This window comes from Myxocyprinus asiaticus, chromosome 17 (assembly GCF_019703515.2).
Source record: "Myxocyprinus asiaticus isolate MX2 ecotype Aquarium Trade chromosome 17, UBuf_Myxa_2, whole genome shotgun sequence".
Classification (NCBI taxonomy): domain Eukaryota; kingdom Metazoa; phylum Chordata; class Actinopteri; order Cypriniformes; family Catostomidae; genus Myxocyprinus; species Myxocyprinus asiaticus.
The window spans coordinates 35,623,442-36,776,874 of record NC_059360.1 but is presented as its reverse complement, the minus strand read 5'-3'; the positions used below and the strand labels follow the sequence as shown (position 1 = coordinate 36,776,874).

The following is a 1,153,433-nucleotide window of genomic DNA, read 5'->3' as shown; positions in this document are numbered from 1 at the left end:
CCCTGGGCGCTTCGGCAGAAAAAAGAGAGTATATTTTCTGAAAGAGCATATTTCTCTAAAAGAGTATATTTCTCTAAAAGAGTGGCACACACGGAACGTCTTTTTAAAGATGTGTCTTTTTAAAGATGCCTTTCCGATTGTGTGTGATTCCTGGTTGCGGTCGTTACCTCTCAACTTCAGACGGTCATGATCACTGTCTTTCGTGTCTGGGCGCGACCCACACGGAGGCAGCGTTCGTGGATGGTTCATGTTCTCACTGCGAGAACATGACCATGGCAACGTTGCGGTCACGGCTTGCTTTCGTAAGAAGCTGATGAGCTCTTGAGCGCAGCATCGGAGAGCGGGCTTGTCCAGTCGGATGCAGAAGCCTCAGCTGGGCTCTCCCTTCAGGGTCGATTGCCCAGTCACAGGTTGATGCAGAGATGACGGACATGCTTTCCCGGGCAGCCGCGAGCGTCGGGCTAGAGTGGAACCCTCTGCTCTCCCCTGAACCCTCGTGGCTCGATGATTGGTTCCTGGGCTCGCGGCACCGCTCAAAGCAGCCACGCCCCACTCCAGTGCCTTTCTTCCCAGAAGTGTACGATGAGCTGACGAAATAGTGGGAGGCACCTTTTACTGCCCGGTCCAGATTCTTCAGTTCCCTGCCCACACTACCCTCGATGGCGGGTTGGCCAGGGGCTATACGGCGATTCCCCCAGTGGATAAGGCGCTCGCGGTGCACCTATGCCTGCAGAGCGCCACCACCTGGCGTGGACGCCCAAAGCTCCTGTCCAAGCCCTGTAGGTTCACGACGTCCCTGATGGCTAAAGCCCTGCATGCCATGGCTCTCCTGCAGGTCCACCAAGCCAAGGCGCTAAAAGAACTGCACGAGGGTAGTTCCGCCCCCAGATCTGATGCAGAAACTGTGCTCGGTGACCGATGTCCACATTAGTGGTCCAGGAGATGGGGAGCTCAGAAGATTCATCCGCTTCCAAAAGCAGAAGCCCACCCTCTGATGCTGCAACTGATAACTCATCCTCGTCGTGAGCCCCGAACGAGACATTAAATCCGCCCTGAGGTGGACCGCCTACCTCGCTTGTGAACTCTACCGAGCAGAACGAGCGTGCTAGGGGCTGGGAGGTTCGCGGAGATTGAGCCGGTGGGAACGCTCCCATATCCACATCCAGATCGCCTGCGGTGCTCGCCGATGCAGCTGCCTGAGTTTCAACGCAGGACGGACCGGGTCGGGAAGCAGCCAAAGAAGGAAGAGAGCCATGACCGCAACGTTCTCATGGGCATGTTCTCGCAGTGAGAACATGACCCTTCCACAAAAGCTGCTTCGTTGTGCTGGCGACCCAAGCACTCGAGACAGATCTCATGGCCATCCGGTGGGGAGAGATAACGGCCGATAATGGCTTTGTGACCCAGCAGCACAAAGGCGAAACAACATCTTTAAAAAGAAGCCAAACGTTTGTGTGAGCTCTTTTAGAGAAAATATACTCTTTTGGAATATACTCTTTTAACACCTGTGGACTCACAACACAACACTCGACCGTGTGAGGGCGACCGCTGACATGCGTCATAAATTCCAGCAGCAAGGAATAAAGTGACAGAACAAACACACACACACACATGCGCTCGGCTCCGAAGAACAAGTCTGAATGAGTGGTGCACGCCATCTCCTTTTATACCTGTATGTTCAGGGCGGAAAGTGGCATGCAAATTCCACTTGCCAGTTTTCATTGGCCTTTTCTGAATAAAGCAAAGGTGATTGGGGCTCTCAAGAGCAAACCCCTAGTTTCACTACGTCGACACAACTTCGAATAAGTGACAGACAGGGAACTAAATCGTAAATCATAGAGTAAATCGTTTTCTTAAGTGCATGTAAACATGGTCATTGAAGACAGGAAAACTTTCAAATTGATTTCCAATTAAAACAATATTTCAAAGAAAACATATTTTGTTAGGGAGTGGTGGTGGCGTAGTGGACTAAAGCACTGTACTGGTAAGTAGAAGGTTGTTGGTTCAATCCCCACAGCCACCACCATTGTGTCCTTGAGCAAGGCACTTAACTCCAGGGGGACTGTCCCTGTAATAAGGGCACTGTAAGTTGCTTTGGATAAAAGTGTCTGCCAAATGTGTAAATGTTTGAAACATTTCAATTAGAGAAAGGAAAAAAATAAAAAACATCTGGAATATTTCTTAATAAATAGCCAGTTTTTAATTTGAAAGGTTAGTGCATAGCACCCAGTTAAATTAGTAACAATTCACCCCTACTGTATGTATAACTGAATATTATAATGTTATCTAATATACTAAGACATGTATGATGGGAACATGAAAATATACAGCATAGTAGGAATGGAGCTTCCTGACTCTTTTATTTATAGTAAATGTGAATTAAAAAAAAACATTATCTTTTAAATGTAAAAAACACCAGCAAGATAAAGTAGCATCAGTACCAAGAGCCCGTTCCTCTTTGATTCCATCTAAATGAGACAAGATGTCCTTTCATGTTGGGAGTACATCAGTTCTGGTGGTCAAAACAACCCAATTAAGCCCTTGATTAAAAATAGTATGGACACTTCTTTTTTAAAGAAAAACCTTCATCCTATTTTCTGCATTTTTTCCTATGTTGAGACTCTAATGAGCGGAGCTTGCCTTGCATACCCATGAGTACTAATTGGCCTAAGAACTGAAAGACACACCTGTTGGTCATAGGAGGTCAAAGCCATCAGGAGCCAGACTCTCGGCACACTCACTTTCCCAGACACAAACTCAGCAACAGGTCTCATTTGTGATTGTGCACTATTTCCCTTTTCAGTATAGGTTTTGCAGAGAATGTTATCACAATATAAAGGTGCTACCTGACTTTTTAGCATTTTATAAATGGTATTGTTGTCAGAATGCATCCAGTGCTTTTATCTCAGTACTTGATATTTCCCTCTTTCTTAAGAACTCTCGGCTCAACAAACAATGTGTGAGTATGCTGGCAAATAAATTTGAATTTCGAGCTCAGAAATGTATTCAGATTCAATCTCAGACTTCTCTGAGATCACATTTCAGAAAACTTTAAAGTCTTGCCAATGATGCATCCTTATTGGATGTCTTTACAGAGGAGCCAACACTACTGTGGTCTGTGTTATGCTTTGATGTTCTTGTCGCATGGGATATGTAGAACAGGGTGAAAATGAAAGCACTGTGCATCACTGAATTTGCCTCTCCTTCAGTTTTAATCCCAATTGCTTCCAAACAATATAGCATCTGTTGAAGTTTAAAGAGAAAATTATTTTACCCAGCATGAAATACCACTTGAATGCAAAACGTCTAAAAAGTCTAATTCTTTATATACATAATTATTTTATTTTTTAAATAAACCTGTGTAGTGTAGATTTTGTATTTATCATCTTATTATATAAGCTACAAAAGTGTATATACCCAAACATCACACTCATATGTGCTTTTTTTAACATTTAATTTCAAAAACATGGTCTTGAAATGGCAGTTGGTCCTTCCTTTGCCACCATTACAGCTTCCACTCTTCTGGGATTGCCTTCTAATGCTAGAATAGAAAAGGGCATGGGTTAAATTGGGCCGGTACAATCTGGAATGGTGTTCTGGCACCTTCGATTCCCCCTCCAAAAATAATGCTTGTTTTCAATCCATCCCATTTATTGTATTCTCCGATGCATTTTTCCTTTGACCCCCTTGACACATTCCATCTCTATTTAGCAAGTGTACTTTTTCAGAAATATTTCAAGCTCATTATGCTTCACTCTAGTCAGTTGTGGATGCTATTAGAGGCAGAATACGAGAGCAGCACCAGACCGTGCGCCCCCGCATATATGCGCTTTCCGCTTCTGTACCGCACCGTGGTCCGATCTCTGATTCATAGAAATTGCGTAATATGGAATCAACTGCTCACCCGTTTCTTAGATCCACTGATATGCAGTAGCGATTTGCTTAGTTTTGTTAAAAAGTTGAATACCCGAAGGGGGATTTGAATCAGGAATGAATCACATCCAAAGCGACATCAGATCAAAATATCATAGGCCTACAACTTGAGAACGAAAGACCACTCTACCAAAACACTGTAAAAGGTTTCACTGTTATTGTATATTGATGTGTACTCCATTTCTGTTGATTCAGCAATTATTTTTATTTTGTGTTTTTATTTTTTTTTTTGGAAAAATATTTCTAGCAAATATTCAGTTCACTATAGTGAAAATGCTTCTTCACGCGGCAGTGAAGAATTTTAAACTCTTATAATTTAATGCAAATGTTTTCATTACCAACTATATTATCAGAATAACAATTTGAGTAAAAGGTAGTTGTGCAGAAGGTGTTTGTTTCCCCCATTAAGAACAATGTGCATTTACTTTTAAATTGTAACATTAGATATAAATTTAGCCGGTGTTATAAGATAACTCCCAATGGGCAAGAAGATAACTTGTCCTAGCTGTTATCTGATTTTTATCAAATGTATAAAATACATGTGTTCTCATTCTTAATTTTTTTGTCATCTACTAAACGTCTTCGTTACTGTTGTACAAACTAGACGTTGTGTTGATGTAGTGACACTAGGGGTCGAACTTGGGAGCCCCAAACACCTCTGATATTTGAGAAAAGGCCGATGAGAATTGGCGAGTGGAATTTGCATGCCACTCCCCAGGACATACAGGTATAAAAGGAGCTGGCTTGCAACCACTCATTCAGGTTTGTGCTGAGGAGCCGAGACATAGTCCCGGCCATTTCAGCGGGTAGTTCAGTGTTGTGGCAGGAGGGACACAACGTCTCATTCCCTCCATCAGGGAATGGAGGTTACAACAGTAACCAAGATGTTCCCCATCTGTCACTCACTCGGCATTGTGTCGATGTAGTGACACTAGGGGTCCCTATACAAAATGGCGCAACCAGCTAAACTGTGTTACGCGGATCGGCGGTGCAGATGCAGGCAGGCTACCACGTACCTAGTAACAAGTGCAAACAGCCCCGTCGTAACCTTCCCAACACCCCAGATAAGTCGCATAGTCCCTCATACCCCAAGGGGAGGACAAGATGTACTTACAATGGGAATAGGTCACACCAGCCGTTTTGACCTTTTCTCTCTTTTCCTCTTTGAAAATGGAAAATTCACATCTGCGACCAAGATATATTCATGCTGGGGAAGGTGTTCTTTTTCCCCCATGGAGAAAAGACACTGCAGAGACCACTTCCTGCCTGAAGGGGAGGTTAACATGTGGAGAATACATCACATGGACTTACCAACTGGGAAGTACCACACATAGATAGGAGTCCCTACGGTAGGTCCTAACTAGAAGGGAGGAGCTCTACAAGTGCATCGACTAGTGACAGAGCAGAACTCTGCCCAAGGGAAGACACTGGTTTACTGTCAGGAAAACCGTAACGTGGAAAATACCTCATATGGGATTACCGACAGGGAACCACCACACATGGAGCACCTATCCCAAGTACAGGGGCTGACCTGACAGGGCATATTTCACGAGTACTGGGCCTGGCATCGAATTCCTCCGCCAAATTCGCCTGCCGCAGGGTGCTGGGTGAGGAAAGGCATCCAGGGTTCACCGGTCCCGGGAAGTCACATGGATGAAAAAAGTGCACGTTATCCCCTCAGGGAGGGGAAAGGCGCTAAGTGCAAGCGGTACACCTGGCCAGCTGTCTGCACACTTACCTGTTCGTACCTGCTAACACAGGGGACGAAACTGGCTCAACCCGGAGATTGTAAAATCCCGCAAAGGTATCGGATGTCACCCAGCCCGCTGCTCTACAGGTGTCTGTTACAGAGGTGCCATTCGCCAGATCTCAGGAGGATGCCACACTCCCAGTGGAGTGTGCTTGTACTCCCAGGGGGCACAGCGCGCCCTGGCCTGGTATGCCAAAGCAATGGCATCCACAATGCAGTGGGCACTCCTCTGTTTGGAGACAGCCTTCCTCTTCTACTGTCCCCCAAAACAGACAAAGAGCTGCTCAGAGCATCTAAAGCTCTCTGTGTGGTCCAAGTAAATATGTAAGATACACATTGGACACAGCAACAACAAGGCTGGGTCTGCCTCTTCCCAGGGCAGCACTTGCAAGTTCACCACTGATCCTTAAAGGGGTAATGGGAACTTTGGGCTCATAGCCTGGCCGGGGTCTCAGGATCATGTGAGAGTATGCCAGACCGAACTCTAGGCATGTATCGCTGACAGAGAACGCCTGCAGGTCCCGAACCCTCTTGATGGAAGTGAGCATAGTCAGGAGGCTGACTTCAGTGAGAGGTCTTCTAGCTCGACTGACTCCAGGGGCTCAAAAGGGGCTGTTTGCCGGGCAGGGGCTGTTGTGAGGAGTGTGAGCTCCAAGTACCAAGTCTGGGTGGGCTAGTATGGTGCCTCCAACATGACTTGTTCTTCATTCTCCACGAGTCTGTGCAAGCAGGCTCACTGGGGAAAACGTATATCTGTGCAGGCCCCGGGGCCAGCTGTGTGCCAACGCGTCCGTGCCGGGCCTCGGCCAGGAAGTACCATAGCGGGCAGTGGGATGATTCCTGGGAAGCAAACAGGTCCACCTGCGCTTCATGAATTGACTCCAAACCAGCTGAACCACCTGGGGGTGGAGTCTCCACTCTCCTCGAGCATCACCTGTCATGACAGCGTGTCCGGCACGTGATAGGGTTCACCTGGGAAGAACTTGAGAGTCAGGTACTGGCAGTAAAAGGTGCCCACCATGACTTCGTGAGCTCCTCATGCACCTCTGGGAAGAAAGGAACTGGGGCAGAGCGGGGCTGTGTGCAGCGCTCTGAGCCCAGGGACCAATCGTCCAGCCGCGAATGCTCAGGGCGGGGTTGAGGGTTCCACTACAGCCCGACGCTCGTGGCGGCCCAGACAAGCATGGCCATCAGCCACATCGGCCACTGACTGGCGCTCTCCAATGCTGTGATCGATACCTCATCCTCATCGCAAGCCCCAAATGAGACATTAAGCCCACCCTAGGGTGAGCCGCCTGACCCATCCATGAACTCGACCAGTGGAAACGAGCATGCTGGGGAATGGGAGGTCCGTGGGGATTCACCCGGCGGAAATGTTCCCATTAAAGTCCCCAAATCGCCCCCAGCGCTAACCGCCATGTCCTTGTGCATGTAAGCAGAAGGACCTGGACGGGGAACGGCTGGATTGCAGCGTTGCCATGGTCGCGCTCTCGCAGTGACGAACGCTGTCTCAGCGTGACCAGGGCCGATGCATGCGAGACAGCGATCGTGGCCATCAGAGGGAGAGAGATAACGACCGCACCCAGGAACTGCACATAAACGGAAAGACATCTTTAAAAAGATGCTCTCCGTCAATGCTCACTCTTTTAGAGAAAATATACTCTTATTTCTCTCAAGTGTGGCTGCTGAAGCGCCTAGGGGTGTTCTCTGCACTTATCTGTGCGAGAAAGGGAGAACCTGCTGTAATGCGCCATATTTCCAAAAGCTGTTTCTACACTTTTGCTTTCACTTTCAGAGGTGAATGTAATGCTGGTGGATTTCTCTACACCGCTCGGCTCCGAATTAAAAATCTGAATGAGTGGTTGCAAGCCGGCTCCTTTTATACCCGTATGTCCGGGGGAGCGGCATGCAAATTCCACTCGCCAATTCTCATTGGCCTTTTCACAAATATCAGAGGTGTTTGGGGCTCCCAAGTTCAACGTCTGGTGTCACTACATCGACACAACGTTGAGTAAGTGACAGATAGGGAACCAAATTTTCCATGTAATTATGTATTTTCACAATTAAGTGGAATAATGACATACATAAATAATGATAGACAAATCATTAAATCCCAGTCAAATCGATTAATCTGAATGAAAAAAAAAACTTCTATGAATTACACACCAAACAGGCCTATTAATAAATCCATATTTAGACATCCATGTATTTTATTAAAACTATTACACTATAAAAAGTTGAATAAACTTAAAAGGCAACCAGCTGCCAAGCATTTTTGAGTTTACTCAGCTTCAGACAAATTTGTTTTACCAACTTAATTCAAGTTGGATCTTAAGTTCCATGAACTTAATACAAAATGTTCAGCAAACTCAAAAATATCATTGATCATTAAGTTCAATAAACTTGAATTTTTAAGAATAGCCGTCCATAATTAGTAATATTCTTGAAAATAAAATAATACAAAAAAAATTTATGCAGATCTATATTTTGACATAAGATCATGTTTGAGCCCCACCAAGAGACCAGATAGTTGGTCTAACTTAAATGGTGGTCTAGGTCATAACTACTTAAACATGAACTTCATAAATAAAGAAATGTCATCAAAGTGAACACTAATTACCCTGATGGTGACTTTAAACAAAACACAATTTTTTACAGCAAAACATAACTATAAACACATAAAAAGCAAAAATATCCATTAATTCAAAACAGATTATTTACAAATTATTTATGTCCTCATAAGTAGGCACGTTTTGACCAAACACACTTAAATAAATTCAAGAGCAGGGGATTGTGGGTAATGTCTTTAGCCACAATGCTTCTCCAGGGGGCATGCTTAGTAGCAGGTGCAACAATGTGAATTTCATAGTGCTCAGCCTTACAAGGTTCCCCAGATTTTGACCCATGAATTTTCAAGAACTATCCATGACTTTAACAAATGGATAACATCATTAAAGATATGAGTCAAAATCAAAGATTTACATTTCTTCATATTTCCTGATTTTCCATGGTAAAGCCTAGCTGGCTTACAACAGTAACATTTATACTTCCATTTCACAGAGGTGCACAGAGTTTCAAATAGGGGGTGTTGGAGGGTCAGTGATCAATCTGAGCATGCTCAAAAGCCTGTATGTTCTACATTCACCACCAAACTTGATATTGTATGTGCTCACTGTTTAAAAATGTAAGTTGGTCTGACTTAAATGCCATAAAATTTGGCTTAATTGACTGTTTTAATTAGATGGATCAATCAACTTTTAAAATTGAGCTTATCTGACAAAATTGTGTTGCAACATAACCCGATTTTAGAGTTCCCCCACTTACGAAATCCCAATTTAACCCTTGGAAAAGGGTCCTATTCTACCAAACATGTTTGTCTTAGGAGACTGCATGGCTGTAGACCCATTAATTAGAAGGGTTGTCAACAAACATTTAACCAGAAAGTGCATGTATTACACAATTAAGTATGTTAATATACACCAATCAGCCACAACATTAAAACCACCTGCCTAATATTGTGTAGGTCCCCCTTGTACCGCCAAAACAGTGCCAACCCGCATCTCAGAATAGCATTCTGAGATGCTATTCTTCTCACCACAGTTGTACAGAGTGGTTATCTGAGTTACCGTAGACTTTGTCAGTTCAAACCAGTCTGGCCACTCTCTGTTGACCTCTCTCATCAATTTCCATCCACAGAACTGCTGCTCACTGGATGTTTTTTTTTTTTTTTTTTTTTGGTGTCTTTGGCACCATTCGGAGTAAATTCTAGAGACTATTGTGTGTGTGAAAATCCCAGGAGATCAGCAGTTACAGAAATACTCAAACCAGCCCGTCTTGCACCAACAATCATCCATGCGATTATCTAATCAGCCAATCGTGTGGCAGAAATGCAGTGCATACAATCATACAGATATGGGTCATACCTGTTATAGCCTATAAGATTTAAATATTCCTTTATGCTTTGTGTGAACCACTGAGAAATTTACATCGAGTCCACTATGAAGCCAGATATTATACTAATTACATTTCAGACATGACAACTCTCGGAAAGATTTAGCATGTTAATGTGGGTATGACATATTGATATGATATTGGTTTTGGCGGACTAGATCTGCTATGCTGCTGCTGCTGCTGCTGCAGAGCAAGTACAAAGACTTGTATGTGGACATGGTGCTGCTGCTGCACAATTAGAAAAGCAAAAGACATGCTGCATCAAGCATGTATGACATGGTGCTGCACAATTAGACATAAATACAATCCTGCAACAAAACAGGGAAGCTGCACAATTGAAAAACACAAAACACGACCCCCCAAACATGCAGATCTACCACCAAGATTTGTGTACTGCTGCTCCGAAGAGCCATGTGCAATGAGTGTACGCTAGCTAGGTGTGAATTAGCCTGCTTGGCAAATGGCATAAAGCTAATTAACTAAATTTCTATGTGTTCCTGGGCCTGCTTAGCCGAAAGGCTTAAACGGCCAGTAACCTGATTCGTAATGTGTATCTGGTCCAGGAAAGCCCAGATCTTATTTAGATAGTGACTAAGCCTAGCTATGTGTGTATTTGTTTAACCCTCTGGGGTCTGAAGGTGTTTTGGGCCCTGGAGAAGTTTTGACATGCCTTGACATTTGTGCTTTTTTCAGTTGCTTAAAAACATATTAATGGCTAAAGTCTGATAACACTGTATTCAGCACAAATTGGGCTACAATAATATGTGAACAACATGTATATGTTTGTATTTTTGAGAAAATAATGTTTATGCGTGTGTTTTTTTTTAAATCACTGAAATAAGGCCATATAACACATACTAAACATTTGTTCACAAGACTTTTGAGAACTGGATCTTGTAGCCTAGAGTTTTTGCTACAAAAATGATGTGAAAACCATCCTGACCACTCATTCATACAAAACAATATAGTCATTTAACTTTTGTAAGACACTTTTAGTGTTAGAAAGGCCATATGTGAGGAGGTGTGGATGATCATGAATATTGATGTGATTCACACCTGAGGAGACAAAGACCCCTCCCCTGAGAGAGAATGAATTTGAGGAGACTTAATGATTGAGTGTATTGTTTGTAGCTTATTCACAAAATCAAGTTTAAGTTAAAAGAAGTAATCTGACTATACATTTTCTTTACATAAAGACTTGACTTAAATTTAGACCTACACTACCGTTTAAAAGTTTTTAGATCTGTAATACTTTTTAATATTTTTAAAAGAAGTCTCTTCTGCTCACCAAGGCTGCATTTATTTGATCCAAAATACAGCAAAAACAGTGTTATTGTGAAATATTTTTACAATTTAAAATAACTGTTTTCTATTTGAATATATTGTAAAATGCAATTTATTCCTGTGATCAAAGCTGAATTTTCAGCATCATTACTGCAGTCTTCAGTGTCACATGATCCATCAGAAATCATTCTAATATGCTGATTTTTTAATATGGGCATATTTACAGCACATTTTACACATTTACACCCGAACAGATATTTGCAAGCACAAGCTTCGTTGATGATGAGGCAGCATAAACACTGGTTAAAATATAGTCTATACATTCATATTATTTTTATATCATATTACATATCATATTTATAGCATACAGCATACAATTTAAAAACCCGCTCTTCTTCTGAGGAAAATGTGAACTCTTCCTCACCTGTGTAGCATGCCATCTTCCAAACACGCAGAAAAGTGAATGAACTTGATGTTTTTTAAGGTACTGTTGGGGGCGTTTACCATTTGCATTGATCGCCTCAGCACATTACTGTATGAATAGTGCACTCTGCTGGTGGGTGTGATCATATTAGGGATAATTAGCTGAGCCAGGAGAAACTGTACATCACTCTGTTTAATACAGATTACATTGCAGGAGAATATTTGTTTTCAATTTGAATTGTTTTATTTAAAAGTAGACATTTTAAGCTTTCTTTAGACAAATGTTTCATGTTTGTCTGATAAGTATTCGCGGAGTTTCAGTTCATTTTTGTGACGTGTTTCAGAAAGATGCTCGCAGAGACAGAGACAGCTGAAAGCGCACCCTGTTTATTTTCTTTATTTTACAAAAGCATGAGGTTTTGTTGTTATTGTGAGTGTACACAAATAAAAGTAGACCCTTTATAGTCTCTAATGACGTCTTACACTTATCTGTATGACCAAAAATGGAGTATTTTAAGTTGTTTCCGCTGTTATGAGGAAAAAATCCAGTAGGACGCGCCGGTGCGTCGACCCCAGAGGGTTAAACGAATGACCTAAGATAGTGATGTGTGCCAGTGCCTGATTTGGCTTACCTTGATAAAGGCATGCTTTTATATGTATTTATTTATATATATATATATATATATATATTTAAACATTAGGCAAAGAGAGAGTACTCAAGTTGATTGGCTACCTGATAACGCATTAAAGGATCTATCAGCTTACACTATGTGAGCCGATTAGCTTGATGTATCACATGTGAGTGAGCTGATTAAATAACAGATAACAAGTTCAAAGAACCTATCAGCTTGTACAATTCAGAGCTACATGCTATTTAAAAGTTAACTCAAGTTATTTCAACTGACTTAAAATGCTAAATATTTCACATAGGCCTACTGTATAACCAGTTCTACAGGAAAGGCGGGAGACTTGAACAAATCATATTAAAATGTATAAATATAAACTTAGTTACATATGCAGTTTATTTCTGTAATGCGCCTCAGAGTGCGCCCCCTCACAGATTTGCCTTCACAGACACACACTGCACTCTTCCATCGCCCTTCACAGGATGGCGCCCACACTTCGTTCCATACATAACACTCATTTAAACTTTTTCTGAGCAGCTTTTGAGCACCTCCTTCCTGATATCTCCTCAGAATGACAACTGAGAATTACATGAATGAAGGAATGTTACATTTATATAGTGCTTTTTCTGACACTACACTCAAAGCGCTTTACTCAGTGAACAGGGGATTCTCCTCAACCACCACCAGTGTGCAGCATCCACCTGGATGATGTGACGGCAGCCATAGTGCGCCAGTATGCTTACCACACACCAGCTATTGGTGGAGAGGAGAGAGTAGAGCTATAGAGCCAATTAATGGATGGGGATTATTAGGAGACAATGATTGAGAAGGGCCAGTGAGGGGAATTTTGCCAGGGCACCGGGGTTACACCCCTACTTTTTAAGAGAAGTGCCCTGGAATTTTTAATGACCACAGAGAGTCAGGACCTCGGTTTAACATCTTATCCGTAGGACGGAGAGCAAATGAGCAAATGTCCCCTCTCAGCTAATTGGAATATCTGGCAAAATACAACAAAACTGGTTACATTAGTGAGCCTGTAGTCCTGTATTACATTCTTGAATTAAAAATATGGACAACCTGTTCACATTCAACATCTGTTCAACATGTTCTTTTATTTGTCCCTCCAGAATATATGTTGTGAAATGTGGGGATGCAGTGTCTGAACACAATTTTCCCCTTTTTGCTGAAATCACAAAATTACATGCTTGAGTACCTTCTAATATTGCTAAAAAATAAAAAATAAAATAATAATAATAATTGTTCTTTCTGTTTTACCTGGGTAAATAAACATTTGACAGTGTAAAATGCTTGAGAAAAAACATACATCAGTTCAAAGCAACAGCCAGCGTTATCTGAAGTTGTGAAGCGTGTCTTACATTTTCAGGCAACATTGAAAAGCATTGGTAACTATTACATTACCTTACGTTCCCATATAAAACTAACTATGTCCGAATAGAGAATAATTAGCTAATTATCCTCTATAAGATAAAATAGTGCTATTCAACTTGCTATCATTGTTTAGTTGGGGACTTGGTGTTTACAAAACATTTAAATTGAAGTCAACTGGTTCTCTTTTCTTTCTTTATTTGCATACAAAGCCTCGAGGAAACTGAATGAAGTCAGATGATGTTACTTTAATGTTGTAATATTTGGATTAGTTTACTGATTTAGGGTTCCAATAGTCTTTGAAAACCTGGAAATACCAGGTCATTTTAAAATTGTGTTTTCCAGGCCTGGAAAAGTCATGGAAATTAATAAAAATCTTTAAGACATCATGGAATTTTTATAGTGAAATATGGAATATACTGTTTAGTTATGCTCAGCTCTAAAATATTTTATTAGCACATCGCACTTTGTTGTTTTTCAAGTAGCCTATGTGTACATAAACTAATGCATTTTCTTTCAAGTTACTTTGGTGCAATAAACAATCTTAAGTAGTTTGTCTTTCATTTTCTTGCCTAAGACATATTAGGGGAAGTATTTAAAGAATCATATGAATGCATTTTAAAAATATACAGAATCAAATCATTAATTAAATTGTTAACTGAATCATTTATTGAGTCGAATTGAGAAAAATAATTTTTTTGCTAGCAGTTTAGAATAATATGAGCAATCCAGTTATATATATATATATATATATATATATATATATATATATATATATATATATATATATATATATATATATATATGAGAGATCAGTGATTTCAATATGTATTGAATCAAATCATTCTGAATTAAAAAAAAAAAAAAAAAAAAAACGATGAATCTAGAATCTAATCGATTAGCTTTCAACCCAATGATTCACACCCCTAGATGCCTGGATTTATTCCTGGCAGGCAGCAGGTACCCTAACCCTGCCCCCATCCCTAATCCTAACCATATGGAGCCTGTAAATCTGGCTCTATTGTTGTGTCTCGTTTGGAAGGCTGCATGCTAGGTAGGATGCGTCCTTTGAAGGCTGCAGTATACCGAGCGTCCTCCTTTAAACAAGCCTCATTTAAACGAGACGGCCTTCGTAGGACAAACCGAAACGGAACGTAACATGGTTGTTATGACAGCACACCGCTCTATAACAAGTGCAAGCGCTTTGAGTGAGAAGGGAACAAAGTCCCTCTGGAAGGGAATGTATGAGGTACATTTTAGGAGAGTTATAATGATGTAAAGAGAAAAGAAAATAGATTTTACAGTTGTACTTTTATTATATTAATATAATTATACATATTATATACTCTGCACCCATCTACTGAGGTACTTCAACTTGGGAATTAACATTCCTTGCATTTGAACATCATATTTACATTTTTTTTTAGACATTACCGTTGAAGCAAAGAATTCTGGGTTGTGAGTGCCCACGAAGGATACACCTCATGCATCCTCCGAATTCCCGTGAAGGAAGGTCGCATTCGAAGCGTCCTACTCGCTTTTCTGAAACGAGACAGCCTCGATGACATACGCGGCCGACAAATGCGACCTCCGGTGGACGCATCCTTCCAAATGAGACACTACTAGCTGATTTTTCCAATGACTTTCAGGTGTTAGCTTAATTAACATAATCACCGGCCAGGTAGAGGGAGACAGAGCATCCATTAGCACCTCTCAGCAGGAGGTGTTAATCACTTGACCGTCGGGACTCCCTGCTGAGTTAATGGCTTCAAGCACTGAAGAAACACATATGTTTTGTTTGAAAAAAAAAAAAAAAAAAATTCTGGCACTGAGAAGAACTGACAGATGGCAAGCTGATCTGAACTTTTTTTTATCACACTCAGGTGCATATCATCACAATCGCTGATTAAAATCCATAGTGATTCTGTCATTCTGCAGAAATGATGCAAAAGCAACTAATGGTGGATAAAAATAACCTTGAAGGACATTTTACAGTTTTGGTGCATTTTAAAATATAACCTTTGTTAAAGCCAACTGAACCATTAAGAAAATGCAACATTGTTACTATTTAAGCCCCTGTTTTGGAACAATCAAGCAAGCTACAGATCTGAAAACGCCCAAATCACTCTATTGCAATTGCAATTTTACTCATGTTGTTATTTTGTCAGAGAGCGATGGTTGTGGTGTGTCATCCCTCCACCATTTTTAATCAGCAAGTGTGCCATAACTCTGACTGAAGAGAGCGAGATCTCTGCAAAACAGTCTGCATGTGTGACACCATCAGCCAAAATGAGTTGTTTTGAGTCTGCTAGTGTAGAGCCAGCTTAATGCTGAGTAGCCTGGCAGGCACCTTTCTCCTATCTGGAGATTGAACAAAATATTTGTTAACCAATCAGACATCACTATCACTGAGCCGCTTGCAGTTTAAATTTGCTGTGTTTATTTTTGCACTGTTCAGTCGCAAAAGTAACGAAAGGTTCTGGAGAAATGTATCGGAGTAAAAGTATTCATTTTGTCTTCAAAATGTAATGAAGTTAAATTAAAAGTTTTAGAAAAAAATAAAATAAATATTTATACTTAAGTAGAAATATTCCGAAATTGTGCTTTAGTAATCGAATTAACTATTTGTACTTCTATATTCATATGGATGTGCAAGACTTATAGATATAGCTACAGTATTTTTCCCCTGCAAATTTACAAGTGACCATAATTCTTACCCAATCATACTGTTTCATGTAAAACTATTTTACAAATTCAGATTGTAGCTATATCAATAGGTATCAGTTGTTGCATTCTTTTATTTCTTCAATCCTGCCTGCATATCCCTTTTTGTGAATGCCTTGAAAAGGTCTGAATATGGAAACTTGTGATTTGTTTCTATTATGTTCGCCTGCTGAGGGCGAACAAAGGATATCTGAATAAGCAGCAATGCAAGCCTAGCCCCAACCAAGCAGTTTAATTGGAATTAAGTAACAAAGCTACCTTTGCTGAAGGTGAATGCTGAATCTTAATTAAATCTCTTGGCTGCAGCTGGGTTTTAATTTATCATAATATAAGGAGATCACATCCACTGGACAAGGCTATTGCCTATGAAATCATAATGCAATGCATTACATTGTGGGCATTTGAAATATGATATTATTTATATATTTGTTTTTCATCACCGTATGTAATTTAAAGAATTCAACACAGCAGGTTAATTGTTTACAAAGTATGTGCAGGGAAGGTCAAAACAGACTATGTATTTTCGCAAAATCTAATTTATATGCTCTATTGAATATCTTCAACATATCCATGCAAATTAGCAGGCTTTGCAAAATGAGACCCAGTAAATCTGTTCTCTTGCTGATCTCATGTTGTTTCCTATTAAGCATATCTTGAGGGACAGATCAAATAAATATTTGGGCCATTAATTATCAGTATTAGTAAGTGATTTTAGGCCTTTCATTACACTCTGTCAAGTGCAAGTCTTAACAACACACTTAAGACACCACTCAACAATATTCCAAAAGTCATTTGTGAGCTAAATTGTGGACCATCAGTGCACTCATCTGTATTCTGTTAGCCATGTTGCCCTTGTGATTGTTTTTCACTTGCTGCAGGTAGAACTGCATCTCCAAGTCCCTTGACAAGAGCCCAGACAAGCATCAATGATTTGTACCGAGCCCCTGTGGAATACAAGGAGACTATTTCTCTAAATCTCTTTTTGGTTCATTTGGAGAGTTTGCTTCACTCGTCTGTGGAGGTCTTCATGCAACTCTGTAGTGCGATGATCCCCATTAAGAGAAATTGCCCAGGAGGCACTTAAGGGTAAGAGGGTTCTTCAGAATTTTATGCCTCTTCTCTTAGGTGAGTGACCACACTGTCAAGACTCAGAATTTAAATGAGACTGAAGTCTTGATAGTACAGCTCAATTTTGGCTCAGGCAGACACAGCATCCCCAAAAGCAGACAGGTAAGTTGTTTGATAAGATTTACTCTGTGAAGTGTAATGAAATTGTCGTGTCAAGGCTTTGATGCATCAAGTTGTCCAATCACAAAGTCCATTTCTGATGGCAAGACAAGGATCGTTAGCTGGCATCCTCAGTGCAGTATTTACCACCCTGTCAACTGCACTGTGGGGTTCCACAATAACCACATTTACAACATCACCATTTAATCATTGGCTGTTGTCTGGCAGACAAGTACAAAACACCCCTATGTACATGTAGAAAATGGATGTGTTTTTACCTTCATCTCCTGATGAATACATCTTCTTCTAGCGCTTCTTTGTAACAGCAATGGCTCAAATTGCCACTAATTAGTGCAAATTACTCCAGAATTCTGTGCGTTCAAAGACACACGGTTAGAAAAAATCGGACTGCGCGCGTTCAGTGCTCGAGCACTTTGCTGATGACAACATTTGCATCAGGCGCCGCGTCTGACCAAAGTATACTTTGGGCTTAATGTGCAGAAATTCCACACTTCGGGCTCTATTTTCGTGAGTGCGCAAAGTGCAGCGCTACGTGCTACGACCGTGCGCAACGTCTTATCCAATTTCCTTGAGAGCGCTAATTCTAAGCGCAAAGCACAAGTGGCCGTGAGTGTTTCTGCTACTATGTGTGTAGGTACTCAAACTGTGGGTATATTGTATAGTAATGAAGTGGAGCAAAGCGCAATTTGCTATTTCCCTGAGAAATATGTTATTGTGTTAAGATGTTGCAATAACTCCTCTTAACTTAAAAGTGCAAATTCAGTTTCTGCATTTTCAGTTTGGAGATTTCATTAGCAAGTTGTATTAAAGTTCATGTCCAAATTATGAAAGTACAGAACATCAAATAATGTCCTTGACGATTGCTGTTGAAGGCATTTATTGAAACAAAAATTATGAGATTTGTGTTACATTTTCTAGAGGTCATGTTTTTATTTTTATTTTTTTTCAATTATTATTATTATGATGATTTTTATTTTTTTATCGTTATGTTTAAGTCACTGCAAAAGGGGCTGGTGGAAGAAGGTGAGAGCAAAATGTTTGAATTTGATATGATTTTTTTTTTTTACCATTTCGTTATTGTGATTATATTTTATTTGTTTGAAGTGTAATTTGAATTTAGAAATATTTTTGGGTTCATTTTTTCTTGTTTCAATAAATGAATTACATTTTTCTAAATCAGCGTCGACTGGAAGAAGTGAAGTGTGTGCCGATACAATCACTGTTAATACTAGCCATGATGTGTGTGTCAGTAGATAAAAATGATTAATAATATGTACATTCTCTGTAATTTAACAGAGCCTACATCCATATCCTGAACCACGTTTTCCATGCGTATATAAGGAACGTGTCCCCTTTAACAAGGACACACAACATAATGTAAATCCATATCTTTATTTTTCCAATTCATTGCATAAAGTCCATTTACACTACCAACTTCTTATGAATGTAATGTTTTTGCTTATATTGCTGGTGCTTGACAGGGAATGGATAGGACGGAGGTGGTGCCAGAGAAGAACCTCCATTGACCTGTTTAGCACCTTGCTCACGATTCTGCCAAACCCACTTGTGCCTAGACTTAGAGCATGCTTGCATGAAAATACCAGCATTGCATGGCAATGAAATTTGCATGAGTTAAGGCATTGCGCTGCGCTTAACACTTGCATGCTTAAAATAGGGCCCTTCATCTTTAATTACCCATATGTTTATAGAATATTTCATAAATTTATTTAAGTAGCATTGTCATAATTATCAACAACTCTCATTACTGGACCATTAATGTCAAGGTATTTGATGAAATAATGTTATAAGTATATTTAAATAATTATATTTATTTTAAGGTGTCTGTCAGTCTTTTCCTTGCTCACACTTAGCTAAATCACTACCAGATCCAAGGGTTGTGCATTAAACACACATCTAGCTTCTCAAGCTCCAGCGTTTATGAAAGTCTCAGAGTGCAAGGCCTATATGATGTCTATGTTCTCCATAGGCATGACGAACCTGTGGAACAGCTGACTTTAATGGACTGTGAATACGAGGACAGACACACAATGGAAGAGGGATATGGGTTAATCTAAGCTCTGAGCTGGCAATCACCTGCCATTTACTCTGGCGAGACACATCCAGCCCCTTTCTCAACATTTACAACAAATCAATTTTAGTTGTCAAAGCAGAACCTCTCTGGCAGTGGTCTGTACCCCATTACTGCAGTATGCTTTGGCCACTCCTAACAGAAAGGCATAGAATTCCTCAACAATATCTTCCACTCCAAACAGAGGTATTTTTCAGATGTAACATGGGTTATGTGATGTCAGTGTATAGTCAATGTCTCAGCCTCATGTCATCCTCAATCCTTATGACTTTCTTTCCTCTGTGGAACACACAAAAAAAGATGTTCTGAAGAATGGACTGGTCACTCTTTTCCATGCACTTACAATGAATGGGGACAGGTGCTTTCAAGCTTCAAAAAGGACACCAAAGCACCAGCTGCATCTCTATATTAGGGGCTAGTGGGATTAAGCCCCACCAGAGGTGGTGCTGTTGTGCAAATTGCATAGCATCATCATACATTTATTTTAAGAAATAATATATTTTCCGCAACTTAAATGTGTTTTATGTCCATTATGCAAGAAAAAAGTTAATATTCCTTTGATAAATTCTATTATTATTAAGGTATGTTGCATAAAAGCCATATAATTGCTCTCATTTGCTATGCGTAGGGCTAGCCCTTCATCCTCTGAGCTAAAATATGGAGATCTGGAGAACGTCATGCACATGTGCAACCAGCGTTCAATGATGGCCTGAGTGGTTAGCTTGCCTTTGCCCCTGAGCCAACCAAAACCTTTGATCATATTTATGTCAGCTGATGACATGAGCATCGGAAGTTACCACTCTTGACTGCAGACCTGCGTAGTGAACTTCATTGGTAAGTTTTAAAAGCATTTTTTTTCCTAATGTGCTGTTGGTTGGATTAGTTAAGCACCGTTCATCATTTAATTGAATTGTATACCATTGCGTTGAGGTGTTGTGTTGTTTATGCATTGGTTTATATTAGATATTAATGACTGCTAAATATTGGGAGTCTGTTGTTTTGATTAGTTTTGTTATGCTGTTCATTAGAGTTAGTGAGATAATATACACACCCTTTGACAATTTGCCTTTTTGTGGTTTACCTTGATGGTCACTTGAGCTTTTTGATGTGGATGTGCATGTCTTAGTGGTGTTTTGTGCTGAGATTAAATTATTATGGATGCTGGTGTGGCATCATGTTCAGAGGTTGCCCAAACAATTTCTTTATTTGTCACTCTCTGTAAAATTTCTGTCATGGTCTACTTTTATCAGTCATGCTTGTTTTCATTTGATCAGTACTGAGGGCATTGAGGGGTGTAGCATCTGTTATAATGGCACATACATGATATTTTTTACTTTTTTACCCTTGTTTGAGTCCGGTGAAACCGATGAGTTCTAGTGTGAAACTTCTACCTGTCAATCAACCGCTGCGCTAAAATTCTGTTTTTAAACTTTGACGATTAAAGTGCATACATACATGCAGAAGTTCACAGAACTTCTTAGTCCCTGATAAAGTGTAACATGAGAAGCACATCTGTGAAGCTCATTACTAAAATAATAGACAATTCTGCTCTAAATGTGTTGTTTGTGCTTATTATATGCATGCATAATTGGCTAATATGATGCGCTGCTTTTTTTGTGTTTTCTTTTTGTTATTATACAGTTTGTGCTTTATTATCATACATTAACACACTGAAGTAATGATTGATGTATGCAGTCATGAAATTAGATACCCTCTACGCAAAATCTAAACACAAAAGGAACGCCCAATACCAGGTGTAAATGATGATGGTGCCAGTTAATACGCATATTAATACCAGGGGATAAATAGGGCACATGCACAGCGGGAATGTGAGGGACAAAAAGTGAAGTAAAAACTGATGCACTAGGTTAAAATATTTTTCTTGTTTCTTTTTTATCTGTCAAAATGACAGACATCATTTTTAATTATTCGTCAATGTTTCAAAGATCATTCAAATAATTGATTGTTAAGTGATTGTTTGTGCCCCACACTAAATATTGACCCTGAGACCCCACTGCAGAGCACCATAAAATATCAAGATAGTAGTCCATACACCTCGTGCACATTCTAGCCTTCTAAAGTTCTGTAAACAATGTGTGTTAACATGATTTTAGTGTGATGAAATTGCTTACTAACCTTTTCTGTGTAAAGATGTATCAAATTTTACAACTTTGTTGCTATGACAATACACTTCCTTAAACCCTAAACTCTAAAATGACCATAAAAATAGCATTTTAATCTACTTTACAGCTCAAATAATAAACTAGTTTTAACAGAAGACTAATTGTAAGTGATTTTATAAAATTATAAGCTTTACATTTCTGCCTTTAAACCCTCATTTTTAAACTTAATTGTGTGTCCTTATAATTTTTAACAGTTGCTGTCTCACCCTTCCCTGTTTGAGACCAGGAACATAACCTCAATGTTTGCTATTTTTTTTATTTATTTTTTAAAGAAAGGGAGGGACGAGTAGAATATACTCTACTTTTTGTGGTAACCAACATTATGCCACAAATGCTGCCAATTGAGCTTAACTTGTATTATACACTGAATATTCCTTTAAGATTGAAAGCTTGAGTCCCTATCATTGTAATTGCATGGAAAATTATCATATGGTGTTCTATGGATCAAAAAAGTAATAAGGGTTTGGAGTAAATAATGAGAGAATTTTCATTTTGTGGGGAAATATTTATTTAGATTCATATTGAACATTGCTGTATTTTCATTGATGATGTGGTTTCAATTTTCACCTTCCAAAATTAACATATTTGGCAAATCGTCAAATGACCACCACCTGTGCCTAAAAAAAAAAAAACTTTTAATCTGAATGAGTTTTGAGAAATATGCCCTGCCATTCTAGTATCAAGGCTAGGTGTCTAAAAATGAATGAGCTTCTCACCCTGCCTCCACAAGGTATGTTATGATATATCAGCATTTCTGAGTTATCAAGGTAGGGCTAGCCCCTACGTCTTGTTTATTGATTCTCTGGCTGCTGAATTAAGTGCACTATAAATCTAAGGGGCTCTCTCCTACAGATTCATCTAAGGGGAATCTAAAGAAAGAGCCAGTGCTTTCATCATTACAACTCACCCTAAAAATTCTTCCTTTGTGATTATATTATATTCATTTTCTAATTTGAACAGTGAAACACCCAAGAGAAAAAGAAGGAAATGTGCCTTTAATGATCGGTAATGGCCAGCAGCATTAAAAAAATAGCATTTTTACCCATGAGAATGTTAGTGTTCAAGGTAAAAAACAGGTGTTGGTGATCGTCTCTTGCCTGAATAGCCTCTGGACAACATACAGTCTGACCCTTAATTACATACACATCTTGTTACAATTATCTTTTCGATTAGCATTTGGCTGCCCTTGCTGTTTTCATGTTTGAATTCATAGTCTTGGCTTGGATAAGTCTTAAATAAATAACCTGATTCCAAGATTGATTATAAATATAAGGTGACGCCTGCTGAAAAAAAAAAAAAATAGCTGGTTTGCTGGTCTTAGCTGATCACCCAGCCTGGTCAGCATGGTCTAATTTGCTGGTTTTAGAGGATGTTGGGACACTTATTAGCTGGTCAGGCTGGGAGTCCTGGTCAACCAGCTAAACAAGCTGAACACCAGCTTGGCCAGGTTTGAAAACAGCTAGACCAGCGCAGCTAAGAACATCCAACTTGTTTAGGCAAGTTTAAGCTGTTTTTGTGCCCCATTAGGAATGTGATAACATCCCCAGATTGTAGTCTTATCCAGTCACTCCAGTATCTCCAACAGGTATCAACATTTTTTACAGATCAGTCAAACTAAAGTCATGGTCTGTGCAATACTTCTGTAAGAGGATCAGTGTATTGCTCAAGGCAGTGTTGACTCTCCGGGCATCTGAATGGGCAATACTCTGTTTGGTTACAAGACCATGACTTTAATTGTTGAGCAATGTGGCACTTTTAAAACTATTTAAAATTTTACGTCTGATTGCAAACAATAAGATGCGATTTTATTCCTCTGCTACATGTGATTTAATTGGAATTTCTTGCTTTGACAGCTTCTAGATATAAAACAGTGTGTGATTTTCCAAATAACATGTCTTTACTGTGGATTTGATGGAAACCCACATCAATACACCAACATAATGTATGCAGTTAAAGTTAATTAAGCAATGTAAACAGCAAACTTATGAAGGCTGCTCTCAAAGATAACAGTTTACAGCAGATTTGTTTATTTTCAGCTGTCCAGTCAAGATTAGGGCAGTTTATCTGTTCTGCCAAATCAATAAACCCCAGAGCTCAGCTCAAATGAGCTTTCTTCTAAATGTGGCTCTGTAAAACAGTCTGTTGGATGCCAAAGTACAGCAAGTGGTAAAATTGGTTGGTCATGTGACATGCGAGAACCAGTGTCGTTTGGCATCAATGACATCAAACCTCGTGCGGCCCTCCATGTGTGCCATATTTGAATTTAACAGAACTGTGAATTATATTTGAGAGCAATGACAGAGGGGAAGATTATCAGTGCTAAACAACTTAAATTTTGTGTTTCACAGAGGAAAACAATATGAGGTTGAATAAGTGATATCAATTTTTGTGTGTGTGTGTGTGAACTATTCCTTTAAGGATGTCATTGCAGAAAGACTCTTGTTTTCAAGGGTATTAGATGGCATATATTACATCAAATATACTAACTTAGGTTCTTAAAAGTTAGTACGTTAATTTTTCAAGAAATTAATTTTTCTGACAAAGTAGTGTATAGCTATTTTGTATTGTTTTGTTTTGCTTTTTTACTGTGGTATGTTTTTGCAAGGGTTCTGAATGCTTGCTGTGGGCACTCAACAGCCTCCCATATTCAATTAGACTGAAAAGTTTGTGGACAAACTTTAGGTTGGCTTGACAAAGCCTAGTCTGAAAGTTTACAGACAGACAGACAGACAGATAGATAGATAGATAGATAGATGTGTTTTTTTACTTGATTGCTAGGGTTAGCTCATTTGGTTGCAAGGCAGTTATCAGGGTGATACAAAAAAGGCTCCTTGCAACCCTGAGTCAAATGAGCCAACCTGGAATTCTCAATGATATACTGATGCAGAGATATGTGTTTTTCTAATTGGTTGCTAGGGTAGCCCCATCTGGTTGCTATGCAGTTACCAGTGTGATACTCAAAAGGCTCCTTGCTAGCCTGAGTCAGATAACCCAACCTGGATATCTCTACGATGTTTTTGTGCAGAGATATGTGTTTTGCTAATTGGTTGCTAGGTTTACCCCATCTGGTTGCGAGGCAGTTAACAGGGTGATACTCAAAAGGCTCCTTGCTAGCCTGAATCAAATTACCAAACCCAGAATTCTCTACAATGTTCTGGTGCAGAGATATGTGTTTTGCTAATAGGTTGCCAGGGTAAACCCATCTGGTTGCTAGGCAGTTACCAGGGCGATACTCAAAGGCTCCTTGCAGCCTGAGTCAAATGAGCCAACCCAGAAATTTCCATTATGTTCTGTTGCACAGATGTGTGTTTTGGTACTTGGTTGCTAGGGTGAGCTAATTTGGTTACTAGGGTGAGCTAATTTGGTTACTAGGCAGTTACCAGGGTGATACTCAAAAAGCTCCTTGCCAGCCTGAGTCAAATGAGCCAACCCGGAAATGTCTACAATGTTCTGATGCAGAGATATGTATTTTGTTACTTGGTTGCTAAGGTAACACCATCTGGTTGCTAGGCAGTTACCAGGGTGATACTCAAAAGGCTCCTTGCCAGCCTGAGTCAAATGAGCCAACCCGGAAATGTCTACAATGTTCTGGTGCAGAGATACGTGTTTTGTTACTTGGTTGCTAGTTTTACCCCATCTGGTTGCTAGGCAGTTACCAGGGTGATACTTAAAAGGCTCCTTGCTAGACTGAGTCAAAAGAAACAAACATGAAGTTTCCACTTCTAAATGGTTGCTAGGGCATGGCTAAGTAGTTTCCATGATGATACTGGAAGGCTGATTTTTTTACTTGGTTGAGCAATCAGTCTTCAAGTATTATCATTCAAACTACTTAGCCACGCCCTAGCAACCATTTAGAGCACCCTAACAACCAAACCCCATTGACTTCCATTCAAAATCGCTTAGACGGATATCTCCAGATCAGAATGTCGTTGAGACTTCATTGTTGGCTTGTATGACTCAGGACAGCAAGCAGCCTTCTTAGTATCACCCTGGCAACTGCCTAGCAACCACATGTGCTTATACTAGCAACCGTATTGCAAAGCCCATATCTCTGCACCACAACATTTTTGAATGGAAGTCGTCACGGTTACTTGTGTAACCTCCGTTCCCTGATGGAGGGAACGAGACGTTGTGTCGATGTAGTGACGCTAGGGGTCACTCTTGGGAGCCTGAGACACCTCTGGTCTTTGATAAAAGGCCAATGAAAATTGGCGAGTGGTATTTGCATGCCACTCCCCCGGACATCCAGTATAAAAGGAGCTGCCGTGCAACCACTCATTCAGGTTTTATGCTGAGGAGCCAAGACAAGGTCCGGCCATTTCAGCGGGTAGTTCAGTGTTGTGGCAGGAGGGACACAAAGTCTCGTTCCCTCTATCAGGGAACGGAGGTTACACAAGTAACCATGATGTTCCCTATCTGTCACTCACTCGACGTTGTGTTGACGTAGTGACACTAGGAGTCCCTATACAAAACGCTGCAACTGGCTGAACTGTGTTACGTGAACTGGCGATGTGTGACGGGCAGACAACTGTGTGCCTTGTAGCCAGTGCACCAGGCCGACACATAACCTCCCCCAGCATAGTTATGAGAGTCGAACGGCCCTTTGGGGATAAGTCAACTACCCAAAAGATAGAGACAGGCTAGCCCAGTCGTGGCCTCTTTTCCCCTTCTTTTTTTCCCACTCCCTAAAAAAAGTGGGAATATCCAACTGGACCGACCAGGTCTAGTTGGGGGGTGTCCCTCCCAAGGGGAGGGCACCATGGAGACCACACTTCGCCCAGAGAGAGAGGGGATATTTAAGTGGAAAATACATCACATGGCCTTGCCGAACTATGTCGGAAGTATGTCATGTGGAGAAGTCTCATGGTAGGTCCTACCCAATGGTGGAGGAGTTACTACATACAGGGAAACGAATTAGCAGAAGATACACATCACATGGGGTTGCCTACAGGGAACCGCCACATGCGGAGCACCTACCTCAGAACAGGGCTTTTAGTTAGCACGTGTACTGGCCCGGCAGCGAGTCTCTTCAAAAACTCGACTGCCACAGGGCTCGGAGGAAGTCAACCAGGGAACATAGTTTGTGAACACTACTGGGAGTTACTGGCACATGTCTTCAGCTCAGAGGAGGTGAAAGGCACTACGTGCAAGCAATACACCCGGCCGGCTATCCCGGGCTTATCCGCTTGTATTGCGTGCCACTACCCGGGACGAAACCGGTTCCACCCGGAGGTTGTAGAACCTCGCAAAGGTGTTGGGTGTTGCAAATGCCTGTTGGAGAGGCACCCCTGGCCAGTGCCCAGGAGGCCGCTACACCCCTGGTAGAATGGGCTTGTAGCCCTACCGGGGGCACCACGTCCTGGGCGTGATATGCCATAGCTGTGGTGTCAATGAGCCAGTGGGCGATCCTCTACTTGGAGACAGCGCTTCCTTTCTGCTGTGCACCAAAGCAGACAAAGAGCTGCTCAGAGATCCTAAAGCTCTGCGTGCGATCCAAATAGATGCGTAAAGTGTGCACCGGACACAGCAACGACAGGGCTGGGTCTGCCTCCTCCTGGGGCAGTGCTTGCAGGTTCACCACCTGGTCCCTAAAATGGGTTGTGGGAATCTTGGGCACATAGCCCGGTCGGGGTCTCAAGATCACGTGAGAGTAGCCCGGACCGAACTCCAGGCATGTTTCTCTGACAGAGAACGCTTGCAGGTCTCCTACCCTCTTGATGGAGTTGAGCGCAGTCAGGAAGGCAGTCTTCAAGAAGAGTGCCTTAAGCTTAGCTGACTGCAAAGGCACAAAGGGGGCTCTCTGTAGACCCTGAAGAACTACAGAGAGGTCCCATGAGGGAACGAGGCACGGTCTGGAGGGGTTCAGCCTCCTGGTGCCTCTCAGGAACCTGATGATCAGGAAGGAAAGCACCGATCCAATTGTGCATCTCTGGGGGTCTTCCCATCGGGAAGAACACCACTTATCGAACAGGCACCACTTAAAGGCATACAGGCACCTCGTAGAGGGGCTGGTGGTAGACCGCTTAGGTCTTCCACGTCCCATCCAGGGGCCAGACATGGAGATTCCAGAGGTCTGGTCGCAGGTGCCAGATGGTGCCCTGTCCCTGAGAAAGAAGGTCCTTCCTCAGGGGAATTCGCCAGGGGGGGCTGTCATGAGGAGCGTGAGGTCCGAGAACCACATCTGGGTGGGCCAGTAGGGTGCTACCAGGACGACCTGCTCCTCGTCCTCCCTGACCTTGCACAGAGTCTGTGCAAGTAGGCTCACTGGGGGAAATGCATATTTGCGCAGGCCAGGGGGCCAGCTGTGTGCCAGCGTGTCTATACCGAGAGGTGCCTCGGTCAGGGCGTACCAGAGCGGGCAGTGGGAGGATTCTTGGGAGGTGAACAGGTCTACCTGTGCCTGTCCGAATCGACTCCAGATCAGCTGGACCACCTGAGGGTGGAGTCTCCACTCTCCCCTGAGGGTAACCTGCCGTGACAGTGCGTCTGCTGCAGCGTTGAGGTCGCCTGGGATGTGAGTGGCTCGCAGTGACTTGAAGTGCTGCTGACTCTAGAGGAGGAGATGGCGGGCGAGTTGTGATATACAACGAGAGCTCAGACCGCCTTGGCGGTTGACATATGCTACCGTTGCCATGTTGTCTGTCCAAACTAACACGTGCTTGCCCTGGATCAATGGCCGGAACCTCCACAGGGTGAGCAGAATTGCCAGCAACTCGAGGCAGTTGATGTGCCAATGCAGCCGCGGGCCCATCCATAAGCCGGCAGCTGCGTGCCCATTGTAAACAGTGTCCCAGCCCATTTTGGAGGCGTCTGTCGTAACCACGACGTGCCCGGAGACTTGCTCTAGGGGAACGCCTGCCTGTAGAAATGTGAGGTCGGGCCAAGGGCTGAAGAAGCGGTGACAGACCGGCGTGATGACCACGCGATGTGTCCCGCGGCATCATGCCCATCTCGGGACTTGAGTCTGAAGCCAAAGCGGTCTCATATGCATTAACCCGAGCGGGGTGGCCACTGCTGAGGATGCCGTATGCCCCAGGAGCCTCTGAAAGAGTTTCAGTGGAACCGCTGTTTTCTGTTTGAACGCCTTCGAACAGGCCAGCACCGACTGTGTTTGCTCGTTCGTGAGGCGCGCTGTCAATGAGACTGAGTCCAACTCCAAACCAAGAAAAGAGATGCTCTGAACCGGGAGGAGCTTGCTCTTTTCCCAGTTGACCCGAAGCCCTAATCGGCTGAGGTGCGAGAGCACCAAGTCCCTGTGTGCACACAACATGTCCTGAAAGTGAGCTAGGATTAGCCAATCGTTGAGATAGTTGAGAATGCGAATGCCCACCTCCCATAACGGGGCAAGAGCTGCCTCTGTGACCTTCGTGAAGATGCAAGGGTACAAGGACAGACCGAAAGGGAGGACCTTGTACTGATACGCCCGACCCTCGAATGCAAACCACAGGAAGGGTCTGTGTCGAGGTAGAATCGAGATGTGAAAGTATGCGTCTTTCAGGTCTACCGCCGCAAACCAATCTTGATACTGGACGCTCGCCAGAATGCGTTTTTGTGTCAGTATCTTGAACGTGAGTCTGTGTAAAGCCCAGTTCACCTCGGGGACACCGCCGCTGGAGTGCCAATCCTGCAAGGATAAATGATGACGGCCGTGCACACTGGGTATGTGACCCAGGGAACGAGGAAACAACTCTTTTGCTGATCTGTTGGGTACCGCAGCCACTTGGCCATGCGGCGAAATCAAATGAAAAGGCAACAAATGATTCTCCACCCGGCCCTCCACCGGGGAATGGAGTGGTCTTCCTACCAGCTCCAAAGCAGTGGGTTTCATCGACCCTGGGTCACCCGTCTCAGGGGCGCTTTGAAGCCTTTCATGGGTTCTTGGCGGCTGGCCATGAGACGGGTGGCTTCTGCTTCCTGTGGTGGGCTCCACGCTGGGGCCGGGCCGAAGGGGCGGGCTGCAGTGGAGCCGGTGCAGTCACCGCATGGGGACGCCCTTGGCGACGAGCAGGTTGGTTGCGAGCCGCACCGGGGCAGGATATGCCGGATAGCCTCCGTCTGCTGCTTCACCATTGAGAAATGCTAGGCAAAGTCCTCGACGGTGTCGCAGAATAGGCCAGCCTGGGAGATAGGGGCAGCAAGGAACCGTATCTTGTCAGTCTCACTAATCTCAAATAGATTGAGCCAAAGGTTGCGCTCCTGGACCTCTAATGTAGACATCGCCCTCCCGAGAGACCGCGCCGTGACCTTCGTCGCCCGGAGAGCGAGGTTGGTCACCGAGCGCAGTTCCTGCATCAGATCTGGGGCGGAACTACCCTCGTGCAGTTCTTTTAGCGCCTTGGCTTGGTGGACATGCAGGAGAGCCATGTCGTGCAGGGCAGAGGCGGCTTGTCTAGCAGCACTGTAGCAGCACGTGAACCTACAGGGCTTGGACGGGATCTTTGGGCATCCGCGCCAGGTGGCAGCACTCTGCGGGCATAAGTGCACCGCGAGCGCCTTATCCACCAGGGGAATCACCGTATAGCCCCTGGCCAACCCACCATCGAGGGTAGTGAGGGCAGGGAAACTGAGAAATCGGGACCGGGCAGTAAAAGGTGCCTCCCACGATTTTGTCAGCTCCTCGTGCATTTCAGTGAAGAAAGGCACTTAAGCGGGGCGTGGCTGCTTTGAGTGGCGCCGCGAGCCCAGGAACCAATCATCGAGCCGCGAGGGTTTGGGGGAGGGTTCCACTCTAGCCCGACGCTCGCGGCCACCTGGGAAAGCATGTCTGTCATTTCCGCATCAGCCTGTGACTAGGCAATCGTCCCCGAAGAGGGGAGTCCAGCTGAGGCTTCTGCATCAGACTGGACAAGCCTGCTCTCCGATGCTGCGCTCGAGAGCTCATCAGCTTCGCGGACTCCGAACAAGAGGTCAAACTCGCCATTAGACGAGCCGGCGGACTCATCCGGAAGCCCAATCGGGGCAGACGAGCATGCTGGGGAATGGGAGGTCCGTGGGGGGATACCTGGCGAAGGCGGTCCCATTGGGGTCCCCAAATCTCCCCCAGTACTAGCCACGCTGGTCTCATACCCGTAGGTAGAAGGACCGAGGCGAGGAGCCACTGGGGTGGCTTGCTTTTCTTACGACCACAATGTTGCCATGGTCATGTTCTCGCAGTGAGTTCATGAACCATCAACGAATGCTGTCTCCACATGGGTCGTGCCCAGACATGAAAGACAGCGATCATGACCTTCTGAAGTTGAGAGGTAACGACCGCAACCAGGAATAACACACAAACGGAAAGGCATCTTTAAAAAGACATTCCGTGTGTGCTGCTCTTTTAGAGAAATATACTCTTTTAGGAAAATATACTCTCTTTTTTCTGCCGAAGCACCCAGGGGCATTCTCTGCAGTGCACCAGTGCAGAGGAGGGAGAAGCCGCTGAAATGCGCCGTCAGATCCTGCAGAGGTGAATGAACAGTCAGCTCAGTAAACATCGACCGTTCGGCTCCGAAGAGAAAATCTGAATGAGTGGTTGCACACCAGCTCCTTTTATACCCGTATGTCCGGGGGAGTGGCATGCAAATACCACCCGCAAATTTTCATTGGCCTTTTATCAAAGACCAGAGGTGTCTTGGGCTCCCAAGAGTGACTCCTAGTGTCACTACATTGACACAATGTTGAGAGAGTGACAGATAGGGAACAATGGGATTTGGTTGCTAGGGCATGGATAAGTAGTTTCCAAGTGGATACTTGAAGACTGATTGCTTACCCTGGTAAAACAAGCCAACTCTCATGTCTCTAGGACATTCTGATCCGAAGATATCCCTCTAAGCCATTTTTAATGGAAGCCAATATGGCTGGTTGGTAGGGTGCTTTACATGGTTGCTAGGGCATGGATAGCCAGTAACCAGAAAGATTCTTATTGGCTGATTAATAATCTGACTGAAAAAAGTCAATCATCAAGTCTCTACGGCATTCTGTTCTGAAGGTATCCTTCTGAGCCATTTTGAATGGAAGTCTATGGGGGTGGTTGATACGGTGCTGTAAATGGTTGCTAGGGCGTGGCTACGCCATTTCCAAGATGATACTTAAAGACTGATTGGTAGCCCGAGTGAAATAAGTCTGTCCCCATGTCTCTATGACATTCTGATTGGGAGATGTGATCCAACAAATGTCTTGCATTGACTTGTCATAGTAGGAAAAAAATACCTTCCCATAGTACCCTATAGGACTTTTTGAGACAATTTTTTGCCCCCCAGGGATGCCCCATACCCCCCATCCCTTAGAAAAGTCATAGCACAGGTGTCCTCAATAGGCCGGTCATTTTGACACCTCATGTCGCTTCTCTAATAATAATAATAATATGTTTAGTGTATCAGTAGATTGGCTTTTTCAAGCCAACATAATAATAATATCTTTAAATAGTATATCAGTAGGTTGGCTTTTTCAAGCCAACCTAATTAAGAGATACTCATCAAGGCATGGTAGACTGATGAAATGGAAAACATAATGTTATCTTTCATTCTGTTATAGCTTAAGTTTTTGATAATTGTTGACTCAACAACCAAGGAAGCTTTTTAAGAGAGTGGAATAATGCAGCTCTGTTGTACTCAAGTAGAGCTGAACACATTTTGTGTTATAATGTAAATCCACTACATTAATTTCCATTAAGAGCAGTTATAGACTGTTAAATTCTATTTAAAACTGCAAATATTCAATAGGTGGTACATCATTCTGCACTGTCATACCTACCCACTGCAATTTAAGGTTACGATCCATAAATTATCGCTCCTCAGGGCTATGAATTTTCTTCCTTTTCCTTGGCTTCTGCAGTTTAATTAATCTTCTCACAAAGATGGGATTGAACTTAAATCAGTCCTATCTCTGGTTCTTAGTTAAACTCATAATATCTATTCAGGCAAGGATTATTCAAATTTAAAAATTGTTAGACATTCAATCTGCATTGTATTGCCAGTCAAAGAACATATGTTTGCAGCTGGCTGGCAGAGTGCAAAAGAAGAGTTTCTGAAAATTTCTCCTTTACAGATTAAATTATGCAAATGAATGAGCTTTTCATGTTCAATTTGGCAATGTAATATAAAACTTCAAAGGATCTGATTACACTTTTCATAGCAAAACACCTGTGACTGCTGTTAATTCCAAAATGGATGTTCATTCACATCAAAGGCATCTCATTATCCATGCACATCAATGCCTTCAAAAGCTCCATTTATTGTACTTAGTCAATTAAATTGAGTTGTGCATTCATGGCTATGGGCAAAATGAAAATGTATCAGCTATAATACAATTCTCAGTGGAAGGTTTCAATTCAAAGAGGTGTTTTAAACTGTGTGTCTAGAGATGACCGAGTCCGTTTAAATTGATGAGCAAATTTATAATGTGTTCCCAAGCATGAAATGCCTTTTAGTGGTTAACAATCACTGATTGCATATATTTTTAATTCTTTCACATCCTGTTATTAGATTTTTTTTTTTTTTTTTTTGTATATTCCAATAAACAGTATATTCCTGTAAATAAAATATTAAGTCTATATTCTTTTGACTAATCATGCCTTTGACCATCAATATTTCAGACTCATTTAAATTTGTCACATCATCTGAATGCAGGATCTTTGTTGTGGCATTTTAATAAAAGACATGCTTGTACAGCATGACATTAAAACTGCAATGACATTTTAGATATTAATGCTGTGCATGCTGTTTTGCATCATAATATGAAACTGAAATGTTTTGCTTTGATTTCATAACAAAATTTCACAGCTGTTCTGCGGGGAGCCACAGGCTTTTACAAAGCAGGGATTTAGTCCTGTATTGAATCGATCATCATTGTACAACATCAACGAACACTGTTTATTACACATGTCAATGAGTTACTGAACTTTCTGATTAATAGATTATTTGTTTCTCAATTTATTTTCAGCATGGTGACAAAGGAAATCCTTTCTCCTGTAGATTTTCCTGTAAGATCAGTCTGTTTATTTAAAAACATTACGTCTGAACTGTGAACTCTGAAAGGGCACTAATATTCAATTTGGCAATTTATTCATATATGTATGCTCCCTTAGCACTTTATTTGCAATACAATGGTCCTAACAAAGTGTCCTACTTGGTCTTCTGCTGTTTTAGCCCATCTGCCTCAAAGTTCGACGTGTTGTGCATTCTAAGATGTTATTCTGCTCACTGCAATTGTACAGAGGTGTTATCTGAGTTACCGTAGCCTTTCTGTCAGCTCGAACCAGTCTGGCCATTCTTCGCTGAACTCTCTCATCAACAAGGCGTTTCCGTTTGCAGAACATCCACTCACTGGATGTTTTTTTTGTTTTTGGCACCATTCTGAGTAAACTCTAGAGCATGAAAATGTGCATGAAAATCCCAGGAGATCAGCAGTTACAGAAATACTCAAACCAGCCCGTTTGCCACCTACAATCATGCCACGGTCGAAATCACAGAGATCACATTTTTTACCCTTTCTGGTGGTATGCTGATCCATATCTGCATGATTTTATGTATTGCACTACTGCCACATGATTGGCTGATTAGATAATCACATGAATAAGTAGGTGTACAGGTGTTCCTAATAAATTGCTGTGAGTGTACATGTATGTGTATGTTAGCCTCTGGGACTGGAATTTATTTTCACTATATTGAAACCATAGGGGTTCTACAATATAAAACTGAATCAATCTAATGGCAAAACTGCCCAGTTTTCTAATATGATCAATGTGAACCCATGTACTTTCATATCTCAAATTAAGCAAGACCCATTCTCAGACCATTGTGCCAAATTAATTTGGTGCCAAGAGGCTGAGTGGATTGACTGAACATAAGCAGGGCCAGAACCTTGCGGGACTGTTAGGTCATGATTTGGAATGATCGGTGTGTGATGAGCAATTGGAAGTGGTTAGAATTGGGCTACAGGGAGCCTCTGGGTTCATTACACCAGTTCATCTTTTGTTGTGTGCTCATGTCAGCTCTTCCCCCAGAAATCCACTCTGCTGTCCGCCCCGTTCAGGCTCCAGCCTCTCTAATCATTTTGCGGGATGTAATGGGCCTTTAAACCACCTTGCATCGGGCTCCATATCTGACAGCTCAGGCTATATGTGGTTCAGACCAGACGCTCTGAGAGTAGCTGACCATCCCAGCCAATATTAGTTTGAATCATTTGTGAAATGGCTCGGTTACTGGTTAGGGAATGACTGACTCTCCATTTCCTTTGGAGTGAGATTAGTTCTCAAATGTGATTTTGTGAAGGTTTTTCACCTATGATGTTGGCCTTTGTCGATTGGGTTCAGCTAAGGTAGCAGGTAATCAATCAACTGTGAATCTTTGTCTTTTTGAGAAGAAGCCAGAGTTGCTAAAGTTTATTTTCAGGGATTACCCACTCAATGTACACAAACAGTTACAATTCAGTCCTGTTTTCCTGGGTGTTAGTGTCAGTTCTGTGTGCACAGAACTGGAGAAACTGACTATTCTTGAAGCTGAAATGTGTAATTTGTGCAGCACTAGTCTCATCAAATGGAATCTGTTTCTCTCCTTGTAACAGTATAAAGGACGGGCAAGGAGGAGGCGTGAACCGGCAGAACAGTCAACGTAAACTTGAATGAGAAACTCAACTTAAAACAAACGTAAACAAACACAGACACATATGCAACACACAGTGAACATAAACACCACACGTTGTCCCCCTGGGGAATGCTGGGGCCACTGTGGCGAGCCTGCTTCTTCCCCCTTCTATGCTAGGGAAGATGGTTTAACTGGCATCCTCTGCTGTAAATACATTCTGACTGACCGTTTTTTATAATTGAATTTTGATTGAATTCGGCCTCTGTCTCCATGACCAAGGGTTTCGAGACATGCATAACAGAATTCGATATACATCGGGCACGAGTGTACACAAGTGACATATTCTGTCAGCGTCCCCACTGTAGATACATTTCAGTGTGCCCATCATTTATGCCTAAATACAATAAAGGCAAAAACATTATCAAATTCCCTTCAACCAGCCACAGTATTGGAGGAGCGAAGGTTTCCCTACGCTGTGTTTCTGTTTCTGGGGCAGTTGCCAAAAGTAAGCCAAGTGCACCATCTAGTGGTTACAGGTTGCACTGCAGGCAAGAGCCATGCATTAATCCCTCTGTCTGCCCATCTGTCGGCTTGGCAGCAGCTGTAGGGCATTTCGAACTGGGTACTTCGAACGATAAAGCATGGTTATGTAAGTCAATTCAGGCAGGCTCCACTGGTTCAATGGGGTTGTTCCGACAGATGTTTCTGTTCGGGAAGCCCTGTTTTTGATTCAGGAAATTCACTCTCTCCTTTGTGTCGTACATCAATCGCCAGGAAGGAGTGCATTCTTATGCCATGCTGAGACTGGCACGTCACATTCTTCTGTGGGCATGGGACATTGTGCAATCTCAACGAGCCATGCATGTCCGGGGCCGGTTGAATTTGGGGGCGGATTTCCTGTCCAGACAGGGCTTGATGCCTGGAGAGTGGACATTACATCCTCAGATTATGGAACAAATCTGGAGAAGGTTTGGCAGAGTTGAAGTGGACCTGTTCGCTTCGAGTGAGACATCACACTGTCCCTTCTGGTTTTCCCTCTCGCCTCCGGCACCGCTGGGCATTGATGTGTTGACACATCAGAGGCAAGCAACGCATCTTTATGCATTCCCGCCGATCAGTCTGCTGCAAGCAGTTCTGCAGAGAGTTCAGGAGGATCGGGATTGCCTTCTGTTAGTGGCACCGTTTTGGCCATCTCAAGTATGGTTTTCGACTGTGGTCTCTCTCCAGGAGGAAATGACTTTGGAGATTCCAGTCAGAACAGACATTTTGTCTCAGGCTTGAGGCAACATTTGGCACCCCTGGCCAGATTTGTGGAAGTTATGGGTATGGCCCCTCATCCCCCGCTGTGGTTTATACCATTCTGAATGCTAGAGCTCCATCAACTAGGAAGCTTTATATGTTCAAGTGGCATATTTTTGCTTCTTGGTGTACAGCGCGAGGTGAAAATTCAGTTAACTTCCCTGTCGGTACAGTGCTGGATTTTTTGCAAGAGCGTTTTGGGGCCGGGGTTGCCCCATCAACGCTTGAAGTCTATTTTACTGCTATAGCGGCTGAGCATGTGCTTATTAATGGAGTCTCTGTCGGTAGACATTCTCTTGTCTCTCGTTTCATACGCGGGGTACACTGGCTTAGACCTTTTCGTCCCATTCGCGTTCTCTTATGGGAATTATCTGTTGTTTTAGAGGCGCTCTTGGGTGCTCATTTGAGCCCTTGGCAACAGTCACTGATAAGTTTCTGACTTTTAAAACAGCCTTGCTAGTAGCATTGGCATCATTTAAAAGGGTTGGTGATTTGCATGCCCTGTCGATCAATCCCTTATGTATGGATTTTGCACCAGGGTGTTAAAGAGTGGTGTTAAGACCTCATTTGGCCTATTTGCCCAATGTCATTTCTATATCATTTTGCTTGCAGACTATTAATTTTCAGGCTTTCTATCCTCCCTCATTTGAGTCAGAGGAGCGTGAAATATTGCATATGCTTTGCACAGTCCGGGTGCTGCGAGTTTGCACCTCAACAGGGGTGTTTTGGTGTCAAAGAAAAGACTGTCTCAATGGCTTACTGATGCAATTTCAAGTGCTCACAAAGTGTACGGTTTACTTTCACCTTCGGGTATTCGAGCCCATTCTATGAGGAGCATGGCATCCTCATGGGCTTTGGATAGAGGCGCATCCTTGGAGGACATTTGTATGATGGCAGGGTGGTCCTCTCCATATACATTTGTTAGATTATAATCTGGATGAGGGTTAGACTCCTGATTCCCAGGTTCTCTCTGTTGGAACAGGAGTAAACTCATAATTTTCTCTGTTTAATTCAGATGCTTTAGCTCGCTTGTGCGGCGCTATGTGTTTGCCACATGGGCATAGACAGTTGGCAGCTACTGTTCGCATGATGTGAATGTATATCATTCCCAATGCGATTATGCAGCTCGAGTTCCTACGAAAGCGAACATCTCAGTTACATGAAACGTAACCCTGGTTCCCTGAGTGGGAATGAGACGCATCATAAGCTGGCCATACTCTCTAGCAGCTATATAGGCTTGTTCCTTCCTGCAGAAAATCTGACTTGATGGCACCAAAGCGAGCACGTTTATGGAGCCCCTGATATAGCTCCATAAGCGCCACCAGCCAATAAATTGGCTTTATTGTACAAGGGCTTCAGACCACTTGACACTCAGGGTGTGTCCCAATGCGATTACACAGCGTCTCGTTCCCACTCAGGGAACCAGGTTTACATTACATGTAACTGAGATATTTCCTCTGGTGTAAGCCTCGTCCTAGGGTTTGGCTCTCAGATTCTCGGTTGAACCGTTAGATTCTGCCGGAAGATGATGACGGCAGAGGAGAGGAACTTACTGCTACAGTAGGGCGGGAACTAAACTAGTGATATTGGGGTGGTGGAGGGTGAAAACAAACTGCAGTATAACTGGTGATGAAAGACAGCCGTGCTGTGCTTCTAAATCTTAGGCTGGATTATAATTGGATAAGATGCCTAAATTGAATCATTTATATAATATATATATCGTGCTGTGAAAAAGTATTTGCCCTGTCCTGATTTCTTCTGTTTTTGTGTATTTTTCATACAAAATTGTTTGAGATATTCAAACGAGATATAACATAAAACAAAGGCAACCTGAGTAAACATAAAACACAGTTTTCATATATATATTAATAACAACAAATACAGACTCAATTCAGCACCCACACGCATCTTGTTGGCGTCTTTCACACACACACAAAGAGCACTCAAGGTTGCGGGTGTGTGTGAATGGTCAAAATGCCTGTGTTGAGATTTTGGAAACTGCATTGAGTTTATCCACCCAGATGCAGTAAGTACCAAATATTTAGATAAAAAACCCTAAAAAAAAGAGTAATATATACCGATGTGTTCACAAAATTAAGTCACGAGTTTTTGCAAAACTAATTTATTAAGAAATGCTGCAATAAACCCTGCAAACTTTTGCAATAGCAGCATTTTTCCCCCCTCTTAAGCACCTATTTTAGCCTATTTACAGTCTGAATTAATAATAGGCTATAATACTGTCAATTGTAAACAATGTGCATTGAACTACGGAAAGCCAAAAGAGACAATATCGTTGTTTTTTTAATCGTGTTTTAAAGTACATAGTGTTAAAAGCATGCAACTCTGATATTTGAGCGTATCTAAAGCTGAGACAAAAGTAAATGGGAATTTTCAGTTTTAGGTTCAGTAATATTTAAACATATACTTTATAAATGCCACATGTAATATTTACTCTTTTTTTATAAAGTGTATTGTATTCTGTTATTTCATCATACATTTACACAGAGGTCCTGGGCTAAGGCCTGAATATCCACTGACCCTAGAACCACTCCTGCCTTTGACACCATGTGGCATTTCTAGTCCAGAGTGTGACCCCCTATATAATGTTCTCATTATTTACTCACCTATAAATAATGTTTATTTAATATAACAGATTCAGGCTCTTTCTGTATATAACAGATTTGTATTTGTATATTGTACATACATACATATATATATATATATATATATATATATATATATATATATACAGTAGTGGCCAAAAATATTGGCACCCTTTGTAAATATGAGCAAAGAAGGTTGTGAAAAAAAAATATGCATTGTTTATCCTTTTGATCTTTATTCAAAACAATTCACAAATATATAACCTTTAACTGAAGTTAAACAATTGAAAGAGGGGAAATATCTAATTATTAAATAAATATATTTCTCCAAAACACGTCCATTAACGTGTCTTCAATGACCACGGAAGCAATTGCACCTCGATCCACATAATTTGTGAAAACAAATCATTGCAAACAAACATCTGATAAATAAAGCAGTGATTGTCTAATGGTAATAGATCATTGATTCTTCTGAACATGATCACAAAACTAAATTTAATTATGAAGTTAGTTAGATTGTGTATTTAAGAAAATAAATGTAAACATTTCCCAGTGAGGTAAGTTATGAGTAATGCACAAATATAATGAAGTTACAATGATGAGCGACCATACACTTTTACATTTTGGCACTTTAAATATGGACAGCAACTCTCTTAAGTAGCACTTAAAGTGCATCCTCACGCATCTGTGTTAAGTGCAGCTTATGGAAACATGTTTGTAAAATCGCTTGTAGAAAATGCTCTTAACAACTAAGATCAGTCATTATTGGGAAATTGGGCCCAGTTTTATAACCCCTGTGTGAAAAATTTTCCATGGCTCGGCTTCTCTTTGTTGAAGGCCACAGGTGATTAAAATAAATATTTATTAATATATTTTGATACAAATCAAAACTAATGACCTACCCTCTCTGGAAATTAAAGCAGTGGGATGTGGGTGTACATTAAAGGTCTGGGGCTGAGTGCTTACTGGTATTACTCAAATAGCAGCAGGTCTGGTGCAGGCTAGCAAGGTCTGTGAATAAAGGCTTGCTGACATGCTTTCCATCACTCCTAATAGAGATATTGTCATAGGTTACCATTTCCAGCCCAGCAGCCCCTCGAGTGAATGGATGAGGCCGGGCCAATGCCACTATCTATCCTCATTCCGGGTCATGACGCAAACGCTGTACTGAATATCCACTACAATGCCCCAACTCCGGCCCCATCATTTGTCATCACACAGATTATATATATATATATAATATATATATATATATATATATGTATACACACACATACACACACACAATATTAATATAATATTAATGAATATTATACAGGATATTATTAATGAGATTTATTTATAATTAATTATATTAATTCTATTATTATTACAATATATTAATATTATAATATAAAATTAATTTACTTGAGTATGTGAGAATTAAAATTGTATAATATGAGAAATCTTGTTTTCAGAGCATATACAGAATATTGAATTTAAATTATATTAAGTTTATTTTCTTACCCCATTGGCATTTTTTTTCTTTCTTTTTTTTTTCTTGTTTTAAGAATCAACCTTGCTGAACTTTTTTATTTTTTTTTTATTTTTAATCATTGCTTTATGGTTAAAACAAACAAACAAAAAATCACTATTTTCCAGTGGGGTAAGAAAACTAAACTTAATTAAGTAGCATGCATATTGAAAACAAGAAGCAATTTAAAGAATGCTTAGATATTTTTACTGGAAAACAAAACTTCCAGGTTACTTGCGTAACCTCCGTTCCCTGATGGAGGGAACGAAACGTTGTGTCGATGTAGTGACACTAGGGGTCACTCTTGGGAGCCCGAAACACCTCTGGTCTTTGATAAAAGGCCAATGAAAATTGCCGAGTGGTATTTGCAAGCCACTTCCCCGGACATACGGGTATAAAAGGAGCTGGTATGCAACCACTCATTTAGGTTTTATGCAAAGGTCCGGCCATTTCAGTGGGTACTTCAGCGTTGTGGCAGGAGGGACACAACGTCTCATTTCCTCCATCAGGGAATGGAGGTTACGCAAGTAACCAGGACGTTCCCTATCTGTCACTCACTCAACATTGTGTCGATGTAGTGACACTAGGGGTCTCTATTCCAAACGTCGCAACTGGCTGAACTGTGTTACGTGAACTGGCGGTGTGTGACGGGCAGACCACTGTGTGCCTCGTAGCCAGCGCACCAGGCCGACAAGTAACCTCCCCCAACATTGTTATGAGTGTCGAATGGCCCTTTGGGGACAAGTTGACTATCCAAAAGATAGAGACAGTCTAACCCAGTCATGGCCTCTTTTCCCCTTCTTTTTTTCCACTCCCTAAAAAACAAGGGGGATTATCCGACTGGGCCGCCAGGTCTAGTTGGGGGGTGTCCCTCTCAAGGGGAGGACACTGTGGAGACCACACCTCTCCCAAAGAGAGGGGGGATATTTAAGTGGAAAAATACGTCACATGGTCTTGCCGACCATGTGGAGAGTCTCATGGTAGATCCTACCCAACGGGGGAGGAGTTGCTACAAACATGGAGACTGTGGCAGAGGGGGCTCTGCCCAAGGAAGACGCAGTTTGCCAACAGGGAAATGAATTAGCGGAAGATATACATCGCTGTTAGAGAGGCACCCCTGTCCAGGGCCCAGGAGGCTGCTACACCCCTGGTAGAATGGGCTCATAGCCCTACCGGGGGCGGCACGTCCTGGGCGTGATATGCCATAGCTATGGCGTCAATGAGCCAGTGGGCGATCCTCTGCTTGGAGACAGCGCTTCCTTTCTGCTGTGCAACAAAGCAGACAAAGAGCTGCTCAGAGATCCTAAAGCTCTGCGTGCGATCCAAATAGATGCGTAAAGTGTGCACCGGACACAGCAACAACAGGGCTGCATCTGCCTCCTCCTGGGTTAGTGCTCGCAGGTTCATCACCTGGTCCCTAAAAGGGGTCGTGGGAACTTTGGGCACATAGCCCCGTCAGGGTCTCAGGATAACTTGAGAGTAGCCCGGACCAAACTCCAGGCACGTTTCGCTGACAGAGAACGCTTGCAGGTCTCCTACCTTCTTGATGGAAGTGAGCGCAGTCAGCAGGGCAGTCTTCAAGGAGAGTGCCTTAAGCTCAGCTGACTGCAAAAGCTCAAAGGGGGCTCTCTGTAGACCCTGAATAACTACAGAGAGGTCCCATGAGGGAACGAGGTGCGGTTTGGAGGGGTTCTGCCTCCTGGTGCCTCTCAGGAACCTGATGGTCAGGTCCTGCTTCTCTTAGGACTTACTGTCCACTGTGTCGTGGTGTGCTGCTATAGCAGCAATGTACACCTTCAAGGTGGAAGTGGACAGCCGCCCTTCCAACCTCTCCTGCAGGAAGGAAAGCACCAACCCTACTGTGCATCTCTGGGGGTCTTCCCGTCGGGAAGAACACCACTTAGCGAACAGATGCCACTTAAAGGCATACAGGCGCCTCGTAGAGGGGGCCCTAGCCTGAGTGATCGTGTCTACCACCGTGGGTGGTAGACGGCTTAGGTCTTCCACGTCCTGTCCAGGGGCCAGACATGGAGATTCCAGAGGTCTGGTCATGGGTGCCAGATGTTGCCCCGTCCCTGAGAAAGAATGTCCTTCCACGGGGTAATTCGCCGGGGGGGGGGGGGGCTGTCGCAAGGAGCGTGAGGTCCGAGAACCACATCTGGGTGGGCCAGTAGGGTGTTACCAGGACAACCTGCTCCTCGTCCTCCCAGACCTTGCACAGAGTCTGCGCAAGTAGGCTCACTGGGGGAAACGCATATTTGCGTGGGCCAGGAGGTCAGCTGTGTGCCAGCGCGTCTATGCCGAAGGGTGCCTCGGTCAGGGTGTACCAGAGCGGGCAGTGGGAGGATTCTTGGGAGGCGAACAGGTCTACCTGTGCCTGTCTGAATCGACTCCAAATCAGCTGGACCACCTGAGGGTGGAGTCTCCACTCTCCCCTGAGTGTAACCTGCCGTGACAGCGTGTCCGCTGTAGTGTTGAGGTCGCCCGGGATTTGAGTGGCTTGCAGTGACTTGAAGTGCTGCTGACTCCAGAGGAGGAGACAGCGGGCGAGTTGTGACATACAACGAGAGCGCAGACCACCTTGGCGGTTGACATATGCTACCGTTGCCGTGTTGTCTGTCCGAACTAACATGTGCTTGCCCTAGATCAACGGCCGAAACCTCCGCAGCATGAGCAGAATTGCCAACAACTCGAGGCAGTTGATGTGCCAATGCAGTCGCGGGCCTGTCCATAAGCCGGTGGCTGCGTGCCCATTGCAAACAGCCCCCCAGCCCATTTTGGAGGCGTCTGTCAAGCCAGTGCTGAAGCGGTCTCGTATGCATCAACCTGAGCAGGGTGGCCACTGCTGAGGATGCCATATGCCCAAGGAGCCTCTGAAAGAGTTTCAGTGGAACCACTGTTTTCTGTTTGAATGCCTTCACTGACTGTGCACGCTCGTTCGTGAAGCGTGCTGTCAAAGAGACTGAGTCCAACTCTGAACCGAGGAAAGAAACGCTCTGAACTGGGAGGAGCTTGCTCTTTTCCCAGTTGACCCGAAGCCCTAGTTGATTGAGGTGTGAGAGCACCAAGTCCCTGTGTGCACATAACGTGTCCCGAGAGTGAGCTAGGATTAGCCAATCATCGAGATTGAGAATGCGAATGCCCACTTCCCTTAACGGGGCAAGGGCTGCATCTGCGACCTTCGTGAAGACGCAAGAGGACAAGGACAGGCCGAAAGGGAGGACCTTGTACTGATATGCCTGACCCTCGAATGCAAACCACAGGAAGGGTCTGTGTCGAGGTAGAATCGAGAAGTGGAAGTACGCATCCTTCAGGTCTACCGCCGCCAACCATTCTTGATGCCGGACGCTCGCCAGAATGCGTTTTTGCATCAGCATCTTGAACGGGAGTCTGTGTAAAGCCTGGTTCAGTACTCGCAGGTCAAGATTGGGTGCAACCCACCACCTTTTTTTTGGTACGATGAAGTAGGGGCTGTAAAACCCTTTCTTCATCTTGGCCGGAGGGACAGGTTCTATTGCACCCTTCCGTAGGAGGGTGGCGATCTCCGCGTGCAAGGTAGCAGCGTTTTCGTCCTTCACCAAGATGAAGTGGATACCGCTGAACCTGGGTAGACACCTGGTGAATTGAATCGTGTAGCCGAGTCGGATGGTCCTGACCAGCCATCGCGACGGATTGGAAAGCGCAAGCCACGCATCCAAGTTCCGTGCAAGGGGGACCAAAGGGACAACGTCATCGGACGTACCAGCAGGTGGGGCCTCACTGCGGGGCAGAGCTCGAGGTGCCACACCATGTCGTGGCCGTGCTGAGTCTAGGGACATTGAAGCACTTACCTGGCTCCTTGTGACCAGGAAGGGGAAGAGGCCTGTCCTCTCAACCCGTGGAGACTGTCACATCAGGGGTGGATGTGTGCCACACCTGGGTGCGCAAGGATGGGGAGACCGCCGCTGGAGTGCCAATCCTGCAAGGAAAAACCTGTGGATGGTGGTCGTGATGACGACTGTGCACACTGGGTATGTGACCCAGGGAAAGAGGAAACTGTTCTTTTGCTGAACTGTTGGGTACCGCAGCCACTTGGGCATGCGGCGATATCAAATAAAAAGGCAACAAAAGATTCTCCACCCGGCCCTCCACCGGGAGATGGAGTGGTCTTACTACCAGATCCAGTGCAGTGGGTTTCGTCAACCCTGGGTCGCCCATCTCAGGGGTGCTTTGACAACCTTCATGGGTTCTTAGTGGCCGACAGTGAGACAGGTGGCGTCTGCTTCCTGCGGTGGGTTCCACGCCAGGGCCGGGCCAAAGGGGCGGGCTGCGGCGGAGCCGGTGCAGTCACCACAGGGGGACGCCCTTGGTGACGAGCAGATGGGGTGCGGGATCTTGAGCCGCGCCGGGGCAGGATATGCTGGATAGCCTCCATCTGCTGCTTCACCATCGAGAACTGCAGGGACGACGTGAACCTACAGGGCTTGGATGGGAGCTTTGGGAGTCCGCGCCAGGTGGCGGCTCTCTGCGGGCATAGGTGCACCGCGAGCACCTTATCCACTGGGGGAATCGCCGTATAGCCCCTGGCTGCCCCACCATCGAGGGTAGTGAGGGCGGGGGAACTGAGAAATCGGGACCGGGCAGTAAAAGGTGCTTCCCACTATTTCGTCAGCTCCTCGTGCACTTCTGGGAAGAAAGGCACTGGAGTGGGGCGTGGCTGCTTTGAGTGGTGCCGCGAGCCCAGGAACCAATCATCGAGCCACGAGGGTTCAGGGGAGAGTGGAGGGTTCCACTCTAGCCTGACACTCGTGGCCGCCCGGGAAAGCATGTCCGTCTTCTCTGCATCAGCCTGTGACTGGGCAATCGACCCCGAAGGGGGGAACCCAGCTGAGGATTCTGCGTCCGACTGGACAAGACTGCTCTCCGATGCTGCGCTCGAGAGCTCATCAGCTTCGCAGGCTCCGAACAAGAGGACGGACTCGCCATGAGACGAGCCGGCAGACTCATCTGGAAGCCCAATCGGGGCAGACGAGCGTGCTGGGGAATGGGAGGTCTGCGGGGGGTACCCCACAGAGGCGATTCTATTGGAGTCCCCAAATCGCCCCCAGTGCTAGCCGCGCTGGCCTCAAACCCATAGGTAGAAGGACCGAGGTGGGGTGCTGCAGGGGTGGCTTACTTTCTTATGAAAGTAAGCCGCAACCGCAACGTTGCCATGGTCATGTTCTCGCAGTGAGAACATGAACCATCCACGAACGCTGCCTCCGTGTGGGTCGCACCCATACACGAATGACAGTGATCATGACCGTCTGAAGTTGAGAGGTAACGACCGCCACCAGGAATAACACACAATCGGAAAGCCATCTTTAAAAAGATGCATCTTTAAAAAGACATTCCGTGTGTGCCGCTCTTTTAGAGAAATATACTCTTTCAGACAATATACTCTCTTTTTTCTGCCAAAGCACCCAGGGGCGTTCTCTGCAGGGTACCAGTGCAGAGGAGGGAGAAGCCGCTGAAATGCGCCGTCAGATCCAGCAGAGGTGAATGAACAGTCATGAGAATTCAGCTCAATGAGCATGACCGTTCGGCTCCAAAGAGAAAATCTGAATGAGTGGTTGCATACCAGCTCCTTTTATACCCGTATATCCGGGGGAGAGGCATGCGAATACCACTCGCCAATTTTCATTGGCCTTTTATCAAAGACCAGAGATGTTTCGGGCTCCCAAGAGTGACCCCTAGTGTCACTACATCGACACAACGTCGAGTGAGTGACAGATAGGGAAAAAAAAATACTAATTATTCCTAGTATAAACTAATTATCGCTTCCACACAAGCTACGTTAGTGGCCTTTTGTCCGATAGTATAGTATAGTATAGTATAGTATAGTATCCTCAAACATATCTGGTGTTGTGTAGCCGATGAGCTTTAATTGAAATGGTTGGCCATTTGCTGTGTTTCATTTTGTACTTTCTACTGAGAAAATCCATCCCAACATGAGTTTGCAGTGAGACCTTGGTGCTGTGTCCTATGAATTCTGCCCAGAATTGATCTGTTTTATTGAGGCAATATTCTCTCTAAATAATAATCAGACTTCGTTCATGCTTGGAGCGGGGGGACTTTCTTGCTTCAATGGTTTATTGTGCCCCAGTTGCTCTTTTCAACTCTGTTCTCTGGTCTGAAAAAAAAAGCATTTATTTGAGCTCATATTTATGGTTATTTACCATTTCATCAATTGAAGCAACAAGACACTACCTGCCAGACTCCCCTCTGTTGTGTTTAAAAGCACTAATAATGAGGTACACACTAAAAAGTTATGATGTGATGAACATGCTAACTGAGCGCTTTTGTGAAAGTCATTGCTTTGAAATATAGCTTCTATTCTGGGAACCCACCAAACAGTGTGCGAACTCCATCTCTGTTTGTATGCAGTTAACAGACCTGGCTCTGTGTGACGTGATGGCATAATGAGTTGCTACATTTCTGGGGAGGTCCAGCTGGGTTCAAGGGCGTGCGCATTGGTCAGCTATGGCTGGGACTGCATCTTTGACAGAGCTGGTTCCATCTCATTATCTGAAATGACAAGAACCAGCTGTAAGAAATGCGAGGAGATGACGAGCGAGGTTAGGCTGCTTTTAAAGGGATTTTGGGCATTTTTCAGTTGGACATGCTGGGAGGCCAGATTGTTTTTTTGGTTTTTTTTCAGTAGAGTCTGCAAATATACAAACACACACACACACACACACACACACACACACACACACACACACACATAGAGAAACGTGTTTTTTTTTTTTTATATCATTGTGGGGACTCTCCATAGAATTCCATGCATTTTATGGATTTTATACTGATCTAACGATAATTTCTATCCCCTAACCCTAAACCTAACCCTCACAGAAAACATTTTGCATTTTTAAATTTTCAAAAAAACATAATTTAGTATGTTTAATAAGCCATTTCCCTCATGGGGACCGCTGGCTGGGCCCCACATGGTAGGTGATTTCAAGTTTTACTATCCTTGTGGGGATATTTGGTCCCCACAATGTAGGATAAACGTACACACACACACACACACACACACTGTATTGCAGCTGCAAGGAGTTTTGTGACAAGTTCCACAATTGATTTATACGTCTTGATTTTGCAAAGCTCCCCTTTTAGGTTATCTAGGAAACAGTGCCATTTATATTCACTTTCTCTGTCACTAGGTGGTTTATTACCTTACTTATTTGCATAAATTTACACCATATTTACCCAAACATTTCCAATATAGCTAACAAATAGTGGCTGGCTAGCAAGGTTGTCATTCCACTGCTGTTCTGCTCTCAACAGCCATCATACAATTCTGCCACTGTGTGCAGAACTGTCACAGTAAACGTTCTATTGTCTCCCTCTTTTTTGTCTCTCCTATGTCCTCTATGCACAAGGCATGCATATTTAAAAGAAATCGAGACGGATTTGTTAATTAACATTCAGTCAGCATGAATTTGTGCAGTTGGGAAAAGGGAGGTGGCCATGATTACCAATGTGAGCCTGATAGTCCAGCAAGAATTGCATAGGTCCGCTTTTATCATGTTTCCAAAAATTCATTGTCAAAAGCAATTATTTCCCAAAGAGAAGCTCCTAGTATAGTCAGGACATTGAATGAAAATGTGTTAGTTGTGGGAAGGTTAAACATTTTGCATTTTGTTAAAAATAAATAGGTGATAACTGGATCTTGTACAATAGCATGTATGGATGTTTTTGTAAGGTACACTAAATGGTACAAAACTAACTTTTGTTTCTTATGTGTTGCAGAGATACAGTATATGACATTAAAAATAGTTAATGACAGTTCCCTTTCAAGTTGGTTACTTCAATGCTGTGTCAGTAACTGATGTTATGGGAGCTCTTTAAAATCATGGCAATCTATTGGCAGATGCTGCTTGATGCTCTGCCCCTGAATTGCAGGCATAGAAAACCAAAGCACAGAGTCACAAATACATCTCTTGTGCTTTGGACCCTTAAATCTTCACTTCATTGTTGTTTTTGCACACCTTAACAGTGAGTGGATTATTTTTATCTTCATGCCTGTGCTCCAATGAATAGCTTATCCTTAATCTCTCATGCATTTAAAAAGTTTTTGATATTGTGATTGTTGTTGTGTTTTATTACAGGTAAAGCAAATAAAAGAGCCTTTTGCTTAATGTAAAATGTTTTTCCCCTTGTGAGCAGTATATACCTCTGTCTGACAGGCACAAGCACTGCATTATATGCCTGGGTCAAGCAGGCATGGATACAGTGCTCATTGAGACTGACTGCATTCATTGTGAATGCATGAGTCTCAAGACACTTCACTCATGGCTCGCCCTCTTTCTGAAGGATGACGCCAGTCCCCCATCCACCATACTTCTTCCGAAGGGACCACATGAGGGAGGCATGCGAGGATGGAATATCCAGCGCAGAGAGTTTAAGGAGGAATTATTGCAGACACAATCTTTGCATGCCTCCATTACAGCCATCTTCGCCCATTGAATTCAGCAGTAACGATCTGCACCCCAAAATTGGCGCACATGGTGCGATCACGTTTTGCAGTTTTGATGAAAATGGAGATGCTATATTGCTTGCAGCATCTGAAAGTGAGACCTGATCTCACTCACCCAATGAGTTTGTTGGTATTTTCCCCCACGGGAATTCACACTAAAATCTCTGATGCTGATGCAGGCTCTCTGGAGGTCAAGAAGCTTTAGCTTGATTGGCCCATTTATGCCCCTCCATTGGGATGGAAATCCCACCCATTTTACCTGTCTAAGCTATGTCATCTTACATCATCGCTCGTAGGCAATGCTTCTTTGATGATGCCTGAGTGCCTTCAAGGAGCAGTTCCAAACAGTTAAAAAGCAGTCGCAAGCATACAAACACCTCTTGTGGATGTGAGGTGCTTTTGTGTCGCAGCCGGCTCACTCGTGCTCTTCCTTGTGGCAGTGTCCTGCCAAGCTCAGCGACCCTGTCGCGGCAGCACCCTAGAAAGTGAAGAGTGAGCCAGCACCTAGGCCCCATTGTCCATGGCCAAAGTGTACAATTGTGCTCTCTGTCCCTCACCCCAGTGACAAACCTCCTTCTGGGCATGGCAAGTGTTCCTGATGGTTCGAGGACCATGAAGCTGGGACCGTAGCCTAGTGAACTGTCTACTCTGGGGCAAAAGAAGGCCTGGACCACTCCTCTGTGTTCTAACAGAATTTCCCTCACTCTCCCAACTGTCAACTGCTGGGATTGTGAAAATGTTGTTGGCTCCGTGAAAAATGCTTGTCACGTTCCTATAAAGTTTTCAGACCTCGTAGCGGATGGTCGAGGCTGAAGTATATGTGCATTGAAATTATTTATTTTCTACTTCAAAATGTTAACTCTGTTGTGTTGCACAACTGCTCCCCGATGGTGAAAATTATTTATTTTCCAGTTCCAAATGTTACACAAATGCTCCACAATGGTGGGCAGCATTGAGACCCAGATGAGCACAGGCGAGCCCCTGTGTCCTCTAGCTCACTTCACGGAGGCGTAACGTGGCCTTCCAGGCATTGCCAGTTGGGTTCTTTTCACAATGTCAAACACAGCTACATGCTTCAGTTTGCGAGGCAGTAGCCTCACTTCTGTGGAGTTCTGTCCTCCACCGTTATGATACAGGATGTGCTGGTATTGCACTCAGAGGTACAAAGCCTCCTTGCCAAGAACGCGATAGAAATAGTACTGACGTGTGACATACAGAAATGCTTTTACAGCCATTATTTTCTGGTCGCCAAGAAGGATGGCGGGCTGCCCATTTTGTACTTAAGACACTTGAGTAGGACACTCGTGACGTCTCCATTCAAGATGATCACTCAGAGACAGATCTTGTGTCATATCCATCCTCTGGACTGGTTAGGGTCAATTGACCTGAAAGTTGCATACTTTCACAGATGCATACTTCTTGAGATTTGCCTTCATGGGGACTGCACACCAGTTCAAAGTCCTAGCCTTTGGCTTGTCCCTAGCTCCCTGCACATTCACAAAATGTGTTGATTTGGCACTTGTTACGTTGAAATCAAGCAGCGTCTGTGTTTTGATTTACCTCAACGACGGTTGCCACGCTAGCGATTTGGAAAATGCCTGCATTCTATTAAAAGGGCATTGCACTTGGCCAGGTGGTCAGATGCAAAACTGTAATGACAGATGCATCCGATACGGCTGGGGAGCCCTGTGTGAGGGTCATCCGTCCTTTGGCTCCTGAACAGGTTTGTGAGTAGCGTAGCACATCACCTGGAACTGCTTGATGTCTTCCTAGCTCTCAGAGCTTTTTGGTTAGACATGCAGGGCTTTCACATACTGATCCAGACAGACAATACTGCAGTGGTGGTGTGCATAAACCACCAGAGAGGAGTGCAGTCATACCCAATGTTTTTTTTTTTTTTTGTTCTTTTTTTTTTTTTTTTTTTTTTGACAGTTTTTATTGATTCCATAAATAAATCATACAAACATAACATAAAATACAGAATCAATTATATACATTAAACCCCTCCCCCTGAACATTCCCTAACACCCCCCACCCGACACAAACACGCACTAAAGTTGACACCAACAATTAGAACATAAAAAATAAATTATTAAATAATTACAAAAATATATATATAAAATAAAACATAAAAAAAATATATACTTTCAAACAACATCATCTATTCAAGAATAAATCTTATGGACTGATGAAAAGAATGTATAGTCCCTCCCAGATGGGTTCAAAAGTCTCCAAATATCTGTAAGACCAAGATTTTTACACATCCTGTGAAGCGTCAATGTTGCTCTAGGGGGCTTACAACTTTTGCTTCACTATGATGGACTGAGTCCATCAACAGATTAAAGTCTCCTCCCAATATTATATCATGACAGATGCCAGCAACTTGCAACATACCTTCAAGATCTATAAAAAATCCCTGATCATCAACGTTAGGTGCGTAAATATTAGCCAAAATAAGACTTTTCCCCTGAATTTCTGCTAAAACAATAATGACTCTTCCTAATTTATCTTTAATCTGTTTGAGATATTTGAATTGTAGATGTTTACTTATCAATGTAATGACTCTCCTGCTCTTACTTGAGCCAGCACTAAAGAAAACATGTCCACCCCATATCTTCCCAGATTTTTCAGCTTCCTGCGAGGAAAGATGTGTTTCTTGAAGAAACACTGTATCATATTTCTTACGTTTAAGAAAAGAAATAACCTTCCTTCTTTTTATGGTGTGCCCCAACCCATTCACATTCCATGCGGAGAGAGACAGCCCGTTCATATTAACATTTAACATTTTGACATATTAGAAAAAATAGATTGTATAACAAAAATAAAATTATAATGACCACATTCCAACATTTGATCAACAATTAAACTCCAAACTTCCCCCCGCCAGAAAAAAGAAAAACATGCGTATTAACCCCATGCATGACAGCACCAACTGGCATCCATTCCTCTAAACTCAAACAGTCCATGTACACCTACGAGAGCCCCCATGACAACTTTGCCATCGGATTGCTCAGATGCGGTGTTTCTATCCAAATTTTGTGAGACAGAATTACAAACAGAAAATACTCTATAAAACAAACTCCAGCCAATAAGTGAAAAAAAAAAAAAAAATGTTCCGTTCAGTTCCTCGGGTAGTCAAACGAATGTTCAGTGAGCCGGTCCATTCAGTTGTTACACGAGTGCAACACATGCCCTAATCACTCCAATGTCCTGCAAGAAATATTCCACAAAACAAACTCCAGCCAACAGGCCTAAGCACCAACAAGCAGATTCATCCACAAGCTGTCCCTAAGAAATGATTCTACACAAAACAAACTCCAGCCGCTAGGCGGAACCAGCACAAAATTGAATTTTTGCGAGAACAAAAAAAGGAGCTTATGTTCAGTGAGACAGGTCCACTAGGCGGCAACATGAAAATCACCAAATGGCTTACTCACTCCAATGTCTTTATGAAAGACATCGCTTGCTGTGGGCATGTAAATTCTCTACAGGCATCCTTAGTATCTATTCTCGGTCACACCCAATGTTGAGTTTGCCATGCGGCTTCTCCTCTGGTGCGAGAAGCATCTCCTTTCGATATGTGCAGTGCATGTCCCCAGTTACCTGAACCAAGCGGATTTGCTTTCCCATTAGGGAATCATCCAAGGGGGGTGGAGACTTCACCCTCGGATGGTTTTGAGGATTTGGGAGGTATTTTGGGAAGCCGAGGGGGACCTGTTTGCCTCCCCTGAGACCATGCACTGTCACCTCTGTTACAGTGGGCAGAGCATCAAGTGCAATCTGCCAATAGATTAGTGTGATATTAAAGGGCTTTAGAGATCATCACTCCTGAGATGAGTTCCCATGCCATCAGATACTAATGCAGCATCTTGTTCCGTTCTTTCAGGGAACCAAGATTACAGTCGTAACCAAAAGGTTCTGGCAAAAAGTATTAGGATAGGTGTACAGCATCTAATTATTATCTAATTAAAGATTACAGTTGAAAAATGTATTATTTGAAGTCTGTATAATTGTCTAATATACAGAGTAAAAAGTTTGATTTTTTTCATATTGGTCTAAAAATTATGAATGAATTACGGCCCCTAACCACATCCTGCACAGTTTTAATAGAGTTAATATGCATTATTAATACATGTTATATATCCTTTCTTATATGCTAAAATGAGAACTTTTCCTGACCCATGACTTATTAAAAATACATCTTTTATATGTTAAAAATATATTTATTTTTATTTTTTCAATTATTTGTCATCTTTATGTTATTTATGTATAAATTTTGGTTGGTTTATACGTATTTTTTATTTTTGTTATAATTTTTTTATATTTTATTTGTTTATTTTTTTCCCTCACCTGTACTTGTCTTTATGTCTCAGTGATTGTATTCATACATTGTTTGATCTTACTGAACATTTATATAGAAAATACACCAAAGTTTTAGCACTATTTGTGAACTTTTCAGATGGTCCCTTACCACACCCTCCACGGTATTAGCACATTTTAGCACAATGTGTGGACTTTTCAGACAGTCCTTACCCACCGTAGGCAAATTAGTGATCTGGAACAATTTCACTGTGGCGCCATCTGACCAGCTTAAATACGGGACAAATCGCATCCCTAATTGATTGGATATGGTACACATCATTTTATCTTTATCCCGTATCCCATATTTTATGGGACGGGTGGCAATCCTAGTTCAACACTCCACAGTGCAACATTCAACTGAAACAAATATCAAGAATAATTGAATGATTCACTTTCGTGTGTCTTCAAATTCATCCACAGCATTCCCTGTCTCGTTGAATTCACCTAATGCCAAGTGATTTCGCAGACAGAGTACATGTGTATGTGATATATCCACAAAGACATCAAAAAGAGGCAGAAACTCAGGCAGAACCCATTCAAACCACTGGCCAAACACGCTTTCCATTCTGAAGTCTGGAGATGTATCCCTCTTTATGCATGCCTCACTGCTTTTCAGTGAGAAGGCATCTGTCTGTAGCCACACAGAGCTGTGCTGGCATGGCTGACTGCTATCACATTATCTCAGTGGGTCTGGGTAGGCTGGGCGTGTAGACAGCACGGACATGGCACAGCTCTGTGCCAGGTGCTTGATAAGGATGGTTGAAGAAACGGGCACAGTGTGGAATCATCACTTGCCAGACCTGGTGTTTCCAGGCAGTGGATCTTGACAGAATGCCACAGAGCAGAGCTCAAGCAATCTATTCATATTCAAGCAGCAAAATGTCAGGGAAATCTACATGTAATCGCACTGCAAAATATTCAGTCTCTTTGAATGGTATATATTAAAGCAATACATTTACATTTGGCAGACACTTTTATCCAAAGCGACTTATACAGAGCATTTAATGTATACATTTTATCAGCTTGTGTGTTGCCTGGAAATTTAACCCATGATGTTGGTGTTGCTAGCACCAAGCTCTACCAGTTAAGCTACAGGAACCCTAAAATCACAATAAACCTTTAAGCTACAGGAACCCTAAAACCATGATAAACCATTTAAGGTCATGAATCCATAAACTAACATCTTGTGCAGTTTTGTGTACCTTGCCACAGTCCCCTTCGGCTTGATCACTGGGGGCCTAAAGACAATAATTTTTAAGGCATGATTTTCAGTCACATTATTTATTTAAACTACACAATGAGGATTTTAAGACATTAGAGCATAATTTTCTGCAACAGCATCATTTTCTTTAAAACGTCTTTGGAACAGTGTGTGTTGTAAAAAGCATTATACAAATAAAAATCTGAACTATTTGCAATTACTTTTGTATTTAAACATGTATAGACAGACGTCTTTGACCGCTTGATACATATCTCAGGCCTGTTTTTAAAGACACCGTGTCATGTTACAACTCTGAAGAGGAGAAGCTATCCTCTGTCATTCAGCTGCTGTCTCTTGCTGTTTTGAACGCAAATGCACCATGGATGTGTTCTTTTGCCCATCTGCGCTATTTTTAATTGTTGGTGTATGAAAACATGAACAAGATGGACAACTTTGACCATTTAGATACGTTTCCAGGGATGTGCATTTCTGTGCATGATGATACTGAAAACTGGATGTGAGTTCATCTAGTTTGCACCGTGCTTTGGACTATGTATGTGCGTCATGTGAATGTGTCTTCAGTGTATTTCAGCATGGATTGCATGTTTTTTTGGCTATCAGCATGGATTGCTTGTGAACCAGTCATAAAACAATTCAAGCTTTGCAAAGCAACTGTTATTGAAGGATTGGGCAGTTAAAAACATTTGGACCCGAAGCAAAATCGTATGTAAACAGTACCTTCCATGAATATTTCAAATGTCATGACTGTTTGATAGTTTATGGTGCTGACACCCAGTTGACACCAGGTGCGTCTGTTGACACAAAGCAATGGCTTGAGGCACTGGGCGTGTCGGCATGAACTTTCTAAAACATTTATTTGTGTTGTTGGCAATAGTAGCATCAGCGTGTGCAGCACAAAGTGGAACGGGACATCTGTTTACTGTCACTGCAACGTGATGCACCACAATGGATGCTTCCATGGTAGACAGCATCACTGATTATAATGGGTTCTATGCTTTTGACGCTATGCGACTCTCGCATCCGGTGTAGACAGGGTGTGAGTGTTAACAGTTGTGCTTGAGATGAACAGTTTAATATATTCAGATGCAATGTGTTGGGTGTACTTTATGTGTAACCCTTGAAATTTTGTGGTGCTTGTTTATTCTCTTCAAACTGAAATATGGCTGAATTTGAGGGGCTGCTCGATGTAAGCCAACCAGAACAGTAGGCCTTTACATTTAAGTTTTAAGGAGGCGCTTATGCCAAAACCGAGCGTTTCAGACAGAGGGCCAGAGACAGTGTGGAAAAAATCATATATTACTAAATTATTATGAATTATGTTTTAATGCAAAAAAATAAATAAATAAATAAATAAATAAATAAACATTACTAACAGTATCAGTGGACATTAAGGAGATAATAAAACTATAAAAAAAGAGCATTTCATGACCCCTTTAATGTTAATTTATGAAAATGCAGTTATTCATTGTTAGTTCAAGTTAGTTCATAATGCATTAACTTACTGTTACCTGTTACATTTATTATCATAATACATTTCTATAAATTTGGGAATAAATTCTTACACATAGTAATATAGTTCAATACCCTATATGTAGGTTGTTTGCTGTTGCCAAGCAACACAGCAACTTGGCACATTAATATTCCATATACAGTACCTTCAGTGTGTTGTGCTGTGGGATGTGACAAAAACCAGCAATTTTTTTATTTTTTTATACTGCTGTTTACTTACCAAAATATTCTTTTTCTTTCAAAAAAACGTACATCTTTTGAGTTACACAGCTTCTTTTCGCCAAAGTCAAGCAGCGATTAAGGGGGAGAGCAGAGATAAACACTTGTTGGTTTTTGCTAATTTATTTAGACATTTCAGTTATCTTTACACATGTCAATTATATTTATAACATAATCAAGTCGGACACAATTAAACTGGAAATGCACATAGGACAACATTAAATTCATAACACCCATAATGTATAAAGGTATATCATGCTTGTAACACATTAAAATAAATAAAAAGCACTATAATGTCAATATATAATCCTATATATTAAATTTTTATATACAAATGTTAGTCAGTAAACGACACTTCATAAGATTATAAAGCACAGACTTTATTCACACCACCAGACTACAATGTAAACATATTAATCATATACACTTCATATTAATCATATACACATATGCCTCAGTTGCTTTCTGTGTGTTCTTCATGAGTTAAAAGCAACACTTACATTCATCCAGAATGGATCATTACAGATGTTTTGTAATACTGTGACTAAATCAGATCAGAAAACAACACTATTTTTTTATTTTTTTTACTTCAGAATGAGAGGTGTTCTCAGTGATGTATTGGTAGGCGTGTATATTTGCCAGTCATCCATCAGACTTGCTGGCATATGAAGATGAATTAAAAATATATTTAAATATCTGCAAAAGTCAAATGTGGCAATATTTTTCTGACTTCAGACCTGTATACACTTTACCTGGGACTTGGCATGGATCAAAATCAATTTTTTGATGTTTTTCTTACTATCGTTTTACTGGTGTTTTTCCATTCATGGCTATTGCTTCCTCCCACTGATGGTCACAATTATGGCCGCTGCAAGGAAAATGGGACGTCATTGAAACAGGTCAATAGAATGTATGATCACAGGTGAGTACGTAGTCTTTGTACAAAAGCTTCGAACACAGCTCATCCAATCACAATGTAGAGTCTGAACTATCCATTTTCTAAGTGTTTCTTATTCAGGTCATGTCTATAGATGCCGCAAATGTCAGTGTAAAGCTAATCATTTTAAACGATCTGTCTTTTGTGTACATCTGTGTTTTGGATTTGATGGCTTGTATTTTGACAGATTATTATAATTCACTTATAAGATCTCATCTCCCCCTTTTGTCCTTTGCCACTGACAAGAACATTTAAAATAGCTATATTTTCCACACACACACAAAAAAAAAAAAACAATTGTTTCATATTGAAATTTTCCAGCAAGAATATTTTCGCTGACCTGGAGTCCTGGACACTGTGAATCTCTTTAGGAATAGAATCACATTTGCTGCTTTGCACTGCCTGATCATTCCATGTATACAAAAAAGAAGACAAAAGCACAGCAATAAATTACACAGTGACAAGGAATCAGCAAATAAATCACCTTGGGGTGGCCTGCACACAGAAAGTGTGATTCATTTTACTCTCTAGAGGCAAGAACATTTAAGCAGGAACCTTCAGCACAGCAGGATGAATTGTCTGTTAAAACATTCTAGGTGTGAGATTAAAATTTAATGTCTGTATTAAAAATCACTGCATGAAAAGAGCTGTGTCCGGACCAGTAGACTCCTTTATAAACCGCTGAATTTCAGACAGATTTAGAAATCTACTGTCCCGAAGTCTAAAATTCCACAGGCCTGTATACATCAGAATATATATCATTTCGGATTATAGTGACTGATGATTCCTTCCGTGGTATGGCCATTTGTTGCCATTGTAAGTAGTTCTCTTAAATTGTCTGTCAGGAGACCTTTTCACACCTGTGTCACATTTGCATTTATCACCTTCTATATAAAATGGTCACCCCTATTGGTCATTAATCTCAAACTGGATTGGCTGCCCTTAAATTTAACCTACCCTTAAATCTTGACAACCATTGGGTCACTGCATATTCTGGCTTTCATTTTATTTGTTTCAGTTTATTTATCACATCCCTAAATCTTGACAGCTATTGGGCCACTGCATGCGTTGGCTTTAATTTTATTGGTTAAACTTAAAATTGACCCCACCCAATCCCAAACAGCATTTAGCTTATGCTTCTTATTACAGGCCTTTAATCAATGTTGACACAGCATAAATGCTGAGACAATAATTGGGTTAAAATATCTTTATTTAAAAGGAAAATGTGAAATATACAAAATATAACAATAATAAAATATACAAACATCTTAAACACATTGTGAAGCTTCAGTTAGAGTTCAGTAAATGAACTGGCATCTGACTCTGTTACTTGCCATCACACAAAAGTGATTAGTTCCAAGTCTCTTCTGTAGTCCTGGAACAGAGCTTCTCAAAGATGCTGGTTTTACAGTATGCACTGACCTAGACAACACCATCTTCTTCATCAGACATCATGTTCACAGATTACTTCTGTGTCTGTTTCTGTTGACCTGGTCTCCAGCAACTGCAAAACATAACAGTCATTTAACAACTGGAAACACCCACTTAAAGAACTCCTAACAACATATGAATAAAAAAAATAAAAAAAATGCATCAACTGTATTATCGATTTTAAACATACTCTTCTCTACAATCTTGATTGAGTCTCTCAGCTCTGCCTTTTCCAAGATGAAAGTAGGAAAACGTCTTCCTCATTGTCTCATAAGTCTTGCAGAATCCTTAAAATACATAATATATTGTTAGTAACAGAAGACTGGATAGGTAAACCAACATAAAAATTTATTTTAAAAGATTGCAACAACAGTTTGAATGTTACCTTATATCAGAGCCACGGCACACTTTTTACGACTTAAAAATTCTATGGCACACCACTATCCCACATAGGCTAACCATCGTCAATATTTTTCCTTTTCAAGAACTTGTCCATGTTTTCTGTCCATCTTAGTAGCGTGTTTATTTGTAATGTTTGAAATTCGGCTATGCAAGTCACATAGGTAGGCTACGCTGTGTGAGGTCACAGGTGGCAAGAGCGCTAAATGGGTAATGATAAAACAACAAATTGCTTCTTTTCTAATTTGTAGATTTGTTTTTGCAATGCAACAAAAAAATTACAGGGATGCAAACTCATGAGGGGCAAAAAAGGTAAGACAATCATTGGTACACGAGAATGTTTTCTGGGGATATGTTTTTTTAAAGAATAAGCTAAAAGCACAAATTCCAGCTATTTTAGTGATTCAGGTTTATTCAAGTTTATTGTGCAGAATTAGCTGCAAAATAAAGAGTATTTTGGTGAGGCTTGCTTCTATTTCACAAATTTGTTCAATTTTATGAACTGATTATTTCAGTGACCCCTTCTGGAAATGTCACTAGGTGGCGACAAATGAGCGTCTTATGTGCTATGAGTGAGTCAGTGAATCATTTTGAGTCATTCATGACCGAAATCTACCAAGAGACTTTATAGTCTTTAAGCATTAAAAGAACAAACCAGATCTATAGTCTTCCTTCAGTCTGAGCATTATTTTCCATCCAAATAGACAACAATAATAATTCAATAATAGTGGGTTTCAATTACGTCCTTACCTTCTCCTTTATTAAAACTTGCATGGCTACAAATCTACTGACTTCAGTATAAGAATTATAAACACAAAGCAGATCTACGGTATCATTTTCCTACAGTAGCCTATTTAAACTGCTGAGCATAGCATGGCTTTTATCAGAAAAGACCACAATAATAGACAAATAATAATAAATTTGAGTTTCAATAATGTTCTTTCATCATTGTAAAGCACATTTCACATGAGTTGTGTTGAGGCGTCAACTCTCCGTTCAATGTCAGTGTCAAGCGGCGTATTGCCCTCCACATGACAAGAGTTGCAGAAAGCGTCACAGAGGGGCGATTTTACGAGTTTGCCATGTAAAAAAGCAGGAGGTGTGCACAATAAACATTGAAAAAATGTATTTGGAAGAGAGGGAAAAAGCTTGCAGTTGCTTTGATAGCAGAAAGTAATAAAAGGACTCGTTTATGTTTAGGTCTAAGCGTTTTTTTGGTGAATTTAAATTAGTTCAACAACTGGGGTCTCTGATATTCGTAAACTATAAGGTAATATTTAATTAAAAGAAATTATAAGACATTCAATGTCTCTTCAAAAATTTGGACAGTTTTTAAATATTTCTTGTTGCTTAGTACTCTCAAAGACATTATTGCTGAAGCAAAAACCTGTGTGTGAAACACTTTGGTGTAAAGTGGCGTCACTTCATAGATTTCAATGTATTCTGCAGCTCTGACGCGAGTCATGTGAAAGACCCATAACACGTATAAATAGGAGTGAGGAGTTTGGATCCCTGAATTTTTTTTTTTTTTATTTTTTTTTATGCATTTATTTATTTTGTGGAATTTGATCAGTTTCCAACAGTGGTTGGGAAACACTGCCTTATATAATCTCTGAAGATGAGTTGAGTCTGGTCTTGTGAAAAAAAAAGAAAGAAAAAAAAGAAATATATATATATATATATATATATATATATATATATATATATATATATATTCTATGGAAAACAGGAGCCATTATGTGTGAGATTAAAATAATTAAAATCACATGATGCTAAATACAGTATTGGTATTTAATACAGTGTAAATCATCTGTTTTACCTGGTTAGTGGATTATTTTAATGAAGATTCTTCTTTAAATGTTGCAGTCTAACAGTCTGTCTGTAGCATCTGTACCTGTGTTTGAAATGACTAAAGTCTAACCAGAGATCAGAACAACATAAGTCTGTGCAGGACGGGGTGGGTTGTGAGGTGGAGGTGTGTATGTGGGGATGGGGGGTTGGGAGGAGGGACAATCCTGAATAGTCAACAATGGGGGAGACCGGGACTAGTTGTTGCACTTGTTTCTTAAGTAAATATTTCTCAGAGTAGGTTTATTTTTTTAAAGTCTTTTCTGTATAGACACACACCTTACAACCTTTCCATCTGAAATAACCAGCATTGCTGGTCACCAGCTTATGTTGTATTTGAGGTGCTGGTCAGTCAGCACGGGATGTTAGTGTGCTGGTGTCTGCACCAGGCTTTTAAACTTGCTGAACCAGCTTCATCAGAATGACCATGCTGGTCAGGCAGCATTACCAGCTAGTTTCTGATGGTGAAAATCATGTCTATGCTGGTCCACCAGCTAGACCAGCACCAAACCAGCATAACCAGCCTAGACCAGCATGGAAATTGCATGCTGTTTAAGCTGGTCTTTTTAGCAGGTTTGGTTGCAAAAAAAGCTGTTAAACACCTACACGGTATTGCTCAGAAAAAAGATACATGTTGCAGCACACATTGACCTAACAGCATGTTGTTGTAAAGGTAACATGTTTGCACCCTAATCCAGACAGACATTTTTTGGGAGCCATCTGGAGGTATGGAGTTTGCAAGGCACACAGACCGAATCTACAGCAATGTTTCTACCTGTGGAACATATTGCAGGCAGATGTGTACTCAGTACTTCAGACAAAAGAGAAGGTATTAGTAGTAATACCATTGAGATTTAGGCTTATATGATTCCTAAAGTTTTCATATTGTTGTTTTTTAATTTTACATTAGTTTTTGTTATTTTGTATTATTTTATTAACTTCTTAATTTTGTTTTCCTACTGTACAGTACATTTTTTGAATTGGACAGATTAAATTGTTTGTTTTCAGTTTATTTAGTACCCTTTGTAAAAATATAAAATAAATAGATAAATAAATAAATAAATAAATAAAAATAAAAAATAAGTATAATTATAAACTGTTATGCGATTTTCAGCAATACAGTTTGGTTGATATTTCTTGACCAAGTGATCTTGGCTATTGACCAAATGCTTTAGGCAGTTGTTATGAATGATCCATTAGTCATTTAAATTAACTATTATGTCAGCACATGGTAACAGTGTATGTGTTGAAAATTTGCATAACAGAAAAATAAATAAATACAGATAAACTTCTTAATTTTTAAATCTTTTTTTTTTTTTTTTTTTTTGTAATGTCTGTCAAAAATGTCAAGTAAAATAAAATGTATTTATTATTGAGTTAAATATTTAATTTAACAATTAACAATTATAAAAAATAAAAAATTTCAGGATGTTTATTTTAGAATGTTTGTCTGAACAGTAATGTCGTCTGCTGTAGCCTACAGTATGCCAAACTTTCAGTTATTTGCCTTCCCCTTTCACTCATAATTGCCAATCATTAACATATAAAAGGCCCTCACAGCAGGACTGCCATCAGTTGTCACAACCAGCTGAATTTCAACTGCAAATTTCTGTCAAACTTCACAGTTCCCTTTACATGTCCCCTGAATTGAGGTATGTGGCTTTTGTGGACATTAACGGTTACATGTTACTTAGGTCAGTTTTTTTCCCTAATACATCAGACAAACTTGAATTTAAGTGGGAGTTTACTATTCGCACATTTTTCCAGATTTAACTCTTTTCATGCAGTGAATAAAGCACCATCTTTTTGTAACTCTGAGGAGGGTTTGTGTAATAGGTTACAGATGGCTTATCTTTCTCAAGGCTTGAGCATGAAAACATTTATAAACTAGAAATGCATGTAAGCACCTTTAGAAACATTCATAAATAACTTATAATGCTTATACATGTGCACTCGCCTTTGCATACTGATGTATGGAAAACAATTAGAGGTCTGGTCTCTGTCTAGAGTTCAAGCACATGAGCCAATAAAAATAGATTTGTTACACATTTGTGGAATGCGACAATGATAAATATGTTTGGCTGTGTTCAGAATGGAATACTTGTGTACAGTACAGGGTTCCCATACCTTTTGAACAATGAATTTCCATGACTTTCCCATTCATTTTTTGATTACTGGATAAGGATCTTGAAAAATATATATAGATATTGCACTCATGAAGAGCAATACTAAAAAAAGGTATAATGACTATTGACATTTATATGAGTTTTCTATGACCTTTTAAGATTGTATTAATTTAAAGCCATTCCCAGGCCTGGAAATTTAAAATCACATTTATACAGTATTTCCAGGTTTCCCTGTATGTACAGTATACTGCCTACTTTTTTTTTTTTTTTTTTTTTTTTTTAGTATTTAAAACAGTATGCAGTATATAATAATCTGTGGTAATAATCCAAGTAAGCATACTTGGCAATAAAGCTGATTCTGATTCTGATAATAATAAGCATCTCAAAGAACAGTATGCTACTTTGTGGTCCCATGACCTCACTACACTGCACGTTTCTATTTGCCAGTGATATCCAATTATCATTAAAAAATAACTATGGTTGTTTTGCATTTTGAATGTTATGTAAAAATACCTGATAACACTGTACAATAAGGTTGTTTTTGTTAATATTAGTTAACACACTACCACCCCTGGAGTTGCGAGTTTGAATCCAGGGCGTGCTGAGTGAATCCAGCCAGGTCTCCTAAGCAACCAAATTGGCCCGGTTGCTAGAGAGGGTAGAGTCACATGGGGTAACCTCCTAGTGATCATGATTAGTGGTTCTCGCTCTCAATGGGGTGCGTGGTAAGTTGTGTGTGGATCCCGGAGAATAGCATGAGCTTCCACATGCAGAGTCTCCGCGGTGTCATGCACAACGAGCCACGTGATAAGATGCGCAAATTGGCGGTCACAGAAACGGAGGAAACTGAGACTTGTCCTCCACCACCCGGATAAGGTGAGTAACCGTGCCATCATGAGGACCTACTAAGTAGTGGGAACTGGGCATTCCAAATTGGGAGGAAAAGGGAATACAATTTTTTTAAATATATTTATTAGTTAACACAATAGGTAACATGAACTAACAATGAACAATGTATTTTACATAACAAATTGTACATATTATCATTAGTAAATTCAGTATGAACTAACAAAAACAAACAATTAACAATACTATTTTGATAAATTAACATTAACCAAGATTAAGAAATTCTGGAGAAAATAATAATAATAATAATAATTGTCCAAGTCCATAATATGTAATTCATTAACTAATGTTAATGAATAGAACCTTATTGTAAAATGTTACCAAATATCTTTGGGCAATCCACTCAAGAAAGAGATGTTAAAATTGTTGTTGATATTGTTTCTAGTTCATTTGTCACACTGGAAATGGAAGACCAAAAGGAATGCATTGCATTGTTAAATTCAATATTTCATGCAGGTTTTGTGGTTCTATACTGCACATTTCAGCACATTTAGCAGGTCATCCAGATATTCCATGCTTATAGAAAATTATTTAAAAAATGGCAAGTATGTCACCCAAAACATATTGTTTGAATTCACAGTTTCCATTTGTTGTACCACCATTTGGAAAAAAATGTTTCACACATACAGTATGTTCATGTTTACAGTACAGAGTTTATGCCAAGACTCTGGGGTACATTTACTCTCTCGTTTCTGGAACTTTCTTCCTTGTCAAACCATCAGGAAAATGTATTAAATACCACTTTCCACCTGAGTCTCTCTGTGATGTACAGATATCTAATAGCATCTGAATGCAGTTTCCCTGTGCACTTGGCCGAGGAAGAAGCCCATGGACATAGCTCAGTCTGAGACAAAGAACACCACAGGCTGGAGAGGTGGATGTAAACATGAAACATGGCACCCTGTGATCTCTCAGATGTCTCAAACACTTCAAAATTGCTTTGTCCACTTCAGTCGGAATCAGCTTTCATATATCCCTCCTAGAGTGCACCAGGCTGTGGATTCTTCAGGCGGATACGTTGCTGATTGGTTTATTTCACTCCCACAAACCATGTTTAGAAGAACACGGCTAATGTCTAATTGGGGGAAAGGAATGCAATTGTAGACACCTTCTTTGTTTAATTGAAGAAGTTAATGTGCAAACATTGTCAGGGCAACAATAAGGAACCTAAACATATGTATGTTTCCTATATATTATGCATATAATACATCTACACGTTCATATACCTTCATATAAACAAAACTACAGATTAAAAGGAGAAAAAACAAAACAATAAAAGACGGGTAAAAAGGAACAAAAAGACAAAAAAAATACATTAAGGCGTAAAGCCGATTAAGTAGGGTACAACAGGGACAAAGGCACCCCAGGGTAAAAGGTACTTTTTAATGTTCTCCCAAAACACTAAATAGCAGCAACATTTTTTAAAACAAATAAAAAATAAATAAATACTACAGCACTTTCTTAAACACCTGTTTGTCTTAAAAACAGTGGCTCGGTGACCAATAATATTACGGCCACATCTCCTGACTTTGGTCAAGTTGAATCCTGCCTCATCAACATACACAAAAATGTGTGGGGATTCATCAGCCTCCAGCTCCATCACTCTCTATAAAAGATAGTACAGCAATTTAGCAATTTAGGAAATAATTAACAGTAGATATTGTAAATCATACAGTTACACATATCCCACATTGTGTAACATATTCTACATATACAGGTTGTACCTGTCAATACTGAAAGACAAGGAGATTACAGCACTGTGTAGTGTACAATGATGAATTCTTACCTGTACATACATTGCTCTAAATTGTGAGGAAATTGAATTGTTCCCCATCAAGCCTAAGTCTATCCATCTGACAACTAGTACAACATAACTATTATGTATCTAATATATTTGTGACAGGTTATTATGATTGCTGGTTGTTCTATTTAGCATGTAGGGATTTACACAATGAACATGTGTATAATTGCATTTTAGAGTAATATCATTCAATAGCAAATGAATGCAAACTTTTTTGATCTGCTAGGCTTACTCAATGCATTTTGTGCCAAAGCAATTATAAATAACTATAGTCATGTGAGCAAATGACCTAATGTTCATATAGTTAGTCATATATTTTGACGAAGTTTAATAGTCATTCGACGATTGTGCCAAAGCAATTGAGAAAAACTGTAATCTTTAAAAAAGCCTTTTCTTATTATTAGTGGCCTATAATAAAGAGATTTAAGAAGTGAATCTGTTTCAGTTGAAAATGGGGAAGAGAAGCAGTTTGTGTGTTAAACATTTACCATATGCAATGAAGAAATTAACAATGTATTCCAGTTCGATCAGATGTATTGGTATAAAAACATTATTTCTTTAAGATGAAAGGACTGTATAATATAAGGCTTTTTAAGATATATCAGACTTTTTTAATTTTTTCAGACACCCCCCAACAGTTTGGTTATGTAGTGATGATGTTTGTTGTTTATGATCTAGCTGGATTTAATCAGGCTTAATTAGTTGGCTTGCCCAGTTGAATAAAGAGGAATAATTATGAGCTGGTTGGTAAAGAGCAATGAGACCAGACGCTAAACAAATTGCTCTGCTCTGTCATTAACTTTACCCACATGCGTTTGTTTTGCTCGTCATACACTTATGTCTCCAAATGTGTTCTTGCGTCTCTGTTTTTTAATTCAAAATAAAACTCTTGAATACAACTCTTGATTTTGTAATAGGCTTTTGTTTGTGATGATTCCAAGGCACTGATTAGTCAACACTACTCTTTGTGAGTGTTTTTGTAATACTGCATCAATCATAACTTTATGAATAATACAACATATTAAACTTGTTAAGAATAAAAGCATGAGACATCTCAAAATCAAGTTAAATCTGCTTACAGTTTTTCTCAGTCACTTTGGTACATTTCTCAGATCACAATTGAAATTCTCAAAACTGCTTGTTCAACCTCCACATCATAAAAGTAATTTCTCATTCTTTGGAACAAATTTCCAATGCTTTGGTACATTCATGCAATTGATTATGTACAATTGTCTGCTGTTTCCTACATTATCAAATGCTTATGTCATGTTGATCAAAATATATTATACTGGTTCTCTGTTGAATAGTCTTAACCCCTCCCCCCCCCCCCCAACCCCCAAACATCTAGGCATTAGTTCATTGCATAAGTCTTTAAACGCAAAATGGTTGAACCAGTTGTCATAATCTGTCAAGCATATTTTCTATACATTTCTGTTAGACTTTTTTTGTAAATGTGTCCTGAATTGATGAATTTCTCTCATGTGAATCTTGACTTTCACTAATGAAGGGGAATGTGTGAAACATTAGATCAACCAGTGATCAACCAGTTCTCTAAAATAGCTCAGAGGTGCATCTCATGAATGAATCGCATTTTTTGTTTCTGTATCGCAATGACAATATACTGTAATTTTTTGACAGACCAACAGTAAAAGCGTAAATGTGAATCCTGTCCAGTGTCTTGCAATCAATATCCCACATACAGTAATGTGTAACTTTGTACTGTTGAAATTGATATATGCCATTGTAAAAAAGAGAAGGGATATATTTATGGATAATTTTCTATCCGTTCCGGAGCGGAACTTCAATAAATTGCCCTTGAAGGTCTCTGCGTTGTTCTGTCTTTTCTGAGTGCTGAAGTAAATCAATTATTGTTAATTCACACATTTAATTCCGTTATTCATTTTATCTGACTCCAATTTTATATTAGTCTGACTCCAATTTTATATTAGTCTGACTCCAATTTTAAGTTGACCTCTAATTTATATTTAAGCTCAAATTAATTTCTGATCATTCTTTTAATTTAAAATTTTTAGGTTATTGATTACTCTAAATCCTCTTCTATTCATTGTCCTTTTGATCTTTGGAGACTTACGCCGGCTGTTATTAAATTATGTAAACCTCCCGAAAATGGATAGCCAGTTCCGTTCTTAGTCAGCGGTTGTAGGGTTAACTAATATCGTCTGGTTTGGCTTTTCTCATAACCAGACGATATTGCCGCTTAGTCACGTACATACAACTTGCAAAGACGGGCGGTGAGCAGTGACTGAGAGTCTTTAAATGGCTTTCTCCTTCCTGGTTGTCCTGAGTGGTTTCTCCTATATTAAAGCTCCAGTATGGTCTACCCTGGTCTATTAAAATTCAAATCCTACCCGGCTGTCCTAGGTGGTTGTCCTACCTGGTTTTCCTAGGTGGTTGTCCTACCTGGTTGTCCTAGGTGGTTGTCCTACCTGATTGTCCTGAGTGGTTTAAGTTCAAACTGAGAGTCTTTAAATGGCTTCCTCCTATATTAAAGCTCCAGTAATGATTTCAGAGGAATTCAGAATAAATCAAATAATAACAATTTATTTGTCAGGTAGGATATAAAACATTGTTGCAGAAATTCAAATCAAAGCCAATTTCACATGATCAGAATAAACAAGCATTACTATAAATAAAAGACAAGTCAGATTAACATACCTGACAAAACTACATGCAGCGGTACAGCATGGGAGATCTGCATACAGATCCCCAGAGCTTCGTGCCAACTTTCCTTAAATATCTAGACAGAATAAACATTGTGTACCAAATGGTATTATCCTATGGACAATGAGGATTTGGGGGTGAATGGGTTCTTTACTTCCTGGGGTTTAACCTTGTTAACATACAGGAGATCATTTCAATTGTAGGTCAAGGAGGGGGAGACACCTCCAGAATTATGCAGTATTTGGCAAAGACCTTATAACTTTGTTACCATTAGTTTTATCAACATGGGAAAGAGACCACTATACCAGTCGCACAGAGACCTCTTAAATGATATCAATCACATACAGTTGCATTCTTTGTTTTCATGGTATTTCTTATATTTTTTACATATAAATCTTATGTCTTTGTGTTGGTCCAGAGCTGTTGAAGGAGAGAAGGGGGAGAGAGAAGGGGAGGGGGGCAGCAAGGTGATTTGCAATTTATCACACTGTGGTGATATTCAGATGTAGATTTCAGCTTTTGTGAGAGAGTTCTTTGACATTGATTCTCGCAGAGTTCTTTGACTTTTACCGGAAATGGCGCCTTTTGGTTGTAGACATTCTAGTGCCAGCCTTACACCATACAGAAAAAGTGCAGCCTTGTGCATTTTCAATCATTGTCATCAAAACCGTAGCCATAGTTTACATCAGGTAATAATGAAAGAGTATACTGTTATATTATCAACATGGCTAAGCATTTTGACTATCTTGCTTGTGAACAATGACACAAGGTCTTGTCATTCGGATGGCACTGATATGTTCATTGACATAAATATTTACTTTTGACAGATGAACAAAGGATTTTGAGCAAGTTACAGGCTTTTGCAGGTAATCCATTGTGTGGTGTTGTTTGTACGAATTACTGGTTTGCAAATGTTAAAGATGATTCGAGAAATGTACCAAAGTGACTAAGAAAAACTGCAATAGTGTATCATTCAGGGAAAATCACAAGTTCATGGGTCACATAAATGTTTCTTGTCTACTTTAGAGTTACAGCAACTCTATTCATAGTTAAAAAAAAAAATCTTAACTCAGCATCCCGGACACATTTTCCAACCCCAATGTTCAATGCCAACAGCAACCCTAATATATACACAGTCACACAAAAGCAGAGAGAACATACAGAATAAATAACTATAAAAAATAAACAGCCTATCTCTCCTGGTTCAGCTGTATGCTGCCTGGGGCCAGATGATAAATGGAAGCACACGGCTAAAGCATCATTTGGAACCAGTAGTGTCAGTTATAAACCAGTCGGGCTGGAGCCACAACAAGATATCTGGAACACCTACCTTGCATGACACCAGTACAACATCTTGGAGGCAGGTTGCTGGTGTGTGCATGGTGTGTGTAAGATAAAAAGAAACTAAAAGAAAACATTTATTGAAACTGATTTATGCAGAAACATAACAATTAAGTAAAAGGCAAAACAAAGACATGGAGCATTTTCATGTAGCCATTCATTATTCTATAAGATGAGGATTTCCTTTGACATGTAAAACTTAGAAGAGCAAAGACCTGTAATCTTACAGCATGTTTCCTGTTAATTGTTTCCCTTCTCAAATCTGAATATTTTAAGGGTGCATTATTATATGAATAATGCATGCCTAATTTACAGAGCTAAGGACAGTCATGTGCTGGAAGGAAAATGAGCTCACCAGATCTTAAGCTTAGAAATCATGTATCTGTGCTGCATATCTTGCAAGAAAATCCTTCACACAAAAATACAATTGTAAATGTATCATAAATCATTGTATACTGTATTTGCATACTCCCACCCTCACACTCTCTTATTGCGAGTGAAGTGTTCAATATACATCAATGTTTGAAGTTTTTTGATTCATCAAACCATGTCTGCCCATCATCAGATCCTTCAGAACCCATGTTTTACCTCAGTGTTATACAAGAAGCTACAATGAACATACAATATGGTGTTATAGAAATCAAGAGCATGATTCACGTTAATGAAAATATCACAATGATTACCGACTATAAAAATGATGCCCTGTAGATATTAAAATAGCTACTAAATCTAATATTAGAAAGCACAGTTTATTCATTGGAATCTCATTTTGAGTGCACCTCAACATTAATTATTAAAGCCATGTGTATCATATTTGATACATGATTTTCTAAAGCCTCTACATCATCAACATGCTGATTAATTTGCTGAATTACCTGTTGTATGCAATGTACTAGATGTCTACTGCCTCCTTGTGAAAGTTCCTTCTGGAGGCAGAAGACCTTGCAATACAATTTCCAAAGTGGCCGCCTTCATGATGCACATGTCTTTTTGCTGTGAAATCTTTGCTGATTTAGATAAAGTAACAATAACATTTAAATTGTTACAAATATTTCAAAATGAATATTTTCTGAATTGAAGCAACTTCTGCTTGGTTAAAATTTTATAAATTTTTTTATAGAAAAATCGAATTGAAAGACATGTACAACAGGCTTTTGAGATCATCATTACATAATCAATCATCATTACATTACATTCGTCTCCACCACAATATAAAATACAGAGTTTTGAAAATATTGAAATATAATTTTTATAAAATATATTTCAGATGAAACTGATATTAGTATGTATTTTTATACATGCAGCCTGCTCTGTCATTACAAAGATATCATTGTTTTCAGTGGCGATTTCTTCTTCTCTGCTGGTGCAACATGCCTAATAAATAAATATTTTTTCATCCTTTCTCATTGATCTTTTTGCCTATGCATTTTCAATCGCTTTCCACTCCTAATTCATCTACAAACGAATAGCAAAAAACAAAAAGTTTATCCAATCAGAATTTATTCCTCGATGCTTACAAGCAAAGTGTGACAACTTTTTCACAAATCGCATGCCTGAAGCAGCGCTTGAGTCTGAGCTCCATCCCGTCAGGCCTTCAGAATTTCCACAGAATCCCTCAACACTGCAGTGAACAGGCATCTAAAGTCATACTGTCAGATTCATCAGCCAGTCAGATTGATTTATTTGTTCTTGGTGGGTGTGGTCTTTAGGATATGTCCCAGTCCAGGCCTTCTAGCTGGCGTTGAGTGACGCAATCACGCTTTAAGTGATGTATGTAATTTGAAAGCGAAGAGCATGAGATCTTGCTGACGAGTCGGCTGTCACTGCTGTTATTGCCGTTGAGAAAGAGATCCTTATGGATTTAAAAACCTGAGATGTTCTACATGATTGTGCAATTGATTAATTAAACAGGAAATGTGGGCTGATTTTCACTTCAAGCAAATTGGCAAGTGATTTTTGCATTGTTATAGCAACATCAGGAGTTTTGTAAATTAAGCTGCTTGAGTATTCAGTGACGGATCAACTTTTGAAAAGTAACCGTGTACCCTGACAAAACAAAATTAATTGCAAGCAAAATTTAAATCCAAATATTATTAGAGAGCTTTTTCTTGGTCTTGTACCTCCTTGGTTCTGTCTTTCATGTGTGGATGTGTTTTTAAAATGTCAGTTAGTATTATTAGTTGACTGCCACGTATGATAGGCATACACTGTCTTATTCATTGTGAAATTGTGTTTTCTTAATGACATGAATCGCACTGAAGGCCTAGACTTAAAATGCACGGGCCGTGGCTGATTGTTTTTTTTTTACATTAGAGGTTATTATGATGTCATCTTACATAAACTTACAATAACTTTCTTAAACCTGAAAAAAGAAAATTATATATATATATATATATATATATATATATATATATACATATATATATATATATATATGTATATATATATATATAATGATGTGCTGAATTGTAATGTCATACAATTCTATAAACCAAGGAGAGGTTGTAAATTTGGTATCTCTGAAAAATCCAGGGAGTCCTCTTAAAGGAGTCATGACATACTCTTTATATATATATATATATATATATATATATATATATATATATATATATATATATATATATATATATATGGAAAAAAAATATGGACCTCAGGAAGGGTAGCAAAAAGTATATATATAATTTTTGCTACCCTTCCTGAGGTCCAAACTTTTTATTTATTTTTTTGCACCAAAACAGTCATAATTTAGTAATATATGATCATTTTCCACTCTGTCTCTGGCCCTCTGTCTGAAACGCTTGGTTTTAGCCTAAGCGCCTCCTTTAAACTTCAACGTAAACACCCACTGTTATGATTGGCTAACATTGTGCAGCCTTTCAAGTACAGCCTAATTGGAAACTCAATCATAAGAGAATGAACCAGCTCCACAACATTATAAAACTAAATTTCAGGGTTTACACATATCACACATCCAACACATAGCATCAGAATATATTAAACTGTTATATTAAACCATAAAATATGAAAATCAAACAGTGATGACATTTGAAGTATTCATGAATGAAACTGCTTACGGTTTTGCGATCAGGTACAATAGTGTTATTAACTGCCCCATCCTTCAATAACAGTTCCTTTGCAAAGCTTGAAACATATTGTGACTGGTTCACAAGCAATCCAAGCTAATATGAGCCGAATACATATACAATTCACAATGAAATGTTCAAATGTAATACACACAAACATAATACAATCCATGGTGAAACACACATTTACTAATCCTGCACTGACACGGTCAGGAGCCTTCAGTTGCTCTTTTCCTGATGTTTTGGCACTTCAACAGGCCAAAGCAGAGACACTGATCTTCACAGACATGACATCTCACATCTCCGGTGTCTGTTTACATACAGGACGGCATGCAGTTCTCTCAGCCAGTGGATGAGTAGTTGAATAGAGCAGAGCAGATGTGTATTGAAAATTTGCACTTGCCTTGTACCGCTGTAAAAACCCAGCGTGCATTGCCGGAAACTCATCAAAACGATCAAAGATGTCCAACCAGTGCATGTTTACATAGACCAACAATTAAAAATAGTGCAGAGAGGAGCAAAAATGTGTCCTGGATGCATTTATACTCAAAACAGTAGGGCACAGAACTCTCATTTTAAGAGTTGTAACCAGTGCTGGGTAGTAACGGATTACATATAATGTGTATTATGTAATCAGATTATAAAAATAAAGTACTTGTACTTGGATTAAATTACATTTTTAAATACTCGTAATGGGACTACAGTTACTTTTTTATATATTACATGATTACATATTAACAAGGCAACGGCAGTAAATTGTTAATGTATTGATCATTTTCATATCAATCATCATATTCTTACCCCAAAGCACAATAGTCTCACATTTTGAGCATGTGATCCTTTTACGTTACAACAGTAAGACATGCACCTCAGCTAAGGAATAGGTGATGGGCTATTACTAAGTAGTAAAGGTTAAAAGTAAGTGTGTCAGAGTTTTGAGCTGTTAGTTTTGACCTAGCAATGTCATTGCTGTTGATTTCAGGTTCATTACTGTTTGTTCATGTAATGTTTCTATTGTTTTATGCACTTAAAATGAACTAGATATGTTTTTAAAAATATATATATTATTTATTACTACCTCACCAATGGTGTGCAGCTCATACATTGAACTTAATTGCTTCAGAGGATCTAGTGGATTACGTCTCTAAGGGTCCTGCCCGCAGGGTACACAAAAGTTAAACTGCAAAATATGCAGCAATATGGAACAAAGCTCATCACTCTACTGTTGCTGCTGATGCAGTTGATTCCACTGCATGAAACTTGATATAAAACTTGATACAATTGTTTCTTGTGCGATTAAATGGAAATACGCTGTTTTAAAATATTCTGCTCTTTTAGAATATTCTTGCTTTTCAAAAGATAATATCTTTTACCTCAGCTTTGGCGATAGATGGATAATTTCATCCATGTAATGTTTATTGCACTTTTTAATAAATGTCATAAGGAGCTCTTTTTGTGAGGCTCTTTTTGTTAGTAACGAAGAATGGAATACATTTTCTTCCTCATTGTACTTTTATGTTAAAATGTTTATCCTGCTCAAATGTATGTGACATAAAATAAAATAGAATTAGGTTAAAAGTAATCCAAAAGTAATCAGATTAGATTACCCAAAATGTAATCTATTAGATTAAGTTACTGATTGCATTTTTTGTCATGTAATTTGTAATCAGTACCTGATTATAAGTAATCCGCCCAGCATTGGTAATAACTTGGCATCACGTCTTTTAAAAGCCAGACATAATGCATGATAGCTATCAAAGTAGTTTGTCTAGTACATGTTTATTTAGAAAAAAAACATTTAGGAAGGTGTCCTGTTTAAGTTCCCTGGTGTATGAATCTCCCATTACAGATAAGGCCCATCTCTCTCCTCTTCAACTGTTTGACTGAATGCCAGTGGGCGAGGCCAAGGGTGAGACGTTGTAAAAGTGGGCATTAATGTCTTGCTGTAGAGGCGGTCTTTTGCTGACATGGTGGTCCTTGTGACTGTAACGAATGAGGCTGGTATCCCTTCAGCCGACCGCCAGAGGGAGCCCTCTCCCGAATACTGACACTGAACCATTTCGTCTATGGTGACTTCCTGTTTGTATCATATATATATAGCCATGCCTTGCCATTGTGACCTTGCGAAGTATTGCCAGTTTTACTGCCTTACCAAGCGTTATTCTCATTGTCTGTTTCATTGCCTACTTGTTATGACCATTGTGCCTGCTTTACTGGATTACCGATTTTGGATTACTGTTTTGCTCTGTTTGCCTGGTTGGACTGATTACCTGTTAACAACTACTTTGCCTGCTTCATGACTACGTCTTTGCCTTGTGTCTTGGATTTGTATGCTGACTGTAAATAAACTTCCTGCATTTGGATTCTACCTTTGCCTCCATGTCGAATCCCTCACAGTGACATCACAAAATTCTCAAATTCCAAACGAGCCATTTTTGCAGCTAGGATTAAATAAATGCTCTTTTTCTATTGAGGAGGAGGTTTTGAGTTCTCAAACTTATAGTATGTTTTTATAGTAGAATGACCTCTTATTTGTCAAAAGATCAAGTAAAATTTGATTCCTCATATCATGACCCCTTTCAAATACCCCAAGATTTACTTCTGTAGCATGTATGGGCTTAGAGAATCTTAAATAACGAAAGTCCTATACCAAAATAAATTGCTGGGACTCAGGAGGATAACTTTAAAGCATGATGTATCAAATTATTAAAAAAATAAATAAATAAATACATATAAATAAAACTTTTTTTTGTTTTTTTATAAGTAAAAAAAGCAGCTCAATTTAAGCATTAACTTTGCTTCATGGTTAAGGCTCTGGGTTACTGATCAGAAGGTTGGGGGTTCAAGCCTCAGCACTGCCAAGATGCCACTGTTGGGCCCTTGAGCAAGGCCCTTGACCCTATCTGCTCCAGGGGCACCATATCATGGCTGACCCTGCACTCTGACCCCAGCTTAGCTGGGATATGTGAAAGAAAAAAAAGAATTTCACTGTATATGTGCAAACATATAATGTGTGATAAATAAATAAAATTATAATTAATTATTAATGCCTGTCTTGATATATATTTTTTAAATGATACCAGTCGTTAAATCACACTTGTGTACAGTATCAAATGTAAGTTGAAAATCTGTTTACTCTTTTACTATGAAACATGGATATTGCTAGACCCTATATGGGGTCTTCAGCCCCTCTGAAAAAGAAGTGATTAAGCTCACCTTTAAAAATCTGTGATTATGTGATCTCTCTTCAAAGAAGACATAGTTTACTGACCCCCTTAACCAAAGCCTTGTCAAATACTTTAAGGTTCATTGCATTAAGTGTTATTTTTTGGTCTAGTGTCCTTAGCAAACCACGGCATAGGCGACATAGGATGTTGGTATGGAGTACTGCCCCAGGACAGATGCAATTGCTCCACATGTCTGTCACTTTTCGCTCTCTATATTCGCTCCCATTTTCAAAGAATGTTGCAAATTCTGATCTTGTATCTCTGTAGGAATATACATGTGTGCCCAATGGATATTCAATTAGTGTCAAGCAATTTGGTTTATGCTGTTTATCGAGGATAAACACTCTTGTTTCAATGCACATCATATCAGATTTTGCCCTTTTAAGGATCTATGAGTCACATGTCATGTCAATAGTCTTTCAGAAATGCTTGCAATCCATCACACAAAGAGGTTAAATAATGCACATTTGAATGAGATCAAGTAAGGCTGATGTTTACAATGGTCATCTTCTATTTACAATCTCCCTATACAACAAGGACAGATGTAAACTTTTGTAAAGTTTACAAGAAGTGAAATCTACTTTAGATGCTAAACATTATGACATTATTTTTCATACAGTGAGCTATATGACTTCATAAATCCTTGTTCTGATTTTGCATATCCTGATGTAAAATAAAATAATTATATCCAGGCAGGAAATAAACTTTATATATGGTCAAAATCCTCAGCAAAGGATTAGATCACAAAAATGAAGTCACTGTAATGACTTTACTTGGCATGATGGATTTTGTGCACTTCGAAAAGTGACCTTTTCATAAGAGAATTAGGTTACTCTTCTGCAGTAATGGGGGAAAAAAGGAAATGTGACTTTGTCAAAAGATGGACTGACACTATATAAAAAAAAGGCATGAAAGCTGTTTCTATCTCTCTTTCCTCTTTTGTCAGATCCCCAGTGTGAGGGATCGAGGGGAACTGAAGGGAACCAAAGAAAATAAAAATGTGTGATTCTTGGCCCTGTCAGTCTTGCGAGATTATCTGGGCTATGGTTGAGGTCTGCGTTTGCTTGCTACAGAGTACTTTGTCATGGATTTTCTGTCTTTATCTAAGGGGTGACTGATAAACTGAGTCCTTTTCTCACACCCTGTGATGCATTGCCACATCACCAATCAGAGCTCTTTGAGAGCAGTGAAAATACTGACAGATAAAGTCACAATGAAAGACGAGAGTACTCAATCTGACATGCTGCGTTGTTGCCATTACACTGGATAAAGGTGCATGAGAATGTGCAATGAGTGCACTAAATGTGATCCCAAATCAGAAGTAAGGTTTTTTTGTTGTTGTTGTTTGTTTGCTCTTGGTAACTTTTAAAAGAGAGAGAGAGAGAGAGAGAGAGAGAGAGAGAGAGAGAGCGCACAGCTTAAAACAAAACTGGCTTTTTCCATTGCTTAGGTAAATTTCATCCCATACAGCAAATAAATAAAGGCAACGGCTATATAACTATAGACTAAGTGCAAATATCAATATCACTAAGTGTAAATAGCAACAAAAGGCATCTTCTTTGCACTAAGTGCAAATAGTGTTAGATGCTATAAGCACCCCTAACAAAATTCTAACATACAGTATAGGGGCATCACTGCAGCATGTTTATTGTGTTTATTTATAGTCCCACAGACACCCTACACAAACACCTACACTTAAACTTAACCCTAACCTTCCCTTACAAAAATTAACAATGGTTACTATATTGATACGATATTACTGTAGTAACACAATGGTGAATTGCTTTAAAACTATGGCCTCTGCCAAAAACATGGTTTTTACAATATTACTGTAGTAAAACCATGGTTAATTTTACCCAGATCAAACCTTTCTCTCAACTCCCCAACCTGCTGTGACCAAATCACTGCAAGGAAATCAACCTTTATATTCATTTTTATTTATTATTATTATGTAAGTTGTATTAAAGGAAATATTAACCTTTTCATGAATAGGGTCTAAATTCCCCTGCAGTGCTCCCTGGAGTGAGTTATTTTTGCACATGACACTGCACAGCTGGTAAAGGGGTACAGAGTGTAGACAAGTATTTTATTAAAATTTTTGATATCTTGTCATAAAAAAACAAAAACAAAATACTGTATATAATATAGTAAACGTGAACAAATGGCTTATGTCTGCTGTACTGTATTTGTTTTATTTATTTCATTTTTATAGCTGCAAAAAACAAATTAACAAATAATATCAGCAGTCCAGTTTGCCTATATGCACTGTTTGACTTCTCAGACATTGTGTGTGTGTTTGTGTGGGTTTGGGTGGTTTATGAGGAAATTTGTTTAGGTTACAAACTGGTAATTACAAGGGTATTATGCTATAAATATGGTTTATGAGGAAAGTTCTAGTGTCCCCATAATTCAAATAACTTAAAAAAACATACTAAACTATGTTTTTTTTTTTGAAAATGTAGGGTGGGTAGAGTCACGTTGGATTAAGAGTGGAAAAGGTGGATAAGAACCCGGGTCATCCACAAAAAAAAAAAAAAAAAAAAAAAATTCCACACCATTATTACACCTTACGCCACCGCAGTGACAGTAGGGGTGCAGTTTGTCTTCAATTTCTGTTTTTCCACCAGACTATTTGAGTGCAAATAGCTGTGCTGTGTGGCAGGTGGTATTTACACGTAGTGCAAATGTATTTTGTAAAAGTATTTAAAACTAGACACACACAAAAAAGCCCTTAAATATTTCAGGAAAAGTTACTACTATATATAATTTATAAAAATATAAATATAAAATTATGTATTGCAAAATGTATTTATATACAGTAAATGTGTTTTTAATATATTAAAAGATATTGTATATAATATATATATATATATATATATATATATATCTTTACCAATAAATGAGTGGTACATTGTACAATCCCTTATGTGAACTGGCAGCATATTCCAGGTCTGTCTTGCAACACATTTTGAAATTTGAAGGTTTAAACAAGAGATGCACTGATACCAATTTTATGAAGACTGATACAATTACAAAGTACTTAGTTTTAGGCATTGGCCAATACAAAGAACCAAGTAGTTTTGTGTTTGTATTCGTTTGCCATTCTATTTGTATTTGATATCTTGATATATAATATTTGCGTTTTCATTTTACCAGGGTGTAGCTTACCTTTAAAAGTAAACCAGCTAACACATATAACACATTATTCATGCTTTAACTGTGTTATTTTGTGCATATTGTTCTGGGTATTTGCAGATTGGGCAATGCGACCTTATTGTGCAGAGCCTGACCCGCTGAAGCGTTGATCTTACCCAACAATATGGATGTGAGCCTAAATGGCTTGGATGGATGCACCAATTTAGATTTCCACTCCAGTGCAGAAGTGGAGGGGCAAAGATGGGCCACAACTGCCTCTTCGACTTTGTAAAGTTGTGTATAGCCTCTAAACTCGGCACAATCCAGAGATGTGAAAGCTGCTGTATCAGAGACAGGAGTTCTCGCTGAGTACACCGAGCACCATGTCTTCACCAGTTGGTCATGCAGCTCGGGAAGAACGGTACCAGATGACGTAAGGCTCGATTACACTCGGTAAGAACCGTTCATCCAGTCTAGAGTGCTCAGGCACATCATGCTTGAACCACTCTGACCAAGAACCATGACCAACTCAGTCTCTGAGCAGATATAGTGTTGATTTCTAAAGCTTGAGGGGAAATACAAACAGCCTGCTCATCAACGAGTGTAACCAGGTCTCAGCATCAGAGGCCTCCAGTGATATAGCATCTTCCTCATCGTCCTCTCCGCAAATGAGAACCATATGCATTGATAGTAGGGCACAGGTCATCACGGGCTAAACCACTAAACCACTGAAGGAGCTATGGAAGGGCAAAGGTGCGAAAGGCTTGAGCCGGCAACAAATCCTCCTCATATTCTTCATATTCTATATCCCGTCCTTGCACACCTCTTTCATGTGGTCCCTCGGGAGGCACTGAATGAGCGAAGTGGGAGGGAAGGGGAATGGCTTCAACTTTCTCAATGGAAGCAAGCCGCGAGTACAGCATCCTGAACTTCATGCATTCACAGTGAACACAATCTGACCCCATGAACGCTACTTCAGTGTGAGCTTGACCCAAGCATTAAATACAGCACTAGTGTCCATAGAACCGTGGATATATTTTACCCACAAGGTGGAAAACACTTGCGAAATATTTCCATCTTTAAAAAAACATTCTGATGAAAATTCTGATGGTGTGGCACTGGGCTCCAGCTTACATGCCTGCAATGACACAAGCATAAAGAGGAGTGCCAAGCATCACCAGCCAATCAAACTGGCATGATGATATTATGTTTTAAGGTTACTGCTCATAGAAGGAGCTCCCACAGTGTAAGCTTCTGACGCAGTGTTGAAGTGATCGAATTGATATTCTAGATTTAAATGGTTTTAAACACCAAAATGTTTGATGCATTCCTAGTTTAAACCATTTGAAAAGCACTCTTTCCATTATGCTGTTTACACCATAGCCTAAATCTACAATGTTTCAAATATATTTTGGTCAGAATATATATATATATATATATATATATATATATATATATATATATATATATATATATATATATATATATATATATTGCCGCATGGGATATTTTTTATTTCTGAAAGATAAATGTTCTAGCCTTAAATAGGGGTAGATCTTTTTGTTTTTCAGTTTGATATGTAATTATTCTCCATATGAATATTTCATTATGACAGATATATGCCTTCAAATGTTAAAATACATATGTGAATTTAACTCATGTGTGCTAATTGCTAATTGTGCACAGCTGATGAAGGGCTTAATATTCCTCCGATATGTTTATTATAGCACTCATGAATCAAAGGACAGTATCAGGCTGACAAGTGACCTTCATTCACGAAGATCAGGATATTAGACCTTTTCAATAGAAAACACAATATCGTTTAGCTAGGGATTCTACTGTAAGTCATTGTAAGCAGCAAAACTAGATCATTACAAAACTGGTGGCTGGGCAAGGTAATATATAAGGACTGTTATTTTAGGCATGTGCAGTGACTTGTGCTGTTCAAGCAAATGTATAAGGTGAATCACGCTTTGCCTCATGGGTTCTTGTCTTTTTTGGAGTACAAGGTAATGATGGGGCGATAAATAAGACTCAATAATTGCTTCCATAAATGTCTTGCTATCTTTATTTTGACAATATTTCAACTAGCAAAATTACACTGGACCTGTAAGGCTGCCCTACAACTCTCTTTTATTATTTACACCTCTTGAACTTATACCTAACTATTGTACACAATACAGAAACCTTTATTAAACTCTCAGCATTACACACAAGCATTTACAGCAAAACAATTTCAGGTCAGGAATAGGTTCAGCTGTGTTAAACCTGAATTCCAGCCAGGATTGTTGAGGTATAAATGACCTGCCTGAAATGATATCAAATTTGAAGCAGCTCACTCATGAGCAATAACAACTGCTGTGTAATTTGAATGTCAATAGTTTAATTCACAAGCCCCCACCCCACACACACTGAAGTGATGGCAGATTGTCCAATCATGGGTGTCAGCATCCCAGCCAAAACCTCTAATTGCTCAGCTCTCCTGGCTTTGTGGGCTATTGTTGTTGATGTACTAAAATTGTATTAACCTCCTTGACTGTGGCCTTTATTATAAGAATGGAAGGACATGTGGTATTTGAAGAAATGAAACGGTGGAAGAAGGGATCAAATCCAAACCTTTTTGTTCTTTGAGGTTTTCCTGTAACATCAGTGTATTTCAGCCTAATGAAAGTGGAGTAATCACGCAATTACTTCCTTGGCATTTAAATCTATGCCTAATTGTTCCGTTAGTTGTACATGTATTGTACCATTACCCTTTGCCGTATGTACCCTCATCCTATTCATCTTCACTTTACTTCACATTTTCAGTCTACATATCCCTTGTATCTGTTTAATTTGGAAACATGTCTCTGTTAAAAGTAGACTCTAATGGCCTAACACTGCAAAGATAGCACAGAAACTGCATTTGAAACAGAATATAAACCACGGAATGACACAGAAAGTGATATTATTGCATTTACACAAGAATTACATGTGCAGAAATAATGTTATGAAATTAATGCTTTAAATATGACATTACGATAAATACAGAAGCATGATTAATGGAAAATTACATTTTAAATACAAGTATGAAATTATGCATTTAAAATGTTATATTATTATAACAAATATTATACAGTTATTTAATTTTTAATTATATTTTTCCCCAGTATTACTATAAAACTGTATGTATTTTAAATACCAATATATATATATATATATATATATATATATATATATATATATATATATATATATATATACATACACCGATCAGCCACAACATAAAAACCACCTGCCTAATATTGTGTAGGTCCCCCCAGTGCCGCCAAAACAGTGCCAACTCAGTGTGTGTGTGTGTGTGTGTGTGTGTGTGTGTGTGTTCTGAACTTTGATACCATTATAAAACCAAACACAATCTACTGTATACAATATATATACACTGGCAGCCAAAGGTTTGGAATAATGTACAGATTTTGCTCTTATGGAAAGAAATTGGTACTTTTATTCACCAAAGTGGCATTAAAGTGGAATTAAAGTACCAATTTCCTTCCGAAACAGCAAAATCTGTACATTATTGTAAAGAACCAACTCAGATGAGTGATTCATTTGTGAATCAGACATCTTTAGTTCCGATTCAAAACTGGCGATAGTAAACACCGGGTAGATGAGCACATATGCATGATGTAGAGAGGTCAACAGAGAATGGCCAGACTGGTTCTAACTGACAAAGTCTACCGTAACTCAGATAACCACTCTGTACAATTGTGGTGAGAAGAATTTCATCTCAGAATGCTATTCTGAGATGCTGGTTGGAGCTGTTTTAGCAGCACGAGGGGAACCTACACAATATTAGGCAGGTGGTTTTACTGTTGTGGATAATCAGTGTATATATATATATATATATATATATATATATATATATATATATATATATATATATATATATATTCTCTTTGCTGTTTTGAAAGGGAATTGGTACTTTAATTCAACTTTAATGCCACTTTGGTGAAAAAAAGTACCAATTTCTTTCCATAAGAGCAAAATCTGTGTCCGCCAGTGTATACTGGATATATTGTATACAGTAGACTGTATTTGGTTTTTATAATGGTTTCAAAGTTCAGAACACACACACACACACACACACACACACACACACACACACATGTTGGTGCGGCTATCTTTATGAGGACTCCCCACAGACATAATGATTTTTATACTGTACGAACTATAGTTTCTATACCCTAAACCTAACCCTACCCCTAAACCTAACCCTCACAAAAAACTTTCTGCATTTTTACATTTTCTAAAAAAAAAAAAAAAAAAAAAAACTTTTAGTATGTTTTTATTTTTAAGCAATTTGAATTATGGGGATACTAGAAATGTCCTCATAAACCACATTTATAGCATAATACCCTTGTAATTACCAGTTTGTAACCTAAAAAACAATGTCCTCATATACCACCCAAACCCGCTCACACACACACACAAACTAGTATAAGTAGCACACAAATACAAACAGCCTGCTGTTTGAGTGTAATTCACTTCTGCACTGTTGGCCTGCTTTATCCTGCCTCACATTATTTATTCCCACTAAATAAAATGAGTAAGTTTTGGAGGTTTTCCAAACATCCATTCACAAGCCGCTCTCAGTGGGAGTCAAGCTAAGTGCATCATCTCCTCTGATGCACCATCTCAGTCCATCAGCACTAGCTGGCCAGTACAATTGGTCTGATTGACACACACTGCATGGAGCTTTAATCTTGAAGGCTGACTGCCTCAGTGTCAGTGGCATCTCTGTCTCTGATCCAGCCCACTTAATTTCTTTAACCTGCCTGACAGACATGAAGAGGGCAAAGAGAAAGAATGCTCAATCTGTCTTCAGTGCTGGGTTTACCTTAAGTTTATTAGTCCAGGTCTGTAGAAAGCCGAAAGATTGCTTTGTGTCAGTTTCCTGGACTATTTTTGAGATAAAATCAATTACATTGTTGATTTAAGGAGACTTCCTTTAAAAGAGTAGTTAATGGTGTATGTCATCAATGAGCTCGTTTACATGGACACCAGAAAGCCGTTTACTGCATAAGACACAGATTCGGACTCAGAAGAACGGCACTTATGCATTTACATGACCACATAAGCCACATTTTCTGGGAAAAACCTGGGTGTGTTAAACGACTTTCTCTTAATCCCTTAAACTGTGTAAATGAAATGGCATTTTCGTTTACATGAGGTTTCAGAACACAGCTTTCTGCAAAAACTTAGGAATATCAAAAAATCTAAACAAGCCACAAATTTGCCGCTCGTTATTTTCACATGCAAATGAGCTTTTGATTCACCGCAAATGTTTTGCCAGAAGTTTGCTGCTTTTTGCCGGTAGTGTGGACAATGGACAATTTGCAGCATATTTGCCATCAACTCTCAATTTTCGTAAGGGCAATTTTCTTAAATGCATGTAAACGTGGCCAATTGTTCCAACAGTATTTTAATGGGGAAACTGAAATTTTTCAAGGAGAAGATGAAATCCAGTGAAGAACACTGGTGAGCTGAAATGCTGTATACATAGGTAAATGCCTTCTTAGGCAGTATCCTAGCAAAAAAGTAATGATTTCAAAGCAAGTCGGGCCACTAGCGGCCATCTTGGGAACGCTCCAGGGCAGCTATTTTCAATGAATGCAAGCTGCATACAAATACAGCTCCTATCTACTTGAATGGGAAAAGACCACTAATATACTGTATTTATAGAACTGGATCGCTGTCACAATGGTAAACTGTTGTTTCACCATCTCTAAACTCCGGATACAACTGTCACAATAGTTATTATTTATAGCTTGTTTAAGTTGCCTTGTTTGGGTGGGCCGAACAGTGATGGGCAGTAGCTTCGCTACAAATAGGTAGCTTCATTAGATTTTAAATCAAGTAGCTTTTCAGTTGCAAAGCTATATTTTTGATTAGGTAGCGCTACATCATGCATATGTGCATATCTACCCGGTGTTTACTATCGCCAGTTTTGAATCGGAACTAAAGATGTCTGATTCACAAATGAATCACTCATCTGAGTTGGTTCTTTACAATGAATTGGTCACACGTGATAGCAAATTGTTCTGAATCGGTTCGTGATTCAATCTTAATGACTCAGAAAGCTCACACTCGCGATGCTCTGCTGAATCATTTGGTGAATCATTTTATTCGGAAAATAAAGATAACGCTGGTTGCAGTGGATCTACAATCAATCAAAACCAAACCTGCAAATGCATCCTATCCTTTGCCAGTGATGAAGAAGGTATTTATTAATTTCAACGTGTGTAGCTTGTGAACAACTGCAGGTCATCTTCCAACTGAAAGAGTATAAAAACACTAATAGTCTACACGAAAAACATCAAAATAGTGCCATGGCATTGCCATACTTTTATTGGACATGTACCATTACCTGTGAGCACCATGTTAATACAATGGTATATGAATATGGTAATCATATACCAAAGTACCGTGGTATTCTTTGAATTACCGTAAAGCACCATGTAAATACAATAGTATATGAATATGGTAATTATATATATATATATATATATATATATATATATATATATATATATATATATATATATATAGATACACACACACACTACCGGTCAAAAGTTTTGAAACACTTGACTAAAATGTTTCTCATGATCTTAAAAATCTTTTGATCTGAAGGCATATGCTTAAATGTTTGAAATTAGTTTTGTAGACAAAAATATAATTGTGCCAACATATTAATTTATTTCATTGTAAAACTAAAATTTAATAAAAAAAAAAATAAAATAAAAAAAAAAAATGTTTTTGAAATTGATGACTTGGACCAAATAATAAAGAAAAGCAGCCAATAAGTGCCCAACATAGATGGGAACTCCTTCAATACTGTTTAAAAAGCATCCCAGGGTGATACCTCATGAAGTTGGTTGAGAAAATGTCAAGAGTACATGTCTGCAAATTCTAGGAAAAGGGTGACTACTTTGAAGATGCTAAAATATAACACAGTTTTGATTTATTTTAGATTTTGTTTAGTCACAACATAATTCCTATAGTTCCATTTATGTTATTCCATAGTTTTGATGACTTTACTATTATCTAAAATGTGAAAAAATTATAAAAAGAATAAGTGTTTCAAAACTTTTGACCGGTAGTGTATATATATATATACCATGGTATTACCATCTGATACCATCAGATACCTCATTGTTATTGCCCAGATGAGCTTAAACATACAAGAAATTTGGCCTCCGATCAAAAGCTTCCAAGAACATACAGAAATACAACAGCTAGACACAGATTTACAGGATAAGATGAGTAGTAAATTTATATGTACACAGAGTTTTATACAGGAATGTAAAAAGGAAATTATATTTAAGTGGGAATGGGTTTGTAGAGGTGGTTGTATAAATAAATATATGAACACATGTTTGTATAGGTAGCATGTATAAATATGAATTTACATTTTTTACATGCACATACATTTATATTACATCATACGGTATACTTGTATACTGTATTGCACTATACTGCACTATAATATACCATGGCTTTGTTAAACATCATGTAAATAAGTGCTTTGTCTTTGTCTGTGACAGTATGCTGCATGCATCTGGATGGAGAAAACAAAATTAAGTACCTTAAATGTAGCAGCCACTTTTGGCGAGTAGCTTGTAGTGTAACTTGCTACTTTCTCTGAAGTGTAGCTTCTATTTATTTATTTATTTATTTATTTATGTATTTATTTTGTAGAGTAGTTTTTAGCTTAGCTTGCTACATTTTTGGAATAGCTTGCCCAACACTGGTGCCAACTTAAATCTTTCATGTTGGCTCTACCAGCTTATCCTTAAATACTGTCAGAGCAATAATGAAGATTTCAGTACAAGTTTCAGTCTCTCTTGTTTTTATTTTGTATTATTGTTTATCCTTCTGATGCCTCTTAAAGATAGTGTGGGTTCTCTCTAAGGACCTAACCATGCAAATCTCTTGTTCTTACTGGAATACTCAAACACCACAACTTCCTAAAATTAGACAGATCATTAATTCACACTGAGATCGCTACACCTTAGTTAATTTTTCTTCTTTTCTGTCTATGCTGGACAAAAGGCACACTGTTTGGTGTTAATATTTCAACAACACATCCTCTTAAATCCAGTGCACCCAACCTCAAATGAACTTGCACTACACCAAATTATGCATCTCTTCACAGGCTTGAAAGCACAACAGGCAATTTGCTTGTCTTTGCAGGAATAAGAAAGAGGAGAAGGGGGTTATCACACTCAAACCTGCATCAAGACACCTTCATTGATTCCTGTTTGAACACCTCTCTAAAGAATAATTACAATTCTGCCCAACTGAGTCTTTTTCAGAGAACTCAATCCAAAGTGAATTTTACCCTATCGCAAGTACCTGAGCAACATTCAGATAACTATAATTTCAATGAAATGCTAGCAGAATCATAAGAAGCCTCCTTCAAATCTTTCCCCCAGATATGGAATTAGTAACAGAGGCCTATGGTTCATGATTGATTGCTCTTATCTACTGTGTTACAGTGAGTTTAAACTGATCTTTTCATTTGGCGGTAAATATAACGAAGAAGGAGATTCTTAGTGGCTGTGTATGGTTATTGATCTAATCCCCTCAAATCAATTCATTTATCTCTGCGGCTCATTTTTAAATTATGCCACACCAAGAGGAAATGGACAATCTTTGCTGAGTAGACCTCTGTCGGATTTTCTCAATCTTATTACCAGCATGCACCTAAAAAAATAAATAAACTAAAATAAAAAAACTCCTGCAAAGTAGTCCTGCCAAATCAGATTTTAATAACCGAGAGCTGCCCAGGCATTAAACTGCCTTGATTAAAATCTCTCAGTCTTAAGAATGTTTGGAGTAAAAATCAGCTTGTCAAGATTTATAATGAGTTTCGTCTTTTGCTTTTCTTCTGGTCCAGTTGTTTACCGACTGACAAAGGTTAGTGATGCGGGATGCATATGTTCCTGGCTTTTGAAATGGGCCAGCATATAGACTTGTCAGGGCAGCTGTAGATCAAATTGAAGTAAGTTATGGTTTGATGCTTTTAGGAAATACGAATATGCATTTGGCACAGTGCACAGCGAGTATTGTGTATGTGTGTGCGTTAGGGCTGCATATCTCTCAAGTCTCCCAATTTTCAACTTTTTCCTGAGTGAAATAAATATAAGCGGAAAGACTGTTACAGTCCCAGAGATAAAGTCTCATTTTGGTGAAGGCAACATGGACATCTCAGAAAGTGTCAATCCTGAGGGTATTGCCCAGCCCCTGGGATTCGTCTTAAACCTCTGCACCCCCAACCAATTCATCAGCTCGTCTTCCATTCTAAGATGTCATGTAAGATTTCAGGGCCAACACAAACCTCAATATAGGACTCAAAAGACCCAATATTCATTTGCTATAGACTCCACCGTACAAAAATCTACTCTCCAGAAGTAACACAGCTCTCATAGGGCTCTATTAGTTATTCACTGAGAAGACAAGATGGCTTCTAAAGGGAGTAACTTGGTACAGAATGTGTCTATTCCATAGGGGTTTGCTGGGACAATCTGGGTGAATCATTTCATTTACAAATGTTGAGGCCATGTCCCAAATGAGCTGTCTGATTTCCTAATACAAAAATCCAAGTTTCTCATGCTTTTTGAATTGTTGTGAACATCCTTTACATCAAAACAGCTGTACATTTGACATGTATATAACTAATATAAATAGTTTGCATGCATTAGTATCCAGACGGTCATTTTAACAAGGAAAAGTGCTGGTCCTTTTCTCACAGTTTTATCCTTCGACTGTCATGATAAATCAGAAAGAGGATATGTGATCAGGATGAAAGAGTGCCTAACCCCTAATGTCCCCATCCAAAACATTTCTCATCTTCACTTTTATTGAGAAATTTCTGTGATATAAAATGCCTCCACTTTGTATAATTTGTGTCATAATATTTAAAACATTGCACCTTCAAACTATAATTTCTGAGCATACTAAACACATATTCAAATGATCTTTGCATATACTTTGCAAGAGCACACAACTTAAATTGCTGTGTATTAAATTAAGCCCTAAGTAAACTTTAAAAATAACTCTGAAGTTTGGATGTGACACTTCTAGCAGTATTGTGCAAATTAAGTTCCTAATATTCTGTGCGAGCTGTTTCAAAAATTAGCTTTTACTGTCTATGTTCATTTAAATACTGATTCAGCCATACTGTCCTTTGACATTACAATATGCCTTAACTCTGCAAAACTAATTATAAAGAATAATTACAAGACAATCACCCCATTTAATCACACTGGACAATTTTAATTTGTTATGCTGGCGACTGACAGTATGAAGTGAACAATTTCATTAACTCATTGTTTTGTTTGAGATGGAACATGCAAATTGTTTCATTTTGTACGCATCAACAGGCTTCACACACCTCTTAGGGTGCTGATTGACAAAACCTTGCACCGTGAGTATTCTCCTGATATTACTATCATTACATTAAAAGTCTTTAAAATCATCCTCTCACTGGAGAGCATGAAATGACAACCTAGATGATCCTTGCATGTATGTACTTGTCTCAAGGTGTGAGAGTAATTTCAGACCTGCTAAATACAGCTGAATGCATTGGGTGAAACCATTGGTGGCGTGATTAACTGCTTAGGATATCTGATGACAGACATATTTGTGCAATACCTGTGGGTCCGGAGTGTTGTTCTATAATTAGCACAAAATCTCTGTGATTCTGACTGTTATTAGTTCCCACAATGAAGTCTGGCTACTATCATATCAACCTGGCCTAGAAATCTAATTGTCTCAAATAACATTAAATACTCTAAGTTGCACCTAACTCTAACTCACATTGAATGATTAATGTCACAGTGTATTGTTCATTTCTTAGATGTGCAGCAAGAATTATTATTTTTTTTATTTTTTTTTTTTATGTTTGTGAGGGTTATCTTTGAGGAAAATTGTTTTTTATGTAGTACTATCCCAAATACACAAAGGTAAGTTCAAATGTGTGTACATCTGAATGTAAAAGTAATATTTAAAACACAGTTTTTCTTATTCTTTTCTAAGTTTAGGCTTAGAACTGAGGCTGCAAACTCATTATCTGAATCACATTCCATAGTCTGGCAGGTCCTGACAGTTCTTGTACAAAATGTCCTTTGATGCTTTGTGTCTTTAAAAATACAGTTCAGAATTCTGAAATCATACTGCATATTGAATGGGAATATAATCTTGAACTAATTTTCAAAAAACATTAGGTCGAGTTCATCCTCTGTTACATGTCAACCTTACAAGCTCATTCAATATGGCACACACAAATTAATATTACATAAGACTATTAAACATTCACTTTAGGTGTTCTATTTTATCTCCACATATTCTTCCAAAGAGAGCAAATTGAGCCAACTGCAATTCTGAAGGCAAATAAAAAATGAAACTGTAATTAAGTCCGGGATGGAAGTAGCAAAGGTGTCACGAGAAAGAAATTGAGGAAGTGAAGGAATCAAGTTTCCTAGCTTTTTAAACAAATTCTCCAGCTAGCACACAAGAGCTCTCTGGGCACAGGGAGCCATTGTCTGGCCCATGACAGATCTCAGTAAAGCACCACTAATTTATTTCTAGAGGGCCATTATTCCCCTGCCCTCGCAGGTGTTGCTCCATTAAAATGTAATGCATTACTCCGTTCTCAAGAAATTTCCACCGTTTCTTATTGCCTGGCTAAATTGAAGACACCCGTTTAAATGACACCGCTGTTAGGAATTGAACTGTAAAAAAAGAAAAAAGAGGGGAAAAGGCACAGCTGGTGCCTCTTCGAAATGATAATGCATAAGCCCCTTTTTTTACCTTTTTGTGTGTTTGCACAGAGAATCATTTGCAGAGGTGCTCTCTCTCTCTCTCTCTCTCTCTCTCTCTCTCTCTCTCTCTCTCTCTCTCTCAGGAAATATGCTTTCAACAGACATATATTGGTTATGCATTTAAACATCTTCCCTTTTGTTCTGGAAGGCCATTTTTAATCCATTCTCTCTCAGACACTCACATTTTCTATTCTGGCCCTTGTGTGAACCCACTCGAGCAAAGCGGGAACTGTGGAACAACAAGTCCCTTTGGGAGAGTAGTTAACTAAACATTTAAATCAGCCTGGTTTTATTCCCCTGTTTAACTCATGCCATCTGTATATTCTCCAAATAACACAGTGTCCAGAAGTGTTTTTATTCATACAGTTTATGTTTGGTACTGCATAGAAAAGCATAAAGGTCAAAGAAAGGTTTCATCTTTGTTGGAAAAGAAGATACAGATACCACGCCAACTCTCATGAGGCATTTAGTCATCTTAAAGGTGCACAACGTGATTTTTCTCCCCCACCTAAATAGTTTTGCACTTAAAGAAATGAATAATATTTGTAAATAATGTACTGTACATGTACTTTCACATGAGATGACTCCAGTGATATCAGTGGCTAAGAAAAAGCGATTTTTTTTTCTACATAATGGTGGCTGCCATGTTGCGATCACATGACTTGCCATGCCATGTATTTTGACAAAGTGATCTCATAAGTATTCGTAGGTATTGCTACATAAATTGTAGAAATTTGCTTACGTTTGCATAGACACTGAAACGTGCAATATTTATCTACTGATCATCTAAAATGTAAATAATTCTAGGTATGAACAACTTTAGAGATGTACTGTACAAATGTTTACAAATCCTTATATTGAATTCATGGAATTAGTTGGTTGATTTTGTTGTATTTATAATCAATGAGATGAATTAAATGTTCAATGACATCACATTTTTCTAACACACTTAATGCATTTACCTCTTCTTCTTCTTTCGGCTGCTCCCGTTAGGGGTCGCCACAGCGGACCATCCGTGATCCGCATATTTCAGGGTTCTCGCGGATACTTAAAAAGTCATAAAATGTCTTAAATTCAATTTTCCAAAATTTGGGGTCGGAAAGACAGGAATCGTGATATAACCAAATGTGATTATCAAACTTCAAAAGCATACGATTTAATTAAATAAATGCATGCGCTGCGTGCTTCAAAGTGAAAACGTGGCACTGTTGTATTTTCTCCAAGCACATGGGGGCTTGTGATTGTTTCCAGCTGTTGCAGAGCAGTTCACAATCATTAAGCCATATCAGAAATTTATGACAAGCTCTCACTAAAGATCAACTGTTGATGATGATGTAGTGTTGATGAAATATGACAATGATTACTTTTAATTGTTTATATTTTAATATGTTGTAGATTATTGTAGGAGTGCACATTTTATATCCCTTATTTGTTTGAATGAGCAATTGACGCTAACATTTCAAAATAAGAGTCCCCGGTGTATTTCAAAGTTAAAATGCCTTTAAAGTTAAAAGTTCCATGCTATGAATCAAATGAATGTGTGCCCCTGTCTGTATAAGTAAGAGTCTGTGATACATGATTTATTTTGGTTTGTTTTTGTATGGCGATACGGTATTAATTTGATTTGTTCAGGTCTTGAAAAAGGTCTTAAAAAGTCTTACATTTGATTTTAAAAACTATGCAGCAACCTTGTATTTGACCTGGCACAGGTTTTACACCAGATGACTTGATGCATTTACCTAATTTTATATTATAATGGTTTCATTTTGTTCTGTGTGATTTCTGGTAAAATATTCAACTTGTATCAAAGTATTCTATCACTTTAACAAAGACTAAACATTAAGATGTTAAAATGAATAAAAATTGCATCATTACTTAATCATTCATTTTATTTTATTTATTTTTTTATTTTGGAGTGGAACACAAAAGTCCCTAAATAACTACAACTATAACAATAACTTAAATACATTTTTCTGCCTGTTACATTTTTTATATTGTTGTGAAGTGGTTAGGTTTAGGTTTGGGGTTGGGTTTGGGGATATAAAATATCTAAAAAATAGAAGAAGTGTAACTAAACAAATATATTTATAATATAATGGATGTGTAATATTGTTATTTCTGGAGCAAATAGTTCTAATATACTGCTAGTCAAGTGCTTGGAACTGTGTGCATTCCCATTGTGTAATTAGCCATTCAACATTGTCAGTACATCATTTTCCTCCAGTTCCAGTTTAATCAGTCATGAGGCATTTATGGCTCAGGTGATTGATTAAAAAGTTATCTCTGTATTGGAATGTCCACGAAACAAAGATTGCAGCATCCAGTTCGCGTACTTCCGGGGTTGCATGCGCCACCCAAGCAACTGCCATTGGGATCAATGGGAATGCTAAGGGATCACTCTCTTCGGGTAACATCACATAACTGACTTGACTGCTCCAGAGCTGGTGGGGAGAGCAGAGAGGCTAATGCTGTCGCAATGGTTGTTTAGAAAGAGCCAGCAAAACGTATATGTTATCCCTGTGTTCCAAGTGGGATAAATCAGTTCTCTTTCGTAGGAACTCAAGCTGCATATGAACACTGAGTGTCACGTTGTCTGAAGCCCGTATACAATCACACCAATTTATTGGCTGATGGCGCTTAACCGACGCCCATAGGGAGCTACATCATGGGCTCCATAAAGGAGCTCGCTTTTGCGCCATCGAGTCAGATTTTCTGTTCTTCATTGCACTATTTTGTCTAAGCCTGTGTTTGTTTCTATCAACTCACACAACAGCGAGGATTATTAATTCTCCCTTTTGAGTGGCAAACACATAAGAAAGTTGTTTATACAGCGTAAATTTCAGAGCAGTTTTAATTGGGTTTTTCCAAACATTACAAGGGTCCGACGGGGACAGTAGGGCATTTCGAGGCTAGCAATTTCGCAACACGATGCATTATCCCCACTTGTTCAATTTCCATGGCCTCCAGATTTGGAGCTGTGTGTGCGGGAGCAGTTTGAGATTTTGGCTTTGTGTCTGAGAGTATTGGAGTGCGAACGGACATCAGATTCTTAGTCGTGTTTTTCGACCTCCCCCTGAACGAAAGTGCAAGTCTCGTCAGACATGCTCTAAGGCCTAGTTCGGCGGGCATTTTCTGGTGAACAAAGCGTGCGAAAGAGATACCATGCGCATCTTGAGCCGTCACCATTAAAAAACGATGTATGAGAGAATTCATCATTGGAAGGGAACAAATTGGACACTTGGTCCCTATTGTCTTTTTCTTTGTCATTCTGGGAGAATACACATTAATGAGGTCAAGGTCAATTTATTTATAAAGCACATTTAAAAACAACAAGTGTATACAAAAGTGCTGTACATGGGCAAATAAAACAATGAATTAAAGGGAAATAAAAAACAAGATTGACATTAAAAACAATAAACAATACAATATACATTCATACAAAAGCCAAAGAATATAGATACATCTTCAGACGTGAATTAAAAATGTGAAGCGTAGGAGTGGATCTAATGTCCAGAGGTATGTCATTCCATAGTCTAGAGCTGACTACGGAGAAGGCACGATCCCCTTTAAACTTCAAGCATGAGCGTGGTGTATGTAGGAGAAGTTTATCAGAGGATCTGAGAGTTCTGGAGGATTGTTGATGACTAAGGAGTTCTGAGAGATAAGATGGGGCTAAACCATTAATAGCTTTAAAAACAAATAATAAAATCTTAAAATGAATCCTGTATTAGACTGGTAACCAGTGATGAGATGCTAGAACAGGTGAAATACCTCTTCCTTGTTCCAGTCAGCAACCTAGCAGCTGCATTTTGGACTAACTGCAAGTGATAAAGAGATGAATGACTAAGACCCATGTACAATGCATTACAATAGTCAAGCCTGGATGAGATGAAGGGATGAATAACTATCTCCAAATCCTTAAATAAGAGCAATGGTTTTAATTTAGCAATCAACCTGAGTTGGAAAAAGCTGCCCTTCACCACAGCACTTATTTGTTTTTCAAAATGTAGAGCCGTGTCAAAGATCACTACCAAGTTTTTAGCAATGGGGTGAACATTTAATGACAGGGTGGTTAGATTGCTAGTGATATCAGAGACAGCACTAGGGAGGCCAAACACAACAATTTCAGTATTGCTTTTAGCTGGAGAAAGTTTCTTGCTGTCCAGCATTTAATATCCTCAAAGCATTTACAATTGTCGGAATATGAATCATCAGAACAAAGTGAAACATACAGCTGTGTATCATCGGCATAACAATGATATGAAATGTTATGATTCCTAAAAATTTAACCCAGGGAAAGCATATATAAAGAAAATAAAATCGGGCCTAAAATGGAACCTTGAGGTACCCCACAATTGAAAGGTGCAGAATGAGAGGAATAATTCCCAATCCTAACACTCTGAGTTCTATCTGAAAGGTAAGATGAAAACCAATCTAAGGATGTGCCTTTAATACCAACTTCACACCTAAGACGGTCTAGGAGGATAGTATGATCAACTGTATCAAAAGCAGCACTAAGATCAAGCAACATTAAAAATTGCAGGTCTACCTGAATCCAAAGTGAGCAGTAAATCATTCGTCACATTGAGTAGTGCATACTCTATGCTGTGATGAGCTCTAAAACCAGACTGGAATTTATCTAAAATGATGTTTTCAGATAGGAATGAAGAGAGCTGAGAAAAAACTCTTTTCTCCAGAATTTTTGATAAAAATGGCAGTTTAGAAATGGGCCGGAAATTGTTGAGGTTGGTAGGATCTAAATTTGGCTTCTTAAGAAGTAGCTGGATCACTGCTTGCTTAAAGCAGGATGGAACAATGCCATTATATAAGGAGCTATTCACAATAGTCAACACGCTAGAACCAACAGTGTCCAGCAACCCTCTGAGGAGCCGAGCAGGAATTTCATCAACAGAAGAGGTGGTAGGCTTTATCTGTTGGACTATATCTATCAACTCAGTGAGAGATATAGGTTTAAACCAATCAAACAAAACAGAACAAGTGACTGGTTCAGAGGGGTCATGACTACTAGTGGTAATGCAAGATTGTAAAGCATCAACCTTACCAATAAAGAAATCTAAAAATGCTACACAAGTCTCAGGTGTAGCATCAAGACAAGAGGTGGCAGCGGGAGTGAGCACAGTATTTATCATGTTAAACAGAATTTTTGGATTATGAGGATTGTTTGAGATTATATCAGAAAGATATTTGTTTTTTGCATCTTTTACAGAGTGTTGGTATGCAGATAGACAATTCTTAAAGATTTCATAAGACGCTTGCAGTCTGTCTTTTTTCCATTTACGCTCTGCTTTCCTATATTCCTGTCTGAGAGCACATGTGTTATTGTTTAACCAAGGCTGGATCCTTAGTTTAGGTTTTCTAGTTTTAAAAGGAGCAACAGTGTCTAAAATGCAAGTACAGGTATTGTTAAAAAGAGAGATCATCTCCTTTGTGCTTTGACTTGGATGAAGTAGCTTCACAGTGCACAATACAGGAGAAGCAGAGAAGGCCTCAGAGAAATGTCTGGCTATAGAAGAGGTTACAGAATGTGAATATGACCCAGAGAAATGTGATTTTGGAATCGGGCATGGTAATGCAACATTAAAAACAACAGGATTATGATCAGACAGACAAAACTCAGTAATTTCAACATTGTTGATGGGAAGACCAAAAGATAAAACAAGATCAAGAGTATGACCATGATCATGTGTAGAGCCAGTAACATGCTGTGTGAGATTAAATGAGTCAATAAGCTGAGCAAACGCCCTAACCAGAGGTTTGGAAGGGCAGCAAACATGAATATTAAAATCACCAAGAATGATAAGTAGTAGTAGTAGTCCGCAGTACAATGCTAGATAAAAAATCAGCAAATTCCTGAACAAAGTCCTTATTATATCTTAGGAGGCCTGTAAATGAGAGCACAGAGTACTGGACTGTACAGCTGAGCCTTTAGTAACTGTATTTCAAAACTATTGTAATGTTCTGAGGGCAATAATCGGCACTTAACATTTTTTTTTAAAAACCAACCCCCCACCTCGCCCCACAGTCCTAGGGGAGCTAAAAAAGTCACAGTCACTTGGAGAGAGTTCAGATAAAGGATCCAACTCACAAGTCATTTAAGATGAATGTTTTATTGGAAATAGATCTTGCGTTTACCAAAGCCATCTTAGCAAGATAGGAATTTCCAACTTGTAGCGAAGCAGCATCCGATGATGCTTTTGAAGGCTTTGAGTGTTCTAGTGACCAGAGATTGGCGCCTCTTCTGATGATTCGCGGTCGCACTGGAGCACACACAGATGATGCCGAATCTGGTAGGATGGGCAGTAGACAGGTGTATCGGGGTTCCAAAGTACACAGAGTGATGATGTATTTGTGCCAGCCATCGTCTCCACAAAGATCGGCAAACGCAGAACCGACAATCACAGTAGAAATGTGCAGAAATCTCTTAATCCTAACCAAGAGACCGCCTCATTTTCCTCGCTTTCTGTGGCGTCTCTTATGTTGAAGCGAGCAGCTGGAAATATGGCACACACCCATGGGAAAAGGTGAAGAAAAGCGGTTATAGAAAAATCGCTCTCCACCAGTATTTCGAACACATAAGTCCATGACAGAGGATTGTATATTAAGAAAGACTTGGCGATCATAGGACAGTAAGGTACTAATTTCTTGTGCATACACACACACACAAATAATATGAACAGACTCAGGACAGGTAACACAGGACAGGGGCAATGGCATGCCAATGGAGGAGCGGCCTTCTCTCTCTTCCCTCCCCGTTCGAAGCAAACTGCTCTCGGCAGAGGGGATCATGCATGGACCGGTGAGCACAGTTGCAGAATGAGGGGGCTGGAATAAGAGAATATTCCCCAATGGAGTGGTGTCGAACCAATGCGTGGAGTGCTTAGTCTGTGCCATTATTCTTTTGGATTCTATCAGGAGATGCAAGGTATTTTAACTAATTTTTTTTTCGCCCATTCGTGGACCACGCGGGCGTTCTGGCGAGACAAGAGACGTGCACTGCTATCTCTGCTCGATTATTCAGTGTCGGCATGCATGTCACTCTTTTCAGTCAGCTGTTGGATCTACACACGATGGTTTTGCAGTCCAACTAAGCACATTGCATTAAGGAATGACTTTGAGTTAATATTGGCTCTGTTTGGATTTTCCCTCGGTTACCCCCCTGAGGCTTGCAATGGGGAACGAGTTTGTCAGGGCGATGCTTTTGTTTGCAAGGGTGTTTCACACTATCCAGGTACTACACGTTCCCCCATTATATGCCGGGACCGGTTTAGTGTCTAACTAGTTTTTCAGTATACCAGTTTAGCTCAGTTTCCCCCGTAATTTACGCTGGCGAACAAGCACTGAATAATTTAAGCTTGAGTTTTGCTTCTGCTTCCATGACCAAGGGTCTCGGGGCATGCGTATTGTAACTCAATGTACAATAAAAATAAGTCTACACATGAGCCTTGCGGGCTTGCTGTGTAACGAAGGATGAGCCCCCATTCAGTGAATTAAATTGGACTGTATAAATGTATCCGTTTCTCTCCTGTTTGCCCTTCAGTCAGTATCGTCATGAGTTCACTGGTGTACACGTCTCGAACATCCGACAACCAAAATATGCTTCAGTTTTCCCCCATAGCTTGCTGGGGAGTGAAAAAAAATGCTTCCCAAATTCAGCCTCTGTCTCTATGACCAAGGATCTCGAGACATGCATAACAGAATTCAGTGTTCATCAAACACAAGTGTACACAAAACCCACAGTGAACATAAGCACCACACGTTGTCCCTCCATAAAGAATGCTGAGGCCATTGTGGCGAACCTGCTTGCTCTCAATTCCCTCCATGTTCGCACATTTTTCCCCATTCTATGCTAGGGAAGATGGTTTATCTGGCGTTCTCTGCTGTAAATACATTCAGAGTGACCTCTTTTTATAATTGCCTGATCGAATTTGGCCTCTTTCTCCATGAACAAAGGTTTCAAGACATGCATAACAGAATTCAATGTTCATCAAGTACAAGTGTACACACAACACAGTGAACATAAGCACCACACGTTGTCCCCCCCATACAGAATTCTGGGGCCATTTTGGCAAACTAGTTTTCTCAAATAAACATTCCCCCCAATGTTCATACACTTTTACCTGTTCAAAATACTAGGAAAAAGGTTTCTTTTGTCAGCGACCCTGCTGTAGATACATTTTAGAGTGCTCATCATTTATGCCTAAATACAATAAAGGCAAAACATTATCAAATTCCCTTCAACCAGCCACGGTATTGGAGGAGCGAAGGCTTCCCCCCACTGTGCAGCTGGTTCTGAGGCAGTCGGCAAAAGTATATCAAGCACGCCATCTAGTAGTTTCAGGTCACGCTGCAGGCAAGAGCCATGCATTAATTCCTCTGTCTGCCCGTCTGTCGGCTTGGCAGCAGCTGAAGGCTGTTTCGAACTGGGTACTTAGAACGATAAAGCATAGTTATGTCATTCAATTCAGCCAGCTTGTGTCTCATTCTGGATTTGGGACGTTTGAATTTCACTCTAATGAAATGTAAATTCAGAATGCTAATGCAGAAACAAGGCACATGCGCGCATGTCTCCAGCTCGTGTTTCTGTCTTTACGCCAGTGTCTAGCGATATTCAGAGTGAGACACATTCTCCCTACGAGAACATTTCACAGGCTTTTGGGGCTCATGATCGCGGCTTCCACTGTCATTTCCCTGGGCAATTTAGACCTTTTCAGTGCTGGATGAACTCCACAAAGGGACTTCAACCACTGACACATGCATTCCATCTCTTCAAGCATGGGTGCTACCAAACTCTGTTACCATGGAAATGGACCCACCTTCTGATGTTGGGCGTTCCGTTGGGACAGGTGTGTTGCTGCAAGGTGAAAATGACAGATGCCTCCTCCACGGGGATGTCCAGCCTATGGGGTTTGGACGGGCCAACGGCAATATTGGCACATAAACTGTCTGGAGATGTTCACGATGCTGGTGGTGTTAAAGATTTTACTCCCGGAGATTCAGGTCAGCCATGTATTCATTCGGTCAGACAACATGACAGTAGTGTCCAACATCAATCGCCAGGGAGGAGTGCACTCTCATGCCATGCTGAGGCTGGCACATCGCATTATTCTGTGGGCATGGGACAATGTGCTGTCTCTACAAGCCTTATATGTTCCAGGCCAGTTGAAATTAGGAGCGAATCTCCTGTCCAGACAGGGCTTGGTGCCTGGAGAGTGGACATTACATCCATAGATTATGGAACAAATCTGTAGGAGGTTTGGCAGAGCGGAAGTGGACCTGCTCACTTCGAGCGAGACATTGCACTGTCCCCTCTGGTTTTCCTTCTCTCCCCCGGCACCATTGGGCATCGACGCGTTGGCGCATCAGTGGCCGACAGCACATCTTTACGTGTTTCTACTGATCAGTCTGCTGCCCGGGGCAGCATTTGGCACCCCCGGTCGGACTTGTGGAAGTTATGGGTATGGCCCCTCAACGGGGCGATCTTTTGAATGATGGGTTATCCCCCACTGTGGTTGACACCATTCTAAATGCTAGAGCTCCATCAACTAAGAGGCTTTATACACTACCGGTCAAAAGTTTTGAAACACTTGACTGAAATGTTTCTCATGATTTTAAAAATCTTTTGATCTGAAGGCGTATGCTTAAATGTTTGAAATTAGTTTTGTAGACAAAAATATAATTGTGCCACCATATTAATTTATTTCATTATAAAACTAAAATTCAATTAAAAAAAAACATTTTTGAAATTGATGACTTGGACCAAATAATAAAGAAAAGCAGCCAATAAGTGCCCAACAAAGATGGGAACTCCTTCAATACTGTTTAAAAAGCATCCCAGGGTGATACCTCAAGAATTTGGTTGAGAAAATGTCAAGAGTACATGTCTGCAAATTCTAGGCAAAGGGTGACTACTTTGAAGATGCTAAAATATAACACAGTTTTGATTTATTTTGGATTTTGTTTAGTCACAACATAATTCCCATAGTTCCATTTATGTTATTCCATAGTTTTGATGACATTACTATTATTCTAAATGTGAAAAAAATAATAATAATTATAATAAAGAATGAGTAAGTGTTTCAAACTTTTGACCGGTAGTGTATCTGCAGCTGGCGTATTTTTGCTTCTTGGTGGAGAGCACAAGGTGAAAATCCAGTTCATTGCCCTGTCAGTACAGTACTGGAATTTTTTCAGGAGCGTATCGGGGCCAGGGTTGCCCCGGCAACACTTAAAGTCTATGTTGCCACTATATCAGCTGAGCATGTGCTTATCAATGGAGTCTTTGTCAGTAGAAATTATCTAGTCTTTTGATTTATGCGCGGGGCATGCAGGCTTAGAGCTTTTCTTTCCATCCGTGTTCCTTTATGGGATTTATCTGTTGTTTTAGAGGTGCTCTCGGGTGCTCCATATGAGCCCTTGGCAACAGTCACTGATAAGTTTTGACTTTTAAAACAGTCCTGCTAGTGGCATTGGCATCGTTTAGAAGAATTGGTGATTTGCATGCCCTGTCGATCGGGTGTTCAAGGGGTTAAGACCTCATTTGGGCTATTTGCCCAAAGTTATTTTACATAATTTCACTCGCTGGCTACTAATTTTCAGGCTTTCTATCCTCCCACATTTGAGTCGGAGGGGCATTAAAGGTTGCATATGCTTTGCCCAGTTTGGGCGCTGCCAGTTTATGTTGACCATACTAGCCAGTGGCATAAGTCAGAACAGTTGTTTGTGTGCTTTGGTGGCCGCAACAGGGGTGTTACAGTGTCCAAGCAAAGACTATCTCATAGGCTTATTGATGCAATTTCAAGTGCTTACGAAGCGCACGGTTTACCTTCACCTTCGGGTATTCGAGCCCATTCTATGAGGAGCATGGCATCCACATGTGCTTTGGCTAGAGGTGTGTCCTTGGAGGACATTTGTATGGCGGCAGGGTGGTCCTGTCCGTATACATTTGTTATATTTTTAATCTGGACGAGAGTTTGACTCCTGCTTCCCAGGTTTTCTCTGTTGGAACAGGAGTAACCTCATAAATCCTTCTTTTTATTTAGACACTTTAGCTCACTTGTGTGCCGCTATATGCTTGCCACATTGGCTTAGACTGCTGGCAGCTATTGTTTGCATGGCGTGAATGTATATCATTCCCATAGCGTTCATACGCAGCTCGAGTTCCTACGAAAGGGAACGTAACCCTGGTTCTCTGAGTGGGAACGAGACGCTGCATAGCTGGCCATACTCTCTAGCTGCTGCATAGGCTTGTGCCTTCCTGCAGAAAATCTGACTCGATGGTGCGAAAGAGTTTATGGAGTCCGTGACGTAGCTCCCTATGGGCGTCGCTTAAGCGCCATCAGCCAATAAATTGGCATTATTGTATAAGGGCTTCAGACCACGTGACACTCAGATGGCATCCCATTGCGTTCATATGCAGCATCTCGTTCCCACTCAGGGAACCAGGGTTACATTCCACATAACCAAGACATTTTCCAAGGGCACTTCAAAGGAAGAACAATCATGATCGCTATGCTGTAAGATCGCATCAAACAGAATTTCCCCAAAATTACATAAAATGTGAGTTCCGAATAAACTTTATTTTTGAGCCCCACACCTTTCAGCCCTCCAAAGCTCTCACAGTGGATGGTAAAGTCTTCGAAGAGAATAGCATAGGGATGATCACTTCTGAATGGAATGCACACATACTGTACTTAGTGCACCTTTTAGGCAGGTGGCATTTCAAACCATCTTTCATCTGAAAACATTATTAAATATTATTATAGCCAATAATGCCTGCAAATACCCCATTACTTCAGAATATGACAGCAAAGATTTTGCATTTCTGAAAATCAGCACCTGCATCAAGTATAAGGCTCAGATTTTTGTGATAAATCATTGTCTACCTACAGGCTCTAACTACTGGCTACTTCAGAGGTTATATTTCAGTTTGATGAACTCATATGTACACACAGTGTGTGCAGACAGAGACAAGCCACCCCACACTGTAATTTTTTTTTTTATTCAAATCTTGCTCTAGATCAGCTGATAGGCATTTGTCTGCAGGGTTGCTCACAATGGCTGAAATATGGAGATGAATTGGAAGGACTGACTCTGTGGCATGTAGTGGTGGCTTATTTGTGAGTGCTCAGTAACCCAGCAAGGGGCGCAGACCGGCGCGGCTGTGTGATTTCTGAGCGCTGACAGTGCTCTGGAGGAAATTGCACGGGTGGATGGTCCTGTGATTGCACAGGCCCTTCTGCACGTCTTACTCTGTCACAACAGCGTGACAGTCTTACTGTCAATTTTTCCAACAACTCTGGCATGGCTTTCTGCACTCAGCTCCTCCTGCACTCTCGCTGTAATAATGGAAGAATGAAATTAGATCATTTGGGAAAAGTCATTTGTTTCCACTGTCAGTGTGCTTTGTGTATTTGTTCATGGATTGAATTATAGCTAGGAGATGTGCAATAATGAATATATGAGCGGTGCTTCTTGTGATCCATCATAAAAATGTCGTCCTGGAAAAAAGTGTTATTGATATGAAACAGATTGTTTTGTTTTTTTCTCTTTTTTCATTGAAAAAGTGGGGTAATTGAATATAACTGTACTACTAATATGCAATGTTCACAGTAAGACTTCCAATCTTTTGTGGTTTGGTACATGTAATAAGAATCTTCTTACACTAAACAAATCCCTTACAGAACACAAAACATGGTGGACAGAAAATTGGAGCATTTTGATATTCAATGTAAAAGCTACTGACCAAGACTTTATTTAAAGCCTCCACATGCGTGTATGTTGTATGTTGTATTACTATTCACAACTCTATATAGACTGTCATTTAAGGGTTAAACTTCTGATGCACCGAGTCATGTGACAAAACAGCATTGCATTGATTTCACTGAAGTGCTTCTACGGGACAGAACCAAAAGTGCCTCTGGTAAGAAACCTCTAAGTTTTTTCATTGAAACCTGTTTGGGTGTAAAGCATAGTGTCTTTAGTTTAGTTTGATATGTCGCTTGAAAAAATTCATACATTTTTCATGCTGGAATTTTGATTATTAACATGATGTACACACACGTGTACTATGGGACATTATTCCCACAAAAGTTGAAAAAACATGTTAACAAATCTGTGGGTTGTCACTTCATTTTAATATAAATTTTGTTTTTTAAAAATAAACATTGAGAATCAATGGATTCATCCAAAAGCTGAAAAATTTGCTTTCAGAGGGTTTAAATGGAGTTAGGGTGAAAATAAGTTGGATAAGTTAAACTCTTATCTATGCATTTGGAAGCGTGTTTAGGCTTATTTAAGTTCAGGCATTCACTAAAGTCCTTCATAAAAGCACGCCGTGCTGGTCTTACACAGACTCCGTGATGAGTGTCTGTGTGCACACGCTGGCTGCTGTCAGTCAAACACACTGCACTCTGTTTATTAGCTCTTTTCGCAAATAATGAAACTAACTTTTTTTAATCCAGGTAACGCGTAACGAGAGGGTCTGTATTAGAGTAAAAAGTATTTATTTGTCTAAAAAATGTAGCGAAGTAAAAGTTGCAACAAATTTAAATACTCAAGAAAAAAGCTACTTAAGTACAGTAATTAAGTATTTGTACTTCGTTACTTTACATCACTGGAAGAGGAGAGAGAAAGCTTCCCATAGCTTTTGTTGATGTCAAAGTCAACGCATCCAGTCAAAATCAATGATATCTTCTCTAATTCATATGTCACTTGGTAGAAGCTAGCCAAATTAGGCAAATGCCAACATGGACAGGTTGTGAAACATGCTTTCATCCTCTAAATCCATGAACAAAATGATGCATGATGAAAGAAAATACAACCCAAACTACATTAAATACACGTCTAAGGGTAAATCACACTTCTGTTGTTTATGCATGTACAACATTTTCTGTTAATCTACATTGGACATCATTTGGCAATACAACAAAGAACCAACAATCTTTATCGTTTAGAAATAAACATATTTGTGTATGATAAAGAATGTTGGTTCTGATTTTGGTTGCCATTTGATGTCCGATGTAAAAACTGGGTGCTTATTATTTGTTTTTCCTCTGGCTGCTTAGTGAAGGAAGTCAGATTGTTTGATAGAGCACCATGATGGCAATATCAGTTGCTGTTGAAATTGTATTTGTCTTTCTCCTAAACATATCTGCTTTACTTTTTAATAAAAGGATAGTATTACTCTCACCATTTTGAGTTCTCACAGTCAATCAGGAAAGATAATCCATTCTGTACAGCCCAACCACAGACCTATCCACACTGAAGATTGCTTCCCTTTGTAGAGGACCCCATCTGCTGTCAGCCTGTCTTAGAAGTGATGATGAGCCGGAAGGAAAAAAGAGAACTGAAAAATAAAATAAAATATTGACTAAGTGTGAAGAAGAAGAAGAAGAAGAGAGCACAGCTGGTTATGAAATGTGGCAAGCACTGAGGAGGAGAAGGGAATATCTGTTTTCAGTTAATGCGGGTAGTAAGGGTTCGAAATTAACTATTCAAATGCGAGTAAAATTTGGCTTACCAGTGGTAAGTAACTTATAAGGAACTGCAATATCACATGGTTTAAACAGAACTGTAAGTACAATAGCATTTTAAGCACAAATGTCTGCTAAAAACAAAATGCGACTTTGCCTGTCTTCTAGCACTTTCTTGAAAATGTTACCATTAAGGGTATTTAGAATGCTTAAAGCAGTGGTTCCCAAACTTTTTGACTTTAAGGCCTCACATTGTCCAGGACAATGTGGCAGATACTATTTACACCCTTAATTACATACAAAAATACAGTATAGGGGCATCACTGCAGTGAGTCCCACAGGCACCCTACACCAACCTCTAACCCTAACCTTCCCTTACAAAAATTAACCATGGTTTTACTACAGTAACCATAGCATCACCATGGTATTTTGTGGTAAAATCATAGTAACCACAAAAGTAAACATGGTTACTGTATTAACACCATATTACTGTAGTAATACCATGGTTAATTGTATTAAAACTATGGCTATCGCAAAATCAAACCTTTCTCTCAACTCCCTAACCTTCACCATGACCAAATTACTATAGGAAATCAACCTTTCTATTCATTTTTATATACAATTTTATAAGTAGTAGGACAAGAAATAGGATGGGAAAAAGTGGGAGAAAAGCCGGAATTTTAACCCGGGTACACCATCGCTACACCCCACACCACTTCAGCTGCACCGGGGGTGCAGTTTGTCTTCAATGTGTGTGTTTCTACTAGATTATTGGAGTGCAAATAGCCGCGCTGTGTGGTAGGTGCTATTAAGTGCAAATAGTCACTCTGAGAAACAAAACTGTCATGTCAGTGCTACCTTTTCACCAGAGTGGGAAATATGATATCAGTTTACATATTGCAGGCCTACATCTTTATTTTTTGTGGTTTTAAGCATTTTAATTAAGTTACATTATAATAATCTAACTTATTTTAAATAATTGTATTTATTTATATAATTTTATTAGTCTCAATAAGCAAGTAAAAAACAGCTAAATAATCCCATTGTCATAAGAATTAAAATGTTTTTTTTTTAATAATGCAAAAATTCAATTTCATTTACTCCCAACTGGCAGGTGTGGCAAAAATGTAAATGGATAGTTCACACAAAAATGAAAATTCTGTCATCATTTACACACCTCTTACTCTCTATTGTATGGAAAAAAAAAAAAAAAAACAATATCTGGGTTTAGAACAATATGAATCTGAATTTAAATTTTTGGGTTCTCTATTTTTCTTTTTTTTTTATTTTTTTTTTTTTGGACCCTGCAGGCAGTGATTAAGGCATCAATGTGAAACCCACTGCTAAAATCCCCTTTCTTCATTGTCACTGCATCTTTCGGCTTGTGGCACATCAAATCTGCATTTTGGAAGACACAGCTAATCAATGTGCATTCAACAGCCAAAACTTTGAAAAAATAAAATTTCAGCTCAGGAAATTTTTTGAAAAGTCGCTGCTGACATTTTCATTTTCCAATGAATTAGACTCATCTTCTGATTTCAAGGCTGTGGACATCATATCTGTTGATACGCTTCGAGTTTTTCTTGGACTTTAAATAAAAAGTCTATGTGAATAATAATGACATCCATCATTTTACTGAAGAAGCACAATAGGATGAAGAGTATTGTATAGACGGATCGTCTCATGTGTAAGCTTGTTTGATTAAGGCGCAGAATCAGTTTTCAACACGTCCCTCATGCAAATAAATGGATCCAGGAGACTTAATGTGGTCCTTTAGGGTTCTCATCAGGAGATTGCTAGATGGAGAGATGAAATAAAATGACTGTTTATTAAATCAGGCTGCTCCCCGACAGACACTGTAATAGAAAAATAGTCTGACATCAGGAGAGAAGGAAATGTATGGCAATGTAATTCACTGTGGACCTCTGCAAATACTCGCCGCTTGCACATCTGCCAAAAACTAATTCTACTCTCTTTGAACGTCCTTTTAATTTCATTATGTAGTCTTAGTTTTATTTGGTTATTTGAATTCAACTATCAGTATATGTTCGAGATGCCATTAAAAATGTAATTACACAGTATAATCCTCACTGGCTATGTTTACATGCTCTCATTTTTGTCAATCCAAATAAATTCAATAAGATTGCAGATTCTGAATGTACTGTTTATATTTCACCTAAACTTTGCAATCCGATACAAATATCCATTTGCATGTGCATTACATGTATTCTGAACCAAATTTCTGCTCATGCGAAGAGCGTCAGTCGTTGTGTTCTGAAGAAGCGGAGAAAGAATGACACCAAAGTCCATAATTGGTGTTTTTGCTTTGTTGAGATACCTAAAAAATATGCCAGAAAAGATTTCTTCTTATGTAACTCACTCTACTCGGCAAATGAAGAATAGAAGCAGCATCTAATACCCTGTCTGACTTTACCATGTATTTGACTCATGCCCATTCCTTCTCCAATCTAACCGCAGGCATATCTGGATGCAAGTACGAAGTAAAGACGTGGGTGACAGGGACAGTTCTAGACCCCTTATTCAGTTCATTCCTGGACAAGCTATCAGCTTCTGCAATGGATTACCATAACAAATAAAATAATTATGTTAGTTTCTTTCCAGAACTATTGAATATTACAATATCAGCTCTTCACTGGCTGAGAAACACCTTAACAACATATAAGAAACAAATATTGATGTTATCTACTTTGTTAGCAGGATTTAGTGTAAAGGTGAAATGAGTAATTTCTGTGGCATAAGCAGCTACAAATGGAACTGCAAAAATAATGACTGCTTTCTAACAGGTTTCCTAAACATTTATTTGTCATTGGTCAGTCAAACATGTAGCCCCACCCCAAACTCGTGCTACCGCTGCGTAATGGCTAGTAATACCATGTTTTTCTACTGTTGGGTTTCTAATACATCATAACGCTGCCTCAGAGACATAGTTTGCTTGGATCATTATATTACATGATGTTACATACAATAATAAATGTTTGAAAAATCAAAGCATCATACATGATAGGTATTGCCAGAGGGCAAATGTGCTGTAGTCACTGGAAACGTTCACACTTATCATGTCAGTCCAGTCAAGTTAATGACAAAATAAATAAGAAATCTGCACAGCTGCAATGAAGAGATGTTTTCTTCTCAAATAAAAATAAAAAATAAAATGAAATCATGGAGCCATTCAGCTCCCCTTAGGACCCTGTTAACGCAGCTTTGAAGATGGATTTGTTGTAATTGAACACTTTATTTTCTGAGACTAAAAAGATTTCAGGGAGTTTTTTTTTTTTTTTTTTTTTGCTGTCAAATAAATGCTGTTCTATTCATGATTGCTAATATGCTGTATCAAAACAATTAGCAACTGTTCACTATACAGCATACAAGCTCTTTGTTAACTAAACTGCCTTGTGGGTAATTAGAGCAAAGTTATGCAGTTTCTTTATGTGGAACTGCTTACATCACTGATGTCTGTTGAGTGTGCATTATCGTCTCATTAGCCGTGATCACTCGGAAGCCAATATTAAACGCAAAGCAAAGATCAATTAAGAAATCACGGATAATGCTGAAATAACATTTACATTAATAGAACTTGATAGAGGAAAGGTTTATTTATCCCGGAGTACTCTAGTGAACTCAGTTCTTGTTTTGCATTTGGCAATTGATGGTAAACTGTCACGGCCCTGTCTCTCTGTCAGTCTGGGTTTTGGTCTGACAGGGCCATGGCATTATCCACCCATGTCTGTCATCGTGTGAGCGTGTGGTCTCTGTTCCATTCCCGGCCGCGTGCTCTTCTGTCTGTCTTGTGTGAGCGCGCGGGCTGTTTTATTCCCAGCCACGCGCTCTTCTGTCTATTGTGTTTCATATCTGGAGTGTGGTGTCTGGGCTCTGACTTCCTGTCTAGTTCGGTTCCAGTCTGTGTCGGAGCCCAGACATTCATACTCCTTGTCTGTTTCTCGCGTCCGCGGACTCGCGTTGCGCTCGCTTCGCACCACGTGCCGGGGTCACAAGCTGTCTTCTTGTTTGTGCTGAGCTTGTTTTGCTTATGAGAGCACGCGGCTTTGTTCTGCATGCTTCTCAGTCTTACGTCACGCCCCGCCTCCTTGTTTGCTCATTACTATTTCATTAGTTACACCTGCCCTGGATTAACCCTCTTGATTTCTCCACTATTTTAGTCTCCACGTGTTTGCTGTCCAGTGCCAGTTCATCTTGTAATGTTCTCTACCCAGACCTGTGTTTTGTTCCTCTGTGTTCCAGGGCTCCTTGTCTACTTCCTGTTCCAGTGTGGTTCGGTGGTCCTGTTCCCCGGTTTCCCTCAGTCCAGTCCTTCGTTTACTTGTGTCCCCTTCGGGGTTGTTTACGTTTTCCCCTCTTGTGGGAGTTTGTTTTAGTATTTTGAGTTTTTGAACTCTGTGTTTGGGTCCTTACCTCTCTCCAAACCGTGACCGTATTCCAAATCATCATTGCCTCCACTGCATGGTCAATGCATTTAACTTTCATTATCAATGTATACTACATGGCCAAAACTATGTGGACATGGGCTTCTAATTTACTGGTTTGGATATTTAAGGAACTAACATGATCTCAGAATAACTTGACATGTTGCTATACTCGGTGTTCTGGTATCCTGACATCCACCCCATTCTGCCTAATTAGTCACGCCTTGCATGAGGAACCTAAAAGATATGGGTTCTGATCCCATATAAACCAGGAAGTAATCACGTTCACATAACCAATGCTGATCATGATTCAGAGATGCATTTTTCCTCTAAGATTACATTTTTACTAGTTAGGTTTAGGGTTTGGGTTAGGGCAGTGGTTAATATAAGATTCATGTTGACTGTATTACATCATTTACAACTAAAAACATCTGGCTTTACAACTTGCAACCAGAGCTTGTATATCTTATTGTTCAACGATACTTCAAGCTTTCGGCACTAGTGTCAGTGGTTCGAATTTTGGTAAGCACAGACCTATTTCAGCTGAAGAACTTTCAACCTACTGTCGCAGAATTCACAGTGAGATCATACACTGACCAAGAAGTACATAAAAGACTTGGATATTTTTACATGTAGATTTGAAGCTGTCTCCCCGAGAAGAGGTGCGCTCTGCGTTTTAAAGACAGCGGTGATGAAGCATTATTCCCATCAGGTGTGCTTCATTCACCGCTGACAAAACGAGGCTTATTAATTATACACCTCCTCTTGCTCTCCTGCCCAACTCCGGTCCGAGCCTGGTTGAAGGCGGGGCGACGATGACAAGCCGGAGGGGTGGATCATTCCGCCACAGTCGGGTTTGGTAGAATTTTATTGGCCTGCACAAAGCTTAGACCTGAACCGCACTGAACACCTTTGTGGTGAATTGTGTCTGAATGGGAGAAAATCACAACAGCCATGTTCCAATATCTACTAGAAAACCTTCTCAGATGATTAAAAGCTGTTATCTAGAATTTTCCTGAGCAAATACTGGGCAGTGCCATGATGATACTAATCGCCTGTTTTCTATTTCTGATCTCCAGACGCCAAGTAAATACTGCCACAACGAGCGATCCAGAGGAGAACAAAAACCATTTAAGTGTTACCTGGAGTAAAAATGAATTTCAGGCTCAACTTGTGCCATTGTTGGTTGTCATAACAACTCAGAATAATTAACGATACCAACGTAACTACCTCGGACCATTGCTTCTTGACATCTACACACTCAGGTGAGGCACTGTCTATAAAAAACGGTCATCTCGACTCTGTGAAGTATCAGCATGTTTTTTTTTTTTTTGGCCAATTTTTACAAATGTACTGTAATACCTGAAACATTACATGACCCGCAAAACGTATACACCGATGCATGTGAAAACCGGAAATTGCAAACAGTCGAATAGTGGAACACTTCCGCGTTCAGGAAAAAGGTGGATAGCAGCAAAGGGAGGACCAGCTGCCTATTAATGGCCATGGTTTTGAAATAAAATGTTACAAATGTGTATTCAGGTGTACACATACTTTTTGCCATGTAGTGTATATTAAGAATAACATAAATGAGTGTAAATTGCATGTGCAGTTTAATTTTGTCTAATCTGCTGACTTAAACTCCTTCAAAGTTTCAAGGACTTTCCAATTCTACCATATGGCAGACGTACACTTTCCACATCTGACCTTCATTTTTTCAAATCCACAATATCCACACCTAGCAAAAACAGATTACCTAATGACCATAGCCAGCATGTTTGTAGCAGGTAACAGTTGCCTCCCTCCGTCTCATTGCCTTGTGAAAGCGCAATGTTCACTTGTAAGCAAGCTCAGCATTTGCTACAGATGCACATGCCCATCATCATTAACTCTGGCCAACAAGCAGCTGCTTCATGACATTAGAAACCCCATCTGTTACCCTCCCATCGCATCAGCACAGCTTCTCTCCTCGCCAGCAGCAGAAACAATGACAAACGCCCGACGGTCGGCAGACGCAGGAAATCGAAGCTCGTCGACCATCCCCCAATAGCTCCTTATTTGTGCTGATAGGGGTGCAAACACAAGCATTTGGCTCAATTGCAGGAAATTGATATAGCTGTCCTACAGGCAAGACACACTATTGCTCTGTCGAGCATATCTCCTCAGCTGTTTAGGTAAGGGCATCATGCATCACATCAAGACATCAAATGAGCACATTAAACTATAAAGGTGTGACAATTGATCTTCGAGCCAGACTGCTTTACTATAAATCAATTATTTTTCTGTGCTGCTGTGGTTTCCTTGAGTGAACTTAAGTCTGGCCACTTGTTAAGAAACAGAACTGCTCTCTTGTTAGAGAGAAAAACCTATTTGATTATATGACAGTGTTTTAATCATGTTCATGTTGCAGAGTGTCACTCTAAAACGCCTGCATTCAGACAAAGCAGCATGTTTCATATGGCAAGACACATCTCCTAAGAGTCATTTGAAGATCAGGTGGGTTAAATCGCATTTTCCAGAATGGCACTTTTCTCTCTATTTCTCTCTCCCTCTTCTTTGATGAAATCTCCATTTTAGAAAATGTTGAAAAGGAAGATCTGCCTTACAGGTAAAACAGTCTTTAGATCAATCAACTGGAGAACGTGCATGCGCATTAGCTGGACCAAACTAAAAAATCTCATTTTTTGTGCAATCTGAGCTCAAGAAGCACAATATATAATACCATTGTTGTCAGATTTTACTCTTGAATTGATGTGTTCTTTGATCGTAATCTTGACCAACCGTTTTAAAGATTTTGGTCTTTCCCCATTCAAGTAAATAGAACCGGTACTTTATGCCGATTGTATCCTTAAAAAAATTGCTGCCCGAGAGCGTTCCTAAGATGGCTGCCAAGTGGACTGACTTGCCTTAAAAGGTACCTTGTTGTTACCCTCGTTCCATGGTGAGTGTAACACATATTTCGTGTATAATTATAACATTATGTTGTGTTATATTACGCTGGCATTAATTGAAAAAAGTATTTACAAATGCTGCGATGGGGTTTCAAATACAGCAGCTAAGGGAATGACAGTAATTTTGCCATCTTTCTCTATTCTGACTGCAGTAATTCACCACACCAATTTTTTTTTTTTGTTTGTTTTTGTTTTTTTTTTTGTCTTGTTCTGTAATAGTCTTTTTTTTTTCTTCTTCTTCTTCTTTTGGAGCAAATAGGAACGCAATAATAATATTTGCTGTAGTCTCCCATTCACCACTTGAGAAATTTACCCTGCTATAGTTTACTTCTGCATTTTAAATCAGGAAATGTGAAAAGACTCCAAATGTTGATTGTACATTTCAATGTCTATCCCAACATATGGAAATGTATACATTCTAGAACCACACTTAACGTGTAAATACCTACGAATACTGATGAAATCGCGTTGCACGTTCACTTGCTGCTGAAGAGTCATTTGCAAGTACATTTACATTTATTTATTTAGCAGACGTTTTTATCAAGAGCAACTTACAAATGAGAAATACATAAAAAGCGATTCATCATAAGGAGACAATAACATGAGAAGTGCTGCAATACAATGTTTCAAATTGCTCAGTTGAGAGGAAGGTGAGAGACATTTGTGAAAGAATGAAGTGAGATTTTTGTTTAGTTTTTTTTGGAAGAAGACAGTTAGTTCATTAGTAGGATTGGGTCAAGCACTCAAGAAAGAGATGCATCTTTAGATGTATTGTGAATATTGTTAGACAATCAGCTACTCGGGTGGAGCTCAAAAAGTCGTTCCACCAATGAAGAATGATGGAAGTGTAAGTCCAAGAAAGCGATTTTGTGCCTCTGTAAGATGGCACCACGAGGCATGTTCACCCGCCGATTGCAAGCTTCTGGAGGGCACATAGACTCGAAATAGTGAGTGTAAATAGAGGGGCATGGAACCAGTTGCTGTTCTGTAAGTGAGCATTAATGCCTTAAACTTGACACAAGCAACCACTGGCAGCCAGTCTAGTTTGTTAAAGAGAGGCATGACATGTGCTCTCTTGGGCTTGTTGAAAACCAAATGCTCCATCACATTCTGGATAAATTGCAGAGGTTTGACTTTACATGCAGAAAGTCCTGCAAGAAAAGCATTGCAGTAGTCCAGTCTAGATATGATTAGAGCTTGGACAATAAGTTGTGCAGCATGCTCAGATAGGAAGGTCTGATCTTCCTAATGTTGTACAGTGCAAATCTGTATAATCGGGCTGTCTTTGCGATAGTGGTGTTTTTTCATCCAGCACACAATGTCTACCAGGCAGCTACCATAATAAGATCGTCTGGCTGAAATGAGAGGTAGAATTTTGTGTCACCTGCATAGCAATGTTAGGAAAAGCCATGTACCTGAATGACAGATACCATTGATTTCAAGTATATGGAGAAGAGGAGGGGCCCCAAGCACTGAACCCTGAGGTACCCCAGTAGCTAGTCTGTGTAACTTGGACACCACTCCCCTCCAAGGCACCTTGAAGGAAATACCTGTGAGGTTAGATTAAAACCAGTGGAGTGTGAGTATTAGAAGTGCTGTTGATTTTGTTTTTATAGTATGCTGTTTTAGAGGTGGAGACGTATACTTTTGTATACTATTGTTGTATCTGTCATGGTCTTTATTGCTAACTATTGTTAATTTGCTAAGCATCACCCTCAGCTACTAAACATAAATGACTTCCATTCTCTCAGATCACTAGGTTTGGTCTCTGGTGCAGACACAGGGACAAATTGTAGGGTAATACTGTGCAATGCTGTAGGTAGTGATAATGTATATAGTGATATTGGAGTAGTTTACACTGTCTATTGCTGCAGGTAATTTTTTTTAACAGCATTTTTCTCCATTTGGGTTTTGTATAAAAAGGAACATGCTTTAATTGTGCAGCTTAAATTCAAATACTAGCTTGTAAACTGAACAAGTATATAGTTTAAGCAAATTTAACCTAATTGTTGACCGAACTCTTTCAAGTAAATTATGCCTTTGGGAAAGCAATGCCCATATAATCAACATCTGCACTAAATGGATGGCTATTATTCAGTAAGTGGCCTTTCTGGTTTGGGGCTAAGAGCTTTTTATTTTAATTCTAGCAAATTATTAGTTGCTTGCTCCATTGAGTTGTACTTTTCTACCCCAGAGAAGTGCACTCCCTGCCTCTAAAAGCAGTGGCAAGAATCCAAAGTTTTTCAATGACATGACAAATTTGATCTCAAAGTGCATCTCTTTGTTTTCTCTCTTTGTCTCATTGTGTATCTCTTTGGATATTGTTTCACAGTTTGAGTGATACACTTTCTGTAATGTTATGCTGATAAAGGCCCCAATGACTATAATTGATGAATATGAGTAGATCATTTAAACATAATTTTCATTGACTTCAGCTGAAATACAATCATGTGCAATTATAATATCCCAGCCGTTAACAGAATCTTTTCTTACGCTTTGCTATTGCTGACAAGTCCTTACAGCACCTCTAAAATGCATAGGCATTGCAGGTAATGAGCAGGATTTTCATTGGATTTACACATTCTGCCATCAGACCTATTTCAGCATAATTCAATGTCTGTCTATTTCAACCTTTAACCAACAAATTTAAAGAGATAGTTCACCCAAAAATGTATTCACATTCATATGGTTCCAAACCTGTATGACCTTCTGTTTTTAATAAATATATCAGTTCATCTTTTCTTAATACAATGACAACTGATAAGGTCTCATTTTAATGCAAAATAAAAAATGACCTAAAAGTATGATACACATGATACTTTTATGATACTTTTGGGTTCTTTTTTAAGCTTTAAAGCAAAACTCTTTTAACTGCCATTGAATTGAAAAGGCAAATTGGAATATCCGTTAAAAATTCTCTATTTGTGTGCTGCATAAGAAAGTCATACATGTTTGGAACAAAATGAGGGTGAGTAAATTAGGACATAATGTTCATGTTTGGATTAACTGCCTTTTCCTTTTAAGTAATTTTATTTTCTTCAAATAAATAAATTAAAAAATAAATAAATAAATAAATATTCCCCTCATAAATCACAACCAAAATCTGAAATAATATTGTACTTTATAATATCCTGTAAATATGCATAAATAAATAAATAAATAAATAAAATGCTATCATGTCAGTTTTCCCCTCATTTACTAATAAGGTCCATAGTTCAATTACATTTGTGTCTCTTCTGCTCTTGCTTGCATTTTTTATACTTCATGTTGTCTATCTTCATGACAAGCTGATTTCTACAAAGAGCTCACTACAATGCAACAAATATTCTTCATTCATCCCCATCTGTTCTGGCTGTGAAAAAAATTAAACGCGTTCTTAGTAGATGAAGTCAATTATGAACTCCATCCATCAAACTGCCATTTTCTCCTGAGCACCTGTGATACAGAGGTGAACAGTTGATTGAAGCATCTACATAAATATCCATACTTAATAATGTTATCTTTTGTATACATAAATCTAAATTAACTGTAATTTGATTAAGTTGAAACTTGCTGATGCACAATTTTTGAACAGACAAAAAAACTGGAACCCAACAAATGGCAAAAAGACAAAAGACCTGGAACCCAACAATTGTGTGTAGGAGTATGCTTGTCAAAACAAGGGTAGTGGCATGAATGTTAGATAATTAAATTAAAAATCTATTCAGCTATGAAATGAAAGTTAAACTGTGCTAAAATGTGAAGTGTGCTGCGTCACTAGCATCACCAAACATAATTCTTGGGGCTGTCACCCCTCCCCGTACCCCTTCACACGCACTCCAAGAAAGTGAATGCGGGAGACAGGAGACGAAACTGTGGCTGTCTGAGAGATGTCAGCCAAATCTTCTGTTATACAATTTGGCTACCTAAAACAAAGTTTCCCAACCACTGTGCCCACTAGTGTGCCGTGAAATATTGTCAGGTGTGCCATGGAAAATTATCAAATTCCTCAAAATAAATAAATACAGTTTGTTTGTTTTTTGTTTGTTTTTTTTTTTTCAGTATTTTAGTGAAGGCATAGAGATGGTAGAAGAGTTTTAAAGTTGCCAATTCAGTATATTTTCCATTACAAAGTATTTTATGCAACCAGTTTAAATATTTTGTCCATAACATTATTGTTCTAACAAACTCTAGTCCACTGTCAAACGCAACTCCTCACATGCCCACAAAATGATGCTTCATCATCACACTTGTAGTAAAAACAATTTGACTTCACACTTGTCAATGAACAGAATGAATGAATAGAATACAACAGGTGTATTGTTTTACTCAGAGACTAAAAGCTGTTTATTTGTGCACATCATAGAGTTACAGATGCTATGAACAGATGTGGCTTACTTGTAGCGTTTCTGTCATGGGGGGGTCGGAGATGTTCCTCTCTATCTACAATGTGACCCGGTACGACTTATAGTCAGGTGCAAATTTATTTCCGGAAAATACAGTAAATAAATAATAACAAATTTATTTGCAAGAATTAATTTGCAAGAACAAATCTACAAATTGGAAAAGGTAAGCTAAGGTAGCTAACGTTAGCATATATATATATATATATATATATATATATATATATATATATATATATATATATATATATATATATATGTGGCAATAAAAGAGGTGAATGAAGAGGAATCTTAATTTGTTTTCTGTGGGTGTTTTTATGGGAATGTGGATCTTTCAGATCAATTTGAGGAGTGCCTATTGTTTGCATGTTCCACATTTTATTGTAAGTGTGTCATGCTGTGTGGGACTCGTACTGGTCTGGTCTTGGTCTTGACTCGGCCTCGCCCTGCCTTGGTCTTGGTCTTGACTTGGTTTCAACTCCTCAAAGTCTTGGTTTTGTCTCGGTCTCAATACACTCTGGTCTTAGCCTTTACTTGGTCTAGGTTTAGGTGGTCTCATGCTGTAGATTCAAAAGAACCAGCTCAAAAGAGTCTTTTGATTGGGAAACGGTCTCCTCTGGTAGAGCCAGTGTTGGGGAGTAACGAAATACATGTAACGGGGTTACGTATTTAAAATACAAAATATAAGTAACTGTATTCCACTACAGTTACAATTTAAATCATTGGTAATTAGAATACAGTTACATTTCAAAAGTATTTTGATTACTGAAGAGATTACTTTGCATTTTATTGTCATTAGTTTAATTTAATATTTAGTCCTTTCAGATGGAAAACATTTATCCATATAAATGATGCAATCCAAAGTGCATTTGAACAGTGGTGAAACAATTTCTTATGATGTGTTACATTCATACGAGCAGACAGAGAAGTCAGTTTGAAGTAAGTTTGGAGCAGAAGAAATAGAAATAAACCTTGTGTAAATTGTCAGCTTTACGCTAAGCTAAAATGCTATTTCTAGCCATTTTACATGCATATGTCACCAGGCATTATCATATTTCTTTATCAAGAAAATTTACGTTGGATCATAATTTCTTTCTTTCTAGTAAGACCTTTGATATTAGGGCAAAAATCATATTCTTGATGATAATTTTTATACCATTTTCCTGTAAAAATATCTAAAAATTCTTAAAACAAAATGTGGCAAGGCAGAGGGTGGGGCCGGGTCGTGATTCTACACACCTGGCTCCTAATCAGGCTGATTAGCCCGAGAGGGATAAGGGCCGACTGGAGACGGCAGTGCAATGGAGAGAGTTACGGACCTCTGTTTGACACCTGTGTGTGTGTTTGTCTTTTGGTTCAGTTTATAATTAAACTATTATTTATATTATCAAGCCGGTTCTCGCCTCCTCCTTTCCACTGATGTGTTACACTGGTGCCAAAACCCGGGAAGGAGGAGGGATGCGCCGTAGTAGAGTCCTCGCTACTACCATCCACCCCAGTGGAGCAGCCGCTGCCATCCGCCAGGGGAAGGAGGAGCCCAGCCGCCTGGAAGCGGAGGAACGGCCGCCGACCACGAGGGGAGGAGGGGCTCCTAACCGACCGCCTGGAGCGGGAGAACCGCTGCCAGGGCCGTCCACCGAAAACGTGGCGGGGCTGGAGGACTGCCTCCGATCCACCCGGGGAGGCGTGGCTGTCGTGCACCAGAGTGTGGAGGAGTGGCCGAGGACCAGGCTACGGCGTATCGGAGAACCGGCAAGTGAATTTTTTTGTTCTCTCTCTTCTCTCTCTCCCGCTGCCACTCTGTGTTGGCCTTTTCCCTCTCTTTTTAAATGTTTGTTTAATTTGGCACGATCACCGTTACGGCGTGTAGGTGCCACATTTTTTTTAGTTTCTCTCCACTTGTCCCCTCTCCTGATCCAGGTAGACGGGGATGACCTGCCGGCAGACGGGCGGAAGGCACGGCCCTCCCAGGGAAAGTGGGGGGGGGGGTGTACATCATGCCGGGGGCTCCCCGGCCTGAGAGAACGGGGGAGGAATGTGGCAGGGCGGAGGGCGGGGCCGGGTCGTGATTCTACACACCCGGCTCCTAATCAGGCTGGTTAGCCCAAGAGGCATAAGGGCCGACTGGAGAGAGTTATGGACAGCTGTCCGACACCTGTGTGTGTTTGTGTCTTTTGGTTTAAAGTCTATTATTTATATTATCAAGCCAGTTCTTGCTGCCTCCTTTCCATGAATGTGTTACACAAGATCAATTAGATTTATCTTGTTTTAGAAACAACACTGCATAAGATATTTAGGTTTTTCAGAGATTGTATTTTTAACGTGTATTTTGTCTTACTGTACTGGCAGAGTTTTTATAGTCAAAACAAGTGAAAAAATCTAAAATCCTAAGTATTTAGAATACGTTACTGACCTTGAGTAATCTAACGGAATACGTTACAAATTACATTTTACAGCATGTATTCTGTAATCTGTAGTGGAATACATTTCAAAAGTAACCCTCCCAACCCTGGGTAGAACTTTATGTCACACGCTGTAGGTACAGAAGCAGTGAGGGTTGCTGCTGCGCTTAATGGTAGTATATGAAACACTGAGTATTTTATTCCGGTTTTCTGTCCACATCGCCGGAAGAATGCACGTTCAAGAACCGTTAACGAAACTGAACGTCATGAAAATAATTTGGTTCCTGCATTATAATGCAGTTATTACCAGAGAATTCGTATGTGTGGTGGTGGGTTATTAAAACTTAATTGCTTGATGGCGCAAATGCTCCTGAACATTGCCATTATGTTGCTTCTAGATTTACAGCTAACTGAGACTATCGCCGTTCTATGTAAACACTTGCAACCTTACTGGCCGTAGGCCTACAGAGCCCCTTTGAGGACAAAACTGTAATTTTACATTGTTTTACAAGCTGATACAAATTGATAAAAAGAAAAATGCACCCACCAGAATGGCGTGTGACACTGAAATTCACTAGTCAAATAAAAACATTTACAAGCATTTGGCGCTTGGTGGGTGTTAATTTCGGACCCTGCGTAAAAACCTTTAAAGAAAATCTACTGTGAGCTCTGTGATTATTAATCGATGGTATATGCTTCTGTTAAAACCATCTGTCTGCATTATTTCATCTACATTTTTAATCAATTGTGTTTAATGGCAAAATTTCTGGTTAAAAACTACACTACACATATTATGCAGGGAAAGTTCCACCATCAAAGTATGCGAAAATATGCAAAAATATGCAAAAATATGCAAAACTATGCGAAAACTGCTCAGCAGCGACCATTTACTCCCATGAAGCACTGCAAATGATGCAGTCGAGTCGGTTTCCCTACACTCTCAAACTATTTATATATGAGTAAATATCGGAATATTTTGCAATAAACCTAGAATGTATTGTTTATATACAGTACTTACAGTGCATCCGAAAAGTATTCACAGCGCTTCACTTTTTCCACATTTTGTTATGTTACAGCCTTATTCCAAAATGGATTAAATTCATTATTTTCCTCAAAATTCTACAAACAATACCCCATAATGACACCGTGAAAGAAGTTTGTTTGAAATCTTTGCAAATTTATTAAAAATAAAAAACAAAAAAAATCACATGTACATAAGTATTCACAGCCTTTGCCATGACACTCAAAATTTAGCTCAGGTGCATCCTGTTTCCACTGATCATCCTTGAGATGTTTCTACAACTTGATTGGAGTTCACCTGTGGTAAATTCAGTTGATTGGACATGATTTGGAAAGGCACACACCTGTCTATATAAGGTCCCACAGTTAACAGTGCATGTCAGAGCACAAACCAAGGCATGAAGTCCAAGGAATTGTCTGTAAACCTCTGAGACAGGATTGTATCGAGGCACAGATCTGGGGAAGGGTACAGAAACATTTCTGCAGCATTGAAGGTCCCAATGAGCACAGTGGCCTCCATCCATAAATGGAAGAAGTTTGGAACCACCAGGACTCTTCCTAGAGCTGGCCGCCTGGCCGAACTGAGCGATTGGGGGAGAAGGGCCTTAGTCAGGGAGGTGACCAAGAACCCGATGGTCACTCTGACAGAGCTCCAGCATTTCTCTGTGGAAAGAGGAGAACCTTCCAGAAGAACAACCATCTCTGCAGCACTCCACCAATCAGGCATGTATGGTAAAGTGGCCAGACGGAAGCCACTCCTCAGTAAAAGGCACGACAGCCCGCCTGGAGTTTGCCAAAAGGCACCTGAAGGACTCTCAGATCATGAGAAACAAATATTGAACACTTTGGCCTGAATGGCAAGCGTCATGTCTGGAGGAAACCAGGCACCGCTCATCACCTGGCCAATACCATCCCTACAGTGAAGCATGGTGGTGGCAGCATCATGCTGTGGGGATGTTTTTCAGCGGCAGGAACTGGGAGACTAGTCAGGATCGAGGGAAAGATGAATGCAGCAATGTACAGAGACATCCTTGATGAAAACCTGCTCCAGAGTGCTCTGGACCTCAGACTGGGGCGAAGGTTCATCTTCCAACAGGACAACGACCCTAAGCACACAGCCAAGATAACAAAGGAGTGGCTCCGGGACAACTCTGTGAATGTCCTTGAGTGGCCCAGCCAGAGCCCAGACTTGAACCCGATTGAACATCTCTGGAGAGATCTGAAAATGGCTGTGCACCGACACTCCCCATCCAACCTGATGGAGCTTGAGAGGTCTTGCAAAGAAGAATGGGAGAAACTGCCCAAAAATAGGTGTGCCAAGCTTGTAGCATCATACACAAAAAGACTTGAGGCTGTAATTGGTGCCAAAGGTGCTTCAACAAAGTATTGAGCAAAGGCTGTGAATACTTATGTATATGTGATTTATTTATTTATTATTATTTTTTTTTTTCGTTTTGTATTTTTAATAAATTTGCAAAGATTTCAAACAAACTTCTTTCACGTTGTTTTGTTTGTAGAATTTTGAGGAAAATAATGAATTTAATCCATTTTGGAATAAGGCTGTAACATAACAAAATGTGGAAAAAGTGAAGCGCTGTGAATACTTTCCGGATGCACTGTATAATCAACAACTTTAAATCAGTAGCTTTAATTTTTTTCCATAGTTTTTAATTTGATTATGTCATTAGGAATGCTTCATGGGATTGTATTTTATTCCCTCATGAAAGATGTTAAGTACAGTCATGTACCTTTGTCTTTTTGACTTTTTTTCTTCAACTCAAAGTTTGTAATGTTGTGATTCACCTTGGAGCTGGTTGGTTTGGTGCATAACTTAGAAATCTATTATTAAAAAAAGTTCTGAAATCCCTTTAGAAAAACTGAATGGGAAAAATACTTCCGGAACCTACGTGGAAGAGAAGTGGGTGGGCATTGTTGCACTCGATTGGCTGAGCCAAAGTTGTTTGTTGAGCTGGGGTGTGTTTCCTGTACAACGATGTAACTTTCTGCTAACCACCATAGTACGATGCATCGTTGTAGAAATTAACTAGCTAGTCACAACTTTTTCCCGAAACCGTAGTAAATATGTCGCACATCCATCGTTGGAGCCATGTTGGTTGAGCTTTCATTGATGTTACTCAATCAAATCAAATCACTTTTTTATTGTCACACAACCATATGCACAAGGGCAACAGTGGGTGAAAGTCTTGGGTGCAGTTCCAAGCAACATAGCAGTCATGACAATGATGAGACATATACCAGTTTACAATAAACATTAGATTTACACAACACAATTTACAGTTTACATACTCAGGGGGTGCAGTAATAACTTCTGCAAATATAAAATTAAAATAGGTCATTTACAATTGCACCAGAAAGCTTTTTAATTCTAGTATGCTGCAGAAGACACGAAAGCGGCAAGCATTTTGCAATGTGACAGATAGGCTACATTGCGCTGCAATAGATGGGTTTCCCTCTATATTAGACTTTGGTGTTCCCCTGATGCACTTGAGCATATGCACATGCGCACTCTTCAAAAACATATTAACACCACACTTATTCATTAACATAAACACAAAAGCTGTGACCTCCTAAAGAAATTAAGTGTGATAAAGTGCTTTCTCTAAAGAGTCTTTAATCCCTTAAATGGCTGCACTCGGGTTTACGTGACGTTTCACAATGGCACTTTCTGCAAAACCCCAGAAAAAATAGTTTTCTTAAATGCATGTATACGTGGTCAATGTCTTGACAGAATGAAAAAAAAAAAAATATATATATATATATATAGAGAGAGAGAGAGAGAGAGTAAAAGATATAGAAGCCACAGCAATGTCAAATGATCTCCACACAGCAATTTAATAAGGAGCTATGCTTCTAACTACAGGTGGAGAACTGTAGTTCCAACCACACAACTTTGCAATGCTGTTTGCGAATGTTCATTGGAACTACGGTTTTGGGAAACACCAAATCATTGAACTATGTTGGTAACGATGGAAATTGCGACCATGGTTGGCTAACGATGCTTTTGGGAAATGCACCCCTGGTCGGGATGCTCAAACAAACAGAGCAACTAAGTAACTGCCTCTGCATATTAAGCTGGGATAGGAAAAGTATTGTATTAAAATACTACACACTTCTAATTTTCTCACATATCATGAAAAGATGCAAAATGAACACTATTTTGCTTACAGCGCATGATCTGATCACATGATGTCGGTGCTCTATTTTGTTCTGCTGTGGTATGACTTGAGTTAACAGCAGTCATTAGCTTATCTGGGATGGAGGCAGACATGATCTCACAGAAAACAGGCTTCTCACAATCTCCAGGGTCGTGGACAGAGGCTTTGTGTAAACAAGAATGAAAAAGTAGTCCCGAGTACACTTCTGATACCAAGTCAACAGACCTTTGAAGTCTTACTGATAAAAGCAGGATTTAAAAAAAAAGGCACACATACACACACACACACACACACACACACACACACACACACACACACATATATATATATATAAAATGCTACTGTTCATACAGGAGTTTTATCTAGCATTCATTAAGGAAATGGAAAAAAATCTATGTTTCCACTCCAGAATTAGAACAAGGTCAGTATAATCATTTGGCATCTCTGATTGCCTCTGTTTTCAACATTTGGGCACTGATTATAATTACCTGTGCTTAGTCACACGGAAGTTGACAGATCACATGTGTTGGATTCCACCAACACACAGAGTTGTGAATACAGGACACTGAGAAACGGCTCTACACAAGTGCAAAGGAAGTTTCTGAAGCATTTTCACCTTTAAAATGCATCATCTTCAGCCCATGCACCTTCAAACTCTGAAATATATAAAAACCAAGGCATATCTGCCTGATGAGCAAGCACACACAGTTGGAATCCAGCCAGAACCAACCTGATTTTAGCACTAGTACCATCAAAAACATTACAGGCGAAGACAACTGTAACCGAAGAAGAGCTGAAAATGCTTAAATATGCATAAATGAAGGGAAAAAACTTCTGCAGTATAGTGATACACATTTGCAGTATCTGTGGTCTCTGCAGAGGGTTATGTAAGCATGGCTGTTGTGAAAAGGCATTTTCATTTGTTGTGCTACAAACGGCCTGTCAGTTGTAGCAATTATGGATTGCCCTTTAAAGAGGGCCAGAGGACACCAAAGCTGTTTCTTAGTGTCTGCATTTCTACGCACCATGTGCTCTGCGCAGCAAGATCCTAAATTAGTTCTCTATTTAGCAGCGTCAGAGGCACCACATGGTGGTAAATTCCATCTTCCATATTGGACAGTCTGAAGAGAATTGAGCAGTAATACTTTACAGTAAGGTATTACACATAATCAGGGTTGGGAGGGTTACTTTTGAAATGTTTTCCACTACAGATTACAGAATATATGCTGTAAAATGTAATTTGTAACATATTCCGTTAGATTACTCATGGTCAGTAACGTATTCTAAATACTTTGGCTTACTACTTCAGCACTGGTAGATTTTTTTCGCTTTTATTTACTATAAAAACTCTGCCAGTAAGACAAAATAAACGTTAAAAATACATTCTCTGAAAAACCTAAATATCTTATGCAGTATTGTTTCTAAAACAAGATCGATTAAATTGATCTTGTTTTAAGGATTTTTAGATATTTTTACAGGAAAACAATACACAAATTATTATCAAGAATAAGATTTTTGCCCTAATATCAAAGGTCTTACTAGAAAGAAGAAATTATGATCCAACATGAATTTTCTTGATAAAAAAAAATATGAAATGGCTAGAAATAGCATGAAATGTTTATATGAAATGTAAAATGGCTAGAAATAGCATTTTACCTTAGCATAAAGCTGACAATTTACACAAGGTTTATTTCTATTTCTGCTGCTCCAAACTTACTTCAAACTTAATTCTCTGTCTGCTTGTATGAATGTAGCACTTTGTAAGACAGTGTTTCACCGCTGTTCAAATGCACTTTGGATCGCATCATTTATATGGATAAATGTTTTAGATCTGAAAGGACTAAATATTAAATTAAACAAATGACAATAAAATGCAACGTAATCTCTCCAGTAATCAAAATACTTTTTGAATGTAACTGTATTCTAATTACCAATGATTTAAATTGTAACTTTAGTGGAATACAGTTACTTATATTTTGTATCTTAAATATGTAATCCCGTTACATGTATTTCGTTACTCCCCAACCCTGCACATAATGTAATTATAATAGCAATAATACTGAAAAAGTGCACTTTTAAGAAGCTCCACAAAACAATTACTGTTCATATCAAATATACGATTGTGATTTGTGTTACGTGGTACTTACTGCAATAACTATGTTTAATTAATTAGATTAAATAATTATAAATGATAATATCTGCTAATTCCATTAACCAGAATCCTAAAAAAAAAAGTGCCCTTAAATAAATAGAGCCCGATCACATGAAAATTAAGTGACTTTGCGTCATTTTTGCAAAATGATATTACATGGTACTTTACACATAGACGTTTCTAGATGAAATGTCCACCTTAAACCTAACTGAAAGTGACATAAAAATAAAATAAAATACTTTTTATCCATGTTTCGAGGGAAATAACACCGCCCTCGTGGAAAGAGCTCTCGCGGCCAAAGCAACAGAGGTTAATTCACTCTCCGTCTCTGTAGCGGATTTAACCCGATCCTTCCGATGGGTGAATATCCGTAAAGCCGCGGGTCCAGACGGCATTCCAGGCTGCATCATCAGAGCGTGCACGAACCAACTGGCTGGTGTTTTTATGGACATTTTCAACCTTTCCCTCTCTTTGTCTGTTGTCCCCACATGCTTTAAAACATCCACCATTGTGCCTGTACCAAAGCAATCCAAAATCACTTGCTTTAATGACTGGCGTCCTGTTGCTCTGACCCCCATCATCAGCAAATACTTTGGGAGACTAATCAGAGATTACATCTGCTCTGTGCTGCCTCCATCACTGGACCCATTGCAGTTTGCTTACCGCAACAACCGCTCCACTAATGATGCCATTGCATCTACAATACACACTGCTCTCTCCCAGCTGGAAAAAAGGAACACTTATGTGAGAATGCTGTTTGTAGACTACAGCTCAGCATTCAACACCATAGTGCCCTCCAAGCTTGATGAGAAACTCCAGGCTCTGGGCTTAAACAGCTCGCTGTGCTGCTGGATCCTGGACTTCCTGTCAAGCAGACGCCAAGTGGTTAGTATGGGCAGTAACATCTCCTCATCACTGACCCTCAACACTGGAGCCCCACAGGGCTGTGTTCTCTGCCCACTCCTGTACTCCCTGTACACACATGACTGTGTGGCAACACACAGCTCCAATGCCATCATTAAGTTTGCTGATGATACGACGGTGGTAGGTCTGATCACTGACAATGATGAAACAGCCTACAGAGAGGAGGTGCACACTCTGACACGCTGGTGTCAGGAGCACAACCTCTCCCTCAACATCAGTAAGACAAAGGAGCTTGTGGTGGACTTCAGGAGAAGAGAAAGAGAACACAGCCCCATCACCATCAATGGAGCACCAGTGGAGAGAGTCAGCAGCTTCAAGTTCCTGGGTGTCCACATCACAGAGGAACTCACATGGTCTGTCCACACTGAGGCCGTTGTGAAGAAGGCTCATCAGCACCTCTTCTTCCTGAGACGGCTGAGGAAGTTTGGAATGAACCTCCACATCCTCACACGGTTCTACACCAGCACTATAGAGAGCATCCTGACTGGCTGCATCTCCGCCTGGTACGGCAATAGCACCATCCACAACCGCAAAGCCCTGCAAAGGGTGGTGCAATCTGCCAGACACATCATCGGAGATGAGCTTCCCTCCCTCCAGGACATATATACCAGGCGGTGTGTGAAAAAAGCTTGGAGGATCATCAGAGACTCCAGCCACCCGAGCCATGGGCTGCTCTCACTGCTACCATCAGGCAGGCGGTATCGCGGCATCAGGACCCGCACCAGCCGACTTCATGACAGCTTCTTCCCCCAAGCAATCAGACTTTTGAACTCTTGATCTCTCACAATCAGTATACATCAGCACTGCACTTTATCAATCTTATTATCTCACACTGGACTGTCATAATTGTGTTGTGTAAATCTGATGTTTATTGTAAACTGGTATATGTCTCATCATTGTCATGACTGCTATGTTGCTCGGAACTGCACCCAAGAATATCACACACTATTGCACTTGTGTATATGGTTGTGTGACAATAAAAGTGATTTTGATTTTGATTTTTTGAAAATTAAGTGACTTTGGCATCATTTTTACAAAATGATATTATGTGGTACTTTACACATAGAAGTTTCTAGATGAAATGTCCACCTTAAACCTAACCGAAAGTGTCATAAAAATCAAATGTAACATGAAAAAAACAACTGCGTAAGCAACCATGCCTATGACACGTTTGGCTCACATGTTGACTTGCATGCCTTTCAGGGTACATAACCCAGTCCTTTGCACTGCTGGTGCAACGCTCTATTAGTTGAGCTACTGCGCAATTTGTGTGCACCTGAGCAAGTTTGTATATGTAGGTGGTTATATGATGTAAACGTTAAAATATATCACCTTACAAGTCATGCACCAGTAAAAGTATGAGATAAGCATTGCTTATTCCTCTCCTGTGAGCTGTTTCCTGTACCGGTTGCTGCAGACACACTGCACAAGTCTATTTGTTTGTAGCTTGCAAGCCTGCTTAGCATTGCTTATTCCTTTACGCTCATCGTTTTATCCTTTGACACTTTACTGCGTGCTTTTTTTTTCCGCTTGTCAGCTGTTTCAACTGCATGTATATTAACACGCGTACCGTTTTCTTTTCTTTTTTTCCACTTGTCTACATCTCGCATTTCGACTGCTTGCATTTGTTTTCTCCTCTGTGTTTTACATGGGTTATTGCATCAATCTCAAACATCTGCTGAGGCATTCACATCGATCTCAAGCCCTCGCCGCTCGAACAACCACAACAAACAATTGCGGTAAGTCATGGCATCCGGTCATGTTATTGCTTCCTGCATTGCATGCCACATGTTTACTATAGCATCTTCCATCCACAGTGAGGGATTTACATGTGAAAAATGTAAGGAATTAGTCAGGCTGATGGAGAAGGTTAATGAGAGGCACACATCCGAACGCTTGTGGAGGTCAGTGAGAAAGAGAAGCCGGTACTGTAGATACTGTTTCGGATGCGGGTAGAACACCGAGCAACATACACACTTTGGTTCCGGCTGTAGAGCCCCCGCAGTAGGGCGTTTGGGTGACATCTTGGCGGCATACTTGCTCAGCAAAGTGACACCGCTCTCCCGTTCTTGTTAGGTTTCCAATTGATTCTCCCCACTCAGTGATGCACCCACTTAGAATCATGTTGAAAGAGCCCTGGTTATAGAAGATTCTATTATAAGAAACATGGAAATAGAGACTCCAGCCACTATTGTTAAATGCATTTCGGGGGCTCGGGCGTCTGACATCAGATCAAATTTACAAGTGCTGTCTAATGCTAAATGTAGATTTTCTAAAATTGTTATTCATGTCAGCACTAACGATGTCCGGCTTCGCCAGTCGGAGATCATTAGAGATAAAGTTGAAAGAGGTGTGTGAACTTGCAAAAACAATGTCAGACATTGTAACATGCTCTGGCCACCTCCCTGCTTGTCATGGTGACGAGGTTTATAGTAGATTAGTGTCACTGAATGGCTGGATGTCTGAGTGGTGTCCGGAGAATAGCATAGGATTTATAGACAATTGGAAGAGTTTTTGGGGTAGACCTAACCTGCTAAAGAGAGAATGACTACATCCCTCCAGGGAAGGTGCCGCTCTCCTCTCTAGTAATTTGGCTCATAGTCTTAATAGTAATAGCATTTGACTAACTGGGGCCCAGGTCAGGAAGCAGACAAACTGGCTAATCTGAACATCTGCAAGCTGCCTTGAGACATCACACAGGTCATATAAACTACAACACATAGAGACTGTATCACCTAGATATCACATAGAGACTGTATCTGTTCCCTGAAATACCAAACACAAAACCCTCAACTAAATTATTTAGAAAATGTTTTATTAAGGTCAAACTTGAAAATATATATAAAAATAAAAAAAAGATGAAGATAAGCATCATATAAAGGTAGGTCTACTAAACATTAGATGTCTTTCAACCAAAGCACTAATTGCAAATGAAATTATTACAGATCATAGTTTGGATGTGCTCTGTTTGACTGAAACCTGGCTTAAACCGGATTAATATATTAGTTTAAATGAATCTACTCCCCCAGGTTATTGTTATAAACATGATCCTCGTCTAAAGGTTCGAGGAGGAGGTGTTGCTGCAATTTACAGTGAAGTTTTTGGTGTTACTCAGAGGATAGGATATAAGTTTCAATCTTTTGAACTAATAATGCTTAATGCCGAAGATACCCAACTTTATGTTTCTTCTAAACCTGATAAAATTTCAAAATTCACCAAATTAGCATAGTGTATCAATGAAATCAAAGATTGGATGGCCAGAAATTTCCTTCTACTCAATTCTGACAAAACAGAGTTACTAATTATTGGACCAAAAACCTCTAAAAATAAGCCGCTAAAATATAATTTGACTCTCAATGGATGTACTGTTACATCGTCTTCTACAGCGAAGAATTTATGCTGTTATATTTGATACCAAACTGTCCTTTGAAAATCTAATTTCCAATGTTTGTAGAACAGCATTCTTCCACCTCAGAAATATTGCTAAATTATGACACATACTCTCTGTTGCTGATGCCGAGAAATAATTCATGGGTTTATGACCTCAGGACTAGATTATTGTAATACATTGCTGGGAGGATGTCCAGCAAGTTCAATAAATAAACCTCAATTGGTTCAAAATGCAGCAACCAGAGTGCTGCCTAGAACCAAGAAATATGATCATATTAGCCCCGTTTTATCATCGTTACATTGGCTACCTGTTAAATTTCTTATTAATTTAAAAAATGTGTTAACTACGTACAAAGCTTTGAATAGTCTAGCACTGCAGCACTTAAGTGACCTTCTACCACGCTATATTCCATCACGTTCATTACGATCGCAAAATTCTGGCCTGTTAATAGATCCTAGAGTATCAAAATCCACAAAAGGAGGTAGATCCTTTTCCTATTTGGCTCCTAAACTATGGAATAGTCTCCCTAACACTGTTCGGAATGCAGACACACTCACTCAGTTTAAGTCTAGACTAAGGACTCATCTTTTTATCCAGGCATACACCTAATTTATCCATCAACTCACAATTAGGCTGCTTTAGTTAGGTCTGTCACAACCAGAAACATTTATCATAATTTTTTTTAGGGCATCTACGCTAATATTATTATATTTGTTTCCCTGTCTCAACCAGGAAAGAGTCGGCCAGATCCAGCTCCGTTCCTGCTTGGTGTCAGACTCCACTACTATGTGTCTCTGAGTGATAGCGACTAAATACAGCCGGTGCCAGCCAGACATCACTTCAGTCTATAACGATGGACTTCAGGGGATGAACTGATGCCAACTACAACCATTAGACATGGGATACTTCATATGCCACTGCCTGAACCTTGGACTTAGGATAGACCTCACCAAAATAACCTCCCGGTTGAACTGCAATGCACCTCATTGATCTCTGCCTGCATCACCTTGGTCGGACCTGGATGGACTACACTCTTAAAATGGAACACATAGACTATCAATTAACTGCCAACAAAAGCCTTCATCAGCCAACTAACAAAGGACAATGGATCTATGTGAAATCCTGCAGTTAATCCAGTATGAACTTCAAAGACATTAGTCATTAATCTTCATACAAAATCTTTGTTTAAACACTGGCCCTTAACACTTACTTAGTTTACTTATTTTAAACCATGACTTGCCTTGCACACAAATAACTAATATTGGCATTATAATCATGCTGTTTAGCCAGAGGGGAACTGACCCCCACAGAGAGCCTGGTTTCTCCCAAGGTTATTTTTCTCCATTAACCAATATCTTATGGAGCTTTGTGTTCCTTGCCACAGTCGCCTTTGGCTTACTCAATGGGGTTCTAAATACAATTATTATTTAACGATTTAATTATTTATTTTTATACACAATTTACAATCATATTTAATCAAACTACACAATGATGACTCTAAGACTTTATAGACAGTACAGTTTCATCTTCTGTTAATGCATGATTTACTGTAATGCTGCTTTGAAACGATGTGTGTTGTGAGAAACGCTATACAAATAAAAATTACTTGACTAGATAGCATTTGTCAATAGATATAAGTCTTAGAAATTAGTCATATTGTGAGAGAAACAGAATAAAAAGTAAGTGTTTATGAAGCGATATGAAAATAATGACATAGCATTCAAATGTGTAGGAAATACAGCTGAGCCTTTAGTGGATTTCCGAACTGTAAACCATGCCCACAACTCACCGTTTGCTCATCATCAAGGTCAGAAGAACATTGTGTAACAGTGCTTTTGAATCTGAGTGATATTAGAAAATTGTTTATGAGATGTCCTCAGATAATATTGGAAATTAACAAGTACCCTCAAACCAACTGAATTCCCAGATGCCTAACAATTCAATGCCAAACAAGCCCCATTCCTGGATTTTCATTCTTAGTTGCAATTTAGGGGCCTATTGTTGCCTTGTCTGTAGGAGCATGATTATAGTTTATTGTCAGAAGCTGTGTTTGTTTCCAAAACAATCGGTGTGTTTATGACAAAACAATCTGTAACTTTCTGGGCAGCTTGCTCATTTAACTTAGTTATATATTCAAAGAAAATATTTCATTTAAGTGCTATTTTAATTGGTTATTTTCACATTGAAATGACTGATGATTCCTGGGCTATAGTAAAAGTAATATCATGTTTTAAAGGAGATGTGTGTATTTTTTTCCCCTATTGCAGCTTAATATTACACAGAAATTACATACATTACCTTTGAATTCCAATAAATAATCACTTTGGGATGCTTCATTTCTGAAATTTGACAGAATACCAGACTTGGTCAGAGTTGAATTCCATAACGGATATGAAGCTGTGGTCATGGTTGGGGAGTAACGGAATACATGTAACGGGATTACGTATTTAAAATATAAAATATTAGTAACTGTTTTCCACTACAGTTACAATTTAGAAAACAGTTACATTCAAAAAGTATTTTGATTACTAAAGAGATTACATTTACAGATTCGCATTTTATTGTCTTTTTTTTTTTTTTTTTCTGTTTAATATTTAGTCTATTCAGTTGGAAAACATTTATCCATATAAATGATGCAATCCAAAGAGCATTTGAACAGCAGTGAAACACTTTCTTAATATGTGTACATTCATATGAGCCGACAGAGAAGTAAGTTTGGAGCAGCAGAAATATAAATAAATCTTGTGTAAATTGTCATGTGAACATTTAGCTTTACGCTAAGCTAAAATGCTTTTTCTAGCCATTTTGCATGCACCTGTTACCAGACACAAGAACATCCATGTTAGATTCAATTTAGTAAATAGTAAGACCTTTGATAGGTCACAAATCTTAGATTTAAATTTCCTTTATCTTGTTTTAGAAGCAACATTGCATAAGATATTTAGGTTTTTCAGAGAATATATTTTTAACATGTGTATTTTGTCTTACTGTATTGGCAGATTTCTTATAGTCAAAACAAATTTAAAAAAATCTAGCAGAGCTGAAGTAGTAATCCAAAGTATTTAGATTATGTTACTGACCTTGAGTAATCTAACAGAATACGTTACAAATTACAGTTTACAGCATTTTACATTTTATCTGTTGTGGAATACATTTTAAAAATAACCCTCCGAACACTGGCTGTGGTTCATTCTATAGTTAATCTAAATACAAAGTTATTTTTAATTTTTTTTTTATTATTATTTATTTATTTATTTTTTCTTTTTTAAGAGGACTCAAGTGTGAGTACCTTTTCTTCAACATTATTTCTATTGGCAGTAGAGCATGTTTTCCCATGACTTAATTTTGGTGAAAAGAAATCAATTAGTAGTTTGTTTGTTTGTTTGTTTGTTTTTTTTTTTTTGTCATATCACACTTCTACGTAGCCCCTTAGAGGATAGGGCGTTGAGTTTTGCATGCCCTCACAATAGTTTTGCATCCCCTTGCTTAAAATGTACCATGGTTTTACTATAGTAACCATATTTTAACCTTGATATTTGTAGTAAAACCATAGTAATAATACAGGAAAAGGAAAACTATGGTAATAAAAATCATACATTTGTGATTATAATGGTTTTAATACAAATACCATGGTATTTGTAGTAAAATCATACTAACAACAAGAATTACCATGGTTAATCTGTAGTAAAACCATGGTTATTATATGGATACAGTATGTTGTATTACCATGTCAAAAACAAAACATGGTTAGCCTACAACAGCCATGGTTACTACAATATTACTGGAAAAAAAAATCTGCCAAAAACGTCCTGGTTACTTTCGTAACCTCCATTCCCTGATGGAGGGAACGAGATGTTGTGTCGATGTAGTGACACTAGGGGTCACTCTTGGGAGCCCCAAACACCTCTGATTTTGAAAAAAGGCCAATGGGAATTGGCGAGTGGAATTTGCATGCCACTCCCCCGGACATACGGGTATAAAAGGAGTCCCTCAGCTCCGCGTCGGCCTGAGACTGGGCGACCATAACCGAGGGAGGAAGCCCAGCCAAAGCCTCCGTGTCAGACTGGACGAGCCCGCTCTCTGATGCTGCGATCGAGAGCTCATCTTCTTTCCAAGCTCCGAATAAGAGGTCGAACTCACCCTGAGACGAGCCAGCGGTCTCATCTGAGAGCCTGATCGGGGCAAGCGAGCGTGCTGAGGAATGGGAGGTCTGTGGCAGGTTACCCGGTGGAGGTGCTCCCACTGAAGTCCCCAAATCGCCCCCAGTGCTAACCGCCGTGGCCTCATAACCATAGGTAGAAGGATCGAGGCAGGGAGCCGCTGGGGTGGCTTTCCCTCTTACGAAGGAAAGCCGAGACCGCAACGTTGCCATAGTCATGTTCTTGCAATGAGGACATGACCCATTCACGAACGATGTCTCCACGTGGGCAGTGCCCAGACACATAAGACAGCGATCGTGGCCATCAGAAGCAGAGAGGTAACGACCACAACCAGTAATAATACACAAACGGAAAGGCATTTTTAAAAAGACGTTCTCGTAAGTGGCACCCTTTTAGGAGAAGAAAATATATTCTTTTAGGAGAATATACTCTTTTAGTTTGCCCAAGCACCCAGGGGCATTCTCTGCACTCCACAGGTGCAGAGGAGGAGAAGCCGCTGAAATGCGCCATAAATCCAGCAGATTGAGGTGAGTACAGGCAGCGGAGGAATTCAGCTTACTGAGCACAACCGCTCAGCTCCAAAGAGAAAATCTGAATGAGTGGTTGTGAGACAGCTCCATTTATAGGTGTTTGGGGCTCCCAAGAGTGACCCCTAGTGTCACTACATCGACACAACCTCGAGTGAGTGACAGATAGGGAACTATGGTTACTACAGTCTATAATATTATTATAGTAAAAACATAAACTATGGTAGTTGTATAGTAAAACCATAATAACCACAAAATTATTGTTTTAAAACCATAGTTTTCGTTTACCTGTATTTTCACTGTGGTTTCACTCTGAATATCATGGTTAAAATATGGTTACTGTAGTAAAACCCTGGTAAATTTATTGCGATGGAACGCAAAACTATTGCAATGGAACGCAAAAATGATTGCGAGGGCACGCAAAGCTATTTCAGGAAAAAAAAAATCCCGCCCTGTCCTCTAAAGGACAATCGCAATTAGATTTTTTTGTCCAAATCATTCAGCCATACCTATAACCATTCAGATAATAAATGAGAGTGCAAGAATACTACAGATGCTGTAGTATACCTGTCAATTATGAATAATGCTTATGGGCACCAACAACATATATACAGGCCCTGAAATGAAAAAGCTGGAAAAATGGAAATTCTAGAAAGTTTAATGTGTTTTTTTTTTTGTTTGTTTTTTTTTTTTTTTAATGGAGGACCTAACAACTTTAAATAGGTTTTGCATTATGTTTGAGTTCAGAGGGAACTGTAGCCATAAGGCCTCTAATTAAATAATTTAAAATATTTTAATTATGTATTTGGAGCAATTCTGCACTTAAGAAAATCTAACTCAAGTGGTCTTCTCTGCCATTTTATTCCTTAAAGGAATAGTTCACCCCAATGAAAATTCTGTCAATTTACTCACCCTCATGACATTTCAAACCTGTATGATTTTTTTATTTATTTATTTTTTATGCAGAACACTTAAGGAAGAAATTTAAAGAAAATCCTGGTCAGTCAGTCACTCAATACAATGGCAAATGATAGTGACTTATTTAAAGCTTAAAAAAGCACCCATATGTATCATAAAAGTTGTCCATGCTGCTTGTGTGTCAAATGCTAGCGATGCTTGTCCTAGCACAATGTTTTCTGAAGGCATACGATATTGGTTTGGGTGAGAAATAACCCAAATTTTAAGTACTTTTCAGCAAAAAATCTTGATGTTTGCTGCGTATTCATGAGCGCCACTTGAGAACTTGCATTTTTCTTATTTTTTTTTTTTTTTTTTTTTTTTTTATTGCTCTAAAAGTTTTTTAACAACATGAGGGTGATTAAATTATGACACAATTTACATTATGGGGTGAATTATTCCTTTAAGGAGTCATTGACATAATTCTGAATTCCTAAAACTAGCAGAACAAGATTTGTATCAAGTGATGCTTGTTATTTGAGAATATTGACATCTAAGTGAACTAAAATCAAAACCGGACCTTCAGATAAAAAAAGGCAATAGGACTGATAAAAAGTTGCAGCCTTTTGTCTATTTCCTCAGTTCTTTGCCAGATTCCCATTTATTTTTCCTTTGAACTTTTCTGTGTCTCTTTTTATGTCTTATTGGCATACGACTCCCTGCTGTCCTTTCTCACATCAGAGCTGTCTGAGCCCTGTTGGTTGCCTCCTGCGGAAAGAGTTTCTCTGATCTGGGTTAAGCAGGAGGTTGTGGGCTTGTGGACACTGACATAGCCTTGACCACCTGGTGGGGTTCCAAATCTCCCTCATTAATGAGATCTTCATCAGTTCAATGGGCAAGGCAGCAGTTTCAGAAAGTAAAGGCAGACACTCAAGGGTATCTGCTTGCTTGCACTGTAATAATTTAGACTATCTGGCTAACTTTAATTAGCAGAGAAAGGAAGAGCTTGTTAGAGTTTGTTAAAATGTTCATTTGCAGAAAGTTGGAACATGATTTACATCTCAGAAATCTTATTTGATAATAATGTTGGTTAGATTTCTTGGTAGAAGAGGTTTAAATCAAACACAACTAACATCTTCATTTGGACACTATGCAGATTAGCTATTTGCATTAGCACTTTTATTGTTAATTAACTATTATGTAAATTTCATTTTTCAAACTCCATTCTGCCACATTACTGTCAAGCGTCATCTCCCATCAGACATTTTTGTATGAGTTCTAGCATTTTCACCATGTTCCCGACCGATAGTGTGCTGTATAAGTAGCGACGGAGACATGGGATCTCATTCCACATAGAAAACAGGAAGTAATTATGTTGGCATAATTAGTGAGGAGCATAATTTGGAGGTTCTATTTTCCTTTTAAGATTAAATTTTTCCTCCACTGATTGTTGGCGCCCTTCTGTGGATATTTCACCCAGAAACTGGAGCTCACACTTATCCATATGTTCCAAAAATATAATAAAAAATTGTAATAAACAGCAGCAATTAACAAAACATTTTGCTTCAAAAAAGCGGCGTTCTGAAACGTCATGTAAAGGAGAACGCAGATATCCTTATGTCGTTTAAGGGATTAAGAGAAAGTGGTTAATACACCCAGGTTTCTCCTGGAGAATGCAGATAATGTGGTTATGTAATCACATAAGCAGCATTCTGATGGGTGTTTGAAGAGTGTGGATGTGCGTGAACAGACCGGCAACAAACGTCATAGGATGGAGCCCAACAGCAAGTCAACACAGCGTAAAGAATTCAAAATTCTCAAGAGTACAGTAGGATAAGCACATACACTATAGGTTATACTCATTTACACACACCAATGAAAAATATCGACTGTCCCTCATGTTCGCATAAATGCGCTCATACATTGGGGAAATCCCGGAGTTTTACATAAGAAGGGAAACATGTGTATGTATGAATATTTAAGTTAAATATTTAAGAGAGGAGAGATAGCCAGAGGAACCATGCTGAGCCTTAAGAAGAAGAAGCTGTCTGTCACATTGTTAAACCAATCAGGTCAGAGTAAACTGGTCAAGGAAAACCTCGTTTGATTGGTTACTAGAAGCAGGTAGACCCGCCTTCCCCCTTGCTTGCAAAACTCTTTTCAGTGAGAAATTCGTGCCAAAAGTGTGAACGCAACAAAAGGGAAAACAGAACAGTATATATTGGATTATTTCTGGAAAATATTTATGCCACAAACACAAGTCATTTACACATTTGCAGTAGTTTATTTTACACATACAGACTGATGATATGTGGTGAATCCGTTTTGCTGTTCTTTAAACCCCTTCTATACTTGCATATCTCTGATTGTAGGTTTTCATTTATAATGATATAAATTTCATACCATAAATGGGGAAGGAAATGCATTCCACATGTCTGTTAGACTTCAGGAATTGATGTAAACATAAGTTGTTTATTTACACGTAAACTCTACAGGGTAAGCTACCTTTTAATTTGAAGTTCAAGAAGAATACTCAATTTAGGATTTAATCCAACATAAGGTGTGTGACCTCTTTTTGCCAAAATGTTTTCATCTTCAGTGGACATTTGACTCTCCTTATTGTCATTAATATTTAAGTCTCCTTCAGTGTTCTTCTTTCTGGTTTTGGCTCAACGAGTATCAGCTTCGTAACCCGTACATGACATGGTCTACTTAAAGAATTTCTTGCCTGTGTCAAAAACTTAGCGAATGTAACAGTGCTATGAATCATGATTTTTTTTTTATAAATAGTATATAAAACAGCAATGGTGTTGATGTTGGTGTTGCTGTTATGTTCAGTCGACAGCTGCATTGCATTGTCTTGTTTGGTACATAACGATACCAAATTGGCCGGCTAGCTAGCTAGCTAGCAGCTACCATGCCTCATTACTGGTTTACATGACAGCAGGGCTTAGTAGCCACAAGCAAGCTTATACTTCCTAACCAGCTGATTTCATGACAGTGGTTCAGTTAGCTAGTTTTTCGTATATATCTTTACCGAATTGCTTGCATTTTTAGCGATATGCACCTGATCGTCTAGATGTAGAAAATAGGCTAAACATAAGCTATTTACAGTATGTCACAATACTCACCGGTCACAAACAATGTAACTGAATCAATAGAGCTCCTTTCTATCTTGCATTGGTACCAATGGAATGGTGGTTTTTAGACTTAGAAATCTGAATTGGCAATTCTGTGTTATGCTGAGTAAAGCCATTCACGGGTCTTTGCAGAATGTTAATAAGGTTAGCTAATGGGGGCCTGGGTAGTTCAGCAAGTAAAGATGCTGACTACCACCCCTGGAGTCACGAGTTCAAATCCAGGGCATGCTGAGTGACTCCAGTCAGGTCTCCTAAGCAACCAAATAACCTCCTCGTGGTCGCTATAATGTGGTTCTCGCTCTCAGTGGGGCAAGTGGTGAGTTGTGTGAAGCCTCCACACACGCTATGTCTCCACAGTAACACGCTCAACAAGCCAAGTGATAAGATGCGTGGATTGACTCTCTCAGACACGGAGGCAACTGGGATTCATCCTCCACCACCCGGATTGAAGTGAGTCACTACGCCACCACAAGGACTTAGAGCACATTGGGAATTGGGTATTCCAAATTGGAGAGAAAAGCAAATTTTTCTATTTAAAAGATATTATTGCTTCTGTAAATACATTCAGGATTCTGTAAATTCATTTTAAACACACACACACTCATTTCCATTAAAGTATGTCCCTTGTATAAAATGAAGTGGCATCAACACTGTGTCGTCAAATTTGCAAATAAACAACAACAATATAATTACTGGGACTTGACAAAACAATCACGAACAGGGTACAGACAGGGTTGAGTGGCATTGCATTTACAATTTATTCACTATCAAATTAGCCTCTCACCATGTCCTCCATTACTAATGTTGTAAAATGAGGAAGGACTTCGATGTTTTTTTTGTTTTTTTTTTTGAGGGGGTTCAAGAGAGTTTATTTATTATCTCACTGAATCAAATAGAGCACAAGTTTGACTATGATACATTTCTTGATACTTGTGTAATGAGCGAGTCTGTAACAACTTTTGCATTCGAACTTTGATCATGATATTTCTCATACTCTTGAGAAAAGTGTATTTTTCTGTTTAATTATTCATTGATTGAAATGACTTAAAGTCCTAATGAAGTAGAAATTGTGCATATGATTTCTATATACATTCCTATATGTTGTGCAACTGGTGCATACACTGTTTATCTTGGAAGCACAATTTCATCATTCACTAGGACTTTTACAAATCTTTATTTAAAAAAAAACAAAAATGACCCAACATATAAGTCAAAGACTATAAGGCATTTAGACAATCCAAAGTAAAATAAATTGCATGTAGACATTTCAAGAAATAGCATATGCTAATATTAAAAGCAAGTTTGTCACATAGGCTACATGTAAAAGGGTAGACAAGAAATTCTAATGACATATTAAGTTGAATGTCATATGTTATGTGTAAAGATATAGTTCACCCAAAAATGAGATTCTCTCATAATTTACTCATTCTCATGTTGTTCCAAATGCCTGACTTTTTTCGACTTCTGTGGAATGTGGAAAGGAGATGTTAAGCAGTGTATTAGTCTCATCACCATTAACTTTTAATGCATCTTTTTTCCATACAATAAAAATGAATGGTGACTGAGGCTGTCATTTTGCCTAACATCTCATGTTCTGTAGAAGAAAGTAAGAAAGTCAACTTAAGGGTGAGACAATGACTGAATTTGTATTTGTGGGTGAACTATCCCTTTAAGGAAATCCATTTTCTAAATTGCAACTAGGTTCTCCTCCAATGGCTAGGAATTTATAGCTTACATTATAAAACATTTTAAACAGTTCCAGAGAGGCAAAAACAGACTCTTATCCCTTATATGAGTAAATGAATGCCTTAAAAACACTTCCATGTTCTCAATTCTATGATCTATTGCTCAAGCAACCCTTTTCAGCCAGTAGATATTGCTGTGGAATAATGGATTGCATTACATGATTATTCCACATGCTTGTCAGAGGAACTGATAATGAATCTGAGGGATTGGCAGGCTGGCATGACAGCATATTGAGATGAAATGAGGCCAAAACTTAAAGGGGTGCACAGAATCTTCCTCCATTTGCAGTGTGTTTTAGCTCAGGGATGCTGTCTTACCTCTCACATTCTCTGTACAGAGACTTCCTCTATAATGCATGCTGCCTCGGTGGACACTTGGCTCGGCTCCCAAGTCTTTGTCACTGAGCTCTTTTATTGTCTGATGAATGCAAGGGCTATCTTTATATATCCAAGGATACATGTGTGTGTGTAGTGTGTGTGTCTGAAAGTGAATATGGTAAAAATGGGGAGAAAAACAGATTTTAGAGAATGGGAGGGCAACGCCAGTAGAGGCAGTCAAGTGACATCTAACAGAAAACAAGAACAGTCAAACTTGCTTCCCATATAACCCAAGAAAATAACACCTTTTCTCTCTCATATGAGTCGCTTCTGCTCTAGCCTAATATTATTAATATATCTCAGTTTGAACAGCTATTACTTTTTATCACTATGGCAAAAACTCAACAAACTTGAAGCATGAAGAGTCTGTGGCTAAGAGAGCTGTTCAGGTTGTAGTCCAAACACCCAGAAGAGAATTAGCATTTTGAGCCATGGGCTCCCTCTTGATTTTCCTAAGGGTTTTAATAATGGCAATTTTGGATTCATGAGTAATATAAGATCTGTGGTAAACATTACTTTAAGATACTTGGACATTTTGTTCTACAACATAAATTACACACAGTCATAACATGAATTTTTAAGCTGCCATGTTTTAAAAAAAAAAAGTATGTTACTAACAAGTTGCTAAATAAGAACTACTATGGCTTTCTATTTCGTCAGGCACTTTTACTTATACTACAAGGACTACAAAGTATTTGATAAGAAATGTAAATAGAGTTCTCATGGACCTGCACATTAGATATGAGTTTGAGACTGTGTAAGGCAGGCACGAGGCCACATAACGGCCAGAGTGGCATTAGTTCACCCAGACTGACGGCTGGTCCACCCAATCAAAACTGCAGGAATATAAGAACAGTTTGCAAATAAAAATAAACTGCATTTTGTCGCATGCAAAATAGCTCACATGCAAGATAATCATCATATTCCTGTTATAAATATAGTTAGAAAAATGTGTTTTTATTTTGAATAAAAAGTTTGATATGTTTATGGTGAACTGAAATGGGTTGCGGCGGGCTTCTTACCGAGTTGCTCACATTCTCTGCACTGCGCAGCTCTCTACAGTCATGCCTGTAAACAGATCCGCTTACTGCGCTTAGCACCAAGATAATGTATCCACGCTATGTCTCACTTAATGTATTATTATTATTATTATTATTATTATTATTTTTAATTTACCTGGGAGTGTGGTATATGTTTCTGTAGATGACATGGCAGGGTATGAAATTAGCGGGTAATCATCTACCCGCAACTGTGAGGCAATCAACCTTTAAGACTTCCCGGAGTGACAAATGACAAGAAATGCTGTTAGACACAAATACGCCTGTCTGAAGAAGCACACTAGATCATATTTTGGAAACCAGACTGTAAGGGGGTTCAGTGGAAAGGAGGAGGCGAGAACCAGCTTAAGAATATAAATAAAAGTTTAATAATAAACTTAACCAAAAACACATAACCATAAACACACAGTACAGCTGCCTGCAATTCTCTCTCTCTCAAACTGTCATCCCCGGCTGCCTTTATCCCTCGCGCGCCCCATCAGGCTGATTGGGGACCGGGCGTGCGTCATTCCAGCCCGGCCCCGGCCTCCTCGGCTTTACACTCCTCCCAGCGTTGCCTCAGGCCGGGGAGCCCCCAGCATGACATTCATCCCCACTTCCTCTCCAGGGGGCGTGCCTTGCGCCCCGACTGCTGGCGGGTCATCCCCGCCTTCCTCGACCTGGGAGGAGACAGGATTACAGATGTAATCTATACATGCCAGAGGAAATTGAGTCATTTGATATCTGCTATCTGGGTACACAGCTGCTTAAGTATATAATGTGCCTTGCTTTTTGCATCCATCAGAAGCAGATTCGTAGGCTACTAGCATTGGCATCATTAGCATATGCTAAATGCACTGGCTAGTACTGACCACCTGTTGAAGTTGAACTATAAACTTTAAGTCAAAGTTATCACTTAATTTACTCAGATTAACCCTCTTAAAAATGGTAATCTAATTTGATGGATTACCTAAATAACTGACAGGACATATCTGTAAAAATATGTTATTCCCATATTTAACAATCTACATGCATTTTTATGTGCTCTCTTCCTTTTTAAAATATTAACATTTTCCGGTGACAAATAATTTTATCAAACATGATTACAATTTTTTTTTTATAAATAAACTCTTAAAAAAACAAATACATTATTTAATCAGATTAGTTCCATTAAAGAAATATAAATGTTTTCCCTATTAGAATATACAGTTGTGGCCAAAAATATTGGCACCCTTGGTAAATATGAGCAAAGAAGGCTGTGAAAATATGTCTTTATTGTTTATCCTTTTGATATTTCATTCAAAATATTCACAAAAATCTATCCTCTAATGGATATTAAACAATTGCAAACACAATGCAAGTTTTATCAAAGAACAAATATTTTTGTCAAATATACTGTATATGTGGCACAATTATTGGCACCCTTTAATTCAATACTTTTTGCAACCTCCCTTTGCCAAGATGACAGCTCTGAGTCTTCTCCTGTAATGCCTAATGAGGTTTGAGAACACATGGCAAGGGATCTGAGACCATTCCTCCATACAGAATCTCTCCAGATCCTTCGAATTCCGAGGTCCACGCTGCTGGATTCTCCTCTTCAGTTCACCCCACAGCTTTTCTATGGGGTTCAGGTCAGGGGACTGGGATGGCCATGGCAGAACCTTGATTTTGTGGTCAGAGAATCATTTTTTGTGTTGATTTTGATGTTTGTTTTGGATCATTTTCCTGCTGGAAGATCCAACCATGGCCCATTTTAAGCTTTCTGGCAGAGGCAGTCAGGTTTAGATTTTTTTTATCTTTTGGTATTTGATAGAGTCCATGATGCCATTTATCCGAACAAGATGTCCAGGACCTCTGGCATAAAAAAACAGCCCCACAACATTACAAATCCACCACCATATTTAACCATGGACATGGGGTACTTTTCCATATGGCTACCTCTCTGTGTGCGCCAAACCCATCTCTGGTGTTTGCTGCCAAAAAGCCCTATTTTTGTTTTATCTGACCATAGAATCCAGTCCCATTTGAAGTTCCAGTTGTTGGGCCTCATGTATTCAGATAGAAGACAAAGGCAGGCCTAACACAATAGTAAAACCTAACTCAGGCCCACATAACAAGACATAAATCTTACTTATAAAAATCGCGCCAAAATCAAACAAAGGGAGTCCAAAACAAACTACAAATCCCATGAAGCCTTGCTCACTAAAGGATCGAACTCTCAACTCCTATTGGATGAGGCACATGACAGAACGCACCTCAACCATGACATCATCAGGAGTAGAAATACCTCTGAAATGCTTCCGGGATTTGCTTCCAGCAACTTTGCTCACCGTGTGTAGATGCAGCTCATCGCTGCTCTCAGGTGTAGCCTCGTGGCACAAGGAAGTAACATCTGATTCAAGTAAGAGGTTTACGTCTAGGCAGAGATAGAATATTATAGTGTGTTATTCTTGTGTATCAAGGTTATTGCTTGTACAGTTTACGGACCACCGAGTCCGCTCATTGTGATTAGCACTCAGGGTATTAATTATCACGAATGAGATTTTCTGTATTGTAGTCCAACCACATTGGACTGTTGTGCATTTCCGCCATCGCGGGTGAGACCGGCACACTGAGTTTATCCATTAAAGAATCAAAGACCGCGGGACAGTTTACGAACCGTCCACCGCGTCTCTGAGTGATAAACTGACAGCTACTTTCTCTCCCACGATCGCTAAACCGGCTTTAGGGCCGTCACTTAATTCTCTCTCTCTCTCGTACTAACCACACACACACACGCAACCCCTCACAAACATTCTTGCACACATTTTTGGCTAGTAGATAGCTTCGTGATAAAGCACAGCTTTGTCCCTAAGCTATCGTACAAGCGGATACACGTGGTAACTGGTAGACGCCATTGACTGTTTTCTCTCCGCCCACATTTGTGGCCATATTCTCTGGCCGGAAGTCTCGCGTGACATACTCTCCACGAGAGTCACGTCCGCCATTTTGTGCGCGTCCCTCCTTACACATACACACACACACACACACACACACACACACACACACACCCTCATATGTTATAGGATTATTTTGATTTCCATATCTAATCATATCACTGTTTAGTTTGTAGTTGTAAGTCGGAAGTTTATTGACTGCATTGTATTAATTATTAATTGATATTACTGCATAAATAAACTTTGTTTTTATTACAAAGAGAAGTGTTTTGGTTTGTTTTGCATACACCTGTGTCATGCTGACGGGATGTCAGTGCTCGGATTCAAGCCTTCATTCTTTGTTTTTTTTCCCGAAAATCGATATTCTTCAGATGTCGATTTTCCTAAGAAAACAATCTAATATTGAGACTGTTATACTATCTGGTTATTAGTCCCTGATTCCAGGGTGGTGCCCTGTCAATATTAATCCTTATTAATATTCTATTGATTTTTGATAATTGATCATTATCTTTGATGATTGTTGATTTTGAAGGATCGATAAGCTAGTGTTAATTTTAATTAATGTTTCATAGATATTAATGATTGGTGATTATCTTTGATAATTGTTGATTTAAAGGATTAAAAAAGCTAACATTGATTCTCATCAATGTTCTATTGATTTTAATAATTAATAATTATCTTTGATAATTATTAATTATTGCTAATAACCAAACCTGCTCCTAAACGTAGCACACTACATTTACTGGAGCCCCATATGAGGTTTTAATGAGTTAGATTCAATTAATTAATTTAAATATTAATTAATAACTAAAGAAATAATTACCAATGATTTCTGATAGTAGCACTGATCTAAACAACCAGTAAAGCCCTACACAGTAGTGTCTGGAAAACTGAAGTTTGAGTTTGTTGTTGGATGAGAGCAGAGGCTTTTTTTTCTTGAAACTCTCCCAAATAACTTGTTGTGATGTAGGTGACATCTTATTGTAGTTTTGGAGACTTTCTGACCCCGAGATCCAACGAATTCCACTCTAACCATCCTCCTCACCGTGCGTGAAGACAATATAGACACACATCCTCTTCCAGGCCGATTTGTAACATCTCCAGATGATTGGAACTCCTTAATTATTGCCCTGGTGGTGGAAATGGGCATTTTCAATGCTTTAGCTATTTTCTTATAGCCAATTCCCATTTTTTGAAGATCAACAACATTGTGCCGCACATAATAACTACTGTATATTCTTTGATCTTGCCCATTGTGATGCATGACTAAGGGAATTTGAGTATTACCTCATATTTATACCCATGTGAAAAAGGAAGTCATAGCTGAACAATTTCATGTTCCTAGTCACCCAGGTGTATTAAAACAATATTAATTAATATGAATAAGAATATACTTCAGATATATTTTACTCATAAGAAATTCCAGGGGTGCCAATAATTGTGGCAAATGTGTTTAGGAGAAAACTTTTTATTTAATTATGAGATTTTTACCCCCTTTCAATTATATTACTTAAATTACCTGCAATGTATGATGGTTGCATTATCCATTAAAAGACTGTTAAAGAAGGTACCGGCTAAATTTGGAATTCTATGGCATATGGCAGACATAGCAAGAGTAGCATGGTAGTATGTCATTTCAAACTCAGCCACACTGAATTTTTCAGAAAGAGATAAATGCCGTTTTTTACTCTCATGGATTGCTAAATCTGGCAATTTCTCTAGGAGCAAAGGACAAGGAATGTGAACTGACAGGTGTCAACGTTTATAGCTGCAATATTATAGACTAAAGTCTACCACACAAAATACTAAAATTATAAGAGGTATAAAATAGTCTACTGATAAATTGTTCTATACAGAGAGATGTCAGAGAAAACAAAGCAATTTTACTATTTAGAACAGAAAACACAAAGTCCATTTCGTTGATACATTCTGGTAGGCCGTGGCTTCCTAAACTTGCTAAATTCTGCTAATTGCTGCTTGCAGCTGTATATATTCTTAAAACTGAAAGCTCATTCTGTAAATAGTATCTCCACAAATTTAAAATGTCTAAGATTCAGACAGTGAACCAATCACAAAACTAATTAGAACCCAACAAAAGCCAAAACTAAAGGCTAAACTTCACTCTAGCTTCTTCAACGTTTGTCTTAAAGTTACTCCCTCACTGCCCTCTGCTGATGAATAAATATAGATGAACACAGATCAATCCCAATTCAAACGAGGAAGTATTCACATTTGTATAAACAATCACGAACGTGATAAGTAGGTTGCATTTTGATCCCTAACATTGCATTTTGTCTCTACTAATGGTTAGGGTTAGATTTGAGTTTGGTTGGGTGGTAGATTAAATAAAATAAGCATTTCTCTTCACTGTTTTACACCCTGTTCAGCTGAAAACAATTATTTTTACAACTGGCTTCTGGCGAACTCTCCTGGATATAAATGGATGTCACACTTGTTTGTATGCTCTGAAACATTTACCGCTTTAGACTCTGGGGGCAGTGTTTTCAAATTTGGTAAACGTATCCGATTTCAGCTAAAGAAAAATTGGCACACACTTGCCGATTTTTATGTGAGATCAGGTTGCACAGAATTAGAGAATTAGATAAAATCAGTTTTGAGAGAAGGCCATATCAATATCTATAATACCACATTGTGATATATTGAATTCACATTTAATATGTGCTTGTCTGGGGTGTTGTAAAGACTTCAGTAATGCTCTTATAGAGAGAAAAGAGAGCATGTAGCATTTAAGCTACTATCTTTCACTAACAAGCATTCATTTTTGTAACATACAGTATAGGTTCAAAAGCTGGCAATGCCATCACACAAATACTCTTTTAATGAAAAATGAATGATATAACCCATAGTAGAAGTTGCTTATCTAAACTAGCTGTGATGTAAAAACTCTCTACTTTATGAGTCCCTCTCTTTCTGTACATATGTACACCATGAGAGTCGCATAATTTAGAGGAAAACTAAATGACAGTCCAATTTTATCTAAATAAATGTGAAGGAAACATATGAGAATCCATAAAATTGCTTCAATGCACACATATTAAAACTACAAATCTTTTTTCCTCTTCCAACTCCCAGACTGGTACATTGGACGTCCTCTTCATAATTCCTGCATCCTGCTCTTACTTGAATTAGTAGCTAAAGGGATGGGGGCCCCTCTAGGGGGGTATCACAGAGTTTTGAACATTCAAAACATGCAGCCTGATTTCATGAAAATTTTGTGACTGTCGCAACATTTAAAATTATGATCTTACTTGAATTTGTAGCTAAATGGATGGGGGCCCCTCTAGGTGGGTTTTTCAAAAATTTCATTCTAGTAAGCTAAGCATTGCCAATCATTGGTTTCAAGTGTCGTTGCAGTGAACTACTGTTATTGCTGCCTGCGGGGGCCCCCAGATTGGGGCCCCAGGCAATTGCTTGGCTTGCCTGTCCTGTAGGTCCACCTCTGCTCTCATTTTATGACAAACTGCAAACAAACTACCTGGGGGCTGTGTAAAACGCACACAGTGTACTGATGTTGATGAAACCTCATTTATTAGTGTACCTCTCCATGCGTTTAATGAGTAGTATGCTGGTGATTGTGTTCATGGTCCTCATATCTGAACCCTCCTTTTCTGTTGGTTCATTAAAATGAGCTTTATTAGATAGAGATGCATTGACAGCTAGCGAGATGTTGCTGGCAACAATTAATTGGACATCACTAATGAGTCTCTAAACCTGAGAGGATTATTTGGCGGACTGTTGGGTTGCTTTGGTGGACTGTTTAATTATACGTGTATTAACAGCTCGCTTGTTTTCTCTCCCATGTGTGAATTCAGACCTCTCGTTTCCCCTGCTCATAACTCTTCGGCTAATATTGATGGGCATTTTCAAATAACAATGCAATGGCGTGCACGTTTCTGCATGAATAAACAGGGCAGTACACGTGATTAACATCATTTGCTAGAGATTTGGTAAAGGTCATTCTTAGATGGAGTGCACCAGTCCAGTCCAGTATGCATGGATTTTCTGCACTCTCTGGCTTTGACCTGCTCTTTGGAAGGTTAGGTGTCTTACACAGAGGAAATTCAACAAATCTTTAGCATGCACATTCGATCAATTACTTTCTTATAGACATGACATACAGTAAGCTTAATTTTTAATAAAGGTAGAAAAATACAGAAGAATTGTGATTTAAAAAAATAATCTGATTTCTCAGTCTTTGTGAAGTGTAGTTAAAAATAACACAAAGTCTGATAGAAATGATGTCAAATTGATAGGTTGTGGCATATGGTGGGCACGCAATCAAAAGCATAATGTGTAATACCAATCGTTTATTGTATGTAACCATAGGATTCATTGTAACATACTGTATTTTAAAGCAACTTAGCTAATTCATTTTCTTGCTTGTTAGCTTGCTAAAGGTAAAAAAGACCAGGGCTAGTTGTCACACTTTTTACTCTAAGTATTTCTCAAGTTAGGTTAATTTCTGAAAGTCATAAAAGAAAAGTGAAAGTTTCTCTATAGGCACTTGGCTACTAAAAAGCTATTGTACACTGAAAACACTTTAACCAATATAGTGGGGCATGTTGTCACACTATATGGGGTAAGATGTCATAATTGGAACCTGCCATAGGTTTACCAGCACAATGTAAACTGTATAAAAAAATTCAAAAAATGTCATTAAACAGGAAACCCTCATATACTAACTGAGATATAGCACTTGTGTGACTATGGAAGCTGTGGAGTGCTGATTACAAACGAATAAATAAATAAATGATCAATCTATTAATATGAAAATAAAAACATGAATAAACCAATTTATAAATGGACAAATAAATAGACACATGTAAATGTGTTTATTTAATTCACATTTAAAAATGTAAATATATTTAACAATACAATTTTGCATTAATAAATCATGTATTTAATTCATATTTAAAATGCAATTAAATGTAACAATAAAATAGCACATCAATAAGTAATTGTTTAACGCACTTTTTAAAGCATTTGGCAATTGCTTTTCTTCATTCATTTGCCAGTTGCTTTTCTTCATCTATTTGCCAGTGGCTTTTTTTTTGGTTTTACTTTGGCTTTTCTTTATCCATTTGAGAATCGAGTTTAAAAATACCATTGGACAGTTGACATGTGGGAGCAACTGTCTTGAACCTAACTGAAGCAAACGCTTCTCGGTGTGCTGCCTAATCTTCCTACAGCTGCTCCTGTCAAGCAGTGAAACCACGTCCACTGTCAGTTATATCACATTCCTTTTAAGACAATTTATGTCCACCTTTTAAATATGTTATGGTAATTTTTATTAAAATAATTGCATGAGTATGATCGGGAAAATGCGGACCAACGGGATACATAAAAGGCACTCTTTTGTGAAAAAAATGGTAAAGCTTAAACTACTGTTGTGTTTACTTGTTGTCAAGCATTTAAAAAATGTCTTTTTGGAATGATAATTTAAAAATAATATATTTTTAAATCAACCTGCTTTGTACATTAATGTTTAATGTCGCAAATAAAGTCAGCCTCTCAATCTTGTGTTGTGCACCTCTTCATAAAGATACTAACAGTAGCTTTACACACATTAAGTACAAACTGTACATTGGCATTGAAGTGCTTTATAAATTATTGCTACTTTTATTACATACATCTTGCAACCATAGTCTTGGTGTTATGGGTTCAACTCTTTAATGAATTTAGTTTAATATTATCAGACTCGATTGTTTTTTATTTAATTGACAAAAATAATGGCAACTAACATTTCATAAATGTATGAGGTAAAATGACAAAGCTTTAAGCTAAACCTTTTCCGAAAATAAATAGCTAAAATCAACAAGTGTTTTACCCCTGCTCGTTTACGGCTTGAAATGTGTCAAATAAAGCCATGTCACTTAAAAGATATAACTTTTACTGAAAGAAAAAATAAATAAATTGTTTGTCAAAGCTAACAGCATTATCACTTTGTTAATCTATATAAACAGAAACAGTTTCGCAAAGTGTTATCGTTATGAATCACAGTGGTTGTGGATGATCCAGCACAGCACACTGAAGGAACAGTATATGGGGTTTGTTCACAAATATGACAGAAAGAGCGAAAATACAGTAAAGTCATATGAAACATGAATAACTGGAAGATTAGGTAGCACAGAGAAGCATTTGCTTCAGTTAGGTTCAAGATCTGGTGGCCGCTGCAGCACAGAGGTTCAGCGGATTTCTCCAGCAACTGGTACCTTAACGGCTCCCTTCCATTGTGCACACTCGAAGAGGGCCACGCTCTGCATTTAACAGCAGTGGTGACGAGACAATTAACTTCTGATAAACTTTGCATCCGCTTCTTTTGCGCGAGTTTCATAGAGCACAAACTGCTCATACTTCTGTGAAAATCGTCCAGTGACAGGCCGTCTTACATCTCCTTCAAGTGTTACGTGGGTGAGGGGGTGTGTCTTTAAACTGAGTCGAAAGTTCATTGGTTGCTTTCACATGTCATCTGTCCAATGACATTTTTAAACTCGATGGTCCAGTGGATAAAGAAAACAACTGGCAAATGAATGAAGAAATGCAATTGCCAAATGCTTTTTTTTTTATTTTTTATTTATTTATTTTTTTTTATGCAATTTAAATGGTGCATTTAAAAATGACTTATTAATGTGCTATTTTATCGTTACATTTAATTGCATTTTAAACATAAATTAAATACATGATTTATTAATGCAAATTTTATTGTTAAATATAATTACATTTTTAAACATGAATTAAATAAACATTTAAATGTGTCTATTTATTTGTCCACTTATAAATTGGTTTATTTATGTTTTTATTTTCAAATAATTTATTTCTTAATTCTTTTTAATCGGCACCCCACGGCTTCCATATGTGACAACTTCCATGTGTGAAAACTATCCTCTGTCTCCCTTATCTGGTTGTTAAATGGGTCATCAAATGCTCTTTTTTCATAGTTTTATTATCTTCCGTGAGTTATAATGTAGTTATAACACTTATAATGTTAGTAAAGTTTTTTTTTTTTTTTTTTTTTTTGCATTAAAACAGTCATATATTTTGTAATATATGATCATTTTGCACGCTGTCTCTGGCCCTCTGTCTGAAATGTTTGGTTTTGGCATAAGTGCCTCCTTAAACTTCAATGTAAATACCCACTGTTCTGACTGGCTAACATCATGCAGCCCCTCTAATAGAGCCATTTTTGAAACTCAACAAGAAGAAACTGAATAAGCACCAAAACATTATCAAACTAAATGTCAGGGTTTACACGCACATCCAACACATTGCATCTGAATATATTAAACTGTTCATCTCAAGCACAACTGTTAACACTCACACCCTGTCTACACAAAAGCATCAAAAGCAATAGAACCCATTATAATATATTATGTTGTCTACCATGGAAGCATCTGTTGCGGTGCATATTGTTGCGCTGACAGTAAACAGATGTCCCATTCCATTTTGCGCTGCATGCACTGGCGCTACTACTGCCAACAACACAAATAAACGGTTTAGAAAGTTCATTTCGATGTGCCCGGTGAGAGAGCCTCAAACCGTTGACACAGTGTGTCAGCACATCAGTTATGATGACATGAAATATTCATGAATGAAACTGAAACTGTAAACAGGGTGTCAGCATGTCAGTTATGATGACATGAAATATTCATGAATGAAACTGTTTTGTTTTGTGCTCAAAACAACAGGACAGCAGCTGAATGACAGAGAGCTTCTCCTCTTCAGAGTTGCAACTTGACAACGCATCTTTTAAAAGTGGCCCGAGATATGTATCAAGTGGTCAATGACTGTCTGTGCATGTTTATGTAGAAAAACATTTAAATCCAGACAGGTGCATGAAGGTGTCCTGTGTAAGTCCACTTAGGATGAATCTCCCATGACAGGCCCAGTCTCTCTTCTCTTCACCCTGTGACTGACTGAGAACCAGTGGGCAGGGCCAAGGGTGCAATGACGGAAAAATAGGCGTTGCATATGCAGATGTATTAAGTCCTTATTACGTCACAATTCCACAAATTCCAAACGAGCCGTTTTTGCAGCTTGGTTTAAATAAATACTCTTTTTCAATTAAGGAGGAAGTTTTCAGTTCTGAAACTTACAGTATGTTTTTATAGTATAATGACCTCTTATATGTCAAAAGATAAAGGAAAATGTATTCCTCATGTCATTACCCTTTGAACTACAGATGATGAGTTGTGTTAAAAAATACAGGTTCAAATCTGGCCAGCATCTAATCCTGACTCCATTCCCCTTTTCTGTGTCCCTCGACTTTCTTTTAAGTTAAAAACTTATAAAAAGTTTTTTTTTTTAAAAAAAGGACACATATTTTATGAGAACAGGGTAGCTTTTAACTTGCCTGTCAGTGAAAAACAAAAGACTCTACAATTAATGATGTAATATTGGATGAGAAATGTAAGAGTTTTATCATTGCTGAGAAATTTCATTACTACAGAATGAGAATTATCTAGCAGCAGATGAGAGTATCTGGCCACTTTAATAGGATAGTGCAGAGGCAATTATCTCAGGTTCTGCACTATTGCAATCAGTTGAACCAATAGACTTAGCTGCCTACAATGTCAGAGCTACTGTACTGCTCCTCATGTAGTGGAGTGGTACTACAGCCCACGCACTGTCCAACATCTAAACTATTTTGTGACAAACCGCCACATTAGAGTATATTCAGATCCATTTCTGTATTTCTAGTGCATAAAGATAGACATAGAGTAGTGCTTTTTTGGCACCCTAAGAGAGGCACACATCCACATTTTCCCAAGGATGTTTCTACAGATATTTAAAAGGATAGTTCACCCAAAAATGAAAATTCTCTCATCATTTACTCACCCTCATGCCATCCCAGATGTGTATGACTTTCTTTCTTCTGCTGAACACAGATGCAGATTTTTAGAAGAGTATCTCAGCTCTGTAGGTCCATACAACAAGTGAATGGTGACCAGAACTCAGAAGGTCCAAAAATGACATAAAGGAGGCATAAAAGTAATCCATATGACTCCAGTGGTTAAATCCACATCTTCTGAAGCGATGTGATAGGTGTTGGTGAGAAACAGGTCAATATTCAAGTCATTTTTTTACATTCAAATCTCCACCTTTGCCCAGCCCCAACCAGTAGGTGGCTGAATGTGAAAGTGAAAGTCATTTACAGGAAAGTAGATTTACAGGAAAACAAAATACTTAAATATTGATCTATTTCTCTCCCACACCTATCATATCACTTCAGAAGATATGAATGTACCCACTGGAGTCTTATGAATTACTTTTATACTGTCTTTTGGGCCTTCAAAGTTCTGGTCACCATTCACTTGCATTGTGAGGACCAACAAAGCTGAAATAATCTTTTAAAAATCTTTGTTTGTGTTCTGTAGAAGAAAGAAAGTCATACACATCTGGGATGGCATGAGGGTGAGAGAGAATTGATGAGAGAATTTTCATTTTTGGGTTAACTATCCCTTTAAAGAGAGTTTTTTTTTTTTTCCCAAAAATGAACATTCTGCCAACATTTACTCACCTTTACGTTGTTCCAATTTTCAATGGTGATGATGCTCTTTTCCATTCAATGAAAATGAACAGGGGTGTCAAGCTCCAAAAAAAAAAGAAAAAAAAAATGACCCATAAAAGCAGTACATATGACCTATGTGATATATTTCTGGTCTTCTAAAGCTATACTAAAGCATAGCTCTGTCATGAACAGACTGACATCATTCACTGACGCTATTCACTGAAAACCTTTCCCTCCACCGCAGCTCTCAAATCTCATTCGTACTTGTGGACATAGAAATATGGCAGGTGAAGCCCTGTTGCACCAGGTATTATAAATCTTTCCACAGTTTTTCCATTGTAGCATCAGGCCAAAAGAAGAAAAAAATGTTTTGAGGGTTTGACATTACACATCTGATATCATGCTAAACAACACCACGGCTTCTACAAGACAGACAACATTCCATTTCTCCTAGAAAACCACCCATGGCTAATGAGGTGGAAAATGAACTCACTCATTAAACATCTCGAACATCTGCCAAGTACTCTGTCCAGCTCAAATTCTTTGAAGTATAATATTAAGCATTTTGCTACCGTGAGCATGAGTTTGCGTGATGACAATTAAATGGCACGATGAGACTCAAGTTAAGTGCAAGTGAATATTAATTAATGAAAGAGTATGTCGGTGTGCTCTTCCTCATTTTATTTTAAGCATATGCGTGATTGTATTTTCAAGCAGACCCTGAGTAACTATGCAATTAAAATTCAATTAGCCCACTGTAATTAAACTAACTCTTAAAACCACAGAGCCAGTCGGTAGAGTAGAAATGTGTGGGTGCGCATAGGAGCATCACCCGAAGACCAGGGCAACTGGGTTGGTCGGCTTCCTATTTTCCCAGTCCATAGCCTGCTTGGTGCTGATATCAAAGGCAGTATTGAGCACCTTCACTTCTACACACAATGAACAGTACCACAAAGCAGAGGAATTACGGTTAAGAGGTCCTTTCATTGACACGGAATTACTTTTTTGTGTGTTTTTTGTGCATTGGTGTAATGACCCCAGACACATCACAAAGGTTCCGCACTATTTCAACCAGTGTTTAGAACTCGCACAGAGTTAAATAAAATGTCAGAATCAAATTTCAAATTGGTAAATGCGTTAATTGTGTAAAATAATAAAAATAAATAAATAAATAAAATAATAATACTTAAAACATTTAAAATGAATCCCATGTGTTAACGGAATAATTTTGACAGATTTACTGTATATATTAGTGCTGTTTTTTCCACAGTTAATCATGATTAATTGCAGAAGTGCTGAAATTGGACTCTATATTTAATTATTTTCTTGTCAAAATGCATTTATTTCCTTTTTATGAAAGAAAGCAAAACAATATGTAACAATATAATGCTTAATTAACATTTTCCAGACAAAACCTTCCACAGTATAAATGTATAAATGCACTAAAATTTCACCAATTCAAGTAACATTAAACATTTCCCAAAGTCTAAGTGGGAGTTTGACTCATTGCAAAAACTAGTTCCCACATAGGTTGCATATTCCTTGCGATGGGCATTAAATCTCTTTAACTCTCATCATCCACAATATTAATCTGCCGGTAGACTGTGGCTATCCACTTTTTTACAGCAGTAGTGAAGCTGCGTTTATGATTCGGGTCAGAGCGCCGATTTGAACACCACGAAAAGCGCTTGCAAACAAACACGCCTCATTCTGCATTTTGGTGAAAGTTAAGATTTTATGTGCTTCTGTGGTAATTAAAATGCCCTTTACATAGGCTGAAAAATACTTGATTTCTATCACAAGTCCCATCTGGGCTTGTTTTTAAGTGTTTAGAGCTACTTTCTACATCTTTTTATCACTGACAGGAAAGCGGTGTCAGAGATTCTTTTATTTAAAGAGAAAACAACCTACATGGCTCTTATCAAAGGAGAGAGCGTAACAGTCAACTAGCATGTTAAAACAGTACTGCCCATAGAATGTCTATCCGGTTGTTAAGTCTGATGTCACGCGTGACGTAATAGCCATTTCCAGGTCCAAACGTTCCTTCAGATCCCAAAAGCAAACAACAATGCCGGAACCTGTGAACCTTTTCACGATCACTTCCTTCTTTAGTGAGGCACCATTGAGGGTTAAAAAGGGTTTAAATTCTTTAAACTCCAATTGAGTGATTAGTGTAGCTGTTCTCCCAGGTGGTATAATCAAGGGTAGAGTCCAGGCATCCATGAAAAAGAGGATTTATGAGGTTGAGGTTAGTTAGAAGTTAGCAGTAAACTAGCAAGCTAGTTAGCATCTAAAGATGATATGCCATGTTCTGGCTGAGGTATTTCTAAACAAACAAAATGTACAGGACTGCTATAACTTTGGACGTAAACGAAGATGAAAAACTAAATATGTACCAGCCAGGTTTTGGAGGGTTAGTGAAGTTAGGGTAGTTGACATATAATGATCTGCCACTGGCTAGCTACAGAAGTATCATTGGGGTAATATAAACAAAGCACTGGCAATGTCTTTTAGAAGTGTTAGGGTGAGGGTTAAATTGTTTTCAATATAGGTGCACGTTGAGGGTCAGTCAGTGAGGTACAGCACCTGTGAGTGCCCAATCGGCAGAGACAAGTGCCATCATATGGCAGCCTTATTGATTTGGGTGGAGAAAAATGTGTCCCGCACTGACGTGGAATACATTTGGAAGAGGGCAAAGACACCGAAAACGGACAAAATTGCAGGCAATTAATTTGCAATTGATGCTGATGTTGTTGTATGGTTTTAATTATTTGCTTAACGTTGTGTGGTTTAAAGCCATTGTATTATGTGAAGATGAATCAGATTTATCAAACATTGCTAACATACACTCACAGTGTGCTGTAGTACTACCAAAAAATCATGATCCTTAGCTTTATCTCCATACTGAAATCTTAGTTGGCCAGACAGTGATTCATCTTTTCTAAAGCATTAAAATATCGTGAGCCCAGAGGCTGTAGTGTACACCATGAGTTTTTAAAGGCTTAGCTTAAAGGTGTGCTATAAATGAATAGTGCTAATAAAAGGCTGTTAAATTGAGATAGTATTCTCACTTGAAACAATCTCAATTACTATTACTCATTTTATTACCCAATTTATACTATTATTTCAACTGGAATCAAAAGACCTGTCACCCAGGAGGACAAGGAATGGGCACTGGCATCCTTGTCACAGCTTGGGCATTTTACTGGGATGGAGTGGATTTTGAGTCCAGACACACCACAGGTACGACTTCTGTCTCTTGTACTTTGATGTGCCCTCCAAGTTACCAGAAACATCACAATTACACTACAACAAATCAGTGACAATTCAGATAGGGTAAAGTCATCCCACAGTCAGTAATTTTATACAATGTCAAAAGTTTCATAATTTCTCATAATTTGAACCAGGGGTGTCAAACTGGTGTAATGTATAGTTAAATACAAACATTACATAGTTTAGGCCCATGACAAATTCGGTTTGACACGTGATGTAAACTACACAGTAATGTATGTAAACCCTAGCAAATCACAGACATCAGAGTGTCTGCTTTAATTTAAAGGTATTTTGTTTAAACTATGTGGCCAAAAGTATGTGGACACCTCACTGAAACCTCACTGACTTACAAGAATATATATATATATATATATATATATATATAAAATATATATTTTTTTTTTTGGTAAATATCTGACACTATGTGCTTAAATGTAAATCTAGACTCTCCCTATTTAGACATCTGATGGGCTGGTGACCAGCCCAGGTTATGCTCAAGCTGAGGACAAGGCTCTTTATGTGTTGTCATCGCTTGCTGTCACCAATCAGCAGAAGCAGCAGATTGTGGGCATGTGAGCTCATCACACTGCAACTTAAGAAAACACATACAAATAGACAAAACACGAGCAAATAAAGAAAACATCTTCATCAATTTGACAAAACATGCACAGCATTTAGAAAACGCGTTACAAATTCAGACCATTTTGTAATGTGTTGTGTTGTCTGTATCATGTTGTGTTGTCTTTATTGTGTTGTGTTGTGTTGTGTTGTGTTGTCTGAATTTGCAGCGTGTTTTCTAAATGCTGCACATGTGTTGTCAAATTGATGATGTTTTCTTAATTTGCTAGTGTTTTGTCTATTTGCATGTTTTTTCTTAAGTTGCAGTGCCTTGAGCTCTCAGGGCCACCGTACAAAACAAGATACAAGCCGAAACAGTAACTGAAACTGCTCAACATTTCAGAAACTTTGTACAGAAACTTTGAGAAATTGTAGCAACTGCTGGCTGCAGAGGGTCAGATTGTTTATACATGTAACTCTAATGCCAGTTGTTAAGCAAGAACTGTCTAGGTGAACTATCTCTCTTATTTTGGGTTTCTTTATAACAGGTCAGCATATCGTAAGAAACGGATCACAGCAAGCAACTTTGGTTTGGTCTTGTCTTGGCAGCAGTCGAGCAGAAGTCTTACCCTCCTTCCTTATTCAAAACCCTGCTTGGCCAGTACAACCTCAAAGAAGGATCTAAAGTAAGTTGTGGGTAATAAGTGATTATTTAAACTGAAGGCATCTGTGTTTCTAAGAACACACTTATTAAGATTATGTGGTATGTTTTTTTTTTTTTTTGTGCTTTCCCCCCCCCCCCCCCCCCCCCCCAAGGCATGTGATTGGGGAATCCTCCATGAGCCAAGGGCAAAGCAGCAATACACGGAGCGCACTGGTGTAGTTATCCAGGAGAGGGGACTGTTCTTGTCTGACAGCAGCCTGCTCGGTGGATCTCCAGATGGGACAGTATCTGGTGATTTTATTGTTGTGCTGAAGTGTCTGTGGTCAGCCAGAACCAAGACTATCCTGCAGTCAGCAGAGAGTAGGGACTTTTTTCTGGATTTGGATGAAGTGACTGGTTCCCTGACACAAAACAAACTCACAACTACTGGCATCAGATCCAGGGCAACCTACACCTGCCTGGAGCTAACCTACTTGTCACCTACTTGTATGGACTCCTCTTGATCTTGTCATCCTGCCAGTGCTCAAAGACCCAAAATGGGCTGTTAACATTGACACTCTGGAAACACTTTATAAAGATTGTTTCATTCCAGACATACTGTCACAGTTGTAAGTAAGTTGTAAGTTCATATCTGCACTTGAAATTACCCTGCATTCATGATCTTTACTACTGTCCTTTTAATTAATTTTTGGCACTTCACACAATTACAAAACAATTCTGGATATAAAGAAGAGTAACACATTTTTGATCTGGTATTTCTTTTTAAATAAAAGTTTTCTGCAAAACAAACAGGCATAAATCAGTCAAAAGAAAAGGAAGATGCCACAAGAGGGCAAAGCACACCTGTCTCTCCCTTAACAGGAATGTTAATCAGTGTTATTCAACAGTGTTCAACACAGTGACAATCAGTTAATTCATTCAGTTTCACAGTAACTGTTTGTAAATTTGTAAGACACACACACTTTCAGCATCTTGATGATGTTTTTTCTGAACTGGTATGGGATGTGGTCCAAAACGCAAAACTATTTCAGCCTCTGAATGGAATGCTCCATGTGCATCTTAGCAATGAAGATTAGTCTGTTGTTGTTCACTTCCTCCTGTGTGAACTGTCCATTCACAAGGAAAGATGGGATGTTCAACAAAACTCCCTCTTGCAAAATGTCCCGAATTGGGAAGCACTTGTCTGCCATAACCATATCTCCTGGTTTGAGAAGTCCACAGTCAGCTGTTATTGCTGTATCTGGGGCACTCCCACCATACAGGTCACTGGCCAAGGTAATTACTCCATTGGGAGCCACACCAATTAGAGCCTTCAGTTTGGTCCATCCTTTGTACTAGCTGTATAAATGACTCTGTGTGTCAAGCCTTTTTGTGTTTTAGACAGCAACTTCAGTGCATTCAAGCTCTATCCTACAGTTAGGAAAAGACCGGAAGCAGTCTGTCAGCGACGTTTGATTCTTGGCTGTGGAGGGGATGTTGTTCTCAAGCAGACCAACATACAAAATGTCATACAGCGCACTAGTGATGGTGGTAAAGATGTTGGTTACTGTGGCTGTGCTACAATTAAACCTCGTTGCAAGGTCTACATGGCCGCAATTACGTTTAAGCTTCATTAAGATCAGGAGCAATTGATCGACTAGGGACATAATTTGGACAGTCCAATCAGAATGTATTTGTAGCTCGAATTTAGAAAGAAGCGCTTCCAAAAACAGGACGGTGGCAGCATCGGGCAATCCGGTGAAATATTGGACTCTGTCAGGATTGGAGGAAATTTGACTGAAGGAAAAAGTTTGCTTTTGTTTCTCCAATTGTTTTTTCAATTTCTCATTCTCTTCTCTCAGCATGTCATTCTCTACCTCAAGCACCACAAGACTTTCTGTGCAGTTGCAATGTCAGCATCATGTAGTTCCATCATCCTCACCACTGGTAGGGACCATTTGTTTCCCCCTTTTAGGGGTATGGCTGAGGCAGAGGTGGGTAGCAACATGCTACATTTACTCCATTACATATACTTGAGTAATTCTTTTGAAGAAATATACTTTTATGAATATGTTTTATGGTGGGAACTTTTCACTCTTAAGTAAATTTCTGATGAAAACAATTATTTTTACTTTTACACTGAGCAGCGTTCCTGTCGTTACATTACTGGTTTTAATTTAATAAGTATTAATAAATGCTTAATTTATTGAGATTTTTGAATGGGACTCTTACAACAGCGGAACTTCACAGCTGCATGCTGTCACTTGAGTCGCGTTCAACACTACAGCAGCAAGCGCACAAAACAAACATTTCTTCACTCCACACAATGCCTTCATTTTACACCAAGGCAAGAACATATTTCAAGATTAAAACTGCAGCTCCAACTAAAGAAAACACTGTGAGGTAAATTTTTAGAGATTGTGGGCTTGTCTGTGTCATAGTGATACTCATTCATTTTCAGCGTGAATTTGTAACTGTGGGCTCTTATGACCTCAGTTTCTAAGTTCGAATTTTTATATCAGCACTTCAACATATCAGTGCCTACTGTATAAATTCTTATAAACATCCACACAGGGTTGGGAGGGTTACTTTTGAAATGTATTCCACTACAGATTACAGAATACATGCTGTAAAATGTAATTTGTAACGTATTTCATTAGATTGCTCAAGGTCAGTAATGTATTCTAAATACTTTGGATTACTTCTTCAGCACTGGTAGATTTTTTCACTTGTTTTGACTATAAAAACTCTGCCAGTACAGTAAGACAAAATACACATGTTAAAAATACATTCTCTAAAAAAAAAACAAAAAAAAAAAAAAAAAAAAAAATATCTTATGCAGTATTGTTTCTAAAACAAGATTAATAAAATTGATCTTGTTTTAAGGATTTTTAAATATTTTTACAGGAAAACAATACAAAAATTATCAAGAATAAGATTTTTGCCCTAATATCAAAGGTCTTACTAGAAAAAAAGAAATTATGATCCAATGTGAATTTTCTTGATCAAAAAATATGATAGTGCCTGGTAAAATGTGCATGTAAAATGGCTAGAAATAGCATTTTAGCTTAGTGTAAAGCTGACAATTTACACAAGGTTTATTTATATTTCTTCTGCTCCAAACTTACTTCAAACTTACTTCTCTGTCTGCTCTTATGAATGTAATGCATCATAAGAAAGTGTTTCACCGCTGTTCAAATGCACTTTGGATCACATCATTTATATGTATAAATGTTTCCATCTGAAAGGACTAAATATTAAATGAAACAAATGACAATAAAATGCAAAGTAATCTCTTCAGTAATCAAAATACTTTTTGAATGTAACTGTATTCTAATTACCAATGATTTCAACTATAACTGTAGTGGAATACAGTTACTTATATTTTGTATTTTAAATATGTATTCCCATTACATGTGTTCCGTTACTACCCAAACCTGCATCTGCGTTAAGTGCAAATGTTTTGCCTTGCCGATCGTGATTGTGAGCATTTCTGCAGGTGCAAGGTTGGCACATGCTCAGCATTTGACAGATGCGGGCGGCTTTGTCTTATGGAAAACAAGCTTCCAAACACAGAGATAAGGTGCAATTTACCCTTAGTGTACAGAACTAATTATTTAAATTATTTTGACACTGACAGTGCTGGAACTACATTGAACTAAATTCACACAGGACATAAAAAGCTGTGAAATAAGGACAGAATGCATGAATAAAGAATGATCTTACTGCAGTGTATCATTAAACATTATATATAACTTGGGACTATGCGACATTATTCACATTTTTCACTGTAATAATTACTAGAAAAAGGTTTCCAAACTTCTCTTCTAATTGATAGATTCGTCCAAATCTGAGAAGCATACTTTAAGTGATAGTTCAGCCTTTAATTAATATTATATCATCATTTCCCCACCCTCATGTTCTTCCAACCCCGTGCAAATTTCCATATTCTATGGAACCCAAAAGATGTTAGACAAAATGTTAGGGACTGACAGTCTCAATCACCATTCCTTTTCAAAACATGGAGGGGGAAAAAACATGCAGTGAAAATAAATGATGATTAAGGTTAGCATTCTGTCCTAATACATATCCAAAATTGAAAATTCTTGCATAATTTACTCACCCTCATGCCATCCCAGATGAGTTTTTTTCTTCTTCTTCTTCTTCTTCTTCTGCTCAATACAAAGATTTTTAGAAGAATATCTCAGCTCTGTTAGTTTATACTAGAATGCAAGTGAATGGGTACCAAAACTTTGAAGCTCAGAAAGCACATAAAGGCATCATTAAAGGAATTCAAAAGACAATGGTTCAATCTATGTCTTTAGAAGAGATATGATAAGTGTGGGTGAGAAACAGATCAATATTTAAATCCTTTTTTACTAATAAATCTCCACTTTCACATTCTTCTTCTTGTGTTTTTGGTGATTCAATTATTTGTGCATATCGCCACCTACTGGGCAGGGAGGATAAATTAATAGTTAAAAAAGGACTTTATATATTATAAAATTATAGATATTTATCTGTTTCTCACCCATACCTATCATATTGCTTCTGGAGATCACTGGAGTCTTAAGAATTACTTTTATGCTGCCACTATGAGCTTTTTGGAGCTTCAAAGTTCTGGTCACCATTCACTTGCATTGTATGGACCAACAGAGCTGAGATATTCTTCTAAAAATCTTCATTTGTGTTATGCAGAAGATAGAGTCATACACATCTGAGATGGCATGAGGGTGAGAAAATGAGAGCCTTTTGGTGAACTATCCCTTTAATTTGATGCATGGAAGAAAGAAGTCATATGGGTTTGGAACAACATGGTTTTTGGGTGCTTCATTCAAGAGTGGGTTTCGTTATTAGCAATAATTAATAATGATCAAAGATAATAATTAATTATTGAAATAAATAGGACATTGATTCGAATCAACATTAGCTTTTTAATCCTTTAAATCAACAATCATCAAAGATAACCATCAATTATCAAATTCAATAGAATATGAATTATTATCAAAGCTAATTATTAATTAATAAAGTCAATAGAACTTTAATTAGAATTAACATTAGCTTATTGATCCTTCAAATCAACAATCATCAAAGATAATTATCAATTATCAAAATCAGTAGAATATTAATAAGGATTAATATCGCCGGGGCACCACCCTGAAATCATGGACTAATAACCAGACAGTATAGCAGTCTCACTATAGGATTGTGACAGTGAAGGCATGAATCTGAGCACTGACATCCCCTGCCAGCCCTTGACACAGGTGCATGCAGAACAATACCAAAACACTTCTCTTTAAAGTATAACAAAGTTTATTGATGCAGTAATATCAATTAATAATCAATACAATGCAGTCAATAAACTTCCAACTTCCAACTACAAACTAAACAGTAACATGATTAGATATGGTAACAAATAAGCCTATAATATATGAGAGGAAGATATGTGTGTGTGTGTGGGGGGGAGGGGGGTGTGGAGTGCACAAAATGGCGGACGTGGCTCTCATTGAGTGTACGTCATGCGAGGTTTCTGGCCAGAGAGGGTGGCCGCGAATGTGGGCAGAGAGACTGGTTAATGGCGTCTGCCCGTTTAATGTGTGTCTCCGCTGGTACGGTAACTTAGGGACAAAGCTGGACTCTATCGCCAAGTTATCTGTTCACCAAATGTGTGTGCGGGTATGTCTGTGAGGGTCGTGTGTGTGTGTGCGGTTAGTATGAGAGAGAGAGAGAGAGAGCGCACCGAAGCTGTTTTTAGCAATCGTGGAAGAGAAGGCAACTGTTAATTTATTACTCAGAGATGCAGTGAATGGCTCGTAATCCGTCCGCCGTGGTCGTTGGTTCTTTAATGGATAAACTCAGTGTGCCAATCTCACCTGTGATGGCGGATATGCACAAACAATCCAGCGTGGTTGGACAACAACACAGCAAATCTCATTCGTGGTAACAATATGTTACAGTAATACCTTGAGTATTATTAGCAGCAATGAGTGGACTTGGCAGTCCGTAAACTGTACAAGCAATAACCTTGATACACAAGAATAACACACTATAATAATCTATCTCTGCCCAGACGTAAACCTCTTACTTGAGTCTCGTGAGGACATGGGTAGAATGTGTGCTCGTCCATCGTTTGACTCCGACTCAGTTCCTCGAATCTCAGGTGATGACAGGAGGCCGTTTCCTCCCTCTGTCGGCGGGCGGTACGGCAGCTGATTCTCGGCAGGTCGGCGGAGAAAACCAGTGAAGTCGACTCGGTTGAAGAAGGAAGAGAAATCTTCTTTCTTCACTTCTGCAGGCAAAAGGGTGAAGGCGCGGATTGCTCGGCGGTTTCTTTCGGATCCGTTAGTGTGCTCGGTGGAACATGGAGAAATCTCAACTCATCCAGCGAGATGGAGATTGTATGGCCAAAGTTTCAGGTACGTACGTTACTTCCTTGGACAACGAGGCTACACCTGGGAGCAGCAAAGCTGCATCTAGATGAGGCACATACTGTCGCTGGCAGCAACGCCCAGAAAGATGGTTTTTATACTCCCGATGATGTCATGGTTGTGGGACGCTTTCTGTCGTGTGTTTCATCCAATAGGAGTTAAAAGTTCGATCCTTCAGAATTTCACACATAGGTGTAAAGTGAGCAAGGCTTCATGGGATCTGTAGTCTGTTTTGGACTCTCTTTGTTTGATTTTGGTGCGGTTGTTGTTATCAGGCTTTATGACTGTGTGTAGGGCTCAGTCAGGCTTTATGACTGTATGTAGGCCTGCCTTTGTCTCATGTCTGAGTACATGAGGCCCAACATGGTGGTAAATGATAACAATTTCCATTATTTACAAAAATATTATTATTATTATTATTATTATTATTAGTAGTATTATTATTAATCATTCTGTAATGCATGTTAAATGTGTATCATGTACTGGAATATAGGAGATTAAACATCCATTATGTTATATGCGAAAGTAACTTGTTACTCACTACTTGAGTATTCGTTTTATTAGATACTTTCTTACTCTTACTCGAGTAATTTTTAACATTATTACTTTTACTTCTACTTGAGTAATTATTTTTTAAAGTAATTGTACTTTAACTTGAGTAAAGTTTTTGGCTACTCTACCCACCTCTGGGCTGAGGTGGTCGGGGAATTGGATAGTCTTCCCCTCGTTCCATGAGAATCGTGATGGCCCAGCAGCTTTGCCATTGGGGAAATGCCAACTGCACACCCTCGAGTGCAGTTTGAGGTGAAGTTTTCATGCCTTTTTTTTTTTTTGGGCAATTAACAAACAAACACACACTGGGTAGCCACACCCTGCCGTGACCTCAGGTTTGCGCTCAATCAGGCCATGTGTCTGCGCAGTGCGCACAGTAGGCCTGACATTTCATCAAGCATTAGCATCAAGATGGCAGAGAAAAAGTAGGAGCAGCATTTCAGAGACAGCTGGTTAAAAGAACCTGTATTTAAAGATTGGCTTCAGCCTGTTATGGGAAATGCAACAAAAGCATTTAGCAAATATTGTAAAGTCATACTTTGTGCTAAGTCAGATCTAAATAAACATGCATTGACCACCAAGCACATTGCAAATGCAAGGCCTTTATCCAATCAGTGGCAGTTGCGTATGGATTAGTTTGCATCATCTTGAAATCTGTCTGTTGCTGAAACTGAATGTACCTTAGCCCTTTACATTGCTGAACATGGATCAATCAACAGTATTGACCACTTAGCAGATTTATGTAAAGCTTGTTTTAAAGATGCTGCTGCCATCAAATTACACAGGACCAAATGCACTGCCATGATAAAAAAAAAAAAAATATTGCCCCCCACTTTATCAGTGAACTTGTCACAGACTTAGGAGAAGGACACTTCAGTCTTTTAATAGACGAGTCAAACGACATTTCTGTATCAAAAATTCTGGGCATTGTGATCCGCTATTTCAGTCTGTCTCAAAACTGCGTTATTAGCCATTTCTTGGCAGCAGTGGAGCTAGAAAACTTCACAGCAGATGGAATTGTTAACTCACTGAAATCTTGCCGGTCCTCTCTGGGCCTTGATATCAAGAGGATGTCAGGTCTAGGAACTGATAATGCATCAGTAATGACTGGAATAAATAACGGTGTGTATGCAATATTGCAGCAAGAAATTCCCCATTTAGTGTTAGTGTGATGTGTGTGTCACAAATTACATTTCCATCCAATAATTTTTTGCGAAAAAAGTTTTAGCGCATCAAAATAAAGCTGATGGAAACGCAAATTATCGCTAAAATTTCACAAGTGTCGACATAATATTTTTCCGTTTAACTCTAGCGCATAAACTCTATGTCGATACTTCAAATGTCGCGAAAAACTGGGTTGGAAACATTTTTGTCGAGAAAACTGGCATTAACGCAAAAATATAGTGTCACATGACCCCAATCGTTAGCCTGTGTTAATCATGATGACAGTATGCATCCTTGAAAGCCAATTTATTCTACATGATTATGGATTGATCTTAAAGGCATATAGATCCGATGCCGCAAACATGACACTTCCAGGAATACCAACACAAATATCTCATATCATGCACATCGACAAGTGCATGGAGAATAAATGAATGGCCACTGTTTGTGATTAATTTAATTGCGGTAGCCATCTGTTTATTTATTAAAGTTGCTTTTCCACACCATTCAAAATAATAGACGGCCGTCATGGAATTAGCCCACAATACAAAAAACATATAATTTCTATGCACAAAGATGTTTTAAATTAAAAATAAATACACAATACAAGGAAAAAAGCTTCAGTGTGCTTTTTTGGAACACTAACATACAGCCCAATTCTATAAATTTATTGTTTAGCTTACTTTAGAAAAAATGCCGGCAAAATTCCCTGTATTAAATTAAATAAATTACCAAACGAATAAAGCATTAAATAAAAAATAAAAATTACCAAACGAAAAAAATTATATTGTTAGGCCTATATAGGCTACTTGCCTTTTCTTTACACAAACTTAAATAAGCCTCACCCTGTTCTGTAGACGAAAAAAGTCGGCTGAATGACATTCTCAGAATGTTCTACACTTATTTCAAGACTATAAACTATCAGAACTACTTGTCCAGTGCTGAGTTAACTTTCAGAAAACTAGCTTTCGAACATTTTAAAACTTTTAAATATTTTAAATCTAACCCTCTTTACCTCAGATCGCATTTGCTGAGCTTCTTCAGAAAAATGTAAACTGCATTATGACGCTAAAATAAATGTTAGATGACAAATAAAATTAAAATAAAATAGCCAATTGAATATCAGGAATGTATCATATTTAAACCCTGATATTACACCGCATCATTTTATCTTTTATAGCTGCGCACACTGCATATACACATCAATAGATGTTCCTTATACTAACACTGAAAGTTTCCTCCACTACTTGGTGCAGGTTGTCAGCTTGAAAAGGGCCATGACGATTCACCTTCGGGTCGGAACCGGTGGCAACATCAGGACCAGTATTACAGTCCTATAAGAAGGGCAACTGCTCCTTTTTGATTGCAATTCCTCCTCTTCTGATTGCTTTTATTTGTGAAATTAAAATGACAGTAAGCTGGCTAATTTCAATGAATTGTTTCAGTACTCTCCCCATTTTACCGAAACTTCTGAGGACAAAACATTAGGGACATTTGTGAGGCGAAATAGCGATAAACACATGTCTGTATGGAAACGGCTTAAGGGCAGATTTCTTTTGCGATAAACTAAAACTTATGCGACAAAGTGTTTTTTTAGGCATGACGTCATCACGCACACCATTTTTATCGATAAAAGGCCATTTGAATGGAAACAGGCAGAAGATGGCAAATTTCGCAAAATAATTTTTACGCATTTTCACTTTGTCGATAACAAAATTGCGCAAAAGTGGATGAAAACTAGGCTACAGTCTAGTTCTAGCTGTCTCGCGCTTACGAGAAATCATTGCCGAAATTTTTGGACTTCTTAGACAGAGAGACATCTAACTGGTTTGCTCATAGTGCCTCAAGGCAAATTACGAACAAAGCTGTGTATGGTGCCATTAATGATGGTGAAGAGCCACTGAAAATTGTAAAGGCGTGTGTAACAAGATGGATATCTGTGAAACCAGCTGTTCGGAGAATACTACAACAATGGCTGGAATTGAAAACTCACTTTGGAGTAGTACGGGATAGTGATGGGAAGATCGGATCATTTTACTGACTTGAATCTTTGAGTCTCGTTCAGCAAAATGAACGAATCTTTATTCGAGTCATTTTGTTCATTTCGTTAATTTGAGCAGAATTAAATTAAAATGTTACATTTTCAATAGCCAAATCCCTCCAACACGTCTACTTACGCGAACTTTGATTATAGTCCCAATAAGGACAAATTTATAATGCAGCCAAGAACAAATTATGAGAAACAGAATGATTAGTTCACCTCTGGAATCTTCTTTTCCGGGTCGTTCGTTCTTTTGTCACTGCATAGCGTATATGGCTGTTACGTGACAAAAGAACGAACGACTCAGACCAGAAGACTGGAGAGGTGAACTAATAATTTCTGTTTCCTGTGTGAGCAATGCATAGCGTATACAGATGTCACGTGACAACGGAACGAACGACTCGGACCAAAAGATTCGAGAGGTTAACTAATCATTTCTGTTTCCTGTACAGTGCCTATGCGGTTTTCACGTAACAAACGAACGGAGGTTGAGCAAAGCACATGCGCGGCCAACACAAAATGAACGAATCACTCTCTGAGACTACTCGTTCTTCTGAGCCACATAAAAGAATCGTTCATGAACGACCCATCACTAGTACGGGAAACGGAACGCTGTTTTATGGCAGAGGAACTCTACCGTCTCTACTGTGACCCCCCAGAGCAGGCCATTCCTGCTGTTGGTCAGGAATATGCTGTCAGAGCAGTCCCGGTTCTACGGGGTAAAAGAAACTTAGAGCACCCTCAATTGCAGACCAGGGCAAACTACTGCCCGCTGGTCGATTTTTCATGAACGTTTTTAGTAGATATTTCATTTATCTGGCTTCTGGACCTATCGCGCATCCACAAGCTTTTAATATGCTCAGGGTTGCCAGATAATATATGCAACACCCCAATCAGAGATTTATACTTGCACACCCCTGCTCAACTGAATATGTAAGGCTAATACTGTAAATTGGCAAGCAGATTTTCTTGAATACCAGCAAACACACAAAAATCCTTGCATTTTGTGAATGCACAAAATGCTGCATCAAAACTTATAAACGTGTATGATTTTGCAAATCAGTATGTCCTAATCTGCAGGCATGAAATTTTGCTGACATTTTCAGCGACAGATCATGGGGGAACAAAAACCCCAAAGCAATAAATGTTTTGTACATTAAAAAAACAAACTTTTCTTTACATTGTTTAAGTAGCATTTAAACATGATTTAATCTATTAAAAAAATGTGTAATTATGATACATCTCCACTTTATACAGAGCACCCCCACTATTTTCAGAAGCACCCTCAGTGATATTCATCTGGAACCGGGCCTGTGTCAGAGGTACAAGCAGTGAACAAAACATTCCAGGCTAAAGCAGCTGATCCGACCCTTTTGACTGATAGACTTGAACGTCTTGTTGTTTCACTTGGGCAAAGAGTGACATTTTCCAACACAAATGTGGACTTTTTAACAGAGGACATTACACCATACCTGGATTCTTAACCTTGACTCGGATACGAGGTGGAAAGAGCAATCAGAGAAGAGATGGTGCCAGAAGCTGCTGAAACTGCAATCAGAGAGCACTGCAAAAAATTCACAGTACTCCTTCTTGAAGAAATAAAACACCGCTTACCAGAGAATTTTGCAATATTAAATAAAGTTAACACACTATCTGCTCGTCATGCTCTGAATTGTTGAGTTGGCCGAAGCATTTGTGACCTCTCCAGAGGAAATCTGGAAAATTGAGAGACAATGGCAAAACCTTCCCTACATACGTTGGCAAAATGTGGACAATACAGAGAAATTGTGGGCTGAAGTAAATTTGTACAGAGATGCAGCAGATGAGAATCCTTTTAAAGAGCTCTGTAACCTAGCTGTTATGATGCTGACACTTCCATACAGTAATGCAGACATGTAGAGAGTTTACAGTCAGTTAAATATTGTAAAAAACAAACTCAGGAATCGTCTAACTCTTGGGACTGTGAACTCCATCCTTCATGTAAGATATGGACTTTTGGCTTGGGGCAAAACCTGTTGGGATGGGCAGATCAATCCTAAAATGACGATACTTGCGATACTGATGTTGTATCAAAAATATTGATCCTCACACAAAAATATCGATTCTAACATTATTATTTTTTAAACTAGGGATATTATAATTTGGTTACCATGAACATGAACAATAATCATAAGCTTCAAAGTGAAATAAAAAGAAATAGCCTGTATTAGCATATACTTGTGCAGGAGGGGAATATTTTTCTTCTTCTGCTCATCATAACATGCATGCTGAAAGACAGAAGCAGACAAGCGCTTGCGCCGTCACAAGGCTCGTTCAAACAAGAGGGATCAGTGCCTTGTAGAGGTAATGAGAGAAAATCAGAGAAACAGCTTCTGGAGTAAATTCACGCTAAAATAACAACATATCTAAAGGTGACATTTCTTATGAGTTTGTGTGTAATTGTTGTTAGTTAGTAGTAAAAAAAATAGTTAACCATGGTTTTACTAAAGTAATATTGCAGTGGTAACCATGGTTAATTGTGTGGTAACTATGGTTTAACCATCCCATGGTTAAACTGTAGTTACTGTAGTGAAAACATGGTTAATTTTTGTAAGGGTAAACAAAACAGAAGTCTAATAGTTTTCTCACAAATGTAAAAAAAAAAAAAAAAACAAAATAATGACTGAATCATTATTATTATTATTTTTGTTTTGTTTTTACAATACACACACACACACACACACACACACACACACACACACATATATATATATATAGTCGTGCTTTTTTTAAATATACACATATGTAGATCTGTATATAGTGTGTTTTCGTATTTGCCGACTTTTTGTGAAAAATGTAGACTTTTGAGGGTGGTTCTGGAGATTTTCAGAGGGAGGAGTTTGGCAACACTGATCAGGGGTATCCGCAAAGGGCTGGTTTGGCTTTTGCCAGTGAGAGCTAACGTTAGCTAGGTTCTTCATTCGTTTAAGAACTGTAACTTACCTTATCAACTGCAGCCATTTCCTCTTCTCTTCCTTATCATAAGGAAAGCGGTAGAATGACAACTGAATTGTTTTTTTGGACTCAGATCTATTCAAACAACAAGGGACACAGCACTGTGGCATGTTGAAAAGACGAGAGCCTCAACCAACACAGTAGAGGTTTGGACCCGGAAATGTAAGCGCAGCGTAGTTCTAGCAGGAAGACTAGCAGCTGTACATCATCGCACCATTAGCTAGGTAACTCCTAGCAAATCACATGTAAGCCATTGCTTTATAAGTCTGCTCACATTCTATCGCATTGCTGTTTCAGTTGTGCTAACACAGCAACATAATTCTATAGCACTGTCTGACGTCGAGTCCATTTCGCTCTCCACTAGCTAACATCCAGCTATTGACACTGACTTTTTCACTGCTCCTTACCTTTATCCAGGATCAGCAGCTCCTCGCCGCAACACACATCTGCAAATTTCCGGATTCTCAGTGGGATCGCGCCCTCTCTGAATCATAATAGACATGTTCCGACCTCTCAAGGCCACAGGAGAATTAGTGCACAGAACATCTCTGGAAGCCCACCTTCCCTTCCCAATGATGCCGTCTCTTCATCTCAACTTCTGCCCGATTGATTAAACAATCAGCAAACCCGGATCTTCATCCATATCTCATTCACTTAGGAGATCTCCCTCAATCGAGCCACCGCATCCACCTCAATCGGAATGCACGACCCGGCGTGGAAGGAGTGCGCTCCTCGCTAAGTCTGTCAAAATCATCGGTTCAGGCAGCTGCCGATTTCCAACAGAATTAAGCTAAGTTCTCATCATACCCATCAAATGCATTCAGATTTAGTCATGGGTCTAGGCCTTCTGTTGCCCATGCCGTCCGTTCATCATAACACATCCGCATCAGTATCAAAAGGCAATATTTCATGTCAACAGCGCATTCGCTCTCATAGTAAAAGCAGGCAACCACGCGTTCACAGCGTGATCACAAGAGGGTAACTCGGTCAATGTTCACTTGCATGTCATTCACCATGTTGCATGCCCAAGCATTCCCCATCGGGGAATTTAGATAATTATTCAGGCATATCATGATGTACAGTGCTCATTGTACGGGGTCCCATCACTCCATTCAGTAAGATATCCCTGTTTTGTTGGTCGCTCTTCGCTCTAAATCACGTAGCGGGCGCTTTCCAATACAAGGTATCATCCCTATGCCCTTCTCACTAGGAAAGACAGAGCTCATGATGTGGGCACTCCGAGGAAGCATGGCATCACAGTTTAATATAGTCTTCACCAAAGTCTCGTGAAAGGGTCCTTAGTGAAATAATTAACTTATTTTGTTCGGTTCAACATTTCAAGCGACATTCCCTACCCGAGCGCCTTCAAGGGCGCATTAATGCTGCTTCAGAAAATGCAGTGTGTCCTTACTCTATACATACTTCCACGTTTTCTGACACCTAGCTGTAGGCTCCGCACTGTATGCCTTATTCATCATATAATTTCATTACCAGCGCAATGCATATCGCCAATATGATCAGGTCATACAAGGGGTAATTCCTTTTTCACGGCATATTTATGTTTTATAACTCATTCAGGCATTATTAAGTGCAGTAATTTGTATCTTTATGTCTTAATAAATAATTCACTTTCATCTTTGGTCGGACCATGTTTCAATCTATGGGGATCTTCAAGCATTGGGGATTCATCAATGTTCAAAATTTCAAAGCTCATGAGTTTAACAGTCATGTCAGTCTAACTACATTAATTTAAGTATCAACGCATTTCAGTATGATGCTGTTCACTTTTAATGCACGTGGTCAGGGACGTTACATTTAGTAGCAAGTAAATAGGTTTCGCAATCACTGGATAAAACCTGTGCCGAATCAAGCTCACTAATTTCATCTTGCTACTGTTAATTTCTGTTCCTGCTGGTAAGTCATAGCTCCCTCCAAATGCTTTTGTTATTTCTTCAACTATGTTGCCAAATCCCTTATTGATTTTAAAGTTATCAATGTTTTCGTTTTGCTCCACTCAATGTACATATGTGTGTGTATATATATATTCAGGGCAGCTCTCGTCAACAGCAGGCAGTAGGATTCGTTCCTCTGGACATCACAGTGCTGGTTAGGTGTTCTCACACCAGATATCGAAATTCAGTCCACTGGAGCTGCATGTCATGGACCATGCATGGTCTGCTGGTTTTATTTATATATATATAAATAAAAAGGCATTTATCAAAGACGCTTACAAAATCATGCCCTTTCACCACGCTGACTGGCCCCTCTAAATTTCCATGGCAGTCAAATTTTACTTTGCTGTCTGACTCCCTTTCGGGTGCAGAAGTAGCCCTCACATGGTAATTCTCTATCGAAAGGCCTATACTGGATCCTTCTCAATCACATTAAGCTCCCCTTCGTACTACAACTGCTCAGTGATTTCCTGCTCATCAATCACCCCGATGCCCACCCCTTTTTTGGACGTTCTATCGAGCTTTTTCACAAGTTGGGTGTTCCCCTCTCAAGTGGAGAAAAAAAAAACGGGCCCTGCCACGTCTCTCGAATTTCTCGGCATCACGCTCGATTCTTTAAACATGCAAGCTTCCCTGCCTAAAGATAAACTTGACAGGATCAGGTCTATTTGCACGTCGTCCTCCAGTCAGTTTGGGTTTCATCATGCAATCTCCTGTCCCTAATAGGCCACCTCAATTTTGCCATGCGCATCATTCCTCAAGGCCGCTCCTTAGTTTCCCGCCTCCTCACACTAGCCCATTCCGTAGACAACCTCTCCTACATCATATCAATCGATGACGGCTGCCGATCGGACCTCCTCTTCTGGACACAGCTATTACATCACTGGAATGGCATTTCCTTTTCACACACACAAAAAAACAAAAATGACATGTCATCTCTGGATGACATGTCCCTTTTCATGGATGTTGCTCCCTCCGTAGGATTCAGGGGATATTTTATAGGATCATGGTTCACAGGGAAATAGCCAGATTAATTTTTCAATAGCTTCCTACGCTCCCTCTTCCACTTTCTTGAAATGTATCCCATCATCATGGGCAGCGTTATATGGGGTTCCCTTTGGACACGCAAAAGCGTCGTAGTTTTACGACAATTCCGCAGTCATCACTATAATCAATTAAGGCTGGTCCTCCTCTAGCCTCATCTCCCTTATGAGATGTCTGACATGGCTTAGCATTTCCTGCAACTTCATTATCTCAGCCAGACACATTCCTGGGTTTTTCAATGTAAAAAAAAAACAAAACAAAAAACATTCCCTGCCTTCCCCTCTCAGACCTCCTGCTGGATTAAGCCCCTCCTTACTACTCCATTTCAATTCTGCACCAACTCTTATGCAGAAAGGACTTGCCCGGTCCATACTCACTTCCTACAACTCCGCCTGGGCTCACTATTCCTCCTTCTGCCAATCACACAGTACTCCTCTATTTTCCATTCTGATCTCCCAGTGTGCATGTTCATGTCCTTTTTGCTTTCACACTAGACATATCAAATTTCCTCCCCTATTCAACACTCCATCCCTAGCCCCCATGTCGCACTACTGGTTCAGAAACCACCTCACCGCTACCCTAAAACTTTGTGGTCTCTCCCCTCATGTCTTCTCGGGGCACTCTTTTCACATCTGAGCAGCTACTACTGCCACTCGTCGAGGTATACCGGAGTCCAATGTCAAGATGCTCGGCCGCTGGTCTTCCTTACCCTACCTGAAATATAGTCGACCTAACCCAAATCATCAAACAAGCTCAACTCTTCATCAGCCATAAGTTTTCATACCTATCTAGTGGTGGTTGGTGGCTCTCTCTCATCACATCTTTCCCTACACAATGATTCAATTCAAGCATGTCCATTGTTTCACAAGGATAACGCATAACTATGTCTACCCTCCTCGCCAGGTCTTCCATAATATCAAGCATGGTTTTCTTTGCATAGGTATTGCACAAGCCAGCTCACCTTCGCTGGAAAGCTCACACTATCATGGGATATCTTTCAACAGGGTATTGCACGACAACATCGGCATTATCATATGGCTTTATGTATGCTGTTCACCTTGGCAAAGATAACCATTAAACAATGGCCGCCCTCGTTGGAGGGCTCGAGCCTCTTGGGATATCTTTCAGCAAAGGATATTGCACGCAACGTCGCCATTATCGCATGGCTTTATGCATGTTGTTCACCTTTCAGCAAAGATAACCATCAAACAATGTCCACCCTTGCCAGAGGGTTCATAATCAAATGTTGTTTTCTTTCAACGAAGGGATTGCACGCAACATCGGCATTATTGTATGGCTTTACGCTACGTTGTTCACCTTTCGGCAAAGATATCCTAACAACTCTTCCCTCGTTGGAGGGTTTTCATAATCAAATGTTTATCTTTCAACAAAGATACTGCATAACAACACTGGCCTAACGTAGGGCGTTAGGCATACCACGTTGTTCGTCTTTGGCAAAGATTCTGCACAACCAGGAGCTCTTCAACGGAGAGCCCAAAATCGCACTCAAGGACAAGGATAAAATTTTTTTAAAAAAAAACACAGGACAAGGACAAAATCAAGGAGGAAGAAAAAAAAACACGGCTTTTCCTATTGCAACGTTACTGCACAACAATGCCAGAGATATCATGCACCATGTCAAATCTAGGTGTTCACATCTCTCTCTTTTTTCCCCTCTTCTCCAGAATGAACGCCTAATACAAGACCTGGTTTGTACCTGACTGGATCTTCTCTTTTGGGGGTAGTATACTACTTTCTCTCTTTGGGGTAGGCTCCTCGCCCCTGCCTCCTAACTCCGGCAGGATATGACGGTTCCGAATACAACTTCTTCGGACCACCAGACGGGGCGTATGCCAAAGAGAGACATTACATTTTCTGTTTTATTTTCATCAAATAAATGTCATCATGAACTCAAGTCTGCAAGTCTTCCTGATAGAAACAGTATTATCGGAAGGTTGATACGTTACATCTTAACAAGAGGATAAGACCACCGCATTATGCTGTTTTATGCTAAGCTTGTTAGAAGGGCTCTGGTGCTGTGGCATGTGCGTCAGTGTAATGACTCCGGGCGGACACATTACAATGGTTTCGCCCTTCACACCAGTGTTTATGTTGTATTAATGAGAAATGCATTAATCGCGATTAGAAAAAAAGAATGCATAAAGCTTTTTAAATTAATCGCATACATTAACGCGTTAATTCTGACAGTCCTATTTTGAACATAATGTTTTATATGCAACAATAACCTGCTCTGTCTGCATTAAGGGCAATTTAGACCTTACAAATAAACTGATTTTAATGTATTTTTTTCATACATTACAATTCAAAATGGTGATCAGTGTACTGAAAATATCTTTTTTATGTTTTCATCTCTGTAATCACGTCTCCCTGTTATTATTATTTTATTTGTATTTTTATTTATTGGCCTACTACAGCAAAACATTCAAAAAAGCCAAACGCAGATACTGCGTTACCCACCGGGAGCTTGTTGCCATGCTTTTTGCAGTAAGGCTCTTCAAGTATTACTTTTGCGGGCTGCCTTTCACTGTACGCACTGATCATTCGGCTCTCCGATGGCTCATGTCTTTCAAAGAGCCAGAGGGCCAAGTGGCACACTGGATTGAGGAGCTCCAGTCGTATGACATAAGAGTAGTGCACAGAGCAGGGACACGCCATGCAGATGCTCTCTCTCGGCGGCCATGTGCAGTCGTTATTGTAATGAGAGAGGCCTGGGACAGAGAGCTGGAGGACTCTGATGTCAGTGGTGCTCCCATGGCTCATGTAGGCATGCCGGGGCGTTTAGCGATGGAGACAGTTGTCGTAGCAGACTGGAGGCAGCTGCAGGGAGAAGATGCAGACTTGCAGCCTGTTATTCAGTGGGTTCAAACACAGCAGTGACCTCCTTGGGAGGAAGTGGCCCTGCTTTCGCTCCCCACGAAGAGCTTATGGGCCAAATTTAGGGCATTGTGCCTGTGGGATGGAGTGTTAGAGCTGGTGTGGAAGGACCCTGCTACTGGGGACGGGTGATGGCAAGTAGTTGTGCCCAGTTCTTTGCATGAGGGGGTCATAAGTGCTGCTCATGGGATGGTGGGGTCTGGTCACTTTGGGGTTACAAAAACACTGCGTGTCAGACAGGGTTTTTACTGGGGACTTGTGAGGAGAGATGTTGAGGATTTTTGCCGGTAGTGCGATGATTGTACTGCCCGCAAGGGCCCACCAGTCCAGTCCCTTGCTCCTCTGCAGCAGTTCCCAGTGGGGTGCCCAATGGAAAGAGTGGGGGTGGATGTAATGGGTCTCTTTCCGTGCTCAGACAGTGGTAACCAGTTTGTGCTAACGGCCATGGATTATTTTACTAAATGACCAGAAGCGTACGCACGGTAGTGGACGCTCTCGTGGATGGCATGTTCAGCCGGTTTGAGGTCACGGAGTCCATCCACAGCAACCAAGGGTGAAATTGAGTCCTGTGTCTTTGCTGTCATGTGCGAAAAGCTTGGTATCCACAAGACGAGGACTACCCCTTTACACCCACAAAGCGATGGCCTCGTAGAGAGGTTTAATAGGACCCTGGCAGAACAGCTGGCTATCGTGACCAGACGAAAGTGACGCAGGTGAAAGTCATTCGCCACTTATCTTCCTGGCCTCGCTCTGCCCAGACGCCGCTCGGTTCCGCCCTGCTCACCACACACATGAAATGAATGCTAGATAATGTTCAAGTTAATGCAAAAAGACCCATTCATTAGTGTAACGTAACTTGGTTATACAGAAAATATATACATTCTATTATTATAAAACAATAGCGCATCGATACATCAAAATGACAGTTGTGATGGATTCACATCAATACTGAATTTTGGCAACATATTTATAATGTACAGTCTATTTTATAAACAGCTACTGTCATCATCCACCAAATTAAGCTAACAGCTATTGATAAAGTTGGCTAGCTAGCTAACGCCGACATAGGCTTTCGTATAAATGCAGTCAATGTGTCATGCAAAGAAAAGTGATTACTTCAAACTACAGTCTCACATAGCCAGACTCATATCACACTTTGTTTTAGCCCTGTTCCAGCACTGGAGAGTCAAATATAATATAAAGTCTCAAAGTTTGTAGTAAAACAATCATAACTGTGTAATTTTAATTATGCTACCTCATCTGTCAGCATGATGCTGGTGAATCACGTTCAGTCTCTTTGTACGTTACGTCATTGTTTTGGCCGATGCTCGCTCGTGTCCCTATGGAGTGTGTGCATGAGTGCGAGCAGGAGCAAGGGGTAGCTGGCTGCAGTTCACTTAACAGCCACAGGTGTCATTAATAACATTAATAACAACCTTACAACCTGCACTTTTAAGCACTTTTAATTTTTAAAATTTTATTTAAAATGGTAATTACATTTTCTATCTGCTACGGACTCTTCCCTTCGTAGGAGCGTGTGGGAAATGATGGAATCCTGCAACAACAAAAGGTACTGTTTCTAATCCCTAATACATAGTAATAGTTAATAGTTGGCTTTTCAATCGTTATAGTGAGATTTAATGTAATGTTGGAACACAGGTTTGTTCAATATTTGCAAGGATGATCAATTAGCATGATATTTTTTTTTTGACATTTTCAAATAGGTATTTCGAAAAGGAGAGAGAGAGACTTAACCCAGTTTAACTTTTTTTCGTTATGTGAACAGAGTGCTTTTTAATGTTTTTGGCCACATGTCTTTTAAAATTACAATGAATCTTTGCTTGTGGTAATTACCTCATCACACTTGCGTAAATCCTTCACATCTGTAATTTTCAGTGAGCATTTTTGGCCAGTCTCTGTCTTACAATATTTGACTATCCATCTTTCTTTCTGACCGTTAAATTAGTTGACATATGTTATAGAGCAATATCAGAGCGGCCTTCGACCGAGAGATGCTTTGACTTTCAGAGAAAAAGCTCCTCCATCCAGGCAAAATCACACTCCCACTCTGCCATGCTTCCACTCCGAACTTCTTACATACGCAGATTGTGGGCCCCCTACAACTCAGGGCCCTTGTCCTCAGATGTTACTGCTCTTGAGTGCAGATCTTTGTTGAGAACTTAATTGGTAGTTGAAGCTAATTTTATTCGAATTTGCATGCTCTAACTAAGCCAACCAGCAACAACGCTCATCATTTCAATTAATTGTATGCCTTTGCTTTGAGGTGTTGTTAATGCATTGGTTTGTACTATATTACAATAACTGCAAAACAATGAGCTTTTTGACGTGTATGTGTACATTTTAGTGGAATTTTGTGCTGAGATTAAATTATTAGGGATGTTTGTATGTGGCATCATGTTCAGAGGTTACGCTAGAAAAAAATCTGACTGAGTGAGTTTTTTTTTTTTTATCCATCATACATGTTTTTAATTTTAAGTATAAGGCTACATTTACGGGTGTAGTATCTATTATAATGAAATATAAATTACTAGGGGTGGGGGGAAAAATTGTTTCATCGATGCATCGCGATTCATACTCAAACGATTCTGAATCGATTCTCAAAAGAATCAGAATCGATTCTGAGTTCAGTTTAAATCACGGCAGAGCAGTGGCGCGCCCCAAAGACGGATATAGAAGTGCACAAACATGACTGTTTGCAGACCAGCTGTATCAAACACATGCCCATTTTTGCCTGAACGATCCCGAAATTCTTTCACAAACCCACGCACATAGCAACGGGAAAGTTTATTCATGATAACAAGCCAACAAACAACATGAAAGACGAGCTCGCACCCATTATTGCACTGATTTGCACACAACGGGGGAAAACACAGAAGAAAATAATGACGAGGCAGCGGTTCGGGAGATGTTGGTGATGTTTTCATTTAATTTTTTTTCTTTCTTTTTTTTTCTCGATGCCTTTCTCTACTCTTGCGTGCTCTCCATTTAATTGGCTTTTGCTTTATTGCCCGTCATTGCCGGTCACTCGCTTGTCAGGACAGTGCGCACACCTGATGATAAAGGTTTGAAATCCATCGTAGCTTTTGCGACAGGGTCGTGCGATCTTCTGCTCACAGAGCAAACAGATGGAACAGTGCATACGAGACGCTTGATAAATTACTGAAGCAACAACTGCACTATTTAAACCGCTTTACTATCACCTGTGCAGGTGAGGAGAGGAGAAGCTGACAGCTGCACTCTCATAGAAGCAGATATACAGTATCTCTCATCCTGGACCAGCAACTTCCAGTTGTGGTTAAAAATTAAAATGAATAGCATGGCATAGATTAATTTTAAATAATAATTAAATACTATTAAATGATTTACAATGCTTAAACAAAAATAATAATTGAAGTAATAGTATTCAGTGTGTTTTGATGGAGAACCAATATTTTTTTTCTTGTGCTTTTAAGATAATTTTTTATAAGGTTCTAAAGAAAGAAACTGAAAAACTTAGATACTCTTTTAAACTGTAGAACCATTTATTTAATCTTGTGGATGTTCCATGTTTTGTTCACAGCTCATACTGAATGTAAAAGGCCAGTATATATTATGTGACTCATTCTGATTTTTTAAAACAGCTGTTAAATAAAAAGCTGAAAGTGAAAAAATAGAGAGTAAAAAATAAATTTTGAAGAAACTGAAAAAGAAAGACATGATGCATCGTGATGCATCGAGAATCGTTTTATAATCGAATCGTTATCCTTTGAATTATAATCAAATCGAATCATGAGGCCAGTGAGGATTTCCACCTCTATAAATTACAGTGCATAGCTTAAATTATATATTTTTTGACTTTCCAAGCACGAGTCTGTTGAAACCAAGGAGTTCTAGGGTGAAAGTTCTAGCTGTCAATCAACCGCTGCATCAAAACGAGAGATTAAAATGCCAGTTACTTGCGGCTTTAAAAGGAAATAACCACCTGATCTGAAAATTTGAAAAAGCGCATAGGCCTACATACATGCCGGGGCTCCTGATTAAAAAAAATAATGGCTCCTAAACTGAAACATTAAGGAGCCAAATGGCTGTTTTTAGTCGCCAAATCACAGAATTGCTCGATTTAAACTGCTGTTCACAAACAAGACAGAAAGCCGAAGAAAATGAAGTCAGCTGATAACTCATTCATCGAAGGTTTAGTAAACAATATATATAGTTGAGAAGATAAGTTTGCAATCCCTTTTGTCTCATAAATGTTCACACCCCTTTCATAATTTATACAAATATAAGAGATAAAAGATTTTTATTATTTAGTACTGCTCTTCAGAATCTACATTACAGATATTTACATAAATTATAAAGTTCATACACTCAGTTTTCGGGTGATTCATGAAAAAGATCCAGTTCAAAAGAGTCATTTGGTCATGACTCTCTCACGCAAGATTTGTTGTTGCATGCGGTACAGCGAGCTTGTCAGAAACAGAACGGGTGAAAAGTGGCACAAGACAGACTGGTTGTTCGCAGATGATATCTGATGAAACCGCATATGAACGCACACAACCTGACTCACCAATGGCAACAAGATAAATTATTGTCGCAATCAATTATTTTTGGTCGCATTTGCAAACATTTTAGTCGCAGTCTGGAGCCCTGCATGCACAATGTGCCTGATATGAACATTAAGTGTCACAGATGAGAAGCACAAACATCTCTGAAGCTCAGTTAATACAGGTACTTCACTAAAATAACTGACAATTCTGCTCTCACGTTTGCGCTTAGATTAAATACAAGTATAATTGGCAGAAATTATGTGCTGCTTTTTTCAAGCTTTTTTGACATTTATAATCATGCAGTAACACACTGATGTAATGATTGATTTATGCAGTCATGAAATCAGAAACCCTCTCCTCGAAATCTGAACACAGTTGTTCGATTTGTGGTCAACAGAGGTCAAAAGTGTTTGTGGTCAAAAGAGACACATATTACCAGGTGTAAATGGCGATGCCGCCTGTTATTACGCATCTCAATGCATCTTAATACCTGGGAATTAATAGGACACGCACACACAGCGGGAGTGTGTATGTGAGAAAGAGTGAAGTCAAAACTAATGCACTAGGTTAAAATCATTTTCTTATTTCTTTTTTATCTGTCTAAAAGACTGACAGCACTTGGAATTATCTGTCAATATTTCAAAAATCGATAAATGACAGCATTTTTGGTTAATGCAACCCCTGCTGGGTTAAGTGATTGTTTGTGTCCCACCAGAAATAATGAGCTTGAGATGCCACTGTTTGGTCCCCTTAAAATCTGATTTATTATGCAGTGTTGAGGCTCTACATTTGCGCAACTACAAAACCTAATAAGGAAACAATTCCATACAACTGGCCTCTTCCTGTGATGTATATAGCCTATATTTTCAAATATGACTCACAACTAATAGTTGCCAGTGGAGAACACATATTATTGAAGGAGGACCTTTTCATGCTTGAAATAGATTCAATATGCTGTAGCATAGCTGTTCTCACCTATAGGATGTGCAGAAGATGTAAAATTGTATGATTTATTTGGAGACTTGCAGCTCTGACAAAAAAGTTATTAGCCAGTGGGTTAATTGTTAAGATGTTCTGTGGAGGGCCTCTTTAAAAGATCAGTCATTTATAGATGCAATAATGACTTTGTAATGGTTCACTGGGCGTGCCACTTTGCCCTTCAGAGAGAGCCTTAATTCACCCATCATGAGTGGCCACAGAATGTTTTTCTGTCCTTTCTGCAAGATGGAGGACACATTCAATTTCCACATGGAAATCTTTATGATTAATCAGTATTTAAAATGGCAATTTAACACTGCCTGTGTTGTTACAAATTTGTAATTACTGAACACTCTCAAACATAAAATTTTAGACAGCATTATTTTCACATTACTCTGATTTATGTTTCAGGGAGATGGCTCGTGGTGATTATTTTGCCTTGGTGGAAAATGCATGGTGTGATATGAGTGGGATGAGGGGCTGTAAAATGAGCGAACAGTGAGGAATTAGCCTAGCATAACCTAAGCAGATGAAAGGATATCAGCCAGTCACAGAAAACTGATTATACCTACACAGTGTACTTTTAATGATTTTCCACAGACCCAATCTCTCTGAGGGTCCTGCTTTTGGCCTTTATTAAAAGGAATTTAGCCCCTACAAAAGCTGTTGAGTTATGATGTGGAGTTCCTCTGTGAATCACACTGCCTCATTTGGCTAATGATTGCTCTAAAACTGTGTCCTAACCTGCTTAACCAGCCTACGCTGGTTTGCTGGTCTTAGAAGTAGAAACCAAGAGAATAACAAAATGCCCTTTCACTTGTTGCAGTTGCGGTGAGTTGGGACAGAATCTTTAATTAACATAGCTTTAATCGCTTATCGTGCCTGGTTCGAAAACAGTATAATTTAGTATAACTATTTTTTCATTTGAAACAAATTGTTCTTTCTCACATTTGGGAGCGCTTTAGCTACATCCCAAACCACATACTTGTGCGCTATTCTAGGGCATTTTGTATTGTAGGTAGAGTGAGTAGTTTGTTCACACTGAAAATGTAACGAAGAGTACCATGAGCACCTGGATAATGTACTTATTCAACCAGAAAAAAAAACTGAGTGTGGAATGTTGGACACTGCATGCACACTAGGGCCCCATTGCTACGGGTGCACCGATCTACCAAACCAATTTCAGCATGTGTCCAATCTGTGTCAAACAAAATGCACCCTGTGTGTTCCGGTAACTTACCGTTAATGAATGCCTTACTATCATACTACTTTTACTGTTTCTGTTATGTCTGTGTTTGGCAAAAACAGTGAGAGTACAGTAATATGGATAGTATGCCATTGTGAACATGGCCATAGTCTCACAAATTGGAATGATGACGATGCTTGAAATAATCACCCTTTTGACTGATTTGGTTCTTCTCAATGAATTTGTCTGTGCGGGCTGAGTCATTTGGAGCATTTTATCATACAGTATAACAGTAACGGGATGCTTTAGAAGACAGAACAAAATGCAGCTGCAGGTTAAGTTGTTTGCCAGTGATGAAGAAGGTCACGTGTGTGTGCGTGTGCAGCCCGTGAGTGATTGTCTACTTCAGGTAAAGACATTTTCTAAATAAAAGTATATCAAAATACTAACATTACATGAAAGCACTTAAAATTACCAAAAATTACCTACCAATACCCAACCTGTTCTCATTCCTGAGGCGTCGAATACTGCCGTTTGTGCAAGAGCCCAGTGTGTCAACAGGTGGATGCCAATGACGTCAGTTTCCTCTGGCAAGTGCATTGCTTTCAGTGAGAAACGTTCGGGGACAAAGACTGACGCAAAGGCATTAGATTTTTCTCTTTTATTTGTTGGGGTACAATTTTGTCATTCTGAAATGATATTTTGTGGTATGCATTTCATTATGTTTGAAATCAGCCACGTTTATTCTCAATGGTAATTTTTAATCAGCAACATTTATTAGTTTGCAGTGGTTAATGTTTAATCCCTCGTTCCCTATCTGTCACTCACTCGATGTTGTGTCGATGTAGTGACACTAGGGGTCACTCTTGGGAGCCCCAAACACCTCATTTGCATGCCACTCCCCCGGACATACGGGTATAAAAGGAGCTGGTGTGCAACCAGTCGTTCAGATATTTTCTTCGGAGCCGAGCGGTGTTGATGTATTCCACTGCCAGTCCATTCATTGCTGGATTTTATGGCACATCACAACGGTTTCTCCCACTCTCGCACAGATAATGCACACATGCCTTTCCGGTTATGTGCACTTCCTGATTACGGTCGTTATCTCTCCACTTCTGACAGTCACAATCGCTGCCTTACGTGTCTGGGCTCTAGACATGCTGAGACAGCGTTCGTGGATGGTTCATGCCCGCACTGCGAGAGCATGACCATGGCCACATTGCGATCACGGCTTTTCTTCCTTAGAGGGAAAGCCACTCCAGCCGCTCCCCACCCCGGTTCTTCTGCCCGCAGGCAAAAGACCATGACGGTTAGCACTGGGGACTTCAATGGAAGTAACTCCACCGGGTGAATCCCCATGGACCTCCCATTCCCCAGCACACTCGTGTGCCGTGGTTGAGTTCTGGGATGAGTCAGACAGCCCGCCTCAGAGTGGGTTGAACCTCTCATTCGGCGCTCAAGAGGAGGATGAGATCTCAAAAGCAGCATCGGAGAGCAGGCTGCTTCAGTCCGATGCGGAGGACTCGGCTGGGCTTCCACCTTTGGGTGTGGTCACCCAGTCTGAGGCTGACGCTGAGCTGATGGCCATGCTTGACCGGGCTGCCGCGAGCGTCGGGCTAGAGTGGAACCCTCCACCCTGCCCTGAACCCTCGCGGCTTGATGATTGGTTCCTGGGGTCGGAGCACCGCTCACGGCCTTTCTTCCCAGAGGTGCATGAAGAACTCGCGAAGTCGTGGTGGGTACCTTTCACTGCCCAGACCGGGCTTTCGAGTTCTGCTGCTCTCACCACCCTCGACGGTGGGGCGGCCAGGGGCTACATGGACGTTCCCCAGGTAGAGCAGGCGATTGCGGTGCACTTGTGCCCACAAAGCACCGGCACCTGGCGGAACCGTCCTAGGCTCCCATCCAAGGCCTGTAAGACTACGTCGTCTCTGACGGTTCGCTTCCTTGACACCCCCATTTCCAGGCTGGCCTTTTCATCAAAAACTGCTGCGTGAAGTCACTGGTAAAGCAGCAGACCGAGGTCATTCAGCACATCTTGCCCCGGCTTGGTTCAAGATTGCGCACCCCATCTACCCGTCACCACGGCAACCTTCCAGCAGCGGCAGCATCGGCTCCACCGCAGCCTGAGCCAACAGCTCGGCCCCGGCGTAGAGCTCCCCTCAGGAAGTTGACGCCCCCGTCTCACGGTCTGTGGCCAAGAACCCTAGGAAGGCTTATAAGCACTCCTGTGATGGGCGGAGGTGAGGAGACACACGCCACATTTGGTGGTGGTAGACAAACCACTCCATACATGTTGGAGGGCCGGAGGGAGAATCCTTGGTTTCCGTTTTTTGTTGAGTTCACTGCACGCCCGAGGGGCTGCGGTACCCACATTTTCAAAAAAAGAGCGCTTTCCTCACTCTCTGGGTCATACATTCGATGCCTTGTGCACCGAGGGCACTGCAGGTGTGGGTTTCCTGCCTCCAAGCACCTGGCCGTGACACACACACCCACGCACAGGTGGTTGTGGCTGGCTGCGAGGATGCTCAGCCTCCTCCCCGTCACTGACCAGTCCTACATTGGGTACACGGAGCAAGGTATGTGCCTTAATGTCTCTCCCTATACAGCGAGATCGGGACACTAGTCCCCCCGACATAGCACTTTCCACCCCGCTCCACCGCGAGACACGTTCCGCGGGTTTGGAGGCGTGGTTAACACTCTCCAACCCATTGCGATGGCTGGACAGGGCGATCCAACTCAGCTACGCGATTCAGTTCTCCAGACGCACCTCGGGTTGATGCATATGAGACAGATTCAGCACTGGCTTCAGACTCGAGTTCTGAGATGGGCATGGCACTGCGGCACATATCACATGGCTATCAAGCCGATCTGCCGCCGCTTGTTCAGCCCTTGGTCGGACCTGGCATTTCTATGAGCAGGGGTTCCCCTAGAGCAGGTCTCCAGGCGAGTTGTCGTCACGGGCTGGGGTGCTGTTTGCAATGGGCATGCAGCCGCAGGTTCCTGGACAGGCCCTCGTCTGTGTTGGCACATCAACTGCCTCGAGTTGCTCACGGTACTGCTTGCCCTGCGGAGGCTTCGGCCATTGATCCATGACAAGCATGTGTTGATCTGGACAGACAACATGGCGATGGTAGCGTACACAAACTGCCAAGGCGGTCTGCGCTCGCCCCGCATGTCGCAACTAGCCCGCTATCTCCTCCTTTGGAGCCAGCGGAAGCTCAAGTCGCTGCGGGCCATTTATATCCCCGGCGAACTCAATCGCACAGTGGACGCACTGTCACGGCAGGTGACGCTCAGGGGAGAGCGGAGTCTCCACCCCCAGGTGGTCCAGCTGATTTGGAGTCGATTCGGCGAGGCACAGGTTGACCTGTTTGCCTCCCGTGAATCCTCCCATTGCCCGCTGTGGTATTCCCTGTCCGAGGCCCCCTTGGTATGGACGCACTGGTGCACAGCTGGCCCCAGGGTCTGTGCAAGTATGCATTTCCCCCAGTGAGCCTACTTGCACAGATGTTGTGCAAGGTCAGGGAGGACGAGGAACAGGTTTGTTGTTAGCGCCCTACTGACCCACCCAGACTTTGTTCTCGGAACTCATGCTCCTTGCGACAGCCCCTCCCTGGCAAATTCCCCTGAGGAAGGACCTTCTTTCTCAGGGACGAGGCACGATCTGGCACCCACGACCAGACCTCTGGAACCTCCATGTCTGGCCCTTGGATGGGACATGGAAGATCTGAGTGGTTTACCACCCACAGTGGTAGACACTATCACTCAGGCCAGGGCCCCTTCTACCAGGCGACTGTACGCTTTGAAGTGGTGCCTATTCGTGAATTGGTGTTCTTCCTGAGGCGAAGACCCACAGAGTTGTGCAGTCGGGTTGGTGCTTTCCTTCCTGCAGGAGAGGTTGGATGTAGTGTATGTAGCCACTATAGCGGCACACTACGATGCAGTGGACGGTAAGTATTTGGGGAAGCAGGTTCTGTGCAGGTTCTGTTTGGGGCTCCCAAGAGTGACCCCTAGTGTCACTACATTGACACAATGTCTCGTTCCCTCCATCAGAAAATGGGGGTTATGACAGTAACCTAGACGTTTCTGTACACATTCTGCTCTGCTGAAGTGATCTGTTCGGTTCCACGTGTATTCCATGTCTTCCGATCGCTTTGTGTGAAGAACACATAAACAAATTTATGCATCGAGAAGGCGTCAGCGATGTCAAACACCAGTGCTTTTCTCAAAGCATTGGAAACTGACGCCATAGCCTGCTTTTGGCACCCACCTGTTGACACCCTGGGCCTCGGGAGAGAGAACGGATTGCAATACCATGTTTATTGGACATGTTCCTTGGATTAGCCTAACGTTTGATGTATTATACCAAGGTTTTATTATATTGTACCATCAATGTACTAGGGATGTAACAGTTTCAAGATTTCACTAAATACCTCGGTTTTAAAACTGTCGGTTATCATACCGTTGAAATCTTCTCATTAACGGTATTGCATAAATGTAAAAACAGATTTTTTTTTTCAGAACTTTTCTAAAATCCAAATAAGTTTAATAAAGAGACATTTACACAGCATCATACAAAATCGGTGAGATAAAATCAATCTTTAAATTACGCCTTCCTCATGTTACATTTGACTGTCACTCAATTTTAAAGGTGACATGCATGTGTCACGAGTGCAGCGCATCACGAGAAGTGCAGCACGAGCAAAGAGCAGCATGAGTGCAGCACGAGGGCATCATACAGACATGTCTGAGCCTGAACCTTTATTTCCGCCAACAAAGCGGTTGAAGTCCGCTGTCTGGGATTACTTTGGTATGTTAAAGACCCACAGGGAATCATCTGTCATGGTTCTGTAAGCCCGCAGGTTTGTTTTGTCATTTTCTCTCCCATTTTCCCTCCCTCCTGTTTCACATCTGCCAAGGTCATTAGCCCGGTGGTGGTTCATCTCAAACTACCTCCTAACCTCAAGCGTATCCATCCGGTTTTTCACATTTCTAAAATCAAACCCGTTTTATGTTCTGTGTTACATCCCGCCACTCCCATCCCTCCTCCTCTGCATCTTATTAATGGCTCTTCGGCGTACACAGTCAGGAGACTGATTGATGTTAGGCAGAGGGGCAGAGGGTTCTAGACCTGGTCGACTTGGAGGGCTGTAGACCTGAGAAGAGGTGTTGTGTCCCGGCTCAGAACATCCTGGGCCGTGCCCTCATAGATGAGTTTAACCTCTGGCAAGGTAATTCTGCCTCGTGTTTCGCAGGCATGCTCAACTGGCATGATCAGTGTTTCCATGGAAACGTTCATTGTTCTCAGGGCAGCGCCGATCATGCCACTGATTGCTTGCCAGGCAACACCTATTCCATCCTGATTGCACTCCCTACAAATGCCCTTATGTTTCTCTGTTTCTTTGCCAGATAATTATGCTAAGTTGAGTACTAACCTCACTCTCCTTGTATAGTTAGTCCTGTCTAGTCTCTCTGTTGGTTTGCCTGCATTGTGGTTTGCCTTCCAGTCTTTGCTGAGTTCAACCTGGTAATCCAAAAAGGAATTCCGCTCTATGCCCATGTGTCGGGGATCTACATTTCTGCTGTTGCTCGCACTGTCCGCTGGACATCTCTCTCATCACCAAGCTTCTAAGGAGGATCCTGCCAAGCTCCTTCTGACTTCCAAGACACACACACTCCATTGACGAACACACTACTCTTTACTCTGCACTGTGGCGCATTACTGACTTTATTAATAAATATTTTTGGAAATGTAACCTCTGCTCCTGGGTCTTTCTGTCCAGTACCTACATGTTACACCATCAATGTTGATGGATACCCAGCCTGTAAAGTTTGTTGCAAAAAAGTAACGGCTCAAGCGGGAAACACTTGTACCATCTCTGTGAGCAACATCCCATGGAATTTGCGGAGATGAATGTAAGTGGAAATACAGTATATACAGGATAATAAATTATAGCCCCTGTTTCATAAAAACACCAGATGTAGTTTTACATGATTTGTAATGACTAGGTAGGCTAGAGTTATGTTTATGCTTTCTGTAACATTCACAAATGCAGCAAGCGTATTTAAGCACTCGTTCAACATTACGAAGTGCCAACTGTTTTTTGATTTGCCTAAGTGCAGCACAACAGTAGGCCAACAATGTGTTTGATACTCCTGTAAAGACAGCATCTTTGAAATGTGAGTTGAATGTTTTACCATTAATCCACGCTGTGAATATGTACGTTATTTGAGATATAAATGTTGATGAAAGATGAAGATGGCTAATCTGTTAAAGCTAGCGGCAACACATTGCATACATTTGAAACGTCATTTCCAACAGCTGAAAAACTGTGAATGCTTCTGTGTTGTAAAAAAAACAAAAAAAACATTAGTGTTCCATTTGAGATGATACTACACTTTGAAAATTCATACACTAGATGGTTGAGTGCATAATTTTAGTGCACAGTGTGTAGTATGTTATTTGGGACAAAGCACGTATTTGCTCTAGAAAATTGAAACATCAAAGTTTTTTGAAAGCAGGTTTGAACTAAAGGTCTCACCAAAAACTCCTGAAACCTCTCGAGCTCCATAACTGTTCTATAGTAGACAGCTCTTCCTTACACTTCCTTCCTTCCTTACCCTTAGCTCATCTTTTTCATCTAGTGTATGGTGTTGACTTGGCAACCCTTAGTCCTGTATCCAGAGCTTAGAAACAGTGAAAGACCAGACTCAGGTTGAATTTGGACTCTGTCTGGGCTCTAACTGCACAGAGCTTTCTTTCACTCCCATCTGTGCTGACCAGCCCGCAGTGTAGAAAGTTATTACAAGCCTCTCTGCATGGCTGCGTGCTTCCAAAAGACTGGCGGGAAAATAGATGCCATGCACCATCAGAGAGAAAGTGCTTCACATTAGAGTCAACCTATGAGTTACCCTCCACGCTTTGTAACAGCACATTGGGGGACTTTGGGCGAAAGCCTCTTCATGATTGCCATCTCTATAATATCACTTATAGGTTTGGAGCCAGGGGAGGCATATTTTTAAACTGCTTTTTCCTCTCCCAAACGAGTGTACGATTGTTGGAAAGCCTGGTTAAAATGCATCTGAGAGTTCTCAACCAGGAGCTGTTTAGAGCGACACAAAGAACACATTATGAGCACACGTTTTCATTTCTGGTTTTTTTTTTTTTTTACATATCTCTTTAAAGCCTACAAAGAAACACTATAACTCTCCCTCTTGTATGTCTTTTTCGTTTATGATTAATTGCAACAGTGTAATTCCTTTGATAACAACCCATTTCACAGTTGTGACGTGTGCTTGGGCTGCGAGGCTTTGTACATATACGGCCCAGGGCTCCAAGGCTTCTGTCCCAGATGTGACAGTCACATTGCCCCTGTCACTGCCTTGATGCTCATTCTCAAGGGTCATTACTCATTTCACACACACACAAATACAAAGAAACACCCACATTCAGTTGTAGTGACACTATCATGACAACTCTGGATCCATGATATTATACATACAGAATAGGATTCCTGCTTACTTAAATCAACTGGAGAAAAGTCTAGAAAAGTTTGTTTGACACCTCATCATAAATCAGGGGAACTAGGCCAGATTATGCCCCTCGGCCTTCTTCTAAATGAAGTGAGACTGCATTTTAGTTAAGAAAAGCATTGTCTGGTAACACAAGGAACTTAAAATATTACTCTCTTTTGGTTTCCTCCAAAGCTTGATGATCTGTATCCTATTGATTCGAGAAGTTTTCACCACAAGACTGAGGTGCACTGTCCAAGTGTCTTTGAAGCTCTGAGGAACTTGTGGTTTCGTTCTTTGCTGCCATTTCTATTGGCATATTTAACGCACATCGTTTTACTCACTAAGCCTTAAACTAAAAAGTTAATTTAGAGGAATTTCACACAAAATATTGTTAGACTTTACAGAATGTACCCCTTCCATCCTTAATCAGATAATGCTGCAATGTTAAACTAGCACAAATATTAACTGAAAACACGTTGTGTAGATGACATATATATAACTCAGCAAAAAAAGAAACATCCCTTTTTCAGGACACTGTATTTTAAAGATAATTTTGTAAAAATCCAAATAACTTTACAGATCTTTATTGTAAAGGGTTTAAACAATGTTTTCCATGCTTGTTCAATGAACCATAAACAATTAATGAACATGCACCTGTGGAACGGTTATTATTAAGACACTAACAGCTTACAGACAGTAGGCAATTAAGATCACAGTTATAAAAACTTAGGACACTAAAGAGACCTTTCTACTGACTCTGAAAAACACCAAAAGAAAGATGCCCAAGGTCCCTGCTCATCTGCGTGAATGTGCCTCAGGCATGCTGCATGGAGGCATGAGGACTGCAGATGTGGCCAGGGCAATAAATTGCAATGTCTGTACTGTGAGACGCTAAGGGAGACAGGGAGACAGGAAGGACAGCTGATCATCCTTGCAGTGGCAGACCATGTGTAACAACACCTGCACAGGATTGGTACATCCGACTATCATACCTGTGGGACAGGTACAGGATGGCAACAACAACTTCCCGAGTTACACCAGGAATGCACAATCCCTCCATCAGTGCTCTGACTGTCTGCGATAGTCTGAGAGAGGCTGGACTGAGGGATTGTAGGCCTGTTGTAAGGCAGGTCCTTACCAGACATCACCGGCAACAATGTCACCTATGGGCACAAACCCACCTTCGCTGGACCAGAGAGAACTGGCAAAAAGTGCTCTTCACTGACGAGTCATGGTTTTGTCTCACCAGGGGTGATGGTCGGACTTGTGTTTATCGTCGAAGGAATGAGCATTACACCGAGGCCTGTACTCCGCAGTGGGATCGATTTGGAGGTGGAGGGTCCATCATGGTCTGGGGCGGTGTGTCACAGCATCATCGGACTGAGCTGTCAGTGCTCTGCCATGGCCAGAGAAGAGTCGGGATCTCAATACCACTGACCACGTCTGGGACCTGTTGGATCGGAGGGTGAGGGCTAGGGCCATTCCCCCCAGAAATGTCCAGGAACTTGCAAGTGCCTTGGTGGAAGAGTGGGAAAACATCTCACAGCAAGACCTGGCAAATCTGGTGCAGTCCATAAGGAGGAGATGCACTGCAGTACTTAATGCATCTGGTGGCCACACCAGATACTGACTGATACTGATTTTGACACTCCCTTTGTTCAGGGACACATTATTCCATTTCTGTTAGTCACATGTCTATGAAACTTGTTCAGTTTATGTCTTAGTTGTTGAATCTTTTTATGTTCATACAAATATTTACACATGTTAAGTTTGCTGAAAATATAAGCAGTTGAATGTGAGAGGATGTTTTTTATTTTATTTTTATTTTTTGCTGAGTTATATATATATATATATGTATATATATATATATATATATATACAGGTGCATCTCAATAAATTAGAATGTAGTGGAAAAGTTCATTTATTTCAGTAATTCAACTCAAATTGTGAAACTTGTGTATTAAATAAATTCAATGCACACAGACTGAAGTAGTTTAAGTCTTTGGTTCTTTTAATTGTGATGATTTTGGCTCACATTTAACAAAAACCCACCAATTCACTATCTCAAAAAATTAGAATACATCATAAGACCAATAAAAAAAACATTTTTAGTGAATTGTTGGCCTTCTGGAAAGTATGTTCATTTACTGTATATGTACTCAATACTTGGTAGGGGCTCCTTTTGCTTTAATTACTGCCTCAATTCGGCGTGGCATGGAGGTGATCAGTTTGTGGCACTGCTGAGGCGGTATGGAAGCCCAGGTTTCTTTGACAGTGGCCTTCAGCTCATTTGTATTTTTTGGTTTCTTGTTTCTCATTTTCCTCTTGACAATACCCCATAGATTCTCTATGGGGTTCAGGTCTGGTGAGTTTGCTGGCCAGTCAAGCACACCAACACCATGGTCATTTAACCAGCTTTTGGTGCTTTTGGCAGTGTGGGCAGGTGCCAAATCCTGCTGGAAAATGAAATCAGCATCTTTAAAAAGCTGGTCAGCAGAAGGAAGCATGAAGTGCTCCAAAATGTCTTGGTAAACGGGTGCAGTGACTTTGGTTTTCAAAAAACACAATGGACCAACACCAGCAGATGACATTGCACCCCAAATCATCACAGACTGTGGAAACTTAACACTGGACTTCAAGCAACTTGGGCTATGAGCTTCTCCACCCTTCCTCCAGACTCTAGGACTTTGGTTTCCAAATGAAATACAAAACTTGCTCTCATCTGAAAAGAGGACTTTGGACCACTGGGCAACAGTCCAGTTCTTCTTCTCCTTAGCCCAGGTAAGACACCTCTGATGTTGTCTGTGGTTCAGGAGTGGCTTAACAAGAGGAATACGACAACTGTAGCCAAATTCCTTGGCACGTCTGTGTGTGGTGGCTCTTGATGCCTTGACCCCAGCCTCAGTCCATTCCTTGTGAAGTTCACCCAAATTCTTGAATCGATTTTGCTTGACAATCCTCATAAGGCTGCGGTTCTCTCGGTTGGTTGTGCATCTTTTTCTTCCACACTTTTTCCTTCCACTCAACTTTCTGTTAACATGCTTGGATACAGCACTCTGTGAACAGCCAGCTTCTTTGGCAATGAATGTTTGTGGCTTACCCTCCTTGTGAAGGGTGTCAATGATTGTCTTCTGGACAACTGTCTGATCAGCAGTCTTCCCCATGATTGTGTAGCCTAGTGAACCAAACTGAGAGACCATTTTGAAGGCTCAGGAAACCTTTGCAGGTGTTTTGAGTTGATTAGCTGATTGGCATGTCACCATATTCTAATTTTTTGAGATAGTGAATTGGTGGGTTTTTGTTAAATGTGAGCCAAAATCATCACAATTAAAAGAACAAAAGACTTAAACTACTTCAGTCTGTGTGCATTGAATTTATTTAATACACGAGTTTCACAATTTGAGTTGAATTACTGAAATAAATGAACTTTTCCACGACATTCTAATTTATTGAGATGCACCTGTATATATATATTATTACATTTTTATTATTATTAAAAAGAATTTCATATATTTTTTGTCTTGTGTATTTCTATACATAATTCATTTTCTACTGGCTTTATTATTATTATCTCTGTCTTGTTGCTGTATAGTTTGTGCACTGGAAGCTTCTGTCACCAAGAAAAATTCCTTGTAGATGTAAGAATACTTGGCAATAAAGCTAATTCTGATTCTGATTTCTTAATGATGTGTTTAAGTTTCTGACTCAACATGTATCACTCTGTTCCTGTTTTAGAATAATATAAAATGCTGCCATTTCACAAGCTCATTTGGAGCAGTAGGTGCTGGCTGTTTGGTGAGTAATTATGTCCTATGGGGAGCTGTGTTTCAATGAAAGAGAATATGAAATGAAGACAGAAAAGTTTGAGCCTGTAAGTCTTTTTATTAGACCTCACAATCTTATTAAATGCAGTACTACAATAATGCATGTTTTATTTGATTAAAAAAAGAGAATGACATTTTGTTCTTGCAGTGAATACACTAATTATTGAAAATAATTGTATCGATAGTGTGCCGTTTTAGTGATTTCACTACAGTAAATATACAGGACTGCAGGACAGGAGTGTAGGCGTATTCTATGGACAATCTCATGTTTCATTAATACAGAACTGCAGTGAGACAGATCACTCACATGGGAGCATATTAATAATAGATATTCTCAATGTTTCGAAAACAATGAGAGATAGGCATTCAAACAGCATATCAATAATTCAAAGTACTGTACTTTCTATAAGGAAATTCTACTCCGTGCTGTGAGAAAGAGTTAACGCTCTGTGCATGTGTGTGATTGTGTGTGTTAAGCTATCCTTGGAAATTAGAGAGAAAAACATTGTCCTGAGGTCACCCTTCAAGCAACATATTCTGTAACACCTCAGGCATTAAACATAAATATTTTATATTCTTGGTAAAGCAAATTAGTGAGTATTTTCTCCTGCAACAGGGTCATATTTTTCTGTATTTAGTTTATAGGGTCTGGTTTCATTATACCGTTTTTAGCTTCTATTTTATTCAGTTTCTATTCATTCTTTTGTTGTCCAGTTTGTTTATTGGTTTTTATCTATGACTTAACCATAATCATATCTGAGCATCTTGATCATTTATCAAGCCAGAGTGAGTGGTGCTTGCCAATTTAAAATTTTATTTTCCCTGCTGTCCGCAACCCTGTCAAAACCCACATTCAGTATACCAACATACCAGTTGGGAACCACTGGCCTAGATTGTATGTTGTGTGAGTGCTAGTGTGAATCACAAAGGAAATAATCTAGAGATGTGGATTAAACAGCACCATGCTCATTATTTCTCCTCCGCTTTCCATCTCGTCTCTTCCGTTCTCTCTGGCTGAGGCTGTTCAACCCTCGTCACCCTGATTACCTGCTACCTGCTTGAATGGCCCATCTTCCCCACAGTATGGCAGGCAGTCTGTCATCAACAGTGAGACATCACCGCTCCAGGAATGGGTGCTGACACCATGCCAGACAGAGACTGGAGTATTCTTGACAGTGTGCTGTCCACTCTCCAAGCCCTGCATGGGCATCTTATCCATAGAGCTGACAATGCACGTCCACAAGTTTTAATGGTCATTCCCTTTTCATGTCAGGTAACACGTTCTCAAACTGTATATATGTATATATGTGTGCCTGCCTGCCTGTGTGCGTGTTTGTGTATATATCGCCACTATGCAACCCTGTCTCTGTGTGTATGAGCTTGTCAAGTGTTTGTGCTAGAGGGTGAAATTGCGAGCCTATTGAACACTGCTAACACCCACCTTCCTCACTGTGCATATAACACACAGACACAATCAGCCATTTGTCTGGCTGGTTATCAACCACCACCAGCAGTCTGCCCCATGGCGTTATATTAGTCTCCGAGCACACAGTCCAGGGATGCAGTGTGTGACAAGCTCTCCGTTTGAATGCAGGGGTATTTTCAAAGGTGCTATTCCCAACCAAGTTCCCGCACAACCCCACTGAACCACAGACAAGTGAAACTGAGATAATGTCACATGCTTCTCATAAAACACAGGTCAGTGTCAGTGCCCAGGTCTGTTTTCCTGAGATTTGCACTGGGCCCCCAGTATAATGCTGTCTTTCTGTATTGCCTTTATGACACCACAATGTCATAATTTTGACTTAATCTATTGAACTGACATTTAGTTGCATTTTTAACCTTAATTTTAAATATTCATTCATTTTAATTACCAAAAATGTAATATTTTGCACTCAACCCTGTCACTGCATGATATACCCCAATTATAATGAAAATGCGAGATTATCCGAGATTTGTGTGCTTTACTGGAGAAAAGCAAATGTTTCAGTCAAAGGTGACCTTCCTTTTACACAATAATAATGTGCAGGCTTTTGGTAAATTTGCTCCCATTATAAAAATTAAAAAACAAAAATTAAAATTGCTTAAAATTGTGATTTTATTGGAAACATAAGTTCATTAATATCTACATTCCAAAATTTGGTCTCAAATTAGCAAGAACATTTAGGTTAAATTTGCAATTCTGTTACATGCTTCTCTGTTCTCTTTGTTTATTTGGTAAATGTTGTTTATTTTGTACATTTTCATGTTTATTTAATGTTTATTGCTAGAAAATGACTATTAAGACCAAAATGTTAGTAACAAGGTTGCAAAAAATTGTACCCCTCATATAAAATGATATGAAAAATAAAAATAGACAACCTGAGGTTGACAGCAGGCTACGGGGGTGCTTGAGGGTGCTAAGCACCCTCAAACGAGCCTTAGAGCACCCTCAATTGCAGACCAGGGCAAACTGCTGCCCGCTGGTTGATTTATCGTGAATGTTTTCTATTAGATCTTTAATTTATCTGCCTTTGGGACCTATCACACATCCACAAGCTTTTAATATGCTCAGGGTTGCCAGATAATAGATGCAACAACCCAATAAGAGATTTATACTTGCAAAAATAGGAAATATTTCACCTTATGTCATATTAATTTATGCAGTCTGGCAACCATGCATGTGAGTGCATGCTTTCTCTCTCCTCTTCGGAAAAAAAAGTGCTCAATAGTGCAATATTATGCTCAAAGAAAAGTGTGATGCAGCCACTCCGTGTCCATTCGTGATGCTGCGTGTGCTGTTTAGTGCCAAGTCTGCAAGCAAACCTTTTCAGTGATGAATTTTAGTAAAATCCCAAAAGATCTTCATATCATTCGCACACGGAGGGGACACGTGAGCAAAACCAAGTGAGAGAGGAATATGTTTATTCTTTGTGTTATTTGTAAAAGGCTGAAGCCCCTTACACCTATATGTGAATGTTACTCTGGCAGTAATCATTTATCAGTGTCATGCAGCCTGTTTTATTCAGTTGTGTGCTGAATGGGATGCCAAACAAACCATTGACGAGACTCACATCATGACCCATGAGTGTGTAAATGGGCTGATGATGTTCTGAGAATAAAACAAATGTGTCCACTTTGCAGCCAACATTAAAATAAGCCTTTAGAATCTATAATTTCTGAATATTTTATTTTATTTATTAAACCAGATTCCTGATGTAGTGTTAAATTGAATACTTAATTACCACTGCATTGAAATATGGTAAAGTAAACAATGAATAATTATACTCAGTCTTAATTCGGTTTTACTAACACATGATAGAAATGTAGCAGCAAAACTTCAAGCAATCACAGAATGGTCCCATCAGTAAACACTTCAGAAAACTGTGCATCATTCATTGAGTGCATGAGTGTACTGCTACTTCTGGGCTTAAAAGGTACAACTATGCAGAACTTTTTATCCTCTCTCTTCCATGTACTACTTAACGGCTGATGTGGCCCCTGTACCAAAACAATTGCACACCTCTGCTCAGTTGAATATGTAAGTCTAATACTGTAAATTGGCAAGCAGATTTCCTTGAATCCTATCAAACACACAAAAACATTTGCAGTTTGTGAACACACAATTGCTGCATCAAAACTTAAAAACATGTATGACTGTGCAAATCAGTATATCCTAAGTCTCAGGAACTTATGGTAAGATGACATAATAATATCTTGTAATGAAAAATAATGAGATCTTTATAATGACAGAGCAGGCGGCATATATGAAAGTACACCGAAATATTAGCTCACACTTAAAATATATCTTATAAAATGTCAGAATTTTCAAAGATCTGTGATTTTTTTTTCCTTTTTTTCTTTTTTTTTTTTTTTTGTGGTGGGCATGAATGGAATGGAATGGTGATTGAAAGATATACCTCAAAAGCCTAGTGTACATTGATACATGGATTTCAAAGGGGGGTTTTCAGTAAAATAATGTTCAAAATTTTAACCAAGCACAAGTTTCTTATATTCAACAAATACTCATTTTAAAATATCAGTAACAATATAATCATAACTGTTATTTTTACTTTTTTTTTTTTTTTTTTAAATAAACTCATCCCAACATAATAGTCACTTTTTGCGCAAGTCTGCCACCATTTTAAATTGATCGATATAAACATGGAACCACATTTTTCACAAATAACCACTAGATGGTACCATAAACATGTGAAACTTAGATACCATAGGTTGTTTGTCTCATCAGCTTGAACAGAGAGTGAAACAGGAGCCATCAAACGTTGTGTATCATATTTGATACATACGGTGTTATAGAGTTACGGCCACATAAAAGTAATCCATAAGACTCCAATGGTTTAATATATGTCTTCTGAAACAATATGATAAGTGTGGGTGAGAAACAGATAAATATTTAAGTCCTTTTTTACTATAAATTTAAAAGTAATAATCTGTTTCTCACCCAAAGTTATTGTATTGCTTCAGAAGACATTAAGATAGCCACTGGAGTCTTGTGAATTACTTTTATGTGGCCTTAATGTGATTTTTGGAGCTTCAAATGTCTGGACACCATTTACTTGCATTGTAAGGACCAACAGAGCTGAGATATTCTTCTAAAATTCTTCGTTTGTGTTCTGCAGAAGAAAGAAAGTCATACACATCTGGGATGGCATAAGGGTGTGTAAATGATGAGATCATTTTCATTTTTGGATGAACTATACCTTTAAGAGCATCCTTACACTTACCATTCGTAAAAAAAAAAATAATAATAAATAATAAAATTATTAATTAATAAACATTTATTAAATTTGTTTTGCCTATTATGAAAATTATATTTTAGGCTGTGTTTGACTAATATTTGATCTCTTTAAGAGTAAATCAAGCCTTGAATAAGAATAGTGCCCTGACATACTTAGATTTAGTACATGACAGTGTAACATTGTTTTTTTTTTTCTCTTTAAGTCCTATCAATGACCCTATTAGAAAATAAAAAGGCTGTTAATTGTAGAGATAAGCAATATTACTCAATGTTTACTGGATTGTACAGTCTAATGTGAGATTTTGAGCTTAGTCATCCATTTTCAGACTGGGTTTTTTTCCCCCAGTCCATTATGCTTTTAGCAGTACCTAACAAAGTGGAATAGTGAATCATTATGCAGAGGCGTGATTTGATCAGAGGCCTGAGTAAGGGATATTTTTGAGGGGGCATCTATACTTTAGATCCCTGCATCCTCTGGAAAGGGGGATGAAAACAATAAAAAAACGTATTGATCTTTTGGTAAAGCAAGGGAATCTTAACCAGCATAGGGGCCATGAACATAATTGGATCTGCAAGAAACATTCGGCTTGATTGCATTCAATTTGAACCAATAAGGACTGGGTAAGTACTGGTCATTCATCAAAGTCAGATTGGAGGGACTTAGTAAATGGGAACTAATCTTTTTCTGCCTGTGCCATCAGAGAGGTGGGCAGCTGAAATATTTGGACTAGCAAGTATACAACAGAGAGACCCGGCAAATCTTAGTGATATTAAAGTAAAGGAAGAGAGAAAGGACTCTCATTTAATAGCATTGCTGCGTACTGCATTTTGTTGTTTTGAAGTAACCAGTACTCAGTTACTTTGATTTCTTGTGTGTATGTGTTGACCATAACAGCTATATAACAGTTCCCTATCTGTCACTCACTCGACATTGTGTCGATGTAGTGACACTAGGGGTCACCCTTGGGAGCCCTAGACACCTCTGGTCTTTGATAAAAGGCCGAAGAAAAATGGCAAGTGGTATTTGCACTCATTCAGGTTTTATGCTGAGGAGGGTATTTCTGCGTTGTGGCAGGAGCGACACAAGACTCGACGTTGTGTCGATGTAATGACACTAGGGGTCCCTATACAAAATGCTGCAACTGGCTGAACTGTGTTACGTGAACTGGTGGTGTGTGACAGGCAGACAACTGTGTGCCTCATAGCCAGCGCACCAGGCCGACACTTAACCTCCCCCAACATAGTTATGAGTGTCGAACAGCCCTTTGGGGACAAGTTGACTACCCAAAAGATAGAGACAGGCAAACAGTCATGGCCACTTTTCCCCTTCTTTTTTCCACTCCCTAAAAAACAAAGGTGATTATCCGACTGGGCCGCCAGGTCTAGTCGGGGGGTGTCCCTCCCAAGGGGAGGACACCGTAGAGACCACACCTCGCTCAAAGAGAGGGGGGGATATTTAAGTGGAAAATACGTCACATGGTCTTGCCGACCATGTGGAGAATTCTCATGGTAGATCCTACCCAACGGGGGAGGAGTTATTACAAACATGGAGACTGTGGCAGAGGGGGCTCTGCCCAAGGAAGATGCAGTTTGCCAACAAGGAAACGAATTAGCGGAAGATATACATCGCATGGGGTTAGCCTTACAGGGAACCGCCACATGCGGAGCACCTACCCCAGAACAGGGCTCTTAGTTAGCACGTGTACTGGGCTGGCAGCGAGTCTCTCCGAAAACTTGACTGCCACAGGGCTCGGAGGAAGTCAACCAGGGAAAATAGTTTGTGAACACTACTGGGAATTAATGGCACACATCTTCAGCTCAGAGGAGGTGAAAGGCAATATGTGCAAGCGATACACCCGGCCGGCTATCCCGGGCTTATCAGCTTGTATTGCGTGCCACTACCTGGGACGAAACCGGTTCCACCCGGAGGTTGTAGAACCTTGCAAATGTGTTGGGTGTTGCCCAGCCCACTGCTCTGCAAATGTCTGTTAGAGAGGCACCCCTGGCCAGGGCCCAGGAGGCCGCTACACCCCTGGTAGAATGGGCTCGTAGCCCTACCGGGGGCGGCATGGGCGTGATATGCCATAGCTATGGCTTCAATGAGCCAGTGGGTGATCCTCTGCTTGGAGACAGTGCTTCCTTTCCACTGTGCACCAAAGCAGACAAAGAGCTGTTCAGAGATCCTAAAGCTCTGCGTGCGATCCAAGTAGATGCGTTAAGCGCACACCAGACACAGCAACAACAGGGCTGGGTCTGCCTCCTCCTGGGGCAGCGCTCACAGGTTCACCACCTGGTCCCTAAAAGGGGTCATGGGAACCTTGGGCACATAGCCCGGTCAGGGTATCAAGATCATGTGAGAGTAGCCCGGACCGAACTCCAGGCAGGTTTTGCTGACAGAGAATGCTTGCAGGTCTCCTACCCTCTTGATGGAAGTGAGGGCAGTCAGGAGGGCAGCCTTCAAGGAGAGTGCCTTAAACTCAGCTGACTGCAAAGCCTCAAAGGGGGCTCTTTGTAGACCCTGAAGAACTACAGAGAGGTCCCATGAGGGAACGAGGCACGGTCTGGAGGGGTTCAGCCTCCTGGCACCTCTCAGGAACCTGATGATCAGGTCGTGCTTCCCTAAGGACTTACCGTCCACTGTGTCGTGGTGTGCTGCTATAGCAGGTGGAAGGGGACAGCCACGCTTACAACCTTTCCTGCAGGAAGGAAAGCACCGATCCAACTGCACATCTCTGGGGGTCTTCCTTTCAGGAAGAACACCACTTAGCGAACAGATGCCACTTAAAGGCATACAGGCGCCTCGTAGAGGGGGCCCTAGCTTAAGTGATCGTGTCTACCACCGCGGGTGGTAGACCGTTTAGGTTTGCCAGCAACTCGAGGCAGTTGATGTGCCAACGAAGCCACGGGCCCGTCCATAAGCCGGAGGCTGCGTGCCCGTTGCAAACAGCGCCCCAGCCCGTTTTGGAGGTGTCTGTCATGACCACGACGTGCCTGGAGACCTGCTCTAGGGGAACACCTGCCCGTAGAAACGAGAGGTTGGTCCAAGGGCTGAAGAGATGGTGACAGACCGGCGTGATGGCCACGCAATGTGTCCCACGGCGCCATGCCCATCTCGGGACTCGATTCTGAAGCCAGTGCTGAAGCGGTCTCATATGCATCAACCCAAGCAGGGTGGCCACCGCTGAGGATGCCATATGCCCCAGGAGCCTCTGAAAGAGTTGCAGTGGAATCGCTGTTTTCTGTTTGAACGCCTTCAAACAGGTCAGCACCGACTGTGCATGGTCGTTCGTGAGGTGTGCTGTCAATAAAACTGAGTCCAACTCCAAACGGAGAAAAGAGATGCTCTGAACCGGGAGGAGCTTGCTCTTTTCCCAGGTGACCCGAAGCCCTAATCGGCTGAGGTGCGAGAGCACCAAGTCCCTGTGTGCACACAACATGTCCCGAGAGTGAGCTAGGATTAGCCAACCGTCGAGATAGTTGAGAATGCAAATGCCCACTTCCCTTAACGGGGCAAGAGCTGCCTCTGCGACCTTCGTGAAGATGCGAGGGGAAAAGGACAGGCCGAAAGAGAGGACCTTGTACTGATACGCCTGACCCTCGAATGCAAACCGCAGGAAGGGTCTGTGTCAAGGTAGAATCGAGACGTGAAAGTACATGTCCTTCAGGTCTACCGCCGCGAACCAATCTTGATGCCGGACGCTCGCCAGAATACATTTTTGCGTCAGCATCTTGAACGGGAGTCTGTGTAAAGCCCGGTTCAGTACTCGCAGGTCAAGATTGGCCGCAACCCACCGCCTTTTTTCGGTACGATGAAGTAGGGGCTGTAAAACCCCTTCTTCATCTCGGCCAGAGGGACAGGTTCTATCGCACCCTTCCGTAGGAGGGTGGCGATCTCCGTGCGCAAGGTAGCAGCGTTTTCGTCCTTCATCAAGGTGAAGTGGATACCGCTGAACCTGTGCGGACGCCTGGTGAACTGAATCGCGTAGCCGAGTCGGACGGTCCGGACCAGCCATCGCGACAGATTGGAAAGTGCAAGCCACGCATCCAAGTTCCATGCAAGGGGGACCAAAGGGACAACGTTGTCAGACGTACCGGCAGGTGGGGCCTCGCGGCAGGGCGGAGCTCGAGGTGCCACACCATGTTGTGGCCATGCTGAGTCTAGGGACATTGAAGCACTTACCTGGCTCCTTGTGACAAGCCCTGGAACAGCCTTGGACGGGGTAGGAAGAGGCCTGTCCTCGCAACCCGTGGAGACTGTCACATCGGGGGCAGATGTGTGCCACAGCTGGGTGCGCAGGTGCGGGGAGGCCAATCCTGCAAGGGAAGAAAGGTGGACGTGGTCATGATGATGACTGAGCACACCGGGTATGTGACACAGGGAAGGAGGAAACCGCTCTTTTGCTGAACTGTTGGGTACCGCAGCCACTTGGGCATGCAGTGAAATCAAATGAAAAGGCAACAAAAGATTCTCCACCCGGCCCTCCACTGGGGGATGGAGTGGTCTTACTACCAGCTCCAGTGCTGTGGGTTCCGTCGACCCTGGGTCGCCCATCTCAGGGGCACTTTGATGATCTTCGTGGGTTCTTGGCGGCCAGCTGTGAGACGGGTGGTGTCTGCTTCCTGTGGTGGGCTCCACACCAGGGCCGGGCCGAAGGGGTGGGCTGTGGCGGAGCTGGTGCAGTCACCGCAGTGGGACGCCCTTGGCAACGAGCAGATGGGGTGCGGGATCTTGAGCCGCGCCGGGGCAGGATATGCTGAATAGCCTCCGTCTGCTGCTTCACCGTCGAGAACTGCTGGGCAAAGTCCTCGACGGTGTCACCGAATAGGCCAGCCTGGGAGATGGGGGAAGCAAGGAACTGTGTCTTGTCGGACTCAACCATCTCGACCAGTTTGAGCCAAAGGTGGCGCTCCTGGACCACTAATGTGGACATCGTCTGCCCGAGAGACCACACCGTGACCTTCGTCACTCGGAGAGTGAGGTCGGTCACCGAGCGCAGTTCCTGCATCAGATCTGGGGCGGAACTACCCTCATGCAGTTCTTTTAGCGCCTTGGCTTTGTGGACCTGCAGGAGAGCCATGGCATGTAGGGCAGAGGCGGCTTGTCCAGCAGCGCTGTAGGCTTTGGCCGTCAGGGACGATGTGAACCTACAGGGCTTGGACGGGAGCTGTGGGCATCCGCGCCAGGTGGCGGCGCTCTGCGGGCATAGGTGCACCGCGAGCGCCTTACCCACCGGGGGAATCACCGTATAGCCCCTGGCCGCCCTGCCATCGAGGGTAGTGAGGGCGGGGGAACTGAAAAATCGGGACCGGGCAGTAAAAGGCACAAGCCCACTCTCCGATGCTGCGCTCGAGAGCTCATCAGCTTCGCGGGCTCCGAACAAGAGGTCGAACTCGCCGTGAGACGAGCCGGCGGACTCATCCGGAAGCCCGGTCGGGGCAGACAAGCATGCTGGGGAATGGGAGGTCCACGGGGGGATACCCGGCGGAGGCAGTCCCATTGGGGTCCCCAAATCGCCCCCAGTGCTAGCCGCACTGGCCTCAAACCCTTTCTGATGAAAGCAAGCTGCGACTGCAACGTTGCCATGGTCATGTTCTCGCAGTGAGAACATGAACCATCCACGAACGCAGCCTTCGTGTGGGTCGTGTGAGAGGTAACGACCACAACCAGGAATAACACACAATCGGAAAGCATCTTTAAAAAGACGTTCCATGTGTGCCGCTCTTTTAGAGAAATATACTCTTTCAGGAAAATATACTCTCTTTTTTCTGCCGAAGTGCCCAGAGGTGTTCTCTGCAGTGCACCAGTGCAGAGGAGGGAGAAGCCGCTGAAATGCCCCGTCAGATCCAGCAGAGGTGAATGAACAGTTTTGGGAATTCAGCTCAGTGAGCATGACCGTTCGGATCCGAAGAGAAAATCTGAATGAGTGGTTGCATACCAGCTCCTTTTATACCCATATGTCCGGGGGAGAGGCATGCAAATACCACTCGCCAATTTTCATTGGCCTTTTATCAAAGACCAGAGGTGTCTCGGGCTCCCAAGAGTGACCCCTAGTGTCACTACATCGACACAACGTCGAGTGAGTGACAGATAGGGAACGTCCTGGTTACTTGCGTAACCTCCGTTCCCTGATGGAGGGAACGAGACGTTGTGTCCCTCCTGCCACAACGCTGAACTACCCACTGAAATGGCACTACATCGACACAACGTCTTGTTCCCTCCATCAGGGAATGGAGGTTACGCAAGTAACCAGGACGTTATGTTATGTCAGACTCTTTTCGATATAACAATTTAGCCCATCTTCAACTGAAACTCACATAAACTGCACATAAAAGTACACCAAACATGACAAAGAGTTTTTTACTACCATTTTTTCTTCCTTTTTTACCTTTTGTTAAAAAAATATCAGTTTGGACATTTTTTATGTCACTGATTGAGACATGGGACAAACATATCCCACAATTTTATCTGCCATTACCATTAAAAATAGCCTTGACTTGCCTAATGTTTCTAATTTTCAGTAGCGCCAGTTAGTAGCTAGCGACATCAGAAAAACAAAATGACTGCATTTATTAAACTGAAATGTAAAAGATGGTTTTGTGAACACCGTCAGATGTTCAATAGATCAGACAGCTGAAAATCAATTTGAAACCATCCTGCATTCTCAATTCATTCTTTTTTTCTCCCCTTTTCTCCACTTCTCTCCCCAATTTGGAATGCCCAATTCCCAACACGCTCTAAGTCCTCATGGTGGCGTAGTGACTCGCCTCAAACCAGGTGGCGGAGGACAAATCTCAGTTGCCTCCGCGTCTGAGACAGTCAATCTGCGCATTTTATCACGTAGCTTGTTGAGCGCGTTACCGCGGAGACATAGCGAGTGTGGAGGCTTCACGCTGTTCTCCACGGCATCCACGCACAACTCACCATGGGCCCCACCGAGAGCGAGAGCCACATTATAGCAACCATGAGAAGGTTACCCCATGTGACTCTACCCTCCCTAGCAACTGGGCCAATTTGGTTGCTTAGGAGACCTGTGTAACACAGACTCTGGTTTATATCTGAGGTTTATATCCATGTGCGGTTTATTAGTAAAAGTGCAAATCATAAACAGACAGGCAGGGTAAATCTCCAGCAATGGAACAGCGTAGACAGATCAGAGATGTGGTCATAAACAGGCGAGGTTCAGGGCAGGCAGCAAACAATCAAAGCAGAAATCCAGGTAAGCAGACGTAATCAAAGGCAGGCAGCAGAAAATCAAACGGTGGGTAAACAGGCAGGAGTCAAACTCAGGCAGGCAGTAACAACAGTATAAATGCTTAGAAATGTCAGCTAGGCAAAACAAGACTTTGCAAAGAGTTGAGTTAGTGTAGTGCTTAAATAGTAATTGGAACTGGAAACAGGTGTGGGAGTAATCAGTCCAGGTAGGCATGCTGGGAAGTGTAGTCCCTGAAGCTCTCAGATCTTGGGTGAGAGAGATGTCTGGTGGTGAGTGGAGGAAGTCCTTGAGTTCGTGACAACCTGGCTGGAGTCATTCAGCACACTCTGGATTTGAACTTGCAACTCCAGAGGTGGTAGTCAGTGTTCATTCTTAATCAAAGTTGAATGCTAGATTTGTCAATATTAATGAAAAATATTTGACATGACAGTACACAATTTTTGTATTTGACGGCGATGACACATTTTGAGTGATAGGCGAGGCAATAAACATTTTGTGGAAGAATCAGATGGTTGCACCACAACGTGAATACCTCTAAAAGGTTTATCAGTTAAATCCAAAATAATTGTCTAGAACATACTTTGTTTTTTTTTGTTTTTTTACTGGTTTTGCACTTCAGTTGCCTGTTTTGCCCCATTATTCCAGAATCATTGATATTCACAAGACTAGTTGATTTGGAAAACAATTGTAGCTCTATTGGAAAAGTAAATTCACGTTTTTTTTGTTGTATTTGCTTATGGATTTAAATACATAGCAACATTCTGTCATGTTTAGAAAGTGGATTTGTGTCTTAGTGTTGTATACTTTTGACTTAGGTGTCGTGCTCTGGTAAGACTCTGGGAGGGATTTGAGACCTTGAATAAACAATTAATAACAATAGATAAGGAACATGCCATGAAGTATTGCAAAATCTGTCAACTTAACTTTGAGAATTCCAGTCAGAAGGAGGCAATGCAAAAATAAATTGCATTGTTGTTTGAGGAAAGATTAATGAGCCTTTATTTAGAAAATTCTCATTAGAGGAGGCATTTATGCCCGAGAAAACCATTCACGAATAAAGCAACAATTTTGCTAGACTCCATCGGAAGATATCATCCATTTGGTATGCACTGTGTTTGCATTCATGCGATGTTCAGCGCTTGAATCCGCTTAAATTCTGAACTCAGACCAGTGACAAGCACACTCTATTGTTTCTCACCAGCCAAGTGTATTAAGTCTATCTAAATCCTAGACTAGCTGCTGAGAGGAGACAGGCGATGTGCCCTTTCTATATTGAATTCTCTGCTTCAGTAGCTTTATCCTGAGCATATGTTGTTTCAAACTTCTGAATTGATAAACAGCATTGTGTGCATGGACAACAATCTTTTAACCTACAATGACTTTGCCAACACAGATCTAGAATAATAGATCTGTATAAACAATTGTTTGACTGTCAGTAAGGCCATGGGCATTTCAAACTAGAGAACAGTTTGACTCCATTATTACACCTTAATTAAATCCAAGCAGCACAAAGAGCACAAGAACTCTATCCCTGCATCCAAATATGCATATTTTCCATACTATGTAGTATGCAAGAAGCATTATGCCAATTGAGTAGGAAGATAGAATACACAGTGTTCATTAAACAGTAAGCAAACAATTGAGCACAACAGTCTGGTTTCGGAAGTAAAACAAATCCAATTTATTTTCTCCATATGCAAATTGGTGGTAGAGGCTTCAGTTGAAGCTATCAGTCTGGCTTCCAGATTCCTGTACAACACTATAATATAGTACAGGATTCATGGGTAGTGTAGTACATACAGTACTACGCTACCCATGAATCTAGCAGAGAAAAGATCAGCCAATAAGAGAGTCGCAGCCAAAAAAAGTGCACCAAACAAGCTCTGCAGCGCAACTGAGTCTCCCTACACCAGGGGTATTCAATTAAAGTACCAAGAGGTACGATCTCTCCATTTCCTTCCTAGCAAAGGTCCAGATAATAAAAACTTAATCGGTGTCAGTAGTCAGTATGGTTATGAAACATATATACACTACCGGTCATAAGTTTTGAAACACTTGACTGAAATGTTTCTCATGATCTTCATGATGTGTGTGTGTGTGTGTGTGTGTTCGTTTTTTAAGCTGAATGACAGCAGTCCAGTTTTTGTGTTTGAATATGTTTTTTATATTCAGAATACATACCTATGTATGGGACATAGGAGGCATTTTGATAGACCAAAAATTACTGTATGGGAGTTCAGGGGTATCCCCTGAATTTTTTTCAATAAAATGTAAGTTTGAATGGATCATTTTTATATATTCCTTAGTGACAATCTACTAACACAAACAAACATTTTACATAGCAGTGCAGCATAAAAATACTGTTTGCTGTATATAGATACAATATATAGGCTGTAGACAGGGGTATGACACTGTAGGGAGAATTTGATGATCTTCACCATATTGATGAACTGGAAGAAGTTATTTAGGATGGATCCAAGATAAATAGGTTGACTATGAAATAATGGAAACAATCTCAACAGCAGAGAACTCTACTAGGATAACTAGTAATTTCAAAGTTTTGGTTGCCTTTATTCACCATGCTTGCCAGAGATGATGACATCTTTGATTCATTTTTACAAAATTAGAACAAAAATCAGTTTGTTTACTATGAAAGGCTTGTAACATGCTGATTAATTAAGCTAAATTTAGACGGGGGAAAAACGCCTTCTCTGAACCATCGGAGTCATATATCAGACAGATTAAGATAGTTTACTTTGCTTCATTCTTGTTTTCTGCAATGTGTTTAGGCAAAAGATGCTAGTATCCATCTATATTGTTGCTCACCGTGTCTCCACTACTGTTGTTAAAATAAGCGCGCCTGCAACTCTACTTATCAGAGTTTATGCGGCACCTTATGTCTATAGCAGGACCGCGGTCCGCTAATTGGTGACCGCTGCCCTACACTCTTAAACCACTTGTATATTTGCACATATCTGAACATTTTGCAATAAAATTTAAATACTATATTGTTTCTACTTAAAATCAACAACTTTAAATCAATAGTTTTAGATTTTTCCATAGGTTTAAACTAAATTGTATCATTCGCAGTGCTTAATGGGATAGTAGTTCATGCTCTCAGTAAAAACGTAAAGTACACAGTCTTTGTCTTTTCCTCAGATTTCTAATATGTACAGTATTTTGCCTCAGGTCAAATCTTAGAACTCTTTTATGAAGAATTCTATAAAGCCCTATGAAAAAAAAAAAGAATGGGAAAAATACTTTTTTCTAGAATCAAGATGGCTTCCAAGACCAAGACCTTCTGCATCTGCTGATGTTCTGAAGTGTGCAGCCAGTGGACATTTAACTATCCTAAGGCCATGTGAGCTGTGGAGTCATCAGATTTAGATTCAATACATTATATTTATTGAAAAAAAATGGGTGGACAACCACAAGTCAGGTGGTTCTTTTAAAGCACTATATACATTCACTGAGCACTTTATTAGGAACATTGTGGTCTTCTAATGTGCCTGACATGGTCTTCTACTGTTAGACCATTCGCCTCAAGGTTCGATGTGTTGTGCATTCTGAGACGCTATTCTGCTCGCTACAATTGTACAGAGTGGTTATCTGAGTGACCGTAGCCTTTCTGTCAGCTCGAACCAGTCTGGCCAATCTCTGTTGACCTCTCTCATCAACAAGGCATTTCTGTCCGCAGAACTACCGCTCACTGGATGTTTTTTGTTTTTGGCACCACTCTGAGTAAACTCTAGAGACTGTTGTGTATGAAAATCCCTGGAGATCAGCAGTTACAGAAATACTCAAACCAGCCCGTCTGGCACCAACAATCATGCCACGGTCCAAATCACTGAGCTCACATTTTTTCCCCATTCTGATGGTTGATGTGAACATTAAATGAAGCTCCTGACCCGTATCTGGATGACTTTATGCATTGCTCTGCTGCCACATGATTGGCTGATTAGATAATCACATGAATAAGTAGGTGTACAGGTGTTCCTAATAAAATGCTTAGTCAGTTTAAGTGCTATAGATACTAAAAAAGTTGTTCCTTGTGGTTAAACTGTAGTTGACTAACAATTATTTTTGTGGTTGTTGTTACCATGACATAGGTCCAAGAACATACGAGTAAAAGTGCAAAAACCAGGTTCCTAGATGTAGTATGTCTGGGAATATATTTATACTACACACTCTGCATACATACGTTTTAACAGTAAAGAAGTGAGTTATTAACTGAAATCAGTATATACTCTGAAAGTATGGGAATTTGGACTCGTATTATCTGTCACTTTTTAAGACCCAGAAGGCATGATGCATTTATATGCCTTTTTGTTTATAAGTCATTTCAGCAGCATAGTGGAGCACTTGCATCCAAGAAGAGATTATCCAAAATCACTTTGTGAACAGCCATATGTTCATACGTTCTCTGTTCTGGGGTTTGTAGATATCACAACCCCATAGACATACTGTACATTGTAGCACATATGCAGTGCCATATGCTTCCAAGATGCACAGAGACTCATGGAATTATAGTCATATCTTGAAACAGTCTAAACCCTGAAGGAGCAATGACAGCAAATGCCTGCATGCTGACATTTCGCCAGGTCATTTCTTTAAAGCTACTGACGCTATATCCACCCTCACACCAATATGAATCAACCCAGAGAGAATCTATTTTTCCTTGTGTAAAGGTTGGAGCATCACAAAAACTTGCAGAATGTGGTTTTCTTTGTCGTTCTATAGCAGAGAAGAGCCTTTGTTAAACTAGGCCAAACCAAATCTCTCATCACACCCACAACATTCTTACATTATCTGTAATTCATTTTTGACATGCATTTTTCAGTTTTCCCCATGCTTCTGGCAGAGGTAATAAGCAAACATTTGATCTAAATTAGACTGTTAGCAAAGCTGTTGCTGGTCTGAATTTGGCATCTCAGATTGTTTTCTTTTTTTCATGCTTTTTTGTCTATCGTGAACACATTTTGGCTCCTGACAACATAAGCAAGCAGATGATGTTTCACTGCCGCAGCCGGTATGATCAGAGCCCTTTTTAAGTCACAAAAGTCTTCTTGTTTACTCACAATATTGCATCATTCCCTGTTTACTTTAGGCTTATACATTTCTGTAGGGTGTAATTAGGGCAGAAACATCAGAACTAAGTCCACCAATTTTCCAGTTTTTTCTTGTGTGGGTTTGGGGTAACCTTGCTTTAAATTGTACCCTTGAATCGTTGATCCTGTGTCCAACAAATGATTATTCAAAATGAAGGAAAGCAGTAATGTGAACATGTCTAAGAACATTTGTATGCCTGTAAGAGCCTGAAATCTCAAAAGCCAGAGGAGAAAGGAGAGAGGCCCTGTGTATAATTAAGTAATTAAATGTCTCCAGGCAAGACACTTTACCGAGTAATCGCTCTTTTTATTTTTCTGCTTTCTTGATGAGTAGTTATTACGTATGTCTCATCTTGGTTTACTTTTTTTTTTTTTACTGGAGAGATGCAGACAGAATGTCACAACCTTTTATGAATGTTTAAAACATCAGATGTTTTTTGTTTTGTTTTGGGGTTTTTTTTTCATCAAAACCACAGCCTAAGGAAAAGGGCTAAACTAGAACTTGTTCTTGTTTCTTCAACAAAAACCGTGCAGAATTTGCCTGTAAAACCTTGGGTAATTTCATGTCCCAGGACCTGATTTTTATTAAAACTAACAGATTTCACTTTTTGTTATATTAAGGTCACATTAACGTCACACTAAAACTTTTGACTGAGCCTTTATCATGTATTTCTGGCACTTTATAAATGGCTTTTATGTAGATTTTACTATTTTAGGCTTGTCCCAGACCCAGACTTTCAAGTCAAGTTTAGTTTATTTTTAAAGCACATTTAAAACAACAGCCATTAAGCCAAAGTGCTGTACAACAGTAATAAATCCAATAATAAAACATAGATAACAATAACAGCAATGAAGTTGGAAATCACAATATTTCAATATTTTCAATATTTCAATTTAATTTTAATATTAAACTATGAAAATCCATGATAAAAATAAAGATTATTACATGTTTAAAATTGTGATAATCTAGGCAAAGAGTGAAATAAACATTTAAATATTTATTGCGTGAAAATTATTTATTTTTCTTAATTATATTTCATTTTTTCAAAAATTACGACTGCTCCACCACACCAAACAATTTTTCCCCTAATAAAGTTTTGTGTTTTCAAGTTAGTGCACTTGTTAACCAAGCCGACAAAAGTGTCAGTGAAGAGCATGCTTGTGATGAAATATGAGACAAAGAATGTTTGAAGATAACAGAAAAAGCAAGGTAAATATTACTTATTATTTATATTTGATATTTAATATAATATATTTGATATTACTTATTTTTGAATATTCAGACGTTTTGCTGCACATTTTAGTTGGAGGCGCGGCTTTGTTGTTCAGGAGACGCAGGCGAGGGAGACGAGCCAGTACGCTGGTCAAACTCCGTCGGTGCGGCTTTCGAACAGCCCTGCCGAGCATTCATCTTGCGAATCTCCACTCTCTTCCTAACAAAACGGATGGACTACATCTCCTCACCTGCAAAAAAGGACATTTCAACCTCTGCTGCCTTGTGCTTCACAGAAGTGAAGCCATTCCGGACAGCGCGTTACATCTGCCGGGCTTTCATCTGTTCAGAGCGGATCACATCGTGGAGTTAATTATTGTTACACAACAATAAAGGATGCATATCGCTCTGTCCCTAGAGCAGCTTTGGGACTCTCTGATCACTGTCTTGTTCATCTTCTTCCAACCTACAGGCAGAAATTAAAATCAACCAAGCCAGTACTAAGGACTGTAAAGAGATGGACCAATGAAGCAGAGTGGGAACTAAAAGCCTGCTTCGCTTGCATGGATTGGAGTGTTTTTGAGGCTGCAGCCACAGACCTGGACGAGCTCACAGATAATATTACGTCATATATCAGTTTCTGTGAGGATATTTGCATTCCTACTAGGACTTATTTAAAGTTCAACAACAACAAACCGTGGTTTACAGCAGAGCTCAGGCAGCTTCGTCAGGTCAAAGAGGATGCTTACAGGGGTGGGGATAAAGTCTTGTACAATCAGGCCAGGAACACACTGAACAAGGAAATCAGAGTGGCTAAAAGAAGATACTCTGAGAAGCTGAAAAACAAGTTTTCAGCTAACGACCCCACCCCCAACCCTGTGGTGGACCAACAACTGGCTGACGACCTGAATGTGTTCTACTGCAGATATGAAAGGCCCAGTCTCACACCCCACACCCACTCTGACCTTCACTTCACACAAACACCAACACCTCCTGTAACCCCCCTCCACTTCACACAAACACCAACACCTCCTGCAACCCCCCTCCTCCCCCCTCCTGCTACTCAACCTGCACTTAAGATCAGTGGCGATGATGTGAGCCACGGCTTTTGGAAACAAAAGACAAGGAAAGCTTCAGGCCCAGATGGCGTCTCACCAGTGCGTCTCACCCTTTGTTCTATGATCAAAAGGAGAGACATTGAACTCAGTTTCCCAGGATCCTTCACAAATTCACAACTGGATGCGAAGTCCCGCCCATGGACTCAGTCTCAAACGCCATTGGTCGAGCGGCCTACGACCGATGACGTCATCTTGTCAACAAAACCAGAGGACAGATGAAGTTCGGCCTCTCTGTGCTAAGCTCTGCCTGGCTGTTAAGGGACATCTGTACTGTGCACGTACTGAAGGAGTTTTCCCTCCGTTTGGACTAAGAACAAAGAGACCACGTTTTTCTAACCTCACCATTTGGCCACGGTAGAGTAAGATTAACTTAGCTTTGTTCAAGTCTTATAGTATACTTATATCAACCGGTTCAGTTTCACTGTAAAGCAACAGTGAATTTATTTTGAAAAACGGAAAGGCGACCAGTTTCCCTTCTCCCTCTTTTTCATTCAATGTTGACTACTTTCTGCATTCTTCTCCATCGCTGGATCCGAAGAATAAAGCAGAGACGCGTCTTTTCGCTGATGAGCGTAAGACAAGGGACCATCCAGACCATTTCTCCTGACCGCTAAATGCAACAGGAATTCCAACGGACAACCCTACTGAAATCACACAGGATTTCCCAAGTAAGGCTTGATATCTGGGCAGATTTAGTTTAGAAACTGTGATTTTTCTTGTGAAACTAAATCGTATTTTTGATTCTAAATGCTGATGTTTTGAGTATATTTGTATGTTAAACTCTGCTCGCTGCTTCGAGTGGGGAGATTTGTTTTAGTTTCTTTTGGGGTTACGTTTGTTTTGTTGAGTGATTTGAACTAGTAATTCAGTCCCGCTGTTACGAGCGGTTACCCTTAACTAAGCTGCATGCACTTTTCCTCTCTCTCTTGCTCTCATTCTCTCTCACTGATATTCATTGAGTGAGCGGCACCGCTGTTTGTGTTCGACTCAGGCTGGTAAACCAAATTCTCCCGCCTGTTTCGTCAGTTCCTTTGTGTGTCCGCTCATTTCCACCCGCACGTGGTATCAGCTCCATTTTGGATTTAACCCTCCATTTTGAACCTGATCCTGCATTTTGATTCCTTTGTTACCACATCTGGACACACACACACACACACACTAGCAAATAGCTCCACTGTTAGTTTAGGATATCCTTGATTTTATTTTTGGATTATATTCGGATAGTATTGGCTGTGTTCACTACTGCTTGATTATAATAAATCTTGTTATATTATAATAAGTACTCCTGTTTGTTTTTGTTTGAATATTGTGTTGAAGCCAACCTCTGCCACGTGAAGAACTCCCAAGTTACCTCAGAGTACTATTATTTTATTGGTGTTAGAAACTAACTGTAACTAGATTACTATTAGATTTGTATACCAATAATTTAACTAGTTTTTCCCCTTTTTGATTATTTTGATTAACAATTAAGATACTCAACCTACAGGGTAGATTTTGTTTTATGAGACTCAATCAGTAACTTGCTATCATTTTTCTCTTTTCAAAGAGTGGTGCCCCGAGAATAGTTTAATGAGTTAAATTCTGTTTAATTACTATTTAATTATTTAATTGTTATTTGATTATTCCATAATTAATGACAATTAATTATTGATTATTTCTGGAGAATAGAGTTTAATGAGTTAAATTCTGTTTAATTATTTAATTGTTATTTGATTATTCCATGATTAATAACAATTAATTATTGATTATTTCTGATAGTAAAACTGATTTAAACAACCAGTAGCACCTACAGAGAGACTGGCATTGGCCCACCTGAAGAACATCACTGGACCCTTTCTAGATCCCCTTCAATTTGCTTATCGAGCAAACAGGTCTGTGGATGATGCAGTCAACATGAGATTGCATCATATCCTGCAACATCTGGACAGACCAGGGACATATGCAAGGATCCTTTTTGTGGACTTCAGTTCGGCTTTCAACACCATCATCCCAGCTATACTCCAGAATAAATTACACCAACTCTCTGTTCCCATGTCTATCTGTCAGTGGATTACCAGCTTTCTGACGGACAGGCAGCAGCTTGTGAGACAGGGGAAACTCACTTCCAGCACCTGTACAATCAGCACTGGTGCCCCCCAGTGATGTGTGCTCTCCCCACTACTATTCACCCTCTACACCAATGACTGCATCGCCAAGGACCCCTCTGTCAAGCTCCTGAAGTTTGCAGAAGACACCACTGTCATCGGCCTCATCCGAGATGACGATGAGTCTGCATACAGAAGGGAGGTTGAACAGCTGGCTGTCTGGTGCAGTCAAAACAACCTTGAGCTGAACACACTCAAAACGGTGGAGATGACTGTGGACTTTAGGAGGAACACTCCAACACTGACCCCCCTCACCATTCTAAACAGCGCTGTGGCAGCAGTGGAGTCATTCAGGTTCCTGGGCACTACCATCTCACAGGACCTGAAGTGGGAGACACACATTGACTCCATTGTTAAAAAGGCCCAGCAGAGGTTGTACTTCCTTCACCAGCTGAGGAAGTTCAACCTGCCACAGGCGCTGCTGATACAGTTCTACTCAGCAGTCATTGAGTCTGTCCTCTGCACTTCAGTAACTGTCTAGTTTGGTTCAGCTAAGAAATCAGACATCAGAAGACTACAAAGGACAGTTTGGACTGCTGAGAGGATTATTGGTCGCCCACTTGGGTGAGACTGTCTGTTTGGCTGACAAAATGCAGATGAATTAAACATGGTTATGATATTAACACCATATTAATGTAGTAATACCATGGTTTATTGCATTAAAATAATGGCTTCCACCAAAAACAATACTACAATATTACTATAGTAAAACTATGGTTAATTTTAACCAAATCAATCCTTTCTCTCCACTCCCAGACCTTCATCTGCAAGGAAATCAACCTTTATATTATTTTTTATTTATTATTATAAGTAGTATTAAAGGAAATATTAAGAGTGGAGACAGGAAACAGGATGGTAAAAAGTTAGGGTGACCATATTCTGGTTTTCCAAAAAGAGGACACCTTTTTTTTTGGCCGGGGGGGGGTGGAATAATAGGGTTCAAAACAGTGTTACGATGAATGCAAACTTTAATAGAGTGAAAAAGACACTTTATTAGCATAACATAAATATATATAAATAAATAAAAAATTCCGACATTCTTTTGAATGTCCATGTACTAAAATAAAATATTTGATGCCATGAGTGTACCTTCACTTACTATTACTATTATTTTGAATGGCCATGGAAAACGTATTAGCAACTGACACATAAGTGCCAGCTTTACATGTCATACATTCTGCTTCCCACGGATCTCGACCTGGACGAAAGCATGGGAATTTTTTGTGCAAATCTTCTGTAAATTTGCACTTTCGTTTGGGCATTGTTTCCACTCAGCTGTAATTTGCTGCTAATGTCAAGCAACTGTTTGATGCCGAACACAACAGCGCTTCGCGCATTCACGGAGAGATTGACAGGCAGGAATTTGGCCAATAGTTGCTGCAAGCCTCTTATAATCGACCAATTTGTGTGCGAGAAGGCGGGACTTACAAAGAGGGGTTAAAGCAATGCAAATATGCGCGCGCACACAATTAAGTATTAGACCAGATGCACATCATAATGCAGCTAAAGCCGAATCCCGGACATTTTCGCAAATTTAGAAATCCCGGCCGGACGCTTTTTTAAGGTCCGGAAAAGAGGACATGTCCGGGAAAACGAGGACGTACGGTCACCCTAAAAAAGTGGGACAAAAGGTGGATTCGAACCCAGGTCGTTCACACGAAAAAGCAAAGTCACACCATTGTTACACTCAACACCACTGCAGCACAGGGTGTGTAGTTTGTCTTTAATTTATTTGTTTCCACCAAACTATAGGTGCTGCTTAAACCTAGTACAAATAGTCTCTCCATTAAAGGAAACTAAACTCTGTTTCACATAGGTTTAAGGTAAAAAATCACAATAAATGTCTGACTAGAATTTGTGATGTTCTGTCATCAGCATGAACCCCATGTTCTTTTCTTTGCATCTATTTCCATAAATTAAGTTGATCGTGGATTCCTCCACTGTCAGTGTCCCATTGCGTTTGTGCGACTGATGTCTCCCAGGCATCTCCATCAAGTCATTGCATTTTCATGCTTACTTATTAGCTAGCTGGCTATTTGTTAGTACTCTTGCCTCCTCCCCATGCTATGAAAGGCAGGCCGCTAATTAAAAGTGTGCTGTGTGGGAAATGAGCATAGCGCACTGCTATGTGTTGCTGTTCCATGACAGGACTAAACAGGAGTGGCTTTCCCATCCCACCCTGAGACAGCACCAAGTAAAAGTGAATGAAAGTGGAATGTGAAGCCTCTATCGGAGGGACGGAGCACTGCTGTGTCATGCTAAAATTCCTGAATGTGGGGGTGGAAAGTACATGTTAGTTGTTTATTAGCTTTTGGGTTGTCTTTATATATTGTCCTTAGGCAGACTTCAGTATTATACTGAACATCAGGTCAAGGCAAATGTTGCATAGAAAGTATGAATGAAACACTACAGCTCTGTGATGATGAGGTTAGTAGGCACTAGAGTAAACAGGTCTGGAATGGATTCAGTCACTTTAAAAACTCCACAGTGCCACCTAGTGTGACATAAAAGAACTCCTAACATTCAAGACAGAGTTCTACTTGTGCTGTAATTTGTGAAAGGTGCAAAAAAAGTAATTGTTTATGCATGTCATCTTAGACACCTAGGGGTGTGGATGCAGCATCATTCAAACACAATAGTTTTAAGTTACCAGTGCCATTGTAGAAATTCACTATACACAGTCAGCCATGATACATTTAATTATTGAGTGATTGTGTCCAATAACAGGGCAGTTACTGTAATTAAGTGAGTAGTTTTTGGCTGGTTATGTGATCCTAACATGGCAGCCCCCATGAGGGGACCCTCTCCATGTAGAATAAAACAGCTTTTATAAGGTTACTAATATGACTGGAGTCTTCATTGTATGTGAGTGGTCATGAATTTTATACATACATTTAAAAAAAAAAAAAAAAAAAAAAAAATGTTTTTAAAAAAAGAGTACAGCTTTTTTAATGAGGAAAAATGTGTTCACCTTTAACCCACCATTTGATTTATTTATTTTTTATTTAGCATCGGAGCTTGTTTTAGGGGGGAAAAAACAGATTGCTATGTGATTCCATTAACATATACACATACATAGTAATATATGTCCTTTTTCCACATATTCAATTAAGTTTCTATATTGATAGTTACTCAGTACAGTTTTTCTTACAGCACACACACTTTTGTCAGGACCTAGACAATTACACCTTTAGGGGAGACTGAGGAAAATTGTTATACTTGGAAGCTGAGTCAGAAACTCAGTAATTGAGTTTTGATTCAAAAGTCCAATCAAATGCTTGATTTCCCTTGCAGTTTGTTATGTTTATGTATGTTTTTGCAAAATTTATTAAAGGAATGTTCCACATTCAATACAAGTTAAGCTCAATCGACAGCATTTGTGTCCTAATGTTGATTACCACAAAATTAATTTCGACTCGTCCCTCTATTTCTTAAAAAAAAAACGTTACAGTGAGGCACTTACAATAAAAGTCAATGGGGAAAATTTTTGGAGGGTTTAAAGGCAGAAATGTGAAGCTTATAATTTTATAAAACAACTTACATTAATTCTTCTGTTCAAACTTGTGTATTATTTGAGCTGTAAAGTTGTTTACATCAATGTTTTTACAATCATTTCGGGGATAATGGCATTACACTGTCATGGCAACAAAGTTGTAAATTGAATATAACTTGACACAAGAAAGGTTAGTAAGCAATTTTATCAAACTAAAATCCTGTTCATATGTATATTATTTACGTCTTGTGACTATTTTTGAAACAAAGAGTATTTAAACATTTATTAACTGTCCCCATTCACATGCCTCACTGTAACCCACATTTTGGAATTTCTTTTTTTTTAAAGAGTAAACCATATACAACACCAGAGCTACAGTATATACTGAGCTCTTTTAATTTGTATCACCAGTGATTAAGAAATTTATACTTATACCAAATATCATGACAATCTTATATCACAAATTTCTTGGAATGGCGCAATACAAATCTGTTTAAACATATGTGTTCTAAACAGTTGTACTCGTTTTTGACTGACAGCTTAAACAATGCATTCCTACACTATGTTTGAAAGCTGTGCAAAGCAAGACCCAAACACATCATCAGATTACACATCATCATGAGCCACAACAGTTCTTAATTAGTGAGAAGCCCATTATACTCAACTGACAGGATTTTTAATTAGATCCACTCTGTTTCATAGAAACAACTGCCACCTGCTCGGACGGGACGCCATAACACAACAGCCCAGAGTCACAGAGGTTTTGCCACAGCAACTCTGAAGCCAATCAGCACTCCACAAACACCACCAGATGTTTCCACTTCCTGCGGCATAAATATTCTGGAGGCTTGGTTCATTGTGCACTTAGTCTGCAGGTTTCCTAGCAACCCAACTACTCCATATTCTTCCATTTTGTGTCCATAACCTCATGTGTCTCCTTTTTTTATATGTGTGGAGAATAGCCACACATGCAACACATCAGTAATGTCAAATGAGAACAACCAGTCCAGAAATGTACTTCTGTGTAAACATGACATTTATTGGCTCATCAGATGACACCACATATATGAAGACTAGAGAGTGGAATGCTGCCTTGCAAACCTATTGCATAACATTATAGTAGTTTGTAGTGTGTATCTCAGATCCAATAATGTGCTATTTCAAGTATTATTAAGTAGTTTACCATCAAAACTGGAGGTTCTTGCAAAGCTTTTTGTAGGCCTAATTGTTGTAATTACTATTTAGCAAAGCGGTTTAACATATGTTGTGATCCTAGCTCAATACAATGTTTTAGAAGCGATACTGTTTCAACAAGTGGTAATTAGTGGCAATCCTACGCCACATAAGAACCTCATTAAAGTAGTGGATCTGACAAACAGTCTGTAGTTCCAACTGTAGATGCATTTTAACTCACTGTTCACTGCTGCCATCTTGTGGTCAAGCCTTGTTATCAATATTTGATGTATTAATGCACTGGTAGAAATAGACGGCAGTAGTATAAGTCTTTCAGCGAATGGCTATGACAAGAGATTGAATGCTGTCTTAAGACTGTTTGTACGCCCGCAGCTACAGCAATTTTTCAGGGGCAGAGTGAGTGTTAGTTAATAACTCTCGGTTGGGCGTAAAGACCATGGATTACCTTTAGTTTACTGAAGGCCTGCTGACAGAGCTTGCTTCAGGGTGTACCTGAACTCGGGAAAACAGACAGATTTGATTATGAATTCATTTGCATTCTGTAGGCCAGCCCCTTCTTACATTTCAGTGGAGAAAATAGCAACGAACCACAAGGGAATCCAGCATTTCTCTGTGTTAGTGGACTATGAAAACCACAGGGCTGCTTGTTTCAAATCGGGGATCCCATCTAATGTTAGGCTAAGTGACTGGGCTGTGTCCCATCCGAAATGAAGCATAGCAGCTAATGAATAAAGACACAAGTTGTGTTTACTTTTTATATCAAGTATAACTGCAAAAATAAAACTGAAAATAAGCCTCAAGACTACAAAGCAGGGTAGTTCAGTGAAGACTCTTGGCCAGCAGTTTGAACTGTTTTTGTTTCTCACCACAAAGTTCAAGATGTATCTGATTTCGAATGTGCTTTCTTTTTTCCCAGTCATTTGTATATGCAAGTTTTCATACTGAATATACATCAGCAGTGTTGAAGCACTGTAGCCACACCTCCTCTTTCTGTTTATTTAAATACCTTTTTATGAGAGCTCAGTCCTTCTGTGTCTCCCAAAGACCGTGACCCTTTGACCTGCATCTGTGCATTGCAGTGCCATTTTTAATATCCTGACTGTTGATCAGTGCTAAAGGCCGGCCTGCCTGCGTGACGTGCGCTGGTTCATGTCATAATTTATTACACGCTATTTTTCTTACACAGCCAAGTTTACTTCAGCTGCCAGAGTGGCAACTGGCAAAGCTTAAGAGTAATATCTAGAGGATTGTTTTGCATATATTACAGGGTTAAGTGCAAACCAATCTGGTTTATACAAACACAGCAATCCAAACAACGAATACATTGAAGCTGATGAGTACCACACCACTCGGGCTGTCTCCCTCACTCACAGATCGTTTGAGGCTGATTAGTTGTATAAAACACAGCACTGACTTTGATTACATTACTTATCGTTATGTGTGGATGATTCGTGCACTGCAGATAGACAGAAAGAGTCCCAGAGAAGTGCTTCAAGACACGGTCAATTCTCTTGGAGGCCTTCTGGAATAGCAACAATATGAATTTTATAGCTTTTGTTCAGTCAAAAATCAAACACTGGTTTGTAGTGTAAACTCAGTAACCTATAGGCATTTCCTTTTTGTTAGTTTCAACCTGTTGTCATAGAATCACGTTACTGTACCTATATTTTTGCAAAATGATTTTTACATGGCGTGTACTTATCGCGGCAGTTTTCTGGTCAAATTAACACTGGAGGCGCTACAGCAACAAGGACTTTTATTCACTTTCACACTAATAAGGAGTAAAAGGCTAGATTACCAGTTTATAAACACTTATTTTTCACAATGCTATGTTATGACATCTAAAGACTTTTTTTTACATTTAAATTATATAATAAACTACATTTACAAGCTTTTTCATGCATGACCAAATGAATGCAAAGGATGGAGGTACAAATCCAAATGAGCACGCAAGTCGACATGTGAGCCGTAAGTGTAATCGAAGTACTACAAAACGAAGTGGTTACTTAAAGTTACACTATGTAACTTTTGGCCCTCTAGCGGTTAAAAATAAAACTGCATGTGTCTTGCGGAAGAACATTGTTTTGGTTGTGATTCGGCTCTTCTCCTCTGCGCGGACGAATGTGGTTCGAGGCACCAGTGTACACATGAATACAGGACATCTTATCAGAGCGAATGGACAAATAAATAGCGAAAGAAAGGAAAAGACGGATATCTGAAAACGTCATCTGAGCAGATAAGTGCCATATCTTATGCTGTTGTTTTTACTTATTGGAAACATTGATGTTTTGAAAAAAATGACGTTACAAAAGTTAGGCAACGTTTGTTAACATTAGACATAATGATTGCTAGTCTGATCAGGTCAAACACTGTAAAGTTTTTATAACGGCAGGATATTCTGGCCAAACAGACCACGGTAGTAACTAATTTATATATTGTCATTGTTACCAACCAGTGGTCAACATAATTTCAAGACTCACATGTCATTGGCAAGCCTAGGACTAAAGTATTTATTATTTATTATAAATTATTGCTGTTATAAAGAAAAATACACTTGTGTGCTAGCAAGTGAAAAGTTCTGCACTGATTACGGTATGATTATTGTATTTCACTACACACACACAGACGTGTGTGTGTGATTACACAGTTATACATAAACCCAGTAACGGCCCATGCATTTTAAGTCTAGGTCTTCAGTGCGATTCATGCCATTAAGAAAACACAGTTTCACAGTGAATAAGATGCCGTATGCCTATCATACATTATGTGGCAGTCAACTAATAATACCAATTGACATTTTAAAAACACATCCACGCACGAAAGCCAGAACCAAGAAGGTTTAATACCAAGAAAAAGTTCTCTAATAATATTTGCGATTGAAATTTTGCTTGCAATAAATTGTTTCGTCAGGGTACACGGTTACTTTTCAAAACTTGAACCGACACTGAATGCTCAAGCAGCCTAATTTACACTTAGAAAATCCTGATGTTGCTATAACAATGCAAAAAGCACTTACTAATTTGCTTGAAGTAAAAATCAGTCCTCTTTTCCTGTTTAATTAATCAACAATCATGCAGAACATCTCAGTTTTTTAAATCCATAAGGATCTCTTTCTCAACAGCAATAACAGTAGTGAAAGCCGACTCGTCAGCAAGATCTCGCGCTCTTCGCTTTCAAATTACATACATCACTTAAAGCGAGATTGCGTTACTCAAGGCCAGCTAGAAGGCATGGACTGGGACATATCCTAAAGACACACCCACCAAGAACAAATAAATCAATCTGACTGGCTGATGAATCTGACAATCTGACTTTAGATGCCTATTCACTGCAATGTTGAGGGATTCTGTGGAAATTCTGAAGGCCTGACGAGGTGGAGCTCAGACTCACGCACTGCTTCAGATAAGGAGCATGGCTTCGGGCATGCAGTTTGTGAAACAGTTGTCGCACTTTTCTTGTAAGTATCGAGGAATAAATTCTGATTGGATAAACATTTTGTTTTTTGCTATTCATTTGTAGATGAATTAGGAGTGGAAAGCGATGGAAAATACCGGTCAAAAGTTTTGAAACACTTGACTGAAATATTTCTCATGATCTTAAAAATCTTTTGATCTGAAGGCGTATGCTTAAATGTTTGAAATTAGTTTTGTAGACAAAAATATAATTCTGCCACCATATTAATTTATTTTATTATAAAACTAAAATTACATTTAAAAAAGTTTTTGAAATTGATGACTTGGACCAAATAATAAAGAAAAGCAGCCAATAAGTGCCCAACATAGATGGGAACTCCTTCAATACTGTTTAAAAAGCATCCCAGGGTGATACCTCAAGAAGTTGGTTGAGAAAATGTCAAGAGTACATGTCTGCAAATTCTAGGCAAAAGGTGACTACTTTGAAGATGCTAAAATATAACACATTTTGATTTATTTTGGATTTTGTCTACTCACAACATAATTCCCATAGTCCCACTTATGTTATTCCATAGTTTTGATGACTTTACTATTATTCTAAAATGTGAGGGGAAAAAAAGTATAATAAAGAATGAGTAAGTGTTTCAAAACTTTTGACCAGTATTGTAGGCAAAAAGGTCAATGAGAATGAAAGGATGAAGCAGAGAAGGCTTTGCTGGACCTGAGAAATTGCCACTGCATAAACCATATCAATAAAATATCTCACCAGTTGAGTAAGAAAAAAAACCATCTCTGGGTTGCTTTTAAATCCTTTCAGATCTCGGGGTTGTCGCCACCTCTGAAAAGCCAAGCCGATGTTGATTCAGGTTTTATTTTGGACTCTGTTGCTTTTACCTTTTGCTTGTAGACTCTGCTCTGTTCGGGGTTTCTTTGTTTTTACAAAGTGATTCCCTGGATGTTTGCCATTATGAATGATCCATGGTCAATTTTTCTTGTTCGTTGTGACAACAAACTTTCAGCTTCAGTTACTCCCACACACACGCTACAGTAGCCGGATCTTATTTTCTATGCGTATGGATATGACGTCTACATGCACGGGTGAATTTCGTATATGTATGCAATTTCCTGCGAAATCCATCCCAACAGTTCTAAAAATATTTATAATATAATATTATTATTCTAGGTTTATCAAAGTGTATTTGGGTAAAGACATGTTTTGGAAGATGGATTTTTGTTGCACTCTCTTATTTATATATATATATATTTTTTTTACAAAATAAAGTTACATAGTGTGGCTTTAAGCAATTGCATTTTCTCACATTTGCTTTTTATGACACTATTGGTTAGTTTTGGGTTTAAGGTTTAGGGTAGGGATGTTGGATTTAAAACTTGATAGACCATTAACATTAAAAATCTCATCTGTTTGGGAGAAAATTTAAATCCCTTTAAGCGTCACACAGTGGACATTTGACATTGGATCTACCGCAATGTAATAGTATCATTTTGCAAAAACGTTGCCACAGTCACGTAATTTTCATTAGATCAGGCTGATTATGAATATCTTCACAGCCTTGGAGTAGTTATGATATCCATCCTAAAACTGGATAATGTAAGTCACATGTTTGGAATTTGTCATGGGTAAAGTAGTTTGAGGGGTTCAAAATACAATCTCAAATGTAAGAATGAAATTGTTTTGGCATTTTAAATGGAACACCTCCGTATGTCACTGAAAATAAACTTCCATATGTTCCTATATCCTCCAGTGGACAATGAAAAGGGAAGTATTTGTGGTTGCATGCCTGCCCTAAGTGAGAGCACCAGATAGCCCTTCGACATGGTCTGCGCTGATTTCCCACAAACCCGTCAGCTAAAGTTACAGATGCAAAAGACAGAATCCACCTCATATTAACTATGTTTTCCGTCTGATTCCCCTTTAGGTCTAAGCAGTCATTGATCCCACAAGCAATAACAATGGTCAACGGGAAATATATGCACTCTTTCCTTCAGTACGTGGGTGTCGCATAACAACCCCCCATTCTTGACTCCCAATGCTCAGACAGGAATTAAGACAACTATTAATTTCTGTTGTGAGATAAATACTGTGGACTGACACTGATTCCGTGCCAATGGTCCACGCTCTGCACGGGAACAGACGGGTCTCTCACGGCAGACATCTGCGCAGCCCGCGCAGCTGAGCGTTTTGTCATGTTGTTGGCGTGGCGCTGTCACTCTGAGAGAAACAGCGTGACCATGTTGATTAGGGTAACCTTTTGGGCAAGAAGTGGAAATATGCTGTCAGCTCATTACAAAAATACATAAGCTCTCACATTCAATTACTCACTTAGCAACAGAAGATTAGTTTGTGGGAGCTGCCAACACTGTTGCCTTCGCAGGGTCAAGAGAGTGAGGCTGTAATCAGAGGAGTTTGAGAAATGCTGGTGTATCGGTTTCTCTTTCACTCCCCCTCTTATCCGTGCATTCATCCTGCAGCCTGCTCTTCTGACCTGCTTGCTCAAGTCAACCCATAACGCTGATAAATATTTATTCTAGTGCAGTTCTTTTTCCCTCCTCTGGTCTTAAGTGAATTTCATAGTTCATAAAACATCACACATGTTCTTTAATGAGAGCTTCCCGCTCCTGCTACGGGGTCCTCACAAGTCTCAGATTATGTGTGTTAAATTCAGGGCAGAGAAGTGTGAAGCCAACCACACTGCATCCCACCTACAAGCTCAGTTTGACCAATATGTAAGCCTACTAGTTTAACACCAAACACAAAAAGCAAACACACACACACATAAACATTTTTTTATTGTATTTATATTAATTTAGACTGAAATTAGCCCATCCCCTAATTAGGGTTACCAGCTGTCCCATATTACCTTGGACATCCTGTATTTTGTCTGTTTCCTTTTTGTGTTTGGTGTTTAACAATTAGTACACGTTGTTCAAAGTGAGCTTGTGGGTGGGATCCAGTGCAAATGGCTTTACGCTTCTCTGCCCTATTATACTGTATTTAAAGGGGTCATGACATGCCTTTTTTTATTATTTTAAAATGTTTTTTGAGATTCACTTACAATATTAGTAAAAACATTTTCCACCCTCATTCTGACCCTCTGTCAGAAATGCTTGGTTTTGGTGCTGCTTCTCCTTTAAGACTTGACAGCAAACACCCACTTTTATGATTGGCTCTTTGCTCTTGACTGACCTGCTGTTTTCTTGCCATCTCACTGCTAACCACTACTGGTTATAAAATTGTAAGCTTCCCATTTTTGCCTTTAAACCCTCCAAAAATGGGCAACGTTCACTTCCACTTTAAGTGCCTTACTGGAACCTTGATTTTTGCTTTTTATAAAGAAAAGGGGGGACAAGTAGATTGTTTTGCTTGTTTGTTTGTTTGTTTTTGTGGTAATCAACATTATGCCACACATGCTGTCGATTGAGCTTAATTTGTATAGAACCCGGAATATTTCTTTAAGCGGCGAAACCCATATTTGCATGGTGAAAAGTTGATAATCCTATCCCTACCCCTCAAGGAAAACTTTTTGTATTTTTGAATCGATAATAAACAAACAAATTATTTACCAATTTTCTAATTCAGAACACCCCTGAATGTCCTAATAGGAAGATTGAATCATGTGTAGCTCACATTTTGGGGACAGTTTTGTACTATATAGTTTAATACTGTAAACACATACAGATTATGAACGGGTTTATTGCAAATGAGTGTAAATGCATGTATATGTATTTATATAATGACGATGCTTTGGCAATGTAAAGTTTTTTACCATGCCAATAAAACTTCTTGAACCTGAGAGAGAGAGAGCAAGCTCTAAATCAGTGGAGAGTAGAAACCCTCCCTGGGCCATGAATCATGCAGAAGCCATGGCATAAAACTCCTGCCGGCCGCCACCCACCACTCTGGTGGTGCTCCCAGCCCTCCTCTTCCAATACGAATCAAATCTGTTAATGCCTGACATTGGCTATAAACCAGCTGTCCATCAGCAGCCATGGGGCAGATTTGTTATGACTGAAGGGATTCTGGGTAAGGCTGCCAAGAGAGGTCAATCCTTCTCTCACGACACTGGTGCTTTGATTGCATGTTTAACCTGAGATACGTTTTGTGGAAAGTAGAGTGCGTGGTGGATATCGTCTGTCAGGGAATTAATTGAGGAAAATAGCAGAACTATGGGGAGGGAGTATGGACACTGTCTCAGCTTCCTGCTGTTTTGTTTCATCTTAGTCGTTCACTGTAAATTTAGTATTTGTAATTTGCATCATTTAGGCACACTTTAATCATCACTGGGCCTCTTTAATCATTGGCTAAAATAAGGGAATATTCCTGTTTCAATACAAGTTAAGCTTAATCAACTGCATTTGAGGCATAATGTTGATAATAAAAATAATTTAAAAAAAAAATTTGACTCATCCCTCTTTTTCTTTAAAAAAGCAAAAATCGAGGTTATAGTGAGGCACTTACAAAGGAAGTGAACAGGGCCCATTTTTGAAGGGTTTAAAGGCAGAAATTGGTAGCTTATAATTTTAAAAAAGCATTTATATTAATTATTCTGTTAAAACTTGTGCATTATTAAAGCTGTAAAGTTGATTAAAATGTCATGTTTTCAGTCATTTTAGGGATTACAGCGTGGTGTCGTCATGGCAATGAAGTTGTAAAATTTTATATATCTTTTCACAGAAAAGGTTAGTCCTAAAATCATGTTAACATGCATCCTGTTTACATCTTTTGTCTTTTCTTTTGAAACAGTGAGTATTTTACCATTTACAGATTGACCCAACTTCTGTTGTAAATGCCTCACTGTAAAGGGGCGGTCACACTAGGCTTTGAGCATGCAAAAAAAATTTCGGACAACACAATGGACCAGGATATAATGTTATGCAGGTGAGCTTCTGGTTTTAGCATGTAACACTTCACAAAAAATATCATAATACATTTTTAAATATACCGTCTACTCACTTTCCAGCAACAACAGAAACACACAGCTTTGAAATGTGTATCCTTTGAATTGAGCCAAGAGGTCAGTGTGTGAAATTTCAATCTTCTATTGGTCACGCAACTTCTAGTCATGCAGATTAGTTAAAAACTTGGAACTTTGGTATGCAGCATTGTACAAAATTTCTTCACATAAGCTTGCGTTTCCGGTCTCCTGAGTTTGAATGCGTTTGAAAGGGAATGAATGGAGCTCGAAGTGTAGTGTGACCTTTTTTTTTTTTTTAAAGAAAAGTCCAAATAAATTTTTGTGGTAATCAACATGTTACAAATGACTTTAAATTAGCTTAACTTGTATTGAACCCGGGATATTCATTTATGGTGTACTGAATACCTGAAGAGTTTGTATTTAAAAAACAAACAGTTTTATATTAGATAAAGTTACAGCTGTGCCGCTAGGATATTACAATTCAATCTTGTAATACAAAGAGAATCCTAAAAATGCAAGACTTTGTGGCCTGAGATAACAGTGTTTTTTAGTGGTGGGGTATTTTGATTCATCCCAGTGACTGAAGTTTTTAAAATCCCTTCAGCCTTGTGTGGATGAGAGAGATGGGTCCTGCTATGCTCTCTCCGTTTTGTCACACTTTGAATGGACAACTACTCAACTGGCCGGCCCACTGGGAAAAGTACCGGTGCTCCCGATGGCCAATCCATCCCTGAATGGAAGGGAACGAGAATGATTCGCTAAATTACCTATGTAAGTCGATTAAAAAATGTTTATTACAACGATGTAATAAAGTTACAAATGTTTTAGGCCTTCATTCAAGTGGAGCAAAAAAGACTGAACAAAACAATTTGAAGTTGAAGAATATGAAATTGTAATTCAACTACATAACGAACCATGTCCACAGTGTGTTGTATGTTCTGAGGTGCTGAGGTTTAAAACCTTTGAAACTAAGACTCTTACAAACCAAACACCCGAAGTAGGTTAAACATACCTTCCAAACTAACAATGACAAGCTAAACCCAAATTAAATATTCAAATGAATATATATTCAAATAAAATTAAAAAAAACAAGTAGACCGCTCGAGTTTATTGACAGTTAAGGCTGATTTACGACCAGCTGTGTCAGGTACTGAACCACGGATTCACATGATGTTCTCTCAGAAACACAATCAACCATTCACAGACGACGGTCGTATTTCTCCTGTGGCAGTTGTGGTGAACTGACATTTCCCTTGCGATGGATTTTATTAAAGAAGCTACCAAAGGTTTGCTACCAAACTTCAGAATTACATTACTGTGTGTGATTTTGTTGAGCAAATTGATAAATTCAGTGAAATTCATGATTAATATTCACTTATTATTTATATTCTCATCATTATTTACAATTAAAAGTTTTTATAGTTATTATTATGATCATTAACAACTAACAACCATAATTTAGCAATTAAGAAGTAGAAATTTGATTTTTAAGTAGGCGTGGTTTGCTTGTGCAGAAATAAATGACACGTAGACATTTAATTTAATTACATTTAATTTACTGTAATTACAAAAACCTTTTGTGATAAATTTGCAACGTAAATTATTTCTGATTTATACATTCATAATCGTCAAATATACAGAAGTAGCAGGCGTTTAGAATGGGTTTAAAATCCGTTTCTCAATTTGTACACATTGTTTTGTATGAATACTACATCACATATGGTCTAGTCGCACAAACTGAAATGTCGAAGCTCACTCAAATCGTATCGGAAAATTCCGCATCCGCAGATTGTCGGAACTCCACGCAGCCTCCGTACAACTCTCTATTCAAATGGCTGACTTCCGGTCTGTCGTCTGTCATTTGTCAGATGAAGTGAAAAGGATGCATCACAGGTAAGCTAAGGGTCTATATTATTATTATTATTATTATTATTATTATTTTTTTTTTTTTTTTTTTTTTTTGTATATTATGATTTTGGGTTGAGCGGGAGCTCACAATAGACAAACGGTTAAAAGGTTGAAAACCCCTGGTGTCAAAGGGATAGTTCACCCTAAAATGAAAATTATCTTATCATTTATTCACTCTTATGCCATCCCAGATGTGTTTGACTTTCTTTCTTCTGCTGAACACAAACAAAGATTTTTAGAAGAATATCTCAGCTCTGTGGGTTCATACAATGCAAGTGAATGGTGACCAGAACACCAAAGTCAGCATAAAAGTAATCCATATAACTCCAATGGTTTAATCAATGTCTTCTGAAGTGATCCAGTTGGTTTTGGGTAAAAACAGACCAAAATGTAACTTTTTCGCTGTACATCTTGTCATTGCAGTCTCTAGGCACGATCATGATTTCAAGTTCTATTACACTTCCTAGTGCTTGACGCATGCAAAGTGCTAGATGGCACTAAAGGAAGAGTAATCGAGCTTGAAATCATGATCACCAAGGTGACTGCTGTTAAGATGTACAGTGTCACATTTAGGTCTGTTCTCACCCAAAGCCAACTGGATCACTTCAGAAGACATTGGTTAAACCACTTGAGTCATATGGATTATTTTTATGCTGACTTTATCTGCTTTTTGGAGCTTTTGGAGCTCTCGGTATTACAACTTTGATCCACTAGATGGCAGCTCGGGACTCCTGCACGTATTGAGCAGTGTGAATCCAGTTTCAATGTGTTCATAATAATACTAAGCCCTCAACACATGATAGTCTTTGAGATGCGTTGGTTGAACGTTTTGATTCTTATCCCACTGAACTTTAAATCCATGCTCTCTTTCACGGAAATTGTGATCCATGATCTGCAAATTATAACTATTATTTTTATGAGATTATACAATGCACGTTTTATTTGGATTGCCGGTCTTGAGGAACTAATCTTTTGGGTTTTAATACCCCATGCATGTCAGATAATAAATTGCTTTTAATAGATAACATAATGCTTCTCTTGGTTTTATTGTAGGACTGTCTCTGGGAAACACACATGGGGCTTGAAAAGTTAGCAAATGCTTACAGAGCAGTTCATTTGTCACAGTAATGTAAATCTGTCATAGTGATTTATTGATAATTCATTTGTTGTGAAAATGCTTTGCTCTAAATCTTTGTTTGCTCTTCATCTATCAGAGTGTCGTACATCATTGTGCCTTTGGGTTTTCTGCTAAATTCATGTTTCCTTGCGTTATTTCAAACAGTTCTTGATATACTTGTTTAAGTTCCATGCGGCTTGAAAACCCAAGTTCGAAAATTATATATTCCTTGTATTCAAGACATACTGTATATTCTCATGTTTTATTATATACAGGAATTGTCCTCTGAAAATGCCATTTATTCCAAATGTAAAATGATACGCACTATGTAATTTTCTGTCCGGAAATAATGACCCTTCAAAGCCTCTAGGAAATAATTTCTTCAATCATTTGTTCTCGGCGCGTTCAATATGTTTATATTCTATCAGGAGAGACCTCTTTAATGATATATCCCAAACAGCATGTTGGATTTTTCCCTTATTTTTTTCATGTCAAAGAAAATTACTCTTTATAATCCGTGCTCAGATTTTTATTTTCAGATATGATTTATCATTCAGAATCTAAGCTTCCTGTGTTGTTGATACAGCAAATAATTTAGATTTATCTCCTGTAAATGCATGCAATTTTCTCTGTCAAGGAGGAGCAGAGCTCTTGAATCATTCTTCCATTAATCCCCACATTGTTTTATTTACTTTCAGCTCTCACCAACTGGAAAGCAAAGGGCACATTATGAGGTCACAAAACAACGACTTCCCTGTTGGGTCTCAGCAACAGCCTGTCATCTGTGGTGTGCTTTGGAGGGAGTAAATTGCTCTAAAGGTTGTGGAATAACACAAATACTAATCTGAGTGTACTTGCATGTGTAGTAAAGGTCTTAAACTCTCTGGAGAGTGTTGTAGGCCCTACATTCCCATGTGTGTGCCTGTTCAAAGTGGTCTTACACTCCTGTGCAATGGAGTCCTACAATCCCCAGAGGCTGCTCTGAACTAGGGCCAAAAGTTCTGCAGCAGGTCAAAAGTGTGCACTCCCCCTCCCACTTGCTCACCCCACACCCGCTTGCCTCCAGAGGCAGACCCTGGCGGAGGACTGAGGTTAGCCCACACTGCTAATCAGCACTAACCAGGGCAGTGCCATATGATGGGCCCTTCCTGATTTCCAAGCAAACGAGCGTGGTTCCCCAGAGCACACCCTCGCAAATGAACGTACAGTGCATAAGCACACACAACACACACATACATACATTCTCCTTAGATACAGCTCATTCATATTGCTTGTGTTTGTTTGGTTTGGCAGGAAGAGTCAGAGTGAAAACGTTAGACCTTCTGTAAAGAGCCAGACCTTAAAGGCCCAGAGAACATAAATTGGTGATCTGAGCCCTGTAAAATTGGGGGAAAGTTGGCTTAGTGTATGATTACCTGATTTACCTGGGAGAGATAAGTGTCTGCTGCTGGTTGCCATTCCTGTGCTGGGGTCCCCTGCTTTTCAGCGACTGTGTGGTTACAGAGCGGAGGTATGCTAACCTAAGCCAGTTGGTAGCTAGCGTGCTGGAATGAATGTGGTGACAGGCATAGTAATTACACACACTAGAGATGAATGAAGGGCCACAATTGCTAAAGCCTATTCAGGTGCTAAGTTCACTATAGAAAAAAAATAAATACATGCTGGTGTGTACTTGTTTCCTTCATCTAAAAAAAAAAAAACATATCTCGATAATGTTGTATTGTAGGGGGGTTATTTTTTCTTTCAATAATTTGTGTACTGCTGAGGGAAAACCACGGGTCATCCTACTGAAATATAGAAGAAAAATATGGTAATGATACAAGCAAGTGCTTATGATGATAAAAACATGTATTATTTGTCTTGTCTTACTTTCATTCAGAGTTCCTTCCTGCGTTAGGAGGCCATTTTATGTTTCTCGAAATGCACCACAGAGATGGCCAACACCCTTTTCTATCTTTAGATGGAGAATCCACCCAAAAACTGTCACTCTTGCAGCCACAACTTTCAAAAAAGTTAAGACAGACCACACTAATACAATTGATTCACAAATCAAAGCAGTAATTTAGAAGTTGATTACATCAGCCAAGGAAACTATCAACTTTTAATCGAGCATAACACATAGAGATTTAGGTTATGTAAGAATATACGGAGAAAAATACTCTTTTGAAAGAGGGCAACATGCAGCATTTCTTAAAAAGCAAGCACTGGATGAAAGATTTATCTACTCCTGGACTTAACTCACTGTCTAATTTTTCTTGGACTCCACCTGTGTTTTTCCAAGTTCTGGGAACTATGCATTAAAGTTTTTTTTGTTGTTTTTTTTAAGTTTGTATTAAATTTTTGAAATACTAAATTACAGCCTAAAACTGAAGGGAAAAAAGCAAAGCTAAGATTAATGGCCTCAGTCCTGCTCTTTGTAGATCTCGCTGGCACTCAGGAGAAGAAACACTTAATAAATCACACTAGACGCGTGAAGGGTTATAAGTGTGACATGCTTTGTTTCTTGGTTTGTGTTGTTGCCAAATCTTTAAGTACCTGCACTGCCCTCCTTTAATCTGTTTTAAAAAGCCACCTAAGAGATTTAGTATTTTTTATTTTTCCTGTGTGATTTTAGCCTGGTGTGTTGTTTTTGAAAAAAAAAAAGAAGAGAGAGAGCGAAAGAAAAAAAACCTAAAATAAACAGAAAAGCAGACTGCAAATTAAAATCACCCCACTAACTATTTACTGTGAAGGAATGACAAATTGTTAAGTATGAAAAAAAAAATGACCAATGTCTTCGTTGATGGGGTGTTTAGTAAATTTTGTGATGGACGGTCTCACTTAACCAGCTTCATACCTGGGTAAACATGCTGCCCTGAGTCAATATACCATATTTATAGACTGGGCATAGGCATTTGTTTTTTATGATAAATAGTCCAAATGCATAAGCACACAAAAACAAATAAATGTTCGGTCCACACTGTTGCATTTCAAACCTTAAGATATGTGTTTCATCAAGAGCAGCCTTCCAATTTGTCAATCTAATCCAAAAAGGGTGTTTTCTTGGAGGCATGACACTGGCAAGTTGCCAGTGTCACAAATCATATATAAGTAACATACCTTTAAAACACACTAATATGTAATCATTCATTTAAATATGTATGCTGTACCCTGTCTGTTCCACACACAGATGAACACGCACACACTGAGATGCTTGTTATGTTAATGGATTTGATTTCTCTATCTTCCTTAAATCAATAAGTCTGGATTTTAGGGGTAGTCTAATAACATCCAGGGCAAATGTATTATTATTATTATTATTATTATTATTATTATTATTATTATTATTATTGGCCTAATAATATCAAATAATAAGCTAATTAGTCTCTGAAGAAAAAAAACGGGAAAAAAACAGTTGGTTTAGAAATACATTGACTAAAAATGATCAGGTAAAAGTTAAGGTAGCCTTAAAGTTTACTGGTTGCGACCACTTACAGTTGTAATGGCGGGTTAAAATAAAATTATTCTGTAATGCCTTCAGTGTATTTGAGTACTGAAAGAAAAACTAATTATAGCGATTGTGAACTAGACATAGAACGCATTATATTGCCAAAATAACACTGAACGCATACTGCGCCTATAAGTGGTAGAAATATGCATTTGGGTGGAATTTCATGTTTAAAACAGCGAGCTAAAGTGTTTTTTTTTTTTTTTTGTTTTTTTTTAAACAAAAAATATTCATAAAAATATAGTTATCTATAGTATTTACTTAAAAAAAAAAATATATATATATATAATTTTTTTTATTTTTTATTTTTTTTTATTTTTTTTATTTTTTTTTATTATTTAAAGAAAATGCAATGCTGGCTTAATCTATTAGTTATATCAGTATATGTTCATTTCAACATTCACCGCAATTTATTGTAATCACTTTATCGTGAAAAAAACAGTAAAAATGACAACAAATAATCTCTGCAACAATATTGTGTGTATATGTTGTTCAGAGATGTGTTATTTGATATCTTTTTCACCATAGTCACAGATAAGATATGGATAGCCGTATTCAAAATCTAAATATTTATATTAAATACCCGTATAAAGACGGGAATACGACCAGAATTAAACTGTCGCAGTTTAAATGTCAGTGGAAAAATAATTGAGAGTTAAACGTTCTTTTCGTGCTTGCACCTCGTACACCAATAACTGCTACTTCATCAAATAATAATTCTGCTGAAGATTATGAGGTCATCACTTCAGAAAGGCCAGGTGTGGCATAACTGACGACATAATGCAGAATCTCGTCGGTCCATGTATCAGCTCGTAAATCAACTTCTTCCCAAATTATGATTTGAGATTCGAAATAAAAGAGATAAAAATGAGACCTCTTGTGATATTGTAATGTTCAGTTCTAAATAAACTTGTTTACTTATTAAAGTGTGGTCAGTACGGTATATCTTTTAAATTACCCCTGTGATAAAAATGAACATTAAGAATTAGCCAAAATTGTCCACCATGTCGCTTCTTGCAAAAGAGAAACATGTCTCCACCTATATTTTTTGCCAAATTTGGTAATAAACACGTAATAAGGCTAAACTTTTATTTATAAAGTATAATATAACCAGCAGCTAAATTCTATAAATGCTGATAATCAATAAGTATCTTAAGAGGATTCTCAGTTTTACCTCGATACAAAAAGAATGTTCTTTGAGATGATATTTCCAACATTTTCAATAAGTAGGGAAAATCAAACAATTTTATTAGATATGATTTTAATATTTGCTTATGTTCTTTTTAGTTTTCAGGCGACATTAAACGTTGATTTAATCAATTTGATCGTCCTGCCATCGTATATATCTTCAGTTACAGCCAATTCCAGAACATCTTATTACGACAAGACTTTAATTAAACTTCAGCTAAAAATGTTTTCAGTATATATAAGGTAACATTACTATGGGCAGAATCCATGTTATTTTCGTCTGTGTAGATTTAAATTAATATAAATAACAATAAAATTGTTAAAGGTAACATTTACTATACATCTGTGCAACGTCATGACAACACATTTCAATCCTACTCACAATATGTACATAAAGTCCGAATCATAATTGTGCAAGATTTTCCGGTCTCATATTCTGTGTATCAGCTGTCTGAGTCCACGTCACTTTTGCCCTCCTCGATTTTCTCTGTGGCTGTTTTCGTGGATTTGTTCCATTTCTGTGCGTTTTCTGATTCCTCTGATGACGACCGTTTCTGTCTTCTCCATTTTGCTCGTCTGTTTTTGAACCAAACCTAAGCGAGAATAGAGGGTAAAATCCTTAATATGATTTGAAGGAACGCAAATTTTATTGATGACACACGAAATGTTGAATTGGTTTTAAGATAAAAAAAAATGTGGCTTATTTGGTTCGTGGCGCACGGATTATATATAAACGTGCGTAACTTTTCTGTGACGTCTCTATTTGTCCTCCTAAAATTACATTTCTTTTAATAAAGAAAAACAAACGGTAACACTATGGACATATTAGCTACATGTTAAGTTAACAATAAGAAGAGCAGTGTGTAATTACAAGCAGCTCAGCAAAATAATTACTCATTAAGTAGGTCTGTACATGCAGTTCATTATACAGTGTTGTTAATATTGTAAATAATATCATTAACACAAAAATGTAAAGTGTGACCCAATAAAATAAACTAAAAAAAGAACCAAGTTACTCACCTCCACTTTTTCTTCACGTAGGTGCACCTTTCGTGCCAGTTGTTCTCTTGTGCCAACGTCAGGGTATTTGGTTTCTTGGAAAAGGTTCTCCAGTGCCTCCAGCTGCTCGTCGGTGAATATGGTTCGGTGTCGTCTCTTGCGTCGACAGTGTAACTGGTTGAGCAACTGCAGCTCGGTTCTGGACAAAGTGCCCACGTTCATGTACGACATCATCTGATGGGGGACTGGAGAAATAAGGACTGATCCGGCGCTGTCGTAGCCTTAAAATGAAATGTACACTTAATTAAAATAATACACTGGAAATGTTAGCCTAAAAAGTTTGCTTCGTTTGGTGAAATTATCTGGTTTTATTCAAGCCAAAAACATTTAACATCACCGAATCAACCTGAATATATTAGAATAGATCAACAAAACTAATTTTAACGGTTAGATTGGGTAGAAATAGCTCTTATACTGTATATGGTAATAAACGCAGGTTACCACTTTTTTGGACGTGAATAGAACAACAAACTCACTCTACAATTACAAAAAAATAAAAAAATATCGAAAATCCACCACACAATTTATTTACAGAATATCGAAACATTCACTTTTTTTTTGGCCAAAAAGTAACATAGCCTACCTGTAGGAATACACGGGCACTGCTGCGAGCCAAGGGTTGGGATTGCGCCACAGCAAGCTGGCCCAGTCGGCCCCTGGACATGAAGTTGTCCATAATAGTAGTTGCTATAGCCTAGCCTGGTTCCATTCACCGATTGTAAGTTAGGAGCTGGAGGTCCTGTGTGCGCATAGAGTCCATTAAAATCGCCAGCTGCTGTGTACAAGGATTCCGTCAAGTTGGAAAACACAACCGGAGCATTCCGATGGAGAAGAACCGAGTCCTTGCAACTGGGTCTCTCTGCTAAGATGCTGTCGATACTGAACATCCCAGCGGGCATTACAGGCGAAAAAAAAAAAAGTTCGAGTTTTGGTGGCAGCTGTACTAAAATGTTCTTGTAGTCCGTTTAAATGTGGCAGGTTTCCCTCATAATCGCAAAAAAAAAAGAAAAAAAAAAAAAGAAAAAAAAGAAAAAGTGAATTGTCAAGAGTGTTTTTCCCCCCCTGTGTAATGCAGCTACAGTGACCGTGCGCAACAGTTTCAGTAATTCGTTTGTGGCTGAGTTGAACTCCTGCTCGGTTTTATACCCAGCTGACGTCACTGAAGGATTTGTGAATGACTTCTCCAATAAGAGATTGGCTGGGTTTAAGGGTTAGCACACAATGGCGTGAAAACCACCGATCTGTGTATTGAGAATTAACTTGATTAAGTTAATCCGAACTATTTGCTAACTTTTGCAACAAATAATGTATTTCTAGACTGCCATTTTAAATAGCTGACTGTATGAATCAATCACATTAATTCTGACAACAAAGACACCTGTGAAGTTTTTTTGTTTGTTTGTTTGTTTGTTTTTGTTTTTTTGTTTAATAATTGCCTTTTTATTTCTTATCGTTTGGGGAAAATTCTTAAGAGTTATATATATATATATATATATATATATAATTGTAAAGTAGTTGCGTATGCGTAAATGCACGTCTGTGTGTTCCTGTCCGAGTGAGAGAAGAGGAGCGACTTCTCAAAAGTAATTCTAAGGACTCATATTCTGAGTCAGAGCAGGTAAGCTTAATTTTTATTTATTTATTTATAAACCACAGGCTCTCAAGTCGCCATGCCCTCCTGTAAAATAATTTCTTTTGATAAGCTATGTAATATACTTTCTAAATAACTTCCTGCAAACCCCCTTGAACTGATGTCCACAGATTCCGCTGCATTATAAAAGAATATATCTTAAATTGCTTAATAGCGCCTGTTATTTGCAAAACGGTCGGTCTGACACGACTGTCGCGCTCTGTCCGCGGGAGATAATGCTGAGCAGATTAACGTGTTTACTCCATCACGAGCGCATTCCCGGTAGGGAGGAAATCGCGCGTGTTAACTTAAAACACCTCCAATATGCACACGCTCAATATGAGCCTCGCTGTGATAAGATAACGACCATTATCGACCCTATTCTCCTGGTCTAAAATATACTTATTGCAATTACATTGGTTGATCAAATGAAATTTGCATGAGTAAAGATTCTGCTCAGTGACATTGGCTATTCAATTTATCACCAATATCGCACATTTGTAATGTTTGAATGTTTACTGGAAAACCAGAGGATATCCAGGCAGTAATCGAGTCCGTGGCATGACATAGTGTTGATTACATCTAAACTGTGAATAGCAGTTATATTGTGCTTGCGCACTGACTGCACTTAATATAAAAAATGCCGAATTAATTTTAACACAAAACTATCCCACAAGTAATTAACTATATTCACATAATGTATACTGTTGCATTAGGCTGTATTAAAACCTGTTACTCTCGCTCATGGAAATGCCACCGAATATTAGCCAATGCTAAAATAATTTGAGAGAAGAAAATGAAAACAATAATGGGCTATTGAAATCTCGACGAATGGTCAAAAGATATCACAAAGCACTTTACGCATGGAAATTTCCCTCATTAAGTGTGATTACTTTTAAATGGGTGTCTTTTGTTTTAATAACTGCACGTTTATCGTGTTAATTAACACGGGAACACGGTGCTTACAAATGTAACTGTGCGGAAATTATTTTAACTCTGCATTCTTAGAAATGGACTTACAAAAGGTGCATATCATTTATTGTTGTTTGGTTCTACATTAAAGATTTACGGGGTGTACTTACTGATGTTTGTTTATTCATCTTTTTTATTGTTTATTTGCTATGGATTGTTGAGGAACATTTTAGTTTAAACTGTAATTTAAAATGTTTATGCTTTTCATTTATTGTGTAGGTTATACATAAGAATTATGGGCAATGGCACAACCTCAAATGCCTTATTCGTCATAGAAAATTAATGTGGGAAGGAATGTATTTATTTATTTATTTGTACTTTATTTTATTATTATGCCTACTTTTTATGTAATAAATGCGTAACGCTTTTTAACTTCCAGTATAATTTTGACACACTGATTGGCTCTTCGCCCTAAGATATGTAAACAATTAGCCTATAATCACTCAATGAAAGGACTGTTGCATTTTCTGCTCTGCTCTCTAGGCACTCTGTAATTCAAAAAAGGCACATTATTATTTCCTCTTTTTGTACATGTATCTCAACTTTCAAGAGGCAGTGAAAGGATGCAATGAAAAGGGTTGGAAAAATGAGATGGCCATTTGAAATTAAAAGCCGCCAAAGAGGTGTGAAGCCACCACTTACATTCTGAATAGCTGACATCAATCACGGAGCGTAAATGGTGGCTCTGCCGACAGGCCTAGACAGCCTCTTCAATAGACAGTCCACACACCGGCATCTTCACGGCACAACATATATTTCAGGTCCTTGATCTCTAAAATCTTTCTTGATGCAACAAATCAAAAAGGACTTTGTAATGTAACCACATTTTAACTAGCATAAACAAACCTGCGACAGGCTCTCAGAGCCTCCAGACAATTCTGCTTCATTTTTTACATGTCACATCTCAGAGAGAATATCTGTGTGTGTGTATGTGTGTGTGTGTGTGTGTGTAAGAATGAATGTCAAGATAGGCATAGGCTAAAAGAATAGGCATAAAGATAGGCATAAAGAATGTAGGTGTGTGTGTGTGTGTGTGTGTTGCTTTTGGAGTGCTAGACAGAGGCAGAGCCCTGAGCAGTGCCAGACGGCAGTGTGTGTGTTTATTTCCTGTGTATTTCAGTTGGGACAGGGAGGAAAAAGGGAACCTAGCACCAGATTAAAAGTTTCTTTACATCAAATCTATCAATGCACACTGGTGCCGGCAAAAAATCCATATTTATTGTTCATGTCATGGCTGTCATATAGTGGGTGCCTGTTTTACAGTATGTCTTTTGTAAGAAATCCCCTTAGCTGAAATCTTTAGTGTTGAAACACAGGCATCTATGACTGGTGCAAGAGTATAACAGCCGCCTTGAACATATGACACTCGACTAGAGCACATATGTACATTGACTCCTGTCACAAAGACTATACATTCACTGTAAGAAAAAAATTCTGGTACACAGACATATGCAAAGACGCTGCTCATTCATTAAATACGTTTTTTTATCATTATCATTCACTCTAAAATTTGGAGCTCATCTTCCCTTGGGATACTCCAGCTTATTATGCTTTTTATTGAACTGTGAATATTCTGTGAGTGCAAGTCACCATATTTCTACTGTATTTATATTGAAGTAGATTTCTGATATTTACAATGTTCTGTTAACAATATAACAGCTTTTAAAAAGGTTTGAACTTTTACTCTATTTTAAACAGATGTTAAAACCCCCTACTGCAATAAAACAGTTTAGAAAACAGAATTTAATTTGTTTTCTCAATTAAGGCCTGCATGAAATTATTAATTGAAAGGATTATTTTCTCCGCAGTCTGTTTGGGAGTAATAATTTCCCGATGATTACAGAGAAATTAAGTTTAAATGAAATTCAGAGATGTCTGTTGTAAGACCTTTTAATTTAGTGCTTGTTACTGGCAAACAGATATTTCAGAAAGACAAAGAGCTCTCAATTTAATTTTTTGATGACTTTAATCATAAAAGTATTGCAAAGCAGCATTTCTGATCTATGTTATTTAGAGAGCAGTTTTGACATCAGAGAGAAGCATCTGAATGATTAATAATATAGGTCTTATTGTTTAGTGTAAATGTCGCACAATCAAACTATTTCAATTAGTTTTATATTCCATTTTTTAAACATTGTTCCTGTCCAGTTTGGGCATTCTCAATCATTTCATACTTAAAGGGTCTTGTTCATTTCTCACATTTGACAATTTCCCAAAGAATATGCTGAGAACCTATCATTATTTCTAGTGTGAAACTTTCAGCCAGTCTCAGTAATTACTGATTAAAAGCAGCTGGTGCTCTAGCTGTATACAGTACCTCTCTGAGACAGGAGTAAATGCAGCGGCTTGTTATCTTACCATGTGTTAAGATGAAAATCAGGGACACATTTATACATCTTAGAATCAAACGTCTCTCTCTGCACTCTCTCTCCTGTCAGAGAGCCATTGTAAAGGGCTACTTTACCCACGCAGGAATCACAAGAATTTCAAATGGGTGCTGAGGGACATGACAGAATAATAATGGAACCTAGAATCAATCCATCAAAACATCAGAACAACGAATGACACAAATGAATTGAATGCAGCATATTAGTGTGTTAACTCAGGCTTCTTAAAGTCCTGTGACACTTTAATTTTTTTTTTTTTTTACATTTGTCCTTTCTTTCCTGACTCAAGGATGTGATAAAGCCTCTAATGGTATTTACTGTTGTGATATAGGTTGTTACGAGTTTGAGTTGTGGTGGCATTTGCAGGTTTTTCTTTTTGTATGTAGTAAGCAACTACACTTTCTTGGGTCTAGTTGACCTTACCATGACTCTAAATTGTTGGACAATACCATGGACAGCAACAATGAGGCGTGTCTGAAATGCTTACCATTAGAGGGCACAGGTGTGCAAAGAACACACTGCAACCACTGATGCTAATTTAAAGAAAAACATAAGTCAGCCATGTTCTTCTCCTGCTCCAATAAAAGAAAGGATATGTGATTGACAGCAAATTTAATGTATTGCAACAAGGAAAATGCTCTGCAATGCTATATATTGTTATTATAAATTACAGAGATATAGAAGTCCATGCAAATTTATTGCATTGGCTCTGTTAGTGTAAACAATAAAATACATATTTAGTTTATAGTAAAATTTCTAAATATACTTCCCAATAATGGCAGAAAAGAAGAGAGGTAGTAAAACATATTGTCTGGATCTGGGAGGTATTACGGCAGAGCACCTGGACCGACTAAGTCAACTTAGAGTAGAAACTCAATCTCAGAGCTTTACCTCAACCCGCTACTGGTGGTGATCTCCATTAATCCATTACAGGTGCCGAAGACCCTGCCCTGTTAATACTACCAGAGAAGATTTATTTGTCATTCCTCCTTATTTTGCCTCCCTTTAAAAAAATCTGTAAATAACTTAAATAACTGTTATGAATACCTGTAGCACACACAAACACACACACACACACACACACACACACACACACACATATATATATATATATATATATATATATATATGTACAGTATGTATAGTATCTATTGATAGTAACCCCCCTGCCACCCTCCCCCTTAATGTTTTTTTGAAATACTCAAACCAGCCCGTCCATGTGATTATCATATCAGCCAATCGTGTGGCAGCAGTGCAGTGCATAAAATCATGCAGATACGGGTCAGGAGCATCAGTTAATGTTCACATCAACCATCAGAAAGGGGAAAAAATGTGATCTCAGTGATTTGGACCGTGGCATGATTGTTGGTGCCAGATGGGCTGGTTTGAGTGTTTCTGTAACTGCTGATCTCTTGGGATTTTCACACACAACAGTCTCTAGAATTTACACAGACTGGTGCCAAAAACAACTAAAAACATCCAGTGAGTGGCAGTTCTGCAGACAGAAACGCCTTGTTGATGAGAGAGGTCAACAGAGAATGGCCAGACTGGTTTGAACTGACAAAGTCTACGGTAACTCAGATAACCATCTGTACAATTGTGGTGAGAAGAACAGTATCTCAGAATGCTATTCTGAGATGAGGGCTGGCACCAGGAGGGGGACCTACACAATATTAGGCAGGTGGTTTTAATGTTGTATATATGTTGTGTGTGTGTGTGTGTGTGTGTGTATATATATATATATATATATATATATATATATATATATATATATATATATATAATATACTACATAGAGTTTATATACTGTATGCTCAAAAACTTAAAATTTCAAAAACTTGCTGTTTTATTTTTATTATTGTGAATATCTATCTCAGCAGCCTTGTAAAATGTTAAAATAATGATAATTTTCTGAGGCCATAGTGAATTACTTAACACGATACCTTGCACAAAATTGGCTCTGTTTCACTTTCCTTTGGAAGTTCAGGACGAATTATACACAGTGCTGCCATTGTGATTTACAAATAGCCAAACGTGCCAGGTAATAATCTTTAATATCCACTGATGACAGAATGGAATTAGTCGCATATTTTCTCCCAAACATTTCATTTTCTTCCTCCTCGTTGTGTAAGCTAGGCTCTAATCCCGTCTTTATGCGATGGGGTATTAACCCTATTGAGGCATCAGTGTATTGGCCTCTGGACCCGGGGGCGCAAAGCTCGCGCACAGCGGGCTCAACGCGCCTTTTGTTAGAGCGCGAGACGCATAGTGCCAGCGCGCGGGTTATTCAGGAGCCTGAGAATCAAATACAGTATTACAGTTAAGCTATGTAATAATTACCCTCATTAACCGTAACTGGAGCGCGCAGCAGGCGGATTTACTAATAAAGCTTCACTAATGCTATGTAGGCGCAGGAAACATATTATAAACATAATTCAATAATAACTGGAAATACATATTAATGTGGCCCTCCGACCCTGAAACTGTCAGCGTTTTGGCACGGAGGAATGTTGTTGAATTTATTTCCCCCGTCTTGCTGCGATCATTTCCCAAATTTAAATTCAATGAACAAAATGTTTATCCACTGCGCAGCTTCAGGGGAAGTTTCAATGCTTCAGTAGGCTACAAAATAATACGTTTTGCTGCTCTGTTTGTTTTTCAGACGAGGCTCAAAAGGTCGTCGGATTCTCCCAGTCACTGACATTGAAATTTAAACGGATCATTATTCAATTGCACTGTGCAGGTTAAAAATGCAGACTAATGTCGGGAACCTTTAGACAACCCCCATACAACATATTGCATTAGAGTCCCTTCAGAAGGTTTCTGTTGGCTCTCCGGTTATTTTTGAAACATTGTTTGAGTCGTTGTGGTCAGGGCACCTTTACTTGTCAATCCAGGAAAGCAGCAAACAAGCGAAAATGTGTCTGAAAGTTGAATATGCCATATGTACTAATTGTGATGTTTAGTGGTGATCTAAAACATTTAAAGGGATATTCCGAGTTCAAAACAAGTTAAGATTAATGGACCGAATTTGTGGCATTATGTTGATTACCACAAACATTAATTTAGACTTGCCCCTCCTTTTCTTTAAAAAAAGCAAAAATCTGGGTTACAGTGAGGCACTTACAATGGAAGTGAATGGGGCCAATCCGTAAACATTAAAATACACATATTTCAAAAGTAGCCACAAGACGTAAAAAAACATGCATGTTAACACAATTTTTGTGTGATAAGTTATATCCAATTTTACAATTTCGTTGCTACGATGACGTATCACCATAAACCCTAAAACAACTTTTAAAGCTCTAATAATACACAAGTTTTAACAGAAGAATTAACAAGCGCTTATATAAAATTATAAGCCTAACATTTTTGTCTTTAAACTCTCCAAATATCGGCCCCATTCACTTACATTGTAATTGCCTTACTGTAACCTCAACTTTAGCTTTTTTAAAGAAAAGGAGGGAGGAGTCAATATGAATTTTTGTGGTTATCAACATATGCTGTTGATTAACCCAGAACACAGAACAAATATTTTCAGTGAAAAGGATTTTATCTGATATAATTTATTGAAAACTAGACAATAATTAATTTGAATAAATTATTATTGTTATTATTATTTTCATGCAATCAATAAATACATTTATAAGTACAGTATATTTGGCAGACACCACAACTGGTAAATAAGTAGATAAAAATTATATATCTTTTTGCTACACTGTAAACCCCAGTGCTCAAATTAATTGTATTGAGTAGGGGAAAATTAAATCATTCAAATTAGTTCAAATAAATTAATCTTGATGAGTATTTAGAACTTTCTCTTTCTTTTGAGTTCACAAAACTGACATATTTTAAGTAACCTGAACTGTTTTATTGTTTTGAGTTTAATTAACTTTTTCTTTGTTTGGTAGACTCAAATTTGGCAGGGGATTTCTTGATCCCAGCATGCTTTGCATGGGACTTGATAGGGAAAGTAAATGTTAAAATTAAGTGATATTTTATGTTTTTGCAAAGGGGGAAACTTTTTAGAATGTTTTGTCATGTTGCCATTTAGAAGAGTTTCTATGTTGGAGTTTTGGGGGTTACCATTATGGTGAAGAGTGGAGTTTGAGCTTAGTTTGAGGACCAATACCAACTGTGTATCTTGCTGTTTTATCCATTATTAAGCAAGTCATTAGTCAGACTTAACTTGGGTGAATGAAGTGATGGAAATAACTGATCAACTGAAAAAAAAAAAACAAATCTGGTGGTTTACTCAATTTAAAGTTAAGTGCCATCAAAATGTATGAGTTAGCTTACTCAATCTTTTAAGTTAAGAGCAATTAGCATGCATAAGCAGTACAAAATCAAAACCTGACAGTTCCACTTACTTAAATTTGGAATTTATTAACTTAAATTTTTTTAGTTCTGCTAACTTATTCGTGTTTACAATGTATTTGCATCAGCATATTACTGCCAACAGAGCCTTAGACTTTTGCACCTGCACTGCTTGTGTATTGGGTTAATCTCAGTGGTCAAATACCTTCCCAATTGCAGTGAACTGGGGATCAGGAAGGAATTTGTGTAACTAATTGAGACGTACCTTGCCAAAGGGAGAATGGACACTGGCAGCCTAGAGCACAATGGTGGAGCTGAGATTTGAACTCCATTTGGTTTAATTTCCTCTCAAGTGAAAGGCAAGAAAGATTAATGAAATAGCCCCAAATCCATCCTGTTTTATTTCTATTAAATCAACAGTGAAATGCAACCACTAGGCCTGTTTGTGGATGGAGAATTTGGATTGTGTTTCTCCATTTAGCTAAAGAGAGTAGAGGCCTCATCTACTTTGTGGCAATGAATGATGCTTGTTTAAAAAAGCAGTTGTTCCCAAAGTCTTCATCTCAGATTGCACGCCATCCTTCAGAAAAGAAAATGACCTCAAGTTATTGAATTTAGTATGAGTTACTGTCACGATATGAAATAATCAGTTATTTCACTTTCTATGGATAACCTCAGGGTTTATCTGCTATTCATTTTACCCATTCCCAATTACATCAGATTTTTAGTCTTGAAAAGTCTTATCAGGTATATTTTGTTTGCATTTTGAATGAAAATTCTGGGTTCAGTACAAATTAAGCTCAGTTGACAGCATTTGTGGTATAATGATGATTACCTTAAAAAATAATAATTTTCTTTAAAAAAGTAAAAAATCGAGGTTACAATGAGGAACTCATAATGGAGGTGAATGGGGAGGGTTTAAAGGCAGAAATGTAAACTTTATAATTTTATAAAAGCACTCACATTCATTCTTCTAAACTTCTGTTTACTTAATGTTACTAAGGTATTTTATCACACTAAAATCATGTTAACACACGTTGTTTACATCTAGTGGCTATACTTTTTTTTTTTTTTTTTTTTTTTTTTAAGAAAAGGAGGATCAGGTCAAAATACATTTTTGTGGTTATCAACATTATGCCACAAATGCTGTCGATTGAGCTCAACTTTTATTGAACCCGGAATATTTTTTAATTCTATTGTCACGTGGACAGCACCAGCCTTGGTTATCAAATTGCAAACTAAACAACTCCAGTTCTTGCAGTGGGTGGACAAGTCATCAGATTTAGCCTGGTCATGGAAAACAATACATTTATGGTGATCTCCTGACTCACTGTCCTTTCAGAAATGTTGCTTTGCACAATGGGCTGTGTTTCTGAATGAAGTCCATCTGAGTCCACTAATCTGTTCTCAGAGAGAGATTTTCTATTCGTCCATACAATAGAATAATCCGGAAGTCAAACATCTTTAACTGTTAAGCTAATTTGGTCTCTTTATTTTTCTTTTCCTCTCTTTTCTGGAGTGTTACAAAGGCAGCGCTCAGCTCTTAGCGTGCAGACGTACTTACTTCACCATGCTGTCTGTCACCATGTCGGCGGGTGCTCGGTTTCAGTGCTTGCATAGGCAAGTCACCAGTGAGCCTGTCTCCCTCACCTGCAGTCTATACACTTGCATTGCCTGCATAAGCATGGCCTGTTCCACAAAAGTGTTTTCAATCTATAAACCGAGACCACTGCTTTTTAAAACGTGTCTTTTAAGACACCATAAATCTTTTCCTTTGGCCCGCCATTCCAAAAGCCTTTCTCTGGAGTGACAGTCAGCATACTCAAGTTTGACGATGATTGTTTTCAATACCCCCTCCTCTTGCACCCCCCTCCAGCTCTGCACTCTATCATTTGGAACAATAATAAACAACCACCGACGTGGGCAAAAAAGCCTCCTGAAATCTATTACTGAGAATAGTGTGGTTATGCGGTGCGCGGAAGGGAATTTTTTCCCCCCTTACAAACATCACTGTAATTTCCAATGCCAAACTGATTCTGGCCAGGCTAACCATGCTCTTATCTGATCCTTGCGGGTGGTCCCTGACCCCTCCTTTTATTCCAGTTGCACAGATCTGGAAATCTTCTTCACACTACACTTGGGTTGAGGATCTCCCCTGCCAAAGAACGACTGGAATCATTTCAAGGGAAAAAGAGAATACAAGTGGTTAGATCAGGGGATTAAGATCACTTACAATATGGGCCGCTTTGTAATGGGCCCTCTGCAGTAATGTTCTCCCTTTCATTTGGCTGCTGAGACATTTGCTAAAGCAAATTTCTCAGTTTTAGAGCAGCAATCAGGTGTTCTTCAGACCCTGGCAATGACCATCCGTGGCCCACCATCTAGATGTTGCCCTAAATTACACTGGGTCTTATAGTTGAAAACAATGGTGCCTCATGTGCTGAGAATATTGTCAATTTCATTTAGCAAAGAAATGTGCTTAAATGTGTGCCAATCCATTGCATATAAATGTATTTTGTGCAAAAGCATTTTCATTTACAGTTATTAATAAAAGCAGACACTTTTATTCAAAGTGACTTAAAAATTAGGAATACAAAATAAGCGATTCATCCAAAGGAGGCAGTACTACGAGTAGTGCTGTAATACAAAGTTGCAAATTGCTCAGAGTATCACAAGTATTGAGAAAGGTGAGAGACAGTGGTAAAAGAATGGATTGAGAATTTTTTAAATTTTTTAGTTATTTTTTAAGAAAAGGAAAGAAGGCAGTTATTGCATTAGTAGGATTAGGTCAAGTGCTCACAAAAAAGATACTTTTTTTCTTGAAAGTGGCTGAATCAGCTGCTCGTGTGGAGTTTGGCAGGTTGTTGCACCAGCGAGGAACAGTTGAAGTAAAAGTCCGGGAAAGTGATTTTGTGCCTCTGTGAGATGGCACCACGAGTTGCTTTAATTGTAAAGCAACTCTTATGATGCCCCAGATCTAATTTACAAACAGATAAAACATACTTTTTTCATTTTAATTTCATTTGAATATACATTTTATTTATTTAATACAACCTTTAGAAATCTGTTTGTATCTGTGTGTACAGTCTAAAAAAGTTCTTTATTTTTGCTATTAGGTGTTAATTAAAGCTTTATCAGTAAAGATGACAAAAGTATCCATCAACTATGAAAGCCCATGATTTTGATGCTGAAATTGATGTCGAAGATTGCAGTAATGTCCCATATTTAATGGCACAGTAAATACATTTTTACTCAGCACTAAGATGTCTGACAAGGAAATAGTCCTACAATATCACAACATTTTAGCACATCCATATGTCAAGACTGGCAATAGAAAAGTTTTAAGCACTACCCGATATTTGCCGAACAATTTTTTCCCCCTTCATGAAAATAAAAGCTAGGCTGAACGTCAGACACACATCATTTTTTAGAGTGCTCAGTGTAATGTTTTCTGCAGTATAGACTCACAAATGCATTTGAGCTCCGAGCTGCTGGCCACATCACAATACAAACATACATGCCTGTACACACAAACACAAATACACACTGTCTCCTTTTCCACTTTCTTTTGGCTGAGTCACATTACAAACATAAGAATCTAATAGTTACACTTCACCGATGAAGAAAGGCTCTCAAAATGCTTCTTTTGCTTTTTTTTTTTAATTGTTGTGCCTCTTGAACAGATTTGTCTGTCCAAATATGCAATTTCTTGTCTTTGCGAATATTATTCTTGGATGGGCGCACCACAGATTAGATTATATTGATAGAGAAGATGTATTTGCAGATAGAAATTAAATGGGGTTCCTCATGTCATAACCCTTCATTTGTTTTTGGTTTTCATTACATATGTTCCTGATTACTTTATTTGCCAATTTGCTATGTCTGTTATTTTTCATTACCACAGATTTGAGCACATCTGAAACTAAACGTGCCCAGGCTTTCATTTACAGTTAATTTAGCAATGTCCTTTTGTTACATTAATATTTATTACTTATTCAGGGTTTATATGTTGTGCATTATAGCAACAACTTATATATAAACACAGTTTTATATATATATATATATATATATATATATATATATATATATACACACACACACACACATATATATATACATACACACACACTCACACACACTGGCGACCAAAAGTTTGGAAAAATGTACAGACTATGCACTTGTGGAAAAAAATTGGTGGCATTCAACTGATCACAATGTATAGTCAGGACATTAATAACATGAAAAATTACTATTACGATTTGAAAAAAAACAACTTCAAAATGTTCATAAAAAAAAAAAAAATCCTCCACGTGCAGCAATGACAGCTTTGCAGATCCTTGGCATTCTAGCTGTCAGTTTGTCCAGCTACTCAGGTGACATTTCACCCCACTGGCTGTCTTGTCAGGCACTTCTCACACACCTTATAGTCTAGCTTATCCCACAAAAGCTCAGTGGGGTTAAGATCCATAACACTCATTCCAATACTCTGTTGTCCAATGTCTGTTTTTTTTGTTTTTTGTTTTTGCCCACTCTAACCTTTTCTTTTTGTTTTTCTGTTTCAAAAGTGGCTTTTTCTTTGCAATACTTCCCATAATGTCTGCACCCATGAGTCTTCTCTTTACTGTTGTGCATGAAACTGGTGTTGAACGGGTAGAATTTAATGAAGCTGTCAGCTGAGAACATGCTTGGCATCTATTTCTCAAATTAGAGACTCTGATTTACTTATCCTCTTGTTTAATTGTATCTGGGCCTTCCACATCTCTTTCCGTCCTTGTTAGAGGCAGTTGTCCTTTGTCTTTGAAGACTGTAGTGTACCCCTTTGTATGAAATCTTCAGTTCTTTTTTTTTTTTTTTTTTTTTTTGGCAATTTCAAGCATTGTATAGCTTTCATTCCTCAAAACAATGATTGATTGGCAAGTTTCTAGAGAAAGCGGTTTCTTTTTTGCCATTTTGACCTAATATTGACCTTAAGACATGTCAGTCTATTGCATACTCAAAAACAAACACAAAGACAATGTTAAGCTTCATTTTACGAACCAAATAGCTTTCAGCAGTGTTTGATATAATGGCAAGTGATTTTTTAGTACTAAATTAGCAATTTTGCATGATAACTCAAGGATAAGGTGTTGGAGTGATGGCCTGTCTAGACTTGATCAAAAATAACTTTTTTCAAATAGTGATGGTGCTGTTTTTTTTTTCTCCCCAATTTGGAATGCCCAATTCCCAATGCGCTCTGAGTCCTCGCGGTGGCATAGTGACTCACCTCAATCCGGGTGGTGGAGGATGAATCTCAGTTGCCTCGACATCTGAGACCGTCAATCCATGCATCTTAACACACGGCTTGTTGAGTGCGTTACCGCGGAAATGTAGCGCGTGGAGGCCCACGCAATTCTCTGTGGCATCCACCCACAGCTCACTACGCGCCCCACCGAGAGCAAGAACCACACATTATAGCAACCACGAGGAGGTTACCCCATGTGACTCTACCCTCCCTAGCAACCAGGCCAATTTGGTTGCTTAGGAGACCTGGCTGGAGTCACTCAGCACGCCCTGGATTCAAACTCGCGACTCCAGGGGTGGTAGTCAGCATCATTACTCGCTGAGCTACCCAGGCCCCTAAAATGCAGTGTTAAGTTGAAAATGGTTTTGAAGACCCTGTGTTCTGTTACATTCAGCTGTGCTCCATCTAGATGTTTGAAAAAAAGATTTAGCCTTGTGTGTGTGTGTGTGTGTGTGTGTGTGTGTGTGTGCTTCTCTTTGCCCCGGACAGAAAGTCACGCTGCGCTCTGTTGGAGTTTGTTGCTGTGATGATTCATGCTTCCTCCCATTTAACTTTGGTTGCTCTGAGACGCCTCTGTTGACAATCAAGTTACCACTGAAAATGACAATGTAATCAATATCAAAATTAAAAATAAGGCCCCTCTTTGATATGTAGTGTATAGTTGTCAAGCATTTTCATTTTCAATCATCGTTTTCATGATCGATCAATGCTGTCACTTCCGAGTACTCAGGTACTCAAGTACTCAAGTACTCGAGCCCATCCTTAGTGTGCTTAGGGTCATTGTCCTGTTGGAAGGTGAACCTTCGGCCAAGTCTGAGGTCCTGAGCGCTCTAGACCAGGTTTTCATTAAGGATATCTCTGTATTTAGCTGCGTTCAGCTTTCCTTCAACCCTGACCTGTCCCCCAGTCCCTGCATCTGAAAAACACCCCCACAGCATGATGCTACTACCACTATGCTTCACCGTTGGGATGGTATTGCGCAGGTGATGAGTGGTGCCTGGTTTCCTCCAGACATGACGCTTTGGACATGACAAACAGTTCAATCTTCGTTTCATCTGAGAGTCCTTTAGGTGCTTTTTTATGTGTCTTGCACTGAGGAGAGGCTTCCATCTGGCCACTCTGTCATAAAGCCCAGATCGGTGGAGTGTTACAGTGATGGTTGTCCTTCTGCTAATTTCTCCAGGGAAATGGTATGCACCTGAGCTAAATTTCAAGTGTCATAGCAAAGGGTCTGAATACTTATGGCAAATCTGATTTTTGCTTTGTTATTATGGGGTATGGGGTATCAATTACTTGAAGCATTTTACCTTAAGGCTGCAACATAAAATGTGAACGCACTGTGCATATATATATATATATATATATGTGTGTGTGTGTGTGTGTGTGCTTTTATTTTACACTCACTGAGCACTTTATTAGGAACACTATGGTCCTAATAAAGTGTCCGATGTGGTCTTCTGCAGTCGTAGCCCATCTGCCTCAAGGTTCAACATGTTGTGTATTCTGAGATGCTATTCTGTTCACTACAATTTTACAGAGTGGTTATCTGAGTTACCGTAGCCTGTCTGTCAGCTCGAACCAGTCTGGCCATTCTCTGTTAACCTCTCTCATCAACAAGGCGTTTCCGTCTGCAGAACTGCAGCTCACTGGATGTTTGTTTGTTTGTTTTTGGCATAATGTCACGGTCCTGTCATGCTGTCAGTCTGGGTTTTTGTGTGGCAGGATCGTGACATCATTGTTCTGTGTCTGTCTAAAGTTCTGTCTTCTGTCTTTGTGAGGGCACGAACTTGGTTGTAGTTTCCCTGCCGTGTGCTCTTCGGTTGGTCTTGTTTCAAGTCCGGAGCATGGTGTCTGGATCCTGACTTCCCTGTCTGGTTCGGTTTCTGTCTGTGTCGGGATCCGGACATTCATGCTCCATGTTCTGTCTGTTATTGGTGTGGGTTCGCTACGCTTATGTCATCTCGGTGGCATGCACTCATGTCAATCATTTATGTGTGTCTCTTGCTATCACGTATGCACTTCGCTTCACGCTCGCACTTCGCGTCGCACTGCGTGCCTGGATCATGATCTGTCTTTATGTTGTGCGGAGGTTAGGTCACTTCGGTCTGAGATGTCGGGTTTTTTTTGTGGCCTAGCGCTCGCACAGGTGTCCTGTCTCGTCTTGTTGCCTTTTGCATGCATTGCGTGGTGTTTGCCTCGTGATGTACGCTAAGGCTTTGTCTGGTGTGAGAATGCACAGCATTGCTTTGTTGGCATTGCCGTGCATTCTCTCGTCATATCTGTTGGTTGGCATGAGCGCATGTTGCCTTATTGTATTGGCGATATGTGCTCGTGCCATTCGGGTGTCTGCGTTTTTGTGAGAGCATGTGGCTTTGTTTTGTTTCTGTTTTGCCTCGTGTCTCTCTGTCTTGCATCATACCCCACCTCCTTGTTTGCTTATTATTAGTTCATTAGTCACACCTGCCCTGTTTGATTTTTCTCCCTATTTTAGTCTCCTCCTGTGTGCTGTCCAGTGCGAGTTTGTGTTGTTTCGTGTCCATGTCTGTGTTGAGTCTTATCCCTGTTTCTGTCAGTTCCGGTTGGTCCTGGTCCCTTTTTGTTTGCCCCAGTCCCGCTTCAGAGAGAGCCTGCATTGGACTATGTTTTTTTTTCCCCTTCGGGGCAGTTTATGTTTTGGTTTTTGCCTTTTTGGTTCAATAAATCCTTTTAGTTTTTTTCACTCTGCATTTGGGTCCTGCCTCAGATTATCTGCCATTCGTGACACACCATTCTATGTAAACTCTAGAGACTGTTGTGCGTGAAAATCTCAGGAGATCAGCAGTAACAGAAACAATCAAACCAGCCTGTCTGACACCAACAATCATGCCACAGTCGAATCATTGAGATAAAAATTTTTTCCCCATTTTTTAATTTTTTTCCCCATTTTTCCCCAAGCTCCTGACCCATATCTGCATGATTTTATGCACTACACTGCTGCCACGACGATTTGCTAATTAGATAATCGCATGAATAAGCAGGTGTACAGGCGTTCCAAATAAAGTGCTCAATGAGTGTATATTATACAGTACATACAGTATACAGTTGAAGTCAGAAGTTTACATACACTTAGTTTGAAGTCATTAAAACTCTTTTTTTTTTTTTTTTTAACCACTCCACAGATTTAATATTAGCAAACTATAGTTTTGGCAAGTCATTTAGGACATCTACTTTGTGCATGACACTAGTAATTTTTCCAACAACTGTTAACAGACAGATTGTTTCACTTTTAATTGACTATATCACATTTCCAGTGGGTCAGAAGTTTACATACACTAAGTTAACTGTGCCTTTAAGTAGTTTGGAAAATTCCATAAAATGATGTCAAGCCTTTAGACAATTAGCTTCTGACAGGTGCTGAATTGGAGGTGTACCTGTGGTTGTATTTTAAGGCCTAGCTTCAAACTTTGCTTGACATCATGGGAAAATCAAAAGAAAATCAGCCAAGACCTCAGAAAAATAATTGTGGACCTCCACATGTTTGGTTCATCCTTGGGAGCAATTTCCAAATGCCTGAAGGTACCACGTTCATCTTTAAAAACAATAGTATGCAAGTATAAACACCGTGGGGCCACGCAGCCATCATACCGCTCAGGAAGGAGACACATTCTGTCTCCTAGAGATGAACGTAGTTTGGTGCGAAAACAGAACAACATCAAAGGACCTTGCTAGAGGAAACAGGTAGACTAGTATCTATATCCACAGTAAAACGAGTCCTATATCGACATAACCTGAAAGGCTGCTCAGCAAGGAAGAAGCCAATGCTCCAAAACCAACATAAAAAAGCCAGAATACAGTTTGCAAGTGCACATGGGGACAAAGATCTTAATTTTAGGAGAAATTTCCTCTGGTCTGATGAAACAAAAATTGAACTTTTTGGCCATAATGACCATCATTATATTTGGAGGAAAAAGGGTGAGGCTTGCAAGCCGAAGAACACCATCCCAACCGTGAAGCATCATGTTGTGGGGGTGCTTTGCTGCTGGAGGGACTGGTGCACGTCACAAAATAGATGGCATCATGAGGAAGGAAAATTATGTGGATATATTGAAGCAACATCTCAAGACATCAGTCATGAAGTTAAAGCTCAGTCGCAAATGGGTCTTCCAAATGGACAATGACCCCAAGCATACCTCCAAAGTTAGGGCAAAATGGCTTGAGGAAATCAAAGTCAAGGTACTGGAGTGGCCATCACAAAGCCCTGACCTCTATCTGATAGAAGATTTGTGGGCAGAACTGAAAAAGCATGTGTGAGCAAGAAGGCCTATAAACTTGACTCAGTTACACCAGTTCTGTCTGGAGGAATGGTCCAAAATTCCAGCAACTTATTGTGTGAAGCTTGTGGAAGGCTACCAAAACGTTTGACACAAGTTAAACCATTTAAAGGAAATGCTACCAAACACAAATTGTTTGTAAACTTCTGACCCACTGGGAATGTGATGAAAGAAATAAAAGCTGAAATATATCATTCTCTCTACTATTATTCTGACATTTCACATTCTTAAAATAAAGTAGTGATCCTATATATATACTGAACAAAACTATAAATGCAACATGCAAAAATTTCAAAGATTTTACTGAGTTACAGTTCATTTAAGGAAATCAGTCAATTGAAATAAATTCATTAGGCCCTAATCTAATCTAATCAGTGCGTATGGAAAATTTCTGGGATCTTTTATTTCAGCTCATGAAACATGGGACCAACACTTTACATGTTGCGTTTATATTTTTGTTCAGTGTGTATATATGTATGTATGTGTGTATATATATATATATATATATATATATATATATATATATATATATATATATATATATATATATATATATATACTGGCAGCCAAAAGTTTGGAATAATGTACAGATTTTTCTGTTTCATAAGGAAATTGGTTCTTTAATTCACCAAAGTGGCATTCAACTGATCACAAAGTATAGTCAGGGCATTACTGATGTAAAAACCAGCACCCTCACTATTTGAAAAAAGTAATTTTTGATCAAATCTAGACAGGCCCCGTTTCCAGCAGCCATCACTCCAACACCTTATCCTTGAGTAATCATGCTAAATTGCTAATTTGGTACTAGAAAATCACTTGCCATTGTATCAAACACAGTTTAAAGCTATTTAGTTCATTAAATGAAGCTTAACATTGTCTTTGTGTTTGTTTTTGAGTTAAGTTGCTTAAGGTCAACATTAGGTCAAAAATGGCAAAAAAAAAAGAAAAAAAAGAAAAAGCTTTCTCTAGAAACTCATCAGTCAATCATTGTTTTTAGGAATGAAGGCTATACAATGCTTGAAATTGCCAAAAAACTGAAGATTTCATACAAAGGTGTACACTACAGTCTTCAAAGACAAAGGACAACTGGCTCTAACAAGGACAGAAAGAGATAAGGCCCAGATACAACTAAACAAGATCAGTCTCTAGTTTGAGAAATAGACGCCTCACATCTCCTCAGCTGACAGCTTCATTGAATTCTACCTGCTCAACACAAGTTTCATGTACAACAGTAAAGAAAAGACTCATGGGTGCAGGCCTTATAGGAAGAACTGCAAAGAAAAAGACACTTTTGAAACAGAAAAACAAAAATAAAAGGTTAAAGTGGGCAAAGAAACACAGACATTGGACAACAGATAATTGGAAAGAGTGTTATGGATCTTAACCCCATTGAGCTTTTGTGGGATCAGCTAGACTGTAAGGTGCGTGAGAAGTGCCCGACAAGACAGCAACATCTATGGCAAGTGCTACAGGAAGCATGGGGTGAAATGTCACCTGAGTATCTGGACAAACTGACAGCTAGAATGCCAAGGATCTGCAAAGCTGTCATTGTTGCACGTGGAGGATTTTTTGATGAGAACTCTTTGAAGTAGTTTAAGAAGTTCAGATTTTTTTTTTTTTTTTTTTTAATTGTTATAGTAATTTTTCACATTATTAATGTCCTGACTATACATTGTGATCAGCTGAATGTCACTTTGGTGAATAAAAGTACCAATTTCTTTCCATAAGAGCAAAATCTGTACATTATTCCAAATCCGCCAGTGAATATATATATATATATATATATATACACACACACACTGTATACACTGATCAGCCACAACATTAAAACCACCTGCTTAATATTGTGTAGGTCCCACTCGTGCCGCCAAAACAGCGCCAACCCACATCTCAGAACAGCATTCTGAGATGCTATACTTCTCACCACAATTGTACAGCGCGGTTATCTGAGTTACCATAGACTTTGTCTATTCAAACCAGTCTGGCCATTCTCTGCTGACCTCTCTCATCAACAAAGCATTTCAGTCCACAGAACTGCCTCTCACTGGATGTTGTTTGCTTTTGGCACCATTCTGAGTAAATTCTAGAGACTGTTGTGTGTGAAAATCCCAGGAGATCAGCAGTTACAGAAATACTCAGAAAACCAGCCCATATGGCACCAATGCATGCTACCTACTTAATAAAGACCTTCTTCATCACTCGCAAATTATAGGATGCATTTGCAGGTTTGGTTTCCATTGATTGTAGATCCACTGCAACCTGCGTTATCTTTATTTTCCATATTTTAAAATAGTCTGTGAGCATTTTGGCAAGTGAGAGCGCGCACCAAATGATTCAGCAACATGCGCATGAGCTTCGTGAGTCATTCAGATTGAATCGCGAACTGATTCAGACAGCTTTGCTATAAAGTGTGACCAATTCATTGAAAAGAACCGACTCAGATGAGAGATAAATTTGTGAGTTAGACATCTTTAGTTCTGATTCAAAATTGGCTGTGGTAAATACCGGTGTGATGTATGATGTAGCGGTGTAGCTTTTGTCAAAGCTACATGCTACCTAATCAAAATATAGCTTTGTTACTAAAAGCTACTTGCTTACTAGCTACTCGCTACTCAGAAATATAGTTAAGCTAATAGCTTATATACCCATCACTGTATATATATATATATATATATATATATATATATATATATATATATATATATATATATATATATATATACATACACACACAGTATAAAGTAAAAAAGCACAGTATGTAGTATAAAGAAAGCACAAAATGAAAACATACATTACAACCTCATAATATTAGGTGAAACCAAATATTAGCCTTTGATATTACACTGTAGGTGATGAAAAATGTCTGATTAGCACAAAACCTGACTATTACATTTTTCAATACAATACTTTTTTGTTAAGGGAACATTTTGAATTAAATGCCTTGGGAAATATAAGTAGCCATAAAATGTCCATGCCAGAAGAAAAAAAAAAACAATATATGTATAATATATGTGAAAGCAAAGGAAGGTGTATCAAATATTACTTGGTCTGGACATGCACATTTAAAATAGTCAAAGATTGGTTACAATGCAATTGCTGCAGGTCCATAATTTCATAGAAAGTACATATACATTTGTTTCATCAGTAGGTAACAAGAGGCCCCATGACAGAATTCGATAAAGCCATATAGTTATAATGATTTCATATGGGTTACTGTCTTCACGCACTCTGAAAGACCATGTCAGACATTACAGTAAACCAAGCCTGAAATTTGGACCTGATTGCGTGGCCCTGCGCCCACACAGAAATTCACCACAGTGTAAGTTGATGGTAGAATGAAAAATGTCCCCCCGCTTCTTTAGACGTTAAAGACATCAGCCATTCTCTTCCAGCAGATTCTCCTTGCATTTAAATTGAAGAAAAGGTTGAATAAGAAGCACCAGATGTATGTTAGTTCTTGATTCTCCATCTCTGCTCCTTTGAAATGTCTTAAATTTCCTGTGATGTCTCTTCCAGGGCAGACAGCTTTAGAATAGTTTCCATCCCACCTACCATGTGGTGCCCCATCTCTACAAGAGTCTCTTCTATGTCTGCATTTATCCTATTACCAAAATCTACCAGGGTCCAATTCATCTTGGCAAACAGTTGGAAAATATGTGATTTGATGGGACCAACAAAATCTCAGCTTGTGGTACACATCATGTCCCTGAATCTAATTCTCCATGATTTGAGCTTCCAGACATCCCGGCCTGGCTTAATACCTTATATCAAATCCCTCTAAAAGCGTATAATTTGCAGTGATTGCTCACACTTGCGGCCTACTTACAAACACACCGACAACTGGGCAGTGGAAAGCCACCAGATTACACATTCTCTGTCTTGTTGTGTTTTCCACCGTTGCCAACATATTTATTTTTCAATTTCAAAGTGGTGGCTGAGAAAAGAGTCGGGGAACAAAGAGTCGTTCTGTAAGCTTGTGTAAAGTTAATATAGTTCCATTTTTTCCACATTGGTGTTGAGTGGAGAAAGTTGCCTTTGAACCTACTCAAATTCCATTTAGACTTTGCTGAGAAAATGCAGCGTTTTACATCACAGAAAAAATAAATAAATAAACAAAACATTCAATAGGTTTGGAGTTATTTAAAATGATAAGGTATGCAATGTAGTTTTATCTGATTTTTTTGTAGTTAATGATCATTTCAATATCTAAATTTTTATCATCATAGCTTGTACGCCACTGCTCTGCCATAGTAAGGCCCCATATAGTTTGTGATAAAGCCTGCAACAAGTTTGCATATAATCTAACAATCTTAAATATAAAGTTCATAATTGTGGGATTTTCAACATGGTGCATATAGAGTACAGAACCGAATTGGTTTCAATCATCTCAGACCAAATCATTCACTGGAAACAGATAATTGTGACTAAGAGAAAACCATAACCATAGCTTTCACCAAGGTATTACAGGCATAAGCAACCAACTCGTCAACCAAAGTTGATTCATGTCTACATTTCCAGGACAATATCCAATGATCCTCTTTGGTGGAATGTCATAACTGAGAGCGATGGCCAAACACAATCCAACTCATGAATCTGTCACCCTAATAATGTTTGGACTATCATTAAATTATTGTTAGTACTGCAGTTAGTATGTGGTTTGTATCACCAGCAATAGTATTCTGCATCATTTGTTGTTACATAATAAACTCAGCTAACAGCATTCATCCAAAGTAGCAAATAATTACAGATCATGACTTTAAATGTTATTTCACATTCCACATTTTGGTGTCTACGATGTCTAATAGTTTAACCAAGTACCACTAAAGAAAAGGAATGTGTTTTTTTTTTCTTCTTTCTTTCTCTAGTGAACCACAGAAATGCCAACACATGGTCACCTCAGGTTTTTATATTTAGATATCATGTGGAACATTTTCAAACACATCAGAGAAATGATTCTCGTCCTGAAATATGGTTGCATTTAAAAAAAAGTTACTGCTTTTACCAGCTGGAAAATACCTTGTCAAACCAAGAAAACAAGGACTCCATTTGGATATCACATAATAAGAAAAAACCAGTCATCAGAATTCCAAAGTGAGACACATAACCTGCCTCTCAGAGGAGTTACCTTGGAAAGAAATGCACTGCATATATTCACTTTTGATACACATGTACATTTTGGGTAAAAAATGGGATGTTACTTATATACTGTATAGGTAAGTATGAAGGACTTTTTGTTTATTGTATAATTTTTGTATTTCCTCTAGTTCTATTTTGTTTTAATATTTTAAAGTGTATAAATTAGCAAATACATTTTGTTAGTTTTACATTTTTTGTAGTCCAAGTCGCTTTAGGGCAATTCAGGTAACTTGGACTGTGGGAAGTTTCTTTCTATGGATATAGCTCATATCTACTTGAATGGGGAAAGTCCAAAATCTCAAAAAACGGTTGGTCAGATTATGAGCAAATTTTGAATCTGCAGTGAATGCATCTTTTACTATATGGTAGGATTTCCGCTGGTAGAGATGTCATATTCAGCATTACGATTTCTCCCATTTATATGCTGCAGTCCATTCAACTCAGAAAGTCTGAATTTCAAATTTTCTTACTTGGAGAAGTGCAATGGAAGACCAATTGAAGTCAGACTTCCAACTTGGAAGCTCGTGCTAAAATCCTCAACACCGATTTCGCCGAGATGCAGTCGTGTGACGTCATGCAAACATGTCGGCATTAGAGGTAACTTCTGATTTTTAATAGTCGACTAGTTGAGCCTATTAGTCAAGTCGAATTCGACTAGTCGTGACGTGAATTCACTAACTAGCGCTAGCGGGTGCCTTTTTAAATTATTATGAATAGCATTAGTATTTCTGTTATATTTAAAGGCCACTTTGCATATATTGGAGGTTAATGTGGCATCTGTGTCGTCCTTATCAAAGTACATTTGAGCCATTTCACTCTTTCAGTGCAGAGTCATTGGCCTCCACAACCGCTGGAAAGTTTCCAAAATGTAGGATGGCAGGGGAGGAGTAATATATATTCATGAGTAAAGCAATAACAAATTAGAATATTTGGTAATATTCATCAGGAAAGTGCTACCTGATTGTTTAGAGAAACTATAACTCTGCCCCTAAACCTAACCCCAACAAATCAGGTAAAGCTTTCCTCATTAATATCAGTGAGTCTTCCCTTGCCATTCTACGTTTTTTGAAATCCACCACCCACTGTATTTCCTTCAGAGGCATTATGTAAATCACATGGGCCGACTTTAAGCTGACAGTGTAGACTACATTAGTTATAGTAGATTAGTTGACTAGTCTATGCAACCCCTAGTCAGCACCCAGGAAAATATAACTTTTATTCAATAATATCCATCAATGAATCAAAGTTTCTACATTACATAATAATAAAACCCATTTAAGCAATTGTTTGAAGAGACAGGTGTTCAAAATATGGTAAATTATATTGTCTTTTGATGATCGAACACCTGTAGAACAAATACTGGCATTGCAACATTGTTTATGAATTTGATAATTGTCGATGTTTGCTCTCTGTTAACAACTGAATACCTGCTAAGCTAATGGGAGCGTTAAAGGATTACTGGAGTTGTATGGATTACGTTTATGCTGACTTTATCTCCTTTTTGGAGCTTCAAAGGCCATTCACTTGCATTGTATGGACCTACAGACCTGAATTATTCTTCTAAAAATCTTTGTTTGTGTTCAGCACAAGAATCTGGGATGGCATGAGGGTGAGTAAATGATGAGAGAATTTTAATTTTTGGGTGAACTATCCCTTTAAGTATACAGTGCTGTTCAAATATAGATTTCAGAAAGTAGCTCGAACATACAGTATTTTAATAACATATTTTTAATAGTTAAATAATATTTGCTAGTTCATAATGTTCACATTCAAAATTAATCTGATGTAAAAAGTTGTTGTGGGTGGACTCTGCTTCACTTTGTAATTACATCATCGCTTTGTCTTACTGGCTGAGGTCAATGATGTCATTAAGTGTGAGCAGCTTCCAACATTTCTGCGTTGGGTTTATTGTATGAGAAAATCTACTGTTTGTTTCACTAATTCCTAATATCATTAGCCACCCATTTTACATGCCCCTGAAATTAAATCAAGCCAAAGTTATCCAATTCTTTCTATCTCTCTCGCTCTTGGCCACAGTTTAACATGCACCACTTTATTATACGCCTGTTGAGTGCTTTTTAGAGCTGCAATTAGGGCACTGTTTTATTCTCTGTTTGCTCTGCTGGCCTTAATTAACAATGCAAAGCCATTTATTACATTACTGCTTGTAAAATTTAAGTACCTCCCTATATTGGATGCAGGATTTTACTAGAAGTGCCTGGAGGAGATCTTGACACTTCACTGAAGCCAACACAAAGCTCCTTGAGTAAGGGTTTGTTTCCTTTTTATTTCATTGTCTCTAGAGATACATCGCAATGTCAGAGATGGAGACATTTTGTTTAAATTATTATTACTTTTTTTTTTTTAAGTAAACACAAGAATTTGGATCTCCAGTCATACCAAGGGAGTTGTCTGAAAACAGATGAATTGGGTTTAAGGACTATGACTCTCTGCTACATTGGATGTGCAAGTGATAAGACACAGTGACTGTAAGTGTTTATGGGAAACACAGTAATAATGCAGGGGCCGGAAAAGCCCCTGATCCTTTCTCATAATAGTATTTTCTTAACTGCCTCTTTATCATAGGCAATTTAAAAAATTTCTTCAGGGATTCTTTATTTTTTTTTTTTTTCAGTCATGGAATCACCATCCCGCAATAAATTCCACCTTTAAAAAAGTGTGGAGCATGTGTTTTATGAAGTCCAAGTTCAGTCAGAGTGCAGGCTGAACCAGGGGCCCGTATGTCTCTGGGTTTCATCTGATTTGCGGTGGCAATAAAGGTAAAAGGGGGGAAAAAATCCCTCCACATGCTGCCCGTTTCAGATGTGTTTTGGATTGTAAATAGGATTAATGTGCTAAAGTGTGATTAGAATGGTTAAACACGATTAATTGGAACAGACTTGTATCGCCAGGGGAGCGGTCCAGGGGGAGGGGGGCTGTTCCTGGATGGACTCCAGCTCACCAAGTGAACAAAGTACACCAACTGTCCAGGATTTTCCATGTCTCCACTGGTGTGCCTTTTCCTTTGCATTTTCTCATAGCCAGCTTGTCTGAAGGCAGATTAAATGCAGCTGAGAATGTTGGTGTAGGCCTGCAGCGTGGAACCCTCTGGGAATAGGCAGGAACCACGAGTTTGGACTTGGCCTGAGCTGCGTTGCTTGAAAACAGCCATGCACCCAAGGCAGAGGTCCAGGTCGATCGACAAGGGAGAAGGGAGTAATTTGGGGTTATTTAAAATGATCTATTAAACCCCTGAACTTTAATCAGGGTTGCTACTATACTGACAGCTGTGATTTACTTACAAATCAAGACGATGGGGATGGGAGGGGATGGATAAGAATTTGCATACTTGATTTTGACAAGAGCAATGGTGGATGGTTGGGTGGAGCCCCAGTATGCTAACTACTCCTGCCTGAGTAAGCAGACTCATTAGCACCTCGGAGGTATCAGAGAGATGGATCTGAGAAGCTGATCGAGTGGTGACTCTGGAGGGTGGGGGTAGAGGTGGGGGGATCACGCAGGGAGCAGACACACTTGTTTGAGTTCTCTCTAAACACACCAGGCACCTGACAGACACCTAAAGTCAAACTGTTTTACCCCAAACTCACTAACTCACAGAGCAGAGCCTGCATTTCAAATGTGATTAGCCCTCATCATTGGAGGGCTGAAGAAGTTAACGGTCATGTAAACACAGAGCCAAGAGAGGTGGGAGACGGCGAAGCCATGAGGCAAAATGTGCAAAGGACATGAAGAGTGACATTTGAAGATCAAGAGGTCTTATTCTAACACAAAAACAGGTTGGCAAACATGTGATCCAACACTCAGTACCTTTACATGCACAGTTATAACCGAGCTACAGTCTTTATCTGTCTATGTATACATGATACAGTGCGTTATTGTATATTTTAAGTATGTACGTTAACTGAGGAAATGTTAAGTACATTTTGCACATCACCTCTGTCTTTCTAATGTAGTCTCATGACAATTTTGTATGAATTTGTACGAAATGGCGAAATCGCAAGATTTCGTACAAGCTGCCTCGCATGAAAAGGTGCAACTTTTAGGCCAATCAATCAACAAACAGAATTTCAAATCGATACAGTACAGGCATCAAATTTTACTTATCCTATACAAAACTTTATTTTAAGAAAGGAAACATCTGTGAACAAATATCATTGCTCATTCCATATTTGTTTATGCAATACAAATGACTGATAAATTATGACAAATTACAAACTACAAATGAAGTCAGTTACCTGTAATATGCTTCCCTCGTCTCAATTCAAACATCGATGTCTTGTACACAAAAGTTATTTTCCTATTAATATCATGGGTTAAATTTAGGTTTGGGGGTTGGGTTAGGTGTGAAATTCAGGAAAAATCTTAAGAACTCTTGTTCGGGGGGGGGGGGTGTCACGTGACACCATGCAAGCAGCAGACGTGTGAGCGATGAGCTCTGCGCACTTTGCTAATTTTTAATTATTTTCATGTTATAATCTGGTGAAATTCAATACACCCAGTTACACATTTGCTCTTTGAGGTAAAACATGGCAAAGAAGTCAAAATTCTTGGGCTCTGGAGACATTAAAAGACACTTACATGTTCAGGATGAAAGCCCCGACAGGCCTACAGACCGGGGACTCAATTTAGATGCCGCGGCAGGAGAGGAGATCCAGCGTCAGTTGTCCAACCTGTTGGTGATGCTGACGAAGGTTCTTGCTGACTTGGAGGATCTCGCTGTAATACGTCGATCGATTACGGCGATGGAAATAAAATTCTCTGAGTTAGTTACAAGGGTGACTGATGTTGAGAGAGGAATCGATTATTTGGAGTCTTCGGAGAGGGAATCATCCGCTAATCCGCCCGTGACCAAAGTTGATTTGGAACAGGTTCTTGAAAAGCTTGAAGATCTTGAGAATAGAAGCCACAGGAATAACGTTCAAATAGTTGGAATTCCTGAGCATGAGGAGGGCAGAGATATGGTGAAATTCCTGAATGAGCTCCTCCCGAGTCTGCTCGACATAACAGGCCACAAGCTGGAAATCGAGCAAGCTCACAGAGACCCTGCTCGCAGATCTGCTGAGGGAGACAGGCCCCGATCAATCCTGGCCAGATTTCTGAGATCATCCAATAAAGATCTTGTGTTGCGCCAGGCAAGGAGCAAAGGAAAGCTTTCTTGGAGGAATCGTAATGTTTTCTTGTTTCCGGACTTTGCGAGTTTGACGAGAGAAACGCGATCGGTTCGGGGAATGCAAGAAACTCTTGCATAAAGGTAAGATCACTTTTGCATTGATGTTTCCAGTCAAGCTGAGAATAGAAGCGAAGGACGGTTGCAAAGTATTTACATGTCCCAATCAGGCAATGTCTTTTATAGAATCAGTGGGTGAGTAAACCATCAGATGTTTCTCATGTGAGTGGGTCAACTCGCTGTACTTACTCTGGCTTTTGAGGAAGCTGGGCATCATTTTGGTTTCTTTCTGCGTTGGCTCCGCCTAGCGGCTGGAGTTTGTTTTGTGAATAACACTTTTCCTTAAAGAAACTTTTGCAATGACAGAAGATCACTTTTACATTGAAGCTCCCGGCACGTTTGAGAGTGGACACTACGGATGACCGCAAAATATCTACATGCTGCTCACACAAAGGATGTCTTTTATAAAGCTGATGGATTGAGTAAGTCATGGTATATACTTTTATGCAGCCTCCGAGTGAATTGACTTGATCATCCGGGGAACCGGGTGCCGGATTTGTTTCTTTTTGCGCTGGTTCCGCTTAGCGGCTGGAGTATGTTCTGTTGAATAACACTCCTTTGGAACAGCTGGGGAATAATTTTACGTTCTTCATGCTTATGCCTCCTGCTGGCTGGAGTTTGTTTTGTTGAATATTTTTACGGGACACTGGAATGATTAGGTCATCTGCTGAACTCATAACAGCTGGCTCACTGATCATCCGTTTGTCTGTCCGAGGAATCTGAACGGTTTTATATCAACTGGAATTTGTTTTGTGGAGGATCACACCTTTGAGACAGTTCTGTGAATGAATCTACATGTTCTTTGTGTTCATTCTGCCTATTGGCTGGGGTTTATTTTACAAAGTATTTTCTGTTATGTAATTTTGCCTCACAAATGTATGTTCTGTTGAATAACACTCCTTTGGAACAGCTGGGGAATAATCTTACGTTCTTCATGCTTATGCCTCCTGCTGGCTGGAGTTTGTTTTGTTGAGTATTTTTACGGGACACTGGAATGATTACGTCATCTGCTGAACTCATAACAGCTGGCTCACTGATCATTCGTTTGTCTGTCCGAGGAATCTGAACGGTTTTATATCAACTGGAATTTGTTTTGTGGAGGATCACACCTTTGAGACAGTTCTGTGAATGAATCTACATGTTCTTTGTGTTCATTCTGCCTATTGGCTGGGGTTTATTTTACAAAGTATTTTCTGTTATGTAATTTTGCCTCACAAATTTGTGAGGTAAAATTGTGCATTCCGATGGCAAAGTTGTTATGGGGGCTCGTGGGCGTTCATGGACCTTTTGAGTTTAGGGGGATCGTCGCCGGTTGGCGCTGTCATGCGTGGGGTTAATGCACACATTTTTCTTTTTTCTGTTTGTTTTGTTCGGGGGGAAGTTCGGGGTTTGATTGTTTCACTAATGGGGAATGTGGTCTATATTATTTTATTTTTGACACACAATTAATTTTTTCTACTATATCAAAATGTCAGTTATTAAAATGAGTGGATTGTCTCTCTCCACATGGAATGTAAATGGGTTGAGGCACCCTATAAAAAGAAGGAAGGTTATTACTTTTCTTAAACGTAAGAAATATGATATAGTGTTTCTTCAAGAAACGCATCTTTCCCTGCAGGAAGCTGAAAAATTTGAGACGATATGGGGTGGACATGTTTTTTTTAGTGCTGGCTCAAGTAAGAGCAAGGGAGTCATTATATTGGTAAATAAGCATCTACAATTCAAATGTCTCAAACAGATAAAAGATAAAGTAGAGAGAGTAATTATTGTTTTAGCTGAAATTCAGGGGCAAAGGTTTATTTTGGCTAATATTTACACACCTAATGCTGATGATCAGGGCTTTTTTTAGATCTTGAAGGGATCTGCTGGCACCCCTCATGATATAATATTGGGAGGAGACTTTAATCTATTGATGGACTCAGTCCTTGATCATAGTGAAGCAAAAGTGTGTAAGTCCCCTAGAGCAACAATAATATATATATACACTTAAGGCGGTTCTTAGGGGTCGGATCATACAGTATGCGTCATTCATTAAAAAATCCAAAGCACGAGAATTCGTGGAGTTGGAAGGAAATATTTAAAGTGCAGAGGCAGAGCTGAAGTGCCGTTTGTCGTCTGATGGCCTCAGAGAATTGACCCGATTGAAATATAGATATAATACTATTTTGTCGCGGAAAGTGGAGTTTTGGTTATTCAGGGCAAGACAGTCATACTTTGAGTCGGGGGACAAAGCAGGAAAACTTATGTCTAGATATATAAGGCAGAGAGAGACTTTTTCTACCATCCCTCAGTGAAATCTGCTGGTGGTGAAATATTTACCTCGGCCATCGATATTAATAATGCTTTTAAAGAATTCTGCCTTCTAATGAAGATATTAGAAACTTTGTGGAACCATTAGAAATCCCTAAATTGACGACTGAGCAAAAAAATTCTTTTGATTCTGAGATAACCTTGGAGGAGCTTGATGAGGTAATTAAGGCCCTGCCTACATGCAAGTCTCCAGGGCCTGACAGCTTTGCCGTTGAGTTTTTCAAATCTTATGCTGCAGAACTGGCTCCACTTTTGTTAGAAGTTTATTCAGAATCATTAAAGAATGGAAAGCTCCCGCCAACCATGACACAAGCCCAGATCAGTCTGATTCTTAAAAAGGACAAAGATCCAAGTGAGTGTAAAAGTTACCGTCCAATTTCCCTGATCCAGTTAGATGTAAAAATGTTATCAAAAATTCTGGCTAACCGATTAAGTAAAGTTATGACATCACTTATACATATAGATCAGGTGGGGTTTATTCGGGGCCATAACTCTTCTGATAACATTAGGCGTTTCATCAATATCATGTGGTCAGTAGTGAATGATCAATCTCCGGTCGCTGCCATCTCACTTGACGCCGAAAAAGCGTTATGGTAGAATGGGATTATCTTTTTAAGATTTTGGAAATGTATGGGTTTGGGAGTACTTTTACTGGTTGGATTAAGTTACTTTATAGACACCCTGTAGCAGTGGTACTAACAAATGGACTAATTTCAGATTATTTTACTCTGGATAGGGGCACCCGGCAGGGTTTCCCTCTTTCCCCATTATTGTTCTGTCTTGCCCTGTAACCATTAGCAGCCACGATAAGAAAGGAGGATGATTTTCCAGGGGTGATTGGGGGAGGTGTGGCGCATAAGCTTCTGCTTTACGCAGATGATATTTTATTATTCGTCTCCAACCCCACTAGATCTATGCCTTGCTTCCACAGAATTATTAATTCCTTTTCCAAGTTCTCAGGATATAAAGTCAATTGGTCTAAATCCAAAGCTTTGGCTTTGACAGCGTACTGTCCAGTAACGGCCTTCCAGCCGGGCGCCTTCCAGTGGCCCAAACAGGGCATTAAGTATTTGGGAATTTTATTCCCAGCAAATTTGTCTGATTTAGTCAGAGTTAATTTTGATCCCTTAATAAAAAGGTTTTCGAATGATGTGGACAGGTGGGCTTCATTACACTTATCGATGATTGGGAAGGTTAATGTAATTAAAATGAACTGTATTCCAAAATTCAACTACTTGTTACAATCTCTCCCTATAGATGCCCCCCTCTCTTATTTCAGACAATTTGATAGAATAGCGAAGTCCTTCATTTGGAATGGTAAGCGTGCCAGGTTAAATTTTAATAAGTTACACAGGCCGATGGACAAAGGTGGGCTAGGCCTACCCAAGATTCTGTTTTATTATTATGCATTTGGTCTCAGACATTTGGCTCATTGGTCACTTCTACCTGAAAGAGCCCCTCCCTGGTTTTGCATTGAACAAGAACTTCTTGCCCCTATTTTGCCAATGCAAAGCCTTTCCATCAAACTAACCAGAGAAATTAAATAACACCCCGTTATTTCACATTTTCACTCAGTATGGACAAAAGTGTCCAGAGTGTTTAATTCAGATATTTATCTAAATGTTGCCTCGAGCCTATGGCTAAACCCCAAACTATCCATTAATAAGTCCCCTTTTTGTTGGTCTGAATGGATTGCAAGGGGGGTTAATACACTCGGTGATCTTTATGAGAGTGGTGTGATGAGATCTTTTGAAATTTGGTTCAATATTTTGGGATCCCCAGATCTCAGTTTTTTATGTATCTTCAGCTATGACACTTGCTCTGTACTATTTTTGGGAATAGCATACACCCCCCTAGAGCAGCAGATACTCTGGGAGAGGTGATTTCTGCTTTTGGAAAAGACCATGAGGCATCAGAGTATTACTCCTTATTAATTCAGAGTCTGGGGGACGGAGTCTCAACCACTCTCAAAAGATTATGGGAGAGGGATTTAGACCTGGAATTGGAGGAGGGAGAATGGGCTAGGATTTTAAAAAACATAAAAAATGCATCTAGAGATGCAAGGGTGCGCCTTATACAATTCAAGATTTTACATCGGTTCTATTGGACCCCCTCTAAATTGTATAGGCTTGGTCTTAAAGACACACCCACTTGCTGGAGATACCAATCAGAGTATGGAGATTTAACCCATACCTTTTGGGGTTGTGTTGAAATTCAAAAGTTTTGGTTAAAGGTGCAGAGTCTGGTATGCGAGGTGTTAGGTATTATTCTGCCCCAGACTCTGTATCTTGGGTGATGGGGCGGTCATTGACATTGTAAGTAGGCACATAAAGAATTGGGTCTTAACCAGTGTCAGGATTGCCAGGCAGATCATTTTGAGGGGCTGGAGTTTGGCTGGAGCACCCTCTTTGCAGGAGTGGTGCTCGGAGATGGGAAGGGTGGCGGCCTTTGAGGAAGTTACATTCAGAGGAACGGGAAGGTATAAAGTGTTCATGGAGAAATGGGGCGGGTATTTGTCATATGTGGATGTGTGATTGTTGTTGTGGGTTTTTTTTTATTTGTTTATTTATTTATTTTTTTATTTTTATGTGTGTGCATATGTGTCTGTGTCATTTAAGACCACTGTTATGTTGCTGGGGTTAGGGTGGGATTGGGAGGGGGAGGAGAAATAGTTGGGGTTAAGTCTGATTCTATGTATATATGTTTTGTTCTATGAGGTACATTTATGTGAATCAATAAAAATTGTTAATCAGAAAAAAGAACGCTTGTTCAAAACCCTGTTTTCTTTTTTTTTTTTTTTTTTTCTTTTTTTTTGTGATACACAATAGTGATTTTCCTATTGAAATCATGGTTATGTGTAGGGTTTAGCTAAGGGGTTAGAGTTTATGGTTAGGTTTAGGTTTGGGGTTAAACTTAGGAAACATTTTCTTAACATTGTTCATTGGTTGATTTATTTTTCTATATGGGACTAAAAGTTGTTCATTTTAGTACGATTTCTCATGATTTCACCTTTTTGTACTATTATAACTTGTCATGAGACTGGGTTGGTCTTTTCAACCATGCACGCAATGTAGAGGCCAATTGTGGTCCTATTAATGCGTTTGCATACTTCTGAGCTACAATCTCATTATCTAGGTGTCTCACTATCTCTGTTAGTCCAACAAAAATCAGACTAGTACTATTCAGTCAGACAAAAGCATTTACATGAGATCTGCTTATTGTTGTATTTCGACTGAAATCAGACATTTAAAGTGCATGTTTCTCCTTTCTTTTCTAGCTTTCTGGCTTTGTTTCTCCTTTCTTCTCCTTGTATAATTGGTCCAAGCACTTTTATCAGAAGTGATAAGATATCAATTAATTGATCTGTCAAATAAAACACAAGAAAAAGTTGTGCAGTGCAACTAAACCAAACAGATATGTGCCGTACAAGATGGCAGCAATAAATAAATACTCTCTAATCACATTGTGTTCTTGTTAAACTGCAATGATTGACAGTGTGTTGACAGGTAAGCCCCGCCCTCCCCGTGTTGCGCTGTTCTTACTATTCTGCTCTGACACTTTGTATTGGAAGATTCTGACAAGCCATAAAAGTACACAGGTTCTGGCAACTGCTGCCCATAAACAGCTGCTGAACCCTATAAAACCATCATGAGGTCAAGTTTAGCAGGAAACAGACATATCGATGTGTTAAATAAGAAGATTGATATAGATAAATGTAACTATGATTGAAACTAACTGTGTCTTAAATCAAATGTGAGGGTTGACTTTTTTTTTTTATTCTTAAGTCTTGTTCATCTTTATCATGTACAAGCATGCATTAATAAAACACAGATTTATTTTATTTGATTCTTTGAAAATAAGCTTTCTGTTGTTTGTGATTATGGATTATGAAAAGCAAAGGGGCAAAAAAATAAGTAAATAGTATGCAAAAGCAGCAACAAAAACACATGGCAGATCTGCTGTGCACTTAAACATGCTGTATTAATTTGTTTTGCTGAAACTGCAAATACACAACTTGCCATAAACTTGCAGTCATGGCTTGTCCTGATTCCAAATTCATCACCTTTCTTGCTAAAGCCTCATGAATATACAGTTTGTGGTATGTGTCAAGGTACACAACATTACAAAACTCCCAATATAATTAAAAGTCAAGAATTTGCTAGTTATAGTTCTTTCTGTAAACCCTGGTTGCTTTGACCTGACAGTGCATTAATATGCATTTGTAGAGGATTTGAGACAGAGTTTGACTTGGAAGGCATTCTGATGCCTGTCTGTAATTGCCGAGGTCAAGGCCGCAGCTTTGGCACAAACGAATGAAGCAGGAATTATATATTATTATATGATGAGGGACTTCAGACCCTCGTAAAGTAAAGCATCAAGGGCACTTCCCTTCACTTTTAGCTTCGGGGCCTGGATTTTGTAAAAATCAAGCCCTGGTTCCTCAGTTATAGGTGTTTTGGTTGGCAGATTAGTTTCCAACAATCTTATTTTAAATTAAATGAAAACATAATAAAAACGAAACAGAGACAGAAAATTATGAAATGCCAGATCGGAACAAAAGTAAAAGTGCTTTTCTTTCCTCAAATAATAATGACAGCCTGAGATAAGATATTATAGAATACTATAATAATATAAGATATTATATAATACTACACCTCATCCGTTACACTGTCAGTGTCAGACAGCAAATACAGTTTTCTCTAAGTAATGCTAGCAGCATTACATTAACAGTATGACATAAGCCATGTTTGGAATAGCATAATATCATACTACTTTTACTATTGCTGCAGTATGTTATGTATACTCTGCACTGTATGCACATTTTCTGTACGTAAAGAATGTCCGGATGGCCTACTGTATGTGCAAAATGTGCAGTATACGTACATTTTAGCTTACTGCGAAGAGAACTGTATCCCACAATAAGCAATGCGCTTGACCTTCCATTTCCAGTGTTATGAATAAAGTAGAATCAGCTGTGATTTTTTGCATCTCTTTCGTAAATCATTATTTGATTGGACTGCCAAAAGTTAAGACATTTTTACACAAAACTGGATCAAAATTACAACATAAATTATTTCCAAGGTTATAACTGGATGCTATAGCTGGACGCTGAATGTGTGTTGTGATAAGGAGTGATAAGGTCATGTGTCGAAATAGGTGAGGTCTTGTTTATCATGGCATAATGCCTACTTACTAGTTTAAAAAAAAAAAAAAAAAAACAGTAGGCAGAATACAATGCATACTCTGCAGTATTCACTAAGTAGTAAGCTAGTATTCCATTCTGAACTTAAGCTTGAAGGGATAGTTCAAACAAAAATTAAAATTCTGTCATCATTTACTCACACTCATGTCATGTTAAATCGTATGACTTTGTTCTGTGGAACACAAAAGAAGTTGTTAGACAGAATAGCCGTTTTTCCACTATCATGCCAGTGCAGGCCAGGGTTGTCAACTGGCCAGCCGGGGCCAATAGCCTCAGACCTCGAGCCGCAATACCAAAATCTTCCTGCGTTCCCACTATCGGACCAATAACTCCACAGCATTGCCTCCATTAAAATGCTGCTGTGGTGCCAACGTCACACAACCTGCCCATGCACAAGCTAGAGGGAAGCTCAAGCTGAGGTATCATGTTATCTAGTTATCTAGAATATCGAGTTTTTATCGAATGTAAACGGCAAGATAAGTTAGATGACTGTAACTGCCATGGTGTCCCAAGTGGTCTCTCCACTAACAGTGGGACGATGTCCCAGCACACCATCTATGAAGGTTCACCGAACAAAGTAAAGTAATTCCTTTGGGCACCGCTTTGTCCATTGGGCATTTTAACGGATATGTACTGTGCCCTCATTTTTGTATTTTTTTTTTTTCCTGAACCTGTACCGTTGTGCTCTGGATACACAACCTGGGAACTTCTGCGAAACTCTGCATTTGACGGCCTTGTTCTGCCCAAGAAAGCCCAGAGGAGGCACCATGAAGCCCCTGAAGTGACAGTGGGAATGCAACTGGCCCTGGCACGCACTAGCATGCCCTCATTTGGCCCGATAGTGGAAACAAGGCTATTGACTTTTTTTTTTTTTAATGCAATGAAAGTAAATGGTAACTGGGGCTGTCAGATTGGGTTTGGAATGACATAAGGGTGAGAAAAATATTACCAGTTTTTTATTTTTGGGTGGACTACTCCTTTAACACAAAAATACTTGCAGACAGAAAGTATTAAGGCAGATTTCACTCTTCTTTGGTGATGACGTGTGGTGTCATTTAGGGAAGTTAGAGATAGTAATGATAGATTTAGTGTCAGTGACAAAAGTTCCCTGCATGTTAAAAGACTACATGCTCTTTTCAGACAAGTTAAAGTCAAATGTGTGTTGGTTCAGCGCTGGCAGAGAATCATCACGTTGGCTTTCTTCTTTCTCATCGTGCGTGCTCTTGCTGAGATGAATAGTAATGCACATGGGGGAAATATTTCATTCACATATGCCAAACATCAGCGGGAGCCGCAGGATGCACAGTGGACATCTCCTTTCTAAGTGTCACTTTTATTACAGGCCTGGCTAGCTAAGAAAAACTGCCTGCACTCAGCCCACTGAGAGTCATTTCTCTTCCATTTTCCACTACACTCTGACATCTGATGGCCTGACACTGGAGTGGTCTGAAAAACCAATTTACCCCCATTTTTTTCCCCTTCTTACTATTTTTCTTTCTCATCCCTCACTTTTCATATCAAAGCCTATGAGTTACATGGAAGGAAAACAAAAGCTACAAAAGAGCTATGTTTCATATCCTACCGTGATTTAGAAAATATACTGGTGAATGTTAACATCCATAGGTCATGGCATGTACTATAACTGTCATGTTCTATGACAAAGACATCTCTAAAAATTATTGATAGCAGATGGGTATAAGTCCCAGGGTGAATAAATATCCCTCTTTTTTTTCTTGTGGTTGAGAGAAACGTATCCAGTGAGATGTTTTCAATGTCATGTGCTTTCCAGTGCACTGAAATGATGTATTATAAGCGAGGGGACAACATTGATAATCTTGAAATAACGTTCTCATATTGTCTTACGTAATTTCCCTTTTGTTACAGATCAGATTATGCGCTTTGTCAGGCCACGGAGTACACTACATCATCTGCGATTCAGATGTACATGAATAGTCTAGTCTGTCCCGGAGTACATAAAAGTATATTTGTCTAATACACTTTGATGCATTGAGGTTTTCTTTTGAAATCCCTGTAGGCAATTTACAGTGAATTTGTGATGTTTGTCCATAAAACATCTTTGAAAAAAAAATCACAAAGTGTTTACTGAAAAGTAATGTTCTTGGACTACCTTCATTTTTCATTTAATTAGCTAGACACACAGAAAATGTTTTGACTGTTACAACCAGACCATAAATGCACTAAATTCATAGCCATCGCTGACAGACATAACACACACTTTTGTGCTGCAATCCTACAAAAAAGTACAGGGAGAAAACACAAATTAGGTTCACCCAAAATGATAATTTTGGCATCATTTTCTCATCTTCATTTTATTCCAAATCCGTATCCGACTTTCTTCGGTGGAACACAAAAGGTGAATTTTTAAAGAACATCTTGGACAGTCTTTGCATATGATGAAACTGAATGAGGACTAGGCCTGTCATCATAATAGTGGTCCATTCAACTAATGTTTTATATTCCAAGTCTTCTGAAGTCTTACGATAAGTTTGTGAAAGGAGCAAACAGAGCAAAATTTAAGTCAAAAATGTAGAAAAGAAAGTCATAAAGGTTTGGAACGACATCAGGGAGAGAATAAATAATTACAGTATTTTCTTTTTGGGTGATCCATTACTTTAGTTCTGAATTTACCAGTCATCAAAAGTGTGCTTTCATTTCCCTGAGCATATTATCTGCTTATGATAAATGTGATTCAATGTGACTGAAAACACTTTACATTAATGTTCCCTTTGTTAAGGGTTTATAAAGGGGTTCATTAATACTAATAATTATTTTACAAATGCATTCATAATCATTGATACTGTATGTTTTAGTAACAACATGCATAAAAAGGGTGACTTTCATGCCAAATAGTGAGACATTTTACCTCTCATGTTGAAAAGTGGACAAATATGAAGCATGTATTAAGGAGCTGCCAACGTTGGAAACATATGTACATAAAGTTCAGTATGGTTTAATGGTCATCTGGCTTTATTATATGATAAAGGGTACAACGGGGCTAAAGACTCTCAGGGTAAAAGGCACATTTGATTTTATTTTCCCCAAAGCACTAAATAGCAGCAAAAACTACCACAGTACTTTCCTAAACACCTGTTTGTCACTGTGCACTGCAGAATTTTCCTGATCCATAAGATCTTTGCGTGTGGTGTCTAAAGTTTGGTTTTGAGGCAATTTGATCTAATTTTTTTTCTATTTTTAAAAATGTAGCTAATGTAAATCCCTGGCATTCACATTTATTTTGAGACAAATAGTTATTTATCATTTTCAGTTTTGTTCAAGGTCATTAAATCAAAAGTTTTTTAATAACTGTACAATAAGTGAAAGGATAGTATTTGGAGTAAAAAGCCCCTCTGTTGCAGGGGCTAAAGGCCCCCCATAAAACACATTGTTTTTCTAAAGTGTGGCAAATAAATTTGTTCTGGAAAATGTTCAAAGTGGGCTCATATTGACTGATCCAATTACAATGGAGATTCATTTGTTTATAGAATAATTGAGATGTTATAAAATGCCAAATGTGTTTGAAATGAAAAGGAAATTGTGCACCCTTTTTTAAGTAGTTAATTTGAGTAATTTTGTTACTCAAAAAACTCATGTTGCGGTCTCCAAATTATTTACATTAGAAGCAAACTTTGCACTATAACTATTGCATGATTTCACAATAAACCCCTGGGGGGGTTTTACCCCTTTTTTAAAAATTGAATTTTAATCAAAATACATTTCCGTTATTGTTTCTTTTCACACAAATTATGTTGCTCAATCAATATTCAAAACAAAGAATTTTATTTTTGTTAGATCTTGATACATTTTGTAACCAGAAAAAAAAAAGAAAAAAAAAAATCCTTAAGGTGTGCACTAAATCCCAATTGTACCCTATGTTGTGAATGAGCACGAAGACCTGAAAAGTGTTTTTCCAGAGGACTTTAGGTAACTAGGACAAGGTAAGTTAGGACATCACTCCATTCTTTTTATATCAACATGACAAGGAAAGTGACAGCACAAGTGATTCAAGACATTACAGGATTGAATAAACACAAAGCAAACAAATCCCTCCTTTCAGTCTCACTTAAGTAGTCTGTTTTATGTTTAAGTATGAATAAGTGTATTTATTAAGCATATAACATTTAACGTTATTTCAACTTAAAATGGTCACTATTTGAAAAGTGTTGCATAAAGTCATGCATTTTTTAATTACTTATTAGTCATTTATGACCCTTTTATAAACCCTTAATAAACATTCTCAACATGAATGTAAAGTGTTGCCATTTGACTGTCTACCAGAGGCTATTTCAAACAATAAACCCTTCCCTGGCCTAATATCTATCTGTGTTTACTCAGTCGCTCTTGTGTTCTGACAGACAGCCAACTGAATACTCATGGAGCTGTTCAAGCAGACTGCCTTTGACTTGACTCTCAATCCAAAAATTAGGCAGAGGGCTCACTGGAAGGGACGGCTTGGGGCCCCAACACCCCCCTGCCGCTAGAAGACATTCCATAACCCAGGACTGAGAGATTCATTTAGATTATCAGATGCGTGAGCCTAGCCCAATCTGATTACTCCACCTTAAGGCTTAAAGGGTAAAGCAAACAGCAATATCGCTGGATCTTATCAATGGACAATTGTAGCTGATGAGAGAGCATGATAAGGAAGGTAACACTCAGAGGAAACGGAGCACCCAGGTCTTTTCCGTGGACCCGGCAGGAGGCTCCTGGGTAAAGCCTGAATAACAAATTAGTTTTGCTGCAGATTTTGCTAATCATCCCAGGCCTCGAAGCCCCCCGGACAATTCTCAACTTATCGCAAGAGTCAGAGCACTTGAACTAGAGACCCCTAGCCCTAATTAACAACACACCACAAATGAAAACCAGCTGGTAATAATTACATAATTAAAGTGCCTATGGGGGGAAAAAAGCATAATTTCTGCAGCCATCGCCATAAATCTTGTGCTGTCCGAGCCCATACTTTCAACGTGAACTTTTTCCCGAGCAGGTTAATGCATTACTCATACAAAAAACAGTATCCCTTTGTATTTTTATCGGACCTGTTTTATAACAAAGTGGTCCACTCTCCACGTTGCCGTGGGTGTCTACGGCTTGCTGAAGGCACAGTCTTTGACACTTCGGCATACCACCATCTGTGAAGGCTTTTTTCCCTTCGATTCTCTCCTTAGCAGAGTGTGAGCCACAGAGGAGGTCATTAGAGACATAAACAAGCTGCCGCTTTACACCTACTTCTGTTACTAAACACGCCCATGTAACTACAAAGAAAAAAGAAAGAAAAAATAGAAATATCTTTGCTTTATTTGTGCAAGATTAAGAAACGGGAGGAGAGGGTTTGTATTAAACATGGAACCCCTGTCAAAGTAATTGATTTTTCTAACAAACTCCAGAAACAGCATTTGGTTTTACTTTTGATAATTCAAAGCCATTGATACTTTGCATACAACCCAACCAGCAATGTGGCAATTAACCAGTTAAAACTATTTCGTAGAGTTAGCCATAAACACCTCTTAGTGTACTGTAGTTGTGGTCACATGCTCAAATGGCTATAATGCGTGATCCCTCACCAACTTCTCTCTAGAATGATTAATAGTTTAATTTCTACGAATTATTCAGACACACCAAATATTTGATAGGACGAAAGCTATTACCAAATCTAGTAATTGACATGTTGTCAGGATGAAAGGTGTAATTTGTTTTCAGAGCACTTAACGGGGTTAGAAAAGCCACCGGTCTTGGCGTCATCAATCATCCGGGTGAAATGTGCTGAGCTGAATGAATGCTGTCAGACAGCTCACTTCCTCTCTTTGAATGTAAACGCGGTGTTTTTACTGTAAAGATAATTACAAGAAGTCCTCTGGTACATTATTGGTCTCATTTAAAAGAATGATCCCTCTGGCGTGGCATGCAATAGTTAGGATTTTTTTCTCAGATTGAGGTAATTGAAAGTTACAAGCACTTTGCAAAAGAGAAAAAAAATGATATTGAGATTTTTTGCATTTAACTCATTGATTGCAATCCATAGAAAGTATTATTATTTATTAGTCATTTGAATTCCTCAAGTTTTTATATATACTATAAATATATTTTATAAATACTTTTTTATATAGGTAATTTAATAAAAATTTTGGCAGACAAACCCAAAGATTTAAAGGAATAGATACCCCAAAAATATTTGTTTTTATCCTTATAATATGCTATTATTTTTTACTTCTGATCATAAAAGGAGAATTTTTAAAGAATGTTCATGCTAATTTCAAAGTCCAAAAAACACTATTCACTTAAAATCTACCCCTCTACTACAGCTCTCAAATCAAATGCGTAATGCGCCATTAGATGTGTGACGTCAGATTTGATGTCAATGAATCTTGGCCGCAAGTCATGCAAGAACCAATAAAATTTGGTGTCACTGATGTCCAACCTGCACCAGATGACTTTTTTAATTTGAGAGCTATGGTGGAGGGAAAATTTTTTGTGAAAAATTACTTTTTTTAAATATCTTTTTGGACTGTTCCTCAAACAATCTGTTCCTTAAATGCCATCGTATGGCTTCGAAAACTTGGAATATTGCACACGAATCATTGGTCCTTTTAGCACATTGAATAACGTGGTCACTATAAACTGTCCTTGAATGGAATAGAGCACTCAAAAAAAGTATTTCTGCTTCTTGTTCAATTTACTTAATTAAAATGATTTAAAGCAACACAATTCTAGACCATTTTGCCACAACTTGATTTCATTGCATTCTATGCATTTAAATTTGTAAAATGGAAGTTTACTTAATCCATTTGTGTTTGGACTCCTTTAATACTTTTTGTAGTATTAATGAAGCACTCGATAGGCAGAGTAAATGTTCAAATTAAGTGTTGTTTTATGTATGTTTGTGCATGATGAATATAAACGGTGATTGTTAGTGTTTAATGCTTTTTGAGATTAGGAATAGTTTTTGTTATGTTGGAGTTTTGGGGGTTACCATTATGGTGAAGAGTGGAGCTTGAGCTAACGTTGAGGACATGAAATGTATTGCTTGCATCATTGAATAAATGCAGTGCTAACCATAGAATAGTTAATAATCTACACTCTGTAGTGCTTCCAACCACCATGTATTTAGCATGCTAATATTCACTTTCACTAGTTGGTACAAAAATAAATAAAGAGAGTTACATTGACATGTCTCATTTTGTTGGGTTTACCCAATTTAACTAGGTTCTTTCTACATAAAGGGTTTGTGTTGAGATTGCAGAGTGAATTTAAGTAAAGAAAAGTCATTTCAAACATATGGAACCACTGTCCACAATTTAATCAAGTTCAGCCAAAAAGCTTTTTTTTTTTTTTTTTGAGTGCATGCAGATCTTCAAAATTCTCCTCAATAGCATACAGGTTTGGAGCAACATGAGAGTAAACAACATAAGAGTAAATAATAACAGAATTTATATTTTCGCATGAACTAAAACATGTTGTAAAACATGTTGTAAAATGTAGTTCTGTGCTTTCTCAATTTTAATACAAATTGAATAATCTCCTTTTTCATGTCCATCTTCCTCTTCATTATCTTCCTCCTTTTGGCAAAGCTAAGCTCACATCTCCTGCTGATATTCTTATTAGTTCACTTCAAAAGGGTGCAGCAGCAAGTACAGAACACACGGCATGTGGCAATGAGACCTTAAAGCCAATCACATTGGGAATGGGAAAATCTGAAGCAGATTTCTTATATTTACATTATAACGTTTTTGTGACTTTCAACAGCATCAGCCAATTACGAGCTCAATTCGCAAAAGCCCGGCCATGACTAGCTAAGGCCTTTGTTTTCCTTCATGTGTACTGTAAGTTTTCTGTACTCAAGCAAGAGCTGTTTTTCTAACCGAGCATGTTGACACATCATTGTACCGCTACACAAGGCCATGATTGGGACCGTAGGTTTTCCAGCACATTTCAACTTCTGACAGACTGAAGGTTAAGATGTTCTGAATTAGATTTGAATTACAACCACTAAATGCCCCTGTCAAAGTTGATTATGCCTGACACTGGCCATATACATACAGCTGACTGGCTTATAGGAAGGCTCATAGCTTAAACAAAGACTCTAAAGTCATATCTCCTAAAATTGTCAAAAGATAATGAGCTAACAGAGGTGCATTTTTGGTCAAAGAATGCTAATCCATCTTTTAGCCATGACTATTGCTTCACAAAAAATGCTATCAGGATATTCATGCACAGCTGTGAAGAGGGAGCATTGGACGAATCATCAGCCAAGAGTTGGGTTTAAGGTTTTGATTATAAAGATCACACAAAACACAAACACACAGCAATTTTGCAAAGCATTTCACATCCAAACATACTCTTGAATTTGCTAATATCTGCAGTTGAGTTTCTAACACATCTGAGTGATTGTGATACAAAAAAGTGCCTTGTCTGATATCATCATTAAGTCCATAGCCAAGATAAAAAAAAAATACATCAGGATTTTATATCAGGGATTACAACCATTTTGGGGTCTCAGATATATATGATTCAGGGAGTTGGAGTGAGAAGCGATACATAAAAATCAAAATGTAAAGCACTCTTTCACTCAGCTGCAGTTGTTTAAGTCTTTTGACACAGTAATTGCCCAGGGCTGTGCACGAGTGAGCGAGGTAGGCTATCCTTAACAACAGACAAAGTCTTTGAAAAAAATGAAAGAATGAAGAAATAAATTAAAATTCCTGTGTGAGATGCTGAAAATAAACAGTGTACTGGGACTGGCATCAACAATTTGCAGGACGGCCTCTGCTCTTTCTCAGGGTGAGACCCGCCCAGCGTGGCTGCAGCTCGGGTCGCACTTCTCACCCGGCCAGGTGTGAAAGGCTCACCTCGGGCAAAAACACTGCTAATCATAAGTGATATTTACAGGGCTTTTGCATGCATCATGAAAACATCCTTGTCATTCCGTTCTATGTTTTATTACACTTACTTTTACATATCTTATTTTAATGACAGTATACTATCATATTGATATTTTAGATCCCATAACCTGACCCCACCCCTAAACCTAACCACTAATCACCATAATTAAACTATAATATAGATATTTTGGAAGACCTAACATCATCCCTATGCCTAAATGTATATAACAATATAAAATACTTTATCTGTAGACTTTTTTATTTTTAACTGTATTTTCACTTGTAGAATTTAACAATTATCTGTCATTCACTCCTGCAATTACAGATATCTATAACTAATTTCTTACTAGTTGAAATTCCAATTTCATATATCTACTATGTGCTTCTTACTAGTAAATATTTAATTTTTTTATATAAATAGCTACATTTTTACTAGTGCAAATGTTCATTTCTTATATCAACAACTGAATTAGAACTAGTATCTGTATATTTCAGCATTAGATTTGGTTTTTCAGATATCAATAAACTTAATAGAAATTAAAGATAAAGGTTTTCTCTCTAGTTACAATAGATGTCTTAAATTAGCCTTGCCACTATAGTGAAAACCAAATTACATATATCAAAAAATGTACATATTTCCTATAGTTTAAATTGTTGAATTTAGGAATGGACATTAGCAACAATGCAATAATTCGTTAAATTCATCATTTTTCTAGTAAGAAGTATAGCTGATATGTGTATTTCGAATTTCACCTAGCAAGAAATCAGTACAGTATATCTATAAGCGATTTGAACAGGAGTGAATGACAGTTACATATATCAATTATTTTTCTTACTAGCAGAAATTCCATTTTTAAAATCAAGAATGGGTATTCCCGTGAGTAAAGTTGTCATTTTTATATCAAGAATTAACGTTTTTTACTAGTACAAACCTACTGATATCAAAAATTAGCATTTTCACTAGTATTAATTTCATTGCTGATATCAAGAATTCACATTTAACTAGTATTTTTAGTATATATATCTATAATTCATGTCCTGAAAATGATAAAATGTCAAAAGGATTTGCAATACTTGACATCGTTGACGTAAGCAATTTTGAACGTTTAAAGGAGCGGGAAAAAGTCGCTAAAGACTTATTCACAGTAGCGGCATCTTCGAGGCTGTTATGGATAGACTTACCATCTCTTCAATGCAGGGGCGGAAAGGCCATAGGGAGAACCGGGACTTTTCCTTGTGGGCCGGCCGCGAAACGGTGCCGAACGGGCAGCGATAAGCTTAAACGGTCTGCCGTGTTATGCCGAATTGGCTGAAGAGGGCCGCAAAACGGTGCCTCGATACGCTAATATGCTGAAGGGGGTAGCGATATGCAGAAAAGTTAATTTGTGTGTCATACTTAATTTTCTATAGCCCACAAGAAAAGCTAGATAAAATTAAAAAAAAAAAAACAGAGGAGATCATGAGGAATAACTTTGGATTTGTCTTAATGCAACTTCATAAGATGTAAAATACCCCATATAATTCAGCCTTGTGGTATTCCTCACATCTTAGCTGTGTAATTTAAACTGAGAGCTAGTCTCTAAGCTCACACAAGAACACCTCATTAAAACTTACAAGTTCCCTCTAAGGTGTACCAATGGATGCCCACTTCATGAGGCAAATGTAAAAAAAAAAAAAAAAAAAAAAAAAAAGGTACTCTGAACCTCAGAGCTGACCTAGAGAATCAGCTCCCTGCTCTATTTATAGGTATACATTACACACCAAGTGAAAATTAGGTTACCCAGTAGTGTACACAGAGCAGTGGCCCGCGGGTCTTAGCCGATCCTATGAGGCATGTTTAACAAAACAGTCACTGAGCTCAATATACTCTGCTTATTATCAAGGGTAGGATTAGGGTAGGATTTGGCAAGCCATATATATATCATAGCTTCATTAAATCTGGACACCGCGGTAACATACACCAGAAAATAGATTATTCAACCTCGCAACACTCAGAAAACCAAAATGCTCTTTTGCAGGGCTTTGGGAACAAGGGACCTGGTCTGAAAGGGCCTTAAATCTGAAACCACTTAATTAGGGCTTCCCAAACTATGCCCTGCTGTTCCAAGCAGGCATTAAACAGTTGACATGGTGAGTTTGTTGTGGTGGGGCCAAACCGGGTAGTATTAGTGTATCATCATCAGCTGTTGTGGTCTTAAATCAAATTTTATCTGAGAGGCAGTTGTTGTTTAAATGAACTGTGATGGCTTTTAGAATAATTGTATAAACAACCAATTGCTAGTTTAAAGGGATTACTTTGTACGAAAAAGCTCTCTCGTTCATTCTGAAAAGTGATACGTTTTGTGAAATACTCCCGATGGCCAAGTAGGACCACGGTCATCTTAAGACCATTTTGACGTTTATGGATAGTGGCAGACGGTACATTTAGCATAGCCATTTGAGTTTTAGAAAAACACATTTAAGCAAAAAAATTGGTTTTAACTTCAGCTTTGTCGGCCAATCCTGCCAGTCTGTATTTCTGACATATATATCATAGTTCTTCTGATTCCATCATCTGATGTAGTAACACACATCCATTTTACTTGCCCCATGACAGATCTGGCTAATTGTCAGCCTGTTGGTTTATTTAAGCTACATACCAACCAAACGGTGCTTTTGCAAGCATTCAAAATCAATCTAAGCCCTGTCCTCAGACATGCCTGTGTGGAGCTCTGTACGTAAGAGAATATGTTCTCTAATAATACTGTAATTTTATATATTAGCTTATTTTTCTTTCCCCAAATAATACATGCGTTGTGTTAAGTTCACCCGTCAAATGAGGAACGCAGGAATTTAAATGCGTATGTGCGCCTAGACAGAAAATAGACAGTCCAAATCTATCGGTGCCTCTCGGTGAAAATTTGGCCTTCTTAAAAGGAAAAATATATAGATGAAGGGCTTGGAGATCAGATTATCATCAAGTAGCACAAGTTCCCCTGTATTTTGTAGCAGATTTTAGTATCAAATCAATACTTCAAAGTACTCATTACAGTAAGTCCTGATTTCATGGTCACAGCTGCATTGTATTAGCAATCACAGCATATATACATAGAGAGCTGTGGTTTCGTTTTTTTAAGGAATGGGCGGAATATTGTGGCTTATCTTACAGATATCAATGTCACTGCAGCCATGCATGATTAAAACATGTCCTTTCAAGGCTCTGTGAATGATGAATTGGCATGTGTAAAATGAAGTTCTGCAATGAAAACAAGCATAAATGGGTGTGTACAGTATCTGATTACCACACTTCTTCAATGTATATAATATATATATATATATATATATATATATATATATATATATATATATAAAGTGACCTCTTTACTAGCTGAACAACTAGGTGGAATGGAAGAGGGGTTTTTACCTTCTCTGTTGGAGTGCAGATATTGTGGCCACTCATGAGTTTCCAATAGAAATAATCGTGCCTGTATTTCCCGCCTGGCACGCCATTCATTGGCTTCCTCACGCTCTTGTCAGTCTTGTGGTGATTCTCAATTTGTGGTGTAAACATGATACGCCAAACAAAATATGTGACGTTATCAATTCCTAATTGAAATGGACACATAAATTGCTGTGGTTTAATTCTTGAAGCATACAACAATTATTTGAATTCATCCCATTTAATAATGCACGCCTGATGTCTGTGTGTTTAGAGGGTTCTCAGTACAATCAAGCCCACTGTTTTGTATCAAGTTACTCATGACTAAAAGTAATAAAATGACTAAAGACCAATGTTTGAAGACTGGACTATAATTACACGATGTGGCGTCAAATCACATGCAAGCCTTGGAGGGATTAAGGTTCTTATCTCAGCTCTTATCATAACAGCCTATTTATGCACTGCGTATCATAGAACATACCACAATATCTTTGTAAAGTAGGCCTACACTTACAAAAAAGTACAGTGGGACTAACATGGTACAGTGATAGTTTTGCTAAAAGATTACCGTATTCATTTAACATGGTATACACTTGGTACTTCAAAGAATGGTTATGCCATCAGTGTTGAGCAAGTTACTCAAAAACAGTAATCGACTACAAAGAACAAAAACAAATCAGATTACTGATTATTTCATGGCGAAAATAATCACATTACCAATTACTTTGACAGAAAATAAAGTTACATTATAAAACAGTTTTCACAGAAAAGTTGTTTTCCACTCTACAAATGCAAACTAATGTCTATATATCCTTGTTTATTGTTTCTGAACCTAGGGCTGTCACAGAAATACAAACAGATGTACATACGTGCTAGGGATGTCAAAAAATATTGATAATACGATTACTGATCGGCACGTTATTTTATTGATATATTTTTGAGGCATCAATATATTAAAATTAGCCGACATTTAAATTAGAAGCCTAATTTGCATGCTTTCCAACTCACTCAGTTACTCTGCCGTTTAAAAGTCTGGCGTAATAGCATTGGGAGACCACAAGAGTGTGATATAACATTACCGAAGCTGGTCACGGGTAGGAATGGCAAAGGTATAACACACAGGAAAAGCTGATGCGGTGCAGCAGACGGTAGTCCGAAGTTACAAAGGTTTTTGTACTTCAAGGACAGTGACATTGATGAGTTTGCAGGTTAGTGTATGAAACTGGTGTAACTGCACAAACTGAACATAAGAAATGGCAATGTCAAACCACAAAACATAATTGTAACTGAAAATACATTGTGTAGGCTATATGAAAGATACATATAATGTAAACACCGCATCCCATGTGCGATCACCTTTAATTTACCCTGCCTCTCACACTTTACCAAAGTTGTGTTGAGAAATATGTTTGAAAAGACAAAGACTGTTGTGCAACAGACAGCCCTACTTATATCTGAAAAAACTCCCAATATATATCGATAATCATCGGGAAAATCTTCTAATTATTGATGCGTGAAAAGGTATCGATCCCAAGCCTAATATGAAAATTAATGATGTTTTAAACTTATATATATATATATATAATTTTAGAAATGTGTAACCCAAGTAATGTACTTAAATTTAATTAACTTTCTTGAAAGTTAGTAACTGTAATCTGATTACTAGAATTTCAATTGCAATTTGCTACACTTTTTGTCTTTAAAAGTAATTAGATTATAGCAAATCATGGTAGCATTGTGGTACTTTTTTTTTGCAGAGTAAACTTTTTTTTCTGTGGGGAGGGACATTGCAGAAATGTTATGTCTTGTACAAGCTATACATTTATAGAATTTATTTAATTAATTATTTATTAAAAAATTAGTAATTTCAAATGCTAATGCTTAAATAAAAGTATAATGCAAAAATATATGTCATGGATTTCTTAAAATATACAGAATGGGTTCTACAAGTCTTAGACCACTGGTGAATTAGCTTCTATTTTTCATTTTAATAACTAATTAATACACTTTATTTTACATTATACAAATTATATTATCAACATAACAATCTGAGGGAAATATTAAATGAATTTCATGAGTTTTGTGGCATGTGCCCATTTTGCTTAAATGACAGCATGGACTCAAAGTTTGTGCAAAACCTTTTGATCCATGTTATCCCAACATGAGAATTTTCCAAATTACATTTAGTGTACTTTCATCTTTTGGATAAAGAAGGGTAATGTTACAAATTACAGTACATTTATTGCTCTTATTTACTTATTTTAATCTTAAACCTTTTTCAGGTTTAATGAAGAAAAGCATATTTTCAATATGGTCTCATATTTTGGACCCCACTGTATGTGTATAGAAAATCTTATCCTAATTTTTTAGCTTAGGCACAGATCAGCTATGTTACTGACATAAGTTGCTCTCTCTGACAGGAAGGATCAAACAGTCTTATGTTATACAAAAAGTAATCTTCCACTCTTGTCTTCTCACCTCTTAGCATCTGGAATAAATAATCTACTCTCCCAAGAATGATAACTACACAGAGCACAGAATACCTTGTGTTTTCATCGAAAATGTGTCTGAGGGCCACTACACTTTTATCTTACACAAATATTAACATGGTTACACTATTTAGCCTAATTAGAAATGAGAGAATAAAAGCCTCCACTTTGTAGTGGGACAATCTGTAACCATTTACCCAGCAATGATGTGGGTGGGAGAAATTCAAAAGAAAGAGAGAAGGACAAGTCCAAAGCTCTCCTGAGAGAAAAGCTTATGGTGCCATTTGACTGGGTGGACTTGTCCATCCACGCAGGTCCTCTGTCAAGGCTGGGACATGCGACTGCTTTGTATCACGTCTCAACAAACACAGTGTTTCTGGTTCTGCTCTAGAGGTTCAGCATATAAGGGTAATTAACTTAACATGAAAGGGAACACGACTGACCACAAGCCTGATGTTAAGCATTACAGGCTGAACCACTTCACTGAATACAACTGTGTGCGCCGTGAAAATAAAATGTCATAATCTGTGTCCACAGTGGTGTAGATTCCAGGGTTGATGTGGGGGAGGTAACCCACCCAATAATCAAAACAAGCAAGTACAACCCCCCCAAAATTTATACCATGATCAATGGAAACATATAAATTATTCAAACTGTAACCCCCCCAGCTTGAGTCGAGAGAAAAAAAGTGTCGATCACAGAGACCAGGCCAAGAGAAATTTATTTCGGAATATTTTATTTATGGCATTTAATTTATCTTTAACCATGGACTTCATATTGCTATTCAAATAAATAGCTAACACAAACAAATTATACAGTAACTTTTTTTTTTTTTTTGGCATATAAACTGTATTTATTTTTTTGGGCATATCAAATTTAGACATAAGATATGTGAATACACAGTCCTCTATTCCTACATGAATTCTGTTTTGGATTGGCACATGCCATTCTGACGAACTCCTGATTGCGTTTCAGGTGAATGACATTTCTCATCTGCGTTAAACGAGAGGAACATGACCGTACAACTAAACTCTCATTACTCTCCTCTGCAAACAGTGGGGGCAATTTACAGACACCACTCAAGACTAAAACACTGTTATTGCAAATGGAAATAGGCCTTGGGACCCAAATTATTCTGTTAATTATTTCTGCATCTCGCCAGCCAGAGTTGTCATGCTGTTCGAAAGCCCCCTGCTCAGACCTCATTTCAATATTCCCCAGATTGCTTTTGTGGTTCATGAGAGCAGAAAATGGGTGTGTGGCCAGGAGTGAGAGGAGAATAGAGGCTGGCTGGTCTGTGCTAACGACAGGTGATGATGAAAAATCAAATAGGCCCAGTAGCTCATCAGAGGAGCTATTACTATCTGATCATGGCTTTCATCCTGGTCTCATTACTGCTAACAGTGGACATTATAACCTGGGCTCTTTGGGGATTTTGTTGGAGAAATATTCATATTCCATTTCTGTTTGGCATTTAAGAATCATAAAATTAGATTACATATATGCCTACCTGCACTGTTGTTTTGTTTGCAAAGTGTTTGACCATGGTGCAGATTAATGGGGAAATCTATTAAAGGTTAAATTGTTTTCATGGGGAGAAATACAGCTATATATATAAAGAAAATTCTTGTATTACATTATTGCACAAAATAAAATAAAAAATACCCATACATTAACATTAAATGCTTGCAGCAGGGCTTCCAGCGGTTTACCAGAATTCAAGAGTAAAAACTGCATTTCATATTCTAGCTGTACAATAATTACACTGTGTAATTCACTGTCAAAAATGCAATTTAAAGGAATATTCCAGGTTCAATACAAGTTAAGCTCAATCGAAAGCATTTGTGGGCATAATGTTGATTACAACAAAAGTTAATTTCAACTTGTCCCTCCTTTTCTTAAAAAATAAATAAATAAATCTGGGTCACAGAGAGGCACATATGCATGGGGCAGATCCGTAAATGTAAAAACAATAACCTCACTTTTACAAGTACAGACACAAGTTAGTAACCTTTTTTATGCAAAATTATATCCAATTTGACAACTGTGTTGTCATGACCACTTAAGGCCATAAACCCTAAAACCCTAAAATGACCGTAAAAACAACGATTTAAACAACTTTACAGCTCAAATAGTACAAAAGTTTTAACAGAAGAATTAAAGTGCCTTTGTAAAATTATAAGCGTCACATTTCTGCCTTTAAACAAAAAATAGGCCACACACGTACTTCCATTTAAGTGTGTTAATGTAACTCGATTTTTTGTTTTTAGAGAAAAGTAGAGATGACTCAAATAATTTTTTGAGATAATCAACATTATGCCACAAATGCTGTCTACTGAGCTTTAAACCAGGAAGTTTTAGTATTTTGAAATAAATAAAACAAAGAAACAATGTGAAATTAATTAGAAATGTTTAAGATTATATAAAATAATAATATAAGTAATAAGCAAATAAGCAAACTGGTAACATCCATGACAGTTTGAGGGAATGCTTTCATTAAAGGAAAGAGGGTACATACCAAATACTGAAGTCTGAAATTCATGTAAATTTTTCAGTTCAGATTGTTGCTGATAATATAATTTGTAATGAAAAAATAAATAAATAGAAAAAAGCATTTACATATGTGGATTCAGATTTTTGAACCCCACTGCAAGTTACAGTAGATACACTGTTCAGCCACAACATTAAAACCACCTGCCTAATATTGTATAGGTCCTCCTCGTGCCACTGAAACAGCATTAACCCGCATTTCAGATTAGCATTCTGAGATGCTATTCTTTTCACCACAGTTGTAGAGAGCAGTTATCTGAGTGACTGTAGACTTTGTCAGTTCGAACCAGTCTGGCCATTCTCTGTTGACCTCTCTCACCAACAAAGCATTTCAGTCCACAGAACTGCCCCTCACTGGATGTTTTTTGTTTCTGGCACCATTCTGAGTAAATTCTAGAGACTGTTGTGTGTGAAAATGCCAGGAGATCAGCAGTTACAGAAATAATTAAACTAGCCCATCTGGCACCAACAATCATGCCACGGTCCAAATAACTAAGATCACATTTTTTCCCCATTCTGATGGTTGATGTGAACATTAACTGAAGCTCCTGACCCGTATCTGCATGATTTTATGCACTGCACTGCTGCCACACGATTGGCTGATTAGATAAACGCATGGATGATTGTTGGTGCCAGACGGGCTAGTTTGAGTATTTCTGTAACTCTGATCTTCTGGGATTTTCACACACAACAGTCTCTAGAATTTACTCAAACTGGTGCGAAAAACAAAAAACATCCAGTGAGGGGCAGTTCTGTGGACAGAAATGCCTTGTTGATGAGAGAGGTTAACAGAGAATGGCCAGACTGGTTCGAACTGACAATGTCTACGATAACTCAAATAACGGCTCTGTACAATAGTGGCGAGAAGAATAGCATCTCAGAATGCTATTCTGAGATGCGGGTTAATGCTGTTTCGGCGGCACGAGGGGGACCTACACAATATTAGGCAGGTGGTTTTAATGTTGTGGCTGATTGTGTGTGTGTGTGTGTGTGTGTATGTGTGTATGTGTGTGTATATATATATATATATATATATATATATATAGCTGTAATTGCTTCATGTGGAGGATTTTTTGATGAGAACTCTTTGAAGTAGTTTAAGAAGTTCTGAACTTTTTTTCCAAATTGTAATAGTAATTTTTCACGTTATTAATGTCCTGACTATACATTGTGATCAGTTGAATGCCACTTTGGTGAATAAAAGTACCAATTTCTTTCCATAAGACAAAATCTGTACATTATTCCAAACTTTCGGCTGCCAGTGTGTGTGTGTGTGTGTGTGTATATATATATATATATATATATATATATATACTGTATATACAGTACTGTGCAAATAAGAGCACATAAGATGTTTCACAAAAACATTTGTTTTAAGATGGTTATTTATATCTGCTTCTTTAGCGTGTCAATAGGAAATATACATTTTATACTCCCAAACATTTATTTTGCAAATAGAATAGAAGAACAGGGAGCCCTGCAACAGATGGCATGGCCCTCACAGAGCCCCCCACTGAACATCGGGTCAGTCTGGGATTACACGAAAAGACAGAAGTAATTGAGACAGCCTAAATAAATAAAAGAACTGTGGCGAATTCTCCAAGCTTAGAACATCCTATCTGCCAACAACCAAGAAAAACTCTGTCCAGGTGTAAGTAGGAGAATTGGTGCTGTTTTGAAGGCAAAAGTGTTCACACCAAATATTGATTTAGCTCTTTTTCTGTTTACTGGACTTTGTATGACGTTAATTGATTAATGAAAACTATATATGTCATTATTTTTTTAAGAAATCCTCACTTTGAAAGTTTTCACAAGTGCCTAAAACTTTTGCACAGTACTGTATGTACTTTGCCTGGCTAAAAAAAAAAAGTTGCCGTTTGGATTTAAAGAAGCAGATACTTAAGAGTCTATGACTGGACCATTATTGCGGTGATTAATATGTTTCAGCTGGCAACAATTCTTTTAACCCTAACTGTTGCAGCGTGTGGCTTCTCTTTTCTTAAACAACCATGTCGGAAGATGTATCCCATGGTCGTGGAAAGATGTTACTGTGTTTCAGAAGGGGCAAATTATTGGCCTGCATCAAGCAAAGAAAACAACTAAGGAGATTGCTGAAATCACTGGAATTGGGTTAAGAACTGTCCAACGCATTATTAAAACCTGGAAGAATAGTGGTGAACCGTCAGCTTCGCGGAAGAAATGTGGTCAGAAAAAAATCTTGAATGATTGTGATCGGAGATCACTAAAACACTTGAAGTCACATGGTAAAAAACTGACAGTACAACTCACGGCTATATTTAATAGTGAAAGTAAGAGCATTTCCACATGTACAATGCAATGAGAATTTACAGGATTGGGACTAAACATCTGCGTGGCCACAAGAAAGCTACTTGTTAGTGAGGCTAATCGGAAAAAAACAGCTTCAATTTGCTAGGGAGCATAAAGATTGGACTGTGGAAAAGGGACATGTGGTCTGATGAGTCCAGATTTACCTTATTCCAAAGTGATTGGCACGTCAGGGTAAGAAGGGAAGCGCATGAAGCAATGCACCTGTTATGCATAGTGCCCACTGTACAAGCCACTGGAGGCAGTGTTATGATCTGGGGTTGCTTCAATTGGTCAGGTCTTGGCTCAGCAACATTATGCGGCAATAAAATGAAGTCAGCTGACTACCTGAATGTACTGAATGACCAGGTTATCCCATCAATGGATTTTTTCTTCCCTGACGGCACGGACATATTCCAGGAGGACAATGCCAAGATTCGTCAGGCTCAAATTGTGAAAGAGTTGTTCAGGGAGCATGTGGAATCATTTTTCACACATGAATTGGCCACCACAGAGTCCTGACCTTAACCACATTGAATGTCTTTGGGATGTGCTGGAGAAGACTTTACGACTCAATACAAGATCTTGGCCAAAAATTAATGCAACTCTGGATGGAAATAAATGTTGTGACATTGCATAAGGTTGTTGAAACAATGCCACGACGAATACACGGCGTAATGAAAGCTAACGGCGGTCCAACAAAATATTAGAGTAGACTTTTTTTGGCCAGGCATTGTTTATGTGTGCGTATATATATATATATATATATATATATATATATATATATATATATATATATATATATATATCGGGGTCTGTGTGGGTGCCTCGTGCCCCCCCCCCTGCAAGATGCCGTCATATCGCCCATGCCTAAATCCGCCACTGACCCCACGCTTCCTGTAGCACTAGCCATAGATGTGGCTGTCTTGTCGGGCACTTCTCATGCACCTTACAGTCTAGTTGATCCCACAAAAGCTCAATGGGGTTAAGATCCATAACACTCTTTTCCAATTATCTGTTTTCCAATGTCTGTGTTTCTTTGCCCACTCTAACCTTTTCTTTTTGTTTTTCTGTTTCAAAAGTGTCTTTTTCTTTGCAATTCTTCCCATAAGGCCTGCATCCCTGAGTCTCTTCTCTTTACAGTTGTACATAAAACTGGTGTTGAGCGGGTAGAATTCAATGAAGCTGTCATACATATATATATATATATATATATATATATATATATATATATATATATATATATATATACATACATACAGTGTGTGTATATATATATATATATATATATATATATATATATATATATATATATATATATATATATATATATATATATATACACACACACACACACACACACACATATACTGTATGTATTGTATATACTTTACTGTCATTACACAGTTAAGTACACTCACTGAGCACTTTATTAGGAACACCTGTACACCTACTTATTCATGCAATTATCTAACCAGCCGATTGTGTTGCAGCAGTGCAATGCACACAATCATGTAGATATAGGTCAGGAGCTTCATTTAATGTTCACATCAATCAGAATGGGGGAAAAATGTGATCTCATTGAATTCAAAGTGATTAATAACTCCACATTTATAAATACATACATTATCATTTTTACATTTAATTGTATATAGTATGCATTTATTGTAAAAACATAGTATAAATGCATTTTCCCCCTTGCATTACACATCCATGATGTCCCCAAACCAAATACAGGCTGTAACACCATTAACAGAGTGCTGGGGATTCTCCCATTCTAAACCTTTTACAAATCTCTCCATGCATAATGAGATGAGACAATTAGCATGAGCCAATTCATCCTAAATAGGGAGACAATAGTTCTAGCCCACTAACAACCGACTTCCTATGTACAAGTAAAAAGATAGTGAGGATTAAGTGTATGTTTATTCTGACACCCCATTAACACCTGAGCCCCCAGGAGTTAATCCCTCACGAGCCAGACCTTTCAGATGTACCACACACACATCCATAAGGTGGTAATGGGGGCTGTTTACTCCACTAATGAAGTACATTTGGATGAAGAGTGCATTTGACTAGTACATTTGTATGCCTCTAAACATTTTGCCTTAGTACTAATTTTTACATGCAGTTCCTTTAATGTTGATTTGATGCACTTATTCTGCATTTAGCATTGTACACTCTTAGAAAAAAAAGGTTATTTGGGGATCTATATAGAACCCTAGGGTTCTTTACTCAGCACCAAATAACCCTTTTCGCCAAAAAGGTTCTATTTACAAAGATTTACAAAAAAATAACCCTTTTTACACAAAAGCGTTCTTTAGACTGACAATTGCTAATGTATGTATGTGTATATATAATTTACATTTTTAAAAGTTTTATTTATAAATAGTTTTGGACAATACACTACATTACGTTTGGATTTGCATTTCACACTGCAGAAAAATAAAACTTACTTCATCTTTGGATTTAATTAAAAAAGGATAAATTACAGTTGTCTTTAAAAAGGACAGGTTTATCTCAGTATCAATATAGTCTACGGTACAGTCTATTCTTAACTCATAATTCAACAACAGATGCATAAAATTGTGTTTATCATAAACAGCAAACAACTTGAGCGTGTAGCGCTGGTTATTTTTTGTCCTATCTACATAGCGCAAAGGCGCATTTAAGGCGCAGATGCGCAACTCGCGCGAGCAATCAAAATGCGCAAGCATCCGATTTCAAATTTCAAGGAAAGTCGGTTGAGCTGAAAGCCTGAGAGGGCGATATTATTAGTGAGAGAAATAAATTAATTTGGTGATTAATTTTGTTATTTTTATTTATATTGACCTATCTCCTTGTCATTTATGACTTACACATTTATTTTAGCAAGCACAAAGAATAAAAGTCGACAAAACTGTTTCGTCCAAGCCTGCAATACTCTCCGCCAGGAAGTTAGTAATTTCAAACTTGAATCACAACTTTTCAAGTGTGCAAGGGGCTTTGATATAACACTTGAATCACTAAAATCTCTTTAGTAATTCTGATGACAGTTTACTGTATGTTATAATGTACATTTATTTTCGCCTAGAAAATATGGGAAACTAAACAAAAACAAAATGTTAAGATTCCATGTTAGGAACCCCTAAAATGTTCTATATACAACCTTTCCATCTGGCTCAAAGAACCCTTTAGGGTCCTATATAGAACCTTTTTGGGGTTCCAAAAATGAAGTGAGCGATAGAACCCTTTTGGGTTCTTTATGGAACCTTTTCTTCTAAGAGTGTAGTTTAGAAACAATTTATTTGGAAATATATATGAAATGTAACCTATGTTCTAGACACTTAAAGATCCGCTCCTAAAAGAACAAGTAGATATACTTTTCAAAATTAAGACTCTGAATGCATCAAAATATGCATACTTCTCATATATAGTATGCCAAAAACAGTATGCCAATGGAGCAGGGTGTCCGAATACTCAGTATTTGAGAACGGAGTACGCAAGAAGCATTAGAATGACCTACTACATCTGGCGAGATTCTGAAGTGCATGTCTGCTGGACACTTTACTATACACTTTATGTCTACTATACACTTTACCCATAATGTTATGGAAGCTGAGGAGACACCATATTCAAAGGGCTGAATTAAAAAAAACAAAAAAAAAAAAAACAGTTGAGAACAAGTCAGGTGGCTAATTTCAACTGTAAGTGCTATATATGCCAAGAAAGTTGTTCCTTGGGTTAAATTGTACTCGTTTAACAAAATCTAAGTAAATTATAAAAAAAATAAAAAAAATGTATTATGTCATATATTCAGGTTACAGCACAATGCCCAAGTTCCCAGATGAAGTATGTCCAGGAATGTACTGCTTACCTGCATAGTGCATATACCTAAAGAATGCCCTTTTCTTTTTTTTTTTTTCTTTTTTTTTAACCGAGAAATAGTTTTTCCATCAAATGCATTTGGACACTTTCCGGTTTTCAAATTTAATGGAACATATCCATAGTTAATATGATGAACTGTGGTTATTCTGCTAGGACACCTGTGTGAACTTGTGTGAACTGGCTTCATACATTAACAAAATATAAAAAAAATAAAATAAAAAAAAAGTCCTAGGGATCATTTAGTTAAAAGTAATCGCAAACAAGGCTAAGAAAAGCAAAGTTTGCTAAAAAAAAAAAAAAAAGCCTAGCATCATTTGTGTGCAGATGCCGCTTTGATATTTGGTTATATGCAAAGATTCATTTTTAAGAGTGGCTTATGTGTCCAAATAGTTTTGGGGTCACTGTATGTGTTCACATATGGGCCATAATTTGTGAAAACCATTGTCAGATCCCTGGAACGAACAAAGTGTGAAAACACCCTCGAACTGATGATGCAAAGCAACTTCATTCCACTCAGGCCTCATGCTATTCCTAGAAAGAGCATTTGTCAACTGCAGACATGCCACACCATTGACAGAACCACAAACCAAAAGAGAAAAAGAGATTTGACTAATAGAGTGATGCTAAATGTGATTGCTGATTCGGGCCTATACAAGCATGTGCAATCCTTATCTCTCCTGATGCTGGGGTTATTCCTCAGTCTGCCCTTAAGACAGGGTGCACGGAGCTGGATCTAATTACACATGAGGAAGCGCAGGCCTGTTCTGAGGCTGAAGGGCAATCAGTAAACCTGTGCATTAATAACCCATTCTAGTTCTGTGCATTGTAAAGGGCTGACTCCAATGTACTGTAATCCTCATGTGAAGGGGAATATATAGAAAGACTGTGCAAAAAGAGGAAAACAAATGACTGCACGAGGATGAAGGGGTATACAGCGCAAAAGCCTGATATGCACAATTTTGATTGTCGCCTCTACTTGAAAGAGAAAAAAACTAGATGCTAAGGTCGAAAGGGCAACTTGTGTAAGCGCGTGCGCTGAGTGACAGACGGTTTAGCACTGGTTTGGGACCTGAGCTCAAAAGGTCAGTAAAAAGTTTTGGCAACCGAGCAAGCGGAAAACAATGAGCCCCCTCTGCATATTTATTCGTCATCTCTTTGTTTTTATAGCTCGGAGAATAAATGGCTCAAATGACATGGCGCAAGCCTGCACAATGTCAACACAGGTAATAAGTCACCATTAGCTGCTCATTCCCACACTCACCATATCAACCATGCCTGATCCCAGCCCAGCGGACCGGCCGCTGTTTGCATTCCACCTACATATATTAACCAGAAAAGCATATGCATGTCTTTTCAACAGCTATAGATATTTATTTTGCTCTTTTATCTACATTTTGATGAAGAATCCCATGCAATCCGTTTGGAGTACAATTGGGGTATGCTATGGTAACATTTTTGTACTGCAAAAAGATACAGAGCAGTCAATACAAGCAAAGATCAATGAACAATGATAATGCTGATTACCACAAAAAATTTTTGACTTTTCTTTAAAAAAAGTACAAATATTGGTCTCATTGAGGCACTTACAATGCAAGTGAATAGTTGTCAATCCGTAAACATTAAAATACTCACGGTTTCAAAAGTATAGCCCCAAGATGTAAACAATATGCATGTTAACATGACCTTAGTGTGATAAAATCGTTTAGTAATCTTTCCTGTGTGACGATATCCAATTTGACAACTTAGTTCCCATGATGACGCAATGCTGTAAACCCTGAAATGACTATTTAAACAAATTTACAGCTCAAATAATACATTCGTTTTAACAGAATAATTAATGTGAGTTCTTTTATAAAATTATAAGCTTTACATTTCTGCCTTTAAACCCTTCAAAAATTTCCCCCATTCACTTCCATTGTAAGTGCCTCACTGTAACCTTTCTTTTTTTTTAAAAAGAAAAATCAACATTGTGCCACATATGCTATCGATTGAGCTTAACTTGTATTGAACCCGGAATATACCTTTAAGACCAGGTAAAGACAAGACCCTCCAAGACCTGTCAGCCTAAAGGCTTAGTCACATTCACCCTTGCACTGACAAATTCCACAATCAAAATACAGTCATCTCAATGGGAATCCGTGCGCTCAGGAATTATGCCTGATGGACTTCCGGTGGCAAAGTCATTTTCCTAAGTGAATTTTACGTGGGGTTTAAGTTTGGTAAACACTGACATGCAAATTTGCAGTGTTGACCAACAGCAAGTTGCTTGGCAGTGACCTCAGTGTGGGTGGTCCTTCACATGCAGGTTTCACTAGCAATTCTTATCTGACCACACCTGCAAAATTTACTGTGCAAGGGTGAATGTGTCCAAGCCTTAAGAACCAAGTTTTCCATTTAAAAGGTGAAGTGTGTAATCTCTGCATTTGTAGTACCAAAAAGAAATGCAAAAACAGCCTTTTTCAAACATTTACTTACCCTTATGCCATCCCAAACTGGTATGACTTCCTTCCTTCTGTGGAACACAAACAAAGATAAAAGTACAGCTTCTATCTACTTGAATGGGAAAAGACTGAAATCACCAAACTGGTGGGTCAAGATTGATCATAGAACATATATCAAATCAGCAGTTAAATCTGACAACAATGGTATCATAGATTGTGCTTTAATGCAATTTCAGGCTGGTCCAGCTAATGCGCATTCTAGAGTTGACTGACAGGCGATGTCTTTATATTTAAAAAAGTGATTGGCTTTTTCACCTTCAAGGGGGAATTCCTTTTCTACATCCACCATATTGGGTGTTTCAATTTCTCCCATTCATTTTAATTCAAGTGGTCCATCTTGGGCTAAACATGCTTCGACTCTTTGAACGGTTGCCAGATACTCATTTCCGCGTTTCAACTATCGGGCCCAAATGAAGGCGTAATACCGCGTGCCAGGGCAAGTTGTGTTCCCACTGTCACTTCCGGGGCTTCATCATGCCTCATCGGGGATTCCTCTGGTCCAACGTCAAGTGCATTTTGCCCACCGATTACCCTTGGGCGAAAGAAGGCCAACTGAAGATTGAGGCGGGGTTTTGCCAAGTCAGGTAAGACTTATGTCTCTGCAGAACAAAAGTGGGCTTTTCCCAATCAGTGGGTGTTTTCAAACCATTGAGATTCTGTACTTTCATTGGATAGTTTAGAAACACCCATCCTGTTTTGGAAACACCCACTGTTTACTACTTTGAGATTCCCAACTTTCATTGGATAGTTTAGAAATGCCCATCCCAGTTTGAAAACGCCCACAGATTGGAAAACACCCATAATTGTTCCAGAGACCTATACTTGAGTCAGGTCTCACTTTCAACCAGTGGCAGCTTCAGTCTCCACCATGTTCATTTTGAGGGCTAGTTAGTCTCCAGAGTCTGATACCTCAGCTTGAGCTTCCCTCTTGCTTGTGAAATGGGTGGGGTGTGACGATGGCACCAGGGCCCAGTATTAAGGGTGGGATTTAGGGCAATGCTGCAGAGCTATTTGGCCTGATGTTGGGAATGTAGATCGATTGTGGTCTCATAGTCCAAGACTACTGGCCCTGGATGACCAGTTGATAGCCCTGGCTCGCACTGGCCCGATAGTGGAAACACAGCTAATTATGTTATTATTGTACTTCAACAAGACATTGCATTTTCATTTTCTAGTGTTTACCATCAACCTTTTGGCGACTGTGGTACATTTGAATAGTCCTTTATGGATTATGTCCTTCAATATGTTCAAAATAGCAAGTGGTCTTAACTGAGAGCAAAAGCTGAGATCCAGATCTAGACCAAAGCTGCATCCGAATTAGCATACTGCATTTGATGAGGATTATACTTATCAATTAATAAACTATGTTCTTTAGGTAGCAGGTGAGCAGTATAAATATATTCTGGACATACTTCGTAGGAGAACATGGGCACTGTCACATAACCCGAAAGTATGATGTAATAACAACATGGAAATAATCTACTTTGGTTTTGTTCACAAGTACAATTTAACCACAAATAAAAAAAATTCTTAATGTATATTATGCTTACATTTGGAAAAAACTATCCGACAGATGGTTCTCCGCTTTTTTTTTTTTTTAATTCAGCATTCAAATTTGGAATATACCTTCTCAGCTCCTGTGGCATAAATGGATAGTAAAGTGTCTAATGGATGCATATGATCTTGCCAGATGTAGTTGTAGATTGATGCACTGCTTTTGGCATACTATATAGTTGGGAAGAACGTATATTCAGATGTGGGGCAAGACTATGTTTTGAGACCAGACTAAAGACCATGTTTATGAGGCCTTATTAGGTACATCGGAGGAACACTGGAGCATCACACAAGGAGTATGGTAATTAACACTGTCCAAATCAACAAATATGACACTAAGAGTCAATTTATAGTTTAAATTTAATTAATTAGACTGTGACATTATGGCCAGAGAATATCAGAAAATGTACTTCACTGCTTGCACAGCTGATGTGAGGTCATTTCTCACCTACCAAGAGTGAGCACTCCAATTTTTTTCACCCCTACTTGGCAAACATCACTGCGGCTATTCAAACTGTGTAAGCACCGAATTGGATACACAAGGCCATAAAAAAAGCCCAGAGAGAGTGAAAAATTATACTTGCAAACACTGTTCATACCTACTTCATCTGTTACATAAGGCTCTGTGCAAATGTGATTAAAACATCGTCATGGTTGCTGAGTCCATCTAAAACCGAACAGACTCAGAGCACTCGTAAACGGGAGGCAAGAGCGCTCCTTGGGTTAGGAAAATACTGAGGTAATCAGTGCACACTTGCACTGCAAAGCCAACACTTACACTGTGGCCTCTGACCGGCTTTTCACAGAGTATTAGCAGCCACAGTCATGCAGTTCATAAAACAACGTAATACATCCTTTCTCCTTCAAGGGTCTGGTAACACATATAGATTACAGTAGCAAAAGACAGACTTTTTTAAAACACCCATTAAAGACCATACCACAGACATATGAATGACCATACCATAACTTTATTGTAGATATATTCGGCTACAATTACTTTAAATGGGGATGTTTAATACAGAATTTTTAAAGGTTTTTGTGATCCATAAGGTGCAGAATGCAAACCACTGCAGCACAGATACAGTATGAATGAGAAAGTCACTTAAATACACATGTCCCTTAAAAATACAGATTCCGCTGCCGTTTGTGGCCCTTAATTCCCCATATAAAATCATAAAAACTGTCTTCCCCATTTTGTTAGTGCTCTATGGTGCTCTGGTGGTCACAACATTCTCAGAAACCACACATACCATTCCTGCTATATTCTGTTTGAACATCTTGCTGCTGCTAGTGCATATGACTTTTATCAGGACATTTCTTTTTCTTAAAAAAAAAAAAAAAAAAAAAAGTATGACACTTTGCTATGAAATAAAGCCCTGTCCGATAAATGTAGGGCTGATTTAATCAGATCTGTACACAGTTTTAGTCTAAAAAGAAAACACGGGTGGGGGAGAAGGGGTCTTCACCGACATGCACTATTACAATTGGACTGATAATCTAACTAATATGGGCCGGAAGGGGGTGTTGGGTGAGGGACAGTGCTGTCCCAAACATATTTGAAAATCATGCCAGTCAAAGAACTAAGGTTACATTACAAATCCATATTCAAAGAATTACATTAAGGCAGGACATGAATATACACATAGGACACATATTTAGCCCCAGATTGTAGAGATTCAAAACTACTTTTCTACAGTGTATTTTCTCTGTTGATATCCTGCAGGCACATTGTATCTCTCTGATCTTTTAAATACATTGGTAGAATACCAGCAATGCAAACAGCAGCAAGGCCAAAACCACAAATTATTCTTTTAAACGTTACAGCATCATATATACATGTTCTGAATTTTTTTCCCGTTCTGACATGAGGTAAAGTATGGCGCCCGAGTGCAATGCTTATTTGTGCTACATGTTAAAAAAAAAAAAAAAAAAAAAAAAAAACGAATATGAAAACATTATTCACCACCATGAAGGAAAACAATCTGCAGTATATGATACGATGGAGGACCACTTTATGTTTACACTCCCAATGCTTTTTCTTTTTACTTGGATATCACTTAGCTTGATATCTGTTCTGTGGGTCTAGCACTGGCATAAATGATTCATTATTTGTTGTGAAAAGTCCATTTTGTTTTGTTAAAAAAAAATGAATCTGTATCCATGTGGTGGCAGCATATGTGTGAGTTCACATTCTCTGAAAGTTGACAAAAAACAAATCCAAGTGAAAACAAAGCTTACAATAAAGAAAGAAATGTGAAAAAAGTGTCTGCCTTTGAGAGGCTTGGAAAAACATGGTAACAAGCTGAAAAAATAAAATAAAAAAATGAACAAACACACAAGAAAAAAAAAATGTTGCAATACTCTGAGGGTTGAGGGTTACAGTGTCATATCGCACAGCCGGCACGCACTGACCCTGATGCACAAAGGGAATATGGAAACCCATTCCTATCCAATGACTTTCGATACTCACTGCACACAATCAACTCTGGGGTTACGACTGAGATAATGTAAATAGGGTAACTCAACTCTTGCTAAAACGGAATGAGATTGCACTCACTGTCAAGATGGGGCAGTGTCATACTTTGATTACAGCTTCAAACTTTCATGAAATCTTGGCTAAATCGAACCAACAAATTGAAAACAAAATCGCCTACGAAGTATCCATAAAGCAAAGAAATGCTACAGTAGCAAAGGTTGTGATTCCACTGAATCAAGTGTCTAGATGTTACATTAATGTTTCATGGTAGAAAGGCACCATTTTAGAGCACACTCTATTAAAAAGATGCAAATTCAATGTCAGTGGGAACGTTTTCTAGTGCAAATAGTCGTGAGTGTATATATATATATATATATATATATATATATATATATATATATATATATATTTGTATATAGACATATTTATCCCCCTGTAAGGTGCTGATGAACATACACAATACTATGCCTTTATAATTGTAAAAAGGCATAACCACAAACCATTGGTTTTATGATAATGTCAAACTATTCGCAGGGGTCTTCTGAGGTAGCAATGCCTGGGATTATGTAACTTCAGGAATAGTTTGTCCATAACATAATAACTGAATTAAGTAAAGGAGATACAGACAAGGAGAGGGAAAAATTTGTAGCCTTCAAGATGTCCAAATGAAATAAAAATTGTTTGCACAAAAATTTCACACCCTTGTTCCTAGGGTAAACATGGATAAGAGTGCCCACATTTTCGTCAACATACTACTAAATAATTGACTGAATGTTACAAAAAAGTCATTACATTTGGCAACCTAGTAAGACTACAGAAAGAGGGAAGTCAAAAGGCGAGATGCATGGCTTATAAGACAGAAACGCTGACCATATCAGAGTGCAATCTATCGATTTTCTCAAGCGTTAAGTAACCCTTCTGATCGGATGCACAATTGAAAGAAAATCCAAGCTCAGAGAGGCATCAAGCTTATGTGCGGAGAACCATTTTCTCAGCTTTTCCCCTTCAAGCATAAAAATAAAAAAAATATATAAACGGGGAAGCAATTTCAAATTTGTAGAGCTTGACTGCTGACCAAACAGAATAACCAACCCAACAGATTTCAAAAAAGTAAAATTAAGAGGTAATACAGTTACAGTGCAAAAGATGAGAAATTCAAGCTTAAACATAGCACCAAAAAAAAAAAAAAAAAAAAAAAAAATGCATGCAATTAACTGAGGTATTCAAGTGAAGAATGCCTATTAATATGAAAACATTTACGTTAGACAAAAGGCTACAACACATTTATGCTAAAATAAAGGTTGGTTACCACGAAAAATTTGAAAATGTTGAGGGATTGACTTAAATGGATAGTTCACCCAAAAATTTTAATTGTGACATTTACTCACCCAACATGAGGGTTAGAAAATGACAACAGAATTTTCCTTCTTTGGTGAACTATCTGTTTAATAGGTGCAACCTCACAATGTTGCATCAGTATCGACTTTGGTAATTGATGCAAGTGAAGTCATTTAGCGAAAATATCTGTTTGTCTTAAAGACGGTACGTAAAGGTGCTTTGTGTCTTATTATCCAATCCTATTTTTCTCTTTCCTTTTTTAAATATAAAATCTGCAGCATATTTTCCCAGGTGATATGTCCTTTTTTCCTTTGTGTCATTATATCAAAACTAAGTCAGTCAGTCTATAGGGACATCTAATGTTCATAAAGACTGTCAACTAAATATCATCAATATCGGTATCAAAAAGACATTACTGAAACCCAAGTATCAATGTATGTCATAAACATTTACTATTGCATTTTCTATATAATGCAGATTGTATGAATGTAGCTCTATGGCGTCTATACAACCCATCCAGTTAGCTTAGATAACAGATAGCTACATAAACATGCTTCCTCAAGTGCCGTTTACAACTACGTTGATTACAGTAATCGGGAATGTCAAATTCCTATACATTTTAAAAATGTGAGGGCTTTTCTCTTTCGGTACAATATAGATCTAAATGATTTTGGTGTTGACAAAACTGACAAAATGTTCACGACACGAAATAAAAACAGACCCTAAAGAAATAAGTGCAATTATGATTGAGAATAGCATCTCAAGATAGAGAAAATCACTTGTCTTATTCCAACACCATCTTTGTGTGCCCTTTTTGTCAAAGCGTTTAAAAACCACCGCAAAACTGGCACTAGTGCACAGACTGAGGAATTTTGTGTTTTTTTAAATTAGTTTTTTCTCTTATTTGTTTGATACATTGGAGTTTAAATATGTACATTCTAATACTACCTATAAGATTTAGCTTCTTAATCACTACCACAAAGCAAAGCATTTATCATTTATTAATGTTAATAAAAAGAGGGAAAAATACCTGACCTTTTTCTTAACACTTGCAATACATAAAAAAGCACTCGTGATCAAACAAAGCTGGGGAGAAAAAGAAAGATTGTGTTTGCGCACGAAAGGATAAAATGAAAAATGATCCCTCTGTGGATTATACTTGAATCTTTTGACGTGGTTAATTTATTGAATTTGACAACCCCGGTGAGAACGCAGTCTGCGAGGATTCTTCATGTGGTGTTGAGAGGGGTTCTGCTGTCTGAAGATCAGTTGTTTTGGACCTGAGGTTGATTGGCTTTGAGACTGCGCAGAGCTCTGCGGGCGGCCGCTGACTTGGCTATCCGGTAGCTGCGGCCCACACCTTTGAACTTGCCTTTGCCCACCACTTCCACTGTAACCCGTACTTTTCCATCATAGGTTCTCTCCGCAGGGCTGTTGGGAGCAATACAAGATATGGCTGGCTAATTAAATATGTGACAATAAAATGGCAGTGCCTTTTTGATACAACAAACAAACTACAACACGTTGCAATGAGAATATTTCATCGCACATTTAGGGTTGCATGGTATACCGGCATGAAAAGTGCCGTGGTACGATATCATATTTTAGCAAATTTCAGTACCTGATCGAGAAAACAACGTATTGCTATTCAGCTCTTTAGTCAGATGCGAAGTGTAGAAGTTAATGCATTGACACATAGTTTAATTAAATATGTTTAACAAGGGCTGGTAAATTTAAGGCATTATTTTTTGCGATTAATAATTGACTGTTTAACACGTACATTTTTTTACAATTAATGCAGTATCCTTTTTTTTTTTTTCACTTTCTGAAACTTTACTAATGCTTTTCCACACTTCCAGTGGCTAGAATTGGCATAAATACATTTTCAAGAGGTACACTTTGGACTCCACTGCACATCCTAGCACAGAAACTGATTGTGTGGAGCAATGCACACTTATTCCTTTCGCATGACGCATTTCCAGGGCATAATAAACATGAGAGCAGATTTACTGTACGGAGCTTTGAGACTTAACCCGCAAGCGGTGAACCATGTTTGGGAGAGATACGGGCAAGCTGCAGTATCTCTTCGCATCGCCCCAAAACACTCACTCCCTGTCATCTGAAGCAGTGTCAAAAAACAAAACTGCGCAATAGAGACCCAGCGTGTGAACGATAGAGACAGCCAGAATGGCAGCCAGAGAAAATAATAGTTTTGAGATTTTAAACTTCTGCATATTTAACTTCAGCATTCGATTTGTTTTATGTCTGTATGTTTAGTGTCTTATAATGCATTGACAATGTACACTTAAGTTTCTTTTGCCATTAAAGCTTAATATGAACTGAATCTGCCCATTTGATCCTACTATTAAAAAAGTCCACTGGAAAATGGCAGACAATTTTGCCTAACTTTTAATTACAGCATGACCACTGATTTTATGGCATGTAAATATACTCACTGGGGGAAATGGCCGAGATTCACTGGGGGAACTCTAGTTGGGGGGCTTTGTTCACCAAGGATGCATTAAATTGATTGAAAATACTTGAAAAATTCAAGGCATTTATAATGTTACAGTTGACTTTTCTTCAAACTTTGTTCATCCAAGAATCCTCTACTTGCAGCAATGCAAGTGTTCAGCATATCTTGTTAATTAAAGCTGCTAGTTTAGGACCTGTGAGGAGTCCGTTTCTCAAATTAGAGACTCTGATGTACTTGTATTTTTGTTGTTGTGCATCTGGGTTGTCCACTTCTCTGTCCTGGTTAGATCAAGTTTATTTTATTCTTTCAAAACAGAAGTGCATGGAATAGCCTTTATCTCTCAAAAGAAAAATAGATTGATGAATCTGAGGAGAAATAGGTTTCTTTTTGGTGATTCATAAAACTGAAATTTGACTTGCAAGTGTAAAATACAAGTGTACTCAAAACCTCAGCTGGAAAAAGACACTATATTGCGATTTCCACACTTCATTAAGTAGCACAACCATTTTAATCGTTCTAATAAAAAGAAATGTTACTTTACTACTAAGTTAACATATTAAATAATTTCTTAAGGATTATGTGACATTATATTCTTAGTAGACTGGAATAATGGCAGCTGAAAATGGAGCTTTGCCATCATGGACAAAAATTTAATTTTATTATAAATAAAAACACAAAACACTTATTTCAGATTATAGCAATTATATCTCTGTCATCTATTACAACATTACACTTGAGAAATGAAAATTCTTGGTCGAGACTGAACATACTGATCACATTTTTTTCTTTTTTGTAAAATAGCCAAATCTACTGGATATTTCCCTTAATTTTAATGAATGGGCATTTGCTGTCAGCCATGCTAAACCACGCCCCCCAGCATTGCGCTTGTGTGTGTTTCAAGACTGCAGAACAGACATTCTCGAAGAAGAATACGAATACAAAGGGCTAAGCATTTATTTGTGCATTAAATTACACATACACGTTTAAACATGTGGATGGTATTGTGAGCAAAGAAACCCGTATATTTGTGCATTCTTCTGGTGCGTGGACTTGTGGCGCGGGTGGATCTGTTGCGTGCATGTGTGGATCGGTTGCCTGTGGATTCCAGTGTGCATCTGTCAATCTGTTGCGTGAATGTGTTCTGGCCACTCACGTAGTCAACACTGAACAACCACAGATGCAGAAGTTCCCACGCATTTATTTGCGGAACCCGCGAAGTTTTTGTAGGCTATTTAGTGGAGAAAATTCCCCTCAATTTAGCCAGTTGGAAATTCACTCCAGGAACTCCGTTCCCCCACTAAATCTACCTATGTCTGGTGTCTTTATGCGCAAATATTCCGCAATGTGTCATCCAAGAGAATTGCTGATCTAAAAACTATTTTTTGGTTTTCATTATTTTTATTATTTACAACATTTTATTTTCTTTCCTCACCCAACACTGAATGCGTTAATGCAGTATTTATTTTTTGATTAAATGGCAAATTATTTACACAGAATAAATGAACAGCCATTGTTTCATTTCATCAGTTGCTCAAGGCTTGTTTATTTGCTGCCTAATGTATCGATTTAGTTTTCCATATTGAGTTACCAGAGGCTGGTATCACACCAAAGGCAAAATTTTGCTATCAATCGAACCTTACTCACATTACAGTTTTATATTGCCTATGGGGTAGAGATTGTAGGGGCTTGAAAATAAAAGTCAGGATTAACATTTTTAAAATCGTCTCATACTTGCTATGAACCACAGTAATATCGTAACTTTTAGGGTGTACACAACTTTCACACTTCTCTACATTCAAACTACCACTTCTATGCTTGTATTTTGCAGAAACGCATGCTAAGAGGATGGTTTATGTAACCTGTAAAAGAGGAAATTATGTTCCCACCTGAACTTCGCCGTCTCTGGCTCCATCTCCAGGAGTTCACGCACCGGGGAACGAGGAACATTAGCAGAGAATTTTTCTAGAAAATGAGATGTAAAAGTGGAACATTTCAATCTCACATTTCATCGTGCATAAAAATGCCAGAATGTTTAAAAATGACTGAACTTATGGTCCTCGCCACATGAGCTGGGAGACAATCAGACGGAATAGAAATGCAGAACTGATTTACTCTTCTGTATGTCTTTGGCCCTTACCTATGAGCGGCCTCATCATTGGATAATACACTTGCCAAACTGTCTCAAGTGACATCCCGCTATCCATGTAAATTGCACCAGCGAGTGATTCAAAGATGTCTCCCATTGCTTTGGGGACCTCAATGTCTTCCTCTTTCTCCTCATCTTCCTCCGATCGGCGAAGCTGAAAGAAAGTAAAAACAATTCCAGTTTCTTTTTCCTTTCCCATATATTGGAAATAAGTGTTTTCTCTATGGACAGAAAACTGTGCTTATCCATGTCAAAATCTCATCCCAAAACTATTCACAGACAACAGACAGCTGAAAATGCTTTACAGAGAAAAATAAATAAATATAATAGCTGCGTTCATAATTTAAAACGTGCACTGACAGAATTGCTATGTTGTTCAATGATGGTATTTCCTCTAAAAAATGAACTGCAGTCAATTACTTTTAGTATTAGACTTAACAAAAGACCTATCCATTAAATATTGGGGACAACATTACCCAGCTATGTAATTAAGAGGAACATTACTTATTTTATTCAATTTGTCTTTCCTCTTTCGGTATCCAGTTTTGTCCCTAAGGCCTAAAATGCTTTCCAGTCAAACAAGACTGCATTTGGAGCCAAAATAACCATTTCAAAATAAATTAAATCCAACTGCATTTTCACAATCCAAAAACCGAAAACAAATACAAACACATACCAGATTCACGTTGACTGCCAATAATAGGATGTCATGGTACTTAATCTTCATGAAATATTATACAGCTATGCTGACAATGGCACAAATTAAACCTTAGAGGATTTGATCATTTGCGAGGCCTAATATCTTTAACAGATAATGTCGGGATGATAACTCACCTCGGAATCCATTCCTTGCATTTCGTTCTTCTCCAGCTGAAATTGCACAAAATCGTCGATCACGTGGAACAGTTCGGGCGAGACTGCTTTGAAGTACTTGTGGTAATCGTACTTGACAGCCAGGGAAGCAAATATGGTGTTGTTGACAAGTGCGGAGCGCAGGTCGGTCAACACACCTGGGGAGTGCTGCCGCGGATCTTCATAAAGGTGCTTTGTTATGAGGTAGTCTAAAATTGCATCACCAAGGAACTCCAACCGCTGATAACAATCTGACGAGGTTCAAAATGGGACAAGAAAAGATTTAAATGTGAGAACATTTATATAACAACACATTTCAAAGATTATTTAGTAGGGGTGGGTAAAATATAGATTTTCCGATGTATTATGATCTTCATTTGAACGATCTCGATATCTAAAATCCCAAGATTGATCTTTTAGTCTATGCGCAACCCTCTACTACAATGAGAGGAAATCACTTCCATTTGCAACCAAATTTCGCTATGCGACTAAAAAGTTATATTATTGGCAACTGGCTGGTAAATGTTCAGATTTCACTCACCAGTAATGGTGTAATATTCTGGTGGATAATATTCAGCAGCAAGATCCTTACTTTGCAAGATCCAACACTTTGTGTTGAGAGTAATGGTGGTTTCACATATCCTCCATGAGCGGGGCGTGAGGGAGGCATGAGCAGCGCGTTTTCATTTTGGCGCCGACGTTAACAGGTTAGACTCTTCACATTGCAAGCGTGAGTACTGAGGTGACGCGTCCCAGAAGTGTCCCAGACGCGGCAGTGAGCGAATAGTTTCGGCGACGAGCCTATTTTTGCCGTGTGGCTCACGCTGAACTCAGGGTGTAGCAGAAAACTTAAATAATCAGGAGATTATAGAAAAGACGCAAAAGCAAATAAACAATATTTAAACCGAACCTAATATACACTACAACAAATAGGTCTGCATACAAGCAAAAACAAAATAACTAAAAGAATAAATAAATAAACTGCAGGACTTTTGCCCACATTGTATATATACAGAGACAGTTTAGAAGAGACGGACCACTGGTATTAAAATGACTGGGAGAAATTGGAACACCCGCCTTATAGGTAAAATCACCTTTTACATAAAGAAATCACCCATCAATCAACTAAAGAACACGAATGCGTATTTGTTAATCCAGCCAGAAAAAAAAAAAAAGCACTTTTTAGCGTAAAGCAGCACAATTTATAATACTACTGTTGTAAGATTTTACTACTGACTTTAAATATGTTCTTTGACCGTAATCAAGACCAACCGTTTTTGGAAATTTCAGTCTTTCCCCATTCAAGTAGATAGGAGCTGTACTTTTAATGCCGCTTGTTTACAAAGAAAAAGCTGCCCAGCCTGCCCGAGAGCATTCCAAAAATGACCGCAGAGTTGACTGACTTGCCTTGAAAGGGGCTTTGATATATTAACCAATCACAACCAAGTATGCTGATAAACAAGTGCAAATGACTGCCCGCCATTGCTGTGGGAACCTAGAAGAGAGATGCGGCCCATGTGAAAGCCCAAACGCGACACGTTGCTCAGGCCTCGCTCACGAGTATTTGTGAATCCGGCATAAAAGTTGTTCAGTGTAATGCGTGTCCAAAAACAACATCCACGCAACCCATTTGTCATTGAATAATGATACCTCTCTTTTAATACCTGTTTTGTTCTATACAGTCAATTGATCAAAAACAACAAAAAAGAAACATTTAATTCTAATCACGCATAGCGTGGATGAGATAAAGCCATTGGAGTCTCTCTCGTTAACATGCGATCATTTACAGACACTCTTTACAGAAATTCTTGTTTTCTTAAGAGGCAGTACCGGTAGGGGGGCCTGGGTAGCTCAGCGAGTAAAGACGCTGACTACCACCCCTGGAGCCGTGAGTTCGAATTCAGGGTGTGCTAAGTGACTCCAGCCAGGCCTCCTAAGCAACCAAATTGGCCCGGTTGCAAGGGAGGGTAGAGTCACATGAGGTAACCTCCTCGTGGTCACGATTAGTGGTTCTCGCTCACAATGGGGTGTGTTGTAAGTTGTGCGTGGATCGCGGAGAGTAGCATGAGTCTCCGCGGTGTCACGCACAACGAGCCAAGTGATAAGATGCATGGATTGACTGTCTCAGAAGTGGAGGCAACTGAGACTTGTACTCCGCCACCCGGATTGAGGCAACCGCGCCACCACGAGGACCTACTAAGTAGTGGGATTTGGGCATTCCAAATTGGGGAGAAAAGGGGATAAATATTTAAAGAAATGCATGTGGTAAACTGTTCAATCACTTATTAAGAAGCGAAAAATTCGGGGATCTCTTGATACCAAGCCAAGGTCAGGTAGACCAAGAAAGATTTCAGCCACAACTGCCAGATGAATTGTTCGGGATACAAAGAAAAACCCACAGGTAACCTCAGGATAAATACAGGCTGATCTGGAAAAAGACGGTGTGGTTGTTTCAATGAGCACAATACTTGTTGACCCCTCTCCAAACATAGCGCTTATGGTTGTGACCATAAAGCTCTATTTTGGTCTCGTCACTCCAAATTACAGTGTGCCAGAAGCTGTGAGGCGTGTCAAGGTGTTGTTGGGCATATTGTAACCGGGCTTTTTTTGTGGCATTGGCTTCTTTCTGGCAACTCGACCATGCAGCTAATTTTTGTTCAAGTATCGTCGTATTTTGCTCCTTGAAACAACCACACCGTCTTTTTCCAGAGCAGCCTGTATTTCTCCTGAGGTTACCTGTGGGTTTTCTTTGTATCCCTAACAATTCTTCTGGCAGTTGTGGCTGAAATCTTTCTTGGTCTACCTGACCTTGGCTTGGTATCAAGAGAGCCCCAAATTTTCCGCTTCTTAATAAGTGACTGAACAGTACTGACTGGCATTTTCAAGGCTTTGGATATCTTTTTATATCCTTTTCCATCTTTATAAAGTTCCATTACCTTGTTACACAGGTCTTTTGACAGTTCTTTTCTGCTCCCCATGGCTCAGTATCTAGCCTGCTCAGTGCATCCACGTGAGAGCTAACAAACTCATTGACTATTTATACACAGACACTAATTGCAATTAAAAAGCCACAGGTGTGGGAAATTAACCTTTAATTGCCATTTAAACCTGTGTGTGTCACCTTGTGTGTCTGTAACAAGGCCAAACATTCAAGAGTATGTAAACTTTTGATCAGGGCCATTTGGGTGATTTCGGTTACCATTATGATTTAAAAAGGAGCCAAACAACAATGTGATAATAAATGGCTTCATATGATCACTATCCTTAAATAAAAGACAGTTTTTTTGCACGATCAGTCATATTTTCAAAATCAATGCCAAAATTTCACAATTTCTGCCATGGAATGCAAACTTTTGAGCACAACTGTATATAAAATTAGTGAAATTTATATTTTCTAAATGTATCTTGTTTATATGTATAATTTACAGCATTAGCTGGGAAAGAATTTCTTTCAGATATAAGTAAAAGGGACATTATAACTCAAATATACCCACATTAATCGATATCGAATTGAAAGATTGTGAATGGGAATTGAATCGGGAAATCTGTATCAATACCCAGCCCTATTATTTAGTGGCATGTGTGATATACTCAGTTAATTAAAATCAATCTAACGACTCACAAACTGCATAGTTTGGAGTTTTGCTGTAAGAAATAGTACTTTAATACCAGGAATAAAACAACAACATTTAAATAGGTTATCCAAAATAGTATCGTTTTGGGCCACATCCACAGTAATACATTTTAATTTGAAAACTCTGTTTTCAGTTACCTAACGTTATTGTTTTCCCAAAGTATGCAGTACTAGAGAGTGTTTAAAATGCCATTTCACTATGGATGAGAGGCGTAAACGTAGCAAAATCAATGCGTTTTCAAACTAAAACATATTATTCATGTGGATGTTGCATTAGTTCCTCAAAAGTAGGGCTGGGTGTTGATAAATATCACTTTTCACAAGCTCTCGATTCAATTTCATTCCAATTCATATGGGTATAATTCAGTATGTAACTTACTTAGGAAAGAAATTCTCTTACAGCTAATGCTGTTAATTACACAATGGACCTTCTAATTTGGTACATTACGAAAATATTTATATTACAAATTTTATTTTATCATTAGTTTTTCATCATTTCGGTCTCATTTTAGCCTTTTAAAAATGTAAAAATTCCATGCATTCATCAATAAATATGATGTCTAGAAATTGCATATAGTCTATTAAATTGCATGTATACGTAAATTTTGTTATATGTTTACTGTTTACTAGCATAATTTATACTATTTATAAGTATTTACATTGATATATAGAATAAGTGTTGAAACGGTACTGTCTCTTTAAGAATAGCAGCAGTTCAGCCAGCATCACACAGAAGTGTTTTGGTAGCACATATTAATGAGAGTGGAGTTGCACTGCTTCTTTTCTGTATCCGTGCAATGTGTGATCAGAATGACAGGTTTCTTTTTTGTTGTTGCTTTTGATCAGAAGTATTAAAAGAGACATTATTCAAAGACAAATGGATTGTGTGGCTCTCGTCTTTGTCAAATCTAATTTTTACTCTCAAAATGCAGTGCAAGGATCTCAATGCTAACTTCTTTGTCACTATACTAATCAATCACTGGCAAGTGAAATCTGTAAATTTAAATTTTTAGTAGCATAGCACAAAATTTGGTTGCATTATATGCGAAATTTGGAACCAGAATCGTTCCAATTCCTTACGATTTCCATCCCTATATTTCAGTGGTTAAAATAATAAAGAAAGTCAAATAAAGTAAAAATGAAACCCACGGACCTGTGATGGTGTTGTAATGATACGAGGCATGGGTAAATGCCTGCAGAAGATATGCCTTGTTTTTAAATGTGTAGCTGATCTTCTTCTCAAAATTCTCGAAGCCGGATATGAGGTGGTTAAGCGTCCATTCAGCATCTGGGTGGTCGAACATGCAGCGTGGGGGGATCTTCAGCCAGCCGTACTGCAACTCAGTTGACCCCAAAGAACTCTGCTTCTCCACTGGTAGCACCTTCAGGCCAAGGGAGCACAGGAACATTTGGGCCGCTCTCTCCCCGCAGCTGGTAAGGTAGCATCCAAGCAGGGCCTCCACGCAGTCGGCTATGCTCTTATCTGCGATACACTGTTCGGTGTGGAGGTCGTAGGAGATGGACTGCTTCCCAATATCTGTGCCACAGTTTTCCTCTGAAGGGTTCCAGAAACCCACCACAAAGTCATCCTCCTCACCTACTTTGCTGGGGTCCAGGTAGCACATGGCATCCCAGGAACTGTAGTCAAACTCGTCACCACCACCGTCTGGGAGAAAGGGGACATTGTGGGGTTTTTTGGGTGCTTTCCATTCATATCCGGGCTCCGCCAGCTGGAGGGAAATCTTCTTCCCGAAGGCGCCGGAGCCGATCAGCATGTTATCGATGAACCTGATGTGATCAGAGTCGTATTCCAGCTCATCATCAACATTCACCTCATCCTTAGATGGCTCGCCTTTCACATCCTCTCCCTCATCATCATCATCATCATCATCATCATCTTCTTCTTCATCATCTTCATCATCACTGGCTTTTCCATTGGGCAAATCTTTATTCTTAGAAACAAAAGCAGATCTGGGTTATTAAAAAAAAAAAAAAAAAAAAAACTTTTAAAAGTTAGTTTATTTCCATTTTATTTTTTAATTTGTACACTCAAGTTTAATTTAACTCTATGAATGTAGGTTTTAGCTTTTTTCAGTTTTCTAGTTTCAGTTTAGCTTTTTATTTTTATTTAGTTTTAATATAAAAGTGCTGCCCCTATCACTATCTAGTGTCATTTTTATGCTTAAAGGGACAGTTCCCCAAAAAATCAAAATTCTCTCTTGATTTACTCATCCTCATGCCAGCCCAGATGTGTGTGACTTTCTTTATTCTTCAGAACCCAAAGATTTTTAGAAGAATATCTGAGCTTTGTAGGTCCACTAAATGGTGGCCAGAACTTTGAAGCTCCAAAAAGCATATAAAGGCAGCATAAAAGCAATCCATATGACTTCAGTGGTTAAACCCATGTCTTCAGAAGCGATATGATAGGTGTGTGAGAAACAGATAAATATTGAAGTCCTTTTTTACTATAAATATCCACTTTTACTTTCACCTTTTATTTTTGGCAATTCACATTCTTTGTGTATTTTGCAAACTACTGGGCAGGGAGGAAAATATATAGTAGAAAATGACTTATATAGATATGTTTCTAGCCCACACCAATCATATCACTTCTGAAGATATGGATTTAACCACTGGAGTCTTATGGATTACTTTTAAGCTGCCTTTTTATGCTTTTTGGATCTTCAAAGTTCTGGCTACCATTCACTTGCGTCATCTGGACCTACAGAGCTGAGATATTCTTCTAAAATCTTCTTTTGTGTTCAGCAGAATAAAGAAAGTCATACACATCTTAAGGGTGAGTAAATGATTAGAGAATTTTCATTTTTGTGTGAACTATCCCTTTAATGAAGGCAGGTTGTAAAGGTTACATTTTATACACTGTGTATCAAAACTACAAGGACATTTTTATTATGTTTTAGATAGTTTTGGAGTCATTAAAAATGTATTTTAGTTTAGTTTCAGTGATTCCAATTATGTAAAGTGTTTACTTTCAAGTAAACGAAAATGCTTCAATTAGTAGTTGTTTTAATTTCCGTAATCTATATTAACAGTAAAGCAGATCTCAATGTTTTAAAGCTTAGAAACAGACCAAACAAAACAAATCATGTTATCACACATTCACAAGCAACTTTGAGTCCAAAGGCCCTGTAAAGCCAAGGCTCAGTATTTACAACAGATTTGCAAAGATTACAATGTAAAATGATTTTAAATTTCTCAGGAGAACTCAAACTGTGCCAAGGATTAGAGTCCAAGTAAATGACTCATCCAAAATTTGATTCAAAAGTGAAATGTATCCTAAAAATATTTTTTTTCATCATTAATATGCCATAATTTCAACCATGTGGGAAAATGTCTGATGCATATTCATTAAAATGTTAATACCACTGACACCTAATACTGTAATAATACAGGGAAGTGACACTTAAAATTACTGAGCTCAAGGCAAATTTAGTACTCTCGTAACACACATTTACAACCCAAACCACACAGAGTGACTACGGTCTCCATGAAACTCATGGTAGAAACAAGAAAGCATACTGAGTTCTGATGCTAAAACACAGATGGAAATCGTGACTTGTGCTTAATAATAAATATTGCAATTTAATTTTAAAGGTGAAACATGTAAAAGTGGGACTAAAGAGATTTGCAAAAATAATGACTGTTGTCAAATATGTTTTCCAAACACTCTCCCCATCTGCCATCGGTCAGGCAAACCAGAAAGCCCTGCCACAAACTCACAGCATTGTTGAGCCAATATTGCTCTGTCGGGATGCTCAAATAAACAAAGGAATGTTTTGAAAGTGCCACAGAGCCTATTTTCAGGGACATCAATCTAATTTATGTTGTGCTGCAAATATGGTAGTCATTTTAAATTAATACTTCTTGAATCCATATATAAACAGAGCTAGAGTTTTTAATTTTGAAACAAATTCAAATAGTTCAAGTTCATTCTCTGAATCTTAAACAGTTTATTAGGTTGCCATTGTTATATTTAATTGAGAATTAGTTGGGATGCAAACAATTCCATCATCCATTTCTCGTATTCAGAGGTTTGAAAGTAATTTCTTGGTGACGACAAGTGAACTGTGGAAGATATTTTGGAATTTGTTATAAACATAGACCAAAGGAGCTCCATGCTGAAAGGACTATTTGTCTAATCTTTTCCATGTAAAACAAATAAATAAATGTATAAATTCAGCCCTCTGTTCTGCAAATATGGTTCTCCCAGAAAGGATGAACCTGCCTTCTAGTGGCCATGACAGGAAACAGCTGCAACCTAATGCTGCAAAAATGTTTGTTCCTCAGCTCAGGGCACAGAGCCATGTAAACAGACTTGTAATTGTGCATGAAGATGCATGTTGATACTGGGTTTAGCTTGACTTGAGCCATGGGGTAAACAAACTGAGACGTTCTGTGAGTCATACCTCATCTGAGTCCCACTTGTCTGTGCTACTTTTGTCCTGATTCACAATGTAGCCTGGAGGCAGCCAGTTTACAGGGGGATCGAAGATGGACACCACCATTCGACTAGGAAGGCCCTTTTTCTTGCCCAGGCGGTAAAGATTACAGTTGCTGACCTGGAGATTATAAAAGAGAGACTTTTTTGCAAACAAGATGTGAAGCAAGTTATTATTATTTAGAAGAATAATTAAAGAAGACATAACAGACAATTAAGCTGCCAATAAAGCTTTTTAAAATAATATGAAATTCTGCATTGTGAACCTGCAAATTTGTTGGCTCAACTCTGATAAATTGCTGGCATTTTTCTCATTTTTAAAGGGCCATTAACAATGAACCTATTTTGCATCCATCAGCACTGTTTTTTAAATAGTTTTTCAATGTAAACATGCACAAGACATATGTTTTTGACAATTGCACCGCATTTCACTGTTTTTTCAGCGTGTCGTGCAGGAGCGGTGCATTTTTTAAAATTTTTAAGTTAAAAAGGATTGGCATTTACTTGAGTAAATATCAGTATTTGGAAGGTGATAAGTGCTAAAGACCAATCACAATTCAGAATGTAAATATTATGAAGATATCATCAATCTGACATTGTGTGTGAGTTTGAATGGCAAATTTAGATTACAGACTATATAATTTATAAATACAAAAATACATCACAGACATAGAAGCTACAAGAGTCCAAAATGAATAAAATCTCAAATGCAGTTTATTGTGCAATCAAAATCCCAATAATGACTAGAAAAAAAAATAAAGATTTGGTGCATAATGTTTTAAATATAAACAAGAACCCAATGTACACTTATTTTGAAATGACGGCGATTTGGCTCCGTTACAATGCTCAAAGCATTAACTAATATATACAGGTGCATCTCAATAAATTAGAATGTCGTGGAAAAGTTCATTTATTTCAGTAATTCAACTCAAATTGTGAAACTCGTGTATTAAATAAATTCAGTGCACACAGACTGAAGTAGTTTAAGTCTTTGGTTCTTTTAATTGTGATGATTTTGGCTCACATTTAACAAAAACCCACCAATTCACTATCTCACAAAATTAGAATACGGTGACATGCCAATCAGCTAATCAACTCAAAACACCTGCAAAGGTTTCCTATATATATATATATATATATATATATATATATATATATATATATATATATACACACACACACACATACAGTTGAAGTCAGAAGTTTACATACACTTAGGATAAAGTCACTAAAACACGTTTTTTTAACCACTCCACAGATTTTATATTTGCAAACTATAGTTTTGGCAAGTCATTTAGGACATCTACTTTGTGCATGATATGAGTAATTTTTCCAACAATTGTTAACAGACAGATTGTTTCATTTTTAATTGACTATATCACAATTCCAGTGGGTCAGAAGTTTACATACACTAAGTTAACTGTGTCTTAAGCAGCTTGGAAAATTCCAGAAAATGATGTCAAGCCTTTAGGTAATTAGCCAGTTAACTTCTGATAGGCGAACTGGCTAACTGGAGTCAACTGGAGGTGTACCTGTGGATGCATTTTAAGGCCTACCTTCAAACTCAGTGCCTCTTTGCTTGACATCATGGGAAAATCAAAAGAAATCAGGCAAGACATATAATTGTGGACCTCCACAATTCTGGTTCATCTTTGGGAGCAATTTCCAAATGCCTGAAGATACCAAGTTCATCTGTACAAACAATAATACACAAGTATAAACACCATTGGAACACGCAGCCATCATACCGCTCAGGAAGATGACGCATTCGGTCTCCTAGAGATGAACGTAGTTTGGTGCGAAAAGTGCAAATCAATCCCAGAACAACAGCAAAGGACCTTGTGAAGATGGTAGAGAAAAAAGGTAGAAAAATATCTATATCCACAGTAAAACGAGTCCTATCTCAACATAACCTGAAAGGCTGCTCAGCAAGGAAGAAGCCACTGCTCCAAAACAGCCATAAAAAAGCCAGACTACAGTTTGCAAGTGCACATGGAGACAAAGATCTTATTGTTATGTTTGGAGGAAAAATTTTGAGGCTTGCAAGCCGAAGAACACCATCCCAACCGTGAAGCATGGGGGTGGCAGCATCATGTTGTGGGGGTGCTTTGCTGCAGGAGGGACTTGTGCACTTCACAAAATAGTTGGCATCATGAAAATTATGTGGATATATTGAAGCAACATCTCAAGACATCAACCAGGAAGTTAAAGCTCGGTCGCAAATGGGTCTTCCAAATGGACAATGACCCCAAGCATACCTCCAAAGTTGTGTCAAAATGGCTTAAGGACAACAAAGTCAAGGTATTGGAGTGGCCTTCACAAAGCCCTAACCTTAATCCGACAGAAAATTTGTGGGCAGAACTGAAAAAGCGTGTGTGAGCGAGGAGGCCTAAAAACCTGACTCCGTTACACCAGTTGGAGGAATGGCCCATGGTAGCTTGTGGAAGGCTACCCAAAATGTTTGACCCAAGATTTAAAGGCAATGCTACCAAATACTAACAAAGTGTATGTAAACATTTGACCCACTGGGAATGTGATGAAAGAAATAAAAGCTGAAATAAATAATTCTCTCTACTATTATTCTGACATTTCACATTGAAGTAGTGATCCTAACTGACCTAAGACAGGAAATATTTTCTATGATTAAATGTCAGGAATTGTGAAAAGCTGAGTTTAAATGTATTTGGCTATGGTGTATGTAAACTTCTGACTTCAACTGTATTATGTAATCTGTGTTTTTTTATGTTAATGCATTTGTTATTTGTTAGGGTTTATTCAATTTCCTTTTCTTATTGTAAATTCTTGTGATATTGTTTATATTGTTTCATTTTGAGTTGTATGTGCAATGTGACTTATTAATAAAAAAACATTTAAATGACAAACAAAAATAAATAAATAAATAAGCCACACAATGAGGCATTGTTTATATCCATAGCACCAACAGTGCTGGTCTATTACATGCCGAAGTTTAATATTTAGGGTTGGGGTTTTGTTTTAAATCCCTAGGCCTAATTATGAGCAATATCAATAGTGTTGCTAACATTTTATACATATATTTTTTGTAATTAAATCCCACCTTTTTGCTTCTCATGTAAGACAGCCTGCCCTCGTGGGCATCAGGATATGTGCAGAACAGGTAGGTGGTGATAGCGTGTTTCAAGAAAGAGTCCCCCAACATTTCTAACCTCTCCAGATTGAAGCCATCACTGGCGTTGGAGAGAGTCAGGGCCTGCAGGATGAGGCCGGGGTTGGGGCCCAAGGTTTTTGGAGAATCCCAAGCTGGGCCTGCACAAGCAGATGTAGATGTCACAACAGAGACCTCTGAAGACACGGCTGAAGGTGCTGTGGTGCTGGTTGCCGTCTCCAGTTTAGGGCAAAAGTATGAGGTAGGTTTTTTCACATGTCTATCACAGAGATCTGAGTTCCTGCTTGGATTACATTCATCACTGGGTTGGGGCTGTGGCTCAATGGTTGGAGAGGGCCGCACAGGAACTGAGGTAGTGGTATGCATTGTCAAGTCGCTCTCCAGTGAGCCCAGCTGAGGGCATTGGCAAATGTCATGTCGGTGTGGAAAGTCACCACCGTCAGCCCGAGTCCCATTAGGGAGGTTTGGGTAACAGACGCAGTTGCTGGGGTCTTTGTTTGGCGTCTGGTGATCAGTCACAGAAAGCATGTGGGTTTCTAGCTTTTCATCTGGTGTGTTGCAGTTGTCACAGGGGAGAGCACCCTCTGGAGGCTGGGAGGCCTCCATACTGCAGCCCTCCTGGGCAGTGTGGTCTGAATCTGAGCTTGTATCGTGTTTACAGTGATCGTCGTCTTCCATGTATTCACTGGGGCAGGAAATGAAAGACTTGCTGTCAATGGATTTCTTCCATCCGAAATCCAAATTAGGATACCTGTGGTCAATATTTAATAAGATTAGGAATCTCACCAAATGAGAACATTTACCAAAAACTCTATCAGTCCTGAGACTGTTTTATAAATGCCATAATTGGGTTAAAAGTTTAAAGTCAACATGAAATGGCATGGATAACCCATTTTACTTTCATACTGCAACTTATTTCACAGAAACATAATATTCAGTGACATATCAGAACAGGAGCCAGGCCTGAAAACGAGTTTACAGTTGATTGCGGAAGTGTTGCCCCTCATGAAACACACAACACCCACTTTAGAGGAGGCTTTTTGACCTGGACGTGGGCCATTTGAATGTAGAAGGCCAAGTTCTCCCTTGAGAGCCTCTCACACTTACATTTACATTTAGTAATTTAACAGACACATTTATCCAAGCGACTTACAAATGAGGAGCGTTACAAGCAATTTGTCATGCAAAAGTCAAAAATATCTGCAGTATCGCAGTGCCTAAGCATCCTAAACAAAAACTGAATATAAAAATATAAACGCTGATATTTGCTAAAGGTAAATTTTGTCAACTTTGTGGTGTACACATATAGGCTAACAGACATGGACTAGAAAGTTAACAGACAAATTAAAAGACACAAAACTTTCTTGGATGAAACTATTTTAAATTCATGGGGTCTTTAAGAAAATAATAGGGTACATTTTGATTTCATGTTGACTTTAAAACTGCAACTAACAACTGCTGAATACAGCTGTGTGATTGCTAGTTTGTTCTTTATAAGAAACGCAGTGAATAAATAGTCACGTTCACACATACAGCCCTTTCCAAAAAATGACCTACAATTTCCAGTTTAGAGGCCATGTGTGAACATGGCCCTTTTGAAAATACTGGTAAATTTTGCTCTGGCATTTGTCCTTAATGCGTTGTATCATTACCTATAGATTTCCTCATTGATGGTATGTGTGAACACATTTGGTACATTTACCAGTAAAGGCAACCCAACAATTTTTCTGTCATTTACCTGGTTGCATGTGTGAACGAGGCTTTAGATTAAAAGGAATATTCTGGGTTCAATACAAGTTAACCTCATTTGACAGCATTTGTGGCACAATGTTGATTTCTCTTAGAGAACTCGATAGTATGGAATAACACGAGTTAGTGATAGATTAGTTTCTCCATGGCGTAAGCCCCATCCTATGGCTCAGGGTCAGGATTCTCGCTCGAACCATCAGATCCTGCCAGAAGATGATGACGGCAGGGGAGAGGAGCTTACCCCTACAGCAGGACAGGACCTAAACTGGTGGAGTTGGGGTTGCGGTAGGTGAAAGCAACGTGGTGTAATCAAGCTGTGAGACACAGCTGTAGTACCGTTTAAGGCAAAGGCTAGACCATGATTGGGTGAGAGGTCAGAATTAGATGAATGAAGTAATGCTTACTACAAGTCCTCTGCAAGAATTATCACTTAGGCTTCCATTACCACAAAAAATAATTGACTCGTTCCTCCTTTAATAAAAAAAAAAAAAACAGTAAGGAACTTAAAATGTAAGTGAATGGAGCCAATTTTTAGTGTTTAAAAAGGCAGAAATGTCAAATCATTTTTATTTGTATAGCGCTTTTCACAACACAATGTTTCAAAGCAGCTTTACAGGAAATCATGCATTAACAAAAACTTAAACTGTAATATCTATAATGTCTTACAGTGATCATTTTGTAGTTTGATTAAATATGATTGTAAAATGTGTATAGAAATTAAATAATTAAATAATAATTGTATTTAGAACCCCTGTGAGAAAGCTGAAGGTGACTGTGGCGAGGAACACTAAACTCCATCAGATGTTGGTTAATGGAGAAAAATAACCTTGGGAGAAACCAGGCTCAATGTGGAGGCCAGTTCCCATATGGCAAAACATGAATATAATGCAAATTTTAGTTATTTGTGTGCAGTGCAAGTCATGGTTTTAAATTTGTAAATTAAGGATTAAGGTCCAGTGTTTTAAAAATAAAAATATAAGATTTTTTTTTTAATGAACTTTAAGATTAATGACTAAAGTCTTTGAAGTCCATCCTGGATTAACTGCAGAAGTTTACATAGATGCATTGTCCTTTGTTAGTTGGCTGATGAAGGCTTTTGTTGGCAATTAAATTATAGTCTATGTATTCCATTTCAAGAGTGTAGTCCATCAACAGACAAAGGTGATGAAGGCAGAGATTAATGAGGTGCATCGCAGTTCAGCCAGCAGGTCATTTCGGTGAGGTTTGGTGGGGTCCATCCTAAGTACAAGGTTCAGGCAGTGCCATATGTAGTATCCGATGTCTTACAATTGGAGTTGGCATCGGTTCATCCTCTGAAGTCAAAAGACTGAAGTGATGTCTGGCTAGCACCGGCTGTAGTTTGTTGTCATCTCTCAGCAACACGTAGCAGTGGAGTCCGACACCAAACAGGAACGGAGCTGGATCTGGCAGGCTCTGGTAACTTCAGGATATGAATCAAATTCCGAAGACATGGAAACAAATTGAATAATATTAGCGTAGATGCAATTCTATTTTATGCAGACTTATAGATGATGGATGTTTTTGGTTCCGGCAGACCTAAGTAGAGCAGCCTAATTTTGAGTTGAAGGATAAATTAGGTGTACGCCTGGCTAAATAGATGAGTCTTTAGACTAGACTTAAACTGAGTGAGTGTGTCTGCATCCCGAACAGTGTGAGGAGTTAATAATATTAAGAAGAGGTTCTGAGATTACTGGGAATACCTCTTTTAAGAGCTCAGTTGGTATTGGATCTAACATACATGCTGTGGCTTTTGATTTTTTTATACATTTTGTTAGCTCTTCATGACCTATGACAGGGAAGGATTGAAGTTGCTCATGAGCAAAATTATGAGACACTGTTTTCTGAGGTGCCGTGACAGTTGATTGCATATTTCCAATTTTATTTCTGATTATTAAAATATTATCAGTAAAGAAATTCATGAAGTCATTACTATTGTGCTGCGATGGAATATATGATTCAGTCGATGCTTTATTCCTAACCAATTTAGCCACAGTACTGAATAAACACCCAGGATTGTTGTGGTTATTTTCTGTGAGTTTGCTAAAATATGCTGACCTGGCAGCTTTTAGTGCCTGTCTGTAGCTAAAGATACTATCCTTCCATGCACAGCGAAATACCTCTAATTTTGTATTCTTCCACTCGCGCTCCATTTTCTTTCATTGAAGGGGGGCGACACAATCAAGAGTGCTAGAGAAGACTGTAATAGTAGACAGAAGACTGTCTAGTCTTTTTGGCTTACCTAGTATGAGACACAATTCTGGAAGATTATTAGTGAAGCTATCTTTAGTGGTCGAAAGAATAGCTCTACATGAACGATAGCGTGGTGTGAATTGAGTGACATTAACTGATCGCAACAAACAAGAGACGAGGTAATGATCTGAGATGTCATCACTCTGCGATAGAATTTCTATAGTATCAATATCAACTACATATGACAGAATTAAATCTAGTGTATGATTATGGCAATGAGTTGGTCCTGTCACATTTTGTCTGACTCCAAGTGAGTTGAGAATATCAATAAATGCTAATCCCACTGTGTCATTTTCATTATCTATTTGAATGTTGAAATCACCAACAATTAAAGCTCTATCTACATTAACTACCAGATCAGATAGAAAATTTGCAAATTCACCAAGGAAACCAGAGTAAGGCTTGGGAGATCTATAAATTGTAGCAAGGGCAAAAGAAGACAGAGATTTTTTATTTATATCTGACGGTGTCATATTAAACATTATTAGTTCAAAAGACTTAAACTTATATCCAGTAAAACCAAAAACTTCACTGTAAATTGTAGCAACACCTCCTCCTCAACCCTTCAGACGAGGCTCATGTTTATAATGATCATTTAAACTAATATATTCATCTGGTTTAAGCCACGTTTCAGTTAAACAGAGCACATCAAAACTATGATATGTAATACTTTCATTTCCAATTATTGCTTTAGTAGAAAGATATCTAATGTTTAGTAGCCCTACCTTTATATGATGTTTATCTTCAATATTTTTTTTTCTTCCAAGTTAGACCGTAATAAAAAATTTTCTAAATGATTTAGTGAGAGTTTTGTGTTTGGTAGTTCGGGGAACAGACACAGTCTCTATGTGATATCTAGGTGATACAGTCTCTATGTGTTGTAGTTTATGTGACCTATGTGATGTCTTTTATTAGGGTTCTTTCAACATGATTCTCAGTAGGTGCATCACTGAGTGGGGAGAATCGATTGGAAACCCTAACAGGAACGGGAGAGTGGTGTCGCTTTGCTGGGAGAGTATGCTGTCGAGACGTCACCCAAACACCCTGCTGCAGGGGCTCCACAGCCGGAACAAAAGTGTGTGTTGCTTGCTGTACTACCCTCATCTGAAACAGTATCTACCGGCTTCTCTTTCTCACTGACCTCCACTAGCGTTAGGATGCGTGCCTCTAACTCATTAACCTTCTCCGTCAGCCTGACTAATTCCTTATTTTTATCACATGTAAATCCCTCACTGCTGATTGAAGAAGCTATAGTAAACATGTGGCATGTAATGCAGGAAGCAATAACATAAGCGGATGCCATGACTTACCGCAATTGTTTGTTGTTGTTGTTATGGTTGTTCTTGAGCGGCAAGGGTTTGGGATCAATGTGGTTCCTAATCAGCAGATGTTTGAGACTGATGCAATAATCTGTGTAAAACACAGTGAAGAAAAACGAATGCACGCAGTCCAGACGCGAGATGTAGACAAGCAGAAAAAAGAAAGAAAAAAGAAGAGAAATGGGTGCGTGTGGTATAATACACAGATGAAACAGAAAAGCGGAAAAACCCAAAGCACGGGGTAAAATGGCAAAGGATAAAACGATGAATTTATAAGAATAAGCAATGCTAAGCAGGCTAGCAAGCTACAAACACTCGTCCAGTGTGCCATCAGCAACAGCTTCTGAAGCTTAGAATTTTATAAAAGCATTAATTATGCATTATATAATATTTTAGAAAATATAAATACATTAATTATTCTGTTTAAACTGTATTATTTGTTTAAATCCTCATGTTTATTGTTGTTTTGCTTTGCGTCATCATATGAGCGCAGTTGTAAAATCAGATATAACTTTACACATGAAAGGTTACCAAACGATTTTATCACACTTAAATAATGTTAACAGACTGTAACGGGTTCACAAGATGGGCAAGGAGGAGGCGGGAACCAGCTGAGCAGTCAACGTAAACTTTAATGGTACAAGGAACTTAAACATAACATAAAACACACAGACACAGCGGCCACGTGCGTCTCTCTCTCTCTGTCTGGAGGGGAGTTGCTGCCCTTCCAGCCGTTTCACCACCCGATGGAGATGAGGGGAGGTAGAGGGGAGAGAGAAAGAGCGAGTGGTAGAAACAGAGGGGAGAGAGGAAAAACTGGCTTGCCAGTCCCCGTACACACTGTCGACTGGTCCTCAGCCAGCTGTGCAGCGGTCGTCCGTGACGCCGAGCAATGGCACTGGACCTCGTCCTCCGGCGGACGGCAGTGGGCTCCCCCCCCGGCGTACGGTAGCGGGCTCCTCCATCTCCTGGCAGACGGCAGCGGGCTCCTCCATCTCCTGGCAGATGGCAGCGGGCTCCTCCATCTCCTGGCGGACCGCTCCAGTACCATCGGACCATACCTCCTCGGTGTCGCGACCCTCTATCAGCGGCGAGGGCTCTCCGACAGTGCATCCCTCCTCTCTCCCGGGTTTCAGGACCAATGTAACGGATCTCTGTTCGTCTGGGAAAGGAGGAAGTGGGAGCCGGATCCACATTCAACAAGAATTTAACACAAACGCTGAACTGAAAGCATAACATCACAACAAACACACACGAACACTGATGCGTGTGTGTCTATAACTGGTGTCTCCAGCTCCCCTTTATCCCTCTACCGCTGATTGGCCAACTCAACGGCAGGTGCGCACCCTCACGGCCCGGCCACACCCTCCTCCTCGTCACACAGACATATCGCTTACGTCTCGTGGCTATACCTTTGAAAAGATGAGTATTTTAACATTTACGGATTAGCCCCATTCACTTCCATTGTAAGTGACTTACTGTAACCCTGATTTTGTTTTATTTTTTTTATTTTTTTTTTTAAGAAAACAAGGGAAAAATCTAAATAGATTTTTGTGGTAATCAATATTATACCACAAATGCTGTTGATTGAGCTTAACTTGTATTGAACCCAGAATAACTGGCAGGTAGGCGTTTAACTGACCTGAAATCAGGAGGCAGGGTCTGAGCCCCTACGCCAGCGTCAATGGCTGTCTGGGACCGCAGCTCTTCCGCTGTCAGAAGGCAGTGAAGTCTGTAGAGAATGCTGGGAAGGCAGACGGCTTTCCTCCACAAAGAGGCGGGGATGGGGTGAATGGCACAGAGCTCTGGAACTAAAATCTAAGCAGATGGAACAGAAATACTTCCTAAAACTGTAATCTGATGCGAGTCAAAAGCTCTGTTCAACTGTTAACACTCAGTGGGAGGAAATACTTGCACACACTACGTGATTAAACATAATTCAGGTATGATGACACATAATTATTATCGCAAACTCATTCCGCCGGTTAATACCTGTTTGTTTTGAAGGCTTTCCCACTTGGCCTTTCTCTTCTCTGCACTGCTGAGAGGAAGGGCTTTCCCCTTTTGATTAAGGTGCCGGGGAGTTAAAAGATTCAATCTACATGAAAAGACCACCACCCACACAAACACAAACACAAACACACACACACACACACACACACACAAACACACATTTAATGAATTACTTGGGTGGGGGTGGGAAGACCACATACCAGAATGTATCTTTTTTTTACCTACCTTGAAGATGTGTGGTCCACATCCAGTAGGGGCTGGTTAACATTGGACAGGTCAAGGTTGTACTTGGTTTTGTAGTACTCAGCGAAAGTCTCATACTCTGGAGAGGGGAATTTACTGAGCGGGGTGAGGTCTGTGTAAACATCAGCCACATAAAACCGATGTGGCTGGTCAAAATTACGATACCTGAGAGAAAGAAAATGGGCAGAAGGTTAGGGTTCAGTAATGGGAATAATGATTATTTCAAAAAAGAAAATTCTGCCATATTTATGTGTCCAAAAATCATGACGTACTGTCACACCTTTGCTTACAAGATATGATAAGAAACAAAGAGGATAGATGTTATTAATCCTGCTGATTCATATGCATCAATCCTGAAATATGATTTTTGAATCAAGATTCTTGAGTGTTGGTTGATAATCGATTTAAACAGCTAAAAATCAAATGAATCACGATTCAGGAACAGTATAAAATATTTTTGAAAATATAAATATTAACTTGGTTACATGTGCAATTTAAAGGAGACATGTATGGCATCATTCTCAAGCATGCCTCGGAGCGCAAGCCCTAACAGCTTTTCCCTCACAGATGGTGCTGCACTCTTCCATCGCACTTCACAGGATCGCGCCTGCTCTCCATTCCGTACGTAACTCTCTCTGAAACTTTTTCTGAGCCGCTTTCTGAGGTTTTCAAGCACCTTATGTCTGGTCTCCCCTCCGGACTGCCACTGACTGACTGTCACAAGAGCAAATGACAGCTCACAATAGCGCTCTTGTCTCGAGTCAAACGCACATATAAACCATTTGATACAGCTGCCAACTTGTTGTGTGGCCACTTATGAAAATAAAATGCTTTAGTTGTGGGGAAACTTAAAGGGTTAGTTCACCCAAAAATTTAAATCCTCTCATGATTTACTTACCTTTAAACCATCCCAGATGTGTATGACTTTCCTTCTTCAGCAGAACCAAAGTGAAGATTTTTATAAACACATTTCATCTCTGTATTTCCATACAATGTGAATGGGTGCCATCAGGCTGCTGGCTGTTTGATGGTCCAAAAGGCATATTTAGTCAGCATAAAAGTAATCCACAAGACTCCAGTCAATAAATGAATGTCTTCAGAAGCAAATCGATAGATTTGTGTAAAAAAAAAAAAAAAAAAAAATCGCTTCCTGCCAGCAGTCAATGCATCACGTGACATAAGCGCAATAGTGAGTTCACGCTAGAAGTCAGAAGCGCGCGTTTTGTTTATAACAGAGGAACGAATGTCACGCGAAACTTTTTAATTATTGATTTGCTTCTTACACCAACCTATATGTTTGCTTCATAAGACATTAATTGATCGACTGGAGTCATGTGGATTACTTTTATGCTGCCTAAATATGCCTTTTGGACCGTCAAATAGCCAGCAGCATGATGGCACCCGTTTACTTGCATTGTATTGACAAACAGAGCTGAAATGTGCTTATAAATCTTCACTTAGGTTCTGCTGAAGAAGTAAAGTCATACACATATGGGATGGCTTAAAGATAAGTACATTTTGGGTGAACTATTCCTTTAAAAGAATATTACAGGTTCAACACAAGTTCAACTCAATGGTCAGCATTTGCGACAAAGTTGATTACCACAAAACAAATTTTGACTCGTTTATCCTTTTCTTTAAAAAAAGAAAAAAAATTTAGGTTACAGTGAGGCACTTACAATGAAAGTGAATGGGGCAAATTTTTGGAGGGTTTTAAGGCAGAAATGTAAGGCTTACAATTTTATAAAAGGACTTACATTAATTTTTATGTTAAAACTAATGTATAAATTGAGCTTTAATGTTTAAACCCTTCATAGGGTTTGTTGACATTACCTCGTCATGGCAAAGAAGTTATAAAATTGGCCATAACTTTACACAGAAAAGGTCAGTAAGCAAGTTTATCACACTAAAATAATATTAACATGCATATTTTTATGTCTTGTGGCTATACTTTTGAACCAGTGAGGATTTTAATATTTACGGATTGGTCCCATTCACTTTCATTGTAAGGGCCTCATTGGAACCCATATTTTTGCTTTTTTAAAGAAAACTAGGGACGAGTGAAATATTATTTTGTGGTAATCAATATAAAAAATAAAAAGCAAAACAGAATCAAACAGTTAACAAATCGGATTTCATTGTGTATCAAATCGAACTGAATAGTTCTGAATTTGCAAAAACATTTTTACAAAAATGAATCATTTAGTTTTCAACCTAAAGATTTACACCCCTACTATTTACTTACATTATGGCGAATAAACCCTGTGAAGTCTTTTTAAAAAGTCACCTTTATATTCCACAGAAGAATAAAAGTCACATGGGTTTGGAGCAACATTAGAGTGAGAATAATTATGGCATTCAAATTGTTTTATGAATTAGTTTTTTTAGAAGAACTATCCATTTAATTGTGCTGCTTCCTAAAATAAATTTTTTTAGGTCAAGTTCTAAGGTAGCATCGCATGTATGGTTCTCCGACAAGTCAATTCCAGAGTGCATTGTCAGTGACAAAATTAATCCAAAACGGTGGATGAAGCGTTAGAAATATCAAATATAAAATTCATTAAATACTGAAAGTATTCCTAAAATATGGTTAAAAATAACTATACTCTAAAATAGTAATTAAAAAAAACCTGTATATTTTAACAAAAATAGGTGTGCGCTAAGTTTATTTATGTTAGAGAAGCAGGTCGTTTCTCCTGCATCAGCTGTATTGAAATAAATTGCAATTGAGTCTTCTGTGCGCTTTGCATTTGGGGCACTATTTGTATGCCAAGTTGCTGCCTATGAAGAGTGTTCCAAATCAGTCACTTATTGAGTTCCATTACGGATATGATGATGCCATAGAAGGCAGCTGTCTGTGTAGGCAGTAGGCAGCTCGGTTAGAGCTAATAGGTCATCAATGAGGACTTAATTACAGGGACAAGAGGAACCTTAAATGTTCCAAGAGTAATCGGTCTTACCTCGGAATGATGACAGCATCTTGGTAGTCTTCCAGTTTGAAAATGAATGGGATTTGCTTGGTGTACTGAGTGTTTGGAATGCCGATTCGTGCTTCAGACTTTTCAATATCCTCCATGAACTTAAAATCCAGGTCCAACGTATTGGAATCCTCAACTGAACAGAAAACAGTACATTAAACAGTGTCTGCATGATATATTAGCAAAATCAGGGGAATAACTGTTCAAACTGTGATATGATGGGTAATAAAAAGAATGAACATCTGACTGTGTCTGTAGCACTCACCGACATTGAGAGGTAGAACGCAGTAGGCAGAATCTGCCTCTGTAGATTTAAATTCTAGTGCTGGCTTCTCCAGGCGGAGTATGTGGGAGAAGATGTACTGGTGCAAGCGAGTGATGAGATCCAGCTGCTCTGCGCTCAGAGTGAAGCCCGACTTCTGAAGCTCAATCGAGATGGTCACCTCACCAGAGCGCGTGTACACAGGAAAGTGAGGGATCTGTCCAAACACATGGTTCATGAGGTTAAAATGTAATCAAAAATCTAATTCTACTCAAAACTACACCAAGGAGCCAATGTGAAACAATAACTCATTGACTTTAAAGGGATAGCTCACCCAAAAATGAAAATTCTCCTCTCGTTCTGAAAATGGTGCTCTATGGTAAAGAACAATGAACTTCGAACTTCAAAATTCCATGCAATATTAATAAAGGAATAGCTCAACCAAAAATGAAAATTCTCTAATTTATTCACCCTCATGCCATCCCAGATGTGTATGACTTTCTATCTTCTGCAGAACACAAACAAAGATTTTTAGAAGAATATCTCAGCTCTGTAGGTCCATACAAAGCAAGTGAATGGTGACCAAAACTTTGAAGCTCCTAAGAACACAAAGGCAACTTAAAAGTAATCCATACAACTCCAGTGGTTTAATCCATGTCTTCTGAAGAGATACAATTGTTTTGGGTGAGAACAGACTAAAATATAACATTTTAACTATTAATCTTGCCATTGCAGTATCTAGACACGATCATGATTTTAAGCTTGATTACATATCCGAATGCTTGCTGCATTCGCAGAGCACAACATGGCGCTAGGAAGTGTAATCGAGCTTGAAATCATGATTGCCAAGGAGAATGTTGATGTCAAGATTTATAGTGAAAAAGGAGTTATATTTTGGTCTGTTCTCACCCCAAATCTATTAGATCGCTTCAGGAGATGAATTAAACCACTGGTGTCTTATAGATTACCTTTATGCAGCCTGTATGTGCTTTTTGGAGGTTCAAAGTTTTGGTCACTATTCACTTACATTGTATGGACCTACAGAGCGGAGATATTTTTCTCAAAATCTTTGTGTTCTGCAGAAAAAAATGTCACATATGGGATGGCATGAGGGTGAGTAAATGATGAGAGAATTTTCATCTTGGGGTGAACTATCCCTTTCACAGTATCGCAAAGTTCATTGTTCTTTAACATAGAGCACAATTTCAGAATGAGAAGATACAGAATAGAACCAAGTATTTACCCGAGGTATTGCTTTAGCTGTCAGAATGCCAAAACATCGGGTAGTGTCCTCTGGCGGGTACAGCTTCCTCCGGCGGAAGTTGAGCTCATCAGGAAGAGGTGTGGTGAGGACCATCCCAATCACATACAGGTAGCAAGGCTGCTCTGGCACAGGGTAACAACCCCGCAGACACTCTGGTATCTAGAAGCACATGCACACTTTGTGCTAAAACTGTAACACAACTAATAGTGTAAAAGGACTATTCACAAGTTCAAAGTTTCTACACGAACAACACAAATTTATGATGCGATTTGAAATATTTGGAGAAAAAAAACATTTTAACCTCTTGTACCAGTTATGACTTCACTCTCTCTCTGTTTTTCTCACTCTTCTGTTGTGCGTGTGTGTCTGGTATTAAGATGTGTTTTAGGCGATCCAAACACAAGTGGACAGGCACCATCGCCATTCTGTACCTGGTAATATGCATCTTTTGACTAGTGTTGGGATTTCGAGTGAAGGATCTCAGATTTCATGACTGCATCAATCATTACATCAGTGAGTTACTGCATGATAATAAAGTGCAATAAAGTATAAGAACAAAAAGAAAGCGCAAAAAAGTAGCATATCGTTTCTAACAACTACACTTGCATTTGTTCTAAGTGCAAACATTTTGTTTAGAGCAGAATTCCCAGTTATATTAGTGGAGAACTGAGCTTCAGATGTGAGTGCTTCTCATCTGTGTCAATTTATGGTGACATCAGGCACACTGAAAAAGTTCTGTGAACCTGTACTTGCATGTATGCAACCTAAAGGCCTGTTCACACCAAACCCGTTTTTTTCGGTATGAAGTTCGTTCTGAATGAGCTTTTGCATGGTAACAATGGAATCAGACGGCGCTATTCATATCAGGTCCGACAAATCGTACTCCGACAATCCAAAGGTTTTTTTTTTTATGGAGGGTGTTCCGATTTATTTATTTATTTTCTTCGGACTGCAATAAAAACTGACTGACCAAAGCATTTTGTCAGTCACACCTGAAAATTATTTACTTAAAAATAAATAGTTGCAGTACATGAACCCTTGGTACTGCAAAAATAAATCTGTTCTGTTTTTGAAAGTCTGCTTTTGGTGTTTTGTCTAATGTGCATTATTTAATATATCACTGTGCCTGTTATATTCTCATGGCATTAACAATAGCAGTGAGGTTCAGTAATTAGTTTGGACTAAGCTCGTAGTAAAATCCCATAAAAAGATTTGTTACATGCAATGTTTTAGACAAACGAATTGCAGAACACATTGCTGTTTTTATAGCAAGGATAATATAACAAAGCAATGCAATAATTCAAATAAAGAAATGGCAGTGAGCCAGTATTTTCTTTTATACTATTTTTTTATATGCATCCTATTTTACACTAAATTGTTATTCTTAATGTACATTATTCCATGTGTATTTATCATTGTAACTTGTGTTATATTATCAAGGCATTATAAAAAGAGAAGCTGGGTTCTGGAGTCCGTCTGGAAGATACTTGTAGATAAATACATGTGCAAATATAAATATGACATAAATTTATGCAACAGAGCTCTTTACTCATCTCACTCGCATTAAAAACACATACTCCTTAAAATGAATCAACACCATGGAAAGAACGTAATGAAACAGTTATGCTGAATAAGTAAATAAATGCTTTAACAGCATTCAATATATTAATCTCTAACAGCTGAAGGTGCGGACAAGAGACTGGTGTAACAACAGCGCCGCCTACTGTACAGGAGTGAAATAGTTTTTATTTCATGTTTTTACGGACTCTTGTGTGAATAGACCTTCCGTCAGAGGTTCGTCTCGCAAAATCTTCACGGATTTGGTGTGAACAGGCCTAAAGTTTAAACATATTTATTTTAGTGCAACGGTTGATTGACAGGTAGAAATTTCACCCTAGAACTCCTTGGTTTCAGCACACTCGCTTAGGGAGTAAAAAATCTATTAATGTATATGCCATTATAATGAATGCTATGCCCCTGAATGTAGCCACAGTACTTATAAAACTAAAACAAATATGATAGATAAAAATAAACAATGAAGGAAATTTTACAACTCAGTCCATCAGAATGAGGGATAAATATATTTTCTAGCAACATATTCGGGTGAACAGGTTTTAAATGCATTATGCATTACTCTTATTTAGGGCTGTCGATTTAACATGTTAAATCAGTGCGTTAAATTATATATAAAAAGAAAGCATAAAAAAAATTAAAACAAATACATTAATCATGCCCCTGGAGCGTAATAAGACATTTTCCTACCATCAGAGCAATTCAAGCTTGAAGTACCACCTTCATTTTTTTCAGTAGGGGGCAGTAATGCAGACAGTTCAAGACAATGACTCACTCTACTGTAAAACACAGCTGGATGGAGAGCAACTCTGAATGCAGGGGTCTAGAGAAGTGGGTTTTTTTCTGTTTCAAACTACGTTTAACTTGGCACAGCGACCTAAAATGCTGTATTTATGATGCGACACAAACAAAGAGACAAAAAAGCATTTGTCTGATGTATGTGCATATAGACGCGTCCTTACAAAAGCCCTAAAAATAAGTCTACCTCAGAAATATTGATGAATTCAAATGCAAAAATAGCTGCAAGCAGCAATACCGGGGTCAAGCCCATTATCGGCAACATGAGCAGCCAAAGAAGCATCATGACACGTTTTAATTCCTTATAATTTACATCGAGCAGTTTTAGGGCTGGGCAATATGACGATGTATGCCAATGTTATAAATGATTATGTTATGTAAAAATTAGCAGACATACCAGTACCCCTTTCAGTGGGCAAGACCGCCTGAATTTAGTAACATCTGAGAGTGATGAAGAAAACTTGAATGACTATGCAAATACAGGGCAGGATGTGGTTGATGATGAAGAGTTATTAAGAAAGCATTAAGCTGCAAAAGAGAGATCAATTTAGTCTTACGTGCTGTCTGATCGAAGGAAGACGTGTGATTTCTGTGAGCGCTTGCTATATGATGAGCATTTGCATATCTTGGTTGCATGCCTGAGCGGTCAAATGTATTTATGAAATTTAAGTATTTATGTAAACACGGTCGATTTTGTCCTAAACGAGTGTAAACAGTTCCCAAAAAAAGATTCATGTAAATACAGTACAAAGAAGCATGATAAGTTTCAAGTCAAGATCCAATGAACGCTGTAGGAGTTATAAAAGTATGCTTTCAATGAAATTCAAAATGGTGGACAGGCAATAGGGCAGACCATGGAAAATATGGCATCACTGTCATCATCATAACCCAAAAAACCAGACAAGACCAGTCTTATGAACATAAGCTAAATTATTTGATAAGAGTGTCAAATAATGCATGATTTTAGGCCATATTATAAGCAATAAAATAAATGTTTCGTATTTTATTATCAGTAAGTGGTAATGTTCCAAAACTGCTCAGGTACCATCAGGGCATCATGGCTATCCATGTAACAAGTTTTGTTTTAATAGGTCAAAGCGTTGCCAAGATACAGATATGATGACACACATAAAGTTTCGTAACGATACGCCAATGCGTTCGTAAAATGCAGAATTTTGGGTATCGTTCGGCTCGGTACGTCACACTGAATCTAAAGAGACCAGGTTTGTGTTTTTAGCCAAAGCGTTCAAGAGTTATAAGCCAAAATAGCATTTTTTTCTATCTATTGGCCAGTAGGGGGCACTGCGCTGAAACGCTGCATGTCACCTCAGAGCATGATAGCCATGACACATACCAACTTTCGTCAAAATCCATCAAAGCATTGCGGAGAAACAGCCTCAAGTCGTTTTCTTCGTCGAATTCGTTGAAGTGCTATTAAAAAAAAACGGTTTGGTCTATCAACTTGAATTCCATAACGTTTTGTAAGCACTGTCTACTGAGCATCTGTGCAAAAGTAGGTGAAAATCGGATGAACGGCCTAGGACGAGTTAGAAAAAGAATGTTTTTCTGAAAATTCAAAATGGCGGAAAATCTAGAAGGGCGGAAATCCATGGCAGAAGTAGAATAATAATAAGAACACTAACAAACACAGGGCTTGACCCTTAAAAATGGATTGCTGTGGATTGTAATGATAATTTTTTTTCAATAATATGTTCAATAATAAAAACAACAATTTTGCCTTCTAAAGCCACTTTTATATTGCCTAATCAATGCTGTACTTGTCTGTCACAATAATGTAATGTATTTTATTGTATATATTATATTTTTAATTATTCAAATAAGATTATTTATAATAATTTAATCATTATATATTGAATAATTGTTTATTTGTGGGCTTTTATTTGCAAATATAGATATACGCAATTAATTAATTGGCATGCCATGTAATGAATTCAATTAAAACATTTAAATCGACTGACAGCCCTACTCTTATTACGACTAAAATGGTTTCCAAACATTAAAGTGCACTCAGTAATTTTTTTTTTAAAATTGTTTTATGCTGGATTATCAATATAAAGTGAGGAATATTCGGCTGGTCACGTGACCTCAACATGTTGGTGCTCATTAATGTGCGGCGGGCACCATATGTAGAACCATATTTTTTTATATTTTTAAAAATACTAATATTTTATTTATGTTTAAAAGTTTAGCAATTAGCAAACAAAAAAAAACAGTGCACCTTCAATGATCCAAGAATTCCGACATTAACCATTTTATGATTAAAACACTCACGGCTTTTGGGTAACACTGTCTCCGTTTTGTGGAGCCTGGTCTTCCTGGCACGTTCGTCTCCTCCTCATCATGCAGGTCCAGCTCCTCCTCATACTTCACAGTTTCCTTCCCTACCGGCATCAAATGATCATCTAGCTCCCCTATAAACAGACATCATGCATCAGCCAGTGACTAAGTCAAAGAATGCACCATAAATCATCTATCATTTGGCTCTTCATGCTCACCAATTTTGTGCAGTTTTTCACAACAGAGAAGAGCGACTGCTTTCTCAGCAAGTCTTGCACAGTTCATTGTTGGCCCCTTCAAAGATAAAGAAACAGATTTAGAAGTCTTAACTCCTATTGTCCTTTTTATTCAATCAGAGATGCATTCTAAAAGCTGCACATATAATTTGCTTAAAGACCCTGTGAAATGGCTTGACAAGTGAAGATCAATAACTGTATTGACATTTTCTATTAAAACAAGAAGCTGCAGTGGATCATATGGATAACTAATAAACTTTGTGCATGTCACTGCCTAGTAAAACCATACATGGGAGCCAGAAATCATATACATATATTTAGAAGAGACTGTACATTTTACATGCGTTTATGTGCCAAATCTTTTTGTGTCAACTTTTCATTTGGGGTTGCAGTTTGTCTTTAATTTGTGTGTTTCCACCAGACTACTTCAGTGCAAATAGCCATAATGTGTGGCAGGTGCTATTTACACCTAGTGCAAATGGTCACTCCATTATTTTTTTATGTTACAAACATTCAAATAAAGTTCACAAAATAAAAGTATAAGGCCATTACCGACGAAACTGACTGGTTTGATTCAGCTATGTTTTTTGACATCAAACAAATAATGTATACATTTGTTCGTTCACTTGAGCCTTCTCCCATTCCGTCCATCACTCATTTTCACCATTTACGGCGCAACGAGTGGAAGGGCTAAGTTTTCAGAACCATCTATGCTTGACGAACTCAGAATCCCATGCTGCATTACGATGTAAACAATATGGCTGTGCGCATAGTCGGCAATCGCATTCACATCTTATCTATCATCATCAATCATTATAAACATCTAAAATATTTTAAATATTGCATTTGATAATATATAGTCTGTCCTACAGTGCATCTGCTGTGAAGTGAAAGGTGACATTGCTTTTAACTACAACACGCATTAAAGGGGTCATGTCATGAAGAATCAAATTTTCCTTGATATTTTGACATATAAGAGGTCATTATACTATAAAAACATACGGTACATTTCAGAACTCAAAACTTAAGCTCCAATGCAATAAAAGCATTTATTGAAACCAAGCTGCAAAAATGCCTCGTTCTCTACTACCGCTACTTCTGTCACTAGGAAGCCCATTAATTCATGACTGCCACTATAGTCAAAAACATCAATGCCTACTTTACGTCATTGCATCCTTGGCCCCGCCCACTGCCGTTCAGTTTGTTCACAGAGAGCAGGGCAAACAGGCCTAGTGTGGCCTAACTATTCCTGAACACCAAAGGGGACCCATCTGGACTATTTAGAATTATTTTTGTATATACACATGCACTACACAGACATCTTTGATCATTGTAATTTATACTGCACCGCTTTTAAAAGACTCAAAAAAAAAAAAAAAAAAAAAAAAAAAAAAAAAAAATAGGAGGTGAGAGGAGATGCCAGAATGGAATTTTACAGGCCCAGCAGCAAACACTGGAATCATAGGTGAGTCTCTCCAGAAACAGTGCGAGGAGGCTTGTGCATCCCGTGACTGCATCATGAGTGCGTGCTCAGCATGTACGAAAGACAGGCATCCGAGTACGAGCAGCTCATCGGCCAGTATGTGGCTCTGAAGGATAGCCAAAGAGCTCTGGAGCAGGAGTGCTGGAGAGCAAATCAGGCACTTTACAATTCAAGCTTCGCAAAGGAACTGTTATTAAAGAATGGGGCAGTTAAATCATTTGGACCCTATCACAATACAGTAAGTAAACTGTTTAATTCGTGAATATTTCAAATGTCATGACAATTTGATAGTTTATGGTGCTGAGTGTTAACAATTGTGCTTGAAATGAACAGTTTAATATATTCAGATGCAATATGTTGGATGTGCGTTATGTGTAAACCCTGAAATTTAGTTTTATAATGTTGAGGGGCGTGTTCATTCTCTTCCGATTGAGTTTCAAATATGGCTGTATTTGAGGGGCTGCACATATTATCCAATCATAACAGTGGCCATTTACGTTTAAGTTTTAAGAAGGCGCTTAGGCCAAAACTGAACATTTCAGACAGAGGGCCAAAAAAGGTAGAAAATGATCATACACTACTAAATTATGTCTGTTTTGGTGCAAAAAAAAAAAAAAAAAAAAAAAAAAACTTTACAAACTTTATCAGTGGACTTCAGTGAAGATAATTAAAAGAACCCACACTAGGGAATTTGTCAGTACAGGAAATACTCACGTGCAAACAGGTGAAGGACAACACTAGCTTAACAATGGCTTCAAAGCTAACTGACAGGGACTAAAAGCAACAAAACTCAGATTCTGATTTCATGGGCTCTTTAACGGAATACTCCAGGTTCAATACCATTTAAGCTCAATCGACAGCATTTTTTTAAATGTTGTATCCCAAATAATTATTTTGAATCATCCATCCTTTTCTTTTAAAAAGGCAAAAATCGAGGTTACAGTGAGATACTTATAATGGAAATGAATGAAGCCAGTTTTTGAAGGGGTTAAAAAGGCAGAAATGTGAAGCTTATAATTGTATAAAATGCACTTACATTATTTTTTTTCTGTTAAAACTTTACATTATTTGAGCTGCAAAGTTGTTGAAATCATAATTTTTACAGTCCTGGTATTAAGATGTGTTTTCGGTGACCCAATCACATGTGGTCAGCCGAGACGCATTCCTGTTTCCGCCTGGTATTACCATGTGTCTCAAATGAGTCTTCTGTTACTACTTGTGTTTTAATTTTGAGGGGAGGGTCTCTGATTTCATGACGGCATACATCAAATCACTATGTCAATGTATTACTGCGTGATAAACCGCACAATGTAATAAAAGAAAGAGAGCGTGATAAAAACCTGTGCACTGTTTCTCCCAGATGCAGCTGAAATTTTATCCAACATTTCAAGCAGAATTCTCAGTTCTCGAGCAGAATTCTCAGTTCTTTTAATATTAACCTGAGATGTCAGATGTGCATACTTATCATCCGTGTCTCTGCATATTGATATCAGACACTCTGAAAAAGTAAAGTTCTTGTGCTTGTACATGTATTTGCTTTTTTGAATCCCGATTGGGTGGTTATTTCCTTTTAAAGCCGCACTTATCCAACAAAGTTTAAACTTTTGTTTTAGCACAGCGGTTGATTGACAGGTGAGGGGTGGAGCTTCAGGACCACAGCTCAACCACACCTGGTCACATGCGTTTTGACTACCTCCATATGTGGTTTAAGTGATCCGATCACAAAATGTTTTGGACCCCATTTCCACCTGTATTTAATGCTGACCACCTTAATGCCAGGTGATAATGGGGTCAATGAGTATTGTAACATTGGCCCTCTTCACTTCCATTGTAAGTGCCTTACTCTAATCCAGTAATAATTTTTTTTTTTGGATAACTTTTTCACCCAATTTGGAATGCCCAATTCCCAGTGCGCTTTTTAAGTCCTCATGGTGGAGTAGTGATTCGCCTCAATCCGGGTGGCGGAGGACGAATCCCAGTTGCCTCCACGTCTAAGACCATCAACCTGCGCATCTTATCATGTGGCTTGTTGAGTGTGTTGCCACGGAGACATAGCGCGTGTGGAGGCTTCACGCCATCCACCACGGCATCCATGCTCAATTCACCACGCACCCCACCGAGAACGAACCACGTTATAGCGACCACGAAGAGGTTACCCCATGTGACTCTACCCTCCCTAGCAAGCAGGCCAATTTGGTTGCTTAGGAGACCTGGCTGGAGTCACTCAGCACGCCCTGGGATTCGAACTAGCGAACTCCAGGGGTGGTAGCCAGCGTCTTTTACTACTGAGCCACCCAGAATTGGCTTTTTTTAAAGAAAAGGTGGGACAATTAGAAATTTATTCTGTAGTAATCAACATTATGCCACACATGCTGTTGATTAAGCTTAACTTGTACTGAACCCGGAATATTCCTTAAACTCCATGCCATCCACACGAGGTGTCAGATTTTCATTAAAAATGTGATGTTTTGGCCAGTACTTACAGTGACAGGAACTCTGAGTGGAGAGTTGATGGGAAGGAAGAGAGTGGACTGGTAACCTCCACTCTTCAGCTCCACAGTTTTACACTTAGGAGCAAGATGAGTGAATGGATCACTGGGCAACCGCGCACAATATCTACACAAGATAAAAAACACATTCAAGAGCCATGGCATGATGGGCCACAAAATGAAGTGTTTGTCCAATTTAAAGGTGAAGTGTGTAATTTATGCATCACCAAATGGTATTGCAAATATAAGATTTTAAAAACATTTAAAAACAATCCCCCCATCATCCATAGGTCCAAACTCACACCGTTTGTTAAACCAATGTTACTATGTCTGACTGGTCGGTACTCTCAAACAAAGCAATGTTATGACAGCTCAACAGAGCCACACTTTTCGGAGAAATTAACCTACAAATGACTTACTTACAGTTGTCTCTATATTAAACTGAAATAGGAGAAAGTCTTTTAACTTTAAAAAAAAAAACGACACACCTACAAAAAAAATGGTTTGACTCAGGAAAGGGAAATTACCTGTTGACATGTCCAATAGCTGTGTTAATCGTGACACGGGGGCCGGCATCCTCTGAGCGCAGGACGTAAGGAGGGAGAACGTTGTCATCATCGGTCACTGGCTCCATTTCAAAATCACTGCATTCTGCTGACTTTGAGCACTTATTTCTGAGAATCTGAGGTAAAATTACTCTTAGTAACGCTTAACTTTAAAACACACCAAACCACTTTCAGTAAGGAGGTCTCATGAAAACTGCCGACCTTCTCTATGGCCTTGTAGGTCTTGAGGTCCTCTTCAAATGTTTTCGTCCATTTGCTATCAGCTAGCATGATATAATTGGAGACAGGAGCACGGGCGCGACCTTTGGATTGCACATACGACCGGTACTCTGTCGGCAAGTCAAACCGCACGACCAAATTGCACTTTGGAATATCAACCCCTTCCTCCACGATGCTGGTTGCGATGAGCAAGTTGGTTTCATGAGCTCTGAACTTCCTCAGGACCTGGAGAACAATGGGAATCAATTAAGCTGATCGGATCAAGTTCAAGAAGTGACACAGAAGACTTCCCATGTCTGCAGAACCCACTCACCTCCTCTTGTTTTCTGAACTCCACCTCCATCTGTTTGTTGCGTGGCTGGTTCTTGCCAATACTGTGACCTGTGATGAAATTGCTACTGATGTAGGCCAGCTCTGGGTCCTGCTTACCCGCCTCTTTGATAAGCCTAATGCACACAGAAAATACAAGCAATGAGAGAGAAGCCTGATCTATAATTTTTTTTGCTAATCATTCAGAAATAACCTATTACATTTTTCTGAACAAATTCAGAGTGAGTGTAAGGCACTGCTATGTGGTTGCTAGGGGATTCTGGTTGGCTGATTGGGTGTTGTAAAGGGGGGTTGTTTACTGGCCCAAGTCATTAAAGCCCACCAAGTCTCTATGATATTCTGGTCCCTCCTTCAATTCAAGTTGAATTTTATTGTCTGCCAGGCAAAAATCTTAAAAAGTAATAATATGGGGGGCCTGGGTAGCTCAGCGAGAATTGACGCTGACTACCACCCCTGAGTCGCAAGTTCGAATCCAGGGCGTGCTGAGTGACTCCAGCCAGGTCTCCTAAGCAACCAAATTGGCCCGGTTGCTAGGGAGGGTAGAGTCACATGGGGTAACCTCCTTGTGGTCACGATTGGTGGTTCTCGCTCTCAATGGGGCACGTGGTAAGTTGTGCGTGGATCGCGGAGAGTAGCATGAGCCTCCACATGCTGGGAGTCTCTGCGGTGTCATGCACAACGAGCCACGTGATAAGATGCGTGGATTGACGGTCTCAGAAGCGGAGGCAACCTGGATTGAGGTGAGTAACTGCACCACCACGAGGACATACTAAGTAGTGGGAATTGGGCATTCCAAATTTGGAGAAAAGGGGATAAACAAAATGTATAAAAAAAGTAATAACATACCTCTCCTCAAAAAGCGACAGAATTTGAGGTATCATTCATGTTTGCAGAACAAATGATGCAGGATAAGTTATCCACCAAAGTGTAATAAATATGATTAGAAGTTTGTTTAAATTGTTTAAAAAAGCGAAATACTAAATAACTCACTACTACACACCCCATGAGCACTGTTCAGCCTAATCATTGTTGCTGCACTTCCACATAAAATTGTGCTTTATGAAATGAGACATTGCAAACAAACCTGTTTAGAACAACCGCTGTATATCGCCTTTCCACAAAGATAATTCCACAGAGGATGTTGGTGAATGGTGAGGGAAAATTAGCCTCAGGTTTCTCCTTTCCCTCTGCCTCTTCATCCTCGTCATCATCCTCAGAATCGCTCCATGAAACATAATTGTCCTGATTGCGATTGTTGTACCACTCCACGCTTTCAAACTGCTGCCGTTCGAAAGGTTTGTACTCGTGAAGAATCTCCAGAAGTCTGATGACCTTGGGAGTTACAAACTTCAGGTCCAGGGAGGCTGGAGAGAAATGCTCCTCACATAAGGCATGGATTTTTCTCAGAATGGTGTCTGTGAAGAGCAGGAATTTGCGGTTCAGCTCCTCCTGTTCGTGTTTGATGTATTTCTGCAGCTCCCGCACCATGATTCCTGCAGCTTTATCGGCGCACCATGGACCAAGCACAGTCAACACGGCCCAACAGTCATTCAGCACCTTTAGAAGTCACAACAAATGAGAAAAACATTTATGAGAAACATCAATACTGGGCTCTACAGTGCAAGCATTTCACTTGCAATATACTGCGTGTGAATGTGGAAAATTATTATACGAGAAAATTGCATTTTTATGTCAAAATGACGGACAGCATTTTAATCCCATGTGTTCAAAGATCAAAATCATCACTTCCGGAGAAGTCATAGCCACTGTGTTTAGAGCACACAGACAAAAACACTGTAAAAGATCTTGTCGCCCGTCTGGGAGTGACAGCACGTCACACAGTTCTGGGAGCACTATGTGTGTGCGTTCCTCCTTCCTTATGTCTTTGCCATGCGGATCTATAATATATTTTTCAAAAGTGTCAAATAACCTGCTCTTCGGCACAGTTCAAGTTTGAATTCGACTTATTTGCTCTGCAAACTATGCAGATTTTCTAGACACCGTTATTTCAGGATGACCAGAACAACATTTCAGATGCAATGATTGGTCCTCTGGTTAGTCCAGTTATGAACGAGTTATTCAGTCACATGACTCTTTTTGATGCGCATCTTGTATTCCTTTTAAATTCAATAGGAGTTTATTCGTTAAATGTGTTTCCATCATAGTTTATGAGCATTTCTTCTTATCAAATGAAAATGTATCCACATCAAGTGAGCGTATAAATAATTGTTTTGCAATTTTTTGAGATTTTGTCCGCATCTTGGCATTTCAATCGAGCAGTTTTTATGCGATATCCCAAAATGCGAATAAAAATACATGGATGGAAACCCAGCTAGAGATAGTTAGACCTAAAATACATTCTAATAGTTGAGAATGTCATGAAAGTTTGATTTAATATATATGAGTGTTGATGAACTACGAATCTGTTAAGAATTACCAATATAATGCTTGTTACTGGCAAATAGAAGTATAAAGTGTCATCAATATATTTTTAGTTTATTAGATGCTCATAAAGGTTATCAGTGAGGACTTCTGTTGTTTGGTGCTGCTTGTAAGGTTATTTTGAAAAGGTTTATCAGAGAACCTTTATGCATCTTTTGTTTCTGAATTCTGTAGCAATACTTTAGCAGTTACAGTGCATCCGGAAAGTATGCACAGCGCTTCACTTTTTACACATTTTGTTATGTTACAGCCTTATTACAAAATGGATTAAATTAATTATTTTCCTCAAAATTCTACAAACAATACCCCATAATGACAACATGAAAGAAGTTTGTTTGAAATCTTTGCAAATGTATAAAAAAAATTAAACAAAAAAAATAAAAATAAATAAAAAAATCACATGTACAGAAGTATTCACAACCTTTGCCATGACACTCAAAATTTAGCTCAGGTGCATCCTGTTTCCACTGATCATCCTTGAGATGTTTCTACAACTTGATTGGAGTCCACCTGTGGTAAATTCAGTTGATTGGACATGATTTGGAAAGGCACACACCTGTCTATATAAGGTCCCACAGTTAACAGTGCATGTCAGAGCACAAACCAGGCCATGAAGTCCAAGGAATTGTCTGTAGACCTCAGAGACAGGATTGTATCGAGGCACAGATCTGGGGAAGGGTACAGAAAAATTTCAGCAGCATTGAAGGTCCCAGTGAGCACAGTGGCCTCCATCATCCATAAATGGAAGAAGTTTGGAACCACCAGGACTCTTCCTAGAGCTGGCCGCCTGGCCAAACTGAGCGATCGGGGGAGAAGGGCCTTAGTCAGGGAGGTGACCAAGAACCCGATGGTCACTCTGACAGAGCTCCAACATTTCTCTGTGGAGAGAGGAGAACCTTCCAGAAGAACAATCATCTCTGCAGCACTCCACCAATCAGGCCTGTATGGTAGAGTGTCCAGACGGAAGCCACTCCTCAGTAAAAGGCACATGACAGCCTGCCTGGAGTTTGCCAAAAGGCACCTGAAGGACTCTCAGACCATGAGAAACAAAGATTGAACTCTTTGACCTGAATGGCAAGCGTCATGTATGGAGGAAACCAGGCACCACTCATCACCTGGCCAATACCATCCCTACAGTGAAGCATGGTGGTGGCAGCATCATGCTGTGGGGATGTTTTTCAGCGGCAGGAACTGAGAGACTAGTCAGGATCGAGGGAAAGATGAATGCAGCAATGTACAGAGACATCCTTGATGAAAACCTGCTCCAGAGCGCTCTGGACCTCAGACTGGGGCGAAGGTTCATCTTCCAACAGGACAACGACCCTAAGCACACAGCCAAGATAACAAAAGAGTGGCTCCGGGACAAATCTGTGAATGTCCTTGAGTGGCCCAGCCAGAGCCCAGACTTGAACCCGATTGAACATCTCTGGAGAGATCTGAAAATGGCTGTGCACTGACGCTCCCCATACAACCTGATGGAGCTTGAGAGGTGCTGCAAAGAAGAATGGGAGAAACTGCCCAAAAATAGGTGTGCCAAGCTTGTAGCATCATACTCAAAAAGACTTGAGGCTGTAATTGGTGCCAAAGGTGCTTCAACAAAGTATTGAGCAAAGGCTGTGAATACTTATGTACATGTGATTTTTATTCGTTTTTTAATTTTAATAAATTTGCAAAGATTTCAAACAAACTTATTTCACATTGTCATTATAGGGTATTGTTTGTAGAATTTTGAGGAAAATAATGAATTTAATCCATTTTGGAATAAGGCTGTAACATAACAAAATGTGGAAAAAGTGAAGCGCTGTGAATACTTTCCGGATGCACTGTACAAGTAACAGTCTTTAATAAACTGACCTATGACTGTGCCCCTAAAATGTTTCACTTAGGGGCACGAGTGCTCCTAAACAAAAATGAGAGCAGAGAGCCCTGCACTAGTTTGAGATCAAACAACCACAGTAGTAAACAAGATGCTGTTAAGAACTTTGATGATTTATAATTTCTGTAAAGAGAACCTGTTTGGAGATGAAAGTGGGATCTCGTTCTTCTCGATGAGCAGATAAGTTGCAGTCATTAAGAAAATTAAGGGCTTCATCCAGCTCGCCCAGAAGCCTCTCAGAGAGTCCACTTTCATCCTGGTATGGTCCACAGTCCAGCACCACCTCACGAGGCTGGGATGCATACCTGGATGAAAACACACCAGTGAGATCTTTAAACAACAAGCAAAGTCTTCAACATCTTAGCAAAAGCTATATTAGAAAATACTTAAAGTGATAGTTCACCTAAAAATTCTGTAATTATTTAAAAGACCCAAAATGATCCTAAAAGTAGTCCAACTGGTTCTGAAGGCATACAATGTGTCAGATTGTCAGAAATGTAAGTCATTTTTCAGTTCAAATCTTTTCAGTTCTAATCTATAAAAGATGCTCGTTCATAGTGGCACACGTGTGTTGCTTTTATCGCTAAACAATGCAAGTTCTCATGAACACGTGAGCCACTGTGAATGAGCTTTTACCATAGCACTCATGAATGTGTAATGCTTGAGTCACTATCACCAGCCTTTGCATTGAAAAGACAAACCAGAACTTTTCATTACATTTTTTTTCCTTTTGTGTTACGAATAAGAAAGAAAGTCATACGGGTTTGGAACGACTTGGGGATTGGTAAATTATGACAGTATTTCCGTTATGAGTGAACTAAGATGCATTTAATTTCAATGCTGTTGCATACATCACAAATTGAGTTTTACAGGAAATACAGCAGAAATGCAGGAAAGCAGAAATGTACCTATCCAGCACCACAAGATCAGTGGCAGTTTCTGCATTGCTCTGCAGAATCTTCTCTAGGTTCTGAATCTTTTCCTCCAGGTCACATGGGTCACATTTGCCATTTAAAATGGAAGCAGTCAGACCAAGAATGCGGGGACAGCCTGGGCAACCCTCACAAATCTGCTAAGACAGCCAAGGACAAAAAGGCTTAATAAACTTTATTTTAAAACAACAAACCAATTTTCTGCGCCACAAACACGGTTTAAAGAAAATCAAATGTATTTCTTTGCACAGGTATCACAGTCACAGGACATAATGTTAAACACACATGAAATGTGATCATTCTAATGCAAACTCACAGAAAGAATGATGCAGATTGATTGAAAACGCTCTGATTCGACATTTAATTTTCACAGAACGAAAGCTGCAGAACGACCTCTGACACTAGCTTATTATACCTTCTTATTATATTTCTACATATTTTATTATGGCTTCATACAGCATCTTGCATTGAGCCACCATGATTTGACAAAGAATTGCACCCCCTACGCTGTTTGTAAAAATAATTGCTTTGGAATAAAAATGTGATTCCCTAAAACAAAACTGAATTCAGGGCCAAACATTCACACTCCTAACTGCCAGGAGTTTTTCTTTTGTAAATTTCTTACTATGAAAGAGCCGAAAAGCATTCTGAAATTCAATTGTGACTCTCTCCTCAGGAAATATCATATATGCAGTGAAGTTAAAACATCTGCACTCACCTAATCTTTGGACATAAAGGGAGAGTTCACACAAATGAAGATTCTGTCATCATTTCTTCACCCTCTTGTCATTCTAATCCTGTATGAATTTGTCTTGAGTGAAAAATTAAAATGATAGACTCAGTCACCGGTCACTGAATCTTTTTTCCATGTAATCAAAGTGAATGGTGACTAGGGCTAACATTCTGCTTTATACCTCCTTTTGCGTTCCACGGAAGAAGAAAAAAGTAATACGGGTTTGAAACAATATGAGTTAAGTAAATGGTGAGTAAATCATGACAGAATTAAAATGTTTGGGTGAATTATGCCTTTAAATGTATATATTTTAAGTTGCCTATACACTAGAAGTTGCGTCATCCAAACATCAGTCACAATTTTTATCCTTTAAAATAAAACCCTCCAGGTAAGAATATGTTTCAGGCCAGCAACATGACTAAATACATGCCCATTAATACCAGACCAATGGATTGACACCTCTTTATCATTTTGTTGGAATGACAGTTAGATGAGGCCTTCATCATCCCTCCCTTTACACTGACAGATGCGATTTCACAGTCGTCATTCAAAGCTGTAACGAACTGCAATTTCACCTTCATTATTTCCCGATAAGGATGGTCCGTGATTGCAAGGTGGCATTCGTCAAAAACCAGCAGGTTGATTTTTGATAGTGGCAAGACTCTATTTTTCAACATATGCAGGAAGATGTGGCACGTCATCACCAGAACCTAACAGAACAGACATTATGGAAAAGAGAGAGGGATGAGAGAATATTAGAGGGGAGATTGCACGATGACACCTAATTGAGACATTCGGCAATAGACATGCTTATTATAACAAATTCAGCAGCACGTTAAAAGCGTGTATAATCACACCTGATTCCCCATCATCTCTCTGTTCCACATCTCCTCGGGCCATGATGTCATCTCCTCTGACATGTAGTCGCCTACCTGGAGATCGGAGTGGGTTCTTATAGTAGATGCTTGCTGAACCACAGATGATGCTTTGATCCAAAAAAGACAAACACACAAATAGATTAATCGACATTTAGCAAGACAATCATGTTTTCAACTGGTTTCTTTACAGCATGCTGAAATTGTGTGGCACTGTAACATTTTCTCACCTGCATTCACCAGGAAAACTGTTCTCTTTTCATCCTCTCCACGGATTTGGTGGGAGAGTTCTTTGATTAGGAGTACTGCGATAAAGGTCTTCCCTGAGTCAGTATTTAAGCAGACTATAGTATTGTGTTCAAGAGCTGCTTCAAGAAGTTCAACCTGGTAGGAAAATAAAATTGGATAAAAATATTCAAATGTAAATGTCTGCTTGAACCTTTTTACTATCTTCATTACAGGCACACGCATTCAAAATTCCTGGTCAAATTTGACCGGATATAGTAATCATGTATTTTTTTTTTCTTTTTTTTTTTTATAAATGTAATAGAACTAACATCACTAAAGTAATAACACTAAACTTATGCATTTCTTTTGGAAATGTATGGTATTTAGACCTAATTTACCTTTAAATCACTGAATTACACCATTTATTTTCATATAAAACACACATTTTATATTACTTTCACTTAATTAAAAACATACACTTCATTGAAAACAAATATATAATTTTATATATATATATATATATATATATATATATATATATATATATATGTATATCAAAAACTATCATGCATTTGGAGCATCTGCTGGGAAAAAACAAATACATACATTTCCATGAAATTACAATTATAATCAGTAGATGGCTGCAGTGATCCACACATGCTGCCTAGTAACTGTAGCCCGACGTTGTAACGAAGTTAATCTCTCGATATTAAGTTATGAATTTGGATATATTTAGATATTATCAAAGACTATTATTTTTTCAGTCAACCTTGACAATAGTGTTACAAAGATAAGACTTTGAGCAAGCATTTTGTTACAAACCATTTATTTTGTAAAAACGAAAATTCAATTTAAATTTAGTCAGTGAAGTAAATGAAGTAAACAAAATTGTAAGATAACGAACAGCAAGATAATGAACAGCAATACACAAATTATTCATAAAAAACAGTAATAAACTAAAGAATAATAAAGGCTTGTGTGTAATGAAGTCTTAAAGTCTTGAAAATCACACAGACTCATAGAATCTAGTCCCCTTTTTTGTGTGAGTTCAGATGACAAATGTAGGAAAAGTCACTAAGCCATGTACAGTTCAGATTAAGGAAACCCTTTTTCTTTTTTTTTTTAAATGATAAAAATCAAATCTGTCAAAAATGAAGGAAGACAGTAGAAGGGGGTTCAACAAAAGTGAAATTCAATCATCAACTTAGTTATCTGCATGCCGTTTCGACCCTGTATAATTTCTCTTCTAAAAATCAAAGTGAGGGGTTCAGTAGAATGTTCGAGCTGCTCTTTTACCTACAATGAAAGTGACTTTGGGCTGTCAAATTCCAAAAGGGATAAAAAAAAAAAAAAATTAAAAAAACATCAAAATCATAAAAAATATTCCATAAAACTTGTGCACTATATTCAAAGTCTTCTGAAACCATGCAATAGCTTTGTGTGAGGAACAGACCAAAATTTAAGTCAGCAACAGCTCTCAAATCTCATTTGTACATTTGCATATTCAAACTTGTCACATTATGAATGTTTACGTGACACGTGAGTACCTTTGGTGTTACTAGTTCACTGACATCAAACCTGGTACAATCAAGTAAAGCTGCGGCAAAGATCTTCAGCGAATAATGACTTGCATTTTGGTTTGTTCTCAAAGCTATCGTATGGCTTTAGAAGCCTTGTTGTTATACAGTGCACAAGTCATTTGGACTACTGTTATGGTACATATATGGTGCTTTTTTATGGTTCATTTTTGGAGCTTCATTATATGGTAACAAGCAGCAATGAACATTCTTAAAACATGTTTTGTGTTTCACAGAAGAAAGCAAGTCAAAGAGGTTTGTAATGGCATGAGGATGAGTAAATTATGACTACTTTCAAGATTTTTGGGTGAACTATGCCTTTAATTAAAGATAAAAAAATAAAAAATAAAAAATAAAATAAATCAAGCTGTTAAAAACAATCAATCGACCAGGAAGAACAACAAAGTAATCTCCTAACCCAAAAACGATTCAAAAGACTTGCCTGATATTTCCTTGGTGTGTATATGCTGTCATGGATAGCTTCCTGCTGCCATGGGAGACCGAAGAAGGGCCCCATGAGTGAGGAGGCAGGGGTCACCAGCTGTAGTCCAGCCATGCTTAGAGACTGATAAGCAGGGGACCTTCAGTCATCCAGTGTTTATCTCATTGCATCATGGCCTTAGAAATCTCACTGTAAGGGGACCATGTTACATCAGTCTGTTTAGTGGGGGTCATATACAACAAGATTTATTTCAAAAATGTAATTTCAGGTTGCTGTTAAGTAAGGTGGAATTTTGCGCTGATAAGCTACAAGATGTAAGTGCACTTGAGCACAGCTATTGTTCAGGTCTGTTTAGGGGTTGGTTTCTGATTATAGATGTGTCTACTCACAGCATGTACGTTCCCCACTTTGCTGTGTGACCAGGCCACATTTATTCTGGGGGTCATTATCAGCGCTCTTGAAATCAGCTCATTCTTTTTCCCCTCAAGTTACCCTGCTAGATGGAAAAACAGACACAACAGAGAACACTCACAACTGGAAAACAAAAATAAAGATTTTTTTTTTTTTTTGAGCAAACAGGTCTACAAATAATCAGATTAATCTGAACATCATGTTGTAATATCTATCTGTCTTTGAAATGATGGAATAACTGCATACATGTAACAGCAAAATAAAAAAAAATAAAAAAATCAACTTAATCACAGAAAAAGAGAATTGGAATTGAAATAAAATAAAAAAATAAAAAATGTAAAAACAGGAAATGTGCAGTATTTGGGAAGTTAAATGTTTTGCTAATCGACCAAGCAATCAGTTTATCCAATTCTGTTATTCCCAAAATGGCCAAATATATAGTAAACTACAACTATCCTATCGCAGTAATCATATTCTCTGCCTTGTAAAAATTAACTACTCAATTCACACTTTATAGTCTAATACTTACTACTTTATGCTGCCTTCATGTGCTATCGAAATTATTGTAAATACCAGTTTCCCACTCGGATGTTACACACGAACGACCCCTCAAGTCAAAGTTACAACTGGAAAACTCTGATATCATTTTGATACCCGAGTTTCCCAGTTAAGAGGAGATGTAAACTTTCAATATGGTGGAGGAGAGTACAGTTTCTGTAGTGAGTGATGGTTTTATACATTTTTCTAAATACAGCTAATTGTTAGCGCTTGCCGATTCAGTCATATTCATTTATGTATATCAGCAACCATTTGATGCATGGCATACATTTTTACACTGTGAAAATAGCTTGTATTTGACCAAAATACTATTATCATGAGCAGGCTAACTGCTAATTGTAATATGTATTATGATGTCAAAAGTACCTCAAAATATATGTATGAATGAACCTGGTGTTGTCCATTTTTCCAGCTCTTTCCAACATCGAAACACTTGAACACGACGTACTTGAAATTACCACTTCAGAAGTGGGAAGTAGGTTAATTCCAGTAGCACATGAAGGCAGAATTAGCATACAGACTAAAACACACGGCTAAGTTAATAAATTAAAAATGAATTTTCAAGATTTTTTTTTGGACCCAATAACACTGGACATTTAAACGGATTCATTTGAAACAATTTGTATTTTACCATTTGAGCATATAGAATAATAGAAATAATCACATTACCTTAAAGCTGCAGATGGAGAAGGGGGCTCGAGTCACAGCCTGAGATGATATTTTTTCAATGCTCTGAAAATTAAGAGAGAAAATATAGCTTGTGATAATGGACACATCTCTGGCAAGTAGAGGATGGCTGAATTTGGATGACAACTGGCTTGTCAACACATTTTTGCCACTCGAGATGGAGCCCACACTTTCCTCCTAACCACTGCCATTCAACACAGCTGCAACAAATCACCACAAGTCATTTCAGCTCAAGTAACACAAGGTTTCATTTTCAGTGAGCGAACACATTTGCTCTTGGTTAAAATCTGCTCTCAGACTCTATGTTCGGGTTCATGCATCTCTAATGCAACCACATAGGTTATTTACTTTCAGATTTTTAAAACGCTCGTTTCGATGAACGAAAAATTCTATGTTGAATGCTTGACTGAAAAACAGCTGGCCAGTTCACGGCTGCCCAGTTCCAGATTATGAGTTTACCAGTGCTGAAAATCAAAGCCAAGAACCACTTGTTATGAACCAATGGGTACTTTTAGTTCATTAGTGAGGGCAACAACCTTGCAAAAATAGTTGCTATGGCAGCCGGTATGACCAAAATCTCATATCACGGTATGCATAATTTTATATTTCGGTATAAATATAAGCAATAATATAGTTATTTTTGCTGGAATTCAAAAAAACTAATTGTATATTAAATTGCTTTGGCTATTTTTTTTTTTCTTTTAATTCAGTGAATTGAATACTTTACAAATGAAAGGGAGTACATCAAATAGATTTATTTTTCAAACTTGAGGACAATTCACGATTAGATTTTTCAACCTTTAAACATACTCAACTAATATGTAACTCCAATATGATTAAAAAACTAGTTCTTTATTAGAATACAAGGCAACCTGGTTAGCGAAATATAAGTTATTTTCAAAATATAGGTGTGCAAGAAAAATGCACAAAAAACAAAGTGCACCACACAGGAAGTTGGCAACACAGTGTAAAATACATTTAAATCCAATTAATTAAAAATAACCCAGATTTTCGGAAATAATAGTGTACAATAAGAAAACTGTTAAATACTTCTTAGCCAATGTAGGTAATTTTATCTAAACCAAGTCAATCTAGAAAGTTATCTGGAAATCAATATATAAAAACCATCAAATTATAGAAAGTACTGAAGCTTACTCATTGTATGTCAAACAATTTCTATGTATAATCATAAACCCTTGCAGATATCAGAGTCCAGATGTCAGAAAATCTTCAGTGTAGACAATTTATTTCATTCACATGCAACGTCAAGGCCAGTTATGGTCTTAAGCTGGTGTATACAGTTGTCCTCAAAAGTTTGCATACCCTTGGAGAATTGGTAATATATGTACCATTTTTAAAGAAAACATGAGTGAGCAGGCAAAACACATTTCTTTTATTTCTTATGGGATTCATAGTCAACTGCAGGTTATAACAGAATGGCACAATCATAAAACAAAACATGGCAAAAAAGAAAAAAATGAAATGACCCCTGTTCAAAAGTCTGCATACCCTTAGTTCTTAATACTGTATATTGCCCCCTTTAGCATCAATGACAGCGTGCAGTCTTTTGTAATAGTTGTCTATGAGGCCCCAAATTCTTGTTGTATAGCTGCCCATTCATCTTGGCAAAATGCCTCCAGGTCATGCAAAGTCTTTGGTCACCTTGCATGAACCGCACATTTGAGATCTCCCCAGAGTGGCTCGATGATATTAAGGTCAGGAGACTGATGGCCACTCCAGAACCTTCACCTTTTTCTGCTTTAACCACTGGAGGGTCAATTTGGCCTTGTACTTAGGGTCATTGTCGTGCTGGAAAGTCCAAGAGCGTCCCATGTGCAGCTTTTGTGCAGAAGAATGCAAATTGTCTGCCAGTATTTTCTGATAACATGCTGCATTCATCTTGCCATCAATTTTCACAAGATTCCCCGTGCCTTTAGAGCTCACACACCCCCAAAACATCAGTGAGCCACCACCATGCTTCACAGTGGGCCTTGTTGACCCCTCTCCAAACAAAGCTATATTTTGTTCTCGTCACTCTAAATTACAGTGTGCCAGAAGCTGTGAGGCATGTCAAGGTGTTGTCGAGCATATTGTAACCGGGCTTTTTTGTGGCATTGGCGCAGTAAAGGCTTCTTTCTGGCAACTCGACCATGCAGCTCATTTTTGTTCAAGTATCGTCGTATTGTGCTCCTTGAAAAAACCACACCTTCTTTTCCCAATCAAGAGATCCCCGAATTTCCCACTTCTTAATAAGTGACTGAACAGTACTGACTGGCATTTTCAAGGCTTTGGATATCTTTTTCCATCTTTATAAAGTTCCATTACCTTGTTACGCAGGTCTTTTGACAGTTCTTTTCTGCTCCCCATGGCTCAGTATCTAGCCTGCTCAGTGCATCCACGTGAGAGCTAACAAACTCATTGCCTATCTATACACAGACACTAACTGCAATTTAAAAAGCCACAGGTGTGGGAAATTAACCTTTAATTGCCATTTAAACCTGTGTGTGTCACCTTGTGTGTCTGTAACAAGGCCAAACATTCAAGGGTATGTAAACTTTTGATCAGGGCCATTTGGGTGATTTCTGTTATCATTATGATTTAAAAAGGAGCCAAACAACTATGTGATAATAAATGGCTTATATGATCACTATCCTTAAATAAAAGACAGTTTTTTTTGCACGATCAGTCATATTTTCAAAATCAATGCCAAAATCTCACAATTTCTGCAAGGGTATGCAAACTTTTGAGCACAACTGTACATGCATGATGAACGAAGTTATGCTACAATCACACTGTACAATCGCACTGGAATTATTACCGGCTTTTATATCAGTCTTTATGTTGTTAACCTTTTATGTTCATTTGAAGCACACACACATATGCAGCTGATCAGATTGGGGCAACATCAAGCAAAGCGAGAAATCCAAGCAGAGAATGGTTTGTATTGTAATCATTCCGTGCCAAACCTTACTCAAGTGGAAATGCTACTGGAACCGTTCCTCGCTGTGCTCAGAACCGTTTGGCCCGATGGTGGAAAAGCGGCTATAGATGTACTTGGAAACTGTGAACAACAAACTTCATCCTCATCTTGACTTGTTTGGGAAATGTCATACTCCGTAATTTCAGATTCCTCCATGCTTTTAAATCCATATAATGTGCAAATAATGTAAAGCAATGCTGCCCACTTATAACCACGCAAATATATCGACCACAATACAAACAGTATAGCAGAATCTCTAGTAGTAGGATGTACGGTATTTGTACCATCACACCACCCATTCCTTACTATGGTATTGTAACTATTATAATATACATAACAATATAAGACGATCTTCTAATAGTGTAAGAATCTTTAGAAAATGACAAATACTGAAATTTTCTGTTTTCGTTTTGTACATAGTGGTTTAATAAAAATTACCATTTATTATAGAAACCAAAACTGTTGTAACTATAGTATTTTGGTGGAAACTATAATTACTCCTGTAAATTTTATAAGGACAGTAGCCTCTCTATTAAATCAAGTTATGATCATCAACTTCTTTCAAGGTTGCTTTAATGCAAAGCAGGCAGGCCTTATTTTATCAGAGCAAAATGACCACTCAAACAAATCGGTGTAGACGTCTAGACTTCCTGCTGACCTCCAGGATCACTGTAGGCATATTAACAGCAGGCCAGACTGACTGCATACCGCAGACACAGTCGAATTTTAGAACATGACCTACATTACCATGTGAATGACTCTGAGTGTACCAGTAGCTATGATACCATGACGACTGATTGTTTACTACTAAGATTCGATCCAAGATAAGACAGTTAATTGCGACTTCTAAGAATGGGCCAACTTTTGCAAAAACACTTGGACATGAAATGAGATTGTTTGTGCACTGTCGAACAACAACCCACGCAAAAATATCACAATAAACAATTAACCAAAAAAAAAAAAAAAAAAAAAAATCATAATTTTCTCACCCAAGTTTTTTTTCCAAACTGATATGACTTTCTTTCATTATATATATATATATATATATATATATATATATATATATATATATATATATATATATATATATATAAAACAAAAAATTCCAGAATTTTTTATTTTGTTTGACTTTTGTGAAACTTTGAAATAGGAGCGGGGGGAAAATAGATTCCGTTACAAATCGTGATTATAGAGATATTTTATTTTCTCCCTGATGAAAAATCTATTTAATTTAAATTAAACAATACAATGTTAGCTTAATATGCTACTTCAATGATAGATATACTGTAGATGTAGGAAGCTACAGTATACGCTGCCTGGCCAAAAAAAAATTCAGTTTGGATTTAAATAAGCAGGTCCTTAAGAGCCCATGACTGGATCATTATTGCAGTGATTAATATGTTTCAGCTGGCAACAATTCTTTTAACCCTAACTGATGCAGTGTGTAGCTTCTCATTTCTTAAACAACGCAGTGACAAAGAGGAGACGCACGCTTACTCTATTTATGTGGAGAGAAAATGATGAAACAAAATCTCAAAGGTTTTGCTTCATGACAAATAAGGGCTCATGGGTTTAATCGGAACATTAAAATAACATGCGAAAGTGAAGAAATTAGGAAAGAAATGTTTTACTATTGCATAATTGGAAAAAAGGATTTTATGCCACAAGAGAGGTGGTGGCATAGTGGACTAAAGCACTGAACTTGTAAGCAGAAGGTTGTTGGTTCGATCCCCACGGCCACCACCATTGTGTCCTTGAGCAAGGCAATTAACTCCAGGTTGCTCCAGGGGGATTGTCCCTGTAATAAGGGTGCTGTAAGTCGCTTTGGATAAAAGTGTCTGCCAAATGCATAAATGTAAAATGTAATTGCCATTAACAATTCCACCCTGATCAAGAACGCACAGCAGCATCTGTACTTCCTTAGGAGCTCATCTAACTTGCCAGATCCTGCTGCACTATTGAACACTACTTTTTTTTTTTTCAATTTGGAAGTTAATAGATTAGTAGTGGTAAAGTAGGGCGTAGTGACCCGCCTCAATCCGGGTGGCGGAGGACGAATCTCATTTGCCTCCATGTCTGAGACCATCAACCCACGCACCTTATCATGTGGCTTGTTGAGCGCTTGACCACGGAGACATGTGTGTGGAGGCTTCACACCATCCACCACGACATCCACGCACAACTCACCGAGAGCGGACCACATTATAGCGACCACGAGGAGGTTACCCCATGTGACTCTACCCTCCCTAGCAACCGGGCCAATTTGGTTGCTTAGGAGACCTGGCTGGAGTCAATCAGCAAGCCCTGGGATTCGAACTCGCGAACTCCAGGGGTGGTAGTCAGCGCCAGTACTCGTTGAGCTACCCAGGCCCCCATTATTGAAAGCATCTTAACTGTGATGCCCACTGATGTAATATTACAACATCAATTTTAGTTCTACTAAAATAAACCTGCACGTTTTTTTTCTCTCTCTAAGACCACATTTACACAACTAATATGTCCTATTGTTAAGCCTTGCAATGCTATTGGATGGTAGATTTTGTAAATAGGCCTGTTCACCTGGTCATGAACTCACACAACCTGCAAACTTGCCTTGAAGCACATCATCTTGTTTTACTGGACTGGATAAATCAACATTCAAGTAAGTAAAATGTCTAAAATAATTTTTTCTATGATTAGTAATATGTCTAGATCATGCAGATATTAAGGTACTGTTGAATGCTTTGATCATATTAGATTTTGAGCTTGTTATGTCAATGTTGTAATTTTACAACACTGGGTGAAAGGGGTAGCAACATTTGCCTTTGCACCTTGCACATTACATGGATGAATTGTACTTCTGTTCCATGTGAAAAAAATACTAATAGAAAAATACTATTTTTGATCATTCACAAGTTTAAAATGTCTTCTTTGTTACCATTTTGAGTTTCAATCAATATTAAATGATTATTAAATGATAAGTTCAAGTTGAATTAAAGAATAAATTATTTCTTTGAGAATTTGAAAGTATTTGTGTAGCAATATTTGAAACTATCTGTATCTTATCATTTATAAAATATACTTAACTGGTCCTGTTTTCTTTTCTGGGCTTTGCTTGTTTGCCCAAATATCTGCTTGCTTCATGAGGGACAGGTGATAATGTTCTGGAATGTGGGGGGTATAAGTGCTATTAGCATGATAAGTAGAGGGCACAATAAGCTAGCCAGACAGTATTGTGTGAATTCTGTGGAATGTGTGAATTCTGTGGAATGGGTTAATTCTTTAAAACGTGTAAGTATGATTGGGATTTATTTGCAGTGAGATTATTTAGCCTGGAAAATAATCAGTGATTTTTTTTTTATATTTCAGAATGCCACCAGCCAGGAAAGACCATCTTATCTACAATGTGTATGATGTCGTTGATGTTGTCCAAAATGGGAACAGTGACTTTGAGAAGAACTCTGATACAAGTGATGAAGAGGAATGTGGAGATGCCTGTGCACTGGAAAAGAGAAATAAAAAACCCAATGACCGCCCATCGGATGATTATGTGGACATCATGCCAACAAAACAACAGACCATGCCCCGTGACAGGTATCGTTGGCTGAAAAAGGATTTTATCAGTACCAACACTGATTTTTCAGGTCAGTGCTATGAACAGAGCTAAACATAGTAAATGCCAAAGTTTTAATTCAGTTCATCAGGTTTTGTCAATACAATCTGAACATGTTTTTTATAATAATCTATTTTTCATAAAAGTATGACTTGTCTGATTATCATTATTGTGTGATTATTAGTGTACAGATATATAGGCTTCTGTTATGGGGCTACAAAAGCAGTACACCCTGCAAATGAACCATTAGATGTTCTCTACACTTGTTCAGATCACTGAAATTCTGCTACCCAACAGGTTCAACGTTGCAATATTACAACTTTTCCCTAAAAACTTACTAAAATGTAAAAACCCATTTATTTCTGCATTAGAGGCCTCCTACAACAACATATAAAAGGTGATTTTTTTTTTTTTTTTTCTCAGTGTTTCTATATTTGGGTCTCACAGGGTTAACTTACTGCATCATAGTGTGGTATGGTAACTGCACTTCTTCAGATCAGAAAGCACACTCCATCGGGTGGTGAAAACTGCCCAATATATCACTGGTGCCCAGTTACCCTCTATCAAAGACATTTACCACAAACGCTGCCTAAAAAAGGGCACCCCAGCCATGGACTGTTTACTCCTCTCCATTCTGGGAGATGCTACAGGAGTCTTTGCTGTCGCACCAACAGACTCAGAAACAGTTTATTCCCTTCAGCGTTCAGCCTACTGTACTCTGGCGCTGAACTCCCCGACCAAAAAAGAAAAACTGTACTGTACAATATTACTGCTGTTTTCACACTACCTGTAATACTTGAATCCTATGCACCTTCTGTCTTGCATTTAACTGTTTAGATCTGTCCCGTGTAATTTGCACTATAATGCTAAATGCCATTTTATACCTCATCCTCAAACTCAATCCTTTTTTTTGCACATTTTGCACTATTTACACATGATGCCATATATACTCTAATGGTCACCCTTCAATCACACATCTCTGTCCAATGCATTATATCTATTTACATTCCTGTCATTTGCACTGAGCTGTGTGTATGTGTGTCTGTGTGTGTGTGTGTATATATATACACACACACAGTGTACATATATACAGTATATTGCTACTTGCACTTCTGGTTAGATAATACATTTGCTCTGTACTTGTACTCTGCACAATGACAATAAAGTTTAATCTAATACAATAAAAATATAATATATATATTATATATATATATATATATTTAAAAAAATAATAAAGTTAAAAAAACAAGTGTAAATGTGAAATTGACCAAAACTAAAGTTTAAAGACATATTTTAAGTATTCAGAAATATTGTGATATTTAAAACATTATTATTCATGCCATTCATTAGTTTTTAAAGCTTTAAAAGGAAATCTTAGTTTATTCCTATTTCATAATTTGATTTATATATTTGAAGTTAAATAAGTAAAAATGACTTCTTAAGCTGTATGAAGCACACATGCAGAAAAAAGTACCCCTTAAAAAAATAAAAAAAATCAGACAATGACAATTAATAGTTAAAGCCCTTAACGAGACAATTAATTATCATAATCGCAATTATTTGTAGAATTAATCTTCAACCAAATTTATTAATCGTGACAGCCCTAATGATCGTGATCGGAGATCACTAAAACGCTTGAAGTCACATCGTAAAAAAAATAGTGAAAGTAAGAGCATTTCCACATGCATAATGTGACGTGAACTTACAGGATTGGGACTAAACAGCAGTGTGGCCACAAGAAAGCTACTTGTTAGTGAGGCTAATTGGAAAAAATTACTTTGTCTCTGCAGGTCTCTAGCGTTCTTTGTTAAATAGGAAGCAGGAGCCGGGTAAACATCCAACCCAAGCCTTCTATTGAACTTTTCAGTTACACACAAGGGTTTGCTTTTCAGCATAACAAAAAACACACAGAACACGCTGCTGCGTGCGTCTCTCTCTCTCCCCTCTGGCAGTCTGGACACCCTTTTCATACCCCTCCAGCTCTCACTTAAACACAGAACAGCTGTTAAGGGATAATTTTCCACATGTGCAAATCCTTACCGTTCTCCTTCTCCTGGCCTCGCGCTCCACAGACGTTGCTCAGCCACGCCCACATCACCACAGACTTCAATTTGCTAGGGAGCATTAAGATTGGACTGTGGAGCAATTGAAAAAGGTAATGGGGGGGGGGGGGGGTTGCACCAATAACGATTAAATTAAGCAGAGTTTAAAGCTAATCCAGCATTTGTTGAACTAAGTTTTATTTTCATTTGAATTGTGCTGCACCACTTAATTTTATATATGGTTTAACACATCAGAGATTAAACTTTTAACCCGTGATTAAAACGTTCACCTGCAATTAATTTTGTCCGCCATGATGGATTCTGAACTTAGCTGTAGATCATTAGTACACAGGGCCGATCAAGGAGGTTAAGAAAATGTTGTAGCAGCATGTACAATGTCACAAGCTTTAAAATATGGCATCATAATCAGGTCTCAGATCATCTGCCTCCCCTCATCAGTGCCAGAAAACAACATCCCAGGCTTCCGACTGAAACGAGTATAAGAATGGAGCAGAGCAATAACGATCACCTTTTGCTTGTAACCGCTCTCGTTAAATGCCGAAATTAGTTCTACTCTCACTTTTTCTCGAGAGACCCGTCTCTGACCCGTATCCCTGCATGTAAAGGATGGGGAAGCGGGTAATCGTGCCGCCACCAAAACAAGCCGCCATACTCGCACACACGGATTTGAATGCAAGCATCGCGGTCAACGGCCCAATATTTCAGACCATAATAAACATAAATAATATGATAAACGTCTTTCAAAGGGCTGACGGCACATCCACTGTTTGTTTACCTAGTCATTCATGTTTAATTGCAAGTCAGGATTAAAGTAAAATCATTTTTACTGTGAAATTTTAATCAGGATCAAATTGATGGTTAAAATGTAACCCTGATTATTTTTTTACATTTGGTGCAACAGATTTATCAGATAAACCTTGATTTAATCTAAATTTAAGATTAATCCTTGTTGGTGCAACCCACCCCATGTGGTCTGATGAGTCCAAATTTATCCAATTTCAAAGCGATGGGTGCGTCAGGGTAAGAAGGGAAGTGCATGAAGCGATGTACAAGCATCTGGAGGCAGCGTTATGATCTGGGGTTGCTTCAATTGGTCAGGTCTAGGCTCAGCAATGTTATTCGCCAATAAAATGAAGTCAGCTGACTACCTGGATGTACTGAATGACCTGGTTATCCTGTCAATGGATTTTTCCAGGATGACAATGCCAAGATTCATTGGACTCAAATTGTGACAAAGTGGTTTAGGGAGCATGAGGAATCATTTTCACACATGAATTGGCCACCACAGAGTCCTGACCTTAACCCCATTGAAAGTCTTTGGGATGTGCTCAAGAATACTTTACGGAGTGGTTCGACTCTCCCGTCATCAATACAAGATCTCGGCCAAACATCAAGACATTAGATAAGTTGTAAAGGCTGAATAAGGAAGAGAAAAATAATTCATCGCGCTTGTCTTAATGCTGTTCCCGATCTGATCAGCTGCACATGTGTGGCATGCTCCAAATGAATGTGACAGGTTAACAAAACGGAGACGGATATAAAAGACACCAGTAATATTCCCAGTACGACTGTACACAGTTAGAATCACTACTTTATTTTAAGAATGTGAAATGTCACTATAATAGTAGAAAGAACGATTTATTTCAGCATTTATTCATTTCATCACATTCCCAGTGGGTCAGAAGTTTACATACACTTTGCTAGAATTGGTAGCATTGCCTTTAAATTGTTTAACTTGGGTCAAATATTTTGGGTAGCCTTCCACAAGCTTCTCACAATAAGTTGCTGGAATTTTGGCCCATTCCTCCAGACAGAACTGGTGTAACGGAGTCAGGCTTGTAGGCCTCCTTGCTCGCACATGCTTTTTCAGTTCTGCCCACAAATTTTCTATCAGATTGAGGTCAGGGCTTTGTGATGGCCACTCCAATACCTTGACTTTGTGTCCTTATGCCATTTTGCCACAACTTTGGTGGTATGCTTGGGGTCATAGTCCATTTGGAAGACCCATTTACGACCGAGCTTTAACTTCCTGGCTGATGTCTTGAGATGTTGCTTCAATATATCCACATGATTTTCCTTCCTCATGATGCCATCTATTTTGTAAAGTGCACCAGTCCCTCCTGAAGCAAAGCAAACCCACAACATGCCGCTGCCACCCCAATGCTTCACGATTGGGATGGCGTTCTTCGGCTTGCAGCCTCACTCTTTTTCCTCCAAACATAACGATGGTCATTATGGCCAAACTGTTAAATTTTTGTTTCATCAGAGGACATTTCACCAAAAAGTAAGATCTTCATCCCCATGTGCACTTGTAAACTATAGTCTGGCTTTTTATGGCAGTTTTGGAGCAGTGGCTTCTTCCTTGCTGAGCAGCCTTTCAGGTTATGTCGATATAGGACTCGTTTTACTGTGACTATAGATACTTGTCTCCCTGTTTCTTCCAGCATCTTCACAAGGTCCTTTGCTTTTGTTCTGGGATTGATTTGCACTTTTCGCACCAAACTACTTTAATCTCTAGGAAACAGTCGAAAACAGAAACAGAAACGAAAAAGTCTTTCAGGAAGTGTCTCAGCTGTTGGCCACACACGGCTACCACCAGACCTACCAACAGTGTAGGTTAAACTTAAGTGACTACAGAACCATCAACAACCACAACAGCCAGAGTGGTTCAAACAGAAGAAAGTGGAAGTGGTTCGACCAAATGGACGCTATGGCAATAGACCGGCGAGCAATGTGAGAGAGAGTGCCCTGGATTCGGCCACGGCGTTGTTGGAGTCCACGATGGAGGATGGTACGTTTTGTTACGTTAACTCTATATTCTGCTTGAAAGCTTCACTTTATCTAGTTGACCAGCTACTGGAAAGCTTGCTTCACAACCAGGCCAATTTAACTGTTACACTTGTGTAAAATCACCATGCAACAACTGCTTTATGCAACACAATGAGCTAGTAGCTAACAGCTAGCGGTCGTATCGTTGTTTATGGTCAGTAATGGTTGTGTCGCTTTTAAGATGATGTCACGGCAGTAGTGGCGGCGCAACTATGACGATCAGCCTATAATCCCACCTACGTTGAGGCAGCACTAAACTGCAGTGGAAAAGCAAGCTCAAAAAAGCAAGCAGAGTCAAGTCAAACCGTAATGTGCAGTGGAAAAGTGCCGTTAGATTTCCGAGTTTTGCCTACAAACTGACGTTGCAGCTGAACAGCTCGTGCTGCCTTCATGTGCTATCAGAATAATCCTACTTCCCACTTCTAAAGTGATAATTACGAGTATGTCGTGTTTAAGTGCTTTGTTGTCAGAAAGAACAGGAAGCATGGACGACGCCAGGTTCATACATGCATATTTTTTGTGGAACTTTTTTGATGCAGCAAAATTTGTATTTTGACAGCATAATACATTACTCTGTTAGCCTGCTGACGATAATGAAATTGTAGTCAAATGTAAGCTATTTTCACAGTGTAAAAATGTACAAAATGCATCAAATGGTTGCTGATATACATAAATGAATATGACCAGAACTGCAAGTGTTAACAATTAGCTGTATTTAGAAAAATGAATAAAACCTGTCATTCAATACAGAAACCATACTCTCTTCCGCCATGTTGAAAGATTATGACTCCTCCCATCTTGACAACTCGGGTATCATCTAGAATTCCGAGTTTCTCACTTGAACTTCCGACTTCGCTGGGTCATTCATGTGCTCGGAACTCATAATTACGATATTTCCGTGTCCACATGAAGGGCACAACAATTCACACTGACGTCACCGTATAGCAGCCCATCAAAGGTTGTTTGCGAGTGCGTACACATACACAACAGAGAAGCAGGAGACCAGACATGCTAGACCTACCTAGTGTTGTCAAAAGTACTGGTACTTCAGTACCAAGTCAATACTAAAATAAAAAAGATGTAACGATACCAGTGTTTCTGCAGTACCGAGCACAGACTCAATCCGGTACCAACGCGCAGTATGACTGACAACACGACTGGTTTAAAATGCTCAATTTGAGCATGTGCTCTGTTACACCTGAACAAAATGAACAATTAATAAAATTACAATTGTGACATGTCCTAGTGTGATTTATTAAACCACTAAAGGCTGCAATCTTAGTGTGGAAGAGATGCGTACTTTGAATGTATGTATTTCCGACCACTCATCCACTGGAAACTGCACAGACATCGAGAATCATTCACGACACGTTGTATCAGGTGACAGAGCAGAGCACTAATCTACTGTGAACCTCGCAGCACATGTAAACTATATATTTATATAATTAAATCACAGCATTTGCACTTTAATCTCAACTCAACTTTATTTATAAAGCATTTAAAACAACAGAATTGACCAAAGTGCTTCACAGTAATAACATTTAAACCAAAACATTTAAAAATTACCACATCCACAAACACCAGTAATTTAAAACACAAAATACAAACACTCCAAAACTGTGTCCTACATTTCATTTGTCAGATTCAAAGGCCAGTGTAAAGAGATAAGACGTGATACACGAATTAAAAGTTTCATTGTCGCAAACTGTTTGTCTGGAAAGTGAAGCTTCATGCAAACAAAACACATAATAAAAGCATGTTTCAAAATATAATCTAGAGCCCTGAAATTTAAGAAATTGTGACAAAAATATATTACAACTGTATAGTAAAATGTAATATTCACTAGAATGATAATAATAATAATAATAATAATAATAATAATAATTAAGCAATATATCACATGGAAGACTGCTTTTGAGTAAAAGTTTGGCAAAAAAGAATTAAAGACATGTTGAAAAGTTCTATTTTCACTTGTTAAAAGTTTTAAGAATGAACTGATTAGACACCATTTTGATGATGAAATTAAATTCCACCCTAAAACATGGAGTTCTGGAAAATAATAATAACAACAAAAAGGAAAACATAAACAAGATTTCAGTAGGGCACTACTTAAAAACACTTAAGCAATGCATCCTTGATTGAGAAACACTTGAAGGAATCATGCATTTCTTTTAATTTATTATTTACTTGAAATGTAACTTTTTAAATAGGCTAAACGGGTGTGTTCAATAGCATATTGTCATATTAGTATATTTATGCTGTGGTACCAAAATTAATATTTCGAGGACCGTGACATTTCACTGGTATCAGTACCAACTACTGACATTTTGGTACTGTGACAACACTAAACCTACCTATCTCTTCTGGCAGAAAGTCTTTTACTTGGATAACTTCTTTGGCAAAGGAAGTAGAAATATAGGGTTCCAGACTGCAACTAAATGGTCGCATTTTGCAACCATTTTTCCCGCCGGTGAGAACGTTTTTTAGAGGTCACACTGGTGCGGCTACAGAGTTTGCCAACACTCGTCGCATCCGTTTTCTGTTTCGTATGAGAAAAAGGTAACGTAACGCCACTAGTCACTACCCGGATCAATTATTAGCAGGTGTCATGATAACAAAACCGGCTCAATGAACAAAGCAGTCTCACCCACGCAGCGCAAATCATATTAACAGCGCTGCAAGAAGCATGGCACGAGACGCGGAACTCATTTGAATTTGGCTGTGGAAAAACAGCCAAAAGTTACCATGATTTTTCCTTTCTTAAAGAATGAACAAGGCTAGAGACCAAGCCGCTCCTTGGCGCGGCTAAAATTTGAACAGCCTCCGGAGTCGTAGGTGGGCGCCACCGACAGACGGCGAGTAGCGCGGCGGTGTGCGTACATTCATAGAAAACAATTGTTTTGAATTTTAGAACGCACCATGTCATGCGCCAGACGCATCAGGTGTGCGACCCCCTTTAGTGTCTTTTGCCTTAAACGAGTTTAACAAAAAAAATAAGTTTTTAATGGCACACCATTTATAAACAACACTGACCAGGACATAAATTATAAGGCTGTACAATCCACACATCACCTCATTTACAAAAATGTAGCTCAGATTTACTATAGTAACACTTACTGTGTTAATGATGGTATTTTGGCAGAAATGTGTTATATTAATATTATTTATATAGCCCTACTATATAATTAATTTCTGTTCACAGTTATGTCAGTTTCAAAAAGTTTCTATTTAGTTTTTATAGGTTCTAAATATACAGTTTTTTCATTTCATAACAAAAATGCCATAGTTTGTTTTGTTAAAGTTACTAATAGTGGTGCACCGATCCGAACATTTGAGGCTGATACCGATCTCCGATTTTTTACACTAAGATCGGCCGATACTGATTTTTTCTTAAAGTGCCCTTTGCCACACTTTTACAAGTTATATGCTGCAGTTATATGTTTATGCCCCACACAGTAAAATTACACTTTACAAAAAGGTTCCATTTGTTAACATTATTTAACAACATTACTGTAGTTAACATGAACTAATGAACTTAATGTTAGTTACAACATATACTAATAAAGTTTTAAAATAAAAAGTTGTCTTAGTTAATGCACATTAATGCACTAAAAACTAACATGAACTAACAATGAACAATTGTATTTTTATTAACTAACATTATGATTAATAAATGCTGCAAAAATATATTGTTTATGATACCTAATGCATTAACTAATTTTAAAGAAATGAAACCTTTTTTATTATGTTACCAAAATTACATTAATTGTGAATTGCCAACATTTATTTGTATTGAAAACAGCACTCATGATTGCTCAAATAGTCTCTATCACAACACACATCATCTGATTGTCACGACTCATGTTACATCATGTGTACTCAGATTTGTATTTGTTTATTTGTTGTTTAATTCATTATTATACCTGTTAGCAGCCTCTTTATCCTCTTCCTGCTCACTGTGCAATGAGTCAGCATAACTACCGTAATGACTCTAGAAAATGGGCAACTTAATATTCATACACATTCTTACACATTTTTAAAAACAAAATGGCATATTCATGTGAATTCCATCATGTCTGAAAGTTTAAATTCATGAATGCTTAGAATTGCCAACAACTCGCTCATTTATTAGAGGAGCAGTGTGTACTGCTGAAAAGTAACTGGCTTTGTTTGCCTTCAGAAATTCAAAGCGATGACTGTACTTAATCAGTAGGATCGCTCTCAAAATATTTCAATTTAGCCTAAATAAATTAGGTAGGCCTATATATAAATACACTTTTTTACAGATGATACTGTTGCATCAAAATCAAGTCAAAATCAATGCTATACTGTCAAATGTCCATTTCAGCAACAAAATAATATAAAACATACTTATATCACTATTTTTATTAGGGCAAAATTGTTGCTACCAAATCAGGTGCTGGTGCCATCTGTAGAACTTGGTGCCACCGCGCTCAAATTTAAAATTTTCACATTTTCCTTAAAATAGGAAAACATACACATTTTTAATCATTCTAGATGCAACACAAGCACAAATTATCCACGTTTCTTACACACACAGATAAAGCCAAGCAGATGAAATCCAATGCTCTCCAGCACGACTCCACTGAGCCAGTATTAAATGGATAGTTCACCCAAAAATGAAAATTATCTCATCATTTACTCCCCCTCATGCCATCCAGGATGTGTATGACTTTCTTTCTTTTGCAGAACACAAACAAAGATTTTTTAGAAAAATATCTCAGCTCTTTTAGTGGTGAAATCTATATCTTCAGGAGTGATATGACAAGTGTGGGTAAGAAACAGATCAATATTCAAGTCCCTTTTTACCATAAATCTCCATTTTCACTTTTACTTTTAAAATGTGAAAGAATGTGAAAGTGGTGATTTATAGTATATATAAAAAAAAAAGTATTTAAATATTGATCTGTTTCTTATCATATTCACACTTATCATATCGCTTCAGAAGATGTGGATTTAACCACTGGGATCGTGTAGATTACTTGTAAGCTGCCTTTATGTGATTTTGGAGCTTGAAAGTTCTGGTCATCATTCACTTGCATTTTAAGGACCAAAATAGCTTAGATATTCTTCTAAAAATCTTCATTTGTGTCCAGTAGAAGATAGAAAGTCATACACATCTGGGATGGCATGAGGGGGAGTAAATGAGAATTTCCATTTTTGAGTAAACTATCCCTTCAACTGCATAACAGACACCCTAAACAATGCATCAATAGCACATAAATCTGGAAATTATAATCTTCAAATGATAATTCATGCAGATCAGTTAGGCCTCATTGGGACCTTGGCCTTGGATAGAGCCAGCAACACACCCGAGGCCCCCCCAAACATCATGCATATGTCAGTTTACCAATCACAAACGTGATTCTTGCGCAGTCTATGGAATTCATAACACATGAAATACAACACAGGATCTGAAGCTGTACTGCATCTGCATCAGTTTTCAGGGAGCTAAAGCGTGCAGCTAAAAAGGCACGGTCATTCAAGAGGAAAACACTATCCACAATTCATTGTTTTACTTTACTTAAAATGTCTTATAAATGAACCTAATGTCTCATTTACACTCATAGGAATTTAATGTACAAACGGTTTACAACAAATACAAGTGACAGATGGGCAGAAATGTCACTGCATGTTTGGCCTGAGTGGTTAGCACGCGAGCTCGTGTTAGCTTTGGCTGCTTTTATTGATTATTTCGGGATCTCGAGATTTTAAAAAAATAATAAAAATAAAAAAAATACCAGCGATAAGGGTGTGTGCAGTGTTGTTTTGCAGTAAGAAGGTCGTGCTCACCGATGGTGAATTGTTTTATTGGTCGCGTTGTGTTGAAGAGTCTTGTTAAACGGTGCCCCTCTCTCTACCCATTCCCTCCTGTTGCTGTTGTCAGACTACAGTGCACGCGTGTAAAACAAGCGACTACGAGGACATTCCCTAAAAAAATTATGTTTCTTTAAAATAAAAGCCCCTGCATCTATGCGCTTGTGACTATCAAGAAGCGTTGGTATAGTCGATTAATAAAACAGAAAACATAGTATTGTATATTAATTTATATTGTATATCGTTATTATTCTTTTTTATCACGACCACTGGCACGTTGTTTTTTAATCTTTCTCTTTCTATCATTTTGTGATGATTTGGCAATATTGTACGCAAAACAACCATGTCACTAAAGTACTTTAAAATAGTACGAGAGAAAGTAATAATTGACATTTCTTTAAATAAAAGTCCCCCTCATCTCTGTACTTTCTGGGACTAAACATAAGAAGTGTCGATATGATAAATAGAATGAAAGATTATAAATATATTGATGTGGGATATCTCTGAAGAATAAAATCTTATTTTTTTATTTGCTGTGGCTGTATTGTTATTTGGGATTTTATTGTAAATTGTATTCTTTGTGTACATTTATTTTGCTTTTTATTTCATTATAAAGTACTTTGATCTTCTACGTGTATGATATATGCTCTATAAACCATTATTATTAAATATGCTTTGAATTATTAATAGAAAAGTATAATAACAATAATAATAATGATAATATAGTTATAATTATTAATAGTAATAGTAGTAGTAGTAGTAGAAGTACTATTATTTATTATTATTACTGGATTTGGATAGAAATAGAAATAGATATTCTAAATACATTTATTTAACCTTTCATTTCATTATAAAGTGCTTTGATTTTCTACATGAAATATGCTTTATAAATTCTTCTACGTGCTCCTCTATAGAATTCTTCTATAAAATCTTCCACGTGTATGAAATATGCACTATGAATTATTATTATTATTATTAATTCATTAATTAATTTCAGTTGGTTCAAAATGCAGCTGCCAGAGTGCTGACTAGAACCAAGAAATATGATCATATTAGCCCCATTTTATCATCGTTACATTGGCTACCTGTTAAATTTCATATTACTTTTAAAATTCTGTTAACTACATACAAAGCTTTGAATGGTCTAGCTCCACAGTACTTAAGTGACCTTCTTACCACGCTATATTCCATCACATTCATGACATAAAATTCTGTTATGTTAAAAGTTCCTAGAATATCAAATTCCACAAAAGGAGGTAGATCCTTTTCCTATCTGGCTCCTAAACTATGGAATAGTCTCCCTAACACATGCCAGGTATTTTCTTGATATCTACTTTGATGTTGATGTTATGTAAGACCTCGTTCTTAACTATACAATAACTTTACAGTAATAATAATGATAATAATAATAATTCATGTACATAGAAGGACAAAGTACTTAACAAAGAAATAAAAAAGTTAAATAAATGTACCCAAAGAATGTCTAAGTCTATCCTAAATCCAGTTATAATAAATAATAATAATACTATTACTACTTATAATAATAATACTAATTATGATTATTATAATCATCATCATAAATTACAATTCCGAGCATATTAAATAATAATAAATCATAGAGCATATTTCACACACGTGGATGATTTTATATAAGAATTCTATAAAAGAACATGTAGAAGAATTTATTAAGCATATTTCATACACATAGAAGATCAAAGTACTTTATAATGAAATTAAAAGTTACATAAATGTTCTCAAAGAATATCTATTTCTATCCAAATCCACGAATAATAAATACAGTAATATCACTACTAATACAATAATAATAGTTATAATAATTATATTATTATTATCATCATCATCACAAATAACAATACTTCAAAGCATATTAATTCAAGTCAGTTTTATTTGTATAGCGCTTTTCACAACACATATAATTTCAAAGCAGCTTTACAGAAAATCATGTATTAACAGACAATGAAACTGTAATATCTTAAAGTCTTAGAGTGATTATTGTGTAATTTGATTAAATATGATGGTAAATTGAGTATAATATTTTTTAAATAATTGTATTTAGAACCCCTGTGAGAAAGGAACACAATACTCCATAAGATGTAGGTTAATGGAGAAAAATAACCTTGGTAGAAACAAGACTCACTGTGGGGGCCAGTTCTCTCCGGCTAAACATCATGAATATAATGCCAACATTAGTTATTTGTGTGCAGTGCAAGTCATGGTTTTAAATTTGTAAACTAAGTATGTGTTAAGGGCCAGTGTTTAAACAAAGATTTGAACTGTAAGATAAATGACTAATGTCTTTAAAGTTCATCCTGGATTAACTGCAGAAGTTTACATAGATGCATTGTCCTTGTTAGTTGGCTGATGAAGGCTTTTGTTGGCAATTCATTGATAGTCTATGTATTCCATTTCAAGAGTGTGACAAAGGTGATGAAGGCAGAAATCAATGAGGTGTATCGCAGTTCAACCTGCAGGTCATTTCAGTGAGGTTCGGTGGGGTCCATCCTAAATCCAAGTTTCAGGAAGTGGCATATGAAGTATCCGATGTCTTACAGATGGAGTTGGCATCAGTTCACCCTCTGAAGTCCATTGTAAGAGAATGAAGTGATGTCTGGTTAGCACCGGCTGTAGTTTGTCGTCATCACTGAGAGACACGTAGCAGTGGAGTCCAACACCAAGCAGGAATGGAGCTGGATATGGTTGAGACAGGGAAACAAACAGAATAATATTAGCATTGGTGCCATTCAATTTATTGCAGAGTTATAGATTATGAGAAATGTTTCTGGTTCCTGCAGACCTAACTAAAGCAGCCTAATTGTGAGCTGATAGATTAATTAGGTGTATGCCTGGCTAAATAGATGAGTCTTCAGTTTTTTAGACTTAAACTGAATGAGTGTGTCTGCGTCCTGAACAGTCATCGTAAATATGATTGGATTCTTGGCTCCATCTTTGGGTAATTTTGGGAACTACAGCCGTTAACATTTTTCAAGTGAGGATGGGCGATACCACTTATTTTCTTTATCCGATACCATCCAGTATCGTCGATACTGATACCAATACCGATACTTCTATTAAATTGTTTTTCTGCGATTTCTTGGGATAAAATGGGTAATTCAAAATATTATTTTTAGTCATAATTCAAGTCATTATTATTATTATTTACATTTGTGAGCACAAACAGAACATTTCTTCTGTTTTGTTTACCCGTACAAAAATTAACCATGGTTTCACTACAATAACTATAGTTTAACCATGGTATTTAGTTAAACCATAGTTACCACACAATAAACCATGGTTACTACTACAATATTACTGTAGCAAAACCATGGTTTCAGCATGGTTGTTAGAATCTATATTTTTGTGTGAGGATCGATATTTTGATACAACATCAGTATCGGAAGTATCGATACTTTAGGATCGATCCGCCCATTCCTATTTTCACGCAAAAGGAGCTGCTGACAAGAGAGAAGCCGGATCACACTTCCTGGTTTGCTGTAATATTTAGTCTAATCTGTTATAAAAAATTAATATATCAGGCCTAACTGATATTTTCCATTAGATCGAGGACGACCTATGTTTTTCATCTGTGCATGAAAACAATAATACAGTCATACATTGCATATATGCATCGTATTAGAAGAATCATAATACAGATAATACGAAATACAATAATAAATCATTTTGGTGTAAAGTTCAAAACGCTCCCAGTGCAAATATTCATAAAATACACATTCTTTATCTGAAATTGTTATTTACATTGTATATATATATATATATATATATATTCTAAATCCATAACAACTGTCTCTCTGTGTTCACATACCTTATTTATCTTTATTTTATTTAAATGTGAGCACATCAATATGTCCTTCTTTCGCCACTATTCAAAAACACTGCACGCTCCCGTGATGCATCAGCTCCAGTTCGCCGCCATTTAGGCCAATGGGGAGGAGGGTGGGAAAATTCTCTCCTCTGATTGGCTTAAATCTGCAGATGCGCGATATTCAAAGTAAGCCAACTGCTGCTCGAGAAAATCCAAAGTCAGAGCTTTACACACAGAGATGGAACGGAAATAATCAACATTTCTGGAGGGCTTTAAACGAGGTTTACATCTCATTTGATCTGCTTTTGAAGGAGACGGTACGTGTACTTGACATTTGCGGATTAGCTTTAGGGGCGTGTTGTTTTCGTTTTTTGTTAGGCGCCACTTGACATTTTCAGTATATCGGGGTTGTATTGCAGAATTTTTTAACTGGCTGGATATATATATTTTTAATTTTTTATTTTAAACCTCTATATAAATGCTACTAGTTGTCGCTAACGTGTAGTTTGAATATATTTAAAGGTTGCTTAAAGGGCCTTTTCAAATCTGGAGAATAACAGACGGCCCTTTACCATGGCATCATCTCAGATACCAGCAGTCAAAAAAGATGAAAAAGGCAGAAATATACAAGTGGTTGTACGATGCAGGTATGTTATATTATTTCAAACTTCAAAACTATGGTAAACATGTCCCACTACATACAGTGAGGCTCAAAGGTCTATACTGAATATCTGGGATTCAAAATCAAATTTAAACCTTGAAGTACAAACGTTTTGGGATTTTTTTTTTTTTTTTTTTTTAAATAGAAAAGTCATGATGTGAAATGAATCAAAGTTAAGATATTGCACAGTATAATTTGGGACACTATGTTCACGCCTTTGCACAAAAGGTCAGATTTTGCAAGTTCGAAGCATTTTCACAAGTGGACCTCACTGTGTGTGTGTGTTGTGTATACAGTGTGCATGCATAAATGGGGTGGGGAGACCTATATTAAAATGTGTTATTATTTAAGTCTCTGTCTATACCAGACCTGGGCAACTTATGGCCTGCGACACAATACCGGCCCTCCGCCTTGTTTAATGTGGCCCGCGGCTCATTTATTCCAAAAGCGTTTCCTCTCTAATGGATATTTCACTTTTTCAGACCTGTACATTGGTTGCTTGGTTCCGAAGCGGGGACTAAGGGCGTTTTCACACCTGGCTCGTTTGGAGCGTTTGTTTCGGAAACTGATATATTAGATATAACTGCAGGTTTAAAATAGCTATTTTTTTTTAAATTCCTGAGATACTTTTAGTACGATCGTTTCTCTCTTTTGGATGGCGGCAGAACACTGGTAGGATGGCGTTAGCAACTTTTTGCTTTACTCTGCTGTTTGTTAGTGTGTGTGTGCGAGAGAGATCTGTAAGAACAAGCACGTTTCAATGGGGAAATAATGCAAAAGCAACTAATATAATTTTCTATTCTTTTATTAAAACCAGACCCCTGATGTAGAGAGTGTTAAACTGAATAATAAATTAACAGGGAAGTAGAGATGGTAAAATAAATTTATAATAAGCTCCACCTTTATTCAGTTTTTTTTAATGCCTAAATAAAAAAGGATCTACCTTTGTAGAGCAATACAATACTTTAGGCAATTGCAGAATAGTCCATTAATCACACATACACTTCAGAAAATTGAGTGCACAACTATTTCTGGGCTTAAAAGATGCAAAAAACAAATCAGTGCAGAACACTGTATCTCAAAAGGAATACAATGTGGCTCCCTATGCACCACTTAAAGCCCGATGTGGCCCCTTTACCAAAATAGTTGCCCACCCCTGGTCTACACCGACCTGTTATTTTCATGTTTGATGTGTAATTCACAGACCATTCAACACAGTGGAGCGTAAATCTGCCTCTCATACCGTTGTTGAATGTGACCAGAACCGAAGAGATGTTACGGTCAAGACTGGAGGTATCTCGGATAAAGCAGCCAGGAAAACATACACTTTTGACATGGTGAGGCTTTGGCCTGTTTTCCACCCTCATTCTGTGTATTGTTGACATCCTAAGCTTTTCATGTGTAGTACTGTGCATAAAATGTGTCTTGGTTTTTAATGGTTTAGGTGTTTGGACCTTCTGCCAAACAAATTGATGTGTACAGGAGTGTGGTGTGCCCCATATTAGATGAGGTCATCATGGGTTATAACTGTACTGTCTTCGCGTGAGTATCTTTTAGTTCTTCTTGAAATATCCGATCATTCTAGATTACTGATTCACCAATTTGTTTTTAGAAACAATGTTTGTTTGGTTTAAAGATATGGGCAAACAGGAACAGGGAAAACCTTCACAATGGAGGGCGAGAGGTCACCCAATGAGGAATTTACATGGGAAGAGGTACTGTTTGAGTTAAAGTTTGCCAGTTCTATCTGCAGCAATTAAAGGGATATTTCACCCAAAAGTTAAGATTCATCATTTACTCACCCTCACGCCATCCCAGATGTGTATGACTTTCTTCTGCTGAACATTAAGATTTTTAGAAACATATCTCTGCTCTGTAGGTCCATACAATGCAAGTGAATGGTGGCCTGAAATTTGAAGGTCCAAAAAGCATATAAAGGCAGCATAAAAGTAATCCATATGACTCTATCCCCCTCCCCCCAACAAAAACAAATGTTTGTGTTCTGCAGAAGAAAAAGTCTTACACATCTGGGATGGTGTGAGGGTGAGTAAATTATGAGATAATTTTCATTTTTGGGTGAACTATTATAAACTGACCGATCCAATGACTCTTTTAGGGGCCAAATCCTGCACTCTATATATTTTTAACTATATGTAGTCTTACATGATTATCTGAGCTCACTTATGTTTGTCAAGGTTTTTTGCATCAGAAATGGTCGTAATAAGTCTCTTTGATCCTTACATTTTTAAAGACTTTTACACAAACACTTATGTAAGATGTTTTATGTAAATTATATCTGTTATGGTGGGCCAACATTTTCATATGTGAGATGAGTAATGACTCTTTATTATGGATTGTAAAGAGGTGTTTTACCTTTGAGCGCTTTAACTTCAAGTAATTTTGTTTGCCTTTTAAAAAAATAATAGTTTTTTTTTTTTTCTTCTCTCATAGGACCCTTTGGCTGGAATCATCCCCAGAACTCTTCATCAGATCTTTGAGAAACTGTCCAGTAATGGCACAGAGTTCTCTGTAAAGGTGTCTCTCCTGGAAATTTATAATGAGGAACTATTTGACCTGCTCAGCCCTGCTCCTGATGTCACAGAGAGGTTACAACTATTTGATGATCCCAGGAACAAAGTATGTTTTATTTTATTTTATTATTTTTCCACATTGGTTGCTGTAATGCATTATACTTCATTGCATCCATGCAATTTCAGTTTCTTCTGAAACTTGACATATTTATCTCTGTTTATTAAGATTGACTAACTGTTCTGTGTGTATATTTGTCAGAGAGGTGTTGTCATTAAAGGTCTGGAGGAGATCACAGTACACAACAAGAACGAGGTGTATCAGATCCTGGAGAGAGGAGCAGCCAAGAGAAAGACTGCCTCCACACTCATGAACGCCTACTCCAGGTAACCATGCATGATCCCAGCATCCTAATTTATTATATGCCTCCAGATAAAAGACAAAGTCAAGTTTGTGCAAAACACCACAGTGTTTGTAATGTCCCTCTTCCCCTTTGATTCCATCAGTCGATCCCACTCTGTGTTCTCCGTGACTATTCACATGAAGGAGATCACAGTGGATGGAGAGGAGCTGGTCAAGATTGGAAAACTGAACTTGGTGAGCTGATGTCTGTCTTTTTAATCAAGTTTTATTTGTGTGAAGTAACACTGGCTGAGGAATACACAAAAGTCCAGTTCTGTGTCCTAAGCGTATCACCCATTTCCTCTCTGTTTAGGTGGATCTTGCAGGTAGTGAGAACATTGGGCGATCTGGTGCTGTGGATAAGCGGGCACGAGAAGCTGGCAACATAAACCAGTCTCTGCTGACTCTGGGTCGGGTCATCAAGGCTCTGGTGGAGAGAGGGCCTCACGTGCCCTACAGAGAGTCCAAACTTACCCGCATACTGCAGGACTCACTGGGAGGACGTACCAAAACCTCTATAATTGCCACCGTTTCTCCTGCCTCCGTTAATCTTGAGGTATGTCTAGGCCTGTTAGACTTTGTTTCTCTATCTCTTTCTAGTTCTGGATCACTCTAAAATTATTGATTTTATATAATTATTGTAGGAAACTCTGAGCACACTGGACTATGCTAACCGGGCCAAGAGTATCATGAACAAGCCAGAGGTCAACCAGAAACTAACCAAGAGAACGCTCATCAAGGCAAGTCTCTTCACTGATTGCTAGGATCTCTGTATTTACCTAACTTTTAGTGGACATAACTGTAATTTCTGTTTATTAGCATTGCAATGATCTATCAGCATTTACCAATACTTTTTGAAATGTTGCAGGAATACACAGAGGAGATTGAGCGTCTGAAAAGAGATCTGGCTGCCACCCGTGACAAACATGGGGTGTACCTCTCAGTTGATAACTATGAGTGAGTTCTGTATATAATTTTATACAACGGCTGGTTCTGAGCCACCAATTTGATTGTACAAGCAGCATTACAAGAGTGCTGAATACTGATATTTACAGCACTGGAATGTTTCACTCTACTTGTCTATGTTTGCTACATAGAATTCCAATTTTATGGTTTACAACATTGTAACTTGTCATTTGTTTGTTAATTTCATTGGTGGAACAGAAGTTAACAAAATAGCCAGCTATATTGCTTCTGAAATATTGGTTACTTAACTTTATACAACATTCTTACATTGTCCTTGTTTGCACATTTGCAGGAGTATAAACTGTAAACTGGTATCTCAGGAAGAGCAGATTACCGAGTACACTGAGCAGATCGCTTCTGTGGAGGAGGAGCTCAAGAGGGTGAGCATCTTTCAAGTCAATTCTACTTCTGCTTTGTACAAAGTTGAGCTAATTTCACTTTTTGAGTATGTGATGTTATTGTACTGTGAGTTAGATTGCATTTGTGGTTGCTGCAGATAATGGACTTATTCACGGACAGTAAGCAGAAACTGGAGCAGTGCACTGAGGACCTGCAGGACAAGAACCAGAGACTGGAGGAGGTTCACAAAGACCTAACGGAGACCCGGCAACGTCTCACTCAGGAAGAATACATCGCTGCACAGATTCAGAACAATGAGGGCCAACTCTACAGCACTGCCGACCAGGTGGGGAGGCAAAGAAGTGGAAATTAATGGATGGGCTGTCAAAGGGTTACTAATACGTGTATTTAAGGATAGTTAAAAATTTTAATTCTCTTATTTATTCACCCTTATATCTTGAACTCGTATGACTTTCACCTGAACACAAGCAAAGATATTTTAATGTAGATAGGATATCCGTTTGTCCTTACAGTGCAAGTGAATTGTGACCAAATTTTCAAGCTCCAAAAAGGACATAAAGGCAACTTAAAGGTAATCCATAAAACTCCAGTGGGTTAATCAATGTCTTCTGAAGTGATCAAGTCGATTTTGAATGAGAACAGACTAGAGGTCTGCACAGGCTTTAAAATGAAACCTGAGAACCTGTGGCCCGACTCTACCTGGCCCGAACAATACCGTCAAATTTTAAGCCCGAACCCGAAATCGCTTGCTATCTAATTTCTAGCAAGTACTGTTGCAATAGGCTGTATTTTATTTAAGCATATGGCATATAACATTCGTAACATTATTGAAACAGTAAACAAAGTTTTAACAAGGCACAGCAGTCCCTCAATACACTAGAGCAGAAGGGGAAAAAAAGCAGAGCCTTACCGTTTATTTGCTGAAACTTCACTTGGTGCAGAACAATCTGGAATAAAATGAAACCCTGCAACAGTCCCCTCTATGCAGCCTGAACTTGTTCAGATTGTTAAATCTTTGTGACTGACACATGCGCTGAAAACAATGTAGACGCACCGCAAAGAATGAAAGAGCACAGGTGTCTCAACATGCATTTTTAACTTGACATGGTGTTTAAACAGTGCCTGTCCTGCCCGAGACGCTGAGGAAAAAGCGAGATGTGGTGCAAATGTCAAAGACATTCGTCCAGCATGTGTTTAAACATTGGAAAACAGAAAAGATGCACGCAAAAATACATTCGGTGCGAACGGCCCCTAACTCGTCCGTCATGCATCTCTGTGAGTGAGAATGCAAATAAGTTCGGTAGGCCTGTTTATTTTTTCATTCATATGAACCTGAAGTCCTACTTGGAAAAACTGACCCGAACCTGGTCTGAAACCCGTCGGGTTCTCTGGTCCCATCAGGCCCGGGTTGGGTTGCGGGCCTCTAGAACAGACCAAAATGTAACTGCTTTTTCACTGTACATCTTGCAATAAGCAGACTTCTTGGAGATCATGATTTCAAGCTCAATTACACTTCCTAGTGCTTGATGCAAGAACAGAGCATTAGAGGGTGCTATAGTAAGTGTAATCGAGCTTGAAATCATGAACATCAAGGAGACTGCTGATGTCAAGATTTACAGTGAAATAGGAGTTGTATTTTCGGCTGTTCTCACCCAAAATCGATTGGATTGCTTCAGAAGACATGGATTAAACCATTGGAGTCTTATGGATTACTTTTAAATTGCATTTATGTCCTTTTTGGAGCATTAAAAAAAAGGGCTGCCCCCTAATAGTCGACCAAACGTTAGTCGATGAGAAGAGTCTTGGTCGACCAAGTTTTGGTTGGTTGCAGAAAAAAAAAACTCCACAGGAAGTGGTGAAGTCACTCAGTCAGTGACGGACTGACATTATTTACAAAAAATTCAAATATGTGTTGTCCAGCTTTTTGAAAGATGGCTTTACAACAGTTGTGAAGGGCAACATCTCTCTGGCAAAGAACCTACTTCATCTGTGCGTTCTCTACAGGTCGGGTATTTCGTTGTCTGGGAAAACACATCGTTTGTTTTGTTCCCTCCTTCACGATATATATATATACACAAAATCCCCGGCTGCGGGATCGGTGAATACTTTTGCTTTAGTGATTTTGCATTGAAAATTAAATTATTTAAAAAATGAAAAACTGAAATCAAATACATTTCTAAATTCAGATTGCACTCCAAATGAAACGAAAAAGCAATTAAAATAGCGAAGTGATCGAAAACATTTATATAAGTTACCACCTTTCCATTTACCGTCAGGCAAGTATCCATCTAAACCTGCAGGTGGAAAATTACTTACACAAATGAAGACATAAAAACATTATAATTTACATTATAAATGTAAAAATAATTATTATAATGATGATAATAATCACTGAGATATAAATCATGGTTCGAGGTGAACGTGTTTTTGTATTATTTTATGTTTTAATCACAGATGTATAGGCTGAGTTGTGGTCACAATGAACTGCTCTGTGGAAATAAAGTGAACTGAACTCAAAGCACCTCCTGAGCTGAGATGTCTGAGGTCATTTGCAGCACTCATAGACGATACTGTTCTTGCAAAAAAAGATTCAGAAGACCGAAACAAAGAGTGAGAACCTTTTACATGCACGCCTCCGTACAAACAGCGTGTCATACATGCACATAGACATCTTTTCTGTCATCTGTTCTTAAAAATATAATAAAGTGTTTCTTCAAGCGCGTGTCTGTATGCCGCAGGGCAAATTATTTGTAATATTTGATAATAATAATAATAATAGCCTAATAATAATAATAATTATTATTATTTAATACAGGGTATCCGCGGGTCCTTAAAAAGTCTTAAATTTACTTTTTAAAATGTATGGCCATAAAAGTCTTAAATTACAAGAAGTCTTAAATTTAGTTTGCTGAGGTCTTAAATTTTGCGCCGTGAATAGAGGATTCGCTTAAAACAGCAGAATGTGCGCGAGTAAAAATCATATCTCTCTCTCGTGCATCCGTTATTTAGCAGCTGATGCTTGAGTTTAGTGTGAGCATGCACAGGGAAGCTCATTTTTACTGAACTTACGATGTTAAGCAGCAGCACAGCGTCTCTCCCTCTCTCTTTCATAATTTAATCTGTTAACATTTTCAATACATCTTGTCAACTTTAAACGGCCATTTTAAGGTAACTGAGTTTTTATTTGAGATATTTCACTAAAAAATTAATATTGTCATCACTTACTTACCTTCATGCTGTTGCAAACCTGTATGACTTATTTCAGTGGATATCAAAAGGAGATATTAGGGAGTTTCAGTCACCATTCACTAACATTGAATGAAAAACAAGATGCAGTGAATGGTGACTGACTAAACGTTTTGCTTAACATCTCCTTTTTTGTTCCATGGCAGAGAAAATTAATTCAGACTTAAGGGTGAGCAGTGATGACAGAAATTAAATTTTTTAAATGAACTGCCCTTTAACTACCTGTTAAAGTATTTGTTAAAGGTATCTGCCAAGAAAAAAAATATAAATGTTATTCAGCACATGCTAGGCCTTATTCACAACAGCGGTATCTTTGATGTTTAATGACAATGACAACAAGGCTGTGCGGGATAGACGTACAGTCTCTTCGATGAGATGTACTGCAGTTTAAAGTGTTTTTGGATCGTTCCGTGTACAAAACATTGAAAAAATATTTTTTCAAGGACACTCGGTAGACAAAAAACTCCAGACAACATGAGTTGTGGAAAATCGGATGGGATATTGGAGCTTTTTACAGATTTATACCGTGCATGCCATTGAAGAAATGGTAAGTCTATCCCTCACAGCCTCGTTTCCATTCCCATTAAAAATCAAACATGGCGCTTCTGTGAATAAGGTCTATAGATCAGTCTTCTTATTTACAAAAATGTCAGCGCATGCGCAGCAAGTGGTGGCAGAAAGCCCACTGATTGTTGTTAGATTTGACAGATCAGAGGATTAAATGAAAGTATGACACAAAACCATCATATATACAAACATGTTCTTAGCGATACAATTACTATAATGATATGAGTTGATAACAAACATGTAATCATGTTCGCTATACATTTATGCTGCAAAGTTGTGAGTTGAAATGATCTCCTCAGTCCAGTCAGCTCTGTTGATGATCTTGAAGCCACAGCAGTCAACGAGAGCCCTCGGAAGAATTTTTCAACAACATAATCCAATAAAAGTTGATTTTTTTACGCATGGTTTTTGCCACCACTTCCGCGTTTGATATAAATGGTGACGTTGCCAAAGCATTGGTCTAATGCGTCATGTCTTGCTAGAAAGCAAGTGACTAAAGAGAAGGGTCACAATATAGGCTACATGCGTTCTTAATGATTTCATTTAGAGTTTTAATGTTGTATTAACTTATTAACACACAAATGCACAATAAAATATATAACTAAAACATGTCCAGATACATTCAAGTGGCCTCAGTGGTTTTGTATTTACCAGCTAATGAATTAATTTTTTTTTTTTTTTTTTATTGCGAAAGTGGTCTTACATTTTTCTTAAAGTTGGCCTTAAAAAGTCTTAAGTCTTAAATGTAATTCTTTCGAACCTGCAGATACCCTGTAATACATTAATGGGAAAATGAGCCAAATATCGTCTTGACATCGTCAAAGGCATCAGCTATTGACGATGACTCTGACCATTATCGATCCCCGAGATCATCGTCTGTCGGCACAACCCTATTCCTCTATAAATTAACAAATGTTCAGGCAGTCTCCTTGCTGGTTTTTCCGACACATTCAGAATCATTACTGCTTTTGCAGGTGTTGCTGCGTCTCGCTTCGTGCATGCGCTTGTAAAATTTATATTTTAAAGGCTCATTATTACGGTTTAGTATTTCTCTGTAATGGAGAACAGTGTTAGCAATGTTATTATAACATTCTTTCTCAGCCCTGGAACTCAAACCATTTTCTGATGCCCCCCCCCCAAAATATATTTAAGTAATTAAATTAATATCATAAACATGCGACAACTAGTCGACTAGGAAAATCTTTGGTCGGGGGCAGCCCTAGTAAAACATTTGGTCACCATTCACTTGCATTGTATGGATAAACGGACATCATATGTCCATTAAAATATCTTTTGTGTTCCGTGGAAGAACGTGGGTTAGTTTGTTTTCACTGACCAGTAAAATGATAATGGTGAGAATAAGCCAAAGAAGGAAAAACTAAGAGGAAAAACTCATCCATGTACATCACTCAAACTCATTCTCTCTCTCCCAGTTGTTAAGTACGGCTGAGGCCAGTACGCAAGATGTCAGTGGGCTCCACGCTAAGCTGCAGCGGAAAAAGGAGGTGGAGCTTCATAATGGGGAGATTCAGCAGAGTTTCGCCCAGCGCATGGAGAACTACTACAACAGCATGCAGAGCTCACTGCAGGAGCAGGGCCACAAACAAGCCTCTATCATTGACTATTACCGCTCATCAGTGGGTAAGAAACCACCATATTTCCTTTCTGCTACAAACATTAAAAAGTTGAGTGGAACTTTAAGCTCTTATACATCACAGAGCTCTACTTGAAGTATAATATCCTATTTTTGTGTCTTTAGACATCATTTCCAGCTAAAGTCTTGCCAAGCAGCGAAATTCTGACACTTTTTGTTCTTGTGTAGGTGAGCTGCTGAATGTAAACAGCAGGGTGTTTAAGGAGACGTTAGGTGCTGTGTGTGAGTCATACAGCTGTATTCAAGGTGCTGTGGGGGAAGGTGTGGACCGGTGTAAAAAACAAGTGCTACAGCAGGAGAAATTCTCTCAGGAGACACGGAACAGCATGCTGGAAATACTGGTAAGGACTTCCTTAAAAATAATAATAATAATAGCCTTAAACACTAATGGCTATAATTTGAGTGATTACTCAGGAGTGCAGAAATGAAATAAAAGTACATTTAATTCTTCTCAGGATGAACACAAACACAATCTAGAGGAGGTTCTGGTTGCCCAGGCGGTGCCAGGTATCAGGTCCATCATTGCCATGACTGACAGTCTGAAGCAAACCCTTCACAGATACCACGCTCTGGCTGAGCAGGTATGAGATTCAAAATTGATCAACATCTACTGCCAAAAAAGGATAAATACGTCTTTGTGGCGTGATTTAGGACCGTACTAACTTTTCTTTCTCTTTCACAGATGCAGGGTCTGAAAGCAGAGATGATGTCATTTTTTGACTCCCATGTTGAATCGTTGGCCAGTATGAGAGAAAGTGCTGTGCAAGGCTTCAGCACTCTGCATGCCGAACATGACAAGCTCAAGCAGCAGATTAGCCAAGCAGGAAACAACCATCAGACGGTTAGTCTACCCAGCCGGACAGATTCTTGGAGAACATTGTCTTAGACTTGGTTACCAAGCTTGAGGGTGTTCTCTACATTTTTGTAAAGTTGGGTGGCTCAGATGTTTACAGGCTTTTTGGGTGCTATAAATGTAACTGAGAGGCCACAAGGAATTTCATATGATTTGAACAAACTGTACTGTAAATGTTGAAATGCTCTTAGCAGACTTTAGTATTTTGGAAGGATTTCAAAAGGAGCTTCTCACTGCACAGACTAGGCTAGAAAACATACGTTTTAACTAGAGCTGTCAAAATGAACACGTTAACCCAATTGATTAATTGAAGTTTAACGTGTTTTTCTTAATCCCGATAATGCATTTACTGTTAATACTGCATAAACTAGCATAAACACTGGTTGGAATGCAGAAACGTTACGATGCATCCGCCTGGAGTCATTACACTGATGCACACACCACAAACACACACAGCAGTGATTCAGTGTCAGTGATTGGGAAACAAGCTCTTAATGCTATTTGTTGTACAAAACAGGCCTAGATGGAACTTGTGACAGAAATCAAGTATTTTTCAGTCTAAGTAAGGCACATTTTAATTAACACAAAAGCACACAAAGTCTTAACTATCATCAAAATGCAGAATGAGACGTTTTTGTCTGGAAACACTTTTCACGTGGAGTTCAAAGCGCTTAAAGTTGGCCCTGATGCGAATCATGAATGCGACTTCACAGATGCTGGAACAAAGTGGATAGCCACAGTCTGCTGGTTGATTAATATTGTAGAGGATGACTTTAAGAGATTTAATGCCCATTGCAATGAATATGCAACCTATGTGGGGACATGTTTTTTTTCAATTAGTCAAACTCCCACTTCTACTTTGGGAAACATTAAATGTTACTTGAATTGGTGCTATTTTAGTGCATTTGTGTTTTTATACTGTGGACGACTTTATTTTGAAAATGTTAATAAAGCATTATATTGTTACATATTTTGATGATTAGAAGGAAATAAATGCATTTTGACAGGACAAGTATATTTAAATTTCAGCACTTTCAAAATCTGCGATTTAACTCAAATTTTAATAGACTGACAGCACTAGTTTTAACACAAAAGAGAGCTCTTTTAGAAACCTTTTAAAGTGCAAATCAAAATCGACCCACTTTTGTAATATACGTTCATGGTATTATTCTGCAGGTTATTTCAAAGTAAACATTTCTTCATAATCTTTCATCAAAATTAAAGAACTTTCTCCACCTCTGAAATGACTAAATTCTCAGCTAATATCATCAAGCACTCTTATTTTTCAAACTCTCCCTAACCCTCTGGCTCCATTGTGGTATGCAACACCCACTTTTCACGAACCAATCAATCACTGATGGATAAAAGCAAGTCCTGCTCTACATTTTTGTTCTTGTTTAATATCTTGTGTCAATCAACATAAACATGACAGATTAAGCAAGTAAATGGGTTGTGAACTTTTAACCACTAGAAGGAACAGCTGCACTAAAATTGTTTCCCTTCCACAGCGTGTGGCCCAGCTGCTTCAGTGTTTGCAGAACCAAATTAATCTCTTGGCTTTGGACACTCAAACAGACTATGAAGATCTTGCCCAAGCAACATCTGCCCAGATCGTGCCACTAAAAACGCTACAGAACACGATACAGGGGTGAGAAGGGATCTACAATATGAACCTTGCAAGTTTAGCAGTTCTCCTATAACTTGTAGTAAACCTTTAACAAATTGCATCTATATCAGTCAATGCACTGCAGCTGAGGAGCACACTGTGTCTCTCTGTGTTCGGCTGGGCTCCTCTGTGGATGGAGTGATATCAGAGATGAATGGAGTGACCGAAGAGGGAGAGAGGGCGCTGGAGGAATGTGGCGGCTACTGTGGACATGTGCAAACTTCTCTGGACTCGCTGGCTGAATCAGGACTCAAGTGGTGTCTTGAAGTCAGCGACTCCACTAAGAGCAAAGCTAAGGGGCAGATTGAGCTCATAAGAGAGACCGAGACTGCCATGCGAGACCTGCTAAAGGTTAGTTGGTGTGAACAAGTGCTACATTTTGGGGCATTTTGTTAGTGTGAGGAACAAATGAATTAAAAGTGGTTCTCGACTCGTTTTAATTCATCAAAATGTGACCCAACACAGTATGATAGATTTTGTGTTTTTTTGTTTTTTAATCATACAAAAAATTAAAGGGTTAGTTCACTCAAAATAGAAAATTCTCTTATTTTCTTACCCTCATGCCATTCCAGATGTGTATGACTTTCTTCTGCAGAACACAACTGAAGATTTTTAGAAGAATATCTCAGCTCTGTTGGTCCTTTCAATGCAAGTGAATGGTGGCCAGAACTTTGAATCTCCACAGATCACATAAAGCCAGAATAAAAGTAATCCACAGACTCCAGTGGTTAAATCAATGTCTTTTAAATCGATATGATAGGTTTGGGTGAGAAACAGATCAATATTGAAGTCCTTTTTTTAGTATAAATATCCACCTTTGACCAGCCCTGACACGTAGGTGGCGATATGCAAAGAGTTCGATATGCAAAAAAAAAAAAAAAGAATGTGGAAAGGACTGAAATATTTATCTGTTTCTCACCCACATATATCATATTGCTTTAGAAGTTATGGATTTAACCACTGGAGTCTTACGGATTACTTTTATGTTGCCATTATGTGATTTTTATTTATTTTATTTCTTGCCACCATTCACATGTGTTGTATGGACCTACAGAGCTGAGATATTCTAAAAATCTTCTTTTGTGTTCTGCTGAAGAAACAAAGTAATACACATCTGGAATGGCTTGAGGGTGAGAACATGCTGAGAGAAATTTCATTTTTGGGTGAACTTTCCCTTTTAAAAAAAAAGTCCTAAATGAAAAATTGTGGGGGCTTTTTTTGCAATATGTTGAGCAAAGATGAACAAATATATGGCTGGTTGCAAACCTGTGACCAATTTTTTTGGGTCACCACCCATCAGTTGAGAACCATTAAATTATAATACAAGGTATTACTTTAGTTGCATGTGTACACTTTAAATTGTTTTGTGCATGTAGTCTGTAGAAGAAAAGGGTGAGAAAGCAGTTCAGAACTGTGAAGGCTGCCTGAGTCCAATGCGGCAAGAAGCTGAAGGAATCTTGAGTCGTGTGGAAGTGCAGACAGGCAAAGATGAGACCATCTTGCAGGAGCACAGGGAGACTATCTCCTCCATCAGCACTCAGGCACTGGACACTGTACACAACTTCCTCAGCTCTGAGCTCCGACAAGATTTGCCTACAGGTGAGAGAGAAGCTGTGGATTGCATGCTCCCTTTACTGGACAAAAATTTGTTCAGTGTGTATGCATTTACACATGTGTTTTGTCAGAGTGTGTAATCTTCCCATGTGTAATGAGGTAAAGGTGTGCATATTGTTGCAGGAACGACCCCTCAGCGTAAGGAGTACATGTACCCACGTGTGCTGAATCAGCCGAGGAGTCGAGTGGAGCTAGAAGAGGAGTTCAGAGCTCAGCTGGTGGAACTTCAAAGTGCATTGAGCCAGTGTGAGACTGTCATCAAGGCAGATGAAGATGAGCCTCTTGATCAGGTACCATATCAAGTTAAACTGGTCTAGTCCCAGCCATATTTCTGTAGTAAAGGAGTAGATTTAATCAGTGGTTCTTCAGTGAATACAGTGGAATAGCTCTCAATCTCTGCTTAGTATGCAATGTGTTAAGGCCTTTTAAGGTGTTATATCTCTGTTATATATTTGCCAAATTTGAGACGTTGTCTATCTTGTTTGGACTGATAACCTGATAATTAATTGCCTGTATTTAGGACTCTCTGAAGGATGAAGTCAGCAGTTCTAATGATGGAAACATGACAGAGCAGTCTTGCTCTGATGAGAACTTGATGTGTTATGAGAATGGAAGGGTTCCCTTTTTCAAGGTGAGACTTCTCCCACATAATGGCACACAAAATTATAAACATGTTTGCTGAAGATTAAACTTTTGACTCTATATGTTATAATGTTCCCTTTCCCTAAACAGAAGAAAAGCAAGAAAGAAAATGATAATAAATCTTTGAACCGTTCAAAGGTGGAAAACGAGAACATGTGCACACCACCCCGTTCTAAACTACCACTCAGGTGTCAGAATTAACCCAAAGGATATTTCAGTTTTTATTCTTTCCTTTTAATGTCTTAAATCATTTTCAGCATCAGTATGTCTTTTTTCAGTGTCTTTTAACCTTTTATATGTCTGTCTGTTTCCACGCTGTCACAGTTTGTAAAAAAATATACTAAATAACTAAAGTTGTAAGTTCAGGGTGGTTACTGTTATTTGACCTGTTATTTTCACTAGAGTTTAGAGCTTTTGTGGTATGTTTGTTGAACATTGTATGTATTTATCTGATTAAAAACTTAAAATAATCCACTCCATTTTTAAACCAATAAAAAGGTATTTTTAATGTGTGGTTCTGTTTGGAAGTATAGAAAGTATTTATGTACAAAGTTAATCTTGAATTTATTCTGTTATAGACACTTGACACATATTGGTGTTTGTAGTTATATATTTTTTTAAACATAATCAGGTATGCTGAAAGACATTGAATTTGTGCTTTTAATAAAGAGCAATTCAAATTAATAAGTAATAATTGCTTGGAATCTTATTTATATAGGGAATCCTTCAAGTGAATAATGAACAATACATGGTGTGTATGGCAGTGGTTCTCAAACAGGGGACCAACCTGTTGAGCTGAAATTTGACTCCCTAGTATCTTTTGTTTAGGGGTGGGCTTTTGGGATAGGGACCAATGACTCCCTACTATGGTTTAGGTTAGGGGTGGGTGTAGGGATAGGCTTTTGGGATAAGGTCCAATCAGGTAGCAGGGAGTCAAATTTTGGCAGAACACCCCAAGAAAACAAAATAATAATAAAGTTATATTGTAACTTAAAGGTGCAATATGTAAGATACTTACTGCACTAAAGCATACAATTATCATAATATGTTATCAGAGATTTAAGAAACATGCTAAGTTGAAATAATGGCTTCTCCGAAAACAATGCTACAGCCAGTATATTCTACTTTGAAATGTCCGTTCCAGGCCGGAATTTCTATTTGTGTTTTGGCCTGTGTGGTTGCCCCGGGGCAAAAACAACGCGTTGCTTCCATGGAAGTCAGCAATACATCTAGCTAACATTGACAGTTATAAAAAATCCACATGAGCTGGTTTATAATTTGCTAACAATAAAAATATTGCAAATGTATACATTAGCTGATCAGCTTACAGTGTAAGGCTCGTCGCTTGCCATTGTCAGTTTGCTCGTTCCTGTTGCGTGTCCTCAACCTGGCATCCCTCGTGTTTGTCTCCAGTCTGGGGAGGAGGGGGCAGGGGAGACAACTCTCTCCAATATTTTGAATTTGGACTGTAGTACGCATTATAAACGCTTGATGTCAATGTTACATATTGATATTGCTCCTTTAATATGTGGGGGAAAAAAAAAAAATCAAGGCCTATAACTTATCCACCTTTTTGATACGTTTCTAAATGTGGAGGTGATGTACGATTTATAACGGAAGCCTTTTTGGTTTTCCAGTCTCAATTGTTTTCACTCGCATCGGCCTATGTTTTGGCAGATAATGTGATGTTTTGTGTATTAAATTAGTAAAAACTGCTAAAACAAAAAAAGCATGCAGCTCCATCGTGTCGATCCTTTGCAGTCTCATTGACCGTCAATCAACAGTGCCTCACTCAATGTTTATGGAGTGAATATATGACTTGAAGCTATGGTCCGATGTTAGTTATGTAGTCTCTTCTATGGGTTGTACTGCAGTTTAAAGTGTTTTTGGATCGATTTGACTGGAAAGGGGCACAAGCTGCAGAACACAAACAAAATCTCCACAAGATTTGTTTAAAATTTTCCAGTTCTAAAAGAGATAAACGTCTTTAAACAACAGCTAGTTTGTTTCAACACACTTTTTAGTTCATAATTTAATATAAATGTCAGTTGAGTCATAATGGGATTTAAGATTTAAAGTAATATGTGCCTTAACATGGACTTATGTCAAAATATTACTGTATAAACATGGGACTCCATATGAGATTTCAAGAAGACAACAGGATTTCTTAATAAGGCAGAAGCTATTTGCACTAAGTGTATATAGTGTTGGATACTATTTGCACCCCTAATTAAATACTAACAGGGCATCACAGCAGTGTGTTTATTTAGAGTCCCACAGACAACCTACACCAGTGGTCCTCAACCTTTTCTGATGAACCCCCCCACACACACACGTTTATTACCCACACCTATCATATTGCTTCGTGCTTGCTGGCTCTTTAAAGTTCACTTGCACTGTGAGAAGCTACAGAACTGAAATATTATTTTAAAAATCTGCGTTAATGTTCAGCAGAAGAGAGAAAGTCATACACATCCGGGATGACACGAGGGTGAGTAAATGATGAGAGAATCTTCATTTTTGGCTGAACTATTCCCTTTATTTATATTTCTTTGGTCCAATCAGAAACGCTCTCTGTGACACGTGCTTGGATGCCTCGGCGCCCAATCAGAATCGTACTCTGTACCACGTGGTTTCATTCCACGTCTGCGAAGGGAGCGCAGAGATTACATTCTCAATCAAACCCATTAAAAATATTGAATCGATGTGATGCTACCGGATGATTTGACCGTGGAATGGATTTAGAGGAGGCTTTCCAGGTGGTTGGAGAATTCGGTCGGCACCAGAAGCGGATGGTGACCATCCTCGTTTTTCTACAGGTAGCTAATGATACATGCAAATTCATAAACATTGCACTGGCATGTGTTGGTTTATGTCCATGTCTTAATTTTCAATTCCACAAGCCAATAATCTATGCAAAACATATATGTGTTAAATCTCTAAATCCATTGTATGTTTGCTTTAGTTTGTGGGTGTCTTTACAGTCAGTCAGTGTCTTATCTTATCTGCTTGCAGTGGGATGTATTTGCTTTGAGCTGACCTAATTTCAGTCAGTCATTTACTTTAAGTAGGTGACGTTTTAAATATGTGATTGTTTATTTTGTCATTATCTTTCAGTTTTCATTGCAAACCATCTGGTTTAAAGAGAGGCAATGTTTTAAACCAGAGAGGCTAATTGATACCTCTCTACCATGTCAGAGAGTTTATATTTTCACTGATTTGATATTAGTTTGGATGTTTATTTTAGTGAGTAAAGTTATAGTTGTAAAAGGCAGGAAACTGGTCCTTTTAGTAAGAGTTAAACTTTGTTGAGCAGCTTTATACAGTATATCTGTGTCTTTCGCAGATTTACATGGCATGTCAGTCCATGCTGATCATTTTAGTGAGTGCTGTGCCAGAATATCATGTAGAACCCGCTACTGGAGGAGAAGGTGCTGTTGATGATATAACTCAGAGTATCACATTCTCAGAGGATGTCAGTTCAATCGTGACTGAGGTAAGATAATGTAATACATTTGTGAAGACTTTTGGACATAAAACACACTTATCTTAAACTTCATTATTCTTTCAAACTGAAGACACACTTAAACTTTGATACCTTAAAAAGACCATGAAGTGTATTTGGCATATTCATGCATCTGTTATCTTTCTGGTTTTCTCTTGCAGTGGTACCTGGTTAAACAGCAAGCTTATAAGGTGAACTTGGCAGGATCCCTCTTCTTTGCTGGTGTGCTGATAGGAAATGTCCTTTTTGGACCACTATCTGATAAAATTGGGAGGAAGCCAGTTTTTCTAATTGGTAGGGTGAAGAAGAATTGGTTTCCTTGCTTTACTCTTCTATAATATTCAGTTCCATATTGCATGATGTATGACATCTCTCTCAGGTCTCTTTTTTGAGGTTTTGTTTGGGTACGGCACTGCTTTAGCCCCGAATTATGAGATGTTTGCAGTGTCCAGGCTGCTGGTGGGGGTGATGAATGGAGGGATGGCGTTGGTCTGCTTTGTTCTCACTCAGGAATATGTAGGAAAGTCCTACTGGGCTATGACAGGTTACTACTATAACTATCAACTCCGTTAACCTCTTCTATTCAGGAATCAATAATAAAGCCAGTTCCTAATGTTTACTTTTACAGCACACTACATAGAAATTGGTAAATGACACTAATTGGACTGTTTGTGTTCTAGGGACCTTGACTAACATGACCTTTGCAGTGGGCATCGCTCTGTTCGCAGCATTAGGTTATTATGTCCGGCCGTGGCGGAACCTAGCAACTGCAGCCAACTCTCCTGGACTTTTGCTCTTCCTGCTCTGTGTGTAAGCGTGCATTCAGATCAATTCTTCCTGTTTAAGTACAGCACTGTGTCCACCAGGAAGGTACTGGCAGACATAATTTGTTACAGTGACAGGGTGCTGTCTAAATCTGCTTTTAGTGGTGCGTTTGGGACAGGGTTACTGAGGATAATACATAATTTAGAAGAGTTATTGATGGATGGATAGATAAATAGATATAATCACAAATAGCAAATAATATTATATTCAAAATGTTAAAATATACCATGTGGTCATTATCCAGCAACAATAAAAACACGCAGCTTTGTATTGAGCCAAGAGGTCAATGTGTAACGTTTCAATCTTCGGTTGGTCACACGTCTTTTCGTCATTCAGATTCGCAAATTTCTTCACATGGGTTTGCGTTTATAGTCTCTCTCGTTCGGATGCATTTGAATGGGAGTAGTAATAAGTAAAGTGTGACGGGGCTTAACTCAATACCTCAGGATACATTTTGAACCTGTATCATTATTATTAAAACACTTGAGAAATAATTACCACCCCTTGAATGCTTAAAAATTAAAAATTGTAATTTAATCGAAAAAGTAAAAAAGCTTGAGTGTGTAATTTCTGCACCACGTAACGGAATTGCAAAAATTATTATTATTTTATTCCAAAATGGCTTTTTCAGAATACGGCCACCATCTTCCATCGATTGAACAAACAGATAGTCCCGCCCCAATTCACGGCATTGGTCGAGTCAGTGTCGTTGTGTAGGGCTAGACAGGTAGCTCAAAACAAATGGTAATTTCCATAGCGCCACAGAGAAACACTTCAGTTTTTGAGAAACTTTACCATACGAATGGCTTGCTTACAGTTGTCTCTGCATATTACGCTGGGATAGGAGAAAGCATTTTAACATGGAAAAAGTCACACATTTTAGCTTTTTGTTTTTCTATATGAAATGAGTGTGCCCACCTGATTTGTGATTTCCAGAAGAACATTCTGGAATCTGAGTGTGCATATTTCCTTGATTATTTCAGGAATCTGCCGGAATCTCCACGCTGGCTGTATTCTCAGGGTCTTACGGAGCAGGCCGAGGACATCCTGCAGGATTTTGCTGTGAGGAATGGGAAAGGTAGAATTCCAGTTAAGCTCCGCCGTCCTGTCAGTGCCAGCGTCCCAAATGCACCCAGCCCGGGGGTTTTACAGCTAATCACACATCCCATACTGCGCTGGAGAACTGTGGTGCTCATGTATGTCTGGTGAGTATGTTTACATTACCATTCAGTATTTTGAGAGTTCTTAATTAGTAGTAGTAGTAGTATTGCTCTTACTTGAGGTTAGGGATTTGAGAAAACCCTAATCCTAATTTTAAAATTCATGTTACTATATTTTAAGGATTTGCTCAAGTAATTGAGTACTCGTTCTGCACCAGCTAGTCGACTATTAAAAATACTACTAGAATATGGCAAATTTATTTTCCTTTGTGCACTTGCCTGCCATGGGCAACGCTGAATTATCCTGTACTTTCTCTCTGGATCTTTTACCAAATCGCGGTTACAACTGAGTCCACTAAGGGGCGCTGAGGAAATGTGTCATTGAGGTGTTGGTTGAGAGAAGGAGACATGATGGCATTTTTGTGTGGTTTCAAGCAAAGCCAAGTGTGTCAATACTTATAATATTTTTATTCTTATTGAATCCTATTCTATTGGTATTCCGTTCTTGTTAGAGTCATGCATACCAACGGACAAGGATCTCTTTTTATGGCTGAAAGGAAATCTGAAGCGGTACAAGAAACTCGGAAGCTTATCAGAGCGGTATGTACGTTAAATGTGTGAGCAAGGGCAGAAAGCATTTTATAAAAAGTAGGGATGCATGATATATCAGCAGACGATATAATATTGGCCGATAACCAGGAAAATCTAAATATTATTATCGCGCCGATAATAGAATTACAGGTGATATTTTTGTTGATAATTTGTTACGGTTTATTTTCTTGTGGCTGAGAATCTTTGACTTCCTGCGGAGACTCTGGCAGTCACAATCGACAGTGCGTGTGCGCGCACACAGCGTGTCTGTATGAGTGAGAGCAGGTGAAAGCCAAGCTGATTTCGCTCTGTGTGGATTATTTCAACAACTCTGCACCTTATGTTGTTTTGGGTCTGGTTTTAATTCTGGATCATCTGCTGTGAGTAACGACATGCAATTTCCCATTTTCTGTTTGTTTCATGTGGCAATAAACGAAAACGCAACAAAAACATGTATGTACCGTATGTTATTTGGGGGCGATCATTTTCGTGCATTAATTAATTAAACATAAACAGAATGTGGGAAATTGCACATCATTACTTGCAGCACGACATTGCGATTAAAACAAGCCCCAATACAACCTAACACTGCTCATAGCTCTTGAAAAAAGTGACTTGAGATGGCTAAAAACACTAGTTTGTGAGTGAAATGATTGTGCTTGTTGTATTTCACAAGTTGAGACATTATGACTCATGACTATTCGATCTCTATAATGTTACCCATATGATTGTGTTAACATTTCTTTAGTCATAAGTTAACTGTTAAGGATGAGCGCTGTGGTAAGCATCTGTGAAACACACAAACCACTGCTGCACACACAGCCTTGCTGCTATCATAAATATTACACCATGTATACAGAGTTTAGGGTTTGTATTGTGTTTTGTTGTTTTAATGTTTGTTACATGCTGTTTATCACCTCATTTTGGTTTAATGCATGATTACAGCTGTTAGAAGTTCATTATTCTGTCTCTGTGAGCGAGTCATCAGGATTACCATAAACACTCATATAAATGGGCACCATACAATTTATGCAAGTGTATTTATTGGCATTTATTTCTCATACAAATCAGCATACATTTGTTTGATAGGCGCATTTCTGGTTGATGTTACATCAGCCAAACCTTAAATAGCAGCAAGTCGAAATTCCAAGCTTTTACATGAATTTTACATTTTTCAAATGAGAAGCTTTTAAAGAATTAGCTAGCAGTTCCTGGTTAAAGGATAAAAACGTAAGACTTACCGTTCTTGGTAACGTTTGTGAATAAAGCTAAATGTAAATATTCATGTACGTGTCATACTTGATATTTTTAACTGCCATTTTAATTTACAAGTAATCGAATACTCGTTTTTTTGGGTTAGAGTACACTACTACAAAATTAATTGAAAATGCCCATCCCTACTTTGAATTACTTTAAACGGAGAAAAAATCCCATAGATTTCCTTATACCATAGATTTTCCTCACAAAATGTAGAAATCTAGAATCTTCATTGCTGTGTATGTGTGTGTTGCAGGTATTCCTGTAGCCTTGTTTATTATGGGTTGACCCTTAATGCCAGTGAAGACAAAGGTAATCGTTACCTTAGTGTTGCCATGTATGGCCTGGTGGAACTTCCTGCTTACCCTCTCTGCATGTACTTCATTAACAAACAGTGGTAAATACATTCACACGATTACATCACACTGTTGGAATGTCAGCCTGTCTTATTGCTTGGTATGCAGCTCTGATTGTAATCCACAGTTTAGTATTTACTTGGTGTGTGTGTGTATGTGTGTGTGTGTGTGTGTGTGTGTATATATATATATAAAATATTATTATTAATTTTTTCAGGGCAGGGAGGCGGAAGTCAATGGCCAATTTTCTTGCCTTTGCAGGCTTGTCCTGCCTGCTTACAATGTTTCTACCTGAATCAGGTGATCATTTCTCCAAATAATTTTCATTTGATTCAAATTCCCCATTTTGCCGCAGGGTATTTCTGTCAGCATAGTTTAGCATTTCTCACATCATCATTGTTGTCAAAAAAACCTAACAGAGAGTGTGTAAATGTTACAGTGTGCATTGTAAACTGATTTTTAGTTTACAATGTTTAGTTTTGTCCTAAAAAAAAATAAATGAGTTGTTCTGCTAACAAAGAATGTAGACATTAAATAACCTTAAGACAAGCTGAAACTTGTGTAGAGCACAGTGAAAACCTGCATTCACTACCCTGTCCCGTAAAGTACAGTGCAACAATACTTTAAACAGTCTCTAAATGATTTTGGACAATTAAAACACACTTATAAATGTATGAATATCATTGCATTAGATAAAATATAAACCAGTTAACATTTCTTTTAAAGAAGAAACAAGCACAGCGTTTCAGAAAAGAAATTTGTGTAAGGGATAATCTACATTTAGCCAGTCGCTATCACAAAATAAGTCCTGGCAGTGATGCCAGGTGGTTTTGTATCATCCTGAAGGGGTTTATTTTGCAATAAAGTGGCTGACTGTGCATAATCCTGTTTATTACATGGCTGCTTGACAAATAAATAATTATATGGACATGAAATAATGATTTGAGTTGAAATTGCATTATTACGTGAGAAGAAAGAGATCGCAAAGTCGCCCAGCTGAATTCCTCTTCTGGTTTGCGCCAGAGTTCTGTAAGGTTTGTCTATTTCTATTCATTATTCTGATTATTACAAGACTACTTGCAAAATAAATTAATAAATGGACATGAAATATTGAATTGAGGTTGAAAAGATTTTATTAGCTTAATTTGTAGAAATTGCAGAGTGATACGAGAGGTAGAAAACATGACTCGCAATACCCGAATGACCAGTGAAATATCACTTTATCCCCAGATGTGCGGTCATTATTCAGAAATATCAGATTGCTGGAATATCAGAATAGAGTATTCCAAAGAGCCATGTTATAATAGGCTTTAAAATATGAGACATATACAGTTCAAAACGTATATTTAGATTGGATTTTAGTTCTCAAATTTAGAATTTCAGATTTTTTTCACTCACATGTGACACAGATCTGTTAATTTGATGACAGTGTGAACTGCCACAAGCGCTTTGAATCTGACATTTTCAAATCCGATTCTAGGCCATTTTCATACGTGGAAATAAATCAGATACGAATCGGATTTTTTCCAACGTGCCTTCAGTGTGAACAGCCACAGATTTAATGTGATTTTTACATCAGTCTAACTCAACATTCATCATTTGTACACTTGATTTGCAGCATATATATATATATATATATATATATATATATATATATATATATATATATATATATATATATATATATATATATATATATATAGGAGTGTTATTGATTACCTAGAAAATATATGACTCTCAATTAAAGGTTTTGATGCATTTGGTTCTTTTTTAAGGAATGAAAATAAAATTATAGGCTCTAGTTGGGTTCAGCAATTTGTTTGGACTAAATGTAGAAAAATATGCACATGAAAAGAGACGGAGATAAATTGATGTAAGTGCTCTACTCGTGTCACTCACGCAAAAAACAAAGTTTCTATATTTCTGAAATGGTATCAAAATGCGAAAGCAAGCAAGTTGACAGAAATCTGAAATAATTATAGATAACTCTTCTTACCTTACACATATGTAATGCTGTTTTTCCTGCAGTCCTTCAATTTTATGGTGTGTTTCACTCATAGGTAATATTACACTCTTGAGCTTTAATGATAATAAAATTCCACCATATGAAGGCAAATCTAAAAATACTTCACTTGCTGACATATTATTAGATATAGTGTCCTATCCACTTAAGAAACAGTGAATTAAAATGTTTTATTGCAATTGAATTAATTGTTCATATTATAATGATGAACATGTTTGTTATACGCATGCTCAGGAAGTGTTATACACATACGGGTCAGTTTAGGAGTGGCGGCTGTATATCGAATAGGGGCTACATTTGTCATGTGAACAACCATAAAACAAAATTCCGATTTGAGCAGAAAATCAGATTTGGTTCACATTCAGCTGCGGTGTGAATGTAGCCTTAGTGCATCATGTCCATAGTTAATAAACTACACCAGGGTTTACGCTGCTACATGTGTGAACTTGAGGGGAACTGGCTTCATACATCCACAAAAAATCAGCTCGTGATAAGTGAATTAATAACTCAGAAAACTGAAGTTAGTTCTGTATTTGTTTGCAGATGCCATTTGATCTGCTCTTGTGTTATCTAATGCAGTGGCATTTATAGATTTGAAGTGTTGCTTAAGTGTCTAAACACATTTTGGGGCCACAATATATGATTATGTTTAAGCTGATATAATACATTTATTATTTGTTTGCCTAAAGTGGAGTGTTTGCTTACACCAGGTTCCTTATTGAGTGCTACGTCACTGGCCCTAGTGGGAAAATTGATGGTCAGTGCTGCGTTTAATATTGTATATGTGTATACTTCAGAGCTCTACCCAACCGTTATAAGGTACGATCACACAGCACTGTAGCTGTCTGCTTAATATTGCTTAATATTTCTCTTGTAGTTTGGTTCATTTAATTTTTACCTGTGTCAATGTTAATACAAACTGTTTCCATGCATAGATTCTGTGCTTGAGCAAACAGTGCCCTCTAATGTAAACTGCTCTGTTTATAATTTGTTGGATTGATTCGGTGTTAGGAATGCAGGCTTGGGTGTGTGTTCCATGTCCTGTAGAGTAGGAGGGATTCTGGCTCCATTTGTGCCCAGTTTGGTGAGTATTAGCATTTCGCAAATACCTGTTCTCCAATTATAGAACAGTTTTATTTTTATTTTTCTATCAATAAGCTTGCCTTTATTTTGATTGGTCCGCTTTGATTTGATTGTGATTTGTTTGCTCTTTAATATTTATTGTGTATTGGTTATTGTCCAGAAATCATTGCACACCTCCATGCCGTTTATGGTGTTTTTTTTGAGCGGGATTTCTGCAGGCTGCCTGGGACTTCTCTTACCGGAAACGCTTAATAAACCTTCTGCTGAAACACTTGATGAACTTTCCAGCCCCACCTATCAGCGAATCTTAGAGCCGCAGGTAACCATATATAGCATTTTTTGTAAATATAACTTTGAGTATCACAATTAGACCTTTTCTAATTGGATTGCATTGTTGTGTGTTTTATATCAGGTTCACCTTTTGGAAGAGAAGCATTTATCTAACAACAATGGAGCTGATAGTGATTGAGACTTGGACATTGAAGACATTTTATTTCAGACATTCCAATTTACTGGTGTTTCTGATCACAAATGACCAGTGTCAGAATATTGTGCCATACACAGACTCTCTTATGGATTTATGGTGCCTTCCAAAAGAAATGAACTCAAAGGATCAATGCAAAAGGAGCAACTTTGTCTATAATATATATAGATACAGGAAAAGGGACCAGATCTCACAGTGACAGCTCTAGTAATTTCATGTTTACTGCCGTTGGTGTCTTGCTTTGTTGTTTGAATCTGTTGCATTTATTTATGTGAATTGTGACAACACATTGCATTTACCTGCATATATTTGTTAGTGTTCAGTTAATAGTCAATGATGGTTACAAACGCAAGTTTCATTGATAGGATCTTTGTTAGAGTTAAAGATTGTTTTAGGCTGTTTCAAGGGAATAGTTCACCCACATCTGGGATGGCATGAGGATGTGTAAATAATGGGAGAATTTTCAATTTTGGGTGAACTATTCCTTTAAGAGGCCAATATTTTCTCCAAAGGAAGAAATGAAGCGTACAAGTGTATATTTCTGTACAATCCTGAACATGCCCATTTGTTTTTAGCTCCTGAATTAACGGAAGCGCTTTTAAATAAACAAATGGCTCAAGTATAATAATGAGCATGACTGTATTTAAACAGTTCCTGCCTGTGGCCAGTAGATGGCGCCGTGTTGAAGGCCACCTTCCCTGACCTTAGGGCACCTTTGACCCGTTCCTCGACTTCAGGGTGATGATGTCAGCATTGACGCAGGTGAACCGTGCTTAGGTAAACCACAGCATTCGGGAGCTGGAAGCTTCAGAGAAGCCGACACAGAACTTGCAACCGCAAACCTGTTTTATTTTGTTTCCGTCTCTCTTTCCTTGCTGTAATGGCAGCCTGTGGCGCTGCATGGAACTGACGGAACAGGTCGAGAGAGAGCAGGCAGTAACTAATAACTGTTTGCATTCTTACACGCTTATGTTTTCCTGCAAGGCCTGGCGGGTGTTATATCACACTGTACAGAGAGAAAAAACAGCAGGTAGAGAAGGTGTGGTCTCGTGACTGCATCACCTTTAACTAGACCCTGTGTTCAACTTACATTTTTTTTTTTTTTTTGGTCTCAGAAATTAACAAAATTATATGTTTTGCATTCCGCTAAGGGCATAGGACACTAGGTTGCACTCAGACATTTTTCTCTGTTAAAAAGTTTTACATAAGAAATTAAGACTACCTTTTTTTTTTTTTTTTTTTTTCAAAGTTTAAAATGATGTACACACACGAGATGAAGATTCCAGTCATAACAGTATTCAGATAAAAACGGTTTAATTTTACAGTTTACTACTTACTATATATCGGTAAAACCATGTTATCGGACAGTTTAATTTATTCTGTGAACTAAGTCATGACTGCAGATAGTACATTTCTGGCATCAATAACAGAAAACCTTTGTTTTTGCATGATGCTGCATCCACACCGCTAGGTACGTCCAAGACCACTATCACCACAAAATAAACACAGTTTTAATGACTGCACATTGGACTATAAGCAGAGCCCATCTGAAGAGTTAGCCTACAAGCTTAGCCTAAAATAGCATAACACAGCGGTCCCATAGACATCCTATGGGCCGTACAATGGCGAGGGGACAAGTGGCGACAGCCCTGTCAATGTGCACTTCAAAATCTCGCCTGAATAGTAGGTCATCCGGGTATTATTTTGCTTATTGTTTTATAAATACTGAGGATTTGGGCATACTACTCCATTGGCATACTGTCTTTGGCATACTATATAGTAGGGAAGTATCAATATTCAGACAGAGCAGTGTTTTGTTTTTGTTTTTTATAAAAAATAAAATAAAAATAAAAATCTCTTGCCAGTTATTGACCCTATTTACTTTCTTATTCTTGTTTCTCATGGTCTTATTCTAAAAAAAATTGTAGTGCACAACATTAAAAAAAATAAAAATAAAAAAAAATCCCTTCAAAATCTTGCATGAAAGTATATTAAATAATTTGCTTCACCTTTATGTTTTGTATGACATTACGAAGCCCTCTTATTTTTCAACCCCTCCCTTCTATCCACCTTTAATATATAGACAATTTTGCACAATTGTTAAAGAGCACCTATTATGGTTTTTCAAATATTACCTTTCATGTAGTGTGTTATATAGCTGTTTGTGAATGTAAAAAAGTCTGCAAAGTTTCAAAAATCAAAGTGCACAACAAATGGAGTTATTGACTTCCAAAAGAAAGAATCGATTCTGAACACCTGAAATGAGCCATTAGTAATTCCAGACAAACTTCCTGTACTAATCTACATAATTTGGTAATAGAAAACCCGCCTCTGGTCTTCATTGGCTGCTCGTGAACAGCTTTGTCCCGTCCTCAAACACTACACTAAGCGGTAGACCAATCACAACAGACTGGGACATCTGACCAATCAGAGCAGAGTAGGCTCTCTGAAAGGAGGAGTTTAGAATGAAACCTTTAGAACGGATCATTGAACAAGTCGTTTTTGACACTGGGAAAAAAAGTTAATGCTGCAATTTAAATTATGAGCAAATTAAAGTGTTTTTTGTCCTTGGATGCATGTAAATCTATTGTATTAGATCTTTAAAACAAAATTAGGCATGTTTAAAAACCATAATAGGTGCTCTTTAAACAAACTGGATAAAATCAATTTCTGCCCATTTGTTCTCTTTGAATATCCTGCGTCACTTGGAAAATATGTCACATTAGGACATGCAAACAGCTAAATTGGCTTGCAAATAATGTGTCACATTGACTTTAAATAATAATAGAGCTACTAAACTTTTTCCCCTCATATGATTGTTTTTATTGATCAGGTTTTGGAAAGATAATGCTTTTTTGATTTACATTTAAATTGGATGCTTAAACAAGAATTCCTATGGGCAGAAAGAGTTCCCACGAATCATCATGGACAGTATAAACATCTCTGGCATCTTTGAATGGAAGCCTAGGCCTGGGGTGATGCCATTTTCCTGCTTTCACTAACCAAACGCATGCGGAATGTACAAAAACTGACACACACCTGGTACAGAAAAACCTTAGGTTCAACATCAGGTCAGTATCATTGTCTATGTTAACAAGTGGGTGTGGGAAGTGAGAGTTAAAAAGAGGTGAGCCATCAACACAGGTATGAAGCCTGAGGAGGAAGCCAGATTTCTGGAAAATCTAAACAATATGACCTGAGACTGAACCTGCTTCATTATTGCTGCAGGTTCTGTACTGGTTCTGTGCAGCGAATAAACCTCTGAAAAAAATGACTTCAGAATAAAGGGTAAAAATAAGAAGAATTAACATCCAGTTGTGTATAGTGATCTGGGTTGGGTTGCACCAGCTGTACGGAAGGTCTCACGTAAGTTGGGACGTGAAAGTTCACACTGAGGACTTAGTAACTACTAGTTAGTTTGTAACTAAGTCAGTGCTTAATTTGGTTGCACCACCTGTTCTTAAGACAAGACTTAACTAGTAGATCCTAAGCTCTCCGTAAAGTAACGCGTAGTTGCATAATATGATGTTTACCTGTACTGATCCAACAAACAGCCTTCAAATTTGTACACAGAAGTGATAAAAAGCCGTGAATTTCAATGTGATCTTGTTACGGTTGTTCAAACCTTGTTTGCTCACTTTACTGTCAGCTGTAATAAATTATATCCCCATTAAATTACAATACGTAATCATACGTATTAAAACACGTATCATATTTTAATTTGCTGATTATGTATCGTATTTTAATAAAAGTAGATTTGATAAATGGTATATTTGCTCTGTGTAAATAATATATAGGAAATGTATCTATAATAAATGAAGGGTGATAAATAAATACTAATACAATAGGCTGGAAGAATAGACATTAATTCATTTTAATATCCTATATACAGTATGTTTTGTATGTGTTGAAACTTGACACTGGACTACGCACCCTGAAAACTGCACCGTTAGATCGGTTTCATGCTGAAGAGCCGCTTAAAAGTAAGTTTTTTCTCTCTCTTGTAAATGTAAACAAGTGTAAATGTCAACATCGTAATGTATGTTGAAAGGATTGAAGCCTGTCATGCAAAACATGAGCTCACTGATGTCATCAAATATCAGTCTGCTTTTTTATTCCAACCGTTACTCCTGGTCGGAGGCTTCCGTATATATTTAGTTTATACGTAGGGTTACATTCTATATAAGTTTAATGGTGCAACGCTCAAATATTTAGTAGTGCGTAAATTGTGACTTAGTGCCCATTTACGCCACAACTAAGTTGTAACTTACGTATAGCTGGTGCAACCGGCCCCTGAACTTTTAAACTCAAGGAAGCCTCTGTTTGAGATTGTGATAGAAATGCCAATGCAAGATTACATTAAGGAAGATGTAGTGGGGTGGTTGATGCATAAGACATCCATGGACTTTTTGTTTTAATCAACATCAAGATTTTAGGTCAAAATGTATATGAATGTATATGTATATCATAGGTCCTGTAATTGGTCACTATTTCTTGGAGGGTTTTCACCATTTGCATTTGAAATGGTCCTGGAATGTCCCATTTAATATGTCAGCATTAAATATTTGATGTAATACATATATAATAATAATAATAATAATAATAAAAGAAAAAAAAAGATTATATAAAATACATCATTGTAAATAAAACACGTCATTAAAAATATTTTCATATGTATATATTATACAAAATAAAACACTTTACACCAGTCTTATATACAAATTATTAATTCAACTTTTTATTAATTATATTGATTGAAATCTTAGAACATTACTTGAAATCTCTATACTTCAAGTCTCTGTTATTGTATCCTTTTTTATGATCGATGATGTGCCTTTTGCATTCATGTGAAAACAACATGTCAGACCATAGAAAATGTCAACTTTTAAAAAGTATTTAGATATTTCTTTCCAGAGAAAGACTGGAAAGGAATGATCCTAGAATGATGAAAGGGGTTTCAACTCCAGAAAAAAAAAACTTTCTAAAATGACTCCAAGAACTTTGCATTATGAGAATGTAAATGGTGGCATTCATTCAGAATAATATTAGAAGCAAAATGATAAAAAAAAATACTGACTTAACACATGGAATTAAAGCAAATGCCTGCAGCACACTAAGCAAGTCTCAACAACAGTATCCAGTGTAAAAGGTTTCATTCTTTTTTTTTTTCTAGAGACTTCAATTGATATTTGTGAAGCTGACAGTTGTGACAGCATCACTTATTAACATCAAGTTTGATGACAGATCTGTGAATTCAGATGCCACCATACTGTATTACATATCAATTTCAGCACTGAAAAGCACATTTACCCATGAAACTCTTTTTGAAGAGTTGTAGACACTCAGTCGGGCTGAACCTATTCATTTGTATACAATTTTGCAGCATCAATGCAAGCTTATGCCTATATGACGACAGAGTACTTATGGGTGTAGTATGCATTATGGCACAGATTCTTCTTTATTAAAGCGTGTCAGTCACCTTGTTACTGAACCTTGAAAACCTACCCGACTTCTGTATATGTGTTAATCTGAAGAACAATATGGCTTTAAAATACACAGCCTTGCAACTGACAATCATAAGAGTTTCTCTATGTATCCCTCTCTTTCTTTTGACTTAAAGTCAGTGATCTTACGTCAAGAAAGTTCCATCACATTCAGCATAGACTCCTGGATATTTCATTCTCTATATCTGTTGAATAAATATTCCCCTTAAGGAAGTAAGCAGTAAGATTTGCACTTGAAGTAAAGGTGAATGAACTAACACTGTGTTCCCCTAAAACATCAGCAAACAACTACATTTTCGGCCTTGTTTGAAGATGCAGTAAGACACAGGGGTGATATGTGTTATCGTGTAAATCTTTCCACTGTAATATGATGTTTGGAGAGTTAGTGTGCACTGGTGACATTTTCATGCACTTTTGATGAACTAGTCTTCCTTTGAACCTGTCAGAAGATTACTACGTCTTGCCTGGAGGTGTGATTAATTATGTGAGAAAGTGAGAAAGACTGAAAGAAAGAAAAACAACTTTAAAGTTAAAGTTAAAAGGAAAATGGGGATTCAAATCTAGGATAGGTTTCAATCAAAGACTATAAATGAATTATACTTACAGCATTGCCTAATATAATACATAGTGAAAAAATTGAATCATTTATTCAACTACAATATTTGGCATTTTATTTATGTGCACTCAGGGGCACCTGCAGGATTTAATCTGAGGGTACGCACAGGAATCTGCCTAATAAAACTTATATTTAGAGGGGGTCCGGGGGCATGCTCCCCCGTAAGATTTTGTTCTTGTTGTTGTTGTAAAAAACAACACCAAAGCATTCAGTTCTGGTGACTTTGAGATAAGCATTTGTTTTATTTTCTTGAGGATGAGTAGCATTCATGTAACTATTGGCTAAAGCATTTCTTCCAGTAACAGTTCAGACAGACACGTTTTCGCACTAAAAAAGCAAAACGCACCACAACAAATAGAGCAGAACGGAAGTGTCTCGAGACGCGTTTTTATCAGTTGAAAAAGTTATTTTTAACTTGACACAGCGCTCCTGTGAGAGATGATAAAAACACAGTGAAACATGAAGCAGCTGTCAAAAGATATCCATCTAGCGAATGCTTATATGGAAAATGATTGAAAAACAGTGCGAGCGGACACAAAAACACGTTCAGTTTGAACAGCCCCTTGTTCACATGACACAGCACTAGCTCAAGTTTCTCAAAGTTACCTCTCAAAAAGATAGCCTTTTGTTTCAGTTGATTGTTGGTACATTTCCACTGTATCTGGCGCTGTTTGTTCTCTGTATTCGTAAATATCCCTATACTGTTTTACTCTGCGAGAAACCACTCCAAATGATTCTGTGAGAGAGCGGTCCGAACGAATTGTATTATATCACGAATGGATTCAGACTGTTTTCAAGCCTGTTTGGTCAATTCACTGAAAAGAACCGACTCAAAAGAATTATTCATTCACAAATTGGGCATTGTTAGTTCTTTAAACAGCCAACAGAACTACGGGACACATTTCATGATTGGTGAAATATTCTGAGAGAAAATATTTCTCAGGTCAGTCAGAGCGCTCATGGTACGCACAGTGCGTATGGCCGTACTGCAGGCGCCACGTATTGTTCCATTTTATGCTGCTACTGGTGCATAAATTACATTCTGTACCTTTAAGGTTTAAAGTTGATCAGATTCTGGGATTTTACAGCGATATTTAAAAGGTATAGATTACATGGGTAAAGGGTGATGTGGGACTGTACATCAAGGTTGCACAAACTTCGACCATGTACAGAAAAAAAAAAAATTTCCTACAAAGGACTATTCTTTCCTCTATTTGCTTTTGGAACTGGACACTTCTGTCTGATTGGCAGGCAAAATATCATAACAGTGGATGATAAAATAAATGTGTGTGTCTGAAAAGTGTGTCTATGTGCATGTGTGTGCCCTCACCTTTGCCCTTGTTTTGCACACTCTGTGTTCAGAGGGGTGTTCAGAGGGGTGGCGTGAGTACCTCTAGAGGGGTGAGAAGTGTGTGTTTGGGGCAGGAAGTAATTGTGCTTCTAGGTAATTACAGTTTAGACACCAGCTGCTGTTTCTGCATTCCAACAAGCACACTGATGCTAACAACAGAGGTCATGACACATACATACAGTACATACATACATAGCTTCCACCGTGACTGATCACCTAACAGAGACTTTGGATGTTACCTGTAGTTGTTGATGTTCATTTTTGGACAGGGGCTTGTAGCTGAAAGACAGTTTTAATGGAAACAGCATTTGGAAATATAGTCCAAGTCAGTGACATCTGAAATTGAGCTGTGTTTGTGTGTGTGTGGGTTAGTTAGGATGGCTGATGTTAACCCTACCAGCAGGGCCGTAACAAGGTATTCTGTCCCCCCTGACAGAATATTGCTCTGGGCCCCTTTCCTATATAAAAAAAATACAGTTTAGAATTTGTTGTGGGGCCCTAGAATCATTACCACCTTTCACCCCACTAGATAGGCCCTGCCTACCAGTCTCTCTCATTGTGATCAAATCATTGGTAAATAATTTTGTTTATCCCACTGGCAGTCTATGATTGTAGGTGTGACATACACAAAAAGTTGTCTGGTTCAGAAGTTCAACTGAACTCTTATCCTGGCCCAGGGCATTATTTGTGACTTTTTTTTCCAACAGAGCAGAGGTGATTTTCACTGTTTTTGTGGGTTCAGTTGACTTTATATAAATAGTTTTAATTCTAAATTTCCATAAAGGATGATTACATTTCCATCGTGTTCCGTCACCATTTTTTCCACATCAGAGTTCAAGATCATTACAAAGTCACAAACTTATATAGTTTTCTGTTTATTTGCTCATCATGTTTTATATTTGTTAAAGGATTGCCCATTTTCCTATCCTTGGGTTTTCTGTTTTTCTATGTCACTATTTCTTTCTATCTTGCCATAAAAATAAATAAATAAATAAAAAGTCTTAATGGAATATTAATGGATTGCTAATGTAATTCAATAAATACATTAATAAGATAATTCGGAACAAATCTTAAAGGCTAAACCTTACTGGATAAACTAAAATTCAGACAAATATACCGAAAATAGGAATTTAAGATTATCCAGGTGGATCTTAGATAATTTTAGTTTGATCCCATTTGGACTGGTTGAAAATTAGAAAAGAAATTCCATTAGCATTCTATTAGGATTCCCTTTAATTCCCTCCTTCTCTTTTTCTTTGATTCTCCTTAAATTTACCACTTCTGTCTTCTACCTGCCTCCCTCACCCCTCCGTATTTGTCCTCATCATAAGCCCGGACAAGTTAATTTCACTTAAAAAAATGTATGGAACGTAGCGAATTTGCGTTGACTCAACTTAACTTAGTTGTGTTAACTTTCTTTTTTGACTCGGGTTACACTGATATATAAATATAATTTATTTCAACATAAGAAGTCTTGTTGAGACAACAGATCAAGCATTTGACAAAACTGTTTGATTTAAATAATATGGACTTGACTTGTTTAGTTCAAATAACTAAATATAATTAATGAATTCAACTTAAGTACTGTTGTACTTTATCTGTATACTTTGTGCGAAGTACACAGTACAACTTTTGCCACTTAATGCTCAAGCATCTAGCAAAGCAAACACAGCATGTTATGTAATATCTAGTAAGGAAAGCACATGGACCTTAACACTTGACACACAAACCTCCATAATGGCTACAATCAACAAACATCATTAAATAAAATGATTAGCTCTGAACATCACCACTCAACAGTAATGATGAAAACAACAACAACAGCAGCAAAGATAAAGTCTGCAAACAGCAAAAAAATAAGCCTATAACACTAACCATAAAAATGTATTCTTGCCACAATGCATGCTGGAAGCTGGCAAATCAGCAACATTGTTCACTATTAAATATTTTCAGACAACTTTAAGTTAGTTGGGGAAACATTTAGGGTGATATTGTTCATCTAACATGTGTTGAGATTCAAAGTAATTTACATTTGTATTGAAGCTTTTGCGATAAATGATGTGAAGTTACTGAATGTAGTTGATTCAACATATGTTTTTGAGTTAAGGTGGCAAATACGCTTCAGCATAAGTATACAAATTTATACAATGCTGAACCAGAATAATATTCCTCAATATAGTTTTTACTCTCTCCCATAGCTTTTTCTAGTGCACCAATGCTGCTCCTCAGCTGTAAATATTTCCAAAAATCTTCTTTTTTTTAACAAACCATGCTAATTTTTTAGGTCCTGGAAGGATTTAAATATATTACCTTTATACAAATCCCCCAAAGTCTGTATCCCACTCCTAATCCAGCTGTCCCAAAATACAGATTGTTTTCCCCAATATTAATGTAGGGATTACTTCACACCGAAGAGTATTTCTGCTTATATTGGGAAATACCAAATAATATATGCACCCTTCCCCAAACCCAATGTGAGTGTTATAAAATTGGATTTCTCCTTTCATTAGGCAACTGTTGCGATAAATTCTCCAAGGGGTTAAATGGGGCCACTAGTGAACGCTCTATATTAATCCAGCCTATTTTAGATTCTCATCTGACCAGAGTTTAGCTATTTTAGACAACCCAAAAGCCATATTATATATTTCCAAATTAGGGAGAGCCAAGCCTCCCCTCTCCCTCACTGTCTGTAATTTTACTAAATTAATTTGAGGGTTTCGCCCATCCCACAAGAAGTCTTTAACAATGAGATCATATTGCTTGAAAATATTTTTTGGAAATTGTCACCGGAGTCATCATAGATATATAATTAAATTGGGGGGCAATCATCATCATAACAGTGTTTATCTTATCCCATAGCGACAAATGTAAAACTTTCCATTTATCAAAATTTAGCTTTACTTTCTGAGTAAAGGTGCCAAATTAATATCCATGATAATTTTTAGGTCAGGGCAGAGCTGTATTCCAAGGTACCTCACTCCTACCGAAATCCATCTAAACTTAAATGTTGTAAGCAGTTTTTATGATTATTCCACATAAGATGGAACAAATGCTGTATATAATCTGAGGACGATCTATTCTTTACAAAACCCACCTGATCAGGATGAATCAGAGAAGGCAAAATCTTCTCAATCCTCCTAGCATGAAGTTTAATAAGAACCTCACAGTCCACGTTAATTAAGCTTACTGGCCTAAAACTACCAGGATTGACCGGATCCTTGTCTTTCTTTAAAATAAATGAAATCAATGCTTCGTTGAATGTATTAGGCATTTGTCCCATTTTAAATTTTTCCTCAAAAATCTGTGTAAATATTGGAGCTAGAACATACATTTCTAATAATACTCTGCAGACAGACCATATAAGCCTGGAGCGCTCCCCATTTTCATTGCTATTATAGCAGATCTGACCTCTTCTTCCAATTCTTCCTTTTGTTCCTCTAAAATTTCAGGTAAGTTTAGTTTTGTAAAGAAAGAATCCAATTTGTCTGCTGTCGGGTTAACTTCTGATCTATATAGATTATAATAAAAATTTTGGAATACCTGATTAATTCCTTTAGTGTTAGTTGCTAGTTCCTCTGAATCCTTTTTAATTGCCGGAATCAACAGCTTGATTATTTGTATCCGTTAATAGTCTTAAATGGACAGAAGCATGATTCGACAACGCTATTGGATCAATTAAACAGTCCACAATCATATCTATTAGACTCTTGTATATAAAAAAAAAACCTTTCCTTGAGTGTGTTCTGTGTTTATGCGAGTAAAAATTATATTCTCTTTCGGTGGGATTGACCACCCTCCATATATATATATCAATCCCAAATCTTTTATCAGTGAATGTATTGCCAGGGGCATAGATTCCAGGGGGGATTGGGGGGAGGTAACCCTCCCCAATAATCAAGTACCCCCCCCCCATTATTTATACCATGATCAGTGGAAACATGTAAATGCTTCATGCTGCAACCCTCCAATGTTCAAGTCAAATCTATGCCCTTGTGTATAGCCATTCTATTTTTAGGGCTATTTCATGTGAAATGTGATTTATCTAGAACCCCATCTACTGTTTAATTGAAATCCCCTGCCAGAACGGTACCGCTCCCATTCATCTTACCCAGAATTTTGTTCAGTGTTAAAAAGAAATCTTCCTCATTAGGGGGATAGATACAACAAAAATTAAGATGTAACCCATTAACCTTTGTCTCCAGACATAAAATCCTCCCCTCTGAGTCCTTCCTTGCTTTGATTTTAGTAAAATTATATTTCTTATTAACCAAAATCGCTACTCCGCATTTTTTACTCGAGTAAGAACTATAATATATTTGACCCACCCTGTCCCTTTTATGTTTAACAACTGCAGAGTCAACTAAGTGGGTTTCTTGTATCAAAGCTATGTATACTTGATGGGATTTTAGATATGATAAGCACTTCTTCCTTTTCAACAGGTTTTGTGATCCATTTATATTCGAAGAGATAAATCTTATTGTGTTCGACATTTTTCAGCTATATACCAAAAAAAGACCAGCAAATATATAGTTCAAACCTCAGATAACAATACTGAATACTGAAACCTGAACTCATGTAGCAAACTGCTACGAAATATGAACATAATAAATAAAACATACAAATCAAGAAAAAACCAACAACAAGAAAAGATCTTTCCTATTAAGACCTGCTAAACCACCCGTCCTCTATAACTGGGCCGTGAGGCATTTCAAATGGTTGCCCCAAAGCTCCACCCATCTCTCACCACCTTGGATCACTTATATGGTATACTAAGCATCCTTATAACTCGAAAGGAAAATAACCCTTCAGTTACTTCAAATCATAAAACATAAAATCTTTTGTGTAAATCCCTTCCTTATTTGCAAACTCTCTTTGAATTAGATAACATACTTAATCTCTATTACTTACAGTGACATAGACATCTCCTTCATGACAACCCTCATCATTTGATATACATATGATCAACCAAAATGCAAATCAACCTTCATTCCTCTGGGCCCATATATCACATCAAACAGAAAAACGAGTCCTAAAGACCTGACAGAAAACCGGGTTTCATGACTGGAAAAATTTTAATCCTTTGTGTCCTTAGATGCTTCCCTGAGAAAATCCAATGCTTTCACACTGTCCGTGAACTTCATCCTCTTCCTTTTCCAAGAAAATCGCAGTTCAGCTGGATAGGCAAGTGTCAATCATACATCCAAGTCAAGCAGCCTTTTCTGAACTTCAGTGAACTTTCTCCTTTTCTCTGCCGTTTCTCTTGTCATGACAGGGAAGAAGGAAAGTCTGCTTCCCTGCCACCTCAGGTCCACTTTCATTCTGTATTTATCTCTTGCTGCTGTCAGTACCCTTTCTTGCTCCAGATAACTGAGAAAGCATATAACAATCAGTCTGGAGGGACATCCATCCTCAGATTGAGAAGTTTGCACCCAGTGCACCCATTGTAGCTGATCAACATTTATGCATTTGGCAGACACTTTTATCCAAAGCAACTTACAGTGCCCTTATTACAGGGACAATCCCCCTGGAGCAACCTGGAGTTAAGTGCCTTGCTCAAGGACACAGTGGTGGTGGCTGTGGGGATTGAACCAACTACCTTCTGCTTACCAGTTCAGTGCTTTAGTCCACTACACCAACATTGATCCCCAAACCTTTGAGAATCAACTTCCTCACACACTCTGTGGGGTTATTACCTTCTATCCCTTCTTTTAGGCCAATGCGTCTCAGATATTGACATCTGTCTCTATTAGCTGCATCCACAATAGCCTCATTCATCGCTTTACTTGCTTTCGTTAGCTTTTCACTTGTAGGGCTTTACTGGTTGTTTAGATCGGTGTTACTATCAGAAATAATTAATAATTGTTTCTTTAGTTATTAATTAATATTTAAATTAATTAATTCAATCTAACTCATTAAAACCTCATATGGGACTCCAGTAAATGTAGTGTGCTACGTTTAGGAGCAAGTTTGGTTATTAGCAATAATTAATAATTATCAAAGATAATTATTAATTATTATAATCAATAGAACATTGATGAGAATCAATGTTAGTTTTTTTAATCCTTTAAAATCAACAATTATCAAAGATAATCGTTAATGGTTAACATCAATGAAACATTAATTAAAATTAACACTATCTTATTGATCATTCAAATTCAACAACCATCAAAGATAATTATCAATTATCAAAAATCAATAGAATATTAATAAGGATTAACATTGACGGGGCACCACCCTGAAATCAGGGACTAATAACCAAATAGTAAAACAGTCTCAATATTAATGAAGGTTTGAATCCGAGCACTGACATCCCGTCAGCATGACACAGGTGTATGCAAAACAAACCAAAACACTTCTCTTTGTAATATAAACAAAGTTTATTTATGCAGTAATATCAATTAATAATTAATACAATGCAGTCAATAAACTTCCGACTTACAACTACAAACTAAACAGTGATATGATTAGATATGGAAATAAAATAATCCTATAACACATAAGGTGTGTGTGTGACAGTGTGTGTGTGTGTGTGTGTCAGTATGGTTATTACGAGAGAGAGAGAGAGAGAGAAGTGACAGCCCTAAAGCCGATTTCGCGATAGTGGGAGAGAAAGCAGCTCTCAGTTTATCACTCAGAGACGCGGTTTTACGAGCGGGGCTCGTAAAAGCCCCGCGTTATTTGACTCTTTAATGGATGAACTCAGTTGCTGTCTCACCTGCGATGGCGAAATTGCACAACAATCCAATTTGGTTGGACCACAATACAGCAAAACAAATTTGTGATAATTAATACCCTGAGTATTAATAATGAGCGGACATGGCGGTCCGTAAACTGTACAAGCAAAAACCTTGAAACACAAGAATAACACACTATAATATTCTTTCTCTGCCCAGACGTAAACCTCTTAATTGAATCGCATGAGGACACAGGTAGAATGTGTTTTCCTCCGTCCTTTAACTCTGACCCGGTTCCCTGAGGCTTGGGTGATGACGGGAGGCCGTTTCCTCGCTCTGTCGGTGGGCGGTACGGCTGTTGATTCTCGGCGGGCTGGCGGAGAACTCAGAAATGTCAACTTGATTGAAGATGGAAGAGAAATCTTTAATCTCTTCACTTCTGTAGGCAAACGGATGAAGATGCGAATTGCTCGGCGGTCTCCTTTGGATCTGTTAGAGTGTTCGGTTGAACACAGAGTAATCTCAACTCGTCCAGCGAGATGAAGATTGTATGGCTACAGTTTCAAGTTGGACGTTACTTCCTTGTGCCACGAGGTTGCACATGAGAGCAGCGTTGAACTGCGTCCACACACTGCAAGCAAAGTCGCTGGAAGCGAATTCTGGAAGCATTTCAGAGGTATTTCAACTCCTGATGATGTCATGTTTGAGGGACGTTCTGTTGTGTGCCTCATCCAAAAGGAGTTGAGAGTTCGATCCTTTAGTGAGCAAGGCTTCATGGATTTGTAGTCTGTTTTGGACTCCCTTTGTTTGATTTTGGCGCGATTTTTATCAGTAAGATTTACGACTTGGAAGGTGGGTGCTTGAGTTAGGTTTTTACGAATGTATTATGCCTGCCTTTGTCTTCTATCTGAATACATGAGGCCCAACACACTTGTTGTGCACAGCTGGTGATTATCATCTTCTGGCTATAAAATTCTATTTTCTGCCTTGTCAAGTCGGGAAATGATTCACATCTGTTTGTAACACCGCATTGGTGTACTTGATCTCACTTATCTCAGCCTGGAGTATCATCAGCATTGTAAAAACTTGACCCATTTCTTCCATGGCTTTCTCCAGAGACTGTTGCATAGACACCAGTACGCTTGTATCTATAGTTTCTGCTGCTTCAGTTGCCGTAGAGGTTGTGAGAGTCGTCAGTTTAGTTAGCGTGCTGCCTGCTATGTTAGCATAGGTCCCGCTAGCCTTAGCCACTCTTGGTTTAGGATTATTTGATGCAGACATAACTAGCCTTAAAACAAACAGTATCGTCTAAGTGTATAAAGTTTGCCCCTTTGTTGTAACAGACTTTTTAATGTATCGTTGGAAACTCATCGGATTTTGAGCGAATTAGGTGAGCTTTTGACAGAGCTCATCTTTAGGCATCCATCTTCCTAGTTGGTCACACATGACTCCTCTAAATGGTTTGTATTGATAAGAGAGGCTACATGTCTACTACTCTTGACTTGGAGGCATCTCTGCTTTATGTAAACATGACTGCCCTTCATGCTCCAAAGTATTTCTGAGTTAAAGGTCATGGCCTCACACTTGTCCATTTGAGACAACATCAATCAGAGAATCATTCATTCAGTGGAAAGTGTGAGTGTGATAACTTAGCTGGTAATTTTCAATAAATTCCAAATGTATGAAAACAAGTGACACTTTATTGACTTCTGAAACTTTTTCTGACATTTTCAGATGCTTCATATATTCTGTTTGTATTTGTGTAACAAATTGCTTTTTCTTTATGGTGACCTGACTAATCACTAGAGTCCAATAAATGGGCTCCACAAGCACACCCATCTCCAAATGTTCATGAACCTAAGTTAAATCCTTGTTTCATCTTTTAGATATGTTTAGCATCAGACAGAACTAATGCACACATTAGTCATGTCATTTCAATGTGCATTGGGTTTAACAGGCTTCCATTGTCCCATCCTGTTCCACCTGACCTTCCAGGTCATGCTCACCTAGCACAAAATGTTTTAAGACAAGTCGCTTTCATTCATACAGCCTTTTTCTGAAAATTAACTGCAATTTTCTTTTTAGTGGTCTTGTGTGAACACATCATGTCGTCAGATTGGACAGATAGCTGGAAAGCTAATGCATGTGTGAATTTCAGATGATACATATACCAGTAAATGCAATCAAACAATTGTACTGCAATTTAACGAGTTTCACGTGACACAACAGCATGGCGTTGATTTCCATAAAGCGCTTCTAAGGGCACAGAGCAAAACTAAAGTGCCTCTGGTAAGAGACCTCTTTAAGTTTTTTCACTGAAACCTGTTTGGGTGTAAAGACTAGCATCTCTAGTTTCGTTTGATATGCTGCTTTAAAGATTAATAAATTTTTCATGTGCCAGCGTGATGATAAACATAATGTCCACATACGTGGAAATTGGGACAGTATTCCCTCAAAAGTTGAAAAAACATTTTAGTTATTTTCAATAATTTTCCACATGAACAAATCTGTGGGGTATTTTGCTTCATTTTAATATAAAATTTGTTATCACCATACAGACAGTTCTATTCATTAAATTTACTGTACATTTTCACATTGAGAATCAATGGGTTCATTCAAAAGCCATTTTTGAGAGTCACTATCTCTCTGCAAGCTGGCCTTGGAAGCAGAAAGTGTTTTTGGAGGTTTAATGGAATATTGATAATTGTGTTAAGAGCAAAACTTTAACTTTATTTAGGCATGAAAATTATGCTCTACCTCCATGTTTCCCCTCATGGAGGATCTTACAAAGGTTATCCTATTGCATCAGACCATAAAACCATTTTAAGTTCTAATTGGAACCATTTTAAGAGTGTAGAAAAAGAAAATAGTCATAGTAACTGAACTGCTTTTAAACACACCAGATCTCTTTATTGAACAGAGATATCCTAAACACTAACAGAACTCCAAATGCACATTTCAAAATAGATACAGTAGCAGATATCACATTAACATGAATACTGAGCATCTACTCATCACATGAGACACATGAGCACATGAACTACAAATTACACACACTTACGTATTGACAAGACAAGTACATATACTCCTATTTGGGAGAAAAAGTGCTGCTTGTTTTCTCCTTCCCTGTATTTAAACCGATCCCCCATGCAGTTCACAGCGCAAGGATCGTTTTTCACAGCTTACATTCATAATAAACACAAATATCTATTCATTAGTAGCCTATTTATAGGATTTAAAGCAATATGTAACTTCTGTAAGTACTTAAGTACACAAAAACAGCATGTATAGATAACTAGTCATTTTAATAGTACAGTAGTCTAGAAACTAAAGAAAGTGGCATAATAGTTTTTTATTTGTATATTTAATGAGCTATTCTCCTTAGGGGGGAAAAAAGCTAGAGTCCTTGAAATTATAAATAGAGCTTATTAATGTTGCTACTTCATTTCACAAAACAAAATCTTGTTTTGTTTATATATCACATACAAGGTTGAGATTTATATGCACCTGTATTCTCTTTTTCTATGATCAAGATATAAAGGAGTTGATGTCATGCACATCAATGTGGCTTGGTTTTTCAGACTGAAGTAACTTGCATGCATTCTGTTTTCTTTAATGTCCAAATCCATCACTTCATCCCACTGTCTTCCAAACAGATAAATGAGTTTCATTTTACACAGATATCAAGAGGGAAATTGCAATATTCCAAATAGCAGTTTTGGCCTTTGTCTGTTAGATTTTTACTTGAAACAGTGTCTAATATCAGTTTTTGCCTATATATGAGTGGACTCCCTCCGGTTTCTCTCGATCCCGTGGTTTCTGTAGTTAAAAAACACAGGCAATCCATTGACTGGATGCACGATTGGCACCGTCTGCATCCTCGGATAACTCTTCGTTGCTAGAGTCCAGTCTGCTGTGGCGAGCAACTCCACAGCAAGAGTTTTCAGCACAATCAAAGCGAGTTCTCGTCCGATGCATCTCCTCACGCCGCCACCAAAAGGCACGTAACTAAAGCGGTCAGTTTTGCTCTCATCTTGATCAGCACCAAACCGGTCCGGGTTAAAAAGCTCTGGATTCTGATAAGCTTCTGCAGTCTCGTGTGTGTCCCGGATACTGTACATAACGCTCCAGCCCTTCGGGATCTGATAACCCTGCATAGGCAAAATATAGGTATTTATGTACGTTAGCCAAAGCACAAATAGTGTTATTGCTTTCCATATCCTTACAAAATAAATAAATACTATTTTATTAACATTATTAGGCATACAGTGTTTGGTGGACAAGAAACATTACAATTTGTTTTTGAATTTTTAAAAATATTTTTTAATCATCATCTTAATTTAGGACATGGTAATTTAAATGATGATTGAAATCATCTTTAATAAAGCCTTCAGTGACTCGCTCATAACAAATGCTAATTTGTCACCACCTACTGAATCTGAATTAGTTTTTTGGTAAACAGATTAAAAACTCTAGTCCCTCGAATCAATCAAATCCTCACAACTAGGGGCCTGGGTAGCTCAGCGATTATTGACGCTGACTACCACCCCTGGAATCGTGAGTTCGAATCCAGGGCGTGCTGAGTGACTCCAGCCAGGTCTCCTAAGCAACCAAATTGGCCCGGTTGCTCGGGAGGGTAGAGTCACATGGGGTAACCTCCTAGTGGTCACGAATAGGGATTCTCACTCTCAGTGGGGCGAGTGGTAAGTTGTGTGTGGATCGCGGAGAGTAGCATGAGCCTCCACATGCTGTGAGTCTCCGCGGTGTCATGCACAGCGAGCCACGTGATAAGATGCACAGACTGACTGTCTCAGAAGCGGAGGCAACTGAGGCTTGTCCTCCACCACCCGGATTGAGGTGAGTAACCGTGCCACCACGAGGACCTTCTAAGTAGTGGGAATTGGGCATTCCAAATTGGGAGAAAAGGGGATAAAAAAAAAAATAAAAAAAATCCTCACAACTAACACAGGGGCTTTTTAATCACCTTAACTTTTTCAAGGTTATTTGATCTGATTTTGTGTCATTGGAATTAGTGATCTGTGACATTCCATTATATTCGATATTAAACATTTTTATATATATTTGTTAATAGGAGATCTGTGAACACAGAAATGTATTTAGATTTGTGCGGCAAAATTTTTTTTGTTTTTATTTTGAAGTGAAAAGGAAAAGTAAGACCCTTGGTGTAAGACGCCCCCCTCAGAATTGGGGCAGAAGGCCCCAGTAGCATATTGTTGCTGGTGTTATTTTTATTTAATTTAATAATTATTAAAATGTATGCGGTTATTGTTAAATAATTCCACAAATTAGATTAACATTTCAAACACATTCACTATTCATTTTAACTTAGGCTAAATGAGTAGAATTCAATCTGAATTCATAGTACTGCTATGATGATCTCTGATTAAAAATATGGGAGTCCAAATATATATACTCACATTTTTTAAACTGGAGGTCATGATAGAAATACTGTGAATTCAGACTGAATTCCACAAATTTAGCATATTCATAGGCCTGTACAGTATATCATTCATAAAATATTTTTACCCTTTCAGATAAATCTCTTTGATTGGGCTCATCTATACCCCAGTGTTGGCACCTTTTCATATGTGATGGGGAGGAGGTCATGGCCGGGCCGTGATGGAGCATGGCTGGCGCTGAATCAGATGATCAGCGGGAGAGCGAGATAAAGGGCAGCCGGAGACAGTGAGACAGAGAGAGTGACGCATGCGGCCACATTGTATACGTGTCTGTGTTTGTTTATGTTTGTTTTAAGTTGAGTTTCTCATTAAAGTTTACGTTGACTGTTCAGCCAGTTCCTGCCTCCTCCTTGTCCATCCTTTATCTGTTACATTGGTGCTAAAAGTAAATGCACTTTGTTCTTAAGGGTGTCTTCCCCCATCTTCCCCTTCAATGCACAATGTTTAAATTTAATACAGTAGATTTTCTGTGATATGAGGTTTTCTGAAGAAGAAAAAATAAACTCACATTCAATTCAAATGTTTGCAGCACCGTCCTGTATCCCCCAGACACCGGTGGGAGGAACCGAAGCACCTCTTTGACCACACAGTCCAAGTATGAAAGCTGACTCAGTTTCTCCAAGCTTAGGTAAGGGACGTGGGTCCTAGAGCGACGCCCCTCATCCTTTTCCCCTGCTTCAAAACATGTTGTTTTATTCACCGCTGAATTCTTCTCAGAAGCATCACTTGCCTCGCTGATGACGTTCCCATGGCAATGGGAGCGACAGCTGTGCACGTCAGCGATCAGCCCCTCGCTCTCTAGCTCCGCTCTGGCACGCTCGCTCACGTCTGGATGGCGCAGCAGCTGCAGGATGAGGGATGTTGATGCGCTGGCGGTGGTGGAGTGTGCAGCGAAGATTAACTCCACTGCAGTTTCCTGAAAGACATTTTCATTTTTTATTCAGCAAACACTTTTATTCAAGGGAAATTAAATAGGTAGGTATATAGGGCCTACTATGACTAATTATACACATTTTTCCAGAAGGGTGCAAGTGCAAACAATAGGTTGAGAATGGTAATTTTTCTTTTTTTTTTTTACATGTGGTGATTAATTCTACATTCTGGGTCTCTTTGCATGAAGTCATTGCCTAGTAAATAAAATAAAATGGGTAACAGTAAAATCATGATGTATTCACCTAATTTCAAGGGCGTAGATTTGGCTTGAACATTGGGGGGGTTGCAGTGATAAGCATTTACATGTTTCCATTGATCATGGTTTAAATAATGGGGGGGGGTCGTTGTACTTGCTCATTTTGATTATTGGGGGTTTGGGGCAATCTATGCCCCTGCCTAATTTTAAAGCCCACAAAGATTAACTCATGTGTGGAGTTTATTGAAAATTGCTCGTTAAGATTTTTTGATTTATACATTCAGTTAAGATGTTACCTTGAGCTCCTGCATTGTGAGTTCGTAGTCATTTTCCTTCGCACCACTCAGCATATAGTCGAAAGCGTCACAGTAATCACTGGCTTGCTGCTTTGTAAGTTTCTCCTGTATGATCTTCTCCATGGCAGAGTGCAGAATCTCACGGGCTCTGATTCCCTACAACAACAAGCCACTATTAGACTATCCTAGGCCATGCCTAGAAGTTTTTTTTATACATATATATATGTAAAAGAGACCAGGATTTATCTATCTAGCAATTCATTTTGTTTTCATTTGCATTCATTCATAATTTCATTCAACTGACTTGAACAAACTGCAAGACAATGTCAACTTTAGACTGTTGCAGGAATGTCAGAATGAGATGGTCATTTTCACCTTGCGCAGGCCGCTTATGGGGGTGTCAATGGGAAGAGAAAAGAGGTTGTTCATGAGCTGTTCGAAGGTTTTGGAGAGGTGGACGATGCGCTGCTCCTCCAGTCGCAGACCAAGCAGGACGCGCACCGCGATGCGGAATGTGAGTGACTTGGCCGCGGCGTAAACATCCACAGAGCCGGTCTCAGTGCACCACTTGGCAATTTCAGACTTGACGACGTCTTGAAGGCGCGTCAGATACGTCTCCAGCGCGCTGTGGCTAAACACTTTTGCGAGGATCTATGAAGCAAATTAGAAATAAACAAAAACAGAATGCCAAATTTTATTTTTATTATTCTGTGAGCTTAAATGAAATAGTATAGCCTTACAAAATTTACAGCAAGCTTTTTAAGTCTTTTAGAATGCATAATAATGAAAACATGAAACAGAACTTATGTGAATTAAAGTAAAATTTAATTATGAATAAGGCAAACTGGTTTTAGAAAGCATTTCAGTCCTCAATTGTTAAAGTGAAAGTGACGTTTGCAAAACAAACCCTTATTTATTCAGTCCCATCATGAGTGGCTTTGCATCATGTTTTCTGTATAAGTGTGGGTTCTTATCAATTAAATATACCAGTCATGATTGATAGTTCATCATGTGTCAGAGCTTTGTCTTAGTTTCCCATCGGGTCGCACCTAAACTGGATAGGCTGCATGCATTATAGGCACTGGGCTTACTTACTTTTCTTTTCCTCTTGTGCAGATCACCGACCGAGTTGACCAGGGTGTGGGGCCCGAGGATGATGCGTGTACTCTGGGGCCACTGCGTGCACACCAGCGTGTGTTCACCAAGGAGAATCTTGCGGATGTTTTCAGCACCGGTCACCCGTATAACGGGTTTGCCCAAAAGGTGAGTTTTAAAAACATTTCCATGTTTCTCACGTCTGGAAATATGAAAGCTGGATCCCTATTAAAAGAAAGAGAGAGAATGAGAGAGTGAGTGAGAGAGAGAGAGAGGTTTGTTGAAAAGCTGTTATGCCAGTTTTTGCAACCTCTGGAATGGAATGATCAGTTCTGGCACCGCACAGGGAAATCATGGTGAAAACGTTACCACAGTGAAGAATTACACCCTCATCAAGTTCACACATGCCATGGAATAAGTCCCCTTGTGCATTTGTATATTAGGCCAGCACATAACTAGCTCATACCCTTCATACTCCTTTTTAAGGTGACAACATGAAGTAGTCTTTAATATAAGAATTGGTAACACTAGCAATAACAACAATATTTATAATTACAATAATGTTAAAAACAATGCGTTATAACAAGCAGCTGCACGAAATAATTACACGTGTAGTTTACACGTGTACTAATTATTAGAATTGGTAAAAACAAAAACACTGTAATATTAGGTGTGACTTTATAATTGATAGGCTATACAGACTAAATGTAGGCCTAGTCATAATTGACATTGCAAGTAAAAAGTGCAATTGTTACCTTAAAGAGCTATTTCTACCTGATCTAACCCTTAAAATGTGTTTTGTTGGTGTAACTTGATGTAGCTGTTCAGGTTGATTCAGTGATGTTATCAAATAACATTTTGGACTTGAATCAAACCAGTTAATTTAAGCGTTACCAAGTGAAGCACATTTTTAGGTTAATATTTTTATCATAGAGAGTGGGAAAAGAGTTTTTGGAACCTTACAGTTTTTAGGCTACTTCAAAAGTCTTACCTGGAAAAGCCAGTGGAACGTTTCTCCGACCACCGGCCAGCCCATGGAGCCATGCGGGAGTGGGAGTTTACACGCCCGATCCAGGGTGATGCTCCACCTGATCTCCCACAGCAGCCGCGAAACCACGAGCAACAGGAGCGCCGGTAAAATGGCACCGACAGCCGCCAGCAACGTAGACACGAGGCAACAATCGTGCCCGAACATCTCCAACGATAAAGTGAAGAAAAAGAAGAAGAAGAAGAAGAAGAGAGAGAGAGAGAATCCACGTGCGCTTGTGCGTGTTGTTCCCGTGAGGATGTCTTGATGGAGCCTTCAAAAGTTGAGCAACGTTCCAAAAGGTCCCTTTACGCGCTCATTGGATATCTGTGAATGAACATTCGACTAGTTTGACATAGGTTCATGAAGTCGCACACAATTCAGAGGAGAGGTGATCTACGCTGCTTTCAATCTCTTCTCCAGCTTCCCAAAGAATGACAAGAAACTGACAACTATTCCAAACAGTTTTACAAGTTGCATGCGCAGGCATGTCTTTCATCCGAGTTTATTCACCTTTTCGATGAGTGCCAAAATCACTGGGACATCCCTTATTCTCTCACCACGGCTCTGACTGTAAATCAGACTCGAAATTAACTTGAAATAGAGATTGAAGACGTAGCCAACAGATAACTGGTTGTCTTTATCTCAAATTTTTGGTAAAAACGTAAAGCCTGTGCTATTCCTTTCTGCCCTAAGAACACTTCTGAGTAAATAAAATCAAATGCAAAATCTGTCTGTGTTAGATATGATCAAAGTTCTAAACATCAGTAATTAAATAGGCATCTTTAATCGAAAATCACAGCATCTATTATTTCAGAGCTTAGAGTGAGACAATAACTGTGTACTCACCTCAGCACAAGTGTAAAAGCATACCGATGACATGCTGTGAGCTCTTGAAGCTTCTCAAGTCATTCTCTCTAATGTGTGCAATCTTCAGTGCATCTCACGCGCTCGGGCTTTATATTGGCACAAATCATGAACCACCTTCAACAGTGACGTATGAAGTTTTTTTTCGCTGATAGTTCAAGAGGTCGTGTATAGATCACACGGGATTGGGAAGTTTGAGCTCTTATTATAGGGCCTACTGTAGCGCCAACAGAGGGAATGAGAAAGCGAAAGAGAGAGAGAGAGAGAATTTAGTTTTTTTTTTCTTTTTTTTTTTTTTTTTTTTGTCATTGGTAACCTTCTTACCAATTTCTTTATTGAGATTCCATTCGATCCATTTGTCATTAAATTGTAGAAAAGATAAATGACACAAGGAAGGTATAGTATAGTTTAGAATGTCTACATATATTTATTTATTGCCAAATTATTTTTTTATTTGTATTTTTTTATTTTATTTTTTTTATCCCTTATTTTCGGAAATCATAAATAGTAAAAACGTAATCTGTCATTTGTAATTCTCTGAATAATTTCAAATCGGAATTGGCACAGACAATCAAAATGATATAATTAAAATTATAACGTAAAACAGTAGGTAAATAAATTACTAAGAAACATAAAAAATAAAATAAAAATAAAAACCTAAAGGAAACGACGTTGACTTTTGTCAACAGTTTCATGCAGTAAAAACATGCCCGTCAAATGATTGGTTTGAAGAACTTATGAAATGTACAGCATTGGTCCTCCATTCACGTGGAAGTTAAACCACATTTTGTGCTTGTGGGTTTCTTTGACGTGTTTATTATTATTATTATTATTATTATTATTATTATTATTATTATTATTTTCGGTCAGTCGAAGATAAACTAATCAGGGAAGTTATGACACTGACAAAATTAAATGAGATGTAAACCAATATTAATAATAATGAAAATTTGTAGAGATGTAAATTTATCTCTGGCCAAAAAAGAAATAAAATTAAATAAAATTAAATAAAAAAATTAACGCATACATTTCTAGCCCAAAGCAAAACTTGCTTATTTGTTGTTGTACCATGAACATCAAATAATTTATTTTTCCATTCCAATAATTCACACACACACACACACACACACACACACACACACACACACACACACACACACACACACACACACACACACATATGTTGGTGCAGCTATCATTATGAGGACTCTCCATAGACATAATTATTTTTATACTCTACAAACTCTAGATTCTATCCCTAACCCTAACCCTACCCCTAAACCTAACCATCACAAAAAACTTTCTGCATTTTTCCATTTTCAATAAAACATTGTTTAGTATGTTTTTTAAGCAATTTAAATTATGGGATCACTAGAAATGTCCTCATAAACCACATTTATAGCATAATACCCTTGTAATTACCAGTTTATAACCTAAAACTAGTCCTCGTAAACCACTTAAACCTGCCCACACACACACACACACACACACACACACACACACACACACACACACACACACACACACACATGTTGGTGCAGCTATCATTATGAGGACTCTCCACAGACATAATGATTTTTATACTGTACAAACTATAGATTCTATCCCCTAACCCTAACCCTACCCCTACCCCTAAACCTAACCCTCACAAAAAAACTTTCTGCATTTTTATGTTTTCAAAAAAACATTGTTTAGTATGCTTTTTTAAGCGATTTGAATTATGGGGAGACTAGAAATGTCCTTATAAACCACATTTATAGCATAATACCCTTGTAATTACCAGTTTGTAACCTAAAAAATCATCCTTGTAAATATCTGTTACACCCAAAACATGTTGACCCTATCACCAAATGATACATCATATCTAAAAGGATGACATCATCCCAAGTCACAAATACCACATCACAAAACCTGATAAATTAGAATGTAATTTTAAAGTGTGGCTGTATGAAATTAATCATAATTAACATGAAACCTGATGTTGATGTTGTCTAAGGCAATAATATATTTCTGTTGATTTTTACCCTTGCTTAAAGAAACACAAGAGTGTTTCAGGGCTTTCACTGACAATGCTGGTCTTTGATATCAAAATCATCTTTGATCAACTTGTGTGTTATCACACACATTTGGAGGATCATTTTTCTGTGGCTGCTTGGTGATGTACTGAAAATGTCCCTTCTCTCTGTTCAGACTTGCTTTTCGTGACAAATATAAAATCCTATCTGCTTTGCACGAAAATGAAGTGTTTTACCTATGAACACACACGTTCACCTTGCTATCTAAATTGGAAAATTCCATTTACTTTAATTAAAATAAGCTTATTTTTAACGTTGCTTGCTAAGACAAGCGTCATTGTTAGACTATTAATAGTTTTGTTTGCTAAGGCAATATCGCTATTGTGTACTATCACTGAAACTTAGGCATTTAAACAAACCCCTAGCCCTAAGTATTAATCTGCAGTGCATAACTCGTCCAGCACTGTTTCTGCTCACATCTCAAATCGTGCAAAATGTTGAGGAGAGATGTGCTATTACTTTAGGCGATCAAACATACAATTTTTGCTAGGCAGATGATATATTTGGACAAGAAAATCCCTTTGACTTACATTTCAAGGATCACATATAGGCAGTGGTCGATTTTTAAAAATGTTTTTAAGGGGGATGGTGTATTCAAAGGTGGTGGTGGTGGTGGGGGGGGGGGGTCTATTACTTATGGGTCATTGACAAATTACACCCAAATTTTAAATGAGAAACACTTATGTCATATTCTCAGAAATGTAATCTTTGTCCAATTTGGTTTCATACATTTTTGAAAAATCTTTATAGCATTTTCAAAAAAAAAAAAAAAAAAAAAAAAGATCAAACTTTCAAATTGTCATGTGGTGTAACCATTAAGTAAAAAGTATTATAACACTTTCTTTGCACCTTGAATACATGAGAGTATAAACAACTTATTCATTAATTTACACAAAATTTTCAAGGATTTTTTTTTAAATTTATAAATATAATGAATTTTTGAGTAAAAAATATCAAGAACTTTACTCAGGGTTACACCACATGAACAAAATGTGCCTTTTCATAAACATGTCAAAATAAATATCAGATGTTTTTTAAACATCTTCCTTTCTACATCCGTTGACTGCTGGGCATTCCAATTTCTCCCATTCATTTTAATAGAAGTGGCACGTCTATACCAAATAGTCTCAGTACCAGTGTTTATCTCAGCAAACTAAATACTGACAAAACACTATTTTACTGTGTTTTATTGTTTTTATGGTTAACAAACAACAAAATGGCTACCTACTTGTTGGTTACACCCAAAGATTTTGTTTTGGTGGACAAAAGCGTTTTAAAATATGAATCAATTTTAATTATTTCACTGAGTTTCACAACAATTGTTTCACAAAGAAATAACAATAAAATATTATTCTGCACTAGTCATGCCAAAATTTCTTTTTTCAGGAATTTCGGATTTTAATGAGACTTTGACTTTTTTTTTTTTTTTTTTTACTGTCTCTGGACACCACATCACATTTTTTTTTTACTGTAAGCCCCAGAAAAAATATCAATATGACTTTAAATTCAGCAACTGAAAAATGTTCATCATAGAAGAGGTGTATTCAAGTAAATGGTTTGTGTGAATTGCATTTTTTTATGTATTTTAATTTAATATATCTGGACAAAAATGAGCATCACTTGACCCTTAGGACACATGGCCATAATATGCACCTGTTACCCTCTGTAATTGTATTTTCTGATTAATTTTGTGAAAAGAATCCACATTATGATCATGAAAAAGGTTTTTTTTATAGATCGCTCGCCCACTGCAGACAAGCATTTTTCTCCTCCAATCTACTACTTGACCATGTTTGAAAGTCCGTTAAACATTTTAAAACTTGTAAGTTTCATGTGAACACTAGGAAGGACAAGTCAACTCATCGCAAACTCCGACACAGGCCTACATGTTTTACAGTGTTTTCAGAAATCCGGCATCTTTTTACGCAGTGGAAAGAGAGCTCGCGCATTCAAGGGTGGCAGATAGGGACCATACCATCTTAGAAACTTGGGTATGGGCTCTTTTGGGTAAGTAAACAACCACCTAGAAACCTCCTAGAACACCCTAGCAACCACCAAGAAACCACCCACAACACCCTGTCATCTTGCCGAGTTTTGCACTAACCATAACTCTAACTCTAACTGAAACCTTAACCCTACAATTCACTTTTGGCATTTTTAGAAGTGAATAAAGACATTATTAAAGGAAAATTATGGGTTTAATGCAAGGTAAGCTCAACTGACAGCATTTTTGGCATAATGTTGATTTCATCCTTCATTTATTTACAAAAAAGCAATAACTGTGGTTACAGTAAGGCACTTACAATGGAAGTGAATTGGGCCAGGCCATAAATGTTAAAATACACACAGTTTTAACAGTATACCCACAAGATGTATACATTGTATGTGTTAACATGATTTTAGTGTGATAAAATCGCTTACTAATATTATCTGTGGAAAGAAATTATTACAACTTATTTTTTATGGTGATGTAACTCAGGTCAACCCTGATTTTACCACACTAAAATCCTATTAAAATGTGTAAATTGTACATCTTCTATACTTTTAATACAATGTGTATTTTAAAGTTTATGGATGGGCCCACTTCCATTGGAAGTGCCTTACTGTAACAATGATTTTTGCCTTTTTTTTTTAATTTTATTTATTTATTTATTTTTATTAAAAACAAATTATTTCTTGTGGTCAACATTATGCCACAAATGCTGTTGATTAAGTTTAACCCGGAACATTCCTTTATGTCATGAATTATTTTTCATTTTGAGGACATCCCTCAGATTTAGCTAAATTCTGGGGACATTTTTTCAGAAATTTTGACCCCACAAGGTCAGAAACTTACGCAACATATACAAAAGCAAATACAGAATTCAAACTGAACTTAAACTTAATACTCCATTGATGTGGAATCTTAGCTTAAAACCAAATAATGTCTCTCTGGAAACTAGAGCCACACACAAATTCGCCCTTACACAGAGATACACAGAAGGAGACACACACAACTGCATTTTAAGTGGTCACCTTATCCCTTGCTGTCTAATGCTGCTCAATCATCGGCTCCCGCCCTCAGCTTCTGGACTCAGTGTAGGGGTCAGGGAGAGAAAGTCTTTGCCGATGATCAGAGGTACAGCCTCATCTGTCAGCGGTACAAAAAATACTTCCTGTTGAACAGAGAGACACCCCTCAGTGTGCAAAGGCTCCAGGACATCAGACACTTTAACGAAAGAGTACAAAAGCAGAAAGATAATTATGGGAACTATGGTATATAGATCAGTGATTTATAAAGAAATACAACGGAGATATGGACAAAGAGTGAGAGAGAAACACATAGAGATGGAAAATATTTCTTCACTATTCTTTAATTATTAAAGAATTTAAAGAATTCACAAATTTTAAAGAAGTTTAATAGCATAATTGTTTTGGATACAATTTTACCAAAACATCAATACACACACATAAACCGTGACAGAAAAGAGAAATAAAATAATAAAATAAAAATAAGGTGCCAGTAATGTTAATAAATAATGTAAATAATGTAAATAATAAAAAAAAAAATAACACACACACACACACACACACACACACACACACAAACACACACACACACACATATATATATTTAAATAAAATAAAACTAATTACAATTTTAAAATAACAGTAGTAATAATAACAAAAATTCAGCAAGATATACTACATGGATATATAAAGAGTACTATCTTTCATCAAGGTAGTCTCCCACCATTTCACACATGCATACTCGTCTCCTGGTTGTCCTACTTTGATTCTTAAGGGGATTTCCCTCCTCTCAGATGCTACTTGTCATCACTGTGTGTGTGTGTGTGTGTGTGTGTGTGTGTGTGAGGGATAGAGAGAGAGAGAGAGAGAGAGAGAGAGAGAGAGAGAGAGTGGGAGAGAGGGAGGGAGGGAAATAAATTGAAGAAGTGGATATATCCCGTTTGGGCTTGGTATACGTTTTTCAAAGTAGGTTTTTATAAATGTGTGTTTTCCTGAGTGTGAAATGAGGGAAGCGCATGGAGCCCCTGGGGCCATGATGGAGGTTTTTTAGACATGTAAGAACTTCTGACAATCCGACTGACTTCCTTATCTGTCAGAGGGGTGTGACGCTGAGCGGCTATCAGGTTCTGTTCTGGGGTGTCGCCTCGTGAACTCATACATTGACCCCAGAGGCCTACACTTCCTCCTTGCCGCCATGGTAACATGGCAAAAACACAGTACGACGATTCATCATTTCTTTTTAGCAAACTGAACTTTTGCAATATGGTTATCAAGATGTCTTAACCAGGGACTAAAAACAGTTCAAGAAATGAAAACCGAAAACGAACGCACAAAGTTATTTTCAATTGTTCTGGAGTGAAAATTTTATTTTTAAATGCTCATAACTGGTTATAACCAGTTAATTTTGTTCCAAATTTTTTTTATGAAACCAAAGACCAAAGGGTTTACCACAGTAAATTTTTGGAACCACAACTTCATGTTGCTTCAAAATGAAACATGTGCTTTGATCCGGTAGGAAGCTGCTGCATCACAGATTTCTTTGACTAATTTTCCAATGTGGATGTTGCATTCTGTAAATGAATACCTTTTTAACAATTATGTATAATTACTACAAATACATATACAGTTTATCCAGATACAATGAAAAATATAGTCTTTAACTGACTTATTAGATATGATGCATAAATGCAGATGTGATGCAGCCAAGTTTTGACTGAGAAGCAGATCTGTAATTAAATTGATATTTAACTGTAAATTAACTGTATACTTGTTACGATTTCTCTGCTGATAAATCCACCACACAGAAAAAAATTATAATAAAAAAATTGCTTATTTTCGCTTATTTTGGTGAGTCAAGTGGCTTGTTTTGAGCTTATTTTTCCAGACCAGGTTTCTGTTGCGATATCTGACAATACGTGACTGGCAACATTTTTGAAAAACGAAATTATGTGCTTCAAAAAATTTTTTGCTGCAGTTTCCTTGTGAAATTTCCAGCAGGGGGCGCCTGAAGCGAGCAAAATTGTGTCATAATCAGACAAGGTTTTTAAGATAAATATTAGTCAGGGTTTTAATGAGTAATGTACCTCCCTAACCTAAAACTTTAACCAAAAACTAACCAATAGTGTTTTAAAAAAGCAAATGAGAGGTGAACAAAACAGACATCCTTACCCTAAACCAACACCTAAACTTAACCGATAGTGTTGTAAAATGAAATATGACATGAAAAGCAAATTCTGTCTTTCGGATGAGATGTTAAACCAAGGTCCTGACTCTCTGTGGTCATTAAAAATCCCAGGGCAATTCTCGTAAAGTAGGGGTGTAACCCCGAACTCCTGGCCAAATTCACCCCATTGGCCCTTATCCATCATGACTTCCTAATAATCCCCATCCATTAATTGGCTGTATCAGTCCACTCTCTCCTCTCCACCAACAGCTGGTGTGTAGTAAGCTTACTGGCGCACTATAGCTGCCATTGCAACATCCAGGTGGATGCACACAGGTGGTGGTTGAGGAGAGTCCCCTGTTCACTGTGTAAAGCGCTTTGAGTGTAGTATCAGAAAAAGTGCTATATAAATGCAACATTCATTCATTAATTTTTTTTTCTGATTAACACTTTTTATTGATTCACAAAATTGACAAAGAAAAGCAAAACATATTTTCACAGAATCAACATTTAACCCCCACTATTACCCCTCCCCCTCCCAATCCCCACCCTGACCCTCAACAAACATCCCTGTGGTCACACATGAGTATTCACAAAAAAAAACAAAAACAAAAAAAAAAATGTATATATATATATATATATATATATATATATATATATATATATATATATATATATATATTATAATGATAATAATCACATAAATTTAAACCTATACTTCTCTCTCCACTGCTCCTCCCCTAGAGCCCTCCAAGAAGGCCAAATAGCTGCCCCATTTCCTATCAAATAAATCTAAGTTTCCCAGCCTTCTACATGACATTTCCTCGAATGCCGCCACCCTCCCCATCTCTGTGCACCACTCTTGAAATGAGGGTGCTCCAGCCGACTTCCATCCCCTTAGAACAATCTGTCTGCCGATCATAACACTGGCTAGGACCCAATTTTTTATGTGTTTATCCCCTATATTAATGACTGCCCCATCGCCTAAAATACAGAGTCTGGGACAAAATGAAATCTGAGTTTCCAATACGTCAAACATAAAACTCTGAACCCTCAACCAAAATTCTTGGATTTTAACACACCACCAAAAAACATGGGTTGTGTCCCTATCTTCTGATTGGCATCGCCAGCAGGTGGGTGTGTCTTCCAGACCAAGCCTATACAATCTAGAGGGGGTCCAATAGAATCTATGTAAAATCTTAAATTGCAAAAGACACACCCTTGCATCTCTAGATGTAGACTTGATATTTTTTAGAATCCTAGCCCACACTACCTCCTCCAATACCAAGTTTAAATCTTTCTCCCATAATCTCTTGAGAGAGGTTGAAGCTCCATCCCCCAGACTCTGAATTAGCAATTAGTAATACACTGATTCCTCGTGACCTTTTCCAAAAGCAGTAATCACTACTCCCAGAGTATCTGCTGCTTTAGGGGGGTGTATGCTACTCCCAAAAATAGTACAGAGCAGGTGGCACAGCTGTAAATACCTAAAGAACTGAGATCTGGGAATCCCAAACTGTTGAACCATATTTTCCAAGGATCTTCACACTCCACTCTCATATAGGTCACCGAGTGTATTAACCTCCCTCTCAGTCCACTCTTTCCAGCAGAAAGGGGACTTATTAATACAAATTTTGGGTTCAGCCATATGCTCGAGGCTACATTAAATAAATGTCCAAATTAAACACTCTGGACACTTTTGTCCATACTGAGTGCAAATGCGAGATAAGAGGGTGTAACGTAACTCCTCTGATTAGTTTGATAGGAAGGCTTTGCAATGGTGAAATAGGGGCAAGAACTTCCTGTTCAATACAAAACCAGGGAGGGGCTCTCTCAGGTGGAAGCGACCAATGAGACAAATGTCTGAGACTGAATGCATAATAATAAAACACAATCTTGGGTAGGCCTAGCCCACCTTTGTCAATCGGCCTATGCAACTTACTGAAATGTAATCTGGGACGTTTACCATTCTAAATGAAGCACTTTGCTATGCTATCAAATTGCTTTAAATGAGAGAGGGGGACATCTATAGGGAGAGATTGTAGCAGGTAGATGAATTTTGGAATACAATTCATTTTAATAACATTAACCTTCCCAATCAAAGATAAATGTAATGAAGCCCACCTGCCCACATTGCTCAAAATCTTTTTTATAAATGGGTCAAAATTAACTAAATCACACACATTTTCTGAGAATAAAGTACCCAAATACTTAATGCCCTGTTTGAGCCACTGGAAGCGCCCAGCTGAAAAGCTGTTACCGGCAGTATGCTGTCAGAGCCAAAGCTTCGGATTTAGACCAATTATCTCTGTATCCTGAGAACTTAGAAAAGGAATTAATAAGCTGGATCAGGGAAATTGGATGGTAGCACTTACACTAGCTTGGATCTTAGTCATTTTTAAGAATCAATGATCCGGGCTTGTGTCATGGTTGGCTGAAGCTTTCCATTCTTTAATGATTCTGTTTAAACTTCTTGCAAAAGTGGAGCCAGTTCTGTAGCATAAGATCTAACAAATTCAGCAGCAAAGCCGTCTGGCCCTGGAGCCTTGCCTGTAGGCAAGGCCTTAATTATCTTGCCAAGCTCCTCCAAGGTTATCTCAGAATCAGGAGAATTATTTTGCTCAGATGTCAGTTTAGGAAGTTCTAATGGTTCCACAAAGTTTCTAATATCTTCATCAGTAGACGACGACATGGAACTATAGAGATCAAGATAGAATTCTTTAAAAAGCGTTATTAATATTAATGGCTGAGGTAAATATTTCACCACCAGCAGATTTCACTGAGGGAATGGTAGAAAAAGATTCTCTCTGTTTTATATATCTAGCCAGAAGCTTCCCTGCTTTGTCCCCCGACTCAATGTATGATTTTCTTGCCCTGAATAGCCAAAACTCCACCTTCTGCGACAAAATAGTATGATATCTGTATTTCAATCGGGTCAATTCTCTGAGACCATTAGACGACATTTGCCGCTTTTAATATTCCCTTCCAATTTCACGAGTTCTTGCGCTTTGGATTTTTTGGTGAATGAGGCATACTGTATGATCCGGCCCCTAAGAACCGCCTTAAGTGCCTCCCAAGCCATGCCCACAGAGGATACTGAGGACCAGTTGGTCTCCATATAGACATTGATTTCAGTCTTTAGCATTTGTTGGAATTCAGGATTTTGCAAAAGGGATACATTAAAACGGCAACTATATGATTTATTTTTCTCCATATGTGGCAACACCTCTAAACACACCGGGGCATGATCTGAGACTAAAATGTTTCCAATTGAGCAATGAACAACAGATGAAATGAGGGACTTGGATATATATATATATATATATATATATATATATAAAATCTGTTAGAGTAAATCTTATGGACTGATGAAAAAATGTATAGTCCCTACCAGATGGGTTCAAAAGTCTCCAAATATATGTAAGACCAATATTTTTACACATCCTGTGAAGCGTCAATGTTGCTCTAGGGGGCTTGCACACTTTTGCTTCACTATGATCAAGGACTGAGTCCATCAAAAGATCAAAAAGTCTCCTCCCAATATTATATCATGAGGGGTGCCAGTGGCTTGCAACATCCCTTCAAGATCTGTAAAAAGCCCCGATCATCCACGTTAGGTGCATAAATATTAGCCAAAATAAGACTTTGTCCCTGAATTTGAGCTAAAAAAATAATGACTCTTCCTAATTTATCTTTACTCTGTTTGAGACATTTGAATTGTAGATGTTTACTTATCAGTGTAATGACTCCCCTGCTCTTACTCGAGCCAGCACTATAAAAAAAATGCCCACCCCATATCTTTCCAAATTTTCTGCTTCCTGCGGAGAAAGGTGCGTTTCTTGAAGAAACACTATATCTATATATTTATGGGGTGCCCCAACCCATTCACATTCCATGTGGAGAGAGACAATCCACTCATATTAACATTTGACATTTTGACATATAAGAAAAAATAGACTGTGTGTCAAAAACAAGATTATAAAGACCACATTTCAACAATGGTGCGACCACTAAAACCTGAACATCCCCTGGAACAAACAAACAGAAAAAAGAAAAACGTGTGCATTAACCCCGCTCACGACAGCGGCAACTGGCGTCCATCCCTCCAAACTCAAACAGTCCATATACGCCTACGAGGACCCCCACAACAACTTTGCTGTTGGATTGCTCAAGTCCAGTGTTTCTATAAACAATCTGTGAGACAGAATTACACAGCAAAAGATAATCTATAAAACAAACTCCTGCCAATAGGCAGAACAAACTCAAAGAGCGTGTAGATTCATCCACAAAACTCTCCCGAAGGTGTGCCACTCTGCAAAATAAACTCCAGCCGCTACGCAGAACCTGTTTGTTCTCTGTTTCCTCAAACAGTCAAGTGAATGATCAGTGAGCCGGTCTACTCGGCTGCAACGTGAGTACCACAAATTGACTTTCTCCATTGACTTTATGAAGGACATCGCTTGCTGTGGGCATGTGAATATTTGACGGCCCTCCTTAGCATCTGTTCTCAATCGAGAATATCAGTGCAAAAGCGACCTTCCGTTGATGTAAAAGTTTCTTGCATTACTTGAATTGATCACATTTCTCTCATCAAATTCGCAAAGTCTGGGAACAAGAAAATGCTGTGGCTTTTCCAAGAAAGCCTTCCTTTACTCCTCGCCTCACGTAACACAAGATTTTTATCGGATGATCTCAGAAACTTGGCCAGAATTGATCGGGGCCTGTCTCCTTCTGCGTATCTCCATACCGGAACCTTGTGAGCTTGCTCGATTTCCAGTTTATGGCCTGTTGTGTTGAGCAGATTTGGAAGGAGCCCATCCAGAAATTTCACCATATCCCAACCCTCTTCGGCCTCAGGAATTCCAACAATACGAACGTTATTCCACCGGCTACGGTTCTCCATGTCCTCCAACTTCTCCCAGACATGCTCCAAATCCACTTTGGTTGCTAGCGGATTAGCAGATAATTCCCTCTTTGATGACTCCAGATAATCGATCTGTTTCTTGACATCCCCCACTCTTGTAACCATCTCAGAGAACTTCGCCTCCATGGCAGTGATCGATCGACATATCACAGCAAGATCCTCCAAGTCAGCAACGACCTTCGTCAGCATTGCCGACATGCCCAGCATCTCTCACCGCATTTCCCACACTTCTCTGACCAAATCGACTCCCTGGCTCACGGCCCTCTCGGGGGTATCAGCTTGAGCACGTAATATGTGTCTTTTAATGTCTCCAGAGCCTGAGGATTTTTAGTTCTTTGACATATTGTCCTCCTAGAACAGTTATGAAACAGAGTGTATTGAATCTCATCGGTTTATATCATTAAAAGTGTTAAAACTAGCAAAGTGCTCAGAGCTTGCCCGTTCACACGTCCGATCCTCGTATGGCGTCATGTGACTCCCATTCATTCAGTTTTTGAAGCTACCATGTCATCTCATGTCACTTCTATGTCACTTCTATTTTGCGGAAGCCAATCACATTGGAATATGTGTGTAAATGTAGGTGGGTCTGTAATACAAGCATTCAAATATATCATTTTTCAAATGATGAGTTTTAGTGATATCATAACATAGCAGTGTGTAAGTAGTAAAGCAAAATTTCGTAGTGATTTTAGAACCAGTCCAGGAAGACTCTTTCCCGCGGACACCATGACAGCGGCGTTGTGCTCCAGAACAGGATCTGCCTGATCTTCTTACACTCTACAATAACAATTTGAAGAAGCACCATGTTTACCCTCTTAGACACCAACAATCTGGATGTGTGAGTGAGAGAGAGAAAGAGAGATCCATTAGCCATGTCGGTCAAATGCACCCAGTACAAAAAGGATTGAGAGACAGAGGGATAGAGGAGAGGAAAGAGAAGGACAAAGACTTTAATAGGCCTTCAAATGTTTTTTTTAAAGCTCACTTTCAAAAGGTGTTTCAGTCATAAAGCCTGAATCCATTAAAGCTATCAGGAATGTCCCTCTATGCCTCTTTCTCTCTCCCACTTACCTGATCTTATAGCCTAAGGGTTAAAAAGGATTTCAACAATTAGAATAAACAACAACAGTGTCAGGTTGTGTATGTGTTGTTTATGTGCGTGTTGGTGCAGTGATTCTCAATTGGTTTTGCTTCAGGACCTGTATTGCATTGTTTTTTTCACTGCTGTCCACCACCCTATCAGAACAGACATGTTACCTATTTTGTTAGTTGCAACCCACCAGTTGGTAACCACTGTGACATGATTTATGCTTCTAAGCAGATCGAATAATATAGCTATACTTGTAGATGGGAAACACACATTTATCATGTATAAGAGGAAATATATTGTCGGAATGTCTAGTGTTCCAGCTGTCTGCGCATTCACCCTTAGCTACAGTAGGAGGTACCCAAAAATATATCACCTGAACCTCTGCTCAGACATACACTCTATGGAATGTGTTTCTGAAGGGTGTGAATTTGATGTCTGTCCAACCCCCTACACTTCTCCCAGTCATCTTTACCTCCACAGCCCTCTCTCTCTCTCTTTCTGTTTGTACGTAGAGAGATGGATTTACTGAAAGTCAGATCTAAACATACAGCACATGGTGAAATAAGCTGGCACCGAAATCATGAGACTGTAAATATTTAAAACACAGGAACATCAAATAAGTAGTTCCAGTATAGTTTTCTTGCATTAAAGGGATGCCGAAATACTGGATAAAAAAATATAAAAAAAGTTTACATTATACATGGTATTGCTATGCAAGTGCTAGGTTATTCTAGCTGGTTGCAGTATCATTGCTTACTGACCCAAGTGAAAAGAGCCCACCTACAGGGCTCTATGACATTCTATTTCCTATATATGGCTCGGTTCACTCCATCAATGTAAGTCAATGGAAATTTTTCACCTGTTTAAAAGTAAGTCCGAACTCTTAGAAAGATAACAGCACACCTTTCCTTAACAAATTGAACAGTTTGAGATTCTATTCATGTCTGCAGCACAGAAGCGGAATGGGATTGATACTTGGGGTTAGGGTTACCGAAGCTAATATCACTACTTATAAAAAAACTTAAAACCACAGACATGCCTGATTATCTATTATTCATGCAGTTATTTACTTTTATTGTAACCAATTCTCATTTTTTTTTTTTTTTTAACTGCTTGTTACTAGTTTGGGTTGAAGAAAAATCTTGAACGTAGAAACTGCAGAAACAGACACATTTCTAGATGAACTGAGGCAAAGGTTACGGTCTTCCTTTGCAGGCAGAGACTAGCAGGGACATTGGAGAGGCAGGTAAAGAGGACATTATTCTGGAACAGACAGATTTGAATGGTCTTCCTCCAACCAGAGGAAGTTGTCTGGATGCCCAAAACGCCAATCACTCAACATCCCGCCTTCCCACTGATGGTGGTTTCCTGTGGTGAATGACAGGGCTTGACTGCAATAAAGAACTCAATTCACTTTTGATGCTGTCGCCAGTCTAACCCTCCTCATTATCTGAAATACACAAATTTATCATAACAGACTAAAATAAATACATATTACAATAATGTGTGGGTTAAGAAGTCTAAATGATTGTATCAATTGCATGCCTTGTGTGGAGACACTTGAAGATACATTGAGTTTCAATAGAGAGTGAACAAATTATAATATTATAGGGTTTCTTGTAGACTGTTTAAATAGAAGATGAAGCATTGAATGTCTTTTTTGTTGATATTGAGCCTAAAATATATTGATTTGAACACACCAGAAATTGTTTCACATGACATCAGACTACAACAGATTGCAATATATTGGTAAATCAGCACCAAGCAAGTTTAGTCTAACTAAACTTTAATGTTTATGGAATGACTGTGCAAAATTCATGTTTCATCATCATATCATCATTTTATTCAACGTCATGGGGAAAACCTTAAGTCTTTTTTTAAGTGGCCAGGGTTCAAGCACTGCAAAAATAAACATATAAATAAATAATAGTAAAATATATAAATACATGTAAAAATAAACTTGTTTTTGTCTTTGAATTAATTTTAATATATTTTTATATTGATTATATTGAGATTAGATCAGAGAAAGAGAGAGAAACAGCATTGGATTTGTGCCAAACTTTGTGAAAAAAAAAAAGCTATAGAAAGTTGCACATACACAAAAACCCCACAGTGGTCACCTTTAAGTCCTCTCCATGACCATCAATATGATAGAGAAAAGGAAGGAAGCTTTTAAGGGAAAAGCAATGGGAGGGGGAACCACGGCTCATTTTAAACCACAGTCCTGGGCTGGCCTGACTTAATGAATATGTCGTTGTACTCTAATAGATTGAGTTAAAGGGGCTTGTGGGATTCCCCCCACCCCACCAACGGGATGAGAGTCAGTCGAAGGCAGATCAGCATCTCTGTTTTTTTAAGACTGGAGAATGAAGGGCCATTCCACACAGTGCTAATCCATCAGCCACACTCGGAAGCTCTGTGAAGTCCCTAAACATGCTTCAGCCAATCCATTATATTCACATTTGTGGCATATAGAAAACAAATACACGGGAGAGTCAGAAAATTGCATGATCAACCTTATACATAGGACTACAGCCTGATTCTTAGTCTACACTTATGTTTGGCTTAAGGCCTATTCAAACAAAGTCAGCATTTCGGTATGAATTTTAGTCACATTGAACAAGCTCTGTGTAAACAGGCCTTTGCTCTACAGTGCAATTTCTATAGGTAATTATATTAAATGTCATGACATTTTTTTTATATATATACACTCACTGAGCACTTTATTAGGAACACTATGGTCTTAATAAAGTGCCTGACATGGTCTTCTGCTGTTGTAGCCCATCCGCCTCAAGGTTTGACATGTTGTGCATTCTGAGATGCTATTCTGCTCACTACAATTTTACAAAGTGGTTATCTGAGTTACCGTAGCCTTTCGGTCAGCTCGAACCAGTCTGGCCATTCTCCGTTGACCTCTCTCACCAACAAGTCTTTTCCATCCACAGAACTACCGCTCACTGGATGTTTTTTGTTTTTGGCACCACTCTGAGTAAACTCTAGAGACTGTTATGCATGAAAATCCCAGGAGATCAGCAGTTACAGAAATACTCAAACCAGCCCATCTGGCCCAACAATCATGCCACTGTCAAAATCACTGAGATCACATTTTTCCCCATTCTGATGGTTGATATGAACATTAACTGAAGCTCCTGACTCATATCTTCATGATTTTATGCATTGCACTGCTGCCATACAAATGGCTGATTAGATAATCACATGAATATGTAGGAGTACAGATGTTCCTAATAAAGTTTATATTGAGTGTATGTATAGGGGAAGTATTTTAGATGCGGTCTCGTCAGCATTTTTTACATTTATGTAATTAAATTTTATTTTATTTTTTTTTTATTTTTTTTTTGCCATTTATAATCAGTGACAAAAATAATTTTTCAAAGTTCTAATATTGCATGTAGTCTCGCAATTAATATGAGGTCATAAAAACGGCTTGCATAAATGCATAAAAATATAAAAGAACTAGTAAAATGTTTGAAATTGTGGTAACACTTTACAGTAAGGTTGTAATTGTTAACATTAGTTAATTACATTAGTTAACATGAAATAACACTGAACAATACTTGTACAGCACTTATTAATCCTGGTTAATATAAACTGCAACATATACTACTATTTTTAACATTAAAAGTTTTATCTGTTAACATTAGTTCATGCATTATGAAACTAACATGAACTAACAATGAACAATTGTAAATGTTTAAATTAACATTAACAAAGATTAATAAATGCTGTAAAAAAGTATTGTTAATTGTTGGTTCCTAATGCATTAATTAATGTTAACAAATAAAACCTTATTGTAAAGTTTTACCGAAATAGTGTCAAATGATATACCATATCACTGCTGGACAAATTTAATGTCAACTACCTCTATAATTTATATTGGTGTGTGAATAATAATACTACTACTAATAAAAAATTATAATAATAAATAAAAAAATAAAAAATGGTTTGTGGAAATTTTGTGGAATTTTAAAACATTGAGTATTTATGGTGTTCATATATATATATATTATATTTTTTTAGATCCAGCTCTTCTCCCAACCACAGTACTATAGATATCTTTTGTGGGAGGCAAACACAGCTGCGGTTTGGAATAAAGCTGACATATCTACTTTAAAGGATAACCTGTGTTTCTCTGTGCTAGGTGAATACTATTCTGAAAAGAAAGACTCCACTCCTTGTCTGTCACTACACAAGATTCCCAGTACTCTGCTTAGCTACCAAAACCTTAGCAGAGCAGACAGGTCAGGCACCCGAAAACCCTGCTGACTCAGTCGCCCTATTCAGACAGAAGCTCAAAAGCTATTTAAAAACCTACAAGACAATTACCACAAGAAATAGTTTTAAAAGAGGAACGCCCAACAGGGGGTCACCCACATGCACCCATTCAACACATTCATCTTCTTCTCAAACTCTTTCTTTCTCTTATCTTTATTTTACCCTTTTCACTTAAAGGAATAGTTCACCCAAAAATGAAAACTGCTTTCACCCTCAAGTTGTTCAAACTCAAAAATGAGATTTTTGGCAGTATGTCAGAACTTGTATGAATAAAAAGTACAGTTGTTGTAGTGCCTCTAGTGTTAATTTCAGCAGGAAACTGCAGCAAAACATAGAAAATGACACATAAAACGTCTCGTTACGTACGTAACCTTGGTTCCCTGAGATGAAGGGAACGAGACATTGCGTTCTAACGCATATGGGGAGTGTCCTTTCACACAACCTAGTTGAAACCTCTCTACAATAATGCCAATATTCTAATATTGGCTATGGTGTTTGAGCCCTGCCTTTTTAGAAGTGAAGCTGTCTGCTATAAAAGCAGGTGCGCAAACACCATTCCTCAGAATTTTCTGACTGAGGGACAAGGAGCGCATTGCTTGCACCTCAGAAGAACTCTGAGTCTTGTAGTGTGGCCAGCATTCACAATGTCTCATTCCCTTTGTCTCAGGGAACCGAGGTTATGTATGTAACTGAGACGTTCCCTTGCAACTCAGTACACTTGACATTGCGTGCTAACACATATGGGGAACAGAATCCCATCACGCTGCACTACATGACATAACCTTCCAGAGGAAACATGACGCCACAGTCCCGTAGGACAGCGACCAACATGAGTATGCCGCAAGTTAGTGACCCTCATGTTGGGCCAGGAAGGGAGCACTCAGAATGAATATATGAACTATGTCTTGTAAATGTCTTGTAAAGACACACTGTTCATCCATGCCCATGAGGAATCCATGCCTCTAGTTGAGTGTACTTTAACACCAATTGGGCAAATCTTATCCTGCGACTAAGCCAGGGCAATCACATCAACGATCCAGTGAGAAAGTCTTTGCTTGGAGACGGACATTCCTTTCGTGCATCCTCCATAGCACACAAAGAGCTGATCAGACAGTCTGAACTGACGAGTGCACTCAACGTATGCGTGTAGTGCCTGCACAGGGCATAACAAATGCAAGGATTGTTCCTCATCCGAATTAAATGGAGGAGGGAAGAATGCTTGAAGGTGAACCACTTGTGCTCTGAAGGGTGTGGTTAGAACCTTAGGCACATAGCCTTTTCTGGGTTTGACAGTGGCTTTTGAAAGACCGGGGCCAAACTCCAGACATGAATTGTCAATTGATAGTGCATGTAAGTCACCAACCCATTTTACTGAGGCCTGAGCCAGCAGTAGTGCAGTCTTAATGGAGAGCATGCACAAATCAACAGAGTCCAAAGGCTCGAAGGGGGGCCCTGTGCTTTTAGGACCAAAGTAAGTTCCCAAGTTGGGACTGTAGCTGGCATAGATGGATGTAATCGTCTTTATGGAACTTTATGATTAAATCATGCCTGCCTATAGTGGTGCCGGCTTCAGGTGCATGATACGCAGATATAGTCGCCACATAAACTTTGAGCATTGATGGAGTGAGTCCTGCGTCTAATCGCTCTTGAAGAAATATGCAAATTTCATGTATGGGCCAGTTTACTGGGTTTTTGCCATGTTAATGACACCAATCAGTGAACACATTCCATTTTAGCATGTAGAGGAGTCACATGGACGGCGCTCAAGCTTGTAAAATGGTGTTCATGACTGAATGCATCAGTTCTGGTGCATTTAGCGTGCTCCGTTCAGGGGCCACAAATGCAGGTTCCACAGCTTGGGCTGGGGATACCAGATTGTGCCTTGCGCCTGAGAGAGGAGAGCCCTCCTCAGCGGTATTTCCCATGGCGAGCTGTACAACATCTCTATCATTTCTGGAAACCGTGGCTGATTGGGCCATTTCAGGGCAATTAACAGAACTGTTTCCATGTCTGCTCAGACTTTGCTGATGACAGAATGAAGGAGGCGCACCGGGGGAAGCGCATACTTGCATTTCGCTGAAGCGCATACTTCATACATGATATAATGCACCGCTCGCCATTGGAAAGTGGTTGTGCATAATGTGTGGGCTTTGGAGTGGAAAAGCCCTTATTGAAAAAGTGTGAGTGTCTCGTGTCTCGTCTTGGGAAGCGGTTGTGCATAATGTGCAAACTTTATTGCATGTGATTAACGTGAGACACAGAAATCATATTGAACAACATTTTGAACAACAATATTCCTTTCCCGACAAACAGCAGTGGGGAAGAGGGGAACAATATTGTGTGTCAGGAGTGCTTTGCTGCAAGGGGAGGTTTTCCCATTGGTGCAGGGCTTGTGCTGGGGTGGCTACCTTCGTCTGGCGGTGACATTTGGCAGCCGTTTTCTTCCCCGTGATCCACAATAGAGATGATGTAATTGCTGCCCAGGCGAGCTGAATAGGGCGTGCGCCAGGATTTTTACAGTTCGTTATGAACTTCAGGGAAGAACGGGGCAGATCCACGAGATGTGGTCGCTTGACAGTGTGGACTGCAGGAACCATTCATCAAGGCGAGATTGTGTTCCTCTGGAGGAGACCACTCGATATCGAGCTCTTCAACCGCCCTTGAAAGGACGCGAAGCATCTCCTGGTCAGTAGCGTGTACATGCTGCTCGCCCTCTCTGGGGGGAGAGGCGGTAGCATTATCCACTGACTAAATGGTGAGGTAGAGTGATGTTCACTGGAACACGGCAGGGGAGCGGAGAGTCTTCTCGTTGCCAAGAAGATTTCGCCTGCTGACTCGTGTAGTCGACGGCGAAGCAGTAGAGGGCTTCTTGACCAGAGATGAATCACTGTCTTGAAGGAAGGAATGGTGTTTGCGCACCTGCTTTTATAGCGGACAGCATTGCGCCTAAAAGGGCGGGGCTTAAACACCATAGCCAATATTAAAATATTGGCGTTATTGTAGAGAGGTTTCAACTAGGTTGTGTGGAATGACACTCCCCATATGCATTAGCACGCAATGTCAAGTGAACTGAGTCATAAGGGAACTCTGTAGTTATAGCAACGTTCATTCAATAAAACTAGGTTGCTATATTTATATGCATATTGTTTTGATATATATATAATATATATATATATATATATATATATATATATATACACACACACACTACCGTCAAAAGTTTTGAAACACTCTTTATTATAATTTTTTTTCTCACTTTTTAGAATAATAGTAAAGCCATCAAAACTATGGAATAAATTAAATGCAACTATGGGAATTATGTTGTGACTAAACAAAATCCAAAATAAATCAAAACTGTGTTATATTTTAGCATCTTCAAAGTAGTCACCTTTTGCCTAGAATTTGCAGACATGTACTCTTGACATTTTCTCAACCAACTTCTTGAGGTATCACCCTGGGATGCTTTTTAAACAGTATTGGAGTTCCCATCTATGTTGGGCACTTATTGGCTGCTTTTCTTTATTATTTGTCTTTTCTTTATTATTTGGTCCAAGTCATCAATTTCAAAAACTTTTTATTTTTATTTTTATAAAATTTTAGTTTTATAATGAAATAAATTTATATGGTGGCACAATTATATTTTTGTCTACAAAACTAATTTCAAACATTTAAGCATACGCCTTCAGATCAAAAAGATTTTTAGGATCATGAGAAACATTTCAGTCAAGTGTTTCAAAACTTTTGACCGGTAGTGTGTGTGTGTGTGTGTGTGTGTATATATACATATATATATATATATATATATATATATATATATATATATATATATATATATATATATATATATATACACATACTGTATATATGCATATTTGCACTATATAATTAAATGCTGTTTCACATCAATGATGTCAAACCTGGTGCAACACGTCTAAAGGCACCATTTTTTTAATTTAACACAAACACGAAATGAGATTTGAGAGATTATCAGTGAGAATTACTTACATTTCAGTCTGTCTGTCACACAGAGCTTTATCATATGGCTTCAAAAGTCATTTGGACTGCTTTTATGGGGATTTTTTGTCCTTTTTGGACTCTATCCACATCCATTTATCACCATCCACTTTCATTCATTGGAAAACAATAGCTTGGTCATTCTACAAAATATCTCCTCGTGTTCCACAGATGAAAGAAAATCATATGGCTTTGGAACGACATGAGGCTGAATAAAAGATAACATAATTTTCATATTTTAGAGAACCATCCCTTTAGAGAACTATAATGTGAGCAGAGAGAGAATGATAGAGGGAGGGAGGGCAGGTGAGGAGGTTAGAGAACATATCACAACTCCTTTTCCCTCGGTAAATGGACTACAGTCTGAGAGTGTGGCAGGCCGGCTTGTATTCTTTGTGTCAGTGTCACTCAGTATGATTTATTGCAGTTATTCAGACACAGGGAACTCCCACACTGAGAAATATGACTATCGCTGGCTAATTACTTTAGCACTGAAGTACCGAGCACCTGGTGCATTGACCGGGCAAATCTAGACTATGGGAATGGGCGGCCTCTCAATACACCATCAATCCTCATAGTCAAGCTGTCAATCAGACTCTGTTGGGGGGTAAATGGGGTTGGGCTTTTTCAGCTGGGGGTCAACTCAAGGGCCCAGTCCCAGATCAGCCTGATTCAAAATGACTGACACCTATACAGAGTCTTAAAGGGATAGTTCACCCAAAAATAGAAATTCTGTCATTTTTTCTCACGCTCATGATTTATTTCTTCTGTGGAACACAAAATGAGATGTTAGGAAGAATGCTACCCTCGGTCACATTTACTTTCACTGTATGTAAAAAACATGCAATGAAAGTGAAAGGTGACATTGAGTTTCACTCAAGAAAGATAATCATATGTGTGTGGAACAAAATGAGAGTGAATAAATGATGACATAATTTACATTTTTAGGTGAACTAACTCTTTAAATGTGTTGAAGGGTATGTTGGTGACCTTATGTGTGTGTTTAAGGTCTCAGTATGGTGTGACATACAAAGATCAGCCACAACATTAAAACCACCTGCCTAATATTGTGTAGATCCCGCTCATGCCGCCAAAACAGCGCCAACCCGCATCTCAGAATAGCATGTTATTCTTCTCACCACAATTGTACAGAGCGGTTGTCTGAGTTATCGTAGACTTTGTCAGTTCGAACCAGTCTGGCCATTCTCTGTTGACTTCTCTCATCAACAAGGCATTTCCGTCTGCAGAACTGCCCCTCAATTGATGTTTTTATTTTGACACCATTCTGAGTAAATTCTAGAGACTGTTGTGTGTGAAAATCCCAGGAGATCAGCAGTTACAGAAATACTCAAACCAGCCCATCTAGCACTAACAATCATCCGTGTGATTATCTAATCAGCCAATCATGTGGCAGCAGTGCAGTGCATAAAAAAAGCAGATATGGGTCAGGAGCTTCAGTTTATGTTCACATCAACCATCAGAATGGGGAAATATTTTTATCTCAGTGATTTAGACCATGGCATGATTGTTGGTGCCAGATGGGCTGGTTTGAGTATTCCTGTAACTGCTGATCTCTTGGGATTTTCACACACAACAGTCTCTAGAATTTACTCAGAATGGTGCTAAAAACAAAAAACCTCAAGTGAGTGTCAGTTTTGTGGACAGAAATGCCTTGTTGATGAGAGAGGTCAACAGAGAATGGCCAGACTGGTTCGAAGTGACAAAGTCTACAGTAACTCAGATAACCATAATTGTGGTGAGAAGAATATCATCTCAGAATGCTACTCTAAGATGCGGGTTGGCACTGTTTTGGCGGCACGAGGAGGACCTACAAAATATTAGGCAGGTAGTTTTAATGTTGTGGCTGATCGATGTACACCCGTCAATCTTTCATGTAAACATGGGCATCTATCCCTTTCACACAACTGCAGGCAATCAAAAACATTTTCTGCTCCACCCATCCTTGACCATCAATGATTAAGTGTAAATTAACACACTCTATTTCTTTGTGTTTATGTGTGTGTCTGTATGCACCTATAGAAGTCTCTCTGTACTCTTGTGGTGAGCAGGGCAGGGCCGAGCGGCATCTGGGCAGAGCAAGGCCGGGAAGATAAGTGGTGAATGAGTTCTACCTGTATGCCACACCGGTCTCGTGTTCCAGTGAGGGATGGTGGGAGTATTTAAGGAGAGGAGACAGCGGCAGATGGAGAGAGAGAAAGAAGAGAGAGACTGGCTCGCCGGCTCAGGACACGCTGTCGATTGGTCCTCAGCCACTCATCCGCTCCCTGGCAGATGACAGCCACTCCTCCACCTCCAGTGTAACAATTCATTGGGAAAGGCGGAAGCAGGAACCGGATTAACAATCAAAAATATTTTAGTTCAACATAAAACACTGAACTGAAACATAACAAATGCGCACACACAAACATTGCTGCGTGCGTCTCTCTCTCTCTCCATCTGCTGCTGTCTCCTCTCCTTAAATACTCCCACCACCCCTCATTGGAACACGAGACCAGTGTGGCACACAGGTGGAACTCATTCAACACTTATCTTCCCAGCCTTGCTCTGCCCAGATGCCACTTGGCCCCGCCCTGCTCGCCACAACTTTATAGTCCCATATTCAATGCAAGGCCACTCAGGTGAGAAATAATACTTGTCACCTGTACTGGGACAGCCACTTCTGTTTCATGGTAAACAAGACCTGATGTGAATGTTGTGTATGTCTCCTAAAGACCAGATGGTTCTCACGGAAACATGGTGAACTGTCCAAGAGAGGCCCTCTCTCACTCTTTCAGCGTGAAGTCAGGTTTGCCAGGGTGTGCCAGAATTTAATGCCTGGCTGTCTCGATGCTTAAGCCTCTGGCTCATTGCCCTATCTCAACCTAAAGTGTTCATCAAGCATTACTGGAGCTAAGGGGCATGGCCACAAGGGTGGCACAGGGTGACAGCTGCCACCCTAAAAATTTGCTTTGCCACCCCATCTGCCACCCCAGTATAAGTATCTGTAACAGGTACATTGAATCTCTCTGAATTGAGGAAGTGGAAGCCAGACGAATTTCCACCTTCTCTTGTCTTTATTGTACAAGTCACTTTCAGTGTCACCATAAACGTAACACACAGCACACAAATACACAGCAAGTGTGTCACTCCTCTCCTCCTCTGTGGCTCTCAGCTCCCCTTTATCACTCTGTCACCTCTCACTGCAACACAGAACAGCTGTTTGACAAATTTCCCACAGGTGTAACTCCTTACCGCTCTCATCTCCCGGTCTCGCTCTCCATTATCAAATCGGCACTCGACCACGCCCCCGCCTCCACAGTATCCAAATATATTAAATATAAATGTAAGTATATTATAGTGGATGTTGACATTGTGTAGAGGTTTATTCATGTCAAACTGCCTAAACTCTCACCGAACGCACAAATGACTTCAGACCCATAGCGTGATTGATTACAGCATCGACCAATCGCCTACCTATTATTGCAGCACGTGTACAGTGTTTGGGCTCTTGCAGGTTGATGAGCTTATTTCCTCAATAACAATCAGTTGTTTCCAAGTATTCACTGAATGATTATTAGGTACATTGCTGTCAGTTATGGGTTGAGATGGATGAGAGATGTCCTCAAAACTTTTTGAAATAGCTTTCATCAGGTATGTGTATAAGATGAATCATCTCCAGTTCTTGAGTAGGAGTTTCTTTTTCATATGTGTGTGTTTTGACTGGCTATCCGGCACTGGAATGTGTTATTTTGAATGTTATGATAAATGTTTGTTGCGGTTATTATGCTGTATGTGTCCTTTAGTGTCGACAGTTTTTCTGCAGTTCGCGCTCTTTTCCATGTCCCCAATTGTGATGGCCTTCTCGGCCTTATTGTTTGTGTGTATGTAAAGTGTGTGTGTTGTCTTTTCTGTTTCTCTCCCTCTCTCTTAATCGCTCTCAGGTGTGGGTTAACCAGGTGCTGATTGTTAATGGGGCTCACCAGTCCATAGTGTGTTTCCTCCCTATATAAACTGAGTGTTCCATGGCTGGGTTGTGCAATGGGAGATGGCTGTGTCATTTCGTTCCCGGGCACTCAGGCGCATATTGACTTTTATTCCGGGTTCCTGCTGCTGGTGTGGAGAGTTTGTGGTTGTTGCTGTCTGAACTTCAGAGTTCGCTGTTTATTTCATATACAGTACTATTAATAAATGTGTCTATGTTCGTGCTACTCTTGTCTCCCTGCATCTTTTATTGTATTTTGTTTTTAAGTGTAACACCCATCCCCTGACGTACAGATACAATCTTGGTTTAGTAAAATAAAAAGTTATATTTGGGTGAATTATAATCCAAAACCTCTAAAAACTAAAGGCAAAAGGTGATCACTATATCAGTCATTCATGTTCAAAATAAAAGTGCTGATCTATGTATTCATCTATTGACTAACAAAATCCCAAGACTGATAGTTACAGTTGTAGAGATGAAATTACTATATTATGTGAAATATTTATTTGAGTGCTTTAATCGGTCATTAAGAATGACTGTTGATCAAAACAGGTAATTTAAAAGAATCTTATACTGTGCATAACATAATTAATATTCATGAGTTTCACAGCACTACCCCCCACTGTACAGTTTTCTTTACAGTTTATATTTATTTAGGCCTAACTTTGTTTTAATATTCGCTTTCAAATGGATTATTCCAGCTATTACAAAGGTGATAGGCCTAAGAGACTTTATTAGCAGAATAACATGGGATATTCATGCACTCTCCATCCATGGGTACACTTTACAAAATGTTTACTATGTGGTTCTTGTGGAAATGCAGTTTTATCATAAATTCATGGACATTTGTAATTTGATAGTGACTCCAATTAATGAACTACTTCTTGTTGCAATGAAGCTTGGTACCTTAATCAGTAAGAACAATGCATGGACGCTTGCTTTGGTGTTGCAACCCTTCATAGTCTGCATGCCACCCCATAAAAAAATTTCTACATCTGCCCCTGCTGGGGCTAAGGTCAATGCAATATGTTTGTTTGTTTGTTGATAGGTGTTGTGTAATAACGCTCACCACGCTAGTAAGAAATGAATGTGACAGCTGAAAACTAAGGCATTATGTGTAATATTGTGAGTCATAAAGACTGTGGATAACAGCTGAGTAAGTTTGCAATTAATTTGAATTGTGACTTAGGCTGCAACGCAATTTTCTCAGATGATTCTGGACGCATCTGCAAGGATGTATGCCACAAAAGTGAATAGTGACTAAGGCTGCATTGTGTTTCTTTCTTAAACGATTCTGGGTGCATCTGCAAGCACATACAGTACACTACGAAAAGACGTTAGACAAAATGATAGTTTCAGTTACCATTCACTTTCATTGTGTGGAAAAAGATTTAATGAAAGTAAATGGTGACTAAGACGGCATCATGTACACCAGGGTTTGTGTTAGCTGGTAAATACTGTTTTTGACTGTTAAAACGTCCCAATGTATGACAAATTCAAAAAATGTCGGACACAATGTCCGGTAAAAATATTAACACGAAGCGTTAGCAGCAACTCTTTTAGTTGATGCCACAAGTGTACAGCATGTCGCCATCCCAATTATGACAGGGCTTCGCTACCACCCGCACACTGGCAAAAGCAGCCTGCATTATTCCCCTCTGTCATGCCCGCAGTGAGAAGCATCTTACCACAGAATCGCATTAAAACAGCCTTATGTTGACATCTTCTGGAGGAGAAGAACACCAGGCTTATGTGCATCTCTAGCTGTAGAGAAATGCTGCATATATTTGACTTTATGTCTTAAGTAAAATGCTTCTGTGCTGTGTAAAATAAAAGGAAAATAGTCATAAAAATAAAGAGAAAGAAATTAGCCAAGGTGAGAAATTTTATGACATAACCTAATGTTTTTTGATTTTTATTGAATTTATTAATTAGATGCTAATTCCATGATTGTCGTTTTTTAATGTAAAAGCAGGTATAATGAACAAATGCTTATTTTTCATTTGAATAGACTGCATCATTTTAATATTGCATATTATGCATATTCCATCGCATTACAACGCAAAATAAACACCAAAAACTTTATTATTCCCAGACACTTTGGCCAGCACCAACATTTCTTAACGGAAACTCTGATATACACTATAAAAAGCTGTTCAACAGAATTATAGGCTCAGTCACTATTCACTTTCATTGTCTGGAAAAAAGATGCAATTAAAATGAATGGTGACTGAGGCTAACATTCTGCCTTACATCTCCTTTTGTTATCCATTGAAGAAAGAAAGTCATAAGGTGAGTTTTCATATTTGGAAGAACTATTCCTTCAACTTGTCAAAGATTTGCACCCCTATACACTTAAAATTGTGAGGAGCCTGAAGATTCCTACCCCTAGAAGTGGCCGTCTAAAGGCAAAGTATACTTTTGACTTAAGGTGTTTGTAGTAAATATACCTTTAGCTCTTAGTCTTAAATGTGCCTTATCAGCAAGATTAAACTCCTGTTGGCACCGAAGCAGCAGGGGGCTCATTATAGTCACAGATAAATTGCTACATGTCCATTAGGCTAAATAAACTGAAGAGAGCTTAACCCTCCTAACTTAATCTGTGAGTATGAGTTTATGTGTTTGTGTGTGTTTGAATTGGATTAGGAATTGAGCTTGTGTGAAGACAAACATTTTTAGCAGTGCAACAGAATTAAAGTGACACTGCTTTGCTGTAATAATGATGAAGAGAGATGGGAGGGAGAGATAGGACAGAGTAAGGAGGGGTACCTAGTAAGAAGTGTAAAGACCTATTCTGTCAGGGACATGGTCTGACGGGTAGAGCATGTGCTCTGACGGTGGCGCTTAACGGGTAACCTGAGTTTGAGTCTGGCTTGTCTCATTTCCGGATCCCTTTTGTTTTCTGTCTCTGACTGTCCATTCAGAACATGCACAGTATGCATGATGCAAATTTTGTCATCAGCACAGTCGAGATTTTCTCGACACACGGTTGTGTATATCGTTGGCGCATGCACCTGATAGTACTAAAAGAGTATCACAAAGCAGTCATAGTGCGCATGCACCGAATGCGTTCGTATTCGCTCACGGTCAAAAGAGTATAATTTGAAAGGCTGAGCGCTCAACCGTGTGCAGAAAAATTAAGTATACCCAAGCCTTAAGAAGGACAAAAAGTGGATAGCAACAAAAATATTTTTCTCTTTCTCTTTACCTATCTCTCAACCCAATTTACATACACATTGGAGAACACAATCATTAAATGTGTTATATCAGCAGAATAACCTCATCAGTCTTACCTCTTATTTCTCACTCCTGATTGCCCTTCAACTCTTACCCCAATAACACTTGCCCCTTGACCCCCATTCCATGCTAGCCATCGCTTTCTTAAAAACAGGTATCCTCAAGTCATCAAATCCAGGCACACACACACACACACACACACACACACACGCACACCAAGCTCCAGACAGTGTCATCTTTTGGTCCAGAGCCAATGTTTCCACAGCTCTGTGGTCGACTGAATTTCAAAAACATCTCCCACCCCACCTTCAACTCCTTACTTGTGTGTACCTGACTCTAACCTCTGCTCTCACTCCGACACCATTGCCTTTAATTACACTTATTATAAGCAATTACATGACACTACTCATGCCTGCCCGAGGCCCGTTTCCTTCTCCCAGTGCACTGTGTGATTCGGAAGATCTTGATAGAAAAACCCTGAGCCTCGCTTACAGACTCCATCATGGTAATTACTCTCCAATAAGCATGAAGCACAGAGTTTATGACCTCAGGAACGGCAAAAGATAAAGGAGTATTCCTATTAGGGCACGCTGTTTCAATAGTGTACTTGTAATGGACTGTTGTGTAAGTTTGAATGGAAAAACCTGATTGCGGAACTGCTGTCATAGGTAGGGTTGTTTGTTCTGCTCATATCTGTATTTTAAAAGGGTTCAGGATTTCCACAAACCAATTATCAGTTTTCAGATCATGCATTCTGACAACTGCTGTACAGTTACAGGGAAGTTTTCTAGATCAATTAGTATAAATACATCATAATTAGGTTCAGTTTGCTTTCATCTTTATCTTAAACCAATATAGATGGTAAATATCAGCCAAATTACCTGGAAATTGCAAAGCTTGTTTTTACCGTTTTTGCCATGTTTTATTCAATAGTAAAGACAGGTTCTTCTCTGTAATCTACAGCATCCTTCAACCACCAGATAAAGCATGCTTATCTTGTCTTAACGTGACAGGAGTTGAGTGAGCTGATAATAATTGAGACATACTCACACACGTTTCCTTAGCTAAATATGCTAGATAGCCAGATAGATTGATAGACAGACAGACAGACAGACAGACAGACACACACATGCACACATCCTGATTGCTTAGCTTTTTTCGGGTTTCTTACTCACAGCTGGTAGTTAATGGTTTTTCTCTTCTCAGTTGTGGTAAATATTTACTGAGGGTTAATTGGTTGGTCATTGTAGAAGGACTAGAGCACACAATGTCATTAATTCATTCTCATTCAGACCTGTTTGACTGTCTAAGTGCACTGGGGTCTGCAGGGTGCTCCACAGGAATAGCTGATGTCCTGAGTTCTGCATAGATAAAATCTGCTGATATGAACAACTCAGAACCAATAAACCATACCTAATGTAATTAACCATTTACGGAATTAGCCAAAATGTTAAACTGCACTTCTGTAAGACAAGAGCTTGCAGTCCAAAATGGAAAGTGAAAAGGGAGATAACCAATCAATCAATAAATGCTGAAAGGGTGAACTTAAAGGGTCAGGGGTGTAGTAACTAATATAACTGCATTTAGACAAATCTATGTTTGCCCCTAAAATATTTTATAGGAGATAATCAAAAGCGAATTTGTATAATTAAAATGAAAAATAATTAAAAAAGTACATCTAAACTAAAAAAATGTATAATAGAAATGAAAATTCTGTCATAACTTACAGTATGGTAGCACATAAGGTTTCATAAGAAGTGGAAGCATCTTTTATTATTTTACATCATAAAATTATATTTAAACCTTTAGGATTCCAGTCAGTGCATTGTATTTATGTACTGTATGTATTCATGTAATGCATGTTGACGTAACACAATATTTGTGGTAGTACTCTTCAAATTGTTTCCATCAGCTTACAAGACAGCACAAGTAACACACAGCAAACTTCACAAAAATGATTCTGCAAGATTCAGACATGAGCTAGCATGCTGAGGCTTCTATAGAGTCCTGCTTTCTTAGAACACAAGCCCCACTAAAGCATGCCAAAGTGCCAGCAAAGCACACATATTCATAAGCTAGATATTTAGACGACAGACATTTCAACATCTGGCCAGTGTTTACTCAATATCACTAATGTATTTCTTTCAAGAAAGATTTTTATACTCAAGAGAAATATTTGGTACATATAAAGCTGTTTTGAAAATGTAAAATATGCTTTGTGTGATACGATTGTGTGTGTCTAACAATGACAGTTTATTGGCAATGACAAAGATGATGCATATACACAACAAGAGCCTTGACTTAGCCTTTGTTTAGCAAATGTAGTAGGTCATCCAGGTATTTCATGCATACATACTGCATTCTGCACAAAAAGTAATATGGTTGCATTCTATTCTGACCATGATGGATAATTGACATCAAGAGAAATTCCGCTTAATGTACCAGCAGAAGCAGTTTAATGTATAAGTATGGAGTGAAAATGGGGAAATGTACACTTTTTTATTCAATAAAGAGAGATAAACACAAGTTCATTTTGGGAAAAATAGTATTAGAGCATGCTGCACGTCTCTTAAGTATGTTTATTTATGACTGGGAGCCTAAACTGTCAGAACTAACTGCAAAAGTAAACTTTCACTGTGTACTCTCAATTAAAAAGAGTTACTTTGCATAAATGTATTAACTAGTTAAATATTTAAGGATCACATCTATTGTTTTACCATGCATCCCTTGCCAAAATGCACTTAACATTTGCATATTTGCATGACAATTAAATTTATTGGTGGTCATTTGCGTTCTGACAGACGTTTGCATCCATTTGTGTTTTGCATTGTGATGTCCACGTCAGTTTGAATGATCTCTCTCCATCTAAATGTCCTGTGCACATTCAGTGTTGAAAACATGGCTGTCTCTGCTTCCTAGTTCCCCATTACTGCCTTGTTTGGAAAATACTGGATTTGTGCCATCATCACTGTCTTAGCCATATGTAATTAGTGAGAGGTCAGAGGTCAGTCTGGTCTCAGCTATTCCTGATGGGGGGTTAGACTGAGCCTTTTCAGATAGACTGAGATGACGGACATCTGTCCCACCCTATGGCTTTAGTTATGAGAAGTGGAGGGGGGTGGGGGGTGGGGGGAAATTAGAGCACAGCTTCTATTACTCCTTATTTAAACTTACACTAATCGGACATAACAAATGCACACACAGGCAATGTTCGACATGGAATCCTAGCTTACTACTTACTGAATACTGTGCAGATTACTGCATGCACAGTGTACATTCTATATACAAAAAAATATTAAAGAGTAGTGAGTATGCTATTCTGCACATACTTTGTTCCTCTCTAGCATTACACAACAGGGGAGCACATAGTATCATACTAATTACCTGGTGCTGAAAGACACAGAATTGCCACAGGATGCAACAAATGCACACACAAACAGACACTTACAGGCTGTGCCTTAGCAGATTCCTGGCTTGAGAGAGGTATTTTTTTTATTTTTTTTATGCCAGAAGTGTGTTTTTGTGTATATGTGTAGTGAGTGAAAGGTTGTAATTTAGCAATACATGCATAGAAATCAGCTGTAAGGCCTCGGTCCCTAAACCTGATTTAATGACAGCACCACACACAGAAAGAGGGCAAGTTGACAATACATCCGCTCTGTCATTATAAGAGTGTGTGTCAGTTTGTTCAAGGCAGTGCATGAGCGTAGTTATGACTACAATATGAACATGTTGATTAGCATGTTGGGCTGTGGTGGGCCCTGCATTCAACACAGAGCAAGGGGAGAACTGAAGTGTGTGATAGGTGCCACACTGAGAGAAAAAAGAAAGACCCACAAATTCCCCCAATAGAGTGGTTTAAACAATATACATATAAAAAATACCATATAATAAAGTGTTAGAGAGAGAGAGCACAACCTTTTAAATTAAAAAAGAACCCACTATATCACCATGTATCATACATTATACTGTAATTAACCATTTATAACACATTTATAAAGCCTAAACAAGTGTGTTGTCTACAGAAATTTATTTCAGTGAATTCAATGAATATTCACACAACAAACTAATGTATAACAATTTACACTCCCCAATGAAATAAGACGCCACTGTAATATCTAAATTCTTGGCAACCCAGAGGAATCCGACACCTTAAGTACCTTATCATTGTTGCTTAGTGTGAGGAGGAGGAAGGTATGGCCAGGCCGTGATGGAGTCAGCTGATCAGCGGGAGAGCGAGATAAAGGGGAACCAGAGGCACCAGTTTGAAAGAGAGAGAGACGCACACGGCCACATTGCTTGTGTGTCTGTGCTTGTTTATGTTTGTTTTAAGTTAAGTTTGACATTAAAACTTTATGTTTACTGGTCAGCTGGTTCCCGCCTCCTCCTTGCCCATCGGTTAACTGTTACAGTGTTGCCGTTACCAGAGAGAGAGTCGGGATGCACTATCGCGGAGTCCTTGCCACTGCCATCCGCCAGGGGAGCAACCGCTGCAGTCTTCCTGGGGAGGGAAGGGTCACTGCTGGCTGCTGATAGCTGGAGATATGCTGCTGTCTGCCGAAGAAGGGGAGGAGTGGTTTCATCCGCCAGGGGCCAGAGGACTTTACTGGTCAGCCGGTTCCCGTCTCCTCCTTGCCCATCCTTTAAGTGTCACACTTATATTAAACAATTGTGAAACCACCTATTACTTTCTGTCACAATAGATATATAGCCTTGGACTTTCATTAGACGTCTCAAGATTCCATTTCAAGTTAAAACAAAAGCTATATGTGGACGTAATCTAAATTGAATCTGCACTGAGCCTCCTTTGACCTCTCTAATATCAGACATGCTGAGTGTTAAGCAAGAGTTTATCACCTCATGCACGTCTTTCAACTTGTCAATTCTACAGAAAGACTGAGAAATTATTTACATTGGGAAAAGATCCATATGAGAGAGAGAATGTGTGTTAGACATTGAAGTGTGAAGGAAAAGAAGAAAGGAGACCCGAGAATAACAGCACTGACTGCTGACTGACAGAGAAAATGGAAAGGAAGGAAAGACCCAGAAAGTCAACTGAGGGACCAGCTGAGGGTCACAAGTTGGCATGTTTCAAATGTGACTGAAATCAAAGACTTCTGGGTGCACACAAAACACATACACATATCCTTACGCTTAACCAACATTTAAACCTAATCGATAGTGTCCTAAAAGCAAATGAGAGGTAAACAAAACAGACATCCTTACCTGCAGGGCTTCAGTGGGCGTTCAAAAGATGCCAGGGGGCGCTGAGAGAAAATTAGTAGAGAGGGGGGCATTAGGTTACAAATGGGGGGGCATTTATCAGTCATGTTAATCAAATCTATCGTCAAGTTCCTGTTTGCATTAAAATGTTTATCTCGACTCCATTATACGGGCTGGTATGCATTTGTACCGCAGTTCATCTGATTCTGAAGTCTAGCGACGCATCTGAAGTATCTGGTTTAGCAGTGTTAAATAGACAGGTGAAGTCACAACCTAGGTGGATACGGTTCAATGGACAGAGCAGCGTGAGCACAAAGCAGGTGCATTTTTACTTACAGACCGGTCTTGAGCTCTTAAATGCGCAGTTCTGATCATTGCAGCACTGCGAGAACCAGTGAGAAGCACTGCGAGAACCAGTGAGAAGCATGGCGCGATACGCGGAAACCATTTTAACTGGCTGGGATAAGGGAATGAAGTAGGGGGGCGTTCATCAAAAAATAGTGAAGAACCTCTGCCCTAAACCAACACCTAAACATACCCGATAGTGTCCTAAAAGCACATTCGACATGAAAAGCACATTTTATGAAGCAACCACGTCATTTTGTGTCACTTTTATGACACGTTTTTATACCATATCAGCTTGTGTGCTTGGCTGGACTCAAGCCTCGTTTTTCAGAGTCCAAAGTCCAACAGTCTTTTAGGTAAGCATCCGTGCTAGCTAATCATGTTGGAATACATTGGTTTGTCTGTTATGCAAGCGTTAAAATGTATAGTTTTTCAAAGGATGCATTAGAGTGTTTCGATATCATAACATAAAAGAGCAAAAAGTGTTTATAAAGTCATAATCAGCCATTGTACTCATGATTTGTGTGAAATTGAACGAAACACACAGTTGTTGTAGCACCTCTTGTTAATTTCACCAGGAAACAGCAGTGAAACATAGAACGCGGCACGTGAAACTCTGTTTGCAAAATGTTGTTATAGTAACGTTCATTCTATGAGACTATAGGTTGAAATTTTGGACTCGTAATAGATTTAATTAATTTTTTTTCTCCGTATGAGCTGCAAGATGCCTATACAACTGGAGTTTCGCTTACTGCCCCCTGGAGAAATAGGCAGTACTTTCAAGCTTGAATTGCTCTGTTGGTAGGAATGTTCCTTATTACGGTCCAAGGACATGATTAATTGCGTTAATTAATTTTTAAAATGTATTTATTATTATTATTATTATTATTATTATTATTATTTTTATTTAAAGGAAAAGAGATGATTGTGTGCATTTTCTGTTGATCATGGCAGTAGTAATTCATCAAATGAATTCATAAAATTATGGAGAAAATTATTATAAAATTATGGAGAAAATTATTCCTGTTGTGCAGTATAGATAAAAACTTTTAAATGTTAAAGATTTAGATATCTGGATTGCAGTGGTAAAGCAATGCTCACAGTCCCTGCAAAGTATGCTAGATTGTGGTAGTCACTGTTACCTAATTTGCATAATTCCTTCAATGAATATGGCACTAAAACAACACAAACAATGTGTGCAAATAAACAGCACTAACATCTTAGTGAACTTCCCTCACCTTCTTAAAAACGTTGTGTGCTCTTTTTGAGGCAGAGAATCATGCAATCAGTAAAATTATGAGGTAAACTGAAAGAGATTCATGGCCCAGAGAGAGTGACAGGGGGTGAGAGAAAGAAAAAAGGTGATGATGGAGAACAAGAGCATGACTGGAGTGAGATCAAAGGAGATTTATCCTCCCCATGTTTGAGAGTACAATTGCACTAGACACTTGGTTGAAACAGACACGAACTGCCTGAAGTGCTGTTGATTAAAGCAGTCTTGCTGTCACTGTCTCTCTGTCTCTCCACCCCAGATCTAATTAAAACACATTTGAGGTTCATCCAGTTTTCTGGTTGGAAAGAGGGGGAGTTGCAGAAAGATTAGAACTGACACTCTCAAGAGTCACACTTAAGAGTGTTATACAATTATTTCCTCTCTGTCTCTCTCAATTTCAAATTTTTAAATTTTCAAATTTAAACAAGCTGTATTGGCAAGACTGTGTTACTATATTGCCAAAGCAATGTCCATTTAAAAATACAATGAAAGTCTTAATAATATAAGAAGGTTAAATTAGTGTTCTGGATTCAAAACAATCCATATTTATCAATTATTAAAGGCAATAATTTTTTCCCCTTTTTCTCCCAATTTGGAATTCCCAATGCACTCTAAGTCCTCATGGTCACATAGTGATTCACCTCAGTTTGGGTGGCAGAGGACGAATCCCAGTTGCCTGCGTGTCTGAATCAGTCAACCCACACATCTTATCACGTGGCTTGTTGAGTGCGTTACCACAGAGACATAGCATGTGTGGAGGCTTCACGCCATCCACCGCGGCAACCACGCTCAATTCACCATGTGCCTCACTGAGAACAAACCACATTATAGTGACCACGAGGAGGTTACCCCATGTGACTCTACCCTCCCTAGCAACCGGGCCAATTTGGTTGCTTAGGAGACCTGGCTGGAGTCACTCAGCACACCCTGGGATTCGAACTAGCGAACTCCAGGGTTGGTAGCCAGCGTATTTTACCACTGATCTACCCAGGCCCCAAAGGTGATAATTTTGACTCGCCCCTCAGTTTGTAAAAACGTGCAAAAAATTGTTTACAGTAATGCTCTTATAATGGATGTCTATGTGGAAATGCATTCCAGAGGGTTTTAGAAGCAGAAATGTGAAGCTTGTATTTTTCTTAAAACCCTTATATTAATTCTTCAATGTAAAAATTTGATATTTTAAGATGTTAAGCTGTCTAAATTGTCATTTTAAATGATCAGTTACTCTTATATTCAGATACACTTGGAATGTGTTTTGGACAAATTTCTGTGGGTGGATTTTTCTATGTAAAAAGTGTCCTTCTGGCATACTTGCACATATTGTTCGAAAGATATCAAGCTTATTAGCTTTACATCATCATTGGATATAAATTTGCACAGACAAGGTTAGTTGGTGATTTTATCAGACTAGATTCATGATAAAATGTCTAGTGTTTAAGTCTTGCGTCTACACTTTTGAGTCCAAATTATTTTCTGTAGTAATCGACATCATGTCACAGATGGTGTCGAAAGAGCTTGATTTGTATTGAACCTAGAACATTCCTTTAAAGTCAACAAAGTTGAGCATGCACACACACGCATGCTTATATGTGTATATACTGTATATATATATATAATTATTATTATTATTAATATTTTATTTATTTATTTTTTGATAGTGCCATATGTTTATTTATTTATTTATTTATCTCTCTCTCTCTCCTCCTCCTCCTCCTCCTCCTCCTACAGCCTTTGAATACTTAGAGTATTCAAGCTTAGAGTGTTTTTGCTGCTCCGGGTGAGTGCACGGTCACTCTCATCAGGAGCACGGCCGTGTGCAGGTCTTAAGAACACAGGATTACACTCGATCCATTCTATGGGCTTATGTCTGAACAAAAGGAAAGAGAGAGATAGAAAGACAAAGACAAAGACAGAAAAGGAACAAGTCTCCAACTGCGAAACTCCAGCCTAGGTTTTTCTATGTTGAGCTCAAAGCCTAAATCAAAGCCAGAGATTATGAGGCCCACTGACCCGCTTGAATACAATAGAAAACAAGAACAGGGTCAACTTTATTATGACTGTGTGAGGCCTCCCCTAAATAATTTCTTTCTTTCCCTGCATGAAATTCTGTGTTATTTTTGAACTTTTTGATGGTACCACAAATCTATGAGAAAACTAAGAAAAAACTTTCACTTAGGGAACATGGTGAGACCTTAAACCATTATCATTGGGAAATTTTACATTCTCATTTGAATAAACATCATGTTATGGTTGAAAAACAACCATATAAAAGCTCATTGTTTATACAGCCCAGCAGTATAGTTGTTGTATTTTTACCAACCTAACTATATTTAAACGGAGTATGTCTATATTTTGAATACAGTTATAATCATGCTGAATTTTGTATGATCAAGTAGTCATTATCCTCATCCTACATATGAAAGGCTCTCTGACTTCAACTAAAGTTTATGTCATTGTTTTTAAAAAGAAAAGGTTTTGGTGTCTTTGGTTATCATGTAACATGCAAAATGGAACAATGCAACAAATCAGGTCAGTTATGTTTTGGGACTGAGTCTATTGATATTCATAAATTTTAGCAGCACAAATTTAATTTTTAACAAAAGGGACAGTGGTAGAGGAAACAGGAAATGATAGTGAGAAGAGGACTAGGAAATGTCATGAGCCAGACTCGAACTCATCCATTTAAGCACCACCATGTAAAGTGTTGGCACACATGCATTACACGCCAGGCCACATCTGTGTTGAGTTGTTTGAAACTATTTTTGACAAAACATGGAAAGTCCCAAAGACTTCTGCCTTCCAGGTGTGAACCATACACCAAGTTATGAAAAAAATACAGCAAGATTTCAACCTTATTGGCCCTTTGATAGTATGCATACAGCTCGGTTTCAAGTTTCTGTTAGGATACCTAAATTGTGCTCTTTGACAATATACGATAATACATTTAAAATATTGTTAATATATTCCACACCTTTTACATTTTTAATTTACTGTCCTACTCTTGGTTGTATTACAGGAATCAAAGTACTGGCAAACATACTTAAAGACCCTGTACACTCCACTCATCCACAAGTCCACTGATGTTGTAGTCATCAAACCACAAAGTGCATTTTTGTCTGGGTAGAAATGCAGGTCTTTATTTATCACATCACAATGAAAATTTCTTACTGTCTGCTCCTTTTGTTAAAGGGATAGTTCACTAAAAAAAATTATCTCTGATCATTTACTCACCCTCATGCCATCCCAGATGTGTATGACTTTCTTTCTTCTGCTGAACACAAACAATGGTTTTTAGAAGAATATTTCAGCTCTTTAGGTCCATACAATGCAAGTGAGTGGTGACCAGACCTTTCAAGCTTCAAAAATCACATAAAAGCAGAATAAAAGTAATCCATGCATCTTCAGTGGTTTGATATAGCCAATGTCTTCTGAAGCGATGCAATCACTTTGGGTGAGAAACAGATCAATATTTAAATTCTTTTTTTTTACTATACATCTCCACTTTCACTTTCAGGATGTGAAAGTGAAAGCAGAGATTTATAGTAAAATAAAAGGACTTAAATATTGAACTGTTTCTTACCCACACATATTATATAGCTTCTGAAGATATGGATTTAACTACTGGAGTCAAATGGATTACATTTATTCACATCTGGGTTGGCATGAGGGTAAGCAAATGATGAGAGAATTTTCATTTTGGGGTGAACTATCCCTTTAACAAAAGGAGCAGACAAAAAAAAAAAAAAAAAATGTATTAAGAACAAAATGATTGCAGAGTGAACGGCATTTTGAGATGTTTAGCATGTTTACTGGGTTTACTTATGTTGTCTCAGTCTAATCCTTGTCAATAATAAATGTTGCAACATGAAAACCCTGACTAACTGACTAACCACAATTCAACACTCAGATCTGCCATGAATAACTATAAAATACAGATGTCATTATGACAGATAAATATCTGAAATGTATTAAGATGTGAGTGCGTTTTTTGAAACTCACTCAAAATTGTGCACCACAATACCTTGCACAACTTTATATGTTACATACCCCACAGATGTTCTGAAGTATGAGAAATCTCCCACATTCCAAGCCAGGAATTTAACATGGAAATTGTCTTTAAAATAAAATGCTTCTTTTCCTTTAGATGATAAACTATATTTACATTTGCATTAATATTAACATAAATTACAGTATTAAATTATATTAATTTACTGTACTGTTTGACAGTGCCCAAGCTATATATAAATGATCATAAAAATATAAATATGGAATTAGGAACATTAGGAACACCTGCATACCTACTTATTCATGCGATTATCCATTCAGCCAATCATGTGGCAGCAGTGCAATGCATCAAATCATGCAGATATGGTTCAGGAGCTTCATGTTGTTTTTTTTAGTTTTTTTTTTTTTAGTTCACATCAACCAACAGGGGAAAAAAATTATCTCAGTGATTTCCACTGCGGCATGATTATTGGTGCCAGATGGGCAGGTTTGAGTATTTCTGTAACTGCAGATCTCCTTGGATTTTCATGCACAACAGTCTCTAGGGTTTACTCAGAATGGTGCCAAAATAAAAAAACAAACAGCGAGTGGCAGTTCTGCGGACAGAAACGCCTTGTTGATGAGAGAGGTCTACGGAGAATGGCCAGACTGGTTTGAGCTTACAGAAAGACTACGGTAACTCAGATAACCACTCTGTACAATTGTAATGGGCAGAATAGCATCTCAGAACACGTTGAACCTTGAGGTGGATGGGCTACAACAGCGGAAGACCACATCGTGCACTTTATTAGGACCATAGTGTTCCTAATAAAGTGCTCAGTGAGTGTATATACAGTTGAAGTCAGAAGTTTACATACACTTTTTTAACCACTCCACAGATTTAACATTAGCAAACTATAGTTTTGGCAAGTCTTTTAGGACTACTACTTTGTGCATGACACAACTTATTTTTCCAACTATTGTTTACGGACAGATTGTTTCACTTTTAATTGACTACATCACAATTCCAGTGGATCAGAAGTTTACATATACTAAGTTAACTGTGCCTTTAAACAGCTTGGAAAATTCCAGAAAATTATCTCAAGGCTTTAGACAAATAGCCAACAGCTTCTGATAGGAGGTGTACTGAACTGGAGGTGAACCTCTGGATGTATTTTAAGGCCTACATTCAAACTCAGTGCATCTTTGCTTGACATTATGGGAAAATCAAAAGAAATCAGCCAAGACCTCAGAAAAGAAATTGTGGACCTCCACAAGTCTGGCTCATCCTTGGGAGCAATTTCCAATTGCCTGAAGGTACCACGTTCATCTATACAAGCAATAGTACGCAAGTATAAACACCATGGGATTTAACTTCCTGCCACCACGCAGCCATCATACCACTCAGGAAGGAGACACATTCTGTCTCCTATAGATGAATGTAGTTTGGTGTGAAAGGTGCAAATCAATCCCAGAACAACAGCAAAGGACCTTGTGAAGATACTGGAGGAAACAGGTAGACAAGTATCTATATCCACAGTAAAACAAGTCCTATATTGACATAACCTGAAAGGCTGCTAAGCAAGGAAGAATCCAGTGCTCCATAACTGCCATAAAAAAGGCAGACTACAGTTTGCAAGTGCACATGGGGACAAAGATCTTACTTTTTGGAGAAATTTCCCCTGGTCTGATGAAACAAAATGGAACTTTTTGGCCATAATGCCATCGTAATGTTTGGAGGAAAAAGGGTGAGGCTTGCAAGCTGAAGCACACCATCCCAACCGTGAAGCATGGGGGTGGCAGCATCATGTTGTGGGGGTGCTTTGCTGCAGGAGGGACTGGTGCACTTCACAAAATAGATGGCATCATGCATCTCATAACATCAACATTATTCTGATATTTCACATTCTTAAAATAGTGATCCTTATACTGACCTAAGACAGGGAATATTTTCTATGATTAAATGTCAGGAATTGTGAAAAACTGAGTTTAAATGTATTTGGCTAAGGTGTATGTAAACTTCTGACTTCAACTGTATCTTGGCATATGCTTTCTTTACACATACACACAAACATAAATGCATAACACTTACTGTGTTACATATCTTGATATGGGAGAATGTCTGTATGCATACGGTCAGTACGGCTCTTGAGTAATTTGTCAACATGCTTGAATTTGTGGAAATGTGAACAAAGTTTAAAAGGCTACACTGTAAAAAAAAAATAAAAAAATAAAAAAATAAAATTGTAATTTTTTTTTTTTAAAAAGTTTGGCATCAAAGTTTCCAGATGGATACCGTCAAATTACAGTAAATAACCGTACCTCAAAATTACATGCAATAAACTGAAAATACAGAACAGATTTTACAGTCAAAATTAATTAAATTATAGTATATTATTGTTGATAAATGTTCATTAATCAGTGAAAAAAACAAAAAACAAAACAGATATATTATGTCAAAATCCATTAAGACCAACTGCCTTTTAGGGTAATCTCTGTAAATTTAGAGCTTTTTTTAGCAACTTTATGAAACTGCCCTGTGTGTCTACAGTAATTTCCTATTAAAATATAGCTTTTTTTTCATGTACAATAACTAAGGAATAATGCATAAAAATGCAATAAGTACATAAAACCAAAGACAAATGTCTGCATGTTTACAGTATTAATCAGTCATTTTACAGAACTATTACATTTTAAAAAGATCAAAAATAGCTACATTTATGGACAATTTATCTAAATTAAAGGTATTTAATAGTTATTTTATGAAACTGCCCTGTCTATCTACAGTAATTTCCAATTAAAATATAGCTTTTTTCATGTACAATAACTAAGAAATATTGTATAGAAATGCAATAAGTACATAAAATCAAAGACAATATCGGCACATTTACAGTATGAATCAGTCATTTTACAGAACTATTAAAAGGTTGATTGTACAGTGGAAAAACAAGCATAGTACATCAAAAATAGCTACATTTAAGGCCAGTCTCTGTAAATTAAGGGTATTTAGTAGTTAATTTATGCAACTGCCCCATCTACCTACAGTTATTTCCTGTAAGATTTTTTGTTTCTCCAAGTAAAAAAACTACAACACACCGAAAAAACACAGAATATGTACTTTTAATTTATGGCATTAAACAGTAATTTTAGTGAATGGTGAACAAATTTATTGTTAAAAATGTTCATTTGACAGTGGAAAATCATTTGACAGTGGAAAAACAAGCTTAGTATGTCAGAACACATGAAAAATAGCTACATTAAAAGGCAATCTCTGTAAATGTAAGGTATTCAGTAGTTATTTTATACAATTGTCTGATAAAGTGTTTTACTGCCAAAATATTGATTTTCATGTGAAAAAAAATAAAAAAAGGAAATAAGTAGAAATACTTAAAGGAATAGTTCAATATGTTTAACCCTGGGCCCAAATGGCATGTTTTCATGATCCCTATTATTAGAAACCAGAACTTCGCTAGCTCCCCTGCTCCACCTGTCCGGTAACACCGGGAAGCCCCCTCCTACTCTACTGCATGGGTATATGTGACAGTCTTTGAAAACTATGATAAACGTTTTTCAAAACATGACGCTCACGGTATAATTATACCGGTGTCAGTACGTTATTTGTGCTATTTAGATAGGAACTCTTTTTTTCTCAAAGATGCACTACCTTCTTAGCCGGTGTAAGCTCCACGAGAGCCAGAAGAATCTGAAAATAACTGCTGACAGAAACCTTTTTAAAAAAAATTTTTTTTTTTTCAAGATTACATACTGACTAAAACGTATGATTACACTGCGAGTGTCGTGTCTTGCAAAACAACGTTTATCATTGTTTTCAAAGACACGTATGCCCATGCAGTAGATTAGGAGGGGGCTTCCTAGTGTTACCGGATGGACGGAGCAGGGAGATAGCGAAGTTCAAATGACGTTTCGATGACCGATAACATGTCATTTGGGCCCAGCGTTCAAAATACCAAACTATTCCTAGTAGCTACATTCAAAGAGAAATTTCTGTATATTTACACAATCAGACATTTTAAGGATTTAACCAGTTTTTACACATTTGTTGTTTAAATATGTCAAATATATGTACAAATGTCAATAATTACAGCAAAATACATCCACAAGTAATTCATACTGACTGCAAATCTCTATTTACACTATTCAGAAATGTCAAAATGCTCAAGAACTCAAAATACATCACAAGTTGCTTTTGAAAGCAAATCTCTTCATATTTACCATGTTCAGCTAACATTTAAGGGATTTACATCAGCAATCCACAGTCTTTTCACATTTAAATGCAAGTATACAAGTTTTACAAGTGTATAAAAATGAAATAGTAAAATTATAGAACAGCTGACTACTTTAAAGAATCATTTTCTGTATTATTTTAGTACATGCTTAACCACACATCACATATGTCAGAGGGTTTAAACTCAGGAGGTGTTATTTTAATTAATTTCATGGCATAGTGGTGAGGCACTTTAAAGGAAAAGGCCAGTGTATAAACACCATTTCCAGAAAAGCTGGGATATTTTGTAAAATGCAATAAAAATAAGAATCTGTGATTTGTCAATTCTCTTGAACCTTTATCAGAATCAGAATGAGCTTTATTGCCAAGTATTTTTACACATACAAGGAATTTGTCTTGGTGACAGAAGTTTCCAGTGCACAAACAATACAGCAACAAGACAGATACAATAATAAAAAATAGAATAAAAATAACAAGTGAATAGAAAATATACGTATATACAGTATATGTATGTATGTATGTATGTACAAATAAAATCTGTTATATACAGATGCAAGGGAATGTATGGCAGAAGAGGTAGGGTATGTTGGATAAATATAAATAGACTAAGCTGTGTATTTTACATAATTATTGCTCACTGGGGCAGTTTTAACAGTCCATGAGATGGATAGCCTGAGGGACAAAACTGTTCCTGTGCCTGATGGTTCTGATGCTCAGTACTCTGTAGCACCATACAGAAGGCAACTGTTCAAAAAGGTAGTGGGCTGGGTGAGTGGGGTCCAGAGTGAATTTTCCAGCCCTTTTCCTCACTCTAGAAGTGTACAGTTCTTGAAGCGAGGGCAGGGGGCAACCAAAAATCTTCTCAGCAGTCCGAACTGTCCTTTGTACTCTTCTGATGTCCAATTTCATAGCTGAACCAAACAAGACAGTTATTGAAGTGCAGAGAACAGACTCAATGACTGCTGAGTAGATCTGTATCAGCAGCGCCTGTGGCAGGTTGAACTTCCTCAGCTGGTGAAGGGAGTACAACCTCTGCTGGGCCTTTTTCACAAAGGAGTCAATGTGAGTCTCCCACTTCAGGTCCTGTGAGATGGTAGTGCCCAGCAACCTGAATGACTCTGCTTCCACAGTGCTGTTTAGAATGGTGAGCGGGGTCAATGTTGGGGTGTTCCTCCTAAAGTCCACTATCATCTCCACTGTTTTGGGCGTGTTCAGCTCCAGGTTGTTTTGACTATACCAGTGAGCCAGCCGTTCAACCTCCCTTCTGAATACAGACTCATCGTCATCTTGGATGAGGCCGATGACAGTAGTGTTGTCTGCAAACTTCAGGAGCTTGACAGAAGGGTCCTTGACAGTGCAGTCATTGGTATACAGGGAGAAGAGTAGTGGAGAGAGCACACATCCCTGGGTGGCACCAGTGCTGATCGTACATGTGCTGGAAGTGAATTTCCCCTGTCTCACTAACTGCTGCCTGTCCGTCAGAAAGCTTGTGATCCACTGACAGATAGAAGTGGGAACAGAGAGTTGGTGTAATTTAGTCCAGAGGATTGCTGGGATAATTGTTTTGAAAGCCGAACTGAAGTCCACAAAAAGGATCCTTACATATGTCCCTGGTCTGTCCAGATGTTGCAGGATATGATGCAATCCCATGTTGACTGCATCATCCACAGACCTGTAAGCTCAATAAGCAAATTGAAGGGGATCTAGAAAGGGTCCAGTGATGTCCTTCAGGTGGGCCAATACCAGTATCTCAAATGGCTTCATGACCACAGGCATCAGATTAACGGTTCTATAGTCATTAAGTCCTGTGATTTTGGGTTTCTTTCGGACAGGAATGATGATTGAGCGTTTGAAGCAGCAGGGAACTTCACACTGCTCCAGTGATCTATTGAAGATCTGTGTGAAGATGGGGGGTAGCTGGTCAGCACAGGATTTTAGACAAGTGGGTGAAACACCATCTGGGCCCTGTGCTTTCCTTGTCTTTTGTTTCAGGAAGACACAGCACACCTCTTCTTCACAGATCTTAAGTGCAGGTTGAGTAGCAGGAGGGGAGTTGCAGGAGGTGTTGATGTTTGTGTGAAAGGAAGGTCAGAGCGGGTGTGGGGTGTGAGGCTGGGCCTTTCAAATCTACAGTAAAACACATTCACATTGTCAGCCAGTTGTTGGTTCCCTATAGTGTTGGGGGATGGTGTCTTGAAATTAGTAACGTGTTTTAGGGCTCTCCACACTGATGCAGGGTTGTTAGCTGAAAACTTGTTTTTCAGCTTTTCAGAGTAGCTTCTTTTAGGTTACTCTGATTTCCTTATTCAGTGTGTTCCTGGCCTGATTGTACAAGATTTTATCCCCACTTCTGTATGCATCCTCTTTGGCCTGACATAGCTGCCTGAGTTTTGCAGTAAACCATGGTTTGTCATTGTTGTTTGTTAACTAAGTCCTAGTAGGAATGCACATGTCCTCACAGAAACTGATATATGATGTCACAGTATCTGTGAGCTCATCCAGATCTGCTGCCTCAAATACACTTCAATCAGTTTTGTCAAAGCAGCCTTGAAGTTTCAGCTCTGCTTCATTGGCCCATCTATTTACAGTCTTTACTACAGGTTTAGCTGATTTAAGTTTCTGCCTGTAGTTTGGAAGAAGATGAACCAGACGAGATGATCAGAGAGTCCCAATCTGCTCTAGGGACAGAGCGATATTCATCCTTTATTGTTGTGTAGCAATGATCCAATGTATTTCTGTCTCTGATGGGGCATGTAATGTGCTGTCTGTATTTTGGAAGTTCACGGGTGAGGTTAGCTTTATTAAAATCTCTCAGAATAATAATAAGTGAGTCCAGGTATTGTCGTTCCATGTCTGTGATCTGATCAACCAGCTGTTGCAGCGCTGCATTCATGCACACGTGTGGAAGAATATACACACTCACCAGAATAAATGAGGAAAACTCCCGCAGTGAGTAGAAAGGCTTACAGTTGATAAAGAGTTTGCTTCCAAATTAGGACAGCACATCTTCTTTAACATTGTTACATCTGTACACCACTTTTCATTGGTGTAGGTTAGTGAGTCTCTAGTGAGATTCGCTTGATGAATACTCAGCATGGCTGTTCGAAAGCCGCGCTGTCAGAGCTTGACCAGTCTCATAGCACGCTTAAACACAGCTGCGCCTCCAACTGAAATGTCCAGCAAAACATCAGAATAGTCCAAAACCGGGAAAAGATTGTCTGGTATGTGCTGCCGAATGTTCAGCAGTTCGTCCCTGGTAAAACTGATTGGGAAAAAATTACTAAACACAGGACAAACAAATTAAATTCTTTAACTGACAAAAGTACAAAGAAATTACTTTTAATGTTTTGGCTGATTATTTAACTTGATTATTTTGTAAATATATTTTTTATTTGTATTTGATGCCTGCAACACACTCAAACAAAGTTGGGACACAGGCAAAATAAGAGTGAAAAGTTTATAGTAAACTCAGAAAAAAAGAAATGTCCTCTCAGTTTCAGCTGCTTTTATTTTCAGCAAACTTAACATGTGTAAATATTTGTATGAACATAAAAAGATTCAACAACTAAGACATAAACTGAACAAGTTTCACAGACATGTGACTAACAGAAATGGTATAATGTGCCCCTGAATGGGGGGGGGTCAAAAGTTACAGTCAGTATCTGGTGTGCCACCAGCTGCATTAAGTACTGCAGTGCATCTCCTCCTCATGGACTGCACCAGATTTGCCAGTTCTTGCTGTGAGATGTTACCCCACTCTTCCAACAAAGCCCTAGCCCTCACCCTCCGATCCAACAGGTCCCAGACATGCTCAATGGGATTGAGATCCGGGCTCTTCGCTGGCCATGACAGAACACTGACATTCCTGTCTTGCAGGAAATCATGCACAGAACGAGCAGTATGGCTGGTGGCATTGTCATGCTGGAGGGTCATGTCAGGATGAGCCTGCAGGAAGGGTACCACATGAGGGAGGAGGATGTCTTCCCTGTAACGCACAGCATTGAGATTGCCTGCAATGACAAGAAGCTCAGTCTGATGATGCTGTGACACACCACCCCAGACCATGACGGACCCTCCACCTCCAAATAGATCCCACTCCAGAGTACATGCCTAGGTGTTACACTCATTACCCCTGGTGAGACAATACTGTGACTCGTCAGTGAAGAGCACTTTTTACCAGTCCTGTCTGGTCCAGCAAAGGTGGGTTTGTGCCCATAGGCGACGTTGTTGCTGGTGATGTCTAGTAAGGACCTGCCTTACAACAGGCCTACAACCCTCAGTCCAGCCTCTCTCAGACTACTGCGGACAGTCTGAGCACTGATGGAGGGATTGTGCATTCCTGGTGCAACTCGGGCAGTTGTTGTTGCCATCTTGTACCTGTCCCACAGGTGTGTTATTCGGATGCTCCGATCCTGTGCAGGTGTTGTTACATGTGGTCTGCTACTGCGAGGATGATCAGCTGTCCTTCCTGTCTCCCTGTAGCGCTGTCTTAGGCATCTCACAGTACAGACATTGCAATTTAGTGCCCTGGCCACATCTGCAGTCCTCATGCTTCCAGGCAACATGCCTAAGGCACGTTCACGCAGATGAGCAGGAACCCTGGGCATCTTTCTTTTGGTGTTTTTCAGAGTCAGTAGAAAGGTCTCTTTAGTGTCCTAAGTTTTTATAACTGTGACCTTAATTTCCTACCATCTGTAAGCTTTTAGTGTCTTAACGACCGTTCCACAGGAATATGTTCATTAATTGTTTATGGTTCATTGAACAAGCATGGAAAACATTGTTTAAACCCTTTACAATAAAGATCTGTAAAGTTATTTGGATTTGTACAAAATTATCTTTAAAATACAGTGTCCTGAAAAAGGGCCATTTCTTTTTTTGCTGAGTTTATATTCAAGTTACACCGTTTTGAAACATTCCACAATAAGCAGGTTAATTGGTAAAAGGTGAGGGTATCATGATTGGGTATAAAAGGAGCATCCACCAAAGGCTCAGTCTTTGCAAGCAAAGATGGGTCATGGCTAACCACTTTGTGCCAAACTTTGTGAGAGAATTGTCAAACAGTTAAAAAATAACATTTGTCAGTGCAAGATTAAAAAGAATTTAGGTCTTTCATCATCTACATAATATTGTGAAAAGATTCAGGGAATCCGGAGAAATCTCAGTCCATGTAGGACAATGCCGGAAACCATGGTTGAATATGCATGACCTTCGAGCCCTCAGACGGCATTGCATGAGAAACCGTCATGCTACTGTGTTAAATACAGCCACATGGGCTTGGGAGTACTTCAGAAAATGGTTATCACTTATCACAGTCCGCCGCTGCATCAAGAAATGCAACTTGAAACTCTATTACGCAAGGAGAAAGACATACATCAATTCTATGCAGAAACGCTGCAGAGTTCTCTGGGCCCGAGCTCATCTCAGATGGTCTGAAAGAGTGAAAATTTGTACTGTGGTCAGATGAGTCATGTTTCAGCTTGATTTTTGGAAAAACGGTTGTCGGGATCTCCGTGCCAAAGACAAAAGGGACCATCCTGATTTTTATCAGCGAAAGGTTCAAAAGCCAACATCTGTCATGGTATGGGGGTGCATCAGTGCCCACGGCATGGGTGACTTTCATATGTGTGAAGGTACCATTGACATGGAGAAGTATATTGGGATTTTAGAGAGACATATGCTGCCATCAAGACAACATCTTTTCCCGGGAAGTCAATGGTTATTACAGCAAGAAAATGCCAGTCTTCATTCTGCACGTGCTACAGCAGCGTGGCTTCATAGACACAGAGTGCGTGTGCTTGACTGTCCAGATCTGTCTCCTATTGAAAATGTATGGCGCATCATGAAGAGGAGAGTCAGACAACGATGACCACAAACTGTTGAGCAGCTGAAGTCTTGTATGGGCAAAAATTCCACTTGCAAAACTGCAACAATTAATATCCTCAGTTGGTCAGTGAAAATATTGGAAATGTTTTTGTCAGTTAAATAAAGGTTCAGGAGAATTAACAAATCACAGATTCTTGTTTTTATTGCATTTTACAAAATATCCCAACTTTTCTGGAAATGGGGTTTGTACGTTTATACGTATTGTCACCATGGCCTATGAAAAGAGCAAAACCTACAGTGCATTTCAGCTATGGCCCATATAGCCACCATCAGAAATGCCTTATATTATGTAACTAATTGAACTCCACTGTATTCCAAAAACCTGTGAAAACAAGTCACAGACCTATATTTTATCTTTGATCAGCATAATTCATCATTACACTTTTCTGGGAAACAACTTCATGAAGTGTCATCATAACGATAAATTATGCAGACCAAAGCTAAATTGCAAGTTTTTGACTCGTTTTAATTTTAGAATACCATGGAGTTCAATAAGTTACATGATATGAAGCATTTCTGGTGGTGACAAGATGGACCATAGTTATTAGTAATAGAAAAGCAATGCAGTTTTTGCTCTTTTCACAGGCCATGTTTACAGTAAGTAAAATACAAAATTACACCGGCTTTATCCTTTAAAGTGATATTGAATCTTGGTAGAACTTTGTGTTGTACTGTCCATGCTGTAAGTCCAAAATATTGATCTTCTCTAGCAGCTGCTCCTGTGCTCCACAAGTAGGTAATGTTGAATAGCCCTCCAAACACATTCATTGCATGGCGAAACTGGAAACAGAAACAGAGTGGATTCTGTTAAAATTATCCCATTGCAAACTTTTTTCACCTACAGTATAAGTGGTAAGATTAGCCTACCACTTCCTTTTTTTGGGGGGGGGGGGGGGATTTTTCCCCTTTTTCTCCCAATTTGGAATGCCCAATTCCCAATGCGCTCGCATAGTGATTCGCCTCAGTCTGGGTGGCGGAGGACGAATCCCAGTTGCCTCCGCGTCTGAGACAGTCAACCCGCGCATCTTATCACGTGGCTTATTGAGCGCGTTGCCACGGAGACATAGCACGTGTGGAGGCTTCACGCCATCCATCGCGGCAACCACGCTCAATTCACCATGCGCCCCACCGAGAACAAACCACATTATAGCGACCACGAGGAGGTTACTCCATGTGACTCTACCCTCCCTAGCAACCGGGCCAATTTGGTTGCTTAGGAGACCTGGCTGGAGTCACTCAGCACGCTCTGGGATTCGAACTAGCGAACTTCAGGGGTGGTAGCCAGCGTATTTTACCACTGAGCTACCCACGCCCCTACCATTTCCTTTTTACCATCTGTGTACTGAATCAGTATTGTCTTTGCTCTAGCAGGGGGCATGTCACAATTCAAAAGGTGGCCTAATTTGACATGATTACAGGAGTCTTTGTAACATACACTAGCAGAATCTGCCTTTTGCCCATTTATGTGCAATAAGAGTCATTATGAGACCTTTTTCCCCAATGCAGTGAATGTGTATTGGTAGGCTTTTCTTTGTTCCACACTTGTGAAGCAGAGGAGCAGCTGAAGAAGATGATCAGCAATATTTGGACTTATGTCATGGCCTCTAAACTCCACAACTCAAACTTCAACAAAGTTCAATATCACTTCAAGGGAAGTGGCCCAGTCCTGATTTTAATAAACCAAAGGTAAATAAAAAGCCTGAAGACAAGGTAATGATTTCAGCAATCTTTGCATTCAGTCACAAGATAAAATTTTACTATCAGGAAAGTGACAGTGACTATGGAAATTCATCCAAAAATTACTGCCAGGGGAGCTTTCTTCCAAACAATTGCAGTAAATGGAGTCCAGCCTTTTGGCTTAAAAAAGGACAACAAATGTCCATAAAATGACTCCATACGGCTCGAATCCAAGTCTTCTAACACCATGCGATCGCTCTGTGAGTAGAAAAAAAAAATTGTATCCACTAATTCATGAAAATCGAGTCGATTTGCATTGTATTTACTTCCTTATAAACAAACCTCGCAAGATGGAGGTCTCACTGTTGCAATACCAAACCTCGTGCAGCCACAGTGGTCCCACAAGAATCAAATGGATAAATAATAATGGATATTATTGGAGAATTGATATACAGTAAAGATCCAATTTAATTTTTTGCCACTCTCAGGGCGATCGTATGGCATCAGAAGACCTGTCCATCTTTGACTATGCCGATTTCAGATTAAAAACAGTCCACTCTTTCCACACCTGGATTGCCATGGTCATCTGCTGTAGATCTCCACAAGCGCAGTCTTTCCACATGACCTGAAATCACAAAATAAATAAATATTTTTCACACACACCAGCATATGTTTCACAGACACAATGCAAAACCTCAACCAGAAATTCAGTTCTAATGAGGGTTGAAAAGTGAAGGGGGTTAGCCCTAGCATACATCTCCCCTGTACTTCCGACTACGGTCTGGAAGCTGAGCAAAAAAGGCTAACAGTAACATAACATTTTGTAACGTTATTTACTTGACTTAACTGCATCATATTACTACCTACTTGTCCAGTGTTAGGAACATCAGGTACAAGCTTAGACTAAACTGGTGCACAGCTTTGTCCTGTACACATACATCTTGATGGTTAAATTATATTTCAATTTTCACAGGCTACAGGGAGAGCATCTGGCCACTTGCATACGTGTGAGCATCAGTGGGCTCCCACCACCCAATTCCCCTAAAGAAGAGCCCTGGAGCTCTTCTACCAAAGGCTCAGGAAAATAAAATGCTCACAGGCAGGATGTAGCCTATGTCACCAAGTTTTAGCTTGATAATTTTTGTAACTGTGTGTAGAAGCCATTGTTTACATTTTACTTAATAAATAAATAAATTATATAAATTTGTACAGATGTCAAAAGCTCTAAATTAAGTAAATTAAGACACAAACGGCAAACATGAATAATCCTATCTATAATGACCATGAGGTCATTTTATTAATTTTAAGCTATTCTGCTGCACGTGAATATGGGCTAGCGTCGCATGCTCTTGGACATACGATGCGCACAACAGCACTGCTGCTGAAAAAAAATCTTGGAGAAACACTGAACACATTATTATAAATATCAATTGCTAACAATTGTGTCATCTCTTTTTTTGTAAATTATCTCTTCATGTGTTTATAATGCAGTGAGCCTTCAGCCCCTGCATTTAGTTGGTTTCTAGTAAAATGTATTGTAACTTACTAGAACGAAATGAAGAAAATTAAACAGAATAGAATAAAAAAGCTCATTCCAAACCTACAAAACACTTTGAATCTCCATGTCAATATATTGGAGAAAATATACAATTTTTTGGTTATATATTATCTAAAAATTGCTAATGGCTCCTTTAAGCTCTTCTGAGAATCTCTTAGTTATACCAACACTGTTGATGTGACAAAGGATTGGACTTCTGACATAGATAAAGGTCTATATTTACAATATGATTCCTAATTGTCTAAAAGCTATCCAGGCTTCCTCAGAGTTAGATTTGACAAAAGATTGAGGGTACGGCAATAAAGAGCTGTTCTATTTAGGATTGATAATAGGGCAAAAGCAACAAATGTGAAAATCATCTTCGGATACGTTCAATGTGGGCAATACATACTGTGCATGAGAAACTGTTGTCAGATGACTTCCCGTTCACACTCACCTGGCTGCTAGGGCCTCCTTAAAGGATTAGTTCACCCAAAAAATTTGCTGATAAATTTACTCACACTCAGGCAATCCAAGATGTACACTGGTGGCCAAAAGTTTGGAATAATGTACAGATTTTGCTGTTTCGAAAGGAATTTGGTACTTTAATTCACCAAAGTGGCATTCAACTGATCACAAAGTATAGTCAGGACATTACTGATGTAAAAAACAGCACCATCACTATTTGAAAAAAGTCCTTTTTGATCAAATCTAGACAGGTCCCACTTATAGCAGCCATCACTCCAATACCTTATCCTTGAGTAATCATGCTAAATTGATAATTTGGTATTAGAAAATCACTTACCATTATATCAAACACAGTTTAAAGCTAGTTGTTTTTGAGTTGCCACCGTATGCAATAGGCTGGCATGTCTTAAGGTCAATATTAGGTCAACAATGGCAAAAAAGAAACAGCTTTCTCTAGAAACTCATCAGTCAATCATTGTTTTAAGGAATGAAGGCTATACAATGCTTGAAATTGCCAAAAAAAAAACTGAAGATTTCATAAAAAGGTGTACACTACAGTCTTCAAAGACAAAGGACAACTGGCTCTAACAAAGACAGAAAGAGATGTGGAAGGCCAGATGTACAACTAAACAAGAGGATAAGTACATCAGAGTCTCTAATTTGAGAAATAGACACCTCACATGTCCTCAGCTGACAGCTTCATTGAATTCTACTCGCTCAACACTAGTTTCATGTATAAAAGTAAAGAAAAGACTCCTTAGGTCCAGGCCTTGTGGGAAGAATTGCAAAGACAAACCACTTTTGAAACAGAAAAAGAAAAAGAAAAGGTTAGAGTGGGCAAAGAAACAGACATTGGACAACAGATAATTGGAAAAGAGTGTTATGGATCTTTTTTTATCCCCAAATTTGGTATGCCCAATTCCCACTACTTACTAGATCCTCGTGGTGGCACGGTTACTCACCTCAATCTGAGTGGCGGAGGACAAGTCTCAGTTGCCTCTGCTTCTGAGACAGTCAATCCGTACAATTAGTGATTTGTTTTTCACACAAATGTATCGATTCACTTCAGAAGACGTTACTTGATCAACTGGAGTGGTGTGGATTATTTTGATGCTGCCTAAAGGTGCATTTTGGACCATCAAAAATTGGTTGCTGTACACTTGCATTGGAGCTGGGATAATACTCCTAAAAATGAAGATGAAGAAAGAAAGTCATATACATCTAGGATGGCCGGGGGGTGAGTAAATTATCAGCAAATTTTTATTTTTGGGTGAACTAATCCTTTAAATACCCCCGATTATCCACCTATGGAGAAACAGGCATTTGTTTAGACAATCCATGCAAACCTTTTGGCCTTTTCCAGACAAACATTCTTGAGAGACAGAAATGTTCATTTCTAATTTGAAGTTACTTTTTTTCATATCGCACATTACAGATGGGACCTAGGCCTCCCTAAGATGGAAAACAATATAAATCTATGGGAATCTGTAATTAAAACAAGCTTACACATCCACCAACTAAACTTGAATTTTGGCCACTAATGTATTTCATTAGCTTAACTGTAGTGTCTAACATTTAACATTAGCTTGAAAGCAGAAAATCAATGAGAACAAGGCTGTTTTCCATGATAATGTTATGATGCACTTAACATTAGCTACATGCATGAATGAATGTTGCATTTATATAGTGCTTTTTCAGACACTACACTCAAAGTGCTGTACACTGTGAACAGGGGACTCTCCTCAACCTCCACCAGTGTACAGCATCCACCTGGATGGTGCAACAGCAGCCATAGTGCACCAGTACACACTAGCTAATGGTGGTGAGGAGAGAGTAGAGTTATAGGGCCAATTTATGGCTGGGGATTATTAGGAGGCCATGACTGAGAAGGGCCAATGGAGGGAATTTGACCAGGACACCAGAATTACACCCCTACTCTTTTGCAAGAAGCCCTGGGATTTTTAATGACCACAGAGAGTCAGGACCTCAGTTTAACATCTCATCCAAAGGATGGTGCCTTTTTACAGTATAGTGTTCCCATCACTATACTGGGGCATTCGGACCCACACAGACTGCAGGGTGAGCACCCCTGCTGGCCCCCCTAACACCACTTCCAGCAGCAACCTTAATTTTCCCCAGGAGGTCTACCATCCAGGTACTGACCAGGCTCAACCCTGCTTAGCTTCAGTGGACAGCTGGTCTTGAGCTACAGGGTGATATGGCTAATGGTTACATTACTGCACTGCATTTATAGATCAGTTAGCTTTAGCCATTTAGTTTTCCTTTAATTAAGCTTGGTTGACCATCAGCTATAAAGTTGCAGCAGGATGGGTATCGTTAGGATTTTATCGATACTCCTTATCAGTTCAGTTCTTTATCGATACTCTTATCAGTACTTTTTCATTACTAAATAATTGCTTTTTAAAAAAATATTTCATTTAATAAAATTATAACTTCAGAACAGGATTAGAATTTGTTTATATATTTTAAATATAAATAAATGTTGTTTCTAGAGCAGAAACAGTACTGTTTACAACAGAAAAGTCACTATATAAACACAATTTTTCACTGGAAACGAATATAAAATGTCAATAAAATAATATTCCTGACATCAAAATACTGAGTGAAGTTTAGAAAGAATGAAGAACACAGGCATCAGACAGTACAAGTCATTCCTCCTGTCCTCCTCTCTCTGCTGCTGATGTGTTTCACTGTCTACAGGTACCACTGGTAGAGATGAGAGGCTGGTTTGTCTCAGCCAGTAGCTAAGTTGACAAGAATTTGCCAAATTTTAAGATACACGGCAAACTAAGCTAAACAGTTTGACTACATACAGACAGTTGTCGTTTTAGTTTGTAACAATTTGCTAACAGCCGGGTTAGCGTGCTGTGCTTGTGTAAAATAAACCTTTGCTCTCCTCGACACAGACGGGGCTGGGCGAGCAGAGGAGTGGACACTGCAGTCTGATAATAAATTACACCAAAACGTTAAAAAGTATTGATAAGAGGGCCTGGGTAGCTCAGCGAGTAAAGACGCTGACTACAACCCCTGGAGTCACAAGTTTGAATCCAGTGCATGCTGAGTGACTCCAGTCAGGACTCCTAAGCAACCAAATTGGCCCGGGTGCTAGGGAGGGTAGAGTCACATTGGGTAACCTCCTCATGGTTGCTATAATGTGGTTTTCTCTCAGTGGGGCACATAGTGAGTTGTGTGTGGATGCCGCGGGGATAGCATGAAGCCTCCACATGCATTATGTCTCTGTGGTAATGCACTCAACAAGCCATGTGATAAAATGTGTGGATTGACGGACGCAGAGGCAACTGAAATTCGTCCTCCGCCACCCAGATTGAGGCGAGTCACTATGCCACCACAAGGACTTAAAGCACATTGGGAATTGGGCATTCTAAATTAGGGAGAAAAAAAACAACAACAAAAAATGTATTGATAAAAGAACCGGTAATGTTGGAGCTTATTAACACTACAGTCTTCAATAATTCAGCCACGGGGCCCGTTTAATACTGGGTTTCGGTACCCATACCTTAATCAGTCATACAAATTGGACCCTCTCCCACAGCAACCCACATATCATTAGCATTAACTTGCTGAACAAGAGCAATTTGAAAATTAAGGTAATTGGCTTAACTGTGTTTCAGACATTGAAGATTTGCCTTATTAGACTTGCCAATAATGTTAAGATTACATAGCTATTTTACAAGCTAACGATAACTAATATTGCAGTAGCAATTTATCAGAGGAATGCTAACATTAGCTTCAAGACTGTCAATTTGACAACACAAAAGTGCAGCAACACAGTATGACACATTGAAAATATTGTTCAAATGTGTTATCTGAGACACTTACCTCAACCGGTGGTCGGTTGACATGTCCGCTGAGGCTTTGATAAAGGTTGCTATGTTTGTGCTGTAGGCGCCGTGTAGCAGGCTCACTGAAAGGGCACCTTATTTTTTCCCACACAGTTCCAATTGGATTGGACAGACACCTTACACTAACACCAACCGTCACAGCTGTTGAGTAGAGACGGCTATACCAACCATTTGTCATTCGTCAAACTTGTCAAACATGTGACCAATCATTGCTCTTTCAGCGATTATGGCACATCCGACATTGGTCGTTGTGGGCAGGATAAAGCAGACTGGAAATTGATGGCAAATATGAATCTGCGCTGTCTAATTACATGATGGACATGAACGCACACGCGCGCACGTACATACGCACACACATACACACACAAATATATGCCTCTGAATAAAGTGTGTTGTTGATTAAATGTTTGAAAGTTAAATTGATTTATGGAGTTGAAATTAGACTAATGCTGTTTCAATTAAATTATTCTGATCAATGTCAAAATGCACGAATCTTTCTTTGAATAGGCAACGAATGACTATACTGTCATATATATATATATATATATATATATATATATATATATATATATATATATATATATATATATATATAATATTTATAGGTTATGCCATATTAAGCTACTACTGATTAGAACAGATATTGTTTAAAACAGACCTGGTGAAAACCACTCAGATTCCTGAACAATTTTGGTATTTTTGATACCCAAAATTGAAATAGGCCTGTGATGATTTTGTATGCGTTTGACTATAGCGGAACCCAAGGAACTAGGCAACTTGATCACCATATGTACTGAAAGTGAACTTATAAAAACTGGTTTATCACAATAGATAATCAGTGCAAAAGCATTAGAATTTTGCTCTGGGATAATGTGCTTAATCGCTAGCCAAATATAAATAGAGTAATTTATCTCAGTTTATGGCTCACCTGTACATTTTAAAGAAAATATTTGTAATCACACATTTCTGTAAATTCAGTAATTTCTTCAATATCTAGGAAAAAACAGAAAAAAAAATCTGTAAAATAATATTTTAACTGTCTTTCCACAGTAATTTACAGTAAATTACTTATGTGTCTGTAAAAATACTATAAATTACCCTTAAAAAACAAACTCACTTTAACCCCACATGCTTAATGACCTGCTATTTTAAGGACTACTGATTTCTGTAATTTTACATTCATCTGTAAAATATTACTTCACATTTTATGTAAAGTTACATTTTTGAATCTGTAAAAGTACTATAAATGCCATTAAAAAACATAAATTCCATTAAAAAACGTAATATTGATGTAATCTCAAATTATGGTTAATTGCCTGTCATTTTAAAGGGTAAAACTTTAAATAACAGCAAATATCTGTAAACAACAGGCATTTCATTGTTTTATGGAAAAAAGAGAAAATCTGTGAAAACATACAGAACATTTCCTGTAAGTTTTTCAGTGAATAATGATACATTTGGGTCTTTTCCTCTCCGAAGCTATCATATAGTACATTTGTGTCTTTTCCTTTCCGAAGCTATCATATAGTTTCAGAAGACGTGGAATATCGCACACAAGTAATATAAACTACTTTGACAATACTTTTATGTTACTTTTATCCTTTTTATAGCTTGACAGTCAAGGCTGCCATCCTTTTTCATTGTAGAGAATAGAGCAGTTTGGACATTCTGCAAAAAATCTCATTATGTTTTCACAGAAAAAACAAACAAACAAATCATATAGGTTTGGAGCAACATGAGGGTGAGTATATGAATCCAGGATTTAGCTCTTTAATAGTTACTTTCTTTGTTTCACATACACACACACAACAGAGATCTCTACTCTCACATGCTTTCTACATCTCAGCCACGTGACACGTCAATGAATGCGAGTATCCGTGTGGATGTGTGTGGTTGATTAGACTGATATCGTAGAAGACAGACAGCTTTAGAGAAACAGTGTGGCTAATTACCTCCATTACAGTGTGGTAATGTGGGAAGGTCACACAAAGTCAATTGTCCCATGTTGGAATAGCTGAATTCCTCTCTGATCTGTCACAATAGATTAAATAGACAGTTATGAAAGGGGACAGGTCTTTCAATATGAGATCAGCATATGGCCAGCACACATGGCCTCTCAAAATCACCCCTACTGTTATCTCACTGTCCGGCCTTTTGATGTCAGTCATTTATGGAGAGAGTCAGTCGAGGTGCTGAATAATAGCAGCTTTGTCAATGCTTAATGGACAAATTATGCCTGAAGCAGTGAGAAAAGGCACTAAAGGTCGATTAGAATGTTATCTTGTTTAAAGAAAAAATACATATTGGGATTCAATGATGCTCTAAATCTACACTAAATTTTATAGAGGGCTTTGGCCAAATGCTTGGCACTGAATACTTTTACAGAGGCATTTAATCATATTTTAGCAGACTAAAAAAAAAAAAAAACGGTATGTTCTGAAAAGTTGCATTTATACAGACTTTTTTATTTGTATTATTGTGCATAGAGGCGGTATAAGCGTATTTACAAAGGTATCACAATCACAGGTAACAATGTATTGCATATTCAAAAGTTAATTGTTGATTCTCAAACACAGCTGACAGTAAACAAGATTGACAACGGCAAAGTTTAAGATGGCTCTGATGCTGCATTTTATTTACAGAGGCAGGTTAGAGCACCTTCAAAGTTGACTTTACTCGCCAGTGTAAAGATGCCTTAGAGGAACAGTTCACCCAAAAACATTACATGAAAACATTTATACATATAAATGATGCGATCCAAAATGCATTTGAACAGCGGTGAAACACTTTCTAATGATGTGTTACATTCATACGAGCAGACAGAGAAGTAAGTTTGAAGTAAGTTTGGAGCAGAAGAAATAGAAATAAACCTTGTGTAAATTGTTGTTTACGCTAAGCTAAAATGCTATTTCTAGCCATTTTACATGCACGTTACCAGGCACGATCATATTTTTTTTTTTATCAAGAAAATTCACGATGGATCATAATTTCTTTTTTTCTAGTAAGATCTTTGATATTAGGGCAAAAATCGTATTCTTGATAATAATTTTTATATTTTTTTCCTGTAAAAATATCTAAAGATCCTTAAAACAAGATCAGTTTGATTTATCTTGTTTTAGAAACAACACTGCATAAGATATTTAGGTTTTTCAGAGAATGTATTTTTAACATGTGTATTTTGTCTCACTGTACTGGCAGAGTTTTTATAGTCAAAACAAGTGAAAAAATCTACCAGTGCTGAAGAAGTAATCCAGTTATTTAGAATACGTTACTGACCTTGAGTAATCTAATGGAATACGTTACAAATTTCATTTTACAGCATGTATTCTGTAATCTGTAGTGGAATACATTTCAAAAGTAACCCTCCCAACCCTGTCCATGGGTTCCATGTCAGCCCTATCTGGATTAGACCATATGCATCATGTAAAATCTGACTGGGGCTAATGTGGGGCCCAACTGGGCAACATGCATCAGACCCATATTGGACCCACTTTATGAAGCCCATCTGGGATATACCAAGGCCCAATATGTATTTATACATGGGTACTGTATTAGCCCCTTGTAGTGTATGTGTGTGGGTCCTGATGAGGTTTTTTGAGGCATTCCACCTGGACAGTATAATTATTCTTTTTATGCTCAATTCTTTTTAACCTGTGATTTTTACATTCTGGTGCTATTCCAAATAAAATGTAACAACAGGTAATTTGGACTAATTAAATGATAAAAGCATCATCAGGATGCCAGTTTGTTAAATGTCAGTTTTTTAGCATGAATAACCAACCCACTGTTATTTCGTCTACAACATCACAAAACATAAAAGAGGTGCAATTTGTGAAAATGATTTTTTTTTTTTTGATGTTCAGTATATCAAATATTTGTATCATTTTCTGAAACCTTCTCAAGTGACATTTTCAGTTTTTTGTAAAATGTTGAACATCAACATTAATATTTTAATAAATCATACCCTTCAAAAAATAAGTAAAATTCACTGAGAATTCATCAAATACAAAAAGCTTATGATCTGAAACAGCAGTGCTATGCAAAATGAACCACACCGAGACAACAGGGTAACACTATCCCAAGAACTGGTGATGCAGGTAATGTGGCTTATAATCTTACATAACATTTTCAAAAAAATACTTCAATTGTTAAGTCAGATTCTTTAAGAACAGTGCAATACAATAATACTGACCCAACCAGGGGTGGTTTAGGCATGGGTGACATGGGCAGCCCTGAACAAGAGGGCGCCCTGAACTCCACCAGCCATCTCATTTCCAACCACCCACAACCTGGTCATTTCGACAGTCAAAACAAAGATCCCGATGCCTGAAACCACAGATAATCAAGACAAGTTAAGAAAATATACATTTACCACCTTATTTTCGCTCAACATCCACGTCCTTCGCTTGCTGAAATGGTTGCATGACTCCCGCCGACGCTGCTCCACCGTGCTTAGAAGAGACTGTATCCTTGCGCCGGGACGGGAATTCATCTAGTTTTAATATTTAAAATCTTCAGAGTTGTCATTAAAATGTCTACTTATTTTCAAAAAAAGGGGTGAGTACACCCCTGTGCGATATCACTTAAATGTCAAATTATTAAAAATTGTGTCACCTCTTAATAACTGCATTATTTCTAAGTTGACAAGAAGAGTATTTCCTCTGATGAACAATCAAAACAAATACTTTAGAAAGACTATATTGAAAATTTAGGCCCAAAGTAGAAAATCAATGCAACAAAAGTAAGTACACCTTTCATTACTGAGATTCAAATCTTTAATTTTTTCAATACTTTGTATGTCCACCTTTATTTTTGATGACAGACTCAATCCTCCTCGGCATGGAGGATACCAGTGTTGCACAAATTTCTGGAGAGATTTTCTGCCATTCTTCAGAGACAATGTTTTTCAGCTGCTCTTTGCTGGAGGGGTTGTGTTGCTCTACCTTTCTCTTTAAAATACCCCAAATGTGTTCTGTTGATGTTCTGTTGAAACTTAGCTAAATACAGCATCACTAAACAACAAAAAATCTCCAGACTCAACTAAGCCAATGGGGCAGCTGACATCATTATATCATGCCTGAGGAAAACAGAGAGCCATGCAAATTCAGATTAAACCTGGAGAGGTGGGGGCCAGTGTTTGTCCATTTGTGTGTAAGGGACAGGACCTTTTGATCATTTGGGCGCTTAGAGGGCATGCTAATCGCTCCTGACAGGCCCTTTCTGACAGATTCAGCGACAAACTTCTCGATTTTGCTCTGGTTTTTGAACTCTCCTCTGCCCTGCAGGGACTTGTCAAACATTCTGATGTCAATGACCCAATTGTCCACTGGGCCCTTTTGGGTAACCCCAATAAAGTCTATGCCCCGGCTATTGTCTGCAAATGAACTGGTAATTAAGTTTGTTCTTTTCCCCAACTCGTTCTTGTTTCACTCCATTTCTGTTACGCTGAATGAAGCCGGCACTGGTTGGTGGTTCACATTAGTGTATGGGTTACAGCATAGTGTTACTTGGGTGCTCACAAGGTGCTGGGTTTTCCCACCATACGATGTGGCTCATTAGGTCATCGTGACGATGGAAGCACATTATGTTTAGTTGAATTGTCATTAGTGCTGCTACAAAAGACCAGCCAGTGACCTCGTTGTACTCGGGGGCACAAAGCTTGTTATCTGCATATCCTTTTGCATAACGCTTAATTGTTGTTGTGAATAAACCGCCATATGAGCACTACGTGCAAGAATTAACGCCTGCTAGTGTAAATGGAGCTAAAGGTGTGTTTATGTAAGTGAGGGTTATAGTACTCACAAACACATATGCTGTACAATGGCCATAAAATATATATGGACACTTTTGGACACTTAAGTCATACTTAAAAATGCATACATTTCATTGCATTAGATAACAAAATTTCAAGCCAAGTGGCATTTGCAAACAAATGATGCTATACCTCTTCTCAGAACTAACTTAACAATTGCAATGACTTTTAACCAGTGTTGGGTGTAATCTGATTACAAAGTAATTAGTTACTGTAGTCTAATTACTTTTTAAGTTAATTACATTTAAGTACATGGGTAACACATATTTATTTTCCAAAATACTATTATTTATGTAGAATACATTTAAAACATGAACTGTGTTTATATGTGTGTCTGTTTGCATAAACAAAAACTTATCTGTAAATAAAGTTAGAGAAAGTAACTTTAAAGAAATTAGAAATTTGATTACTTTTTCAAAGAATTAATCAGTAAAGTCAATAATCTGATTACAGTTTTAGAAATGTAATTAGTAACTTGTAATGGATTTTTAAACTGATCCCAATGTGTGTGTTTGAGTGGCTGTATAAATTCAAGTTTCCTCACGTTCACACAGGTGTCCTAGCAGAGTAGTGAACCTGTAAAGTTCATCACATTAACTTTGGAAGTTTGACAATCAGAATGTATCCAATACTTTTTGTCTTAATTTTGAACAATATGCGTATTGTCTTTTAACTTGGAACCTAAACAACTTCTTTAAACTGTTTCGCTTGGAAAGTGTGATTATGCTTTTAACGGCTATAAAATGCAAAAACATTCATAATTTTTTAAGTGTGGCTTAAGTGTCCAAATACTTTTGGGGCCACTGTAGATCTCTTCCTCTAGATTTCAATCCAAGAGCATTGCAACTACACACAATTCTTTGAACTTAGCCAAAAAACATTAAAAAATAAATAAAAAAAAACAACGTTTATGAGACAGGAGCCACCAAAACCAACTAGTCCACTAAATATAGATGTGCATGTGCCTTTTAAGGCTCCAGAATTATCCTTGATGGTAGTGTTCTCTTTCTAAATATGTCCTGAGACACATTATTTTTGAGAAATGAACTCTCCCATGGAATGCCACCACAGTGATCTGCCACACTCCAATTTAAACATACAGTACTGTGCAAACGTTTTAGGCACTTAAGATGTTTCACAAAAACATTTGTCTTAAGATGGTTATTTATATCTTCAGTTATAGTGTGCAATTAAATTGAAGATTGACTCAGACTTTCTGCTTAACATCTCCTTTTGTGTTCCACGGAAGAAAGAAAGTCATACGGAGTTGGAACAACATGAGGGTGAGTAAAAAAAGAAGGAGAAGAAAAAGGGAATTTCCATTATTGGGTAAACCATTCCTTAAAGTGTCCAAATAATTTTTTGGGCCACTGTATTGTATGTACTTGTAAATGCATCACTTGTTCTTTTTGTTTGTCTTTTTATGTCTTCACACTTGCTGTCTGCCCCCATATTGCTAACCTACTCCAGGTGGCATGACACTGAAATTCTAAAGAGGTAGCTGGGAATAGCAATGGGTGGAAAAGTTGTCAGACCCTGAAAAGGCAGCGAGAGGAACCCGATAGTGGCTGGGTGTTTGAGGTCTGCACCAGGGCAGAAGGGTCTGCTCTGGGTATTGAGGGCAGGATTATTGGGGACAAGCTGAGGAGAGATGAGGGCAGAGAGCAGTCTGACCCAGCGGGAGAGGGAAAGAAATCCAGAGAGAGAGAGAAAGAGAGACAGAGAGAAAGGATGAATGGGTGAGATGGAGGTTCAAAGAGCGACTTTGGAAAGGAATGAGATTCAAGGAATGCCTTGAACACTCAAGGTCAAGAAGAGTTTAGAAAGAAATAAAGAAAGACAGAAAGTCCTTGACAACTTTAATAACCACCCACACACAGACAAACATACCCAGCTGATTCCCATACAATTGATATCCTACTATCTACTCATGTAGATTGATACACTGGCAAATGTAGCAATGATATGGTGCATTTTAGAGAGACAAATGCTGCCATACTAAGCCTCAAGCCATGACCTAATACAACAGACTTATCAGCGATGTCACTTCAGCATAACATAACGGTGAAAGCACAAGAGGGGTCAGATACTCTGAACATCAGTGCTCTTAAAACAAACTGCACAATTACATCAGTGCAAAGTATCGCTGATAAATCTGTCAAAAGGCATTATGTTCCTCCATTACAGTGTAAGCTCTAAAATAACACTCAATGTAACACTAAAATAATACATAACTATTGATAGAGATCACTTTCAAATGTCCAATGTGCCTTAGGGCTAAATTATACTTGTTAATATTGTTAGATTTGGAAGCCTTTGAATTGTAAAGCAATGAAAATTAAAATAAATGGTTGAAAATGAAATAAGTCAGTATAATGCAAAGAATACCAGTGAAAATATGTTTGCGTCATAATTAACAGTGGAGTGTTTCTTCTATAATTATTAGTAGTGTTAGCATAGACAAGCATTACTTTTACTATTTCTCTTTAGGTAAGGGATTTGAACACATTATTAATCTCCTTCACATAACTCATCTTACACCATTTGTGCAACGTACGTGAATAATACTTCAAATCATGTGGCTTGTTGTGTAGAAGTGTGCTATTTTTTTCTAAGCTACCAGATGTATGATTTTTCCCTGACAGATTATTAAAAATCCCAAATACTTAGGGCTGGGCTCTTGTGGTTCTTGGGACTTGGTGCAGTAAGCAACCACCAAGAACATTCTAGAAGGTCCTAGAAGCCCCCCCCCCCCCCCAACAATGGCTCGGATATGAATAATTATGTTAAAACTTTCCACTTCAGCTAGAATTTTTTTTTATTGTTTCACATTTTTTTCTTATGTAACTAATTATGTAATCACATCTCTTATAGTTGTTAAATCAGACCACACTAAAGCTACAAGGAGTGTGTTTGTGTTTAGCCCACACTAATATTCCTGGAGGACTCGACTTTCTGACAGATGACCCTATTTCTCTTTTATTCTCTCTCTCTTCCTTTTCCTATTCTCTTCCCCTCTTCTTTCTGATAGCGTCTGAGACACAGGATGTCTTCAAACTAAAGTGCTGAAAGACTTGGACATGTAACAGAGAACGCAATGAAACAACTGCTGTTGGACCACACACACTGCAAAATTCTATTCAAAGCTTTTTGTCATGTCAACCTTATTGTCACAGACATTCAAACTAATATAAACACAAGTAAAAAAACAAAACAAAAACAAAAATAGGGTGTCTAAGATATACTAGTATGTTATTTGCTGTTCAAGACCAAACCAGTGGTGAAACATGTGACAACCTGTTTGTGAGAGAGGTTGATCCCTTTCTATTTTTATCGCCTAAAATAGTGAATATACAAATCAACCAGCACCTAACATAGGATAAACATACAGTCTCAGATTCCGTCTTCATGTTACTTTAAGGGCAATTCTTGCAAATTACAAATAAAATAAATAAATAAATAAATAAAAATAACTGTTTAATCCAACAGTGATGTAGTTTCCTCATTTTTCTTGCTTTGTTTTGATTCATATTTAAACCTTGGATGAAGTCATCAGATACCGAAAAGGCCATAGACATGTCCAAAAAAAATCTAAAGGTTTGTTCCCTTTAAATTTCTGCTTACAAAGAAAAATTGTGTGTTCTTGGATGTGGACAAGTGTTACTGTGGTGAATAAATACATGGCTTTCTAAACCAAGAAGTGACTCTTTTGGAACCAAGGTAAGAGAAACAAAAGCAGAACTTGACTGCCCCATGTGGATAATGAAGAAATTGCAGCATGACAGGCATGCGGCACAAGGAATCCCAAGCATTGGTGTGGTAAAGAGCAGTTATAATATAATAAACGGTTTTTCAGACCTGGGGAAAAGTTAGAATTAGGTTAAATCATAATTAAATGGCAAATGTACATATTATTTGATTACTGGTTAACTTTTTTTTAGTCATTTTATACATACTGTTGAGGCAGAATTGAATTTCTATGTCAGGTCCCAATCTTTAAAATCCATAGATTTCAACAACTGTACTTTTTAGTGTACAAATGTTTCCTAAATGTCTCAACAGACAGACAAGTTTTATTCAATACAAGCACTCACATAGAGCAACATCTAGACAGTTAATTCATTTAGAACAGAACAAAACTAGAATACATATATATTTACTGTACTGAAGAAATTTCCATAATGTTTCAATGACGTTTTGAGATTTTACTCATGCCCATGGCTTCTCCAGGCCTGGAAACCACAATTTAAAAAATGCCCTAATATTCTGCAACAGTGAGAACCTGATTGGTAACATTTTACAATAAGGTTCCATTCATTAACATTAGATAATACATTGTATACATTGTTTATTAATTGCAATGTCTGATTTTAAATCATCATATGTATTATATGTTGAAATTAACATTAACCAAGATTAATAAATGCTGTAAAAGTATTGTTCATTGTTAGTTCATTATTGTAAACCCTATGTTGTAATCACAGGTTATTTAAATTAAACATTACTTGAAATGTCAAGTTTTGGGCTCATGACTCAGATTTCTATGTTCCTTGAACTTGCTTTTTTTTTTTTTTTTTTTTTAATCCATAGACTTAAGATTTTAAGTGCTAGTAACTCACAACTCCACACTGAAGTCGTTGTGAAGAAGGCTCATCAGCGCCTCTTCTTCCTGAGACAGCTGAGGAAGTTTGGAATGAACCTCCACATCCTCACACGGTTCTACACCTGCACTGTAGAAAGCATCCTGACTGGCTGCATCTCCGCCTGGTACGGCAATAGCACCGCCCACAACCGCAAAGCACTGCAAAGGGTGGTGCGAACTGCCAGACACATCATAGGAGGTGAGCTTCCCTCTCTCCAGGAAATATATACAAGGCGGTGTGTGAAAAAAGCTCGGAGGATCATCAGAGACTCCAGCCACCCGAGCCATGGGCTGTTCTCACTTCTACCATCAGGCAGGCGGCATCGCAGCATCAGGACCCGCACCAGCCGACTCCATGATAGCTTCTTTCCCCAAGCAATCAGACTTCTGAACTCTTGATCTCCCACGATCAAATACATCAGCACTGCACTTTATTACCCTTACTCTTATATCTCACACCGGACTGTCATAAATTATATTATTATTATATATATTCTCTCTTAACAACTTACTATCAACCGACAGCATGAATGTCAATACAGTACATTCTATATATACTATATATACTTTTTTTTATATATTTTTATTTTTTATTGAATAATGTGTATCTATATTGTATGTATTGTATACTGTACAGTGTATGTTATTATTTGTATATTGTTGAGTGTAATTATGTGTATATCAGATGTTTAAATTGTGCTGTGTTAATTTGATGTTATTGTAAATTGGTATATGTCTCATCACTGTCATGACTACTATGTTGATCGGAACTGCACCCAAGAATTTCACACACCATTGCACTTGTGTATATGGCTGTGTGACAATAAAGTGATTTGATTTGATTTCAAACAGCTGAGTACAAAATTGAGGCTAACAGTAATACCCTTAATGCCTTGCGCTTGTATATTTCCTTGGTCAAATGTAACATATGGAGGCATTTAAATAGGTATTAATTAGAATTCATAGAAGTTTTAGCTCTTTTGTAGTATTATTTATGTTGTTTTGTTGCAAATTGTTTCACATGATGTCACCATGAGGGTGATCTGTGTCCCCTTTGGTCAGATTGGACACTGTAAACACCATCTCAGTTCTCCTTGTGCATGTGCAACTGAAGTACAGGTGTCTATGCATTTCTGTGGAGAAATAAGTTTAATGATTGACCTAGAATCAGTTATAATTTTTAAGATGTGTTATTGTATAACCTAAATTTGAGTCAATTCAATTATTAAGAAACAACATTTAAATAACAAATCTGAGTTGTCTTCTTGCATCTAGTTACTTTAACTTTAGTAGCCAAGTTCATTCCATATGATCAACCAGTTTATTGAACTTAATTACACACGTTTTGGAGACGTCATTACTCAATTCAACTGAGTAAAGTCAACTTCTCAGGGTTTTCAATGTAATGTTGTAAACTAATGTTTGCAAATGGAAACTTAGGGTAAAGTGTTACCCCCTGACTTTTGTACAATACATCTACTGACACATGGACAATAAAATTAAACACATTTTTAAACTTTATTCTTGATTTAAGGCCCAGAGTTTATTAACATATTGAAGGCAACTGTTGGACACAAACCTGCATTATCGACAGGTTTTTTTCCATCATACAAAAAATACAACTAATTTCCCAACTGCTCAGAGACTTTTCCAAAGCATAAACAAGACTGAAAAACGGTCAAACACAAACATATTGAAAAATGGACAAATCATTCCCAATGTTTATATATGAACAAACCACAATGTTTAACTTCTGTCAACTTACATCATATCCACTCTCATGCTTTGGGGAAGTACAGCTGGAGTGTTTGTTTAAATATTACATTAATTAGTGCATTTCTTTATTAAAATAAGAGAAGGCAGAAAAACTAGAATGGCAGGCTAAATGCAGAAAACATAATCACACTAAAATGCATTGCACGTAATGTATTTAAGAATATCCTAAGACATTTAAACTTAAGAAATGTATTTGGAAACAGCTTTTAAAAATTCTGTTAAAATCTAATAAAATAAACATTTTATACTCAAATGCATGTTAAGCTACATTAAAAAAAAAGCAAGCTGTAAACATTAAGAAGCTCTCTTTCTTAGTGATAGCACGTCAAGCAAAGTCAGTTTTTTTTTGGAGGTGTTAAAGCTTTACATATTCACCGACCCTTGTACTTCTCCAGACAGTTGTTCCATTTCATTACAGTGAATACAAGCTAAAAGCGACACACTACAGAAACCTTGACCTTAACACTTGCTCTTGTAGAGGGAGAGTGTGGACACCAGAGATCTGTGTGCTACCATGACACTCACTCTGTTTAATAAGAGATGTCTCTTCAAAGGCAGTTTTAGGTCAAGTTACAACAGATCAGATACTCTCTGATCCATTTTTATAAAAGCTTTGAGGTTTTTAGTACATTCTTAGTATACTTTGCATAGAAGGAACCCATAGAAATAAAACAAATACTTAATAAAGGTCTTTACACTTTTAAAGGATGCACAGAAAACAGTATGAGCCTTTCTGTATTCTAGGCTTTTATACTTTTTTGAATGCATTCAATAAATTCATAAATGGATGCAAGGGTCTCATTTCAACAAGATAAAAAAACAAACATTTATAACCTGCATTTTGTTTCTCTGCATCACTGTCACTTGTATTGTAGTATTCCTCATTTGTAAGTCACTTTGGATATAAATGTGAGTGAAATTGTGTTTTCTGTTAGTCTGTGTACTGTATGTAGTTCAGTTCTGAGCTAAAGTTTTAGTCAACAGTGTTTTGTGTTGCTTTAAAACACTATTCACTTATAGAAATGCAAGGCCAAAGTTTAGGATTTAACTTGAGCAGCTTTAAACTGAGGTTCAAACTGCAGTTAGCTATTGGTTTGATGCTGATCCCCTTTGTGGAATTGTAGTGGACAATCAAGGATGGTCAAATGAGGATGATGTTATCAATGGCCGCCTTCTAGGTTTCAGCTTCAAAGAACCATAGCGAGGCTTGAAAAAAACAAAACAATAAACCATTGATATTCACAGATAATCTTGAGAGTAACTCCAGCTATGGAGTTCACAAATAATCACACACACACACACACACACACACACACACGGAGATGTTTGCATGCATAAATATACCTCTTTGCGTGCTGCTTTGGCACGGGCAATTTTCACACTCTGAGATCTGCGCAGACCCTTCTGCACTGACGCCTCGTCTTCAGAGAATACTCCATCTGTTTCCTCCTCATTCCCCTCCCCTTCTTGTTTATGCACAGAGGAAGCAACAAAGACTTCAAAGTATGAGTAAATGCACCTTAAAAACACCACAGGTTGAATGTGCAGCCGGAAAAATCTATTACTTTAAGGAAAAGATGAAGACCAGGCTTGTTATTTATTTGCAAAACTGATAAACCTACCACTTTCAATCTTACATTACTAATATATATATATATATATATATATTAAAAAAAAATGTAATCCCTCTTCAACCACAAGAGGGAGACATGATAACTATTTACTGATGACAAATAATTTGCTCCAATTCATCCATCCTTGAGCTCTTACTATGTCCATTTTGACCATTTTGATCTGTAGTCAATTTGGATGAATCAGTTTGTTGTAATTTTGTGTAATCAGCAATGAAATCATAAATGGATGAACTCACCAGAACCAACAGAGCTAGGCTTAGCAGCCTGTACAGCCCGTCGGCTGGGGTTGGAGAGTGCCGATTGGTCAGAGGGGATCTGCGTCAGGTCAGGAATACTAAAACTCCTCAGACGCTCACTGATGGCACCCTGTCCCTGTGACATGAGTCATGTGATCAGCTCATCAACATTGACATCACTGTGCATGATATATTGTACATTGTGTGAATTCTTGAAGAATCAAAGCCTTCATTAGTGGTTTCCGTTAAAGAAATGTTCCACGTTCAGTACAAGTTAAGCTCAGTCAACAGCATTTGTGGCATAATGTTGATTAAAAGGATGAACACAAATTATTATTTAAACTCATCCCTCATTTATTTAAAAAGGGCAAAAAATTGCTGTTACAGAAAGGCACTTACAATGGAAGTGTATGGGCCCAGTCCATAAACGTTAAAATACATAGTTTCAAATGTAAAGCTACCAGATGTAAACATTATATTTGTTAACATAAACGTACGTTCATCTGTACAAACAATAGTATGCAAGTATAAACACCATGGGACCACGCAGCCATCATACCACTCAGGAAGGAGACGCATTCTGTCTCCTAGAGATGACCGTAGTTTGGTGCGAAAACAGAACAACAGCAAAGGACCTTGCTAGATGAAACAGGTAGACTAGTATCTATATCCACAGTAAAACGAGTCCTATATTGACATAACCTGAAAGGCTGCTCAGCAAGGAAGAAGCCAAAACCACCACAAAAAAGCCAGAATACAGTTTGCAAGTGCACATGGGGACAAAGATCTTACTTTTTGGAGAAATGTCTTCTGGTATAATGAAACAAATATTTAACTGTTTGGCCATAATGACCATCATTATGTTTGGAGGTAAAAGGGTGAGGCTTGCAAACCGAAGAACACCATCCCAACCGTGAAGTATGGGGTGGCAGCATCATGTTGTGGAGGTGCTTTGCTGCAGGAGAGACTGGTGCACTTCACAAAATAGATGGCATCATGAGGAAAGAAAATTATGTGGATATATTGAAGCAAAATCTCAAGATATCAGCCAGGAAGTTAAAGCTCGGTCATAAATGGGTCTTCCAAATGGACAATGACCCCAAGCATACCACCAAAGTTGTGGCAAAATGGCTTAAGGACAACAAAGTCAAGGTATTGAAGTGGCCATCACAAAGCCCTGACCTCAATCCAATTGAAAATTTGTGGGCAGAACTGAAAAAGCGTGTGCGAGCAAGGAGGCCCACAAACCTGACTCAGTTACACAAGTTCTGTCTGGAGGAATGGGCCAAAATTCCAGCAACTTATTATGAGAAGCTTGTGGAAGGTTACCCAAAATGTTTGACTCAAGTTAAACAATTTAAAGGCAATGCTTCCAAATACTAACAAAGTGTATGTAAACTTCTGACCCACTGGGAATGTGATGAAAGAAACAAGCTGAAAAATATAATTCTCTACTATTATTCTGACATTTCACATTCATAAAATAAAGTAGTGATCCTAACTGACCTGAGACATGGAATGTTTTCTATGATTAAATGTCAGGAATTGTGAAAAGCTGAGTTTAAATGTATTTGGCTAAGGTGTATGTAAACTTCTGACTTCTTTTCAAATTAAAAGATGTCCTAAATGACTTGCCAAAACTATAGTTGGCTAATATTAAATCTGTGGAGTGGTAAAAAAATTAGTATTAATGACTTCAACCTAAGTTGTATGTAAACTTCTGACTTCAACTGTGTGTATACACACATACACACATATATATATATATATATATATATGGATATATACATCTGGTGAATATACTGGCTATAAAAAGCTGCAATTGGTAAATACTTACATATAGAGAATTGTAACAGAGCCAAGTCCCTGGTGTTTTCTGGCTTCTTTATATGTAAAGTCCACCGTTATGCTCCAAATCTTAATTTTTATGGTTATTATTGGGAATTTGGTTGCACACTAAACTGCTTTTGAAATTTAATTTAATTCAATATAAATTTAATTTAACTTGTAGCCTTAATGTCTGTGCCTGTCATAGTAAGGAAAGACTAAGAAATGTTTTATCATTCTATAAATTGATAAAATAAAAATAAAAAATATCGGCCGATTAATCAATTATCTGCCTTTTCCACCACCTTGGTTATCATTATCGGCAAAATCCACTATCAGTCGATCTCTAATATGTAACCTATTTAAGGACAGTACAAGGCAAGGTGACAGAGCACAAGGAATTCTTAATGTAAACAGAACGTTTAAAATCACATGCATAACATAACACCTTCTCTGTTTACATAGAATCAAAGCTGTTAACTGACAATATCAGCTCAGTTAGGTTAGCTCATGTACCCAGCTTTGAAGATGAATATAAACAGTGTAAGAGTGTATTAACGAGTATGTGGGTGAGTGTGATACCTTCACAGCAGCGGAGACTGCAGCTGTAGCAGCGATAGTGAGACCCTGACGACCAAAATTCACCATGGTCTCATAACTCCTCTCTTTGGCCTGGACTATATAATCATCAATCTCCTGAAAAACAAAGCATATGTGAAACAGTCAAACAATTAGTTAAATTCTTCCTTAAAAGTGCAGTAATTTATAAAGTAATATTTTTGTTTATGTTCTGCTGACACCTAGTGGCGTACATAGATGCATCACGTGACAAAAAATTCTGCTACCGATGCAATTGAAGAAATGTGCCATTCGCTGACAGTCATCATTAATTTATTCCATGAGTGATATTGTCCAATTACAGGGGATTATCGAGATAAAGTGAGTAATATTCAGCAGGTCAAATGATCTCAACATGTTTAAATAAAGCAGCATTTTCTGTTAGACTGATATGACTAGTCTTTATCTAGAGAGAGTGTACAATATTTTAAATACACTCACTGAGCACTTTATTAGGAACACTATGGTCCTAATAAAGTGCCCAATGAGGTCTTCTACTGTTGTAGCCAATCCGCCTCAAGGTTCGACATGTTGTGCATTCTGAGATGCTATTGTGCTCACTACAAATGTACAGAGTGGTTATCTGAGTTACTGTAGTCTTTCTGTCAGCCCGACCCAGTCTGGCCATTCTCTGTTGACTTCACTCATCAACAAGGTATTTTGGTCTGCAGAACTGCCATCACTGGATGTTTTTTTTGGTTTTGGCACCATTCTGAGTAAACTTTAAAGACTGTAGTGCGTGAAAATCCCAGGAGATCAGCAGTTACAGAAATACTCAAACCAACCCGTCTGGAACCAACAATCATGCCACGGTCGAAATCACTGAGATTAAATTTTTTCCATTCTGATGGTTGATGGTCCTGACCCATATTTGCGTGATTTTATGCACTGCACTGCTTCCACACGATTGGCTAATTATGTAATCGCATGAATAAGTAGGTGTACACATGTACAAGTGCTCAGTGTATATTATTAAAAAATACTATAATTTCTTTGTTTAAAAGTTTAGCAAAAAAAAGTAATAAATAAATACTGAGTGCACCTGTAAAAAAATGAGTGAGGACAGCGAATGAAACAAGCGCAGTTAAACTAACCATACCGCTACTGTCTGAAAAATCTAATCCATCTGCCTGTTTATCACCTAACATCATTTATGTAATATCTGATTATGTAATCCTCCTGAAATTATCTGTACTGTCACAATACATTCCAGCATGGCTGTGTGTGTTACCTCTGTAACCACCTTATCCAGGAAACCTGGTGATGTAAATTGCCATGTTATCATTTTTGGGTCATTACCTTTTCCTTGGATGCCAGCATAGGGTGTAGGAACTTCCTGTAGATGAGACTGGCTCCTCTGGTGTAGGGGGTGAGCAACCAGATGACAAAGGCAACTTTAAGTTCATGGTAAAGTGGGAACCTGAAACATAGTTTAGTGCCAACAGTGTCAGAGGTGGGATGACGGAAGAGAAAAAGAATGAGTTTGAGCTATCCAGAATTGTTGATCTAATTTAGGATGACTTGAGCCAATAAAATAAGTTGAACTGATCTTTTTTTGGAAAGAAACTAATGTAATGCACTGGAATTTAGCTTAACTGAAACTGAACCTAACAGACTGGTTCCTCTAAGTAGCCCGAGGAAAACAAACCGTGCTCAAAATCAGCAGCAACAGATAAAAGGCCTTACCACAATGGCTAGACAAAGAAAAGCCACAGATACAGTGGAGATGAATGGCAAAATGTTAATAAAACCACTTGATACACATTTACTCCATGCAATCTAATGGCAATTATTATTTTGTCCAGACAATGTATGTGTGTATTTACCATGCCATAGAAAGGTCCATGATGGTCTCCACCACTGTGTAAAGAGCAAACACGATCCAGTACATCATCCATCGGACCTGTCAAAACCACAAATACAATGTTCATTGGAAGTACTGAGGGGAAAGCAGAGAGCCACTTACATAAAAAGCCCCTTTTTTTTGTTTTTTTATGGGAATACTCTTTTTTTGGACACACACCATAGCCTTGAAGTACCTTAGAGTACCATGTAAATATCATGGTATATGAATATGGCAATCATTCTGTACTATACAGAATCAAAGTACCATGGTACAGTATAACAGTCGGATACCAAGGTACAGGGGGGAGATGGAAGTAGCCAGAAGATATCAGAAAGAGGGCACACACTGTATGACAACAGTATTAAAGGTGCACTCAGTAACTTTTTTATTTTTGGACTTACAGTGACACCTAGCAGTGTGGATGCAGCATTCTTCAAAATCAATAGTTTTCAACTACAGATGCCATTGTAAAAATTCACTATTCACAGTCAGACATGATTAACTTATTTATGAGTGAAAGTGTCCAATAACAGGATAGCTACTGAGATTAAGCCAGTAGTATTTCACTGGTCATGTGATTCAAACATGGCAGCCCCCATGAGGGGGACCCTCTCCATGTAGAATAAAAGAGGCTTTCATAAGGTTACTGATATGACTGGAGTCTTCTCATGGGATTGGTCATGATTTTATACATATGTCTCAAAACTACAATTCATTTCTTTAGGGGTAAAACTTTTTTCATTAGGAAAAACTTACTGAGTGCACCTTTAAGTTGCTAAGCCCAAGTTTTTGTTACTGATTGTCAACTACTAAGTAACCTGAAAAACATTCCAGCTGTTAAACCACTATTAAAGGGGTAGTTCACCCAAAAACTGAAAATTATTTAATTATTTACTCACCCTCATGGTACTCCAAACTCATAAAAATTTCTATCTTCTGTGGATAAAAAGGAGATGTTAGCCAGAATGTTACCCTCAGTCACCATTAACTTTCCTTGAATGGAAAAACATATGCAATGAAAGTGAATGGTGACTCAGGCTTACATTCTCAAATAACATCTACCTTTGTGTTCCATAGAAGAAAGAAATTCATACTGGTTTGGAAGAATACGAGGGTTAGTGAATGATGACAGACATTTTTTATTGGGTAAAAAATACATAAATACAGTAAATACAAAAAAGATATTAACATCTGAAGTAGGGCTGTGGAATATGGACTAAAATATCATATTGCGATTTACTGACAGATATTGTGATTTCGTTTTAACTGGGATTTCGGCAAAAAAAAAATATTTTTATTTTTATTCAAAAAAGGATTTCAGGAAAGAAAAAAACTGTCTTTACATAAATTATAGATAATTGCTTTGGTTATTTCTTTGTGCCTTACTGTTTTTGTTTATTTACCTTCACGATTTTCTCACTGGTGCATTTTTTGTGCACTGCATTATAACTGGCAAGATCTTGTCAATGTGCAAAATATTTGCACAAATCAGAAAGGAGAATTAAACATAAGAGAATTCAGAGTTAAAAAATAAAATAAATAAAAATATAGCCTTTTACGGCAGTTTAAAAATTACACATGCTCATTTCGTAAACTGTGCAGCCTTAATCTGAAAAATCAATAGAACATATATGAATGATAATATACAGTAGATTTGTGTGTTTGTGTATGCATATGGAGTGGGCAAAGAAAGATTTACTTACATATTCTTTGACATTCTTGGATTTGACAGCTTTAAAAGAGTTGTAAGCAGGATACAATGTTCCAAAAACAAGACTGTGAGAAAACACACATTTCACAGTTATATTTTAAAATACTACATGCCTGTTATAGGCAGACACTTAAGTATGAGTGGGCCAGCTGGCACTGGCACAATTTTTGCGTAATTTTGTATACATTGTATGTATGTTGAAGGCCCACCGAAATGGCAAATCCAGCCTTCTCCCCTGGTAAGAGGGATATTAGAAAGTTGAAATGAAGTTGTGGCATGGGGGGGGGGCTTGTCATGTGTCTGTCTGCGGGAGAGGGAGAGCGGTAAGGCTCATCACCTGGGTTGTAATTACTCTAACACCTGTCTCTCATAATAGTGATGGCGGAGGGAGACCTGATAAGGTACGCCAGAGCGTCAGAGTGGGAGAGACAGCGACACGAGAGTGTGACATGACATGTGTTCTATGAGTGTGAAGAGTCTATGTTATTGAGAACCTGTTTGTGTGTATTTTGGCCACCAAGAGCCTTTTTTACTCGCAAAATGGCAAGGACCATTTGAGGTCACACAACGAGTTGGAGATCTTGATTACGAGGTTAGGTGAACGGATACAGGGAGGGGCACGTCAAATCTACCAACCATGGAGGGAGGCGGTGCCTGTAGCCTTGGCGACGGTAGTTCCGGAGAGGGCAGAGCTCGGGCCGGAGGTGACTCCCAAACCAAATTTGTTCACTCCGGTCCCTTGTGGAGAACACCTCTCACTGTCGCAGCTTACAGACATTGCCCGGTTGCAAGCAGAATTCGCAGATGTGTTTTTACCCCTTCCCGGTCGCACGAACCTTGTAGAGCACCATACTGAGATCACCCCGGGGGTGGTGGTTCATAGCCGCCCCTATCGTCTTCCTGAACGCAAGAAAAAGGTTGTTCAGGAAGAATTAGAGGCAATGCTTGAGATGGGCATAATACAAGAGTCACACAGTGATTGGGCCAGCCCTGTAGTTCTGGTACCGAAGAGCGACGGCTCGGTCCGGTTCTGTGTTGACTACCGGAAAGTGAACGCAGTGTCCAAATTTGATGCTTATCTAATGCCACAAATTGACAAGTTACTCGATCGGTTGGGCGCGGCTCAATTTTACTCGATGCTGGACTTAACAAAGGGTTATTGGCAGATCCCTTTTACTCCAATTTCCCGAAAAAAAAAAAAAACCCCAGATTTTTCCACACAGTTTGGATTACACCAATTCGTGACGCTTCCGTTCGGTTTGTTCGGGGTCCCGGCCACGTTTCAGCGTCTTATGGACAAGATCTTCAGACCGCATACGGCATATGCCACTGCATATCTAGACGATATTATCATTTATAGTAATGACTGGCAGCGACATATGCAACATCTGAGGGCTGTCCTGAGAACGCTGGCACTCTATTACAGGCGGGACTCACGGCAAACCGGAAGTTCAGTAGTTCGTATGTTAATGTAATCTTGTGTTGAAGCAGTAAACAGATTTGTCTTGCTGTCCATATACTGGAGAGCTCGGAGCTCGAGACACGACTCCTGATTACCCCACAGGACTTTACTTATTTAGATAATGGATCTAGAGAATAGGTGGAGATGGGGTGGAGGTGGGATGTCAGGAGAGTTGTCACAGGAAGCAGGTAAGCAGCGGCTTATATACTCCTGCTCGTGGGCTGTGATTTGTCAGATTAAAATTAACATGCTCCTCCCGAACCTCTGTTAATTAACTCCATTTCAGAAGTTCGTATGTTAATGTAATCTTGTGTTGAAGCAGTAAACGTATTTGGATTGCTGTCCATATACTGGAGGGCTCGGAGCTCGAGACTCGACTCCTGATTACCCCCAAAAAGGCATTAAGATGAAAGAACAGTACCATGACTATGGCAAGAAGTATTAAGGACAGCAAGCCAGCAACAATTCTATTTGGCAAATTGGCTTGGCGGATGCTTCCTAATTGTTTTTCCCCCCCAAAAAAATTGTACAGAGGGAGTGCTTTAAGCATTTGTTTGAAGGTGCGTTCTTGTACGATTGCTGGTCGAGAGGGCTACGCTGCGATTCGAACGAGAGACCACCACTCATCGTAGAAGTGGGTGGGCTCACGGTATGCGAACAGGGAAGGTGAAAATGAGAGTTGGCTCGTGCTGCGTTCGAAAGGGAGGGCTCACACTGCGATTCAAACGGGGGACTGTTCTAAGAGAGAGAGGTTTAGCTCACACCATTTGAACGGGTAAGCCCAGCAAGCAGTTGAACGGGGAAGGCGAGAATGAGAGTTGGCTCGCACTGTGTTCGAAAGGGAGGGCTCACAATGTGATTCGAACGGGAGACTGCTCTATAGAGAGAGAGCACTCACGGCATTCGAACGGGTAAGCCCAGCAAGCAGTCGAACAGGGAAAGTGAGCACTAGTTGGTCATGCTGCGTTCGAAAGGGAGGGCTCACACTGCGGCTTATATACGCCTGCTCGTGGGCTGTGGTTTGTCAGATTAAAATTAACATGCTCCTCCCAAACCTCTGTTAATTAACTCCATAAGTGCGCAATTGGGTGGGTGGAAGTTAGGTATCTGGGGTTCCACTTGGGTCACAGGCAGGTGCGTCCACAGGTTAACAAAACCGCAGCGATCGCGGCCTGCCGACACCCAAGACCAAAAATGTTTCTGATGTCACCAGCCCGTTGACTGACCTTACTAAAAAGGGGGCCCCCGATCCGGTCCAGAGGACAGAGTCGTGCCGACAGGCTTTCCTTAAGGTAAAGTCCGCAATTTGTGGGGGGCCGCTTTTACACGCTTCTGACTCCTCTGTCCCCTTTATTTTGCAGACGGATGCATCTGACAGGGGGCTGGGGGTGGTGCTCTCGCAGGAGGTGGGAGGGGAGGAACGGCCAGTACTGTTTATTAGTCGCAAGCTCTCCTTCAGGGAGACAAAGTACGATTAAGTGGGCTGTTCTTACTCTCTGCTACTACCTGCTGGGGCAGGCCTTCACCCTCTGTTCCGATCACGCTCCTCAGCAATGGCTCCACCGTATGAAGGATACTAATGCGCGGATCACCCGTTGGTATCTGGCTCTTCAGCCCTTTAAGTTCGAGGTGATCCACAGACCGGGGGCGCAGATGGTTGTTGCTGACTTTCTCTCCAGAAATGTGGGGGGGGAGTAGGCAGGCTGGATGTTGCCATGGCTTGAGTTGGCGGTGGGGGTATGTGGCATGGGGGCGTGGTCATGTGTCTGTCTGCGGGAGAGGGAGAGCGGTAAGGCTTGTCACCTGGGTTGTAATTAACACCTGTCTCTCATTATAGTGATGGCGGAGACCTGATAAGGCATGCCAGAGCGTCAGAGTGCGTGAAAGAGAGAGCGACATGACATGTGTTCTAAGAGTCTGAAGAGTTTGTTATTGAGAACCTGTTTGTGTGTATTTTGGCCACCAAGAGCCCTTTTTGTTTATATTTCTTGTGATGCTGAAAGAGTAATAAAAATACTCACATTGACTGTTCGCTGTCTCCTGACTTTTCCATTGCCCATGAACTCAGAAGCTATCACAGAATTAATTTCCTAAAGATCTACTGATTGTGAAACTGCCAGTGAGATTAAAAGCTGTTTTTCAGAGAGGTGCTAAATACCACACTTTACTGCATACACACAGAAGTACCCACGGCCTTCACTGTTTTCCTCAACCATGTATTTTCGAGTAGCTATGGTAACAATAGCACCGCCTGATACCGTCTACAGTTATGTGCAATCATGGGTGTGTGTGTGTGTGTTAAGGGACCGTTGGATGGATTCCATTTATTGCATAACTGTTTCTCCACTCTAGAACATCTCAACCAAACAAAGCAAAATAAGTGCTGAAGCAAAGAGCACAGGTCATCTTTTAACTTTTACAAGGTAAAACTGTAATTGTAATTAAACAACTTCAGCATCACTGGCTATTCAGTACAGTATAAGCCGAGTCACCATTCTAAACTGAGTCTTGCTATTACTACTAGCCAGAAGAAAGTGCTTAAATGTCACATTATGGACAAGAATCTCAGTTTGTCTTTGTGCTTAATTTTTTGTCATTTCCAACACATTAGAGTCACAATGGTTTAGTCATGCATTTCTTATTACGATGTTCGCTGGGCGAACATGTGAGTGAAAAAAGAGGGAAAAGAATAGCAGAGAGAGAGAGAGAGAGAGAGAGAGAGAGAGAGAGAGAGAGAGAGAGAGAGAGCGATGTTAGTACACATCTCTAAAACAGCTAGGCCTTGTTTGGTCTTTAAGATAACCTACAGTAAGAACAAATGGGAGATTACGCATTTTAAAAGATCTTTAGACTTTGAAACATGCCATAATCTACAATACACAAAATGTATTTCCATTCAACCAGTGACACCCACAGACCCTTATCTCTTACAGTGTCACAGTACACTAAGATAACCAAACCCACAGCAAACAGCACCTTGTGAGCTGAGGTACAAAATGTGCTTCACTGTGCTGACCTTTTCCGCAAAGAGTCGGACACACCTAACATTACACTCCTGCAGGAAAACAGAAGTTCCTCTCTGGCAGACAGGGAACTCCAGACAAAAACACGACGCATTTCCCGAGGCACTCTATTACATTAATCAAGAATAATATAGGGTTTTGCTGAATAATTTGACATTATTGTGAAGTCTGATGATTTTTGGATGTATAATTTTGATGCTGCAGTGCTTTAGTGAGGGGCTGTTCACACCGAACCCGTATTGAGCTAAAAAAAAAAAAAGCCAGATGCAAAGAACCCGGGTGTCTCGAGACAGGCTTGTAAAAGTGGAACGTTACACGGTGAAAAAAAAAACTGTTCGGTCTGAGAATGCAACGTTGTTTTTCCATTCTTGGTCAATAGCAAACAAACTATAATTAATACAAACTGTCTTGCTTAATAAGTTAAAATACTATTATGTACTGTGACAGTGCAGATGCACACAAACTAAATGCACAGTCAGCAGTTTTGACTAACTTATGAAAGTTCAGAAAGAAAGCAAATCGTGTTTATTAAATACTCACACGATGACCCTAGATATAATCCACGACACCATCGTCCAAACTGTTGCACTTTAAAGTTCGCGGCAAGATCCTGTCCAGACTGATAAACTACATATATAAATTTCTAGTAGTTCACTTCTAATGCTAAAACTCAAATTAACTGTTTTTAACACCTTCTTCCTGATGTCCACAAGTCTCCAAGTTAACATCGTTGTGTGACAGATAATCACTCTTTTAAGCTGTCTTCCCTCTACATCATGTCCCGTTGTTTTGAAAATGTATGTATCTATTGTTTTCCTCTTCTCGTGTCCTTTTCGGACAAGGGACGAAGTTGCTCTTGATTTATGGCTCATCTCGTCACTGACTGGATGGAGCCGCTGGTTTGTCCCGCCTTTTGCGTTCACTGATTGGACCACTGAATCACTGCCAAACATCGTCACAGGGCGGAGCAGTTTCCCGCTACACACTTTCACTGTTTGAAGAGGCTAAAATGATTGAATTTGAATTTGGAAAGATTTCCAAATTTGTGTGTTAAGTGGTTCCGAAGGTCAAGGCCAGTTGTGCCACATTTATCACTGAAAAGATTGGCAAAAAAGTGGCTCAGTTTACCTGAATTCACCTGTAAATACAGTAGGCTACTGCAGAAAGGTCCAAGACAGTCTCAGAGTAACAGAATAGCATAGGTCATAACTGTGCTCTATTAGCACTGTGCTTTTGAGCAAGACACATGGTTAGTTCACCCAATTTGCTTAAATCTGCTTTCATAATATAGTTGAACCTTACCTTAAAAGGATCAAAATAAAAATTCTATCAACATTTACACACGTTCATGTTGTTCCAAACCTGTATAACATTCTCAGTCGCCATTCACTTTCATTTCCTTTTTTTTCACTATGAGTCATATGGGTTTTGAACAACATAAGTTTGAGTAAATTATGACAGAATTGTTATTTTTGGATGATCTCTTAAACTCCAGGAACTGTCCTTGCAATTATTGCACAGTGGATAGTTTCAAATTAAAAACTGCTAAAATGACAATCACTTTATAATGTTTTTACACAAGAACACAGAACATGAAGTGACCAAAAACAGTCTCATTTGGGGCCTGGCAGGCATGCATGGACTAGTCATTGGTCCTGAAGGAAGTCACACATTGATAAACTTAGCTTTGAGTGATGTCTGCTAATTATCGATGATGGTAACTGTAAAAGCAATTTTGCACTCCACATGAATGAGTACACTTTACTGTATGTTTACAGATTTTCTGCCACAATTGTTGTAGCTTTGTTCAATTTGCTTTCATATGGATTTGTACAATGTGCATGAAATTGTTAAAATGCACTTAGCATGCATAGTCAAATCTAATTAGTTGACCTTTGATTTTTTAAGGCAGTCGGTTTGCATGCTTTTTTCTAAGTAAACATACTTATTTGGCTCAAGTAAAATGAACTGAATTATTTAAGTACAGTTTTCTAGTTACAAGTAAACTGAACTCATCTGTGATTAAAGTATCATTGTTTTTATTTAATTATTTAAATTTAGTTTCACCATGTCTTATAAGGGAACTTATGACTGGACTCTAGGTTACCCATATAGCACACTGAATTCTCCTCAGTAGGCTACTTCTTAGTACACCTAAATCTGCACTTACGTACAGTACATCTGAGTAGAGAGGAATGGCTTAAATTGAACAGGCTTCAAGTTCACTGAGTTAATACTAATCACCCTAATGGTGACTTCAACAACATTAGTCATAAGAATGAAAACTATATTAATTTTTGAATAAAAATTATTATATTTCTCCATAAGTTCCCTTATTTTGACCAAACATAGATAATTTATTCAAGCGTAAGGGCTTATGGGTATTCCACACTGCCACAATTTTGTACTTGATCATTTGGGTTAGTAGTACTCACAGCCAAAGTTTAAAGAGCATATGATTCCAAAATGTGACATTCCAAGTACTTTTTAATTAGGACCACTTGGTTGTTTTTATTAATGACAGCTAGGGTTTAGGGAGTAATGGTAACCTAACTAATAAGAATATATATATATATATATATATATATATATATATATATATATATATATATATATAAAGCTTAAGTTGAGTCAACATTTTTTTAAACTATTAGTATTTACAGTGTGGAGTGGTAGATGGTTTATGGTGCCTTTAAAAAATAAGGACAAAAGTTCAAGAAAGAAGAAAGTGCTTCACATGAAAATTCTTCACATTATGGACAAGAATCTCAGTTTGTCTTTGTGCTTAATTTTTTTTTTTTTTTTTTTTTTTTTTTAAATGCAACCTACAGACAGAGTCATTGGAGAAGAACCTTTTCCAATACAACTGCCACTCTCTCAATAGCTGTGATACCTTTATTTTTATTTTTTTAAGCGAATCAGTTTTAAGCAATCTTTTTTTTTTTTTTTTTCATGCACAGATTTTGTTCTGGCACAGATTACCACCACTGTACGTACAATGCAATAAATAAATATATATGAATACATCTAAGCAATCGTAGTAATAATAATAATAATAATAATAATAATAATAATAGGCCAATAACCTAATAACAACAATAATAATATAAAATAATAATAATAATAATAATAATTGTTTAATGTGATGACGGAAAAAAATACATTATATAAAATGCCAAATCCCACCAAGTAAAAAACATTCCCCCTCTTTCGTGAAGGCTCCAGGATTGGTTCAAGGTTGGATGCGCGTGCCCTTGTCTCTGGCGCGTGCCCCGTCCTTCAGCAGAATCCCTGCGCGCGATAACGCGTCAGAATCAACCAAAAGAATCTTTAATATTTCCAATGAATTGTACGTCTGAAAGCTGATGAATTGCACGGGAGATTGATCCTTTTTGGGATCGCGGATTCATATATTGGTGGAGACGGGCGTGTTTGAGGTGAGAGTGAAAACAAGTGATGTGCCTTATGTTTGTCTTGTGCATTTTACTGGTGATGCCAGGTTTCTGGGAGACTCGTGCAAGGGCTGCAGTTCCGCCAGAGGAGCTGTCTGTGGTTCTGAAAGGATTGGATGTCTGTGCAAGACTGCATTTTTGGTTAAACGAAAACTCGGTTCATGCTTCCTTCTCTAGAGGATTGAAACAAGATAAGACTGTGAATCAACCATAACATAGCATAAAGCGATCGCATGCATGACAAGGTGGCGCAAGGTGGAACTGTTTGCATTTAATTGTCTGTCCCACCAATCCAACAAAAACTGAGAACCATGTCTGTCTGTGACAAAATGTTACATTCTTTACTTAGCAATCTGTTCATGAAGGAATTCTTACCCTACTAATTTAAACCTTGAGAGGGAAATCATGCAACCACTAAATAATTTTAAGAAAGCCAAATTTAATTATAATACAAATGATATTAATGCATTTTGGCATTCACATAGACTTACTTGGTCAAAAGCATGGTTGGATTTAAAGAAAAACAAAAAACGACTGAAACAACGTATACAGTTCTGCACTTGTATTGTAGCATTATAAATGTTCAGTATACATATTACTTGTGTCCAGTAATATGCAGAATCACACCGATTTGGTTATTGCAAACATGTGTATTGTTCTTTGTTTGAGTGACCCGTTTCTCTCCATCAGATTTAAAGATCCACTGGAGTAGCTGTTTGCTTTAAGGTTTTGAACCATGGCGAAGAACAACAGCCTCCATCCGAACAGCAATGGAGAGATTGACGACTCCCCAAACATGTTGGTTTACAGAAAGGTAGGACTATCTGGTTCCTGAAATTTTTCTGAAGAGTTTCTTTAGTTTGAGAAATACAAGTTTAGTTGTGATGGTTGGTTTCTGTGGTGGTTGCTTCATTAAAGTTACAAAAATAATTTGTTAAAGCTAGAATAATGTGAGGAATTTTCTTCTGAGTGAAGTTTTTGGGTAAAATAATGTCTGAATTCAATGGAAATGTTGTAGGGGAGACCAGGGCAAGTTGGCACATTGGAGCTTGCTATAACAGTAAATAGCTTTTCAGCAAAATACAAACAGTTAAAGAGTTATGAAGCACAAAATGATTCCTGAAACCATCAATTTGGCCAACAGAAAACATATGACAGCCTGCCCAGAAAAAAAAGAAAAAAAGTGACAACCTGCCCTAACATGACATTTATGAAAAAGCCCTTGACACACAGTTCAACCATTTGGTTAAAATCTGTCTTCATAACATAGTTGAATCTCATCATTTAGTCACCCTCATACCATCTCAGATGTGTATGACTTTCTTGCTTCTGCTGAAAACAAACAAAGATTTTTAAAGACTATCTCAGCTCTGTAGGTTCATACAATGCAAGTGAATGGTGGGCAGAATTTTGAAGGACCGAAAGCACATAAAGGCAGCATAAAAGTAATACATAAGTCTACAGTGGTTAAATCCATATCTTTAGAAGAAATATGATAGGTGTGAGTGAGAAACAGATCGATATTTAAGTCCTTTTTTTTACTATAAATTCTCCTTCCTGCCCAGCAGGTGGTGATATGCATGAAGATTTTGAATCACCAAAAACAAAAGAAGAATTTGAAAGTGAAAGTGAAAATGGAGATTTATAGTAAAAATGGGAATTTTATGGATTACCGGTACTTTTATGTGCTTTTTGGACCTTCAAAGTTCTGGCCACCATTCACTTGCATGGTATGGACCTACAGAGCTGAGATATTCTTCAAATGATCTTAATTTGTGTTCATCAGAAGAAAGAAGGCATGAGGGTGAGTAAATAAATAGAGAATTTTCATTTTTGGGTGAACTATCCCTTGCATGTATGCCAGTGTGGCTTCACTGTGTTCACTTGTTTACCCAACAGTTACTAAATATGATCATATTGGAATATTAGTTTGACGGATAAAATTCACAAAAATAATCCTTATTTTTTTCAGTCTTGAACTTGGTATTTGAAAACAACTGCAAGACAAAACAACCTTTTGGAAATTTTGACAACTTTTGCCCTTGTAAAAACTAGTCCTGGTCTTTTCTGTACAAGTTACATTGTCGGGCATTTTCATGTGGAGCATTACTTGGGGATAGAAAAACTTTTTCACTCCCTCTCAATCCCCCACTTTTCTCTCCCTTACTTACGATTACTAATTTGCACGTCACTGCTTGAGTCAAAGTCATTTGTGTTGCTGATTGAGAACTAACGTCTGTCATGATGGCTGAGAGCTACTAACATGACCATTCGCCCTATATGGTGACTCAGAGGGGAAACATAAATTTTTCAAGAAGCCATTACCACGTAATTCAAAGACTTGTGTTGCAAATGACAGTTTCAATCATGGTCAGTCTTTGTGTCATTAATTAGTGGCCTGCTTAAATGAGGTCTGATGATGAATCAGGAATCAGAGTGACTCCCTGTGATGAATTTATCATTTCTGTTTTTATGCTCAGCCTACATAATAATGTTTTAAAATGACTTTTAAAGTTGGGGTGAATTGCCATTTGCAAGCAATTTTACTTTTGCAATGTGCTGTATTTCAGAGTCAAAAATGATATTCAATGAGAACAAATGTGTGGCGAGACTTATTTTATCTGGGAAAAGTGAGTGTCACATATCAGAATTCAGCCAGACCTGAATGTGCATTTGCTAAAACATTGCCTAAATAGGCCATTGGTTAACATTATCCAAAATTTGAGAACGGAAAGGAAAGAGGAGGGAGAGAGAAGAGGAACAGAATCAAGGCATGACCCAGACCGGATTTAAACCCGGGTCCCCGAGAGCACAACAGATTTTATTATGTTGCAAGCAAACCCACTACATTCTATGCCACTGCTCTGATATAAATAACGTTTTATGTTGACTTTAATAGACCCACAAACCAAATTTTAAACTGGAACTTTTGTTGTGAACTTTTGAGTTGTGACCCTATCTCCAGTGCATTTACATTAATTATGTCCTGTTTCCTGCACAAGCGTGCCACCTCTTTTCTCCTGAGAATGTTCAATTTCAATCTGTTCTCTCAGGTGCTGCTGAAATATGTTGTCAGAACATGCCAGTCAAATATAGAGACAGTAAATCACTCTTCTATCAGAGGCTCCAGGGTTCTCCTTCAGGACTTTTTTCTTCCTTCTTTCAATTTCTTTCTTTCACCCTTCAGTTGATTTTCACATTTGCTCTATGCCGGTTCAGTCCTATTAGGAGTGCTGTGCTGTGGTAATGCAGGGAGAAGCTCTCTGTGACTGCAGTTAGAGATACTGTGACTCTTTCCTCCACACCACAAGACATTAACTGACGCAATTCAGAACTAATAACTACTGGCCAGTCCCTTATCACAGGCCTTTCTAAGAGATCTGAAAGAGCTGAATAGATTTATGAAGGCTCTTAGGCAGACCAGTCCAGTAAAGTTCCTCCTAAATGCCGTTTATTTTTAAGCTTGATCATGGAACCTAATGAGATGTTGTCACTAGACTATATAATTACATAAAAATGTATACTAAGTAGGCTTTTTTGGATTTTCCAAGAAGGTTGAAAGAACAAGGTTAACTTTTTTTTAAATTGCATTGTTCAAAGGCCTGTTGCTAATTGTAAATATGAGGTCTGTATTTGCTCTATTTTATATTTATTTTCCATTTACTGTTGATCAGTGAGAATCCACCTAGTGTCTCTTTCTCAAAGATGTCCAATATAAGATGTGCTTCTTGTGGTAACATCTAAATTAACTGGTTTTATTTAGTCAAGGTCAAAAATATGAATTAATATGACTGAATCATTAGATCAGGTAGAAGTAGACCTTTAAGGTAACAACTGCAGGTTTTCATAAACAACAGAATGCTTACATTGCTATTACAATAGCAAATAAAACGACAATGAAAATGACACTCAATGACCTTGCCATAAAGAAACTGATCCAAAGCACATAAAATAAAGCAGGGAATATGCATTAATGTATGTGTGTTCTGTTAACTCTGGAGTGTGGTGCATAAATTTGTTCTAATTTAGTATAAACAGATGGAATGTTTAGGCTTGGTTGCCCACCCATGAGTATGTATTTATTTGGTGAAGGAAAAGAGGGAAATATAATGAGGAATTTAGTGTAAAATTGGCTTGGAAATGTTAAATAATTAAGTGCACTCTGTGTAACTGAGAATGGTCCCCAGTAATCAAGCATAGGATGCTATAACAATATATATATATATTATAATTCAGTTATCTATACACTGTAAAAAATGTCTGTAATTTTAACAGTAAAAGACTGTAAAAATGGTACAGAAATAAAACGTTAATTGATTAATGAGTATTAACTGTAAAATAAGCAGTAAAAAACTGTAATATATTTTAAAAGACAATACAGTAGTTTTTACAATAAAATGTTGTAAAAATAATTTTTTTTAGATTGAAAAAGTATGATTTTCCTATATAATTAATGGTAAAAAAAATTACATGTTTAGCAAGAGAGTACATGTACTTTTTACAGCAAATTATTGTTAAAATTACAGTATAAAGCAGTAATCGGGCATTCCCACAATTCCCTGCGTGACCCATTACATTTAATTATATTTTATGGGAATAGTTATGTTTCTTCTTATTTTTAATATCAGTTACGTACATCGGGGTGTACTGTTTTATATTTGATGTAGTTTAGTTAATGTTTATTACATTAGTTTAATTTCACATGTTCCACTGATGGTGTTTAGTGTTTGTGTGAGTGACAATGAGCACTATCTCTACATCTTTATTGGTCATTGCTCCTGGAAGAGCCACTACTGGTGAACTTCATGTCATCATGTGTGCTTCTGTAGTTACAACAAATACCTTATAAAGTAAAAAGCTGATTTTTACAGTTTCCGTAGGCTAATATTTTTTTTTACATAGCCATCATGGTCATGTAAATTACAACAGTTTTAAACTGTAAAATTTACAGGTTGTTCTGTAAAGGTGTTTACATTTTTACTGTATTTTTTACATAATTATTCTGGCAACCACAGCTGCCAAATTATTTTTGTAAAAACAACAGGATTTTTTTTACAGTGTACATACATAGGAAGATGTCTAGAAAGATATTTGTTTCCAGAGGTAAACTCTGATTTGACAGTTTTTTAGTCTAAATAGACTGTTTTAATATCATTAATTGCTGTTTACAGTTTTGTGCACAGCATGATCTGTCAACAATAAAAGTATTAAAGTCACAGGACCTAAACTTGAGCCTTGTGGGACTTCTTTTTACACCTCCAAAACAGAAAGGGGAATGGTTGTTTTGTACAGTTTTATTGGTTCCAATTTGAATGTGATTTGATGAACAAAGAATTAATACTGAATGCTGGGGAAAAAAACATAAAATTAATTTATTTATCAACTTTTCTTATTTTCAGTTTAAGTTTTTGCTGTCGTGCATCCTCTCTACGCTCAGCATCTAACATAACAGTGTCATGAAATAAAGATCCTACTGGGTAGATAATGATAGTTTTATCTCCCCAGTTGTTTCATAGCGAAGACCTGGACATTCTTGAGCAGTGCTGCTGTGTTATTTCTGTGAGGGCGAGAAAGAGGGAGATAGATTGAGACAGATACACACACACACACACACACACACACACACATACACACGTTGGTGCGGCTATCCTTATGAGGACTCTCCATAGACATAATGATTTTTATACTGTATGAACTATAGATTCTATCCTCTAATCCAAACCCTCAAAAAAACTTTCTGCATTTTTACATTTTCAAAAAAATAAAATAAAAATAAAATAAACATTGTTTAGTATGTTGAGATTTGAATTATGGGGACACTAGAAATGTCCTCATAAACCACATTTATAGCATAATACCCCTGTAATTACCAGTTTGTAACCTAAAAATGTCCTCATAAACCACCCAAACCCGCGCACACATACACACACACACACACACACACACACATAGAGAGAGAGAGAGACAGAGAATGCTAAATGAGTAAGTGTACCTGGTGTCTGTTACATAGCATTCAGAGGTGATGGAGAAAGATGAGTCACATGTCTCAGCAAAATAAAGCCTTTAGCTTGATAGCTACGCAGTTTTATATAGAAAGCTGCTATTCTTCCCCCCTAAAGCCTGTATTGCACATTTAAACTATAAAACAATTACCTTTGAAGGTTGGTCTTCTATGTGTCCAGTTGTCCATTGACCATCAGGCATCTGTTTGGACTTAGAACTTAATGAACCTTTTCAAAACCCCTGTCCTTAAAGGAATAGTTCACCCAAAAATTACAATTCTCTAATCATTTACTCACCTTTATGCCATCCCAGATGTGTATGACTTTCTTTCTTCTGCTGAACACAAATGAAGATTTTCAGAAGAATTTCTCAGCTCTGTAGGTCCATACAATGCAAGTGAATGGGTGCCAAAACTTTGAAGCTCCAAAAATCACATAGGTCATCAAAAAAGTAATCCATATGACTTCACTGGTTAAATCAAGGTCTTCAGAAGCGATTTGATAGGTGTGGATGAGAAACAGATCAATATTTTAGACAATTCTTATTATAAATTCTCCTACCTGCTCAGTCAATCTCTACTTTCACATTCACATTCTTCTTCTTGTGTTTTTGGTGATTCACATTCTTCATGCATACGCCCCATACTGGGAAGGGAGAAGAATTTCTAGCAAAAATGGACTTAACTATTGATCTGTTTCTCACCCACACCTATCATTTTGGCATCCATTTACTTGCATTGTATGGATCTACAGAGCTGACATATTCTTCTAAAAATCTTAATTTGTGTTCTGCAGAAGAAAGAAAGTCATACACATCTGGGATGGCATGAGGGTGACTAAATGATGGGAGAATTTTAATTTTTTGGGTGAACTATTCCTTTAAGTATTAACTTTTGACATAACATACGTTTGTTGAGGAGAGGTGTGCTAAGTGATCAGACTTACTTAATTACAGCTGGCGGATGTTAAATGAGCAAAAAATTACATAAATTTGCATTGGAGTATGGACTCGAGCCATTTCAAAGGAAGATAATATCATAGAGACTTGGGGACCATCCACAACACCTATTCACAGTTTTCATGACCAACCAGTGCCGGTGCCATGATGATTCTAAATGTTGCTGAACTGTTTTCTTGTTCCAGAAGCCATGCAGAAACCGAAACATACCAAAACAAGCGATTTGTTTGACTGGCTGTAGCGGGGTAAGAGGGAAAGGAGGAGACGAGAACCAGCTTGACAGTATAAATAATAATTTAATGATTAACTTAAAACAAAAACACACAAACATAAACACATACAGGGCAGCTGCCTGTAGCTCTCTCTCTCTCGAACTGCCGCCTCCGGCGGCCTTTATCCCTCTCGTCGACTTGATTAGCCTGATTAGGGGCCGGGCGAGTTGCTCTGTTTGACTGAAACCTGGCTTAAACTTTTAAGTGAGTCTACTCCCCAAGGTTATTGTTATAAACATGAGCTTTTGCCTGAAAGGTCGAGGAGGAGGTGTTGCTACAATTTACAGTGATGTTTTTGGAGTTACTCAGAGGTCAGGATATAAGTTCAATTCTTCTGAACTGATAATGTTTAAAGGTGCAATATGTAACATTTTTCATGTAATATTCACCATTTTTTGCCAATGTGTGAACGGCTTGTAACGCAACTTCAAAAATGAGCCCTTCCTGGACTTCCTAGGTTGCCTATTAAAGCCTGTAGACTGATTTTTTTTGCCGTGAAAATTCAAAGGATGTGATGTTTATGTGCGCTCCCGAGAGCCTTGCCTCATACAGTAGCTTCTCTCCTTTTCCAAGTTCATGGAAGTTAATTGGTCTATATCTGAAGCTTTGGCTCTGACAGCGTACTGCCCGGTAATGGCTTTTCAGCCGGGCGCCTTCCTGTGGCCCATACAGGGCATTAAGTATATGGGTATTTTTTTCCCAGCAAATTTGTGTTATTTAGTTATTTGAGTTAATTTTGACCCTTTAATAAAAAGGTTTTCGAGCAATGTGGACAGGTGGACTTCATTACATTTATTATATGTAATAATATACATAATATACAAGTTATTCAAATTAATTTTATTTCAAAATTCAACTATCTGCTACAGTCTCTCCCTATAGATGTCCCCCACTCTTATTTCAAGCAATTTGATAGCATAGCGAAGTCCTTCATTTGGAATGGTAAACGTCCCAGATTACATTTCAGTAAGTTGCATAGGCCAACTGACAAAGGTGGGCTAGGCCTACCCAAGATTTAGTTTTATTATTATGCATTTGGTCTCAGACATTTGGCTCATTTGTCACTTCCACCTGAGAGAGCCCATCCCTGGTTTTGTATTGAACAGGAAGTTCTTGCCCCTATTTCGCCATTGCAAAGCCTTTCTATCAAACTATTCAAAGATAAGTTACACCCTGTTATCTCACATTTGCACTCGGTATGAACAAAAGTGTCCAGAGTGTTTCATTCTGACATTGATTTAAATGTTGCCTCAAGCATATGGCTGAACCCAAAATTATGTATTAATAAGTCCCCTTTCTGCTGGTCAGAGTGGATTGTGCGGGAGGTTAATACACTCGGTGACCTATATGAGAGTGGAGTGTTGAGATCCTTTGAAAATTTGGTTCAACATTTTGGGATTCCCAGATCTCATTTCTTTAGGTATTTACAGCTGCACCATCTGCTCTGTACTATCAACCCCCCCCCCCCCAAAGCGGCAGATACTCTGGGAGTGGTGATTACTGCTTTTGGAAAAGGTCATGAGACATCAGTGTATTATTCCCTGCTAATTCAGAGTCTGGGGGACGGAGCTTTAACTTCTACGAAGAGATTATGGGAGAAAGATTTAAACTTGGTATTGAATGAGGGAGTGTGCACAAGGATTCTAAAAAAACATCAAGTCTGCCTCTAGAGATGCAAGAGTGCACCTTATGCAATTCAAGATTTTACATCGATTCTATTGGACCCCCTCTAGATTGTATAGGCTTTTGTCTTAAACCCACCTTCACACCCACCTGTTGGTGATGCCAATCATAAGATGGAGACACAACCCATATTTTTTGGTGGTGTGTTAAGATCCAAGAATTTTGGTTGAAGGTTCAGAGTTCTATGTGTGACGTATTGGGCACTCAAATTTCATTTTGCCCCAGACTCTGTATTTTAGGCGATGGGGCGGTCATCAATATAGGGGATAAACACATAAAATGTTGGGTCCTAACCAGTGTTATGATCGGCAGACAGATTGTTTTAAGGGGATGGAAATCATTTTTCCAACATTTAATGGTTAAATGTTGATTCTGTGAATATTTGTTTTGCTTTTCTTTGTTAATTGTATGAATCAATAAAAACTGTTAATCAGAAAAAAGTACTGTGGATAAATTAGTAAGGAATAATGCTTCGACTGAACTAGATATTCCATTGCAGCACATTAATAATGACATTATGAATATCTTTACTGATAAAATTGAAATCATCTGAAACAAAATTGGAATTATGCAACCGTCTGCAATAGCACCTCTGAAGACAGTGTCTCATATTATTCCCCAAGAGCAACTTCAATCCTTTGCTGGACAGGAAGAGCTAAACAAACTAATCAAAACAGCAAAATCAACAACATGTATGTTAGATTCAATACTGACCAAGCTAATTAAAGAAGTGTTTCCTGTAAACTCAGAACCTCTTCTTAATATTATTAACTCCTCATTATCCTTAGGGCATGTCCCAAGAAAATTTAAGATAACAGTTATTAAACCGCTTATCAAGAAATCACAGCTTGATCCTGGAGAGTTGGCTTATTATAGACCGATCTCAAATCTCCCATTTATGTCTAAAATACTAGAAAAGGTAGTGTCCTTCCAACTATGTTCATTTTTACAAAAATAAAAATAAAAATTATATTTGAAGAATTTCAGTCAGGGTTTAGGCACCATCATAGTACAGAGACTGCACTTATCAGAGTTACAAATTACTTGCTCTTATCATCTGATCATGGCTGCATTTCTCTTCACGCATTAACTTGGTTTAGGTCCTATTTATCCGACCACTACCACTTTGTCTATGTAAATGAGGAATTGTCAGATCAAACTAAAGTTAAGTATGGAGTGCCACAGGGATCAGTTTTAGGGCCTCTCCTTTTCTCCTAATATATGCTTCCCCTGGGAGACATTATCAGGAAACGTGGAATTAGTTTTCACTGTTATGCCGACAATACCCAAATTTATATTTCCTCGAAACCAGATGACATTTCACAATTCTCCAAGTTAGCAGAATATATCAATAATATCAAATATTGGATGGCTAGAAATTTCTTTCTAATCAAGTCCAACAAAACAGAGGTACTAATTATTGGACCAAAAACCTCTAAAAATAAGACACTAAAATATAATTTGTCTCTCGATGGATGTACTGTCACATCGTCTTCTACAGCGAAGAACTTAGGTGTTATATTTGATAGCAATCTGTCCTTTGAAAACCACATTTCCAATGTTTTTAGAACAGACTTCTTCCATCTCAGAAATATTGCTAAGATACGACACATGCTCTCTGTTTCTAATATCAAAAAATGAATTCATTCGTTCATGACCTCTAGACTAGATTATTGTAATGCATCACTGGGAGGATGTCCTGTAGGTTCCATAAATAAATTTCAGTTAGTTCAAAATGCAGCAGCTAGAGTGCTAACTAGAACCAAGAAATATGATCATATCAGCACAATCTTAGCGCCGCTACATTGGCTATCTGTTAAATTTTGTATACATTTTAAAATACTTCTAACTATTTACAAAGACTTGAATGGTCTAGCTCCACAGTACTTATGTGACATTCTGTCACGCTATATTCCATCACGTTCACTAAGATCGCAAAATTCTGGCCTGTTAATAATACCTAGAATATCAAAATCCACAAAAGGATGTAGATCCTTTTCCTATTTGGCTACTAATCTATGGAATAGTCTTCCGAAGATGGTTGGGGACTCAGACACACTCTCTCAGTTTAAGTCTAGACTAAAGACTCATCTTTTCAGCCAGGCATACACCTAATTTATCTATCAACTCATAGTTATGCTGCAGTAGTTAGGTCTGCCGGAACCAAAAACACATCTCATATTCTATAATACTGTTTTAAAGTGAATGGCATCAGTGCTAATATTATTCTATTTGATTCCCTGTCCTAACCTTGGGATACATATCTTGAGGTTACTGGAGCCTACCACATCCAGCTCTGGTCCTGCATGATGTTTGACTCCAGTCCTGCCTGATGTACGATTCCCACTACTACGTGTTGCTGAGTGATGACGACTAACTGCAGCCTGTGCCAGTCAGATATCACTTCAGTCTACCATGATGGACTTCACAGAGGATGAACTGATGTCAGCACCAACCGTCAGACATGGGACACTTTACTGGACACTGCCTGAAACCTGGACTTAAGATGGACTCCACTGAAAATATGTTTGCCACAATCTTATAGTCGATCTGCAGTGCACCTTACTGACCTCTGCCTGCATCACCTTGATCAAAGGATGGACTACTCCCTTAAAATGGAATACGTAGATAATAAATTAATTGCAGCCTCCATCAGCCAAATAACAACAGACAATGTGTCTGTTTGCACTTCTGCAGTTAATTAAGAATGTAAAGTCATTAATCTTACAGTTAATACAATATCTTTTTGTTTAAACATTGGCCCCTAACTCTTACTTAGTTTACTCAATTAAATCTTGACTTGTACTACACATACATAACTAATATTGGCATTATATTCATGCTGTTTAGCCAGAGGGGAGCTGGCCCCCACAGTGAGCCTGGTTTCCCCCAAGGATATTTTTCTCCTTTAACCAACATCTTATGGAGTTTTTTGTTCTTTGCCACAGTCGCCTTATGCTTGCTCACTGGGGGTCTAAATCGAAATATAATTGTTTTCTATTATTTATTTTAAGGCACAATTTACAATCATGTATTTTTTTTTTTGAACCGCACTATTATGACACAAAGACATTACTATTTTACAGCTTTTTCTGTTGAAGCATAATTCTCTGTAAAGCTGCTTTGAAATGATGTGTGTTATGAAAAGTGCTATACAAATAAAAATGACTTGACTTGTTATTTTTAGTTAAAATAAGTTCAGCCTCAGCTTGTGCAGTTTTTGGCTGTCATAACAACTCAAGGTTGTTAATGATCAGTGTTGGGCAAGCTACTTAAAAAATGTAGTAAGTTAAACTACCAACTACTCAACAAAAAATGTGTTAAGCTAAGCTAAAAGCTACACTTCAGAGAAAGTAGCAAGTTACACTACAAGCTACATGCCAAAAGTAGCTTGCTACATTTAAGCTACTTAATTTTGTTTTTTTTTTCAACCAGATGCACAGAGGATACTGTCATAGACAAAGCATCTAAAATACTAATTACATGATGTTTATCTAAGCCATGGTACAGTACAGTACAGTATAGTGCAATACTATACAAGTATACAGTATGGTACAATATGAAATGTATGTGCAATATATGTGCATGTACATTTTTTTAATGTAAATTCATATTTATACATGTTACCTATACAAACCCATGTGTTCAAAATGAAAAATAAAATTTTTTACATTTGATTTGTCATATTTATACTACTATCTCTACAAACCAACGCCCATTTCAACAGAATTTCCTTTTCACATTCTTGTATAAAAATACTTGTACATATTCTGTCCATCTCATCCTGTAATTCTTTGTCTAGCTGTTGTATTTCTGTGTGTACTAGAAGCTTCTGATCAGAGGTCAAATTTCTTGTGTATGAGAGCACATCTGGGCAATAACAATGTGATACTTTAAGATACAATTACCATATTTGTGTACTTACAGGGTGCTTTAAAGCACTTCAAAGAATACCATGGTACTGCCATGGTACTTTGATATATGATTACCATATTCATTTACCATTTTTAAATGATGGAATTTCCCCCCAATTTGGAATGCCCAATTCCCAATGCGCTTTTTTTTTTTAAGTCCTTGTGGTCGTGTAGTGATTTGCCTCAATCTGGGTGGCGGAGGATGAATCCCAGCTGCCTCTGCATCTGAGACCGTCAACCCACGCATTTTATCATGTGGCTTGTTGAGCGCGTTGCCATGGAGACATAGCGCATGTGGAGGCTTCACGCCATCCACCGCGGCATCCACGCTCAACTTACCACGCACCCCACCGAGAATGAACCTCATTATAATGACCAAAAGGAGGTTAGCCCATGTGACTCTACCCTCCCTAGCAACCGGGCCAATTTGGTTGCTTAGGAGACCTGGCTGGAGTCACTCAGCACACCCTGGGATTCGAACTAGCAAGCTAGCTAACTCCAGGGGTGGTAGCCAGTGTCTTTTACTACTGAGCTACCCAGGCCCCCCTATTCATTTACCATTGAATTTACATGGTGCTTCAAGGTAAATCAAAGAATACCATTGTACTGCTATGGTATTTCACTATATGATTAACTTATTCAAATACCGTTGTCTTAAAATCCAGCATCAAGTGGCGCTTTGAACTCCACATGAAAAGCGCTTGCAGACAAAAACAACTCATTTTGCATTTTGGTGATAGTTATGACTTGGTTTGCTTCTGTGGTAAATAAAATTTGCCATACTTAGGCTGAAAAATACTTGATTTCTGTCTTGATTTCTACGCTTGTTTTATACAACAGATATTGTTAAGAGGTCCTTTCACCATCACTTTATCACTGACACTAAATCACTACTTTGTGTGTTTGTGGTGTGTGCGTCAGTCTAATGACCCCGGGCGGACAAATTGCAAAAGTTTGCCCTTCCAACCAGTGTATATGCTTTATTAACAGTAAATGTGTTAATCGTGATTAAGAAAAATGTACCTGTTAAACTTTTTTAATTAAACACGTGTGTTTACACTTTAATTTTGACAGCTCTAGTTATCTGTGACATTTGTTTAATGCTGTTTGAAAACACCAGAGATCATGCTGTATTGAAGAGCTCAGTCTATTTGGGGTGATTTCTTCATTCTTCTGGGAATATCTGAGTATATAATGGCTGTCTGGGGCTTAAGCAGTTCATTATGAATAAATGAGTGATGTGTTTTCCACTTTTCATGGGGAAAAAAACTGTTTACAAGTGCAGTTGTTACCTTAAGGAGCCATTTCACCTTACCTAACCCTTAATAATGGCTTTTGTTGGTGTAGTCACTGATTCAATCATATTAAATCATTTCTTTGACTCAAATGAAACCAGGTTAAGTGACATCATTTTTCACAGTCAGATGTGACCTGCATTCTGTAGAGCCGCACAGACAAGTAGCTATACACTATACATAGAAAAATATTACGATAGGCATGTACAAGGTCATAAACTTAAACATACTCACACACATACAGTACATGCATTTTCAAGCCTATTGAGGTATTCCTAAGGCACAACTCCGGTTGTTTATAGCTTGAGGGCTGCATAAATTCCAAGCATTAGATGAAGTTTAGAGAATGCAGTTCTCTTAGAGGAGGTTTAGACTTTCTCTTTCTCACACCATGAGCTATCACACTGTGCTGGAAACGCTCAGTCACACAAACTGCTGCTGGTGAAAAACAAATCTTTTTTAGCTGATGGAGACACCAATCTGTTCCAACACAACCATCTTCGCTTCTGCCTTCTTCTCATGCATAATTCATATCCAGACCAGCATGCCTCTTTTTTATCATGCTGTATATACTATGTTGAGTGACTACTACAGTTCTTTTGGCCAAACCTAGCAGCTAAATTTTTCATGTGTGCTTTGCTAGGGAAGCATAGTTGACTCAATCGTGTTTTGAATGCCTCTTGTCTTTTCCTGTTCTTTTCTTCTTGGTTTGAGGAACAACACATCTTTCGTTGGTGGTCCATGACCCTGAGTGGGCTTGCCATTGGTGACAGACTATTATGACTCATCGTGTGCTATCTTAACACTCTGCTCTGTATGCCCATCTTCCGGCTGTTACGTCATTGTGGTTTTAAGAGTGGTAACATATGTGCTATTAGCGGGGGTTGTAGAGGGGGGAATAAGATGGAAATGAGGAATTGTCTCTTGTTGAATTTTTAGACCCAAATGCATGCTGCGTGACTGACACTTAGGCGGATATGCATTAAGTCATCTTCTCTTATTATCACGCCTAACGTCATATGTCCTTTTGACTGCTTCTGATGCTGTATGTACTATATGCGTGTGCATATGTTTGACGTTATCATGTGTAGGCGTGCCTACCTTCCCACATCCATGCGTAGATATACACTGTGTAGGCATACATATACTATAGGTACATTAGATTCTTTCTAATTCAACAATAATTATGTTTTATTGTTTTACAACATAAGACGCCTACGATACACCTTAGTCAGATTAGATTTCATATTAACTCTGAATGGACCCATGTGATCTCGTTAGTATTCGTAGTTATTTGTACATAGAGTGTTGTTCAAGCTCACATACATTTTAAACATCTTAATAGACATTTATCTGTACAATATCAACGTATGGGCAGCTAAAATGTAAACATTTTATAAATTTAAAGCTGTACATAAAATTTACAAATCCTTTGAAGCTCATAGAATATTTAATTAATGGAACTCAAAAATTGATTTTATTGTGTCTATAATGAGATTATTTAACAACTTAGTCTCATATAGCAATGATTTTATGTACCGCTTTCTACGTTTTGCTGCAGTTTCTTGGTGAAATGAACACTAGAGGTGCTACAACAACTGTGCATTTTATTCACTTTCATACAAATCTCGACTACAATGGATGAATATGACTTTATTAACATGTATTTTTTACTCTATTACTTACAATCTGCTATGTTATTATACATTTACACACGTATTACAACATGATTAGCTTCCGCAAAAACCGAGCCTCGAGCCCAGCCAAGGACGCTCAGAGTGAAAGAAAAGTGAAAGAGCCAAAAAAGTGACAGGGAATGATGCGCTTGCTTCAGTAAATATGTTTTTTTGTGTCGAGTTTGCTTGTTAAAACACTATCGGTTAGGTTTAGATGTTAGTTAAGGGTAAGGATGTCTGTTTGGTTTACTTTTCATTTATCTTTTAGGACACTATTGGTTAGATTTAGGCTTAAGTTTTAGGTTAGGGAGGTATGTTTTAACAATAAAAACATCCATGTAATATTCACCTTAAAGGAATAGTTCACCCAAAAATGAAAATTCTCTCATTATTCACTTACCCTGATGTCATCCCCGATGTGTATGACTGTCTTTCTTTAGCAGAACACAAATGAAGATTTTTAGAAGAAGATAGAGCTCTGTCAGGTCCTTATAATAGATGTACAAGGGTACTAGCAATTTGACGGTCCAAAAGTCATATTTAGGCAGCATAAAAGTAATCCACACGACATCATCTGAAGCAAATCGATAGGTTTATGTAAGAAACAAGTCAATAATTACAACGTTTTTAACTTTAAATTGGCGCTTCCATCCAGGACTCTGATGAAGTTTGAAATGGTCAAACTCTCGCATGACGTTTGTTCTTCTGTTGTAAATAAGCGCCACTTCAGAATTCTTGCGTGAACTCACCGCCGCACTTATGTCACGCTTCGCATCAGCTGCTGGTAGGAAGCGCTTTTTAAAAGTGAATAAGTTTTTAATTATCTATTCATTTTTTACACAAACATATCAATCTGCTTCAGAAGACATTCATTGATCGATTGGAGTCATGTGGATAACTTTATTGCTGCCTAAATATGACTTTTGGACCGTCAAAGTGCTGGCACACGTGTACTTCTATTATAAGGAACTGACAGAGCTCCATCTCCTAAAAATCTTCATTTGTGTTCTGCTGAAGAAGAGAATTTAGATTTTTGGGTGAACTATTCCTTTAAAAACCTAGTCTATTTACATTTCATTTCACTTGCTTTTGGTGCCCCCTGCTGGACGTTTCACTGGGAAATAGCAGCCAAACTTGTAATGAAGCATGTAATTTTGGTTTGCAAATTGTTTTCCATTTTAACGTAAATATAATGAGATCAGGCTGTTTTTAAAATATGTTTCACACCACACAACACTTGCAAAGGTTCCGGCAATTCCAGTTCCAACCAATTGACAAAATATATTGTATATATCGTAAATTGTCTATCCAATCACAGAAATGTAAGAGTACATTTTACATACCTATGAATACAAATTTGATCACCCTGAATGGACTGTACTTCTAACCATCATAGCTTTGATTGTTTTCCTTTGCATCAAAATAAAAAAGGCGTCTTCTCAGCCTAAGGTCTATACCTGCTAAAGGCAACATCTTTTTACATCAGTAAACTGTTTAATTTAACATAATTTAGTATTTAACACTGTTTAGCACAGCAGTCTATAATCACACAAAAATGCTCTCTAAGAAGTTGCTGCTCTCTATTAACTTGAGAATTGCATCTCCCATTAAAACCACCTCAACTAAAATTATTAATGTTAGTAGTTGACCCCACTAATTTAGAAGAAGATAGAGCTCTGTCAGGTCCTTATAAAAGAAGTACAAGGGTGCCAGCATTTTAACAGTCCAAAAGTCATATTTAGGCAGCATACAAATAATCCACACAACTCCAGTCGATCAATGAACGTCTTCTGAAGCGAATCAATAGGTTTATGTAAGAAATAGTCGATAATTAAAATGTTTTAAACTTTAAATCAGCGCTTCCATCCATGGCTCTGATGCAGTTTGAAATGGTTGAACTCTCGCGTTATGTTCGTTCTTATAAGCGGCACTTTCGAATTCTCACGCTTACGTCATGCTTCGCATCAGCTGCTGGCAGGGAGCGCTTTTTAAAAGTTAATAACGTTTTAATTATCGATTTCTTTTTTTGTATTTAACACTGTTTAGTACAGAAAGCAAAAACGCTCTCTAAGAATTTGATACTCTCTATTAACTTGAGAATTGCGACTCCCATTAAAACCACCTCCACTAAAATTATTAATGTTAGTAGTCGACCCCACTAATCAACTAATCAGTTGTTGGACAATTAGTTGACCACCATAGCAATTTAAAAATGTAATCATTTCCACCAAAAAAAAAACAAAAAAAAAACAGCAACTTTATTTTTCGCCTGACAGACAAGAGCACCTCAATCACTTGACCCCAAAACACTTGACACATAATTGGTCATGCTGCATGCTTTGGCAATCATGTTAATGATCATGAGAGTGTTTAGATCTCTTTCAGTGATTACACAAAACTATGTTGTTGTTTGTATTTAATTGTTTGGGTTGTATATATTGGATGTTAATAAGGTTTATGAGAGTGCACTAGTAGCTCTGTCAGCACTATCAGGTTATGCTAGGTCTGACCTAAACGATCTGTGACATATTGACAAATGTCAGACAGATGACTTCAATATCAATATATGAGCTTTTACTTCTTAACAGAGAGTGAATCTGATGAGTATGTCAGTCAAGTCTTGTGTGTTATTGTAGCCATCAGGAGGTAAATGGAAATGTGTTTATTTAAGTCAATTTACAGCAGCTTGATCCGAAGTGAAAATCATTGAACCCTGGAAAGTTAGGGCAAAGCTTTCTCCATCTTTGGCAGATTCAGTGAAACTCGATATTCGACAAGAAAAACAATGTAGACTGGGACTTGATTTTATCCATTGGGATTTGGTTGCATTGTTATAAGTGTCTTGGGGAAATTAGGTGAAAAATAACGGTTTTTTGATTGTTTTTTGTTTTGTTTGTTTGTTTGTTTGTTTGTTTGTTTGTTTTGATTTTTTGGAGCAAATGATTACATTTTGATGAAAGATTATGAAAACAGTTAGGCTCACAATTAAGGAGATGGTCGACTAATCGACTAATCATCCAACAACAGATTAGTTGATTAGTGGGGTCGACTACTAACATTATCATTTTTAGTGGTGGTGGTGTTAATAGGAGACGCAATTCTCAAATTAGTAGTGAGTATCAGCTTCTTAGAGAGCATTTTGTTTTTTTGTGATTATAGCTTGCTGTGCTAAACAGTGAATAATAGTCAGCAGAGTAATACCATCTGCAAGAAGTTTTGTCCATTTAAGGCTTTAAGTTTAGTCCTTAAATGCACCGCTGCTGTTGAATCCATTAAAGCACCGCATCAACAATATATTTAAAGACAAGCACTGTCGGACGTTAAATCCTCTGCTGTGAGTAATGCTCCCATATTTGTAGAGAGAATATAGAGAGAATAAAGTCTTTTGCTGATTCTGTCTGACACTGCTCAGATAAATAGTTGCAGTTTAAATGGTTTAACTGCTCAATGTTGTGAACTAGATGCATCATTATCTTGCAGTTCTGCACTTTTGAATGTGCATCAAGGATTGCCCTGAGACTCACAAGCTCTCTGTTTACATTGAAGCACAGCATTCTGCGTTCAGTATGTGCATGAACAGTTTTGTGCCGTTCTTCATTGGAGCCTTTCTTATTTCCTATATTTCTTATTTTGATAGTTTTGTGCAATAAGATGTTATTGTTATTTATCCTATTTATATATTGAATATTCGTTAGTTACCATGTTGAAGTGCCGCACTAAGCATCCATATATCCCATCTGATCCCGTCTGAACGCATCTGATCGAGGTCACATGAACATAACAGAGACTAATTATACATTATTATCCTTAACACAGCCTGTTGACTTGATTTCAACAACTGAATGACTAGTCGATAATTAGGGGTTCAAGTGCTTAGCACTGAAACCCTATTGTAATTGTTAAGATTTTTATTATTATTAGGGGTTCAAGCACTTAGCGCTAAAACCCTATTGTAATTGTTAATATTTTTATTATTATTTGGCATTCAAGCGCTTAGTGCTGAAACCCTATTGTAATTGTTAAGATTTGTATTATTATTATTATGATTATTATTCCGCCATAAAACTGATCAGGCAGAGCAAACCGTAAGGCCTAGAGACTTGAAACTTGGTCAGATGGTGGTAGTGTAGCTTGCTACTCAGAAACACGGACTCGGCCAAATCGGTCAATAGGGGGCACTACAGCAATCAAAAACATGAAACTGCTCATAACTCCTAGACCATTTGTCGTAGGCTCAAAACAATCAAAACGTATATCTCTCCAATTTCATTTCCGCCTATAACAAAAAAAAAAAAAAAAAGATTTTTCATAGAACATACTTTTGCGAACTAGTCCTAAGTTTTTTGTCCGATCGGAACCAAACCAGTGCCAAACGATTCTATGGAGTCTCAATATCAAAAGTTATCAAAAAAAGTTTGAACTTTCAGCTCGATCTAGCTACGGTATGTGAAAACATCAGAAGTAGGAGTGGCCAATTTTACGTAAATGGCTATAACTCTTGAAGGAAATGAGATATCTTACCAAACTTGGCATGCTTATGTAAGAGGTCAATCTTTGGTCGCCCAGAAAAGTTGGCATGGTTTTGCCACATAGTGGTGCTATAATATCAAAAACAAAAAACATGAAATTGGCTGTAACTATGAAACCGTTAATCCTATTGACTTCAAAATTTGCACACATTGTCTTTGTCCCAGCTGCCATCATTGTCTGTATGGACATTCACGTATGTTGAAAAACATGGCCGCCATTGGCCCATAAATTTCAGCAGCTATTACACAAGGTTAACAATGACCGATCAGAACGAAACTTGGTGGACCTATTTGACTCTTGGTCTGAGAGGGTTGTGCAAAGTTTTAAAAAAATCGGCCACTAGGTGGTGCTATCACGATTTTTGTAGGAGTTAAGTGTTGTGAAAAAAACACATGTAATATATATCACCTGATAGCTCTTCTCATTCTAAACAACTTTGCCTCAAGAAGCATTGGTGTCTGTCACACCGTTCGGTAAATATTTCAGATAATGTTAAAAACCTACTTTTGTGAACTAGTCCTATGTTTTTCGCCTGATCGGAACCAAACCAGTGCAGAAATATACTCTGGAGTCTGATTATTAATAATTCTCAAAAGAAAAATTAAACTTTGACTCACGGTCGCTAAGGGGTGCCAAAACATTCGAAAAGGGTTGGCCATTTTTACTAAAATGGCTATAACGGCCGAACGAAATGAGATATTTTCACCAAACTTGGTACACATGTGTATGAGCTCAATCTGAGGTCACAGTAAACCACGGAGTTTGGCCACTTATTGGTGCTGTAACAGGAAAAAACATGAAAACAGCTCTAACTACGCAACCGTTAGTCTGATTGAGTTGAAAATCGGCATGCAGTGTCTTTGCCCAAGGTGCCATGACTGTCTTTGAGGACATTGGCATATCTCAAAAAACATGGCCTCCATCGGCCAATGAAGTTTGAGCATCTATTAGACAAGGTTACCGGAGTCCGATCTGCACAAAACTTGGTGGGCCTGTTCAACTCCTGGCCCTAGAGGTCTGTGAGAAATTTGAAAGAAATTGGCCAATGGATGGCGCTAACGAGTTTTACGCCTCTGTAATCACGTGGTGTTTCACGCAGTTACACAATGGCTGTGTCCCAATTCAAAGGCTGCATCCTTCGAAGGACTTGGACTTCAAAAGCCACGCCTTCGAAGGGCGCGAAGGTCAGACTGAGCATTGTTAATTGGGACAGTCTAGCCTACGGAGGACTGTTATTTTTGCCTAACAACTGTGACAGCTGCTGAGTGACTGTAATGTTTGTACTGGACTTTTTTGAAAGTTATATTAAACTGTCTGAAAACAAAACAGGGTTCACAAACTGTCTAAATATTTTCACTATGGTCCATTTCTGTATATAATAAAGAGTATAAACTATATTTAATCGCATCTTAGTAAGATATAAGTCAACATTTAAACCAGTTTTTTTTGTTTTTTTTTTTAACATTTGTATGATTAGATATTTGAGTAAGTTGAAACCCAATACTTACGTTTAAAAATGTAATTCGGCAATTTCTCGTCACTGGCGCACAATGAATTTTGGGGTAGGCAAGGCCGCGAAGGATCCATCTGTTGTATCCTTCATTTCACGGGAAATGAAGGACGCATTTGGAGGCCACATTTGAAGGAGGCTTCGAATTGGGACAGCCTTTGTCGTGCAGCAGTGATGCAATTGGCCTTCGAATGCGACCTTTGAAGGATTCAGCCTCTGAATTGGGATGCAGCTATAATTCATATTATTTGTTAGATCTCCTTATACTGAACAACTTTGCCTCAAGAACCACTGCTGTCAATCAAATCGTTCATTAAATATTCACGATTACGTAAAAAATCTACTTTTGTGAGCTAGTCCTAGGTTTTTCGCTCAACCTCAATAAAACCAATGCAGTACAATTCTCTGGACTCTCTAGGTCAATAATTATAATTTTTATTTTTGAACTTTACCCTTTGTGTAGCTATAACAGTGTCATTTAGAAAATGGGCATGGTCAAGTGTACAAATAAGCCCATAATTCCTAAACAAAAACTCAGAACTTCACGAAATTGGGTAAGTACATGCAACATATGATTATAAACAAGCATGCAGACTTTTATGGAGATGGGACCATAGGTGGCGCTATGAGCTTTAAAATGCTTTAAAAACCATGTATTTCCTTAGTAAATTGCCTGCATTGGCTGTAAATGGTCTATTCCATCTATGATCTAGGTGGTTATATGCTTGCTAAATAAAACATAATACCTTTTTACGCATGTGCTTAAAGGCCTTAAACCGCTTGAACCCTGTTAATTGCTGCTCGCAGCTATATCGAAAATTTATAATTGTAAATAGGGTCACACCTTCAATGTTTCTGGTAAGAATCAACTCTTTACTACATTAAATTTATAATTAGACAATCCTGTTAAGATATGGAATAAGAAATAATGGTGATTTCTGTTTTTATTTTTCTTTCTTTTTTGTAGTGTGTTTTTGAGCCTGATATCATAAAAAAAAACAAAAAAAAAACCTTGCTCCCAAACAGATGAGGGTTTTAAAGTTAATGCTGTATTGACAAAATCTACATCCCTACCCTAATCCTAAAATCTAAACCTATAATGAATAGTGTCAAACAAGCAAATGTGACATGAAAAATACATGATGTTTTTAATGTTAATGCTCTTTTGAGTTTTAAATCAACAAAAGCTACCTCCCTACCATAAACTTTAAATCTAAACCTAACCATAAAAAGTCATAAAAGCAAATTTAAGATGAAAAAAAAAAAAATTTGCTGATGCAACCACAGCATTTTGTGGTACTTCTATGACACTTTCGACACGTTTAATGTGTCAACTCGCGAGTTCTTCAGGATTTATACCCTGGTCCTTTGCATTGCAAGTGCAATGCTCTATCAGCTACTGCACAATTGTGTGTTTAGATGCCACACGAAATTAAAGTCAATGTTTTTTAGCACCTCTTGTGTTAATTTCACCCAGATTGAACAGCCGTTTCATTATGTAAGACATATTCATGTAAACAAATAAGCCCATTGACCCAATGCTTTAACCCTTTGTTGCTACATGTAATTGGGTTCAATTAAGCATTGATTTTATGGATTGGCCAACTCTGTTATTAAAACTTGAAGAGAGATTTACTTTAATGTGTACTTTGTATTATATGTTCATTGTGACACACACACACACACACACACACACACACACACACACACACACACACACACACACACACAGTAATGCCTGTAATCTCTATATGCGATGTTAAGTTGTCCCTAAGGTGTCATTTAATTTGTATAAGAGGGCTTTTCTCCAATGGGGAAATTACAGATTACAGTAGTCTACGACAGTCAGAGACACTAACACTATAGTGATCTTATTATGATGTGACGTTATGGTTTAAAAGGCTGCCTATCCACAAAAGGGAACACTTCATTTGTAATTCATCAAAACAATGTATTCATCCAAAGTGAATAAATAAAATAAGATACTGTAAGATACTTTACACACAGGTATTCTCTGAGGGGTTTTCCAGTTAATGTTATGTTTAGTGCTGCATAAGATGCTCTCAATTTCTCATGCTTTAGCATTGAATCGTTACATAACATACTGTTTTTTTTTTTTTTCATTTGAAAAGGAGCCGTACTTTGCAACCTCATTGGCCAGCTCGTCTTGAACTCACATGTACTGTATCTAGCTGTTCAGCACGATGTACAACCCTCCCTTCCCTTTCTTCCTTATCGCCTCCACAAAGAAATTCAATCCTGTTTCTCACATATTAAAACTCTTATATGAAACGGAAGTCTCCAGTCACCTACACTCCCTCCCTCTGTTCATTCGTCTCCATTCACATTATTCATTCAGTCCTCCTCATCAGATTTCAGTGCCATGACTGTTGCTAACCATTTTTTTTCCCCAATCTGTAGAGCTGAGATCAAGACCCTCAAATACAGTCATTGTTCTCTAACTAATGGGTATTCTAAACAAAAAGGAGAATTCTGTCATTACTTACCTGCCCTCATGTTGTTCCAAACCTGTATGCTGTTATTTATTTTTTTATAAGAAAATAATAATTTTGAAGAATCATCATGCAGCTCATTTTCATGCAATGACAGCTCATAATAATAATGTCAAGCTCTAAAAATGCACTGTAAAGGCACTATATGTGTTCCAAGTCTTCAAAAGCCATACAATGGCTTTGTGTGACAAATAGACAGAAATCAGAAATGTAAGTCTTTATTAGGCAAAAATCTTGCCTTCTGCTGTACCTCTCAAATCAAATACGGTGCTGTTAAAGTGTTGTGTCAGATTTGATGTCAATGAAGCTTGGTTACAAGGCTGGTGTAGGTAAAGGCACCATATTTTATTTGAGAGCTATGGAAAAGGTAAAGTAAGTAATTTTCAGTGAGTAAATAATGACAGAATTTTCATATTTGGGTGAAGTATTCCTTTAATAAAATAAGCAATCCAATGAAAATTGGGATACACCACCGATTAACAGAACTTGAATCAGTACAATATAGCATTAAGTAACAACCTTTAACATTGAAAAAATCCACTCCAAATGCAAATTACAGTGATTTTTATTGTACTTCTGAGCATTGAAGGCAAAGTGAAGATGATATAAATAGAGACAGATGCATTGACAGTTCTAGTCTGTATCTATTAGCCTTGTTCTTCATCATTTCCTACCTCTTACTTTGATCCATCTCTCCACGCTCTTTCCTTTTTCCTTGCCTTTCATCCCTTCCCTGGAATGAGCTGTTTATTCTCCACCATCTCTTCCTCTAAGCCATGAAATTCCTAACTTCATATTTCTCTCTCTCTCTCTCTCTCACACACACACACACACACACACACACACACACACACACACACACACACACACTTTCTCTCTGTTTCTGTTGTTTCTTTATATGTCACTGTGTTCTCTTGCACATACCGAGATCCTGCTTGTGATCACCTCTTTCTGTGTTGCCAGTATGACACAGAAAAGCTGAGTTATCAGGAAGGAGATGAAATGACTCACTGCCACAAGACACTGTTGAGCATGGAGAGCAGTTTGCACCCTGACTGGGTTTTGGATTAATTAATTTCACTGTTGATTTCGCAATGCACCTTTTAATGTGAGGTTATGAGAGCGTCTTTCATAATTTTGCCCCAACGATGAAAGTAAACATTGGCTCTGATATTGGTTAGAAACCAAAATGTTTCTACTATAGCTTAAGTGATAGCTACACATTTTTTTGTATGATGCTGAGCAAAAATAGAGACACTATAAGGATGAGATGGGCCATTTGTATACATCAGAATGGGAGAAATCGGAATGCTAAATATGGGAGCTGTTGTCTCACCTTATAATTAAAGGAAACAATTGTCTTTTTAATAGAAGCATTGCAATGCCGGAACTCCCGGCTTACAGTTAAAGGAGCCAATCACCTGTTTGTGTACTCAAGAACACAAATTTGCATTAGCTGGATCAGCCTGTAAAAAAATTACCTTTAATACCTCAGAATTTAAGCTAAACAAGCCGAATTTATGATAACATTGTGGTCATATATTTCTCAACCTCGGGACTCGTATCCTGAGGTCACCAGAACCGGCTGGATCCAGCTCTATTCCTGCTTCGTGTTTGACTCCACTGCTATGTGTCACTGTGTGATGATGACTAATAGTAGCCGGTGCCAGCCAAACATCACTTCAGTCTATTACGATGGACTTCAGAGGATGAACTGATGCCAACTCCAACCATAAGACATGGGATACTTCATATGCCATTGCCTGAACCATGGACTTAGGATAGACCTCACCGAAATTACCGGCCAGGTTGAACTGCAATGCACCTAACTGATCTCTGCCTGCATCACCTCGGTCTAATGATGACTACACTCTTGAAATGGAATACATAGACTATCAATTAATAGCTAACAAAACCCTTCATCAGCCAACTAACAAGGACAGTTGCATCTATGTGAATACAAAATCTTTGTTTTAAACACTGACCCATAACACTTACTTAGTTTAATCATTTTAAACCATGACTTGCATTATACATAGGTATATTGGCATTATATTCATGATGTTAGCCAGAGGGGAACTGGCCCCCACAGTGAGTCAGGTTTCTCCCAAGGATATTTTTCTCCATTAACCAACATCTTATGGAGTTTTGTGTTCCTTGCCACAGTTGCCTTTGGCTTGTTCACTGGGGTTATAAATACAATTATTATTTAATTACTTATTTTTAAACACAATTCACAATCATATGCATGCATGATCTTTTGTATAGCTGCTTTGAAATGATGTGTGTTGTGAAAGGCGCTATACAAATAAAAATGACTTGACTTGACTATTTTATTGCTGGTTTGATATTTGAATGTAATATTTTTTGTAAAAGGTTTGGATGTTTCTGTCTTTCCCCATTCAAGTAGATAGGAGTTGTACTTGAATGACTGAAAATAGCTGCCCATGGAGCAGATTTGCAAAACTTAGGATGTCAGGGAAAGACTCTTATATTTATGAAAAGAAAATGTGCAACCTGGTTGGTTAGGGTTAGGTTTAGGTTTAGGGGTAGGGTTAGGGTTGGGTTATAGTTTCTCTGACCAATCAGGTTGTGCTTTCCTAATGAATTTTACTGATTTGTCCAATCAGTTATGGCTTTCTTTATAAATACACTACTCTTCCTCTGCCATTATACATTTAAGAAATTTGTGCCGGAGATTATTAATATGGCCAACTGGACCCTAAGTTGTAGCTGTTTGTATTGCCTTATCAAAATGCCTGTAATGTTATTTCTGTTTTAGATTTGGCTGGTTAGTTTTGACATTACCCGCTGCTGGTAGATGCTGTAACTACACGATTCTGTGGGCAAAAAGCATGTTTTTCTATTGACTGACATTCAAAAGTAGCCATGCATTTTGTCAACATATGCAGTACATTTAAAAAAAGTAATTGTATTATTCTAGATATCCAACATTTTGACCAGCACTAACCACCATAAACCAGCTAGCACCAGCATGTAAATTCACTTTGGTCTTTTCAGCAGGGATCTTGAGATGTGGGCAGAGGCAATCCCTCAGTCTACTCAGAATAAACGTGAAATAAAATCCAAAGACAATACATTGATTTTTCAATCCTTCAACAATGGAAGCTGCAAGTGCACATGATGTTTGGATCTTAGTATTTGCATTAATCGACTATTCAGGTCCAGTGGCGGATACATGCGATTTTTCATCCACTAAGCAGCTCTGTTCATCCTGGATTTCAGTGTGGGGATTATTTTCTCTAGTCAAAGATATTTCAGGTCACTGGGTTTTGTCTGCAGAGGTAGATGGTGTAAACAGGGCAAGACTCATCTTCTACGGGCATGCATGACTTTTCCAGCTTTTACTTATTTAAATACACACAGTAGCCACTTTTCCACTATTGGGTGAGTGCAAGCCAGGGCTATCAACTGGTCAGCCAGGGCCAGTAGCCTCGGACCTCGAGGCGCGAGACCAAAATTGATCAGCATTCCCATCATTGGGCCAATAGCCCCACAGCGTTTCCCTAAAACCTGCCCTTAATAATGCTGCCCTGATGGCAACATCACACACCCTGCCCATTTCACAAGCAAGAGGGAAACTCAAGAATGGTATCAGACTCTGGATAATAGCTAGCCCTAGAAATGAACACAGATTTGTACTGTGTCTGCAACGTTTTTCCCCCCGAACCTGTACCATTCTGTGCTGGATATACAACTTGACAAGTTCGGCAACAATATACTTAATCACATCTTCGTTTCAGCAGATGCCGTCGATCTAACATTACACATTTTCATCAGCCCAAATATTCAGAAGAGCCCTGATTTCGTCAGCTGACCAATACTGACATTTTCCCATTCTCCGTTGATCTGTTGTGGTAAGCTGGTAGCTATATATGAAAAATTGGTGCTGTTACGTCTGACCTGACCCAGCAAAACTCTGCCTTTGACATTGACCCTGCCTCAATCCCCAGTTGGCCTTCTTTTGCCCAAGGGTAATTGGTGGACCAGGGTGCTTAAATGTTGGTCCTGAGGAAGCCCCGAGGAGGCATGATGAATCCCCTGAAGTGACAGTAGGAACGCAACTGGACCTGGCACGCACTAGCATGCCCTCATTTGGCCCGGTAGTGGAAGCGGGGCTAGTGACTTCACAGGAGCCTGGTCCTGTGACCAGTCAGGAGCAAATGGGTGGTTCAGCTATGGGCACTTTTATGTCACAGTGAACATAAAACTAGCAGATTTCAATATTTCTTCTTTTATATACGTACTGTATATAAACATACTGAACAGGTGGCCAGTCCATCCACACAGTCCATCCAATACATATAGACAGACAAACACACTCTCACTCACACTTATGTCCAATTCAATTCAGTTTTCAGTTCACCTGACCTGCATGGACTGTGGAGGAAACCAGTGGATTGGCTATTAAATAAACTAGTGAGAGTATGAAAAATGAGTTTATTTTCTATAAGTCTACATGGCCAAATGTGCCCGTAGTTAAAGAAACACCTACAGTATGTGTATGCTTTACCTCTCTGTGCTTGCTTCAATACTATAATACTGAAGTTATAACATTTAGAATCTGAAATCCTAAACTCCTGAACCTGCACTGAGAGAGACAACTTGCAGCTATTGTCTCTTACAGTAGAGGAAATGGTAGTGAAGAGTTTCATTATCGGTTAGGTTGCTTTGAGGGCACCTCTCTTTTAGAATTGCAATGAACACTGCCCCATATATCACACACTAGCCTCCAGAGAGAGTAATGTCAGTATTGGTCAGCTGACGAAATCAGGGCTCTTCTGAATATTTGGGCTGATGTAAATGTGCAATGTTAAATCGACGGCATCTGCTGAAACGAAGACGTGATTAAGTATATTGTTACCGAACTTGCCAAGTTGATTATACTATAAAGTTTCTCCACCACCGTAGACCTACAATTTTTTCCTGTTTTCCTGGTCTATAGTTCAGAGTCATGTAAATGTCCCCCAAGCCCTGCCTGTCTGTACTTATATTGCTTGTTTTCTGTGATGTGGGTTCTAGAGTAACCTCAGGAAACCTTATCCTCCTACCTTTCCCTCATATATAGATTTTGGGCTCCTGGAACATCCGCTAACAGCTTGCTCTGGACTTTTTTCCCAGTTTCTCTGACACTTTTGTTGAGAAACAGCAGCTTTAATAAATTAAAGCTGTGTAATGTCTGCACCACTGGCATCATCAAACAGAACTGCAAAAATAATGACTTTATTTGTTTTGTTTTTTAACAGGTTTCCCGAACACTCCCCCCATCTGCTATTGGTCGTCAAACAGATAGTGCCATCCAACATAGTCTCATGACAAAACAAAATAATTTGTATGAGATGGTGAAATCTTAAGATCGTGCAAAAAGGTACAACTCTTGTTCCCTTAGAGCAGGGGTACTCAATTAAAGTTCCAAGAGGTCCGGTCTCTACATTTCCTTCCCAGCAGAGGTTCGGATAGTATGTAGCTTACATAGTGTCAGTAGTTATATGGCTAGGAAATTATGTATCTTTTTTTGATTTTGATTTTTTTAGAGTTTTTATAACTTGCCATGTTGACAGCAATAGTACTTTGTAAAAAAAGAAAGAAAGAAAAAAAAAAATCCTGATGAGGACACTGGGGGTCTAGAGACAGCTAGTGGGGTCTGAGAGATCTTTTCTACCAAAATATTAAAATATTTCATCAAGACTTCATCAGTCGAGGGCACTTGGATGTGAATATTAAAAGATAAGATCAGCAGTTTGTTTTGAAGCTGAATGACAGCACAGTTTTGTTGAAATATTTTTATATTCAGAATCTATACCTATGTATGGCACATAGGAGGCCTTTTGACAGATAAAATACTGTGGGTTCAGGTGTGTTCTCAGAGAGAAAATGTATAAAAATGTAAAAGCCTGAATGGACCATTTTTATATTTTCCTTAAAGTGAGAATCTACTAACAACAAACAAACAATTTACATAACAGTGAAGCATTAAATATCTGTTTGATTAATTTAAGGATAAATAGGCTTTCCTTACCATGATGACATCTCTGCTTAATATTCACAAAATTAGAACAAAAATCTGTTTATTATGAAAGGCTCATAACATGCTGATTAATGAAGCTAAATTTAGATGGAAAAATTTTTATAGTCTTAAGGTGGCACATTACCTTGTCCTGACACAAACCTGGCTTAGCTAAACCGGCTGAATCACATATCAGACAGTTTCACTTTACTTAATTTTTGTTTAAGCGAAAGATGGCAGTATCTGTAGCGGTGTCTCCACTACTGTTGTTAAAATAACTGCACCTGCAACTCGTATGTACAGTAAATTAGGCTTTATGCGGTGCCTCATATCTATAGCGGGGAGATAGGCAGTGCGCGTGGAGCGGGAATAAAGTGAGAAGCGCTGAACATGCTTTATTCCCGCTCTAGAGAGAAATATTTATCTCTAGCGTTGAACGCTATTTATTTCCGCTCCGTGGGTGAATACATGTATGCTTACATAATCACTTTGCCAGGTGTCAGATTACTAGCACAAAGCTTCAGAACTCATCCGGATTTAACTGTCCTTCGGTCCGGATTTGGACCGGAGTCCACCAATTGATTACCCCTGCCTTAGATGTTACAATGAGGCACTTAAAATGGAAGTGAATGGGGCCAATTTTTGGAGGGTTTAAAGGCAGAAATGTGAAACTTATAATTTTATAAAAGCACTTACATTACTTCTTCTGTTAAAAATTATGTATTATTTGAGCTGTAAAGTTTTTAAATCTGCATTTTCATAGTCATTGTAGGGTTTTAGGGTTTGTTGACATTACATCGTCATGGCAATGAAGTTGTAAAAATGGCTATAAGTTTACACAGAAAAGGTTAGTAAGCCATTTTATCACACCAAAATCATGTTAACGCGCATGTAGTTAATGTCCTGTGGCTATACTTTAGTGAGTATTTTAATGTTTACAGATTGGCCCCATTCACTTCCATTGTAATTGCCTCACTGTAACCCAGATTTTTGCTTTTTTTTTTTTTTTAACCCTTTTAGAGTAAAAAAAAAAAAATCGTCAAAATATTAACAACTTCAGTCTTGACCAACACAAAATAGGTATCGTTTGAAAGATTAGAAGCTCTGCTTTCCAATGAATGCAGGCATTATGACCAAAACTGAACAAGTGCTTTGAAATTCGCAGACAAATCAGAAGTGTTCCATTTTGGTAATTTATTAAAAAAATGTGCACTGTACTTATTACTGTAATCAGTAAAAACATCAAACTGATCAAATTGCCATGTGGCATATGTTGTTGGAAAGCTCTCAAAGAGTAGAATACAACCAGCTTATTTGTTTTACTCACAGACAAAAATATAGCGATTAATAGCTAAGAATATGTCTTAGACAATTATGTTGGTGTTGCTAGTATGCCACATTTTCGCTTATAACTTCATGATAAATAAATGGAACATAAAATATCACATACCAATATTTAGAGGAGGTGATTATCTTTCAAACGAGCCCACACAAGGTAATCAGATGCATAGATCATTAGATAATCCACACAAAGCACAATGTTACATATGGCCACCAGGAGATGGTGCCACGTAAATGACAGATTCAAGGATTTGAGTCAAAAGGCACTCATTCTTTGAATTTCTTTACTAAAATCATGTCTCCATGCTATGCATACCTTGTCATTTTTGTGTTTGCATGTGTAATTAGTTTTTTATGTACAGTTATTATGTTTTATTTGTTTGGAGAGGCTTTTGGACACGTGGAGACGTTTTTGGACACTAGGATAAATTATTTTTGTATTGCTATGACATTTGATTGCTTTGTCTGATCAACACAAAATATTTCTCAGATACAGTTGACATGATTGGGAACAAAACAGAAGCAGTTTTTCAGAGCCACCTTATTTACACCCAGAGATATATAATGTCAAATAAGAAAAATAAGGGGGGAAAAAAGTACATTTGTGGCTAAATTTGTTTGGTGATTTTTCAGCAGTTTCTTAGGCTGAGAGTCTCAGAATGTATCATAATCTATAAAATAAAAAAAATATGAAACGTTTTCTTTACAATGATACAAAACACTTGACCTTCCTTTTATTTATTTATCTATTTTTTGTCGAGTTATAAGCCTTTAATTGTGGGTATGCCGCTGAAACAGGAAATCTTTAAAAACACCTTCAGAGCTTAAAAGGTTAAGAAAAGGAAGGGCAAGTCACAAATAATTTTTGTGGTAATCAGTATTATGCCACAAATGCTGTCAATTGAGCTTAACTTGTATTGAACCCAGAATATTCCTTTAAGGTTTGGATTAGTGGTTAAACTCAGTGGTGTAGTAGTGTCTGAAGAGGTGGGCATACTGTGAATAAAAATAAAGTAAAATAAAAAACATGCACCCGGTCTCTAAAATTTATATATATTTACATTTATATACATACTGTACATACTGTATGTTAAATGTGTAAGAAATATATTTTTTCCATAAAAATAAAAAAAATTGTCTGTTGTAATCATTGTCCCACATGAATTTACAAAATGTATATCAGGGTAAATTTCTTTCTGGCATGGTGTACTGTACAATACTAAGATCCATGTTCTGGTAACTTGATGTTAAATATGTATTTAAATTAATAGGTCTCATTAATGTTGCTTTCATAAGGCTACTATGAAAATTGTTAATACTTTAATTACTAAACATTTAAATTAAATTAATAAACTAATACATACATAATATGCAATAAACTGCTAAGCATTGTATAGCTGTATTGTATAGTGTAGGAATGTTCGTGTTAACATGTTATCTTGTATAACCATATTTAGCCTACATAAAAATTAATGATTATTTGTTTTATATGTGTACTATAATGTCCTTTTCTGTGTATAATTAAATTGTTTTCCAACTTATAAATATAAATTAAAATTATTTGATATCACAAGAAAAAGGCACCACCGACAGCAGTAAAAGACACAAAAAACAAACAAACAAAAAAACAAAACAAAAAAAAAGACGCTTGATATAATTACAGGACACAATTCTCCAACATCTGAAAAGAGCATCAAAAACTAGCACGGGTGCAACAACATGCTGTTTTTTCACAAAGTTTAATTGCATATATATATTTACGTTTAGCTGGGAAATAAATTTACAGCACAAATTATGGTTACTCCAAGGATACTTGTGCATCAGCATTAGATGCTGAAAATGTCCCGCCCCTTACTGAAACGGAAAATATAATTGGTTAGCAAATATCCAGTTGCGTCTAAATTGAACGTTCTGATTGGTCGATCAGCTTAGTCGAACTGACTTCCTTGCCTGTAACATCAGTTGTGTTTCTGCCTCCTACTGCTCTGTGCGCATTTAGAGAGAATCACTGTACACCTTTTAAAATAATAAAAAACAAAAACAAAAAAAACACACATTTCACTCAATGGTGCTGTGGCATCGCGTTAGTAGATTGAAAAAGTGCGGGTCAAAAGCCTACTCGTTGTTCTGGCGGCCATACGTATCATCACTTATTTTAGACGGGCATACGCAAAATCCTAAGAAAGATAGGTGGGAATACGGTGAATGCCTGCGTATGCCCTAGACTGGTTAAACTTAATTAAAATCGTAATAACTATGTTTCTTTGCTTTGTTTATTTTTCTCAATGGGACTAAAAATGTTCAATTTTTGTATGAGCCAACACGATTTCTTACAATTTCGCCACCTTGTACTAATTGTTACGACTAATGAGAATGGGTTGGTCCCATTTCAAACTCACAGCATTGGTTGAGCCAATGTTGCTATTTTTGTGTGGTCAGGATGCTTAATACAGATCATATTTCACCCCAAAATCAAAAGAAATAAATATGAAATTGTATTTAGAGAGTTTAATGAGAATATAAAGAAATTCCCATTATTCTGAATGGTGTTGTAAAGTAAAACATCCGGGCACATGATGATATTGAGACTATTGGCTGGAAATGTGCTTAATTCCCATGAAAATTGACACTATGCTAAAATCTTAATATACCTATATATTATGGGATGAAAATGTCATCTAGACACATTTTTCTGTGAGAGTCATGTACAAATATATCCTTCAGTGACTAAAATAGCTGCAGCCATATGTAGAAAATCACATGATAATATTTGATTTCTTTAGGGTATGTTAATTTGTATGCTTTTGTGCTGTATCTACACAGTGTGTGGCTTTACTAAAAATGTACAAAGGATTTGTCTGAAGGCCAGTGGATGGTCATAGTGTTTAATGACTCAACGTTGTGGCTTATTAAACACATTGGATACAGCCTAACAGAGAGGCAGGTCATTTGTATGCTTTTCACCAAGTCTCCTTCCTTTCATCCAGTGCTTGTTGAAAAGTAGTAGGGCATTTTTTTCCTGTTACAATGAGTGGCCAAGGTCTTTGTTCCATAACTACTATCATGTATTAATTCTAACATGTTGAAAATGTGGTAATGGCTCTAGAGATGTTCCAATACATTAATAAACAAAATGTTCATTTTAATAATTATTCTCGGTGTATGCTTGCGGTTCATCACAATGACATCTGGATGGTAAGGATGAAGTCTCTCAAGGCCTTGTTGTTATTCAAGACACATGTGTGGACACGGAGGGCCAGAGGTTTTAGGCTAAAAATAGTTTACACTCGCTCCTGCTTTTCATGTATGATCCCAAATTTTGTCTGTTTTCATCACATTGTGCATTATGTTCATCTTTTTCTCTTCTTCCTATTCATCTCATTTACTTTCTGTGGTGTTTTTTTTATTTTTTATTTTTTTTATCTATCTCTCTCTGTTTCTGCTTGCCCTTTCTCATACTGGAGTCACTTCCCTATCTTTTCCTATCCTGAATGTTGTTTTATTTAAGAGGACACGTCAGCTGTGCTGTAGCTGTTGGTTACAAGCGGCTGACATTGTTGATCTGTTTCATTTTTTTCACATTGTATACTATATATGTCATAGGACTGAGGGAGGCAGTTTATCCAAAAGTCAGAATTTTCTCATATTAAAAACTGGAAAATGATTTAGCTTCAAAATGACGGTGAACCTAAGATAGCTATACACTGTGTATACTGTCTTCTATTATTTAAAAAATATCATGTGAAACAGTATGCACTGATAAACAGTAGTATGCTACGTTGTTATTACAGAACCTTTTTACATTGCGGGCCATGTTTTAAGAGTGCTAGCGCTGAGTGCAGCACTATGCCATAAGTCATAAGCGCAAAGTCAATGGGCATGGCCGTGAAGTTTTGGTATTTTCATCTATTTAAGTCTAGGCGTAAGTGGGTTTGGCTAAATCGTGCGTGCAAGGCATCGGATCAAGTGCAATTTAATTCAGAGGTTCCTCTCTGGCATCGTCTGGGTCATAGTCCATTCCCTGTCAAGCACTAGCGAAATAAACAAAGAGAGCACATTCATAAGAAGTTGGTAGTGTAAATGTACTGTATGCAATGAATTTGAAGAATAGATATATGGACTTACATTATTTTGTGCATTAACCGCGTCATTGTTAGTTGGGACACGCTCCTTTTATATGAATGGAAAATGTGGTTCGGGATATGGATGTAGCCTATGTTAAATTATTATTAATTATTTAATTATTATTATTAAGTATTATTCATCATTTTCTTCTACTGACACACAAATCATGGCTTGTATTAACAGTGAATGTATCGGAACGTATTCATTCTATCAGTCTAAAAACTAAATTCATTTATTGACGAAAACATTTTACACAAAATATTTCTAAATTCAAATTACATTTCAAACTAAACAAAAATGTAATCAAAATAGTGAAGTGGTCAAAAAAATAATAACAAATCCAAACATTTTACTCTCACCAAATTCTTCCATTGGCCCCTTTTTCAGTGACTTAAAAATCACTCTACGACAACAGGTGTAAAAATACCAATACAAATTAGATCATAAATACAATTGTAAATATAAACATAGTATTAATAGTAATAATTGAAAAATAAACCATGACCTGTAGATAGTTAAACACAAACACAAATCTCATAAATATATGTTTCATAAAATGACTAGAACAACAGTGATTGTCATGGACATAATTTGATGTGCCACTTTATTTTCAGAGTGTTAACATGGATTTTATTACATCCTGCTGGTGGAATCTCAAAATAGCAAATGCAGGCACTTAATTTGAACTTTGTGTTGAAAACAGACGCGCTTTTAAAAACATCTTAGCGCAATGACCTATTTCTCATGAAAATAGCAAATTGCACTTTGCGCCACTTCATTACCATACAATACACCCACAGTTTGTGTGCACACACCCACAGATAGCACAAAAACTCCCACACATGCCAACTTGTGCTTTGCGCTGGCAAATTGCGCTTAGGATTAGCACTCTCATTCGAATTGGATAAGACGTAGTGCATGGTCATAGCGCATAGCTACGAAAATATAGCCCTGCATATTAAATTTAGCAAGTGGTGTCCAGTTATTTGGTTATTTTTCATTTTTAATACAAAGGCTCTAGTGTTCATTTCACCAGGAAACTGTCACAATATGTCCAACAATGCATGTACAGTATTAGGTATTATGAGTTAAATTAATTTCATCCTAATGTGTTGCTGGTATATAATCTCTCTGAATCTGCACTAGGAGATTGCAGTCTATTTTGCTTGAGATAAATGAGCTACAGTATAAACTCAAGTGTTGGGTGACTGCAACCTGATCTCGGCATGGACTGAGCCTTGAGACATCACCATAGTGTGCCTTTGAGCAAAACACTTAACCTATAGGTTGCTCCAGGAGGACTTTTTTTCTTTGATCATTTCAAGGCACCATTCTATTCTATTCTATTCTATACTGTATATCTATCATAATTACTGATATTACGGCAAGCATCACTAATGTTGCTCATACTTATTAGTAGGGATTTAAACAACCCCCCAAGCCCAAGTATTAAACTTCAGCACGTAACTCTGTACTGAAACACTTGTGCTAAAGACATGAATGACACCTGAAATCATGCAGAATGTCAAGGAGGTGTGTAATATTACTTTTCTAAGCACTTAGAATTACAAAAAATTTCATAGATGTACATTGAAGGAGGAACCCAAGCCATAGAATATCAGAGATTTGGTGGTGGGCTTTTTGACTTGGACTAGTAAGCAACCACAACCATCTAGCAACTGTAATACAATGAAATGGGAACCACCCAGAACACCCTAAAATTGTGGCTGTGAGTTTTGCAGACAAGCATCAGTCACATTTTCTACAGAAAATATAAAGATCTAACTTATCTGGTGGTGGTTGAGGAGACTCCCCTGTTCACTGTGTAAAGCGCTTTGAGTGTAGTGTCAGAAAAGCGCTATATAAATGTAATGTTCATTATCTATTAACTATTGTATATTGTTATGTATTGTCATTATTCTGACCAAAGTATGACAGACCAAATCCTACAGTTTGTTTTAGAATCCAAAGCTATGTGGTCTAATGAGTTTTAGAGGTTTGGGGTTATTCTTAAGAAACCTGTCAATAAAAATAACCTGGGCCTCATTTCCCAATAACGATTTATCTAAGCAGTTAAGAGCGTTTTCAATGAGCGGTTTTATGAACGTTTGTTATTTTTTACATGCGTTTCCCAAAACTGCTCTTAATATGAACGTGTAAGGACGTGGTTTAAGTGCTACTTAAGAGAGACGCTGTCCAAACACATGGAGTGCTGAAATGTGACCGTATAGTGCTGCTCGTCATTGCAACTTCATTATATTTGTTGCGTCACTTTAAAAACATTTGTAATTTACCTCGCTGGAAATATTTAAATATATTTTCTTAAATGTACAACTTAATTCACCACACAATTGCATTTTGTTTTGCAGTAGTTTTGTGCAGAACTAAATATTTATTTTACATAATCACTGCTTCGTTCATCAGATGTGCATTTTAATATTTCATTTAAAAAAATTGCTCTGTGGGTTGAGATTAAAGCTTCCAGGATCAGTGAAGTCAGCAGAGGCCCTGTGTATGATCCTGCTAATGACAACAAGCATTAATTGAATATAACAAGGTATCGTGGAGTGGAAGAGGAAGAGAGGAGACCCAGGAGTAGATACTTTTCAATCTTTTAATAGTAATTGCTGGAGTGGAACAAACACTGGAGTGGAACAAACTATTGGCTGAAGGACCACGGTGGAGCCAAAGGGACATAGAGCCGAGGTGGGACAGAGGGAATGAAGGGCCAAGGCGGAGTCCAGGGCTCGGAGGGTCTAGGCGGAGTCAGAGTCGGAGGGTTTTAGATTCCCCTTGACCATGGCTTCGCAGGGAGCAAAGGAGCCAGCTGACAAGGAGGAGCAAATGTCTTGAGTGGAGCCAGCAGAGGAGGAAGGGACAGGGCACTGGATGGAACAAGGGTGCCCATTATGCTGGGCAGAGCTAGCAGAGGAGGAGTTCACTGGGCGGGCATATGGGTGGAAATGGAATCAAGGTCAATAAGCTCCATGAAAGCAGGCTCTGGGACAGATGGGGCTACAGATACTGGCTCTGGGACGGTCGAGGCTACAGGCACTGGGACTTTCGAGGCTACAGGCACTGGCGCTGGGTCATTGACCGTGGCAGGCGTGGGTGCTGGCTCGTTGACCGTGGCAGGCATGGAAGGAGGAGTCGTGGAAGGCTTCGAGGAAGGAGCCGTGGATGGCTTCGAGGAAGGAGCCGTGGATGGCTTCGAGGAAGGAGTTGTGGAAGGCTTCAAGGAAGGAGTTGTGGAAGGCTTCAAGGAAGGAGCTGTGGAAGGCTGGAGGGCATCCACTGTGGGAGGAGATTCAAAGTCCTCATCCTCCTTACCCACAGTGAAAGGAGAGCCGCAGAGCTGCAGAGCCACCTCCTCGTAGTCAGCGATCATCCAGCTAGGACCCGACGGAGGCATCAGCTCCTTCAATGCACTATTCGGGCCAGCCCTAAAGAAACTCACCAGAGCGTGGTCATCATAGTGCACCAAATTCACGAGATGGAGAAACTCACGCATGTGATCCTCAACTGCATGGTCTCCTTGTTTGAGGAGGAGGATTGCTACTGCCGGTATATCCATTTTGTTAGGTCAGTCCTTCTGTAATGTAGGTGTCATGGAGTGGAAGAGGAAGATAGGAGACGCGGGAGTAGATACTTTTCAATATTTTAATAGTAATCGCTGGAGTGGATCCAACACTGGGGTGGAACCAACACTGGGGTGGAACCAACTATAAAGCTAAACATCACAAACTAACAACACAATATAACGCTTCAAGGACTGACAATGGATGAACAAAACTAGATGGTATTTATACACAAGGAACTAAATGAGGGAATGGAATACAGGTGAGGATGATGAAGAGCAGATGGAATTAATGAGGGAAGTGAACTATGGGAGATGTAGTCCAGGGGAAAACTTCAAAATAAGGGTCCTTGAAGAACATGAGGGAGACAGACTGTGACACCAATTCTGACTAACCATTTTATACATTCATTATTATTATTATTATTATTACTATTATTATTATCCTTTTTGGTTAAAAAATAAATAAAACGTATATATACTGATATTAAATTAGCATAAAATGTAGCTATAGGTGTTTAAATTGCATCAGGTGTAATTTTGCGTTTGTCCTGCAAGTGTCTGGATAAGTCTGTGTCCTTACGATGGTCTTAGCACCGTACGAGTACTCCGGAGCACTCATTAATCTACAAGCATTTTCAAGAACTACTTAAGTTACGATGCTTTTGGGAAATGGTCTGCAAAACTGAGATGAATCGTAAGATGAATTTTATGATCTACTTAGGCTTTCGATGAATTTGGGAAACGAGGCCCTGGTCAAATAAAATAAATAAATAATAAAAAAAAAACAGCAAAACGGATTGTTTGTGTAGAATCAGTCTGTATGTGTAAAAACTACTTGTAAATTACTTGTGTTTGTGCCATAGGTTTTGAACCATGAAGTTGTTCTGAAATAATCTGATATACACTGTCTTCCCTTTTGTTGCTATTACACTTTTGCATGAATTTCTCATTGAAAAGAGTTTTGCAAGCGAGGGGGAATGTGGTCTACCTGCTTCTAGTAACCAATCAAATGAGGTTTTCCTTGACCAGTTTACCCTGACCTGATTGGTTTAAGCCAATGATAATTAAAACTAAATATAATTAAAAAAGCCTACTTAACAGCAACAAGAAGAAACATTTGAATCATATTTATATTAATAAACCATGTCTGTTCAACTTTACTTTCACAATATAAGAACGTGTATGTATTAATATTTAAGAGAGGAGAGATACCCAGAGGAACAACGCTGAGCCTTATGAAGAAGAAGCTGTCTGTCACATCGTTAAACCAATCAGGTCAGAGTAAACTGGTCAAGGAAAACCTCATTTGATTGGATACTAGAAGCAGGTAGACCCGCCTTCACCCTCGCACTTTCAGAACAGTTTTCAGTGAGAAATTTGTGCCAGAAGTGTGATAGCAACAAAAGGGATGACGGAACAGTGTATATCGGATTATTTCAGGAAAACATTTAGGACTATGGCACAAACACATGTAATTTACACTTTTGCAGTAGTTTATTTTACACATACAGGTTGATTCTACATGGTCAATCCGTTTTGCTGTTCATTACACCCTTTCTTTGCTTGCATATCGCTGATTGCAATATTTTTGGCCATGTTTAGGTGCAAAAACAGTGCCAAAAGTTTTAGCTCGAGAGAAAAATATAGGAAGTCAGAAGAATACAGACCATATTTACTTAGTGTTAATATGAAATTTCACAACACATGAATTACACTTATGCAAAGCATTAAAGTATTGCTAATATTTTTTTCTTACACTTGCAGCTTGATTTACACATTTATGTTCTGTGTGCATGCAATTTATTTTTACGCTCGCAATTTAATTTACGCTTTTACAAATCTTACTGTGCGCATGAAAATCATTTAGGCACTATTTTACCTTCATACTGTAGAATCTGCTGCGAAGGGCAGGTGATTATGGGACATATTAATTTCAGGGTTCTAATTCAGTGTGCATGAGTGTATGTGTGTCTGTGTGTGTATGCATGAGTGTGGTGCAAGTATATTTGAAACTGTTTGGTAAAAAGCAGCAGGTGGGTGGTCGGATTCATTTTATGCAGAATCATATTCTTCCGAAGCTGAGTCAGAACATCAGCTAAAATTCTACCCACACATGCTCCCTCAGAAACACAAACACATTTAATTACAACAAATGCAAACTCACAAGTACATGTACACAAAAATACACAAATGGAGTAAGAGAATGGGATAAATAGGGCTGCCCTTCAAGTCTGTCTGAGCTTGGCCTTAATTCCTTAGCACACGATTCCAACCCCAGAGATGATTATAATTTCAGCTGAACATATTACATAAAACCTGTTACAAATTTTGATTGAGGCTGGGGTCAAGATTTTACTGCAGCTCTCGACTCTACAGCCAACACTGAACATTTTATTTTCTGCTGCATCATAATTTTCTGTAAAGCTGCTTTGAAACGTGTGCTGTGAAAAGCGCAATATAAATAAAAATGACTCGACTTGATTTGAACAGATGAAGTAATGGAGAAAACAAAAGAAAAAAAAAACAATAAAATAACAGTAAAAATTGTTCGAGTTTTCTAGATGCTGACTTTGTTGGATTATTTGCAGATACCCCATGCAAAAATGTGGAATTTAACATGGTATAGTGATGGTATCAGATAGTAGTTTGCATTTCTCATACCATGGTATTATCATGGTAATCCAAGGTAAGTCAAAGAATCTACCCTTACAAAAAAGTATGTGGTGGTACTATCATGCAGTAATAGTATCTGATGGTAGTACTATGGTACTTTGATCTCGGGATTCATTTTATCAGGCATCTCATCCAATCACAATACAGCTCCCGCTTTATAAGCCCACTCTGCTGTCTCTCATTGTTGGAATACTTCTGTTGTTTTCACCCCCCTCCACACCATCACCACTAGTTTAGGTCCCATCCTGGGCAGATGTAAGCTCCGCTCCACTGCCGTCAACGCTTCGGGCAGGATCCGACAGTTCAAGCAAGTATCTGAGCATTGAACCATAGGACAGGGCTAACGGTAATGATATAAGTATTTTTCCGTTTGTATTAATCCCAATAATCCCGAGTCTTTTCTGATAGAACAATCATGGTACATGTCCAAAATAATCGGGGTACTTTTTTTGTAAGTGTATTATCTTACATTTCCAAAACACCACGGTTTTACCATGGTACATGCTCAATAACATGGTATTAATATGAAAAAAAAAACCAAAAAACAAAAAACATGGTAATGTTTTGTATGTAATGAATTGCCATTTGCCTCTTCAGCATTTTTAGAACACAAAGAGGAGGATGCTGTGGAAAAAACTTCTGTACCCAGAGCGAAGTGCGTGTGTGTGTGTGTGTGTGTGTGTGTGTGTGTGTGTGTGTGTGTGTGTGTGCGTGTGTGGGTTAAGCATTAGCTTCCTAAATACACATTATAATATGCAGAACTGACTACAGCTTTTGGGAAAGTCTTTTAAGTATTTTCCAAAAAATGTTTAATCTTCTTTTGTGTGTGTAGAGTGGCAAAAGGGTTTGCTTGTTTGTGGACACACATTTATGCATGTGTGTGCAACGCATGGGTGCGAAAATGAGAGGTTTTTGTGCGGTGATCCATTTTAAGCATCAGGGTCACATAAACAGTCTGATTTTAGCTCCCAGACAAGTTTAACACTGAATTAATGTCCTCCTACATTTGATAATATGTGTTTGTTTGTTTTGTGCATATTTGTGTTCTCATGACAGAATATGTGGCCTTTTTCATGTGTAAGTGCAAGGCATGTGTTGGCGTGTCAGCGAGTGAATCAGTGTGTGTGTGTGTGTTGTATGTGAGTGTGTGTGAGCTGGACTGGAGCAGTGCTTGAAAGACTTCAAAGCCACTAAATCAGTTGGAAACTTTAGGTGTGTGTGTGTGTGTCCCTCTCATCTCTCGCTCAGCAGATAGTGTGCTCTCTTATGCACAGAACCACATCATGTTCTCAGTGAATAACTGAGCAGTGCTCTCACTGATGCTGAATATTCAATTATGTGTAATGCTGGATTGAATATTCATGTGCTTTTTTTCTGTAAAAGGGCGCTCATAGCTTTGGTCTCCACTCTCACACAGATGGAAGATGGAGGATGTAAGGCCAAATATAGGTTTGTGTGTAGAAATTGCTGTAGGGCAAGCTCATTTTGAAAGGACACAAAGCATCTGTACTGTCTCAGGGAACTGACATTGTTCTGGCTAAAATATGCAGTATATTGTAAATCAGAAGATACAGTAAAGATATATTGATTTTATATATATATATATATATATATATATATATATATATATATATATATATATATATATATATTAATACAGATATATAGTTATAAAGCTGAATATAATTATACATTATTTGTATTTTGTTTCAAATCTGAATATACAGTATACACTATATTCAGATTTGAAACAAAATACACAGAATGTATAATTATATTCAGCTTTATAAATATATATCTGGATTAATAACTACATAACAGGTTTGCAACTATGTTCAGGATTAATAAATATATATTTTGATTAAATAATTTTGATTTTATATTTTGATTTTATGTTTTTATAATATAATATAATATAATATAATATAATACAGTGAGACCACTATATTGTGTTTCTGTAAGTAATACACATTTTACATTACAAATCATATTATCAGTAGCATAACAATTTGCATGAAAAGCTTTTTTTTTATTATTTTTTTTTTTACATTTGAATTTGAGTTAATTACAAATTAAATTGAGAAGGTGTTATTATTTGGTATGCCCCCTGTTGGTTTTATGACTGCATGCCCTCAGATTGAATATATAGTAAATATATATAAATCCTAAATATATACAGTTGTTATAAATCACAATATATAGTATATACAGTATATTGACATATTCAGATTTGCAACAAATCAGCATTTCTAATTATGTATTCAGCTTTATAACTAAATATCTTGAATAATAACTACACTCTAGATTTGCAAATATATGTTCAGGATCAATAAATATGTATTTTGATTGACACACACACTCTCACACACATGTTGGTAATTAATTTAATTTTTAATTTTCTTTATTTATCACACATTATACATTTGCACATATACGGTGAAATTCTTCTTTTTCACATATCCCAGCTAGGCTGGGGTCAGAGTGCAGGGTCAGCCATGATACAGCGCCCCTGGAGCAGATAGGGTTAAGGGCCTTGCTCAAGGGCCCAACAGTGGCATCTTGGCAGTGCTGGGGCTTGAACCCCCGACCTTCTGATCAGTAACCCAGAGCCTTAACCGCTGAGCTACCACTGCCCTAACTGGTGCAGCTATCCTTATGAGGACTCTCCATAGACAATGATTTTTATTCTGTACAAACTATAGATTCTATCCCCTAACCCTACACCTACCCCTAAACCTAACCCTCACAAAAAACTTTCTGCATTTTTACATAAAAAAATAAATAAAAATAAAATAAAAATAAAAACATCGTTTTTTAAGTGATTTGAATTATGGGGACACTAGAAACGCCCTCATAAAGCACATTTATAGCATAATACCCTTGTAATTACCAGTTTGTATATACTGTATATATATGTATAACACAGTGATACAGTACTGTGAGGTCCAAATGTCTGAGGCTACCATGATGTGTTTCAATATGTAATACACATTTTACATTACAAATCATATTATAAGCATACCAATTTGCATGAAAAGTTTTAAAAATGTATTTATTTAAATATTTACCTATTTGATTAGTGATGTAATGCATTTTGTGTGCATTCCTGTCTCTCTGCTTCTTTCTGTAGCCTGTTTTAATTTCTCGCACATACACCTAAACACATCTCTCTTTCTCTCCTGAGCGTAAGAGATATCAATTTCATGTCATACCTGCAATAACCTAATCTATGGGCAGCCAATAACACTTCCTCTGTCCTCCAATTCATACGAGCATTAAACTCGTGCTCTCACAAGTAGTCTAAACTCCAGCTGTCTGCTACAAACAGAGAGAGAGAGAGATGTGGTGATATCAACACACAGTGTAATGGGGGTTAAGCATGGAGGAAGTGTGATTGTGTGCATTGCTGTCATTGTTAATTTGCTGGTATGGAAGATTTTGGATGAATCCTGCTGTTTTTCTGTAAGTGCACACTTGCCCTTGATGGACAAGGACACTTTGATGTGATTTCTCTCTCTCCCTCACACTTCCTATCTCTCTGCCTTCTTGATATGCCTTCTGTGATATTAAAGATGATCTGTATCCGTCAGTTTTGTGGTTTTCTATGTACCTCACAATTTTTTGAAAGAATTAGCATAATGCATATTGTAACAAACAAGTACCAAAAAGTGCCATGTTTTGGCCATGTTACCATGGTAAAACCATGTTTTTTGGACATGGTGCTATGGCAATATAAAGTCAGCTCAGTTCAAGTCATTTTTATTTGTATAGCGCTTTTAAAAACATACATAGTTTCAAAGCAGCTTTACAGAAAATTAAGCTGTTAACAGATAACACCTTGTAAATACTTTTAATACCTTGTAAATACCTTGGTACATGAATATGGTAAGCATTCATTACCATGGTATTACCACCTCACCAAAACATGTTACCATGCTGTTTAGATTAGACCCAAAATATTCCTAGTCCAGATGTTTTCTTATGGATAGTCCTTAGATGATTAGACAGACCTATTGGCAAGATATGCCCATCTTCAGGGCATGACACAGTCTGCCATAAGTCAGTGACAAAGCTTAAGTCATTTAATAAATGGATAATTGAGTTAGCCATAATTTCCAAGGGTGCTGGTTTGAAGTGGGATTTACTGTAGTACAGGCACTGTGCCAAATATCTGCTGTCATGGCTTAGCCATCTTAGTTCGTTTTTCCTTGCCACTATCACCCTTGGGTTGCTTGGGTTCACTGTTGGTTTATATGGCATTGTAAATTGTAAATGCACTGATAAAAATGTTCTGTGCCGATACCGATATCTGATTATCTGCCTATACTGATAGTTTGGTGGTTCTGCCTACCAAAATAAATGTAAATAATAACATTATTCTCTATGTTTCTACATGTCTCAGTTATTAGCCTAATGAAACACTGAAACAAAAAGCACATTTTTGACTCACATTAACATTTTTAACTCACATTAAAGCTAGGGTGTGTAATCCAGAGAGGCTAGCAGTTAGTAAGCTAGCTTTGAAAGCATAGAGCCCGCCTTCGCTTCAGATGTGTCTCCAAAGCCACGCCTCCTCTATCACACATGAACATACACACACACACACACACACACACACACACACACAGAGAGCAGAGTCTAAGCGCCAGGAGGAGAGATGTGTTGGTGGAATCATTACATTAACAAAATATATCAAAAACAAATCAGACCATGTAATTACCTGTCCAAAAGAAAAACAGCAACAATGGCGTCATTTTTCAGACCCTTTGAGTCCCGCAGTTGCCTCCAGCTTGGAAAAGCAACGGCAATGTTAATTCTGCTTTTAGCACACTCTTGATCCAGAAGTTTTTTCGTTGTAGAAGTTTCTAACATGGTCTTTCTTTTCTTGTTTCCTTTTTGTGGTGGTTCAGGAGGAAAATAAGGTAGCTGCGGTTCGCCTTCCATTCTCGCGCTCGCTCTGCATAGCATCAAGGAACCCGCACTGATGACGTGTGATTGTCTGTTGAACAAGTTGCGCGGCGGTATGCAAATATAGATTGACAGACAGGAAGAACATCCTATCATTACATTCGGACCGAATGCAATGACTGATTGATCATTTTTTTTGTCTTGTACCTTCCACAGAAAAAAATAAATATATATATATATATATATATATATATATATATATATATATATATATATATATATATATATTTTTTTTTTTTTTTTTACATTTAGACCACTGCAATTATTGATTGCTATCAGGATGTGAAAAGACTTTAAACCAGTGTAACAAAAAAAGTTTCTGGAAAAGATTTGCACACCTTAGCTTTAACTGAATTATGAATAGCCTCTTGTTCAGCACACATTAAACTGGTAAGATTTCTTAATTTATTGAATGTTCTTATCTCACATTAACTGAATTCTGAATAAAACTGGTCCCAGCTTTAACAAACTCATCATATTCCTATGTCAAGCTTTAGGGGACGTAATACAATTATTTGTGTTAAAAATATTAACGTAAATCCTCCTTGTGAAATTCTTGCAGTGCAAAACTTACACCTTGCAAGTCTGCAATTGTCATCCAATTAAAAGTAATTCCACACAAGAGACATTTTCTTTCACACATAGCACGTGTTTTAGGTTAATTGTGCAAACATTTTTCCACTCCTTTTTGATAGGAAATAATCGGCCCTGATTATCAGCAATCATATTTGAAGCAATCAGCCAATGTCCAATAGTGCAAATAATTGCTTTTGAAAAAATTCTTTTTGACAAAATATTGGTGCATCTCTATTGGAAATGTATTGTTTGCAAAGCAAACAAATATGAAAAGTGCTATACAAAATACATTTAAAAAAAATACTAATACTAAATACTAAAAAAAAATAATCATATATACTGTATATTTAAAAAAAAAAAAAAAAAAAGATTTATCTTAAAAAATACAAAAATATTAATGACTAATTTTGTACTTCACAGATTCTTGTCCAATCAAATGCTCTACAGATTGAGAATGTCCCTACCCACTAATACCATCTTCAACAGACAAGCAAGTAGCAAATCATGGTTCATGGCTCTGACACAATGAAATCATATTGGCTTTCTTAAAAAAAAAAAAAAAGACGAGCCCTTTGATATGTCAATACGTCAACACAGGACAAAAAACTTTGCTTTTCAAGCCATTTCGTGGGATCTTTATCCAGTGCTGTTTCCTCTGACTTGCAATATGTTTGCAATTTCTGTACACTGAAATGCGCAGAACTGATCAGAAAATATCAGAAAACGTCAGATTCCACTCCAAATTGGTCGTTGTCCACTCAAATTGGTCGTCGTCCACTCCAATTTGTCGTTGCCTTTGATTGCAGTTATATTAGGCCCTTACTCTACACTTTATTTTGTATTCGGTGACATGACACTATTTGCTTTGTTTCAATTTAGCATTTGATCCGTCTCTCTATGTCTGTCTCAGTCTGTTCTATGATTGGCTGGAGCTCATGAGTGAAGGCTCAGATGTGTGTTCCCTGGAGATATACTGCCTGAGGACATTTTGTTTTGAGAGAAGTGTCTGCATGATTGTTCCAGACATTGTACTGTTTCTATGTTCTAAAAACACATAAACGTTGCAGCCTATGGGCGCGCTGATGAACGACAGCTTGATTTCAATAAACCGTTAATTTTGCTGTTCGTTAGTTTGCCTGCCACCTACTCCTTGTAGTTATTTTCAGTGTAATTCAGCCATTTCTGGAGATCGAGTTGAGGATTAAATTCACCCTTCAAATTCACTGGACGGTTTTATAAGAATTCTTGGCTGCAGATTGGTTGCAGTACTGTACAGCTGATGCCAGCAATGCATTTGGGAGTTCATATCATCGCACATCATTGCACAATACAGCTGAGATGTGCCTTTCTCTCTCTCTAAAATTTTCCATTACTGTCACAGAGTGTGAGAAGAATGTTTAAATCCCTCATTACCTTAAATAAGCGCTTCAGTGTTTGCCTACCAGTCCAGGTAAGTTTATGCGTGTGTCTGCACTGTAGGTAGGGGCATTGCAATTGTGTGTGTGTGTAGCCCCCACTTTTAAAGGTAGCCCCCACTTTTAGCCAACTTAACTGAATGTTGGGCCTATTTAGACTCACTTTGTATCCTGATCAAGCAGATTCCTCTCCAAATGCACATTCCATCCGTACTATTGTAACACTTGGAAGGAAGTCATGAGAGCTAGATCTAGATGCAACTAAAGTTTAATAGAATATAAAGCAAAGTACAAAAACACGGTAAACACTGGAACAAGGCGGAACTAGGAACTAAAACACAATGGGAACATGCACAGGAGAAAACACAACAACTGACCAAGACTAGGTAGAAATCAGGGCATTATAAACACAGGGGTAAATGAGGAAATGAAACACAGGTGAGCACAATAGGGAACAGCTGGCAGTGATGAGGGCAGGGAATTATGGGAAGTGTAGTCTGGGGGAAACAGATGACAGGGGCAAAACACAAGGCAAAACAACAGTGAATCATGACAACTATAAAATCACTCTTCTAATCCTTCTATAGATAAAATTACTATAACACACACAGCAGGCAAACATGCTTCTGGGTGGTGGATAGGCCTATCGTGATTATTAAATAATCTACAGAAATATTTTTCTTGTCACATTTATGTGTTTTGTTCATGTTTTTTCATGTCTTTTATTTTCAAGTTTAGTTCCTGTTCCTGTCATGTCATGTGATTTCCTGTTCCCTCATATGCTCTTGTCATGTGTTTCCCCTGTTCATGTGTATTGTTTTCATTGGTTCATTGTTTACTTTGTTATCAGTTCTAATTTGTCATTGGTTTAAGTTTATTAGTCTTGTTATATTGTTTATAGTTCTGTCTGTTCATTGGTTGTCTTGTTACCCATGTCTGTGTATTTAAGCCCTCATGTTTGCCATTGTCTCTCATCAGGTATTGTTTATGTAATGTTGTTTGGTCCAAGTCCAAGTCCAAGTCCAAGTCCAAGTCCAAGTCCAAGTCCAAGTCCAAGTCCTTTTTTTTCACGTTTAGAGTTAGGGTTTCTGGTTTTCACGATTCATATTAAACTGCACTTGGGTTCATCAATCCTACACCATCGTCTCTTCGGCTGCCTGTTGACAACAGCGTTACAGAATACCTGACCGCCAACCATCAACCCAGCGGTCTGACTACTACACTTGTATCAGGGGAATCGATCCCTGGAGGAACATGTGGGGGACTTCTGCTCTCTGGCCAGCGAGGTGGACTTTAATGAGGTCGCCCTCAAAGACTGTTTCGGATTAAGTGAGCCAATTTCCTCCCTGATGCCTGGTGGTCGCAGTTCCCTCAGCCTCGCTCGGTATATCGACCTTGCCCTGCAGATCACTGGTTCTACGTTCACTGTGGGGGAGGCGGCTGCCGAGCCAGAGTCCCATGGCCAACGAGCCAATGCCTGCCATGGTCAACGAGCCGGAAGCCTCGTCCGTCCCAAAGCCTGCGTTGCCAGCTTTGTCCGTCCCAGAGCCTACATTGCCAGCTTCGTCCTCCGGGAGGAGGAGGAGAAAGGCTTTCGTTTCCAAGTCTCTGCCCATGTTCATGACCATGGAGGTCGTTCTCGAGACCCAGTCCATGCCCACGACCACAGAGGTCACTCCCAAGACCCTGCTCATGTTCACGACCACTGAGGTCTTTTCCCAACCATCCAGGACTCTTAATCTCGAGCCTACCACGGCTCTGCCTTCTACGGCTGCGCTCCTCGAGCCTACCATGGCTCTGCCAAGCCAGAGTTCCACGTCATGGCCGCCAAGCCAGAGTTCCACGTCATGGCCGCCAAGCCAGAGTCAGCTCCAGGCCATGTCACAACGCTGCCTCAGCCTGCTCCATGCCATGTCTCAGCCAAACCCCAGAATGCTCCACGGTCCAGGCCCGCCTCTGCTCCACCGGGAACCTCCATCCCTACGGCTCCGCCTTGGTCCTCATCCCCATCGGCTCCGCCCCTCGAGCCTCTCAGGGCCCCAGTTTCCATTGACTTTGCCCTGTTCCCGCGCCCCATGCCATATCTTGCCAGGCCACGTTTCAAGGACCCCACCAGCGCCCCCCCCCCCCAGCTCCCTATTAACTTTGCTATGATGTTTTGGGGCATCGGGAGCCGCCATTACAGGGGGGGATATGTCACGTTTATGTGTTTTGTTTATGTTTTTTCATGTCTTTTATTTTCAAGTTTAGTTCCTGTCATGTGATTTTCCTGTTCCCTCGTGATCTTGTCATGTGTTTTCCCCTGTTCGTGTGTCTTGTTTCCATTGGTTCATTGTTTACTTTGTTATCAGTTCTAGTTTGTCATTGGTTTAAGTTTATTAGTCTTGTTATATTGTTTATAGTTCTGTCTGTTCATTAGTTGTTTTGTTACCCATGTCTGTGTACTTAAGCCCTCATGTTTGCCATTGTCTCTCGTCAGGAGTTGTTTGTTTCATGGTCAAGTCATATATGTTTTGTTTTTATAGTCTTACCAAGTTATGTCATGTTTAGTTTAGTCAAGTTCATGTTTTGTTCATGTTTAGAGTTAGGGTTTCTGGTTTTCACGATTCATATTAAACTGCACTTGGGTTCATCACTCCTACATCATCGTCTCTTCGGCTGCCTGTTGACAACAGTGTTACATTACTATTGCATAATATAATATTCAGGTTTGCTGGGTTCCAAAAACAATGTAAATCTAAAATTGACTGAGACTAAAACTGAACAAAAGAGAAACATGTTTTAAGTATTTGGAAATATTTTATTTAAAACAAAATTCATGTCATTCTTCCCCTGTGCACTATTTTATATAATCTGTTAAGCATTATATAATAAATTGTTTATATTATAAAAAAAGTTATTATAAAGCAATAGCTATGATTTATAGAGAAGATATACATGCATGTAGGCCCTTATACCATCTTACATAATGGTATAAAATCATTGTTAGATCACATTTGGCCTCTTTCACAGCGGTTCCACTTTAGAAATTAAACTATAACAATGAGGCTATAACAGTGATGAGGTGATAACAATGATGGTGATCCGTGAAATATTATAATCTATGTCAAATCCTGAGTTTGTTCTAATCCCCCGATCCTATTGAAAATCTAAAGATGCTCAAATCTCCAATAATGTTTAGGAAAAGGGATATTTCAACTCTACAAACAACACTTTTTGGGCATTTTCAGATCAGTTTGAAGGCTATTGAAAGGCCATCTATCTAACTATTGAGGACCTTTAGAAGTTATTTTCTGGGATGCCAAAAGAACCCAGAAGTGCTGCTACAGAATGTTTGCTTGTAAACATTGACTTCATCTATATATAAATATAAGGGAGTACACTTTTGTGACAATGTTACATCAGGAATCATGAGTTTGTACTTTCATTTGTAGATCATTTTGTTTTCATAAGTTTGAGAGAGTTTTTTTTTAACGCTCTCTTCATTCCATATAGCAATTAGTGAGTTCTGTGATTGCTTCATCCATGTGTCTCATCCATGATTGCTCGTGCACGTGTGGATAGTGAGATGCACAAACTTCCACTGACATAGTTCCATTATTAGAGCAGTAAAGTTTACATATGTGCTCTTAACAACCAGATGAATTTACACTTTGTAGAGTCACATCCTGTCAGGTATGAGCATCAGATTTCTATCCATCTCAAATGCGTCTTGAAGGGCATTTACATGAGAATATTCTCTGAGAATAGTCTAAATGCCTTGTTATAATCTGATTGTTATCCTATCAGTAAAAACGCAGGAAGTGACTAAGTGTAGATACCCCCTCAATGGGCTGATATTAAAACGCCTACCTTTGCTGGCTCGCATTAAAAGCCCATTTCTGAAACAGGCTGATTCGCTATAGTTTTAGCCCCCATATATTATATAACACAGACAGTTGCGTATTCTGTCAGTTGTAAGGATGAAGTCCTAAAATAAAATATGATTAAGCTCATTTTTGCCCTTTAAACTGTCTTAATGTTGTATCCCAATGCCAAATCAGTGTGGGACATCAGTACAAGCAAATTAATATTCATGAGCTCAGCCTTCTCCATGTTATGATGACACAACCCACTCTTCTTGCCTCCCCAACTCTAAAATGTGTTCCCATGCCACTGTCTGTAGGTGGTTATTAACAGCTATTAAAAAGCATTTCATCTCTGGATATTTCAGGAACCATAACAGCAGTTTTCAAGAGAATTTAACAGCATTGCCTTAAAGTATTCTCTCAAAAGTCTTTATAGCTTGAAGAAACACTCTTCCCATCAGTGCAGAACCCACCAATGTAATTCTGAATGTTTACTGGGCCTCCCCTTGAGGCAATTGCACCAGCTTTCTCTCGCTCCTTCTCCCTCTCTCTCTCTAAACAGACATAGGTACAAGAAAATATTCTTTCTCAACACATTCTACATATATGTACACATGCATGCACACACACCAACACACACCTCCATATGCCACATATCTCTTGGGTACATGTAGTTGACCTGAATTTGATGTGGTCTAATGCTGGAATGATGTCACATGGAGCTGTAGAGTGTTCAGTCACATGTCAAGAGTGTGAGTTCCCTGGCGACATTCTGCGCGGCATGCCTTGTTAACTCAGACACTCGGAGCATCTCTGAGAATAGTCTAAATGTCACTGGATCAATGAGTGGGTGACGTGATCGGTCCCGCTCTGCTCCAGGTTGCTCTTCATCTAATAAATAGGGTTGTTATATCGAATGAATTCATTTTCTAAAGCCTGAGTTGATCCTTTAGGCTTGCTTCCCATGGGCTCCTATCACAAGTCTCTGCGGCCTCACACTGCACTGTGATTGGCTGTATTGTTCAGTTTATTTGAGTCCTGATTGGCCCTCCATGTTTGCATTATTTGCCAAGAAAGAGAGTGTGAAATTAGGCAAACAGTAGATTTTTAATGATATGTGTTAAGAAAGAGGAAGTTGTATAATTATTCTCTGTTCATATGATTATAATTCATACTCGGATAAGGAAACATCTGCACAATGTTACGTGTATTTATATATAACATATTAACATATGTATATATATATATAATATATATATATATATATATATATATATATATATATATATATATATATACACACACACACACACACACACACATATATATATATATATATATATATATATATATATATATATACACTTGCGGCCAAAACTTGCAGCACCATCACTATTTTAAAAAAAAGTAATTTTTGATCAAATCTTGACAGGCCCCATTTCCAGCAGCCATCACTCCAACACCTTATTCTTGAGTAATCATGCTGAATTGCTAATTTGGTACTAGAAAATCACTTGCCATTATATCAAACACAGTTGAAAGCTATTTGGTTCGTTAAATGAAGCTTAACATTGTGTATGTTTGTGAGTTGCCACAGTATGCAATAGACTGGCATGTCTTAAGGTCAATATTAGGTCAAAATGGCAAAAATGAAACAGCTTTCTCTAGAAACTCATCAGTCAGTCATTGTTTTGAGGAATGAAGGCTAAACAATGCTTGAAATTGCCAAAAAAACTGAAGATTTCATACAAAGGTGTATACTACAGTCTTCAAAGACAAAGGACAACTGGCTCTAACAAGGGCTGTGGAATGCCCAGATACAACTAAACAAGAGGATAAGTACATCAGAGTCTCTGTTTTGAGAAATAGATGCCTCACATGTCCTAAGCTGACAGCTTCATTGAAGTCTTCCTGCTCAGCACCAGTTTCCTGTACAACAGTAAAGAGAAGACTCAGGGGTGCAGGCCTTATGGGAAGAATTGCAAAGAAAAAGCCACTTTTGAAACAGAAAAATAAAAAGAAAAGTTTATAGTGGGCAAAGAAACACAGACATTGGACAACAAATAATTGGAAAAGAGTGTTATGGATCTTAACCCCATTGAGCTTTTGTGGGATCAGCTAGACTGTAAGGTGCGTGAGAAGTGCCCGACAAGACAGTCACATCTGTGGCAAGTGCTACAGGAAGCGTTGGGTGAAATGTCACCTAAGTATCTGGACAAACTAACAACTAGAATGCCAAGGATCTGCAAAGCTGTCATTGCTGCACATGGAGGATTTTTTGATGAGAACTCTTTGAAGTAGTTTAAGAAGTTCTGAAATTATTTTTTCCAAATTGTAATAGTAATTTGCCACATTATTTATGTCCTGACTATACATTGTGATCAGTTGAATGCCACTTTTTCTTTCCATAAGAGCAAAATCTGTACATTATTCCAAACCTTTGGCCGCCAATGTATATATATATTAAAGTTCTCAAAATTAACATGTTAACACGTGAATTAATTAAAAAAGTTTAACGCATTAATTGTTCTTAATCGCGATTAACACATTTACCATTAATACAGCATAAACCAGCATAAACACTGGTTGGAAGGGCGGAAACTTTGGGATTTGTCTGCCCCGAGTCATTACACTGAAGCACACACCACAAACACAAAAAGCAGTGATTCAGTGTCAGTGATGAAGTGATATTTGTGAAGGAGCTATTTGTTGTACAAAACCAGCCTAGATGGAACTTGTGACAGAAATCAAGTATTTTTCAGCCTAACTAAGGCACATTTTAAGTACCACAGAAGCATGTCAAGTCTTAACTATCACCAAAACGCAGAACGAGATGTTTTTATCTGCAAGCGCTTTTCATGTGGAGTGCAAAGCGACACTTGATGCTGGTGCTGATGCCCTGAGGCGAAATCATGAACGTGGCTTCACGATTGCTGTAACAAAGCAGATAGCCACAGTCTGCCAGCTGATTTATATGGTGGAGGATGAGTTTGAGATTTAATGCCCATTGCAATGAATATGCAACCTATGTGGGGACTAGTTCTTTCAATTAATCAAACTCCCACTTAGACTTTGGGAAACGTTTAATGTTACTTGAATTGGTGCTATTTTAGTGCATTTCTATCTTTATACTGTGGAAGGCTTTGTTTAGAAAATGTAAATAAAGAATTATATTGTTACATATTTTTTTGTTTTCTTTCCTAAGGAAATAAAAGTATTTTGACAGGAAAAGAAGTATATTTGGCCAAATTCTGTGATTTTGAAATCTGTGATTAATCACGATTAACTACAGCAAATTATGTGATTAATCACAATTAAAATTGTTAATCAACTGACAGCACTAATATACTTTGTATATATAACATTATGCTATTACCGTCCACAGAAAGCAGGCGGTCAAAATTTTTTTTTATTAACATAGAGATGTTTGTGTACATTTTTTAGTGGTCAGGGCAGTTGTAACTCATTAAATGATGATCAAATGATGGAAAAGAGCTGCCATATATCCAGACACAGTGTAGGTAAGCACACATTTAAAGAGTCTGTTCAGATGACTGGTGGAGTGATGCTGTACAGTCCCAGTAAAGAATGCTAAATCAAGGTAGTTTACTTTTCTACCACCCGATGTACTTGTTATGACCTGCCCAAGTCTAGGGTTGGAGAGGAGTAACAAAAAAAAAACAAAAAAAAAGAAACGAAAAGAAAAAGAAGGTTGGGATTTCCCCTTCTCCCATCCCAGCTCTCAATAAAAGGAAGTTTGAAATTCAAATTTGAAAAAGTTAAAATATTTAATCCAAAACAGAAAATGGAAGTCTCAAAGGCTTCAGGGGGGCAAGGCCAAAATAACAAACAGAATATCACCTGTTGCTAAAGGGGAGTAAAAACTAACTTATCTACAAAAGAAAATATTAAGTGTTCAACAACAATGAAAGACTGGAATCACCCACAGTCAGATTGGTTGTAGCAACAGTTACCTACTAAAATCAACAATCATACACTCAAAAAACTAGAGCACCTGATGTTGGTCAACCTGCAAAGAGAGAGAAAAAGTGGTGACAAAACAGGAACAGGGAAGCAGAACTCCACAATTGCAACAAAACATCATACATCCATGGATGTAATTATACAAGAGGACAAAAAATAAGAACAAACAAATACGTCCAGAGACGTAACAGTACTATAGCACTCAGAACTGACCCTGATTTAGTGCATTTAGCACTAAATAATTATTTTAGTGAATTGGGTGCTAATACATTCTTAGTGAATTTCCCCCTTAATGTTTCTGAAAAATGGTGTCTGAGAACAGTAATAAACCATGCCAACAAAAGCTTCCAGTAAGCATTATATTGTCATGAAGTGAGAACTGGAATATTACACTGTAGGTATGATTTCAAAGTGTGCAGAATATAAATTTAAAATATGCAAAATCATTCATCAGCCAAACATAATGGCATTGAACCTGCATAATAATGTTTGATGTGTGACATTGTGTACAGTATATGTATGATGGTTGCACTCTACACGAACGATTCTCCATTCTATCAAATGGGGCACTAAATCACATTTTCCGCCTCACTGAATATTTATGCAGAGTTCTATTCTTGTTGCATTTCTATTGCATGTTGCAGCTGCATTAAATGCACATGTGCTTTCTTTATTTAGCCTTATGTCTTTCTCTTTCTCTTGCTTGTTCAGATGGAGGATGTTATTGCCAGGATGCAAGATGAAAAATATGGCATACCTATTCGTACAGTGAAGAGTTTCCTATCCAAGATTCCCAGTGTCTTCTCTGGTAATTCTCCTACTCTGTTTTCTTTACACTGCAGTTCCTTGCTGGCACTGAGAAAGCAGTACCCTGCTGCAGCCAGCGCCCCACAGCAGGCTTGCAGACCAGTGCAATAAAAACTCAGCCAGAACTCTGTGTTTCTGCACCAGTCACTGACCCCTGCATGTCCTGATCTCTGTTGTTAGTCTGATCTCTGTCAAAGGTCTCTGGCCAGCAGAGTTCTAGCTGAGATCCACAATACATTCTGGGTTATGAAGAATGGGTAGGAGATGATTTTACTTGGATCATTATTTGTTCAGATTTAAAGGTGCACTCAGTAATTTTTGGTTATGTTGCCCTGGCTGTTAAAGCAGTTGTCTTGACTCATACTACTAACACTTATAAGCATGGACAATTACCAATGACACTGTAGAAATGTGTGATTTGCAGTTAGCAATGATGAATTCATTTTGTGTCCTGGAGGTGGGTAGTTAATGTGGTTGAGCTGACCAAGTGATAGACTAAGGACACAAGAAGTGGGGAAAAGAAGGCCATTTTATTTAAGAAGCAGAAAGGGTTAGACAAAAATTACAAATTATCAGTCTTGAAGCAATAATCATGAAAACTAGCAAAAACAGCTATGCCTCCAAACAAAATACAAATCTTTAGTGATGGGACGTTCGACAAGCTTCAGAGCATTTGTTAAAAAAATAAATAAATAAATAATAATAAAAAAAAAAACATTTCACATTGAATTGTATCTGTAAAAATCAGGATCTGTGACATCTAAAATGTCCTTTGGCTGAAAACCACGTGACTGCTTCAGTATCTGGTTAAAAATAATCACAAATCCCAGTACAAGTTGAAACCCAATACAGTCACATCAGCACATTTCCTCTCCTGTTGATAAAATGTTACTGCCAAGCCCACATACATATTTATTTTCCACATACATATTTATTTTCCATTCTACATGTTAATAATCAGGTATTGATTTACTCTCATTCATTGTTTATTTATTTATTTTTTTACATAACACAGTATGTTAAACTTACGTTGATAATAAATTGTATTGCTTCAAAACGTTGTCTGCCACAGTGGCTTACTAGGTGAGCTTCATTTTTTTGACCAACAGATGGCAGTAAATTGAACAGTGTACAGAAGCTTTGAGTTTTCAATATATTTGTAATGAAAAACCCATTACTTAAGAAAGCTCAATTTTTTTCCATCACTACAAATCATACACCTTACAAACAAGGGTGAAATACAAAGAAAAATAAATAAATAAATAAGAGACACACACACACACAAAAAAAAAAAAAAAAAGAAAAATACAAAAAATACAAAAAAATAAAAATAAAAATAAATAAATAAAATAAAACAATGGCTGTCTCAAACAACTAACATTTAAATAGAGCTGGTTCCACCCACAACACTAAAGGAAGGTAAGTGTTAAATAACAATATTTAATAATGAAACTTAACAAAATTTTTAGAAAATCTTAAGAAACAGATTACAGAATACATGCTGTAAAATGTAATTTGTAATGTATTTCGTTAGATTACTCAAGGTCAGTAACGTATTCTAAATACTTTGGATTATTTATTCAGCACTAGTAGATTTTTTCACTTGTTTTGACTATAAAAACTCTGCCAGTACAGTAAGACAAAATACACATGTTAAAAATACATTCTCTGAAAAACCTAAATATATTATGCAGTGTTGTTTCTAAAACAAGATCAATTTGAAAGTTTTAAAGATTTTTAGATATTTTTACAGGAAAACAATACAAAAATTATTATCAAGAATATGATTTTTGCCCTAATATCAAAGGTATTACTAGAAAAAAAGAAATGATCATCCAATGTGAATTTTCTTGATAAAAAAAATATGATTGTGCCTAGAAATAGCATTTTAGCTCAGCGTGTAGCTGACAAGTTACACAAGGTTTATTTCTATTTCTTCTGCTCCAAACTTACTTCTCTGTCTGCTCGTATGAATGTAATGCATCATAAGAAAGTGTTTCACCGCTGTTCAAATGCACTTTGGATTGCATCATTTATATGGATAAATGTTTTCCATCTGAAAGGACTAAATATTAAATGAAACAAATGACAATAAAATGCAAAGTAATCTCTTCAGTAATCAAAATACTTTTTGAATGTAACTGTATTATAATTACCAATTATTTAAATTGTAACTGTAGTGGAATACAGTTACTTATATTTTGTATTTTAAATACGTAACCCCGTTACATGTATTTCGTTACTCCCCAACACTGCATATAAACAATTGCGAAGATGTGAACGTGCATGAGAAACACTCCTTCTTGAGCAAGATGGAACAGTCCAGTTTCCTGCTGGAGTGGTATAAAAGATGGAGTGGTATAAAAGCCAAAGCATTTTTTCCTCTCTTTTGCCTGATGGTATCTGGAAATGCTGCAGCCACTACCTTTACTTCAGCTGGTTTGGACTCCGGTAAAGCAGCTTAACTTAAAAAGCAGCCTTCTAGTTCTTAATAAACACTGTTTTAAACTACCTTGTACTGTGTGATTAATTGAGATGGTTTGAAAATACATAATTTACTTAAATAGTAAATTTAGCTGAACAAATAATAATAAAATGTTGGGCAGAACCAGTCAGTTAAAATGGTTCACCTCACTCCCCTCACAGATAAAATTAGTATTTGGCTGACCATGTGATCGCAACATGGTGGCCCTCCTAAGGCAGCCTAGCTGTAAAATAAAAGTTTTTTTTATAAGGCTAGCCAACAGATATGATTATATTCTTCATCTCATAAGATTGTATGTGATTTTTAAGTGTATTTCTCAACAATTCTATTGCCTGGGGGTAAAATATATATATTTTTTAAGAGTGTACCTTTAATTCTTACAGCCAAGAATAGCTGTAAAAACATGGTTAATGGAATAATCTGGGTTATTTTCAAGCTATTGTCTATGAACCACATCTGTGCATGCCAATTTTTAAATAATGCTGCCAATTAATAATTCAAATAATTGTTCATTAGCTTTTGCAAACTTGGGGAGTTTTGAGTTGATGTCTAAAATGTTTATAATAGCTTACTAGTAAACTCAGCAAAAAAGAAAAAAGAAACGTCCTCTCACTTTCAACTGGTTTTTTTTTTTCAGCAAATTTAACATGTGTAAATATTTGTATGAACATAAAAAGATACAACAACTAAGATATAAACTGAACAATTTTCACAGACATGTGACTAACTGAAATGGAATAATGTGTCCCTGACCAAAGAGGGGGTCAAAATCAAAAGTAACAGTCAGTATCTGGTGTGGCCACCAGTTGCATTAAGTACTGCAGTGCATCTCCTCCTCATGGACTGCACCAGATTTGCCAGTTCTTGCTGTGAGATGTTACCCCACTCTTCCACCAAGGCACTTGCAAGTTCCCAGACATTTCTGGGGGGAATGGCCCTAGCCCTCACCCTCCGATCCAACAGGTCCCAGATGTTTTCAATGGGATTGAGATCCGGGCTCTTCGCTGGCCGTGGCAGAGCACTGACATTCCTGTCTTGCAGGAAATCACGCACAGAACGAGCAGTATGGCTGGTGGCATTGTCATGCTGGAGGGTCATGTCAGGATGAGCCTGCAGGAAGGGTACTACATGAGAGAGGAAGATGTCTTCCCTGTAACGCACAGCGTTGAGATTGCCTCCAATGACAACAAGTTCAGTCCGATGATGCTGTGACACACCGCCAAAGACCATGACAAACCCTCCACCTCCAAATCGATCCCGCTCCAGAGTACAGGCCTCAGTGTAACGCTCATTCCTTCGATCTTAAACACGAGTCCGACCATCACCCCTGGTGAAACAAAACCGCGACTCGTCGGTGAAGAGCACTTTTTGCCAGTTCTGTCTGGTCTGTAAAGGTGGGTTTGTGCCCATAGGCGACGTTGTTGCCGGTGATGTCTGGTAAGGACCTGCCTTACAACAGGCCTACAAGCCCTCAGTCCAGCTTCTCTCAGCCTATTGCGGACAGTCTGAGCACTGATGGAGGGATTGTGCATTCCTGGTGTAACTCGGGCAGTTGTTGTTGCCATCCTGTACCTGTCCCGCAGGTGTGATATTCGGATGTACCGATCCTGTGCAGGTGTTGTTACATGTGGTCTGCCACTGCGAGGACGATCAGCTGTCCTTCCTGTCTCCCTGTAGCACTGTCTTAGGTGTCTCACAGTACGGACATTGCAATTTATTGCCCTGGCCACATCTGCAGTCCTCATGCCTATATGCAGCATGCCTAAGGCACGTTCATGCAGATAAGCAGGGCATCTTTCTTTTGGTGTTTTTCAGAGTCAGTAGAAAGGTCTCTTTAGTGTCTTAAGTTTTTATGACTGTGACCTTAATTGCCTACCGTCTGTAAGCTGTTAGTGTCTTAACAACCATTCCACAGGTGCATGTTCATTAATTGTTTATGGTTCATTGAAGAAGCATGGAGAACATTGTTTAAACCCTTAACAATAACAATCTGTAAAGTTATTTGGATTTTTACAAAATTATCTTTAAAATACAGTGTCCTGAAAAAGGGACATTTCTTTTTTTTGCTGAGGTTATATCCTTTTACTAGGTCTAAGAGCTTTGCTATTTTCAAATCGCTTATCTAATAGCTTGTTAACTGTAAGATATGCTGTCAACTATAAGTAAACCATTTGTAGACAGTTGGTAGAATTTTTGGGAAACCTGTTTGAAAACAGTCATTATTTTTGCTAATCCATTTGGAGACAGTAGTGGTGCATATATTACACACTCCACCTTTAAATAAGACCTGAACTGTGACTGTGATTTGAGGTATTAGATGTAGATGCATAGACATTAATTTATTTTTGTAGACATGCAAGAAATAGTTAATGTTGTTAACTTTCTAAGAGAGTCAGACAGAAAGAGGTCACAGAGGGGTTTAGGGGGGCAGTAATGAAGATTATGATATTCTGCTAATCCATAAAATACTCCAGTGGAGCTCTGTTGAGACATATCCTCTTTGGAGCATCCAGAACTGCTATATACTTCCCTTTAATAATTTATACATTTCTGTTGCTAAGAGAGAGAGAGAGAGAGAGAGAGAGAGAGAGAGAGAGAGAGAGAGAGAGAGAGAGAGATATTAGTCTGATAAATTTTATTTTTGGGGGGGGGGGGTGGAAGAAAGACCATTAATTGTAGGAAATGGTGGAAAGGTGAGGAAGTAGGTTAGTGAATGGAAAATGTTGAAAAAAATGGGAAATGCGGAAGGGTTGAGTAGAGAACAAAGGATTGATTCAGGCATGATCACAAAATTCCTTCGTTAACATGTACTGAAACTGACAGGTCATTAAAAACAGTTCAGCAATGTCTGACTCTTAATGAAGGACGTTTTGCATTTCAGACCTTTTCAGTTGTTTGAATTTTTACAGAGTGGAGATGCTAGATAAAATACATTTCTTTAGTCTGCTCTCAGACATGTGGTATGGTATTACTCAGTGTTATTATAGTTTGGAATTTTTAATTTAGTTTTTATTTCTATTTTATATTCAATTTTTTATAACAATTTATTTTAGTTTTCACAGTTTGTCTGTTAGTTTTTGTTTGGTTTTCATGTTCTCAGTGTTTTTTAGTTTCAGTTCATTTTTTTTTTTTTTTTTTATGGCTGTCAAAGCTGTGCATTTACTGGTGTCATTTAAAAAGTCTAACATTATTACGTTTCTCTGGGCAGTCTTGTGTTACGTCTATCTAGTGGTATTTTCATGTTTAATGTGGATTGTAAATGTTGCAAATTTTATACGGTGAATATGGGCAAAGTGACACACTGTGTCCATATATATATTTCATTAAATGATTATAAATCATTACTAAACTAATCTATGGGGAGTATACAATTAAAGGGTTAGTTCACCCCAAAAAATTTAAGTTCTCTAATCATTTACTCACCCTCATGCCATCCCATATGTATATGACTTACTTTCTTCTGCTGAACACAAATGAAGATTTTTAGAAGAATATTTCAGCTCTGTAGGTCCATACAATGCAAGAAGATAGGGGCCAAATCTTTGAAGCTCCAAAAAGCACATAAAGGCAGCATAAAAGTTATGCATATGACTCCAGTGGTTAAATCCATGTCTTTAGAAGCAACATGATAGGTGTGATTGAGAAACAGATCAATAAAAATAAGTCCTTTTTTACTTTAAATCTTGACATCAGCAGTCTCCTTGGCAATCATGATTTCAAGCTTGGTTATATTTCCCAGCGCCGTCTAGCACTCTGCGAACTATACTAGTAAGTGTAATCGAGCTTGAAATCATGATTGTCCCTGTAGACTGCAATTGCAAGTTCAAGTTCTTTTATTTAAATAGAATATTTAGAAACAGCTTCAAGGCTGACCAAAGTGCTGTACAATACAAGATTATAAAAACACACAACGATTCATTGCAAGATGTACAGTAAAAAAAGATTTACATTTTGGTCTGTTGTCACCCAAAACAGATTAGATCACTTCAGAAGACATGGATTAAAACACTGGCGTCTTATGAATGACTTTTATGCTGCCTTTATGTGCTTTTTAGAGTTTCAAAGATTCAGACCCCATTTACTTGCATTGTATGGACCAACAGAGCTGAAATATTCTTCTAAAAATCTTCATTTGTGTTCAGCTGAAGAAAGAAAGTCTTATACATCTGGGATGGCATGAGGGTGAGTAAATGATAAGAGAGTTTAAATTTTTGAGTCAACTATCCCTTTATCTTTTTGAGGTTCAAAATTGATGACTTTACTTTGGAATGTGTGGCAAAACGCATTCATGACCACTGGTGGGGAAAAGCAATTTTTTCAAAACAGAAATTTGAGGTAAATCTAGTTAAGCTTATAAACAAGTAAAAGTTAATTTATTGTTATGATGTGAAAGTGTAGAAGAAAATCTATAAATTAATTTCAAATATAAATATACAGTATTTTCTAGAGAATATTTTTTCCTCTATCTCACTTAAACAGTAGGCCCTGCTGCTTAAAAACATCTGGGATTTTGTCAAAAGAGGATCTTCAAAGGCTCTTCTTCCTAGTATTGAATATTTCTTAATTTTTTTCTTTTGACTAAGGTAGAAGACATCCTAAACTTTCTTCAAAGGTATAATGTTAGGTTATATGGTGTTTGGACCATAATTCAAAGTGTCAAGAAAAGTAAAATGTCCTAAAGCTTTGCCTATATTCACCATATTATATAGTTTAGGAATTATGAAAAAGTATTTTTGTTTAGTTTCATTTTTTACCAATAATTTCAATTTTTATTTTTATTTTAGTTAACTAAAATGATTTGAGTTAGTTTTCGTTTTCGTTTTCGTTAACTATAATAACACTGGCAACTATGACTTGCTTCTCCACAGGATCTGGGGTTGTTAAGAAATGTTGTTATGCAGTCATGATGAATGTCTTAATATAAAATACACAGACTATGTTCAATGTGTTTTGCACATAATGATGTACACAAGTAGGACACATTACTGGATCAACATTTTTAGTTGTTTCTGGAACAACATTTCTATCCCAATCATAGCACGAACGCTAACTCTAACTCCGACAAAGTTAGCAATGATAGGGCTGACATTAGTCACTCATGCTCCTTTAGCAAAGAATATTGATCCAGGCACTTATCATATATATCATGTTAACCTTTCAAACTCGCACATAAAAACATTAATCTTCACTTCCTACTTTCCAGGTTCAGACATTGTCCAGTGGCTGCTGAAGAATCTAGGTATCGAAGACCAAGGTAATACAAACTTTTCTCTCATTTTTGAAAGTAACAGACAGCAATGGCAATCAGAAAATGCCTCATGTTGTTCCAAATCCCTTTCAAAAGACTTTTCTTTATTCATTGAACACAAAAGATGTTAGGAACTGATAGCCTCAGTCACCATTCACTTTCATTGCATCTTTTTTTTTTTTTTTTCATTTAATGAAAGTGAATGGTAACTGAGACTGAGCATTGTGCCTAATATCACCCTTTGTGTTCAATGGAAGAGAGAAAGTCAAATGGGTTTGGAGGAATATGAGGGTGAGTAAATAATGACAGAATTTTCATTTTTGGAAGCCAGCATTCAAACAGCAACATATGCTGGTAACCAGCCATGATGTTCTTTTCAGTTGAGAAAGAGGAGGCATGAAAGTGAGATGAGTTTTATTGAGGAAGGAAACAAGATAAAGGGATTGTGAAAGGAAAGGAGATGAAGGGGGTTTGCCATGCGGTGAGATTTGATTTGTCTCTATGTATGGTGTATTTCTCCACTTTAGATTCCCACTGACAGGGTTGACAGGTTTTAATATAGCAAGTCTGTGAGGGGGCACTACTCATACAAGAAAAGAGAAAACACAAGTGTAAACACATTCTCTCCCATACTCAATAGACCATTTCAGGAATAAATGAGAGAGAAAAAGTAAGAACTTTTAAAAGCTTCTCACCTCAGAGCTCCCCATTCTCTCTTTCTGTCTCTCCACTTCTTTGCTCTTGTATATTAATGATTAGATGGCTTTAACTCATGGAAATGCCTGGTGGGAAACCCTCACCAAAACAACAACAGCTGCAAAAAGCACAGTAGACCCTTGAAAATAAAAGGGTATTAATTTGTAATCAGCACAGACACAAGTTCTAACTTCACACACACTGTAAACACTACAGTATATTGTAAAAGTTTAAAAAATAATCATTTATTGATGCTTAACTCTCTCGGGTATGGGTTTTACATAGGAGCTGTGGTGTTTGAGCATGTTACAGGAGAATCAGTTATTTCCATGCTTCATGTGTACCCCCCTACAAAATGTTTTGTATTTACTTGTTTTACATAGGTAGTGTCCACAGATGGGTTAGACTGTTATAAATTCGAGAGAAGGGACAACAATTGTAAAATCTATACCGAAGGTTGTGACCAAATATTCGTGATTGCAGGTAGTCAAATTTAAAATGTAAAAAGAATAGAAAAACCATATCAATCCTCTGCCGTTCTGAATTTGCTCCCCTTTTTATGTCCTCAGTCGGAGACGTACTTTGTCATTTTGTCTGTATTTACTGTAGCATTAATATAGTGCTATTATATTATTATAGTGATTGGGTCTTTACGTTTAGGTTTAAAAAAAAAAAAAAAAAAAGTTTATGGTTCAGTTTCCAGGGAACACAAAACCTATACTGATAAAATGTAAAACTTGAATCCATTATAAGTCACTTTGTATAAATTTATATGCAAAATTGTAAAATAATGTAATACTAATCCTGAAAAAAACAATAGGTTTCACATTGTGCTTGGACCACTAATAACACTGTTGTTCCTTTCTAGTTGAGGCTCTTCATGTGGGCACATTGATGGCAGCTCATGGCTATTTCTTCCCCATCTCTGACCATGTGCTTACTCTTAAAGACGATGGCACATTCTACAGATTTCAGGTCAGTCATGTTTTTAGGTCAGCTAATTTAAGTAACAAAACCAAAACAGAGAGGGAACATTTTCTCTTATTATAGTTAATTACATAGTACTAACAATATAATAACAAACAGCTCTATAAAATAGTTACACATTAATTACATTTTGTACATTAGAACTAATAAGTACTTACTACTGTAAACTTACAATACAATATACACTAACACTGTATCGTAAAGCTTGACCGAACATTCTCTATAACAATAATCATAAAATTAGAAGGTTCTTTTCGAATGCAAACTGATTAAAATAATAATAATAATAATAATATGTTCTGTAAATAAAAATAATTTAGGAGAACATGAACTAAACCTCTTCAGTTTGCCCATTACATTGTATTATGGGTAATGCAGTGCATATTGTTGTCTTTTTCTCCTAGACGCCGTATTTCTGGCCTTCAAATTGCTGGGAGCCTGAGAACACTGACTACGGTGAGTCTTTGTGCGAGATGTGTTAGCGGAATAAGTATGTAAGAGATTTACAGTATATCCTTGAATTACTGTATAAGCATGATCTTAATTAGATCGCTTTCTGAGTATCTTACTGAGGACAGTCTATATGAACATGTATTTAATAATATCCTTCCAGATGGCTAGAGATCAGCTGGATCAAGAAAGGATGTGTGTGCTTTAATGAGACATGCCTATAAGAACACATTCTTAATCAAACCCTTCCATTTCATAACCAATTTCCATCTAATTGAATTGTGTAATCTTTAATTAAATTAAATTAAATTAATATAGCTTAAAATATCAAAGTATTATTCATCTATTATTCTAAAAGAATTAAATTAGTTGGAAATTTGTTATGAATATGAAATGCATTTATCTTAAAAACTTTTTTAGAGTTTAAAAAAGGTTTCATTCTGTGATTCTAAAAACGAGTTGAAACTACTGTGACAACACACAGTGTTAATATTACACTGTAACCTCGATAGTGTTTTACTTATGTCATATTTGTTGAGCTTTTGTGATTATTCTGTTCGTTCATACAGAAAGTGCAAATGACTTTACTTTTATTAGTCCCATCTGGATTTGTTTAAAATGTTTTTTCTCTGACAAAGTTTATCCATCATTTACTGATAAACGAGAGTCCTGCTATGGCATTGTGTCTGATTCACTTTAGCTTAACTTGGTCACTTGCAGTGGTACCCTCAAAAAGGTTCTCCAGTGTCAGTTCCAACCTGAGGATTTGTAAAGATTTGTTTATCTCTAAAGTTGTGATAGGATTTACGTGTTAGATTCTGCCATTACGTTAGTATTGTATGTTTCAATGTCTATCCAAACATACAAAAATGTTTATGTACACTTTACATACAAATGGCAATGAATATGCATGAGGTCACCCTGTATTATGATGGCATGAGTATACAAGTGTGTACACTGATGAGCCAAAACATTATGACCACTCACAGGTGAAGTGAATAACGTTGATCATCTCCTAACAAGGCAACATGTCAAGGTCTGGGTAGATTAGATGGTAAGTGAACAATCAGTTCTCGTAGTCAACGTGTTGAATGTGGGAGAAATGGGCAGGAGTAAAGACCTGAGCAACTCTGACAAGGGCCAAATTGTTATGGCCAGAAAACTGGGTCATAGCATCTCTGAAACGGCAAGGCTTGTGGGGTGCTCCCGGTCAGCAGTGGTGAGTACCTAACAACAGTGGTCCGAGAACTGACAAACCACAAACAGGCGTCAAGGTGTTGTGCACCCAAGGCTCATCAATGCGCGAGGGCAATGAAGGCTATCCCATCTGGTACGAACCGACAGAAGGTCTACTGTGGCACAAGTCACAGAAAATGTAATGATAGTTGTGGGAGGAATGTGTCACAACACACAGTGCATCACCCCCTGCTGCTTATGGGGCTGCATAGCCGCAGACCGGTCAGAGTGCCTATGATGACCCCTGTCCACCATCGAAAGCGCCAACAATGGGCATGCGAGCGGTGGAACTGGACCTTGGAGCAGTGGAAGAAGGTTGCCTAGTCCATTGAGTCCCATTTTCTTTTACATCACGTGGATGGCAGTGTACATGTGTGCTGTTTACCTGGGGAAGTGATGGTACCAGGATGCACTGTGGGAAGACGACAAGCCAGTGGAGGGAGTGTGATGCTCTGGGCAATGTTCTGTTTGGAAACCCTGGGTCCGGCCATTCATGTGGTTGTCAATTTGACATGTGCCGCCTACCTAAGCATCATTGCAGACCAGGTACACCCCTTTATGGCAATGGTATTCCCTGATGGCAGTGGCCTCTTTCAGCAGGATAATGCGCCCTGCCACACTGCACACATTGTTCGGGAACGATTTTAGGAACATGATGAAGAGTTCAAGGTGCTCCCTGGGCTACAAAATTCCCCAGATCTCAATCTGATTGAGCATCTGTGGGATGTGCTGGACCAACAAGTCAGATCCACGGCCACTCCACCTTGCAACTTACAGGACTTGAAGGATCTGCTGCTAATGTCTTGGTGCCAGATACCACAGGACAACTTCAGGGGTCTTGTAGAGTCCATGCATCAGTGGGTCGGCGCTGTTTTGGCGGCACATGGAGGACCAACAGCATATTAGGCAGATGGTCATAATGTTTTGGCTCATCAGTGTATGTGCCTGGTTACTGTAACATAAGTTATGTTGCTTATGAATGCAACAGTCAGAATAACACTCAGATGTGATGTAGTATTGTTGACAAGCTGGTGTGAAATATGTTAAATGATAACTAAATGTTTTGTATATAACGTTTGAAATCCCTGAGGGCTAAGTTAAGTGCATCTGTAAGTGTGCAAGTGTAAGCACAGTTATTCACAAATCGCTTTGCTTCTCTCTGCAGCTGTGTACTTGTGCAAAAGAACAATGCAGAACAAAGCACGTCTGGAACTGGCTGATTATGAAGCTGTAAGTAATATCTTCTCTCACTTGATCTAATTTTTTTTTCTCTCATTTTTCTCTATCTCCATTTTTCTTTTAATTGTAACAATGCAGGTCTTAGGCTTTGTATTTCAGACTTTATTAGATAGAAGATATTAAGGAAAAGACCATCTTTGAAAAAGAAAGAAATAAAAAAAAGAGAAAGTAGGCCTAGCAAAAGCATGTGTAATTCATGTAAATTCTAGGCATTTCTATATAGAAATACGCCCACTAATATCTTTCTCATGTTGAACAGGAAACTGTGAATATATGCAAATATCAACATATTAGCAAATTTAGTTTTATCTCTTTTCCATTATTTAATTTTTTTTTTCAATGTAAAAAGAGTTGGTTTATACAGAGAAAAATTCATTATCTTAAAACAATAAAGAGATACATTATAATCACAATATTCCCACCACCACCACCAAAAAAAAAAAAAAAAAAAGTATAAAAGAAGGATGGCTTAAATAAATTATAAATAAAATAAATTATATTTTTAATGAATAAATTGTTTTAAATAAATAAATGATATATAAGTATAAAAGAAAACCACAAAATATTAATAATGGTCAGTGTGGCCCGTGGTCTATAGGCAAATTTATACTGTATTGTTGGTACAGTACAGAACTGGTTCACAGTGTACTGGATTGATCCATAAAAGTCTCCCATATCTCCAGGATGACATGGGTTTTGTTTTTTTGTGCTGTTAGATGCTCTTAGACAACTGTATTGTATCATGTATAATTTGTTTTAAATTGCTCAAATGTTATTTTTTCCCCATCCAGGAGAGTTTAGCACGACTACAGCGGGCGTTCGCAAGAAAATGGGAGTTCATATTTATGCAAGCAGAGGCTCAAGCAAAGTGGGTATTTTTAAGATCCTAATCAGTGTTTCCCTCTCTTGAAAGTCATGCCACCCTGTGAGGTCAGTCAGAACACAGGGAAGTGTCTCTTTACATTGCAAAAATGAAAAGCTTTTCAGGATTAGCTCATGTAATTGATATTGTTTGATCAATGGCTAGATCTTTAAAGAGTCTGTCATCCAATCACTGGTGTTCATATGTCGATTCCTCACACTAATAGATGCTGAAAGTCAATTGGACATAAATTGTACATTCAAAATGTTCTCATTTGTTCCAAGATTTTCCATTTAAATCTGAGTGTCGGTGTGTTTCTGTTTGCCAAGACACTAGGCAACTTTATAACTTTTCAGCTCAGTTGCATGGTTCAGTGCATGTACCTTTTTTCTTTTGGAAGTTAAATGTTTTACTTGCTTTAGCTCTGTGTTTTGTCTTTGCAGAGTTGATAAGAAAAGAGACAAAATTGAGAGGAAAATACTGGACAGTCAAGAGAGAGCTTTCTGGGATGTGCACAGACCAGTGGTGAGTCAGTGTATGTGTTTTGTATGTGTGCGTCGTAAGAACAAGTGAAAACAATGTGGCCATTCCGTTCTCTTCAGAATTATTCTTTGTAGTTTTGTAGTGTTTGAAGTTGTTCTCTCACAGAGGAATGACACGGCAGTGCTGAGCATTTCTGAGCTGATGGAATCACCTTTGTACTGTCTTTCAGAGTTGCTGACTAGCTATAAAACATAAACACAAATTAAATAAATCATAATCTCACATTCACTGTTGCCTTTCTATCATGTCCTTAGACAACATAGTGTAAAAAGTAAAAAATGTGTAATTACCTTGAAGAGCTATTTCTACCTGATGTGACCATTAAAATTTACTTTTGTTTGAGTAATCTAATGTATTCAGGTTGATTCAGTCATAATAAATTATATTTTTGACTTGTATAAAAATGAATGTAAATTAATTCATACCTGACAAAGCATTTTACAGTGTATTTTGTAGTTTTGAAATGCAATTCATGACATGCAGGCTAAAGAAAATCTCTAATAAAAATGTACCATGTAGAAACTGTGGTATAATGGCAGAAAGATTGTAGATTGATACTAAATCTATTTGGAGAGGGAATCCATTTTATTTTTTATTACAACTGTGGCAGCTTTAGTTATAGATTCTGGGTGTGTTAAGAAACTTCCATTTATGAACTCCATTAGAAACCTTAGTAACAGTGATCTAACCATGGTATTGAGGAGCCAGCCATGGTTTTTTTTAATGGTTTCTATGATCTTACTGCAAATACTACAGTTAAACTACAGTTATTGTGCAAGAAATATGGTTTTAATAATATTTTTGTGCCAGTCCATGTGTGTTTGATTGTCTTTACAGTATGTTTGTAGATCAACTGGTGTATATTGGTTTTATATTGCATCTGTGTAGTGAGAATAAGTATTAAGTAGCTGTTTGTTTTATAGAAAGTAGCAATTTCTTCCTCAATTACACTATGCTGATCCTTCTCATTAGCAATTTCATGCTAACTTGACTAATATTTTAAGCTGACGTGCTGCAGTTCTTGCCCATATTTAGCCAGAGCTGGTTTGAGATGCGATTTATTACAGAACTGTACACGTCTTGAGGCTGTTTGATCTCTGAAGTGTACATTATTAGGCTCATACCTAAAGTTCACTATATACAGGAATGTGGAAACATTGGGTCCTATGTGAGATGGAAGGGAGTTCAACCAGCGGGAAACAGTTTGATTGACAGCTCCATGCCTTTTAAAAAATACCATCCCCCTTTCCTACAAATTATAGCAGTCAGGTGCAATGTGTTAGGTGGTAACTATAAACTATTCATCTAGAAAACTGACTATTATATTGACAATCTATGTGTTTTTCAGCCAGGGTGTGTGAACACAACAGAAGTGGACATAAAAAAATCATCCAGAATGAAGAACCCTCACAAAACAAGAAAGGTGCTTCACTTCACCTGACACAGCAAAACCTCTGCAGGAAGTTCAGCATTTAATTAAATAACTCCAGCTTCTAATTTCCTAAAGCATGCATCTAATCACTAAAGCAATCATTCTATCAATGAACCATTCAGCATGCTGATTCAGTCAAAACTCGAATCACTCCACCAGTCAGGGAGCCTCACAAAATCCAATCAAGAACAAGTTCCCTTACCAATCACCTCGCTGTCCCTGTGAATTTACAAATCACGGATGCAATCACAAAGAAATGTCTTCTCTAATAACTAAACCAGTCTTGTAAATAAGGCTGTAAATTATTCTGATGATTTTTGCAGTCTGTATATGGCCTTCAGAATGACATTCGCAGCCATAGCCCCACCCACACGCCAGCCCCTGAGGCCAAGCAACCAACCGAGGAAGAGCTTCAAGAACAGGTGATTTTAGATCTGAATCTGTCATGCATGTATATAGACATATTTAATATTCAAATTAAATTATATTTAGAATTTGAATCTAATCTGAATTTGATCTTGCTTTTTAATCTGAATCTGAATTAGAATTTTTTATTTGAATTTGAAGTGACTGTTTCAAAATTTTATGGGAGAGGGGAAGATTGGGAAAGTTTAGTTTATCAATGACTGTCACTTGCAGCTTGTTCTCTCTCTCTCTCTCTCTCTCTCTCTCTCTCTCTCTCTCTCTCTCTCTCTCTCTCTCTCACACACACACACACACACACACACACACAAATGAGGATACTTTTGTTTTTAAAGGGCTGGTTTTGATTTTAACCCATGTCTCTACCCCCCCGCTTTATGACTGTTATCATTATTGTCTTTCCAGATCAAGTTTGGTCAACTACAGTTAGACAGACATCGATTGAAAATGTCCAAAGTTGCAGAGAGGTAAGTCAGAGAGAGAGAGAGAGAGAGAGAGAGAGAGAGAGAGAGAGAGAGAGAGAGAGAGAGAAAGATGATAGACCCACACGTATTCATTATTCTTCAGTGCTTAAACATTTCCTATTGATCTCTTTAATGGTCTGTGTAGATATTACTTATGCTGACAAACAAGCTTCTGTTTCTTGTCCTCAAATTTAATCCCTCTGTTAGATCAATGACTCTTATTAGGATATCACAATATTTTTGTGCTATGTGAAATGAAACACATTTGCAACATAGTTCAAAATCTAAATCATATACGTACAGTACATATATATATATATATATATATATATATATATATATATATATATATATATATATATATATATATATCAGAACCAAGATTAGATTACATTGGACATGAAGTAGCGACCCAACAAAATACCATATTTTGGTTTCAAATAAACGTGTGCCAAAATAATGTAGCGTTTGATTGGATGCATGGCTTTTTATGTCAGCAACAAAATATATGTTATCTCCCTTCTAAAAGAAGATAAGTGTATTTACCACACCTGATTATATGGGTAGTTTGGTTGCATTGCAAATTTGCATTTAGCATTGTTCTATGCTTTCCGTGACTCTATCAGAACAGACCTGTCACCCGTTTTTGGGTTGCGACCCACCAGTTGAGAACCACTGCATTGTATGTTACAGTGGTTTGCTTGCATTTTTTTTGGTATTGTATTTTACTAAAAGTTATTGCTATTGAGTGACCTCTGTCTTCCTCTCTTTTCTCCTCTCTTTTCTCCATAACTTTGATTCTGTAATGGTTCTTATAGTTTGCTGAGTTATACTGAACAATATTCAGACTACGACCCCTTCCTGTCCACTCCTGACCCATCTAACCCTTGGATATCAGATGACACAACGTTCTGGGAGCTGGAGGCCAGGTCTGTTTAAAATGAATATACATAAACACCCATCCACTAGATAATGCTATAGTAGAATTGTCCAAATAAAGGAGATTATATTTAAAGGTGCTGTAAGCTATCTTAATTTTTTGGGAATATCACACATAAAATTTCCCCACTACATAAAATGACCTCCTTAGGGTTTGAATCTGTGTTAGTATGTGTATGGTTGCTTGTGTAAATGCTTATGATAAGTGCGTATGATAAGGAATATGAGCAATGTGTGTTTTTATGTTTGTTTTTTAATTGTATGTGTATGATAAAAACATATCTATGTGTGTGTTTAACAGTAAGGAACCCGGTCAAACTAGAGTTAGACGCTGGGGTTTTGGAATCAATGAGGTCTTGAAAGATCCTGTTGGGAGGGAGCAGTTCCTCAAGTTCCTGGAGTCTGAATTCAGTTCTGAAAACCTCAGGTACACTTAAAGTCCACCTTCACGCCCCCTGCTGGTGGTGAGAAGCACTGCAACACGGCCAGATTTTTCACCGGACAAAGCAAAAGTGGTGGAGCTAGGGGCTGGCCAGGGGTGGCCGTGGCCACTATGGACCGAAGCCTGGCCAACCCACTCCCAATTACCGTTTTGGTCATTTTTTGTCTTGGGCACAATTTAGTTTTTTAGAGGTGGAACCGTCTCTGTACAGATGCAACATACAGGAGACTTAACATGTGCACACACCAAGGTCGCCGCACCTCTCTGTGCCAGGTGTCACTGTATCCACTCCCCTCCTTTCTACACCAACAATCCCCCGCCCCCCACCCCTGTCAGACGATACGAAAATGCTGCCCAAAAATGTCTGTGCCACCACAGACTGATCACTGACTCCTGCCAAGCCACCCCTGTGAAAAACTCCTGCAAAGCAATAGAACTATTGGATGTTTCATGTGTTGATTTCATACCATGCAAATTGTTAAAACTCACTCTGTCTTAGGTTCTGGTTGGCAGTGCAGGAGTTAAAAAGGAGGCCGATAAGAGAGGTGCCAACACGGGTGCAGGAGATCTGGGAGGAGTTTTTGGCTCCTGGAGCCCCCAGTGCCATCAACGTGGACTCAAAGAGCTATGGCAAAACCACACAGAACATCAAAGACCCAGGACGATACGCTTTTGAGGATGCCCAGGTAAAGAGCGTCTGTGCTTGTTTAGTTGCTGTTACAATAATAAACAAAAACAAGCCATTTAATTAATGTTTTAACAGTTCTAATTATTTAAATGTAATTGTACTGTATGTCACCCAGGAGCACATCTACAAGCTAATGAAGAGCGACTCTTACAGTCGTTTCATTAGATCCAGTGCCTACCAGGAGCTTCTGCAGGCAAAAAAAAAGGTAAAACTTTTTATTTGAAAACTTTTAAAAACATTTTAACCCAGCCTGGTCTCATGAAAATTACGTGATGTGCCCTATAATACATTTGGCTGCAGTTTCCCAGTAAAATGTCCAGCAGGGGGCGCCTAAAGCGAGTGAAATGGTGTCATAATCAGACAAGGTTTTTAAGGTGGATATTAGATGGGTGTTTTAATTAATTAAATGTACCTTCCTTTCTTAAAACATTAACCGATTGTGTCCAAAAATGAAGAAAATTAAAAGCTAATTTTCTGAAGCTACCACGTCATCTCATGTCGCTTCTATGACACTTTCTTCTCACATGTCAGCTTGCATCAACTCTATCAGTTGTGGCACCAACAATCATCCATGTGATTATCTATTCAGCCAATCGATTGGCAGCAGTGCAGTGCATAAAAACATGCAGATACGGGTCAGGAGCTTCAGTTAATGTTCACATCAACCATCAGAATGGGGAAAAAGTTTGATCTCAGTGATTTGGAGCGTGGCATGATTGTTGATGACAGATGAGCTGGTTTGAGTATTTCTGTAACTGCTGATCTCATGGGATTTTCACGCACAACAATCTCTAGAATTTTCTCAGAATGGTGCCAAAAACAAAAAAACATCCAGTGAACAGCAGTTCTGTGGATGGAAATGCCTTGTTGATGAGAGAGGTCAACAGAGAATGGCCAGAATGCTTCGAACTGACAAAGTCTACAGTAACTCGGATAACCGTTCTGTTCAATTGTGGTGAGAAGTATGTAATCTCAGAATGCTATTATGAGATGCGGGTTGGTGCTTTTTTGGCGGCATGAGGGAGACCTACACAATATTAGGCAGGTGGTTTTAATGTTGTGGCTGATTGATGTATATCTTACATTATTTCACATCTTAAGGGGTTATTCAAACATTTTTGAAGATTTGCAATGACAAAGTGACCAAAAAACAATCATTGTCAATGAGAATTGCAGATTTCTCAGACTTCTGTTGCCCCATTTTTTTTATCTTTATCTGATGGTTCGTTGACCAAGTTGGGAGGCATACAGGATCGCAGAACCTCATTTGAAAAGTTCACTCGTAATGTGGTAAGTGGGAGAGGCCTTGCCCCATCCATGATAGCTTACCTGACCAATCAGACACCAGCTCTGGTCAGATGAAGCTTGTCTGGTGCTTTATCCCGCCCCCAAACCTTGTGATGTCACGTTTAAATCGTTTTCCACAGGGTTAAGCAAGCTCTTCTCGTTATTTGTGTCATTTTCAAACAAAATGTTTACCTGTGGTTTGTCTCTCTTTCTGCATGACTCTGCATTTTGGTCTCCTGTTGAAACACAGTTGCCAAAATGTGTACCTGTTCACTTTTCTCTATCTTGTCCACAGAAAAGTAAGAACTTGTTTTGAAAGAAGGCAATACTTCCAGGTAACCCTGTTTCTCCTGTATGTTGCTCCTGTTCATACTTGTTTAAGTAGTCTGGAATATATAATTTTATACATTTACTCACCATTGTGTCGTTCAAAGCCTGTATGATTTTTTTCCTTCTGTGGAACACAAATGGAGATGTTAAGCAGAATGTTCAAGCTCCTCCTTTACTGTACAATGAAGGTAAATGGAGACAGATGCTGTTGAGCTCCAAAAATTACAAAAAAGCACAATGAGTAGGGTTGGGAACTGAGAACCTGTTCTTGTTCAGAACCGGTTCCATTCTTTAAAATATACCGGAATGTATGATCTTCGTGACTTTCGGTTCCGTTAACGGTTCTCCAGCATGCAATTTTCCACCGATGTGGCTGGAACACCGTCTTCAAATACTCTGCAGTGTTTCCAGCATTGCATCTCTGCAGCAGCGTTGCCCTCTACTGCGTTTACAGCGTAAAAACACACAGTTCTACCAGTGTATTTACTGTAATTCCCAATCGAATGAGTCTCGAACCGGCCCTTTTTTCAGCGCGAAACATATTGAGATATGTCAAACTCAACCTTTATTTATATAGCACATTTAAAAACAACAGAAGTTGACCCAAAGTGCTTTACAGATCAAACAAATAAATAAATAATGACACAGTGATATAAAAACAGATTGATATAAAGTTAAAAATAAAACATAATAAAATAAATAAAAACCTTTAAAAAAGAATCATGTATTTGTCCATTTCAAACTATTCAAGGATCTATTCAAAAGCTATCTTCAAAAGAAGATTTAAAAATGGCTAATGATGAAGCTGACCTCACATTGGAAAGGGAGACTATTACATAGATTAGGACCTATCACAGAAAAGGCACAGTCACCCTTAGATCTATAGCGGCAACGAGGAACCCTCAGTAGAAGTTGATCAGAAGACCTGAGCGCTCTGGTGGGGGAGTAAGGGAGGAGGTCACTGATATATTGGGGCGCGAGACCAGATAGTACCTTGTAGACATAAATCAGAATTTTCAAATCGACCCTGAATTTCACAAGAAGCCAGTGCTGATGCTAAAACAGGGGAAATGTAATCCCTCTTTCTTGACACTGTTAAAAGCCTAGATGCCGCTTTTGAACCAGCTGTAGGCGGGATAACACAGTTTAGGGGGGAAACCAATGTACAGTGGGTTACAATAGACTAACCTTGATGTAATAAGTGAGTGGATCACAATTTCCAAGTCTTTATGTGAAAGAAAATGTTTTATTTTAGCGATAGATCTCAGGTGGAAAAACCTACCCTTGACAATAGCACTGATCTGCTTATTGAAAGTAATGAGGAGTCTAAAATCACTCCAAGACTCCTTACATGATCTTGTACATTCGACGACAGAGGACTTAACTAGGCACCCAAGCCATTTAAGGAGGACATGGATGAACCTAAAATCAGAACTTCGGTTTTGCTTTCATTTAATTGTAAAAAATTTTTGCCAGCCAATGTTTAATATCTTTGAAGCAATTTTGGGCATTCTCAAATTAACAGTTCTTGTCTACACTCACTGGGAAATGCAATTGTGAATCATTAGCATAACAGTGATAAGATATGCTGTACTTCTGAAAAACAGAGCTCAGAGGAAGCATATAAAGGGAAAATAACTAGGGTCCTAAAATCGACCCTTGAGGGACAACACACTGTAATTGAGCCGACATAGAAGAAAAATTACCTACATTTACAGAGAACGTCCTTTCTTTTAGATAGAAAAACCACTGGAGGGCCATACCCTGGATGCCAAACATACACTCAAGATGATTGAGAAGAATATTATGGTCGATAGTGTCGAACGCGGCACTGAGATCTAATAAAGCAGGTGAACCTGAATCCATGGAGAGAAAAATATCAGTGACCTTCAATAATGTAGATTCAGTGCTGTGCAAGGGTCTGAAACCAGACTGAAATGTATCTAAAATGTTAAATGTATTTAGATAGGAGTAGAGCTGCGAATAAACAACTCTCTCCAAAATCTTGGAAATCAAAGGCAGTTTGGAGATTGGTCTGTAATTGTTGTGTATTGCTGGATCCAAAAAAAAAATTTTTTTATAACAATTGATGTAGAATTGCATGTTTAAAACTACTTAAAACAACTCCACTTGCTAAGGAGCTGTTAATTATAGCTGTTACACAGGAACTGGTAGTTTTGAAAACTTCTTTAAGAAGGCGTGGCAAAAGAATATCCAGCTTGTAACTGGAACACTTCATCTTGGAGACTACATCTCCTAACTGTGTTGAATGTGAGTCAGGGAGCTGGACAGGGAAAGGTATTATTGGTTGATCAAATTTTGAAGGTCCAACAGCACCTTTAATCTGCTCAATTTTGTGAATAAATAATTTAAAAATGTTTCACAGGTCTCTTGGGTGGCATCCAGAAAAGCATTTCTAGTTGAGTTTAAAACAGAATCAATTGTTTTGAACAGTACTTTTGGTCGATTTGCATTATCAGAGATTAATTTAGAGAAAAACGTAGCTTTCACTTTCATTACAGCTCTCTGATAGTTAGTTAAACACACCTTTAAAATGTCATAAGAGACCTGAAGCTTGTCTCGTTTCCACTTGCTCTCAGCTTTTCTGCACTCTTGTTTGAGAGCGCGGGTGACATCATTTAGCCAAGGCTGTGAAACACGCTTAACTCTCTTTGGCTTAAGCGGAGCGACATTATCAAGTGTAAAAGTACAAGATTTATTAAAAGCCACAACCAATGATTCAGTGTCAAGTCCAGCTAAGACATCATCATTAGATAAAATTCTGAAAAAATATTGGCAGTAGACCAGTGAATGGACCAGGATTGACATAAGGGCTGAGAAAAAGTTGGGAGAGGACAAATAGAGACAGACTCAAACATTATTGAATAATGGTCAGAAATGCCAATATCTAAGACCTGTAATTTGGATACAGAAAGACCATAAGATAATACAAGATCTAATGGACGACCCATATTGTGAGAAGGACCAGTGATATGTTGTACAAAATTTAAAGACTCAGTGAGGGAGAGAAATCCATTTACCAGAGGTTTTGATGGACAGCATACGTGAATATTAAAATCCCCAAGAATCAGGAGTCTATCACCACGAGACACCAGTCCAGAGAGAAAGTCTGAAAGTTGTTGGATGAAGTCCCTATTAAATCTGGGAGATCTGTACACAAGTGCACAGAAAGCAGGACCCAAAATGTCAATCTTTAATAATTGGACCACAAAACTGGAATACATGTCCATAGGCAGCATTCTGCATATAAATGTGTTTCTAAAAACGGTGGCAATGCCACCTCCTTGCCCTGAAATCCGTGGGGAATTTAAAAAGTCACAGCCTGGCAGTGTTAGATCCCCCAGGGCCATTTGTTCGCCAGGATTCAGCCAGGTCTCAGTGATGAATAAAAAGTCCAGAGAGCAAGATATAAAAAAGTAATTCAGTATAAAAGACTTGTTCAATATTGCCTGTGCATTAATGTGAGCCATCTTAATAGTGGCGACATCCGTTTTGCTGTGAAATAAAAGATATGCATTTCAGCAAGCTGTGATTATCAAAATTGACACCCCGCTTCACATCACTTTCACCAGTCGGAGGGCGACGGCGTGAAGACCAGATGGCCGATATGTGGTGGTTGTCAGAGGAATAAGTCGGTAATCTGCAGGGATGTTGGCGTGACCCTCGATGGACATACTGGGGACGACTGGCAATTCCAAGAGCAGCGCTATAGTTGTAAAATCCATCTGACAGGCGGGTCAAGGAATTCAAACGGCATAAATCCAGAGATGAGGAGAATTAATCCATGTCGGAAGAAAGATGATTGCATGAACCTGCAAACAAGCAGGGAGCTCTCCGCTGAAACTGGGCAACAGAAGGCAGAACATCCTCAATGAATCCACCAACACAATATGAATTCAAAGTCCACACGCTCCAGCCCCACTGGACATGGACAATTGACAGGGAATCAAGCAGCCTATTTAATACTGCACGTAGCAGTCCCGGCGAAGACCATCATTGAGTACAGCGGTGTTTATTTAGTTTGAGGTAATCCAGTCAAACGAGAGGTGTAGTGTAGATTTCAGACAAACTAAAAAGTCAAAAGTCCATAAGATTGTCCATAAAAGAGAAGCATAAAACGCGATTTCCTGAGGTCGCTCCTACAAAAGACCACAAAACAAAAGCATCTAAAAACACTGAAAAGAAGCTGGAGAGCAGCAGCAGACAAACACATCAGCGTTCACTCTACCAGAAGCAAGCACGCAACGGAATTAATTTGAAATAATTATTCAAAGGAGCCGGTTCTTTTGAATCAATAGCACAAAACATATGGTGCTTCCGGTATACTCCAATCCCAAAAGAACCATTCTAATGAGCCGGTTCTTTTGAATCTACAGTGCGAAACATACAGCGCTTCCAGTATACAAGTCATTTTATACTGATGTGCAAGTTATGAATGTCCAACTCGAAATTAAATAAGAACTGTTGATGTCTCACAAGCCTGAAGTACAACTTTAGGCTACAAATCACAGTCTAAACAGTCTCTGGAACTGTTTCTGTTTATTTAATGATGTCCTGTGTCTCTATTAAATCAAGCAGTGCCGTTACTGACTGGTTGGTCATATGGCAATGTATAATTAAAGATACACAAGTTTTGTTGTAGTAATTTTATAAAATAATAAATGAATTAATAATGAAATATGCCATCACATTTTGTGTTATTTTGATTTCTTTATTTAAAATGGACTAAGGATCTATTATTGGATTGTATTTATGTCTCTAAAAAGTCTGCAAACACACCTTTTACAAGAATTGTATTACATTTATTTCTGATTTGTTATATCTGCTCTGTACAAATCTGAAATGATCTCATTATTTGGTAACAGACAGCAGAGGGTAGTAAATGCAATAAGAATTCAATTTCTCATTTCCAAATAATTCTTTTAAAAACAAGTACTATAAAAGAACTACTGGAATCATTACTGGAACCTTTAGGAACCGGAATCGTTAAGAGAAATCTGAATCGGAACCGGAAACGTAATATTCCTTGCGATTCCCAACCCTAACAATGAATGTTTCAAAGTATTCCATATAACTTGTGTTCTTATATAACTTCTGAAGCCATTTGATGGCTTTGTGTGAGGAACAGACTGAAATTGAAATTATTCACTGAAAATCTTCCCCTCAGAATCGAGTCAGAACAGACGTCAAACTGGGCACATTGCATCTTGCTGCTCCATATTTGGATGTGCACAATTAGAAATTCGATTTAAGAGCTGTGGGGAAGACAAGATTTTTTAGTGACTATCAATTTACATTTCAGTACACCGTAAAGTCATACGGGTTTGGAACAAAATGAGGGTGAGGTAATGATGACAATTTTTGGAGGGGGCAAACTATTCTCTTAAAGGTGCAATATGTAAGATTCAGAAACCCTTGTTATTAATGACACCTGTGGCCATTAAGTGAACTGCAGCCAGCTACCTGTTGCTTGTGCTGGCGCTCGTGCACACACTCCATAGGGACGCGAGCGAGCGAGCATTGACCAAAACAATGACGTAACGTACAAAGAGACAACGTGATTCACCGGCATCATGCTGAAAGATGAGGTAGTTAAATTACATTTAAAATTACACAGTTATGATTGTTTTACTACAAACTTTGAGACTGCATATTATATTTTACTCTCCAGTGCTGGAACAGGGCAAAGTGTGGATATAGGTCTGACTATGCGAGACAGTAGTTTGAAGTAATCACTTTTCTTTGCATGATACATTGACTGCATTTAGCCTATGTTGGCGTTAGCTAGCTAGCCAGCTTCATCAATAGCTGTTAGCTAAATTTGGCGGATAATGACAGTAACTGTTTATAAAATAGACTGTACATTATAAATATGTTGACACAATTCAGTATTGATGTGTGATTCCATCACAACTGTCATTTTGATATATTGATGAGCTATTGTTTTATAATAATAGAATGTATATATTTTCTGTATAACCAAGTCACGTTACACTAATGAATGGGTATTTTTGCATTATCTTGAACATTGTCTAGCATTCATTTCATGTATCATTGTAGTTAGCTAAAATTACACAGATCAATCCTTATGGCACTATATTTCACATGCTATGCAGTTATGTAAGCTTACCTGTCCAATAAGAAGAATGCCAATTCAGGGTTGATTTTGATCCCCAAAACCGAACGGAGGTCCCTCCAGGAATCAAATGCCCTGCCGATGTTCACTCTAGTTTTCGCTCGACCACAATCACGTTCCCGCTTATCCAGACAGGATTCAGTAGATAAATGTTGTTTTTTTTTTCTTTTTTTTTTTTTTGGCTTACTCTGAGTTTGTGTAGGAGTCGGTGTTGTGCTGGGAGCCAGTCATTTGCTGGATTCCATCTCTAAGATAACGTTACCTAGTGTTGCAGTTTGTTGTCGCTGTTGAATAGCGGAAGAGAAGCTATTACTGTCTGAGGCTCTCGGGAGCACGCATAAAGGTCACATCCTTTGGATTTTCCTGGTAAAAGCAACCCACTCCCTTCGCATGAAAATCAGTCTACAGGCTTTAATAGGCAACCTAAGAAGTCCGGGAAGGGCTCATTTTTTAAGTTGCATTACAAGCCGTTCACACATTGCCAAAAAACTGTGAATATTACATGAAAATTTTTACATATTGCACCTTTAACGTAACCCCTCTGGATTTCAAGTGTTTTGCTTAGCGTTCATTGTCATGAGGTTTCAGTGTTGGAAACCTCCTTTAGGGTTACATTTTTTTTAAATAACCCATTGAAATGTAATTTCCTTTATAGCATGCTTAAAGATTTTTGTTTTTAAATGTCACTGCTCAATAACTGTAATTTTTTTCTCTCTGTTCTTTTGCTCTATTTGTTTCTCAGGGTAAATCTCTGATATCTAAGAGGCTGTCTGCTGTCGTCCAATCTTGCTGAGCCTCAAAACAATCCACTGAGGATGAGGATGCTGTCATTTTCATCTCTGTCTTTTGATTCGTCCAGACCCCAGATACCCTGGAAAACGGACCGAATCCCATGCATGTCCAAGAGACTGAATTTTTACGTCAGTTTCTACTTGCTACCTGCTAGTTTCAGTCTGTCAGACAGTTAGACATTATGGACTTCTAATATTTGAGAAACGCAGCAATGTCTTTCAAAAGAGGAAAATGATGTTCAAGTCTTATTTCCTCTTCTGTCTGTCAGGACTCTGTTTCCAGTTGTAGACTGATCTAAATGATGTCAAAAATCTTATATCACAAATATAACAGCATAGGCACATTGTGTAAAATGAGGAATCTTTAGACATAGAGATGATCTCTTCCTACTCACCTTTCATCTCTTTTGCATTGATTTTATTGCACTATAAAGGGTTTAGCACACACATGCTTTAATCGCACCTGTAAAGTCGCATGGGATATATCTGAAAGCGACTGGCCGTGTCTCGTCAGTTCTTGTTTTTTGTTTCCCTCTCTGTTTATTTTTTTTTATACCATCTGTAAACACACTTTTACTTGAAGATGTATTAAAGACAGTCCTTTATCTGAAAGTCATACAAAGGTTTCTCATTCACCATGCCAAATGTTAATCTGTAAAAGGCTTCATCCGGTCTGAGCTGTGACGCAGCAGTTGCGCACTTGTTTTTGACACGTTAAAAGCTGTAGTGCTCCCGCAGGAAACACGTTTAAATCTGGAATGTGTCATGTCCTGATCCAATCCCCATTTTCTTTCCTCTATAATTTCCTGTCATTATTTCCTGTCCAAAAATGTTACTCTGATATTTTGCTGCCGAGAAATCATATAGCTTTGTATGAATTTGTTACATGTTTTGTGTGCTTTTATATACTTTAATAGCTTGTAATTGTAATGTACATATGTATGTGTGTATTTATATTTCATCTCAATATCAATCTTAACTACCAACCAACCAGCTTGAACAAATAGGAAGTTGACATGACATTTCAAACAGTGACAGCAGTGTCCTGCCATGTGACATGGCATTCTTCATCTAAAACTATTTCAAACCTTTTATTCTAATTCTCATATAATTTTTATACTTGCAGTTTTTATGATTTTGTATTAATTGTGAGACTATGTGACCATTTAAAAAGACAAAGCGGCAAATGAAATTATTGAAATGGTGACCAGTTACAGTGCCTAAAATATGAATTTTCTGTTATTTATTCATCTGAATTTGAATCTAAAATATTCATACTGACAAAAAAGTTAATCATCTACCCAAGATTTCACAAGTGTGTTGCTGTTGCATTTTTAACCACTAGAGAGCAATGACTCCATCCACCAGGTTCCTCTGAGAGTTACTGTACCATCATGGCTTTGAGTGTGCAGTATAAGCACAAATCTTTAGATCCAAACCATCCAACATTAATAATAAGCTCTGGATAGAACAATTTCCAGCTATCAAGTATATGACAAATTTCACATGACATTTAACTACTTTAGCTTCTTTGGAACCTCATTAGAAGCACCAGGACCACCACAATATATGTATGGTCAGTGAAATATCTTATTGGGTGTGTACAAATATGTTGTTTACATTTGTTATTCAGAACATTCTATGTGTGTGTATGTGTGTTTGACAGAGAAAAGGAACAAGAGAGGGATGTTATTCTTATTGCGGTCAAATGGAGACGAGTTTATAACCCCACAAACAACAGAATAGGAGGACAAATGACAGAATAAGAAAAGAAAACATAAAATGAACTGCCAGTTCTGTGTAACAACATAAACCAAATAAAGATTTATGTGCATAGTGAAAGATGAATTATTTTGACAAAGCCTTTGTCTTTTTAGGCCACATTACACAGTTGCTTTGTCTTGCCTTGATGTGCTGTCAAAACTTGTTTATAAACCATTTGGCATTTAGAAAAGACACTTACGAAAAACCTTTAGGCGGCACCTCGATAAAGCCACAGCGAAAATCTCAAAATGTTCCAGAAACCAAGCCCGCAATTGTTTTGATCAAGCCAATATACATTTATACTGTATATAAAATAATATGGATAAAAAAAAATTTAAATCTTTTTTTTTTAAATCCTAATTAGTATTTTGTCTTGTTTTCCAGAAAATTATAATAAACATCAAAACAAATTTACATAAGCAAAATGTACTTATTTTGCAATGATTTAGTGTTGTTTTTTTGTTTTTTGTTTAGGCATAAAAATCACATTATATTTATTCTTAAAACAATCAAAAAAAAATGTTTGCCAATGGAATAAGAAAAATAGCTTTCTAAGTAGATGTACAGTATCTTGTTTTAAACAAGACCAAAATAAGAAAATTATTTTGCAGTGTGTATATTGATGCATTTTCTATATTGACAGAGAGGTTTTATTAAAATACAGCAACTGTGAGCATGTTAACTTGCAGCAGTACAAGAGCAAAAGGGACAGGGTTAAACTGAGGATGCAAAGCTCATGTGAGCTGCAGTTTGAGGAGAGAGAGGCAGAGCAAGTGAGAAGGAAAGAGAGCGTGTGGAGGAGAGACAATGTGTTTTCAGGACTGGTTGATCAACAGTTGGCTTCAGGGGGAGGTATCAGAGGGAGCTAGACCAAAAACAGTGAAAGAGGTGTAGATAAATCAGTTTGCAACTTGTGTGGAACTGATGATTTTTTCTTCTCATCTCACTATACTCACTTCACTTTGGAGAGGCAGTGGGATGTGACAGTAAATCACAGAGAAGTTGATTCAAAGACTCTCCAGGAAGGACTCAATGAAACAGAATGTGAGCTGGATGCCACACAAATGACTGAAACGGGAGAACTATGAGCCATAAAGTGTGACCGCCTCTGTTTGGCCTCTGCAGAGCTGGACTCAAACAGGAAGGGCTGGTGGAGACAATTTCAGCTGGAGAAGAAACCATCAAACATTTTCAAGAAACAGTCGGCATTTCTCTGGCAAGCCTCTTGTCTCTCTTATGGATTTCCACACATCCTTTCTGCAGCTGGAGCTCTGAGCCTTGAAAGATCTTTGATTTGCTGTTTGACCTTTGACCTCCAGTGACCTTTTTAGGAAAACAGCAATAAAACACGACTCCAGATCAACAGGTACAGTCTAAAGAAGGAGGTTCCTTAAAGGATCTATCATGATCTTATTTATATTTAGAACCATGTCTACTTACAGGTTTAAAGGGTTAGGGTTATGGTCATTTACTCACCTTCCTTTTGTTTAAAAATTTATGACTTTCTTTCTTCAGTGGAATTCAAAAGAAGATGTTAAGTAGAATGAAAGCCCTAGTGTCAAATAAAATGCAGAATTCTTAACCACAACAAGAGATGTGTAATGAAACAAATAATGTTTATCATGAAAAATTGCTATTGAAAGTAGGACAGGAAAGATCACACATTGGAGGGGGTTATTTACACATTGGATCACACATTGCAGAGCGTGAGTGTCTTGCAGTGAGTGTCTGATGATGAGAACACAGACAGTATGTGCGTATGAGGGAATGTGTGAGGTTGTGAGACAGTCTTGTTTTTTGTTTTTTTCCTTCTTATGCTTGTGTTTGTGTGTGAAATGTGTGATTGGCATTATAAAGAAGGGCACGAAAAAGGATAAGCCGCAACTCAGTTCAATGTGGTGACTGCCCCACAGAGCACATTAAACTGAGCAGATTTAGAGCCTGACAGCCTTGAAAAGTTTCCCACTAACCAGCTAATTCATGCCACTCTGTGGTTAAACAGTATTTTCAAGCATTTGAATTGTGTTTTATAGTAACAGTTAGGTTTAGGTAAGGTCCAGGTTTAGGGTTAGATTTGGGATAGTGTTAGGGTTAGGTTTAGGGTAGGGCTAGGGTTAAGGTTAGGTTCAGTTTAGGTAAGGTCCAGGGTTAGGGTTTGATTTCGGATAGTGTTAGGGTTAGGTTTAGGCTAGGGCTAGGAATAGGTCTAGGGTTAAGGTAAGGTTACGTTCGGTTTAGGTAAGGTCCAGGGTTACGGTTAGATTTGGGATAGTTTTAGGGTTAGGTTTAGGCTAGGTTTAGTATAGGGCTAGGGTAAGTTCTAGGGTTTAGGTTAGATTTAGGATATGTTAGGGTTAGGTTTAGGATAGGCTGGGTTAGGGTTAGGGGTTAGTGTTAGGTTATGGGTTAGGGTCATACATGTAGGGTAATAGGGTTATTCTTTGTGTATACTTTGAGTTATACTGTGTGTATACTTATAGTGTGGGTAGAAAATGTTCTCCAGAAGTTAGTGAAATTTGACAAATCTTTCCTTTGGGGACGTCCTCATTTGGAAAAATATTTGCTTAGTCTACATTATTTATTATTGGCTTGGCATGGTACGTCCACATTTAGTTAGCTAAGTAAATGTCTGTGTGTTTGAGGGAGCTAAATGCCAGACTCAAAACATTGTTTGACAACAGCCATCAGAAGAATTCAGTCATTGATATGGTTGAACAATTCAACCACAGTTTAAATCTCAGCTATGTATTGTAACATGAGTCTGACCCAACAAACCTAAACCACAGATATCCAAACCCCCAAGTCTGCTTTACTGCCTGTGAGATATTCCATCTACACTCACTGCTTTAGATACCCAATTACCACATGGTGGCAAATCACACCATGGAAGTAGTTTATTCTGTACCTCCTGTGTATGACTTTAGATGAAATCTAATCTGGATGCATTCATCTGGAGTTTGGAAACCTCTTTGTAGAATCCTACTTATATTTTTTCACTTTAAGGCTTACTTTAATTACTTAGATATATATAGGAGAGTATAGATGGACAGGAAAGTAAAGGAAGAAGAGGGAAATCAGGGTCAGCATATGACCCTTGCCAGATTCAAACCTGGGTCGCCGTGAGCCAACAGCTGATATATGTCGGGGTGAATGCGCAACCTTCAACACCACATCCGATGTATAATCCTATTCCTTGTGGAGTAAAATACCTCTGGAAATGCTCACATTTCTTAAGTTTCTTTTGTTCAGCACTTCATGCTCTCATCGTGGGACATCCTGGTTCCTATGGTGTGGATTTACATACACTCTGGAAATGAGCTACTACAGTAAGATTGCCTTAGCAAGCATCAATAATTATCTATCCCCTTGACACCTACGGGTTTAATATAGTCTGGAGGTGGTCGTAAAATTGCTTTCAGCACACACAGCTAGGACATTAAAGTCTTCCATTTTTCAGAAACAATACCTGGCCCACACGACTGCAATTCATAAAATCATATGGTGGTTGCATTTGATGAAATGAATTTGATGCCTTTGGAATTTGTATTTAAACAAGCTTGTGCATGTGAGTCTCTATAGAAACATAATTATTAGCATGCATGAGCTTTTTCAATGAACTGTGTACGATGCTAATTTAAAAACATAGATCATTTACTCCCCATCATGCCATGTCAAACTCGTAAGACTTTATTACTTCTGTGAACACAAAAAGAGATATTAGGCTGAATATTAGCCTCAGTCACCATTCACATTCATTACATTCACATTCACATCTTATTTTCCTACAATGAATCTGAATGGTGACTGAAAGGATATCAGTCCCTAACATTCTACCTAAAATCTCCTATTGAGTTCCATGGAAGACAGAAAGTTATACAGGTTTGGATGTAAACGACAACTTTCATTTTTGAGTGAACTATCCCTGTGAGCTTGAAAGTCTCTGTGTGTATGTGAGTGTGTTAATGTTAAAGACAGATTTATGTGTACATAATTGCAGTGACCCCTGTCAAATTCATAATTTTGTGCCGCCAGTTAGTGTTTATGTGTGTGTGAGGGTCTGAGTTAGACAGAGAGCTTTCGGATTTCACTTATGGGTTTATGTGACATTTCTTATGGGGTCTAGAAGTCATGGGAGTGTGAGGGAAACTGTGCTGTGGGTTTTGACAGTAGTTGGTCAGATGCTGGTATCACTAGCTCTGTAGGACTGCATGCTGGCTTCTGCTAAATGAGAGATGCTGGTACTTGCGGTTTGCTTGTTTTACGCTACAATGATTCTCTAACATCAGTCATTCCACTGAAACAGTTTTTAGCAACTGTGTACTGCAGGACCACAGTACGCAGGGAAGTTTCAGTTTGAAATATCAGTTTTAATGTAGGTATAATACAAATACTAGTAGTACTTTAGGAATATTCAGAGTTCTAGAAAACATTGGTGTTTCCACACCTTCTGACCAATGATTTTTACACAACTTTTCCAGTTTTCTGATATTGTTAAGGATTTTTTTTTAAATAATAATTTTACAAAGATTGCATTCACAAAGAGCAATTTCAAGCTTTCATGTTTTTTTTTTTTTTTTTGTTTGTTTTTTTAAAGCTGAGCATAACTAGAACGATTTAGATGAACATTAAAAATGTCTATAATTTAGGGTCAGGGGAAGATACATATGATCCGGTTTAAAGACACAGAGGTGTGTGTCATGATTGGATGGTGCTGCTGTCAAAGACGACATCTAACGTTGGCTGTGACCATCCACTGTGTCACCTATGTGGTCCAGCATGTAGGGCACCGATTGTCCCTATGGTGTGAGGTTTTACCACACATGGTTGTTGGCCTTGGAACGTCCAACACAGACCAGAGCACTCGTTCTAACGGGTGAAGCTGGGTGCGGGTGCGTTCCCTGACTATAAGGGGTATCCTAAGGCCCTGGATGAACAAACAAGTGAGAAAATTACTAAGTCAGTGTACTGGGAGAAGCTGTATCTCCAGATCATCAGTGATGGTGACTGAAGCCAAGGAGGGTGGCACCCCTATGCTTGAAGCGATTTTATTGGGCCTGGATGAATTTGAAGTGTCAAAAAAATGACTAAGTGGTGATGGGAGCAGATGTTCCAACCAGGCCCTCCACCCTACCAGCCGAGGCCTAGAGTGTGTGCTCCGGCAGGCATGAAGCGGTATCTCGTATTGCTTGGAGATCATGCAGAGGTGTATTTGATCCAAAATGTCACTTTTTTGGGAGTTGCCGTTTCTCCAGGCCCATCTCCCGTCGGCCTCGGGTCTGAACGACCCCCGCGGCCGAACACCCAACACGGACCAGAGCAAACATCCAACATGGACCAGAGCACTCGTACCATCAAGAGAAACAGGGCGTGGGTGCGTTCCATGGCTATAAGAGGTGTCCTAAGGCCCTGGATGAAATCAGCCAAGGAAAAACCACCCAAGGTGATCCAGAGAGTTGATATATGAGCAAAATTATCACTGAAGCCGAGGAGGGTGGCTCAAGTCAATGCACTGGGAGCATGTGAGCTCCAGGCCCTAACTGATGGTGACTGAAGCCGGGGAGGGTGGTGCCCCTCGGCTTGAATGACATGCTTGAGCCCCCTGGATGTGCAGTTGAACAGGGGGTTTGACGAAAAATGCTGTCGGGAGCAGGTGTGCTCCAGGGTCTCACTGACGGTGAGTGAAGCAGAGGAGGGTGGCTCCCCTCAGCTTGAGGCAGAGGCTAAAGGCCCTAGGTGAACGGCAAAGCAAAAGCAGTGATAAAATGACTAAGTCAATGCATTGAGAGCAGTGCCCCAAGGGCCTGGAGGAATTTGAGGTGTCGAAAAAATGACTACGTTTTGATGGGAGAGGTTGTTCCAACCATGCCCTCCACTCTACCGGCTGTGTCCGGGAGGGTGCGCTTCGGCGGGCATTAAGTGGTACAGCTTGTAGCTCATGCAGAGGTGTATTTGGCCCAAAATGTCACTTTTTCATGAGTTTGCGAACTTCCAGGCCCTTCGTCGGTCCCGGCCTAGCCTAGTGTGGCACCTCTCGGCTTGAATAACATGCTTGAGCCCCCTGGATGTGCAATAAAATGGGGGTTTGACGAAAAATGCTGTCTGGAGCAGGTGTGCTCCATGGTCTTACTGATGGTGACTGAAGCTGGGGAGGGTGGCGCCACTCAGCTTGAAGCGATTTGAATGGCCGTGGATGACAAATTAACATTGGGAGCACATGTGCTCCAGGGTGTCAGTGATAGTGACTGAAGCCGAGGAGGGTGGTGCCCCTCGGCTTGAAGCTATTTGATTTGCCCTGGAAAGGGGTAAGGCTCCCACCCCCTCATTCCCACCCATCCCATGCTGGTCATAGTGAGACACCCCCAGTTTATGTGTGGTCATATGAAAGCCTATGTGAATTATAAAGTAAATCTGAGTACCACACTCCCTCCCAGGCCGGTCATAGTGAGATACCCCCAGCTTATGAGTGACATGCTGAATGTATGGATGAAATGAGACACTTGACACAGAATTAAAGTCCACAATGAGCTGTTTATTGGAATTTTTGGCCGGGCTGTGTGTGGCTTTATGCCCAGAGCTTTGAGGGCATGGAGTCGGGCCTTGCACGCCTCCCTGGCAGTCTGATCAGCGACATAGAACTGGACGGCTGTGTCAGGATGGTGACACATGTAGCGAAGCCATGTGTGGAGAAATTAAGAGACATGGGTTAAGAAACTTGTGTGGTGCTGTGGATACAGTCATGGATGTGTTAGGTGCATACTCACATGAGTAACCAGGCTCATCCTGATGTGCATGATGGTGGGTTTTTCCGGCAATCGCAGAAACAACCATGCACTTCTAAAGTGAGACAGAAGCCCAGTGCACTTCCCCCTCCTCTCGGGGAACAGAAGCAGTAATGAGATTCCACATCCCAGAGCTCTATGAGCTCCGATATCCATGAGTACTCTATCGGTTCTAATGCCACATTGGTTGCCAAAGAAGGCTGCAGTCTTGTGGTGCTTGACGGACATGACCTGTTCACCGTTCTCCAACTCACTGGCTCTCTGGTTCATGTCAGCGAGGTGATCCAAACCTCACGTTAAGCCCTCATCCTGCACTAAGTGTCTGGTGCTTACCAACGTGCATCCGTGTTGCTTTCATGGAGTGCCGGAGCTGTCATGGTCTGTGTGCAGTATGTGATGCCCAGATTAATCCTTTGCTCGGTGGTGTTGTATTTGGATTAGGGTTATTTTCTTGCAAATGTTTCAAATAGGCACTGTCATTATCTCCAAACCACAATGTCATACAGTCGGCTCTGTCGTTCTTGAGCTTGGAGCAAATTCTCCTGTGTTAGTTGCCCTAGAGTGTGGAGTTTTGCTCTAAGATCAAGAACGTATTGGATTTCATTCTTACTGTTTGTAGGTCCCTCCTCCCAAGCTTTGCCCATAACATCAAGCACGCCGTGCGGGCGCCGCCCATATAGCAGCGTGAATGGGGAAAATCCCGTGGAGGCTTGCGGGACCTCTTGTACTGCAAATAACAGGGGATCGAGCCATTTGTCCCAATTTCTAGCATCTTTGTGCACGAACATACGAATCATATTTTTAAGGTTTTTATTAAATCGCTCCACCAGGCGATCTGTTTGTGGATGGCAAATGCTGGTGTGGCTTGATTTAATGCCCAATAATTTGTAAAGCTTGCGTAGTGTTCGTGACATAAAGGTTGTGCCCTGATCGGTGAGGATTTCTTTCGGAATCCCCACCCGGGAGATTATTTTGAAGAGTGCCTCCACAACACTGCCTGCTGAGATGTTGCTCCACTAGGACCAATACAAAGCGATGTCCACGTGCTGACCGCTCTAATGGCCTGACGAGGTCCATTCCAATTCTCTCGAAGGGAACCTCGATCAGCGGAAGAGGGCACAATGGCACTTTTGGGGTGGCTGGTAGATTCACCAGCTGGCATTTGCGGCATGCCGCACACCACCTGCGGACATCGCCGCTAATGCCCGGCCAATGAAAAACGGGCTATTAGGTGGTTCAGTGTTTTTCTTTCCCCTAGATGAACCGCCATGGGATTATAATGAGCCGCCTGGAACACCATTTCCTGACGGCTCCATGGTATTAAGAGCTGGGTTGTATCTTCCTTTGTTTGAGCGTCCTGCATCACTCTATACAACCGCTTGTTTATAATTGCAAAATAAGGATATGAAAGGGCGACACCCAGCTGGAGTTGTTGACCATCGATCACTCTCACTTGGTCAAAGGCGTGCTTGAGGGTTTCCTCTCGCGACTGCTCCAAAGGGAAATCCCCTTCGGGAAATCCCCTGCGGACGAGAGGGGCTACAGCCTCTCCCCCCCTCACGTCATCCTGAGGGCTCCGCCTCCCCTGCCAGAGCATCGCACATCTCACATCTCATTGCTATAGTGCAGGACCCATCCGTGCATATTTCCTTTAAAACATTTATAAATTCAGGCCAATTAGTCCCCAGAATCAGCAGATGGGTGAGGTGAGACCTAACCGCAGCCTCCACTCTATGTTTTGTTCCCCGAAATTTAATCACAAGGGTCACCACAGGGTAGTTGTGAATATCCCCATGCACACACTTCACTCTCACCATTTTAGCTGTGCCCAAAGCCTCACGTTGAACCAAGCGTTGGTGGATAGTGGTTTGATTACAACCCGTGTCCACCAATGCTTGGTGAGTACCCCCCTTGACACTTACCGGCGATCTTGATTTTGCCGGAGCTCAAGCAGGGATTGTTGGTGGGACTGGTGTAAGCCAGAGAGGGATTTGAGGATCTCTGCCAACTGGGAGGACTCCATGGGGCGTACTTAAAAATCCCGGGTTTCGGCAACAGTGTAACAGCTCACAAACAGAAGGGAAGGAGAACACATGGAAGCAGGTTTTTCCAGGCTCAGGTAGGACTTTTAATCGGCCACTTCAATGCTTTACAACTTCACAAACTCATCAGATTCACAGGCACATAGACTTAAACACATTAGCTTCACAGGCACTAAGTAACTTAAACACATCAGCTTCACAAACATAACAGATTAAACATAGCAGCTTCAGGAGCACCATGGAAGTGCTTGTGCCAGTCTCTCTCACTCTCTGCTGGTGGTGTGGCTATTTATATGCCGCCCTCCCCATGCTCACTGGAATTAGAGACAGGTGTTACACATAATCTAGCTCAGGTGCAAGTGCCCTTACCGCTTTCTCTCTCTCCGGACGGACGCTCGACCACACCCCCGCTGCCACAATGACTTGATTGTATTATTGTTTTATTAATGTATGAAGATGATCCAGTCTACAGTTCTCGAGTCAACAGTACACTGATCCGGGGACAGCAGCTCTCGCGTCAACAGTACATCTCACGGCAGTTCGCGAATCACTAGTACACTGAACTGAGAATCGCCTCTTTCGGACATAATACTGAGAACTGCTGATCAGTGAGCTGCTGATGAGCATGCTTGAACCGAGGACTTGAATGAGGAGGCGAAACATTTCAATCGAGAGATGTAAATAAATTTTACTATTGAGTATTGTGCATGCAGATTATATCTGAAGATGTTATGAGCTGGCTCATGGTTTCTGTAAAAAAGGGTGAGTTTATTAAGACTAGTTTAATAACTTTATATGCTTTAAGCATCCACATTTGTATATCAGTGTCAGTATTGGGTGCTTTAGGTGCAAAACTTTAATTTAGGATGTATTGTAAGATCGCTTAATGAAACACTGATGACAATAAACACCCTTATTATTATAACTTAATTAAATAAAATGTAATAATCAGCAATATGTGCTTTCATATGAATTTCTTGAATGTGTTTGAGCATGTATTCTACGACGTCGGCGTATTAGCATTATGTACAGTGACGTCATTACCCGATGACGTAAATGAACTGTTTTATTGAATCGGATTTCCCATCACTAGGTGCCTGTTCAGCTGGAGCTGCATCAAAGTGGTACATAAAAGAATTTTTTTTATGTGTTATTTTTTTATATAATTAATCACACTAAATTAACGCGTTAAATCAACAGCCCTAGATAAAATGCAATTATATGATCATATTAAAACTTACATATTAAAAATGCAAATTAATGTCACTTGGTAGAAGCTGAGACAAGCATGACATCATGGACATGTTCTGTGACATACCTTGAAAACTATTAACAAAATATGCAAGGTAAATGAAAATACATCCAGACTATATAAATACAGGTTCACTTGCAACAAGGATAAACATGTTTTGCACCGACCACAGTGTGTTTTGTTCACTGAATTATTGGCTTATATTTATTATGTGACCTGCTTCTTCATTCTTAGTCACTTTGACCCAGAAATGCATTGAGTTTTATGCACTGATGTAAAAAGGAAAGCCTCAGATTTTTAATGATATTATTACCAGAGTGACTACTTGCACTAAGTGTAAATAGCAGTGGCCAAAGAGATTTGCACCCTAATAGTCTGGTTGAATCACACAAACTAGCTATTATGTTTTACTTCAATCTGCTGACAAGATATAACAACCATAACCCTTACACAAAAGTGTTACTGGGCAGCATTTAACATGTTTCCCCATTTCACAATGTCCGACCAGGAAGTCAACTCTTGTGTGGCATTGTTTATGCACAACAACCTCTTTTAATCAAACTGCTACTAAAGCAAAAGAGCTTTGAGGAGTTCAGCCAACACCGTTTTATGTGCTATTCTATGGTTATAGCTCCACTTAGTGATTTAGAGCTGATAATGCACAATTGCAGCAACAAATGCATCTGTAAAAAAGCCATTCTGGATGAGTACCATCTGTAAATGTTGACAGAGACTTTCCTTTTTTTATTTTAGTGCATAAAACTCAAAATCATGGAGCAGGTCACATAATACTATGTTTTCGAAAAAAAAAAAAAAAAAAGAATCGACAAATAATCGACAATAAACTATTTAATCGCACAATTTTCTGTGATTAATCGTGGTAAATTAAAACAAACATTAAAATATAATCATAAATACTGTATATTTACTTTACTTTGTCTCAAAGAACTTACCAGAAATTGGTTAGTCATCATTTATTTTAGTTATTTAAATATTTACATTTTAAAATGTTCAGATTTTTTTAGACATATTTTTACTGGTATAAATCTTTGAATGTTTACATGCCATAAAATCAGTGGACATGCTGTAATTAAAAGTTGGGCAAAATCTTCTGGCATTTTCCAGTGGACTTTTTTAATAATAGGATCAAATGTTATTAGCAAGAGAAACTTAAGAGTACACTGCAATTGATTATTAGACACTATACATACAGATATAAAAAAATTGAATACTGAAGTTTAATTGGCTGAATATTAAAATCTCAAATCTATTCATTTCGCTGGCTGCCGTTCAGCCTCTATCTCTCCTACACCTGGCTCACCACTTGCGGTTGAAGTCTCCATTCTCCGAATAGTAAATCTGCTCCCGTGTTTATTATGCCAAGGAAATGTGTTGCACATAATTAATAAGCATGCAGTGCTCCACACAAATCAGTTTCTGTGCTAGGATGTGCAGTTACCTGCAGTTAGAGTCGAGCTTGTACCTCCTGAAAATTTACATATGTCTATTTTGCCACAGGAAGTTGTGAAAAACATTAGTGAAGTTTCAGGAAGTGAAAAAAAAGGAAACTGCATTAATTTATTTTAAAATAAATAAATAAATAAATAAATAAAAATTGCATAATTTAACGTGTTAAATTACACAGCCCTAATAAATAAATGTTTATTTTAAATATATGTCTTTACTTTAGTACAAAAAACTATTTCTGTACTGTGCTGAGTCATCACTAAAATCTGGGTCCTAAGCAAAGCCAGTTGAGAACCACTTTTCTAATGAGACCACTGTCACATCCCAGTATTCCCTTTTCCTTCACACAAAATCTTTATGTAGGAGCTACCAGTAAACTGAGCCCTCCAGTCACTCTGTGGTCATCGAAAGGAGTGAAACCCAAGACTGCTAAACTTTCCACATCCTGATCTAATAACATTCACATGGTGCTCTGCCTACTGTTTACACGTCCCCTGCATATCTCACCACCGACATAAGCAAAGCTCTTATTATTTAACCCTGCATCAGCAGAGACATAAAGGCCACTTCCTCGTAACCTCATGGCTTCTGCAGCATTCCCTTTTGATGGGCGGCCCTGTTTATTTGCATGAGCATTCTGGGACTGGTGTAAAAGTAAACAGCATTAATGGCTGCCGGCGACACTGATGGAGGGAGATACGGGTGATTAATCCGTTCCTTTCTGCCACCGTGTGAGTCCCAGTTAACTGTAGCCTTAGAAGTGAACGAATCTTTCCGATAACCCATTATACAGTGGGGTCCAGAAGTCTGAGGCAACATAAAAAAATATGGGTTTATTTAAACCTGGAAATAAACTGAAAGTTGTAGGATAATAGACATCTTAAGCAAAGAAATGTTATGAAATTAAAGGTGCACTCAGTAATTTTTTTCCTCATTAAAAAAGTTTAACTCCTAAAGACATGAATTGTGATTTTGCAATATATGTCGGAAATCATGAACACACATTAAAATGAAGACTCCAGTCATATCAGTAACCTTATAAAAGCTGTTTAATTCTACATGGAGAGGGTCCATACATGGGGGCTGCCATTTTAGAATCACGTGACCAGCCGAATACTACTCGCTTAATCTCAGTAACCGTCCTGTTATTTGACACTTTCATTCATTGATTAAAGTAGTCATGGCTGACTGTGAATACTAAATTTCTACAATGGCATCTGAAACTTAAAACTTTTGATTTTAAATTATGTTGCATCCAAGCCGCTAGGTGTCAGTGTAAGTCCAAGATGAGACAGACCAAAAGTTACTGTGTGCACCTTTAAATGAATACAGTACAAAAATATTTAGAACTATGCGTTAAATCTAGATAATCAAATATACTCATTTTTATGACACACTGACCATGTTAAGGGACAAGTTCACCTAAGCCGACTTTTTTTCTGTGGAGCAAAATATTTAAATGTTAGGAAGAATGTCAGCCTCAGTCAGTATTCATTTGCATTGCTTCTTTTTTTCTCTCCATATAAATTTAATGGGGACTGAGATTGACCATTCTGCCAAAACAAAGTCAGACATGTTTGGAACAACATAAGGATGAGTTAATTATGACTTTAAAAAACTAAATGAAACCTCATATTGCCTCTTCATTTCATTGCCATTCCTCTTTAGAGCAGGACTAATGTAAAGCTTTTTAAATTGAAACTTGAGCAAGCAAGCTTTTAATTTATGTCTGTATATTTATGCTTTTAGGATTTTGGATAAAGTTTCACAGTATTACTTGGCCTGACTGTTGCTTGACTCTTGTTTTATGAAGTGTAAAGGAGGTAATAGTGTTTTATGTTACTCTCTGGTGTTTTTTTTTTTTTTTTTTTTTTTTTAGCTTCAGGCTGTTTGTGGGCTGTTTAGGTTGGTCTGTCCTGAAAAGCATCCACATTCCCTCAAAAAGCCTGTGGGAGGTACAAACAAAACTAGGCAAGAGTGTGTCTTTTAAATATGAAAAATACAACTGTGCTTTTATTCCCAATTAACCCAGCAGACAAGATGAAAGAGGATTGCCATGAGAAAGAGAGGGAGAGAGAGCACGAATGGAACAAACAAAGCCAGTGGTTGTAGAGTATCAGAAATGTCAGAGGTTATCGACATTGTGGGTTATCTAAAGCCAAACTGACAGAAGGCGCCATGATAAGCAGGACTGTGGGTTTAGACCAAAGACTGGGATTAATTCATCAACATTACATAAGCACCACTCTGCTTTTTAAGAAAAGACAATGTATACCCAAAGAGAAAGGAATCAGTAAAGTAACCACAAAATACTGCACTGTATTACCAAGGTTTTCTCGACATGTTGCCACGGTCGAAAATTTTTAATATGTACCATGGTAATAGTGTAATATTCTTTAAGGTACCTTGGAGTAACATGTAAATACCATAGTATATGATTGAATATGGTAATCATTCGGTATCATGGTACTGTCGTTTGATACCATCACTGTACCGTGGTACTGTAACAGTACTTTTTTATAAGGCTTAACAAATTAAAACAATAGAATATTACTGTGATGTGGAGGAAGGCGTGGCTGGGCCGTGATGGTGCACAGCCAGTGCTGAATCAGCTGATCAGCGGGAGAGCGAGATAAAGGGGAGCCGGGGGACGCCAGTTCGAGAGAGAGAGAGAGAGACGCATGCGGCCACGTTGCATGTGTGTCTGTGCTTGTTTATGTTTGTTTTAAGTTAAGTTTTGACATTAAAACATTGTTTACTGTTCAGCCGGTTCCCGCCTCCTCCTTGCCCATCGTTTACCTGTTACAGTGGTGCTGAAACCCGGGAGGGATGCACTGTCTTGGAGTCCTCGCTGTGCCATCCGCCAGGGGAGCTTCCCACCCTAGCAACCGGGCCAATTTTTTGCTTAGGAAGCCTGACTGGAGTCACTCCAGGTGTGGTAGTCAGCGTCTTTACTTGCTGAGCTACCCAGGCCCCCTGTTTATGTTTGTTTTAAGTTAAGTTTTGATATTAAAACTTTGTTTACTGTTCAGCCAGTTCCCACCTCCTCCTTGCCCATCGCTTACCTGTTAATGTAAGCGCAGCGTAGTTCTAGCGGGAAGACTAGCAGCTGAACATCATTGCACCATAAGCTAGGTAACTCCTAGCCAATCACATGTAAGCCAATGCTTACATTGTCTGCTCACAATCTATCACATTGCGTTTCAGTGTGCTAACACGGCAACCTCCACCACCCCACCATCACCAGTTGAGTCCCATCCTGCACGGGGGTAGGCTCCTCGCAACTGCCTCCCATCTCCGGCAGGATATGACAGTTCCGAGTACAACTTCTTTGGACCGCCAAACAGGGCTTACGCCAAAGAGAGATATTATATTACTGTTTTATATTCATCAAATAAATGTCATCTTAAATTTCACTCAAGTCTGCAAGTCTTCCTGATAGAACAATTATTATTATAAAGAATATAATAATGACATCTGCCAGCTACAACCCAGTTCTAAGTCCCAATTTGTGCCATAAGGAGTTTATTATACGTAAATTGTTTTGGCATATGAGGTACAGTGCTGGATAGTAACGGATTACATGTTTTCGAAATTATGTTATCAGATTGCAAAAATTGAGAACCTATAATTGGATTACATTTTATAATGTGCATATTCAGATTACTGTTACTTTTTATGGATTACATGATTACATTCGATTACATGATTACATTCCAATCCCTATTCCTAATTTCCTATATAACAATAATTATCTTAAAATTAAAATTACAAGCATGTTCTCATTGTCTTCTATCTTCGGTAACTGTGTTAGTTTTTTTTTTTTTTTGTATGATTTTATGTTTACTAATTAATGACAAGAGTGTTAATTGGTACTTAATACAGTTAAAATAAATGATTAGATAATTATTAAAATATGCAATGAGTAATACTAACATAATCCAAAAGTAATAAAATTAAATTACCTGAAAGAGTCATCTAAAAGATTACATTACTGATTATAATTTAAGATGTGTAATTTTTAATCAGTATCGAATTACATTTCAGTAGTAATCTACCCCAGCACTAATGAGGTATGACCATTTACTCAAATTAAAATGAACAATAATGTCAATATACTTTAAATCTGATGTGTGATGTAATTATCCCAGTTTGATATGAGGCAAAAAAACAACAACAACAACACTAGCTCGACCAATGGTGTGACTTTGGGTCGGGATTAACCAATGGAAGACAGAGTTTGAAAACAGTAATTATTTTTGCAATTCCGTTTGGTGATGCTAGTTGCACAGAAATTACACACTTCAGCTTTAATATATAGTACAATATTATATTGTATTTCAGTATGCAATAACTTCATTATGGCAGCTGCAATATACAGTAAGAATGGTTTTGTTTTGAATTTCCAATAAAACCATTAAAATGTCTTCCCTTTTTCAATCTTTTCTCATAGAATGTTCTGGAAGCTGGCAATACCTGCCATTTTGGTGTGGACCCTTTGTGTATCCATGGAAACCAAGAAGCCACGCCCTCAAGGTTCCATCCCCTCTCCTTACAAGCTAAAGGGCAATGAGTTGTCATCACCATCCCTCTCGCTAGCATCATTGCGGCAGCACAAGTCCCCACGTCGACAGAAAGGTAAACATGATGTGCTGTCGTCGAGCCGCGAGGCCCTAGTGGTCACTGAGAGGAAGTACCTGAAGAGCGACTGGTGCAAAACGCAGCCATTACGTCAAACAGTGAGCCTGGAGGGCTGTCTGAGCCGAACCGTGATCAACCGCTTCTGCTATGGCCAGTGTAACTCATTTTTCATCCCACGCCACTTGATGTCCCAAACCTTGTTGCATCGAAGTCAAAAAACGGTGCCTGTGCCAGACCACAACACTTCATTCCAATCCTGTGCATTTTGCCGGCCAAGCCGGATAACCACGGTTACCGTACGGCTTCACTGCCCTGGGCTACAGCCGCCATACCGACAACGGAAAGTGCAACGCATCAAGCAATGCAAATGTGTGTCTGTTAATGTCAATACTGCATAATGAGTACCTATAGAAAAAAGATGACACAAATATATAGCTGGACAATGCTTATAATGCGGGTGTTCCTTCTGACTGGGACAAATAGTGAACTGAGGTTGTCCAGCAAGGGCAACTCTAGAGGGGAATGGTAAATTGCTGCTGAGCAGCATTGCAAACAAAGCTGGATTTTTTTTAATTTCTTTTCTTTTTTTTTTTTTTTTTAAGAACAGCACAATGAAGCTGAGTGTTCAGTTACTTGTTTGATGTATCACCAAGTATAAGACTGACACAGTAAATATCAATTCTGTTCTAAACAATCTAATGATCAAGTCAATGTGAGTTCATGTTTGAGTTCTTGTTTGAATTTATGTTGGTCCTGATCTTGAATTGTTTTCTTTATTAACAGACCTTAAGCCAGGTGCACACTGTACGATATTTACGGTCCTTTACGATTGTTGTTTGCCAGACTGTATGATATGATCCCAGTGAGATCTTGGGTAAAAGTCATGGTACACTGTGCGATACACATCACAGCCAAGACTTTGGTAGACAATCGTCCCAAATGCAAGTGTTGATTGGGTGTTGTATCTCACTCAATTTCTAACACTGCCGGAACTTTATTTGAGGCTATGGTTCATTGCAAAGGAAATAAATCGGCTAAGCAAACTAAGCAAGCGAAGACTGCAGATTTTGCGCTACAACAAAATAAATCTTTTACGATCCCAGAAATTTGTCTCACCAAAATTGTACAGTGTAAACCCAGCTTTAGTCAGGGTATACGCCATTTTAAATTTTTCTTTCATTGAAAGCAAGGCTGTAAGGGGAAGTCGTACAGTCCGTTCTATGGGTTGTACAAAATGTTCTAGATCATACCGACTTTTCAGAGTTTTCCAGAGTTCTTTTGAGTACTGTATTTTTTGGCATTAATATTTTAATGTTTTGTCAGCTGAGTTATCATCACCAAGGCATTGAACTGTATAGAACAACCCCTTGAACAGTCTATTCCTCACCACCTCGTTTTCATTTGCCAAAAACTACCTATCTACCCTGTCTAGGGTCTACATATCCTAGGATTTTCTAGAAATGCTGATTCTCTCTTATTCTTGATACTTGAGAGTAGTAGAAATGGCTTGAGTACCATCTACACTATATGGCCAAAAGTATGTGGACACCCCCTTCTCATTAACAGGGTTTGGCTATTTCAGCTATTGTGCACAATGCCCCAAAGTGAGGTCCACAAAAGATGGTTTACTGAGTCTGGTGTAGAACAACGTGACTGACCTGCACAAAGCCCAAACCTGAACCCCATTGAGATGAACTGAAACACTGAATGTGAGCCAGGACGCATCATCCAACATCAGTTGCTGACCTCACTGATGTTCTTGTGTGTTAGCAAATGGGAGCAAATCCCCACAGCCATGTTCCAAAATCTAGTGGAAAGCCTGTCCAGAAAAGTAGAAGCTGTTATAGCAACCAAGAACAGACCAACACTCTATTAATGCAAATGGTTTTGAAATTAAATGTTCAACAAGCACATAAGGGTGTGGTTTTCAGGTGTCTGCATACTTCTAGTGTATTTTTACCATCTTGACTTACCTATTCAGTCCTTTTATATTTCAGACATAAAAGGATGCTGAGTGAAGTGGACCTTATCAACAAAATACTGGAGGTAGTTCATTATATTTTGACTTTGAAAACAATCAAGTCAGTTAGACTCTATTTTGACTTGGTACTGCCATTGGTTTTGCTGCATCCAGTAGAAATGCTGTCATTGGCTTAATTTCATCCACATACCTTTGAGCCTTTTTAGTTTCTATGATGATGCACAATGTACACAATATAAACTGAGATTCATAATTTTTTTAAATATATATATTTACCATTAATGACAATATCTAACAAAATAGCAACAATGTGTAGATAAATTTTATATGTCAAATCAACAAAAGAAAACTATATATATATATATATATATATATATATATATATATATATATATATATATATATATATATATATATATATTTACAGTATATATGTAAAATATATAATGAACATGCCTTCTAAAAATAAATATATTATTTCCTTTGATATTCAATGTTTCCTATGCTACCTCTTAGCTGTTTGAAATTGTTTTCTACATATTTCTGCACATGGAAGAAACACACATAACAGCTGCTGCAGCCAATTTCTTTACAGTAACAAATTGTCAGCGGTATCAGATCACTGTAGTGGTAAAGATATACAGAAATAACAGCTATAGTCACCCATGAAATACAAAGCTGTCAGGTTCTCTAAATGAAAATACATCGAGCTAAATTAAGTTATTGCACACTGTAAACTATTGACAACTGCTGTACACAAAACACAGACAGATCAAATTGGAGAACAGCATTATGGTATAAAAACAAGTAATAATGTTTGCATACATTTCTCACCAATCATTACATTAAACACAGTTGAAAAAGAGGAACTAGTGAGAAGAATAGCATCTCAGAATGCACAACATGTCAAACCTTGAGGCGGATGAGCTACAACAGCAGAAGATCAAGTTGGGCACTTTATTAGGACCATAGTGTTCCTAATAAAGTGTTCAGTGATTGTATATATACAGTATACAGTAAATACATACTGTAAATATAAATCATTATTTTGAATTCATTGACTGGAAAAACTAAAATAAAATGTGCTTTAGAAAGTAACATGTTATTAGTAATGTGATTACTTTTAAAACAATGTAATCAGTAATGTCAGTAATCTGATAACAATTTATAAAGTAATTAGTCATGTGTAGTGGATTACTTTTTGAGTAAATTACCCAACACTGTTCAGCACACACATTTTGTCAAACTTTTTACATTGTTTTGTTTTATGGCTTAACCTTTGATTGTCTTTACACAGAACTAGAGAAAAATATTCATTTACTAAAAAAGTCAGACCTTTTAATAATGTCATTGCTATGCTCATTGTTGTATATGGTGACCAAGCTTGGCTTGTACTGAAGTATCTGTCCAATAAAAAAAAATAAACAATAGGGGACACAAAGGGCTTTGTGGAATTAGGTAGCCTATGGCAGAAACTCACAGCTTCTGTCCCAATTTTGCTTTCTGTGTGACAGAAGGAGAAACAGAGAAACAGGTCATGGTTGTAATGACATTTTACACTGGTAATAGTACGTTGTTTCATAACTTCTAAATACGGTGTACACAATATGTCTGTGGAGACTGGGGCATCTAGGTTATCATGTGGCTGTACTGAGTGGGTGTTTGTGTGAATATTAAAAGGTTCTTTATCAGCAAGTATGGTTCCATGAAGAACCATTTCACATAAGGTTCTTTGTAGTGGAAAAATGGTCTTTAGACTATAAAAAGGTTCTTGAAATAGGGCTCTTTTTAAGAACCGTTCACTGGTTCTTTGGGAAACTAAAAATGGTTCTTTTATGGCATCGCTGTAAAAAACACTTTTTAGAACCTTTATTTTTAAGTGTGTTTGTGTGTGTGCGTGCGTGCGTGCATGCATGCGTGCATGTGTGTGTGTGTGTGTGTGTAAAGAAAGCAGGCAATGAAATTGTGTTTTTAATACATACTATTCCTGATGCATGTTTAGGTTTTACATTGTAAGTAGCCTTCTCTCGTGCCTGTTTGAAAGTCTCTTCTGCTGCTTTCAACCTAATGTACATATATGTATACTTAAAATTAGACCAATCAACTTTCAATCAATCAAGACAGATATTAAATTACATTGGCAGACGATCACAGAAAAAATAGCAATGAGAACATGATTTTCCTTACCTCCCCTGCAGAATACTTTTATTCTCTCTCTTCCATAGTTCTTTAAAATCTGATGAAAACTCATGCCACACTGAGAATAATGTGTTTGGCGAAACCTCTTTCTCTCCTGCCTTAGGCTTGATGGAGAAAAACACGCTCAGCTCCAGAAAACTGGAAAGCATTCAAAGAAATGCATGACACTATGAACACAATATTACAAAAAAGATTAGAAAGTATACGCAAAGGAATTGTGAAATTGATCGGCATACTTCAAGCATGTGAAATGTGAAATTTTAGCTTATAAAAATAATGCTCTTACATAAAGAACGACAAGTGCAATTTCTTTTTGACTAAAGCAACTTTTTGGTATGTAAGTCTAGCACTTGGAAGGAAATGCAGGAATGAGCAACATTTTAGACAATGAACACAAAAGCTTTTAAAATTAATTGACTTCATATTTGCTTGTTCTTTCCATTCTAAAAGCCAAGGTTTTAAAAACTCCCTTTTTAAAGGAGACAATCTACTCAATGTCGATCAATCTCAGAGAATTGTGCTATTAGTACCAGAAGTGAGAGTATAACATGAATGCTCATGCACAAACACAGACACACACAGATAGGAGAAACACACATTTAGAGGAGACATAACCAATTTGACACAGTAATAAGTGAACTTGGCAAGGTTAACCCAGTAAGACAACTTACATCCTCTGTGTGTCAGTGAGCTGTTTTTCCTGGAGCTCCAGCTCTGCCTTGGCTGGGTGAATAAAAATATGACACTGTAAACATGACACAGTCTATTTATTTTATATTTTTAAATAAGTATTTGAACTGCTTGTCAGTGAATAACAGGTTATAGGGAGGTTATCAGAGGTTTGTTTCAATTCTCAAATGATTTTATACAAATCAGTCTAAGTGAACATGTTTTTTGTATTTATGTCTCTGAGTGTACACAAATGCACATATTATGACAAACATAAACCCTACGAAATCTGATTATACATAAGCCAGTTGTAATCTAATGGCATAAAATATTAAGAAGCAAATCAAAAGCATTAAAGGAATAGTTCACCCAAAAATTTAAATTCTTTCATCGTGGAGATACAACCCATGTTTTTTGGGAGTGTGTTAAGATCCAAGAATTTTGGTTGAAGGTTCAGAGTTGTATGTGTGATGTTTTGGGCACTAAAATTTACTTTGCTCCAGACTCTGTATTTTGGTCATAAATTTGGGGGATAAACACATAAAATATTGGGTTCTGACTAGCATCATGATTGGCAGACAAATTATTTGAAGGGGATGGAATTCAGATGGAGCACCCTCGTTTCCGGAGTGGTGTGCGGAGATGGGGAGGGTGGCAGCTTTCGAGGAGGTGGCAAGTAGAAGGCTGGGGTTTGGGGACTTGTTTGTTAGGAAGTGGGGCACTTATTTGGTGTTTTTGGGGGACTCTCACGGAGGGGATGTGGAGACAGAAGTTTAGTTTAATTATGTATGTTTATTATATTTTATTTTTTTGTTTTCTTTTTCTTTCTATTTTTGTGTGTTTGTATTATGGTATGTGACCACAGGGGTGTTCGTTGGGGGTCAGGGTTGTTGGGGAGGGATATTAGTGGGGGTTAAATGTTAAATGTTGTATCTATGAATCAATAAAAAATGTTAATTGGAAAAAAAAATTCTGTCATCGTTACTCACCCTCGTGTCTTTCTAAACCCATATAACTTTCTTTCTTCCATGAACACAAGAGGAGTTATTTACTGTATAGCAGTCCAAGTTGCTTGATTCCAAATAATTAAAGCAAATGGTGACCACGGCTGTCAAGCAAGATTTTTAATGCAAGATTTTCAGTGAATAACACCTTACATTTCAGTCTGTTCCTCACACAAAGCTATCATATGGCTTAAAATACACAAGCACACAAGCCTCTGGATTGCTTTTAATGGTGTTTTTTGTCCTTTTTGGAGCTTGACAGCCCTTATTCATGTAAGCATGGTTCTAGCAGGAAGACTCACAGCTGTACATCATCACACCATTATCTAGGTAGCTCCTAGCCGATCATATATCAGCCCTTGCTTTATAAGTCTGCTACAATCTATCACATTGCTGTTTCCGTGTGCCAATATGGACACCGCCACCACTTGAGACCCGTCCTGCACGGGAGTCAGCTCCTCACCCCCTGCCTCCTATCTCTGGCAGGATCTGACAGTTCGAGCAGCAATTTCATCAGACCGCCAGACGGGGCGATGAAAGAGACAATACATTCCTGTGTTTCATTATTATTAATCAAATAAATGTCATGCCAACTTAACTTAAGCCTGCGAGTCTTTCTGATAGATGTCACATTCCCTGTTTTTTGTATTGACTTTTATGTTGAAATTCTTGTTTAGTTCCCATGTTTCTGTTTCCTGTTAGTTTGTAGTCCTTTTGTAGTTTCATTTTCTGATTGGTTTTCCCCTGATTGTTTCCACAGGTGTTCATCATTCCCTTGTTTGCCCCTGTGTATTTAAGCCCTTGTTTTCCCTGTTTCCTTTGTCAGTCTTCACATGTATTGTCATGTTCTGTACCTGGTTCCCTGTGTTTTGTTTTCATTTTTATTCTGAGTTACTTTGTTCATCTTTTGTTTCAATCAAAAGCTGCATTAAGATCCTCCATCCTCGGCAGCCTCGTTACAGAAAGACTGACCAAAAAATGGATCTAGCGGCCGTCAGAATTTTGCTCCTTCAACAAGAGGACCGTCCAGTTGAGGATCATGTCCGTGAGTTTTTAGAGCTGGCAAATGTAGTGCACTATCCAGACCGCTCTCTAGTGGTTTTCTTCCGGGCCGGTCTGAATAGTGCACTGAGGGAACTGATACCTCCGGCTGATCCTCACTGGATGCTTGGCGAATATGTGGAGAAGGATCTGGAACTTTGCAGTTCCCTTTATACAGTGGATTGTGGTGGGAACCCCGGGCCAAAACCTGCATCATCGGCTCCCTTGTCAAAGCCTTCCACGGCCCCTGTCTTGAAGCCTTCCATGGCCTCTGTCTCCAAGTTGTATGATCTGCAACTGATGTCAGTGCATAGATCCATGAAGACCCTACCTCAAAAATTGTCTGCGCCCACACCTGCCACGGTCAATGAGCCAGTGCCCACGCCTGCCACGGCCAAAGAGATGCCAGCCTCGCCCGTCCCAGAGCCAGCATTGCCAACTTCGGCCATCCAGAGGAGGAGGAGGAGGAGGAGGAAGAGAAGTTTCTGTTCCCGAGTCTCCTCCCACGCCCACGACCACAGAGGTCGTTCCCGAGTCTCCTCCCACGCCCACGACCACAGAGGTCGTTCCCGAGTCTCCTCCCACGCCCACGACCACAGAGGTCGTTCCCGAGTCTCCTCCCAAGCCCACGACCACAGAGGTCGTTCCCGAGTCTCTTCCCATGTTTGCGACCATGGAGGTCGTTTCCCATTCATCCAGGACTCTTTGTCTCGAGCCTCCCATGGCTCCGCCTTCCATGGCTCCACCCCAGAGACTCCTCCTACAGCGGATCCACCGTCTGACCCAGTCCCTGTCTTGCGGCCGCCTCCCAGGCCTCCCGACCCTGTCTCGGCCCTGCGGCCTCCCGACCCTGTCTGTGCCCTGAGGCCGCCTCCCTGGCCTCCTGACCCTGTCTCGGTCCTGCGGCCACCTCCCAGGACTCCTGACCCAGTCCCCAACTTGAGGTCATCTCCTGGCCGTCCGCCTGATCTGCTCTGATCTCCTTTGTCTCCTGGCCGTCCGCCTGATCCGCTCTGACCTCCTTGGTCTCCTGGCCGTCCGCCTGATCTGCTCTGACCTCCCTGGTCTCCTGGCCGTCCGCCTGATCCGCTCTGACCTCCCTGGTCTCCTGGCCATCCACCTGATCTGCTCTGGTCTCCCTGGTGTCCTGGCCGTCCGCCTGATCTGCTCTGGTCTCCCTGGTCTCCTGGCCATCCGCCTGATCTGCTCTGGTCTCCCTGGTCTCCTGGCCACCTGCCTGATCTGCTCTGGCCTACTTGGTCCTCCGAGCCTGTTGCATCGCCCTGGCTCTCCATCCCTCCGGCTCCACCTTGCCCTTGTGCCCCCTTGAACAGCCTGTTTACCCCTTGTGCCCCCCTGAACTACCTGTTTTCCCCCACACCCCATGGACTATATATATATATATATATATAATATTATTATTATTATTATTATTATTATTATTATTATTATTTTATTTTTTTGGAGCTTCTGGAATCCGTTCCTTAAAAGGGGGGCTCTGTCACATTCCCTGTTTTTTGTATTTACTTCTATGTTAATTCTTGTTTAGTTCCCAAGTTTCGGTTTCCTGTTAGTTTGTAGTCCTTTTGTAGTTTCATTTTATGATTGGGTTTCCCCTGATTGTTTCCACAGGTGTTCCTCATTCCTTTGTTTGCCCCTGTGTTTTTAAGACCTTGTTTTCCCTGTTTCCTTTGTCCGTCTTCACATGTATTGTCATGTTCTGTACCTGGTTCCCTGTGTTTTGTTTTCATTTTTATTCTGAGTTACTTTGTTTATCTTTTGTTTCAATTAAAAACTGCACTTACAGTGCATCCAGAAAGTATTCACAGCGCTTCACTTTTTCCACATTTTGTTATGTTACAGCCTTATTCCAAAATGGATTAAATTCATTATTTTCCTCAAAATTCTACAAACAATACCCCATAATGACAATGTGAAAGAAGTTTGTTTGAAATCTTTGCAAATATATAATATATATATATATAAAAATCACATGTACATAAGTATTCACAGCCTTTGCTCAATACTTTGAAGCACCTTTGGCACCAATTACAGCCTCAAGTCTTTGAGTATGATGCTACAATCTTGGCACACCTATTTTTGGGCAGTTTCTCCCATTCTTCTTTGCAGGACCTCTCAAGCCCCATCAGGTTGGATGGGGAGCATCGGTGCACAGCCATTTTCAGATCTCTCCAGAGATGTTCAATCGGGTTCAAATCTGGGCTCTGGCTGGGCCACTCAAGGACATTCACTAAGTTGTCCCGGAGCCACTCGTTTGTTATCTTGGCTGTGTGCTTCGGGTCGTTGTCCTGTTGGAAGATGAACCTTTGCCCCAGTCTGAGGTCCAGAGCGCTCTGGAGCAGGTTTTCATCAAGGATGTCTCTGTACATTGCTGCATTCATCTTTCCCTTGATCCTGACTAGTCTCTCAGTTCCTGCCGCTGAAAAACATCCCCACAGCATGATGCTGCCCCCACCATGCTTCACTGTAGGGATGGTATTGGCCAGGTGATGAGCGGTGCCTGGTTTCCTCCAGACATGACGCTTGCCATTCAGGCCAAAGAGTTCAATCTTTGTTTCTCATGGTCTGAGAGTCCTTCAGGTGCCTTTTGGCAAACTCCAGTCGGGTTGTCATGTGCCTTTTACTGAGGAGTGGCTTCCGTCTGGCCACTCTACCATACAGGCCTGATTGGTGGAGTGCTGCAGAGATGGTTGTTCTTCTGGAAGGTTCTGCTCTCTCCACAGAGAAATGCTGGAGCTCTGTCAGAGTGACCATCGGGTTCTTGGTCACCTCCCTGACTAAGGCCCTTCTTTCCCGATCGCTCAGTTTGGCTTCATTGGGACCTTCGATGCTGCAGAAATTTTTCTGTACCCTTCCCCAGATCTGTGCCTCGATACAATCCTGTCTCGGAAGTCTACAGACAATTCCTTGGACTTCATGGCTTGGTTTGTGCTCTGACATGCACTGTTAACTGTGGGACTTTATATAGACAGGTGTGTGCCCCTCCAAATCATGTCCAATCAACTGAATGTACCACAGGTGGACTCCAATCAAGTTGTAGAAACATCTCAAGGATGATCAGTGGAAACAGGATGCACCTGAGCTCAATTTTGAGTGTCATGGCAAAGGCTGTGAATACTTATGTACATGTGATTCTTTTTTCATTTTTTATTTTTAATAAATTTGCAAAGATTTCAAAAAAACTTCTTTCACGTTGTCATTATGGGGTATTGTTTGTAGAATTTTGAGGAAAATAATGAATTTAATCCATTTTGGAATGAGGCTGTAACATAACAAAATGTGGAAAAAGTGAAGCGCTGTGAATACTTTCCGGATGCACTGTAGGTCCTCCATCCTCGCTACAATAGAACTATTCTGCTTTCATTGAATGGAAGACAGCAGCTAGGATATTCTACTAAAGTCATATTAGTAATGATATGAGGGTGAGTAAATAATGACAGAATTTACATTTTTGGATGAGCTGTTCCTTAAAGCATGCATACCGGTTGACTGGAGGAGGAGGAACAGATCTCTGAATTCATTAAAGCTGTAATGTCAGTGTCACTTCATATACTCTATTCTCAGCTGCTTGGAGAATCTCCTGTGATCCACTAATAAATCGACTTATGACTGCTGTATCCTTACACATTTTCACACCTCTCAACAAAAGTTCTGTATGACCGGAGAATCCCCAGAACACATAACAGTTTCCAGCTCTTCCTTTTGGCCTCATACACTGGTTCCAAGATGAGTTCTAAAACATTTTGTGTCAACTTAAAAGGATAGATTACTCAAAAATGAACATTCTGTCATCATATTATTTACCTCAAGTAACCCCAAATTATTTTAAATAACTTATTATTTATGTTGTTTCATACCAATGTGACATTTTTCTTCTGTGGAACTTTTATAATATTTTTTTTTTACTAGAACATTCAGTCTAACATCTCCTTTTGAGTTCCACAGAAAAAAGAAAGTAATTCTGGTTTGGAACAACATGAGGGTGAATAGTGATGACAAATGAAAAAATTGGGTACAGTATCCCTTTAACCCTTATGTTGCGTTCCGGTCATTTTGAGCCAGACTACTTTCTGATCTCTCTAATCTACTCTCTACTCTACTCTCTAATCGTTTCTCTTACGATTTTTTTTATTTTTTTTTTACTTAATAATACAATTCTTTGACTTTGTTTACATGCGGTAGCTGACTTTGTGCATCATCTTTCCATGTACACTCTTTGAGGAATATTTCAAGATCTACTTATATTATGTTGTGTTTTGGCTCGTTTGAACCGGGGTAGTCTGCTGTAAGTTACGACATGTCACTGTCTATGTTATATGTATGTTTCAGGATGTAATAAGGAAAAACGTGACAAAAAGACACTCTTGTTTATTATATTTATGTGTGTCTGTGGAAATTTCATACACTAATACTCACTGCAGTTTGGCCTCTGAGTGAAACAAATTTGCTCACTGCATTCTACTAATTGAGACCTTTCCAACAATTTATATAACATGGCTATTTTACCTTTTTTATAGTTTTATCAACTCTGAAAATAATTGTTGTGAAAACAAATTAGAAAATGACGAGAACGAAACAGTTCTTATTTGTCAGCAAATTAAAAAGCATTATTTAAGAATTGGTAGGATCAGCTATATGCATTTTAAAGTCCAGATTCTAAGCTTAAAATGACACCTATTTTGTTCAGATCAGTCAAGTGGTTATTCATTTATTATGTAATTATTATATATTTTTTTGGTTTTCTGCAGGAAGTGGCCCCCACTAGCCCAGTATGAGCTCAGTTCAATGAATCCTTGAAATTTGAATGAAAAATTAAGATTTATTCAAAAAAGGATTACAAAACCTTCCATAATTATTAAAAAGGAAGTTGATAAAAAGATCTAATGCAATATGAGAGCAATAACTGACGACGGACCATTGAATTATTGAAAAATAATGCACACAGAATTGTAACGGTCACACCTCTGCGTGTCAATAATTCAACGGGCCAGAGTCAATTATTCCACTTATACCACGGTTACTATACCTTAAAACATTGTTCAGGGTTTTATCTCAAGACATTTTCTGGTTTTCATCCCTAAAACGCTCTTGTGAGTGGAACTAATTTCTTCAGCCATGGATTCAGCATCTTGCTTTGATACAGTCCGAGCCTTTGTTGTTAGTTAGAAAACGTCACTATAGAACTAGCAACATAGAATAGCGAGGCTTGCGCTGCTTTACTGGAGCACTTACTGGAGTAATAAGGTAGTGCGTTTGTGCGTGAGTTTTTTTTGAGGAATCGAAAGAGAGAAAATTGTAAACTAAGAGAGATTGCTTCTGGGATTACCTTTTTTGTCGTAGCTATCGTCAGAAGTAACATCGCTTCAAAATCGGCAAGATGTAAGTTTAAAAACTTCTCAGCAGCAGCGAGTGTCGCCATTTTTGTATATAACTTCTCCGAAGTAAACCTTAACAACTGTTTTCAACCCTAATGAGATGCAAGTGTGCGCTGACATGACAGCTCTGTTTTTCGCTCGTGTGTGCGTAATGCGTATGTGTGTCCATGTGTGTGTGTGTGTGAGAGAGCTTAAGAGAGGGGAAGGGGAGCATGAGGGTGTTTCCCACAGATATTTCAGATAATATAGAAACTGTTGTATTGATCAAGTGTATCTAGCTTTGATACAGCTCAAGCTGAAAGCAGCGCATCCTCCATTGCTAGATCTAAAGTGAGGTTTTCGAACTAGCAATGGAGGATGCCCTGCTTTTCGGCATTGCTCTGTTTGTTGTTTGCGACTCGAGTCTCAATGTGTGTGTGTGTGCGGGTGAGACAAGAGCAAAAGAAAGAGAAAGAGAGGGAGCCAAGGATGCTTTTCAATCAAAATTGAAATAAATTTAGGATATTATGGACATCGTTTGTCATTCTTATCCGAAGAACTTAACCAGTGTCTTTGTTTTAATTGGTTATTTTGATGTGGTAGCCTGTAGGGCTCTTTGAAATAACTGAAATATTTTGGTGAAGTGATATGGAACCGTTATGCGGTCAAGACCAGGACTACTTCATAGCTGTGCGTTTACTTAATTGCACACCTTAGAACTTCTGTCAACCAATCAGAATCAAGCATTCAACAGATCCGTGGTACAACTTGTGATAATATATGCAATATGAGAGATTTATAAACTATTTTAGTGGGCTGGTCATTTTTGATGAACACAGCACAAGGATTAAATATTCCCAACCTGGTCTCATAGAATCACACTACTATGCCTATTTTTGCAAAATGATTTTTACCTGGCTCTTTGTACATATTGCAGCACTTTCCTGGTAAAATAAACACTAGAGGCGCTACAGCAACAATGACTTTTATTCCCTTTCACAAAAATCACAAGTAAAACAGCAGATTATCAGTTCATAAACACATACTTTTTGCCCTGTTCCTCAGACAATCTATGACATCAAAACACTTTTATAGTAGCACATAACTTGTAAGGTGATACACTGTAACATTTGCATGACATAACCAACTACATTTACAAGCTTGTTCAGATGAGATTAAATTGTGCCATAGCTCATCAGGACCGGGGTACAAGTCCTGAAGTTCACTCAAGTTGATATGTGAGATGAAAGTGTCATAGAAGCAACACAAAATGCCTTGGCTCCTTCAGCAACTGCACTTTTAATCTCACACATTTTTTATAACACTATTGGTTAGGTTTAAGGTTTGGGGCAGAGAGGCAGGTTTTGTTGTTTTAAAACTTAAAAGAGAATTAATCTTAAAAACCTAATCTGTTTAGTAGAAAAATCGAACTCACTTTTAACGCCACTCAATAGACATTTCACCTTGGAACGGCCACAATGCATGTAAGGAAAATGCAAAAATGTTGCCACAGTCATGTAATTTTCTTGAGATCAGGCATATTTTTTTCTCATACTTAAATATTTTTTGTTGTGTAAGTTGTTGTTATATTGATATTTTTTGTTTCATTAGTTACACAGAGGGTCAATATTTACAAAGTACCATGCTACAACCATGGTTTGGTAATTAACTTGAACTTGGTACCAATAGATGGTATTCTGTGAAGTATCTTGGGGTACCATGGAAATACCATGGAATAAGTATATGTTGATCATTCAGTACCATGGTATGTATCAAGGGCCCATAGTATTAGCACTTGATACCATCACTGTAATGTGGTACCACCACTAGGGTTGAAAATCAATCTGGTGTTGAATTATTTTATGTTGGGCTCTAGAACATCTGCATTCTTCTGCTTATACCGGTGGAACAATATTATCAAATTAAATAGCATAAAATATACAATATACAACAGGCTGCTAAGTGTAATGCATGCATTTAATGTTTTCCAAATTTGTTAATTCTTTCTCCCTTAAAACGGCTAAAACTGGATGGAACTTCAATCTTAAAATGCTAAAATGGTTCATCTGGTAACTATTCTATAATTTTGGCCATCGACCTGATGTAAGCATGTTACTGATTTTGGCTTCTGCGGTAAACGGATTATCACATTGATTCTGTGCGCCCAGGGTATTAGTAGAATGACCATAGACCAAACAGCATAGCAACAGCCTCTCTCTCACACACACAGTGGAGCCAGAGACTGTTACTCTCCTGGAGTTTCACAATAATACAAATAACAAAAAATAAGACCAGCTCTTTTTTCCTATCCCTGTGTCTGTTTGCTCTAACTGGTGGCAGTATGGAGAGATGGGGATGGATTAGGGGGGTCTTTCTATGGTCATGTCAGCAAACTGAGAGCCGGGGTTCCAGGCAGAGGAAACCCACGAATCTCTAGATCAAAGGGAGAGTACGAGGAGGGGAACGTTTAGTAAAGACCCCACCCAGTTACCCCTGCCGCCAGAGCACATGTGGTTTTTGTTATAAGGGCCAATTTGAATACAAAGAGAGAGAGAGAGAGAGAGAGAGAGAGAGAGAGAGAGAATGTGAAGAGAGGAGAGAATGCATTTAAACCATGTAGTGAGGGTGAGAATGAGGGAGAAATTCGTAAAGAATGAATTGTGAGCGCTAATAGTGGTATTTATTTGCACATGCTATCTGCGTTGTTTTAGTGCTTGATTCAGTAAAGGAATTATGTAAATCAGGTAATGATTGCACCCACAAAATTGGTCAAGAATGCAATTTGCCTGGTGCAGTTCCCAATCTTGCCAACCTGGTTTCATAGAACCACGTTACTTTAACTACATTTTTGCAAAATAATAATTTCATGGCTCTTTGTACGTATCGCAGCAGTTTAGCACTAAAACAACAACGAGATTTATTTATTTGTTCTCAAATCACAAGTAAAATGGCAAAATAACAGTTCATAAACATTTATTTTTCAACCTGTTTCTCACACAATGCTATCTTGAAATTCAAAACACTTTCACAATAGTGCACGACTTGGAGGGCAATATATGTTTAATGTCTACAGTACATTACATTAACCAACTGCATTTACAAGCTTGTTCATGTGTGATCAAATTGCACAGTACCTTAACTGGTACAGTGATGCACTTTGCAAGGACAAAGGTGTCCTGATGAGCATGACACATGAGCCGAAAGTGTCATAGATGCACCACAAAATGACACAGTTGCTTCAGCAATTGCTTTTTTTAATATCATTGTGGTGAGCAGGGTGGGGCCGAGCGGCATCTGGGCAGAGCAAGGCCAGGAAGATAAGTGGTGAATGAGGTCCACCTGTGTGCCACACCAGTCTCGGGGTCCAGTGAGGGGCGGCGGGAGTATTTAAGGAGAGGAGACAGCGGCAGATATGAGAGAGAGATGTACGAAGCTGCCTATGTGTAGTGTTGAGCTGAAAAGCCAACAGAGTTATGTGTAGTGAAGCTGAAAAGCATAACGTAGTGTGAGGCAGTGTGTTATTGTGTGCAGCTGAAAAGTGCAACAATAAATGTCTACATGTTTTATCAAGCTGGCCCGGCTTCCTCCTTTCCATGAACTGTTACAGTCACATTTGCTTTTTATGCCACTATTGGTTAGGTTTAGGCTTAAGCTTTAGGGTAGGGGTAGGTTTGTTTGATTTAAAACTCGATAGAGCATTAATAAAAACATTTTTTTTTAAAAAAACATCTGTTTTTCATCTTAAATTTGCTTTTTATAACACTATCACTTAGGTTTTGGGTAGGGAGGGCAGTTGTCAATTTAGAACTCGATAGAGCAGTGCGAGACGTGGTTCGAGCTGCAAGGCGATCGTCTGTGTTCCGCGACTGCTATCTGGTCCTTATATAATGTATAACGTGCAAGGAAGGGCAGCTGGAGGAGTTTCTGGTGCCCCCCTAGGGTAAGATGGTGTCCCCCTAGGGAGTTGGTGCCCTACGCAGACTGCATAATATGCATATAGGAAGCGGCGGTACTGCTAAAGTGGCACAACTGTTTAAAGCATTCACTCATGTGTTTTGTGAATAAGGTGAAATGTAAATAAGCCTCATTAACATAGACAGGAGGTGTGTATGTGTTGTAAAGAATGACTTTACATTTATAAATAATCATGACACAGAGCTATTTCAGTACATTTACCATGTGGTTAAACTGTATTGTGGGTGGTTAGTGAATAAGGTTTTTGCAATGAAATACTGCATAAAAAAGTGGTACTTCAGTGAATTCACCCTTGAGTATTATGGAAAGATGTTCCAGTTGACTCCAAAGTAAAAGATGAAAAAATTTGTTTATACAAGGCAATTGAACATGATTGGAGTGCGAAACACAAAAAGAGGCCAGTTCAACACAGACATGATAGACAAGTGCCGACAGAAACAATCTTCAGAGCTATTTTCAACCCACAGACAGATCAGGCAGGTTGACTTAGACATACTTAACAGAGGAAATAAACAGAAGAACTGAAAACATATCAAACAGAGAGATGGATAGTCACAGACACCGAGCGAGAGGAAAAGGGTGAAACAAAGATGGAGAACAGAGAATGAAAATAAACAAGATGGAGAGAAACTATAACTAAACATGATCGCTCAACTGTCAAGCCCTTAGAGAATCTCTCGTCTTTGTTTTTGGCAAAGCAAAGTATTGTGTTGTTTCAAACAACACAATACTTTGCTTTGCCAAATACAGAGACAGGAGATTTTTCATGTCTAGGTGGAAAATGGGAGAAATTAGTGGGAATAATAAAATTAAGGACTCTCACTTTTCATGTCACTAGTTTTACACAAATAATGTTGGAACAATCAGATCTAGATCAGGTCAGATCTATTTCCCAGATTTTTTCCTAGGCTCCCAGAGGCCCTGAGTTCTCCACCTTTCAGTTCTGCTCTCACATAGGGCCACTATATATGTATGTGTCCATTGTTTCTTACCTCTAGTGAGAAATTCTTCCATTTTGTCCTTAAAAGGTTGCAAGAGCTCCTCAGATGAGATATTACACACTTTCTCTGTTTCTGCTGAACAGGCTGTAAAATCAAGTAGAAAATGGGGACATAAAAATGAGAGCCAGGCAAGAAAGAATGCAAAGGAATGCATCAGAATGTAATGATCTTTCCTTCATGTTAAATGTCAGAGCATCTTATAGCCTACAAAATAACGACTTGCCTAAATAACTCTTATAAAACCATTAAAACACTTTTGCTGACATCAAGTCTTTGTAAAAGGAACTGTTACAGGCCTAAAGTTGAAGTAACAAACTAGTTACAAGCTGGTCATGCCATCTTAAGGTGGTCAAACTGGTTATTGTTAAGGAACTGTTATAGTTAAAGAACTGTTATGGTGCTAAAGTTGAGCAGCCACGTTTAAATTATTTCTTAAAAGACCAGCATAGATTGTCACCAGCATATATTGAGTTTTGGATGCTGATAACCACCTGCTGGAAAATCTAGCTTAAGCTTGTAGCTGTGTTTCGGAACATGGTAACTGGTTTCTAGCTGGTCCAAGCTGCTCATTAGCTAGTCCAAACTGGAAAACCATCTTCAGACCAACAACAAATTAGTTACCAGTTGGTCATAACAGCTAAAGGTGGTCAAGCTGTTTTTTGGAATATGGTAGCTGGTTGACCAGTGTGGACCAACTAGGAACCAGCTTCCATGTTCCAAAATACAGCTACAATCTTAAGCCGGACTTTCCATGCTAGTGTCTCCACCAGATTACTTCACTCACTTAACCAGCAAGACTTCTTTGATCAACCAGCTTTACCAGAAAGAATACGTAGGTCAGTCTTTATATTCAATAGTCAACAGCTTACATTCCACCAGCTAGACCAGCAGCAGACAAGAACTATCCAGCACAAACCAGCCAAGACTGGTCTAGCCTGATTTTTTCAGTCGTGAAGTTCCAGCGTCCAATCCTACAGTGATCTCTTACTATACTTCATAGATCTATCACTTTAGAGTAGAATGTGCTATCTGTGACCTGTGCTAAAAGAAGCAAATGAATCCCATCTCATGAACTTCTTTCCTTTGACACTCCTGTTTATTGTACGTATGGAGTCTTACAGAAGCCCATGAGAGGCTTTACCGCATCATGCTCTATCATTACAGTCCATAGTGGATCAGAGTCTCGCATGCCAATCAACACAATGGAAACACACAGATGCTAATGTACCTGCCAGCTGGATCACGGGCCTTGTGAAGTCTAATTCAGTGCCCCTTTTAGCTGTCAGCATCAAACATCTGCTTTATCGCTTAGCCCAACTTGCTAATGTGGTGATGATCCATTTATTGTATGAACTTGGCGTAGTCTGCCATGCTAAGACAGAAGCCATGCTTATTGGGCCACGGGGAGATTTCAGGGATGTGAACTGTTGAGGATTCAGAGAAACCCAGAACATTGCCAGAGGAGAAATATTTGCCTGTGTTAAACAAACCTATGCTTGATCTGTTACGCAGGTGTACGTGAAAACGATTTAGAGACATACAAATGCTGGAAAAGCACATTTACAATTCATCAACCACATGTATAGTGGGCTTAACTAAAAGGTCCTTGAAAGATTAACAATGCAAATCACCAACTAGGGATTCAGGCTAAGGTACACAGACATATGTCTCACAGCAGGAACGTAGCTAATAGGCTGTATAGCAATGCATCAAAAACCTCCCATCCTTCATTCAAAATTTCCATTTACCAAATGCAAATCCAACTCCTGATAGTTTGACTGGCTTAAGTAAAACCAACTTACTTAAAGGATTAGTTCTCCCAGAAAGTCAAAATTCTGTCATTTGTGTTCATGAAAACACTACAGAAGTTTGTGCTCGCATGTGGGAACTTGCATTGTCATGTGAACACACATGCAACAAGCTTCTCTTTTGCACTTAAGTATGTGCAACAGATTTTAAGATATTCACCTAACCCAAACCCCTAACCCTAACCCTTTCTCACCAAAGCCTATTGTATGTCTTCAGAACACCTGGAATATGATGCACATGTCGCATGGACTACTTTTATGATACTTTTGGGTCCTTTTTTAAACTTTAAAGTGAGACGGCAATTGTATTGAAAAACATATTCATAAATATTCCTAAAAATTCTCCATTTGTGTTCTGCATAAGAAAGTCATACAGGTTTGGAACGACATTGGGGTGAGTAAATGATTACAGCATTTTTATTTTTGGGTGAACTACTCCTTTAAAAACACTAGGACTATATTGTTTGTGAGAGTGGTAGTTTTTCTCACCCTTGATAATGATTCACTGTAAATGTGGTTTGATTAGGGGTGTGTTCCAATTTGACCACATACACATCAGAGTGTTTTTCGACAAGCTAAACGAGCCAAACATGCTGACAGTGGAATGTGAGTATTTCTACATCTGTGTGAGTGTATGTCTTTTGTGTTAGCATTGAAAATGTTTGCAGGGATTTAAACTCGGCTTTGAGCATTTAATCGGATTCTTACACATCATTCACACTCTGTCTTGCACTTAAGCTGGGTCATACAACCTTTGCCATGCAGCTCAAAGCTAAATCAATCACAATGACCTTCTGAAGACCCTGATAAATTGCTTTACTGGTCTGGAGGCCAAGCAGACAGTGTTTACGAGCAGTTTAAGCCCTTTACCTACATACTAGGTTCTCTACAAAATAAGTCCAACATAGAATACAATCTTTATCATCATCAACGGTAGGAATTCATTTATGATAGAATGGCAACATGGTGAAATCCAAGGACAGTCAACCTGAGGTAAAGTGCCTTGCTAAAGAGTACAATACATTTACTAAGAACGAATAATGCCTGCTGATAGCATCATTTATTTGTACTCACTTGTTTTAGCACTCAATTTACTAAAGGAATTCAAGTAACGGAGCAAACGACCCGTGTTCTCTTTTAGAAGGCTCATTGATTTCCAAATTGCTGTTTTTATTAGGCCACCCCCTGACTGCAACATTGATCAATACTCTAAATGTGATTCCTTGAAAGACCCCAGCACGATAAAATGAAAGAGAGGGGTGGGGGGTCATTTTCAACACTTCTCCAAGGGGCTGCATTGTTGTGACACACATTGTGGCACCATTACACATTTGTAATAACATCTAGAATGAGAACTGTAATTAGCCTTATTTAAAAAGGTGTATGACAGTCTGTTGCATCATCCATAACCTAGCACTCAGAACCATCCAGCAAGCTGGGGAATTGTGCTGTGCAAGTTACATTTTCGGCAAAGATTTTTTGAGTGCACTGATGTATACAAACTGAATGTGTTTCTGTGTGTTTTGCACACAAGTATGCATATGAGTTTGTGTTTGCCCATATGTATATCTGAGTATATATTTATGCATGAGCGCTTGTCAATATGTATGTATTAAATTAATGTGTGTCCACATCTCACCATTTAGATCTTTTCGTAACTTGCGAAGGTCACGATGAAAATCTTCAAACTTCATCTGCGAAGCTTGAAACAGATCCTGAGGCTCTGGAAGCGGGTATGTGCATGTTTCTTTACCTGCATCCTGATACATAAACACACACAAACAATGGAAAGTCTAAAGCGAAATCATATGAAAACAGGATGTTTTTGTGTTTATTAGATCATGTGTGCACCACTGGTTTTGAAAAATGATTGATTGTGAATTGTGTCAAAATTGCATTGTGTGTAAAGTTCGTTATCATTCCGAAAACAATCAAAGCATCAAACGCAATGAATTAATCTCAATAGCGTTCCATCTGTCAAAGATCAGAGCAGTTCACATGCATACACACATGCAAGCTCTTAAATTTTTGCACAAACACTAGAAGTACATCAACAACCTGTAGATCATATTTTGTCAATTTGGATAGGAGCTCGTAATCACAACATCTGGACCGACTGCTTACAGTATTTACATTACAGCCCTTTTAATCTGAGTCCAAAAAGGGGCATCGAGCAATCAAAAGGCCCAGTTCATTCAGAGCGGCCATTTGTCTCTATGGTGAAGGAATAGAAAGGCAAATAAAAGTGATGAAACAAAAAATAAAGCCACATTCTCCAGTCCACCATGAAGAAAATGCTTGCAAAGATTTTAAAGGATGCAAGAGAGCGGGGGGCGGTTGGTTGGAGCCAATGGAATAAACAGTTGCCCAAACCTACCTCATCAAAGTGTTGCAGATAGTAAGCAACTATGTAGGACAGGAGGCTCTGAGAATTATCCTGATGGAGGGAGAGAAGAAGGAGAAGAGAGATGGAAATAAACAAGGGAGAATAATCATTTTTCATGTTTTGTGACTGTATACACTCAGCATGTTTTAGTTTAGAAGTGTAGCTCAAAGTGTTTGTGAATAAGAGGCCAGACCTGGTGGCCAAAGTGCAAGTACGGCCCCACACATGCACACACAGACATACAGACCACATGGGATGTGGTTATAGGCCACTGCTTTGGCTTGGTATTGTATGGTAAATGATACTGCTAAAAAGTTCTGTTTATGACCTAGGAATTGAAAAGACCAGCTTTGACTGATATGGATTGCTGCTTCAGGTTTCAAGGACATATCATGGTCCCATGAGAACCCTGGCTGCACATCTTTGAAGGCCCCTTTCCATTCCTTGCTGGTCCTAGTTGAAGACCTCTTATCCTACTTTAAGTCGCAAGAGCAGTTTGGCAAAAAATTAGGAAAGACATATTTTGGTAAGCATATGATGACTGTAAATTACAGACACACCAATGTATCGACCAAATATCAGTACTGCCCATTAGTGATTGTTTAAAAACAGCTAATGATCAAGGCCGATTATTTCCTGTCAAAAGAGGCCGGAAAAACGCATAGTGCAATTAGCCTACAAGTCGTGCTGTGTGAAAAAGAAAACGTCACTTGTAAATAATTATTTTGACAATGACAGCAGATGTGCAAATTATAAGCCTTGGTGGAACAACCGTTAAAACTTCTAATACAACCAATTTGATTGGTCACCTTAAAGCTTGACACAGCAAGGAATATGACAAGTTTATTCAGAGGCTGCTTCAGTTAAAACGGGAGAAGCTTCATAATTCAGAATACGGTTAATGTGAGTTAAAGGGATAGTTCACCCAAAAAATAAAATTCTCTCATCATTTCCTCAACCTTATCCCATCTCAGATGTGTGACTTTCTTTCATCTGCAGAACACAAACAAAGATTTTTAGAATAATATCTCATCTCTGTAGGTCCATACAATGCAAGTGAATGGTGACCAGACCTGTGAAGCTCCAAAATCACATAAAGGCCACATAAAAGTAATCCATTAGACTCCAGTGGTTAAATCCTTATCTTCAGAAGCGATATGATCAGTGTGGGTGAGAAACAGATCAATATATAAGTCCTTTTTACTATAAATCACATTGTGAAAGTGAAAGTGGAAATTTATGGTAAAAAAGGATTGATCTGTTTCTCACTGTTTCTCAGTGTTTTTTTTTTTTTACTGAAACCAGTTACAATACTCTGAAACATGGATGACAGTTAGATACATAGAGAATAAAGTTATTATTTATCGACAGTTATTATTTCTAGTATCGTTATCAGTAGATGTTGTTGTAAATAGTTGGATATCAATTTCGGCACACAAATTTTGTATACAGGTGCATCTCAATAAATTAGAATGTTGTGGAAAAGTTCATTTATTTCAGTAATTCAACTCAAATTGTGAAACTCATGTATTAAATAAATTCAATGCACACAGACTGAAGTAGTTTAAGTCTTTGGTTCTTTTAATTGTGATGATTTTGGCTCACATTTAACAAAAACCCACCAATTCACTATCTCAAAAAATTAGAATATGGTGACATGCCAATCAGCTAATCAACTCAAAACACCTGCAAAGATTTCCTGAGCCTTCAAAATGGTCTCTCAGTTTGGTTCACTAGGCTACACAATCATGGGGAAGACTGCTGATCTGACAGTTGTCCAGAAGACAATCACTGACACCCTTCACAAGGAGAGTAAGCCACAAACATTCATTGCCAAAGAAGCTGGCTGTTCACAGAGTGCTGTATCCAAGCATGTTAACAGAAAGTTGAGTGGAAGGAAAAAGTGTGGAAGAAAAAGATGCACAACCAACTGAGAGAACCGCAGCCTTATGATTGTCAAGCAAAATCAATTCAAGAATGTGGGTGAACTTCACAAGGAATGGACTGAGGCTGGGGTCAAGGCATCAAGAGCCACCACACACAGACGTGTCAAGGAATTTGGCTACAGTTGTCGTATTCCTCTTGTTAAGCCACTCCTGAACCACAGACAATGTCAGAGGCATCTTACCTGGGCTAAGGAGAAGAAGAACTGGACTGTTGCCCAGTGGTCCAAAGTCTGGAGGAAGGGTGGAGAAGCTCATAGCCCAAGTTGCTTGAAGTCCAGTGTTAAGTTTCCACAGTCTGTGATGATTTGGGGTGCAATGTCATCTGCTGGTGTTGGTCCATTTTGTTTTTTGAAAACCAAAGTCACTGCACCCGTTTACCAAGTAATTTTGAAGCACTTCATGCTTCCTTCTGCTGACCAGCTTTTTAAAGATGCTGATTTCATTTTCCAGCAGGATTTGGCACCTGCCCACACTGCCAAAAGCACCAAAAGCTGGTTAAATGACCATGGTGTTGGTGTGCTTGACTGGCCAGCAAACTCACCAGACCTGAACCCCATAGAGAATCTATGGGGTATTGTCAAGAGGAAAATGAGAAACAAGAGACCAAAAAATGCAGATGAGCTGAAGGCCACTGTCAAAGAAACCTGGGCTTCCATACCACCTTGGCAGCGCCACAAACTTATCACCTCCATGCCACGCCGAATTGAGGCAGTAATTAAAGCAAAAGGAGCCCCTACCAAGTATTGAGTACATATACAGTAAATGAACATACTTTCCAGAAGGCCAACAATTCACTAAAAATGTTTTTTTTATTGGTCTTATGATGTATTCTAATTTTTTGAGATAGTGAATTGGTGGGTTTTTGTTAAATGTGAGCCAAAATCATCACAATTAAAAGAACCAAAGACTTAAACTACTTCAGTCTGTGTGCACTGAATTTATTTAATACATGAGTTTCACAATTTGAGTTGAATTACTGAAATAAATGGACTTTTCCACGACATTCTAATTTATTGAGATGCACCTGTAGATGCATCACGATATACTGTAGCCAGTGGCCCTAGTGATCAGCTTGCACTGTATGCGTGAAGGACTGCATTACGCCACTCCATGAATGGAAATTTGTTTTTGTTACAACACACACTATAACAATAATTGTGGTCATTTATATGGTGATGATGATTCTAATGATTATTTTGATGATTCTAATGATTATTTTGTCTATTATATCTGAACCTAGTGGCAATGTTCAAATATTTACTCACACTGCTCTTGACATCTTTTAACTTGGGCAGGATGTCAAAGGTAAATCCATCTGCCTGTCCTCTGCTTCGGTTCCCCCCATTCATAATGTTCCCGAATGCTAGAACCAATCCTAGAACCTGCAGAACACCTTGACCTGATTGTAGAGCCTGTGAACAGAGGCAAGAGAGAGTTTGCGAAGTACAGAGTGTAAAAAGTGTGTTTGACTCCTGCACTAATAGATTTTTCTTCACTGCTTTCTAGCTCAAATCTTAACTTGAAATATAACAATGGTGAAGCTGTCAGTGGAATCTGCCTGGTGTGCTTCATGTTCTCTCTCACCGTACAGACTCTCAGCAATGTTTCCAGCTTGCGCTGAACTGATGTAATACACTCTGTAAAGCTGGACTGGAACAGAATACAGAAAACTCTCTCAGAGAATTGAGGAACCTCTGACAGCTGCAGAAGAAACCTGACAGAGAGAGAGATGAAGAATGACAAAAGGAGAATAAGACAGACAGACAGACAAACTGACTGACTGACTGACTGATTGATTTATTTTTGTATTTGAAGGTAGGGAACAATTTAATTTTACATTGCACACCATAATGTGTATAATGTACTGCACACAACTCAGAAATGTTGTGGAAAATCAGAATTGGGTTCTTACTGTTCAGGCTTGTCTAATGGTTTTGCATTCCCTTTGTCTTGTGATGACTTGATATGTTTCTTAATCTGATCCATCTCTTCTTTCTGAGCTTGCTGAGGACAATACAGAAGAACAGAATTAAAGCACATTGAGAAAAATTAAAATGTAATTTCATTTTGGGACAAACATCTGAATGAAATCAAACCTGGCTAAAATGACTTATTCTAAAACAGGGTTATAAAAACAGACACCTCTTAACAGTTTGCTATCATGCGGTAATGATATCATAGTTACATAAACTCTTTCTGGAGTGTGCATGGATTGCCTTTTGACCTTTGACTAAGCACCTAACATACAGAGTGATATCTATATTTCAGACTGTGCTTGAGTTAGGCAGTGAAAAATTAAAACAGAGAGAACAAGCAGGAGAGAGGAAAGAGGGAGGGGGTGTGTGTTTGAGGGGGTGTTCTGTGGTTTTGGTTGAAGGAGTCAGAGACAGCGTGGAGTCTCGCACACTAAAGAGAAACAACCTCAACATCTAAACTCAACAACACCGCCTCAAGCTACAGCGGGAAGGGGTGGGGGAAAATGGAGGGAAAGACAGTTTTCAGCAGAAGTCTAACAGAAAAAAAAGAGTGTGGGAGAAAAACAATCAGTGAATAAAGTTGGACACACTCTTCTGTATTCTGAAATCAGGGATATTCTTGGTAACTGCTTTATAATAGTGTTCATTCATAACCTTTACAAACATTTTTACATTATGTAGAGCTTAAATGGTTATTTCAGAATCAGAATCCACTTTATTTCCAAATATGCTTACACATACAAGGAATTTGTCTTGGTGACAGGAGCTTCCAATGTACAACAATGCAAAAACAATACAAAAACAGCAGCAAGACATAGATAATAATAAAAAATAAAAAATAAAAACGAATTATACACATACGTACAGACACACACATACATACATACACACATACACATGGGTAGTGCAAATCTAATACAATCTGTTATGTACAGTGCAAATACAAATCTGTTATGTACAGTGCAAATGTTTTTTTTTTATTTTTTTTTTAGAGGAATGAAATGGCAGAAGAGGTTGGATGTGTTGGATAAATATAAGAAAGACTAAACTGTGTATTGCACAGTTATTGCTCAATGGGGCAATTTAACAGTTCATGAGATGGATAACATGAGGGAAAAAACTGTTCCTGTGCCTGACGGTTCTGGTGCTCAGAGCTCTGAAGCGTCGGCCAGAAGGCAACAGTTCAAAAAGGTAGTGGGCAGGGTGAGTGGGGTCCAGAGTGATTTTTCCAGCCTTTTTCCTCACTCTGGAAGTGTATAGTTCTTGGGGGGGGGGGGGGGCAGGGGGCAACCAATAATCCTCTCAGCAGTCCGAACTGTCCTTTGTAGTCTTCTGATGTCTGATTTCGTAGCTGAACCAAACCAGACAGTTATTGAAGTGCAGAGGACAGACTCACTGACTGCTGAGTAAAACTGTATCAGCAGTGCCTGTGGCAGGTTGAATTTCCTCAGCTGGCGAAGGAAGTACAACCTCGGCTGGGCCTTTTTCACAATGAGTCAATGTGGGTCTTCCACTTCAGGTCCTGTGAGATGGTAGTGCCCAGGAACCTGAATGACTCCACTGCTGCCACAGTGCTGTTTAGAATGGTGGGATGGGGGGGGGGGGGGGGGGGGCAGTGTTGGGGTGTTTCTCCTAAAGTCCACAATGATCTCCACCGTTTTGAGCATGTTCAGCTCAAGGTAGTTTTGACTGCACAAGACAGCCAGCTGTTCAATCTCCCTTCTGTATGCAGACTCATCATCATCTCGGATGAGGCCAATGACAGTGGTGTCGTCTGCAAACTTCAGGAGCTTGACAGAGGGGTCCTTGGCGATGCAGTCATTGGTGTAGAGAGAGAAGAGTAGTGGGGAGAGCACACATCCCTGGGGGGGCACCAGTGCTGACTGTACAGGTGCTAGAAGTGAGTTTCCCCTGTCTCACAAGCTGCTGCCTGTCCATCAGAAAGCTGGTAATCCACTGACAGATAGACATGGGAACAGAGAGTTGTTGTAATTTATTCTGGAGTATAGCTGGGATGATGGTGAAAAAAAGATTCTTGCATATGTCCCTGGTCTGACCAGATGTTGCAGGATATGATGCAATCCTATGTTGACTGCATCATCCACAGACCTGTTTGCTCCATAAGCAAATTGAAGGGGATCTGGAAAGAGTCCAGTGATGTTCTTCAGGTGGGCCAACACCAGTCTCTCAAATGATTTCATGACAACAGACGTCAGGGCGACAGGTCTGTAGTCATTAAGTCCTGTGATTTTTGGTTTCTTTGGGACAGGAATAATGATTGAGCGTTTGAAGCAGCATGGGACTTCACACTGCTCCAGTGATCTATTGAAGATCTGTGTGAAGATGGGGGCCAGCTGGTTAGCACAGGATCGAAGACACGCTGGTGAGATGCCATCTGGGCCTGAAGCCTTCCTCGTCTTTTGTTTCCGAAAGACGCGGCTCACATCATCTTCACAGATCTTAAGTGCAGGTTGAGTAGCAGGAGGGGGGAGGAGGGGGGTCGCAGGAGGTGTTGGTGTTGGCGTCTCCCTCGCCTGCGTCTCTTGAACAGCAGAGCTGCGCCTCCAACTAAAATGTCTAGCAAAACGTCTGAATATTCGAAAACCGGGAAAAGATTGTCTGGTATATGCTGTCGAATGTTCAGCAGTTCGTCTCTGTTAAAACTGACTGGAAAAAGATTACTAAACACAGGATGGACAAACAAACACAAATAACAAAATAACTTTTGTTTCACCCCAAAATAAAAAATGATGCTATCATTTTCTAACCCTCATGTCATTTAAAACTCATGACTTTCTTATATGGAGCACAAAAAGAAATGTTAGGCAGAATGTTCTTCTCAGTCACTATTCACTTTCATTGTGAAGAAAATGTCATCCTTCCAAACATACTATCTCCTTTTGTGTTCCAAGAAAGAAAGAAAGTCACACAGGTTTGATACAACAAGAGGGTTAATAAATTATGACAGAATCTTGTTTTTCGGGTGAACTAACCCTTTAACAGATCATTAGTTAATTTATATTGAAATAGTTATGAAGAAGTTATAAAAAGGTTTGCGCAGATGCAGGACACAGTTGACCCATTTCACAGACTGATGACAACACATATCTGTTAGGGTTGCCAACCTTCCTATATTAGATTGGACGTCCCATATATAGACCAAAGTTACAATGTTCCATTTGGGATGCCTTATGCCTACATTCCCGTATTTTAGCAGGTGACAAAACATCCCATTTAGAAGGCATAATATCCCATCTTTTGTTCCCAACATTTTTTTAAAAACACAGACAGACATACTGTATTATGTATGGTGTTGATATAGCGATGAAAAATGTGTGAAGAAAGATCTGCCATCGTGGAGATCTGACGATGATGTGTGGCTACGACACCCTGTCTTTATCTTAGCATAATGACGTCTAGTGCACCCCACGCATGCTCACACACAGAAAGTGTGTAAATAATCTCTCAAAATGACAGCAAGATTTATGACTGTTGCTGCAATGCACATGCCATCTTGGTCTGCAAACTCTTCAGCGCGCACACACACTGATGGTGAAATCAGTACTTGTTCTTAACCAACTGTAACTGAGAGATCCGATGATCTTCCAAGAAACAGGACCGCGGGTTTGATTTATGCCCCCTACAGTGAAGTCAAACTGACGTAGTCTAGAATTGCCAAGACATTACATAACAACAGCATGATAGCTCATCTCTCTGCTCTGTCCCTTTGAGTTTTTGAACTGTATTTTTTTATTCTTTGAGGGAAAAACCTCATCCTCTGCTTTTGTCTTCCTCTAGGTCTATCTATAGTTCTGTGTCTACATGTCTCTCTTTTCACAGTCATCTTGTGCCTCTCTCTCTCTCTCTCTCTCTCTCTCTCTCGCTTTCTCTTTCTCTCAGACAGTGACAGGCACCCTGGCTCCATGGTAAACCTTACTCATTCCAGCGGTGTTTGTTTTGGTACTTAACACACATTTCCGCTGCTCTCTTTTGGAGTGGACTGCATCAAGGCAGAGCGCCAATATCACAGTGTCTGTCCATGTTCCTGTGCAGTTCTGAGATGTTTAACAGTTTAATGGGATGAAATTATTATAATGTATGGACTCTGTAAAAGGAGTGTCAGGATTCATCATAGTTTTAGTGAACTGTTGTGTCCTGTCATGGGGTAAACTTACATTTTCATACAGCGCCTGCAGGGTCTCAAGATCCACCACTGTGCAGTCCATGTTCAAGATGGCTGTCAAAAAGAGAGAGAAATAAAATGAGAGTAACCTTCACTGATTGAACCATCAGGATACAAGATTTTAGTCACTGGCCAGTGGCCAGTGAGAATTCAAATTTCCTCTGTACTAAGTAAAATGTGGAATACTTCGGATATCTGTATGCAATGAGGACATCACTAATATTTTTAAGTTGAATTTCTATTTCAAATTTTTAACAAAACAAAATCAAAATCTTTACAGGAAGTCCCTCTTACTTAAAGGGATCCTGCTTAGTTCATCCAAAAAGGATAATCTGTCATCATTTACACACCCTCATGTTGTTACAGCACCATATTACTTTTTTCCTTCTGTAAAACTCAAAAGGAGGGAGTTTGAAGGCAATGCTGGTTGTTTCTTTTTCCCAATGCAATGACAATAAATGGGGACTGGAGCTTTCAAACATGAAAAAAGACACAAAAGCACCATAAATGTATCATAAAAGTGGTCCATACACCTTGAATTATTCCGTCTACATTCATTGTAATAGCAAAATTTCTTCTTTTGGGTTCCATGGAATTAAGAAAGTCATACTGGTTTGGAGCGATACAGTATATGTAAATGAGGACAGAATGCTCCTTATTGGGTGAACTTTTCTTTTAACCTCGTGCCACCCCGTGTACACACGAAATCCTATATTTACTGTGCATTATCACAATGAGAATCAATGGGTTCATCCAAAAGCTGAATATCAAATGTTGCTTTCAAAGGCTTTATATGGAGTTAGGATGAAAATAAGGTGCATTTCGAACAGTTCTGAGACCAGTGCAGACAGACAGCACACTGCAGGTTAAGTCATCCACTAAATAAGGAGCAAGGGAGCATCCTACAGCTCAGTGTTTCCCAACCTTTGTTCTGCCATGGCACACTTTTTACAAATAAAAAATACTACGGCACACCACTATAAAGTCACATACTGTATGTATGCTGTGTAATGAGTTCACAGGTGGCAAAAGCGCTAATTGGGTAATGAAAGAACAACAAATTTGCTTCTTTTCTAATTTGTAGATTTGTTCTTGCAAATTAATTCTTGCAATGCCACAGCAAATTAAGGAATGCAAACTCATGAAGGGCAAAAAAGGTGAGAGAATCACTGGTCCACACATTATTTTTTCCATGGATATTTTATTTTTAAGAATTAGACAAAAGCACCAATTCCAGCTATTTTAATGATTTAAGTAAAGCAAATTAACTGCACAATTGTGGAAAATTAGCTGCAAAAATAAAGGGCATTTTGGTGTGGCTTGCTTCTGTGTCACAAATTTGTTCAATTTTATTAACTGATTAGCTCAGTGACCACTTCTGGAGATGTCACTAGGTGGCGACAAATGAGCGTCCTATGTGGTATGAGTGAGTCATTGAATCAGTGAGTCATTCATGACCAAAATCTACAAAGAGACTTTATAGTGTTTAAGCATTAAAAGAACAAAGCAGATCTATAGTTTTCCTTCAGTTTGAGCATTATTTTTCATCCAAAAAGACAACAATAATAGTCTAATAATAGTGAGTTTCAATAACATCCTTACCTTCTCCTTTATTAAAACTTGCATGACTTCAAATCTACTGACTTCTCTAGAATGTTTAAGAATTATAAACACAAAGCAGATCTATGTTATCATTTTCCTACTGATTTTAACTGCTGAGCATGACTTTTATCAGAAATGAGGGCAATAATAGCCTAATAATAAGTTGAGTTGAGTCGAGGCATCAACGCTCCGTTCAGCACCAGCGTCATGCGCCGCATTGCCCTCCACATGACAAGCATTGCAGAAAGCATCACGGAGGGGTGATTTTATGAGTTTGCCACACAAGAAAGCGGAAGATGTGCACAATAAACAATGAAAACATATTTGGAAGAGAGAGAAAAAAATTACAGTTGCTTTGATAGCAGAAAGTAATAAAAGGACTCGTTTATGTTTAGTTCTTAGCGCTTTCTTGGTTAACCTAAATTAGTTTAATAACTGGGGCCTCTGATACTCGGAAACGATAAGGTAATATTTAATTATAGTAAAATATGAGACATTCAATATCTCCACATATTTGGACAGTTTTTTAATATTTCTTGTTGCTTTGCACTCTCAAAGACATTATTTGTGAACCAAAAACATGTGTGGAAAAAACACTTTGGTATAAAGTATCATCACTTCATAAACTTCAGTGTATTCGGCGTGAGTCATGTGAAAGCCCCTTAACGTGTATAAACATCACTCACTTTTACACATTAATCGTAGCTCTTCCGCCCTTTTCTCTCCTTGATGAACAAGGAAGACGAAAGATGCCGAAGTGAAAGAACAACATGCCCCTCTCATTAGCTTGTTTATAAAGTTTCACGAGTGCCTCTTCTTCAGAGTTCAAGACCCATTACTGTCAGAAATGTGCTGCGTCCGAATCCAAAGGTAGCTGTCTTGTTGCCTGGCTGACCTATCAGTCAATGACTCAATAGACAGCATTCGTGTACGAAGGTACCTCCAGAAACTGGTTTCGGACAGGCTACTGAGGCAGCATAACATCACATCATTGCTAGGATACCAGTAACTGATTATCGCCATCTGGTGTCCACTAAAGGTAACGCATCTGCTTCATTGTGGTTCAGTTGGACTGAATGGTCTAATAATCTAGAACAAAATCAGGAGAGTTTAGGCGATAACCAAGTGTATATTTAATAACTACAATACTACTTTCTTGCTAGAAATGGAAATTTGGAAAAAGTGAATAAAAACATACATTTATACACAAATTGGCTATCAACTGCCTCTTCGGCCGCCATTTTTTTTCTTCAGCTCAACCGCTGTGGATCCGCACATACAGGATTGTGGGATTTCATAGGCAGTGAAGGATACATCTATGCTGCCTTCAAAATTCGATCAGATGAATGTATCTGTAACGGAAACCCAAACTCGAAGATGATGTTTGAACCCGAAGGCAGGTATTTATTAAACACACAGTTTGAGGTAAACAGGTGAGTATCAATCAGAAGATGTTGAACAGTAAATGATGAGCAGTACACTGATAACAGTCTGTATTAATATAGGAAGTGAGAGTCCTTGATGAGCCACACTCACAAACATCAGATGGGGACACGAGGAGAGGAGTCCCGCTGTCCATGTACACTCACTGATCTCTTTATTAGGAACATCTGTACACCTACTTATTCATGCGATTATCTAAACAGCCAATTGTGTGGCAGCAGTGCATTGCATAAAATCATGCAGATATGGGTCAGGAGCTTCAGTTAATGTTCACATCAACCATCAGAATGTGGGGAAAAAAAATATCTCAGTATTTTCGACTGTAGCATGATTGTTAGTGCCAGACAGGCTGGTTTGAGTATTTCTGTAACTGCTGATCTCCTGGGATTTTCACACACAACAGTCTCTAGAGTTTACTCAGAATGGTGCCAAAAACAAAAAATATCCAGTGACCAGCAGTTCTACAGACATAAACAGCATGTTGATGAGAGAGGTCAATGGAGAATGGCTGACAGAAAGGTTACAGTAATTCAGATAACCACTCTGTACAATTGTAGAGAGCAGAATAACATCTCAGAATGCACAACACATCGAACCTTGAGGCGGATGTTCTACAACAGCAGAAAACCAATGTTGGGCATTTTATTAAGACCATAATGCTTTTTTTTTTTTTTGCTTGTTTATTAGGTGCTACTAGTTACAAATCGAAAAGGAAAATGGAAAATGCACACAGCAGTCATGCTCAGTTCTCAGGAATATAAGACTGCAGTTTTGTCTTTTGATATCTTTTCACACATAACAAGAGTAGCCTAATGATTTACTGTCTGTCTCTCATTTATATGTCTGTGTGCTTTCCATATAGTGAATTTAAGTTTTTGTTATTCTTTCTTGTGTGATTTCTGGACTGTCAGAATGTTAGCTTTAGTCACCATTCACTTTGACTGTATGAAAATGCAATCATAGTGAATAACAAACATTGTGCCCATCATATCCTTTGTTCTCTACGGATGAAAGAAAGTCATATGAAAATGAGAGTGAGTAAATGATGACATAATTTTCATTTTTGGGTGACAGCAGTCTCATCTTGAACACTATGATGACAGATGAACACTATGCCACACTAGCCTAACAGCAATAACAGCAAAACTCATTTTGTACATAAAGCATGATATGGGCTATAGTCTGACTACCACCAATTGTCAAAAACTAGATTCCACCTTCATAATTCTGAGCATTGCAAACTATTTAATCAAACTATCAAAATGTGTTTACTCAGCACAAAACACTAATTATCCAGTTTTGTTTTTTTTTTAGAAAAATAAAAGCATTTGAGTCTCCACCAGAGCTGGCTAGACTGGACACTTTTTTCTGTGCTAAATAGAGCTATTACAAGCTGACTGTTGTGGGTTCACTCATTTGGGGAACTGAGAAATTGATCATTGGAGCATTACAGAAACCAAACAAGAAAGAATAACAAAAACTTCCATACAGTATTTGGCAAACAGACAGACATATAAAAGAGACAGACAGTCAATATTTAGGCTACTCTTGTTATGGGTGAAAAGATATCAAAATATGAGAACTGTAGCCTTAAAGGAAAGGTTCACCCAAAAATTAGCATTCTGTCCTCATTTACTTAACCCATATGTTGCTCCAAACCAGTATGACTTTCTTACTTCCGTGGAACCCAAAAGAAGAAATTTTAAGTGTTGGTCACTCTTTTCTATGCTATTACAATGAATGTGGACTGAAGCATTCAAGGTGTATGGACCATTTTTATGATATTTTATGGTAATTTTGTGTCCTTTTTCGAGTTTAAATGCTCCTATCTCCATTTATTGTCAATGCATGGGGGAAAAAAGAAACAACCAGCACAGCCTTCAAACCTCCTCCTTTTGTGTTCCATGGAAGAAAAAGTCATATGGGTTTGGAATAACTTGAGGGTGAGTAAATTTTTGGGTCAACTGTCCATTTAAAAGAGAGAGGAAGAGGAAATACATGACAAATGGAAAGAGCGTATAAGAGAGAGACAGAAAAAATATGCACACTCCTGGTAACCTGGTAATTTTACCTGTCAACAACCTAAGAACAACATTCCACCAGATCTACATGGCAATCACCACGAGCACAAACAACAACAGCTTAATGCCCACATCCCTACAACAAAGTCTCCAAACAAAGAATGGCTCTCTTGTTGTCCAGGGATGTGGTCTGTACTTCCCCAAAAACACTGATTTTAGTGCAGTGTTCTTTAAACTAAGCAATAGAAGGTTCTGAAAGCTTCTCGAAACTTTAAAGGAGTGATCAGTACAACAAAGCTTTTGTCTTTCTAAACAGATCAAGATAGTAAACTGTAATATGTTTGGCTAAAATAGAGCAGTGAAGACAAAAGCAAGACATCATACAAATGTTTTTGCATAGCTTTCACAGTAATAAACATGATCCAGAATGTTTTCACAAAACAATGTCCTTTGACAACTTAGAAGACCCCAACAGATGGTGCTCTAGAATAAGTGAGTGTGAGTCAGAGAAGAAAAATAACAAACAAATCGTCCGGAGGGGGGTCGGCATCACAAGCTGATGAATCCAATCTTACACGTATAAACACTGAGCTGACTGTGAAACGCTGAGACTGTTATGGGTCGAATCAAAGGCTTGTCACCAAGTGTGTTTGTGAAAGAGCTGCCTGTGCTCTAGTCAGTCATGCAGGAGTGTTTTTCAGCTTGTGAAGGCCTAGAACATGAGATCTTATGAAAACCAGCTGAGGCAAAATAAGAGAGCTCACACAAAGGGAGCGATTAAGTGTAAATCCAACTGAGGAGTTGCACCAGAGCTGGTGGTGTGAGCATGCAGGGTTAGATTCTGTAATAAGTACTTTTGGTTTTAACAATTGTGAGTAAAAATTTAGAAAATGTAAAATTTTGGCTGTTTGATCTAATGGCTGATTACTTAACTGCTGTTAAAAAAAAAACAAACAAAAAAACAGCCTAAGATGGTTTGTTGGTCTTAGCTGGTTTAAGCTTGTCTAGCTAGTCTCCCAGCCCGGCCAAGCTGGTGCTCAGCTAGCTGGTTGGCCAGCTGGTTTAAGCTGGTCTCCCAGCCTGAAAAATAAAACCCTACTAAAAGAAGAAAAACATCTTGAAACAAACCTTAGATGGTGGTTGGTCTTAGCTGGTTTGAGATAGTCTGAAAAGTTCCCAAAAACCCATCTAAAAGCAGAAAAGAGATCAGTCTGACCAAGCTGGTAGACCAGCTACTACCAGCAAACCATCTTAGGCTAGTTTAAGACCAGTTTAAACCAGCTAAGACCAGAAAACAAGCTGGTTCATGTATTTTTTTCCAGCAAGGTGTGTATAGCGAAAGAGAACCCTGCTGAAAAAAAAAAAAAAAAAAAAACATCTTAAACCAGCTTGTTTTCTGGTCATAGTTGGTTTATGCTGGTCTCCCACCCTGGCCAAGCTTGTCTTCAGGTGGTCTATCTGGTCTCCCAGCCTGGTCAAGGTGTTGCTTGGCATTTATGCCAGTGGGCCAGCTTGTCTCCCAGCCTGAACATTTGAAAAGTGCCCGAAAACCCTCTAAAACAGCAAACAGACCAGGGGTGCATTTCCCGTACAACTACGTAACTCACTGCTTAACCACCATAGTACGATGCATTGTTGGAGAAATTAACCAGCTAGTGATGACTGTTTTCAGAAACTGTAATAACTATGATGCACATCCATTGTTCGAACCATGTAGGTTCCACAATATAAAGCTGTCATTAATGACGTTACGCAGTGGGTGGAGTAATACGTTCTGTGGAGGTCAAATTATAATAGCTCCTTTACATGTACTCCAGAAAGCTGTTTAATGTGCGAAAGCTGCTTAAGACATGAAAGCTGCATGCACTATGTAAATGTAACAGATACACTGCTCTTCAATAGGGGTTTCCCTTTACATCAGACAACAGGGTTCCCCCGATGCAATTGAGCACATACGCACATGCAAACTCTTCAAAAAGAACTTCACTTATGCGTTAACATGGACACGTAAGCCATGTTTTCTGACAGCAGCCTTGTGACGCTGCCTACCATGCCTGGAGTCGCAAGTTCGAATCCAGGGCGTGCTGAAAACAAAAGCTTCATTTGAATTTTATTTTTATTTTTCTCTATATCTCAAGGGGCTGAGTATTCTGACATCGTGAGTGCCTTCTCCCATGCAACGAACATTGCATGACTGTGGCTAAATTTTTGCAAAATAAAATGATGTGGTTCATTACATGTCTCAGGGCAGTTCCAAAGTGAATTTGAGATTTAAATCAACAAAACCGACCTCCCTACTCTAAACACTAAAATTAAACCTAACCGATAGTGTCGTAAAAAGCAAATGTGAGATGAAAAACACAACCATGTAATTTTGTGGTGTTTCTTTGATACTTTCAGCTCACGTGTCAACACGTGCTCTTCAGGACTCGTATCTCGGTCCTTTGTATCACATATGCAGCACTCTATCAGTTGAGGTACCGCAACAGATCACACTTAAATAAGCTTGTAAATGTAGTTGGTTATGTACTGTAAACGTTAAAATAAGTCATGCCCTATAGTAAAAGTGTTTATATTAGGGGTGTGCAGCGAAGCCATTATCTGTATTTGTATCTGTATCTGTTCATATGACAAAATGATCTATAGCTGTCTCTGTATTCGGATAAAACCGGGTGTGGGCGGGGCTTAAACCGGAAGTGCGTCAAAACTAAATGAAATGTCCATTTTTAAATGTTACTCTTACATTTATAGTTTCTATAAATAAAATATGCTTGTATATGCCTTTTCATAATAACAGCCTAATCATACTACTACTACTACTAAAAATAATTATTATTATTATTCATATTATTATACAACTATTATTTAAAAAAAATATTTTCTTTTATTCTTTTTTTTTTTTTTCTTACCAGATGAAGCTGAATTTGTAGGCTACATTAACTGTGGAATATGTTGTGGTTTCTCCTGGTATTTCTGATATTAATATCTGCATGAAACAGAATTGTCGTTTGTCTGTGCATGAATAACAACATTATTCTGACGGCAGGAGGTGTCAAACAAAATGTGAAATGTCAAGCACACATTTTGCAGTGAATAATAAATACAAATTCAAACATTAAAAGAAATGAAAATAAAATCAATATAGCCTACAAACAGGTGAAAGTCCCGTAAGCCTATCAGAAATTTTTCTAAAATACATTTATTTTGTTAAATAATAATAATAATAATAATAATTAATAATAATAATAATGTTACATTTATTTAGCGCCTTACCAGAGGTGGCACAGTTTAAAGAAGAAGAAAAAAAGAAGGAGCATGTTTCAGTTTTGTCGTTTTACATAAGGAGGGATAATCCTAATAGATGAATACTCTATGGAGCATTTAAACCTTTATGGAACATTTGAACTTTTCTTGGGAATAAAGTCTTAACCAGATAATTTCCTTAATCGCTGATTTGGACATAAATGTGGTCAACTTTAAAAGACTGATAGTTGGGCTCCGATGTGAAATCATCATTTCAGGTCAGGAATTTAACATTGAGCTCAGGTTTAGGCTATAAATAAATACATGAGAATCATGTGTGATACATTAACATAGATATTTCAAGAAGTGGAAAGTGTATATGATCTTGTATCTTAATGTTACACTTGATAAGCTCCAGATGTGCACAATTAACAGAGACCACAAATGGAATCGAGACTGTGCCCATCCGATCTCACAACGTGCACATTTTCATTCATAAGTTTTACACTTTAGAAATATTGGCTGCACAGATTTATAAATTATTTGTAATTTTATATATGTTTATTTAAAATGTCGCTTTATCCTTGTGCCTCTTGGATAATCAGTCATACAATATTTTTAATATTATTCGGATGAATCTGTTATTCATTTTGAAGTCATTATTGTTGCCTTTCCGAATAAGGTATTTGGCTTTGGGCACATCCCTAGTTTATATGTCATAAGAAAGCATTGTTTGAAAAACAGAGCGAAAAAACATGTTTATGAACTAATCATCTGCCGTTTTACTTGTGATTTGAGTGAAATGGGATAAAAGTCATTGTTTTAGCGCCTCTAGTGTTCATTCCACCAGGAAATTGGCATGTTACGTACAGCAGGCCACATAAAAATTATTTTGCGGAAATTTTGTTATTGTGACATGATTCCATGACCAGGTTGCGAATGCCACTGAGGGAGAAATACGACAGTCGTCAGAAACAGTAAAAAGGCGACTAAAAAAAACAATCAAATTTTACAGAATCCTCTCTCACACAATCTCCTCTTTTGATTTTAATCTAGCTAGGAAAAAAGTAACTTTTTACTTTTTTAATACTTAAGTACTATTTAATGTGAATACTTTTTTTTTTACTTTCACTCAAGTATGTTTTTGGCTAGATACTTGGACTTTTAATTGAGTAAAATGTTCACTCAGTCTCCATACTTTCACATACTTTTTACACCCCTGATAAAGCGTTTTCTCTTAACAGCCTTAAATTGATTATACTTTATTTGTCCCATCGCTGGGAAATCCCTTAAATGGCTTCATCCGCATTTAAACGCCACTGTCAGTCAAACATCGGAATAAGCCGTTTTCTTAAGTGCATGTAATTGTTGTCAAAGTCTTGACAGAATGAAAGATATATATATGGAATAAAAGATATAGTAGCCTCAGCGAAGTCAAATGATGTCCACACAACAAACTAACAAGGAACTATGCTTCTAACCACAGGTAAATAGATGTAGTTCTAACCACACAATTTTGCGATTTTGTTTGCGAATGTTCGTTGAAACTATGGTTTCGGGGAACACCAAATCGTTGAACTATGTTGATAACGATGGAACTTGTGACCATAATTGGCTAACGATGCTTTTGGGAAATGCACCCCAGGCTGTTTTCTTCAGCAGGGTGTGTATAATGAAAGAGAACCACATCAGAAACAGTCCAAGATGATTTGCTAGTCTTAGCTGGTTTTAGATTGTCTCCCAGCGAGGCCAAGCTCGTATTCGGCTAGTCTAGCTAGTCTCCTAGCTTGGCTAAACTGGTGCTCTGCTGGATTAGCTGGAAGGCCAGCTGGTCTCACAGCCTTACCATCTGAAAAGTGCCCAAAATTTTCTAAAACCAGCCAACAGACCAACCTGACTAGGCTAGGAGACCACCTAAGACCAACAAACAAGCTTAGGCATGTTTTAGTTGTTTTTGTTTTTGTTTTTTGTTTTTCAGCAGGAAACATCCACTCCTGACTGTAAAATATTCCTCATAACTTTGCATGAACCTTTAAAATCCACAATTAAACTAACTCACAACATTCCTTTCAATTTCCTCAAAGGGCCTGATCTCGGTTAGTGTGGTCAAGCGTGATGTTGAGGAATGTATTGATTCTGGGTAAACTGCCATGTCAAAGAAACTATTTGTTTCTATTTGGTGGTTTACTCTGGCCAAAAATATTAGCCTTCCCAATGGGCGGAATTACAGTGAGACCCAATGAGACTCCACCAGTTCAGAATTGTGGGTACAGAGCTACATAATACATGGGGACTGTGCCCATAAAGTCTCAAAGAGCCAGTAAAAATTTCTTCAAATACCACCAGTTTCAGGACGTGTGTGTATTTTGTGCATGTGTATAATATTTGGCATCCATTTACATAATCTTATGTGGTTTTTAAAACTGCACCCAGCCTCGCTGATTCATTAAAATGAAGAAAGAAAAATACAGTTTAACAAAGGCTTATTGTTACAAAGGATTGTCTTTTACTGGAGGGAAATTATGCATGAAATTTTTTTTTGAAAAAATGCATGAAAGAAAACACAATTCAGCTTGTCTGCCGCCTGTTCTGAAAGCAAATTATGACATAGCAAAGGAATACACATTATTAATGTTGCACTAACTGAAAAGTATCAAAAAGTACAGTGGAATTACGATGCTTTTGGACGAAGTAATATCACTGATTTCTTGGGATACCATAGTTTATGAACATGGTCTATATGGTGAATATACTGTAAATACCACATAATGCCATCACTGTACCATTGTACCGCCACAGTGTTTTTTATAAGGACAGGTACCTTTCCATTCCTCTCTATTCCTCTTCTTTCCTCCAATCTCCTATGCTCGAGCTCTTTATGATTAATTTGTCTTTATAAATTTAGCATCTCATGGAATTGCTGGAGACATGCAGTCATTTGCAGATTTCTCTCTGCCTATCAAAGGTATGTTAATTTCATTAACTGAAAGCAAAGATTATCCAATGTCAAAGCACACAAGTCATTGGAGATATCTGAGACGAGACAGCAACAAAAGATGTGTGTAAACAATTCTAAGATATATGTGTAAAACAATCAACCCAATCAAAACAAAATAAATTCTGCTTTCCCCAATAAACTGTCACAGTGTTTGGCCTTCTCCCTATGCATTCTATTCCAGTGACAAACACGGAGCAGTGACCCCGACGTCAACTCACACAATCCACAATCCGAGTTTTGGATAGCTCAGACTGCTGAGAGACAGGACTAACATTCCCAAACATGAGATGAGAAGAAATGGCATCATTTCCTTTCTAGTTGATTCAAGGCGAAGAATGAATAGATAGGGTGATGACAGCAAAAGGAGGGATAGAGAGAGAAAAATTTGAGAGAGAAAGACCCTAGAGACAGATGAGGAAAATATCTTCAACAGAGGAAGACACTGAGTGCATAAGCAAAAATTGTAAATTATTAACTATACAAAAAGTACTGAAGAAAACTAAAACAATGATGAAGTCTAATCATTTCAGTAGGGTCAATACTGATTTTTTTATTTTCTAATTCTATTTTACTAATTCTATATTTATTATTATTATTATTATTATTATTATTATTATTAATTATTAATATAGTAATTTGGCATGTCCCCCTTTTGCTTATGCAGTCGAGACTGCATGGACTCCACATGTTTGTGAAAAACCTGATGATCCATGTTATCCAGCATAGTTTGAGAATGTTCCCAAGAGCACCTTATGTGTTTCATTGGAAGCAATGGGTCACAAATTTGCTTACAAATGATTTGTGACCTAAAAATAGTGCAGAATCTTAAATATTTCTTCTTTTTTTATCATTTATATTTAGCTTAAATCTAATTAATATATATATATATATATATATATATATATATATATATATATATATATATATATAATTAAAAATGTTTAAATGAAAGAGAAAAATAAAATCTCATATCTTCAATGTGGTCTCAGACCCCACTGTACCTCAACCTACTTTCGAACCCCAAGATCAAGCCCTCTCCCTCCCAGCTTTCAAACACAATCAGTAACTGTTTAAACAGAGCCAAAAAATGAGTCTTAATTCGCTGTGACATCACGCATGACCCCCGAGAGAGGTCAGACACTGACAAAAGCCTGAGCAATCTGAGATGCTTGAGAGCTTGGAAGAGTCTCAGAAATATTTTTTGACTGGGACATGAAGGCCAAAAGTCAAGTTTACCCTCGAGAGCATTTCGATATATCCCAATGGTGACACTTCTTTTTCAGTCCATCTTTATTTGCTATTATTGCTGTAATCATTATATTACAGTATATTCACTTCAACTGGCATTAGATTTTAGTGTATTATCAACTGGAAAGATTTCAGAAAGGCTGCACATCCTAGGTAATATCAGCAGAAAAGGAAATTTTGAGGTAATTTCAGAGGCAGAGAAAGTTATTTTAGGAAAGATATGGATACTATTTAGATTTAGAATTATAGAAAATGTGAAAGTACAGAGTGTCATATCTGATTTAATGTTTTCAAGATATTAAAAATTAAACATTAATTTGAGTTGCTGCTCACCATTCTGGATGTCCTTCATATCTAAATGAAGACTGGACATCAGTATCCCCACCGCCTGAGAACGCTTGTTACTCAGTAGCTTGGCAACCTGAGAGAGAGAGAGAGAGAGAGAGAGAGAGAGAAAGAGAGGTGGATATTTTATTACACAGTGGTAAAACAATAACCACTTTATACTAGAAGAAAGCATAAATTCCTGTTATTTTAAAACAAAGGTTTGTCCTGACTATTATTGCTGGCGACAAAAATATATAAACACACTATTTCATCTTGGCTGACCTCATATATTTAATAGCATACAGAGGTACTTTGGTATAATAAAGAAGCCAAAAACAAAGCCAATGCATCATTTTTTATGACTTTTTCCTCATATGGTATTATGGAGAAATCTCTCTTTCTCATTCTTTTATGCATAGCATTCACATGTAACAAAATTACTTTCTTCAGTTTCTGACCAAAGAACACCACAGTCATTATGCAAATGATAGACATGTCTGATAAAATTGAACCGAGGTAGACTTTGACACTTTTAGATGGCTGCTTCAAATCTGGTATTTCTAAGTGGGGTTTCTCTCTCTCTCTCTCTCTCTCTCTCTCTCTCTCTCTCTCTCTCTCTCTCTCTCTCTCACTGTGTGTGTGTAGATGCATTGGTATACCTTACATACAGGCTATATTTTCATTACTGTGCTTTTACCACAGTGGCACTTCAGGCTTTGGAGGTGAACACATTCCTTCTCTAAGCTGCTCTGTATTGCCTTCTAGAAGATGAGCATGTTTGGGGGACTCTGTAGCACATCCCTTTTGAGCTACCATCACCAAACTTTGTACACATGTAGATCTCATCAAGCCGGACAACTTTCACGCTGACAGTCATAAGCTCCACCCAAAAAGAAGTCGGCCATTTTGAATTGTTTGAAAAATGCATGCTCTGGAATTTGAAATACTCCTCCTAGGGATTTCATGTTACAGGTACCAAATGTGGGCAACATCATGCCAAGACAGTGATAATGCTAAATTGCGAACAGATTTTTGATATATCGAATAGTGTTGCCATGGCGACGCGATAAAATTACAATAAAAAATGGGAAAAAGGAAGTGTCTCATATCTTCTGCATTTACATCAAAATTGAGCCAAATGTTTGGCCTTGCAGAAAGATTACATTGATGTGGCTATTGTGGGTCATGGTCATAGCGTCCCAACTGGCGGAAGGAAGTGTGACACTTTTAACAGACTTTGAAATATCCCTCTTTTGTTTACTTGAATTGCTTCAAAAAAAATTTGAATAATGACAAGTCAGTGCAGATTTAAAATCCTTAAGGGATTCTTGATATCTTAAACAGTGTTGCCATGGCAAAGCATTAAATGTCATTATTCCTTTTTATGTATATTCGTGTTTTTGAGGTACTTGGCATGCTTGAATTTTCATGATATTTTGCACACACATCAGAGTTGTGAGTGCAATTCATGTAAACACAAGAGGGCTGGGCAAAAGTTAACACATGGGTGTGGCTGGGGTGCTCTGTAGTGCCACCTTTTGACAAAAGTGGTGGGGTCAGTATCTTCTACGGTCACCAAACTTGTTACATATATTGTTCTCATCAAGCCGGACAACTTTCAAAATTACAGTCATTACCTCTGCCCAACAGGAAGTCGGCCATTTTGGATTGAATATGCATTTTTTTGAAAATTGCAGGCCCTGAACTTTTGAATACTCCTCCTAGGGGATTCATGTGACTGGCACCAAACTTAAAAATATTATGCCAAGATACTGAAGATGCTAAATTGCGAACGGATTTTTGATATACTGAACGGTGTTGCCATGGCGACGCAATAAATTAAGGGCACAAATGTGAAACAGGAAGTTCCTTATACCTTCTGTGTGCATTGTATGATTTTGATGAAAATTCAGCTGTATGTTTGGTAATGGGGGCTGATCACATTTATGTGGCTATTATGGGTCACAGTCATAGTGCCACCAACTGGCAGCAGGAAAAATGGCAATTTTAACAGACTTTGAAATAGCCCTCTTGTGTTTACATGAATTGCTTCAACATTCTTTAGAATGTCAAGACACTGCTGACGTAAAATTGTAAAGGGATATATGATATCATAAATACTGTTGCCATAGCAGTTTATTTAGCAAGTGAAAGCAGTTTTTAAAGTGAAATAAAAAAGCTATAGAAGTTTAAGTTTATTGTAATGAAAATGTACTGCAAAAACTTGTAATTTTTTATATAAATAAAATATAATAAAAATATCAACTGAAATTGAAAAATACTAGAAAATCAAAGCCATGTCTAACCCAGTTCTGAGTGGAACTTGATCAGACGCAGTACCAAAAATGTCCAGTAGAGGACAGCCAAGCTCCATTGTTGCATGATTCCCAAACTGCCACTTCTCAGTCCCTCCAGGATTTGCAGATCGTGTCTAGAAGGGATCCCTCTTCCATACGTATGTGTAACTACGTTCATAAGTTAACTATGTTTATCAAAAGAACAACTTATAAAGTTAAAGATCCATTTAAGACGGCTAGCAAAATAACAAGGGCATGCTCATTTAATTTTAAACAACAGAAGCATTAATTATACAGTATTAAGAAAATAGCAACATATGTGCCGCAGTGATGTACTTAAGGAATCGAGAATGGGTGGTGAGCGCTCCTCGTTGCTGCGAGTTCCACAGTTTGTGCTCTTTTCCAGTCAAATCCCATAGCAAAATGCAAACAAATATGTTCCCACTCAAGACATACGTCCACTGAGGTGCGGATGCAATCTTTGTTAATTAAAATTTAAAGTTTCATATGGGCGGATTAGAACCCTAAACCTCTTATGTAATGGGTAAATTAATTACCACTAGACCACCCAGTCAGACTCCTTTTACCAGCACTGATTGATGTACTTCTCCACAGCACACATACATCACAGCTAGCATTTAATCTTCACCCTGCGTACTGCAAATGAAACACAAAAACCCACATTTATCCAAAGAATCCCTAACATTCACTTAAAATCCCCATTAGTTGTGTAATAAAATGTGATTCAAATTTGAAGTACTATTAATACAGTAGGCTACGAATCTGAAAATGGCAATATATGCTGCACACTTGTATGCTAAAAGTAAATGTTCATAAATGTTTTTACTGATATAAAAAGGTCAATTATATAGATTTTTAACAACCTTAATTTAGAGGCTATTTAATCAGTTGTGCATATGAATAACGAATGCAGACTCAGAGTTAATGTACTTCATTTATTTTAGCAGTGAACAGAGAAAAAATGTAACAATAAAAGAATTGAAACCTATTGCCACAGAATTGCAATGAAATTACAAGCCTAAATAACTTTTGTGCTCATATTAAAATCTACTTAGATTATCTTAATACCTAATGCCTTGAATTACATTTGTTAATTTAATTTAAAGCCATTCAATTTCAATAAATAATTATATTAAATTATAGGAAAAATTTATAATTAAGAAGTTAGCAAAAAACATTAAAAATTAAAAATAGATAGATAGATAGATACTCTGAAATCTCTGAACTTTTAAATACTCCTCCTAGGTAATTCATGAGACTGTCACCACATTTAGAAAACATTATGCCAAGACATCGAAGATGCTAAATTGCGAACAGGTTTTTAAATATCGAATGGTGTTGCCATGGTGGTGTACTAAATTAATGGCAAAAATAGGGAAACAGGAAGTGTCTCATATCTTCTGCGTGCATTGTGTGATTTAGATCAAAATTGAGTTGTGTGTTTTTTCTTGGGGGCTAATCACATGGATATGGCTATTGTGGGTCACAGTCATAGCACCACCAACTCGCAGCAGGAAGTGTGGCACTTACAACAGACTTTGAAATAATCCTCTTACATTTACCCAATGGAGGGACCTCTCCATGGTAGAAGATCTTAAGGTAGAATGAACGAACCAGCAGCATCGAGTAAGAAACAGTTATCCCATTCACAGCTACCTCAACAGATCATTCTGCACTCCCTGTGGTTTTTTTTCCTGCTCGATCCTCTGAACCTTAGATGTTCTGCCTTTGCATGCCTCATCTAAACCAACAACTCTTTCGGTAAATTTCATCAACATGGAATGATTCAGAACAAATTCCAAAGCACCTCCTCTGTAATTCAGTCTCTTCTGGCCATCAGTTCTTCTGTACATTAACACCAACAGGGGTTTATTCATATTTGCCCCAAGAATGAACACATGATCCGTTGAATGCCATCGCAAACATATCTCCTTTCATTACCACTCACTAACGGCACGCTAATTTTGATTATTGGAAAGAATGTGAAGCCATAAAAAGCTTCTAGTGCAGGCCACATTTGAAAACATGTACTGCTGGGCCCAGTGTGATCAACAGAAGGCTGCTGGCTCTTATTATCTCCACAGGGCTCATGACCACTAAATACAGCACGACTGCAGAGTGTTGCACGACGGTAATGATGTGGGAAATACACTCTGGCCTGTGATAAGTTGGATCTCTAACAAGATACTGCATAGGAAGCATTGCTCTTACCAACAAATGGGAATTGATTCCATACTTTAGCACCATCTTGGTGAGAACAGTGGATTCGGCTTTAGTGTGAAGGAGGATAGCCGCTGCCCTTGAAAGCCAACACACAGTAACTAAATCAACACTGAAACTGAAAAGAATGGCTTCAAAGATTTTTGATTGTCCAGCCAAATGTGGATTCTAAAATAGTCTCACTCTGAATCTGAGCATAGTCAAACCCCTCTTTTACAGGACAGATTATAGTCTAAGAGACCTTATTTCGAATATTATGTAATTTTGACAAAATGTGTATTTACTGCGTTTTGACTTTGCAGGGCATAGAGAGTTCAGTGGTCATAAAGTCATATAGTAACAACCATCTAAAGGACCAGATAACTACTGCCTAAGCAATGGGTTTTAAAATGAATATGATTCATAAAATTAACATGGTTGTTTGGGTTAAAATGGCACTCCAGGCAAATGTTTTTCATTTACACATCTGAATCTGATTTGTGTCAAAAGTCTGTCATTTAAAAAGGTCATTGGATTTGAAAAGAGCTGTAATTTTGACCGATATGTGTACACTGTAATAGTAAGTCTAGCAACTTTTCTTTAGTGAAAAGTGCTAAAGAGGTTATCTAATGCATGCACACACATTCTCCCTTTCTCTTACACACAGAAACACACACACACACACACATTAAGTGTGGCATGACCACACTAGGCTGACTGGAGTCGCTGGGTTGGCTGGTGGTTTGAGGGTTGTGGGTTGTGGGTTTTAACTCAATACAGAACCCCCCCCCCCACACACACACACACACATTCCTCAGATCTTACAGACCACAAAGAGGGAGACAAAGACAGCAGACAAAAGAACATTTTTGAAAATCTTCTAAAACTGTCAATATTTACATGGCAAAACGTCTAGTTATTAATTGTATTTGTTGATAATTGGGTACATTTCAGGGAGAAATGTCTGGGTTACATTCAGTGTTGGGTAAATTGCTAAAAAAAACAGTAATCCAATTTAAATTACAAAGTACACCACTAATCTACTAATTACTTTTCTAAAATGGTAATTAATAATTACTTTACTAAGATACTTTCTAAAACACTTTTTTAATGCAACTAATTTAAAATAATGTCTATATTTCCTGCTTGTTCATTGTCACACACACAGTGGTGGCCAAAAATATTGGCACCCTTGGTAAATATGAGCAAAGTCTGTGAAAAAAATAAAAATAAATCTGCATTGTTTATCCTTTTGAACTTTCATTAAAAATAAATAAATAAATAAAAATTCACAAACATCTAACCTTTAATTGAAGTAAAACAATTGAAAGAGGGGAAATATCTCATTATTAATGAAATATATTTCTCAAAACGCATTGGCCATAATTATTGGCACCCTTTTTGCAACCTCCATTTGCCAAGAGTACAGCTCTGAGTCTTCTCTTATAATGCCTAATGAGGTTGGAGAACACCTGGCAAGGGATCTGAGACCATTCCTCCATACAGAATCTCTCCAGATCCTTCAAATTCCGAGGTCCCTGTTGGTGGACTCTCCTCTTCAGTTCACCCCACAAATGTTCTATGGGGTTCAGGTCAGGGGACTGGGATGGCCATGGCAGAACCTTGATTTTGTGGTCAGTGAACCATTTTTGTGTTGACATTGATGTTTGTTTTGGATCATTGTCCTGCTGGAAGGTCCAACCAGGACCCATTGTAAGTTTTCTGGCAGAGGCAGCCAGGTTTAGATTTTTTATCTGTTGGTATTTGATAGAGTCCGTGATGCCATGTATCCGAACAAGATGTCCAGGACCTCTGGCAGAAAAACAGCCCCACAACATTGAAGATCCAACACCACATTTAACTGTGGGCATTGGGTACTTCTGCATCTCTGTGTGCGCCAAACCAATCTCTGGTGTTTGCTGCCAAAAAGCTCTTTTTTTGTTTCATCTTACCATAGAACCTGGTCACATTTGAAGTTCTAGTAGTGTCTGGCAAACTGAAGATGCTTGAGTTTGTTTTTGGATGAGAGCAGAGGCTTTTTTTCTTGAAACCAAACAACTTGTGGTGATGTAGGTGATGTCTGATTTTTTTTTTTTTTAGACTTTCTGACCCCAAGATCCAACTAATTTCTGCAATTCTCCAGCTGTGATCCTTGGAGATTCTTTGGCCACTTGAACCATCCTCCTCACTGTGCGTGGAGACAATATAGACATATGTCCTTTCCAGGCTGATTCTTAAGATCTCCAGTTGATTGGAACTTGTTAATTACGCCCTGATGGTGGAAATGGGCATTTTCAATGCTTTGGCTATTTTCTCATAGCCACTTCCCATTTTGTGAAGCTCAACAACCTTTTGCCGCACATCAGAACTATATTCTTTAGTCTAACCCACTGTGATTGATGATTAAGGGAATTTGGCCTGTGTGTTACCACATATTTATACCCCTGTGAAACAGGAAGTAATGGCTGAACAATTTCATGTTCCTATTCACACAGGTGCACTAAAAAATGTAAAATATGAATGGGAATATACTTCAGATATAATTTACTCATAAGAATTTCTAGGGGTGCCAATAATTGTGGCCAATGTGTTTTGAAGAAAAATATTTATTTAATAATGAGATATTTCCCCTCTTTCAATTGTTTTACTTCAATTAAAAGTTAGATTTTTATGAATTTTTTGAATGAAAGATCAAAAGGATAAACCATGCAGATTTTTTTTCACAGCCTTCTTTGCTCATATTTACCAAGGGTGCCAATATTTTTGGCCACCACTGTAAGTCATACCACCCGTTATATATCTTTGTATAATTCATAGTTCAAGAACATAATGTAACTAGGGTTGGCAACTTTCTACCAGCCAAATATGGGACATTCCAGCTCTAAATACGGGACTTATTTTTTACTCCTGCACAAGACGCTGCACAACGGTTAAAGAGGTCCACCTAGAGATTGTTTACATAGGAAAACAATTGAAAAACAGCACAGATGGATGCAAAAGCATGTTCGGTGTGAATGGCCCCTAATACACTTAAAACTAAAACGGCTTTAATAAAATGACCAGTTAGAACCAACTTTCTATTAATCTTCATTTTTAATAAACATTACTTTTTTCCAAAAGAACGAAGCCACAATCAGTGGAGGAAGACAGATGACGATGAGTCTGTATACAGAAGGGAGGTTGAACAGCTGGCTGTCTGGTGCAGTCAAAACAACCTTGAGCTGAACATGCTCAAAATGGTGGAGATCACTGTGGACTTTAGGAGAAACACCCCAACACTGACCCCCTCACCATTCTAAACAGCACTGTGGCAGCAGTGAAGTCATTCAGGTTCCTGGGAACTACCATCTCACAGGACCTGAAGTGGGAGACCCACATTGACTCCATTGTGATAAAGGCCCAGCAGAGGTTGTACTTCCTTTGCCAGCTGAGGAAATTCAACCTGCCACAGGCGCTGCTGATACAGTTTTACACAGCAGTCATTGAGTCTGTCCCCTGCACTTCAATAACTGTCTGGTTTGGTTCAGCTACGAAATCAGACATCAGAAGACTACAAAGGACAGTTCGGACTGCTGAGAGGATTATTGGTTGCCCCCTGCCCCCCCTTCAAGAACTATACACTTCCAGTGTGAGGAAAAAGGCTGGAAAAATTACTCTGCACCCACTCACCCTGCCCACTACCTTTTTGAACTGTTGCCTTCTGGCTGACACTTCAGAGCTCTGAGCACCAGAACCGTCAGGCACAGGAGCAGTTTTTTCCCTCAGGCTATCCATCTCATGAACAGTTAAATTGCCCTATTGAGCAATAACTATGTGCAATACACAGTTTAGTCTTTCTTATATTTATCCAACACATCCAACCTCTTCTGCCATTTCATTCCTCTGGAAAAAAAAAACTAACAAAAAAAAAATTTTCACTGTACATAACAGATTTGTATTTGCACTGTACATAACAGATTGTATTAGATTTGCACTACCCATGTGTATGTGTGTATGTATGTATGTGTGTGTCTGTATGTATGTGTATAATTAGTTTTATTTTTTATTATTATCTATGTCTTGCTGCTGTTTTTGTATTGTTTTTGTATTGTTGTACACTGGAAGCTCCTGTCACCAAGACAAATTCCTTGTATGTGTACGCATACTTGGCAATAAAGCTGATTCTGATTATAAGCTTAAGCCTTTTCCGTTTTTAAAGCTCAATGAACTGGCTTTCTGTTTCAAATTAGGGTCATCAGTATGTAGACAGTAAATGACTAATAGTAAATATCACTAAAGGGCCACTGTCTTAGTACAAGTTTGTGTACTATATTAAGCAACCATGCATTAAAATAATTTTTTATGGGAGAGAAAACGTTTAACATAAATAAAGTGTATTTCTCCTTGGATAACGGTGGCGTTGTTTTGCCAGAAAATTGTGTTTATCAAAAGGGAAATGTAATGTAATGTCACGTCATGTCATGTCATGTCATGAATGGTGCGTTTTTGGTGTTTTGTAATCACAAAGGTGAGAAACAATTCTCATTCTATAATGCTATTTGTTTAACGAAATTCTCCTTTTCTGACAGAAAACACGACAGAAACAGGTGCTGATTGTTATCGATTTTTCCCCCTGACCACTTCTGTCAAGTGTGGCACCCATATAATGTTAAACAGCAGATTTCTCACACTACTCAAGTGAAAGGTGTGCGTTTCAGGTCCATTTCTCTCGGTTTGTGAAACATTCTCAGCAGTTTGGGTTTGAGATGCTAAAAAACTACATTCGTTCGTCACGTATTTTAGTGTCAATTTTGTTTCCTTAAATACAGGACTATTCCATATAATACAGGGCTATACCATATTATCTGGGACAGTTGGCAACCTTGACTACAAGGCAATCAAATGGGTTGTGTGTGTTATGAAATGTCTGTCCGAATCATACCAGACTGAAGAAACCACAAAACTCTCACCAGTGACTAATTTTCAAACCAGTATCAGAGAGGAAGAGAGAAAGCGAGAGAGAGAGAGAGAGAGAGAGAGAGAGAGAGAGAGAGAGAGAGAGCATGACTAACAGCTTCTTTAGATGTGGTAGAGCCCTGGGTTGTTTCTGATGGTGAACAGTCTTATCAAAACATTCACACTTCTCACAGTCACACTTTTGTTGAAATAACATTGAGTAGAAGCTTATAATACATTTACTCAATTTGTGTAATGCTCTGATTCACAAGCCGTCCATGTGAATTCAGTGTTAAAGGTTTTTGGTGTGGTTAGATGGAAATATGGGTAGTGCTCTCAATGAAGGTGTGTGTGTGTGGGGGGGGGGGGGGGGCAACTGGGAATGTTTTACCAAGCCCTGGGACAAGGTGCCCACTAAGGTCCACTTTGGTATTGTCAACTTTGTTGGTGCTGGGATAACATTTGTATTAACCAGTCAGAATTTAGTGTTAGGCTTAGGGCTTAGGAACATCATTCTTATAATTTCTCTGATTTTAGAGTCAGTTAATGGTTTTTGTGTTGGGGTTAGGGGTAGGGTTTGGACAAATATTTTTTTGACAGTGATGTTGTCTTAGGACAAATCAGCAACTTTGATCCATAAACACATCCTACTTTGCAAAATCACAATCATTGGGCCTATGAGAGGGGGGCCCACCCTTAAAATGTTGTCTTGGGCAACATAAATTTAAGCAGCGATGCTGATGTGGGTGTAGCAAAGCCCACTTACCTGTTTGGCTTTTGATTTTGATATGGTATCTGAGATAGGTTTCTTCTTTTCCGTGACTGCTCTTTTGGCAAACAGCTCCACAAATTCATTAAAGTCTACTGATGGTTCTTCAACTTTCTCCCATACCAGAGCACTTTTGGCATCCCTACGTGCAAGAAAAATGAATATCAGTTGGCCTTGTCATGTGTAATATCATGATCACAATCAAGCCCTTAGCTGAATTTAAATGAAGTGAAAAGCAAATATTTAACACAGACACTGCAAATTCATGTTGTATTCAATAAACAAGGAATGTGATTACTTTTTCACATGTAGCTGAATCCGAGTCCAGTAGAGAGGTTTCATCGGTTGTGGAGGCTCAATGACAGCTTTCAGAGGGGTAGACTCCTGAGCCATGCCCGGCGGCAAAAACCCCATGAATGGTGGAGGTAGACCACAGGCTGGTTGGGGGCCGAAACCAGGGGGAGGAGGGGGTGGTGGAGGTGGAGGTCCACAGCCAGGAGGTGGAGGAGGAGGGGGTGGAGCCATACCTGGGAGTGGTGGAGGAGGGGGTGGAGCCATATCAGGGAGTGGTGGAGGAGGGGGTGGGGCCATACCAGGGAGTGGTGGAGGAGTGGGTGGGGCCATACCTGGGAGCGGTGGAGGAGGGGGTGGAGCCATACAAGGGAGTGGTGGAGGAGGTGGAGGCGGAGGTATTGATACACATGCCACTAAATGCTTGGATTGTGACTGTGGTGTGGGTACAGTTGAGGATAAACTTGAACCAACAGGAAGTAGCGAAGGTGTAAGGGAAGGCACTTCCTGCTGTGGTCTTTGGCAGCTACAGATGTAGGGCAGTCCCAATGGTGAAGTAGCACTGTCACTTAATTTAGGAGTCCGTGATTGATGTGATAAAGGCACTGGAAATTTAAAGGCTTCTTCTATAGGTGAGGTCTGAATGGCTTTCACTTCCTGGAATACTTGTTCATTAACTTGAGTCTGTGAATGTTTGATAGACTGATCAAAACTAGCCACTTCTCGGTCCTTCGTTCCAAGCTTTGCACTGTCCAAGACTTTGCTCTGTTTTTCCATATGCAATATTTTCACAAGTAATTCTTCAATTTTTCTCTCTAGCTCCTGAATGGAAACAGATCTTCCTTCCGAAACTACCCCAGATTGCCCTGTGGATCCATCCTATGGAGAGCAGAGGAGCAGGAAAGGAGCATAGAAAGGGGCAGATTTTACATCTTTAAAAAGAAACAGAAGTACTGAATGAAAATCACAGACACCTCCTGTCACTGCAGCTTTACATACGACTGCACTGCCATGAGTTATTGTCTCGTTTTAGTGGATGTTAGTTTCTCCTCAGAGACTAGACCTAATCTTTTCAAAGGAATGGGATGGCGTGTGCTGGTATGAGTGTGCAGGTCTGTTCAATTTTGAATTTGTTTGCACTATTCTACAACATTTTGTAGTATTAGTAGTGCATTTGTCTGTTTTAACACTAAACACAACTAGACATAATGTACTACAAGTAACCAGATGATGCAAATGTGGAATGTTGGACACTTTATGCACTCAGCTTCATGCACCCAACTTACGCAGCTTTCCCTTCATAGCAGAATGGGAAGGGTTATCAGATCGCAAATTGGTCTGAAAAAAATGGAGAAGATGGCGGACATAACAACCACCAAACTTCTATGGAGAAGTCAACACCTTACAAATGTGAGTTTGTACACATTTGTAAATGCTTTGCTAATACTCCATGTTGTGTGATTCCATAAAATGTGTGGGCACTAGTTTTGTACTTGGACTCAGTTTAGCTAACATGCTAAAGCTAGTGACAACAACAAACAAGAGGACATGCACTTGATATGTCATTCCTCTCTACTGAAAAACGTTGGATGCTTCCATGTAAAAAAATTGTGCTAATGTTCCATTTGAGATCATACTACCCTTTGAACACTAGATGGCCGAGTACATAAAGTAGGGCAATTCAACTCCATCAAACACACCTGCCCTTTAAATTTCAAGTAATCCGGAAGACCTTGATAAGCATGTTTTGGTGTATATGATTAGGGCTGGAGCTAAACTCTGCAGGACAGTGGCCCTCCAGAATGGAGTTGAATAACACTGGTCTGTAGTGTAGTACACACGCACACAGTGTATAGTATTGAGACACAACCTGTTTCTAAATAAGTGGCTATATTTCCTAATAACAGACCAGGCATGAATGTAGCATCCAACAAGTCAATAAAATCACTTTGGCTGATCGGGCAAGTGTAGCGTTGCTTCCTGGATGAAGTACAGAGATAGAATCCAGGGAAATTAATGAAGCAACAGAGCCAGCCCAGCATGTTAAAATAAACAAACATCACACAAGGGATGCACTTGGCTTACACACTTATAATCACATAACTATATACTAACATACACACACTACATACAGAAACACAAAAGTCCACATGCACATGCATACAATCTGGCAATGAGGGTCAAGGAAGTCCAACAAGTCTAGACTCCAGAAGTCATCTTGGAATACTCCTAAAAGGCGAGCAGCAAGATCTCTTGGAATAAAAAGGGAATGGTTTGAGCTTTTTCTATTAGAGAGCTTCAAAGAGCATGTGTTGGTGTGTGTGGGTCCATGTGAATGGTCGGGGCTACGGAGAACATGCATGGAGTCTGGTTGCATGTAGAGCCAGTAGGGCCCTGTCAGGCTTAGATGGGTTTGGGGAGATGCTTTCATTCACAAAAACCTCCTCCACAGGCATTCAGAGGTTCGGAAAGTTCTAGCTCCAGAACTCTAGGCCTTAAGAATTCTAGAATCATTAGTTGCCATTAGAACCTCCTTGTAATTTGATATGGTCCCATATGTACCAGTATGCCTACCAGTATGTGTTCTGTGTGTTAAGTATTACAAATGCTTTTATGAAAAAGACACATTCCTCAAAGACATCAGCACAATGCAACCACTAGAGGGTGGAAAAAATTTAGCAAAACTTCATTTCGAATAACTGTAACAAAGAATATTCTTTATAGAAAAATTAAGAATAAACATCAGCATAAGATGTTGAATGTGTGTGGTTTGAATATAGGAATGCAAGCAGTCATTTATAATTTCAAAGCTCAACATGGTGTATCATAAAAGCAATGAGAGGCACTGCGCCTGCTAGACAGATGTTTAGTTCAGCGTAAGATGCTGTTACTATCCTGTTAAGGATCCTAGCAACAATAAAGAAACGTATGACTTGTGAGGTGGTAGAATGTGCTCTTAGTAACATGAGCGTATTGTACTTGAACGGGAAAGGTGTGAAAGCAGTTAAGAGAAAAGTTTGCACAAACACACAAACTTGTTTTTATATCATTGTGGAGAATCTCCATAGACTTCCATGCATTTTATGAATTTTATACAGATCTAACGATAATTTCTATCCCCTAACCCTAACCCTACCCCTAAACCTAACCCTCAAAAAAAACTTTTTTACATTTTCAAAAAAACATAGTTTAATAAGCCATTTCCCTCGTAGGGATCTCAGGTTTTACTATCCTTGTGGGGACATTTGGTCCCCACAATGTAGTATAAACATGTACACACACACACACACACCCACACACACACACAAATTATTGCCAGTAAACAAAGCCAAAAGTGAACATGTTTGATTACATATATCCCTTACAAAATAAGGACTGTGGCTATACCGGTATATCAGATGTATCATTATGTATATTGTTGGGCCTCATGTATTCAGATAGAAGACAAAGGCAGGCCTAACACAGTCGTAAAAACCTAACTCAAGCCCCCACATTCCAAGTCGTAAATTATACTGATAAAAATCGTGCCAAAATCAAACAAAGGGAGTCCAAAACAGACTACAAATCCCATGAAGTCTTGCTCACTAAAGGATTGAACTCTCAACTCCTATTGGATGAGGCACACAACAGAACGTCCCTCAAACATGACATCATCAGGAGTTGAAATACCTCTGAAATGCTTCCGGGATTTGCTTCCAGCAACTTTGCTTGCAGTGTGTAGACGCAGCTCATCGCTGCTCTCAGGTGCAACCTCGTGGCACAAGAAAGTAACGTCCGACTTGAAACTATGGCCATACAATCTCCATCTCGCTGGACGAGTTGAGATTACTCTGTGTTCAACCAAACACTCTAACGGATCCGAAGGAGATCGCCGAGCAATTCGCAACTTCATCCGTTTGCCTGCAGAAGTGAAGAGATGAAAGATTTCTCTTCCATCTTCAATCAAGTCAACATTTCTGAGTTCTCCGCCAACCCGCCGAGAATCAACAGCCGTGCCCGCCAACAGAGTGAGGAAATGGCCTCCTGTCATCACCCGAGCCTCAAGGAACCGGGTCGGAATTAAAGGACAGATGAACACACATTCTGTCCTCATGCGATTCAAGTAAGAGGTTTACGTCTGGGCAGAGATAGAATATTATAGTGTGTTATTCTTGTGTTTCAAGGTTTTTGCTTGTACAGTTTACGGACCGCCATGTCCGCTCATTATTAATACTCAGGGTATTAATTATCACAAATTTGTTTTGCTGTATTGTGATCCAACCAAATTGGACTATTGTGCATTTTCGCCATCACGGGTGAAACCGGCAAACTGAGTTATCCATTAAAGAGTCAAAGAACGCGGGACTTTTACGAGCCGCCCACTGCGTCTCTGAGTGATAAACTAACAGCTGCTTTCTCTTCCACGATCGCGAAATCGGCTTTAGGGCTGTCACTTAATTCTCTCTCTCTCTCTCGTACTAACCACACACACACACACACACACACATGCACACCTTATGTGTTATTGGATTATTTTTATTTCCATATCTAATCATATCACTGTTTAGTTTGTAGTTGTAAGTCGGAAGTTTATTGACTGCATTGTATTAATTATTAATTGATATTACTGCATAAATAAACTTTGTTTATATTACAAAGAGAAGTGTTTTGGTTTGTTTTGCATACGCCTGTGTCATGCTGACGGGATGTCAGTGCTCGGATTCAAGCCTTCATTCATTGTTTTTTTTTTCCCAAAAATCGTTATTCTTCGGATGTCGATTTTCCTAAGAAAACAATCTAATATTGAGACTGTTTTACTATCTGGTTATTAGTCCCTGATTCCAGGGTGGTGCCCCGTCAATGTTAATCCTTATTAATATTCTATTGATTTTTGATAATTGATAATTATCTTTGATTGTTGAATTTGAATGATCAATAAGCTAGTGTTAATTTTAATTAATGTTTCATCGATGTTAACAATTAACGATTATCTTTGATAATTGTTGATTTAAAGGATTTAAAAAATTAACATTGATTCTCATCAATGTTCTATTGATTTTAATAATTAATAATTATCTTTGATAATTATTAATTATTGCTAATAACCAAACTTGCTCCTAAACGTAGCACACTACATTTACTGGAGCCCCATATGAGGTTTTAATGAGTTAGATTCAATTAATTAATTTAAATATTAATTAATAACTAAAGAAATAATTAATAATTATTTCTGATAGTAACACTGATCTAAACAACCAGTAAAGCCCTACAATATTAAATGGTACTTTAATAAATGCTATGGGACTGAATGACTCCACTATTCATATACCAAGGTAGAAAGTGCAGTTTTTACATGGTTTATTTACAATATTTTCATGGTACTCTAAGGTACTTAGTACTTAGAAAGAAAAAAATACCATTGTATTGTTGAGCTATGTAAAAAAAACAAAAATAAAAACATAGTATAACCATGGTATTATATGTATGTGTGTAATATATATATATATATATATATATATATATATATATATATATATATACACACACACACACACACACACACTACTGGTCAAAGTTTTGAAACACTTGACTGAAATATTTCTCATGATCTTAAAAATCTTTTGATCTGAAGGCGTATGCTTAAATGTTTGAAATTAGTTTTGTAGACAAAAATATAATTCTGCCACCATATTAATTTACTTCATTATAAAACTACATTTTAATTAAATGAAATTGATGACTTGGACCAAATAATAAAGAAAAGCAGCCAATAAGTGCCCAGCATAGGTGGGAACTCCTTCAATACTGTTTAAAAAGCATCCCAGGGTGATACCTCAAGAAGTTGGTTGAGAAAATGTCAAGAGTACATGTCTGCAAATTCTAGGCAAAGGGTGACTACTTTGAAGATGCCTATTTCAAAACATGGCATTACTATGGAATTTTTACTATGGGTTTAACTTTTGTATAACCATGGTCCCATGCCAAAAAGAAAAGGAAAAAAAGAAAAAAGGTATTACTATGATACCATATCCAAAAATACCACAATACCATATTTTAAAAACATGGAATTACTATGGAACCATCCCCAAAAAACATGGTATTACCATGGTACCATGAGCCAAAAAACATGGTATTACCATGGTATTATATTCAAACAAACATGGCATTACCATGGTACTATTTTGAAACAAACATGGTATCACCATGGAACCATATCCAAAAAACATGGTATTACCCTAGTACCATATTCCAAAAACATAGATTACCCTAGTACCATGTCCAAAAAAAAAAAAAAAGAAAAAAAAAGAAACTATTTTACCATGGTACCATATCCAAAAACATGCTATTAACCATTGTTCCATATCCAAAAACATGGTATTACCCTAGAACCATATCCAAATAACATGGTATTACCATAGCACCATATATATATATATATATATATATATATATATATATATATATATATATATATATATATATATATATATATATATATAAACATGCTATTAACCATTGTTCCATATCCAAAAACATGGTATTACCACAGAACCATATCCAAAAATCATGGTATTACCAATGGTTCCATATCCAAAAAAACACGGTATTACCCAAGAACCATATCCAAAAATTATGGTATTACCATGGTTCCATATACAAAAACATGGTATTACCATAGTTCCATAAAAAATAAAAATAAAAACATGGTATTACCATTACCATGGTACCATAAAAAAAAAAGAAAAAAAAAAGAAAAGGTATTAACATGATACCATGACAAAAAACAGGGTATTACCATGGTACCATATCCAAAAAACATGGTATTACCATTGTACCATGACAAAAAACATGGTACTACCATGGTATCATATCCAAACAAACATGGTATCACCATAGTACCATATTCAAAAGCTATAGTATTACCATGGTACTATTTCCAAACAAACTTGGTATCACCATGGTACAATATTTAAAAAACTTGGTATTACTAAGGGACCATGTAAAAAAAAAAAAAAAAAAACATGGTAATAACATGGCACTGTGTCCAAAAACATGGTAATACCATGGTAGGTTTTGATAAAGAAAATGTGTTAATGACACACACGTTGGTACTCCTATCATTACAAGATGTACTGATAATAGACATAGACATAATGATTTTTATACTGTACAAACTATATATTCTATCCCCTAACCCTACACTTACCCCTAAACCTAACCCTCATAGAAACCTTTTGGCATTTTTACATTTAAAAAAAAAAAGAAAAAAAAATAATATTTTAGTATGTTTTTTAAGCTGTTTGAATTACGGGGACACTAGGGTTGTCCTCATAAACCACATTCATAGCATAATATCCTTATAATTACTAGTGTGTAACCTAAACAAATGTCCTCATAAACCACAAAAAACCACTCTCACACACACACACACACACACCATAGTCCCAGCTTAAACCTAATGCAAAGTGCTTTCTTTGGCCTTGTACACTTATGCACTTCTCCTATGATATACTCTTATGTCAAAAATACATGTCCTGGGTGCTCCAGGGATGTCCAAATGCTATGATGCTCGCACATGAAATAACAGTACAATATTTAACGTGCAAATAGGCATATAAATTAATAATCAAACACATAAACAAACAAATTTGCACCTGTGCTGCAGCAGGGGCTGGAGGCCACAGTGTTTGCAGCTGTGCAGGTGCTCTGATCTCATGCTGACCCATCGGAGCCCAAGTATACAGCTGCTCTTTCTGTGTGTGTACAAGAGAAACAGAGAGCTGGCATTAAAAGAGCTGATTATGGCAAAAAAGCACAGTGCAATGTGTTTTAAATGGCATACAGGACTCTAAAATTAGCCCTCAAATCCCTGGGGTTGCAATGCCATTTAGAAAGCAAAAGAAAACTTATACAATATTGTTGAAACGCTGTGTGAATGGTGACCTCTGCTGGCACACTGAAAGAAAAACAACTTGCTAATTCCACCCACGAGAGCAGAGCAGTAAGAATACAAATGAAAGGCTGTTTTCAAAGCTGTCCATTCACATCAGTGGGGGTTTGTGTAAGCAAGCAGTGACCATGTCATTTGAGTTAGACTTGGCGAACCCTACAAGCTGAATATAACAGGTTTGGCTATAAATATCTGATCTCATAGGGAGTTTTAAACAAAAACTACTTTCTTGAAAGGGTAATCTTCTTTAACTTAGCATGAATCTTGTGTGTGCATGTGTATGTATACAGTATGAATGCATTTCAGTGCAAATATGTGTCAACTCAGCTGAGCACACAGGCATCAACACAAACATGCAGAAAATAAGAACAGATAGACAGAGACCACATGCCTCTAAATTACACCTTCTGCCTGTCAATCATCAATAAATCCTTTTTCAAAACACCAACTGGTACCATTGCCCTGATACACATTTATATATCCACTGAAATAAACTTGATTGTTGGCTTGGAATTCATGCATTTATTATGTCATTACTGTTAGTTTGTGACAAATAGTTGAACACAATGATGAAATCTGTCTTTAGACAATAGTTAGATAGTCAACAGTGTGAATAGTGGTATTAATGCTACCATGATGCTCTCCTCTTGAAATCACAGCCAATGAAATCACAGTGTTAAGTCATGTTCTGCCATCCCTTTGGACAAGAGTGTTATTGTGCAGTTATTTCAGTCACAGTGTGTGTTAATGCAGAGCACAAGGAGCTCTTCAGCTGAAACTACTTACTTCTCAAAACAAGAACCACCTCTAGAAAGTTGCTGGGTTAATGTAATCCTGTGTTACTGTATCTTGTTCCATTTTTCACACTGTTCATACTTAATCCTGGGTAGTCAGGTTTTAATATTTCACACTGTACACTTGTAAACTCTGGGTTAATGTTCTTATTTGCAGATTTACAAGGGGAAAAACATTAATTGGACAAGTACAGCACTCCAGTTAATGCGTACAGTGTGTCATCACTGTTAGACATTTGTAACCTAAGATGCTGAAACCAAACATGCATTTTTGCAGCCGAACAAAGCACATGAATATTTCATTAAGAATTGTTTAGTTTATATAATTGGTTTTCTATTGCTAAACAAAACATTGTAACATTCTAGCAGCACAATTCTGACAAAAGTTCTTGCGTAGGGCTTCATAACCCAGGATTAAAAGTGGTGCTTACATCTTTTTCAAATGACAAGTTAATTGTTTAAACCAGGGTTAACATTGATTAACACAAATAATTTAGACTCGCCCATCGCTTATTTAAAAAAATAAAAAAAATAAAATGTTAATGGATGCAGTAAGTCACTTACAATGGAAGTGAATGGGGCCAGTACATAAACACTAAAATACACACTGTTTCAAAAGTGTAGCTATAAGACATTAACATTATATATACTGTATTTACATGACTTTAGTGTAATAAAATCAGGGATTTACCAATGTTATGGCATTTACCAGATTACAGGGTTTACCTGTGTTGTAATATTGGATATAACTTTACACAGTAAAGCAAAAGTAAGAAACTTTATCAAGCTAAAATCATGTTAACATGTATACTATGTAAAATGTTTATGTCTTGTGGATATACTCTTAAAATTGTGTGTGTGACTGGCCCCATTCACTTCCGTTGTAAGTGTGTACTGTAACTGTGATTGTTTTAGGGGAAAGTCGAAATTATTATTTTTGTTTTAAACAGCATTAAGCCACAAATACCACTGAATGAGCCTAACTTGTATTGAACCCGCAACATTCCTTTAACCCAATAATAAAAAAGACGTTAAACCAGGGTTAGGCATAGTGTGAAAAGGTGCAAAACCAGGCAGACAAAACAGAACAGATTTTTTTTTTTTTTTTTTTTTAATGGATTCCACTAGTGTGTACTGTAAAGACAGAAATTAAAACATGATGACTGCTGTTTAGACCGGGGTCAATAGAAACACTTGTCTGACCATTTAAAAAATTGATGATTAAAATAATTACAAGAGTGTGCATGATATTTTTTTTTCATTTTTGGGTGAACTATCCCTTTAAATTATTTTAAGGGCATAACACTCCCTTAGAATAATTTAAAGGGATAGTTCACCCAAAAATGAAAAAAATTCATAATTTACTTACCTTCATGCCATCCCAGATGTGTATTCTGCAGAACACAAACAGAGAATTTTAGAAGAATATTTCAGCTCTGTAGGTCCATACAATGCAAGTGAATGGTGATCAGGCCTTTGAAGCTCCAAAAAGCAGATAAAGTCAGCATAAACATAATCCATCAAACTCCATTGATTTAATCAATGTCTTCTGAAGCAATCCAGTTGGATTTGGGTAAGAACAGACCAAATTGTAACTCCTTTTTCACTGTACATCTTGACAGCAGTCTCCTTGGCAATCATAATTTCAAGCTCGATTACACTTCCTATAGCGTCATCTAGCATTCTGCACATGCATCAAGCACTAGGAAGTGTAATCGGCTTAAAATCATGATCGTGCCTAGAAACTACAATGGCACAATGTACAGTGAAAAAGGAGTTATATTTTGGTCTGTTCTCACCCAAGACTGGTTCACTTCAGAAGACATTGATTAAACCACAGGAGTCTTATGGGTTACTTTTATGCTACCTTTATCTCCTTTTTTGAGCTTCAAAGGTCTGATCACCATTCACTTGTATTATATGGACCTACAAAGCTGAGATATTCTTCTAAAAATCTTCATTTGAGTTCAGCAAAAGCAAGGAAGTCATACACATTTTAGATGGCATGAGGGTGAGTAAATGAAAGAATTTTAAATTTGGGGTGAACTATCCCTTTAACAGTTTATCAATAGCCTACTAAAAAAAAAGAGCCATTTTGCATCCTATAATTTTTTTTTAATGATGCTTAGTGAGAATTGTTTATAATTCTTCTGCAAACTGTGGTCATTAATAAGGCTCCACCTCATTTATATTCTTTCACAATGATTAAGATGAAGAGGTCTAATTTTCACTGCCATTAAGAGATCTAATGGTCTTTTTGGCTTCCAGCTATCTGTATTGTAAGTGTCAAACACCAAAACGTCTTGGTTTCTTTCGTAACCTCCGTTCCCTGATGAAGGGAACGAGAAGTTGTGTTGATGTAGTGATACTAGGGGTCGCCCTTGGGAGCCCCAAACACCTCTGATCTTTGAGAAAAGTCCAATGGGAATTGGCGAGTGGAATTTGCATGCCACTCCCCCAGACATACGGGTATAAAAGGAGCTGGCTCGCAACCACTCATTCAGGTTTTGTGCTAAGGAGCCGAAACAGGGTCCCGGCCATTTCAGCGGGTAGTTCAGTGTTGTGGCAGGAGGGACACAATGTCTCGTTTCCCTCCATCAGGGAACAGAGGTTACGAAAGCAACCAAGATGTTACCAATCTCACTCGACGTTGTGTTGATGTTGTGACACTAGGGGTCCCTATATGAAATGCCACAACTAGCTGAACTGTGTTACGTGGACTGGCGGTGCGAGACAGGCAAACCATTGTATTCCTCGTAGTCAGCGCACCCGGCCATCACGTAACCTCCCCCAATGCTCCTACGAGCGTCGTATGGTACCCCGCACCTCGGGGACAAGTCGACTGCCCAAAATGGGGACAGGCCGCCCCAGCCGTGCCCTCTTCTCTTCTTTTTCTCCCCCAAAAATTGTGGAAATCATCCTTTCCCAATGGGAAGACACCGCGGAGATCACACCCTGCCCGAAGGGGAGGCAACTGTGTGGAAATACATCACATGGTCTTACCAAGTGTCGCATGTGGAGAAGTCCCCATGGTAGGTCCTTCCCAGAGGGGACGAAGCTCTACAAACATGGTGACGGGAACTCTGCCCAAGGAAGATGCGGGTTTACCAACGGGGTTACTCTCAGGCAACCAGCGCATGTGGAGCACCTACCCCAGTACAGGGCCTACTAGCACACGTACTGGGCCAGCATCGAATTTCTCCGTGAATTTGCCTGCCACAGGGCCAAAAAGGAAGGACATCCAGGGTCCACGGTCTCGTGAACTCGGCTGGGGGTAAAAAGCGCACGTCTCCCCCCCAGGAGGGGAAAGGCGCTGTACGCAAGCAGTACACCCGGCCAGTTGTCCCGCATACTTACCTGTTCATACCTGACAACACACGGGACGAAACCGGCTCAACCTGGAGATTGTAGAATCTCGAAGGTATTGGGTGTTGCCCAGCCCGCTGTTCTACAGATGTCTGCTAAAGAGGCGCCATTGGTCCAGGTGGAGTGTGCTCAAAGCCCCAAGGGGGGGCGGCACGTCCTGGGCATGGTATGCCAAAGCGGTGGCGTCAACGACCCAGTGGTCGATCCTCTGTTTGGAGACAGGGCTCCCTTTCCGCTATCCTCCGAAGCAGACAAAGAGCTGCTCAGAGCATCTAAGGCTCTGCGTGCGATCCAAGTAGATGCGTAAAGCACGCACCGAACACAGCAACGACAAGGCTGGGTCTGCCTCCTCCTGGGGCAGCTTCGCTTGCAGGTTCACCACCTGATCCCTAAACGGGGTTGTGGGAACCTTGGCCCATAGGATCATGTGAGAGTATGCCAGACCGAACTCCAGGCAGGTGTCACTGACAGAGAACGCCTGCAGTTCCCCAACCCTCTTTATGGATGTGAGGGCAGTCAGGAGGGCAGTCTCCAATGGGAGCGCCTTTAGCTCAACTGACTCTAGGGGCTCAAACGGGGCTCTCCGCAGGCCCCACAGGACCACGGAGAGATCCCATGAGAGGATGAGGCACGGTCTGGGAGGATTCTGCCTCCTCACGCCTCTAAGGAACCTGATGATCAGGTCGTGCTTCCCGAGAGACTTACCGTCAACTGCGTCATGGTGCGCCGCTATAGCGGCCATGCACACCTTCAAGGTGGAGGGGGACAGTTGCCCCTCCAGCCTCTCCTGCAGGAAGGAAAGCACGCACATCTCTGGGGGTCTTCGTGTCGGGAAGAACACCACTTATCAAACAGACGCCACTTCAAGGCATACAGTCGCCTCGTAGAGGGAGCCCTGGCCTGAGTGATCGTGTCTACCACCGCGGGTGGCCACTTAGGTCTTCTGTGTCCCATCCAAGGGCCAGACATGGAGATTCCAGAGGTCTCGTCACGGGTGCCAGATGATGCCCCATCCCTGAGAGAAGAGATCCCTCCTTAGGGGAATTCACCAGAGAGGGGCTGTCACAAGGAGTGTGAGGTCCGAGAACCAAGTCTGGGTGGGCCAGTAGGGTGCCACTAGGATGACATGCTCCTCGTCCTTCCTGACCTTGCACAGGGTCCAAGTAAGTAGGCTCACTGGGGGGAACGCATACTTGCGCAGCCCCCAGGGCCAGCTGTGTGCCAGTGCATCTGTGCCGAGGGGAGCCTCCGTCAGGGCATACCAGAGCAGGCAGTGGGAGGATTCCTGGGAAGTGAACAGGTCTACCTGCGCTTGAACGAATCGACTCCAAATCAGCTGGACCACCTGGGGGTGGAGACTCTAGTCTCCCCTGAGCATAACCTGCCATGACAGCACATCTGCTGCGTTGTTGAGGTCACCCGGGATGCGAGTGGCTCGCAACGACTTGAGTCGCTGCCGACTCCAGAGGAGGAGACTGCGGGCGAGTTGCGACATGCGATGCGAGCGTAAACCGCCTTGGCGGTTGATGTATGTTACCATCGCCATGTTGTCCGTCTGGACCAACACGTGCTTGCCCTGGATCAACGGCCGAAGCCTCTGCAAGGCGAGAAATACCGCCAGCAACTCGAGGCAGTTGATATGCCAACGCAGTCACGGCCCTGTCCAGGACCCTGCGGCTGCATGCCCATTGCACGTGGCACCCCAGCCACGCTCGGAGGCATCTGTTGTATCCACGACACGCCTGGACACTTGCACTAAGGGGACCCCTGCCCGCAGAAATGCAAGATCCATCCCAGGGCTGAACAAGCGGCGGCAGATCGGTGTGAAGACCACACAATGTGTGCCGTGGCGCCATGCCCATCTCGGAACTCGACTCTGAAGCTAGTGCTGGAGCGGTCCCATATGCATCAACCCAAGTGCCAAGGACGCCATATGCCCCAGAAGCCTCTGAAATTGCTTCAGTGGGACCGGCAGTTCAGCACCGACTGCGTGCACTCGCTTATGAGGCATGCCATCATAGAGACTGAGTCTAACTCCATCCTGAGAAAAGAGATGCTCTGAACTGGGGAGAGCTTGCTCTTTTCCCAATTGACCCAAAACCCCAGCCGGCTGTGGTGCCTGAGCACCAGGTCCCTGTGCGCACACAACAAGTCTCGAGAGTGAGTTAGAATCAGCCAGTCATCGAGATAATTGAGGATGCGGATGCCCACTTCCCTTAACGGGGCAAGGGCAGCCTCTGTGACTTTTGTGAAGATGTGAGGCAACAGGGGCAGACCTGGGGAGGATCTTGTATTTGTATGCCCGGCCCTCGAAGGTGAACCGCAGAAAGGGCCTGTGCCGAGGTAAAACCGAGACGTGGAAGTACGCATCCTTCAGGTCTACCGCCGCGAACCAATCTTGATGCCTGATGCTCGCCAAAATGCGTTCCTGCATCAGCATCTTGAAAGGGAGTCTGTGCAAGGCCCAGTTCAGTACTCGCAGGTCCAAGATTGACCGTAACCCACTGCCTTTCTTTGATACAATGAAGTAGGGGCTGTAGAACCCCTTCTTCATCTCGGATGGAGGGACAGGCTCTATCGTGTCCTTCCGCAGAAGGGTCGTGATCTCCGCACGCAGGGCAGTGGCGTTCTCGCCTTTCACCGTGGTGAAAGGCCCGGGCGGGCGCCTGGCGAACTGAATCGCATAGCTGAGTCAGATGGTCCTGGCCAGCCATCGCAATGGGTTGGAGAGTGCTAGCCACGCCTCCAACCTCTGGGCAAGGGGCCCAAGGGGACAATTGCATCTGACATACCTGCGGGTGGGGCCTCACGGCTGGGTGGAGCAGGAGGCGCCACATCGAGGGGGCTCAGATCCCGAGCTCGTGGCTGTGCTGAGTATGGGGACATCGAAGCACTTACCTCGCTCCGGGTACCCACCATAGGACTGGTCAGCAACAGGGGAGGAAGGGAACCGTCCTCATGATCCATCACAACTGCCTGGCCATGGGGCTCCACAGCGCCGTGCCTGCCGTGAATGTACAGTGTCCGGCGATCGTGATGGCCATGGCCGTAAACACTGGGTGTGTGACCCAGGGAATGAGGAATCCGCTCTTTTTTTGAAAATGTGGGTACTGCAGCCCCTCAGGCATGCGGCGAAATCAAAACAAAAGGCAACAAAATATTCTCCTCCCGGCCCTCCACCGGGGGATTGAGTGGTCTGTTCACCACCTCCAGGCCTGTAGCGGGTCTCCACGTCCCTGGGTTGCCCGTCTCAGGGGTGCTTAGAAGCCTTCCTAGGGTTCTTGGTGGCAGGCCGTGAGACGGGGGGCATCTGCTTCCTGCAGGGGGCTCTATGCCAGGGCCGGCCGCCGCAGGGGGACGCGGGATGCGGGATGCGGGATCTTGATCCACGCCGGGGCAGGATGTGTTGGATGGCCTCCGTCTGCTTCTTAACCGGTGAGATCTGCTGGGCAAAGTCCTCGACACTGTCGACGAATAGGTCAACTTGGGAGATGGGGGTGTCAAGGAACCGTACCTTGTCAGCCTCCCTCATCTCGACCAAGTTGAGCCATAGGTGGCGCTCCTGGACCACCAGGGTGGACATCGCCTGCCCGTGAGTCCGCGCCGTGACCTTCCTCGCCCGGAGGGTGAGATCGGTTGCCGAGCACAGCTCCCGCATCAATCCGGGGTCAGAACTACCCTTGTGCAATTCTCTCAATGCCTTGGCTTGGTGCACCTGCAGGAGAGCAATGGCGTGCAGGGCGGAGGTGGCCTGTCCAGCGGAACTGTAAGCTTTAGTCACCATTGACGACGTAAACCTACAGGCCCTGGACGGGAGTCTCGGACGGTTCCACCAGGTGGCGGCGTTTTGCGGGCACAGGTGCACAGGGGCAGGGGTGGGGTGTGGCTGTGTGTGGCGCTCCGAGCCCAGGAACCAATCGTCAAGCCACGAGGGTTCAGGCCGGGGCAGAGGGTTCCACTCCAGCTCTGCATCAGCCTCAGACTGGGAACTCCCAGAACTCGACCGGGGAAAACGGGCATACTCGGGAATGGGAGGTCCGTGGGGGGTTACCCGGTGGAACGGCTCCATTGGGGTCCCCAAATCGCCCCCAGCGTTAACTGACGCGGCCTCATACCCGTAGGTAGAAGGACCGGGGAGGGGAGCGGCTGGAGTGGCTTTTCCCTTTAAGAAGGAAAGCCGCAACCACAACATTGCCATGGTCACACTCTCGCAGTGAGAGCATGAGCCATCCACGAACACTGTCTCAGTGTGTCTGAGCCCAGACACGCGAGGCAGCAATCGTGACCATCAGAGGTGCGGAGGTAACGACCGCAACCAGGAAATATACACAGACGGAAAGTCATCTTTAAAAAGACACTCTCCGTCAGTGGCAGTCTTTTAGAGAAAATATACTCTTTTATTTGCAAGAGTATATAATTTTTTAGGCTGTCAAAGCACCCAGGGGTGTTCTCTGCACTCAGTTGGTGCATGAGGGGGAGAAACCGCTGTAATGCGCCGTAAATCCAACAGCATGCAGAGGTGAATGGACCGGCAGAGGAATTCAGCTCGCTGAAACACAACCGCTCGGCTCCGAAGAAAAAATCTGAATGAGTGGTTGCGAGCCAGCTCCTTTTATACCCATATGTCCAGGGGAGTGGCATGTAAATTCCACTCGCCAATTCCCATTGGCCTTTTCTCAAAGATCAGAGGTGTTTGGGGCTCCCAAGGGCGACCCTTAGTGTCAATACATCGACACAACGTCGAGTGAGTGACAGATAGGGAACCTGTGATGTCCTTATTGCCCATAGAGCCAGCTAAAATCAAGAAGATCACAATGTTAAACATATGGATACAGGTTAATATAAGGTTGAATAAATGGATAGACAGATAGATATATAGATAGACAGCTGGATAGATACATTTTGAATAAGGTTCTCTGTAAAGTGTCACTCTTACATACAGAAATGAAGCAGCAAACTCAGGCATGTGACCCATCTTATGTAACCTGGTCAGCAGATGTCTTATGCATGCAGATGTGTCCATTTGAGCACAGAATGTGTGCACATATTTATGTGTGTACAGTATGTGCATGGCACATTGTCTATAAATATATACCCACACAACATAAATATGTGTGTTCACACTGTTAAAACAAGGAATTGTGTGTGTGTGTGTGTGTGTGTGTGTGTGTGTGTGTGTGTGTGTGTGTGTTTCATCTGGCTTTCACAGGGAAAGGGGGAAGGGCAAGTCACAGAGCCAGAGTTAAATGTTCATCTGTTCAGACACAAATCTGCTTTGGTGGGTGGAGTCACAAGATAACAAGAATGAGAGAGAGAGAGAGAGAGAGAGAGAGAGAGAGAGAGAGAGAGAGAGAAGACCAGGCACAGAAATATGACATTACAGATCAGTCATTGGACAATAAATTGCGACATTGCATTAGTTCATCCTCGCACAACAGTTTATAACATGTTTATCCGTGTTGCAGGGGAGCCTGTATTAAATGTAGTCTGGGTTATCGTTTTTTTCCCCTTGTGTAGCTTTGTTGATGGTTTTCAAGAATTAGGGCATGTCACACAACCTGTCCATGTTGGCATTTGCCTAATTTGGCTAGCTGTGACAGACGAAAAAAATTATAGAGTTTGATTGGACAGAGCCTTTTTCGTCAACAACAAAAGATGTAAGGAAGCATATTTTCCTCACTTTTAAAAATGCATTTTAAATATTATTAATTTTGCACAATTATATGGTTAGTTGCATTTTATTATTGGCATTTAGCATTTTATTCTTCTATTATCTGTGACCCTATCAGAACAGACCTCTAACCCATTTTTGGGTCGTGTCCCACCAGTGCATACTGTCACTGTAACATAATGCAACATTCAATTGAGAATCCCAAAATGTCTTGCGTGACAAGGCTGGATAAACAACGATAACCATTTTCAGCTCAAACCAAACCTATTCGCTCTTTCCTTATCTATCTGAAAATCTCAATATTTTTCTCATGCTTAAGGTAATAAATAACATAATGTGCATCTCTCCCTTTGTCTCAAAACAGCTGTCATGCACAAAGTTACCCTGCTGATCTCATCTCACATCTGTTCAGGCAGAATTAACTCAATGGGTTGTTCAATGAAGTGCTATAAAATGTGAGAAATTTGGCACGTTTTTTGTAACACTTATCAACAGCTTTTCGGTCTTTTCCTCCTTCACTAATTCAGTGCTGCATATGCCTGAGCTTACAGACAGAACTGACACACATTACAGAAACATCAGAGAGCTGAGCTAAAAGATGTACAGTTTCAAGTATTTAAATGTTATTAACACAACAATTAGTAAGTGTATATCTATACAAATATTAAGAAGTACATATAGAAACATTTTCAATGAAATAGCCTAACGTTTTAATGATTAAAAGGTTTTCCTGCAAGTTTCTGGACCTGGATTGTAAAAAAGTCAATATTAAAGATGTATAAGGCAATGGCCTGAAAAGACTCATGTCTGGTACACTAAAACCTTGTGTGATTTGCAATAAATTATGCATTAACTGTCATTTCAAGTGGGTCAAATAGATCTGTGTGAATTCATATAAAATTCCTTGTCTCACTTGTTATATTGAAAGCAAGGAAAAAACATCACATATTTCTATAATATAAATATGTGCATTTTTCTTGTTTCAATATTTCAAGTGGGTCAAATGCACCTGTATAAATGAATATCACTTAATATCATGCCTCACTTGTTATATTGAAATCATGAAAAAATGGTTTCTAATATACAGTGTATATACAGTATACTGTATATATACAAAACACAAACATAAAGGGACACTCCATCACATTTCCACATATATGCATTATGACACTACTTTTAACATTTAAAAACTTGCAGTTCAATGTGGTTTATACTTCATAACAACCACATTAAAGCATGCATTCATTAAAATGACATGATTGACTTCTTAACATGCACAAGGCACAGCATGCGAACATTAGATTATCAGAATCTTAGTTCTCAGAAGATTCCATTTATAAACAAAAAATACGATAGGGAAGTTTTTGCAAAGTTTGACATAATAAAATGTGGAAGATCAATTGAATGTCCCTTTAAAAACAGAGATAATTAAATAATTGAATGGTCATACATTAAAGGTGGGCTTGTCAGTGACATCACTTCCTGTAGCCGGTTCCCTGAGGCAGTCACTTAAGGGCTGTAGAATCCCCAGAGCCAGAATACGGGAACAGAATCTTTCAACTTCCTGTGCACCACTGTCATCCTCAATACAACCCCACTGCATAAAACACCTCTCTAGTAGAGACTGACCTGTAAGAGAAGAAAACTGAAAAGATCCATATTCAAAGTAATCAAAATACCACATCAGTATGCAACTGCAATCTATCATCGCTTTAACAAGCAAATAACTGAAAAAAAAAAAAAAAAAAAAAAAAAATATATATATATATATATATATATATATATATATATATATATATATATATATATATATGCAGTGCTTCGTTGGTGAATCCAGACTTACAGTATAAGAACTGCCACAAAAGTTTCACAGTTTCAAGAATTGGGGATTGTAGCTTTAAGCCACAAAACATATAGATTGGTACAGGGAAGCTCATGACTTCATAATTCATTTCAGTAACATTTCAAATATGAATTTAGGACAGCCATTTCCTTTAGTGAGCAGACGTGTACAGTACCTGTATTTGCATTCCAAACAGGAATAACTCTTTCACCCAAAGCATAAATGTACACTTAAACTTCCTCTTTGTCATTTATCAGATGGGCATAAACTCAATACCTCACCCTGGAGTCTTCCATCACTCTTTGGAAGAGAGGCTGATTTCTGTGCAGCATCAATAAACATAAACAGAGAAAAAAAAAACATCTTTCTCTGTCTATAAAGTATTTTTCCCATTTTCTTGTTATTCTATTTCTGTAAATATTAGATTGTGTATTGAAAATCTAATTAGCAGACTAAATATTAAATTTGTAATAGCTATCCTGCTGAAAAGATCAGCTTAGGCCAGAATTAATTTCCATGCAGGTCTTTGCTGATTTAGTTATGGTCTAGCTAGCATACTGGTATAGCCATGCTATTCCTCAGCAAAATGCAGTTAGTGAAGCTGGTCGACCAGCATGATCTTCCTGGTGAAACTGGATGGCCAAGCAAGTCTGGTTATGCTACTGTAGGAAGAGTTAGAAATGACTGGTCATTCTGAAGACAAATTACTGATAGTTAGCTGGATGCTAGCCTCACTGGAAAAAGTTTGGAAAAGTCAGGGTCTGCAATGTTTTATCAGTCCTTCGGAAGAAAAAAAAAACCTCATTTGCAAGTTTTTTTTTTTTTTTTTTAACAGCCTGCTAAAAGTCACTAATGACAGGTTTTGACAAAGATTGCGAGGATCATGGCATTGAATCTTTGAAAGATATAGAAGTCTGGCTTGTGAGACTAGCTTAATGCTAAAATATTAACCATTATACACAAAAGCTAGAATTGCATGATCATGAGAATGGTCAGACTGGGGTTCTCAGATCTCTCAAGTGTTTAGATTGGCCTGTTCCAAACGGGTTTTTCATGACATCATACGGTATTGTGACAATATGCTTGGTTTACGCAGATATTGTAAGCCTACTTGATTGCTTGAATGTCTGTGTCATGGCAGTTGTCATTCTGGATTAATAGAATCTCAATGAAGGCATACTGTACTATACTGTAATCTGGAGGACTTTGGGAGATCTCTAGATTAAACCAAGTCTCAGAATTACATTAACAGACAACAGCTGCCATGCTGTGTTGCAATATTGTGCCTTTTGACTTTCAGAATCAGTTGGCCTTTGGCTTGATGAACATTTAATGCTTCAGTGTGGTCATCTTTGTTTTGTAAATAAATTCAGATATGGATGCTAGCTTTGCACCTACAGACAGGAAGTGAGAACGGAACAGAATCAGGCATTAATATCCAATACCTTTCTTTAGCTCCATTTCTGTTCTTCTGTATCTCTGATCTGTCCTAATGTAACCTTCATAAATGGATTGTCAAGAGCTGTCTCTGTGCATAAACCACTCAAGAACAGTGAGTGTGTGTCTGTATGAGTGTGTATTTGAGTGACTTTCAGTGGCATTCTGATTCAGTGAAGCAGAAGCCAGAGCTTTTTTAGCCAGTAGCCAATGTGTGCCTGTGTGTGTAAAAATGTTCATCTGTTCAGACACAAATCTGCATTGCATGAGTGTAGCATGCATATTTGAGAACCACATTTTAAGTGTTTTGACTTCACTGCTCACTGAGCCTGGAGTGGAGTGAAATATAACAAGAGATAATGAAACAAGAGATACTACTAATAAAAAGAGAAGTCAACAAAAAAGCAATCTTATCTATTAATATGAAATGTCATGGCAGCCCATTGTTGTATTATCTCCTAATGGGATTGTAATCATAGATTTTATAGTTCATGAAATCGCTGTTTAGAAAATGGAAACTTACATATTTCCAGCAAAAGAAACTTGAAAAAGCACAGGAAGTTGAACCAGTGACGATGCGTGATAATGATACCCAGGTTTGGGAGGGTTACTTTTGAAATGTATTCCACTACAGATTACAGAATACATGCTGTAAAATATAATTTGTAATGTATTTCGGTAGATTACTCAAGGTCACTAACGTATTCTAAATACTTTGGATTACTTCTTCTGCACTGGTGGATTTTTTCACTATTTTTATTTTTTCAAATGTAAAACTTTGCCAGTACAGTAAAAATACATTCTCTGAAAAACCTAAATATCATATGCAGTGTTGTTTCTAAAACAAGATAAGATATTTAGATATTTTTACAGGAAAACAATACAAAAATTATTATCAAGAATAAGATTTTTGCCCTAATATCATAGGTCTTACTAGAAAAAAACGTGAATTTTCTTGATAAAAAAAATATGATCATGCCTGGTAACATGAGGATGTAAAATGGCTAGAAATAGCATTTTAGCTTAGCGTAAAGCTGACAGTTGTGTACAGTCTAATTACAGCACAGAAAACCTCATCAGAGAGAATTTCACAAACAAAACTAAGCAAACAAAGGAGAATATGCAGTTCTGTGAAATTAGTGAAATGGAAAATTAGTAAAATGTTTGGCTGATGAGAATGTTGTTCAAGCCCCAAACCCAGCCCTATGTCTAACCCTAACTCTAAACATATCCCTAAAATCTAATTGGTTGATAGGAATGTTGTTCCAAGACAACAAATATGTTTATCCAGGAACATCCTACTTGGAAAAATCACATTAAGCATATAAATAATTGCACTGAATTTCTTTCCCGTGCATTTTCATGTTAATTGACAACAAAAACAGAAGCAGCAAAATAAGAACCACTTACTTACCTGAAAAGACATCTGGAAAGGTGGATGATGTTTGCCTGGGTCTGGTGGTCTGGAAGCCTCTTTCAGTAAGCTCTGACTGACCATGTGTCGCTTCACACCACTCGTCATGGCAACCCACCGGCCCGGCAATGCTGCAGGACCTCTTTCTCCGTGCTCTCAAACTCCCTGCCCTATGCGACCCTTGGCCTGAGCCTATCTCTGGGCCAATCCTACGAGGGCACATAGGGCTCGGTAAGGGAGTGGTGCATGGGGAGATTATGGGAGAGGTGAGCTGTCTGGTCGTCGTTTTAACATAGGATGTGTTTATTGTAGGATACAGTTTAACCCCAAGGTTTGTACTGGAAGTTCTACGAGGTTGTAACATAAGACCTAAAAAGTTTTCGGATGACCACTGTGTGATACACATGGTGCTGCTTTTCCTTCTTCTCTGAGGGGAATACCCTCGCTCTTCCTCCTCTATAGCAACATCATCCTCACACGGCTCTATGTTCAGCTCTACATTACTAATGCTCTTCTGCGGCACAAAAATGACCCGGCTGATTTTTGACAAAGGTTCAACTTTGGAGTCACTGAGCTGATTAGCTGAATTCAACCCAACCTCTAGGCTTTGGGTCAGGCTACTATTACCATAGTGAGACTCTTCAAATGGAGATGAAAGTGATGAACTCTCCATAATCTCCTCAGCACTCTCGTAGGAGGTGGTTGTTGTTGCTGTGGTATCCTGAAAACTGTAGTTACTGGCTGATTTGGGAACAGCTACCATGCTGCCATGGATGCTGCTTGTGTTAATGATAGTATCCTGGATGCTGTAGTCACTGAGTGAATTGATGATATTTGTGTGTTCAGCCTTGTTTGCAATGCCAGCCACTTCTCCAACTGACCCTACTTTTAATGTGGTTTTAGTAACCCATACCTCTGTACCACTACATTTAGGATCTTGTTCTTTGCAATAAGATACAGATACACTTGTTCCTCTCTCTGGTTCACCCATACAAGCAATCCTCTCCCCATCTCCACTTACGAGACCCAGAGTGACCTCAGCCTGGCCCTCAGACCTTATTTGTCCTTCCCTGTCCCCATCGCTACTGTTCGGACCCTCAGCAATACCCCCCATCTGCTGCTGCTGTCTAATCGTCTTCTGGATATCAGACAGTAGATCCTGAGCTTCAGCTGCTGAGTGGTAGCTGTAGAGATCTGTATCAGACCCTGAGCCCTCAGTCTCTCTCCCAACATCTTCCTCTGTCATATCCAGGATTGACTGCCTGCTTTCAGCCGTTATTTGCTTTCCCTCCAGCTTACTGTCAAATGTCAGACCCCCCAACTCATCACCCAACAATCCACTGTTACTGCTTCCATTTGCATCCACGCTCTTAATCCTAATCCCACCATCCAGTACATCCTCTTTGGACAACACTTTTTGAGAGAGCCCCTTTCGTTTGCGGATGTTGGAGAATACAGAGCTTTTAGAGCCCTCTGATTTGGATTTCTTCTTGCCCGATGAGTCGCCTGATAATTTTCTGGCTTTGCTTTGGGACTTCTTAATCTTTTTGAGATTGTCTAGGTCTTGGCCCTCAGTGCTCGTCCCATTCCCTCCACCTTCTGCTCCCGTAGTGGCTGTGGGCTTCTTCTGCCTGGCCTCCTGGTTTCCCATGTTCCTCAGAAGGCGAACACCTTTAGCGATCAGGCCATTCTGGGAATGTGTCTGCTCGGGCTGACTTTCATGTTCTCTCTGCTGCTCTCTCTTCTCTCCTCTCTGCCTCTCTGTGCTCGCTTCCACTTTCTCCCCCTCCCTCTCTAATCCCTCTCTCTTTCTCTCCACCGCCGGGAGCAGCTGCCGTGATGGTGCGAGCTGTGATGCTGTAGCAGAGAACTGCCTGAGAAACAGCGTCCCCTGCCTCACAATCTCTCGCTCTGTCTTTCCCTCTCTTTTACAGACTTTTTTATCTGATCGCTCCGTCAGGTCACATAACGGGATGCTGAAGGAGCGGCACAACTGAGCATGTGCAGTGCAACCAGCTGACAGTGAGGACTGCTGTTCCTTCTGATGTATATTCTGGTATAATGTCTGTTGTTGTTGTCTCCTGATGAGATTTGTCAAGCTGCTCTTCCTCCTCTCTCTGAAGGGAGAGGAGTGGAAACTCTCTCTCAGGACAGGTAATTGCATCTCTATCGTCTGTATGGTTTGCATCTTTATTCAAATACACCAGAGAAAAATGCTTGTTGAGAATATTGACCTGAGAGGATACAGTGAATGAAAGGATAAACTTATCAGATATAAAACAGAGTAAAACAATGAAAAACAGATTAACAACTAATATGGTGAATCCCGGTGTAGTGGAACATTACTTTTAAAATAAATGTGACATTATTGTGTTACTCCTAAAAAAGCAACTACAGGACACTGTTACTTTATCTTTGCACTCTATTTTATCTTTTGCATTCAAAAAGTATTTTATATTCAATTAGTAATGTGCTACTTTCAGAAAGTTTTCTGGTTATGTGAATGTAATTTTCAACACATTATAAGACTCATATGACACGCCCACAGAACTTCACAGTAAGTTAAAATACATTCAAATCAATTATTGTTCAATCCATTCCACTCCACAGATTCAGCCCCAAAATCAGCACAGAAATATGTAAAAAGTCCACAGCTTCCATTTGGGCCTGTACATTACTCTCAATTTTATTTGGTTATTTTCTTAAATGAAAAAAATAACCAAAAAAGTTTATGTTAAATGTATATGGGTTAGTATATCAGCTACAACAGAGTTAATATTTTACTAACCCATAGTACCATTTATTGTATCTTCTTCATCAGATCTATGTAGCATGAATTTACACCGGATTAAGACTGTCCTGAGGTGTTCTGAAATTCAGAGTGCCATTATATGCACTGAATCTTCAAAGAATGTGTGTTGATAGTCAAAAGAAAAGGCATATTTGCTGCATTTTTTATTCTTATATAAGCCAACATCATTTAAATTTTTTTATGATTTTGTGAATTCAACTACTATGGGATCTCTTTTTAGGTGTAGAATTTATCTCATCTGTGAAAATCTGCACAGGAAATTATAGAAAATTGCACAGGAATGTCATTGGTGTGTGTGACACAGACACAGTGTGCCAGCGCAGCATCATGTGAGCTTACAAACTGATCTCATAAACTGATGACTGTGGCCAGCAGACCTAAAATCACTGTTATCCTCCAGCTGTGTGACATCACACAGCCATGAGCTCTCAATACATTTGCACAATATGAATTTAATTCAGCTCATAGCTTGGATTTTCCGACTGTAAAAAATGTTAAATATTTTAATAAACAAAAGATTTGCTCTGAACTGAATTTACACACTCATACATGAATTGAAGCATCAGATATAATCCTAAAGTAATACAGTTAAAATAAAATGAATGATCAAGTCTTCCAACATCAACTTTACAGATAAAATGTAATCAATTAGTTATGAATCTATTGATAAATCTTACAGATACAGTACATATCTATGTCTACACTTCACATCAGTCAGTAAGTGCTATATGATTAGTCTAGACTAGAGAATATAGTCTATGATTAGAAAGTTACTGTCAATCTGAATTGATCTGAGCTGGATTAAGAAATAACATTACAGGAGAGTTGTCTAACTACAGAGAAATGCATTAAGAGACAGATAGAAAAAGCATGCACACTTGCCTGTATGGAGTCTCTGGTAAACTGAGGGAACAAGTAAGTGTTTGTAATCTTCGCTGGGCTGCTCCTCTTCTTCGATCACATGAAGAAAGTTTGTCATCACATGGCTTCTCTTCCTGTTACGTTAGCAACTGATACATCTTTTCTCATACACAAACCTTTTTTAGTTCCTTTCTGTCCAGGAAAGTGAACAAAATAATATTAGTCAGATGTTATAAAATAACAAATATTAATTCTATATATTTTTTAATTTGTATAAAAACAACAGAAATTGCAAACAATAAACTCAACAGTCTACAATTATATAATATTACCTACATTCCTACGACTTCCAAATATGTTTTCACTGGTTCGCAAGTTAATGTAATCCTACGTTGAGGATAGTGTAAACGTGTATGGCTCGCTGTCCAGCGCAAAGGGCTTGAGGCTCGAGACTTGATCCAAGCTCGAATAACCCCCAGACTTGGATTAGTATTCATGGAATATATAGGAGGAGATGGTGATGTGGAGGGATGCTGGAAGACTTGATGCCACGTAGAGGTAAGCAGCTGTTTATATACACTTACTCTGGCAGTGTGATTGGTCAGATTAAATGAATTGCTCCTCCCGAATCTTGTTAATGAAACTCCATTTTGCTGGAAAATGAATCATTGTGATAATGACCCTTTTAGTAATATTAACTGAATGATAATGCTAAATAATATTATGTTTTAAACAAGTTAAAAGGAAAGTATTTGGTTTGGTGTTGATGAATGTGTACTTGAACCTTACTAATTGGGTCAAGGGGGTCCATAATGTTAAGAATCACTGTTCTAGAGAGTGCTCGTTTTTGTGCCATAACAAAACAAACCAACAACTACGACAACAGCAAATACAAACATGTTATCACAAATGTGTTGTGTTTTTAAAAAGAGCACACACATTTAAAATGTTACATTTATTTTGAGAAACAATCTCAGGATAAAAATGCATTTTGTACTGGGCTGTATTTCAGTAACAGTTATCACATATCTGACAGAAACTCTATCAATAAACTTTGACTTGTACCTGTACACAGCCAATTGGGAACAAAACAAGAACACAATCACAAACAACACTGCACAGAAGCTCAGCTTTATCTTTGATCTAACAGGTCCTTACAAAACTTAAAACCTTTTATTTTGCAATGTAAAACATAAAAACATATCAAAAAGTTATTTGAACAAACTGTATCAGTACTCATACAAATGGTGGGTACATTACAAATCAAGAAATCTTATAATAATTCTTAAAACCATTGGAATGGGGCTGGGACTGAAGAGGGAACAAAACCTTCCTGACTTGAACCTCTTCTCGGTCAAATATGATGAACCCTATCAAGCCAAAATGACATACATTGTATCCAAACATACTATGTATGATTGATAGTTCTGTATTTGGTATGCTTGTTTTCAAGTCTGCAGCCAAGTAATTTGTGATGGTCTCTTATTATGTTATATATTATACTAAAGTTGGGCACTCTCCAAAAAGTACAGTGGGATTCAAATTTTGAGACCACTAGTGAAATTACATCTATTTTGTATTCTTTTCTAATTTGATACAAAAACTTTTATTACAGTTTAAATTATAAGCATAACAATTTTGAAATCCTAAAATTTCATCCTGTTCATTTCCAGGTTTCAATGGAAGAAATCTCAGATTTTCAATGTAGTCTCAGATTTTGGGATAAGCAGTACAGTTTGGCCAAATTCATGTATGACCTTATGAACAAGCTCAGATGTACAGTTAAGCGAATAGAATAGAATTCCACCAATTAAAAAATTCTGAATATCCATGTAACGGAGTAGGAAAAAAAAAACATTATTTAGGTTTTGTAAAATGATTTCACACCTAGCCCAGTATAACCAGTACACAATCCAAAAGTCCAAACATACAGCATTCCAAACACATACAAATACTGTAAATTCAATGTGCACTGAAGACATACATAACAGCTATTGAAATACTTGAAGTAAAACAATGTAAACAACCACGCTTTATACAATAGCAGCTTTACGGAAGTGCTGTTTATGAAAAACTCCAAATCCTTATTCTCTACAGGAGAGAAAAACCTAGAAACTGTTCAACTGTGGCTCACATGTTGCAGAACACTTACATTTACAAATATACTGAACCTCTGTGTGGCACATTTTCACAGAAATAAGCAATTTATTGTACAAAAGAAATAAACTTAATATTATGAATAATATTTAAACTTAATATTATTCACCGTAAATACTTGAATGTAGATTGTCTTATTTAAAAATCATAATTCAGTTTATATTCATTGACAATAATGGGATATTATATTTTCAACTCTAAAATATTCAAATGATTAATTGAGAGTATTTAAACTCTCTGAGGTTTAAAATATACAGTCTTCTTTTCAAATGTACTTTTTGTGTGTTGCTGCTGAACTCCTCAAAGTTGGCATTGCAGATTAATTAATGGCATATAAAAGTCTACAGGCCCTTAAAAGAACTAATGGCAATTGCACTTGTTTGGTTTTGTTGACTGTGATTTTACCAAGTATGATGTGTTCCTGGATCAACATTCTATCAACATGTTGATCAACCAATCAGATTTTAGGGATTTTTTATTTTTATTTTTTTTACCGAAATGCTGTTCCAGAACCACTAAAAGATGTTTATCAAGGAAAAAACCCAGGGACAATTTGTCTTCAAAGTTTAATGAAGCTCTTCTCTATATACACTAAACCACAGTGCAATTAAATATGAGAATCTAGAGACCCAGGATCATAACACACTACACGTCCAAATTGAGACTCAAATGTTAAAGTTTCAGAATATAGAACAGACACATGAGGAATGCCCCCCTTGCTGCCTGGCAGTCCTATACTGCAGATGTTGTTAACTTTGTATGACAACTATGTGTCTCATTTGTAAGTCGCTTTGGATAAAAGCATTTGCTAAAGGACAAAATGTAAATGTTAAATATATTGGATGAATATAGCTGCATCATTGCAAATTAACTCCGCCTCAGTGCTATTTCTGCTATGTGGAATCTCTTGGTATGCTCCTGTGAAACCTCACAGCCTGTCTTTGCTGAAAGCTTGGCTTTCTTTTTTTCTGGTCCCAGCGACACAGCAAGATCATCTTAAAAGTGCTACGAAAAGTCTTGTTGCAAAGGGCATAACACATAGGATTTACTGTGCTGTTAACGTAGCATAGCCAGTAGCCTAGCGCCCAAAGGTTCTCAGGTATGCAACCATTGCAGAAAGTGTTTATTAGGACCATGATGTTATACGGTGTCCATGTTATAATAAAGGCGAAAAGAATGGCACTTAGAGTTTGTGCTGCTTTCTTTTCTTTAATTAGCGACATGCGCTTCCGTTTGGTGATTTGCGTCCTTGCGCAAGCTGCAAAGCGCTTCGCTAGCGCTGCTTCTTTGAAAGATATAGGCGCTGATGGAGATTTGATTGTGGTGTTGGCATTGTCTGCATTTGGATCCATGCTACTAGCCACTGCTGACGGCTGTATGGCAGACATAGACTGAAGTTTGCCTATGCCTCCGACAAAGGGCTTGTTGCCGTTGGTGATTGAGCGTGAGATGCTGCCATCCCTTCCGTCATTCTCGTCCGGGGAGCGTAATGGATCTTCCTCCGAGGCCACATCCAGATCTTCGCAGGAAGTGACCTGGGAATTCACAGCTGCCCTCATGCCAGGCAGGTTAAGGACGATGGAGAAGATTGCCCGCGTGGTGGATGGCGCGCTATCGTCGTCGTCAGATGAGCCCGAGTGATCAGCCGAAAGTCTAGCTTCGTTGTTATTCCAGCTGTCACTGCTGCTCTGATCCACCTCCCGGTGTGGCCCATCTTTGTCTCTGTCACCCAACTTCCACCCCCAGCAGTGGAATCGCCCCCTCAGCCAATGAATGGAACTTTGCCTGTGGGCAGTTTGGCCCAGTTCAAAACTGCTGCAACTTCTAGAGCTCCCCCCAGTGGTGTGGAGGTGGAAATGCGGTCGCTCTGCTCCTCCAAATCGTCCACCCATGCCTTGTAATCCTGCAAGTTCCCGAGAGCGATTCTCTGTCTCTTTGTATATACGCCAGTAAAGAACGCTCATTATCGTCACGGGCAGGTAGAATGCTGCCATAGCAGTGCAAAACGTAATAATAGGTTCGGAGAGAAATTGAATGTAGCATTTATCTGGTGGTACGGTCCTTTCCCCAACAAAGTATTGCCAAAACAAAATGGCGGGTGCCCAAAGCATGAGCGACACAAACCAGGCTAGGCCGATCATCACCCCTGCCCGCCTTGTGGTACGTTTAGCGCGATACGTCAGAGGTCTTGTAATGGAGAAATATCGGTCAAAGCTTATAACTAGGAGATTCATAACAGATGCATTGCTAGCTACATAGTCTATAGCTAGCCATAGATCGCACGCCCCCTTTCCCATTGCCCATTGGCCCATGATGATGTAGGTGGTGTACAGGTTCATTGAGATCACCCCAATTATGAGATCCGCAACAGCCAAACTCAGTAAAAAGTAATTGTTGACAGTTTTGAGCTGGCGGTTGACTTTAAATGATACCATAACCAAGATGTTGCCAATAATAGTAATAAGGGAGAGGAGTCCCGTAAACAGGCTGATGAGGATGACCTGCCAGAGTGAGTGACCGCCCAGAGGATCATAAGATTGACCTTCGGCTCCAACATTACTCCCATTGAGCTTAAAAACAGAACTGAAGTTGATGAAACTTGTATTCTGGAGTAGTGGCCATGGAGTGGACTCTGGGTAGATTCCCTCTTCCAGGGCATTGGTTGGCAATAGGCCCAACTCTGTGATGTTGGAGTCCATCATGCAGTCCGGGCATATTCTAAACAAGAACAGAAAATAATCAGTTTTTTGTTTATTTTACATCAGGCTCAGAAAGGAATGAACTGCAAAAATCTATTTCTCAATCAGTGTTTTTTATCTAGTATTCCAGAAAAAATATCTAAACGTCTTTTTAAAAAGAAACATTTACTTAAAGGTGCACTCAGTCATTTTTTCTTCATTAAAAAAGGTTTACTCCTAAAGACATGAATGTTGCTATATACAGCTCTGGAAAAAATTAAGAGACCACTACAAAATTATTAGTTTCTCTGGATTTACTACTTATAGGTATATGTTTGAGTAAAATTAAAAATTTTGTTTTATTCTATAAAGTACTGACAACATTTCTCCCAAATTCCAAATAAAAATATTGTAATTTTGAGTATTTATTTGCAGAAAATGACAACTGCTCAAAATAACAAAAAAGATGCAGTGATTTCAGACCTCAAATAATGCAAAGAAAACAAGAGCATATACATTTTTAAACAACACAATATTAATGTTTTAACTTAGGAAGAGTTCAGAAATCAGTATTTGGTGGAATAACCCTGATTTTCAATCACAGCTTTCCTGCATCTTGGCATGCTCTCTACCAGTCTTTCACATTGCTGTTGGGTGACTTTATGCCACTCCTGGTGCAAAAATTCAAGCAGCCATCTTTGTTTGATGTCGTGTGGCCATCCATCTTCCTCTTGATCACATTCCAGAGGTTTTCAATGGGGTTGAAATGCATTTGGAATTTGGGAGAAATGTTGTCAGTACTTTATAGAATAAAATAAAACTGTTCATTTTACTCAAACACATACCTATAAATAGTAAATCCAGAGAAACTGATAATTCCGCAGTGGTCTCTTAATTTTTTTTTTTTTTTTTTTTTACCAGAGCTGTATATAGGAAATCATTACCACTCACATTAAAATGAAGACTCCAGTCATATCAGTAACCTTATAAAATATGTTTTATTATACATGGAGAGGGTCTACATATGGGGGCTGCCACATATTTGACACTTTCACTTATTGATTAAAGTAATAATGGCTGACTGTGAATAGTGAATTTCTATAACGGCATCTGCAACTGGAAAACTAATGAATAATGCTGCATCCGTGCCACTAGGTGTCAATGTAAGTCAAAGACAACACAAAGACAAAAGTTACTGAATACACCTTTAAGAGGCAAAACTACATAAGAAATTAAGTTCAGAGAAATCTATCAAAATCTATCAAAACACAAAAATGAAGTTTATGCTTAAAACAAGAAAACCATTTGCCAATAGCGTAAGAAAAATACTATTGTTTTTCCCCAATGGCAAATTATTTTCTTGTTTTTAAAATGTATTTGATATCTCTGAAAACTAGACTAAATATCTTACATTATATCATGTTGCTTATCAAGTAAATGTATCTTGCTTTAAGGAAATTAATATACTGGTACTCAAAAAGACAGATATTTAGTAAAAAAAAAAAAAAAAAGATTTTTGCAGTGCTGTGTCGAAGGGCAAAAAAACCTCATAAAGTGCCAAAAATGCCCCCGAAATTCAAAATGTACAGGCAAAACATGCTTCTGTAATACATTTTTTTCTAAGATCTGATATTTCCTAAGATTTTTTCCCAGACCTAATGCATATTATCACATAAACGATGCAGATATAATTTTATTATTTGTAACATACTTACTGAATTAATTTAGAATCTATTTTTAATAAACTGATTAAAGTGTTTCACATAAAAGTTTGATACAAAGAATGTTTTGATATGATTAGGAAATACTTCTTCACAAATAAAAAAAATTAACAAATGCGCCTGAAAAATAAGATCTAGTGGGCAAATATTGCCCGGTAATAAAAAAGAAGTGCATTTCTGACACTGTTACACATTCATGTAAATTATTTACAGTCACACTGTGGTATCTTTGAAGAAACTAATTTGCAGGATTGTTCCTCAGGACTGGTGACGCTGTTACTTCTTATGTACATTAGAGGGCGATGTTGAATTATAAATTAGAAATGAAGTTCACACAATTTCTACCTTTCAAGTATTCAACTATGCACTGCACATATAGCAAGGTAAGACATATATGCCAAATAATTTGCCAGAAGTTAGTAACAGTGATTATACAGATTCAAATTCAAAGATTAAAAGATAAATGAGTCTCGTTGTATTTTCTAATGAGTTTGTCATAATTACCACCTTTCACTATATTCCCTGTTGGATTATATATATATATATATATATATATATATATATATATATATATATATATATATCACACACACACACACACACTTAAAAATCTTTTGATCTGAAGACGTATGCTTAAATGTTTGAAATTAGTTTTGTAGACAAAAATATAATTGTGCCACCATATTAATTTATTTCATTATAAAACTTATATTTAATAAAAAAAAAAAAAAAAAAAAGTTTTTGAAATTTATGACTTGGACCAAATAATAAAGAAAAGCAGCCAATAAGTGCCCAACATAGATGGGAACTCCTTCAATACTGTTTAAAAAGCATCCCAGGGTGATACCTCAAGAAGTTGGTTGAGAAAATGTCAAGAGTACATGTCTGCAAATTCTAGGCAAGGGTGACTACTTTGAAGATGATACCCTGGCAGAAATTGTGAAATTTTGGCATTGATTTCGAAAATATGACTTTATTTAAGGATAGTGATCATATGAAGCCATTTATTATCACACAGTTGTTTGGCTCCTTTTTAAATCATAATGATAACAGAAATCACCCAAATGGCCCTGATCAAAAGTTTACATACCCTTGAATGTTTGGCCTTGTTACAGACACACAAGGTGACACACAAAGTTTAAATGGCAATTAAAGGTTAATTTCCCACACCTGTGGCTTTTTAAATTGCAATTAGTGTCTGTGTGTAAATAGTCAATGAGTTTGTTAGCTCTCACGTGGATGCACTGAGCAGGCTAGATACTAAGCCATGGGGAGCAGAAAAGAACTGTCAAAAGACCTGCATAACAAGGTAATGGAACTTTATAAAGATGGAAAAGGATATAAAAAGATATCCAAAGCCCTGAAAATGCCAGTCAGTACTGTTCAATCACTTATTAAGAAGTGGAAAATTTGGGGATCTCTTGATACCAAGTCAAGGTCAGGTAGACCAAGAAAGATTTCAGCCACAACTGCCAGAAGAATTGTTTGGGATACAAAGAAAAACCCATTGTTAACCTCAGAAGAAATACAGGCTGCTCTGGAAAAAGACAGTGTGGTTGTTTCAAGGAGCACAATACGATGATACTTGAACAAAAATGAGCTGCATGGTCGAGTTGCCAGAAAGAAGCCTTTACTGCACCAATGCCACAAAAAAGCCCGGTTACAATATGCCCGACAACACCTTGACACGCCTCACAGCTTCTGGCACACTGTAATTTGGAGTGACGAGACCAAAATAGTGCTTTGTGGTCACAGCCATAAGCGCTATGTTTGGAGAGGGGTCAACAAGGCCTATAGTGAAAAGAATACCATCCCCACTGTTAAGCATGGTGGTGGCTCACTGATGTTTTGGGGGTGTGTGAGCTCTAAAGGCACGGGGAATCTTGTGAAAATTGATGGCAAGATGAATGCAGCATGTTATCAGAAATACTGGCAGACAATTTGCGTTCTTCTGCACGAATGCTGCGCATGGGACGCTCTAGGCCAAGTTGGCCCTCCAGTGGTTAGAGTAGAAAAAGGTGAAGGTTCTGGAGTGGCCATCACAGTCTCCTGACCTTAATATCATCAAGCCACTCTGGGGAGATCTCAAAGTGCGGTTCATGCAAGACGACCAAAGACTTTGCATGACCTGGAGGCATTTTGCCAAGACGAATGGGCAGCTATACCACCTGCAAGAATTTGGGGCCTCATAGACATCTATTACAAAAGACTGCACACTGAATATTGATGCTAAAGGGGGCTAAGAACTAAGGGTATGTAGACTTTTGAACATTTTTTTCTTTGTTGCCATGTTTTGTTTTATGATTGTGCCATTCTGTTATAACTAACAGTTGAATATGAATCCCATAAGAAATAAAAGAAATGTGTTTTGCCTGCTCACTCATGTTTTCTTTAAAAATGGTACATATATTACCAATTCTCCAAGGGTGTGCAAATTTTTGAGCACAAGTATATATATATATATATATATATATATATATATATATATATATATATATATATATATATATATATATTAAAATCACCCTCAAATGTTTTACTAAATTAAAACTGATGTAATTTCTATGCCACTAGTGCCATCAAATGGAATTGCAAAAATAAACAATGTTTTCAAAACAGCTTTCTGAATATGCCCCACTTCTGCCGTTGATGGGAACAAACAGATAGTCCCGCCCCTAACTTATGCCACTGGTCAAGTCAATGTTATTGTCTCTCTTGAGGCAGGTCACTCAAAACAAGCAGAGGAATATCCACAGTGACACACAGACAGTGTTTACAGTTTTGAAGAAAATTAACCTATGAATGGCTTACTTATGGCTGTCTTTGCATATTGAGAAGGCATAGGAGAAAGTATTTTAACACCAAAAAAAAGTTACATCCTTCAGCTTTAAAGCTGGTTTAGCTTGGCCAAGATTATGTCCAGCTGGTCTAGTTGGTAGTTGGCAGATTGTTGGTAGTAGTCTAGTTGGCAGATGGTCACACAGTGACCATCTGCCAAGTCCCCAAAACTCCTCTAAAACCATTAATCCAAACCAGCAGAAACCTGCTTAGCCAGCAAAACACCTTAGAAGGGTTTAAGCCGTTTTTACTTTTTTTTTTTTTTTAGCAGAGCTTTCCATGCAAATATCCACTGTGTGTCTCTACAATAATTAACAGTGTGTTTCTTGTACTGACAAATAGCAAATCAAACTTCACTGATCCTCAGAATTTCCAAAGAACACTTTCACAAGGTAATTATGCTAAAGTTAAAAGCTAATGCGTCTGACACTGTCTCTGAAATAGCAGACACATAAACCTAACAGAACATTCAGAAACATAAAAGACGGGTGAGGTGTTTCTTCACTTACTGTAAATTCAGAGAAAAGAGAGAAAGTTGGTTGGAAGGTTTCCTCACTCAAACATAGTTAATCTAGTTGATAGAGGCAGAGAATAGAATGTAACTGGCTCATTACCAAGGACGGCTGTCTCATCTCTTAAAACGAAAACGATATCTCTGTCTTGAGAAGTAGCAAACACAAACGTACACAAACCCACCCTTTCCACCCTCTTTCTGTCAAACACTAAGTAGCATACAACAGGGGCCCTCTCTCTTTCTAACGTGCACACACAGAAACACAAACACAAACACACACATATTAAGACTATAAAAATATGACATCCTGATCAAGATCAAGGAAGGCCAAGAGGCATCATACTAAATATAGCCAGCAGAAATGCTTTTGCTACAAATAAAAGGTGAGTGCTGATTTTGAATTAAGAACATCTGTCTCTCTCTTTTTGAGTCTCCTTTTCTCTTGATAAGGCAAGCAGGATGAGAGGGGGAAGACAAAGATGATTGAAAGGTAGGGAGATACAACCCAATCAAACAGTACAATCACATAATCACATGCACAGATTGTCGCAAAGACACCATATATGTGCTTTAATATCATTGTATTTAAAAAGGAGTGACAAGAATGGATTCCGCCACTGTTACATGTCCACACACATACACACCAAAGAGAGCCAGAGGTAATTAACTATCGGATTCAATCTCAGCTCTCCTACAGCGGAAATGAAGGGGTAATTAAAACAGACAGAATACATACAGGAGCTAATTTTAAGACTACAGGAAATCTGGAGGTATCAGAGAGAACTTGGTCTGTGTAAAGAAATACTGACGAGATACACACTTTTTAATACAACCTACTAGAAACAATTCTGGGTAATACATGCTCTATAACTTGAGGACTGAAGATATTGGTGCATGAAACACAACAATACTGTATCTATAAGTACTAACTGAAAAGTGAGTTTAAATACAGGCCAGATAAATGGTTGTATAGATGTTTAGGCTCTATAAAGCTCAAAAATAGCTTAACACTGTTGAGTTTTATTATAAAGCTGTTGCTGTCATTGCTGACATTTGAGTGATTTTACAGTGTTTTTGATGTAAACAGGTCTTAACTTGTGGTAAAATCATTATGGTAAAATAACATGGCTTCTCATGACTTATTGCTTTACTGTTTAACTCAACTCTATATTATTGTTATTCACATTATTTTGTGTTGTTTTTATATTGCAAATAAAGTATGATAAGTATCCAAAAAGTAGTCCATGTGACTCATGCATCATATTTAAAGTCTTCTGAAGCATACCACAGCTTTTGATGAGAAACAGACCACAATTTTCACCCAGCTCATTCAAAGTGTTTAGCGTTAAAAACAATTCAAGTTCTTGCATTAGCACATGCTAATGTGAACAAGCTTCTCTCATAGTGCCCAAAAACATCCAATGCATGTCAAGAGTTTTTTTTTTTTGCTGAAAATTGTATGACACACGAGTCAAATAAACTACTTTTGTGATACTTCTGGGTCCATTTTAAAGCTTTAAAGGGACTAACTCTCAACAAACAAATATAGGTATTTTTGTTTTTCAAAACTGCACCATCTTCTACTTTTAAAGCAGGCACCCAGTGCTAATTCAGACTGAAATAAAACAATAACTAAAACATTTGGGTTGTTTACTGCCAATGATATGTTGCCCTACTCTGTTGATGAAAATTTGGGGTTTCAGTGTAAGATTAAAACACTCAAGCCGCATTACGACATCCCTTCTTGAATCAATTTTAATAACAAGGTTATTCTTTCTGTAGTGATGTACAGCTTTCAAATGTTGAATATGTTGAGTTTGAAATGCACTTTATGTAGATGCATGAAGCATAATAATGCACATATTAAGTTAATGTTGATTAGTAATTAGAATTTTTTTTTTAGTTAAGGACCCTAACGAGAATTAATAATGGTTTCATTACAGTAATATTGTAGTAACCATGATTGTAGTATCCATAACAGAACACATAGCAGAAACCATGGTTTTGATACAATTAACCAAGGTTTTACTACAGTAATACTATAGTATTCTAGTAACCATGGTCAATGGTTTGTGGTCAGTATGTTTTACTTCAAATACCATGGTTAAATACCATGGACAAACACAAGAAAGAGGGATCATATATCCCCTATTCTGGCATCGCTGCACTGGCTACCTGTCCAATTTACAGTGCAATATAAGGTGTTGTTGTATGTTTTTAAAGTCTTACACAATCTGGCTCCTGATTATATCTCTGAACTTATTGTCATTCGTAACTCTCATAGATTTCTTAGATCAAATAACCAGCTGCTTCTTGATGTTCCCTGATCACGGTTCAAGGGTAAAGGAGATCGTGCATTCTCTGTTGCTGCACCAAAGTTGTGGAATGGTTTACCTTTGTCTGTCAGAGCCTCAACATCTGTCAATATGTTTAAAACCCGTCTCAAGACGTATTTGGTTAGTGAAGCATTTGGAACATTATAAAGGTAATTGTTATTTTTCTTTATTTAATTTAATTCAATTTAATTTTTAAGTCTTTTTATATCATTGTATTGTTTTATTGTAATTGTACAGCACATTGGTACACTTCGTGTTTTTTTAAAGTGCGCTATAAATACATTTTTATTTGATTTGTTTAAACTATAGTTAAGGTAGTATAACCACAGGGATTTGTCACAAGGGGAAACCTGTTGAAATTTTCCAAATAAAGTATTTTTTCTTTGGATTTGGCAGTAGAATTTTGTTTCTGGACAGTACAGTACAGTAGCAATTACCGAACCATACCGAAACCGTGACCCTAAATCCTTGATGCAAACTGAACCGTGAGAAATGTGAACCTTTACACCCCTAGCGAGTGGTGTTACTGTTCCACATCCTCAAAAATCCCAATTTAACCCCTGATGGCAATGTATTACAAGGATGCAGGTGGATCATCATCTTCATACATATGAAAAAAAAGTTGACATGAGGGTAAATAAATTATGACAGAATTTTCCTTTTGGGGTAAACAATCCCTTTAACACAAGCTTTGTAAATTAAGACTGAAAAACACATAAGTGGTCAATGTATTCTCAATAAATAAAGACTAAAAAAAGAGATCAGTGTTTAATAAAGACTTGTGTATATTAATCTGAGTGTGATATCAATGAAGGGGAGGGAATCAAACAGAAAGAGATCTAATTGGAATTGGGCTCTGAATTGGGCCCAGACTCTCTTGTGATCAGCTCTGTGTCTTTATGCTATTAGGGTAGTGCTATGACCTGAAACAGATACACATGCTTAGATGGAGGATCACAAATAGATTTTGCAAAGAACTAGTGACATGCATCTGCGTAATTCCATTAAGTCGTGGAATTTGGGAATTGTCTTAATTTCAGCTGATCCGCAGACAGCGGCTGAGGACGAGGGTGTTGCCATGGAGACTGTTGTGGATGGGGATGGAAGTGTGAGGATACGTGAAGGCAAACATGGTGAGATGGAAAGCCAACAGAGAGCCATCAACCTAGAAGTTGATTTCATCTGTGAAATATGGAACAGTAATAAGATTCAAATGTATGGATGTCAGGCAGGATAGGAGAAATTGATTTTCATTTAAAGCCATCCTATTTTCACGCACACACGCATACATACAAATGCACAGAAGCATATGCTCACACACATGCATAAATGCACATTCATGCAAACACACACACAAGATCCCAGCAACCGCGTGAAGCCTTTGATGACAGACCTGTATATCAAACGAACATCTGGAGTTTACATGGATGAGTTCAAACACACACACAAATACTTTACATAAAACGCCTTCTCGTTTAAAGAAAACCACTTGCAAGTCTAATTATACCGCAAACAAGGCTCACACACAACACTTGATATTCACAAGTGAAATATGTCTGTGGAGAGAACAGACAAAAAAACAAAAAAAACAAAAAAAAAGAGTGACTACTTTTATTTCTCGCAGTTTTCTGTAGAAAAATGATGCTATCAGTAAAAAAGGCTGACATGTCTGGTGCTTCCCCCCTGGTGTGGTAGTTAGCTGTGAGGAAAGTGTGTGTATGTGTGTGTGGTAGTTCTCTGTAAGGTAACATTGTGTTGTGAATGTGGATTACTGGAGAGTGTCGATTAAATGTCAGCAAGCTTTTCCAGAGTTTGAGGGAGACCCGCGATTACCTCACATGGCCTTTAGCCTACAGAAATGTCAGCAAATTGCAAAACCTTGATCAATAGTCCCGATCAGAATTTCATCACTGTCACAGGCAAATGTTGATGAGAAGCTTTGATTATATCTTTCAATATATAAATATGAACCAGCCCAGTCAGAGCAGATCACACATTATTTACTGATTATTAACTGATCTGTTATGATTAAAAGTGATGGTGGTGAATTTATTATTTATCCTGAAACAACTTTCCTCTCCTCATTTTACCTCTATGTATCTGACACTCCTTTCCCTCTTTCCACATTTTTCTGTCACTTTCAGTTACTTAAAATGATTTGCTTTTAATTTTATCTGTGGTGCAGCAGTATGTGCTTGTAACATGATGGAGTTCTGGTGTCCTGTGAGGATACAGGACCCATCACACAACACTCACTGTGACTCTGATTTTAGATGGAAACTGCAACCTCAATTAAACTATCCAATCACTGTAAATCATATGATTTTTCATAGTTAATCACGATAAATCGCAGATTTTGAAAGTGTTGAAATTTGACTATATATATGTGAAGAGGAGGTGGGCGTGGCCAGGTCATAACGATGGACACCCAGCGCTGAATAAGCCCATTCAGCCGGGAGAGGGATAAAGAGGAGCCGGGGATGCCAGTTTGAGAGAGAGAGAGACACATGCAGCAGTGTTCGTGTCTCTCTCTCTCGATCTTTCATCCCTGGCTCCTCTTTATCCCTCTCCTGGCTGACTGGGCTGATTCAGAGCTGGACAGCCATCGTTACGTCCCAGCCACACCCTCCTCCTTGTCACAATATATATCTTTTCCTGTAAAATGCATTTAGTTCCTTCTTAGGAAAAAACAAAACAATGTGTAACAATAATGCTTTATTAACATGTTCAAAAGCCTGACAGAACACACAGAAATACACTAAAATAGCACCAATTTAAGTAACATTAAACGTTTTCAAAAGTCTTATTAGGAGGTTGACTAATTTAAATAAGCTACTAGTATTAGTTGCAATGCACATTAAATTAAACCCTCTCAAACACCCATCCTCCTCAATATTAATCTGCCGGCAGGCTGTGGCTATCCACTTTGCTACAGCAATCATGAAGCCGCATTCACATGATTCGTGTCTGGCATCAAGCGATGCTTTGAAGTTTGAACTCCAAATGAAAAGCACTGCAGAGAACGGCTGAGTTCGAAATGGCATACTACCCATACTATTCTTACTGCTTCTGCCATATCTATGTATGGTAGTATACCATTCCAAACATGGCCAACATCTTGTTTTGCTTTAAGAGCTGGCACTGACCACATAATGATACTTCATCCTAATTGTCCGGCAATCAATAGCTGATGCTTCAAAAGATCAGCGGCATCTAGGTCAAAATTGAAACTGAAACTGAAAGAATTGAAATTTTATCATTATAACTTGGCTGATATAATCCTATGGGTGTCTGTTCCGCACTAGTAGTTTTTATTGCCTGTTCCTCATATTTTTACTAGTTTTTACTGCCTTAAATCTGGTCAAATATTCTGGACAGATCAAAACAGGGTCTCAGGAAACTGTAATTCTCTGAACCTTATGCTCTGAATTATTTTATTTTTTTTCTCCCCTTTTCTCCCCAATTTGGAATGCTCAATTCCCAATGTGCTTTAAGTCCTCGTGGTGGTGTAGTGACTTGCCTCAATCCAGGTGAAGGAGGACGAATCTCAGTTGCCTCAGCATCTGAGACCGTCAATCCGCACATCTTGTCACGTGGCTTGATGAGCGCGTTGGAGGCTTCATGCTATTCTCTGTGGCATCCACGCACAACTCATCACATGCCCCAATGAGAGCGAGAGCCACATTATAGTGACCACGAGGAGGTTACCCCATGTGACTCTACCCTCCCTAGCAACTGGGCCAATTTGGTTGCTTAGGAGACCTGGCTGGAGTCACTCGGCACGCCCTGGATTTTAACTTGTGACTCCAGGGGTGGTAGTCAGTGTCTTTACTCGCTGAGCTACCCAGGCCCCCTCTACTCTCAGTTTAAACACCTCATTCGTGCCTCCGACCCAGATCACCTGAGAGATGTCAGTACACATCACTAGAGGTAAACAGCTTCTCTCTGAAGCCAAAGCAATCTGGTGACCTTATTACTCCCGAGATGAAAATGCCACTCAGAATAAAACCTGTTACATCAGCGCTCAATATCAGACACAAGGTGTTCTGTAGGGTTAGATTATTTCATCAGCATAAAGGGCTAATGTCTCGTGCAGCCAGACTTTTGACCTGCAGCTGAAGAACTGGTTATCATTGCATCTTCTTACACATACCTTCGCATGGTGAAGATGGCATGGGCAGACGTTGAGCGCGTGTGAAACCAGCAAAAATATAATTGTTAATATAATTGTTTAATGCTGCAATTTATACTCTGTGAGACTAAAGTTAAAAAGAAACTCACCGCTAAAATGATATGCTTGTCCATTGTGAATATTTAGTCAGTGTAAGAGGTCACTGCCAAACGGCAAAGACGAATTCGCCTGTCAAAGTTCAATAAAGTTGAACAATGTGAAATCCGCAAGGAGAAATTCTCTGCCACTTGAAGTCCACCGTGCAAAATTCACGAAATTCATTGAGATGACTGTATTCTGCCTACGGAATTTTGCCGTGTGAAGGTATGTGTGACTGGGCCTTAAGGCCGAAGCATATTCTACACAAGTACGTGAACGCAGGCTCTTCTAGCTACAAAAGCTCCTTGTTGTTGTGTTCCAAAATGGGTCAGAATGCAATTTATCATTGGAACTGGTGATGTCAGCCAGCTCTTTTCATTTTGTTTGCAATATGCATTTTTACGGTAAGTAAATGGACTGTGGGTGATCCATGGGCATGTCATCTGAGGCTGAGATATCATTTACACTAACAGAGATCCAAAAAGAAATTACATCACATCACACCAGACAAATCTGAAGGGCTGATAACATGAGATACAGCAGGTGCTACATTCTGAGGCCGAGACCACATGATATGTGATCACATAAGACTGAGAAAAAGAAAACACTTTCTTTATCCAGTCATCGACAGTGCATCTGTATCGACCCACCCTGGTGTAAGTAATACCTTAATCTCAGGCAGGCCAAAGAATCTATCACAGACTCTGACAAGATCCACATCCCTAGGACACCAACACATCCTCTCTCTGTGCTACTGGCCATCATTTAATTTGCCTGCTTTGGAAAAATGGAGCCCACAGTACAGAATGCACGTTTTTGGAATATCCAAATAGCATCATATAATATAATATGTTTTTCAAACCCAGACAAACATTTCTTTAAGCAAAAAATTATTATTGTGTATTTGAGCAGGTGTTTTTTATTACCGTTGTCTAAGTCCTAAGATTTTCGGTTAAAGGAATGTTTCCTGAAGCTGAAGAAATGTTAAAATGTCTCCAAACCAGGAATGAATCCAGCACACAAATGTTCTGTGTGGCTGCTAGATAAAAATGTCAACAGTGCTTTGATGCTAAGGGCAAAGCCGCACACTTGTAATCATAACAATAATAATAAAAAAAAAAAACCTGATCTTCTACTAGAGATATTTAGACCCAGCAAATAGAAGGCGCAACAGGTCTTCTTAACACGGCTCTTCTGTTTCAAGTGCGGACTGCATGCAGTTCAACAGCCTTTATTGAAGCATTTGGGCTGTGCTTCTGAGTATTACCCTGGCTCTAAGAGCACATCTTAGAGGAATGCTTAAACTGGGAGCAATAGATAGTCATTGGAGCACAAGACAATAGCTTAGAGATTCTTTAAATCTATTTGCAGTGAGCTGGATTATCCATAGGGCTGGATAATATGGCCAAAAATATTATCAGGATATTCTTTTTCATATTGTTTGATATCGATATTTATCACGATATACATTCACATTTGCACATTGCAGTTTTTTTTATTTTTCTATTTCCAACTCGGCAGAAGAAAAGAAGAAGAAAAAAAAATATATAAACAGTCAAAATAGTCTAAACAAAATTGCATTGGGGGCCCATAGACAGCCAAAGCAGTGGTGTTTGAGGGATCTTCTACCAAAATATGAAAATATTTTATATAGTTTATCAATCGAGCGTAGTTGGATATGAATGTTAAAAGATCATCTGTTCATTTTGAAGCATAATGGCATCATATATTTTTTTACATTCAAATTATTTTTAGATTTTGTTACATTCAGATACCCAAGGATGGGGGCATAGAAGCCCTTGTGACTGAGGAATGACACTGTATGGGGGTTCAGGTGTATTCCCTCAGAGAAAATTTAGAAAATGTAAAAGTCTAAATGGACCGTTTTTATATTTTAATTAAAGTGAGAAAGACTAGACTACAAACTAATAATTTTATTGTCTCTCCTTGTCACCCATGCCAGAGATGATGACATCTGATTAATTTCACAAAATTAGAACAGAAATCTATTTGTTTATTATTAAAGGCTTGTAACATGATGATTAATAAAGCTAAATTTAGAAGGAAAAAAACCTTATGGTCTAAAAGCGCTCTGAAACCACGCTAACTTATGCTGTGCCTCATGTCTACTCCCATGCGGGAAAAAGAGGCAATGCTTGCAGAGCAGGACAGGGCATAAATGAAGCGTGTTCGGTGCTAGAGAATAATATTCAAGAATACAGTGCAGAAAAATCAGATCTGGTGTACACAGCACTGTTGTTTTGTCACGCTACTCACTATAGACGATGAGAGGGTGCAACCATCGTCATGATGTCTTGCAGTTCGGATGGAATCAATCCAGGGTCTGGACCTGGAACGCGGTGACTGGTGTTGCAGTGACGTTAGCAACTTCATACCAAGGACCTCTATACAGTCTGAGGCTGCGTCTCCACGCTGCTGTCATTTCTACAATCCACCTCACGAGCATGGCGCTCGGCTTCCATAGAAATTAATTAAAAGGACTCGCTCACCTACGCTCACCATGTGCCAGTGGAAACATATGATAAGAAAGGTGAACTGCTTGTGTTTTTTGCAACACGCACCTCTATATGCTACTGCTGCATAAAGGAAGTGATTATTTATAGTTAAAAAGTACTAAAATATTGATCTTTTTTGCACTAAAAGCGATCGTATCGCTTTATAAGACATTAATTTATCCACTGGAGTCATATAGATGATGTTAATGCTGATTGTCTGTGCTTTTTGGATCATCAAAAATCGTGTTACCATCCACTTGTATTATAAGGAACTTCTGAGCATAGATACTGTATTTTTCTATTTTTCTTCAAATGTGTTCTGTTGAATAAAGGATGTCATGTACATCTGGGATGGCATGAGTAAATGATGAGATAATTTTCATTTTAGGTGAACTATCCCTTTATATGTCTTTATGTTTTTTTTTTTTTTTTTAATAAAGTGTTCAATAGCACATATGCTTTTTCTGTGGTATTGAAATGGTTATCGAGAATCATTCCGTTTTTACTGGTACCGGTACTGACTACTGAAATGTTGGTATTGCGACAACCCTTGTGCTATCTTATGCACATATTTGCACATTTTGTGTGTGATAAAAAAGGCATTGCATAACAAGTCCACAGTAATGATAAGCTTTGGGAACATACAGTATGCCACACTTTGTGTTGTGCTCATGAGTGAGCGTATGGGTTTGGAAAAACACAAGGGTGAGTACGTCATGAAAGAATTGTTGTTTTTTTGGGTGAACTATGCCTTTAAGGTCTAAACAAGTAAATGTAAAAACACATAAATGTAACTATTTAGCCTTTTTTCAACATACTATATCTGTTCTAACATTAAAATAAAATTGCCATCATAATGATCATCATTATCTTAAACACAGACTGACCCTGCCATTATGTAAACTTCCTCTGCCGTGTGTATATGTGTCTATGAATCCTCTCAATAACTGAATGTTGTCCTGTGATAATCAGGCCTTACATGGCATCCTTACTGGACTCTTGCATGGACCTGACTGAGTAAAGAAGCACACACAGTCTCCTGTGTAAACACCCCAGCAGGAGAGGAATGCTCAAGCTGGGAGTGGGAGAGGGCCTATTGTAAGACATCAGCTTAAAGACGTAGATGCTTATTGGTGCAACTTAATATAGCAACGTGTTAGTCCTGCATAGCCAGGCTTTTGACTATCAGCATAAGAGTCTGGTCCACTATAAACAGTTGTGCCACTTTTGCGCATGGTATTTCAGTGCAAATACCTGTGTCTTATTCATTAACCACCCGCAATCACATTTAGCGGGCACAGTCAGTGCTGAAATTGCACGGTGTTTTCAATATTTAAATCAAGTTACTGTCATTCCTTTTTGCGCAAACACAGCTCCTTTCTATGTAAATAAGGCTCATTACAGATTACGTTTCATTCACAAAAAACTCAGTGCAATTTGCCCTGCGCAATTTACATTGTGCTATTACCCCCAAATGAGATGTTTGTGAACATTTTCAACTGATCATTTCAGCAGTAATTAAATAAATACTCATCAAATGATGTTGAAGAACATTATGACCTGGCATTATCCAGATGCAAGGTGTCGTCAAGCGCATGTTCTGCATAAAGAGATGATCCAGGTGTCTGGATCAAAGTGATGCTGTTCAATCCCAGAAGGGTTGGTCAAATACCGTGGTCTGCAGCATCCTCAGCTATATTGCGCTCAGAGTCAGACCGCAAGATGAGAAGTGCGCATGCAAATTGCGTTCAGCAGCAATTTTGTGGGTGCGTTTGCACCATTGCCTGATATGCATAATTCCTTTAGTGAATAGGGCACTAAAAGCAATTCGTTCTTAGTGTATCTGCCCCACAGTGTCATAAAAGCAAATGTGAGATGAAAAATGCGACGTTATTTTGTGGAGCTTCTATGACACTTTGGACTCAAGTGTTGACTTACATGCTCTTTAGGATTTGTACTCCGGTCTTTTGCATCGCATTGCATCAGTTAAGTTACCGTGCAATTTGATCGCATTTGAACAAGCATGTAAATGTAGGTGGTTATGTGATGCAGAAGTTAATGGGTCTCATTTACTAATAACAGTGTGGATTTTGCATACGCACAGGAAAAGTTCTCTCGAAAAAATTCCGCCAGATTCACATTAGATATGAATCTGGATTATTCAAAATAAAGGAGTACTTATACGTACAGGCCCCTACCTAACCCTACCTGCCCGAAGTTAGTAATTTGCATAAAACACACCCAAACCATCTCCATATCAGAGCTTTCTGCACCACCGCACCTGTACAGTTGTAAACGTGTAGAGAAAGATGCCCGCCAAAGCAAAAGGCCAAAAAACATCACACTATAAAACAGCGCAGTACAGCACTGCAATTTAGAAAATATTTTATAATTAAACGACAGTAGATGTTGGATGAACTGAAGGTGTGCTTAGAGCGCTGCTTGTGCAGGAGGTTGTGTCGGTGCCTCATTGTCCACAGGTTCAGACTATGCGTATGATCCATAAGGCAGTGCAAAACTATCCATGGCAGTTCTGCCCCTATGCCTGATCGTTTCATGAACAGGACACTGCACCAGCACCTTATAAGAGTTAGAATCACTGCCAGCACTGTGTCAGGAATTGAGCACCTCAATCACTGATATAACATAAAGAAACTTTCTGTGCCATTGCGATGTTGTGCCGTACACAACATGCTAAAGCCTTCTGAAAAAAACCTATACGGGCTGTATAGGAGCATTCCGCCAGCTGCATCCAAGCACTTCCAAAGGCATAGTACGCCATTTGTGCGCTCTATCACTGAGCGGGCAGATCCAGAACCCAGCTCAAGCTAAAAGGAAAAAGCACATAATTTATGTTACTTTGAAATAAGACTCTTTACTGTATAATATGACTATTTTATACGTGTGTATGAGTATTTATTTATACACTTTAAAGATATATATATATATATATATATATATATATATATACACACACACATACTCACTGAGCACTTTATTAGGAACACCTGTACACCTACTTATTCATGCGATTATCTAATCAGCCAATCGTGTGGCAGCAGTGCAATGTATAAAATCATGCAGATACGGGTCAGGACCTTCAGTTAATGTTCACATCAACCATCAGAATGGGAAAAAAGAAAAATTCCGACCGTGGCATGATTGTTTGTGCCAGACGGGTTGGTTTGAGTGTTTCAGTAACTGCTGATCTCCCATATATTTAGTATATACTTATAAGGACACTGAGAGAATAAATTTTTTGCGTGCATGTGGTTTCAGTTGGCCCTAAATTTTCTTCGTAAATTTTGACTAACTTTAAATGCAAACTTGATGGATCATGATTCCTGCGTGAAAACGCTTGTACGCAGATTTTACACACAAATACATGCGTATGCATTGTTTGAGACCCATTATGTCCATAAGCATGCTGTATGAGGATGAGACTAACAGCATGTTTGAGCTGATGTTGATGGTAGGGTAAAAGGGGGAGGAGCACGCAAGCATGCACATGTGTGCGGGTCATGCATGCATGGATCTAGATGGATGACTGCGTGTATGTGCACACAATGTAAAATTCTGGATTGCATTGTGTAATGATCCACCTGCATTTCTTTAACAAAAAAAGCAAGTCCCACCATTACTGTGTGTGTGAGAGAAAGCTTGGGTGGAGGAAACCAAATCTTTGCAGATTCCCATTTTCTTCCCTGCAAGGATGTTTTATTCTCTGTGAGATCAGTGCAGTTATTTTTAGCAGAAGCAAACTCATCTCATCTGAATATGACTCTGTATATTACTTTGAATCCTAGGTTGGAGCAAAATGAATGCTCTCTCTACTCTTTCATCCAACCATAACCCCGCAGTCAAATTTGCACTAGATACTCCTTTTATTTCTTAACCTTCGGAGGGCAGTGCTTTGTATTCACTTGACTGGACTGTATGGCAATAAATAACTAATAAAAAATCAAAATAAAAACTCTGATTTCTGGTCATGTTGGAACATGAGGTTATGCTGGGAATTTAGTATGCTTACAAAACATAATCTGGGAAAAACATGCCATTTTATCCTTGCAGCTCACAAATTTATCTAAGAGTGATTTGTACATTGCAGAGAGTGTACAGTATATGGGCAAACAAGATGCCGGAGGCAGTCATTAATATTTAAGAGCCTTTTTAATTTAGAAACAAGTGAATTGCTGTTTGCCCTAACAATTCACATTGAGTCTTGACTAAGAAGGGTACACATAAAAATTCTTATCGGGAGCGAAACCCAAATCTTTGATAACTGGCTGACAGTCCGTATGTTTAATTTCCCACAGCTGCACACATGCTTTTCTTGGCAAAGGTTATTAGAGAATGAATGGAAGGGCACTATGTAGACACTGATGATAATTAATTTCGATCTGCAATTCCACATACTAGTGGAAAACATGATTTCCAGCCAATCTTGATGATAATGGAGGCAAGCAGGATGATACAGTAGATTACCTGTACTGGTGTATCAATGGAAGCCACTTAGTGGGACGTCCTAAGCAGAGGACAGTTTAACTCCCCTTTATCTCTCTCTTCTGCTGATTAGGTGACTCAGAGCCGGCTATGCACCCTCACGGCCTGGCCACGCCCTCCTCGTCACATTCAGCAAAAAGTGTTTTTGATTCACTAAAAAGAACTGGCTCATTAGAGTCATTTGTGTGAGTATTATTTTTCAGTACTCTTTCCACCCCTGGTTAAAGTTAAATTACTGCAGATGCAGTTGAAACCGCAAAGGATGCCACAGCCTGCCAAACACTCAGAGGAAAAGTAAAAACAGAGAAATAGAGAAAAATAAAAAAGGGTGTTTCTATTACTGAGAACACACACACAAGAGTTTCTCTCAAGAGTGAATCAATTCAGTACTAAATTGTATACAAATATAATGTGGACTGTGAGAGGTGTAACCCTGATCCCAAACAAGCAATTCTAAAACCTTTCTGAAGTGCTCCCCAGTGTTAGACAACATACCTGAGCAAATGAACTCTCAGCTACTTAAAATGTGTTTGATGCCTCTGCCTCCCTGTGGAGAGCATTATCTTAAGGCTATTATGTTTTTTTATCACTACTGCAATATGATGATAACTAGCAGGCAAGTCCATTGGGAAATGTTTGAATTATCCTCAGTGCCTGGTAGTATTACAAGACTGTGCCTTGCGTTCTAGAATTTCCAATGCATTCCCTACAAAAAATAACCTCATACCAGTTTTTTTTAACCATAGCCACGACTGGCAAACATACTGCGTGTGATGTGTTTACTGATCATGGTTTATGAACATTGTGTGCACTGTTATTCTATAAAGGAAACAAGTATGTCATGTCACGGTACAAAATATTAATTAACCAAAACAAACAAATTATGGCAGCAGAACAATTCATTGCAGCAGAATTGCATTTCACCTCCTAAACCAACTTTTCAATCTACATATCTAACAAATCACACTCTCACCAGCACTATTCTGATTAGGGACTGATTACAGTCTGATTAGAACTACACAACTGCCAAACACAATAACAAGTTCCAGACACGTGCCTATCAGGACTTCATTTGTGAGATATTTGACAGAGGCAGTTAACCTTCTGAGATTGACAAAGGATGGAGCATTCAAGCATTTTGGAGATTCCAAAACCAAATATTCTGACATTTAAGTGTCCTTTCTCAGGTGGATAGAGAGGTGAGAGCAGGGACCCTGCCTAATACCATATTCATGTATTTTTACATACTTTTTGTGATGCTTACATTGCAAAGCCATTGAAATATTTATTATTGATGTACTGAATCATAAACTTGTACAGGTACATAACATTTTACTTTTAACCTAACACATTTTTATGAGCGAGGGACAAATCAACATATAGTGTGTAATTTCTATGCCACTAGCATCGCCAAACAGAATTGCAAAAATAATGTTCCATTGGTTGTACAAACTGAAAGTCCCACCACAATCTCACGCCACTGTTCTGGCTGGATGGGCCGCTCAAACAAACAAAGCAATGTTTTGATAACGCCATAGTGTTATACTTGTTACAAATACCTTAATTATAGTTGTCTCTGCATATTAAGCTGGTTGTCCCATGTTACTATAGTGTATCTTTATTCTGAGTTCAAACATTAATAGGAAGATGTGGCAGACCATTGTTGACTACCCCTGCTCTAGCCATTCAAAAAAAAAAAAAAAAAAAAAAACCTCATATTCAGCTTAAATGCAGTCTTGGAGTGCCCAACTAGTCTGCAATATTTTTGCCAAGTTTAAGGACTTTGTGAAGGGCTTGCAAGAAACGTGAACCCAGAAAAATTATATGTTTCTCCCCAAGCTCCCAAGGCACTGATAGACCTTAAAATGGAAAAGCTCTCAAACCAAGCAAGCCAGACGTGTCAGTGAGCCCAGACATTGGAATTGAGGCTGATTTGGGATGCAATGGATCAATAATTCTGTCAGGGAAACAGCTGAAAAGGAAGGGAAGGGTTCAGAACATGACATTTTGTCTTTCAAAGAAGACAAGGAGGGGAAAAAACCTTTCTAAGCGCCAATGTGCCTTCACTTTCCAAATTTTCAGCTTAAGTATTCCTCTAATAGTGATTACTCTGAAGTGAGAATGTAAAAATGGCACTGATAGTGACCAAAATGTTTTTTTTATTATTTGTTATCTAACATTTGATATATATCTCATTTTATTATATTCCAGGCTTCCTTAAAGGTTTAGCAGAAAAAGGTTAGTCTTAAATAGTAGAATATGCACTCATGAAGGTAAAATTTACCCTATTCCAGTGGACAAATATGGCCCCTTAATAAAAATTGCTTGTTTCTCACTGAACATAGTAGATAAAAAAAAATTATTTAGTTCTTCCTTTAAAGGTCCACTCAGTAATTTTTTCCTCATTAAAATAAGTTTTACTCCTAAATAAATTAATAGTAATTCTGAAACATATGCATAAAATCATGAACACACATAAAATTAAGCCACCTTTCATATCAGTTACGTTATAAAAGCTGTTTTTTTCCTATATGGAGAGGGTCCCCTCATGGGGGCTTCCATGTTGAGATCACATGACCAACCAAATACTAGTCGCTTCATCTCAGTAACCACCCTGTTATTGGACACTTTCTCTTGTGGATTAAATTAATTATGGCTGACTGTGAATAGTGAATTTCAACAATGGCAGTGGTAACTAAAAACTATTGTGTTTTGAATAATGCTGCATCCACACCGCTAGGCAGGGCTGGCGATAAGGGGGGACAACTGGACCTTTTGTCCCAGGCCAGGGCTTGAGGGGGGCCCAGACTGGAGGGGGGTCCACAGAAAGGCTATTCCATTTTGTAGAGCGCACCTATACGCGTTCAGTGGGAGACGCAGGGCTTCCAAATGCGGTTAGAACTCGGCAGTGGCAGGTAACTCCGTCGCTCTTACTAGCCACTTTTGCGGGTAGCCGTAGCCTAAGCAAATTTAATTGTATTCATCTCATGTTCAGCGTTTTACAAGCAGTAAATATGTCCCTCACACCTGACACGTGCATCTTTGCGGGGCGAATGACGCGTGGTTTCACACGAACCGCCGCAGCACACATCAGCATGCTCCAGAGATACAGCCAGAGCTCTGGGACAGCACAGAGCGGAACTTGCGTGAGCCAGACGGGCTTTACGCGATATCGTGGCTTATCGAGTCTATAAGACTTCATTTTTGTTAATAATTATTCTGTCATTCACGTACCTTTATTTTGATTCAACCCATTGGACTTTCTTTCTTCCATGAATGAAAACAGAATGTATTTTTCCATTTGTGGTGACTGAGTTTAATCTAGTCAATATCACCTTTTGTACTCAATGGAATTATTAACTGTGAAGTTATTGTTAAAGTTTTCTAAACGTGTTTATGTCATTCATTTTTCATATCAAATACTAGCCTATAGTTTATTTTTTAGAAAGACTATCTACATTAGCCTAACCACAGTATTGTGGAGCTGTTCATGATCTGACCTGTGGTTATGGCCTTTATCATTACAACTGCCACTGTTAAAAAAAAATTGTAGAACAATGGTACATTTTCATGAAGGCAAGTACAATTTAAAAAAGTTAAAGGGGTTAAAATCTGGATTTCCATAGACAAATGGACAAATTATTGACAAAGTTTTCCCCTTGTTCTATCCTACTCCTGTTCTTAGTGGCCATGTTTGCCTTCAGATATTCTAAAGGTGACTAAAATCATTAGGTTAGTGTCCTGCTGAACTTTATATTATTCTTGTTAAAATAAAATGTCCAAACAAATGCATGCATTTACAGTCTCTAGTTTTTATCACTTTTTGTGAGATGGGAGATTTCATCTAGTGAAAATGCAGAGTGGATAGTGACTTTGGAATACAATTAGCCACAGTGGCCAGTGAGCCAAAAAGTAAATGTCAAGCCCTGGGGAGACATGGATATAAACACGGAGACAGTGCGCAACTGCGCAAGCCATCCGGTATAGTGCGTGTTGATGGGATAACTGTCCACACCCCATCCCCGCCGGACAACCAACTGGAGGGGGGCCCACTAAAAACATTTTGTACCAGGCCCAAGAATTCCTAACTGCAGCCCTGCTGCTAGGTGTCAGTGTAAGTCCAATACAACATATTCAAAAATAACACTGAGTGCACCTTAAAGTGTTGCAGCTCATTTAATAAATTATATTTTACAATACATACTATTTCCAAGCAGTTTTACAAATAATGTTGGCATACAAACCACACAGTTAGCAAGCCAAAGGCAGATGACAAACCTCAGTTAAAAGTACACAATCTCTACACTATTCCATCAAAACTACTGTATTAATTCCATTATTTCTGCTTTCAGGAATTTTGATTTGTTTATTTTTCAAGAGACATTAAATCACTTATAAATCACTTTCAATGATTGTTGATTAAATCATTTCAGAAACAAGCAAGAAAGAAAGAGTGTAAAGGACATTTTAGGACATAAAATGAGCATACTCTGTCAAACAAAACTCCTCTTTGCTTAAGGAAAGCTTATTGTTTCCTCTTTATGTAAGTGTACTGTTCAGAAAAAAGGTAAAGAATATTGAACCATTCAAGTAGAAAAAAACAGCACTGCATTTACATCAAATCACAAATAAATTGAGTGTATAATGATTGCCTATCTAAACATGAGTGTTTTTCACAGAATGTTGCTTCCTGTGGAAAACTAGATGGATCACAGACAGGTAATTGCTACAGACACATTCTCAATGCACATCATAAATATTACAGCGCAGACTAAACCCAGAAACCTCAGTTATGTCATTTAAACAAATGTTTTCCTCTTAAATTTTCTCTTTATGGATTACTGTATCAGTTTAAAAAGTGAGCAAACAGGGACAACTTCAAATAAAACTATTTACTTATTTATTTTTTTAAGAACTGTTTGCATGTGCATTGTGGCTAAGCAATTCAAGGCATTTTCCGCTCAAATCATCTCCGTAAATGTGTATGTGTGAGCATGTTTTTGTTTTGAGGTTGTACATGAGCTGTGACCTTGTTACTTTCAAAACTCTGCATTGATCCACTGCAAAAACAGACGTCATGGGATGGAATAACGAAGGTTGTGGTATGAACGTATTGAATCAACAGCTAACATTTCTCTTCCGGAAGAAAAGTTGGAGGGGAGGGAAGCACTGAACAGAAACTTGGAATAATCAGCTATTTCTCAGTACTCTCGTTATTGGTTTGCATGAACAAACATGTGATTCATGCCATGAGTTATAGAATAATACACAAGCAAGCACTAAGAGTTGATCTTTACTGTATGTAAAACCATACCATATTAACACAACAATAAAGCATCAATCTACACTACCTGGCCAAAAAAGTTGAATACTCTGATATTTCATTGGACCACCTTTAGCTTTGATTAAGGCATGCATTTGTCGTGGCCGAGATCTTGTATTGTTGAAGGGAGAATCGAACCACTCCACAAAATTTTCTCCAGTTCATCCCAAAGACTTTAAGTGGGGTTAAGTTCAGGAATCTGTGGTTGCCAATTCATGTGTGAAAATTATGCCTCATGCTCCCTGAATCACTCTTTCACAATTTGAGCCCAATAAATCTTGGCACTGTCATTCTGGAATATGACCGTGCTGTCAGGGAAGAAAAAATTCATTGATGGGATAACCTGGTCATTCAGTACATTCAGGTAGTCAGCTGACTTCATTTTATTGCCGCATAATGTTGCTGAGCCTAGACCTGACCAATTGAAGTAACCCCAGATCATAACACTGCCTCCAGAGGCTTGTACAGTGTGCGCTGTGCATGACGGGTGCATCACATTCATACGCTTCCCTTCTTACCCTGACGCGCTCATCGCTTTGGACTAAGGTAAATCTGGACTCATCAGACCACATGACCTTTTTCCATTGCTCCACAGTCCAATCTTTATGCTCCCAAGCAAATTGAAGTTGTTTTTTTCCGATTAGCCTCACTAACAAGTGGCATCTTGTGGCCACACAGATGTTTAGTCCCAATCCTGTAAGTTCTCGTCGCATTGTACATGTGGAAATGCTCTTACTTTCACTATTAAACATAGCCGTGAGTTCTACTGTCGATTTTTTACAATGTGACTTCAAGCGTTTTAGTGATCTCCGAACATTCAAGATTTTTTTCCGACCACATTTTTCCATGAAGCAGATGGTTCACCACTATCCTTCTAGGTTTTAATAATGTGCTGGACAGCTCTTAACCCAATTCCAGTGATTTCAGCAATCTCCTTAGTTGTTTTCTTTGCTTGATGCAGGCCAATAATTTGCCCCTTCTGAAACACAGTAACATCTTTTCAACAACAACGGGATACATCTTCCGACATGGTTGTTTAAGAAATGAGACACACTGCATTAGTTAGGGTTAAAAGAATTGTTGCCTGCTGAAACATATTAATCACTGCAATAATGTCATAGACTCTTATGTATCTGCTTATTTAAATCCAAACGGTGACTTCTTTTTGGTCAGGCAGTGTACATTACCACCCAATTACAACCATACATTTCTGCTTCTGTGGTATCTGAAGCACTTTCACAATGCTGATGAGATAAGTTTAATTTACTTCATCTAGAGTTCCTCATTATAGAAGTGAGAGGAATAGGACAACTTAAAAGTTCATGCTACATATTCCAGTTCCATAAGGCAAATTACAAATCCAAGAATTAAATGACAAAGCTAAACTAATTGCAGACCAAAGATCTATTCATAGCAAACATCTGTTATTCACAAATGTAAATATGCAGTGAGAAAGTGATAGTCTGGTATTGGAAGAAATGGTATGATAACATTGACCTACAGGATAAAAAATAAAACTTTGCTTTGTCAGTGTGTATAGGTCCATTGGAATGCATTGTTTTACATTAAAGTATTGCTCAAGCAGCATTTTTGGCATCAAAATGTACTCTCTGTTCTTTGCCGGGAAAGTGACAAGTTCACTTCTCCATGTCTACACCTTGCACAAGAACACCCAGTCAGTCAGTTCAGCTTTCAGATGCAGAGGTGGATATTTATCAGTTTCGAGATGATCGGGAAATGACAGCTTGACGCATGACACCTGTACAAGTAGCTACAAACAAGCAGTTCTCATTCTGCCAATCATACATATACAGTTCTATAATTCATGCCATCATTGATTGACTGCCTTTCAGTTCCATCTGGAAAGATGGATGAAATTTGATTAAGCTGGAGAGGAGTGTGTGTGTAATAAGGAAGTGGATTGGGATTTGTCAAAAGCCATATGGATGGAGAAGAGCATAGCTTCAGGCTTAATTACAGCCATGATCAAAGCCATCTCTGGCCATTTACTTCTGATTGATGCTTCTGTGTACAACAAGAGGTTCCCTAAGGCACCCCCTTTATAGATTTTTTTTAAGTATAAAAAATTGAAATATGTAAAAAATTAAAAAGTAATCAAATGCAAAACAAAACCACTTAAATTACTGACAATCTTTCCTGCGTGATTATTAGATATACATTAATACTGATTCAATGTAGTCAGAATTTGATTGAGGCCACATCAGAGACAAGCAGAGATTAGCCACTTCTATCAAAACAAATGGGAGTGGAATGGCCAACAGTCAACAGATGTAGAAAAGGAAGTCCCACCTTACAGGTACAAGAGCAAATCACCTTTTAGATACAGATATCGCCTGACAATCAACTCAAGAATGTGCACGCACATTAGCTATACAAGCTGGGAAAATGAAGTTTTTTAGCGTAATCTGAGCTAAAGAAGCATAATTTATAAAACCAGTGTTGACAGATTTTACTGCTAATTTGAAATATGTAGTTTGATCGTAATCTTGACCAACCGTTTTGGAGATTTTGGTCTTTCCACATTCTAGTAGATATGAGCTGCACTTGTATACCCCATGTTTACATAGAAAAAATAGCTGCTCAGCCTGCCTGAGAGCATTCCAAATATGGCCGCCGAGTGGACTTGCTTGCTAAAAAGACTTTGGCTACATCCACACTTATGTCTTCATTTGAAGATGCATTTTTTACACTACGTTTTGGTCCACATTGAGATGGCGTTTTTGTCCAGTGAAAACAGAGCTTTTCGAGAATGCTCTCCCAAGTGGATACATTTTGCATTGTAGTGCGTACAGGGACAACATAGATATCTGAAAATGGTGACATATCTGTTGTTATGTGACACAGTCATGTGATCTATTCAACCCAAAACAATCAAGATGGCGACCCATGTTGTAGCAGTGTAGTTGTGCCTGCTACCCAATTTGACAGCGTCGTTAAAGATAAATGTTACTTTGTACAACCTTCAGATTGCATTCCTTCAAAGGTGATGAGAAGTTTGCTCTGAATTGCTATCCGGTGACGGAACACGAGGATAATTGTGTTTCAGACCGTACATGGAACAGCAATTGTTCGCATGTGCAGTAAGGGGATTTAAGCTTTTTCATATGCTTGTGTGGACAAGAAACTTTTGAAAAAACTTTTGAAAACAGCAGTGTTGAGGGAGAGTGTTTCGAAAATGAAAACGCCATTTTCAAATGTATCTGGATTAAAGTGGGTGTAGCCTGAGAAGCAGACCTGTCATTGGAATTTATTGGGCTTACAGCTACTAATGTTATCCAGCCATGGGTGTTACAAGCGCACCGGGCTCTCCCTCACCGTCAGTCACCCGCTCTCACTCACCCGAGTTTTAATTACGCGCACCTGCAGCTTATTATCACCTCGTTAAGACTTGCACTTAAACCTCACTCTCACACTCTGGCTGTGTCTCAAGGCTGCATGCTAGGTAGGACGCGTCCTTTGAAGGCTGCAGTATACCGAGCGTCTGCCTTTAAACAAATCTCATTTAAACGAGATGGCCTTCGTAGGACAAACGGAACGTAACATGGTTGCTATGACAGCACGCTACTTCGAGTGAGATGGTAACAAAGTCCCTTTAGAAGGGAATTTATGAGGTAAATTTTAGGACCGTTATAATGATGTAAAGAGAAAAGAAAATAGATTTTACAGGTGTACTTTTAGTCTAATACTTAATTTTTATTATATATTAATATAATAATACATATTATATACTCTGCAACCATCTACTGAGGTACTTCAACTTGGGAATTAACATTACTTGTGTTTGAACATCATATTTACGGGCAAATTGGAGTCATTTTTTTTTTACATTTCCGTTGAAGCAAAGAATTGTGGGTTGTGAGTGCCCATGAAGTATACACCTCATGCATCCTCCGAATTCCCGTGAAAGAAGGTCGCATTCGAAGTGTCCTACTCGCTTTTCTGAAATGAGACGTATGCGGCCGACAAATGCGACCTACGGAGGACGCATCCTTCCAAACGAGACACAGCCTCTGTCAGCGTCTAGACTTGTTGTAAGGTTCCTTGGACTTCCCTCTTGCTTAGCCGCAGTAGAGAACTGCTTCCCCGTTTATAACTTTGTCAGCGACCTGTTCTGGAGAATTAAGTTAAGTTACTCTGAGAATTCTCTGATTACGGCATATCTACTCACCTGTGTTTTACCTCACCTGTTTGTCAACGAACTGTTCTGGATATACACAACAAGTGACTCTGAAAATACAGCGTTTCCACTCACCTGGACTAATCTCACCTGTTTATCTACGATCTGCTCCAGACACGCAAGATAAGTGACTTTGTGATATCCGAGATTACAGCATATCTACTTACCTGTTTGAAACTTACATGTTATAAAACGAACCACTCTGAATACTCAGGAAACAAGACTGAGAACCTTAAATACTTTGTGTTTCTATGTAGTAACCTGCTCCTCTGTTTACGTACATGACTCACCTGTGATCTTGTTTGACACTGAATTTACCAGTTTGGGCCAGTGTTGATTTGGAATTTACCACTCATGGATTTGTGCCTTCTGCCTTGGTTCTCAGTTTGATCAAAGACTGTTTCCAAAGACTGTGTACAACACCTGAATACTTACCTTGCTTGCTTACCTGCTTTTCCAGTGTCCTGTACAATAAACTCCCAAATCTGGGTTCATCACAAGCTTCTGAGTCAGCGTGTCATTACAATGGGGAGTGAATGCTTTTCTCTTTTTCTTGTCAATTTTGTTGTTTGATTAATATTAAGATCGGATTTTTGCCCAGCTGCATTCACCACGAGACACGCGCACTCCATAGAGCACATGCAGACATATGCATGTGAACGTTTGAAAACAGTCGGCTATAGTCTAACCGCGCAGGTACCAAACTGAGTCAGCACCCACTAATTTTAACATCAGTGGGTATTAAAATATTGAACTGAGCAGAGATTCCGTGGCACCCCAAGCCAGTGATAGTGGCACCCCAGTTTGGGAACCACTGGTGTACAGGCAGATGGATCTTACAGCAAAACAGCCCAATTAATCTGCTATATGAAAGGCTGAGAAAGAAAGGGAGAGTGTGAGAAAGGGAGAAAGAAAAATTGAGAGAGAAAGGGAAATACCTTGAAATAGAAAAGAAAAGACATACAATCAGACTTCCGAATTAAACACTTTATTGGCTTAAATCTCCAGAATAGCTGAGCTTCTAATATTAGGAATGAATTAATAATTAATTATTTGACCTCATCAATCAATTTACCCTGTGCACCCTCTGACAGCGGGAGAAAAAGCTCTGAATAAAACATGGTAGCTTGTTGTAATTTGTTCTCATCTAAAGATCTTAGTGTAGTGTCTCAATATGTCTTTAATGCTATGCTGTGTTGACATCTGTGTCCTTGAGCTGTCAAACAAACGTCAGTTCCTATTCGGGTTGTAGCTTAAAAAAATAAAATAAAATACTGTAGATATTAATAGATATTTAGGCTGCTTTGCAACCTGTCCTCATAGAATCATGTTACTTACATTTTCAAAACTGAATTTTAAATGGCCCATTGCACATATCGCATCAGTTTCCTGGGGAAATTACCACTAGAGGTGCTAAAACAAAAATTACTTTTATTTACTTTAATCATGAAAAAACAGCATTTTATCAGTTCATAAATTTTTCGCCCTGTTCCTCCCAAAATGCTATCTTATGACATCAAAACACTTTTGCTATATTTCATGACTTGTAAGTCAACAAACAGTTGTGCTCAAAAGTTTGCATACCCTGACAGAAATTGATAAATTTTGGCCTTGATTTTGAAAATATGACTGGTCTTGCAAACAAACTGTCTTTTATTTAAGGATAGTGATCATATGAAGCCATTTATTTTCACATAGTTGTTTGGCTCCTTTTTAAATCATAATGGTAACAGAAATCACCCAAATGGCCCTGATCAAAATTTTACATACCCTTGAATGTTTGGCCTTGTTACAGACACACAAGGTGACACACACAGTTTTAAATGGCAATTAAAGGTTAATTTCCCACACCTGTGGCTTTTTAAATTGCAATTAGTGTCTGTGTATAAATAGTCAATGAGTTTATTATCTCTCACGTGGATGCACTGAGCAGGCTAGATACTGAGCCATGGGGAGCAGAAAAGAACTGTCAAAAGACCTGCGTAACAAGGTAATGGAACTTTATAAAGATGGAAAAGGATATAAAAAGATATCCAAAGCCTTGAAAATGCTAGTCAGTACTGTTCATTCACTTAAGAAGTGGAAAATTCGGGGATCTCTTGATACCAAGCCAAGGTCAGGTAGACCAAGAAAGATTTCAGCCACAACTGCCAGAAGAATTGTTTGGGATACAAATAAAATCCCACGGGTAACCTCAGGAGAAATACAGGCTGCTCTGGAAAAAGATGGTGTGGTTGTTTCAAGGAGCACAATACGATGATACTTGAACAAAAATGAGCTGCATGGTCGAGTTGCCAGAAAGAAGCCTTTACTGCACCAATGCCACAGAAAAGCCCGGTTACAATATGCCCGCCAACACCTTGACACGCCTCACAGCTTCTGGCACACTGTAATTTGGAGTGACGACACCAAAATAGAGCTTTATGTTCACAACCATAAGCGCTATGTTTGGAGAGGGGGTCAATAAGGCCTATAGTGAAAAGAATACCATCCCCACTGTGAAGCATGGTGGTGGCTCACTGATGTTTTGGGGGTGTGTGAGCTCTAAAGGCACGGGGAATCTTGTGAAAATTGATGGCAAGATGAATGCAGCATGTTATCAGAAAATACTGGCAGACAATTTGCATTCTTCTGCACGAAAGCTGCGCATGGGATGCTCTTGGACTTTCCAACAAAACCAAGTTGGTTACAGCAGAAAAAGGTGAAGGTTCTGGAGTGGCCATCACAGTCTCCTGACCTTAATATCATCGAGCCACTCTGGGGAGATCTCAAACGTGCGGTTCATGCAAGACGACCAAAGACTTTGCATGACCTGGAGGCATTTTGCCAAGACGAATGGGCAGTTATACCATCTGCAAGAATTTGGGGCCTCATAGACAACTATTACAAAAGACTGCACGCTGTCATTGATGCTAAAGGGGGCAATACACAGTACTAAGAACTAAGGGGACTTTTGAACAGGGGTCATTTCATTTTTTTCTTTGTTTTGTTTTATGATTGTGCCATTCTGTTATAACCTACAGTTGAATATGAATCCCATAAGAAATAAAAGAAATGTGTTTTGCCTGCTCACTCATGTTTTCTTTAAAAATGGTACATATATTACCAATTCTCCAAGGGTATGCAAACTTTTGAGCACAACTGTATTTTAACATTTGCATTACATAACTTTACATTCCAAGATTGATAGTGCGCAATCAAATTGTGCAGTAACAGTAGCTCAACTGATAGCGTGGGGTACTGAAGAGTCCTGAAGAGAACGAGAGTCTACATGTGAGCTGAAAGTGTCACAGAAGCACCACAAAATTACGTGGTTGCTTCAGCAATTGCATTTGTCATGTCACATTTGCTTTTATGACACTGTTGGTTAGGTTTAGGGTTTAGGGTAGGGAGGTAGGTTTTGTGGATTTAAAACTCAATAGAGCATTAACCATATAAATCTCATCTGTTTGGGGGGGGGGGGGAATTGAATTTGCTTTTAGTGCCACTAAATATTTCACCTTGGAACTGCCGCAATACGTGTCAAGACCCACGTAATAAATAAATGAAAAAATGTCCGCATGGTCACATAATTTTCATAGGATCAGTAACTTATTTTGATATTTATGTATTTTCTCTGAAATTGTTAAAAGGATTTTTTTTTTTTTTTAAACAGGATTGTTTTGACAAAAAAGCAGTTGTCATCAAATAGATTCAAAATGTTTTTAATGCAAGTAAAATAAACAAAAATCAAGCCATGTCTTCCACACTTTCTTTGCACTAAATGAACACAAGAATGATATTTAAATAATTTCCATATATATGCACTAATATAACAGCAAAATACATGCATAATATTTTTGCTAAATATTTCAACATATATTAAATTAGATTTTTGAATGTTGATGCAACTCTGAATTAGAGTTTTGAATCAATTTAATGAAACAGATAATTTGAACTGAATCACAGAAATGAATCAAACTTTTAAAAAAGCATGCTAAAATTATTAAACTGTTAACATGCTAAAATTATTATATTGTAACTATATTATGATATACATGATGCTTCTTAATTTTACATCACCAGCAAAATCCTCACAAATATATTGTGAATATTCAATATTTCGTCCAGCCCTAATCTCAAACAAGACTTGCGGCGATGACAGAAAAAAAAAAAAAATGTGATGCAGCGGCTTGAGGCTGTCTACACTGGACACGTCGACACAAATGTTCTAAAGCATTTATTTGTGTTGTTGGCAGTAGTAGCGCCAGCGTGTGCAGTGCAAATTGGAACATGACACGTGTTTACAGGGTGTTAGAATGTAGAGGGGGCTGATCAGCCGTTGCCAATGCGATCATTCAAAAAACTCCTGCATTAAATTTCCTCTCGCAATTAGCACTTTGTATTATTTATCCATCATGTATTAAAATCTCATTAGCCAACAGTTCATGACAAGCGTGTGCTTACAGGGTGTAAAAGAGTAGTTTATTTAAACATACTACAACCACTGCAGTCCATGAAATACAAGGTCAATTTAGCAAATAATTTCTCCATTTAGAACATGGTGATTGAACAATAACAAGCCCAATCAGGGTATGAAATGTCACAGTTTTTTAATAAGTGATTCTAAAACATGCTTTGTTTGGTCTGTATGGTTATTTTTGCTCATCTGACCTTTAGCAGGTCTGAAGGTAGTAACTAATGAGTTTGGCTCCATGCAAATGTAACACGAGGTGTGTCAGGTTTAGTGTGTTGCTCTGTCATCAGGCTGGGGAATGAATAATAGAGCATTGTAGTGTGAAAGAGAAGGGTTTAACCAGGGCTGATGCGCCTTTATATGCTTTTTGGACCTTCAAAGTTCTGGCCATCATTCACTTCCATTGTATGGACATACTGCATAGAGCTGAGATATTTTTCTAAAAATCTTTATACTGTATGTGTTCAGCAGAAGAAAGTATACACATCTGAATTCACAGACAATTTTCATTTTTGAGTAAACTGTCCTTTTAAAACAACTGTCAAGAACTACTGTCAAGCCCAAATCATGTTCTCCCAAAAATCAAAAGAGTGGAGAGAAGAAAAAAAAAAGAAAAAAAAAAAAAAAAGAGCCAATTTTAGGACTATTAAGATTATTATTATTTTTATTTTGTATTTTTTTTACATTATGACATTTTTCCATGACAATTAAGCACACACACACCCATTTTAGTGTGATTGGTTATTTTGTATTCTTTGTACCATCTAATCTGAAATTTTGACTTTACATTACTTTACATTTTATTTTCTGATAGTATTTTGTACAGTTGTTGATTAGATATTTTCTACAAATAAAATTGTGACAGACTGTCAAAAACACATTACTTTGACAAGAGAGAGTTATTGTTATATTGCATCCTAGTCAATGCATTCAACTATTCTATTCTATTCTATTCTATTTTATTCTATTCTATTCTATTTTTCCTTAATTTTATAACATATAACCAATATAATCCAAACCATATCTCCACACTTTCACATATCTTCAAAAGTATATCCCTTTAGTCAGTCCCAACCTAAAACACCTTCTTGTAAACACTTTAGTAGGTGAACATCTACTCATCTTTCTTTTTCTGTCCCTCTCTCTTTTGCATCTTTCTTCTCTGTCTCTCTCTCTGTAGGATACTGCATTCATGGGGATGTGTAGGAGATGGCTAATTGATTTTAATGGCTCTGGTTCTTACTGAGCACAGCAGAACTAAGCAGATGGCTTGGCTGTGTCCATGCCATTTAATCCTCATTTCCAGCTTAGCCCTAAAGAGTTTTATTCACTTTACCTCTTAAACCATACCTCCCAGTGGACTGACTCACTAGAGATGTCTTACATTCACTACATGGTGGTCTCAATAACTGAAAAAGTGGTGTACTTGACTGACAACATTTGAAATGTAACACACTGATGTTAAATGCAAAGTGCTCTGCAGTTTGAGGATACAGATGCAGATATTTGCAATCTGTCGTAACCCATAATCCTGTATTTTGCCTGTTGTCATTTTAAATATTGCAAATATGCACATACTAATGTAATCAGAATTGCTAAATGTAAAAGTCTCACCAGACATTCAAGCTGTGATCTTATGTTGACCAAGTACTTGTATCATATCTAAATGTGATACTGTTGTTAGGATAAAGGTCAAATCATGGATATGATGTCAGTTTGAGTGAGGTCTTGATACTTGGCCTTTGCACCCAGAGTATTACAGCTCTTCAGCACTGGGCCTTATGGGAAATGAAGTGCACATTGCAGCCATAAATCCTTATCAATACAAAATCAACTTGACCCCAGTGGACATGGGGACTGCTAACTGGATAACAGCATGCCTTATACAGCAACCTATATTAAAAAGAGCACTCCAGGGACTTTTTGATGGACGAGCTCTATAGTTGTCCCAACCTGTCTTTCATAGGAGGAAAGGATGTGGACAACCACAGAATTTTAGGTGTGCTCAAAGTAAAATAAATTGCAAACTTGAACTATTAAAGTTGCAAAGGTAACATAATATACTTGGGCTATTCCTGTTATGCCGTACCTTCTGAACTCTGTAACTTCTGTAAAAAAAAAGAGTTTTAAATATCCTCTGGTCAAGCTCAGGCATTTATTAATTATAACTTTATAATTTATGCCTAAAAAGATGGAACCTAACAGGATGGAAGTTGAGCCATTTCCACAAACCAATTTCTGCAATTTTATCAAACAGGATAGACTGTTTTTGAGACAAACCAATTTGTCTTGAAAATCAGTAGAATTTCAAATCAGAAATATCTTTAAATGCATTTCTTAAAAGAGATTTTGTCTCTAATTTCTCTCTGATGTACAGTGTATATGACTGCTCTTTATTAAATCTAGTAAATATCATGTACTCAGTCCTGAGCCCAGACTCAAATACAAGCCAGCACCTGACATAATGTGTCTCAAGAGAATATATTAGCTTTTCTTAAGTGATTTTCTTACAGGAAAGAACACTAATAAAGAAACACACTGACATATACAAAATTCTTGAGTTCTGCTTAGGGCCCGATAAGCAACATCTGTTTATATGTTAATCTCTTCTCATCCAACTGGTAACAAATCTGCAAACATGCCCATTCAGTGGGTATCAGTTAAAGAGCAAGGCCATCATAATGAATACTTACTCTGAGCTGTCTTCAGTAATCGCTTGACACAAGACTATCTGTAAGGGTAATATTAAACACAGCAGTATGAGACATCCAGATGGGTTTCTTGTAGTGTTTACCATAAACATCATCCCTTTCACTGTCAGGCAATATTTCAGCAATGATTAATCATTACTGCCCTGCAGGAATGAGCTATCATCAAAATAAGATGGATGGACTGGTTGTTAAAGAATATGAAAATACATTAAAATATGCATTAGCACACTGTCAGGCAAAGAACTCGCCTCCAGTCATGAGCTGTGAAAAAAGTTCTTTCGATGAGGTGACAAAGTTTGGATGTGTAACATGTAGTACTAATGGCTTGTAAAACACACACACACACACACACACACACACACACACACACACACACACACACACGTTGGTGCAGCTATCATTATGAGGACTCTCCATAGACATAATGATTTTTATACTGTTCAAACTATAGATTATATCCCCTAACGCTACCCCTGAACCTAACCCTCACAGAAACCTTTCTGCATTTTTACATTTTCAATAAAACATAATTTAGTATGTTTTTTAAGCGATTTGAATTATGGGGACACTAGAAATGTCCTCATAAACCAAATTTATAGCATAATACCCTTGTAATTACCAGTTTGTAACCTAAACAAAAGTCCTCGTAAACCACTTAAACCTGCCGCCACACACACACACAATTAGTTAATTGCAAAAGTCCATTATTTCAATCTTCCGTCCTCATTTTACAACCTTCTACAATTTCAATGATTTATTAAAGTTTTGCACTTTAAAAACTTGGCCATACAGGTAAAAGATCCTCAACACCCCCGCTGGCCCTGAGGTCTCAGTGTTCTCCAGTCCAGGAGACCCTCATTAAAACATTTATACATGACTGCACACATTTCCGTTCAAACCTACACCTACATGTTTTAAATAAAGATCAATCAATTGGAAGAACCCCAGAAAGCTTAAATTGTTTAAACCATATTTTAAATCGGTTGCACTTTATTTTACAGTACGTGTACTTTCAGTATACTTACAGTGTACTTACCCAAGAAAGTACTGACTAATATTAGGCAACTGCATGTACTTAATATGGGTTAAGGTTAGGATTAAGGTTAGGTTTAGTACCTAGTAATTACTATAGTTGTTGTACTTATATAGTACGTAAATGTGGAACAGTACTGTAAAATAAAGTGCTACCATTAAATCTTTAGGATGTATTTATTTGTTACTATCCACTTTTAATAAAAATAAATATATATATATATATATATATAATTTTAATCAAGGGGTCAGGAATTGTCTGGTTAGCACAGCCCAGTTGTTGTTAGATGCCATTTTCAAAACAGTGGCATTGGATAGTGCCTCACTTTAAATCTTAAAAAAGGACCCAAAAGTATCACAAAGGTAGTCAGTGCGACTCATGTAATACATAACCTCATTCATACTGAGCTCTGATCCCTAGTAACATTGCCGGGATCAATCCCGTGACGTGTCTGTGTGAACAAAAGCAGAGCTGATACCGTGAAGGGTGTGTGTCGTAGTGATGACGTATTTATTATGCGAAGAAGAAAGTATGTGTGCAGAATAGAAATTCAACAGTTTCACGGTGTACCGTGGTTTAAAAAACATATGGCTGTCATAAACCCTTGCCATTAATTTCATTCACGCCATTTTTAAATACACAAGTAAAAAAATTAACACTTCCATTGTAAATATTATTTAAATACTTTTTTTTTTTTTAATCGCAAAACATAGCTTCACCAAACTGACGTGATAAAATAAACATTTCAATCAGAACTCAGCACACCGAATGTCTGAGCTTGAACTTTATTTACCCTGCAGATATGGTGTGGTTGAAGTCCGCAATATAGGAATAATTTGGGCATTTAAAAATAATAATAATGGTTACCCAAAACAAAAATTATCTTATGAGCTATTTATAAAATTAGGCCTAACTGCCAGAATAAAATCAATAAATCTTGCAAATTTTATACAGGGACCCGGGAGATACTCACCATCCGCACAGAAGATTAAATTAATCATCCGTTTAGTTGTACCGCACGCAATTTATTTGTTTACAAGAGGATGAAAGAGCGGGCTTCTCGAGAGAAAAGACACTGTTATCAGTAAACTCAAGATGCATTACATTAGACATCACATCGTGATGTCACTTTTGTCTTTAGGGGATTATCCCAGGATGTGTGTGAATGCAAACACAGATTACAGGAAAGCTAGAACATGCGAATGAATGACTGTTCCCAGGATTAATCCCGTGATCTTTGTGTGAAGGGGCTCATATGACTAAAGTGGTTTAATCCATGTCTCCTGGAGCAATAGGGTTTGTTGTGGGTGAAAACAGACTAAAATATAACTCCTTTTTCACTGTACATCTTGCCATTGCAGTCTCCATGCACGATCATGACTTCAAGCTCTATTACTTTCTAGCACTTGATGCATGCACAAAGTGCTAAGAAGTGTAATCGAGCTTAAAATCATTATCGCCAAAGAGAGATTTATAGTGAAAAATGAGTTGTATTTTGGTCTGTTCACACCCAAAACCAATCATATCACTTTGGATGTCATGGATTAAACCACTAGATTAATATGGATTACTTTTATGCAGCCTTTATGCCATTTTGGATCTTGAAAGTTTGGTCACCATTCACTTGCATGTTAAGGACAAACAGACATCATATGTCCATTAAAATATCTTTGTTTGTGTTCTGTGAAAGAAAGAAAGTCATACGAGTTTGAGTCGACATAAGGGTGAGTAAAAGATGATAGAATTATCATTTTTGGGTGAACTATTCCTTTAAATATGCAACTTTAAATGCAACTCCTTACATACCCACAAAATGAGGTTTCATCACACTTGTAGTAAATACAATCAGTTAGTTAACCGGATAATTAGTGCATAGTAAAGAGGGTTGCAAATATCCAAAATATCCACAGATATACAGTCGCTAACATTAATGAATGAACAGAATACAACATGCATACTGTTTACTCAAAGACTAAAAGCTTTTTATATGCATACAGCATAGAGTTACATATCTAATAAACAGATGTGGCTTATTTGTCGCTGGTTGTTTTTTTGTTTTTTTCCCCACACTCTTAGAGCAAAAAATAAATAAACACAAGCCAAAGGATTTAAGACAGGATGAAATCTGATGACAGCTCACTGAGATATAATTTCATCCTGAATCCTCTACACCATGCACATATATCCCCATCCGAGACCAAATAAAATGGGAAACCTGAACTCAAATGTACATCTTCGTTACAATTTGCTTTTTCAATTACAGAAACGGAACGTTTTCATTAAACCTAACATCATGAATTGCCTGACTCTGCTTTCATGCTGTCTTTTCCTTTCCATCGTCTGTTCATTAACATGAATCCGCTGTGTCCTGTCAGCCCGAAGAAAGAGTAAGACAATGCACTACAGAGAAAAAGAGATAAAATGCAAAAATATGCTGCCTTTGAAAAACTTTAAGGAGAAGTTCCTCCTCCACACACATAGCTTGAAAGAATGTCCTTATTAGATGGTGAATGAAGTGTTTTATTAATAGAATGAGGTTTGCCTTTTCACTCAAAATCCTTTTATTAAATATTGACATTATTCAGAATCGACATAAATTGAGGGTGAATACACACTTTTAAAATATCTTTTTCATGTTCAACAGATTCATGAGAGCTATTATCAATAACAGAGGAAATTATGTCTTAAGTACTCATTAGGCTTAATATAATACAGACAGTGGCCAATGCCAAGCTTTCAACCGGCCAATGCCAATCTGTGTACAGTAGTAAATTGGCTTGACTTCTAGCTAAAACCAGCTTCTGGTGGTTTTATCTGGTCAAACTGATTTATGGTCATTAGCTTGTCCAAGCTGGTTTAGGTGGTTGAACAGCTAGACTATCAGCCAGTGCAGATCAACCTAGTTAGAGCTTGTAGATAACCTTGGCTAAGCTTTTTGGGCCCCATGGTCTAATAAGCTATCAGAAACAAACCAGCTACCATGTTCCAAAATCCAATTAGACCACCATATGCCTATATGGCCTGGTAAGACCATGCTGGTTGACAAGACTAATGAAAAGGTGGGTTCACCCCTGTTTCTTTGGCCTACTGATCAGCTGAATACATTCACAAGCAATTGTTATAATGTTATAATCAAAAAGTAACAGTCAGTTTCACTTTGCTCTGTTGCATTTGGACATATTGTTTTATCTACATGTTTGTTCCAGCTGGATAAGGCTTGTGTTCCAGTGAGGTCTGCCTCAACTTTGAAGGAAAGATAGCCCTCTATTTTGTTCTGTCTTGAGGTGTCATTGCAGGGACTGTTTGAAGTTTCAAGAGTAATGTGACTGAGCCAGAGGAACTGAGCTCCAAAGGTATCTAAAAGGAGAAGAGCCTCTTGATTCATGACTCACCTCTGACCCTTATCGGCTGACCAACTTGACTTTTAAAAATGATTACTTGAATGATTGCATTTACATACAGTAGTTGAACACCATGTTTGGACGTTTTTAGAATTATCTATACTGTTCACCTGTCAGAACTCTGGACTTGTAAGATAGTATGTCAATTAATTTGCATATAGCTTTAATTACTGTTGTTTCAGTAATCTAATTAGTTCAAGGTTACATCCTCAACTCATTTTCTGTTTCTCTCTTTTGCCTTTGGAAATGTGGAGAACTTTGTCTTCAGTAAACTCTCTCTCTCAACTAATTGAAACTCAACTTCACTCCAGGTCTTCATTGTTTATACTGGTCTCTATAATGGCTCAAACTGTTTTCCCCTACACTAACCAAGTTTTGCTGGTTAACAGCTTGGCTGTGCTAGTCTGCCAGCATGGAAATGGATGCTGGTCTCAGCAGGTTTTTGCAACAGGGACTTTTATAAACTAGTTTTTAATTACAAACTAGGCATCACTCCCCTCCCTAACCCCCATCAATCAAGCCAGCAGGACATTCCCAGAAGATGCTGACTCAAAATGATAAATATGCACGAGACAGAGAGATCTGATCACAGAAAGGTCTAATGAAATTATATTTGACATAACACCAGCCTCTGACCTCTAACTGATCACTAGCCTACAGCAATACTGAAGCAGGTTTGATGAACAAGGTCCATAAATTAAACAGAGGCCATTCAAATCTAATGACAGACACTATGACATGCTGACAGACGCCTAGAGTGCCTGTAATGAAACTCAGATGGTTGAGTCAGTCATGTAATGAGGCAAATTGATGATGAGAGTATCTCAGTATTATGATTATGAAGCACCTGTGAGGTTTAGCAGTGGTACTGAATGTAACTGCTAACTGCCCCTCAAAACAGAGCTAAAGTTAAGTTCTTACATTAAAGCTTCCATTTTTAAATGTTAAGTTTGTTTTTAAAAGTTTAGTGGCTGGACATTCTTCTTTCAAATTTAAACAATGAGCACATTTACATGCACGGTCTTATTGTGTTTAATAACCTAACAACATATTTGGTCATATAAACGCATAAAACAGCTTTCCTTTACCAGGGTAATGTCATAAACCATTTAAGAAAAATATGATAGGCATAAGTACATTTTTGCCCATTTTCCAGATTATCCAATGTTTGCAAACATTGTGCACATGTCAGTTTACATTTTGACATCACAAGCAGAGAATAACCTGATGATCGAAGGTTTCATGTAAACTCGGTTTTCTTTGTCAGATTTTTTTAAATAGCTGATTTTTAGTAGTTATGGTGTGATGTAAACACACTCACTGGACCACATTCATTAAACATGGACAACAAAATGGGTTATTATAGTTTGGAATTTTAATTTAGTTTTTATTTCTATTTTATTTCAATTTGTCATTCCAGTTTAGTTTAGTTTTATTCTTTTTCACACTTTGTCTGTTTGTTCTAATTTAGTTGAAATTTTCTCAGTGTTTTCTAGTTTAAGTTTAGTTTTTATTTTAGTTTTAGTATTTTATGGCTGCCAAAGCTAAAGCGTTTATTTGTCTCATTGAAATATGCTTAACATCGGTAAATATCTCAGGTCATGTGTTCCCTCTATCTAGTGGCATTTTCATGTTTAATTAAGGTGGATTGTACATGTTTAAAATTTTATAATATACTGTGTAGAATGACCTCTTATAAAAACTAAAATTATTTCAAATAAATTGTTTATTTATTTTAGTTAGTTTTGGAGTTTAATGTATGTATTTGATGTAATGTAAAATGTATTTGAGTTTAGTTTAATTTCTTTCCTTTAAAGGGGTCATGTCAAAATTTACTTGATATTTTGACACATAAGAGGTCATTCTACTATAAAAACATACTGTAACTTTCAGAACTTAAAACTTAATCCCCAATGCAATTTATTGAAACCAAGCTGCAAAAATGCCTTGTTCTCTAATTCCGTGACTTCCCTACATCACTAGGGGTACATTAATTCATCACAACATCAACGCCTACTTTACATCAGCGCACCCTTGGCTCTGCCCACTGGCACTAGGTTCGTACACAGAGAGAGAGAGCGAGAGCTAGAGCGGGACAGACAAGCCTAGTGTGGCCTAATTTTTCCTGAAGACCAAAGGGGAAACATCTGGACTATTTGGAACTATTTACGTATATAAACATGCACTAGACAGACGTCTGTTGTCATGTATTTCACGCTGCTTTTAAAAGACGCGGTGTCAAGTTACAACTCTGAAAAGGAGACCCTGTTTCATTCAGCTGCTGTCTCTTGTTGTTTTGAGCACAAACACTTAAAAGATGCAATCTTGCACCCATCTGCACTATTTTTAATTGCTGGTGTATGTAAACGTGCACTAGATGGACGTCTTTCACATTTTTTATGTGTTTCCTGCAATGTACACCTCAGTGCACAATGATACTCTATGGTATGTGTGTGCATGTCTTGTTTATCCTGCTTCGGACTACTGTCTGTATGTATGCACAATTTTTTTCGGCTCATTTCAGCATGGATTGCTTGTGAACCAGTCATAATATGATTCAAGCTTTGCAAAGGAACTGTTATTGATGGATGGGGCAGTTAAAAACACTATTGGACCCGATCGCAAAACCGTGAGTTAACAGTTTCATTCATGAATATTTAAAATGTCATGACTGTTTGATAGTTACAGTAAGTGAACAGTTTAATATATTCAGATGCAATGTGTTGGATGTGCGTTATGTGCAAACCCTGAAATTTAGTTTTATAATATTGTGGAGCTTGTTCATTCTCTTCCGATTGAGTTTCAAATATGGTTGTATTTGAGGGGCTGCACGATGTTAGCCAATCATAACAGAGGGTATTTATGTCTAAGTTTTAAGGAGGCGCTTAGGCCAAATCCAAGCGTTTCAGACAGAGGGCCAGAGACAGGGTGGGCAATTAACATTTATTACAAATTGTGGTGCAAAAAAACTTTACTAACATTATCAGTGACCTCAGGAAAGATAAAATTATATTTAAAACAATATGTCATGATGACTTTAATGACATTATATTTGTTTTCATTTGGTTTTCGTTAATGATAACACTAGAACAAATGTGTGTGTAAACTGTTCATGAATCTATTCTTTCATAAATTGTTCCATTGAATTAAATTGGCAAATTTACTTAAGAATGTTTCTACTAACAATTTATGATAAAATTTGTTCTGCTCATATTTCATGAATAAGGCCCATTTTCTTACTAATCTCAAGTGGCCAATTTGTTCAGAACTCAATATACTGTGGGGTCCAAAAGTCTGAGACTACAATCAAAATCAATTATTCAAAATCTAATTTAAACCTGTAAACAAACAAAGTTTTACAATGTAGCATCTGGACCAATCAGACACACAATTATTCGTTATTTAATGAACAATCCAACAGATGTCTCAAGACCGTAAAAAGCAAAGGTCCAAGTAGGCCCAAGCAGACTCTGAGATGTCAGCTCTTCCAATAATCATGAGCTTTTACTCCCCCTTTACTGACACTAGTCCACCAACTAGTGGACCTCATAGACATTCCGGGTGGGGGAAGGTAGCCACATTGTTGCGGTAAGCAAACTGCAATGGGTCAAGAAAGAGAGGCAGCACAGAGCAGATGTAATCTCTGATTAGTCTCTCAAAGCATTTGCTGATGATGGGGGTCAGAGCAACAGGACGCCAGTCATTTAAGCAAGTTATTTTTGATTGCTTTGGAACAGGCACAATGGTGGATGTTTTAAAGCATGTGGGGACTACAGACAAAGAGAGGGAAAGGTTGAAAATGTCTGTAAAAACACCAGCTAGCAGGTTCACGCATGCTCTGATGACGCGGCCCGGAATGCCGTCTGGGCCCGCAGCTTTGCAGACACTCACCCGTCGGAAGGATTGGGTTACATCCGCTACAGAGACGGAGAGTAAACTAACCTCTGTAGCTTCGGCCGCGAGAGCTCTCTCCACGAAGGCGGTGTTATTTCCCTCAAAACAAGCATAAAAAGTATTTAGCTCATCCGGGAGAGAGGCAGCGGTGTTCATGCCGGAGTTTTTATTCCCTTTAAAGTCCTGCCACATGCTTCTAGAGTTGGTGGTGTTAAACTGTCCTTCAATCTTGTTCCTGTACTGGCGTTTTGCTGCTCTGATAACTGGCTTGTTTATGCTCCTCCGCGTTCCCGGAATTAAAAGCGGAGGTCCGCACATTAAGTGCCGCGCGAACATCGCTATTTATCCATGGCTTCTGGTTCGGGTAGATCCATATTGTTCTGGTCGGAACTACGTCCTCCATACACTTTTTTATGAAACACATTACGCTATCAGCGTAAACCTCGATGTCGTCATCAGAGGCGGACCGGAACATCTCCCAGTCCGTGTGATCAAAACAGTCCTGTAGCGTAGAGTCTGATTGGTCTGACCAGCACTGGATCGTTCTGAGAGTGGGTGCTTCCTGTTTCAGTTTCTGCCTGTAAGCGGGCAGATTTGAAACTGGCTTTATTAAAGTCCCCGGTCACAATGAACGCGGCCTCAGGGTGAGTGGTTTCCTGCTCACTTATACTCACTTATACTCCTTATACTTACACTTACAGTGTATACTTATTATACACTTATACTTACAGTTCCTTGATTGCCCGGTCTGTGTCGGCTTGTGGGGGAATGTACACAGCTGTGATAATGACTGCTGTGAATTTCCTCGGTAGCCAGAATGGTTGACACAGAAGCATGAGAAATTCCAGATCAGGAGAGCAGAAAGACTTGATAGAATGTACGTTCCTCTGATCACACCAGGATTTGTTGATCATAAAACATACACCACCACCTCTGCTTTTACCTGAGAGGTCTTTCACACTGTCCCACAGTTGCCAGAGAACCCCGCGGGTTCAATGGCTGAATCTGGAATCTCCGCAGACATCCAAGTTTCTGTTAGGCAGATAATGCAGCAGTCCCTTGTCTCTCGTTGGAAAGAGATCCGCGCTTTCAGCTCGCAGAACTTGTTATCCAGAGACTGAACATTTGCCAGTAGAATACTGGGTAGCGGGGGTCAATTTGTGCGCTGTCTTACTCTGATGAGAACGCCGGCTCTGTTTCCCCTTTTCCTCCTGCGTTTTCCGGACTGCCCAGACAAAGGGCTCCACTTACGTGTTTGTAAACAGCGGGTCGGCATTGAGGAATTTGAAGTCCGGTTTAAGGTGTGAAATTGCTGAACCAATGTCCAAAAGTGTTTGTCTGTCATAGACAATAAGGCAGACAACATCCAAGACAAAAAACATAAGAATTGTAAACAAAACAAACAAAACACTGCCATGTTGTGTCGGAGCTCGCAACACAGCAGCCATACTCGGCGCCATCTTGAGTCCAAACATGCACTGCACTCTATGCTTGTTATATTAATCAGAGCATAAAGGGGCACAAACTGCTAGCTTACTCCAATCATGCAAATGATTCAGATTCCAAACAAAGGAACTTTCCCGCTGGAAAATTGCACCTTTCTCATTGGTCAGGCCAAACTCCCTGTGAGTGGCCTCCCTCAGGAGTTAAAGGGCACTGTCGGAGTGACCTCCCCCTCTCTCTCTTTCCTTTTCTTTTTCTCCCTTCTGCTCATGGTTGCTGCTCGTGTGGGACCGGAAACACCCGGTCCGACTGCGAGGTCATGAGCCTGCAGGCCTTAACACATCAAGCCATGTGTATCTTCCTCGACTATTACGGAGTCAAACTAACACCGCAAGTTCATCATTTCTTCATTCAGCGCGGAAGAAACTGATTGCAACTTCAACACCATCGACTCAAGAAACTATCAAGACTTTCTCCTGAGACTGCATCCGGGCTATCTCTCAACAGCCAAGGCATTGCAAGTATCATACAATTAATTAACTAAACAGAAGTTTAGTATAAGCTGTGAACCCCTTTGTTAACAAAGGTGCTTTGAAGTAAGAAACTGATGGTTAAATGACTCTTTTCATAGCTTCATTCCCCTGTTCTGTTCCTGTTTCATTCACTTTCACTTTTCCATTTCCCATGTATGTATGATTTGTGTGTATGTATTTGTTTAGATTAGTTATGTGTTCGTGATTTAGTTAAATAAAGCTTTTGTGTACATTCTTGCGATTTGATTCTGGTCTACTCGTAAATCAACGTCAATTTAACGATTTGATCACATCTACATGCTAAGAAAGAGTTATTTTTCTGTGGCCATGAAAATATCCTTTCTGAGAGTTGATAGACGATCAATACTGAGTGTTTGCTGGATGAACAGATTAATTGATTGTAATGTTAATTCAGCTACATCACGTTAATTCTATTAACTGATCCAAATATTTATAATTAATTATAACGAGTTATGATTAATTATTCATGTTTCCATTTTAAAGATCATTTGACTATGGTATATTTTGATAAATATTCTCATCCCTGTTTTTAAAAGTTTTCGCTTCAAAGTGTAACGTATGCTGGAACTGCTGACAATGAGGACGATGATGAGGACGTGAAGATGAAGAACCCAAGTGCAGTTTATTTACAGAACGTGAACTCCAATAACCCTGACTACAAAACAAAACATGAACATGGACTTGGCTTGGCTTGGCTTGACTTGACAAACACATACCATCCCATACAATACTCAACCAATAGACAATGCAAACATGAGGGCTTAAATACAAGACATGGGAGAACATAAACCAATGAACAAACAGAACTGATAACAAGATAATTAAACAATAAACCAATGAAAACGTGACACATGAACATGGAGGGAAAACAGAAATCACATGACTAGGGAAACAGGAACACGTGACATGAAACAGGAACTAGAATTTCAAAATAAAAGACATGAATCAACAGAATACACCTGACATATCCCCCCACTAAGGGGTGGCTCCTGACACCCAAACACATAAACAAAACACGTAATACATGACATAATTCAAAGTTCTGTAGGGAGCGGGGGGTGGTGTCTTGAGGCGTGGGGCGTGGCGTGGGAAGAAAGGGCGAGTGGCATGGGACCAGGGCAAAGTCCGTGGGAGGTGAAGCCATGAGAGGCTCGAGGGGCGGAGCCATGGATGGTGGAGCCGTGAGAGGCTCGAGGGGCGGAGCCTTGGAACGTGGTGCCCGGAGAGTAGTCGAAGACTCGAAGGGCCAGGGTGGAGCCAATGGCAGGGAGGACCAAGGCGATGCTAGAGGCTCGGAGAGCCAAAGCGGAGCCAGGTGACCGACAGACCGAGGAGGAGCCAGAGGGATGAGGGACCCCGGCACAGCCGACAGGCTGAAGGACCGTAGTGGAGCCGAGGGAACGCCGAGCTGAGGCAATGTCGAGGGACCGACAGGCCAAAGCGAAGTCCAGGGCTCAGAGGGTCCAGGCGGGATCGGAGGGCCGAAAGTTCCCCTTGCCTGCTCAGGAGAACTAAAGGTGGGTATAAGGGTGGGAACCATCTCCAGGTCCCACTGCTCAGGTGTCGCTGTGACGTGGCATGGAGCAGGCTGAGGCGTCGCTGTGACGTGGCATGGAGCTGGCCGAGGCGTCGCTGTGACGTGGCATGGAGCAGGCCGAGGCGTCGCAGTGACGTGGCATGGAGCAGGCCGAGGCGTCGCAGTGACGTGGAACTCCGGCTCGGCGGCGGCCATGTCGTCGAACTCCGGCTCGGCGGCGGCCATGTCGTCGAACTCCGGCTCGGCGGCGGCCATGTCGTCGAACTCCGGCTCGGCGGCGGCCATGTCGTCGAACTCCGGCTCGGGATCCGCCTCCCCCACAGTGAACGGGGAACCGATGAATCGAAGGGTGAGGTCGATATATTGAGCCAGGCTGAGGGAACTGCGATCGCCAGGCATCAAAAAAGAAATGGACTCATTTAGTCCAAATCTAAAACAACCCTTGAGGGCAACCTCATTGAAGTCTACCTGGCTGGCTAGACCGCAGAAGTCCTCAACATAGTCCTCCAGAGGACGATTCACCTGACGTAAGCGCAGAAGTAAAACTGCTGGGTCCATGGGTGGTCAAGTATTCTGTAACGTATGCTGGAACTGCTGACAATGATGACGAGGACGTGAAGATGAAGAACCCAAGTGCAGTTTATTTACAGAACGTGAACTCCAATAACCCTGACTACAAAACAAAACATGGACTTGACTTGACTTGACTTGACAAACACATACCATCCCATACAATACTCGACCAATAGACAATGCAAACATGAGGGCTTAAATACAAGACATGGGAGAACATAAACCAGTGAACAAACAGAACTGATAACAAGATAATTAAACAATAAACCAATGAAAATGTGACACATGAACATGGAGGGAAAACAGAAATCACGTGACTAGGGAAACAGGAACACATGACATGAAACAAGAACTAGAATTTCAAAATAAAAGACATGAATCAACAGAATACACCTGACACAAAGCTGTATCTAAATATGTGTAATATTATTTTCAATAAGCCATGAGAATAATATTACTTCAATAAGAGAATGAATCATAATTCCCTTATTAAAGCTAATTCCTAATGGTGGAGAATTTTATTCAGACAAATAATCTAGTTATTTGTCATTTATCTAATTTATAATGGTTGTCGAACGTGACTAATTCCATTATAAATGTTCTTATATAATAATGTAGAATAAGGACAGTTTAATTTAATTCCTAGCTCACACATACTGTTTCCCTACATATATTGGTGGAGGTACGCGGGCACTTTAACCCATTCGCTACATATAATGGTGGGAGAATGCGTGCAAAGATCTAAATTAGTCATTTGATGTAATTCGCTACAACAATTTGGAAACATTTCCACAAAAAAAGAGAAATGTTATGATGTTAAATGAACAAGACTTATTTTGATCAATTAAGCACATTTGTGACATTAAACACGTTAATTCATGATCTTTGTACTAAAGCTCAGATTTCCTTGCTTTGAAATCCACCAAAAAAGAAACATTTGGAACTCTTTGGAACATTTTCAGATCATGCTGGGATAGCATGAATCGTCAGGTTTTGTACAAAAATAAGGAGTCCATGCCAGCTCGAGTGCATATTGTCATTTAAGCAAAAGAGGGGAACTTCAAATAATAAGAAAACTGCATTTTTACTAAAATAGATATGCTGATATATATATATATATATATATATATATATATATATATATATATATATATATATATATATATATATATATATATATATATATACAGCCGAAGTCAGAAGTTTACATACACCTCAGCCAAATACATTTAAAGTCAGTTTTTCACAATTCCTGACATTTAATCGTAGAAAACATTCCTTGTCTTGGGTCAGTTAGGATCACTACTTTATTTTATGAATGTGAAATGTCAGAATAATAGTAGAAAGAATTATTTATTTCAGCTTTTATTTATTTCATCACATTCCCCATGGGTCAGAAGTTTACATACACTTTGTTAGTATTTAGTAGCATTGCCTTTAAATTGTTTAACTTGGGTCAAACTTTTTGGGCAGCCTTCCACATGCTTCTCACAATAAGTTGCTGGAATTTTGGCCCATTTCTTCAGACAGAACTGGAGTCAGGTTTGTAGGCCTCCTTGCTCGCACATGCTTTTTCAGTTCTGCCCACAAATTTTCTATCAGATTGAGGTCAGGGCTTTGTGATGGCCACTCCAGTACCTTGACTTTGTTGTCCTTAAGCCATTTTGCCACAACTTTGGAGGTATGCTTGGGGCCATTGTCCATTTGGAAGACCCATTTGCGACCGTGCTTTAACTTCCTGGCTGATGTCTTGGGATTTTGCTTCAATATATCCACATAAATTTCCTTCCTCATGATGCCATCTATTTTGTGAAGTGCACCAGTCCCTCCTGCAGCAAAGCACCCCCACATCATGATGCTGCCACCCCCATGCTTTACGGTTAGGATGGTGTTCTTTGGCTTGCAAGCCTCACCCTTTTTCCTCCAAACATAACAATGGTTATTATGGCCAAAAGGTTTAATTTTTGTTTCATCAGACCAAAGGAAATTTCTCCAGAAAGTAAGATCATTGTCCCCATGTACACTTGCAAACTGTAGTCTGGTTTTTTTATGGTGGTTTTGGAGCAGTGGCTTCTTCCTTGCAGAGCAGGCTTTCAGGTTAAATCGATATAGGACTCGTTTTACTGTGGATATAGATACTTGTCTACCTGTTTCCTCCAGCATCTTCACAAGGTCCTTTGCTGTTGTTCTGGGATTGATTTGCACTTTTCTCACTAAACTACATTCATCTCTAGGAGACAGAATGCGTCTCCTTCCTGAGCGGTATGATGGCTGCGTGGTCTCATGGTGTTTATACTTGTGTACTATTATTTGTGCAGATGAAAATGGTACCTTAAGGAGTCAAAGATGAAACAGACTTGTGGAGGTCCACAATTTTTTTTCTGAGGTCTTGGCTGATTTCTTTTGATTTTCCCATGATGTCAAACAAAGAGGCACTGAGTTTGAAGGTAGGCCTTAAAATACATCCTCAGATACACCTCCAGTGCAGTACACCTCCTATCAGAAGATAATTAGCTAATTTTCAAAAGGCTTGACATCATTTTCTGGAATTTACCAAGCTGCTTAAAGGCACAGTTAACTTAGTGTATGTAAACTTCTGACCCACTGGAGTTGTGAAATAGTCAATTAAAAGCGAAACAATCTGTCTATAAACAATTGTTGAAAAATTATTCGTGTCATGCACAAAGTAGACTACGACATGCCAAACCTATAGTTTGCTAATATTAAATCTGTGGAGTGTATGTAAACTTCTGACTTCAACTGTATATATACACTACAGGTCAAAAGTTTAGGGTCACTTACTTATTCTTTATTTTTGTATTTTTTTGTATTTTTTTATTTTTTTTTTCACATTTTAGAATAATAGTAAAGTCATCTAAAATATGTAATAACAGAAATGGAACTGGGAATTATGTTGTGACTATAAAAATCCAAAATAAATCAAAACTGTTATATTTTAGCATCTTCAAAGTAGCCACCCTTTGCCTAGAATTTGCATATATATATATATATATATATATATATATATATATATATATATATATATATATATATATATATATATTGCATATTTCCATTTCTATTATTCCATAGTTGTAATGACTTTATTATTATTCAAAAATGTGAAAAAAATAAAATAAAATAAAGAATGAGTAAATGACCCTAAACTTTTAAACGGTAGTATGCATGTGTGTATGTGTATATATATATATATATATATATATATATATATATATATATATATATATATATATATACACTGTATTTTATTAATTAAAAAATGTAAAATATAAGAATTTTCTCAGCCTTTTGGTCCACACTGTATGATGAAGCTGTGGTATAGCAGCCTTCTATAAACAGCCCTTAACCATAAACAGATTTTTAAAGATATCAATACACGTATTTATATATATATAAAAAAAAAAAAAAGAAAATGTTGTGTATTGATCGAAATGATGGTTACAATTTATTTTACAGTGTCCTTGTGTAATAACACACATATGTACTATTTATTAAAAACATGTACTTACTATATGTTTAGGGTTAGGGTTTGGTTTGGGGTTAGTTGCTTGTACTTATGCATAATTTACTGTTAATAGTATAGTCATTACATGTTATATGTATAACAAGAACACTGTAAAATAAAGTGTTACCAAAATGATTAGCCTCTGAGAGTAATGCATGGGTTTCTAGATGTCTTGCCTTCCTATTTTTATGACAGAACTAGTAAACAACTTGGTACATTTGAAGCCTTTAAACAGACTTGTGAAAACAAGATTAAAGCTTTTTTGGCCCTTTTCAGAACACCAGCCAACACATTCTCCACCATATTAGACATAGTATGGCTTTAAGGAACACAATCTTCAGCCCTGTTGGAGTTTTCTCCATGCTCTGAGAGTACAATGTGTGCCGCACAATATGCTCTGTTTCAGATGCTTTCTGGTGGGGTGCCAGAGATGAAACACTCACAAGCCATCAGTAAAAATGACACTGGGATCCAATAGAAGCCAACACACATCTACTTCAAACAACCAAACAAATACAACAGGATGGGTGATCTGTCAATAACCAAAGCCACAGTTTACACACAAGCGTCTGATTTACTAATATAAGCAAGAGCTGAACATTGTGGTCATAGAATCATAGAAATGGCTCTTAGTGTTGAGACAAATAGCTTGATAGTCTGTTAAGGTTAGTTGTAAACTCCAAACCACTACAATGACATTGACATGTCACTAAGAAAAGACAAAATTGCTTTATCAGTCCTGGCCAATTTAATTAAAATTCATTCATTTAATTCAGGAAACCCACATTGTTGATTTTGAAAATATATAATTTTGCATATCCCAGATAAAATACAAATCAAATTTACGATGATGTGATGATGCTGAAAGGGATAATTCACCCAAAAGGGACATTTCTGTCATAATTTACTCACCATTATAAATTCCAAATATGACATGCTTTCTTCTGTGGAACACAAAAGGAGATGTTTTGAAGTCTCAGTCACCATTCACTTTCATTGCATCTTTTTTTTTTTTTTTCTATACAATGAATTGAATGGTGACTGAGGCTTTAAAACATCTTTTCTGTTCCACTAGAAATTCATACTGGTCTGAAACAACACAAAGGTGAGTAAATGATGAAGTATGCCTTCAAGGCATTCAGACTAGCTTGGACTAGCTCAGACCTCAAGCTATTCCACTAAGACTTTTAAGAGGCAGTCTCAAATAACACTGGAAAAGTGTGAAATTGGAAGAAAGAAGAAATAAAAAACTTGAGTCGTTTCATTTGTGAGAAGATCTGCTCTCCTGTATCAGTACATAACCATAACCATAATTTAATGACAGATTAAGGCAATCTGTGCAAAGGTGAAACTGTTATGAAAAGACTTTAAAGAGACTGTTATTTTACCAGGCTTGACTGATTTCTATAGCTGTTCCACCTTAAAGGAGACCTTTTATGCCCCTTTTTACAAGATGTAATATAAGTCTCAGGTGTCCCCAGAATGTGTCTGTGAAGTTTCAGCTCAAAATACCCCACGGATCATTTATTATATCATGCTATAAATGCCTCTTTTTGGGTGGAATCAAAAATACGCTGTTTTTGTGTGTGTCTCTTTAAATGCAAATGAGCTGCTGCTCCCTGCCCCCTTTCCGGAAGAGGGCTGTGCCTTTACAGCTCGTGCTTCGGATACTATAGCAACAACAAATCAGAACCAATATGACTGACACCGTAAATACCGGAGTTCAGCCATATATGTATGAGCAACCGTAAATGACACAAAACATAGGCATTTTGAGTTTGTGATGGTGCTTCCTATGTAGAAAATCACTTCCTGCCCTCCATCTGCATTTCACGCCACAGCAACGCAGTGCAAACGTCATATGCAAACAAGCTATAATGACATACAAGCTCTGGTCTCCGTGAATACAATCAGAGACAATGGTAACTTTAGCTGCATTAGCCGTGGAATCAGTTAACAAGCACATTCAGAAAGGTGATTTGCAAACATTCACAAAATATAAAGTACGATACTTACATCTTCAGGATATAAAGCTGGAACACGAACATTTGGTACTGATCCATGCTTGAGAGTCAAATCTTTTGAAAATCCTGCTTTACACTGACCCTCATTCACAAAGCAGTCCAGTGTAAAATGATTTGCACAAACATACACGAATTTTGGTATGTTTTGGGGAACATGTTCTTCAAAAACAAAACTTGTCCACTGCGTCTTCAGTGGCTCTGATGCCGGGAGTACATGAAGACTCCTAAATTCACTTTTACAGCCAACAACAGAACACTTATGACGCTTACAAAGTTGAGACATTTTCTTCTCACTGTATCTGCTCCAGCGTGGAAAAAAATTGGCGGACTGTGTGTCGATCACTCGGGAGGATCTATGATAATAGGATGGAGTCCGTCACCAGCTGTGGGCGTGGTCTGCTCTAAAGTAACGTCACTTTAGAGCGGATACGAAAACCAGTCATTTTGAGACACTGTTTTTGATCAATAGAAATATAAGAGTGGGTGGACTTTTAACATTGTAGGGTGGTTGTGTACACACACTGCTGATTCACATTTATGTTCAAACACCATGTAAAATTGAATTTTGCATAATAGGTCCCCTTTAAAGAAAAGGTCCAAATAACAAACAGAGTTTCTTAGCAGCAATGCTGTGTTACTACACTCAAAGCATAAGTGTTTTATAACCATCCTGTTTACCCAGTGACATATGTTCAACATTTTCTGCCTAGAACATTTACCCATGTTGCTTTTCTAGAGGACACGTACCTTGTATGTGTGACAGAAGAGGACATATTCCATGGTTAGTGCATAATGGGGGATGCATTCAGTGAGATGCAAACATATTCAGCTCACTTGATCATTGAGCATGCATCAGGCATGCAACAAATCAGATTCTCTCACAAAAATACACAGACATGAGATATCGCTATTGATAATACAAGGTTTAGTCTGATGGGTAATGAATCATATACAACATGCATACAGTAACTAGTCTGTGGCATAAAATGAAATATTTGTGCAGTAACTCTTTACAGCACAACACTGAGGTTCTATACCAAAGGAATAGTTTACACAAAAATAAAAATTATGTCATAATTTACACACCCTCATGTTGTTCCAAACGCACATGACTTTCTTTCTTATGTGGAATACAAAATTAGAAAATTTAATTTTAATGAATATGGCGGGCTGTCTATCCAATATAATGGCAGTGGATAGTGCATCTAAAGCTAAAAAAGGACCCAAAAGTACAAGAAGTCCATGCGACTCGTGTGACATATTCCAAGTCTTCTAAAGCTATACGGTAGGTTTTGGTGAAAAATAACCTGAAATTAAAATAATTTTTCAGTGAAAATCTTGACATCTGTTCTGCTCTGAGAGAAGCTTGTTCACAGTGGAACGTGTTTACGCAAGAACTTGAGTTGTTTTGAGTGCTAAAGAACAGACATTCTTGCAGACTTTTCTGTAGAACACAAAAGGAATTGTTAGGCAATAATATTAGTCTCAGTCACCATTCACCTTTATTGCATCTCTTTACCATACAGGTTTGGAACAACATAAGGGTGAGTGCATTATAGAATTTTCATTTTTTGGGTGAACAATTATTATTTGGTATTGTTTAATTTCTCAGGCCTGGAGGTCAGCTATCTGCATTAAGTGTTTGGCAGGTGTTTGACCAGCATTTAACTGTTGAATCCTGTTACTTATTTCAGGTCTTCACACACACAAACACACACACACACACACACACACACACACACACACACACACACACACACACGTTGGTGCAGCTATCATTATGAGGACTCTCCATAGATACAATGATTTTTATACTGTACTAACTATAGATTCTGTCCCCTAACCCCAACCCTACCCCTAAACCTAACCCTCACAAAAAACTTTCTGCATTTTTAGAAAGTAAATTTGTAATCTGATTTTTCATTGACATAGAAATGTGTAAATTCCACAGAGAATTATTGGCATAGAGACCTCTTAATATGTGATGCATTTGTTAGCACAATTTGTTTATAAAAATGTGGAGAAAAAAAATTCTGTTGAAACTGGCATGGTATCCACCTCTGTTCACCCAGGTCTCAGTCGCACATGTTGGTGTGGCTATCCTTATGAGGACTCTCCATAGACGGTTTTTATACTGTACAAACTATAGATTCTATCCCCTAAACCTAACCCTCACAAAAAAAAAAACAAAAAAAAAAAAACATTTTTACATTTTCAATAAAACATCGTTTAGTATGTTTTTTAAGTGATTTCAATTATGGGGATACTAGAAATGTCCTCATAAACCACATTTATAGCATAATACCCTTGTAATTACCAGTTTGTAACCTAAAAAAAAAAGTCCTTGTAAACTGTCCACACACACTTGTATTCCAAGAATGAAGAGAAGTGATATAATGTTTTAAAATGTGTCATACCTCAAGAACATTGTTCTTAATGGTTTCCTTCTCTTCTTATTTACTCTCTGATTCATAAAAGGGATCTAATTCCTTTTCAAATAAATGAATAGAGACTGCAGCAGAAACATTTTTTTTTTTTTTTTGTTCTGTCTCAAAAGAGTGATCTGAGCAGTATTCACTGCAGGTGTAAAGTATTTTTCAAACTGTATGACGATGGTAGGCCTGTCGTGATTATTAAATAACTATCTGATTGCAGTTATTTGATCTAACCGCGATTATTGAGCACTTTAAATTCCAATTCCAATTCACATTTTAATGCCCAAATAAGGGAATTTTAAGCAAATATACAGTATAAATGCCATGAACGGCGCGTTTATGTGTCATTCAGTTGAACTCCAAGCGTCACTGAGCCGCACCGCAGATGTCAATCAGAGCAGCTCCTGTCCGGAAGAGCACGTGAAATGCTTCAAGCATTCTGATGCACATGCCGTAAGCAGAAGCTTGCGCCAAACTCCCGCAAAAATAAAAACAAACAAATATAAACTATGATAGTGAACGCAAAGCACTTCAGTTTCACTTTAATTTCATGATTGTGTGATGGAAAATGTTACTAGTCATATCAGGTTCATACACGTAGTGTTAGTGACACGCTGTGACACAGAGGAGGAGAAATTAAATCTCAAAGGTTTTGCTTCATGATAATGTGAACGTGACAAAATGAAGATAGAAATATTTTACTGTTGCGTAATATAATATAATATAATATAATATACTATAATATAATACAATATAATATAATATTTGTATTATATTTTTTAACAAAAAAAAATAAAAACATTTAAAAAAATAAAATAAAATTTGTATGAGTTCCAAAAGCAACAGTGTAAATGTAAATTTGACAAAAACTAAAGTCATATTACTAAAATATATATTTTAAGTATTTAGTAAAACATTATTTTTCATGTCATTCAGAAGTTTTTTTTAAAGCATTAAAAATAAATCATCCCTATTTTATTATTTGATTTATATGTTTGAAGTTAAAAGAATATTCTGGGTTCAATACAATTAAGGTCAATTGACAGCATTTGTGGCATAATATTGATTACCACAAAAATTAATTTTGACTCGTCCCTCCTTAAAAAAAAAAAAGCAAAAATTGAGGTACTTACAATGGAAGTCAATGGGGGCCAATTTGAATGTTAAAATATTCACTTTTTCATAAGTATAGCCACAAGACAAAAACAATAAGTATGTAAACATGATTTTAGTGTGATGAAATCACTTACTAACATTTTCTGTGTTAAGTTATAGCCAATTTTACAACTTCTTTGCCATGACGATGTACTATCAACAAACCCTAAAACCCTAAAATGACTGTAAAAATGACAATTTACACAACTCAATCTCTTTTGAAGGTCCAAAAATCACAGGCAGTCAGCATAAACGTCATCAATACGACTCCAGAGGTTAAATTAATGTCTTCTAAAGTGATATAATCGCTTTTGGTGCGAAAAAATAAAACTATTTAAGTACTTTTTAACTATAATCCAACGCTTCCGGAGAGGGTGGAGTCCAAGCGGTCTCTCGTGTGATGATGGATACCAAGGTAATCTCACATTCTCCACTCGGTTAAGACATCCAGGATAAGCACACAAATGCACCATTGTGAGTAAAGAAACAGATAATAACAGATTTAAACCAAAATCAACCAAACTACTGTACAGCATTCCTCCTCCTTACTTGTAAACAGCGCTGCTCTTCCGGCTGTGACACACGTGCGTCAGTTCTCACGTGTTTCAAATGCCAATACGATTACGTAACGCGCATACTGCTGCCGACCAGAAGCATGATTTAGAATAGTGTTGTCAAAAATGCCGGTACTCCGGTACTAAGTATATACTAAAATAAAAAAGATGTAACGATACCAGTGTTTCTGCAGTACCGTTAGTACTGAGCACCTACTCAGTCTGGTACCAGCGCGCAATATGACTGACATACGACTGCTTTAAAATGATCATTTTTAGCACGTGCTCTGTTACTCCTTGTAAATGGCCAATTAATCAAATTAAAATCTTGACATGTCCTAGTGTGATTTATTAAACCGCTAAAGGCTGCAATCTTAGTGTGGAAGAGCTGCGTACTTTGAATGAATGTATAAATCCGACCGCACAAACATATTGAGAATCATTCGTGACACGTTGTATCAGATGACAGAGCAGAGCACTAATCTACTGTGAACCACGCAGCACATGTAAACTATATATTTATATAATTAAATCACAGCATTTGCACTTTAATCTCAACTCAACTTTATTTATAAAGCATTTAAAACAACAAAATTGACCAAAGTGCTTCACAGTAATAACATTTAAAACAAAACATTTAAAAATTGCCACATCCACAAACATCAGTAATCTAAAACACAAACTACAAACACCCCAAAACTGTGTCCTACATTTCATTTGTCAGACTCAAAGGCCAGTGTAAAGAGATGAGATTTCAGACATGACTTAAAAGTCTCTGTGTCGCAAACTGTTTATCCGGAAAGTGACACATCCAGTAAAAAATATACCGTCATAATAAAAGCATGTTTCAAAATATAAGCTAGAGCCCTGAAATCGAAGAAATTGTAACAGAAATACATTACAACTGTATCGTAAAATGTAATATTCACTGTAAAGATAATAATAATAATAATAATAATAATAATAATAATAATAATAATAATAATTAAGCAATATATCACAAGCAAGACTGCTGTTTAATAAAACTTTGGCAAAAAAGAATGCAATATAATTTTGAAAAGTTCTATTTTCACTTGTTAATTTTTTTAAAAAATTAACTGATTAGACAATTTTGATGATGAAATTAAATTAAACTAAAACATGAGTTCTGGAAAATAATAATAACAAAAAGAAAAACATGACTTGGTAAAGAATAAAACAGATTTCAGTAGGGTGCTACTTAAAAACACTTAAGCAATGCATCCTTGATTGAGAAACTCTTGGAGGAATCATGCATTTAATTTAATTTATTATTTACATTGAAATGTAACTTTTTAAATAGGATAAACGGGTGTGTTCAATAGCACATTGTCATATTAGCATATTTATGCTGTGGTACCAAAATTAGTATTGAGAACTGTGAAATTTCACTAGTATCGGTACCGACTAAAAAAATTTTGGTACCGTGACAACACTAATTTAGAGTTTAAAAAAGTGATCGTGTCACTTTAGAAGACATTAATTTAACAGCTGGTTTTGTATGGATGAAGTTTATGCTGACTGTCTGTGATTTTTGGACGTTTAAAAGAGAAATTGCCATTCACTTGATTTTAAGGACCTAATAAGAAAGTTTCTATTTTTCTTCAAATGTGTTCTGGTGAAGAAATAAAGTCATACACACCTGGGATATCATGAGGGTGAATAAATAATGAGAGATATTTTTTTGGGGGGTGAACTATTCCTTTAAGAAAAATTACAATTTATATGACAATTGATTGTGAAAGCCCTAAAAGAGACAATTAATTGTCATGGCCCAAAATACAAAAACAATTAATCATCATAATCACAATTATTTGTTTGACAATTAATCATCAGCCAAATTTCATAATCGTGACAGCCCTAGACAATGGAAAGCCAAACACACAAAATCACTGTGGTCCAATATAACAGGCTATCACTAACTCTCTCTCTTTCTCTCCCATTTTCTGTCATTATCCTTACTCTTTCTCTTTCACACTCTCCTCCCTTTCACTCTCCCACTCTATCCTCCCTGACATTAACCAGCTGTATTTTTCTTCTCCTTATTTGGCCCTTAATTGAAAGAAAAACATACTGTACGATGACCTCTCTGGTTTGAAGTTAGTTCAGAAACAGAAACTCTTGCATGCTTAATTAGAATCCTAAACGCTATCCAAATAGACATAATCTCTTTCTTCTGCTCAGCGCAGGTACTGTTAATTAGATGAAATCACTCATCTGCTTGTGTGTTATGCAAGCCATTTTACTAAACTGACTATAATAGCAAATTAAATGTAATGATTTACTGTACTGTAATCAGTCACATTGTCTTAAGAGTCTAAGGATGAAAGCATATAGTGACCAGGAGTCTTAGGCTGCAAAAAGGACCAGCACCTGGAACAAAACTTCTTCATATGCCAAGTTTGAATATGCTCAAGCAAGAATGAGATTTGAAAGCTTTGGTGGAGAGCAAACTTTTCAGCATATAATTTATATTTCAGTCTGTTCTTCACAGAAACAGTAAACAGAGCCTACCCACTTTTTCATATGAGAATGAACTACAATATCCAAAATCCACAACAGATGTTGTCCACACACTAAATGAAGAGCAGACCAAGTATCAAAAATATTTTTTAGACTTGCATAGTGAAAAAGTGCAAAGTGCAGTGAGTTAAAAACAGACCAGTAAGCAAACGTTTTCAGCCCATAGCTTTCTTCAGTGCTCACCTTACAAACAACAACTCATCCCATAAAAACATGATTACCAAGCTGAGCTTTATCCAGAGGAACTCTAAGTACAAAGAGAAAAAAAGAAAAAAAAAAAATCCATCTCCTCATTCATGCCATTGGGTCCTAAAGAGTTTAACTCAAATCCAAAAAAGCCTCTCTTTGTTATAGTTTCTTGTCTCAATCCCCCCCTCTCCTAAGAGGAAGGACTCTCTCAATGCCCAGGAACTTCAAATCTGTAAGAGAATGTTGGCAGATTCAAAGTGACAAAAAACAGAAGATGTGTTATCCGATCTCCTAAAAGCACTCATGTGTTCAATGATTCTAGTGCGTAATGTGCACTTTGTTTTGCCAATATATACACCTTTTTCCTGACTTCTCCATGGGCGGCGCCATTGCGGCGAGAGACTTCCTCTCGAATGCTCCACATTTCTGCTTAGTTGTTGTTATCAGCTAGACTAACGTTACTGGTGATAGCGAGCAGCTAAGGGTCTGGATAATTATGCAATGTTATAGGGTGTTATAACAACTACAGGTGGCTTAAAGACTACTGGAAAATGAATGTCACAATGATAAGCCCCCAAAAGCTGCCAATGCTGAAACATTCCGAGTCGAACCAGATGTAATAATCAGAGGTTAAAAAAAAAAATGAAACATTGACAAATAATTCCAAATACTGTCCGTCATTTTGGAAGATAACAAAGATGAAAAACATTTAAACCAAGCCTTTGTTTTATTAATCATCTTTACAAGGTTCATATCTCATGTCGCGCTGTGAGTGTATCTGAATGAGGGAGAGACCAAGTTGTTCTCGGCAGAGTGCGTGAGAAGGCGGCACTTATTAATGCAGAAATAATGCAAAGGTACGTGCCTCAAATCTGAAGATTTTTAAATGGAAACTATTATGACCATACGTCCTTTTTTCACAGATGTTTCCTCTTTTTTCGAAACTTAAAAAGCTAAGGGAGATTCTAGATTCCCTAAATGTCCGTGATTTGGCTGTTCATACAGTTCATATTGAACTGCTCAACAAAAAACATAATTAAATCTAGCGCATCATATACGTGAACTCTCTCTCTCTCTCTCTCTCTCTCTCTCTCTCTCTCTCTCTCTCTCTCTGCATGCTGTATGTCTGTCTCTCTCTTTCACACACACATACACACACACACACACACACACACACACACACAGAGCATGCAGAGAGTGTTAGAGCCCAGTAATTTTACCATGTAAATGTGTGTTCAGGGATTGCCGTCGAAACCAAATGTCCACACGTGGCCTTTAGTGAGAAAGGGATTTACATTAAGTAAACACAGACTGTTCACTCGTTTTTGACTGTTGTTAGTGATATTTCAGTGCTTGGTAATGGGAATAAGCTGCAAAGCAGAAGTCTGTAGCATCCACATTGGAAGAACACGCTAAGCATAATGGGTAATTTCGCTGCCTGTGAAAAAGGTGGATAACAGAGAACATGGACATATTATATATATATATATATATATATATATATATATATATATATATATATATATATATATATATATAAAACATGTGGTTTTACAGGTAATCAATTGCTTACGTTTTTATGTTTTGGAAGTGTGCGGAAGTGTGAAGGATTTACATTTAATGTAATGAGAGTAAGAAATACAATTGTTGCATGGAAATTTTCCCTGTGCATTGGTGAGGACTGCAGAGGAGGAGATGTTGAAGTCTCTGTAATTGAGCTCTATAACTTTAAGAGTTCCTCTGAATAAAGCTCAGCTGGTCTCAATTTGTAATCATGTGTTTATAAAAGGGATGAGTTGTTGTTTGTAAGGTGAGCACTGAAGAAAGCTATGGGCTGAAATGTTTGCTTACTGGTCTGTTTTTAACTCACTGCACTTTGCACTTTTTCACTATGCAAGTCTAAATTAAAAAATATTTTTGTCTGTTCTTCATTTAGTGTGCGGACAGCATCTGTTGTGGATTTTGGATATTATATTTTTTTGCTCCACGCACCTAAGGATATACGAGTCCTATTTGAGTGCAACAATTCTCTCTACTTCAAATGAACTACAATCCCATGAAGTATTGCAAATGGTGTAATCAAATTAAAAAAGATTGAAAAATACAAAACTAATAATTAAAAGATAATAAGTATATAAACAATACATTTTAAGTTTACTGCAAAATATTGAGATGTATACAAGATATCTGCCAATATTTGGCCATTTTGTAATTATCTGCATTGGCCAGTAACCGCTCTTGCTTGGCCGATTAACAGAAGTGTTAACTTTCCCTTGTGTCAGGTCTAGATTTGTCAATGGATAGTCAAAACTTTGTTTTCAAGGTTTTTTCTTTTTTAGTTTATGCAAATTTGAGTAAATATTGCATAAGTGTTCGTTTCACTTTAGAAATTTTGTGTACATCTGATTTGCTGTTGTTTAATTGTATTAGGATTTTTCGACATTTATATTGGCCATCCTGCTCTCTAGGATATCGTTATCGGCCATTGGAAAACCAATATCAGTCGACCACTAGTAACTACTAGTAAGAACAAACTGCTGGATGACAATCAGTCAGGCTTCAAAAGTGGACACTCCACACAGTGGATTCCAGATCATCCGTCCTGATTCTGCTGGACCTTTCTGCAGCCTTCGACACAGTCAACCATCAGATCTTACTCTCCACCCTCTCTTTGCTGGGCATCACAGGAACTGTGCTTGACTGGTTTAATTCCTATCTCTCAGGTAGGTCCTTCAAGGTAGCCTGGAGAGGTGAGGTTCCAAGCCACATCAGCTACTTACTGGGCTACCTCAGTGTTCAGTGCTTGGGCCACTTCTCTATATACACAACATCACTGGGACCCATCATTCAGGCACATGGTTTCTCTTACCAGTGCTACACTGATGACACACAACTCTACTTGTCTTTCCAGTCCAACGACACCACAGTGACTGCTCGAATCTCTGCCTGCCTGGCAGACATCTCGGCCTGGATGAAGGAACACCACCTGCAACTTAACCCAGCCAAGACCAAACTCCTTATCTTTCCAGCCAACCCTGCTGTTGAACACAACATCACCGTGCAGCTGGGTGCAACTACAGTCCAAAACGGTCAGAAATCTAGGGGTAACCATCGATAACAAACTAAATTTCACAGACCACATCTCAAAGACTGCAAGATCATGTAGATTTACACTCTACAATATCAGGAAGATAAGATCCTTCCTCACTGAACATGCCACACAACTTCTTGTTCAGTCACTTGTCATAACTAGCCTGGACTACTGTAACGCTCTCATTGCAGGCCTCCCTGCATGTGCAATTAAACCCCTGCAAATGATCCAGATTGCAGCAACACGTTTGACAGCAGCCAAAATTTATTTTGGTCTTTAATCGACCAAAGAGAGCGCATGTTACACCATTCCTTGTCTCTCTTCACTGGCTGCCGGTTGATGCACGTATCATGTTCAAGGCTCTGATGCTGGCATACAGAACAGTCACTGGGTCTGCTCCAGCTTACCTAAAATAATTTCTGCAGAGCTACGTGCCCACTAGAAGCCTGCGGTCGGCTAAGGAACGTCGCCTTATTATACCAACACAAAGAGGCACCAAAACACTTTCCCGGACTTTCGGCTTCATCATACCACATTGGTGGAATGATCTTCCCAACTCCATCTGTGAAGTTGACTCACTTTCTGTCTTCAAAAAACAGCTTAAAACACATATTTTCCATGAGCACTTAACCACTTACTAAAAAACAAAAAATAACGTTATTGTTGCACTTTAATCTGTTTTGAATACTATTCTGATGCTAGTGAAACTTTGTAATATGGCACTTTTCGTACCACTGTCTCCTTAAGATGATCCGCTTATGTTTTCCTCTTTTGTAAGTTGCTTTGGATAAAAGCATCTGCCAAATGAATAAATGTAAATGTAAGTAGTTAGAGTTTGATTGCGTCATTAGCAGTGCGTCATGAGAGTAGTCGATCGTTGCTGGATTTTTTGCTGCATTTTGTTTGCCACAATTCTCTGATTGGCGGATCACTTTCCTTCAGGATCATAAGTAGTGTAGTTCTTCACCAGAAATCTCACTATTAAACATGATTTTTTTTTTAACTAAGTTGAAATTACATGGACTGATGGCTTCAACAGAAGCTTATACCATCGGTTAACAATATCAGCACTCACGGTAGGTCTGTTTTTAAAGGTTTATAAGGTCATTTTCTTCACTGTAGTAATTTTTGTTTGTCTTTCTGTATGTATAAATGCAATAATAAAAAAAAGGTTTATAAGTTATAGTTAAAAATTAATTAGTCTACAATAAAAAAAATAAAATAAAATGGGATTTTTAATCCTGGATGCCAGACTGTTGTGCCCGATTGCCCTTTTTAGAACCTGACAGCCCATGGTACATGCTTTCGTTGTATGGAAAAGAGAAGACTAAACATTCTTTAAAATATCTCCTTTAGCATGAGAAAGAAAGTCATAGAGGTTTAGATCGGCATCAGTGTAAATGGACAGAATTTTTGGGTGAACTATTCTTTTAAGATCTCAGGAGAGCAGAAATGGTGAACCTTCAAAAAGGTATTTCGAAGAATACCATGGAATCATTGCAAAATCTAAAATCTGATTACTTTTCTTTTAGATTTCCCAAAATGACCCTAAGGATAAAATGTGCTCCATTTGCTGCTGTAGAGAACGGCTTCTATTTGAATATTTTCCAACCATCCAGTCATTGAACCAACAAAGTTGGCTTTAGGATTTGGGTGTCCAAACTCAGACACACACACACATGTACAGTTCCTGAAGACATTGGATATGTGACCACACAAATGCTGACTATCACAACGCAGAGCTTTTGCTGATGGGAGACTTCCTTCAGCATGAGGGGCTATTCCTGGGTCTATAAAACCCAGATAGTCAGGACCACTATAATGACTTTGCCCTTAGGAAATTACAAGCCATTCCTCAAAGTGCTAAAGGATGCATTCAGAGCTCGAGCAAGATCTCTCTCTTTTTCCACTGCTGATGCATCACAGAGTCAGTTAACATTGCAGAGGTTTGCAAAGTTAGCAAAGGTTAGCAAAGCAGGAAAAGCAACCAGATGAAACTCAAATACATATTTGGAGAGCCCAAGTGTTTTTAAAAGGAATTCTGAACAATGTCTGCAACCATGCAGATAAAAAAAAAAAAAAAAAAAGCACAGCAATAACAAAACAAACAAACACAATGCCAACAGCAAGAAAATGACAACAAATACCCTTGAAAAAGTTTAAGAAATCATGTCCTGGAGCATATGATGTAACTTCCTAAAGCTCTTGTGTTCTCGATGGTAGCTCTCTAATCTTATTCATGCTAGCGCATATATAAGGGAGGGAAAAAGTATTTTATGCTCATTTCAGTCCAGCGTCTCATGGCGGAGTACAGACGTGAAATAGGAAGAAATGAATAACAGTACCTCAACATACAAAACTCACCAATAATTTATTTAATACTGTGTCAATAGTGTTGGGTTTCATGAAGAACTTAAACTTTTAAAACAAAGAGTGAAGTCTTGATGAACGAGTTTCATCAGTTGATCAAGACAAATGATATCAACAACAACAAAGGCTTTAATAATGTCAAAGTGAAAAATACTTTCATCAAAGTAAAGAGATGACAAAAGAGGAATAAAAGTCAATACAAGGGATTCTTCTCAAAGGCTCTTCTTTGGGGTCTTTCACACCAAATGCGTTTTTGCATTGATTTATTTCTTATTGCTTTTCTTTGCAGTACGTGGATTTCACCGCATCCCGCTGTTTTTTCCGGCATCTTGTGCATGAGTGCCATATTTTTTAGATGTCATGTCAAGCTTTTTTTTTATTTCTTTGGTGACAAACTCTGCCGAACTACAATATTGAGTATATTTGTGAAAGAAACTCAACACAAAAAACAGGGTTATTAAACCCTTATCCAAAAATAATAAGAGGATAAGGGATTAAGTTATTGCTTATTGCTCTACCCTCTGTGTTAAACCTTGGCAACCCTGGGTGTAATTTACACTGCAAGCTTATCACAATTTTGATATGACACACAGCCATAAAGCCTAGCTTTTCCAAAACCTCAAATTACTACATCTCATCTACTCATAGTAATCTCACTAGTCCAGACTTCACGTGGGAGGAAAATGTTATCATAAAAAAACTTTTGAATTTTCCAACATTTAAAATAGCAGCATATCCACTGAAGACCTGCCATGCAGAGTCATTTGCATGTACACATTTTGAAGGCATTGAAGGGAAAATAAATTACTTAAATTGCAAATAAATGGGTCCCTGTATGAAACCTTTAATTAGTTCTGAATGTGTAAACAGTTTCAGTAAAATAAAGTGGACTGCCGAGAGACTTGGCTGCTGAGAGACCGAGTTGCCACATGTTTAAACTTAAACAGTAAGAGCATTATGATTAGTGAATCTGACATGGGGTCATAATCAGGGACAAAAACTAATGTTTTTCATTTCAGTTTGTTCTGAGTAAAACTGTATTTTTTCGTTCAGGTTCAGAAGTTCTGCAGCCTCCTTTCCAAAAGGTTACCGGTTAGAACAAAATAAAAGAACGGTTAATAACGTTCTTTTAAAAATGACAGTACACTAAGGGGTGGGTGAAATAACTATTGCAGTGTTGGCAGATCTCGCAAGAGAAACAAGCAACATGGTCTGGAAAATCCAGGCCAAAATAAGCTAAAATAAGCAATTATTTTTTTTCATGTGTGGTGGCTTAATCGGAATAGAAATCATGACAAGCAGTTAATTAACAGTTAAGTATCATTTTTTTTATAGATCTGCTTCTGAGTCAAAACCCGGCAGCACCAAATCTGTATTAATGCATCATATCTAAAAAATAATTCAGTGAAGACTTGAAATGTGTGATGCAGCAGTTTCCTTCAGTATCAAATCACACGTTTCATTTTCTCGGGCAACATGTAGTGTAGCTCCAAATATTTACTGTGATTAACACTTTGGCCTGTAGTTTCATGAAAAAATTATCGGAACCAGTATTTAAAAATAATGTTTTCACTCCGGCACAATTGATAATCACTTTGTTCCAGTTTTCAGTTATGTTCTGCTTAAAATTGTGTTCGTTTTCAGTTTTAGTTTTTGTTCCTTGAACTGTTTTTAGTCCCTGGTCATAATCACAATATGGAGTACAAAATGGCAGGGAAATGTGTTGATAAATTCTCTACAACCAGTCATAGTGCTGGGTAGATAATAAAACTTGATTCAGAATGTAATGTCTAACAGTTCTGTCATCATCACGTACATATTAACTGGGGCTGTTAAGCTCAAACAGGAGTATATAAGTTGTAGCATCTGGACCAATCAGACACACAATTATTCATTATTTAATGAATAATCCAACAGACGTCTCAAGACAGTAACAAGCAAAGGTCCAAGTAGGCCCAAGCAGACTCCGAGATGTCTGTTCTCCCACTAATCATTATTGGCTCTTATTCCCCCTTTGCTGACACTGGTCCAGCAACTAGTGGACCTCAGACACATTCTAGGTGGGGGAAGGTAGCCACATGCAAAAGCAAAGGAATGTGGCTGAGAAGAAACTCACTTCATTCTCCCATAGGAAAGACATAAAACAGACTTTTATTCATTAATTTATAGATAAACTGTTCTAAAATGAACATGCATATAGGACATTGTGTGTATGATTATTACTGTCTCGTATAGTGTCTTTTGTACTGTATACTGTTTTGTGCATGCTTTATGACAGAACCACTAAATAATGTAAAATTATTGGTATCATGCTTCCTATCAAATTAATCCTTGTGTGATGCCCTAAACATTGGAGTATAGCACCCCCTTATAGCATGCATTGTATGCTTGTTATATTAATCAGAGCATAAAGGGGCACAAACTGCTAGCTTACTCCAATCATGCAAATGAGTCAGCTTCCAAACAAAGGAACTTTTCCTGCTGGAAAATTGCACCTTTCTCACTGGTCAAGCCAAACTCGAGAGGAGTGACGTCCCTCAGGAGTTAAAGGGCACTGTCAGAGTGACCTCCTTCTCTCTCCCTCTTCCCTCTTCTCTTTCTCCCTTCTGCTCATGGTTGCTGCTCGTGTGGGACCGGAAACACCCGGTGTGACCACGAGGTCGCGGGCTGGCAGGCCTTAACTTATTAAGCCATGTGTAACTTCTTCGACCATAACGGAGTCAAACTAACACCGCAAGTTCATCATCATTTCTTCATTCAACACGGAAGAAATTGATTGCAAATTCAACACCATCAACTCAAGGAACCATCAAGACTTTCTCCTGAGACTGCATCCGGGCGCTCTCTCAACTGCCAAGGCATTGCAAGTATCATACAATTAATGAACTAAACAGAGGTTTAGTATAAGCTGTGAACCCCTTTGTTAACAAAGGTGCTTTGAAGTAAGAAACTGATGGTTAAATGACTCTTTTCATAGCTTCATTCCCCTGTTCTGTTCCTATTTCATTCAATTTCACTTTTCCATTTCCCATGTATGCGTGATTTGTGCGTATGTGTTTGTTTAGATTAGTTATGTGTAACAGATTAATTGATTGTAATGTTAATTCAGCTACATCAAGTTAATTCTATTAACTGATCCAAATGTTTATAATTAATTATAACGAGTTATGATTAATTTATTCATATTTCTATTTTAAAGATAATTTGACTGTGGTATATTTTGATAAATAATCTCATCCCTGTTTTTTAAAAGATTTCGCTTCAAACTGTACCTAAATTTGTGTAATATTATTTTCAATAAGCCATGAGAATAATATTACTCCAATATGTGAATTAATCGTAATTCCCTTATTAAAGCTAATTCCTTACAATAGAAATTGTGAGCAGATACAACAAGACGTTGTATTATGATTTTAATGGTGGAGAATTTTATTCAGACAAATAATCTATTTATTTGTCATTTATCTCATTTATAATGGTTGTCGAACGTGACTAATTCCATTATAAATTTCCTTACATAATAATGTAGAATAAGGACAGTTTAATTTAATTCCTAGCTCACACATACTGTTTCCCTACATATAATGGTGGAGGTACACGGGCACTTTAACCTATCCCATGTACATTTATACTACCAAATTCACTACAAATTAGTCTGTATGAGTCAGGATCTACAAGTCTACAAAACCAGGAATGTGAGGTATAAACCATTACTTACAGAATGTTTTTTTTTTTTTTTTTCTTGATGGCTTGACAGTTTCAATGTAGGAAAAAGAGCGGCATGGAACAGTCTGCAGATTTTCATTTTGTTTTCCATGGAAGACAGAAAATCAGGAATGGAAAGAAAAGAGGCTGAGTAAATGGTGACAATTTTTATTTTTGGATGAACTATCCCTTTTAGAAGGTAAGACATGAGTTATTCCTCTTTTGTGTAGCCACTGACAGCTCAGGTCTATGTTCCTTTAAATTGGAGATATTATGACTGACGGGATATGTAAATTCGTGTGATCCCACCGTGGAGAAATCTGGTACGCGTGGGCTTAACAGTGCCACATTAACATTCATGGACCTGGATGCCAAGGGTGTGTACCAGCTGCCTGCTGACACTCACAGCCTTTTACTGTGCCACTCAAATGCCAATCTGTTACCGGGCAGGTGAGCAATTCAGGACGTCTGACATCAGCTACTTTATTCAGATCTGATGTGCAAAATTAAAGATCAGACTGGTCTAGAATCAGTTACACAGGGGATCCTCTACCAACATCATCAGTCGACAATGTAGTGCATCGACACAGAAGAAAACAAAGAGAAATTGAACAATTCCATGCAGAACTACTTAAATCCAGAATCTACACTGGCATTCCTCTGAGCTAAAAAGAAATGCAGACCGATGCCAGCAAGACTGAGTTTGTCGCATCTGGTAAATCTTAACTGCGGGGGAAGCACAGTGAAACTCCTCTGTCTTTGATGACAATCAGATAAACCCCCAACTCATCACATGACTGGTAAGTTGAGTGAATGTTCTATGACTGCCTTGGAAACCTCTATTGTTCTTCAATATAATCTCAATGATAGGGGACAGGATATAAGTTTAAGTCTTTTGAACTAATAATGCTTAATATGACACCGCCAGATATAAATAAAACATATCTGTCGTCTTTTGCCCTTGCTACAGTATATAGATCACCCGGGCCTTACTCTGGTTTCCTTGGTGAATTTGCAAATGTTCTATCTGATCTAGAAGTTAATGTAGATGAGCTTTAATTGTTGGTGATTTCAACGTTCAAATAGATAATGAAAATGACACATTGGGATTAGCATTTATTGATATTCTCAACTCTCCTGAAGTCAGACTAAATGTGACAGGACCAACTCATCCCATAATCATACAGTAGATTTAATTCTGTCATATGGAGTTGATGTTGATACAATAGAAATTCTACCACAGAGTGAAGATATCTCAGATCATTACCTCGTCTCTTGTTGGTTGCAATCAGCTAATGTCACTCAATCTACACCATGTTTTCGCTCAGGTAGAACTATTCTTTCAACCACTAAAGATAGCTTCACTAATAATCTTCCAGAATTGTCTCACATACTCAGTAAGCCAAAAAGTCTAGAAGAACTTGATTAAATAATAGAAAATATAAATACAGTCTCTCTAGCAATCTTGATAGTGTCACCCCCCTTCGATTAAAGAAAATAAAATAAAAAATAGCCTCGCACCGTGGTACAATGATCACACTCATGCTCTCAAGAGAGCAGCTCGGAAAATGGAGCGCAAGTGGAAGAATACAAAATTAGAGGTATTTCGTGGTTCATGGAAGGATAGTGTCTGTAGCTACAAGACAGGTACTAAAAGCTGCCAGGTCAGCATATTTGAGCAAACTCATAGAAAATAACCACAACAATCCTAGGTGTTTATTCAGTACTGTGTCTAAATTGGTTAAGATTAAAGCATCGCTTGAACCAGATATTCTGTCACAGCACAATAGTAATGACATGAATTTCTTTACTGATAAAATTGAAATAATCAGAAATAAAATTGGAACTATGCAATCAACTATCACAGCACCTCAGAAAACAGTGTCTAATAATTTTGCTCACGAGCAACTTCAATCCTTTGTTGTCATAGGTGATGAAGAACTAACAAAGCTTATAAAAAAATCAAAAGCCACAACATGTATGTTAGATCCAATACCAACTAAGCTTTTAAAAGAGGTATTCCCTGTAATCTCAGAACCTCTTCTTAATATGATTAACTCCTCGCTATCCTTAGGACATGTCCCAAGAAACTTTAAAATGGCAGTTATCAAACCGCTTATTAAGAAGCCACAGCTTGTTCCTAGAGAACTGGTTAATTACAGACCGATTTCAAATCTACCATTTATGTTGAAAATACTAGAAAAGGTAATGTCCTGCCAACTATGTTCATTTCTACAGAGAAATGGAATATATTAACAATATCAGTCAGGATTTAGGCCCCATCACAGTACAGAGACTGCACTTATCAGAGTTACAAATGACTCGCTCTTATCATCTGATCATGGCTGCATTTCTCTTCTAGTGCTTTTAGATCTTAGTGCTGCCTTTGACACGATAGATCATGACATTCTCTTGAATATGCTGGAGAATTATGTTGGCATTAGTGGACTTGCATCAGCATGGTTTAGGTCCTATTTATCAGACTGCTACCACTTTGTATGTGTAAACGAGGAATTGTCAAATCAAACAAAAGTATGGAGAGCCACAGGGATCAGTTTAGGACCTCTGCTTTTCTCCTTATACATGCTTCCCCTGGGAGATATTATCAAGAATCATGAAATAAGTTTCCACTGTTATGCAGACGATGCCCAACTTTATATTTCTTCTAAACCCAATGAAAATTCACAATTCTCCAAATTAGCAGAGTGTATCAATTAAATCAAATATTGGATGTCCAGAAAATTCCTTCTACTCAATTCCGACAAAACAGAGGTACTAATGATTGGACCAAAAACCTCTAAAATAAGCCACTAAAATATAATTTGACTCTCAATGGATGTACTGTTACGTCGTCTTCAACAGCGAAGAACTTATGTGTTATATTTGATACCTATCTGTCCTTTGAAAATCAAATGTCCAATGCTTGTAGAACAGCATTCTTCCACCTGAGAAATATTGCTAAATTACGACACATGCTCTCTGTTGCTGATGCCGAAAAATTCATTCATGCGTTCATGACCTCAAGACTAGATTATTGTAATGCATTACTGGGAGGATGTCCAGCAAATTCAATAAATAAACTTCAACTGGTTCAAAATGCAGCTGCCAGAGTGCTGACTGGATCCAAGAAATATGATCATATTAGCCCAATTTAATTGTCATTACATTGGCTACCTGTTAAATTTCGTATTAATTTTAAAATTCGGTTAACTACACACAAAGCTTTGAATGGTCTAGCTCCACAGTACTTAAGTGACCTTCTGACACACTATATTCCATCACGTTCATTATGATCACAAAATTTTGGCCTGTTAATAATTCCAAGAATATCAAAATCCACAAGAGGAGGAAGATCCTCTACATACTTGGCTCCTAAGCTATGGAATATTCTCCCTGACACTGTTCGGGGTGCAGACACACTCAACTCAGTTTAAGTCTAGACTAAATTCTCATCTATTTAGCCAGGCATACACCTAATTTATCCTTCAACTCACAAATAGGCTGCTTTAGTTAGGTCTGCCGGAACCAGAAACATCCATCATGATCTATAACTCTGCATAAAATTGAATGGCACCTACGCTAATATTATTCTATTTGTTTCCATGTCTCCATGATTCATATCCCGAGGTTACCAGAGCCTGCCAGATCCAGCTCCGTTCCTGCTTGGTGTCAGACTCCACTGCTATGTGTTGCTGAGAGATGACGACAAACTACAGCCGGTGCTAGCCAAACATCACTTCAGTTTTTTTGACTTCCAACTGTAAGACATCGGATACTTCATATGCCATTGCCTGAACCTTGGACTTAGGATGGACCCCACCGAACCTCACTGAAATGACTTGCAGGTTGAAGTGCGATGCACCTCATCATTTAACTCTGCCTGCATCAACTTTGATGGACTACATTGTTGAAATAGAATACACAGACTATCATTTAATTGCCAACAAAAGTCTTCATCAGCCAACTAACAAAGGACAATGCATCTATGTAAACTTCTGCAGTTAATCCAGGATGGACTTCAAAGACATTAGTCATTAATCTTAAAGTTCATAAAAAATATTGTATTTTTATTTTTAAAACACTGGACCTTAATGCTTACTTAATTTACAAATTTAAAATCATGACTTACACTGCAAACAAATAACTAATATTGGCATTATATTCATGTTGTTTAGCCAGAGGGGAACTGGCCCCCACAGTGAGCCTGGTTTCTCCCAAGGTTATTTTTCTCCATTAACCAACATCTTATGGAGTTTTGTGTTCCTTGCCACAGTCGCCTTCAGCTTGCTCACATGGGTTCTAAATACAATTATTATTTAATTTCTATACACATTTTACAATATATTTAATCAAACTACACAATGATCACTGTAAGACATTATAGATATTATTTTTTTAATGCATGATTTCCTGTAAAGCTGCTTTGAAACGATGTGTGTTGTGAAAAGCGCTATACAAATAAAAATGACTTCCATGCACAGCCTTTTGGAAGGCTGATACAGGCAATTTGCATGATCTTGGGCCAGTGCGCAATTAAATCTGCTGAACCACATTAATACATTTTAATACAATGTGCTGTAGCCTATATGTGCATAAAATACAAAATAGGCCTAATGAATGAAAATGTCTGTCCTGCATAATCTGCATATAGCAGATTGTATTCATTAAATATACATTGATCCTTATTAAAGCTACAAAAGTTATTCAGTCAAGTGCAGTGAGTGATTTTCTTTTTCTTTTGTTGTTAACGACATATATAACAGCAGGTACAGTATTAGGCTGCATTTACACTTTAAACCTAATGCACAAATCCAATATACTGACACACATCTGATTTTTCCCAACTGTTTACATTCACTTATGACATAACCGATTGTGCTTACATGAATACTTGCCAATATCTGCATTTTGGCATAATTTTTGTGTGTATTTGACTGTACACCCGAGCTGTGCGAGTACCGAATTGAGTAATCTTTTGCAGATTACTGCGCTCTTAATAACTCTATTTAATATCAAGTGTGTTCCACTTTGTATTTTCTCATTCATCCATGTTTCTTCATCACTCTAACCCATCAATAACTTTAAGCAGTCCTGCCCACTGAAAGCCACATGGATATTTTTACATAACACAATACAATAACATAACAATAGCAAAATCTCTATCAATTGACACTTTATAATGTCGCCACGATATATATCGTCATATCTCCCAGCCCTAGCTTGAACAGTTTGCAGTGGAATCACATCAGTCCCATCTTCAGTCCTAGCCTTTTCATACTCTAAATAAGCCATTTCAAGTCTGTCACATTGCTAAACCAGTAGGCTATATAAACTGTCACAAAGCAGTCATAAAAATAATTCGGAATTAGCGTTAGGGTTAGGGTTAGGTTAGGTAGTGTATAACAGGCTACTCAATAACAATCCATGTTACTTGTTGCTGTGATCACTGTGGAGCATCTGTAATGCACAGCTGAATGTGTTCATGTCCCTTATTTTCTGCATGACTATTTCCAGGTTTTGCAGATATAAACTACTGTATGTCTGTGGTTCTAGAAACAATAAGCCACTTTTCTTTGTATCTTTGTGTTTACTTAAATGTTATAAAGTGTTTTAACTAATTAGATAAACACTTCTCAGTTAAATGGTTTTAATAAGAACTATCAGGGTGGCCTAAGACTTTGGCACAGTAGTGTAAATCTGCTGTCAAGAAAGCCAAATCGAATTACTACCTGACCAAATTACAAACTCTCATTCTAATCGAAAAGGAGGCAATTTTAGCTTGATGAAAATAATTTAAGTCATAAAACTGCAATCCAAATATTGTATTTTTATAGGCTACACAAAAAAGGAAGAAAAGGACAAAGAAATAAGAGGATCCTTAGCATGTTAAATAGTGGTAGCATAGAGTCTATGAGTGGATAGGCAACCCCCCTAGGCTTACAGAAACGGTTTAACCCTAGTGCTCAGCAGCCAATGGGAATTTACGACACTTATCCGTTCAAACTGAACAAGTGGCCAAATGGCTCAGAAGTATGTGAAATTGACGTCTGAGATCACGTGTTGTTAACATGTTGTTTACGTGTTGTCAGTGTGTTGTTTGCGTGTTGCCTACGCGTTGTATACGCAGTGATTTTTCACACGTAAACAACATGTAAACAACATGTAGGCAATGCTCAGACAACACGCTGTTTGTGCGTTGTCTACGTGTTAAAATTTGCCTACATTTGAACTGCCTGGCGTTCCATAGTTCAGCAGCTTGTGAATGCGAGCAGTGGGAAAGCGTGTATCTACTGAACTTTAGATTTTACATATCTAAATGGGTATAAATCTGTTAATTAGACATTTGAATGGTGTTGTACCACATTTCTATGAGCGAGCAATGCGATAAAACTATTGCTCCTGTTTATAATCAACAAAGCTGTCTTTATCGCAAGCGCGCAATGTTGAAGAGATCTCATTTTGTCACGTCACATCATGGCACTCCCTCATAAAACAGCAAGAAAGGCAGAAATTACAAAAACGCTTTGTGCAATAATACCATCTGTAGAGTGAAGAGAAATGCTTAAAACAGACTTATGCACCCGTTACATCTCTCATCTTTCTAGAGCTTCATCTAATATACAGGTGCATCTCAATAAATTAGAATGTCGTGGAAAAGTTCATTTGTTTCAGTAATTCAACTCAAATTGTGAAACTCGTGTATTAAATAAATTCAGTGCACACGGACTGAAGTAGTTTAAGTCTTTGGTTCTTTTAATTGTGATGATTTTGGCTCACATTTAACAAAAACCCACCAATTCACTATCTCAACAAATTAGAATACATCATAAGACCAATAAAAAAAACATTTTTAGTGAATTGTTGGCCTTCTGAAAAGTATGTTCATTTACTGTATATGTACTCAATACTTGGTAGGGGCTCCTTTTGCTTTAATTACTGCCTCAATTCGGCGTGGCATGGAGGTGATCAGTTTGTGGCACTGCTGAGGTGGTATGGAAGCCCAGGTTTCTTTGACTGTGGCCTTCTGCTCATCTGCATTTTTTGGTCTCTTGTTTCTCATTTTCCTCTTGACAATACCCCATAGATTCTCTATGGGGTTCAGGTCTGGTGAGTTTGCTGGCCAGTCAAGCACACCAACACCATGGTCATTTAATCAACTTTTGGTGCTTTTGGCAGTGTGGGCAGGTGCCAAATCCTGCTGGAAAATGAAATCAGCATCTTTAAAAAGCTGGTCAGCAGAAGGAAGCATGAAGTGCTCCAAAATTTCTTGGTAAACGGGTACAGTGACTTTGGTTTTCAAAAAACACAATGGACCAACACCAGCAGATGACATTGCACCCCAAATCATCACAGACTGTGGAAACTTAACACTGGACTTCAAGCAACTTGGGCTATGAGCTTCTCCACCCTTCCTCCAGACTCTAGGACCTTGGTTTCCAAATGAAATACAAAACTTGCTCTCATCTGAAAAGAGGACTTTGGACCACTGGGCAACAGTCCAGTTCTTCTTCTCCTTAGCCCAGGTAAGACGCCTCTGACGTTGTCTGTGGTTCAGGAGTGGCTTAACAAGAGGAATATGACAACTGTAGCCAAATTCCTTGACACGTCTGTGTGTGGTGGCTCTTGATGCCTTGACCCCAGCCTCAGTCCATTCCTTGTGAAGTTCACCCAAATTCTTGAATCGATTTTGCTTGACAATCCTCATAAGGCTGCGGTTCTCTCGGTTGGTTGTGCATCTTTTTCTTCCACACTTTTTCCTTCCACTCAACTTTCTCTTAACATGCTTGGATACAGCACTCTTTGAACAGCCAGCTTCTTTGGCAATGGATGTTTGTGGCTTACCCTCCTTGTGAAGGGTGTCAATGATTGTCTTCTGGACAACTGTCAGATCAGCAGTCTTCCCCATGATTGTGTAGCCTAGTGAACCAAACTGAGAGACCATTTTGAAGGCTCAGGAAACCTTTGCAGGTGTTTTGAGTTGATTAGCTGATTGGCATGTCACCATATTCTATTTTGTTGAGATAGTGAATTGGTGGGTTTTTGTTAAATGTGTGCCAAAATCATCACAATTAAAAGAACCAAAGACTTAAACTACTTCAGTCTGTGTGCACTGAATTTATTTAATACACGTGTTTCACAATTTGAGTTGAATTACTGAAATAAATGAACTTTTCCATGACATTCTAATTTATTGAGATGCACCTGTATATGTGTCAGAGGTATTTTCTCTGCCATGTGAATCGGTCCATTTTAATTAGTATATAACTATATGCATTATAATAACATTAACACTATAACATTAATAAATTACACAAAATGAAAACATATAATCTATCTTTAATATGCATTTCTGTTTTGAATATACAACATAATTGATTTAGCAGCAACGTTCTCTCAGGATTTTATCTGTTAACATTTTCAATGCATTTTGTCAATATTAAACAGCCGTTTTTAATGCAACTAGTGAGAATTGACTTGTACTCTCAAAGAGATTATTTACCCAAAAATGAAAATTGGGTAACACTTTACAAAAAGGTTCCATTTGTTAATGTTAGTTTACTACATCAGTTAACATGAACTAACAATAAACACCACTTTTATATAATTTATTAATCTTGGTTAATGTTAATTCCAACATACAGTATATGAATACATTTCCATACATTAAAATAAAAAGTTATGTTATGTTAACATTAGTTCACGTACTATGAAATAACAATAAACAATCGTATTTTTTTTTTTTATTTAATATTAACTAAGATTGATAAATGCTGTAAAATATTATTCATTGTTAGTTTATGATAGCTAATGCATTATCTAATGTTAATGAACCTTATTGTAAAGTGTTACCAAAACTTCTGCCATCATTACTCGCCTTGATGTTGTTCCAAACCCGTCTGACTTTCTGTCTTCCATGGAACTCAGTAGGAGATGTTAGGGAGAATGTTAGTTTCAGTCTCAATCCACTTTTATTTTATGGAGAAAAAAAATGCAGTGACAGTGAATAGTGCCAAAAAAAAAAAAACATTCTGTCAAAAATCTCATTTTGTGTTCCTCAGAAGAGAGAAATTCATACTGTGAGTAATGATTTAGCGTCTTTCTGCACTGTGTTCTTAATCCCTATTAGGTGTAAATGATGACGATGGAGGCTTTTCTTTTTTTTTATTTTTTTTTTACGTCCTTTCATTTTCTTTTCTTTTCTTTTTTTTACCGGACAAGTAACTTTTTTACTCGTACAAGTGAATGATCAATTTACTTCATGACAATGCTTAATGTCAAAAGCTGGCATACTAAATTAAGTAATTATGGTTATCAAGGCATGGATTGTAGACTCCATAAAGTTCATTTTTCCGTTACAGATTATTTCCATTTCCACAGAATTTGACTGTGGAAGTTGATCCTAAAAGGCTGCATTGCTCATAAACAGTATTTCAATCTATTTGTGATATTATTTTCAATGGTCATAAGTAGTATTACTGTAAGAATTAATCTTACGTGCCGATCGCTGGCCGAAGGCTTTGATCGGACGTAAAAAGTAATTCTTTTAATATTCCCCAAATCAATCGTTAATCCCCTTATTGAGCTAAATTCCTTGCATTAATGGTTGTAAAATGACGCAGGCATAAGCTTGAAGCATGTATTAATGCTACTGTGTCGCGTGTGTGACGTATGTATTGCGCGCTGATTTGTTATGACAATGAAGAAAGCTAGAGCTCGTATTTGCCCCCCTTTTGTGATGCTTTAAGCACTTATGAAAGAGCACAGGAATAGAATTTAACTCTCTGATGAAACAAATCCAGACACAATTTATGGAATAAAGTTCCAGTTAAAGTGAAAACTCCTCGAAAGGAGCTTAAAAATTCCTCCTGCCAGGATGAAGAAATCTCCTCGCAGTGCGGTAAGTGTAAAGAGCTGAGCGATGTTCCTCTACCTCTTCCTAAATGGCCTTATTTTATAGCTAGATTGATAACATTGAGATGTTCCAGTGCATTCAAGTAGTCTATCTTAACTGTCTGTGGTTTAATCATTGGAGTTGTGATGTTTCCATTTTTGTGCCTACTTGCTGAGCGAATGTGCATCATTGTCCGAGTGTAATTTTGAACGGGAGTGTAAATGCTTGATCACACTAGAGATTTACTGTAAAACTGTGTATCAGCAGTAAGACACCCTGCTTGACAAATGCGTGTCCAGAGAAACTCACACGATAAGTTAAGATCTGCTGAGATCAAAAGAAATACTTGTTGAATCTCACTTTGAATGAATTGAAATGATAAGAGCCACCCTGTAAAACATATATATATATGCCATCTGTTACTTGTACTTTGTTTTCAAGTTTCATTTTAAATTAATTAAAATTGTAAAGCCCAATTGTTTGTTACTGCATTAGAATTACTTTGAATGAACTAGAGTTACCGTAAGACAACCACACCGTAAACGGGATATGTGGGTCGTCTGTCATTTGTGAACTAAGATTCACTTTGATTGCATTGCATTTGTAAGTACCACGTTAAAACAAGCCGAACATGAATATTATTATGTGTGCATTGTTAGAAACACGCCAACGTTTTGTAAAACTTGCTCGAAGCTTTATTTGCTTGTAACAAAATGGTGTTGGTATTGCTGTGATGACGAGAGTTCACAGGAAGTACTAGGAGACTTTCAGGTGCAACTTTTCACTGCGCATGTGCAACCTGCCGATGCAATATTGTCAACAAAGCAGCCAGTTCAGCTAAGCTAATAAGTTAGCGGTCTTACATTGAAAGTCTAACCTATAGCCATAGCATTACAGGTTACTGGCTAAAATCCAGTGGCTTCTTACAATTACTTACAGCTTGTGTTTTGAGCAGATCTGAAGTGAATTAACCCCTTAAGCTTCTCATATTTAACACACATTTTGATCTCTTCCTTACTTTGCATGTTTATTAAATTTTTTTCTCCCTCTCAATCACCATCTCATCAAACTAAAATACTGTCTCTCAATGATCAATTGAGTTACAATTAAATTTAGTTTAAATGGAGAAGTTGATTAAAATGTATCTTTTCTTTCCTTTTCCTTTGGTTTGTTTTTGTATTACCTTTATTCTTTCTTCTTACCCTACCTTGGATAATAATAGGTCTGAAGCAGTGTAAGTTTATAGGAAACTTATTGCTGTCTATTATTATTTTTTTTACATACAATCCCTCACTTTCCAGTTTTATTTGATTCACTATTATTATATATATATATATATATATATATATATATATATATATATATATATATATATATTTCCCTTTTTGTGTGGTGAGCGTTGAGGTGATCTGTCTCCCACAGTGGATACCCACTCGAATGAAGTCAACTAACCTCCAACCTCAACACTATAAGACTTCATCCACTTCCCCACTGTGGATTTTTAAAGTGACAATCTCTCCAATTAGAATTTTCCTTTTAGACAATTTCTGTCAACGAGCAACAAGTCTTGATTAGAATTTGCAATATTGCTATTAAGCACAGCAACAGAAAATGTATTGGTGGATTTTGTTCATTTTAGTCTTTGTTTTATTTTTTATTTCACCTGCCTTCCTCTTTCTTTCTCCCTACTTGCTGTCTAGAGACCAAGCCTGTTGAACCACTGATAATTCTGGTTAAAATATTTGTCATCAATAAGAATCATCTTGGAATTAACCAAATTTCGTGTGTTTTCCCTAGTCTACCCTCACGCAACCTCTCTCTAATTGTGTTTATCAACGCAATCCAGATTTCGGTATCCAAACGTAACCACGTCCGGAAATAAATCACAGAGAGAACTGCCAGGTAACCGTCACCGCCCCCTCAAGCGTGCCTTTGAAGCATCTGTGGTAAGCAGTTCAACCATACAACATAACAGGTGTATGGTGTCAATCCTACCATATTGAAATAGAAAAAAAAATAGAATTTTACACTTCACTATTTGCCTACATTCACGGAGACCAACAATTAGCTGTGCCACCACACAATGAAGCCAACACACCTAGCTGTAACACTACACTAGGCCCCTTAACCCTGTGCAGATCTGTGTCAGCTCTCTCCATAGTCTTCCACTACAGTGTGCCAACATGTCTCTGAAGACTGACCCCACGGCCCACTGGAAAGACTTGGAGGCCGAACTGAGCATCATGCTGGAAAAGATCAACAGCTCCCTGGCTCACAACCTTATAGGCCAGATGAAACTGTGCAACAAGAATGCCGCCCACCTGAAACAGCAAGTGCATGACCTAAAGCTGCTCACCACAAAGGCTGAAAAGGAGGTAACACATGCCCATTGCTGCATAGACCTGCTAGAAATGGAAGCCGAAGCTCGACACAAAGTGTCCGACAACCTGAAGTGGGAGTCAACGAAAGAAATCGAGAAGCTTCGAGAAGCCCTGGCAGCTGCTAAGCACAGACAGCAGCAAGCAAAGGCCACCCAAGAGGAACTGGAAAGGAAACTCCAGTACACAGAATTGCAACTGGACCATACAACAACATGATGGACAAACCTGGCAGCTGCTAAGCTCAGAGAGCAGCAAGCAAAGGCCACACAAGAGGAACTGGAAAGGAAACTCCAGTACACAGAATAGCAACTGCACCATACAACAACATGATGGACAAACTGGACCCTACAACAACAATAAGAGAACTGTGACACCTTTTCCGGCAGAGTATGTGAGGAGAGTGGAAGTAGAGTGGGGATAGGATTTGTTTGATTTTGCCTGGGGCATGGAATGTTTTTATTTGAAAGTCAGAGTGTTTATGTACTCCAGTGCTCTTCAATTCATTTCTTGCGCGGGCCAGATTATCCAAATAAAAACTTGACGTGGGCCAAACATTCTGTATTTATTCTGTATAGCACTTTCATTACTTTCATACATGTTAACATGAAAAACAAAAACAAAAACCATCAATACTGTTTTTTACATTAATTAATTAATTTAAATGAAGATTTTTTTTAAGGCCCAATTGCAGGAAACCCCTTAATTTAAGAAAACCGTTAGTGACAATACAGTTACAATTATAAATTAAGGCCCGGTTTCTACCTAGTATTAAGATGTGTTTTTGATGATCCGATCACATGTGGTCAGTCAAAACGCATTTCTGTTTCCACCTGTTATTATTACCATGCATTTCAAATGTGTCTCCTGTGACCACCTGTGTTCGGATTTTGAGGGAAGGGTCTCTAATTTTATTATGACATACATCATTCACTATGTCAGTGTGTACTGACTAATAATAAACTGCAAAAAGTAATAAAAGCAAAGACAGCACTTTCCCAGATGTCCCAGATGCAGCTGAAATTAGATTTAACAAACGCAACATTTTGAGCAGAATTCTCCAAATTCTATTTAAGTATTAATCTGAGCTTCAGATGTGTGTGCTTGTCATCTGTTTCTCTGCATGTTGATATTAGACACATGAAGACACATGAAGTGCTTGTATATGTATTCGCCTTTTCAAATTTTCCGATTGGATGGTTAATTCCCTTTAAAGCCGCACATAACCGGCAAAGATTAAACTCTTGTTTTAGCACAGAGGTTGATAGACAGGGGAGGGGTGGTTCTTTACTGCTGTCTGGGACGCATTCAGGGTGGATTGCATTTCACACCTCAAATGCGATGTGGTCACATGCGTTTTTGTCTGCCTACGTGTGTGGTTTCAGTGCTATCAAAAAACATTTTGGACACCATTTCCACTTGTATTTGGCACTGACCAACTGTGATCTGATCACCAAAAACCAGGGATGTCATAAAATATTGATATATTGATTACTGATTGGCACATTATTTTATCTATATTTTTGAAGCATCTATATATAAAACTTAGCCTACATTTAAATTAGAAGCTTTATTTGCATGCTTTCCAATTCACTCAGTTGGCCTCGGTTTAACAGTCTGGCGTAATAGTGTTAGGAGACCACAAGAGGGTGATATAACATTTACTGAAGCCGGTCGTGTTCATGATCACATATGATGTGATCACATGCATTTTTGACCAGCTACGTATGTGGTTTCAGTGATCCAGTCACAAAACATTTTGGATCCTGTTTCCACCTGTATTTAGCTCCAACCACTTGTAATTGGATCAACAAAAACTAGAGATATCATAAAATATAGATATATTGATTATTGATTGGCACGTTAATTTAGCTATATATTTTAAGGTATCAATATATTTAAATTAGCCGACATTTAAATTAGAAACCTAATTTGCATGCTTTCCCATTCACTCAGTTGGCCTCGGTTTAACAGTCTGGCGTAATAGCGTTGGGAGACCACAAGAGGGTGATATAACATTTACTGAAGCCGGTCGTGTTCATGATCACATATGATGTGATCACATGCATTTTTGACTACCTACGTATGTGGTTTCAGTGATCCAGTCACAAAACATTTTGGACCCTGTTTCCACCTGTATTTAGCTCCGACCACTTGTAATCAGATCAACAAAAACTAGGGATATCATAAAATATAGATATATTGATTATTGATTGGCACGTTAATTTAGCTATATATTTTAAGGTATCAATATATTTAAATTAGCTGACATTTAAATTAGAAGCCTAATTTGCATGCTTTCCCATTCACTCAGTTGGCCTCGGTTTAACAGGCTGGTAGACCACAAGATGGCGATTTACTGAAGCCGGTCACGTTCACAATCATACACACACACACACACACACACACACATACACACACAGAGGATGAGCTGATGGCAGTCCAAAGTTATAAAGGTTTTTGTACTTCTTCAAGAGTGTACAAAGTGTCGTTGATGAGTTTGCAGGTTAGTGTATAAAACTGGTGTAACTGCACAAACTGAATGATTAGAAATGGCGATGTTTGTTATGCAATTTCTCTGTATGTAGCCTTGAATAGGTCTTTCATTCAAACTGTCAAACCACAAAACTACATACTTGTAACTGAAAATACATTGTGTAGGCTATATGAAAGATACAAATACAAAAAATATCATCCAGCAATCCAGTAAATAATCTTTGTCCTTTGATAATGATTTGGGTCTAATTTAATGAAAAACTACGCAAGTTGTGCTCCATGGCACTTCAGAAATTTGAAGCTGAGCATTGACAGTGTGTGCATATCTTCATATAAAATAACTGTTTAGAATTTTAGAATGTGCCATTTCGTCTGCCAGACACATCCGGTGTCCCTTTAATTTACCCTGCCGCTCACACTTGTTACAACCCTGGGCGTGATGCTATTTTTTGTCCACCAGATGGTGTTGTCTCTTCCAGGGTTGAGTTTAGGAGCAGGTGTTCTGAATTACCTGAGATGAGAGCTGGAATGAGCAGCCCATAAAAAGGCCCTTCTCCCTGGTGTGTTTGCTTCCCCTCACCAGCATCTTGATTTTTCAGATGGATTGGTCTTTGGGTTTTTATATTATTATTACATATTTTAATTTTGTTACTTTTACTTTAAAATAATATTTTTTGTTGAAATATTTTCCATGTGTGGCCTCCCCTTCATTTTACTCTGCCTTGAGCTGGGTACTTTAAAATATGGGGGCTCGTCATGTGAGATTTTAGCTGGGATCAGGTCAGTAATGTCCTTGGGAATATTTTTATTTTCACTACACATTACGTGAGCGGTTTTGTGTTGGTTTGAAATATTTGGGTGGGCCTGTTTACTAATTGGCAAGTCAATCATTTAATGGTATTTGATTGATTGTAAATTGGGGCTGTTTGGGGAGTGCTATGTGGATTTATTGACTGGGGAAAAATGTATTATTTTGGTTAAATTTGAGAATTTTTCCTTTTGTTGGATGTTTTTTTAACCCTTGTGCTGGAGACAGGAATGCGAAGATCATCCTGCAATCAAGGATCTGGTACCTTGATGAGGGGTGAGCTTTTGATGCACATGGTCATTTAAGGTGAGTGCGAGAGTTTTCTGAAGAAAAGGTTAGGTGCAGTTTAGACCGCCAGAGCTAAGTAAAACCCTGTGTTAGGCAGTAGAGTGATTTAACACTTATTTTGTATTTTTGTTTTTGGTGCGTCGGATGCGGGTAGACTGATTAACAACAGTTGAGCTGCATGTGGGTGTACCGAAGACCAGGGTTAAGATTAGTTAATTGGTCTACTAGATTAGATACGGGGCAGCTTTTAAACTTAGTGCTGCACTGCTGCATTGGTTGTGCGCAGTCAAGGGAATTTGGGTTAGTGGGGATCAATAATTTGTTTGATTGGGTTCTTTTTCAATTGATTCTAAATGGTAGATAATTTATTTTATTTTTTTGTACAAAAAATGTATAGGTTGGAGATTTGTTGCACCTATGGACTTGATTGACTTGATTGTCTTACAAAGGATCAGCTGTGGAGCATTATTGAACATTAAAATTTTGAGGTAAATTTATTAAAAGTACTACATTGAAACCACTTAGGAAAGTGGTTAAAGACAAACTGGTTGAAAGGTTAGTGTTAACTCTAGATACGCAGTCTGATCATCAGGAAAATCTTCTGATTATCGATGTGTTAAAAAAAGACATCAATCGCAATTCTCCCAAAAATGCATCTTAATACCATGTGGAAACATGGCCTAAGGGTTTCCGCAACTTCTGCTAGGCCCTGACCATATATTCTCTTTAGATTTGACAGAAGAACAAGCATGACTCTATTAACAAACAGGTTTTGATCAACTTTACTTAAAATAAAAGCACACTGATCGTAACATATCAGGGCTATTGTTTACAAACTATGAAAACTAAGAGGAACATTTAGATCTGCTAAAGTCCATATCTTTGACTATCAATCCAAGTAAGAAACCAATGGCCATTTAATAAAGAACTTTTTATGTACGGATACATTTTGAACTGAAAGAAAAGAATGTCTTTCTCTTATCCTCCCATTTAAATGAGGGGAAATTGAGTCTTTACATTGTCTTGCAAATATTATCCATTTGTGCACATGAGCCAGAACTTTCTTTAATAATGTGTTAATGCGAAATTTGTTTAACGGCACACATTTTGAATGCCGTTAACCCGTAATATGACCCATTTAATAAACCGTAGTTCATGAGAAGTGAGTCAATTCGCACAAACACCACTGATGTCAAATGCATTGACCTTCGGGAAAACAGATAGTGGGAGACATTATGCAGAGACCTGTGCCAAGCATTTTATCAACGTAGCATAGCAGTAGAATATGCCCGCAAAGCACAGATAGAGCTCGTGACTTTGAAACATAAATGCAGGGGCAAGACAGCTGCCATTTGAACACCTGCCTTGTGCTGCGCATGGCCAATGTGTCCGGTAATGATTAAGTTTGCCGGACAAATTGGAAGAAATCCAGTCATCTCATTTCGGTGTTTCTTTTCTGCTGTAACACGATGGACTAAGCATGCACATTTGAAGCTCTTATTTCAGGTATTTCACTAAATAACTTAGAATTCTACTCAAAAGATCATGTTTGTGCTTAGATTAAAAGTAGTATAATTAAGAGAAATTGTGCGCTAGCAATTTTTTCTTTTATTACACTGGCAAAGGCTACTGATTAATGTATCATAACACCAGATACTCCTTCGAAATCCGAACACAAGTGGTAAAAAAAAAAAAAAGCCTCATAAGGCCAGTTATAGCTTATGGTGATGTCTCGATTGTCCACTTCTGATTGGATCACCCAAAATGCATCTAAGGGCGTGAGCCGTTCTTTTATGCTTGCTTACATGTTATCATGAATAAACTCTCCCGCTGATATGTGCTAGGTTGTGAATTCATTTTGGGATCTACTCAACTGTCAATCAACTGATGCGCTAAAGCAAGAGTTTTACACTATATGCTTGATGTCCTCCTCCAGGAGACAGCAACGAAAGACTGTTTTGATGCGATTCTGAAGTGAACTGTTTTTGTCAGTGTGAGGGATACAACTTCGTAAACTGTCAGGAAAGTTAAATCTCCGTGGCAGCGCAGACAATTTTTGAATACGTCGGACACTGATACATTTTAACAGTCAAAAAACAGCCATTACCATCTAACAGAAACCCTGCTGCTGTCTCCAAGGTTCTGTCACAGTGTCTCTGTTTCATAGTGCACTAGCCAATTGTGCAGAAGTTGGAGACATTGCTGGAACCTTGCAGGTAATCTACACCGTCATTAACCCATTTAATTCCACCGGTTACAATTGTGACCAGGGTCTAAAAGGAGTTTTTGATGTATTTTGCACAGAGTTGTCAATTGTGAAATGACAGTGCAGACTTTTTTGCATGAGTGGTGCAAATAGTCACATGACCAGAGCTATTTAATTCCACTGTGCTCCTGGAAAGATTATGTCTGTCAAAACTCCATAAAAAGAAGCGAATATATTCTGTCATAATACACTTGATTTTGTACATAATTTGAATTGAGTTGTGCCATGTTCATTTTCTGTTGTTCAACTCTCTTGGTGGGGTAGGTATTGTGTGAATGACTGAAAAATGCATCTGGATGAAACATTTTGTCCACTCATGTTTATAAAGATATTGCGATTAATCACGATTTACTACAAAAAAATTATGCAATTAATCACAATTAAATATTTTAAATCGTTTGACAGCCCCATTATTAGTATTAAACACAGTGTAAATCTACCTTTGCACTGTGCTTAAGCAAATAAATGCATGAACAAACAGTCAGCCCAACTTAACGTTGCATTGAAGGCCCCCCTGCGCTGATTATCACATGGCCTGCTGAGCATGTTACAGCGGAGACCTAGCACGTGTGGAGGCTTACACTATACTCTGCGGCATCCACACACAACTCCCTAGGCACCCCACCGAGAGTGAGAACCACCTTATAGCAACCATGAGGAAGGTAGCCTAAGTGACTCTACCCACCCTAGCAACCGGGCCATTTGGTTGCTTTGGAAGCCTGGCTGGAGTCACTCTGCACACCCTGGATTCGAACTTGCGACTCCAGGTGTGGTAGTCAGCATTTTTGCTTGCTGAGCTACCCAGTCCTAACATTGCATAGAAGTTCTTAAATATGTTTTCTGAGTTAGTGACTTTGATAGAATCCACAATATAATGCACATATCATAAGTCTACCTATAATGAGTCATTACAAATCATGAATGATCATAGTGTGTCATGGGAGTGGAAGGTCGCTGCAGAGCTTGTTTGACGAGCTATGTTCAGCGCAATATCTGATTGGTGGATTGTTTCCCTTTAGAGTCAGGGTTAGTGTAGTTCTTCAGCAGAAATTCCTCTAATAAACAGGATTTTTTAAATTAATTTGCAATAATTCAGACTGATGGCTTTAACAGAAGCATATACCATCGATTACTAACCTCTGAGCTCACAATAGGTCTGTCTTTAAAGATTTAGAACTTATTGTTAAACATCTACTCCCCTATGAAGAAAACAAATGGGATTTTTACTTCCGAAAAAAGACTGATACGCTCTATTTCTCAAACATGATTTCATTTAAAACATCTTGTACCCAAGGGTTCATGAGACTTTAAAAAATATATATATGAAAATAAATTCATAGTGGAGTTATAAATGGGCACACATTTTGCTATGATGAGAACCTGCAGCAGGATTTCTCCCTAAAGTGATTGGGGAGTGAGCAAAAAATGAAAAACCTGGAGTGGAGTGATGAATGCTTTGAGCAGGGAGGTGACATTTCCATTGCTCCATTTCCCTCAAATACTGCTTCCCACATGATCTGTTCTTCTGAATGTCACATTGGTATTTTGTTCTTCTTTTATTTTAATTCTATTTTTGGGCTTTTTGCCTTTATTTTTAGAGGAAAGTGGAATTTACACAGGGAAGTTGAGGTGAAAGAGTGGAAATGGGATTAGAATATGACCCAGGTTGGACTTGAACCCTGGTCCCAGTGAGCCAACAGCTCTTACATGTCCTGAGCATGTTCACAGCGACACAGGTGTAGATAATTCAAAGAAATGTCTGGCCAAGACAGATTACAGCCGATGACTTAAAGCATGAACAAATAAAAACATGTATGTATGAATAATTTATTGTTTTGCTTTTAAGAATGACCAACAAAACTGTTTTTGACCCTTGGCACATTTTCCTTTTGATGAATTACACTTGCCTGTTTGAAGTAGAGAATGTGACCAACTCCATATTTGTTTTGAAAACACGTTTAAAGGTACAGGAGCATGTCATGAGTTTGGAGGGACTTCACTGAGATATCAACCCACTCTATTCTACACATTTCGCAAAGGTGGTATGAAATAATCCAAACACCTGATAATGACTTCCAAAAGCTGTACACCAATGGATGACTTTTGATCCTCTGGGTGTCACAGTATGTCAGAGAGGCAGGACCCAAACGCAAGGATGGATGACAAAATAAAGCTTGTTGTGACGATGAGGAGGAGGGTGGGGCCGGGCCGTGACTACACATGCCTGGCCCCCAATCAGGCTAATCAGCCGAGGAAAGGGATAAAGGCAGCCAGGTGTGGCAGTTCTCGAGAGAGAGAGAGAGCCACACGCAGCTACCGTGTATGCATTTGTGTCTATTCAGCCAGTTCCCGCCTTTTCTTGCCCATTTTAAACCCTGTTACATTAAATGAAGACTCTGGTCTAACTTTCTGTCTCTCTCCTCTCTCTGTGAACTGGCTATCTTTTTATCTCCCCTGACTCTCACTGTGAACATAGAGATGGTAATTAGTCAAAATTCATCTCAGGTGGATGTCCTTACTGCTCTCCACTCTCTACTCTCCCCAGACAGGTGCTCAACCACGCCCTCACCTCCACATTTGTATTTATAGAAACAAAATACAACAAAAACTCTCACAATAGAGAAAAAGTCAAATGAAACAAACTAGACGTCACTAGTCTTCAGGAACTGACCGAGGGCTATTTTAGCCAAACCAACAGACAAGACACATACAAAACAATTCAGCACAGGACAGAACACAAGTGGGGACTTAAGTAGGGAAAGGTAGATAGGGAGCAGGTGCCGCCGATAATAGTTAATTGGAGAACAAGCCGTTGCCCAGGCAACGGAGCTGCCGTTCTCCACGTGGCATCTGCAAGACACAAGAGGTAGTGAGAGACAAAACAAACACAGAAAAAATAATCAGACAAGACAGACAGGGGAGGCACAGTCAGGTCACACACCGGGTTAACAAAAAAATGGACCAAGCTCAAGCCTGAAGTCTGAACCTATTAAGAGTTATATGTGAACTTCTATTCTCTCTTTTCCTATAACACTGAATTTGAGACTACCCTCTATGTGTGATCTGACAGGTGATGGCACACTGCTCTTCTCTGTATGAGGTCTTCTTAGTGTCATGTTTCTGGTCAGTGGGCAAAACTATATAACCTTGGGCCACTGAAAAGGTGAATAGTAGACTGGATTGAACATCTTGCTGGGGAAACTGCCTTTATATTTTGACTTTGTTTCTTTTATTAGTGGTATAGTACAATTTTGGTCTGGCATTCACACAAACAGTTACACTGTATAAGGTCAAGGCCTTGGTACAGAATAAGGTTTCTCAATAAGTGAGTTAATGTAGTTAAGTACAAAAAGTAGCTAACAACTCTGAAGCTATTTATAAGGATGTGACAGGTAAAGGTTGGGCAAGGAGGAGGTGAGAACTGGCTGAACAGTAAAAAAAGTTAAATGAGAAACTCAACTTAAAACAAACGTAAACAAACACAGACACATATACAACGTGGCCGCGTGAGTCTCTCCCTCAAAACTGCATCTCCAGCTGCCCTTTATCTCGCTCTTCCGCTGATCAGCTGATTCAGCGCCGGCCGTGCTCCATCACAGACCGGCCACGCCCTCCTCCTCGTCACACTCCTCCCCCACCTGATTCAGGCCAGGGCACCACCGGTCAGACTAACTCCCCATCATCTTTGGAGGGGAGACGCTGCTCTTCTGGCCATTCTGTCAGCCGGTGGTCCTGCAAACCTGGGGGAGAGACGAGGGGAGGCGTGGAGAGAGGGAAAGGGCGAGTGGAGACACACAGAGAGAGAGAGGTGAGAGAGAGAAGAACTTGCTCGCCGGCTCCCAGATGCTCTGTTGACCGGTCCTCAACTGCTCCACCCTCTGTCGGACGCCAGCTCGCTCCTCCCCCGGCAGACGGCAGCCAGTCCTCCAGCCCCTGGCGGATGGAACCTCTCCTCCCTTTCTCGGCAGACGGCCACGGTTCTTCCAGCTCTCGGCAGCCGGCAGCGACCCCTTCGTCCCCAGGCAGATGGCCGCAGCTGCTCCCCTGGTGGATGGCAGCAGCGAGGACTCTGCGACAGTGCATCCCTCCTCCCTCCCGGGTACGGCACCACTGTAACAGGTAAAGGTTGGGCAAAGAGGAGGCAGGAACCGGCTGAACAGTAAACAAAGTTTTAATGAGAAACTCAACTTAAAAGAAACGTAAACAAACACAGACACATATGCAACGCGGCCACGTGCGTCTCACTCGAACCGGCGTCTCCGGCTGCCCTTTGTCTCACTCTCCCACTGATCAGCTGATTCAGCGCCGGCCATGCTCCATCACGGCTCGGCCAAACCCTCCTCCTCATCTCAGGGGACAATTTTTTTTTTTTTTTATAATTTTCAGATGATATTCATTTTTCAATCAGTTCATTATTCATCTGGCACAAAAACAATGAAGATCTCAATCAGGGTTACGCATTAAACAGATACGTTTACACAAAATACAAATAATAAAACTAGAAACATACTAAATTATTTAAATTAGTCAAAAGTGATAAAGCAGCATTTATTATAGTATTTTCCTACAAAAAGCCTCTGTACACTGACTCAAACGATTCAGTAAATAATTTTTATAGAGGTTTATTTATGTGAATTGCATGAATATACCAATTCTCTGCCTTGCCTTATCTCACTCAGTTTTAAAACTGCATGCACAATGTAATGTGACATAAAATAAACAGTGATGTAGCTTTTTGTCATGCCACACCATTACTTGTTATAAAAAGTAGTTTGTTCCTAGAAGTGCTACACTATTCTGAAAACAGCTGAAATAGTGTTATGCTTCTAAAAACATTTACTTAACTTAGTAGAAATATTTCAGGTTATTTACTCTTAGACATTTACTCCCAGACACTGGTAAAATGTGCACAAAGCAGGACAAAAATAAAATCCTGAAGATATCATGGATCACAAACAACTGAAATACAATGGAGAGTTAGTCCGTCCAACACGCATTGCTAATTCTGGCATAGATTAGCATAGCCTGTAAAGAATTGATGTGATCACTAAAACAGGCTAGACTAATTAAAGCCAGAATCATCAATTCAAATCTTCCAGATTTTTAAGGGTATCCCTCCTTGAAGCACTGTAAATGAAAGGCATTAGTTTTCATCAGGAAGTTAAAAATAAAATAAAAATAAAGTTGAGTAATGATGATGATGATGATTCTGCATAATGGTGTGTTTGAATTGCAGAGGCATAACATACCTGTGGGCATTTGTATTTACATCATAAGAATTAGGGCTGGGTAAAATTATCGATTTTTCGATGCATTGCGATCTTTGTTTTAACGATCTCAATAATTTAATCCCAAGATCGATCTTTCACTCTATTTGGCAACCCTCTATAATGTAAGTAAATCACTCACATGGGCAACCAAATCTCATGCTATGTGACTAAAAATGTCTAGGATTATGTGTTCAGATTTCACTCACCAGTGATTGAGTAGTATCGTGGAGAAGAAATTATTAGCACAGAGGTCCTTTCACTGCGTTTTGAGAGTAAAAGTTTGGTTTAACTCGTTCTGTGTGTCCAAAGCTGAGATCCACAGATCCATATGTCATTGAATAATGTCTCTTTTAATACCCTTTCTGCTTTTTACAGTCAGTTGTTGATTAAAAACAACAACAAAAAAGAACAATTTAATTCTAATCACACATGGATGTGCTAAAGAAATTACGTACGTCTTCTCTTGTTATATGCATTTACTGGCTTGATGCCGCTAGTCTCAAAGAGACAGTACTGATTAAGCACATGTTCTACATATCAATGTAAATACTTGTAAATAGTACAAATTAAGCAAGTAAACAATACAAATGTAACAAATATATATACAGTTGTGCTCAAAAGTTTGCATACCCTTGGAGAATTGGTAATATATGTACCATTTTTAAAGAAAACATGAGTGAGCAGGCAAAACACATTTCTTTTATTTCTTATGGGATTCATATTCAACTGTAGGTTATAACAGAATGGCACAATCATAAAACAAAACATGGCAACAAAGAAAAAAATGAAATGACCCCTGTTCAAAAGTGTGCATACCCTTAGTTCTTAATACTGTATATTGCCCCCATTAGCATCAATGACAGTGTGCAGTCTTTTGTAACAGTTGTCTATGAGGCCCCAAATTCTTGCAGGTGATATAGCTGCCCATTCGTCTTGGCAAAATGCCTCCAGGTCATGCAGAGTCTTTGGTCGTCTTGCATGAACCGCACGTTTGAGATCTCCCCAGAGTGGCTTGATGATATTGAGGTCAGGAGACTGTGATGGCCACTCTAGAACCTTCACCTTTTTCTGCTGTAACCACTGGAGGGTCAACTTGGCCTTGTGCCGATGAGCCGGATAGCGAAATAGAGCCACACGCAGCTGCCATGTGTGTGTTTATGTTTGTGTCTTTTGTTTAAATTAAGTATTACTTTGATGGTTCGTCCAGTTCCCGCCTCCTCCTTTCCCATTTTAATCCCCCCTGTTGCATTGGTGTCGAAACCCGGGAAGGAGGAGGAATGCGCTGTCGTGGAGTCCTCGCAACTGCCGTCCGCCCAAAGGATCAGTCGCGGACGGCTGCCTGGATGCGGAGGAACGGCCACCGTCCGCGAGGGGAGGAGGGGCTTGCTGCCAGCCGCCTGGAGCAGTGGAGCCGCTGCCAGGGGCGGAGGGGCTCGCTACCGGCCACCAGAACGTAGAACAGTCGGAGGAACGGCCGGCGTCTGTGAGGGGAGGAGGGGCTCCTTGCCGGCCGCCTGGAGCTGTGGAGCTATGGAGGGGCATTCCATCCGCCAGGGGTCTGAGGACTCGCTGCTGTCCGCCTGGGGCGGAGCGGCTGTCATCCGCCAGAAGGTGGAGGAGTAGTTGAGGACCAGGTGACGGTGTGTCTTGGAACTGGCGTGCAATTTTTCTCTCTCTCACCTCTCTCCCTGTCGCTCCACCTCGCTCTTTCCCTCTCACCTTTCCCTCCCCTTGACTCCCTCACAGGTCTCGAGGAAGGCGGGGAAAGCCTGCCGGCAGACGTGGGGGGATCTCACATGAGGCAAAGGAGGGAGGAGTGTGACAAGGAGGAGGACAGGGCCGGGCCGTCCCTACATGAGATGTTAAAAGATAAATAAATAAAAAATATGGTAGGTCACTTTACTTGTCAGGCATAAGTGGCTGGTTCTGGGCCAGAATAAACTGCACTGCGGACTTAAGCTTTTGCAGTTTAGTCAGACAATAAATACCCTAATAACAAGCCCATATTATTTTTTGTTTGTTTGTTTGTTCCTGTACACAATACAATCTTTTATGCTTGACTACCTGTCCTCAGACTTACTTGGGCTTTATAGGGCATTAAGCAGAGAAAGTTCATCTTTTAATTTTGTCAGTATTAATGAAGTGGATAGTGGTCACATTAGCATAATGTGATAATTGTCTGGCTTCCGCTGTGGTCTTTTCCTTTCTGTCTAATTAAAACTAGCTAACCCATCTCTCTATAGCAACAAGTTGGTTCAGACAGCTTATGGCATTTGTATGATAGATTTTATAATTAATGATAAATAAGTTGTTATATTGGGAAGCCCTGTGACTAAATTGTATCACTGTCAAAGTGTATTCAGCAAGTCTTGATCAATTCATATAAAATTACTATGGAAATTAAGACAAATTGCTTAGAGCAATTCAAACTGATGTTAATTGTCATAACACATCATAAGAAGAATACAGTGTAATACTGAATGTATTTAGAGTGCTCATTACAAACACAGGCTGCACTCTAGCCAAACTAAGGTTGAACAATAAATGCAAGCGCTATCATGAGATTGAGTAATTAAAATGCAGGTGAGGCAACCGTTCATGAATTTGGTTGTGCTGGGGAGGACCATTTAGGAACTCATTCTCTCAAAGAGTCAAGTCAATTCAGGTCATTTTTATTTATATAGCGCTTTTCACAACACACATAGTTTCAATGCAGCTTTACAGAAAATCATGCTTTAGCAGAAAATGAAACTGTAATATCGATAAAGTCTTAGTCATCATTGCATAGTTTGATTAAATATGATTGTAAATTGAGTATAAAAATAAATAATTAAACAATAGTTGTATTTAGAACCCCAGTGAGCAAGCAAAGGCGACTGTGGCAAGGAACACAAAACTCCATAAGATAATGGAGAAAAATAACCTTGGAGATACCAGGCTCACTGTGGGAGCCAGTTCCTCTCTGGCTAACATTATGAATATAATGCCAATACTAGATATTTATGTGCAGTGCAAGTCATGGTTTAAAATTTGTAAACTAAGTAAGTGTTAAGGGCCAGTGTTTAAGCAAATTTTTGTATGAACTGTAAGATTAATGTCTAATATATTTGAAGTCAATCCTGGATTAACTGCAGAAGTTCACATAGATGCATTGTCCTGTTAGTTGGCTGATGAAGGCTTTTTTTTTTTTTTTTGGCAATTAATTGATAGTCTGTGTACTCCATTTCAAGAGTTTAGTCCATCAATAGACAAAGGTGATGCAGGTAGAGATCAATGAGGTGCATCGCAGTTCAACCGACAGGTCATTTGAGTCATTCAAAGAAGAAAAAGTCATGAAGGAGTCATTCAGTGCAAAATTATTGATTAAAAATTGCCTCTTTGTATAAAATCAATGGCCAGCCACAGAGAGATTTATTTGATTCTAAATCAAATTAGTAGGATACAATGTGGCTAAAGGCCCCCCTTAAGGAAAGTGTGATGTTTTTCTAGTCCCAAAGTGCATGGCGATTGAAAAATGATTGTGCTTGATTATTGTGTTGTTGGACCAAAATATAAAGACATCTAAAGGGGCCTTTTACCTCACACTTTAAAAATAAATAATAAAATAAAAGGGGGACTGTAGCCATGTTTTACCCTTCATTGAGATCAAAAATAATGTCTGTGATTATATAATACAGATGTCATAAAGGATAATTCTAAGTAATGTAAGATTGATCCATAGTCAAAGAAACATGGCCTTTCCCAGCTCTCTGCTCCATTTTATCAACAAAAGAAAAGGAACAACAAAGATTTTCAAAGTGATGGATCCTTTCTATGTGCCTTCATCTCTTTGCCTCTGTCCTCTATAACGCTCATGTATACATCAAGAGAAAAGAAACTTCAGCTTTCTCTGAAATATATGTAGGATGTGCATCAAGTGTATTTTTCTCGGTGAACCTTATATTTGAATAGAGTAAAGGGATTTCATTCGCAGGCAGTAACCTGAAACTGGCTTTTATAGCTTTTGCTGTCTCAGTTGTCAAGACTACTGTATTTATATTATATTACAATGACAGGGATCCTCCGCCTGTCAGTTTGTGCTGATGGAGGTTTTGCACAACAAAGAGTAAAAGGCATTTTCACATAAAAAAAGACAAAAGGAAAGTGTAAACACTAGGGGTGGGGGAAAGAATCGATTCACAGATGCATTGAGATTTCTCGAATAATTTGAGATCAATCCACAGAAATGAATTATTAGAATTTAAAATAAACTGGTTATTAAAAAGTTTGCAAAGGACAACACATTACATATACAGAGGAGTTCCATGTGGTGTGCAAGTTTCCTATAGGTGATATAAGCAGTTGCCTATGGCCCTGACATGCTTGTGGGGGTCCTGCAATATGATCTATAATAAATGAGCAGATTGTACCTTCATATTCAATCTACACTGGAAGTCAGCGGTGTGGCGCAACTAAACTGGGTCTTGTTTCCCAAAGCCTTCATAACTTGAGTAGTATGGAAAAATTGTTGTAGATATACTAGTGTTCTGGTGTAATCATAGAGCACTTAAGAGCATCGTAAGGACACAGACAGCTGCAGGACAAAATACACTTAATACAATTTAATACAGTTAATGTTGAGATTATTATGCTTTATGCAGTAGTATACAATATGACCAAGATACTTTTATTTTAAATTTATTTATTTTTCTATATAGAACATAATTATTTAGGTCTACTTTTCATATCAACTAGCCAATATATTTTAAATAGGCTATCTAATGTATAATGACAGTTAATTATATAGTTTAAAATAAATGCATAAAATAGATAAATAAATGACTGAATACATAATTAGGCCTAAATCAATAAATTAGCTACATGGATTTGTGTGCACGACCATGTAACTTAGTTGTTACAAAGTTGTAGCATGATTGTTTTTTTGTTTTTTTAATTTAGAGAGAACACGATGAACCTCGTTTTATTCAATATGTGCTTGATGATTGGCAGGATCATTCACAGGGACTCAGTGGCTAACAGCAGGCCATTAACATATGTCTTCACTGACCATGGAAGCAACTGCGCCGCAACCCACAGAATTGATCAAAAAGAAACACTGCAAACGCACTACACTGCCACATTTCAGCACTTCAAATATTAGGACAGCAACTCTCCTAGTACTTTGTTGGCTTTAGTAAGTTGGCTTTGGTAGCACTTAAAGAGCGTCCTCATGAGTTTGTGTTAAGTGCATCTTTGGGAAACACACATAAAAAACATTCTTAAAATCGTTGTAGAAAATGCTCTTAACCGCTAAGATCAAACGTTATTGGGAAACAGGGACCTGCATAGCAAAGCATCACTCGATTGGGGGTGTAAATCCTGGTGAGTGGGAGTGTAATTTATAACTACACAGGCAGCTAACGTCGTGGTTACTGGTGTAACCTCCGTTCCCTGATAGAGGGAATGAGACGTTGGTGTCGATGTAGTGACACTAGGGGTCACTCTTGGGAGCCCGAGACACCTCTGGTCTTTGATAAAAGGCCAATGAAAATTGGCAAGTGGTATTTGCATGCCACTCCCCCGAACATACGGGTATAAAAGGAGCTGGTGTGCAACCACTCATTCAGGTTTTACGCTGAGGAGCCGATATAAGGTCAGGCCATTTCAGCGGGTAGTTCAGCGTTGTGGCAGGAGGGACCAACGTCTCGTTCCCTCCATCAGGGAACGGAGGTTACACCAGTAACCACGACGTTCCCTATCTGTCACTCACTCGACGTTGGTGTCGATGTAGTGACACTAGGGGTCCCTATACAAAACGCCACAAGGCTGAACTGTGTTACGTGAACTGGCGGTGTGTGGTGGGCAGACTTGCTGTGTGCCTCATAGCCAGCGCACCAGGTCGACACGTAACCTCCCCCAACACAGTTATGAGTGTCAAACAGCCCTTTTTGGGGACAAGTCGACTACCCAGAGATAGAGACAGGCTTAACCCAGTCGTGGCCTCTTTCCCCTTCTCTTTTTCCACTCCCTAAAAAAGAAGGGGGATTATCTGACTGGGCCACCAGGTCTAGTTGGGGGGTGTCCCGGGAGGACACCGCGGAGACCACACCTCGCCCCAAGAGAGAGGGGGGGTATTTAAGTGGAAGAATACATCACATGGTCTTTCCAACCATGTGGAGAGCCTTCAAGGTAGATCCTGCCCAATGGGGGAGGAGTTACTACAACATGGAGACTGAGGGGCTCTGCCCAAGGAAGACGCAGTTTGCCAGTAGGGAAACGAACTAGCAGAAGATATAGATCGCATGGGGTTAGACTTACAGGGAACCGCCACATGCGGAGCACCTACCCCAGAACCGGGCTCTTAGTTAGCGTGTGTACTGGGCCGGCAGCGAGTCTCTCCGAAAACGCGGCATGTTTTGGGCGAGACATGCCATAGTTATGGCGTCAATGAGCCAGTGGGCGATCCTCTGCTTGGAGACAGCGCTTCCTTTCCGCTGTGCACCAAAGCAGACAAAGAGCTGCTCAGAGATTCTAAAGCTCTGCGTGCGATCCAAATAGATGCGTAAAGCGCGCACCGGACACAGCAACGACAGGGCTGGGTCTGCCTCCTCCTGGGGCAGCGCTTGCAGGTGCACCACCTGGTCCCTAAAAGGAGTGGTGGGAACCTTGGGCACATAGCCCGGTCAGGGGTCTCAGGATCACGTGAGAATAGCCCGGACCGAACTCCAGGCACGTTTCGCTGACAGAGAACGCTTGCAGGTCACCTACCCTCTTGATGGAAGTGAGCGCAGTCAGGAGGGCAGTCTTCAAGGAGAGTGCCTTAAGCCCGGCTGACTGCAAAACTCAAAGGGGGCTCTCTGTAGACCCTGAAAAACTACAGAGGTCCGATGAGGGAACAAGGCGTGGCCTGGAGGGATTCAGCCTCCTGGCGCCTCTTAGGAACCTGATGATCAGATCATGCTTCCCTAAGGACTTACCGTCGACTGCGTCATGGTGTGCTGCTATGGCAGCAACGTACACCTTCAAGGTGGAAGGGGACAGCCTCCCTTCCAACCTCTCTTGCAGGAAGGAAAGCACTGATCTGACTGCGCACCTCTGGGGGTCTTCCTGATGGGAAGAACACCACTTAGCGAACAGACACCACTTAAAGGCATACAGGCGCCTCGTAGAGGGAGCCCTAGCCTGAGTGAACGTGTCTACCACCGCAGGTGGGAGACAGCTTAGGTCTTCCGCGTTCCGTCCAGGGGCCAGACATGGAGATTCCAGAGGTCTGGGCGCGGGTGCCGGATGGTGCCCCTTCCCTGAGAAAGAAGGGCCTTCCTCAGGGGAATTTGCCCGGGGGGAGCTGTCACGAGGAGCGTGAGGTCCGAGCACCACGTCTGGGCGGGCCAGTAGGGTGCTTACCAGGACGACCTTCTCCTCGTCCTCCCTAACCTTGCACAGGGTCTGTGCGAGCAGGCTCACTGGGGAAAACACATATTTGCGAATGCCAGGGGACCAGCTGTGTGCCAGCGCGTCTATGCCGAGGAAGGCCTCGGTGAGGGCGTACCAGAGCGGGCAGTGGGAGGATTCTTGGGAGGCGAACAGGTGCACCTGTGCCTGACTGAATCGACTCCAAATCAGCTGGACCACCTGAAGGTGGAGTCTCCACTCTCCCTTGAGGGTAACCTGTTGTTACGGCGCGTCCGCCGGAGTGTTGAGGTTGCCCGAGATGTGAGTGGCTTGCAGCGACTTGGTGCTTCTAACTCCATTGGAGGAGACGGCGGGCGAGTTATGACATACAGCGGGAGCGCAGACCGCCTTGGCGGTTGACATATGCTACCGCTGCCGTGCTGTCTGTCCGAACTAGCACGTGCTTGCCCTGGATCAACGGCCGGAACCTCTGCAGGGCGAGCAGAATTGCCAGTAACTTGAGGCAGTTGATGTGCCAACGCAGCCGCGGACCCGTCTAAAGGCCGGCGGCTGCGTGCCCATTGCCAACAGCACCCCAGCCCGTTTTGGAGGCGTCTGTCGTGACCACGACGCGCCTGAAGACTAGTTCTAGCGGAACACCTGCTCGTGGAAACGAGAGGTCGGTCCAAGGGCTGAAAAGACGGTGACAGACCGACGTAATGGCCACGCGGTGTGTCCCGTGGCGCCATGCCCGTCTCGGGACTCGAGTCTGGAGCCAGTGCTGAAGCGGCCTCATATGCATCAACCCAAGCAGGGTGGCCACCGCCGAGGATGCCATATGCCCCAGGAGCCTCTGAAAATGTTTCAGTGGAACTGCTGTTTTCTGTTTGAACGCCTTCAAACAGGCCAGCACCGACTGGGTGCGCTCGTTCGTAAGGTGTGCCGTCAAGGAGACTGAGTCCAACTCCAATCCGAGAAAAGAGATGCTCTGAACCGGGAGGAGCTTGCTCTTTTCCCAGCTGACCCGAAGCCCTAGTCGGCTGAGGTGTGAGAGCACCAGGTCCCTGTGTGCGCATAACCCGTCTCGAGAGTGAGCTAGGATTAGCCAGTCGTCGAGATAGTTGAGAATGCGAATGCCCACCTCCCTTAACGGGGCAAGGGCAGCCTCTGCGATCTTTGTAAAGATGCGAGGAGACAGGGACAGGCCGAAAGGGAGGACTTGTACCGATACGCCTGACCCTCGAACGCGAACCGCAGGAAGGGTCTGTGTCGAGGAAGGATCGAGACGTGAAAGTACGCATCCTTCGGGTCTACCGCCGCGAACCAATCTTGATGCCAGACGCTCGCTAGAATGCGTCTTTGCGTCAGCATCTTGAACGGGAGTCTGTGTAAGGCCCGGTTCAGTACTCGCAGGTCCAAGATTGGCCGCAACCCACCGCCTTTTTTTGGTACAATGAAGTAGGGGCTGTAAAACCCCTTCTTCATCTCGGCTGGAGGGACAGGTTCTATCGCGTCCTTCCATAGGAGGGTAGCGATCTCCGCGCAAGGTAGCAGCGTTTCCGTCTTTCAGCAAGGTGAAGTGGACACCGCTGGACCTGGGCGGATGTCCAGCGAAGAGAATCGTGCAGCCAAGTCGGACAGTCCGGACCAGCCCTCGTGACGGACTGGAAAGCGCAAGCCATGCGTCCGAGTTCCACGCAAGGGGGACCAAAGGGACAACGTCATCGGATGTAACGGCGGGTGGGGCCTCGCGGCGGGGCGGAGCTTGAGGTGCCACACCACATCGTGGCCGTGCTGAGTCCGAGGACATCGAAGCACTTACCTGGCTCCTTGTGACCACCACCGGAACAGCCTGGGACGGGGGAGGAAGAGGCCTGTCCTCATGACCCGTGGAGACTGTCACATCGTGGGCGGATTTGTGCCACAGCTGGGCGCTCAGGGCGGGAGACCGCCGCTGGAGCGCCAACCTGCCAAATGGAGTGGTGGACGGTGGTCGTGATGCCAGCCGTACACACCGAATATGTGACCCAGGGAACAAGGAAACCACTCTTGCGGAGCTCTTGAGTACTGCAGCCACTTGGGCATGCAGCACATTTAAATGCAAAAGGTATCAAAAAGATGAAGATCTGCTTACCAGCTCCAGAGCAGCGGGTTTCGTTGTCCCTGTGTCGCCCGTCTCAGTGGCGCTTCGAAGACCTCCGTGGGTTCTTCGGTGCCGGCTGTGAGACGGGTGGCGTCGGCTTCCTGCAGTGGGCTCCACGCCGGGGCCGGGCCGGGGGGGCGGGCTGCGGCGGAGCCGGTGCAGTCACCGCAGGGGGACGCCCTCTGCGATGAGTAGATGGGGTGCAGGATCTTGAGCCACGCCGGGGCAGGACAAGCCGGCAAGCATCCATCTACTGCTCTACCATCGAGAACTGCTGGGCAAAGTCCTCGACGGTGTCGCCGAATAGGCCCACCTGGGAAATGGGGGCAGCAAGGAATCGTGTCCTGTCGGCCTCACCCATCTCAACCAGGTTGAGCCAAAGGTGGCGCTCCTGGACCACTAGTGTGGCCATCGTCCGCCCGAGAGACCGCGCCGTGACCTCCGTCGCTCAGAGAGCGAGGTCGGTCACCGAACGCAGTTCCTGCATCAATCCCGGGGCGGAACTACCCTCGTGCAGTTCCTTTAGCGCCTTGGCGGACTTGCAGGAGAGCCATGGCGTGCAGGGCGGAGGCGGCTTGTCCAGCAGCGCCGTAGGCTTTGACCGTCAGAGACGACGTAAACCTACAGGCCTTGGACGGGGGCTTTGGGCACCCGCGCCAGGTGGCGGCGCTCTGCGGGCATAGGTGCACCGCGAGCGCCTTTATCCACCGGGGGATTGCCGAATAACCCTTGGCCGCCCCACCATCGAGGGTAGTGAGAGCGGGGAAGCTGAAAAGATCGGGACCGGGCAGTAAAAGGTGCCTCCCGCGACCTTGTCAGCTCTTCATGCACTTCCGGGAAGAAAGGAACGGGGCGGGGCGTGGCTTTGAGCGGCGCCGCGAGCCCAGGAACCAATCACAGAGCCGCGAGGGTTCAGGGAAGAGCGGTGAAATCCACTCTAACCGACGCTCGCGGCTGTCCGGGAAAGCATGTCATCATCTCCGCGTCAGCCTGTGACTGGGCGATCGACCCCGAAGGGAGGAGCCCAGCTGAGGCTTCCAACTGGACGAGCCCGCTCTCCGATGCTGCGCTCGAGAGCTCATCACTTTCGCGGGCTCCGAATATGAGGTCGAACTCGCTGTGAGACGAGCCGGCGGACTCACCCAGAAGCCCGATCGGGGCAGACTAGCGTGCTGGGGAATGGGAGGTCCGCGGGGGGATACCCGGCAGAGGCGGTCCCACTGGGGTCCCCAAATCGCCCCCAGTGCTAGCCGCGCTGGCCTCAAACCCGTGGGTAAAAGGACCTTCCTTACGAAGGCGAGCCGCGACCGCAACGTTGCCATGGACACATTCTCGCAATGAGAATGTGACCATCCACGAACGCTGTCTCCGCGTGAGCAGTGCCCAGACACGAAAGACAGTGATCGTGACCGTTAGAAGGCGAGAGATAACGAGCACAACCAGGAATAACACACAATCGGAAAAGCATCTTTAAAAAGACACGTCTTTAAAAAGACGTTCCGTGTGTGCGCTCTTTTAGAGAAATATATACTCTTTTAGAGGGGAAAAATGCTCTTTCAGAAAATATACTCTCTAGTTTTTCTGCCGAAGCGCCCAGGGGCATTCTCTGCAGTGCACCAGTGCAGAGGAGGGAGAAGCCGCTGAAATGCGCCGTCAGATCCAGCAGGTGAATGAACAGTAGTATTCAGCTCAATGAGCATGACCGTTCGGCTCCGAAGAGAAAATCTGAATGAGTGGTTGCATACCAGCTCCTTTTATACCCGTATGTTCAGGGGAGTGGCATGCAAATACCACTTGCCAATTTTCATTGGCCTTTTATCAAAGACCAGAGGTGTCTCGGGCTCCCAAGAGTGACCCCTAGTGTCACTACATCGACACCAACGTCGAGTGAGTGACAGATAGGGAACTATACAGACATGTAAGAACCTCAACATTTAAAACACAAGCAACAATAATAGTAACAACCATAAAAAAAAATACCATATTAAGTAAAAGATTAGCTTATTAGACTAATCACCACATGACAAATAATTAAAAGTGGCATACAATATCTGATTCTGGACACTTCTCAAAATGCTCACGTTTGAAAGAAACAGTTTTTAACCTTTTATTTATTTATTTATTTATGCAGCTTTTATGACTTGTTGAAATTAATTGAATGAATACATGGAATAATTGTTCAAGTTAACTTGCCATCACACCTCTGATGTTTACTTAAACTAAATCTGAATTTTAAATGCAAATATCCTTTCAATGGTAAAGATATGGGTGTTCTATATATTCTCCATTCTCAAAATTTCTGTTTTGCCACAAAGACAGTATGATTGTCATGAATCCCGCCTTTGTTGTTCCTCCCACTCACCACCAGAGGGCTCCATCACCTGGGGATTTAACTCTCTGGACTCCATTTCCCATAATCCCCGTACCTGACAATGATTACCTGTTCACCTGTTTCCAATCTATTCAGCTATTTAAGTCTCACACTCACTCTATGTCATTGTGAAATCTTGTTTTGCCCTGGCTGACATTTCTGAGTGTTCCCTGAGTTTATTGCATTTCCTGTATTTGATCCTGGACTGTTTGCCCTGTTTTGACCCATTGCTGCCTACCTACTATTACTGCCTTGATTTCCTGGATATAACCTGTGATTGTCTGCTGCCTGCCCTGACCTCTTGCCTGTTTATTGACCACCCCTCTGGATGACCTTGAATATTACTGTTGCTGGTGATTGAACTCATGCCTGTCTGTATTACTATGTTTATTATTATTAAAGCTGCACATGGATCTCAACTCCGTTGACTCAGCATTACAGAAGACTTCGCCACAAACCGATCCAGCGGCTTTTCTGCATCTCCCCACCGAGGTCTCAGCGCAAGCGGATGTATTGACCGTACACCACCAACAGCTTGACGGGCTGACATCGTTAACAGAGGAGCTTGTTAAGACTTTGCAACGCCTCCGTTTACCAACACCAAACCCTTTAGCCTCTTCATCTAATCCAGCGGCTTACCCGGCCTCACCTAGTACATTCACCACTAACCCACGCCTTTCCTGAGAAATTCAATGGGTTACCAGCTAAATGTAAGGGATTTCTGCTCCAATGTTCTCGGTTTGTTAATCAACAACCCACACTATACCCCACTGATGAGAGCCGCATTTCCTTTGTTTGTTTGCTGCTTACTGGTAAGGCGTTAAGACTGGATTACAGTGGTGTGGAACGGTGACAGAACAACATTCCCTTCATTCAGTTACTTCCTCCAATGATTTCGTGCTGCGTTTGAATATCTAGTAGGAGGCAAAGACACTGGAGATCAACTACTTTCTCTTCATCAAGGTGCTGCTCCATGCCATGTCACAGCCACACCTCAGGCTGCTCCATGCCATGTCACAGCAATGCCTCAGCCTCCTCCACACTATGTTCCAGTCAAGTCTGAGTTGGTTCCACGCCATGTCATAACCTTGCCTTCCGCGGCCCCGGTCTAGAGGTCCTTCATGGCCCTTGTCTCCAAGTTGAATTATCCTCCACTGATATCGGTGCGTAGGGCCATGAAAACCCTTTCCCACAAATTGTCAGTGCCCTTGCCTGCCATGGCCAACGAGCCGACAGCCAACAAGCTAACGCCAATGCCCACGGCCAATGAGCCAATGCCCATGCCTGCCACGGCCAACGAGCTGGAAGCCTCGTCCATCCCAGAGCCTGCACCGCCAACTTCGGCCTCCCGGAGGAGGAGAAAGCCTTCCATCTCCAAGTCTCTGTCCATGCCCACGACCACAGAGGTCACTCCCGAGACTCTGCTCATGTTCGCGACCACTGAGGTCATTTCCCAGTCATTCTGGACTCTTAGTCTCGAGCCTTCCACTGCTCAGCCTTCCATGGCTTCGCCCCTCGAGCCTCCTACAGCTCCGCCTACCACGGCTCCACCCTCAGAGTCTTCCATGGCTCCAGTCTCTAGTCTGGGGTCACCACCCAGGCCTCCTGACCCTGCTTCAGCTCTGTGGTCATCAACCAGGCCTTCTGATCCAGTCCTTACCCTGAGATGGTCTCCTGGCCAACTGCCTGATCTGCTCTGGTCCCCTTGGTCTCATGGCCGTCCGCCTGATCCGCTCTGGTCTTCTGGGTCTCCTGGTCATCCACCTGATCTGCTCTGGGACTCCTGGTCTGCTCTGGCTCCCTTGGTCTCCTGGCCGTCTGCCTGATCTGCTTTGGTTTCCTTGGTTCCCTGGTCATCTACCTGATCTGCCCTGGTTTCTTTGGACCCCAGCATTGCCTGCCTCCTCGCTTCAGGAGCCGCTCGCGGGGGGGCTCTGTCATGAATCCCGCCTTTGTTGTTCCTCCCACTCACCGCCAGAGGGCTCCATCACCTGGGGATTGACTTTAATTCTCTGGACTCAATTTCCCATAATCCCCGTACCTGGCAATGATTACCTGTTTCCAATCTATTCTGCTGTTTAAGTCTCACACTCACTCTCTGTCATTGCGAAGTCTTGTTTTGCCCTGGCTGACATTTCTGAGCGTTCCCTGAGTTTATTGCATTTCCTGTGTTTGATCCTGGACTGTTTACACTGTTTTGACCCGTTGCTGCTTGCCTACTATTACTGCCTTGATTTCCTGGATATAACCTGTGATTGTCTGCCGCCTGCCCTGTCCTCTTGCCTGTTTATTGACCACCTCTCTGAATGACCTTGGATATTACTGTTGCTGGTGATTGAACCCATGCCTGTTTGTATTACTATTATTATTAATAATAATAATAATAATAATAATAAAGATGCACATGGATCTCAACTCCGTTGACTCAGCATTACAATGATGCACCACGCAAATCAGATTAATTTCATTCATATTAATTTGCTCTCGCAGTTTCAATTTCTGAAAGGACTTTCAGGCTTAAAGGGATAGTTCACTCAAAAATGAAATTTCTCTCATCATATACTTACCTCATGTCATCCCAGATGTGTATGACTCCATTTCCTCTGCTGAACACAAATGAAGATTTTTAGAATAATATCTCAGCTCCGTAGGTTCAGAGAATGCAAGTGAAAGATGGCCAGAACTTTGAAGCTTCAAAAATCACAAAGGCAGCATAAAAGTAACCCATATGACTCCAGTGGTTAAATCTATGTCTTTAGAAGTGATATGATAGGTGTGGGTGACAAACAAATCAATATAAGTCCTTTTTTACTATAAATTATCCTCCCTGCTCAGTAGGTGGCAATATGCACAAAAAATGCAAATCGCCAAAAACAAAAGAAGAATGTGAAAGTGGAGATTTATAGTAAAAATTACTTAAATATTGATTCGTTTCTCTCCCACTATATTGCTTCTGAAGATATGGATTTAACCACTGGAGTCATATGGATTATTTTTATGCTGCCTTTTATATGCTTTTGGACCTTCAAAGTTCTGGCCACCATTCACTTACATTGTATGGACTTTAAGAAAATGTTCTTCTGTGATGGCATGAGGGTGAGTAAATGATGAGAGAATTTTCATTTTGGGTTAACTAACCCTTTAATAAATCACTTTGCAGGTGCAATTTATTTCATTTGCATCGACACTAGCCTTTATTTTTGTGCATTTGGAGGCTGGCCCTTTAAACTGCGTATTCATTTTCGGGAAACATTAATAGATCAGCTCAGATCTTTTTTGCGCATGCTATCAAGATTTTATACACACAACCCTTTAATTAAATCAATGTCCAGAGCAAATCTATGGATATTCTTGCATGTTATTTTTTTCCTTTGGTCATGTCTTCTTTTGCAGAATCGCCACTGGTGCCCAATAAAAAAATCTGTGCTTTCCAATTTGTGCTGGATACAAGTGTAATGTGTGTTACATCAGCTTGCCCATTCTGTCCTTGCAGGATAAAAAGTATAGTCCGTATTAAATTCACTGTATCCAAAATACATTCCTCCATGCTTGTCAATTCTCCTGCCTCACAGCTGAAACTGACCAGTTCATTTAGCTTAAAAATTAAATGAAACAACTAACAACAGTTGAAAACTCTGTTGAAGTTGCTGAGGATTCTGTTGGAGCCAACGGCGACTTCTGCTAAAGAATTGTCACGTAAATCACAATTTCCTGTGTTCTGAGGAATCATGCTACCTCACAACTAAGATGTTCAAATGGGAAAGCATCTAGTGGGAGATTCAGTCTATCAAATTGTGATCCACAATCTGACAAAGTGGTTCCAATTAATTACCGCAATTAACACAGCAGCTGTCTGACAAAACACAGAAAGACAAGAACTCCAGCAAACGGAGGATGGGGGGTGAAGCCGATCAAAAGGAAAAACAAAAGCTTTAAACTTTAACTAAGCAAGAAATAGCAGAGGTGAATTGTTGTGGTTTGAGTGACAGATTTATTGAAGACTGTTGAGATCTCACACACACACAAAAAAAATCAAACAAATATGCCTTCTGTTAAAGATTATATAACATGTACACACAAACACACAAAATCATTTCTCACCTGCACTTTAATACCTGCCAAAGTGTGTGCACAAAGCTGATCAAGAAACAGTGAGGGTGTGAATAGAGAAAAGAGGTTATGAAGAGAGAGAGGCAGGAACATTGAGATCATTTCAAGTGTATGAAAAGGTAACAGCTGCGGGTGAATGTAGCTGTGGAGATGAGGAGTTCACCTCTGGAGGCAACACACAACAGAATCTATTCTATGCCTCAAGAAACTTCAATTACAACACGCACACGCATGCATGCACGCACCATCTCTGTCTATCTCTGTCTGTCTCTCATTTCAAAGTAATAATCCAACTTCATTTCCCACCATCTGTTACGTGACTCGTCCACGGACATGTAGAATATTTAAATTAGTTGATCAAGGTTTGCTGGCTGTCTCTTCCTTGTTGTAAAACTTTGATGCTCTGACCCTTCTTTTATGTCAATCATTTCATTGCAATCTGTTCCATACAGTTGAAGTCAGAAGTTTACATACACCTTAGCCAACTACATTTAAATTCAGTTTTTCACAATTCCTGACATTTGATCATAGAAAACATTCCCTGTCTTAGGTCAGTTAAGATCACTATTTTATTTTAAGAATGTGAAATGTCACAATAATAGTAGAGAGAATGATTTATTTCAGCTTTTATATCTTTCACCACATTCCCAGTGGGTCAGAAGTTTACATACACTGTGTTAGTATTTGGTAGCATTGCCTTTAAATTGTTTAACTTGGGTCAAACTTTTTTGGTAGCCTTCCACAAGTTTCTCACAAACAAGTTGTTGGAATTTTGGCCCATTCCTCCAGATAGAACTGGTGTAACTGAGTCAGGTTTGTAGGCCTCCTTGCTCGCACATGCTTTTTCATTTCTGCCCACAAATTCTCTATCGGATTGAGGTCAGGGCTTTGTGATGGCCACTCCAATACCTTGACTTTGTTGTCCTTAAGCCATTTTGAAACAACTTTGAAGGTATGCTTGGGGTCATTGTCCATTTGGAAGACCCATTTCTGACTGAGCTTTAACTTCCTGGCTGATGTCTTGAGATGTTGCTTCAATATATCCACATTTATTTCCTTCCTCATGATGCCATCTGTTTTGTGAAGTGCACCAGTCCCTCCTGCAGCAAAGCACTCCCACAACATGATGCTGCCACCTCCATGCTTCACGGTTGGGATGGTGTTCTTCGGCTTGCAAGCCTCACCCTTTTTCCTCCAAACATAACAATGGTTATTATGGCCAAACAGTTCCATTTTTGTTTTATCAAATCAGAGGCTATTTCTCCAAAAAGTAAGTTCTTTGTCCCCATGTGCACTTGCAAACTGTAGTCTGGCTTTTTTATGTCAGTTTTGGAGCAATGGTTTCTTCCTTGCTGAGCAGCCTTTCAGGTTATGTTGATATAGGACTCGTTTTGCTGTAGATATAGATACTTGTCTACCTGTTTCCTCCAGCATCTTCACAAGGTCCTTTGCTGTTGTTCTAGGATTGATTTGCACTTTTCGCACCAAACTATGTTCATCTCTAGGAGACAGAATGCGTCTCCTTCCTGAGCAGTATGATGGCTGCGTAGTCCCATGATGTTTATACTTGCGTACTATTGTTTGTACAGATGAATGTGGTACCTTCATGCATTTGGAAATTGCTCCCAAGGATGAACCAGACTTGTGTTGATCCAAAGTTTTTTTCTAAAGTTTTGGCTGATTTCTTTGGATTTTCCAATGATGTCAAGCAAAGAGGCACTGAGTTTTAAGGTAGCCCTTAAAATATATCCACAGGTACATCTTCAATTGACTCAAATTAGCCAATTAGCCTATCAGAAGCTAACTGGCTATTTGCCTAAAGGTTTGACATAATTTTGGGGAATTTCCCAAGCTGCTTAAAGGCACAGTTAACTTAGTGTATGTAAACTTCTGTCCCACTGGAATTGTGATATAGTCAATTAGAAGTGAAACAATCTGTAAACAATTGTTGGAAAAATGTATAAAAATTATTAAGTAGATGTCCTAAACAACTTGCCAAAATTACAGTTTGCTAACGTGAATCTGTGGAGTGGTAAAAAAAAAAATTGTATTAATGACTTCAACCTAAGTGTATGTAAACTTCTGACTTCAACTGTATATAACCCCTACAAACCAACATTCTGAGTATTTTGGCTGCACAGTTCTGCAATTTGATTCTAGCTACCGTCTAATGCTATAATTGGTGGTGTTTGCTAAGAAAAGCATCACTATAATTACTGCTTAGGGTTGGGATTTGAACAAATAACTAATCCAAAGTATTGAACTTGAATATACTCTCCTAAGTGCCTATTTTCACCTGTTGACTACAAACAACGTCAGCTTGAAGTCGACTAGTCGCTCACATATGATTTATAAAATGAGTCTGTAGGAAATCCAGCAGATATTAAGCCTGGTGGCTCTGCACTGAAAAGGAACAGTGGCTCAATTATAGGCTGTAATATTCTGATAGGAAAAAATCTTCAGTTTAGCCTGTATGAGTGGTGCTTTACTACTGTTCTGAGACACTACATAACTTCAGCCTGCAATGAAGCATTCACATTTTCAGAGCTTTGCAGCAATGCTGGAGATGACGGCTGCCATGGGAGTGCTAGTAACGTTATTAGGGCTAGGCGCTGTGGCACATAAAGGGCTAGACGATATGGCCACAAAAAATATATATCAATATTTTTAGCCTACTGACAATATTTGATATATATATTGCAGGGCTGTCAATGCGTTAATTCAGTGTGATTAATTATATAAAACAATAACATGTTAAAAAAATTATTACATGTCCATGGACCATAATAAGGAATATTCCTTCCATCAGAGCAATGCAAGCATGGAGTACCACCTGTTCCCTGTCTGTCACTCACTCGACGTTGTGTTGATGTAGTGACACTAAGGGTTCGCTCTTGAGAGCCCCAATCACCTTTGCTTTATGGAATTTGCATGCCACTCTCCGCCCCAGACATACGGGTATAAAAGGAGATGGCGTGTATCACTCATTCAGACTTGTTCTTCAGAGCCGAGCACATGTGTGTGTTCGTCCCGTCACCTTGCTATCGCTGCTGGAAATATGGCGTATATCAGCTGTCACCCTCGCACGGTCGAGTGTTGTGCTTCCCCTGGGTGCTTCGGCGGCTGAGTCCAGGTGTTAAAAGAGTATATTTTAAAAGAGTATATTTTCTCTAAAAGAGCTCACACAAAAGATTGGCATCTTTTTAAAGATGTCTTTTCGCCTTTGTGCTACTGGGTGTGGCCGTTATCTCTCCCCACCGGATGGCCATGAAATCTGTCTCGAGTGCTTGGGTCACCAGCACGCTGAGGCAGCTTTTGTGGAGGGGTCATGTTCTCACTGTGAGAACATGCCCATGAGAACATTGCGGTCATGGCTCTCTTCCATCTTTGTGAAGCAGAGAGCCACCGCAGCTGCTTCCCGACCCGGTCCGTCCTGGGTTGAGACTCAGGCAGCTGCGTCGGTGTGCACTGTGGGTGATCTGGATGTAGATATGGGAGCATTTCTGCCAGGTCAGTCCCAGCGGACCTCCCATCCCCCAGCACACTTGTTCTGCTCAGTAGAGTTCACGAGCGAGAAAGGCGATCTTCCTCAGGGTATTTAATATCTTGTTCGGGGCTCACGATGAGGATGAGTTATTGGTCGCAGCATTGGAGGGTGGGCTTCTGCTTTTGGTAGCAGATGAATCTTCTGAGCTCCCGCTCTCGGGCGATAGAGCTCAGGATGAGGCGGATGCTGAGTTGGCATCCGTGCTTGCCCAGGCGGCCATGAACATCGGGCTTGAGTGGAACCCTCCACCCTGCCCTGAGCGTTTGCGGCTGGATGATTGGTTTCTGGGTTCAGAACGCGACTCACGGCCATGCCCCACCCCAGTGTCCTTCTTCCCGGAAGTGCACGAGGAGCTCACAAGTCGTGGAAGGCACCTTTCTCTGCCCGTACACGCTTCGCCAGCTCGTCCACCTTAACTACCCTCAACGGTGAAGCGGCTAAGGAATACATCGAGCTTCCCAAAGTAGAGCGCGCCATAGCAGTGCATATGCCTGCAGGGTGCAGCCACCTGGAGGAACCGACCAAGGCTCCCGTTTCAAGTTTTATTGGTCACATACATAACCATACACAGTACAACATGTAGTGAAATTCTTGGTACGACTTTTCTCCCCACAGTTTACGATAGAATTATATATATATATATATATATATATATATATAGATAGATAGATAGATAGATAGATAGATAGATAGATAGATAAGGAGTAGAAATAGAAGTAAAAAAAAACACAATTAAAAACAATTTACAACACAATAAAATAGGAGAAAGAAGAAATATACTGTATGTACAAAGTATGCATATTAATATGAAATAGTGCATAATGACAGATGTAGAGGTGGTAGCAGCAACAGTTTGACTGGCAATATGTACATTGTGCAAGGTAAAGTGCAATTGTGCAGTAATGTTGACCTGCAACAGGCTGATGTTATAGAGGTGATGTTGTAGATGTATAATAATGATATATAATAATATGATAATGCAGAGTGTAATATTGCTCCAAGTGTGTGGTGTTGAACAGTGAATCTAGTCCTGGTGTTGTCCTTGGTTCAGGACACAGATGGCCTGGGGAAAGAAGCTCCTTCTCATTCTCTCTGTTTTGGCCATCAGGGAGCAGAAGCGTTTCCCTGACCACAACAAAGAGAAGAGTCCATTATTAGGATGGCTGAGGTCTTTTGTGATCTTCCTGGCTTTGGTCCAGCACCATTTACTGTAGATGGACTGCACGTCAGTGAGTTTAATGTGGGTGATGCGCTCAGCTGATCGCACCACTCTTTGTAGAGCCAGTCTGTCTTGTTTCGTGCAGTTTCCAAACCAGGCTGTGATGTTTCCTGTCAGGATGCTCTCAATGGTGCAGGTGTAAAAGTTTTTTAGCACCATAGAGGGCAGTTTAGTCCTTTAAGCGCCTGAGGTGGTAAAGACGCTGATGGGCCTTCTTCACCATGGTGTTAATGTGGCAGGACCATGACAGATCGTGTGAGATGTGTATGCCAAGATAACGGAAAATGTCCACTCTCTCCACTGTGGCCCCGTTGATCATAATGGGGTGGTAGTTCTTCGCCTTCTTTGTGCTGAAGTCCACTATCAGCTCCTTTGTCTTGCTGACATTCAAAAGGAGGTTGTTCTCCTGGCACCAGTCCTCCAGGCCTTTGATCTCCTGCAGATAAGCCCTCTCATCGTTATCAGAGATCAGGCCCACCACAACAGAGTCATCAGCAAACTTGACAATGGTGGTGGAGTTGGAAGTGGCCACACAGTCATAATTGTACAATGAGTACAGCAGGGTGCTTAGAACACAGTCCTGGGGGGCTCCAGTGCTGAGGGTGAGGAGGGGTGAGACATGTCTGCCTACCCTTACTGCTTGTGGCCTGTCAGTCATGAAGTTGGAGATCCACTGATGCAGAGATGGGCTAAATCCTAAGTCCTCCAACTTAGTGGTGAGTTTAGAGGGAATTATAGTATTAAAAGCTGAAAAGTAATCAACAAACAGCATTTTAACATAATTTCCCTTCCTCATGTCCAGATTATCTAGGACTGTGTGGAGGAGATGTGTGATGGCATTGTCCGTTGAGCGATTTGGACAGTAAGCGAACTGTAAGGGATCCAGGGTGTCAGGTAGTGAGGAGGTGATGAAACCTCTGACCAGTCTTTCAAAGCACTTCATCACAATTGTGGTCAGTTCTACAGGATGATAGTCATTAAGGCAGGAAGATTGGGGTTTCTTCAGGACAGGAACAATGATGGACTGTTTAAAGTAGGTTGGAATTACTGACTGTTCCAGGGAGAGGTTGAATATCTCTGTGAACACCGGTGCTAGCTGGTCAGCGCAGGCTCTGAGGACCCGACCTGAGATTCCATTTGGTCCTGCTGCCTTCCTGATGTTCACTCTACGGAAAGAATTTCTCACATCGCACTCTGTGATGGTGAACACGTTTCCAGCATTAATGCTCTCCGAATACAAGCAGTCATTATCACTATTGGTGCTGTCAGCACCGTTAGCGCAGTAAACTACAGCCTTGAAGCGAGCGTAAAAAGTGTTCAGCTCTTCTGCGAGAGAATCATCAGCGTTCCCAATTTTGGGGGATGGTGTTTTATAGTTCATTATCATTCTCAGTTCCTGCCACAGGCTTCTAGAGCCACCCTGTTGAAACTGTGACTCCAATTTCTTCCCGTAGTGCCACTTTGCCTCCCTCACCGCTCTGCGTGTGTTGTAAGATGTGATTTTGTAACTGTCCATGTTCCCAGTGGCGAGCCCTGCTTTATAGGCAGTGGTGCGGGATGACAGAGCATTGCGAATGGATTTATCCACCCACGGCTTCTGGTTGGGAAACATCCTGATGGTGGTTTTGCAGACTGTATCATCTACCAGTTTCCCGATCAGTCCAATGACTGCTTCCGTAAACACGTTGATGTCATCAGAGCTGTGCCGGAACATGTCCCAATCTACATCATCTAGAGCATCTTGCAGAGTGACCACTGATTGGTCCGTCCAGTGCGTGACCTCCCTCTGAACCAGAGCTTCTTATTTCAGCCTTTGTTTGTATTTAGGTATGAGGAAGATGGCAACATGGTCCGATTTCCCAAACAGTGGTAGAGACTGTGCTTTGTTGCTTTCTTTAAATGGGGTGTAACAATGATCTAGAGTCCTGTTGCCTCTAGTAGGGCGGGTAATATGTTGGTGGAAGTTTGGTGCTGCGCGTTTTAGGTTGGCGCTGTTAAAGTCCCCCATCACAATGAGCGCAGCATCCTGGTGATGAGTCTGATGCACAACGAGAGCCTCATGTAGTTCACATAAGGCAGTGTCCGTGTCCGCCTGAGGTAATATATAAACGGCACTTACTATGATCGAGGAGAATTCTCGAGGAAGGTAGAAAGGGCAACATTTGATGGTCAGAAGCTCCAGGCTGGGTGTGCAGGACCATGTGATAGGAACAATGCTCGCGCTGTTGCACCAGCTGTTGTTAACCATCAGACATACACCACCTCCCCATGACTTCCCTGACTCCATTGTTCTGTCCATGCGAAAAACCAAAAATAACTCGGCTGGCTGTATGGCGTGGTCCAGAATCGCTGGGTTCAGCCATGTTTCAGTGAAGCAGAGGAGGTTGCAGTCTCTAAGGTCCCTTTGGAACTTAACCCTGGCCCTGAGGTCATCTAGCTTGTTCTCCAGTGACTGACCGTTAGCTAACAGAATACTAGGCAGAGAAGCGTGGTGGGTGCGAGTCCTCAGTCTGTTCCTGACACCAGCTCGTTTCCCTCGGGGCTGCCGTTTCGGGTCGCGTCCTTTGTTCTTCCTTAGAATCTTGCTTGGCCAGCAAGGGTCCATGTTAAAAAATGACGACGGGTGAGTAAGTTGTAGACCAATAGAGATATGAGTATGTCTGTCATAATTGATAGTAACCATGGTGAGAAGTAAGAAAGATTAAAATAACTTAAGTGCAAGAGAAAAAAAGCTAAAAAAGCAAACTGTGGTCAGAGCGAAGGGAGCGATAGAACCCGTCTCCTTAGCCGAGTCACACAAGGGCTTTTACAGCCCTTATTTTATCATGCCCAAGGGGGGGGGGGTTGCACCCAATCTTGGATCTGCGTGCCTTGAACAGAGCCTTACACAGGCTTCCATTCAAGATGTTGACGCAGAAGCGCATCCTAACGTATGACATCAGGATTGGTTCTCAGCCATTAACCTGAAGGACGCGTACTTTCACGTATCGATCCTTCCTTGACACAGACCCTTTCTTCGGTTTGCCTTCGAGGGACGAGCATACCAGTACAAGGTCCTCCCTTTTGATCCGTCCCTGTCCCTGTCCCCTCGCATCTTTACCAAAGTCACAGAGGGGGCCCTGGCCCCACTAAGGGAAAAGGGCATTCACATCCTCAATTATCTTGACAACTGGCTGATCCTAGCTCACTCACAAGATATATTGTGTGCACACAGGGACTTATGCTTTGGCACCTCGACCAACTGGGGCTTCAGGTCAACTGGGAAAAGAGCAAGCTCTCCCCTGTGCAGAGCATCACTTTTCTCGGTATGGAGTTGGACTCGGTCACCATGATGGCACGCCTTACGAACGAGTGTGCGCAGTTGGTGCTGGCCTGCCTGAGAACCTTCAGGCAGAAGGTAGCGGTCCTGGTGAAACAATTTCAGAGGCTCCTGGGGCATATGTCATCCTCAGCTGTGGTACTTCCCCTCAGGTTGATGCATATGAGACCGCTCAGGCACTGGCTACAGACTCAGGTCCCGAGGTTGGCATGGCGCCACAGCACCCAGCACTTGACTATCATGCCACGGTGCCGCCAAACTTTCAGCCCTTGGTCAGATCTGGCAATTCCATGGGCAGTGGTTCCCTTAGAGCAGGTCTCGAGGTGCGTTGTGGTCACGATGGATGCCTTGAATTCGGACTGGGGTGCCGTGTGCAATGGGCTGGCAGTATCAGGGCTCTGGACAGGGACCCGCCTGCAATGGCACATCAACTGCCTAGAGTTTCTGGCAGTATCACTGGCCCTGCGGAGGCTTCGGCCGTTGATTCAGGGCAAGCACGTGTTAATCCGGATGGACAACACAGCTACTGTGGCGTACATAAATCGCCAGGGTGGCGCACGCTCACGTCGTATGTCGCAACTCGTCCGCCGCCTCCACCTTTGGAGTTAGCAGACGTTGAAGTCTCTGTGAGCCACTCACCTCCCGGGCGTCCTCAACCATGCAGCGGATGCGCACTCATGGCAGGTAACGCTCCGCAGAGAATGGAGACTCCACCCCTGCGCAGTCCAGCTAATTTGGGAGAGATTCGGGGAGGCACAGGTGGACCTGTTTGCCTCCCAAGAGTCCTCTCACTGCCCCCTTTGGTACTCCCTGTCCGAAGCTCCCCTCGGCACGGATGCCTTGGCCCACAGCTGCCAGTTTTTTTACCGTAAATTTAACAGGATTTTTTTTTTTTACAGTATATGACTTTCTTTATTTGTCTTAGCACAAAGGGAGAAATTGTGGAAAAAAATTGTGCTCAGTAATGTCATACAATGGTAGTTTATGGTGACTACCTCTTCAAGCTTCAAAAGAATGCAAAAGTATACAGTAATTCAGAAGTCTAATAAATGATTCCATGAGACTCATGATTGTTTTAAAATCATACTATAAGTTTTGGTCATTTGCCATCAGTTTAGGACATGGTGTGACTGTGGCTGCCTGTAACCTCCTCTGTGTTTCTGTATGATTTCCGAGTACTCCGTTCAAAAAAATAAGGCTGGGCATAGAAATACATAAATTCTTCCACTACAAACTCTTCAGACAGGTTTAGTAAGTTCTCTGTTTCGTGTGCAGCTTTGTTGTGTTCTGTTGTCGCAATTGCTGTGGAGGACCTGTTTTTAGATAAACGAGTTTTCGCTTGAATGACCCAATGTCATGAGGGGGCTGCATGACATGTTGCTCTCGTACCCTATCATGAACACACACAGGAGATCAACGGTCAGAGAAAATTTTCACTAAATAATATATTAGATTTTGGTTTGTTTCTCACCAAACCTTATCGTCTGCTTTCAAAACAACTATGAGTCTCATGGAATAATTTATTAGACTTCTGAATTATATGTTTGCGTTCTTTTGAAGCTTGAAGAGGTGGTCATCATAAACTGACATTTTATGCTACACCAATCACAATATTTTTGCACAATTTCTCCCTTTGTGTTAAGAAAAAGAAAGTCATATAGGCTTATAACAACACAGGAGTGAGTAAACAATGATTGAATTTTCATTTTTGGATGAACTATCCCTTTAAGAAACTTTTACTCCAGCCATGAATCAGGAAATCCACCCCCAAATTTACCCTTTTTTCTTCTTAAAAATGTTTTAATTCAGCCATGAATCATGAAATCCAACCCCTGTCTTCAGACTGATGACATTGTGAATTCAGTAACAATAGGTCAAAAGGTCTTCAGCTGAAACTGGTCTATGCTTACCGAAATCCGAACCACTGAAGCTGGAAGTGTTGTTGAACGTATGGGCTCCAATTTCCAAGTGAAATGTCCACAGAGTGGCTCCAAGTTGTAAAGCAAGTTTTTTTAGATGTAAATGATTTAATAGTCAACAGGAATGCATATTTTATTAACCATACGCCCCTTACCCTTACCCAAACCCTAACTCTAAACCAAACCATCAGGAGTAAAAATGTAATCTTAGAGGGATAATGCAACCTCTGAACCGTGCTTATTCTTGGTTATTTATACGCTATTACTTCCTGGTTTCAATGGGACGTGAATCTGTGACTCTGATGCTCCAGTAGCACCACAGGAAAAGTTAAACAAATTTGAGTTCATGCAAAGATGCCTCATGGAAAATGCCGCATGTCAGTAACTCAACAGAATGGGGTTTATGTTAGGGCACCGGAACTTTCGGTAGCAACATGTTGACTTCCCATGTGATCATGTTGGAGATTTAGGGCTGGGACACTAACTGCCTAGCAACCATCGAGAACACCCTTCCAACACCCTGGCATCATGGCGGCGAGTTTTGCAAAGACAAACAATACTCACATTTTCTTAAAAAAAAAAATTATAATAATTAAAATCCAGTTTCACATGATATCCAGCAAAGCATCATTAAATGGTGATAAATGATCCTAAATCTTTGCAAACGGTGGAATTATAGTCTTATAATCCCAGTGTTTGGAAGCATTTAGCGGTGTCAAGTAAACAATTTTTTCAGCACAATGTTTGCAATGCTATTTACTCATGCAGGCCGGCATTTCAATGTGATGATTCTCACTCTGTTAGGAACACATTCCTGGCACACACTCAAAACCGCAGATCCTGTTAAAGCCAAAAGACAGAGTGTAGCTAGCGTGACCAACATAGATCAACCAAAATAATTCCCCTCTTTCCATAATTACCAATTTCAACAGTGATGATCATTTTTATGGAGCGACAGTGGTGACAGTGTGTATGTGTGTGCTGTAATGTAATATCTTTGGGCATAAACATCCCCCTGACATGCATATGAGGTTGCTGCTTTGTGATTGTCTGGGCAGTATGAGCTTGATACTGGCCTTAGGCCAAAAGGGCAAAACTGTGGCATTATGTATGTATGACTGTGATAAAGTCCTGCTTATGAGTGAACCCAATCAACCAGAGAAAAGTCAAATGAGTTTTCAGCTTCTCTGAGAAATTGGAATTCACAGAGTGCATCCCCAAAAAACTGTCGGGAAGAAAGCAAGTAAAAGAACATGGCATCCTTAATCTAACAGGGAGAAGGACAATTGCTCTGTTCCAAAACATAAGAGCGCCATTTGTGTGGTGTGCAAGGTTTGTTGCATTCCAAATTGGTCACTTACGTGGTTCCTTGACAGCTAGACAGATGCTGTCTTAAACCCAGCTCACACCGCCAGTGACCCGCAACGACAGAGCGACCTTATATCATTGATTTTCAATGAAAGCTGTCAACTTCCAGTAACAAAAGTGACAGTGACCATTGGTGACATGATATGGGTGTGTCCAATGACACAATAAAGTTGAGAAAAGTTTAAATTTATGCAAATGAGGAACAACTTTGGGCAGTGACAACCAATGGGAGTGAAGTGGAGCTCACGTCCTCTGTCTCCTGGTAAATACTGGAGTAAAGTGCAGGCAAGAAGTTGAGCAATTTCACTGTTCTATATTATTATTTTGTACTCACATCCATGGATAAAATTTAAATATATATATATATATATATATATATATATATATATATATATATATATATATATATATATATATATATATATTTGTGGGGAACTATCAGAAATTGATGGCATTTTGAAGGAGTTTGAATCATAAATTAATAGATCGTTTATCTTTTCATGATGATTTCTGATTCATGATTCCTTGTAAAATAAAAATTATATTTTGTTTATCCCAATAGTCTTATGACAACATAATAATTTGTATGCAATGTCGAAATCATAAGATATTGTACAACTTTGCTTGTACAAAAGGGTACGACTTTTATTCCCATTGAAACCAATATTCAAGAACAACAGGGGTGTAAAGTAATTGAGTAAAAATACTTAAGTATTATACTTAAGTATTATTTTTGGGGATTTGTACTTTATTCAAGTGCAATTTAAACAGAATACTTGTATTTTTCCTTAATTACATTTCCAAAGAAAAAAATAGTACTTTTTACTCCTTACAATTTTATTTAACTAGAAAAGTACTCACTAAAATTTTTCAGATCATTTTCTTTCATCTTACTGTACTGAAGACACCTTTTCACTGCATATGACAAACGACAGTTGACAGACCAGAGGTCAGTCATATCAAATAGAGTGTCACACGACGGCTGTGTGGAGTTCCGACCATCTGCAGAGGTGGAATTTCGGATCTGATTTGAGCTTCAGATACGTTGAAATATTTGTGCAACTAGACCGTAGTGTGATGTATTCATTCAAAACTATGAGCACAAACTTTATTCTAAACGCTGCTTCTTCTACAGATTGGACAGTTATAAACTCAAAAAAGTATTATTCACGTTGCAAATATATATATAAAACAAAAGGCTTTTGTAATTAAATGTGTACATCTCATTTATTTCTATCATATCCATGAATTTCTACTCTGTCACGGTCCTGTCACCTTGTCAGGTTGGGTTTTGTCTGACGAGGACCGTGGCAACATCGTCCTGTCTGTCTCGTGTTTCGCGTTCATTCTTTGTGTGAGCGCACGGGTCCGGTTGTTGGTTACCGCAGTGTGAGTTACTGCCGGTGATGTCACGGTCCTGTCACCTTGTCAGGTTGGGTTTTGTCTGACAAGGCCATGGCATCATTGTTCCGTTTGTTTTGTTCCAAGCATGTTGATGTTTTTGCCCTTATGTGTTTCAGGTGCCACTGGCACATGGAATCAGCATTGCCATGGGAACCCTGATTGTTTCCATGGGAACGCTGGTCATGCCAACTTTCAACTGCGAGCGGCACCTGACCCTTGTTTGTTCATTCCTATATTAATCCCCTCGTGTGTCATGTCCTTTGCTGGATTGTTTAATGTTGAGTGTAGTTTGTAATGCATTTACATTATAGATAGCTGTTTGATGTTGAGTACTAACCTCACTCTCTCTGCCTAGTTGGTCCTGTCTCATGGATCTGTTGGTTGCCTGTGTGTTGGGTGTGTGGTTGCCTTCCAGTTTGCTGAGTGTCAGATGGGCTTTCACAGAGGATACCTCGTCTCTGCTCGCATGTCGGGCATGTGGTTGCTTTCCAGTTTGCTGCGTGTCAGCTAAGCTGCAACGGAGGATTGCACGATTCTATTATTTGTTGTAAATAAATCCTTTGAACTGTTTCTCTGCTTTTGGGTCAGTTTGTTTTCACTATCGCTCGTTACAAAACAATCCAGCCAAATATGGATCCAGTGGAGGAATCCACTCTTTGCTCCGCCCTCTCTCAGCAGGGAGTCTTGCTGGGACATCAGCAGGATCAAATCGCTGCCTCAAACCGGGCTCACCTCCTTTGTTCAGCAGCTCCGCCTATCTCCTGATGCTGGCCCATCTCAGGAAGCTTCCTTACCGGCTCTGGCGGTTCCCCTGGCTCCTGGAGGCTTTGAAGCCTGTATTCCCCCTCCAGCCCCATATTCAGGTGAGGCTGAATCCTGCAGCAAATTCATTGGGTTACCGTCACGGGGGCAATGGGCGTGCTTGTTGCGTATCATTCTTAGCTGCAGTGTCACGTACTTATCACCGCCCAGAGAAGGTGGAGGAGGAGCCAGGTGCCTGTTCCTCAGTCGCTGACAGCATCAGAGGCCGTTCCCCTGCTGCTGCCAGCGTCCACGGCCACTGAGGTTGTTTCCCTGCCTCTGCCAGCGCCCACGGCCACGAGGGCCGCTTCCCTGCTGCTGTCAGTGCCCGCGGCCACGAGGGCCGCTCCCCTGCTGCTGTCAGTGCCCACAGCCACGAGGGCCACTCCCCTGCCACTGCCAGTGCCCACAGCCACAAGGGTCACTCTCCTGCCACTGCCAGCACTCACGGTCACTGAGGCCGTTCCTGAGTTTCCCTGTCACTGCCAGTGCTCATAGCTGAGGAAGCTGTTTCTCAGCCACTGCCTGTGCTCACAGCCACGGAGGCTGCTCCCCTGTCACTGCCTGTCCTCACAGCCACAGAAGCTGTTCCCCGGTCACTGCCTATGGTCACAGCCACAGAGGCTGTTCCCCAGTCCATGTCGGTCTTCGCAGCCATGGAGGCTGTTCCCCTGTCACTGCCAGTGCTCACAGCAGAGGAAGCTGTTCCCTAGTCACTGCCTGTGCTCACAGCTACGGAAGCTGTTTCCCTGTCACTACCTGTGCTCACAACCATGGAGGCCATTCTCCAGCTGCGACCAGTGCCCACGCCTGAGCTGTCCACGGCTCCACCCCTAAACCGTTCCCTCCTGAACCCTGTCCAGTGTCTGTTGTCCAGCTCCCTGTCCCCTCTGCTCTGAGCTGCCTCCCAGGCTGCCAGACCCTGCCTCTGCCCTGTCTGGTTGTTAGTGACCGCTGTGCGCAAGTTACCGCCATGCACTCTCCTCACTCTCTCTGCCAAGTTAGTCCTGTCTCGTGTATTTGTTGGTTGCCCGTGTGTTGGGTGTGTGGTTGCCTTCCAGTTTGCTGTGTGTCAGCTGGGCTTCCACGGAGGATACCTCATCTCTGCTTGCATGTTGGATGTGTGGTTGTAAAAGTGTTTATATGTCATAAGATATCATTGTGTAAGAAACAGAGCGAAAATTTGGTGTTTATGAACTGATAATATGCCATTTTACTTGTGATTTGTGTGAAAGGGGATAAAAGTCATTGTTGTTTTAGTACCTCTAGTGTTCAAAAATAATTTTGCAAAAATGTAGTTATTGTAACATGATTCTTTGACCAGGTTGCGAATACCACTGGGGGAGATATATGACAGTCGTCAAAGACAGTATAAAGGCGACTTAACAAACCAATCCAATTTAACAAAATCCTCTCTCACACAATCTCCTCTCTTGATTTCATTCTACTTTTTACTTTTTTATTAATGTGAATGCTTTTTTTACTTTCACTCAAGTATGTTTTTGACTAGATATTTGGAATTTTAATTTAAACACATTTTCACTCAGTATCCATACTTTCTCTTAAATATAAAAAGTACTTTTTACACCCCTGAAAAACAATACAGCAGAGTTGGGGTACTCAAGTTTGGACTCAGACTCAAGTCTGAGTCACAAGTCCAGTTTTAATGGACTTGGACTTGTCACGGACTCGGATGCATTTTTACAAGGACTTGACTCGGACTCGAGCCTTTCGGACTCAGGATTTTTTTCTGAGTCTAGCGGAGTCCATGGCATTTGTGATGCAATGAAAAACAAACAAACAAAAAAATAACATAGGGGCCTGGATAGCTCAGCAAGTATTGCTGCTGACTACCACCCCTGGAGTCACGAGTTCGAATCCAGGGTGTACTGAGTGACTCCAGCCAGGTCTCCTAAGCAACCAAATTGGCCCGGTTGCAAGGGAGGGTAGAGTCACATTGTAGGGTAACCTCCTCGTTGTTGCGATTAGTGGTTCTCGCTCTCTATGGGGTGTGTGGTAAGTTGTGCATGGATCGTGGAGAGTAACATGAGCCTCCACATGCAGTCTCCACGGTGTCATGTACAATAAGCCACGTGATAAGATGCGTGGATTGACTGTCTCAGAAGCGGAGGCAGCTGAGACTTGTCCTCCACCACCTGGATTGAGGTGAGTAACCGTGCCACCACGAAGACCTACTAAGTAGTGGGAATTGGGCATTCCAAATTGGGAGAAAAGGGGATAAAAAAATAAATAAATAAATAAATAAATAACATAACATAGGGTGACCATTCATCCTCTTTTTCCCGGACATGTCCTCTTTTTCAGACCTGAAAAAAGCATCTGGCCGGGATTTCAAAATTGCCTCTAAATGTCCAGGATTTAGCTTTTTGTCTTCATATTGATGTGCTCTCTACAGTTAGTACTATTATAAATTCAGTGTATTTGATACTGAGCATCAGTTTTCACGCGTATATGTCCTTACATGTGATTATTCTGGCTGAGAGTGGCAGCGCACTCTTTCAAAGTACTTTTTTAACTCTCTCTCACCCATGTGCGTGTGCTGTATGTGTGTGTGAGAAAGAGATCGCCAGACGTGCTCTTTCACTGTCATCCAGAAACATCAATAACGTAAGTAAACTTTTAAAAGTACGTTCCCCAACACCTGTTGAACTCACGCTTCCTACGCAAAGTAATTTCTTACTGAAAATGTTGACTATATCGAGACAAATCTAATTTAGTATGTATCAGGGATATTTAAACGAATATGATGAATGAAATAGACCATGATGGAAATTGTACTACAACTCAGTCCGTCACATATTTGTAGCGCAACCTCTGTGTGTTACCTGTAAAGCTGGCACTTGCATTTCAATGGCAAAAAAGTCAGGAAATACAATGAAGAACACAAGTCTCTATTCACCTATTATCCACACTAAATATAAATACACTAATACAAAATGTCAGCCCAAGGAGATTTGATCTTGACTTTAAGGAAGTACACTACACCTGGGCACAGCAGTAGGACTGAAAAGTGTGGAGTGTAGTAGTATAAAAATAAACTTTTAATGGTATCTGATCCATTCTGTTTATATTTTATGCTGTTGTATTTAATTTTATGGGAATTATTAAATGTTTTAATATTATTTAATATTTAATTAATTACATTAAATGTATTTCACCCATAATTTTAGATAAAACTAAACTAAATTGAATGGACAAATTGAAAATGAAGTAGAAATAAAAACTAAATTAAAATTCAAAATAATAATAACTCTGGATGTAATGACTAACGCAGCTTTCACTTTCTTTACTCTATGTTTGAGTGGAGGGGAAAAAGCAACAAATAATTTAAATGTCAACAGAACACAATAAGAAATGTATTGAAGGACAGTTTTGTCTTCATACACCTAAAGCATATGCTTTCATTCTGAAACAATTTGAAGTTTGTTCAGCAGGATACTAATCACAAAATGTATATATGTAACAGAGGTGTTTTTTGTTGCATTTGTATTGACAAATTGTTTTTCTTAGTTGTGAAGCAAGCTTAAAATAAACTTAAAATATTGATGTTGAGATTATGGTTCCAATTTTAATTCAGATTCATGAACATATTCATTCAGACTCAGACTTGGCCTGTTATGGACTCAGTCTTGAGTCCTACCCGGACCCTTTTGGAATCGACTCAGACCTAATTGCTTAAAGACTCGGACTTGACCCAGACTCGACTAAGGAGGACTCGAACCCAACACTACAATACTGACATCAAATTTTAGCTAGCTTCCTATCATAAACTTTATTTTAAGATAATACAATTTAAGGCAATATCTGAACAAATATTCTCATTCAATATTTATGCAATACATATGACTCATGTATGTAAATAACCTATAATGTGCTTCCCTCATCTTGTTCCAAACTCTGACTTTTCTTTCTTCTGTGGTACACATGGAATTTCCTATTAAATTTGTGGTTAGGTTAATGTTTTGGTTAGGGATTAACCTTAGGAAAAATTGTAATAATGTTGTTCATTGGTTTGTTTATTTTTTCTCTATGGCTGTAAATGTCGTCCGTTTCTGTATGAGCAAACTCTTACAATTTATTACGATTTTGCCATTTTATGGTCAGTTGTAAAGCCTACCAAGAAGGTTAGAAGAACCAGAGGTAGGAACGCCAATTGGTCTGACCAACAGTACAGAGATGCAGCAAAAAAGTAGCTGATGGTGCGAATGGGGCTTTAGATGGTAACTGCATAAGTAGGCATTAGCTATTGAGGCAGCCCCCTAGGTTTTGGAACTTAATGAATAATAAACAATGTGCATGACATTTGCTTTTTATCTGATAAGCAGACCATGAACATTGGCAAATCAAACAAACAGCTTTCAAAATTAACGATTCAAAAACTACAAAACGTACACTTTCACTTACAATTATACTTTCTAAGTTCACTTTCATGTGTCAGGTAATATGCCCACAGACAGACAAGAAGCATGCTCAAACACACACACACACAGACACATTCCCATGCACACACACACACACACACACACAGACTTTATTCTACGGTGAGTATGTTAGTGTGACAGGCAGGTACAATACCCTGCAGCCTATACAAGCGGCCAATTAAAACTCATCTCAGACATGCTCACCCATCAATGGCTCACTGACCTCTTTCTTTTTTGCTCTATTGCAATTTGCAATCCATCTTTCCCTCTCTCCGCTGGACACTCTCCCTCCAGGCTTCCCCTTTTAGAGTGTTAATTAATCCCTGATAGAGGATGGAATCACTCGCACACACACATACTCACACACACCTGGAGCACCCAGACAGGTGCAGGGGAGGCCTGTGCATATCAAATGAGTCCACGCTCAGATAGCAGAACTTCATTTCGGATATGAGGAGCAATACAGGGACTTCTCCCCCTGTGCTGTCAGTGACTAGAGGCAAAAGAGAACCCAACTTACACTGCCTTTAAACTGCGCTCTGTGCTGACTCCTTAATCCAACCGAAAACCCAATACATGTCAGTCTTATCTGTTTGAAGCATGGACAACTTTGCAGAAAGCTAGGGCTGTATCTCAGCACAGAGTGGACAATATACAAGATAAGACAAAGATGAAAAGAGACTCAAAGTGAGGTAGAAGAACAAACAAACAGAATTCTAAAAACACTGCGACAAAATCAATGCATTTGGTAAAATAGAAGAGTACCTTAGACCAGGTAGAGGTGGGCAATCTAAAAAATAAAATAAAAAACCTGCAATATCTTGAAAAACTTTTATTATTATTTTTTAATCAGAGGAACTAAAATTTAGACCAAACATCCACTGTTGCTTAGTGAATACAAAGTATTTAATGCAATAAGTAGATTGCTGTTATTTTCTCTCTTTTTTGTGTGTGTGTGTGTGTGTGTGTGTGTGTGTGTTACTGGCACCCTATATATATATATATATATATATATATATATATATATATATATATATATATATATATATATATATATTACATTATTGGTTACTGTTTTTATTATTATTATTATTATTATTATTATTATTATTATTTTCCTCATCACTGCTTTTGTTGTGTGTATTGATGCTTTGGAAATATTGTATGTAAACACAATCATGCCAATTAATTATTTTGGAAGTAAAATATAGTAAAATATTGTTAAAATCAGGTCATGTTTTCCACCGTAACGTCTGAGCGGTCTCCTGTCCACCAGAGGGAGCCCTCATCTGAATTCTGAACTGTCACTTCCTGTTTCCTGCCACATCAGTTCCTGCCATGTCACTTCCTGTTTGCCTTGTATATAAGCCATGCATTCACACTCCCATATTACGAAGTATTGTCAGTTCACATGCCTTATCAAGTGTATTCTCCTTCTGATCTTCTACCTGTTTATTGGATTCACGTTTCTGGATTACCCATTTCTGTATTGTTGACCTTATTGGATTGTTTGCCTGTTGCACCACGTTTGAGCCTTCTGATTTGGATTTGTTCATTAAACTCTTCTGCAAAATGGATTCTAACCCGACCTCCAGTCTGAGTTCGTTACATCCACCACTTTTCACTTAAATAACAAAATGAAGACGATTTAATCATTTGTGTTTATATTATACCAATACACCAATATTAATAAACAGCAATATTTATTTACCTGTTTTTAGAGCTGTTGAAATTAATCTGTTAACACTTGTGATTGTTTAATGTGTTATTTTTTTTTAACCCAATTAATGCATTTACTAATGTTGACTGAATTTTATTCAGCTCTGTGTGAGTTCTGAGACCCCCCATAATTTGCACCATGACAAAGTATTCGTGGTTTCTTTGCGGTGAGGGGCTCAGTGAAGGTTGTATCAGTATCAAATTAGTATCAGCAGCCAGCAAAGAGCCAGGGGCATGACGGCCTGATATCCTGGCCTGTCGGTCGTGATGCGTGCTTTCAGTCTGGGGGACGGGTCAGGCGGTTAGTTCTGTTGACACAGACGCAGTTACCCGCAATCTTCCTGCACCTGTGACTACAGTGATGAGGTTACTCGCACTCTACCTGGACCTGCAACCATTGTGAATGCATGTAGAAAGAGTCTCCTGAGTACAGCAGCGCTCAGTATTAAAGGCAGCAGTGATGAGGCACCATTAACTTCTGATGTGCTTTGTCCTGCTGCAAGTGATGTACTGTCGAATGAACAGTGTATCCCTTTAACACTTCCGTGCTTTATATTTTGCATTGTGTTGTATTGTGTGTTTATTTCAGTGACAGAAATCAAAAGAGCCTTGTGCTTAATGTCTTTTTAAAGATTACATTTTGCAATGTTTAAACAAGCACATGACAACGAATATGTCCCTCTGTCTGATGTGCATGAGCAATGTTTTATATAGTGGCACTCGTTGAGGCTGGTTGTGTTCACTGTGAACACATTAATCTCAAGACGCTTTGATCTCGGTTCACTTTCATTCTGAAAGCTGAAGTCATTCCCCTCTCTGCCCGCTATACTCCTTTTTGCTGCTTCCAAGTAATCACATAAGGGCAGTGCACGAGGACAGGGAATCGAGTGCAGAGATTTGAGGAGTATTTGTCGCTGACCCAGCATTGTGTGCCTCCTCTCTCCATATCAAACGGTTTCGCCCTTTCAGTATGAGCACTGTTATTGTCTGGGCTGAACCTACGCTGATGCCCATGCTCGTTGAGATAGATTACATTTATTGTAAGCGCATAAAACTCAAAATGCTTCTCTCTCGGCTCGCTTTCATTCTGAAAGCAGAAGCTACTCCCCTCTCCTCCCACCATACTCCTGCTCGACGGAGGCCTGCAAGATCGGAATATAGACGTCTCTCTACTTCTCCATCTAAAGTGTCTTTGTCTGTCAAGTACAGCTGAGATGATCTGTGCACTGGTGCGCATGATATGATCATGTTTGGCGGAGATTATGAGGGGGGTAGTATGTTGCTAATGCTTATCCCTTTCAGGCATGCAGCACTCATTGAGATTGATTGTGTTCTTAGCGAGCCCATGACACAAAGCATTTCACTCACAGCTTTCTGAGATAGCTGATGCCAGTCACATCTCCTACCTATATCTAGTGAAGACGGGATAAAGAGCATGGAGAATTTGTTGATGATTTGTAACCAGGTTTAGCCTGCGTCTTTCTTCTCCATCTTAAGCTGCTTCGCCTGTTCAGTGCGCCCGTGGCAATTTGCGGCTCGCTTCCGCGTGCTGCTTTTGTTCATGTTCGGCGGTGGTGATGTCAGGGATATTTCGTCACTGGGTTTTCATTAGTGAGGATTTTATGCACTCAGGTGCTTACCATACTCCACCTATCCCACCAACACCCCAGGGCAGGAAAACAGGACAAAGCGGCCTCTGAGACTGCGTTGTTTGTAGTTTCTCATTCAGTTTCCGCTCTGGTGCCGTTCTTACCAGAGGTGCACAAATAGCTTATTATGACTTGACATTTTCCCTATTCAGTGAGAGTCCAGGTCTCTGGCGCTGCCGCCTTTGCGGTGCTTGTTAAATGCACTGTGGCACAAATTGGTGCTCCGGACACCAAGGTCTCTGCCTAGGAAATTAGCAGGTCTATGGGCGGCCTGTGGAGTGACATCCCTGACTAAATTTGTCAGGAATTCGCTTCTCACTTGCACTGCCATAGTGAGCGGGAACAAGAGCGTGACACCTCCTCTGTGACACAGGACAGTTTTGCCCTGTTTTTACTATTGTTAACAGCTTGCCAGAAGACTTCCATGTTGCAACACAATGACTTGAATATGATTCCAGTCTTGCATCTGTTGTACTGCCATTGAGGGTGTGCCAGAAGATTGCCATGCCCCAGAGAAAATGAGCCCTCGTTGTGGTTGCACGATGCCCAATAGCTCTAACTGACAAAGTCGTACAGGTCACCGCCCTCGTGGTGGGCAGTGTACCAGCATTGATAGTCACAGAAGAACCCCTTTGCCCAATAGCTGGGGTTTCCAGCTGAGTACTGAGCAGAGTTGAGCAGCTATGTGCTTCAGTTTGTGAGGTGGCTGCCTCAATTTAACAGTGTTCTGTCCTCCAGAGTTATGAAGTTTCCTCGCTAAAGACGCGATAGAGACAGTGTCAGCGTGTGACTTAGAGTGCACGCTCGTGAGACACAGCAGGATCTTGTGCTAAAGTTCTTCTTTGCCACTAATCAACTCAATCACTGGTGAGTGAAATCTAAATATTTAATAGCCAGTGGCTAATAACAGACATTTTTAGTCAGCGTGACATTTGGTCACACATGCGAGTGATTTACTCGCAATGTAGAAGGCTGTATATCGATCCTACTTACAAACATGGAAAACCAAAACAGATTTTCAACTTCCACCATTTTCAATAGAACCTCAATGAAATGTTTATAAATATATTCACACTCTGCCTTACTTGCATTTAATTTCTGTGTGAGTGACTTACCACTAAATGTGTTTAGACAGACCTCTGATTTGCCTGTGAATACACAGACTGCCCTGGCCATTTAAATTCATAAAAAACAATTCATCCAAATCAAATGTGTACATAACACAGCCTCTCGAAAGGATTTGGATCTAACCAAGAGGAGCAAAATAAACTGATTGGTTTTTGCACGGGGTCACAAGAAGAGGATCAGAAATATTCAGAAAGTGTTATTTTACACCCTAAACATGTTGCACAAACATCTAAAAGCTGATCAGGAAAACAGGCAGCAGCTAACCAACCAAAAATAAATCAACATAATGTCTGCCTAATACAACCTAATATCTTTCTTACTCTCCACCTTCAGGGAGAGACTGAAAATAATGACAGGAAGTAAACCTGTTTTTGCCTCTCAGTGACTCCTGTTTACAAAAAGTGCTGGGTTACTGATTTGAGTGTATCACACTGCTTTTCCAACTTTTTCAATCTTTCCATATTTGGTATAGTAAAACAAAAATAATAAATAAAAAAAATAAAAATAAAGTGCCTGATGGTGTTGCATTAGATAAATACTAAGATTACATGCATATAAACTGTGTGCATATTAATTAACCGAGCAAATGTCCGTTCTAAAATAAACTGTGATTTAATGTTAGTAAATTAGGTGTACCAGCAATCATAAATCAAAGAAGAATTATATCTTACCATTATTGCAAGGTGAAAATGAGGATCCACTCTGACAGTGTAAATTCCTTTAGAAAACAGCGTGTTGCGCACTTGAATATGTTTAGAATTTTCAGACTGAAAAAATCTAATTTTCATTACTTCTGAAAACTGGGAAAGATAATAAACAGTGTTGCATCGTGTCAGGGCAATAATTTGAAAAAGAAGACAATTATAATCTTGTTTTATGTTTCAAGTATTTTGATTAAACCCCCTTAAGTCTCATGGGAGTCCGGGATCCATATTCATCTATAAAATCATAAATGTCATCTATTCCTGATATCTCACATACATAAGTATCTCTATGTAAAGTCATGCAGCTCAGATGGTGTTAATGATTGGTCGATTTTGATGTTTGTATTCAATGATAATGCAGAGATTGAAATGCTTCCTTCTCCCGGTGTGACTGGACCATAATTAAGCTCAAAAGATTTCAGTGTCAAGCTGCTAACCAGCACACCCACGCAGAGAGAGAAAGAGACCTTTCTGACAGAGGGAAATCAATCACTGTTGTGGATTTGAACTCATTAGCATGACCGTCTGCTTTACCGGAGCACTTCAGAATCAGGTATAAGAAACAGATGGACACAAGCCCAGGTACGGTGGGCCCACAAATCTTTTGGACCAGCAACAAAATATAGAGTGAAAAGATCTTTGACCAACAGAGGATCTGAACATCACAGATTGACCGCTTGGCTCAATACAAAGAAAACAAACTTCAAAGCTGCATGGTTTGCATTGTTGTGGTGTCCTTAGTAATTTCTCATGTTCAAAGTCTCGTGTGACTACATCTTAAGCTTGGTGGAAGTAAGCACAATGACTACTGAAATTGTTTACAGCACCTTTAAGATAAATACCACTTGGTTTGTTATTTTGTTATACATTTTTATATATGTAGTCCAAATACTTTTTGTGGTATGTGGATTAATAATGAGTAAATTTGACAAAATTAATACATTTTCCACATAAAATCAAAGGTAAAGACACAAAGGAGGCATCAAACCAAGTTTAAAAGACCTAAAAGATTGAGTTATTCTACAAAAAGTCTCTCTCGCTGACATTTCCTTCAATCAAACCTATATGACCTTTAATGCCCTTTTCGTAATAATCACTGCAAAGCGGGTTGCCAGAACCGAGACAAGTGTCAGAGCTGGCATAGCCTGCTTGGACTTTGTAGTTTCATTCTTCCCTGTTACATTTATTTCAGTATAATTTGAAAAGACTTGCATATACTGTAGTTTCATAATATAAGAAGGTTTTGCATGGCTTAAAGGAAATAATGTAAGGAACAAAAAAATAGCTACATTTCAACAGTGCTGCATGAAGTCATTAATTCTGGTCACTTACCCTGTAGAGTTTGGCTTGGTTTGGAGAGTTCACCTTCTGACAGGAGGATTCAGGTGTGCCTTTACCTGAGGCTCCAGTTGGCATGGAAACAGGACATCAGCCAGGTTAATATAGTAATACACCAAACCTACAGGCACACAAACAAACACACATTGTCAGACTGACTGTTTATTCTGTCTAATCTGTATTTAGAAATTGTCATCAACATGTGTATAATTCAATTTAGATTTCTGAACAGTCATACAAAGAAGTGATAAAAGTGTTTAACTATCATTCCCTCAACACTTTACATGAATTCCTGAGATTCAAAATTGCAACACATTTGAAACTAATTGCACAGTTTATAAATAAATATGTCACAGGGTGCTATTCCATTTAATCTTTTAACCACTGAAGCTCTGGAACAAATGGAAGGCTACAGTGTCTCAGAGCAGCTTGAAAGAACACTAAAACATTTGCCTTCGTGTGACAATGCTCTGAATACACATAAGCCATGTTTGTTGTTCTAAAAGGCCTCTACGATCAGCTATGTTACACTTGAAGTCACTTTGATCCTAGTCTTGGACTATTCACAGACTGTCTGATGCATACAGAGTGCAACAGTGCCAGCCTGTTTTTTTTTGTTTTTTTCAGCCGTCTGGGTACTAGAAGTACTTTTCCCAATTCATTTTTTTTTTCCCATAAGGATATCGTAAAATCTCCAAGTCATCAACCACATCAATCAGCTCCAAAGAGTATCATTAAAAATCTATTCACCTATGGAGAAAAATTCTTTGATTTCTACTACCGGAAACCAGTAGGGTTGGGTATCACCAACAACATCACGATACGATACACATCACGATACAGAGGCCACGATATGATAATTATTGTGATACTTGTTTATTTTGAACTTAATGTTTCTAGCATAATTTAGTATAACAGCTGTTTACAGTTAACTGTATAACTGTACAAACATTTTGCACCATTCAAAACACAGTAAGGTCCATAAAGATAAGAAAAGCAAAATAAATAATTCTGTTACCAAAAGTAAATTACTTTTATTGGGATTTTATTCTTTCTGATTTTTTAATTATTTTGTCCTTACTATATTCTGGCTTAATATCAAACGCAGTTTTTAAAAGTATATATATATATATATATATATATGAGATCAAGCTTTTGACATTTAGGACAATTGAGGGACTTGTACATAACTATTACACAAGGTGCAAACATTCATTGATGCTCAAGAAAACAACACACTACTATATGCATACTATACTTCCTGTAAATATCTGTAATGTAGATTCTGAAGAGTAGTAATAAATAAAAAAACTCTTTTATCTCTCATATTTGTATAAATTATGAAAGGGGTGTGAACATTTATGAGACAAAAGGGGATGCAAACTTACCTTCTCAACTATATATACTGTTTACTAAACCTCCGATTAATGGGTTATCAGCTGTCTTCCTTTTCTTCGGCTTTCTATCTTGCTTCTGAACAGCAATCTAAATAGATCAGTTCTGTGATTTGGTGACTAAAAACAGCCATTTGGCTCCCTAATGTTTCAGTTTAGGAGCCAATGGCTCCTAAGTCTTTTTTTCTTTTCTTTTTTCTGGAGCCCTGAGTTCCCCTCTGGAACAGCATGAATATACATTAATGCCAATATTAGTTATCTATGTGTAATACAAGTCATGTATTTATTTGAGTAAACTGAGTAGATGTTGGTGAGCAATGTTTAAAACTAAAGGATATTTATTGAACTGTAAGATTGGGAGTAAAATAAGTGCATATTGCCAGCTTTATCTTGACATAAGGTATGTACTGGTAGATGGAGGTTCGTTGTGTTATGCAGTACTTTAGTTTTGCAGTATTTGGACATTGCGTAAGTCATGTCTCACTCCCAACTACCGGGTTTAGGCAAAAAGTCAAAATACACATATATTTTAGATTTTAGTTTTGCCGGCGGTAGCAAGAGTCTCTCGTTCAATTTAAATGTGGTGGTCTACTACTGCTCAGGTGATTTATACAGCCAACTTGTATCACGTGATAGGATACCATCAAACTTTCAATGTGCTACATAATATCAATAAGTACGAAACTGCATCGATATGCGCATCAGCAAGGAGATCATGACAATGTATTGTATCGATATTTAGATACTTTATCTGGGAATGCAGGCATTATCCCTTGACCCAAATATATGACATAATAACAGCAACAACGAAAGTAATCTATGCTGGTTTTGTTAAACAAGCACCATTTAAGCACAAGGAAAAACTTTCTTGCTATATATAGCACTTACAGGTAAAAAGACTTGCCCAACTCGCGGGTTCTCTGCCGTTTTTTTTTTTTTTTAATCCAGCGTTTGAACGTAACATCTCCTCAGCTCCCGTGGGATTACTAGAAAGTAAAGTGTCCAGTCCATCTCGCCAGAAATAGCAGGTCATCCGGGTATTTCTTGATTACGTTTTTTACTTATGAATACTGAGGAATGGGACATACTTCTCCACTGGCATCCTGTATAGTAGGGAAGTATGCATATTTGGACGCAGCTTCTGATTTGGCAAAGCTTGCCAGGTTTATAGCACTGAATCTTTTAAAGATATCCAAGAGTTTTGTTTGAGACACTTAATTGCATGTAAACAAGATTAATTAGGTATCTGTGGTTGGTCACTTTACATGTCCATCAGACACTGTTCCTGTCTAATTGAGTGGTTCTTGGCCAGAAAAAGCTACAATGTGGACCAGACTTTAAATCAAAAAGTTTCTACAAAGGACTGTAATCCCAGCGTTGGGATTAGGAACTGGAACACTATTATTCCCATCAGGAACCAGTTCTTTCAATGTATGAATTCACCAGGCTCTATCTCAATGCAAGGTCTGATAAAAGGGGCTTAAGGAAATCTAATATGCTTTTCAATGTCAGACAGAGAATTGCAGCTCATTAGGTGGTAGTATCTCTGTGGTCAAAAGTGAAGGGAGTATAATTCGTTTTTATTAAAGAATATTAATTAAAATGGAATTAACAAATGGGAAAACACTTATCTAAGCAGGTAATCGATACATGCAACACACATGCCTGAAGTGTGATTATTCATATAATATCCACTTTATGATGTAAAAATATATTTCTCAACAAAGATGGTTTGCAGATATGCAATTTTTTACAATTATCTAGATATAATTTCCATTTTCTTTCTGTGTTACTATCCAACTAAGTGAATAGGACATGGGATTCAGGATATGTGGTCTGAAATCAACAGAGCACAATGGCCCTGAAGAATAGGATAATAGAGGTGTTGTTAATGAGAGTTCATTAACAATTAATTGGGTTATAATAATAAAGGAAGAGAATGAGGAAAAACAGAGAGAGAGAAAGAATATATCAGCTATAAAGTCTTAAATGTATGAGTATCTTCCTCTTGCTTAAGACTCTGACTGAGCCAAACAATAGACCACCACAGAGCTCAAAAAGGACTAATTATTTATACAACCCAACAAAGACAGTCCATCTATATTGACAGAAGCACCCGCTATGGAAAAAGGCGTGCAGTACGCTCTTATCTTACAGAGTCACATGTGGCTGTCTTATTAATGCCTAAAAACTGAATTGATTATGATGTGCCTTAAATAATGATTTGCTGAATGCTGTATAAAGGGACAGCGGGGGCGGGCTGACTGCTGTCTCGGCAGTTACACGATTGTATACTGCATCATAGAGTTTAACTTGTTAAGACCAAAGAACTTTGTCTTTTTCAAATTTTTCAATATTAAAATGTACTTATACAAGCTGTTAGTAATTATTTCAACTTTCAAAGGACCATTCAAGAACATTCATAAAACAAATATTCTTTGACTTAACAGAACGTGTGGTAAATGAGTCAGTCTTGAATCCAGAATCCAGCATGAATATTCATTCTCAGTGAAAGCTTATTAAATGTGATTTAGAAATGGCAAAAAGATTACATTTTGTACACAAACAGCTACTTTCTGAATGGAACATTATAAACATAATAAACAATGTGTACAGTTGTGCTCGAAAGTTTGCATACCCTGGCAGAAATTGTGAAATTTTGGCAATGATTTTGAAAATATGACTGATGATGCAAAAAAAGTATTTTAAGGATAGTGATCATATGAAGCCATTTATAATCACATAGTTGTTTGGCTCCTTTTTAAATCATAATGATAACAGAAATCACCCAAATGGCCATGATCAAAAGTTTACATACCCTTGAATGTTTGGCCTTGTTACAGACACACAAGGTGACACACACAGGTTTAAATGGCATTTAAAGGTTAATTTCCCACACCTGTGGCTTTTTAATTGCAATTAGTGTCTGTGTATAAATAGTCAATGAGTTTGTTAGCTCTCACGTGGATGCACTGAGCAGGCTAGATACTAAGCCATGGGGAGCAGAAAAGAACTGTCAAAAGACCTGCGTAACAAGGTAATGGAACTTTATAAAGATGGAAAAGGATATAAAAAGATATCCAAATCCTTGAAAATGCCAGTCAGTACTGTTCAATCTTTTATTAAGAAGTGGAAAATTTGGGGATCTCTTGATACCAAGTCAAGGTCAGGTAGACCAAGAAAGATTTCAGCCACAACTCCCAGAGGAATTGTTCGGGATACAAAGAAAAACCCACAGGTAACCTCAGGAGAAATACAGGCTGCTCTGGAAAAAGATGGTGTGGTTGTTTCAAGGAGCACAATATGACGATACTTGAACAAAAATGAGCTGCATGGTCGAGTTGCCAGAAAGAAACCTTTACTGCAGCAATGCCACAAAAAAGCCCAGTTACAATATGCCAAACAACACCTTGACGCCTCACAGCTTCTGGCAGTGAGTCTATTTTGGTGACTTCTATTTGGAGCTTTAATGGTCACAACCATAATCGCTATGTTTGGAGAGGGGTCAACAAGGCCTATAGTGAAAAGAATACCATCCCCACTGTGAAGCATGCTGGTGGCTCACTGATGTTTTGGGGGTGTGTGAGCTCCAAAGGCACAGGGAATCTTGTGAAAATTGATGGCAAGATGAATGCAGCATGTTATCAGAAAATACTGGCAGACAACTTGCATTCTTCTGCACGAAAGCTGCACACGGGACGCTCTTGGACTTTCCAGCACGACAATGACCCTAAGCACAAGGCCAAGTTGACCCTCCAGTGGTTACAGCAGAAAAAGGTGAAGGTTCTAGAGTGGCCATCACAGTCTCCTGACTTTAATATCATCGAGCCACTCTGGGGAGATCTCAAACGTGCGGTTCATGCAAGACGACCAAATGCTTTGCATGACCTGGAGGCATTTTGCCAAGACAAATGGGCAGCTATACCACTTGCAAGAATTTGGGGCCTCATAGACAACTATTACCAAAGACTACACACTGTCATTGATGCTAAAGGGGGCAATACATAGTATTAAGAAATAAGGGTATGCAGACTTTTGAACAGGGGTCATTTCATTTTTTTCTTTGTTGCCATGTTTTGTTTTATGATTGTGCCATTCTGTTATAACCTACAGTTGAATATGAATCCCATAAGAAATAAATGTGTTTTGCCTGCTCACTCATGTTTTCTTTAAAAATGGTACATATATTACCAATTCTCCAAGGGTATGCAAACTTCTGAGCACAACTGTAAGTAGGCCTTCTTAATCTGAAGTATACAGGTGGTGTTTCTTAACCAGTATATTATCATAAAAAAAAATTATAGACCTATGACCAATACAAGTGTTCTTGGTGAGAGAATTATCCTTTATTAACACAAATTAAAACTCACATAATAATTAGCATACAATAAAGATGATGCAATAGTGGCAATCTAGCTGCAGCTAGCCCTTTTTTGCAACACCATATTTTTTCTGCATCTGGCCCCAATAGAAAAAGTTTAGACACCCCCGGTATAAACCACTCTTTTCTTTTTTTTTTAATCTTTTTTATGTAATCAGTTCTGAATATTAACCCGTTTCAATTACCATCCCTAATCGAGTCTCTAGACCACTGCTTTTGTCAAGTGTGAAATTTGCTCAGCCTCAGATGTAATAAATCTACTGAATTTACTGAACAATGTGCAAGAGGGAACACATGAGTTGATCAAGGGGCAAAAGAATGAATTTCATCATTCTACCTGAACACAGATTATACTCTCACTACCTTTTAGGATATAAACCCAGAAAACGTCTTGGTTACTTTCGTAACCTCCGTTCCCTGATGGAGGGAACAAGGCATTGTGTCGATGTAGTGACACTAGGGGTCACTCTTGGGAGCCCCAAACACCTCTGATCTTTGAGAAAAGGCCAGTGGGAATTGGCGAGTGGAATTTGCATGCCACTCCCCCAGACATACGGGTATAAAAGGAGCTGGCTCGCAACCACTCATTCAGGTTTTGTGCTGAGGACCGAAACAAGGTCCTGGCCATTTCAGCCGGGGGCAGAGGGGCCTCTGCCCAAGGAAGACGTGGGTTCACCAACGGGGGAACCGTCTCATGGAAGATATGTCACACGGGGTTACCAATGGGTAACCAGTGCATGTAGAGCACCTACCCCAGTACAAGGCCAAGTTAGCACACGTACTGGGCTGGCAATGAGTTTCTCCGCAAACTCGCCTGCTACAGGGCTAAAGAGGAAGGACATCCAGGGTCCATGACTTCAGGAACACGACTGGGGGTGAAAAGCGCACGTCTTCACCTCCGGGAGGGGAAAGGCTCCATACGCAAGCAGTACACCCGGCCAGCTGTCCCGCAACTTACCTGCTCGTACCTGACAACACACGGGACGAGACCGGCTCAACCCAGAGATTGTAAAACCTTGCAAAGGCGCCACATTGAGGGGGCTCGAGCCCCAAACCCGTGGCTGCGCTGAGTCTGAGTCTCCAGGTAATGACCGCAACCAAGAAGAACACACAAACGGAAAGGCATCTTTAAAAAGACACTCCCCATGAGTGCTACCCTTTTAGAGGAAAATATACTCTCTCAGAGGAAGAATATACTCTTTTAGACTGCCGAAGCACCCAGGGGCATTCTCTGCACTCCACCGGTGCAGAGGCGGAGAAGCCGCTGTAATGCGCTGTAAATCCAGCAGTTTGTAGAGGTGAATGGATCGGCGGAGGAATTCAGCTCAGTGAAACACAACCGCTCAAGAATTTTGGCCCATTCCTCCAGACAAAACTGGAGTCAGGTTTGTAGGCCTCCTTGCTCACACATGCTTTTTCAGTTCTGCCCACAAATTATCTATCAGATTGAGGTCAGGGCTTTGTGATGGCCACTTCAATACCTTGACTTTGTTGTCCTTAAGCCATTTTGCCACAACTTTGGAGGTATGCTTGGGGTCACTGTCCATTTGGAAGACCCATTTGCGACTGAGCTTTTAGTTTTAACTTCATGGCTGATGTCTTGAGATGTTGCTTCAATATATCCATACAATTTTCCTTCCTCATGATGCCATCTATTTTGTGAAGTGCACCAGTCCCTCCTGCAGCAAAGCACCCTCACAACACGGTTGGGATGGTGTTCTTCGGCTTGCAAGCCTCACCTTTTTTCCTCCAAACATAACGATGGTCATTATGGCCATAAAGTTCCATTTTTGTTTCATCAGACCAGAGGAAATTTCTCCAAAAAGTAAGATCTTTGTCCCCATGTGCACTTTCAAACTGTAGTCTGGATTTTTTATGGCGGTTCTGGAGCATTGGCTTCTTCCTTGCTTGAAAATTAGCCTTTCAGGTTATGTCGATTTAGGACTCGTTTTACTGTGGATTTAGATAGTTGTCTATCTTTTTCCTCCAGCATTTTCACAAGGTCCTTTGCTGTTGTTCTGGGATTGATTTGCACTTTTCGCACCAAACTACGTTCATCTCTAGGAGACAGAATGCATCTCCTTCCTGAGCGGTATGATGGCTGCATGATCCCATGGTGTTTATACTTGCGTACTACTGTTTGTACAGATGAACGTGGTACCTTCAAGCTTTGGAAATTGCTCCCAATGATGAACCAGACTTGTGGAGGTCCACAGTTTTTTTTCTGAGGTCTTGCCTGATTTCTTTTGATTTTCCCATGATGTCAAGCAAAGAGGCACTGAGTTTGAAGGTAGGCCTTAAAATGCATCCACAGGTACACCTCCAATTCAGTGCACCTCATATAAGAAGCTAATTAGCTAATTGTCTAAAGGCTTAACATCATTTTCTGGAATTTTCCAAGCTGCTTAAATACACAGTTAACTTAGTGTATGTAAACTTCTGACCCACTGGAATTGTGATATAGTCAATTAAAAGTGAAACGATCTGTCTGTTAACAATTGTTGGAAAAATTACTCGTGTCATGCACAAAGTAGATGTCTTAAACGACTTGGCAAAACTATAGTTTGCTAATATGAAATCTGAGAGTGGTTAAAAAGTGAGTTTTAATTACTTCAACCAAAGTGTATGTAAACTTCTGACTTCAGCTGTACATTATTGCTGTAATCAATCTGCTCCATATGCACAGTGATATATAGTATATATTATAGACAGTGATGTACACTATATTGTTATCTGATACTAAATATTTCAAGTAAACAGTACAGTACAGTATGTCACTCTGTGTGGTAGATGAGGAGATGATTTTAAGTTTGTGTGAAGTAAAAGGTTTCTGATAGAGCAAAATACATTCATAAACACAGACTTAAAGAAGGGTTTTTCCTTGGTCAAAAATGGTCTTTGGTGGTGGCATGCGCATTAAGCAGGTTTATTACATAACTGCAATTAATTTAATATTTAACATAATTATGTAGTAGCATGTATACATTGGGTATACAAGTTATTTTTGATCATCTAAGAATCTGGAACATTTTGAATTCTACAGGTTTTTGATTATTATTATTAATTTTTTACTTCAAGATGCTATGGGAAATCAAACTAAACTATCTTAATTTAATTAACACCTTATTTCTAGGTAGTAGGGTAGTTCTAGTTATAATATTCTGACTGTTCCTGAATATAGCAACTTACTGAGATGAGACTGTGATTTTAGTGAAAATGTTTTTCCCTACTCTTAAGATATATTAATTCTGATATTATTAAAAGATATTACAAACAAGTCAACACTATGAATATCTGAAGGCAACCATGGCCAGTTTGTTTCCTAATATCAAATCAAACCTCATTAGTACAGAAAAGAAATTACACAGGAGGACAACTTTGCTCATAATTTGTTCACGATTCATGGAAGCCCAGACTTTAAAGCCCCTTAATCTGCTTATGTCTACTTATGCCCTTATGTTTACCATAGTTCTTTCACTGTGCCATTTTTAATGCCAAAAACCACAGGTAAGATCTTGGATAAGACATAAAATAAAAGTAAAATAAAATAAAAAATATAAATAATAAAAAAATCTCAAGTCTCATAGTTTTTCCATGAAAGATAATGTAATATAAAATGTATGTTACAGTTTACCATAATACATTGTAGTAAGGGTGATGACATGTACTTAAACACCCTTTATTTTGATGCATGGCACAGTGTTGTTGCTGTTTTCCACATTAGTGGTGGATAGAATGTCGGGGTTGTCTAGCTGTTTGAGATGTTTGACTTCCTCCATTGTGCTTTAAAGCAAAAAACTTCCCAGTAGAACTCAAATGGGTCACATAAGTTTTGTGGTTTACGTCGCAGTATCAAAAGAAGCCTGATTGAGTCGTGTGAGTGATAGGCTTTGAGCTATCTCATATCAAGGGAAGTCCGGTTGAAGAGCACACATCTGCATGCTCCAGGGATGGCTAAGATCATTGGCGTGAGTGATTCTGTAATGGCTCGCGTGACACTCACTTGAAACCAGGCTTCAATCGCGCCGCACAGATGCACATTTGAGATTTAAAGCACATTTAGCGCTTATACAGCACAGAACACAAGATGAATATAATTGAATTTGCTCTTCAATGCAGGAAAACCCCTGTTAAAAGGGACAGAATCCACCTGTTCTCTTAAAAATAAAAATAAACCGCACATATATGAACACAAAGCCCACATGGAGATTTTTTTCACAAATCTAGTATGTTCCATCAAAATGCATTTCTAAATCTTGTCAAAACTTGGTAAATATCCTTTCATAACAACAGTAATGAGGACAAGGCTTTGTCTAAAACATCACTACATCTTTAATGTGATGTGAAGTTTCCAGAATTAAGATGTAGGTTATCATTTAAACCTGGCTAGGCTTAAATGTACCATTCCCATTTTTATATTGCTATTTTCTTTTGAATGTATAGAACAAAAGATCAAAAATGGTACAGTAATTGTAATGTAACTTGAGACCCCTGCATTTTGTTCCATTCTGTATATCATTCTCACTTTATAATAAATTTGATTATTAACATTAACAAACAAGATTACGATTTGCAATGCTTAAGAGATCACATATAATACATTCAAATGGTTGTGAATGTTTGTTGTGTAATGACATAAAATGACCTAGCCTGAATTGATTTCACAATAGAATTCTGATTACAGTATTTTATTGTAAGAAATTACTGTTAGATCTCGTAACATCCTGGCAATATTTTACAGTGCAATTTTGGTAGTATTTCTGGTCTGGAAAAAAAAAAACGAAAAAAAAAAAAAAAGCAGGTATAATCATCCATTGAAGTTGAGAGATCCCAAGTGCCTTATGATTTGCCAGTGGCTGTGTGTGCCGAGGCCTACTGGGATTTATCAATTGTTCAGTCACCTTTGGATTCAAAATGGACCCGTCTCTGGCCTTTTTTGGTTCTTAAAGCACATTTTCCTGAACCCTTCACAACCCAGAGCTTTAGCCAAATTAAACAGGGCTCACGTCACGGGTGAAAATGTATGTTCTTCGGATGCTCACCATGCCATTCATAACTAAAAAAACACAACAATCATGGTGGAATTTGATGTTGTGTGAATTAAAGAATTTAACTCACTTGACTTGTATGAGCAATCAGATCAGGGTAATCTCATTAGTATTCTTAGGTTATCATTGTAAAATGTGATTCTAGCACCCTTTTACGCATTAACAACTTTAAACAAATATTTACAAGTTCTTTGAGGTTCGAAGATTTTATTTTTAATTATATTTATAATATATGACAAATTAATAACACCATATTTATTTTAACACCTAATTTTACATTAACAGTTTCATTCTGTGGTATTGGGTTGAAGTATTTCACTTGATCACCCTCGCAAAGGTTCTGGCAAGTGCAGTTCCAACTCGTGTGCAGTGGATTTGTTACATTTGTTCATCTCTAAAGTTGCACGTACTAAAATGGTTTTCAAAAGTAATACATTGATACACACACTAACTGGGATTTGGCATGCACTTCTGTTGAAAAATAGCTATTGTTTATGTGCGTGTTCAAGTGATTAATGAGAAAAGAGTGCAGAAGTCTTCCTTGTTTGGTCAACTGGTAAAAGTGAGGGCAACATAAATGTCCAATTGTGTCCAACTATTTGGATAATAATCACCCACTGTGACAGAGTTTGGTGACGTAATGTTAGTAGACAGACGGTTTATGAGTGTTATTTCAAATTCTTCTATAGATAAATATCAGGTTGATTTTTATTAAAACTAACAGGTTTCAACTTTAAAACTGTCTTGATTTTAGTTAAAAAAAATTTTTTTTAATGTATTTAGGATACATAAAATGCTAGGTAGAAATTAGCCTTAGCAATACAAATGAGTCATTTCATTCCAAAAATGTTTAAAATGTTTACCAGAATGTTATAAAAAATATATATTAATATCAGAGATGTGGAAGAAATGGCATTTGTTGTTTCAGAAAAATGATGGTTTAGAAAAAAAAGGAAAATGATATGCATAATATATATAATTCACCTAGACAAATTAAACAAAAATTAAATAAACAAGTAATAGTTTGAAAAGTCTGTTTTAAGTTCGTTCATATTCTGTTAGTCCAAAGGGCCATAAATGTCCATAGTTGAAGAAACACCATTGTATGTGAGTGGTGTCTGACTAACAGAGCAGTGAGAAACATGTAGGACACTAGTAGGTCTTCAGCCTTCAGTCTTGGAATGGAATGTGAGGGGAAGTCTGCCAGACGTGGATCGAAGGCTCTTGCAGCTATAGTGTGCAGGCCAACTATACTCTCAAGAGAATTAACTGAAGCACTTGCAAACAGCTTCCCACAACCTGAGGTTACCTCAAACTATAAAAATGTCACCTGTGATGACAGCTGAAAAGGGCTTTTTATAACACGTGATGACCGTAGGTGGATTTTCCCTATTTATTATTGAAAAAACTCCTCTATTTTCAGTTATCCATGAATACTACCCTAAAAACCATTTTAGATGTTCCCTTGAGAGCCAAGATCACTGGAGTGTAGACAGGTTTTCTCGAGAAACCTTCCTGCATCTGAGTTGTATACAGCCCTTCTCCTGTGTCGCGGTGTTTATATTTCTACTTCTGCAGGGACCATAGCAATAAGAAAGATGATATAACTGTCACAGTCTGTTTCAGACAAGATAAATCAGACTGAGATTTCTCCTTATGAGAGAAGAGAGGAAACACAGAGGTAATGAGATGCACCTACTTTTTTAGCAGTTTGCTTGTTTTGGCAAATAATTTTCATGTTTTTCTATTAAATAAGTGCTTTTTGTTAAGTGTAAATTAATTTTCAATAAACTATGGTGTAGTGTTGTTTTTGCTTTTAATTATAAAGTCAAATAAGAATTAATAAGGTTAATTAAAGGAGAGTGTATACATTCAATGTTTAAATACATTCTTCTATCCCAGTTTAATGTGCAGAGACAACTATAAGTAAGCCATTTGTATGCCATTCTGTTTATATGAGGATCCCGGCCAACCAGACAGAACAACAATGGTTCAACGTTTGGGGCAGGACTATTTGTCTGACCGACCAATAGCACATGTGAGTAGTGTTTGGGAAACCTGTTTAAACATTTTTATGTTAAAAAAATAACAACTGATTTCTGATTTTTATTTTATGTGTTTTTATTATTATTATTAATTATTTTTTTATTAAATTTTTTTATTTAATTTTTTTATTATTATTGAATTGAATTTGATTGAATTCAATTATTTTAATTTTTCAAATTTTTTTTTTTTTTTTTTGCTTGGTGCTGCAAGTGGCATAGAAATTACACTTCAACTTTAATTAAAACTTTATGTTTTAGATTTAAACTTTATATTTTAATTAAAGCTGTACTATGTAAATTTGTTACATCTGTTGTTGAAATTTAAATTTACGTCAGTTGTGTTCTGGCACTGCTCTTCTGATAGACGAATCTCCCAATTTGAGCTTACCTGGACACCGACTATGTATGATCATGACTGGAGGCGGAGTCATAACGTGCTTTTTTCATGTTGATATTATGTTATAGGAAATATTACTTGCTTTGATGAAGATTACCAACACTCAAATATTTACATATTTGAATAAATGTTACACTTAAATCGCTTTTCTGACACTACACTCAAAGCACTTTTAAATAGAGAACAGGGGACTCTCCTCAGCCACCACCACTAGATCTTATGATTATTCAAGTGTTTTATCTACTATTAATGTTTGAATTGTACTACAATTTTCAATTAAAAAGGTTCAACTCATGATATGGCTGATACGAGTTCAATAGAAGACTTTATTATTTTTGTACTATATTGTCCAGCATCAGTTACTACAATAGCATGTCTATGCAATGCACACAATAACACCGTAAACTAAAAACATAAAACGAGGATTCAGTAATGATGGGGATAAAATATACTTTATAAATCATAAAAATAATAAGCTTAAATATACAATATAACAATTACAAGAAGTCAGTTTCAGAAGTCATCCATATTAAACATGTCACAGTAACTTCAACGGACAACGCAGATACATCGCGATCGGCTAACACATGAGTAATGTTCGATTCATAAAAGCATGACAAGCAATATAAGCTTCAACAACACTAACAGAAAACATATCCAAGCATTATAGCGGGTAAACAACTTCGCCAAATGGACAACAGATAAACATCCATCTAGGCTGTAACGATTCTGTCCTGAACTGTGTGATTGTTACTGAACTGAGCTGAACAGCGTAGTTAGATTCTCCAGCAGGAACATGAGACAGCCGGCACTTCTTTCCTGTGTGTGCGGACATGACGTAATGACAGAAGTATGAACGTCATAAGCTAGCGATTTCGTGCCAAATCGAACCCAACAGTTCAAAATACAAATAATTTGTATAGGCTTACCGTAGTGAATCGGGGCAAGGTAAGGACATTGTTTTGAACACTGATTGTTTATGTACTCAATCAATAATGGCAATTTGTTCATTTTTAACCAAAAAATCTTACATAGTGCAGCTTTAATAAAAACTTCATGTAATTTATTTATATTTGGTACTGATTTATTTTTTTTTCATTTGTTTGTGTGCAAAAATGAAACTAAATTTATTACTAACTAATTTAGACTTTCAGTTTTAAAGTATGCTGTTTGCATCAACAATAGAAGAAAAAAAATCTAATTGTACACAAAATCTTTTGTCCCTACAGACTTGTTTTGTGGGTTCGTAAATAATTATTTCAAAGAGCCTCAGTGGATGATTAATGTTAGTCGAATATAATACAAAAAAAAATCAAAAACATCTACTATTCAACCTTGCAGGAAATGTCAAGTTCTTGCGGAAATCATCACATTGAAAAGTCCAAAAATATTTTTTATATTTGAGCAGTTACACACAAAAACTCACACTAACGCACCTACACAAAGACAATCCTTGAAACTTTTCAGGCATTGCTTCCATTGAATTTATTCTCTTTCCCATGAATATGGCTGTCAGAATGACAGACTGTTGATAGCCCTAAATAAACGGCCCATAACAATGTGGAACTGGCTCTGTTTGCTTACTCACAGTGATGGTCCCACAAGCTGCTCTCTGTACAAGGCTAGCACACTGAAATTAATGCCTTCACTTCAAACCTCAGCACAGCCAATATCATTACACTCTGAATGGTGCAATGCTTTTACTGGGCTTGGATTGGTCTGCAAGAAGTAAAGAACAGGGACATATATCATAACATAAAACACCTAAAGCCCTGCATGCTGTCTCCAACAACCCTTACCTCACCAGAATATCTTAGCGATAAATCAAATGGTTTTGCAAGTCTGTTTTTTGCTGATTCAAGCATGTTTTATGAGCCAACTCTACAGTAATATTTGCTAACAGCAGTCAATGATGACATCATATCACTGATGCAAAGGACATATTTGAGGCAATAAAATACTTTACTTTTTGTACTAAATGGCCTTAAAAATTAAACAGCATTGAACATTTGTCAGCTTAATACATTAGTAAGTAGACATTTAGCCAATTCTTTTATCCAAATTACTTATTACAAGCACAGTCCACCTGGAACAACCTGATGTTAAGTGCTTTGCTCAAGGGAACAATGTAGGTTTGAACCCTGCAAGGAACAATCATGAGCTATCACCAATCTCTTGGTTATTAGTTTAAGGGAATTAGTCTCATTGACTTATGCCTTACCATACAAGACTTTGAAGCAATGCATTCAGGAGGGTTTAAAAGCAGTAATGTCCAACTTTTGGTGCTCAATAGGGCCAGGGTGATCGAATAATCAAATAGTCATCCTACAACTGACTAGTCGATTAGTGGGGTCAACTACTAACATTAATATTTTTAGTGGTGGTGGATGTAATGGGAGACAGTTCTCAAATTAATTGAGTGACTCAACTTCTCAGAGAGTGTTTTTGCATGATGATAGCTTGCTGTGCTTAACAATGAATAACAGTCAGCACAGTAAAACTTTTTAGACTTAAAACTTTAGGTTTAGACTTTTTATGCACTGTTGCTACAGCAAAAAGCACTGCATCAACAATACATTTCAAGACGATCACAGTCGGGCATAAAATCCTCTGCTGTGAGTAATATTGTGAGGTACTGTGGAGAGATTAAAATCTTTTGGTGATTCTGTATATCCCTCTGAAAGATCTGATCGGTGTCACGTGAACATAATGGAGCCTAATTATACATTATTATCCTTACTACCAACTAGTCGACTAGTCATTTAAACAACTGAAAATTGGTAGGTTTGCACATACTTAGTGCTCATATTGTGTAAGTAAACGTGTGTTTATTTGGGCTGTGAAATCTCTCCGGAGTAATATAAACCAGGAACTTTCCTTTAAGATTGAATTTTGTTACCTCAGAGAACTGAATAATTTATTTATTTCCCCAATCAATGATGATCTACATTCAATGCATTTGGGAAATCCATAATGTTACATCACCGGTTACCATGTTGATTTTGTTATATTCATGATATGATTGGGGGGGGCGGATTCTTTCCATCCAATCTCCAGGAAATATAATGATTTACAAGTCCTGAGATTGCAGGGCTGGCTGTTAAGAATTTTTTAAGTCACTTACTGTTTCACATTAATTGTATAGAATAAAAAAATCTCTGGATCTAAAGACTGATAATCAATGTTAAGCCACTAGCCATTTGATCAATATCTCAGCCAATACCACTATAGTTAATGTGTAATTATTCAGAACCTTTTGGAAACCCCTTTAAAGGATAGTTCACCCAAATACATTTTGTCTCCTTACCCTCATGTTTTTGCTGTGGCAAACATGCTGTGGATAAATTTGTAGAATCTCCACACATGTCTTTTCTATCCAATGACAATTCACAGTGACCACATCTGTTAAGCTTTAAAAATGCACAAAAAAGCACCATAAAAGCAGTCCATATGACTTCTGTGCTATATTCAAAGTCTGATCCAGTTCATGAGTTGAATTCGAATGAATCAATGATCCAGTTTTAGCAAAATATGACTTAAATTTCAAAGCTTAACAACAATAGTCACTAGAGGTCGAAGGATAGTAGATTTTGCTGATACAATAACTAAGGTGGTGGAAAAGGCAGATAACTGATTAATCAGCCAAAATTTTTTAAATAAAAAAAATAAAAATAAAAAAGAATACTATAAAAAGCACAGACATAGAGGCTACAAGAGTCCAACATAAATAAAATCCCAGATTCAATTTGTAGTTCAAAGTGATGCTAATTTTGATATGATGGAGACATGGCTCCATTTAAATGCTCTATATTTAAGTATTTACCAAATTAAAGGGATAGTTCACCCAAAAATTTAAATTCTCTCACTATTTACATATCCTTATGCCATTTACTTATCCAAGATGTCACTGTTGGGCCCTTGAGCAAGGCCCTTCACCCTGTCTGCTCCAGGGGCGCCGTATACGGCTGACCCTGCACTTTGACCCCAGCTTAGCTGGGATATGCGAAAAAAAAAAAAGAAAAAAAGAATTTCACTGTATATGTTAAATGCATATCTTCAGAAGCGATATAAGTGTGGGTGAGAAACAGATTTTATATATTTAAGTCTTTTTACCATATATTGCCCAGTAGGTGGCGATATGCACGAATAATGCAACTTGCCAAACAAAAGAAGAATACGAAAGTGAAAGTGGAGATTGATAGTAAAAAAGGACTTCAATATTGATCTGTTTCTTACCCAAACCTACAGTATCATATCACTTCAGAAGATACGGATTTAACCACTGGAGTCTTATAGATAACTTTTATGCTGCCTTTATGTCCTTTTGGAAATTCAAAATTTTGGTACCCATTCACTTGCATTGTGTGGACCTACAGAGCTGAAATATTCTTCTAAAAACCTTTGTTTGTGTTCAGCAGAAGGAGGAAAGTCATACATATCTGGGATGGCAAAAGAGTGAGTAAACGATGAGAGAATTTTAAACTATTCCATTAAGCTTATTATAGCCTATTCACAAGATATGAATTTGGAGATACAATAAATGTGCTGAAGGGGCATGTTTTCATAGAGTCGCATTTTTCTTTGCATCCCCTCACTTCAATTTAGATTACTTGATAATAGTGCTGTAATAGTGCTGGTTTCTGAGGAACACGGAGGAATAGTAAAGAAAATATCGGCAACTATCGGCATAGATTTCTGCCGATAACCGATAGATCAAAAAGCAACTATTGGCACCGATTAATCGGTAAAACCGTTATATCTGTCTACCTATAACAGTCAATATGAAATGTCTTTGTATGAAAGACCATGTAACAAAACCGATATATCGGTCAACCTCTAGCACACAGGGTCTAAAAGAAACTGTCACACAGCAGTATTTTAAAATGACAATATATAAACATGTCTAATATATAAATATCCAGCAACTTTTATTTATATCTTTTATCTGTCATTTTGATAAGATGTGTTCCTGTGATGGACTGAAAACCTAGGGAACGACCCATGAGGAGACAAAGTGTTTGGATATTCTTTCGAATTTTAAACATAAAAGGAGAACGTTTATACACACAGACCTATGTGTGTTCTATAAACGGACAGGGGAAGGTCATCATGTGTGTGTGTATGAGAGAGAGGAAATAGAGCTGCTAATGTGTGGCATGATGATATGTGCTAGACTACATCAACTTTAAGCCAAAGCTTATACTCTATGTAAACTGTTTCTGACACTAATTAATGTGTGTGTATCCTGTATGCCTTATTGAACCATGAACTCTGTGTGTATATGTATATAGGTGTGTGCCAGCATGTGCCTGAATATATGAGCTGAACTAACCATCATCAAAATATTTAATTGCCGTGTGCTTCTGAATATAAATGACAGGGACTTAACAGTTGTTTAAATCGTCTATTTCTGCTCTAGAGAGTTTGAGAAGTTCAACCAAAAACAAAGAAATTTGCCACATGCTGTGTAGCTTGTCATTTAAAGCTCACTGTATTTTGCCATATCAGGGATAGTTTACCCCAAAATTAAAATTGTAAATGAAAAGTCATTATTTACTTACCCTCATGTATAGGGCTATGACGATTAATTGTCTGTTTTAGGGCTTTCACGATTAAATTTCATATAAATTGTCATATTTCTTAAGGTGTATTTGTGCATCATACACCTTAAGTCTTTTTTACATATTTAACCTCAAATAATAAAATAATAAAATAATAAAATAGGGATATATTATTTCCTTTTAAGGCTTTAAAACTACATGAATTACATGAAAAATATTGTTTTATATCAAAATATTTCGAAAGTCTCTCTTTTTGGTCAATTTTAGTTTTGGTCAATTTTACAATTACACTGTTGTTTTTGGAACTTTAAAAACATATGTAATATAAAATATATATTTTTATTATATTTATATTATATAATATTATTTTTATATTGTATTATGCAATAGTAAAATATTTCTGTAATAATTTCTTCACTTTCACGTTATTTTAATGCTCTGATTAAACCCAGGAGCCCTTACTTCTCATGAAGCAAAACCTTTGAAATTTCCTTTCATCATTTTATCACGAAATAAAGCGTGTCTCGTCCTCTGTGTCACTCTGTATCATTAACACTGCGTGTATGAACACGTAATGACCAGGAACATTTACTATTACATGTTCGTTTAAAGTGAAACTCAAAAGTCAAAGTTTGTATTTGTCCGTTTATATTTTCTTGGGAGTTTGGCACGAGCCTCTGCTGACTGTGTGCGCATCAGAGCACTTGAGAAGCATTTAAGACACTGTTCTGGACAGGATCTGCTCTGGTTGACATCAGCGATGCAGCTCAGTGACACTCGGTGTTCAACTGAATGACACACAAACACGCTGTTGATGGCATTTATATATTTGCTTAAAATTCCCTTATTTGGGCATTAAAATGTGAATGGAATTTGAAGTGCACAATAATCGCAATTATCTCAAATAGCCGTGGTTAGAGCAAATAACTACAATAAGATGGTTATTTAATGATGCGACAGGCCTACTCATGTAGTTCCCAAACCAGTATGAATATCCTGGCCACTCTTTCCCATATAATGAATGTAAATGGAGACTGGGCCTGTCAAGCTTCAAAATAACAAACAAAACACCACAAAAGCACCATACAAATTGCCCATAAGACTTGCTATTTCACAAGTCTTCTGAAGCCATATGATAGCTTTATGTGAGAAAGAGATAGAAATTTAAGTCGTTATGGAAAGCCTTTTGGGTCAAATGGGTTTGGAACAAAATGACTGGGTGAACTAATCCTTTTACCTCTTAACATCTGGCCTCTTTTTGTGCATGAGCTTGAAAACTACATACCCAAAGTAAAACTCTTCCAGTTCTTGAACGCTTTGCTCTACAAAAACAAACTTGGGCTCGTCTGAAAGTAGACACTTAGCCATTTGTTATTCAAGAGTAAAAATTTATCATTGTAGTATAAAGAAATTAGTTAGAGCTATTCAAATATTTTGAATAGTGACCGCAAATATTATTTATAAAACAATTTTTTTAAATATGCAAGACTATGCGCAGCGCCCCAAAAACACATCTCATACAAAGCCACATGTCTGATGAGGGTCTGACACAATTTTGAAGTCGATATGACCAAAACTCCTTGTTCCATAATGATTTATGTAAGTGTACTTCCAAAGAAAAGTCCACTTGGAGGCACCAATAGACCACTTGTAGTAACTCTGTAAACCAATTATCAAAGTGGTTCAAAACACACAATTTGTTTATATTTCAATGTAAAAAATACCACACAAACCAAAATATACATGAAGATATCATTTTTATTATTATATGGGAATAAATTATAATGCATTCCATATATATGTATGCATTTTATAAACAATGTGAAAAGAACATTTCAATTTGAAATGTTGCAATGGAAATAAACTTTTACATACAATAAAATAAAAACAAAAATTTCCCCATACAAATGCAAATTGACAGTCATTTTTCAGAGCTTTTGCTCTGCCGCTCACCCAGGGTCTTTAGCCACTGCCTCAAGCCTCACTCTCCCCGGCTTCGATCACCGTCAGTGAAGCCTGGAGCACACCTGCTCCTAATGCAAATCGAACGAAAAGCAGTGGGAAAAAAATGAATAAGTCAATGCATTGGAAGCACCTGTGCTCCACGGTCTAACTCACAGTGAGCGAAGCCGGGGAGGGTGGCTCATCTCGGCTTGAATGACATACAAGATCCCCCTGGATATGCAGTTGAACAGGGGGTTTGATGAAAAAAATGCAGTCGGGAGGAGCGGTTCCTCCAGGCCCTCGGTGATGGTGACTGAAGCGGAGGAGGTGGCTCCACTCGGGTTGAATGGCATGCCTGAGGCCCCTGGATGCGCAGTTGAACAGGGGGTTTGAGTGAAAATGCAGTCTGAAGGAGTGGTTCCTCCAGGCCCTCGGTGATACTGAAGATTAGGAGGGTGGCGCCTCTCGGCTTGAGTCAGAGGCTAAAGGCCCTGGGTGAATGGCAAAGCTAAAGCAGTGAAAAAATGACAATACATCTCGGCTTGAATGACATGTCCGAGCACCCTGGATGTGCAGTTGAACAGGGGGGTTGATGAAAAAATGCAGTTGGGAGCATGTGTTCTCCAAACCCTAAGTGATGGTGACTGAAGCCGAGGAGGGTGGATCAGATCGCGGGTCCAAATGCTGAGTTCTTTGTCGACAGTACGGCAGTAACACACTATAACTGCACACCGTGCATAAAAGCACAAAATCCTCCACCGTATTCTCCCCTGTCGACGTTCTCAGGAAGGTGCGCATGAAAACGCGTTTAGCGGAAGACGCTGATGTAAACACAGAGAAGGTGCACAATGGTTAAATCCATCCATGTAGCGCATGAGTTAACAGAGGCCCAGCGAAACGTTAAGCCCCAGGGCCCAGGAGCACCTTAATATGGCCCTGATCATGGGCCGACATAAAGTCAACCACTAAATTGACTATATTCTCCATATATTACAGTACAATAAATTGTGTTCTTAAACACAACTGCACCAACTGGGAGAAATTTAATTAGAAATAAATAAGATAAGGTCCCATCAAAGGGAACACTAAACTGACTTCAAATGAAACACCATTTTCCCATAATTCAGTGTGATGTTCTTTTTTCACTGTATTTTTTTTTTTTTTTTTTGTGTTGTGACAGTAAATGACCTAGCCTGCATTGATTTTACAGTAAAACATTGAAAACAGTATTTTATAGTAATCTTTTACTAAACAAACAATCAATCACAGAGTGACCTGAGGCAGGCATTTCTCACAACATCTTTCCTGTGTCTCTTACTGTATGTAATTATCCATAATCCTACTACACAGCACACAGGGAAGTGCCTGTATATTTACATGCATGTGTGTGTGTGTGTTTGTATGGACTTGGTGACCAACGCACACTTTGAAATGCAGGGCTAAGTGAATTATGACTTTGAAAACTATTCCATCCCAATGTAAATGTCATTTAAACATTGGGTGTTATAAAAATATACATGCAGGGTATGTTTCTAGGGGGTTGCTAGGGTGTTCTAGGTGGTTGCTTACTGGCTAAAGTCAAAAGAGCCCAACTATGATATTCTGGTCCCTAGATATGCATCGGGTCCCTCCTTGTTCGTGAATGGGATTTTTTCACTTGTTTTTTTGTCCACCCAATTAAAATCATTAGTCTGATCACTTAGAAAAGTAATAACACACCTCTGCTCATCAAGCTACACAATTTGAAGTAGCATGCATGTCTGTAGCACAAACACAGTGGGCTGACTTAAGTGCTGAAGTTGAATACTTTGCATTTATCAAATCCCTAACTAAGTATGATCAATAGTAATTGAGATGCTTGCAGTAGAAAATGCCACTAATAATCTAAAGCTACAAACATGAGAAATGAGTGTTTAGATGTAATAGTATAATGGCTTGTGGACAAAAAAATTCACTGTATAACACATAGAGAGAAAATTCCTCAGAAATTCCTTTATATGGAGAGATTCATTTCAGAATTCATTTTATAAGTCTATTACCATTGTGAGGCACCATGTTCCCTGCTGATACACTGGAGAACATGCTTCTCTGTGTGGTCTCTTAGAAAGAAAGCCATCTGTTGACTCTGGATTGAGTTTAGACAGAAGAACCCTCAAACTAATTAGGTTAGCATCTGATCACAGAAGGGACAGTGGGAAAGGGATGTAAATTAAAACAGAGAGACAAAACAAAAGAAAAGAGATACATATATATATAGAAGAAGAGTGTTTCAGGAAAAGAATAAAAGCAGAAAAACAGAAAAAGAGAGTGACAAAGAGGTCTACATCAATCATCCAGTGCAGAGAGGTTTGACTTTGATTGACAGCTATTAAAGCAGATTCCATCTCATACTCTGCAAAACACACAAGTCTGTCTAGAGGTGTATTTTCCTGCATATATGTATGTTGTACATGTCTGTAGTTATGACATTTCAGCAGAAATTTTACAAGTACAGATATATTGTATAAGCTAAGTAGCTAAGTTTTAACTTTCTTTTAAAAAAAAAGAAAACGGAGGGAAAAACATTGCAATGAGTGTTTTAAGACATTTCCAGTGTTGTGATCGCCGACTTAATAATATTAGAATATACTTTTTACAACTTGTACGTATGTTTAACAAAAAAATTTTGGGTTCTGTTCCTAAAACGTGTTTATGTGTAAAACTACGTTCTTACTTTCTTTTGTTTAATTCTGCATTCAAACAGCCTCAGTTACTAGTTATGGTATTGGAGTAGAACTGAGCGAGGGAGAGCAAATGAGAGCTAAAGTGACAGCTCTGTCTTGGCTATAATGCATAAAATCAACATATAAAAATACAAGAGACTGCTTGGAAACAATTACCCGTCATCATTATTTTTTATTTACTACATGTTCCAGCAGTCAAAACTTTATTTTTATGCTTTAAACAGAGGTTATAAGAATAATATCGTAATACAGCATAGTATGCAGAAGTCGCTGTCATGAGGCCTGTGAGGTATGCATGATGTAATATCTAATGTCCATATTTGCTATTAAAAATCATTACAGCTGCTTCCCCTGTTCTGGATGCATCGCAAAATTTACTGGAAAATGAACGTAAATGAGAATTATTTAAAAAATAAAACTATGTTAAATAAACAAGTGAGAATCCATCAGTATTTCTCTAAATGTGCACACTTTTGCACTAAACGTTCCACTGCTAGAGATAAATCAATGGGAGTATACACCATTGAAAAGGTTTCATTTTCATAACTGTCACTTTGATGTTTTGATATGTTGACATAAATTAGGAAATTATTTGCTGTAACATTTCTTATCGAAAACAGTAGCGAAATATCAACACTACACCTATTATTAGTATTACACTAATCATTATTACACCTTTTCTAATGGCACAGAAAGTACAAACTTCAGCTTTAAAAGAGGAGAAAAATTGTTAGTTGGTTTTTTTCTTTAGTATTCTGCTTGCCATGCTCCTCTAAGATGCTGATGTTATTGTTCAGCTAATCTTTGCTTACAGCTGAAAGTTACAGTGAATAACCTTCTTGAATCAAGTATTGATGGCATAGTAATTGCATCACATCTTCATTAAAAAAAGAAGCTTTGGGCTCAAGTTTTAGAGGGTTTTACCCCAAAAAAAATTCGCTTGTTTAAACCCTCCACAGAGGCCTAGACTGTGTTTTTCCCTGCGTCCTCTCTAAGCAGAACGAAATTCTAATTTGCTTGAGATGGTTGTGGTCTGCTGGAGACAGCACTGAATAAATGGCTCATTAACTCCTGCATAAGCACTCAGTGAGCTTGTGATGATGGAAAATGAATTTATGCAGCCTTCTGCCAGACATTACATCAAATTGAAAAGCAACCTGGGGAAAATCATAAGAGGGAGGGGAGGGAGGAAGGAAGCTGGAGAGAGAACGAAAGGAACGTGGAAAGACTGACCTAAGCTTCGTGCCTCAAATAAGAATAAGTGACATTCTTAAAGCAAACTGAAATCTAAGTCACAGATGCCTTGGTCATGGTGTCCAGCATCAACAGCAGAATCGGAGCCTCATTCTTCTTTTAGACAGATGAATCAGGCAGCGATTCTTCTTGAGCTCATTCTGGGAGGTACGCATGGTCACAAGGAAGTTGATGTAATCAGAATTAACTTTACAGCACATTAGCACAGGCAGGTTTGCTGTGTATGTGTTTGGCCACTAAAGCAAGTTTCTAGCTTAGTTTGCAGTGCTCTGGAGCTGAGCGATGCATTTCAACCATTGGATCTGAGGTTAATGACCTGGGAAATAGCGTTTAGTCATATTTTATTTTGTAATTTCAGTAATCGGTTTTGAAAATGAAGCTGAGAGTGCAAAATTGATATCAAATGCCTCGTCACAGAAGCGTTAGCCTAATAATTGGTTGATTATTTATTAAAACCATATTTTCCAAGATTTTAGCCATATAAAAATAATTAAAGAGGGTTCACAGTAGGACAGGAAGACATAATAATCATGATTATTCCAATTACAGAAATGGTTTATAATAATTACACTATTTATTAATATTTTCTTAAGTTATCAGTGATGAACTAATTCTAAGCAACCTTGTGTGGTAGGTTTAGACAGCTGTACAAAGGCTCTACATCATAAAGTGACAAACAATATAAAGGGGCATTCACAGTACAAGCGAAAGAGACTATTGAAGATGCAACAGAGCTGAGCAGAGGTCAAATGTATGCAAATGTGCAGCCAGTAAAGTAATGCAATGACTACCATTGGGAATGAAGACAGTTATCTCATGTGATCCACCTCCACATACAGTTGAATACTACACTAGGAACGGCTATTAGCAACCAACAGTACATCGACTTGGCGACATCCAATGTGAATGCCCCTTAACAGTTCTCTTAGAACTCCACCTCATGGTTCAGCATGTTAAATTAGATGGAAAGGAGGCATATGACAAGTCTCTACAGGGAGGTGTGGTGTGTTTGAATAGGTCTATGAAATGAATAGTGAAGAGTGATATACCCCCTCTGTGTCAACATTATCTGTGTTGATTTGGGGTTATGATGTCTGAACACTTCAATCACTCACTGTTTGTTCTTTTAGAGGAGTAGGGGGGAAGGGTGTAGAGATTGCGAATGACAGCACACCACACGCTAAGACTAAGACTGTGGACCAAGGCTTTGTGATAGGCAGTTATGGATTCAGCAGACCAATTTGGAATTAAGAACTCCACTATTCGCATTAAAGCTGAAGTATGTAAAATCTGTGTCACTAGCGGCACCAGATGAATTTGCAAAAATAATAAACAGATTTCCCAAATACACCCCCTTTCTGCCATTGGTCGAACAAACAGATAGTCCTGGCCCAAACTCACCCTATTGGCTGAGTCAATGTTCCTATGGTAAGTGTTCATATATTGAACTTCTATTCAATATATGATATCAAAGGTTTGTAGCCAAATGGGGTGACATATTCACTGTTCATTGCACTTATGCTCCTTTGGCTCCAAACCCTCTACGGTCCTAATAAAGTGCCCGCCATGGTCTTCTGCTGTTGTAGCCCATCCGCCTCAAGGTTCGACTTGTTGTGCATTCTGAGATGTTATTCTGCTCACTACAATTGTACAGAGTGGTTATGTGAGTTACCGTAGCCTTTCTGTCAGTTCAAAAAAAATGTAAATAAAATGTTTACAAAATACATGTATGTGCACCGAAGCCAGAACAAATCGAGAATTCTACTCCAGTTTTAGAATTCTCTTGCAACATAATACAGCTGAAGTTCTAAAACACCACTAAATGTATGATTTTCCTTGATCTCCTTTCCCGTTTCCATTGGTACATAAAAAAATAAAAAAAAGAGTCAAGCCAGTCTTGGTTGCAAGTGTATCCATTGCAATCAAATCAAGCCAAGACAGGGTCAGACATTGATTCTCACATTGCATCATGTGTGTTTGCTATAGGGTTGCTCCGATACCAAAATTTTGGCTTCGGTACTATACCAGCTCTAGTACCTTGATATCGATACTAAATCGATACTACAATCAACAAATAAAAAACCTCAGATTTTTTATGAAATTACACATAAAATGACTTGATTAAAAGAAATCAGTTAAATCAAGTTCTAGCGGGAAGACTAGCAGCTGTACAACATCGCACCATTAGCTAGGTAACTCCTAGCCAATCACATGTAAGCCAATGCTTTATAAGTCTGCTCACAATGTATCACATTGCGTTTCAGTGTGCTAACACAGCAACCTCCACCACCCCATCACCACCAGTTGAGTCCCATCCTGCACTGGGGTAGGCTCCTCGCCCCTGCCTCCTATCTCCGGCAGGATGGTTCTGAGTACGAATTCTCCACCAGACGGGGCTTATGCCAAAGAGAGACATTACATTTCTGTTTTATGTTCATCAAATAAATGTCATCTTAAATTTCACTCAAGTCTGCGAGTCTTCCTGATAGAACTGATCTCTCACAGATACATATTATGCATTTTTCGTTTACATTTTTCTGGTTTCAATGTTAATGTTTTAATTAAATGTTATGATCATGTGGTGTTTAATCAAATTAATACATACAGCTTTAATCAAATAAAAATATTATATACTGTATATACACATATTTATTTATTTATTTGATAAAAAAAAATTCAATTTTATTTTTGGTAAAATAAAATGCTGCACAACAGAGCTTCACAGTATTAATGAAAACATTAATGGAAAAAAAAATCTGATTACCTGTGGCACAAGGCTGCTATAGCTGAATCACAACATGCTGATAAAACACTTGCATTTGTGATATTGCTTACAGATGATAATAATAATAATAATAATAATAATAATAATAATAATAAAACAACCATTTAAAATTATATAATTGTTATTATGAGTATTATTGCTACTTTTTTAATATTACATTTATATACATTAGTTATATTTTTCTGTCTTCAATTCATGCATCCATTTGAATAGAGCTTTCATTTAAGCGGGACTTTTATTTCGACAGACATTTGAGTTCTTCCTGTTTTACGGGTTAGTTATATCTAGCTTAGTAGTGTGTGTTGCTTTTGTGTGAGTGTGTGAGCGTGCGTGTGTGAAGCAGATGACAGAGCAGTGTGGCACCTCTTGTTCATTCTATAGTGTGCAGCGCATGTGACTGTATAATATTTAATTAAATTACATCCTTCTGCTGTTTAATGATAACACTTGGCCGTATCCATAAGTTTTTTATTTTATTTTCAAATTGTCATTGATTTCATCTCAAAACTGTCATATCTCACATAATTTTGCTAATAACAGCATACTGTATTATGGTACCAAAATTAGCAACAAGATGATATCGTACAGTTTTAATTTTTTTGGTATCGCGATACTTCATTGGTACTGGTAAACCACGCAAACCTAGTTTGCTAGTAATAGGCTACCTCTAACCAGCTTCATAAAACAGGTGAATCCCTCTGCTGAGCTCAAACTAGTCACTTGTATTTTTTCCTGTAACAAGAGTATAATGGTATAATGAAATGATTAATTGCAAGTCAAAAACAGCAGAAGAATTATATTTGTGCCAGTGGAAACCAGGAATTTGAAAGACCCATCACTTCACTTGTGACAGAGGCAAAGATTAATATGTCTAGGCAACCACGACTTTTCATGTTCAGGTGATTTGTAAATTCCTTGAGCTCAGAACTTGACCTTTCCAGAAAATATTCAGATGTTGCTACGCATCTATTGCAAGTGGAATGCAAAATGTGATTTGCGAACAGTGCAGACATGCCTTCATTATGATGTAATATTGAGCGTTCACAGTGTTTCTGGGGAAACTTTCCAAATTGAAGGCTCTGACACATGCCTCAACTCTTTCTCAATAATGCTAAATATGATTTAGGATGCATTAATTACATTGCTAAAATCATGGCCTCTCATAAGTTAATAATAACCCATGGAAACCCAAGGTCAACATTCTTCATGAGACATTTTTTTCCATCGCCCAAGCTAAGATACAAGGAGGAAGTGACAAGGTGATAAGGTTAATTGCTCTTTTGGCCACAAACCGGCTGAACAAGGCTTAAAGGTCCCCCATGAAGTCAAAATAGAGTTTTGCGCCTTTAAGTCCAAGTCAATTTGCTTTAAAGCCATCAACAGTATATGCATTTGAAGCCATTTATATCTACAGTGTACTCCTAAAAGTTGACCTTTTGCACAAATATGCATTTAAAAATACAAAAAACTTGCACTAAACACATTTTTGTCTAGTCAAATGCTTTCTGGAATGATAATGTCCTTTCCCCTATACCAACTGCAAACAACTAAGTAAGTAGAAAATCATGATTTACATGACTACAAAAATAACTGAGCACTTCAATAGGTCGTGAAAAAACGTCCTGTTTCAATGGGGGAAAACCTCAACAGAAAAGTAAACTGTCCATCAAACTATTTCAGGAGGTCTTTAATGTTCCCACACCGAATAATGTCACCAGTCTTATACAAAAAAATAATAGGTAAAAGTTAATGAACAGGATAGTCTATAAATAGTCTACTCTTGAATCTTGCGGCTGCAACATTTGAAACCCAAAATAATAATTATGATCACAGAAGGTGATGAAAGGAAAGAAAGAACAAAATAAATATAATTTAAAGACATAGAAAGAAAATAATAGGTAACAAATAGGCTTTGTTCGGAATGGAATACTAGCCTGATACTTACTGCAGACTATGCAATATCCATAAAATACTGCGCACTGTTTTTTTGTAAAAATAAAAAATAAGAATGTAACTAGTATATGAAACAGAATGCAGTATGCAACAATAAACATTTAAAAAAGCAGTACAATGCATTATCACATAATGCATGACCTTATTACATTTTTAAAATGACCTCATTATGTGCATAATTAATTTCATGAGGTGTCTACTTATCAACGTGGCACATAAAAAAGATTTTTTTGCATCATACTGCACATTTGGGCACATTTTTTAGGCCATCTGGATATTCCAAGGTATGTATACATAAAAGTAGCATATTATGCACAGTATGAACTGCAGATATAGTAAGAGTAGCATTGTAGAATGCTATTCCGAACCTAGCCTAAACACATTCTCCTGACGATCAGTAAAGGCGAGAAGGCATGTGTCCTCCAATCACTGGTGGTTCCCAGGTGACCTCTGGTTTCAAAATTCTCCTTATCAGCAGCCCCAGACTAACCATTGAAAGATGAGAAAGAAGTGTGTGTCTGTGTGTGTGTGTGTGTGCGTGTGCGAGAGAGAGAGAGAGAGAGAGAGAGAGAGAGAGAGAGAGAGAGAGAGAGCTGACTCACGTGTGAACATGATCCAAAAACAATGGACAGTATTTGTAAAGCTTGAATAATGTTTGAAGCTCTGTGAATGAGCTTATCAAATAAAACAGAAGACGAGAAAAGAAAATTAGATGCCACATAGCTGGTGGCAACACAGGCTACTGTTTCAATTTTAACATACTAATCTGACAGCAATTTATACAACATTAAGAGATCGCTGCCAGAAAAATGTATTTGTTTTTTTCTGGTTAACTTGCCGTATTATTAATAAGAGAAAAAAAAGCAGTAAGTATCAAATATATTTGTATAACCAAGTCACAATATGCCCACTTTTGTCACAACATGATCACACAGGACATGTTGCTTCCGAAAGTTTATGCACCTTGAAATCATCCCCATTCTGGCGAATTACGATTCAAAGGTTGCATTTTTGCTATAAAATCACATTTTTACTCCACTGATGCTTAGGTTAAGGTTTGGGGTTTTGGTTAAGGGCTATAGTTAATATAATATGCATTCTTGTTAACTGTGTTACATCATTTACAACTAAAAACCACTCACTTCTCACTCTGTAGATGTTCCACACGGAAAATGGAGCTTACACGTGCCCTTATTTCAACAACACCACTGGGGGCAGTGATTTGAATTTCGGTAAGCATAGAGCGATTTCAGCAGCAAAACTATCGAACTATACTGTTGCCGAATTGAGATCAGTCTGCTTGTTGTTTCATCTTCATAGAACAAGAAATTTCCCTTCACATCACATTTCTGTGTGTCGAGTTATGACAAACAGAATATGAAAAACAGAGAGAGAAAATTCAGAGAAAAATGTCAGTATAATGCTTTCAGAAGAAGGAAGTGACCTTGTGATATGTGCTGAGGTGACATCCATTGAGAGAGGTTAGACCTCCATAAAACCATTTCAGTTCAGAGAAAAGACACATTGTCAATGCTCTTTTTTCTTCTTCTTTTTTTTTTATTCACTAAGAATTTTTTCCCCCAAGGGTCCACTGTGGAGGCCATCTTTGTAAAAACTTTCATGTTTTCTAGAATGTTCTTGCACCTCACAGTATGGCTGGGCGATTAATCAAATGTTATTTTCTCCAGAGCTCCAGAGCACTCGTGAATCTATGTCACGTTTTGTTCTCGTTTTCATGTCTTTTATTTTTAAGTTTAGTTCCTGATCCTGTTCAGGTCATGTGGTTTCATGTCATGTGATTTCCTGTTTCCTCATGTGTTACTGGTCATGTAATATCCTGTTCCCCTCCATGTTCATGTGTCTTGTTTTCATTGGTTCGTTGTCTTGTTATCTCATTATCAGTCTTGTTATGTCATTGGTTCATGGTTCATTGTCTTATAATTAGTTGTCTTGTGATTTTGTGTTTGCCATTGTCTCTGGTCAGGTATTGTTTATGTAACGTTGTTTGGAAGTCAAAGTCAAGTCAAGTCAAGTTCATGTTTATGTTTATGTTTATGTTTTCTGTTCACGGTTTCTGGATTTCACGTTGATATAAATAAACACTGCACTTGGGTTCTACACTTCATCATCATCATCTGCCTATCATTGCCAGCATCGTTACAATCGGCGAGCATTTTAAAGTATTACTTAAGTTACAATGCTTTTGGGAAACGGGCCGCAAAACTTAGATGAATCGTAGGATGGATTCTACAATCTACCATTATTAATATTTAATAAGGGCTCCACATAAACGTTTGTCCGAGACAAGTGGATTTTTGAAGGGGCAAGTGAAAGAGAATTTTACTTGCCTGACCAGACAAGCAGACTGATTAAAATGTCACTAACGAAAAAATAACCGGCTATATTTATGATAGCCTAGGCCTGTTTCACTTATTAGAAAGTGAATATTCTTATTCTGCTGTTGAAAGTAATCCAGAGCATGTAATTTTATAATTCGCTAGCGATCTAGTAACAGCTGCACCGTTTGAATGACAGGTGGCGTATGTGTGGGTGCTGAACATGTGTGTGTTTCGAAAATGTTGCGCTAATGCACGCCTGAACGGTCAAACAAATTTCAAAATGCCCACCTTGGTGAGGTATTTATGTAAACACAGAGAGTGATGTTTAAAGTGAACGTAAACAGCGAAGAAAAAAGCGGATTTGTTTTAAAATGTCAGACTTGTAAGTATAAATGTAAGCTAATAGACCTGCTGCCATCTAGTGTGTCATTACAATAATCAAACAATCATAACAAGAAAACGAGAAAACCACTCACTGCTCTTGACTGGATAACTTTAGTAGCTTTAAAAAGCATTAATGTAAATGCTGTAAATGATGGCGATGGAGGCTTTCCTTTATTTGACTACCATACATAACAAAATAATTATCATATGACAATAGCCTTCTCCCCTACCCAGTGCAGTTTACATTTCAACATCACGGAAATCCACTGTTAAAAATGTTAAAAGTTTTTTTTAAAAGTTCAATAAATGCATGATGTTTCCAAAGTCAATGAGAAATCGTATTAAATAATCGTGATCTCAATATTGACCAAAATAATCGCGATTATGATTTTTGCCATAATCGAGCAGCCCTACCTCACAGACCTGCAAAGATAGAGGAGGAGGGGGGGTCACTCTTCGCTGACAGTTTTCTTACAAAGCATGACTCACTTCTAAAAAGCCTCAAGCATATAACACTCTGGAGAGTGAATCATTTATTAGCAGTAAATCTGTCAATATTTTCTTAATTTCAGTGTTGGCTGGGCTGTCTCTTCTATGCAAGGAGTGCACCATTCAGCCTAGCAAGAGAAGAGTTACTTATATAACACAACATGTCTCTAAAGTGTTTTATAGCTTGGCAATGAAGGGTTACTCTATTTAGAGAAAGTGTATTACACTGCAGTGTTATTGAAGGGGATGCTGAAAATAGGCTAACTCTCTAGAATGAGAATGATGTTGGAGTTGTTGAGGTGTATAAATTAATTACAGCATATTTATCTGGAAAATACGTGCCTGGACTTTGTATTGTTTGGCTTTGTTTGTGTTTTTAGAGGCTTCTGTATGACTCAATTTAGTAAGCTTTTCAAGATAAGGTATGAACAAGGTAAGGAGTCCTACAAGGCTAGTGGCACAAACCAATTTTTCCACAGTTTCCCAGTTGTTAACAGCCCCACCAACTCAACTCTTTGCTGTGGTTAGGTCAATGCAGATGTTTCTAAAAAATAAATGATGGTGTTTATGAAAAAAATATTAGCCTAAACACATTTAAAAACTTTAACTACAACTGCCACAGTTGTAATAAGAATGAAGTCTAATAGATTCCACCTAATAGATGATTTAATATGAAACAATAACATTTTGTCACAATACTACTGTTACTGTAAAATTGCCATACATTTTATTAAGGGTGATAATATGTAATTTAAAAAAATCTTTAATTTGGTGCATGCCACAGTGTTGTCTCTTTTCCTCCTAAGTGCTGTTTAGCATGTCGGGGCTGTCTACTGTTTGAGAGGTTTGACTTTCTCCATTGAGCTTTAAACTAGAAAAAATCTTTGTTAAATTCAAATGGATCATCTAATTTTTGTGGTCTGCGCTGCGTGACAAGGGAAGCCCGGCAAGTGATCCGCTCTGCACTATCCTATTTCTGGAGCTCGCAAATCAAAGAAAACCTGGTTTATGCGCACGCTCCAGAAATAAGATTAATTCTGTGATGGCTAGTGCCACAATGGCAAAACCAGTCTCGCCGGCTGAACGCACATTTCAGATTAGAAGCATATTTAGCGAGTATAAAGCACCAAACATGAGATCGATATCATAAAATCTTCTTTGACGGCCGAAAATTTTCTCCAGAGAAGAAAAAGCGGCCAAGGAAAAATTTTCAATGCAGGAAAAACTTATACTATTATTATGACCTGTCATGAGACCGATTTGGCTAAACTTCATCTTTAATTTTGGTAAACCCCAGAAAAACGCTCATTTGGACAGTCAACATAGACAACAATCTATCTTGTTTCTTTAGCATAATTGGAGGAGCTCTTTAAAGGAGCTCATTGGTCAATGCTGAAGCCACGAGAACCCGCATCACCAACCACCACAGAATAATCTTTTTAACTTCTGTTCATTGTTATCAGAGACTACAAAGAGAGTTGGCCATTAACTCAGTAATGAGGAACCATCCATAGTCTTACTTGTGCAAATATGGCATTGCACTGTAAATATAAGGTTAAGTACATAAGGGGTTTTAAAATCTGGACCTCTAAGACTTATGAAAGGAAAATAGAGTAGGAAACAAAAATGTTTACTAGCACAGTCCCATCTCAGTAAAGTGGTCTACTCATGGGTACAGTTAAAATATTACAATTGGTCCTATAGAAAAAAGTTGTCAATTGCATTAAGCTTAGTTTGATTTCACAAAATATTTTGAGTGTCAAATTTAAAAGTTTCTTATTCAAGTAGTTATGTTATATATTCATTAATTGCAATAATATAATAAAACAACTTCAAGCATGTGGATGACCGTATACATCTGCAACTACTGAAGACCATTTTTGACCCAGGGAATACCCTGCCATGACAGGGAATTAAGAAATGTTATTTGTTTCATTGATTTCCCCTATTCTATTTCAATTCTATGTGATAAGTGTGACAGACCCAAAAATGAAAAGTTGCAAGATTTCAGAAACAACAGCTCTGACATATTTGGTAATGGATTTTGCTACCAACAAACACCAAACACAACCTATTTCAAAAGCAAATCAAAGAATAAAGGAAGCCCCTCCAAACATCAAGCCCTCAGGGGAGTCAATCATTGTGCCAACAGAATCAGCTTGATTGGTAACTCAGTATGGACAGTCATTTTAGAAAGCCAAATTTGAAGTGAAGCCACTGTAATTTTCTGCTGTCCTTTGTTGCCATATGTACAGCACATAGGGATACAGTATTTTAAAATAAATGATATAAATTGGTAAATTAAATTATATACTTTGTTTATTGTGTCAATAATGTAATATATGTGGTCCATATCAACATCATATACAAGTGTTAATCAGCTTAGATGGGAGAATGAGAGGCATAGTTTCCCTGTCATACTGCTGTTGCTTTGAGTCCCAGGATGATGTCTGGATTACATCTATCAGAAGAACACTTAATAAAAGGGATTATAAACTGGCAATCCAGAGAGTTGAGCACTAATGGGGATTGTGTAAGAGTTACTGTCTTAGCTCTTCGATGAGCCACTTTCCTATTGTATAACTGATCACCCGTTCAATGTGCAAATCCAAATTTATTAAAACAGTGTCTGGAGAACCACAGACAGGAAAAGTGTGAACTCAGCTTCCTTGAGGTGTGAACTCAATTTTCGACAGGTCAATTCAGTAATATTTTATGACACAGGTGGAGGATATTTTTTGTACAGCTTAGGAGCATATTAATTACGAACCTTCTTGCTGCATTCAATTTTCACCCTTGTATACTGCATCACTGTTTAGTCAAATGGGTGGGAATGAGCAAAGACTTGGCAATACGATATAATATCGATATTTGGGTTGTGACACAATAGTAATGTTATTAGTGAGTAATGTGGTCTGTGTGGGTGCCTCGTGCCACCTCCTGCAAGATGCCGCTGCTCCTACCACGGAAGAAGCCGCCCTGGGCAACGGCACATGTCGCCCATGCCTAAATCCGCTACTGCACGGATGAATGTGGTTTGAGGCACCGGTGTACACATGAATACAGGACATCGTATCAGAGCGAATGGACAAATAAATAATGAAAGAAAGGAAAAGACGGATATCTGAAAACGTCATATGAGCAGATAAGTGCCATATCTTATGTTTTTGTTTTTACTTATTGGAAACATTGATGTTTTGAAATAAATGACGTTACAAAAGTTAGGCAACCTTTGTTAACATTAGACATAATGATTGCTAGTCTGATAAGGCCAAACGTTGTAAAGTTTTTTATAACTGCAGGATATTCTGGCCAAATAGACCAAGGTAGTAACTAATGTATAGATTGTCATTGTTACCAACCAGTGGTCAACATCATTTCAAGATTCACATGTCCTTGGCAAGCCTAGGAGTAAAGGATTTATTTATATAAATTATTGTTGTTATAAAGAAAAATACACACGTGTGCTAGCAAGTGAAAAGTTCTGCACTGACATGTGTGACGTGTGTGTGTGTGATTACACAACAATACATAAACTATATCAATAAAATATTTTACATGTTGAGTAAGAAAAAAGCCATCTCTGGGTCGCTTTTAAATCCTTTCAGTTGTCGCCACCTCTGAAAAGCCAAGCCGATGTTGATTTGGGTTTTATTACGGATTTTGTCACTTTTCCTTTTTGCTTGTAGACCCTGCTCTGTTCGGGGTTTCTTTGTTTTTACAACTGGTGATTCCCTGGAGGTTTGCCGTTTTGAATGATCCATGGTCAATTTTTCTCGTTCATTGTGATAACAAACTTTCAGGTTCACACTACTCCCACACATGTGTTACAGTAGCTGGAGCTTATTTTCTCTGTGTACGGATATGACGTCAACATGCACGGGTGAATGACGCATGTATGCAATTTCCCGCAAAATCCGTCCCAACTGCTCTAAAATATTTATAATATAATATCATTATTATAGGTTTATCAAAGTGTATTTGGGTAAAGAAAATACATGGTTTGGAAGATGGATTTTTGTTGCACTCTCTCAATAATAACATTTTGTTATTTTAAAAAAAAAAAGTTACATAAGTGTAGCTTTAAATGAATATCTTATAAAGCGATACGATCACTTTTGGTGTGAAAAAGATCAATATTTAAGTACTTTTTAACTATAAATCATCAAATCTGGTAAGCAGCAGTATGCACGTTCATGAGAGGGCTGAGGTCACGCGGTCTTTCCAGCGATGGCATGGCAACGTTCCATTCATTGCAGCAGACGCACTCTACCTCTGTTGGCATTGCCTGGCATTGCCTACATGTGCACCACCACATCTCCTGAGCTCTCTGTCTCTCTGAGGCTTGTATTGTGCTGCTGTTGGTCCAGCCTCCTCCATTTCCCTGTGCTCCTGGCAAGAGTACTCCGGTTCAAATAAATATGGCTGTGCAAAAACTTGTATCTCCTCTTCTCCTCTTAAATCAAAATCTTCTGACATCTTTGTTTAAATTTGCTTCAGTTTTTTTTACAGTGTTCAGTCTGTATGGCGTTCCTCCTACTCAGTTGTAAACAGCACTGCTCTTCTGGGTGTCGCGCGTGCATCACTTCTCACGTGAACATGCCAATGCCAATACGTCACATAAGAGACCGCATGACCTCAGCCCTCTCGTGAATGCACATACTGCATCTGGGATGGCATGAGGGTCAGTAAATGATGAGAGAATTTTCATTTTTGGGTGAAATATCCCTTTAAGGCCTGTTTAAATGAGTGAAGTTTAGCAGTTGTTGACATATTCTATGGAATCACTTATTAAGCTTGTGAGTAATGTACTCATTTCTGGATCAGGGCAATGATCCCTTACAAAAGAGAAAGATAAACACCAATATTAAAATGTACTCAACTTCCAGAAATGATGTAACAAGAAAGGTCACCAACTAGCAGAAACCAAGACAGCTCTACCTTGCACAGTATCTACTATTTCTTCAATTCTTGTACACCAAGTCAGGGATAGAGAGGCGAGTTTCCCCAACCCATATGGTCCAGATAGTTTGGATATTCTGAGATTACACCATGAAAACTCACCAGCAAGCTACTGCAATACTTGATAAACATCACACTTAAGTTTCCATCAAGGACAGTAAACTTTCAGGTTATATACAATAACAATGCATATTTTAACAGCCAGAGGAAACATCCAGACAGATAGATGATAGGTGTTTATTTCTTAAATTCTGAATTCCAAAAAACCCAAACATTGCACCGAACAAGGTTTAATAAACATAATAATTTCCATACTTTTGAAAATGCCTTTAAAACATGACCAACATCTAATCACATTCCAAGGAGAGGACACACTGTCCAGCACGTCATAGTTTTCGCTTGAGGCACCACACTCAGTCATTTGACATTGGGGGCCTGAGAAGTCTAAAGGAGCCAAGAAGTGACAAGCAGACACAGACACCACAGAATACCAATGAAATGCATTCACTTTTGATTTACTGAACATCAATATGACCCTTGTTGGCATTGTCACTTCTTGATTTGCTTAATCCATTAATTTACTTCTTTCCAGCCCAACTCTTTCAGCAAGGATAATGGACTGCAACAAACAACTCAATTAACATGTTAAGGCTGTAACGCTGTCGCTGGCAAAGATAGGCAGGAACAGATGATGACGATGAAGAGTAAGAACCCAAGTGCAGTTTATTTACATAAGTGATAACCAAAAACGTGAATCCAAAACATAACAAACATAAACGACTTGACTTGGTTACACAAAACAATGTTACATAAACAATACCCGACAAGAGACAATGGCAAACATGAGGGCTTAAATACAAAGACATGGGTAACAAGACAATCAATGAACAGGCAGAACTATAAACAAGATAACAAGACTATTAAACTAAACCAGTGACAAACTAGAACTGATAACGAGTTAACAAGACAATAAACCAATGAAAACAAGACACATGAACATGGAGGGAAACATGAAATCACATGACCAGGGAACCACATGACATGAAACAGGAACAGGAACTAAACTTTCAAAATAAAAGACAGGAAAAACATAAACAAACACCACAACCCTGACAAAGGCAGGCAGTAGAAAAATAACATTCTTTTTGACATGGACTTTTTGACCCTTTAGAAGAAATAAATTCAGAATACCCAACTCTGACAAAGTGCAATGTCCTTCAAAAGTTTATCTTTTAATTGCTGTATCAGGCTAGTGAAGCATGCACACATTGCTAAATCATTTTACAATTATGCTTGCCTAATGATAAGTTAATGAGGCATGACTGACAGAAAGACAGGTACATTTGTGCATGTGTGTGTTTGTGCTACAGTACCCGTTTTTTATTTCCAACTTGTGTTCCAGAACTATTTAGTTAAAGACACACATGGAGACTGACAAATCAGATCAGGTTGATAGGTCAACGGATCAACAAACGGACAGACAGCTAGATAGATAGTAAGGTTGCACAAATAATCATATTATAACCATGATCATGTTTTCTGCCTCTCGCGGTTAATTAAGCATAACCGTCTGCGATATTAATTAGCTGGCAAGCAGAAATTATCAGCCAGGTAAAGTTGCAAACTGTTCTTCATTTTCATCATAAGCAGTGTCTAGGAAGACAGACCAAATCACAAGCTCTTTCGAAGTCTATTTTTAACTCAACTGAACTATCACACTCTCTTCAGTAGTTCTCCACTGACAAATCACTGTTTCACTTTTGAGCAGGCTCTGAAATATGTAGCCACAGATGTTTACGAGTATTGTATGTCTCGTATGTCCGCCACTCTAATCTGTAGTGTGTTACACATACTCGGACAACACACTAGGTTAATGATACAGTGTTTCTGTGGTCTCAGAGCAGTTCTGTGCTCGATAAACATAAAATTAATTCCATCTCGTGCTCTGATTATGTGCGTTTTGTACAGAACAGCTGTGTGGTGCGGTTTATGCACGTCGCTAACGTCGTTTGACCATGTTATGTGTAAAGCATTAGAGATTTACTTCAGTTAAACATTTGCTTAATTCCAAATATGTTTGGCAATTGCAAGTTTCTAAACAATTTTAAAGTAACCCAATGGCACCGTGGTTTTATGGACCGGGGAGGAGATGACAGCATTTCACCATGTACAGTATGGAAGGAGGACCACAAAGCTTGTCAACAGAAACACACCGTCTTCCTTCAGTTTTCCACCAAAAGTAAAGGCTTGAGACCGTATATCAATGAAGACCGCATGTTGAATTATTACAGAAATGTATTACTATTGTTTATTACTATTGTATATTGCAATATTATAATAATTATGATAATAATAATCATTTAAAAATAGATCTCTTAAAGAGAACTCAAGTGCAAACTTCCTACAGAGTAACTCTCTATTGGCAGTATACTCTTTCTACAGGCACTGGCAAAACATGATTTTGGTCAAAAGCAATAATTGACTAGTTTGTAGTTTTAACACCTTGTTCAACATGAGAGCTTCTGTTTAATGTAATGTTTTGTTTTGTTCTTTTAGAATGAATGTCTAAGCAGTTGTAACTGTGATTTTTTTTTTTTTTTATTGTGCAGCTCTGTTATAAAAAATTTAAAAATAAAAATTTCTCAAATGACAGACTAATCGTGATTAATAATCATGATTAAATTTGAGCAAAATAATCGTAATTATCATTTTCACCACTATAGTGCAGCCCTAATAGATAGATAGATAGCCTATCCACATCAAGGTTCGACATGTTGTGCATTCTGAGAGGCAATTCTGCTCACTAATTGTACAGAGTGATTATTTGAATTACTGTAGCCTTTCTGTCAGCTCGAACAAGTCTGGCCATTCTCCGTTGACCTCTATCATCAACAAGGCATTTCCGTCCGCAGAACTGCCGCTCACTTGATATTTTTTGTTTTTGGCACCATTCGGAGTAAAATATAGAGATTGTTGTGTGTGAAAATCCCAGGAGATCAGCAGTTACAGAAATACTCAAACCAGCCAGTCTGGCACTAACAATCATGCCACAGTCTAATTTTTTTTTCCCCCCATTCTGATGGTTGATGTGAAAACTAACTGAAGCTCCTGACACGTATGTGCATGATTCTGTGCATTGCACTGCTGCCACACGATTGGCTGATAAGATAATCGCATGAATAAGTAGGTGTTCAGGTGTTCCTAATAAAGTGCTCAGTGACTGCAAGTTTATTATTTACAATGTGATGTGTATGCTTTTGGCAAAGGTTTTACAGCATAAACAAAGAGGGACAAAGTTATTTAAACAAATATTCTCCCATGAATGTGCTGGAGAAATTTTTTGTCACCTAATTTTTACAAAATATATCAAGAATAAACAGTGCACATTTCCAATTTGATACTGATATTTTAGGGTGCTTTCACAATAGTAGTTTTGGTGCGCACCCGGGTTCGAATGAGGTCAAAGTTCAGTTCGTCTGAATGATGTGCACGTTGTTTTCCTAACTCGAGTGTGCACCCATGAACCGCACCTGAGTCGTTTTGAAAAGGTGGTCTGGGTTACGGTTCATGTATACTCTGGTACGGTTCGCTGCTGATATGAACACAATCATACCAAATCACGGAAGTGAACCACTTATAACATATAATCCGCATATTTGCAGGCTCCTGATCACAACTTTTATGGTATAATGCATTTATCATACCTGATTGTCTCCAAATAAATCCCCTTCAGAGAGCAGCTCGCATTCTTCAAATTTTTTGCAACGCATCCACGGGCTTGCGGCAGACAAACATTAACATTCATCACATCATAGAACATTCAATGCATCCGTGGCAGACAAACATAATTGTCGTTCTGTGCATGTAAATTCTAGGTGGTAAATTCAAAGAGATAACTACTTTACTAACACAGTCAAGCTGATGACTTCTTGAGTTGTTACCTAGTTACAGTGGTAAATAGCTGCCGCTTATACTCATGTTTATGACACAATCGGACCGCGATTCGGACCCATATTGTATGATATGAATAGAGACCAGCGGGGGCAGGGGGGAGAAAACTAACTCACATTCAGTCCAAGCAATCTAACCAAGTGTGAAAGCACCCTTAAAACACAAGTTTTATTTCAATACATGATATTACATTCATTTTGAATGTGTAAACCAAACCTACCACAGTGACTCATAAGGCTGTGAAGCCGTGATCTGCAGCATGTGTGCGAGAGAGAAAGCGACAGATAGGGAGGAGACTGAGAAGAGTAAAATGAAACAAAGTGAAGAAGAGATATGTGGAGAAATGGACTCTGCAAGAATATTAGGCCAGCCTAAATTTTCAAGGATCGCTACACTTCTAAGAAGGTGTTTTAAATCTTTTCATATAAGGGCATAGCACACTCCACGGCATCTCTCTTCCCTCCTTCCTTTAATCTGATCCTGTTGCCATCTCTCTCTTACGCAGAAATGCACACACACAATCTGCAACTCTTTTTCCAAAGACAGGAACAGACACTGTGTTCTTTGTGGCATTTTGCACACTATTAAGGACAAAACAGGGCAGATAAGCTGTAATAAATTAAAGATAAGGAGCTTTTATCAATATTTGACACAAGCATGCGGTCTGTCTGGACACCAGCATTTTAAAAGCACAAGCTGAATCAATTTATAAAACATTTTGTGCAAACAGCACTATTTATTGGCCTTTGCATTATCAAACGAGAGGCCTTGGGCGAAACCCGCTTCAACACGCCCCCCTAAAGTTGTTGCCTGGAGTGGAGTTTGGGGGGGGGGGGTGGGGGGTTTCTGTGTGGGTACCTCGTGCCGCCCCCCTGCAAGATCCCGCCACTGCTTAGATTTTCTGGTTGGTGTACACTGTTTAAGTGCACTCCTGCAAGTTGTTGACTTTGATTTATTTTATTGTATTTCTCTACAATACGTTTTTGCTGAGGTCAAATTGACCCCAAACAGAAGCAATTTTACTATAATGGATAAAAATCACCTTTCAAAAAAAAAGATTGCTACTTTGTGGTAAAATAAAGGAATAAAGGGTAACACTACAATACGGTTTCATTCGTTAACATTAGTTAATGCATTAGGTATCATGAACTAACAATGAATGTTTTATTTTTTACAGCATTTATTCATCTTTGGTAATGCTAGTTAATAAAAATATCGCATTAACTAATGTTAACATATACAAATTCTGGTTAAAAAAATATTACAATATGTTGAAATTAATATAATCAAGATTAATAAATGCTTCTTGTTCCCTAATGTTGTTAACTAATGTTAACAAATGGAACCTTATTGTAAAGTGTAATCGAATAAAGTTTTGATAATGTATGGCTACTGCCTGGTATTTTATTTGAAAGGTTAATTTCTGGAACCCCTAAATAAGGAATATAAAGTGAATTTCAAAAGAATGTGAGGGTTTAATAAATGCCAGGCATCTGTTGCAAATATGTATAGCTAAAATGTGTTACTGTAAAGTAGTGCAGATCAAATCCATAGACATAAAATATGCAGCTGCAGCACATTCATTTTTAATGTGTAAACAATCCATATTCTACTTTGCAAAATGTTACACAACTACTTTTTGAGTGTGTATCATAATAATCAAGGCAGGCTGGCTGTCTTCTATTGAGAGAATGCACTGATTGACATCTCATTAATGTCAGTGCATTCCTTTACTGAAGCCCCGCTATCCATTTCCATCAGTTTCATCTTCTGGACGCTCACGACCCTGTGCGCAATGGCACGTGCGAACTTTTACAGCATTTAAGGTCTGTTTCAGAGAGCGAGGGCGAGACTATTTAAGGTCACCCGTTCAACACGACTTTCCCGAAACAAACTAAACATCTGAGTGTGCGCGCGTGTGACAACTGAGTTTTATAACACATCACTCAAACGTCTCCCCCGCGAGACCGTTCATCAACACAGAGTTGCGCGCGCCCTTGTCATCAATCATAACAATATGGCAAAGGACAAAGCTGCAAACGCTTTAAATGCTTTTAAAACAACGACAGAAGCGCAGAACCATATCATTTAACCTCAAAGAGTTTTAGTTTATAATCAGAAAATAGCCTAACCACATCCGAGTTGATTATATGCTGAAAGTAATTGACTTAAGGCAGAAATAAATCCTACTAGATTTAGGATTCAACTACTAGTAAGTTGTTAACTGCAAAATCAGCACCTTTATCGTGTAGCTTCATTAATTTCTTGATGTTATTAATTTAATGTCATTCTTAACACAAGTAATACTGCTTACCTTACTGGACAGAGTTCACTGAAAGGTAAAGATGCACCGTGGAAATAACTTGTTCTTCTCAGTCCTGTGGTATTTGGTAGATCCAATAAAAGCACACGGTCCCCCTCCAGAATGCACTGATTGCAGAGCCGGCTTGTCCTCTATCGTTCGTTGCCGTCCGGATATAAGTGTGTCGGTTCACCGTATAGCTCTGGTCACTAATTGCAAGGCCACTGGAATCTCCTGGAGCGCACGAGAGAAAGGTTTCTCTCGGTTCGTGAGCGTGATTGGCTAGAGTGTCAGTGACGCACCGGTAGGTGGCAGAGCGGTCATTCAGAACATGAAGACACATTCACAATCTGCGTAGACCTGTTGAAAACGATTACCTGCGGGATAAAAAAAACAAAACAAATGTTTTAGCTCTGCTAAAGATTCGGCATCTATTGTGGATATTTATGACCAAATTAAACACGCATAAGCTTACCAGCGCCAATAAAATAATTGTTCTTTACATACATCAACATACGTTTCTATTCACACACACACACATACATACATATATATATATATATATATATATATATACAATTTATTGAACATGTTAGTTTTGTGACAACATGTCAATGGAACCTGACATTAAAAATGCAAAAGGAAAAGTAAAACAATATCAAACCATTGTTTTGGCCAACAAATAGGCATATTGTAATTAATAGGCCTACATTGTATAAATTCACATTTAAACAATTATGAAACCTTGCCCTGACATGACATTTAAGAAAAATAACCCTTGTCCAAAGAACACATTTCAACCTTTCGGTTAAAATCTACCTTCATTATATAGCTCATCCTTTCCTGAATTTATGCTAGTGGGGTTGTTTGTCACATGTTTACTCAACATCTATTACAAAAATATGATGACACGTGAATTTTAATTTTGAGGACATGAGTAGTGCAAAAAGGGGGAAAAACGACCCCCACAATAATACCCATAGACTAATACTGTATTTACATGAACATACACTTTTAATGAAAACGAAACTAATATAAAAATTAATCAGATAAACTATTTTAAAGGTGCGATCAGTAACTTTTGTCTTTGTGTCATCTTGGACTTACACTGACACCTAGTGGCTTGGATTCAGCATCATTTAAAATAATAGTTTTCAGTTTCAGATGCCATTGTAGAAATTCACTATTCACAGTCAGCCATGATTATTTTAATCAATGAGTGAAAGTGTCAAATAACAGGATGGCTACTGAAATTAAGCTAATAGTATTTGGCTGGTCGTGTGATTCTAACATGGCAGCTCCCATGTGCAGAATAAGGATAAAACAGCTTTTATAAGGTTACAGAGTCTTCATTTTAATGTGAGTGGTCATGATTTCCCACATATACTGCAAAATTACAATTCATGTCTTAAGGAGTTAAACTTTTTTAATGAGGAACAATTACTGAGTGCACCTTTAAAGATGTGAACATGTGAATGAGGGACCCTCCTTCCTGACCTAAATGGAATTGTCCAATTTCCTGCTGGAGTGGCATAGAGTGGAGCACAATGATTAACCCCTTTGGCCTGCATGCACCTGGAAATGCTGCAGTCACTCCCAACAGCTGATTTGGACTAGGTAATACAGCTAAACTGGTAATATTTAACAAGTGTGCACCCTTTTGTATATACTAAAGTTCTTAATAAACACCGTTTTCAAATGGTCTAGTCCTGCTGTGTGATTATTAAAACTTGTTGGAAATATGTAAAATATGCATTTCTAAACACTAAATGAACAGAACAAATTAAACAAACTGTTGGTACAACCAGTCATTAAATTAAACATGCAGTGTAAGCCCTCACAAAGATAGAATTCACAAAATAAATGTTCTGATTAAACTAGATGTTTGAAACCAACAAATAAAACCACTGTTGGGGACACATTTATGCAATTGGATTTTGGGCTCAAATGGCCTGTGTGACAACTTGACTGGTCTGGTCTCCCCTAGTACACAAAGGTAAAATCTGCTGCACTGCACTCATTCTGGTTTGGAACTACTGATGATTCATCCATAAACGAAACAGTGTTTCGAACTTATCCTTTGCATAATCGAATCATTCTCGTCCACTTTTATTGGTTCAGTGGTGAACGAATTTCGTATTTTTAACGAATGAGTAAATGACTCGATCCAATAACTCACTCTTAACGCAAAAGGCACTTATTTTTCGCCATCTGCTGGTATAAAGATGTAATCTGCAGAAATGGTCACCATGGGTTTTTTTAACCAAAAATTAAAGTGAAGTGTTAAGTGAGAATAAAGAGTAGAACAAATTTTGCAGAATTTCCATTCTGGAACAATGCTTGATAAAGTGTTAATCTAATAGATAGAAAATAATTAATTGTTTATGGTTTTACATTTTAGCATGTCATTTTTATTTATTTATTTCCACTGGAAAATGTTTCTAGTGATTAGTGATTGATGTGATTAATTAGTGTGATTCCAATAATGTGCTGTTTACAATATTGTTGTTTTAATTTATTTTCCTTTGAGAGGAGAATGCTGGTGTTGCACACCAGATTTTGCAAGATGTTGCAAGAGCACAAATGTAACTGTGGTTACAGTGGAAGACCGCCAGAGGCAGTTCTGAAAGCCCTAGTGGAAAACTTGTGCTCCCACTTTGACCGAGAATCAAATTAAAGAGTTGTGGAGCTATAAAAGCCCACTAACACATTAGTTCGATCTCTAGATTATTCTCGCGAAATCTGGCAGTCTTCCACTCAGTCATAGAACCACAGTTACATTCGTAACCAGTGTTCTATTTACTTTTGATCCAGACTGCCAGAGGCAGTACTGAAAGCACAAGTGGAAGACGCATACCTACGCAGTCACAAGGAATCCCGTTGTGATGCATCAGTGCAGGTAGAGAGCACAACAGCACACACTGCTGGCAGGGGAGTCACGTTCAATCTGAAGAACAGTAGAACTGAGAAAAAGTGCAGGCTGAAGCCTATGTCGCTGCTGCACAAATTTCAGAAAGTGATAGAGTGCTGCCCAAGATGTTGCAAGAGCATGTATAGAGTTACAGTGAATAGATGAGGGGATAGGACGCACTGCAGGCTTTTATGCATGAGAAATTACCTGCATCCTATCAATGTAAACCCTTAAAGACCTAACTGGACATAGCTCCACCTGCATGTCAGCTTGATCTGGTGGCAGAGTAGCCATCTCAATGGGCTGATTCATATAAAGACAAAGTCTTGTGTAAAAATGCCAGAATGTTGTAATGGCCAAGAGGAATGCAGTTTTCAAAGACAGCCATTTAACATCCGACTTCAATATAGGCTCAAATGGGACTTGACATAGGGAATTGAGCACCACACTCAAGTCCCACATTGGGCTCTGCACACCCCGTGGAGAGCACAGACACTTAGCCCCTTTCAAGAAGGCAACAACCAGCCGGTCAGTCCCAAGTGAGACACCACTCTCCTCAGAACGGTGAGCTACCAAAGCTGCCACATAAACCTTGAACGTAGACGCAGAATGCCCAAGCTCCAAAAGATGTTGCAAAAAATCTAAAATCCATCCAACAGAACAGTGTAATGCAGGGGTGTCAAACTCGGTTCCTGGAGGGCCACAGTCCAGCAGAGTTTAGCTCCAACTCTAATTAAACACACCTGAAGCAGCTAATCAAGTTCTTCAGGAGTGCTTGAAGATTACAAGGAGGCATTTTGGAGCAGAGCTGGAACTAAACTCTGCAGGGCTGCGTCCCTCCAGGAACTGAGTTTGACACCCCTGGTGTAATGGATCAGCTGCATGGTCGGTACACCAGTCACAGAAATCCTTCCTCTTACCAGCATAATATTTTCTTGTAGATGCTGCATGGGCATTCAAAATAGTGTCCCTGGCCCGCTGTGAACACTCCAAGGGAGGCCTGGTGGACCCGGTGGCCACACCTACAACTTCAACTGGTCTGGTTGAGAGTGCCAAACTCTCCCCTCCAGATCTGATCTGCTGGGTAGAGGACAAGGTGGCCCTGCTAACAATGACAGTGGGATCTGAAACCTCAGCCTTGCAGGCCAGTGAGCAGCAACTAACAGCAGATGCTGGTCGCAGTCACACACACGGCACGGTGTCCTCCAAATCAGTGGTATTGTGGCAAAAGCATACCATGTTACATCTGGCCAATCATGAGGTATTGCGTCCAGGCCCAGTGATCCTGGCTCATCAGTCATAGAGAACTAATGAGGGCAGTGTGATGTCTGACTTTTAGCGAACACATCTACCACTACAGTCTCATACGTCCACCATATAAGCTTCACCACCTCCAGGTGTAGTCTCCAATCTCCCTGTAACACCCTGCCGTGTAAAGAGAGTGTCTTCGGCATGGTTTAATCGACCGGGCAGGTACACCGCTTGAATGGAAAGAAGGTTTGCCTGAGACCATACCAGCAGATTGTGAGCTACTTCAAGTGTGCCCAGTGAACTTGTGCCCCCCTGATGTTTGATGTAAAAAACTTTTGCCACATTGTCTGTGTGTACCAATACATGTTTTCTCCTGAGCATCGTCTGAAAATGGAGTAGGGTGAGAAACACTGCTGTCAATTCCAAAATGTTTATATGTGCTGTGCACAGAGCCCCTTTCCAAGTCCCAGTCACTCCCATCCAGCAACAGACTCCACCCTATCTGAGAAGACTGGCATCCATCCTTATTACCTCCATTCATGCAGGTGGAGGTCCCAGTGGAACGTCTCTAAGGAGGAACTGCTTCCGTGACCATGCAGCCAGAGCCAGAATGCAGAATTGTGTAATTTTGACCTTTGCGTATTTGTCCCGTATTGGACACAGCTGCTTCTGAATGAGCCAGCATTGAAATGCTCTCAACCACAGCTGCTGTCGCTGCTGTGAGCTTCAGTAAGAGCCTCATTAATGTAATGTAGTCTTGAGTGTGGCTAACCCAAAGACCCTTCACTGCCATCAGAATTGACCATACTCTGTCCGGTGTAGGGGAGGACAGCATCATTTGAGAGTTGAGCGCTAGACCTATGAAATGGGTCAACTGAGTTGGGACAAGCCTTCATTTGCACCAATTCATGGTTAACCCCAGAGCCATAATATGTTCCAGCAACTGGTGAGATTGATCAAGTGCCTGCTGTGGTGATGCCTCACAGACAAGCCAATCGTCCATTTATGGCAACACTCTAATGCCATTCCTTTAGTGGTTCCAGTGCAGCCTGGACATGATTAAAAAAACCTTGGTGCCAGAGAAAAGCCAAATGGGAGTACTCTGAAATGAAATATTTGACCCATAAATATAAACTGAAGGAAACACCTATGTTCCGGAGCAATTGGAATATGAAAATAGGCATCCTTTAAATCTATCGTTACATTCGGAATGGCAGGAGCTTTGTAAAGCAATTTAAATTCCTTAAATCTAAGATAAGTCGAAAACCGCCATCTTTCTTTGTGACCAGAAAATAAGTGGAACAGAATCCCCCAGGATGAAGTTGGGGGTTGACTAGTTCTATGGCTCCTTTGCCCAGCACCTTAACTTTGTGCACAAGGGCGTTTACCTGGTGTGGGTCATGAACTAACGCGGGTCTCACGCCAGTGTGTCTGAGTCTCCGAGACTAAACACGCCAGTCCAGGGCTTCCTGTGCCCCCGGTCTGAAGATTTGACCAGGATTTAGTGGCAGCTGTCTCAAGTTGCTCCGCCAGACTTGTGGCAAAAGGGATTTGGCTAAACAAACCTAGCGCAGGGCTTGCACTAGAGTCCCCAAAACTGTGCCGCAATGGTTAGCAATGACACTCATAGCATGAAATGCATGTTCAGTTAGATCTGTCACTAAAGGGTCAGATGTAGGAGTGCAACACAACAACCATGTGCGCCAAAGAGTTAGAAACATCACGAAGGGATACTGAAGAATTGTAAGTCTGTGACAGCAGTTCATCTGTGCATCTGCACTCCTGTTTGGGCAGCAAACAATTTCATGGATGGCCTCATCAGGAGACACGATGAGTGTTGGCAGCCTGAAGTTTGAAACCTTTTCGAACCTGGAGACCGCCTCACATGATTCCCGAAGAAGATGCTCATAAACAGCGATTCCCGATCACAAGCAGCGCTTCCCAGAGAAAAACCCACTTCCCAAACACGAGCAGCAGTTTACGGAGAAGCCGCTCTTAAACCAATCAGTGTAATGATACAGATTTAAACAAGGTCAGTGATGCCAATTGAAGCACTCTCTTCAAAAACGGACTGCACAAAATATTATCACAATCGATTTCATCAAGCGAAAACGAAGAAGAGATTGAGCTGACATGTTCGGGGGCTTTTATAGCTCAAGACACATCATGCTATTCCATTCTCGGTCAAAATGCAACACAAGAGTTTTCCACTAGTGCTTTCAGTACTGCATCTGGTGGTCTGGAATGAAAGGAAAGAGAACTGTATTTAGAAAGAGTTAATCTTAACTCTCCCATCCACATTCACAAATAAGAACTAATTAGTGTGCATACCCAAAGAACAGCTCTAAGATGTTTTAAAGACAAAAAATTAGATAAATGTTCCCTTTTCCTAGACACTTTAACAAAAGGCTATACTGTATCTGCTGCTGTCATGTGACTGTTTGTCTTCTTTGTTCAGAGGATGTTAGAGATTATATATTTATAGGCCCCTACAGTAGTATGTTTAAGTCATGTTTACACAAATGTGCAGATGACTTAGCCATAACTGAACGTGAAAGCATACACCATAGTGGAAAGAGACATGGGGATTACTGGTGAGAAAATAAAGAACAGAATCAAACTCTCAAATATCTATCTAACTGTAACACATCATAATTTTATATCATATGCTCTCTCCCTCTTTATAGCTCTGTTTCTTTGGGACTAATTATGGTAGAAACAAACTGGCCTCCTTCCAGGAAATGGAATGTTTTTTCACCTAGAGGGTATTAGCTTGGCAAACACTGTTTTCATAAATTTGACTTACAGTGTCATAGCAAGTCCACATCACCAAACTTGTCTCTCAGTCAACTGAACCAGACTGTCTCCACAGTCAGAGACTGAACCACACATTTACCAGATCACCACCTGTGACTATGGTGTCATCAAGGCTATTAAAACACAGATGCACGATAAAGATTAATTAGCCCATTGATCATTTAGTCTCACTCAATTCAATGGGCGTAGCCCTTGAGGTGGGCGGATGTGGTAACTAACTACAGCACAAACAGGTTACGCAGCTTCACTTCCTGCCATTGGTGCTTCCACTTGCATTGCGATGAGCTTAGTGAGAAATGTTGATTATAATATATTTCATGTAAGACTGAAAATTATTGATAAAAATAGTTGAGTGTAATTTAAAAAGTATTATTTTACCCAATATTTCTGTGTGCTATATAAAGTGCTTATTAGAGTATAGAGCCATTAGCTTACCAACTTGCTAATGTCAAACTCTGTTGAAATTAATTGATTCAAGACTACTATGCAGAGTGACACTTGTCTGTTATACGAAGTTGCTGTCTATAGAGCGTTCCAAATTGCTCACTTGTGAGATTCCATGACAGTCAGGATGCTGCATTAGAAGACAATCGCCTATGTAGGCAGAAGGCAGAAATGCAGGTCAGTAGGTAATGTTTAATGTGACCTAAAATCAGAGTAGTTGATGTTAAGTAAAATTTATTGATTATTCTTTGGGATGTATTGTGAATGTGCATAATTGAAGTTCATGTTTATAAATGTTAAAAGTTACTGACTTCAGACAGCTACTGAATGTGAAATGTACAGTCTATGAGCAACTGAATAGAATTTCTCTTAAATGAATGATGCCCTGCTTTGAACTGCAGTTATTTTACATGCAGTAACTCTCCCTTTTCTCTCACTATTGGCATGAAGAATTGTTCATTTTTATTTCCTTAAGAAAAGAGAGTTGCTTAAAGCTGGGTTGCATCAGAGGACTGCGGAAAAGTTGTTTGATGAAGTGCTCCGACTCGCAGGGAAAACAATCAGAGTGATTATGTATTGACCAGAATTACACACACACAGCCCTGGGAGGGAAAGACAATGACAGATACAACGAGAAGTGTGGAAATAAATAGCACCACGTCCTTTAAGATACAGGTGCATGGGACAGTCGTTTTTCCAATGACCCTGACCAAGACAATAATTACAGACCACTCACAATAGGTACAAATAATGGAACAAATGACAGTTGAAAAAAAAAAGAACCCGTGTGATCATGCTCAGATTCAAAGCGACAAGTTTTGCGCATCAATTCATACTCGTTGGCCATCAATTACAGAGCGTAATGTGACCACTGTGTCTGAGGCCGCGGCAGAGGCCAAACACAGAGCTGCAGATGGTCTGGATCTGATTGCCAAATCTGACCCTCTAACTGGTGGGTTCCTCCTCAAGGTGCTTGTACAGTATTGGAAACCATGGCTTCCCAGGCCAATTCGGTGCCACTAGGAGCAGCCTGTGGTGTCCTTGGACTCTGCGAAAAGTTGCCAGGTAACAGGTCTGGCCAGGCATGAGCTAGCGCATCCTGACCTAGAGGGCTGGATTCCTCTGTCAGGGAGAACCAGAGGGGGCAGTGGGTCAAAGACACTGAAGCAAAGAGGTCCACCGCCGCTCTGCCAATCCGTTGCCAGATCATCTTTACCACCTCCCGGCTGAGTCTCAACTCCCCTTAGGGAGGCTTGTGGCATGACAGAAAATGCGCCACCACGTTTGACACGCCTGGGAGGTGCATCGCTCTGATGCTCACAAATCGAGGGAAGATCCAAGCCAGAAGTTCCTGTGCCACCCGCAGGGATTGGCTGGACCTAGTGCCCCCCTGATGGTTTATATGATAAACCACCGATGTGTTGTCCAACCTGATAAGGACATGCCTGCCCTTCAGGAATGGCCCAAAGTGCCTCAAAGCTAGCAGCACTGCTCATAGCTCTAGAGTATTTATATTTTTAGAAGCTTGCTGGGGATTCCAGTGCCCCCTGACTGTTCTGTGCTGCCAGACCACCCCCAGCCAGTAAGTACAGCATCGGTCCGAACTATCTCACTATCTTGACTAGCCTGTTCCTGTGCCACCTGGGGTTCAGGTGGAGAGTTTTCACCCAGATCTGGAAAGGACGCAATGAGAGAAGCCCCAATGGTATCACAGAAGCCGCTGCTGCCAGCATACCCATGAGTCTGAGGAAGCAGCTGAATGGGAGCCTGACCTGTCGCTGAAATCATTGAAGGAGGAGCAGGATACTGTCCACCCTCTGCGGCGATGGTGCAGCTTTCATCAACCGTGAGTCCAGAACGATACTTATGAACTTCACTGACTGACTTGGAGTTAGGAGGCACTTGCTGACATTCACAGTAAGGCCCAGCTGGGAAACATGGGAAAGCAGCAAAGTGGTTTTCTCTACTGCCTGCTCATGAGAAGGAGTGCAGATCAGCCAGTCATCCAGGTACGGGAGTACCTGCACCCCTCTGGCTTGAATTGGAGACAGAGCTGTGACATACACCTGGTGAAGACCCACGAGAATAGAGAAAGATCGAAAGGTAGGACACAGAACTGATAGACCTGAACCTAGAATGCAAAGTGGAGTAATGGCCTGTGTTGTGGTGTGATTGGGATGTGAAAGTAAGCGTCCTTCAAATCTACTGTGGTGAACCACTGCTGCTGCATGACTGCCTGGAGAACATCGGCCATGCACAGCATGTGAAATGGGAACACCTTGAGGAACTGGTTGAGGCCACGAAGATTGAGTATGGGACGTAATCCACTGTCTTTTTTTGGAACTAATAAATAGACTGAGTAGAACCCATCAAGCCATGCTGACCACTTTACTGGTTCAACGGCGCCTTTTTCTAGGAGCACAGCTATTTCTTGTGATAGGGAAAGTGAACTTTTGGGATCTCTGACTGGTCATGTTGACCCCATTGAAAGCAGGGGGCCTCCATCGGAACTGCTGCTTGTACCCTTGTGATAGCATTGTTATAACCCAAGGGTCTCAGGTAGTTATTCTCTAGTAATTGAGCTGCTGATGTGAAAAAATCCTAAAGGCTGAGAGTGAGCCAGGTCATGCTGCGTAGGGGGATACCAGTATTGAAAATGGGATGAAACTTTCCTCAGATAAGCAAAATGCTGCCTGGTCTGGTTTACCTCCAGCCTCTGGAGGACGCGTTACCACTAGACCCCAACAAAATGATTTATTGCGAGGCTGCGAAGGATGGATTCCAATGTTTTAAATGAAATTTTATGAACTGCAATACTTGCATGCATGCATTATCGATAATATTATAGGGCTTGATTGCTTGTGGTAGTCCATCGTGTTCTTTGATGGCTGTAGAGTCCAATCCTAGATCCACAGATTTTATTGCATGTTGAGCATGCGAAGTCTGGGTTAGTTGGGGCAGGCATGGCTGTGCGTCTCCTTAGTCTTTTTTGCTGTTTCTTCATATTCCTCTCCAATTCCAGCTGCTCAATTCCTGTGTGGCAGAGAACAGTCGTGAGGGGTCAATTTGAAAATGTCTTAGTGATGTTTTTAGCTGATCTTTGTACTGCTTCTTCTGACCCCCTGCGGACCGACAATCTAGATGAAGTCTTGAGGCATCCTAATGACATGCCCAAGCCAGTGCAGTTGGTGTTCACTGACCATGGCCTGCATGATCTTGCAGTTTGTCCTAGCCAGCACTTCGGATGGGATACACGGTCACACCATGTGATCCCCAGGATTCGCTCCAGGCATCTTATATGGAAGAACTCCAGCAATCTTAGGTGGTGACTGTATGTGACCCAGGCTTCACAGCTCTATAGATGGTAACTTTGGTATGCAGGTGAAGGTGCTTGTTTTGGAAAACCTTTCGACGGAGTCTGCCGAAGGCTGCAGATGCTTTTTTTATCCGGTTATGGATTTCATGATCGATGTTGCAGCCCTCTGATAGGATGCTACCCAGGTATTTAAAAGATGGAACTATTGTGAGTGGTCGATGTTCTATGGTGAAAACAGGCATAGTGGGTGAAGGGCTGGTCCGCCATTGGCATATCACCTCAGTCTTGGTGGTGTTGACTGACAAGCCCAGTCTGCTGTTGGCCTTTTCAGCAGTGGCAATGATGGTTTGCGGGTCTTCTGGTGTGTGAGCCATAAGCACACAGTCATCAGCATACTGCAGCACAAGGATCTGCACTGCTGTGACATCGGTGGTTGCCTGGAGCCTTCGGATATTAAAAAGGTTTCCGTCTAGCCTGAAGTATATAGTGATCCCTCTACTGCTTTCCAGCTCATCCTGGAGAAGTTTCGTGACACATAGGACATTGTCTTACCCCGGTGCGTACATTAAAGGGCCCCGATTCCTGTCCCCCTATGGTCACATGGGCCACCATCCCATCATGGAACTTTGACAGGATGTTCACAAATTTTCTCAGGCAACCAAATTTTATTAGGATGTCCCAGAGTAGCTCTCGATTCACAGTGTTGAAGGCTTTGGAGAGATCGGCAAATGCCATGAAATGTCCTGATGCTGTTTGCGGCACTTTTCTTGAAGCTGTCTAACTGTGAAAAACATGTCCACAGTACTCCGGTTCATCCTGAAGCCACACTGTGACTCTGGAAGCAGATGTTCTGTTAGGTTTTCCACCAGCCTGCATAGCATGACTTTTGCGAGGATCTTGCCTGCAACAGCTAGCAACAATTTGCAACAACTGTTGCCCAGGTCCCAGACCTGCAGGATGTATTGGTGGATCATCCTGGTACACAAGTAGCCACCTTGTTTGAGGAGCTCTGCTGAGATACCGTCACTGCCAGGGGACTTGTTGTTTCTGAGGGAGTTGATGGCTGCTAGCACCTCTTGAAAGTTCGGTGGGTGGACAAGGACTTGAATGGGTAGCCGATTAGGCAGCTCTTCCAGGATGGAGAGATCAGTTGGTGAGTGTTGGTTGAGGAGGGCTTCAAAATGTTCAGCCCACCTTGCCAAGATCTGTTTTTGGCCTTTCAAAATTGAGAGACCATCTGCTGCTTTTATGGGTGTGATGGAGCAGTTCCAAGGGCCGTATATGTTTTTTATGGAGTTGTAGAAATTGTACATGTCTTTTCTGTCAGCATATGATTGAATTTCTTGATCTTTGTTCATCCACCATGTATTTTGTAGAGTGCATAAGGTTGTTTGTACCTCCTTTCATGCTGTTTGTCACTGCTGCCAGTGGATGGCTGAAGCAGGGCAGTTGAGAGTAGTCCTGTGTGCTCTGTGCATGGTTTCTAGCAGGGACATAATGGTCTCAGAGTTCTCGTCGAACCAGTCCTGATGTTTTCTGGCTATACAGCCTATAGAGTTCACTGTAGCTTTATGTATCACTGTGGTTATTGTGGTCCATTTCTGATCCATGGTGTTATCAGAGCACAGAATGGCCTCAACATCTGGTGCCCTCATACCTACAGAACGATGGTGCATGTTCCTTGCTGGGGCTGACTTTAACTTAGCACAGTTCAGCTGCTTTTTATTAGATTCTTGAGATGCTGTGGGAGGCGCACTTTGATGTGGAGCTTGGTCATGATCAGGCAGTGATCCGTCCAGCATTCTGCACCCCTCATGGCCCGGGTCAACAAGACATTGCTTGTGTCAACACATCTTGTTATAATGTAATTGAACAGGTGCCAGTGTTTGGATTGTGGTTGCATCCAAGATGTTTTGTATTTGGTCTTCTGCTGAAACAGTGTGTTCATATCACCATTACTAATGTAATGGTGATGTCATGCTCTGCACAGAGTGTTAGCAGCCTCAGGCCATTTGCGTTGACCTGCCCAACACCGTGCCTACCCATTACTCCACTCCACATATTGCTGTTTCTTCCCACCCTAGCACTGAAGTCACCCAGAAGGAAAAATTTGTCGTTCCTGGGGATATGGTGAAGGGCATCATCTAGTAGCTGGTAGAAGACATCTATTGGCAGTGTTGGTGCATATGCACTTAGCAGAGTAGCATTGTATGCCTTTGCTAGGGGGATATGGAGGGTCATCAGCCTCTCACTTATTGCAGTGGGTGTTTCAGTGAGGTTGGGTAGAAGGCAGTTCATGATTGCCAGTCCCACAACATGCTGATGTTGGCCACCGGGGGGTAGCCACTCCAGAAAAAGGTGTACCCTCCTCCCTCTTTTTTCAGAGAACCTTCACCCAGGAGCCTTGTCTCGCTAAGAGCAGCGATGTCCATGTTGTAGTGCCTCAGTTCCTCAGCAATCAGCGCTGTCTTTCGGTGTGTTCTATTGCCGACACTATCCGTGAGAGTCCTGACATTCCATGTTGTCAATATAAAGGGGAACCTTTTCTTATTTTGACCCCAGGGTGATTACTGGCACGGTAACCTACCCAGGAGATGGTAGATTGGGCAATTTTTAGGCCACCTTTTCTAGGCCCTTCCCCTGTTGGGGGTGAGCAGTGTGGTCCCTAAATAGGGCTGCTCAGTCACACAGGGGTCTGCCGAAAGCAGCTGCTGCTCAACACCAGCTGCTAGCGACCATCTACCCATGCCGCTAATGTGCAGGCTTCTAACTAGGAGCTCCCAGGCCATTCTTTCCTGCTTCCATCGCCAGGCGCTCCATTGCCGCCAGATTCAACCGGATGTAAGGTCAGATATTGTACACTGTGGTCAGTTGTGGAGACCTACGCAAAGAGGTTCACAATCACAGTCTCCAGTAGCACTATCTTTGCCATGATGAGGTAAATCCCAGTGGCAAGGGGGAAACCCAGGACGACCAGTCCCCCAACATAGATGCAGGAGGCTACCGGAGCTCCAGTCTGTTGAATGACCACCTAATGTGTGCCACCAACACATGCTTTTCTCTCAGGGTGTGCTCCCCTAGCCTTTGTCTCAACAGACTTACCCACAAGGCAGCAGGGCAGTGGCTGGTGATGAACAACCTCTGGGTACAGCTGCAGCTCTGAGAACCCCCACCAAAGTTAGCCTGGGGCTGTGAAGCACCCAGTTACCGTGTGTGGCCATGGGGAGGCCTGGCAGGAGTTTTGGTGAAGGACAGGCTGTGTACTGGCAGAGGGAGACTTACGCACAAGGCTGCTACCCTTTTCACCACAAGGGTTAGCCAGTGGCAGCAGACTGTAAGCGAGAGGTTAGCAAGAAGATGGGAAGCATGCATGCAGCTTCCCTCTAACTACTGCACTGCTGCACTAGACGCATCACATCACACTGTGAGTTAAGCTCACACACACACACACTCCCCTCTATCATAGGGACAGTCTGCAGGAAGTCACGGGGTTAAATAGGGGAGGACCCCGTATCATCCTGGGTCATGGGTGACTTTGTTGATATTAGACTTGACCTGTACATGTGCGAAGAGAGATAATATCCCTCTGGTGGTCAGAAAGTACAAAATAGAACGTGATTTGGAAGGAGACAAGGGAGGCGTATTACCTGTCTGATCTAACAGACTAAACTCGGTCTGTGCCTACCGAAATTTGAAGCACTGCCCCCAGTGGCCGAAGAGGGAAGTGTTTCTGAATGTAAAGGCTCATGTGAAATGCTAAGGGGCATTACAAAAAAGTTAGGCTCTGTCGCCAGCATTTGTGACATAATGTTGATTTCCACCAAAGAAAAATACTTGGTATAATAAAAACTGAGGTTACAGTAAAGCACTTACAATGGAAGTGAATGTGTCTGGAACATTCCTTTAAAGCCATGGTGTATTTTATCACACTCTGATTGGATGCCATTTAAACCTTTCTTTAACTCAAAGGTCCATGCAAGCCACTTGTTTCTGAAGCAATCTTATATCTCTTAAGAATATGAGAGATGGGTGATTCCCAGTTTTACTGTCACTTTTTGTATGGGAACATTTTCAGTGATTATTGAATATGTGTGACATCTGCTGAACAGATGTTTGCTGTTCTAACCATCTCCACTTTAGGAAGTCACCTACAGCATGAACAAATACATGCACAGGGACCCACACATGCAGACATGCATATACTGTACATGGAGACATGCAAATTCAGCTTTAATCGGAGATAAACTCAAGTCCCTATAATTACCTGCCACATGTATGGCTCACTATCTAGAATAACAAGAAGGAGATTTAGTTTCTTCAGCACAATCCAGCTGCAGTAGATTATGGATAACGGTTCCTCTTAATTTTGCTCCTCATGTAGTGGCCTTTGAGACTTTGAGATTTAACTCTCAGATCACATTTGCTTTTACAAAATTTGCAGTCAGTTCAATTTCAATAGCTGTGGATTCAAGAAACTTCACATTAACATTAACTTCAAAAGTATCTCCATGGTCTGTCATTCATCTGCCTTAATGAACTCAAGACATTCATGCAAAATCATGAAGAAGGAAGTCCATATACTTGTTTGGACAGCAGACCGTAAATGAATAGTTCACCCATAGTCATATGCATATCGTACCAAACCAGTATGACTTCTTTCTTCTGTGGAACACAAAAGGAAAAGAGCGGCCAGAAAGAATTTACCTTCCATGTGTTCCATGGATAAAAGAACCCTATTTGGAATGACATGAGGGTGAGTAAATAATGTCAGTATTTTCATTTTTAGGTGAACTATTTCTTTAAAAGGTGAGGACAAGAATATAATCGCTGTGAGAAGGGGGATGTTTCTGTGTGTGTGTGTGTGTGTGTGTGTGTGTGTGTGTGTGTGTGTGTGTGTGTGTGTGTGTGTTTGTGTGTGCATCTGTCTTGCCCTATCGCTCCTTGCTGGGCACATATCTGGTATTATGTGTTGGACTCATATTAGTATTCTATAAAGGTACTGGCGTTCTGCAGGAGCAGGCTAATTCTCTTAGTAATGGAGAATAAGGTAGCTGATGGACTGGGAGAGGTCTCTGATCTGATTAGCATCCCACTGCTGCTGTGATGATGCTGTTTTTGTATGGTCAGAGTTCTTATAAACAGCTGTAATAGATGTGGCTGCACCTTGAAGGAAGTATAAGAGAGAGAGAGTTAGACCAGTAAAGAAGAGGAGGTCAGGGGTCTTCTAAAACGCCATGACAAACAAATGTGGTATTATTAGATTTTGTGTTTGATTTATCATAAAACATAGGCACATTGAACGATGAACAGACAGATAAACAGATAAACCACCTGAATAAGTGACCTAATTTTAATATATATTTTGTAGGATCTTATGGGCAGAAGAATTAACTATTTCTACACAGAACAACTTAATCCAGGATTTACAATGATATTTACTTCCAAGTTATTAGAACTAAGACACAGAGAGGCCCCTGAAATTCCTCAACATCATAAATTAAAGACTCTGCCTGCTGATGCTAAAAAGTCTACCAAAACCGGGCCTAAGCGAGTTAAAGATGCCTGAAGAGAGTCCATAAAAGCTGCTCTGTTGAGTGTCAACAGTCTTGAGAACAAAGAGTGTTCTGTGGACGCACCAAGACCCCTCTTTGTTCTCAAGACTGTTGAGTGTCAACAGTCTTGAGAACAAAGAGTGTTCTGTGGACGCACCAAGACCCCTCCTCTTCTATGTTGTAAATCAGTAATGCCCTAAACATTAATGGTCATCACATGACTGGCCATTCGCTGAGGGACTACTCTTCTATGAAACCAATGGAAATCATTTGTCCTTCGATATAACCAATTTACACTTAAAAAATAGACTTATAAGGGAGCACGAGACATTCTCTGTGGAAGCATGACCATCACATGCTAAAACTCATTGTTCAAGACAGAGAGAATGAACAAACATGCACTGGATCTGAACCGTTGAACTGTTTTCAGTTGGACACAAACAAAAAAAGACAATTTTACGTTTTTTTGTTTTGTTTTGTTTTTACAGTGCATATACAGGCATTACGAACTATAACACTATCAAAAGACTCCATTGCATCATCATTCTACACTGTACAATGTACAGTCTATTTTTGATAGTAAAATTTAATCTTACACAAATAATTGTCACCTGATGTAACCTTTAAAATATGTGTAGTGACTTGTAATCACTTTTATAACTGATTGGTGATTATGAATTGAGAAGAGTTCTCTTCTCTGCGCTACGACTTACACACATGACGGTGGAGTCACGAGTCTCACTTGCGGAAGGCTTTGCTTTAAAGCCCCAACCTGATCATTCCAGCACTGAACTACCCATAATCCACAATCTTAACAGAATTCCAAAACATCGACAGAACAACAAGAACTTTGTACTGACCTAGACCAAAGAACCCAGGCAACGCAACGAAACGCAATAAAACGCAAGTACACCTCCAGATTTTTGCTAGAAAGTGCTGGTGTTTTATTTAAATACTTCACGTAACCCGACTGCAAATCAAGGTATACTAAATGAAGTATTGATGGTCCAGGGCATGGTCTATAGACTCCATAAAGTTAAATTTTCTCTGTTACAGATCATTTCAATTCACCCTCTGTTACAGCTCACTCACTAACCTGTTTTATGTTCGCCTATGTGTGTTAGTGTAGTTTTTATGTTGTAGATTAGAAATAAAGTCTTGTTTATATTCAAAGAGGATTTGACTGTGATATATTTTGATAATCTCATCCATTGATTCATAAAAGATCTGCGCTCCATGCTCAAACTAAATTTCAACATATTTGTGATAATATTTTCGATGGCCATGAGAATAGTATTACTCTAAAGAGTTAATACACGCATAATATCAACTCAGCGTGGCCGAGTGATCAGACGTACACCTTAATTCTTTCAATACTTGAGCTAAAATTCCTCATATAAATTGTGAGCAGATACAACGAGCCTGTTGTATTACATATTTAATGGTGGAGAATTTTTATTCAGATTTCTAATCTGATTATTTGTCATTCATCCTTCGTATAATGGTGGTCGAACGCGGCCAAGATTCCTAAACTAATTCCATTATACAATTCTTACATATTATTGGTGATGAATGCTGGCAGTTGTAAATATACCCTGCCACAAAGTCGCTAATTTCCTACAATTTCATTCTGTGTTGCCTAGTGCTGACTATTGCTAGTGGGTCATTCCTACTATGCAGTACATTTTTATTTACCCATACTATTGTTATATATTTTAATTAAAATATTAAACTCACAAATTATAAATATGGAAATCATATTAATTAGTCATATTTCTAGATTTCTTTTAAATAATTTCACTGCTTTGAAATGTAACATTTTTGTAATACCCTTGGGTGCTATGTAATTTATTTAGAAATATTTAATTACATTTCCATTTATATTTCAGTTTTGTTTTTTTTTTTTCTTTATCTAATCTCAAATGTTTATTGGGAATGTTTTTAATAATCATGCAATTTATAGGTTTTCCTCTGTCCACCTCATCCTGTAAATCTTTTGTATTACTGTATATTTTTAAAAATAAAAAAAGGAAGTGCCATTATTTTTGTTGGGAAAACAATAGCATAAACATCTGCAAGTATTAGCAAAGGCTTTTTTTTATTATAATTAATTCTGTGACATTTTGTGGTTTATGTTGGTTTGTAGTTGGTTAAAACATTCCCTCATGTTTGATAAAACAACACAAAGCAGTATGATAATGTCAACATTTTAGAAGATGAAAATATCCAATATTTTGATTAAAAAAAATAAAAAACATTGCTTAAAAAGTTGATGGCCTTATGTAAATTAACTCTCAGTCCCTCATTGAGCAATGGCTAACTCCAGCTCTTTATTTCCCACCAGATATATGCCATCCTGTAAATTTTTTTATAATTAATAAGGTTTAAGTACCTGAGCTTGACTCAAGTATACACTATATTGCCAAAAGTATTCGCTCATCTGCCTTTAGACGCATATGAACTTAAGTGACATCCCATTCTTAATCCATAGGGTTTAATATGACATTGGCCCACCCTTTGCAGCTATAACAGCTTCAACTCTTCTGGGAAGGCTTTCCACAAGGTTTAGGAGTGTGTTTATGGGAATATTTGACCATTATTCCAGAAGCGCATTTGTGAGGTCAGACACTGATGTTGGACGAGAAGGCCTGGCTCGCAGTCTTCGCTCTAATTCATCCCAAAGGTGCTCTATCGGGTTGAGGTCAGGACTCTGTGCAGGCCAGTCAAGTTCTTCCACACCAAACTCGCTCATCCATGTCTTTATGGACCTTGCTTTGTGCACTGGTGCGCAGTCATGTTGGAACAGGAAGGGGCCATCCCCAAACTGTTCCCACAAAGTTGGGAGCATGGAATTGTCCAAAATCTCTTGGTATGTTGAAGCATTCAGAGTTCCTTTCACTGGAACTAAGGGGCCAAGCCCAGCTCCTGAAAAACAACCCCACACCATAATCCCCCCCTCCAACAAACTTCATAGTTGGCACAATGCAGTCAGACAAGTACCGTTCTCCTGGCAACCGCCAAACCCAGACTTGTCCATCAGATTGCCAGATGGAGAAGCGTGATTCGTCACTCCAGAGAACGCGTCTCCACTACTCTAGAGTCCAGTGGCGGCGTGCTTTACACCACTGCATCCGACGCTTTGCATTGCACTTGGTGATGTATGGCTTGGATGCAGCTGCTCGGCCATGGAAACCCATACCGTGAAGCTCTCTATGCACTGTTCTTGAGCTAATCTGAAGGCCACATGAACTTTGGAGGTCTGTAGCGATTGACTCTGCAGAAAGTTGGCGACCTCTGCGCACTATGCGCCTCAGCATCCGCTGACCCCGCTCTGTCATTTTACGTGGCCTACCACTTCGTGGCTGAGTTGCTGTCATTCCCAATCGCTTCCACTTTGTTATAATACCACTGACAGTTGACTGTGGAATATTTAGTAGCGAGGAAATTTCACGACTGGACTTGTTGCACAGGTGGCATCCTATAACAGCACCACGCTGGAATTCACTGAGCTCCTGAGAGCGGCCCATTCTTTCACAAATGTTTGTAGAAGCAGTCTGCATGCCTAGGTGCTTCATTTTATACACCTGTGGATTGGAACACCTGAATTCAATTATTTGGATGGGTGAGCGAATTCTTTTGGCAATATAGTGTATATCTGAATATCTGTTATACCCTTTAAAAAGAAATACTCCTTTTAATTACAACACAAGCATTTTTGTATTTTATACTGTTCATGCTGCACACAGCAGGTAATGCATAACAGGAATGACCCTGGTAGTGTTTGGCCTTTGAAACCCTATATGTATCCAACATGATCACATGGGAAGTCAGCATGTTGCTTCCGAATGCTCCAGTACTCTGACATCGGCCCCATTATGCCAAGTTACTGACAAGCGCCATCTCCCGTTAGACATTTTTTGCATTGTTTCAAGTGTTTACCTTCACCTGTGACACTAGTGATAGTGTGTTGTGTCAGCAACATGTAAGACTCGGGTTGTTGTCCTGTGTTTTAAACAAGAAGTGTTCATGTTCACATAAACCGTGACGAGCGTGATTTATATGTTCCATTTTTCCCTCTAAGATTGAATTTTTACTCTCCACTGATGGTTAAATTTAGGGTTGTGGTTTGGCTTTGGTGGTAGAGTTAATAAAATATGCATTGCTGGTGACTGTATTATTGGTGTTCCTTTGTGGGTATTTCACCCAGAAACTGGAGCTCACACATGTTCTTATGTTCTAAAACACTGGGGGCAGTGCTTCAAATTTCTGTAAAGACAAACCAAGTTGAGCTCAAGAAAATTAATCATACTGTTTCCAAATTCCTTGTGTGATCAGTCTGGTCTATAATGAAAACGTCATGGTTACTGGTGTAACCTCCGTTCCCTGATGGAGGGAACGAGACGTTGGTGTCGATGTAGTGACACTAGGGGTCACTCTTGGGAGCCCGAGACACCTCTGGTCTTTGATAAAAGGCCAATGAAAATTGGCGAGTGGTATTTGCATGCCACTCCCCCGAACATACGGGTATAAAAGGAGCTGGTATGCAACCACTCATTCAGGTTTTACGCTGAGGAGCCGATATAAGGTCCGGCCATTTCAGCGGGTAGTTCAGCGTTGTGGCAGGAGGGACCAACGTCTCGTTCCCTCCATCAGGGAACGGAGGTTACACCAGTAACCATGACGTTCCCTATCTGTCACTCACTCGACGTTGGTGTCGATGTAGTGACACTAGGGGTCCCTATACAAAACGCCACAAGGCTGAACTGTGTTACGTGAACTGGCGGTGTGTGGTGGGCAGACTTGCTGTGTGCCTCATAGCCAGCACACCAGGTCGACACGTAACCTCCCCCAACACAGTTATGAGTGTCGAACGGCCCTTTTTGGGGACAAGTCGACTACCCAGAGATAGAGACAGGCTTAACCCAGTCATGGCCTCTTTCCCCTTCTCTTTTTCCACTCCCTAAAAAAGAAGGGGGATTATCCGACTGGGCCGCCAGGTCTAGTCGGGGGGTGTCCCTCCCAAGGGGAGGACACCGCGGAGACCACACCTCGCCCCAAGAGAGGGGAGGATATTTAAGTGGAAGAATACATCACATGGTCTTTCCAACCATGTGGAGAGCCTTCAAGGTAGATCCTACCCAATGGGGGAGGAGTTACTACAACATGGAGACTGAGGGGCTCTGCCCAAGGAAGACGCAGTTTGCCAGTAGGGAAACGAACTAGCGGAAGATATAGATCGCATGGGATTAGCCTTACAGGGAACCGCCACATGCGGAGCACCTACCCCAGAACCGGGCTCTTAGTGAGCGCGTGTACTGGGCCGGCAGTGAGTCTCTCCGAAAACTCGACTGCCACAGGGCTCGGAGGAAGTCAACCAGGGAACAACCTTTGTGAACACTACTGGGAATTAACAGCGCACGTCTTCAGCTCAAAAGGAGGTGGAAGGCGCTATGTGCAAGCGATACACCCGGCCGGCTATCCCGGGCTTATCCGCTTGTGTTGCGTGCCACTACCTGGGACGAAACCGGTTCCACCCGGAGGTTGTAGAACCTTGCAAAGGTGTTGGGTGTTGCCCAGCCCGCTGCTCTGCAATGTCTGTTAGAGAGGCACCTCTGGCCAGGGCCCAAGAAGCCGCTACACCACGAGTAGAATGGGCTCGTAGCCCTACCGGGGGCGGCATGTTTTGGGCGAGACATGCCATAGTTATGGCGTCAATGAGCCAGTGGGTGATCCTCTGCTTGGAGACAGCGCTTCCTTTCCGCTGTGCACTCTCTGTAGACCCTGAAAAACTACAGAGGTCCGATGAGGGAACAAGGCGTGGCCTGGAGGGATTCAGCCTCCTGGCGCCTCTTAGGAACCTGATGATCAGATCATGCTTCCCTAAGGACTCACCGTCGACTGCATCATGGTGTGCTGCTATGGCAGCGACGTACACCTTCAAGGTGGAAGGGGACAGCCTCCCTTCCAACCTCTCTTGCAGGAAGGAAAGCACTGATCTGACTGCGCACCTCTGGGGGTCTTCCTGATGGGAAGAACACCACTTAGCGAACAGACACCACTTAAAGGCATACAGGCGCCTCGTAGAGGGAGCCCTAGCCTGAGTGAATGTGTCTACCACCGCAGGTGGGAGACGGCTTAGGTCTTCCGCGTCCCGTCCAGGGGCCAGACATGGAGATTCCAGAGGTCTGGGCGCGGGTGCCGGATGGTGCCCCTTCCCTGAGAAAGAAGGGCCTTTCTCAGGGGAATTTGCCCGGGGGAGCTGTCACGAGGAGCGTGAGGTCCGAGCACCACGTCTGGGCGGGCCAGTAGGGTGCTTACCAGGACGACCTTCTCCTCCTCCTCCCTGACCTTGCACAGGGTCTGTGCGAGCAGGCTCACTGGGGAAAACGCATATTTGCGAATGCCAGGGGACCAGCTGTGCCAGCGCGTCTATGCCGAGGAAGGCCTCGGTGAGGGCGTACCAGAGCGGGCAGTGGGAGGATTCTTGGGAGGCGAACAGGTGCACCTGTGCCTGACTGAATCGACTCCAAATCAGCTGGACCACCTGAAGGTGGAGTCTCCACTCTCCCTTGAGGGTAACCTGTTGTTACGGCGCGTCCGCCGAAGTGTTGAGGTTGCCCGGGATGTGAGTGGCTTGCAGCGACTTGGTGCTGCTAACTCCGTTGGAGGAGACGGCGGGCGAGTTATGACATACAGCGGGAGCGCAGACCGCCTTGGCGGTTGACATATGCTACCGCTGCCGTGCTGTCTGTCCGAACTAGCATGTGCTTGCCCTGGATCAACGGCCGGAACCTCCGCAGGGCGAGCAGAATTGCCAGTAACTCGAGGCAGTTGATGTGCCAACGCAGCTGCGGACCCGTCTAGAGGCCGGAAGCTGCGTGCCCGTTGCCAACAGCGCCCCAGCCCATTTTGGAGGCGTCTGTCGTGACCACGACACGCCTGGAGACCAGTTCTAGCGGAACACCTGCTCGTGGAAACGAGAGGTCGGTCCAAGGGCTGAAAGACGGTGACAGACCGATGTAATGGCCACGCGGTGTGTCCCGTGGCGCCATGCCCGTCTCGGGACTCGAGCCTGGAGCCAGTGCTGAAGCGGCCTCATATGCATCAACCCGAGCGGGGTGGCCACCGCCGAGGACGCCATATGCCCCAGGAGCCTCTGAAAATGTTTCAGTGGAACTGCTGTTTTCTGTTTGAACGCCTTCAAACAGGCCAGCACCGACTGGGCACGCTCGTTCATAAGGTGCGCCGTCAAGGAGACTGAGTCCAACTCCAAACCAAGAAAAGAGATGCTCTGAACCGGGAGGAGCTTGCTCTTTTCCCAGCTGACCCGAAGCCCTAGTCGGCTGAGGTGTGAGAGCACCAGGTCCCTGTGTGCGCATAACCCGTCTCGAGAGTGAGCTAGGATTAGCCAGTCGTCGAGATAGTTGAGAATGCGAATGCCCACCTCCCTTAACGGGGCAAGGGCAGCCTCTGCGATCTTCGTAAAGACGCGAGGAGACAGGGACAGGCCGAAAGGGAGGACTTGTACTGATACGCCTGACCCTCGAACGCAAACCGCAGGAAGGGTCTGTGTCGAGGAAGGATCGAGACGTGAAAGTACGCATCCTTCGAGTCTACCGCCGCGAACCAATCTTGATGCCGGACGCTCGCTAGAATGCGTCTTTGCGTCAGCATCTTGAACGGGAGTCTGTGTAAGGCCCAGTTCAGTAAAACCCCCTCTTCATCTCGGCTGGAGGGACAGGTTCTATCGCGTCCTTCCGTAGGAGGGTAGCGATCTCCGCGCAAGGTAGCAGCGTTTCCATCTTTCACCAAGGTGAAGTGGACACCGCTGGACCTGGGCAGATGCCCAGCGAAGTGAATCGTGCAGCCGAGTCGGACGGTCCGGACCAGCCCTCGCGACGGACTGGAAAGCGCAAGCCATGCACCCGAGTTCCGCGCAAGGGGGACCAAAGGGACAACGTCATCGGATGTACCGGCGGGTGGGGCCTCGCGGCGGGGCGGAGCTTGAGGTGCCACACCACATCGTGGCCGTGCTGAGTCCGAGGACATCGAAGCACTTACCTGGCTCCTTGTGACCACCCCCGGAACAGCCTGGGACGGGGGAGGAAGAGGCCTGTCCTCATGACCCGTGGAGACTGTCACATCGGGGGCGGATTTGTGCCACAGCTGGGCGCTCAGGGCGGGAGACCGCCGCTGGAGCGCCAACCTGCCAAATGGAGTGGTGGACGGTGGTCGTTATGCCAGCCGTACACACCGAATATGTGACCCAGGGAACAAGGAAACCACTCTTGCGGAGCTCTTGAGTACTGCAGCCACTTGGGCATGCAGCGCAATTAAATGCAAAAGGTAACAAAAAGAAGATCTGCTTACCAGCTCCAGAGCAGCGGGTTTCGTTGTCCCTGGGTCGCCCGTCTCAGGGGCGCTTCGAAGACCTCCGTGGGTTCTTCGGTGCCGGCTGTGAGACGGGTGGCGTCGGCTTCCTGCGGTGGGCTCCACGCCGGGGCCGGGCCGGAGGGGCGGGCTGCGGCGGAGCCGGTGCAGTCACCGCAGGGGGACGCCTTCGGCGATGAGTAGATGGGGGGATCTTGAGCCACGCCGGGGCAGGACAAGCCGGCTAGCATCCATCTACTGCTCTACCATCGAGAACTGCTGGGCAAAGTCCTCGACAGTGTCGCCGAATAGGCCCGCCTGGAAAATGGGGGCAGCAAGGAATCGTGTCCTGTCGGCCTCACCCATCTCGACCAGGTTGAGCCAAAGGTGGTGCTCCTGGACCACTAGTGTGGCCATCGTCCGCCCGGGAGACCGCGCCGTGACCTCCGTCGCTCGGAGAGCGAGGTCGGTCGTCGAGCGCAGTTCCTGCATCAATCCCGGGGCGGAACTACCCTCGTGCAGTTCCTTTAGCGCCTTGGCAGACTTGCAGGAGAGCCATGGCGTGCAGGGCGGAGGCGGCTTGTCCAGCAGCGCCGTAGGCTTTGACCGTCAGAGACGACGTAAACCTACAGGCCTTGGACGGGGGCTTTGGGCACCCACGCCAGGTGGCGGCGCTCTGCGGGCATAGGTGCACCGCGAGCGCCTTTATCCACCGGGGGATTGCCGAATAACCCTTGGCCGCCCCACCATCGAGGGTAGTGAGAGCGGGAAAGCTGAAAAGATCGGGACCGGGCAGTAAAAGGTGCCTCCCGCGATCTTGTCAGCTCTTCATGCACTTCCGGGAAGAAAGGAACGGGGTGGGGCGTGGCTTTGAGCGGCGCCGCGAGCCCAGGAACCAATCACAGAGCCGCAAGGGTTCAGGGAAGAGCGGTGAAATCCACTCTAACCGACGCTCGCAGCTGTCCGGGAAAGCATGTCGTCATCTCCGCGTCAGCCTGTGACTGGGCGATCGACCCCGAAGGGAGGAGCCCAGCCGAGGCTTCCGACTGGACGAGCCCGCTCTCCGATGCTGCGCTCGAGAGCTCATCACTTTCGCGGGCTCCGAATAAGAGGTCGAACTCGCCGTGAGACGAGCCGGCGGACTCACCCGGAAGCCCGATCGGGGCAGACGAGCGTGCTGGGGAATGGGAGTTCCGTGGGGGGATACCCGGCGGAGGCGGTCCCATTGGGGTCCCCAAATCGCCCCCAGTGCTAGCCGCGCTGGCCTCAAACCCGTGGGTAAAAGGACCGAGGCGGGAGCCTCTGGGGTGGCTCGCTTCCTTACGAAGGCGAGCCGCGACCGCAACGTTGCCATGGACACATTCTCGCAATGAGAATGTGACCATCCACGAACGCTGTCTTCGCGTGAGCAGTGCTCAGACACGAAAGACAGTGATCGTGACCGTTAGAAGGCGAGAGATAACGAGCACAACCAGGAATAACACACAATCGGAAAAGCATCTTTAAAAAGACGCGTCTTTAAAAAGACGTTCCGTGTGTGCGCTCTTTTAGAGAAATATATACTCTTTTAGAGGGGAAAAATGCTCTTTCAGAAAATATACTCTCTAGTTTTTCTGCCGAAGCGCCCAGGGGCATTCTCTGCAGTGCACCAGTGCAGAGGAGGGAGAAGCCGCTGAAATGCGCCGTCAGATCCAGCAGAGGTGAATGAACAGTAGTATTCAGCTCAATGAGCATGACCGTTCGGTTCCAAAGAGAAAATCTGAATGAGTGGTTGCATACCAGCTCCTTTTATACCCGTATGTTCGGGGGAGTGGCATGCAAATACCACTCGCCAATTTTCATTGGCCTTTTATCAAAGACCAGAGGTGTCTCGGGCTCCCAAGAGTGACCCCTAGTGTCACTACATCGACACCATCGTCGAGTGAGTGACAGATAGGGAACTGCATTTCTATTCCCATTTAATGACACAGCTCATTGTACCTTCAACTTTAAAGCTGAATGTGATCCTTAGCATGTTCACAAACTGTAAGATGTATAATGAACACAAAAATGGCAAACAATGGCTGAAATTGCCAGTTCCAATATGATTGGCTGGCTGCTTTACAACATTTAGTCAAAAAAAAAAAAAAAAAAAAAAAAAAAGGGAAAAAAATCATTTTAGGGAAATTTAAAAAAAGATGTTTGTTTTCAAATGATAAAAAAAAAAATAGATATACTGTTCAAAATGAAGACAATTAGTATTTGGGCACTTGGTTCCACTGGTTGTCAGTGGAACATGTCCACATTTAATGTGATGAACTACACCTGTGTGAACTTGAGGGTAACTGATTTCAAACATCTAATTTAAAAAAATTAAGATTAAAAGTTATTGCTAAATTGGCTTAGAAAGTGGAATAAGTTCTGAGAAAAGGTTTAGCATAATTTGCTTGCAGATGACACTTGCTTAAATACTTTGTATCTAATACAATGGCATTCATAAATATTTAAATGTGACTTAAGTGTCCATATACTTTTTGTATATGGACACTTAAGTAGGTACAGTAGGTAGATTGAATATTTATTGGGGCAAGGTGGAACCAAACAGTCCTATAAGAGGAGCTGTCATTCTTATGTTGTCTGCTCCAAAAAAGGTGGTAGAATGACTAAAAAGTGTGATTTTCACAACTATTAAGCCTTTATCATGGAGTCTGACATGGCAAAGCTTAAAATTACCTCAAATGCACAACTTCAGACCAAATCATCAGACACATTAATAAGCGTTATATTGTTTGGAAACTCTCTCTTTAGTTATTTATTTATTTTTATTTATTTATTTATTGCAAATGAAATCTGGATCCCAGATTTGTGGTTTGCACAATCCGATTTGATTACACCTAACTCAGTGCTGTTGTTGTCTTTGTGTGGTTTCCACCCAGTCTGAATTTAATTGCAATCAGGGTTTGTTTTGGAGGGAAGGGAGTCAGAACCTAAACCCTTTGCTCCACTCATGTTCCACTGTTTTTCCCAGGGTGAATGTTGCTGCTGTTGAAATATGTGCCTGCATATGAGAGAGACAGAAAGACTGTGTGTGTCTGTCGCTGTGTATTTTAGTATATTGCACCACTGATTATAAATAAACACTGTAATTGATAAAAGACTGTGTCATTCTGTGTGCATGTAATAAAGGAACGCAAGCAATCAAACCAGGTTAATGCTGCTCAATGACATTTAAAAAGCTTTTTCAAACTATTTCCATACCGTTATATAGATTTCTTTAACACCATACTGTAGCTAACATACTGTATGCAGCGTTTTATAAAACAATGCCCCAACATCAGCAAAAGCACAGAAATATATTGTTGTTATCTTTTCACCATATGAGACACTGAATGAGAACAGAGGCAGTCAAATGTTCACAAGCTTTATTTTTCATAACAAAGAAATCATCTTGGTGGCAAAAATCAACAAAAAGATCTGGGACTCTGGTGCTGAAAACCTCTCTATACATGGAAATAGAGAGTAAGAAATTACCTTCATCATTGACACATCAGCTGCAAACTAAAGCAGGGAAATAATTGGATTGGCTGGAACTGCCGGTGCTGTTTGTATTGTAGAGGCAATAGATATTAGAACAGGCAGAGCTTAAAACAAGTCAAGCCAAAAATTAAATTAAGGAAGTTAATTGAATCTAAAAAGAGAGATTCCATTTTGGAGGTGAGGTGACAAAGCCTTGGGATGTAAAATGGCCAAACGATGACCACCTGCAAACTCCAAAATAACACAACACACTACAGATAATGTGATATCTGTTGACAGATCTATGTTTTACTCTTACTGTAGATTGGTAGATTGAATGTCAAGATCACCACTTGAGGTGCCAATGCCTCCATACACAAAAACTGGGACACAGTGGTCTCAAATGGAGGTTGAAACGAAGCAGGACTTTTATTTGTTTCACAGATAGCTAAAATATGTTCAGGGCATTTCATATGAATGTACACTCACAGACCCTGTTGAAAAGACCACCTTGGATGAGCATGCATTTAATTTTTGTCCAGACTGGTTTATGCTGGTTAGTGCTGGTCTGGAGCTGCTCTAGACTAGCACAGCTATACTGTTTACAAGCAAAACTAAGATGGTGAAGGTGGTCCCCATGAACACCAGCATCCAAAACACAACTTATGTTGGCCGATCAGCACACCAGAATCCAATGCAAGTCAATAAACTGACAAGCATCTCATTCTGGTCAACCAACACACCAACATCCAAACACAACATATGCTGGTTGGCCAGTTTACCAGCACCCGTACTGGTCAACTAGCACTCCAGAAATCCTTGCTGGTCAACCAGCACACCAGAAACCTTTGCTCGTCAATCAGCAGACCAGCTTCCACAACAGAACTTATGCTGGTCGACCAGTGTACCAGAATCCTATGGACACATGTAACAATGTGACAGAAGGGTCATTTGTTTCAAGGCGCAATTTAATGACGTGATAGTATGTCCCAATACTTGCACACTTTTTTGATACACACAAAAAAGCAGGCACTTTTTCATTTCAAAACAAGTGCACACTTTAAGGGCATAGTATAAGTAGGCGAATTGGGATGCAGCACATAACTGTAACTAGGGATATTCAGATTGTTAAAAGGTACAATACAAAAGATTTCTCATTTAATTTTCCCTAACCCGGCCGCACTAATTTGTGCAGGCTGGATACACGAGCCACATAAGCCTACAATAATGATTTTACATTGGGAGCTGTCAGGTTCAATTTGGCTGGAAATTTCAGGCTACCATCAGATTCATCCACTTTCAGATTCATCCACCATCATATTTATCCTTGCAGAACAACAGTGCCAAAGCACAACTTACACAAAAACAAAAAACAATGTACCTCCGCTGGTAATTTTGTTTCAAGCACAGATTTTGATTGAGAGCCCAGAATTCTGTAGTTTACCTTTAATCAGTTTATTGTTCAAACCGTGGTTGACTGTGACAACCTGTGTTAAATGGTAAACCATATCACCTATTGAATCCGGTTGTGGAGGGAAGCCACTGAGCTTGTATAGACTATAATCTGATGTGCTAAATATAAATCCCTAATAGAGATGAATTGGCTCCCCATCTGGTGTTTGTTTTCTGTCTGCGACGTCTATTGGCTAAAGCCAAAGGACAGGTTTTACTTTACACATTTGCTCTGAAAAAAAAGTTTGTGGGCAGATATTGAAAAATTAGGGTGTCATCCATAGCCCTGAGCAGAGATATGAGTGAAAACACAAATACACACATAGAGTGACCAGTGTCCACAAAATAGTTGTCTATATGGGCCCAGCCAAAGCAGATATGATGTATAGTGACAAAATACACACACACGTTTCACTAAGGCAGATAGGACAGGAGCTAGTCATATTCATGTTGCTATAAATAAAAGCTCATTGGCCAACATTTTTCACACCCTCACCTTAACTAAGCTGTTTTATGAATATTAGACAATTTATGACTTCATGGTATTTGAAAAAAAAAAAAAAACATTGATATGTACTGAGACCTAACGATTGTCAAGTGATGGTCAGTAATTCTTCTTGTACTCAAGAGTTTAAAGCCTTGTTATAGAGAGAATGAAAAAAGGAAGGCTAGATGGGTATCGAGAGTGAGTGTGGAGGCTGACTGCTCATTAGTTCGAAAAGATTTTTCACAGCATTGGTTGAGGATTTCTCATTTTCTGTGGTGACCCAAACTACTGCTTCTCTCTCTCTCACATACTTTCTTTCTCATGCTCACCAGTGACATAGAGACAAACAAATAAAAGAAGGACGCTAGGTGTAAAATGGCACGGAAAATGCTGTATCCATTATTCATGCCCGACAACAAGGTGAAACCAAACACATCTGTGCTCATTAAACTCACGTTGCTGTTTCTGCCCGACCATCCCATTGACTCGCTCTTGAACTGTTGTCATTTTAGCGTGAAGTGGAGAGGCTAGCTGGTGTCATTTTAATTGTCATTGTTTTGCTTTCAGAGTGTTGTTGTTGTTGCCGTATTATAATAAGCTAGAGAAGGCAAATGGGCTTACTGGGTGACTTTAATGAGGGGACTTTCGCCTTTTCCTACCTTCAAACAGAGTACAAGACTAAAACTACTGCATTTACAGAAAATACAGGAAAGCAGAAGGAAATAAATACATTTCTTAGATCTACTTCCACCTTCAAAAGTACCACAAAATACTATGCAGAGATTTGGACAACAATTACATTGTTTTCATACAAAGCAAAAACAAACAAAAGATTACTTTAAAACTTATTTTAGATGTGCATGAATATATGCATGACTGGTGCACTTTGATAGAGTAAAACAGGAAAATGGCAGAACTTTCCAGTCTTAGTGCATCTGTCTCCTTCCTCTCTCCACACCCCACCCCTCCTCCATCTGCCAATCAGGTAAATTTGATTGAGCCTGGTTAATCATATCAAATTTAGAATCACAATTAAAGCTGTCAACCTGCCTCTCTCCTCTCACCAATTCACTCCTGTCAAAGTACCGCCTGATATGTGAATAAGCCCATCTGCATGGCAATGCTGTAAAACTTGACTGTAGTCATAACAAAATATGGACGTGTGCTATCCTATCGATCCATTGATCCATCCATCCTACTATCTATCCAGGGTTGGGGAGTAACGGAGTACATGTAACGGGATTACGTATTTAAAATACAAAATATTAGTAACTGTATTCTATTACAGTTACAGTTTAAATCTTAAGTAATCAGAATACAGTTACATGCAAAAAGTAAGAGATTACTTTGCATTTTATTGTCATTTGTTTCATGTAATGAAATGATTCGAGGAGCATTTGAAAAGAATGCAGACAGAGGACGCTTTTACACCGCTATGTCTGAAAATGTGAACATTATTGACCACATTTACATGCACTTAAGAAAACGGTTTATTCCAGGGTTTTTACAGAAAGCAGCGTTCTGAAATGTCATGTAAAGAAGAATGCCAATTTGCTTACGCCTTTTAAGGGATTAAGAGAGAGTGGTTTAACACACCTAGGTTTCTCCCGGAGAATGCAGCTTAATGTGGCCATGTAAACAAAGTCAATACAGCGGAAATAATTCAACATTTCTGGGAGTACAGTGAGAAAAACACATACACTATAAACCCATTTACACACACCAGTGTAAAATATCGATGGTCCCTCATGTTCGCGTATATGTGCTTGTACATTGAGGGAATCCCGAAGTTTTACATAAGAGGGAAACCCCACTATTGCAGCGCAATTCCGCTACAGGTCACGATGGAAAGTTAAGGAAACAAACACAGCAACAGCTCTGGAATATCTGGAAATAAAGCAAAGCAACGGAGAATAAAATAGTAAAGTCTTCCTCGGTTATCATGTTTTTAATTTACATAAGCGTCGCATGGAAATTACATTGTTGTGGAGAAAGCTGCTTACTGACTGAGCCGCATGTATACAGGAGTAAACAGTACATCGCTTATACAATGCATGTAAACAGGAACGCTGTTTTCTCGCAATAACCCGCTTTCTGGTGTCCACGTAAACTTAGTCATTGGCATCGAGGAACTTCCATTGAGGAGCTTAATAGAGGAACTACAGCATGTTTCTTCAGCTTAACAGAAAACAGCTTTGACAGATGAAACATGAATCCAATAAATACACAATGATTTACGGTTTGTCAGTGTTTTTATTCAGTTTGGGTATTTTTACAAGGATTTTTATATGAGAAATGCTAACCAATTTAGCCTTTAGCACTGTATACAAAGCTACAAAAAATAGGCTATATTTTATGGCTCATTCTATAAATAGAATCCACATATGATCAGAAAAAGATGTCGTTGTACACTCTGTGGGGTTTTGAAGCAAGTTTGGAGAAGCAGAAATAGTTAACTGAGCAAATTGTCATGTGAACATTTAGTTTTATCCTAAGCTAAAATGCCATTTCTAGCCCTTACATGCACCTTTTACCAGACAGGTTTATATTTTATAATAAATAAAAAAATAAATAAAATTTTTTAGTAAGATCTTTGATATGGGCAAAGATGTCCTGCAAGAATCTTATCCTTGATTATATATATTTTTTATTGTTTTCATTTAAAATCTAAAAATAAACAAGATAAATGTACTTTAGACACTAGTACTTAAGATATTTAATGCTGGGGGGTGGGGTTCTGTCAGTGCTTAAGAAGAAATCCAAAGTACTTGGATTACTTTACTGACCTTGAATAATCTAATGGATGATATGACATTTTACAGCAGGTATTCTGTAATCTGTAGTGAAATACATTTTAAAAGATAGATAGATATCATCTATCTATCCATCCATCCATCCATCCATCATATCAGTAGACAGGGCTTTGGATTGCATGATAGCAGTCATTAAATTTCACTCTGGGTTAAAAGAAAGATGCAGTATATAGGCTTTGTTCTGATACAAACTCTCAATATAATATAATCTAGACTGAAATTTAAGCCAAATGAAGGAGCAATGAAAAAAACAGCAGGTTCTGTGATCTAATAAGGTGTTCCTCAAGTCATATCAATACAGACCACAACCTTTAGGCCTTGGGGACAAAGTAAATCATCAGTAGCTTTGCCTGCTAAGATTGACTTGTGCTCAATAGGCTAGCAGAGACACTTCACACATAGAATCTAATGGTTTAAATCCAAATTTGCCAAATAAAATTAGCTAAATGTGGTCCAAGCTGGTCATTACCTTCAAGGTTGTTCAAGCTGGTTTTAGTGGTGGGCCAGCTGGTCAGCTACAATGTATGAACAGGTTTTTCCATGAATGCACTTAATCAAGAGGAAATTACGAATGCATGTAAAAAAAAAAAAAAACATTCCTTTATGCACAGCAATTAACTGAGAATGAATCAGAGAGATGATAGGTTATTAGTGTGTGTGTGTGTGTGTGTGTGTGTGTGTGTGTGTGTGTGTGTGTGGGGGGGGGGGGGCGGCTGTGGAAAGGAACTTGATGGGAGGGTATTAATGAGATAGCAAGTGAGTCAAAAAGGACAGAATCTCTTTAGTCTTTTTTCTCTGCCTGGTCTTCAACCATTCCCTTTGGAACCTGCAGGATAATTGTAAGACTCAACAGTAAAGCCTTCTCCTATCTCAGTCCTCCCGCACATTAAGTCTCCTCCATACTCTCTCTCTCATATAGCAGCTTTCTTACTCCAGGCCGGCGAAAATCCCGTTTTCACGTTACATGACTGTGGCAACATTTTTGCAAAATGAAATTAAGTGCTTCATTACATATTTAGCTGCAGTTTCCTATTGAAATGTCCAGAAGGGGGTGCCAAAAGCGAGTGAAATGGTGTCGTAATCAGACAAGGTTTTTCAGATAAATATTAGTCAGGTTTTTTTTTGGTTGTGAATTTTCTCCCATTTTTCTCCCCAATTTGGAATGCCCAATTCCCAGTGCGCTCTAAGTCCTCGTGGTGGCATAGTGACTCACCTCAATCCGGGTGGTGGAGGACAAATCTCAGTTGCCTTCGTGTCTGAGACAGTCAATCCACGTATCTTATCACGTGACTTGTTGAGCGCGTTATCACGGAGACGTAGCACGCGTGGAGGCCCACACTGTTCTCCGTGGTATCCATGCACAACTCAACACGCACACCACCGAGAGTGAGAACCACACATTATAGCGACCATGAGGAAGTTACCCCATGTGACTGTGCCCTCCCTAGCAACCAGGCCAATTTGGTTGATTAGGAGACCTGGCTGGAGTCACTCAGCACACCCTGGATTCGAACTCGCGACTCCAGGGGAGCATCAGCGTCAATACTCGCTGAGCTACCCAGGCCCAGTCAGGGGTTTTAAAGAGTAACGTACCTCCCTAACTTACCATAGTACTGAGGATACTTCAATGGTCTTACCTGTGCTTATATGGCAATACATTGCATATATAATGGCAAGTCAAGTACATAAAGGGCTTTAAAGTCTGGACCCCCAAGACTTATGGACAAATTATGGACAAAGTTTTCCTCCTGTGTAATATATGTTCTGTTTGAATGATGTTTGACTGGATAATAAATATAATGGGTGCAAATAAATAAATAGGCTCATCAACTTTTAAAGGGGGGACAGAAAACATCCTGTATCTTTTGTTGTTGACAACAACAACAACAGAAATAATGTCACTTGATTCATGCCTTTATACTTGAAAACCATGAACAAATCTATGCAAGGTAAAAGAAAATCCAAACCAGGATATATTAAATACAGGTTACGTTTTACTATGGTGGATCTCCACTTGATGTCCAGTGTAAAATCTGGGTCCCGAAGCAAAACCAGTTGAGAACCACTGGTCTAAGAGACCTGAATTCAGTCACAAGTCAGTTTTAAGAAAATGTGTCACTGCGTTTCGTAACAATAATATCTATAACTGTACAAATTATTGCAAATGTACATTCCAAGTGACATTTGTTTAATTATATTGCCATTTATCTATATATCAACATTGGTGAAATCCACCTAATATGTCCACCTAAAAAAATACTTGTACGTTTACTTTTCCAACAGCACTGTACATTGAAAAGTGTGTCCCAGCAGTTTCCTGTTTGTTTATTCATCTCACGATGAAAGAAAATTTTACTGCAGTAATTACATCCTGATCTTCAAACAGACTGATCACTGTCACTTTAACCACTGTCCTCTCCGATTTGTTACATAGTCTTTCTTTTTATGCAATTATCCCTCCATTCACCTCAATTTGTCTGTAATTACTTTAATTACAGTTTCAAATTGAATTAAGTTTCATTTGAACTTGCCTAATACAACTAAAGATATGCCTCTTGAATGTTTTTGTTTATATGATTAACTCTCAGGGGAGAAGAAAATGGTTGGATGGTTTTTATTTATTTAGACTTAAATTTCTGCCATGCCCTTTGATTGTTTAGTTTAATTAGAAGAAGGTAATGTGTCATCATATTTCTGTCCTCAACACAAAGCTTTTACCAAGGCAACCTTCCACTAGAGGTAGAGTGGAGAGAACAAAAATGCATGTTAATTGGAGAGCACTGGCTTAATGAAGCAAGCTGGCATGTGAGCTTGTGAATTTCCTGTCTGATGGATACAAAATAATAGGTCAAAATAAATCACTGGTATGGTATTTCAACCAGACCTTAAAGGAATAGTTCACCCCATAAGGACAATTCTGTCATTTACTAACCCTTGTCATTCCAAACAGAGGGATTTTTTCCATTGAACACAAAAGGAACCAATTCTGTTTGGCTCATTGGTGTCAAACCTTCACATGCTAAAGCCCAAAGTATACAGTACTTCGATCAGACACGAAAGCTGGATGTCTGCGTACATGGCGCATGACGCAAATCTCGTCATTAGCAAAGTGCTCGAGCACTGAACGCGCGCAGCCCGGTTTTTCTAAACACACATCTTTGAATGTGTAGAATGCACATGCGCCTGGAGTTATTTGCATTAATTAGTGGGACCACAAGGTGGCAGCACTTTCATTTGAGCTGTTGCTGTCACGAAAAAGCGCTAGAAGAAGATTTAACCACCGCTAAACATCAGGAGATGAAGGTAAAAACAACAACAGTGAAAGTGCAAGTCAAGAGCATGTGAGTGAGGAGGTTTGAAGATACCTGCATTTGTATAACTAAAGTTTGATGTAAAGACATCTTATGGGTCTAAACTCCTGAAGAGAAATAGTCCTGTGTCTTATAGCAGTCATAGCGCGCATGCGCCAACCACCAGTGTATGTGTGTACAGTTATATGGAGTATACTTTGACAGGCTTGCGTTCGACTGTACTGAAAAATGAAAGTATACCTAGGACTTTTGTTTAAAGAGGGTAGATTTTTTTAATGAATGATGACTTAAATTTAGGATTGTTTCTCACAAAGGATGGTTTCGCACATATCTTAAGAAGGGTTGGAGTACAATGCACAAGTCATATGCACTACTTTTGATATCATGGTACTTAAAGCTGCACTATGTAAGATTTTTTTGGGTACAAATAACAAAAGCTCATTGAGTGAGTACATAAAAACATGTTCAAATTCATGATCTTGTCTTACCCCTATTCACTACAGTAAACCTACAGTAATGATTTTTATTGTGAGGGAATTTGTCGGGTCAGACTTGGTGTGAAATCGGAGGCATATGTCATTCATCCAGTCGTGTTTATGTCATATCCAAAAGCTGAGAAAAAAAGATTTGTCTGTGTCATGAGTAGCGGGAAGTGAGTACGACAGCTGTTCAATCAGTCCTGTCCTGGTTTCAGGAGTCAGGACAGCAGCGAAGTGAAATCACTCTTCTAATGAATACAGTTGCATACCTGCTATACTGCTTGGATATGTTTTCTGGTAGGGTTGTTGAAGCTTATATTGTTTGTCATGCTTTAATGAATCGAACATTACTCATGTGTACAGATTGAAATGTGTTTATAAGTTTAGTAGTTTTTTCCCCCACTGAAGTTACTGTTACAATCTTACTAATATTCATGACTACTGAGTATTTTATAACATTGCTGCAGTTTTGAGATTCCTAAATAGTGTGACTAAATGTTTGTGCTGCTGTTTTCGTAGGCTATTTATGACAAGTTGTTGTAAATGTACTGTTCTTGTAGCAGAAAAATGAAAAATGCAAGCAAGCGTAAGCCAATAAAGTATTTTTGGAGCAATCAGTGTATGGACATTTGCCATTTTATCCTTTTAGCAGATGTTTAAACAGATCTAAATGCCACTATAGGTACAAGGTGGTTCCCCATGAATTTATTCTTATCTCAAGTTGTCTATGATGTACCGATTTCATAGCACAGTAATGTTTATTAATTTGTTTAGCATGTAACAGTCTCTGTTGTAACTTTTCTTCCAAATAAATTATTAAAAATGTATTATTATATTGCATATTTCTGCATATTATTTTTATGTTCAATAAAGTATTTTATCATTACTTAATCTTCGGTTTGCATTTTTATATTACAGTCTTTTGTTGTTTGCAATGCATAGACATACTATTGTAGTATTTCAGTTCACTCGCATTGTCCACTGAGGCTGTAGATTGTAATATAAAAATAGTGTCTTTAATTGGACACATATCAGCCATTTCATGAGTTTTACATCTTAATATGATATGTGTAATACAAAACAAACATTAATGTGTACTGTGTAGTGACAAAAATGCTTTAATAATCATATTAAAATATAATTAAGAGTGTTGTTTATCTTCAAAGTAATTTATCGGTTATAATTTAAGCAAATAACGTTATCAACATGAAAATAGCTTGTCATGACTCCGCTCTGCAGGTAACCTCCTGAGTCCTCGCTCAAACTATGAGATTCATTCGCCAGAAGAGCAGTGCCTAATCATAACCGACGCAAAATGTTCCTCCGCAAGTAACTTGCAGTTTTATGTTTCAACCGCTAGAGGGCCAAGAGTTACATAGTGTAGCTTTAAATGGTGCTTTTTAGGGGCAGCGCTGAGGCACCTATTGTTTTCGTTATTATTAGGTGCCCAAGCACCGAAGGTGTCTTTGTGTTGTTGTTCTGATATAAACTCCAATGGGTCCTCCCACTTTCAACTGCTTTTATTTTCAGCAAACTTAATGTGTAAATATTTGAATGAACATAGAAAGATTCAACAACTAAGACATAAACTGAACAAGTTTCACAGACATGTGACTAACAGAAATGAATGTGTCCCTGAACAAAGGGGGGGACACATTCAAAAAATCAAAAGTAACAGTCAGTATCTGCTGTGGCCACCAGCTGCATTAAGTACTGCAGTGCATCTCCTCCTCATGGACTGCACCAGATTTGCCAGTTCTTGCTGTGAGATGTTACCCCACTCTTCCACCAAGGCACTTGCAAGTTCCCATACATTTCTGGGGGGAATGGCCCTAGCCCTCACCCTCTGATCCAACAGGTCCCAGATGTGCTCAATGGGATTGAGATCCCGACTCTTCGCTGGCCATGGCAGAACACCGACATTCTTGTCTTGCAGGAAATCACGCACAGATTTCCTCCCTATTTCACTACAATATGACATCCAAAACACCTTCTTGGCTTTCCTTACTGTCCTTCTTACTACTGCTTTTACTTGTTTATACTCTTATCAAATCTTGAAAATTATGTGATTTCCTGACTCTCCTAAATGCCATCCTTTTCCTTCTTATAGCACATGCACACTCTTCATTCCACCAGGGAACTACCTTAATATTTCTAACCCCCTTTCCTTTTTGGTATATACTTATTTGCTGCTATTTGAATTGCTTGTATTATTTCTCTGCTGATCATCTCTACCAATCTATCCGTTTCTATTATAAATGTTCTTTAATCCCTCTTCACTCAAACTCAATTCTTCCCAACTCGCTTTATCATACCTCCATTTACACATATTTCCTTGATTCACATCACTTCTTCCTGTAATTACTCTTACTGATGTTAATATTGGAGAGTAATCACTTCCCATAGTGTCTTGTCGCATTATTTCCCATTCAGTACTCCCTGCAATTAAGTCAGATATCAATGTTAAATCTAATACAGATTATTTTCCTGTATCCACATTTACTCTTGTATAACCCCCATCATTCAAACACACCAAGCTCCTAATGGCACACCAGATATTATTCCACTTTCCCACTGCCTCTAACCTACAAGTTTGCTACTCACCACATCCTGTTTGCACATTATTTTGATTTTCATCACTTTCCTTTTTTGTTCTTCATTGTTACATACTACCATCAAATCTCCATTCTTTAATACTCTTGCAAGCTTAATCTTTCCAACTACTTTCCTCAACTCTTTCGTTAATGCAAATGGACTTACCTTTTGTATTCCACCTTCCTCTTTAAATTTCAGTATTACCTTCAACTCATCCAAATTTTCATTCCTTACTTGTTCATTTCCACTCTCCCCAGAGCTTCTTACCTCCCTTTCCTGTTGATTTTTCTTTCTTTTCTTTGAGCCTGCATCTTCCTTCGTATCTCTGTTTCCCTCATCTATTGTCCTACCAACATCCATTTGATCATCCTCCTCATCTGTTTCATCAACACTAACTAGTGTTTCTGGTCCATTTCCATTATGATTTTTTTCGATATTTTGTCATTATTGACTTCGTTGCGTTCGCCGCCATCAAGCATGCTGCCTCCCGACTTCCCAACCTCTCCGCACACCGCCGTTTTCCAGAATGCCGGTTTACGATGTAGAAAGGTCTCTTTAGTGTCCTAAGTTTTTATAACTGTGACCTTAATTGCCTACCGTCTGTAAGCTGTTAGTGTCTTAACGACCATTCCACAAGTGCATGTTCATTAATTGCTTATGGTTCATTGAACAAGCATGGAAAACATTGTTTAAACCCTTTACAATAAAGATCTGTAAAGTTATTTGGATTTTTACAAAATTATCTTTAAAATACAGTGTCCTGAAAAAGGGACATTTCTTTTTTTTAGTTTATAAGGGAGTGATATCTTTTATAAGGATTAATAAGTTTGGAGACAGAATCACCTGTAGTTAAAAAAACATGGCCTGTTTAGCATGGTTAGTATGCTACATGCAATGATATCTTAGCATGCTAATTGTTTAGCATGCTAACTGTTGGGCTTTCTGTCTTATAAGGCTATTTAATTGCAATGTTATCCGTAGGGCAACACTAGCTTAGCATGCTAATTGGTCAGCATGCTAATCAGTTAGCATGCTAATCAGTTAGCATGCTAATCAATTAACATGCTAACCAATGCATTTGTAAGGCTATTTGATCACAATGTTATCTGTAGACAAAATTAGCTTAGCATGCTAATCAGCGTGCATGCTAATCAGTTAACATTCTAACCAGTGCATTTGTTTGGTTATTTGATCACAATGCTATCCATAGGCAACATTAGTTTAGCATGCTAATCAGTTAGCATTTTCCAAATCAGCTATATAGTCTCTCTGCTATATTGAATTTTATATTAAAAAAAAAATCTTTACAAAAATTGGTATGCATCACTGACATTATGTCCTGAGGATAACTGAGAAGTTTGGAGACAGCGCCACCTATAGTTCAAAAGATAACCTACACTTGTGTGCTGACTTTAACCTAAGGAAGTATCTTTGCCTTTAAGTAGGCATGCCAACTGAGTGGCTCAGTGTATTAAATTACTGGTTTTTAATTCAAAAGTTTGTAGGTTGGAATCTCCACTTCTACAGGTCATTCTGGGGCTGGTTGCACCAGCTATACATAAGTTACAACTTAGCCTAGTTGTTGTGTAAATGGGCACTAGGTCACAATTTATGCACTACTAAATATTTGAGCATTGCACCATTAAACTTAGGAGAAGCCTCCTACCAGGAGTAACGGTTGGAATAAAAAAGCAGACTGATATTTTATGACATCAATGAGCTCATGTTTTGCATGACAGGCTTCAATCCTTTCAACATACATTATGATGTTGACATTTACATTTAGAAAAAACGTACTTTTAAGCGGGTCTTCAGCATGAAACCGATCTAACGGTGCAGTTTTCAGGGTGCGCTGCCCGGTGTCAAGTTTCAAAACATTCAAAACATATATAGGATATTAAAATGAATAAATGTCTTATTTATCCAGCCTGTTGTATTAGTATTTATTTATCACCCCTTATTTATTTTAGAAACAGTTCCTATATATTGTTATTTACTCAGGGCAAATATACTATTTATCAAATCTAATTTTTATTATGTATCATATTTTAATGGGGATATAATTTATTACAGCTGACAGATACGTGAGCAAACAAGGTTTGAACATCAACCGTGACAAGATAATACTGAAATTCACGGCTTTTTAACACTTCTGTGTACAAATTTGAAGGCTGTTTATTGGATCAATACAGGTAAACGTCATGTTGTGCGACTACGCATTACTTTACGGAGAGCTTATGACCTACTAGTTAAGTCTTGCCTTAAGAACAGGTGGTGCAACCAAATTAAGCACTGACTTAGCTACAAACTAACTAGTAGTTATTAAGCCCTTAGTGTGATTTTTACGCCCCAACTTACGTGAGACCTTATGCACAGCTGGTGCAACCCTACCCTGGTGATTTTTGTATCGGCTTAATGAATGGTTGCTGTGCTGTTCAACAATGAATTTGATATCTGATTATTACTTTATAAACACTTTTGCTCTATTTCTCAAACCCTGTTATGTTATGATATCGAAACACCTTTACTATAACGCATCATTTGAAAAACTATACATTTTAACGCTTGTATTGCAGACCACCTACATTTACACACCTATTCAAATGTGACTGCCTTCTGCAGTAGCTCACCTGATAGAGTGTTAGACGTTGAACTCGGAAGACCGTGGCTTGAGACCAGTGAAGCTGACATGTGTGACGATAGGGTCTTAGAAGTGACACGAGATGATGTGGTTGCTTCAAAAAATTTGCTTTTCATGTCGTATTTCATTTTACACTATCGGTTAGGTTTTAGGTTTTCACTATAGGTTAGGTGTTGGTTTAGGGTAAGGATGTCTATTCTGTTCACCTCTCTACTCTATTCTCTACACTATTGGTTAGGTTTAGGTGAAAGTTTTAGGTAAATCCAATGCAGCTAGTCTTTCTAAAATAGTAAAAATAATAAATTATATTATTTGTTATGAAAAATTAGTAGCCTATGAAAAAATAATATTTTTGTCAAAATATCACAGTTACTGTTACTACTGTAAAATCATGATACACTTCAGTAAGGGAGATTATGCATAATTAAAATTAAAAAGCGCATAGGACAGTGCTCTGTTCCTCAGCACTGTTTATAAGGTCAGGGCTGTCCAGCTGTTTGAAATGGTATTATGCTGCGTCTCCGTTAGCGAGCGACGTGATAAAACTATCGCTCTTGTTCATAATCAACAAAGCTTTTAACATTGCAAGCACGTGACATTGGAACGATGTATAGTTTTTACGCTTTTTATATTTTGGCATTCCATCATTAGTCATAATGCAGCACATTTGACAAGAAAGGTAGAAATAGCAAAAATGCTTTGTGTACAAGCTGCATGGTGGTACACAAATCACTTAATCACCTTTTACATCTCTCATCTACATCTCTCTAGTGTTCCATCCAGGGTCAGAAATCCAGGGGCTCTGGGCAAAAATGCCCCCGAATTTCAAAATATGGGGGCAAAAATGTCCCCACAAAGAGTTCCTGTTGTTTTATTAATAACATCTGATATAGTTCCAAATACATCGTGATCTTCATTGGAATTTTCACTGAACTTGATTTGTTTTGGGCCGTCCGTTGTGCAGATGATGCCGAGTCAGAAGCAATATAGGTGTGGGTGAGAAACAGAACAATATTTAAGTCATTTTTTACGCTAAATCTCCAGGTGTGAAAGTGAAACTAAACAGGCACCACATGTGACTTTCAGATGTAAAAGTGAAAGTGGATATTTAGAGTAAAAAAAATAAAAAAATAAAAAAACCTACATTTTGGACTGTTTCACCCCCACACCTATTATATTGCTTCTGAAGATATAGATTTAACAACTGGAGTCATATGGGTTACTTATTCATAGTGTGGAATTTTTAACTTTAAAGGCTGAAATACACCGGGACACTTATTTTGAAATGTATGCGCTTCACTGCTTCCAGCTGCTCATTCAAACAGATAAGGGAAATAAAATGTCCTCTCCTACAATAATCTACACCATATTACAATATAAACAATTAAAAGAAAACATTATCATATTTCATCAACACTATATCATCATCTTCAACAGTTGATCATTAGTGATCGCTTGTCATGGCCTAATGATTGTGAACTGCTCTGCAACAGCTGAAAACACTCACAAGCACCTGCGGGCATGGAGAAAATACAACAGTGCCATGTTTTCACTCTCCAGACGCAGCATTTGCATTTATTTAATTAAATCGTTTTCTTTTGAAGTTTGATAATCACATTAGGTCATATTCCCATTTCTGCCCCAAATGTAAGACCTGTTTAAATGATAATTAAGACTTTTGTTGTATAATCTAAGATATTTAAGACTTTTTTTGACCTTACATTTTGGAAAACTGAATTTAAGACATTTTAAGACTTTTTAAGGATCCTTGGGTACCCTGTTAATTTTTTTTAAATATGTGAATGAGAAAAAAAGTTTTTTTGTTTTTTTTTTCAGTAACAATGCACATTTGCAATGTACAGATCATGCAATTTTGTAATTATTGAAACATGCCATTTTAAAAATGGAATTAATTGCTTAAATTATAACATAAAAGGATGACACTGTCATTTTATAAGGTTAGAACAGAAGAAAAAAAAAAATGCCCCATAACATCAAATATTTCCCCTTAATGGAAAAGTTGATTTCTGACCCAGGTTCCATCTGACCTTTAGAGGAATCGAGAAAAGTAGCCCCCCTTGAGAGTTAGGTTGTTTGTTGTAAAACTTTGGATGTTTTAGTGATACGAGTTTTATTCCCCCCCAGATGAGCTGTGAAGGTGGGGGGGGGGGGATTTCTCCCCCATTTTCAGAAATGAATTTCAGGCCCTGCTGCAGCTTGAATGGCACTGCAGGTAAATATATTCTACAACAAAAGAGCATCAAAAGACTTAGTAGCCTACACGAAAACAAAAACAAAAAACCATTGCATTACCACGTTTTCTGGACATGTACCATTACCTGGAAGCATCATACAGTGGTATATACGAATAAGGTAGTCATATAGTGAAGTAACATATTAGTATCATGGTATTCTTTGAATTACCTAAGCACCATGTACAATCAATTGTATATGAATGTGGTAAATCAAATATCAAATTACCTGGTAGTTCTTTGAAGTACTTTGAAACACCATGTAAATACAGAATATATTACATAAATATGGTAATTGTATCTCAAACTACCATTGTATTACCATCTGATACCATCAGATATCACATTTTTACTGGTCAGAAATTTGGCCTCTGATCAGAAGCTTCCAGTACAGAAATACAACAGCAAGACACAGAATTACAGTATAAGATGAATAGTATATGTACAAAGATTTATACAGGAATGTGCAAAGGAAATTATATTCAAATGGGTATGGGTTTGTAGAGGTAGTGGAATAAATATGAAAAATAAAATGTAAAAATAGTGATTTGTATGACACAGGTTTGCATAGGTAGCATGCATAAATATGAATTTACATGTTTGTTTTTTTACATGCCTATTATATATATATATATACTGCATACTTGTCAAATGTATTGCACATATACTATGGTGTAACATGGCTTTGATAAACATTGTGTAAATAAGTCTTTTAGATGCTTTGTCTATGACAGTATACTCTCTGGTTGAAAAAAAAAATGAAGTACACTTTTATTGTAAATGCCTCACTGTAACCCAGATTTGTGATTTTTTAAAGAAAAGGAGGGACAAGTAAAAATTTATTTTTGTGGTAATCAATATTTTGCCAAAAATGCTGTTGATTGATGTTAACTTGCATTGAATGCAGAATATTCCTTTAATGTCTAAAAATATATATTTGTAATTGTATCACTTTCAATCACATTACTAATTACCTTACTTTTAAGTAACTTTCTAAAACACTTTTTACAGAAACATTTGCATTGTTTTGCAATCAGCCCATACACTGAAAAGGGAGAGACCTTTCATGGGGTGTGTTATCACAGCACTGTACTTACTGTGGAATAGCAGACCTTGAAGCACGCCCTCTTTCTCCCCACACACACACACACACACACACACACACACACACACACTCTCAAATCAGCTCTGCTGTAGCAAATCTTTATCTTGCATCAGCCTTACAACACCCTTCTGCTAAGTTTAATCAAGTGATAAATCTGGTTTCCTGTTAAGATCGAGTCATCAGAGTGAACATCAAAGAGTGATACGCTCTCAGCCATGACCACAGTTTGCTTCCTCTACAGTCCAGAATGACACGCGCGCGCGCCATCCCTATGAGGACTCTCCATAGACATAATGATTTTTATACTGTACGATTCTATCCCCTAACCCTATCCCTAAACCTAACCCTCATAAAAAACTTTCTGCATTTTTACATTTTCAAAAAAAAACATTGTATAGTATGTTTTTTAAGTGATTTGAATTATGGGGACATTAGAAATGTCCTCATAAACCACATTTATAGCATAATAGCCTTGTAATTACCAGTTTGTAACCTAAAAAAATGTCCTCGAAAACCACCCAAACCCACCCACACACAGAAACACACTGAGCATTCTAAGGCTCCCTGATGCTATGAGATTCATTATATAACTCCCCGTTGTATACCAGACTATTACCTCATTTGCGCTCTCTGTGTCCTGTCTATGCTGAACTAAAGTAGCAGACAGACATCAGTAACAGTCCAGTGGCCATTTAGCCTACATAAACTCTCAGAAAGCATGAGAGGATTGTGTAAAGACAGTGTGGGATGCTTGCTTGGAATTTGTAATTTGGCATAATTTTGTTGATAATGCTCCCAATTTGCTTCTTTCAATAAGAGCTGTTCTTCTAAACCTGTTTTTGATTTATGGACGGAAACAATGTTTTCCTTGCCATTCTTGTGTACTATTAAAATTTGTTTCATAGGTTTATTTAAGCTCTCTTTGAAAGCTATGCATGAAAGGCTTAATATTATAACATTATTTAATTCACATAACACCATTCAGTTTTTTGTTTGTAATTTTGTTTTTTATCTCACACATCTGTGATTTTACAGATTCCTGTGATTTAACTGCTTATTCACTCAGAGAAACTTTGACTGAGATGGCATTAGCCACTCATAAAGATAAAAGTGTACATCATCTTATTTCATGTTTTTATCTCCTTGCCTATCATACACCTCTCATTCTAAATGGTTCTTCAGGAGTTCAGGAGGCTCACTAACCAGCGTATCAGGAATTCTGGGCCCTCGGCTAGAGAATGAAAGGCACAATTGGAAAAGAGTATCTGCTCTGTAATGCAGTGCGCTGCAGTTTATGTCTGTGAGCAATCACTTTGATTGTAAAATACTTTGGGAAGAGGACTCATCTGTAGAAGGTATTTGACTGTATTTTTCAGTCAGTCTGGAATTCTGACTGCAAAGGAGAAGCCAGTCCAAGGTCTGAACTTAGAAACGATGAAGCAGATTTTCAAGGTTGCTTGTAAGTAAAACATTTTAAAAAGAAAGTTTTAAAATTAGTAAGAAATCTGGAAATTAGTAAACATAGCAGTGAAGGCTTTGCACTGTGTTTTGACATTGCTGAACTACATTACAAAGTGGCGACAGTACTTGGCAGCGTTCACAAAGGAAGCGTTCTAGCATTCGGCCTGCCTACAGATTTGAAGCTACCTTAGTAACTGCACTTGTATGTCATGTACTTGTGCACTAACCAATGTGCCACAGCTTCAACTAATTAGCTTTTTTTTTTAAAAGAGAAAGTAAGATTCAAAGCAACTTACAAATAAAACCACTGTAAAAAGTAGAAAGAGACAATCAGTTCATTTACATGGACAGTTACAATAGAGCTTTGCGTTGTCGAGCTTCAGTCTTTACCTGTCTAAGTATTTATGATACAATGCATAAAAGAATAATTGAAGGAAGGACATTAAATAAGCCAGGTTACACATCATGCATCTGCTATAGCATGCATGCACACAACAGCGAGGCCAATTGTGGTCCGATCAATGTGTATGCATGCTGGACAAAGCTGTGCTAGAATTGCATTATCTAGGTCTGTTAGTCCGACTTTGCAAAAATCAGACTGGTATGATTTCAGTCGGATTAAGCATTTACATGATATCTTAAAAGGGAAAAACAACATTGTTAGTATGATGGAAATCAAACTTTTAAAGAGCATGTAAACGTATAGATAAGTTAGGGGAGAAGATAATACTGGGAGTGTTGTAATACAGACCTCAGGGTTGCTTGAGGTCAGCAGTGAGTCTGTTTGGGGGAGATTGAGGCTGGACTGCACTGAAGTAAACATCCTCACCTCTGAGGTCACTGGAGGAGCATGAAAATCAGCTGCAGATAGACCGTAGACGACCCAGCCTGACCAGAGCACTCACACGCACACTCCTTATCTCTCACTCTCAGGCCTCTATCTGCTTGGCATAGCACTACAAGTACTTGGTTCTGTCATTTAGTGTCTCTCATACAGCTCTGCCTCAGAGCTCCTGGGAGTATTTTCACATACACTAAAGAGCAGTTTGGGATCCCTGTTTCTCCATGTTTTCTCTGTTCTGAATGTGAAAGAAAAATAGTGTTCAAATGGATAGTACACCCTAAAATGAAAATTCTGTAATAATTTACCCACACTCGTGTGATTTCAAACCCATGTAACTTGCTTTCATATGTGTTTGGAACAACATGAGTGTGAGTAAATAATGACAGAATTTTCATTTGTGAGGGAACTCTCCTTTTAAAAACAAGTGGCTTTCAAAACAAACACTTGACACACTTATGAATGTTACATTTATATAGCGCTTTTTCTGACACTACACTCAAAGCACTTTGCACTGTGAACAGGGGACTCTCCTCAACCACCACCAGCGTGCAGCATCCACCTGGAAACGTGCCTTTAATGGAGACTTGGATAATGAACCTATGATGGAGGAGCAGTGAGCAATAGAAGTGAAGACAGGAAAATAAGCATCATCATTACCATTAATGTCAAGATTGTTATCGTCATCATTCAGTCTTTTGTAACAGACTCACGATCCCCCTTCCTGCTTACTGTCTCCCATTCAGTCACAGTGAGTTAATCCTACTGACATATAAGATTGTATCTCACTCGATCGTTTAGGCTTTAGTTCCTTAATTCTGGAGATGTGACATCCACACGCAGCCCTTGTTGAAGACACTGAAGCCAATATTTGAAGCTACTGCAGCATCACTGTTGTTTCACATGTGCGTCATGGGCTAGGTCTGGTTGAGTCAAAAAAGCAAAATGATTTAAGGCCTAAATAAGCCCCCATCTTAGATCTAGAAGTAGTAAACATTTATGGCATAAATTCTACAAATGCTAAGTGGTAATGCAAGCTGAACAAAGATTTATCCCAGACACATACTCTATGGTAAATAGGCAAACGTAGACACAAATGCTTGTCCAACGCATTGCCAGTGTGCAATCCAGTTGTCCAAACTTCAAAGTGCACCCAGTCGTTTTCTTCTAAATTTTTCACCCATGTCTCTTTGAAAGTCAAGTTATTTTTGTATGTTTTGTCATGTGAGGAACAGGACCGCACTGTCTTCAATAGTTGTGTTTCATCTATCGGGGCCAGTGCGAGCCAAGGCTATCAACTGATCAGCCAGGGCCAGTAGGACCTCGAAACCAAAAAGCAATCTGCATTTCCACCATTGAGCCAATAGCTCCACAGACGTTGCCTTAAAACCCACCCTAAATACGCCCTGGTGCCAACATCACACACCCTGGCCATTTCACAAGCAAGAGGGAAGCTCAAGTTGAGGTTTGAGACTCTGGAGACTAGCTAGCCTTTGAAATGAACATGGTGCACACTGAAGCTGCCATTTGTTCGCTTATTTTGGTCTTTGCTTGGGTGAAAGTGAGACCTGACTCTGCCTCAATCTCCAATTGGCCTTCTTTTGCCCAAGGGTAATCGGCGGGCCAAAGGCACTTGAGCTCTGAGGAGGCCCGATGAAGCCCCAGAAGTGATAGTGGGAACATAACTGACCCTGTCATGCACTAGCACGCCATCATTTCACCCGACAGTGGAAACACGGCTAATGTATGTAAAACCTGACTAGACCTATTGCATGTATTTCAGGCTCTGGCTCTTAAATTAAAAAGTTAGAAGCATAATCAATAAATTGAATACTAGTTAATGCCATTGGCTGATTGGTAATGTTATCAAAAATGTAATCCATTAAAAGTAACTGTAACCTGATTATGCACATTTGTAAAAGTAATGCAATTACAAGTACTTAATTTTGTTAATCTGATTACATAATGTAAATCAAAATTATATGTAATCCATTAATATTCAACACTGACAGCAAAATTTTCTTAAAAAGTGCTCCTCCATGAAAGATAAAACTGACCGTAGAAGACATTTATGTGAATGCTCGCTATAAAGCTTCCCTTGCTATGATGCTGAGAATGCTATGCGTACTTACATTGCATTATGAATTGTGGTCTAAAACATTTTGGAACACAACAATGTGTGAAATTGAGCATGCTTAACTAGTAGCATCTGCATTTATGTAATTGCGTAGAGTATATTACTGGCCTTAGAGTGCAATTTACAGCAGTTGAGATTGTTTGGCATAGAGGAGAAGCTGTTATTGAGATGAAGAGATGGAGAAAAAAAGATGAAAGGAAAAGAATGAGAGAGAAACAGTCCAGGTCAGTGCTTGAGGGGATGAGGATGAAACAAGGAAGTAAACACAAAGATTCTGAGAGAAATGAGAAAAGAGAGCGTGGGTGTTGGCGAAATCATCATGCACAACATTAGGCTGGCGTTGCATCTGCATTCCTGCCATTTTAGACCATTCAGCACTGTCTGCTCACATAAACAGACACAAAAAAAATTATTTAGATCAGGTGGATGGTTGACAGACAGTCTAGCATGTGATCTGCTCTCATATCGCCTTCTTAAGGCAGGAAGATTAGTCTCATTGACATTTTTTAAGAGGTTTTTAAGAGTCTGCTATCTGGGAAGGTTTTAAATCTCTAGATTAGAAAGTTTGGAAACATCTTAAATGATTTTGAAGATGGACATTTTCCAACAATGCGGCAAAACTTTTCAGCAATTTTAAAGTCGCTTATACATGCTAGAGTTGAGGCTGAGATCTGTAAATCTGAAGTTTTTAACTCCCTTTGATCTCCTGCTGAAAACAGGTTATCCCCATCTGACCATTCTATTGCTAGGCTAATTTTCCACATCAATTACACTGTATAACATTTTTTTTGTTTTTTCCTGGGTTATTTCCTAATTGCTTATGTCTCAAAAGTATAGAAAATGGCTATTATTCCCCACAAACTTTGCTTTTGTGACCAGGACAGTGATATTTTGAAATTTACCTATTTCCAATGAGAAAACGGGTGAATTTGTGTCTTTTTGTTAACATAAAGTCCAAAAAAAAAACAACAACATACGAATCCAAATTAACATGTATTTATACTAAAGTAAGTGTGTGTCCATAATGGTAACAAGTACCCGTCTCTTCCCCCGGCTCACTCGATGCACCTCAAAGAGGATTACAACAGCATCAAGACCTTGCTGGACACCTTTAAGTATGATGAGTATGGCTGGGAGGTCATAGGAGACTTCAAAATGGTGGCATTCCTGATGGGTCTCCAAGGCGGTTTTACCAAGTTTCCCTGCTATCTTTGCCTTTGGGACAGCAGGGACACCAAGGCGCACTACCACAGGCGGGACTGGCCACAGCGGACCGAGTTCTCTTTGGGGAGGAACAACGTCAAGTGGGAGCCACTGGCGGACCCCCGGAAGGTGCTGATGCCACCACTGCACATCAAATTGGGCCTTATGAAACAATTTGTCAGAGCTCTAGATAAGGAGTCGGCAGCCTTCAAGTACCTTGAAGCTGTCAAAGGCAAAGGTCAAAGCCGGTGTCTTCATCAGACCACAGATAAATAAGGATTTTGGATTCATATTTGTTTTTTTCTGACTTTATGTGAACAAAAAGACACAAATTCGCCCGTTTTCTCATTGGAAATAGGTCAATTTCAAAATATCACTGTCTTGGTCACAAAAGCAAAGTTTGTGGGGAATAATAGCCATTTTCTATACTTTTGAGGCATAAACCATTAGGAAATAACACTTACTACCCAGGAACAAAAATTGTGTTACATAGTGTTATTAACACACCAAGCTAATGATACACACTCTACATAGAGGTAAAACGTGTTAAGTTTAGAGACTATATTTGTTTAATATTCAGAGATTCAGTGTTCAGTGTCTTTGGATTGTATAAGCTGTGTGAGCAATCTCAGCTCAGATCTACACTATAAAGAAACAGCATGTTCCTAATAGACGGCCAGTTGACTGGACTGATTGGTCACGGTTTGTAATCAAAATGATAATTTAGAGAACTCTCTTTTTGACATGAAGGCGGGGAGTGCTATTAGTTGCATGCTTTACAAGTTCTGTTTGCAAGACACTCATTGAAACTTGCATCCAAGTGTGCATGGGCGTGTTTAAGAAAGGGTTGATGGAAGTGGCCTCTTTTTAAACAGAATAGAATAGAACCTATGTTAAACTGCCACTATAAAAGTGCAGTAAGTGCAGAGGAATTGTGCTGCTGTCGATCTCAAAAATGATAAAGGACTTTCAAAATTGAAAAAAAATCCCAAATATTTCTGTGGCAGGGAGGAGGGCGGGGCCGGGTCGTGATGCTGCACACCCGGCTCCTAATCAGGCTAATCAAGCCCTTGAGAGGGATAAAGGCAACCGGAGGTGGCAGTTCCAGGGAGAGAGAGTAACAGGCAGCTGCCCGGCATGTGTTTGTGTTTGTCTTTTTGTTTAAGTTAATCATTAAACTATTATTTATATTGTTAAGCTGGTTCTCGCCTCCTCCTTTCCACTGAACTTCGTTACACTGGTGTCGCAACCCGGGAAGGAGGAGGGATGCACCGTAGTAGAGTCCTCGCCACTACCATCCACCCCAACAGAGCAGCCGCGGCCATCCGCCAGGGGACGGAGGAGCCCGGCTGCCTGAGAGCGGAGGAACGGCCGCCAACTGCAAGGGGAGGAGGGGCTCCTAGTCAACCACCTGGAGCGGTCAGGGCCACTGCCAAGGGCAGAGCAGACCCCTACCAGCTGCTAAAATGCGGCGGGGTCGAGAGGACCGCCGACCACGAGCAGGGAGGGACTCCTGGCCGAACCGCCTGGAGCGGGAGAACCGCTGCCAGGGACAGCTGTGCAGCTGTCGTCCACTAGAGGGTGGAGGAATGGCCGAGGACCAGGCTATGGTGTATCGGAGAACCGGCGAGTAAGTTTTATTTTTTCTCTCTCCTCTCTCATTTTTTTTCCCTCCCCTTGTCACCCTCCCAGGTCCGAAGAGGCGGGGATGACCTATCGGCAGGTGGGGCCGGAAAGGCACGCTCACTTAGCACTTAATTAGGAAGACCTGTACACCTGTGGCAGCAGTGCAATGCATATAATCATGCAGATACGGTCAGGAGCTTTAGTTAATTTTCACATCAACCATCAGAATGGGTAAAAAAATGTGATCTCAATTATTTAGACCGTGGCATGATTTTTGGTGCCAGATGGGCTGGTTTGAGTATTTCTGTAGCTGCTGATCTCCTGGGATTTTCACACACAAAAGTGTCTAGAGTTTACTCAAAATGGTGCCATAAACAAAAACATCCTGTGTGAGCGGCTGTTCTCTGGACAGAAACATCTTGTTGATGAAAGAGGTCAACAGAGAATGGTCAGACTGGTTCGAACTGACAGAAAGGCTATGGTAACTCAGGTAACCACTCTGTACAATTGTAGTGAGCAGAATAGCATCTCAGAATGCACAACACACCGAAACTTGAGGCGGATGGGCTACAATAACAGAAGACCATGTCGGACACTTTATAGAACCATAGTGTTCCTAATAAAGTGCTCAGTGAGTGTATATCCTATTTAAAATATTTTACATTTTCTATTTCGAAAGGTTTCAGTCATTATTCAAATGACTCACAGTCTCTTTGACGTTTTAATCCCATTACATTCTTTAGTATCTTTCTCATTGTATTACAGACTTGTATTTTGTATTTTGTGATCCAAATGTCTGTACTTTTCAACATTTCATTTTTCAATGCTTATTTTGTGACAATATTCCAGGCCAGTGTGACCTTGGATGCCATGCAACCCAATTGCAATGCAGCAAGCGTCCCATTACCTGTATCAACATGATGTTACTTTGAGCAAGGATATCTGCGAAATGACTAAATCAAAATCTAACAGTTCTAACTTATGGTGCCACTTATGTCAAGCTCAAAGTGACAGTTAAATTCCCCTGCTTCAGTGCCAAACTGAGTGCACACAGACATTTTAAGCAGCAAAGGAGCATGAAAAATTCTATGGCATATTAAACACGCATGTAGACTTAGAATCAATGCTCAGGAAGGACTTCAGTTCTGCATACAAGGATCATGCAAAAACCTGTGGTCAAACTCACTACAAAATAACTTATGTAGTTATTTAAGACATAATTGACAAATGATGTAATAAAGACACAAGGGCCTGCCTAGGGATATATATTATGCTAATTGGATACATGGGAGTCTTTTTGTAATACTATTGTCTTAATTTTGAATGATTCATGATGCATTTCTCTGCTGAAAAAAACTAAACAGAAGAGCCACTAAAGAGACTCTATAGTTTCAGTAGTTTTTGGTTTGAAATACAAAAACTGAATGTCCCTAAATCAAGAGTTAAAGTTGTAGAGAAACTACAGTGAAGGCCGAACACTGAAGTTGCAGTCTGTTTGCAGAAAAGAAAGATTAGGGGTATTGACTCTTGATCTTAAAATGGCTGAATTCCTCTGGCATAAACGGTCTGTGTCTGTCTACCACATCTCTCTCTTCAGCTGACTGAATTGGATCTACTCTGTGATTCTTTCTGATTCTTCAACCATTATTCTAGGGTAAATCTCACAAAAGAGGCCAATAACAAAACAAAATTAGAATAAAATAATATAAATTAATATAAGATAAAAAGTTTCAAAAATCAAAAACAAATGTTTGTTTTTCAATAAGATTTTTTCACATTAGAGTAATACAAATTTGTGGGAGAAAATGTATTGCCATGAAAATGTAAAAATGCTAAATGGTCCTAAAATAGGCTTTTTTTTTTTCATGGAAAAAAAAAATCTTGAAATATGACTTGAAATTTTTTTCTTTCTTTTTTCTATTACATACAGTACACACAGACACATTTACATACTTGATATTTTGTACTCACAACCCCTTTGCCAGTCTGTGATGTGTTTCTCCATTGTCCTTTACTTCATGTTTGTATTCAGTTCAGCTGTATATTATTTCTGTATTCTCTCTGGTCAGCTCGGCAGACTGAAAAAGAAATTATTTTGAGATGATGAGTCCTGAGAGGAATAAAGAAAACTCAGAAGAGACAGAAGAAAAATAAAAAAGAGAGGTAAGAGGATAGTCTCGTTCAAAGTTTTATTTTTGACTTTTTTAATTGCAAGCAGCTTATGAGTGTTTACAAACTGGCTTCAGTGGTAGGAGCTGCAATGGCACCCTTGAGTTTGATAATGATATAAATGAACCTGGCACTTGGTGAAGACACTTTATTCAGCTGAATAATTGAAACAGTTGCTAAAGAACAGTGTTCTGCCTTTTTCAAACCATCAGAAGGAAGCAGAGCTTAATATTATTTCCCTATCTGACACTCACTCGACGTTGTGTCGATGTAGTGACACTAGGGGTCGCCCTTGGGAGCTGATATTTGAGAAAAGGCCAATGAAAATTGGCGAGTTGAATTTGCATGCCACTTCCCCAGTCATATGGGTATAAAAGGAGCCGGCTTGCAACCACTCATTCAGATTTGTTCTTCGGAGCCGAGCGGTGTCGATGAATTCCATGGTCTCACTGCGAGAGCATGACCATGGCAACGTTGCGGTCACTGCTTTCCTTCTTCAGAGGGAAAGCCACCCCAGCCGCTCCCAGCCCTGGTCCTTCTGCTTACAGGCACCAGGCCGCAACGGTTAGCACTGGGGGCAATTTGGGGACCCCAATGGGAGCGGACCTCCCATTCCCCAGTACGCGCGTTTGCCCCGGTTGAGTTCTGGGATGAGACAGGCAGCTCGCCCCAGGGCGAGTTTAATGTCTCTTTTGGGGCTCAAGAGCAGGATGAGCTCTTGATCGCAGCATCGGAGAGCGGGCTGGTACGGTCAGACACGGAGGACTCGGCTGAGTTCCCAACTTCGGGTTGTCACGACCCCTGTACATCAAATATTCACGGCCGGGGCACTATGAATGCAGTTTCCCCACCTTCGCGCACCCAGCTGCAGCACACACACACGGTTATGACGAGCCATGAGGACACTCAGCCACCTCCCCCGTCGCTGACTGGTCCTATGGTGGGTATCCGGAGGGAGGTAAGTGCTTTAGTGTTTCTTTCAGCACAGCCACGGGTTTGGGACGCGAGGCTCCTCAACATCCTGCTCCGATCCGCCACGAGACCTCATCCGCAGGTACGTCAAACGCGATTGGTACCTCATGCTCGGAGTTTGGAGTCATGTCTAGTGCTCTCCAACCCGCACGTTGGCTGTGGGCGGCTGTCCCCCTCCACCTTGAAGGTGTATTTGGCCGCTATAGAGGCACACCACGATGCGGTGGATGGTAAGTCCTTGGGTAAGCACGACCTGATCATCAGTTTCCTTAGAGGCGCTAGAAGGTTGAATCCTCCTAGGCCACACCTCGTTCCCTCATGGATCTCTCCGTGGTCCTACTGGACCTGCGGAGAGCCCCGTTTGAGCCTCTGGAGTCAGTCGAGCTAAAGGCCCTCTCCCTGAAGACAGTCCTGACTGCGCTCACTTCTGTCAAGAGGGTTGGGGAGCTGCAGGCGTTCTCTGTCGGCGATACGTGCCTAGAGTTCGGTCCGGCATACTCTCACGTGGTCTTGAGACCCCGGCTGGGCTATGTACCCGAGGTTCCCACTACCCCTTTTAGGGACCAGGTGGTGAGCCTGCAAGTGCTGCCCAGTGAGGAGGCAGACTCAGCCTTGTCGTTGCTGTGTCTGGTACTTGGACCGCACCGAGAGCTTTAGACGCTCCGAGCAGCTCTTTGTCTGTTTTGGGGGACAGTGGAAGGGGAAGGCTGTCTCCAAACAGAAGATTGCCCCCTGGATCGTGGATTCCATTGCTTTGGCATACCAGGCCCAGGGTGTGCCGTCCCCCCTGGGAGTATGAGCACACTCCACTAGGAGTGTGGCATCCTCATGGGCCTTGGCGAACGGCGCCTCTCTAGCAGACATCTGTAGAGCAGCAGGCTGGGTGACACCCAATACCTTTGTGAGATTTTATAATCTCCGGGTTGAGCCAGTTTTGTGCTAATGTTAGTTTCTCTTTATGTGATAGCAGTTGTTTTTGTGAGGTTTGTACCGAGCTTCACTGGCAAACTTCTGCCTTCAACCAGTCTGTTTGTGCCTTTGTTGTGTTTGTGTGTGTGTGTGTTCGCGGCCGTGTTTATGGCAGTCGCTCCAACATTTCCGGTACGCGAAATCGGTATATACAATGGCAATTACATGTCTGGGTTGAATGTTTTTATGCATTTTGTAATTGTCTGTCCTTTTTAGGTGAAATAAACTGCTCACCAGAATGCATCTTTCTCCAGCTGCAGGGCTGAACTTCTGACGCTGCTGTTTTTTTTTTTTTTTTTGCTTTTGCTTTTGGTTTTGTTTTGCTTTTGTTCTGTTTTGGTATGTTTCCATTTAAAACTCAGATGCTGGCTCTGAAAGCACTGTTTTTGGGACTCACAGAGACAAGTGTCTGTACGTCTTGAGCCAATGAGATTGTCATGAGTTTGGAAACTTTTATTTTGTTCTGATTGAAACCATTTTCATTTTATGTTATTTGTGTGAAGTTGATCGTAGCAGGGTGATTTGTTATCAGCATCTCTCTCTCCCCTGCTCTTCACACTTTTTGTGTGGGTTAACCCTTTCATATGTACTATCACACATACTATGTGATGATTAATAACTGTCCCTAGCAGAGTAGCGTCACACATGTGTGTTTCTGCAACAGCCAGTTATGCAACAGCTTTCATGCCGACACACAACTGCACTGAACAAGCGCCTGTCATACATATTTGCACAAATACTGAATCATACAGTGTCTTCTAGCACATAATCCATTTATTTTATACTCATACATCCAAATGATCACCAAAGTACCATAATAAAAAGTTCACAGCTCATGTACACACAGTCATCACATCAAATGCAATCATCCAATGCATGCGGCCATGTTTGTTTACATTAGTGGTTATGGTATTGTTTTTCATCACACAAACTACTCAAACAGTCTTTTCAAGCATATGATACCTTTATTTTATGTAACAGACAGCCAAACTGTCACAAGTACCACGACATCAGTTTACTCCCAGTCAATACAGTGCAGTCGTACCGTGCCTGTAGCCGTCTACTCATTAGGAGGACATGCGGTTGTCATTCAGACAAACAGCAACTCATCCTGTGCACGCAGTCATCTGGGTGACGATGCGTTTCACACACACACAATATCTGAGATATCAAACAGTGCACAGGCAAACTGTACTCCTTATATTATTTGTCCATTTATTTTTATAGCTATATATAAACAAAATAAATAAAACTAATACAGTATAGTAGACATAACCAGTCTGTTAATATGTTTACCATGATATATACAGTATTTATTTATTTATTTATTAAATGACAAGAAATTAAGAATAACAAACAACTTGTCTACACTTCGCCCTCCTTTACCGGCTGTGCAGTGTCACGCGCAGAAATAACTCACTCTGGGGGGCTCTGCAGAGCAATTTAGACCCTACTCATGAAAAGGTTAAACCCCTTGTTTGAGTTTGTTAGCTCTGTCCAGAGTTTTTGTCTTGGTTTTGTTAGTTTTTTATGATCCTTTTATTTTGTTAATTTTATTTGTCTTTTCTCAGGAATTGAGGGCCCCAGTGTAGGGGAATAGCCATTCCTCGCTAAATCATAGTGGTGCCTCTGTCACATGATGAGTGCTGTGTATTCACAACTGATTCACCTGTGTGCTTTGTGTGAGTGAGTGTACACCTGTGGGTGAAGTGTCTTTTTATAGGGGGATCGCTGCGCTCGGCTAGTCTACCTGCTTCTGGTAAGCCTCCACCCTCTCAGTTGCACAAGCAAAGATATGCTTGTTTTGTCTTTCTTTTGAGTGTAAAGCCTATTGCGAACCACGCAGCAGATTGCCTGTGCTCACAATTTAATACACTTTTAAATGAGTGTCCAGTGCCCTTCTGATACATGTATCTTATAATAAAGAATTATTTTTGTACTTTGGTATCCATGTCTCTTGCCCTTTTGTTTTAGAACCACAAACCAGTGTGCCCTTTCTATTTGACTGGGTTAGTATTTCCCTGTTAATTACAGCGAGGTGTAGTCAGCTTTTCTATTGGTTTTCCCTCAAATATTAGCATCAGCAGCATTCTCCCCCCTCTGCTGGTGCTACAGCTCTATCCTCTACCCCCCACACCTCTACACTTATATTACCATATATCTGGTCTTGAAAGGGATTACAGTGACTTTGGCAATAGAAGAAAAGAATAGAAGAACACCATCCATCCCTGCTTTCTATAAGAGTGATACTTCATTATGGTATATTTGAAGCATGAAACACTTAGATTTATTAACACTTAGACATTCAGTTGTCATGCATATTTATTAATTTAACCTTTAGGTCCCACGCAAACCTTTGAACGTGACAAATGGTCTCTAACCAAACCTGCAGATACATTTTTTGCTCAAGGGCAAAGCTGTGTTTGGATGATTCAGCCACCCTCTTGTTTATGGATCATCCCTTCTGATGTTTCAACACTGGATCAAATCTACCACTACAGTACCACCAAACAAACAATATACAGTCTTATGCATTATACATGAGAACAGATAATTAGTTTTCTCCCATTATGTCCCTGATCAGTTTATACCCTAATATGATTAATTACAGTTCTCTGAAGCGTTGCGACCTCAGGCAGAAATCTATTGACATTTAGCCCAACACTCAGTACCTTGGGGATTCAGCAGTTCTTGAATGATCTTGTAGAAGGGTTATTACAAGGCCAAATGCCAAATAGAGCTGACCCACATAATGGAATGTTACTTTGTTCCCAATCTATTACCACTGTATACTTCACCAAGAAATGCAACTCCAGGTTTGGATAAAGAACCTGACAGATAGCAATTAACCTACTGAGTATATGAAGAAATATGTGAAACCTTGTTGTAATAAACTGATCTTATTGGTGAAAATGGGGTTTAGGAAAGATTGGATCCCAGGATGGATCCAAGGGATCAGTTTGTTCTCCCAAACTTGCCCATTATCCTCCATTACATAATTACTCTCAATTAAAACCACCAACATTACACTGTGGACAGAGCTGAAGCAGTGAGTAGACCACAAGCTGGGTACACTACACAGAGAGAGCCCTGACTCTACCATCCATCATCAATACTTACAATCACTCCTGCACATTCCTGTGTGGCCAACACAGTGAGGGTCATTGCCAAACAGTCCATTATATTCCTCTCCAAAACACAATTCAATTACAAATGTTCATTCGATCCAATACTTTATCCACAGAGTGTAGGTTCCAATGTGGTTTTGGGAATTAATTGTATTCATTCAAATATTATTAAAAAGTCGATTGGACAAGGTTTTTTGTGGTGCATAAAAATTAAATCTCATAAAAAATGTAACCAGAGCAGCTATATTATTTTTGGCAGCTAGGACATTGAGTCTCTACTTTACAATAGTGCAGCTCTTGTCATCTCAGGACAGAACTACTGCAATGCTCTGCTATCCGGCCTTTCAGCTAGCACTATCAAGTCTCTAAAGATGATCCAGTACGTGGTGGCACATCTGGTCTTCTTCAATCAACCAACCAAAGAGGGTCCAAAAAGTTCTATGTTCTCGCCCATCCTCTGTGGTCAATAAGTGAGCAGTGCCAGGAGGTACCATCCCAAATAGAAAAAAAGTCACTTACCAGAACCTTTAGTTTCTCTGTTCCTCTGTGGTAGAACAAACTTCCAACCTTCACCCAATCTGCTAGGACCATCACAACCTTCCAGAAACGGCTAAAGACATACCTGTTCTGTGAACACTTAATTAATCCAGGACCATAAACATTTGCACTTCCTATCAAAAAATACTCTGGTTTACTCTCAAAACTCTATTGAGGAACAGCTAATATTGTTGTCTCCTGAGTAATAAATTGCTTGTGCTGTTCCTCATTTGTATGTTACTTTGAATAAAAGCATTGGCAGAATGATTAAACGTAAATGTAAATATGGGTGAGGGAAACGGCACTCAAAGAAATCCATCTATCTACTCTTTTTTCCCTCTATCAAAGGGAATTACAGGTAATGGTAATCACTTTTGTCCTTTGTCTTTGGTATTAAGGCTGGCAGAACGGTGAAACACTCTCGTGTGTGTGTGTTTCACACTTTAACAAAGTTTCTGGAATGGTCGGTGATCAATGCGTCATGCCCTGCAGCAGCGAGAACTCAACCAGCCGCATGAGATGCAGGCCACCATTTAATTTCACGCTCAAGATCTGAGAGCTACCTCTCACACGGTGGAGAGAGAAGGTGAGAAAGCTGAGAACCAAAGAGGATGGAGTGGTTGTTAAAAATAAGAGGAAGAATGGGAGAAGGCTTATAGTGGTGGAAGAGAGAAAGGGGATTTACAGAGGGCATACAGTAAGGGCAAATAAAGTGCATCCACGCAAATCAGTCAGTGAGAGAACTGACTTAAATTCAGAGCTGAGACTGTCAGATGGGGACACAAGGATTGGAAGTGATGATTTGCCTCAAACACAAAGGACTCCAGAAGAGCTGAAATAAGATGAATAACTGTTTAGAGAGCAGTATTGTGGTTTTAGTTCCAGTCCTCTAATCTAATTGGACAAGCAGCATTCCAAGAGTGCTGATATTCAGTATAACAGCACTGGGATGCATTATTACTTGCATCATTCCACTGGTCTGTGTTCGAGCCACTGAAGACATGCTGCCAGCCTGCGAAATGCTTTGCATCAGGGTCCTGATCAGCTGACTGTACAGTATGTTATCCCTTATATTAACAGTATTCATACAACCACTATGATATTGGTCAATTGAAAGATTACTGTGGGTAAGAGTATCAAGGTTAAAAGACTTGTATTTTATGATTTTATAATTGTTGTATTTCTTCCAAAGTGAAAAGTTACATGAAAAGTCTCTAATTCTAAAATATTTTATTTATTTTATATGAAGTTTGCAATTTTTGCAACCCTGTTACCATAATCTAGGGCATGTCATACAAGTGCAGTGTCAATTTAGTGCCTTAAATGCAAACAATAAGTAATAGTAAACAATAAATGCAACAAGTAGTATTAAACAATAAATATCTAGTGTCGAATACACCAAATCACCATGCAAAACAGAACTGAGCAAAACGTCAGCCTCTTATCATCAGGTGAATGTCCCAGTCATGCTTTCATAAGTCTCCAACTTCACTGAACTGAATTGTACGAACTGAACTGGAATTCTTCAACTGACTTGATCCTCATATTGTTTCCTGAAGCTGTCTCCAACTGGAAATAATTCCAAGCAGCGTTCTTGGAACATCTTCCACACGTACGATTCCTGTTAGGTTATTGAGTGCAGCAGGCACGAGGCAAAAAGAAAACAAAAGTTATTTCTGACAAGTTATTTCTTATGTATTGTGTTATTTTTATTACAAAAATAATTTTTCAGTTGTCGCACATATTACTTTAAGCGCACAATATGTTTCACTCTCATGAAACGATCCATATATCTTTTTTCAATAAAGATGCATGACATTTGAGAACTGAACTGGTTCCGGTCCAGTGTGTTCTGTAACATTTTTATTGATCAGGTACATCAGAAAGAACCTAAAGGGTAAGCAACATACAAAACAAACTTTCATACATTTTCATCAAAAGAATGAGTAAACAAGCTCAACTTTTTGGGTAACACTTTTAAACATTGTTTTTTTATCTTTTGGTTAAGGTAACACACGGTACCATAGTAGTTTTTTTGAGTATATTTGAGTAACATGTAAATACAACAGTACTGTATTTAAATATGGTAATCATTCAGTACCATGGCATTTAACAATGTACCAATGATATTACCACGGATATCTTCACTGTACGATGGTATCACCACATTACTTTTCTGTAAGGCAAGCAGAAGACAAATGCTTTGCCTCTTATCTTGACCAACCTAAAATGCACAAAAGGCACATTTTCCTACTGAATACAAATCTAAGAACAGCCTTTGAAATCTTCATCCAGCAGGACAGTAGTTGTCCAGACTATGCTCTTGCAGTGTGTGTGACTCAAAGTACTCACTCCCAATGCCACAGATAAAACAGTTAGTCTGAAAAGGAAAGAACCTAGATTTAACGGCTACATTCACTGTTTTAATAAAACATGATGAATTACCATATAATACATTGCTAGCCTTAAGAGCTGTTGACAGAGATTAATAACGTATTAACCACAGAGAAATAAAATATTAACACAGCAACATAGCTCTACATTATAATTAGGGGAAATGTTTATTTTTCGATACATTAATTTAGTATGTTAATTGGAACACAAGAAGACAGGTGTTGTAAATCTGGATTAAGGGAATACCAATATACCATGGTGCTAAAATCATCAAATTTTCAGTGGGATGTACCACTTTCAAAGAACATGGTACAAAATAAGGCCTATAGCCTTTAAGTTTTTTTTTTTTTCAAAGGGTCAATGAAAGGAGATGCTGAACCTACAGAAAATGTTGATATGCTATTACAGTATATGACCTCTCTTGTTTTCTATTTATTTTATGGGAGATTTTCCATTTGCAAGCCTGTTACCAAAATGAAGGACATTTCATGCACAGTTTAGACCAAATTGATTAATTATTTTACAATTAAATTTACAAAATGTTTAAAATGAAAGAAATGAATACAACTGAAAAAAGCCAGAACAGGGTTGCAATTTAACCTAAATTAAGCTTTTCGCTCGATTAAATGTTGGTTTGTAGTAACTGATAAATTTATATTTCCCATTATTGAAAGAAAAAATGTCATCTTAAAACAAGGTAACAGGGTTGCATGGTTGATTTTGACTAATGCAGGCAGCATGAATGCATTTTTGAGTTTTTTTATGGTCATCTCGCCATTTTGGAGAGGAGGTCCGAATGATGTTACTTCCTAAGTGTCGCAGTTTTATGGAATGCTATATTTTTGTAATGAGGGGAAATCATGCAGTAACAGGGTTGCATGCAAAATGTAGAACTATTTTTTTTTATTATTATTATTATTATTTTATTATTATTTTAATTGTTGGATGCAGTCGAGAAGGTCAAGACCAAATATGTGGTACAGAAGGGTGTTTAAAACTAGCTACTTGTCAAGGGTTAATATTATGTTAGATAATAGTTTATCTAACATATCTAATAGTTATCAATGAAAAAAAAAAAAAAAAGATTTGTGCCTCTAATTCTGTAGAAACATTAATGGGACACCGAAGTGTACCCTATTTGTGGAAAGTGCCATGTGTGAGACCCACCTCAATGTCCACTTTAACTTGCTCCTGCTGGTCTCTCAACTCCCCAAATGAATCAACAATTAGACCTGAAAATAAATGTGGAATTCTGAAAACATTTAAAATGTACAAACAACAGAGCAATTCAACAGTCACAAACACAATTTAGTAAACAAGACGCATTTAAAACATGAGTATTATTCTACCCCACGCATAAAGCTTTCCTTTAGCATCAAATGATTCTCAGATCTCTTCTCATAATCCCTCTCAGCATGTGAGAGTGGGAACCTTTAATGAAGCTCTCCAGAGATGCTCAGCATGACTCGAGTTAGAGGACAAGCTAAACAATTAAAGCGCAACGATTCTGCACAAATCATTCATTTCACTTTCTAGTGCTTTCAGAAGCTCTTTTTTATTCTCAGTTTCTCACCCTGAATGATGGTGAGGAGGATGACAATGACAAAGAAGGAGGTGATATCGAAGATGATATGATAGAACTCAAACTCATCACTGGCTGGACATTATTTTATCTTAAAAATAAACTGCATAGAATTTGAGAGCATATATGTAACATCCAAAGATATTTAATTCAGCATCTTATGTCAACTCGATCTGGTTTTGATGAACGGGTACATTTTTTTTTCAATAAATAGCCTAATTAATACAATTCATAGCAATCAAATCACATATGTGACATTTGTTACAAATATGTTATTAGACAGGGAAAATAAAGTGGTTGGAGCCGCTGCACGATACGGGATGCCCGTCAACTGAATGCACGTCTCATCACCGCATCTGGTGTTAATAGTATAAATAGCTTAATTATAATAAGTTTTGTTTTTTGAGCTGCTGTTGTTTTGCAAGCTTTGATGCTGACATTATCCAGGCCAAAAGCCTCTGACTTTAGTGGTCCGTGTTTCGAGACCAGCAAGCTTTTGGTTGTTGGTGAAATAAGGGTATAAGACAATGATTGGGTGACCCAGGCCCACCCGTGGCTACGCCAGTGAGTGACACGTTTGATTATGTAAAATCTCAACAAAAGGTGATTTAGAGACTTGAAAAAGTATTTGCGATAACTTACAAAGTTCTGTAATGTGGGATATTTCTGAATGAAACATCCCACTGTATGATTTGATTGGATTTTGAAAAGTGAAACAACAGCACCAATTACATTATTTGTGAATATTATTTCTCCTGCCTGTGCAGCCTTGGTTAAATGAGTAGAAAAGGAAAGTTGTTTCAGAGATGGGGAAAGTTATTACATTTTTATGAAAGCATATGAAAGCAATCGTTTATTAGTTTTAGAATTACATACACTGCTAAATCGTGCACATTAAGGCATTTATTAAGAAAGTAATACTATGGTACTTTGATATTTATGTTCCATGGTACCAAGTGATTTCCATATTTATGTACCATGATATTTACATTTTGCTCCGAGGTACTTAAAAAAAAATACCTTGGAATTACCATAGGCCATGTCCAAAAAAACCATGGATACCATGGTACTTTTTGGTACTTTTTAGCAAGCGGGCTCCATTTTGATTGAATTTTGTCTTTAAATAAACAAATGAATATTTAATAAACATGTAGATATAACATATATAAAGAAAGTGACAAGATACTCACTGTGAGCATATCATCACATTTCATGTTCACCGATTCTCCGTCTTCACCCTTATTGTAAAACTTGCGGAAGAAGTTGAAGGCAACGACAGTGCAGAGATACACGACCACAGCCAAGAGCCCTATAGTCAAAACCAGCTAAAACACAGACAACTGCATTTCATCTCACACTTTCAAATGTATGCACACACAAACACACATAAAACAGTACCTGTTTGCCATTATGCATAACAGATGACATTATGGTGCACAGTGTTTTGAAGCCCATGGCGATGTCCAGTAGGTGAGCGGCAAAGAAAAAGTTATTATAATCGCCCAGAATTGACGCAAACATATTCCAGGCCAGATAAAGGAAGGACTGAGAGACAGACAAAAAGAAACAGACACAAAAACACAAATTTCTTAAGAGATTTGGCTCATTCATTGCTAATTCCTTCAGTCACAAAAATTTAAATACTCAAAGAACGTCATTAGAATAAGATGTTCAGGGTTCCCAGCTTCCATATCTGGTACTTCACATCAATGGTGTTTAATCTAAAATTGTGCAAACATGAGAAAGATTTTTTATTTTTTTATTTAAGCTTATCATATTGAACACTGCTGCCATCATCTGGCACACAGTAATATACTTTTTAATTCTCATTCTCATTGTGGTTATTGCAGATAAAATGACAGAGCTGTGTTTCTTCACTTAACAGAAACAGATTTGACTGAAGAAATGTTAAATGTTAGGAGAGTTTTTAAATGCATTTTAACCCATAACTCACAGGGTAGTGAAGGCACCCCTTTACACAGGTCTCTTTCTCTCCTGAGCCTCAAAGCTGAAGTCAAGAGCAGCTCACTGATGCGTGCTGAACCATACAGCTCTCCATATTTTGTCATCACCTACAGCACAGAGAGACATCACAGAATGCATTAAACACAGACAGACAGCTTTAACCTGCAGCTCAAACCACACAATTTACACAGCCTCACCATTACCACGTCCAGGGAATAGATAATTATTAAGTGTTGCTAACCACAGGTATTACATTTCCGTATGCAACTCATTCCACATGGTTTGAGCTACGGACATGAATGATATCTCAAAATATGTGACTTATTGTGGAAAGGTCTACCATTACTTTTCTTTGCCATTGGACTTACAATTTTTGCCAAACAGAAAACAAAATGTGTGAAAGAATCCCATAGACTTATACTGAAGGAGCGACCTAGTCCTTATCTAGGGACCAGAATATCACAGAGACTAGCAATCACCCAGAACACCCTAGCAGCTATCAAGCAGCACCTTAGCAACCACACAGAACACCCTAGCAACCACCCACCCAGAAAACACTAGTAAATGAATATCAATGCGATAACAGCCACTCAGAACACCTTAGCAACCATACAGTAATGCTTTGGCAACCACACACATAACACCACATATACTTCAGAAAGTGTAAAGATTAAAATTAGGATTAAGGCATAAGACATAATCTTACAAGTAACAATTTACAATTTTTACTAATATACTTTATATTATTACCTTTATGTTTACATATTATATGTTAATGTTTTGTTTTGCACAATTGTATATATTGTCAATGTCCTGCAACCTGAGCATTATCGTAAGCATTTCAATGCCCAGTAAACCCAGTATAAACTGTGCAAATAATAAAGAAAACAACTTGACTTGACCTAAAGATTAAGTCTATTTACTCAAAAGTCACAGAAGTTAGATGTAAGATACTGTCATTTTTATGTTTTTAAATTGTCAAAAGCAGTTTTGAAATTGAATTTGAGAGTAAAGATGGGATGTGTTAATCCTTCCATCCTCTTCAAAAAAATATCCCAAAAATCACTTGGGTATGGTCTGGAAAAAATAGCCGAAGAAGGAGAAGAAGAAAATAGGAAATATTATAAGAGGTAATACTGTAAGACATTATTATATTATAAGAGGTAAATTTTTGTTGCGTAGTAGTGAGCAGTTTGACAGTCATTGTTGAATATCAAGTCAATTTAGGATATCCATATTGCTTATGAACAGGCTACTTGTTTCAGCTTTAAAAAGCAGTTCTGCAGCTCTTACGGTATGTTGATGACCATGTCCCACTGGCCTTTAATGACATCCTCAGAAGGTTGTTCTGTGATGTAAAGTCCATCAAACTCCAGTTTACGAGCCAGCTCCTTTTCTCACTTAAAAATGACTAAAGGAACCTGTCAGTGGTCAGATGATATTAATGAAAGGGTTAGGCAAGTTACTTTAAGGACATGCATGCATGTTGGAGAGCTTTAACAAATGCTAGACAGATGGAAAGGGGTGTTTTAGTCAATCATTCACTGTGTGTTTAGTTTCACCATAAGAAATATAAGGGGCTACTTGCATAGGCACACTCAAATGATTTATATGTTTTGTGTCTACGTCTGTGTGTCTAACCTTCAGATAATTGTAGCTGATGATACAGCACAGCGAAATGAGTGTGCAGGACAGCCAGACTGTCTAGATTCATTTTCATGTAGCCACTGTTCTCTTCTGGTTCAAAATACACTGCCTGTGAATACTTGATGCTGTCATTCGTAATGGCAGTCACCACCTTTTCATCATCACATCATCATCATCCATGGATGGTGACACCTAGAAGTTAGTGGGAAAAACAAAGATTAAATGCTAAAGGCTTGGATACACTTGACTGAATGTTTTATTTTATTTTATTATTATTATTTTTTTATATAATTTTCATGATTTTTTTCATGATAGATCCTTTTAATCTAAAGGTATATGATTAGATGCTTTACATGTATTTTAGACAAACATAAACTGTCACACAAAAAAGAGGAGTTGGAAGGAAAGGAAGGAGAGGAAGGAAAGAGAGACAAAAACTGCACACAAGGGAACTCCTTCAACACTGTTTAAAAAGCATCCCAGGTGGTACCTCATAAAGTTGGTTGAGAGAATGCCAAGAGTGTGAAAACACTAAAATATACAATAGTTTTAAATTGTGAAAAGTTTATTGTCATTACATAAGTTCCATATTTTGATATTTGTTATTTAATAGCTTTGGTGTCTTTACTATTTTTCTAAAATGTGGAAAATAGTCATAATGAAGAATAATTGTAACTTTTTTTATCCTTTTTGGTCACTACAAAATTTCTGTACATCCATTTTTATTATTTCATGGTTTTGATGACATTACCATTATTCTAAAATCTAGAAAAGTAGGTGTAAGTATGAATGAGTAGATACAGTTGAAGTCAGAAGTTTACATACACTTCATTAAAGCTCATTTTTTAACCACTCCACAGATTTAATATTAGCAAACTATAGTTTTGGCAAGTCGTTTAGTACATCTACTTTGTGCATGATACAAGTAATTTTTACAGACTATATCACAATTCCATTGGGTCAGATGTTTACATACACTAAGTTATCCACAGTAAAAACGAGTCCTATATCGACATAACCTGAAATGTAAACGTTTGTTTAAATTTTAATTGACTATATCACAATTCCAGTGGGTCAGATGTTTACATACACTAAGTAATCCACAGTAAAAACGAGTCCTATATCGACATAACCTGAAAGGCTGCTCAGCAAGGAAGAAGCCACTGCTCCAAAACCGCCATTAAAAAGCCAGACCACAGTTTGCAAGTGCACATGGGGATAAAGATCTTACTCTTTGGAGAAATACCCTATGGTCTAATGAAACAAAAATTTAACTGTTTGGCCACAGTGACCATCGTTTTGTTTGGAGGAAAAAGGGTGAGGCTTGCAAGCCGAAGAACACCATCCCAACTGTGAAGCATGGGGGTGGCAGCATCATTTTGTGGAGGTGCTTTGCTGCAGGAGGGACTGGTGCACTTCACAAAATAGATGGCATCATGAGGAAGGAAAATTATGTGGATATATTGAAGAAACATCTCAAGACATCAGCCAGGAAGTTAAAGCTCGGTCGCAAATTGGTCTTCCAAATGGACAACGACCCCAAGCATACCTCCAAAGTTGTGGCAAAATGGCTTAAGGACAACAAAGTCAAGGTATTGGAGTGGCTATCACAAAGCCCTGACCTCAATCCAATTGAAAATTTGTGGGCAGAACTGAAAAAGCATGTGCGACCAAGGAGGCCTACAAACCTGACTCAGTTACACAAGTTCTGTCTGGAGGAATGGGTAAAAATTCTAGCAACTTATTGTGAGAAGCTTGTGGAAGGCTACCCAAAATGTTTGACCCAACTTAAACAATTTAAAAGCAATGCTTCCAAATACTAACAAAGTGTATGTAAACTTCTGACCTACTGGGAATGTGATGAAAGAAATAAAAGCTGAAATAAATAATCCTCTACTATTATTGTGACATTTCACATTCTTAAAATAAAGTAGTGATCCTAACTGACCAAAGACAGAGAATGTTTTCCATGACTAAATGTCAGGAATTGTGAAAAACTGATTTAAATGTATTTGGTGTATAATGTGTAAGTAAACTTCTGACTTCAACTGTATGTACAAAAATCAAAACTCACCTTGTAGAACAGGAGAATAAAATGTATGGCAAAAGCCATGAACTGAGCCAACAATTGCATGTTGTAGAAATTCTGGCAAAACAGTTCTGTGGAGAAAATACATACTGCAGGTCATCAGATTACATACAGTTGTCCGACCCCATATGGTCAAACATCTGTGAGTATGCTTGTATTGGGCAGTGGGCAAAACAACAGAGAGAACAAGAGAAGAGGAAAAAACCATAAAGAACCATACCAGCAGTCTGGTCATCTGAGAGCGGATTATTTTCCAAACGGCCGATTCCTGGATTTTACTTTCCTCAGGTTTGGGAGAGCTGAGCTTACTAACTCTCTGCTGAGTCTATTTCCTCGCTCTCTTTTCATCATTTTCTCCACTGGGAAATTAAATTGTATGTCTTACATCACCTGAGAGAGTGTTGCATAACTTGCAAGTGGTTTATCCAACCAAACCATCCACTATGCTTTCGCCCATCCTTGTAATTATGTAAATGTCAAAGCTTATTGAAATGTAATTAAATATGAAACGTTTTTATGTTATTTCTGTGGGAATAACAGTGATTCTCAACTTACAAGTATATTTTATTTTCACGCCCTTTGAATTGTTCAGAGCCTGGGCACCTTTAATGCCCAAGGGAACTGTGGAGAATATTCAAACATTTCTTTACACGTTCCCTGAGTTTCCCGCAGGGTTTTGTAATGATACACTTGAAAGCTGAAAATCAGTGGTATTCCCTGTTAAACAGCAGCAGTATTTCCTCTCATTTAAATGTGTGAGTTTTAACATTATCCCTGGTCTGGAGCACTTATATAGCTTTATCAGTCTCTGAATCCTTCTCCTCCTGCACCTCTTGAAAATCCCTCTCTGAGATTTCCACCTTTTTTTAACATTAACAAAGCAGAAATAAATGGACACAAAGAGACAAAGTGGACACAAATGTACACAACGTACACAATGTATTCACAAAAAAAGTCCACTTAATAAACACAAATGTTCAAAGTGGACACAAATGGCTACACAAATGTTCACTTAGTGGACACAAATGGTCAAAGTGGACAAAACCATTAAAAACAGACAGAAATGTCCACACAAATTTCCACTTAATGGACACAAAAATCCACTTATTAGACATGTTAACAATGGACATAATTATCCACAAAATGTCCTCTTAGTGAACACAAATGTTCAAAGTGGCACAGATGTCTACACAAATGTTCACTTAGTGGACACAAATGGTAAAAGTGGACACAACCATTCAAAACACAAATTTCCACACACATTTCCACTTATTGGACACATGTTAACAACTGACATAAATATCCATAAAAATGTCCACTTAATGAATACAAATGTTCAAGGTGGACACAGATGTCTACACAAATGTTCACTTAGTGGACACAAATGGTCAAAGTGGACACATACATCTAGTTAGTGGGCACAAATGTTCAAAGTGGATACAAATGTCAAGTTAGGGGAGACAAATGTTCAAAGTGGACACAAAAGTCTTCACAAATGTCCAATTCGTGGAAACAAATGTCCAAAAATGAACAACATAACTATTAACTAATACCATGACTGGAAGGATTGCATGTACAATTAGGCAAGACATTTAACCAAAGTGCTTGTGCATTTACAGTAAGTTGACAATAGTATATTCTGGACTATTGACCTGATGTTTAGGTGTGTTTAGAAGTTCATCCAGACAGGCGTGTTGATCACTGCTCAACATCTTGTACTTTCCTCCCTCCTTCTTCAGACACAAGCCGAAAATATCAGCTGGGGGTCCCTGGACACTGCAGACATATCCAGACTCATGCCTCTAAGTTTAACATGAGAAGAAAACGCACACATGTGGTGTGACAGTTATTATCTCTGACTGCTCCTTCTCTGACCCCTGTGACCTCAACTATGGTTGTATCCCAAAGGTCGCCCAAAAGGTTGACCAGTTTCATCTCTTTAACCATGTCAATAATCTATCCACTCAAGAAGATGTGGAAGAGCAGATAGACAAAGCACACCCAAAAAAGAAAAAGTGATAAACAGATGTTCTGGAAAAGGGAGAATATCCCTGAGATGATACCCTTGATGGTTATCTTCTTTGTGTGCTTTCTGATGTTTCTTATGGAGAGAAGATTCATCATGGAGAAACATCTCAAGTCTTTGGTCATCCTGCTGTCTTCAAGGTTTTCAGCCTTTTCTACCTTTTCTTTCTCCTCCTCTTCATCCTTTGCTTTTAGTTCCTCTCCACTCTCTGAACCCGGATATCTGAGCAGCAAACTGCATCTCAAATATAGTGTCTTCACAGAGATCGACAAATAGTTTTATCTTTTCTTTCTCTCCTCCTGTATTCACGACATCAAAGATGAACTGCCGTTTGCTCTCCTTCACCTGAATCAACACACAAATACTTTGAGAACATTCATGAACCCAAAACAGCCTACCATTAATCATTCAAGTTATACAACAGACACTTACAAAAATATTTATACAAGACACACACTATTAGGCCACAAATGTACACCAGTAAATGATCTTCTAATACCTGTGGTTTCTCCCACTGTGTGCGGCTAGATTTGTTGATCTCAAAGTAGACCCTCTCAATCCGTTTCCAGCTACCCATGATTTAGATCCTTTCCAGATGAGGATGGAAGTACTTAAGCACACTGTTCGCCAGCTCCAAATGTTTTTGCAAACAGACATCACTGGGCATGTGCTCAGACAGATTGGTCAGAAGAAGTGCCACATTGAAGCCAATGTCTTTGGCTGGTTCATGAATACGTGTCATGAAATCCGGGTAATCCAAAAGTTCGCTTTCTGCTGTCTCAGCACAGGATAACAGGAATTCAGTCTCTGATTTGGAATGGCTTCCATGGCTTGCTGGAAGTCCTTCTTGGAAATGAGTCCTCTGCCATCTGGCTTCAGAGGGGTCTTTGAGTTTGAGAAACATATAAAAGAACTTGAGGATCATCTCAACATTGCTGGATGATTCTACTAGCATGTCTACCATCTGTTTGCCAATGGTCCCATTCACCACGTTTCTTAGTGACCCAAAGGAGTTTACTGACAGGATAATTACCAATGTCACATTTCTCAAAAGCAGAACAGGAAGAGTATGGAACTGCATGGAAAATGAGAAGGCTTTTTTAAAGTTTTTATGAACATTACTCCTACATTCAAGCATGGAAAGCAGCATTACCACCATGTCTTTTTGTAAGTCTATCAAAGCCTTCAGCAACTCTATCCGGCTGGAATCCTTTAGACACAAAACAACAATTCTGTTTCTTTTATCCACTAGTTTTCTTACATTAGTTCTATGCAATTAATAAACTAGCACATATGGTTTAAGTAATTTGTCCTCAGACCAACCTGAGAAAGCTTCACCTGCATATGGGCAAACACATGAAGGAAGCCCACCACAGGACCAGACTCTGCTGGTTACCTGTACATGCACCCTAAATCACACATTCAAAAATACATTTTAGTGAATGTTAGGAAGACAGGTCAGATCAGGTGATAAATAAGGTGTTTCAAATATTAAGTCACACAACCTCGAAAATCACACACATTTTTAGCTCTTCATTAAGAACAAGGCTCAGTTCCAACTGTAAGTGGCTGTTCACACTGATAAAAAAGCGCTTCATTGTGCAAAATAAAAATAAAAAAAACTTTACATAGCGGCATGAATAGAGAAGAACGCAGGTGTCTTGAGATGTGTTTTTAAGTTAAAATCATACTGAACTTCACACTGGGTCTAAAAATCACAGCCCTCCAGCACAAGATGCTGAAAAAACAGCAAGACTTGGCACAACAGTCAAAGATGTTTGTTTACATAGCATGTTAACATAGGAAAACCGTTGGAAAATAGTGTGAACGGATGCAAAACTGCCTTCGGTGTGAACGGCCCCAAGGAGGTAAGTTGGACCTTAGGATTCTCAGGGTGGGCCGTAAAGTTGGGGGGTCAAGGTATTGTGGAGGCAGGCATGGTAAGTACATTCAAAGAAAAGCTTCTAGAAATGTTTCTGCCATTATATGATGCAAAGTTAGCAAAATGTTGCACAGTATCTCTAAAATTAGACCAAGCAGATTTACAGTTTTTTGCTGAAAACTCATCTCTGCTGACCCATTTAAATATAGTATGTGTGTGTTTGTGTGCATTTACCTGAATGTATTCAGTTAGTGTGTTGAACACCTGTTTGGCCACGCTGATGGCATTCGAGAAGTTGTGCTGACCATGCTCAATCACATCCTTCCCTAATAGGGAACTCCTGCAGATATGAGACCATCCATCATGTTCAGTATCAGACAAAGAAATGGAGGTGGCCTGTCAGCAGTGAATAGTTTATGGCAACATTATTTGGCTACAAGCCCTGTCTCACTGTTTTGGTTCTTTCTCCAAATTGTAAAATTCCATGCTGAAAATCTCAAATGACTCACAGCAGCAAATGTGCACTTTTCAGACCCTGTACATGTACATTACAAACAGACGAAATAGAAAACGTAAGAAAACTAGTGTTTGCTAAATCGTTGGGCTTGCCTGGACCCTGAGCAGATAATCCACAGTGGAGATGATGATGTTGACGGTTGTGTTGTTTCCAGCTTGAGTCCTCCGGTAATTCTGGAAATCTGTGTAGTGAAAATCTGTCTCATACCACTAGTTCTTATACCACAAAGATTGAACACAATAGAAAACTAAACTTTCACATTTGAAACATGGGCTGTTGCATAGATTAATACATAGTGATAAATCTGATTGGGCTTTTCTATTTTGTAGTAAATACCATTAATCTAATATTTTGAATTTGCAGATATTTTTTCCTTTCTCAATGTAATACATTCAGTTCCTCTTTTAAGTACAGAAAACAAATTTTCTCATCTGTGATATTTCAAATATGACAAGTTCTAATCATTATTCAATTCCATTTTAAAAACACTGCAAATACCTTACTTTTTGTTTAAAGTGCTATCTGGATTTTAGTTAAACATTATATATATAATTAGGTGTTAAACAAGTGTATTTCATAAGTTTATGTTATTTCAAGTCACCAAATGTAATTTCATTTTAATACATTATCATAATTTAAAAAAAAAAAAAAAAAAGATATACTTCACCTAACTTGGACAGACCCAGTACTAAAATAATTGTATGAGTGCAATGACAGTTATTCATATCGTATCTTTAATAACCGGTGTTATGGCCTTCTCAAAGAAGCTGAAGGAATCAGAAAAGATCACAGGTCAGTTGTTCATCTGCCATTACCCTGTCACCTAAGAGAGATAGAAAGAGTGAGAAATGTATACAGTAGAGTGCCAATAAAATAAAATATAAATCTTCCTCCTGATAGTTAAATTCATTTTTCAAATAAGCGATTTGTTGTAGATGTCAGTGATGTACCTGAATTTTCCTCAGCACCCACTCCTAAACTCTCTGCTTTGATCTGCCTCTCAAAAGCATTCAAATCCAGCAGGCTGTGACACGCAGAATCACAACACCAACAAACACACAATCCTCTTAATTTTGTATTATACAAACTAACAGAGACACTCAACAGGCACTTCCATTACAGCGAAGAAATATACTGAAGGGGGAAAAAAGTGATATAAAACGATGTTCTTTTCTCCTGATTATACAGAGTAACTTTGAAATTGAACATATGGGCGGAACAAAGCAATTCACCACTTGTAGGTGGTTTGAGGAGCTTTCTGTTAGCATGTCTAGCAATGTATTACCCAAAAACAATCAAACCTGCAAGAATGCATTAGGCCTGCCACACTGTGAAAAAAGCCCACATCTCCCTTCTGTCACAAGTAATCCAACATTTTCTGTAAGGCAAAGGGGTGAGGGGGGAACAGAGAATTCACAAGAAAGAGAATGAACATAAGGAAGTTGTTATATTCCACAGCAAAAGTTGTTTTTGGTGTTAAATGTCAAAACGTTTGGGTTATTATCTACTATAGGTAATCCAGGCTGACCTTTTCAAAATTTACCTGCTGGACAGAAGTGGGTTAAAATTGCAATGCCATGCTTCAATGTGGCTGCCACAATAGGTCCCATATCACCTGGTTCATAAAACACCAAATCCAACTTCATCTTCAGTAGCATAAAATTTTAGCACTGAAAATAAGAAAAGTCAGATCCAGATGACTCAAGATATCAGGATATAAGTAAGATAAGTAGGATAAGTATATCCACTGTAAGGATATACAGTGGCAAGAAATTAGAGGAATTAGCTAGTTTTCTGCATTCATTGGTCATAAAATGTGATCTCATCTTCATCAAATTCACAAGTATAGACAAACACAATGTGCTTAATCTAACAACACACAAACATAATATTTCATGTCTTTATTGAACACATCCCATTAAACATTCACAGTGCTGTGGAAAAAGTGAACCCTTGAATTTAATAACTGTTAAATCCTCCTTTGGCAGCAATAACCTCAACCAAGCGTTTCCAGTAGCTGCGGATTAGACCTGCACCATTCAGAAGGAATTCTGGACCATTCTTCCTTACAGAACTGCTTCAACTCAGCCATATTCTTAGGATGTCTGGTGTGAACAGCTCTCTTGAGGTCTTTCCATAGCATCTCTCTTGGGTTAAGGTCTGGGCTCTGACTGGGCCACTCCAAAAGATGGATTTTCTTTTTTTTTGTAGCCCCTTTGTAGTGGATTTACTTCGATGTTTAGGGTCATTGTCCTGCTGCATCACCCAGCTTCTACTGAGCTTCAGCTGGCACACAGCCAACCTGACATTATACTGTAGGATATCTTGATAAACTTGAATACATTTTTTCCTCATTGATGGCAAGCGGTCCAAGCCCCGCAGCACCAAAGCAGCCCCAAATCATGATGCTCTCTCCACCGTAGGGATGATGTTTTCATGTTGGTATGCGAATAAGCCATACCTAGTGCTGTGTGTTCTTCCCAAACAATTTAACCTTAGTTTCATCAGTCCACAAAACAATATCCCAGTAGTGTTGTGGAGTGTCAAGGTGGCCTTTGGCAAAGTTCAATCATGAAGCAATGTTTTTGTTGCAAAGCAGCGGCTGCCTTCATGGTGTAGAAACTCATAAACAGAAATGTTAAACAGTTCAGATGATTCCTTCAAGTCTTTAAATGTCACTCTACCTCTTTGAGCATTCTGCAGTGTGCCCTTTGAGTCATCTTAGCTGGTCGGCCACTTCTAGGGAGAGTAGCCACAGTACTAAATCGTCTCCATTTATAGACAGTTTTTTCAAACTGACAGATGAATATCTAAGCTCTTTGAGATAACTTTGTAACCCTTTCCAGCTTTATACAAAGCAGCAATTCTTGATCTTAGGTCTTCTGTGATCCCTTTTTTGCGATGCATGGTCCACGTCAGCAGATGCCTCTTAAAATGCTGTTTAAAATAGTTTTAGATAGTTTTAATAGTATAGGACTCTGCTGACAATGCTTGAAATTCCATTTCAACTACCCACATAACTTTGCATAAAGTTTATTTAGAGCAACAAAATCAATGAAAACAAAAAGTTGGCCAGAATGTGCGCAAAAGTGAATAAAAGTTAAACAATTACAGATTTTAAATAGGGCCTTGTAGCGGGTTCACATGATGGGCAAGGAGGAAGCTGGGACCGCCTTGACAACATGTAGACATTTTCTTTACACTTAAACATAAAACAACTCCACGTGCTGCTTCCCCGCAGACACGTCGAACACGCAAACACATATTCATGCATCTCCCTCTCTCCCTGTCTGCCACTGTCTCGTCTCCTTAAATACTCCTGCCGCCTCTCACTGAAATGCGAGACCGGTGTGGCACACAGGTGGAACTCATTCACCACTTATCTTCCTGGCCTCGCTCTGCCCAGACGCCACTAGGCCCCACCTTGCTTGCCACAGGACTGTAAAAACATCTTAAAATATATATTTGTAAATAAATGTAAAGAATAAACACATACCTCTTAGAGAGCAGAGATCTTTGCAAATAGGATGGTTTGGTTATTTTCCAGATTAATTGCTCATTTTCACTGAGTTTTTTGCTACTTTATATCTGCAATGTTTAAATTCCCTCACAAGCAGATTAGCCTATTCTTGAGAAAACATGAAAAGCACTAATGATCTGACAAGTGCTGTTCCTGCTATCCTTTACACAAAATAAGCCTAAAGACTCAAACAGCCACAAAGCAATATTTATTCCTGCGTTTCTGTCAGGTGTGAGCATTAGTCAGCGATTATTCAAATCACAAAACCATTTGTTAATTTGTTGAGTTAATTTTAAACTTAATGTTGTTTTTAGTTTTCACCATCATTGTGATTTGTATGTTAAATAATCAGTTTCATGCGCGTTGAACGCTCGAGTGTGTGCGCGATACAGCTGCAGAGAATATCAAAATAAAAGTCATCGATGTTTCGTAATCTTGTTCATTTACTTTGCTCGTGTTCGTGGGGGCCTCCCAGGCACGTCGGGGCCCTAGGCAGCCGCCTGTATCACCTTGTGATGAGGAGGAGAGAGAGAGCCACATGCAGCTGCTGTGTGTGCACGTTTGTGTTTTGTCTTTGTTTTAATTTTACATTAAACATTACTTTGATGGTTCGTCTGGTTCCCGCCTCCTCTTTTCCCATTTTAACCCCAGTTACACTGGTGCCGAAACCCAGGAAGGAAGAGGGATGCACTGTTGTGGAGTCCTCACCACTACCAGCCGACCGAGGAGCAGCCACGGCCGTCTGTCCGGGGATGGAGGCATCACTGTCGACACCTGAGGATCTGAGACACTCTGCCGTCCCCCCATATATTTAAAAAAAAAAAAAAGAGAGAAAAGAGGGGGAGGAGCATGATCGTTTGTCCGGGGCCGGAGGACCTACAACCGTCCACCAGGGGAAGAGTGAGTTGTCGTCCGCCAGAGGTCGGGGAGTGGCTGAGGGCCAGGCAACAGCGTATCTGGGCGCTGGCAAACCAGGTATTTCCCCGCTCTCCTTTCTCTCTCGCTGCCGCCCCATCTTGATCCTTCCCTCTCCTCTTTTTTTTCCCCTCCCCTTGTCCCCCTTTTACATATTGAATACATCATTCAAACTTTCACATAATTAGAGAAAGTGGAGAGTTATATAACAGACTTGACGATTGTTCAAAATATATTCTAGTAGAGCCTTTGTCTTGTGTTTTGTTGTTGTTGCTGCTGTTTTTTTTATTTATTTATTTATTTATTTTTTATTCTTTCTTGATATCCAGGATTAACAGGATTTGCCTAATGTCTTTACATTGATACTGTTTAAATGTTGTTTTGATTTGGTATTTTCCTGCTTTTACTATTTCAATTACAGCTCTTTCTACTAAAATAACCTAATACCAAATCAGACAACGAGACCATTTCATTTCACATAAGTCCCATAGCTAATCTCATATGATTTCAGCCCATCTTCATCCTGATTTTCCTCACTTTAGCAACTCTGCAAAGACATTACAATTTAGCCTCATAGCTACATAAGGTTTTTGTGGCAAAAACGGCAAACTTTGCACAGGAAATGCAGATAAGTCCCAACAGTGCTTCTTACCTTGTCCATGATATCAGCATAGCACAGTTAGCCGTGAAAAGAAATGAAAAGAAAGTAGAGAGTTAATATTGGCCAGATTGCTTGATACAGTTCTACTCATTAGGTTTTGGAACAGAGCTAAAACATGTACACTAAAAAAAACTTGCAAAATAAATATTATAATCTGCTTAAAAGTTTAAAATGGGTTTATTTGCATTGATCTACACAGAAAACACACAAATGCATGAATTCATCTCATACACATACACATCTTCTCTCAGTCAGGGCACTTTGACTGAAGAGATTGATAAGCTGAAGAAGTGGATCAATCTTTTTGCTCTGCTCCACTCCCTGCTTCACAAACACTACATGAGCTGCTTTCTGATAGGTAAAAATTTCTATTACCATAAAATCTAAAAAAGCTCTAGGTGAAAAATACATTTAAAAAGTGAAAAATTATAGTCAAGCATTATCAGGGAACACAGCAAATCAAAAACACGCTTACAGCTAAATCCCCAGTCAGTCTGTCCACAGGCAAGTCAAGTTCTGCCTTCTGCCAGACTCTTTCAAAACCCTGCAGGAAGAGATTCACTGCTCTGTGCCTGCAGAAGACAAATCTACAGCAAAATACAGCAATTGGGTCTTATTCACTAACCGTGCATATGCATATTTTTGAGCATAAACCTGTATGCGAACAGTTTCATTCCAGAAAAATTTGATTCATCAATAAGTTCACACCCAATTTAAAAAAATAAAATAAAAAAAATATGGTATAAAATAAAAAAATGGGACATACAAACACAATTTGTGCATCGATGCCAATATCCGATTATTTAGAACAACTTCTGCCAATACCAGTAGTTTAGTGGTTCTGCTTTTTTATGTTACCTTGTTTCAAATCACTGATAATTACACAACATGAAAGGAAATTGAAATACATATTTTTTTCTATGTCTCTACATGTCTTCAGACATGTTTCAGAGTAACTTGTCTCAGTCATGAACAAAACACCTAAACAAAAATCACATTATTGACATTCACATTCCTTATAACCTCGTTTTGGGCTCACTTTAAGTTAAGATTTCGTAATGTTTTCAGATACCGATGTTTGGCTGATACATCTGTGTATCTGTATTTAGAGAGTACAGGTCTGTATAAAATTACAGGTAATTATGTGTAGTCTATTTCTGTATAAAAGGCTTTTTGTTTCAACTGGTTTTGAGAATAGCACACTTTACTCGAAAATCAGAGATATTCCCCAAAGGGGCACCCAAAAATAAAAAGTCTGATAAGTGTCTACTTTACCTTAAAATTTCACATTCTGAAAGTGAAAGTGGAGATTAATGGTAAAAAAATGACTTAAATATTGATCTGTTTTTTACCCACACTTATCGCTTCTGAAGATATGAATTTAACCACTGGAGTCATATGGATTACTTTTATGCTGACTTCATATGCTGTCTGAGCCTTCAAAAAGTCTAGTCACCTTTCACTTGCATTATAAGGACCAACACAGCTGTGATATTCTTCTAAAAATCTTTGTTTGTGTTCTGTAGAAGACAGACAGTCATTCACATCTGGGATGGCATGAGGGTGAGTAAATGATGAGAATTTTCATTTTTGGATGAACTATTCCTTTACTCAATATTAGAATGACGGCATGAACAAAATCATGTGTATACACGTGTCTGTATGAGTCTGGCAAAAATTTTATGCAAGCATCTTTTCTGCGCACATACATTAAAACACTTCATTATTAGTGAATGAGTCCCATTAAAACTGGTTTCAGGCCACTGTAATATTTGGAGATGACAGAATGTCATCTTTGTTTTAGACGTAGTAATAACATAAGTAATTCTGCTGCCTCTCAGGTTTTATCACTTGGGTAATTAATAATTTAATATGTATGTTAAATGGCATTATCGTAACACTCTGACGTTCTTTGCAGCATACCTGGGAAGATTGTATAAAGGAGCCACTCTCAAACACGCCACTACAGCCCGTTTCCTCTGATTGGATAGCACCTTATAATAACAATATTGCTTCAAGTGAACACACTGTCCAGCAGTGTGTACTATTATTAACACCAAGATCATACGTTTGAAAGCACAAACAAACAGATACAGCAGTGTGAATGCAGTGTAAGTTGTTTTGGATAAAAATGTAATCCAAATGTATAAATGTTAACTGTACAACAAAAAAGCCTGTGCAACAAGATATGTAGAAATAGTTATTGCTTTGCATCTGTTAAAATAACACTGATCAAAGTTCCCTAAAATTTCTAAAAGTTCCTGCAATTCATTTGCAGTCAAACCAGATCCAGGTGGAAAAGGACACGGGCAATGTTTAAAACCCTCAACACTGAGGGGATCAACTATGCCTTCACACAGATCCTGATAAAGCAAAAAACAAGACAAGTGAGGTGAGGAGTCTCAAATTGGCATTTTCACAGAACATTTTCAGCAGATATACAGGTTTTCTCTTGGTTCACCTGTTGCCGGTTGCTTTGAATAAATTATCTGACCTCATCCTCTGTGTGTCTCTAGAAACACATTAATGTTTCAGATGTCAGGAAAATATATTACAATATTTTCAAGCTGAGAAATTGACTGATTCTGCAAACATTGTCATTACTGATCAGCATGAACAGCACCCGTACCTGATAGAAATGCTTTTTGGCCAGGGTGACCAGGCCCTGATCGCCATGGCAACATCCATTCTGTGCAACAGAGAGCAGTTTTTTTGGCACAGCAATAATGAGAGGTGAGTGTGGAGTAACGATCACCCTTCCTTTTTATCTTCCTCCTCTCCTGGTCACAAACCCCTTGCTTTTGGAAAATAATACAATTTAGTTTCATTCGATATTATTTATCAACATAAATAGGTTGAATAATGACTCAGGGGTTCATTAAAATCTATGAGGGCCCCTAGGTTTACAGGCCAAAGATTAATTTCTTGTTAAAGAGTGAAAAATTAGGGCAAATAAAACCTGATCACAATTGAGAGAAACCACAGAGTCCAAAAGGTGCTACATGGTCATCTACAGAGGTAATGAAGGGAAAAATTGGTTCTTAATGAAGGATAAATATTTGTAAGATGAAGAGAGACCTTGGCAATCGCATCTTTGCTTCTGTTTATGTGGAATGTCATGTTGTTGATTTCATTTTGAACAATGTAGTTCAGTTCTTCCCATTTGAAATTCTATAAAATTAAATTTAAAAAATTGGAAGTGTGTTAAAGATAAAATGCAGGAATGCACAAGATTCAAGGATGTCAATTATGATTTCTCGTTACCATTTTTTTGAGAACGAGTACTCGTCGACACCTAGTACTATACCTGTTTTTTGTTTTATTATTTTTCTGAAATTCCATATCAACAATTTATTTCAATTTTATTATCAAAATGGTGTTTAAATAAATGAATTCATTAACTTTAATCAAATGAAAATATAACAAATCATTTTTAACATAATATTGTATTATTTTTATCAAATTAAGTGGTTTTATACAGCACAATCAAAAATACAACATTGGAGTTATAATTTGCCAAATAAAAGTGCTGCATAGAGTATTACAGATTTGAAATTTTGCTTAAATATAATACAATTACTATTGATTTATTATTAATAGTAGTTGTATAACAATGAATATTACATACCTACTGTATACAGTAGTGATCTATTTCTCTCCTACTCTTTGCGTATCGGGACATCCCTAATGATTTTTATTTTGGTCATTCAGTAATGACCTCTTCACTTACTGTACGAAAGTTACTTGTATTGTTTGTCAACAACAAATCCAAATGTTTAACCTACACAATAATCAAGTTTATTTATTTGACATTTTTAGAGATTGATAATTGTGAGGACACATGTTCCCTTTTATGTGGACATTTTATATCCATTTCATATTTTCCCTGAGGTCCATTTATAACGTTAGTCCAGAATAATATTTTTCCCATTCTTTCTTAATACTTCACTGCAACTTCAAAAGCTTATTTGAATAAGGTGTCAAATAGGCTTCGTTGATGTGTAAATGATGGTGGCTATGTGTCGTATTCTGGATTTGTTGCAGCTTAAGTTTCAATAGATGGTCTTTTTAGACATTGGAGGGAAGTTTTCAGTTCAGAAACTTACAGTATATTTGCATAACACATCAAATTCTTTGGCCTCTTTAAAGCATTGATATTAGACATCAGAAGTGTGACTGAGAAATGCTCACATGATTTACCCAGAAAATTAAGACTTCAGCTACAAGGGTGAAGAGCCTTCTGGCATCTATGTTAACCTCAATTAGCCAACACATTCTAATGAACAGAAGAAATTAACCAATTAGAGTGGAGATAGACTAAGGGGCCAATAAACAATAATCAGTTTAAATATTTGAAAACTGATTGTATTCAGTTCAAAAACAAACGCTGTTTCTCACCTGTGGAGGTCTACAAATGGAATGAGTAAAGGGTCAAATGTGTAAATATCTTGCACCAACCCTGTAAACCTTTCCTGGATGTCTAACTCCTGCTCTGAGACATCACCATGCCCCTCTGTTTTCAAATGCTCCTCCTCCAGCAGCATTGACTCCATCCTCTTCCTTAACTTTTCCATCAGAGGCAGGAAGTGGCTCTCCAGTAGGTCTGGCTCTGCTGTGCTGATGATCGGCTGGGCAAACACTAAAGGAAATTCACTTGCTTTGTTTTATGTTATCTTTGAAGTTGAATTTGTACTTTCAAATTTCAAAATATGGGCAGATTTGTTTCCACTATAAACTTTACAACTAAATTTCTAAAGCTTTTGTTTTGTTCTAAAACAATGTTTCAATGTCAGATTAAATCTCAGAAATTTATTTTAGTTAATCATAATCGAGTTTAATTAAAGGTGCAGTATGTAACATTTTTCATGTAATATTTGCCTTTTTTTGCCAATGTGTGTATTGGTTGTAACGCAACTTAAAAAATGAGCCCTTTCTGGACTTCCTAGGTTGCCTATTAAAGACTGAAGACTGATTTTCATGTGAAGGGAGCGGGTCGGTTTTGCCTGGAAAATCCAAAAGATGTGACGTTTATGCGCGCTCCCAAGATCCTTGCCTCAGTGAGTCTCTTTCGCTATTCAACAGCGACAACAAACTGCAACACTAGGTAACGTTATCTTAGAGATGGAATCCAGCAAACGGCCAGCTCCCAGTACAACACCGACTCCTACACAAACTTTAAAAACAATAAATAAATGTAGCTACTGAATCCCATCTGGCTATGCGGGAACGTGATCGAGCGAAAACTAGAGGGAACATCAGCAGGGCATTTGATTCCTGGAGGGACCTTCGTTCGGTTTTGGGGATCAAAACCGACCCTCAATTGGCGTTCTTCTTATTGGACAGGTAAGCTTACATAACTGCAAAGCATGTGAAATATAGTGCCATAAGGATTGATCTGTGTAATTTTTGCTAAGGGCCAGCTAACACTGACGAATTGCAAGCTACCTTGCTTCGTAACTTTCAAATAATTTCAACGATCTTCTCTTTATTCTAAAAGTCAGGTATACAGGAAAAATGTAAGCAAATACGCTGGTTTCTTGATCGTAGTACAACATGACATACAAACCCAACAATAGTGCAACATAACAGTGCAGTGCAACAGTAAACTGTCTGGTATAGTTTGGTAGTATGTAGCTGTAAGTGTGTATCAGTATGCTATGTTAGCTGCTAAGTAGTTTTAGTTTAATCTCAAAGTTTGTAGTAAAACAATCATAACTGTGTAATTTTAATTATGCTACCTCATCTGTCGGCATGATGCCGGTGGATCACGTTCAGTCTCTTTGTACATTACATTATTGATTTGGCCGATGCTCACTCGCTAACGTCACTATGGAGTGTGTGCACGAGCGCGAGCATGAGCAACAGGTAGCTGGCTGCAGTTCACTTAACGTCCACAGGTGTCATTAATAACAAGGCCTTTAACTTCTCTTAGGAGAACCAACTAACCTGCAAGCTATTTCATCCAAGCCCTATCTGCAGTCCCCAGGTGGGAATGGATGATGGAAAGGATGTGACCCTTTAGAGAATTAGTTTGTTGGGATGTGACAGAGGAACAGTTCCCATCCTTGGGTGTCAGGTTACCAGCTTCCCCCTATCGAGAGATGTAACTACACAACAGAGTCACCTCTGTGACCCTTGTTAAAAGGGCGTGGCATGAAGCTAACCCCGCCTCTGCAAGCTCTTCAACCTCTGAAAAAGCTTCCTGCAAAAAGGACAGGAGCCTGCAGGTTCTCTCGGCTAGAAAGAACACAATCAACATCGGTAAGGTAAAAGTATGTAAGGCAACAGAGATATTTAAGTGTTGTGTGTGTGTGTGTGTGTGTGTGTGTGTGTGTTTAACTTTTCTTGCCTTTACATACATTCTCTTCATTAGTCACAGTGTCAGAGGGGGAATGAAGGTCATTCAGCTCCAAGAAACACACAGGAAAGGCTGCAGATAATGCAGCCAGACACTCCCCTAGGACCAACCTATGACTATCAAAACAAAGATAAAGAATGATTGACAGATAAAGAACAAGCCAAGACCTGAGCTACTATCAAAGGATTGCAATGTTCCAAAAGACAAAACTGAAGACTAATAGAGCACTACACAATAAGATATAATAAGAATAAATAAAAGGGTTAGAGCAATACCTCTCAATGAAGGTACCATTACAGGTGCCAAGAATGTAGAGACTGCTGAGGATCCTGTAACAGTAGGCCAGCACTTCATCCACTGAAAGAAAAAAACACATATTACATAGTAATAGATGTGTTATTAATGTGATATAACTATTTATAAACATTGGTGATAGAGATCATGGTGATCTTCCGTATTTATTTTACATACTGAAGAAAACACACTACCTTTGAAGTATGGGTGACATCTGTATTTATTTTTAATAAATCAAAACTTCCAAATCTTCAAATTTACATTTTAGCTTCTTCAAAGTAGCAATCTTTGCCTAGCATTCTCTCAACTAGTTTCATAAGGTATCAGGCTGGAATACTTTTTAAACAGTATACTTTTTAACAGAATTAATTATTTATAAATACACTCACTGAGCACTTTATTAGAATCAGATGTACACCTCATTCTAGGGCTAGGCAATATGGCCAAAAAATAAAATCTAGATTTTTTTCAAATGTAAGGACGATTTACGATTCTCAATTCAATTTTCCTACATTTAATGGTATTTTTCAAAAAAGTAACTCCAACATGATTCAGATAGCATGTTCCTTATTAGAATGCAAGGCATTCCTTATAGAAAACAAAAGGTGTGTAACAGAAATGCAAAAAAAGTGCAACACACAGAAAGTTTTCAACAGCATAAAAGTAAAAGAAATTAAAATCTAATTTATTTAAAATAACACTGATGTTCAGAAATAAGTATAAAATAAGAAAACTACAAAATACTTCAAATCCGATTTAGGTATTATTTTTATCTAAATATGATACAGGTCAGGAGTTTCAGTTAATGTTCACATCAACCATCAGAATATAGAAAAAATGTGATCTCAGTGATTTCAACCGTTGCATGATTGTTGGTGCCAGATGGGCTGGTTTGAGTATTTCTGTATCTTCTCATCTCCTGGGATTTTCATGCACAACTGAATGATCTGAATATAAAGAAGTGACTAAATTACAAGTGTTTGTACCAAACAGATAGATTCTGCATCTGGCTAGAGCTCCAAGTTTACAGAACAAACTGAAAGGATGACAGGAGAAAGGATGAGTATAAGAGAAGAAATGAGGGAAATAACAAGACGGATGGAACAGAAAATATACAATAGCAAAAGCAGCAAAAGTGAACATAGAACAGGGTTTGAGCCCAGACATCTCATATACCATACTTTAGGGCTTGACAATAAATAAATACATAAAATAGAAGTTAAAAATAATTTTCAAAAATCAAAAATTACATAATTATTTACTCACTGTCATTCCAAACTTGTATTACAGTATGTTTTTTTCTTTCATGGAACACAAAAGGAGAAATTGAGGATGGATGTCAAGATTTTTCACAAAGCTATAGTATGATTCCTGAACACTTGTAATACTGCACAGAAGTCGAATGGACCATTTTCATAATAGTTTTAGAGCACTTCTATAAATTTTTGAGGCTTGAAAGCCTTGGTCCACATTTATTGTCATTGCACAGAAAGGAGCGACCAGTACAGTTCTTTTCTGTTGTATGCAAGAAAGAAATTCATATGAGTGATTGGAGTGACACAAGTAAATATAGACTAAATTTTAATTTTTGGATAAACTATTCCATATATATATATATATATATATATATATATATATATATATATATATATATATATACACACACACACACATACATTATTTTTTCATGGTTTTCTTCATCTATGAATGCAAGATGATGTAGAAAACAGTCCTTAATACTGAGCCTTGTCATTCACAGACACACACACGTCTGTCAGTGTAGTCTGTTTTCACTAATTACCTGGTCACCGTTTCTTTCTCTTTGTTGGAGCACTGAAAATCATCTCTAAGGGAAGACAGGAAGTAAAGGTAGTGATTTTTGAAGTATTGATCAACCAGTGGCAATACAACCTGGGACAGAAAAAACAACAGTGAAGTTTGAATAAACAGAATAAAAACAAGTCATCTGCTGTATTAGAACTAGAACCTTCAAGAAATGTTCATTTAAAATGACAGCGAGATGTTTTAGCTTTGAAGTGAACGTTTTTAGTGCACATTAATGAGATGGATGGTCATGTGGAGGTCAGGGAACTGCTGACCACTATTATTGAACTTTGCATGGAAAAGAAAGCCTTTTAACTGACAGGCAGTATATTGTCTCAGAACAGCGGGAGATACCATCACACAAAGCAAAACATGACGTCTAATCAATTACAAGATCGACAGTGACATGAACCTCACAAATGTCTGATTGCAAAAACAACATAAAAGCCATAATTATCTGCACTTACACAAATTGACTATGACAACTACAATTCAAGTTAAAAATACTGTGTAAATGTTCATCTTGTTGCTTTCCACAAGTTGAGATTTTTGTGTGATTACAATGTAAGATTCAATACACAGTACTCAATTCCCAATCCTCAAAATACACATTTGCTGTCACTTAAAGAGAATCCACAAATCCATTATATGGTTGCTTGGAGATCAAATCAGGCAGTTGTTTAAACAAGTCTGTCATCTTGACTCGGTCAGCTGCTTTCCTGCGATGAATTCTCATGGCTTTCAGTACAAAAGGTCTGATCCAAATTTCTGATGCCTGACCTTAATGAAGAAATAAATGTGCTGTTCCTGGGGAACTTTCTCAGTCTTGTTAATCTGCCCTTTAGCTTAAACAACCTCTGCAAAACAAACACATGAAATGCAAGTTCTTTAGAAAGAAGATACCTAGGCTATGTTTTAATGTTCTTCTGAGAAGCCACCACAAATATTTGCTTTCAGATACTTTCTTACTTCCATGGAACAAAAAAAAGAGAGGCCACATCCACACTAATGTGTTTTCGGTTGACAACGCATTGATTTTGCCAAGTTTTACACCTCTCATTCAAAAGAAATGCCATTTTCCTCCACCGAAAATGGGGACTTTTGATTATACTCTCTAGTACGGCATACTTTGGAAAACATTAGGAAACAATGACTTTAGAAAATGACATTGCAAAGAGCAGTGCCTTCAAAACATCTCCTTTTGCGTTCCACGAATGAAAGAAATGCAAACATGAGTGTGAGTAAACTGATTTTTATTCAAATATTGGGCCAAATGAGGATGTGCTAGTGTGTGCCAGGGCCAGTTGCATTCCCACTGTCACTTCCAGGGCTTCATCGTGCCTCTTTGGGGCTTTCTTGGGGCCAACGACAAAGCACCTTTGGCCCGCCAATTACCCTTGGGCCAAAGAAGGTCATCTGGGGATTGAGGCGGGGTCAATGTCAAAGGCGGAGTTTAGCTGAGTCAGGTCTCGCTTTCCACCAAGCAAACACCAAAATAAGCAAACAAACGGCAGCTTTAGTCTCCACCATGTTCATTTTAAGGGGTAGCAAGTCTCCAGAGTCTGATACCTCAGCTTGAGCTTCCCTTTTGCTTGTGAAATGGGCGGGGTGTGTCAAGTTATCACCAGGGTGGCTTATTAAGGGCGGGTTTTAGGGCAATGCTGAGGGGCTGTTGGCCCGATGGTGGGAACGCAGATCAATTTTGGCTATTGGCCCTTGCTGACCAATTGATAGCCCTGGCTCGCACTGGAATGATTGTTGAAATGTGACTAATGAGGCCTTGAAATTCTTGCACATTTGCATCAAACAAGAGAAGTGTGCTGCCCATTTTGAGATCACCAAATGCCTAATGTGTAAGTCTAAATAACTAATTGGAGCGAAGTGGAGAGGAGATGGTGGAACAGCGGGAATATTTAAATGTGTCTAACCCAGCTCTAGTAACTGCTCCTTAGCTTGCTCAGTGAGACAGAGGACTTGCTGGAGCAGGCCGTAGGCAAAGCGGCTGGCAATCGCTGGAGAGTCGGCATCTGCAAACTTTGATCCTATGCAGTGAGAATGCAGTCAGTGAAAGGAAATGGACACTTAAAAAGCATTGTGGTCATACTAGTATTGAACAGCAGGGAAAAGTCCTTACCTATTCACGGAGTACCCATTAATGTGGAAGAATTTAAGAATATCTTGAGCTTTGTCTCTGACTCTTTAACATTCAAAGCATCATATGGTACAAGCAAGCAATGATTGCCCCCTCCTGGACAAAGAAAGTTACAGCATTATCAGCATCATCACTGACAAAAATTTTAGGTATGCCAATTTTGACTTTCAGACAATCCCCATGGTAAAAAAGAGAAATAAAAAAAATACATTAGATTTAATTACATTTTTGTGAGAGAATGTCTACACTTTGTTTTAAGCCTTTACTGGGCTCTCCTTTATTATTTAGTTTATCCCTTACTTAGTGAAAAGCAGATAACATTTTGAACAGTATAAATTATAAACAGCAATATCAAGGGTTAAAAATTGTTTATTTTCATCACCCATACCTGTACAGTGCACCTACCCCTAAAACAGTATTGCTATTTCACTGTGTGCTGCTTCACTGTAAGACGCAGGTGGAAGCAGGAACCCTAATGAAATTTACTGCATCATCTGTAATACACACCTTTACTCTCCAGTTCCTGCAGTTTCTTCACAGGCCAGATGTGATGATAATTCTCAGCCATGGCCTTCAAAACCTGAAAGAAAGTACATTTCATTTCTCTTTTTAATCCTTCTAATGTACAGAGCTGGCTAGCACTTTCTAGAATTACTAATGTTCTGTTATTTGCCCAACTCCAATTTTAATAAATCACAAAAAACAAATGTATCATTAGTCAAATCAGCAATTAGTTATTCATATATTGTATAATCTCTGATTTCATCTGTAGGATTTATTTAGATTTAAGTGCAGGGCTTTATATAATGGGGAGAGATTTTTGAGACTCTCCATAAACTGCAGTGAAAAGTGTAAAAGGCAGAGTATGTCTCAAATGGTCCATCTAGCAGTTTATCATTGTGACAACTAAAGACTTAAGATTAAGGAATTTACATTAAAGGGATAGTTCACCCAAAAATAAAAATTATCTCATCATTTACTCACCCTCATGCCATCACAGTTGTGAAGGGCTTTCTTCAACAGCAGAACACAAATTAAGATTTTTAGAAGAATATCTCAGCTCTGTAGGTCCATACATTGCATATGAATGGTGATCAGCAATTTAAAGCTCTAAAAAGACACAGACAATTGTAATAAAAGTAATCCATACGCTTCCAGTGGTTAAATAATGTCTTTTCTCCCCAATTTGGCATGCCCAATTCCCAACGCGCTCTTATTCCTCGTGGCTGCACAGTGACTCGCCTCCATCCGAGTGGCAGAGTATGAATTTCAGTTGCCTCCGTTTCTGAGACAGTCAGCCCACGCATCTTGTCACATGGCTTGCCTAGCGCGTTACCGCGGCATCCACGCACAACTTACCATGCACCCCACCGAGAGCCAGAACCACCTTATAGCGACCACGTGGAAGGAAACCCACGTGACTCTACCCACCCTTGCAATCGGGCCAATTGGTTGCTTTGGAAGCCTGGTTGGAGTTACTCAGCACTCCCTGGATTCTAAATCGTGATTCCAGGGGTGGTAGTCAGCGTCTTTGCTTGTTGAGTTACCCAGGCCCCCTAAATAATGTAATTAAAGAGATACAATCACTTTGGGTGAGAAACAGATCAATATTTAAGCCCTTTTTTGCTATAATTGATTACTACCAGTCGCTCTCCAAAGCGCGTCCAAGGGGGTCTCATTCACGCTGACTCTCGAGTGACGTAAGCCACTGGCATGTTTAAATGAAAGCAAAACCAATGAAGCTTGTGAACAGCGTTCTTTTGTAAACAAATTGTGCTGCACTTCCGGTTGTATCGCGCCATTTCTCTCGTGATCATGCCATCGCGCTTACGTCACGCGAGAAGCAGCGTCACCCGAGTGCCCTAGTGAACGTGCATCTGAGAGCGAATGGAAGTAAACAATTATAGCAAAAATTACTTAAATATTGATCTGTTTCTCAACCAAAGTGATCGTTTCATTTTAGAAGACATTAATTTAACAATCGTATGGATTACGTTTACTACGATTGTCTGTGCTTTTTGGAGCTTTTATTAAGTGCTGATCACCATCCACTTGCATTTTATGGACCTATAGAGCTGTATATTCTTCTAAAAATCTGTGTGTTCTGCTGAAGAAAGAAAGTCATACACATCTGGGATGCATAAGGGTGAGTAAATTAGAGAATTTTCATTTTTGGGTGAACTTACCCTTTAAAGAGTCTGTCTGGTTCTCACTTACATACTGATCCCAGTACAGAGTGACACTGCTGGTGTTCACAGACTTAAGACTGAATGTTGAGGCTCCTTCAAAGAACAGCTATTGGAAGAAAAAAAGGCAACTGATTTTCCTTCTAGGGTTTGCAACGACACATGGGGTTTTAAATAACTTTCCAACTTTTCCTTTTGTTATGTCTGCCCCCTTACAGTATCCATGTTAACAGCAGCTTACAGGTCAGGCAGGAAACCACACTCCTGTAGATGTAGCAAAAAATTCTGGTCCTCAACTCCATAAACCCGGTCCAAAAACAGCACCATGGCCACTTTGTGATCCAGACAGAATAGTTGAGACATGTCTGGCTCCACCACTAGACCATCTAAGTGTTACAAGAACAAAATATTTTCAACAATAATTAATCACATTTAGACTTAAAATAACCAGCTACTTCACACCTTTGCCAACAACTCCAAACAAAATGTACTCAGTTTATTTAAAAACTGATATCAGACTCTCTAATTAAATGAAACCCAATTTATAACAAATACATTTAGAATGATAATTCAATACTCTGGAAAAGAACGATTTCACATCATGAATGTATATTTAACTTAGGTTAACTTTCAACATCCCAGGTTCACACAGTGACTTTATCCACAATCACACACCTGTGCTCACAGATGGTAGACAGAAAGGAATATTGATGATTTCCTCCAGATCCTCTCTGGGAATGAGAGACCTCAGGATGGCCCTCATCCAGATAGCTTCACCTTTACCCGCTTCTATAAGCTAGAGGCCACACACACACACACACACACACACACACACACACACACACAGACACAATATAGACACCCATTAGCAAACCTTGAAGACCCTATAAAACCTTTAATGAAAAGTGCTTTAAAAAGTAAATAAACCATTAAGCCCTTTCCTGAACTAAATCCTTTCAAACACATTACGAAAGTTCTATCTGGTTCTCCCAGCAGGTTTCCTGAAACACTTACATGTGTCTCAGGGGCGCAGTGGCCCAACAGATCGATTAGCACAGAATAGAATATCATTATAGCGTGTCCCATATAGGGTTGCAGCGGTATACCGGTTTCACGGTATACCACGGTATGAAAATTGACGGTTATCATACCATGTACAATTACTTATCTATGGTACTGAGAAAGAGAAAAAACAAATGTATGATTAATGATAATCTCGCAATCAGCTTCTCATCTGCACTTTCACACGTGTAACGGAACCAGCTCGTGCTAATGATCTGCTCTGATCTCTGGCTCGCAACAACCGGGCTTCCCTTGATATTACGGAGCGCAGACCTCAAAACTGATGTGACCAATTTCAATTCTAGTGAGACTTTTCTAGTTTAAAGCGTGCTTTTAACTGATAATAGTAATTGTGTAATACCATATACCGTAATACCGTGAAACCATGATATTTTCTGAGACTGTTATCGTACCGTGAAAATCTCATACCGTTGCAACCCTAGTCCCATATGGATTACGTCATCATCATCAAGTTTGTCACTAAGAGTGTTGGTCAGAACAGGACATGGGCATTAAAGCGAGAATAAAAAAATAAATAAAAATAAAACAAGGAAAGAGAGGAAACACTCACAGAGACCTATTTGAACTGTGTGTACTGGCTGAACTGATTCCATCCTGTTGGTCGGATATTCTGATGGCTTCCTCCATGATAGCCAGGAGACCGTGGCTGTCTCTCGTTTGGAAGGCTGCCTGCTAGGTAGGACGCGTCCTTTGAAGGCTGCAGTATACCAAGCATCCTTCTAAATAAGACACAGCCCATTTCCCCCCTCTCCTCAAAGGGCGGGACCGAAGCACTCAGGCCGGCAAATCAGAAGCCTCACAACGACATAGGCGTTCTCCTCACACCTTGTCCTAACCAGACGCGACATGATAAGATTCCAGCGACACGCAGTCTGTCTGTCCACACCAGGCACAACACTGTGATATTAATACACTAAAATGAGGATAACTGACAATAAAATATAGAAACAGAGCAATCACAGACAAACAGTCTGTTTATTGAACACAACTAATTTTTTCACTGAAGCTCCTCATGTGCATATGCATTCTATGGCAAACCCCGAGGGGATAAATACACAATCACACACACATTCAGTTCATAAAGTAACTTTGCATCGCATCCTTATTCAGTCTGTTACGATTGTTTATGTTCATGCGGTACTCCTGTTGGTATTTCGCCGATCTCCACGTGACAGGGAAGTGGAAAGAAAGTAAGAATGAGCCGGTATGTCTCCCCACTACCGTTCTGAACCGGTGTGTGTGTGTGTGTGTGTGTGTGTGTGTGTGTGTGTGTGTGTGTGTGTGTGTGTGTGTGTGTGTGTGTGTGTGTGTGTGTGTGTGAGAGAGAGAGACAGAGCTCCGGCTGAAGAGAGTGAGACCTCAAGCACAACATTCGGTAGGTGTGTGACACCCTCTGCCAAAATCAAGATGTCAAACTTAATATACTGCAATATGAATAATTTTAGACCCATTTGTTGACTGCACTGGCCAGTGTGACATCGCAGAAATAGAAACCATTCCAAAAATAGAAAGACCTGTTGCTGTTGCTCGTAGTGTGTCGTGGTTGGTTAGGACAAAAACTCTGTTGAACATGAAAAAGATACCTTTTATCGTATGTCACCACGTAGCGTCGCGTCTGGTTAGAAACAACCAAGAACTTCAAGGCTGTGATGGACAAGATAAATTAATATTTACATTTTTTCAGTTTTTTTAGGATTAAATGTAATCAAAGCTCTTACCATTACAAAATACAACGAAAGACCAGGTAACGTTTTCCCTCTACAGGATTCCAACCAATATCTGGATATCCTTTAGAGACCAGCAGAGCACAACTATGCAAACCACAGCCTCCCAAATCCTGCACCACCTGTTCAAACATATTCAGAAAGACAGAGAAATACAAGAACATATAATCAAATGCGATTAATACATGCAGTGTGTACTAATATTATATAATATAATTTATAGTGTAATATAATCATTCATTATTCAAATATTATACTTTTTACTGCAGAAACAGTGAGAGTAATATGATAGTATGCTTTTCCGATCATAGCCAGAGAGACATGGCATCTTACTTTCACCAGATCTGGCTCTGTGAGTGCCAGCTCACATAAGCGGCAGCCACATCTAGAGTTGTCGATCCTCTCATTGAAGGAGAAGCTGATAAAAAAAGCACATTTAATCTGGTCTACTTCCAATCTAAAAACCTTTAAAGGAATTTTCTGGGTTCAATACAAGTTAAGCTCAATCGACATTTGTGGAATAATATTGATTACCACAAAAATTAATTTTGACTTGCCCATCCTTTTCCTTAAAACAAAGAAAAAAATCTGGGTTCCAGTGAGACACTTACAATAGAAATTAATGGGGCCAATCCATAAATGTTAAAATATTACAGTTTCAAAAGTATAGCCACAAGATGTAAACAATATGTGTGTTAACATGATTTTAGTATGATAAAATCGCTTTTTCTGTGTAAATCTGTAGCCTATTGTACAACTTCGTTGCCATGATGATGTAATATCAACAAACCCTAAAACCCCAAAATGACTGTAAAAATTATGATTTAAACAACTTTACAGCTCAAATAATACATTAGTTTTAACAGAAGAATTAATGTGTGCTCTTACAAAATAATAAGTTTCACATAAACTTAACATAAGTCTTTAAACCCTCCAAAAATTGGCCCCATTCACTTCCATTGTAAGTGCTTCACTGTAACCTCAATTTCTGCTTTTTTGAAGAAAAGGATGGACAATTCAAATTTATTTATATGTGGCAATTAACATTATGCCACAAATGCTGTCGACTGAGCTTAACTTGCATTCAGCCCGGATTATTCCTTTAACCTTACTACACATGTTCAGAGAGTAAAGATTATTTGAGTTACAGTTCATCCAAAAATTTAAATTCATGTCATTTCCTCACCAATCCACTGAAAGAAAATTGCCCTGCGGGGGATGTAAAGACACTACTACTACTTGTGTTGTTCCAAACCTATATCTCCATCAGAGTTGCACATAAGAAAGAAAGTGATGCAAGTTTGGAACAATATGCGTGTGAGTAAATGAAAGAATTTTCATTTTTGGGTCAACTATGCATTTAAATCAGTCTAGACACGGTGCAATTAAAGTTTTTTTCACAATAATTTCTGCTTTTAATGTCATTTCTGTTGAACTATAAGCTAGTAAAGCATGTAAGAGTATATATCAGCAAGAATATATACCAAGTCCAACATTGCTGTTGTCCAGCAGGTAGCTGAGATGATCAAACATGGCCTTAAGTTTATGACCACTGATTTGACAGAAATAACAAAGAAAACGACAGCAGTGTGTAACCATCTTAGGAAACATGATTTCCTTAATGAATCCAGAGAGAGAATCAGAGTTAACAAAGGAACTCAAGAGAGTTAATAAAACAAAACATTGTGAAAACTCAGTGCAAACTTTTGATGTTATTTTGATTACCTTGGACTCTCTGGCACCCAAGACATTCACCATAACTTCCATGTCAGTCTCATGCATCCCCAGAGCTCTCTTCAGATTAGGGTGCTGATAGAAGACTTTGTTCATGATGTCACTACACAAGAAAATTCAGGTCTCAATTGGGGGATAAGGATAAAATTGGTTTGGACTTCAAAAGCTTTGATAATTAAAGAAGTCAAAACTGCATGGTGTCAATAATGGAAGATGTTGTAGGAAGATGGTATCTTATTTAGAAAACTCTTTTTGTACATCACATGATGTGTGATATCTCACCCTAGTCCTCTGATCATGAGTTCCTCTTCTTCTTTGCCCATCCTGGCCGTGAGCAATGAATGAATGAATGCTAGTGCCCACTGTTGGTTCAGAATGTATTCCACAGAGTTCTGGATGATACAGTAAGCCATTTGTAGTGGTGTAGACATATGACCATCCAGCCCAGCATACTGTTAATATAGCAAACTGAACACAGCATGCACCAGAGCTGCATCCTCTATCACCCCCTCCTGGGCCCAGATTAGCATTTTCTCTGATATCAGCTGCTTCAGAGAGACTGGAAAGCAAGAAAGAGCGAGGAATGTTTTAGCTTAATCTCACTTATCTGCCATGTAATCGAAAGGCCCTGTAAAGCTTTACCACTATAAAGTAACAGAATATAGACAGTGCATGGTACAGGTCATAACATGACAGCATGATACCAAAAATAATGTAATAATAAACAAAAGCACTTTTGCAAGCCAAAGGAGTACTTGAGTGAATAAACACTAGGGGTGTGAATCCATAAAAATAAATTTGACCAATTAACCGCACAGTCTTCTGTGATTAATCGTGATTAATCATGGTACATTAAAACAAACATTAAAATATAGTTATGATAACTTGAATTTGGTTGAAGAAATTGATTTTAAAGATGTACATGTTAAAAGCTTTTTACAGATAGTTACATTAAATTTTTTCAGGTATAAATCTGTGATACAAGTATATGTATACATGACATAAAATTGTTGGGTAAAATCATCAGATTCAATTCATAAAGCTTTTTTGGCAAGATAAACTTAAGTGTACATTGTCAATGCCTTATAAGACACTACATACAGATATAAAAACAAATTGAGTGCTGAAGTTTAATTTGCTATAGTTAAAAATCTAAAAACTTATTTTCTCTGGCTGTCGTTTAGTCTCTCGCACGTTTTCGCTTTTGACACTGGTTCAGAAAACAGTGAGTGAGCACTTTCGGGTGATGCAAAGAGATACGGCACCTTGCTCGTATCTCTCCCACACCTGGCTCACCACTTGGGGGTAAAGTCTCAATTCTCCGCGCAGTAAATCTGCTCCCATGTTTATTATGCCTAATGAATCAGTGTGCACTTAGCCACACAATCAGTGCAGAATGTGCAGTCAAGTCGATCGTGAACCTCTTGGAAATGTGTATATGCAAATTTAGTCACAGTAAGTGAGTGAAAACATTAGTGAAGTTTCAGGAATTGAAAAAAAAAAAAGGATACTGCATTAATTGCATCAATAACACTCAACCATTAATCGCAGAAATTAAGAGGTCGTTAGAGGTCGACCGATAGTGGGTTTTACCGACAACGATAACCAAGTTGGGCAGTACCTGCCGATAACCGATAAATCAACCGATAGTTTTTCAGATTGACACTGAAAAAAAAAAAAGTGTTCAACTTTATTACAAAAATAAACAGCACTGACTGAACCATTAAAATGTATTGTACTTTTAATGAAATGTATATATAAATATTAATATATATGAACTAATAGTCGAACTTTAAAGTCAGCTGATTTTTATACTGATGTTGTTTCCACAAGAGGGTGCAATAAATACATAAACCATTTAGCACCATTATATTATTGCATAGAACATTCCTATCCTGGCTGTTAAAAAAAAAAAAAAAAGGCATTTCATTTTCAACTAATGTGCATAAAATAAAAGTTTTAGTCAGTCCGTTTTCTCAAATGTTAAGTCAAAAGTAAAATGAGGGGGGAAACAGACAGTTCACATGGTGTTACACTTGCACTGATTCCTACTACTCCAGACTAAAGCTTCATAATAACAGTTGAAATACTACATTGCTTTTTATTTAGTACAGTTGTAAAGTAGTTTAATACATTCAGCATGAAATAAAACATTGCAGGAGAGAAGGAAGCGGTAAACTCTCAGCTCGTAGGTCTTCTCCGTGGTGGATTAACCATGGAGTGTACATCAAATGTACACTCGAATTTAGATTGCATTGTGGGTAAGAATGAGTGAACAAATGTAAGGAACGAGATGTAGGGAAAGAATTCGGACATTACAAAATGGCCGTCACCCAAAATAGTGCACTATATAGGATAGGGGGCGATTTCAGACACAACTCTTGTCTGAACAACTCCATTAAGGCACCCGTCAGCTCCATGCTCCTAATAGGTTCTCCCGCTGGGTTCGTGGTTGGGGTCTAGTCTTCTGTTACGACACAACACAGATGACAGGTTGAACCCAATCACGGGAGCTTTAATGAAGATGATACTTTTCAGGGTAAGTCAACAGTGATAAGAGGGATTGGTAACTTAGCTTACAATGACAAGAGTTCGTGTTCCCAGGGAGAATGCTGAAGGATCACCACTCCAGGACGACATAGGAAGAAGATGAAACCTTGGGAAATGGAGGATGAGGGATTCGAGTGTAGGAATGCAGCTTCACATAGGGATTATGACAAGCAGGTGAGTCTGAGCGTCCCTTGTGGAGATTAGACCTCAATGGAGTGGCGGGGTGAGTATTTATGGAGGGAATGTGACTGAGTGCTGGATTGGGATCAGGTGTGGACGATTAGGTGTTCAGGGAGAGAGAGCGGAGTGAGAGAGGGAGTCCGGTGTGGATGTGACAGTAAGGGGCTGTTCACACCAAACGCTTTTGCAACCATCCATTTGTTTTTCTATGTAAATGCACGCTAGACGAACATTGTTTCACCTTGTTTTTCTTTATTACGCGTCTCGTGCAGGAGTGCTGTTTTTTAGATGATGTGTCTAATTAAAAAGATCTTTAAAAGCATATTGGGACACCTGCTTTCTGTTAAACTGTATTTGTTGCGCTGTGTCTAGCCTTTTTTAGCACAAGAATGTGATTGATCTGAAGTCATCGTATTACAGTGAGGATAATTGTTTTTATTGAAATCAGATGCGTTTCTGATTTGTTTATACGTTTCTCTCAGCTGCATGAAGATACTGATTTGCTTTCTCACGTCACCATCTTTAAATATGCAACTTAGCTGGCTAAACGTGACCAGCTGGATATAAACTAAAGCAAATAGATGGTAATAAATGGTAACAATCGTGACATTTAAACATTTGGGTAGGACTTGCGTGTATTTTTGTCACATTGTTCTAACCGCTTGAGGTTATCTTAAATTTTAGCGTCCTCTCAGCCTTGTCTGCAAACATACTGATGTTCTCTACTAATGCAGCATCTAGTCAACAAATTAATTACTTTATAATGATATGATAACGAGTACTGTATTTTTGTTGATGATGTTTTAAATCCGCATCTGAATTGTTTCGCTCCATGCAGAGCGTAGTCTCACGTGTCAAAACAAACACCACAAGGCATCAGTTAATTGATAGTTTTTATTTCACCTCTAGAAGCCACTCTCATACTGTATAATGACAGCTGACCCTTCCCAGCCACTCCAGCAACACAACAGGGGAAAACTATCGGTGTGGATTTTTGCAGATAACCGATAGCTCCAGAAATCGGTTATTAGGGCTGTAACGATACACAAAATCCACAGTTCGGTTCATACCTAGATTTTTGAGACACGGTTCGGTTCATACCTTGATATGTTTTTTTATTTGTTGGGGGGGGGGTTGAATAATAAAAAAAATAAATATGAAAAAAAAAAATGTTTTTCTTTATTAAATCACGAATAGGTTCAACAATCTGGAACACTAGAAGAACAGGATATGAATAGCATAATTACATAGATTGACTTGAACACTAAATAACAAAATTAACTGTTCACATACAATGTAAGGAAAATAAATAAATAGTGATAAATAACAAATAATTTTACATTCTCTTCCACACTCTGAGGTAACAGGCCAGCTGTCTGTGCTGTAACCCATGAACTAACTAAATAACTTTTCTCTTTGTGAACAGCTCTCTTCAGAATTAAACAAATCTAAATAATAAAAACATATCTGTGTAAACATAATTCAAGTAAGTTTAAAGTTTTTCTTTAGGAACACCATCATGTCCACAGTGTCTGGTGAGAGGCTTGCCCTCTGTGCTGTGATGATGTCTCCTGCAGTGGAGAAAACCCTTTCACTGGGGACAGATGTGGCTGGGACTCCAAGGTAACGTTTAGCCAACTTGGCAAAATTGGGAAAACTGGCTCTCATTGTCCTTCCACCACATAAGCGGATTTGACTCCACTGGGAGGTTCTGCACTGCCTTGTAATGCTGCACCTCCTCCTCCACCACTTGAGACAAGGGCTTGGGTGGTGGTGGTGCCTGTTCCGCTGGAAAGAATTTTCCAAAGAGTTCAGTGATTGGTGCTCTTTTTGCTGGAGGACAGTCACTGCTGCTGGATACCACCTCTGATTGCTCCTCTGTCTCCTCTCTGGAGGCCTGGGCCTATCAAAGACAAACACAATTGCAATATGATGTCAGATATTATTACACTGAGGTATCCAAATATGGAAATCCAGAAAAAAAAGACATAAATAAAACTACCTAAAACAGACGAACATTTCTGATGGTTAAAGCTTTTATCATCTGGCTATAGTTAATTGCTGAAATTTAATTAAAATAAAACTGATTTGCACTGAGCTTTTCACAGCATTTTATTTAAATAAATTCTATTTAGATTGAAACTATTTAACAAATACCTGTGGAGGACAGTCTTCCAGAATACTGTCAATCAGGCTCCTGAAGATCATGCCATGGGTGGTCACATCCAGAGAAGGCAGAGTTTTGAAATGTGGGTCAAGTGCAGTGCTCACATGAAGGAACTGGGTTAGTGTTGTGTCAGTATCAGGGTATCTCTCTTGGAAGTCAGATGCAAATGGCAGTTTTGACATCTTTCACAACTGTTGAATCTGAGTCATTGTGCTTCATGGATGCCAAGATTGTGTGTTTCAGTGACATTATCACTGAAACTGTTGGCAACTGTGGGCTGCAACTGTAACTGATGGCAGGCTGCTGGGGTTGGAGAGGGGCGTGTCGCAGTTCGGTCTTCTCGAACCACGACATGGGAATGTGGATGTTTGTATCGCAATTTCGGTTACGGTTTGCGTATTGTTACAGCCCTATCTGATATCGTGTCGATTAATAGGCAGAACCGATATATCGGTCGACCTCTACGCATTACATTTCCCAGCCCTAATAAAAACACATTTCTGGCAGTTTTCCCTACCCAGTTTATTCACAATCTCTCTTGAAACAAATTACTTTATACACTAGGCCTTGGAGGTTTTTCCTGACAGGTCATCTTTATCCTCATCTTTGGAATCGCTATCTGTATCAATTCCTAAATTACACACAGACATGGGGATAAATGTTTTAAATATGAGAGTTCATGATGCCAGCTGAGGGCAGTGAAATTATGGCATTGGTCATCCTAACTACACTCCTCTGTGATTGGCTGCTTACTGCAGTGTCTCATTAGATACTGATGGAATTCCCACAGCAGATCTTGGATCTCCTCTGGACAAGGACATTTCTGACTCTCCTCCCAGAAGTTCAGCATGATGTTGATCTAATAGGAGAGAAAACGGTATACCTCTTCAAAGACAGTCTTTTCTCAGTCTAGGTGCATCTAAACATTTCTCCAGTTAAAACACTATTCAAACAATGAATAGTTCATCAACAAATACCGTATGATAAAAATGATGAACATGGCCTACAAAAAGCTATTTTAAACTTTTAGAGGATGGCCACGATGTTGAGATTACATGACAAGCCGAATACTTCTCACTTTTTCTCAGTAACCAGTCATGTGAAAATTAGGCTACTTAGTGCACCTTGAAGTATAAAATTTTTCCCAAGAAAATTAAAAATCAATTTGTTAATATTAAACTATGGTCTCTCACCTGTTTCTGTGGGGGAGAGCAGAACTCTTTTGTTTTGCATGCAGTGAGGGTAGCAGATATGTTATCTGATACCCATGACTTCATTGTACCGTAAGTGTTGATTATCTTGGAGATGACCAACAAAATCAACTGAGAATGCCAACAAAGCCTCTACTTGTGATGCGCCTGGTAGTCACACGGGTACTGGAGAAGGTGGCACACCTGAGGAGATGGAAAAGGGGGAGAAAAGGAGACATTATAAGAGAGATAATCAGAAATGGGGAGACAATTGTGTATTAAAGGGACAGTTCACCCAAAAGCTTAACTTACATTTCGGTAAAAAATCATATGGACTACTTTATGGTTCTTTTTTGTCCTTTTTGGAGCTTGACACCCGTGGCCACACTCCTTAGCATTTTTATTTAAAAATTCGTAAATGTTTCAAGCAATATGAGGGTGAGTAAAGGATGACAGAATGTTGATTTTTGGGTGAACTCTCCCTTTAAATGAACTGTAAACTTTGCTGTAATTTGACAGCCTCTGGAAGCTTCATCTTAAGAAGACTTTGTTGAGACACATTATCCTCCCAATCTCTACCCTCCCTTTCCTCTGCAACACTCTCTTCCAGATCATCCAGCTCATCTTCTTTACATGTTCCTCTCATGTAACTGTCAGGCAGGATCAGACTAAACACAGCCTCCAGATCTGTCCTTTAATGCACACCCTTAAATAAGAGTTTATGAAACAAGCAAACCGAGCAGAGGAACCAGCAGGAGCTCAATGCTGACCCCTGCAGGATCCCTCACACATTGTCCTGAGCATTGCTGTGAAATCCAACAATATCCATCTGCAGAGCCGCAGAGACATATGTCACAGCAGTTTCAGGCCAGCAGCGCCAGGCCAGCAGTCTCAGGCCAGAAGTTAGGGCGGAGCTAATGACAATGAGTTGTTGTCTTTGTAAAATCTTAATAAATCTATCATCGCGCCGCGATAGGCCGAAGGGGAGATCGATATGAAGAAAAGGACAGCGACACCAGCGATACAAATATATATTTCTGAATATATATGGGTTGTTCCCTTTTGTTTTGTTTTATTTAGGCCTATGGTTTTTGAGTTTATGGTAGCTTACTAATACTCTTGAGCACTGTAAGTATTTTGTGGGTTGGTCAAAATTTCCGAAATTGAGCATTGCGTGTGGTGCATTTTTCCCATTGTAGAGACATATTACAATTTGGAGAGGTCAAGCATTACCTCAGTTGCAGCAATGCAAAATCTGTTGCAGCAATTTTCAGTGCCCTTTTTGCATGGCAAGTGTGTTTAAGCCGACAAGACTGGACAAATTAAAGTTGCATCTCCAAAGCCACTCCAAGGCAGTTGTCAATGGAGATATAAACATCTTGAGTGGTTTGTCAATATACTGTATGTAGCACAAATATTTATATTTACTTTTGACAGATGTGGCTTGGGCTGTAGAGCACCACTCCTTTATCACTGTCTGTACTGAGCAGCTACAGTTTTAAGGAGAGACGATTTTGAAAATCATTCATATGTTTGTAAACATAAACAGCATCCCACTTCAGCCAAAATGCCACCAACCACCAGTGCAACAGTGCCCACGCCAGCAGTCAGAGACACACCATCAACCACCAGTGCCAACGCCAGTGGTCAGAGACACACAATCAACCACCAGTGCAAAAGTGCAAATGCCAGCAGTCAGAGACACACCATCAACCACCAGTGCAAAAGTGCAAATGCCAGCAGTCAGAGACACACCATCAACCACCAGTGCAATAGTGTCCACGGCAGCAGTCAGAGACACACCATCAAACACCAGTGCAATAGTGCCCACGGCAGCAGTCAGAGACACACCATCATCCACCAGTGCAATAGTGTCCATGGCAGCAGTCAGAGACACACCATCAACCACCAGTGCAATAGTGTCCACGGCAGCAGTCAGAGACACACCATCAACCACCAGTGCCAGTGCACAAAAGCTCAATGTGGTTAAGATCCTTAACAATCTTTTCCAATTATCTGTTGTCCAATGTCTGTGTTTCTTTGCCCACTCTAGCCTTTTCTTTTTGTTTTTCTGTTTCAAAAGTGGCTTTTTCTTTGCAATTCTTCCCATAAGGCCTGCACCTTTGAGTCTTCTCTTTACTGTTGTACATGAAACCGGTGTTGAGCGAGTAGAAATTGTTTATTTATTTATTGATTTTTTAGATTTTTTCCCCTTTTTCTCCCAATTTGGAATGCCCAATTCCCAATGTGCTTTTTAAGTCCTTGTGGTCGTGTAGTGATATGCCTCAGTCCGGGTGGTGGAGGACGAATCCCAGTTGTCTCCGCGTCTGTCAACGCGTGACCTGTTGAGCGCGTTGCCATGGAGACATAGCACGTGTGGAGGCTTCACGCCATCCACTGCGGCAACCACGCCCAACTCACCACGCGCCCCACCAAGAACGAACCACATTATAGCGACCACGAGGAGGTTACCCCATGTGACTCTACCCTCCCTAGCAACCGGGCCAATTTAGTTGCTTAGGAGACCTGGCTGGAGTCGCTCAGCATGCCCTGGGATTCGAACTAGCGAACTAGCGAATTCCAGGGGTGGTGGCCAGCGTATTTTACCACTGACTTACAAGTCGATGCAAGACAGGTTGTAGCTTTAAACACACATGACATACTCTACTGACAGGGTTGGGGAGTAACGGAATACATGTAACAGGATTACGTATTTAAAATACAAAATATTAGTAACTGTATTCCACTACAGTTACAGTTTAAATCATTTATAATTAGAATACAGTTGCATTAAAAAAGTATTTTGATTACTGAAGAGATTAATTTGCATTTTATTGTCATTTGTTTCATTTAATATTTAGTCCTTTCAGATGGAAAACATTTATACATATAAATGATGCGATCCAAAGTGCATTTGAACAGCGGTGAAACACTTTCTTATGAAGTTTTACATTCATACGAGCAGTCAGAGAAGTACATTTGAAGTAAGTTTGGAGCAGAAGAAATAGAAAGAAGTAAGGACAACTGGTTGTGAGGACGGTGATCATAGACCTTCCAACTCCATGCAGAAAAGAACTCCACAATGAGATTTAGGAATGGGGAGTATGGAGGGAGAAACTCCATCATACTCCCCATTGGGTGGGTGGGCAACAAACCATTCCCTGACTGTATTTGAATGATGGAAACTTACATTGTCCCAAACTATACAGTAACATATATTGGCAAGTCATTTCTTACCAACCCCCTCTCATTCTCAGGAATGAGATCCCTGTAAAGAGTTTCCAGGAAATTGAGGAGATGTTGTGTGTTATAGGGCCCAATGATGGGAATGTGGCTGAGTACACCATTCCCACATATGGCAGCACACATTGTAATGTTCCCTCCACGCTGGCCTGGCACATCAACAGTGGTTCGGTGACCAATAATATTATGGCCACGTCTACTAAATTTGGTCAAGTTGAATCCTGCCTCATCAACATACACAAAAATGTGTGGGGATTCATCAACCTCCAGCTCTATCACTCTCTATAAAAGATAGTAAAGTAATTTAGCAATTTAGGAAATAATTTACAGTAGATATTGTAAATCATACACATATCCCACATTGTGTAACATATTCTACATATACAGGTTGTACCTGTCAATACTGAAAGACAAGGAGATTACAGCACTGTGTAGTGTACAATGATGAATTCTTACCTGTACATACTTTGCTCTAAATTGTGAGGAAATTGAATTGTTCCCCATCAAGCCTAAGTCTATCCATCTGACAACTAGTACAACATAACTATTATGTATCTAATATATGTGTGACAGGTTATTGTGATTGTTGTTTGTTCTATTTAGCTTGTAGGGATTTACATAATGAACATTGCATTTGAGAGTAATATCATTCAATAGCAAATTAATGCAAACTATTTTGATCTACAAGGCTTACTCAATGCATTTTGTGTCAAAGCAATTATAAACGACTATAGTCATGTGAACAAATGACCTACAGTGCTAATTTCTTCCAAGAAAATTAAGACAGCCGGTGACAAGAAATGTTAAGGTCCTAAAGGTCAACATACTGATATGGTATGGCTGATTTCAAGCAAAATGAGACAGAATGCCGCTGTTCATTACTATGTGTACGGATTAAACTGGAAACCACCAGGGGTCGCTATATATGTTTATTGTTCACTTTGTGTCTTTCATTTGATTATGGGTTTTGTAGTTCTTTTCCTTGTCGTTGTTCATTGGTTCTCGTGTTTATTACTCCCAGGTGTGTCTTGTTAACCCTATTAGTCCTTGTGTATTTAAGCCATGTGTTCTTTGTCAGTTCTTATCAATTCATGGCTGTAGTGGTTTGTTCTTTGCTCAAGTTTTTGGTTTCTTGTGTTTATTTTCTGAGTTTATATTAAAAAGGACTGCACTGAGATCCTCTTTCTCTCATCTCATTCCTGCAAACATTACAGAAAACTGAACCACACTATGGATCTAGCGGCGTTGCAACTGTTGTCTCTCAGACAAGGAGGCGGTACCATTGAGCAGTATACAGAGCAGTCCTGCAGTCTCACCCAGGTTCTCAAATGGGGAGATATTGCTCTCAAGGACTGTTATCGTTTTGGACTCAATGAGCCTGTGAAATCCTGTCTGCCAGGACAGCAGATGTGATCTTCCTTGATTGAGTTCACTGACTATGCTTTCAGGCTCACATTTTCCCCTTACACTGTGGGGTATGGCAGTAATCCCATGCCGCTGCCAGTGCCTGCCACAGTCAACAAGCCAGCGCCCACACCTGCCACGGTCAACGAGCCAGCTCCTGGGGTATGGCAGTAATCCCATGCCACTGCCAGTGCCTACACCTGCCACAGTCAACGAGCCAGTGCCCATGCCTGCCACTGTCAACGAGCCAGCTCCTGGGGTATGGCAGTAATCCCTCTGTCATCCCAGAGCTAGCACCTGAAGCCTCTGCCGTCCCAGTGCCAGTGTTCTCGGCCACAGATGTTGTTCCTACAGCAGTGCTCCCGGCCGTCTGGAGGAGGAGGAGAAGGGCTCCAACTCTCCAGTCGCTGCCAGCGCTCCCGGCCACGGAGGAATTCCCCAGTCGCTGCCAGCGCTCCCAGCCACGGAGGCCATCAACGAGCCAGTCCAGTTCCCCGAGGCCGTCGACGAGCCCATCCAGGCCCCGGAGACCTTTGGGCCTGTCCAGTCCCCAGCAGTCGTTGAATAGTCTGTTGCTCAGTCCTGTGGCCAGCACCTGTCAGACAAACGCTACCAGTTTGTTCAGTGCACATTAGCCACCCCCTTACAATATGACCCCGGTCCAGCTGCTCCGTCCGTTTCTCCTCCTGAGAATCTTCCGCCTGCGGCTCCGCACCTCGAGTTTCCCATGGCTCTGTTCCTTGAATCCTCAGTTTCTCTGGTCTATGAGCCCTCTGAGTTCCAAGCTGCCTAGTGCCTTGCTCCCCAGTGCCTCGCTCTCCGAGTCTCCTCCTACTCTGATCCATGTTGGCTTGACCTCTGGGCCCTATGAGTCCCCAGCTGTTCTCACTTCTGAGCTTTCTAATTCCCCTGTTGCCTGGACCATGCCAGCTTCTAACGGCCATCCACCAGGTTCCCAGTGGTCATCTGCTGCTCCGCCTGGTCCGCCTTGGTCTCCTGGCTGTCCACATGGTCTGGCCTGGTCCGCCCTGGTCTCCTGGCCGTCCGCATGGTCTGGCCTGGTCCGCCCTGGTCTCCTGGCCGTCCGCATGGTCTGGCCTGGTCCGCCCTGGTCTCCTGGCCGTCCGCATGGTCTGGCCTGGTCCGCCCTGGTCTCCTGGCTGTCCGCCTGGTCCGCCCTGGTCTCCTGGCCGTCCGCCCTGGTCTCCGGGCCCTCCGCCGACTATGCCTTAGTCTCCTGGTCCACGTCTGTCTCCAGGCTCTCTGCCCTGGTCTCCTGGTTTCTGTTGGTCTCCGGACCCTCTGCCCACTCCGCCTTCGCCGCCTGGTCCATCTCACCCTCCAGCAGTCTCTCCGGATTCACCCTTGGCCTTCAGCTCTTCTTATTCCCCTCCTGTGCTCTGCTGGACTGCCAGCTCCATAATCTCCTGCTCCTCCCATTAACTATTTTGTGTGTGTTAAAGAGCTTCAGATATAGAGCCACTCCTTGGGGGGGGGGGCTCTGTTAGGTTTACCCTGGCGACCACCAGTGGTCACTATGTACTTTGTGTCTTTCATTTTATTATGTGTTTTATAGTTCTTTTCCTTGTCGTTGTTCTTGTGTTTATTACTCCCAGTTGTGTCATTTAACCCTGTTAGTCCTTGTGTATTTAATCCCTGTTTTCCCCTGTGTTCTTTGTCAGTTCTTATCAATTCATGGCTGTAGTGGTTTGTTCTGTTCTCAAGTTTTTGTTTCTTGTGTTTATTTACTGTGTTTATATTAAAAAGGCCTGCACTTAGACCCTCTTTCTCTCCTCTCGTTCCTGCAAACATTACGCTATACTTTTGTAATAAATTAGTTTGTAGTCTAATTTTATAGATGTATTTGGTCTAAATATCTGTTCATGTTTTATGCTCACCCTAAATGAGATTGTTATATAAAAAACTTGCATTAAAAACTTTAAAACATTAAAAACTGCTTCCCCAACAACACCCAAATCTATATTTGCTACCTAGCTACAGCTTAACTTAGTAATAATAAAAGAATATTTTTTTTTTTTGCATATTTATGTGGTGCTTTGCTCACAGCACTAACACAGAACAAAGAACAACTGTGACAGAGTATAAATATTAAATATGAGGCACAAATGCATAATGACAAATAACAATGTTTGAGTAGGTAATGCTGTGTAACGCTTCACATTTCAGTTTTCAGACCATACCAGTCTAAATGCAAAAATAGAAAAACGGTTTCAAACTTTCATTTTTCATTTTCATTCACTCCAGTGATTAAATCCACTTTCACTTTCACAATATTTTGTTTTTGGTGATTTGCATTCATCGTGCATATCACCACCTACAGGGCAAGGAAAAGAATTTATGGAAAACTGACTTAAATATTGATGTGTTTCTTAGCCACACATATCATATCGCTTCTGAAGATAAAGATTTAACCACTGAAGTCTTATGGATTACTTTTATGCTACATTTATGTGCATTTTGGAGCTTTAAAATTTTGGTACCCATTCACTTGCCTTGTGGGGACCTGCAGAGCTGAGATATTCTTCTAAAAATCTTTTTTGGGTATATTCCTTTACGTATATTAAGTGTAATTTGGTGATTGTTCTACAGGTGTCTGCATAAAAGTCCAGATATACTTAATACAAATTGAAGAACGAACAGGTATGACGTCATTTAGAACAAAATATGGCCAAAAAGAAGGTGTTTTGCATTCGTTTCGGTGATTCGGAAAGCTTGCCTGGGAGAACATTTAGGAAAACTTCTAACCGGCTGTCCCTTAGAGGACAGGATGGTAAATTTTTCTGAAATAGTTTTGCATGCCCTCGCAATAAAATGACCATGGTTTTACTACAGTAACCATATTTTAACCATGATATTCGTAGTGAAACCATAGTGATAATACAGGAAAGCGAAAACTATGGTAATAAAAATCATAATTTTCATTGGTATCATGGTTTTACTATGCAAATACCATAGTTTAACTATGGTTTTACTGTAGTAATATTGTGGTAACACTTTAAAATAAGTTTCCATTTGTTAACATAAACAACATGAGTTCATTAAAGGTGCAGTATGTAAGATTCAGAAACCCTTGTTATTAATGACACCTGTTAAGTGAACTGCAGCCAGCTACCTGTTGCTCGTGCTTATGCTCGTACAAACACAAAAACACTTAAATATCTCTGTTGCCTTACATACTTTTACCTTACCGATGTTGATTGTGTTCTTTCTAGCCGAGAGAACCTGTAAGCTCCTGCCCTTTTTGCAGGAAGCTTTCTCAGAGGTTGAAGAGCTTGCAGGGGCGGGGTCAGCTTCACGCCACGCCCTTTTAACAAGGGTCACAGAGGTGACTCTGTGTAGTTACACCTCTCCATAGGGGGAAGCTGGTAACCTGACACCCAAGGATGGGAACTGTTCCTCTGTCATACCCCAACACACAAATTCTCTAAAGGGTCACATCCTTTCCATCATCCATGCCCACCTGGGGACTGCAGATAGTGCTTTGATGAAATAGCTTGAAGGTTAGTTGGTTCTCCCCAAAACAATGACGTAACGTACAAAGAGACTGAACGTGATCCACCGGCATCATGCTGACAGGGGTAGCATAATTAAAATGACACAATTATGATTGTTTTACCACAAACTTTGAGACTAAACTAAAACTACTTATCAGCTAACATAGCATACTGACACTTACACACTTACAGCTACATACTACCGACTATACCAGACTGTTTACTGTTGCACTGCACTGTTATGTTGCACTATGGTATGTTTTGTATGTCATATGTTGTACTATGATCAAGAAACAAGTGTATTTGCTTAAATTTATCTTTTATACCTAATTTTTAGTATAAAGAGAAGATCGTTGAAATTATTGGAATCAAATGCCCTCCTGACGTTCACTCTAGTTTTCGCTCGACCACAATCACGTTCCCACTTAGCCAGACGGGATTCAGTAGATAAATGTTTTGGGGTTTTTTTGGCTTACTCGGTGTTTGTGTAGGAGTCGGTGTTGTGCTGGGAGCCGGCCGTTTGCTGGATTCCATCTCTAAGATAACGTTACCTAGTGTTGCAATTTGTTGTCACTGTTGAATAGTGGAAGAGAAGCACTGTGGCAAGGCTCTCAGGATCGCGCATAAACGTCACATCCTTTGGATTATCCCGGCAAAACCGACCCGCTCCCTTCTCATGAAAATCAGTCTACAGTCTTTAATAGGCAACCTAGGAAGTCTGGGAAGGGCTCATTTTTTAAGTTGCGTTACAAGCTGTTCACACATTGACAAAAAAAAAAAATAAATAAAATAAAATAAAAAGGTGAATATTACATGAAAATTGTTACATACTGCACCTTTAACAATGAATAATAATTTTACAGCATTTATTAATCTTGGTTAATGTTAATTTTAACATATGATTTTTAAAATCAAAAGTATGATGTTTACATTAAGGTACTATGAACTAACATTAACAATGAAAAATGTTATTTTTATCAACTAACATTAACAAAGATTAATAAATACTGTAAAAAATATTTTGTTCATTGTTAATTAATGATATACCTAATGCATTTACTAATGTTAACAAATGTAATCTTATAATAAAGTGCTACCAATAGACTGTAGTAACCATAGGTTTTTGGTGGAAAACATGTTTTTTCTATAGTAATATTGTACCATGATTGTTTTAGGCTAACCGTTTTTATTATTATTATTATTTTATTGTAATTTATGTATTTATTTTATTTTTGACGGAAACCATGGTTTTACAATAGTAGGCTAATATTGTAGTAATTTCTGTTTTTACATTTTTGTGTCTTGCAATTTACGCTGTGGGCTGTACCATTAGCACAGAGGTGTAGTTTAGGGAATGGACTGCATGTACGTTGAGGAGCAGTTTAAAAGGCTTGCCCAGGGGATGGCAACCGAATGCACACGTGCCACCTTTGCCACACGGAGGGGTAATTATTGGCATGCGGGCAATGGCAAGAGAGTGGACAAACCATTTGCGTGACCCACTGAGCCAAGCATATCTCTACAATTTAAGTGGGTCGTGCAAGAGCAATAAGGGTATAACTATTACAGCAGTGGACTATTATTCTTTTGCAGCGGCATTGAGGAAGAAATGTTGACAGTGTGCATGTGCAAATCAAATATTCCAGCTGTTTATCCATTTTCTACCTATGAACCAAAAAACGAAAAAAAATAAAACATCTTCAGCTCTACTGCTGTGGATCAGCACGCACAGGATTGTGGGATTTGATAGGCAGCGAAGGACACATCTATGCTGCCTTCAAAAATCGATCAGATAAATGTATCTCAGTAGACAGGATGACGCGAACATTGGATTCGGACGTGCATGCCCTGAGAAGGGTATAGCTGCAGGCATTACTCCAAATAGGGGCGTGAGCTCCAAATTAAGATATAGGGAGTCCCTAACCCAGTGTTTCAGGTCCACGGCTCCACTTGCAATTTGCTCTCGAATGAAGTGGTGTTTGATGTCAATATGTTTGGCACGTCGATTAAATTTATGGTCTTTGGCCATGCAGATAGCGGACTGATTATCCTCAAATATCAGTGATGGTCCTGCTGGGTTATTCTTTAGATCTGACAACAGCTGTCTCATCCAAATTGCTCCTTGAGCTGCACTTGCCAGTGCCATATACTCAGCTTCAGCAGTAGAGAGAGCTACACATGTCTGTTTCTTGCTCCTCCAACTGACAGCTGCGTCACTGATTTGAAACATGTATCCAGACATGGACTTGAGGTCGTCCTGGTCTCCAGCCCAATCTGAGCATCCGATGCATTCTTTTGATTTGTCTTTGATGTATAGCAGACCTAAATCCAAAGTGTCATTTAGGAATCTCATGATGCGCTTGACAGCCATCCAGTGTTGCTTTGTAGGTTTAGAACTAAATCTTGCAACATTGTTCACTGCATACGCAATGCCTGGTCTTGTTCTTGTTGGCAAATAAAGCAGAATCCCAACTGCAGACTGAAACAGTGTTTGGTCAACTCCTTCACTGTCATCAGAGGATTTGATAAGCTTTGCGTTGACGTCTGCTGGTGTGCTGATTGGTTTTGAGTTTGTCATTCCAAATTTCTCCAACGCATTTCTGACATACATTGTCTGACCCATCCATATTTCTCCTGTTTCTGGTATCTGAACAATCTTCACTCCAAGAAAGTGTTTCAGCTCACCCATGTCCTTTATTTCAAAGTAATTTGTGAGCATTTCCTTCACTTCCATCATTCGTTTAATGCTGTGTCCAGCCAAGAGAATGTCTTCCACATACACAGCAATGATGAACATCTCACCTCTGGCAGCAGTGTATATGCATGGATCACCTGTGGTTTGCAGAAATCCCATTTTCTTAAGATGGTAATCTAGGACAATGTTCCAACATCATGGCAACTGCTCCAGGCCATAAATGCTGTGATTCAGTTTGCATACTAGATGTTCCTTACCTTTGACAACAAAACCTTCAGGTTGTTTCATGTACATTTCTTCTTTCGGTTCTCCATTTAGAAAGGTAGTTTTCACATCCATCTGATGTAGTTTTAATCCATGTTGTGCCGTCAGAGTGATTATTGTCCTAACTGATACAAATCTGACCACTGGGCTAAATGTCTCATCATAATCAGATCCAAACTTCTGAGAAAAACCTTGCATGACTAGGCGGGCTTTATGCCTTTCAAAGGTTCTGTCAGCATCAACTTTGATCTTGAATACTCATTTATTGCCCACTACCTTCCAATATTTAGGCAGTTCCTCGAGATCCCATACATGGTTTGAGTACAGTGACTCCATTCTCCATCCATAGCCTCCTTCCACTTGACCTTGTCTGGACATGAAAGTGCTTCTTTTACAGTCTCGGGTTCACTTGTTTTATTATTTGCAATTGTCACCCACTCTCCGTAGTAATCAGGTGATTTTCTCGCTCTTTCTGATCTTTGGATCTCTGGCTCTATTGCATCATCAATGACAGGATCTTGACAGTCGAATTCCACTTAACGTTTCACAGCACTTTCCTCATTTGCATCAGACTCCTTCTCAGTTGCATGGTTTGACTCATTAAATATCACATCTCGACTGTAAAACACTTTTGCATGTTTTGTATCATAAAGTTGATATCCATCGTTTCTGTTCCATAGCCCAAAAAGATACACTTCTTTGCTTTGAATCCAGTTTCTTTTGTTCGTCTTTGAGTATGTGAGCATACACGGCGCATCCAAATGCACGCAGGTGATCAACTTTCGGTTTCTCTCCTGTCCAAGCTTCAAAGGGGGTCATCCCTTTTACAGATTTTGTTGGACTTCTGTTTTTCAGATACACGGCTGTTGACAGAGCTTCCGCCCAAAATTTTGCATCTACCAACATTGATCTCACTGTCTCCATCGGTGTTCTGTTCATTCGTTCAACAACTCCATTTTGCTCTGGTGTCTTTGGTACAGTAATCTCATGTCAAACTCCTTTCTTTAGGAATGCTTCTGCCATTGCTTTCCATTCCAGAAACTTCTGAAAAACATCATCTCTCCACTTCAGGACATACACCCACACATACCCACACAAGTCTTTTCATCAATGAATGTCAGAAAGTATTCAGCTCCGTTTAAGGACTTTGCATTAATTTTCCCACATACATCACTGTGCACTAAAACAAGTGGCTCAACTGATCGTCTGTGGTCATTGCTTGTGAACTTACTTCGATGATGCTTTCCTTCAGCACATGATTCACAGAAGTCTATGTCTTTTGACACATCAAAGTCAAAGCCATCAACTAGACACTCATTGGACAACTTCTTCAAGTCTTGCACTCCTCTCGATGCCAGGTGTGTTCTTTGGTTTCTTTACGCACGCTCTCATTTTCTGCTACACACACACTTGTTCACTCTCTTTAAAGTCCAGGTAATAGAGACTGCCTTCTTTTGTCACAGTTGCAATCAGCTTCTGATTTGCATCTGTAATATAACATCCATCCTCAGTGAACTTGACCTTTTTTCCAGACTGCATTGCCTTTGAGACACTCAGCAGATTGTATGACAGATACGATACATATAACACATCATTCAGCTTACACTTCTTTGATTTGCCATCAGTCAGTATCATCTTTAGCACCACAATTCCACATTCATTTGTTTCAACAGAGTAACCATCTCCTAGCGTAACTTCTTGGGGAGGCTCTAGAGTATTAAATTCAACAGTTTCTTGTCATTACACACATGGCACGTTGCACCAAAGTCTAAAATCCAGCTATCTATTCCTTTCCCGAAACTTATTGATAGTGCATAGCTTACTAATAACCCAACACTCTCATTGTCTGAGCTGCTGTTATCTTGTCTTCTCACCTGAGCCTTATTTGCCTTGTGTTTGGAGCCTACCTTTTTACTTTCTTTGTTGAAGTCTTTGCTTTGTGCAGATCTGATAAAGTCTCTGCAGTTACGCTTTACTTGTCCAAATCTTCCACAGTAGTGACACTTTGGACCTTTTCCTTTTGTTAACTGCTTAGCAGTCAGGGCTTTGGCATCTTCACCATTGTTTCAAACATCTTGCTCCTTCCTTTTACATTCCTCATGCAGCAAACGCTCTGTGACAACCTCCATCTTAGATACATCTATGCTTGCTTCAAGTGCTGTAACCATCATGTTGTATGAGTCTGGTAAACTGGCAAGTATGTGCACCACATGATCCTCTTCTCCAGTACTATCACCCACATCTGACAGTGCATCAGATGTCTCTGTCATAACCTTGATGTGCTCTTGGACCGAGTCTCCATCTTTCAGTCGTAATAAATAAAGTTTGTGCCTCAGTGCTAGCTTATTTGACCATGTTTTCTTCTGGAAATGATCCAATAGCTTTTTCCATACCACAGCAGGATCTTCAGGCTCTCCAATTAAATAAAGTAGAGATGGCTCAATTGACAACACAATGGTAGCAAGTGCTCAATCACTTTTAGCCATGTATGCTGCCAACTTACTTGGATCTGACCGAGGAGGGTTTTCTGTACTATTCACCACGTCCCACAATCCATCTCTCATCAATGCCATCCGACATTGCACTTTCCAAGTAGGATAGTTTGATCCATTTAATGAAACAATCGCAACTGTCTTCGATTCTGAGATCATTTTCCTTCAAATTGGAAGGAACTGATGTCTCAGTTATCTTCCATAAGCCTTTTAACAACTTCACCACAGTGCACTGGGCCCATAACCTGTTGTTTTTAATAAAAATTCCCATTCCAGCTGAAAAACTGTGTCACTTTACTTTTAATTTCATCATCATTACACAACAAATGGTAATCAGGTGTGGCACTAATTTAACAAGCCACTGAAAATAAAACAAGTATAGAGCACCTCCTAGTGCTCAAACAACAAATAACAGAAACTTACACATAGTCATTCCACCTCATTCTAACATAAAATACTGTATTTATACTTAAATGTTTCTGATAAGGGTGTCCTTTTTCCAACAAGTGAATGGAGAATTCCAACACCTCTGGCTTGTCAGTGAGTTCCTGTGCGCTCCAGTTCCCCTGCCACTGATAAACACACAAAAAATAGATTTCAGTGATACAGGCCAAAAAATGGGAGTCAAACATTGTAAATCATCAAGTAAATGGAGTAACAATAATGCTGTCCATAATTGCATATCTGCATACATTAATGTGCACAACCCTCAAGCCAAATGGAAGCAACAGACAGATTAATGGTTGATTGTTAATGTATAAGTATAGTCAGTATGATATTGTCTTAAATGACATAAACTTAAGAATCTAGAAATATGCCTGCATGCACGTTTACAATGTCCTGATTTTAGTAATTAATACCCTCTTGCAATCTATCTGTTAACATACAGCATGTTATCCAGAGTGAAGATCCTATTTCATTAACTGAATATAAAATCATATTGCAATTTTAGTTTTTTTCCATCAAAAGTTACAAATGCAGTCTACCTGGCCCAAATGAACACTCAACATATATATATATAAAAAAAGCTGTATTTATTTGCACTATAATGCTTAATATTTTTTACTATAATGCAGTCTTTTACTCTTCTGTATCCAAAATTTTCAGTGACTATGAAGCTGTGCAGCCGCAGGTGCTGAACGCATCCCAGACAGAGAAAGCACCCATCATGAGATAATACTGCTTACTTTTGATAAGGTTAAAGTGGGAAAGTAAGGTGTTTACCATATTTGGTAAGTTAGAAAGAAAGACAGAAAGTTCTGCAATGCATTGTCTCTGAGACATTTACATCTAATAAATATTAATGATCAACTAATCAATGAATTAATATGTCATACAAAAATGTGGGTAACACTTTACGGTTCCATTTGTTAACATTAGTTAACAACATGAACTAACAATGAACAATACTTTTACAGCATTTATTAATCTTGGTTAATGTTAATTTCAACATATAATGCATTTTTAAAATCAAAAGTCGTATATGTAAGCATTAGTTAATGCACTGTGAACAAACATGAACTAACAATGATTTTTTTTATTAACTAACATTAACAAAGATAAATAAATGCTGTAAAAAAAAAAAAAAAATTTCGTTAGTTCATAATACCTAATGCATTAACTAATGTTAACGAATACAACCTTATTGTAGTGTTACCAAAATGTGTATATGCATACTTTATCTATGTTATTCATACACTCACTGAACACTTTATTTGGAACACTGTGGTCCTAATAAAGTGCCCAACGTGGTTTTCTGCTGTTGTAGCCCATTGGCCTCAAGGGTCGATGTGTTGTGCATTCTTAGATGCTATTCTGCTCACTACAATTGCACAAAGTGGTTATCTGAGTTACCCTAGCCTTTCTGTCAGCTCGAACCAGTCTGGCCATTCTCTGTTGACCTCTCACATCAACAAGGTGTTTCCATCCGCAGAACTACCGCTCACTGAATGTTTTTTGTTTTTGACACCATTCTGAGTAAACTCTAGAGACTGTTGTGCATGAAAATCCCAGGAGATCAGCAGTTACAGAAATACTCATACCAGCTCATCTGGCACCAACAATCATGCCAGTCGAAAACACTAAGATCACATTTTTTCCCCTTTCTGATGGTTGATGTGAACATTAACTGAAGCTCCTGACCCATATCTGCATGATTTTATGCACTGAACTGCTGCCACACTATTGGCTGATTAAATATTCGCATGAATAAGTAGGTGTGCAGATGTTCCTAATAAAGTGCTCAGTGAGTGAATATCAGTATGCCTATATTCATATTTACATTCAATTAACATTCGACATTTAACAAATTCAGAGACCTGGTAATTTAATGTGTCAGGTTTATTTAATTAGTAAAGGTTTATTTAATTTATGTCACTGTAAAACACACATATTTGGCTTTCTTGCTCTTAGTCATTTAAAACCAAAGTCATTCACAAGTAATCTTCTTTGCTGTGCATTAAAGTAATTTTGTGTGTTAACAATTTCTTCAGAAATCAAATCAAAATGCAAAATCACTATGCAATGTCACAGTGCATGCCACTGGTGTGACCTTTTGAAATTAAAGTTTGACTGACATTTCTGGCAATTAAATCGTTTTTATATCCCAAACATTTTGAACATGAAGACAATCAAACCTGGAAGAGTACAATCGAATACCAATAAAGTCCCAAAAAATGTATCGCAAAAAAACACGTTTTTGTAATCCTCAAGTGGTATAGTTTAGCTGTGGATTGTACTAACAACTTGAGTTGATGAAAATGTTTAAACATCAGCAATATTCAAAATTTTTCGTAAAATAAACGTAAAGTATTCGGTGCCCTTATCCTGACACATGCCTTCTCTCCTTACTTTATGAATTATTACTGTGTATGAAATCAGGCACTGTAGCAACAGGTATGAGGTGATAACTACTGTATGTTGTGGAAGAATCTGTTAGATGAGTTTCCGTTCAGCAAAAAAACTACAATATTTAGAATATGCTGAGTATTCTGACTGCTGGAAATATCCCTTTGATAATCTGGGAAAATATACATTAATGATCACCTCAATAAAATTCCAGCTATTTTAGAATTCTATTCTGGATATTTCGAGAGATATTACCAGGGCAAAATAATGGGAAACTAGATCATCCCATGGTTGTTGGATAAACTCAATTAACCATAGCAATTTTGGAGTAATTCAATGTGCAAAACCTAACATATTGTGGGTTTAGCACTACCAAACACAATTGGTTTGATTAATTAAAAACAGAATTGAATACAGCAAATTGCATAACTAAAATGTTTATTATCGGTGCACCTATTGATTTTTTTCAACCTAATATAAAGTAATATTACAGTGACACTCTGTATTTCAATTGTCGCTGTATATGACCAAAAGCAATACATGAATGACAGTACAATCATTTTTCCATTCCACAAATTCAGTAGGAACAAAGTGAATGTAAAATGTATGAACTTGCAGCTACATGACAAAATGTTCTCTTTATTGGTTCCTTTTTTTTTTACTTCATTCCAAAGGGTTTATTTAATATTGTTTTTTTTATTTTATTTGTATAAACCATTTATTATCTACCAACTAGCAAAAAACAATATCCACTGTGAATCTGAAAATGAAAGTTTATTTCATGTAACTTTCATGCATGTTTTAATTTCTTTGGTGCATTGGATCCGCTCGGTAAATTTACTGGGGTAACAAGTGAGGTGGGATTTTCAAGGTCAAAGGTCAAGCTCAGGTGTTGAGGTTAAAGGTCACTCTCTCCGTAGAGGGCAGTGGAGAAGGCGGTGTAGTCCAGGGCTCCGCTCAGGGCCCGGGGACCGGTGTATGGGGGCATCCTGCTAATACAATACTCTGCCTGGTCTGGTGGAAGCTCTCGCCTCAGCTCATCTGCCAGAATATACGGCTGTAAAAGACACAACAAACAACAGCTAAGGTGTATGGAAAGAATATGTGAAAAAATTCAGGTACAAACATACCCCTTTCCAAATATCCACACTTTCTTGTTATACAATAAGTAGGTACGGATAATCAGTGTTCATGAAAGGTGAATAATAAGGCCGCAGGAGTTTACTCTCTTCATTTCAGAGTCATAACCCACACACGCACCTTGTCTGTAGCGAGAATCCTAAAGGAGGCGATGACCTGTTCAGCTGTATCTGTGTCCGCTGTCTCTCTAGTCATAAAGTCAATGAAGGACTGGAACGACACAACACCTGTTGTGTTGGGATCAACAAGCATCATGATCCGAGCAAACTCCACTTCACCCTTACAAAAAAACCCAGACACAAATATATACACATTTATAGCATTTAAAAACTGAAATACTGCCCCATCATCACATGTTGAAATGATATGCTATATACAGTATATTGTATTCATTTTATGGGTAATTTACACAGCACAATTTATAAACCTCACTAAAAAAATGACTTAAAAAAAAATGGAATAGTTCACCCCAAAATGAAAATTCTCTCATCATTTACTCACCCTCGTGCCATCCCAGATGTGTATGACTTTCTTTCTTCTGCAGACACAAAAAAAGATTTTTGGAAGAATATTTAAGCTCTGTAGGTCCTTACAATGTCAGTGAATGGTGGCCAAAACTTTGAAGCTCCAAAAACCACAAAGGCAGCATAAAAGTAATCCATAAGACTCCAGTGGTTTAATCCATGTCTTCTGAAGCGATCCAATCGGATTTGGGTGAGAACAGGCCAAAATATAACTCCTTTTTCACTGTACATCTTACCATTGCAATTTCTAGGAACTGTCATGATTTCAAGCTCGATTACACTTCCTGACCCATGAGCATGTGCTTGACGCATGCACAGAGCACGAGATGGTGCTAGGAAGTGTAATCGAGCTTGAAATCATGATCGCCAAAGAGACTACTGAAATCAAGATTTATAGTGAAACAGGAGTTATATTTTGGTACTGTTCTCATCTAAAACCGATTAGGTCGCTTCAGAAGACATGGATTAAAACACTAAATTCTTATGGATTACTTTTATGCTGCATTTCTGTGCTTTTTGGAGCTTCAAAGTTTTGGTCATTATTCACTTGAATTGTGAGATATTCTTTTAAAAATATTTGTTTGTGTTCTGCAGAAGAAAGAAAGTCATACACATCTGAGATTGCATGAGGAGGAATACATTTTCAGTTTTGGGTGAACTATTCTTTTTCTTGTTTTCAGCATAAACCTCACTAAAATTTTGCTTGCTTTTTCTTCTTTTAAACACAAATCTAACAGTTTCAGAAAATATAACAAATAGGTATTTTTCTTACCTATTTGGCAAAAAAGTATTAATTCTAGGCATTAAACCCCACTAAATTTTGTTACATTTTGATTAAAACCAGTAAAAACTATTTTCCGATTTATAAAAAGCTTTACATTTAAAACTAAAATTCTGGATATATTCTCTGAAAACAAGTCTTAAAACAGTATGCAATTTTGATTAGAAAGCTACTTTTTTATTTTAAATATTTTTACTAGAAAACAAGACAGATTTGTGTTATTTTATCCTCTCTGAACCCTACCAGATCATAGCCCATTGAGATCAGACAGGCCCTAAAGTCATCAGAATCCATCACACCATTCTTCTTCTGCACGGCAAACGTTAAAGGATAGCAGTTGAGGGTGGACGGATGATGGGGGGCATGGTAGGAACAACAATACAATGGAGAGAAAGGAAAGAGGTAGCACCTAACACAGAAATGCACACACACATTCACACACATAAAGATACCGAAACAGATGAGACAGCACACAACCGGAGACAGAAAAAGCAGGAGAGAGATACATCAGATCTACCTCCTGCTGCCAGGGGAATAAATATGTATCAATCTATGCAAAGAACTACATGTTGGGGTCAAGTGTTAGCAGTCATTTTGGGGAGAGGGGTGTGATTAGTACCTGTTTGTCATTTCCCACATGACCAAGGCTGATTAGACATGCTTTAAACTCATCAGGCCTGAGTTTACCCTTCTCTTCCTGAGAGCAGGTATCCACAGACACACATACACATACACAGAAAGTAATTAGAAATAAAGAATGTGAAAAGGTGATTAAAAGAAGAGACAACAACTGCACAAAATTATTGGCTAAATCTTTAATTCATTACATGAATTAAACATCACATTTACTCTATCCCAATGCACAGCTAAACTACTGTATATATTATCCCATTCATATCTACTTCACTCATTAAAAAATTATCTCAGTATAATGAAATATGTTCCAGGTATTGTATTTAACTTAACATATTTTTTTACCAATATGATATGAGAGATATTTACCACTTTTGTCTTGTGAAGCCTCTGAGAAATTGAAGGCAAAACATGGATAAAATAAAGCAAAAGAAAATGTATGTGTTTCTGTGGACAGAAATGTTGTTTAGTATAATATAGTATTATAATGCTCAGTGGGGTAGAGAGGTAGTGTATATTAAATACGGTTTAGTAAAGTAAAAGAGGTTAGTGTAGTTAGTTTGCGTAAACACCGAGTACAGCACCCGATCAAAGTAGTTGAAGGAGGAGCGGAATTCGTTCATCTGTTCCTGGCTGATGCCCTTTGCATCGCGTGTCAGAATCTGAGTCTCAATTTCATTAATAGTGCGAGCAATAGTAGTCAAGAGGAGCTCCCATCCAACACGAATATGCTGAAAAAGAAAGATATTGCAGTAATAAAACAGGATCAAGGCACAATTTAAACGTGTTGATGAGTGTTAGTATTATTCTTAAATAATAATATGTAAATACACCTGTTTATGCATGAACATGGATGTACATTTTATCAATATGTGAGTTCCCTGGGAATAAAACCTATTATCTTCTGGTTGTAAGCGCCATCCTCTACCAGTTGTGCTACAGGAGTGAAGGAATAACATGTGATTTATGCATGTGCATGTTGTCTGTATACCTCCATGGTGTAACTGGTGTGTTTGTTGTCAAAGATAAGTGACTCCTGGATGAGTTGGTGATCTCCCTCCAGTCTGTCAATGTTGGGTTTGTAGCTCACAATCACATGCTCATACTGCTTCAGCTTGGTCATTTGATCCTCCAGAGTCCCACCCATCTCCACAGAACAATGACCAATCTCCTGTTGTGTCATAAACACATGTACAGGTACAAGTCAAGCAATCACTTGTTTTATTTGATTATACTATAAAGATGTATAATCATTCATATAATTCATTTCTATAGAAATATATACACAGTATATTAGTGATAGACTGATTTCAGCCAGGCCATTTGACCATTTTGAGCATATTGGCAACAGTCAATAACTGTGCCTGCTTGGCAGATTATCAGAAGTGTTCACTCCAAAGTCTGCCAAAAACGTTGCCAAATTATTAATCAACATACTCTGTTGTCAATTCTTTTTTTTAATAGTGTTTAAAATAAAAAATCAATTTCATGTCACAGATTTTGTGTACGTCTCATTTGCTGATGGATCAGCCACCCACCTCCATTCTGGTCTGTATCCAGGGTCCGATGAGGTTGGCCTGGGCTGCAAACTGGCGTCTGAGCCTCTCATTAGCATGCTGTCGGGCTAACTCTTCCTGTAGTGCACTGTCACGCTGCGGAACCAACTTCTTCACCTGAATGCACATACATCCTCATCATAATCTAGGGGCACACTTGAAAAGAACTATTGCTGTTTGGAAAATTACAGAACTTGTTTAGAATGATTTAGAATATAGTCAACCCTGACTATATATTGCTGGTCACCAAGATATGATTAGATGCTGGTGTCACACCCAGGCTTTTTAACTAGCTTAACAAGCGAGACTTCCTTGGCCAACCAGCTTTATTAGAAAGGTCAAACCAGCATTAGCCAGACTGAATCAGCATGGAAATTTGGGAAAAAAACAAAACAAATCATTAAACAGATTGTTATCAGTTATTCCTTTGGTTTATCTGATCTGCTCTATTAAGAAACCGCTCTAAAAAAATAGTTGAGTCCAGAGAAACAAATGTTATACAACAGACTGGGAGAGATATTTAGAGGTTGGCTCAATTCCAACTCATCTCAGGAAATTAAAGATGAATTTAATATGTGAGATAGAATTAGAATTTCAGCTTATTGTTTTACATTTCCTGAATAGCAATGAAACAGCACCAAACTCTTTATATAATATTCTGGGTTTAATACAAGTAATGATCTGTCGACAGCATTTGTGGCATAATGTTGATTACTGCAAAAATTTATTTTGACTCATTGCTCCTTTTCTTAAAAAAAAAAGTGAGGCACTTACAATGGAAGTGAATGGGGCCAGTTTTTGGAGGGTTTAAAGGCAGAAATGTGAAGCCTATTAAAAAGCACATACATAGGGGGGCCTGGGTAGCTCAGTGGTAAAAGACACTGGTTACCACCCCTGGAGTTCGCTAGTTCAAATCCCCGGGTGTGCTGAGTGACTCCAGCCAGGTCTCCTAAGCAACCAAATTGGCCCAGTTGCTAGGGAGGGTAGAGTCACATGGGGTAACCTCCTCCTGGTTGCTATAATGTGGTTCATTCTCAGTGGGGCACATGGTGAGTTGAGCATGGTTGCCACGGTGGATGGCGTGAAGCCGCACTATGTCTCCGTGGCAACGCACTCAACAAGCCACTTGATAAGATGCACAGGTTGATGGTCTCAGATGTGGAGGCAACTGGGATTCATCCTCCACAACCCAGACTGAGGCAAATCACTACACAACAACAAGGACTTAAAAAGCACATTGGGAATTGGGCATTCAAAATTGGGAGAAAAAGGGAGAAAAAAAAAAGCACATACATTAATTGTTGTTAAATATCATGTTATTATTTAAGCTGTAGAGATTTTTACAAGGTTTACAGCATTAAGGCGTCATGGCAACAAAGTTGTAAATTAGGAAATAACTTTACACAGAAAAGGTTAGCAAGCGATTTTATTGCTCTAAAATCATGTGAACTCAGAAAAGGTTAGTAAGCGATTTTATCACACTAAAATCATATAAACACACATTGTTTACATCTTGTGGCTATACTTTTGAAACAGTGAGTATTTTAACGTTTAAGGATTGGCACCATTCACTTCCATTGTAAGTGCCTCACTGTAACCCAGATTATTTTTTTTATTTTTTAAGAAAAGGAGGGACAAGCTGAAGTAAATTTTTGTGGTAATCAACATTGTGCCCCAAATGCTGTCGATTAAAGGTTTAGTTCACCCAAAAATGATAATTCTCTCATGATTTACTCACCTTTAAGCCATCCCAGATGTTCGTTGTTCCTTCTTCAGCAGAACCGAAATGAAGATTTTTATAAGCACATTTCAGCTCTGTTTGTCCATACAATGAAATTGAATGGGTGCTGTGACGCTGATGGCTGTTTGACGGTCCAAAAGGCATATTTAGGGAGCATAAAAGTAATCCACACGACTCCAGCTGATCAATGAATGTCTTCTGAAAGCAAATCGATAGGTTTATTACCTTTTAAAAAACGCTTCCTGCTACCAGTCGACCCATCACAGAGCTGTCGCACGATGTAAGCACAATGGCATGTTCACACAAAAAGTCGGAAGCATGCGCTTTGTTTACAACAGAGGAACGAATGTCACGCAAGAGTTAGGTCATTTCAAACAGCAATAAAGCGGTGGGCGGAAGCAACGATTTAAGATTAAAACTTTTTAATTATTGATTTATTTCTTACACAAACCTATCGATTTGCTTCAGAAGACATTCCTTGATCAACTGGAGTCGTGTGGATTACTTTTATGCTGCCTAAATATGCCTTTTGGACCGTCAATCAGCCTCACGGCACACATTCACTTTCATTGTATGGACAAACAGAGCTGAAATGTGCTTATAAAAATCTTCATTTCTGTTCTGCTGAAGAAGAAAAGATATACACGTCTGGAATGTCTTCAAGGTGAGTAAATCATGAGAGAATTATCATTTTTGGGTGAACTAATCCTTTAAGCTTAACTGGTATTGAAATATTCCTTTAAGACTGTGTGCTTGTCTGACCTTGTCCCACTTGGTGGCGATCTCTTCAGTAGTTATGGTGCTGTAGGGGTTGGTGAGATCTGCACGGATACCGTAACTTTGGGAGATCTTCAGAACTTCCTGCTGAATGCCGAGTATGGCCTGCCTCTCTGCATCTGCCTCAGGAAGGGTGGCTTTAAACTGCTCATGACCGGCTAACAAACTCTGCACACAATGAGAAACACAGACAAAGAAAACTTATGTTTATTTACAGTATCTCTTTCTTGGGGTGTGTGTTGTGAGCAGATCAGGATTCCTGTGTTTTTACCTGGACCTCCTCAATGGTGTGCACCATAAACATGTCCTGCAGGTCTTCCATGGCTCCCTCCATCCAGTTATTGAAGGGTGCAGATCTCTTTGCATATTCCAGAAACAACTGCTCCACTGTCTCCAGAAGCTTCTCTGTCCTCTGCATACATGACAACACAGATTTACACCATATTAGCTGCTTATTGTTTTCACATTGGATCTTTCAAAGAAACAGCTCCCCAAATTTGGAAAATTCTGTAATCATTAACTAACCCACAAGAGAAAGTGTAAATAATGACAGAATGTTCATTTTTTGGGGTAAGTTATTCCTTTAATATGTTTCACAAAACATTCTAGACAAAAACTGTAGAATGGTAAAGATTATATGCCCTTAAAAAATATAAACACACACTTGCTATGTAAATGAGCACATCCTCAAGACATCTATTGTTTTTATATACAGCTGATTATAATAGACTTACCCTTACCCATACCCTAATCCTAACCCTACAAGAAAACGTTTTGTATTTTTATTAAAATTATGTATGGATCGTTTTCCTAAATGAGGAAATACCAAAACGTTTTCAAAGGGAGGTTTTCTTAGATATACGTAGCTCACGTCTGCGGACAACTTTGTCCCAAAATTATAGATAAGTATTTATCACACACACACACACACACACACACACACACACACACACACACACACACACACACACACATACAAAGCATACCTCCAATGCCTCTCTGCGTTTCTGGGTGAGTGTGCCCAGTTGGTCCCAGAGATCACAGATACTTTGACACCTTTGATTCACTGATGCCACATCATGATAATCCAGCTCACTTTAAAATGACCGACAAAGACAGACAGACAGACAGACAGACAGACAGACAGACAGAAAGAGACAGAGAGGGACTTCAAGAAACAATATAACACTGCCAGCTGCTGTTGAGCCTGTCTCCCTCTAGTGGTTAAAAGGAGAAACATCCAGTCACAATGACGCTGATTAAAAATGGTTCTGTTGCATCCACTAAATGAAAAGGGTAATATTCTACACTTTTGCATTCATTTTCTCCTGAAGACCACTAATGTACAGTAAGTCAAAGTTTCTTGCCATCATATGGCACCCCTGGAGCAAATGGGGTCAAGGGCCTTGCTCAAGTGCCCAACAGTGGCATCTTGTTGGTATTGGGGCTTGAACCCCTGACCTTCTGGTTCAGTAACCCAGAGCCTTAACTGCTGAGCCACCACTGCCCCTAAATGTTCATGTATACGTTATGTTGCCCTATTAAGTAGCTTCAGTGTTTTTGTTAATAGCTTGTAGTGCAGTTAATTACTTTTTCAAAACAATAGCTTAAATGTGTCATCTAACTACTTTATATTACGAGTAGCTTATAGACTGGCAAACTACAGTATAGTACTGTAAATGTACATTTACCTCTTTGATCTCAAAAGAGCAAGAATTCCATATCATCTTTTTACTTTACAAAACAAAATCAACTGTCAGCCTCCTTTTAGTAGTGTCAAACGGTTCATAGAGTTTCTTTTCTGTTTGCCTTTTGTGTCCATCATAGCAAACCTCCATAGCTAATCAATGATATCACACTGTAGCCACAGCAACAGCATAAAGATCAGTCACAGACTAAATAGACACACGCACAGCCAATTAATCAGGCCTGCATGGAGATAATGTATGTTAAAATAGAAAGACAGCAAAGCAAACTACTAAGTATGCTGTGAGCATAGTGTGTGTGTGTAGCTGTGGACAAGCAGTTTTAGAGATATGAAGCTATCCAGTCCCCGCAGGGCATTGGGAAACGGAACGTGACAGGTCAGTGTCAAGGACAAAATACACACTAGAATGAACAAACAGATCAAACTACTGAGGTCCAGCCAAACATGGGGTTATTTTACCTGACAGGGGTATTATGATATTTTATAATGTGTCATCAACTCACCCTAAATAAAAGCTAAACATCCAGCAAACAAAGATAATCTAAACTTCCTCCACTACTCTTTGTGGCATGGCACAAGATGTTATTCATAAGTGTTATGCTCGAGCATATACAGTAGAAGACACTCATTATTGAAGGGGTTTGTGAAGGGGTTAAAGGTCATACTTGAGCTCCTGAGCAATAGCAGCGATTTGCTCGACTCTGTCCTGATGGGTGGAAAGGTCACTCTCAAATGCCTCGTGTTTCCGCAGCAAAGCTCGAACTTCCATTAGTGATGCGGACTCATAATCCTTTCGTGTCAACATCTCCTCCTTACCTATTGCAAAGCATTTAAATTACATTTAGATATATTAATTAAGCAGACGCTTTTCTCCAAAGAGGCTTGCAGGTGTGCAGTAGTCCAACACAAGCAATTTGATCTTAAAGAGTCAATGAGTCAGATTTTCTGCAGTATGGACTTTCAAAGCTGGCCAGGTGGATGACAAACTCCGTTCAGCGTTACTGTAAAGCATCAATGTAATGAAACTCACAAACTCTTTGTTCGTGACTCACCTGCAGCCCAGCTCTCATGGTTGGTAGCTTTCTGTCTGAATTTCTCTGCCAGATGGTCCAATCTTTCCAGTCTCCGGATTTCAGTCAACAACCATTCTTCATAGCCTTTCTCAGCCTGTTCCAGCCCCTGCCACGCACTCGCTATGTCCTGCACAAACACACATACTAACATTTAACCACATTCAAAAACAACCACAATCTGACCCTATTATATACTTCATGATATCATGATAGTCCACTAGTTTAGGGGTTTTCAAACTTTCTGATGCCACGGACCACCAAATATGATGATCCCCTTGCGAGGGACCCCGCTCCTGAAGTATAAAAGCAGCTACATTATATATTTTCATGTATAAAGACCCATTTATGCTGTGTGAGAAAAATTTTACACGTGACATTATAAAGACAGCATGGTGTTTGCAAGATGAAATAATTGCCGTGTATATTGTCATTTTACTAAAGCCAAAATAAATTCTTAAAGGTGCACTCAGTAATTTTTCCTCATTTAAAAAGTTTAACTCCTAAAGACATGTATTGCAATTTCGCAATATATGTAGGAAATCATACCCACTCACATTAAAAATTAGCTGTTTAAAGCTGTTTAATTCTACATGGAGAGGGTCCGCACATGGGGGCTGCCATTTTAGAAATCACATGACCAGCTGAATACTACTTGCTTAATCTCAGTAAGCATCCTGTTATTTGACACTTTCACTAACTGATTAATATAATCATGGCTGATTGTGAATACTAAATTTCTACAATGGCATCTGAAACTGAAAACTACTGATTTTAACTGATGCTGCATCCAAGCCACTAGGTGTCAGTGTAAGTCCAAGAAGTTACTGAGTGCACATTTAAAATATTATCAGGAAAATATTTTGTTTGTAAAAAATATTTTTATTCAACCCCCTTTTAGAGTAATGGTTTATGTATAAAATATTTTCAATTTAATTGAAATTTATTTGTAGTCTTTATTAGTGTTTCATTCAGATTTTTAATGTCAAATTATGTAAATGTTTACTCTTGCATTTTTTCTCTGAAAATGTATGTGGACCCTCTAGCACCCCTTTGCTGCCCCTTGGGGGTTCTAGTTCACTACACCGTTACAATATATTGACTATATTGATTTTTTATGTGTGTGTAGCTATACTTTTGTGAACCCAATAGCAGAAAAATAATCCAAAGAAGCTATAAAAATCGGAAAAAACGAAAAACAGTAGGTGGGGGGTTAGGCTCTCACCGACACCATCTTGCCCTCAGAGGGCATGAAGGCAGGCCGGTTGCTGATGCGGAGTTTTGTCTGAAGGGTGTTGAAGCTGATCTCCAGTTGACACTTTTCCTGCACTTTGAATGGTTTGTGCATCCTGCGGTAATCTCTGAAATCCTCCAGTTTCCGCTGCATCTCCACCATGGTTTTCTCCGCCACACGGTTCTCCAGCCAGGGAATGGTACGTCTGATCCACTCCAACAGCTAGAGAGAAGAGTAATGTTTTCGTTTACTTTCTGTTCCAATAGTGCATGATTCAACAGTGTGTGTTATTCTAAAGGAAAAAACAATTTTCATAATCTTTCATCATAATCTTGGACACAACTTATCTTTTTTGCTGATGTAACCAAGGCCATGTGAGTACAAAAACATTATATTAGCCAATGATTATAGCCTAATTTTTATGAACCAATTAAATCCTGATTGATCAAAAACAAGCCCTGTGTAAGTTATTTCCTGTGAATATTCTGTTGCACTATGAAATATCACATTATGGAAGTTAAATGTATTTTGAATGTTGATAAGAGAAGAATATATGTGTTTGTGCATTGTTGGTGTGTGTAAATAGCTGTATTCTTGCATTTAGCAGTGTGTATGGAGTGTATCTGGTGTGTGTGGATGTTTATATCTGTGCAGTATCTCCTGACCTCACTAGCAAGTCTTTCATATTCTTCCATCAACTTCTCATTTTCCTGATTTACTCCCAGCACCTTACAGATCCTGTTAGCAGCAGTTTCAGCCTGAAGGTGAGAAACACAGTAAGAATAGAAGGATAGTAGAAGGATAGTAGTGGAGGGACTTAGGCAAAGAGGAAGACAAAGATCTAACTGCTTTTCTCATTCTAGCACTCAGTACCTGTTCAGCTCCAGCAAACGCATGGTAGAAGCAGGACACATATGTCATAATAGCTCTTTCATCTGGCTTAGGGGTGTTCAAAATGTCTGCAGGAGAGGAGAGGAGAGGAGAGGAAATGCACAAAACACAACTACAATCACGCTAAAAGAATTAAGAATTAGAACGTGCATGTGCATTAGCTATACAATGGAATGCCCAATTCCCAATGCGCTCTAAGTCCTCGTGGTGGCGTAGTGACTCGCCTCAATCCGGGTGGCGGAGGACGAATCTCAGTTGCCTCCGCGTCTGAGACAATCAATCAGCGCATCTTACAACATGGCTCGTTGAGCGCGTTACTGCGGAGAAGTAGCGTGTGTGGAGGCCCACGCTATTCTCCGCGGCATCCATGCACAACTCAACATGTGCCCCACCGAGAGCGAGAATCACATTTTATAGTGACCATGAGGATAGTTACCCCATGTGACTCTACTCTCCCTAGCAACCGTGCCAATTTGTTGCTTAGGAGACCTGGCTGGAGTCACTCAGCACACCCTGGATTCTGGAGCTACCCAGGCCCCTATACAAGCCATTTTTAGCGTAATATGAGGTTAAGAATCATAATTTATTATTTCAGTATTGTCAGATTTTTTTGGTGATTTGAAATATGTTCTTTGATTGTAATCTTGACCAACTGTTTTTGAGATTTTGGCCTTTCTCCATTCAAGTAGCTAGGAGCTGCACTGGCATTACTGGATTTAGCCTTCCGAGAGCATTCCAAAGATGGCTGACAGTGGACTGACTTGCTAAAAGACTTTGCTTTCACATTCTTCTTTTTTTGATAAGGCAATTCGCATTGTCTGTACATATCGCCACCTACTTGGCAGGGAGGAAAATAAAAAAATTAAGTAAAAAAAGACTTAAATATTAATATGTTTCTCACTCACACCTATCATATAACTTCTGAAGACCTGGATTTATCAAATTATATGCTTTTTGGACCTTTAAAATTCTGGCCACCATTCACTTGCACTGTATGGACCTACAGAACTGAGATATTCTTCTATAAATCTTTATTTGTGTTCAGCAGAAGAAAGATAGTCATACACATCTAGGTTAGCATGAGGGTGAGTAAATTATGATAGAATTTTTATTTTTGGGTGAGCTATCCCTTTAAGGGCCACTACACTTTAGGGAAACTACATCTCCAAAACATCTGGAATTAGCTCCGGGAGCAGATGTACCTTCTGAGCCTCTGCAAATGTGTGGTAGTAACTGGAGACATAAGTCATGACTGTTCTTTCATCTGGTCTGTCTGTGCTAACTAGAACTGTGGAGCAAAATTCATATTTTGCAATCATTTTAAAGTTGGGGTATTGATAGAAAAATAAATATTTTAGAATTTAGTAAAATATTTTAGAATTTATAAACCATTTTTGCAATGTTGTATTTTTGCTGCTTTTTCGAAAGCAATCTAGGTTTAGGTCTAGGACTCGTCTTGGTTCCCCACAAAATTTCTTCCTACCAAAACATCTAAGTGTGTTTTTCCTTGATTTATTTACCTTTGGATTGTGCTCTGGGAGTATTAATGTTCTACTTATGTCAAGCTGATTTGAAACCAAATACAATCTACTTTGAAACTCACTATACAAATAAAATTGAATTGGCTTAAATATCCAAGTGAGATTGATAATTGGGTCTGAGAATATAAAGAAACTGCAAACACCCAAAACTCTATTCGTGCTGAAAGTTCCTTAAATTGACAAGACAATTTTTTAAAAGTTTCTAACTTCACATTATTGTTTACCCTCTGCGTCCAACATTTTGGGGATGTCCAGATGTTTTTCAGCAATGTCAAATGCCAGATTCAGATTACCCAAAGCATCATCCTACAGGAAGACAAAAGTTGAGAAAAATGCACAAATAAGAAAAATGTCTTGGTTACGTACGTAACCTTGTTCCCTTATGACTCAGTACACTTGACATTGCATTTATTAATGCATATGGGGAACAGAATCCCATCACACCGCACTACACGACATAACCTCCCAGAAAAGAAGCATGACGCTGAAGTCTCGTGGGACGGTGACCAACATGAGTATGAAGAGAGAGAGAGAGAGAGACGTTACATCTAGGTTGTAAATCCTTGCGAATGTGTTTTGAGAGGACCATCCTGCTGCAAAACATATGTCTTGTAAGTACACACCCCATGAGGAGGCATGCCTCTAGTTGAGTGGGCTTTAACACCAATTGGGCAAGTCTTACCCTGCGACTCATAAGCCAGGGCAATTGCATCTACAATCAAGTGAGAAAGTCTTTGCTTGGAGACGGACATTCCTTTTGTGAGTCCTCCATAGCATACAAAGAGCTGATCAGACAGTCTGAACTGGCGTGTACCCTCAACGTGTGCGTGTAGTGCCCGCACAGGGCATAACAAATGCAATGATTGTTCCTCATCCGAATTAAATGGAGGAGGGAAGAAGGCCTGAAAGTGAACCACCTGTACTCTGAAGGGTGTGGTTAGGACCTTAGGCACATACCCTTTTCTGGGTTTGACTGTGGCTTTTGAAAGACCAGGGCCAAATTCCAGACATGAATTGCCGACTGATAGTGCATGTAGGTCACCGACCCGTTTCAGCAGTTGTGCGGTCTTAATGGAGAGCATGCGCAAATCAACAGAGTCCAAAGGCTCGAAAAGGGGCCCTGCGAGAGCTTTTAGGACTAAAGTTAAGTCCCAAGTCAGGACTGTAGCCGGCCGTGGTGGGTTTAATTGTCTTGCTCCTTTAAGGAACTTTATGATTAAATCATGCTTACCTATAGAGGCGTCGGCTTCATGTACGTGATACGCAGATATAGTTGCCACATACACTTTGACGGAGTGAGTCCTGCGTCTAATCGCTCTTGAAAAAAAGAAGAGAATTTCATGTATGGAGCAGTTTACTGGGTCTTTGCCATGTGAGAGACAACAATCAGTGAACACGTTCCACTTTAGCGCGTAGAGGCATCTCGTGGATGGTGCTCTGGCCTGTAAAATGGTGTTTATGACTGAATGTGTCAGTTCTGGTGCGTTTAGCGCGCTCCGTTCAGGGGCCACACATGCAGGTTCCACAGCTGGGGCTGGGGATGCCAGATTGTGCCTTCCTCAGCTGTATTTCCCATTGCGAGATGTACAGCATCTCTGTCATTTCCGGAAACCATGGCTGGTTGGGCCATTTTGGTGCAACCAATAGAATCGTTTCCTTGTCCTCTCGGATTCTGCATATGACAAGAGTGAATCAGGCACACTGGGGGAAATGCATATTTGTGTTTTGCCGGCCATTTGTGTGCCATTGTGTCTGCTCCCAGCAGGTCTTGGGACTTCGAGTAGCAGAGGGGACAGTGGGTATTCCCCACTGAGGCAAATAAATTGATTTCTGCTTTGCCAAATTTTCACCAAATCCTCAATACAGTTTGAGGATGAAGTCTTCATTCGCCCGTTATCACCCCTTGGCATGACGGTAGATCCGCGCCGTAATTCAGGCGGCCTGGGACATACGTCGCTCTCAGGGAGAGGAGATGATGCTCGCTCCATAGGAGGAGGTGACACGTCAGTCTCAACAGTGGCGGTGAATGAATTCTGCCTTGGCGGTTTATGTATGCCACAACTGTCATGTTGTCTGAGCGAACTAGAACATGACCGTTCGCTATTTCTGACTGAAAAGCCTTCAAGGCTAGGAATACAGCCAATAGCTCTAGGCAGTTGATGTGCCATAAATCCCAAGGCTTTCTGAAACAGCTTCAGTGGAAGTGTTCTCCCCAGTTTGAACTGAGACAGACACTGTAGAATAGCCTGAATGCTCTCGCTCGTGAGGTGCGCGCGCCCGCTCGTGGAGTCAAGGCAGACTCCTAAATAGGAGATTTGTTGGTTGGGGGAGAGCGTGCTCTTCCCCAGTTCACATTGAGGCCCAAGCTGTTCAGAGTCTCTGATTGCACCAGTAACAGCCATTCGTCGAGGTAGTTCAAGATGCGCACACCGCTCTGTCTCAGAGGGGCGAGAACCGCATCGATGCACTTTGTGAATGTGCAAGGAGCCAGAGACAGTCCGAAGGGCAGGACTTTGAATTAATATGCAGTTCCCTTGAACGTGAATCTCAAAAACATCCTGTGATGTCGTACAATTTGGATATGAAAGTACGCGTCCTTCAGATCAGTTGACGCAAACCAATCATGTGGGCGTACATGCGATAAGATCCGTTTATGAGTAATCATTTTGAACGGGCGCTTTGTGAGTGCACAATTAAAATGTCTCAGATCCAGAATCGGCCGAAGCCCGCCGACTTTCTTTGGGTCAAGAAAATAACGGCTGTAAAACCGTTTTTGGGCTTGACAATTTGGCACAATCTCTAATCGCGAGGAGATTGTGTATTTCAGCTCATAACACTGGCCCGTCTTCAGAATGAAACCGTGCAAATTGGATCGTATAACCATGTTCAATCGTTTTTTGCAGCCATTCTAAAATACCCGTTAGGGCTCACCATACATCTGCGTAACGGGTCAGAGGGCAATTTGGTTTGCTCACCGTATGATTTGCAATAAGTGTTGTATTCTTTTTTGCACTTATTTGAGTGCAAGACACAGAAACAACTTTTTGAACAATACCGTGAACAACAATATTCCTTTCCCGACAAACAGCAGTGGGGAGATGTGGAACAGTGTTTTGTGTCTCCAATCGAGCCTTTTTCGGAGCAGACCCGGAGGGAACTGCGGGCTCTGCTTTCCGCTTCAAAGGGTTGTGCCCGTCAGGAGCGCTTTTGAGCACGGGGGTGTTTCTCCCACCAGCACGGGCGGGTGGGCGGGGGAAATGCAGGTGTCGGTGAGGACGCAGGTATGGGGCTTTTAGTCAGGCGCTGGCTCGAAACATAGCGAGGGTGAACCGAATGTGATGTACTCCATTTGGGTATGAAGTGTCTCATAGCATGTGACTGCTGTTGAGTCGTGATGTAATGCTCAGCAAACTTATTCACAGAGCTGCCAAAGAGGCCGGCTGGAGACACTGGACATCCAACAGAGTGGCTTTTTCCTTATCACTCATTTCTGTGAGGGTCAGTCATATATGTCGATCCAGAACTGCCAGGTTGCCCATGGACTTGCCGATGGTCTGCGCAGTGACTATCTTGGCACACAGTGCTAAGTCTGTTGCGGTGCGGAGCTCTTTGAATGTCTCTGGATCGAAGCCTTACTCGTCCATTTGCTTGAGGATCTTGGCTTGAAATACCTGGAGTGCTGATCCAGCCTGTCCTGCTGCTGAGTAAGCTTTTCCCGCCAGTGCGGATGTTTGTCGACACATTTTGGAAAGATGTATGGGCCATGATTTCCATGCCCTGTTACTCGCTGGGCAGAGGTGTGCCGCTACCACCTCCTAGTGGTAGTTGGGCATAACCATTTTCATCCCTGTGATCCATGAGGATGGCGTCACTGTGCGAGCATGCCGAGAAGGGCGCGCACCAGGACTTAGACAATTCATTATGAACTTCAGGGAAGAATGGGGCAGATTTGCGGGATGCAGTTGTTTGACGGCGTCCTGACTGCAGGAACCATTCATCGAGGCGAGACTATTCAGGTTCCTCTGGGGAAGACCACTCAAGGTGAAGCTCTTCGACCACCAGAGCATCTCCCTGTCAGTGGTGTGTGCACGTTCCTTGCCCTCGCTGGGGGAGGGGCGGCAGCATCATCCACTGATCACTCGCCTGATGCATCGAGAGACATGACATCGTCATTATTATCCCCAGCGTCAGAACCGCTGAACGAGACGAGGCCACACGCTCTTTCAGAAGGCCGGAGATCATCTCGCACATAGCGCATCGGAAAACATGCACTTCGTGGAGATTGAGGGGCTCATGGGGCATGTGCCGGCACGAGGACCACCTCAAAGTCATCCTGCTCAACCTCGCAGCCCCACCATGCCTCCTCATATGAATCCTCGGGTATCACAGAAGAGGCGGGTGGGAGGGCGTGTGAGGCTGAATCGTCCCTCAGAATGAGGGTGAAGTGAAGCATCTTGAAACTCATGCACAGTGAGGACAGTCCGTCTCCATGAGAGCTGACTCTGCTTGGGTGCGGCGCAGACAGTAAATGCATCTCTCATGCTGTTCTGACGGCAGGATGTGCCTCTCGTGAAATGTTTCTCATGATCTTAAAAATCTTTTGATCGGAAGGCGAATGCTTAAATGTTTGAAATTAGTTTTGTAGACAAAAATATAATTGTGCCACCATATTAATTTATTTCATTATAAAACTAAAATTTAATTTAAAAAAAAAAGTTTTTGAAATTGATGACTTGGACCAAATAATAAAGGCAGCCAATAAGTGCCCAACATACTGTATATGGGAACTCCTTCAATACTGTTTACATGTCTGCAAATTCTAGGCGAAGGGTGACTACTTTGAAGATGCTAAAATATAACACAGTTTTGATTTATTTAGGATTTTGTTTAGTCACAACATAATTCCCATTGTTCCATTTATGTTATTCCATAGTTTTGATGACTTTACTATTATTCTAAAATGTGAATAAAAAAATTATAATAAAGAATAAGTGTTTCAAAACTTTTGACCGGTAGTGTATAAATAAATATATATTTATATTTATCTCACACAATATACATTTGCTTTGTAAGGATACACAAACCCTGCCGAAGCGCTGTGCAGAATCAGGATGCTGAGGCCTGTTCACCAGCGAAGTGTCAAGCAGCGAGGCGGTTTGATGTTCGCCGGAGCACTGCAGGCGTACGGAAAGTCTTCCTGTGAAGATTCTGCCCGCTGACTCGTGTATATCGACGGCAAAGTTAGAGGGTTTCTAGATAAGACGATTGCTGTCTTGAAGGAAGAAATTCTGAGGAAATGGTGTTTGTGCACCTGCTTATATAGCAGACAGTTTCATGCCAAAACAGAATATTTAGAATTATTATACTATTGCCGTTATTGTAGAGAGGTTTCAACTAGGTTGTGTAGGAAGGCACTCCCCATATGCATTAATAAACGCAATGTCAGGTGTACTGAGTCAAAAGGGAACTTTAGTTTTATAAGAAAATATATAAGAATAACTTAACAGGGTAAGTTCATCCAAATATGAAAATAATTTACTCACCCTCATGTTATTCCAAGCCTGTATGACTTTCTTTCTTCTGTGGAACTCAAAAACCGATGTTAGGCACAATGACAGCCTAAGTCACCATTCACATTCATTTTATGGAATAAAGATGCAATGAAGGTGAATGGTAACTGAGACTAACATACTGCCAGACATCTTTTGTGTTCCACATACGTAAGAAAGAAGGTCATACAGGTTTTTAGCAACATGAGAGTGAGTAAATTACAAAATTTTCATTTTTAAGTGAACTAATCCTTTAAATAAGACATAAATCAAAATATTTTTTCATGCAGTATTGAGTACTGAGTGTCAGTATTCAGGTGCCACCAGTGGGGAGGGACAACTGTAAACCTTGACATTTTGGAGGAGAAAAATTACATTCCTAAGGATTTTTCATCTTAAACAAAAACATGATGTATCAAGAAAACTAAATAAACTGCCTTTATTGAAAGATTGTTTGCTTTTAAGACTTTTTGTATAGTTATTGTGTCCTGTTCTATACCTCAGCAAAGAGAAACTATATAGAAGCCATAAAATGACAAATGTGTGACAGCTCAGGGCCATTATTTGCAAATATTTATTAACAGTGTGAGAAATATGGCTCTATGGTGAAAAAGGCAGGCAGATTGTGTTAAAACAAAGTAAGAAATTTCAGATAAAGCAGCAGAGTAATACTCTCCTAGTCATAGGTCACACACAAAAGCAAATCATATTGTATCCAATGATACCATCCATATATTGTATATTTATGGTAGGATGTATTTTTGGGTCTGTGTATACTGTATAAGCAGGGTTTGAAGATCAAGCTTTTGCTGTCTGTGTCAATAAAAAGCCACACTGCAGGACATCAGCAGCTGCAGGGGATCCATGAGGGTCCTGGATCTTCCTGATGCCCATGACTAAACTGGGACACCAGGGTCCATACTAAACACCAGATTACCCCATTCAAGCTCACCTGGAGCTAACAGCAACAGCTGAAAGGGATAGGAATGTGTATGTGTGTATGAGTGTTCTTTTGTTCAGTTACTGTTGAACTGACTGAACTGTCAAGCTAAATAAATCCTTAATCTTCAGTGATCTGATCCAACATCTAATTAAAATCATAGTACACATCAGGTAAACCACACTCATTCACATAATAATAAAAGACCTTAAGTGCACTCAAACATTACAAAGTCTAACTGAATAAAACCTAGTCTACACTGAAATTCTAACGTGCTTTCCGTGGTAAAAATAATCTTATACTAGCCTAGAAGGTGTGCTGGTCTTAGCTGGTCTCCAAGCCAGGTTGGGACTGACTGGTCTGCTTGTTTTTTACAGTAGGGGTTTGGAGCACTTGGCAGCTGGTCAGGCTAAGAGATCAGCTGACCAACCAGATAAACCAACTGAACACCGGCTTGTCCATGCTGGGAGACCAATCAGACCGGCTTAAACAAGCTAAGACCAGCCAACCATCTTATGCTGGTTTAAACCGTTTTAGAACTGTTTAAATGGCCCTTGATCTATTCAGAGGGGCTAAAGTTATTAGAATTCCCACTGGTAGTTTATTAGAAAGCATCTTTCAGAAACAGCTCTGGTGCTCCTCTTATGTGGCTCACTTTCCCAAATTCTATTCCGGGTCAGGATTATTGTAAACCCACACGGTCCTCTGGGAAAAATGCTATGGACTGGCTTTCTCTCTTTGCTTCTTGACTGCCATACCTGCCATAACAACTAAAGAGCATATGTGTGTTGAACTACATTCACTATAACTACAACAATTAGGTTGACTTACATCTAAATATAGCACAAAAAAAAAACTACTTGCTAATTACAGCTCACAAACATAAACTACAAATTTGTTTTCACTATCTTTTAACAAAACAACACCTCATCTATTACAGAGGAGCTCAATCCAGCCCTGTAAATCGTCATTCCTGCAGAGTTTACATCTACCTTTAATCAAGTACATCAGAAACAGTTAAAAAAGAGCTGTATCCCAATTTGCATACTATCAATCCTAAATAAAGGCCACAACCACACTAATCCGTTTTGTTTGAAAACACTATTTTCAGTTTCCTAACATCATCGAACGTTTTCGGTGGAGGAAAACGCTGTTCAAGTTTAAATGAAATGAGTAAACATAGCGAAATCAATACGTTTTCAAATGGAAAAATATTAGTGTTAGACGTGGCCAAAGGTGCCAGATGGTATGTTATTTCCAGTAAATTTTTAAAGTGTGCATTCATGCATGCTTTTTTAGCTACTATCGCCGCTTGCGCTTTGAAAAAGGTGAGTTCTCTTTTGACTTTTTCAAATGTAGAAATACATTGAGGAACGCAGCACCAAAGCTTCAACAGCACTTTTTAAATGTATGAAGGCCATTTTTTTTGGAGGGAAATAGGCACAGATTTAGGTAGGGATGGTATGGCCATGTCCCTACCAACTTTTAGAAAATCATAAATGTCCCAAACAACATATGGGCAATTTTAGCATATAGAAAATACTTTAACTTTACACTATGTTTTTATTTTATTTTTAATGGCTATTAAAGTTCCTCAGTATCACAATTCATGCTTAAATTATTGTCCCACCTCTTCTGGAGCAGCGCAGGCATTGTCACGTGGCACCTGTTGCTTTTCTAAGCTATGTTCAGGATGCACCAATCATAGTCGTTTTTGATTACTGCATAACAACTTTTAAAAATAATTTTCTGGAGATTACACAGATTTCCATTTGTATTTTAGGTCCAATCCTTGAAATTGATAGATTTAAACAAGCATACTCTCTGTGCACAAATGTTTTCTGTCTAAGAAAAAAAAAAAAAAACATCCTGAGTTTTCCATGCGGCCCAATGGAGGATTCAGCTTTCACGGCAAGTAAGCACCCTCTAATGAGAGACTTATTTGAATGTGAATGAATGTGCCAGGTAAAGGGGTGAAGTATGTGGGAGTGAGGGCCGCTGGAAAGTAGGAGTAAAATGTAAATTCTGACACATTAATCTTACATATTTTCATCATATAATCCAACAAGATTTTCCATATATTATATTTTATCTCCATATCGTGCAGCCCTAGTGGTCAGTTTTAAACCCGTTTATTTTTCCCAAAAAAAAACAAAAAATAAATAAATCTGAATAGTATTTAATGTAGTGGGCCAAAGAAATGTGAAATGTTACATATAGGAGGACATAATGTTATTTTCCCTATATTACCAGACTGACGTTCTCGCATTTTCTTAAAACCAACTATTTGAATATTATCCTCCTTGTAATATATCCCTACCAACTTTTAAAACAAACCTATGCCCTTACTAGAACCAAACGCTTGTTAATGCAAACCGTACACAGCAAGTGGGTCCGTGGTATCAAGAGGCAATTTTATGATAGTACGACTAATACTTGCAAAATTTCTAATTACATACTCAATGGTATGTACTTACCCATTACCATGGAAAAAGCCTACATACAGTACTTTTAATTTGTATGCAAACTGGCATGCAGCCATGGTTTTGGGGTTCACTTGAAAATGACAGGCTGGTGTGTTAAAGTTGGAATTAAACTCTAGGTCAATCTCTAGGTGCAGGAATGAGCATCTAATCTATTATATACATATACTTGTGGAAAACAAGCACACCCAAAAATAGCATGAAGAGTTATGCTACCTTTAGGTTCTGAAAGTCTATCAGTTCTGGTCTGTGTCTGTGAATAAGCGCACAGAAGGCCAGTCCATCCCTCCAGCTATTGAAGCCACAAGAAGCACAAAACAGTGACATTCTGATTGTGCATGCAAGAATTGAAGAGTGGGATTATCCACAATTAAAAGATCAAGCATTAATTTCAAAGATTAAAATCCTTGAATTCCTGAAAGTAGGAATGTGGTGACTAGAATATGATATTCGTGAGGAAACAATAATAAAGGTAAACTTGTTAGTGTAAACACACACCATCTGTAAAGTGATATCAATAGAAGTGAAGATCAAAATGTTGTGGCATATGTGTTAATTTACTATTGTGAAAGGACTGTTAGACTATATGTCCCAGAGGGTCAAATGTTAATCTGGGGAAACACTCGAGACCTTGTTGAGCTTGGCGTAGTCAATAAGGTCAGGCCTGTGCCTGTGGATGAGAGCGCACAGCGCCAATCCATCCTTCCAGCTTCACCAGAAAGAGAGAATCAGGGTCATGTTGGGGTCAAATGGTTGATAAAAGGTTTTGATTTCACTATTGCATTTGAAAACCAATACTGGTATTGCCTCATCTGACAATTTTGTTTTTGTACTCAAAAATAAGCCTCACCTGACATGAAAGTTTTGAACATTAACATTCCTATAGGGAGCGGTTTTCCTCTGACACCATAGTAGAAGTCCTTCTTTTGCGGAAGTTTCTGAAAGACGACAATTGAGAGAATCTTTATATCATACAAACATATTCAACATGTATGACTGATATTTAATTTTGGCCCTGGACTGCTGCATCTTGTATCAAATTGATGTAGCATTTGAAGGTGTAGTGTGTCTTTTCTGTGCCACTATTGTCCCCAAACTGCACTGCCAAAATAATGGCTGTTTTCAAACAGTTTCACCCAAATACATGTCTCGCATTGTTCAACACATACAGATCACGCAATACAGAAACCACAAGCCATTAGTTGAGGTAATGTTGCTATGTCACACAAACAGAGCAATGCTTTGATAATGTTTTGACAGTTTTTGGAAGAATCAGCCTACAAATAATTATCTTATGGTTGTCTTTGCATTTTAAACTGTGTTAGGAGAAAGTATTGTTACACTGAAAAAATTACACACATCACCAGGTCATATGAAACCATGCCATAACCATACGTTAATTAAAGCTGATTTGCACATAACGCAAATAGTGTATGACTGACTTCATGCTGTTATGAATTCCACCAACAAATCCTAGTGGAATTTATTGAAGCACTAAAGTCAATAGCAGAATGGCATTATATTATTCCAGCAATGTTATTGTGTGTTTTGCAACTATCTGTGCAGCTGTTGTGTGGCTTGTTAGGATTGTGGCTTTGTATTACCTTCCACAGAGATATCCTGGATGGCGAAGCGAAGGATGATAGTCCAAATCATTCCAAGAGTCATTTTCACATTACCATCCACAATTTCTACAAACACACAACAGCTAAATCATTGCTTAGTTCCTTTAGAATTACTCTTAAACCACTTTAAGACTTTAAACCTAACAAACTGTCTGTAACATATGGAATTAAATAACTTATGAGCAGTGTTGGGGGTAACGCAATAAAAGTAATTGTGTTAAGTAATCAGATTACTTTTTTTCAAGTAACGAGTAAAGTAAACCAATATTTTTTATTTTAGAGTTATTTTAAAAAATAAGTAATGTGTTGCTTTTGTACACCTCTCCTTTTCCAGTATTGTGATAAATCAGGAGTAAAAGTGTGCAAACTTCGAGGAGGGGCATGATGGGCATTGTAGTTCTAGAGAGTGGGAGGCTTACTAGAGATGTTCAGTGAAGTTGCAATATGTGTGTGCATGATGGGCACTGTAGTGTGCACCTGATGAGTACTGTAGTTCTAGAGAGTATGAGCCATGCTTATCAGCGATGGGCAGAGCACAAGTCTTCTTTTAGCCCACCCTGAAATTTGTTTTAAAAATGGCAAAATATTGCTGGTTAAGGAATGCAAATCTGAACACTTCAGTGGAATACAGTTGTACTCATCATTTGCAGCGGTGGATTTTTTTTGTGCACTGGAGCATTGGACATTTTGATTTTCCATTTCATGACCCCTTTAAATGAGCAGCTGTCATAAACGTTGCCATTGTCATGACAATCACAGCAAGAGTTAATAAATGTGTACTCATAAGGAAACATTTCGTAAAAAATGTAACATTTGAGTAAGTGATACTTTGATTCTCGCAACTGATTCATGTAGGCTGCGTTTAAAAGTGTGTAAACACACATTTTCGTGGTATAATATAGCACAGGCATAAGCCGGAGAAGTCTTCCCGTGGCCACAGCACGGTTATACAGATAATACAACGTGGAATGATCGCTGACTGTTTGTGCATCCGAATTTCTTTGTTTTAAAGCTGTCCGTAACTACTTCTCTAGGTTCAGTTTGCATCCGAACTGCTTTATGTTAAAGCATTTAACGTTCAACATTCGGTTGAGTGAACGCAATTGATTCATGTGTTAATATACACTGCATTAAAAAAAATCAGTAAACGCGTTTAGGTAGAGGCATTATAAGACTAGCCTTCCACTGGCCACGGCATGATATACAGGGTGAAATACTCGTTCAGTTCACTGACTTATGCAGCTGAACTGCTCTGTGATACAGCTCCCCTTTACTTTGAGAATGGGATGAGAAGAGCTGACTCTGGATCAGCAGCTGCAAGCAACGTACTACATGGTTTGAGTACGCAGACAAAATGTCTTAATTTCTTAAAATATTCGACATTTTTGTTCTATAATAAACAAGCAATTTGATTTGTGAAACATAAATCTTTGAAGAAATTTTGGTAGCATTAAAAGTGATTCCATTCAAGTCGTATCAACATTTGAGTTTGCAGTTGTATGCGATCAACCGGTGCATCTGTACGCACCGTGGATCACCTCAAAACAAGCATGCACTGAGATGACTTAAGTGAAAAATATGAATTTATTCATTAGATTTATTCCTTGAACATGTTAGGTTGGCAAACATCTCAAGTTGACTCTGGCATTGTTGATAGGCATAGCACATGATGGCATATATGATGCAGGTTCAAGTGTTGGACTTTGCTGCTTTAGGTAAGGCAGTGGTTATTCTTCATTATTCATGTTGGCTGCCATGTCGATGGAAAAACAAATCATGCACATACCAGTTATTGAGTCTTTATTATAAATATGACGTGAAGACCTTCTGATTGTAGACTTTCTAAATATCTGTTTGTTTAGTATGTTGCTTTGACATGAGTATTGTACAGTAGCTAGCATGACCTGTAATGTCTCTACATATCTCTTGTATTTGTATTGAATGCACAGCAGAAGAGAGAGTGGCAGTGAGAAAAAAGTAACACAAAAGTGACGCAAAAGTAACGTAATGCTTTACTTTCCATAAAAAGTAACTTTTTAATTAATTTAGTTACTTTTTTAAGGAGTAACACAATATTCTAATGAGTTACTTTTAAAAGTAACATTACCCAACTCTGCTTATCAGTTATATAATTTGAATTCATTAAAAGGTACACTTCAAAATTCTAGGCTCTCTATCGACATCTGTGGTTTAAACAAAAAATTGCAAGTTACTAGTGGAAGAACACTGTTTTGACATGGTTAGAACATGGTATTTTGTTAATTTCTAATGAAAAATTCAACAAGAAATCCTCTGTAGTGTACCTTTAATAAATCATAAATAATAAGCATTGGATGTCAAGAATGAAATAGTCTAAAGCATACCTTCAGCGCCGATAGAGACCAGTTTTACTCCTTTACTGGTGATGAAATCAAGGGCTTTGTTCACATTGGCTATCTTGTGAAAACGCATCTTTCCTCTGTCAGGCTTGGGTAACCTCTCACCTGCCAAAAGTAATTTGGTATGAAAGATTGTATTAATGTAATGTAAAGTGAATCATATGAATATTGCATAGTTGAGGAAGCTCAGCATATATACCTGAGATAACTTCAAGCAGTAGCATTAGTTTGAGGCCATTCCTGAAGTCTTCTTCTATGTTCTCAATCTGTGTGCCAGCCTTCCTCAGGTGAGAGTTACACCAGGCTGTGAAGGTCTAGGAGTGAGGAACAGTTTAAATCAACGTAAATTCCTCCAACCGTGTTTCTTTGTTTCTCTCTTAATAGGTACATAAGCAAACACTCAAATAAGCACACAAATCTACTTAGAAAGACCACCTAAAATCTTTGGCACAGCATGTACTTTATGCATCCTGCGTTTAAAAATGTACAAATGTTAGCTCATTGAATACCTACTTCTTACTGTACATACACATATACACACACACACACACACACGAGTTAATAGCTTCACTAAGTCTAATGTGTGCCAATATACCAGATTTCATCATGAGACTGTTAAGTCTGAAGAGTTTATTGACCCAACTAAAGCTTTTGACACCACTTTCAGGTCAAAACCTCACTGTATGGGTGACAGTTGCCAATTAAATGATTCCCTTCTAATAGCTATGCCAAGAGAAGGTGCTGTAAGGTAGTTTATAAAATAGGCGTCACACTTTACATTTCATTTAGAAAGATTTGAAGGGAGGTAAAAAAAATCAAGTGAAATTAGCAACATGATCACACAGGAAGTTGGCATGATGTTTCTGAGAGTTCTGGTATCCTAGGATCGGTCACATTATGCTGACTCACTGTTTACCTTACCCTGTGGCATATAAAGCATGGCGTAGGAGCATGGGAGACCTGGGTTCAAATATCACGTTGAAACCAGGAAGTAATTGCATTTGCATAATCAGTGACAAGCGTGATTCGGAGGTTATATTTTTCCACTGAAGGCTAGGTTTAGGTTTAAGGTTTGGGTAGGAAGGTACAGTTTATAAAATATGCTTTCTTTTACTGTATTACAGCCTGTACATCTGAAAACAAATCACTTTTTGTGCCCCTCTGTGGACATTTCAACCGGAAAATGGAGATCACACGTGCCCATACGGCCATGAACATTTACCGCTTTGGCCACTGGGTGCAGTGTTTTGAATTTCATTAAACAGGCCGGTTTCGTACTGTGCATAGCTCAAACTCTGTAGGATGTATTTTAGGTTCTGTATTTGTTTTGCTGTTGTCCCAACTTCTGTCCATTACTTAATACATAATCTTTGAAATACACACTCTCATTATGAACAGGAAGTGTAATCAGATTGTCTAGATGGTGAGACAATGTAAAGGCCATTATAAAAATCCCCAACACACATACACACTTGCAAAGTCTCCACTTCAGTTGTTCTGTTGAGTTCATCCTCCACAAATAGCCAGCACTTACCAACATCTACAATTATGCTACAAAGAAAACTAACAGCTGTGTAATACTTATATCATTACCCTGTGATTGCTCTACAGAACTACTTTTAAAGAATTTGGACACTTCCTTAAAAGATTTTGGGCAGATTCATTTATTCATTTAGCTGATGCTTTTATCCAAAGTGACTTCCTAAGGAGGAAATAATATAAGAAGTGCTGCAGTACAAAGTTTCAAATTGCTCAGAGAGGTACAAGTAGATTCAGGAACATTTAGATACATAATGTATCTCATCTTCCCACATAACTATATCTGTGACTATATAAATAAGTTTAAAAATGCTACTAAATTCCACTGACATCACTATAGTAAAAGACACTTTGTCCACTCAGATTTTAACCCGAGTATTATGTTTGACACTAACATTTACTAAAATACCTTATTATTATGAATACAATGGCCTGAAAGGCTCTACTTTGATGGTGTACTACCCTATAATAATTCATGTCTAGAGCAAAGAAAATATAAAGGAAAAGACAAATTATTGCTGTAATTATAGACACAGACACTGCATCTGCATTTATAGAATAATGGGCTAACACAAAACTAAAGGGCAAATGTTGTGTGGTTTTAAGCCAAAAATGACCCAGTAATGCTGGGAAGAGTTTTGTAGAACAAATTGTAGCTGTACTGCTGCCCACATCTGCATTAAGTTGCACTCTCAAATTTTGGTCTCAATGGAGCATCTTTTAATCCCTTAAAGCAGGTTCAGCCCTGCTGCAGTCATTGCTGGGCAGATAAAAGCTTTACTGAAGACTCCAGAGCACATTCCTCCGAGGTAAGGGTGTAAATTTAGCTCTCTCTGCAGAGTCTGCTTCTGATAAGGGACCTGATGAAGTAGGCTCACATTGAGGAGAGAGATATGAGAGAGAACGCTGTATATATAACACGCTTGGGCCTCGTCTAATCAGACAGGAAAGAATTTCATTCATTCTGTAGGGTGTGTCAACAGTAATATGTTTGTGTGGGTTGATGGTTTCTGGAAGAACGAGATAAGGAGGACTTTGTCACAACTAGCTAGCCTATATTGTGCTCAATATCTTATATTACACTTATTAGTTTCAGTTTAGTTAAATATATTGTACTGTACGCTACAGTAAATACAGTATAAATGAAATGCAATTAATCAAATCAGAAAAGTGGTGAATCAGTATAGAACAATGACCAATTCTTGAGCTTCTACATTAGGTCCTCCCTCAATCTTGAATCTTTGGTATACCACAAGCCCTCAAGCCAACTAGATTTTTCATCCCATTAAAAGGAATTAAATTGAGACTCCTTCATCCTATGAGGGCCAAGATAGATTGTATCGGACACTTTACATATGTTCATAATCATTGTCCTGTCTCTATTAACCTAAAGTTCTTAAATGGCATGTTAATGTTGCAGGCTAATTTAGGCTAATATTAGAGGCCTAATTGCCCAACGGCCCACGCAAAAATGAACAGGACCTGATGGAAAGTGAATTGGTAACATTAGTAAACAACATTAGTTAACATAAACTAACAATGAACAATACTTCTACAAAATGTATTAGTCTTAGTTAATGTTCATTTCAATATATAGGAATACATTTTTAAAATCAAAAATTGTACGTTAACATTAGTTAAAGCTGAAGTATGTAACTTTTTCAGTGTTAAAATACTTTCTCCTATCCCAGTTTAATATGCAGTGATAACTAAAAGCAAGTCATTCATTGGTTAATTTTCTTGAAAACTGTAAACACTGTGTCTCTGTGGCACTATAAATATTCCTGTTTCTTTTAAGCGACCTGCTTAGACCCGCCCCAACAATGTTACTCAACCAATGGTGTGATATGGGGGCGGCAGACGAGGAGCGTATTAGAAAAGCTGTTTTGAAAACATTGTTTATTTCTGCAGTTCCGTTCGGTGGCGCTGGTGTCGCAGAAATTACATACTTTAGCTTTAATGCACTATGAACCAACAATGAACAACTAACATTAACATTAACTAACATTAACAAAGATTACTAATTTCTGTAAAAAATATTTTGTTCATTGTTAGTTCATGATACCTAATGCATTAACTAATGTTTATGAATGGAACCTTATTGTAAAGTGTTATTAGTGCTTTCTTGTCAGAATTAAAGACTGAGGTTTTCTGATGATTATACACATATACCAACACAGTCTCATGACAACTAGTAATAATTCATAGGATGAGGTGAAACCTTAAGATATCATACAACTCATATGAAAAGGTACGACTTTTATTCGCATAGAGACCAACCAATCAACAAACATCTGTGAACAAATTTGGTTACTCATTCCATATTTATTTATGCAATACAAACAACTGATGTATGTGAAAAACCTGAAATACCAGCCTGGTCTCATGAAGATTACGTGACCATGTCAACATTTTTGCAAAACTAAATTAAGTGCCTTTTACCACAATTGGCTGCAGTTTCCCAGTGAAATGTCCAGCAGTGGGCACCAAAAGTGAGTGAAATTGTGTTGTAATCAGGTTTTTAAGGTGAATATTAGATGGTAGTTTTAATGAGTAAAATGTACCTCCTTAACCTAAAACTTAACCAAACCTAACCAGTAGTAATCTAAAATCAAATGAGAGGTAGACACAAACTAGACATCCTTACCCTTAACTAACACTTTAACCTAACTGATAATGTCCAAAAATGAATAAGAAATGAAAAGCATGAAACAAAGATTTCAGCACATAAAAGTCAGTTTGCAAAAATGTAGTAATCGTAACATTCATTCTATAAGACTAGGTTGATTAATACACTTCCCTTGTCTCGTTCCAGACCCCAATGTTCCTCTGTGCCCACAACAGCGATTTTTCTATTACAATCATGATTAAGTTAAGGGTTTAGGATTTGGGTAAGGGGTTAGACTTTATGGTTAGGTTTAGTTTTGGGTTAGGGGTTAAACTCGTAAAATCATAATAATGTTAGTTTCTTTTTCTCTGTGTGAGTAAAAGTCATATGATATCTTACGATTTCATCATCTTGTACTACTATAACAACTTCTCACTTCTCATTGGATCAACACAACATACACTTGTTGTTTTCCACTCATTGAAGGTCACTCAAAATGTTCATACTGTCTGTGAATTAAAATGTTTAGCATTAATGTATCCTCTTCCCTATAAGAATGAATGAGTCTGTGTAAATGAGTGAGTGAGAGAGTTAGAGAGCATTTATGTGGTTGTGTATAGGCTATAATAGGATTGAATCCATGCATTGTTGAGATAAAGTAGTTAAAAACACCCTGCCTAACTGCATCTAAAGAGGCCTATAACCATATCACAAACCATGAGGTATCCTAATGTGTTTACACCCTTTACAATTAAATGTCCCACATCTATCTGTCAAATATATTATGCCAAAACTATGTCTTGATATGAAATCAGTTAGGTGGTGTTAAATTATAAATGGGTGGAGAGGTAAGGCACGTGCCTGCCTACTTCAATACAGAATAGGTAGCTCCAATATGTAAATCTGATGCACTATTATAGCCTATACAATAATATATAGGTGCTGTTTTTATGTGCAAAATCATTCCCCACCAAGGACATCGGATTAACCTAATACCTTTCGGTCCTGGTGTTAAAATTAGCCCCAGCATCAGTTCTAATCCCAAGGACGTCACTGTATGTTGGAAGCATCTGTTGACAGTCCGCAACTCCGCATTCCATTCGTATCAGCAGGGCAGCAACAGATGTACAGAGCCGAGCTGCTGTGCTATTGTTAGTTCGGTACCCGCTGCATCCGTCCCACAGCGGAGCCAAACCAGACACCCTCCATGAGTGTGTGCCAGCATAAATGGACGAGATTCCATTGCAAGCAATTGATAATCCACCGTTTGTGACACAATAACATTTATATCTAACAGATTTCCACTGTAAAGGTACTTTAGGGGAAATTTCTAAATTTAAGAAGATAACATTTCAGTCATTAAGAAATAATGAACAGGTCAGTGCACATTTAAAGGAATATTCCGGGTTCAATTCTAGTTAAGCTCAGTAGTCAGCATTTGTGGCATAATGTTGATTACCACAAAAAACTATTTCGACTTATCCATACTTTTCTTTAAAAACAAGCAAAAATCGAGGTTAAAGTGAGGCACTTACAATGGAAGTGAATGGGGCCATTTTTTGGAGGGTTTAAAGTTAGAAATGTGAACTTTATAATCTTAGAAAAGCACTTACATTAATTCTTCTGTTAAAACTAATGTATTATTTGAGCTGTAAAGTTTTTTATATTGTCATTTTTAACAGTCATTTTAGGGTTTGTTGACATTATATCGTCATAAGTTGTAAAACTGGCTACAGCTTTACAAAGAAAAAGTTAGTATGTGATTTTATCATACTAAAAGCATGTTAACACACATTTTGTTTATGTCTTGTGGCTATACTTTTTGAAACAGTGAGAATTTTAATGTTTATGTTCTGGCCCCATTCACTTCCATTGTAAGTGCCTCACTGTAACCCAGATTTTTGCTTATTTTAAAGAAAAGGAGGGGCAAGTCGAAATTAATTTTTGTGGTAATCAATATTATCCCACAAATGCTGTCGATTGAGCTTAACTTGTATTGAACCTCAAAGTTTCCTGAAATTTAACAACCATTAAATGTAGGTTAAAAACACTTTTAATGAAAAACTTTTCTAACTTACTACCAATCCTGCTGTTTGATAATGAAGGCTATTATAAAGTGTTATACATAAATCTCTTTATTCTGTGTGCTCTGTGTCTTAAGGACTAAGCCTTCTCTTACCTTCCGTTGCTGTTTTTCCCATGCTGGATCCAGCAGTAAATCCCGGTCCCATTCCTCCTCCGGCAGCATATACTCGTCCTGCTCGTATCCATTATCATACTGCACTGATAGCTCGATTTGATCCATCTTTCCTCCGTTATATTGTCCTATTCGATATGTAACTTGGTAATATTCGTCTTTTGACAGCGAGTTTATAGTGGAATTGGACTCTTCTTCAGTATCTCAGTTGTCTCTCTTTTACTCACGTGTTTGTTTCCAACCTCCCGGCCGCAGTGCGCGAGCAGTGACGGGCTACTAGAGGAGCGGCTGTCAATTAGTAGCCTAGTAATGGGTCACATGACCTCCTACCACACCGCGGGAACCCACAACTCTCTCTAACCGTTAAACCGTTCTAATATTACAAAAACTATCGGTTTTTTTTTTTATTTTTATTATTATTATTTATTTATTTATTTTTATAAACTTTTTTTATTTTTTATTATTATATTTAAATTTATAATTTATATTTATAGGAGAGACCGGGGATAGTTGTCACACTTTTTACTCCAGTGAATTTTTCTCAAGTTATAGTTTTATTTTTTTTTAAACTAAATTACTGTATAGCTACATACCTTAACGGTTTGGCTACAGAAAAGCTATGTAACATTTCCACAGTATTTGCCCAGGAAAAAAGATACAGTTCATTGAACGCATGTAGGCCTTTTGTGACAACATGCCCCAAGAGCAGTTTATGGCATAGGTTTCATGTGAACATTTGACTCAAACCCTACTGAGATATAACCGTTGTGACAACTTCCATGTGTGGTCTCCCTAATACATATGGCTGTATTTAGGGTACAACAGGGCTAAAGGCCCCCCTGGGGTAAAAGGGTACTTTTGATTTTATTTTCTCCCAAAACACTAAACGGCAACAAAAACTACCAAAATACTTTCCTTAACACCTGTTTGTCACTATACACAGCAACAATTTCCTGATCCATGAGGTCATTACGTGCAATGTCTAAAATTTTATAATTGGTACCTTGATCTAATAATTTATAATTTTTTTAATTTATGTAGCTAATGAGAATCCTTGAAACTATCACATATATTTTGAGACAAAATACATATGTCATTTTCAGTTTTGTTCAAGGTGATTAAATCAAAAGTTTTTTAATGACTGTTCAATAAGTGAAAGGATAGTATTTGAGGTAAAAAGTCCCCCTATTGCAGGGGCTAAAGGCTGTTTTTCTTAAGTAGGGTGAATAGATTTGTGGTGAAAAATGTTAAAAGTGGGCTCACAATGACTGATCCAATCACAATGGAGATGTTTATATGTTTATAGAATACTTGTGAATTTATGAAATGCCAAATGTGTTTGAAATTAACAGGAAATTGTTCACCCTTTTCTGAACTGGTTGTTTTTAATAAGCATTACCTTCATTTGTTACTCAAAAAAGCATTGTGTTGTCTCTTGTTAAAATCAACCAAACAATGACCACCTTCAGTCAACAGCATCTAAAATTCTCCAGACCCTAAAGGCCATTTATTCATGAGAATGGAGCTCTTTTTGAGAATCAAATGTAATCTTTTTATGAAGTGAGGCAAACAAATGAAGCTTTTTGATGGAATTTATTTCTGTAGAAAACAGTCACACTCCCAAAAAACATTTCCACACGCACAAAAGTACATTACAAAAAAGACACTAAAAATAAAAGGTGTGTTTTGCATTGGCTCCAGGAATAAAATACTCTTTGGTATTGCTGTAACCACATTCCCCAACACTGTCGTGTTTGGTTATTATCAGGGATTTGTCTCAGTAACATATTTTTGGTCTTAAGAGGTCATTCTCTTACAAGCTCTGCATGTTCTCTGTAACAGTGTGACATTAACTGTCGATTAACGTGGAGAGTTCATGGTGTCTGGAGTGTTCAGTGGTTAAACAAAGGACTTGTACAACCGTTCTTTACTTTAGAGAACTTTAGAGTTTTGTTGGAGTTTAAGAGAAGAAAGTGCATAAACAAAATATGTAGTTAAAAATCAACCCTAAATAAATAACTAAAATATTTTTAGTTAAAAAAAAAAAAAAAAAAAAGATATGAAGGTGGTTGATCATTCACTCCCTGTACTGACACTCATCCGAAATGGAGCTGAATTTACACTAAACCAGAGGAAGAAAAGAGGAAGAGGGTCATTCCATCTCGGTCAGGCCACAGGGTCGCCTGAATTCTTGACCTCGTTCATGTATCCATTTGTTTGATACTGGAGGAAAGAAAAGAAAGGAGGAAGGAAAATCAGAGCCTGTGTCTTTTTACATCTGTACGATAGAATATTATGAATTATTAATTCAATTTTATTATAATTGTACTAATATATATATATATATATATATATATATATATATATATATATATATATATATATATATATATATATATATATATATTAGTATAATTATTTATATTGTAAGTATTATTTTTAATACCATTGCAGACACAGAGAAGAATGTAAAACGGTCCTCTCTATGATAATAATTAAATAACTAATAAGTAGAATAATAGATAAATGGTAAATTGACTATGGTGTTTTATCTTAATATACAATATATATTTTTAGAGAATTATAAAGAACACCCATTGTTTATGAAGTGCCTGACATTTGCCCCTGATGAAGGGGGACATAAAATACTCACCCCACTTATTGCCTACTAATACTGGACAGGCAGCATGTCTTGTGCTGTAGTCTCCTTCTCCACTGGCAAAAAGGTTATACCAGAATACTGCTGTACCCTGGCAGGATAACAACCAGACAGACTGAAAATTAATGGCATAATTAATTTGGAATAAAACAGAATATTGCATGGTTCTCTGGAATACTCTATTCTGATTGGTCAGTGGCACCATCTAGTGGTCTGATATTTATGAATAACTGCACATCCAGGGATTAAGTCATATTAGATAATCCGGGTATTGCGAGTCTTCTTCCTTCGATCTCTACAAGTAAACGAATACAATTATTTCAACTCAGATCAATGATTCAGGTCCATTTATTTCTTTATTTGGCAAGTAGTCTTGTAATAAGCTGGATAATAAGCAGTCAGACAGTAATTTTCACAAAATAAACACCAACAGAACACCGAATCTGACATAATTTCAATGCAAATCAGTATTTTATGTCCTTTTATTTATTTATTTGGTAAGTAGCCGTGTAATGAGCAGGATAAAAGTACAGTAAGCCGGTTGTTAATCGTAAAATAAACCCCTTCAGGGTGATACAAGTCCCCTCCGCTTCTTGTCAGGGTCCTGATCACCCTGTCAGGATTTATTTTACGATAACAACCGGCTGACTGTACATTATCCCTTTCATATTTGTTGTTTGTGGTATTTCACCTTTTTAGGCCACACTGCTGCTCCTACATCTGGGAAGACAGTAGCACCCCCTGCTGACACATCACTCATCTGCAACACAGAGCTCTCATAAATCAAGACCACACTGAAAACAGAGTCATGCTTTTACAACAACACATATATAACGTTATGTTACTTTATATTTTACTGCAAGCATTTAATTCAATTTAAAACATACTATAAAATGGACCCACAACTGAATGAAGGCAAAAATAAAGACGGTGCATATTGCTAAGTAACTTACATAAAAGAGCCAAGTGGCAATTCTGTTTCCCGTACCCAGTTCTTTAAAGGCATCTGGTTCATCTTTCTGTATGTCCACAAACAAACACATACACAACGTATACAAAAGTGCACCTCAGTAAACAATGTAACTATGGGTCCATCTCAGTCAGCTCCCCATGTCGTGAATCAGTAAATTGCGAACACAAATTCAGGCACTGGCAAGCGTGTTCCAACAATATTTCTGTATAAATGACACTGTCATGCATTTTCGTTGTAGACATTCAAACATACAATGTTATTATGAAAGATAAATGACATAAAGAAAAATATATATAAAGGAGTGTATTTTTAACCCTCTTCTAACAAACTTGAAAGACTTAGAAGACATAACGATATTTCCAGTAAAGGAAACATAGTGAGCAACGATGCTCTCTGGTTTTTACGGTGCATTCTGTGAATTTTTAGTGAGTGATCGTTTCAGCGCACTGGAATGATTTTACAATTGAGACAGCCCTAGAAATGGCCAACTCACCATTCAGTGCCCTGACTACTGAACTAGGGAGCTGACTGAGTCACAACCTATGATTTAATAAGTGTTGATACAATAAGAGCACGTGTTTTCCTTTTTATCTGTGCGAGTAGAGCAGATAAACTCACCCTTCCAAAGTCAAAGTGAGGTTCATATTGACCTCCAACTCCATAATTTGCAACCTGAGAAAAATTTTTTAAAAAAAAAATTATGTTAAGAGAGAGGAACCTTCTAATATTAAGTGTCATCAGCCTAAAAGCATCTGATTGGGCAGTTGAGTGTAAAAGCCCCACCCTTTTACCTGCAGCTCCTCTGCTGTGTCCATTTCCAGGCCTGTGATGTCCTCGATACGCTGGTTAATCGTTGCAATCGTAGAATGCTCATATGCAGACAGCCAAGCACTGGAATGGGAACAAGTATAGGTAGAAGATCCTTTTTTTTTTTTTAATTAACAGAAATACCACAACACGTAAACAGATCATATGCAACCACATGCAAACAAAGATTATTTTCAGACTTTTTCAAATCATGTTTACTGTAAAATGGACCAAATCTGTTCTATTTGGTCCATTTCTCTAATATAAATAAAAATAAATTATTTTTATATTAATTATGAAAAAAATCTGATTATGATGACGAAGAACATGCAGACATGCAGGTGAAACCATGAAGAGTGGACAGAAGAAGCAAAGATAGAGGAGAAAGAGGTTAAAGTGAGCAAGAGGTTCACTCCCTCATTTCCTGATTTTTCTGCAAATGTGGTCTGATACAGAGTATCAGTGTGTTTAGGAATTCACCAACACTGATCTCATTCAGTCAAATGAGAGTGTGCATGTGTGTGTGTGTGTGTGTGTGTAAGAGAGGGGCCTTTCAAAGCTACCTCAAATCAGCCACAGCATAAAGCTAGTGATTCAGAAAACATTAACTTCTTTTTTATTTAAATTCCACAGCTATGCCCACAAGATACACAGCCACAACACTAAAACCACCTGCCTAATATTGTTTAGGTCCCCCTCTTGCTGCCAAAACAGCGGCAACCCACATCTCAGAATAGTATTCTGAGATTATATTCTTCTCACTACAATTGTACAGTGCGATTATCTGAGTTACCGTAGTCTTTGTCAGTTTGAACCAGTCTGGCCATTCTCCATTGATGTCTCTCATTAACAAGGCGTTTCCGTCCCCAGAACTGCCCCTCACTAGATGTTTTTTGTTTTGGGCACCATTCTGAGTAAATTCTAGAGACCGATGTGTGTGCAAATCCCAGGAGATTAGCAGTTACAGAAATACTCAAACCAGCCCATCTGGCATCAACAATCATGCCACAGTCCAAATCACTGAGATCACATTTTTTCCCAATTCTGATGGTTGATGTGAACATTAACTGAAGCTCATGACCCGTATTTGAATTATTTTATGCACTGCACTGCTGCCACACGATTGGCTGATTAGATAATTGCATGGATGATTGTTGGTGCCAGATGGGCTGGTTTGAGTATTTCTGTAACTGCTGATCTCCTGGGATTTTCACACACAGCTGTCTCTAGAATTTACTCAGAATGGTGCAAAAAACAAAAACATAAAACATCCAGTGAGGGGCAGTTCTGCAGATGGAAATGCCTTGCTGATGAGAGGTCAAAAGAGAATGGCCAGACTGGTTCGAACTGACAGTCTACGGTAACTCCGATAACTGCTCTGTACAATAGTGGTGAGAAGAAAAGCATCTCAGAATGCTATTCCGAGATGCGGGTTGGCGCTGTTTTGGCGGCATGAGGGGGACCTACACAATATTAGGCAGGTTGTGGCTGATTGGTGTATAGCTGCTATACACCGTTTAACACATCTTAATTTAATTTTCTAAAATGAAATTGTGAAGATTATTTTTCTCAAAACCATTGCTAACTGACCCCTACACTATCAGAAATCAATATGACAGATATTTCATATTGTAATTTCATAATCCCTAACCCAAATGTGAACAAATGGACATTAAAATTGGAGTCATCCTAACTCGAGAGAAAAGTTCTCTGCCTCCACGTTCTCTCTTATTCTTCCTCTTGCACTTCTCTCTCTCGATTTCTAAAGTTTAAAAATGACTAATTGCTCATTACAGGCTGCTTTAAATGTAGTGTTTAAGAAACATTAGTGGCCTTAAACTCACAAGCTGAAATATTCATAACTTTCGGTGTGAGATGAAACCCTCAGACTAAAGCCGAAGTGTTCCAGCAACTCCACCCAGTCTGGCCATACCGAGATGTGTACTCTCAAACATACACACTCGTAATAACTAGGAGAAGTTAAACCACTCTGGTGTGGGTGGGAATATGTGACAACTCAACATAGCTCTATTAAAGGTTATTTTAGTGAACAGACTCAAACGGCTGGTAATGCAGAGATTAAGGCGACACACACAGTGTATGTGAGTGTGTACATGTAGGTGTGCAATTATTTATCAATTCTCAAACATTTCAAAATATCAATCGGTAGGAGGAGAGACACTTTAACATCTGCTGCCTGTGTAAATGTGTCAAAAGTGTATGTTGTGTGGTTTGTAGCTGTCTATACTAAAATATTTGCAGCTCTACAACTGCCAGAATTTAAATGAAAGTCTTAAGCAATTCAAAATATCAGCACACAATATTAATCCACATTTGCTCTCTGGAGATGATGTTTGTGGACAGGATGTTTTGACCTTTTGACCCCTTACCTCTTGGAGACTCTGTAATGGGCAGTGGTGAGTTTTCCCGTAATGGGATCATGCACGGTGGCTCGCTTTAGCTATTCCCAATTTTACACAGCAAGGAGGACAGAGAAAAAGGTTGGGGAAAAGACAAAATGACACACCCGAAAACACGGACAGAGAAAGTGCAAATAAATGAACAAAAGGGAGGAGAAAAGGGGGAAAAAGAAACAGAGAGATGGGTCACTTTAGTGTTATTTTCTGAAATGAAACTAAAAGAACAGGGACAGATCTGTACAAAAGTAGTGATGCAATATTTTTTGCACTTTAAATACTCCAGTCCAGATCAAAGTTTTCACCATGAGCCCTTAAATTCACAAAACTGCAATTGGGCACAAAGCATTTTGTAAACCTGATCAGACCGTCCCTGTTCAAGCTCCACTGTCAGAGAGCATATGACAACTACAATAATAAAAAGTAAAAAATACAGCATTTCAACAAGGGCATGACTAGGGATGCACCGATACTACTTTTGCTCTCCCGATCCGATTCAGATACCTGAACTCTCGGTATCGCCCGATACCAGTCCCAATCTGATACATAAACATCAAACTACACATTATTTTAATATTAATATGTAGCCAACTAAGAAAAACTTTATTCTTAACTAGTCTACTGGACAATGCGGAAGTAAGAGTAATTCCAGTGAAAGACTTCAGAAGAAAAGATGCCATCTCATTGCACATTTTATTTTAACTTGCATCTGGATTTAAAAGAATTCAGATCTCCAAGTCCACTTTTCATCACACAATTATATTTGAAACACAGTAAACTTAAATATTGTAATTTGTAAACAAATAATAAGAATTATTTTTAAGTTTTAGAATTTTATATATCAAATATTCAGTTGTGCCTTCTTTAAGCAAGATTCCAGGTTCAATACAAGTTAACCTCAATTGACAGCATGTGTGGCATAATACTGATTACCACAAAAGATTTCGACTTCTCTCCCTCTCTTCAAAATGTCAAAAAAAAAAATAAATCAAGGTTCAGCGAGACACTTACAATGGAAGTGAATGGGGCCAATCCGTAAATTTTAAAATACTCACTGTTTCAAAAAAATAATATGTGAACAAAATGTGTGTTAACATGATTTTAGTGTGATAAAGACAAAAAAATAAAAAAAAATAAAAACGCTTCCTAACCTTTTCTGTGTAAAGTTATATCCAATTTTAAAATTTCCTTGCCATGTGGACAAAACATTATAAACACTAAAACAACTGAACATTTTTTGATTTAAACAACTTTACCAGTTAAAAAAAAAAAAAAAAATACATGAGTTTTAACAGAAGAATTAATGTAAGTGCTTTTATAAAATTATAAGCTTCACATTTCTGCCTTTTAACCCTCCAAAATTTGGCCCCATTCACTTCCATTGTAAGTGCCTAATTTTAACCTCCATTTTTGCTTTTTTTTTTTTTAAGAAATTGTGGTAAATCAACATTATGCCACAAATGTTGTCGACTGAGCTTAAAGAGATAGTTGACCCAAAATTTAAAATTGGTCCTTACAATGCAAGTACTGGTGATCAGACATTTGTAGCTCCAAAAATCACATAAAAGAAACATAAAAGTAATAAGACACCAGTGTTTATATCCATATCTTCAGAAGTGAAAGAATGAGTGTGGATGAGAAACAGAACAATATTTAAGTCCTTTTTTATTTAAATCTCCACTTTAACTTTCAGATGTGAAAGTGAAACTAAACAAGCACCACATGTGACCAAGATGTAAATGTGAAAGTGGAGATTGAGTAAAAAAAGGACTTACACTATGATCAGTTTCTCATCCACACCTATTATATCACTTCTGAATATATGGATACAAACACTGGAGTCATATGGATTACTTTGTTTCCTTTATGTGATTTTAGGAGCTACAAAAGGTCTGGTCACAATTCACTTTTTGAATTGTAAGGACCAACAGTGCTGAGATATTCTTCTAAAAACCTTTGTGTTCAGCAGAAGAAAGTAAGTCATACACATCTGGGATGGCATGAGGGCAAGTAAAAGATGAGAATATTCATTTTTGGGTGAACTATCCCTTTAACTTTAAAACCCTTGGGCTTTTATTTTGGCAGAACACTCCAGGAAGTCCTTTGAGTGTGTGTTTGTTGCGTAGTTCAGAGTGGCTTCTTATTAAAAACTGGTGAAATGCTCCTCCGATGCCATTCTCGGTGCATGTTATAAGCGAACCGAACTATTGTGCATTTACATCTGAGATGTTGTATGTGTAGAGCGCTCACATATTGCGCACTGTTCTCAAAGCTGAAAACAGCAGCGCATGCTACGAGTGTCAGAGCAGTGTGCATTCACTGAAACACGCCGTACATGCATACTATGTATTTACTTATTAAACGCAGCCTTTTGCCATCAGTTGTCTTCAAGAGACTTTGAATAAAATGCACAAATCATATGGACTACTTTAATTGTGCTTTAATATTTATTTCATGTAATTTTTGTAAAGCTTGACAGTAATGACCATGACTAACACGGAGTATCGGATTTGGATCGGGCTCGTCGGACCGATGCCCGATCCGGGTAAAAACATCAGTATCGGAGCAGATACCAATCCAGGTATCAGCTCGGTGCATCCCTAGGCAGGACGGACAACTCCTCTGCATGAAAGCAATATGTAAATAGACAGGCATTAGTTGTGTAAGCTGACAACATGATTTATAAGATACCAATACGCAGGTACCAATATATCAGAATAAAAATATTTTTTATTATTACATTGTAATAAAATTTTTGTCAGATTCCATGATCAGCTACTTGCAATGTTCAACTGCTTGCTGCATTTTACATTGTTTCTGCCAAGGAGTTTCAGATTCTAGACAAGAAACGACGGTGCATGTCATTGGACACATTCTACACTGGCATATCTTACCTTTTACTGATCCTGTAGGGGGCGGTCTCGAGCACGCCCGTGATTGGATTGGATATAGTTGCCCTACGGAGCTAAGGAGCCAGACAAGGGTTACATGCCGCTCTATGTGTCCCTCAAAGGCTCCTGTACATCCCTTGTTAATATTTACTAACATTTTAAAGACTTCTAAATTTCTTGATTCCCTCTAGCAGAAGACAGAATAAAACAATCATTCTACTACCACTGACAAATCTCATGATTCACTAATAATAACAGCAAGTTCAGAGAGTAGAAGCATCTATCATTTAGATTTGTATTGATCGTAAATGACAGCAAATATCAAGTTTAGGTAATATTGGCATATAGCATTTAGGTAAACGGATTTAGTGTGCGAGACATTTAGAAATTACATATTGTACACTTTCGTTGTAAGCATGCTACCAAATGTGTTACTAAATTAAAATAAAATGTATAAATCATCATTAACTCAACTTCACATTTAGTCAATCACAGCATATCTTCACAGAGCTCAACTCACTCTGGGTTTTGCTATCTCCTTCACCGTCATGATTTCACTGTCAGAGATGATGTCATGATAACGAACAATGTGTGGGCGGTCCCACTCATCTTCCTGCTTCACTGGAGCCAATAGCAAGTGTGGATGATGGCCGTTGTCAAAATAACGACAGAACAGACGGCTCTGTCTGCGGGGTGTCTGCAGTTCAAGAGGGGGAGAGACAGTGAGAGAAAGAATTTAAAAGGAAACAAGAAAAAGGTACAGATAAAGTTAATATTTCTGCTCACCAGTTTCACTCCCTCTCCTCTGCACAGCATTTCATATTTCTTCCTCTCTGGCAGAAGGTTTTTGGAGCGTTTCCTCTGAGCATCCCGTTTGTCTAATACTTTCTTCTCTGTTTTTTTACCCTCCCCCTCCTCCTTCTCCTTCTCGGCCTCTGCCTTTCTCTGCTTCTCCAGCTGGAACTCAAAATACTTTAGGTTCCCATTGGCCCTGTGGTGATTCGGGTCTGAAGTAAACACACACACAAAGACATATATTAGATTAGACAAGATATCATAATTAACCTTAGTGTCATCGGTTTTTATTTCTGTCTTGTAAGTTAATTGGCTCTACCTTCATCATTACTGGGAACTTGCCATTTCATTCATTCATTTATTAAAATCCAACAACCTCTGTCTGTATGTCTTGCATTACGATCTGCTCTGTTGACATACTGTAGCTTATCATTCACAATGCAAAGCTCCCCCAAGTCCACCCACTTCACATCAGTGAAGTGGTAAAGTTTTATACTTTCAAACCCGATCATAAACGAGAACTTATTTTTCTTCATTCCTACCCAGCTTCAGCATCCTCCTGGTTAGCTCGAGAGCTCGCTCTAGTTCTCCCTGCTGGTAGATGGCATAACTGAGGTAGTCCAAGACTGTGACCTTGTCTATGGTAGATTCCTCGCCTTCATCTAGCTGTGTGAGGGCCTGAGCCATCCAGAGCTCTGTGTGATAATAATCTGCATCAGAGTACGCAATCTTCCCCAGCTCATAGCAGTCTTCTACCGTCATTCGGCTCTTGTGAACAACACCTGAGGTTTGACCAGTGAGAAGAGACACACACACACACAGAAAGAAACAGAAACAGATGGTCTCTTTATAATTAAATGTAGCTACTATATTCAGCTGAGAACGATTTAGTTTTTTGCAAGGTTAATAAAGTGGGACATTTTCTGATTATTTGTCATAGCTGTGGTTTTTAAAATGTGATCCAAATGGCTAATGTCAGTCCATACTAGTTTAAGATGAACTTAAAATGCTGATTTTTGATAGGCTAGAAAATCTATTTTACTGATTTAATTTTAATTTATTAAAATTACTAATTATACAAATCTTATTAAAACAAACTTCACATTAATTTATAGAAGTGGCTGCTTATTATAAACCCACTGAAATAAACAAGACTTAATCTCTGATTAATTATACAATTATAACATTACGTAACTGAGTGGAGAAATTAAGGGGAGTATCTAACCTGACGTTGATATTACAGTGACCAGTCTTAGCAGTTTCCATGATTTGGCTCTTCTTGTTAATTTAATTATTTTTTATTGGATAACAAATAAAGTCTATAAACAATCTCCATATTGAAAGGTGCGCAGCTGGCAGAAGACTGGCGTGCAAAAGTACGATCTTAACAATAGTTCATGTAGGTCAAAATACATTAAGCATTTTGAAAATGTAATATCAGCAATCACAGACATTCGCATTTGGACGGGATTAGATTTCTCAGAGGACCCTTGAATTAGCTGAAAAACAGCAGGTAATTTGCTCAGAAATAACACAGAGACACAGCATGATGCCTATCAAAGTGTTTCTGCAGACCGTGGTAACACATTGTACTTGATGAAGAACTGTAAACAGACCTGAAATGTATAAACACACACACACACACACACACACACACACACACACACACACACACACACACACACACACACACACACACACACGCAGTCACTCACCAGGCAGGTCTCCATTAGAGATGGTGTTGGCTGACAGCTGGTATGTGTCCTGTAATCTAAGCAAAGCTTTGGCTGCTCCTGTCTGGTCCTCGTCTGTTGGGAAAAACTGTCTCTGAACAGTCAGATTGGAGATAAACCCTAAAATGTTAGCAAACAGAGAAGAGGGAGACGTTATCTTGACCTCACATACAAAAAGGTGCACAAATGAAATTAATGACATATTTTAAATTGAAAACAGCAAATTTTGCCAAAACATCTACAAGTTTGCAGCACTGATGCCGAATCTATTTGATGCTCGGAGCAATGCTGAAGACTGTAAGTTGATATTTATAGATTTCCTGATATAAACTAATATTCCAGCTTCAAAACAAGTTGAAGGGATAGTTCACCCAAGAAGGAAAATTCTCTCCTGATTTCTCACCCTCATGCCATCCCAGATGTGTATGACTTTCTTTCTTCTGCAGAACACAAAGATTTTTAGAAGATCTCACCTCTGTAGTTCCAAACAATGCAAGTTAATGGTGACCAAAACTTTGAAGTTCCAAAAAGCAAATAAAGGCATCATAAAAGTAATCTATATGACTCCAGTGGTTTAACCCATGTCTTCTGAAGTGATCTAATCAGTTTTAGGTGAGAACAGACCAAAATGTAACTCCTTTTACACTGTACATCTTGCCACTGCAGTCTCTAGGGACAGTCATGATTCCAAGCTCGCTTACACTTCCTAGTGCTTGACGGATGCACAGAGCACTAGATGGAAGTGTAATTGAGTTTGAAATCATGATCGCCAAGGAGACGGCTGATGTCAAGATTTATAGTTAAACTGAGTTACATTTTGGTCTGTTCTCACCCAAAATCGATTGGATCGCTTCAAAGACATGAATTAAACCACTGGAGTCTTATGGATTACTTCTATGCTTTCTTTATGAGCTTTTTGGAACTTCAAAGTTTTGGTCACCATTCACTTGCATTGTATGGACCTACAGAGCTGAGATATTCTTCTAAAAAAAATGTGTTTGTGTTCTGCATATAAAAGTCATACACATCTGGGATTTCATGAAGGTGAGTAAATGATGAGAATTTTCATTTTTGCGTGAACTATTCCTTTAAGTTCATGATGATAACCCCAGGCATTAATTTTACTTGCCCCTCAGTTTGTAAAAACAAGCAAAAATTGTGTTTATAGTTATGCAGTTACAATGGAAGTCTAAGGGGCAAATGAGAGTTTAAAAGCAGAAATGCACTGCTTGAATTTTTGTTAAAGCCAATATATTCATTCTTCTGTACAAAAATGTGTGTTATTTGAGCTGTAAAGCTGTCCAAATCATTCTTTTCGAAGATAAACATCTGGTTATGCATTACTGATGTAATGCCTGTGAGTGGATGTTCCTCTATGTAAACAGTCTCTTTGGTATCTTTGAAACATTGAGAAATACTCAAATGTGATTCTTTGACAGTTAGCAACCATAAAGGAAATGTCATGTTAATAGTGTAATTTATAACTAACCATTGGTAGTGTCTTTCAGTACAAGGCTCTCCAGGTCAGCCCATTCACTGTTGAGTCTCTTCATCAGCTTAAAGGCATTGACTGGGTGTCCCAGGAATTCCTCGGGGTCCTGCATGGCTGTGTTCGTCAGTGAATCCAGCTTTTCTGCCCACCTGATGCAGGTAAATAACATAAAACAGCTGAGCTAAACAACTACAATTTTCACCAGCCAATGAGCTGGCAAAAGACGAAAGTCATTATGGATGGGGCAGTTTTAGTGTAAAAATCTTTCGATTTCTTGGGCGCATGTTTACACAGCTGAGCATATCTAGGCCGTGCAGAAAAAAAACATTGCAAAGAATATGTGTGTGTGTGTTTACTCACTCTTTGACCTGCTCTAGTCTGCTCTCCTCTTGTTTGATGTATTCTTTCAGTGATGTCACCAGGTCCTTTTCTGTGTACAGTAGGTCTGTCATCTGACCTAAAATTTAAGTCATATCAAATCTGGAATCAAAACTGGAACATCTCACATTCTTTCTTAGTAAATAAAGGTGGGATGAGGATCAAACATTACACAAAGTGAATCTATAAAAACAAATTAGATCAGTCCTTTATTTAATAACTTAAATACATATTCCCCATCTGAATCATATGCATCACATTCCATTGCAATGCACTGTTTTATAGTTTTTATGCACTCTTATATAATAATAATAATAATAATAATATTTATAGAACACTGATCATATTCCTGAATATTCAGGAGGAATTTGGATAGTCATAAGTATTTCTTGCATGTTTTGAATGTCAGGAAGGATGAAATACCAAATAAGGAATGGCTACAGTACAGAAAGATCTAAAAAACAATGGAAGATCATCTCACCTATAGAGGTGAAAAAGTCATTGTGTGCATACAAGGTGTGGATGAGGGAACTCAACAGGAACCAACGCAACACCATCCTGAGAGAAAGACAGTGTCATACATGATGCATCAAATTTAAGTATTATCTAATTTAATAAAGGGAATGGCAAATATTTTGTCACAAGTTACAACTCGTTCCTGATCATATCAGAAGAAAATAAATCTGAGAAAAACTGTACAAGAAACTCCAATCCATTTTCGGGGGAAAGGTTTAACACCCAACGGACAGAACCACAAAGAGCATCATGCCAGCCCTGCGGGAAAATCTCTTCTGTGCATAAGTATCAGCATGTTTAAACAAAAGGTCATGCTTGCTTGATGAAAAGGGTAACTTTGGAAAACCAGTGGAAGCCTGGGGGCAAGAAGCACTAGGTAAATAAATAAGCCAAACAAACATGTGAATCTTTTGGTGCATTTCCAGCTGATGTGATGAAATGCCAGGTCAGTGCAGACAATGCAGCCGTAACCCTTAGGAACCAGATTCAAATGACCACAAAATATCTGCATGAACTAGGTGAACTATGTCAATGCCACATATATGCCATAATGAGATAAATGGCATGTCAGTCACTCACACACTTCAAAAACTCACAGAAACACTGCAGGCAAAAATACAAGGTCATGAATGATGCATGCAAATATGTAAATTGCATGTCTTAAAGGGATACTTTTTTTTTCCATGACTGTCTTCTGCAAAACAAATGAAGATTTTTAGAAGAATATTTCAGCTCTGTGGGTCCATACAACGCAAGTAAATGGTGATCAGGCCTTTCAAGCTTCAGAAATCACAAAGGCAGCATAAAAGTAATCCATACGATTCCAGTGGTTTAATCTAGGTCTTCAGAAGTGATATGATCACTTTGGGTGAAAAACAGTTCAATATTTAAGTCCTTTTTTTATGATAAATCTCATATCCATTTGTAAAAATGGATTGAAATATCTATCTGTTTTTCATCCAAAGTGATTGCATCGCTTCTGAAGACCTAGATTAAACCAGTGGAGTCATATGGATTACTTTTAGGCTGCCTTTGTGATTTTTGAAGCTTGACAGGCCTGATCACCATTTACTTGCATTGAAAGGACCTATATATTTTTCTAAAAATCTTTGTTTGTGTTCAGCAGAAGAAAAAAATTCAGAAACATCTGGGATGGCATGAAAGTGAGTAAATGAGATCATTTTCATTTTGGGGTGAACTATCCCTTTAGGTCAGTGCATTAATTTGGCCTAATAAGAGATATACAGAAAACTGAAATCTGGAGTAACCTAAACGTGCCAAATCTGACATTGATTGCTTCCACATGAAAAGTTAACATCTAGTGTTAGAGCATATTACACAGTTTTTAGATTTAATTGCTTTATTTTCTTTTTAAATATTAAATCTTCGTAAGTAGGCTATGGCAGATGCATATCTAATGCTCTTCACTACTTACAGCCTAAATGTTTTCTGTGTTGTGTCCTACTCTAACTGTCTTTAGTAAAGATTTAGAAAAGATTCCAAATTGTATAGTCATAAAACTTAGAACAACTTGTTGTCTGATGTCCATATCTTCTCTGGTTGTTGAATAAATTATCAGTGACAAAGAGGAAAACTTATGCACGTGAGAGAGCAAAGGCAGAGCTGGTGACCCTTGCGCAATTTTCTGCCAGAACTTCAAAGTTACTACAGTTAATGTAGATAGCTACATTTAGATTGATATTAACCACCACTGTCATAAAAAATAATAATAATAAATAAAATGCCATGAAGATTCAAAAATTCTTATGCTGTCTTCTAATACCATATCAAAGTATTATGTGTTTTTTTTTTTTTTTTTTAAGTACTAACAATAACGGTAATATCAATGGTGGAAACGATGGTAATTTTCATAGTTTAGGCGGAAACGTTTGTAATTGTTTTTGTAAGTGGAGTTCGTGAGCTCGCGAGGATCCGGTATGGAAGCCTCGCGCAGTTCATTGGGTCCAGCACAGCGGAACTGCCACGTCCTCCTCGCCCCTCCCCCGGCCACGAGAGCTGGAGATGAGTTCCCTGAGCTGTCCATAAAGTTAGCAAACACAGTAACAGATACTAAAGGAAGTAAAGATATAAAAGCCGGAAAGTGGGACAGGTGAGATTTTATGAGTAAACTCCCTGACTGTAGGAGTGGCCCAGTCTATGAGACATGGGCTGCACTGTAACGTCTGTTTGTTTACCACAAAGAAACACTGTATCTTTGCAACATTATTACAGTAATACAAATAATGTAACACTCAAAGTGCCCTTGTGTTGGTCGGTTTTAGTCAGCACACATTTATAACTGTAAAAATGAAACTTAAATCCACGAAGAGTTTATCACATCTAAAAGTTTGACTTATAGGCTATGCTAACTTCGTAGTTATGTTTCGTCATGCCAGTGCACATTAGATAGCATTTTGTGTGCATTTTACACTTAATACAATGGATGCGCTGACGGGCAGCCTACAAGCGAAACGCAGAGAGACGGCTATGCACATGCTTTTAGTCACTTTCCATTCACGTTTCTTTCATAGGAAATTCCTGCCGGGTTACTCCCGAAACTTTCTGAATACATGGTTTTTAATGCTAATGAAAGGAGTTTACTTGTATAAGTAGTATAATGCATTATATTAACTTTGCCCTAAAAATAAGAAACCCTGTTGCAACACTAAAGACTTGAACACAACTGAACACGTGATGAAATAAATAAAAACTTCACTGGTACAACATGGAAAGCAAATAAGCTACCATTTATCTATAAAGTTCTTACCTGTATACTCTCAAGCGGTCACCTTGCACAAAGAAACAGCAAGTCCAATCCAGATGTTCCTCTGCTAGTTTTAAAAAGCAACTTCGCATAGATGGGAAACTTGTGTGTTTACGATGCTTCTGGTTTGCAGCTGGGCTTTATCTGAGAGGTTGCACCGGCGACCTTCCCTTCGCCATCTGGCGGCGAGGATACCGCAGTGATACGTGCAGAGTCTCACACACTCCCCCAACCCCAAAGAACTAGGCAATTTGAGGAGGAATTGAGAACTGCGTATGTGGATGCTATAGTATTGCAACCCCTACATCTCGTTGCAAAGGGACCATCCTTATGATGTATTGCTTGATCCAGCTGTAGTTGTGGAGATTATTCTAAAGAGTTTTGTATGCATCTTTTGAGCAGTTCATACAGCCTTTATATCTAATAAAACACATTTAGCAAAACATAGGTCTTATTTGCAAGTGTCTTTGATCAGTTTGATTGACCTCTCATCATTTATTCACCCTCATGCCATCCCAGATATGTATGACTTTCTTTCTTCTGCTGAACACAAATGAAGATTTTTAGAAGAATATCTAAGCTCTGTTGGTCCTTTCAATGCAAGTGAATGGTGGCCAGAACTTTGAAGGTCCAAAAAGCACATAAAGGCAGCATAAAAGTAATCCATATGACTCCAGTGGTTAAATCCATATCTTCAAAAGTGATATGATGGGTGTTGGTGAGAAACATATCAATATTTAAGTCCTTCTTTACTAGAGATCTCCTATCTGAAAGTGAAGATATCACTTTTGAAGATATGGATTTAACCACTGGAGTCATATGGATTACTTTTATGCTGCCTTTATGTGCTTTTTGGACCTTCAAAGTTCTGGCCACCATTCACTTGCATTCAGGCCCGGTTCTACGGGGGTGCTTAAACGAACCTTAGAGCACCCTCAATTGCAGACCTGGGCAAACTACTGCCCGCGGGTCGATTTATCATGAACGTTTTTTATTAGATCTTACATTTACAGTATCTGGCTTTGGGACCTATCGCACATCCAAAAGCTTTTAATATGCTCATGGTTGCCAGATAATAGATGCAACACCCCAATCAGAGATTTATACATGCACAAATAGGAAATATTTCGCCTTATGTCATATTAATTTAGGCAAACTGGCAACCATGCATGCGAGATGCAGCCACTCCATGTCCATTCGTGAGGCTGCATGTGCTGTTTAGTACCAAGTCTGCGAGCAAACCTTTTTAGTGATGAACTTTAGTAAAATCCCAATAGATCTTCACATCATTCGCACACGCGAGCAAAACCAAGTGAGAGAGGAAAATGTTTGTTCTTTGTGTTATTTGTAAAATGGTTAAGTCCCTCACACCTGTATGTGAATGTTACTCTGGCAGTAATCATTTATCAGTGTCATGCAGCCTGTTTTATTCAGTTGTGTGCTGAATGGGATGCCAAACAAACCATTGACCAGACCCTAAGCATGACCCATGAGTGTATAAACAGGTTGATAATGTTCTGAGAATAAAACAACTTTGTCCACTTTGCAGCAAACATTAAAATCAGCTTTTAGAATCTATAATTTCGGAATATTTTATTTTACTATTAAAGCAGGCTCCTGATGTAGTGTTAAATTGAATACTAAATTACCACTGCATTGAAGTATGGTAAAATAAACTATTAATAATTATAGGAATTTAGGGAAATAGTCCAAGGCACTTCTTCTGGTAGAAAATTTAAAAAACCTTTATTGTCAATAGGCTAGTCACATCAGGACATTAAAAACTGTAAAAAAAAAAAAAAAAAAAACTGACTGTACACTGATGCATTTTGGCAAACAGCTTTCCACAGAGTGTGTCAGGCATAAATGGGTCACAGGTGTAAATACAATCAACCAGTCAATGGGGCTGAGGAATTCCAAAATCTTAAAGGGGAAATGCCTTATTAAATACCGCAGCCTTACAAATAAATACTGAGTATATAAGGCAATTACTTACATTTGTATACTGTTGCGTGCAATTTTATATATATAAAAACAACACATATCAACAACTGTATTCATGTATAAAACCCCATGTTCATGCAGGCCAGCACATAAAACTGTGTATAGAGGACCAACAATATATCATAAACCTAATACATCGTTATCCCACACTGCAAATGCTCTGTAACGATTTGAATACTAATTAAGGGGAGAGGAATATTCTTACAGGAAAGGAGTCAAATCTAGTTCTTCATTCAATCCAAGGAAAGTAGTGGCTTTTAAATGAAAAATCCAAAAGGCCTCTCATTGTAAAAGTCTCTGTAATCTATCTCCCTTACTGATAATTTCCCTTACTGTTTCTAAACCAATCATTTTTAATGTGGAGGGGTTAGAGTTGTGTACAGATGCATAATGTGCATTGTTTCCTATACGGATTGCATTTGTATGATCCCACAGTCTATCTTGCAACCTACGCTTAGTTCGGCCCACGTAAAATAAATGATGGGCATTCAAGCTGTAAACAACATATGTACTCTTACAATTGATGAAGGATCTAATGGAAAAAGTCTTGTTAGTAAAGACATCCACAAAAAACTTTGTCTGAGTAACATTCTCACAATGGTTACAATGTCCACATTTAAACGTTCAATGTATTTGTCTGTCCAACCATGTAGTTTTTTTAATTGCAGGTACACAACTTCTCACAAGTCTGTCTTTAATACATGGAGCTTTTTTATAGCTCACTGCTGGAAGCTCCTGGAACAATTCACGTAGGTTTGGATCACTTTGGATAATTCCCCAGTTCTTGTTGATTATCCGTTTAATAGGTAGAGGTTTTGGGTCCTGGGTTTCTTTTTAAGTAGATCATCTTGTGATAGGTATGTCACTTTATTTAAAGCCAGATCCACCACTTTTTTCTAGTATCCTCTGTTCCTAAAATGATCTGTCATATCTGTGGCCAGATGTTCGAAGACCTGATCTTGATCACATATGCGTCTTAGTCTTTGAAGTTGTCCTAGAGGTATATTGTCCTTAAGATGTTTTGGGTGAAAACTCTTTGCAAGTAAAATGGTATTACGATCTGTGCTTTTTCTAAAGAGTGAAGTATGAAGGTATCCATCTTGGTCCTTATGAATGGTTAAATCTAAAAAGTTTATTTTTTTTTCCTGAGCTATATTCAAGGCTCAATTTGATATTGCTGTTTGTAGAATTCAAAAAAAGCATGAAAATGTTGTCATTCGGTTTCACTTCCTTCAAAAATCATGCAAATGTCATCAATATATCTAGTCCACCACTTTATCTTATTATGGAAAGTATTCACAACAGCACTGAAGACAAGCTCCTCTTCCCAAAGGCCCAAAAACAGATTGGTGTAATTAGGGGCAAAACAAGTTCCCATAGCAGTGCCCTTGATCTGCTGAAATAAGCTATCTTCAGACAAAAAAACATGATGTTTTTTTTGTTTGAGACCCACATCATGACCCATGAACGCTCATGGTTGATAATGTTCTGAGAATAAAACAACTTAATAGGTAAAATAAACTATTAATATTTATACTCAGCCTTTATTCAGTTTTACTAAGAGATGATAGAAAAGTAGCAGCAAAACTTCAAGCAATTGCAGAATGGTCCCATTAGTCTGTATACACTTCAGAAAATTGTGCATCATTCATTGAGTGCATGAGTGCACTGCTACTTCTGGGCTCAAAAGATACAACTACGCAGAACTTTTTATCTTCTCTCATGTTCTGCTTAATGGCTGATGTGGCCCCTGTACCAAAATAATTGCACACCCCTGCTCAACTGAATATGTAAGACTAATACTGTAAATTGGCAAGCAGATTTCCTTGAATACCAGCAAACACACAAAAATCCCTGCATTTTGTGAACACACAAAATGCTGCATCAAAACTTATAAACGTGTATGATTTTGCAAATCAGTATGTCCTAATCTGCAGGTGCAGCATTTTGCTGTCATTTTCAGTGACAGATCATGTGGAAAAAAAACAAACAATAAAAAATAAATGTTTTGTACATAACTTTTTTCTTTACGTTTTTTTAGTAGCATTTAAACATGATTTAATCTATTAAAAAAAATTGCAATTACAATACATCTCCACTTTATAAAGAGCACCCCCACTATTTTCAGAAGCACCCTCAGTGATTCTGATCTGGAACCAGACCAGCTTGCATTGAAAGGATCAACAGAGCTGAGATATTCATCTAAAATTTTCATTTGTGTCCAGCAGAAGAAAGTCATATACATCTGGGATTTCATGAGGGTGAGTAAATGAGGAGAGAATTCTCATTTTTGGGTGAACTGCCCCTTTAAGGTGTTCACGTTATTCAAGGCTGAACATTTCTGCTCTCGCTTTTAGTTGTTTAACTCAATACCTAGGTGTCTCACTTTGATATTAGGATTTTATTTATATCTTTCACTTTGATTGCTTGAGTCCATAATGAATATTATACTCCAAAATGGAAGTGTTCTGGTTGTTGGTTGTTCATGTTTTCAACTGGAAGTAGAATTTTCTATGGAAAAAAATAGTGGATGAGTACATGAGGACTCTCATTATACATTTCTTTCTTTCTTTCCACTCCCTCCCTCCCTCCATTTCCAACATCTCTGTCTTTCTTCGTCACATCTCATTTTGATTATAATAACTTAATTGGACTTTCTGGAGTGAATTAAAGTGATTGTTGCTGAGTTATCTTTACAGCTGTTCTTGTTGGTTTAGATTCTGAACAAAATGTTTGCTCTCCGAATCACCACTGAGCTGTAAAAAGTGACACATGTTTGCATAGCGTAAAATGCAAATGTTTGTGTCACATGACATAGCCTAAAGGAATCTGTGCGTATTCTTCTGTTTGTTTGTGAATCCAAAAAAAGACACAACCACAGGTTTGTGTGTTGTTATAAATTGACAATTTTTTATTTATTCTGATCTAAGCTTGTTTCCAGCATTACATATTTGTACTGCCTCTGTTGGCCAGTAGATCCCTCTCCTATTGGAAGAAAACAAAATATTTATTTCTTTACAGATAAAACCTAAGCTAGACACTAGAGGTCAACTGATAGTGGATTTTGTGGATACCGATAACTAAGGCCTTTTGAAATCGATTTATAGAATGTTTAGAAAAAAATTGTAGTTTTTCGTTACTATGACAGGCACAGACATAGAGTCTACCAGAGTCTAAAATTAATAAAAGAGACTTAATAAAAGTTTATTATTCAACCAAAATCCTAATAATAAACAGAATTTGTGTTTTATAAATTTGGTGCATAACATGGGACTTTTAACAATACATAAGCCCAAAACACACAAGGGACACTTATTTTAAAATGACAGAGACTTAGCTCAGTTACAATGCTATATAATTAAGTATTTACCAAATTAAGCTTTTGGTAGACTATATACAGTTTTTACCAAATGAAGGATTTTGTGTATATATCTCACCAGATGAGGTTTAATGACTAATAAGTTTTATTATTATTCACAAGATATAAAGTTGGAGATATATTATGTGCTAAAGAGGCACGTTTCCATATACAGTTGAAGTCAGAAGTTTACATACACCTTAGACAAATACATTTAAACTCAGTTTTTTTTTGTTTTTGTTTGTTTTTTCAGTTAATCATAGAAAACATTCCCTGTCTTAGGTCAGTTAGGATCACTACTTTAGAATAATGGTAGAGAGAATGATTTATTTTACCTTTTATTTCTTTCATCACATTCCCAGTGAGTCAGAAGTTTACATACACTTTGTTAGTATTTGGTAGAAGTTTACATACACTTTGTTAGTATTTGGTAGCATTGCCTTTAAATTGTTTAACTTAGGTCAAAAGTTTTTGGTAGCCTTCCACAAGCTTCTCACAATAAGTTGCTGGAATTTTGCACCATTCCTCCAGACAGAACTGGTGTAACTGAGACAGGTTTGTAGGCCTTCTTGCTCGCACACACATTTTCAGTTCTGCCCACAAATTTTCTATCAGATTGAGGTCAGGGCTTTGTGATCAGCCTGATCTCACATAAAAATAGGCAAGTGTGTGCCGATTTTTCTTTAGCCAAAATAGGTATACATTGACTGAATTTGAAAACACTGCCTCCAGAGGCTAAAGTGGTAAATATTTCAGAGCATATAAACAAATGTGACATCCATTTATATCCAGGAGAGGTCACCAGAAGCCAGATGTAAAAATAATTGTTTTCAGCTGAACAGGGTGTAAAACAGTGAAGAGAAATGCTTATTTTATTTAATCTACCCCCCAACCAAAACCAAAATCTAACTCTAGCCATTAGTAGAGACAAAATGCATTGTTAGGGACAAAAATGCAACCTCCTCATCATGCTCATGATTGTTTATACAAACGTGATTACTTCCTCGTTTGATTGGGTATTGAACTGTGGTCTCCCATGCAATGGCTGTAACACGCTACCAGTCAGGCCATGAGGGAAATTAATTGTTGTTGAGCCGTTCCAAATATGTCTGAGGGAGATAGGGCATGTCAGTGCATCGGCATATTGTTGTTGATCCTAGGGTAACGGAACTTTCGGAAACAGCATGCCGACTTCCTGTGTGTTCATGTTGTTGTGATGGTCACTCCAATACCTTGATTTTGTTGTCCTTAAGCCATTTTGCCACAACTTTGGAGGTATGCTTGGGATCATTGTCCATTTGGAAGACCCACCTGCGACCGAGCTTTAACTTCCTGGCTGATGTCTTGAGATGTTGCTTCAATATATCCACATACTTTTCCTTTCTCATGATGCCATCTATTTTGTGAAGTACACCAGTCCCTCCTGCAGCAAAGCACCTCCCACAACATGATGCTGCCACCCCCATGCTTCACGGTTGGGATGGTGTTCTTCGGTTTGCAAGCCTCACCCTTTTACCTCCAAACATAATGATGGTCATTATGGCCAAACAGTTAGATTTTTGTTTCATCAGACCAAAGAACATTTCTCCAAAAAGTAAGATATTTGTCACCTTGTGCACTTGCAAACTGTAGTCTGGCTTTTTTATGGCAGTTTTGGAGCAGTGGCTTCTTCCTTGCTGAGCAGCATTTCAGGTTATGTCGATTTAGGACTCGTTTTACTGTGGATATAAATACTTGTCTACCTGTTTCCTCCAGCATCTTCACAAGGTCCTTTGCTGTTGTTCTGGGATTGATTTGCACTTTTCATATCAAACTTCATTCATCTCTAGGAGACAGAATGTGTCTCCTTCCTGAGTGGTATGATGGCTGTGTGGTCCCATGGTGTTTATACTTGCGTACTGTTTGTACAGATGAACGTGGTACCATCAGGCATTTGGAAATTTCTCCCAAGGATAAACCAGACTTGTGGAGGTCCACAATATTTTTTCTGAGGTCTTGGCTGATTTCTTTGGATTTTCCAATGATGTCAAGCAAAGAAGCACTGAGTTTGAAGGTAGGCCTTAAAATACATCCACAGGCACACCTCCAATTCATTAAAACTCCTATCAGAAGCTAATTGGCTAATTATCTAAAGGCTTGACATCATTTTCTGGAATTTTCCAAGCTGCTTAAAGGCACAGTTAACTTAGTGTATGTAAACTTCTGACCCACTGGAATTGTGATATAGTCAATTAAAAGTGAAACAATCTGTCTGAAAACAATTGTTGGAAAAATTACTTGTGTCATACACAAAGTAGATGTCCTAAACGACTTGCCAAAACTATAGTTTGCTAATATTAAATATGTGGAGTGGTTAACATTTTTTTTAATGGCTTCAACCTAAGTGTATGTAAACTTCTGACTTCAACTGTAGTCACATTTTTCTTTGCATACCCTCGCTTCAATTTATAACCCTTGTTTAACTAATCAAAATAACTAAATATGCATTGAAGTGACAATAAAAATATGGATGAATTTTGTCAATGATGAAAGATTTAGACACAGCAAATACCCACATGATTGTTCTTATTTCACCTCTTCATATCTTCAGAAGTGATATGATAGTTGTGGGTGAGAAACAGATCAATATTTAAATCCATTTTACTATCAATTCTCCACCCTGCCAAGTAGGTGGCGATATGCACAAAAAATTTGAATCGTTAAAAACAACATGAAAATGTGAAAGTGAATGTGGAGATTTATATCTAAAAATGACTTCTTGATATATTGATCAGTTTCTCACCCACACTTATATCGCTTCTGAAGATATGGATTTAACCACTGGAATCATAATTACTTTTATGCTGCCTTTATGTGCTTTTCAGACCTTCAAAGTTCTGGCCACCATTCACTTGCATTTTATGGACCTACAGAGCTGAGATATTTTTTTTAAAATCTTAATTTGTGTTCAGCAGAAGACAAAGACTTGAGGGTGAGTAAATTATTTTCATTTTTGTGTGAACTATCCCTTAAAGGGTTAAAGCAACGCTTGCATTAAACAACCTATTAAAGGATTTTCAGCAAAGTTTTAAAAGCACATTTGTTTTTATTAAACATCAAAAAATTAAAAAAGTAACATTCAAAAATATTATTAGAATATTTACAATTTAAAAATATCAACATTGTTATGGCCAACAAATATTGTAATTCATAAAATGTCTAAATGTATTTCATTTAAAAAACTAGTAACAACATGCCCCTACCTGATGTTCATGAAAAATACCTTTGTCCTAAGAACACATTTAAATGTTCAGTTAAAAAAATCTGCCTGTGTAATAGTTGATCCTTGCCTTAATGTATGCTAATGTGGTTTGATTATGTTTGCTTTTTACCTAAGACTTGTAACAAAAATATGATGGGTAGAATAAGGTAAAGCCTTTGTGAAAACTTCCCCGTGAGAAAACTAGCCCTGAGGCCTGTACCATGAAGGTCGCTGAACTAACTCAGGGTTTCAGGATTGGTTTCAGGTTGACAAATTCAAACCAACCCAATCAGGCTTAATTAATTGGTACCAAGATGCAGCTCATCAACTTTCTCTGTCAACTCAGGCTTCAATCCTGACTTTTAAGATTAGATTACACACTCATGCACATGAATGAGTGACATTTGCAGCGCACAACCAATCGTGTGAGAGAATGCGATTCACTTCTCGCGAGAGACTCAGCGGGATTTACCTATCTGCTGAAAGCTGATGATTATGAAAATAAGAATTTAAATCAATTTAAACTGTGCATAAGACATTGTTTTAAAAAATATTAAAAAAATTAAAATGCATTTACACTACTCAAGGGTTCAGCACGAAATCATAAAGACTTAAAACACATGATTTATAGGCTCTCCAAAGTGGAGTCATGTTGTGAAAAAGGGCCGACGTCAGGGATCCGAGAATGCTGTTGTTAAATCAAAATCAAGATTGTTTACCGTCACTCCCAGGTAGAAAAAGAAGTCTGGTAATGCAATGTCTATTGTTGGCACTGGAGCTATGGGTAACATCAAAATGGTCAAGACCAAGTTGGTGAGTGTTTTTGCTTCCAAGTTTACACCAGACTTAGATGCTGGAACTTTATCTGAGTATCTGAAAGATAAACTTGGCCGTGAGGTCATCTGTCAGAAGATTGATACTGTACACAGCCGATACAGCTCATTTAAAGTATCTGCTGAATGTAATGAGGTTAGTGAAATGTACAGTCCGGAGCTCTGGCCAGACAGGGCGCAGGGCGGGAGTTATCGGGTCTAATACTGCACCTGCTGCTGAGGGAATGAGTGTGCCTGCTGGTAGTGTAAACACTCACTAGTGGTGGTATATGGACATTCGGGTCTTGTCATACAATTGTCGAGGGCTGCGTGTGGGCAAGAGTGCACGGGATAAAGCACGCCGCATTGTGGTTGATAACCTCCTGGAGAACTGTGACATTTTATGTTTGCAAGAGACATTTTTAGTAAAGCAAGACTTGGAAAAACTGAATTCTATTAATGATAATTTTCATGGGGCTGGGGAGTCTACAGCGGATAATAGTATGGGAATAGTCAGAGGTAGGATACCAGGGGGTGTGGCTATCCTGTGGAATAAAAAGCTTGACAATTTAATGAATGTGATTAGACTTGATGTCCACTTGAGTATTGCAATACAGTTTACTCATAAGGACAAGGAATTTGTCATTTTAAATGTGTATACACCTTACGAATGTCATGACAATGAGGATGAGTATTTAAATAGACTTGCTTTTATTAATTATTTTATTGAAAGTAATACTTCCTCTAGTGTATATGTCATTGGGGATATGAATGCTGACATTTCAGATAGAAACTCATTATTTGCCAATCATATTGCTCAGTTTTGTCAAGATAATAATTACATACTGTCAAGTGAAGTGCTTCTGCCTGTAGAGAGTTATACTTACATTAGTGAGGCCTGGAACACTACATCATGGCTGGATCATTGTATCAGTACAGCTGATGCACATGCCTCACTGGAGGATATGAGTATTTTATATGGGGCAGCAATGGCTGATCATGTACCTGTTACTATGACAATAAATGTTGGGCATTTCACTGCGCTATCTAGTAATGATATCAATGCCAATACAATAAAACTGGACTGGTCAATCCTCACAAAAGAAGACATATTAGCTTATTATATTGATACAGACAAGCTCTTGAGCAATATTTATTTACCTAGGGATGCAATAATGTACAGTGATGTTAACTGTAAAGATGTGAATCATGGGAGAGATTTCTGCTCTATGTATAATGATATAGTGAGTGCCCTGGTTGAATGTAGTAACCCCTATTGTAAGCTTAATAAATAAGATACAGAATATCAGGCCAGGCTGTATGCAGCTGAGTACCATCCTGAAGCTCGAGAAGCTACTAAATCATGGGTTATGGCAGGTAGACCCAGACAAGGGCCTGAGCTTGAGTACAAGAATCTTACAAATGCAAGATACAAGTATGCCATTCGTTTCATTTGTAAAAATGAACAAGCACGGAGGGCTGATTCTATGGCTAAGAAGCTTTTAAATAACAATATTACTGATTTTTGAAAAGAAGTAAGAACTCTGAACAATTGCAGAATATCTATTCCATGTACTGTAGATGGAGTCTCTGGTGCTGATAGTATTGCAGAGTTATGGAGACAGCATTATTGCAATTTATTTAATTGTATCCAAAATTATTTGTATAATGTGGATAATATTGAGGGTGATGAACCAATAATGATAAATTCATATGAGGTGCACCAAGCTATAAGCAAGCTGTCTGATAACAAAGCAAGTGGTCTAAACCATATCTCCGCTGAACTTCTTAAATATGTAAGTAAGAGGATAGTCCCTCATTTAGCTATATGTTTTACTGGTTTTATGATACATGGTTTATTACCAGACTCAATGCTGTCTGTATTGTTAGTGCCAGTTATTAATGATAAAGCTGGTAAGGTGGGTAGCGTAGATAATCATAGGCCAATAGCTTTAGCCAGTATTTTGTCAAAAGTTTTAGAAAAGATTTTGCTAGATAGGATAATAGTGTTAATTAATTCTGCATATAACCAGTTTGGATTTAAAGCTAAACATGGCACTGATTTGTGCATATATGCTTTAAAGGAAATAGCAAACAATTATAGAGATAAAAACTCATCAGTTCTTTTGTCCCCAGTTCTCTTTAATCTCTATATTGATGATCTGTCAAAATGTTTGAAAGCCTGTAATACTGGGTGTATGATTGGAAATATTTTAATGAACCATATTATGTATGCAGATGATCTTGTAGTCTTTAGTCCTAGTAGTGCTGGTCTTCAGCAGCTCCTCAATTTATGTTCTGTGTATGGTTTTGAACATGATATCATATATAATGCTAGTAAGAGTGTTGTTATGATTTGCAGAACTAAAGAGGATAAATGTCTAAACTTTCCTGTTTTTAAATTGTCTGAAAAGAATCTTAATGTTTGTGTGAAGGTAAAATATCTTGGACATTTTACTACTGAGCAGATGACAGATGATGAGGACATTGAAAGGCAACGCCGCATGACGTATACACAGGCTAACATACTTTTACGCAAGTTTAGTGCATGTACAGATGAAGTGAAGATGTCTTTGTTTAAAGCATATTGTACACCACTCTACTGCACATTTGTGGTCAAACTATAGGATAGCAAGCTTAAAGAGACTTCAAGTAGCTTATAATGATGCAATGAGTATTTTATTAAAGAAACCTAGATGGCATAGTGCGAGTGAAATGTTTGTGGCTGCAGGAGTTAAAATCTTTCAAGCTTTTTTAAGAAATGTTATGTATAAGTTCATTTGCCAGCTCAACAAGTCTGAAAATGAAATACAGTACAAGGGATTATTGTAAAATTATGAAGCAATTAAAGACATTTACACAACAAGAAGAAACAGCAGCTGCTACGAGAGCTCAAGAGGACTGATGCAAACAAATTATTAATGTAATAAAAAAAAAAATACAGAGCAGGGGTTCGTTTCCCGTACAACGACATAACTCACTGCTGAACCATAGTACGATGCATCGTTAGAGAAACTAACTAGCTAGACTGTACGACTGTTTCCCGAAACCCTAGTATGATGATGCACTGAACCCACATCAAGACAGAATGCATCCTGCAGGCTTCATGGTACAGGGCTTTGGTCTCCCCTAATTAGTTATTAAACAATATTTAGTATTTTGAGATCATTGGCATCAACTGATAACTGTGCCTGGTTGGGCAGTTGTCATAAGTGTCCCCACCCTCTTGTCAGTTCCAGAATCTACCAACAGTCTGTACTCTTTCACAATAAATAACATGGAAGAGTCCAGATTTTCTGTCCAGCTTTTTTCTGCTTTTAAATACTTTAAAAAAAAAAATTAAATAATAACTTGGTGTAAAATAAATGTGTTTTTAATCTCAGCACACAAGTTTGTGCATATCTCAATTGCCGTCATTAAATTGTATTATGTAGGCTATATATTATAGTCACCAGGTGACTGCTTATATCTACACACATGTATACAAACACAGCAGTTATAATCTAAAATATTCCTTTTAAATGCTGTGAGGGTGGCACATGTATTTGTGTGTTTGTGGGGCACACATAATCATTTTAGATGTGTTTACGGATAGTTGACCAAACACTTTTTTAAATTCTGTCATCATTTTCTCACCCTCAGGTTGTTCCAAACCCATATAACTTTCTTTGTTCCATGGAACACAAAAGAAGGTGTTAGGCAGAATGTTAGCCTCGGTCACCATTCACTTTAATTGCACCTGTTTCCGAACAATGAAAGCAAATTTTCATTTAGTAACACTACATTAATGTTCCCTTGTTAAGCATTTAAAAAGGGGTTTATTGTGGGGCCTGGGTAGCTCAGTGGTAAAGATGCTGGCTACCACCCCTGGCTACCAACTAGCTCGCTAGTTCAAATCCCAGGGCATGCTGAGTGACTCCAGCAAGGTCTCCTAAGCAATCAAATTGGCCCAGTTGCTAGGGAGGGTAGAGTCACATGGAGTAACCTCCTCATGGTCACCATAATGTGGTTCGTTCTCAGTGGGGCGCGTGGTGAGTTGAGCATGGTTGCCACAGTGGATGACACAAAGCCTATGTCTCTGTGGCAACACACTCAACAAGCCACATGATAAAATGCATGGATTAACAGTCTCAGATGTGGAGGCAACTGGGATTCATCCTCCACCACCCAGACTGAGGCAAATCACTACACAACCACAAGGACTTAAAAAGCACATTGGGCATTCCAAATTGGGAGTAAAAAAAATAGGGGTTTATTAATGACTTATAATTTATTTGCAGTTCAAGAGAAAAAAAAATTTCAGAGAGAAAAATAAACATTTTGCATGAAGTGTCCAACATTCCACGCTAGGTTTTGACGGTTGAAAAAGTGCATCATCCAAGTACTCATATTACACATATTTTTGTTGCATATTCAGTGTTAACATACTACTCAAACTACTTTCAAAATGACGTAATGACAAAATAACGTAGAATAGTGCAGAAGTGTGCGGTTTGGGATGCCCCAAACCACACACTTGCCATACGTAGCGGAAGGGACTGAGTTAGTACATTGTAAGTGTATAGTGTATAGTGCGTCATTTGGGACACTGCTAATCGGGACGGGCTAATCGGCCGAGGAGAGGGGGTTCAAGATGGCGGCTTAGAGGGCGGTCGTGTTTTGCAGGCACTACGGCTCAGCGTATTCATTTTCTTTATTATTTTGAAAAGGAGCGAGTGTCAGTTTAAGTACGGCTGGAGGTATAGACGCATATTTTCGGAGACAGCCGAACAGTATGCCTCAAAGGAACACCAAAAACTCGAGCAAACCTGAATCTGAGTCTACTCGGCTGGACGAGGTCAGTGCCGGGACTAGCCCATATGCTAACAATCCATCTGATTCCGCTCATCGTTTAGCGATCACCGAAATTACGGACAATATTTTGAAAGTAATCGATGAAAAGATAAGTCCACTCTCTCAAATGTTGCAACAGCTTAGCGAAAGATTTGATAGCCACGAGAAGCGGATCGCCGAAGCTGAGCATCACATATCAGCCGTAGAGGATGCTATTTCCCCAGCCGAGGGCAAATTGAAGATGCTGGAGAAACACACCTGTGAGCTGGTAGAGCATTTGTGTAACGATGTTTCTGCTGCTGGCAATGGCAATGACGAAGACGATGACGAAGTGTAGAGAACCCAAGTGCAGTTTATTTACAAGTGCAGTAATCCAAACGTGATGACTAAACAAAACAAACATAAACAACTTGACATAACATGGCTTGACTTGACTAAACTTGACTACGTAGCACAAAACACATCCACATACATTCAATACTTGACAAAGACACAATGGAAAACATGAGGCTTAAATACATGGACATGGGGGAACATAAACCAGTGAATAGACAGAACTGATAACAAGATAATTAAACAAACCAATGAAAACATGACACATGAACATGGAGGGAAAACATGAAATCACATGACAAGGGAACAGGAACTAACTTATCAAAATAAAAGACATGAATCAACAAAATACAGATGACAATTTGGATGACTTGGAGAAGAGAGGGAGAAGGAAAAATGTACGCATTATCGGGCTTGCTGAGAAGATGGAGGGCGATCGCCCCGTAAAGTTTTTCGAATCTTGGCTTCCGAGTGTTCTGAATATTTCAACGAAAACAGGGCGACTGAAGATTGAAAGGGCACATCGTGTTCCCGCTGGGCCTGTTAAATCAACGTCTCAATATCCCCGTGCAGTCCTGGTGAGATTTCATAATTATTTGGATAAAGAGTGTGTTGTCGTCACGGCAAGGGATTCAGGCGATCAAGCACTAATGGTTGAAAATTCTAAGTTGAGAATCTATCAAGATTTTTCTGCAGCCATCATACGTAAACACAAGAGGTTTGACGATGTCAGGAAAAAACTGAGGGCCATAGGCGCGACATATGCTCAGATTTACCCTGCCCTTCTCAAAGTGCGATATCAGGGAGATGTTAAGGTCTTTGCTGACCCATCGGAGGTGGACAGCTATTTGCTGTAATTGAGTGAAATATCCAAGCCTACCTGAAAAAAATTGCGCCTTTTGTATTGCCTAGAGATCTTTTGAAGATATCTTATGACTATGCACAACACTGAAATCATAAGTCAGAACACGATATGTTCGTGTTTTTTTTTTTTTTTTTTTTTTTTTTCCTTTGAGTTGGTATACATTATGCTCCTTTTTGTTTGGACAAGATGGATGCGAGTGAAGCCTGGGCATTTGCATCAATTGGACTGATCTTTTGTCGTCCAGGATCCCCGTACACACTGGGTGTTATTGAACCAACTCTGTGTAATGCTGGACTCATACTCAAGTACGGTATACACTTTTTTTTGTATTATAGTTCTGTGTTCTATGTTTTGTTTTTCTATTATTACTCCTTTTCAGTTTACTTTAGACGTATTTAGCATTGTTTTATTAGGGATATATGGTCGATTTGTGATTGTGAAGGGGGTAATGTTTGGGGAAGAAATAGCTATTATGAATATGTACTTCCCCCCCTGGTCATTCATGTGATGTTCTAACCAATGCGTTTGCTAAGCTGCTAGAATGTAAAGTGGACTGCTCGTTAGTGGGTGGAGATTTTAATTGTCATTTGAATCTTGTTATAGACAAGTTGACCACTGGCACTTCAGCCCCCACTTTTCAAGCTAAATTTATTAATTCATTAGGTGAGGATTTGGGCTTTGTGGATGTGTGGCGAGTCCAACATCCAGATGATAAAGAATTTACCTTTTTCTCTAAACAGCATTCTTGCCATATGAGAATAGATTATTTTTTTGCCCCTAAACAAATACTGCACTCTATAGAAGGCAGCTCAATTGGTAATATCATCATTTCAGACCATGCACCTGTTTTTTTGCATTTGAAGCCCCGTGATCATTCAGTTCAAGCTAAGCATTGGCGACTTAACCCTTTTATTTTTAAGGATAGTGCTTTTACGTCTTATTTTGTCTCAGAATTTCAGGTATTTCTGACTATTAATGGCCCTTCTACAAGTGATAAATCTCTTTTGTGGGAAACGATAAAAGCCTTTTCAAGGGGCTTGATAATCTCTTATACATTTAATAAAAAGAGAAAACACGCAGATCAGAGAGTAATTTTGGAGGCTAAAATTAAAAGAACGGAAGCTGAATACACTCAGAACCCAAATTCAGATAGATTGAAAGAAATTATTGCTTTACGTTCATCTTTAAGTTCTTTGTTTGTGGTACAGGCTGAGAAGAAGAGGATTAGAGTTGCTAAACAAAGGCTTTATGAACATGGTGACAAGGCAGGGAAATATCTAGCACACCTTATTAAGAAAAAGGCAGACTCCCAAACAATTTTGTCAATAAAAGACCAGTTAGGGCATCCCTCTTCTAATACTTCAATTATTAATAATAGCTTTGTAAAGTTTTTTTAAAATGTATATAAATCTGAGACTTCGGGAGGATCAACAAATCTTATGGATGTTTTCTTTACTAAAATAAATCTTCCTTCTTTAAGTGCTAAACAACAAACAGCCCTTAATAATCCTATCTCGAAAGAGGAAGTATTGCCAGTCATTAAGGGACTGCAGACGGGCAAATCCCCAGGACAGGATGGCTTGAGTAATGAATTTTATAAAGAATTTAGGGAAATCTTAGCTGACTCGCTCCTAGAAATGTTTAATTATTCCTGGAAAAATTTATTCCTCTTCGGGAAGCAAATATTGCTTTATTATTAAAAAAGGGAAATCACCTGAAGATTGCGCCTCCTACAGGCCAATATCTCTTTTAAACACTGACTTTAAGATCTTGTCTAAAATCCTTGCGTCTAGGTTAGAAGGCTTATTACCCTATCTTATTAATAATGATCAAACAGTCTTTATTAGAGGTCGTAATTCCACTAATAATATGCATAGATGTTAAATGTCCTTCAGCTCTCACAACAGCTTAAAGTGGACAGTCTTGTGATTTCTATGGATGCAGAAAAAGCGTTCGATCGTGTCGAATGGCCTTACCTTTTTTATACATTGTCAAAATTCAGGTTGAGCGACAATTTCATTAATTGGGTCAAATTATAATACATGAACCCTTTAGCAGCTGTTATAACAAATGGTCTGCGCTCTGATAGTTTTTGGATTGATAGGGGAACACGTCAGGGTTGTCCACTCTCGCCCCTTTTGTTCACATTAATAATTGAGCCTCTGGCCGAAGCAATCAGGACTAATCCCGAAATACATGGTTTTAATGTAGCCAATAGGCAACATAAAATTACTCTTTATGCTGATGATATTCTTATTTTCTTAACCAGGCCAGAGGTTTCAACAAGTACTCTTATTGATGTTGTTACGGAATTTAGCATTTTTTTCTGGTTATAAGATTAATTTTGGTAAATCTGAGGCTATGCAATTGGGTAGTTTGGAAGGCGCTCATACATCCTTAATGTCCTTTCCATTTAAGTGGTCTCCGTCAGGTTTTGTATACCTGGGGATACATATATCGCCTAAGTTCAATCAGATGTTTAATTTAAATTTAAAATTTCTCAGCCATATCAAACTTGATTTGGAAAGATGGAATATGCTTCCTATTTCTTGGATAGGGCGTATTGCCCTTTTAAAAATGAATGTGTTGCCTACATTATTGTATTCATGTCAGATGATTCCAATACTCTTCTCACAGAAAATGGTGAAAGAGGTGGACAGATGGTTTAGTTCATTCATATGGGCAAAGAAAAGACCCCGTCTTCGAATTAATATATTACGTCTTCCGGAAGACATGGGGGGGTTATGTCTCCCAGACATCAAAACATATCAGCTTAGTACCCACCTGCGATATATTAATACATGGATAGCTGAGGACCCAGACTCACTTTGGCTTGATATAGAATCCACCCAATTACAGATCCCACTCAAAAATGTGTGGTTCAATCAGTGTGTACAAATCCCATTACTCTGAACACAGTCAGGGCGTGGCAATCCATATGGCGAATTGAGGGAAGGTCGTCCATAACATCAGTCTTTAGCTCAATTTGCAAGAACCCAGATTTTCCTCCAGGCATGACTGATATGCAATTTCAATATTGGGCTTCTAAAGGTCTTCTATCTGATGTGAGTTCATCAAACCTTGAAGAACAGCTTTTTGAGACTCGGTCTGTCTATGACTAAGAATATATCTACACATTGTCTTAAAAAATCTGGGAGAAAAAACTTGATATTACAATTTCTGATGATGAATGGGACATGGCCTGGACAAATGCAAAGTCTCTGAGTGTTTGTAATAGAGTGAGAGCAATCCAGCTTAAAATTCTTCATAGAGCGCACATATCTCCTGCCCAACACAGTAGATTTAGGGCTGATCTCTCCCCTCTGTGTTCTAAATGCAAGACAGAAATAGGGAATCTTTTTTTTTTTTTTAATTAGATTCAAAGGTTCTGGTGTAAAGTTACTGAAGAGATGAACAAGATATTGGAGGTCTCCTTGGTTCCGGACCCTGCATATTATTTACTAGGAATATGTTATTCTTTGGGTCTTACTGTACACAAGACAAAGCTCTTTAATATTCTCACTTTTTATGCCAGAAAATGTATACTTTTGCAGTGGATTTCGGACAAAGCTTCGACTGATAAGATGTGGAATAGGATTATTCTTGAATATGTGTCTCTAGATTATTTGACATGTAGGGTTCATGATAAGGATGCAATATTTCGCCAAATTTGGGACACCTTTTTTTCATATATAGGACTTGACATTGCTTCCATCTTAATAAGAGGATTTGTATGATTGTAGTTTAAAGCCTCACTGGCATCCCTTATATTACTTGGTAAAGCACTGTAATCTTTTTTTTTCTTCTCCTTCTTCTTTGTCTTCGCATCCCTTTCATAAGTTTGTTTAGTTATTTTTATTTATTTATTATGACGGGGGTTCCCCCCGTGACTGCACGCCCGGCCCCTAATCGGACTAATCCGCGGAGGAGAGGGATAAAGGCAGCTGGATGCGGCAGTTCGGGAGAGAGAGAGAGAGCCACACGCAGCTGCCGTGTGTGTGTTTTGTTTCTTTATGTTTTAATTTTACATTAAATATTACTTTGACTGTTCAGCCTGTTCCCGCCTCCTCCTTTCCCATTTTAACCCCCGTTACAGTCTGTTAACACAAAAATAAATTACTGAGTGCATCTTTAAGAACAAATTACCAAGGTATTAGAAAAGTGTTGTTTATAGCAAGTCTACAGATGATGTAATGCTTTGTATTAGGGAATGTTAAGTAACTCTAAACCATTATATGTCAGGGCGGTCAATTAATTAAATATAACCTTAAATGGGTTCTTTAAGGATATGTTTAATTTATTAAGCTGGCACTCATTGTATTGCTGAGTTCACTTAGATATTTGATCTGATTATTTAATGCTAGGTTGTCATGGTGACACTGCATTGACTCTCTGTTCTAGCATTCACACCCACCTGTCACAGATAATGTGCTTGTTTGCCCACAGTACATTTCACCATTTATTTTGTGGATCCGGCTGCTTGCCATCTGTCTTGCATGAACACACAGATCCAGACAGAAATGTTTGTTTCATTATTAATGTTAATCTTTGCATTTTTTAATTGAGAAATTATAATAATGACACAAACCTACTTAAACTTTCTCACCTGAAAACCCCAGGAAGTGCAATATATAACATCAGGTTCCAAGGCAAGACAGAACAATAAGGGGGAAAGAGGGCAACCCTGCCAGGTGCCCCTATCCTGAGTAAAATAATCTGAAATTAATCAATTTGTTTGAAGCGCCACTACCGGGTGTCTATAAAGTAACTTAATCCACCCAATAAAAGTATTCCCGAACCCGTACATTTCCAAAATCTGAAAAAGATAATCCCATTCTACCATATCAAACGCCTTTTCGGCGTCAAGTGAGATGGCAGCGACCAGAGTCTGATCGTTCGCCACTGCCCACATGACATTAATGAAATGCCTAAAGTTATCAGAAGAGTTACGGCCCTGAATAAATACCACCTGATCTATAGGTATAAGAGATGTCATAACTTTACTTAATCGGTTAGTCAAAATTTTTGACAATATTTTAACGTCTAGCTGGATCAGGGAAATTGAACAGTAACTCTTACACTCGCTTGGATCTTTGTCCTTTATAAGAATCAGACTGATCCGGGCTTGCGTCATGGTTGGCAGAAGCTTTCTTTTTTGGATTTTCTCCCCAATTTGGAATGCCCAATTCCCAATGCACTCTAGATCCTCGTGGTGGCATAGTGACTCGCCTCAATCCGGGTGGCAGAGGACGAATCTCAGTTGCCTCCGCGTCTGAGACCGTCAATCCGCACATCTTATCACATGGCTTGTTGAGCACATTACCACAGAGACCTAGTGCGTGTGGAGGCTTCACACTATTCTCCGCGGCATCCACGCACAACTCAGCACGTGCCCCACCAAGAGCAAGAACCACACACTATAGCGACCACAAGGAGGTTAACCCAACATGACTCTACCCACCCTAGCAACCGGGCCAACTGGTTGCTTAGGAAGCCTGACTGGAGTCACTCAGCATGCCCTGGATTCAAACTTGCGACTCCAGGTGTGGTAGTCAGCGGAATTCTTTAATAATTCCATATAAACTTCTAGCAAAAGTGGAGGCAGTTCTGTAGCATACGATCGAAAAAATTCAGTGGCAAAGCCATCTGGCCCCGGAGCCTTGCCTGTAGGCAAGGCCTTAATTACCTCGCCAAGCTCCTCCAAGGTTATCTCAGAATCAAGATAATTTTTTTGCTCCGTTGTCAGTTTAGGAAGTTCTAATGGTTCCACAAAGTTTCTAATATCCTCATCAGTAGACGAAGATGTGGAACTATAGAGATCAAGATAGAATTCTTTAAAAGCATTATTAATATCAATGGTTGAGGTAAATATTTCACCACCAGCAGATTTCACTGAGGGAATGGTAGCCAGAAGTTTTCCTGCCTTGTCTCCCGACTCAAAGTATGACTGTCTTGCCCTGAATAGCCAAAACTCCACCTTCCGCGACAAAATAGTATTATATCTGTATTTCAGTCGGGTCAATTCTCTGAGGCCATTAGACGACATTCGCTGCTTCAGCTCTGCTTCAGCACTTTTAATATTCCCTTCCAATTCCACGAGTTCTTGTGCTTTGGATTTTTTGGTGAATGCGGCATACTGTATGATCCAGCCCCTAAGAACTGCCTTAAGTGCCTCCCAAGCCATGCCCACAGAGGATATAAAATTATTTTTTTATTCTAGAGTAAATCTTATGCACTGATGAAAAGACATTTATAGTCCCACCCAGATGGGTTCAAAATTCTTCAAATATCTGAAAGACCAAGATTTGTACACATCCTGTGAAGCGTCAATGTTGCTCTAGTGGACTTACACACTTTTGCTTCACTATGGTCAAGGACTGAGTCCATCAAAAGATTAAAGTCTCCTCCCAATATTATATCATGAGGGGTTCCAGTGGCTTGCAACATCCCTTCAAGATCTACAAAAAAGCCCTGATCATCAACGTTAGGTGCATAAATATTAGCCAAAATAAGACTTTGCCCCTGAATTTCAGCTAAAACAATATTGACTCTACCTAATTTATCTTTAATCTGTTTGAGACATTTGAATTGTAGATGTTTACTTATCAGTGTATTGACTCCCCTGCTCTTACTTGAGCCAGCACTAAAGACATGTCCACCCCATATTTTCCCAAATTTTTCAGCTTCCTGCAGTGAAAGATGCGTTTTTGAAGAAACACTATATCATATTTCTTACGCTTAAGAAGATAAATAACCTTCGTTCTTTTTATGGGGTTCCCCAACCCATTCACATTCCACGTGGAGATAGACAATCCACTCATATTAACATTTGACATTTTGACATATGAGAAAAAATAGATTGTGTATAAAAAACAAAATTATAAAGACCACATTCCAACATTAGTGCAACAATCAAACCCCGAACTTCCCCCAGAACCAAACAAACAGAAAAAAGAAAAATGTGCGCATTAACCCAGCGTACGACAGCACCAACTGGTGTCCATCCCTCTAAACTCAAACAGTCTATGTACGCCTACAAGAGCCCCTGTGACAACTTGCCGTCGGTTTGCTTAAGTCCAGAGTTTCTATAAAAATGTTGTGAGACAGAATTACACAACAAAAGATAATCTATAAAACAAACTCCAGCCAGTAGGCAGAATAAACACAAAGAGCATGTAGATCCATCCACATAACTGTCCCAAAGGTGTGTTACTCCACAAAACAAACTCCAGCCACTAGGCGGAACAAGCACAAAAAGGAAGAAAAAGGTGCTCAGTTTCCTCGGGCAGTCAAACGAATGTTCAGTGAGCTGGCCCATTCAGCTGCTACATGAGTGCAACAAATGACCTAATCAAGCCAATGTCTTGCAAGAAATACTCCACAAAACAAACTCCAGCCAATAGAAGGCATAAGCACAAAGAACGTGCAGATTCATCCACAAAACTGTCCCGAAGGAGTGTTACTCCGCTAGGCGGAACCAGCACAAAAAGTTTTTTTACGGGAATGTGCAAATGAAATGATGTATAAATGGGTATGGGTTTGTAGAGGTAGTAATATAAATATAAAACAACAAAATGTAAAAATTTTGATTTTTCATACTGACGTGTTTGTAGTGGTAGTAGTAGAAATATGAAAACTAAAAATGTAAAAAAGTGATTTTACATGTTGAACACATGGGTTTGTATATGTCTAAATATGAATTTACATGTTTGTTTTTTTACGTGCACATACGTATTGCACCTACTGTATACTTGTATACTGTATTGCACTAAGCTGTAATATACTGTATCATGGCTTTGATAAATGTCACGTGAAAACGTCTTTTAGGTGCTTTGGCTATGACAGTATGCTCTGTGCATTTGCACTTGAAAAAAATGAAGTAGCTTAAATGTAACAAGCTACTTTTGGTGTGTAGCTTGTAGTGTAACTTGCTACTTTCTCTGAAGTGTAGCTTTTAGCTTAGCTTAATACATTTTTCTGTTGAGTAGTTGGTAGCTTAGCTCGCTAAATTTTTTGTGACGCTTGCCCAATACTGCTTATATATCCACCTTTTTCCTGAACGCGGAAGTGTTCCACGATTTGACTTTTTTAAATTTTAGGTCTCCAGCGTATTGTCTTAATGAGTAATGTAATGTTTAAGGTATCACATTTGTAAAATTTGACAAAAAACATGCTGATACTTTTTACAGAGTCGAGATGACCGTTTTTTATAGACAGTGCCTCACCTCAGTGTGTAGATGTCATGAAGCGATGCTCAGAGGTTAGTTATGTTGATATCATTAATTATTCTGAGTTGTTATGACAGCAAACAACAACACAATCATTGATCATTGAGCCTGAAATTCATTTTTACACCAAGTGACACTAAAATGGTTGTTGTTCTCCTCTGGATCGCTCGTTTTAGCAGTTTTTACTTGGCGTCTCGAGACCAGAAATACAAAACAGACCATTAGAATCATAATGGCGCCGCCAGCAGTTGCTCAGGAAAACTGTGGATAAGTCTACACATACATCAGTCCTTGGTGTAGTCAATCTGCCGATGTGTAAAAATAATAATAATAATAATACACACAAATCAACAATAATACAGTGAAGCATAAGTGTCCTTATTCTGTCTGTTTATAGCTATATTTGCAATAGAGGGAAAATTAGAACATCTTCTGAAGTAAATAATGAGTTAAAGCAATAACCTTAAACTATTACATTTTTATATTCTGTCGCAAAATATTATTATAATTTTTTTTTACAACAACATGCCCTTAAATGGTGAGTCACCTGTTATCTTAATTATTTGTGCCAGATGCAGCACAACATGATCATGGTGCGGGTGTCAGCGACCCAATTACCTTTTACTGCTGCGAGGTGACGTGTTCAATCATTAACTCAGCATGTCCTCTGCCTCGAGTATATCACACAAACATTATTTGCTATAGATTCAAACGAAAGAGGAGAAACAGAAGGATGAGTATTACATCCAGGATATGACTGATTTTTAAAGGCACCAAATCAGTCAAACAGTGGGCGTGAAAGAAAACGTTTCGTCAGCAAGAGCAGCAGTCAGACAAACTTTTTATTTTTCTCAGTCCCAGGTTGACAACAGACCGAAGTCCAGTCGTGCTCGGTTCCTCATTATAGACACCGACTAAGCACATTTTTAGTCCATCCGTGGTTGAAATACATTTACCTCGCTTTTCTCTAATCTTGTGCGTAATTTTCGGACGTGTCGCGGCGGTGGAGAGAAATAACAGTGATCTAGAGAAATAATCGGTGGGTTATGAACATTCACTGTATTGATCGAGACAGCGCTAGAGGAGAACAGCATAACGGAATAACAAGATCTCATGACAACCAAGTTATGTGAGTTGCCACTGTCTACATTTTTTGCCTTAATAATCAAATAAATTTTTTTTTTTTTTTTTTTTTGCTTTTCTTTTTTTCGTAACATTTGAGCCTATTATATTTTTATATACATATTTTGTTAACATATATATATATATATATATATATATATATATATATATATATATATATATATATATGTGTGTGTGTGTGTGTGTGTGTATATGTATGTATGTATGTTATAACCACTTTATTGTATATTCTTAAATTATTCTTGCATCTTTTTTCTTTTCTTAATGTTGTTTAATATTTTTGTATTATATATTTAAAAAACATCTTATTAAAGAGTTTTATTAAATAGTTTATTATATTTTTGCATATTTTATTTTCTTTTATTTAAAGTTTCCTTTCTTAACATTTTATTATATTTCTATATTATGTATGTTATTATCAGTTTATTCTATATTTTTATATTTTTCTTTAATAGTTTATTATATTTTCTTGCATCGCTTTTTGCATATTATATATTTGACATATATTGTTTTATTTGTTTTAATTTTCCATTCTTAGCAGTTAATTATATTTTTATATTATACATGTTATTACCAGTTTATTCTATATTTGTATATATTTTTTTTAAATAGTTTATTATATTTTCTTGCATTTGTTTTCTTTTTCTGTACATTGTATTATTTTTTTATATTATATATTTTATAAGCATCTTATTATAGAGTTTTTTATATATATATATATATATATATTCTTACATTATTTATTAATTTATTTGACATGGCTGTGTTTTAAGCCCAGTACTTGTGTGACTGAACTGTATTGCTTATTAAATGGCAAAAATTATCCATTATTTGTTTAGTTATTCATAAATAGCAAAATATATACAGTATAGCAAATATTTTTCTCAAGTCAAATGATGTTTAGCAACTCACAGTGTCTCTGTTTGCAGGTAGTTTTACATCCATTCTCCAACCCCTGATACTATAAAGGGGTACGAAATCAAAACCGAATTCCATTCTGCCTGTCCTGAGGTGGCTGGACCACCAGTATGGACCCCTGGCAAACTCTGGTGTCCAGATGGTGAGAACAAATTTACATCTGACTGATAGCTTTAACGAGCAAGGAGCTCATTAAATTAAATTAAAGTTTGTGATTATAAATATTTAATCAGTCTGTTCACTGTTTGTTAATTTGATGCATATCATGGCCATCTAAAACAAATGAACATCTTTATCATTAATGCTTGTGAGATAATGCCATATTATTATATTATCAGTATTGTTGATGTGGTTTACACATATAAACGGTGCAAAAATAATTGCACTATTCGGGCAGAATAATTTTACTGTTTATGTGCCTGTCTGTTCATGTCTTTTTTCAGTTCTGCATGGTGGCAGATGCATACTCCACATGCACTGAGAGCTTGTATTTATGATGTATGTAAACCACTGGTGCCACTTCTGCTCTGCATCGCCGCCCTGGTGGCTGTGATTTTGTACGCTCTGGCAGATAATCTACACAGCTTTGTATGCAGGATCTTCATTCCCCAGTATCATTACCCTTATGCAGTGCCACTTGCATTCATACAGGTACTTTGCCCACATAGCTATATCTTTCTCAGACCATCAGTTATATGTACTTGAATACACTCAATTTAAAGTTGCCTTTCGAAAACGTATAAGATGTTATAACGTGAGTTATGATTAATTCACAATCATGTTATTCCAAACCTGCAGTTTTTCTTTTGTCTGCAGAACACAAACAAATATATTACATTTGTAAAATATGTAAGCTGCCCGACTAGGGCTGTCAAGCTCCAAGAAAGTACCATAACAGTAGCCCATATGACTCTTAAGTTTTTTTAAGCTATATATTGAAATGTAATTTGTTATTTAGTGAAAATCTTCCCTTCCACTCTACCTATCAAAACTTATTTGCGCTTGCATTCATTCAAAAATGACGCTCCAGTGCAGGTTTATTATTATTTATATTGCAAATTATCATTTACAAATGGATCATAATAAAGTTCTGCATAACTGTGAAATTTACATAGATTCCAGGGCCTATATATCAGATCATCATCATCATCATCAGTGTCAAGTTATATCTAAACGTGTACATATTGTTATGATTTGAAGGGTGTAAAATGGCAAGACTGAGCAGTTCTCAGATGAGTCATCAGTTGTGTTCCATGTGATCACTGGATTAGTGCTATAAACTGGTGGAGTCCTTCAGTGTGTTAGCATATTATGGCTGGCTATATAAGTAAAACAGGAAGTGAATGACAAATAACATGTACATAAACCAGTTTTTATCCAACATCAAGATTTTAGGTTGATATACAGTAACCCCAAAAAGTATTTAGACACTTAATTCACACATAAAAATGTCTGAATATTATTGCATTAGATAACAAAATATAAAAGCAAGTAGCATTGCACATACACTTTTCAAGGATCCATTTCACAAAATAAGTTTGTTAGGCTTGAAATAATAAAACAATTTATATAGTGTTCAAAATGAAGACAAAAAGTATTGTGACAATTTCAGCTTAAGGCCACTGTATAAAGGAAGGTGTATATTTTAGGTGTTGTAACTGGTCAGCATTTATTTTAAGTACATTTTTAGTAATTTACTATCTTGTCTCTCAAAGGAATTTTCCCAGTTCAATACAAGTTAAGCTCACAATACAAGTTATGCAACACAAAATTATTTCGACTCATCCCTGCTTTTCTCAAAAAAGTTAAAGTGAGGCACTTACAATAGAAGTGAATGGGGCCAATTTTTGGAGGGTTTAAAGGCAGAAATGAAGCTTATAAATTTATAAAAGCACTTACATTAATTCTTCTGTTAAAACTAGTAAAACTTTACACAGAAAAGGTTTATCACACTAAAATTATGTTAGCATGCACATTGTTTATGTCTTGTGGCTATACTTTTGAAACAGTGAGTATTTTAATGTTTATGGACTGGCACCATTCACTTCTATTGTAAGTGAATCACTGTAACCCAGATATTTGCTTTTTGTTTTAAAGAAAAGGAAGGGCAAGTTAAAAAATCTTTTGTGGTAATCAATATTATGCCACAAATTCTGTCAATTGAGCTTAATTTGTATTGAACCCGGAATATTCCTTTAATACTCTATGCTTAAAATATGTTTGAATTACTACGTGCATTGCAAAATAGTTTTTTATTAAGGATATCATGCATGACACTGCTGTCACTTGCCATTTTATGTCAATTAAGTTGTGTTTATCAATTTCCCTTGAAAGTGGGTTTGGTTGTCCTTAAGTACACAAGGAAAAGTCAACTGTACACTATATAACTCCCAGGATTTTATGACACTACATGTCACATGTGAATCTCCAGTGTTATTTAGGGGTTTTGAATTTTTAACTTCAATTTTTTGAATTTTTAAACTTGTTTCCTCAGTGCATTCAAACAGTATTTGATTTTCCAGGTGTTTCTAAATCTCCTGGCATTGCTGGCATTACACGGTATAGGTCTGATCCACCTGAAGCCTGTTTCACTGAAGCTGGCCGAGCGTTTGTTCGTGCCTGCGGTCTGTGGTAGTGTCCAGTGTGTTCTGGCCCTTTGGGCTGAGGCCAATGCCCACTCTGGTCTGTACCCACTCATCGCCTGCTTCCTCCCACTGGTCAGTCTGAGCTTGGGTCATCTGTTTGCGCTGAGTATGCCTGGATCCATCCATGTTTCCTGTCTGCTAACAGCTGTCACTGTTGCCTCCGTCAGCGTCACAGGTATGAAAACTTCAATGGTGAGGAATGGAATGCTCTATGTGTGTGTGTGTTTGCATTAAAGGAATAGTTCACCCAAAAATGAATACCTACCATAATCTACTTACCCTCAAGTCTTTTTAAACCTGTATGATTTTTTCATACACAAAAGAAGATATTTAGCAGAATGTCCAAGCTGCTTTTTTCCAAAAATGAAAGTCGGCAATGGCCAGTGGCTTTCAAGCCACTCAATTCAGTTTTATTTGTTTAGCACTATTTTACAGTATATTTGTTTTTCCTTCAACTCCAGGCACTTTAAATTTTTGTGAATTTTTTACACACTCTCACTAGTTTAATTTGTCTACTAACAATGTCCAACAGTGTATGTACTATACATTTACTGCAGGAGATTTATATCATTTTTTTTTTTTCTGAAATTTCTACAAATTGTCTTGCTAAGGCTAATTCATATCTAACATTTAATGTGTCCTAAATACATTAAATAATATTAACTTTTTGAATAATATAGCAAAATGATGCCCAATAAATATATTCTGCTCACAAGTTATATATATATATATATTTCTTGTTTTCTTCAAACACCACTTGTTTCATATTTCATTTCAAGCGTGCTCTTTACTGACACTTTTGTCAAATAATAAATACTGATTTTTTTGTTGTTGTTGTTGTTTATATTAGCATGGTTTTAAACATGTAATAATTTGTATTCTTGTAATAGATTTTCATAGTTTAATGTTGAAAGTCTTGGTCTGGGACAAGGCCAAAACAATAAATTCTACACAGAAAAGCCGTTTTAAAAGTACCAAAAATAAATGATGGCAAGGTAAAAAGTTTCTAAGTCAGTTAATGTGACCTTCAGATAACAATAAGAAAAAAGTTAAAATTGTAAAAAATCAGCCCATGGGATATGAAATGACCTGAAATTGAAAAAACAAAAACAATAATAAATTGCTCCAAAGCAGCTTTACAGAAAATAGAAAAAAAAAAAAAATGCTTTACAATCCCCCCAGTGAGCAGGTCAAAGGCAACAGAGTGACAAGGAAAACATTTCCTAAGATGTTATATAGATGAGGAAGAAGCTTGTGAATAACAAAATAACACAATAAAGGGAGTTTATGTGTTTCATGCACTATATTCCAAGCCTTTTAAGACATTCGATTGCATTGTGTGATGAACTTAAGGAAAATTAAAGTGAAAAACATAAAAGCATAGACTTTAAATGTTACAAGTGATGATGATGACAAAATTGTAATTTTTGGATAAACTATCCCTTTAATGTCTTCCAATACCTTTCTTTTCAGCCTGTCAAGGACTGCATACGATGGAGGTATTGGAATATGTCTACTCTCCTCTCAGCCTGGTCCTCCACAGCCTGTCTCTTGTCTGGCTAGCTAAAGTCACTCAAACAGAGCGAGGGCATGCCTCAATCTTTGATCTGTATTACACTCTCACGGTTACACGTTGTCTATTATTAGGCTTCCTGTGTGTTTTGCACCCTGATGGCCCAAAGGCACTGATTGATGGCAGCTGGCACAGTCTGCTTTTTTTTGGATACATGCTTGGGATGTTGCTGCTGGGTGCTGTGCAGCTTCTCTTTGTGGACGTAACAGCGTTATATTTCTCTGCTCTCCCAGCAGCTGTGCTGCATGCTACCAGAGGGCTGATGCTGCCCCTGTTCAGTGTGTTATAGGACAAACTGACTGATCAATCAGAGTGTAGACCATTCTGAGGAGCGACCAATCATTAAAAAAATAAGTGGCCAATCTCCAGCTATACAGTATAGCAACCAAAGGAATAGTCCAGGTTTAATACAAGTTAAGCTCAATCGACAGCATCTGTGGCATAATACTGATTACCACAAAAATTAATTTTGACTTGTCCCTCCTTTTAAAAAAGTAGACATCTGGGTTACAGTGAGGCACTTACAATGGAAGTGCATGGGGCCAATCTGTAAACATTAAAATACTCTTCAAAAGTATAGCCACAAGATGTAAACACTATGCATGTTATGTTACTAACTTTTTCTGGTTAACTTAATTGCCATGACGACGTAATTCTGGAAACCCTAAAACGACCGTAAATACAAGATTTAAGAACTTTACAACTTAAAAAATAGAAGTATTAACAGAAGAATTTGCCCCATTCACTTCCATTGTAAGTGCCTCACTGTAACCTGGAATTTTGCTTTTTTTTTTTAAAGAAAAGGACGGATGAGTCGAAATTATTTTTTTGTGGTAATCTACATTATGCCACAAATGCTGTCGATTGAACTTAACTTCTTTTGAACCCGGAATATTCCTTTAAGAATAACCAATCAATGACTGCAAAAGGAGGTCAATACAACTGTAGAAAATTGTCTGCATCAGTATTGTTGTAATACTGTTTACAACAGTATTAAAACTGAATTCAGAGGTATGACAACCTCTTCGGAGCCAAGATTGTAATCCATTAATTTATATGGTTATGCCACCAGCAAACATATAATGTGTGACAGCTCACTTGGCTTTCACTGAAACTATGAAGCCCATTTTTTAAAACCTTTTAGATTATCATTTTTATTTTATTTTTTGCATTGTGGCATTATTGTTATGAAAATTAAGCACATTTCCTCCAATTCTCATTAACATAATGCAACATTTTTTATTTAAAAAGCCTTTAATTAATGCTGTAAAGTAAAAATTCCAGACACATTACAGTGTGCTTAATTTGATTAATGCCAAAAAAAGCCTCAAAAAGTCCTAATAAATGCATATTTTTCTTTTAGAAAAATGTAATGTAGAGTTGGGGGTGAAATATGACCCGGAGATGTTCTTGACATGCTCTGAGAGATTCACCCGAGTATGCTATTACACAGTGAGATATGTTCACAACAAAGGTCTTCACGTTGCTAAAATGTATGGTTTGAATCTCAGCAGTGAATAAAAAAATAGCCACAATTTAAGAATATTAATATACATGTTATTTTAAAAGCAGAAAACCTAGGACTCATGTACAAATTTTGCTCTTAACCTACATTACAAAAACTACAGTAATATATTGTTATGAAGTTTGGAGCAAATAAAACATATTGATGAGGTTTTCTCATTACTTAACACATTTCCAAACAGTTTCCAGTGTCTTTCTTTGTTGTCATTTTTATTTTGTGTTAAGTAATACATTTTCAGCACATTTTTCTTCACAATAACTGCAGCCCAATATACTGTGTACATTCTGGAACTAATTTGAGGTGTACCAGTTACAAGTGTAGATAAAAGTCTTTCTGAGCAAAAATCAAGAGGTTAAAAAAGGTTATCGCCATGAGAGCTGCGTTGGGGCTTCTAATCAAGCAGAATTGATTTATCTGTATCAACTTGGTTAATGTTACACTAGCAAGCAATGTGTTTAGTTTATCAGTAATGCACGTGTACATAAGCAGAGGGAAACATTCCTCACTTTCTTCACTTTGAAGGATAAGTGTAACCAGAACTGATATTTCCTGTTGTAGTGGAATAAAAATAAACTGACAGTAATGGTAATTAATGAAACATCTTAGAAAATCTTACCTTTATTTGAAAATACACATTTAAATGAGAATAACCTGACACAATGTTTTCTAAACAACAACTCAGATTTTATTCTGGCAGAAATTCCATAGAAGTGCTCTGTGTTACTGGAACAGACCAATGTTAAATTAATATTAATATTCCATTCAAATTCAGTACTGTGTTTGGTAAGGCATTGTCACAAGGTACCATTAAGTCAAACGTGGCCTTTTATGATTGGGGAACAGCTGATTTGTACAAGGTGAAGAAACACTAAGTGTGTCATAAGTGTGTGATAAAGTCTCAAGACTGACTCAGGATTGATCTGCATTAGGGGGAATGTGAATGCCTAGACTCTGTAGCAGGTTAGAAGCAGGCCCAGCTAGGCCAGCCTGAGAAGCCAGGGACTCGAGTAGATTTGTGACCAGGTTGAGGTCCACATCAAGTGGTTGTATATCTTCCTCTGCAGGCTCAGAGCCTGAGGTGACCGATGAGCTTTTAGGTGCATCTGCTTTATTACCAACCTATAAGGAACAATAAAAGGAACAATAAATCAAATAAAAGCTTTCAGGAAGTTACAGGCACATGACAATAAATATCTTTGGACTCTCACTCTATCTGGCTGTGTGAAGCTTTTTCCAATATTTGTGCTTTGCAGCTCCTGGTCCATTTCATCCATGTATTTCCTCAAATTGTCCAATGCCTCTGCACCTGCCTGCTCCCGAGAGCTGGCATTCTGCTCTTCTTCATTCTCATCATCCTCATTTTCCTCCTCCTCTTCATCCTCATCCTCAAAGTCATCAGAGTCTAACTCCTCATCCTTACATCCTGTAAAACAGATATACTAGTTTTTAGTGCATATTCACTACAATTACTTAAATGTGTAATTTGGACTTTATGATTCAAATCTAAACAAAATAACTTTGGATTTTATCAGACAGAACAGTGACAGGAAAGATGGGTCGTGCCTAGAAGGTAACAGTCCAGCTGCCAAAAGTCTTGCAAGAATTGTATGCAACCTTTACACGCTGTTTATTTAGACAGGGTTGCTGAAGAATTTTTTTTTATCAAATTTAAGACTTTTTAAGACCTAAACAAATGAAATTAATACCTTGTGTCCATACCAGAACAAACCCACACAATCTCAAAATAAATCATGTATTATAGATTTCTTTACTCAAACAGGCTGGGGCACACATTTAACAAAGCCTTAAAACGTATTATCAGCAAAACAGGATATCTTCCAGTTTAAAATAATCAACATAAGCCCGAAATACACCAGAGACTCTTATTTTGACATGCACATGCATCACTGCTTCCAGCTGCTTACTCAAACAGATAAGGGAAATAAAAAATGCACTCTTACAATAATCTTCAAGGTATTACAATATAAATACTTGACTAAAGTAAACATTGTCATTATTCATCAACAGTAAATAATCAGCAATTGCTTGTCATGTCCGGTACTCACTAATTGTGAACCACTACTTTGCAACTGCTGGAAACAATCACAAGCTCCCCCACGGGCCCAAAGAATGTGCAACAGTGCCGCATCTTCACTTTGAATGACGCAGCGCATGCATTTATTCAATGAAATCGTATCCTTCTGAAGTTTAATAATAATAACTTTAGGCCATTTCGTGAATCCTGTATTTCTGTCCCCAAATTTAAGACTTCTTTAAATGATAATTAAGATTTGTGTTACATTATTTAAGATATTTAATTATCTTAAATTTTGGGGCCTGGGTAGCTCAGCAAGTATTGACACTGACTACCAACCCTGGAGTCATGAGTTCAAATCCAGGGCATGCTGAGTGACTCCAGCCAGATCTCCTAAGCAACCAAATTGGCCCAGTTGCTAGAGAGGGTAGAGTCACATGGGGTAACCTCCTCGTGGTCACTAGAATGTGTGGTTCTCGCTCTCGGTGGGGCGCGTGGTGAGTTGTGCGTGGATGCCGCGGAGAATAGCGTGGGCCTCCACACGTGCTACGGTAATGCGCTCAACAAGCCACATGATAAGATGCGCTGATTGACGGTCTCAGACGTGGAGGCAACTGAGATTCGTCCTCCACCACCCGGATTGAGGCAAGTCACTACGCCACCAAGAGGACTTAGAGCGCATTGGGAATTGGACATTCGAAATTGGGGAAAAAAAAATTACCTTAAATTTTTGAAAACTGAATTTAAGACATTTTAAGGACCTGCAGGAACCTTGATAGACTCCCACAGAAACCCTACACCTAGCCCTACCCCCTTAAACTAACCTTAACCCATACCACTAAATCTAACCCAAATCTAACCTTAGGAACAGCAAATAAGACTCTCATGAAACTTTGACATCCGGACCTTCTAGACACAGACGGATAGATGGGAAAAAGGGGGTGGGATCAGGAAAAGACACGAGCTGGATCTGAATTTGGATCGCTCGCATATTAATGTCACCATGCAACATGTCATGGCACATATGCTACCTAGCCAGGCCAGTTGTACTACCTGTTTACAAACTTAACAGAGCTGTTTAAAAAAATTTAAAAACTGGTTTACAAACTTAAACCTGTTTACAAACATAAAAACCGGTTTACAAACAGACCAGAGGCCTGTCTCACAAAACTGTTTTCACTGTACCATAAGTTTGAGTTTGGTTTGAGCAGTGTTCATCGCCATAGTAACTACACTACACATCTAAACTGCTTCCAAGCTGGTTTTATCCTGGGTAACAGATCGCAACAGATCCTGAAGCAATCAGCTGCGAGTAAAGTGTCATCTCTGATGCAATCAAGTCACTCTCCCTGTACCTCTTGCTCCACAGAAAAATATATCATGGATTAAAATTGATATAAGGTTTTATATATTAGACCTCACTGAACACTTTATTAGGAAGACCTGCACACCTACTTATTCAATCGTGTGGCAGCAATGCAATGCAGAAAATCATGCAGATATGGGTCAGGAGCTTCAGTTAATGTTCACATCAACCATCAGAAAGGGGAAAAGTGATTTAGACCGTGGCATGATTGTTGGTGCCAGACAGGCTGGTTTGAATATTTCTGTAACTGCTGATCTCCTGGGATTTTTATGCACAACAGTCTCTAGAATTTTTAAGAGTGTTCGTAAAATGATTCTAACACTTTAAAGACGCATTTATTATTAGATGATTCTTTCCACCTGACCAAATATTCTGGTTAAATTATATTGTAGGCTATCTTCACACAAAGTGACATGGCTTGCACCTAATTAAATTATATTAGGCTTTTAATTTAAATGAATATAAAAGATTTAACATTTTAAATGAATACATAGATTTTGTGAACTTTTAAAATTAATAAGCCTGTACGTTCTTATTGTGAGCCTACCGGTATATACATTTATTTACACATTATATTCAATTATTTTTTCCAGAAGTCACCTCAAACTTCCATGGGCAGCAGCTGTATTTTTTCTTGTTGTGCACATTTAAGTCTTCACATATTCTTAATGACCTCTTGATCTTGAGCGCAGAAGTAAATCACACTGAATTTCTCGCACTGACTCTCTCCAAGCTTCACACTTTGGCTGTTTGTGGCAAGTGTGCACACGCTTCAGGGTTAAGCACTTGAATTCTGTTCATCTGACATAAGATGGTCTAATATCACTGGAAACCCAACTCACCAAGCAGTCTATCAAGAGCACTGGTTACTGCATCTGGATCAAAACTGAAGGGCTCAGCCAAGCAAGACCTGAAATATTTGGGAAAGATAGGACATATACTGTATGGTGGTAACAATTGATAATAATAATGAATAATGTACTGACAAATAATTAGCATTACTTTGGAATTTCAGCTCCTTCGTGAGAGGACATGGCATTGATAAAGTTCTTCATGCCTTGTGTTACAGACACCAGACTGTAGCCAGCTTCTTCCTCTAGCTCCTCTTCTTCAGGTTTTACTGTCTTGCGAGTGCCATCACTCACCCCGCGGCACCCTCTCTCCTCAAGCAGCCTCTCCAGCTCCTGAGGTGATATGTCTAACCACGCATCACCTACAGGGGGCGAGAGAGAGGGCAACACTATTGATTCCTGCTGACAAATGTGACTCATAATGTCATCTTTTTTTAATATGGAAATGAGATTTGTTCAGTACACTAGACAGGTTTACTTTATTTCTAGACCCAATTTATGCAGGCTACGAACAATACAATACTGTATGCTTTTAGACAAAATATAAAATGGTACATACTGTCCTCTGGTGGTAGATTTGCCTCTTTTTTTCTTAGGTCTTCCAAACTGTAGGATGTGCCTTGCAAGACTTGCAACACTTCATCACCAGGATTATGAATATCAGGGCTTGAGAAAAAGAGCAAAATTAGATATTAATGTAGTTAGTGGTATATTTCTACACTGATCAAGTCAGATGTACTAACTAGACTTTAAACTGTGACAGTGAACTAGAAATAAAAAGTAACTCACCAGTTTTTACTGGTTACTGACTGTTTGAAGAAGTTCTCTGCTGAAGTCTTTAGGTCTTTGTATCGGACAGACCCTTCTAGTTCCCCCTAGGTACACAAAAAACTTATATAAGCAGGAACATAAAACCCAACAAAACAGAGACAAAAAGAAAGAGAAGTTTAAGTTTATTAAACCTTTTCTTTCTAGCAAAGTATTTTTGCACCAAAACTTGCTCTTTACCTTAAAGTATCCATTCTTTTTGAGGCTATCTAAAAAGCCTCTCCAAAGTGGGTTACTGATGACAGAAGCCTCCTTCTCTGAAGAAGACTGTCCACTCTTAGAGCACAGGATTTCAAACCCATGGGCCTTAACAGAAATTATAATACATTAATACCCTAATGAGCATGGGCCAATGATTTCTATCTGCAAATTGTATTTCAGAAACACTCTACTTATGGACATATTGGAAACTCCAATAAAGATACAAAATATTTGCATACTTGTCTTCTGTGCTTGATCAAATCGCTCAATGATTCGACACAGATGCCAATTTCTATGTTTAAGACGCCTGAAAAGCTGCATTTACAGTATGTGCACTATCTACATTTTAATAGCCACCATTCTCTGTAGGCGACAGGAGAACCAGGTACCTCATGCACTCACCAGTTTCATGCCCAGCTCGTGAGCTCTGTACTGGGGATGAGAGTGAGGGGGAAGGGTAAAACCACTCCTCCGATCTGGAACAAAACTCTGTTGCTGCAGCTGTGCGTACAAGCAACGGGTAAACTTTACCTTAAGCAGAGGGGCAGAAGTTACATTTATGTGACAGATTTCAACAAGTAGCTTTCCTCACAAAGGTTATGTAAGAATGAAATGTCGACTTCTTACTGATGTCATAACTATGGTGTCAGGAGGAAAGGTGTGGAAAGTTCGGCAAGCCTGGAGGTCAACCGGGTCACGGAGATAGAAAGCAGACACTGCAGGGGCTATGAGGTCAGGCCTCCTAGACAACACAACAGCAATTCCCGCAGGTAGGTAACAGTGGGCGTGGTGGAAATTCTGCTGGATTTTATCCGGGTACCTGTGCAACCAAGAAACAAAAGATAATTTAAATCTTAAAAATAAGAACTTTGATTATTTGCTTATCAGATAAAAACGTAATAAAATATTGACATCACTAACAAAATTTCACACCTTTGTGAAAAAATGAAAATTCTCTCATCATTTACTCACCCTCATGCCATCTAAAATGTGTATTACTTTCATTCTTCTGTAGAACACAAACAAAGATTTTTAGAAAAATATCTCAACTCTGTAGGTCCATAAAATGCAAGTGAATTGTGGCCAGAACTTTGAAGCTCCAAAAAGTATAAAGGCAGCATAAAAGTAATCCATAAAGCTCCAGTGGTTAAATCTGTATCTTCAGAAACTATATGATAAGTGTGGGTGAGAAACAGACCAATATTTAAGTCCTTTTATACAATAAATCTCCACTTACACTTTTACATTCTTTTTTTTTTTCAATTGGCATTCTTTGTGCATATCACCACCTACTGGGCAGTGAGTTTATAGTAAAAAAGGACTTAAATATTGGTCTGTTTTTCACCCACACCTATCATATCACTTCTGAAGATATGGATTTATTATGGAGTATTATGGACTACTTTTATGCTGCCTTTTTATGCTTTATGGACCTTCAAAGTTCTGGCCACCATTCACGTGCCTTGCATGGACCTACAGAGCTGAGATATTCTTCTAAAATGTTCGTCTGTGTTCTGCAGAAGAAAGAAAAAAGTCATACACATCTGGGATGGCATGAGGGTAAGTAAATGATGAGAGAATTTTCATTTTAGGGTGAACTATCCCTTGGATATTATTCCATTAATCTCTAATAACACCACTCTTACCCATCCAGCCTCCTGGCCAGAGCTGAGCGTATGGGATGTTTGGCTAGACAGCTCTGTGTCTGTGACTGCAACACTTCTAGAGCCTGACCCACAGAGGGCACAGAGTCTCTGGGCCACCCAAACTCTCCAGAATGTAAACGGTTGGGTAATATGTGCAGTTCTCCTTGATACAGGAACACCTGCTCGAAAGAAAAACAAAAAGCATGGTGCAGTGATGGTATCATGTTGTAATACCATGGTGCTTTAAAAGTGAACTATTGCTGAATGAATTATTCATGTACAGTGGTATGGTACTCCAAAGTACTTCAAAGAATACCATGGGTTTACAATGGTAACATGTCCAAAAACCATAGTAATACTTTAATATGTATATGTTGGTGTTACCATTTAGATTTCAAATACTAACCCTGTTTTCACTGCTATCAGGGTCCAGCCACTTTGGCAAGTGTTCAGCTGCTTCAATCAGGAGAAACTGCCCATCATTATCATGGATGACAGCGGCTATTCCGTTAAAGGTGCGTGTGATGTGTTTAAGCAGGTAAACAATGAACCATTCATCCTCCACATTATCACCAAACTCAGTAACACCCCCCAAGTGTGCTGGCACATCCCCTAAAAAAAGAGCAAAAAAGGAGCATTTTGGCTTCTTAGAAAATGTATGATAAAACACTGAACTCTGGACAGTATGTGAACTCCTCAAAGAAAACGTAAAATAGGGAAACAAACATTCAAGCAAAGCATCTCAATTTAAGATTGTCCAGTTGAGATATAGCCTATGTAAAGAAGCTCATCCCAGATCAGCTTAGCTATGATGCCTAAAATGCTGTCTAGGTAGGTGGCTCATTAAGTTTTGAGCCAATACAGCTAATATTTATCATAATAATACTAACCACACCAAAACTTTCTGCAAAACCTTCAAACTCGTACCTTTCTCAGGATGATATCTTAGATTGAAGGGCTGGTGTTGCCAGATGTACTGTACCAACAGAGGGGCAACCTCAGCCAGGATGTTCTCAAGGAGCTGCTGTAGGGATCTCTCATTCACTTCTGTGTCTGACTGGACCAGAAACAGCTTATACTGGACCGCGTCTTCAGGGATGGCAGGTCTTCTTAAAGCATCCATGTTCAGAAATATCACTGTATTTTGCTGGTGATTCCAGAAACTTGCCAGGCTAGCGCCTTAAATCAATCGGTTAAAATAGTTCTACATGTAGATACCAGTTTGTTAATAACTTGTGAACCTTGTTAACTTGTAGTTATGCGATTAGTTGTTTAATAAACGCATGGCAGTGGTACGATTATGTGGACAGGTTAACATGTTTTCATATCTCTTGAGCTTCCGGCATTTTCTTTTCACGCTCCGGAAGTGACATGTTCAAACTAAAGGACCACAGTTCAAGATAAAGGTCCTCTAAAATCTGAGCAGTGAAAAATCCTCACGAATAATTTATTTATTTCAAAAATAGAATTGCAAAATATATTAAATAGCGCCTTTCAGGTTGTAGTCCAAAAAAAACGGAAGAGAATTCGCATTTTTGAGCCAGGTGTTCCTTCAGGATTTTCCTGTGGGTTTTAATAATGGCAGTTTTGAATTTATGCGTAAAAAAAAAAAAAAAAAATCTGTGGTAAACATTACTTTCAAATACTTGGATGTTTTGTTCTACAACATAAATTACACACAATCATACCCCAAATGTGAATTTTGAAGCCGCTGTGTTTAAAAAAATAATTTAAAAAATATTGCTAGCAAGTTGCTAGATAAGAACTACTACGGTTCCCTATCGATTCAGTTCACTCGACATTGCCGTAAGCACTATGGGGAGTGTCCTTCTTTCACAATCTTGTTGAAACCCTTATACAATTATACAATCACGCCAATCCAATAGTGTCAGAACCCCGCCCCTTTAGACGTGCATTAGGCTTATATAAGTGGGCGCTCAGTCACCATTTTTTCAGAATTTTCTTCCTTCAAGACTGCAAACTTCGTCTACGTCTTGGAATCCTTTCTGCTTTTCCGTCGATATACATTTACAGCGGACGGAACTCCTCAGTGAGAGGTGGACAGGACAACTCATTGCCTGTGCTCAGCTCCAGTACAGAGAAGCTTTCTGCTCCCCTGTGTGTTCCGGTGAAGAATTCTCCACATTGGCGTCAAAGACGCTCTCGGTGAACAGGTTCTTCGCATCAGACGCTCGTCGTTTATCAATGCACCGCGGAGACTTCTACCTGCTTCCCACAGTGCTCTGGATGGAGTTACTGTATCCTTTATGTATAGATATATATATATATATATATATATATATATATATATATATATATATATATACAATATTGACTAAAATGTGTGATACGCATCTTTCTAAAGATTTTCTTAAATATTTTCTAAAAATGTTTTCTATGTGAACAGCACATTCCGCTGCTTGATGAGCACGAGAGCTGTGTTCGCTGTCTGGGCCACACCCACACACAAGTAGCTCTCATGGAGACAGACTGTCCTCACTGCGAGGGCATGAATCTCCAGACGTTGCGCTCTAGGATTGACCTCATTCTGAGGGAAGGTGCCGGCGATCTGGTGAAGGTGATCTCCTGCCGGCGCAAGCCCTGCAAGCCTCTCAATCTTCCTTTCTAACATCCTCGCCTGTGCAATATGCGCATGATGATCTCCGGCCCTCTATTAGAGCGCATGGCCTCATTACGTTTGGCGGCTGTGACGATGGGGATGATGCTGTGTAACTCGCATCTTCGGGCGAGTGGTTCACGGAGGATGTTGCCGCCTCTTTCCCCAGTGAGGGTGAAGAGCGTGCACATGCCAAGGACAAGGAGCTTCTTCGCGTCCTCATGAGGGCGGATGAAGAGCTCTGTCTTGAGTGGTCCCCTCCAGAAGAGCCAGAAAAGTCTCACTTGGATGAATGTTTTTTGCAAATCAGCTGTCATCAACAGACTGCGGTCTGGAGGAGCACACCATTCTTCCCTGAGGTCCATGCGGAGCTTACAAAGACCTAGTGTGCGCCTTACTCTTCGCGCATTCGGGCCGGAGGTGCTGCTGTCCTCACTAAAGTGGACCACGGTAATAAAAAAAGGCTATTCAAAACTTCCCCCTGTAGAACAGGCAGTTGCAGCTCACCTCTGCCATAATACCACCATGGGATGGAAATCACGCTCCAGTCACCCTTCCAAGCCATGTCGACTGACGAGCCAAGCTGGTTCAGCACTGTGCTCCAGGTTTTTCAAACTAAGCTTCTTCAACAAATGAATGAACAAGGCTCTGATCCAGAGCTGTTCAAAGAGCTCCACACAGATTTGGCGCTACGAGCCACGAAAGCTACCACTCAGGCCATCAGCAAAGCGATGAGCAATCTGGTGGTTTTGGATCGGCATATTTGGCTAACACTCAGGGAGATGCGTGTCGCCCGATGGTCTCTTTGGCAACACGGTAGAAAGCTTTTCAGAGGGCTTCATCATAGTGCAAAAGCAATCTCAAGCGTTAAAACACTTTCTACCAAAGAGAAGTAGCACTTCCCCTTTCCCGGCATGCTTCCGATTTAATTCTGGTCAGCACCCGACAAAGAATTAATTTCTTGCTGCCCCAGCACAGCTGAAAGCTACTAATGAGCCGTCAGTGAAGCCACGCAAGCTGTGGCCCAAGTGTAAGCACCTGCCATCTCAGCACAAAAATGCAGCAATGAAAAACAGGGTTTACAGCTGTTATTTTCTCATTCCATAGAGAGATGATGGTCTTCGGCCCATTCTAGATCTGGTACACTTGAATCGCACGCTCGCAAAGCGCCCATTCAAAATGTTAACTCAGAAACAGATCTTATCGCATATCTGTCCTCAGGACTGATTTGCGTCTATAGATCTGAAGGACGTGTATTTTCATGTACCAATTGCACCACGTCACAAGCAGTTTTCGAGATTTGCGTTCAAGGGAACTGCTTATCAATTCAAAGTCCTTCCTTTCGGTCTGTCTCTGGCTCCCTTCACGTTCACGAAATGTATCGATGAAACGCCCATTGAAAATGAACGGTGAGCGTGTTTTGAATTACCTTGACGATTGGTTATTACTAGCCCAATTAGATGCACTACTGAGCAAACACAGAGACGTGCTGCTTTGCCATCTGAAAAATCTGGGTCTGAATGTCAGCTGGGCGAAAAGCACATTTTCCCTCAGCCACCTTACTAACAAGCGCATACAGACCATTCTTCAGTATCTTTCTCAGTTCAAACTGGGGAATACATTGCCAATGAAGTCATTTCAGAGAATGCTGTGTTTTATGGCGGCAACATCTGCCGTCATACCAGTAGCTCTGTTACACATGAGACCTCTCCAGTACTGGCTCAAGCGGCACGTTTCACATCGTGCCTGGTGCCTCGGGCGCATGCAAATTGCGGTGTCTGGCCGCTGTCTGGCTGCTTTAACACCATGGACAGCGCTGGCCTTCTACCAACATGGTGTTATGCTGGGTTAAATTTTCAGAAGAAAGTTTTGACCACATATGCATCCAACACAGGTTGGGGCGCGGTGTCACCAGGGCGGACTCAGATCGCCACAGTTAATGAGCATAACCACTAGCGGATCCTGGCATAGGCAATATAGGCAGCCACCTCGGGCGGCAACACTCTCTGGGGCTCTCTCTTGTGTGTGTGTGTGTGTGTGTGTGTGTGTGTGTGTGTGTGTGTTTTTTATTATATGTGACTACAGGGATGTTCGTTGGGGGTCAGGGTGGGGTTGGTGATTGGGGAGGGATATTAGTGGGGGTTAAATGTTAAATGTTGATTCGATGTGTATGTGTTGTGTTTTTCTCTGTAGTGTATTTTTAATCAATAAAAAAATTTTAATTGAGAAGAGAAATTCAGGTGGCAAAATTCGAGGATGACATCCGGGAGTGCAAGGAAGAGCAAACGATCATCGATGTAATCCATCTCTTTCTTGGACAATCGCAAAGTGATGGCAACAGCTCAAAAGTAATTTTAAATATATATATCATCGCTGTCTGTTGAAAAAACATATGTCCAAAAAACAGATTTTTCAAAAGCATGGAAAAACTGTTTTTCTCATAAAGAATCTTACAAGATACTTGTTAAACAGACAGCCTGATTAAACATCTTTTCATTATCTTTTATTATTTCACTTATTTACAGTAACAACAAGAGGTAGCTATCTATTACCTTGGATGTAATGATTAAACACACTCTGTTATTCTCTGAAGGCAGAGAAATGTATTATATATATTATATTATAATATATATATGTGTGTGTGTATTGTTATATAAATGTTCAACTATTTTTGATCTCACAACCGTTTAACAGACATATAGAAATATATATTTTATTTTTAGATTTATTATTTAATATTTATCGACTATTAAAATGTTTTTTTTTTTTTTTTTTGTTTGTTTTTTTTGCAGACTTGCAGTTAAAAAGAGGTAGTTTGATTATTTGTTTTCCACTGGTAAATGTCCTTTGCCCATACCATTAGGAAATAAGGTTCTTGATGAAACTTGCTGTAAGGTGAAGGATCCAGTTTACTGATTAAGTTGATCTTTTCTTCAAAACACATTAATGAAACATTATATTAAGTATTCCTAAAGTATACTTTTTTTGTGTTTTCACAATGTTGTTGTCACAGTTGTTTAAAATTACTTTTGAGCTGTTTCCATCGCTTTGCGATTGTCCAAGGGAGAAAAATATGGATTACATCAACGCTCGTTTGCTCTTCCTTGCATTCCCAGAGTATCATCTTCAAATTTTGCCACCTGAATTTCACAACCTGAAATCCACAACTTGAATAATTAAAATTTAAATTTCACAACCAGAATATTTTTTTAGGATAATTCGCAAAAAATGTTTTCAAATATTAAAAATAAAAAGCAAAATGTTTCTATAACATAAAATTCTCTCAGTCTTTTTTTCGGAGGCTTTTTCAAATTCAAGTTCTGGTGATATAAAAATTATGCCATATCATACTCTATAACTATTTAGTTCATATATCCATTCTAAGTGCTCCTTTCCTGGCTCACCATGAGGGTTATTCACTTGCGGTATCCACCTTATTTTGCAACGTGTAAGTAAGCAGCAGCTGCATTTCCGGCGAATGTGTAAAAGTTTTGCTGTTGTAGACTGCAATGTAAATAAATAGAAGGATAATAATACCAGAATTTAGTGATATAAGTTTATAAACAATCACACAATCACAGGATATACAGCAGAATGATGGCCTAATGTTGGATAATTTTCTAGCTTCAGCTTTTATAGTAAAAGAGTAAGTAAATCATTCACTTGTTGAAAATCTGCTTCTTACTTCACTGAGATCGTGACGATGCAGTATTTCTTGTCTCCATGCAAACCTCCATTTATATGTACCTGCATAACCTCCAATGATGCCTTTATTTGTTTATTTCTAAAGGCGATGTTTCATAAGCCATGCTGAATGCGAGATTTGTGTGTCAGTTTACTATACACTGCTAAGAAAGAGAGAATGCTCTCTGACAAGAATGGAGAGTAAAATGCTTTTGTAATTTGCCAAGATGAAACAAGTTGAAACAATTTTGGAGCAAAGAAAGTTAAAGCAGCATTTGCCCAGCGTCTTTCTGCTCTCTGCTGGTCGTGTAAAGTTTGTAGAGGCGTGTCAGATGGCGAGGAGGACTGTCCTGTCAGCGCCTGATCTCTCATTCATTCTGCCTGTGCAACAGTGTGATATAACGATAGCAATATGTGTTATTCAGTAAAACTATATGCGTTCAAAACCAATGAGTTTATGAAAATCATAATTAATGATAATAATATGATGACATATATTGCCAGCCTGTAATATAAAGCAGCATAATGTAGTATTTTTGTATCACTAAAATAGCTAATAGTGGCTGATACATTCAAGTGGTCCACATTCAAAGTTGATAATGGCATCGCCCTAGTTTCGCTGAAAAATAAGGTGGATTCTCATGTCGGTCGCCATCCCACAGGACTGCTCTTAGGCCATGTTTTCGATAAGTACTCCCATAAGAAATAAAACCTACTTTTCCAACTATGTTGTGAGAGGGTTAATAAGCCATACTGTGTATGTATGTATGGTTCATATAGATTCCAGACTGCGTTAATTTCCATTTGGCATCCGCCATGTGGACTTTAATATGACTTATAAGTCATCGGCCTGTGGCCTGTGACTCCTTATAATATCTCTATTTAGTGTTATAACTCTGGGAGTGTAATGTCACATAGTGCATTCCCCATAGTGCTTATGACAATGCCGAGTGAACTGAATTGATAGGGAACATCTCCGGTTACACATTTAACCTCGGCTCCCTGAGATGAAGAGAACGAGACATTGCCAAAGCTGGCTGCACTACTACTTCAGAGTTTCATAATCGAGTGACTCATTCTTGTCCCCCAGTTAGAAAATTCTGAAGAAATGGTGACGCTTATATAGGACTAATGTGCACCTAAAGGGGCGGGGTTTAGACACCATTGCCAATCAGAGGATTGGCGTGATTGTATAAGGGTTTCAACAAGGTCGTGTAAGAAGGACACGCCCCATAGTGCTTACCGCAATGTCTCGTTCCCTTCATCTCAGGGAATTGAGGCTACATGTGTAACCGGAGATGTTTTCTGTTTTGTCAGGCACGTTTACTCACATGCTTGTGGTATTTGTAGTCCTTACCTAGCAACTCGTTAGCAACATACACTTTCTTTTTTTTGGGGGGGGGGGGATTTTCTCCCCTTTTCTCCCCAATTTGGCATGCCCAATTCCCTGTGCGCTCTAGGTCCTCGTGGTGGCGTAGTGACTCGCCTCAATCCGGGTGGCGGAGGACGTGGCTTGTTGAGCGTGGAGACCTAGCGCATGTGGAGGCTTCACGCTTTTCTCTGCAGCATCCATGCACAACTCACCACGTGCCCTACCAAGAGCGAGAACCACATTATAGTGACCACGAGGAGGTTAACCCAATGTGACTCTACCCACCCTAGCAACCGGGCCAATTGGTTGCTTAGGAAGCCTGACTGGAGTCACTCAGCACGTCCTGGATTCAAACTTGTGACACCAGGAGTGGTAGTCAGCGTCTTTACTTGCTAAGCTACCAAGGCCCCCCAACATACACTTTCAAAATTCATGTTTGAGGTATGACTGTGTGTAAATTATGTTGTGTTTACCACAGCTTTATTTATCTCATAAATTGAAAATCCCCATTATAAAAACCCACAGGAAATTCCAGAGGGAGCCCATGAACCAATTAGCCTTCCAAGTTCACTTACAAATTGACGTCAATGCTGAAAAGAACAATACTACTACTGTAGCTAACTACTAAGGGGCCATTCAGACCGAACACGTTCATGCACCAAAAAAGCTAGATGTAGCACAACAAATAGAACAGTATGTGAGTGTCTTGAGACCTGTATTGTTCTGATAAGCCATTTAAAAAACTAAACGCTTCCGCACGAGACGCTGAAAAAACAACGAGATGCAGCGCAACGGCGCATGTTTTTACCTAGAAGAACAAAAACAGTGAAGATGAATGCAAAAACACATTCTTATAAAATAGGAACATACTTTAAAAAGTACTTAAAATAAGATATACTGAAAAAATAAATGTTGCTTAGTATAGCAAATACCTCCCTGGGCAAAAAGGTTGCTTTTTAGACCACCAATGCGTGGTCTAACACCAACGCCTACGTCACAGTCGGAAGTGGTGGCAAAAAAACCTGTAGTTAGCTGACCCAACAGTACTCAAAAAGTTAGCTTTTACCTAAAATTGTCTGGTTAAGCTAAATTAAATATCTTGCTGTGGTGTTGGCTGTAAAAATCGCAATGGCAAAAACCGAAGGGCTTCAGTTTTATCGGATTCCGTCAACAGAGCTGACTGGACTGAGGGGATTTCCAACTCACTGCTTTGCAGCGAACATTTTATTACAAATATGTTATAAACTCATTCATTATATCATATCATTATAATAACAGCTAAGAATATTTTTGTATTTATGATGGCTTTATGTCATAATTCCCTTTAATCGATGAGCACTTAACCTGCACTTTATGTAAAAAAAAAAAAAAGCGAATCCTTTTTCTGTCTCTTTCTTCTGTGCTAGCATCTTTACTACTCCAGCCACTGTGAGAACTTGGCAGTCATATACTGTAGATGTTGTTAAACTTTGTATGACAAATTGCTTGCTATGCGTCTCATTTGTAAGTTGCTTTGGAGAAAAGCGTCTGCTAAATGACTAAATGTTATGTAAAATGTAATCATAAGTAGCTGTTTACTAGCAATAGTGTACCTAAACCTAGCTAGATTTTAACTTGAAGGCTAATTTTATTTTATATTATCTTTAAGCGATGTTTAGGGGAGCTAGCTAGCGCTAGCTGTCTAATCTGTCAAATATACTACAACAGTTTGCCACCACTTACAGTACATGCCTAGCAATGTTTATAAACAATGGGATTGGTCTATACTATGACCAAAAATGAATTATTACAGTAAAAAATACGAGTTGTTGAGTTTGTAATGAGTAAAAATAATTTGAAAGGTCAGACATTTTCTCTCTCTTTATTTTTTTTTAATAGAAAATGTATGTACAAAATACAGTTCTATCTGTCTATTTTTTATTTTTATTTTTTATTACTATTATTATTTTCTTTCCATTGAACAGAATGTGCCTATTTAAAATAGTCCCAAACAAATATTTTCTTTGACACAGTGATTGCCTAATTGGCCTAAGATAGCTCATCTGTTCCTTTGTGTGTTGATCTGGCCATCAGAGAGTCTGTTTAGACCATTTAAACACATCATTATTGAATGTTAAACCAGTCCATTAGCCAGGTCCCCTTGACAGTTCTTTATTATTATTTTTAAAACAGCCCTAGGTGTGCATTAAAGCCTGCATTTTAGAGTGAAGCCTGCACCTGCTCTAGGGTCACAAGTCTCCTGATGACGATTTGGCATTGCAAATCGTTTTTTGAGGATTGTATAAAGGACACCACACACATCACACTCCATCTTGCTCAAAGACAACAGGTAAGACTTTCAGAACTATCAACATTTTATTATAGGCTATATCTTGACAGCTTGTGACATAAATCTACCATTTCAGCCTCAAAACATGTTAGGTGGTGTTGAATTTCATTGCACTTTTTAGTGTATGTTTGGTGGCTTTGTTTCATATGGGCACAAACTGTAATCAGTTAGCATAAGGTGCATTTACTAGACTTCTAAAATGAACAACATACACTCTGAACTAGCTTGTACAGTACTGAATTTAATCTGGGAGATAATATTCTCTTTTTTCTTATCAACTAGAACAGCTGAAGTCATCAGGTTAAAAATATGATTCTTTGAATGAATTTCTTTGTGAGAGTACAATGTTATATTAAATGTCTTTGTCTTAGATAAAGAATGGAGTGGAAAGGAAAGATCCTGATCCAGTTGTTAATGCTAGTGTGTGTGTTGGAGGTTAGTCTTTGCCAGCATTGGTCATACGGTTGGCTTCCTGGAGGAAAGAGAAGTGTTGGTGAAGTGGAAGCAATGATCAGGGTGAGATTATACACATGTCTGCCTCTGTCTGCTGTGCTTTTAAAACTTTCACCTAGAGTTGTTTATTCAGTAGTAGTCTTAAAAATGTATTGAGCAAACAATACTCAGATGTAACACAAATAAACAAAATGAGAACAAAAACAGAAATAATGAGTGTTGAGATGTGGAGAACCTGTGGAAAATCTGTCTTCGTTATTGTCTCAGATGATGGATGCTGGTAACACAGTTCTGACTATTCCTGCAAACTCTCCTATGGATCAGCTTTCACCAGTACACATAGTGAGAGCACAGCTGTTTCTCTTTCTAATTGGAAAAGCATCAGCAACTGAATTTCATAGTGTCCTCAAATGTTTTTTAATTGATCATTGACATCTTTCTGTTTTTTCTTAGGTGAATGAGGTGCACGCTGTAGGTTTGCCTAGAGGACAGAGATTTCCCAACAGACAAGGAAGAATATGAATGATGAAAATTAATCTGTGGAACCAATGAATAATAATAATCAAATGAGTCATGATAAAAATCCTCATCTGAGTTTTAAAAATATATAGTGTAGGAGGAACATTCTGTATATACAGAGTATGCCTAGTATGTTCAAAATCAACCCATACTAATATGTAGATATTTGAACTAAGAGCAGCATGCTTATAAAATAACAGAAGGCCTTTTTCCTGAATAGAAATAAAACACATACACGAATATATACAACTTTTCCTCCACATGGTGGCACTCTTGTATCTGGATATATCATTGAATTCACCAACACTCTTCTTTCCACTTCTAGCAAAAACATGTTTATTTTCATTTTTTTTTTTTTTTGTTGTTATTATTATTAATTTTTTTTGTGGTGTTCTGGAGATTAGGCTGTAATTTATGTTAATATTCAAGACTATAGCTGTTTATATATGTCTACTGTGGCCAGTAAACATGTCATCAGTATTTACATAGATGCATTCATCAGTTATTGCATTTGTGAGTATGAGAGTTCGGTGTTTTAAGGAACAGATGATACCTGATTGATACTGTGATTAAAAATGCAACATCTTCACAATAAACTGAAATAATACACTACCAATTGTGAACAAAATGGAATCAAAGTGGAACAAGAAACCATATGAGTATTTGGGCATGACAGTTGACTGATTCTGAGTTTTGCACTGAATTAACTTTCAGTAGACTGACTAAGCACTCTATTTTTCAGTGCAATTTTGGCTACAAGGAAGTGTGTCAATACACTTTGTCAGGGCTGAACAAGTAATCAAACAGCTGAGCTGGCTCCACACCTCTGATTCTGATGACATCGCTCATTAACAAGGTAAATTGCACTCAGTATGAAGTTGAAGAGTCAGAGGTGAATCTGAGAAGTGACATCTGGGACTATGAGGTGTGAACTGCATGGCGGTGTGACACATTAATCATATTTATGTGCTAGATGTTATCACCTCAGGGCATGAACTATATTGCAGCACCTACACAGCATTTACTTGTCTTGCTGAAATTCTGCTTTACCTCCCAGGAAAGGTTTTGAGAATAAAATCCCTAAGGCGAAGGTCAGTGGCAAACACAAACGTGCAAATATTACAAAGATTGTATGTTTTGTGTTTAACCATATCTTTAAGAAACTCATACATGTGTAATGATTTGTTCTGACACATTACATCCTTTGAAGATTAAGACACCAGCGAGGGGCTAATGCAGAGGAGGGATCAAATTCTAAATCACCACTGTTCTGTCAATCAAGAGAGAATTTTTAGAGTTGATTCTCAATTCTGACCCACAAATCCAGCTTGATCATGTCTTAATCTGACAAACGACATACAATGACTTACAGTAGAATAATTACACTGGTACTCCCCCTGGAGCATGTTTCTGGTTCAAATGTATAGTGGTAATATTGTGTTAAATCTAAATGTTAAATATTGTACCTTACTTAGATTTAAAAAATGTCAACGTATTTTCTAGTTCATGGTTTTATCTTCAGCAGATAAGTTCTCCATGAAATCTTAGAAGAACTTTGCTCCAACATCACTTCCTGTGATGTTTTTAGTGTGAGTTTCATGCTTGGTCTGATTACTGTAACGCAAGGAGCGCTACTACACCATCAAAAAGGTCAAATGTTTTTATATGTAATACAATAGTCAGCTATCTCAAGCACTAAATCTGCACTAACCTTTCACATAGACCTTATATTTTAAGAAAAAATCAAGCAAAACACAAAACAAAACATGAACAAAACCACAATACAAGACAAAACCACAAAACACAAATAAAAAACAAACCGAACTACAAAAAACATACAAAAAAACAACTACAAAACCACAATACAGAACAAAACCACTAAACAAAACACACAAAAACCAAACCAAACTACAAAAAACACACACAAAACAAAACCACAAAACAAAAATAAAATACATCCACAAAACAAAACCACAAAGCACACAAAACCACAAAACACCCCCCCCCCCCAAAAAAAAACACAAACCAAACCACAAAACAAAATATAAACAAAACCATAAAAAACACAAATACAAAATAAATCAAAACAAAAATACAAAACAAAACAAACACAACAAAAATAAAACAAAACCACAAAACAAAAATCAAAACAAAACACATTTTATATCCATAGTGAAACCATCAACAACAGCTATAGAAGCTGTAACAAAAAGCATATACAACTATAGATTAACACAACTGCCATTTGTACACATAGATTTAAAACACTAACAGCCCACACAGGAATGATACTTATGCCTACACAGACAGCTACTCTCGTACTCCTTTGAATGGCTCAAAAAATTACAGGGAGGGTTTACATTCACGGAGCATGATCCCACAGTTTTACTCTGGCAAGCTCAAATTGCCTTTTTGTAAGGTGACAAGAAGCTGCTGTGAGATCAGCATAGCCTGAGGCAGTGGGAGCAGCGCAAGTCACATATGATCAAACATAATATAAGGCAATATTGCACGACTGACTGTGGAGATCTCCCCAGTGACACCCCTCTTTCATCCTGCCATTAGGGAGATTATGACTGTGTGTGTGTGTGTGTGTGTGTGTGTGTGTGTGTGTGTGAGAGAGAGAGAGAGAGAGAGAGAGAGAGAGATCCAGAATAACTGGGAACTGCAAGTACAAGTGTTCACGTGGAAGCTGAAAGGTGATGCATAGTAAATTGGTCTAAAGATGATCTATAAGACTATTTGACCCACAGACATCAGCCATATGAAGTATGTGGTGAAAACCACCTATTTATTGGATAAAAATAACTGGAAAGCCTACACACTCATTAAATTGACAGAAAAAGTTTCTCAATAGCGATTTTTAGCTGGTCGATGGTTACATGTTTCTTCAATAAGAATGAGAGGCTGACACACTGCTAAATGTTCCAGTTTATTGATAACATTTCAACCCAAATTGGGTCTTCGTCAGGTCAAACACACTAGTCATCTTTTCCCTCCTAAATTATATACACTTCTTTAGGAGGAGATAAAATTGGGTGTAGTATACCATCACCAGGTGTAAAAAAAAAACATTCAAAAAGAAACACCACATTTTTCAAAAAACAGGACAAATATTCTACATGTTTCAATCCATAAAAAAAATAAAAAATAATAAAGTACTTTTTTTTTTTACTTTGTGTACACATTTTTAAACATACCTTAAAAACAATAAATGGTGCAAACAGATGTACAACTGTGTGTGCTCAATGTAATTTCACTCAGAAATGTAACTCCTATACCCATCCAGTTTCTGGAAAAACAATGAAAATTAAGGGAATAATCACATGCTCAACAAAAAATGTGATTTATTTGATCAGATGTCCCTGTGGTCTTGCCTATGTTGGCAAGACACAGAGATCAAGGATTTCAGAACATAAGAGTTGTTTTCAGAACCAGGATGAACGCAGCCCAATAGCTGTACATTTTAAAGAAGCAAAACACCCTGTATCTTCACTATAGTGTACATAGGGATTGAACAAGTTAGAATCCCAAGGAGAGGAGACATGGATAACCTATTACTTAGGAAAGAAACGTATTATATTTATTCTTTACAAACATTGACTCCAAAAGGCTTGAACCAGGATTATGACATAAAACCATTTTTGTGATTTTAATAAGGTGGATATAGACATAAAACATTGTATACATTTTTTTTCTTGATTTGCTTGGATGACACCTGTCTAAAAATTGTTGTACATCTGTTTGCACCATTTAATGTTTTTAAAGTATGTTAAAAATGTGTATAAAAGTGAAGAAAAAAAATGCACTTTGGTTTCTTATGGATTGATAACATGTAGAATATTTGGTGTTTCTTTGTGAATGTTTTCCTGCATCCGGTGATGGTATACTACACCCACTTTATCTCCTCCTATAAAAAAGAAATGTATATAATTTAGGAGGGAAAAGATGACTAGTGTGTTTGACCTGACGAAGACCCAGTTTGGGTTGAAACGTTATCAATAGTCTGGAACATTTAGCAGTGTGTCAGCGTCTCTACTCATTCTTATGAACTTTAACTTGTAGCTGTACACCTGCATCCTTATAGATGTGCGTATACTACCTCTAAACTTCAAATGTCTCTTCAATTCTATCCTTCAAGTCTCATTAAACTCTCTTATTATTTTGAGACTTGTTCATGTGTTAAGGGATCTGATCGTTCCCCATTAGGTATTTTATTCAATTCCAAAGTTTCATGAACCATCAAGTTTTACTACAGGAGTCAGAAAAACATGGAGTTTGTCTCTCATAAATCTAAATGCATGAGTCCTCCCTGTTTATGACAGGCTGCACGCTTACTGAACACAATTGTAAATCTTTATTTCATTGCTAAAAGAAAAATAATCCAAGAACCTTATTTATTTATTTATTTATTTATTTATTTTTCCTGTTATGGCTTCTGTTAAACATTCACAAAAAGTGTGTTTTAGATGTTTCAGTTACTTTTTTTTTTCATGGCAGAGAATTTTATAAACAGGAAAAAATATAAACAAAATTTGTCAATGTAATTTCCACTTCTTGTGGTAAGCTACAAAATAAAAGAACCATCAATCGTTTTTAAGCATATTTTACACAATTGAGGAATTTGCAATTATGATATACAAATTAAGAAAGGCTAATATGTTTTAGAAAATAAACGATAGATTTTCTGCTGTAAATGATTGGGACCTACTTTTACACAACTTAGACGTGTCATGTGCTGATCGAAATCAATAAGGCGGAGCAAAGCAGTATTGTCCAATCACAGCGCTCATTGCAAATATGCTGTCCTCTGATTGGCCATCTGTCCTGTCATCGTTTAGCATGATTTGAAGGCAGGAAGTAATATTCCAACAAATGTTCGATCATTTCGCAAAGAAATTAAAAATCTTGTGAATCTTGAACACGTGTCTGGTAATCTTTAAACTTTTACTGCCTTTTAATGCGCTGAAAAAGTACATTTTATAGTTGTGTTAGCGAATGTATTTGTGCAGGTGTGTTGCATCCGACAGCTATGTGTGCATATATGCAGATGTGTATTGATGTGTGTTTTCGCACATGTGGATTTGTATGATGTGTGACAGCTGCATGTGTACAGATTGTAATATCTTTGTAGAAATGTGATTGCTCTGTGCGTGTGAACGGATGTTTTCCATACATTTGTTAACGGTGTGCATTTGTGTGTTTGCAGGTTGTGATGTCTGGCAGCGGTGCGTGTGTTCTGCGTGGTGTGTCTCTGTGCTCACCAGTGGGTGAACTTGTGCTGAGTGGCTGTGACAGGGGAGTACACAGCATTGACATCAAAGTGGGAACAGAAAACAAGGAGAGGTAATTCAAATACATATAAATAAATATTATTGCCATTATAAATCCAATTATTATTCAAGATTTAAAGGAATGTTCTGGGATAATTTCATTTTAAAGGAATAATTCACCCAAAAATGAAAATGACCTCATAATTTACTCACCCTCCTGCCATCCCAGATGTGTATGACTTTCTTTCTTCTGCAGAACACAAAGATTTTTAGAAGAATATCTCAACTCTGTATGACCATACAAATCAAGTGAATGGTGACCAGAAATCTAAAGGTCCAAAAAGCAGATTAAAGCAGCATAGAAGTAATCTATATGACTCCAGTGGTTAAATCCTTATCTTCAAAAGCGATAAAATAAGTGTTGGTAAAAAAAACAGATCAATATTTAAGTTCTTTTTCACTATAAATCTCCACTTTCACTTTCAGATGTGAATGGGAAACTAAACAGGCGCCACGTGACTTTTAGATCTGAAAGTGAAAGTGGAGATTTATAGTAAAAAATAACTTAAATATTGATCTGTTTCTCTTCCACACCTATCATATAACATCTGAAGATATGGGGTTAACAACTGGAGTCTTATTGATTATTTTTATGCTGCCATCATCTGCTTTTTGGGCCTTCAAAGTTCTGGCTGCCATTCACTTGCATTGTATGAACCTACAGAGCTGAGATATTCTTCAAAAAATCTTTGTTTGTGTTCAGCAGAAGAAAGACAGTCATACACATCTGGGATGGCATGAGGGTTAGTCAATGATGAGAGAATAATAATTTCTTTGTGAACTGTACCTTTAAACGGTATACAGAATGTGTAACATGCTGTCTATTACCACAGAAAATAATTTCAACATGCCCTTCAGTTTGTTGAACAAATGTTTATGGTAATACACTTACAATAGAAGTCTGTGGGGCAAGGTGTTGCAGTGGGATAAATTAAAAAATAGACAATGTTTTTAAAGCCTAACCACAAGACTCATTATGCATTGTATGTGTTTAAAAACATTATGTGTTAAAGCTGAAATCTGTAGTTTCTGCGATTCTAGTGCCACCGAATGGAATTGCAAAAATAAACAATGTTTTCAAAACAGCTTTCTGAATGCACCCCTCATCTGCTGTTGAGCAAACAAACAAATAGCCCCGTCCCCAATTAATTCCATTGGATGAGCAGTGTTGTTGGGGCGGGTCTAAATGGGAATTTTTATAGCGCCACAAAGTGTTTACAGTTTTTGAGAAAATTAACCTGTGAATGGCTTACAGTTGTCTCTGCATATTAAGCTGGTATAGGAAAAAGTATTTTAAAGCTGTTACATACTTTAACATGAGACTAGTTTGATCGCTTACTAACCTGTTCTGTGCCGTGTTGTGTTCAGTGTTTAAGTTCAATCTTCAGTGTTTACATAGATAAAAAATTCTCCCACTGGAATTATCAGTGACATATCAAAACAGGGTTCGTACAGATCCTTGAAAGTTTGGAAAATGCTTGATTTTCACAGTTAGGTTTTAAAGGTTTGAAATATGCTTGAATTTTGAAAATGTTCCTTTGAGCGTGCTGAGTGACTCCAGCCAGGTCTCCTAAGCAACCAAATTGGCCCGGTTGCTAAGGAGGGTAGAGTCACATGGGGTAAACTCCTCATGGTCGCTATAATGTGGTTTGTTCTCGGTGGGGCGCGTGGTGAATTGAGCGTGGTTGCCACGGTGGATGGCGTGAATCCTCCACAAGCGCTATGTCTCCGTGGCAACGCGCTCAACAAGCCACGTGATAAGATGCATGGGTTGACGCGGAGGCAACTGGGATTTGTCCTCTGCCACCCGGACTGAGTCGAATCACTACCCGACCACGAGGACTTAAAAAGCACATTGGGAATTGGGCATTCCAAATTGGGAGAAAAAAATAAATAAATAAAATATTGAAAATGAAAATGCTTGATTTTTTCCTTAGGTGTTGACCGTTATAAACGATCTAAAATGAATCAAATTTGAAATAGATATTACACAGTTGTTATGTTTGTGGTGTCTCGTCAGCGCGGGAGCTCACGTGCGCCGCTTTTCTTCTTTTTCTCTTGCTTTGATGTTGCGGACACGGGAGTACTGCATGTCTTCACTGTGGTTGAATGTCGCCAAATAAATTATACCTGCATTTTCTGCTTCCATCAACGTGCCATTTCAGTGACAGCTGGCTGGAAGAGGAGAAATAAAATATCTCTATGCGGTAGAGCAATCAACAACAAGGAAATCATATATGATTTTGTATACGCCTAAGTGTGCAAAACAACAACAACAACAACAAGTTAGAACATGAATTTACTTTGGGATAATTTACAATCAATATGTAATATCATGTGAATACTTAAAAGTAGGGAAGAAAGTAATTGTCGATTAAACATGTCAAATGTTGGGCTGAGTTAATAAAAATAAAATTAAAAATTGCAATATGGCCTGTGCAATTTATTAAACCTCCAAAAGGCTGCAGTTTCATTAAATAAATGTAATTATATTCTGGATTAAGATGGTCCAAGCACAGCCACTGTGTTTTCAACTTTCTCAGCGGCTCGCAAACAGCGATCAGCCCAAACAAACTCGGTTTGATAAGCAGTGTTACATGTCCAAAGGACTTGTTGAATGTGTGCCCCAGTCTGGGTTTATACAATTATCCCTTACATATTTCAGCTCTCAGAACAGATGAAATTACTCAAAATATTAATAATAACATACTACTCTTCAAATCGGTCTGATATTTGCAGTCACATCTTATTACTCAATTACTCCCATTACACTAAATGTATTTCTGCTGCAGATGTGCATGTTTAGAGGTTTGAATCCACATGCATCTCATATCTTGTCACTGAATAGCTTGTATTTTTCAAAGCACTCTTCTTTTAGCCTTTTCAAATAGCTGGGGACAATATAGAATTGGATCATATTTAAAGCTTCAAGGTGCTTGAAAAAGATGATTAAGGTACCTTGAAAAGTGCTTGAATTAAATGTTGATTCTGTATATATATATATATTTGTTTTGCTTTTCTTTGTTATCTATATAATCAATAAAAATGATAATCAGAAAAGTGCTTGAATTTCACTCTTAAAAAGCTGTACGAACCCTGTCAAAAGTTAATCTTCCTATTCACTCTGTGGCATTTCCACTGCAAAATGTAGGATTTAGACAACTTTACTGTGCTTAAATAAAACATATTGTTGTATAGTGGAGTGAATAAAAATGCTTTAACAAAAAAAGCAAGGTACATCCTTCTGTTTTTAAACCCTCTGACATGCCTTGCTCCATAGGCTTCCCGTTTGTAAGTGTATTACTGTACACACGATTTTTGTAGGTTTTTACAAACAGATGGACCACAGATGCTGTTTATAGAGCTTAACTAATGTCAGCACAATCAGTATAACCCTAAATTAGAGCACATGTTTCACACAAACAGGGGGTGTAATGTGTATTATTGTTTATCTGTTGTTGCAGCGTACTCTCTGATGGCCAATCAGAAATGAGCACTGAGTTACAGCGGTGTGTTGACTGGATTCAGTGCTACTTCATCAACCCTGAGTCTGTCAGCTCTCTCCCTCTACCTGCCTTACACCATCCACTGCTGCAGAGCGGTTAGTCACATACACACACACACACACTGCCTTTATCTGTTTTCTAACAGGTCCAGCATATACAGTGTTCCATAGTATTCTATTCTAGGCCTATCTAGTTAAGGGTTAATTTACCACTATGACCTGTGACCTGTAGCTGTCAGATACCTGTATTGTTTTCAGATGTAAAAGCCATAATTGTTCAATTAATTTATTAATTGTATTTGATATTAATAGACTCACAGCATGTCTCTTTTTATATAGTTTATATAGGCAAATATCCACCTTTAATAAAAAAAAGCTACATCTCTGTCTTTATTTTTCTCTCCTTTCCTCCTCCTGTCAATCTAAGACTCTTTTACTTCACATGTGCTGTGGACTCTGTTTAAGGAAGTAGGGCTTGGTAAAACTGTCTCCTACAAGCAGCTTGCTGAAATGTCAGGAAATCCAAAGGCTGTGCGAGCTGTTGGCGGAGCGATGAGGAGAAACCCAGTGGGTTTGTTACAGTGATGATGACAGAATGATTTGGCCTTCTCTTTAAGTAATTTTCTTCATCCAACTCCCTTTTTTCCCACACTCATCTTTTTCTCTGTCAATCTTTTAGATTCCTCTGATAGTGCCATGTCATCGGGTGTTGTGTAGCTCAGGGCAAAGTGGACGATACATGGGAGGAAAAGGAGATGATATTAAAGTGTGGTTGCTCACTCATGAGAAAAAAGCTTTGGAGTCAACCTGATATACCCCCAATCACTTCATTCACTCTGCTTCTGTTTGTTCAAAGAAAGAAAACTTTTTTTTTTTCTCTATCAAGTCTGATTTTGAGTTTGAGACTATGACTGTCTAGTGATTGATTGGAGAACTGATGTTCCATTTGAGCAAACATATTCTTTGTCAGAGTCCACTGTATACTGCTAGGAGCAAGATGTTTTGAATTTTGTGAGCAGGTGGTTTGAAACTGCTGACAGGTAAAGAGTTGTTATGCTATTTGTATGTTGTTCAGGTTATCAAAGATACATTGATATTGTTAAAATGTTATTGATTAATTAGTATCACAAGTACTTGTGTATAAAGGAGCTGTTTTTTGTTTTGTTTTGAGTAATCTGAAGGATTATGGAAAATTATGCAAATTGTATATTTTGAAATACATATTTTTTTCTGTCCTAAAATGTTAGATTTTTGTAGCATTTTATTTTGCTGCTTCTTATTGCAGATCCAGTTTAGGGATGTATAAAAATGTTTTGAGCAAATAAACAGCTCTCAGCTAAAAAGATGGTAAAAACAAACCATCAGTCTAAACAAATTATGTTTAACCTCACAGTGGATCAAATTAATAAATGTTGCAGTCCTAGGTCAAATTCCTGGTTACCTTTTCTACCAGACATTTGTCGTTTCCTGTCAGTAGTGGGATTTATTGTGTTACTCCGTGATGTATCCAACATTTATCATATCTCAGCGTCTGATGCACTTAATTCTAATTCAGTTATTTGCACCAACACACAAATGCAGCAATATTGATGTCTTCTATAATGAAGGTTGCTGTATCTGCTGTCTGAAAACCTCAAATTAAATACAGAATAGGAAGAAAAAAATAGGCAGTTTATGAGTTCTCATCTACCAACCTCTGAGTGGTTTTATATGTAAAACACTTCACATATTAATCACATTTCATAGATATACACTACCGCTCAAAAGTTTAGGGTCACTTACTCAATCTTTATTTTTTATTTTTTCATATTTTAGAATAATAGTAAAGTCATCACAACTATGGAATAATAGAAATGGAAATATGGGAATTATGTTGTGACTAAACAAATAAATAAACCAAAACTAAGTTATATTTGAGCAGAAATGTACTCTTGACATTTTCTCAACCAACTTCTTGAGGTATCATCCTGGGATGATTTTTAAACAGTATTGAAGGAGTTCCCATCTATATTCTGGGCACTTATTGGCTGCTTTTCTTTATTATTTGGTCCAAGTCATCAATTTCAAAAACTTTTTTATTTTACTTTTTTTTTTTTTTATAAAATTTTAGTTTTGTAATTAAATAAATTAATATGGTGGCACAATTATATTTTTGTCTACAAAACTAATTTCAAACATTTAAGCATACGCCTTCAGATCAAAAGATTTCTAAGATCATGAGAAACATTTCAGTCAAGTGACCCCAAAATTTTGAACGGTAGTGTAGTTTCATCAGACAAACACAAAATACAACATGACCTGCCAGTTTTAATGTATGACACAGGAGTTCTACATTTCAGCTATGTGACACAGACAAAAACTGAGCTTATAACAGCAGATTTAATTAATGCAAAAGTATCCACTCACGCATTGGTGAAAACGCGCACCAATAAGTTAAGAATTACGTCTGTAATTTCCCTCAAGGGCAAGAATGACAATATACACCAATTACAGAGAAGTGCACATAATTGAGACACAGTACAAAATAAATAAATAAATACACAAATATAAATAATTACATAATAATGCATTATCATAGTAAAACACTAAGACACATAACTGGATTCTTAGCTCTGTATGACATTAATTTAGGAAAGATTATGCCAAACATTATATATGTATGATATATTTCCTTGTTTTTGTGTTGCTTGCTAAATAGTTGCCATCATTCCCTGAACATACAGAGCAAGATACAGAGGTTCTGAATGGAGTTTGTCCATGTGTGGGAGAGTACGAAGGTGACAAAATGGTGTCATTAGTCCATGCAAGGCTGTAAAAGACAAACAGAGACATGGGTATATCATATGTTTACACTCCACACATTTTCATATGTGTGTCCACTTTTACACTCCCCTAAGTAGCATGTATGACGCTGATATGTACAAGCATTTTAGACTACAAATAAAGGGATTGAAGAGAAAGAGGAGTTAGTGAGCAGTGTGTCTGTGTATTTCGTTTCCTGCATATGTACTCACCGTATGGAGGGGAATGGTTGTAACTTGTGTTGGAGAGGACTGCAGCTTCAGAACAGGAGCGAATGCACTTTTTTGCTTCACTATAGAAACACCAGAAGAGGAGAAAGATGAAGTCATATGGATTACTTTTATGCTGTCTTTATATGCTTTTTGGACCTTAAAAGATCTGACCATCATTCCCTTGCATTGCATGGACCCACAGATCTGAGATATTGCTCAAAATCTTCGTTTGTGTTCAGCAGAAGAAAGAAAGTCATACAAATCTGGGATGGCATGAGAATTTTATTTTTGTGTGAACTATTCCTTTAGATGCGTAGATTTAATGATAATGCTATCATGTTTGATAGCTGATGATGGTTAGGATAATGACTTATATATTATAAATATGGTTATTATATTTAGGGCCATAAATTACATTTAGGACCAAATTTTCATTACATTTAGGGCCTTTATTACATTTAGGACCAAACTTTGTTACATTTAGAGCTTTTATTACATTTAGTACTATTTATTACATTTGTCCCCTCAACACACCCCAAATTGTCAATACATGAAAACGGTGGTTAGACATACAGTATGACGTGGTCTTACCGATATAGTGTTGCATGTCGGATGTGGAACTGTCTAAGAACCCCTGTGTGGCAGCCAGGGAAAAGTTCGGCATGGAGCGACGTGCACATGGTTGTGTGTGCTCGTGCATGGACGAGCGAGTGCTTGTGTGTCCATTCATGATGATGTTGCCATTGTTGAAGTCAAACTGTTGAGATGTGCTTCCTGGAATGAAGCCACTGATTAAGTCAGACTGAAACTTACTAAAAGAGACATTCATCCATTAAAAAACAGTTGTGGATGGAGTTTTCCTACACATGCATACATACAGCTTACCTCGTTCTACTTCCTGTGAAACCTCACTGTTCACTGGTAACTGTCCATCAAAGAAGTGAACCTCCATTATACCGTGTGAGTTTGATTGGGATGGGTTTGTGTTTCGAGGGATGCCGTGGAGGGCCTCTGCTATGTCAGATGCACGCTTTAGAATTATCTCCTTTAGACACACACACACACACACACACACACATAAGTACGGCTGTGAAATAACTTCCCACTTCAGATCTGATCAAGCAGTTTATCTCATCATGACTGAAGCAATGAAGCAAACAGAAGCAAAGAAGTCAGGGGCAAAGAAGTCAGGGAGAGGAATCGATTTTACAGTAAATCAATCTGAATGTCACGTTTACCTTGTTATGAGGCGTTCCATAAAACATCTCTATGAGGTCAGCAGCTCTCTGCAGCAATACCTCCTGTCAATCACAATTTATTTACAGCTATTTGTGCATTATTAAATTGTTACAACTCACTCTGTCTCTCTAGTTGTGTTGGTGGCAGTTTGTGTTTGTTTGCAATTACTTGATCATATACAGTATGTGTTTGCAATAGGCTGGTTAACTGGTGGCCGAGTTCAGTGTGTCATCATTTTCATGATGCAGGACATCCATAATCAGAACTACAGGTCTTTTTCAATTTATTACTTTTACTGTGTGTATTGATGCTTTGGCAATATTGTATGTAAAACACTCATGCCAATAAAGTACTTTGAAACTGAAAAATGTTTTTTCATGCTTATCTCCAAACACACCACACATGCACACACATACACCTTCCCTTTGGATCCCAAAGTGTTAAAAATAGTTTCTAATCCACTGTATTCTACTGAAGTCCCTCATCATGTCACTCAGTTACACACAAAAATACCAGCAATTCGAATTGCCAGATTGCCAGAGGTTTGTTGTAAATAAATCTTCTTCCTGTTCCATATGTCTACAGCACAGTGCCAGATGACTGCTGCTGTTTCAACATGAAAGTCTCTGATCTGTTTTATTAGCAGATTACTGCTTGGCATCTATGCAAACCATTCAAACAGCTGTGTACAGCTTTGATCAGTGTGAGATCAGTATACACACACACCTCAGGCACCACACTGTAGATTCTAAGGCTTTTTTCAGCCAAACATTTCACATATGTGCATCAATTAAATTAACATTCTGGGTTCAATACAAGTTAAGCTCAGTCGACAGCATTTGTGGCATAATTTTTGATTATTTCTTTAAAAAAAGCAAAAATGGAGGTTACAGTGAGGCACAAGTGAATGGGGCCAATTTTTGGAGGGTTTAAAGGCAGAAATGTGAAGCTTACAATTTTATAAAAGCACTTACATTAATTCTTCTGTTAAAACTCATCTATTATTGTAGCTGTAAAGTTGTTTAAATCGTCATTTTAGGGTTTGTTGACATTACAACGTCATGGCAACGAAGTTGTAAAATTGTCTATAACTTTACACAGAAAAGGTTAGTAAGCGATTTTATCACACTAAAATCATGTTAACACATATTGTTTATGTCTTTTGGCTATTCACCTCCCTTCTTTTCCACGCTTCGCTCTTCCGAATTTTGTCATCAAACTTCCTGTTTGTGTTGAAGCTACTGAGAAGACTCAAACAAAACTGATTATGTGTGGGAGCACAGAAAGTTTTTTTCAACAAGAGTTGATGTGTGAGTCTACAGCACCCCTCTACTATGTGAAAATGCTTGTGACGTGTTTTTTCTGTCACTAAATGTTCATTTAGAGGAAAATTGGACCTGGCAGATCACATTCAGACAGCTTTGACATACTGCACCTTTTCATAATACACACGTTTAATTGTTAAATATGTAATTCTGCTTAATTTTTAGGTTTCAACTTGTTAATAATTTGTGTAATAATATTGTGTAGTTGACATGAAATTTCGTATTATTTCACATGCAAGTTCAACATTAAAGAAAATTACAATTTTACTTTTTAAAATTAATTTGTCATCCTAAACTTTTTAGAGGCTTAAATGTGATTAAAATGTTTGTAAACGGAATATAAAATAAAACATACACTTTCACATGTATATGTGTATGTATGTGTGTGTGTATAAACATAGTCCATCAAACTCTTCATCATTTAAAGTCCATCAAACTCTTATCTTATAATCCTGTTTGGAGACACTAAGTTGCCAAATTCGACCATTTTAGAACACTCCATTAAATCCTCACACCTGCACACCATCCAGGAACTTTTACGTACAGTAAGTCAACTTAGTATTGCTTCTTATTTTTTGTCTCACCTTTGGAAGCCTGTCCAAGTCACCTGCATGACAAGGAATTACTTTTTGCAGCCGCTGGAACCCATAGTCAATAGTTGGCTCGTTTAATGCTAAAACAGAGAAACCAGCAACAAAGCAAATAACTAATTGAGCAGAGAAGTGAGGACTAGAGGTTAAATAAGAGTTGTGGGTGTTAAACTTTGTTTCATTTGCAAGCCTTTCTCTGGCATCACATTCATCTCGCTGTATTTCTCAAAGCACTAACACAGTTCATTGGATTTTGCATCCTATACTATTTTAGAATTAAATCTCTTTCAAATTAAATTATAATTAAATATCAAATTTCTTACCAGTGTAAACGAAGCGTCCTGGAGCTCCCCTGCAGAATTGTTTAGATTTGTAGGACAGTGTGACTTCTACAACACCAGGAATGTGACGAGGTGGAGTCTTCACACGAATGGCATGTGGTGTGATCACCTATAACAAAGTGAAAGAAATCATCGGTCTGCCATATTGGTGGACTGACTGGAGTGTTGAGTCAACCCAGTAAAGAAAACAATTAAAATGTTGTAATCCTTGGATTGATAGAAGAGTTTAAGACACAAGAGTTTAAGACACAAGAGTTTGTGATAATACATCTGTAAAAAGTCACATATGTACCTCACTCCAGACCACCATTGTCCCGAAAACCACCTGCAGGCCGTCGAAGAACTGATCTCCAATAACAATTACTGATGCTCCACCTGCCGTCCAACCCTGACTCGGACTGATTGCCTTAATGCAGGGGACTTCAGCTGCATGAACACAATTATTAGCCCAAATATTGGGTGAATTACAAATGGCATTTTTGCAGCCTTGAAGGGCACTGCAGGAAGGGGACGTGACTCAAAGGGTCATTCCAAACAATAGTGAGAGAATTAATCTTTTCACTAGGGGCCCTTCCACAAGACGGTTTCAGAAGGGTACATTCATACAGTAATGCCATGTTCCCTTCAGAGTGAGTAGCACACAGGGGTGCTCACTTTCGATTGGAATTCACCCATAGCTTCATAAGTGCATTCACATTTCCTAACTGACTTTTTTCCAAGAACCTTTGATAAACAAACAGACAATCAAAACAACACTAACTCTTTTGCACTCTTCATCAATGTTATAACAAATTATAGGGACATAAAAGTAAAAAAAATAAAAAAATAAAAATAAAAAAAATATATTATTGTACACTCAAAAAAGTGATTTTTGCTGCTTGTTCAGTTTACTTCACTACTTTACTTCAGTTAACAACACAATTCCAGGACATTTTGTCACAACTTGATTTTATTGCATAAAAAAGTAATTTTTTACTGTCTAATCCATTTCAATTAGTAAAATGGAATTTACTTAAAGGAATGTTCCGAGTTCAATACAAGTTAAGCTCAATCGAAAAAATTTTTGGCATAATGTTGATTACCACAAAAACTGATTTCAACTCGTTCCTCCTTTTCTTTAAAAAAAAAAAAAAAAAAAAAAAAGCACAAATCTGGGTTTCAGTGTGGCACTTACAATGGAAGTGAATGGGTGCCAATATTTTTACGTTAAAATACTCACTTTTTCAAAAGTATAACCACAAGACATAAAGGATGTGTGTAAACATGATTTTAGTATGATCAAATCACATACAAACCTTTTCTGTGTAAAGTTATAGCCAATTTTACAACTTCATTACCATGACGATGTAATTTCAACAAACTCTATAACAACTGTAAAAATTACCATTTAAACTAATTTACAGCTCAAACAATACACCAGTTTTAACAGAATAATTAATTCAAGTGCTTTTATCAAATAATAAGCTTCACATTTCTGTGTTTAAACCCCTCCAAAATTGGCCCCATTCACTTCCATTGTAAGTGCCTCACAGAAACCCAGATTTGTGCTTCTTTTTTTTTTTTTTTAAAGAAAAGGAGGAATGAGTCCAAATTAATTTTTTTAGTAATCAATATTATGCCACAAATGCTGTCGATTTAGCTTAACTTGTATTTAACTCAAAACATTCCTTTAATCCATTTGAGTTGGGACTGCTTGAATGCTTTTGTGGCGTTAATGTAGCATTAATGAAACTGGGCAGGGGATTTCCATTTCCCAGCATGCTTTGCATGGGACTGGATAGGGAGAACAAGTGTTGAAATTAAGTATTATTTTATGCATTTTTGAGCAAGATGAGAATAGGTGGCAATAATAATAATAATAAAAAAATTTTTTTAAAAAGAATATGTTATGCAGTTTTACCACTGTGGTGAAGAATTGCGCTTGTGCTTAGGTTGAGGATGGACTTTCACTTTCAAGTGCTATTTAATTACTAAAATATATTAAATTGGACCAGCATAAGAAAATTATTTGACTAAAACCTTAGTAATTTGAGTATGACTAACCTAATAAAGCTGAGTTAAAACTATTATAGTACATTCATTTGACCTAATCCAGCTAAATTATGTTGGCTCAATGAAACTGAATTAATCTGAATGAAAGACAATAAATTGCTTGTAAAATTTTTTATCAGATTTAATTAAGTAAAGGTAATGACTTAATTTTTTGAGTGCAATACAAATATATACATATAAAGCTTTCAGAGGCTCTATATGGAGTTAGGATGGAAATAAGGTGCATTTCAAACTGTTCTGAGACCAGTGCAGACAGACAGCACAATGGAAGTTAAGTCATTCCCTAATTAGGGAGCATGGGAGCATAATATAGCTTTCCTATACAGCCAAATGCATTCACTCCTAACATCCGGTCAAACATTTCATGCTGCAGATGAAGTTTGGACAACTCAACATGTTTGGCAGACATAGGACAATGGTAATCAGTACATAGATTCAGAATTCATAATGTATAATTTTATTTTGACATGGTTGGCAGTGATTGGATGATGCTGACCATTACTTTGAATCAGAATTATTTACTAAATTCTGATGTAATGTCTATAACATCTCAAAAACATGAATAACAAACACTCCTGGAAACATAATAAATAATTTGCTATAAAAACAATCTGACTTTCTATAGCTTTGTATTTGCATTTCACATATGTGGACATACAGTAAAAGAGTTTGGTCTAAAAAATGTTTCTTAGGGGCTAGTTACACATCAAAAAGGTTAATGGAAAATGCACACAGCAGTCACGCTCAGGTCTCAGGAGGAGTATATATATATATATATATACACACACACATTATATTAAAGCGAAAGTTCTAATTTCTCATTTATTTATTTCATTTATTTATTTATTTTGCTATGTGTTTGTATTTACTTTACCTTCAATCAAATCCAGTTGTCTTGTTCTTCTGCCATGCTTTGAATTGTTATGGACAAACATGTTATCAGAAATGGCTAGAAGATGGCCCTTAACGGAGGCTGTGGCAGAGACCAGTACCTACAATGCACAAAGGTTTTATTGTTAGGTTTTATTGTTAGTGCTGATACAATGAAATGACAGTTTACATAGTGAATGAGGAGCAGAGTTATAACTTTGCTGGCACATGAGGACTGATTTGAAGAGCCTGATTTCTCTCATTATTTTTGGTGAAATATTTTAAAATTTGCACTAACATTAAACAGTTTAGTGCAGGGAAAGGTTACACACAAAGGGAATTTCTGATGAGGCACAACAATTACAAAAAACAAGTTATTAATTTTAATGAATTATATTAAATCAAAGTAACTCAAAGTTGACTAATTGTAGTATGAATTCACACATACTAGCATCAGTTCAGTATTAGCACTGCACAATATTGGACTATAATTCAGTATTATGATAAAATTACTGTAAGAAAGTAATCAGTGGAAAGACTTTTTTTTTTTTTTAATCAAAATTGCATCTTGATTAAACTCATCTATAACCAGATACATCACAGAACATCAGTGAAAATATGCATGTACATTATGTACTTGTGTGTACCTGGAAACGACGTGTGTCTCGTGGGTTCCCTGCGTTCTTCAGGCAATTTTGATTACATTTAAGAAAAAATTTCAGGAAGAACCTAAGTATGCAATAAAAAAAAGAACATTATGTCGCTTATATCAAGAGGCCAAGGCTAGCACCTTTCCTCCGCAAACATGTAAATAGATTTGCGTGAATCAATGGGTCTTTTTCTCAAGGCAAGAGAATGTAAGAAGATTAAGAAAAAAAGAGAGATGAAAGAGCAAGTCTGCCTGTGTAAAATGGCTTTTATCCCTAATGCAGAGAGAGTAAAAATTCCAGGAATATTATCACCTCGATTCCAAAAACTGAACATTAACTTTTTCTTTCCCTCATTCACTTTCTCATCCCTCATTCAGTTTCATATTTTGTACAAGAAAATGTTCCATATAGGACCCTTAAGGGTTCTATTGCTCGCTTCATATTTGGAACCCCTTCTATCAAAAGAACCCCAAAGGATTCTTTGAGCCAGGTGGAAAGGTTCTATATAGAACCTTTTAGGGGTTCCCAACATGCAACCATAACATTTGTTTTTTGTTTAGTTTTTATATATATATATATATATATACACACACAGTATATATATTTTTATTACCAGGAGAATGTTTAATTGATATGCAAATTGAATAGTTCATACTGTATACTATATCACCAAGAAAGTGAAATAACCATAAAAAAGACATTTGAGTATTATTAAATAAAACATTTTTAATAGTTTACAACACAAGCAATAATTAACACAATTCATAATTATGAGAATTGACTTAATAAATCCAGAGGTTTGTAATAATTTGCTAAAAGTTAATTAGTAGCAATATTATTTATATAAAAATCATAAACATGAAATCATTTAACATTAACTATTAGTTATCATTATAACCATAAGTAAGATTAACAAAAAAGTAAAAAAGACCAAATTTTAGCACTTGGGCAGATACAGAATCATTTGAGGTCTTTTAGATACAACAAATTAAAGAAAACTTAACGTCACTTCAGCCGTCACCATGTCATCAGTTTGATAATGACTCTCTGCACTGAGGGGTCTTGACACCCTATGAAACATTAGATTGAGGATGGGTGTGCTGATCCCTGTAAGTATATGAAATATTTCATAGACCTGCTGTCAGTATGCAGAGTAATTAAAAACAGAAAGAAATATGTATCTCTCTAAATTGCATCTTAAAACTCACATGAATTGGATTGTTGTGTTTTATATGTATGGAGATGGTCAAACTAGTAATGCTGCACTCCAGAGCCACTGCAAACATAAATTAACAATTATTTAGTATAACAAAAATGCAATGCAAAAAATGAGAAATAATAGAAAAATATGTACCTTTTGTGACATTGTTTATGTCACTGTTTTGAAGTCAAATGTCCCCTTTGACTTCCACTTGTCATGGCTCTGATGATGTTGATGGCCAGAACTTCAGAAGTGCTCTGAGTTAGGTGAAGGCCTTTGCTAAAACCCATGTTAAATTATTAAAGCATCTTCAATAAAAAATACACAACTATCATATTTTTGTACATGACAATAAAACTACAAACAACAAATACTCACAAGTTGAGAAATTCAAACATTTCCACCACTTCCTCTCTTTGACATTTGACATATTCACACTCTTGAATAGAGCTCCATTAATCTCTTTATATCAGTTCAATGCTGTGATGTGCTCCTGGAAACCTGTTTCATTTTTTCCAATGTTTTCTAGATGCAAAGAAAATTCAATTATAACATAACCTGGTATCAGGATTACTAGTCAATCCACAGCAGAGATTTTAGTGATTCTTGTTTGGAATTACTTACGTCCTGGTGGAGAATTTCGCAGGGCTGGACGAAACTGTCGACATTTATTCTTTGTGCTTGCTGAAATAAATGCGTAAGTCATAAATGACAAGGAGATAAATAATTAAAATGAATAATAATAAAAAATAAAAGATAACAAAATTAATCAACAAATTACTTACCAGGGGTAATGTCGCCCTCAAGCTTTCAGCTCAACCGACTTTCTGTGACCGTTAAAATTTGAAATAGGATGTTCGCGCGTTTTGACCACTGAGAGTGCGAGCGCGCGGCTTAAATGCGATTTTGCGCTTTGAGGAGGGGGAAACAGCTCTACATGCTCAAGTCAAGTTGTTTGCTGTTTATGATAAACACATTTTGTGCATATTTTATTGAATTTTGAGTCAAAAATAGACTACACCATAGACTGTATAATTAATACTAAGATAAACCTGTCGTTTAAAAGAGAAAGGACATTGGATATGATGATCTGTCATTTATCCTTTTCTAATCAAACGCAAAGCTGTAGAAGTTGTAAAAAAATATTTTTTTTTTCTAAAGTATGAAATGCAGATGCAAAAGTAATGTAGCCTAGTGTTCAAACCTATTTATAAACAAAACTTTCAATAATGAAATTTATGCTACACATACACACATACATACATACTCACATTAAGCAATTGTCAACCCAAAGAACCCTTTTGTGCAAAAAGGGTTCTTTTTTCTGTAAATCTTTATAAATAGAACCTTTTTGGCATAAAGGGTTCTTTGAAGCTGTGTAAAGAACCCTAGAGTTCTATATAGAACCCCAAAGAACATTTTTTTTTTCTTTTTTCTAAGAGTGTAAGATTCTAATGTTATTTAATTATTTTATTCAAATAGTGCACACTCAAGTGGACACACATATGTAAGACATTTGACCAAATTATTTGCAGGCATTTTGAGAATAGCTATGCCATGTGTAAGCTGCTGGGAAGCTGCTTTATGTTTTGTGGTATATTTCATTTTTACAATAAAGTACAATATGGCTTTGTGATAATGTTCTACCTGTCAATAATAACAGGGTCTGATGGCGTCTCACTTCTGTTTCCACAACTTTTCTTATCACAGCATCGACTGTAAAATCCACACATATAAACACATATATATCATTGTGTCAACTGTACAACAACATTTGAAACACAGCAATGAATGCAATAAACACTGATCACATTTTTAAACCTCTTCTTTGCTTCTGTGTGTGTACTTGTGATTGTGTCTATCAGTGTGTTTTAATGTCATTTCTCACAAGACATGTGGATCACTGTACCTGCACATTGTCTCATGTGTAAGAAGAACACGGCACATTTCAGGATTTTTATCTTGACCTTCAAACACAATTGCCTGAAAGAGTAGAGATTAAATTTAAGTATTCCAATATAAATTTAAGGATACTTTAAAGAAACATAAAAAATGTATTAAAAAGTGTGAATAATAATGGTTAAATATTCTCCAGGTGTATGGGATGAAGAGCCATTAAAGATAAACTTTCTTGTGTTTTGTCTGTTACAGTGCTCAGTGCTAAGAGGCAAATCTTTCTTGCAAATAATAAGAAAGTGCATTGAATGTTTTGCCTGTTTGGTCACAGAGTCTATCAAACGAATGTACAGATCTTGCTCTGTTCTGACACCTAAAAGGGATAAAATATACAAAACAGACAAATGTGTAAGACAGCATCCAAATGACACAACATGCTTATTTCCATAGGAAGATTATAAAACAGTCCATAGATTGTAATATTAATAATATATATATAAATATATATATATATATATATATATATATATATATATATATATATATATATATTTGCTAAAATTGCCAACACCAATATTAAACTACAAAAATAACCAGTGTCAATGTTATTGTATATAAATGTGCTGTACTCACCATTGTTGTACAGTAACTGGAGTTTGTAATGGATTCCATTGTTTGTTTTTTCATTTACTGGCTCCTAAATCAAATATCATAGATACAAAATAATATGCTTTGTCTTATGTGACATCAGCTTCACATTTTGTTGTTTGACCATGTGTTTTAAAGTATTATTTTCTTTTTTACATTCCAATATCCATGTTACATACAGTATATTCCCCTCACCGTCTCCTTTTCTACAAAGCCCACAAACGCAGTGCACTCTATTTCCACAGACTGACCCTCACTGTCATACAGCGCCAAGACAAAGTGAAAGAAGTTTGACTTGCGCAGGTTGGCAGGCGGTTGTTTCTCAAAGTGAGCCCGGACGAGACCTACACCCCTGTGGGGGAAAGAGCGAGACGGGAAATGAAGCTATTCTAATAATAAAAAATAATAAATAAATAAACTTAAAGAATGGACATGCTGATAACAGATGTTGCAGACTTTCTCCATTTTACAAAACATATTAGATAACACATGACTAGGATGAAAAAAGAGCCACAAAAATTGACAAAACATAAGGGGATTGGCATGCACCTGCCTACCTTTGAGCAGAAACATTGGCATCTACCAGTCCAGTTGACTGCAGCCAGGGGCGAACTGACCCCAGACCAGCCAGAGGCTCCTCTTTCATGAATGCAGCGCTTATTGATGTTCGCTGAATCGCGTTCATTAGAGGCGGGAACTCTTCCCGCGCTCTGACTCTGAATGCAATGGGATGCGCGAGAGGCTGACTGGAAAGTTCCTTCTCCCTCAGGACTCCCGCAAACGAAATACAAACCGCATGAGAATATGGGTTAAATGTTCGAATGTTATGTAGGCGTGGTTGTGACACACATGCATATAAAACACTCGTTTTAATAGCAGAACTTTTGAAAGTTGGAGAGTGCGCGCGCAGCATAAAGGGTGAAATGGGACTGTGTGGAGACATTTAAATTCATACTGTGCTGCCGATACATGACAACGAGTGAATCAGAACAAGAATACAACTTGAGAAGAATACATATGGACATATAGCCTATATTACAACATTTACATTCAATAAATATGTAGTTGTGTCTATAAAAACAAAAACAAAAAACTTTTAAAGGCGAGTTTATGCGTTGGGCACTAAATTAGATCAATCAACATTTCACACTAAGCTCTCAGACTAAATGAAAATCACTTAATGTATGTAATTTCCATCTAAATATGTTTAGCAATGGTAGTAGCCTAATACCAGCAGAACCAGTGGAACGTTACACAGCATCAACTCTGCAACAAGTACAGAGCAGTTTAAATTGGTGAAAAACCTCCAGAAAACCTCCAAAGTAATGCACAAAAAAAAAAAAAAAAAAAAAAAAAAAAAAACTTAACTTTTATTATTTAATAATGACCAAATAATATAGGTTAGCAATTGCACCACTACAATTTTTTTAGACATGGTAACATGGTTTTGGTTCCATGGTAATATTATGGTATTCTTCGAAGTTCCTTGGAGCATCATATAAACCAATTTATTTGGTGTATAATATTTGTATGACATTTTCCCATGTATTTTCATTTGTGTGTGTGTGTTTGTAGTTTCATTTTAATAATAATAATAATAATAAAAAAGTAGCCTAGTCACCTGTACCTCCTTCCTTAAGATGGATGTGACAACTATCCAAAAACAACAGCCTTTTTCTAACAGCCTTTTCTAACATGGGGCTCTTTTGCATGCACTGAAGTATGTTAATCTGTAATCTAAAGGTAATTCTGTGATTTTGAGGTAAAAATGAACTAATGAGATTAAAGTATGAATAAAAAAATCATACTTTTAATTTAAGATCCATGTTTTAGCGAACATTAAAAAAATAAGTCCTGAGTTTCAGCTCTAATCCAATAGAAAATCCAACTTCTAAATAATGAATGACTGTGAAGAAATGGAAACTTGACACTTTCCTGATGAAAATGATTATGTGACAAGAAAAGTAGAGAGAAAAAATTCTGAAACGTTCTAACAAATTAATTGCTTTTGATTGCTTGTTTGAAAATGTCATTTGTGATAGTTTGGTACATATTAGAAAAAGTGTAACAACGTTACATCAGCTGAAAGAAAATGAAGCAAAAAATGGTTGAAGAACTGGGTCATACTGCCACCTGCTGTTCCAAAAACCTCAGTAAAAAAAAATCAAGACAGTCTAGGAGGCAGGAGATTGGAGAAGGATATAGCTGCTGGCCGAGCTCTGCCAGAAAAGACATACAGAGCCCCTAAACCCACCCTTACCCTGACCCTTACCATGGGTGAATGGCGCGCCCCATTTTGGAGTTGCCGCCCCGTTTCGAGATCTCCAGGCTGCCGCAATACCTACTTTGGAGATTGGCAGCTGCAATGAGCCCATAATATCTACTTGTAATGTAACATTCTAAAATGGTCTATAAAGGAGTCATACCTTTATAGTAGTACCTTTATGGTACTTCAATGCTATGGTGCTTTTTTCATTTTTGGAACTCAACAGCATTGATCTCCATTTACAATTATTGTATGGAAAAGAGCAGAATTTTCATTTTGGGTGAACAATTCCTAAACAGACTTTTGGTGGTTGCTGGGAGAAAGCCCTTACATCAAGCTAATGATCTGGTGGTTATCAAGTCAATTGCTCAACTCAGTTCTTAGAACAAACACCACTCAATCCCAGAAGTACTATCAGCGGGGTTTAAAAAAAAAAAAAAAAAAAAAGACGGATTGATGGATGTAAAAAAAAAAAAACGTTTAAAAGAGCTTTTTTTTTATTGAGCATAATGGATTTTGGCAGCAAGGTTTATTCATTTACCATAACATATCATATTTAGAATATGCATATTCAATTATTGTTTGTTAACAACCACAATTAACCTGAAATCTATTAGGCATATAATCTTATCTACGGCTCAGAAATCTAATCCCCAGGCAAAATTGGGCTAGTCTAAATGAATTCTGTGCCAAAAAAACCCCTGCTGGATAACCAAAGAAGGAATTATTGCTGAGAGTTTCTACTCCTCATCATAGTTATAGTGTCATCTTACATAGCCCTGCATTTCCCCTGGTGGACAACAAAAGGGATTCCAGCAAGAGGTTGTCAGGTTATCTAGTTAAAATACAGACTATCCCAGAGAGATCCTGACACACAGCATACAAACACACTCATTTGCTATGACTTAGATAACAGAACACTGAGCAGAGAGGCGCCGTCCAATACAGATCCTGCAGAGAGAGATTAAAAATAGTAAAATAGTGAACAGAAGTTGGAAACAAAACGTCACATTTTGTACATGGGTAGTTGACATGAATACAGTTGAAAAATTGAGCAGTGTTACATGCTATTATCCATCTAAAACTTTTTAAACAACATTTTGGCATTTTATTATTATACATACAGTTTTAGGACCTTTTATTACTTGAAAGACTACATGAAATTTGTACTTTTTAAATGTATTTGTCACAGGACCACTTAAAATGAACTAAAGAGGGCAATAAAAGTGATTAAAATGGTAAAAACTTGCAAAAGAAATGGCCCCTAAAGTATACTGTTCACTTTCCCTTACACAGTCAAACAAATTTTAACTTAAAATCTTGATTAAAAAAAGTTAGTGCCTTACCCCAACCCAAGCATGATGATGTGTGTGAATACTAGGGAGGGTAGCAGTATTTTAAGCAAGTGTGTGTTAATTTCTTCATTTTTGTCCGTGTTTCCGTTGCACACTCGGTTCTGCTTTGGACGTTTAATGATAAATGCTGCGGGTGGTATATTCTCTGGCCGGCTAGACCAGTTACAGATCCTCATAATAGCCTCAGTTTCCTGTTTGCTCTCTGCTACAACTTCCTCCTGGAAAAGACAGAGCAAAACTTAATTCCAGTATCACTGACCTCCAGGCATGCAAGTTCAGTGAACACAGCATGTTTCTAGGGGTGCTACAGGAAATATTGTGACATATGTACTATATATTGAAAATAGAGTCAATAAGCCATCTATAAGACATCAGAAATTACCTGCATTTTGATAGATGCAAACCCATGCAGTAAAGCTGTGCAATGATGCGTTGTCTTTTCAGAGCATATAGCAGTCATTTTAAAAGTGAGGGAAACAGCTATCAGTAGGTGGCTCACACAGACCCAACACTTAGAGTGCAGTATTTACATATTACAGTATTTATATTAATATACAAGTATAAGTATTATATTAATATATACATATGATATACTTGTAGTATTTTAAAGATTCAAGTATTGTAAATTAAGTGCAAAATTTTGCAAAATTAGCTGCAAAAATAAAGGGCATCTTGTGGAGCAATTGCTTCTGTTCCACACATGACAATAAAAGACTGAGCACAAGCTGGTCCTTGAATAAATTATTCAGTCAATTACAATAATGTCAATTGTGCATGTGCATAATTTTATTTTTTACTCTGTGCTTGTGCATTGTGGGATTTAAATTTATCCAAGTGGCTTGAGTGTTTTGTCTACGTTCACCAAAATTAGTTCAAATTAGTGGTTCTCGCTCTCAATGGGGCACGTGGTAAGTTGTGCATGTCTCGCAGAGAGTAGCATGAGCTTCCACATGCAGAGTCTCCGCGGAGTCATGCACAACGAGCCACGTGATAAGATGCGCGGATTGACGGTCTCAGAAGCGGAGGCAACTGGAACTTGTCCTACACCACCCGGATTGGGGTGAGTAACCGCGCTACCACAAGGACCTACTAAGTAGTGGGAATTGGGCATTCCAAATTGGGAGAAAAGGGGATAAAAAAAATAGCTTTACATATTTAACACAGATCTAGTAATCTGCTTAAATTGGCAAAAGAACTGATCAAACTATTACGTCACAAACATAATGTAAAAAGCATAACTTAATGAAGACTCAGGGGCCAATATAAACTCCACTTACAATGTGTGCTTAAAAGAAGGACTGCCCTTTGTTTTTTTTCCTGTAGTGCATTTCACATAATGCTGCCAATCATGAACGATATGCCGATAAATAACTCTCACTTGTGTGTTCCTCATCTCTACATTATTAATTTAGATCAACATCAATGCCAATAAAACACATGGATAAATGAGCATTGTTGAAAGCAACTTTGTAGAAATGAACGTAGCCACGTTGATTAGACTGTCTGACTGACGGCCTATTACGTAAGGGTTGTTTCGGCTCATGAAACTCACCTGTGATTGGTGGGATGGTCGCTCAATCAGCCCAAAGTAACAAAACGTAAAGAATACTGTATACAAATCCACTAATTGAACTCGGCATGGATTTAGCTTGGAAAACTGTGGGGGACCGAATCACCTTTTTTAAAGAGTGGTACGCCCTTGTGTCTTTTACCTGTGTATTGGTGTGTGTGTTGATGGAGACTGCACTGATGAGTGGAGGTGTCTGGACACGTCGAGGACTAGGGAGAAACAAATCACATTAGCCATCGTTATCAGAACTGACATGCAATTTCTTCTAAAAGACTACACCAATTCTTGCATGTACACACACATTTCATGAAGGTTTGTACACACCTGCTACAGTGAGAGCTTGTCCGTGAACTGCTGCTGGACTCGCGTTGAGCTTCCAGAAGCATTTTCTCCAGGTCTGTGATATCACACAGTGCTGGCATGTCTTCACCGTGCTCACTACATGAATCAAAGTGCAGCTTGACCCATGAGTCTGGTGGAGAAAAGTAGATCAGAATAGTTAGATAATTATAGCACTTGGTCTAACAGACACTGAACCAAACGAACAAAGAAGGTACCAAGCTCCAAATAAGCATTATGTAATTGTGTACTTACTAAATCCCAACGTAATCCGTTTAAAAATATGGGTCATATAAATTCCACTCATCAGAAATTATATTTTGCGTCATTTTACAAACATTTATACCAATACAAACAAAACAAATGTTTGCTTTAGAAAACAAGAAGTTGCTGACTTAGCAATATGACCGGATTTGAAGTACTGCCTTGTCGAGATTTACAAAAGAAAAAAGACGCCTATTTGTTGACAACCTTTAACAATGTGAAATTATGTTTAATTGTTACTGCTGTATTCGTATTGTTGTTATTTATCGAGGCAGCTACGTGATCTAATCGAGCCCATTTGTACAGCTTACCATGCAGACTCTCTTCTTGAGTTATAAGTTTCAGCGTTGACATCGTTGTTTAAAATGTAATTTACGCTTCTAAAATATAGTGTGACTACTATTTTGTTTGTTTGTGAATAAAAGATTGAGTAACTAAAAGTTGCTTGCCCTCAGAGACGTACGGGGCAACAATATCGCTCTCCAGAAAAAACACTGACGAAATCTTTTGTTTACAGATAGAATCAGCGCGCTGATTGGTCAGTCGGTAGGCCAATCATGTCACCTTACGTAGGCTTATAAGTACTCTGGCGCGAACGTTGAATAAAATAAAATAAATTATATATATATATATATATATATATATATATATATATATATATATATGTACATATATAATAAATTATATACATAATCTAAATTTTGCCTCCGTTAAATTTACAAACAATAAAATGTACTCATAACACACAGGCAGTAACTGATATTTTGAGGAGAAAATGGTACTTGCTGTAGCACAAAACAAGAATAATAACAATATGTACATTTATACAAAGGATGTATTTCACTAGAGTGGGTAATAATAATAATAATAATAAAGTTGTATTTATTCAGCGCCTTTCCCACAGCTCTGTGTTGTTTTACAACAGGATAAAAACATAAAATGACAATTTAAACAACCATAAAGCTTATCACATGAAAATTTGTTATATATATATATATATATATATATATATATATATATATATATATATATATATATATATATATATATATATATATATGCAAAAAAACAAAAAAAACAAAAGCAAAAATCGAAGTTACAGTGATGCACTTACAATGGAAGTGAATGGGGCCATTTTTTGGAGGGTTTAAAGGCAGAAATGTGAAGCTTATAATTTAAGTAAAGAACATACATTAATTCTTCTGTTAAAACTAATGTATTATTTGAGCTGTAAAGTTGTTTAAATCGTATTTTTTTTTACAGTCATTTTAGGGTTATAAAGTTCCAAAATTGGCTATAATTTTACACAGAAAAGGTTAGGAAGCGATTTTATAACACTACAATAATGTTAACACACATGTTGTTTACGTCTTGTGGCTATACTTTTGAAACAGTGAATATTTTAACGTTTACGAATTGGCATCATTCACTTCCATTATAAGTGCCTCACTGGAACCCAGATTTGTACTTTATATATATATATATATATATATATATATATATATATATATATATATATATATATATATATATATATATATATATATATATTACAGATTTGTTTAATTTAATTGTTTTTATTTTTATGGTAATCAATATTATACCACAAATGCTGTCGACTGAGCTTAACTTTACTGAATCCTGAATATTCCTTTAAATAGGACAGTTTGCTTAAGAATCGTTTTACTATTAATTTTTTTCTGCTCATGTTTCATGAATAAGTGTTATCCTAATGTTTTCATTTTTATTTATTTGTTTGTTTGTTTTTATGTGATAATCTTTCTATGGCTGTTTTGAATGCATTTATGCACAAATTTGTTCTGCTCGTGTTTCATGAATAAGGCCCAAATTAAGAGTACATCAAACATTAGTAACTGCAAATATACATAATACAGTTACTACACAGAAAAGAATGCGCAGTGAAGAATCAGTAGAGATGTTATTTTGATACTGAGTAAAATCAACTTAATTTTACCCCCCTCCCCCCACCCTATGTTTTATTGTTAGGAATCAGAATGATGGTCGACAATAATATAGTCCAAGTCCAACAAACCAAACAACATATTCACACTTTCATGAGAGGATATTTCAAGAGCAGGTGTTTTTTTTTTTTTTTTTTTTTGTAAGTCAGTGTGAGACCTAATGTAGGTGAGTCTTAACAGGGTGTCGTTTGGAAACAGATTTCTGCTGTTATTCTGGATTAATGCAACTGTGAGCAGTTACCTTTAATGAACTTAAGCAATTATCGCAAAACTTTGGCCTCTGCGGACTTTTTTTACACCCACATTTTCTGCGTTAAAAGCATTTGTGCTTGGGATAGAAACACATGCCATTTTCAATGGCCAATAGTTACAGGATTTGATTTTGTGAAAGTGAGTTCGACCTCAATGCTAGGAAAAGTACTGCAATGCGTGATGATAGACACATCGCGAGAACGCGTATCACACGAGACTCTGGCGTCATATCCGGCAAGAGGTCTACTCGGTGAGGGTAAAAGAAAATAAAAACGTTAAACGAACAGACGCTCCTTTCAATAAAATACAATAGTGCATGGGACACTTTAACGTGTTAATCCTACCAAATTTCACACAAACATTTGACTAAGAATCTGCAGAGGTAAGACGCATGTTAATGAATATATGTTCTGTGTATGTAAATATAAACATGCTAAACGCGAGGCCTCGAGCTCTGCTTTTGAGCACGAGCCGCAGATTAGCGTTTAATTTGGATTAAAATAAAGCTTTCACATCCACCAAATGTAGATTATATTATCTCTTTTATGAGTGTACAACATTTGGTCCATGTAGCTGTTTACATTAGTCCTCTTGAGAGTTTGTGTGCTAGTGGCTGTTGCTAACAGTGCAGAGAAGATTCAGTCACTTCAGTGTGTTGACACTTCTAGAGAACTCCGCTGTGGTGATGTATAAACTGCTTTACAGAGTTTTTGGCTTGTTTATCATGTTCTAACAAGACATCTGAATTAAAATGTTACTATAAACTTTGATAATAGTAAGTAACCGTATGGCGGTATTTATAATAAGGCAATATAGCTATGCAAATATATGGATGGCTTCTCATTATATAACTCATTAATGACCGTGTCTGACTGGCTGTATGTTTATTTTTGTTGTTAAAAATGTGTATGTAGAATAATAGAAGTTTTGTGTGAAATCTAACTGTTTGCTTTGCTGTGTTTTCAGATGTCTGACGAATTGTTGAAGCAGTTGAGCAATTATAAGGCTCAGCTGCAGCAGGTGGAAGCCGCGCTCTCTACAGATCAAGAAAATGAAGATCTGCTAAAACTGCAGAAAGACCTTCAGGTTTGGGGCAGGATTGTCCATTGTTTTTGACCGTTAGTGGAGCTTAAAGGAATAGTTCACCTAAAAATGATAATTCTCTCATCATTTACTCACCCTTATGTCTTCTCAAGCTCACATGACTTTCTTCTGTGGAACAAAAACAAAGATATTTTAATAGAGATATGATGTGTTTCCCCTTACAATTGAAGTGAATGGTGACCAACATTTGAAGCTCCAAAAAGTACATAAAGGCAGCATAAAAGTAATCCATAAAACTCCCGTGTTTTAATCCATGTCTTCTGAAGCGATCCAGTTGGTTTTGGGTGAGAAACAGAACAAGATTGAACTATTTTCACTGTACATCTTGCCATTGTAATCTCTAGGCATGGTCATGATTTCATGCGCGATTACGCTTCCTAGTGCTTGACGCATGAGCAGAGCTCTAGATGGCACTAGGAAGTGTAATCGAGCTTGGAATCATGATTGCCAAAGAGACCAGATTTATAGTGAAAAAGGAGTTATATTTAGTTCTTTTGTAACCTAAAACCGATTAAATCGCTTCAGAAGACATAGATTAAACCACTATTATGCTCCCTTTATTTACTTTTTGCTGCTTGAAAATTTGGTCACCATTCACTTGCATTGTTTGGACAAACAGACAGCATACCTCCATTAAAATATCTTTGTTTGTGTTCCGCAGAAGAAAGTCAAATGAGTTTGAAAAGGCATAAGGGTGAGTAAACGATGAGAGAATTATCATTTTTGAGGGAATTATTCCTTTAATGGCATGAATGAATTTGATAACTAATAGTATTAGGGATGCACCAATGTATCAGCTGCCGATATTTATTGGCCAATTATTGACCAAATTGTAACTATTGGCATATCAGTTATAAGCATGAAAACGCTGATATGAAAAACTGATGGTTGATTTATAAATAAAAAAAAGTATTGCACTTGGTAAAAACTCTTTGAATTTAAATGCACAATCCAGAAATGATAATATCCACAATATGTAGAAGGGTTGGCACTCTTAAGAACATGTAATATTTAAATTTAGTTCTTTCTCGTTCTTATGATAATGCGGAAAAAACTGCATAAATGGACGTGACAGTTGTGAAAACGGCACTGACCTATTGGCTACATGATGAGGGAAACCATCTTAAACACTTTGAAACCAGCAGACTTTGACTTCTAATACATCAGTATGGTATCCATTAATGCTGTATGATTGATTGAATTAAGATTGAAATTGCAATATGGCCTTGTGCAATTACTAAACCTTAAAAGGCTGCGTTTCTGCATTCAGCACTTCAGTCAGCGCTGCAAGTGCATCCTCTAGCAGTCTGGATGGTGATATCCATTGTCCATAATACAGAATTAAACCTTTGATTAACATTTTGATTTTTCCTTGATGTAGTTGACATTTATATGGAATTGCCCAACATGTGCATAGTATGAATTTGTAATGTTCTGTCATATACAGTACATATATGTAAAATGTGAGTTCTGTTGTTTTGGACTGCAAAACAAGAAGTGCAAAAATGTTTTAGTAGTCCAAAATAACCATTTTTCATATCAATCATCATGTTATCATTTTAACTTATTTTTTCATTTATCTTTCACTCTTAAAAAGTATTGCCTATAATGTGTTCAACATATCCAATCCATGTTCAATGAAAATTATTTATTGTTCGAACAGTTAAAAAGCTTTTGTACATTTTTAAAGCATAATTCCAAAGTTAATCAGTGATTTAATGAAAAAAAGTAAGGCAAGGTATCGGTATCGGCCTATGGTTTTTTGTTAAAATCGTAATTGGTCAAAAAAATTCATATCGGTGCATCCCTAAATAGTATACCTGTATTAATAGATCTAGTGGTCTGCCATGTTTTTCAGGGGGCCAGTTTTTGTCACATAGGTTGAAGCCTGATGGCCTGTATTTGCAACACGATAGAGCTGACAAGACAAGAAGTCTCCTAAGTAAGTACATTTATCAAATCATTGCTGTTATGTGTTACTATAGGAGGTGATTGAGTTGACAAAAGACCTGTTGACATCACAGCCAGTGGAGGGCGTGGCCAGCGACAAAAGTTCAGAGGCAGCTTCGTCTACTCACAGCTGGAGAGTCGGAGACCGTTGTATGGCCGTCTGGAGTCAGGACGGACAGTGAGTATCACACAGTGCTGGGTGATTAGCTGTAATTGGATGGTGTGTGGGATATGGTCGACTACATTTGGGGTAGGGATTTTTGTATATATCTGTACTCACCTGCTTACAGTGCTGTGTGATTGACAGGGTGTATGAGGCAGAGATCGAGGAGATTGACAGCGAGAACGGTACGGCAGCGATCACCTTCTCTGGCTACGGAAATGCAGAGGTGATGCCACTTCATGCACTCAAAGCCGCAGAGGAGGGCAAGAGCAGGGATGAGGAGGGGGGGAAGCCCAAATCCAAGTGAGTAAATGTGAGAATGAGAATGTTTTGATATACGCCTTCTATATTAGGCTTTTTCTAGAGAGTGTTATTCTAAGACAAATTACCTCTAAAATCAAATTTTAAGTAGCACCAGTCGAAACAGATTAGTAGTACACATTTTTTTTTCTTTTTTAAGACTCATCTTCAACTCTAAATGTAAAGTGTCATATTTTTTGTTTAATTATTAATAATTTCATTTTTTTTTTTTAATACTTTCTCTTATACATTTGAAGTCAGAAGTTTACATACACTTAGGTTGAAGTCATTAAAGCTCATTTTCTAACCACTCCACAGACTTCATATTAGCAAACTATAGTTTTGGCAAGTCATTTAGGACATCTACTTTGTGCACGACACGAGTAATTTTTCCAACAATTGTTTACAGACAGATTGTTTCACTTTTAATTGACTATATCACAATTCCAGTGGGTCAGAAGTTTACATACACTAAGTTAACTGTGTCTTTAAGCAGCTTGGAAAATTCCAGAAAATAATGTCAAGCCTTTAGGTAATTAGCCAATTAGATTCTGATAGGCAAATTGGAGTCAATTGTGAGGTGTACCTGTGTATGTATTTTATGGCCTTCCTTCAAACTCAGTGCCTCTTTGCTTGACATCATGGGAAAATCAAAAGATATCAGCCAAGACCTCAGAAAAAAAAATTGTGGACCTCCACAAGTCTGGTTTATCCTTGGGAGCAATTTCCAAATGCCTGAAGGTACCACGTTCATCTGTACAAACAATAGTATTCTAGTACAAACACCATGAGACCACTCAGCCATCATACCGCTCAGGAAGGAGACGCATTCTGTCTACTAGAGATGAACGTAGTTTAGTGCGAAAAGTGCAAATCAATCCCAGAACAACAGCAAAGGACCTTGTGAAGATGCTGGAGGAAACAGGTAGACAAGTCAAGGTATTGGAGTGGCCATCACAAAGCCCTGACCTCAATCCGATTATTTGTGGGGAGAACTGAAAAAGTTGTGCGAGTAAGGAGACCTACAAACCTGACTCAGTTACACCAGTTCTGTCTGGAGGAATGGGCAAAAATTCCAACAACTTATTGTGAGAAGCTTGTGGAAGGTTACCCAAAATGTTTGACCCAAGTTAAACAATTTAAAGGCAATGCTACCAAATACTAACAAAGCGTATGCAAACGTCCTGACCCACTGGGAATGTGATGAAAGAAATAAAAGCTGAATTAAATAATTATCTCTACTATTATTATGACATTTCAAATTCTAAAAATAAAGTAGTGATCCTAACTGACCTAAGACAGGGAATGTTTTCTACGATTAAATATCAGGAATTGTGAAAAACTGACTTTAAATGTATTTGGCTAAGTTGTATGTAAACTTCTGACTTCAACTGTATTTATTTAAAATGCAGAGATAACTATGTAAGCCATTCATAGGTTGACTTTTCTTGATTGTAAACACTGTGGCACTTTTAACACATTTTAATAATATAAAACAATATTTTCCATGAGTGGCGCAAATATTACACCCTTCACATTTAAAGCTGATGTAATTTCTGCGACACTTGCGCCACAGAATAGAATTGCAAAAATAAACAGTGTTTTCAAAACAGCTTTTTGCCATTGATCAAACAAAGAGATAGTCCCACCCCCAACTCACACCATTGGTTGAGTAACATTGTTGGCGCGGGTATAAGCGGGTCGCTCAAAACAAACACAGGAATTTTTATCGTGCCACAGAGACAATGTTTTAGTTTTCAAGAAAATTAATCTCTGAATGGTTTACTTCGTTGTCTCTGCATATTAAGATGGGATAGGAGAAAATATTTTAACTGAAAAGGTTACATACTTCAGCTTAAAATTAAAATACCTGTGTATGTTTATGTCAGAGAACTCCTTCACATTTATTTCATTTTTTAATTTTTTTTAATTGTGTGTCTTGTCTGTCCTCAGGAAAGAGCTGCTGGCTGAGCAGAGGGAGTACAAGAAAAAGAAAGCCCAGAAGAAAGTGCAGCGCATGAAGGAGCTAGAGCAGGAAAGAGAAGATCAGAAATCCAAATGGCAACAGTTTAACAATAAAGCCTATTCAAAAAATAAGAAAGGACAGGTGTGTATGAGAGAATTTCTGTCTAATCCTGCAAACCAGTGGTCTCAATAGAAACTCCTCATAAAGTCTACTAGATGCTTGTTGGATTTCAATTCTTAATTTTTCTGTTCATACTTAATTATTTTCACCACATGAAAACAAAAAGACATTAGAAGGTTAAAATAATTTTTCATAATGTTGATTTATGATCTCCCTCTGCAGGTGAAGAGGAGTATATTTGCATCTCCAGAGAGCGTGAATGGAAAGGTTGGTGTCGGCACATGTGGTATCGCAGATAAACCCATGACACAGTACAATGACACTTCAAAGTATAATGTCAGGCATCTAATGCCCCAGTGATTTATCTTGTCTTGTCTGTCCATCTGTTACCACCCACCATTAAAATAAAACAAGATCCCACTCTGAGCCAAATTATAAACAGTTTTGATTGGACATGAAATTATATTTCCAGAGTAGGACTCCAGTCATTGTGGGTGTTTAGTCTTGGGATGTTGGATCTGTTCTGTACTAAAGGAGTCTCTGGACATTGTAACTAATAAAACATCAGTCCACAGAGTCGTTAGTTAAAGACAGCTCCCACAGTTATTGTTTAGTTTTACAGGGTCTCATCATGCTTTCAGGACTAACTTTACAGTTTCAGAGGTACTGAGGATGAGAACTCTGCCCTGTAGTTTTTTTTTTTTATGATGTGTTGAACAAACATATGTAAAGCACATATGATTTTATGTCAGGGAAGACTGGTGTTGTGGAAGTGATTAAGCAGTTTTCTCTCGTGCTTTCTCCACCTCTGTGTAGTAAGTGTTCTGCAGCCCATTTGTTGTGTTAAAATTGATTTTCAGTTTTGTATATTTACATATTTGAGAAGAATAAACATTGATTTGTTGACATTTCTATACTAAGATTTTTTTTTGTTGTTGTTTTTTTTACAGGTGATTTTGTGTTACACATAACAGATCTATAAATTGTCACAGTAAATTGTTGTATACTTTTATAGCGGGGCTGTGACATTTCAATGAAAGAGTTTTCTTTTCCAAGATGTACAAAGTTACAAATGACTCCATCTTTCCTCCTGGTCTTTATTGGAAAAAGTGAAACATCAGTCAAAACATTTCCATAGACACACCCCTATGAGCACAAGGATACATCACTATTAACATAATTACAGTACAGCATAAGATTTAGTTTAAAAACAGTGTACTTGATAGTTTCTGAGCATAGGCTGATCAACACATAGCGATTACAGTACTCAGTCAATAAAACAGAATATTTTATATAAAAAGCTTAATAGTAATCAAGCATGTCTCTATCTATAGACCAAAAAACTTAAACTGCTTTATATCACATTGTATGGCCAGCTTTCAATTTCAAATACATTTGTATTACTTGCAGGAATGCACAATCACACAGTCTCTTGTACTTTCAATGATAATGTTTCTTGTCCTTCAATTTAGCATACAGTAGTGCATCTGCACAACACATACAGTGGCATGAAAATGTTTCTGATACTTCTCAAATGCAGTGTGTAGAGTGACGGATGAGAACTAACAATTGAAACCAGCAGCTAAATTAGAATTGATTATTTAGTCTGCTGACAATATTATGTATGAGGGTGCACTTACATATAAAGTTTATAAAAGTGTAAGATATTGTCTATAATTATGTATTTAGGCTCTTTAGACACAATTTCTACTATAGTTATAATATAGCAGTAACAAAAAGTGTTAAAAATACATATTCTTCAGACAAGCCATTGTGTTAATGCTAATGTGCACACATCTCTACTTAGTCAATGCATTTAACATGGAGCCCTCCTGAAACTACGTTTTCCACATCATAAACTCATCACATTTTAATTTAGTCTTTTAGTCCTTCATGTATTCTTTTTCTTCCTCTATTTCCTTGTTCTCTTTTTCTTTTTCTCTCTCCTCTTTGTCTTTTCCTTTCTCCTTTTCTCTTTCTTTCTTTTTACTCATCCTCAGGAAGGAAGGAGTACGAAATCTCTTTTTCTTTTTTTTTGGTGATTTTGGTTGACTTTCAGATGAGCTGGTGACTGAAATGTTGTTGGCAATAGTGGTTGTTATGGAGACCTGCATCTCTTTAGTGATGCTAAGCTCTGTGACCTGCAAAGTGAGGTCATCATCCTGGGTCAGGTCATCGCCATCACTGCTCAGCAACAGAGCTGACAGGCAGTCTGAGAACGAAAGAAAGAGACTTGTCAGCATGGGTTCTTTCAGTTTATGGTATGACTAAGACTCAATGGAAATTAAATGTACATAATATGAAAATAAAACTACTTTATTATCAAATATCAGTGCCATAATAAGCTCATTCAATCCCACCAAACAACTTAAATGAGACTCTTTACCTCCTCTTTCTGGGCTCATGAGAGGAGAGATAGAAAGGGACACAGTGGAGCCGTCATATGTGGTCATTTCTCCATCTGTAAACTCCTCATCAGCCTCTGATTGAAGAGCTTTATACATCAAGAAAACACATAAGAATGTGATTTATACATTTTCTGAAGAAAACAGTGTTTACCAATGCAAGCAGCCACAATGCTAGTGTGTTGTGGGTGGTTTCCAGGGCATTGCTTCACAGTTGCTCAGGAGTTTTTTAGCGCATTGCTTTGCAGTTGGTGTTATTGGTAGTTGCTAGGAGTTTGTTTAAGGACCTTAGAAAGAGGGCTGAAAAGAGCCCAACCTTAAGTCTGTATGATATTCTGGTCCTTTGACGAGTATCTTCTTCAGTGTAAGTCTATGGGATTTATTTTCCATGTCCATAGCACAAACTGTGCCAGTTGAGTTTTATACTTAGAGTTAGGAGTCCCTAACCCCTTAATTTACAGATGTAATATAGCTTGTGTGTGTGTACATGGGAATACAGTAAATAAAAGTTTGTGTACCTGATTGGCTGCACTTGTTCTCCACAGTTTGGGTGTATTCTTGTAGGTCTGCCTCTGATTGGTGGAATGGATTTGGTGGTTGGGAAGCTGTCTGCTCCTCATCCTCATAAATGAATGCCTGCAGGAAGAAAACAATTTGGCTACATGAACTGTGTCTTAGTTATGTTGTATTTGTGTGTTTTGTTTTAAAGGTTTTGCTAAGACTTACACTGACACCTATCGATGTGGGTGCAGCAATGTTTTTGGTGACCAATGCTACTGAAAGTATCGTTTTCCTATTTCCAGGTTTGGAATGTAGAAGTAAGCTATAGCAAGGTAAACTTCTACAGAAGTACATGGGAGACTAACAAAAATTATTTTTGCATTCGGATTTGCTCCAACAGCAAAAGAAAATGTTTCCATGACTTTCCCAAAGAGGAAAAAATTAAGTGAGAAGAACTCGATTTGTCATGAGATCTTCATCTCATGTAAGTATCATTTAAAAATATTTGTACAATACAAATATTTACATGTAAAATTGTATTTGTATTTTTACAGTACATAAAGTTAAATGGTGCACCTTTAACCTCGTTTGACCCTGCGCCCACATGCGTGGACATTGTATTTTGGCTTCGCTATACGCAATACATAATTTAAATTAATTTAAACCAACTGAATACTGTTCACAACACTCTAGACTGTCATTTAAGGGTTAAACTTGTGGCACACCGAGTCACATGACATAACAACATGTCATTGATTTCCATGAAGCGGTTCTACTGGCACAGAGTCAACAAAAGTGCCTCTGGTAAGAAACCTCTAAGTTCTTTCATTAAAACCTGTTTGGGTGTAAAGAGTAGCATCTCTAGTTTCTTTTGATATGCCACTAAAAAAATTCAGAACTTTTTCACATGTCAGCGCACATGATGTCCACATACGTGGTCTTTGGGACATTATTCTCTCAAAAGTTGAAAAAACATTAGTTATTTTGAATAACTTCCAACATTAACACATCTCTGGCTCATTTCGGTTCATTTTAATATACATTGTCATATTTTATTTTGTTATCACTGTACAATAAGGTTTTATTCATTAACATTAGTAAATGCATTCCTATTTTCAATATGCATTTTCACATTTAGAATCAATGGGTTCATTCAAAAGCTGAAACATTTTGCTTTCAGAGGCTTTATATGGAGTTATGATGAAAATAAGATGCATTTTGAGCTGTTGTGAGACCAGTGAATGCATACAGCACACTGGAGGTTAAGTCATAGGGAGCACTAAATAGGGAGCAAGGGAGCATCATAAAGCTCTCTATGCAGCCAAGTGCATTCACTCCTAAAATCCAACCAAAAGCTCAGTTTCAGGCTGCAGATGATGTTTGGACCACTAAACATGTTTGGCAGACATGGGACAATGGTAATCAGTACAAAGATTCAGAATTTATAATGTAGAATTTTATTTTAACATGGTTGGCAGTGACTGGATGATGCTGGCCATTACTTTGAATCATAATTAATGATGCTTATTTCTGAAGTAATGTCTGTAATGTTTCAAAAACATGAATAACCAACACTCCTGGAAACATAATAAACAATTTGATTTTATAAAAAGAAATCTGACTTTCTATAGCTTGGTATAATTTAAAATGTCACAAATTAGTACCAATTTCCACATATGTTGTCATAAATGTTTATGAAAACTATTTGCTTTAGAATGTTTTTTTTTTCTTTTCTTGTTTTCAAGGTGCTACTAGTTACAAATCAAAAAGGGAAACAATGCACACAGCAGTCATGCTTGTGTCTCAGGAGGTTAAAAGATATTCAGTTGGTAGTTACAACATTGTGTATGCACAGATTTCATTTGTGTAGTTACGTACTGGTCCGGGAGGCTTGTCAATGACAATGTCTGCCAGGATATGAGATTTCGGTCCAGCCGTCATCAGATCTGCTCTGTACTGCTGCCGAATCTAAACCACCATAAATAACACAGTGCTTTAGTATAGTGAACACAATCTGTGGACACAATCTGTTCAGTCTGTTCTCTCTCACACAAATGCATACACAAAAACACCTTATTTCTTTTTTCCAGGACTTCATTGGGGTTGGTATTAAGTGGGACAAACTGATTGGGGTCCTCAATCCTAATTGGGGTGTCTTTGCAGCTGCCTGACTCCTCAGACTTCATCCACTAAAAAACAAAAAAAGACAAATGTGAATATTAAACACATATTGCAACAGGTGAAATGCACCCAATTATTTTCAATTCTGCTTCCAGTTTATGGGAAAAACAAGAACTGCTTTATATTTCTGCTCTAGTGGTCTGATCCGTGATTAATAAAATGGAACTATGTTGCTTTGTGCTGTGACAGTAAAAACCCCTTAGTTACCAAGATGTGAGCTTCCAAACAAGAGAATTTCTGGTCAACAATTTCATGAAGCAATTGTTAAAGTGAATTAATGAATACTTCTGAGTTTCTGAATGATGAGTGTTTTATTTGAGTATACCATAGTTTTGGAATGGGGGCTGCAGGTCCCATTGATTGACTCCTCAGGTACATTGACCTTTAGGTAACTATTTGGTGAAGTCAGCCATCGTATCCTCTCTCTATCCCGCTTCTGTGCTGCGAGGTGCAGTGGACTCTGTTGAAAGAAGTCCTTTTCCTCTAGTGTCTCCCCGGTGACAGTTGCAGGGATCTCCACGTCGTTATGGTGTCGAGGCTTCTCTTTAACTAAGGGATGGCGGTAAGTGTAACCTGTCCTGTAACCCTGGAAACATAAAAGACAGCTTTTGGATAAACATGACACATATGTTGACAGTACTGACTCTTATTTTTGAATACATTGTAGGCTCAACAATAAGTGTGGCCCACAGCCAGGGGCCAGTGTGAGACTGTTTTGGGGTGGTTGATGGAACTGCCACTTGTCCTCTCAGGCCAGTGCTGTGTTTTCACAAAATATTACATTTGTTGTTTTTGTAAATGTGTTTTAATGCCTTGCAAATGGAAACATTTGGGTGTCTATTATGTATTGAACATTGCAGTTGTGAAGTCTGCTGATTTACACCAAGTTATTACCAAGGTAACATTATCTAGCTGGCTAACATGGACGAGGTTTCGTCAAAACGGCAAGAATAATTTTCAAGTTATTCTAACCAATTAGTAATGTTCAGTGTTGGGTAAGTTCCTCAATAAAAGTAAAGCTTTACAGATTACTAATTACTTCTATAATTACTAGTAATCAGGTTACTTTACAGATTAGCTCAGTGAAAAGGTTATCACATTACTAATTTAATTACTTTCACAAAAAGTTTCTATACATGCCCTTCAGCTGTCACAGAAATGCAAACAGATGTACATATGAACAGAATTTTGTTTTAAATGTATTCTACAAAAATAATATTATTTAGAAATGTGTAACACAAGTACTGTACTTAAAAGTATTTAACTTAATTAAAACAGTAATTGTAATCTGAATACAAGAATTTTAAATTTACTTTTTTGTCTAAAAAGTATTAAAGTAACTACTTTTTAATCAGATTACACCCAACACTGGTAAAACCAGCAAGGCTAATTTTTCTGTAAAGAAAACTTAACATTTACTGAAAAAATCTAAAAATTATTTCTGCTACATACAAGATTCATACAAAAGTACATTGCAAAGAAAAAATGTATCTTTTATTTTTGTGGGGCCTATAAAAATGTTGGCAGAGTAAAAATCAGGGCCAGCAGAGAAAATCCTTACCGTTGAGCCCTGACTTTACACTACATGCTCCATGCAATAAAAAAGACAACATTTACACAAGCACAACTGGTTATCTTTCATTCTAGGTTATTTCAAGGGCCACTCCAGTGTTTCCCCTAGGATTTTTTTCAGCAGTGGTGCTGTTGTGCTTGCGTCCATGAGCCCGTAATGCTGGATCCGTATTTGCGCATATCGGTGGAGCTTAAAACGACCTTAGAATCGTTACAGATGTGTTATTCTTGTTGGACTTGTCATGTGTGTGTTTACTGGGGACCTTTGACGCTTGGAGGGCTCTGGCTGGTTCTGGGGACAAATTTACTAAAACATCTGAAATTTTACAACAATCTCACCTAAATCTCACAGGGGTTACTTTTCTCAATTCTTACCTCAATTTTTCAATTTTTCAGATGGAATGATTTTTTAAAGTATATAGCTTAATTATGGTCCTCCGCTTCAGTCACTTGTTTCCAAGCAAGACGTGATGCAATTATGTGCTGAATTACATTTATGTTGTTGTTCTTGGCAGATACCTTTAACAAATATTGTAACAGGTAGTTAAAGCACAGTTCATTCAAAAATGAAATTTGTGTTATCATTACTTCTTAAGTCTGAATGAATTTCTCTCCTCTGTGGAGCACAAAAGGCAGAACATTAGTTTCAGTCACTATGCACTGTCATTACATTTTTTTCTCCATACAATGAAAGTGAGTGGTGACTTAAACTAACATTCTCCATAACTACTATATATATATATAGGTGTCAAAACTAGATCGCTGTGACGTCCCGCGCTTGCAACGTTAACAGCTATGCTTTCTTGATTATAAACATGAGCAATAGATTTATCATATCGCTCACTTACAGAGACGCTTTGCAACGGCATTCGCATGTCGAATCTTAAGTTCAGTAATATGCGACTTCCTCACGCTCACTCAATTAGCTGCTGCAGGAGAGAGGGAGAGAAAGAGGGGCACAGAAGAGCTGATTTACTCGTGCAGATTCTGGAATTACATTTTGATACAAACACAACACTGTTCATTTGATTTGTTCATCTGTATGGATTGGTTTACCAATGCTCAGCTACATGTTAAAGTTAATAAAGGTGTGTGGGAATTCCCCGCATTATGAACGTGGAACATAAGGGAATGATTAAATTTGCTAGCAATGGCCGCAATCCTGCGCCAAATTTCGGGTCCTGTGGGTATCCTGCTTCTCAGTTGCAGAACACACTCCTGCTGGATTGCTATATGGTGACCTCACTGTGAGTTCTTGCATGTATTTGTGTGTATGAGGTAGGGTTCCTTTCCTTTCATACCAGCCATATTCAAATGCGCGCAGTGTAAAAAGCGCGCAGCTGACTAGGGCTGGCAAGTGTTACATTGCGTAAAGAATTTTAATAAACCATGTGAAATATCAGCAGCGGCGCTCATAATTTAGCAGTGGCGGTGCGCCGCTGTTCAATGCATATAGGGGAAACACTGCACTCACTAAGTTATCCAGCATCCTCATAAGCGACTCAAATTCTGCTTCGCCAACCCTCCACCTGATCTGTCCTTCTGGCATTTCTCCACCGGCATGAATTGAAGGAGTTGGAGAAACTTTAAGATTTGCTCTGTCTAACATGCACAGGTTTTCAATGCCACCTGCGCACAAGAGAGCGCTAACCTGCAGAGAGACAAAGAAAAATGGAGATAATGTGGATGAGAGTTTCACCACAGCACAAATTGTGTTTGTTTTTTTGTATTTGTGTGCATTTGTGTATACCTGTATCTCACAGGCTTGGTGGCTGTGGTATAGGTAGTGAAAAGCTTCTGCTATTGTTTCTCCAAATGCCAATAAACCTTGATTCCTTAGCACCAAAACCTAAACAACCAGCAGATTTACATCAGTGTTGCACTTCCATTGCAACACAGCCCAATAATCCACACAACTGAAATTCTATCATTTCTAAAGCACCATGCACCGTTAACTTGCCAACGATTACAACCAGTAATTTTCTTTGCTTAGGCTTTTCTGTATTATAGTGTGCTACTAATGGTTGTCATGCCAACAACAATTCGTCCCAGGATTCACAGACTGTCACCTTGGCAGTGGGGCCCAGGTCTTTTTGAAGATCTATCCTCTCCTGTTCGTCATCAAAATCACCATGGTAGCTAAAATAAGATACTTCCCCTAGCAGCAAGGCTTCATGGGAAATAGGTAAAATGCCACATTTCATACAGGAGACCTACAGGATATACAGAAGGTTAGTAATATGTGTATGTTAGCCCATAAGAGTACTGTAGGTTGAATACAGGTAAAGTGAGACATTTAAAGGTGCTGTAACCGATTTAGCCATTCTAACTTCCACAAGACCTCTTTCCAAAATGCCGCACCGATAACGTTGAATCCGACAAAAAGCATATTCCCACGGTTGTCAAACACAACAGTAGCGAAAGAGCGTCCTCAACTGGCAATTATAAATCAGCATATGGCATTAAGCCTCATTAACTCACTGCAAGGACAACACTATGAGAACGTGCAAAATTGTGGACCGTGGACACATTTTTGTTTGCTGTTAACAAAGTCTAGTGCTGTCACAGAGACTGGTGAGATATCTCACAACACTTATTTCAGTGATATCTTTCAGGGAGTAGGAACTTTTTTGCATAACTTTCCATAAAAAAAATCGCTTACAGCACCTTTAAGTTTTTGTAATTAAAGGTGTATTCAGTAATATTCATGTTTATGTTGCATTGACACCCAGCTGCATAAATTCAGCATCATGCAAGAGCAAAAGTTACAGATGCAATTGTAAAAATGCGCTATTTGCAATCAGCCATGATACATTAATTCCACGAGTTAACGGATTTCATTACAGGGTATTATTGAGATAAAGTGAGTAATATTTGGCAGGTCTCAACATGGCTACACTTTTGAATGTATGCCCAGCACAATGTAGGTTAAAGCAGCTTTTCTTCAGAGACTGACATGACTACAGTCTGTACCTCATGTTAGTGTAGTATCATTTTAAACATAATTTTCAACCACAACAGGAGTATGTGAGTTTACTCACTGCAGCTGTAGTTGGTGTGTGTGTATGTACAACACATTTGGCATCGGGTCGAGCAGAGTACACTGCTGCATGTAGTTTGAATCCCAAAACATCCACAGGAAGTGAAGTTGCTCCCTGATCAACAACCTCACCGATTAGATTCACCTTCACCTGTAAACAACACAAAGCAAAAAAAAACAACATTTGCTGTGTCAGAATATTCATACCTCCCTAATAAATAGTAAGCCAAAAACAGTATGCCGATGAAGTAGTATGTCCAAAGTATTCATAAAACAGTAAGTGAGAAATACTCGGATGACCTACAATTTCCGTCGATCGACTGGACACTTTACTATCCTATAATCCTTTGTGAGCGGACGTGACATCACGTTCAAACGCTTAATTAAAACCAAAAAGGTGGAGAGCCGCGAGTCGGATGGCTCTTCTCAACCGTTTTTTGAAAACGCTCTCCTACGTGGATACATTTGAAAACAGCGTCTTCACGTTTTAGTGTGGACAGAGAAAATTATGACATATTTGTTGTCATGTGACACAGTCGTGTGATCCATTCAACCCAAAGCAATCAAAATGATGGCCCATGTTATAGCGGTGTTATTATGCCTGTTATTCAATTTGATAGCATTGTTAAAGATAAATGTACCTTATTACAACCTTCACATTGCATTTCTTTAAAGGCGACAGGAAGTTTACTCGGAATTGCTGTTCGACGACAGAACACGAGGACAATTGTGTTTCAGACCATACATGGAACGGCGATTTTTCACATGTGCAGTAAGGGGATTTTTCATAGGTTTCTGTGTGGATGGGCAACTTCTGGAAAATGCTTGAAAACGGCAGTGTGGACGGAGAACATTTCGAAAACGAAAGTGATGTTTTCAAAGGTATTTGAATTTATGTGGACGTAGTCTGACAGTACGACAGTTCTTACATATGTTATCCAATATTTTGTGTAACAGTGAATATATGACTGATACATGCATTATCGTAATGTTATGTCATCTAATTCATATTCATGAGCCAAGCTGAAATAGTTTATGTGTCCCCCCCTTTTCAGATCATTCCTATGCCCTTGTTTATATACATATATATGTGTAAATGTACATGATTCCCAAATTCATAGATCATGTTCAGGTTACTGTATAGTAGCAGGATGTATGTGAGTGTGTGTTCACCAGACTAGCTGCTGTGGCCTCAGAGAAGGACAGACCTTTAGGAAGAATAAGAATATGATCTTGCTCTTTGCTCACACGAAGCTAAAGAAGAAAATGACAGAGAAAATGTAAAAGAGAGAGAATATTGATATTGTAATTGCAATTTTTCATTTTGATTAAAATACTTTTTTTTAGGGCAGCTGCATGCCATATTCTTGGCTACACATCCAAAACAAGCTGAGAATAGTTCCTGAATTTCTTTATTGCATAAAAAACAAGTGATTTCAAATTTTCCACAGAAAGTGTGCAACACAACAATACTAGAATACTACAGTAGGTTGTCATTTCTGATATGCTAATAGACTCATTTAAACAGATTTTCTATTGCATTCATGCACACAGCCTGACCAATATTCATTGTAAATAGAAATTCTTGAATGATTGCAATTGACATTTTTCAGGATTAGTAAATTGCAGCAGCTGTAATTGTAATCTCTATTATTTTTTTCAATTAATTGTGCAGCCCTAGTATCCATTCATGCTTTTGTAATTGTTTGAGTTTTCTGGGTCTAAAGCTTGAAGGTTAAACACAGAAAAGGACTAGAAAATACTCTTAAACTTTAGATGCAATGGTAAAAGACCTTGTTCAGACAGGCAGCAAACAAATTATTGGCATTTCTGACTTAAATCTGTCTCAAAAAACATGAAATCTGGATCCATACGTCATCCATATGTGCTATGTGTTTCAGTTTGAACAGACAGGTCTGTAGTTTTAAGTATGATTTTTTTTCACACCATGTCATCATTGACTACACCGTATGAACAGATTGGATCCAGTTTCACAACTTTCAAAATGACAATCAGTCCTACAGATTGGATTTGAAAAATAAACTAGATTTAGGTGCAGTGTGAACAAGGCAATGTGTGTGGTGTGTGTGTCCTCACAGTAATATACGTGTTTGGGAAGTGAATGTGTCCATACAGGTCCAGCAGACGGTACAGGCAGGCCAGTTTACAGCGGCCCTCCCTCTCAGCTTTAGAACAATTAAACCACTCCACACCACATAGATCATTCACTGGACTGATTGAACCCACACCTGGAAACATACAAACAAAGTGACAAAATAAAAATAAATATCTACCTTTATTTTTACACATAGCAACAAATAATAACTTAGAATTCCATGCCTGCCATCTGCTGACTATAGTAACAACAAACACATGTCAATATCAGTGTGTGTATGTGTGCACTCACTGGTGGGACTGTACACTCCAGTGTTGCTGAGTGTTTTGCTAAAGATGAGGTTTGTGATGTGACCCAGTAGACCACCAGAGTTACTGCCTTTGGAGTACTGCTCCTTTATCATACACTCCAACTCATCCTTAAAGTCCTGCAAAAAACAGCCAATTTCTTAATTTATGTCAACATACAGTATCAAAACATGAAACTGAAATCGTAATAATGACGCACATACCTATTCAATAATGTAAATTCCCATTGATTTATCTCTTGCAGGCTTCAGTGAACAACATCCAACTGAATGTTTAGTGCAAGTGTGCACATTTAGAGAAATATTAATGGATTCTAATTTGTTTACTAAACATTTCTTCAGAAATAACTGTTATTCATGTCCATTTTGCACTAAATAATGCATTACTAGCATAGAGCTTTTAGCATCTAGGTAAAGCGCTCTAATATTCTCATATTGTGTAAGTTACTGTTATATATAAGTTGCTGTTATAATTTGTCATGCCAAATATCGATATTATAAGAAGAATTTATTCATTCATGCACAGGGATTTCCGAAAACCATTCAATTACAATATTAACCTTATAACCTTCATAAGCATAAAAAATTGTTTTGACTGATGGAACATATACTAAATAAATAAATAAATAAATGATTATTGCAAAATATGCTTTGTCTATATATTCAGTCTCTTGTATTTGTTTTTTATTGTATGCTTTATAGAAAGGACAAAGCTGTCACTGGCACCGAAGCTGTCGTTTGCTCCACGCTGCATATACTATAAATAATATTCTTTCTTCCTCATTTTATCCACATTACAAGAGGTAGATTATGTTTAATTTGTAATGTTTACATTCTACATTCAGGCAAATAAAGCATGATACAAGCAGAATATTTCCAAACTGTGCAGATGTAAATATCTAAATGGCAGGGTGCATCTCTTGATATCTGGCAACCCCAAACATGTCTAAACCTCAAACTACGCGGCTTGTCTATTCACCATTATTATCATACGTAAAGAATTAAAATAGTTTACTTGCATGATTTGTTCTAAGTAATTCATGACACAACTGATCTAAAGGGGATGGTAAGGGGGGATGGCGGTTTTACAAGAGGGATGCTTTTTGCCATTTCTTTCAACAAGGGGGATGGCATCCCCTCACATCAAGTCCTCATTAAAAGTAATCGCAGAAATGGCTATGAATAGTTAATTTAGAGTAAAGGTCTAGCATCGTTTGCTGCAGATGCCATTTGGTTGGATATTTCATTATCAAAACAAATCATAAAAATAAAGGAAGGTCTGCACTCTGAAAATGTCTTCATAAGAAGTATTTATTCTTTTACATCATGGGAATTAAAATAAATGTTTTGGCCAAATCAAATCAAGGCCAAAAGCCTTCCTCAGTGTCAGTGACTTTGGGCCTCGGCATCTGAACTTTCTGGGATAGCAGGGTGAATACATTTCATTTGATTATCAAAACAAATGAAATTCATATGTTTTTAAGCATGGCTTAAGTGTCCAAATAATTTTTGGGGCCACTGTATCTCAAATGTAGGGCATTTCTGATTTGCTCATAGCTCATTCAGTCATGGTACTGAATAATTGCAAAAAACTAAACAAAACAGGCTTTAAGAGAAAAGTTTAGCAGACAGAAGGTCCAGTCACTTATGATACTTTAACGTCATTCATAAGGCCTCAGGGCTGCAGACCGTGAAATATTATGCTCTGTGTATTTAGTCAAAACCAGAGAATGAACGTCACAGTTGTTGTAGATTGTCCTACACAAAATGTTGCATATTTTATGGACACAAAAAACAAGAGCATAACTTTAGTCTCGTCTGGCAATAACTTCAAAGGCAGGAGGGGCAAGTTAGGCCCCATTTAGACCTGGAATTAAAGGAATGTTCTGTGTTCAATTCAAGTTAAGCGCAGTCGACAGCATTTGTGGCATAATATTGATTACCACGAAAAATACTTTCAACTCATCCTTTGTTTATTTAAAAAATTGCAGTTACATGTACAATGGAAGTGAATGGGGGGTGAAAAGTATAGCCAGAAAAAGGAAACATTATACATGTTAAGATTATTTTAGTGTGATAAGATCGCTTATTGACCTTACCAATGTAAAATTATATCCAATATTACAACTTCGTTGCCATGACAACGCAACGCTGTTAACCCTATAGACAGTTCTATCACACTAAAATCATGTAGAACTGAGATTATATCACACTAGAGTCATGTTTACATTTATAATGTTTATATCTTGTGTCTATACTTTTGAAACTGTGTATATTTTAATGTTCATAGACTGGCCCAACTCACTTCAATTGTAAGTGCCATACTATAACCGTCATTTTTAAATAAAGCTGCACTATGTAAGATTTTGTGGTTAAAAATGAACAAATTGCCATTATTGATTGAGTACATCAACAATCAGTGTTCAAAACAATGTCCTTACCTTGCCCCGATTAACTACTGTAAGCCTATACAAATTATTTGTATTTTGAACTGTTGGGTTCGATTTGGCACGAAATCGCTAGCTTATGACGTTCATACTTCTGTCATTACGTCATGTCCGCACACACAGGAAAGAAGTGCCGGCTGTCTCATGTTCCTGCTGGAGAATCTAACTACGCTGTTCAGCTCAGTTCAGTAACAATCACACAGTTCAGGACAGAATCGTTACAGCCTAGATGGATGTTTATCTGTTGTCCATTTGGCGAAGTTGTTTACCCACTATAATGCTTGGATATGTTTTCTGTTAGGGTTGTTGAAGCTTATATTGCTTGTCATGCTTTTATGAATCGAACATTACTCATGTGTTAACCGATCGCGATGTATCTGCGTTGTCCATTGAAGTTACTGTGACATGTTTAATATGGATGACTTCTGAAATTGACTTCTTGTAATTGTTATATTGTATATTTGAGCTTATTATTTTTATGATTTATAAAGTATATTTTATCCCCATCATTACTGAATCCTCGTTTAATGTTTTTAGTTTACGGTGTTATTGTGTGCATTGCATAGACATGCTATTGTATTAACTGATGCTGGACAATATAGTATAAAAATTATAATGATATAAAATGAAAAGAAGTCTTCTATTGAACTCATATCAGTCATATCATGAGTTTAACCTTTTAAATTGAACATTTTATTAAATTGAAAATTGAATTAAATTCAAACATTAATAGTAGATAAAACTTAAATATCATAAAATCTAGTGGTGGTGGCTGAGGAGAGTCCCCTGTTTTCTATTTAAAAGTGCTTTGAGTGTAGTGTCAGAAATGTAAGTTTAAAATTCAATCAAATATGTAAATAAGAGTGTTGGTAATCTTCATCAAAGCAAGTAATATTTCTGTTTCAAATGTTTAATCGTATAACATAATATCAACATGAAAAAAGCACGTTATGACTCCGCCTCCAGTCATGATCATACATAGTCGGTGTCCAGGTAAGCTCAAATTGGGAGATTCATCTATCAGAAGAGCAGTGCCAGAACACAACTGACGTAATGTATTCTTCCGCAAATTGCTTGCAATTTTAAGTTTCAACCACAGATGTCGCTAGAGAGCACACATTTAAGTAGTGCAGCTTTAATAAACGATGGACAAGTAGAAAATATATTCTGTGGTAATCAACATTATGCTACAAATGCTGCGATTGAGCTTAACTTGCATTGAACCCGGAATATTCCATTAACTGGTGACTTGATCACAAATGAACAGTGCTTTATCCAGGTGTAAACAGGGTCCATAATGTTTTGTGATCTGGTCAATCAAACCACATTTGATGGCAAAGTGAAGTGAGTGTGTCTATAGAGTTTCTGCCCAGAAAATACTGCTATAACTCGATACACACAACACAACCAATTTTGGGTTCTTTATTTAATTCATTCCTAGGATTTCTGACAATCTATGCATGGTTTCTAAGGGCAATGAATCTCCACTTGCTGATTGTTATGCAATCAAACACAAGCGTGGGCTCCTCTTAAAATGCAGAGAGGGAGAGTGTGTGTGTGTGTGTGTGTGTGTGAGAGAGAGAGAGAGAGAGAGAGATAGCATGTGAATTCTCACTTTGTGTGAGTGTGTGGGTGTTTGAGTGGATCTTACTGGACTCTGTAGAATCTGTGTGACTCTCTTTCTCTGCTCCATCATACTGAAGTCCTGCCTGAGGTCAGGTGACATACTGCTGATCCTCAGAGACTCTGGGGAGTGCAGTTCTTCTGTGCTATCTCCATACACCTTCTTCACGTTTAAACTGCAAGGGGGGCGGATGCGAGAACTGCCCTCTTCATCACCCACACTCATCTCAAGGCACTCACCCTCACTCATACATAAACACAACACACAACCCTCTTCAGAGAAAGAGAGAGAATGGAGGGGTAGACTGGGTGTTTTTCTAATCCACTTGAAACTGCATTTACAATTGTTGTTTGGATGCAAAAAGGAGAAACTAATGGTCTAAACACACACACACACACCTGAATGTCTGCTATCCAGCTGACAGCCTATATTGTTATGCATATCTGCCCACCCCCCACCGAACAATTCACACCTTTAAATCCCCTTCAAACACCCCTCCAACGTTGACTATTTCTTCAAAATATCTACAACTCCTTTGAATCTACATACAGTATAGGTCTAAGCTCAAACTAAACTTAAAAGAATATTCCAGGTTCAATACAAGTTAAGCTCAATCGACAGCATGTATGGCATAATGTCGATTACCACAAAAAACAAAACAAAACACATTCGACTTTTCTTTTTTTAAAAAAAGCAAAACTCGAAGTTGCAATGAAGCACTTACCATAGAAGTGAATGGGGCCAATTTTTGGAGGGTTTAAAGGCAGAAATGTGAAGCTTAGAATTTTATAAAAGCGCTTACATTAATTCTTCTGTTAAAACTCATGTACTATTTAGGCTGTGAAGTTGTTTAAATCGTCATTTTTACAGTAATTTTAGGGTTTGTTGACATTACATTGTCATGGCAATACAGATGTAAAATTGGCTACAACTTTACACAGAAAAGGTTAGTAAGCGATTTTATCACTCTAATATCTTGTTAACATGCATACTGTTTATGTCTTGTGGGTATACTTTTGAAATAGTGAGTATTTAAACATTTATGGATTGGCCCCATTCACTTCCATTGTAAGTGCCTCAAAGGTGGGGCAAGTCAAAATAAATGTTTGTGGTAATCTACATTATGCCACAAATGCTGTCGATTGAGCTTAACTTGTATTGAACCCGGAATATTCCTTTAAGTAACAGAGCCATCACTTGTAAGACATGAAATGTAATTTGCGTGGAATAAAAACGCATCCTGAATCCCCCCCATCATTTGATGCTCCTCTCGCCCCACCGCCTTCTTGCCATACACTACTGGCTATTTCTCAAAACTTGGTGAGCTGCGTACATAGGCAGCATTTTAAGCAATCACATTTTTTGGGAATCATAGCCTCGTACAGCAATTTTGGACATCATTGACCCACGCAACATTTTAGGGCATTGTATGCGCGCGCAACATCTTTGGGCATCATAGGAGCGCAAAGACAAATAAATATATAAATAAATAAAATCTTTTTTTTGTGTGCTCTTGATGACCAAATGCTGTTTAGATAGTGAACTCGCCAGGTTATAAAACACATCCATTGTCATAGCTACGTTATGTAACTTTAAAAAAGATTAACCTCACACTAACTTCACATTGATGGTAATAACAATTATTTAAACACTGATACAAACCCACGGACTCGTTTGTTTTTGTTTTTAATTTATTTAAAGATTACGTGGAAAGCTTAAAAACATATTTTGACCAAGAAAAACAAAAACTCCACAATTTGTACCATAGGCCTCTAAACACACGGCGTCAAACGTTTTATCATCAATACAAGTCAAAATATCTAAACAAATCTAGTAACCATAATAAACGTGAATGATGCTCACCTTTCCCGTCCTCAAGTTCTCTCCAAGTTTATTCTCTGAATTACAACAGGAAGCATTCTAACTCTTTAAATCAGTTTCAGCCAAGTGGACAACTAGAGCTGGCTCCAAACAGCACAATAAAAGTACCTACGCCTGTTTTTTTGTCTGTAGTTTATTCTCTATTTAGTAGAACCGTGGGACTCTGTTGAGAGTATTAGGACCGTGAGCGCGCGCTGACTGGAAGTGCGTGCGCGCGATGATGTGTGAGGAGTGTTTTGCGTGGGAACTTGGTGAGAGGATCACGTGACCAGACCTACACGCCTCCACCGCTGCATGCGCCTTGGCAGGACCACCACAAGATTGTGTCTACAAAGGATCCCTCTTTGTCAATCTCACGAGATTCTTACACAGCGTTCATTTGAAGTTGCACAGCAAGGAGGAGCGCTTGTAAAAGATTATTTAAATTGTCAGTTTTGATGATCAAATATTTCACATAATACATTTAATAACTTTAGCTCTACATCTGCTACTTTCAGTCATGAGATATTATTGGTCACTGGAGAAATATATCAATCAACTCCGTTGTTAAGAATTTGGCTGGGTGGTCTAGTGGTAACATATTCTCACATTTTATAAGAAATCCCGGGTTCTAATCTGCTCATATGTGACTTTATATTTTAATAAACAAAAATTGCATCCGCGTGTATCCTGGGTGGTGACACATTTGTTTGCATTTTTCTTTGCAATTCGACTGGAAAGGGGCGCAAGCTGCGGAACACAAAGAAAATCTCCACAAGATTTGTTTTACATTTTCCTGTTCTAAAAGAGATAAACGTCTTTAAACAACAGCTAGTTTCTTTCAACACAAACACTTTTTAATTCATGAATTACTATTAATGTCAATTAAGTCACAATAACAGAATTTAAGATTTAAAGTAATATGTGCCTTAACATGAATTTATGTCAAAATATTACTGTATCCAAGAAACATGGGATGCTATATGACATTTCAAGAAGACAACAGGATTTCTTAATAATATTAATAATAATAATAATAGTAATAAATAAGGCAGAAGCTATTTGCACTAAGTGTAAATAGCAACATCTTTGCACAAATTGCAAACAGTGTTAGACAGATACTATATGCACCCCTAATTAAATACTAACAGGGCATCACTGCAGCGTGTTTACTTAGAGTCCCACAGATACCCTACACCAACCTATCACTGCGAGAAAATCAACCTTTATATTCATTTTATTTATAATTATAAGCAGTATTAAAGAAAAATATTAAGAGTGGAGACAGGAAACAGGATGGGGAAAACTGGGTCAAAAGGAGGATGAGAACCCAGTTCATCTGCACAGAAAAAGCACATTGACACCATCTTATCACACTAAGCCATTGCAGAGACACTAAAAGAGCAGTTTGTCTTTAATTTCTTTTTTTTTGCACCAGATTATTTCAGTGCAAATAGCCACAATATGTGGCAGATATTTACATCTAGTGCAAACAATTACTCTATTATAATGATAATAATAATAATAATAATAATAATAATAATGTTATATTATTGATATTATTAAAGTTTCTAATGCTTTCCATCATTAATACACTGAGATGCAAGCAAAAAAAGCACAGGCGAAAGCATCTTAACAGAATGTGCATGCGCGAGAAGTTGACGAGAGAGGGATCCCTTCTAGACATGACCCCACCACGACCTCCCTGAGTCTTATCTTTCAAACACAGAAAAAGCAAAGATACGAGCCAGATGTTACACATCAAACACACTCACCAATTTAGACAGTTCTGCTGGTGATGTGCTGCTATAATGTAGATGTTTGTAGACCAATATAATATAGTTCACATCTCCCATACTAAATAATACTTCTATGCTGCACATGTAAGCTGACCCT

At 38.7% G+C, this 1,153,433-nt stretch overlaps 21 protein-coding genes, 2 long non-coding RNA genes and 1 pseudogene across 51 annotated transcripts; 8 read left to right on the top strand and 16 right to left on the bottom strand.

Annotated features, from left to right (window-relative positions):
- Positions 1 to 238,804: 238,804 nt before the first annotated feature.
- Positions 238,805 to 240,871, bottom strand: gsc (goosecoid). Its single transcript, XM_051722187.1, has 3 exons — positions 240,359 to 240,871; positions 239,737 to 239,996; positions 238,805 to 239,309 (listed from the first exon to the last, which is right to left on the bottom strand). The coding sequence occupies exons 1-3, from the start codon at positions 240,672 to 240,674 to the stop codon at positions 239,160 to 239,162; spliced, it is 726 nt and encodes a 241-aa protein (XP_051578147.1). The 5' UTR covers positions 240,675 to 240,871; the 3' UTR covers positions 238,805 to 239,159.
- Positions 240,872 to 305,118: 64,247 nt separating this feature from the next.
- On the bottom strand, positions 305,119 to 374,917 carry LOC127454774 (endoribonuclease Dicer-like). Of its 5 annotated transcripts, none has more exons than XM_051722176.1 (29): positions 374,826 to 374,917; positions 357,530 to 357,592; positions 356,281 to 356,425; positions 355,892 to 356,080; positions 353,875 to 354,028; positions 353,627 to 353,754; positions 353,345 to 353,479; positions 352,013 to 352,176; positions 351,241 to 351,409; positions 347,871 to 348,343; positions 346,770 to 346,902; positions 346,439 to 346,681; positions 346,199 to 346,353; positions 345,666 to 345,798; positions 341,682 to 341,757; positions 341,458 to 341,597; positions 336,775 to 336,954; positions 335,535 to 335,748; positions 335,252 to 335,405; positions 332,274 to 332,456; positions 332,028 to 332,133; positions 331,678 to 331,853; positions 324,628 to 325,447; positions 321,520 to 321,672; positions 318,246 to 319,044; positions 313,441 to 313,709; positions 312,598 to 312,760; positions 312,347 to 312,422; positions 305,119 to 309,415 (listed from the first exon to the last, which is right to left on the bottom strand). In XM_051722176.1, the coding sequence occupies exons 4-29, from the start codon at positions 356,003 to 356,005 to the stop codon at positions 309,250 to 309,252; spliced, it is 5,676 nt and encodes a 1,891-aa protein (XP_051578136.1). In that variant the 5' UTR covers positions 356,006 to 356,080; positions 356,281 to 356,425; positions 357,530 to 357,592; positions 374,826 to 374,917; the 3' UTR covers positions 305,119 to 309,249. The 5 variants fall into 5 exon arrangements, with proteins under 5 accessions (XP_051578136.1, XP_051578135.1, XP_051578140.1 ...); XM_051722175.1 differs by having other exon boundaries at positions 356,281 to 356,387; XM_051722180.1 differs by having other exon boundaries at positions 352,013 to 352,173; positions 356,281 to 356,387.
- Positions 374,918 to 378,882: 3,965 nt separating this feature from the next.
- LOC127455421 (kinesin-like protein KIF11) lies at positions 378,883 to 394,525 on the top strand. The gene is made up of 23 exons (XM_051723297.1): positions 378,883 to 379,007; positions 379,213 to 379,337; positions 380,556 to 380,688; positions 380,796 to 380,893; positions 380,988 to 381,066; positions 381,803 to 381,988; positions 382,142 to 382,266; positions 382,387 to 382,477; positions 382,596 to 382,838; positions 382,927 to 383,022; positions 383,151 to 383,239; positions 383,541 to 383,628; positions 383,745 to 383,933; positions 388,855 to 389,062; positions 389,244 to 389,416; positions 389,531 to 389,656; positions 389,758 to 389,916; positions 391,437 to 391,576; positions 391,666 to 391,945; positions 392,971 to 393,193; positions 393,332 to 393,498; positions 393,729 to 393,839; positions 393,941 to 394,525. The coding sequence occupies exons 2-23, from the start codon at positions 379,264 to 379,266 to the stop codon at positions 394,049 to 394,051; spliced, it is 3,189 nt and encodes a 1,062-aa protein (XP_051579257.1). The 5' UTR covers positions 378,883 to 379,007; positions 379,213 to 379,263; the 3' UTR covers positions 394,052 to 394,525.
- A 1,949-nt stretch (positions 394,526 to 396,474) lies between these two features.
- Positions 396,475 to 405,762, top strand: slc22a15 (solute carrier family 22 member 15). The gene is made up of 12 exons (XM_051723049.1): positions 396,475 to 396,669; positions 397,197 to 397,346; positions 397,517 to 397,649; positions 397,735 to 397,899; positions 398,036 to 398,165; positions 399,164 to 399,385; positions 401,445 to 401,585; positions 401,762 to 401,844; positions 404,278 to 404,386; positions 404,579 to 404,651; positions 404,811 to 404,969; positions 405,063 to 405,762. Exons 1-12 carry the CDS (start codon positions 396,586 to 396,588, stop codon positions 405,117 to 405,119), a joined length of 1,506 nt encoding a protein of 501 aa, XP_051579009.1. The 5' UTR covers positions 396,475 to 396,585; the 3' UTR covers positions 405,120 to 405,762.
- Positions 405,763 to 422,147: 16,385 nt separating this feature from the next.
- Positions 422,148 to 429,223, bottom strand: LOC127455004 (cytochrome P450 26B1-like). 2 transcript variants are annotated; one of them, XM_051722520.1, is made up of 7 exons: positions 429,156 to 429,223; positions 428,271 to 428,633; positions 427,280 to 427,504; positions 426,560 to 426,835; positions 426,185 to 426,340; positions 425,268 to 425,675; positions 422,148 to 423,430 (listed from the first exon to the last, which is right to left on the bottom strand). In XM_051722520.1, exons 2-7 carry the CDS (start codon positions 428,472 to 428,474, stop codon positions 423,053 to 423,055), a joined length of 1,647 nt encoding a protein of 548 aa, XP_051578480.1. In that variant the 5' UTR covers positions 428,475 to 428,633; positions 429,156 to 429,223; the 3' UTR covers positions 422,148 to 423,052. The 2 variants fall into 2 exon arrangements, with proteins under 2 accessions (XP_051578480.1, XP_051578479.1); XM_051722519.1 differs by lacking the exon at positions 429,156 to 429,223 and having other exon boundaries at positions 428,271 to 429,121.
- Positions 429,224 to 498,434: 69,211 nt separating this feature from the next.
- On the bottom strand, positions 498,435 to 511,915 carry LOC127455080 (receptor expression-enhancing protein 3-like). 4 transcript variants are annotated; one of them, XM_051722656.1, is made up of 8 exons: positions 511,609 to 511,915; positions 506,576 to 506,648; positions 504,853 to 504,929; positions 504,326 to 504,446; positions 502,991 to 503,104; positions 500,582 to 500,717; positions 500,056 to 500,177; positions 498,435 to 499,917 (listed from the first exon to the last, which is right to left on the bottom strand). In XM_051722656.1, the coding sequence occupies exons 1-8, from the start codon at positions 511,638 to 511,640 to the stop codon at positions 499,843 to 499,845; spliced, it is 750 nt and encodes a 249-aa protein (XP_051578616.1). In that variant the 5' UTR covers positions 511,641 to 511,915; the 3' UTR covers positions 498,435 to 499,842. The 4 variants fall into 4 exon arrangements, with proteins under 4 accessions (XP_051578616.1, XP_051578618.1, XP_051578619.1 ...); XM_051722658.1 differs by having other exon boundaries at positions 500,056 to 500,174; XM_051722659.1 differs by having other exon boundaries at positions 511,761 to 511,910.
- A 2,428-nt stretch (positions 511,916 to 514,343) lies between these two features.
- LOC127455452 (regulator of G-protein signaling 7-like) lies at positions 514,344 to 601,154 on the top strand. 2 transcript variants are annotated; one of them, XM_051723368.1, is made up of 18 exons: positions 514,344 to 514,505; positions 515,211 to 515,334; positions 572,123 to 572,219; positions 579,907 to 579,957; positions 581,516 to 581,622; positions 582,039 to 582,090; positions 584,486 to 584,550; positions 585,351 to 585,427; positions 585,865 to 585,946; positions 587,313 to 587,387; positions 587,720 to 587,818; positions 588,225 to 588,286; positions 589,102 to 589,212; positions 589,524 to 589,649; positions 590,164 to 590,350; positions 590,468 to 590,557; positions 591,935 to 591,974; positions 598,869 to 601,154. In XM_051723368.1, exons 2-17 carry the CDS (start codon positions 515,257 to 515,259, stop codon positions 591,953 to 591,955), a joined length of 1,380 nt encoding a protein of 459 aa, XP_051579328.1. In that variant the 5' UTR covers positions 514,344 to 514,505; positions 515,211 to 515,256; the 3' UTR covers positions 591,956 to 591,974; positions 598,869 to 601,154. The 2 variants fall into 2 exon arrangements, with proteins under 2 accessions (XP_051579328.1, XP_051579327.1); XM_051723367.1 differs by lacking the exon at positions 591,935 to 591,974.
- Positions 601,155 to 601,373: 219 nt separating this feature from the next.
- LOC127455016 (gremlin-2-like) lies at positions 601,374 to 619,185 on the top strand. Of its 3 annotated transcripts, none has more exons than XM_051722538.1 (2): positions 601,374 to 602,047; positions 616,675 to 619,185. In XM_051722538.1, the coding sequence occupies exon 2, from the start codon at positions 616,676 to 616,678 to the stop codon at positions 617,258 to 617,260; it is 585 nt and encodes a 194-aa protein (XP_051578498.1). In that variant the 5' UTR covers positions 601,374 to 602,047; position 616,675; the 3' UTR covers positions 617,261 to 619,185. The 3 variants fall into 3 exon arrangements, with proteins under 3 accessions (XP_051578498.1, XP_051578497.1, XP_051578496.1); XM_051722537.1 differs by lacking the exon at positions 601,374 to 602,047 and adding an exon at positions 603,884 to 604,007; XM_051722536.1 differs by lacking the exon at positions 601,374 to 602,047 and adding an exon at positions 614,818 to 615,154.
- A 115-nt stretch (positions 619,186 to 619,300) lies between these two features.
- fmn2a (formin 2a) lies at positions 619,301 to 694,443 on the bottom strand. 2 transcript variants are annotated; one of them, XM_051723466.1, is made up of 17 exons: positions 692,256 to 694,443; positions 689,012 to 689,190; positions 677,435 to 677,533; positions 669,808 to 670,679; positions 669,507 to 669,651; positions 659,295 to 659,382; positions 646,399 to 646,460; positions 642,160 to 642,251; positions 641,832 to 641,961; positions 641,513 to 641,659; positions 638,293 to 638,352; positions 637,555 to 637,675; positions 634,099 to 634,191; positions 621,714 to 621,765; positions 621,031 to 621,180; positions 620,826 to 620,907; positions 619,301 to 620,346 (listed from the first exon to the last, which is right to left on the bottom strand). In XM_051723466.1, the coding sequence occupies exons 1-17, from the start codon at positions 694,441 to 694,443 to the stop codon at positions 620,320 to 620,322; spliced, it is 4,587 nt and encodes a 1,528-aa protein (XP_051579426.1). In that variant the 3' UTR covers positions 619,301 to 620,319. The 2 variants fall into 2 exon arrangements, with proteins under 2 accessions (XP_051579426.1, XP_051579425.1); XM_051723465.1 differs by lacking the exon at positions 619,301 to 620,346 and having other exon boundaries at positions 620,353 to 620,907; positions 692,256 to 694,421.
- Positions 694,444 to 696,868: 2,425 nt separating this feature from the next.
- chrm3a (cholinergic receptor, muscarinic 3a) lies at positions 696,869 to 945,707 on the bottom strand. Of its 4 annotated transcripts, XM_051722724.1 has the most exons (10): positions 945,605 to 945,707; positions 944,301 to 944,418; positions 943,745 to 943,891; positions 943,537 to 943,671; positions 941,932 to 941,996; positions 932,567 to 932,673; positions 878,049 to 878,413; positions 834,119 to 834,245; positions 736,132 to 736,169; positions 696,869 to 700,803 (listed from the first exon to the last, which is right to left on the bottom strand). In XM_051722724.1, the coding sequence occupies exons 8-10, from the start codon at positions 834,200 to 834,202 to the stop codon at positions 698,979 to 698,981; spliced, it is 1,947 nt and encodes a 648-aa protein (XP_051578684.1). In that variant the 5' UTR covers positions 834,203 to 834,245; positions 878,049 to 878,413; positions 932,567 to 932,673; positions 941,932 to 941,996; positions 943,537 to 943,671; positions 943,745 to 943,891; positions 944,301 to 944,418; positions 945,605 to 945,707; the 3' UTR covers positions 696,869 to 698,978. The 4 variants fall into 4 exon arrangements, with proteins under 4 accessions (XP_051578684.1, XP_051578682.1, XP_051578685.1 ...); XM_051722722.1 differs by lacking the exons at positions 944,301 to 944,418; positions 945,605 to 945,707 and having other exon boundaries at positions 943,537 to 944,036; XM_051722725.1 differs by lacking the exons at positions 736,132 to 736,169; positions 932,567 to 932,673; positions 941,932 to 941,996; ... (2 more) ...; positions 944,301 to 944,418; positions 945,605 to 945,707 and having other exon boundaries at positions 878,049 to 878,061.
- Positions 945,708 to 946,034: 327 nt separating this feature from the next.
- LOC127454976 (ryanodine receptor 2-like) lies at positions 946,035 to 951,232 on the bottom strand (annotated as a pseudogene).
- Positions 951,233 to 961,759: 10,527 nt separating this feature from the next.
- Positions 961,760 to 968,049, bottom strand: LOC127455120 (uncharacterized). Of its 2 annotated transcripts, none has more exons than XR_007899638.1 (8): positions 967,973 to 968,049; positions 966,825 to 966,901; positions 966,022 to 966,131; positions 964,202 to 964,283; positions 963,928 to 964,042; positions 963,515 to 963,805; positions 962,027 to 962,207; positions 961,760 to 961,844 (listed from the first exon to the last, which is right to left on the bottom strand). It is a non-coding gene; the product is annotated as an uncharacterized LOC127455120 (long non-coding RNA). The 2 variants fall into 2 exon arrangements; XR_007899637.1 differs by having other exon boundaries at positions 961,803 to 961,844; positions 961,967 to 962,207.
- Positions 968,050 to 970,619: 2,570 nt separating this feature from the next.
- LOC127454975 (ryanodine receptor 2-like) lies at positions 970,620 to 975,283 on the bottom strand. Its single transcript, XM_051722502.1, has 4 exons — positions 975,206 to 975,283; positions 974,915 to 975,026; positions 973,197 to 973,311; positions 970,620 to 970,768 (listed from the first exon to the last, which is right to left on the bottom strand). The coding sequence occupies exons 1-4, from the start codon at positions 975,244 to 975,246 to the stop codon at positions 970,620 to 970,622; spliced, it is 417 nt and encodes a 138-aa protein (XP_051578462.1). The 5' UTR covers positions 975,247 to 975,283.
- A 3,527-nt stretch (positions 975,284 to 978,810) lies between these two features.
- LOC127455009 (uncharacterized) lies at positions 978,811 to 990,184 on the bottom strand. Its single transcript, XR_007899617.1, has 3 exons — positions 981,014 to 990,184; positions 979,811 to 980,679; positions 978,811 to 979,556 (listed from the first exon to the last, which is right to left on the bottom strand). It is a non-coding gene; the product is annotated as an uncharacterized LOC127455009 (long non-coding RNA).
- Positions 990,185 to 998,225: 8,041 nt separating this feature from the next.
- Positions 998,226 to 1,030,649, bottom strand: actn2b (actinin, alpha 2b). 2 transcript variants are annotated; one of them, XM_051722524.1, is made up of 22 exons: positions 1,030,368 to 1,030,622; positions 1,024,241 to 1,024,355; positions 1,024,027 to 1,024,146; positions 1,021,643 to 1,021,729; positions 1,020,889 to 1,020,976; positions 1,020,669 to 1,020,747; positions 1,011,291 to 1,011,372; positions 1,009,508 to 1,009,593; positions 1,009,300 to 1,009,392; positions 1,008,626 to 1,008,856; positions 1,007,383 to 1,007,530; positions 1,006,996 to 1,007,146; positions 1,005,609 to 1,005,717; positions 1,004,894 to 1,005,034; positions 1,004,608 to 1,004,790; positions 1,002,087 to 1,002,221; positions 1,001,540 to 1,001,719; positions 1,001,133 to 1,001,279; positions 1,000,535 to 1,000,612; positions 1,000,159 to 1,000,224; positions 998,731 to 998,889; positions 998,226 to 998,527 (listed from the first exon to the last, which is right to left on the bottom strand). In XM_051722524.1, the coding sequence occupies exons 1-22, from the start codon at positions 1,030,491 to 1,030,493 to the stop codon at positions 998,369 to 998,371; spliced, it is 2,763 nt and encodes a 920-aa protein (XP_051578484.1). In that variant the 5' UTR covers positions 1,030,494 to 1,030,622; the 3' UTR covers positions 998,226 to 998,368. The 2 variants fall into 2 exon arrangements, with proteins under 2 accessions (XP_051578484.1, XP_051578483.1); XM_051722523.1 differs by lacking the exon at positions 1,000,535 to 1,000,612 and having other exon boundaries at positions 1,030,368 to 1,030,649.
- A 1,314-nt stretch (positions 1,030,650 to 1,031,963) lies between these two features.
- Positions 1,031,964 to 1,048,003, bottom strand: LOC127455132 (prolyl 4-hydroxylase subunit alpha-1-like). Of its 3 annotated transcripts, none has more exons than XM_051722746.1 (15): positions 1,047,814 to 1,048,003; positions 1,045,012 to 1,045,088; positions 1,044,513 to 1,044,609; positions 1,044,150 to 1,044,301; positions 1,042,643 to 1,042,780; positions 1,041,470 to 1,041,709; positions 1,040,919 to 1,041,139; positions 1,040,653 to 1,040,829; positions 1,037,215 to 1,037,285; positions 1,034,809 to 1,034,908; positions 1,034,636 to 1,034,689; positions 1,033,998 to 1,034,063; positions 1,033,736 to 1,033,804; positions 1,033,039 to 1,033,135; positions 1,031,964 to 1,032,608 (listed from the first exon to the last, which is right to left on the bottom strand). In XM_051722746.1, exons 1-15 carry the CDS (start codon positions 1,047,900 to 1,047,902, stop codon positions 1,032,538 to 1,032,540), a joined length of 1,719 nt encoding a protein of 572 aa, XP_051578706.1. In that variant the 5' UTR covers positions 1,047,903 to 1,048,003; the 3' UTR covers positions 1,031,964 to 1,032,537. The 3 variants fall into 3 exon arrangements, with proteins under 3 accessions (XP_051578706.1, XP_051578704.1, XP_051578705.1); XM_051722744.1 differs by lacking the exon at positions 1,037,215 to 1,037,285 and adding an exon at positions 1,040,136 to 1,040,206 and having other exon boundaries at positions 1,041,470 to 1,041,724; positions 1,042,646 to 1,042,780; positions 1,047,814 to 1,048,002; XM_051722745.1 differs by lacking the exon at positions 1,037,215 to 1,037,285 and adding an exon at positions 1,040,136 to 1,040,206 and having other exon boundaries at positions 1,047,814 to 1,048,001.
- A 13,849-nt stretch (positions 1,048,004 to 1,061,852) lies between these two features.
- On the top strand, positions 1,061,853 to 1,079,459 carry LOC127455092 (uncharacterized). Of its 4 annotated transcripts, XM_051722673.1 has the most exons (6): positions 1,061,853 to 1,062,062; positions 1,063,443 to 1,063,561; positions 1,073,557 to 1,073,687; positions 1,073,989 to 1,074,196; positions 1,076,068 to 1,076,365; positions 1,077,664 to 1,079,459. In XM_051722673.1, the coding sequence occupies exons 3-6, from the start codon at positions 1,073,656 to 1,073,658 to the stop codon at positions 1,078,050 to 1,078,052; spliced, it is 927 nt and encodes a 308-aa protein (XP_051578633.1). In that variant the 5' UTR covers positions 1,061,853 to 1,062,062; positions 1,063,443 to 1,063,561; positions 1,073,557 to 1,073,655; the 3' UTR covers positions 1,078,053 to 1,079,459. The 4 variants fall into 4 exon arrangements, with proteins under 4 accessions (XP_051578633.1, XP_051578636.1, XP_051578635.1 ...); XM_051722676.1 differs by lacking the exon at positions 1,063,443 to 1,063,561 and having other exon boundaries at positions 1,073,561 to 1,073,687; XM_051722675.1 differs by lacking the exon at positions 1,063,443 to 1,063,561.
- Positions 1,079,460 to 1,079,507: 48 nt separating this feature from the next.
- Positions 1,079,508 to 1,087,566, bottom strand: ecd (ecdysoneless homolog (Drosophila)). The gene is made up of 12 exons (XM_051722671.1): positions 1,087,143 to 1,087,566; positions 1,086,622 to 1,086,827; positions 1,086,216 to 1,086,394; positions 1,085,197 to 1,085,389; positions 1,084,972 to 1,085,100; positions 1,084,549 to 1,084,674; positions 1,084,330 to 1,084,415; positions 1,084,100 to 1,084,206; positions 1,083,692 to 1,083,902; positions 1,083,532 to 1,083,599; positions 1,080,497 to 1,080,711; positions 1,079,508 to 1,080,407 (listed from the first exon to the last, which is right to left on the bottom strand). The coding sequence occupies exons 1-12, from the start codon at positions 1,087,336 to 1,087,338 to the stop codon at positions 1,080,198 to 1,080,200; spliced, it is 1,926 nt and encodes a 641-aa protein (XP_051578631.1). The 5' UTR covers positions 1,087,339 to 1,087,566; the 3' UTR covers positions 1,079,508 to 1,080,197.
- A 9,029-nt stretch (positions 1,087,567 to 1,096,595) lies between these two features.
- On the top strand, positions 1,096,596 to 1,097,283 carry LOC127455054 (progonadoliberin-3-like). The gene is made up of 3 exons (XM_051722615.1): positions 1,096,596 to 1,096,733; positions 1,096,938 to 1,097,012; positions 1,097,124 to 1,097,283. Exons 1-3 carry the CDS (start codon positions 1,096,596 to 1,096,598, stop codon positions 1,097,190 to 1,097,192), a joined length of 282 nt encoding a protein of 93 aa, XP_051578575.1. The 3' UTR covers positions 1,097,193 to 1,097,283.
- A 4,723-nt stretch (positions 1,097,284 to 1,102,006) lies between these two features.
- mgmt (O-6-methylguanine-DNA methyltransferase) lies at positions 1,102,007 to 1,107,939 on the top strand. 3 transcript variants are annotated; one of them, XM_051723004.1, is made up of 5 exons: positions 1,102,007 to 1,102,121; positions 1,102,399 to 1,102,535; positions 1,105,987 to 1,106,123; positions 1,106,500 to 1,106,594; positions 1,106,707 to 1,107,939. In XM_051723004.1, the coding sequence occupies exons 2-5, from the start codon at positions 1,102,405 to 1,102,407 to the stop codon at positions 1,106,836 to 1,106,838; spliced, it is 495 nt and encodes a 164-aa protein (XP_051578964.1). In that variant the 5' UTR covers positions 1,102,007 to 1,102,121; positions 1,102,399 to 1,102,404; the 3' UTR covers positions 1,106,839 to 1,107,939. The 3 variants fall into 3 exon arrangements, with proteins under 3 accessions (XP_051578964.1, XP_051578962.1, XP_051578965.1); XM_051723002.1 differs by having other exon boundaries at positions 1,106,455 to 1,106,594; XM_051723005.1 differs by having other exon boundaries at positions 1,106,455 to 1,106,598; positions 1,106,707 to 1,106,845.
- Positions 1,107,940 to 1,108,089: 150 nt separating this feature from the next.
- LOC127455268 (transcription factor COE1-like) lies at positions 1,108,090 to 1,121,067 on the bottom strand. Its single transcript, XM_051723001.1, has 16 exons — positions 1,120,411 to 1,121,067; positions 1,120,049 to 1,120,205; positions 1,119,839 to 1,119,902; positions 1,119,523 to 1,119,578; positions 1,119,219 to 1,119,292; positions 1,118,957 to 1,119,025; positions 1,116,106 to 1,116,187; positions 1,115,463 to 1,115,580; positions 1,112,829 to 1,112,962; positions 1,112,519 to 1,112,645; positions 1,112,190 to 1,112,278; positions 1,110,280 to 1,110,342; positions 1,109,927 to 1,110,086; positions 1,109,633 to 1,109,815; positions 1,109,042 to 1,109,121; positions 1,108,090 to 1,108,836 (listed from the first exon to the last, which is right to left on the bottom strand). The coding sequence occupies exons 1-16, from the start codon at positions 1,120,794 to 1,120,796 to the stop codon at positions 1,108,822 to 1,108,824; spliced, it is 1,857 nt and encodes a 618-aa protein (XP_051578961.1). The 5' UTR covers positions 1,120,797 to 1,121,067; the 3' UTR covers positions 1,108,090 to 1,108,821.
- Positions 1,121,068 to 1,122,598: 1,531 nt separating this feature from the next.
- Positions 1,122,599 to 1,126,160, bottom strand: bnip4 (BCL2 interacting protein 4). Of its 2 annotated transcripts, XM_051723412.1 has the most exons (6): positions 1,125,959 to 1,126,160; positions 1,125,369 to 1,125,516; positions 1,125,187 to 1,125,253; positions 1,123,857 to 1,123,910; positions 1,123,466 to 1,123,692; positions 1,122,599 to 1,123,070 (listed from the first exon to the last, which is right to left on the bottom strand). In XM_051723412.1, exons 1-6 carry the CDS (start codon positions 1,125,999 to 1,126,001, stop codon positions 1,123,025 to 1,123,027), a joined length of 585 nt encoding a protein of 194 aa, XP_051579372.1. In that variant the 5' UTR covers positions 1,126,002 to 1,126,160; the 3' UTR covers positions 1,122,599 to 1,123,024. The 2 variants fall into 2 exon arrangements, with proteins under 2 accessions (XP_051579372.1, XP_051579373.1); XM_051723413.1 differs by lacking the exon at positions 1,123,857 to 1,123,910 and having other exon boundaries at positions 1,125,959 to 1,126,156.
- Positions 1,126,161 to 1,128,093: 1,933 nt separating this feature from the next.
- smndc1 (survival motor neuron domain containing 1) lies at positions 1,128,094 to 1,134,392 on the top strand. Of its 2 annotated transcripts, none has more exons than XM_051722640.1 (6): positions 1,128,094 to 1,128,263; positions 1,128,848 to 1,128,967; positions 1,130,971 to 1,131,113; positions 1,131,243 to 1,131,401; positions 1,133,352 to 1,133,505; positions 1,133,707 to 1,134,392. In XM_051722640.1, the coding sequence occupies exons 2-6, from the start codon at positions 1,128,848 to 1,128,850 to the stop codon at positions 1,133,842 to 1,133,844; spliced, it is 714 nt and encodes a 237-aa protein (XP_051578600.1). In that variant the 5' UTR covers positions 1,128,094 to 1,128,263; the 3' UTR covers positions 1,133,845 to 1,134,392. The 2 variants fall into 2 exon arrangements, with proteins under 2 accessions (XP_051578600.1, XP_051578601.1); XM_051722641.1 differs by lacking the exon at positions 1,128,094 to 1,128,263 and adding an exon at positions 1,128,278 to 1,128,568.
- A 606-nt stretch (positions 1,134,393 to 1,134,998) lies between these two features.
- LOC127455069 (gamma-adducin-like) lies at positions 1,134,999 to 1,151,767 on the bottom strand. Of its 3 annotated transcripts, none has more exons than XM_051722636.1 (15): positions 1,151,541 to 1,151,767; positions 1,149,705 to 1,149,949; positions 1,145,591 to 1,145,726; positions 1,145,281 to 1,145,432; positions 1,144,357 to 1,144,437; positions 1,143,185 to 1,143,334; positions 1,142,213 to 1,142,356; positions 1,141,894 to 1,141,992; positions 1,141,618 to 1,141,794; positions 1,138,897 to 1,139,157; positions 1,138,463 to 1,138,579; positions 1,138,269 to 1,138,358; positions 1,136,408 to 1,136,525; positions 1,135,871 to 1,135,978; positions 1,134,999 to 1,135,696 (listed from the first exon to the last, which is right to left on the bottom strand). In XM_051722636.1, exons 2-15 carry the CDS (start codon positions 1,149,924 to 1,149,926, stop codon positions 1,135,368 to 1,135,370), a joined length of 2,184 nt encoding a protein of 727 aa, XP_051578596.1. In that variant the 5' UTR covers positions 1,149,927 to 1,149,949; positions 1,151,541 to 1,151,767; the 3' UTR covers positions 1,134,999 to 1,135,367. The 3 variants fall into 3 exon arrangements, with proteins under 3 accessions (XP_051578596.1, XP_051578597.1, XP_051578599.1); XM_051722637.1 differs by having other exon boundaries at positions 1,149,705 to 1,149,921; XM_051722639.1 differs by lacking the exon at positions 1,149,705 to 1,149,949.
- Positions 1,151,768 to 1,153,433: the final 1,666 nt, after the last annotated feature.

What these genes read in the sequence shown, in the direction of transcription:
- gsc (XM_051722187.1), bottom strand. Translation starts at nt 240,674, where the DNA reads ATGCCCGCTGGGATGTTCAGTATCGACAGCATCTTAGCAGAGAGACCC. An exon ending in GTGCCCGTGTATTCCTACAG is followed by an intron (nt 239,997 to 240,358) that starts GTAGGCTATGTT and finishes TTTCATTTTAAG; the next exon opens with GCTACGACAGCGCCGGATCA. An exon ending in TACGTGAAGAAAAAGTGGAG is followed by an intron (nt 239,310 to 239,736) that starts GTGAGTAACTTG and finishes ATTCTCGCTTAG; the next exon opens with GTTTGGTTCAAAAACAGACG.
- LOC127454774 (XM_051722176.1), bottom strand. Translation starts at nt 356,005, where the DNA reads ATGGCTGGACTACAGCTGGTGACCCCTGCCTCCTCACTCATGGGGCCC. An exon ending in CTTATCGGGAAATAATGAAG is followed by an intron (nt 352,177 to 353,344) that starts GTGAAATTGCAG and finishes TGGCTGTCTTAG; the next exon opens with CAGATTTGTGAGGGTTGCCC. An exon ending in CCAGAGACGGCGAAGTTCAG is followed by an intron (nt 309,416 to 312,346) that starts GTGGGAACATAA and finishes TGCTCCCAACAG; the next exon opens with CCCTGCGGAGAGAACCTATG.
- LOC127455421 (XM_051723297.1), top strand. Translation starts at nt 379,264, where the DNA reads ATGGCATCATCTCAGATACCAGCAGTCAAAAAAGATGAAAAAGGCAGA. An exon ending in TTGATGATCCCAGGAACAAA is followed by an intron (nt 381,989 to 382,141) that starts GTATGTTTTATT and finishes TATATTTGTCAG; the next exon opens with AGAGGTGTTGTCATTAAAGG. An exon ending in CCGACAAGATTTGCCTACAG is followed by an intron (nt 393,194 to 393,331) that starts GTGAGAGAGAAG and finishes ATATTGTTGCAG; the next exon opens with GAACGACCCCTCAGCGTAAG.
- slc22a15 (XM_051723049.1), top strand. Translation starts at nt 396,586, where the DNA reads ATGGATTTAGAGGAGGCTTTCCAGGTGGTTGGAGAATTCGGTCGGCAC. An exon ending in GTCCTACTGGGCTATGACAG is followed by an intron (nt 397,900 to 398,035) that starts GTTACTACTATA and finishes TTTGTGTTCTAG; the next exon opens with GGACCTTGACTAACATGACC. An exon ending in CTCCATTTGTGCCCAGTTTG is followed by an intron (nt 404,652 to 404,810) that starts GTGAGTATTAGC and finishes GTTATTGTCCAG; the next exon opens with AAATCATTGCACACCTCCAT.
- LOC127455004 (XM_051722520.1), bottom strand. Translation starts at nt 428,474, where the DNA reads ATGTTCGGGCACGATTGTTGCCTCGTGTCTACGTTGCTGGCGGCTGTC. An exon ending in CGTTCCACTGGCTTTTCCAG is followed by an intron (nt 427,505 to 428,270) that starts GTAAGACTTTTG and finishes TTCTTTTAATAG; the next exon opens with GGATCCAGCTTTCATATTTC. An exon ending in TGCACAAGAGGAAAAGAAAA is followed by an intron (nt 426,836 to 427,279) that starts GTAAGTAAGCCC and finishes TTTGCTTCATAG; the next exon opens with ATCCTCGCAAAAGTGTTTAG.
- LOC127455080 (XM_051722656.1), bottom strand. Translation starts at nt 511,640, where the DNA reads ATGGTGTCGTGGATTATATCTAGGGTCATCGT. An exon ending in CAGTCTCCGCTGCTGTGAAG is followed by an intron (nt 500,718 to 502,990) that starts GTATCACACTCA and finishes CTCATGTCACAG; the next exon opens with GGACAGGGTGCCATCAGTGA. An exon ending in GCCTAGCTCTGTTGGTTCTG is followed by an intron (nt 500,178 to 500,581) that starts GTGAGTTCATCC and finishes TGCATAAACAAG; the next exon opens with AAGGGGAGGGGAATGAGGAG.
- LOC127455452 (XM_051723367.1), top strand. Translation starts at nt 515,257, where the DNA reads ATGGCGAAGAACAACAGCCTCCATCCGAACAGCAATGGAGAGATTGAC. An exon ending in GCACATTCTACAGATTTCAG is followed by an intron (nt 581,623 to 582,038) that starts GTCAGTCATGTT and finishes TTTTTCTCCTAG; the next exon opens with ACGCCGTATTTCTGGCCTTC. An exon ending in TTCAGTTCTGAAAACCTCAG is followed by an intron (nt 589,650 to 590,163) that starts GTACACTTAAAG and finishes ACTCTGTCTTAG; the next exon opens with GTTCTGGTTGGCAGTGCAGG.
- LOC127455016 (XM_051722536.1), top strand. Translation starts at nt 615,051, where the DNA reads ATGCACTGTCTTGGAGTCCTCGCTGTGCCATCCGCCAGGGGAGCTTCC. An exon ending in CCTGACTGGAGTCACTCCAG is followed by an intron (nt 615,155 to 616,674) that starts GTGTGGTAGTCA and finishes CTTTTCTCATAG; the next exon opens with AATGTTCTGGAAGCTGGCAA.
- fmn2a (XM_051723465.1), bottom strand. Translation starts at nt 694,419, where the DNA reads ATGCAATTACCTGTCCTGAGAGAGAGTTTCCACTCCTCTCCCTTCAGA. An exon ending in CCATTAGACAAGCCTGAACA is followed by an intron (nt 641,962 to 642,159) that starts GTAAGAACCCAA and finishes TCTCTCTGTCAG; the next exon opens with GTTTCTTCTGCAGCTGTCAG. An exon ending in CTCACTGACACACAGAGGAT is followed by an intron (nt 621,181 to 621,713) that starts GTAAGTTGTCTT and finishes AATGCTTTCCAG; the next exon opens with TTTTCTGGAGCTGAGCGTGT.
- chrm3a (XM_051722724.1), bottom strand. Translation starts at nt 834,202, where the DNA reads ATGCCAACTGGAGCCTCAGGTAAAGGCACACCTGAATCCTCCTGTCAG. An exon ending in ACCAAGCCAAACTCTACAGG is followed by an intron (nt 736,170 to 834,118) that starts GTAAGTGACCAG and finishes TTACCCTTACAG; the next exon opens with ATAGTCTTGTGTCAAGCGAT. An exon ending in ATTACTGAAGACAGCTCAGA is followed by an intron (nt 700,804 to 736,131) that starts GTAAGTATTCAT and finishes GTTCTTGTTTAG; the next exon opens with AATATGCCCGGACTGCATGA.
- LOC127454975 (XM_051722502.1), bottom strand. Translation starts at nt 975,246, where the DNA reads ATGGGCAAAGAAGAAGAGGAACTCATGATCAGAGGACTAGG. An exon ending in CTCATGATCAGAGGACTAGG is followed by an intron (nt 975,027 to 975,205) that starts GTGAGATATCAC and finishes TTTCTTGTGTAG; the next exon opens with TGACATCATGAACAAAGTCT. An exon ending in TGGGTGCCAGAGAGTCCAAG is followed by an intron (nt 973,312 to 974,914) that starts GTAATCAAAATA and finishes ATGTTTGAACAG; the next exon opens with GTGGTGCAGGATTTGGGAGG.
- actn2b (XM_051722524.1), bottom strand. Translation starts at nt 1,030,493, where the DNA reads ATGGATCAAATCGAGCTATCAGTGCAGTATGATAATGGATACGAGCAG. An exon ending in AACGCAGAGAGGCATTGGAG is followed by an intron (nt 1,005,035 to 1,005,608) that starts GTATGCTTTGTA and finishes TCATGTATGCAG; the next exon opens with AGGACAGAGAAGCTTCTGGA. An exon ending in TCGCCACCAAGTGGGACAAG is followed by an intron (nt 1,002,222 to 1,004,607) that starts GTCAGACAAGCA and finishes ATGTGCATTCAG; the next exon opens with GTGAAGAAGTTGGTTCCGCA.
- LOC127455132 (XM_051722744.1), bottom strand. Translation starts at nt 1,047,902, where the DNA reads ATGCGAAGTTGCTTTTTAAAACTAGCAGAGGAACATCTGGATTGGACT. An exon ending in CAGCAGTGTGGCCTAAAAAG is followed by an intron (nt 1,033,136 to 1,033,735) that starts GTGAAATACCAC and finishes TTATCCTGCCAG; the next exon opens with GGTACAGCAGTATTCTGGTA. An exon ending in ATTAGTAGGCAATAAGTGGG is followed by an intron (nt 1,032,609 to 1,033,038) that starts GTGAGTATTTTA and finishes TCTTTCCTCCAG; the next exon opens with TATCAAACAAATGGATACAT.
- LOC127455092 (XM_051722676.1), top strand. Translation starts at nt 1,073,656, where the DNA reads ATGGACCCCTGGCAAACTCTGGTGTCCAGATG. An exon ending in CAAACTCTGGTGTCCAGATG is followed by an intron (nt 1,073,688 to 1,073,988) that starts GTGAGAACAAAT and finishes GTCTTTTTTCAG; the next exon opens with TTCTGCATGGTGGCAGATGC. An exon ending in TGCCACTTGCATTCATACAG is followed by an intron (nt 1,074,197 to 1,076,067) that starts GTACTTTGCCCA and finishes TTGATTTTCCAG; the next exon opens with GTGTTTCTAAATCTCCTGGC.
- ecd (XM_051722671.1), bottom strand. Translation starts at nt 1,087,338, where the DNA reads ATGGATGCTTTAAGAAGACCTGCCATCCCTGAAGACGCGGTCCAGTAT. An exon ending in AAAAGAATGGATACTTTAAG is followed by an intron (nt 1,084,416 to 1,084,548) that starts GTAAAGAGCAAG and finishes TTGTGTACCTAG; the next exon opens with GGGGAACTAGAAGGGTCTGT. An exon ending in TGCTCTTGATAGACTGCTTG is followed by an intron (nt 1,080,712 to 1,083,531) that starts GTGAGTTGGGTT and finishes TCTGTTTTACAG; the next exon opens with GATGTAAGGATGAGGAGTTA.
- LOC127455054 (XM_051722615.1), top strand. Translation starts at nt 1,096,596, where the DNA reads ATGGAGTGGAAAGGAAAGATCCTGATCCAGTTGTTAATGCTAGTGTGT. An exon ending in AAGTGGAAGCAATGATCAGG is followed by an intron (nt 1,096,734 to 1,096,937) that starts GTGAGATTATAC and finishes TTATTGTCTCAG; the next exon opens with ATGATGGATGCTGGTAACAC. An exon ending in AGCTTTCACCAGTACACATA is followed by an intron (nt 1,097,013 to 1,097,123) that starts GTGAGAGCACAG and finishes GTTTTTTCTTAG; the next exon opens with GTGAATGAGGTGCACGCTGT.
- mgmt (XM_051723002.1), top strand. Translation starts at nt 1,102,405, where the DNA reads ATGTCTGGCAGCGGTGCGTGTGTTCTGCGTGGTGTGTCTCTGTGCTCA. An exon ending in GGAACAGAAAACAAGGAGAG is followed by an intron (nt 1,102,536 to 1,105,986) that starts GTAATTCAAATA and finishes CTGTTGTTGCAG; the next exon opens with CGTACTCTCTGATGGCCAAT. An exon ending in CCATCCACTGCTGCAGAGCG is followed by an intron (nt 1,106,124 to 1,106,454) that starts GTTAGTCACATA and finishes TGTCAATCTAAG; the next exon opens with ACTCTTTTACTTCACATGTG.
- LOC127455268 (XM_051723001.1), bottom strand. Translation starts at nt 1,120,796, where the DNA reads ATGTCTCCACACAGTCCCATTTCACCCTTTATGCTGCGCGCGCACTCT. An exon ending in ACAACTGGATTTGATTGAAG is followed by an intron (nt 1,112,963 to 1,115,462) that starts GTAAAGTAAATA and finishes GTGTTCATGCAG; the next exon opens with CTGAAGTCCCCTGCATTAAG. An exon ending in CAATGGTGGTCTGGAGTGAG is followed by an intron (nt 1,112,646 to 1,112,828) that starts GTACATATGTGA and finishes ACTTTGTTATAG; the next exon opens with GTGATCACACCACATGCCAT.
- bnip4 (XM_051723412.1), bottom strand. Translation starts at nt 1,126,001, where the DNA reads ATGTCAACGCTGAAACTTATAACTCAAGAAGAGAGTCTGCATG. An exon ending in TTGCATCTATCAAAATGCAG is followed by an intron (nt 1,123,693 to 1,123,856) that starts GTAATTTCTGAT and finishes TGTCTTTTCCAG; the next exon opens with GAGGAAGTTGTAGCAGAGAG. An exon ending in ATCATCATGCTTGGGTTGGG is followed by an intron (nt 1,123,071 to 1,123,465) that starts GTAAGGCACTAA and finishes CTCTCTCTGCAG; the next exon opens with GATCTGTATTGGACGGCGCC.
- smndc1 (XM_051722640.1), top strand. Translation starts at nt 1,128,848, where the DNA reads ATGTCTGACGAATTGTTGAAGCAGTTGAGCAATTATAAGGCTCAGCTG. An exon ending in AACTGCAGAAAGACCTTCAG is followed by an intron (nt 1,128,968 to 1,130,970) that starts GTTTGGGGCAGG and finishes GTGTTACTATAG; the next exon opens with GAGGTGATTGAGTTGACAAA. An exon ending in CAAAAAATAAGAAAGGACAG is followed by an intron (nt 1,133,506 to 1,133,706) that starts GTGTGTATGAGA and finishes CTCCCTCTGCAG; the next exon opens with GTGAAGAGGAGTATATTTGC.
- LOC127455069 (XM_051722636.1), bottom strand. Translation starts at nt 1,149,926, where the DNA reads ATGAGTGAGGGTGAGTGCCTTGAGATGAGTGTGGGTGATGAAGAGGGC. An exon ending in TCCTGGAAAAAAGAAATAAG is followed by an intron (nt 1,138,359 to 1,138,462) that starts GTGTTTTTGTGT and finishes ATGGTGGTTTAG; the next exon opens with ATTCGGCAGCAGTACAGAGC. An exon ending in GAACAAGTGCAGCCAATCAG is followed by an intron (nt 1,135,979 to 1,136,407) that starts GTACACAAACTT and finishes TGATGTATAAAG; the next exon opens with CTCTTCAATCAGAGGCTGAT.